This window comes from Diprion similis, chromosome 10, assembly GCF_021155765.1.
Source record: "Diprion similis isolate iyDipSimi1 chromosome 10, iyDipSimi1.1, whole genome shotgun sequence".
NCBI lineage: Eukaryota > Metazoa > Arthropoda > Insecta > Hymenoptera > Diprionidae > Diprion > Diprion similis.
In genome coordinates, this window is record NC_060114.1 from 3,507,060 (window position 1) to 4,614,066 (window position 1,107,007).

Sequence of the window (1,107,007 nt, forward strand, 5' to 3'; positions counted from 1 at the left end):
AAACAGAAAATAAGACGCAAGTCGAAAAGTCCAATCGAACAAATTTCTATTAATATAGGCAAAATGGCGACCAACTAAGCACAGGATTTTCAAATACGTATTAAAAATATAGAAATTTTACGCATTACGTGATGCATATTTCAATCATATTCGATGCCCTCCCTTGCGTTAATCATTCGTCAGTATTAATTGACTTGAGATGAATGATTGAGACGCCATTAGCAAATTTTTTAGAAGTAATTTTTCTAAATTTTTCAACCAACTTCAAAATCCAACGCATACAAAAGCATAAAAACAACGTCATCGATTAAGGGGGTATTCTGGTCTAGAAATTTGACAATATCGATTTTTTTTCTCCGTGTTTTCAAAGTTTAGACCTTTAACAACGAGCCTCCGAGAAGATTTTTGGAAATTCAAATTATTTTCAGAGTTACAGCTATTTTTGTGCCGTGCCAACTGAACCGGTCCAGCCGGAACGAATCTTTAAACGCGTTTTTCTCGGAACTACTTTTTTCGATACGGTTGACGTGATATCACAAGATAAACTAAACGGTCAAAAAACAGAGGCACAAAAAAACATTTTTTTCGAAACGTCGGCATTTTATGAAAAAAACTTTCCATGCTTGGGACTATTGAGACGTCTTTACTGATAAAGAATTTCTTTACCATCCTGTAACTTTTTGTATTTTTGATTTTTTTTTTTACATATATTTTTGAAACATTAATAAAGGTCTTGTGAAAAACATGGATGGTAAAAATTTGTTCCATTTCTTTTTTGTCTCACTTAGAAAAATGCTTGAAATTTAGGCCTCTGGACCAGAATAGCCCCTTAAATCCATTTCGAAAATCGGGAAGTCGTCATATATCTTTCATAATTATAAAACATGTGTTTCCGCAATAGAAAGCAGAAATTTCTTTTTCATTCTTGAATGCTTGAAGCAATATAAATGACGAACGATGCGTACAGATGAGTCAAAAAATGGTTTATCAAAAAAAAAAATTATAAACCCAACTTTTCAAAGGTGCGTCTGAAGTCCATCGAGTTGAATTTAATTGATACAACAATAATTTGCTCTCGTGCCGGAAAGATGAGGAAAACAAGGAATTTTTACCGGCTAAGCTGCATTGTTAATAACTTCATATGATCGATGAAAACTGAAGAAAATCTTTCTAAACATTGACTTTACGTGCCATTTGGTAAAAAATCGCAAACTTTACTTGGACATTTTTGTTTATAATTAAAAAAAAAAAAACAATAAAAACAAACAAAATCACTGTAATTCGTTCGTAACATAAATTGTTCAAATTGCGTGAAACCTACTTGGTAAAAACAAAACAAGGAAAAAAAAAAAAAAAAAAAAAAAACTCATTACAAAGTGTAAAATCATCGCAGGTACGATGAATAGAGTGAAATGAATAATAATAATGAATAATAAATGAATGCCTTAGCACAAATCAAATTAGCTACATATCTCAAATTTGAAAAATTCGATGTTTCGTCAAAAGCCGATAGCCAGGAAATGAAGAAGTCGAACCTTATTCATTGAATACGTTTATTGATATTTTTTGCGAGGATTTTGATATATTTAAAAAAATGTTTTGATGTATATAAAAAGAAGAAAAAAAAAATACATTAAAATAAAGAAGAAATTCAACAGTCTTAGGTAATTCAATATAATATAAGTTGAATGTCAGAATCTTTTATATTTTCACCATTATTTGTCATTATGCGTTCCCAAATTTTTATTGCAATTATTTCAATGTTAACGAGCGCACAGAAATTTAAAAGTTAAATGACGAGGTACGCATTCTTTTTTTTTATCTTGATTTATAATTAATAGGAGATTTGAGTTACTCATCGTGTCCTGTTAAAAGATGTAATTTGTGGCAAATGAGCTCCGAGTAACACACAATTTTCCAGAAATATAGACTTTCTTTAATCCAGCACGAATCTAGTTTATACATAATTATCTATCCATGTCGTTGAGTGTGTGATAATTGAAATTGCGGAAATTGGTTGGCAGAAAATCGATATTTTTTTATTAATTTAATTACGAGATTTGTTTTTATACATTTGACATTCAGTGTTTGAAAAATTATTATATTCGCGGGCGAATATAAGAAAAACATTGAGAAACAGGAAAATATAAAATACGTTTGAATTTTAAACAAACAGCTTAGATATCGATACCTTATTTCAAATCGTTTTATTATTGTTAAAAATCTAGAAAAATCGTTTCATTTAAATTTATAATCGTTCAGTTCATGTGGGAAACCATTTTCTTCACCCCTTTCAGGAGCGCAATTGAACTGAAAATTTTATCAAACTGTTCTTATCATATTCTTATGATTTTGGGCTCGGTGATTACAAATCTGAAGTCAAAATTGAAAAATTAACGATGGCGGTGGCAATATGGCGGACTTCAGCAGCAAAAAAATTGAAAATTTCTAAACAAGAAATTTTTAATTGTATTCTGCATGAAATTTTCAACAGCAAAGGGGGTATGAATGTGTGTGTGTGTGTGTCCACGTATGTATGTATATGAGGAATCCCCTGCGGTTTTGAACGGTCAAAAAAGTATAATTTTTTCAAAATTTTTGGATCCCATTTTCTTGAGTTTTTCAAAATTTCGAAATTTCCTAAGTACCGTTATATTTTGAAAGCTTACGATTAAATAGAAAAATGTAAAAAAAAAAAAGTCGCAGTTTTATGTAAACTTTGCGAAAAGTTTTGTTTTCTAATTTTTTGAGTTGAAAAATGACCATTATCATCAAAAATATACGAATATCATTTTCATCGGTCGATATATCAGTTTCGATTTGACTAAAAAAATTCCAGAAAATACTCTCGAGTGTATACAATAGACACGAATTTTTTTTAGATTGCTCGATTATTTGTTCCAAGGCTATGCTTTGTGTTATTGTTATGATTTTTTTTCAGAAAAATCAATTATTATGAAACAACAAGAACTAATCGAGCCATCTAAAAAAAATTACATGTCTTTTGTAAAGACGTTGGAGTATTTTCTGGAATTTTTTTAGATCAATCGAAACTGACATACCGACTGAAAAAAATTATTTTCGTATATATTTCATGAAAATGATCATTTTTTCACCTCGAAAAATTACAAAACAAAATTTTTTACAAATCTTATATAAAACTGCAACTTTTTTGTCCAAAACATTTTTATGTTTAATCATAAACTTTCAAAATGTAACGCTACTTGGAAAATTTTGAAAAACTCCAAAAAATGCGGTCCAAAAATTTTGAAAAAAATTTCACTACTCGTTTTCATATAATTGAATAATTTTACAGAATTTCAATTTCTTTGAGAGTGGACAACTTTTTGACCGTTTTTGTGATTGTTGCCGAACCTCAATAAAAAAAAAATAGTATTTTTCATGAATCAATTGTTTAAAACAATTCCGTGGACAATTATTTTGTTTAAAAAACATTTGAATTATCTTACGCAACTCTTGAAGAGTCCAAAGAACCAAAAGTTACACGAATTTAACCTAATTGTTGAAAAAAATTGATGGAAAAGCACAGAAGAACCTTGAAATGGTTAAAATTAAATCAAACTATGTTTTTTGATATTGATTATGGTTATAACATAATAATGATGACTGCTGAATAAAATAAAGAGTCATCTGTTTTAGTGAATTTGTAGAAAATAGTCTTTTCAATTAAACGGACCATTGTAGAGCGAAATAAAACGAGTCTAATAAAATAATTCGATAAATACTGAATGTACGTTTATCTTGTATAAAAATTAATTAAAAGTATAAATTTTCAGCCAAGAAACTTCCTTATGTAACTATAATAATTTCAAAATTGCACAAGGACTAATACCTGCAACTACCATTCCTGTGTCCTTTTTCCGTTACACTAAATGAGTATTAATTTCAGTTGAATGAATTATCACTCAATAATATTAAATACTGAAGTGAATAAACAAATCAATGTAATACATTCGATTATTAAAATATTTTATGACTGTTGGAAAAATGTTATTTAATTCGAAAGAAAATTGAAATCTCGATATGCGTGTAAAGTTAAGGGGTCTATCCAAATGATTAGCAAAAAAAAGGACTTTTTCAAGAATTTTTCTTAACAAGTTTTAATTGTAAATATTGATGCCGGCTTTGGTGGGTTTATTAAATTACACTAAACAAATTTGTTTCATTGATTTTAATTACTTTTTACACACTAACTCGTAGTTGAAAATCAGTCTAAAGAAATTAGGTCTGCGGTGTTTATGATTTCTCGGAGATGGTTGACCTGAAACCAAAAAATCGAACGATTTTAGATTCAGCATGTTGATTGCCTTGGAATTAATCATACGTTTTTGAAATTTTGATTTTATGTATATTCTTTAAAAAAAAAAAAAGGCAGAAACGCGGTCTTCTTTAACTTTTTCGAAAATTGGCCGCCATTTTATTAATTTTGAAAATATAAAAAATCGTTAGTTCACCTGAAACCAAAAAATCGAACGATTTTAGATTCAGCATGTTGATTGCCTTGGAATGAATCATACGTTTTTAAAATTTTGATTTTAACTATATTCTTTTTTTTTTTTTTTAAACGGCAAACACGCGGTATTTTTCAACTTTTTCGCAAATTGGCCGCCATTTTATTAATTTTGTTAACCTACTTTTTTTCAGACTGATTTTCAACTACGATTTTCGTCTATAAAAAGTGATTAAAATCGGTAAAAAAAAATTTTTCTCTACCTGATTTTGTATCAATATTTACAGTTAAAAATTGTTAAAAAAATTCTTGAAAAAACCCCTGCTTTGCTCGTCAGTTGGGTAGACCCCTTAAAAACTGAAATCCCAAATCCCAAAATTTGTGGTCCCCGTGAAAAAATCTCACCAACTTTTTCCAACGCAGACTCATGACTAGGCTCTCCGCGGAAACTCCGTCAATACAACTTCGTTGCGAATCGATACAAGTAATTGCCTTATTATTAAAGTTGGTTGAATACCGGATCAGGTTCTACCTGCAATACATGGTGCATTCCATGCCAATTCAGCCAGATTTTCACCTCGTGCCATTTTTAATTTGATGAAATTTTTTTTTGGTTTCGCAAGTAGAAATTATAAGAGCTTGAATATCTTTTTTTTCTTTATCCATCTCTAGAAAAACTCTAGTTATGATTAGTAAAAAAAATTCAGTTCTCATGCTTGCGCTAATCAATATGCAAATTATTAGTTGAACGTTTTTACGAAATTCCTTAATCTTTTGGATACTGCAATAAACATCGCAATAGTTTGGTACATACGGTGAAATTTACATTTTGTATTATTTTTCTAACATACTTTGAACGTGTTTGTCCATTGAGACGGAGAAGTTTAATCATTTTCAAACAGTTTTTGATAAGATTCAAAACATTTGTTTTACAAGAATTTCGTGCGATTGAACTGATTTTTGTCACGTGAGTTTGGCCTGAAATATAATCCAGGTGAATTCACTGATAAACAGTTGCGATGTTAAATTTTTCGGTTGTATATAATAAAATAAAAAAAGATTGCAAAAAGTCAATTTCATTTGTGAATAGGTATTCTACGGATTATATAAAATGAATTTTGAACAAAGTTAATATGTCGCCTAAAAAAAGATCAATTTATGAATTATAATCGATAATTATTCGGCATAATTAGTTTTATAATTTAACTATAGTACCCCTGGATTTCGGTTCCGAACAAAAATATCTGCAGTTATTAAAAATAGTTTTTAGCAAGGGAAAATCAGACGATTATAACGATTTATCGAAAATCTATATTTTCAACCAATGGAAATTTTCAATAGCCGTTTTCTTCAAATAATCAATTAACCAACCTTTTCAATTGATCATTTTTTCAATTAATCGAAAAGATCGATCAACAATTTCGACTATATTAGCGCCTAAACATTCTCAAAAGTCAATAAACACATAAAAAAACCAAAATCAAATTACTTCAAGCATTTACTTAATTCTTTTATTTAATTCTAAGAAAAAACTATGCATGATCAAAAAATAAATTTTCATTTTCAATGTACACAACCTATACTTGAATGTATGCTAAGATGCGTACAATTCGCCACTCATAATCAGTCTACGATTAAAAAATTATACCCCAACATCCATCGTTTAAAATAGATTTTTCAATTACAGGATTATGATTTATGGCAATGTGATGATCGCCCGAAATTTTACCAAAGCAAGTTCAGCAATTCGCGGATGATTGCGGGAAAAACTGCCGCTTAAAAATAGCAAACCAATTCACTTGAACCTTGAAGGGGAAAATCGATGATTATAAAAAATTAATCGCATGCAGCTATCGTCTTCACTAAATATGTTGAATCGATCTAAGCTGGACGTAAAAAGCACTTGTGCAAGATATTATTTAAGAAAAAAAAATTCTTGTTTTCTTTACTTCCCTCCATTTCCCAACGAAAAACCGTGTATACATATATATATATATATATATATATATATATATATATATATATATATTGATAACATGAAAATATTCCACATATATGACGTATAATTAAAGGGTAAAAATTGACACGAAGCATCGGTGGAATGTCGTAAGGGTGCCAAGGGCGAAGGGGGGGGGGGGGGGGGGGGGTTAAAAATCAATACGTGACCTTATCTCGGGGGAAGAAGGGGTAAAAGTCATTCTTACGTAATATCTTACAAGTCGGAATATGCATGATAGACATTTTCTATCGAGAAAAAATGTCCGTACAGAAATGTCTCAGAAAACAAAAATCGCATAGAAAATTGAAGGATGGTTTGAAAAACTAAAAAAAAATTTCTATTCGGACGTTCCACAAACTATGAGATCTATTTCTCCATTTTTAATATACAATTTCATTTATATATTATTATCGTGAAAATTTTCTATTTCGTAATAAGTTTTTAAAATCGTAAATGTGTTCATATTTATACACTTTGAAGCTTACGAATGAAAATTATTGGTAAAATCTTACCTAAGAAGAGGGAGGGGGGGTCCAAGAAATCTTATGTGTTTTCACATGGTGGCGGGGGGTTAAAAAGGTTGAAACCGTCCTTACGTAATTAATGAATGGCTTCAAATGTTACAATGACTTCTGCTAATCGAGACTCTGAGGAGGGGATTAAAGATGGCCGCCTGACAACAGCTGATTGATTTTCGGCTCTGAAATAGCCACCTGCTCTTTGTTTTTTGTCCGCGGACGTTCTCGAGAGAATATTTCTTCGGTTCGCCTCGATTTCGTTACACTAATTTAATGCGACTAGAGCGACTAGAAATACACTCGACGCGAGCGATAATACATTATTCAAATCCCCTGCTTTCAAGAGGATTTCATTTTTTTCTTTTTCAAACGATGTATTAGATTCTAGTCATGCCACACACGCACACTTCTTGTGTAACTATCTGGTTGACTTTTTTTTTGTTTTTAGAGAAACGTACTTTAGGTTAGTTTTACCACGGATATCCTGTTGATATAATTATTATCAATGGATTTACATGTTTTTGCTTTTCGCATCGTATAAAAAATCTTATTTCAATACTTGCTGTTTTGGTAAATTTAAAATTTTTTGCGTTACCTACCATCAGTCTCACACCATATTATATTCTATTCATGACTGTGAAGTTTTTGAAAATTTTAAAGGAGGAACCGTTAAACGTGTCTGAATATTCATAACTCTAAAATAGTTGCACAACAAAATGAATGAAAAAATGGCAACTGAGGAAATTCAAAACAGTGAAATCTAAGCCCATTCAATTTGGTATGGAATGCCCTATATGTACACAAAATAGTTTCATGACCGTTGTTATCATTTATCGATGTATAGTTTTGCAGACATGATTCTTCACTTCATTATTTTCTTTCATTGATTGTCTATAAAAAAAACTTGGAATTGGAAAATGACTGAGAAAATTTCAGTGCCTTTAACAAACCGGGATTTCATGTACTGTGCAGAAAAGTAATTATCACGGGTGACAAAGAGCGGTTGGAAGTATTTTTAAATAGTACCATTATACTCTGTAAAAAAGAAAATTTCTGATCAAAGTGGAATTTACTATGTAAATAAACAAATTAGTAGTTCGAAGGTTTAAAGAGTTGATCCTGACTTGAAAGAAAATACTTTCAATCGTCGATCACAGTGTGTGGTTTGTTTGGAAACTCGTTTGTGGGTTTCACTTGAAAATTTATTTGGACATTAACGAACAGCAGACTAACAATGAGTAAACGAAGCTTTATCTACGCCAAGATATAATCGGTAAATTAAAATACTTAAAAAAAAATGTTCGAATTTGGAAACTGAGTAATTACGTGAACGAAAAGCTTGAAAAGTGACACCATAGTTCTTGTTTCATATCTATAAAAAGTAGATTGGCTAATTTAAATTAACACTTGCAGGCACGATGAGCAAAAGCAAACTTTGAAAAAAAGAATTTTAAAAATAAAATTGAATAAATAAACCAGGAGTATAATAAATATGTTTTTTTTGTGTGCCTAGCTGTCGTTGATTAAATGAAACGTGTTATGGGCCCAGATCCAAGTATTCGAGTTTCCTTTTTTTTTCTAGCTTCTCGAAATTACGCAAAAATAAGAAACATGTGTGGACTGAAAAATGTGCTTGTTTATGCAATAGATTGTGGAATTATTTTTGAAAAATGAGCTTGGTCACATTCTAAAAATCTGAATAAATGAAAAGAAACATCTGATGCAAAACTGAACAAAATTGTTGAAATATTAATGTGGTTGAAATTGAGTAAAAAATATCTCTGTACAAAACCAACGGCACTGCAATATGTCAGCTTTATTCAGGTTACGCCAAAGAGTTCGAAGACTCTTTAGTAAGCTTCCTAAATCTTTGCCGGAAGAGATCGAAAACCTTCGCGTGGCTATAATCGAATCCTTTCCGATGTAATCCTAAAATAGTCACTCCGAAGGCAACGCTGGTCGAAAAGCAACGCGATGAGGAGTCGAAGGTTCCGGAAACAGTGACTTGCTCATCGATGAGAAACGATCGTGAAACCGAAGTGAGTAGCGGGGAGGAAGTCTGAAAAGTTCGCAAATAGCAAACCACCAATCGTTCTTCGAGGGAACTAAGTGTCCCAAATTTAAAGAAACGATCAAACTGATGAACTAAACGAGTATCGATGAAGTACTGACGGCAATGTTGGCAGCAATGTTGCGCGAATTAAAAGGCAACTATTAAAGTCTTCGTTGGTTCTTCACTACAACTAAACGTCATAGTGTATAATCCTGATCTAAAATCGATCCTACAGCAATGTTGTGTCGATTGAAAACCAGTGATGAAAATCTTCGATGGTTGTTCGATCGATAGATCTAAGATCCATGATTGAAAATCAGAGGCAAACAATATCAATTGAAATTATGTGAAGTTCCAGCGACACTACGAACCTAGAAATACTCGTAACTTTTGAATTTCTTGCAGTTAGGATAACCTCAAGTGGTTATAACTATAGTGTGTGTCAGGAGTTGTTATGGGGGTGGGGAAAAGTTTCTCCTTCTACTTGGCCGGCCGCTCTTTGGGGCCGGGTGGAAAAGGTTCGTAGCTTGGGGTGATCTCTCCCTCTCTCTGGAGTCTGGTCCAGTCTTCAGGAGTTGGTGCATCTGATGACCACCACTTGCTGATAATTTTGAGAGCAAACGGTTGCGAGGTTATGTTCGAAGGTGACATGGAAGTGGTGTTCTCAGATGGTCGAATGGTTCTCGTTAGTCCAAGTGGACTAGGATGTAGACTATTCGTGTGTATACACTGACGAAAGTCGATTTGAAGCACAATTTGGACAGAAATTTGAAGGATAACTTGTGGAATGAAATGTTCGTTTTGGTTCTTAACTTCAAGTGATTGAGTGGTTAAAATTCAGAACGCAAATGTGGTTGACGGACTGGTTTTAAATGGTTTGCTTAGTCGTGTCACGTGTGAAGTGTGTTACAAACCAAAAACGCAACTTGTTGCACAGTAAAAATTATTTTCAACCGACGAAGGTTTGTGAAGTGAAATATTTTGCTACCTTTAAGGACAGAAAAATGAGTTTGATTTCAGCAGTGATGTGGATGAATCCAATCGATGCTCGTGACGAATTCGAGAGGAAAGGAACGTATCAAAACTTTGCTTAAAACTTGGAGTACCGATTAAAAGAATTTGTCAAACCTCAGAATTAGAAGATAATCGGACTTTAAGTGAATCATACAAGCCTCATTGAAATAGTGCCACGAATTAGCTATTGATTTCGTATTTTTTGTCAGAAATTATTACTGAACAGTTTTTATACCGAAGTTTTACTATTTGTGCTGCGGTGAAACGATGATGGAGCTCAATATTTGTGGGTTGGGTAATATTTGTGCGGCCATTTTGCGTGTGACATAACCTCGCAACCCTCTAAAAGTGAAACGAGAAAACGACAAAACACGTGATAAATTATGTTGTAATCTCATCTTCATGAAATGACGAAAAATCATCGGTAAGACAAAAGGATCGGAGAATCTGGCGAAATGAAATGTTCATAGGCTAAGAAGTTTCAACAAATGGCAATTATATGCAACTAATATTTCGAAAAGATCAGCCGAAAAAATTCGTTTACATTTACAAGATTACTTTGATATTCTTAAAATAATGGCGAACGAGTCTTTAATTTTTTTCTTTCGAATCGCGAAAAGTGACTGTCGAGGTTATGTTGTTCGGCCGAAAAAATCCCGTAAGCATGTGCAGCTACTACCTATTCCAAAAACATCAACTTCTGTGACTTATAACACCGTTTCGCTGTAATACAAGTGAGAAAATTTGAAAATGAGGCTCCAGCAAGAGAAATTTCCAAAGAATTCCGCAAGAATGAAATTTCAGGTAAGTAATTTTTAAATTTTTGGTTACTTTAACGTTTAAAAATGAATCTACTTAAAGTTGGACCGGTGATTCCGTTACTTAATGAGCAGTTCTTCCCCGTGCCAATATAATTTCTGAAACTGTACGGTAAAAGCCATTACAAAAACGTTTTTTCACACACTAAGTAACTTTCATGACTTCATTTTTCACGTAAATGTTTTACCTGAAAATCTTTAACAGGGAAGGTTTGGCCCAAGAATATCTTGATTGATAATATTCGCTATTGTTTATTGAACTTGAGACTAGGTACGTCTGTTTTTTTTTTTTTAGTTTCTATTCAATTTGTGATAGTCATTCCTGCTGATTCCTTTGCTATCGCAAAATCAATTTTAAATCTGTAAGAGTGCGAACTAGACTAGTCAGCATTGCATGGATTTGAGTATATAATGCTCGAATTAGATCCACGTGTAATAATTCCTCATTTTTACGGTTAGAGTCCTCTGAGATTGCTTATGTTTACATTGTACCTAGACTTTGAAGACAGCGGATAGGGTATGAAAAAGTGTCTTTAAAGCTGCTGTAGCATCAGTTTAAATTCTTTATCACCAATTCTAGTTGTTTTAAATTGTTACGATGGCAAGTTTTTTTTTGTTTATCTCGAAATTGTATGTTCGAAAAATAATTCTATTCTAGTGTTTTAAAAGGCAAACGGTCGTTAAAAAATGGGACTATTTGAATGCTCCAGGAGAAGCTGTGGAATTGTTTCAAATTTTTTCTTTTTTCTTTTTTTTTTGAGGAAAATTGTGCTATAGGAGAGATTTCTGAGGGATAACAGATTTTGACGTTATTTAAAATAATGTTTGGAAATATATTTGCTAACGCAATAGATCCGGATAGACAGGATCGCACTTGTTGCGCGAAACTTAATTGATAATAAAAATTTCATGCCAATCAAGAAAGCTTGGAGTTTTATTGACGTGTCCTCTTGACTCGTTATCAAGATGTTATCAGGCTAGTGGAAAAGCTGTATCTCGGTTCAATCTGGTCAAATTAGGAATTTCATTAAAAATGAAGGAGTAATCAATGTAACAACAAATATCACTAGAAATTGTCGAATATAATCAATGAAATAAAATTCTTTGAAAACTCAGTTTGTCACGAAAATCAGAGACAAATTAGTCTAAATAAATAATTCAGCCAAGGATGAAAAGAAAACCTTCCAAAAAGTCGCTCGCAATGTTATTGATTGGCCAATTACAGTGAACAGGAATAGAAAAACATTTCTACTGTAGGACAGAAGTGATTCTAAGTAAATTAGAAGGACACAAGTTAGGATGTTAACAATTGTTAAAAAGGTGTTATAATTAGAACGTTGAAAATGCTCAAGCTCTGATGTTTTTAATTCGATTTCAGTGATTTCGAACCTGTTTTGCTCGTTGATCAGTTCTCCAAAAATTGCCTGAAACATGTATATAAGAAATCCCACATTATAGTATAGTTATGCCATTGTTGACGAATATCTGTTGCATCGTACATGCAAAAGTCTATTTTTATTCTCTCTAGATTAAATTATTGATGACATTTTTTTTTCCATACGATCTCTGAATATTTCTATGACGAAAAAAATTAGCTCGATAAGATTAGAGTTGGATAATAATATCAGACTTGAAGTCGATGTTTTTTATTCATAAGTGTTCAGTATCTGCGTTGGGAAAAAACATTGATGGAGATTTTTTTTACGACAATTTTCTCTTCTTTCAACTTGATTCTCTCCGAAAAGGAAGACTTTGATGAAATTTGCATCAAAAGTGACAAAAAAACAAAAAATTAGTCCAGGTAATGAACTACATACCTTAGAAAACTAATCGAAAAATTTATGCAACAATTTTCAGTCCACGTGAGTAAAATTGTCGATAAAAAACTGTAGCCTTCTATGATTAAACGTAGAGACATACGCAATTAAGGAACGTTTCGTAGAAATCTTAAAAAAATATTCGTAACTTTCAAATCGCTCGACTTGTCAAGCTCAAATTTGGATCGAATTCTAATTTCAGGGTTCTAGACAAACAGTCGAAATTTGTGATGTGCGAAACCTTTAATTTTGATCACCGGAGTATTCCGTTAAGGATGGAAGCAGCAGAGCTTTGAAAGTCACGTTGAATGTATCCCGTTAAAAATCTGTCGCCGTTGATTGACGATCAAATTGATAGACTATCAGTCGAATGAAAATATTTCCCCACTTTTAATGTGACGTCTACCAACTGTCTAAAAAATCCCTATATTGTTAGGGAATTATTTAAAGTCCCGCTCATTTTTTCCCCGCGCAGATTCAACGTCACAACAATTAATTCACACCGATCTAGGGTATTTTGGTGCCGTTGGTACGCATCTTACTTAAGTCCAGTCCAGCTCCAGAGAGAAACTTTTTTGGAGAAAGAAGCTGCACTCCTAGGCATACCATGTATACTCACACCACGACCATATTCACATTTCTTAAAATTCGTTCTCTACGGAACCGCTTTTGTTTCATCCAATAGGCAACGTGAACTCCACGCATGCCGCTTGGCCTTGCTAATGCACCTGCTGTCTTCCAGAGCGCAGTTAATAACGCATTCGAAGCAACGCGCCGCGAATCCACGACGCGTTGGTCCAACTCGATGACGTTCCAATCCCGTCTGCTTCTATTTCAGAGTACTTTGAGTCACTGAAACGTGTTCTAGAGGCATTAGTTAAGGCTAGCATTCCGTTTCCAATTATCAAGAAACAAAGGTTTGGAAAATAAAAGACAAAAAGTAAACAATTCAATATTCAGATCTTCACACGTCTTCTTCGAAGGCATATAATCCGCTTAGATGAGGGTCAAGTCGTAGCTAATTTGTATAAGTTTTTTCAACTACTCAAGAGAACACATTTTCTACAAATCCACTGAAACATCGTTTCTTTTTATATGAAATACTTAGAATCCCAACATTGCACTGAAATTGACGATGAGCAGCAAATGGCAATATTGGATTGAAAATAGCAAATATCCTTAACCGAGAATTTTTTCTATGGTCATTTCAGCTGCCATTTCAAGAATAAAACCTACGCCAATATTGATAAAACATACCTTGCTACAAAAATAATAATAATTGTAATTTGTCCTAACATCTAGACTTGGAAGCAAACAACAGCTGAATTAACGAAACATGGTTTTCTCATTTTATAATGAACGAATCAAGCACTGACTATTACCAAATTCAAGACATCTTGGTCCGTAATCAAAAATATCACAAAGTTTTTTGACGATTCATGACATACGATTTTAACTCATCATTGATAAAAAATGATCTTCGAAAGGTTGATCGTTGTGTTTGAGAAAACTCTGTTTCAGATGTATTGTGGTCGATGGTTTTCTCCGGCCACAATGTTATTCTTGAATTTTTCCAAATCGGTGATCCCATATCGATTATCCCTTTGAAATCGACGATTTATAAATAATGGGTTTCGGCTAGCATGGAAAATTCACCGAAATATGAATTTGTTGACGTTAGATTTTACATAGAATTTCGAACACAGAAAACATCTTTATTGTATGCTGTACCAACTTGTCAAAAATTGTGAATCATACGGAAACCATGATCTGAGATTTCCTTCACCGTGGACTGTTTTACCGACGGATCTATTCATGCATTACCTCCTCTGTCAGCCGGTGCGGGAACTGAAGATAATAATGGATTCCGATTACTGATATATCGATCCTTTCACAATCGACAATTATCATACATAGCAAATTTTCATATTCAAATGTTATTGAATAAAGAAAAAAAACAGTTTTTAGGTGTCTGCGTTTGGCATTTCACGCAAAATATATGATAATAGTGATAACAGGTTACATATATGTATAGCTTTGATCTGTAATTCAAAAAACATGTTATTTCTGATATCGGTGACTATTGCGTGCTAGTTCAAAAATTTCTTAACTATAGTTTCTGTAGATAAGAATCGACTCCTTCATACCCTTAAAATCATAATCTAATTCACGAATGAAGGGAAGTCATTGAAAAAATGTTCGGTAATTTCACTGTAAGCCCATAACTTACTCTTTGCGATGTTTTTTTTTTTTTTTTGACATTTCTTTGAAAAAAAAAAATCGCGTCTCAATCACCTGCATTTCCAGGGTTTTTTTAAACGTTCTCTTTCAAAGATCCATTGATTGTAACAAGAAATTTACAACATATTTGTTGCTTATTCAGCATTTATTGGTTATATTGAGATCGTTACTTTTACCAAGAAATATTTCCTTATACTTCAAGTATTCTGACCGGTAATTCTCATGATAACATTTACTGACAGATGTGAGCAGAAAATTAGTATCTGTAAAACGATTGCAAAATAAAATTGATGCCGTATTTCGCTCACAATCAGCTCAAACATATTAGTAAATAAATGAATAGTTGTAAAAACAATTACCAGATACTATAGTGCAAAGAACTTCATCGAAAAAAATTTGATGTTTTGGCTACTGTGCAGTCCTTAACTATTTTTAATCTTCTTCATAACCAAAAAATATAGGTTCTAGATACAAAATGGAGATGAGTTTGTTTTATCTTGCAACCAGAATATCGAGAATGTGTCGCTAGTCTTTTTATTATCAATCACTCTTACCATTGGCGTGACGATAAATTGACGTTAAAGTCGTGTTTAAATGACAAAACAAATTTAATGTCGCAATATCTGAAGAATCTAGTATTGACAACTGTAATTAGAGTATCTAGTTACTTGTAAAATGGATTTTCCAGTAATTGGAAAATGCTTGAGCCGTTCGTGTAACGACACTCATTTTACAAAAATGCTTTAGTAACTGTAACAAGCCAATTTTTCTCAGACAAACTAATGAACCTGCTTGGACAACAATAAAGAAAAGTAAAAGCTAAGTACAAGCAAAAAAGGAAACTGTTATTGTTAAAAAAAAAGAAGAAATTTGTCACGAAATAATTGTCAAATTAAATTTGAAAGTGAACATTTGTACGTTACAGAAACGACGTATTTTAATCTTTCGAATGAATGAATGAACAGATAAATGAATAACGAAAAATAATTACCATTTACAGTTTTATATACATGTAAGTTTATACACCTCCGATTTATTTATTTATCAAAAAGAAAGAAAATATATATACACAATTTACCTGAACGGAAAGAAATTACTCAAAATTGATAATAAAACAAAAATTTATTAAATTAACACATATAATATGTGTCAAGAAAATTTTCTTTACAGTTTGTGTAAGTTCTTCCTATCGTTTTTCAATTCATCAAAGATAATCGTTACAGTATATAACAATTGTATAAAATAGTAATTTGCACTAAAAAAAAATAACTGTTCATCTATGAATGATTTGAAAAAATCTGCAAGAGGATCAGGAGTTGAATTTTTAGGTGATAATTATTATTTCAGGTCCGTGAGTGAGAGGATTCATTTACCAAGTCAATCCCAGATACGATCGACTGCAATAACTAAGCGCATAAGATCGGGAGAATTTATCGTCTGCATGATGCGTAGGTGCAGCATTAACGAAGTAAAACACGCGGTCCTGCACTTGCCTGCATCTGTTAAACACCGAGCTGAGGATTCGAGATGCGCCAAAAATATAATTCGCTAGCTAGAAGACGCCGCAACGCTCGTTGTATGCTGGATAATTTTGCACTCTGCGGCAGGAGACGAAAATACGCTACCGACATGAGGCGCATACCTCGGCGTGTGATTTTTTTTTTTTTTTTTCTTCTTCTAAAACCATGCAAAGCTCCGTACAGTCGATGCGAAGATCCCGAGTTCCACTGCAATGGCGTGACGGGGGAGAAATTCATGACTCGGAACTCTCGAAAGCTCTCAAAAGTTGACGATAAGCAATTTTTTTTAATTATAAGTACAAACTAGTGATGTAACGAATGGAAATATTCAAATATTCGTCGATGCGAATATACATTTTCAAATCTCGCGCCAAAAGTTGACGATTGATTGAATGATAGGTACAAAGCCACACGCACGCACGAATAAGCGACGCTTGCATCTTATTCCGGAAATTGCCGAACTGATCCGAACTAAGTCGATCGTTTGTTTGATTACACTGTTCTGCATCGAAATCCTCCTTCAAATAAAAATGTGGTAGAAATGAAGGTATTGAAGTGCCGCATCTAGATCAACTTTCTATTTTATGCCATCGCGTATAATATTAAAACTTAGGATTTGATATTTTTAGGAAATTTTTTTTTTTAAGAAAATAAAAATGCTGGAAGCAATTCGAGTTCGAGGGCTTTACTATTTATAGTTTCAGGAACATTTTCAAAAATTTTCATTGAAATTAATGACAAAATGGCGGCATGACGCATACAAGTAGCGAACGATATGCGCCATGCCGCCATTTTGTTATTAATTTTGATGAAAAAGATTCTAAAATATTCTTCAAACTATAAATAATAAAGCCCTCAAACTGAAATTGCTCCAAATGTTTTCATTCTCTTAAGAAAAAAAAAACTCCTGAAAACAGGTATTTTTTAGACCGTCTCCAAGCTGCCCCCGCCTTTAAAAAATCATTACATGAAAAGTATACGTGGTACATACTTTTACTTTCTATATTTTGATTCAGGAGCATCAAATCTATGATAATTGTACATAATAATAAGAGGGAGAAGGCAAAAGTTTTTTTTTTTTTTTTTTTTTGCAGAACAGTGTTATTTAACGACAAATTGATAACAGAAAGAAATTAAATTTGAGATTAGATTGTGATTCAAACGTGAAAACAAACTTTTATAATAAAGGTTCGTTATCAAACTAATGTTTTTTTGTCTTATTTAACATTATTTTCACCATTTTAATAAGCAACATATGAAGTATTTGTGACAAACTGCACATTCGCAAAATGTTCGCACGATTTTGCAAATGCGTATGCGAATATTTGTTACATAAGTAGTACCGCAGGCTGAGAACAATCTCATTTCTTACAGTTGCCCGAATTTGAGGTTAGGTATCGAAAACTATCGCACCAAATAGTATGGTGGCCATTATTTCAGCTGTGGCAAATTATTTCGGAACTGATCTTGAAAATATATTCAAGGTGTGCAAAAAAAAAAAAACAAAACAAAAAAAAATGTGTGTCAAGTTTGAAGGCACTAGGATAATTTTAAACGGAAAATACATGCCAAAACTCAAATATTTCTTACACACGTAATATCGATGAAAAAAGTTTGAAACTTGGCACGCTGTTCGGGTATATTATGAGATACGAAATGCAATTTTTTCAACTTTTTTCACTTCTGATAGAAAAAAATTGAAAATAATTATCTTTATAACTTTTGTAAGTGAAAAAATCACAGCCTTAAGTGCACATGTCGTTGGTTGAAAATTTGACGATTCATTTTGTCTCGGTCTACGACTTGGTTATGCATAATATCTTTAGTCCGATAGTTCGAATTCAGAGAAGTCAAAATTTAGTTTGAAATGTTGAGAAGCGATGTTCTGAAAACGGTTTTTGCCGCTTCAAAATTCTTATGAGATGAAAATTCGATGGATTAAGGGCTCTGTTATTGAATTGGAATCGAATCTCTTTGTGTAATGACCTCAAAGATTTCAAGGTCATCGTCATTTTTCGAAATCTAATACACCATTTTTATTTTTACGCCATTGTACCGCAGATTGTGAATTTAAAAACAATAGTATTATCTTCCGAGAATAGTTTCGCTCGGAGTCTCTTTGTTCTGACTAGAATTTCAAATATACAGAAACGTCTTTTTCTGATCAGTAAGACTGAGGGAGATGAAATTTTTCAATAAACAAATAAACTCTGACATGGAATTCAATTGAAAGCCTGCACGAAATCTGCCAATTAAAACGACCGAAAAAAAATCTGACAGCTGACGTGTTACGCCATTGATTATGTAGTGATGATGTTTTTCATTTGGTATTATACGCTTGGTTATAGATAGAATTTTTGCATATTTTTAGCGTTGAACAAATTCTAATATAATTTGAAATCATACTGTGTGCAAGAAAATATATTTTTTTTAATCAACCAAGTTCCTTGGAGAAACCAATTGCTTTATACAAAAAAATTTGATTTTTTGCATCTCGTGAAATGAAACAAAACTCTAATTCCTCCCATTTTGAAACATTTCATTTCACTCTTCAGATTGAACAATTAGGTATTTAAAAAAAATTGGATAATTATAATAGATGAATTTCTTTCACTGATTGGAATTCTGTACTTAAGATTCCGATTGAAATTCTTTTTTTTTCACTTGTCGTCGGCTTTATTTGATAATGTTCAATAATATTGAATCTGGTCTGCAACCTCATTTTCTTAATACACTAAGTACGACGAATCTCGCAAGCGTCGTTTCATCTTCCTTTTTCCGTGCAATCAGACTAGCCTCTATTACTGAGAAAACACTCGAGTACATGAGTAAAAAAATGGGTGAGGATTTTACGAAAATTCAGGATTTACCAAATTCATTGATACGCAATCTGCAAGGGTTTTTTCGAAAATCCCTCCTCAAAAAACATCTTGAATTACAAACTTTCAAGCATAAATATCGACTTTTTATCTCAAATCACTTTCAAATAATTGAATATTCTCATTACATTAGTGTCCGTAAATATTCTATTTTTCAATATAATTACACTGTTATTGGTTTTGATAAGAAAAAACATCATATTTATCATGAACTACACAGTAAAAAATTTTTTTTTAAATTGTGACAGTAAATTCGATAGTTTTCCCAGCAAAAATAAGGCATCGTGGAGTAAAATATGACGAACCAACTATATTCTCAACCATCTTAATGCGATTGGAGAAGAAAAATATATATATAAACATACCAACTAATAATCTCTTGTTCACAACTTTAGTATTTATTATTCTTAAATGTTTGGAAAAATAGTCGTAACTTACTTGAAATATCTCGTAATTAATTGAACGAAAAAATAAAAAAAAAAAGGTATAAAAAAAAAAAAAATTTCAATCTAATGAACGGTTAGCGGGGTGAATACTTTCGAAATCTATAATTTTATCCCTGCATCCGGATGTTCCCCCTTATAGCACGAGCGTAGTTCTCCCTTTAACATAGCTGTCCCAGAATCCTTCGTAAGAAAGCAGACTTCTCGTTTTACACGCCTTCCTGACTTTCAAGATGCTAAAAAAAACACTCGGACATTTGGATCTGGGCCCATAACCTGTTCGATTTTATTCACAGGAGCCGCTTCGCGAAAGAAACAATTTATTGTGCTGCTAGGGACTTCGCACCTGTGCGAAATTTTAATCCGCCATGGTCTGATTCCGCCTCATATGAATATATATGGTGTGTCTAGGAGTGCAGCTTCTTTATCCAAAAAAGTTTCTCTCTCACGCTGGACTGGACTTAAGTAAGATGTGTACCAACGGCACCAAAATACCCTAGATTGGTGGTGATTAATTGTTGTGACGTTGAATCTACGTGGGAAAAAAATGAGCGGGGCTTTAAATAACTCACACGACAACTAAACATGAAGGCATTACCGAGCAGGCTAGTGTTCGTTAGAAAAATAATTCCCTAGAAATATAGGGATTTCTTTAGACAGTTGGTACACGTCTCACTTAAATGCTTTGACCTCGGAGAAAGGGGCTTGTCGCAAGAGTTCTAGGCACTTCATGTATAATTACACTACGGTCAGATCTTGAAAGTGCAGAATCACTTTTTCACGCGACGAATCGCGTCACTTTTATGAAAACAGATTGTCAAGATTCATTCGATTTGCTACCGACTTTTGGACATTGATGTTCATACCTTGAGTATAGGTATTGAAATCTACTTAGATGATTAATATTCACACTTGAAATTCACGTCCATAAATATAACTTTTCATTTTGAAATATGTAACACGTCAAGAACCAGCCACTGGCAGGACCTTGGCATTGAAAACTAAGTTTGCGAATTATGTTCACATACACTAGGGTGTTACGAAATATTTTCATTTTTTTTGGCAAATGCGCATGAAAACTTTGGCAAAGCATCTCCAATACAATATATCAGCCAAATACGAGCTCTTAATGTTGATATTTAGAGGCACCGATTTTATTTTTTAATTTTCCATTTAAATAGTAACACGTAAAAAAATAAATTCGGGAAATTCGTGAATTTTTTTTCTCCCGTAAGCGGTTTGGCTTATAAGCCATCTAAATGAAAATAATCTAAAATGAAATAAATCTAAAAGAAAAATTCAAAAATTTTCCTAATTTTTTTTACGCGAATATCAATATTGAGAGATCATATTTGGCTGAGATATTCCATTTGAGATGCTTCATCGAAATTTCGATGCGCGTCTGAACGAAATTCTCTTTTCTTTTTGAACATCCAAATTACACCCACGGAAAAGTTGATCCGGATTGAAGGAAATTTTTAAAAATTCACACAGATTCTTGCATCTTCGTATACAGTTCATCAAAAATTCATATTCAATTGAAAATGTTATACTTTCTATTCTTTTTTATGTAAAGCACGATCATTTTCCTTTAGACTTTTGCAAATCAAGGAAACAAGATTTTTTACATTTTCTGAAATTGCACAAGACCCTGATTACTTTGAATACATTTTGGCTTTGGATTGAACGAAGAGATTCAAAACAAAATATTTTTTATGCCAAATAATTTATTCCTCCGATTGTAGTAAAACCTCGACTTTTCACTTTCGGGGTGGCTTACATAATAACTTTCCCCTATTAACTGAAAATATATACAAACTAAAAATGCGACATCGAAAAGTACACGAAAATTATTAAAACAAAATAAAAGCGAAGGAATCAACGGAAACTTTTATCAATCCAGCTGTTTCAACTGTAAACGATATTATTTTAAAGAAAAAAAAAAAGAAATATCAAAGCATATTTTCTCTAGACGAAATTAAATCTGTTATATAACAAGTACCGGGGCTGGATGAATAGAATGAAATATATTATATAAAAATATTTAGGAATAAATAACTTTTAAAAATCTAGGCGTGTTCGAAACGCGCGTGCAGCTTATTTCTAGTAAATATAAATTTCGAACGTGTGAGATTTCGTGGTCGGAGGACATGAATTATTTCCTTCGATACGAGCAACAGGCGTTGCAAACGGCAAGCTTACAATTAACGTCAACCTTCGCGTCGTTCAACAACCTACTTGGATACATTCTTTTGCCAAAGCGCGTGTCTGTCGGAACCTTATTTTTTTTTTCTTTTTCTTTTTTTTTTTTTTTTTTTTACCGCCATGCCGTTGTGCGTCAAATTATGTCATGGTTTCAAAAATAAATTGAACTTGGAAGCTGTCAAAGCTGGAGTTTGAGTGACGGATGGTTAGCTACCGGTATAGATCGGTGTCGTAATCAGGAAGACGGCGGATCTCGTGGTTCGGCATCCGGCGACCGTTGAGAAAAACAGGCTCAGCAGTCTCTTTAAAATATCTTCTACCCTCCTCATTCATTCTGTGATTTTTTTTTTTTTCGTGAATGACCGTACAGTGATTATGAAACGATAATTACTTCTTTTTTTGTTGTTTGTTTTTTATCACACGTACATATATAATCTGTATTTTAATAAGTACGTTGTATGCGAAAGTATGAAAGATTGGATATCTTGTAGAAATTTTGGTCTTGAGTTGAAATTTTTTAACTCTGTATCATAAGTTTTCAGAAAATCGATTTATTTTTTATTTTATTTTCGTAATGTACGTATATTCAAGTAAATACACAGAAAATTTCTTTTCAATCCGGCAAATATTGATAACTCGATGTAAGTTGAAAGAAAAAAATTCTCTACTACATGTAGAGTGCTTTTCAAACCTTAAACGGGTTTTTCTCGAAACTGTGTTTTTAAAGTCGGTGAACAAGATTTCTCCGAAACGGCTCAAACGATCGGTCTCAAATTTTAACACAAGCTTTTTAAGTATATTTTTTAGTTACGAATCGAAGGTTTTTTCTTATCGATAAATATTTTCCATTTTATGAACAATTTAAGGCCTAAATTATTGTCAAAGAACGATTTTTTTTTTTTTTTTTTTTTCTTGAGAAGCCGCCATTTTGTCAAAAATTATTATCTTGCTTATTCCTTCCATCAATTACAAGATAATACATTATATTAACGAAACATTTTCGGTTTTTTCATTTTATATTATTCAGTCCGGAGATATCTTGCTCGCCGAAAGATGTCTTTTTTCATAGGTGCTCCGGAAGATCAGCTATAGCAGCTTTCAAAATAATTATTTTTACAAATAAAAAATGTTAAAATACAGTCAAAAGTTATCATATTATGTGTAAAAAATTTTACTTCAATAAATTAAAAGGTCTTCTCAAGAAAAATTATTGTAAATCGATTTTTTTGGTTTCCTGACTGTATATAACCGTTTAAATAAACAATTTTTTTTTTAACTTTTACCACTCCACCGTATTTTATGGTACTGAGATGATCATGTTTCCTTTTCTTAGAATATTAAATTCAAAAGTTCTAAGCCCTAAAAGTCAACTTCTTTCACAAATTCATCGTTGAACGTTTTTAATGGTTAGATTCATTAACTTTACGACAAAAATAGTAACGATCTCTTTTTAAGTAATTCAATTTTCTACATAATACCTGCGAGATAAGTTCTGTATCGCTAATAAATATGACTGAGTGACAACATTTAAAAAAAAAAAAAAGAAAAAAATCAGTGGCATCATTCCCACGTTATTTGAATATGAAAACTTCAAATTTCTAGATCTAGCTAGCTATTGAAACGATGATTTTTCGATTTGCTAAATTCGTACACCACGGTTTCTAGGTGGGAGCGAGGGAAAAGAAAAATTGCTTTGCACCTAAACATCCCGGTGTTCAAACACGTGACGCTGCTTACGTTTTCAGTCGAAAAAAAAATTGAATAAATAAAATAAAATGAACGAAAAAAAAGTTACGTTGATTAGGTAACATTCAGGTAGGATAATATATTGGCTAGGTGCCATCGTTGCGGCAAATAGAAGTTACACTTCAGAGCTCAAAATCCCTAGAACACGAACGTGGACGAAGTATTGATCAGGCACCTTCGGGTGACCTTTATTCTTGCGCGCAGAATCCACCCAGAAGCTAGTGAAACGCGACCTACAGCAACCCGGCCGTCCTACAGCTGATGCCCTGGCAAACCCATTTCTATGTCTAGAGTCATGCTCTGGAACGAGGAACAAAAGTTGTCACTTCCTGGCAGATGAAATTTGCAAGGCGAGAAATGAACGGGAATTTTTTGGTGGGGGTAAAAATTTTGGAGATCGGACAATGAAAGGTCTTGAAAAATAACAAAAGAAACTTTAGAATCTAATTCGCAGAGTTACAAAATGTAGGAAGTTTTAGTAAAAATATGAAAATCCGAAATCCAGAATCGTCAGAATGAATAAAAATTATTCAAGCTTTTATATTTTGGCTTCTTTTTCTTCAAGTTTGTGAATTTTCGATTCTGTAGAACATATTTTGGCGCCTTTGAAAATTTGATTTTGCGACCTTTTTGCTTGCACGTCGTTTCGCATTTACCTCTCGACGCCACACTTTTTAACTTGGTATTATGGAATTAAAATTTTATAAATACGTTAATCAATTTTCTAAACTTTGAAAGATTAACAAAAATTTCTAGCGAATATCAGGGAGATTTACGAGGTCACATAAGTAGATCTGAAGAATATCCGAGGAGATAAATGTTGTTATAATGAATTTAGAGTACTCACTAGTGTAAAAAATGTCCAAGATTTTCTAACAAAAAAAAAAATAGAAAATTTTATACGCGATCGTAGTTTTGAATGCAATTCTTATTTTTGTAATTTTTACTAGATAACGATGGTATTCCGGTTTCAGAGAAACAGTTCGTATTTTTATTTTCTATGACTTACTTACTGAATACACGTGGGATCAAAAACATATGACAGATTCTTAAAATCCATCGAAATCATGCTCGAGACATGAGGATAATCTTCTAATGCAGACTAGAGTGTTAAAAATATGGATTTTTTTTTTCAAAGAACATTGAAAAATAATCAAAGTATCCCTAAACAAAAGCCCTGTTAAAATATCAACCCTTAATATTATTATTTAAAGGTAGCGATTCTCAATTTTCTATCCCCATTAAAATAAAATAGAATTTTTTTTTTTTCTGGACTTTGGAACTTTATTACTCGTGAACAAATCTCTGTACAATAATAAGCAAGATAGATTTTGGTAGAAAATTGAACGCTCTATAAGAATGGTATGTCGATTATCATGATTTTTCGCAAAGAATCGTCTTCGTTTACAAAAATTAACAGTTTTATTTTCAGTAAAAATTAATATTTTTTTATTATCATAAGTATATATTTCTGGGGAAATTGATTTCTTATTTTATTTTGACCAATTGTAGACAGTTTTTAAATTTCTGGTAATGCTTCACAGTTTTTTGCGTCAAACCTACAGAAAAAAACTATCTCCCCCTCTATAGTGAAAATATTCATTAGTTTTTTCATTATTTACGTTGTATTCTGGTATACCTTTATACTTGTAAGTAATTTACAGATTTTTAAGACTTGAAGTTATAAGACACTCATGGAAAAAAGTGTATATTTGTTTATTTATAATTAGTTATAAGCAATTCAAACGCAAAACCTCGTTTTTTTTTAGAATAAATTCAGCTGTTCTCAAACGAAGTATCCAATTGCTTTGAAAATTTCCTTACGTATAATTCACATCTACCAGTATTATATACATTTTTTCCAGATTTTTTAGTAGGCTAGATTTTTCCAAAAATATTGTTCGAATTTTTCTTTGTTATTTATGATTCGTTATCAAATTTTCCTCCCTGTAACAAGTTTTGTGCCCATTTAATGAAAAACCGCGAACTTAACCTAAAATAGTTGCCATATTGGGTCCCCCATCTTGAACTTTGCTATTCTGACGTCGGGATCGTAATCAGCAATCCTAAAAGCCCTCCGAATAAAGTTTTGTGCCCATTCAATGAAAAACCGCGATCTTAACCTAAAATTGTCGCCATATTGGTTCCGCCATCTTGAACTTTGCAATTCTGACGTCAGGATCGTAATCAGCGATCCTAAAAACCCCATTAATACCAAATTTCGTGCGGATTCAACGAAAAACCGCGAACTTAACCTAAAATAGCCGGCCTATTGGGTCCGCACGCATAAATTTTTCGATTCTGACGCCAGAATCGTAATCAGTCATCTCAAATACCTTCAGATCATGTATGATTTTGAAAATTTGTTTAATAACAAAATGTGCTCCTCAAAGGGTTAACCCATATATTATCCACCATAAGCTTTTCGAGTTATCGCATCGCGTGACTGATATTCGATCTGGATTTTCCTGGGCTTAATATACAACATTCGTATCTGAAGAATGGAAAGGAAGGAAAAACTTGCGTGCCTGTCGGAACCACCCATCACTACCAACCAGTGCTCTTTAGATCCAATTTGTTGATATTGATTAGTGGAGCATCGGGACAAATATACGTGACATCTTGCATAAGCCTTAAACAATCCCTATTCCGTCCAAAACATTTCACGGAAAGTAATTATAGCCACAGTATCAGTCAGTTCCTCAAATAAAACTTCCTCCAGTTACCTCGTGGTCTTACGATGACTTACCTTTGACTCACTATTCGGCAATATCTATTCACAAATCATTCCCATTCCTTCGAAGTGGTTATTTAAATCGAAATGAATCTTAAATTTTCGAGTGAAAATTTTACTCTCTGCCTTAAGCATCGTCTATCATAAATAAATCGGCTTCCGTTTTGACTCTTTATTTGTTATCGATAAACTCGGAAATCAGCGAACCAATTCACACGAAACTAGTACCAATGTGTCCCTTGTGCCTACAGGAGTGACACAGGCTATTCAAGTCATGCAATATCAGTTTATTGAGGTGGAAAAATGCTGCCTGCATTACCAACTTAGTCTAAATCAGCCGGTCTTAATTAAATTCCAGATCAGAGCATCTGATTTGTGATTCTCAAAACTGCAAATATAGTGAAAATTTTGAAATTACGTTGTGACTGGTGTCAAAGCGAAGTGGCATTGAAATAGCTAATATGGGGCAGACCGTCTCATTTCGACGTGCCTCCGACCTTAATTGACCTCTCGGATGTGACCTGCGATTTTTTATATGATTGTTCTAACATTAAAGTGGACCAATTTTTTTTTACAGCTTTTTCTGTCATAATTTGAATTTTCTACAGTTTTTTAAAATCATTTTATTGATCGACACATTTTAAAAATCTGAAAAATCTGGCGTCAGGTATTCAAATTTTTAAACCACGAACCGAAGTGGGGAGATTTTTCCTTCTTACTGTTTTCAAGCTTTTTCGGAAAAAAAAGTTAAAAAAAATTAGAAGTGGGAGACATTTCACTATAAATAGTTGCTGAAACACTTTCTAATGTCACACCGAATTTTTTAGCATTTTTTGTACTATCTCAAATTAGATTTTGTTATTAATTGTTCGTGATTGAGAAAAACCTTTATTAGCAAAATAAAGAAAAAGGAAAAACAAACTTGCAAAAAATCTGAAAAAAATTTCAAAAATCCGTTGTGGCATATAAAAATGTTTCAACAATCATCCTCCAGATTCTAATTTTTTTTTTTAAGGTATCTTTCTCAGAAAACGCTTGGAAAACAGTAAGAAAGAAAAATCTCCCCACTTCGTCTCTAGGCTTAAAAATTTCGATATCAGACGTCTGATTTTTTAGAATTTTTTCTAGTTTTTAAAACGTGTCGATCAATAAAATCGTTGAAAAAAATTGTAAGAAATTCAAACCGTGTCGGAAAAACCTAAAAAAAGAATCAGTGCCTTGTTATCTGAGAACAATGGTATAAAAAATCTCGAACCAAATCCGAGAGGTTCAAAGTAGTCAAATGAGACTAATTACAATACAATCTACGCGATGTAAATTTCAGAGGTACCTACTTTGAACAGGCCCAACTTTGGCCCCATTTGGTTTAGGGAAAGTAAAAATATCATTCACAAAAACTGTTATATTTGATTTATGAGAAGTTGAATTAGTCCCGTAAAGATACACTTCCACTTTCTTAAGGATAGAGAAACAATAAATTCACTAAATGCATTATTTTGTTAAGCTTGAAATCCGGCAGTACAGACTTGAAGGGAAAAAAAAATGGCAAGATCTGCACACATCGTCAAAACGCATCGTTTCGTCGACCCCTGGGAAAATATCTGTAAAAAAAAAAAACTCTGAGAAAGTTATTAGCATAAACGAGTTATACGATGAGGTGGTGGAATTTGTCTGAGATTCACTGAAAGAAGCAATTTGGAGTTAATAAATTTTTGCATAAATCCAACAATTAGTACAGGAAGGGGGGGGGGGTCTTTTTCTACTTTGAACAAATTCACCGAAATTTTACGAAAACTGAAAAAAAAACTATTTTTTTCTGGGCACGACGGCCCCCCGCCAAAAAATGGTGAAACAAAATTTTGATAAAAACTTTTATTTTTTTATTTTGAAAGGTCCATTTTCCCCAGAATATGGTAAATTGGCCTGAAATAGCCTAAGTGGATGAATATTCTAAATTTGAAACAATGAAAGAAAAACAAAAAAAAATTTCTGACCCTATTTTTTTGGGTCGTCCATTACGCCCCAGATATCTGTCATTGGCTTCAAAATAAGCAAATACATCAAATTTACGATAATTACTCAGAAAACCAAAAAAAAAAAAAAAACTTTTTGGCCAAATTTCTGAGGGGGCCGTCGTGGCCCTCCCTTTCCTATATGCGTAATTTATTTCCGTATGTCGATTCAATTGTGCGTTTGATGAAATCTATTTGTCAAAAATCCTGGCTTCTTGTCTTTTTGAAACAATTTTTTTTCGCACATCGTACAACAGTTTCGATAAATTTATTCAAGGAAATCGTTGTGATATTTTTATACGATTCTCGACAGTCGCTTGTACAATTTCCTGTTTCACTTTAATTTTTTTTGTACGTCACTTTCTTGAGAAGATAAAGTGTTGCAATGAATAAAAGATTGCCATTGCACCATTGCAAATAGGATGTGGTTTCTGGCTTCATCTTTCCGTTTCACACTAATACCAGAATTTATGTACGCAATGTAAATCCCTCACGCTATATTATAACTAATTGAAGTATTCAATACATGGAATCGACACTTTAACCAAAACTCGAATTCATCTTCATTCATCAGTTCATGGGCTAACCCAAAAGTTGTGGCATTTTTTTTTTTTTTTTTTTTGTGCAAATGTGTTCTCTAGGGTCTAAATATTGTCGATTTTTGTTTTTTTTTTCTCACCTTTTTTGGCAAATCAGATGTCGAGCTATTCTAATTTTCGGGGCAAATTTTGAATATTGAATCCTCCTTTGAAGAAAATTCTTTTCCTGGCGAAGAGTTGATAAGTTATTGAACGGAAAATTAATCTGCGGCAGTGAGAAATATCAAAAAAGTGGGTTTGATCGGTAAAAAATTAAAGAAAAAACTTACTTTTTTATTAAAAGTGCTTCTAGCACTTCTAGCTTCTAATATTGTATCTACGACCTGATGTTTTACACTGCTCTCGATTATCTGTCAAGTACTAAAAGCACTTCTCACAAAAAGCGAGTATTTTTTCAATTTCTTATCAATCGATGTCATTTTTCTGATGCTTTTTACTGCCCTAGACTAACTTTCGATCCAAAAAGCATTCAACTTCTAAAAATCGGCGTGAAAATTAGAATAGCTGTTATCGAATATCTAAAAAAAATATAAAAATTTCTTAATATTTGGATCCCATGCTGCACAAAAAACCAGAAAGACCAGAAGTTTCGGGTCAGACGACTCGTGGTAATAACTGAATAAGAACTAGTTTTTATCAAATAATAACAAGATTCTCACCCTGCGGATTTTAGTTTGTAGATCAAGAGTTCGCCTTGGAACTTGTTCCTCAGGCATGATCTGGTTTTAACGGTCACGCTATGCATTTCCATTAGTGGGATTTTCGATCGCAATGATATGGGACCGTTTATCCTCGACGAGATGATTTTTCCGTGAATGACGTTACGCTGCAACCGCAAGTAAGAATGAAACTGAAATTCCTAAGTAGTGCAAACCACCGAAGTCTATTCTGTAATTGATTCTTGGATCAGCTTAGTTATCTCGTTGAAATAACCCAGATGAACGACGAATAAACGAATGGTAATATCCAGTCTCAGGCCGATTGTAAGAACTGATGATTCATTTTTTAAGCATTTCCTGGCTGCAGCAACTCGATGAAGAAGGTGGCCAAAAGAGTATTTGTTTTAGTTCGATACTTGAAAGATCCAAAGCTAGCCACGCGCAAATGTGCAAACTGATTGGATTTTCTTGAAAAAATTATCATTAAAAACCATCGTAAGTGCCTTGCGTTTGTTTTATTATGTAATAAAACAATATATATTATATTTTATAATATATTTTATAATATACATTATACGATGAAAAATAAAAATAAAAATAAACGACAGGTACGAAACAAAAACATTGTGTCCAAATTTCGGAAATTTGATTGTGACTATATTTTTTTGCAAAAAAACGGCAAAAAAAAATGGTCTTTTACAATTTATTCCAAAAATGGCCACCGTTTTGTTAAATTTGCACATATCAAAAATCGTATACTTCATTCCAAGGCCATTAACATGCTGAATCTAAATCCGTTCGATTATTTGATTTCAGGTTAACCATCTCCGAGAAATCATCAACACCGCAGACCTACTTTTTTTTAGACTGATTTTCAACTACGATTTTCGCATATAAAAAGTGATTAAAATCAATAAAAAAAATTTCACCATCTAAATCTAGAAAGTATTTATCAAGCCCAACAAAGCCTATATCAATATTTCCAATTAAAGCTTATTAAAACAAAATTCTTAAAAAAACCCTTTTTTTTTTTGCTCGTGAGTTGAGTAGTCCCCTCAAGATCTCTTACAAATTATTTCACGAGGGCTAATTCTACACAAAACGGATGCATAAATACACCTTTAAACCGTACACCGATATTCACAATTCGACATTACATTACCAACCAAAAATTTCAAGACTTCTTTATCAACGTAAAAAAGACAAAATCATACTGTGCAAGTAGTGCACCAATATTTCGGTCAATATTCGATCTATAAAATCAAAATGCATTCATTTAAATCCAAACTCAAACTCAAAAAAGAAGATAAAAAAAAACAAAAAAATCTCATCGCAACGGTTTAACCTGTTTTTCCCTCCCCTCGCAGGACATTTCTGGGGTCTGGCCTCGGCGCGGCCTCAGGGGCACCGCAGGATCCGTTTCACCCCCGAGTTTTTCGCCGCCCCTGAAACCCCCTCCACAACTCGGTGCCCGCAGCTGCGTCGTTTCGCCAGCCCTACGGTAAGCGATTCTGATAGGGCGGGACGCGGTGCGAATCGTCGCGTAACTGGTTCAGGATCCAGGTGGGGGTAGAACGCGGACTACCTCAGGCGACCACGACGCGACTCCACTCAGCTTCTGGCTAACGTATCTGACGTATCTTCAGCCAACCTCGAGGGTATTAGTGCCGTGCGGTATCTCGTAATACCTTGAATTGCTTGCCGCTAGGTAAGTCTGACTGCCTCGACTTAATCTTCATCCCAAAGATCCCAATCGTGCTTTTTACTATCGCAATCATCATCGTTATTCCCCTTTCATTAATTCCGGCTGGCTCGATGGGTATTAATTACCTTATTTTCGAGCACTTTTATTTCAACGCCGTCGATTGTACTTCGGGAAAATTTTTGGGCTGCAAAAAAGCTCGAGCCTTCGAAACTTTAACTGAATCCGAAATCGATGAGCGAGGCTTTCTTAATATTTTAACCCCTGTAATCAGAGGGATTGTGACGCGGAATGCTTTCGATCGACTAGTCCTGCAGTCTGTCTGACTATAACGTCAGTTACTACTTGTGCGACTAGACTAACAGCGAATTTTGTACTCAATATTCGCGCTTAAAACGCTGCAGCTCTTTCAAAAGTTATTCTTTAATTTACTTTTTACTTTTTATCATCTGTTTGGGAAGGTTTCAACGAAATTGAGCTTTTAGTCTTAAGCTTCATTTCACGTCGTTTACGAAGTAGGAAATTTCAGGATTGGCTGTGAATTTCAAATCTGTTTCAGCTTTGAAATTCACTCGATTTCAAATTTTCAGAATAATCATTAGAATCTCGCGAATTGATGTGTTTTTTCAATTTTCGGTAAAAAAAAACAAAAAATTGGAAAACAACTCGCTACAAAAACTCTAAATTTTCATCATGTGTGTAAAAATTCCCCCAATTTGTTTCGAAAAAAGCTCATAAATTCTCACTAATTGAGTATAAAGTTGTCTCCGCTGGCTTGACAGAATTGAACTCGTCTTCCATGAATTCCTTCTATCTCCTGATAGTGTGGAAACTTTTTAACGAGTAATTTGACATTAGAAAGCAAACATCCCTTATTTATATGGATGGATAGAATCCTGAAAGACGATTCTTCAATTGTCAAGCGCATTTTTGCTTGAAATACGATGAACGATCCTGCTACGAACTTCTTTTTGCGTTTCAAAAACGTCGAGTCGATGTAATAATCAATATAAAAATAATAATTTATCAAGCGATCTAAAACTGAAATTCAAATACTTAATTTTTCTTTCTCTTTAAACATTAACCAAACCGGATACACAGCGATGTATAAACAAACGTCATTCGTCAAGACTCTCTGAGCCGTTACAACAAAACGATTCACATATTGGCACACGTTACTTAATTCATAGAGCCGTCGGTAAAACGATATCGAGCATTAATTGCTTGCGATTAGATTGAGCCGATAGATAATAAAGCATCGGTCGCAGCAACGACACCGTCAGAACTGCATATCCGGTACAGTAACTCGCAAAGTTATTACAGAACCAAAAACAAAAAAAAATCACAAGTAACGAAACAACAACAAAAATAATAAATAAACGATTTAACAAAATCTCGACGGATTTTTTCAGAGCCTTCAGGGTTCAAACGAAAAATCGAAATTCATCGAAAATTCGATTACAACTTTTGCCAGCGACAAATGGCGAAGTAATTTTACTCTATTTAAGATATATGCTTATATATATAATATATGTATATGTATATGAAAAGTTACGTGTGAATCGGTGGGTGCAGCTTGGTTACGTAAGGTGGGGAGAAGCTCTGTCTCCATTAGTTATTTTCACACAGCTGCTGAGCGTAGATTTTTCCGAAGCTTTGAAGAAAAATAAAAGACTGTAATAATATATCGACAAGCATTAGTGATTCGAGTATTTTTTCTTTTTTCTTGTGACTTCTGCACACTCCGTCGTCCCAATTTATACACTGATTTATTTTCTCGAATTCAAAGATGTCGGATATAATATTTCGAGTATCATTTGTGATTTTTTTCATGTAATTCTTTACTATTTATTACTGACACGGGATGCCTTGTACTCGTTTAGTAATTCCGGTTTTTTCATCACATGGTTTCAATGTGTTCATGGTTAATATTGCTTAGAAGGAATGATGTATTTTCTCTGATATCGGTTAAATTTGAATTCTTCCAGATTAGAATCTATTAGATTAGAATATCATTTTCTTTTTTTTTTTTTTTTGCTGGGACAATCTCTAATCGTTAGTTGACTATCAAAATGAAAATCTTCAGGAATTCTTTGTAAACTGCAAAAAACTGAAAGTAAAAAAACTCGTTTTAACGTCTCTGTAATAATAACGTGTCGAGGAAGCTCGCGAGGTTCGTTTAGGCTTTCACGAATTACACGGTTTTGAATGGCTTCAGGGATTCCGGCTAGTCCAATTTTCATCTCTTCAATAATGACAGAAGTCGATACCGCGCCAAGTGGTTGAGGAGGGACTTCAACGAAGTTTTGATAAGAACGATTTTTTCATTTTTGAAATTACCAAAACACGTGGCAAACCAAAAGGCTTTCATGTGACATGAAAAATGCAGAACCCAGATCTCGATTTCTTATTTCTCATGCCATTTCTTTATTTTTCCGTAAAACCAAAATGCATTGATGTGTTTTTGTTCAGAATTGAATGTAGAACACGACTGTTATATCCTTTTTTGCATTGCGATGCATAGCCTCTGATAACTGCCAAAATATATGACATTTGATTCAGTCGGTAATTACTCACTCCCCTCAATAACTGCACTTTCATTGTGATCAAAAATGACCAAAAAAGGTGGCAAACCAAAAGGCTTTCATATGACATGAAAAATGCAAAACCTTGACCTCGATTTCTTATTTCTCATGCCATTTCTTTATTTTTGCGTAAAAGAAAAATGCACTGATGTGTTTTTATTCAGAATTGAATGTAGAACACGACAGTTATGTCCTTTTTTGCATTGCGATGCATAGCAATCTGCATAGCCTCTGATAACCGCCGAAATATAAGACACTCGACTCGGTCGGTAAGTACTGACTGTAGCATCCCCTTAATAACTGTACTTTCATTGAAAAATATTGATTTTTTTTTCTCAGCCCACCACTCCCATCACCTAAATCTTATAGGATGGATTATTCGACTGCGTCCTTTATGCTAGTTGAAAAAAATGAACAATCGTTTTTATCAACATTTCAACGAATCACGTCGTTATATTCGAATGCGTTACGTGTTCTTCTCAGCAAAAAGATGCGCCCTGAGGATAATTTTCTTGCGAATGATCGCCGCCGCAAATTCATACATGCATTGGGTTGTCGACCGGAGATTCGTTTCAGTTGGCGCGCGCATACATTATAATGCGTTTGATAACTCGGAGCGGAAATTAGTTGTTAGCTACGCCCGACCAACTCCCCGCACTCTTCAACGATCATCTACGAATTTCAATGTCCAATTATTGCGTCGGTGAAAAAATGGCGAGCAATAGTTGAAACTAATTTGCGATTAATGTGCACGTTCCGTTTATAAATTATGTACATGTATAGTAGGGTGGCGCAAAAAAAACGACTATTTTTTTTTTTTCGAGTCTCGTGTGACAAAATGTTAGGTTTTTGATGTTTTAAGAGCCGACTCCAAAGGACAGTTCAAAAAAAAAATTTTAAGAGGTCGGTCCACATTTTTTAAAATGTCAGAAATCGTCGAAGATCGATTTTTTTTTTTTTTTCTCGTTACGGTATAATTTTATAGACGAAAAAAAAATGAGTTTCCGAAAGTTTCAGTTCAAAATTTGAATTTTGAAAGGTCGCTCATAATTTTTTTTCAATTTTTTGGTGCATTTCTTTAGATCTTTTCGAGCGACCTTTTAATATTCATATTAAAATTTCATAAATTTTTTTTCTTCAATTTAGTAAAAAAGAATCGATAACAATACACCACGACATGAATTAAAAATCAAACAAAATACTGAAAATATAAATTTTTTGATTTAATTTTTTGACGGTTTTTGACATTTTTAAAAATTTGGAGCGACCTATTAAATTTTTTTTTTTTTTGAGCTGTCCTTTGGAGTGGGCTCTTAAAACATCAAAAACTAACATTTTGTCACACGAGACTCGAAAAAAAAAATAGTCGGTTTTTTTTTGCCACCCTAATGTATAGCAATGCGAAGTGACTCGACACTTCTTGCACACTATGGTGGTTCGTTTTGAAGTTGAATTTTTTTTTCGTCTCTTGCCTAAAAACTCAGCGTCAAATTCAGCAAAAAAATCTCATTGAAACGCGGAGCATAAAAAAAATATTTAGAGCTCGCTACCGAAGGTCAAAAGAGAAAAAAATGTTAATAATTGCTGTAAATTGCTTCAACGAAATTATTTTTTTCTGAAATTAGCGCCGAGTTTATAAAATGCGATGAATCATATATGATTGGATATTTATTTTGAGATTTTATCAACAGTGATTGTGGAAGATATAGAATTGACAGGAAAATGAAATGAATGAGGTTCTACCAAATATGGTTAAAAGCAATTGTAAAATCGAAAACATCAAATCACATCTACATCAACTGCTTTTAAATATATTGAAATATTCAACTGATATTCGGAATAAAATTTTATTCAGTATGTAGAGTTTTGGCTCATCGTTTTTTGTAGCGTTGCCAGTAAACTACTTATAACGAGAATTTTGATGATTTTACTGTAACTGACTGTGACTTTTTTTTTTTTTTTTCCTTTTTTGGTGTTATTGTTATTCGCACACTCAATTTACCGACGCAGTTTGAAATTCATCAAGTGTCGAGATGACAATTATTATCTTTGAACAGTAAATAAAATAATGCATTTATATGAAAAAAAAAAGTTAGTTTTATTTCACTAAAATATAAATTCTGTAAATGTAAGAACTTTTGATTCCTACGTGACTTTTCCAATTCGTATCGATCGTTTCCTTTCATTCAATGCATTAATTAGAAAAAACATCGTAAGTTTCAACTAAAGATTTTCAAAATAATAAAATTTTTCTAATATCAAGATACGTTTCTCAAAGTCATTTAGTATCTGCAATTTGGCGGAGGAAACAATTGAATAAACCAGTCCAAATAGTTCGGAATTAAAAATGTTTCGGGTATGGCTGCATTTTTGTTCATAGGGGTTTTAGGTATTTAAGGAACTCAAGTCTAAAGTCACTGTTCAGCTGTATAGCCGCAGCATTTCGAGAAAACAGCAAGATTTAATATTGTTTGGAATTTCCTAAAAAAAACTACTATCGATAGATGAAAAATGACTTGAGCATCGTATAGAGTGGAAAATTCTACATTGAATCATGTCCTCACATGTCGGAAACGGAGTCGGATTAACAAATTAAGCAAATAGTAATTATTTTTACCAAAATTCCCTAGATCCCGTCGATAAGTAGAATTTTTTTCTTCCCGACTCCATTTTCGACGAGTTAGGACATGATTCAATGTACAATTTTCCGCTCTACACGATGGTCAAGTCATTTTTCAGTTTCCATATAGATTTTTGAGGGAAATGCAAAAAGCGTCAAAGTTTTCCTGGTGAAAAAAAAAACAAACTATTACAACCAGCCTAACAAGTGACCGTTGCCCGTATTTTTTACGCGTATGGATATTGAAACAGGCAGATAATTGATTGTGTTTAATTATTTTACGTGACACGAGTATCTCGAAAGTCCAAAAATCACGATTTACCTCCATTAAAATTAAAAACTTAGGTTATATGGTGATAAAATGGCGCCGAGAACCAGACTCTGACGTCACGAGGACATTTTCCAACAGTGCGGCAGGTCGTTTGGTGGACCAGAATTCAAGGGTACATCATGTATAGCTCGTTTCTCGGTGCTCAGCGCAAGCGCCTGAGTTTCTCTGAAGCAGGATCGATTCAAGGAAGAAATCTGGATTCCCGGATACCCCAGGAATTAGTTCAGTTGGTCAAGGACGTCTAATTCTGAAAATCAGTTAAAACTTTCCGGAGCAAATATGATCGGAATAATAGTGATAAAAACCAAAAAAGAAAAAAAAAAAATAAAACAAATAACAAAACCGAATTTTTACCGACTGATCACATTTTTTCTATCGGTAAATTTCATTTCCACTTTTTTTTACACGCTTACACTAAATTCTTTAGCTTTTACGTCAAGATATACAGTTAATTCGTGTCATTGGTGCGGCGTTCTGTGAACAATTTTGACTTCCGAAACGAAATGTGAAATTTTTCGGAATTCACCGGTATTGAAAAAAAATGTACAACTATTTCGACGCCCGGTTTTGCCTGACGGTAAACGTTCACTGATCACGATGGTCTTTCGCTGATGGAGACACTGAGTGATATTACTGCGTCATTTTTTTCTACCGATGAATAATGTCGTTGCAATCGTGCTGCGGATGATTGTGTTTATTATTGCTTCAATCTCTGAGTATATATATATAATATATATATAATGAAAGTTAATCTGATCATCAACTCTTTTCTTCTTCTCAGATTTTATTTGTTTTAATATTAGAAATTCTATAGTTAAACGGTTATCGTTGAGTTGACTTTTTCAGTCATACATTTTTCAACTCAATATTTTGGCCTGAATCCTGTTACTCAGAGGTTTTTGGAGAAATATAAAGTAGCAAAGATCATTTGAACTGGTCAACAAGCTGTGATAATACTAGAAAAAGGGTTAAATATTGGAATGTTTTTTAATCGACAAAAAAACGTGATGCAATTAGTGATAAAGGGGGGCAGCAAAGTGGGCACCTTAACATTTTTGATATTTGAAAATGTTCTAAATAACACGGAACAAAATTAATCACCTCAACTTTTTATTAAATACAAATTATTCGGAAATCATTCGCTCGAGTAATTGCACACAACGCGAATCAAATAATTTTCTGAACTTGAATTTATGATTACTTTTTCTCGAAAAAGCTAGATAATAATTTAACACAATTGTTCATATGAAAACTAAACATTTTATACTGATTTTAGGCATTATTTTTTTAATGGGCCCACTTTGCCCCATCATTCCCTAATTATGGTTGTCGATGTTACATTTTCTAGCTTTGCGGTAACTTTGAACCTGTTTGTTCCGTTCACTTCTTTCAGTAGAATAAAATCTTACCAAAAAAAAAAAAGAAATAAAAAAAAAGAAAAGAAAATAGTAACAAATGCTCCGAAGGCAGACCGTGTGGTCATTTCTATTATGACATAGTCAAGTGCTAATCTGTTATCACGTAAGATTATTAGGCAGCTGGTGATAGGAGGCGAAACCGTGACTGGAGAGCTCACATTATCGCTGAAATTATAATCGGAGTAGATTAGAGGTTTGATTAACCTTGACTCGTCAGAGGCACAGCTGGTTTATCTTGAAGGAAGTCGAAAATTCTGTATTCAAATTTAGAAATTTATACACGGCTAGAAAAAAAATGTCCCAGCAGGTCCACTAAAGTTTTTAGCTTGATTTAACAATTTTTTTTTATGTATTACTGAGTCTAAAAGAATCCTGAAAATTAGAAATTAAATGTTCATGAGACAATTTAAATGTTAAAATCACAAAAATTTGGGTTATATTCTCTAAGAGTAAAAAGAATGTAAAAAATCGGACAAATATAAAATCGATTTACTGGGACATTATGTTTAGTCAAATTTTTCTAACAGTTTATACAATCAAATTTCAGAATTAAGTCACCAGGTCAAAATACTCGAGAACATTTCTGCACCTGTTGGCCGGATATAATTTTTACAATGTTGAAAAGAGGTTTCGATTTGCTATCACAATCGTCACTGCGCACTTCTGAGAATTTTCAAGACAGTGCGTAATCAACGCATTGTTTATCTTTACACATCATTAGTGATAATACCAATGTCAGTAAAACGTAATATTTTTCCTCAGGTATATTGAATTACAAGAAAATTATAACTATTCTAGTTTATGAAACATACGACTGTACTGTGTTAAAAATTATTATAAATTTACTGCACATTTATTGTACAAAAGAGTTATCAAATTACGAAATCAGCTAGGTTGCAAATTTACAAATTCAGTGGAGTGTGATTGAAATTAATGTGTATTTGCCTTAAATTTACATCGAAAATGTTTCATTTTGCTAAAATTTATAGGAAAAGCAGATGAAAGTAATTTGAATTAATTGTATTTGAATGCAGAAATTTTTTGCAGTGTAGATTTTCTCTTCACAATGTTTGGCATTTGGAATAATCATCTTCATGTTTTTCGGAATTGATTTATAAATAAACAATACATGCAACCATTTAGTGTAACGATAGTTGTCAATCCTACGATTTCCGTTCACGATTAGAAATTTTGTTCGATATGTGTTATTTATTATTATTTTTAGTATTTATTTATTAGACAGCGAAATTTTTTTATTACAAGTAATTTCTTGCATTTTTTTTTTTTTTTTTTTCTTGTTAATCCCTAACCTAATATCACAATTCTCTTGATAAATTATTTCACAGTAAACTGAATGCTTACGCGATGTATTTAACTTCTTTCTTTTTTTTTCTTTTTTCTTGAACATTTGACTAACGTGAGATTCAGCCCCTGAAAAATATTTCGGTTAAACAGATTTCGTGCAATCTTTCTTATAAAGTTATATAATTTTTAACACGTAAAAAGGTGAATAATTTAATTTTCAGCATCTCTACATCAAGAGTAGTTTCTGCCTGACTTAATATATGCACAGTTTTCAGCTGTTTCCATTTTTTTTTTTAATCATAATTCAAAATCTAGATTATAAGAGTTTATTGTACTTGAACGTTTGACCCCAACTAAAACTAATGAAAAAAATCACAAATGCCAGAAAATTTAGTATCTACACGTGTAACCACAATAAATATTATTTTGCTTGTATTACGTTTTCTTCGTAATCTCAAAAATATTTAAAATTGCTATCTGCAACCCTCATTGCGCAAGCAGCACTTTGTTCTATTATAAAATTCCGGACTCGGCTCGCATCTGGCAGCGTGTAATTGTAACAATTCACGTCTCTCGGCGAGTGCATGGTAGCCTATAAATAAATATACCTGATGGTGAATTTTCTGGGGATGTTTATCGTCTGGCAAAATCGCCCCCGCCTAAAAACTCACGGACCTGGCGAGCGAAATTAGCTTCGCCTCGCCTCGAGGTAGATCCTTTCAACACTTTGCAGCTGGACCTTTTCCAGATGTTGTATAACACAATTGTTCCATATTTCATTGCGCAACGACCAAGCGTGACTCGAGACGTCAACGAAACTTCTCATAGAGCTGTCGACCATTGTTATTATCAGATTTTTCAAAGACGAGGAGAATATTCAAGGCGAGACGAAATAAAAATTGGCCGTCTAAGCGTCGGAAATTTGATTAATGAACGCTTTTTTTAATTTAACATTATTTTGTGGATTACAAACCTCAGCAAGGATTTGTGCTGGTAATTTCACTATTAATGAAATTCTGGGGCCCGAATCTTCAAGTTTCTTCTGCCAAGGTACCGAAGTGCCAAAAACAATATTCGGGAGGTTTTTGCGGTGTGACGAACTTTCTTGCGAAAATACTTCTTCAAAGTTGGTTCAGGAAACTTGGATTCTATCGAGTTGTATCCAGACTTTTCTTGCACTCCGGAAAAACTCAAAATGTTATCACGTTGAACAAAATTTTTTGTATATTTGTATATATATTTTCCCGAGATTTTCGAATTCTATCAGACAGTTATAAAAAAAATATTGGCACCTAAAAATTTAACTAAAATAATTTCGATTAACGTAATGTGTGTTCGTGCTTTATTTGAAATAGAATCTGTGCAGGCGAAATCATTTTCAAAATTTTTTTAAACATGTTACAGCTGTGCGAGCTTATTTCAAATTCGCTGTGACGAAATTTCATTGTTATTTTAAATATAAGTAGGTTAATATTTTTATCGCCAAATGTAAGACATAGAAAAAAATATGAAACTCTATAGACGGAATTAATTTCCTCGCATTTCTGCACGAACATTCAGCTGATTGATTGATCTTATTTTGGAAAATCAAATTATTCAACCGCAGTGAGAAAATGGTGATTGATTTTGAACTCAAGGGCGGAGAGGCCTGCATGCCACTCTTCTCTGATAAGAATACGATCAATCGGCTACGCAAGACTACACAATGTGTTTTCGCCTTGTCTCTTGGCATCCACACGACTTGACCCGGTTACCTTGGCTGGGTCAATAAGCTTTGGGAGCTCCGTTCCGTTGGGCACGAATCGAGGACATAGAATTGTCCCGCAGAAGAATAAACGAAGATTTTTTAATGCATTCCTCAATTGTTACTCCGAATTAATCGTATTTCATTACACGATAATCGGAGATCCCTGAAAAATCTTCAAATATTTCCCTACAAAAAGTATAAGCAGGGAAATACGCTTGAAAAATAATAAATGAAGGATCGATTATCTGACAATTACCAATGGATCAGATGATCGATGAACGATGAATGAATTTTAAGAAAATTTCAGCTAGTTTTCTAATGAAAATATTCGCCAGATGAACAAAGAAGATGAAAGAACGAGAAATCCGCAAAAACCGACAAGAGTGGGCGGAGAATTGAAGAGAAGAGCGTAGCGGAACGGATTGCAGATTCGCATATATTCGGGGAATTTGCTGCAGTAATGGCTAATGCAACACCGCAGCTGAGTATTACGTATGCCACTCGTCTGCGGTAATTCTCATCACTGGTCCGTGGCCTGTCATCTCCGGTGCGTCGTCACTTCCTGCTTCGCACTTTATTCTCGCAATTCGTAGCCGCCTCCGAACCGGCTTAATTTAAATTCCCCCGCACAACTCGCGGCGGTCTACGCAGCGAGTCCTTTTCCGTACTTTAGATTAACCGTCCAACCGCTACGCCATATTAGATTTTTCGGACTACTTCCGTGTTTCGTGTATGACGTGTAACGAGGATATGAACGCTTCGTATCGGGAGTTTTCGGTGAGTCACTCAACGCCAGCAGATAGGCAACTGAAGCTACATAACCAAAATTTATCTATCTGAGACAATGAAAGCTACATTTTATGTTACGGGGTATTCAAAATGCAGCCACTAAAGTACTGAAGCTACATTGCTTTAGTTCCGTAGTCGAAATTTAACTTGAGATCGGAGCTACATTTTATATTCTTATATATATTCTAAATGGACCTATTAGGGAATCAAAGCTACATTTTGTACTCAGACACAAACGAAATATAGCTATCGAAGGCAACCGAAGCTACATTTTGCAATGTAGCAATTTAAAAGTACGCATTCCTATATATTCGAAATAGGCCTATTCGCGAATAAAAGCTACATTTTGTACTCAGACACAAACGAAATATAGCTATCGACGGCAACCGAAGCTACATTTTGCAATATTATAGATTTGACATAATGTACTCTTATGAATTCGAAATGGAGCTACTAAGGAATCAGAGCTACATTTTGTACTTACACTTAAACGAAATATAGCTATAGAAAGCAACCGAAGCTACATTTCGCAATGTTACAGATATAAAATAATGCAGCTGATACGTGATCGAAGCTACATTTTTGGTGTCACACATTCAAAATGTAGCTATCAAGCAATCGAAGCTGAAATGCCTTGCCCCATGCCATCTTTAAAATGTAGCTGTTGAGTAGCTGAAGCTACAGTTTGTAGTTCTTAACACCTACTTAAATTTTTTTTTTACACTAATAATGTTAATCTTGCTTTTCCTACACATGTAGAATATAGTTTCGGCTGCTTATCTGCCGGCTTTGATTTGTATACCGCAAAATCCCGTATGACGCCACGTGGTTTCGTTTTTTTTTTTCTTTTTTTCAAATGAGTTACCGAGGTCTCAGCGAGCCAAAATATACTTTTTAAGCAGCTGTCACCGTTGATCGGTATTTCATTGCATCACACCCGAGACTTTGTACCTCAACGCTCTGACAATAATAGATTAGCCTGTGCGTTGGTAATGAGTTGCGAGAAGCTCTTTCGATGCTTGACTCCATTTTCAGGATAGGTGCGTAAATATATCTTTCATGCTTTCGAATTCGAAAATTCGTTATACACTATCAAACATCGCCTTAACCCGATATTCTGAATTTCATACAATTTCTTCGCATCAGTCACCAAACCTTGTTCGTAATTTTACTTGGATATTCCTGCAAGAAAGTGGCAAAGTTATACTACAGAAATATTCCAGGGGTGAGAAAAACTGTGAAGAAATATTAACTGAACTATGTATCGCGCAGAACGCTGCCTCGCTAGTCGAAACTACGGTGCGCCTGAAAACTGCCAACCCGCATGCCGTCGGTGTATGCGATGTGTAAATAATAATAGCAAGTAGAGCAGGTAGCTCATAGGTGCGGCATGCTATGAATGGTGAGTCAGCGTACAAATAGTACCTGTGTAACAGCGTGGCTCATTTTCAGAATTGAACTGCAGAGCGAGCCGTCGCTAATAAAACCGATTAGATTACGCGTCTGCGATTGTACGCGACAAGAATTACACAATTCTTTGGCAAATGGCAGACGTGCAGGAAACAGCATTCACAGGGATAAACATTTTAAATAAACAATCCCAGCTTCTGTTGTAACTTCTTCAGCGAAATACAGAATGGCAAAGAATTATCTGAAGAGTAGGATTCACAGGTTTCAAAGTATCACGTGCACGTTTGTAATTTGGATTTCGATCCATCATTTGACGCGATATATATATATATATATATATATATATACAATATGTTTCAAGATATGAATATATATTTTGCTTTCCTCGAAATAAAAATCTATCTGACCAAAAGGTGCTTCATTTCATGTGGCGATTTCCCGTTTAAATAATATCTCAAGAAAGATACTCGTTCGAGTTGTTTTTTTTTTTTTTTTTTTTTTGGTTTTTTCAAGTTTTTCAAAATAATCGTTCAGTCCTGGGTTTAGTTTATTACAAATAATAATACATTTATCATGGAAGGCCTCGGAAAGCCAGATTCTGTCAGACATTTTTGAAAAAGTTGTAAAAAAGTTCTTATTCTAAATAGACTAATTTTCATACCTTGTTCCAGGTGAAAAAAAAAATCGTGATGATTTGACTTGATTTGATAACAGTTTACATAATACATGCGGTATTCCCTGCATGAAAACAAATCATAATGGGATTCTGACGTGTACCGATAAGAGTTTGAGACACATTTTGCAATCAATCGTTCTGCGCCATGTCATACAAGTCGTTTTATTACAGAACATGTCAGTTCGATTATACGGCATACGTGACGACCGTTATCTATGTATATATCTTCGCTCGATTTTTCGCACGATAATCGACAGCCTATCTGAGACTCTCGAGTGTTTGTAGACTGTTCTCGATCGCTTTTTATCAGTTATATACATATGTAACTAGTGTATATATGTATATTGTATAACATATTATCAATGAGTAATTTTGATAAAATTGAACAGTCAGTGGAATTCTGTTTGAATTCAACAAATATAATTGTTTATTCGACATCAAATAATTCTCTGCTGCCATTCAAAAGAAAGTAGACGAATCCATCTGAATTGTGTTACAAATATGGTCTAAAAAAATGTCAACCTCATCACTAAAATCAAATAACAAATAAACCAGCGTAAACGTGAGTATAAATAGAACTACAGTCGTTATTCTAACTACGGTTCATAGTTTCGAACTGGTAAGTTCCAACTGACCGTTCCATCGAATTTGAATACTTCAAAAGCGCGGGAAATTTGAATCCTGCAAAAAAGTTTCTCGTTCAATTTACAAAAATTTAAATTTACACTAACATTTGGAACGTTAAGCATTCTGTCAATAATAGGTGCGGTGAAATTTTACGTTACGTTAGCCTTTAGAACGCCTTTTTTTGACAGAGACAAATGTCAGATCACGATGCCTCTGGAGTGCAGGTGTCGTAACAGAACACTTGAATTTGTCGAAGGGGATTTATTGGCGGCGGTTTCAAATTTCAAGTGGGCCTCACGCCGTCTATCAGTGGATTAATCGGATCAGCAAACAAGTGTGGCATAGAAACATGCATGTGGACAATTGACGCGTTATCACTCGAGTGATAAAGGTATTGAGTTTCCCGATGAGTGTAAGCGCCTCGTTTCTTATCGGTAACTTCTAGACGCAATAAGAAACTTTCGCGCGAGGCGCGTCATTCCTGACATGCCTTGTACAAGCGTTGCGTTTCAAGTCACGCGACACTCTGGCCATGTCATGCGGTGTTTAATGCTTTGCAAATTTTGCCAGGTTAAAACGAGGAATAAATTCAAGGAGGCTGGCTGGCTAAAAGTCAAGATTTCAATCCTTTACATTTTGAAAGGCACATTTTTCTATTCAACAAATTTGCAAAATCACAGGTGATCCAAGGGCCTCTTGGAACGTTGATTACGATTCTGGAATCAGAATTGAAAGATTCAAGATGGCGGGCTCGTTATGGCAACTATTTTAGGTTAAGTTCGCGGTTTTTCATTGAATCGTCACAAAACTTGGTGCACGAGGGTTCTTGGGGTCGCTGGTTACGATCTTGATGTCAGAATTGCAAAGTCCAAGATAGCGGAACCAATATGGCGACTATTTTATGTTAATGATTTTGGCACACGATGACCGTCCAAAAAATCATCATATTCGTGAGATACGAGGATCTTTTCGATAATACAAAAATACAATACACAGGAATTATGAACGAAGCTTAGATATTCTTGATACATTCTCAAATGCGGTTCTTGATCTTTTATTTGAGTTGACACCTGTTTCGCCGTTCCTCTCATTTTGGAAATTTGGCAACCGTGCGAATTTATTTATTAATTCGAAATATTCGAATTATTTTTGCTAATTGCTGCAAAGTTGTCGAAAATATATACTAGATTCGTTGGACTTTTACTCTACAATGGCTCGTTTCATTTGGAAGATTATTTTTTGCAAATTAGCTAATGTATCGATGGATCGTTTCAAATTGCTCAAAATGGTTAGAAATCCGGTGGCTTTATTTGATTTCACTCTACAATTGTTCATTTTATTTGGAAAATTATTTTCTACAAATTTGCTCGAACTGTCTGTTTTTTATCACTTTGCATCGTTTAATATTTATTTGTACTGTTGAATTAGCTACAGACAAAAAAATTTGCTTTAGCGACCTGTTATAAAAAATAATCTGCTGAAAAATATGTTGCAATGTAGAGTAGAAATCGAACGAACCTACTAGAAGATTTTTTTAACGATTTTAAAAACGACATTGAACGAAGTATCGATATATAATTGTAAAATTTTTGTTACAATCCGAATTGTTCTAATGAAATTTTTGAAAATAAAATCACAGAGAGTAAAATAGCGTCACAAGATCACTGCAAAAATTTCAAAAAAAAAAAAAAAAATACTTTGGAAGCTTCAAAAATAAAATGGGGGGGGGGGGGGGGTTGTATTCATTTACGGGGAAGGAAAATGTCTGCTTCGATTACGATACAGTGAATTTTGAATTATATTTCAAAAACTCCCCACAATTCTTCGAACCTTTAATAACAATTTACTTTTTTAACGAAGTTATAATCACACCAAAACTAAAAAGTTGACCTGAAAAATTGATCAGAACCAACGCAGTATTTCGCAGCCAAGAGGTAACAATATCATGTGTCTTATCATTGCTATGGTTTTCTCCTTACTCTCGCAACGAAATGACAAAAGAATATTTTTGAATTGAAAATCAAGGTCAGACCAAACAGCTTCCACCAATTCATTGATAATTCTATGACCGTATAATTAATCTTAGTTCCATCCAGTGTCCTTAAGACCGCGTAATTATCCACCGACTGGCGCAATATCCGAATATCCTCAACGCACCGACTAGGCGTGGTTGTCGAGCCCGTAAAGAGACACAACACTCCCACAGATAGAAAAACAGGAACACATGCAGAGAACTGCAAGTAGCCAACGACCTGCGTAGAAGTGCGTCGTCGGCGTCGCGACGCCGCCGCACGGCGGAAGCGTGTTATTGCGAATATCGACCGATCCCTGGCTCCGCTCCAGGGTGTAACGTCGGCGTGCCCTCAGTTTCCCATGACCGAGGACCAGGGGGGTGGCGGAAGGGGGGTGGAAGGGATGGCTGGGTGTCGGCGAAAGCTCGCCCCTTCACGCAAAATCCCGTACCGAGCTTCCGAGCTTTCGCCGCCGCCGTCAGGCAGGAGGGAAGTCTTCTCCTCCGCTTAGTTAGTGATAGCGTAGATACTGTAGTGTTAACATCAAAATACATCCCGGTGCATATAAAATACACACACATATATATATATATATATACATACAGACATATACATATATATATATACACACACGTATTCATACCTTCATTTCGACTTCAAGAACTTTACACATTATGTATTATATATCTATATATATATATATATGTATATATATATATATGTATAGATGTATATCTATATACATACAAACATGTAACAAACGTGCAGTCTGCATGCGATCGGAAATATTTCGTTTGAAACGATTTTACCATCCCAGCAACGAGAAAAATGTTTATGAATTGTGCAGGTTACTGTACTGTAGATTTATTGTTCGGATAGTTTGTTTTAAATACGAGTTATATGTATAATACTCGACTTAAAAAGTGGGTGAATTTTGGAAGTTTATGTGTGTATAGAGAATCGATTATCGAATTACATTTACGTTGATTTTATATTTGAAAGTATGTTGATCGAGATTTGTGAGCATATTTTTTTGTTACGATATTGTTTGTTGAAGGCGTTTTTATTGATAATGTAAAAGGGAAATTTCTTTTTTAGATTTCATTGATCGCAATTTCTCGGAAACGAATAGAACGATTTACGTGAACTTCAGGGAGACGCGATTTTTGGGGAGTTTATTCTGTACGATGTAAGATGATTTTTTATTCCGCATCAAACGAGGGGTGTTTTTCGAGTTTAAATTTGATTGATGGTATTGTGGCAAAGTAGATATACTATCCAAGAAAATTGACTTCAAATTTTACGTGAATCGGTTGAACCGTTTTTGAGCTATAGTGAGCACCGCGAAACATCTCACCGGGTGCAATGTTTTATTTTATTGTCAATAACAATTAATAAGATGAAAAAAGTTGAATCAAACAAACTTGCAATCGAATTGAATATCTGAATGTCGAGATATAAATTCCCAAATCGTACACGAGACTTTAAACTGTACCCATTTTTTTTTACGGTAACCTAAAAATACAGTTTCGGGTACGAAATGAAAATTAGTTATTGTAGCTTTGTAAAAAAAGTTTAGAATATGTTGCTATTCTTTTTGATAACTATAACTCGTACTGTATTTACTTCAAACTCTTACGATAATCAGATCTGGATGCAGTTGGTTTTATTTTATTGAAGAAACAAAGAAATCCAATCTAACAGATATTCGATGCTGTAACGCTCAAAACATGTTCCATCGACGATTTGTGCAAATTTTTCTTATTACTGAAACGACGTGAGAAAAAGTATCTCAACGATACTCGTTTCAACGGAATATTCTACAGTACAATAAACTGTAACAAATTGAAATTTTTCTCAGTCCACCGAGCTATTTTCTAACGAAAAACAAAAACCCTCAACTCTCGCATCGACGCACGTTTTCAAATGTAACGACAAGACGATAATCCGTTGACTAAAGATTCGAGACAAAAAACAAGTGCCAGTGTACATGTAAAATTGTACGTATATACACCTTAATTAGTTGGGGGTTCGTCGAGGGTGCAAAAAGGCCTCTCAAATTAAGGGATTTTCTCGAGTGAGTCGCTCTTACAGATTTCTCGCACCACACCCAAAACAGGTGCTCGCTAAGGAGCGCAAAATTGCAGCAGCGGCAGCATCAACGAAGAGGAGAGGAGAGGACGAGAGGAGGAGGACCCGAAGGGCTCGATTCTCCCCTCCGAGGAGGCCGGCTTCTCGATCTGTGTAGCGAGTGTCGTGTTGTCACCAGAAACTTAATCGCGTGTTGTGTGCCGCGAGAGTGACACTTGAGATTTTTTAATCGACCATCGAATAATTTTTTCCACTTTTATACAGTACGATTCAATTCGATTTTACACCCTGCAACTCGGAGCTATCGAAGATTCGAATTTTGTTTCGTACTACTTTCGGCACAGCTGAAATCCGCTGCGATATTTTGTCCGATTTCTTCTACTCGTTCGTCGATCATTGGTGCTTAATTATAATTAACGATATTTTAGTGGAAATTCTGTGTCGGTAGTGTTGCTTGTTTACGTACATACCTATATGTAATACGTAATACGTATACGTATATGTATATGCACTCTCTACCTAGGCACGTCGAATATTCACCCCGCACCGAGTGACGATCGTAGATAAGGAGAAAAAATAATAATTTATAAATCTCAGTGAAAATTGTTCGTTGATCAGTTTCGTTGTTGATCATTGCAATTGTTACAATGGGTGGATGTACATCGAAGGATTCCGCTAGTGGAGACCCGTACGTATACGATAAAAAGTATATATTCTACAATTTTTATTTTTATTTTCACACGTCTGTATCGTTGAACAAATCTTTCAGTTCGATAAGCTTCGGAAACAATTTTTTATTCTCTTATTTTCCGTTCGATCGACGCATTTATTATGAAATTCGATCAATGAAGTAACGAAAATGGTATCGAATTCAAAGATTTATTACAAGTGTGCACTGTAATTATGATGTACGGCTCTTTTTTTCAAGATCCGATTTTGGAGCTGAACAGGGATTTGAAATCCGTCGAGAAATTTTGGACTGTAATTTTGAATACAGTGAATTTTGACAAATAAATAAAATTTGACAGTAAAATTGACTAAACAGTTTGTTTAAAAAGCTTTCCCGTACTTAGAATCAAAAATATATTACGTTTAAATCGAGGCGTCATTTTTATTTATTCCATCGATTGACTCCATTTCTTCATGTAAGTTATTTGTTCTCGCGATATGTAGTGAGTTTGATTGGATGATGACAATGCGTAAGTTTGTTGAACATGAAATAATTTTGTTTGGATTGATTCAACTCGTCACTGCATACAAGTGCCTGTTTCTGTCAATGATCTAGTTCGTTTGTTTCTAAGAAATGCCAACAATAATTAAAATTTTCCACTAACAAGCCACATCGTTGTAAGACGCAATTTCACAATGTACATAACAGAAAAACACTGGTTCAGTTCATAGACGTTGATAAAGAAGAAAAAAGTTTAAAAAAACTAGTTGGTTGAATTAATTGAATAATTCCATTCTATTAGCACTTTTTTACTTGAGTTTGAATATGTGCGATGTTTTTCGCCTGAGCAGTATTTTCTGCAATAACCAGGTGTCGCCACAAAAGCATTTCCAACCGCGGAAGTAGCAGTTGGAGATTTTCAAAGTTTTCTATTTTTGCGGATACAAGCTGTAGCTGCAAAAATTTTTGGTTGATAGATTGGAGTCATTTCACCAGATGAGATGATCTTTCCGGATGTTTGTGAACCATTGGATTTTATAGCGATACTACGAGATCGCGAGTAGCTTAGATCTTGATCAAACGACACCGCCTCGAAATGCCTTCGTGATTCGCCTTGTTGATAATGATTAAAAGTTATAAAAGTTACATCTTGCTATCGCTGGACATCTTTCAGCTCATATTCCTTCGGCTCGATAACGCTGAGAGGTTCTAATCCATCAAATTTCAAGGCACTGCTTACGTAATGAGTGATAAGAGGATGATAGTCATCTGATTTCAATCTGAACGTGGATAAAACTTGAATAGCTGGTATTAAAAAATTCCATTGCCAGTAAAGGATCTATGATTTGGTTCGTTGACGTTGTAAGTGTAGAATGACTTTTACTCCCAAATATGACGTAAAAATAGACGCTGTAAGAATTAAAACACGAAATGTATCGCGTTTACGCGAAAACGTACCGTGGGTAATTCAAACCTGCTTTTATGCAATTCAATGTACATGCATATTACCGAAATACGCCTGCACTTATGCAAATCAATGTACATACTAACAAAATAAGCCTGCATTTATGCAATTCAATGGACGTATTACCAAAACACGCCTGCATTTATGCACTTCATGGTACATTTCACCGAAATGCCTGTTCATTAATGCAATTCAGGATACATTCAAACGATATACGCCCGAGTTTATGAAATTCAGACTACATTTTATTGATATACACCTGCATTCGTGCAATTTAGGGTGCACTCAAACGATATACATCCGAATTTATGAAGTTTAGTGTACATTTTGATGCATTTGACGCACGCCTGCATTTATGCAATCGTAAAGTTCCTCGTAAGGTACATTACCAAAATACGCCTGCATTTATGCAATCCAGGGTACATTTCACCGAAATGCTTGCTCGTTCATACGATTCAGGAACATATTATCGAAATACGCCGGCATTTATGCAATTCAATATACGCATTACCAAAACACGCCTGCATTTATGCAATTCAGGGTACATTTCACCGAAATGCCTGTTCACTAATGCAATTCAGGATACATTCAAACGATATACACCCGAGTTTATGAAATTCAGGATACATTTTATTGCCTGCATTTATACAATCACAAAGTACTTTTGCGACTGACATGTAACTTAAACGAAAAGTTTTGGCCAGGCGGAAAACGAATGTGATAATAATTGTTTTAGTAGAAAGTTTTTCAACTTATGTTAATTTTATAATAATGCTCTAATTAGTTTCGAATTAGATATGAAGAAGTCTAGTTTAAAACCCAGTTTCATGTGTGTACCGATCAGACATCGACAAAATGAATAAGTGAACGTGCCGGTAAATAAACGATGGAATTGAATCAACAACTTCAGTTGGGATAAAACGTAAAAACTGTAAATCGTCGTCCATAAAATTGCGGAACGTTTTAAATTGCTTGTAATATCGCCGTAGTCGGGGCAACACGCCGTCAGGATGAACGCTGGACGTATTTTCTGCGGTGCTGTGACGAAACTGGCGCCGTTGAACATCCTCGCGAATATTTTCGTCAGAAACTCTGGATGCGACAAAGCGTGAGTAGCCCTCAGAGGCTGGAGGGCGAAATTAGGCAGCAGAAAAAAGTCACAGCGAGTGGCTTTCCAATGCTTTCCATGGCCACCCGAGTCGCGCTGGCAATTGTTACTGCATTTGTTTCTACACGCTCCTTTTTTTCGGTGTTCCTTTGTTTCTTGCCTGACGCCACACGCGATTAAACAGAAATAGCGTCATTCGTTAAAAGAAGCTCGTGCAGTTATTCAAAGAATTATTGTACTACGTAAACTAGTACATTCAATCAAAAGTTAGATTAGAATCCCGCATACATCATGACTGCCGTAGAAATTTGCAAAGGGATGGATTTTTTCACGGAGCGATCAGAACCAGTGTAATGTCTCGAAAGATTCGCACAATTCATTTTTATTATTGCAACAGTGCCGATAATTTTCGTATCTAATATATTATTGAACAATATTATTATCGCTGTAAATTTTTTCTGCGCATATAATATGTTCTCCTGATCGCGTCGTGTGTGCAAGAGTGTAATTATACTTTCACGAGCCTCGTGTTTTTTTTTTTTTTTGTTGTTTTTCTCCTCTTTTCCCAATCCAAATTTCCCTTTTCACCGCAAGCACCCTTTTTACCATCAATGAGACATTTTTATTCCTTTCAGTTGAGAGGAGAGGGTTTATTTATTCATTGAATTGCATTTTATTGTTTCGCAGTAAGAAAAACACGATGGTCGACCAGGCAGTGCTGGACAAACTTGAGACAGGCTACGCCAAATTGGCGGCGTCGGACAGCAAGTCTTTGCTGAAGAAATATCTGACCAAGGAAATCTTCGACCAGCTCAAGACTAAGAAGACTTCCTTCGGCTCCACTTTGCTCGACGTGATCCAGTCCGGATTGGAGAACCATGACTCCGGCGTTGGTATCTACGCCCCTGACGCCGAATCATACACCGTCTTCGCCGACCTCTTCGACCCCATCATCGAGGACTACCATACCGGGTTCAAGAAGACCGACAAACATCCACCAAAGAACTTCGGGGACGTTGACACCCTTGGAAACCTTGACCCGACTGTGAGTCATTCGCTAAGCGATTTTACTTCTACCCTGTAACGGAAAATTAAATTGAACTGCACACTTTAAATATTGATCCGTGGAATCTCACTGTTATCAGTGAATTGTCACTCGGATTCAATCACACGTGCATCACTGGAAAAAATGGTGACTGTTAACTCTTACCAGTGAAATTCCATTGATTTATATTTAACGCGGTTAAATACGTTTGAAATGATTGTACTTTAACAATTCTAATCGTCATAGTTTTGGGCGTTCGACACGTGATAAATTCTGTATATATAGCAATTTAGTTATTTCCGTTTAATTGTTTTCATAAAATTAGCCAACATTAAGATCGAATTTAGTCGCTTTTTTTTAATTCCATTCCAGGAGTCAATAAAAGCGTTCACGATATATTTGAAATTTGTATTGTTTAACGGTCTTGAGCTAGGGGTTGGGCATAAACTACGTAGCTCTTTAAGACTACGGCGCGTCGTGAAAAAAAAATTTTACACACTAAAAAATTTATAAACAAATATTTATTAAAAAATATTTCTTACTCTAAGAAATCCGCAGGGACAAATGACGAGACTGGTCACGCCTGCGAATTATTATTAACAGGAAAAAAATTGTTCTCAACTATTATTAGAGATGAAAAAGTCAAATCTTAATCGTCTACAAATTTCATAACATGAATTTTTTTTCGAGATATTTTTCGTAAAAGAATAAAACAGGACGATCATGATCCGAACGTTGGTTAGCCTAAACTTGAAAAAAATTAATGATTCCAACGAGATGCAATGATTCTTGTAGTATGGCTTCTACACATCTAAAATTCAGGCCGAAGAGACATATGTTTAAACTTTTCATAAAACCTGGTTTCATTTGCGAGTTACAGTCATGATTTGACAAATTTAAGGGGGAATTTTATCAGAACTTTGTGTCTAGAGATCACGTTGAAATGAAATTTTCAAAAAAATTGTCAGTCCTCTTTTCCATAGGTATAGTATAAAGTAAAAAAGAAAAAAAATGAAGTGATTTAAAGATTGAAATAAAAAATCTAACACAATTTCAAAAATGGTGCTTCATATACATTGAAGTTTGCTTGTTATTATAATATTTAACGTCAAATCTTATTTCAGGGTGAATTCATTGTCTCTACTCGCGTGAGGTGCGGACGTTCCCTCGAGGGTTACCCCTTCAACCCTTGCTTGACCGAAGCCCAGTACAAGGAAATGGAAGACAAGGTTTCCAGCACCCTGTCTGGTCTCGAAGGCGAGCTGAAGGGTACCTTCTACCCACTAACCGGAATGGCCAAGGACGTCCAGCAGAAGTTGATCGATGACCACTTCCTCTTCAAGGAAGGCGACCGTTTCCTCCAGGCCGCAAACGCTTGCCGATTCTGGCCGACTGGTCGTGGAATTTACCACAACGACGCCAAGACTTTCCTTGTTTGGTGCAACGAAGAGGACCATCTTCGCATTATTTCCATGCAGCAGGGAGGTGACCTTGGAGAGGTGAGTTTTACGTTGGGAGATGAAAATTTCCGACCGGATGTCAGCTTAAGATTTGTCATATACGGGGGGGGGGAGGGGAGGGTGTAAGAGGAATTGAAAAAATTGATGAGTCCGAATTCAATACATTTTTTTTGACTCCGTTACAAGATAGTGAAACATAGAGGATTCGTTAAGTTTAAAAAATACGTACATAAAAATTTATGACAAACAGATACTAAAGTTGCAAAAAATAGATCAGGTATCGATTTTGCATTTGAAATTGATTTAATCAGAGGTTAGAAATCTATCAGAGTCTATCGATAACAGTTTTCTTTACATTTTACTATTACTGTTCTTTGATGAAAATCAATATCCCCGTGATACCAACGTGATAAAAAAAGTGTTTTATTGTCAGTGAAAATATAGAGAATAGTCTTCTCAACAGAATATGCTGTCGTTGGATGAAATCTGACAAATTTATTATTTTTAAGTGGTATAAGACGAAGAGTCGATGTCTACCGTCTAATACTTAATTTCAGTTTTATTAATTTTTCTTTTACATTTTGTGGAAAAGCTCGTAAGTCAATAATACGTAAATTTGACAAATCTTCAATGTGTGACAATCTTGTACTAAATAAGCGAAAAAGTATTGATTCCCGACTCGTCAAACTCCCTCATGAGGCCTCAGATGTTTTTGCAATTTGACTTTCGATGTCGACATCGAATTTCGTATACGATTGTTCATATTTCACGCAATTATTTGCAATGAAAATTTTTTTCGACTTAATTTCCAAAGAACCGTGATTCCATTAATAATAATAATAATGCTACGTGGATCTCTTTTGACCACTTTACGAGGAAATCGCGAAAGTTTCCAATAAAAATAATAAAAGTTGGTGCAGAACTTGAGTTGAAAACCGTTGTTACTAAATTCCTTCAATTTCAATATACATTCAGAAATTGCAAAAAATCTTCACAAGCGATGAAAAATTTCCTCTCGTTTATCAAATCGTATATATTTAACATAAATAAAGCCACTTGATCTGAAAAATTACGGTCTAACTCTTTGAAATTCCTAAACACTTGACATAATTTCGATGATGATCGATATGAAAAACGATTACGGAACGACCTGAAAAGAGAGCATGAACATTCCTTCACGGTTTATAAATGATTTGCAAGTTTTGATAAATGACACAATAATTTCTGAAAGAAGGGAACAAAATGGAATACAGAATTTCGTCCAATTAAGATGAGGTTACCTGGGCGTTTAGTCACACCTAATACGTCTTTCGTTTTCTCCAGGTTTACCGTCGTCTCGTAAAAGCTGTGAATGACATCGAGAAGCGCATCCCCTTCTCCCACCACGAGCGTCTCGGCTTCCTGACCTTCTGCCCCACAAACCTCGGCACCACGGTTCGTGCTTCTGTACACATCAAGGTGCCAAAGTTGGCCGCCAACAAAGCTAAGCTGGAGGAAGTTGCCAGCAAGTTCAACCTGCAGGTAAGCTGAACCTGCAAGAATTCACCAGACAATTTTTACCAAGATCATTCACTGTCAGTTTGAACTTGCAAAGTTCTGTGACTTTTCCGCGTTTCTCTGATCGGAATCGGGCTTCTTCCTAACCTCTTAGATATCTGGGTCATGAATGGTAAGCAGAGAGTTCTGAGTACTAGTGGATGCGAAGTTTTGGTTTGAATTGCATACACATTAGCTTTGTTGGTAATATCATCATTAGGTATCATCTACCGTGACAGGCTTAGAGGTCTAAACACTCAAATGCGCATGCGCCAAATCACGTGATTCGTTAGTATAAATGGTGTGCCTAGGAGTGCAGCTTCTTTTTCCAAAAAAGTTTCTCTCTCGCGTTGGACTGGACTTAAGTAAGATGTGTACCAACGCGCCAAAATACCCTAGATCGGTGGTGCGAAATGAACGGGACTTTAAATAACTCACACCACAACTATACATGATCGCATTAACGAGCAGAGTAGCATTCCCCAGAAAATCAATTCCCTAACAATATAGGGATTTTTTAGACGGTTGGTACACGTCTCACTTAAAGGCTTTGAGACCTCGAAGAGAGGTGCGTGTCGTAGGAGTTCTAGGCACACCACGGATTCAACTATTTCACACCAATTTTTTTGTCTGCTTGTCAGATAGACCAACGTCAGAGTTGAGTTCTAATTGCTATTGGAAATCGAGGTTACGTTACCTCGAGAATTTTAGATAGCCAAAATGTAATGGGCATACATTTAAGTTAACCTAACCTCGAAACGTTTGCGCACGTTGCCAGTTTGTGCCGGAGAAATTAGACAGGTTCGGTCGTCTTGTCTGAGCAGATCAAAAACTTATTGACGGATGCGCACTCGGATTTCTGGTTTTCTGAGACTGGTATATAGAAATATATAATAATAACCGAGCGCACACAGCAAGCGAGAAAAAAATCATGCACAGTTGATTTCAATTAATAATAAAACCAGAAATTACACATTCAAATGTTCGAATATTCGAAGTTCAAAAAATCGCAAGTATTGTTTATTAAATTGTGTAAAAAATCCCCAGACATTTTTCAGTTTTCCAGACAAGTATCTCTCCGTAATAGCGAAGAATTATCACATCGCATTTCTTGATATCATGATGTAAACCCATATTTACTCAAAATTTTGAAGTATCAATATCTTTGCCATAGAATGTTCAGTAAGTTTGATCAGAAGTTGGGTCACCGCGGTAAAGAAATTTCCTCTTACCTACAAGTGATATATGTAATTTCTTATCTGCAATGAGATCTTCTTTGAAGTTATATTTGGATACTATTGAAGGATGTATCAAATATACAGTCCAGTCAAAGACCCGGAAGCATAGAATTCATTCAGCATTATAATATGCCGCCGTAGTTCATGAAAATCGTTCAAACGATGCGATTTTTTCATTGTAGAGAGTTAAAACTGAGATCTCTTCGAAATCTGAAGCAGAAATATTGAAGCAGAAAACGGTTCTTTGCAAAAAAATGTCTGTTTCATCTAAATTCAACTCAGTGATTTTCATTTGTAGTTTCAAACTTCCGTTACACCATATCCCTGTCTATAACGTTTTTTTAAATGGATTGTACGTTTGGTACAATCTTAATGAATTGCAAAATGTTATTCATGGCGACAAAGAATTTTCTTTTGCAATCAATCTTTTAATTTGTGTATCTACAATCGTTGAATAAGATTTTCTTCCGCTCTCTTCAGACTGAGACTTTGATATTTTACCGTTATTTTCTAGGTCCGCGGTACTCGTGGCGAACACACTGAAGCCGAGGGTGGAATCTACGACATTTCCAACAAGCGACGCATGGGCTTGACCGAGTACGACGCCGTGAAGGAGATGCACGACGGAATCGCCGAGCTTATCAAGATCGAGAAGGAGCTCTAATAACCCGATCCTTCCGTTAAGACAAGACAAGACAAGAAAGATATTTAAAGCAAAGAAAAGTAACAAATCATAAATAATAACTATTGTTTCACGCGGACATGTACAACAGCAATAACAACATGGAATAGAAAGAAACAGGAAGATCAATTTTCACAACAGCGAACAGCGAAAACCCCTGGATTTCTTCCATCAGTCCCACAGGTCGCTGCATTCTGTAAAAGAAAGTTCAGAGCTTTTTACCCCCGTACTAATTACCACCCTTCGTCTCGTTATATTATATATATACACATGTATGTATATATAATATACGTATGTATAGCAATTAACACACAGCTATATTAATATTATATTATTATTGTAATTATTATTTTAATCGTACGACTACTACGTTAAATTACCGTATCGTTATTAATAATTATTACTGTTATTATTATTAATTATATCATCTTTATCGTAGTTCCTTTTAATTAGTATATATATATATACATATATATATATATATACACAACGTATACCAAAAAATGAGAGATTAAATACTGAAACAAGTACGGAGATGCTTAGCAATTTTATGTATTATAACAATACAAACTACATCGCATGGTCAGTATTCATATTTATATGTTGTAACGAATTGAAAATCACAAAGAGCCTGGTATATACTATCGACCTATGTATGAGGTATTATATAACGATGTACCTACATTGTACACACCTGAAATGCAGTATTCCTCAGGGCACCAGATGCTGTTACATTATCGACTTGTTGTTGTTGTTTTTTTTTTCTTCGCTTTTATTATTGTTACGTGCTATAATAAAATATTCGTCACCGTGCAGACGACAAACCAGTGCAGACGAAAAACGTATATTGTGATTTTAATAAACCGTTGTTATTGTTGGGTGTAAATTACACTGGTGTAACGGTGTTTGATCGGTCTAGCAGACGCATGCGTATAGAAAATTGTTCGTCTATGTAGGTATAATACACCATTATTGTACTGCGATCACAGGCGCTTAGCAAGTGCCGGATTGAATCTAGTTGTGATTTGACTAAAGATTTGACCGACGTTTTTGTACACTCGCGAGGCTTCAGTGTAAGCCGTCACCGCATTATGTACCAGCCAAATAAATTGAACACACCAAATAAAAAGACATACATCTAATCAACCTTATATGATTATCGTTTTTTTTACCGAATCCACACTTTATGCTATAGAAAAGTTTTTCTTGGTTTGGATTGGTTGTTCCTTTGGTGTGATCAGGTAGATAAAAACTAAAATATGAAAAGGATTGTGCTTGGGATAAATGGAAAATTGGACAACAAAGTATTGTGTAAGCTCCTATGCTAATTCGAATTTTAAGCAGTAGGAATTGCATGTAAACTCGCCCTACAAATTTATAAACATGCTCTAGATTGAGGATAAAAATTGTCGACGTGACGGAACAAAGTAAAAAAATAGGTAAATAACTTTATCTAGACAGAGATTTTTCGAAATTGAGTTGCAAAAACTTATTTACCACAAAATGAATGGCTTGAGTATTAGATCTGATAAAAATCAGTCAATTCCCATCATCATGCGTATAGTTGGTTAATTGTCCTTGTAACTAAGTAATCTTTTGAGTGATGTAATTGAACAACCGGAAGTAACTGATTTATAGTATCAATCATGTTTCTATTTGTTGTTACGTATGTTATTAATTAACGGAGCCATAATTGAGGCTCTGGGCTGATATTACCAACGGTTTTTTGAATGTTTGAAAACTGGTGAAATTTGAATTCAGTCGTACATAATTTATTTTCTGAAGTTTACGGTTCACCCGTTACAAAGAACAGAAGCATGATAGTTTTCGATTGAAATAATATTCTACTACATGCATTCAAGTAATTAGAATAGATTTCGTCGATTGTTGGCCATGGCATTTTTATTTGAAAAGTTAACGCTTCGACCGGGCGTTGCCGACCATCTTCAATTTTTCATCAATCATTACAATTTTCAACTAACTGCAATGAATTTCAATGAAAATCTAAGCGTAAGTTTGCAATATGAGTCGTCGGACTTAAGAGTTGTCTTTTCAGTAATCTGCGCATGCGTATTGGAAGAGTCACCCTACCATTATAGAAATAGGTTTGTGTACGGAAAACATGCATAGAAAAACACGTAAAACATAGTCGCGGTATACATAAACACATATGTTTCTCACCTTTTGCGTCCTAATGTTAACCATACGTCTTACTTGCTAACTCTCTCACGTTTCTTATCGTAATCTTCTAGTACCTTTTCTGTCTCCCTATCCCCATCCAGCCTCACACCACTCGCTATCACCTTATGCAGCCAATTCTATTCCCCACTATTCTGAACGCTCACATATTTTCTGTATCCACACTTTGTCTCCAAATTGCACTTCTAATGTTCGATAAATATACTTCCATTCCATCTTCCATCAAATACACGTCATATCCATTTTTAACAAGTCAACTCCCATCCCGTTCTTCATATAACAAAGGATCAACTCCAATTCCAACATTCAAATAATCCATTTCGTTCAACTACACATTGAAATTCATGACGATACGAGTAAAGCATTACATTCGTATATACGAATGTGCAGATACATTCAATCATAAGCCATAATATGAATTTTCACTCCTTCCTTCGTTCTTTGAGTAGAGACGTCGAGAGCAGCGACGAGGTCGGATCCAAAGGCACCCGAAACTACGTCTCGGGTGGGTATACCCTGGTGAAAATGATTTCTACAATTTTCGTCGAATTTTTGGGAAAATCGGGACATTTTTTACAATTCGAAAAAAAAATTGTTTTTGTACGAAATTGTAAATATGCCTAGTTTCAGTAGTTACTCATAAAAACTTGTAAGTGTTCATGAAAATTTTAATTTTGTCAGTAAAAAGTCTAGTAGATACTACAACTTTTAACGATAATTAACAATTTTTTACGAAAAACCAAGCATATTTACAATTTTTCACGAAATAATACGAAATGTTCCAATTTCTGTAAAAATTCGTTGTAGTAGAAATTTCCACCAAGTTATACATAAAGACATATTAACAGCTGCTCTCGTAAAGTGATTGGTGGAACCCTTCTGATTGCAAAATCTAAAAGTTGCCAAGACGAATGAAACTTGCACGGCCTTCATCGGGATCAACAATCGAGTAACATAAGCTCCAAATGTAAACAAAAATCCAATTCAATGGCCATACAGGATTCCAATACGAGTCCTTCGAAAATTATATCAAGTCCACTCCGATTGCAAGTCCAAATGATCAAGTGCCACGTAGCCGAACGGATCGAAAAGATCTCGTTAATCCAACAGGGTGCAACTACTGCACGACTTACGAACACGAACCTTGCAGTTGTTATCAAGTTGGTGATAACCAAGCAACACGAGAAACGGACAAGCCATTGACACGCTTATCTCCCTGATCCCTGCGACATCCACCTTGCTTCAGTGATGATTCAACACTGGATACCTGGGACACCACTTCCTATGGGAATTCCAGGTGGCTATACCAGTAACTTCGAGAATATCCCTTACATCTCATTATCGCTTACCTGCTGAGTTTTCTCATGATCTAGTTTTTTATCTGTATGTCAGTTTTGTCATAATTAATCTTACCAAGTTAACCTACATTATTCAATACTGCAGAACCTCGAACACTTGAGTACAATGCTTGATATTCAAAACGCTATCATACGTATTAGTCCAAGTCACCATGCAATGGGTTTCCCCCTTCGACGGGCATAACGTCCCAGTAGATGACATCGTCTTTGCAAAACAACACGTAAACTCACTTGTAAAACCGAACGAGAAACCAATATTCGCGAAAATGATCTTGTTCAGAATGACGAGAGATGTGCAAACGGTAATACATGGCAAAGAGTTTATCGCGGTAGACGCAATTATTTAAACTTTCGAATGAGCGTTCCAGAATCCTAACGATACAACCGACATGTGTAATACACTTACGGGAGGCGGTATAAAACAAGATTTATACGAAAGTATTCTGGTTTTTAGCAGGATAGTAGATTGACTACTAACGAAATTGTTAACCTCGATTCACCTCAAGTGATCAAAATTACTTCATCGTTTCGGTCAGTTGCTCCGTGATGGGTTTTCAGAAAAAAATAATAAAAACACCTACATAGGGGCATTTGCGAGGCAAATATCGATATGCATGCTGATCCACACCTGCAGTGCTGCATAAAAACGATAAGGAGTTTAGAGAGCTGATATATGATCTATATATCATATTATGAATTGCGATTTTCATCTATTGCGACGTTCTACAAAGACACCAAAAGTGAGAGGCAAGGAGAACTCATTCCAATAAGCACCCCAAAAGTAAGAGGAACTAATTCTAAAAAACACCCCAAGAGGAACAGAATCCTTCTACGTCCGCGTCGTTGTCGCTGTGTTGCGCCAAAAGAAGAAAGTTGGTGATTAAAATCAAAACTTTCATTAAAAAACAGTGAACTTTGAAGTTTAACTTCAAGATCAACTTTCAAAAGCTAATCAGATCGTTTTGACCAAACCTAATAACTTTTGTGTGAAACATCTTGTGTGAGATGCAGATCCTCAAAATTATCTCAAGCGCATATACTTTTGAACTTTATTTGAACCGTTGAGGTCACGTGGACCCTAGACCATAATATATATTTAAACATAAAATTTCCCGCTGTTTTCCATTCTCGCACCAAAAATGGGGGTTCTCATTTTGTTGCTGTTGTACAAAGTTTATTTCAAAATGACTTGGAAAATAAAGTTCAAAGTCAAATCAAAGGTTACCACAAAATCCCTTGTTAAAAATAACCCAAAATTTAAATTTGTCAATTTTTTTTTCACCGAACCCCGCGGGATCTCTGGGGGTTGCCAAAAATTTTTTTCACCCTGCATCTCTCTCTCTCTCTGCATGCAGCTCCCTTCAGCAGTATATACTCTAATATACAGGGTGTTTATGTTAACTCTGGGCACACTTGTAAGGTGTGTAGAGGCTGCCTACGCAAGTATTTTGAGATGAGACACCCATGGTCTAAAACTCATCCTAACGGCTGTAGAAGGCTTTGAAGAATTTGGTAGCGCGCACACGTAGTTTAATGAATCAGATGTGATCAGTTTCGACAATGGTTTCATATAAAACAGTACAAAGTTCTAGTGTGAAATCAACAACAAGGTATGCATATAATGCTTGGCAGTTGACACTGATGATGGATAAAAGGCTAAACATATCAGAATTCCGTGATACACAAAATAAGTGCTCCTAATTGCTAGTTACCCGATGGGACCCATCTACTGTAAACGGAAATTCGTAAAGGCGGGTTCACATGGACGCGTCGGCGCAGAGCTCGGTTGAGCGGTAATCAATCAAAATACAATGAAATCTAGTGAACACTATATTTCAGAAATTTTGATTTGATACCGCTCGAACGCGCCATTACGCGTATGCAAACCCAGTTCTTTTGACCGACAGATATGTTTCCTGCATTACCTACAGAGTCATGTCAAAATGGTGGCAACACATGTAGTTTGCCTGAGTATCTCGAGATAGCAGTGCCGACAATACTGACAAACATCATCATTCGAAAAGGCATTCAAACGTCAATACCACGCGTTGTAAGTCGTGTTAACCTAAAATGTCGCGTCAAACGGCGCACGAAATAGGTTCCAAAGCCCGTACAACAGACATAGAAATTCAAGAGGATGTCACATTTTACCAAATGGGTGTCAATCAACGCGTCTTGGACGGGCTTACAAACGCCGGGTTTCAAAGACCGTCGCCGATTCAACTTAAAGCTATTCCGCTTGGTCGTTGTGGATTTGGTAATGATAAGAGATCAGTTATTGCTTGAAAAAATATACTCAGTATTAGAATAAGCTTCATATTTTTAGTACCATGAATTTCATCCATTTTGCACCCATTATTTGTGTGCTGTGTTTTAAACATTGTCATTCATGAATTTCAATTCAAACGACAACTTTCTGAATCTGAATCCCTGGTATTTCAGTTTTTATATTATTCTACTGCGAATATTAATAATCAATAACCAGGGAGTTGTTTCAATTAATCTTTAAGAGGTGAGATGACGATTCAATGTGAGTTGAAAATTTGCTACATTAATGTAACGATGCTTAGGGAAAATCGTTATTTTTCTGTTTTGTCATGATTCAAAATTCGGTCAATCATACTCAGGCAAAACCCACCTCACATTGTAAAAATTAACAAAAAATTAAAGAAATTATTAATTATGGCGGAACTAAAGCGGCAGATTCTCATTTTATAACCTCAGCCCATATAAATTATTCATAAAATTGTGAAACAGCAATTTATTATCAATGCTTAGCTACATCAACATTACAAAATTCAGTCATGGTAGACCGACTCGTATTGCTATTTTTCTGGCACGTGCGCATAAAATAAAGATTTCTTGACGAGTGTAAAGTGCCGCTCGAGCCAAATGCGAATACAAAACTTATACGAGTCAAAAAGATCTTATATGCGCACGTATCATATATCCTATTTTCTGTGTTACCTTCTGTCAAAAATGAGAATATTGTCTAGTTTTTATAAGCACTAGTGCGTAGAAATCGACTTTCAAGCACTAGTGTCCATACAATCTACAAAGTAATGGAATTGTTGACAGAGGTAGTTCAGAAATTATATTTAAGTGCATTCTTAAAGTAACGAATCAATTTGTTTCAGAATAGATTCTACAAAAATATTCATTGCGAACTGAGGAACTTTGTGATTATTCACTCTTGAAGCTTACATTCTGCTTACTGATGTTGAATAATTTACTTATTTTTTGAAAATTTTATTTTGAGACTTGCTTTCCACATTTCAATGTTTAGTGGAAAATTGTATGTATTCGGGAATACCTATGTGAACTGTAAAAATAAACTCATGTAAATAACAACTACAAATACCGACATATCAGAAATATAAATAATAAAGTGAAGCTGTAATAATAATGATGATTTTTAATTTTAATATTTCTTGGCGTTGACGACACCTGCTGTTCAACTTTGTTGAAAGTTTCAAAAGAGATTCATTTTTTTTCATTATTACAACCTTCAACTTTAAACTGGACGATCAGATAATATGATAATGCAGAAAGAGGCAATCTGTGCTTGAAAAAATTTGAAACACGAGGAATTCTGCTTTAATCTTTGTTTTTTCTTATGCTCTCCATAGATTTGATTGTACGAGCAAAATCCGGAACTGGTAAGACGGCTGTGTTCGGCATCATTGCCTTGGAAATGCTCGACATGTCTGTGAAAGGTTTGCAAGTCCTGATTCTCGCACCTACCAGAGAAATAGCTTTGCAAGTGACTGGAGTAATAACATCAATTGGCTCAGAGTTCGAGGGTGAATATTTTTTATTTATTACAGGAGAAAAAAAATGTGGTTCGTAAGACTAGTTACACTTAGACCGTCGAGTAAATATTAATAACTTTCCAGGTTTGAAGGTCGAAAGTTTTATCGGTGGAATATCGATTGAAGACGACCGTAAGAAGGCGAACAATTGTCATGTGGCGGTCGGCGCTCCAGGGAGAGTGAAACATTTGGTTGACAAGGGAATTCTGAATGTGAACAGCATCAGGTTATTCGTCCTAGACGAAGCGGACAAGCTGATGGAAGTTAGCTTTCAAAAAGATATAAAGTAACTAGAATTATTGTGTTACATTTACATATTATGTCAATGACAATCATGGGCAATTCTGAATTTCAAACTTGCCGTAGGATTTAGCGTATAATATCTCCTTACAAAAATGATGGAAAATGCTAGAGAACGGTTGTCCGACTGATGAAATGCGTTTCCAAGTCGAAGACAATTTTTTTTTTTTGAAGCAATGTTTTTACGATGACAAACCTTTTGAGTTATTTCGCTTTTCTAAAATTTGTGAAATTTTCAGTTACATATTTTCGAAATTACCGGTCAACAAACAAGTCATATCGTGTAGTGCCACTTATCCTGGAGATCTGGAGTCCTTTCTTGGAAGATACATGCGTTCTCCTATTCTCACATCTCCAAACAGTGACGGTCCTGTGTTGATCGGTCTGCGGCAATTCGTAGCAGTAGTTCAACAGCACCCGAACGCTATGAGACAGGTTTGTATGAAACTGAAATTTCATGGATCTGCGGACGGATGCAACTGTAGCAGTATTAATTTTTTCTGACTTTAGGTTCAAATAAAGGTGAACGAACTTGCCAGAATATTTGTCAAAATACCGTTCAAGCAAAGCATCGTTTTCTCGAACTATCAATCTAGGTAAAAATTTATTAAACTTACTTTTTATTGTATTTACTAACATATTAGTTAGTTGTAAATGAAATTTTCTAGTTTAAAATGGTTTAATTGACAGAAATGCAAAAACAGTTATTTAGCAATTCAATAAGATCTCTATATAGGTATCAAGTCTTCAAACAAATTCTTGACGTATTTCAGACTCGATAGTATTTATATCTCTATAATCTAATTAAAAACTTCAATATTCCTCGGATCAAAGAAGTTAGTGGGTTCAAAATCAATGCTTTTCCATTTATTTTATTACAAGATATTCAAATATTTAGATTTCATCGAGTTGCCATATTCGTAGAATATGAAAACATCCACTTTTCATTTCAACTGACTATAAAATTGATTGAAATCTAATAGACTAGTTCGATTTCTTATTTTGTTGAAAAAACTATATTACACAATCCCACTAAGAAACCTTTATTTATCATGTTGATTTCAGTAAATATTCAATTTTTCAAGATTGCACTACAGATATTAATGTAGATTAAAGTAAAAACAAGATTGAATTCCTATTCACGAAAAAGAATCTGTTGACTAAATATGTGAAGAATAATTTTCCCATTAAAATAAGCCATTGTTAATTGAAATGGTACGAATCTTCGAAATGTTTAATTATTTTGATGCGATTTGAAATGAACACTTGCCTTAACTTTCATATATCAAACCAATATTTTCAGAGCTCAGTCAGTCTGCAACAAAATCAACGCGATGGGTTTCTCAGCTATATACATAGTCGGAAATCAAGAGATGCGTAAACGTATCGAAGGGTTCAAAAAACTTAAGGACTTCAAGTGTAGGATAATGGTGACGACCGATCTCACAGCACGAGGCATAGATGCCGAGAACGTAAACCTTATTATCAATTTGGATGTTCCTCTAGACGGAGCAACTTACTTGCACAGAATTGGTAGGGCCGGAAGGTATGGATCCTACGGTATTGCGATAACGATCGTTGCCCAAAACGAACTCGACAACTTTAGGGAACTGATCGGCTCCGTCGGTGGAGCCGGATTCCAAGTCCTCAGACTACCCCAGAATTATCCAGAAGATATTTGGGCGGAAAATGACTCGACGTTCGAAAAAATATCGGCAAAAACTGATAAAGGTTGTAACGATGGCGAAACACCCGCTGAAAATGTTCTCTCTTCTCCAAACGGAGCTCCTTTTGTCCCGGTTGAAGAGGCGTCGATTCGCAATCTTAGATTTAATCAGCAAACGGAGGTCGAATTTGACTCAAATATGAGCCCGGCTTCTAAAAATATCAGCGCAGGAATTTCTGAAGGCACTAAAATTGCGAGGAAAACGAATTCTGAGACGGAAAACTGTCAGTTCAAGACGAAGAATCTTGTCGAGTCGTCGTGTAGTCAAATTGACTCAGCATCATGCAACTTTGAACCTAAGAGTGTAGAGCATAAGGTGAAATTGGAAACTTTATTTAGAGAGGATGAGGATGATGTATTTTCCACTAAACAGACCCCTTTGAAAGCGAAAAATAACACGAAAGATCAGTGTAAGCGAGTTTCAAATGACAGAGTACATAAATTCACGGTAAAAACGAATAACAAAAAGCGTTCGAGGTTGCTGGAGTTTAATGAAAATACGAAGTTCGAATTGAATCTGTCAAATTTGTCGGATAACGACGACGACTGCAGTGTGGCACAAGAAGCGATAGCAAAATACACGGCAACAGGACCACGCAGAGCATGTTCTAGAATCAGCATAGATGAACAGAAAAAGGAAAGTGAATTGAACGTTAATGCGACAAGTGTGAAGACGTTTGACGCAGAAAATATGATCAAGTCGCTGGAAACAAGTTTCGAAGAATTGTTGGCACAAGATCCAAGCGATGAAAAAGTTTCAAAGCTGAAGGATATTGTTAGTGACTTGAAGAAAATGAATTTCGACGACACCTCAAATTCTAGCAACGCAACGCTGACACGAAACGAGCTGATGCAATGGAAGGGACGGATCGATGTTGAGATTAGTTGCTTGAAGTCTTTGACAGAGGTTCCGGCGTATCGTGTGAACCACACTTGGCATCGATTGTTGTATGAGAATCGCAATTCGGCGAAGCTGACGTTCCTGGAGATGCAGAAAAAGGCACTTTTGTGCATGTATCCGGATATTCAAAGCGAACTAGACGATTGCCCGCCAGTGAGAATTGAGATATTCCGAGAAGTCGATGAGTTCAGGAGGAAACATCCCATCATTAGATGGAAACTTGATACTTATTTTCCCTACCCAACGAACATTGAGGCGCCGCTGCCGATGCTAGTCTTTTCCAAATTGGAGATAGAGAGGTATCGCGAAGCTGTGAAATACTTGCGGTCGAATTCTCAGTGCGAAAACATGGCGATGAGAAAAATCAGAATCGCAACAGCTTTCATGAGTGAAAAGGACAGATACAAGTTGGAATTGAAACGTCTTGTTCGTGGCAAAATGTCTTATTCGCAGCTGATATCTTTCGTCGAGCAGGAAAAAATTGGAAAACGAAACGGCGATGAGATTCTGGGGGAAAGAGCCAAGTGCAGAGTTTCGGAGCGTGAAAAATTTCTGAGATTCTCAAAGGGGCGGCTCAAGTCGTTTTATCGAGACTTTGACTCTATGAGTAAATCGCTAAACAATCTAACCGATTCGAGTTCTGAGAAATCACAATACGATTCAAACGATTCCGATTCCGATTCGACGGACTTGCAAGATGACCAATGTGCAATAATTCGTCAGGTTGAGGAATCGTCAACCGAAATTTATTCCAGGTTGAGAGAAAATTTGTGGCTCCTGGTAAGCCGCGAGTATTTAGAATGCCTTGAAGCATATCGTCAAATGGAATTCGAAATTGCAGAACTCGACGATGTTCATACAATGAGCGAAGACGAATTCTGCGCTTTGATCGAATCTTATTGGAAGTTAGAATCTTCGAGGATTTCGGGTATATCCTTTTCTAAAGCGACAGAACCCGAACAACTGCTCTCGAAATTGAAAACCCTCGACTCAGCATTTGATGAAGAGAAATTCTCGTCGCGATTTAGCGATGAAAAGCGCAGTTGCATGCAGGAACGTGTGAAATACCTGATACATGTCGATCCGATTGAACTTTGTGCCCGACGGTTTGAGAGAATTCTTGGTCTGATTGACGACCCATGTATTTCTGAGGTACGTGAAACTGCGTTAGCTAAAGTTGCCGAGAAACGAAATTCAGACTCGATTACCAGTTACGACGAATTTTTGTCTGTCTTCGAATCCCGGGAAAATTTTGACAGACTCCAGGGGACGAATTTGACGAACGTTGATTGTATGGCGTTTTTTAAATTTCTGAATGATGCGGAGGAAGAATCGACTGTGAGCGAGGCTGACAAAGAGACAGAATCTTTTGCAAAGCTGGAGAATAATGATTACCAAGAATCAGATAGAGACGCTACAGATTCGTCTTCCGATACATCGGAGTCATTGGAGTTGAATGACTGGCCAGAAGTGAAAGTGAACAACGATGGCTTAAATTTGAAGACAAAATCATCTCCGAAAATTTCAGTGCGCCAGAAGTCGAAATTCGTACCCATTCAAACGAACAATTTCGTGTACAACGATCAACCGCAAAGTTTCAAACCCCAACGTCAGATTGTCGATGATAATAATGCGCGAAATGATTGTGAACATGCAAAATATTCACCCACTTATATCGACGACAGTGTTTTGTCTGATCGGGAAGAATGTGAACCAACAAATGAAATGGAAGAGCTTGACAAGTGGTTTGAGGAACTCAGGCATCAAACGAATCGATTACATATGGAAGAATACCTCAAAGGAATGATGAAGTATTATGTTGACCATTGAATCGCTGTCTTTAACGAGTGATCGGTTAGCTAATATCGATATCTAGGGTCCTTAAATAATGTAACATATTGTTAACTTTCAGTTTCGGATCTACGCACGTCTATGTGTGATTGATTCCATTTTCCTTCTAAGTGTACATTTTTTTTCAGTAAGAAATAAATCTGAATATTTATTATATGTGCTCGTCATATTCAACGATTAATTTTTCCTTCAGGTTCTGATTATGGTGAGAATTATGTGAAGCACTAGTTCTGCATTCACAAGAAAACTATCGCAGGTCGATGTCTGCGATTTGATTTCTTCTGTAATATTTTATAATAGACTAAAACTAACCGACATAATTTTTTTTTTATATTTCCAAAGGGACTATCTTTTAGGTAGTTAAATTGTTTTCAGTAAGTTTTCCTTGTAAGAGAGATGCGACATCTAGTGGTGATTCAAAGATAGTACTTCATACTTTCTATTAGATATTTATAATCTTATGGACAATCGTTCCCAGAAATAGATGTTTTTCCGAAATTCTATGAAAAGCGATTTCTTAGTTTTCGAGTTGAATACTTTTCTAAAATTTGTAAGAACTCGTGGATTGCTACAATTATCTACGTAAAATTATAATTATGTAATTCAAGGGTAGATTTTCTTCCTGAATTCTTATATCTGTACGAATTGGCGGTATTTTATTTTCATTTTTACAACTAGTCGAGAAAACTATCGATTATAACCACTTCTCGCAGCAGTTCTCAATTTTTTACGAAAAATTATGGACTCTTAGTTGAATTCTTTGGGTAAGTTGCTTTTTTATTTTGTTGTACATAATTGTGGATTATCCCAGTCTTTCGTAATATTTCATCATCTTATCAGAAAAAAACTTCCGCAAAAACTATTTCCTACGAAAAATAGTGTTTTTCTATTTTTTTTTATGTTTTCATAAAATGTCGTAAAAAGTCAAAAGCTTCTGGTCCATTCTGAAGAATGTCAACAAACAGACGACAGAAATTGACGAATCTATAGCAGATCGAAATTGTATGCATCTGAATCCAGTCTGTGGGAAGTTTCACGGAAAAAAATTTGCTGCGACTTAGATGTGCAACAAGTAGAGCCTTTCCAAGTAATTAGTTCGTTTTTTGGCTTTTCAGCTACCAACGATAATTGCACAAACTACAAACGATGGAATTTCAGTTTCTGATGTACATACAATTAAATCATTATAGGTAGCTTAGCATGGGTACCTCCTCAGAACTTGTTGAATTTGCACTAATTACTTTTACTCAAAATCAACTAATAAGGCCAGATTATATAAAATAAAATCGAAAATCCGTGAAACATCAAAACAATTTCAAGAGCATACACCCTCCTAACATTTATGATAATGGTTTTGCCGAAAACCGAAAACGATGCGAAGACGAAGAGAGAGAGAGAGAGGGAGAGAGAGAAAAAGAGAAAAATACTAGTCTTCAAGTTTGAATAGAAGTACAGATTTAGAATCGCTAGCGTAAGAAACTAGCGGATACAGGAATGCATCGATTTTTTGTTTATTTTAAAAAGTATTAAACTCTTCAAGACGGTGTTAATGAAGGGACAAAATGTTTAGTAGACGCAACGTCATTTATGCTAATAAGAAAAGTAACCAAAGTGTAAGTCAACCTCACCGATATTCTTCATTCTGCGATGTGTTTGAGTACATTAAAAACCATTGAACACATATTTGACACATAGTCTTATTCAGCTGTTCAAATGACAAAGGTAACCTCTGATGTTTACGCGAAGAAATAGGGGAAGAATACCTGAGGGTTCAACACTAAGCTTATTATCATCTGTTGATAAAAATTATCAAATATTATAAAAATTGTGATTAACGTCCAATTTGTTTTATCGAAAAATTAGAAATCATCAAAAAGCCAAAAGAGCATTTTCTCCAGTTATTAGTGAACTACAGAAATTGTAGCCCCACCTGGGAAAGAGAGGATTAATTTTCAATATAATTTCTATTCGACAGGTTTATCACTTTCAAATTTAGAAACTTGGAAAATCTTGAATAGTCTGGAATGTTTATTCTACCTAAAAAAGTCATAGAAAATTCGGGAAATTTAGTTAAATTTCCGGAAAAAAGAAAAACTGAAACCTTAAGCTCAAACAGTTACATCGTGTCTAATGTTACAACATTGGAGAAAGTTTGGCCGTACCTACCTGTAGACCATGTGTATTAGTTTCAAATAAAAAATTTCATCCTCAGTGAAGTGAAGTATAATGACTAACAATAAAATGAATTAAATATTATTTGTAATAATTAATTCAGTATATTTTCATTCAGAATTTTCATTTTAGACGGCAGAAAGAGTGTCAAAAACACTGTAAGTACGATAGAGTAGATGATCGTCAGAAATTGAGAAAAATGGACTCAAAAATATCGTAACCGATATTTCTACATCCATTTTACGCGTGAAACAACCACGATTGGTCACCACCATTATCAAAAGCCAGATGTGTGAATAATGAAAAGATTGCTAAACTGATTTATCTCTTTATTTCATGGACTGATAAGAAATCGTTCCTAGAATAAAGTTTACTGTCGAAATTTGACCTAATTGAAAAAATTCCGAGGTGTATAACTTATACCACCATAGTGAAAATGGTCTTTATGCCTAACTACGAGTTTGATTTTACGATTAAGTAGAGAAATCTGGACGTTTTCGTAGTTTTGGCATAGAATTTTTTGTAGATTATCGTATTCTTTCGTGAAATATTCTACTTTTTCGTAGATTATCGTCTTTGTTTTATAGATAGGTGATTGTCGAATGGCTCGCGTTTATGCGATCGTTCTTATTGTATCAATTATTATAATGAATACAATTTGTTGAAGAATATCGTAGAATTCCTGATTTAGAGAAATAGCAAGTGTCAGTTTTTTCACAAGACTCACCAATTGAAACAATGTGAATTAAAAAATATACAACAGTTTCTTAAAATCCGTTTAGGTCGTACTGAAAAGATGAGAGGATCTTCGAATGTAGACCCAACTTCTGGTAGATACTTACAACTTGTTTGCAATAAGTTTTCCATGTAAGAAATTACAGATGCGACATCTAGCGGTAGTTCAAAAATAATATTTCTGTGTCGGAAATTGTCATAATTTTTTATAGAAAATTATATTCTTATAATTTTTCTTAAAAATTTATAATTTTTTATGTAAAACCCCATAATTTTGGACGATTTTCTAGAATTTTGTACGCTCTTTAACGATTTCTTACAATTTGAGAATATTTCCTGCAATTTTCAACGAACTGCTCTTTATTGTAGTTTGGCGTAGAAACTGTGTTCATTCGTATGTGGAATATTTTTAAGAGATGACTAAAAAAAGTCCTTCACGTTCACAAAATTATCTTGAGATGTCAAAAATAATGATCATCGAGTTTTTGGCTTCGAAACAGCTAAGAATTAATGTCTAGGTTATGTTGCCTCGGTCGAAAAATACTAACTAACCCAGAAACATTGAACTCTATCACTTATAAGACCGTTCACCGCAATCACTGATTTACTATATACATCTAGGTATACAAATGCGTATCAGTGACCGCAACAGAAGCGATAGTATTTCAAAATAAGGGCCCTGAATATTTTATACATACACAAAGAACTATAATTTGTGTGTAACCCTTGTACGAATAAATTACAAATTCAGTTGTATAAAAATTGCCGATATCAGTAACCCGGCGGCCCGAATGCGAGAAAATAATAACGCAATAAGCCGGTGCGCAGTAGGAGATGCGAAGGGGCCGCTCGGATCAGCTTTGACGCTGTTTTAAATTTCAACGGTCCTCCGGCGAATAAGATTTGAATGAAAATAAGAATAAAGCGCAAAACCGAAGGACTGCCTAACAGTGCGGGCAGTAACCAGTCCCTCGGGATCCGCGCATAATAGCGCCGGGGTTTCGTCTTTGTCCGTGCGAATAATCGCGATTTGAGGAACCCGCGTAGCAGGCTTACCTTCATCAGTCGATTACTGAGGGTTATACCACGTGTATGCGCGTCGCGAGTGAGTTTCGCTTATTTCCGCGGCAGTCGCGTGTGCATCGCATTTTACACGCAACGCAAAGTGTCCCCTCGTTCGTTTTGTCGCGTTATTTATCGGCGTCAATCCCTTCCGACTTAAAGTTGCGAAATAGCCAAGAGATCGCGGAAAAAATTCGCCATGTCGCGTAAATACTTCGCCGAAACTCCCGTTTACATCGTCGAAAATCACGACGAGGTGAGTTATTATCACTTCGGTCGGACGAACGACTATCGCGTCTGACACACCGACTGTTTACATTCGCTTTATATCACGCGCACATTCGCGACCGTTTTTCCACAGGCCTTTACCCACCCGCTACGCATCGCCTCAGGCGGCAACAATATCTCGAAACCGTGGTCCATTTTTATTCAGGGAAATATCTAGGCGTTGTCCTATTCCTACGTGGAATTGACCGGGATACCCTTCCACGAGGCTTGCTTCACGCGCACGGTTTTTGCTTCGATAATTTGTCGCGTTATCAATTAGCCTTACGTCACAACGTATTCACGGTCAACTTGAGTCAGTCGGCAATGTACCCACGGTGTGGTTCCTTCTTACCGACCGAGATCTCCGCGGTTGTGCGACTTGAATTGCGCATTAGTCGGTATCGAAGTACTTGCTTACCGTACGTGTATCGTCAATAATACCCAACGTTTCGCGGTTTTACAATCAGCGAGGATCGAAATTTCTAAACTCCTTCTGAAATCGAACACCAAAAAAACCGGATCCGTTAGTATTAAAAAAAATCTCGGATCATTTATGAAGGCACTGATGAAATTTGAATCTGATGTGACGAAGCTAATTTTTCGGTATTCAAAATTTTGTAGGTCTTTTATGAAAAGTTGTGCTTCATGAAGCAATGACGTATCATTTTTTCATTTGTATTTCGAAAAATAATAGCGAGATTTTTGGAATTGACGATTTCAATTTGACGGTGGTATAGGATCTTCGAACCGTCAGAAACGAAAAACACAATCTGTGGAATAAGTCGGAGCTAAAGTGCTAAAAAGATTTTCTTTCTCGTATTTGATGACTTTTGTAGAAATACCATACCTCAAGATGAGTATAGGGGTGTATGTATTGGCTCAAATCATGGACGAAGATTTGTTTATACTAGTTGAATACCAATAAATTACAGATTCCTTCGGAGTACATCATTATTTTCGCATCAATCTTCACAGCAAAGAGTGACATTCATATTTTCAGTCTAATACGTAGACTCGTCCTAAAACTAATGTCCGTCGATATCTTATCAGTGTTGAATAATTTTATCAGGAAATGAACCAAGGCTTGTGCTGCAAATTCTTTCGCGCACCAATCATGACCAGATACGAGAACGACAATTGATTTCGTATTTTTTTGCTTTTGAATTATTTGACTCACTGCAATCTGACGTACCGACGACGTGGGCTCCGTAGATAATTACTGTATCGGTTTGCATTAACGTGCGTGATTACCAATTGCCGGTACAACAGTATGCCGCATTTGTATCAACGGGGTTACGAAAGTGCGGGATTGATAACAAAGCCTCGCGTTTATCCGGAATTTCACGCGTATTTCCGAAAGCATTAAATTCTTCGCGTAGAAAACATGGTGATTTTTTTCGTTCTTGTTTTATTCCTCCAGATCTTGCCGTTCGTTTATCGTTGCTTAGGTTCTAAGCATCTTCCGTTCGAAGGAAACACCTTTATCCACCTTGATTCCCACCCCGACATGCTAATACCGAAAGATATGCAGGCGGACGTTGTTTGGGATAAGAACCAACTTTTCGAGTGAGTATCCAATTACCTATATCGTCTATGCATCAGTCGAGCATTTCCCTTACTCACCGAGCCGAAACACTCAGCCGATAAGTAAGGTATTTGACTTTTGTGGTCGCAGGTAATGGCAGTTTAACAATATTCTTCGATGTAGAAGTGAAAAAGAATAAAAATGAAAAATGAATCTATAATACCTATTCATTTTACGATTCCGGGAATTGGTCTGATCTGCACGATGTTTGTTTTCATTCCATTTTTATAATGTGTTTTTTTTCACATTTTTGCGACTAGTGTTATAGCCTTTGGCGAAATGTTTTTCCGTTGTGCATTTTCCTCGTGCACGGTATTGGCTTCGCCGATTTTACTAAGAGGCTGATTTATGCGGACTGCATACTTTATGTTATACCGACGAGCGAAGTACGCAGGAATAACATTCGTGCCAAATGCCAATTACGCAAAAACGTTCTCATCACGCAGGTATACCGATATTATAACGATTAGGATAATTGGCGCAGTTGTGAAAGTTCAGAAAATAGGTTGCTAAGAAATATATACAACTATGTGTATTTATACACGTAACTTAAATATGTATGTATAGTGGTGGCGTTGTTAATCTTCAATGATTTTTTTTTTCTTGTAATAATAGTACATTTGTTTCTTCTTAACTGTTCGCGTGCACACATCGTTTTTGCGCTCCATTGTATCGTAGGTGGTTTCTTTTTAACTTGTATTTTTTTCGCATCTCGTCTGAAAACTAGGCGCCAAATTCAGAAAAAAAATCTTGTTGAAGCACAGAGCATAAAAAATATTTAGAGATCGTTACCGAAGGTCAAGAAAGATAAAAATGATAACAATTGCTCTAAAAGAGCCAATTATCGTTTTGAGGGTAGTTCATTTGGAATAAATTATTTTTTTCGGTCTCCCACCTGATGCCTGATAGTCAGAATGAAATTCTCCTGAAAGACCAGGCCATGAATAGCTTATTTGAAGGTCACTACCGATGGTTAAATATCAATAAGGATAAATTAATTTTCACAATTTCTCATTTCTTGTACAGAAATTGAACTTTATTTTTGTCTCTCATCAGAGTAAGTGCTACAAAACACTTCAAAAAGATTTTCCCAAAGATGGGTATTTGGAAAAAATATTTGAATGTGGCTACCAACTATTAAAATATTTTTTATTTATTTATTTTTATGTGTAGTGACCTTTAAAAATTTTTACTATGAAGCTCTGTGCTTCAACTAGAATTTTGTTTTTGAAATTGGTGCCGAATTTTCAAGTGAGAGACTAAGAAAAAAAAAAGAAAATATAAGTTTAAAATGAACCATCCTAATGTACAGTCATTAGGTGTACCATCTGCTTGCAAGGTCTAGAAACTTTTGCTAACCATCGCTAGAAGAATCTTCTGACTGTGAGAAGTGGACGAGAAATAAGTTGAACTTTATGTATCATATTTCACTGCAGATTAGTCAGATCATTATTCCCGTACGTTGGAATCATGATTTATTCTTACTGCTGAGTAATTTCATTGCTTCTTCTTCGAAGGTAAAAATTTCATGTCGGTAGAACCGATTTTTAAGAGAAATGCAATCTCTATAATAAATTCATAAGTTTATAGATCTGCTTATAAAAATCCGAAATATATGGCATCATGAATGTGTCATAGATCCCGCAAGGAGCAGAGGTGACTGAAGTTGATTTCGCATTCAGGCATTCTCAAGTTGACGAAATCATATACGTATACATACATGCATACATCCATATATATATATATATATATATATATATAATAATTTTTACCTTATTTTATATGTATATATTCTAGCACGCGAACTTTTGGCAGCAAGGTATAAAAAATCTCGGGATGAATCACCATGTTGTGGAGTTTAGACTACGAAAAACAAAACAACTTTCAGATTGTAGAATTCCTCATGATTCATTCTGATCGTAAAGTGAATTTCTCTTCATTCAAATACAACCCACATTTAGCTTGAAGTCATTCATCTGAATTTTTGGATTGCCGATCAACACGCGTATGATTTATTGCCATATCGAATCGCAGAAATAAAAAGTTGTTGGTCTTACGCTCTGATGAGGCTGGCACACAAGGCTGGCCCATAAAACCTAGCAAATCTGAATATTTGTGCAATACGCGAACGCCTTTTATACATACGTAGTAAATAAAGTGGATAATAATAAGAAGAATAAATTGCGTCTGAACTCGATTGATTTTTTAAAATTAACTATTTAATTTCCTAGAATTATGATTTTGGTGTAACGAAATGACGTCTTGAAAATTAAAATGTGTTATCCAAAACAGTTTTTTATCCAGTAGAAAAGAAAGAAAAAAAAAGCCAAATAATGACACGCGAAAAATTATATTCTTTGATATTTCCGGTATGGTGAAATCTGGCTTGGAATTTAGGTTATACATTTATGTTGTGATTCAGTTAGTATGAAAAGTAAATCTGAAATTAATAGGATCATATATAGTTTCAAAATTGAATCTTTTATTGATTTTTAGATCGTTATGTTTATCTTTACGGCCGTATTTGATCGTCTTCCTTGGCTTTTTATTTCGGCTATCGACTTTCAGGCTTGTGCCGAAAACCAGTTATAGTTATACTGTAAGAGCATATATTTAACGTATCGATTAAAGACTTTTACTGTACCGTTAGTCATTTTAATGTTTTCTATATCACGCGATGACTCAGATTTAGAATGCAAATACACATTTTCTGCATAGTTGTAGCCAAGATATTTCGTCGATACATTCAATTTACCTTACTTGAATTGTTTTTCTGCTACACGAATGTCACAGTAAATCGTTAGATGGTGGCCACAGTCAGAAATATCGAAAAATTGCAATCATTTACAAAAATGTGATTTCTCTAGGAATTCAGTAATAGTATAAACGTGACACTTTTTTTTATCTTTTCGAGAAATCATTATACTAATGATTGAATTTGAATTTTTCTGGTAAAAAAAATCGTATATCGTTTTATACAACATTTTTTCTGATTTTTGAATAAATTTAAGATACTATCGTAGTTATTGAACAGAATTTTGAATGCAATTTTTCGTCGTATCTCATGACAGTTGTGGAATGGCTTGTACTTTTCAATTAATAGTTTTTCAGACATCAATCGTTGAAACAGATGTCATTTCTTGTCGAATATCACAGATTTCCTATAGTTTAGAAATTAAACTACTAACGGTCGTTATTTCTTATACTACTCAACTAGTGACACAAAACGATTTCAAAAACGTACGACAGATTCTCTAAATCCGTCAAAATCCTAGGATTTTATATTTTTCTTCGATATTCTATGAAAAAAAATTACATCGAATTCGAGTTGAGGATTTGCAAGATTTTTTACAGACTTGGGACTTTAATTGTTTCTATTCAATTGTAGATTTCCGTACCTACGAAAAAGTTCATTGAATTTCATTTTCGTCTTACGTGGCTTTTGTCATGCATTTGTATTTTGTCGCAGTAAGTTTTCTAACATCATAATTTCTCGTAAATATTCGTACTCTTTTGCAACTATTCCTTGAGTTTTATTAAAATTTTCTCGGGCAGTCGATTTTTCTTCTCTCTGAAAAGATAATTGAAGGTGATTGCAATTTTTCGTAATGTTTCATCGTCTTGTAGAGAAAAGTTATAAAAAACAGTGATTTTTTATTATTTTTATTTGTCCGTATTTTCGTAGTATATCGTGAAAATTATTTTCACCAGCTGATCGCGCATTAATTAGGTCCTAAAAATGAATGGAAACAAATTTGAGAAAATCGGAATTGTGAAAAAATTGACCCAAAGCATATCAGTCATAAAAAATATCCGTCTTTTTCACCCGTTGAAACTGTTCAAAGTATCTGATTACATATGTTCGGGATTTGAAAAAGTTGAAAAAAATTAACAAACTTCTGATTTCCGGCCCATTTTCCTTAAATACACTTCCAGTGTAAAACGCATGGAATCCAAATTCCGGGTCGGATTCCAAAATCGTCGATGCTCTTCAAGCGTTCTACCGCCTATTTCGATCAGCACTGATACCCGCGTAACTGGTCTAAACGAGTTTGTTTTCGCTTATGTCGCAGTGAAATCAGTATAGAGAATTGGATGCTTCCGGCGGCGTATGCGGGTCACCTGAAGCACCTGATCTGGGTGAAGCCGCCCTGGGCAACGCAGATGCAAGACGGCGTCTCCACTTTCTTAATCGGGAAGCACAAGGACAACGGATGCATAAGGTGAGTCCCGTCCCGCGGCTCATCGTCAGCTGGCTTGTATAATCGTTATAGGAATATAATATCAGCTATTCCATCACACCGTCAAACTTATAAATAAAATACAAAATTCATACACTTGTGCGATACGCGTTTACAGTATGGTGTAACCTGAATGCAAAGTAGTTAGGCTGAGGTTCGATGGACAAGTTAGACACATACGGGTATGAAACGTCCTCTCTAAATAACAAACCTTCTATGGCCGACGCGAACCGGCGTCAGTTCGTAATGTGAAGAAATGTAAAAGCCGTTCATTATCAAATGTTATTCGTCGTAATATGAACGCCTGTGGGATTTTGTTCGGGCCAAATGGGCGAGGAACTTTTTAAACGATACCATAAGTCTATTCCATATCGATCTGTGTTCGACCCTTGACCTTTCGGATTTGGCCCACGATTTTTTATATATTTGTTCTCACATTAAAAGGCAGGAATTTTTTTAAAAACATTTTTCCGACACGGTTTGAATTTTCAACGATTTTTTTAAATTATTTTATTGATCGACACAATTCAAAAGTCTGAAAGAATTCTGCAAAATCCGGGTGTCAGATATAAAAATTTTAAGCCCAGAGCCGAAGTGGGGAGATTTTTCATTCTTACTGTTTTCAACATTTTTCCGAAAAAAAAACGTTCAAAAACTGAAAGTCTAGAAAGTGAGAAATTCATGCATCATTGAATAAATATGAACATATTTTTAATTTTCACACAGTTTATTCATCTCTTGGCATAGGAATACACCATTCGTACTGTTCTGCATTTTCGTTATTGAAAAACAAATGATTGTACAAAAACTACCGAAAATGAAATGTCGTAAACTGTATTTCAGTTTGTTATGCGTTTGATTAGACTTTTTCTTTTTCAAGACTCACATTTCAACATTATCAGTTTCCCAGCGATGAAAAGCGAAACAAGCAAATGAATTGTGACTAGTCTTAACCCTTTTCTAACCTTCATTCTATCAGTTTTTCGGTGTTAAAACATCTTTCCAACATTTGTAATCAGGTTTTTTACAGTCCTTGGGTTTAATAGAAGTCCATCTTTGGTTGAAAATTTTATTTCACTCGAAATATGTATTCATTCATTTGTTATCAATAAACAATTCCCCAAAAAATGCTTTTTTTCTGGTAAAAATTCATTTTCACTTTCGAAACGGTACCAAATTCTACTAAAGTTTGGATATCGGAGTTTTTGGGGTTACTGATTACGAATCCGACATTAGATTTTCAAAATTCAAAATGGCGGATCCAATATGGCGGATATCAAATGCTTAAAAGTAATGAATTTTAAAAATTCGATATCGGCCATATTGGATCTGCCATTTTGAATTTTGAAAATCCAATTCCTGATTCGTAATTAGCGAGTCCAAAAATTTTCAGAAACCAATTTTTGTCAAAATCGGTCCACACAATTAATTCGTGGCTGAAAGATTTTGAAAATCGTTACTAGAAGTCGTATGAAAAAATCCTTCCATCGATTTGTAGTATAAACCTTCGGTAGTCGGTAGTATAAACCTTGAAACAAAGTTTCAACTTTCTGCGATGAAAGCTTATGCGCAAATAATTTTTCGCAGCGATGGGCAGAATCTTCTTCAAAAGTTCTTTGCGTATACCTACGTCTTCATTCCAGGAAGTTTAAACTTTATCTCGAATGCATATAATACCGTGATCTAAAAATTGGTGGAAGGTATTTTTATACAACTTTTTTTTTAAATCGTATAAGAATTACAAATCCGATTTTCGTCCAAAATTTCACTGAAGTTTCCCCTTATAATTGCAGGTATATAAAACATGTAGAAACGTTAGGTAAAAAAACTGAGGTTTCTCGTTGATTTCAAGCGTGCTTTTGATGCGTTATGTTAAAACTGCCAAACATACTTACCCCAAATTCGGTGACATTAATCTTGTATATATAGTTTACATAATACTTTATAGAGTAAAGATTCACACACTGATAACGTACCTGATGTATAGGTATAGATTAGGGTGATCGTTAAATGTAACACCACGATGGATGGTCATGAATCGGCTCCAAATATAGAAAAAAAATTTCTCTAATTGTTTCAGATTTTTATTTCAAGTCCCTGTTGTGCCAGCAGGCTCTTGGTTTTCTTTTCAATTGGAAAAATTGGGAATTTTCACGATTTCCGGGATCTCGACTATTCAGAGTGGTTTCGAATAAGAAATTTCCTCGGGATTAAGGAACAAATAATTTCAAATATCTCACCTGTGTACAAAGTTGTTAAAAATCGATGTTAATAATAAATAATTAAGGAAGTTTGATTTTTTCGATATGGAATACCGAGGCTTGTTTATTATTATAGTTTTTTGTTAACGTGACCGACTCGCTAAACGCTTACGTGGACGTGCCCTTAGTGACCCTATATGGTCGTATTTTATTTTTTATTTAAGGATGTATGTAAGGACACTTTCCAGTCAAAAATTGTGTTTGATCAGAATTTTTGAACTTCGCGATTCAATAAAAATCCGAAAAAATTATAGAATTTTTTTCTAGATTTGGAGCCGATTTACGATCATTCAACATTGAAATTATAAAAAATCCCATTTAACGACCACCCTAGTATAGATATAATCACCGATTTGCTCATTTTTGCGGCTGTGCCGTCTTATTTGTAGTGAAAATTAAAGCTTTGAAATAAATGTTTTCTTGCCGCAAATTCACCCACTGTGACAGTTGATTGTGAATATCGCTGTTTCGATGAATAGAAATTCTCAATTCAGCGTCAGTGATGCTGTATGGGAGTGAAAATTAGAAAAAGTTGGGTTTTTTTTACTGCCGACACCTCAAAGTTTAGTTTTTGCCCTTAAAAAAAAATCATGCGAAACAGTTCTTAATTTTCATTTCAAATCGTGCCACAATCATGTTACATTTCTCATTTAAATAACGTGGGATTTTTGTACTTTTTGGAATTAATTTTTTATCTTCGGAATAAACAGCAATACTGCAATGATTGATGGATATTATTGTAGGAAATAGAACGCTCCAGACAAACGGTCTCTTATAATTTTTCGATAAATCTACTCGTTTAAGAGTTATTCGAGGTTAAGTAGCGTTCATAGTGAACTTCATAGTTTTTCAAGTTTTGCCATAATTTTCTTTTAAATAATCATTAAATTTATAAGGTAATGTTTTAGAAACTATCTAAAAAAAGCCTGACAGTTTAAATATCCTAAATAATACCTTGCAATCAATATTAAAACAAGATGTATTATTTTTTTTAAATCATTTTACAACGATTGTGCTAAGCAAGCTAAGGCTGCTCAGCAAACACGTTAATGAATAAGAAATGGAAATAAATTGAAAATTTACTTTTCCGCTTTTTACCAAAAGTTGCTTAGTAAAAAAGTTAATAAATAAGAAACAGAAATAAATTTTAATTTTTCCGCTTTCTACCAAAGGTTAGATACCAAAAAGTTGTAAAACAATTAAATAAAAAAGAATAAATCTTGTTCTAATATTAAGTGCAAGGTATTGTTTACGATATTAAAACTGTCTAGCTTTGTTCAGATAGTTTCTAAAACATTACCTTTCAAATTCAACGATTATTTAAAAGAAAATTATGGCAAAACTTAAAAAACTATGAAATTCAGGTTGAACGTTACTTTAACCTCAAATAACTTTAAAAATAGTAGATTACGGAAAAATTATAAGAGACCTTTTTTCTATAGCGTTCAATTTCCTACAAGAATATGCATCGATCATATCTGTACTATTGTTTTTTCCAAAGATAAAAAATTAATACCTAAAAGTACAAAAATCCCATGTTATTTAAATGGGAAATGTAACATGATTGTGGCACGGTTTAAAATGAAAATAAAGAACTTTTTTTCGCATGACATTTTTTTTTAGGGCAAAAACTAAAACTTTAGGGTGCGACAGCAAAAAAAAAGCAACTTAGGAAATAACGGACACCCTAGTTCACACGATACATGCTGTACTACGAAGAAACAGAACTGCGGAGAAGACGGTCACCTGCCCTCGATTTACCGATGCTTGTATTCCAGAGTGCCGTGCAAGAATGTCGTGTCTCTGTACATTTATAACCCCTTTCTTCTCACCGAGAAGTTTTACCTGCAAGGTGTTATATATGTTAGGATATCGTAGGCCTTTGAACTGAATGTATGGATCTACGTACTTACGAATTTATTCAGGTAGATTACAATGAATAATATTATGTAGTCATTAGATCAAGCTTTGCCTCTACTAGTCTAGTCAAATAAGGTCTGAATTTGAAATTTTAAGCACAAGCCTGTTTTTTTGCAGATAGGGATTTTCAGCCCTCAGAAATTCAAATCTGAAGTCATTTTTGAGCTGCATGACCGGGGTTACGAGAAAACAGCCAAATTTGATGTTTTTTGCGTTTTCCTCAAAAACTGCTGTCGATGTACAAAAAAATGATTTGACCATCATGTAGAGCGGAAAATTCTACATCGAATTATGTCCTCATATGTAGGAAACTGAGTCAGATCAACAAATTAAGAAAACGGAAATTCTACTTATCGACGACATCTGAGGAGTTTGAGCGGAATAATTTTTTTTTCTGAATTCGTTAATCCGACGCCGTTTTCGACGAATGAGGACATAATTCGATGTAGAATTTTCTGCTCTACACGATAGTCAAGTCATTTTTCATCTATCGATAGTAGTTTTTGAGGAAAACGCAAAAAACGTCAAATTTGACTGTTTTTCCGTAACTCAGATCAAAAATGACTTCAGATTTGAGTTTCTGAGGGTCCAAAACTCGTATATGCAAAATTACAGACTTGTGCTCAAAATTTCGAATTCAGACCTTATTTGATAGGACTATTACCGTGTCGTACCGGAAGTATCGGTAAGTATGAGCATATAGTTTCTTTCTTCCTGTCTAGCTCTTACGTCTAATTACTTTAAGCAGTGCTGCCATCATAACACAAGAGTCGATTCTACACCATAATTTAAAAATGGCTTCTTTGTACATCCTTTTGAGGATGATTTTTTCTTCGTTTTTGTGTTTCTTATACCTTGAACACTTGTATCGACGGTAATTAAGTCTTTCCATTCCGCAGAGAAGTTTTTCAAGATCTGTGCTTTAGAGGAGTATTTCGATCTAATTAATTAAACCGTGTCCTTATATGTTTTGTCGATTTGACAGAAATTATTATGAAATTGAAGCTGATTTTCTAATCATTTACTGTAAAAAATACCATTTTGTTAGTTTTTACCGATCGATTCAAAGTTCACTTATCTCCACTATTTATATCCATGCTTACATATCACCGAGGCAAAACATCTGCAGATAACGCTATTCTAGATGCAATACCGAATACAAATATTCAGATAACAATGTCTTGTTTCAAACAGCAATAACGCCAAGAAATGTAGTCCTGTATGTGAATTACTTAGACTCATTGCACAAATACATTTCCTGGCGTTTATATTCTCGTATGAAACAAGAATCCATTTGGATATTTTTTTTCAGGTATTGCATGGATAATGGGACTATTTCAAGCTCATTTTTTACGCGAGTAATGCGTAAGGATGCAGGATAATAGTAAAAATAAGTGAAATTTTACTCGGTCGGTAAGGACCGACTATAGCGGATCCTCTTAAGGCGGTGCCCTAGTCGATTTCGACGTTGTCCTATATGTCTCCGATGATTGAAGTCCACGTATCTTAAACGCCATTTTAAACAAAAACACTCCAATACATTTTCATTTCATGCAGAAATGAAGAAATGGCACGGATTCTACGAAATCGCGATAGTAAGGTTGTAACGTTATAGTAATGCGTGTTTAGGAAAGATCGTTACTTCACACTTTCAGGATTTTCTGAAATTTAGTAAGCCACAATAAACAAAAGACGATAATATTTTGAAAAGCCAACTTATTGAAAATCATTCTAAAATTAAAAAATGATGAATTTTTCTCTGATGTTTCGTTACGGTAACGTTACTAACTACAGCTTTACGAAAAATGACTTTTATAGAGTGCGTTCCGACATCATCTTCCAATGCTGTCTACCAGTTCTGGCTCTATCCTAGGGAATTTTTAGCGCAGCCAGCTAATTTCAGAATGCACCCATAATCGCACCCGACTCGATCAGTGTAGTACATTTTCCCGCCACCAGATGGCAGCCTTTGATATTTCGTGCGTGGTGTGAGCACACATAGTGTGCCTAGGAGTGCAGCTTCTTTCCCCAAAACAGTGTCTATCCCACGCTGGGCTGGACTTAAGTAAGATGTGTACCAACGGCACCAAAATCCCCTAGATCGGTGACGATTGATTGTCGTGACGTTAAATCTGCGTGGGGAAAAAATTGAGCGGGACTTTAAACAACTCACACGACAACTAAACATGACGGCATAACCGTGCAGGGTAGCGTTCGCCAGGAAAATAATTCTCCGACAATATAGGGATTTCTTTAGACAGTTGGTACACGTCTCACTTAAAGGCTTTGACCTCGAAGAAAGGGGCGTGTCGTTGGAGTTCTAGGCACGCCATGTATACTCACACCACGATTTCGTGTCCAAACGGATGCCTGGGGATGCTCGGCCGCTCTTTCACCCGGCAAAAATGACGAAGCGGGATCTCTGGTTCTGCAGAATTCGCGGAATTCTCATATATATTCCGAATAAGGCGACGGAACGCGACAACCGCAGGCTCGCAGTAGACGCGCGGAGTTATCCGCACTGCACGAGCATGCAGGAGTGCAAATACTATCCGCAGCGTGTCGAGGCTTGCCTGCCTATCCACTTATGTTGCCTGGCCGCCGCAGCGCGGGACAGTTCGCAACTGAAGCTGGCAGGGCGCCGTAAAAACGCATCACTTCCAACGCCGCGGTATGCATTCTAAGCGAGTGACTGCCTGCCTGCCTGCCGGGCTGCCTGCCTGCATAATCTCTCGGCCAACAGTATGCGGCTAACAAACTGACTGACAGTGGCCAAGGAAACGTGTCTTTATGCACGCGGTGAAAGCTCGGCGATCGCGCTAAGGACTGGAAGCGTGTCGTGAACCGGGATCACTTGTCGCGCCTCGATCATTTTCTCGGTTGTATATGGATTAGGCCTGTATGTATTGTACATATGTCTGTAGACTAGGGTGTTTCGGGAGAAAAGTAATTTCAGAATTTCCACTGTGGCGCCCTCTGAGAAGTTTGTTCTGTCAAATTATAAGACTACGATACGTACATATATGCTATAAAGTTGCTGACGATTTTTTTTTTTTTTCACATGGTTTTGGATAAGAAATGATGTCTTATGTCAAAAAATGATTCCGATAAAATATTCGATATTTTTTAACGAAGAAGAATGAAATTTATGTGAATATATAAACCCTCTTACACTACATAATATTTTTTTTACGGCATGGGCATTGAAAAGTCCACTTTTTGTGGCAGTTTTCGTTCCGTAAAGTGACGCTTTATACGGTAGCGAACAAAGTTGCAGAATAAAGTCTTTATTCCGCAGTTCTGATGCGCAGTTCGAAGTGCGCATCCCAAACTGCCGAATAAAGTAGCTTCGTCGAACAGATCGCGACATAACCTCACTCTTCGTTTTGCTTTTCAATGCCCATACCGTAAAAAATATTGTATGTCACCACATACAATATGCCCGTAAACCGTTTTTTGGATCGGATAATTTCAGTACTCGCTTCCGGCTCGTTTCCGGCTCGCCTTCAGCTCGTCCTGAAATCTTTATCCTTGCCAAAAAAACAGGCGGTTTACGGGCATGCCACATAAATAGCTATTTTTACTTTCCTGTCTCACTTCTGTTACTTCCGATACTTCTAGATCTATGTCTCATGACAGTAGAAGTCTTAAAATATAAAATAGAGGAGCTTGATAGTATGAAAAACGACCTTTTAATTGTTTTCTTTTCACTTAAAAACGCATCTCCTCTTTCAATACTTGATATCAATATTGGCCGATTTTTTCATACATCTTGTTGACTATTTCGAACAACTTCACGCATGGATTTTGCGACATTCTTCTTCGTTCAAGAGTTTTAATTTTGAAAATAGCGAAGATTTTTCCGGAATTACTTTTCGACATGGGACATTATTTCTTATCCATGATAAAAGGATTACTCTTCTCTATTATGTGGGATCGAAGATATCATTTGCACCAGTGAATATTCATCAGAAGAAAATTTATTACTTGCCGTTCGAACAACTGTTCGCATTGAGCTGTTAATTTTTTATGCAATCAAGTTTCTTCAAAACGTCGGCGATAATTGTAACTATTGGAGTATCAAAAAAGTTGTCACTAAAAATTAAACTTCAAATTGGGCACATCAATATTTGCAGAATTACTTTTTTTAAATGAATCCCACACTCTAATGGTAAGAAGTATTCATTCGCAGGAACAGCGATATTTTTTTCGGAATATCGATTATTTGAACATGTTTCCTTTAATACTCACAAAATACTTTTTTTTATAAAATTAGTTCATTTGCATGTTTCAGAACCTTTTGCTTCCACAATAATAACACAAAACCGTAGCACAAGTTTTGAATAACTTACGAAATGTTTAATATGTGGGCATAAGAAGAAAATAAAGAGAATGAAAGTGTCCATCATATTTAAGAAGTTCAAAATTTCCATGTCTTTAAACAAATATTTTTGAAATTTTTACCATTTGTGTAGAACTCTGAAATTAGAATTTCTTCCAAGTTCGAGATTAAAAATCAATTTAAACTTATAAATATTTTCCTTAAATTTCTTCGAAATTTCTTTTCCAGATTAGGCTTTGATAGTAGAAAACTGAATTGGTTTTCGACACACTTACTAACATGGGTTAAAAATTTTTGCAAAGATTTTTCAATAGAACTTTTCCAAGTTATCAATCTTCAATATTTGGCAAAAGTTCATCGAAATCTACCCCTAAGATTTAGCAGGATCAAGGTTGTCGTTTGTACATCAGACTTTCCTGTAAACAAATAAATCGCCGGTTCAAAATCACGGCGAACGCGCTTATCTGCAGGCTTTTTATTATATGCCTACGTGACGTACGTGAAGCTCGTAAATCCGGAGATACGAGTTCAATCAAAGGTGATTCGACGAGCCGGCTAGCAATCTCGGTAAATCGGAGTGATTTGAACCTCGTAAATCAAAGGAACGTGCCATCAACGGCTCCTTATTTCACGAGCTCATGATGCAGGCGTAAGTTGAAGATTGATCGCGTTGGAATCGATGCTGCATCGCCGATGATGCCAACACTTAAACCTTGGGGATCTATAACTGTGATTGCTGTTCAATTGGATTCTTTTATTGAAAGTATTGTTTCACTTTTACTTGCACAATATTGTTCATTCGAATTTTGTCGCTGAAATAATCTAATGATGAAAATTTTTATAAGTTTTATCTTTATTTATAATATATATTCATTTTCAATTGTAGATTTCCAACAATTTCTTTTACCATTTTTTCTTTCTTTCTTTGTTTAAATATTGTTCATCATAATTGTCAACGAGGATATTACGGTTATTTAAATATGTACCCTGGCCGGGTGAGTTTTTTGCACAATAAGGTCGCCATTTTCTAAACTAAGAATGGAAAATAATAGTTATTTTAAGGGTATATCGATATTTTGTGCAGATGTGGGGAAGAACTGTAATAGTTCTGTAGAAATCACCTTTACTAAGGAAATTACAAATATATGGACACTTACAGTAACTCTCGGTGTGATTTTATTACATTTAAGGTGAAACGCAATTACTGAGTTATAATATTGCTGGTGTAATAACTTTTACACTTCATGTAAAATCTAGAATTTATTGTACCCGTATCAAATGTCTGACGTAAACAATGAAACATAAATATATGTTCTAAATTCACTTCAATACACTTCCAAAAATGTTCTTCAATGTACTATTTTTCATTTTTTATCGAAACCTGCGTCTCTATGTCGGTTTTTTTGCCACTCTGGTATGACACGATGAACCTTCATCAATTCAGAAGGATAAATATGTTTTGATATCTTATTGTAGTTGAGGCATACCAAACAAAAACAATGCAACCAATTGTTTCAAATTCGATTCAAAAGTTCGAAATAGGGAAAATCTTCCAGCAATTTTAGTCGTGACGATGATGATAAACAAGAATGAAACATTTTTAACGTTCCAATTAAAGAACCTTTTATCAAAATTGTTACATCTTAAGCTAGTGTGATTCGAATTTGTATTGCTTATAGTACGGATGACGTTTCATTCGTGTCTCCTATAATTGGCACAAACAGCGATGCTGGAAACTTTTGAAACGGATTTCCCTCCTTTTCTAACCTCCAATTCAACCGACGACACCCATCCCTCTTCAACTGCAGATTGTGATACGTAATTAATTGAGTTATCATTTGGGATGAAAGTGTAAATTCAAAAACTATAATAAATCCTGCAGAAGATCTTCGGCACCCAATGTTACACTCATACATTGGCTATGATATTGGATTCTGGAATCCTTTACTCCATCGCAAGTTGATACTTTCAGGTTATGATCCAGTGTTAAATGGATACGCTTTGTCACTCAGCGATGATTGGCGGTTACGGAATAGAACTTGTTACGATTTACCAGCGGTAGAAAGTGCTAAGGGTGATGCAATACATACGGTGCAATCCGACGAGGCGTTGAACACTTATAGAAATACCTAAGACAGCTTTGCAGGTATAAACCAAACCGCTTACAGTGCGTCCGGACCTAATTCAGCGGGTCGAGTAAGCAGCCAAGCTTCCACAACTACACAGCCTTGCAAGGTAATCTGGCCGATTCATCTACTGGCCGATATGTGCCTGACCATTCACGCGTGATCCATGCTAATCCGCATACCGCCAATTCAATTTCACCACTATGTCAACCGTCAATGAAGCGTACAGGGCGTTCCCCAATGAAACTCGCAGCACAGCAGCTGGCTGTTCATTATTCTGCTCAGCCAATCTTGGTACCGGTTGGTAGCACGGAGGGCGAAACCGCTGTGGACTGCTTCAAGTCGTTGTTCAGGTCTGCTGTAGGGCAAAAACTATTATGCCGGTTAGGACAATCCTTGTGAATTTTATCGAAGTCTCCAACAAGATACATAGGCTTAGTGGAGTTCCTTGTTTGTTCAACTATTTCAAATTTGTAAATCACGTTTGTCAAGTTATGGTCTTATTAGGGTTAGGTGTTGATGAAACATCTGTAACAGTAGAGGAACCTTAGGGATTGAATCCAGTAGGTCCTTGGAGATGCGCTTTATCACTTTTGGCAAGTACCTAAAGAGCCTAATCGGGATTTTCTGAATCCATTAATCTTCTCGCGTGCAATCAAAGTATACATTGAATAAATCCTGTGACCGAACCCATTGTAACAACTACGTTTGTCAAGTGGACCTACAGCGATGTTTAAAATTAACAGGTGTTCAAAATTCTTCTCAACAGCCGCAACTTGTGAATTTTACATCTCACTAGATTGCATGGTCAAATCAACAAAACTGGGTTAGTAGATGGTACAAACGTTAAATTAAATGTATCGCTTATTTCACTAAAGGTTCACAACGATGTTCATGCTTTTGCGACAACATAAGCTGGTAAAATGAAGAAATCTGTACCGCGAATGAAATTGACAAAAAATGTAGTAGAAATTTGTTTTATCTTAACGTTGAATGCCATCTGTATCATACGATTCAAGTGTTTCTAGTGATGCTTTTAGGTGCTTTTTACGGGTGTAAAGCTATTGCCATGTTGAAAGTTTCGATTTGGCTATTCATATAACCTCTCAATGTTGTCTGGGCGTAGTTGAGCACTTAATGAAAACTGTCTGGATGCTGTGAACCGAAAACAGGTTATTGGTACAGTGTAATTAGGGAGTGTATGCTTGTATCGTTATAGTCTCAAGACGCTTCGTTAAATCTTTATATTTTCTAGTGCTTTGATGTTTCTGTTCCTAAAGAATTCACAACTCTGTCACATTGCTAGCAAATAATAGCACAAATAAGTGATGGAATTTAGCGCCTGCTTTGAACCTCACGTAGGACTTCTTACGTAGAGTTTGAAGATAGTAAAGTAGTTTTTGTTTCAACGCAATATCAGACCCTACTGTTGTACAACCCGTTGTTGTATTCGTAAGAACGTTGATTAAATACTGTTGAAAGGCAATACTTAATTTTCAAATGTTATTGAAACTTATCAAAATTATGTTGACGTAACCTAATAGCCTGGGACTAATCATTGTGAACACTTGAATGTCGCTGTAATAATACATCTATAGAGAAGGAGTTAAAGGTCCAATGGAGGAGCTGTAAATTGAATAGCATCAAAATAGGTTTAATCGTCCACTGAGAGCGTCGAAGTAGGGTTCGGTACTTCAATTTTTAGGAGTTGGGGGTTCAATGCAGGGTTTGTTCTTAAATTTTTTGGAGTTAGAGAGTGAATGTAGGATTTTTAGGTCCAGTTTCCTTCAAAGTAGGCTTATATGAACTCTGGTAGGGTCAATCATATTATAGACACTTAATTAAAGACTCGGAATTCTTGTTTTTGTAAGGTCCGTTACAATCCATTATTTTGAAAATGCTTTAAGTATTTATCAAACAGTGAATTATTCTAGCGGCTCGATTGAACATAGAATAAAATAAATGTTTATCAGCAATCGTACGCAGTATTGCAACTGGAAAATGCTGATGGAGTAACGCCTTGATACGGTTAAGTAAGTGAAACTGCTTTGCACAATTACGAATGCATTTGTGAGAAGCTTACTGTGTTGAAACCATGGCTCGTGCTAGATAACGAACAACGTTCAGGTACTGAACTGAACTGAGTACAGCGTAATATACGTAATCGTATGAAATGTTACTTAATTGTATCGTAATCACATTGGTGCAATTTCCTGCAGTGGGTAGATGACATTATCGCAACGCTTACGGTACCTTCTAATTTTTCATTGCCTTCTATATATCTTTAGTGAGAAAAATGAAGCAAAATATTTGTCGACTATCTTTTTATTTTGAGGAATGCGAAATTGGGAACATTTAAAACAATACATAAAATTAAACTCTAAAGAGATTCAAGTGTATTTAGTTATGCTAATCGACGCAATAAATGAACATAGGTTAAACCAATGTGTACATATATTGCAGGCAGGATGTATATCAGCAATATCAAGAACAATAATCTCACGTGTGAGAGGCGTTCGACGCGTGCTCAAGACAAGTTGGACTTGCTCCAGTTGAAGATATATGTGCGGAATTCGTTCTAGCGTAGCTGGAGCATGAATTACAACAGATATTAGATATCAGATACGTTATCAAGTGTGGACTAATAATACCTGTTCGATTTTCATATACTGCGAAAAAATCTCGTCCCACTGATATTGCAAGGGCTGTGGGTGACGGAACGGAATGCCGTTCGATCGGAACGCGGGGTATTTGGGCCATTGAATAAAGATTTCAGGGCACCGATACTTACTGATTTCTTTTATTCACTTATCGGTGATCTCTTTCCTTTTCATACAGTTTCTCTCTAACAGCTAATGGGCTTGAAGTATAACTCAGAGTTTTCAGCCACTTAATACGTTGGCACATGGACACCTTCGCCTGCATGAGAAAACACGAGTAGGCGTCGTACTGCGGCTGGACCTGCGGACACTGGTGATCGATTACTAGAACTGTACGCAATTTAGATTTAGACCAGTGATTTACAGTGAACCTCAAGTAGGCGGTCGGTATGTACACGATGTGACTGTGGTCGGAGGTTTTAAGGTGCTTATAAAGACCCGTTGTACACCTCGAAAACGCGGGGATGCAAAACTCCTATACCGATCAAGCGATTAGAGTGAAACTTGGGCAGTTAATGCCTTATTTTGGCAAAAAGTGGAGCGTCTGTTTACTTTATTAAAATTTGGAAAAAAATTTTACAGTTTGGTTACCACCCACAGAAATTGGCCAAATTTTCACAGTTGCACTGAATGGATCGCATTACCCGGTATGATGCCACTCGGCGGTGATAAAACACACATTTTGAGCCCAGTCTCATGAGATTTGATGGTGAAATGACGAAATGGCAGCTGATCTGGTTTTCGATTACGAACAACACCAAAATCTCATTTTGGCGACATTTGTTACCGACATTACGCGCATGCCGGTAATGTATGCGTGTAATGTCGGTAAGAAATTACCGACAAATGTCACCAAAATGAGATTTCGGTGTTCTTCGTAATCGAAAACCAGATCAGTTGCCATTTCGTCACATCACTATCAAATCTCATGGGACTGGGCTCAAAATGTGTGTTTCCACACCGCCGAGTGGCATCATACGGGATATTTCGATCCATTCAGTGCAACTGCGAAAATTTGGTCAATTTCTGTGGGTGGTAACCAATCTGTAAAATTTTTTTCAAAATTTTTGAATAAGTAAAAAGACGCTCCACTGTTTGCCAAAATAAGGCATTAATTGCTCAAGTTTCACTCGGATCGCTTGAGCGGTATAGGAGTTTTGCAACCCTTCGTTTTCGAGGTGTACAACGGGTCTTTAGAAGCACCTTAACAAGGTTCTCTCCATGGTTCACTGGACTAGTCCTGCCGTCCCAGAAACCTTCTCCTTAAACGCTATGCCAAACGGGCTGTAGAAATGGATAACCAACTTCTGCAGTACAGGTCACTGCATTTCGAAAAGTCATTCTGTCGGTGATTGAACTGAAGAAGGATACTCTGGCTGGTCTCACTGATCCGAGTGAATGTTCAAATTGCACTTCTAGGATCAACCAGTACAGTCACTAGGGAGATTCGAATTCAATACATCAACTCCCTTATGGAGACCGAAGATGTTGTAACTCAAGATACAACATACAACGGAAGTTGGCATTACTGAGAGTTATCATTATCCAGTCCCTCTACATGAGCACCATAACTCCTTTCCGTTTGCAGTAATTGACCGTTGTTATCTCCGTATTCGATAGTCACCACTATATCTATGATAATAAAGTAATGTCATGTAGCAATGCAAGCGGCTCCTGTGCACCGATTCCAACAGTTTCATGACTCGTAAGGAGCTACTTGTTACCCTACATGACGTGAGCGGCTGTCAGAAAATTTTTTGCACTGCTGGGTGATCTTGTTGTTCAACAAGTAAATGCTGCATGATCATTTGCCAAGATCTTGATATGATATCTCGTGGGTACTTGCGATTGGTGGGTTTAGTTTCCGATTCTCTCCATCTGTTTAATGTGCTGCCAAAATTCTTATCGTTAGTTTTTCGTTCGCTTTCCCTACCGCTAGGAATAATCACAAATTTATTTAAAGTATTAATCGTACAGTGGTATCGACTGCTTTCAGGCTTCCAGTTTGATAGCACTGTTAAGAAAACTGTTACCGTCAATAAAACTGTTAATAAAACAAAAACAGTCTCATTCCGGATGCTTTTCTTCTACTGGTACAGGTAGTACAACACGTGAGAACACGTGTGTAGAATGTTTGTATACTCATGTGCATGTACACCGACCTGCATGCTTTCCGGTTGAAGAGATATTTCTTACGTTATCAAATGCTGGGCTCACTCAACCCGAACATTTCTTATTCTGAGCCTACCGATGATTTACATCGAGACTATTTCGAAGTCAAATTATGAATTAATTTATTAAAAAAAGCTATTGTGAGTAAGTAATAGTTTCATCAAAATGTATTTACTTTTAAATTTCAGTCCATTTTTCGATGCAAAACATTGGACCCGCAATTTCTGAACGCTCGGTTATACTTTGTCCTAGTTGAGATAAAATGAGTAAAAACTCCTTGAAAACTGGACAGTATCGCCATCTAAAACGTTGAAACATACAGTAGAGACAGAAAGTATCAAAAACTGGTGATGTTATTCGCTTTGTTTGAAAACAAATGGAATCAATCTTATTCTTGTTTGACTCTGAATTACTCCTTCCAGGATTCGGTGGTGATGAACCATCTGATACTAATTCTGGATTGAATTCGACAGAATCATCAGAAATTCACCTAATCCCTTATAATTTTCAGTTCAACAAAGGCTTTCGGAATCCATTATTAAGGTATCTTCAATGTATCTTGTCGAATCGTTAGGTATGTGCCATAATGGCCGCCGGTAATGAAGTATATATCAAGGTGTCGGATGGTTTCTAAGGAACGGAAAGATGCTTGAGGGGGGCGGGGGACTAGGCGGAGCACCTGGCCAATGGTGGGGACCGAGTTTTCGGACGACATTAATGCGAGTCAGTGTACAGAAGCAGCGGTAAAAGGACGACGAATAGCGTGACGGACGTATCAGCGGATGTGTGCCGGTAGGCGGTCGCTACAAGTCGTCTTGTAGTACGCATACCTATACGCATTGTGGGAGATCTCCCGGCGACTTGTGCAATTATGCGCATAGGAAATTGGTGCGCAGTAGGCGCGCATTTTATGCGTTGGTATAGATATACAGGGACCCGGGAGAAATGGCGGCGCCGCGGGACGCGGCTTCATGGGAAACCGCGAGCCGGCTATTTGTCAAGGGGTGACTGACGGCGGTCCTCCGGGGATTCAATTCTATCCTGGGAATCCCTCCTCGTCCATACATATCGATTCAATTGCCGCAAAGAGTTGCCCCTCCGCATTTCTGCGCAACTAAGATCAGCTGAGATCGCATGCGCCTCGTTCTTCATCCTGAACGCATTGATCGGCTATGTGCTCGAGTACTCGTGTGTACGTGTGTTGAGAATTCAAGATAGTCGATGTATCTTGCACTCGTGTGTAACTTGGATTATAACGCAAGAAGCGGCTCAAGTTTCATCAGCGATTAAATAATATATGAACTCGAGCAGATTTTCAAGCTGTGCGATGGGAATCCATGAAGAGAAAAAGGCGAAATGAAAAGTTGACAAAAATGAGTAATAACCTTTGAATTGACGGTATTCGCAGCGGTCGGCGGATCGTAGATCCATTGCTTTGACTCGCTAATGCAGCGTTCGTTGTAAATCACCGCACGGGGAGTTGAAATTTATTAACCCCATTGCGCATTAACGCGCCTGATGCTGTACTTTATACCTCATACATGGAGGAACATATTTATGGACTGTGGTAACGCAAGAAATCAACATAAATTCAATATATTCACGAGTTTAGGAATGTAACGATTTGCAGAAGGAACTCACTTCGGTTAGTTTACGCTGTCGCGCTGTGTAACTGTCAACAATTTTTTTTTCAAATCCTGGCACGGTGAATACTCAATCCATGAATAAACTGAACAAGTACTTATAACCATTCCCACAAAGATTTTTCTCTTCATAGCTTCAGCACTGCTTTGAGTGCAGACGTTTGTTATGAGCATTGAGAAATGTGTAGTGTACTCATAACAACAAATTCCAACTCTGTGATTCGCCACATCGTCAAATAACGCAGGAATAAAGAAGGTTTATTAAAAAAATGTAGGTACAACGTCAAGGTAACAGATCTTGAGCCTGCCTCTCGTTTCATGACGGTCTTTCAATACTTGCGGTCCAAATGGGTACTCGAATAACGCGAACAAACCAAAAAAGGATTGCAGTCTAAAAGACCTCACTTCCTCCCATAGAGTATATAATAGGTGAAAGTTTGTAGGTATTTAAACTTTCTACATATGGGATGCAAGACTTTTGCGACATCATTCTTTCTCTTCATTCACCAAACGTCTCGCAATGGATATCTGAGCGTCGGTCTGATGCCGGCACTAATGTAACAGCCGAGTGAGCGAATCTGCAGCAATTTCCATCCAACGTGTGGGAACGTGAGTGCAGGTATCGGTGCCCTGGCATGTGGGCACTTAAAGAGTATCCACACGTCGATGTGCGGATATTCATATCGCTCATGCACAGACGCATAAAACTGAAGGTAGATTGCAAGACTGGGTAGTAGCATCATATTGTATTGGTACTCGATCGCACTAAACAATGAGATCTTAGGGCACACATGTGAATGTGCTCGCGGATGGTTTCATAATTCCATAAATCACTCTGGCAACCTTTACGTACACGCGAGACGCCAGCTTGGATTCTGCTCCCACGTGACGAGGACGGGCTGACATTTGGTATCAGAATTTCTACCATTTTGCAATAATTATTACGACGTCAGGCTGTGATGTGAGGCTTTTGTAACCGTTTAACTATATAACCCTAACTATAGGTACGGCGTATGAGCACTTGGGTATATTCCCAGGAAATCTATATTGTAGCATGAAATTGATTCGTTTCTCACGTCATTCTCATTGTAAAGGTATTTTCGGTCGTAGGCGTGAGTACGTAGTTTATACGAATAACACGACATTTTAACTGTGAATTGCGGATATTGTCAATGTAGGATAAGTGCCAGACAATCATTTTTATTGCATCTACAAGATTTTTTAGGTGCGGGTCTTCGCCCCCTACACCCCCACCAGGGCTTACAGCCCTGGACTCGCTCCAACACTTTGGCTCACGCTGATCTACATCCATGCACTACTTGTATACGTTGTTTGGAGTTTGTTGTCTTTTCTTTTCAAGTCAATAGTGTGGCCAGAGTTGAGTCAGAAATAAATTCCTGTATGTATATACCACACGAATAAAAGTCGATTATTCCCTCGGGTGATGACTTTATTCTCTTGTTACATAATGCGCTATTTTATACTGAACAATTCTCTGGGTTTAAATGGATGTACACTGTGCTTTCTTCCAATCGAAATCCTAATCAGAATCGGGACAGCTATGTGGCTGCTTATGTTAGTCATGATAGAATACCAACTCGAAAAATCCTCCAAGTTTCAGGTTCCTAATCGTAAACCTTATTGTCCACGAGATTTGACCTATATATTTATCAATTTTATCGCATTTTTAACCGTAACCTTTGGCTTCAAATTTCTACCACTCCTGCCGTCGAAAAAAATATGAACTTATGTGTTTTTATGGTAAAATGTTAATCAAGCACCTTTTGTGACATTTGAGGCCGATCTCTAATTTTTTTTTCTTTCGTACAAAAGCAACCAGTTTTTAGTGGAATTTTCGGAAAAGCATGAAAATCTGGTCACGATTAAATCAGTATAAATATTTCATGGATCTTGAATATTCTGATTAATTTTTTTATCTCATTTTTATCCCAATCGAAACATAATGGAACACACTACAAAATGTGTACGTTTTCACTAAAAATATAATAACAATTGTTGTTCAAAAAATATTCGGAAAATTCAAGATCCCGGAAATGTTTTTACCGATTTGATAATGATGATGATAATGGTCTCATATCAAAAGAAAAAAATCTATTTTTTTATCCTCTGCATATACAGGGCTGAAAACGTGAATAAGAATTTTTTATTCTCAGCAATCTCTGAGGACTTACCGAGTACTGAATTTCATATTCGAAAAAATCAAACCTTCCTACACACAAAATACATTAGATCATATTTTACTGTGGATGACAAGAAGTACTGAATGTGCAAAAGCGAAGGTTTAATTCGAAATCGTGGCACTTTTACCGTGTTTCTAGTGAATGGTGATGAAGGTCTGAAAATCAAAGGTTTCTCATACCTCATTGTTCCAGTGTGGCCCAAAGCCTTTTAAAACAAAAAAACAGGTCTCCGTAAAAAACGTGTTTTTTTGGAGTTTATCCTTACAAAATCCGGATAAAGTTGGGTTTGATTCATAACATGTTTGTAATGAGTTAATCATTTCATTTTGTTGAGTTTCATCGAACATGAAATCAGTGAGAACACTCAATTGGTTATCTGATCAACTATTTATCCATATTTTAGTGTATAGTATACGTTCAACCACACTATAAACAATTTGTATTTTCTCTGCAATTGCGCTAGTACAGTTTTCGTCTAGTATATGTTCATGACATACTACGAACGAGTTCACGTTCATGTTTTTATGACACGTTCCGTATAGTTTACGCTCTCTCGCACGAACTCTGTAGTTTCTCGATACTCGCAATAAACACGTATAACACAAAAATATACTCTTTTCGCCTTTCGTAAAAGAACAATAGGTATTAAAAGAGAAGAAAAAGTTGTTTGTTTACCGTGTTTTTTTCAGCTGGGTAAAATCCAGTGAGCTTATTTGGGTCGGGGAAAATCGGGCTCATACTGCAGTGTAAACAATAACATATTCAAGTATTACACTCGGATCAAAGTTTTGAGCGTCATAAACTGGCGAAAAGTTGTCGGATCGGCCATTACACGTTCTACGAAACAGTAAAAGAGTGTAAAAAAAAGTATAACATGAAACTGTCGCATATCTGTTGTACTCTGCAATGCATGGCTACAGCTGTCCGTGTTCCTCGCCTCGTTCCATTCCATTCCGTTCCGTTCCGTGCCGTTCCGTTTCGGAGGGGCTTCCATAACTATTCTTGAGGCAGAATGACACGCGTAATCCTCTGCATTGACAGGGACTGCACGCACGTGAGGATATCGATGAGGCGGAATCGATCTTGCCGATTAGCGTATTAGGCATAGCCCGCCTGTTTGTTATCGCTTTTAATATCGTCAAGCGATGATCGACGATCCCAATCTTTCGATAAGAGATGCAAGCTTCATGCTGTGCGTTTTTGTTTCAAGTAATATGCATTGTTGAGCTGAAGAATGCGTTAATCGTTTGTTGAAACGATTGTCTGCACTTACAATCATTTTTTACTGAGCTCGGTACTAACTGGATGGCTGACTAGCGTCTTTGGGCCACGGTGTGAGTTTTACTATTTGTTGTTACTTCGTAAGTTCAATGACTCGTAGTTTGATCCCCATATTACCGCGAAGTTACAATTATTTTTGATAAAATTTACTATTCAATAACCAATTAATCCAATGTATGAGTACATCAAAAACTTCAGTCTATGAAACCCTCCTATCATACAAATTGTATCATTAATTGAAATTCGATGAGCTTGAGACGATGATTAAAGTTTTCTTCATTCTAATTTTTTGGTTCAGTTTAAGCTGATTCAGAATTTTTTTTCAAAAGGTAATCAGCTTAAGGTTGAATGAACCGAAACCATTGAACCAAAGTAGGTTAATCCATTTTCGAGTTATCGTCGGATATAGTTTTTTTCTTTTTTCCGAGCAACTCAAAAATAGCTTTTCCAATTTGGCTCGAAATTCAACCAAATTTAAGTTAGGAAGAACGCGTCGATTAAGCACAAAACAGAATGTAAAAAAAATCACGATGATCATTGTACTCAGAGTCTTAAAAAAAGTTGCACTTCTTGACATTGTTTTAAACAATATCAAGGCACATGTGGAACATAACCAAGCTTTCTTACGAGTTCAAATTCTAAGTAAATTGCAAAATTATCGACTTTCATTAACGAGTCACATCCTTAATCGATGATCATATCCATGATGCATGGCTGTGTGGGCTGCGTTTTGTTGATATACGCGAGTGCAGAAACGGTTTGTAGAATGTGAAATGCGTTGTAATGCACGGATTGTCGACAAGATCGAGACAAGACCGGGAATGACAAATCTATATCGGCCAAAGCGGACTCAGCTATTATCGATCTTGAAAGAAGGAGGAGAAAAGAGGAAAAAACGAAGAAAAAAAACGAACAATGAAGGTTAATGACGCAAAAAATACGACAGCAGGATGGCGGCCGCGCGGTTTGACGATCACGGACTAAGTACGTCTGTCCGCTTCAATCTCCGTCAGGGATCGGGTTCTCTTCAAGTACGGGAAAACACGTCCTCTTGGGGATAAGCCAGGCACGTATATTCAAGCGAGTTCAAGCACGTATAGGGTATTCCATGACAAATCGAAGCACTATTCCAGTTGCCCTTAATTATCCTTTTGAAATCTGTTTTTATCTGCAACTTTTCGTTTCTCTGGTTTCAGAGAGAAACGGAAGTTATTGTAATCACCCTGAAAATTAAAAGTTGAGTTTTCACTAGATTTCCAAATTGTGTGTTGTGTGCATGTGTGTGTGTGTGTTTGTGAGGTTTTTTGGGTCACTAATTACGAATCTAAGGTCAGATTTGCAAAATTTAAATATGGCGTTTTCAATAAAACTAGAAACATTTGAATTTCGATGAAAATTGGTACTTGTCGGTTTGTTGGATGGCTGATCACGAATCTGAAGTCAGATTGCGAATTCCAAAATGGCGGTTCAATATGGTGGAAATCGATAGGTGGAGGTTGTTTGGGTCACCGCTAACGAATCCAAGATCAAACTTCCAAAATTTGTAATGGTGGATCCATTATAGTAGTTAAAAATAAAAAAAAAAGTTATAATTTCATGTAACGTGGTATCCGAGGACTTGAAAATTGGTAATCACGAATTTAAATTTGTAGTTCGAAATTTGAATTTGACAGTAGTATGCTTTCTTTCTATGTGAACTTGGAACCTCCAGTGTCACAACGGGAAGTTCGAGAGCTGACTCATGGCCAGTCTAAAGCCGCTTGTTTCGTTTGTTCCTAATAAATCCATAAAGTTGGAGAACTGATATTCGAAGAATCAGTCCTGTGCAATTAGGTACGCAATCGTTTTTGTTCCATGAGGTTAAAATTGCCCGTAAAGTACGCTTGTTCTTTTAATTTAGTCAATTTCAAAGAAATATTCAATCCATGCATGCCAGAAGATGTCTTTTACCAATTAGGAGTATTCTTCTAAGGTGAATCGAAAGGTCTGAACCAGAAATCAGAAAAGGAGAAAAGATTGTTTTAAAAATTTCCAGTGATGTTGTTTGCGCCAATTATGCTCAGCGTGAAAAAATGGATTAAACGGAAATATTTACAGAATGGAGAAAAATAGACTTATGATAAGTGTGGTAAAACCGCAGATATGTGTAATAAATTACTATATCGTAACTCTATTGTAATCTAACACTCAGAAAATCTGTGGAAATCAGGCCAACGAGCAAACTGAGTAAAAAAAAAAACGTCAAAATTCGATGAAAAATACCGGTTTCATAATTTGAAACGTTTCACACCTTTTCCCAAATCGTTATGCCTTCGATGCGTTTTTCAGTTTCATTCGGATTCATTCATTTTTAATTGTGCTCACGGTTATCGACGGAATGAACATTGCTGGAGACGCTTTTTTCTATTCTTCTAACTTTCGATTCTAACGGTCTAATTGATACATCCTAAATTCATGGGGCCAACCGCCATGAAGTTATGGATCGAAATTGCGTAATAATCGTAGGTTGGCACTCCTGCATATGCAAACCCATCATATCTGGCCAACTGAATTGACGTGAGACGTGGGCTTTTACTGCCCACCACTTCGATTGAGGTGGAAAATCTGGGTATACAGGTGAACCTCTGCACGTGGGGTCATCGTCCACACTGCACAGTGCAGACCTCAGCACGATGCAGATGTGAAGATAAACGGGTAGACAAGTAGACGCGGCTCACGGGTGCTGAATATCAAGCTTTCACGATGTGCCAGCTACCTGCAACGCGGCTCTACCTTGGACGGGAAACGTTTTGAAGTCCGCCTCTTTCGACGCCTTGTATTCAGATGTGTTATGGCCGTATATCCCTTCCGTCGTTCTGCCATTTATTCTACCAGTTGCCGCGGGAGTCGTGGCAATTACCGTAATTAATTGCGCAAACTACTGCGCGGGTCAATTATATATATATATTCTGCACACTACGGGAAAATTCTTTTCTACTGTACGTTTAATGTCCGATTATATAGGCAGGTATAAGGTGCACGTTATGCATTTCCAGAAAACGATTGATGCATACAAGGTGTCCCGTTTCAAACGAGTCATTACGGTGTCTCGAAAGTCTTGAGGGTGGTACTGCACGATAAAGTTTGAGATGAAATTTGCATCTATCGTGGAAATCGATCGCACACTTGAGATATATTCGTGCGGTAATTTTTTTTTTTTTTTAACGGGAATCGAAATTTTTTCACGAGTGAAACTTGTAGCTTTTTTAACTCGACGAATTTAGATGTTTTTAATTTATTCACGAGTTTCGACGAGTTTGTATTTAGATACAGCGTTTTGAAATATCCTCATCTGGAACTTCAGTGTACAATTTCAATTTATGACCATGCTTCAAGAGGAATTGCAAATGCGGTGCAACCTCAAATATAGCTAATACGAAACTACGAAACGCTGTAACACTATGAAAATCTTTTAAATTACAAAATTCAAAAACCTTTCGAACATCTGGGTTCATCTTGTTAAGTGGCACAAGTTTTATCTACGAAAATTTCATAAAAATGACTTGGCCTACAATCACATCAATTTTTCCAATTGATGTCACCCTCGAAACTGAATAACTCTTGTATAAAACGTTTTTGTTTTTGACGCACTCTGGTGACTCGTTCAAAACAGAACACCCTGTATATACACACACGCTTTTATAGTAGTCGGTATCACGTGAATGCATTTACGCTTAATTAATCCAGTAGAGTACACATAACGTATGCTCATCAGCCTGCATTACGAATTGAATTAATCCAAGCTCGTGCGAATTTCTGTCGTCTAATACTCAAGCTTATATATACACCTCGATATCCATTCGAAAGAACTGTGGATACATGTATCCTTAACTATAATTTGAGGTCAAGACCTCAAGGTTTAGGACCGAATTTTTTTCTCGTTGTGTAAGCCTATCCTTGTTTGTTTCGTTCGTTTTCTCGTCGGCCATATTTTTTTTCTTCGTTCACTCGAGAAGACCTGTCAAGAATTGTTCAAGTTTTTCATTTGTCGATGGTTAAGGGAATGCTGCTTTCGAAACGATTACGGAGTAGCAAGGCAATATTTTGAGCTCACTAAATGGTGTATTCAATCTTGTGCAGTCAGATCCAGCCAATTCAACTCGTTCGACATTATGTGCAGACATCTTATTTTGGATCCTGTGAAGTCATTCGGAGTCACAAAGAGACTAGAATAACGGTCTGTCTGCTTTTTCTTTCGCTGGAAGTTCGGAAGCTCTTCTGGAACGTCTTCACTTTACTTTCGATGAGTTATTGGATATTCACGTTACTCCGCCGAGTGACTTTGGTGTTTAGAAACTTGTTTCTAAGTGAGTAATTGAACAACAGTTTGAAATTTGGAAATTGATACAATGGTCTGATTGATCATCGTGGTAAGAATCCTGAATCTTGATTTTCTCGTAAGTGCCTTCTAACAGGATTTGATTCACAAAAGTGAAACGTACCAAATTTTTTACTTGAGCGATTGATAGAATTGCTTTAATGATGTATCTATCCATCTACCCTGCAGAAAACTTTGATAATTTTGATTAAAAATGTTCTAACACATTCTAAGGGGAGACCAGGACAAAGTAAACATCTCGAGATACGTTTTGCAGCAGATCTCATTAAAATGAAATAATTTGATACGAAGTTTGTATATGGGTACATTTTTTCCACTAGAGAATAAAGAACTTGTGACTCTTTACGTTCCAAAACCTATTCCTTCATAGTAGCAACACATTTCAGAAGCTTGCTTTCCTCCGGAGTAATTCAATCTCAATACAAAGGATCAACGTCCCGATGCGCAACATTAATAGATAGAATAGCCGCTCGAGATAAAAATAAGACGGTGTACTTCCGGCAAGAGAAAATGAATAAACAAACCATCAAATGGTATCAAGATGAGGAGTGGAATGATGCGACTGTCCAGTTATACCTTTCTTGATTGATAAAGCTAGCTTGATAACTATGCCTTGGAATAAATACTTCCTCATTTTGGATAAAATCATGTTTCTAGAGAGCTTCTCGTCGTGGTCATAATACCCATCACAAATAAGTCAACAAGCCATTGAATAGTACAAAGATCAAGAGTATAGAGTAGAATGATGTGAGTGTGTCCAGTCATGTCTTTGTTCATTGATAGTGCTGGACGATAACTATGCTTTGGAATACAAAGTCCCACATTTAGAGTGAAACTATGATTCTACAGAACTCTTTAACGTGCTCACAACATTCACTATCAGAAAAAAAAAATTGTACTCTCCACAGTACGTAAATAAACAAACCATTGGATGGTACAACGACGAAGAGTAGGTAGAGTAGAATGAGGTGAACGTCATCGTGTCTTTTTCCTTGCCAGTGCTGGCATAATAACCGTGCCTCGGGCAGTGACCTGTCTCTCATTTTTGAGTAAAATAACTACTCTGAAGAACTTTTCGAGATCGTTACAATACTCACTAGCAGTCTGGCAATAACCATGAACCTTTACGAGTAGCAGGTTCCACTGACACCGCACGTAAGGTAAGGCGCAGTATGTATAGGTGGTGGCTTTTTTGAATTATCAGGAAACCGGCGTCAGCCTCTGCAGTGTCTCCACACGCAATACTGCTTGTAACCTTTTCTTGCGTACACCATCTCCGTAGGTAGGACGCGCAGGCTGTTCACCAGCCGGACTCTCAGCTCCATCGCCACATACTGCGCAGAACACTCGGCTTGGAATTGTTCGTGCAGCACGGGTCGTTCAATAAATAGCTAATTTGCGCAGGATGCTCAATGCTCGCGTATCCAGTTTAACGAACCCGGGGAGCAAAAATATAAATTATTGCCGTGTAATAAACAGCACTCGCACACACGCTGCGCGCTATGGGGGTATGAACCTCTATAAGGAGGCCCTGCGTCTGCTCTGCACCGTATTGAGAACGGACATTTTTAAATAGCGATCTTACTTGTACGGAATTTTATTATAATAACGTACTTTTAATGCGCCAGTTCACTCCTCTTTTGAACCTGCGTCGATCTTCGAGTCAGAGTCTGGTTTTTTTCGACGCACGTACGTACATGCGTATAATTTTTTCTCACGGTTTGACGTTGTGAATTTTGAGACTGGTTATGGGCAAAGTATTTCAGAATTACCATAAAAAGAATTGTCGACCACTACATCAACGCTGTACAGATTTTTTTTTAAACCTTCCAATTTCAGTATGGTTCAATATTAAGGGCGCAAGAAGAATAGAAAATAACTCAATCTTCACTCCAAGAGAAACCATCATAATAATTTTAGACTTCCTAAAATCCTTTCGGCTTCCACATTTCATTGTAAAATATAAAAAAGTGAGACAAGTACTTCAGAATGCGACAAAGAAATACAAAAAAAAAAATCAGCGACAGACGTCGGAATATGCAGAATTTACACGATCACTGTCGCTGATATCGTGGCGAAACATCCATCACTGAACGATTGGGGTACACTAATTGGAAACATCAGGGCGCCTGATGAATAGCTTGGAGATATCGCACCTACCCAAATTAGGAACACTCCTCATGATAGAATGTCGGCACCATGACATAAAATACCACACACGAAAACATGACGGTGCCGCAAGAACAGCGCATCGGAATTCAATTGGTATGCTGAAATACATACATTGACAGTAAAATATACACAGAATATTCGTACCTATAGAAAACATAGATTTGAATCAATGGAATTCAAAAGAATTATAAACTTTTTTTCACAAATATAATGAAAATTTTTCTTGAATTGTTGCTCGAATTTTCTTACATTCGTTTTCGTCACATTCTGCGGATGTTGTTTTATTCATGTTCACTATCAAAATTGGTTCAAAAAAGTTTATTGAAAATTTTTTAAACGGATTTGTCTCTCTATCTGGTTTTCAATTTCAGGTTAGTCGACAGAGTGTCAAGAGGAAAAGGCAAGAAACTACGGTTTAGAATTAATTAAGCCTTGAGAAGTTTTATTAAAAGACTATTTCTTAATTGGCACCGAAAGAAATCATAGCCCATAAATCTTGGTGGAAACAGTTGAGTCATTAATAATGTGAGACCCTTCATGCCTCATAGAACGTTTCTTAGTAGTGCCAAGTTCTACTAATTTGTCGAATTTCATTATAGAATAATAGCTCATTTTCATCAGAAGAGAATTTTGGATGAGATCGATACATTTTCAAAAGAAAAAAAAAAACACTAGTCCACTATAAATATTCAACCTGTATTATTTTGCATGTTTGGTTTTTCTCGGTCAATCGAAAAGATCGATAAAAATTTAATACAATGAAAAGTTTTGAACTTCCCGATTCTCTGATTTCAGCGAAAACAGAAAGTTATCGTAATCAGCCTGAAAATGAAAAGTTGAGTCATAACGAAATCTCGACGTTCAAAGACCTTGATGCGCGTATCCAATTTTTGTCCGACGATATCTCGAGTACGAGTGACCGGATTTACTGATTTTGGTCTGAATCGTCGCTGATTTTTCAAGCTTAGAACTAATCAAATTTTGGCTTTGGTCGGATCAGTACGTTTGGATTATTTGAACAACGAAATTCCAAAAAATAAAATTAAAATGACGATATCTTGAGAATGGATGATTCGAGTTGAATAAAAATGAGTACTTCCAAGGTTTTTTGAGTCGCTCATTGCACGAATCTTAGGTCAGATTTACAAAATTTGCAATTCAATATGTTGATAAAAAGAAAAACTAAAACCATTTGGATTTTGAAGACAATTGATACTTAAAAGTTTTCTTGTGTCGTTGATCTCGAATTTGACATTAGATTTCCAAAATTCGGATGAGATAATGAAATTATTATCATTATTTACATTATAATTATTTTAACTCGAAACAAGTTTGGAGACGAGAAGTTCATAGGCTGGCTCATGTTCAACCTAAATCCACTTGTTTTGACGGTTTTTAGTGGCCACCAAGTTCCTCCACTCGCTTAGTGACTTTTTCCAATTATCCTGGAAATTGCACGTTTGTATATTATAGCTCAAAAGTAGACGTGCATTAATTGCCAATACATGATTTACCAGGAGCAATTGGTAAATACGTGCAAGAGGCTATATAACTGCATAATATGGCCTGAAGCTGGTTTAATTGCATCTTATACTCTCGGCGATTAAAAAAGGGTTTGTCCATCCTGGCAGCAGGTTCACCTTACAACCGCGTCTCCTGCACAGCTGTGGTGTTTTTAATCATGAGAGACAAAGGTGTTCCGATGAAGGCAGGCATGAGGAGCCGTATACCTTCAGCCTCGATTCTTTATTTGCGGTGTAACTTCAGCAGCATTGCGAGAGAAACAGCGGCAGAAATACAGCCGATAAACTTCGGCCCAAATAAGGATAAGAGCTGCATCGATCAGGGCTCGACAGCAACCGCATGAAGCTCGTTTTAAGAAATCATTACTCACCCCTTAACTGCCCGCAAGAATGGCCGTGAAAAAGAATGACGAGAGAAAGATTGAGGTTAAAAAAAGCTGCGGGGAACGAACGAGTTCAACGTCAAATGAAAATAAAGGATTCGAGAGGTGGTCTCGGCGGGTTCGACCGATCTACAGAACTAGATGATCGATATCGTCTGGCTCATTCGCTACTTCTTAACTTATTATAATTGTGTTTAGAAATTTATAGCGCGGTTAATGTTATAGGGTTGCCTTATTTGAGAGTCGGACGAATTTTCACTTCGACACCCTCTAGACCTGTTTTAAATTATGAAAGAAAATCTGAGTGCAAAGTTTCAAGCCACCATTAATGGACACACACCGTGCTTATGGTGCTTATAAGACCCGTTGTACACCTCGAAAACGCGGGGATGCAAAACTCCTATACCGCTCAAGCGATCAGAGTGAAACTTGGACAGTTAATGCCTTCTTTTGGCAAAAATTGGAGCGTCTTATTACTTTTTCTAAATTTTGAAAAAAAAAATTTTACAGATTGGTTACCACTCACAGAAATTGGCCAAATTTTCACAGTTGCACTGAATGGATCGATCTATCCGGTATGATGTCACTCGGCGGTGATGAAACACACATTTTGAGCCCAATCCCATGAGATTTGATGGTGATATGACGAAATGGCAGCTGATCTGGTTTTCGATTACGAAGGACACCAAAATCTCATTTTGGCAACATTTGAACCTGAATTTGAATTGTTTATGAAACTTGAACCAGATTTTTTATTTTTTTTTTATCATTTGAAATAGGTCAGGGGGCGTCGAAATGAAATTTTTTTGACCCCCCAAATTAAGACTATCGTAGTATATATAGTATATATTAGGGTGGCGCAAAAAACCGACCATTTTTTTTTTTTTTGAGTCTCGTATGACAAAATGTTAGTTTCTGATGTTTTAAGAGCACACTCTAAAGCACAGCGCAAGAAAAAAAATTTTTAAGAGGTCGCTCCAAATTTTTTAAAATCTAAAAAATCATCAAAAAATCAAATTAAAATAATTATACTTTCAGTATTTTGTTTGATTTTTAATTCATGTCGTGGTGTACTGTTATCGATTCTTTCTTACTAAATTAAAGAATAAAAATGTATGAAGTTTCAATATGAATAATAAACGGTCGCTCAGAAAGATCTAATGAAATGCACCAAAAAATTGAAAAAAAATTATTAGCGACCTTTCAAAATTCAAATTTTGAACTGAAACTTTCGGAAACTTATTTTTTTTTTTTGTCTATAAAATTATACCGTAACGAGAAAAAAAAATCGATATTTTACGGTTTCTGACGTTTTAAGAAATTTGGAGTGACCTCTTAAATATTTTTTTTTGAATTGTCCTTTGGAGTGGGCTCTTAAAACGTCAAAAGCTAACATTTTGTCTCACGAGACTCAAAAAAAAAAAAATAGTCGGTTTTTTGCGCCACCCTAATATATATATTATATATATATATTTATATACGTCCAACTTGTTTTTACCAATTTGAGTATGACTTTTATCGATATTATAACCAACGCGTTTGCTATCCGCTGGCTACAATCACGCTGCAATAATAATGAAGCGGTCATTAGCAGTAATTGGTACCGCGGAATCATCAATAATAGTTGTTAAAATAATAACGATAATTGGCAATAGTTGATAAAGCCGTACGTGCACACGATATGCTTGTATGTATGTATATATGTAATGTAATATGTACGTACGTATTGATAATTATTTAAGTATCTATGTTCAGTATATGTGCGATTGTGTACATACGCCATACGTGCGATTAAACCATTTACAAATTAGACATCCGCGGGATGTTGTACAGTCAGATCGAAAATTTATGTAAAACAAAAACGTGATACAAGAAGGGTTTGAAAGTGAAGTTAAAGTTGATTAAATTAAATTCAAGCCAGTCGGATGAGCAAGAACGTTTGTGTGTCGTTCGCTCCCAAGTAGCTTGTCTTCTTGTTCCATTACACCTTCGAATAGGGAAAATCGGGGAAAACTATCGTGTGAGAGAAAAATTTTGAAATGAAGAACGTTACTGACGAAGAAACAGATATACGTGAAAACGAAAATTAATAACTGATTGTTGAATTGACTGAAACGTTTTAGGATAAATTATATCTAAACAAGCAGCTTTAGGCCGACCGTGAGCCAGCTCTCTAACTTCCCGTTTTTTCGTTGCAAGTTCCGAGTTCACCGAACAAAAAATTATTAATATCCAATTCGAATTTCGAATTACAAATCAGCTTCGTGTTTGACGATTAGAAAGTCCGTGGATGTCATATTGCATGAAAATGTAACGATTTTTTTTTCATTTTGAACCATTATACTGGATCTACCATCATAAATTTTGGAATTCTGACCTTGGATTCGTTATCGGTGACCCAAAACACCTCCGACTCTTAATTTCCATCAAAATCTGAATAATTTGAGATTTTTTTCTACTATATTGGATTCGCAATTTTCGATTTTACCATCTGACTTCGGATTCGTGATTAGTGACCCGAAAAATTTCACGGTACCAATTTTTATTCAAATTCGTTCATCCATTCTCAAGATATCAGTTTTATTTGACTTTTTGGAGTTTTTTTATTTAAATAATTGAAAAAGTACTTTGACCGATCAAAGCCAAAATTAATCAGTTTTAAGTTTGGAAAAGCCACGTCGATTGGGACCAAAAATCATCGAAATCCAGTCACTCGTTCTTGAGATATCGTTGAACAAAAAAAATTGATCACATTCGTACGAACATACATACACACACACACACAGACGTTCATCCGGAAGTGGTCGGAGGTGATTCTCTAGATCTTGAAACGTCGAGATCTAGTTAAAGCTAAACTTTTCATTTTTGGGGTGATCACAATAACTTTCTTTTTTTTCGAAAACGTCGAAATGGAGGAACGGGAAGTTAATAAGTAACAGTCAGTTAGAATAAATTAAGAACGGAAGGTCGTCCATCGAACTTTTGAGAAAGTCTGAAGATTATGAATTTTTTTTTGAATTCCGCACTGATTTTCTTCCCAAATCCCATTCGAATCGATTCGATCGTTTGCTCAGAATTCAGGACGTGTGTAACCAGAAGTAAAATAAAAAAAGATAAAATTTTTCTGCGAAAAATGATACAATTGTGTTATTTTTCTGAAATTTAGCGTTTAAAAATTTCAGCTTAGTGAGACTTTCCCCGACTTTCCGATTTCTTAATTCCACGTTTCACCGAAGTTCAGATCCATTGATAATACGATTCATTTGAACTGACGAAATGAACTTATTTTTCGTTTAATTATTTTGATCTTGTGATACGAAAGATTGCTTTTATAGAATTTGACTGCGAACCGTTTCGAACATTCTGGAGTTTTTTGATGCTCGAATTAGAAATTCAAGCTTCTGGTTCTTCTTTTTTTCGGCATATTCACTATAATACGAGAAATGCTAAAACTGAAAGTCAAATAATATTTCCTAAAATATTTGAACACGTGATGGTGAAGAAAAAAAAAGTCACGACGATGGTTTAAAACCGTGATTAATTGGCATAAAAAACTAACCAACGCAGTAATTTTTCTCTAATTACCAAATCATCTTCTGCATTGTGTTTCAGTTGAGGCGAAATGAATTAACAAACAAAATAACAAAATTCAACTGCTTATTTGTAAAAACATGTAAACATATAAAATGACAAAACTGAAATGTGTAAAAATCTAAGAGTGAATATTCAACAATTTAAAATTAAAGAGAGACAATTTTTTATGGTTTTCTCTCATTAGCTATAAAAATTAAGATATTTACCAATTTTTTACTTATACCCTATATAAACAATTTCCTACATTTAGCTCATATAAACTTGATCAATACAAGGTAGATACTCTTATAAAATGGTGAAATATGGTTCCTTCTCACAAGCCACACCGTGTATCTAGTTAGTTTATAATTAGCGGTGTGTCGCAGTAATCATTTATTGAACCGTAATTACGCAAGTCGGTAGATTCTCGGATGAAAATTTTCCGTATACTTTTTAAAATTGAATCATTCACTCGCTAATAATTTGCGTTGTTAGTATACTCGGACCTTGCAATTAGGCCGGTTAATTTCGCGCAAGTTCCTCGCTGCCGCTAGAAAGTTAATTAAGATTTTTTAAATATTCTCTTTAAAATTCTGCCTTGGAGCCGAAAAAATTGCCCTCTTTTATACACGCGAAGACACACGAACGCGAAAACGCGGTCCGTACATCGACATGCACCCCTAATTAAAATCTTATAATTGACCACCGCGAACATCCGACGTAATAACAGATAATAGACGGATCGTGGAACGAGCGGGAATAATTGCTTACGGCTTGAGTAGGCTGCTATACCTTATACGTATATATATATGCCTGCTGGGTATGGATTTTAAAAGTGAATTCACAAAACTGAAATTAATGTCTTAATAAATAACGCTAATTAATGAGAACTTGGTTTTAGGAAGGGTACAAAATAATATGTTCTTTGGTTTTGAACTTGCTTAAAGGGGGGGGGGGGGGGGGGGTCTATCGGTTAAAGTAGCTACCAGAACTATAGATCGTAGATGGCTGTCAAGTTTTTTTTTTTAATGCTATTTTGTGTTCTAAAAAACATGCCTAAGGCTCACGGCGAGAAAAAAATTATTTGATCCAGGCCGATTTTGTATACACGACCCAAAACAAAATATCAAAAATCTGAAACAATGGGTTGTTTGGAACAGTAAACAGTGTCTGTACATTAAATTTCAGCCAAAAATATTGGACATTTTAAGAGGAGAGATACTTTGAAAAATCCAAAGTTTCGATTTTGAAGGATTTTTTAATGCCACTATTTTTTTCCGTCAAGTATAGCCAATTTTATGTAAAAAAAAGGTTTTATACTGTTTATAGCTATCGTGGATAGCTTAGGCGGTATGAATTTTCAAAAATGAATTCTAGTAATGGCAAGTGATTGAAATGAATAAAGAAATTTTTTTTATGTAATTCGAGAGTGTATTTATTAAACCTAATGATTAAAAAAATTGGTTAGACCCCTTAATGATCAGGAATAGGTTGGATGAGCTAGATCGAAGGTTAGGAAGAGGATAAAAACTGTTTGAAAAAATTTCAAGCAACCCTTACGTGTGGTGGAAGCGAACCTGAGAAAATTTGAATAAGACAAGTCAAGATATAAATGATTTGAGAAAAGGTTTCATCGCGATAAAGTTTAAAATGATTAAATATTGGTGTTTTGATACGGATCTTAACGTTTTTCTACTAATTTTCCTCACAAGCCAGAATTTCACAAATCGTGTTAAAATATTTAAGTTTCTTTTAAGTTTTCACAAAGTGATGAAAATTTCACGTTGAAGATCAATTTTTCATCCAATATTCACGACTTCTTCGTTTAGGTAATTAATTAAGTAGTCAAATAATTAAAAAAGGGAGGATCGCAGCAAAGAGGACAACTATACAAAAACTCCGTCACCAAAGAACTCCGGTTTAAAAACTGATTTTTAAAACTTGTGCCCGTGAGAACTTTTCATCAGGAGAATATATACTAACAATAAGACATACTAAAATTTCAGTCAATCAACCAAGAGCCAATTCCCATAAGGATTCTCCGGGGTCCTTTGAAGTGAATTGGTAGAGTCAGTTTAGAGATATCGTGCAAAACATGTCACGCAGCAAAATGGTTGACTTTATTATTAATAAAAATGTTCCCTGTTAATTGATTTCAACAAAAAAAAAAAACACATAAACTGATATGAAATAAGATGAATAAGCCCTAATCGAATTGGATAATTTTTTGTTGTGTTACAAATCCCAAGGTTCACTCACTTTTTTAACCATTTCTAAATTCTTTTGAGAGAACAACGTGAAACTCAAAAACCGGTGATTCCGCAGCGATATAATCGTAACGTAGAAGATTACACAGTGAAATGTTGATAAATCAAGATGCCGTCTTAAGGGGGAGAGGGGGGGGGGGGTACAGCTTAGACGGTCTAAAATCCTGCTTTTTTTTTTTTTTAATTCAAACAATTAAGGAAGTTTGAGTTTGGAGCCTTTCTTATATATAGTTTCCACAAGATTTTTGTAATACCTACTTGATAAAGTTGTAATTTTGCTGAATACTGAAATTCTAGTATCGAAGTATCCAGTATTGGCATTGAAATAATAGAGAGTATTTGTGAGATAATACTATTCAAGCATTTTTATTTATAGCAATTTTTTTTATATCATATAACAGTATTTGAGTGACCAGAGTATCAGAGATCGGAGATCATGTAAATAACGATGAGATTATCCATTATTATCTGAAAAACTTGAAATTCATTGCCTGCAAAGTTTTTATCCGAATTTCGGCGCTGAAAAAATATTTAGTGATTTTAGTGTGATCGATACTGTTGACTATAGCAAATAGATAATCTTTACAGGATATCTCTGTATTTATTTTCTAGAAAAGCGAGCTTCGAAAAGAAACGTTTCGATTCACAATTTGCAATGTGAATTGATAAATATAATCCCAAAGTGATAAAAGTATTCGGTAGAAGAGATATTAAATCCTTATCGATTATCATTGTAAATAAATGTTCGGGATAAAGATCGGTTTGAAAAATCGGTCTAAAAAAAAATTGGCCCGAATCTCATACACTGATCCATTCTAAAAGAACCTTCAAATTATTTTTTTTTTTATTGCGAAGGCACTTTTCAGGCCCAGTTGAAAAGAGAAGAGAAGACCAAAAAAGTTTCGTTCAGTTGGAAATCATTTTTTAAGCTACGGTGTTTCCCCCAGAAATACTAATAAAAATAAACTCGAATTACGAACAAGAGCTTGGATATGAATTTTTCATTTCAACTCGCTTTACAAACGATTCAAAAATTTAGTCTACTCGTTCGATTTTACTCTACGTTGGTTTATTTTATCTGGCAACTTCTTTTTTACAAATTAAGTGGCACAGATTTTTTCCTTTCTCAAATATCGATTCAGCATTGCCAATTATTGGTCAAAGTCAATATCAGTGGAATCTTCAAAAATTGAATATTCAACGATACGAATGTGGGATAAAAACAAAACAAAAAAAAAAAAAAAATACAGAAATTGGTCTCTTGATCTTGTTCATAATTTTTGTCTCTTTATGTACATTTCTAAGGAATGCAATACAGCTTAAGTAACGTTATAATTTCGTTAGACACTCGACATGCGACTATCTTGTAATAAAATTATTTAAAAAAAATACAGATTAACACCGCCTATGACGTCTGTGAGACGTGAATAGAGAAAAAGAGAAGCATGCGATCCCCATTTTTTTATTGGATCTGGTCAAGGCATTCCGCTCTTGCACGTAACTTCTTTACAGTGTTTTATATTGTGTCCAATCTCCTCCTCCTCTTCGTCTATCCTTGCCCTTTTTTTCTTTCTCTTCTTTCTCTCCTCGTCTTCGATCCTGGACCCCGACCGATGCATGCGGGTAATATTTATTACATTGTGATTTATGGGAATGGTTGAATAATAGCCGCAAGTGCTGCGGGAATAGAGTTTTACACAACCATCCGAATGTGGCAATAGCTCCGAAGCTGCCCACGGCCTGTTTCAACCGGACACGCTTGTTTTGTTGTTCCATCTTGAACTTTCGTTGCCTACTTCAGGATATTGGGAACTTACGAGTTCGGCAGCTACGAACAATTTTCACAAGATTACAACAATCATCGGACAAATTTTTTTTCAGAATTTATGAAACACTTGTTTCATCCTGCAATTTCAACACTCTGATATACAGGGTGTCTCATTTTAAATAATACAGTTGAATATCTCGACAAGCAATGGTTATAGAGAAAAATGTTTCGTATAAAAGTTGTTGCCTACCGAAGGTGATACGAAGGTCAACTATGGTTTGATCCATGGAATGATATGTTTTTTATTTATTCATCCGATCGAGCGTTCAATTTTACATTAAAGAAAAAAAAAAATCGAGAACAATAATGTGCTAAGATGAATGGTTCCGAAGATATTCCATTATTTTCAGAAATCTTTTGAACGTTCATGTTTGAGCTCGTGTGTGTGTCGGCCGAAGGACAATCAACCATCATGAATTGATCAGATGCTCGAACGCATCATCTTCCTGGTTGATATACAATCGCAGCCTATTTAAAAAAATTTCAATCGTTTGGAAAAGGACAGTTTTGAAAGTGCAATCTTCAAAAAGCACACGCATTCTTTCAAAATCCCTTGGAGTCTCTCCCAATCTTCCAAAGTCTCTGGAAATCCTTGAAATCTTTTGCAATCCGTTAAAATTCAAAAGTGATCAACTCCTTGGATTTAAGGATTCGTTTGGAATTCAGGATACACGTAACCAGATGTAGTAGAAGTTTCGTGCCATGTATATGTCCAATATTTGACGTATCAATAGAATCTTGTCGAACTTTGTCGAGTCATTCCACTGCAATTTAGTATAGACGAAATAATGATTGAAAAGTTGAAAAATTAAACCATTCGGTAGCGGTGAAAGCGGTAGAAGCTTGAAAAGTTTCATAGATCATCTCCACCTTACAATTCATTTTGCACCCAGGTTTGACTTCACATCTGAACCAATAGTGAACCAATAGAAACTAACTCAACGTTTTTTATTAAACAGACCAGAAAATGTAAAAAACTAGCGTTCAAGTTGTTGAGAAATGACAAAAACAAGTCTTTCCGCTCGAGATCCGATCACGCCTCACACAAATCGGCACTGTTGATCAACACTGTAATCTATTAAGAAATCATCATCCACCTGCATCTATTGTAAACAGTATGAATCGCTAACGACAGACTGATCCGTCGTCTGCTGTAGGTTAATGCGCATGCGCTATCATTTGAGAGCAGTTGTTTGCCACCATACACATAGAGCATAGACTGTGCATTCGAGCCAAAATCACTTGCCTGTGAAAAGAGATGGACGCACATGCGGCCAATAACCGTTTCTTTCTAACCATAAACATCACTCACGTATTAAGCCACCTTGATGTGAACTTTCTCTTCGAAAATTGATAGAAAAGAGACGTTGAATGTTGAGTACGGAAAATACATTTTTTTTTTATTATATCTATATTATCAAACACCAGTTTCTTTCCTTTGTTATTTTTATATTGATTAATTATTAATGTTAACGCGTTTGAATACAAGAATTCAACCTCACGTTGTGACATCCCATCTACTTAACTTTATAAACTCTGGGGAAATATATTGCATTGATTCTTAAATAATCATTAATACAATAACTTGAGTAATTGTGGGTTCACTTGACATTACTTGGGACCCAATTGGGTGATCCATTACTGAGCGATCGACCAACGACCAATGAATGTTTATGTTCAAAGAGACGCGTTTCCTTCTTTCTTCCTGTCGGTGTTACCACAGACAGTAGAAGAAATGCGCATCCACGCTCTATGCTATACTTGCCAGGGCGACCAACCGTCGTAAATTCAGAAGACAGTTCGACGCGATGCATATAACCTCAAAAACTTTGACAGCTCTAGTGTTGAATGCAACTGCCAACGACAATCGTCAAAATTTTTGAGGTTAGGTTCACAACGGTTGGTCACCCTGGCAAACAACTGCTCTTTGATTGCAGCGCATGCGCGTTACCCTAAAGCAGACCACGGATCACTCTGTGCTTAGCGATACACACTGTATATGACAATCCAAAGTATATTCAAGTACATATTTCAACATTCCATATTATACACGCCGTGTCGCATCACGGGTTCAAAAGTCCCGGACTCTAACCGTAGAAAATAAAGTGTCAATCCATCGGCTGAAGCGTTGTTGGGTCCGTATAACGCTAAGAGACGATGTCCATTGTGCATTGATTTGTCGACAGTCTCGTCTAACGTTCTGTCTGCAGTTGCAGCGAACCGTTAGGGCTGATAATAATCCCGCACTGCCAGAGCGACGGTAAGAATTTAACCGATTGTTCATGCGGTGTGTGTAACGGCTGTGCAGGCATCGCGAGGTTAGGAACCTACACCTGCAGCCCGGCTTACACTCGTAATCAGCATCACAGCAGGCATCATTCCGTGTGTTTGCCGGACATGTATAGCTGGACGATGTGGGTTGATGGGTAATGGCCAGGTATTACTGCCGACTGCCTACGATTTTATTATTCATATGTCCATTTCCCCTCCCCAACCACCTTCCCCTACGACTTTCTCCTTGTTACCGACATAATAATAATACTGAAAACAACTAACAACGTCTCGTCTCGACAATATGGCTCAGTCAAAATAGGTTTGAATTCAGAATATTTAGATCATTGTAGAGGCACATTTTAGACAGTGTATATGTGGCTATCTGAGAGTGTAGCTCAGTATCATTACTTTAGCCTGTTAGACGGACTCGACCTTCCAATGAGACGATATGGAGAAGTCATATCTGTTTATTGCGAAAATCGTAGTTGAAGGAAAATGTAAATTCGAATGTTATTTGGTGACTTGAAAAATTATCGACGGAGCCAGAAATCGAACCTGGTATCTAGAGATGCTTTACTGAAGATTTACTCCACTAGACCTTCTATAGGGGTTTTCGATCCTCAGGAAATCAAATCTGAAGTAATTTTTGAGCTGCTTATCCGAGGTTTCCAGAAAACGGACGTTTTTGCATTTTCCTTAAAGACTGATGTCGATAGATGAAAAATGACTTGACTATCGTGTAGAGCAGAAAATTCTACATCGAATTGTGTTCTCATATGTCGGAAACGGAGTCGAATTAACAAATTAAGAAAATAGAAATTCTACTTATCGACGGTATCTAGGGAATTTTTGTGAAATAATTTTTTTTTGCACTTGTCAATACGCATATGATGTCAGATAGTCTATTCACGCATATGAAGGAAAAAAACAACTACGTGAAAGAAGTATTAAACGTGCCGATACAATTCATTCTCCTTGAATTCCCACCTCCGTTACTGAAGCACAAATTTTCGAGCCGAAGTTAATGTTGTTGCACACGGTTGGACGCGTTTCGATGTCAACTTCCTCGTGGTGAGCAAGAAAACATCTAATCCCATTTAAAAAAACATCGTGACTACCGAAATCTCGTAAGATATGAGCTTGGGATGACATTCACTTCCAAAACTTATTGTCCCATTTGAAATTCAACATGTCACTTTTCTCTTCAATCAATAACGACTAAGTTATTCGGAGTGGCGGAGTTAAATGAACCACCCTGTATACATACATATATCGTACGAGTGACGGAGACGATAAAAAAGAATAATAAAACACAGGTACTTGGTTCTTCTGTTTAAAGTTAAAAAACTAATGGCCATTTCATGGCTATAACTGTATTTTTCGATCATTATACCGCATTGTAACCACAATAGAAATTTCTCTCGGTTTTTGCACGGAATACCTTTTTCGCATCGGGTCTTGCTGAATGCACTTGGTTGATCGGGTGCCGGTAAAGTACGAGCTGCATGATCTGCAGGATTCGCCGTGAGTCTGCTGCTGAACCGGAGGTAAGTACAGGGGGTAGAATTTGCCGCCCGCTATTAGAGGCCATGAACTTTTTTACGGCCTTGTAAATGCGAGATGGTAACAGTTTCAAATTCACTGAGCCGAGCATCTCTAGCGCAGAATTAAAACCCATCCTACCTTTTACGTTGCTCATTCTCCCCGTTTCACTTGGCAATAAGCTCCGTGCGGTTCACTCTTCGCAAATTATCTCATCACAATATCCTTTCTTCTTATTTCAGCGAGGCGCAGTGATTTTTTAATCGAGTATTTCGCAACAAGGTTGTTTCGCGCAACGTTGCAATCAGCCAGTGAATAATTGATTTGTCTAACTTGTCGTTCGATTAGATAGACTTTTTTTTAACACTACGGAAATCATTTACTTTATGATGACACATTTTAAGCGGTCTACCCAACTGACGAGCAAACAAAACGGTTTTTGAAAAAAAAAAATTCTAACAAGTTTTAACTTATTTATTTGTAGAAATAGTCTACAAAATTTCAAAAGAATCGATGCATTAGATTTTAAGTTGCAGTGTTCACCAACTTCAAAAATGACAAGTTTTGCACATTCAAAAATCCAAAATCAAATGAAATTCTTTTATACCTAGACAGAGTCGTCGATCCCAGGTCCACAAAGTACAGAGCTGTTATCTAGAATGTCTAAAGCATCCTTCTGTACTCGTCTACGTAGAATTCTTCCTTCTTTGGTGTCATGTCTCATCATGTCTCACAAGTCCGTGAATTTTGTTCCAATCGACTTAAAATTTCGACACAATATTGACTTGAGATGTAATACATTCATGTAAAAAAATTTCTTAAAAATCGGAAACAAAATTTGAAGCCCCCCCCCTTCCCCCTCCAAAAGCTTGAATATTTCGTGACGCAGAAAATGTACGCAAATTTTTCTATTGATTTCTTTTTGATTTTTGTTTTACTTTGCATTTTTTATGAATAAGAATTTCTCGAGTTTAAGAATTTTCGAAATCGACACGAAACAAGAAATTCTTATTCATAAAAAAAATGCACAATAAGACAGAAATAAAAAAAAATGAAAAAAATTGATCGAGAAATTTGAGTAAACTTTCTGGAACACGAAATATTCAAGGTTTTGTTTAACAATAAATTTTCTACGTTCAAGTCTTATAACTTTTGAACTTAAACCTCTCGAGGATTGTGCCCTTCATCTGGTTTCTTACGTTTCGGTTTTGCTATTCCAAAGATGTGCGGAAAAACTTTTTCTTCGAGCCAATACAAGGTTAAAATGGTCAGCAGTAAAAATGCGGTAGAAAAAAATCTGACGCTAAAATATTTAAATTTTTATTAAATTAAATTAATTAGCTTCTACAGATAAATTATTTGATAACATTTTGAAAATATTATTCCAGATTGCACTGATTATTACAAAAAAGAAAAACACAGTTTCATAGATTCCAAAGCTGCTCAGATCAGGTTTTTTTCTTTCTTTGTCTCTCTCTCTCTCTCTCTCTCTCTCTCTCTCTTCTCAGGGAAGAAAAAACATGGATTTTAAATTTTTAACCATTAGCGTAACGGCAGATGATTACTCTGGCCGGTAATTAAGATCTCGGGTTACCGTGACGTATAACAACCCCAATTAACCTCTGACACCGTCGTAATGCTTCGCCGCATCGCGGGGAGTTATTTTAGCGCCATACTATACGAACCTTTTCCCTATCTCTGCCTTTCCCGTAATCCTAACCTCAAAATCAGCGGCGAAAGATGAAAGCGGACGAATTCACGATGTAAAAAAGTGTTGGAATCGAGGAATTCGGGAACACAGGTTTCAAATTGATAAATGACTCGGGTTCCAAAGATATTTCGCCGAAAATTGATCCCATGCTACGAAAAAAATTGAAAACAGTCAATTTTTATTAAACAGTTTGGTGATTGATAATCTGAAAGGGGTTAAAGTATCGTGTATTTTTTGTTAAAGAAATTCAATACCGATCTTTTCGTTAATTCAATAATGAAATCGTCGAAAATTTAAAACTTTTTGTGATCGATGATGTTTTCAAAAATTCAGGAAGAAAAATATTCTAATTGAAAAGCATATTTGAGATATTGATATTCCATTTTAAACAGCTTGAACACGTTTAAAGATATAGTATAAATTCGTTCGATTTCACTCCACGACGGCTAGTCTAAAAATTTTTTTTATAAATTTACCGAAACTATTTTTTGCTGTCAATAGTAAGTTTGCTGTTTTTTTTTCTTCTGTAATCAGAATCGCCATCGGCGCAGGCCTGTAGAATGCCATTTTTATCGATACCAACGTTATAAAAAAAAGTGTTCGAGTGGAATTGTAGAGAATATATAATGTCTTATTAACAAAAGAATTATATAAAATTTACAGTCATTTCGAAGTGATTCGAAACGAAATTTGATTTTTGGAAAAATCTTTCGATATTTGAATTTGGCAAACCCTTAATGTGCAACTATTTCGTAAAAAGGAAAAAGAAGAAAAAAATATGCGAACAAACATGAATTTTTATAGTTTTTCCAATCTCAACGATAAAATATAATTTTTTTCATAACTAATTACCACAGTAATCAGTGAACATGGATTTTCGATGAAATAAACGCATTTTGAAACGAGGCAAAAAATCGAAGATCAGAGAAAATCAAAGTCAGAATTCAGTACATATTATTATGCAGATAATATAATCTGTTCGCGAACACAGCGAAGTGAGAATGATTAATGTTGAACATTCGGCACAGTTTTTCCATTAAAAATGAGAAAGAACAATATTTTATTCCAAAACTTGTCGACGACCGAGTCCTTTGATTTTTTGTGTTTTTGCTTTTCGCGATATCGAGATGACGTCATTTCTGTCTAACACAACTTGACGAACAATTGAATCGCAGTCGCGTTTTTTAAATCTATTCAATGATTCGCCTACTTTTCATTCCCACCAATGATTTCAAATTAACAGTAATAAAAATCTGCCAGTCATGGGCGAGTAAAAAATTCTACATTCTATTAATCAACATCGCTATATCCATTATTACTAAGAACTTGGCCAGATCTTTATTCAGGTGTGTTAAGTATGCTGCCTCAAAATCTGTGTACAAAAATATACGAGTCTTAAATGTGCTGAAGGGTTGATAGAAGGCTGAAAAAGTTTTAAAAAATTTGGTCGTGATGACTAAAATTTGGTCCCGGCTAGCAAATTTAGAAAGAAATATTTATTATGTTTAATCAAAGGTTTAACGCCATAATCCCATAAATTCCGTTGCGATTGCGAAATCAGATCTACGCAATGAAATCATTTTGCAAAATTGATTTTTTTGAAAAAAGCAAAAAATTTTCTCTGAGTGAATACCACGAAAAAGTTCAAAAGTATGTGAATCGTTCACAATTTTTTTTCGTTAGAATGAATTAATCGGTTACTTTATAATTTGGTCTAAAATCAGGTCTAAAAGTGCCAGAGTTTAGGGAATTTGAACGTTCCAATCGGAAAACTTTTTTGTCAAATTATTGACATGTTAGTTCGTGTCATTCGAAATTGCTCAGATTCATTTTCGTTACATAGTATAAAAAACGGGGAGGGAGGGTGAAATTGCGGAAGGATCAAAAAATAGAAACGAATAAAATTTTCAATATCTCAAATACCTTTTTTATACAATTTTCAAAATGTATAAATTCGAAGTATATAGAAAAAACGAAATACAGAAAAGTGAAGTATAAAAGTCAAAATTCTGCACTGTTTTCAGTTCAGAGTATTTAATCTTCACGCCTGTGTCCTCCGTTATCTTTCACTCTGATTATCCTAAAAATTAGAGTTATTCATGCGCACAAAACCTCTTCTACGAATGATATCATTTAATAATTTAATGTTGACTTAAAATTTTGTGCGATCATCTCGATATTTAACAAGAAAGACAGAAAAGGCTTGACCAAGTCATTTCGAGAAACTAACCGAATCGAAAAGGTTGAAATGAAGCCATCGTATTTGGAACCAATAAGAGATACCAGATTGAAGTGATCAATGGAGTCCAACGAAATCTATTTCGCTGGTTCAAGAATTTGAATTCCAATCCCTCCGTGTAGAGTTCAGATGCATGTCTTCGGGTCTTACGGGATTCCATCGATCGCTGATCCTATCGCGAATACGTCATATGGGACACGTTGGATCGCGAGCTGCTGGAAAGAGAGGCTCCAAGAAAAGAAGTACAAACCTCAAAGCAATTAGGAAAGAAATACCAACTTCTTGTGCGGCAGAAGCTCTTGCTGCGATCGCAGGCCGCAAATTAGCTATTTGCCACGGTGCGCAGCACTCGCATTTGTACAGTATAACCGACCTCTAAACGTGTCTGCGAGCTGTCGATACTTCACTTCGGAATTTCCTGCCGATGCCATATCCCATGTATCGTATCACGTATTTATTCACGTTGACGAACAAACTCGGCTTCGAAATATGGGCGTAAATACTGAATACAGTCTAAGGAAATAAGGCCAAGCTTAGCAAAAATTAGGCAGGTACCTACTTTTTCTTCTGTCGTCGTATGAATTTTATACTGATTGAAAAAATTTGGTCAATTTGCAATGAAGATGAGTCATCGAAATTGGGTTACACAAAATATGTTTTTTTGAATTATTTTAGAATAAAGTGGACAGGATATCTGGTTACTATCCAGCCTGTTTTTCACGATCCGGCAGGTCTGTCGAATACCAAAAATGTCCGACAGGATTACCGACTAATACCGAATTGCGGCAGAACAGTTAGACTACTGGTAGAGGTTAAAAAAATGAAAGAAAATAAAAATCCTTGTTTTTACTTTTTGGCATGATTGGCTGGGTAGTTTAATACACAAAATTCACTATTTTAATATTTGTTACAAGGAATACTCCCGATCGACTGTCGTATCTTGGCTGGTGTTTTACGCTGACGCTTTCATTGCTGCTTATCCGCTCGTACCGACAATCTCGACTAGCGAACCTAACGTCAGGGGCTGGAACTAAGATCTAGATAGCCAGACTGCAATACACGGTCTTGTGTAGGTCAGGTCTGTGAACTCTGGGGGGGGGGGGGGGGGGGGGGGGGAGGGGGGACTTATTGAAGATAATTCGTCGGTAGTTCACTAAGAGGGTATCGTTTCTACAAGTTGCAGTCCTACAAGTTCGTCCGAAAGGTTCGTTTCTACAAGTTGCGTTCCTACAACCGAGCGGTTCGTTTCTACAATTTCGCTTCTACAAGTGAAAGTCCTACAACTGACAGGTTCGTTTCTAAAAGTTCGTTTCTCATACATTTGATTGTCGATTTGGTACATTTTTATTTAATTTAATTTATGTCATTTGACTGCAACTTGTTGAAACAAACCCTTCGGACGAACTTTTAGGACTGTAACTTGTAGAAACGAATTCTTCGGGAAAAACGAAGTTGTAGAAACGGTCCTCTCCCTCAGACAAAGGCAGCCAAAAGCCAAAAGCCAATAGCCAAACGCGTTTTAAGTCAGTTTAAGGTTATGTATCTCTGGAAACAGAACCGCAACGACACCTAGTGGCCCCCGATGGAACTAAAATTTTTAGTCACCAAGCGGCCCACATCGTCGTGTACTTCCAGTATACATAGGAGTTTCCAGACCTGAGAACGAGACCGTGGGCTTGACGTCTCCGATTTACTTTAACGGATTATTGCTTTGTTTTTCAGCTAAACAAGTTCACATTATTTTTAAAACGTGCAGTAAAGTTGTGAGCCTTGCTGAGTAGTCCAGTAAATGTTGGCAGATGTGTGCGTAATTCATGATAAAATTAATTTGTTGAATTTGTTTGGCGAACGACGGCGACCTCGAATTTTCGATGAATTTATTACGAATGAAAAAATATAATCCACGGAGCGGACTACCAGTAAATAATTCTTACAAGTCGAACGAATTTCTTTGTTAATTTATTATTTATAATTGAGTAATAATATTGCATTTTCAACAAAATCCGTGGAATAAAATTATTAGTTCGCTTATTGGTCACTTGGCGTTTCGCAAATTTATTATCCAGCACATTCCTAGAAATTTATCATTTTGACAAGTTCTCTAGACACATAATTGTAACCGTTAGTCGGAAATTTTAGCAAACTTCACCCTTCAGAAATGTCTGGACATTATTGAAATCTCGGAGAATTTTGAAATTTATTTGTACAGTTAAATTGTCTCATCCGACGAAACTTTATTGTACAGTGTTTTTGATGAAATAAAATCTTGTACAAACGATCTGAGAAATATTTGCTAAAAAATAAAAACACATAACCTAACCTTCAAATTAATTACACTGAGAGAAAAAAGTTGTAGAATTAAAAAAAAAAGAAATTTGTTTCGATCAACTAAATGCGGCATTTACGGGCGGCAAAATGAATATTTGGTTATTACAAGCCTGATCTTTTCAAATTTTGAATCCATTTGCGTATAGATCATTAAGTCATATTTTCGGCCGTTGCTGATGATCTATCTGAAAATGGATTCAAAATTTGGAAAGGTTGATCTTTTATTACACAAAAAACCACGTGGTCTACATTTTTTACTTTCATTTCATACTTTAAACAAGTAAAAAATTCATCAACGTGTTTATCACTAACGATAAGGCCTAGAGGTCTAAAATTCAGACGATTTTCGTGTCTCCGTGAACATGATGACGTACAGAAATTGCAGCCGAAACGAATTTTTTCGGATTTGGTGGTTTACTCATAATCGTCGGAATCAGCCATACACATTTTTACGTTCTCAATTTTTATTTCTCTCCGAGTCAAGTTTTCGTATTTATGGTTTTTCCACGATTTCAACCGTCTTTTTAACTCCGCTAATCTGACTTTCGGGACTTCGTCCCGTCGACTTTTTAGTCTTTCGCATTTTTTGTAGGTACATCACTCAAAAACGAGGCGTTCCGGTATGCATAAAAATTGGCGATATCCAACCGATCGCGTGACAGCGATGAGAAAATCCAGTCTGGCAAATGTTGTAAAGAAGTTGGTACTTTATAGTTCGGAGCAGAGATATTCGCCGACTAATTGAATTTACGACGTTAGTTCTGATCGGCGGAGTTCTCCATCTCGCTGATTCTCCGCCGCGCGGCAAACGGCATGGGCCTGGGCATGGGCATGGGCATGGGCTTGGGCTTGGACATGGGCATGGGCATCCCGGCCTCTCATTTGTACTCCGCTTCAAGTTTGCCGGCGCAGCGCAGCCCAGCGCAGCGCAGCGCAGCCCAGCGCAGCGCAGCGCAGCTGTTGGCGCTCCCAACAAACGGGCCCCGATATTCCGCGCGCAATAATCGTAAGTTCGAATCCCTGACGCGACGCACCCTGCAAGAGGAAACGAAAAAGTGGCGAAAGTCCGGTTCGCGCCGATCGCGCCTACTTGCAAGCTAACGTGACATGCCGCGAGATAACTTACGCCGTTTCCTGCCTACAGGTCAATGAATAAGATACTTGAATGAGATCCCAAATGAGTTTTCTGCATTGCTATCTCCTTTGAATTTTAGTTGCCGCGCGTCCGGCTCTGGGTTAAACTTCGCATGGCTTGAGGTTGAATTTATTCTTGAATTGAAGAATTTTCAATTTCATTTTTCGCGGTGAATAGATTCCGATATGGATTTTTTATTTAAATTGTATGTGGGGCGTTTCATGTCAACTTGACCAGTGAAAAACTCTCACCATTTTTTATTTTGGATTCAGAAAAAATTGGTTCATCATGGGACGGGAAAAAAAAGGTTTTTGAGAATTTATTGAAATTTTTTAAAAAGACCAAGTTTTAGATGGCTTTGAATGATCATATAATGTTGACGGTTGGAGAGAAAAATTTGAAAAAATTCAGAAGTGATTTTTGGAGACCGTAGAATCGTATAAAAAATCGTGAAGTGAATGAAAAATGGTGAGGGTTTTTCATTGGTCGAGTTGACATGGAATGCCCTATATGTATTTATTGTTCGCAATAGATTTAAAAACGCGTGTCGCGTTTTAAATAGATTCAAATATGCACTTTTCGCTTCGAATCGATTTGCAGATGCATTTTTCATTCAAAATAGACTTGAACATACACTTTTCGCTTCAAGTAGATTCTAAATCGAATCTTTCAAACCATAAATGGATTCGAACATCCATTTTTCACCCAATTTGGAAGATAATAATGTTTATTTCACAAAATATTGGTGAAAAAATAACTGTTTGCAAATTTCAGAATCATTTTGACGGTGCTGACTTTCCAAAATATATAAGTACAGTTTGGTTTATTACGGTTCAATGAATTTTGCATCAACCTGAAACTGCAAGATAACGATTTTCATAAAAATGCACACGGTTCAATACCGCCGCTAACTTCAAGCCCATTTTCTCATTTCAAACAGCCTCGTAAATGAATTTTCCATTTTTCATTTCTTCATTCAAAATGGAAAGTTTTAGCTGTATGCTTCTAGCTATTTGTGGAATGTCTCTTAAAAGTTATTTCACATTTTTTTCTAAAGCAATTTTTGCCGATTAGAATAAATTATGTTAGAAATGCCAGACATTCACTTTTCGCGCTCGAATAAAACAGTGATTTGACGACAAAATTTTCCATCATCAATGAACGGATTTTTCCAAAGTACTTGTAATTCAGTTTCGTGAATATATTGGAAGCTTGAATATTGATACGAGCCCCTCATTATCCCATTTGAGTAATTGAGACTTCGGAGTAAACAGTTTAACTTGGGAATAAAAATTTATACGCTCTCTTTGAAGGTTCAATTTTTTTAGATTTGGCATTATTGCACAAGTTTTTGAGGTTAACAAAGTACGATTCTGCGACTATCTTTAAATAAAGAAGAATGAAGTTTCACTGAAGGATATTCCGTGCACAGATGATCTCTGAATTTCGAATCCAATAACATAGAGACGAGTATCTAATAATTCAAAGGCCACTTTCGAATTTTCGAGATTTCTCAATTTTCAAATGTTCGCATTTGAATTCTCGAAAAGCCAAACAGCTTTTCAAGATTTGGATATTCAGTTTTGGCTCTTCTAAGTACTTTGATGGCGTAATCAGTCAATTTTTACGGTCACATGTTTCGTGTCATTTTGGAAATTTAAGCAACTTGAGACCTCGCCATTTTTCATTTCGTGCAGCCTACGAAATTCGGCAAAGTAGAAAAAAATTACAGAATAAACACCAGCGGCTGAATATTACGATGAAAGTGCGTTATAAATTCCACTGTTCGTCACCAGAGATGATTTGATTTGTTACTAGACGTATTTAAATATCTTTACATCTAACAAACCTTGTTAATCATCTAAGAGTTACAATGCAAGTTACAATACTCACCTTCGCTATGTGAAAGTGCACGTTTTTGGAAAATAGCATTCCAAATAAACGAGTGATCCAACGAATCTCCTAGATTTTTTATAATTTTCAAGGCAATCGAATCGGAGCTTCAAAATCTAAGCTGTTGTTTATAATTCCAGTATTTTCAATCTTCTATTTTTATTGTTCAACAGATTTTTGTAGCTTACGAATTTACTAATTTGATAGATTTCTGTACGATGCACGATTATCTCGTATTAGATTAATTAAGAAGTCTCAATTTTTTAACAGTCAACCCCGATAAGATGTAAAACACAGACTGGACATGATAGTAAAAAGTTCAAAACAACTCAACACATTTTAACAACATTCAGCGTTTGTCTCACGAGAATTGCTGTTGGTGTGCAATCGGGTACGAAAATTTCTATCACGTGGTTTTAATCTATGGAGGGTAGAGGTAAGGAAATGCGTGTCACATGGGTTTTCAACCGAAAAAGTGATCACCAAAAAGCGACGGATAGTCACCAGAATGGCACTTATAAGCAATAAGTTCAATCTGAACTTGGCGGTTAATGGAACATGTCCTCATGACGTCAGAGCCTGGTTCTCGGCGCCATTTTATCACCACATAACCTAAGTTCTCAATTTTAATGGAGGCAAATCGTAATTCTTGGCGTTTCAAACTATTCGTGTCACATAAATTGATTAAAGGTAAAAAAAAACGGCCAACGGTCGTCTGTCAACCTGCTTGCATTAGTTTGATTTTTTCCCACCAGATGATGCAATGCAAAGTGACACACCCAATACATTAAGTGAAAAGCATGTCAAAGGAAGTAGCAAAATACAGAAGTACTTATAACGACTAGATTAGCTGGTGCCGTAAATGAATGATCAACTGTTAACGTTGTCAAATGAAAATATGGTTTTTAACCAATTTTTTAATAAACAGTCGAACTTTTTATAAAAAGTTTTGTTTTTCAATTCATCAGTATGGTTTAAGTTTCCGCAGTAGAACGTTGCTCAAGTGGACGTAAAAGTAAAAAGAAAACAAAGAACGCACTAACTTGTGTCAGTTTTCCAACCAACGGTATGTTAATATAATCTATCCTACTCCAACAATTCTTTCCGCTTTCTTTCAAGTGTAAAACTTTTGCTACAGCAACGCCATCTTCAGGAGATGTGGTACTCCTACCTTTATCGACCGAGCAAACTAACCCTTTTTCATCCTATATTAAACAAACGAACGCACCGAATGGTTTCAAATTTCGAGGGTGCGTTGCTTTTATGTAGCAGAATTCAGAAAAGTCACTCATATTTCGAAAATTGTGAAAAAAAATGTGTGGTTACGGTCGGTAAAGGTAGGAATACAACATAACCTTAACTGTACTCTATTTAACGGACACTTTCTATACACGGAGACAGTTCTCTTTATCGGCTGAGTTGTGCAGACGGCTACTGCAACCTACGCTTCGCTTTATACTTTTTCATCCCACCTTCTTGTACACTGTGATTCTCACTGTCATCGCTTCACAAAGAGCTAGGTGTGTTTCTTGATCGCGGCAACGCGGTTGTGAATGGGTAAACCACATACAGGGTGGTTAGAAAAAAAATGTGTTAAAATAATTATCACCTAAGCATTGTATTCAAATTCTCGTGTGAATAATTCGCACGAGTAGGTTGAAATCGCAATTCATTGTGCAAAGTGGCTTCCTGTCAATAACAATTATTTAAGAGTATTCCAACAAATCAAAGCTCAGTATTTCATTGATTGATTATAGTTAGAAAATCAAAATTTATTTCTGAAAAAAAATGTTGATCAGTCTCTTTATAATATTTATACACATGTGATTTTTTTAATTTTTAATCTCATCGATACAAATTACAGAATATTGCTTTTGAGATGATCGGTTTTTTTATGCTGTTTGGATGTTCTTTGAAGCAATTTTCCGTTGGTTTTATAGCATTGTGAGAATTTTTAATAATAGAAAACAATCTCCAAATTGTGTCTGGTATAGATAAAGTTGACATTCGAGTCACTGGCAGTGTAAAAAATACGAATTTGAAAATAAAAATTTGCGTTTTTACAATACAAATTGTAAGAGAAACATTTCAAGGTGCTTCAGGTTTTTTTTCAACCGTCATAGATGCCACAATACTCTTAAGACTTCACCTGCGAACCTCATTCTCCAATTTTGTTGTGTGGCATTGGCAGGAAAAAAATGACAAGTCAATTATCAACTTATTGTTGGTTACAAGTTGGGCCTGCAAAAAAGTAAAAATTAATGCTAACGTGAAATCTAATACAATCTATACTCAACTACGAATTCGTGTAAAAGATATTCTGCACTGTTTTTTGAATCCATTCATACCTTTTTGATTCAAAAAATACAATTTTTACTCGATATTCGAATACCGGAAGGATAGTAAAAAATAACGATCGTTTCAAAAATAAGCAGAGGTAGTTACAAATTATTGTTATTAGAATAGTATCGGTTTTGCTTATATTTGAAATATTTCCAAGTATTACCACAAATTTCCAGGCAAGTCAGGATTATTTACGAAAATTTCTGCGAACACGTTTTAATATAATTTTCGTCTTATACCGAAAACTACATTTTTCTGCGAAATCGCGTGGGACGAGATAATATTCCGGCAGCAAAAAAATTGCCAAATCATTTTCGCGGACGTTGAAATGTTCCAGACGTCTTCCGGGAAGGTCAGAGCTGCAGTGACTTGCAATCCTTGCGAAATATTTGCAAATTGCACATTGAATATTCTCAAAAGGCTTCTGACACATTACGGGGCCTTAATATCACGTTGAATCTTATACATATTGATTGGGCCAGCGAAGAGTTTTTATGGAGGTGAGAATTTATTGCAGAATCATTTAGCAAAAAATATTTCGTCACGTCCACGAAGTATAATGCATAATAACGCATTTGTTTTTATAGCAAAAAGTGTTCTTCAAATTATATGTTCGTTGCTCTTTTTCAGCGATTTTTGTATCGATAGCAATCACATTTACAATGAGTCGAAACTAAATACTGTTCTAGTTTTTTTTGTTACGAGTCAATCGAATATTAGAAATCTATGAAAATTGCGTATCCGTGATACGATTATTGTCTTCAACATTCAAGAAAGGCTAATACCAAAACTATAAACAAGTGCTTGAATATGGATTGTCCATTTGAAAACGGTTGTAGATTTTCAAAAATCCTCCAGATTGCTTCAATTTCCCTCTAATTTCTATTTTTCAAAAATTTACTGAAAAAGAATTCTTTTTTACCGACATAGCAATTTCACTATTATACTGTTTCAAAAACATTTCTCATTATGATCGTAGAAACAAGTCTTTTCATCAAAATGAATGACTGTAAAGTGAAATAAAATTCGGAATCAATCCTCTTTTGAACAACGAGTCAAAGTGCTTTGAAAATAAAAGCCGATGCCTAGCGTGCTAAAAAAATTCCAGTATTTCGTTTCTGCATTTCAATGAAAATCTCTGAAAATCTCATCACGTAATGGAACGATCCAAAATGTATTCAACCCTGGACTCACCAGCGGCTGGTTAAAAATTCCTATTAAAAAAAAAAAAAAAATCCCCGAGTCCTTCCGTCCTGCACTGCATGGCCAACAATTCCCGTGCATTGTGTTATTGAAATACTGATTGAAGAACACCTGTGTGTGAGTAGAAACCACTTGATATCTCAACGACGCGGGTTCGAACGAGCACATTATAAATATCGTGCCAACCGGCCAACGAGAAGCACAAGCGTGTGTCTATATATACATATATACGTATATATAGACATGTATATAACAGATCTTGGGCACAAACACATAACACAAAAACGCACACAGGCGTGAGAATTTTTTGTGGCCAGTTTCGCCGGCCGGGCCTTCGTATAATGGTTCATTATCGAGTTAGGCCCCCGCTGGGAGCGCTGCCCGGTCCCTGAAACGGGTCTTCGGGCCCAAGGGAAGACCGCAAGTCCTCCTTTCATTAGTTCTGCGCCTTACGCCAGGCACAACCGGCCGTCGCATCGTATCGTCTCGCCTCACGTCTCGTCCGACGATCATCCAACAGGATTTCACGCCTGCAGGAGGGACTTGTGGTATTGATCAATCATCATTAGACTACGTCAGATCGCAGGGCAATATGTGGAGATTTTTTACGCTGGAAGAAGGTCTAAACGGTAGTCTTGTAGTCCTGCAATAAAAATCCTTTTCAACTATGCAGGAGTATGCTTAGCTCGTGTCTCAAATGGGTCACGAATACTGTGAGAAGTTTTTCATTTCCAGGATACAGGCGAAAGAAAATTAGGCTGACGATAAGTTGAAGGATTTATTTGGCTGATAAACAAAGTTTTTTTTATGTGAAATTATTGCTTTTGAAAAGCCTGGAGAGTATTGTTGTTGTTGTAGGTTGTTTTTTCAGGTGATTCTTTGATCTGGAATGTGACGTAATTACAGAGGAAAGTTTTTCATGTTCTGCACAAGATCACGTGATTAATGAACGTCACAAAAGATGAGAAACTTCAAGAATTGAAAAATGATTGTATTTGGAAAAATTTTTTCAATTACGTAAACAAAGAAGAATCTTCAAAAAATTATTGAAAGATTAAAAAAGTGATAATTGTGAGGACTAAGAGCTTAGATATCGATTTTTCATTTCACGATTTCATAGATTTTTAAAGAAATCGAATGATTTCATAATATTTCGCAATATTTCATGTTTCAGAAGATTTAAAATAAGATTTCACTTTATAGCAGATAATTTCATCGAGATTAACGGATTTTACGAAATCTTAGAGGATTTCGGAAGAAAATTTCTCTAATGATTTGATAAAACTTTGATTCAGAACTCTCAGAAAATAGATGGAAAATGAGTCTACACGTGAACAATAAAATATGTATCTGCATGATAAAATACTGTAATCGTCTTTTACTGATTCAATTGACCGTTATTTGGTCTATATATAGATAAAATTTTCTCAAAGCTAGTGAATCGTATCTGTGATTATAATTTCGTGATTCGAGATCATAAAATAGTAATTCAAACCAACGAAGTGAATCGCAAGTCGCAGTTTCAGTTGATTTCGTTAAATCTGCACACTCGAAAAAATATTTATTCCATGTAACGAAAGCAAATTACTTGAATTTCGTTTAAAATTGAAATAAATTTATGTGATTCTGATGATCCTGACTTAAACTAACCAAAATTTATCTTCGACTAAGTAAAATGAACACAGTATTGCCCATCTTCGTTCACTTTCTATTTAGAAAAATAAAACGAATTCAAAATGTTCAACAATACTTGAAGTATACACTTCCAGCCAAAAGCTGAGTACACCAATCGAAATTTCTTGCCGCAGTAAAATTTAGACATCGGACTCAAAAATGAAGATAATCAAATTATCGAAGCGGTTTTTTTTGGTTCAAACAAAATTCGAACCGTCTATTGCAAAATACAAGTATAATTACTTGACTATTGCAAAATAGAAATCAATATAAAACTTTGTTGTAATTGATTATTGGAATGTAAATAATTACAAATTGTAATTCATTGGTCTCAAATACCGAGTGCAAATAACAATTTAATATAATTTTAGTTTTATATTTCTCGTAATAAAATACGATCTCAACATCACTTTATTGGTGCACCAACATCAAATTATGGCAACACTCATAAAAAATTAGAGTATGAGTGGCTGAGGTAAAGAAAAAAGGTATTTTAAACAGCCTTAACTGTTTGGTTACAGCTAAAAAAAAAATTTTGGTTCTTCATCCATAACCATAAAATTTTTAGGCTTCGGTAAAAAATTTAAAAAAAAAAATAGCCAAATTTGTAGAGAAATTGTATGATCTTGGTAATTTTTTTAAAATTTATTTTCACTCCTTTTCCGGTGACCATCAGAAGACGCTCGTCACGTAGTACAAGAAATATACGTTTAAAACACTCCGATCATAAAAAACGTCCAAGAATCTTTTGACCCGGACGACAATTCACCGAGTCTATTATTCTAGCTAAACAACGAAATACGCGCGCGTACAACGCAATGCAGCCGTTGATAATCCGAACAATAATTATCCGCGTTGGTACCTGCATTGTGCCGTACCCACGAAACCGGCTACTTTGAAGTGCATCCCTCCCACGATAGAGAAAAACGACTAGAGGAGGAAAAAACAAACAATCATCGTTGGACGTGGGTATACTTACGCCGCCAACTTGCCGAGGAACTCTGAGAGCTCTATTGTATTGTATTCATCATAGAACGAGAATTGAGTGAAAAAAGTTTCCTTGGTCGGCCGGAAGAATTCAACACGTGGACTCGCTTTGGGAATTTCGGCGTTTTTTTTTTTTTTTTTTTTTTTTTTGGAGAGTTTAAGGGGATGCTATAGTCAGTTTTTACCGACCGTGCCGAATGTCACTTACTTTGATCATATTATCAAAGCTTATACGCGAATGATGCAAAAACAACGCAGAGAACGCAATGCTGAAGACAAAAAAAGTTTTGTTTTCACACAACGATAATGCCAAAAAATGTACTCCCGTTATTGAATTGTCATTTATTGCAGAAATACATTTTCTAGAGTCATTTTCGCTTGAAACTTGGACGTTTTTTTAAATTATTTTCTTTGGCGTTATATGTAGAATTGCTCTTTGATTGCAGCATTTTTGCATCGGTGCATCTTTGCAAAGTAAGGGACGTTTTACTCTGTCGGTAAGGACTGGTTACAGCACCTTTTCAACCCAATTATGAACAGTTACCTACTATTCGAGAATTTTCTACGAGCAAATAAAAGAATCTAATACACTTAGTGGATGCTAATAATGACTACAGTACAAAAAAACACGTTTTTTAGATACCAAATGTAATTTCAGCTAATCCGGCAGGTAAACAAGAAACAAAAAATGAATTCAGATATGTTTTTTGGGTCGCTGACTCCGAATTTGAACTCAAAGATCAGAAATTCAAAATGGTGGATCCAATATGGCGGCCTCAAAATATGAAGATTGATGCTATTCATTTTAATTTTGTTACTCGGGGGTTTTCGAATTCGCTGAAAGCGAATCCGACGTGAGAATCTCGAAACCTGAGGACTGCGGATCCAATATGGCGAACTGAAAATACAAAAACGGATCCTATTTGCTCATATTAGATTCGCTATTCTGAATTTTGAAAATTTCTTAGATCTGACCCTATTTTCGAAATCAGTGATCTCGAGAACTCTTATCTATATGCTCAGTTTCAAAGATTTTGAGTACACGGAAAAATTTATGCTTCTAAGGGTTAAAGACGCGTAACTCCTTTACCCTTTGCTCAGAAAAATAAAATACTAGAGACAATTTAATTTCAGTTCACGTATGTGATCCTACTTGCTATATATATATATATATATATATATATATATATATATATATATATATATATATATATATATATATGTATATAAATATTTTCTTGAAGTCAATGAAATGCTTCGATCTCACGAATGTGTAATTTTTCGCTCTTGTTAAATTTTAAATGGGTTCATGTGCAACTGAAAATTCTATAGGTGCTCCTGCATCATACGATCATCCGTCTTATCTTATCAGTGTAAAAAATGTTGGCACCGATTTAGTTTCGCAGATATTCAAGGGATGATATGTAAATAAATTTCCAAAAGGATTCATCAAATCTTCGATACTGTGAGAATTGTTTGATGTATTTTTTTGGCTTTCCGTGTTGGATTTCTTTTGCGATATCGATAAGTACAACTGCGGGATACTCTATTGTACTGTTTTTAGTATTTACCGGCTGTTTCATGTTCTTTAAGCGATTTAAAAATCGTAATACATATCAGGGTTCTTACAAGTCACAGCTAGACGAGGCTCTTTTTAATTTTTTAATCAGATCTATATTCTCACGTAATGATACAGAATAAAAATAGTTACGGAGTGTACTAAACTACAGTTAAAAATCTACTTTATTGCGTAATTAATACGAGAATAGAAATACACCATTTTCAAGTTTGACAGTTTTTGTTTTATTGCCGATTAAAATAATGCGATTGAATTAGATGGGAGTGACAAAATTCAAGTCAGATGAAAACTTTTGGCTATCAGTTTGCCAGAACTTTAAGTATCTGCGTTCTGAATTCGCAAGAAACAAAATGGCCCGAAAACATTTATTATTTTGCTCAAAGCGGGAAAATACGCAAAAGCTAAATAAAATTTATGTGTCAAACAGTTCTGATTGATCCGTAGTAAAGAGATGAAACCTAGATGATGAAGTTGTGAAAAAATCCGGATCAAAATTTTCTAAACACGTCGATTGTACACAAGTAGGTAATTTGGATGACCTTGATGGACCAGCCTAAGAACTTTTCGCTTAGATGCGTTTCGAGCTAATAAAACATTGAATTGAGAAATGAACGTTTTTTGGATTTTCTCATCAAAATCTTTCGAAAACTGCCAGATTAACCGAATCAAAATTCAATAACATTGTTCTTAACTTGTTTAAACCAAAGTCATTGCATCAAATCTATTGCTTCTTTATCGAGATATCACTGATTTTGTTATTGGATTAACTTGAAAACTGTTGGATCCATCAGATCCAAAATTCTCTCAGTTCTAAATTAAAAAAGCCCCATCGATTGGCGCCAAAATCATTGAATCCGTTTATTGGTCTCGAGATAACGTGGGCCAAAAAATTCATCACACACAGCTATACCCAACGTCCATACAGAAACGGTCGGGGATAATTCTTCAGACTTTAAAACATCACGATCTGGTGGATCTGGAAACTTGATTTTTCATTTTCAGAATGATTATAATAACTTCTCTCATTTTGTTTCGCCCGTGAAATAAGAGGCGCGGGAATTTGAAAATTGGATCGACAAACTGTTTCGATCGATGGAAAAAACGAGGGATCCCGCATCACCTACGCCTGGCGTCTTTATTTTTTAATAGATACTCGTTACCGGAAAGAGGATCGCAATGCTGCGACGGTAAGTTGGCCCTTCGAGCACACTTGCATCGTGTGGAGTACACAACACGGAACGGTCATTGCAGTTTGAAGATTATGTATCGTGCAAGATACAGGTTATTCGTAATGTAAATCGAAAATAGATTATTTCAAATGTTTTTCGCCGATGAATATAAAGTTTGTAGTAAAAACGGCGCATTCGTGTATTGTGCAATGTTGCGGAAATAATCGTGCACATTGCGTAACACTTAATTTCCGTAATTTAATTTCTGCACCTCGCACTGATGTTCGAATTATTCAATGCTTAAAAAAATAAGTATATTCTCCAGTACACGAATCCCGTGACATTATCGCTACAACTGAGGAGACACTTAAAAGTCCCGCGCATCTTTTCTTCACGCAGATTCAACGTCAGAACAATAAATCACCACCGATCTAGGGTATTTTGGCGCTGTTGGTACCGAACTTACTTAAGCCCAGTCCAGCGTGAGAGAGAAACCTTTTTACAGAAAGAAACTGCACTCCTAGGCACACCGTGTGTACTCACACCAGAGCTTGACCAGCAGCAGTAGCGGTGGCGCAACTGTAGGCGATCATCGCGCGCGCGCCTGCGCACGTGGTTATCAGTTGTCGGCCAGGTTCTCTATCGCGGGAAAGTTTTTCGCCTCGGCTGGTTGAACGGGGGACGCAAAAGAAGTGGAAAGGAAAGGTCGTTCCATTAGCAAGAGGTGAGCCGGAGACGCAACCCATTGTCGGTTGACGGAAAAATCCCGGTGAACACCGACTGCACCATCAAGCCACTACTCGAATCTTCGAGTCACGTACGGCTAGACAACTGCTGCTTGAATTTTTTCCCACCTTTTTCACGATCCGAGGGAATAAGGAACAGGGATTAACGGAAACGCTGCCTCCTCATGAGAAACGAACGTCTTTAACTTCCTCCGGTGTTTGGATTGTAAGCAGGAGCAGTTATTTTACTTAACCTGAAAATGGAAAGTTCACTTTTCACTAGATTCTTTCATTCTTATAGCTCCAGATAATTACTTTCACCCATTTTTAGGTTAATAAATTTCATGATTTTCGTTCCAATTCAAGACCTTCTTCACATGGAACTAAATAAATTTTGGATTTGATCAGTCCGGTAATTTTCGAGTTATTCAAACAACGAGACACAAATTTTTTTTCGAATAAATTAATGATATCTCAAGAACAGATTAACGGAGTTCGATGATTTCAATCTCAATCGGTCACGGTGGTTATAAATTCGGGTTTGTCTGAAAAACTCCAGACTTACAAAACAATCCGAGTGAAATTGGGTTTGATTTATTATATGTTTGCGATGCGTTGGTCGTTACATTTTTGTTTAGCGTCATTGAACATGCAATTAGCGAGATAACCCATTTGGTTATTTTATTAACTGTTAATCAATAATTTAGTGTGTAAATACAAACAATTTTTGCTTTCTGCAAGTGTGCTACTACATTTTTCGTCTAGTAGGTGTTCATGATGTACTACGAAAAAGTTCACGCTCATATTCATTACTTCAAAATATACTTACTATGAGGTATTATTTAAAAGTCAATCGTCCATTTTGTCGTTTTCGCAATGCATAATCTCATATATTATAAAAACATACGCTTTTAATCTTTCTCCAAAAAAACAATATCAAAAGAAAAGAAAAATTCTTTTTTTTTGGACTCCATTTTTCAGCTGATTTTTTCTGGTAAAACTTATCGGGATTAATTGGGTCCCTCAAAATTGGTCCCACCCTGCAATCGTTGACGTATTTCTTAACTTAGTAGTTCTTGGATTCTGGAGCAACGGTTCCGCCACATCCAACGCAAGTTTTCAGTTCTCATAAAAACGCCGCAATGTTCCAGAACGAAGTGAATATCTCAATAGATGTACTACGTATAAATGCAAATTTCTAAGGCCGAGTCTCGTTAGCATCGCGAGTTACGCGTTGATGTCAAAGCGTCTTTCGAAGCGGAATCATACTCGCATTGAAGCAGAAAAAAAAAAAAAAAAAAAAGAAGTGAAACCTTGGAAACTTGTCACTTTTTTCAGCCCCAGGGGTGAAAGGAGAGAGAAGAGATGCCTGTATGGAGGATGAAAAGCGATTCCATTAGAGCGGGCGGAGTAACGCCGCAAGAGCGGTAGCGCGAGACTCGCTGTTCTCTAATTGTCCCGATCCAATTATTTTCGAGTTGGGCTTTGCGAGTTGGGCTCTCAACTTGTGTACCAAAGCGCAACTCGTCCTACCAAACTTGGGAAAAATCCGTCGCGACATCCGAAAACTAATTCCGCAGAAATACGCCAAATTTGTTAGCATAGAAGAGGATGGTAACAAATGAAGGCTACCCAAAATAGACACTGAGTGGAAAAAAAAAAATTCTCTCTCTTCGCGATTATGCGAAAGTGTGATGTAAAAAAGCTTAGAGGTACTGATCATGTCCATAAAAATTATTACACAGTTCTTTGGAATCGTCGAACCGTCTGTGCCGATCATTGGACATATTGTACTATTACGATGATTGATTCATCGTCTGCGCTATTCATATTTTTTTACTAACTATTGAAGAAACAATTTGAAATAGTTGTGCAGATGTCAACAGCAATTGTTATTGACAGTCACACTGGATTGCTGCCACTGGTCACTTCTGCAACAACGTTAACAGTTTGCCAAGTTACAGTGACGATTGTTGAATAGTAATTTCACTGTACGAACATTGTTAAGGAAATTATTTGGAATGGTTGTACTAATGTCGAATCAATTATTGTCAATAATTTCTACTATTTTAATGTAAGTAACTGTTGGGAAAACCATACAGAGTTGTTGTATCGATGTCAACATAAGTTGTCGTCAATACCAACTGCTGTTGCTGGTCACTTTTGACAGTGAAAATAATCTGCCAAGTTATAGTGACGATAGAATTGTTGAATGACAACTTCATCGCATGAGTACAAACGATAAGTCGAGAAACGATTGCAACTGATTCAAAACACTTGTGCATCGATCCAAATCCAATATAACGAACCATCGGTGAAGGACAAATCACTATTGAACATCGGTTCAATCGTTATAACCACATTTGGAGGACTGTTCTTGGTTGAAGACGGTTCATTTGGTGATATGTTGAAATCGATGTTCCCACCACCAAAAGCTATCGATTAAACGAGGTCTAAGGTCAAGAATATTAAATCCTCCGAACCCTGTAGCCAATGACGAATCTTTGGTGAAGGACAATTCACTATTAAACATTGGTCCAATCCTTACGATGAAATTTGGAGGATTTTTCTTAGTTATGGGCGGTTCATTCGGTGATATGTTGCAATCGATGATCCCACCACTGAAAAAATTCGATTAAACAAGGTCTGAGGTCAGGAATATTAAATCCTCCCACCCCGTAGCTTCAAGGTTTGAATTTCTGAGGATGGCCAAAGTCACGGTGCCTCTCATTCTCTCTCTCTCTCTCCTCCTCCTTCTACACACACACACACACACACACGCATTCACACACTCACACACGCGCGTGCATATATGTACGTGAATACATACCGGTGAGAACAAGGAACCAGGAACCGGAAAAAGCGCCCGCCAGAGAAGGAACTTGCTTGACGGGTTTCTTCTTGGTTTTCGAGGGCGGTGTCGCACCTTGACGATGTCGTGGCTTTGCCTCGGCACTCGGACCGCCGCACCGGTAGTCGAACTCGGCGAATCTTAATCGTCCACGCTTAACACGGTCTTTGGTCACGCGTTTAACTCTCCGCTACACCCTGCACTGATAATCTTCAAGGGAGATGAAGGAGGAAGAAGAACAAAAAAATAAAAACGAAAAGAGTAAAAGGAGAAACAGAAACGGAGACGGAGTGAAGAGAGGGATCCGCATACACCATTTTGCGTCTACACGTTATTGAAATTCGATCAAACGTTTACTTGATCAGAACAAATCGTTTGGTTATTGCAAATTTTAGTTGGAATCAATCGAATGATCGGTTATTGAGTGAAAGTTGTACTGTGATTCTACAAATAATTCGGTTAATTGAATATCGTGATTCTCTGTAATCCTATGAATCTTTGAATTAATCGCTAATGTCAATCAAATATTTGTAAATTGATTTGGAGCTGTTGTTCATTTCGATAAAAAATCGATCTCTCAAGTATTTTTATACACTAATTGATGGCAAATTTACTGATCATCATTTAACGTTTCTTTAAAAACGCAAGAATGCAGTGAAAACATGTCATAGTTTGGTATTGGGTTCAACGTTGTTTATTTTCCATTACGGGTGAATGCGTAAGTGAATGATTAGAAACTAATCAATGAGTTACTCTTAGAACCAGTTACAAAGCGATTTTTGAAGTCTCTGTGTATTTTTTAGTGTCTTGTGCTATATTTCATTTCATGAAATCTTACGAAGTCTTGTTAAACATGTTCGAATCTCATCAAGAATCATAAAATATTCAACAATCCATTCAACTACAAATACCGTAAAATCACTAGAAATTCTGTATAATTTTCTCAAATATTTATCCGAAATTTCGTTCACTTTTTAAAACCTCATTGATCACACGAGGTCTTGTGAAATCAGATGAACTTCAATCAAGTCTTATTGAAAGTTTCATGAAATTTCGAAGTTACTTGTACGCAATTTCCAAAATGATAAAACTTTGGGTTCCAGTATGCCAAAGAATAGCGCCATTTATGCTACTCGCTGTCATTTTGGTTTTGCTTCTTTGACCTAAGACGATAATCTGGTACTCTCAATAATTAAACGTCGACGGATGTTGAATCCAACGCGATGTAGAGTGGAAGACCATAGAAATCGAGCAGTTTCATATCAAGAAAGAGAATATTCGACAGTGTATCTGAGATATCAGTCATCGGCTTCGTTTGCCTTAACGAAGCATTCAAGCTGCGCGAGACGTTGAAGGCAAGTAGTAGCAGAGAGTAAAGGTCGGACTTTGGTGACCGCAGGTTACTGAATGTGAGATACTGCACGTGTATTACACACTGCATCCCTGAGCATGAGTACTCGTAGTGGCTTGTAAGTACGGTGTACTTACCTGCGTGACACGTGATTAGCGCTCCTTATTCACCTCCACCTTATCCAGGAGCCGCGATGAAGTATACGGGCGAGCAGTTCGGATTATGACAGTATATTATATGGGCAATTCCTAAAGGCCCTGCCGGTAGTAGCCGTAGCAGGGTTGAGTGAAAAAAGGTAGTTTTTTCACCAAAAATTGACAAATGAATGACTTTTTTATTATATATTTTTTTATGCACAGAAAAATGGAGCTAGTACATTCCAACGTCCACGTCGTTAGCTCTGGGCAGTTCTGAGAGGGTTGACGATGTTTTGAGAATGTAAAAGTTTATGAAAAATTTAATGAACTATAAAAAAGTACAATTCTATATTACTATAGTAACGACAAACGGGAAATTTGTCCGCGGACATCCATGGAATCGGGATTCTAATGGTGAATTCGTAATCAGCAACCAAAAAAACCATCCGATATTATATTTCATCGAAATACGTTCAGCAGATTCGATTTTGCACCCAAATTGAACTAAAAATTATAATTTCGACAATTGGCAGACATGGAATCGAAATTCCAAAGATCGACTCGTGATCAGCGATCTAAAAGAAACGTCTGTACCAAATTTCATCAAAATCCGTGGGGTAGATTGAATGTGCCCATGAAAGGGTTAAATTCAAAATTTTACAATTTTGGCAACGACGATGATATTTTTTGACGAATCCTCTTAACCCTAAACAAAGGTTGTGTACACTTGTATATGGCTACCACATATTCATCTTTCAATGAAAGTCTTGTGCTCATCATTAGTGGAAGGAAAACTTCCATACTTGAATCTCAAGTATAGTTTAGACTATTTTCATAAACATGGTAACATTTTTAACAGAAGACCTAGACTTTGAATGAAGTTTGTGGACAAGTCTCATTTACATAATACTCTTCTACCAATGAAACTACTGTGCTTTAAAAAAAAAAACAAAAAAAAAACCGAAGTTTCTCCCTTTAGCGCCAGAATGTTTTTTCACTAGATTCCACGAACATATTCCTGATATCCAGAGTTCCAAATGAGAATAAAACCGAAACAAGGTTCCAATCCAACTTCGAGCCTCCACAAGTCGAATTCCAGTAGCGTCCCGTATTCCCAGGCACCAAAGTTCACCCCGAGAGAAATCATCCCGAGTAGGTATACTATACTTTTCCCCAGCTGAAGGAATCTATACCCAGGGAACAAGGAATGGCGGCGTGAGTCGCGGGTCATGCGCATGCCACCTGCGTAAGACCCGCGCCATGCATATACTCACTCAAGCACACCAAGAGCCATGCACATCAGTGCCTGTAACCCACCCACTCGATGCTCCTTGGAATGGATTATACCTACGTATTCTTCATGGTCGGTTGGGCGGGGCAACAGGAAACTGGCGGGCGGTCTGGATGCACAGTACACTCTATGTATGGGGTAGGTACATGTGGCACAAGGAAGTGATCCCTAGGGGTGCACGAAAGTGAATCTGATCCTGGTCGTCATGGCGACCGCCACTCGCCGTTGGCTCCCTGGGTATGAATACCTACATCTGCGTTTGCGAAATCGAGGGACGGGGCTCGTCGAGAATGACGGAATCAATGGCGGACGCCATGAAACTCGCGTACCCTACTTTTCACTTTTTTAATTGCGCGACCTGACGCGGTGGGGCAACTTGGCGCAGTACGCCAACTCCTTGCATTAATGAAGAAGGGAGAGGCGGAATTCATCCAGCGATCGATTCTCCGTCTCTGTAGTCATGTATCTTGGAATTCTTCACCGTTATCGGCATCAACGTTGCATCAATAGCACATTCCAGGAGCTCCAAGGATCATGAGTCGAATGTGCTTCTGCACCGTGTTGTCATCCAATATACTTGGCATGTGTTGGGACACTAAATGGAATAGGCAATGAACTTTTCTTGCTTGTAGTGGATAAGATTGCAAAACTTATTGAATACCTATTGGATATATGAGCCGAATGCGTTATATGCCTAGAGAATTTCACTAGGTATTGACCACAATTTGTATTTTTATCCACTTGAAACGTTTGACTTTTGCTTTATTTTGCCTATGCAATGGCGGACCAACTTCTCTGATTACTTCAATTGTTTTTTACATTCCAGTTTCTACTGGCTACTTTTATTCTCTTTTTCAAATACTCTCATTTTAAGAAGTTCCACAAGAAGTTCCACAAATAAATGGTTGCAATCATCACCATTCACTTTTTTCAAATTTCGCTATACTTCCTGTGGACACGAATTGCTCAGATTTATTTATTTATTTCTTCTCAAGCATGTTATTGAAAAGAAACTTTTTTATGGTTCGTTCCATTTGTAGATCTCTGAAATGAACTTTCGTATCGTAAGAGTTTGTTCCGAAGCTTGTGAGTTTCTAACAACAGCTAATAGCACTCGTTCAAGATGTTGTGTGGCTGTTCATTGTATGAACAAATCTGACCACGTTTGAAATTTGCAATCACAATTCCTGCCTGTAGAAAGAATCTGAGAGAAAACTACAATGATAATGGGATTACCATCTTGTCATTGGACATTGGCAAAAGAGAGAAGAAAAAGAGACTGAAGATCAAGGTGGCTAATTGCCAAAACAATGGAAGCCTTTTCCAAAAAAGAACAGAACTTTCTATGGACATAAAATTTGTTTTGCTATTTACAAATCATTATTCATCTCGATCTGCATTGATTAATAATAATTCACACGGTAGTGTACTTGGCATCGTAATACAATTATTCAAATACCGCGTTGTAACGTGCATGCTCAGTAAATTATTCTCATGAATATCGCAAAGAATTTGTGAAAGATATCGACTTTCAAATTACAGCCTGAATCAGCTTGTATAAAAGATGTCCTCGCTCGTTTCTCATTCCTCCTTCGTTTTTTTCTTCGTCCTTTAATAATCCGGCGAGGAAGTAGAAGAAGGCGTCTGACACTTGAGCGATGGATTCTAGCTGGGCGTTGAGCTGCGGGCGTCGCAAGATTCGGGACCCACGAACTTCCGGTTTCTCGCTGCTTTGCTGCGAAGCGCCCCGCCCAATTCTGTTACGGTTTTTGAACGCTGCGGACGACCGGAGAACCGTTACCAGGGAAACAAGTCCCGGGTTTACACCCCTCGTCACACCCTCGTCATGATGGCTGCTGGTCTTTCCGCGCGTCGATACGCCACCAAACCTAACCTAACCTACCGAACTTAGCTGCGCATGAGCCCCGTGGCGGCGCTGAGAGTGGTGTGAAGTATGAACAACAGTTGTCCTTGATTTTAAAATATACGATCCATTCCACTCATTATGCCTCGACTATTCGGCGCCAAAGTATTAATTTTTCCGAAATTTTGATATTTTTTGATTGTATACTGAAATGTAAATATATTCTAAATTTCAGAACTCTAGCTCTTACGGTTTAGGAGAAAAACGTTTCAACTTTTCTTCAATTTAAAAAAAAATCTAGGTGCTTGAAGATTTTTACAATAAGATTTAATTTTTTTTTTTTTGCCAAGGGCTTGTAATTGGATCATTTAAGCGTGAGCTACAGTTGATTTTATGAGAAGTGTCATATTTTTGTCTTAGTATTTATAGTTTGAGAAACGTAAATCAAGTTAGGATATTTTGCTTCATGTGTAAATGTCGGCGAAATGTTTCGCTCAGAGATGAAAAATTTTGTGCTTCTTAGCATCAATTATATTAGCTCCCGCGTCACGATTCAATTTCCAGCATCTTTCGAACCATATTATTATAAATATAAAAAATATTATGGAGGAAAAACCGTTTGTCTTATTTATTTTCCTTATTTCCTTGTTGATAAAGTTTTTTTTTTTTCTTTTTTTTCTATGTAGTAGCTAAGAACCTAACCTAGAACAGATTCGATGATCCAAAAAATACTTTTTTTTACAGCAAATCCAATTTGGATCATAATTATTTTTCGGTGATAATGATTGTGAAAATCAATCTGTCTATACATTGAAGAATTGATCAACGTGTTTCTTCTAAACCGTTCAAACCAGAGTTCTAAAGCTTGCAGAATTTTTGCATCTCAGCACGCACTGCAAGATATAGAAATTGCAGAAAAATGGAAACTTTGATCCCAGATCATTTAGATATAATTAGTCGATTTACCCATATGAAAAAATACGTTCGGACCAAGGATGTGACATCATAGTTTGCAATCCAGCTACGTATTTCCTCATTTAATTTGAGGTTAGAAACCTGTAAACCCCTACGACCGGAATTGTACAAAGAAACTATTCCCGTATATTCTATGACGTTTTTGTAGAATGAAACAGCATTAAGGGTCACCGTACATCATACTCTGCTTATCCATCTTTTTCGCCTTTCACCCATACTCCGTATTTTAGGTCTTTGGTGGCGCTAGCTCCGATATAGCTGTCATCCCTTTGTTTCGCTGCCCTAGCACCCGTGATTCAGGCCACGTTATATGCCGTATTCGCAAGAGGGTTCAAATCCCAACCACTCTGCAAAATCGGAGATTTTTTAACCCTCTTTTTTACCCTCTTCAATCCTTGCTTTTCATTATACGCATGTAGATATATATGTGTATATACATTGGTGTGTGAGTATGTGTGTGTGTGAGTGTGTGTTTGAAGCTGCGTCAAAGGGCTGTACAGAGATTTTGCGCGATGAACACATTTTCAGGTTAATCATTCTCTTTTGCAGATATTTCCGCAGATCATATTGTACTTCCACACTTTTGGAGATTTGTTTATTGATTTTTTTTTTCGATATGGAAAAACTTGATGCCCGTTATTTTTGCAACTTCTGTGATTCAAAAATAAAAATTTCATGCGAAATTTCCTGCTTCTATTCATGGTGGATGAAAGCAAATTATAGTGTATTCTGTTCTTGCTTATTCAAGTTTTATATAAAACAAAAATTCAGGTACGAAACGTACAATTTATTTTCGGATCGAATCTATCATTCGATTTTTTACGTTTCAGTACGAACTACCCAAATAATGCAATAACTAATCTGTAGTTTTTCATGACAACGTCTCACCACACCTGATATAACCTAACCTCAAAATCTAACCTAAGAACAATTACCAAAAATGCTTCTATGTAGGAGTTGCACAGCATAGACCCAATAAACTATCAGCCATGTCTTACTTGTAATTTGAAAATTCGTTCAATTACAGTATAAAATGATATTTGAAACGGGAAAAAATGAGGAAGAACGTTTGTTCGGTTAAGTTTTTGAACATAGTTTGCGGCAGAAATCGAGAACTCTTGGGAAAATTCAACTCGTCCAATTTGATTCTTTGTATTTCTTATATAGCAACTTCGATAAAGAACTAAAATGAAAAACACAGTTTGGAAGTGTGTACGGAATTTCAGGAGATCGTTTTGCTTTCAAACTGCGAATTATTGTATATTTCTTTCAAACTGAATGATCGCGAGGAAAATGCAGCATGAAATTTCCGCCGGTTGTCGAATGGATTCGAGCTCGAGGTTGACGTAACGACGAAAACTATTTCCTGTGAATTCTTGTATTATATTACATCTACGGAATGCAATTTATTGGTCAATATTGCCGAATTGTTGATTCAATTGTGTAGAAATTCACTTGTAGTGTGAAATCTAGGGCTGTTTTCAATTCTTATCGCAAGTTTTAGGTTGTATTTCATTCCTTGAAAAGTCTACAGTACGAATTTTATTTCTCTCGATGAGGATGAATTCGAATGAACATATCTCTACTGTCTAATAGAAATATTTCTGGAAATATTCGAACAGCTAAAGCTTAGATGAAAATTTTATCATCAAAACGTGTAAAATAAATCAATTTTGGTATTTTCTGTCCTATTCTAATATTTTTGGGTTCACTTTGCTGGCGTAACAGATTCTTACAAATTTACCGAAGGCGATTCAAGAAATCTTACATTTCAGTACAGTTATAAAGCGCAAACATAATTGTTGACGAACATTTGTTACACTGTATTTAGAGAAATTTGTAATCATCTACTCAGGAATTAAGAATTTGTGAAACGTTTTTTTAATAAACGTGAACCTAACAAGTTTACAAAAACATTACAGTTGGATCAAAAACACTAGAGTTTAATCATTTCTAACATTCTAATTATCTGGAAACCCATCTTAAATTATTGAAATCTTAGCTTGTTTTGTTTGAATTTGAACAGGTTCATTTTTATTACCTAGTAAAGATGTTGTTTCATTTGTGTTTACAATAATTAGCGAAAATCGTATTACTAGAGATTTTTTAAACGTTTTATCTTTCCTCAACTCACTTTTGATTCAGGCCATTTATCCCTAGAACAACAGAAAAAACCACTTTCACCACCAAATGCGCCTTTGAGTGTTGAATTTCGTGGCCCCAGATGGCGTCTGGCAATACGTCGCATCCCGATTAATATCCCTACACCGGACATCACGTGGCTGCTGCTGCAATATATTTCATAAACGCAGGATGGCAGCTGGAATGAAGAACTCTCGCCGCTGTAGCAACTCGATTTTTAAACATAACGAACTTTGAATATACACAATAAATTCCTAACTAGTGAACACTCCATCGTCTGCTAGAGTTTAGTGCGTATGCGCTATAATCGTATATCGGTTGCTTGTCAGGGTGACCAACCATCGAAAATTTGAGATTTAAACCATGGTGTGCCTAGGAGTGCAATTTCTTTCTCCAAAAAAGTTTCCCTCTTGCGCTGGACTGGGCTTAAGTATGATGTGTACCAACGGCGTCAAAATCCCCTAGATTGGTGGTGATTAATTGTTGTGACGTTGAATCTGCGTAGGGAAAAAATGAGCGGGACTTTAAATAACTCACCTCAACTATATATGGTGGCATTAGCGAGCAGGTTAGCGTTCGCCAGAAAAATAATTCCCTAAGAATATAGGGATTTCTTTAGACAGTTGGTACACATTTCACTTGAAGGCTTTGCCCTCGAAGAAAGGGGCGTGTCGTAGGAGTTTGCCGCGATATATCTAACCTCAAAAATTGTCAGCCTGAGAAACAATAATCTCCGATTATAGCGCAAGTGTACTAAAATCTAGTAAATGAAGCGATTATCCGTTGGGAATTAACTCTGTATAAAAGTGTAAAGACACAATGCAAGGAAGAAAGGACACGAGAACAATAAATTACGGATCTTCTCATAGCAAAAACAAAAAAAATATTACCAATATTTGAATACGAGTCTATTAGAAAATCTACTTCTTCGAAACAAAAATATATCGTTTCGAAATTCTACAATCCGAATGAGCTAAAAACCATTTTTTCGCGGTCGAGAAAAAAAAATTATTCAACAGATTTGTACTCAATTAAATAATATTTTGGTTTCAAATAAATCCAGGATAAATTTTTTACGAATGTGTATCAATTAAAAAGTTGTGGATTAAATCATCTCGCAAGTTTGCTGTAAATGATGCAAATTATTCTGCGAAGGTGATCTTCATATCCACGCTGCTACATTTTCAACGGCGCCTGCATTCCGCACGTGTTTTCTTTTTTTTTTTTTTCTTCTTTTCCTTCTTCCGATCTTTCTTCTTATTCTCCATTCTCGCTACAGGGACGCTTTAATTAATATCCGAGGATATATACCCGCGAGGCACCGATATAAGAAGGAGATATTGCGCCTAGCGCCTGCTCCAAGTACTCTTTCTCTCTTTCTCACTTCGTCCGTCTTCCTCCCTTCTCTACGATCTTCTTTCTTATTTTTTTCTTTATACAAAGTATGTATGTAAAGTATTTTTTCCCCGCTCTTATATCTCATTTTCTATTCTCTCTCAAGCATTATTATCCAAAATCTTGACGCATCATCAGCGACGAAGAGACGTGAACTTGTTTTCCTATCTTAGCTTCGCATTTTCCTTTTACTCTCACGCCTTATTTATTTCTTCTTCTCTGCAATTCTTGTTTTACAACAATGCTTTAATTGTTATTTACAATAAATGTTTGGGAAAACTGGTAACTTTTCTTAAAATCCGAAATATCGTTCTGGTCTCTACGAAAGAAAACTTTACGCAATAAACCTATTTTTTCTTTTATCAGTTACATGAAAGCAATCAAAATTTGTAATTTAGAATCTAGACTAAAAATTGGTGTTAACCGGTGTAATAAAATCAGCCTAAATTCACAAGAGAATTTCAGATTTGGAATTTCATCAAATTGAATATACAAGTTAATCAGTCCGTGAAAAATGTAAAATTTTTCCGTATATTCGCTCAAGAAAAATCACATCAATAATAAAATTGCTTGTATACTAAAACTCGGAAGACCCGACAAACTCAAAAACAATCAACAACAGAATAATTTTTAGAAATCTCTTAGAGATTACAAACATGAATTTCAGGCAATTTACAATTGCTGGAAAATTCTAGTGAAATGTGTATCGCAGGATAAGCAAAAAAAAAAATCCCATTTTTTTTCCTTAGCCACCGCAAAAATATTGTTTAAAATGATAAAAAAAAAAATCTGTAACAGTTTGAGCTCTCAATATTAATATTCAACTTCAATATCAACAACGGATCGGCGTATCGTAAATAACGATACATATTTTTGTGGGAAATTGAACGATCTGTAAAAAAAGTCTCTTGTGATTTTTCGGTAAATCAACTGGTTCAGAAGTTATTTAAGATTAAAAATTAGTCGTATCAAATTTCACGATTGTTTTTCATTTTCACGATGAGATATTGGTTGAAAAATAAAAAAAATATAATATTTCTTAGAGTTCACGTTATCTTCTTTACCGAAACATCGAATTTTCCCGAAATTTCCGACCACTTAACTAGAATAAGTTTTTAAGGTAAACTATTGTACAAAATGTAAATTTTCATCAACTTTTGAACCAGTTGATTTACGAAAATATTGGAAACGCCCTTTTTGTAGATCGTTCAATTTTCTACAAAAATGTCTCTTGCTCTTTACGATACGCCAATCCGTTGTTGAGTAATGAAAGTTGAAAACAAAAAAAAATTAAATCTCTTAACATTATTATTAAGAGCTCAAACTTTGACAGAAATTTTCTTCCGTCATTTCAAACAATATTTTCGCGGTGACAAACGAAAAAAAAAAAATTATTTTTTTGGCCCATCCCAGTGTATCGTTACGGCAAAGTTTAATTCATTATTGTTGGGATTTAAAAGAATCGAAAGGATGGAGCTGCAGTGGTGCTTTCCCGCGCTTCGGGGTTAGCAACAGCTATTATATACTCATTTCGTCACGTGACGCCTCTCCAAGGGTTCCGGTATTGATTATGCCGCCTGCACGGCAACGCCCAGTCGCCGCCATTTTTCTTGCAATTAGTGGATTCGCATTTAATTAGCGTACTTAGCCTCGCGGTGTGCCTACGTTGTACGACTTCGATTCAACGTGTTTTCTGAGATCTCGATGCATAATAATAATAATCATAATAATAATAATAATGATATATATTATACGAGGTATAATAATATCCACGTATGTGTGTGTCTGTATTGAGCGTCGAAACTTTACGAGGATCGTGGAGATAAAATTACTCGTTTCCTCGAAGAGGTTGGTTCGCCGAAAATCCATACTTTTTAATAATTTCACCTGGAGATACTCGTACGTACGTTTCAGTACTTACGAATGATTATCTTTGTATAAAACTACAAAGATTTCTGTAAAAATGCAAGAATGGAAAGTTGACTTGAGTGGTGAACGCAAAGGTTTAAGTATCGACGTTTCATTTTAAATCGTTTCGAAATTGTTGAAAATCTGTAACTGAGGTGGTAGATTTTTACTCCACGATGACTTGCTTTATTCTCAATACCGTTTTCGGCAAATTCGAATTTCGAACGCTTTTTGTATAGCTCGTTGATATCGTTAAGTATTTCGTTATTCGACATTTTATCGATATCGATTACGATCAAGAAATGGCAATATTGAACTCTCAGGATGACTTCGGAAAAATTGATTTTCATTTTTTGATCAAAATGAACCGTTGAATAGTTGAATCTAACGAATCTACTAGATTTTCAACGCATTTGAAACATTTTGAAACGAAGCATAGATATCCAAGCCTGTATTTATAATTCCAGTTTTAACTGTAAATATTGATACAGGCTTAGTTTGGCTTAATAAATACACTCTTGAATTACATAAAACAAATTTTTTTTATTGATCTTAATCACTTTTTATACACGAAAATGGTAGTTGAAAATCAGTCTAGAAAAAAGTAGTTCCGCGGTGTTGATGATTTCTCGGAGATGGTTAAACTGAAACCAAAAAATCGAACGGTTTTAGATTCAGCATGTTAATGGCCTTGGAATGAATCATACGATTTTTGATAATTGCAAAATTAACAAAATGGCCGGCATTTTTCGAAAAAGTTAAAAAAGAGCGCTTTTTTTTGCCGTTTTTTGCAAAAAAATATAGTTCAAATGAAAATTTCTAAGATTTCATTTTTTAGACTGCTTTTCAACTACGATTTTCGTGTGTAAAAAGTGTCTAAAATCAATAAAAAATTTTTTTTATGTAATTCGAGAGTGTGTTTATCAAGATCGCCTAATAAAGTCTATATCAATATTCACAGTTAAAACCTATTAAAAAATCGTTGAAAAAATTCTTTTTGCTCGTCAGTTTGGTAGACCCTTTAATGATGTTGCGAAGGATTTATTATTCATTCATAAAATAACTCGATATAATGAATGAAACAGAATTGTTTAAAAATAAATTATTTCTCTTATAGATCGATATTTTAATAAATAATTCCTATCGAATTATCAATACTTTTGACTATATAATCGCAAATATTGTCAATCAATATTATCTGAAAGATAATCGTGCGAATAAAGGATTCGAAGATACGATTCTCTTCTAATTCTTAATTCTTTCCTCCACACGATTTCTCCCCTGAAATTTTTAACCGATCATTTCAACGTCGCTAGACACAGCAAATCGAATTTCTCCTCATCGATCCTCAGATAATCACGTACATACACATATCATCGCTTCTTCTCAACTAACGGGTGAGAGTCAATAATAAATCGTCGCCTCTGCATGCACGGTACAATCATCGGCGGCCATATTTTCATTCATTCAATTTAAATGTAAATCGCGGATATCACTCTCAGAGCTTTTAATTTGCAAATGATCATATTTATACATACATAAATATATATGTATATATATATATATATATATAACACACAGTCCTGCAATATCTATAAATAAAATACGACATGCTGCGTCCCTCCTCCTCCTCCTCCTCCTCGTCCTCCTCTTCATCCTTATCCTCATCGTCCTGCAGCCTTCTGCCGCTGCACATGTCGAGTCGTCGTGAGTACTTATGCCTTACAGATCCACACGCACACACACACACACACACGTACACACACGAAGCTGCGTCCAATGACACGTGAGAATTATACGAAAACCGGTTAACACGATCAGAAACACGCAGACCGAACATCCGAATGTACATCGACCATTTTTCACGATCGTTATAATCTCTTAATCACGCGTTTCCGGGCACTTTTCTTCCTCTCGTTGGAATGCTTTTTTTGTGCGAAATTTTTGCATTTTTTCTAGTATCGTCTTTTTCTTTTCAGGTTGGTACGTTTGCATTATATAGGTAAAAAAGAAAAGAATATGTTTTTTTTTTTGACTTTGTATAAAAATAAATAAATTTTCGATCTATAAATCGGATAGTTATAAACAAAATCTTTATTTACTAATTATGAAGTTTACTTTTGTCTTTTTTATCGTTGATAAGTGAGTTTTGAAGTTTTTCGTTGATAGTAAAACGCAAACCTTACGTGATAAAAGTAGTTTGTTATTTTTTTTTTTATTTATCAGTTACGTGGGAGAAATCAAAATTTGTTTTTTATTCCTAAATTTCAATTCGATTTTCTACGACATTGATAATTATTAAAATCTTTTGCGAATACTTACCATGAATTGAGATCAACGTGAACTTTTGTTTCGTTATACTAGGATGAATAATTGTTACAGCCATTAATTACTTTACATCATTTTCGACAGCAGGGAATGAAAAGAATAAAAAAGGAAAGAAAACATCTTTAGAACATACTTGATTCCCCTTTTAATTACATTCAGAAATTTCTGATCAGGTTAATTTTGCTGATGCTTACTAGAAAATTTTAGTGAGATATGCATTAGGCAGTTCATTTTAAACTTATATTTTTTTCGTCTCTCGCTTGAAAACTTGGTGCCAAATTCAGAAAAAAAAATTCGCGTTAAAGCGCTCAGCATGAAAAATATTTAGAAGTCGCTACCAGCGGTGGGAGACAAAAAGAAATAAATAATTTATTTCAAACGAACTACCCTTAAAATGATAATTGACTCATTTCCAGTAATTATTAACATTTTTTTCTCTCTTGATCCTCGCTGGCGACCTCTAAATAAATATTTTTTTTATGCTCTGCGGTTCAACGAGATTTTTTCTTCTGATTTCTGCACCAAATTTTCAGGCCAGTGGCGAAGAAAAAAAAATTAATCGATACTGATTACTGCAACATAAAATCTGTTTGTTTAGTTTATCATATTTTTTTAGTTACGTGAGTTTTTGGTGAAAATTAGGTTATGGAAAAAAAAAAAAATGTAAACTGTTAAGGATCGCACAGTAACAATAACTAGCAATTTCTTATGTTACCCATATTTTTTATTTAAACGCTTTATTGTTATTTTTTTTTTTTTTTTGTTCTGTTTCAGGTAAGACTTTTGCCTGCAGAAGCATCTACTTGCCGGATGCAGAGGACTTTCCGATAAAGGGAAAAAGTTAGTCATTTTCTGGTTACAGTTACAGAATACATCTTCTATTCCGTACCCAAAACTATATTTTTCACTTCGGGTAAAGAAAAAAAAAGAAAGAAAGAAAGAAGAAAAAAAAATATTCAAGGATTGTAAAGTAACCACGACTAGAAATTTTTTTTCAGTCTGTCTTTATTGTATTTCCAGAATTCCACATCTCCTTTACAGACCAATTTACATACCCTTAATAAATATATACAATGCAATGAATTATCCATACACGCTGTCTATTTTCGTTATAGGAGTTGTGAGTACATTCCAGAAATATATTTTTAGAAACAGTTTGTCCATCCACATTCAATATTTTACATAACAAATTTCATCATAGCTAATGACTATCATTCTAAATTGAAATCGATTTCATACGATTTCTCCTTCAATTATGACTAACCGGCATGTCAACGGCTGCCATAGCCCAGATAATGCACGGTTATAGTTAGATGCTATCGAAATTCGTTATAAGTATTCCAAAATCATGTATTGTTATGAAAAAATCTTTGATAATATTTGAATCAATATTCAGACACGAGATTTCGTCCTTTGTACTAAATTTATTGAAATATTTGTGCAAAAAAGAAGAAGAAAAAAAAAGAAATCTTGTCATAGAATCTCCTTCTTAGAAGGCTTGTACCGGAAATGTATGGTCGTCGGAAACTCACACCAAATTTTCAAAGTATCAATTTTTCTTTCGGTCGGCCATGACCATGGAAGGCAAAATCGCACGTGTCTCAAACTCATCGGGTTAACCTTACTTTTGAATACTGACTACGTATCTGCAAAACAATCGAACTTTTTGGTCGGTGAAATCGTACCACGGCCATATTTTCGTCTGCTGAGCAGGGGTGCCAACTTACTAAAAAAATCTCAAGTCTTTTTTCCGTCAAATTGCGAATTGAAATTATGGTATTTAGATGACTCTAGCGGTAACCATTGATCAACCGCTTAACGATAAAAAGTTGTTCTATATTATCAAAAAAAGGAGGATAATACTTGGCGGTGCTAGTGTCAAAAGAGTGTGAAATAAGTATAAACCCTTCTGGCATCAGTGCCGTGACTTATAAATTCAGTTATTTATCCGAGAACGCTCATTCATGAAATATTTCATTGCCGCAAAGCCTGCAATTCTTCCAATTTCGATAAAAGTCTGGCATAAATCACGCAATATAACCTCACTTTTTGGCTTCGAAATGAAATATTTCTTCTCACCGTTTGGTACTCCAATGGTTTTTGATGAAATTTGGAATCACTATGAAACTCACAGTGTGCGCTTGAGTTGTTCGGTGATTATAGTTTCAAAAACACATTTATTATTATTCATTTATAACAACATTTATATTCGTAACTTCTTCTCTATATACGGTATTTATTCGGCGACTTGGTATAAAGTTTTGCACATGTAAACGCAAAATAGTCTCTTTTTATGTATTTGAATTTTAAGATGTTCCACTTTCAATGATTTCGTGATGACATCGCCTTGGCCTGTGATGAAAGTGAGGCGACTCACTTACATATCCTGCGTAAACTCGGTTCGGCAGTTGAAACTTGAGTTGGTAGGCCTGCAAGAAAATCAGACGACTCAACTCGCGCATGTGCAATTCAGTCATCTTGCGAAGTTTTGCTATTTCGTCTACCGTAACTCGTGAATGGCGGATCAGCGATTTGCAAAAGACACTCGTTTCCTGGAAAGTCACTGATTCCCGTACAATGCCCCTCGAGCCCTATGACCATAACTCTTGATTGGCTGTGGACGCATGGACACTCGAACTCGATTCAACGATTTCAATCAGCAGCCGATATTCATCATCCCTTCACGATGCGTACAGCTCGTGGTGTGCCTGAAACTCTTACGACACGCCCATTTCTTCGAGGTCAAAGGTTTTTAGTAATTTTGTACCAACTGTCTAAGAAAATCCCTATATTATTATCTGGAATTATTTATCTGGCGAACGCTACCCTGCTCGGTAACGCTATCGTTTGGAGTACACAACACAGAACGGTCATTGCAGTTTGAAGGTCATGTATCGTGCAACGTACAGGTTATTCGTGACGTGAATCGAAAATAGATTATTCCAAATGTTTTTCGCAGATGAATATAAAGTTTGTACTAAAAACGACGCATTCATGTATTGTGCAATGTTGTGGAAATAATCGTGCACATTGCGTAACACTTAATTTCCGTAATTTAATTTCTGCACCTCGCACTGATGTTCGAATTATTCAATGCTTAAAAAAATAAGTATATTCTCCAGTACACGAATCCCGTGACATTATCGCTACAACTGAGGAGGCACTTAAAAGACCCGCGCATCTTTTCCTCGCGCAGATTCAACGTCAGAACAATAAATCACCACCGATCTAGGGGATTTTGGCGATGTTGGTACCGAACTTACTTAAGTCCAGTCCAGCGCGAGAGAGAAACTTTCTTAGAGAAAGAAACTGCACTCCTAGGCACACCATGTATACAGCTTGCTGCAGACCAGCGCTATTTCTAGGCGTAGGTACAACCGATTCTCAAAACCTGTACGTACGCGTTTGCACCCACTTATAATACGACGGGAAATATGCGGGATGTAATTGTACATGCGGTATTCAGTGTGTGTGTGTATAATGTAGGTACGTTGACGATTGTATGGGCACCAGCTGCTCAAACTCGGGTCAGAGACCAGGCGTCCTGCGACTGGATAGGAAAACTTTTAACTAAGGACGGATCGGCCGGACCGTCTGATTCAAAAGTTAGTAAAGAAGAGCGAACGGACTTAAAAATCTCCGGCAATATCATTTGCGAGAAATTGTTGTAAACGAGCACGAAATAACATACCTTTTAAGTGCACCCAAGAAACGATTGTCATATTTACCAAATATGGCGATCAAGTATTGCGACAGAAACGTTTCGTTGATCTAAGTATACGTGAATTTCATCAATAAGCTAAATTTTTGCTCGGATTATGTTTTTTGTTTAATAGAAATAGACTTCTCTTGCTATGAATAACTAAATTCAACAAATTCTTTCTCTGTGTTTAATAGAAATGAATGAATCGGAAAATTCGAATGGCATAAGCTACGATATCAACAATTTGAGAAGAGGTTGAATTCATTTGGACATTGTGATAGAATAAACCGGAAACACTCAGTATTTTCAACAAATGGATTCGAAATTCCGGTTTCATAATGGATTTTCAAGAAATGAAAGATCCGTCAACATTCAAGGGATTTTTATTAATCGCGTAGGTAAATGTAGTACCGAAGCGAAAAATAGATTCATGGCTCTTATATTCTATGAATGCGGAATCTAAACTCTTCTGTTGCAGAATATTACCGAGAGTATCGTAGAATCACGATTCTATTAATTTATAATTTGCAGAAATGAGTGTTTTTGTATTTAATTTCTTGTTTTTTTTTTTTTTCAATCAATCCAACAATTTAATTTTCCAATACGATATGCTTTGACTTCCGCGCCTTTCTGGATGAAATTCAAAACTATTACCTACTAGAAAAGAATGTTTTATGAATTTGCCGAAAATATTGAAATTACAGTGCCAATTTGATAGTCTGTTTTATGCCAATAAACTAAAATGATTTACGATTGAAAACTATTAGAAAACAATTTGAAAATCAATATTTAATGATGAAAATTTTTGTACCGCACAAACAATGTATAGATCAGTAGTTTCGTCACGGAATTAACGTCGATATAATTCGGAAAACTATAGATCGTTGAAAAAGAAGATTAGCTTTCGTTTTCTTGCATCTGAAGTACTTTTTGTTACATATATCTACTACACAAGTCGATCTGAGGAGTATGAAAAGAATTGAAAACTAGAGTAACAGGTCAACTAGACAAACGTGCGGTAATTTTTCATCCGCCAGACAATCGACCGTCATTAATATCAATTAAAAGTGAAAAATTCATAGCCATGTATTACGAGTATCCTACTTCCGTCTGTAGCAGCGGAAAACTATTGTTTCTCCGGATCAATTGTGCCGGGTGAAGTTTCCCCCACGTTGTTTCGTCACGTGCGTCTATCCGTCGCTTTGATGCCGGTGAATGTACGAACGATTCAAAAAACCGTCACACGTGCACTCGTGGCTGCACTCCGAGCGAAATTTCATTGAATTAATTGAATTGTAGGAACAGAAGATTCAAAATCGCTTTCAATCAATTAAATAATTAGCAAAGTGATAGGTTAGCGGGAGACATTAGTGAAAAATTTTGACGGAAATGAGTATCGTTACAATAAATATTATCGGTGTTGCTGAAAATACGGTTCAAGTAAGTGTTTAGTATCACCGGATACTTGTGAATACTGATTTTTCTAATTATTGAGGTATTAAATCTGTCTGCTACATTTTTTCAGGCGAATAAGGATTTTAGATTAATTTATTGCTGCGCCAACATCAAATCATCGCAGTGGTTACAAGTGAATATAGTATGTGTTACAAGGGTGTAATTAGGGACTTAGAGGCCCAGGGTGAAAACGCGAATTGGGCCCACTGGGTGAATAATGAAACATATTTTTCTGAAACCTCTTCTTCCATGTTTCATAAATGGATTGGCTGGTTAGCCATAAGAGTTTTTTCCCACGACGTGTACTTGAAGGAAAAAATTTGAGCTTATGGCGGAGACCTTCTGTTTTGATAAAAATGTTTTTTGACTTTTTGCAAATTTTTGTGAAAATTGTCAATTACCAATTATTGGGACAATTAGATGGTAACTTGTAGGATTGCAATTTCTATGGTAACTTTTTCCCCTACGCTCCTCTAATGGCTGAGGAATTTTTTCAGATTTTTACAATGCGAATTGTAACGCAATGAGCTTTTCGAGAAACACCACTTTTTGAAGTTATTTTGAATAATAACTGGACATATGTGGAACGTGACTGATTGAAACCGAGTAAAAACCACTTGTCTTATGGAGCTTCATGACGAGTTCAAGTTTCAAACAAATCGAAAAAGCTTAGAGTTTCACTGACGTGTCCCCTTAATCGAGGTTTTTTCGGTATTTGAATACGTGCCCGTGGGTTTTATACTTTGCACATATGAGGGTAGGCTTCTGTCGAGGAAAGACACCTCCAGTAAAAATTTGGTGTCTGCCGCTGTCTTGGTTCCAAAAATGTGTTCACCAATGTTTTACAAAAAAGGAGGGAGTGGAAAAAAATCCAAAATTTCTTTTTAATCATGTAAAAGGTCTCCCCTATGACTTCAAATTTTTTCGTTCAAATACACATCGTGGGAAAACTCTTATGGCTAACCGGCCAAAGGCTTTATTTTTAACAAAACAGTAAGATATTCGATTTGTGCATTCTATTCACTCTAAATTGAAATTACTGTTTATCCAAAGAAGATATCTTCTATTTTTTACTATACAGTTGATATAACTATTAACACAGTTACAACGTTGAATAGAAATAAGCATTTGAAATAGAAAATATCAGAAGCCCACCGAAAAGCTGTTAGTTTGACTAAAATGATATGCTGGCATCAGTACGAAAAACAGAAAATACAGTACGAAAACAAAAGAGAGAAACATCATGATTACGAATCCGAATGAAATATTACGACTTCATTTCTTACCCCCAGTCACCCCAGCCTAGTTCCGCCCCTGATGTGTGTGACTACGATAAAAAGTAACTGTAACCCGTGAAAAATAGTCTGATTATGAGTATAAAGATCATTTGAATTTATATTGAAAGAAAATATTGACAGTAATTAAAATAATAAATGATGTTAGATATTCCACTGAGAGCGAAATGTATAGTCAGCATGTGTTCAAGTAAATTAGAATTCTTTGCGAGGGTGTTTTTAGCGTGTGGAAAATCGCACGGCGTTCTTATAACGCAATCTAAGTGCAGGTTGTAGTACAAATAGCTTATTACACACAGCGTTGATATTGGTGTGAATGTAATTGTTTATGCCGCATAAATTACTTGCGGCTGTTGAGGCAATAACTTATTCCTAGAAGTGTTCAGTTATGATCCGCAAAGTACAAGCTATAACTGTGCGTGCCGCAGGTTCATTTCCGTCGAGCCGATACCATTGCAGATCATTTTTAGTGCCTAGTATTCACTGTTGCAACAGTTTATAGTTCGCGGTTTATGGATGGAGCAATTTACTCTTGGAAATTGTGAATCGAAATCATTCGATTTTTTTACAATACGTTGGTTGGTTTAGTTTTTTTTTATGAATTGAAGATCAGAAGAATGCTCAAAAGTTTCATTGAAAATAGGTTGTAGAAAAATTTTTAGTCTTCCGATGGATCCTGAACGGATTAATGAAGCAGATTTTTCTTGAAGTCGATTCGAATTCTCCGATATAATGTACCTTGACAAGAAAAAAGATGAATCCTGAAATTTCATCGTGGCGATAGAAAAAATTTGAACCAGCTTTAACTTTCACAAAATAATTTTAATAAATTTTAGCAAATCATTACATTATTTGCAGTTGCTGTAATTTTTTGTCGTTAAGTGTAGCAATTTCTGTACTATATAAGAATTATTTGATCAAGCATGGAAAGTTAAGAAACTATACGAGAATACTTGAATCATTTTTACGTCACGTTTATCAACTCAGTCCGGAAATTTTATGTTTCACTATCAAGATGTCGTCAAATCCATTGAAAATATTTCTTTTGTTCGAATATTTTCTCAAATGTAAAGCGTTGTTGGGTGTCCGTCTTTGGGGGTCGTTTTCACCCCTCCAAACCGTTTTTCCGGAGATGAAAAAAAAACGTGTCTCTTAGTTTTCAATGTCCTCGAACACACACGAGTCTCATCGAAATCAGAAGGGGGACACCAAACTGATGTTCCTTGTAATGGAGAAAACGTTAAATTAATAAGTTGCTGTAGAATGTTTTTTCATGCTTGCCAGAACGCAATCTATATAGACGTGGGAAAGTTTTTCATGGAGGATATAATAACAGGGAGGAGGAAAAGGGAAGGCATTATACTTGTAAGTGGGGTATGAAATAATTCCGGGTTACCCAATTAATTTAAACGCATGGCTACCTGTAATGGGCTCGATGCTTACCGCGTAGGTGTTACATGGGTGTATTTAAAAATGTATTACAGCATCTCGTACAGCGTGCCAGTGTACGTAATAATACGCCAGTATATTAAATGTAATTACGCAACCCGCGAACCAGATCGGGCCACGTAATTAGGATAACTTAATTACCGCAGGCTAGACACACGTGTACTTTTGTATCTCTAATCCACTTACCGGTTTCACCTTACAGAAGCGTTCTGAATTTGAATCACGTCGTATCCGAAATTGATTAATGTCTATGGGCGAGGTTCTGTAATCTCCGAGTGGTCCAGCTTCCTAGATCGGTATATTAATTACTAGATTTAATCGGTAGCCTGCCGCACAGCTGCAGCGATGGAAAATATCTTTGAGCAATAGTCACGTTATGAACGAGGAGCCGATCATTCAAGGAAATTATGGATTTAAGTGTGGGGAATCGAATTGCAATTCAAAGGAATTTCAACTGCTGAAATGGTCTTTGAAATCGAGATAAGAAATCAATCGAGATTTGTAACTGAAATCCATTGGGAATCATGGAATATTGAACTGAAACCATAGAAACCGTTGCAAGTCTTGCAGTGAATGCGAATGATTCGAGTTGATTAATTTTTACTGACTTCTATCTTGAAACTTGCTTCCGTTGATTTTCAATGTGTTACCAACGTTCTGGATGATTCATACTGATTTTTTTCGCTGATTCTTTGTGATTCTCTATGATTCTATGCAAGCTGAAGATCACTGAAAATCGTCTTGAACGCTTACAAATCATTGGAAATCGTCGAGAATCATTTCCTACTGTAACGTCTCGTTTTTCTGTGGCTGTCACAGACGCGTTGGACGTACTTTATCCCCTTTCTAGGGGCGGTTAGGTCGATAAGTGTTGGTGTGGGCGCTTCCTGCCCAAGAGTGCTGCTCGCCCTTTGATGCGGAGGTGCAACGTTGTGCGCGGGAGTATGAGGATTTATGTGGATGAAGTGGCAAAGAATCTACCACTGCAATAGTGGGTAGACGCAGCCGGTGAGGTGTATGGATGTGTGATTGAGCAATGCAGAGTGCGCTGCAATAGCGCACGACCGCAGCCGGGTGTGTGTAGCAGCAATGAATCTATCACTGCAATAGTGAGAAGATGCAGCCGGGGGTGTGAGTGGATGTGTGATTCAGCAATGCAGAGTGCGCTGCAATAGCGCACGACCGCAGCCGTGTGTGCGTGTGTAGCAGCAATGAATCTATCACTGCAATAGTGAGAAGATGCAGCCGGGGGTGTGAGTGGATGTGTGATTCAGCAATGCAGAGTGCGCTGCAATAGCGCACGACCGCAGCCGGGTGTGTGTAGCAGCAATGAATCTATCACTGCAATAGTGAGAAGATGCAGCCGGTGGGATGGAGGTGTGGGTGATTGACAGAATCTCTCTTTGCGCGTGTGTTGGATAAAATAAGAATTTTCAATCTATTTCGCCTGCGGCGTATAACATTATACAAAAAAAAATAGGAAAATAAAGAATCAAACAATGTTGAGTGATAAAATAATAATAATGATAAATATTAATAGTGAAATAATACAGAAAGTTGTGTGGCCTAATATCGGCGCCAGCTACCGAATAAATTGATTAAATGCGTGTATTGTAATTAATGATGATCGTTATGAGTCGTTGACTAGCTGCAGAGCAGTAAATAAAGATAATATAAATTTATATAGGTTTGCTGTTTGAAATGGTCTGAGATTTCGAAATAGAAGAATATAATACTTTAAATAGCCGTTATGCGGTTAACACACAATGTATATAATTGGATTAGCTGAGCGACCTCAGTTGATCCTTTGTTTGCGAATTAGCTTCTCCAAAGGAGAGCTGGAAAAAGAGCTTCTCCTGTGTCGAGGCGCCGGCTTATATACTATTTTGGTTCCGTCCCCCTCTTTGTCGGCACGCGAGGCTCGGACCCCGTGTGTTCTATAGATATGGGTTTTTGCTTGCTGTGCCGAATTAGCGTGCCTCATATAGGTGCCTTTCTTAGTACATACAGATTATTCTATTTTCTTTGGTTTTGCTCGTTTCGACTATTATATGGCTAGCTTCAGTCTTTTATATGTTATGTCCGTGCTTTGCGACGGCTAAAGTTAATTCAAGGAATGATTGACTCGAGAGAAGTGGATTGCTTCCGTGGGTTTATAATACATGATGCATTGTGGGCGTCACACTACATTGAGGATTAATAAAAATCACTTGTCCAGTTAGACATCGCTAGAAATCACTCGAAATCCATCTTTTCGAAAGCCAAAATGTCGAATCAACAAGTTTTTATGAAACCATTTTGGAAGCAACTTTGAAAATCATTCTGCCACTCAAAGCTGTTAATTTTTCAACACTTGGACCGTTAAACTATGAGATAACACTTCATCGGAATTTCTTTATATTACACACATGACCTATAAGTGGGGCTGTCTACGTCAATTCAGCTAGCCTTCAGACCACAACATTTTTGATTTGCTTCGTGATTTTTTCTGTTGCTGTCCTTGCTCTGAAACATTTTTCTGAATTTTTCCAGATTTTTCGGAATAACCGTTACAGAGTTAAGATTTTTTCAACCAAAAAAAAACAACCATTCTTAAAAATCTGATAAAATTCTGAAAAATGTTTCAGTTCCGTACTCGAATGTGTAATTGAAAACTCACCGAGCTTCTGAACTTTCACCGAACATTCATGAAAACGGTAAAAATAGGTTTTAACATGAATTGGCGGCGAGTACTTGTCATCTGCAGGAATCCGCTCTTCGCTGCGCCGCCATAATAACTCATTTCAGTTCACCATTTTAAATATACGTGAAGTTGTATTTTCACCCACTCAGGCTCGACGTATTTGGCTCGAACACGACGTTCGATGAGAACCGTCTGATATGTCGATAACCCGGTCGGTAACGTCGTGCGCCTACATTTCGAGCACGTTGTACATTACACAGTGGCAGCGCGCGCGTTACCGACGCATCAAAGGGTTCTCATCTGAATTTGTGTTTGTGCCAAATACGCGTGCCCCTGAATCGGTCAAAGTGCAATACGTCAAGTGTATGTACATGTGCAGAAAGAGCTGCGGACAAGCTGGTTGCGCTTAATTAATAAATGCCTAGGAGAAGGAATAACCCCGTCCACCGTGCATAAGGAGGCATGACCACGGTGCGGAGTTGAGAGACGCCCACAACTCTTATTCTGACGAGACAAATTGGAGAACCTGCGTTTCCGCTTAGCGGGTACCTAGGTGCCGTAACTCCGATCTTTAATTAGACACGATGCTCACATATTGCAGCCTCAAGTAGTCTCCTGCTATGAATTTCATTTCGCGTTTCGCTTCGTTGATAAAGTGAAGAGTTTTTTCAAACTTTTTTTTTTTTTTAACTCTCAATTGCCCCCCCTCCCACCTAGTTCATAGCGTAATAGGTGCAGATTCTTTTTTAGCATTTTATTGAAAACAAATCTGTAACTGCACTGCGTTACATAAGTTGGATTAAAAAAAAACATTCTTTTTAAATAATATACATACATGGGGCTTTCCAAGTGAAATCGAGGAGTTATTCCCATCAGATTCTTGCATTAATTTTTTTTTCGCATTGATTCCACTTTAAAAAAAGCCGAATTTTTTTTTAAGAATCTTTTCGTTACTCATTCAGGTGCCGCCACGATCTTTTTTGTGCACAAAAGGGATAACAGAAGAAACACCATTTTTTTAATTCGGCAATTTTTTTCACAGATTCTGGGCCGTAAGTAAGTAAGATGTATCATGATTATAAATTGGGATGCAACTGATTCATATTTTTTTGTTAGCATTTTTTAATTTCTAAAATTAGAAAAAAAAATTAATTCCTAATTTTCATAAATATCTTCAACTACAACATCAAAGTTGATTATGGCTTGGAGTAAAAATGAACTTTTTCTCATTAATTTTGCCTATTGATCTTTTTTTACTACAAAAAAGATTTTTTTCATTTATTTTAGAAAATATCCAAAATAGCGAAATTGTTCAAGACATGTTTTCTTTTTTTCACTCCTGTCAGGACTATCAGGAGTTAATTTGTTTACTGTATTCTATAAAAAAATCGCAGAATTTAAAAAATGGTATTTTTTCTGTTCTCACTTTTTTACACAAAAACGATTGTCTTTCCACCTGGAGAACTAGCGACAAGATTCTTGAAAAAAATTGGCCTTTTTTTGAAGCGGAATCGGTTTGAAAAAAAAATCATGCAAGGTTCTGAAAATTCGAGGAAAATGACTCCTCGATTTCACTTGGAATGCCCCATATGCATAGTAGAGTGTCAAGATGAAAAAAAAAAAAAAACAATTTTAGTCAATGTGATTTTTTGAATTAATTTTCAATGCAAGAGCATGTGTCTGTAAAATAAATAAACAATTAAAGAACGAATAACGATGATAATAATGAGTTGGTAGATAAACATTCAAGTTTTGTTAAATCACGGCTGTTATGTGAAGAACGTTGCTTAGAATATCCTCGTATCAAGATTAAGAAACATAGTTATGTCACAAGCTGTTCTCTGTCGATGATATCAAGATGTTCTTTCGTTCATTTGGGCGTCTGATTTGTTTTCTTAAAATGTTCAAATGGTTTCTCACGAAATTCTATCGCTGGATTTCGTCAGAACTTATCTCATGGAATTCCATAGCTTCAGATTCGACATCCTGTTTAATACGTTTCTGAAGTGGAATCACCACTTCAGCCCATTCAGTTTACTTAAAATAAATAAAAAAAAAAAAAAAAACGTGAAATCCAACTATTGTGTCTGAATAGTTTCTGTCACTTTTTCCTAGTTCATTGACCTTTAAATTGGTCAAAATAAGTACTGTTTGCAAAAGATCCACAGGCCAAGTCCAGTTTGTTAATTGTACAGAATAAAAGAACCAGAATTCAATGCAACGTTTTTTTGTAGTTCATTCAATCATAGAAGCGCGAGCTTATCGTTCAGAACGTAATTATTTGATCTGTAATTAATGACTTCAACAACTATCGAAAGGCCGTTGTATTCAGTCTTTGTCAGTTACGGTTTTTGTAATAGAAGTTACAGTACTTTTGGCATTTGACAAGTCGAAAAAAACGTTCATGAATCTAAGTTCAACACAAGATAAGTTTTCATTTCATTATTCTCGTTGATATCTTGGCTTGTGATATTCGTATTTTCACGAATTCATTTGTATTACTTCTCAGTGACGTTGTTTCATTGGTCTTCACCACCATTGGTACGAATAACATTGATGAGAATTTTCCAAACGGTTCTCTCTCTTATTTTAACTTTTGATTCGGTTGTTTCATCCTCAATTCCAAGACGAAGCAATGCAGTGATAAGGTAGCAAAAAGGATTTAGAAATTGGACAAAGGAAAAATCCAACGATCGACGATTCAATCGCGAAGAATGTCAGGCGCGTTGTACGTAAAAACAATTTCTGAAAAACTTATTTGCTCCAGTAAATGTGCACTTGACTACTCAGGCTGTTAGTATTACAGTTTTCACGTATTGCTCCGTTACTTACTCACAGACGTCATTCCAGGTACCGTGTTACACAGTTTGAAAATTACAATTCTCTCAATTTCAAAGATGTCAAAAAATTCCAGCAGAGGTTTCTGGTCATTCAATCCTGCCTATTCATGTTTGAATGTGAATGGCACTGTTTTCGCAGTTCTTATTAGCCGTCACTGTGTTCAGTAGAGAAACTTGTTCTCTCACGTCACAGATGAGGCGTGGCTAATTGTAAAAAAATGTCACAAATTAAATTGTGCGTACTCGATGATTTACCATCCTGATCTCGTAATGACGTTGATTTAAAACACTTCAAAGCAAAAGGTCCGTTACGCAAGGACGCTACAAGGCACAATTTTCAGCATTCTCAAATTTCAAATTGAATTTAACCTGAATTCATACTCATCATTGCTTTTCCTGATCAGTGAGGAAAACAGTTTGATCTGCAGTGTTGTCATTCTCAAAACATTGAAGCACATTAAATTCCACAGGAATCTTCGTTCTGCAAAAGTTGTGACCATGTCACCAAATTGTAAAACTCTTAAAACTTTGCTCTTTGCAACTTTCATAAAACATTCGATCATCGATAAAGCAGAAATGCAATAACTTATTAAGTTATGAGAAGTTATGTTATTATATCATTGTTGCAATCTGGTAAACAAACGTCCCGTAATCTTAAGCAATCTTCCTTATCTCTTGTATCTCAAGTGATTCTTGTAACGAGTGTAATTCATTGCAACACTCTGTGAACTCTTCAAATTCTCCATGTTACTTTTAAAATCGTTGTCATTTTTGTTATCACTCGTAATCTTCGTTTCCTTGTCATCTGTTGTATTCACTTTGTGTAATTCATGTTACGTTTGTACGCTTTGAAATCTTTGTAATCGGTCCAATCTCTTGTGATTTTTCTAATCCAGCCTTGTCAGTTTTTGCAATATCTTTGTATCTTACATGTTATCTTTTTAATCCTTGAAATCTTCGTGACTCTAATCATTTTTACAATCACCTGCAATTTTTTTCATTTCTTTCAATATTTTGCAATCCCTTTGTTATACTTCATGGCATATTTGTTACCCTTAAGTTCTCTATAATCTTTGCTATTACTTGTATTCTTCGCAATCCCTCGCATCCTTTAATACCGTTTGTATTTCCTTTGTAGTTTTCATGTTATCTACGTAATCCTTAGAATCACTTGTAATCTGTTGAATCACTTGGAGTCTTTTGTAATCTTCATACTATCCTTGCATAGCATAAGATTCTTGCTTTCTTTGCAATCACATCCAAGTTTTGCGGTTTTTTGTAATCTGTTGTAATCCCTTCGCACTTTTCACGTTATCCTTGTTACTCTTGAAATCCTCGTGATCGCTTGCTACCTGGGCAATCCTTTTTCTAATCTCTTGTAGTTATTTTAGTATACTCTTATATCCGTGATCCTTGAAGTCCCTTCATTCATTGTAATCACGTGCAACCCTTGTAACTCTTTGTAATACATATTATATAATTCCTCAAATTGTCATGATCCTTATGACCTGAGTAGCCCTGCCATAATCGTTGCAATCTTTTGATAATCCTCACGATTTTTGTAACGAATTTGTAATCATTGTAAACGCAATCAGTCTGCACCATGTTTACGTAGTGATTAACCTCAAAAGCCTCAGAAATCTGCCATTACATAAATTTCTCAAAACACTTATCACTCGAGGAAGCTTGAATCAGCCTGACCGTTTTAGCGGGCAAAAAGATTCCTGCGTCCAGTTACAGCCTCTGGCTGATCATCGTTCCAGCGGCGGTGAGATGAAAGGAGACGAAATTCCCGCACGCGAGTGATTCTCGAGCCGGGGATGCCAGTATGTAAGTGCAACTGACGACAGTCAACATGTCGTACTATTAAAACGGCATTTCTGCAGGGATCCTGATCCTGCCGCTGGCGCTGGCCGCACACCGCTGCAGTTGACAGTTTGTACCATTTACTATGCTTGTAGAGAATCGACGATGGTAACGGTGATCATGCCGCATCCACAGCATCCGCTCTTTAAAGAGATTTTTTCACCCGTCGCGTCACCACGAGCCACATCACGGTTGTAACGATAAATCAATTCATTGAGTCGCGCGGATGGCGGAGTGAGAAAAAAGTGTAAGGATATCGAAGGAATTTTTCTTCGCTTTGAATGACAGTGAGATCGGAGTAAAAAACGATGCGAGTAACGTTCAAAGTTACAAAAATCTGCATTTTGGTATTTTGAGGTTAACATTTTGCAATGCGACACTACCGGGCAATCCGCGAACTAATAGTTAGTAATGGCGTCTCGGTGTATACAGCTTTCAATGTGTACACAGGTAACACCGCTGTAAAAACAAAAGACAAGAACTTTTTTGACCAAACCACTTTTTTTGGATGGAAACAAAAGGTAATAAGATAGCAACATTTAAGGAAGTTATTAGGCGTATTTTTAAGTTTAGTACGAAAAATTATTACCAACAAAGTAGGGGAGATATGATAGCTTTGGGACAAAATGCCAACGTTTCGACAGGGGATCGTCCCTCGATTCCAAAAAAAGTTTTCCAGAAGTATATATATAAATAAAAAAAACGTTTTCGGAAAACGAAAAAAAGTTCTCAGCTTTTTACAGCGGTGTTACCTTAATCTCATTTTGGTTTTTAATAATCTTCCGTAACGATGGCGTCGTTTTCGTAAAATCACAAGAATATCTCTAAAATATCGATATTCTATACTTTTTATCTCGTACAATATAGAATATTTTATTTTTCGATCGTGAACAACTGCACACGAAAAAATCTCTCTAAAAATCACAATCGCATCTTATAAAATCGTCGTTGTAATTATTATTTCCGAACGAAATAAGCCAGAAAAACTTTTTCGTTAAATAAGTTTCATAAAAATGAGATTTCAAAAAGTGAAATTTTTCAACACTGATTTTTGCTCCAAAAGAAAACTTTCACTCGATTCTATTCCAAAATTATCTTCCGTTGTGTGAATCAATAAACAGCGAAACGCGTTGTATAATCAATCAAAACGGAGATTGAGGATAGTCTGTAACTGATCGGAACAATTGCCAATATTATCCGCAGCTTTTGTTAAATTCGGTTCCGCATGTTAATACCAATTTGTGTAACATCGACGAGAGGCAGAGTTCTGCGAATCGCAAATAGCAGGTTTCTCAAAGAACCCGATTCGCAATATCGTGATATCTGTTCATGATGGGCTTTGACTCGATTCAAGATTCGCAAAAGGTGCCGCTGACGTGCATTGAGGAAATGAACACCTTTATCGCTACGTACAATTACCCAATCAGCACCTTGCAATTATCGATCTTATACCTTGGTACAAAATTATTATTCACATTAATAACAATTGAATTTTATTCATTGTTCTAACCGCCAGATGGTCTGTTTTTAACAGCTCCTTGTTATTCTGCACACCCAGGAAAAGTACAATTCAAGATATGATTGCATAATAGTTGGAAATTAATTTTGTTCATTATTTTTAGTTGGCAACACGTACGGCGAATTAAATTATTCATTAATTGTTTATTCTGGGATTAATTGATCATTGAGATCTTTCGAATGGTATTAATTTCAGATCTGTAATACGTCGAACCTCATAAATTTGAACGCTCAAAATTCCTATTTATTAAATTTTTCCATCGTAAGAATTTCTGATGATTCAAGAAAATTCGAAATGATTCCTATTTCCGATGATTGTGGAGCTTTGAAACGAGTCGTCTCAGGAACTTTCGAAAATTCTTACGGTCGTTTTGAATTATGGTTACACAGTTTCACGATTTTTTTTATCTATAGTACATTCGCAAGTTTCGATTAGTGTCAGTGGTTTCAAATGATTCTCTTTCTTTTGTCTAATAAGACTGATTATTACTACTTTCTCAATTATTTCAAAGATTCATCAAGTTTAAAAATTTTCTAAAATAGTGAAAGAAAAAAAGTCCTCCCAAAACGGTCAAGTATTTTGTATAATCAAGTATAAAATTTATTACGAAATACGCAATCATTAGGTGAAAATCGAGCGAATCTACCAAACTTTTAACGATTTTAAATCAATTTGAAATTAAAAATCAATATTCATTTTCTTGTTAACGGTTCAAGTATTCGTTTTTCTTGAATTATTTGTACCTTACTGATCTGTAAATTTGATAAATTCTCAATATTCGTCTACCCGGTAATCAAAAAAGGTATCGAATTTCAATTCACAAGCCATCTTACAATCACTTACTCTTTTTATTCGGTCTAAAAACGAAGTTTTTCAACTAAACAATCGTAGTATAAACAAAAAATAAATAATGCACGGTGTCCTATGCTTACTCAAACAAAAAAAAACTCAGTTTCTAGTATAAAAATAGAAGACATTAAATTATATCTGCCACAGACGAAACATCCTTCAGAATTACAATTCCTCGCTATATCTAGCGCGTGAATCAAAGTCGAGCAAAAATTTTCGATGGATTCCTTTCGTCCATGGTGCTGTGATGGAATAATTAATTGCACCTCTTTGCATCAAACCAGCAGCGCAGCAAAGTCTTAATTGCTTCGAAGTTTCCGTTTGCAGGTAAATGCCACCAAAAAGTCGTCCTTGCAAATATGCAATTTAATCGTTCATTGTTCTCTGGGAAATGCGTCATTCTCTTGCAAATTTCCTGGAGTTTCACTTTTTTTTTCTTCGTATGGCAATAAAACGCGACTTCCGCAGTTGCGCGATCCATCACAGATTGTCTCAAGTTGATCTCGACATGTTTTTTCCGGCTAAAAATATGCTTTTCATTTTTATTCCAGAATTTATCAGAGACCGGAAGAAAATTCACAGACTGGAACTCTGGAATCTTTTCAACTATCTAAAGCTGTTCATTTTTATTTTTGAATATATTTTTCATCACTTCTACTCGTCGATTTTATTCTTTGACTGCTTTTCGTCTGGAAAAAAGACGGCCAGTTATTTTGGTGTGAAAAAGTACACGTAATAACTGAAAATAAAATAAAAATAAAAATAATAGTAAATTGTAATTTCTATGCAAATTCAAAATCTTGTGTAGATTTGAATGAAATTACGTTAAATATCTCGTTGTTACTCCACTTTTCGTAAATCATCATGATGTGGATGCTTTTTGAGCTGAAAAGAATATAATTCAAGATTCAGAAAAGCAAAAATTAGTCTAAGTAAATAATTTGGCAGTTGATTTCGAAAAAATAGTGTAACTATTAAGGAGGTAATCTGGTCTAGAGGCTCGATTTTGAGGTTATTTTACAGACGCATTGAAAAAAAATTATAAACATTTTTAAAATACAGTTTCTCACCAGTTTTTTATTGACATTTGAAAAGTATAAAAATGTATTAAAAAAAAAAAAAAAAATCCATTCAAATTGGTACAGGCTGGCGAAGTGGGGACTCAAAAAAAAAATCGTGTACTTTGGTTGACGTGAATCCAACCCTCCTGGTGATCTGAAACATAAATTTTTGGTGAATTCTTTAAAAAGAATAATGTAGAATTAGACGGACGCAGGTGATTTAAAAAAAAATTCTCGCAAAAAGGCGTCCATATAAAAAAAGCAGTCAATTTTTTGCCTCATTTTTCCAACTTTGGGAATTGTAAAAAAAAAAAGAAGTTTTTAAAAATACCCACGTCAGACCAATTTTAATAGTATTAAGAAGATCTATACCAAATTTCAAATAAATCGGTCCATTAGAACTTGAGATATCATGTCAACTGTATCGAAAAAAGTGGTTTTGAGAAAAACGCGTTGAAAGTTTAGAGTCTCATTTTGGGCAGTCTGAGTCGTTTGATGGTATGTTGTACTTGAATTTTTTTAATCAACGATCCCTGCCTCAAACAATTAAAATACATTTTCTTTCGGAATTTCCAAAAATCCTCTCAGAGGCTTATTCTTGAAGGTCTAAGCTTTGAAAATATGAAGTAAAAAGATTCGATTTTTCAAATTTCTAGATTAATCAAGAGATAAATATTTCCCATCAACGTTGGCTCGTTTTTTAGTCCCCTTAAATTTTGAGCACCGACGCTCGTTTGTACCACGCAAAATGGCCGTCGCACATTCGTTGATGGTTGCAGGTGCGTGACGGTTCTTCGAAAGATCGACTCGAACGATATCAGCTACCTTGATTGATTGATACCGCTCACTCTTGCCGTGGGACGTTGGGCGAAGGTTTCCGCCTTCGTACTGCGGGAAGTCGTCAGCCGAGACGTACGTTTTTCAAATACACAAATAGCTGCATCGAGTCGAATGTACCGAGCTCGTGTAGTTCGGTGAGTCGTAAACTATACGAAGGAAATAAAGAAATGTCCGGAAATTACTGTGGAAAAGGACGGAAGATGGAAAAGGAGCAGCAGTTTTCGTCGATTCCGTTAATTTATTTTTTCTCTTTCATCAAATAATAACGACTCGTATCAGCAATTGGGTTTTTCATTTTATAGATTCTTTGGCAAGAATGAAAAATTAACGTTCGTAGTTTTCACTTCGAAAATAACCACCGTAAAAAACGCTTCTTTCAATTTTTCAAGTTTTTCAATATTTATCATTTCAAAAGATACATATTTTGAGAAGTTAAGGTAATTTTTTCATGTAAAAAGAGTGATAAACAACCGAGTTACAGCCGATCTCCCAGAGGTCAAAAAAAAAAGTTGTTTTGCGGTGCGTAAGGTAACTCATGACTGTATCATCTGAAACATACAAAATCCTTGGAATAAGTTAAAAACAATATTCTCTTGATCTTGACGGCGAGATTTTACCAAAATTTAATTTTTCAACAAAATGGCGGGTGTTCAAGGTACAAAATGTTTTTTTCCATTATAAAAATCGTTCATTTATCGGTTCTGTAATTAAAAATAAAACGGAAATTCAAAATGTTTCACCGTCAAGTACGAGAGAATATTGTTTTTAACTAATTCCAAGGATATTGTTTGTTTCAGATGATCTAGTCATGAGTTACGTTACGCACCGCAAAAACAACTTTTTTTTTCGCTTCTGGGAGATTGGTTGTAACTCGGTTGTTTATCGCTCTTTTTATATTAGGAAATTACTGTAACTTCTTGAAAATTGTATTTTATGAACTCACAAATATTGATCAAGGAATAATGAAATTTGTTTAAAAAAACGTCTCAAAAAATCGTTTTTTTTTTTTGGCCTCGCAAGTATACCTAACCCATTCAAAGACGAGGACCTCAATTTTTCAAAAAACATTCACAGTTTTCGTTAGAAATGAATATATGACTGCCACATAAATTTTACAAATTCATATTCATAATTCGTATGAGTTTTGACAAAATCCAGTGAATGGAATCGATTCGGTAACAATTTTTTATCAGTTCATGCCCAAGTTTAAAATTTACTTTATTAAGTTTCTAAAGTTTGAAATCTTGCAGAGTGACAAAAAGCTCCGCTGATTTTATCAAACGTATAAATATAGGTACAGTTTTCTTCTGCTTATGAAATGTTTATTGTATTTTCGATAAACTTGTTGCTATTGGGATTTAAGAAATCAAAATATTCCTTTCATTGAACTTAAACGTTTTGAAAAAGCAAGAAATTTAGTATCTGTGAAGGATATTTCGCAGTTTCTGATGTCCGCCAATTGTATGGCATTAGAAAAAATCCGCCATTTTTTCTCGTCATAGGGAGCAACAATAAATTACAATTAAAAAAGTTGGCAACAAAATGACGGTGTTTAGAACGGAAAAACAGATTTTGTAAAATAATTTCGAAACGTTATCATGCCAAAAGAAAAAATTCAAATAAAGAATAGTTTGTGTACAATTACTATCGTAGTTTGTGCGGTAGACATACCTAATAGACAAGTGTGTCATAAATTCAAAGTCAATCGGGATATTAGTTTTGAACTCATGCACGTCAGGAGGGTGAAAAACAAGTTTGAAGTTTGAGCATCGATCACATAATGTATAAAATTCGGTATCAATCCTCAAGCAGTAATTGCTGAGCGATATAAGCATCCTTCCTGTTCTACTAAACTTTCTACATAATTTCTTAGTTTTTTCCATTCTATTATATTCATTGTCCCGACTCAAGCCTGCGATGATATCTTCAATTCTTCAAATATCGCCAAAATTCTTTCACGATCTTATTATAGACTTTAATCTGTCCTAAAATGAAAAAAAAAGGAAATTAGAAGGGCCTCGAAGTCAAGCTCATTGCTTTTCTCTGAAGAATAAAATGTACTAGTAGTGAGATAATTATATTCGAATGCAGTTATCTTTATACATAAAAACCCCGTGTCACGATGTTCGTTTACGCTAATCTCCGAAACCGCTCAACCGATGTTAACAAAATTTTGTAAATGTGAAACGCTTGGTCCAACTTGAGAGATGGGATAGTTTTTATCCCGATAAGTGACCCTCAATATTTTTTATTGCAAATTTAAGGAGTTTTTATAGAACAAAGTGTCGTAATTCGTTTAGAAGTTCCGTAAGTCTGTAATAGATGACGCTGTGAGTTAATCTATTGGATTCCACAAGTTTTTAATAGATGGCGGTGTGAGTCAATCTATCTAGCACCACACTCGACATCCTTCGTTATCTATGTCGTGTCAGTATTCAATAGATGGCGCCGTGTTCCAATTTCCATCGTTTCCATGATGCTACAATTTATTCCACGTCACACGTGCTCGACAGATATATGCCATGAACAACGAGTGTGTTTAGCTCTTTGCGTATAATGATAATAAATCCTCTTTGGAAATCAAGCGCAATCAAGTACGACAAGCGATAATTTTTTGCGAAACGATAAGCGCTGCAGCTCGGGACAATGAGCCAGTAACGAAGGAATGCGATGGTCGTATTACAGCGAAGTTGTGAACTGGTAATAAGTCACGTGATACGTTATGGCAAAACTGCGACGTTGATAGCAAGCCTGAAGCGTAACGGACCGCAGGTCACAAAGTGTAATGGAAATAACGAGATTTTGATTGCACCTTATTCAGTGATAAAAATAATCAAATCACTGCAGTTTCCTGCTCAGCACGATGCGCCTACTGTCTGCAAGGCAAACCTCGTTGCAGATGCAACTGCATCCTTCGATCCCTTCGCCATATTAGATACTTTCGACGATACGGGCGGCAAGTCGATTATTGCTTCAAAAAAAAATTTCAGTTCTGCGCAAGGCAAATAAATGTATACATACACGCGGTTTTCCATGCACGGTTTCCGTATAAAAAGTACCCGTTTCTATGACCGTTGAGCGATTCTGCGAATGCACATGCGCGGAGGACAGAAAAGACCACTTTTGAGTCCTAGGAGTGAAAAGTGGCCTTTTCTGTACTGCGCACATGCGCCTGCGCGATCTAATCTGACTTTAAGCGACCCTAACCTAAATTTAGTGCTTCGTGAGAAAACACGGAACATACTTTTGTTGTATATATACATGAACTTATCGAAAACTTATCGAGAGCAAGTAGATTTCGATTAATTTGACGAAACTTTTTGTTACATACATATTTAATTGAATTTTGTCAATCGAGTATACATTTTTGGGAGTGAGAAATTTTATCGATTCGAGTAAACATTTTTGTACGGCAGATGTAATTGCAGGATTTTCATCCTTGTTCAATGAAAGACAAAGTGAACAATCTTTACGGCAAAATTTGTTATTAAATTGTTTTAAAAAATGTCCTGCAATCCCGTGACGAGGTTTTTTTCAATGCTTGAATTACTCGATTGGATATTTTAATTTTACGGAACTATAACTTGTGATTTAATTAGACCCAACAAGATTCTGATAAAATACTAACTGATGAACACTCTTGATACGTAATTAAGTTGAAGAACAGATTCGTACTGTGCAACATTTTTTATACATCTTGCAGATTTGTCAGTCCACATGTTCATAAACTACCAAAATACTGTTGAAAATTACAAACTAGAAGCCTATATATCGACTTTTCAGTACAAATCACTTTTAAGTGATCGAAAGTCTAACAGATTCGTTCGATTTTATTCCACAATAGTTCATTTCGTTTAGAAGACTAAACTCTACAATTTCACTAATACACTATTTTATTACTATATTGGTACGGATGAATATTCAACTTTTCAAAAATGCACTAATACTGATTTTGAGTAAAAAAAATTACAAAAAGTCTGTTTTGATGAACTCGTGCAAAATAATGATCGAAAAAAATAAACGGTCATGGGGTAAAAATTAAACGGAGCTTAATTCACGAACGAAATAATAAATCCATAACTTTACTCTTGTTTAATGTTTCAGTCCTAGTGACTCTTGAATTCTCCCTAATGTACTTAAAATTCAATGAATTCTCAGAGTTCGACCATCTCATAACCAATTGTTTACCAAAAAGTTATCGAACTTCGAACTACCAAACACCAAAATCAGTTGACATATCAATTGAGTTACAAAAATGTAGGTATTTGTTGAAATAGTTATTTACAATTTCATTCAACCCGCGTGTATCGTCTTCCAATTCCCTTAGATATTATACAATACTAACAAAGTAATTCCTTCAAAGAATTATGGTATACAACCCGAGTAAAAATGGCGTGACCAATGAAGTACTTTCGTGTCTAAATTTCACGCCGCCAACGAGGTGCTGATACGTTATCTAAAAATTCAGACTCCCTAATTTATCTGTGACGAAAACCGTCTAGAACGTTAATTCGAGTGCCTCTTGATGACTAGGTTTCTAGTTTCCTCAATTAACGAGCTTTCTGCATACGGAAGACGACCCCAACCAATCCTGAATCTGGATGAATAATGTAGTCAGATTTTCTCACGTCGCGGTCGTTTCGTAACAACGTGCGAAAGAAGATTTTCAAGCAGGTATAATACATGTAACGGAGTTCTTCCGCGGGTTATTTTCACATCAACGGGTCGCGTATAAGCTTTCATATTTACGAGGATATTGTGGCGGATCGTACATCGTGCGTTTATGTCTTACATCACGCATGCCAGGCGTGTAATACAAGGTAGGTGTAGGTATACACATCTCTCGACAAACTGTTGCGTTGTATCTTGACACTCGTGACACCGCGATTGAATCCTCGCTTACTTTACTGTTCCGAAAAAAAGACGGAGAGAAATGAAGTAAAAAACGAGCTGAGGAAATATTATTGCCGCTTCGGCCGACACGGGAATGTAAAAAGTACTAAGCGTGGGTAGCCGGTTGTTTGGATAGATTACGTGCTCAATGTAGGAATTAGTGAATTAGTATATTCAATATCACGAGGAGCACAAACGGAGAAGCTTAAATAAAAAATTACAAACTTCTTCTTACCTCACTCGTCTGCGGCCACATTTCATGCGACTGAAAATTTCTCTCTTTTCAGCAAAGACATCATGTTAGCTCGTGCATAACAATATCCATCCATCACTTGCATCATGCCCTAAACTTGACTCAGAATTCGTCTACTTTGGCTTAGTTTTTTTTTTTTTTTTGAGAAATTATGGAAGCACGATACAGTTTCGTCCGAAGGAAACAGAATCGTTAGCAACTTGTTAAATGCGTTATTCAATGCCAATAGTTTTGCTGTTCAAATGTAGGTGGAACACTGATTTTTGAATATTCGTATAATTTTCCTGTTGAATGATTCCTGTACAATGAACAATAAACTTGGATGGTTTTTTTTGTATTTGGATTTGAGGTTTATACTGTCTTCATTCAATTCAAACTTAGTCTCAGGATAAGACTAGCGTGCCGATGAGTTTTGCAGAATTTTTTTTACCATTGCGAAAACTTGGGTTAGAGGTTAGTTATTCCGGAACTATTTGGGAGAGTTTTGATGATTCTTTTTTACGAGTTTCATGACCCTTTTAGGAATTTGGATAAACGTAGATTATTGTTTCAGAAGCATCACGACGATTCCAGGAATTTAGGTTGGTGTTGATGATGTTTTCTGACGTCTGATGAACGCTTCAGCAATTTGGATTAACATAAATTATTGTTTCAGAAGTTTCATAACGATTCCAGGAATTTAGGTTAGTGTTGATGATTTTCACAGAAGTTTTATGCCTATTCCAGGACCTTGGGTTAGTGTTGATGATGTTTTCAGACATCTGATGACCATTTCAGGATTGGGACCAAGGTATACATAAATTGGGAGGATCTTCCAGGAATTTGCACAAGCATGAACGATTCTTACAGACGTTTCCGCGACCATTCCAGCACTCCAATCCAGTGTTGAAGATTTTCCCAGAAGTTTTGTCAGCCTTCCAGCATTTCCAAGCTTCGCATAAAGGAGTAACAAAGTGTCCAGGCGAAAGTATATAGAACTTTCTAAAGATGTAAGATGAAAAAACCGGATATCGTTTGTCGTTGGCTAAAAATCGGAGGAGGTGCGAGCATGTAGAAAATATTGAAAGGCGTATGGTAAGAGATTGAAGAAGCAATTGCGAACAAGGCGCATGGCGTGTAATAAATAACAATAAAAACCGGCGGACCTTGCTAATGCAAACTTTATGTTCACCGGTTCTTACCAGGGTGTGTATCATACACCTGAACACACGGTCGATCTGAGACGTGTGCGTGCGACGCAAGACGCACGATGTCGACGAGGCGTCGGGGGTCCTTGCCGTCGGACACGTTATACCTTCCTGCGTTTCCTTACCGACGCGGACGATTCGCGATCAAGTGGCAATTAGCCGGCAACCTCGGCGGCAACTCTTTCCTTAACATGCTTCTACGGTCGGCCAATCAATAGCGGAAGTTACGACCATAGCGGGTAACATAGCCATTCGATTCACATCCAATCGCAATTCCAAATCTGTAAGAAATCTCCGTGTTTCATCGTTTCGGACCGATTTTTATTTTTATCATCCTTATTAGTTTTTTACAGCTACGCCATGTTTGCGTCTTTTTCTGAAATACCTATCGGCTGAGTTATTCAGACTCATTTTACTGGCAGAATTTTTAATGTACCTACATTTCATGACTTTAGAAACGGAGACGTTGCAGTCGAAGCAAGTGAGATCAGGTGGAAATGGCGAGAGAAAGAGACAAGACGGATGACGATTTCCCAGTCTAGTTCGAAGTAGAATACGAAAATGACTCGCTGCAAGTGATAACACCACTGAGTCTTAGAACAGAAGAAACAGAAGTCTGTTGGAGAGATTCTCGTTGAAGTGCGATAACGATGCAAGACATCATTGGAGGTTTGAAAGTATTAGTAAATAATAAGTATCAATCCATTTTGCAGCAGTGCAGAGAAGATCCGAGGAAACGATATTGAACAACTACAAGAAACCTTATTCTTCCGTCAAATGAAGAAGCAGATCAGATCTGATTTGAAGAGTACATTAATTGACGGATTTTTTAATCTGATTCTGCTCATCAGTCGACCTCAAAGTCAGTTAAAACAGTGACTCCCTAGCCTTTGAGGATCTTTCAATAGCAGTCGTAACCTGAACATCCGAAAATCTGAGGTACTTACAAGTATGACAAAAGTTTAAGGCCAATTGGGTGTATGAAAATAAAAATTCAATGAACAGAGTGTAATCAGTTGTTTTTTGTCTGCGATCAAAACATGATCGCAAGTTGAGAATAGAAATTCTCTTCCTGATGCGCTGCTACTCGAGGCGTAGGTACAAAGGCCGCGGAGTGGTTGGGAAAGATTCGGATCAGTTTTGCCGGTGGTTTAATCAGATAGGCGAACACGGTTCTGGGCAAGAACCGGAGTCGGCGTGGGGCAGAGATCAGTTGAAAGTCGAATTGATGGTCGCCGGTGGTGAGCGTGTAAATGCGAAAACGGTGCGCAGACAGGTTGGCGTACTATTAGCTTCGGCAATGTCCTCGTCTGAGGCAAGGAAGCATGACGGATCACAGACAGTAGAGACTGCGGCCTGCTGCACTCTTTAGCCAAAGTTACTTACACCTGCGTAGTGAGAAAAACAAGGCAGAAAAAAAAATAATAATAATTAAAAGTTATAATCTGACTGGCACTTAATCACGACGATCACGTGTCCAGATTTCTTTCTTGTAGGATTACAATTCGCTAATATTCCAGACGGTCCCGACTCTATCATCAGTTACACTCCAGAGGTTGATCACCCTCTGAGTGTTCACCCTTGAGTTTTCTAGGAAATCTTATACGAAAGCTTTTGAAACCCTCGGAATCACGTGAAAATATCATGGACTCTGTTGATATGACGGGAAATCTGTTGCAATTTTGAGAAATTCTTGAATTTTCATGAAGTTTATAAAACACCTAAGAATCCTATGAGATTGTTTGACATCTCTGAAATATATTTCGAAAATTACGAGAAAGTATTTGAACCTGGTGAAATCCTTTGAAATCCTGTGAAAATATTAGAAACTTCTGGAAAGTTGAAAATCACAAGAAATTCTAGATGAAACTCCATAAGTACATGCTCTTGCATGAATTTCTGTGAAATCACTTGAAGATAAAATCTTTTCAAACCATGTGGAATTACTTGAAATATCTGAAAGCTTTGAAATCACAAAAAACCCTGAAATTCAATGTAATCGTTTGAAGTTTATAAGCTACAAGAAGTTTCTGAAATTCTACGAAATCCTTTGAAATTCCGTAAAAAGCATTTGAAACCTATGAAAGCTTCGAAATCACAAACAATCCTGTAAAATCTTCTGGAATCCTGTAAGAGATGTTGTAAATTCGTCCGACGGCTATTGAAATCCTTCGACATTCTTTGAAATTCTTTTTCTATCTTATCAATCCTATGAAATTTCGTGACATCCTTGAAATCATGTTAAACCTGTATTAATCGTACAATCCTGAAAGCCGGCGTGCACACCAACTGAAAAGTGGTTAACCCGTCGGTTACACGCAACGGAGCGATCAGCCGAACCCAGCGAGGTTCTCATGATATCGGTGTCCCCATGTGTCACCATGAGCAAATGCTGATCCCCTCCCTCTGCAGACCCATTCACTGCCCTCCACTCCTCCGCGCACAGCTGGTGCAATGTCCTGGTCTGCAAAGGATGTGATATTTACGCGCACTCAACGGTAATGGAAGCTTGGTACCTACCTATGAATTAAAACCTTGGGTAGCTACTCCAAGCGGTGTTGTTGGACTGCGGGAATCAGTGCAGCGTGAAGCACACGACTACCAAGTATCAGGTACTATTACTATTCCTAATTGCTTCCATCTGAAGATCAGCAGGACGATTAGTATTCGTTCTAGCATGTCTGGTCTTTTTGGTCCCTCCTTATGACCACCAGTGATCCTAAGCGATACCTGATAGTCGTACACATTTTTATAGTCCACCGAAGCCACTGCAGAGAGATAGTCCGGTAATCGACCCAAGATGAATGATTGATATGGCCGACCTGTTTATCGGTATCTACTACCGACTCTGAATACGGTTATTGAAGAACTACTCGAGTCCAATCAAAGCGTACGCTCATTAGCATTCATCTTCTACATCTGATGGCTGGTTACATTGCATTCTGCGTCGACACTTCAATTTTTAAATAACAAGTAGAAACGCTTGGTGTCGTACCGAATGTTTCTGATTTGATGTTTTGGATTACGCAAAATCATGGCTTTGATTTTATTAATGTCTATGGCTAGTTACATGTTCTGGATAAAATTATCGACATGATTTCTTTTGTGAACTAAGTTAAATGCTAGTTTGGAAGCTTAAATTAGTTCGAACTTTGCTGAGCAAATTTGTAACAATCAATGTGGATCAAATTGTTTCAAACCACAGATTCAGCACTAAAAATACGACACAGAACTCGATATTGCATAATAATTGAAATCGTTTTCGAGAATCTGAACAGTCAGAATTCGTGTTCACAGTTTCCAACATCCATTATCGGCGACACGTCTGGTACTAAAACCCGTTGATAAGGATTTGAGTAAGAATACGATGATCCTTTGCTACTTTAAGCTGCTTCTTCTCTAGATCATTAACCGAACTATTAAACACTATCATCACAATGTCCGAAAGTATTCAACTCTCGAGTCATTATACTAGTCCTTGTCGACTACCAAATGAATTGTCAAGTCAAGAGAGAAGAAGGCATCGCACAGATGTATGCAGTTTTGAGTTATTGAATAGATTACGATTTGAGATTCAGCTGGGAAAAAGTCCAGAGGAATGAAGTGTTGCTCGTTTTTCCGGCGAGATGGAATCTCAAAGAGTTGCGATCAGTATGGCCGCTGGGCGTCGCGTCGCGGGTAACGAAGAGTTAATGAATACATTGAATCGAGCATTGTATGAAAATCCATGTGGTCTCTTGAGTCGTGGTCGGCGGTACCTCGGGCAAACATCAAACCGGCCCGAAATTTCTGTCTTTCGATACCGCCGGAGGAAACAACGATCAGCACGTGGCCAGCATGCGGCGGTCTTTCGGTCTTTCTCTCCGTGCCGCCTCAACGACGTTGTGATTTGGACAAGAAGAAAAAAACGAAGAAAAAGAAGAAGAAGAAAAGGTAAACCACACTAATGAAATTACCGCCTTTGCTCCTCTCGTTATTCTCCAATCCACACGCCGAGTACACGCGTCGCTCATTTGAGGATGAATCGGTTGGGCCGTGTTGAAGGAAAGTTAGGAAGAGAGAAAAACCCGTTTGAAAAATATATTTAGCAATTTCATTTGCACCGGACGTCATGAACAGAAACGGCACAACTTTCCTACTACGCGATAAAAATAAATTTTCGCATATTTAAGTGACAATAGTAAAGTTGTTAACAATTTGTGAAAAAGGCTACACGATCGCAACGTTCGAAACTAAACATCAGAGTTTCATTTTTTTGCATGATGCACCTAATTTGCAACGTTTTTTTACAATTATCGATATCTAAGCTTGTGTTTTTCGAATTTCATCACTTTCATTTTTAAGACATAGTCGGAATTTTGTTACAATAACTTTCACCATCGCTGGTGCAAATCGCATTGCCGGACATTACATAAACATTTTTTTCCGAGGGTTTATTCAGTAGGAAGTGAAATGGTTGAGTCTAACTCAGTAACATATTGATTCAGAATGATTTCTATTGATTTCTACATCATTGTCTGATTTTCGTTGATTTCTGGATCACAGGAAATCACCCAGAATGCTGAGAAATCATTCGACATCAATGGAAATCACTTAATGACTGAAAATCAACTAAGCACACGATGAGATCACTAGAACGTGAATGACTCGAAACCATTTGGCGTTCAAACCGTTAGATTTACAACGATTTCCAACATTTGCCGCAGATTACTTCGCCGTTATCAAGTAATTTCAAATGATTTGCAATAATATTCCGTGACTTCAGTAACCTCAATTGATTCCTTCGTTTCCCAATTCAACTTCCAACGAGGTGAGATTAATGATGTTTTCGAGTAATTGGCTCCTCAATTTTCGTCTCCTGAACTAACCTAAAGAATCTGTAAAACGACATAAATATTATAAAAGATGCGTTAGCATCGGGGTTAGTTAGCCGGTTATTGAGGAGGATCGGGTGCCCGTTCCATAACCCATAAACCACGAGCCTCCTGGGTGAAATAAACTACGGTTAACGTCCAGGAAGCCGTTTATAATTCGCGCGCCATTTCGCCGTGGCTGTCCACGTATTGTCCGGCCATGCAACTTGGCTGATTATTTACGCTCGTTGTCGTGCAACGTTCCTATCCTGCAGCCCTCCGCGCTATTCACGGTTTTCACCGATCGTCTCGCCTAGCCAGCCTCCGCCATTGTTCTCTCTTGAGCCGTGCGCAGCGCCTACAGCCATACAGTAATCGCACTTCCGCCAACGATGCAAGCATGCGTTATGCCTTTCCAGTCGTATTGAAAAAAGAGCCATTAGTCGAGAATACTCTCGTAGAAATAAACGGCTCCTTTTTTGTCACCGCCAAAACGATTTCTATCGCTTCTAAACGCGCATAAGTATATAACTTTCGCAAGTTGTCGCATTCTCTACAGCCAGGAGGTATTTACTTTGAGAACAAGTGATAAACGCTATCGAATTAATGCGATCAAAGTGATTTTAAAACGATTCCGAAGTGCTCCAAACGATTTCTTAGTCGTTTTAAATAATATCAAGTGGTCTCAAAATTATTGCAAGTTGCTTAAAACTAAATTTAAGGACTTGCAAACGATTTCTGAGTAGTTAGAAAATGATTCCAACCTGTTTCAAACGATTTTTAAACAGTTTCAAGCGGTTACTAAATATTTTCAACCAATTTCAAACGGATCTTAAAACAATTGTTAATGGTTTCAAACTGACTTCAAAGAGTTTCCAATGATTTTTAAATGAATTCCACTGATTACTCACAGTTCCAAACTCGTTCTAAGAACCTTTGAACGATTTCTGAAAAGTTTTGAAATGATTTCAAGCTGTTTCAAACTAATTTCAAGGTCTTTCAAACGATTTCTACGTGGTTTCAAGCAATTCCAAGTAGTCACAATTCAGTTCAATCAGATGCAAACGATTCTTAAGTGGTTTCAAATAATCTAAGCAGTTCCAAAATAATTACTAATGCGGTTTTAAACTGATTTCAAGAAGTCTCAAGAGATCTCAGAGCTGTGTTAAGCAATTCCAAGTGGTTCAAAGCTGACTTCGAACAGTTTCTCGGCGATTTGAAATAACTTCAAGCAACTTCGTGCAATTTCTGAACGATTAAAGCCAAAAGTGGTTTCTGATTCCAGCAAGTAAATAGCCGCTTACTTTGTATTAGGTACACGAATGACTTTCTCGTTTTTTCCGCTAATTTGAAAAACCATTTCGAATTAAAATATCCATTGACCTTCTTACATAAGGGTGCTTGAATTTGTGCTTTCAAAGCAGAGTGTACTACAAGTAGTAGCACAACCTAGTGGGATGGGTAACACGATTCCTGAAACAAATGTGTTCATGATCACGTCCGATAACGAACACATTCGGCATCGCATTATTTCTGTTTTTCAGCCACAGAAAACGGTTTCTTGCAAGTCGCACGAGTCACTGCACTTTCACCAAAAGCATATCAAATCATTTCAGCAAAGTTCTCATCTTACATAGCTGTAACGCGATGTCAGTAAGCGTAAACTTACATTGCGCGTTTCATAGATGGGTTTCGATCAAATCACGCGGTAAAAGAAAGCGTGAATGATTCTCATTTCAAACACATAAGGCATCGGACATTTACTGCACCGTAACTTATGATCAGAAACGGCGTTCATGCGTGTCTTTGTTTATGAATCCGTAGACATCCGGCATTTGATCCCGCGTTTGACGAACGTCGTTTTTTCACACCATTCGAAAGGCGAGGTGGGTAATAAAGGTGATCATCGAAGTTAAGAAAATGCAGGTGCTAGTGCAGTTTTCAGCTGAGAATTGCACGACGAGTGAGAAAAAATTGCGTCACTTGTATAAGGCATATGAGAGCCTGCCGGTACAGCGTGATAAAAATAAACTAAACGATGGTAATTGCTCGCCTAATGGGAATTCGCGGGTAAAAGACCGCGGCTCGCTTTCTTGGAGGAAAGTCGGCTTGCTGCTTGCTGCTGGTGGTCATGCGCATGCGCCTTAGATCACGCGAAATCGTCCTGCCGCGTTCAGGATACGTGTGCCTACCGCCTATAAGTGCCTAGTCTTTAACCGCTAACTGCGCCGTTCCGCTGCGCGGCGGCCGTAATCAAACTCGTCAGGTTTTAACTGCGGCCCTCGCGTCGCGGCGTTTCGGTAACACCGTGTAGAAGCTGTAATGCCTTCAATTATGAGAGCTATTCTTTTCTAAAATAGTACTAGAGGCATGGCTCGGCCATTTTTCACCTGGTTTATGTATCCACCTGCTATAAATGTAATAATGATAATGATAATGATAATTATACCATTTCTTATAAATGTTCTGTTACCACATTTTGCAGGTTGTTAAATCAGCTGGATTATCACTGGTGAAGAACAAAATAAATATTACAAAATATTACGAGGCGATTAATTTGTGTTTAACTGATATATTTACTTCTTTTATTTACTGGCATGGATTTACTTTCTTTTGTTACAAAAATCGTTCGTACTCGTTTTCGTTTATTTACAATAATAAAATGAAACACACAAATAACAGTTCTCAAAAAGTTTCTGGACAGAGTCGATCTAAATGTGATCATTTTTAGGCTTGTCAAATTTTGTTAATAATATCTTTTTTGTTGTCAAATATACTAAACAAAATGTGATATGTATAGATATTGAAATTATTTATGGATAATTGAAAGTGAGTTTATTAGCAGTCGCTTTAATCTGTGATGAAATGTTACCCGTTCAAAATGTTGAAGAATATAGACAACACTGTTGGGTTCAACGTCAGAGAAAAAATATATTCTCGGATGAAATTAGCATTGAATTGTCAAATAAAAGTAAAAGTCGAAAAAGTAAAAATAAATATGAAATACAAAGAAATCCGGTCAATTTGACTAAAAATCAGCGTTTTTGTTTTTTTCCGATTACATCAGTCCCAATTATGCACTAAAAATGATGCAATCTATGAAATTCAAATCTCAGATCGATGGAAGATTCTGTAAATAGTGCAACGTGTTCAAAAAATATAACAGGATTGACAGCGAAAATTCTATAAAATCATTAAGCAACAAAGTTCCCATTCTTTCCAATTTTTATGCTAATCCTGCAGTTCAAATGTCCAACTCATTATGAAAATCGCTAAAGATTCACCCAGAAATCAATAATTTCTTTAGCTGTTTGTCATTCGTCAGTTACACATCGCATAATTGAACTCATTTGTCAGTATGAACTAGAAATGTTTAGAGAAAAATCGGTTTACGGATATCCATAGGATATTAGATTAATATTATATATTGAATTAGATTAATAGATAATATATATATTAAATTAATATGAAATATTTTAGACACTGATATAATTGTGGAAGTTTGTGAAACTGTTGCGATCCAGAATCTTTCAACAAGTTATTTTCATTCCATCACTTTTCCCTGCGGTGTCTGTGGCATTGCTAATTCGCGAATTAAAAATCCGGAAAACTTACAATTCCTAAGATGCCAGAATCCCGAATATTTTAGTATCTTACGAGCAAAAATAAATTCTGCATACAATTACGTGTATATGTATATACATATATATGCATGCATAGCGGAGCAGCTTAGCTTATCGGGTTTTTTGATCGGCTCGTTAAACGTGCCAATAGATAATAAGTAATAATAAACAATCCAGTAACGAGTGCATAATAAATTTGGTTTTGGTGTGTGTGTGCGGATTTTAGTATACCTTGTACGAGGCGTGTACAGCGTGTAATAATTATCGCCGAATCGGCGTGGCTTAAAGAACGGTCGTAAAACGTCTGTTCCGAGCTGGTCTCACCGTGATTCTGAGCTTCGCTGCAATGCATTATGCGGAAATGCGCTTTAAATAGAAAATAAAAAATCCTTAGATATATGCCATTACGGTACGAAAAATGTTAATTCAGTGTTTCAAACGATTTCTAAAATGCAACATACCGTATATATACTAGGGTGGTCCTCAAAAAGGATATTCTTAAAATTCGACCCCCCCCCCCTCGAATCGGCTCCAAAGGATTAAAAAATGATTACATAATTTTTTCCGATTTTTACCTCGTACCAACAGGATGGATTTCCTTATTTAAAATACACGTGTTTTGGACACGTTCTTACTATATATTTTATTGTAAGAGTAATAATGTTAAAAAAAATCTGTAACTGCAGGCTTTTAGTGGGCATTAGTGCTAATATCCGAGAAAAAATTCACATCGTAATACCAGGTAATGTTGACGAATTGCGCACCCTTGGAATGTGACTTTTTTTATTTAGAGGAAGTATAATTCGTGCAAATTAATGTAGATGGACGGTAAATATTCAAAATAATACTGATAATTCGGATATACTTCGCCGCTTGTAATTTTATTTTACATACGAATGGTTTTTCTCGACAAGCAGCTGCAGTTCTACATGCCATTTTCTGTCGTCGATGTGTCTCATCTTAAGCCACATTATCATTCTACCGTATGAGAATAATCGTACAACTGGTGCGGACGGTTTTACATAAGTATGATAGTTCAAGAACAATACTTCAATGACGAAAAGTAGGAGATATTAACAACGCTCGCGTATTTTTAAAACGACGGACTACAGTCAAGCATGATTTGTCTTCACACACAATTCAGTCAAAAAAGGTGGATAGATTCTACAGAAATTAGTTCTACAGGGCAAATATTTTACAGACTTGTTTCTAGAGAATTTTCTATTTTTCTACAAAATATTTTCCCTCGGAAAGAAATTCGAGATTTACATTGGAAATAATCCTGCATGGATGATTGTACAGAAAAATTGTTTGGAAAAATAGTACGTAGAACAATTTTTTTGGACAAAATTTTTCTATAAAAAAATGTTTTGTCGAATAATTCTACTGTAGAATAATTTTTACCTGGATTTTTCCTGATGTGAATCTCGAATTTCTTTCTGTAGAAATATATTTCTGCAGACACGAGTTAGTGGAACACATTCTGTAGAACATTTGCTCTGTAGAACTGATTTCCGTAGAATCGAATCGCATTCCGGTAATGATATTAATCAATTAAATCACTGCTTCACCGGAACAACAAGATTAACGTATTGCTAAGTACACTCTTCCCAAGTTAAAAATTACGGGAAGACAAAATAGAAAGTACAAAATGAATGTCCAAATCTATTCTAAGAGCTCATTTGACATGAAAAATTCCTGTTAAAATCTATTCAAAGTGGAAAATGTATGTTAAAATCTTTGTCAAATACATATTTGGAATAGAACACGCATGTGCGAATCTATTCGAAGTCGGAAACACACGTTGAAATATATTCTTGATAGAGATTGCGAATAAATCCATTCCGATTATCACTCAGCGCTGGACGTCAATTAGCCGGAGGTAAGAAAATACCCGGCACCACAGCCATCCATGCTGCTTGGGACTTGTTATAGCGTGGTTAAGCTTATCTAGCAATAAGCCCCCCTAGTCCCTTGTTGTCTAGGTGTATACGGCGGTGACTCGACCTCACGCGGTCTTTTCAACTTGTCAATTAACCCCTCGGTTCACCCGAGGCTACGAAGCTGATGTCTCTATGCCCATTATCTGCTTCACCGCTCGCGGCCATCTTCCCACTAAATATCAGGTGTGCACTTGGCTCTTGGGCTCGTCAAACAGTCGCGTCTTACCGGCTGAAAGCTAATGAAGACGTTTTCTTACATTTTATGCTCTTAAATGCTAATTGGTCATTGACAAGAGAGAGCAAGAGAGGTTAAGAACCATGACTGACAATGACTGATTCCGTTATTCGCCTGCAGCTCGACTAATACCTTAATCCAATTACTATTGTTTCAATTTTTATGACAAAGAACCGTCCGTGAAGAACAAAGTATGCTGGATTGAAGAAGTGTGTTTTAGCGAGAAACGAATAAAACACTTTCTTTCGTCTAACTATCCAAAATGAATTGCTCACGACAGAATAGCCCGTCGTCTGCTGTAGTTTAACGCGCGTACGCTACAATTCGACGGGAGTTGTTTGCCCGTGTGATCAACCGTCAAATTTTTTTAGGTTATGTTCATGTGGCTGGTCGCTCTGGCAAACAAATGCTCTCGAATTGGAGCGCATGCGCGTTAAGCTATAGCAGACGACGGACCGTTCTGTCGTTAGAAATTCACTCTGTATAGTTTGAACATTCCCTCATCGACGAAGCATAGAAAATTCAGCTATAACAGCGAAATAAGTTCTCGGCACCTGTAAAGAAATCTTCATTCAAGGTTTCTCCTCAACTTAGTGTGACTTGATCCCTTGTAGCTGTCTAAAATGATCGGTACTACCTCGTCTAAATTTCAAGTTGGAATAGTTCTTTATCAACATTAGAAAAATGGATATACCGGGTGTCCCAGACCACCCGTTCACTCCTTCTAAAATCTGGGACACCCGGTATATGAGAAACGAATGACAATGTTATCGTAAACTTAGAATTGTTTTAATTTCCATGGTGCTAACTCTGCAAGTCAAGAGCATAGTTATTAGCCTGTTGACTCATTTTTTAGTGCTTTTTTGAATCATCATGAGATTTATTGGAGTGCCTGGAAAAATGAGTACAGAGTTTTCGGGTAATTTACGAGATTTGTAATGACTTTGGTGAAAGTATCCCAACACTTGACGTCGGTAAATTTATCCGACAGCTTAATGTGTGGGTAATAAACTCCGAGGTTAAATGCCACTTGCAGGCTAATTCTGTCGCCATCTGATACACATAGTTTGCTAAAGAATTTATTTCAGAAATTTCAAAGTATCCGCAGCGAGATGACCCCTCGTATTTTTGCTTAGTCTATGACACGTTTCCCGACAGTCTGCAATCACTCTTGAAACTCAATTCAAAATCAAACGGTTCTTACAAATTTACATCTGACATTAGAAAAGATGGGCGAAAAAAAAATTCTTCAAACGGATCCAGATTGTTCAGCAGAAGCGTCAAGTTAACAAGCTCTGGTACAAAGATGGAAAGATTGTATTTTTTCCAAAATGAAGATATTTTCGAACATTCCAACGAATTGAATTTTACTGATTTTGCACTAAGAACGGATTTCCTGAAATTCACCAAATACATAACCAAACAAAAGTTATTATTATCGATTCACGAAAATCTTATCTGATTGAGGAAGAGTACAAAGTGAAGCCACATCTATTTGAACAGGCAAAAAACTAGCTTTCACCATGTTTTTCAAGTGCAACAGATCAGCTGTATTCGCCTAAACTTTCCTCCAATCTAAAAACGAAAAAATACTATCTAATTGTGCTTGCTCTCTCTGCTGACATACATATGCATGTAGAAGTGTTTTCCAATCCAAAGATCCAATCGCCGAGAGCCTCGGTGCAGGGCTTACAGCGCACTCTACATATTAATCCTGCACGATGCAGGCGGCCATATTTGGGCTGACGATCAGAGGTTAGGGTGTTCGTACAACGGTAGCAGGTGACTGTCGAGTGGCCGCTTCAATAACCATCTATCACCCAGCGAGAAATATTTAGGTCAACCGCAAACCCGGGCGCTCTTCTTCCCCTCGAGTCATAAATTGAATGCAATTCATTATTTATACCCTGGACATTATTCTGTGGATACTGTGTAACTGCCCTTCCAACGAGTAACGTATTACTGCACTGGTCGAGACACCGTGTGGGTGGTTCGTGCATGCTACCCGCATGACGAGAGAGATAGATTAGATAGATAGATAGATAGATAGATAGATAGATAGATAGATATGAGCTTTATCATTCACATTTAAACAAATGTTGCAGCGAGCTGCGAGAGTAGCACAGTGTGATTAAGAGTATAAGAATAGATCAATTGTGACAAAAGTAGCAAATGAGAGTTAGTAAGTGCACTTTCTCTCTCTCTCTCTCTCTCTCTCTCTCTCTCTCTCTCTCTCTCTCTCTCTTTACATACTAAGTGGCATTTGCAGGTTTACCGGCATTTAGAATGAAAATTAGAAACAGAGATTGACGAAGACAAACGTAACTAAAGGTGAGTGACCTGTCACCCAGTGGTTTGGCTAGCAAGATCGAAATTAAGTTTAATCAGGATTAGCAGCTGCGGTTTACAGCGTAGTGAAGTGATGTTTTGGTCGAGATTTACAGGCTGAGTAACATGGAGACGTTTTGATTGTCTCAGGTAGAGAATTTTAAGTGTATGGACCAGAGACTGCGAAGGAGTGACCATATGCATCCGTCCGATATTTAGCGACACACAGCTGAGAGTATTGGTGACTACTCACAATCAGTAAACGTCCAGCCTCGTAGCTGATCAACAGATCTTTGAGAAAGTGCTGCGGTCTTGCAAGAGAGAGAGATAGAGAGAGAGAAAGAGATTGACTGTATTCGGTATGTTTTTATTACAAAGATTAATCCAAACGATGTCAAAAATTGTCGTTTTGATGATTGTCGGTTAGATGATCCGAATTATTCTGATCAGTTTTAGTCTTTCGTAAATAAAAATCTTCCGTTCCCCAATCTAATCCAATATTTACAATTATGAATGATTTCACGCAGCTTTGAGAAAAGGATTTTATTCCCGACTCAACCATCATGTTAACTTTTTTGACCCGAAATATTCCCTCTCAATACACTTTCGGGAAATAGAGGTAAAAAATTGAAAGATTTGAAGAACCACAGAAATATTAATCAAAAGACGACAAGCAAATAATTTGTGAAATATTACGTCATTGATGCAGGAAAATAGATTGATTTATAAACATCGATAAATTCAAAAATCCACCGAAATAAAACACTACGTCGTATTCTTGAAATTATAGATCAATCTTCGATTGTAAGGCCCAAAGTCCACATGCACTTAGTCACTCAGAATTTTGACGCATTTTTCAACATGACTTTCAATCTATTCAATCACTCAACCCTTCGGCAATTTTTACTTTAACCAAGTCTCGAACAGAAGTTTTCAATATCTGATATACTTTACATTGTTATTTTTGGAATGGAAAATTGGTTTTCACTGACTGAGATTGAATCACTTCTGTGCAATTTGTGGCCACGACTAGTCTATCAGGTAATCAAAGCCGATACATTTACCCTAACTCAAATATTCCAGGTGATATCAAGGTAAATCCTTGAAGTGTATGATGTATTCAAACATCATTATCCGCGAAAATGATGATTCTATCGAGGGGCGACGCACTTAGAGATCATTGAGACAACGTTTCGCCTTGTACGAAGTTGTACTTTCTTTCTCTCTCCAATTTCCTAGAAAGTTAAAACATGAGATTGGCACTTTTGTGTGAAAATTATATCAATCACTAGATTCACAATCTCGAGGGAACCTCTTCGGTCGAAAGGGTATAAACCAAACATTCCTGCATCAGGCTGAGATTGACGAGATGTTGTCTCTCATAGACCACCATGATGATCACCTCGATCTTGATCAATTTGATTAACTGACATGCCGGTGAGAGTTGCATTGCGCAATTGTCGGATCCCAGGGCTTGATTGTTATTAGAGAAAAGATCCTATCGAAGGATCAGTTTCTGTTGGATTCCTAGTGTGCGTAGATTGAACTGATGAACGTACATTGCAGGTTCATTCGCTTCTAAGGTGGACGGATGATTCAATCGAGATCAGTCTGACAGTTTTAAGTTCCTCTACGCATAACCAGCGGCAAAGAAATGTGATGTCTTAAATTTATTAACCTGCCCGGATGATTACCATTCTCAAGGATGATTTAGTACCAACGAGAAGCACCCGAGTCCACAGTAGCCGCGAGTCTCTTCTCTTCTCTGGGTCAACATAAATTCTGATTCACAGATATTTCACCTCCAATTTTCTTCAACGCCCGGAGGTTTCTCGCACACTCGCAACACGAAGTTATGTAATGGAAGAGACCGATGAGAATCAAAAATTTCCGACACACTCTTGGGCTGAAATAAAGAGACCCATATTCCGGCGGTTCATCGAACAGGCATTTATTGGTGATGAGAAACTTACCTACGTGGTTGTGTGTTTAGAGAAAAATTTCAGTTACCAGAACGTTTTTCATAAAACATAGGACTATGAACAAGTTTTCGATACTTTTTTCTTCCCTGTAACAAATGTCCAATCGATGAATCGTCGAAACACGGGTCTGTTTATTTTGGCTCAAGAGCGTCTAAAAATGTCATGTTCAAATCAGTCTTTCCGATGCGTCACCTCTCCTTGTTAGATTAAACCATGACGAAAATTATCCTTCCTCTTCATCCTACTCTCGAGAAGGCTATCAAAGATCATCGGGACTCCGGTGAAACATGAAGCTGGCTACTCGTCTCCTCCCCCTTCTTCAATCTTCGACGCCTATACTTCCAGTTCCTGGCTTGTTTCTTCTATAATTCCTGTTTTCTACTCATCCTCAGGAATGCGGGTACAAGTAGAATCCCTTTAATAACAGCCGTGCCACGGCATGACTTGTTCTCATTGTCTGTTCTGATTTGATCACTAACGGCGGACTTTGATGGTTGAACAATATCAAATACTCAAAGCAAGCATGTAATGAACGGATCATGATAACATTTTATTCCAAGCGTCACAACTTGTTTCAAAATACATCAGTAATTTATATCATGTCTTTCTGGATTAGGATGAAAATAAAGGACATGGTAGAACCTGTATAAAATTGGTCACTTCAAGCTTCGAATAAACGAATATGAAGCACTTCCTTAACAGTCCAGACTTTGGCGGTCAACCACATTGAAGGGACTCTGAGTACAAGCTACTCGTTATAAGACGAACCACCTTCGTTTCTTATCATGTTTGTCCGTCAATAGACTCTGAAAATTTTGCAGTATAAAATGGTCACTTCAAGTTTTGCACAGACGAATATGAAGCTCTTCCTTGACAGTCCAGACTTTGGTAGCCAACCACCTTGAAAGGAATCTGTGTACAAGCTACTCGCTATAAGACGAACCACCTTCCTTTCTGATCATGTTTGTCCGTCAGTAGACTCTGAAAATCTTGCAGTATAAAATGGTCACTTCGCATAGACGAATATGAAGCACTTCCTTAACAGTCCAGACTTTGGCGGTCAACCACATTGAAAGGACTCTGAGTACAAGCTACTCGCTACAAGACTGACCGCGGGATCGGGAGCGGTTATTCCTAGCTTAATTACGCATCCCGACCTATCGCGTGCGGCGAACGTTAATGAATAAATAACGCCTCGCGGCCCGCGGTGCGGACGGACCACCCGGCTCACAATCAGCCAATGGCCATTAGGTGTCCGGATGCCATAAGAGAAAAAGCAGGCGCTGGTATTGTTCCTCGCGCATGGTAGCATCGGTGTCGAGCCTACGTACTCCGAGGCAGGTCTCGAAAATAACCACAAGAGATGTTAAATTATGCTCAACCCACTTCAGGCAGTCAGAATGGTGCTTTGTGCGTCCCGTGTCTGCCCGCTCGCCTGCCTACATACGTACAGAGGAATTTTATCTTGGGCACAGGTTTATGGAGGCTCTTGATGATAAAACACGCGACCCCCGCTCCGGGCTGACTACAGGCTGCGTTTCCCCTTCTCACAGCACCGCCTCATGGCTTTGTCCTCTCGTTATCGCTGTGATAATAAAGTTCCCGTTAATCGCAGCCACCTCGTACCACCTTCTTCGACTACGGTTCTGCTCGAACGTATGGATAAACGAACCTCGATCAAACACCTTCAACGAGGAAATTAGCATCGATGCGAACTACTGCAGGTGGATAATTGTTACCTCAAGCAATTGCCACGACAGCGTAGACCTTGCAGCTTACGACATTCTTACTTACATCGCAAACTTCGACGTTTCAATGGACTAAGAAGGTCTTCGGTTTGTATCCACTTAAAAACAGCTCTTCTTACTATTGCAACTACTTTTTTTTCTATGGCACGATTTTAAAGCTGAGTGTCTCTAATGTTTGTCATCGTGGAAGACGTAGTTTCGAGACGAAAAAATTTCTTGCACTTGAAAATACGTTTCATCATTTACACAACTGTTTTCTGCTTTCTTTAACGGCTGAATGCGTGTGCTCAGAAAATACTGTGGCCTGAATTTTCGAAAAATGGGTTTGACGGTATGAATAAGAGTTGGGTGCAAAATGAAGTATCCAGTAGAGAGATTGGACTTTATTCAGTTACCTAATGGCCATTTTCAACTTCTCAATGATTATTTCGTATATCTTGGATTCGAAAGAAATGACTCAACCGATTTAGATGGAATTTCAGTGACACATCAAGCATTGGGTAGAGATATCTCACGAAACTTTTCAAACTTCTAGTATTTTCGGTTAGGTGTATCCTGATTTTACAATAAACGGCCGAATCGTTTCCATCGAAATTCCAAAGAAAATCAATTTTTCAATGGAGTCACGACAGCATATTTTTTTTACACCTCTTAACTCTCGGTCGAAAAATGGTGACACCTGAACTTGCGAAAAGATTATAATTCTTGAAAGTTGAAGAACTAGAATTTTCGAAATATATATGACGATTCATTAAATTTCAGAGACTGTTTACACGGAACCCAAAAAGTGGACTGGATGAAAATCTGAATCGCCATTTTTTCATGCTTTTGACTCTCTTTATTTTCCATTACATTCTCCGGTTTCCTCATTGTAAAGCCACTTAAAATTTTTTTTGCGACTCTTGGCTTATGGTTTTCATAGCGTAATTCTTTCATGTACGAAGTGTGCTGCATTTCAGTCGTACTAAAAAAAAGATCAGCTGAAAATCATGACGCGATGAGTGCTATTATCATGCGATTCTTTTCAAAACCTCACGGTGCAGTCCTCACTCTAAAATTCTGCGGCGTGAATAAAGAACAATGACAAGTATTTTTATGATAATATCTCGGAGCAGTAATTAACACGTGATAATTAATGTCAATTGGTATTTCTTTTGAATTGCGCCTGTGATGGATAATTGTGCTCCTCTTATTTCTTCCTCTTTCACTTGCCCCATACTTTCATACAACTCAATGCGGGGCCGAATAACGTAACACGCCGATTACAGTCGGAGATACTCGCATACACGGGACATAATAAATTCCTCGAAGGCGTCCATGTTTTAATTCCGCAAGTGTCCCGAGGCAGGTATGAATAACTTGGCCAGAGTCGAAGGACACCCGGCATCAAAAAGGCGTAATATCCTCACGCTGGATACATGAAGGACGTTATTATAACTGTGCGGCACAATGCAGTCGGCCGAAATGGCTAATTAATGGCTTTCGTTCAGCCGAACTCGCCGCTCGCAAGCCAATTCTTTTGATAATTTTCAAACCATATTACCGATCCGCATGTTCGTTCTTTTGCCTTCGCGTATTTATCACAAGATTTCAGGTTATTCATAAATAATGTAAGTTAACGAAAAAAGAGAAGGGTTAGACTCGGTGATGAATGTCATAACCTATAAATAGGAAACAACGGAATGATAAGAGAAAATTTTTCATTTATAATTGAATCTGAAGCCGAATCATTTTCTAGCCATTTCCAAGTATCGAAAATACTAAGGAATATTGCACGGAAATTATACCACAAAAATTCTCAATAAAAATCAGAAAATTGCGAAAATTTTATTTTCGATTCTTACTATTTTTTCATTTTCTTTTTTCCAAATCTGCTTTGCATAAAAATACTCATGTCTTTGAATATGAAGAGTCAGTTACCGACTGATATTCAACAACAATCATTATTAAGAATCGAGTTTCCAATCAGCGATTGACGCATAAACTTTGTCCAGCTTCTGCAACTTTTACAAAATGGCGTATGCTGTGAATTTTGACTAATACTTATGAAATTCTGAACGCTTCTCGCATCGCATATGATGCCACTATTTACATATTTTCTTGAATTCTTCTGAATGACGAATGTTTTGCAAAGTAATAGTTGCTACGATGGAATTACCTAACAAAATAACTCTTTCTTACACCCATTTCATTTTCATATTCATGATTATCAGTTTTAATCTAACAGAATAATACAAGCATTTTACAGAAAAAATGGTTTCGATTTTTTTAACTGGATTTATCATCGAAAATGTATTTGTCAAATTTGAACACAATTAAAATAATCAGGCTTCTCTACCATATTTTACGTATACATATAGGGTGTAAGAATTAGATTGAGATGGATAACGAAATTGTTTATTCATTTATTTAAACACGTATTCATAACACATTCAAGAGTCCTGATGTAACATAATGGCGACATAAAGTGAAGATCGTGGCATCAAAAATGGCTTCTTTCTTGTCGGATAGTAGACTGAGAAACATGAACAAAATCTGAAGCATTCCCATTACCAGTTCCCTATCTCAAGTATTAAAAAACCTGACTAAAGCTTGTCGATTATACGAGAACAGTATTAATTTCGCACGACCAGAGTAATATCACTACATTTTATTTATTACATTTATAACCTTTTAATATTACTTCACGTAACTTTCATCATTTCATTCGCACTGTTAAGGGTGCATCAATCAAGCAACATCGAACTGGCGAGAAGCGCTTCTGTCCATTCGTCGTGAGAAAACGACCAAGTCCAAGAATGCCGGAATTACGCCCAGGGCGACGACGGTGAAGTTGCCGATTAATATTTTGACGTTTTGTCATCCGTCTTAACAGGGCGACGATGCTCGATGCCGAGCCGTAATTGGCTGGCCGTCTCTTTCTCCCACGTCGCGCATTATTCGTGGGTACCGGAGGTCATCGAAGGGCCGTGTTCAGCCGGCGGGAAGTGAGCACCTGTACCGATCCATCACCTACGATCGCGACCGATCCCCCGATACCGCCTCAGAAAGCCCGTCCACCGATCAGCCGAAGAGACACCCAGCGCTCCTGGTGGCGAAACCAGTCGAAATTCTATCCCGCATTCATGACGACTACCGTTGACGTTGAGCAACTGTTCATGAGATATGTATAAGGTACATTCAACCAGAGGGACGAGTGGATTCTTGAAATGTGTCCAAAGTCATTTGGAATCGCTGAAAATAGCTTGAAGGAGTTGGAGAATAAAGCACAAATCATTCGGAATTTGATTTGAAATCGCTCAATCTTGTTTAACATATATAATGATGAAAGTTGCTTGAAATTGAAATCATTTGAAATCGGTTGGAATTAGGTTAAGTGAAAAGCCCATCGATTGAATGGGACTTACAATCTGAATTAAAGGTTAGGATGACAGAGAAAGTCATTTAAAAAAATTTTCGGCGGGGTTATTTACGCCAACTTAACAAATACCTTTAATGTAACAAAAATGAATCACAAGCTGAGACGTCGATTATTTCGTGCAAGATTTTATGATTGGACCGTTCAACGTACTTAAACCGTGATTTTTTTACCCTAATGTCCTTCAATCTCAAAAACAATTATGAAAACTGGTCTACGGTTTTCTGCATAATATCTAAAACCTCCAACTAACAGAATAATAAATGACTTACAAATAGTTGATACACCGAAAGAATATGTTAAGATTTGACGAATTGACCAGCCGGATGCGCGTGCGCGAGTTTTATCGAATTTTCATGCAGGCTGGCCACCTCAAGTTTCAACTGTCACACGTAGTGTATTGAGGTTATGTACTCGATGCTAATTTTTTTGTAGGTTAAGCGAATCTCAAATATTTACTGTATAAGTGACTCGGAAAAACTTGACAAACTTTTTCTTGTCAACCGACTAACGATTAGTAATTGCTACACGTCATCCTAATAACATAATTTCAATTCACCCCTTTGTCTCACGTCTTTTCATTAAGTTTTGTTTAAGTTGGCTGTCCTGCATTGTGGACGAAAGTATTACCGCGGTACTATTCCGCCGGTTAAAGGTTCTGATTATTTTGCAAATGCGCAGTCTGTCACCAACTTTTCAAGCCGTATCATTTCCTCTTGGCATAATTACGACACTTGCATTGCATTGAAATGACACGGCTTAATTTATCTTGAGTATATTTTTGACATTGATTCGATATCCAGAGATCCAGTGAACACATTTTTTTGGAATTGAACTATTCAGATCTCTAATCATAACCTCTTGTTTCCAAAACACTCGAGCCTTAACGAGCATCGTTCATCCAGCACTAGAGTGCATTCATGCGTTTGTGTTGTAAGGATAGAACGAGTTGAAATTGGACGATCAATACTATTCCAGTGCCTGCAAATAATTGGATGTCGACAATGACAGCTTGCAAGTACAGTAAAAGTGATAGCCACGATAATCGTTATAACACCTTCAGTATACCTAGGGCAAATTCATGTAATTGATTGCAGTAGATAGTCGTTAGCGGTCTCGTGTTGGCATCGATTTTACAATTTACTCAATTTCCCATCAAACAATTCCGCACTGCATAGTTTTACTTCAATTAAACACACGTATTTGCAATACCGCTGCAGTAAAATTGTACAGTTGCAGAATAGTTTGAATTGATATTTCCCTTAACGAACAATCATGTTTTTTCCAAACAGTCTCACAATCATCGAATATCAGCGGTTGACTTTGACCCCTTCTAATTCCTGCCAAATCACTGAGAGAGAAATCGAATACAGTGAAGTTATATTTTGCTTCTTGAAAGTAATGAAACCGTTAGTAAAATGATCTGATAAAAAATCTTCTTTATGACCAAAATTCATCGACCAAAGCCTTTTTCTTCTGCTATACTGGTTCAAAAAGTCTGAAATTGCTGCCGTATCAAACAACGAACTATTTTCACCGATAAACAAAAGCACACTCATAGACCAAAGCATAGTAAGATACTGTGTGAGGTTAGGTGACTTGTGCATCACCCGTAATAACGACCTACAACGCCTTGATTGGCGTTGGCAGATGTCGTGTATTCATCAACGACATCGCAGCGAAATCCAGCAAGCTTTTACAGCCGTGCTGGATGGTGAAAACGGAATCACGTAGAGGTGAAACGTATTCGCGAAATGGTTTGTATAACACGTTGTACTCCAAGTTCATTTGCTCCACTATCTAGATGCGCGTCAATCATTTCGTTATACCCTACACGTGTAATTCTGCACCGTACCTTCCTCATCAAAGGCCACGGTGTAACATCAACTTCTGACATCGTCCGTTCCATTATTTTCAGCGTCTTAGCTACAGCATGAGTTGTAGCTCTTGTACACCACGTCCAGGGGTTGTAACGATTTTCTTGAACGGAATTCAACACCTAAGTTATCGTTGAATATGCGCAGAACTTTATTTAACTCATTCCGAAATTGGTCGGATACTCAACCAACTGAAAGTACATTCTATTCTCGAAAGTAGGAATTCTATTTAGTTTTTAATAACATTTACGGATTTAGAATAGTCATAATACGGAAATTGAACTAAAAAACAGATTTCTTTTTATTTATTTTCTACAAGGTTTGAAAGGAACAGGAGTCACTTTTCTCTACTCACATCTGAAAAACCGATTTCATTTTTAGTTTGACGCAATGTTTCGGCTATTTATTAAAGATCCAACAACCTTTCTCCGGACATATCAAGTTGCGTCAGGTGTTCCAGTCTTCTCTCATCAAGACAAAATCCCTGAAAACAGCATTCCCCGAATCGTAGGATCCCCTTACTTCAAGAACTTGCCTTTCAGCCGAGGTGGGATCGTTTCGATGGGCAGAAGACCAGCAACATCGGACGTCTCGTAAAATAAGTAGGTGATTTTTACTGCGCGATAGGTTGAACAGATAGGGCCAACGAAACGTCGTTTGAAAAACGTAATGCCCGCTGAATGCTCGGGGTCCGTATGGGTATAAAACCTATTTCAAGGGAGGAGGGAATGTGGGCCGCTTATTAAAAGAGAGTTGGTCCCGAAACTACCGGCGAGGGGCCCAATAAAACCTGGCTCGTATCAAGTCCCTTATAGTCCCGCTTCGCCTCGATGGGAATTTCTATTCGTTAGGTTATACACCTTGTGTAGGGAAACTGTGTACGTGTGCATTAATACACACAATACACACGTGGAGTAATAAACTGCCATCTTGTTACCCGACGTTTAAAGCTATTTGATCGTTATCGAATAAGTTGAACGGGCACCGAACGTTTGTTACTTCGGTATTATGCAAATACAACCAGCATAAGGACCTACGCCATGTAGGCACATACCTTTTAATACATATATCATACATGGACACGTCGCTGTGTGCAACTGTGTAACGCTCGCAACGAAACCCGCGATGTAGAATGGTTCTTATTCGTTAAGATTATGTTAATTCTAATAGTTATGCGCTATCGCTAGTCACCCACTCCATGTGCATTTGTATTTCACACGCACGCGCGTACGTACAACCACTTTTTAATCGTGACCTAAATATTCTTCGACCATTACAGAAAGAAAAATTATCTAACCGCTCGGTTGTCTAGAAGAACGGGCACGAGGAAGATAACAATGATGGGAAATAATTGGGATGTTGAAAAGAATAAAGAGATTTTACTGAAATTTGTTTCGAGTATAAGACAAAAGTAGCATTTAAAGAAAATGCAATTTGATTTAATTCAATTGCCTGATATGGCTATTCGTTTATTATTATTATTAGTCAAATTCGAAGGGGAATCAAGCACAGATTCCATGATTCAATAATACTCTCGAGCGTCCCTTGAAAAGAACTAAGAATCTATATGACATGTCTAGAATATTTTCGAAATGGTTTTAGACTTCATGTAAACGTTGTAAAGATTCCAAGATTTTTCACATAGTCGAGAAATCTGCGTGAAAATATTTTGACAGCATTACTTTATCAATTTTTCGGGTAAAATTATAATTATCACATTTTGAGGAGGTATTAAAATTATTTACTCGTAATATATAAAAACAATTTTCTGAAAATGCAAGGAAAATCAGACACTAGAAGAAGTGTGTTCGGAAAAGTATCACGATTGAAATTTTTCATACGTAATATGAATGTTGCTGTAGTAGAATATTAACAGCCGAAACGTAACTTACTATTTAGAAGTCGTTACTTCGCGCCCATATTGAAATTCAAAGATTTTTATTGCTTAAAATTTTCGGTTGTTTTACTACGGATCCTATATATAGTTTTGATACGAGTCCTTTGGACTTGACTCAATTGTTTTAGATATGGTAAGTTTTGTTCGTTTTGCTGAATAACATGGTATGATATTGTACGATTTATTGATTTTGGGAAAAAGTGTTTGACAAAAACCCAACTGTGTTTGAAATATGCCTTAAGAACTACTTAAAACGATTTAATAGCTACTTAGTTACAATTTTGTACATTGTTTTGAGTTTTTATATCTATTTTGGAATATGTTTGTCGGTTTTATTTATTGTTTTGTTGCCCGAAGGATAAACTTTCATAATTCGAAAATATTTTATCTTTTGGTTATTCATACAATTTAATGACTCTACCAATAACCTAACCTAACCTAACCTAACCTAACCTAACTGACGCTCATTTATTGCAACGACTCGCGCGCCACCTATTGTAAAATGGTTGTACTAATTCAGAAACCTTCTCGGGCTCTAGGAACGCATACGTGGTAAACAAACAAACATTTATTTTCTACAGGATTAACAAAAGAAAATTAATTCTCATAATTCAGAATCCTTCTTAGGCGTGCGCACAACGATTTTCCAAAGTTTCTTCGCAATCGGATGAATGGCATATGAATGCATAAGGGACGAACAGATATTCATTTTTATATATATAGATTATAGTTCTTTGTATGTGTTGTTCGGTCTATTTACACTGCTTATATCAGAAATTCAATCGCGAGAGACAAAAGCCATCTGACGAATGTACATACTACAAAGATGGCGCTGCCTCGCCGACAGTGCCATCTGGCTGACTTAGGCTGAGTCGGCTCAGATGGTAAAGTAGGCGAGGCAGCGCCACCTGGTTGTTTCGCTACGATGGTAAGGTAGGCGAGGCACACTCACCATCTCCCAGTGACGGTTAGAATTTCTAAGCGTGTATAGTATACATTCCATGTCAAAAGTCAACATATTTATCATATTATTTACTATTTTTTTCAATTAATGGAACCCATTTTGTATAACTTACATAGCCTATGTCACTCTCCGGTCTATAAAGTATGTCTATGCACAGAATCACGTCGACGCGTTGCTGCGTGAAAGAAGTATAAACCAACAAACACACTTTCGCATTTATATTATTAGCCATTTATTTTTTCAAGATCACTCTAATATTGATTTTAAATTTAAAAAAATATCAATATTAAATTTACGATCGTCTGAAAAAAAAAAAATTGCGTTAGTTTCAGTTAATTCTCAAGAATAATAATCTTCCCAACAAAATAAGACGTCGTAGGGTGAAAATCGAATGAATCTATTATATTTCTACCCATTGTCAAGCGGTTTTTAGTTAAAAATCTATATTTAAACTCTTGCTAAGAATCTTGGTATTATGGTTTTTTAAAATTGAGATACGATGTGTTGAGATAAACGTGTCTACATAATTATTTACTCAATCCGGCCCTCATATTTCAGCAAAAATTTTATAAAGATTATCCCAAATTCCAACGCTATAAGATTAATAGATTTTCAATATTTGACTATTATATAATCAAATTATCGAAAAGTTTTATAATTTCGGTAAACCAACTTCCAAAAATTATTATAAGCAGCGCATCGCGCAGTTTGTTTATATCGTTGAGCGTTACGTGAATCTGTGCGATTCTTTTCTCTTCGATCTGCAGATTTTTTTTTTTTTATTCAATAACAATATCAACGTTTCCTCTTGGCCAGACTAATTCTGTAAGAACGCTGCGGAATTACGTATCGACTCAATTCAATGCGTTGTTCTCGTTCTCATTCTCCTGCTCCAATTTGAAGACGCCTTGTTTGTCCAGTTGTCAGTCAAGTCGAGCTGACTGACAGTTTCATTGAAGCGTGCGACAATAATTTTCTCGTTACACAACTCACTGCGAATTCTGAGAGTTGTTTGTTCGTTCACTTTTAGTTCAACTGAAATTGCGTTTCGATGCCGTTAAAGCCTCAATTACTACGCTTCTTTACCAAAAAATCATTCAGCTTTTGTGCGTTCTGCGTTCTATTAAAGGTCCGAAGAATTGGAAGAAGAAAAAAAAGATTTGAAGATTTGCAAAACTTAGAAATCCGCGGCCGGATCAATTAATTATATTTTATAATAATCAACCACGAGACTATTTTTACGAGTTATAGAAATGTGAAACAGTTGAATAAAGAAAAATAATTTTCTATGGGACGTTGAGAAATCTCATAAAACGTTACAAAATTTTGTAAAAGGTGTTCGAGAGTCCAACAAACTTAAAATGACGTGAACGATTGGACTTATTTATTAACTAACGAAAAACAATTCATGAAATTAGCGAGTTATCAAGATCTTAATGATTCAATGAAGATGCTCAGGAAAGTCAAAGACTACGAAGCCAAGAAAGTCAAGTTTTTTTGAAATCAGTAATCGAAAATCTTGTTCAAGCGTTTAATAGCCGTATATTTTTATTTTAACGATCGATTTCGTTTGTTCTAAGGTTTTGGCAATGAGCTAGAATTACTAATTTAAAAAATGTGATTTTTTTGCCATAAAATCTTTAGATTATCGTATTAAAAAATGCGGTCAATCAATTAATTAATTGTATCTGTCCTTCTCATGGATCGTCTCTTTTTTAGATTTAACCATAAATCGTAGACGTCGATTAACTGTTCTTCAAAATCGAATAAACAATCATCGATTGTTCGTCATTTTTAATTAATCACTTTCTCGAATAATTATAAAAACAATTAATCGACTAATTGTAGATGCTGATTATTTTTTATTTACGCAAATCATTAATTAGTCGATTTTTTTTATATCAATCGATCAATCAGTCCTTCCAATCAATTGTTTTTTCGGTTAAATGACCAAACAAATAATCAAAAATAGGGGAGGGGGTGGGGCACGACGGCCCCTTCAAAAATTTGGTCAAAAAATTCTTTTTCGTTTTCTGCCAAATTATCCTAAATGATGTATTTACATATTTTTAATCCAATGTGAGATATCCGGGGCATAATGGACAACCCAAAAAAATTGGGTCAGAAATTTATTTTCACCTTTGTTAGTGGGGGGGGGGGGGGCGCCCCAGAATGAAAAAAATCTTTGAAGGGTTTTCGTAAGATTTCGATGAATTTGTTCAAAGTAGAACAAAAATAAATTAATTTCATGGTAAAAGGTCACAAAAAGAACTCGTATATACAAAATATCGAAATTGAAATGCTCGCAATACTCTGAAAAACTGAAATTCAGGTTTTGGACCACTGCATCTTGTCTGCGCTTTGGCGAGAATTTTTTTCTTGCTAGATACATGCGCGGACTGCAACATCGGTCACTGATCGCTGCCATTAATCATCAGTAGGTATGTAAATTACACGCATTTGTATATTACATATATGATACGTACTCGCGTAGCATTCACGAAGCAATTAAAACTCTTACTTGTTATCGGAACGTTATATCCTAAATTATAGGGTCTCGGGACACTGATTGATTGATTGGTCAGACGGAGAATCTTTTTTTTTCACTCTTTACAAATATTTCTTTTCTGCCTTGGAGACAGGTTGATATATATGCACTGTGAAGTTAGTTTTGAACGTATTTATTTTCGATTATACGCTCGAAGAATGAAAAATTTGTCGAATTTATCTAATATTACGAACGAAATATTTCCTCGATTTAAAAAAATGTCTTTTTTTCATTAAAGTTACGCTTTTTTGATATTTTTAGTCGCTTTAATTGGTGAATTCGATAAATCCTCTTCCATTTTGTTTCCGAAAAAACATAAAAACAATCAGGTTTTAAAATGATAATATTTTTGAAACATACTGACTACTTTTTTTCAACGTTTTTATTCTTGCGAATGACGCGACTTTTTTCTTTCTATTTGATTTTTTTGCGTCTGCTTTCAGAAAGGCTCATAATATGCTCGATCCAATTCACGAAACTCGATTCGAGTTAACAAATATGAGAAAACAGTAATTATCTGAGTGACTAAGACCGCTTATCGTTTTATATACGCGGCAATAAACCTGAAAACATACATCAATAATTTTATCTGTTTTAAAAACTGTTTTAAAAAATAAATTTTAACAATACATCAGCATGCAAAAATCCGATTAAAAATTTCTCAAAACTTTCTGAAGTTCTGGGTTCTAGAACTATTAGCTCAATTTGAGCAATGAATCTATTGTGGATCAAAATAAAAAGTTCAATCAAGATCTAGTCAGTTTGCACGTGTTGATTAATAAACATTAGATACCAAAAAAATTGAATAAATATTCGGCTAAAAGTCAAACTAGAATTAAATGACTTGTAATTCGTGACTGTATTTATTCTAAAATAAATAATGAACTCAACCAATCAATCAATCGTTTGAAAGTTTGGAAAATCTATGCCAATCTGACAGTGAAACACCGTCAAAAGCATTAAATTTCTGAAATATTTACTCTCATCGAAATGCAAGTATGCGTGATAAATCTTTTAAAAATGTTTCCAGCGACTTGAGTTCACTTTTTCGGCTTCTATCACCCTGAGCGTTATGTCTTGGTTCACGGCTCGAGTTCGGTGGAGTTCCGACGGTACAAAAAACAGGGTGTAAAAAGGTTTTATTCCTGTCGTCCAACAGACAAAACGAGCTTTTTTTACCATCACTTGAAAATAGTAGGTAATGAAAAAACGTGAATCCTAGTCTTCCGTGGGACCAAAACATGCGAGAGAACCAAACCACAGGGTTGGTTTTTTGCTCAATTCTTGTTTTTTATTCCCTAGGCGTTGTAAACGTAAGCATGGGTACAAAAAAATGGAAGTCCAACAGGAATACCATAATATAGTACCAAAGATCTGGGCAGACTTGCTTCTAATGGTCGTGTAAAGTGACTGGTCTACAGGGTGCCACTAAACTTAGGACTGTAAGATGGTTTTACTCTTCCAAATTTTCCAAAACCCAAATTTGCAATTTTCTAGAATCACGGCGTCCGTAGAAATAAAAATTAGAAACAAAAGAAATTTAATTATAACAAACAAGTTCGAGTTTCAAGTATAAAATTTTTTCTAAACGTATAAAAAATTCTTCAAATTTCTCAAGATTTTTCCACATGTTTTATAAATTCTTTTTTAAATAATTCCAATCAATTGTTTTCTTTCTTTTATTGGGAACATGGTTAGAGAAAATTATGACATAAACAAAAAAAAAAAAAAAATTAGACCATACTGTTTTGAAATACTTAAGCTGGCAATTTGTACACGTTATCGAAGGAAGAATTATTTTCTCGTGAAATTTCTTCAGTAGCTGCAATTAAGATCCTCAATTCCTGAATTGAGATCCTATCTTGAATGAATAATTTGTATATTTTAGGTAGAATGAGCAGCTTTTTCAGTTACAAATGACAGATTAAAAAGTTTGCATTCACAAAAACACCTTAATTCTAAGGAACAAGTCATTATTTTGTAATGCGTAACTTGAAAATCAATGAAATTTAAACCAAAACCTCACTGTTTAGTATATTTGAACATAATTTAAGGTATAACATCTATCGACATTCATTATCCAACGGATTTGTTAACATCGAACGTCAAATTCAACTCATGAATATTGAATTATTTCGAAACGACGGTGAACTCGATGAGCAGAGTTCAGCTTTTGGAATTCGAAAATTTGCCAGTGAAATGACGTAGAAAAAATTTCAATGTTTTAAATTGTCATGCGGACTTGGGTATGAAGCCTATTTTCTAGAAAATTTAACTCTTTTTACAAAAAATCGTGAAAAATCAGCATTCAACATGTTCAACGATTATACTATTGGCTTCAGAAGAATAAATACCAAGAACTACTTGTAGGACAGTCAATTCTACAAGAAAAATTTTCAAAAGCAAAGTCTTTAGTTCCGACGGCTCACAAGTTATAATTATTGAAAATCAATTTTAACCACAAATTCATTCTTAAATGTTTTTCATGACTAAGCTATTGACTCGACAAAAAATTTCGGAAGAAACTTTCGTATATAGTCTTATTCTCTACAAAATACTTTCGAAATCAAATCCGTATCACTGAATGCAGCTGAGTTCTGACAATTTGAAGAAAAAAAAACCATATTTTCCCTATGTTTGAAAATCGCTGTCTTTGAATACTATATTAAGGGAGTAAAGGATAGAAATTGTAAAAAAAACTCAAGGACTTTGGTGTTTTGAAGATCATCACTTGGACATCAATTTTCGACAACGGTTGGACGTATTTTTCAGCTAAACATGAAAAACTCGGTAGTAAAAATTATCATGTCTCATTATTTTGAATCACCTCTGACTTGAAAGTTTTTGCTTTTCTTTGACAATATTGGTAATTTCTCTATATATAATAAATACTTAATAAATACACTCTAGAATTACATATCAAAAAAAATTTATATTGATTATAATGACTTTTTATACACGAAAAACGTAGTTAAAAATCGGAGATTTCTCGGAGATGATTAACCTGAAACCAAAAAATCAAACGGCTTTAGATTCAGCATGTTACTGGCTCTGGAATGAATCGTACGGTTTTTGATATTTGCAAAATTAAAAAAATGGGGCCATTTTTTGAAAAAGTTGAAAAAGCCCGCTCTTTTTAGCCATTTTTTTGAAAAAAAACTTAGTTCAAATCTAAATTTCAAAAAACGTATGATTCATTCCGAGGCCATTAACATTCTGAATTTAAAACAGTTTAATTTTTGGTTTCAGGTTAACCATATTCGAGAAATCCTCAACACCGCAGACTTACTTTTTTTGGAATGGTTTTCCACTTCGATTTTCGTGTATAAAAAGTGATCAAATTCGGGAGTGTATTTATTAAGCCTAGTAAAACCTATATCAATATTTACAGTTAAAACTCATATCAATTTTTTTTTTTTGAAAAAACCCTTTTCATTTTGGTAGACCCTTTGAACCAAAAAGTAACTAAGCAGTGTAATTCTTGTTGCCAATGCCACATCTACAGCAACGTTAAATCTATTTGTTTAGTTTTGTAGGTATAATCAAAAAGAATAATAAAACACACTCCAAGATGTCAATTTAGTATAAAAAACTGTATCTTTCGTTTATAGTGAGAAATGAAAACACCGCTTTGTAAGATTTCACACTCAGAACACTTGATTTGATCGTTTTCACGATTAGCTTAAACGAAAAAATAACAATTAATCGTGGAAAGCGAAAATTCGTATTTACGATGAAATTCCAGCAATCACATTCTATTACGGCTTTGATTCTCTTTCCAATCTGTGTAATATTACATAAGTTGTCTCAATAGACTTTGGTAATTGGTAGCTTCCAACACGATTAAGGAGTTGGAAAAATTCTTAACCTTTAACAATAATCTCACAATTACTATCCGGAGAAACTTGGAATTACAATTTTACAATAGTCTATAATTTTCAGATATCAAGCGGCCGCTGATTCATCGAATCTTTGTAATTTACTGCGTAATAACTACCTGCATCCTGGCGAGTTATGAAATTATCACATATTCGAGCAAAATGAGCCGCGATTGAATCACGGATAAAATAAATAAGCCAAAAACAAAATGAGAATGAAGAAAGAAGAAAATTACTTACTGTTGGCTGAGAATCATCGGCTTGATCCCTAATGAGTGGAGCCTCAAGAGCGCATTAGTGAGATTACAAAATCTCAATTACTCATCGAGTTCGCTAATTTTTAGTGCAGGCTCACCTCACTTTCGAAGCAAACATACGCGAATCGCAAACCGCATATGAAGATGCACGCAAATCGCGTTACTAATTCCGAAAACTTTCGAGAAATCTCAAAGGGCGTGTCAAAAAAAAAAATGTTTTTTTTCTCCAATCAACTTAAAAATGTGTATAATGTATAAATCTATGGACATTTTTTTTTGTCCTTTTTTGCCACGGATGTATACATTACAGACATTTTTGAGTTGATTGGAGAAAAGAAAATTTTTTGATACACCTTTTTGGCATTAGTAACGCGATATCTGCTCGTGATTCGTCAATTAAACGTTTTAAAAGTACTCGTTTCTTCCGTTACAGAAAATGGTGAGTCGAAATTCAATACCTTTTCGTTTTTTCCGTCGCGAGGTGGTCGAGCATTGAGAACTTATCAAATTGTTACATCCAAAGTTATGCGGCTCTTCACGGAGTTGAATAAAAGCAAAAACTACAATTGTTAACGAGAATTCGGATGTCGAATTTTTACTTCAAATCGATACAAAATATGCAAAAAGTAAAAGATTCGTAATCGATTTTTACTTCATTACGGGTTACGTTAGGTAAGGTTAGGTTAGGTTTAGTCTTCTCAACAAAGGAAACAATCTTGGAATGAACCTGAACGCATATTTATGCAATTTTTAGCAATTTTGAAGTGATTTGAAGTAGCTGAATTTTTAGAATTTTTATCTAAAAAACTGTCGAATCGATTTCATCCGTTTTTTTTTTATTTCAATGTTTATACATTCAATAAAATTCGTTAATTTTTTCATAAAAATTTATCCACTCGTAGCGTTGTTACAGTTGTCGACGTAAAACATGTTCCATATTGACACGGTTTGCTGTGCCTCGGATTTTGGACGGTCGGTTGATCTGAAATGAAAAATTTCAACAGGATCTTAAAATAGAATATATTGAGCCATTCGCTACGTAGGGATTTTTTTTTTGTTTACTAACGAAACTGTGAAAGTTTCGACTTTAACGTTCGTTTTCAGGACTAAATTTAACACCTTTTTTGGACCATAAAAAAATTAACAATTGAATTAAAAAACGAATCATACGCAGAAAACGAGACAAAATGTATAAAAAGATTGTCTCCAAATTTGGTAAAAATTGGTCCTGTCGTTTTCGAGATATCCTAGACGCGGACTCGGAAACGTAGTTTCGAGATAATCGAGTTTAAAGTTCGGCGAATCGGCAGCAACTTCGAGAATTTTTCAGATTTCATTAAGCAATTTACACACAATATTCTTCATACTTCAAACTTTCAGAAACGTGAATAAGAAGAAAGTCGAATTTTAAAATATTTCACGCGAATTTTGTACCCCCTTAATTTATAATTTTTGTATTTTTGCTTTCGCCGTCGGAAAAATCTTGGTAATAATCTTATAAATATGTTGATTTTGTAAATCCCCAATGTAGTATTTATTCTTGACTCACCATCCTCTTTTACGTAAAAACTCATTTTCAAGTTACCACCAGAATTTTCAGTCTCAAGTGATAATCCAAGAAATTTAACGGAATGAAAAAACTTTCTTCAGTTACCGCATCGTGACTTCACAATCGTTTCCATTCGAAAAGCTCAATCAATAAGAAACTTATCATTTTCAACAGATCTTCCGAGGTAAATGTCAAAATAATTTTAATCTAGCCTGGCGATCGAAATTAAAGTCTGCTTAACTCTGCATTCAAAATGGCCAAAAATAATTGCCAGATATATATAACGTCAATTTTCATCCTTGACAGTGAAAAAGTATTTACGGTACAAGCCTCTCGATCTTTTGATCTCAGTTACATCGCTTGTACAATAATTATTATCCAATTGCCCGAACAGTTTAATAGAATTTGTTAACTTAGCTTTAATTCGTATTCCAAAAATTTCATCTAAACTCTCATCTCATTTATCACAATTTAAGGAAAATTTTCACGTGGACAGTTCATCTCTTACTTGCTAAGTCTAATTGTACACATCGGTAAATAACTTCAGGATGAACAAAGATAAATACAACTGTGAATAAATATATATTTGACTTCCGAATAAATAAATAAACGAATGTATGAATGAATGCATGAATGAATTATTTAAATAATGAATGAATTAATGAAGAACAAATGAAGAATGATGGAATGAATGAATGAATGATTTAAATAATGAACGAATTAATGAATAGATCAATTAATGGATAAATGAATTAATAGATGAATAAATGAAATAATGAATCAATGAATCAATCTATCAATGATTGAATGAATGAATGAATGAATGAATGAATGATTTAAATAATAAAAGAATTAATAAAGAACAAATGAAGAATGAATGAATGAATGAATGAATGAATGAATGAATGAATGAGTGAGTGAGTGAGTGAGTGAGTGAGTGAGTGAGTGAGTGAGTGAGTGAGTGAGTGAGTGAGTGAGTGAATGAATGAATGAATGAATGAATGAATGAATGAGTGAATGAATGAATGAATGAATGAATGAATGAATGAATGAATGAATGAATGAATAATTAATTAATGATGAAGGAAGAAAGAATAAAGAACGAATGAATGAATGAATGAATGAATGCAGAACGAATGAAAGAATAAAGAACGAATGAATGAATAAAGAACGAATGGATGAATGAAGAACGAATGAATGAATGAATGACTAAATGAATGAATGAACGAACGAACGAACGAACGAACAAATGAATGAACGAACGAATGAATGCAATCAGTCAAGAATTACAATGAAATGCCCTTTTCTTTTCAACTCAATGACTTTTCTGCTACATGCTTGAAGCCAAAAGTTGTGCACGATCATGTGCGAAATTTTGAAGTCCAGTGATGGGAAATTTTTTGGTGTAAAGAGTGTAAGGGAATCTATCTATCCATCTTTCAACCTACAAGCAACGATGAACCGATCATGCAGCTTATCGCGATGAAGGGGACTCGATATAATTTCCGTGTCTCAGCCGGAATACGCGGTTCGTTTTCGTCTCGACATACATAAACAGAGACGAGTCGAAACAAGCGAATGAACAAAAAGATGAGAAGGATTACTTTTCGTGGCGAGATATGCTTGCGATATTTCCATGAATTATTGTTGATGCGTACAAGACGTTTCAAATGTTGTCTATTAATTTCATTTTTCGAGGTAGATAAGTTAAGGGATCAGTCTACTTTACACGCTTGGAAAAAAAAACTCTATTTTCGAGATTTTTTTTTCAAGTTTCTATCAAATTTATCAACAAAAAAATTGTTAAGCTTGATAAGTACACTCTCGAAGTACGAAAAAACTTTTTTCATTTTATTTTCAACATTTCTTATACATAATAATTACAGGTAACCGTAACGGCTTCAAAAGTAGACAGGTGAGTTATGTCATCCATATGTCTGGAACGAATCATCTGAAATTGAAAAATTTAGTGGCGTTAGATTTGGTATAACAGTGGGTTCGCTCCGAACTACAATTATTAATTTTGGAACATAATTAACAAAATGGCGGACTTTGAATTTGAAAAAAACAACAATAACAGGTTATAAAAAAAAAGTAAAAATGAAAATTTTGAAATGATTGTAGTTTTTCTTTGTACTTCGAGAGTATATTTTGTTAAGCCTAACAATTTTTTTGTTTACAACTTTGATAGAAACTTCAGAAAAAATTCTTTAAACTAACGTTTTTTTCAAGCGTGCAAAGTAGACTAATCCCTTGAATGAAAATTTGAGAATCCTGAGAAGATGATGAATCATTATTCGATTCTCGAGAGTCACTGTATTCCTAATTTTTTGGTTTAAAGAAAATCAGACTTGACACTTTTCTTATATTGTGAAATTTGGAAAAATGTGACAACTCATGAATTTGAACAACGTATATATATAGTAATAATAATTCAGGAACTTTATTATAACATAGTAGAATTGAAAAATTTGCTTTAATTTTCATTTTTTAAAAAACTCTTAGACCGAAAACAATTTTTTTCAGTACTCGGAATTCGAGTTTTTCAGAATATAACGATAAGATTATGTTTCATTTTTCAATTCTCACTTGTTCGAAAATTTTGTTCTCTTCTGAACGGATTCTTCGTAGGCTTATGTCAATGCATATTACATACTACATTAGAGTGATTTGTTTGAGAGGAATATATTTTTATTTTTCACTCCTGACCGAAAATTTTATCGAACATGTCGAAATAAAAATTCCCTGACAGTTACAGCCCTCTAAATTAACGTTAAGTACTTTTCCTTAGCGTGAAAGGATTTACCATCTAAAATTCAGATGAATTAAGATTTTATTTTCAAAATTCTATATCTTTGCAACATTTTATGCTATCACATCGAACCAGATCGCAATCTACTCAGTAATCCACGATCTAAAAAAGTGCCCATTACAATGTAAATGTAACTTACACTAGTGATTTGGTAGAGGTCACTAAAGTTGATTTTTACCCAAAATTCTCGTTTTTTCGCTATTATTCATAAATAACTAAACTCACCGGAAAGATGTAGAAAACAAATTTGTAGGAAATTAAATTTTCTACTAGAAAAGTCCTTTCAGCCTAATAGCTAAGTTTGGTATTTATTGAAATATTGAGCCTCGACTTGTTGGTGGTAGGAATTTTTCAAGGATCATCGAATCAAACTTTCTAAAATAATGATTTTCCCTGTCAGATCAGCACATTTTTGTTGGAAGGATTCGATGGAAGGAACATTTGTTCAATGTGATAGTATAAAATACCGCGAAAATATAGAATTTTGAAAAAAAAGTCTCAATTTCCATGTATTTTAGATGGTAAATCCTTTTCACGCTAAGGGAAAATACTTATGTAAATACAGTGAACAAGGTCCCAACAAAAAAATAATTACTTTTCGAAAAGAAACAAAAGAGAAACAATTATTGAAAAAAAAAGTTGAAATTTTTTTTTATGTCTCAGAGCGAAACTTGAATTGTTTTTTATACGCCTTTTTGGCTTTAGGAAAATTTTCAAGAGGGCGCATGTCTTGAGATCGCTCTTTTGGCGATAGTGCATGAAAATTTTTTTCTAACAGATCTTCACGTTTTTTCAGCGATTCTAAATTGAATAGCAGAAAAAAAAAATTTTATACGCTATTTAGGCACAAAACTCTGTCTAACAACTGTCATACACTCTTTTGGCATTTGGCACGCGATATATCAATACGTAGCAAAAACACTGAAATTAAATTCCTTGCAAAATCCGCAGTTGTTTTTTTTTTAAGAATGAAAGGGAAAAAAAATGTGCCACAAATATTTCAAGTCAGCGTAGGTACCAAATGCACTTATCAGCCTTCGAAAAGATCGCTGCCATACCATCGGTTACTCGACGCTACCCTTAAAGCCGGCAAAACGCCGCGCAGCGGTTCTACCCTCGGCCGATTCCAACCCTTAGCGCTGTTAGAGTTCGCTGGAAGCTGCTGCCGCTGGTGACGAGTAATGGAATCGAGGATTTTCCCTCCCCTCGACCCCTTCCTCGATCTTTCGCCCGCGCATCGGCCATTGGAGACAGAAAGAGCGGATTCGCCATGCGGATCAGACGTGAAAGCATGGAAAAATGAAATTTCTAATAGATTGGATGAAAGAATGGACCGATTTTGAATGTTTGACGGAAGAGAGAATCGATTTTGGATGATATCGATTACACGGGTTAACGAAAAAAAATTTTCTCTTCCGAATTTATATTTATACGAATAAATTTATTTTATACATCGAATGAAAAATAATATCTTTATTTATTACTTATCATGTTTACTTTTGTCTTTTTTATGTCGATAATTAACACGAATTTTAAGCCTGGGTTTCGGATGTCAAATTTTGATTTCTTTCAACTAATTAATAAAAGACAAAATCGTTTTAGCAGATAGAGTTTAGGTACTTTTGTAGATACCGAAACGATATTACTGGTTTTAAAAAAAATTATCTATTTTCTTATACGTTTATTGTAAATAAAAATTAAATTAACTTCAGATTTGCATTTAGATTTTTTAATAAAAGTCATTTTAACGTGGAATTCAAGTTTAATTGTTATTTACAATAAATGTTTCAGAAAATAGGTTAATTTTTATTGAAATCCGAAATATCGTTTTGATTTCTACAAAAGCAAACCTTATCTAATAAAATTATTATTTTATTATTAGTTATGTGGAAGAAATGAAAAATTAACCGTCCAGAACTCAGATTCAAAATTCGTGATTACCGGTGTTATTTATTTATTCATTCATTACAAACATGAATCGTTAATAAATTTATCTAATATAATGTGAAATTTGCTTGATATTCAAAATACGTCACAAGCAGTCTATTACGCATTATCAAATATTGGACAAATTAATAATATATTGGCTATCAATCACTGAATACCGAATAAATTAAAAATATTTAACATTGACTATTGAATATTCAAATAATTACTAACTTTTCTATCCTTAATTATTCAATATTTAAATAATCGATAGTACTATTGTATTAATTCTTAAATATTCAAATAGTCGGTAACAATGTAAACAAATTGAACATATCTCTAATTATAGTAACGTTCTGTTATGAATGATCAAATATTGCACAAATTGATCATAAATTGGCTATCAATCACTAAATATCGAATAAATTAAAAATATTTAACATTGACTATTGAATATTCAAATAATTACTAACTTTTCTATCCTTAATTATTCAATATGTAAATAATCGATAGTACTATTGTATTAATTCTTAAATATTCAAATAGTCGGTAACAATGTAAACAAATTGAACATATCTCTAATTATAGTAACGTTCTGTTATGAATGATCAAATATTGCACAAATTGATCATAAATTGGCTATCAATCACTAAATATCGAATAAATTAAAAATATTTAACATTGACTATTGAATATTCAAATAATTACTAACTTTTCTATCCTTAATTATTCAATATGTAAATAATCGATAGTACTATTGTATTAATTCTTAAATATTCAAATAGTCGGTAACAATGTAAACAAATTGAACATATCTCTAATTATAGTAACGTTCTGTTATGAATGATCAAATATTGCACAAATTGATCATAAATTGGCTATCAATCACTAAATATCGAATAAATTAAAAATATTTAACATTGACTATTGAATATTCAAATAATTACTAACTTTTCTATCCTTAATTATTCAATATGTAAATAATCGATAGTACTATTGTATTAATTCTTAAATATTCAAATAGTCGGTAACAATGTAAACAAATTGAACATATCTCTAATTATAGTAACGTTCTGTTATGAATGATCAAATATTGCACAAATTGATCATAAATTGGCTATCAATCACTAAATATCGAATAAATTAAAAATATTTAACATTGACTATTGAATATTCAAATAATTACTAACGTGACTAAATAATTTACCTTCCAATTGATTTCGTTCAATACATTTCAAAAAACAATAACTAAATACTAAAAATTTAATATTTTGCCGATCTCTGGTAGATACTTCAACCGATCGCGGCATGCGTCGAGGTCCGTCGAGGTCGTCCGTAGACGTACGTTAGGAAAGAGAATTGTCCGGTCCAACCGACGCCGCGACGCGGCTGTGGCGGCATACGTTCGAGCACCAGGCGGGCACCGGCCGCCTTTGTTTAATTACAATACAGCCGCTCTCTCCCGGCGCGTAAGTAGAGAGACAGGGTAATTATTGGTTGCAGCGGAGAGAAAGGGTTGCTCGCTGGCTACGCGGCCGCCTTTTTTCTTCTAGTTCCACGGCTACACGAGCAACATTTGGTATGCGAAGAGCACCGACCTCCTCGCCGTCGCGTCGTCTAGGGATATTTATGCGCAGGATTGTTCAACCCTCCGCATCCTGCGCTGACTTCGTGCTGCTCGCGAGGTGCAGCTTGTCTATTAAATTCGGTTCAAGGGGAGATTTTATTATTGTTTTTTTTTTGCTGAATTTATCGCTATTTTTTCATTTTTCTGGCCAAGAAACTGTAGAACGGATCAATGCGAAATTTGACATGTGGATTTATTCTTCTTTTATTTATAAGCAAAAAATTTTCAATTATTTCCTCATAAAAATACGCCTCCCACCCCCGTCGACGAGTGGTGATCCCCGATTGACGGTGTGTATGATTTGAGTCTGTTCATTGATTCTAAAACAAAAAGCCGAGAATGTTTTATTTTTATACACATGTAGCTATCGTTTGATGAAGAGAAAAAAAGTAAATAAAATCGCGGATCCGGTGATGTTTTGAACTCAAAATATCAATTGATCGAACAAAATAGATCCTTCTTTTTCTTATAAACAAAAAAATATCCAACATATTGGTTTTCTTTTTCATCAAAAAGATAGAATGACGTCGACTGAGCATGCTTGCCAAATTTGAAGGCAATCTTTTGAATGGTTTTTTTAGGTATCGTGCACACCAGTTGCAAAAAGCTGTTTCGAGAAAAACGCGTCTAAACGGTATTTTTGGAAGGAAATGATTTTTTATTTTTTTTGGGGAATAGATGAAAGATAAATAAATCCACATGTCAAATTTTGCATTGATACGTTGTATAGTTTCTTCACCAGAAAATTAGAGGAAAGCGATAAATTTTGCGAAAAAAAAGGAAATTCCCCTCTTAAGGAGGGGTGGTCAGGCTAATTCGGTCAAAAAACAGCATATTTTTAGGATTTTTTTTCAAAAATCTGGTGAATATAAATGTAATTAATAGAGCATGTAATGAAGTGGAATTCTAAGAGTATTCTCTGAAATTTTTATTTAAAAATAGGAAGAAATGCGCTGGTGACAGCAACTCTGAGTAGACGCTTCAGGAAAAAGGTGCTTTGCAGTGAACACAAGAAACTCGTTACTGGATCATCCGAAATGAAAAAATCAAAAAAATCTTATCAGTTGATAAGTTTTTCAAGTTGACGCTTACGAGTTTTTGTTCAATGTGTTTTCAATTTGGGATTTTTAGTATCGCTTAGAAGTCGAAACACTGATTTTTTAGTGGACTACCAGGTCCATAGAAAAGAGAGCTTTCACTTTCGCCTTGGATGTCTATTCATTCACATTTTCACATTCACATTTCTCCTGCACATGCGCTATAAATTGTATGGGAGGGACGGTGACTAAAAACGCTACATCTTCGTCAATTTTTTTTTCTTATTGATTTGAAATTTTAGCACAATAGTCTTGAAATTTTGTACTTTGACAAATTTTGAAAAAAAAAAAACGACTAAAAGGAAGCTTACCTCCCTTAAGGGGTTAGGCTACTCTAGAATTTTGAAAAAACCGAATCGAACGAGGGGGCGAAAATTTGATTGCAAAATCATGCATTCGTCGACGTATATTCTAACATTTAGAGAATACTGTCGTTTGTTTTTTCAATTTTCCCGGTATAATATCGCGTACCAAATGCCAAAAGGGCGTATGATTTTTTTGTTTTGCCATTCGATTTGTAAACATATTCTAAGCTTACGAATGAAAAAATAAATTGATTACTGGTAGAAAAAAAAAACCAGTAGTTTTGAGACAAAAAGTTAAAAAAATATTTTTGCATGTTTCACAGCGAAACTTGAATTTTTTATTATACGCCCTTTTGGCGTTAGTAAATCAAAAATTTTTTTTACAGACCTTCACGTTTTGAGCGATTCTAAGTCGAATGGCAAGAAAAAAGAATTTCATACGCCCTTTTGGCATTTGGCATGCGATATATTAAAACGAGCATCAAAGGCAGATGTTTTCGGGTTGGGATTTATTTCCGATACGACATCAGCCTTCTGTGACGTATACAGCTCACAAGGCCACAACTGACCCGAATAGACAAGGTGTACAGTCCTTGATATGTCCACTCGCGCACCCTCGCACCAAGAAGAGACTCGGCGTATCCTTTACGGTATAAATTTCGTCCCATATCGTCGTTGAATGTGCCACTTTGTACGCGGCTGGGGGATAATTATCGTGTTTAACACGCCTGCCGCTCGGTAGCTGCATCTGGGCCCAAAACGAGGGGCCCTACGTTCACTGAGGGAAGTCGTAAATTTCACAGTTCGAACATCGAATTGTAAATCAAAGAAACGATGGAGTGACTATCGACGAGACTGATGAAAAAGTCAGTGAATTTTAACAATTTATATCTCGACAAGAAAATTTAAAAGAATTTTATTTAGAATTATTCTACTCAAAAGTGTTTTTTAATAATTTTTTTCCATGGGAATAAAATTTTGACACAGTATTCTTGGATACATCATCCATTTTGTTTAAACGCTATAATTTTGTGTTCTTTGAATAAAAAAGTTGCAAAATTTGAACAATAAAATTTGGATAGCGTAAAGGAGGAGAAGCATTTCAAGAATCAATTTATTGAATCGTTTTTGAAATACTTCGGGAGTGAAAAATGCGTCAATAAACAAAACCGTTAACGTTATTGTAAAAAATTATTCTTCCTATTGATTGATTCCGATCAATCGATCACTATTTTATTTTCCCGTTGCGTAGTTATTTGAAACTCACAGAGTTACAGATCCTTTAAGAATAAGTTGACGAAGATAATAACATCTCAAGTATAATATAATGTGAAACGAATATTATAATGCTGTAACAATTTTTCACGGTTTATAAGCACGGCCAATTTGTATGTTGGACAAAAAATTCTGCTGCAGACGCATTGTAGGCTTACACTGTATCTGTGATTCTGAGATTCTGTGTACACCGGTATATAAGGGGTGTATTTTATTTTCAGATGAGCGACCAAAAGTCTTGAAAGTCATTGGCTAGAAAGAAGCCTTGAAACTGCAGCGTGGGGGGGGGGGGGGGGGGCAGATTTTTTGTTCGTTTTGAATCCTTGGAATACGATATTGGATAATTTATCAATTTTTCTTGTAGCGATGATAATTAAATAAAGAAATCGTGTGGAATATTCGAACCACATCAACTATACATACCTACATGTGTTTTTCTGCGGTGAAAGTATCAGCGAAAATAAGATGTGTAATCAGGATGGTCAGACAATGAGGATAAAGTTATGGATTTTCGATGTAAAACTGGACAAATCGATTATAGTGCTTTGAATATTCAAATTTCTAGTTGTTTTTGTACCAAAAAATTTAATTCCAGGCAGAAAATGAAACTGAGCTATGTAGTTGTGACTAGAAAATCCCGTAGACACGTAACTATTCTCTGTTATAAAGCTTACTCGACTGTATTTTCTCTTAACTATTGCGCTAATTTAACGTTGTTGCAACAATGGACAATTATCAAGACTTCTCTCGACCAAAAAAATGTAGAAAAGCAAACATACCGAAAAAAATTTTAAATATAAAATATAATTTCCCACAGTGCACACAATTTTTCGAATATTTGACAATTTATTTCAAAACGAGTCACCCTGTAAATGAATGCACATATACATTGCACGTGGCTGTATAAACCAGGGTACTGATTATTGTTAATAAATCAATGTCAAGAACAAGTGGAGGCTCGGCGTCGTCGTTTGGTTTTTGCACTCTAGTATAGACACACACACACAGAGACACAGTTCATATGCATGTGTGCATGTATGTATGCACGCACAAGTCGTGGTGAGCTCTGAATCACGTTGGGTGTAAACAGCGTAAAGCGAAGGCCTCACTTCACTTCACTTCCTGTTAAAAGTTGGTGCAGCAGCAGTAAAGTGTTGAGCCTCCGTCATCGCGACATTCACGTGGCTGACAAGTGAGCTGACTATCCAGTAAATGTTTAAAGTCTGACGTAATTTATCGCTGTAATACGCGATTGTCTTTTTAACCCCCCCCCCCCCCCCACACCCTCGGTGGTTTTTTTTTTCCTTTTGTGTAATTTTTTTTACAATTTATTTGCTCTTCTATTTCCATCCGACACGTAACCGTGTATGCAACAGCTGTCGAGCTGCTCTGCACTCACGATGGGTTCAGGAATTTATGGACGGATTATACTTGAAGCGTCGTCTTGCACCCACACCTTTAGCTCTTTTAAACAAGCGGATCAAGAAGACCTTGGCTATCTCTTGCAATGCTTGCAGCATTGTGTCTATATAAGCCTATTGCAAAAATATTCTATATCGAGAATGCAGTGACGCGTCACGAGGCTGCGATATGTTGTAAATATTAAATCGCACCTTAGCAGAATGGAATGAACCTGTTTAAATTGGTTTAAACGCTCTCCAAGGGTTCGGAAACAAACTCGAAGAAGAGTATAGTTAGATTCAGGTGTAGTTACTATTAGTTAGACAGTAGGGGCAATGGAATTGTAATTATAACCTGTTTGACTCATGTTCTTTCTTATTTCTACTTTTTCGTACGTTGCCGAATGTTTCATTGTAGATATTTTCCCGAAAGGCTGTTTTCGGTTACGAAACGTCAACCTGAAACAAGAAAGTTAGACTCAAATGTAGTTAGACACTAAGGCCAATGGAATTGTAATTATAACTTATGTGCTCCATGTTTTTTGCAATTTTTATTTTTTACTTCTTGGTACGTTGCCGAATATTTGATTGTAGACATTTTCCTGAAAGGCTGTTCTTCGGTTACCGAAACGTCAGGCTAAAACAAAAAAATCAGACTGCATTTTTTTTTTTTTTTGTCCATAAACATATTTTGACTCGTTCTATATTGTAATACTCAATTAATATCATTTTTTTGAAATATAAAAATTCTATAACTTAAGCATCACTGCACTTGTCGGAAAATTTCATTAGTGATTGAAGAAAATTGATTCCACCGGGTTTGGGTGAATTTCATGCCGGGATTCTCGACGACCGTAAAGTGCTGCTTCGTAGCGGCGAAAGAGCGAATCACTAATCGTGGCCCGATAAACGCTTGCATCAAATGTATCCGAGGATCTCAAAAAGAAACAAGCGTTCGAAATTGTGGCGATGAAACAGTATAATAAAACCCATAACAACAATGGGTATAAAAAAACAAAAAACAAAAATACTTCGCTTGAAACAGTCAGTATATCTTCGTTTAGCAAAAACTTGACGCTAAACAAGTGACATCGAATTACATAATGCGGTTTAGTACACATTATCATGTTTGAAACATATTTTCCAATGAATTTATTATTTTCCATGTTTGTTCATTGTTCCTTATCTCTTGTATGTAATTTCCAAGTGGATAAACGAACAGGAAAAATTAACAGATACGTTCACGTCGTATAGTTAATATTGAAATTTCATGGTCACCGAAGTATTCAGAAAAAAACTGGATCTCAATATTTGAATGTAATTTTTGTGAATATCCGTCGAAACTTTGAAATCAAAATTCAAACATACCGATGGTTATATGCAAAGTATTCGCGTGACGAGGTCCTCATTTTTTTAAAAGACGATGCGAACAAAAAACAAAACTAAATATGAAAAAAGAACAACAATTCATCAAATCATCAGTCTTTGATTAAACATAAATAAAAAATTATACAACAGCTTAAAATTGTCACATTATTTTGGCTAATCAATCGATTTAACTTCTAAGTTTAATTTTTAATGTCAAACAAGTTTATCAACGAATCTGCAATTTCTCCGTTTAATTTCTTTTTGAAAATGAGAAAATTTCAATCTCACATATTATATGCATGTAAAGTTCAACGGCGGTGGTCGACTTCAAGTGCAATCTGAAAGAACGTGCGAAACTGAGGAGAAAACGACGAGAGATATTTATCTTGCTACCGGTGGTACGTGACGGTCAATATGTACCCAGCTTCTGGGCAAACAAGGCTTGTCCAGCAATTGCTCTTCCTCCCCTAAGCCACACGTATACACATACATAACCTCAACACACGCGTACAGTGGCTCTCAAAACTGTTGATCGAAATAGTATGATGCACGTGCGCTTGAGCATGTAATTTAAATGCGTATGATTCATTGTCAGTGATCGTTTAAAAGATTTTAACAAATAGGGGGAGAGGAGGTGCGAGTTTAATAATTATTGTAATTGCAAAAAAAAAAAAAATAAAAAAAATAAGCATGGCTAGTACAAATTGATACAATTCATATAAATTGTTTCATTTTTTAGATATTTGGATCAAATTTTTTTTGTTTCTTTAATAAAAAATGAGAAAAAAAAATTTCATCAAATTTTTTTCCGAATTTTTTCCGAGTGCACCGTGCCATTTCTGAGATTCCGCAAGTAGCTTTGAATTCCACATGGGAAACACAAATTTCGGATACGATTCGCTGAAAGCAGGATGAAAATCTAATTCTGATACGATAAAAAAAATAATAGAAACAAAAAATTTGGATTTGGATGCTTATATTCAAAATATGTGTTCCCTATCTAAAATCCAGAGTTACTTGTAAGATCTCGGAATTGGGAAAATCCACAAAATCCTGAAAACCCTTTTTTGTTTTGAACTTTTTCTTCTTTCTCTTGTAGTTTTCGAGATATTAGTCTGGGGCCATTAAAATGAACCACCCTGTATGTATAACAGGGAAAGTGCAGGTTTGGTATTGTTGACTGTCAATTTTGCAATCAATCAGCCGGATTTCGTTTTCGTTCGTACATTTTGAATTTGTAGTGAAGGATTTTTTTTTTACAGGGTAAAAAATCCGAGAGTATATGGCAGGTGCAAATTGAAAGTATGATTCGGCAAAGAACTTTTTTTTTTAATTTTTTTCAATTAGTTAAATTTAACAATGTGATTCCTTTAGCTAAATAATGGATGAATCTCTCACTAATTTAGTTTTATATAATGATGCAAAATAGTTATAAAGTTAGTATTGTTTACACCTGTTTTTCAACTATCGAACCATATGTCACGTGAGGCATAAAGCAATGAACGTGTCACTATAAATTATCCGATATAATTTCTACCCAAGTAGAAGCATTGATCTGAAAACGAATCTTGCAGAATTACCTTATTATTTATGAATAAATTCAATTGACAACGAATATAAAGAATATATATTTGTTTCAAATAATTTAATTTCAATTTTTCTTCTCCTCAGAATATCAAACTTCGTTCATAAAAATTAATAAACATTTATTCGTCATTCGAATGTCACGCGAATGAATCATTAAATAAAGAAACTCCGACCAAATGCAAAATTTTTTTTTCAACTTCATTTATCAAAAGAAATTTAATCGTTATAGTAGCTTACATCTCGCAAAAAATCTGTATAAACTCTTTTTTTTACAATCACTTCCAAATCACAGAAGTTTGAAATTCAACAAAAATCTATTCTGCGATGATTAAAAATGTGTGGAATAAATTACCTTTTATTCATATACATATATTAGGGTGGCGCAAAAAAACCAACTATTTTTTTTTTTTTTGAGTCTCGTGTGACAAAATGTTAGTTTTTGATGTTTTAAGAGCCCGCTCCAAAGGACAGTTAAAAAAAAAAAAATTTCAAGTGGTCGCTCCACATTTTTTAAAACGTCAGAAATCGTCAAAAATAGATTTTTTTTTGATTTTTTTTTTCTCTTCACCGTATAATTTTATAGACAAAAAGAAAATAAGTTTCCGAAAGTTTCAATTCATAATTTCAATTTTGAAATGTCGCTCATAATTTTTTTTCAATTTTTTGGTGCATTTCTTTAGATCTTTTCAAGCGACCTTTTAATATTCATATTAAAATTTCATAAATTTTTTTTCTTCAATTTAGTAAGAAAAAATCGATACCAATACACCACGACATGAATTAAAAATCATACAAAATACTGAAAATATAAATTTTTTAATTTAATTTTTTGATGATTTTTGACATTTTAAAAAATTTGGAGTGACCTCTTAAAATTTTTTTTTTGAGCTGTCCTTTGGAGTGGGCCCTTAAAACATCAAAAACTAACATTTTATCACACGAGACTCAATAAAAAAAAAATAATCGGTTTTTAGCGCCACTCTAATATATATAATACATATATACATGTATATACGTGACAGAGGTTATTGGTCAGAGAATTTAGCGCACGGGATCGGTTTCGCACGCAAATAGTCCTCCCCCCCCCACCCTCTCTCTCTCTCTCTCCCCGGAAGGCCGGCGACGCGGGGAAGCCCTGCGGTTTTAGTGGTCTTCCTTAATCAATTTGCGCCCGAGGGCTCGCGCCTTTAACAATGGAAACGAGGATCCGAATGGGTCAAGGTCGAGGTAAACGCTCGAGAAACAGCCGACCTGCTGCTTTTACTCTAAAAATTGTTTATGAATTTTATTGGAATTTTTTTTTCAAATTTTTACCTACGTTTTTGTTTTTTCCCGCGATTTGGACGATCTGCTGATAGATGACAACTCAATAGGGAACGATCAGGTAATACTTGTAGTTAGTCGTTACCTGAATTTTCATCTTTAAACTTACAATTTGTTGGCTGTTTTTGTCGTTATTCATTATTGCGCAGAATTAAAAATCCCATTTTATTCTGGATTCAAACTCAAGGAAATGTTTTGCCTCTAGTATCTATTACTTTATCAACAATCCCAATTATCGGTCAAATACTAGTATTTTTTTCCACCGATTCTCTCTCTGTATTATCGAATTGAAGGACATTTTTTTTTTCTACGGTGTTAAATAATTATATTCAATCTTACATCGCCACTCAAACGAACATCAGTTGTCTTAAAAAATTATTGTTCCGTGTGAAATGAAGAGACCAGAAATCTGAGCGAAAGATACAATTTCAACTCAAACAGTTTTTCAAGTCAATTAAAAATTAAATGTTCATTATGTTCGGATAAAGTGAAAAATAAAAAATGAAAAAAATTTCGAAAGAAACCAACGACTGTATATATATATATATATATATATATATATTTTTTTTTTTGATTACAAGTTCTCCAAATTGAATTTTCTTCAATTACGAATACGTTCAACTGTATCAAAGCCGTCAATAAATTTTTCTGAAAATCAAAGATATTTTATTTAATTTGAATAAAATTGACTCCGAATGAAGGCATAATTAGGTGAAGAAATGAGAAATTCTATTAGTATCGTCAGATGTCGAATGTCAAAAAATAATTGCCACGTATTTTTTCTATTTTTCCAATTCAACGTTCCCCAACAAATATACAGAAGTTTGAAATTGCCGCGTGACGTCACAACGTGCTTATACCTATACAGCCATACTATAACGTAAAAAATGTGTAAAATCATGACGTCACGCGGAATTCGACTTGTTATAACTTTGTTAAGAAACATTGAATTGAAAAAAGAAAAAATACGTGTCAATTATTTTTCGATATACCATCCGACGATACTAACGGAATTTTTCATTTCTACACCTAATTAATCCTCTTCGAATTGTACGGAGCTTGTAACGGTGCCTGGTAGTCGAGTGAATTCCGGGTCTCGTGACCGTGAATATTTGGCCCCTGTCCTTTACCTGCGGCGACCTGCGGCTCCATTGATATTCCGATTACAAGACCAGCAGCAGCCAAGCGAGCCTTGCTGTAACCCGAAGTGTTGTAAAGGTGTTGCAGCTTCTCCCAAACTCGACTACTTAATATATGTGGGAAGAAATCTCGTCGCTGCAGCGAGATCTCACTACGAAAAAAGAAAGGAAAGAAAGAGAGAGAGAGAGAGAAAAAAACTGTCCAATGCCGCAGGTGATTTGAGGCGAGCCGGCGAGCCTGCGATTGAATAAATTTTATGTTATCCCGTACGTAGATCAGGATTTTTTTTAATTTAATACCTGATAAGCTAGTCCGTCTCGCTTTAATGGTTGGGTATAATAACAAAAACGATAAATAACGTTCCCAAGAAGAATATAGAAAAGAAAAAAATTATCCATCGACCCTATAAACGGTTCATTGATTTATAAACAGACCTGTGACTATCCACTTTAGTCCGGAAGCGTTACACGTCAGCAGCAGATTCTGGTCTTGTTGAATATACCATTTTTGACGTGAGGCCTGAATCAATTTTCCATTCGGTGAGGATAATTTTACACTTTGGATAAGAAAATGATCACTTATCACTGTTGATTATTTTTTTTCTATAACAAGTTCGAAAAGGTGGCATCGATATCCAGGCGTAATTTTTTTCAATCGATACACGCATAATCCTTACGAAACACAAATGCTAGTTTGGTACTGAAAAAATGTGATCACTTTTTAACCTAATTCTTAAACTTTTCAAGCTTTAAAATAATCACCCTAGGCTCAAGTGGTGCATAATTGCGATTAAAAAGCAGTAAAAACGATTTTTTTGCGGTTCTTATTATTACCTTACAAAGCAATAATGATTTCAATATTATGTTATTAAATTCCTTATTTTGTTGATAAAATATTTCTCATTTTTTGCAACCGCCTTTGAGATCACAATGTCGAAAAATTAAAACAAAAAATTGCTATTTTTCATGCATATCATTTCAAGATTCGTTGAAGTCAGTGAAATTCTTCAATTTTTTTTTTTTCAAATACAACACTTTTGCCTCGGTAGCAGAAGCCATGCGAAGTAAAATGGTATTCAAACGCTCTATATATTAACAGGGATGAAATTTGGCATCTCCTCTAGTCGTTTTTGTCTCCGAAATTAAATTTTCCCCGTTGGTGATAAATCTCTCCTTTCCCAATCGACAAGTTATTGTTTCCGATTTGATTCAACCCCGCAAATTTCGCCTCGCGCAGCCTGGTTAGGCAGGAGCTGAGACTTGGCAACGGGTGCTCTCTAGATTTTCAGTCGAAACAAAAGGTCGGAGTTCGGGGGTTGGCGAGCACGTTGTATACGGTGAGGAAGGTCGACCCCATGGTTAACGTACGAAGCATGGCTGCGGTCCCGAAACCGTTCGACGATTTAGCTTAGCTGGGACGCAAATTCTGTCTGGCAAATAGCGTACCGTATGAATAAAAAATGGTGTGTAAATACGTGTATCGGTGCAAATGTGAGCGGCATGGCATCGAGGGAGAAGGCAAGGCGCTCGGGGTTGTGGGAAAAAAATTAACGTCAAAAACATGCGTCGCATTGTCCCCGATTTTAGCAACGATGCGTCGTACCGCGTGGAGAAAGGAGAGACTGAAGTAGAGGGGGGGAAGAGGAAAAAATTAATGGTAATTATGCGGGAACATACCTGAGGTGAAATATGCGCGCTAAATACGAAACACTATGCGTGAAAGGCTGGAGCGCGAGGAGCCTGGGACAATGGGGTCCTCATGGTGAGCCCATGGTGAAAAGCTTCGGGGGAAAAGAGCTGCGACGCTGTGGTGCTATTTGCATTTCCTCCTGTTGCCGTTCCGCAGTTCGTTAAACTCCCGAGGTACGTAGGTACGTCAATGGGAAAGGTGGGTTTGCACACTCGGTCGTCCGTCCATCCACCCATGAGAAGTGCCTGCAACCCATCTCCGCGTCTACTTTGCGACCATGCAGTTATTTATGTGACATCGGCAGGATTATATTGCTCGACACAAAGGATTCGTTTGCATGTCGTTTGTACTTGATGAGAGGTATTTTGATCACAAGTACCGCAGCTCGATACTTGCTCGAGTTATTGGTATACGGCGCGTACATTCGACGTGGTGAAAAATGCGAGTTCGTTGGTAAACACGCGCCCATATTGTACTCTCTACGACTCAATATACGAGGGTTTTCACGGAGTTATGGAGATAGTCGAGAGAAAGGTTACGGCGAAAGTGGAATGTCTGATTCAATCCGTTTACCTTCTAAAACAGCTCCAAGGTGCTTCGCATGGTTCTTAAGGTGCTTATAAAGACGCGTTGTACACCTCGAAAACGCGGGGATGCAAAACTTCTATACCGCTCAAGCGATCAGAGTGAAACTTGGGCAGTTAATGCCTTATTTTGGCAAAAAGTGGAGCGTTTTTTACTTTTTCAAAATTTGGAAAAAATGTACAGATTGGTTACCACCCACAGAAATTGGCCAAATTTTTGCAGTTGCGCCGAATGGATCAAACTATTCGGTATGATGCCACTCGGCGGTGATGAAACACACATTTTGAACCCAGTCCCATGAGATTTGATGGTGAAATGACGAAATGGGAGCTGATCTGGTTTTCGATTACGAAATACACCGAAATCTCATTTTGGCGACATTTGTTACCGACATTACGTGCATTCCGGTAATGTATGCGTGTAATGTCGGTAAAAAATTACCGTACCGGATAGTTTAATCCATTCAGTGCAACTGTGAAAATTTGGCCAATTTCTGTGGGTGGTAACCAATCTGTAACATTTTTTTCCAAATTTTGAAACAGTAAAAAGCCCCTCCACTTTTTGCCAAAATAAGGCATTAATTGCCCAAGTTTCATTCTGATCGCTTGAACGGTATATGAGTTTTGCATCCCTGCGTTTTCGAGGTGTACAACGCGTCTTTATAAGTACCTTAAATAGTAGAATGTATGGTATTTAGCAAATGGGGCAACGATGCGAGACATCAATTCTTAAACTGGCAAAGTTCAGGTTCATCTCTTCCATTGTGTCGAGACTGATGAAAGCGTGTTTAATTGCTGAAGAACACAAACTGTGGTCTCGGACCACAATAAGCAGTTGTCAATTAGTCGTCGATGGACTGTGGTTGAATGTTATTATTATTTTACTTAGAATAAGAGTGAGACTTCCGATTACAATGTTAAGATAGCATCGTTTATCAGCCGAAGTGTCTAAACGATGTAAGCATATTCATTGTCACCAGCACTACAACCGTATGCGAGTCATCGTCCCACTTTCCTCCTTAAGCTCGTTTAATCCTAGAATTTAGCAAATGACTTTCACAAATTCAATCCTGCGAATTCGAAACGTAAACAAATTTATCAGTCTCGAAAGGTCAAACCTGCAGAGAAAAAGTTATACACAATCGAATAAATTATTACTTGACTACCAACAAGGAGAGTATCAAGTTCCTAAATCATAAATTCTGCTGAAACTCCGAGGGTCGTTTCCTTGGCCTAAAATATGGAGTCTGTGGTATGTAGTTTACTGTAACGGACTTCTCCACGTTCTAGCTACAATTGATTATATTAGCAAATTTTTACCCGAAATATTAAATTTCATAGTTTTTTAATGTAGTTTCAAATATAGGATTTCATAGATTCAATTATTGCAAACGGATATTTTATTTCAAAGGAATAATTGTTAGTGTATGAATTATGAATGTTCGATAACCAGACTTGTTGTAAAGAAGAACAACCCCTGAAAATTTTAAGGGAATCCATGATATTGAAGGGGGTGGTTGGTATATACGAGCAGACAGATAAAAAAGTAGATGAATCTCAAGAATTTATACGTAGACAATTAATTATTAAATTCGATTACAGTTTGTTTTAAGCATAAGCATGCGGGTCAAGTCTGAGTTACGATTTTTTTTTGTTTGCTTTTTATTAAATTCAATTATTTCAAGAACAACTCAACCGATTTACTTGATATTCGGAGAGATTAGTCTTAGTTTATGAACTCCTAATAAGACAAAAATAGAAATGACGTTACATCCGCATACTTCCAAGTGAAGCAAACGATAATAATCGAATCGAATGATTGTTTGTCGAATACGAATTCCCAAAATTCACTCACTCCTTCAGCCATTTTATGCTCCTACACACCCCTTTAACCGGTTCTCCTTTGAAATCGTATGCTTTCCTCCAAATTTTTCTGCTGTCTCAAATTGCCGCTGACTCCTTGCAGCGAGCTCGATTGCTTTTCTTCGCAGAAGCGTTAACTTTTAAATCCCAAGTCGTCGAACCCCGCAGAGGCGGTTCGGGTACAATACTTGAGCACAATTGGGGAGTAAACATCGCTCTTTGGCCTACTAATAAAATATACGATTACGTTTCGGGGTCGAGTGGTGATCCATAGATCACCGATCAACTTCGATGAATGGGGGTCGGCAGACACAAAGCAGGCCCGGGACGCAGGTCCTACTGCCAGCGGGGGCTCGTTAAGAGCCACGGGTCGCTAGGTCACCCCTGCAGCCAGGATTCAACCCTTCCCGAGCACTTCCGTCAGGGTGGGGAGGACGGAGCCTAAAGGGTCCTACCTGTGCCCCTCGTGCGGCGAAGCTTACGTCAATTGGGACTTGGTTTTGGTTAGTTGGTTTTGTGAGTTTCGTGGACTGCTTACGCCTCTGGGACCCAATTCGAAGTCCATAGTGTAGGCCGCGATTCATCGCGCCAAAAGTCATCAAAAGTGTGTTGAAGTGGGATCACTAAGTCACGAGTGAGTCTTGACCGTTTGGCGCATTCCTGAACAGGAGTTAGCCATTTTGGAAGAAGAAGAAGATAAAGAGTCTCAACAGTCATCTGGCATGACTTGAAAGCTGGTGAGAACCGTTTGTGAGTACCGAAAAACGAGACATATTCTGGGATGTAGAGAAGGTGTCGAACGCTGGTGAAGTAGTTACGGTATGGTAGAGAGATTAAGACGTTGTCCCGGCTTATGAAGCGGTAATGAGACGTGACTTTCGCAGTTATACGCCTACGCACCTGATCCTGGTTACGAGATAATCATGCAACCGGTTCTCCGGTATTTGCAATCATCCCAATACTCGGTTACGTTTCATTGTTCGAGAAATGGTGCATCCATTTCGCGTTAGAATTAGGGTGAAGGTCCTGTCACGTTGACAAAACTACATGCCAGTGTAGTGCAGTGAAATACTACATGCAGTTAATCAACATGTGACATCCAAAGTTTCGTTGTCATAGGAGAAGAATAGCTTCATGGTTTATACGTAAACGATTGAATGTGAGTCATTTTGAACACTTTCTGTTTTTATCTGTATGTATAAAATGTCGGTGCATTATATGTGAAACGTAAGATTCTGGTAAGGTCCTTCGAGGTTACAATTAGTTAGGAAAACTATTTTCATTAGCAGATTACGATCTATCTTCGCTATACCTACATACGTTGCTTAATGTGATGGTAGTTGTGAACCAATTGTATATCAGTTCTGATTGTATTTCAAGCTACTTCAAGTATCGAGTTCCTCATGTAAAATGCACTACACATATCATAGTACTAATTTCGCTAAAGGATAACTTATTTCAAATACAGTTTTTGATGGATGAAAAACAATGCCAATGAATTTTCAACCGATTAATCGGAGGATTCCCCCACGTAAGCCTTACTCAGCTCCATTCCCATTTTCTGGTTCATCTCGCGAATGGACAATAACATGCGGGAGAAGAAAATGTGACGAGAGAATGAGAGGTGCACATCTCGCTAGTAATCTCTCAAAGTACTCTGCACACATACACTTTTCACCATCTATGAAAAAAGTGCACCAAACAAAGCGGGGGAGACGCTATGGCACGGATGTCATGCTGCGACAGATTGGCATTTAGAGTAATCACTCCGGAAATGGAACGGGACTCGAGCATGCGACGAAAGCTAAGTTGGCCTTCGTCTACACTCACAAGGAAAGTATCCAAGGTTTACCTCACCGATTTTCATCATTCTGTGATTTGCTGCAGAGTACATCGAAAAACGTTAGATACTTATTTTCGTCTGTGTGCCGGTCTGGCCGTTTAAGAAGTAAAAGCCACTTCTAAAGTTCACTCCAAAAAATCCATTCCTTACGATTTCTCGAAAATGATGTCATGTGACATTATACATTATCAATAGTCGATAACGTGTGCAGTGGTTCTCACCCTTAGGGACTGCATCACTTGTTCTTTGGGAGTAAGCCTTAGGGTGGTTGTTACTTATTCAAAGACCGAATTATTATCACGTGAAAGAATACGTGTCTGATGATTTTTATGTACCTACCACAATGTATCACAGAATGAAGAAACTCGGTAAGGTACACTTTAGATACTTTTTTTGATATCCTATGTTGGTCCTGATTAACAGATGATGATGATCCGATATGCTGGCCTAAACCCTACAACTGTTCCATGAGAGAGAGAGAGAGAGTGAAATAGATTTCTTCGAGTTCGTTTGTTTCTAAAAATTGAACTAGATCGGTTTAGCAATGGACTGAAACTCGTGGCTGGATCGGTAATTGCGGTATCACAATCACAGTTAATTAGCTAGTGCAACGGCTGAAGGCAGCGAAGGTGATGGTCCGTATTCCATAGCAATATCTTGTCTCTGTGAAAGAAATACTTCAGGCTAATATTTTTTCTTCCATGATGCCCAGAGCTAGAAAGGGTTGAGAGCTAGATTTCTTACATCTATCGTTAATTCATCCGTCCATGATATAGATCCAGAGCCTGTCTGCTCTTAAGCTTTTACCACGGAGTAGCAGCACTCTTCTTCCATTCTACAGACTCTGTGAAGTGATCATTGTGGAAATAGAAATGAGAAAACATACCCGCGTGATCAGGTTCTCTTCGAGTTTAACATTTTTCATCTTTTTTACGATCATATTCTTGGATCTTCTTTGAACTGGGCTGTATAACTCGTCTGATGGTTTTTGTTGGAATAGAAAATACGTGGAATATGGTCCGTTGGTACGAGGAATCGACTGTAGAAAGTGAACCTGATTCGTATGAACCTATTGCTGAAAATATTTTTCTACCTAGATCAACGGCTAGACGGAAATTTGTTTAAAGGTAGCCCCAGGAGAGGTCGAACTTTGAAAATGCTCGATTTCATTGAATCCTAATTTGGCAGTGTGATTAGCATTTTGATTTATCTGAGAAAAATGTACGTTCTAATTTTGATTTAACTCTATCAAACTGACTTGCCAGAATTTCAATCAGTAAAAATATACTTGTACATAGTTATATTGGTACATTCACTGTAAATCAGTCTTCAAATTATATGTTTTGACGCTGCGAGTATACCTAAAGTTTTTTACTTTGTAGAAAGCATTAAGTCAGAGGAAGAGTTGCCTCGATTATCAGAAAATGAATTTTTATCTCGGCATGTCCCGAGCCGCGATTCGTGATCCGATGCATTTAAACCTCCGAACCTTGAATTTGGTTACCTGCTGGCATTAGTGAAGTTCACCGGAGTGCCTGCGCCACGTGGGAAGACAGGTTATGTATGGCATAGGGTGTTGTTAACTATTCCCAACGGAAATAAGAGTTGAAGTAATAAAAAGGCAGAGATAGCGATCCGGCGCATTCGACGCTGGTCCACGTGACGCCCATCAAGCTAAGTGATACTGCTCTTCGACATGCGATCCATAGCTGCTCTGACCGGCAGTCCTTAGCGATCCGCGTTGCGTGGTCAGCTTCTAATAAATAACAAAACAATTTTATCCTGTGCCTTGCAGTTTCCGGTCTCATGCTCGTTCACTGGAGCCTGAAATTTAAACAAAAAAACTCTACTCAATTCAGATGATTTTACATCTTATCTTCAAACCACCCACGAGTATATCAATTGCATTTTTTGATTACTAATTTCACCTGAAAAAAATGCCGTAATGGGCTATTAGCAATAGTCTCGATTTTGAATAGATTCAACAGATTTATGAAATTTTTTTTGCAGGTAGTCAATTTGTTTTTTTCTGTCGAAAATGAATGATGAATTGTCCTTTGTGGTTACTACTTCAATAAACTACGGTGCAACATTTTTTTCGGAGGCGCCTTTAAGAAGGGAAAATATGTCACTGAATTCCAAAAATTCGGAAAGCTGTCCTAGACAAGAAATGAACAGTATTTGTAAATGTCTGTCGAAACTGACGAATGGCTGCACTTTACAGCTGTAAAGTATAATTCGAGACTGATCCAGCTTCTACGTTTGGAATCTCTCCGAACTTTGGCCAAGGTTTCCATATCACTTTAGACAAGCTCTGCAATCTTCTTTATAAATATGTAAAAATCTCTTGTCGCTTGATCCAACTTCAGATATGGGATAGTTTTCATCTCGATAAGTGACCGTCAATATTTTTTATTGCAAATTTAAGGAGTTCTCATAGAACATAAGTTCCATAAGTTATTAATAGATGGCGGTGTGAGTTAATCTATTCAGTTCCATAAGATTTCAATAGATGGCGGTGTGAGTCAACCTATTGACATCTGTATTAGGCATCTAGCACCACACTCAAACATCCCTTGTTATCTTGGTTGTGTAAGTATTCAATAGATGAGGCCGTGTTTCAATTTCAAACGTTTCCATGAAGCTATAATTCATTCCACGTCACACGTGTTCCACAGATAAAAGACATGAACAATGTGTGCGTTTAGTTTCTTGCGTATCATTAGTTTGAGCCAAGCCAGAGCAACGCGTGGCCGAGATTACTATCAGTCTATATAAAAGGGAATCGTGAGCATTTTGAAAATTTGAAAAAGCAAAAAATAGTTTGTTCCCTTGATCTACGAGATAAAACGAGTCAAGCATTGACCAAATCCGATCGGAGAAATGCTTTTTTGAAAATCAGTTCGACGAAGTGCCACTGTCCCAATTTTCCAAGTATTGGTTCCACTTTCGCTCACCTTGATCCAAACCTCTCTTAACCGAAGCCTTGCTCCTTCCTACCCTTTATGTCGAGGCACTTGCGATCAATACGGTATAATGATGCGCGGCGGCACTGCTGCTAACTCTGGAATAAACTGTGTGCCATCGTACTGAGGCTTAAGCCGATGGCAGGGAAGAGAGACGCGGAAGAGCGAAACGGAATTCCGGTTCATAATTCCTTTCGAAGTCTTTCCCTGTCACCCATGAGTCAATCACTCGTTCATCACCGGCGGAAAAAAAGAGTTAGGCGATGAAAAAAACCCTCATTTTTCGGCTCATTGGACACTGAAAGGAGGCGCTTTATCGCCCGTTTGAGCCCGAGGCCCGTCGCGTCGCTTTTCATCGGGCAGCTACTTGCTTCTATGGTTTATGGACTCCTCGCATTACGTTTGAGTGTTGGGGCGATATAGTTTGCGATGCTGATCAGGTAGCACAGTTTTATCTAGGTAATTTACCAGCTCCTTTCGCATATCTCGTTAGGGAAGTTTCCTCTTCGTTTATATCGTAATATTGTCACTGGATACCGTTTATGCGACAAAAATTATTACAGCGATTATTCACCTTATCCCTAGTGCTGTTCCTAAATCGATTTTTTTTTCATTTACCATATACAGTAGGATAAAGAAATGGATGGAGGCAAACCTGACTATTGATATTAAGAGCTCACATTGGCGCCAAAACTTTTCGTTTTAGGTATACTATCAATTTTTTTACACCATGAGAAAAAAAAAAACGTTTTTTTTTAAACACCCTAATACACAGGTGATTATTGTTATTATTTCTAGATTGCATGAGAGGGAACACGGTTTGACCCCCTTTTCGTTAATATTTTTTTCTATTGTTACAGTTTTTATTGAGTCTTGAAGAATTTTTAACGAAGAGTTTAAAATTGTTAGAATTTTTTTTAAAAAAGTAAAGTAATTTTAGTGAAAACATTACACAGATCATCCCCACATTCGTAGGCCATCTTTGAATACTTTGCAATCATTCTTTGCAATTCTCATGTCATGAATTGTCATTTAGGTAATTTTTTCACATTTTTGGCTGACTAGTTATCTCTAAATATAAATGACTGTAACTTTACCAGATCGTAAAAACTTCATTCGATATAAAACCGCAAGGATATATTGAATACAAGAAGAAAAATGAAAGGAGGAGGACTTTTTCTAGTTACCTACAATGTGAAAAATTTGGAAAAACGTTTAAAAGGATGACAGAAAGAGAGTTTTGTTTGACAAAGAACCCATATGTTAATTTCGTAAAAGAATAATCACAGCTGGGTGAGTTTTTGTTAAAAATAAACGAACGGGGAACATTCATTACCAACAACAGATAGACGGGGTAAAAGTTTTTCATTAGTCTACGAACTTTAAGAAGTCTTGAACGTTCGTGCTTTAAATAATTTGTTTTCTCTGAATCCAAAACTTGTCTCACATAGAAGTTTGACCATCGTAAACTCTGCAAATATGAGTTTGTTCAAAATTCCAGACTCTCACTGTGCTGCGTAATAACACATGTGATATTTTTGTATTGTATTCGAAATGACTGAGAAACAATTTCGATGAAAATATGTTTAGTTGTTAATTGGATATGATTTTCAAGAATAACTAAGCAGGCTTCTCAAAACTTCTTTTTTTTCACCTTCTTTTGTTTGTTTTCCACTTGTTTATTCCAAACCCATTGTAATCGAATTTGAAGTCGACACTTTGTATCATGATCAGAAAAATCGACTAGACGAAGCATTGTAATAAATATCATAAGAAATCCTTGTTTTTCAAAAAGCATAAGCGATTCATTAGTTACACGCTTAATAGTACAAAGTCTGCGACTTTACTGAATGCGAAAAAATCTGGACATCCACTATTCAGAGCTTTATAGTTCTAGAAACTAGAATTTTTATTAGCAATACCTTTTTCACGTAGAAAAGCATCAATTTCGAATGAATAGAATACTATTCTGGTTAAATTGATAGTGGCGGTGATTTATTCAAGTTACAAGTCCAAGTATTCTTATCGCAGAGAAATAGTATCGACTAAGTTTTCCAGAGTGAAAAAACAGTGTGAAATCTGAACCAAAAGAGACTGCTGGAGTTCTTCCGTCACTAAAACACTTGTGGCAATCAATATCAGACAACTAGATAAATGGAAAGGTTGTCAGGCCAAACAAACATTCCACGACACGATAAGTTTTTCTTCTGATTGTGAGTCTAGCACCGCTCGCGACGACACTTTATCACTATTCGAGAAACGTGAAATTCTCAGCAGTTTTTTCCAGATTTAAGTGAAAATGATCAAGACGGTCGCTCTCGACGAACACTGATTTCTTTGTACCATAAAACAAAAAAACGATGAAACGATTTTTAGTCATATATTTACGATAAAGTTCAACTAGAAGTAAAGAAACTGATCTACTTGTTTTTACCGATACTTGTAACTTAGGATGGAACATGAATTTGAAAACAAAATCCTGAAAATTTCTTTAACGCCTTAGGCCACTCTAGAGGCCGAAAAAAATAGGCTTTTTGGAGGATTTTTTTTCAGAAATACTACAAAATAAATCGAAATAACAGAAACGTAATTTCATTATTCATATCAGTGACTGCTTACAATAATTTTTTTGAAGCGATTTATTTCAAAATGTCGGCTGTGCAGCGTTTTTGCGACGACGTCTCCTTTTTTTCGGGATCCGCGGCCGGACTAACAGCTGCTGTAATTTTTTTAATCATAATGAGCCAATGAGTTTTTTTGATTATATATAATAACTGCTATAGAAGTACGTAGGATTTTTGCGATATATTGATTTTTGACCAATGGCGCACTTCTAAAGTGGAAAGTGAAGAACTTGCCTAAAAAATTGTCAGATAATTGTTAATAACAAATGAACTACGCAATATAAAAAAAAAATCCTACGCACTTCTATAGCAGTTATTATATATAATCAAAGAAATTGATTGACTCATTATGATTAAAAAAATTACAGAAGCTGTTAGTCTGGCCGTGGAACCCGAAAAAAAGAGACGTCGTCGCAAAAACGCTGCACAGCCGCCATTTTGAAATAAATCGCTTCAAAAAAATTATTGTAAGCATTCACTGATATGAATAATAAAATAACGTCTCTGTTATCTCGATTTATTTTGTGGTATTTCTGGAAAAAAATCCCCAAAAAACCAATTTTTTCGGCCTCTAGAGTAGCCTAAGGCCTTACGAATAACGTATAACGAAAAGAGAAACATTAGAAAAAGCTGGCTAATTTGGAACACAATGCCTCTTCGGTAAAGTCCGAAATACTAGTAAACAACATCATTTTGATACTCAAAAACGGTTTCTCATACTGAGAAAAGAGTACCTCAAACGGAACTCGTGATTTCCGGTCTTAGGATCTAATGTTGGGGTTGACGTTGCGTCCCCGGTAACATAATCGCGAAATCATGAGTACCGAAGAAGGAGGTGGAAAGCCGGGAGTTAATTTTGCGGCGGTTACTCGATCGGCCGGAGGACTTTAAGAGGGAGGGTGATTAGCAGAGGCCGCATGCGCCGGCTGGCTCGTCTCATGGAGCCAGCGGAGCTAAGACTAGAGGGAAAGAGAGGGACGCATCGGGGGAACGGTGGCGTGACAGAGTCGGATAGAGAGCAAACGAAGCCTCCGAAGCTGCGGCCAAGGGGGGTCGGAGAAAGACGCGGGGGCGGAGGGGGGCAAATTAATACGGGCGGGCAAGCGGACCCCGCTAACGAACGAACCGACGCCAAGTCTAGCTCCGACCGCCCGACCCTCAGCGCCGGGACGGTATCACCCTTCTGGCCATGGTGCCTCGACTTTTGACACAGGCAACGACGTCTCGTGAGCATTGTTCTACCCGCCGATTACACTCATGGTAGTTTCCCTCTTCGTTCATCTCTCGTTTACATTTCACACACCCACACGAGCCGGAACCGTCGTCGATCAGTCCACACTCTGTAAAAAATGATTGTGTTAAGTTATGACTGGTGTGGACTGCCATGGAACGATTTTTGTGCCAAATTTGGAAGATCAACGTTAGGTAGTGGTAGATTGACATCGAATGGTGTTAATCACGGCACGTCGAATAGTGATAGATTCATAGCCATGGAACGGTTTTTGTGCCAAATTTGGAAGATCGACGTTAGATAGTAGTAGATTGACATCCAATAGTGTTTATTGACATCAAATAGTGTGAAATTGACACCAGGTAGTGTTTGATTGACATCCGTTAGTGTTGAATTGACATGAGATGGTATCACATTAACATCAAATAGTGTTAGATTTTCATCAAATGGGGTCGAATTGACATCAGATGGTATTCGATCGACATCTTCTAGTGTTAGATTCACGTCAAATAGTGTTAAATTGACATCGGACGGGTTCGAATTTTTATTTTATAGTGCCAGATTTAGATCAGATAGTGTTATATTCACATCGAATAGTGTTGAACTGACATCATGCTATGTTGGATTAACATCGGGTGGTGTTAAATTGACATCGGGTAGTGTCAAATTGACATCAGTTAGTTTCAGATTCGCGTCGATGAGTGTTGAATTGTCATTGGATAGTGTCAGATTGACATCGAATAGTGTTAAATTGACATCGCATATTGCTTCATCGAGATCAGGTCAGATAATGGTGAGAATGTGTCGCGTAATTATGCAGTGATGTTCGATTGAGATCAGATAGTGTTGAAATAACATCAAATTATTCTCAACGGAACTTTGTAGCGCATTTTTCTTGCAGTGTTCAAATTGATATTTTGCATCATCAGTTCACGCTTCGTTTTTGGTCCCATTCGTGAACCAGTCCTGTAGGTTTCACGTGCACACGCACGCATGCGTCAATATCATGCGTTTACCCTTCGGGCTGCATCAGTTAACTCATTAACGCGAAGTTATATGGAAGGTAAGGAAGGTAAGGATGGTCTGTCTGCCGCCCACCTGCAGCCTCTTTCCGATGATCGATTAACGACCTCCTGCCTATAGACTCGTGATCGACGATCCCTAAATTGATCTAATCGCAACTCTCGTTCGACACAGTTTTTCTCGCTCCTTTGAGAGACTTGAACCTTTAAGTGATCTTTGGTATTTAAGCGTACAAAGCCATCGTTTCGTAAAAGCTTAGCGTCAAGGTATCGGTTTTGGTCACCGTAAAATACCAGTCTGAACGATCGTTTTGATCCAGTTCTGACCATATTGATTACACTGGTCAACGGTGGTTTTGTTTCCCTTGATATTTGAGTGGTCTTAGAAAGATTTTCTGCCAACGACCGTAGGAGTAAGCGTAATTTTTCGAAATTGGCTCTAGTTACTTGTTTTATCGACATTTTCATATATGACTAAAAAAAGCGATGTTTACGTGAAAAATTCCATGTTTTTTTTTTTTCTAATATCGAAAGCTTTCCAAAAAAATTCTTTTACACAATTTTTGGAAATTATGTCACTGTAAAGTTCAGTAGTAATTTGTCATGATGTGATTATCCTACAACCCTAATATCGTTACTTCATCATTCTCAAATTCTGGTGAAACTCTAAAATCTACCTTTCATCTTGATTTTCAAAACCTTCCGAAGCCCTCCACCCCTTACAATACTACAATAAACATAAAAAGTAGAGCCAATATAATATAAATGTGATTTTATTAGTAAATTCTAGGCTCGCAGACACCAAATTTCAAAAATCAGGGCAACGAAATTTTACAAAGTACAAAGTTTGAGAACATCTGGTTGAAACAAGCTGAAAGTCGAATTTCAGTCACGAATTAAACGATTGAAAATCAATCTAATCAGCTCAGAATTTCCCAAATTTGGGCAAAAGTGATAGGATAAACCAAAATCGGATGTACCCTTCTTCCGTTTTAAAGTTCAAGCGTTTTTTCGTCGTTGATTTGAGCCAACTGTTCATCAAACTCCGGATGATTGACATTCCAGAACCGCTTATTAACTTCTCCAGAATTTCGTCATGTCGATTCGACGATCCCACGCCTCTCGCATGTCGGCCATTTTCCATTGTCTTACCATCACCATCTCCGCGCCCCGTGGTGTGCGGCAAGATTCCGGAAGCTCGCAGTAGGTCCGTTTTTCCCCTTTCCTTACGGTTGATACCGTGCAACAACACAAGCGTGTTATCTCATTCTCAAACGTATCTACAACCACCGTGCATCGCACACGTAATTATTTCGGGTGAGGGTGTAAATGCCTATGCACACGGCTTCGCCCACCTCGAAATCCAGTCCATGTGTGCCCCACGGGGCAGGACGTAACGCAAAGTGGGGAGAAGGGGTGGGAATACCCCCGGTAACTAGGCAGTGATGGTGCTGGTGGTAGTGGTGGTGGTGGTGGTGAAGGGGAAGAGGAAGGGGAAGGGGGTGGCGGGGAGGGCGAAGCGAAAGATCAATATAGGGAGTGTCAGTAGGAGAATACTGAACAGGGTGTAAGATGAAACGAGGACGTTATATGTACGTGTATAGGAGGGGGGAGGGGGGGACCCCCATACAGAGGCCCTGTTTTCTAAACGGTCATGCTAAACAGGTCACCGTCACACTATCCCGATTCTGGAGCCTAGCCCTTACCCTTCTTCTTCCCCTTTCCCTTCTTCCCTTCGTCCTCGTGCCAGGTGCTAGATGCTCCTCGCAGACGGCAGTTAGCATTTTTTCTTGATCAACGAGAAAAAATGAACCGAGAAGGGGAGGGTCTCGAGGTGTTTTTTTAGGGCTTGAACAAACCTACCGCGTCAATCACGTCGTCTGAATTTAAGGAATGTGTAACTAGTTTCAACGAGCATGAGAATCGATCAAACACCATGATCCAGTCACTCGAGGATGACATTTTTTTTTTTTATAGATCCTTGTTTTTTATTGTGAGAACCGCTTTAGTCGAGTTATATTTGTTTCGAAATTTCGTGTTTGGACATTGATTGATATTTTATAACGACAAGACAATGATTGACATTTTTTTTATTTTGGATTTATAGAAAAGTCCGCGGTGTTTACAAGTTTGACAAAATTTGCTCATATTTGAGAATCTTAATTGTATTTATCTATATTACAGAGAAACAATATCGTTCGCATGAAATTGGAAAAATACTATAAATTCATTATTTCTGTTTAATAATTATATAAAAATGAGTCGTTTTACAAGAATTTTGAGAACGACTGAATTCGATGCACTGCATGATTGAATGAGCGTTGCTATCGTGCAGATGATAGTGAAATTCACATAATTCCATAATAAATGAGATAGAATTCATAATTTGTAGTGAATCGTCGATATAAAAATTTTGCCCCATCAGATTGAATGTTTTTCGAAACAAGTTTTAAATTTCGGAAAATCAATTCTTAAGCATAGAAAAAACGATGACACGTTAAGTAGATGATACAGACAAAATAACTGACACCTTGGTGGAGAAAAAATCAGATAATTCAGCAAGTTTGAATAAAATTAATGAAATTGACTTCGTGTTTACGTAAAAATTTAATTTGAATAGATTTGTACAATATAAATGATTAGACAATTAGAAATACAATATAAACAGTGATCATATCTGTAATCAATAATATGATGCTTGGTGTGATAAATGCACTAAAAAAAATTCTAATAATGATAAAATTCATCCACAATATGCGAATATATATACATAAACAATACATATATGTGTACATATATACATCACAAAGAAGATTGGGTTCTTTGTTGCTTTGGCTGTCAACCCTCGCGACTTAGCAGAGTAATCTACTTGCGGATTTTACTCTGCTCTTATGTATTCACCCAAGACACTGTAGCACACGATACACATTTATTTGAGAATACACATATTATCTAGATGTACAAAAGGTCCTGGAATTCGAGCCCCTTTAATTGGATAACTTGAGATTCAGGTTAGGTTAGGTTAACAAAATGAAATATACATAGTCCAGTATTGATCCGATTCAAAAACTGAATAGCCTTCGAAAATATAACAGAAAACGGTAACATTTTTCATAATTCCTAAATTTGTGTTTAGTTTACTTAATTTTATCATCTTTGGAAATCTAAATTTGTTAAATTCATCGTGTTATTCGATAAAAATTTCATTTGTTATCATACGTACTAGTAAAAAATAACGCGAGTCAAAAGTTTATGTTAATTTGACGGTAAAATAGTGACAACCCTTACGTGACGGGTAGTTTTTGTTTCGTTGCATATTTTATGTTCACCTCGGGGAATAGATCTCGCTATTGCTGCAGATAACGATACTTTTGAATCAAGTTCAACTCATTAGAATCTAGAATGATCAGGAGAAAAAATTCTTATAATACAATTACGATCCAAAGAAAAAAAATGAACTGCTGAATAAAAATAATTACGATACCTTTGTCGATGAGATTGAAATTCATAAAACATTAACATAACCATGGATTTTTAGGAAAACTTACTATTTCGCAATTGTAAACTTTACAGTGTCATTCGAATATTTTTCGAACATGCTCGTCGAATTCAATCGAATGCTGCTCGAAAATTTTATTCATTCAGTTCAAAAATTGTCGGATGGATTTTTTTAACAGTTCTTATTCAAACATTTTGGTACGGTCAAATGTTTGGCAATTGAAATGAAATTTTTTTCTCCAACTGACTGAAACGAGTGTCAGACCTTACGTCCCAAAATAGTGAGATTGTGTCTTCTCACCCCGGTATTTCGACCTCTTTCAGCCCGTCGACGTCTAACCTCTCCTCTCGCGTATGAATTTCAGCCGAAAGAATCTGCTCGAGGTTCGAGCTTTTTTCTCTGTGTAGGAAAAAGCAGCGCTAGCGGATCTGCAAAAGCTGAGCTCGTCTCACCGGTATCACACGGGTTATAATATCACGGAGAATGGATGTATAATATCGCTGGGGGTGGAAATGGGGGGATAATCCTGCAGGCGGTGCGGGATTACGGTGGATTCTTCGAGCTCCGCGACGTCGTGACGTCCTTCGTGCGCTGCAGTAAGGGTATCAGGCTCCGTAGAGAAGAGACGAGAAGAGACGAGAAGAGGAAAGGAGAGGAGAGGAGAAGAGAGAAAAGAAGCGCCTGGCGGGCTGCAGAGGCAGGACGAAGGACGAAGGACGAAGGAGGGAGGAAACGAAGGAAAGAAAAAGACGGAGCACTTCCTCCGCGGGTCGAACCCGCGTCCTCCGGCAACCCCCGCTGATATATTGTTCGCCTTATCCTCTCTTCTTGCATTATCCCCCTACCCTTCCGTGCCCTTCTTACCCCTCCTCCACGCACTCACGCACACTCGCAGGTGAGCGCGTTCAGCACATTGAACACGTATAGGCGCCCCTGCACGAGGGGAGGAACAACCCTCGCCTCGGCGAGAATCCACCTTCCGAGTTATTCCCCGCTTGTAATATCATACACTCGGCATAAAATAAATAACGCTCTTATACATATTTTTCCCTCGGAACGCAAAACTTTCCCGACAGTTTTTACCTCATTCCACACGCTTTATCTCTCATCCGCACTCCAGGGCTGCACAAACGCGTGTCTAATACTCCTGCTCTTTGCTTTTCGTTATCGTACTTGGGTGCTCTTATTTTCCTCGTTTTTACTGTTTGGAAATGTTCATGAAGGAAGCTTGATTCCATAACGGATAGTTGAGACATTTTATTATTCGATTTTGCAACCGAAATTTGGGACTTGGTAAATTGTGTGAACAGTTACCTTTGTGCTAATAACACGAAACTTGATGTGCTTAGGAGTGAAACGAATCTTCTAAAAATGTTCACGAATTTATCGTATTATTTTTATTCAAAATTCGTTTCAACATGAAGAAAGAGAAAACTGGAGGATACAGGAATGAAGCTTGTGATGCAATTCCCATTCCTAAGAGTTGTTGAGCAATTTCAGAAAAAAGAAAAGAGAAATAAAACTTGGACCATGTCACAATATTATGTTCGTTCAATCCAAGTATCTAGAGCTTATCAAAAGAAAATAATCTTCGCTGAATGATCTTCTAACACCTCAAGGTTTTGACCTCAAACAGCAATTTACAGTGATTAGAGAGCTTCGACAGTTTTTAACTTTCTGGAATAATAAAACACGGATGGTACCATGTGAATGCAAATACCATGGTCTCAAAATTTTGTGGCACTGTTCACAGTTTTGGCATGTGTTGTCCATATTCCTGTCGCAACTCTACTGCAATGTACGTCAAAAACACTGAATTATCGTATCCTGAGAAAATCAGGGTCTTCTGTTCCAAGGAAAGACTCCAAGAGCTGTTCCACCACTTATTCTCTCTTCCCGGGCGTTTCTCGTAGGAGGTGCAGAAAAGTAGCGAAGTCAATTGGTGCCCCGGTTCAGCACACGCATGTCCGTTTCTCCCTCTAAGAGCTAGCAGGGGTTGGCTAACTCGTGGGGCTCGATTGCTCCGCTGGGTGGTTCAACTAAGGATTCTGGAGCCGCGCGTCGAGGATATGGAGCCACACCCACGTCCATCAATCACGCGCTTCTTACATCGAATGAGCGAAAAACGTGCCATTTTCCAGATAGCACACTTGGCGAAATGCTGACCATCGTTTGATTGTTCAAAGCTGGCATAATATCAACACATGACAGATTTTACTTAGAATTGACGGAAGGCCGGCATGACGGTGACTATTCGCCTAAGATGTTGTGATGGTACAGTCAGTAAGCCAAAAGCCGAAGTTTTGTTGACCCTTTTTTCTTGAATGTCCTCAAAAACATCGAGATCAAGTCAAAGCAAAAAGATTTTGGGTCAACAAAGACCTGAAACAAGTCGTATTACGAATTGGTGATTCAAGCTGCTACGTTGAACTTGGAAATCAAATCAGGACGATATTCTGAATCCATAAAGAAACTCACAGTCTCGACAGACCCTTCAGATTTGCATTGCTTTCGAAAAATCCTGCGTGAAATTGTTGAAAACCAATATATCTGCAGAAACAATTTAATGTTTTATTGAAAGATGAACCATCATTTAACGTCTGGTGGTCAGTTTTCGAATAGAAAACTGGGTTTTCATCACCCCAACGGGGATCTGGAGAAGAGCTGACTAGTCCCCGTTCATTTTTCTTTTTTCTGCACTATCCTTTTCCGTGTCGTATTCTTCCATGGAAATCGAATCAGTGCCTTGAGCGACGGGGTGAGGAGGAGGAACAGCGAAGGCAGACGTCGCGTCCCGGCTCGACGTCTATTGCATTCCAGAGTTCGGCAAGAGCCAATCTCTGCCAGTCGTCAATCCCGCTCTTCCACTGTACATAAACGCGATCGGTTCCCTCGAGACGCGATTTCATTTTACTCAATGGATGTATATGCCTACCTACAGTCGAGAATTCGTCCTCTTTTATCATTTATCCGAGAGTGATTCCGGCCTCCATTCGAATCCTCGAAAACCTTGAACCCTGCGATGTTCCGCCCGCGTTATTAGGCACCAAATCACCCGCCAGACACCTTTTCACAACCCAAGCTCAACGGGCCTCTTTTTCATGCTTGTCAAAAACCAAGGGTGAGGGTTAAGAGAGGTCGAAAGAAATGCATTCCTTCATGCGTTTATGTCGTGTTACTGTGATTGATTTCTTATTGAATTTATTATCATGATCTGACATCATTAATCCAGATAATTTTGTAGTCTCTTGTGAAGTTTACATTTTCTGTCCATGTCTTGTGTCATTACTCCTACAATGGCTTCGACCAGCCATATCAGATTAGGTTATGTCAATCTCAAGAAATCTCCGATGTTTGATGTCCGAATTCCGCATGTCAGGTTGAATCACCAACCTGCAACGTGACTTGTTTCAGGACATCGTGAATCATGACCCAATGTTCTATTTCTGATGCCAATTCCTGCGAAATCCTGCACCATAAGATTCTGTATCAGGTGTCAAAAGCGGTGAATAATATTTTAGCGTTTGCATAGAATCGTGTATTTACGAATGTCAAGGTTATCAATTCACACTAGACAGCATGTAAGATGACTGTAAATTGACTTAATATCATCAGAAAACAGTCCAGCGAAACTGTGAAATTTCTATAATCACCAGACTTCGTCGATCTTCTTACATTCTCTGTAACGAATTTTGTATGAAATCTATATTTTGTCTTGACTTTATCTCCATCTTGACGTTTTTAAAGACATTTATTGACATTGGATTGACACAGCTTCCACTTCAAGCTGGTGAATATTCACCGCTTAGCTGACTTTCTGCTAATTCTAGTAGATATTCAAATTTTCAATTTGTGACATTATACCGGATTTAATTATTCAAACGATAGTTAACGTCCCAACAGTGTGCCATCCGGGCCACTTGTATGCCTTGGTTATATTCCAAGAGCATTGACCACTGAAGTATGATCCTCAGGAGGTCTTTGCATTCAAGATGTCATCGGCAGTTCAAGTTCAGTAAAATTCGATGACTGTCATGAGCTGTTTACCGTCCAATGCGGATGTCATCTGTGTGCGGTTAGATTACGGCGTGACAGAGAGGCATGCGCGACTAATATTTTCGTTGCGGGGACACTTTGATCTATTTCGAGATGAAGACTGCGGTCCGGTTTTACGCTCACGAGAATGCCTGATGGCGGTTCAATTTATGGATTCACTGCAGTAAAGGTGGATTTACTGGTTGTGAATCATCCGAAAAGGATAGTTGAATGAGTGGCGTGTGGCGCACGCGCTCTTAAAAAAAAAGAAAAGCACCGAGGACGTCAGTTCCAGGCGCCAAAGTGAAGGCGATAAATCTTCGGAAACGAGTCCGGCACTGTGTACTTAGTAAATTTGTTGCAATCAATGAACACGTTTCGACGGACCCTACAAGGCCAGCTATCCAACGCGTGCGTAACTACGTCAGACAGTCTTCTTCCGATTGTTTCAGACCACAACAAACGAGCTTTACATGTAAACAGCAATTCTGCTTGTCACTCTCTGTCGAGAGTAGCAACTTTTCTATCACAAGGTCTTCTACCACTTTCATATACTACCATTCCAAGGATCATAACGAGTTTCTGCACATTGACTAGACGTTATATGTCTATCATGGAGATGGAATCCACCATTGTCAACAGAATCACGTTGAATGTTCAAATGCTGACATTGATCGCAGTATTCGAACCGAAAAAGTAAGGATCAGCAGTCTTGCGGTTGAAGAATTGGGTCACTCAAGGATGAAACAATTCATTCATAGAACCAATATCAAAAGCCTGTTCATCCTAAGGTCGGCAGTGAATTTAACCTTTCGTTGACACCACTGGTCAAACTGATCCACTTGGTTTTTAAACGACTGGTGCATGAAAATCGATCCATCGATGTTACCAAAGATATTGTGAAACATACTTCAAATATCGTAGAACAAGTACTTATATGATGTGTTGTAAAATAATCTTCACGATGTGTTTCGAAAAATGGTAAAGTTCTGAATTTACAGGAAATACGCTTATTCGCCGAAACAATGATAAATTTTTCAAATTTGGATATTGTTGTACAAAATTTATCCGAAATACTGATGATATAGATGACTTACAGGTACTTCAAGGAAAAAAATTTGTACACAACAAAAAATAATGACAAGTTACGTTTTGGGCATTCACATGAAAGAATGGCCGAAGCTGTTTGAAGTAATAAAAGTTAGACGTCAACCAAAGCGATTATCACCAAGCATGTGTTGTCTGGGCGAAAGGAAATGGTTATAGCCTGAGCGCCAACAACTGTCATACACGTGTAACAACCCAACCACCTCAATAAATTCCCACATAGTTCGTTGAATGAAAATACCTTTCATACATTATGTACGTGGCGAATTTTATGATTACGGTTGGAATAAATTATACAAATTTATAAAGGGTCGTAGGTAAAGAGAATCGCCAGATTCTCATGGCTATAAAATTCGGAAGGTCGACTTAGGGTCAGGATTAGGGATTCGGGTCCGCTGTTCATTATTCAAAGGAATTCACGGCGCAACGGTGACCGGCTAGTTTCTTGCAGGAAATCCTCTGAGGGTTGCAGGTTATGTCGAGCGATGGATTTGAGGATCCGCGAGGGTTTAACAATGCGATTTTTGCGGGCATGAGTTGCCCCTCAGACAGGTATTACGTGCATACATATTTGATGCTGACAATGGGACATAAGTGGAGAGTCGAGACTCGAGTCTTGACACTTTGAGCAGCTTCTGGTTCCTTGATTTGAATAACGACGAGGTATTTTGCCCTGTACGTCTAATTTTGGGTGAAAATAATTTATACAGAAATAAAAATGAAAGAGACAGAGGAAAAAAATGTTCATCTGCTCTCTCTCACTCGTAAATATGTGTCCGTAACAAACAATGTTTAAACATTGTTTATGCTCGAAGGGGGCATTGAAAAATCCTGGGGGGGGGGGGGGACTACGTTTGTTTACTGATTTTCGTGATTTTTTTTTTCCTTTTTCTTTTCTTTTTTTGGCAAGAAAGGAATGCATGTAATTTATTAAAGCTGAGAACATTTTATACTGATATTCAAATGAATACCGTAAGTTTTTTTCCAATATTTCCTCGGAAAATACGGAAGTCCGTATTTTGTGTAATTTAATGAAATTTTCAGAATATTTTATACATATATATATTCAAATAAATAACGTAATTTTCTTGAATATATGCATAAAAAATTTTCAAAGTTTCAATAATTTATATACATTCCTTTGTTGCTGAAAAGAGAAAAAAAAACGTAGTCCACTACAAAGGGTGTCGGAATTTTTTTTTCCTTTTTCATTTTGTTTTTAATTTTCTTCCCTGAAAAACAAGATTTCATTTTTTCTCAGACCTAGATATCCTTGAATTTTATAACGATAAAAAAAGTCAAACGGTAGACGAATAAATCTGGGATTAAAAATATTTTGTACTCAGAGATTTTTTATTTTTCACGATGGAATATTCAACATGGCGTCCGAAAAAAAATATAGCCTAGAAAACAGTATATGAGAATTTTTAAGAAAGTCTGAAATAAAAGATTGAAAAATCAAAACAGTTACAAAAAAAAAGTTTTTCAATTAATTTTTTTCCAAACTCTCTTATTAATTCGTACATTAGTTAAAGGATTTCTCGATAGTTGATCAATGGGATGCAGTGAAGAAAGTTATAAATAAAATTACGTTATTACAAAAATGAACAAACCATCAGCATAGAATTATAAATTTACTAAACTACAAAAAGAATATGCATAAAAATTCGAATTGACAGTATTTGTAATTTTTTCATGCGAGGCTGCCTCAAGATTTTTTCTAGTCTAGTTTCTATGCTATATTTTTTTGGACGCCATGTTGATTAATACATGATGACAAATTGAAAGTAATTGAGAAAAAAGTATTTTTAATCCCAGATGCATTTTTTTAGAGATTGATTTTTTTTTAAATCGTTATGAAATTCGATAAGATCAAGGTCTGGAAAGAAATGAAATCTTATTTTGTAGGTGAAAAAACAAAAAATTAAAAAATCATGAAAAAGGTATATAAAATTTTTTTGAAGATCTTCTTTTTTCAAGGTTAACTTAAGATTTATCAACTTTAACCATGATCATTTTTTAACGGCCATCCTAGAAAAGAAATTTATGGAAAGTGGTTCACCATCGTACATTGACTGGCTGCTGTTGTTTTGGTTTCGAAATTCGATCTCCTTATTTTCGTCTTGTTGCATAATTTCGAAAAAACACAATGGTGATTCGATTCAAAAAAATTGAATTTACAAAAACTCTGTTATCCTTGTGGCATCATTTTCCAGATCGTAATAAGGAAATAATAAAAAAAGAATTACAACAGAAGAATTATATATTTTGATCGAATTAATCGGATACTTGTGTACGAGTGAGTATACAATTGATTGCGGTTGAATACATTCTCATTGACTTAAATACAATTATACCGTAAATTTAAGGAAGATATTCTTCAATCAAATAAATCATTCTTGATCCAATTACATTTTCACCTTGATTCACTAGATTTTACTTTGAAAAGTTAAATATGAACTCCAATGTTACGTGAAAACGGGGCTTAGATTCCAAATGATCCGATATAAGCAGAAATGGGACCCGCAGTCTGAATAAAAAGTAAGGAAAAGAGAGAAAATCGTTCAATAAATCTCTATCAAAATTATTTCCGCGGAAGATCACGAGTACCAATAAAAAAAAAAAAAAAATAAAAAAAAACAACAACCCCTGTCGCTTGATAGAAATAAATCTGAACAAATTAAAAAACAGAAACTAAGGTATCAAAAATTTAAGGAAAGGATTTATAATTGCAACGCTCAAAATGGTTAAACTCTGTATTTATTTATTTATTTATTATTACCATCAATAATTACATAAATATTATTACGTTAAGACTTAGAACTAGATTAAGTACTTGGAACTAAAAAGTAATTTCAGTTATATGAAGATATGTATTCGGTAAAAATATTAATATTTTTTAGGCTCATTTTGCTCTCTGACCAGATCTTCAGAGAGCTTCTTTAAAACATTCAAGAAACACTACGTATGGTGTGCCTAGTTACAATAGGTGAATGTAGTCGTTCACGAGCATTTGTTTTTTTAGGTGAATTTTGGAAATCTCACTCGCTAAAATAAGCCCAAAAATATTAAAATAAAACTAGAGATATAGAAAATAGAAAGAGCAATTTTGAACATTCTGCTTATAAAACGTCTTCTCGAATCACACTGAGAAAATAATTTACCAGATTTAAAAAAAACAATCAACAATGTAAAATTACTTATTGTTAGTTTCATAAAATCATACACCTTTAATTTAGCCTTATTCGATCTCATCGAATCTTTTCTTGTAATTATAATACATATACGAACTTAATAATTAAATTAGAATACATATTCTACATGAAAAAATGACAAATTCAGTGAAACCAATAAAATTAATTTAAACCGATCAACATTCGTTGAACCCAAGGTGGAATTTTCTTAATTCAATCAAACGTTTCTTCTTCTCTCCTTTACAGGTAAAAATTTCTTTCTTGACGGTAAAATAAGAACAAAAAAAAAAAAAAACTGAAGGCGAGCCGGTGCATCTAATGAAATAAATGCAAATTGGATAACCCTTTTTTCATTCGAATTTGATCCGATCAATTTTCATTACACAGTAGGTATGTTGTTTCATCGGTGTTGAGCAGTTGCGTTAGAAAGGCGCATCGGTTGTGTGAGCCGAGGATCGAGTGTCGTCATCTGCAGGGCAATTATAATACGTCTATTACTCTTTTTTGTCCTCCTCCCGTATCCCATATTCATCCATACATCTCTCGCTCAATTTTTTTAATCCACTTCCCCTCTTCGTCCGCAGCGCAGCGAAGCCTGCGGCGCGCATCGAATAACGAAACTCACCCATTCAACGCAACGCAACGCAACGCAACGCAACGCAACGCTGCAAGCGCGATAACGAAATGTTACACAAAAAAAAACAAAAAAACAAAAAAACAAACAAGTGTAAATTAAAAGGGAGCCGGCTCAACCCGAACACCTTTAACGTCCCGATGTAGGTATCGGCAGGACTCTGGGAACGGTGGTGACCGGTGTCCAGCAGCCGGCTGCTGCCGCTAGCTGATCGTGAGAGCAGGTGCGTCTCTCGTGACTTATAAGCGCAGCGCTCGATGCGACCGATATGTCTGTACACGTGTTACGCGCCTCCTTGACTTATTCTCTCTCTATATATATGTATATATTTATTTATATGTATACATAGTTTATAAGTGCGCGCATAAGCATCGCGATTCGTTTCTCTGCCTCGCGCGGCTGCATTCCGGATTCCGGACGGATGTTTTTCTTTTTGCGCAGCAAGGAATTAACCAAATCTCGTCGATCAATGCTGGAGAAATTTGAAAATTCAATGAGGAATGGGACAGGGTTGAGAGATGAGACTTCGAATTTTATCTACTTTTTTGGGGTGGGGGTGAAAGATAGTATCGAGTTTTTAAAATAGCGAAAAATTTATATGTATAGGGTATTCCACGTTAACTAGACCGATGTTAAACCCCGACCATCTCAAAGTCATTTCATGTTTTTTTTTTCTGAAATTTTACTCGGTGAAAAAGGTGACCTGAAATTTTTTCAAATTTTTTTATCATACCGTTTATTTTTTATAAATATTTTAAGTCGATTGCAAATGCCCATTTTTTGAATCTGAACGAATTCTCAAAAATCTAGTGAATCACACAAAACACCGTTCCGTTAAGGAAAACGTGGGTGGAATTTTTTTTCTATTTTTTTATCACTTAATTCGGAATTAAAAATTTTTTTAAACCTAAACGTATTATAGTTAAATACTATTTACGTATAAATAACTTCGACTTGGAGTGCATTTTTACTTTTTACTCATATCTGAATTGCGACAAGGAAAATTTTAAAACGTAATAAAAAAATTAAGAATTTTAGTCGACAAAACTATAAGGACTTCAATTTGCGGAAATGCATTTTTGATCGGACTTAATACGTTTGCATTTAAGGGCGCACAATTTTAACTCAGGTGAATGGAATTGGGTTATACTAGAAGTATTATTATTCATGCTGTTACTTTGAGTCGTTTTAACCATCCTACAATCATGCATACATTTTTTGAGGGTTTTAATGCCACAGGGAAGCAACGAACTTGCCTCTCGGACAAATATGCAATCTCTGCTTAAGCGGAGTTGCATTACAGTGGCAAATTTCTTGTTCAACAAATATTTCCTCACAGGATTTCCCTCGTTACTTTTTTCCTTGTAAAAAATGACGAGAATCTGGAAAAATAATACCGTTATATTAGATTGAATTTACTTCAATTGTTGCAGGGAAAAAATACATGTTTTTTTTTTAAGGAACCAAAGATGGCCACTGAACATGACAGATCTTAATTATTATTACTTTGACTTTACAAAAAATCGTTTGTTTTTTCAAGAATACTTTCAATAAGTTTTATCTGTAAATATTAATACAGACTTTGTTAGGCTCAATAAATACACTCTCGAAATAGACAGAGAATTTCTTTTTATTGATTTTAATTACTTTTTATACACAAAAATCGTATTTTAAACCAAGTGTTGAAAAAAGTTAGGTCTGCGGTGTTGATAATTTCTAAGAGATGGTTAACCTAAAACCAAAAAATTGTACTGTTTCAGATTCAGCATGTTAATGGCCTTGGAATGAGGCATACGATTTTTGATATTTGCAAAATTAACACAATGGCGGCTATTTTTCGAAAAAGTTGAAAAAGACCGCTCTTTTACCAGTTTTTTTTTTTAATATAGTTAAAATAAAAGTTTCAAAAATGCATGACTCATTCCACGGCCATCGATATGCTGAATCCAAAACCGTTTGATTTTTTGGTTTCAGGTTAACCGTCTCCAAAAAATTATCAACACAGCCGACCTAACTTTTTTTCACACTGATTTTCAACTACGATTTTCGTGTATAAAAAGTGATTAAAATCACTAAAAAATTTTTTTTTAATACGATTCGAGAGTGTATTTATCAAGCCTACCAAAGCCTACATTAATGTCCACAGTTAAAACATAATTCTTGTCAAAAACTCTTTTTTTTTTGCTCGTCAGTTGGGTAGACCCTTTGAAAAAAAGTAGTGATCACATCAGTACCACTCGTTCACATCGAATTGATGTCCTTCGGTATTTTAAATCGGTGTCCTTTTTTATAAATACACTTTCCGATATAATTACCTAGCAGAGTCCCCTTTTGAAATTCGAAGAAAAACTTAAAACTATACAGCAAGGACACCTAAGACGAGTAATCGCATCAATAATGTCAACGTTAATGCTGGTATAGAAGCCGTTTGCTTGTGCCAAGAATCTTGGCTCGCGGATTGCGAAATGCGCTGAAGAAAAGGCCGTGTTTCAAAGAGACTAATTGGTTTTTAGCTGCGATACGCGGAATTGTTATATAGCAACGCAAATTCCGCACCAGGTTTGACTGCTTAGCACGGGCTGAGCAATTACAAAACCGCTCATCTCAGTGGTGATCATTATTGCAGTGAACTTCCTGGACAGACTTCGTTCTTCGGTTATGCGCATTTCCTGATTTAATCGTTAGTCGAGAGGAATATTTTCCCTTTTTTCGCCCAAAAAACGTCTAAACGGTTGTTATTATTACACTCCCGAAGTCCTTAGAAAGTACTTGAAATTATTCGCAATTTTTTGAAATCTCTCGAAATTCTGTGGAGTCTCTTGAAATCTTATGAAAACCCTTAAAATCATCAAAGTTTTTCAAATATTTTGTAATCAGTTTTTTAAATATTTTGAAATCTCTTGAAACAATTTGAAATCTTCTGAAATCTCTTGTAATCGTTTGAAATTTTTTGAAATCCTTTAAAATCGTCGAAGTGTTTAAATATTTTGTGATCACTGGAATCATCGGAAATCTCTTTGAAATAATTTGAAAACTCCTGAAATCTTTTGTAATCGTTTAAAAGTTTTTGAAATATTTGAAATTCCTTAAAATCAGCGAAGTTTTTGAATATTTTGTGATCACTGGAATCGTTGGAAATCTCTTTGAAATAATTTGTAAACTTTTGAAATTTTTTGTAATCGTTTAACATTTTTTGAAATATTCGAAATCACTTAAAATCGCCGAAGTTTTTTTTAAATATTCTGTAATCACTGGCATCATCGGAAATCTATTAAAATGATTTAAAATCTTTTGAAATCTTTTGTAATCGTTTGAAATTTTTTGAAATATTTAAAATACTTTACGGTCTATTACAATATTTCGAAATCTCTTGAAATCCCTTAGAACCTCTGAAACCATTTGAAATCCTTGTAGTTTCGAAATCAGGTATACATTAATTTGACGAGTGACAAACAGTCTGATTTGAGGCATGTGTGGTTAGAATAAAAGAAAAAAGTAAGAGAAAAACGCTTTAAATGGGATGATAGAAATGAAAAAAAGACAGTATTTCCCTAGCTTGAAACATCATACTGATCATTATACAATTTTTAATTACCTACGTCAAATGAAATTTTGAAAAAACTTTTATATTCTAATATTATCCTCCTTGATTTCATTTAAGAATTGATGATATACAGTATATATAATTACGGTCAAGTTATTATAATAATATCAGCACAAGTATAATTAAACCCACTTTCCTTTCCGTTATCATTTTTTTCCTCGATGATCGTTAGCCTCATGTATATAGCAGCGATTACGACCTATTACCCGAATAATTATACACAAGACCGAGGTTATCTTTTGATCGAATGTTGTTACAACGAACGATTTTCGATCAACTATCACGTGAAGCTCCAACGTCGATGGAGATGTGAGATTAACGGGCTCATTTTTAACGTCTCATTTTTCCTTACCACTTCTCGACACATTCGACTGCTGTTATTTGCGCTTGTCTTGCTCACCACCGAATTACGCGCGCAGCCTTAAGAATTGCTACAGCAAACTTGTCCACATTGATGCCCAACGAGTCGAGTGCCAACCGGTAGCCACTTGTAAACTAATTGGTTACACACTATGCAATTTCCGTAGTCAAACGATCGTTCGTCATTCCGTTGAGGAATTTCCTTCGTCGGCTCCTTTTCTCTGTTTCTCTTATTACGGGTGTTTGCTTTTCTAGTTTCATTTCACTTAACAAGAGACACTTCCGGTCCTGCGTTAGGCCAGAACCACGAGTTCGAAAAATTTTTGGAACCGTGAGTCTTATTGATTTACTTCAGGCTAGTCGAAAAAACGATACTCTAAAATTGCTTTCTGCATACAGAAGATTCAATAGATGTAGAAAAAGTGACAGTTCGTACAAGTGTTCGATGTTAATTGTTCTTAGATATTGCATTTGCTATGATCGAGTTTTTCAGCTGCAGAAAATTGTTATTGACAAAATCCTGAATCGAACTCCCGTCGAGTTGCACTAATGGTAAATGTATCCAATTATAAATTTCAAGCGAGAGGTTAATCTTCTGAAATGTTTTGTAATCTTCGAAATCTCTCGATATCGATTGTAATCCTCTGAAGTCTTTTGAAATTTTATGAAATCCCTTGAAATCGTCGAAGTTTTTGAAATGTTTTGTAATAACGAAAATAATCGGAAATCTCTTGAAATCTTTTGTAAAATTTCGAAATTTTTCGAAATCTTTTGTAATCATTCAAAATTCTTTTAAATATTTAAAATCTTCTGAAATCCTTTGAGGTCTCTTTTAATGTTTTAAAATCTTCTGAAATCTTTTGAACCCGCTTAAAACCTCTGAAATAATTTGAAATCCTTGTAATCTTGAAATCAGGTGTACATCAATTCGGTGAGTGATTAACAGTTCGGTTTCAGGCCTGTGTGGTTAGAAAAAAAGGGAAAAAAGGAGAAAAACATTTCAAGTGGGATCATGGAAAACAGCATTCGAGAACCAATAAAGATGTCGCATCTGCTGTGGCTGTTGCCTCCCGCAAAACATCTGTCCAGTGACTTGAATCTCCAATAATAAAAGTTCGTCCTGATCCAACCTTAGACTATCGGACTAAAGACGTCGCCAACTTTTCTTTGCTTTCTATTCTTCACAGCATCGCTGAACATCCGTAATTGCAATATCAGTTGCAAACAAATTACCGTTAAACTTGGGAATTCCACTGTGACGAGATTTCCACCTTCTTTTTGAAATGTGAACTCGACTTCAAGTTTGTATCAATTAGACTAGTTTACTCCCACTAGGAAATTCATAAGAACTTACGTTCTTCAGCCAATGATTAGAATGTGAGTAAACTCGATTTACAGTCTTTCACTGAGTATGTTAGTAAATTCGATTTTCACACCATTTTTCATTCGAAAATTACGATGAAATCAGGTTTATTGTGAATATTTAAATTCACCTCAATGATTTTTAGAAGATGTCTTTTGGCTCCAAACTCGGGCTGTTAAAAATCCTAAAAAGCATCAAGTTACCGATTTCCGATGAAATTTACAAACCTTTTTTTATATACCTAAGTTGAACATAACCTGTAATTTTTTTCTAATTTTTCGGATACGCATGCCATTCTTGAAGAAATTGAAAGACGTTGTTTTTTCACAGAAGAGTGACTGACAGTTTTTTCATTATGGATTCCTTGCATTAAATTAGTTTTTCTTACAACGTATTTAAACACTCTTTCATTAAATAATAACGAGTTGATGAATAAATAGCGTGTTTTATTATAATATCTCAGCTTCAACATCTCTCAAATTTTAATAATGAAATACAAGAATGTGACGAAGTAACATAAAATTTTCCCAAAACTTACTCACGTTATACAAAATTTCGTTTGTTAAGAAAAAAAACTGTTCTCTTACAATGATTATACGTATAACAATTTTCGCCTCCAAAACGGTTCGTTTCGAATATTCGAAAAAACATGGAAAACCCGTTTCCCCGAGTAGAATTCGATTTCAAAAAATTTTGAAAAATCCCGAAAGCGTTGAGTGCAAAAATTGTTCCAACGTCTGAACCAACGTTGAGTTGAAACGGAGATGACATCGAGAGAAAACAATGTGAAAAAGGAGGAAACACAAAGTTTCTTAACGAGTGCGTTAATCGTTCATTTCGTTGAATAAAGTGTCGATTTTGTTAGCTCCTCGTTTCTTGCCGGTTCTTGCAGGTCGTCAAAGTAAACTGCCGCGATGCTCGGAGAGTGCAGGCGTATGTAATACCGCAATCCGAAGCCTGCCCATGGTGAAATTTATTCGAAATTACGCTCTTGAATTTCCTCGCCGAGTCCGAGACCACACGTGTGCGTATAAGGTAACCCCGTCCTCTCTCATCTCAATTCTCAGGTGCTCCAGGCCGCACCGCGTCTCTCCGGCTGCATAACACGCTGCGGCGACCGCCAACGAGCCGGCGAAACACGGTCATCCTACTCATCCAGTGCTCAGCCTGCATACATCCGGCGTATCTTTTACACCGAGGCCTCTTCCTCTCACCGTTCTCAAGATATCTGCAGAATCAGCGGAGAGACAGAGACAGAGAGAGAGAGAGAGGGAGAGAGAGAATGTGTCGGAGAGCAAAGTTGCATCGCGCAAAATTTCATACGGAATAGAATCTCACTGGGTGTAGGGGGTTGAAATTTAGAATGATCATGCGCGAGAATTAGGTTAGGATATGGAGCTTTTTCAGAAATTTGGAAATTTGTTTCGCACAATTTTTGAGACTACAAGATCGAAGTACAGGCGAATCTTGCTAACTCGAATCTCAGAGGGAGAATTCATTTTTTCGAGTAAGAGAGGTTTCGTCTTATCGAAGTTTTCGAGTTACACAGGGTGACCAACAAAATAATCGACTCATAGAGGCTCGTAAAAATTGGCCAAATATGTTTTTTGAACCAGTATTTACTGCTTTAAGCACCTTAATTTTTTTTACCGATACTTGACGAATCGATACTACGATACTAGATCGTGGGATGCAGGTTATGACATTATTCTTCACGCCATTGCACGAAGCTCTTCGAGTTTTGAGGTAGCCTTTGACTTTGAGAGGTAAGGCATCTTGAAACTCGAATTACAAAGGAGAAATAATGGACTTTGATACTTTCGAAAAACTGCGAGTTATTCTCTGTTTTTTTTCGAATTACAGAGGTTTTTGCGAGGGAACAGACTGAATCTCAGACATATGGAGGTTGTCGAGTTATAGAGGTTAGACTGTATTGGATTTGTCACTTTACATCGCATCATCTGGTGGAAAAAAATAAAACTAATGCAACCAGGCTGACAGATGACCGTGGTCGTGTTTTTTTACGTATGGATACTGGAACAGATAAATTATTGATTATGTTTCATTAATTTATGTGACTTGAGTAATTTGAAATCCCGAGAATTATGATTGGACTCCGTTTAAATTGAAGACTTAGGTTATGTGGTGATAAAATGGCGCGGACAATCAGGCTCTGACGTCATGAGGACACTTTCCAATGGACAATTCAAAATAGAGAAGCGTCGAAGTATGAAAATTTTTAATTATATAATAATTTAATTGTTTTTTTTTTTTTTATCCATAGTTTTATAATACGTGACAAAATCCGAATACAAATCGTCAAAATGTAAAATCGTCATTGAGTGAAGGGATTAAAATATTGAAATTTCGAAGGAGTTGAGCCAAGAATGTAAAAAAAAAAATAGTCAAAAACGCGATAATGTCTCTTGTATAATTTATTTGCAGCTGTTGAAAGTTCGATTAAAAAGAAATGAAAATCCAAATATGCAATCATCTGAAATAGAAGCGCCACGTTATTGAATTTTTTCATAAACGCGAAAATCTGTTTTATAGAATTTCAACATGTAGAAAGTTGAAATATATCGCGAATAAAAAGTGAAAATATATAACAACCGAAGTACAAAAAACCGTAGTATGGAATCGTCAGAATTTCATAAAGATACTTGACTACATATTTACTTGTTAATTATAGTCAAGCATAAATCGCTCCCTTAGATCATATCAGGTTTTTTTATACTTTTTTTTTCCTAGGGTCAGATTTCAAGTGTCTTGGATTTTCAACTCTTGAGAAACGAATCAATCCTTAGCGTCTGAAAACTTTTCAAAACTTCGCAAGATCTAATGCAATGTTGTCACAGAGAGATAAATTACAAGCTCATACGTATAACTCGTGTGACACGAGCATTAACTTGAATAAAGTTGGTGAAAATATTCTTTTCATCGAATGAAATTTACTAGAATTCAATATGTTCTGGTATCTTCAAATATTATTCAAAGTTAATATCATTTCACAAGTTTTATACTTGTTAAACGAATTTATAGGTTTGAAAGTAAACTTGATGCTTGTTGACCAACCACTTGCGTACTTTTTTTGTACTTATTTTCAACTTCATTCAGTCAAAGAATACGAAAAAATTAGGAACAAGTTCTCTGTAAGAAAGCAACAAATGTTTCTACGAAATAATTTATTCTATATAAAGATAATTTCTAATAATTTTTTTTTTAAATGATCATTCGTTAGATGATCGAGTCAAGTCGTATTATGAGTCTTTCTACATGCAAAGCAGAGTGACAAATGCTTTTATAATGTACTTCAATCGTAGAGAATCAATCTAGGCTGTTGGCCACGGAATTTAAAAAAAAGTGTGCAATCCATTTGAGTGCAGGTATTCAGCGAATGGCTGAATGCACACGTTATTTAATCTATAACAGGAAATAGAAAATGCATGTTCAAATGCACTTGCAATGAAAAATGCATGCTCCAATATCTTTGGAGTAAAATATGCATTTCAAAATCTATGCATTCTCTTTACTTGCAATAGAAAATAGGAAATGCACCTGGAAAACGACTTGTGGTTGAAATAATATGTTGGAATTTAAACATTTTCTCCATTCCGAAAACAAAATAGTAAATGCCTGTTGACGTCGCTTTGGAGGGGAAATAATATGTTAAAATCATCGCATTTTCTCCACCTCAACCGGAAAAATTATAAACGCATGTCAAAATTAAAAAGTGCACGTTCAAATCTGTTTGAAGTGAAAAGTAAATGTTCAAACGTGAACATTCTTTCCATTTTAAACAAAATATAAAACAAAAATCGTATAGAAATCTGTTTGATGTAAAAAAATACATGTTCAAATCTGAACATTCTCTTGATTTCAAGAACGAAAGATGAAAAAAATTCATGTAATTTATATAAAGTGAAAAGCACGTGTTCAAAACAACATTCCTTCTATTTTAAACAAAAAGTAAAAAAAAAATTCATCTACAAATCTGTTTGAAGTAGAAAATACATGTTCAAATCTGAACATTCTCTCGATTACAAGAACGAACGATGAAAAAAATTCATGTAATCTATATAAAGTGAAAAATACATGTTCAAAACTGAACATTCTTTCCATTTTAAACAAAAAAATGAAAAAAAATTCGTCTACCAATCTGTTTGATGTAAAAAATATGTGTTCCAATCCGAACATTCTCTCGATTTCAAAAACGAATGATGAAAAAAATTCATGTAATCTATATAGAATGAAAAGTACAAGTTCTAATCTGAACATTATCTCCAAACAAAAGGTCCAAAAAAAAAAAAAAAATCGACTTTTAAATTTATCTGCAGTGGCAAACGCACATTTCCAACATCAGCAGGCCTGTCTATTGAAACTCACCGTCGTCAGAGGAGTTGAGAATAAATAAGATTGCATATCCGAGTCGGGGGATCGAGAAAGGAGAACCGTGTGATTCCTGCGAGCGGTTGTAACGCATTAATTTTCGCTTAGGGATGAGCGGGGGGTGGGCGTGAGTCGCACGTTCGTACGTAAGCCCATCCGCACTTGAGGCAGGTAATTGCGGGAGCCCGAGGTTGGCTCCACCGCAATGAGCTTCTGCCCGAGGAGTAGGTATAACGCGTGGGTGAAGGGCGAAGGGTGGAGGGTGAAGGGTGAAGGGTGTGCGGCAGGCTGGTTGGCTCGCGGATGTAGGTGTGTACCTTCATGTAGAGCACATATCTGGATGGATGTTGATGTCAATGATTATACCCTGCTGTACGTACCCGCTCGAACGGGGCAGAGGGTATAATTAGTCGGTACATTAAAATTACTTATGCAAATATGGCCACAATCGCTCGTCTACGTCGCGTCGTCGTTCCTTCGGATATTAATCTAACCAGCGAATCGCGGACCACTCGTGTCGCTCCGCACTCCATTTTCAGATGCTAAGCAAATTGATCCACCTACCCAACTCGGCGTCCTCCCCCCCCCCCCCCGCCCCACTTGGGGTACTCCTTCCTTCCTTCTTCTTTGACTGTGTGCAGTTCTTCGAGGTATTCAACTTCTACGCTGCTTTTTCAAGCATGTCGAGTTCGGAAGGATACGAGTTTCTTGTGCAGGGTGAGAATTTTATCTTTTAATCGGTGTCTGCTGTAAAATTAAGCTGATAAAAGTACGTGAATTCAAGATTCTGAGGAAATGATTGATCGGGAATTCATAGCTCGATGACCGCAATCGTTTCAATCAATTGAGGTTCAGGTTATTTAAAGATGTGTAAGCCAAACTTCATTGAAATCAATAGTGTATAGGAGGCATTGTTGTTGTTAATAACGTTAACGATTTTACACGATATCTTAAAAACGGGTTAAGAGGGTATTCTGGTCTAGAGGCCTAAATTTTAGGCATTTTTCTAAGAGAGATAAAAATTAAATAAGAAATATTTTTACCATCTATTTTTTACAAGACTTTTATTGACGTTTCAAGAATACAAAAAAAAAAAAAAAAAATCCTAAATCAAAACCAAAAATACAAAAAATTACAAGGTGGTAAACTGGTCGACATGTTTTTGACTCTTCTAGTGTTCTGAAACAAAGAATCTAAAAAAATTATTTATCTGTACAGACGTCTCAATAGTCCAGAGCTCGGGAAAAGAGAAAACATATTTTTTAACAAAATAGCAACGATTTGAAGAAAAAAATTTTTTGTACCTCTGTTTTTTGACCTTTCCGAATTTTTTGAAGATAGTACAAAATTTATTTTTTTAAATCCGTGCTCCCAACCATAGAGGGATATACAAAGAACATTTTTACTAAATTTCAAGTAAATCGGTCCATCAGAATTTGAGATATCATGGCAAACGTACCGAAAAAAGTAGTTTCCAGACAGGCGTTTAAAGATTCGTTCCTGCCGGACTGGTTTAGTTGGCGCGTCACAGAAATAACTGTAACTCCGAAAATAATTCGAATTTCTGAAACTCCTCTTAGAGACTTGTTCTTAAAGGTATAAACTTTGAAAATATGGAAAAATCGATTTTTTCAAATTTAGACGGGGTCTTCTTGGATAATTCTTCCTCTTAGTCGTAACCCAATATTTTTTCTCTTCATTTTGTAAATTAAATGACGAGCGTTTGTAGTTTAGATTGAATTCATATTCCAAAATTTGCTCTATTCTTCTTTAATAAACGAAAAAATATAATGGTAAGATAACGCGGTGAAGTTGCAAAGAGAGTAATTATCTATAATAAACTTTCGTCTTAAAATTTAAAGTAAATCGGGTCAACCGTTCTCCAGATATCGTAAAAACTGCAAAACATGTCATAGAGTGAAATGGTTGACGTTATTACCAACAAGATTTCTTTTTCTAAATTGATTTTAATGAAAAAAATCATACCGATGAAGCTCGATTTAAACACTTTTCAATAAAATAAACCCCAATCGAATTAAATAACCGATTGTCGAGTTATAAATTTCCAAATTTCACCTACTTTTTCAGTATCTAACAGATAGATGTTGCCTTTGTTCTTAACACGATGAAACTGCGACCAATCTCGATGATCGGTTTTCGTTTTACAACGGAAAAAGCATCAGACCTTCTGACACATTGGGTTCAAAACCCCGTGATATGGATCGTTACAGTACGTTTACCTTGCAACGACAATGTAGCTGGTAGATATAATTAAACTCTAATATTAACAACGTGTCTCCTCGTTGATTGCCTGCTGCTACTGTTACGTGCACCATGTGGGTATAATTAAGGTCCGAGTGGTTGTCAGACGTCCGCGAGTTTGCCACGACACGTCTTCGAGCCGATGGAAGATGGCAAGCATGGAAAGGTGTCTGCACGATAGATCTTTTCTCACAGTGATCCGCTGAAAATGAAATGAATTTTGTTTCTCTGGCTAAGGACAAGAATAGCTATCTATGTGGCATGCCCGTAAACCGCATGTTTTTTTGGCAAGGATAAAGATTTCAGGACGAGCTGAAGGCGAGCCGGAAGCGAGCCGGAAGCGAGTACTGAAATTATCCGAGCCAAAAAACGGTTTACGGGCATGCCACATACAATATTTTTTACGGCATGGGCATTGAAAAGCAAAACGAAGAGTGAGGTTATGTCGCGATCTGTTCGACGAAGCTAATTTATTCGCCAGTTTGGGATGCGCACTTCGAACTGCGCATCAAAAATGCGGAATAAAGATTTTATTCCGCAACTTTGTTCGCTGCCGTATAAAGCGTCACTTTACGGAACGAAAACTGCCACAAAAAGTAGACTTTTCAATGCCCATGCCGTAAAAAACAAATTATTGTTCTAAAAGAAGGAATAAAACCTTTTCATCTTTAAGGAACACTTCAGTGAAACTTCAATTATCAATGAAGTCTAACGAAACGAGTATCTTCTGCTGTTTTCGAGTGATATTATACAATACTAGCTTCCTCGTCGCAGCTCTACCAGCATCCAAATTTTATGACCTAACCTTGAGCCGAACTCCTATTTAGCCCCTTAGGAGCTGAATCTATCCCTTTAGGAGTCAAATTTAGAAAAATGCCGAAAACCGCTTTTAGGAGTTTGAATGAGGGACCGTTAGAAAGAAAAACCAAATCGATATCTCATCGGAAGCAAGAGATAGTAAGAAATCTACGAAAACACGTTGCACCTCTTTTCATCCCCTTTGGAATCGAATTTCAAAAAATCGCTTCTCATCATATATGATTACATCATGAAATAAATATGCTTCCAAAAATTCAGGTTTTTATGTCCACAAGCTTGGGCTGGGCGTTGATGAGTCAGTCAGGACTTGTTCTTTTATATATAAGGATTAGTTTTAGATACTGATTAAAGAAAAAAATAGATTTGAGAAATAATTTTCAGATTACCTTCTCAAACGCTTACTAAAATTTTATGTTATACTACGAATAATTTTCCTTCGAATAACTGTCACGGTTTTACAGTTGTAAAAATCAGAATGCAAATTGGATGCAAAAAATTTCTATACCATGTCATGAGAAAAGTTCCAAAATTATTCTAAATTCAGATGATTAAAAAACAAGTGATGCAGGGTGTTTATTGAACGTGAAATTTTGAATCTAAAAATTCTGTCAACGTTGTATGAAACTTGACTGTTCGTTAAAATTTTATCCTAATAGAAAAAGTTTGGACTTTCACTGATGGGCAAAGAAAAAAAAAAGTAAGAAAAAAAAAATAAAGTGAAAAATTGAAACACCTTCGTAAAGCTGGAGACTCGCGCGTCTACCGGACTATAAATATGTATGAATTTATTGCCTGTTGTAGGTACACGCGTGCACATGTGTAACACGCGTGCTTGTATGTCTCTCATTATACCTACTTACCGAAGTAAGTGCGTGCACTGTATACAAATACAGGCCAGAGTATTTTTCAGTCAATAAATCATGGGCAGATGCCTCCACGTTTCACTTAGTAGGCAATCAGAAGATCGTTACCCTTGCAGGCTGGGTTTCTTCACCCCTCAGGACCCCAGCCTCGACCTCCCTCCACTATATACCGTAGCAGTAGAATAGCCGAAATTGGATATCAATTATGTCGGATGATTATAACGCGAGTTTCGCCGGGCTTAAGAAGAAGCAAACAAACAGTTACTATACACGCTGCGGACCATAATTGGGTGAAAATTATCGTCTTTCGAGTGCAGAGAGCCAGTTGCTCGGCGAGCGGAGAGCTGTAATTTTCTTTAATAGAGTAAATTTAATTAATCTCGAACCTCCCGCTCCCGGAGCTTCGTCGTTATCCCGGCAATAGCGATAATTTTCAAAGCCAAAATCGGCGCTTCTAATATGCTTGTTATACACTCTCCCGTAACACGAACTTTCTTTTTCCCTCTTTTCTTTTCTTCCCTTTTTTATCCCTTTTCTTCGCAGCTTTTCTGTCTCGTTTTTCTTTATTTTCATCTTTTAAACTTACGGTTTAAAACTACGGTTTAATCGGCTGTAAAAATTGTAACTTGAAACTGGATGTCTCACTTTTCATCATGCACTTACGAATCCGCCGACGAATCAAGCTGGTGACACACAAGAAGAGAAAAATACCAAGTAGATACTGACAAACGTCGCAGGTTATTCCTCTTGCGGAATATGCACAAGTTTCTTATTTCTTCATGATTGGCAGATCGGTGTTTTTTTTTCCTCACTTTTGTTTTGCGGGAAAAATTGCTAGCTGCCTCCATTGGCTGCCTGGTTTCCCGCGCAATTATGGCATCAATTTTTAGCCGTGACGCGGCAATGAGGCGCCAACGAAGCGCCAACGAGGCGCCAACGAAGCGGCTAATGATACGAATACAGAATGAAATATTTCCGCCTCTCCGTATGCCGTTCTCGACCATAATGGGTCAGTTTTATTCACAAATTCAAGCTCACCCGACACCAAGAAATATTCGATTTTTTAAACTTACTAGGGAATTGTAGTGAAATTAGTGAACGAAACCACCAAGGGATTGCAATGATGGTGCGGAACTTTTTAGTCCAGCAGAGTTTGGAATATGGTTGAAATACAACGAAGCTGAATCCAGCAGTCGGAGTTGACTGAAAATTTGTGAAATTTCATAGGAAGCTAAGACTGCTGAATAATCTTAGATGACAAATTTTTCACTCGTTCTATTTATACGAGGAAAAACTAATTCATAATTGATGAAAATGAATATTTAGTAATGAAAACTGAGTGTTATTTGTGTGAACTGAAAAGTATCTTCAAATTAGATCAAAATTTGATGCCAATAAATTTTTTGCAGATCTGTGAGTATCTAATAAATCAGTTTTTACAAACTTTATTTTCTCAGGTCTAAAGATTCTGGCGAATCATTTAAAAACGTCTGAAAATGATTGTCAGCACATCTACTATACAGATTAGAATCGCAAGCACTGGAATCAGGAGACTCTGTTACAAAATACATAAAAACATCTGGACATATTTTATGCGTACGCCAATTAATTGAGAAGAAATTTTCTTCTGTAAAGTACCTGAGAAATAAGATTAAACTTGATCTGTAGAAAAAAAATTGGTATTCGAACAGTATAAACAATAGACAACCATAATAATGAACCTGGAATAGCATTAGTTCAAAATTAATGAAAGAATTATAGAATTGATTGTGATTTTATTGTAATGCAGAAATGCCATTGACATCAGTTATTATAGGGAAGAGTTTTAATAAATATGTTTAGACTTTGCGTATCGATAGAGAACTTTCAGTAAATAAGCTTACTAAGGAGATTCGCTACGAGTTACGCGATCCTTATATTGTGACGTCCCACCGCTGTCACCAGATTTCTGTGACGCCGAGGAGGAAAAACCGAATCCTCGACTGTTCAAAAAGACTATTACAAACCTCGCAGCTACTTCCAGGTAAACGAGAAGGTTACGACGTTGAATAATGTATACATAATACTCGTACCTCCATGAAATCTAATACGAAATGCATAAGTCATTAACATTTATAAACAAATATGCCAAAGAGTGAGGTGAGGCCAAGTAACACCAGGACGGTCGGTTCTTTTTCTTCTTCACCTTCCTTCCCTCTTCATCCCTCCTCCCTCACATCCTCCATTTTTCTCTCTTTTCACCCGCCAGCAGCAGAACTGCGAGAGGTAACTCGGACGAATTTCCATTCGGAGACGCCTTTCGATCCCCCTCCTCTTCACTTCGCCTCGTCCTCTACCAGCTTTGCTCCCTCCAACCCGTCGCTAACTTCTATCCAATACATTTTTCCACCCTCTCACCCGCGTCTGGATGGTCCCTGCCTCATACCCCGCCAATTCGCGTTTGCCGATCCTTCTTCCTCGTGGTGTACGTGTATCCATAGGTACCTGGAAAAAGTGCCTCGCTCTTCTCGTCGTCGTCTCCGAGTCCCAAAGTCTCTCGCAAGAGCTTTCAAAGCCGTGCTTTATGCGCGGAATTCCAAGCGGGTCTCAAAGCAGCCTTCTATTCCTCCGGAGTGCCACGTCCCTCTACCTTTGCCACTGCTGCTACTGCTGCTGCTGCTGCTGCTGCTGCTGCTGCTGCTGCTGCTTCTGTTACTCTCGAAGTGAAACCGGGAACATATTACGCCCGAATACCTGCACAGCACTTCAACAACCGAGATATATACACAATTGGAACGAACCAACCAGCTCTGCAATAAAAGTTCCGCTTTACCAAAGTCAGATCCCAACGTCGTTCAGGCGAGGAACCTATCAATTTGGCTCGCATTCTAATTCCGTTTTCATTTCTTATCCAACCTTAGTTCATGCACCTTGAATCCATCCTTCTGTGTCTCGGCACTTCACCGTCCGAAAGAATGATCCACTTGTCCCATCGAATGGAGGCATTTAGTCAATCGATTCCTCAGGTGCTAGAGGATCGCAGTAATTGGATGTAATTATCAAGAATGACTGCTTGATCCAATATCCTCACAGCCACATTATCGTGACAATCGATCGCTTTCTATGATTATCAGTTCCGTCGGACTTTTGTCTCGGAATCTAAAGTGTCTAGTTCCTCTCAATTATCCACGATTCAACTATACGATAACGGTTGAATTTTAATCAACCTTTGACAAGTGGTTTTTCTTCCGCGACAAGTGCTAATTGATGCCTCTGGTCGATCCATTAACTGTCGGTCAGTTTTTTATGGTAAAAATTTCATTTCTTATGGTTTACACTATTAGGCATGTCAGAGTCCTAAAATTTTTATGCCTTTAAACCCTATTTGCTTACGAGAAACGAATTCATCAATTCTATCTCGTTTTCAAATTTAATTGTTTGATCTGTCTGTCGTTCGAAAAAGATATATCTTGCCAAATATAAAATTTATTTTGAGATAGATGCTCAGGCACTGTCAAAAAATACGCCTTTTCGACTTTTTTGGGTTCTGTACATGCGAAGACCTGAGAAATGAAGTGAAAGTCTTCCATTTTTGTGCGTGAGAAAATAATAGAGGATGAAAGTGGAAACATAATGGAATCGGTGTAACCGTTCCGATATCGTCGAATTTTCTGAACGTATTTTCCTTTTGATTAGAAAAAAAAAAGTTATCATTTGTTCGTGTGAATAAGTAGACAATTCGGAATATATTCTGAAACGGTGAGATTGCGATAAAAGTGAAAGCACTGGTTAGAACAAATCTGCACAAATGATCTAGAGATCTCGATTTTTTTGAATATATTCCATATCCCTGGAATATTCACACCAATCCAATCATCATCCCATGTTCATCTAACTCTCCAAATTTCAGAGTGTAGCTGAAGATGATTCTAGAATAATGTCTTGATTTCTGCGCACATACAGCACTGAAAACGTAAAAAAAACACGCTTTTTTTTAATTCGCGAGAACTTACCTCAAATAGCTATTTATGTGGCATGCCCCTAAACCGCCTGTTTTTTTGGCAAGGATAAAGATTTCAGGACGAGTTGAAGGCGAGCCGGAAGCGAGTACTGAAATTATCCGAGCCAAAAAACGGTTTACGGGCATGCCACATACAATATTTTTTACGGTATGGGCATTGAAAAGCAAAACGAAGAGTGAGGTTATGTCGCGATCTGTTCGACGAAGCTACTTTATTCGGCAGTTTGGGATGCGCACTTCGAACTGCGCATCAGAACTGCGGAATAAAGACTTTATTCAGCAACTTTGTTCGCTGCCGTATAAAGCGTCACTTTACGGAACGAAAACTGCCACAAAAAGTGGACTTTTCAATAACCATGCCGTAAAAATGGATTTAATGTTCGGAACGATCAGACTCTTTCCACACAAAAAGTACCTTCGCTCATATTTTTCCGAACGGCAGGAAGAGCTGAATATTCGAAAACCATGAGGGGTAATCATTAAAAAACGCAATAAAATCGACTAACGCATTTCTTATCTAAACCGTAACGCGAGGCCTAAGAATCCGAGGATTTTCCTATCTTAAAATACAATATTTATCGCATATCCAAATTGCATCCAAAAAGAAATTTGGAGCCCGAAAAGCTGGCCGAAAGTTGATGGACCGACCCATATAACGTAAGTATATATAATTGACTGAGATGCAGGACGTGAGCGACTTGATTGTGACCGAAAGAGCTGACCGTGTACCACCTACCCAGAAGGGTGGTGAACCGGAGGAACAGCTGCAGGTTGCCTCTCGTCCCGTTTTGGAAAGGCAACCGCCTCCCGGACGGCATTAATACTCATGCTCACCGTAATTTGTACACGGGCCATTGTCCACCGAAGGGAAAGGGGGAGAGAGAGAGAGAGAGAGAGAGAGAGGGGAAGAGAGAGCAATGTAGTCGCTGGTAATGAGATGTAAGCGAGGGACAAAAACACCACGTAATATATACTTGAGCGAGGTATACGGTGAATCCTGCCAGTTACCACCGACTATATCCTGGCTGTTGAACAGGTTGGCAGGACCATGGAGAGAAGACTGTTTGAAGACCGTCAAACGACCTCGACTAACGTCTGTAACGGATTAGTCATTACCTGCGAATGGCATATCGCGTATTGCATCGTGGAACGTCTGATTGCGTCAAATGTGGATCCTTGAGGATTGATGCCATTCGAGCTTTCCAATCCACATCCTGCTCAACGATGTTTTGAAGGATGTACTCCACGATGCAATTACATCCTCGTTAAGCGATGTACCGTAGTGTGTTTTCTCGTGTCGTTTATTCTTGGATGCATTGTCTTTTAGTATCGTTTATGTGAGAGTGGTGAGTAGGACATTGCTTGGTTTTAAAACTTCTCTTTTCTTGCTCTGTGCCGAGTATTAAAGCTTATTATTGCGTGGATTGTTCATCGCATACTTTGTGGGTCACGTCTTTAAGGATGTAGAGACGTGGAGATCGTATCGTACCAGGTCAATGAAAATTATACAAATTGTTCTTATTTTCATTTTGAATACTCGTGTGGGATTTTGAAACGACTGTTTGAATTATTGCGAAGTTATTTGACTCCCAATTTTTTGGGATCTAACATTAACTTTTATGAAAAAATGTCAGGATCAATGGAAAACAAAATTTGTGTATTTTTGATTAATCTACCACGATTTTGACCTACACGTCTGTGCATTTTTTAAATAAATACTTCGTCAATTTGAAATCAATCGAAAAAATTGTTTCTTAAATTGAGAGAACCTGAAATGATGTTCATTCTGTTAAAATATTCTCAAAAATACAAAAACGACTGATTAAATTTTTTCCTAAGGATTTTTAAATCATTATCATGTTAAGGTAAATCGCAACTGGCACAATAGCTCCATAATTCGACTAAAATCTTTAGTAACCATGAGTAAAGAAATTTCCCTCGTCAAAGAAAATGAGATTAAACTTGTTTGCTGCTGGAGCAAAGCACCAAAATTTTGAACAATTATACAGCCTCTACCACAACGCGTATTTCAATATGTTTTCCAAAATGTGCGTTTTCACTGTCACGGATCTGTCTCACTAGTATTTGTTATCCATTAAAACATAAAACCGGTGCAATCTCTCGCCACTGATCCTCTCACTTCGATAAACTGCAGTTACAGTGACTCTCTTTCAACGTACCGATAACACCGAATAGGTCAACCGGTACTTAAAATCGGCGTAATGAATTTTGCAAGACGAAAAAAGTCTGGTTAGCACGTGCTGCAAAACCTTGACGGTGGATGCATGCCTCTGTGGAGTGAAGAAAAATCTTATCGTGCAATTGAGAAGCCATTAGGTTGGAAAAATGATGCGTAATCAGGCAAAGCGAGATAACATCCGGGTGTTTCCATATCGGCGAGCCGTCCTGACCGGCCTTGCGATCCTGGACGAGCAATCGGAGATAATCGGGAGCAGTGTCTCCGTGCAATTAAATACTACGACCTGGTAATTCTGGCCTCTTTTTATCACGTATCTAATTCCATCCTGGAAGGGACATTGTCGGTGCTCATTGCGAGCCCGCGAATCGCTCCGTCGAGAGTCAAACCTCTGCCGTGAATGGCATATAACGTTTCCGTCGAAACGATTAACCAGTTCTCCCTCCTCAAGATCGTTGCAATTAACCGAAGCGCTAATGTCTTCTCGTTAAGAGCTGGTAGCGCAAGAACTTACGTACTGCTCTACCGAACTGCCTCTCAAATTATCGGAAATCACCGCTGGATCTCATTCCTCGAGATCTGGACCTCGGAGCGAAATCCGCGTTCCTTGGAGTATAAAAAGTGCTGAAAACACGTATGAGATAAATTTCAGGTATCTTCTTAAATGAATTGTCTAACATATCTTGGATCTGCGTCATTTCGTTTGCTCTACCTCCCAACTGAAAAACTTGTACATAGAAAAAAAGGATCCTCGAAGCAGGATATCTCGTGAATTTACTTTTAAACGGTCGCTCTTGGAGTTGAAAGTTTTCCCATTTAGATAACGATAGTCATCTAAATGTCACTTTTTTCCAAAATAGTTGCCAATCAGTTGCATTTAATGATACGGACTTAATCCTGAAAGAATTTCGTGGAGAATTCAATTTTATACAAAAGTGGCATTTGGATTTCTCTTGAAAAGTTCGGTGATTAAAAATCTTGTAATATGAATGAATTGAAATGAAATTACATTTGAGTTGAGGCTCGTAACTTTTGCACCGTTTGAGATACGGATTTTGTTCAATAGACACTTCTATATAGTGATTGAGTTTTCTCCAAAATGCAGTTGTCTGGTGACAACGTGAAGGAATAATGACAAGTCATTGAAATGAGAAAACTTTGAAAGACGACCTTTCGAAATTGGGTTTAAGAGAATCCTTTTACGAGGACTTTTTTGCTCAATTTTTTCCTTGGTGCGTTACACACACACACACGGTTATTCAGACGGGTTTGCAAAAACAATTTTACCTCCAAAGAAAAAACCGCAATCTTTATACATGTTTGCTGTTGTAAAATCAGCTACGGCAGTCTTCTGTACACATAGGCTCCTTTTTAAAGTCCCATGGGAGGACGAAATAGCGAGTGCGAGTGCCACCAGGCAGCGGAGGGAAGCAATATTGACGGATGAAGGGAGGGCTAAGAAATCCAAAGTAATAAAGGCGACCAAAACTCCGCGAATCCTTTTATTAATCCCCGTACCAGGATTGGATTTGGAGCCTTCAGCATCCAGCCGGCGCCGAGGCGCCTTCGCTTCTTTCCCGCTTTCCCTTATGCTCTTTTGAAAAGAGGGCGAATACGAGATTTCGTAACTTCCTTCCCTCTGCCGTCTGCTGATATCAACTAATTTTGAGAAATAAATTTTAAACCAGAGAGGAAAGAAAAACATGCACGAGAACCACTTCTATTAAGTTATTTAAACTTCAAGCGCGGATTAATCACTTTGTGAAATAAAAGGCGTTTTGATCTAGTGTTCTTGTTCAGAATCACTAATATTTGATTTTGGAACTTTTTATTTACAACAGTTTATATTCACCTGATTTTACTGTCTCTTTTTTGTTTTTTGCATCACATGCTCGGCCAATACGAAATGCGATTGGAAAATAACAAGTTATGAACTGGCTGTTCGAAATATTCATGCAAAAGCCCAGGCATCGATTGAGTTTAACCGAAAATATCACCTTAAAAAAATATCGAGTTCCAGATGTAATTGAAAATTCTAGAAGAAATAAATTTTGATGTGGACATTGATGAGTATTAATTAGAAAAAAAATATATGTATATATTCACCAGAAATAAATAAAAAATTTTATATTCGTGTAAGAAAAGTATGCTTTTACTTTTTCTGACCATACACTCATCATGAAATCAATAATTTTAAACAAGCATTAAAATAATGTTTTTTTAAACCATGAATTTGTAGAAAAAGATCCTGCCGTGAGTGAAAAAGTTTTCTTATTTTATCTTACAGACAGTACAATTTAAAAATGAATCACAGTCAGCGAGTATAATGAACTTCCAAGCATAAAATCAGGTTTGCATGGTTATTGGATGAATAGGGAGTGTTCAAGTAATTAGCAAATTTTTTCAAATTCTTCCGTTCCTTGTTTCAGGTACGTTGAGGCAGTGTTCATCGATGTTTCGTTGAGAACCAAAAACAAGAAAACGGACCTGAAAGTGACGGTGAGGATTCGATAAACCGTGTGAACATAAGGCTCTGTTTATGGCGTGCATCGGGTTACTGTAAGTGAAATTCGAATGCGAATCAGGTCATCCGAAACAGATAGGACAGGCTCCTTACGAGCCTAAAACTCATTTATATCTCTTGATGTGTTTCTCGATTAACGTAAACTTGTGACGGTAAAAATCAATTTGAAATTGCTTCAACTCTCAACGGTAAAGGCGAAGTGAAGACTGAGAGAGGGATACAGAAGTGAGGAAAGGAAGTCTGGCAAAGCGAGGCGACACGATGCGAAGCAAGCAAACCCCACCGGCTTTAGAACTTGGAGCGATATTGCAACTTTTTAAAATATGTCAAATTATTTTCCTTTCAGGAGACCTGTCGTATAAATACATTTTCCATCTCTCGCGAATGTATTTAAATATCAGTGCGAAGGACTCTTTGGTAGGTATACGTCAGTAGGAGCCGGTGGATTGTTAGCTTTCGGTGAAAGAGGACGAATCATTGGGAAAAGGAGGTTACATGCCTCCATACTCCCACCACCATAGTAAACAGCTCGGCGTCTGTGCTTCACTTTTACCTCTATTCGCGTAACAGATGGTTTTAAATAGGTGTAAGTAAGTGCAGGAGGAGTTGGCAACTATGAGCTGTTGCTTCCTGTTTCCTTTTTTTTTTGTCATTCTTTACTTTGCAGAATCAATGATGTTACGAATTGGCAGTTTTAAACACTTCGACGTATGTCAGCCCCTCAAATCACTCAAAGGTTCTATAAGAACACAGCGAATGCACTCAAAAACATTTCATTTCGCAGCAGGTCATTCCAATTCCAACCTTTCTGGCGTTGCCTTTTATCTCTGATGTAGAATAACCTCTCAAATATATCGCGGGTGGTTGGGGAAAGATCAGAGTTATGTCACGTCGTAAGTTATTGAGGGGCTTTCCTCCTCTCTCTCTCTCTCTCTCTCTCTCTCTATCAAGTGTACCACGTACTGTTCAACTTTTTAATATCATTCCGGGTCTCCCGTCTGCCATCTGACGAAGTGTAACGAAGAGAGTCGGATCATTTAGAGGGAGGGGGGACCAGAGAAAGGCGTCAATGGAAGAGGTCTCGTGTTAAACGTAGGCGCAAAACTTATCCTGTACTAGAACGGCTGTAAAGTCGGGAGACATATTGTCAACTTTACCGAGAAAAAAGGAGAAGAGAAATAGGGAATGAAAAAATCCGAACATCGCGTGTCGACCTGTTTCAACAAATGTCAGCTTAAACTGGACCAGAAGTTTATCTGCTCCTAAAGTGGCACTCAAACTTCAGATACAGGTACTTGATCTTCTCAATTGTCGTTTTTGATGCATTTTGAGAGTCAACATACTTCAAACTATCATACCTTCGATCACCTATTTTACTTGTGAAGCAGTTCAAGACTGCATTAAGCCAAGTAGCAATGGGACCAGATAACCAACTGTTCTAATTTGATATTCGGTCAAGTCGAAAATATTTACTGCAGTGGTCAAGTCAGTGATTCAATTTTATTGACAAAAAAGGATTTGAACCATGACAATAATTGAGGTTCGACAGAAGACAAACATGTGTGATATCCAGATGCTCAATATCTTAATCTAACTTGGAGCTTCCGAAAGAATGGTTCTGTTATCAGCGAGCACTTCATACATGTATCAAGCATGAAATTAAGAATCCTTCTGTTAACCCACCGCGTGTGTGTGGATAAACGCTCTAATGGTCCGTAACAATTGTATGTTCGGTATTAAAGTGTCACCAATTATTCACGATCAGATAATTCGCCAATACACGTTTAAATGTTCATCAGTTGCAGTTTATCCATGTATAGAAAAAGTGGTGATATTCGAAACTTGAATGAGAATGACTTCTAAAGCCGAATTGGCAATCCTGAGAGATTCATATCTGAGTAACGAAAAGAGGAACAAGGTCGAATAAAGGCAGTGCCGCGATCCCCGGGCAGAAGGCTTCCTGCAGGAACGTTTGCCGAGGTCCTGCAGCAAGGAGCCAGGACGGTATGAATATATTGCCAATTTGCGAGTGCAGGTGTACGTGCGTATAACCTACGCCGAGGTGGGAGGGTGTACCTATACGTGGATCCAAGTTGGCACAGTGTGCGTTCTTCCACCGTTCTTCTTTCCTCTCTCCTCTCTCCTCCTCTATGGCTGTTCTCTTTTCCATCGTCTTCTGGAGTCGGTTGACGCGAGATATTGGAAAATGGCGGCCGATGTGTGCGAAGTCGTGGTGCAGGTTGGGGGTGGGTAAAAATAAAATGAATTGGCCAACATATCCAATAAGGTGTTGGCGCCGTTGCCAGGGTGACGCCGCCGCTGCCTCTATTTTGCACGAGCCAAACCGTTCTTTCACCGACCTCCACCTCCACCTCCACCTCCACCTACGAAAAACCCTATTATACCCCGCCGCGGTGCCTTGAGGAAGAGAAAGAGAGAAAGCCACTGATCTTCTCTTTCCATCAGCTTCAGGTAACGCTACTCGACGCTCCCAACGACACGCGTAATAAAATTTGATGACGAAATGGAGAAAACCTCCATTGAAATAAGAGAATAGAATGTTTTAACCTCTCTTTAACTATCCAGGTCTGGTCTCAAGTGAATGTGACGCGTATCGGAATCTCGAGATAACTGAACAGACGTCAACAGTGCACGGATTTCCGGGTCATAGTTGTAAAATTCGATATTGAAACGAAGAAAAATCATATGGTCAACAGAAAGTCTTGACTTGTCTTTAACTTTCCAGTCCTGGTCTCAAGTAAATGCGACAGGTATCGGTATCTTGAAATAACTAATCAGACGTCAACATGAATGTCGGACCACTATAGTAAAATTCGATGCTGACACAAGGGAAAACAGTATCAAAAAGAGAAAAGATGTCCTAGTTTCTTCCCATCTTTCCATTTCTAATCTCAAGCAAATGCTAAGAGTGTGGGAATCTCGAGATAGCTAAACAAAGTTCAACTCCGCACAAATTTTCGGACCATCATACTTGAGACAGCTGAGCAAGATGATATCTTAACGCCACGTAGCCATAATTACCTACCCACCGTCACTCGGCACTTCCACGTTCGTTTTTTGAATTTCTTTACGCTGGGGTGAGAAATAAAAAAGTTTTGGTATATAAGTTGTCACGTAGAGGGACGTAGAGGCGACCACTTAGCAGATATTGAGCCTCCGCCGAGCCTCGCTGATGAAACTCGGTTCCTCCTCTTGTCCAACCTGTCCTCTCCTCTCCTCTCCTCTCCTCTCCTCTCCTCTTTCCTCCTATACCTAGCTATGAAAGGTATTGAGATTGATGGCCTCTCCTTCTTCCATCACGGCTCTGCGTCCTCGGTCTTCCTCGGCGTTCGCGTTTCTCTACCACCCGCAAATAACCTGATATCGTCCATTCTTCGTAGCTGGAAAATTCAAACACTCCAATTCACCCGATATCTATACCTCTACTCAACGTCAACGAGGGTAGAAAATGATTCCGGGTAGGGTGGGAGGGGATATTGACTGAGCTCGTTGCACTGCAGTCTCTCACTCTCTTCAGACTTACTTCTTGACTACGTGACAAACTGGAAAAAACTGAATCCAGAGAGTCTCAGATTAAGGTTATTGATGAAAGGAACTCTGGGATAAGACCATCAGCCAAAATGGAGTACCTCTCATACACGAATACTCGCGTTCCTTTCTATAGAATGTAGACAATATCAAATGGAAAGTGATAATCTGTTTTTAGTACACTGAGACACAAATCACTGTGGGAAAAACTAGCGTCGTAAGCTTATTGTTAGTTTTTATAGCTACGATTTTGAGTTTCCATTATACACACGTGTGGTACGTAATATTTATTATTCATTTCCATTCTTGAAATTATCAGAACCAATGTGAAAGGCTCTGTCAAGGTTCATTTTAAGGTAGGATTTGTATTCAAATTCCTCTGTGATTACCCAAATTAAACTCTCAGCTCACTGCTCAGAATAAAATTCATATTCTCCCGATATATAACCAAACATTCCAAGCATCATTTCATTTTATGACCCTTTTCTCCTGAATATTCAGCAGATTATTCACATATATATATGCTAAATCACCCAAGGGGATGAGTGCAGAGTTTCGATGCCATATTGAAACGGACAATGCTCACATACTGGAAATATCTGAGAAGGTTGATACTTCTCCAAAGTGCTGATCAACGTCATCTGCATTACATAGCCGTTCGCATACTTCATAAGAGATTGTGTGTAAAGTGAAGTGTAATCTAATCAAAAGTAGCTTAATTCTTTGAAGTAATTGCAGGGAAAGCAGGAATCGGCAATCCACCAGCGACAAATATAATCGTGAAAGAGGAATAAATAAGGTAGCCTTATAGGTAGTTAGCCAGGTATAGTTATTGTTAGATATGGTGGAGAGCAGTGGCGTCTGGCTTCCGCCGAGTAAAATTGCGCATTATATTTCTTTCTCAATTCCGTGAAATTGGCAAAGGCGGCGGCGTCCATCCCGCCCACCCGCACGCCTTCAGCTGCAGCAATATGTAAAGTAAAATAATGACGCGAGCGCGAAAGGAATGCGTAATGAGATCCGAGGGCCCCGTCCGTTATAGGTGGGTTGGTAGGTAGGTTGGTTGATCCACTCATGCGTTAGCTACCAGCTAGGTGTGCGTGAGCTGTGGGCACCCGCCCATTATCAGTATCAGTACGAGATGTTACGCAGTACACACCGTCATCTCGAGTAAAACCGCGGGAATGCCAAGAGAGCAAACCTCCTCGCTCACTCAACTTTGATCTCGGACCGCGTCGTCACCGCAGGAACTTCTTGTCTCCTAGATCGACGTAGTCTCTCCCTCTCCGTTCGAGCCAGAGCCTAATTATGGGATGAAATCGAAACGAAAATAAGCGATATTCCGAGCTTCATATTCCTCGGAGACTGTGGGACCTGAATTCGAAGACATGTTAACGCAAAACTACAGAAAATTTGTCAAAGACTGGACCCAGCGTAGAGTCCAAGTCCACAGGAATGGACTCCGTGAGAAAAACGAGGCTTAGACTTCGTTTGAATGTAATTCCGTGTAAGTCAAATATTGTTTGATGTCAATCTAATACTAGATGATGTTGAATTTCTGTACTGACTACAAAGATTGTTCTGAAGTAGTCTTTACCGGCCAATTTTCTTTACAGTGAATTTTCACACGTGGCTAGTGAATCCATGTAAAAAATCGAACAGTGAAGAAGCCAGACTTGTGTCACGAAGTACGTTAGGACATCTGGAAATATAATTGGTATCACAAGTTCATGTATTCCGACACGCCTCTTTGTTCATCAATTTTCATCTTTGTACAAGACAATAGAATGTTCGATTCTTGGGCCAAATATGGTGCAAATTCGAAAATATAATTGGAAGAACCATGATCATATAAATACAGAATAGTCTTTATTAAAGTTTACCGTCTAATTTTACTTTGATACTGGTTGATAAATTTGACAACTTGATTTGTGGACTCGGAATATTATCTTCGCCACTTTATAGTGGCTTCAAAACCAAAATCTAAGGAATTGGACACCTGAGTACCAAGCACTAAAACAAAGGGTGCAGCTGAAGACTTGAGCATTGAGAAAACCCGATCAAATGAATCCAAAAGTCCGGTGATCAATCCCATATATTGTGTTTAGATACTGCAAAGAGTGATAATGTGATCAATATTGGGCATTCTCGTAGCAGGTTGACAGGGTAAAAAGAAAAGGATCAGATCTCTACTTCGTACGGTTGTTAATGTAGAAGATCTGACCAGATGTAGCGACACGGATCAAACCTAAGGAATATCTTTCGTCGATACTATCGCACCTGTGTAAAAAGCAACGCCGTATGTACGGAGTCCTCGTATGGTGTTCCAAGTCTTTGATGAAACCACGCCTCGTCACGAGGTTGGAGTCCAAGATGCGGTGGAGGATAAAGAACGGGCGTTTCCGATTGGCCCCGTTTACTGCGGGCGCCCTCACATGCACCCTCCGAGTCCGACAGTCATCCCCAACGCCACCCACACGTGTTCTCAAATGGGAAGTAGTCTTTCCCCCATCCTGAACCCTCCACGCAGCGAGTTGGCTCGTTGGCAAAAGAAAGAGGAAAGAAGTTGGTACGCGAGGCGGCTCGGCTCGTAAATTTCGTTACACCAGCGTGAGTTTCCCACCTTGAGCATGTGTGTCCTGGCTTCGGTGCTGGGGGAAGTACGCGACTTGCGTGGCCCATTCTGCGCAAGTCCTACGCCCTCACCGCCACCCTACTTCAGCCATCGAGGCACTCGCGTATGACTGACTCCACCCTGGCAATCAATCAAATTACCCTCATGTGTGCCTCACACACATACAGAAACGCGTTCGTCAGCCTCGAGTTGAAAAATTTCCGTAAACTCTACTCCCCGACGAAGTTTCCTGTTACAACTAATCCGTAAACTCAGATACAACGTTCGTTTTTTTTTTTTTTTTTTTTTTTTCACATGTTTTCGAATTCATGGGTCATTTGGAACATCCGGTGATTGGATAGGATTTGGCGAAAGTCTTCTTCTGGAAAATGAATCGAATTTTATGTCGTCCTGCTCGTTTGCCCGAAACTTCGGTATTTATTAATTCTCATTGCTTGATAGAAACGCAAAGTTTTAGATATAACGAAATAAAAATATAAGAGAAACGGGGCTGGTAACTTTTTAAGAAAATTATTCAATATCAGCTGAAAACTTTTGCAACGTACCTTCTTCCCGCGACCCAGTGGAGGCGGGGGTAGAGAAACATTCTTGGAATACCTACCTAACGTCGGCGTCGCTAATTTCTTTAAAGTAGTTTGGCAATTTATTATTTTCCAATTTCGCGCGGATATACATGCTTTAAAAGTTGTCCTGCGGTATCCCGCCCGCCCATCCATCCCACACAAGCAACCTGAAGACTCAACCAATCCCAGAGCCAAAGACTTGTACAATCTCGGATAAAAAGAGCTCTTACTTCTCTACACATAGCCACTATTTTTACCAGTCGACAGTCCTTCTTGTCCTAAACCTGCACAAGGTCCCTGACCCTTACAAGTCACGAAAGATCTTTCGCTGCATCCCATCACATGCGAAAACGTCGAAAGGCTGGTTATTTGCTGTAAAAAAATAACCCTGATATTATAAACGACAAAAATTTGCAGGTCTGGATTAATACTGAGGAATGTTTGGGTCGAATTCGGGGTATCAACATCAGATTGGCTTCGATTAGCATTGAATAGTGTTAGATTCACATCAAATAGTGTTAGGCTTACATCAGATGGTATTGAATTGACCTCACATGGTGTTGGATCGACACCAAATTATAGTCTATAAACAGTGTTCCACACAGTATTTTCCTCAAAATTTATAGTACTTTCGAGGAAGATAAAAAGTTCGAGATAAAAAAGCGTTTTTACAATTCGTGACTTGAAGCAATGCTAAGAAATGGTTAGGCACTAATTACATCAGGAAAGGGATCGTATCAAAAATTGCTGACGAGGGTTGTTAAGAAGCTCGGAAAAACTATTGTCGAGATTTCTTTATCGGCATGAAAACGAAAATCGTTCATTGTACTGCTAATCTTAATCAAGAATAATTGTACTCTAACGTATATTCAAGCTTCTTTGTAATACTTGAATATTTTCTTGTTACTCATGAATATTCACGGGGTAGCGTCTCAGTCTTTTGTCTAATAAAATCCTGTACCGCTGCTCTCCTTCTTGGACAAGTCTTTTGAACATTTCATTATCTACGATGGCATTTTCCATGTCTGAAATTTGTTGTGCGTAACTTCGTCGGCTGCTTGCGTTGTCTCGAAGAACTAGTGAAGCGTTGAAATTTGAGGGAACAGTTCCTGAAACTGTCTGTACAGCAGTAGACCTAATTTCCTCCTAGTTTCTGAGTACGCATACTATTTGATAAACGGATCTGGAGATTGTCTGAAACTGTCGTCTTCCGTGGAAGTTGTAATATTATCGTGTTGCGCACGAATAACGCTCGCTCAGAAGAACGAGATAGATAGCATATGGTTCGAGATTCCGGAATCCAAATCAATCCATCGAAGCCGATCCAATAAGCTGCGGTGCCTGGTACGTGTAAATGTACATAACTCGAGTTCTCGACGGTCATAGAAGGACCGGCAGGATTACTTCCACCGAGAACGGAACACGTATACTCCCTTGGCATGCTCTTAAAAATGCCTTCGCTTTGGAATAAAAGTTGGTAGTGCCAGCGACGGTGGCCGAGAGGCTTTCATCCACGTCTCGGGCTGAAAATCGATACCCGAGGGAAAGGGTTGAGACCCCTGCGAGCACGGCTGTCCGTGTAGGTCTGGGTAGAGACGTACGACGATTTGCCTAGTGGTGTGTATGCGACGGAGGCCCGTCTGTTCCATAGACTTATAGAGATAGACTGCGCGCTGCGTAACAGGCATTGAAGCCTGGATAAAAAGAGAGGTATCGTCGACGTCTTTCTGTCTTTTTCTATAAAGGTGAATGGTGGGGGTCAAGATCGTTGAAGGGAGGGGTTGGATGTATTACCCCATAGTCGCTAAGCCCCCCTCCCCTACAGTGTGCAAGAGAGCACGAACCACGTCCAGACTAGCGGTGTACTTCACGGCGAGCTTCAAGCGGGCCGTAAGAGACCGCACAGTCTATCTCTATAAGTGTATGGTCTGTACACCCGCGGCCATATTTACGAAGGTACATTACTCCCGCAAAGGGGTTCTCCGGATAAAAGACACCTACTTCGCTGGATATTACATGGCAGCTTTGCGTTAGCTCTTTCGTTTTCGGTGCAGGTCCTGGCCTCACCCGGTGGTCCCACCCATCGCGCATTCTTCACGGTGGACTATTTTCCTCGGATTACTTGCATACCGAATATGTCCATAATTTTTTCTTACCTTCCGATGGTTTTTTTTTTTATACTCCTTGCCTTCGGTTTTATTTCTTCGTTCTTTTTTTGACTGGAAATGATATCCTCCTGCCGCGTCGAAGAACGAAGAAACTCTCGATTGGACAGTGTTTAGAAGCTATGGCTTGACTGCACCTTTCTAGCACCTACTCACGCTTAGGATAATCACTTGGGGGATAGAGCTTGTTATTTTTTAGTGTCTCCGCTCGACGAGAACTCCCAGATATTTCGAGAAGCGAGTGTTAGGTACTTTAGCTCTCAGGCATTTCTGTTTATGTGTTCGTCGGTTGAAAATAATGTGCAGGGATTGGGAATTGTGATGACGAAATAACCAAATAATTTCAATTGAAACTCCATTCAAGCACGAAATTAATCTATTATTTATAAACATCTACATTTGAGGAGAATTGCGATCATGTATGAGACAATTGAAATCTCTTCTTCAACTTCGTTGGTTAATTGTGTCCTCATCTATCTCATACTTTTTTCGAATGATTATCAATTTTTCAGATCCATTTGAAAGTAGCTATATGGAGTATTTTGAAATCTGATAAAATGTGCGCTTGGAAAACACACAATTAAACCTTATAGTCTCGTTGATAAATATTTGACTACTATTTTCAGTCTCCATAAATTGTTTTTTCAGATTATTCAAAGTAGTTCAGAGTCATCTGAAACCGAATTAAACTGTCTCCCAGTACTTCAAAGTCGTTGAAAACTTTAGAGGCTTTTAAGATTTTGTGAGTGAAATTTAAATTCACTATATTTAAACTTTGAAAAAATTTCAACGATCTCGGGAATCTTAAAATCGCAATCGGCTCCAGTTGACATATTATTTTCTTGAGATTCCATGGGAAAAGATTTCTTTCGAAATTCTTTTTCTAGATATAACATCCTGGAGAATTACATTGATTATTTGGCAAAAGTAGGCCTGTGTCCTAGGCCTTCAAGTCGAACTGAGATGGAAATTTCCTTCAGTGAAACGTCCATAGGTGTAACTTTCGACCGTCTTCGGATATCTGCATCTAGGCAGCACAATAGAATGCCGATTAGTATAAGCCGATTACGTTCCGTAGGCATCAAGAGTGGAGGTCAAAAAGTGGAGAGGCAATACAACAAAAGGACCACACTGTCGAATTTTCAAAGATGCAAAAACTGGGTTCAAGAAATTTTGAAATGTAAATAATCAAAATATATTTTCGACTAGTTACAATGTAGAATGGTGGAGTTAAGAGAGATTGAATATATCTAGAACCATCATGATTCTGACAACTCTATATTTTCGACTTGGTCCATTCTCACGTCCATTCGGTAGATTCTATCTCAAGGAAACACTGAAACTTGGCAGGCTGGACGATCGACTGCGAATGCGCAGAATAGTTGAAATCTATTGGGCGACGAGATTGTACGACGACTATGTTTTGGTCCGTGAAGCAGGAGAGCCAACTTACTGGAAACGAAATATGGGGTGTCAAACTCTCGCACGTCGAGTGGTGAATTGAGCTTGTGTTATTATGATAATTCGTAGCGTTTATGAGTCATAATTCAGTCGACAATAAATGTCTTCCAAGCCTTTATGCTCCGCGTTATCAACTATTTGAGACACACTTAACCTAAAATAAATCGTTTAACACGCACGTAACTGCCGTTATGTTGCTTCATCAACTATTTGAGACATGCTTGATCCAAAACAAATTGCTGAACACGCACATAACCTCCGTTAACTCCGCTTGACATATGAATGTTGAGTTGACCAGCCTGCATGAAACGAGAAGAAAGCTTGTTCATGTACAGTTCAACGCTATATCTGGCAAGTTTCAACGTCTCTTCTCAGTATGTTTCGCTTTGTTGTACTTCGGTCTATGTTTTATACACGTGTTTATTGGAGTGACGCAAAAAAACCGACTATTTTTTTATTTTTTGAGTCTCGTCTGACAAAATGTTAGTTTTTGATGTTTTAAGAGCTCACTCCAAAGGACAGCTCGAAAAAAAAAAATTTTAAGAGGTCGCCCCAAATTTTTCAAAATGTCAAAAATCGTCAAAAAATTAAATTAAAAAAATTGTATTTTCAGTATTTTGTTTGATTTTTAATTCATGTCGTGGTGTATTGTTATCGATTCTTTTTTACTAAATAAAAGAAAAAAAAATTATGAAATTTTAATATGAATATTAAAAGGTCGCTCAAAAAGATCTAAAGAAATGCACCAAAAAAATGAAAAAAAATCATGAGCGACCTTTCAAAATTCAAATTTTGAACTGAAACTTTCGGAAACTGATTTTTTTTTTTGTCCATAAAATTATACCGTGACGAGAAAAAAAATGAAAAAAAATCGATTTTTGACGATTTCTGACATTTAAAAAAATGGGGAGCAACTTTTAAAAATTTTTTTAATTGTACTATCCTTCGGAGTGGGATCTTAAAACATCAAAAACTAACATTTTGTCACACGAGACTCAAAAAAAAAGAAGTCTGATGACGTACCTTGACGGATTGGAAATGAACTCACAATCTTAGTCACGAATTCATCAACAATATCTATATTGTATAATTCTGCGACTAACATTTTTCACTTTGGCACATCTTCGAGTGAGGAATAGCCATTTGGAAGAAGAGGAAGAAGAAGAACATTTTCGACTCTGCGAGAATTCGGTATTTCGAGTTTTCTTGATTTTGCAGCGTCGAAGACAATAAAAACGAAAAAGGGAAGAGAAAAAGCACGTCGAGGTGCAAGCTTGGAAGTTACGATCCAGCGCGTGGAGGCTCGTTAATAAGCGTTTTGGAAGCGCGATGAGGAGCGGCGGGTGCCGCCAAACCGGCGGGAAACCACCGCGCAGAAATAAGTATAACGAGAAAAATATCGCGGCTACCTAATTTTGCGCGAACGCGGAACGATTCACGACTTAATGACGACCGATCGGGCTCCCGGTTTCCTACACAGGCTGGCACTACTCCGCCACTATATTTTCCGATATATAATTTAACCGTCGACGATATATCAGCCTGATTGCATTTTAACTTCGTACCTACTCACGTTACCAACGCCCCTCAGGCCGCGTCGCTTAACGCTCCTCGATTACTCGGATCTATAATAGCATATTACTAAACGCTTCTTCTTCTTCTTGTTCTTCTTCTTCTTCTGCTTTTCTTCTTCTTGTCCGGCGTCCAGAATGGTCCAAACTCCATATTACTCTTTTGAAATCGATAAATAAATTTTCATTTTCTCTGAGATCCTCTTCTATTCTCTTCCTGCTTTCGTTCTCAATTTTTGATTTTGGATACAAATTTCTGAACATTATTTCATAGGTCTTTCGCCTTGCACGGTTTGGCCAAGCTGTTGTGACATCAGGTATATGGGAAATTCCATGCCACCCCGATCAACGTCTTACTCTAATTTTTTCTGATTTCGTTTAAAATTTTTTATGCACTTGTCACTACGTGTTTTCATTTTTTTTCTATCAACTAAAACATTATTCAAACGTTTTGAAAATTTCCCGAAAATTATCTAAACTTTTATTTTTCACTTCAAACATTTCTGGACAGGTTTCATCGTCGTGGAGCGATTTGAAAAATAAGAGGTTTAAGAATTTTTTTGAAAATTTCAAACCGTTTAAACAATGCTTTAGTCGAACAAAAATTGAAATGTTAGGAATAGAGAATAAAGTTTTGTTTTTATTAATTTTTCAGAGTGTTGAAAATAATCGTTTTCAAAATCAGTTTAAATATTTATGAATAATTGACCGATTGAATCAAAAATTTGAAAAAATTCAGTGTACTGATTCAGAGTCGAGGCAATTGCATAAAAAAATTTCAACCAAACCAAAAACAAGACTGAATATAAGGGATTTATAAAGTTTCTTGACTACGGACATAGTGTTCAATCTGAAAGGTACTTTTTCGGAAACAACGTATGAATTATCGATCAAGTTTTTCTACCAGAGATTATTAAATTCAGAAAAATGTGTGCGGAAATCAGTTTTCAGAAGTTTTTATCTTCGGTTGGAGTAACTGAAGTTTGTATGTCGAGCCTGACGACAGTGAATATGCATGAAAAAATGTTTTCGCCAGAAGTATGGCTTACGGTTGAAGTGCCTAGAACACATAAATACAAGATTTTATTGGCCCGATGTTCAAGGTCGAATTTGCATCAACCCTAACCGGCTAACCGATCGGTGACAGGTCGGTAAAACCGTCCCTATAATACACTCGAAGATCAATGAATTGGAAACGTTATTGGCTCACGACATATGCTCGGCTGTGCAGCCATACGGCCTGGGAGTCAACAACCGATTTTATTACGCCACTCGAAACGAGCCTTTTCCGGATCACAAATCGCGTCGAGCTGTTCGCGAAAGGGACCGACATGCGTCCCATGATCGCATTCGGAACGAAGAATGGGTCCCTTTTAAATTTTCAGGCTCTGTAAAGAAGATGGGCATAAAAAGGTGAAAAGATGGCTGAATTTTGGGGATTTTTAACTTAAAAAATAATAGTTCAGTTCAACTGGCGGGTGTTTTATTCAAAAGTATGGGGTTGAGGCTTAGTTCACATATTTATTTATTGGAATCAATTCATAGGAAGTTATTGTTATTAATGGTACCTGATGTCAACCATTTCGCTCGGTTATGTTTCGCGGTGCCCACGATATCTACAAAACGTTTCAACCGATTTACAACCGATATAATTGCAAACGATATTCTTGGATAATTTATCCTCTTTGCCATAATACTACATTCTTTTTGAATCATCAAATTTCTTTTTTGTAATTAAACAGAAAAATCCGAGAAAAATCCGAGAAAAATCGTGAGTTTTGTACAAAAGATCGAATCGTAACTACAACTGGTTGCCGTTTTATTAAAAAAAAAAACACGACAAAAACGTATAGCTGTGACAAAGAGGGTCAACCATCTAAGAATACCTACTATCGAAATTTGAAGTAAATAAAAAGATATATCACCGATCGAAATGGTTGACATTATTGTTCCTAAGAATGCTTTCTACTAATTGATTCTGATTAAAAAAAAAAAAAAAAAAAATAGACGTCAGAGACGAAACTCAATCTACATACTTCACAATAAACGAAATTCCATTCATATTTCACTGTCGGCTGTCAAGATATAAATTCCCAAAATTTACCTACTTTCGCAGCTATATACTTATGTAATATATTCCCTTAAATCTGGCGAAAATGGTCCGCAACCGCGATACTAGCGACTGTAGACAATCAGAGAAGAAGGAGGAGGAGGAGGAGGCAGCGACTGGAGAGCCTCTAACGAGATTAATCTCTTTTATACAGGTAACCGCGTCGCGCGACATGAAAGTAACTCTGGCAGCGGATTAAGAGAGCCGACGTCACTTTACCCCCCGCGGTCTCGCTGCTCGGGCTCTTTGAGGGAAAATTTATAACATCCATCTGCAGCTGGAAGGAAAATATGAGACGTGGTGTTAACCCGGCGATATTACCTTCTCTCGCATCTTTTTCCACCGCAATAATCAGCTCGTACCAGAAATTTTGAATTCTTTGAGACTCGCGAGCAGGCTTTTTGAGCAAGTTTTCGCAAAAAAATAATTCCCACTCAACAAGCATTCTGTCTTCAATTCAAAATTTAATAAATTTTCTGTCGCATCGACATTTCAAATTTTTGAATTTCTGTAAGCTAGTAATTAAACATTAGTTCAGCGTCGTTCAGATATTCATGTACTGTTTCCTGTTTAACGTAACATGCTGATTTGACGATATGTATCTGCGGTTACTATCCGTTTTTTGAATTATAATAACCGACGGAAAATGTATTCAAGTTTTTAAATTATGCTCAAAACGATAAAAATTCTAATCTGATTCTCTGCGACAGTTATTCCATGATTCAAGAATATCTATTTTTTCGCAGCTACTCCACACCTCTTGGAAGTTGATCTTTGATTCGATATATTTTTTCCATTCTTGAGAAATTCTTAGCAAGAAATTTATGCGTGAAATGAAGAATTAATTAATTTCTATTGCTTCTTCGGAAAAAATTCTCCCTGTTCAGTGGACGTCGTTTCGAAACTGAAATATCCGCGAGAAAAGCTCTGCTAATTTCCGCGCTTAAAGCTTCCGCCCAGTGCGCCGAACCCCCGCCTATATATATAAAAACCCCGACTGGTTTCAATGAAATACTGCAATCGCGTTTGTAGCTGAGACCGGCGCTATGTCGTGCGCATTGAGGCGCGTGAAAGCGCTGAAGACATAAGCGAAATCGTCGCAAAGTCAGGAGGCTGTATTGTCGGTGCCTCGGTTACATACATACTTGTATACATACATATGCATAGGAAAGTAAAGTGTGTTCGAGATGTTGAGGAGGTGATATTACGACCCTGGAAGCGGTGCGACGTCCGGAGCGAGAGCCCTTCGCGGAAAAAGGGGAGAAAAGAAAAAATGAAGGAAAAAAATGAAAAATACCAAGTGAGATGAAAAACTTGGTATACTCGCGGAAAAGTGCGGCCGTCGCGGCGGCGGAAGAAGCCTTGCGAACGGGGGGCGGTGAAAAAAGTATGAAAAACACACACGAGCTTGCGGGGCTGATATTTGCCGGTGGGTGTGGAACCAGGGCGCCTGCGCTTCGGGGGCGTCAATACCGTTTGCGCACGTATAACATGCGGCCGCACGTGATTGCGTCGAACGTGGGGAACCTCCTTCCTCGACAGGAAGCTCAAGGGGATATGAGCTGAGAGTAAAAATTTATCTCCCCGTCCTGGATTATACCGAAAAGCGGATAAACTGTCGAAGAATACTGTCTGAAAATTTTTAGTGAATCGATTGATCAGTTTTTGAGATATCGTGAACACAGTAAAATGATTTACGTTACTGTCAATGACAAAGCTTCTTATCAGTTGATTTCAAGAAAGGTAATATGCAAGTGAAGCTCAATTCGCATACTTTTCCATCGCAACAAACCCTAATCGAATCGAATAATTCTTTGTCGAGTTACAAATTTCCAACGTTCACTTACTTTTCAGCCATTTACTCGCATTAGCCCCTTGATCAGGCCCTGATCAAGTCGAATTACTACTCGATCAGACTTGGGTATTGAGTAGTCAGATTCGAGGTTTTTCGAAATCGCGTAAAAAATTTTAACACTCATAAAAACGCGAGGACAAGGCTGCGAAGTGGGAGTAATGAATAATCATAAAAACCATAAAAACAATTCATCGCAAAATGATATTTCGTACAATTTAGGAGACCTAAGTAGATACACCTCATTGCAAGTCATGTGATACTTTTCTCGCGAGAACGCCGAGTGCGTCCGCGACACCTGCTGGCTGCTCACGATACTATTAATATGTCAGGATCCTTCAGAGTCAGATTAGATGCGCCATAATAAAGAATGCCCTACTTAATCCTATCCTATCTTGATCAGGCCCAAATCAGGTAGTAGGATATGCCTGACTTACACCTGATCAAACCAGATTTTAGTCACGTACTAGCAGAGCTCGCTTGACTAGTGCCTAGTGAGGCCTTTATTAGACACGCCTTGACAACATGTGCATAACTTATACCTGATTGGGCCCAATTTAGATACACTCTAGTAGAGTTTACCTGACTGGCACCCGATGAGACTCGGATTAAAAACGCCGTACAATTATCAAAATGTGCCCGACTTGCACATGATTAGGCCCAACAGAACGCCTTAACAGTTTACCCAATTTACACCTGTTGAGGGCCAGATCTGGCATGACATCATAAGATGTTCCTGATTGCAACTTGGAAAGGGCCTCATAGAGGTCCCAATCAATTTCCACTTGGGGGCCTCAACTCCTTGGATCTTGCTAAGAGACCTTCGCGCTGGCTGCTTCATGGTCATTCTCGGATTTTTTTTCTCCTGTAGGAGATGCAGCCTCCTACACGCGTGCGTTGCAGTGGTAAGAAATAACGCAGCGGTCCAATCTGGCGCCGGCTCCCCTCAAATATGAATACGGTAACGGGGGATACAGCGCTGCTAGCGACGCCCTGTTTTCGTATTCATATGAAAGTTTCCTCCTCAGCTCGTTAACTTTACATAAGGTTGCCGTTTGCGAACCGTTTCAGATCCGCGGTCCTCCTCCGGCAACCGTTGCGATTTCAATCCCAGGAGCCTCTTCTGCACCTACGGTGGGATTGTCTCCTTCTTGAAGAAATCGATCTCGCATTTTCAATCCAATAGGTATGCTTTTACTCAGGAAAAACCGTTGCCAGTCACCAACGTGAAGATCTTCTTTTCAGAGGATGTAAAATGACCGTCTTTATGAAAGTGGCGGAAAGAAAAGTAGAATTAAAATAAAACGTTTCTCCTCCTTTGTATCTTTCATCTTTGGTCTGACATAATGCCTTGCGACAAACTTTAAACACTTCAGTGACGTCGGTTCTCCAAAGTTTCACGCCGGGATCCCTCAATTACCGGGGCATTACACGGTAAAAAGTTTGACGAAAGTTGTGAAATGCGTCGCTCTCACCTGCTCTTACGGTAGGTATAACTCGAGTGGTGGAAGAAGCAAGAAGTGATTCGCTTCTACGGACGTCTTTAGTCAACGAGCTTTTGCCGGCTGAGGTTGGAAGGGTCTGAGGAGAGCTTCAAACCAACAGAAAGGAAGGATGGCGAGAGGGAGAGAGAGAGAGAGAAGTCGAATTTATTGAAAAAGTCATACTAAAAAAACCGGAGTGAATCTTCTGACACTACGAGCAATTCACTACCAATTTCGATACATGTGATTATCATGTTTTTCATCGAGTTCAGGTTTTGTTTCGTATTTATGGTGCAGGTTAATCAACACTGCAAGAAAAATTTATCTCAACTTCTAGGGATCATTCGCACACTATATGATACTGAATTTAAGACTATCTAATGCCAATCAAACAATATTTGATGTCTATATTACACCATTTGACGGTGGTCCAACACTATTTGATGTTGAATTCTTCAGCGATCGTTGTTACATTCTATACGTTAACATTCAGAACACAGCGTTCATGTCCAATTGTAGTGTAAGCAATACACCTGGGTGTATTGGTGGATCGGTCCAACCAGGCTTAACCAAATCAATTTGATAGCCAATTCGGCCAGGAGCCAGGAAATGCAACAGTGAAACTCAAACTGAGAATGAGGTCTACCACATTAGCAACCACTCTCCATCTTGAGATGCTTCGAACTGAGACTCCATACTGCTGTTCCTGCGTTAACACAGTATAACTGGATGCAATTCAAGATTCAGAAGGTCAACTGGGCACCAACTTAATTGTGAGCATAGTTTCATGAAAGAGCACCTTAGTTTGCATCTGCTGATCAAAAAGTTTCTGATCATGGTCGAACCTTCTATTCTACTGGACCACATGCCACACTGGTAAAAAACTGTTTTCATCTTCAACTTGTGTAATTATTTTAATTCCTCATGTCGTTAATCATATTCAAGACTCAACCAGAATATCATGAATATTGGCAGGTGTGTTTGTACAGAGAAAGCAGTTAGAAACGATACGAGGAAGAAGAATAAGAGAGATTCATTCTACAGCGAACATTGTACCCACTGGCTGTACCCAGCTCGCTGACAATCAAGTTGAACCTCAGGGCTCCTACCCAATTTAGGGTGCGACTGGTAGTACAAGGGGTCCTATTATCATTCTCCATCAGCGAGGACATTGGCATGACGTTGCGGGCGTAAGGAGTCGTGCTTTATCTGGGCAACCTACGGAGAAGAGAGGAGAAGACCTACGGAGGATTTCTCTCTCTCTCTCGTTGATGCTGGTTTGCAAAGAAAAGAGATAGTGAATAAAAAAAAAAAAACGTAGCAAGAGGACGAGAAGAGAAGAAATGGTCGAAAAATAAAGGAAAGGAACGCCGTGGAAGGGGTTGCCGGTGCGGATACGTCGGGTAAGGTGCGGGCAGAAGGGTGAAGCAAGGGTTGGGCCGGCTGGCTGGGTGCCTCTGGCTGGCTGGGTGCGGCATTGATCTGCCGAGCGGGCAGGCGGCTCGTGTGTCGGCTTCCCTTGCTACACCCTCGCCGCCCCGACGCCGCGCCAGTGCGTTCTTCTTCACCCCGTGCTTTACTCTTTTTTCGTACCGGCATCCCTCCCTCGTCCCTCCCCGATTCGTTCTTTCTGTGCTGGTGCTCGGAGCCGGCGGGAGAACGAGGAGGAGCCGGGGGTGGAAGAGGATGACGACGACTTCCACCCCGGCTGGGGCTTCGAGAGCGCTTTCCCAGATACCAGCTCGCGGAGAAGTGTGCGGCGTCAGCGTTCCTTGCCGGAGTCCCGAATACCCTCTCTTGTCCCGAAACAGCCCCTGCAGCCACCCACAAGACCCGCGCTGCTCTGCTCTAGCGAGCAAAAAGAAATACTCTGCACCACGGTTTTCTCTGGCCTGTTTATTCACCCCTTAAATCACCACGCGGCTCGGAAAGGAGTTTTGGCGGAGGTTGGTATAACATAACAACGCAGCGGAGGAGAGAGAAGGAAGAAAATAAGTAAAGAAGGAAAGGAAAATGAGTAAAAACTGCCGTCAGTATAGGCGCCGTTATCCTGGGGGTTCGTGATCCTTATGGGTGAAAGAGCCTCGCTGAGTCTCCCCAAGGTAGCGAGAGAGCGGGTCATAGTGTGGTGTATACGATGAATCGATAAGGCTAACAAGGCTTTAGCTCACTCAGTAATAAAGGTTCACGAAGCTCGTCGATAAACCGTCTTTGGCATCGCAAGTCGTCGTCGTCCCCTTTCCGAAAGCTGATCGTGACTTAGGGGCAGCAGCACCGACTTCACCTTCAAGTCATCGATCGAGAGATCGATCTGGTGAATTATCAAACGTGGAAGTCCCGTTGGTCTGGTTCTTTAGTGGCGATTGAAACTGTTCAATTGATCGAGGTACGACACCGAAAAAGGTAAACTCTAATCGGAGTGACGCGGCAATGGAATCGTTGAATCCCAGACCTCGGACAAGGTAACCGGAAAGCGCTAAGTCTCTGTTGATGGTGACCGACGGTAATGAATGAAACGCAACTCCCTGTGAACCTAACATTCTTACCTCACACCCAAGCTCTCAAACCCTAGCGCAGAAACCCCTCATTCCATTTTTCCCATCCCCGTCGGGGTGACTCGTTCCTTACAACGGAGAACGGAGCCAGCGGCGGCTGCGGCGTAATTTTACTCTCGGTAAAAAATACTCTCGCTCAACTTTTACTCGCTCATTATTCCTCGCTGCCATGACCTAACCTGACCTGACCCCAGCCTCGGCATCATTTAATAACCCACAGAGCGACCCCGCCGCGGGCCGATCTCCCCTCTGGATGCTAATTTGTAACTAGGGTACTTCCGGAACAGTGGTTCGTAATCTTTCTACGCTCTTTCTTAATTTCTCAACAATCACCATTCGCCTGGAAGTCCCTCATATTATACCTCAATCGAAAATCTTACGTTTTCTCTTGTTTTTTAATTATTTCCACACTTTGCTGCACCTCCACGCGTCATCTTATTTAGTTTACCACACATGATATGGAAAGCTTCTCCTGAGGGTGAAAATCCCGCGCATATCATCGCCTGTTGATAGTGAGTAAGGTCCGATTGGTTTTAATAAACAATTTCACGGTAATGGATTTCAGGGATAATTCTCACCCTTTGAATGTTTTTTGTTGCATCACATCATATCATAAGTCGTTTAGTTTCAGGCCATGTCGACGCTTAGAATATTATCCATATCAGAGTCACCTTCTGGTTGTGTTTCGGTCGAAGTGCAGTAAATTAGAACTCGATTAGCGGTGTCGAATTGGAGTTGAGTGAGTAATAAATCAACGGTAGAGCAGTTCAAGGGGTTGCATTGAAAACTGAAAACGATCCTTAAGACGAACAGCTTATCCAAGGTCCTTGGAAGGTTCAGGGACAAGACTTGGAGGGGTGGAGACGCTCCGCGTGGGGCGATGTTCCTTGCATTGGCAATTAACCCTCACCCGATGCTCCGAGCGAGGCAACCCCATCCGCATTTAATTACCTCACCAGTCCCAGGCTAGCTGAGTGGAGGCCAAGGTCAGGAGGCATTGAACCCTCGTCGTATTCCACCGTGGCACAGTGACCGAATTTACGCTCAAGGGTCGTCTTCGATAATTAGCTTCCTCCCCTCGTTTCTTCCGCTTTTTTCTTCATCCACCGCTTCTCATTCACTATAGATACGTGCTTATGAGGCCGACTTCAAAATCGTATTAACTCATCCAACACTGAAAAAGAACATTGAGAAATTGCAAAACACATTCCTCTGGATTCCTCCTTATTCATCATTTGTGTAGTTGTACTGTATTCTGAAACAAACTCGCGTTTCTCACACGGTATTTAGCGTACGTATCGATTTTAGGCACCGATATCACGATACTTCGATGGGCCTCAACGTGGACCAATCGAAAATTTGTCAAATATCGAATCCTTTCAGCTTAAACTGCAGCAAAAATTGTCATTTCGAGAATGTCAAGTCATCGCCTTTTGTCTCAATCAACAAACTTGATGATTGATTTTCATGAGATTTAGACCACTTCGAAACCCTGTCGGGTACGTTTTTGCTGACTTTTTCGGTTCCAAGTTCAGAAATCGCGAGGTCGATAAATAATTCGTTAAAAATACTAAAGCTGGGTCACTAAGTAAGCCGATTTTGAGCTTATGCTGGGTGGGTTGGCTGCACGGTAAGTCAATAGCCCCTTCGAGGAGCGGGTCGTTCGCGTAGGTAGGTCTAGGTAGGTGGGTAGGTAGAAAGGTAAGTAGGTACCGGAGAGCTCCCAATCAAAGGAATCGAATAAATCTCGTAAACTTTTACTTATCTCGTCGGAGCCCATATTTCTTCCTCTATTTTCATTCGTTTTATTACCCAGGCTCATTCGGATATCACAGAAAGATTACAAACCAGCCGAGTCCGTCGCGTGTTCAAATACATTATCAATAAATCATCCCCGAGTAGATATTCAAGTTGAAATTTCAACGTTACTGGTTGAAAGTTAGGTAGTTACAGTTGTTGCCAGATGGATCCGATTATTATCCGTCTCTTCTTGTGCACCGTCACAACATGCTTCGAAGTCACGTTCTTTCGCAAGTGCAACGAATGCAAGTTACTTGGTCACAGACGTCGATGATGAAGTCCGAATGGACTAAGAAGACCTGGAATTGTCTTTTCGTTTTTTTTTTCATCCCTCGCTTCTGATATCGGATGGCTGGTATATCAATTCGATTTCTCGGTTGAATCGAATGGATGTCATTTTCCAGCGAGGCATATCGCATGCTGGCAGGCGTGGCCCGAGCAGCGGATGGGGGCTGCGATAATATTTCCGTTGGCTGGCAGGGGTGGCGGTCTCTGCCTCTTGGTGAAAGTGTACCAGAGCCTCTGGGTGCACGACGAGCCCCGCTCCCTAATGCGATTCCGATATCGGCCCCGGACATCTCTCCAAGCCAAATACTGCGAGGGGGCGGTAGAGGGCTGGTGGAAAAAGGGAGAAGGGAAAGGGACCTCGCGTTATACGTATGAGGCGAGCCCACACCCGGTCACGCTGCCATCTTGGAATCGATGTTGATCAGGCGGAAGGAAAAGACTTCTGCGCAACGCGGGTGGCAGGTGGTGCCTTTCGGGGTGGATACACACGCACCGTCGCTCTTCATTCTATGTACCCTCATCTGATCGTGCGTGGAATCCCAAGACGCTCTGCGAGCACGTGAGTTGAGAATAGTAAAATGGCGCCGATGGTCCTCATCGGCTTCTTCGTCTGACTGGTCTTTCGTTCCGAGAAATTCGCAGCCATCCCAGGTAGCACACTGGTCGAAAGGACTACCTTATCTTTTCAACTTGTTAATGCTGGTATGATGTCGACAAATGAAGAACTCCACATACAATTGACAGAATAGTCAATAATTGACGGTTTCTTTTCGCCAGATTACTGTTAATAAACATAAAATCGAAGCTTTTCAACCTCATGTCCACGACTGTCCTTAAATCGTCGAATGCAAAGCAAAGTGAAAATGAAATCTATCAAATAGAACTCGTCATAGTGGATGTAGCAGTACGAATAAAGTCTGTTAATCATCGAAATAACAAAGTTTCACTCGAGTATTTTTTTCTTACAACAAGTCAACTTTTACATTTTTGGCCATAAATTGACAACCTAAGAGACATTTGTAACAGTTCGGTTGCCATATAGTCAACTATATACTGGCTTCAAACTCGCCCTTTTCATTTTTGTGTGCAATGACGTAAATATGAGTCGACTTTGTATTACTTGGACACTCGCACATCTGTACGTGAAGTATGAGTGGTCCTTTTCACACAAATTCATGTCACGCAGTTCAGCATTCACGGATTATACATGAAAAGCCGTTCCCTTTGCGAGTTTTGATCGCTGAAACGATGAGAGACAAAGTGTTGGACGCGAGGGGGTTCCGTCAAAGGATCGTACAGCGGGCTGAACGGGGAGGGACGAAAGCGATGTTTAATTTCAATGAAACGGAAGAAATGGGAAAAGGAGAACGTGAATTCCGGTACTCGACTCGAGGCACTCTCCACGCCTGGAAAAATCACTCTCACGGCTCATCCCCGATCGTCATATTTCCTTGAGCCTCCTTATCCATACAAAACGGGAAATTAGGAATAAGCCCTGAAATAATGGCATCTACGGTCAATAAATCCAAAGAAGGATTCCGCGGTGGGGTCCCTCGCTACTCTGCCCTCACCCACTCGCATACCTTCGTAAGCGCGGTGAGGGATCCCTGGGCGAGAGGGCTGTTACGAGGATACGAAGAAGGCGGCGCGAGCGGGGTGGAGGAAGAGGCAGGGTAGAAGATTGATCTGCCGCCTCCAGGTCCGCTGCGTGATGCTCGGAGACGGTCGGAGGTGCTCGGAGGGCCATTTTATTCCTTTTCTCCGAGTGTATACGGGCCCATCCACCAACTTTCGGCCAGCCTTTAAGGTTAAAAAATCCGATCTGGATGCGATTTTGACATGTGTGGTGCAGACTAAAAAAGGGAATCTTCAAATTTTTGACGCCCTGAAACCTTACCGTTTATGAGAATCGCTTTCATCAATTCTATCACGTTTTGAACTGAACCTTAGTTGTCTTCGAATTATTAGCACTTTCAGTAAGAAAAGTATGATCCAGCCAAATGTGGAAACCATTTTGAAGTTGATCCGAGGTAAATGTCAATATTTAAATACGGATTCATATACAAGACAAAGGTTCAATTCGAAAACGTGATGGAATTTGTCAACGTGTTCTTCATGTAAAGTAAGACCTGTAGGCCTCGAGATCTTACGGTTTTCATATCTTAGTGTACTTTCATAAAAAAAAAACTTGATCGTATCTAAACCATATCGTATCTTAAACCACTTTAATGTGTCAAGATTGTAGATGAGATCACGAGTACGTAGACGACTAAGCTCGATTTACGAGTAATTTCCACCTCGCGAGGTGACTTCATCGTTGGTACCACTATAAGCCCAGATGGGTAGAAACTCGACTAGTGGATTTGAAGAGCGCGAAAGTTCTGGAATCAATCGCCCCGATGGATGGGATGTTAGCTGTTTCTCCCACCCCTGAATGCAAAAAGTGATGACGCTGCTCCCGGGACTGCAAGAACGGAAGGAATGAAGAGAGGATCTCCAGATCCTAGCAGACTGGAGGGTACCTTCACGTATCATCGACGCTTAATGGCCGTCCACGTGAAAGTGCAGGGGGAACCTAGGGAAGCGTGTAAGGATAGGAAAGAAGGGACGATGAAGGATGAGGAAGACGAGGCGACGGGAAAGAGGAAGAGAAATAAAGATTGCTACCCTGCAGGGCATTAAAGACGCGAATGGAAAATGGAGGGCGTAATAACAATAATGATCATAATGTATGGAGCTTTGTAGGATATTGAAGGGAGGAGATCATAAATTAAGTTTCGGATCAATGGAGGCTTCCCGTTCGGGAATATTTAACATAAAATTGAATTTGTTATAACGAGGATCCGCCAGGAAGATGTGCTACGTACCAGGCGGAGGGCGGGGGCGGTACGCGCCATTACGCGACAAACCAGTCATGAAAATCCCCGATTGTGGCGGACGATTATTCAAACGAAACGGCTAACAAGATTTCCGTCAATCAGCACGGGTAATGACTGCCGCGATGAAGCAGTTTGCATCAACCAGCTGGCTCCACAGCCAAGCCGAAATTCGATGGGCTGATAAGCCGTTCGTGATTAAAAACTCGAGCGGTGAAAACGAAAATCAACTCCAACTCCTAATTCGAATCAACAAATCTTGCTCCGCAGTAAATCCCAGCACCCTCTATCAATCTCACCAGATACTCAATTGATCTCATGCAACCCGCTTTGATCTAATACCGCTGAAATTCATCAATAGAGTACAACGAGACTGAGCAATCTTACTCGTTTCATGCCTTCTGACATTCAATTAATTCCAATCACAGCGAGACTCTACCGCAGCATTTATCTCTACCTTGTTCCTCCACCCCATCAAACGTTTCCGATCGCGTGTTTTACTCGCGGGAATTAATCCCTCTTGCAAATACGCGTAGCCCTTGATCAGACTCGAACTAACGGGTATCAGTGGTCTGATGTGAAGAAAAGGTCAAGATACAGTAGCCTTGAAACTAAGGCAAGCTATATTTGGAATTATTTCTTTAACGATGACTGGATGTAGTAGGAAGACAATTCGCACGTTACGGTGTAAAAAAACAGAGCTTAAATCCAAAGTTACTTAAATCTAAAACTACCCGATGTCAATCCAAAAGTGTTTGATGTCAATTTAACACTACTTGATTTCAGTCCAACTTACCTAATGTTGAAGCAAAACTACCTGACGTCAATCTTAGAGTATTTGATATCAACTTTCCATTTGCTGATGCCAAGCATTTATTTTCTGATGACAACATAGCACTGCATGACATCAGTCTATTCTGTTTGATATCGATCTAACGATTTCGCATGTCAATCCGAAACCACCCGATGTCAATACAGCCGTATATGAGGTCAACTTAATACAACGTGAAGTTAATCTAACACCATCGCATGTTGAATTTCCGAATTGACCACAATAGTTATTTATGTGGCATGCCCGTAAACCGCCTGTTTTTTTGGCAAGGATAAAGATTTCAGGACGAGCTGAAGGCGAGCCGGAAGCAAGCCGGAAGCGAGTGCTGAAATTACCCGAGCCAAAGAACGGCTTACGGGCATGCCACATACAATATTTTTCACGGTATGGGCATTGAAAAGCAAAACGAAAAGTGCGGTTATGTCGCGATCTGTTCGACGAAGCTACTTTATTCGGCAGTTTGGGATGCGCACTTCGAACTGCACATCAAAACTGCGGAATAAAGACTTTATTTCACAACTTTGTTCGCTGCCGTATAAAGCGTCACTTTACAGAACGAAAACTGCCACAAAAAGTGGACTTTTCAGTGCCCATGCCGTAAAAAGATTATTCTGTAGTAGTGTACACCGGCTAATTTCGGTCAATTCTAATTACACCATTATGTTTACGGTGTGGTCTTTGGAATGGTGAAACTTGTAGTTGCCGGCTGCTTGACTACCGGAAAAGCACGATGAGCACCTTTTGGCAATTTGCAACTGGTGCGCTGTGAGGTTTTCATTTTCTTCTGGAAATCGTCTGGTCTTATTGCGTACCCACCGAGTAGCGAGCCGAGCTGAACTCAAAGAAAAAGCGAGACGCGGTAAGAGAGCGAGAAAAAAGAAACGATATTGAACTGCTCTAACGCTCCGGAGTTTTCTCCATTACTTTGAATTTCTCTTCGAAGCTTCCTTTCGTGCCCTTATATTCCGGCACGCTCTCTCGCGCAAATCCTTAAGTCTGAGACGAGGATGAGACGTGTCGTGTATATAGACTTTTACGGTTATATGGTGACGGATTAGTCGCCTTAGGGAGGGAAAATCTCTTTCCCTGAAGACGAAGATGAAGAGTCTACAGGGTATTTCTATGAGCTCGACAAATTTGCAAATTCTCAAATAATGCTGACTTCATACGCAGTCATATATATATATACACCCATTGAAATATGCGATACGTGAATTTTGTGAAAGTCGTGGTACTTTCTAGAAAATGGGCTTCATTGTTAACAAAATCCACTCAAGCAAATAGTTGATCGTTATAAACAGATGCCATTACATGGTGTTCGTTCATGATCTGTCCGTGTATTCTGTGCTGTGAACCCAAGTTTCAACACTAAGCTTTATAGTATTTTTCATTTATCCTGCCTTGCACGAGGTCGTCTCTAAAATCTTAGTTCTGCAAAGAGAACTTCAAAGACAGTAACGAGTAAAAACCAACTTCCCAGCTGCTCATCGGCACAACGCATTCTCAGTCTCAACTTTTCTCCCAAAGTGGGAACCAGATTCAACATCACCCAGTTTTTCAAAATCTCATTTTCCCTGAAAAGGACTTCGAGGATGTGACTCGCAGTAAGCCTTAGAGTGAAGAACCGTATTGAGTCCTCATACGGACTGTTTCGAGTATCCTTGAGTTGATCAACTTTTAATTTGCAAGTCCGTTATCAGCAGAATGCATTACCACACGCATATTAACCTCTCGAAATCGTGATCTCATGAGAGTTGAACTGTTTTCAAAAAACCTCGAACTTGCCGAAAGTCGTCGACCAAAATTTGCAGGGTGGCATGCGGGGAACAGCACGGATGTGTTGGGGTTGCGAAATCCGGGCATTAAAGCTCTCTCATTAGTGTATCTCCACTTTAAAGAAGCGCGGCTCGCTCTCACCCTTGACTGAGTCTTAAGTAAAAATCAATAATTCCTTTATCGTAGAAATTAACGTCAAGCATATTCTCCCTCCGTGTTCCGCCGCCGTTACGCTCTCCACACCGAACACTCAAGACTCGACACTCGATACTTGATGCTCCGCACCCTTCTCGCAGACCCGTTTCCTGCTTCTCCGCATGCCGCATGTATAATATCGCTCCGTCGTCGGAGCTCTGCGGTATAAAAAGAAAAACTAGGAGAAAAAAAAAAAAAAAAAAAAAAAAAACAAGATGGTGACTCGTTGAATCCGCCGTATTACGATGCATAAATATACGCGTGTACCTAGATGTCCGTTTTCACTTTGCACCATCCACTGTTCACTGCTGCATGTCTGCATGTGTACACGTGACGCCAAGTCGATAAGAATCGGTTTATGAATAAACATAGAAAAATTCCCAGACTGTTCAACTTCGTGTTATCTGATATCTAGACGTGGTTTGTACACGAGTGAAATGTACATTATGTATGTATGCATGTGTGTGTGCGTGTGTGTGTGTGAGTACATGAAATGCAACACATCAAGTGGGCGAAATTATTTCACTCAGCCTCGAGGTAGGCGCCTTTTGCTTTATACACGTGTAGGTGTGCAATGTATATTACTTCACGCTGCCACCGATAACGAGCATACTATGGTAATTTAACGCAGCTCTCTTGAGTCGGTGCCTTCTTTACTGCTGCTGAACAGCCGATCAACGCACAGTGTTTTTAATTTCACACGACTTTTGAGTGGATGCTGTTACGCTGATTCCGGTGAACGAACACCGTCAAACGCGGACTGTTTTCATGTTCGATTATTACCAGACCAGTACAATAGCAAAAAGAAGAGAAATAGAAAGAGAGGGTGCGAGAGGGGAGGGAGGGAGAGCGTGAAAGAAGGAGGAGACGGACACGAGCTGGACAAAATTGGATTCATTACTTGTCTTCAAGAAAAGTACAGAAAACTGGAAAAAAAGTTCAAGAATTTCAGTTTAAAAATCTTTGATTCATTCTATTGAGCTAATTAAAAAAAAAAAAAATTTCCCGACGATAATGATTTTCTGTTTTCAAGAGGCCACAGCAGAATTTGATAAATTATTGCAGGTTAAATTATTCGGGTGTTTTGTTTCGGATACGATCTTGTGCTTTGTGCAATATGTGTGCGTGATACGCTTCCATAGTCGTACCAAGGGAGTTAATTTATAGTTTCGGAAATCTGAAAAGTTGTTAAGTTGAGATAAAAAAAGTTAGAAAAATGTAACAGGCGTATAAGTTGTTTTATGATCTTGGAGATTTAAATGAAATTTATAACAAGGAAATATGCAGATCGAGTCACACAACGTTTTCGGGAATTTATGAATTCACCTTTTCAACGCCTTCAAAAGTTCATTTCACTGTTCTCACAATAATTGCAAAAATATTAATTTCTAATTCCAATCATAGATAAAAATTTGTTGCTCTGCGTAAACGAAGTTTTTATTAGATTATTATTGATACTCAGAAAATCAATATTCGTCATTATCAAATCGATAATTACGTACAGTTCCATCGTACAAATAAGGATTCATCAAATCACATACATTTGTTCTTTTTCGTTGAAATTTTCGAAATTTTCACTAGAAGGTAGATGAGAAGTCCTCAAGGTGTCACGTCAACACTTACAAGGCATTCATATTCTCGCATTTTTATGACACTTATCTACACTCTAAATATTAATGAGCATACTTGAAGACCTGCGGAAGTAGCTGAGCTCTGAGTGACTCGAAAGCACCTCAACTGAAATGAAATTCTTCTTTCAAAGTTTCCAGGAGAGATCACTGCGCAACAATGATGGCAAATTATTATATTGTCTCAATGTGAAAATATGAAAATTAGGTGTACCTATAGAATTTTTTTTATAGGAATTAACCATTTCAGTCAAGTACATGAATCAAAAGTTGGGAAAAGAACAAAAAATATTCAACAAATCTTCAACAATATTATTTGTTCTAACAATGTTGTGATGGAAATAATTCTGAGTGAATTCGAACAAAATAAGCGGACAAACCGGCCATTCGCCAGGACGTTTTATAGGTAGAACTTTTGAAGTAATAAAACTCTTATTTCTGATGAACAAAATAAGCCTGCTCACATCGAAATCCAACCTTAAACACCCGAGTTTTGAGCATTCTAATTATAAAATGTTTTCTTAAATTGTTCACATACTGGTTTAATGGTTAAAATTTGCAGAGATTCATTATAAGATGTTGTTTCATATGTTTTCACTAGAATTGACTCAAATAATACTGTTGAAAAAATTTTAAACGGTTACTTCTCCTTTCTTAACTATTGATCCTAGCGGTTCTGCCATTAAATCTCAGTCGTATAATAGCTGGGGAAGATCAATAAGCAATCCAGATAAATGCTATTCGAAAATCCGGAAATCTGTATGGCAGATGAAATAAATAGTCCGAGAGGACATTCGTCCTACGATTTTGAACTGTTTCAAAGTGATTTCAAACCGTTCGAAGTGGTTCCAAAATAATTATAACCTGTTTGAAACTGATTGCAAGAAAATTTAAACAATTTTAAAGTATTTCCAAGCAGTTTCAAACCGTTTAAAAATTATTACAAACAGTTTAACACCGATGTGAAAAAGTTTGAAAATATTTTCGATCGAGTACACGCGATTCCAAGTAATTTTCAATCAATTTGATGCAATTTCTGGGCAGTTTTAGAAAATCTCGAACGATTTCATGCTATTCCCGATCAGTTGAAATAAAAAGTGATTTGCGATTTCACAAATTTCATAGTCTAACGCAAATTCAATTGCATGCTGTCAAGTTTGGAACAAATCGTCGAGACATACTTCACTCCAACATTATAAAGTAACTATTTCCCATGCAGTGACTGGATCGTGAAAAAATTTGAAAAAGAGCCTCTCACGGAGGGGGGAGAGATAAAAATTGCCGGACGTCACCGTCAACGAATAGTGCCGATGGTCGTTGATAAGTTTTACAACCCTTGGACACCGCAGCTCGGTTTATCGGTGCTTATTGCCTGCGGCGAGCCGATCTGACAAGTATCAGGGCGCGATGAGAATACAGTAAACACGAATGCACCAGTCTGGACGTGTTTATACGCGACACGGCTGTCCAGGGTGGTTATTGTCCCCAGTCACACCATCCTATTCTGGGTTAATTGCGTAGTTCATTCGCCTTCTGCACAGCGACTGGGACATAGATTTGGCTTATCATGCCCGATTCACAAGCTTCTCTAAAGTATGGATGTTTTGGCTTGAGTATTCAGGCATTGGAATAGCCTCTAGTTCGTTTCACGAATATATCACGTGTACAGTCCAGTTAAAAAAAGAACCAGACGGAAAAATATTCCGGAATGTTCTGGAACCCATACTTGAATTGAGCTCTGGTGAGCTTGATCAGAAAACTATCTCATCCTTATGATAAGAAATCGTGGAACTTTCCAAGTTTGTGACGGAATTATTCAGGCATTGAGTATCGTTGATGGGTTACGAAACCAGACAACTTTTGTTGGAAGGATTGGTGGAAAGCAATTCGGTTATTCGAATGCCAGATGATTGAGAATTTATTGCATTTATACTTTGTATACAAGTTAGCTATGATTATTGTCCGGAAAATAAACGAAAACGAATACTAAAATGGTGAATTAGATAGCTCAGTTATCGATTTTTTAGGTGAAATTGCTTTGAACTGGATTGGTTCGATTTCACTCGACGGTGGCTTATTTTGTTCTGAAAATTATTTATCACAAATTCGTTAAAACAGCTTTTTTGCCGATGAAAAATTAAATATTGCCGTTCTTCAATCAAAACTACTATCAGTGTAATGTTGACAAATTGTATGTATTTGCCGTAACCGGTCTGGTGGAAAAAACTTTATCAGTACAATTAGAAAAAAAAAAAATTTCCTTAGCAAAATTAGCCATTGTGGCATGAAATTGAAAAATCTATTAGGTTTTAACCATTGCAAGGTCTTTCGAAGTAGAAAATCGGTATCCAAACTCTTAATAATTTTACAATTTTTTTAATTTCTGTTTTTGAAAAAATCTTCGTAGCTCATGAATATGATAAATTCTCGATTATTGATCATTCGGTTCGATTCAAATTGGGTATACGGCATAGATTTTTCACGAAAACAGCAGATAGTGTGAAAAGCTGTTGGTAATTAAACTCTTTCCGTACAAATCTGTTGGTTTTTTTTTTTTTTTTTGATTTTTTTTTTCTTTGTTTATTGATATTGCGAAGACATTTTTTCGTTTTTTTACTCGACTCGTTCAGCTTTTGCTACGTTATTCCTCCGTTTGCACGTCGTTTCAACCGGACTGTACACCTGATTCATACTTAATTGCCGCCGACCACCTACTGAGAAATCATTACCCCAGGCGACTCTACACGCTGGATTTAGAAACTCCATGACGTACTTGAGAAATTTTACGTCATGTATACGATTCCTTCGAGACTTGACGGAGTTCTATAAAGTCTCTGTACACACAGAGAAAAGATTTGTTGACTTTACCAAAGATGGATATCAAGTAGGTACATGACGAAGTAAACATGTTTTCTCGATTCGAGGACCAAGCGTCATTAATTGAGTGAAAAACGAGTGACGAAATCAAAAATTTGTGCCTTTCAAGTGAAGTCATATTTACTTAGAAGGAAAGAATGAAGGAAAGATCTTCAGGAGTAATTCGTAAATTCAACCTGAGTAGATATATGAAGTTCCATACAATTTGCTTCGAAGCAAAAGCTTCGAAGAATATCGTATCACCAGCCAACATCTTCCTTGACACCTTACACCGACTAACTCTGTTATTTAATAGCAGTTGACCTCACGGTCAGTTACCCGTTGACAATTTCTCTAGGTGCGTGTATAGCTTATCGCAATTTTCTTTTCACCTCTTACAGAGAACACACGTGTAAATACTAATTAAGCAATAAATAAGCAGCGATTTATCTGACTTCGCGTATCATAACACGCATCTTGGAAGCAATATAATACCTCGCGTAAACATATATCTTCAACGGTTGCATTCGAACGTGCAGCAGAAGAGCGTCAGACGTATATAAATGTCGTGCACGGTAGGGAACATTTGACGGGGTTAGATTATGTTAAGTTATGCTAGGTTAGGTGAGGGTTTTAGGTTAGGTTTGGGTAGGAGCAAAGATTATGTTAGGTTAGGTGAAGTTAAGTTTCTAGTTTAGGTTTAGGTAGAATTTAAGGTTATGTTCGGTTACGTTAGGTTACGTGAGGTTAAGTTTTTAGGTTAAGTTCAGGTAGTATTTAAGGTTATGTTAGGTTACGTTAGGTTAGGTAAGGGTTTTAGGTTAGGTTTAGATAGGAGCAAAGATTATGTTAGGTTACGTTAGGTTAGGTGAGGTTAAGTTTTTAGTTTAGGTTTAGGTAGAAACTAAGGTTATGTTAGGTTACGTTAGGTTACGTGAGGTCAAGTTTTAGGTTAGGTTTATGTTAGGACAGGTTGAGGTAGGAGCTTAGGTTATATTCGGTTACGTCAGGTTAGGTTAGTTAAGGTTTTTTCCGGATTTTTACATTCAATTGAATAAGCACATTGAACATAAGTTCATTTGTCATGGCATGAATTGGCATGGAATGCCTCATATATAATAGTAATAAAATATGCTCAATTTTTTGATCGCAGCTAGAAAAATAATTTTCATTTTCTACACAAAACCATATTTTTCGGTTACGGTTAAAATTCTAAATAGTTCTTGAGTATCAACTTTCAATTCGAACAGATTGTTCTTCTCTGTTTCAGGTAGGATAATTACCTGCAGACGTACGATTCGTAACTCCACTGGAAGAGCAGTTTGCGGCACTGGAAGAAAGTTTCGACTCAACACGGCGCGGCCTCTTAAGCGCCGAATAATTGATTGCCTCTAATGAGTTAAAGAGGATCGTCAGACAGGCATAAAACATTTATAGGTCACGACCCTGCCGCTGCCAGACCCTGCGGGGCGAATAAAGTGCCAAGCTTAAACAGTTGGACGCCTGCTCAGCGCCAATCCCACGAGACTGAAAACGTTTCATTAGTTGAATTATGATGAAGTGAAGATTTTCTTCTCCTTTCTTAGTTAAGAAACTTTTTTTCTTAAAGCTGTGCTAAATAGTTGACAAAACCTCAGTCCTCACTTTCTCAAATTTGAGAGGAAGCAGATACATGGAATAGTTGAAACTATTCACGAATGAAAATAAATTCGTAGGAAATTTTTTTTTTTGTAGTTGCAGCTAGATATTATTCCGCCATTTTTGCCTAATTACGTGTTTTGAACGATTCATTCGATAAAAATTTTCTCTTCACGTAAAGTACTTACTTCTTCATTCGCAATTGAGTGATTAGATGAAAATTATTCTCTTGATGATTGACTTCACGTGTTTAAATTTTTTTGAAAGTTCTTTGTTCTCATGTTTTTGACGAACGTTGGTAATTCAGTCTTTTATTTTTATCTGAAATGAAAATATCATATTATATTTGAACCTGTGCGTGTTTCTTTGTTGCTGAAAAATTTTGCTTTCAACCGTTTAGAAAATTCCCTACATGATGGTTCTAATGGGGTTTACGTCTATTTTGATTGCTACATTTTGATAATTTATTTATTTACATACTGTATTATTAAAGACTGTGTTTATTTAAACACTACTTCCAGCACTTGAGGATAATTTTTTCCAAAAACTTTTTTTTCACAAATTATTTCTGGTTTAAGTTCTTTGAAGAGAATATAAATAAACAGCAAGAATCGATGAAGGATTATTAAATACAAACAAATTAAATGATACGATCAACATCCCTAACCTCTGAAAAAATCAGTTAAAAAATAAACTCCTTCGAAATCCTTTCGATGAAAATCAATCACAGGGAAATTTAATGATTCGAAAACCACTAATTTGTAGCAAAGGTAAATCTGAATTAAATTGAACCAGTATCTGAATGAATCTAACGAAATTCTTAGGAATATCTGTCTGAATATGAACTAATTGGAAATTTTTTTAAACTGATTAGTAAAAAGAGAAAAAAAATGTAGGTCGAAACGAACTGAATAATAGTTTCTAACTGAAGCCAAGTGAATAATCTGTGACGTTTTATTATGAAAAAACAATTTTTTCGTTTCGAACAACTGTGCGAACAAATTTTTCTAGTATGAGAAGATTTCAGTTTCCTTGGAACAGAATTAGTTGCGGATAAATATTGAATTTTGCGGAGTGGTTGTACGTCGACTGAATCTGCCATAATTCTCTCCATCCTGCATCCATTTCTCATTGCAGCCACTTGTTGAAGGTCCAATGCCCCTGAATTACAACTACTAATTAATTCCTGATCGTTGATAGTTCAGAGGTATAAACAAAAGAGAAACATGACAACATTATTTTTGATAATCTTAATTGTTTCCGACATCCTCTTAATCCTGGAGATCTGTAAAAATGCATGGTTAATATCTATAATTTGAGTGTCATAAACAGTGATTTGCATAAGGCTTCAAGTCACTTTTTAAGTGAAATCAGACACTTGTAAGAATTTTTGAAGACTGTTAGTCAGATTGAACTCTTTCGAAAATGATTTTGTTCAGAAGATTAGCAATTTTCGTTACAATGGGAGAACTTTTTCTTTTCATCCCATTTTGAGAAAAATATTTTTAATAAACTATGAACAGATTGTTTGTTGTTGATTTCCTTACTCAGGAACAAGATTAAGGAAAAATGAATCGAGAATGGCATGTCTTTTGAGAAAAGGTGCTCCAAAACCCTTACAACAAATGACTGATTTCACTCAGACCCGTTTTGACTTTTCTGAATGATCAAAAATCAATTTGAATCAACTTTTTTGAAAAACGAACATAGTCCGTAATCGATTTAGTTCCTAATCAAAGTTCATTTCGCATAAAAAAGCAACAGTTTCGTAAAGATTCTGTCGCACCCATGGCTCATCCTTTCGATGCCTAATATTCCTCGATATTCATCTAACAATAATCATTTTCATAATGTTCATTACACGAATGAGCGGAATTGCAGAGAATTTTTTTTCCAATAAGCTATTTGCAAATTGGTGAGTTTTTTTTTTTACTAATTTGGAACGATTGATCTTAAATATTATCATGATTTTTCTTTCGAAACCCAAAATTCAAACGATGAGTAATGGATCATCGAAGGATCATCGAAGCATCGAAAGAATGCATTGCGTTAGCAGTACGTAAAAATCCTTACTAATTTTTTTTTTTCTTCTTGGCGTAATAAACTTTGATGAGAAAGCAAATCGATTTTGGACAGTGTTCTTCTTCAAAGTTCTTTTAAGACCGGCGGAAGAGCTGGAAGTGCAAGCTGCACTTTGCGGTGCGAGAATCCGTCCGCTGAGCTGCTTGTTCTCGCTAATGCGGGAATTTAAGGGTGCGAATGCCGGAGATAAAAGAGCACCGAGAGCTTGGAAAAAGGGGGGAGGAAAAGTAAGAACGAAAGAAGTGGAAAAAGGAACGGAACAACTTGGCTCCGCGTCGTATTTACGACGTCATTTTCTCGCTGACTATCAATAATTTCCCAGGGGAGCCGGTGACGTCGCAGCTTTAGTGACTCGCGCTGAATCCTGCAGTCTCTGGACGCTGGATCCTGGATGCGGGAAACCGCCGCGCGTCCTTGTTTCTCTGTAAATTAAATTTCTTTTGTCTTTGTACACGGAGAACGCGCTTGCTTTTCTCTCTGTGAGAAGTATCGCAATGTCGGAAGAAAATTCTCGCTTTCAAGATAAGAGCTGCCATTTCGCAGCACGGAGATCAGGAAGACGGAGAAAAGTCGGAAAGGTACGAATCCTTCCTGTAACAACGACTTCGTTTCTGTGATATTTGTACGTTTATTCGAATTTTAAAATCTGCCGAACCTGTAATTAAAGTACAGAGCACAAAGTATTATATTTATGTATAAAAATCGAAGAAAAATAGTTATTTTGGAGGGTTGTCAAAAGAATAGTAATTTGAAATGAAAAATTAAAAAAAAAAAGCGAAATATACACTAATTTTCAAAAACACGATTTAAAATTTCAAACTGCAAAATCTCAATCAATGCCACTTTGAAGATTTTTGTTGATCTTTTTTCTATAGAGGCCATCTGAACACAAGATTCAAAAAAAAAAAAAAAAGTTATGAACAAAAAACCATAAATGACCGATTTTTTTGAAAAATTAATATTTTTTTAACAACTAATCAAAAAAATCTTCTAATTCACTAGAAAGGCTCTTTTAAGAGGTACTAAAAAATATCAAAAAATTGAGGAAATAAATCAAAATTTTTCAAACCATCCGATTTGACGTGGAAGGCCTTATACATAAATTATTTTTTCTCTCGCAAATTGCTAATTTTTTCTTTACGTCCTCAGTTCTCATAGAAAAAAAAAAAAACTTAATTGGTAAATCCATTTACGAAATTACGTGAATAATCAAATTAAATCAATTTATCAATGCCTGCGATCGGACGTCGCAAAATCTAACCGCCCCATAATTTTGATAAAAAAATGTGTATCCATAGAATTAGACGAGAGCTTGAAGAATGTTTTGTGTAAAAAATAAAATATCGATTCAAAATCGACCAGCTCTTTTGTGGAGTTCTTTCTGACAAAAGACTTATGAGAAACAAAAATTCCAGGATATTTTTGAAACCGATTTCTTTTTTGTTGTTGTTTTATTACGTACTCACTCACGAAAGCGAAGCTCACGAAAAGTCAGGGAACTTTATCTATCGCTAAGAAATTGTGGTAAGTCTGAGTCAGCGGCAATTTCAATCCTGGAATGAATTGAAGATATTTTTTACAGCCTTCGGTACACGGCACCGTATTTTTCGGCGCAAGAGTTTTAACAACTCAAAATCAGAAACCAGGACCGTGGCGCCCACAGGATCTTGTTTCAGAACCAGCGATGGGATAAGGCTTGTTTAATTAAGCCATAAATTCAACGCGCGGTTCCTTTACTGCAGCCCTAAACCATGCGCCATGTCCTCCTTCGCGATATTTGCAGATCAAATGAATTTCAGGCACTTATTTTTACCTGTAACTTTCCTCGACTGACCTCACGAAATAAGGCGTCTTTTTTTCTGCTTCGGCTATAAACATAAAAACCTCGGATTATCCGTATAATTTGTGACCAGGTCCGAGTTTGGTGTTCCACGATTTCATTGAAATGACAAGAAAATCTGGCTTTTTACATCTTTACTCATTCAATACATTAGAATGAACGAAACAAAATTGACGAAATTTGTTTGTCCTCATCCTAAAATCAACGTAATGTCACTTTGGAATAAAGCTGTGTAATTAAGATTGTTCTTTAGTGACTCCCGAGTCAGTACAACATCCTTTTGCAAAAGCATATTATTTACATTGAAGCTATCAGTATAGTGTACGAAAATAAAATTCATGAATTTTGAGACAATTTTGGATGATAATTTATTATAATTTTTTTGATAAAGTTCTGTCCATGGTTTTTCATCTGACTATCGCGTTGTCATCAAGGAAAATTAATAGCTAGAGTATAGTTCCATTATTTTTGTAAATCTTAATCTACAAGAGGTTTCTTTGGATTAAAACTGAATATTCCAATCGTCGTGTTATTGTTATTAGTAATAAATCAATCCAGGTTACGTGAAAATAGGATTCACGATATTCAAATTTCGCGCCATATTATTGGAACCTGGACGTGACATTTGCAAACTAGATACCACCGTGTTTATTTTTATAAATCTGTTCGAAACGGCCGGCAAAGTCTCCTTTTCAACATAACGTTGGAAAGATCAATATTCGCGCAACCATTGCCTCGTTTTTTCTCAATATCTAAATAAAATAAAAACTTGAAACGTTCATAAGTACTATGTTTAAAATCCAATTTTCAAAAAGTTCCTTCTATCGTTTTTGGCCGGTAATCTGGTTAGACTCAATTCAATCATATTAACAATCAGCCCAAGTCTCATATGCAGCCAAAGGACTTGGATTGATTAAAGCACCGCCTTAATCGACTATTTCGAAATTTCACCCAATCGTTTTTTGAATCACCGCTGAATAGTTTTTAAATCGACCAATTATTCGTTTTTCAAGTTACCGTTTCATCGAACTCTCGACTGATCATTTTCCGCTCGGTCGATATTTCCAACGAATCATTCGTCCAACATTCGATTCTTCGGTATTTCAAACTAATCGTTGTCTGAATTAATCGATCGATTAGCCTTTTCAATTAAAATTTTTTTCTACCAATCGATTACCCAGTGTTATAAATTATTAGTTTTATCGACTAATCGATTAACCAGCTCTTTCAATTATTCGTTGTATTTATTAATCGATCAATCGGTTAATTCAAAAAATAATCAATCAAACTCTATGATTCATCGATCACATTTTACAGCCCTACTTTGAAGTGAATATTTCAAATCGAATTCAAGGAAGTTTTTCAGATTCCTGATTCAAAAGTATCAAGCTTGCGTAGTGCTTCACACAGATGATTCGTAAACTCATTCTTGTTGTTCGAACAAATCTCGTGATAATCCGTTGTCGACGACGACAACAACAACGACGACAACAACAACAACAACAACGACGACGACAACAACAACAACAACAACAACAACAACAACAACAACAACAACAACAACAACAACAACAACAACAACAACAACAACAACAACAACAACAACAACAACAACAACAACAACAACAACAACAACAACAACAACAACAACAACAACAACAACAACAACAACAACAACAACAACAACAACAACAACAACAACAACAACAACGGCAACGGCAACGGCAACGGCAACGGCAACAACAACAACAACAACAACAACAACAACAACAACAACAACAACAACAACAACAACAACAACAACAAAAATTCTTATCATCTAATGAACGTTGTGAAGAAATTCTATAATACTGAGTGGTGAAAAAAGCAATTCTCAGGGAGTTAAGGGCGTGATGGAGTTGACCCAAACCGAGATGAGATCGGGGAGGCAATTTATGAAGGTGAACTCGACGCGATCCCCGATCGCGCGGAAACTCTGAAGTAGGTAGAGAAGCATGTGTCCTCGGCATTATATGACGAAATAATAGCGAGCTTACTCGAGAGAATTACCCACGCTAAGCAGCCCCGGAATCCAAACCTTGTAGGTAGGTGGGTGGAGCTGAAGTACCAAATCCTCTCTGTGAAGGATCAGGCAAATTTGCTACCCGGTCTCGCGAGGCATGCCCCAAATAACCTCTCACCTGGCGACGAGGACGCGCAAGGATAAGCCTCGAATTTCATTCCACGGATGGATAGTAAAAATTCTCGTGGGTTGAATGCGTTGGTGAAATTAATTTTTGGAAATCCTGGTTTTCGGTCTTTTTAACAGTTTTTTCTTTTCTTTCCTTCGTCAGCTGGATGTTTGTAAGATGTACGAAAATGTAGAAGAAATACATCGAAAATAGCAGAGTCGAAACAAATCCACCGGAATTTAATATTTTTTTAATCATTTTATGGACATCGACGTTTTGAAATAAAAAAAAAAAAATCGTGTGCTAGATGCTAGGTGCCTTGAAAATTTTTGCTTTCCATATTTTTCTGATCTTACCCCCACGTCGTTTTTTTTTCCTGCAGAAACCTTATTGTTAATTTATAATCAATATTGTTTATTAACTAATTGTGTATCTTCACTACATACTTGAAGAATATTCCTGAATATAATTATTATCATGTTTCGTTTGCTCATAATTTTCGGAATTGAAAAAAATGAATGAATAAATAAAAAATGAAAAAAAATATCTCGGACATTTTTAAGAGCTGCGTCGAAATACTTTTGGAAATTCTCATTCAAGGTCTTAACTAGACGCACCGTGAATACTAGAAATTACAAAAAGCCGACTACCTTACGTTCTCCTTGATTGAATACGAATAAGTGACTTTGATAAATTATACTCAATATCCGATTTTGATCTCACAATAAAATAAGTAAATTTTCCGATATTTGTACACCATAGAGAAGAAAATTACGCAGAGGATGGAGAATATTTTCACAAACCCCCTAAAATAAATTGCAGTTTAATATTCGTAAATGAGTCTCTGAATTTTCTAACAGAAGAAAATGGAAAAAGCGTGAGACTGTTCAATAATGTAATTTCAGTTAGATAGTAAACGTGAACTTTATATAATCTTAATCCTGACGGGGTTAGATATCGGCTAAGAGAAAATCCTTTACCTTGGCCTTTAAAAATTCTGCGGCTTTAGGAGGGTGCGTGTCAGGCCTGGGAACATTCGCCTTAAGGATGAATCGGCCGGACTGTCTGAATCAAAAGTTTGTATTTAATTCCAATTTGTAGACAGTTTCTATCACATTTCGGTTGTCAATAAAATAAAATATCCCCGAGCTTTTGCAGAGAGACCGAATTCCAACTTCAAACGCTCGCTATTCTCTTGAACAGAAGAGAAAAACAAAATTTTGGATCATGGATTAGTTATATCAAATTTTAGTTAATTCGGTTCAACCGTTCTTCACATATAATGGAAAAAATCGTATTACAATACAGTCAATCAGCGTTATTTTCTGATCGATCTACGTACTTTGGAATAAAACAAAGACTTATCGAACTAAACTATCTGTTGTCGAGCTATTAATTCCTAAAATTTTTATTCACTTTCCAGCTGTCCACTCGTATATCATATTCATTTAAAAAAAAAATGTATTTTCATCCACTTTGTATACTAGTTGCGAATGTTTTTCAACCCCAGAAGCATTAGTGTCGGATTAAAAACACGAAGCTTGAGAATTTCGAAAGTGTCTACTTGTAAAACTTTTTCTCAAATTGTCGTTGCCGGAGCTTCCGTGATTAGAATTTTCCGAAATTCATTCTAAATGACGCAAATAATCTATAGATACACGTTTTCGTTTGACGGTTTCTACTTTCCTCCTAACTTTTGGTACAGAAGGTCGGACCGATTCGTTTTTAAGTCTGTTTGCACACACCCCGATAATTGGAATTCTTCCAGGCGTGAGACCTGAGAACGGTGAAAAATGTATAACAATATCGATCACCGCGAGCCTCGAGTGTATCTTGTGTCCGGGTATCAATTACACCCTGGCATCGCCCTCGGCACGAAATGTCATTAAGATCAATAACAACCCCTCATCTCTCAACCCCTGTAGAATTATTACGTGTCCGGGAGACGTCATGCATTGTGTCACATGCGGCTCTCGCGCTTCGATCTTAGCTTTACCCAACCCTGTAGCCTGGGGTGAAAATCTCGGGGGAAAACCGGGATACCTAATCGGCTAATTCTCAGATTTTCGGAGATTGATTGGACCTTTAAGGGTCAAGAAGCAACAGCGGAGGAAAAGAACGAAGGCTGGTAACCGGCAGCCATTATTTTGAAAAAATCTGAGAAATTTTCGAAAGACTGAGTTGTAGAGTTGCAGCTCTTCTAGAGATTTTTCTTTCTTTTTTTTTACTGTTTGATAATAGCCTCACGTAAGGCTGATTGATTTCCTTTGAATATGAGCTTCTTGAATAATATATTCGGCGTGATGTAAAAAGTTTTATTTGAATCAATTAAAATTCATTTTCACCCCCAAATTTTTATTTCGAAGGGGTATATTTTCTCACAAGTTTTTGTTTCAATGAATCTTTGTTCTAGATGAAAGTTTTAAACAAATTTCTACATTCCTTGGACAGTAGAGCAAAAAAAAAATTTCCATTTTGATTCAAATATCGAAAAACTTTTTATCATCACTTCTATTTTTGTTCGATCATTTTACAGTATCAATATTATTGTACGCAACGTTTAGTTTGATTTGTTAAATGCTTATATAAAAATAAATGTTACTTCTTTTCAATAATCTATCCATTGATATATACCAAGTGACAGCTTGGAGAATTATTGAAAAAATTCGACGAATGTCGATGAATTTTCATCTTATAAAACCCATTTTCTCCGATTTTCCTTACCTCATGAAATCTCATAAATTTGTCACACTAATCGACTGTCAACTGATTGAAAGCATAATTTATAAATTATCTAACGAGTTTCTGTTTTTTTTATTGATTCTTCCTACATTTGAAATAAAATATTAGTTTTGAGATAGAATCCGTTACATTGACCAAAATGAAAAGTTCTGGCACAATCTTGGAAATGATAAAAATCGCTGCATGAAGATATGAAAATAATGTTTCAGAATACAATGAATCAAAGTTAGAAACACATTGTTGCACGAGCATTCTTTTCCATCCTTCCCGAATGATGAAAAACTGTTTTAACCTTCAACGCTGTGAGGTGCGGAGTACTCGAATTTACTTGTCGAATGTCGAAGGTAGAAAATAATTCCACCTCGTTCAGCTGTTCGTTTTCTCACAGCATTTAAATCTTGGTGACCGCAAAGTAAAATCAGCCCCCAAGTTCACCCTCAAGAAGAAGGCTGCAACCCCCAAGGGTAAAAACACGCGCATATTATTGTCGTTGAATAGAGTGGATAAAAAAAAAATGTACTCAGTGACCCAGAAATCTTGAATAATCGATTTTTAGAGACAACTCTCAAGGTTGATTTTACCCTTCAAATCGCCGAATTGGCACGTAAAAAAATGACGTGTTCATTGTTTTTTTATGTATTACAACGTGTCGCAGAATGAATACAATCGGTGAGTCACACCTCGGCTAATTTCCTAGTGAGTGTCATAAAAGAGTACAGCGTGGGTAATAAAAATGGTTAGCGTGGTAGTCGGTGGTGAGTGTGTGTATATATGCGGGGGTGGTGAAAATTGAAGAGGTGAAAATAGAGGAAAAAAAATCACAAACAGAAAATAAAACACACCGAGCAAGCCTGGAGCTGAGAGAGAGTTGCAGGGCCGAGTGTAATAAGGAGTTATTATAATAAATTTGTCGGGGCTTAAGAAGCGGAAACAATTCAGAGAGCTGGGAGCGGCTATAAGGATGTGCTTATCGTTGCTTTTATTCAAATAGAAAAGCGCTCTCTACCAGCCGGCTCCTCACCATGCACACTCAAGAGAGAGAAAAGGAGAGAAAATAAGAAAGAGAACGAGAGCGTCTGCACAGCATTATTGTGTATACACCTCAAAAAGAAAAACTTGTTTCAACATGTTCCACTCGTCGCTTATGTATATACCGTCTCCAAGTTATCGTTAATCACAGACACAACCTTGGTGGTCAGTATAATTTCGTTCAGGCACGAATTACGGACTTTCACCCTTCGCAAAACTCTTTGGTGAAAATTTTAGTCAAGCGTAACGTCGAATTAATTCTGATGCAAAATCAAAATTTGTCAAGTTTTTCACAGCTGTACTGACGTTTAAAAATATCCTTCATTTCCGTTCATAATTTGAGCTACAAAATAGTTGCAGATTGATAATAGATGATGCAATCCATTTTCATCGTAGTTAATTCAACAATATTCGATCAGTTTAATACTTGAACGATGATTGATTATCTATACCCAGCGAAAAATTGAAAATATAATTTTACACCGAAACTTTCGAAACTGAACCGTGAAATATCGATGAAAAATTTAATGAAATAATTTGCACAAAAAATCTCGGCATAAAAGTTTTAAATCATTTGTTTGTATGGGTATATAAAAATGAATATGTGTTTCTGAATTAGTACAACCATTTTACAATAGGTGGCATGTGAGTCGTTTCAACAAATGAGCGTTCGGTTCTAGGTTAGGTCAGATATTATCAGTCTTCATTTGAATATTTTTAACTGTAAGCAAGATTTTTTTATCTTGATAGAATTTTTATTTTGTCACATTAAATTTGGATGCGAGCGAAGCCGCGACGGGCTGCTATTTCAACAATAAACGAATTAGTTTGCGTATACAAAACGTTTTAGAAGACTGCTGGAATATAATACCAAACCAAGAAGGGTATCAGCACCTACAACTGAAAGTTTAAATCCTACAAGTTTTCCACAAGTTTTCATTCTACAGTTTGAAAGTGGACAACTATGAATTGCTATCTGTTCGCGTTTCCTTCTCTTTCTCTTCTTCTTCTCCATTCTCTTTTCCTACTGTCCCGGAAAGACGTCCTTTTTCTTTTGCGGAATCTGGGCGTTTAAATCGATTGCCCTGGCAACCGCTGTCGCGATAATTGGGACAACGGGCTGCAGTCGACTTCCTCTCTTCTCTTTATTCAGAAAGACGAAATTGAAATACCGCTCCTTAGATCGGGTACGTTAGGCATTGTATGCCCATGCCTTCTCGAAGCTAGTTCTTATACAGTGGAAAACACTGACACAGACAGCCATTCGACTGTACAATCGGTGTTTCATTCGAAGGGAATTTGGCAAAATACAAAACCTTGGTACACTCCGGAACACTTGTCGTTACTTTTTTCTATTCATCGTGTTACAGAAGCGACGGAGAACAGTGGGAGCGAGAATCGGAACTTCACTTCTCGCCACTCAAGACTAAATATTTCGGAAACGCAATTCCGGGCCACCCGGTGGACGAATGTCTCAGCTGAAGAGTCCGTTGTTCAGTTTTGCTCGTTTCGCAAGACTCTTCGATCACGGCCGCGGGCTTTCATCTCGTAACAGGAAATGAAAGGACGAGTTTTCCGCGACTTTCCACCCCTTTACTTCAGCCAAGCGCAGTACCGCATCAGTTTTAATCATGCGTTAACCCCTTCTTTCGTGCTAAAACCCTTTGAGTTGAAACTCGAAACATTAGAAAAGTACGAAAAATCTTTCAGGCATTCTAAAGATCCCCTTCTCCTAAGCGATTAATTAATTACCACCAAGGTGGCGACGCGGAAGGAGAGGCCATTTTGAAACGACCAAGTGCCAGAGTATGAGGTTCAAGATCTGGGCAGATTACAGATGTACCTACGCATGTTTGATTTTCTTTCTCCATTCAGAAGGGACATCACACGAAGAGTAGTCTCCAGCTGAGCTCCGCGTGATGCCGTTATTATTTTCGGTACCCATTCTCCTCTCGCTTCGTCTCGCAGCTTGCCCGCCTCTCAACCGTCACCCTGCAACCGCATATTATCTTCCCCTGGACCGGGTGCAGCGTACCACGAATATCGCAAGAGGGTAATGCGTCCGAGCTGGCATCGCACGGTGTGAAGTAATGGATCAATTCGTCACTCGTCCGTCGCAATTAGACCCGCGCATTCCTCAACGCATTCCTTCATCTAGCTGTGAGATACCCTGCATGATACGCACATAGGGAACTAACTACTCGTTTCGTCAGTCTCTTGTGTTTTCCTGCAAGATTTTTCCGTGGATTTTTAGGTGGATCAATTATACGAGTGGATTGCTGGATAAGTTGGTGGATTTTGACACTTTTTTCTGATCACAATTAATTAGTGGGAAACATTGTTATTGGGAATAACGTCAACCATTTCGGTCGGCTGCCAGTTTTATGGTGTTAACGATATCTCGAGAATGGTTCAAACTAGTTATTTTAAAGTTGGAAACGGTATTCTTAGATAGCTTGTTCGATTTTCCGAGATCCGTCATATTTTTTTTTTTTTTTTTTTTTTATCAGGTAACTGCATTTAAAAACTCTTGGACTTTCGACGAAAAATCGAATTTTAACTTCAAACGGTCACCACTGTGTCAAAGAAAAAAAAAAGAATTGGATGATGGTAAATAGAGAAAACGATCCAAGAATACTATCTTCAAATTTATAATGAATCACTTGAGCCGTTGTTGATGTTTTTGGGGGACCCGACAAAACATGTCACTGAGTAAAATTGTCGATGATATTGTCAATAACAATGCTTTCAATTAAGTAATTCTTCGATTAATATTAACCCCATAAGAATTGAATAATTGGTCGCTGAGCTATAAATTACCAAAATTCATCCACTTTTCTAGTCGTCCACTTGTGTGAAATCCCCATAATGCACCGCGTTTTGTGGGTTCGGTAACAAAAGTACGCCTGTGAGACAGTGATTCTTACACTATAAGAAATGGTGGTATTAAAACTGATCAGCTGTCATTGTTAAATTGACACAAAATTATCGTTTTTAAAAGTTTGTACAGGACTTTTCAAACAGCTTTTCAAAGAGATGAGAAACCGAGTCGGTCGACGCCGCGTAAACAGGTTGACATACGATAATAAACCCATCAAATAAAATACCCCATAGGTTGTGCCACATACCAGACGCTCTGCAAACGTGTGCAATACCGTTATGAGAATCACGATTATTTAATAAATTAAATGATCATGAACATTTGTCAGTTGTCATTTGTCATTGAACCAATCCATCCAACCAATCACCGTATCAATATTGTCAAGGATAGAAACGATTGCAGGAGTGTTCGAGCTGTAGTCCTGATGTTGACGGGCAGTGATTTGCTACTTTTTGGGGTTCACACTCCAGACACATCAATATCTATATTACATATTTTAATGGACAGTTCATTTACAATACCTGTTCCGTTTATTTTGCACTCTTGAAGATCAGTTACTTCTATGATACCCTCGATCTCATCGAAAGTTTCTGAAGTTTATCAGGAACTGTGAAGTCCCGTGAAATCCAATGAAGTTTTTCTAACATTTCATGGAAGTCAGTAAAGACATTACAGTAGGTATGTGAACGTTACGGAATTTCCTAATGTTCGATAGAGCCCCATGACATCTGTGATGTATTGAAGTCCAATCCACATGATTTTTTGAAATGATACTAACCCCTCCAGCCAGAAGTGCGAAAATGCTTGTAAAAGATTCCATAAACCCGTATAACAACTTCATTATGTTGAAAACTAGTGACATCAAAGATGGTTTCAACACCCAAACTTGACCTTTGTTAGCATAAACCGACAAGTTACAATAAATCGAGATCTGGATAGCGTGAAAAAAGTTCTCTCTCATTTGATGATGCAAATGAAATATGAAGAGCAAGGGTTCCGGGTATAAACCAAGGCGAACTTCCGATTTATGAGGACGTGACCTCGCAGCGAGGTTCAACAAGGTGCAGCATTATGTCGCGGGTTGGTTGTTTTACCGTCTCCCGCAGGCTTAGACGGCTCACTTTATTTACACGAATCGATATCCTGTCTCTCTTATTTATCCTTGAGAGAAGCCGGCTCCCTGTGCATTGTTGTCGTCGAGTAACGACGCTCTTTGTATGCATATATGTAACCGCGGGCGCGCGACCGCTCGTCTTCTTGCGGGAATTTCCAACTACCATTGTGCAGAGATCAGTTACCAGATTCACGAGAGACCTTTGCAGCGGTCTTAGTCGCGTATATTCACCGCAAGGGTTCTCTTAAGGACACCCAACCCTTCAAGGATTCCGCATAGACTCCAGAGGATAATATGCCGCAAGTACTCTCCAGCTTTCAGCACAAAAAATTTCAAATCTCAGGCTTCTCACAGATTTTCATACTCGTTCCTTTACTCGTGTACAGTAAAGGTAACCAGCTAGACGTTTACTCTACGGTTCGCCTTTTGCATGGAAGAGCATCAATAAATTGTATTTTTTATTCAATCCGTCGACGAGTCTTTCCAATCACAATGTGTTTGTGATGTGTTGCATCATTTTAGGCGCAATTAGAGATGTTTCATCTACGGTACAAGATTCTAGTGTTCGAGAATTCATCACTCTTCTGCTAATGCGTCTGTTAGGCGGTGGGTGGATGGCCGTTGGTCAAGTACACCTAACTTCAGGACTTCAACACATAAGAAGACGTTATGTCTTCAACTGACCTCATATGACTACAGGTAAGTTCACATAACTCCTTTCGATAGTTTCAAGTCACTTCATGTGACTCGCAGTGACCTCGAGTGACTTCACGTAACTTTAAATAACTTCGTGACTTCAAGTGACTTTACAGAACTCTTCTAACGTTTGTACTTAAATTGAGGAATGGTCATATCGTTGATATAACAGGATCATTCATTTTTTACATGGTGTTTGGTTCTTGTTACAGGAATTCTCATTACCTTTTACCTTAACACTTGATTCGTATCATTCTCATTATAGATTGGCATACTGCAGAAATTTTAGTCATCCATCATCAATAACTTGTAGAATCGCTTTTCTGCAGATTGCCATTTCCTGGAATGTTTTTAGACTACTTTAGAAACTTTCAAAACCTCAATATCACTTGCTATTTGAAAATTGCAGTTTGAATGTAAGGTTTGATTGAACTTGCAAATTCTATAATGTAAACTCTCGACGTGTTGGAATCCATGTAGTGACAAGCAGCGAAAATTTGAGGTAAATGCAAGGTCGTGTAAAGCCTGAACCTTAATTGAAGGTTTGACTTACCCAAAGTACGGTACTTCGTACCACTTTTACGTTCACGATGACATTTTCACCCGTTTATTTTCATGTTCTAGTTCATAAATGTTCTAGTGATCAAACACTTCTAGACACGCGTGTCTTTATACCTCGCAATTAGAAATGCATTTATACAATATAAAAAAGCAAAGGATGGTTGATTTCTGAGCAGCGAAAAAGGAGTAAATATTTATTTTGCACTTGCAAACCGTATACGTAAATACTTGTACATACATGTAAAGTCCCCAGAGATGACGTTAACTTGACCGCATTTCTTCGATATAATACGGAGGGCAAGAGTTGTTAACCACCGCCGGCGGTAAACACAGTATTTGAGTGCGGAAGGCAGAGAGGAGAATAAACGAGGGAGGACAACACGCCATCAAAGTGTAAAATGTAAAATGTAAAATGTAAACGTAAGATATATCGGCTCCGTCGCGAGGCGCGCGGCAGCTGGCCCAGTTCTTCTCGGGTTCCCACGGTCCGAGGGTCTTTCGTATTATATCACTTGATTACAATGCAGATCGAAACACATCTTCCGCCGACATCCTCCTCCAATCGTTCTCCCCGCCTTCCGTCGTACACCTGCCTCCTACATCTTCGTCCCCAGATCACCCTCAGCAGATTATCTTCCGTTCGCTCCTCATCCTACTGATCATCTTCCTTCTAGTGTCGAGGGCTTGGCGCACACACTGATATCAAGCCATGCAGGGTTCCACGACTAGACCAATTTTGGTTGAATGTTTAGACCAAGACAACTATTATTGGCTCAGTTTCTGTCGCAACAACGAACCATCAGTGATTATTCTCCGAATGGTATGAACGTACCAGCGCTGGTGGAAGATACAGAACCTGCGTTTGTCACGTATGAACCAATACGGAACCAATACCGAACTCATAATAGTGTTTGCCAAAACATGAAACAGTGTAGTACGGAATACCGGACAAACTTAATATCGGCTTGCTCTTGACTGCACCAGTACTGACTCAAGATACCATTGCTAATGCTGGATGAGCAGTACTAAAACAGTAATTCGTCGATTGTATTGAATAGCTGGGCCGGTACTGTTTGCCCAATCCTAGATGCCAGATCAGCACCAACTTTGGCATCATTGTTACCCCTGGCAAACTCCACGTGATGAGTAACTTGTCTTTATGAGATTAATGCCCTACGCTGACACCCCCGCGTATTCATCCCTCACATCTACCTAAGCGCTTGGAAAAAGAGTCAAACTTTAGCATTTTTTTTTCTCATGGCCTATGGCAGTAAATGATATGATTTTTCTTCTTTTGTATATACATATATTTCGAAAGTGCGAAAAAAGATTAAAAATCTTTTATAAACAAAAACAAAACGACTGCTAAAGCAGACGGTCGTTAGTCGTCGAAACGAGTTTTTCAAGTCAATAGATTTCACGAGTCGTTGACGACCGCTGATATTTTGAATACTTCTTATTTTCAAATCGTGATCAATTGAAATTTAAGTACAAAAAGTTTGTGACAAATTTCGTCGTTTTTGAGACATTGGAAAGGAATGAAAGTTGATTTTGAAAAATTGAGGCCATCAACTACTTCTGGGTGAGTCTTCGCGTATTTTGTATACCTTTAAAAAAGATGTATCGAGCGGTTCTCGAGATATTGTGTTCATCGATTTTGAAAACAGTGTTTCGCAAGAAATGTGTTCAAAGTTTCGACTGTTATTCTGCTATAGTTGTGAAGATTAAGAGTAAAGTGAACATTTTCAACTTTAATTCCAGTCATTAATTCTATGGTCCTCTGTAGCAGTGGCAGCTTCATGTGGGGTCGATTTCCATTGTCTACGAGTGATTCTTTTTGCGATCTCGAGCCCCCGAGCGGTCGAATGCGTTTCATACAAAATGTCACAACAATGTCAATTCCGTAGCTGTCAATGTGCAATTTTAACGGAACATTCCTAGGATATTAAACTTTCAGAAAGTGCAAACAAATCGATTTTTTTAATCTCTCCATGTAGATGTGCCCCCTTAAACAAAAACGTTTCATATCCAAAGTTTCAGTCACTAAACAATCCTTAACTAATTTCATTTTACAGCATACCAGAAAAGCATAGTTCTAGGTAAAAAATTAGAATCAGCTTTATAACTCTGAATAAAATATTCAAACTGTCTTACTTTTTTACTTTCACGTAGACTGTATTTCCTCGTAACTATTGCAATAATTTGAATTTTGGTAGGACAATAAATCGACGTCAACACCCTATGAAACCCCAAAAATTCATCAAACGGAACCAACAGATTTCACATTGCAAATAGTTACTTGAAGTACATTTTCTTATAGTTCCAACAATAATTGAATCGTTGTCTTACCGATACCCATTTTATAATAATCTTCTAGAGCTAAACCAAATCAAATTTTGTTCGGTACAGATTTATAAGACCCTTTTTACCAGAAGGTTTCTAGGATAACGGATTCTGAAAATGATATGACAATTAATAACCTTCTAAGACTAGAATTCTTTAAAGTAACGTTCGAATGATATCTTGTAACCCATTTCCTGACGTCTAAGAGTCGTGAAAGACATCTTTCGACAACGACTTTCAGCTTTATGCTGTCTAGGCTGGTATTTATACATCGAAATTCATAAAATCAAAATGTTGAATTCAATACCGCGAACGGGAGGCTGAAAAAATCAGTCGATTTTTTTCCATAAATTGGCATCACAACGGATATCAGGTTACAGAATTCGAATAGGTTAGATTTTTTTGTATTAATTCTACATTTTTTTTTTGAATCTTGCTAATTTGTTTTCGTCAAATTACATGTAATTTCACATATATAATGTATGGGATGTACAGTCGGGTTAAAAATTATTCGAAACAGGTGCGTGACTTGGCAGATGCTTGAAAAGTGTTACTTGACCTATATTCGAGTTGAATCTGGTTCAAAAAACTCTCCGCGATCTATAAAAGAATTTGTAAAACATTGATTTTCAATTGCAAAGATCTTGTTATTAAAAACGTCGAAAAAGTAAGATTTTTCAACTTGCTAGTTAAAAAAAAGCCATTCATGCTAGATAGCGTGACAATTAAAATTTGCTATCCAATTTGTAATCTAATGATTTTCTCATAAAGTATCTCAGTCAATTGAGTTGAAAAAAAAAAAGAATTGTAAAGAATAACAAATATGTTAACATTCATTATTGAACTTAATTCTGAATTAAAATTGTCTGAGATTATACTACCTTTATAAATTGAAAATAGATGTGAATATTGTCGAATTTCAAATTTGACAGTTCTTGAAACTATCAAGATTTTTCAAGCCACTTAATTGTAAGTCTCATCTTCTAAAACGTACAGAACCTATAAAATTGTAATTATTTTTCGAAAAGTCTTTGGTTTTTTAAAGGTACTCAAGTGAAATTAATTCTTGGACTAGTTGAGTCAAATAATCACGTCTTACAAGAAGAACGGTTAAAATCACTCAGGTATTAAAATAATTTCAAAAATCCTAAATCAAACTAATATCCCAGAAAAAGTAAATTTCATTCAAAAAAACTAACGGCACGCAAAAAATCGATTGTTGACATCAAAATAAGTGCAGTTAAAGATGACCTGCAGCTGGGTTGTCGAAAAGATTTGGCAGCCTGGTTTTACGGTGAAATACCTGTGCGCGAGGCTTCGTGCGATGCGGCAGGAGTTGTTCCCGACTCCAAAGTAAGGTTTCAAGCAACAGTTGTTCACGCGAGGCTGCAGTTATCGTGCGTCATCTGGACCGGGTCTCCGAACTTTCCCACAGCAAATAAGAAGAAGCAGAAAAGGACGAAGAACAAAAATGACGAGAAGAGTGCAGCTTCTCATTCGTATATAATGTGACTTGATGAATATACGCGGCTTGTTTTCCGTGCGGATACTATAATTTTTTCAATCACTCGACCCGCCCTACTTTCACCGCAAATTCCCATATTTCAGAATCAGTAAGCGCATATACGAATAAAAAACTTTGCCGCCGTTTTTGATGATATGTTTTAATTCCTCTAAATTAAAAAAAATAGATTCGTTTTAGGCTGAAAAGATAGGCTCGTAGATTAAATTCATGCTTCTGAATTTTTGTACGAAAGAAAACTTTGATCGAAACGATATTTTGCTCCGGAGCGTTGCTTATGTATGAAAGTTCACTTTCCATTTATTTTATTAAACAAATAGAAGAAGAAGAAAAAAAATTGTGGAATTATGTTTGAGATGATTATAATTTAATTTCGTCTCCTGCAATAAAATGAATTTTCTATTCCTACTATTCAAGCGATTTTTTTTAATAATCTTGTAAGTTGCAAACATTGAATTGAGAACGGATGGATTATTAATGTTTGAGAATTTGATTCACATAAATATACAAATAATAATAATTGATTTCAATAAATATCGAATTAGGAAACTGTCTTGCCTATAAATTCCATTGAAAATATCATTTTTCAATCATTATTTCGCATCTAGATAAAAAAAAAAACATACATTGAAGGAAAATCGCTCAAATTTTACAAAATTGATAATATTTGCAGAAAAAAACAAATATCACACTCAGAAGAACAAGTGTTTTATTGTAATAAATATTTCGTCTAATTTCCTTTGTTCAATCTCGGTGAAAAATATATTCAAGATTTTCAAATTAAATTTTGTCAATTCGTCCTGCAAAACAATAACACTTTATTGCATTGTATTACCATATATAGTTGATCAGAAGTATTGCTGTGATAGAAAAAAAAATCAACAAATTCATGTTAAATAATAAATAAGAGTAAAGATGTTATTTTGAATTCATTGTGGCAAAATTTTGTTGAATTTGGAAAAATTTAATCAACTTTCACTGATATTTTGTGCCCACGAGTGACACAATGCAGGATGAAATCCGCTCTGAGAATCACGAGTGTCGTCATTGAAAGTCGCGCGGCAGGCTCGAGGCATCGCACGGAGGTTCAAAGAGCCCCAATTTGTCACTCACATCAAAGTGTAACGGCGCTAAGAGTTAGTAACGGTTGACGGCAGTCAGTGTTCAATGGGTAACAATAAGTGACGGGTCATCTTGGCTCGGCTCTCGAGATCCTTGGAGTCACGCCGCGTCCAACGGCAACAGCATCCTTCGTTTCACTTTCAAATCTCCACTGTCGTTCAATGTCACATTGTGAACGGCTCTCCGCGTGCTCGACGATTCGAAGAAATGTCCTCTTTCTCCAGCCTCCGATGCACGTGCGTATTAAATTCATCGAGCAAGTTTTTTTTTCAACTAACCGCTTCTCAGTGCTCGGAAAAGAGCGGAAATTGTCAGGATCGTCCAAGAGATGAGTACAACGTTTTTGGAATGGATTTTATCCATAATTGAATAATAGTGAATTGTAATAAGTTGAAAAGGAAAGGTCTTGTACTAAATTCTAAGGACACGCTTCGAATCGAATTTTATTAATGTTGACTTTACTGCCGTTTTTTAACCGGGGGTCAACAAATTTTCAAAAGAATCGCTTCGTATCAAATAGTTGATTTTTGATCCCAAGTTTTATCCTCGAATTCAGTTATTGAAATTCAAAACAACTCGCCGTTTTGGTATAGAATCATTCCAAGTATTGCTAAATATTGCAATGATCTATTCTATCATTATCAGAATCCTTTTCGACCAAGTTTGATCGATCGAAACTTTACGACGAAGACATTTTATGTCAAGAACGAATCGACAGGTTTTGACAATTTTGGTCTTGATCGATGCTGTTCTTCAGGAATCATAAGATTCTCAATAAAATAGGATAAACTGGTCCTGACTTTTTACCTAAATTTTTGTTCAATCAGTTTTGCTTTATTCCCCTCAAAACTGATCATATCCCGATAAAAAGTGGCCAAGTCATCTCCGATTGTTCTGAAAAAATGAAAACAGTTTCACAAAAAATTTCGAATTACAACAATAACGGTAAGTTTTGAACCAGTCGAGTCTTCCTGTTTCTTTACTTTCAGTTAAAGCGGTCAAAAAAAATTCATAGATTTGACATTAGAATATTTCAGATGCGAATGGAAATTGGAAAGATGGAAGGATTTTTTTAAACAAATACCTCATGAAAACGGCAAGTGTGAGTGGTCATCCACAATCATCTGTGACATTTACTAAATAATAAAACACCCTGAATCAAAAAAGTAAGTCAAAACGATAAACATTCAATTTCAGAAGTAATAGCTGTGACACAAAAACTTGATCCGATCGAATCAAAGTAAATATGGTTTTATAACGAAGGTAGATAAGTATTCCAAAATTAGTAAACACCTTCCTTTTTAAAAAATTTTCTTGACCAGTGTCATTTGATTTTTATAAATAAAAATTCTATCTTCTTTCTCCAAGTCTTCTCCGTTATTCGCCCTCCGATGGTAAATGCGTGACTGTACGGCAGTAATTTAGAGCCTGCGAAGTGTATCATTAGAGGTACGCCGGTCATTTGTTGACGCGGAAGTGTGTGCGGAGCAACGTGGACAAACTTTGGGGAAAGTTTGATAAATTTCATCCCCGGAAACTGGGTCAAACTCGACTCGCGCCCCGTCAATTTATATGTTTTAACAAACTGCAAGTTTTTAAGTAATTTCACCCCGTCCGAATAACTGGTTATGCAAAACCGCGAAAGCCGAGGATCTTGGGCCTCGCCCCTCCGCTGGTCCCCTGCTATTATATAGCGATTTCCCTCGGGGAGCTCGAAACCGCTCGTAATTTACCTGCACGATGCGCAACTGGAGCTGCCTGTCAGTTAAGATGCACCTCGTAGCCTTCAGGAATCCACCTTATTCTTATTTCGCGAGCGATTCACAGAATATCCTTAGCTTTTGGCCGATTACAATTTCTGCAACGATCGACCACTCCGATCGTCCTCACTCAGTCAAATTTCTACACGAAACGGAAATATTTTTGCTGGTACTTTTCACGAAAAAGCTTAAGAAATCAGAGGAACTGATTTTGTCAAATAATTAAGAAGCTTTCTTTGAGTCATGATTTTATAGAAATCGAACGACGTCTTTATATAAACTAACAAACAAGATGCCCAAGGTTTGTCTTTTTTTCGTACAGACTGGACACCTCAAGCTTCAGTTACCATCGAACGCGACTTAGAAAGGTTATATAAGTAATGTGAATTTTTTCAGGTTAAGAAGATCGCGAATAATTGACGTAATCATTCAGGAAGGATTTGGATCTTTATTTATCAACCAATTGATAAATGATTACTGTTACGACTCACTATAGCAACACAATTTCAATTTATCATTTTACTGTACAGGAGAATCTCACAGTTTGTTCAGTTTCTAGTAAGTTGGCAGGCCTGCCGACCAATAGAGTTCAATTGTTCCGCGCATGCGCAGTCCGTTACACAGCCTGCTAAGCTCGGTCGTTTTTATCTCGGTGCGTAATTGTCGATCATCCCCACGTCAAGTTCAGAACAGGAATTCGCGTTTCAGTGACTCTTGGTTCGCTCTTATTTCTGCTGAAGAGCCGAAGTTGGGCATCGCCTAAAATTATACGAGATAAAAGTAGGAGCGAGGCGAAATGTTGGGGAAAAAACCGGGCGCCCAGCAGCAACCGTTCGATATCCGGAGGCACCGCTCCGCCAAATAACATGAAAATAAGCATTTTTATATGCAAATTGCTTGACAGATACTTAACGAAGTACAGCTATGGGGACGCGTGATATCGCGCAAAGTTTCAAAGGTGCCATAAACAGCTGGTTCCTGAAAGCAGGAACTATATAGGCGCGATGATTACTCATTTTATCAAAAATATATTACATCCGTGCATATTTTTTTTCTCACCCTCCTCATTTTTCCGCACAGGATTGTCGTTTGAAAATTCTTCCGTAGCGATTACAGAGTTCCTCGCGACATCCGTTGCCCAGAATTTTATAAGAAGAAAATGACAGTTTGAATAAGCTCGCCCAACTCAAAATATTATAATTTCACTTATTTATTAAACATATGGTTAAAGGCTTGACCTGCTTTGTCACTGTAAGGTCAAGTCTCTTACTATAACTAATACCTCGTATTTCTCATTCTTCAATTTATTAGCACGTGTTGATATCTTTATTTAAAAATCTACATTCTTTTCACAAATATTAATCATATTTTATTTTAAAAGTACAAACAAAAATAAGAAACAGTTTAAATAAATTTATAGTTATTCGAGTGCCTAGCCAGATTCGAAATCGACGTTTACACCTAAAATGTGGCACAATGACCTGACGAAATTTGTCAATAAATTATCAACTAGCTTCTCATCAATAAACAAACTCAAAACTAAAAAAAAAACTATTATCGCTTAAAGAAAGAAACTAGACACAAAACAAATTGTAAATTTAAATTTGAATGTGAGCATTTATGTTTATAAAAAACGGCGTATTTTATCTTCTTGAATGAATGATCGATCAATAATTAATATTCACAGTTTTATTTTATTTTTTATCAATCTATAAATTCTGCTCTTAAACGGAAAGAAAAAATGAAAATATATACTACTGACGGCAAAAAAGAAACATTCATTCAGAATTAGAAATAAAAAAAATTAAAATTGACTGATTATACTTTTATTAACATGTTTAAATAGAATTGAATTTGAAACTTGACATCATTAATAATAAGTTTCTTTATTTTTCTTATTTGTAGAATATTTTTCTAACAAGTAATTAAAACCGTTACAATCGATCTCCACCATCCTCGTACCTCCTTCATTTTGCTCCACTGCTTTTTCCCCAATGCTGGAGAGCATTGATCTCTTCGATACGAAATGACTGAGGTGTTAAAAAATTCAGAAACAGTCACCCGATGTTTTATCCCGAATTCTTTACCTGCACGCGTCTCGCCACTGCGTTCTTTCTTCGGGGTTTTTCTACTTTTCTTCGTGACTGATTGAGTCACTGTTTCCTTCCAAGGAGAAGTTGCCACACGACGAGGCGTGAATAATTGACCAAATAGCCACCGGCTGTCGGTTGGCTTTTCAAAGGAAACTCGCCCGTTTGAATATGCATCACTTTCAGTGTACAACACAGTCGAGATACCTGCAATCATACCATTAGCTTCAAGTTTTCCAAGTTCTACAATCGTTACGACTTGTGGGGCTTAAACTAATGGTACCATAACGACGTGATGCATCGATTCATATTCGATCACCAACTCATCGACTAACAAAAGTACTTTTATGTCTGATCAAGTACATCGTAAAACTGCAGGAACAAAGTTCCAGATTATATTGGAGTCCATTGAACAGTAGACAAGTGACTTAATCAGTTATTACGTCAACTACAGTTCGTAACTCCAACCCTATTTGTTTTATGCCCATCCGTGTAACAGAAACTTGACACAGAAAGATCGAAGAAAAATTTTGTCGAACTCAAACACAGTGCATATCGACAGAAATTTACTTCAACAGTGAAGCATAACTGAACCAAATTCAGGTAGAATGTAGTAAGCTTGTGTCATACTTTTGGAATATTATGTAATATGAGGGAATTTTTGTCAGAATTTAATGGAATGCAAGTTGATGAATCTTGTCTCACTAAAATATAACTTTTCAACATTTTTCTGACGTTTTTTAAACGAACAACTTTTGGATAAAATTGGATTGTGACATAAAAAAAAAGTATATCGGCAATTTTTGTTCACGTTACTGATTTCCAGTTATGTTTTGGGTTCAAAAAACGACAAAATATTCGAACATAAAAGTAGTTATTCCAAAACTTTAATTTTTTCTCCATCTCCTCCACTATCGTGTAACCATTTCACAAAGTAAAATAGATACATTTTTCGGTGAAAGAACAAGTAAAATCATTTGTTTTCTGGTGTTTCCGATTGGAATTCAATGTTTCGAAATCACTCCTGGATCACTGTCGTCAGCATTTTCCAATTAGATTATACTTAACAAGCTTTATCGTAAGTTGAAATTTTCGAACTTCTGTTCTATTGCGTCTTTGTTGCGACGCATTTTCGAACTGACTGTACATTCGACTAAAACCACGCCGTTATGCGGCGTCCAGCGGTATAAAACGATGGATGCATTCTAGAATGTACATTTTTTCAGCATGCTCGGATCAAATTCGTAGCACGTGCCGGATTACCTTACCTCCAGAGATTCGGCGCTCGTAGGTCTCTGGTTACATGGCTCACCACCAAATGGAGGTGGACTCGGGTCGACACGTAGATCGCCCTACGTGCATGGCACGACTACCAAGAGTTCCGCCTTGAAATGACGAAAAATATTTGACTTCGAATTCAAAATTTAAAAAACACTCCGTTACCAACAAAGTGAGGATTTGTCGAATTTGCCAGATATGGCGAAGATAAGGTTAGATTTTTTCCTCCGTCGTTTTGAACCGCCATATTTGGTGGATTTGAGGAGTTGTTTTTTTTTTCTCTTGTTTCTAGGAAACAAAAAATTCAATTCTTGTTTTGAGTCTAACCTACACAACACTCGGGGGTTTCCCTTTCCACGCGTATGAGAATCCCCTGGCAGTGTGACCTCAGGGTAGTAATTCAGCATCATCAATCACCCGAGAAATCGATCGATGAAAGCTCCGCGGTCGGGAAACATCGAACCTATTATTGAGGAGAATGTGGGGGCTGATCCATCGACTTTCGGCCAGTTTTTACGGTCGAATTTCTATCTAGCTATGATTTGAATTATATATAGTTATAGCGTACGCTGAGGTTGGAAAATACTGCAATTTTCAGACCACTTAGCTTCACCGATTACGAAGAACACGTTAATCAATTTTATCATTTTTCCGAAATAAATCCTTGTCTGTGAATTCTTAGCACTATATGATTATATGAATTTTTTCCCAGACGGTAGCACGAATTCCGACTAAAACGTACCAGTTACACATTTTTTTTAACATTATTACTTTTACAGTAAAATATATACCGAGAAAAAAAGTCTTTCTCACGTTATTTCTATAAGAAACTTCGACCACAAGACGAACTATCTTAGACTTGAGATAAAAATTTGAAAAAATTAGGTGATTGTTTTTAAAATTATTTGAAGTTGATTTGGTGGATGGGGCAGAAAAAATTCATCAACACCCTAAATAAGGACCACCCTGGAGTAAAGTCACGAGTCGTCAAATCTCTAAATGTGATTATTGATAATATGTGCATATGATTAGCACCTTACGCGACCGGTAAGAAGAATTTTAGGCGTGTCGAGTCGGTGTCGAGGATTCGTAAAATATTACCAATTACGATTATTATTGGATACGACTTTTACATCCGATGTTGCAGCCTCAAGAACCTTCCACGAGGGTCATCGAAGGCTGCGTGAATTATTATCTCGGTTTTTGCCTTGGCTCGTATTAATTATCTGGTGGTTAGAGATTGAATTAAAAGATTACGAAGGTACTCGTACATTTCCAGAGGTATAAGGTGGAAAGGTAGGTGCGTACATGAGCTTGGAATTTTCTTGGCAACACTTCGTGGCTCGCATATCGAACGAGCTGAGTTGACTCCCTACATCTGCCCACTTCGTGGTTCTAATTAAATAATTGTGTAATTAAAAAACTATATATATGTTCATATGTGTCTCTTCCGTCACTTTAAGAGCTCATACATCAACCTTGCGTATATTATCCAGTCAAATTATCCATACATAAGTTAGCTTTCCGACTGATTTATGCTCGGTGTATGGATTCCAAAGGTATGCTTAACAATTTTTGTTGAATAAATTTTTGAATCTCGAGACATTGAATTTGAATTATCGTTCTGTGGTGACAATAATCTTCAAATATGAAAACCGCTTGAGTAAACGAGATTCTTGCGCCTAGGAATGATATCAAGATGTGATAGTCGCGTGCGAATATCAATAAATTGAATTTGGTTATTGATTTGATATTATATGTATTAGGGTGACGCAAAAAAACCGACCATTTTTTTTTTTTTTAGTCTCGTGTGACAAAATGTTAGTTTTTGATGTTTTAAGAGCTCACTCCAAAGGACAGTTCAAAAAAAAATTTTAAGAGGTCGCTCCACATTTTTTAAAACGGCAGAAATCGTCAAAAATCGCTTTTAATCAAAAAAAAAAAAAAAATAAGTTTCCGAAAGTTTCAGATCAAAATTTCGATTTTGAAAGGTCGCTCATAATTTTTTTTCAATTTTTTCGGGCATTCCTTTAGATCTTTTTGACGACCTTTTAATATTCATATTAAAATTTCATAAATTTTTTTTCTTTTATTTAGTAAGAAAGAATCGATAACAATACACCACGACATGAATTAAAAATCAAACAAAATACTGAAAATATAATTTTTTTAATTTAATTTTTTGACATTTAAAAAATTTTTTTTTCTAGCTGTCCTTTGGAGTGGGCTCTTAAAACATTAAAAACTAACATTTTGTCACACGAGACTCAAAAAAAAGAAAAAAGAGTCGGTTTTTGTGCGCCACCCTAATATGTATAGATATTGATGGGATTGATTTTTATCTTTCCATCCGGCTATAAATACCAGAGGCAAGGTGTTATTATACTCTCTCGGTACGAAGTTACGGGTGACATGTCAATGTCAAATGACCCGATGTCGCACAGTATTTAGTGGGAAGCCAATTAAAATTTAACGTAGATAGAAGCGAGGTGCGAGAGACGAACGCGACAGCCTTGCAGCTATAAAATATACCAGGATAAGGAGTAGATGCAGTGGGAGATGAACACGAGGAAGGAGAATGAGAAGAATAAGAAGAAAGGAAGAAGGAGGGGGAATGAAGCAGGAGCAAAAGAAGAACAGAATTAACACCAAACGGCCGTATCGCCTTGCAGGATCAAGACACGGAGATGGAACCAGAGAGATACGTCTACGAATATGTAAATGACAAAGTCTTTCCTCCTAAGGCAATGCTCGAGCAGCAGCCAATCCACCTTGCGTGGTGTCCGTTTCAAGTCAGATACAACCGGCAGCTCGGCGAGTCGGAGGGATGATTAAAAACGTTCAAATCGAATTCTCCGTAACCTAACACACGTGCATCATCGTGAGGTAACTCACCGACGTTTCAACAACTCGGTGCACCATTTTTTTTTACCGATCACCATTTCACTTCATCGACTCTTGAATTGATAGCATTATTTCTTATTCAGCTGAAACTGGACTTTTCGGTAGGTTGAAGAGTGTTTCATTCGTGCCTGATGATTCGTGTTTCGTGGAAATAGTTCAGTTTTGTGATCTTCAAGTTTTGCACGTCATCAAAATGAGTCGGTACTTAGCGCCAAAGAGTTCATGTTTAGTACTTTTTGAAAAAAAAAGCAATATAAAGTGAAGAGTCATTCATTCGAATCATTAAGTTAACAGTCGAAAATTAAATTGTATATCGAAGGAACTCAAATGACTTAAATGCTTTTATAAATGACGAGGAATCCATTGAAGTTCCATCCATTGATATGGTTGAAAATCATTGCAAATCACTCGAAGTCATGGAAATTAATTGCCAGGTTTCAAATTGCGGTAAACGATTAATGGTTTCACTTCGTCAATATGGATGATTGTTGGATGACAGTTCATTTCCAGTTTACCAACCGATTTTCCAACGACTAATCTGACTTCTTTTCATTCATTGTGATTTTCTGTTACTACTATTCGAACTAAAAATCTCTCAAAAATCGTCTAGAATACAAAAAAAAAACCTACAAAAATGACGTAATAATATTTAAATCGATAGAAAGCACTCAAAGTCAATGTTAATGAATCGAAATCATGAAATTTATTTCAAAGCGAACGGCCTCCCAGTCACAGGTGCCTTTTCCATTTTGACCAGGAGTCGATTCAACGTAATGAAGAAGAACAGATTGTTTGCCTGACAAATGTCAACCATAATGTGATCGAAGAGAATCCGAATGTTGGTTGTCGTACAAGCCCAGTAGGCAAAGAAGGGGGAACCGCACGAGACTGGCGTCGTTCATCTATTTTCGAGTGTTTGGGGTGTGTTCCCCAGTGTTCCCAAGGAGCACAGTGACGCAGCAGGAGGCGCCCATTTTTTTGTCGTCCCAGACATTAGACGCCTGCATCCAGAGGACCCCCAGCCTCGTGGAAAAACAAGCGAATAAAGGGGAGATATTTAACCCGAGGTATAGTGTTCCCCGCCATGTTCTTCCCTCCTTCTCTTCACCCTCGCTTCTTGCCTTGCAGTCTGTCCGCTTCTAGTATTCCGTTGTCATGAAGTCCGGTCGGTTTTGTCGGGAGAAAAGGGACTTGATTGTACCCAAGCAACACACAGTGGACTCATATTCTACCTAATTTAAAGTAAAATTTTTCCTCTGTTGACATTATGCCAGTTTAATTGGTCATACAATAGTCAGCATCTCAACTAGTTTCCTTTTGGTTTCATAGTTTGCAGAATCAATTGTTGTTACTGACTTCAGTTACTCTCAGCTGTAACGTTTAACGAACTTATTATTGATTGCTCTACTAGCTTATTCCGGACATCGTTGGTAAACGTGGCCTTCTAACTATGACATCGGATATGGAAATGAAAAGTACCGGATAACACTCGCTTTCGTTTTAGTCCACTCGACGATGATGAACCGACGGATCATCTGTTGTAGGTTTTGGTGCAGACACCACTTGTCATCGTATCGGAGTCGGAGTATCTGATTGATGCCGTCTCATCACTATGCGACGGGATCTACTGGTGCTTAACGGTAGCATAATCAAGTCATTCGGATATCCATGGCGTTCGAGACCTAATAAAGCGAACACTTTTTAAATATGCAGACATTTCTACACTCGAATCGTATCCTCAACATGATGCAGTCTTTTGAGGAGCGTATTTTCAGCTGAACTTGACTATTTTGGTAGAATTTGCAACAGAATATGTAGACATGCTTACATTAACCATCTGAAGAATCATATTCGACTGTTAGGATATAAAAAATGGATTTTATACTGCGTCATGGACTGCGTAGGACCTGTTTCTCGTCGATATGAAATTCGCAGCACATAAAATCCTAAGATAGAAAACGTTTGACTCTTTTCCTCTGAACTAATAGGAAATATCGTTACCTGGGAGAAAGAAACTCAAGAAGACTGAAGTATTTTCGCTAGACAGACAGAAACGAGCAAATATGCAAATTTTTTCAGACGTCTTTTCAAAAATGTACCTCATACGTGGAAAAACTTAGCATCAACAAAAATTTATGATTTAAATCATGTTCGTGTATACAGTAATAATGATAATAATGAATGTATGGCGCATTTAGGTGTACATGAGTAATCATTGTCGTTATTTTTCTCCTAATGAGGCGTGAACTTGCTTTCAGAACGCCAAAACACATAGAATAACGCAATTAAATTTTATACTCAAAATGACGAACTCTCTTCACTCTCGAAATTTAACACGACGAATACAAGTTTCAATATCAGTTCCATAATCCAGCTGTATTCGACAAACGATACCCGAAAAACTTAGGCGATTAGGCCATTATAAATTTCATCTTTCTCATCTATAGAAACACAGCTTTGATGCTCGAATTTTCACTCAATTCAGAGTGACACGCTTGTATGTGTGAGGTAATCGTTATTTACAATTTAACGTTGCAGTATACTGAGGCAATTTAACATCCGGTGCAATACTTATTTCAAGTCGAAGATTCCACTCACTACGTTAAAAATAAGAGCAAGTTCAACTTTCACCAGGAAATGAATGATGCAAATCTCTCTGTGCATCACTGAGACGATATCATGGTGAAAGAAATTATATACCCGGAGACGAAGACGTATGCACGCAAAAAAGTTGAAGAAAACTTCACAAATTGCTTGGCATGCTACGATAATTTTTCAGCAATGTAGGATTTCAATTTATTTTTCAACCGTGGGCTTTCTTTTCCAAGTACCAATCGGCAGAACCAAGATTACGCAACCACTTCCAATATTTAAACTATGAAAAATAAGTTGCTAGTAATCATGATTGCATGTGTGCGACGGAGCCATGATCTATGAACCATGATTCGTTGAAATTGGTCAATGTGGATTACCACAGAACAATTGCTGACATCAATTTGAAAACTTCAGATAGTTTTATATTAAAATCGTCATATGACATTGAAATCAGGTAATATCAGCTCGACATTAGATAGTCTGAAATTGATATCAGCTGGTGTTGGATTGACATCCGATGGTGCTATAGTGGCATCAGAAAGTCCGTCACATTCACATCCAGTAGTGTGACATTGATGCCCAATTATGGTTTATGGAAATCTACACTGAAGTTTTCCTTACTGAGTACGACTGATACCATTGGTGATGACCCCTTATTTCAGTCAACTAATGTCCTTTAAGTTGGAATTCAGTACTCTGAGGTATGAAACGTGATCGATAAGAACGCATGATCAACACTTAGCAATTTATCATTATATGACTAACACGTCTTCAAGTGCTAATTAATTTTTCCCAACGAAATTACGAGAATTAGTTTCCTCGCCCTTAGGAGGGACCGCAAAACCGTTCAGAACTAATCGTGTCCAAACGGGGGCCGCAGGTGTCGCAAAAGTAGCCAGAAAGGCAGGTAGAACATCATGGCAGGGTATGATATAACACAATATCTGAGGGCCACAATAGCCCGTGGCAGTCACGGCCATCATCGCTGAGGGGTTTGCCAAGACTGCACCCTCGGTCAACTGGTCAGCCGATTGGTGGGTGATTAATTATCCCAGGCATCCGGCGCCTTGGGGAAGCGCATCGACAGCCGAACCGAAACGGTATTGAACCTGTAACGCCCGTGAAATCGAACCTTTTTCCGGGTTTTCACTTTTACGGGGGTCCCTCTTGGCAGGGCTTAAATGCGTTGAAAACGAGTCCTTAGAGTCGGATGGTTTAAAACGTAAATTCAACCAAGCACCCCAGAAGTGGCTCCAACCTAGCAGTCGACATTTCTGAATCGCCAAAATTAAGTCAACAATTGTGTTGAGGTTATAAAAATTGTTGAACATTGCGTGTTTTTTTTTTTTTACACGGGGGAGAAGCTTCTTCGGCTGAACGAACTTCGGAAAAACTCAAAAAACTTCAAAGTTACCTTGTTTGTATTATAATTAATAAACGAAAATTTTTTTTTTTGTGGACCTTAGCTTCATTTTTGCCGAAGGTGTGGAATCTCCTCAACAGTGACAAGTCGACAAGGATTTTTTCTTCACTATTTATTTCACTGTACCGGTACACAACCGGAATGATTTCCAGGTGATTCTCAGAATGGTTGCGTATACACGGCCTGCTTCTGCAGCTAATATTGTGCCTCAGGCGCTGTAAGGGATCCGTGAAAAATAAGGGTGCAGGTATGGGTAGGAGAATAAATACGGCGAGAAAGGTGATGTCAATAATCAATACTGTGCCAATCCGAATCAATCGCTGTCAGGGGACAATTGAAGGACACGTTACCTGCCCCTCTCGAGTCTTTTTACAGCTTGTTCCGCGTCCTTTATTCCTCATTCTTCGTACATCCTTTATCGCTGCCGATCACAATGGCCATTGATCCGACATCGATGCCTTCCCCCTTCGATGTCGCTTGGAAAATAGCGCTTCAAACTCCCGATGTGGGCATGAGGCATTGCTGGTGCCGGTGCCACTGATGACCTGACGTCCCGACCCTTGCAACCGCAACTAAACCCACCAAAGCCACTGTAAACCCACTAAATGACGGGGTGCACTGAGAGGGATGTTTCGGATTTGTGGAATGGAAGATTATTTGCTCGTTCTATTGTGTTCATGTTTGTTGTATTGATATTTATCGACTCTTCAATGGGGCGGCTCTCGGGCACTTGAAACGCGTATCCGCATAATATCCACTTCTCGTGTTCGAGTATAACCGGGCCTTATATTCTATTTGCAAATCAAGGGATGGATCTTTCTGTAAACCGTAACAATTCTTGTGTTGTACAAGAGTTCTTTATCCGATGTGTAAGTATCTATTTATGGTCTGTTTATTACGAACGCTTTCAGAACATTGCATCCAACGGGGTTAAGTTGGCCGAAAATAGATATTTTTCATCAATTTTATTACGAAATAGTCCTACATTGAGTGTTCATCAAATTCTTATATTCATGATCTAATGTAAAGTTAATTTTGTAATAGAAACATGGAAAATACAGGAATTAGAAATGGGACCTTAGATATATCAATGCTTTGTTTAGAACAGTTTTGAAATGGTTAAAAATTTAGTGGATAATTCGTTCGATTCCACGCTCCGTTGCATTAAAATAAATTCAGTTATAATCTAATATAATATAAAATAAATAATAATATAAAAATATAAAATAAAATCAATCAACCCAAATCGAAAGTTAAAAGTACAGTTTCATTTGTCTTAGGATTGCAGATTAAACTATCTTTTTCGAATAAGCACGACATCCATGTTCTGATCCTAACTAAAGATCTTGAGCAGGATATAGGAATTTGGATTGAGTAATCCAAAACTAGAGAAAGAAAAATCTGGTTGTTTCGTGAAAATCACAGACTCCAGAGACTACTCAGCTGCAGGTGGAGGTGAAAATTCCTCGGTGAACGGCAGCTAATAACGTTGACGGGTCAGGGATTAGGGACCGGCACGTATACGAAGATATCTGCAAATGCGCGGTGAATGGCCGATTTGCGGACTCGTGCAGCGGTGGGATGTGACTCGTAATATCCGACCCTTGATTGTCAGACGGTCGGCTCTTGGCTCGAGTGTTCTCCCCCGTCCTCCGGCTCTGCATTCTTTCATTTCTCAAGTACCATCGCAGGGGCTTCGTGCCTAGCCACCGATATTCCTCCCATGTCGAACCGAGTGCCCGTATCTTCCATCTCACACAACAGGCGGCTCGTCTTTATTCTCCTCAGAGTTAATCTCCCCTATTACCAGTTCCCGTCTAGGCCTGGAGGAAACCAAGCCTTCGACAAATATCGCTCAATTTTCCCGTTACACAGACATCAGTTCCGATGCCTTCCATTTCATGCCTTGCATGTTTTCCATTCGTGTTTTCTGTACACTAAGTACGCGTTTATATGACGGGTAAGTTAGTCTGTGAACAGGCATGCACAGAGTACTGAAAAAACTAACTTTAAGTCCTAGAACTCAGTTGTGTACTGTTTTGCAGTACTGCGCGCATGCGCTGTCGCGAAGAAATCTGACGTTACGCGACCCTAACCTCAATTACGCGCTTCGTGAGAAATCGCGTAACATACTCTTGTTATACAAAGAATCGTGTGAAATAAGAAGGCAACGGGCTTTTCGCCTCGCGTATTTGTAATATTCGTATAACGACTCATATAAAAGACCGAGTTTGACTCCTTGTTACACGATATACTATTTCTGGCTACTTCTCGCAGTCAAGTTTACACGACGAAAAATGTTGATCCAATGCGAATGAAATTGTTTACGGAATAAAACAAAATTCGTTTTAGTGTCGCCTAAACTCTTTAGACTGTGTTATTTTTCATCCTACTCTCTGAATTTGTATCATTTACTGATTTTCGATTAGAAGTATATTCTGTATACCATTGGACAAAATAAATGTATATGAGGCATTCAACGCCAACTTCGTAAACGGTACATATTCTGATCATCATACGAGTTGTTTTAGTTGTATTCCGTATTGATATGTATGAACAAAGTTATTCTGATTGACGGATCTTGTTACGCTTCAAAACTGAATACGTTGTGTTCAGTAAAAACAATCCAACAAATTTATTTGGTGCCAGCAAAGATGAATTTCGTGATTTTTCGGCCCAAGTGATGATGAAACTATTTGGCTGGTACCACGTTTTTCGGAGTTGTGATAATAAAATAGTTCTCCGTTTGAAAAGTGCAAAAAAAATGAGAGCAGAAGGAAGAATCGACAAACACGAGCTTCGAGACTTGTCAACGATCGAAAACGCGGCACAAATCCAAGGTCTGATAAGTCATCCCGTTGATTTGTGACGTTGGTAACACACGCGGGCACGATGCAAGTTACAGGCGTGGCAGTTTGTTGGAATAAAAGAAAAGAAACAGAGCCGAGTGTAGAAGGGAGGAGAGACAGGCGAAAAAAGCAACTTCGGGTCAATATATTTGGAACGGCAAATTGAAAACACGTGTTGCGGCCCTCGAGGGTGGCTCCACAGGCCAGAATTTGTCCTCGACTTCCAAGCGCGACGTCGTTGCTCCAAGCTGCTTCGGCAGCAGACAAGCTCCAAGCTTTCTTAATCAACTCAGACTAAACATTTCCCCCAAGATAATAAGCTTCGCGGGAAATCGAGTCTAGGTGACACGTAACCGAGCAGAAATTTCGTCAGGCCAGCCTGATGTCCCAGCAGGCCCTAATTGGGTTGAAATCAGGCGTTCCTCATTAAAGCACGCCGTACGTGGCCCTGATCATGTCAGTCTCAGGCATTCCTGAACAAGGCGTACCTGTTGGGCCTTTAGTCAGGTTGTCATCAGGAATCCCTTACTCAGCCACGCCTGATGTGGCCCTGGTCAGGTTAATGTCAGGCAGGTCTGGGTGGGGCATGCCTGATCTGGCCCTGAGTAGACTAAGATCAAGTGAATTCTACTATGGTGCACCCGATCTGACCCTAACTAAACCTGACACATTGCAAGTTCCTCGAGCAGCCACCAGACGTCATGGAAATCCTTGGCGTTCTCATGATAAAAGTATCGGATGACTTGTGATAAAGTGTGGCCATCTACCTGCAAAATCGTACGCAACATCATTTCGCAGATTATTATTTTTGCAGATATCTACTTACAGATATCAGCTACTCATTTTTGTTGGCCTTCACTTTGCATCTACGTAAAACTGAATAATTTGTCACAATATTTCAAAAGTCAATAAATCTGAACAATCGTCCCCAGAGTCTGATCCAGTGGTGCTTCACCCTGGCCTGATAAACGCCTGATGAGGCCCTGATCCAGTTCTGATCAAAGCCTGATCAGCATCTGACTATCGTACCTGGATTCAGCCTGATCAGAGCATTATAAAAAAGGGACGTTACATTGCTGGTCAGGTTCTGATCAGGCGGTAAGGCAAGCCTGATCGATCGTGGCCTTACTCGAGCCTGATGAAAATTTCTACTCGGGATGTAGCGCCGTATCTCCATGATTGCGTATATATATGAAAAAAGTCTTTCAGAACCTGAAGTCAGTCAGCGAGCTCTACTCTGCACTTACTCGAAAATCCCTGCCTTCTTGCATCGGGGTGTTTTCTTTCAGAGCAACACTTTTTTTGCTTCCTGCTCCTAGAATCAAAGTTTTCTCGTTTGAATGACGAGGAAAGAAGCCGTTATTTCCGTCAAGTCTCTCATTACTTAGCGGCATTTAATGATACGGACATGACCATAAGAGTGTTTTATAGAAGTTTGAATTTTACAAATACAATTTACAGTACAAGTTACAAGGACCCCACAGAATCCTTATGGAAATTGGGACTCGGTAGAATTGACTGGGTTTTCAGTATGTTATAGTATCTTCCCGATCAAAATTTTTTGTGAACAAAATTCTCAAAAATCAGTCATTTCTGAGATACAAACTTCGGAAAAAGGCGGCCAGATTTTTTTATATCTGGATTTCATGATCGTTATGAATTACAAAGCTTCAAGGGGACTTGTAAATCAAACACATCACTCAAAAATTGCATGGTTGATTCTGAAGCTGGGTGTGTAAGCTAAGAAGCTGTGATTGATTCTACAATGCGTTGATTCCATCCATGAACTCGCTGGTGTACCGGAAGTAGGACTTTTGCAATAATCGACTTATCCTGTTTTTCCCGCGTGTACGGAATTTTTGAGTATATATTTGATTTCAATTTCCCCTTGACGCTTTGTAATTCGTAATAACCGCGTAAGCCATAGATATCAAAAAATCACTCGCCCCACTTCCGAAGCCTGCATGAAATTGGATTCAAAAGACACTCTTCGAAAGTTAATTTTCTTTTCGTCTGTTACATACAAGTTTTTTTAATAGAAGTGAAAAAAGAATGTCACGTCCAAAGAAAACATAGGACAAGCTAGAGTCATCCAAGGAAGTTTATCCCGCATTTTTCTCGTTCACTTCCAAATTTTTTTTTCTCTCTTTCTTGGTTTTTCTACGTGTATAACGGCGGATGGTTACATGCGTGTGTATAAATTGACGCATTCTCTGTCAGCTCTAGACGACCGAAGCAGCTGATGAAACCGAGAACGACGAGGTGACGTTTGTTTATTTTCAGGTTCAAACTAGTGTCTGGCTGTCGTTCTCCTCCTAATTGCACGGCGCATCTAATACATTTTTATCATCCCAGGCCGTAGCGTTGTTTCTGCTTCGTGGCCACGTCATCGCTGCCTGTTTACCGAGGTAATTGATAGATAGATGGTTCAAATTGGCCGTGCACTCGTCGACAAGGATCAGAGAGAAACGTCAAATCGTGCAGAGACGTGCTGTGACAGAGCTTCAGGTACACCCATCAAGAGTCAAGTACGAGTATAGCTTCGACTACAACGTGCGGCAGAACCTTGGAAGGAAGAAGCTGAAGAAATTATTACGTTTCACGCCGAAAGGAAAAGGAATAGTTGAAGCTTTAGTCAAAATTTACTCGATTCGTATTTTAGAGTAAAAATTTTTTTTTTTTATTAATGATAATAAAACTGTGGCATTCTATGGTTAACTGACACAAGTTGAAACCAATTTGTTCCAAATTTTCTGAAATACGCTGTATAGAAAGTATTTTTGAACAATTTGTGGGCGCTGAACAGTCAGATTGATTTGTTTTTTAATTCAAGATACATTATATTCATATTATATTCATTTCTAGCTTTTCAAACAGTCGTGAGGAATATGAATATACTAAAAAGCGAATGTTTCTCAGTAAGTGATAATTTCTAAACAGTTTTTGGATAATTAATGTTTGAGAATATCTGTCTAATTTATAGCTTGATCAAAGGTACAAAAACCAATTTAATTTTATTTACACATACTCAAGGCTTATTATTTCAAAAATGTCGAAAATGACAAAGAGTAGGAAATTAATATATGCAGACAATGCAGTAAAGATTTGGTGAATTGTGTTTATTCGGTATAATTATGTTTTTTGGTAAAGCTTATTTCGGTCGCATATTTTTTGCACACTGACTATTTATGTAGTTTGAAATGGTAAAAAGACAAACTTTTGGATCGAAAATATTTTATTTTTATATTAATTAAAAACGAGAGATAACATTTGTTTGTTTTATAGAGGGTAATTCAGTCTATTGCAAATATGGTGATTGGAATTCTTATTTAATGAGGAACCGTTGTTTCATATTTCAAATATAAAATATGAGGGCAGCCTCTAATTTTGTCATTTTTTAAAACGCAAAAATTATTGATTTTGATAAAATGCCATTTATTTTTGACATCTTTCGTCAAAGACTGGATCTCAAGATGAGAAGAATATTGTACCCAATTACTTTTGTCACTGTTTTATTTTACTCGAGAGATATATTATGTTCATTTGACAAGTTCAGGGATACAGTATTTCAAAAAAATTCATAACCTAAGATCGAATATATAGAAATGAATATGAAAAATTAATCACTTGCACTCGTTTCGATGGACAGAATATTTTCTAAAACCGAGGATATGATTTCAAAGTGGTTTGATTCCAAGAATGGAAGTCACCGAAACAGATCTTTTTTAACAATCAATTCAATACTGCAATGTGTTAACCATAATAAATATCCTTGCAATATCATAAGATTGAAAAACGCTTCAGCGGCTTTGTGGCAAACATAGTCGTTCAAATAAAATGACCCACATCGTAGAGTGAAATCAAATAAATCCACTGAATCTTAAACCACTTTGAAGAGATCATTCTTATTCCAGTAATTTTTGTTCTTTTTATTATTGAAGAGATGCAATTCGTAGCTTATGAATTTAACAATTTGATCATGAATCTAAAAGAAAGTATTCTTTTTGCGGAACTAATCTCCTAAAAGCAAACGTTTCAGAATTTTCCCTTACTTAGAACAAGTCCCTTGTATATGGAATTTGCCCTGCACAGTGCAGTGAACTTCATGCGAAGAGGGGGGAGGTAAGAAATTCTTACAAATTGAGGGTAATAATAACCCGAAGTGGGCTTGTTTTGCTATTCCTATCGTCATTTAGATGTCATTGAGCAAAACAAACTTTGTTTGGCCGGGGATTTGGAAGCCGGCCAGTTGGAATCGTGGCGCGAAACGAAGCTTGCCGTCCCATGGGATGATTAGTTGACGCCTTGTAGGATTAATTGACTGCCTACCGTCAGTTCCTCCGAACGACGCGGAATTACGGGTTAAAACAATAAAGCGGAACGCATATTTTTGTGCGCTAATTAATTTCCTGTATTTATATATGGCCATTCCCGAGTCAACTGTCCCTCGCATTAAGCGATTTCTTTGAAACTCGGTCACGTCAGACGGTTTACGTAAAGAAGAAAAGTCGGGCGAAGGATTCGTGAGAATTAAGGTTCGGATAAATATGTATTTAAAATTGCAAAATATGTACATATAATATAGGCTTAATAAATTGAAATATGGAGAAACGTGATAAATGGAAACTGCATTTTCTGACTCCAAATATCATATGATTTAAAAGAAAACCAAATAAGGATTTAGAATGATTTAAATAAAAAATATGTATCAACACGCGATCAAAGGATTTCCTATTGTAATAATGTTTTTGATTTTTTTTTTTCGTTTATTCAGTTCAACGTAAAAAAGTCTACAATTTGAAAATTAAAATAACGCATCATTTAAACATGCTTGTAGAAGTGGTACTACTTTTGGATAAAAAACCGTGAAAAAATGATTTCAAATGTATGATTCTCACTTTGTGAAATTTGAAAAACAACAAAAATCAACCGAGAACTTTATTATGAAATTGATAGACTAATTAGAATAGAATAATTTGTGTAACCTTTGAATTTTGGTACATCAAGTATTTTACTGCTATATTGATGCAATCTTCAACTTTGCATAAATTTTTTTCTTAATTTCATGAAAAGTTCAATCTAAAAAATGTTTAGTTTCCATTCATTAACGGGAAGAACCCAGTTCCTCAGTCTTTACTGAAGGTACCTGATAAAAAAATTGATGCTACTATATGTATCGTGTATCGACCTTCATCTTCATGTTTGTGTTTTTGTTTATTTTGGTTTGAATTGAAAAGATATTGTGTACAAATTTATTACCAAAAAATTGGAGAAAAAATAAAGCGGCACTTTTCTACCTTTTTCCACATACAATAATGACAAGATTAACAAGAATAGAAACATTCTGGACTTTTCGTTTCTTGTCGCAAAAATAATATTCTGAACTCGAGTTCGAGTACAGGAATAATTCATTGGACTTTTTGAAAATAGTAAAATTTGAAAGTTGTCACGTGAGTATTCAGAGTTCACGAACCACAAGCATCTCGACTTTGTGTGTAGATAGTCAATATCAATGAGCTGCGTTACAGAAACGATTATCTTCAATCAATTCAGGACAGTGGTCAGCGGTCTCTGGACTCGTATACTTACACGCATTTACGCACACACACTTACACACGTACACATCATGATGTAGTATGTATGAACTGACGATGAGTCTCGTTGACGCCCATGTAACCAAAAGTGATCGGTGAGACTAATTTGACCGGCGAGTTTCTTCTCAATTCGCTGCGTTCCAACGAGTACAAATCAATCAAACAATCCAGGAAGAGATTCTGAAAATAATCGAGAATGTTAAACGCTTAAACACAATTTATACCTCGGCGCTACGTTGATTACTTTTATGATATCTTACCGACCGAGCCGGTTCAACCTTCTTATCTTCTAGCGCCACCATTTTGTCATCCTTCTTTTCCCATCGAACGTGGCATGATCTAGTCATAATTATCGTATTATTCAAATTTGTAAAAGTTCTCTTCAACACATCTAACTGAGCTATGAGAAGCTGGGGGCTTACATTTGCTCTCCCTGATTTGATCATGGATGGTTGACTTATCCTCTTTCATTTTCTCCTTGTTCTTAATTCATCCGTTTCTTAAAATTAAAAATTCTCTTTGAAGGTTACCTACATCTAAAGCGTCCTTAACATCTTTTCCTTTTGCATTTAGTTGCTCCATTTCTGCAATTTCTTCATATGTGTTGGATGTTAATTAAAAACAATCGTTCCCAGGAGGATCCACCTTGGACCGAAACGTTAGCAAGTTGATCGTTCCGTCTCACTGACCAAGGAAATCCCCCAAATCATCATAATACAGGTCAAGAAACAATTCTTCATGATCCGCTACCGTTTATTCTCAAAAATGAGTCCAAGGCTTACCGAACACCGATGCACCAAAGGTGCCCGGAATTCATCGCTACTGCAGAGACGTTAAGAGCCGCGGAGATTGATGGATAGATAAAAAAGTATTCGTGGTACTGAAAAAAGGAAGAGCACGCGATGTACGGACGCTTTTTGAAGTCGCCCCCTTTCCTCGCCCCGGATCATGCCGGTCATTAACCCAGGCAACCGCTGTAGATTTACCCTTATTTACTTGACGTAAAAATTTCTGGTCAATTGGCCGTAATGTCGAGGACAATGGAACGGGCAATGCAACCATCACGATGCCACACGGTGCGGTATTAAATGGGGCTTGACGGGCCGCTGCACTCGCGTTATTCTTATTATCTTCTTATACGTTCAGCTCGGTTTGTTAAGAGGACACTGAAGTTTATCCGTCAAAGGAGCCACTCTCGAAACTGCGGGCGATTCAACCTCTGTCATTTTTTCTTTTTCTTTTTTTTTCTTCACCTCTTCTCTACGCTGTGAATGCCAATGCTTGGAATGATGATTCGTAAATTAAATAACTATGGGGATAATTATAATTTATGAGTCATGAGTTGTGGCTGTTTTGACGCGTTGTTAGTTATGAAACCATTTTTATGGACAGGATAAAGCAGACTTACGAATGCAGATGTTTTAAGAGGTACTCAGTAGTAATTTATTGGATTGGCAAAATTTACATTCACAATGATTGTTAATGATTAAATAGAATTTGAGAAACAGATCGGTACATCTGTTAAGAAAACTCTTTCTACTTATCTCCCTTAATGAAATAGTGCAGCTTCTTGTTCCTATAATTTTCAATCTGAAACATAAACAAAATTGATTAATTTCATTTCATTTCCAGTGCTGAAAAAAAGAAATTTCACTATTCATGTTTTGTCATAAGCGTATAATTGTAAAAATACTTTCAAAACTAGAAAAAACATATAATCAGAAACTCATTTGTCGATATTTGGAAGTGAAAGAGTAGAACGTGAAGAATGAAATTCTCGTTCAATTATATCAATTGAAATTAGTGTTTTGGTCTCTCGATCTAGAACATTTTACTCCGTAAACCCACAGGATTTTCACAGAGGTTATCATGAATTCATAAACAATCGTACAAAACGAACAAGTTTTCCTCGAAAATCTTTTAATAAAAGTCCTGCCACTCTCCCGTAAAATGAATTTTGAACTTTCTATGAACAACTTCTTGTAATTGAATGTAAAAAAAGAACCTTTGAAATTTTCGCCAAAATTGAGCACGTTTCGAAAATGTCTCTACGAACCATACAGCAATTAAAAAAATTATCACATCCTACATTTCAATCGTCCGTCAACCCTGCGGCAATCTCAAAAAAACTCAGGGATTAATGGATCGAGATCCCAGCACGTCCAGGTTGGTGTATTTATGTTTTTACAACTCCGTTTTGTGTTTTCAGAAAGGAACGAGCGTCAAGTTCACACTCAATGTTCTGGAGTCTTGTGATAAATAAGTCTGTGCCAATATCTGGCCCAACGTTGTTCTCCAGAATTTCGTCTCCTTATCTCTTTCACCCTGACTGCAAGCGAACTATTCGACTTCCAGATCAAACCTGTGGAGTAGACCAATAGATAGCATTTCTCTATTAGGAAAAAGCACATCTCCGTTTAACCAACTCTTCCCCATCTATTGACTTTAGAAATTTTCGACAGAATTTGAGACGTTTTGAAAATGACCTCACAAACCCTTGCAGCAATGCAAAATAGAGATTCGATGAAGAATTCAACGATTGGTGTAGAATTTGAATGAAGATCATTCATATAAATTCAGGTATATATATATATATTCTCTGGTAAGGAGCAAAGCACAACGGTAAGTATAAGGATAGATCGATCCGTTGCGGAGGAGGGTTTAATAATATTATTTTAGCACTCACCGTTCGTGCCTCGTCTCGCTCCTGTCTCTCCGCCATCCACTTTACTCCCGACGCCGGTGATGTTGCTCATGCCTCTCCTTTTTTTTCTGTTATTTGTTTCGTTTTTTTTTTTCTTTACACCCGACGAGATTAAGTGCAAACGCTATTTTTAAAGAGTCAGAGGCGAAAAGGTTGAAATCGGCCGAGTGTTTTCACGCGGCTAAGAACCAGCCTGCCGTTCACATTTGACATTTGCATTTTGCAAAAAGACACCGCAAAGCACGTTGAGCTAATCCACGGACATCGCAGTCTTCTTCCTAAGCATTTTACTCCTGTAATCTCGACGGCTGGGTTTTTCAACTCCACCCTTATCCTGCTAACATCAACTACCTGTAGTTAGGTAGAAGTTTATCGGAATGGTTTGAACTGAAAATAGAGAAAGTTACTTAAAATGCATACAGTCGAGCAGATTCATCAATTATAATATCTGTGAACCATCCGGTACCGAAAGCTTGATTTTTCTGCCATTCTTAAATCTACTCGTACACACTCAGATGTCAAATTAATGCAAGCTTTCGATCGTCAGCTCTTACATTAGTAGCTAGTAAATACTTACATAATCATCAATTTTTCAACTTTGAACATAACGATTTTCACATTCGAACTTTTAATCTTTTCCTCATCGCCTATAAAACACGGCTCAAGATTATTTGCGTGCAGAAAAGTCTGATTTTTTCGATCATGAAATCCGTTCTAGACAATATCTTCTGAAATCGTATGGAAACTCGTTTCTTTAAAATCAGAAACCAATTTTTTTTGAAACATATTTCCCTACTGGTGTTTCAAATATGACATTTTTATTTGAAGGCGTGCAGTTTTTTACATAGAACATTGATTTTTTTTATGTTACTTGAAGTATGGGGACGTGGCGGAGTTACAATTGATTTCAGCAGGCGTAACATATTTTGTGGTCTTGAAAAAAATATATTCATTTTATTTCCATTCTTGCTATATTTTGGCACAGATGTACCCAAAATAAGAATATTTCTTTGATTCGAAAAAAAACAAAAAACTAGAAATACAATGTATGGCTGCCAAAATTAATTTTAACTGCCTCCACATTGTCATTTCAAGGATAACTCAAAGAAATGAGTTTCTTATACAAAAAAAAAAAAACTGCAAACCTGAAGGTTCAGACTGAAACGAATTCAATCGCAGGAAAAATCAAACTTTTTCGTATCGAAAACATCTTCAATAATATTTTTCTTCTCTCGCGATGAAGATACGTTAAAAAATTCAAAGTAAAAATCGATCTGTTCAAAGTAAAAAAATCTATCGACACTGTTCCTCCCCAATAGTAGAAGCTAATATTCTGAAACTTGCAGAAGTTTTGCACCTTCGTACGTACTAAAGGACATAATTCAGCCCCGATTCTTTACAAATAACACAGCCAGATAATACACAATAATAAGTGTCTGTTTTTGGACATTTTTAATCCAAATCCGGTGCCAGAATTGCCCCCCCCCCTCCCTCCCTCGCAGGTTTCGAGTTCTCCTATTTTTTTATGCACGTGGAGCTATCCTTACACTGGATTTGGATTCAGCATGTCCAAAAACACATAAGTATGGTGGTCTAGTCTGTTGGACGAGACGATATTTTTTTTTTTTTTTTATGGCTGTATAATTTATGGACCCGTCTAATTACTCAGTACAGATCCATTTGGATGAATGGAACTGACGAAAATTAAGTTTCTTATCCTCAGGTCATACGATCATTCATGTGTAGGTACATTCAAATCTGCAGCGTTTCCTCCGCGAGTTACCACAGTGATGAAGACCGTACGGTTGTTGGAGTGTTGTTTGTTTGCCAGCGCTTTTACTGCTGCTGCTGCTGCTGCAGCCTTGGGCTCAATGATTAACCCCAAACGAAATGAAATACGAGCAGGAAACGGGGCAATTAGTCATTCTATTACACATGCGTTATGCTATCCTCCAGTAAGCGATAACTCGCCTCAAGCTGTGCGTTTATACTGCCAACATGGCTCGGTACATTCCCAGTATCGCATCACGCTTTGTTCCAGACGATAAACATCAGTCATTATGAAGTAAGTTTCGGAAATCACCTACCACAATACAGCTAGGCGTGAAAGTTGTGTGGGTACTAGGAAAATAGTAACAGCAATAGCGTTGAAGTGTTTCAAAATCTTCTTCAACGAACTCTTTCTACGATGCAACAAACGTTATGGATTAGTTGAGTGAACTTTGCTGGATCGGTGAAATGAAACTCTCACTATCATTTCACGTCATTCATGTCTTCAGACGTGACTCATTTTCGACAGTTGAGTCTGAGCGTCAGTAATTAACCCCGAAACTTACAGGATGCAATAATTTATGCATTCCTTACCTAAAATTATGTTTCCGAATATGTAAGAAAAATATTAATTGATTTTTGCTTTTAAAACGTTCGAAAATGGTCAGAAGATCAGTAAGAATCGTTCAATTTCACTCCAAGTTGGCTTATTTCGTCGATGAAACTATTTTCTATACATTTACCGGGGCGCATTTTTTTCTTTGTTTAATATCCAATTGGTATTGGCATTTGTTGATCGGATTGAATATCCGTGGAATCTTGAGAAATTGAACATTGAACTGCAATATCGTGTTGAAAAAAATAGATAGTTGGCAATTGGTGGTACGACAGAGAATAGTATTAAAATAAAATTGACTATCGCAAAATAAAATCGAGTAAATATACTCAATTGTTTAGAATCTAAGAACAATTTACAATGAAAAGTTGACAACTTGCCGATTTAAAGGAAATCATAGTAGCTTGCAAATGTATAAATTCGTTGGATACTCAATATTCAGCTATCCTATAGTAAATTGACCAAAAAACTATTCAATTGTCAACCTTTTTAGTGCTATTCTTGAGCACTGAAATTCGTGCCTAGTGGCTCTGCCTCACAATCAGTGTCTTTAGTTTCCACCTTTGAACTCTGCCGCGGATTGCATGCTATTATTTTCGCTCCCCAAAATCACGGGATGGTCAACTATTTTGTAAATAGTTCGGTTTTAGAAAATTTCTCATGCAATCCCGGGGAGTATTGCAGGTATCGATAACCTCGTGAATCAGCTGCGAGTCTCACGTGACCGCAGTACGTGACACGTGGCAACAGGGCGCGGCCAAGGTCAAGGCCCACGAGTCCCACCGCGGTCATTCGGGCCCAACTCCTCGCGGCAATCTCGAAGGGTCCACGACCGCTGCACGTATACTTCCGTAATTACATATTACGTGGCGGTTCTTTCCAGCGAGCGCGAAGATACGCGCCGATCGCAAACCTGCTTGTTGTTGTCGTTGTTGTTGTTGTTGTTGTTGTCGTTGCCGTTTTTCTTGTTTTTGCTGTCGTATCTGTTGTTATTGTTGTTGCCATTGTTGCGTTTTGAAAGAAAGAGAAAATTGCCAACTTTCATATATCTCACTTTATTGACATTTATATTGTTTCAAGTGGCTGATTGGGGTTTGAAGTACAAGTCGAAGTTGATTTTCTTAACCTCACTTGATTATTTAAAGTGCGTCGATTCGGTATGAATAGACAATGAAAGAAGTTCCGAAACGACACTTGACGTTTGTACTCTGGTAGGGACTTTCATCAGACATGTTGATGATAAACATTTAGTAGCGCAATGGAATTAACAAGATGCAACATCTTGTTGCAGTGTTCAGTGAATTCAACTTACGCATACTTTGCATCCTTGAATTAACCCCTTGACTGTCATGACAAACATATGGGCAGAAAAAAGTCGTGCTACTTTTGTTTCCTGACACATATGTGCGGATTTGAGAAAAACATGTGTTTACTGCATCAATGTCACTGGAATTTGGTAAATCATCGTTTTTGAGGTCGCTGAACCTATGAATTTTTTTTTTTCAACACAAAAGTAGCACGTATACCTTATTTTTGCCTGACTCTTAAAGGGTCATCACAAAAATCAGACATCACTTACGCCCCTGGTAGTGAACGGCTAGAATTGGATTAATATTTTAATTCCTGCTCCTTTTTTAGATGAGAACAAAAGAGTAACGGAAGTAATCAACCCTCCATCACACAGCATGGGTCATTTAAGACCCAGTAAAAATTTCCCGCTCAAATATTCTCGAAACCCAGAGAGGTTAGCACCAGGCTTATTACAGAATTATAGTATATTCAATTCTGGAAACAAATGGAGTAAGTGGTAGGAGTGCTGAAGAGTAATCATGAATTACTCAAAAATTTTGAGAAGCATTTAAGAAACGAAAAGGACAATCGGACATGAAGGATATGGAAAATAACCTGTGTGACGGAGGGTTAATATAATCACCTCGAAGATGAAAACTTGAGTTTTTAACAGATTTTGACGTTTCAAGGTCCAGCAAATCATCTCTGTCCGTTTTTGGATGATTGTTGGAAGCGTGTGTGTGTGTGCGATCGATTTTTTTGGATGATTTTGGTCTAAACCTTCGGTGCTTTTTGAAGTTAAAACTAATCAGATTTTGGACGTGGTCTGTCCAGTAACAAAAACAGGAAAAAAATATGATGATATCTTGCAAGTGGATCAACGGATTCGGATGATTTTTATTTCAACCGACGAAGATTTTTTCAGCTCAGAGCTGACTGAATTTTGGATCCTATTGTGTGGTTCTTGAGTTACTTGGAGATCAAGATAAAAAAAAAATGATTTGCGCCATTAAGATTAGCCAAATTCACCTCTTTTTTGAGGTTAGGTGTATCTAAGTCCAACGTAATTCGTACTTCATAACACTACGGTAACCTCTCGTGATCCGAGATCTCGAGGTGAGGTGATCAGCTTCGGGGTTCAACGCTCGAGTATAACGAAAGCGCGGAAAATTGGATGAAAGATGCCCCGCACGCCGGAGGGACACATGAAGCGTGGCATGGCGGGCCTGATAATTTATAACTCCACGTGTATGCGCACAGTGATTAGTTAGGCGCTCCTGCAGCAGGAGGCGCGCATCTTCGTACCGCGTTTGCGGACGCAGGTAGCTAGAAAGGAACTCGGAATATCCAATCCCAGAAAGCCCTAGAACTAATTGCTTTCGATATATCAGCTCGCCTCTCGCAACGGAACGCAACGCCGGCACCAAAAAAGGATTGCTTTTTGATCTATGGCGGAAGTTCGGAGATTAAAAAAACTGATTTACTGCCCCGCCCGCCAGCCTGCAGCAGACGTCGGATCAAATGCTTAGGTACGAATAAACACTGTGGCGGCCCTCGGAGAACTCGAAATGAAAAAGGCAGCCCTCCTCCTTCAGGATCAACCGCAGTTCCCAGGTTAACGTTCCGACTATTTCAGAACATGTGGTGAGGATTCTTAAAACTTTCTTCTTCTGGTTACTGTACAGTCTTTGACTTGTTTTCTATTTTTCATGGTGACCGGAAAATACAGGTTTTATTACGAAATGAGATTGCATTTTGCTGCAGTCGTAACCCGAAAATCTACGATGCGTTACTATTGTTTTTGATCATTTTCACTGTTGCTATATTTTCTTGTAATTGTTACGATAAATTGATCTTGACCCTTATTTGACTAAAAAAAATTAGCAAACTAAACAAACAGATTCGACATGCAGTAACCAGACAATGTAATGTTGACTACTATAATACAAAATCCAGAGTCAATAATTACTTGTAATCTATTCTTTTGTTATTCCAACATTATTTAAACCATTTGTTGTAACGATACACATTTCACTAAAATTTTGTAGTAACTAAGAGATATGAAATTTTTATTACTGTCCATTCGAGTTATTATTCTGTAATAATATACCCAACCTCATACTCTTTACTTTTACATCACCAAATTTTTCAGAGATGAAACATTTCTGAAAGTATCAACTATCTTCAAAATTTTTACTCTTTTCTCATATTTCACTTTCATTTTTCGGATATTTGGATACTACTGCGTGATTTCGAATTATTCACACGCCTCTATCCAAAATGTATCAAATTTATCTCGGAACGAATTTCACGGACCTTGTTTATAAAAAGATGACGAAGTAATTTGTAATTGAAAAAGTAACTATGGTAATTTTCGATCCCCATCAATTGGATCTAAAGTCGTAAAAATATCAGAATTTTTCTATCAATCTGTTTCCTAAATCATGGCAGAAGTTTTTTGAGACTGACAAACAGTCCTCCATTTATCTAAAACCCTGTTTTACGGATTTTACGGGCTTGACAAAATAGATTCATGGTAATTGGGAAAAGTAATTTTCCATCGCATCCAGTAATTTTTTTATATCACCATCGTATTGATGTAAAGATAAAATCTAATAGCTTTGGTTCAGCAACAGCTGGTTGGCAATTGCAAAACAAGTTCCTGGTGCCTGTAGAAGAGAAACGCAACGCCGTTCGCACGTATTATCCCATCGCAAATCAATTCCCTCGGTTTTACTCAATGATCACCTGCACCGCGAGTGAACGTATAAATCGTAATTTATAAGTTATAACCCATGGAATTCCCCGTTGATTAACTATTTTTCGTGACAGACGTGGACGGACGGCTTGGCCGAAGGCGAGGACATGATAGGCAGGCGATGCTGCGCCAACTGCACCCACGCGCTGCTCTGTGTGTTCGAGAAATTTTCTCACAGTCAGAACATCGCCTCAGACCCGGCATACCGACTGAATATCACCACTTTTCATCACTCGTCTAAATTGACCCAATTCATTAACAGGGAGACAAAAATGTCGGTGAACTTTGCTGCTCCCAACCGCTCAGGTCTTTTACTGGCAATAACAAAATGCTCACTGGAAAAAGAAACGGACAAAACTTTGCACACTGAACTCGCAGATAAAGTGTGAATTACCATGATACTGTACTTGGAGAAAGCTACTGTCAGTTCCGAATAGTCAACATTGAAATTGATGTTGGTGCAAATTGGCAATCGTACTTAACGATCAGGGAAAAATATATCGAAGCATCATGGCGTCTTAAAATTTTGAACGGATGAGATTTCTGATCGGTCGAATTCCTGGATTTTCGAAACTCGGAATAGATATAGTTCTAATCAATTAGATAAAATCTTGCTTAGACTTCGAACAAAATGTTCGCAGATCTTCGAAAACCAAAATTATTCAGGAATTTAACTTAATAGAATCCGAACACCCACGTGTTCCCTTTGTGCATGCACAAAGTTTTCCGTCTGTCAGACAGGCTAGCCAACTCTATCTGGTTTTGCTCCGATGCCAACTGTCAATTATTGAAAACAATTCAAGGTTATGTCGAGTTGAATGCAGACCCGCCACATTTCTATCATCCAAAATTCTCAACGCAGCACAGCCTCGAGATGTCTACGAAATTCTTTAGCTAGCGTCTGGTATCAACTGAGTTGGTCAACCTGTAACAAGCAGACAAAAAACTCGGCGTAAATTGATTAAAAATCTACCAATGGAGGAATCAAACAATGTGGCGCATGCGCATTCGAACGTTTTGTTTCCTAAAACTATTAGGCGATACTATAAACAGAACAAAAGAAAGAAGAATGAGAAGAATTGGCGACAGACCCTCATTGGAGCGTGACTAATAAAATCGTTGAATTTCAGGGATACCTGGGGATACAACCGCCGTTTTCTTCTCGAGATTTCCACCTGGAGGTTACCACCTGTCGTATCGGCCCTTTTCTCATCGCTCAACGCCCAATAACGCCTATAAATGTCCGAGGCGCGAGACGCGGTGGCCTGCACATGGCGTCGACAAAAAGCAGTCCCAGCTCTCCGTTTCACCCTTTACCTCCTCTCCGCATCGCAACCGCGTCTTGTTTTCAGAGCCTGGATGGTTAGCGCCGCACTCCCGCCGCGCCGTAAGATCAAAAAAAAGTTGGAAGAAATGAAAAGGAACTAATTCAAAATTCACCTCACGCCACATTTTTCTGGATTATATACCTCTGCTCAGGTTATACCCTTCGCGCGCAAAGCGTATAAAGTTATTCTTTGATCTGCAGTAGGATCATCAATTTATCGACGGGGTTCCGCCAGCGATAGTTGATTAATAATAATAACAATGATAGTAATGACTTATGCGCCTTTGTACTCTTTTCCGATCTTCTGTTGCTTCTCTTCCTGTTGTCATTTTTCTTCTTATTCTTTCTCCTGCTATGAACAAAAAAAAAACTTCCAACCTCTTTCTTCGTGCAATCGATGTATCCAGCGAACAAATTATTTTCTAAATTTCTACGTGAATCTTGTAAGCCACTTCAAATTAGAATATCCATCGATCCTTTTGTGTTTTATCAAATGTTGACATCTGCGCTTTCAAAACACTGTACGAACTAGTGGAGCGGGAAACATAATCCTCAAACAGGTGTATACGTGATCGCTTTTGATAAGGGAGCAGATTCGAAACTGCATTCTTTTCGTGTTCCAACTACTAAAAACACCAGCGAAACCGATGAAATGATTTATCATACATTTTGTGAAAGTGCGGTAACACGAATTGCAAAAATAATCATTGTTCTTTAGCTGAAACATCTTTATACTATATATCTGTTTTGGAGGTTATGTTATTCGTTCGACGAATGCAAACGGTACAAATTTCAGCACTGAAACATCATGGCGGGATCGGTATGAGATATTCTAATTTAGAATGGTTTTTAAAATAGTGCGAAAAAAGGCAGTAAACTCATTTGTACACCTAACACGTGCAGCTACTCTATACTGCAGTGTTCGTATTATAAATTATAGGAGCGGATCGTTTCGTCGTCGTTTTAATTTCCTTTTCGTAACAGATTGCCGCCGCTGTGATCCCGGCGATTCTATCTTGGACGATCATTTTCACATCCGTCCCAAGCCGATGTGGGTACAGGTGCAACCCAGGCGAGCGCTGATCGCACCGATTGCTCGCTTCAATATAAGTAACCCATATCGCATCGCATCGTATCGCTCTTATTATCCGGTTCGATCCGTACCACCCAACTCATGAGTCGTTATCTGATATTGTGGCGGAAATTTATAAATCACATATCGGGACTCTGCACGCGAATTTTTTAGCCTTAGAAATTTAAGAATGTAGATTAGATGCTTCATTGATAGAACAATATCCCTTCAGATTCAGCATCAAAAGCTGGTAAAAAAGATTGTAGTTGGTTTGTAATCCAGCAGAAGTGAAAATAGCCAGAAGCTTTGATAACCATTAGTCTTTGATAAAAAAAAAACAAAACAAAAAACTGTTCGATCAAGTGTTCAAAAAACGAAACAATCGAGCAGCTGTAAACCTGTATCTTCTGCGATGGTCTAGCGGTTAATCATATGAGTTTGTCATCGTTGGCATCCTTTATCGTTTAACTTTCATTGAAGATCACGTTTCCATAAAGACTTGACACCTCAAAGTAAGCTTTCTGTCGAAAAATTCATATTTCTCTTTGAAGAACCTTTATCTGGTAATTACAGTTTGCACAATTTGTGATTTGCGATGTACCTAAATGTGGGATGAAGTTGCGCACTATGTGGATATTGCACGGCTTTTGGTACTTTCGAAACACTAACGATATTGAATTGTTATTCTCGTGTACCTATCGATCGCCTTGACGATAGATTTTGAGTTTTGTATACGTAAGCTGTCTATGAGTTTCCTTTTTCCGGTATATTTCCGATTAAATCGGAGATCTCGACTGATCCATTCATGTTTGCGTTGCCGTGAATAAAAGTATGACGACATAGTTAGCATACCTGTTCCTGCCCGCCTGTCTGTAACCTGCTTATACACCGGGCTACGTGGATGGTGTATAGTTTATTGTGAGTATGAAAAGGCGTAAAGGACCGGCCTTATGCTTAACGATAATAAATCGATCTAGTCTTTAATGGCAGACTGGATGTCGTGGCTCGGAAAAAAAGTAAATGTAAAATACGAAAATAAAAAATTCGAGGAAAAGAATTTATCGAGACGCATGGTAGCCACGGGTACGCACGTGTCTACGCCCCGCGACACCTGGTTATTAAATATTATACGCATCAACGTTTGAAGTGTGAATAAATACCCTGTAGGCCTCGACTTGACTTCCCTCGTTACACACGTGGGCACTGGGAAGCGATAGTTGGAAATTGTACCCTCATTTGCGACGTTGGCAGCTAAACGCTTGTCCCGCTCTGTTTAGCAACCATTCGAAAACGGCCAACGCAACCCGTTTCTGGTCAAGAAACACGCATGTCCAAGTCATTTCCTATCCTCTAATCAATTCATCACGTGATCACTGCGTTGATAATTATTCCACTCTTCTAGGTTGAACTCAATTCATGTAATATCGACTCTGAAACACGAATGATCATGTGACTCGTCGCGAACTGAGTACTCGCCATAGTAACTCGCTGATTTTATTTCAGCCGGTTACAATTCTGAAGTACCTACTTAATTGATGCTCAGTAATCTTTCTTTTTTTACCAGTTGAGAAAAATAGCGTGATTCGAATAGGTACAACAAGATATATAGGGACAGATTATACGTCAGATTCGGCCACGTTGCAATCATTTTCTGAAAAAAAAACAGGCTTTTGAGAGACTTATTTCAGACTAATGATTTCGAGCAATTGGCGATTGGTGTTCAGGGATCAGTAGATGTAAATTTTTCAGTTGAATGGATTGATATTTATAATCAATTCTGAAGTCGTATTCTTTCTAATATTGATTTTTCGACAATGATCCATCAAAAAAGCCTGACACACTAGATTTGTCGTCCCGTGAAAATCGTGATGACAGTGAAATTAAGTAGTCCACTGCACTTTTGTAACAGGTTAATGAAGCCAATGCTGTAGGTCGGCTGAAGCAAGCTTGATGCCAACTTCTCGCACATCCGAGACAAAGGAGAGTATAAAACAATACTGAAGAATCGAGTCTGATGAAACATTCATTATTGCGAGTAATCTATGCGGCATTGCAGTCATCTTAGACTCTCGTCCATCAGCAGGACGTAGAATATTTTTTACATAAACACGTGTGTACTTATACCGATGTGGCAATCGCGTGAGTCGTTCGAGTACTTGCAATGGAGCAGGATGATGATCAGGAAATAATAACATCATTTGTAACCAGGATCGACACGGGCTGTAAAATGAGGTGGTGAGGTAGGCGGGGACCGGAGGTAGGAAGAAGCGGTTATTGCTGATTGAAATTCTCCGTAGGTTGGCCGACTGGCTGCCGACTCGCTCTTCCTCGCCTCGAGTACCTACCGAGACTAGAGATAGGCATGATATCAACTTTTGTAGCTCTACGCCAACGTGCGCCGATTCTCTCCCTACACAGGAACGTGCGTGCATGTGTGTGTGTGTGTGTGTGTGATGTGTCTGGTTTACGTGGGTGTTGCACCGTGCGTCGGTCCCAACCCTCGGATAAGTCCCTTTATCTGTTTCGTGTATCGTTGTACACCGTAAAGATTAGTACAGCCTGTTTGTTTACACGCTTTGTTATCGCCTCGGTCCACCTTCTCTCTCAGCCTACTCGGCAGTCAAGCAAACCGGTAGAGATCGCCATTCTGTGTGGCAAATTTTTGGTCAGTAGGATGTTCGAGGTTGAGGAGAGGCGGTAGTGAAACTCTCACTTTGATCAATTGAGTACCTTTTCTATCCATACCGGTTTGGATTTATTGGATTCTCAAGGGCCATTCAATCGAGGAAGTCACAAATTAAACGGTTGGAAAGCATACTGTAAATCAAATAAATTGGATTTGATGATAGGCATAAAAGAAAGGAAGAAAAAGATAATCAATTTTCGTTTGAACGATGAGAAATCAATTGGGATTACTAAAGTCATTGCGAATTTTGTGAAATCACGTGTTTTCACTACTGTCAATGAAACAATCATGGAGAAAGTATAAACAATCATTGAAACAAGTCTAGGCCTTGCGATAAATACATAAAATAGTTTCAATCGATCGTAAACATCTATTTCGAGTGTTTTTTACTAATGAGGTACTATCTTATCATGTGATCGCGTTGGTATTTACTTTAAAAATTGATTTCCATTGATTTTCAATGATTTCGATGATTTTATATAATCCCAAAATCAATAAGTCAAGCATAATAGTACAAAATCAAAGTACCAAGTGTTGTGCAATTAATGCTATACTAAACATTCTTCTTGACGAATTAACACTCGTCAAAACAGATTGCTTTCCTTGATTATATTTTAGAATCCAAAAGTCTGAAAATTCCAACCAGAAGTCCGTCAAGAATTTTCTTTCGACACTCTATTTCTGGATTCGTAAAAATTCACTGATTTCTATATTCACAATTACATCACACCCTTGATTGTACAAACTCAGGGCGTGTACTAATCAGTTTCAGCACGAAATAAATTTCCACGGACGTGAAGTGAGCAGGTGATTGGTGAGTGTCTGGATAAGCGCATAGAAGGTATGAAGAAACCAGTTTTCCTTGAGAAAACCTCCAAGATACCATGTTCCAAGAATTTCTAATGCTAGAAATAGGCGGGAGTGAATTGCAGCGACGAGAATGATGAATTGCAATTAGGCACCGATAAATCAGCCGCGTTGCGACAGTTACGGTGCACCTACCGCGGAGTTGATGCCTGTACTGGCATGACCAGGCGAAGATGTGTGGTCGACTGTATGACCATCGAGGCTGCCGGGTGCTGGAGTTCCTTTCTTTTCCTGGGCGCACCTATCCATTCCATAGGCACACGTTACTCCGTGTTCATGGGTTGGTGTAGAGCCTGTATCCATTATTGGCGATACATCCATCCTCTTAGCAATCGATTGCGATCTCTTAGGGTTCTCATTATTCTGCGTAGGTGTGATCAATTGTTTCAGAGGTAAAGTGGGAAAAGAAAGACTTGTGCAATTTCTTCACTTATGGTGTTGCCACAGCAGTGTGTTCGAGGTGCCGCCTCCGTGATATACGTTAGATAGTCTCATGATTAAATTTAGTTGAGTTTAACTTATACTTTACGTGTCACTAAAGTCGGCACCATTGGAATCGTGTTTTCTTGGAGTCTGACTATTCCTAAGTATGACGGTCCATTGTGTCTTCAAAAGGCGCCATGCAGTTAAACTAAACAAGTGTGAGAAACGGAGACTTGACTGAAGATATCAACATACATTTACTGGAGAATATATGGAATATCTTTTCACCTAATTTTGAATACGATAGGTCAACCTGATGCTAGACTATATAAGCTTGCAGATGATAACAGTTCATAGATTTTTCATTATTATAGTCAACCGAAAAGGAGATCAAATTAAATGTCTTTGAATATGTTGTTACGTGTTTCAAAATCTCGTGACGATGACTCAGGCGCAACGTTAGAGTAAGCATAATTTAGACGATCACTCCCTCCAGATTTTTCGAAGTTTCCATTCAAATTTGGGAAGAAGACCGTTTCTATAAGTTCGTTTCTACAAGTGGCAGTCAAATAATTCAAATTAAATTAAATTAAATCGTAATGTACGAGATCGACAATTAAATGTATCAGAAACAAACTTGTAGAACCGAACCGCTCGATTGTAGGATCGCCACTTGTAAAAACGAACTGTTAGAAACGATACCCTGTCCAAAATTGAACCCATTATTGTACCTTATTACACTGTAAATCACTATTGAACAACTTTTATGGTCAATTCGGTAATTTAACATCAGACAGTATAGGATTGAGATTTGGTAGTGTTATTTGAATTGATATGACGCGGACGTAGTGTACGATTGACACCAAATTATCGTCAAAATATAAATCTACACCCGGTTATTCTTGCAGTGTGTGTTATCAGAATACAACCATCATGACTTTTCGATCAAAAATCATTTTTACTTGTCCAAGTCAGCTTTACTTTCATCGCGTGCGTCTGTGTCGCAGGCTAGCCGTTGACTTCTGTTCACCATATCTTTCTCATTCTAGATGCCATAAGACGTTGGCATTCACTGACTCATGCGTCTCACCCCAAGTTAAGGGAGTTGACCATTCTTGACACTCGTAAAATCAGTGACGGTAAAGTAAATAAGTGAATTAGTCAACGACTGTGAAGATTATCACCTCGAGTCCCACTCTGGAAATTCACCGGAGAGTGACCAGCGCGAAGAAAATGCAAAGGGTTTCAGTGACCACCCTTGAGACCGCCTTCGTCCTGATCCATACCCTTAAAAAGTCATCGCCCGAGTGAAACAGCAACTTCTTTTTTTCCTCGCCTTATATTTCGTTCTTTTTGTGTCGTCCCTTCGTCCTATCTCTCTCTCTCTCTCTCTTTCTCTCTCTTTACCACAGCGCTAAAATGCTTCCATCTCGCTTGTGAGCTGCTCGCGCGTGCCCTTCCTGCAGCTTACCTGCAAGAAGTGAAAGGACAATCCATGCAACGGTGATATTTCTCTCTTCCTCTCTCTTTATTGCAACAAGCATAAATCACTATTCAATGGATATGTGGAAGCAGGTAAGTATGTATGCTGTTTCTCGATTGTTGTTGGACCGCTGCTGCTACCGGGATCCAATCACTTTTACCGTTCAGAACTTGTTCCGAAACCGCTGTGTGCGGTACTGGCAGAAACACCTTGTAAATGTGACATTTGATACTCTGTCGAAGTTCAATTTTCCTGCGAGACCACATAAGCACGCTTTCAATGTTGATTTTTCATGCCGCAATCACACTAGATTGCAACTTCTGCCACAAAAGACAATTTATGTTTTTTCCGCAATCAAATGAGAACGAGAGTTTGGGCTTACTCCACGTTATATGTATAATATATGAAAAGTCATGAATGTCTTGTAATGAGATAAAGTCAATTGATTTCCCTTAAAGTCTTTTCAGGTCATGACGTCTTGAATTCAGCTGTTGGAGTAGTTTTGAAATCAGATCCAATGCAGCCTTCTACTTGCAATGGCTGAAGATAATAGCTATTTATGTGGCGTGCCCGTAAACCGCCTGTTTTTTTGGCAAGGATAAAGATTTCAGGACGAGCTGAGGGCGAGCCGGAAGCGACTAATGAAATTATCCGAGCCAAAAAACGGTTTACAGGCATGCCACATACAATATTTTTTACGGTATGGGCATTGAAAAGCAAAACGAAGAGTGAGGTTATGTCGCGATCTGTTCGACGAAGCTACTTCATTCGGCAGTTTGGGATGCGCACTTCGAACTGCGCATCAAAACTGCGAAATAAAGACTTTATTCCGCAACTTTGTTCGCTGCCGTATAAAGCGTCACTTTACGGAACGAAAACTGGCACAAAAATGGACTTTTCAATGCCCATGCCGTAAAAAATATATACATGTCCGTTCGAATGTACAGCCAAGTGAAAAGACTTGACCATTTTTGGATACGATATAAAATGAATAGGTATAATCGAACTCACAATCAAGGAGCTGGTCACTAGGTTCAGAAAGGGGATAACAAAATGAAACATTAAAAACTACGTTTCTGTTAATTAATAGCTGATGACTGGAGAATTCGTTTCTGGCAGGGCTTACATGCTTACATGTCGCAGCTGACACGTACCACGGTTAAGATAGGAGATACTTGACCCATGGCTCATCCAATTTGCAGTCTGATATTTGCTTTGTAATATCATGTCTTTACGCCGCCATAAAAATAATGAGGTATAATAAGACCGATGCTTAAACGGATAGTAATTGAGGATCAGCCGGGTACAATCAAAGTGTAGTGTACCTACCTTCATTGGTTACTCACTTCGACATCAACGGACCATCGGACACCTTTCTCTCATAAAGTGCATTCTACCTCTATTACCAGTAATGTACGTTTTTCTTTTATTTTCCTAATCCTCCATGAAACTATTCAGCATTTGGTTTAAGTAGCAATTGGTCTGAACTAGCGTGCATGACAGTACTGCAAATCTGGTGACAAATCTCATGGTTTAGGGTTCGCATGAAAAGAAACTACTAGAGTCTTTCATCGTACAGTGACACCAAAAGATTTTAAGACTGAGACTTTGGGCTCACGATTAGTCAAAGTAGAATATGAACTGAAAATCGTCCGATTGCAATGCACAAGTCTTGCTAACTGAATATCTGGTGAGCTTGTCTCAGCTGAAAAGCAGACATTCCTTATATTTTTGCGAGCCATGTTTCGAAAACACAGAATCCACCAACGGTAGAAAAAAAAGTGGTTGCAGGAAATACGAACGGAAAAAACTGTAAATAGTGAAAAAGAATAACAAGGTTTTATTTTGTTTGATACTTTTATTCTCGCTAAACAATTTACAATATTTACAATATGCAAAAGGTAAAGAAGTAAAAAAAAAAACAGACATAAAGATATTATACATTATCGATAGATCAGCAAAACAGGTTTTCTCATAAACACAGAGTTTTATAATCCTCAGTATCGTGTAAATGCCAGGAAAAGATCATTTTGGACTAGAACATTTTAAAATAAGAAATATAAAGATGTTGAAGAATAACTTAATTCCTACGTACTGGATAAAAAGGATAAAAAACATAACAATTCCGGTCTAACATTCAATTTCATTCGAAATCCACATGTGTGTGAGCGAAAATCGGGTGTGTCTGTGTAATGATATTTCTTTCAATGCAAAAATCGAGGTCATTATTCGTCGTTAAGAGTCGAGTAAGGAAGCGTCAGCTGACTGTGATAACAACGTACCCACATTCATGCTGGAATATGCTATATCTAGGCACATACGTGTATATATATAACGTGCGTCATGTGCATCCTAATAAAAATAAATGGTACTACGTCATACCACGTAGTACGTGGGACGCGTTTAAGCATGAAATAAAAAACCCATTATGTAGTAACGACGAGTTGTGCACTCTGCATGTAGTCAACTGCAATTGAGAGCTAGAAAATTAACTCTGAAGAAAATGTCATTCAAGTGTCTTTCAGTTCATATAATATTTCAGTTGATGTAAAGCAAGCCATGTGAATTATTCCTCTTTTGCCCGCAGTAAAAAATCAAGTTATTTGGGTTCATGATATGCTTGAAAATATACGTGCCTCACAATCAGATGCGACACTCAGTTTTTGAATATGCTGCAGCTTCCAATAATCTTCAACCCTTATATAATGAGATCAAATTAAATTTCCAGAAGCAATTCATCTGGTTCCTAAGACGTTACATCTTGGCATATTTAAGAGAAAAGTAACGTGAAGCTGAAGTGCTTCACGACTAATGGGTTTCCAAATATAACTTCTCTTCAACCCTGACATTCTCATCGTAGATTATCAATATTTTCACTAACCTATAAAATTATTGATTCCCGAAAGGATCTGATGTTACGTCATGAATGAATGCAAACTATTCGGTACACTGGAAAATAATTAAGAGACTTAAACAACAGATAAACGCTAATGGAAATCACTATAGACCAATGCTAACGAATTGGAACCATTTTAAATTCATCACAGAATTTCCAGTGATCCACATTGACATTCAACTTCAGGTACCTTAATTTGATTTACAGTGATTTCAAAGGACATGCGAGTTGTTCAGCGTCCCTTGATTCACAATTAGACTTTCAGCTAGTACTACCACAACATTTTAGTTGATATTTATTACCTTTGTTGTGACTTTTTTAACAATCGCATCACCATTTTTCAATGAGTAATCAACTTTCATCAACCCATTGCTTTGACAAATTGATTCATCTAAAAAATGTGGACTATCGAATTTCGGATTTGAATATTCATTTTAAAGTGTCTAAATTATAAGACTAAACGTATGACATGAACCTCCTTAAACAGAGTCTCAGTCATTATGTCTGCACATTGTAGCGGTAATACGAAAAGTGGGCATAAATCGAAATGATCACGTCGCTCTTCATCTGCTCCGTTATGAAATATCTCGGTTCCAATATACATTTTCCACAGAGAAGAGTCACAATTATAGGTGCCTTCCTTCTTGTGTATCCGTGTATCTGACAAATTACTCGAGCGAGCGCTGCAGGCTGACACCATGCGAAGCTCCAAGAGCCTGGCTGACAAGACCCATCTCGGATGGGTCAACGACACATCATCTGCGCCGCAGTATCTGCAGCTCGGTGAAAACACTCCGCGGCTCTGGAGCCTCTCTAAGTTCAGTAACCATCCCATCACTCAGGGCGAGTCGCGCGTATCGAGGTAAAATCACCATCGTCGCCGGATTTGCTGTCAAGTTTTTCACTCACACTGACGAAATTCTCGTTCATCGCAGTTACCATAAAATTTTTGTGAAACGGATATCGTTGCAGCAACGGTTGGCAACCCCATCTCTTCTCTGCCTATAAATGTAAAACTTAACGTCTCTCTGTCTGTTTGTGCATAGGCTCGCACATAACTCTAAAATTATCTAATCCTCAATGTATAAATCAAATGAAAATTAATACTCGCCAAAATTTGGTTTATGGTTGATTTTAAAATTTCGTTAAATCCAAAACAAATTTTCATCAACAAATTCTTGTTCGATTACATTACAAATAGCATCTGCAAAGTATTGTGTTTATATTAGCTTACATAATAATGGACATCCAGGAGCTATTCATCTCAGAGAACAAAAAACTAAAAGAGTTTTTTATATCGGTAATATTTTTAGAATTTTGTGAAAACAAACAAAAGTGCGATGACTTTGAACACATTCATTTTCTCCAAATAGGGTGAAATTTTTTGTTTCTAGGAATCGCAATTATAAGTGATGCAGAAAAACAGTCCCAAATTGGAGGCATGCTTGCTACCTGGTATTTTATTTATTCATTTAATTTCTGGATTCTATCTTTACCGATTTGTCCCGTAACTGTTTCTTTTTTTATATTGAGAAAAAAAATTTTAAAAATTTCAACTCGCTCTTATTTTCTTTCTCTCTTTCTCGTGAAACGCCCGGGCACACGCCAAGCCGCGTTACAACGTTCCTACGCATCGCTGGAACCCCGTACTGGTTATACCGAGAGTTTTTCTCGAAAGGACCTGCTCGTAGCGCGCGCTATTCAACTTGTCTAAGGGTCTAGTCGATTTCGACATTGACGTTACATCTCTAAATATCCAAGCCTATGTATCTCGAACGCAAAAATGGGGCTATTAAGCCCGTTTTATGCACACTTCTGAACAAAAACACTCCACCAAATTCTCATTTGAAGCAGAAATAAAGAAATGGCACGGATTCTACAAAATCTCAATAGTAAATTCGTAGAAAGCCTGCCATTCCTTTACTTCTGCGTCAAATGAAAATATGTTAAAGCGTTTTTGTTCAGAATTGCATATACAGAAACGTGCTGTTAAGTCCTTTTTCACCTTTCCGTGCCACCTAATACGTGGATCTAGATATTTGAAGATATATACGTCATCTTCGGAATCGACCAGGACATCTCCGTAATTTTGATTGGCTAACATTCATGCTCACAGCGTGAAATCAACCATAACCTCTCGCCTATAAAAAATCACTAGGTCAGCGCGCCGCGATCTACTTAGGTATACCCATCGATCACTCTGCCTAGTATGTTAGGTCATTGTTAGGTAATATTTTTACGAAGTTCACTACTGTTATTATAAACTAGACGAGTTGCGATTGTCAAGCAGGTCCTTTCAAGCATAGTCTATGGAGTCAGGTGTGCTCGATAGAGCACCAATTTTCGTACAAGGTCGCGCACTTTACCGGTTAACGTCAAGACAAGTCATAGTGACCCTACAGCGCAGGCGTATACAATACAACATAACCTCAACTACAACGTTGATAAACGCATAAACGAATGTGGTGGGGCACGCATCGCGTTGATTCGTATCGTTATAAAAATTCAATAAAATGTTCAATTGTTCAGAAAATTGTTTGTGCAGAGGTAAAAGTATTCGCATTTTCATTATGCGTGAACTGAAGAATTCAGTCAACGTTTCACGTGTAAAGATGTAATCTACGTCAAAATCTTTCAACAGTTTTGAACTGACCGCCTGTGTGACGTCACCTGACGAAACTTTTCTATTGGTTCGTCCGAAAAGCTGCGCTGTAGCAGAACTAACTCCTTCGACTATGCTTTCAAGAAGAACTCTCGGTATAGACGGGAAATTAACGCATGTAGGCGCGGCGCTCGGTCCTCCCGAGAAGTTCAACGACACGCCTCGGCTCGTTCGTAGTAAACAACTTGACGTAGCTTGCGAGATTCCCGCACTCCTCACCCTTGGCTCTCCTAGTTCGCTGCTTCTCGGTCAGCGCCGCCTATGCCTCTGGGATTATATGCCATCCTTGGCCTCTCTCAAGTGCCTGCCGAACAAAAAACTGGGACTACGCCCTGCTTTGAGAAGAAGGGAACAATTTTTAACCTAGAATATTCTTATTTTAGATATTATCTTGTAATGTGGTACTTGTGGTTGGCGCAAATAACTCAACTATTTGCATTCTTGAACCGGAACGTGAAACGCAGTTATGGGTGAAAAAGAAAAATAAGCTTCATAGCTGCACATGGTAAATTCAGTGTGTGTTGATATTGTTTTTTAATATTGTCAATTGTCATCTGTACTATATTTCTATATAATATTATTTTGATTTTCCCTAATTTACTGCAAGAGTGTGGCGAACTACATAAATAAACATATTTAATGTTCCGATGACAAAAAAATTTAGTATTTACTACCATACTCTCACCGAACAGTCACTTGTACTACATTTTCTTGTTGTTGAAACAATATTCAAACCGTTATTGTATAACATTATCTATATTAATTTAAATCTATAAATTTTCTAGTGACTTAAAAAATCTAATTTCGCTTAGTGCAAAATATTTGTGGCGATGACAATTACTCCGTTTCAATTTGATCGCTATTACATTTTATACATAATATAGGCATTCAACAACGAAATTTGGCATTGGAAGATTTAAACAAAAAATGATCAAAACAAAGGATTAGATGTAGTTTCAGAGGGATACTTGAGCCATATTTGTGTCACAAAAACGGTTACACAATACCAAATTATATTGTACATATATACATATTAATTGGGTCTTTGTATGAGAAAAAGAAATCCAATTTCGATACGTCCATAAATCAGAAAAAGACACAATAATCAACTCGTGTTTTTTATTTCTTGCCCGGAAAGATAATGTTACACGCTTCGATTCAATTCGACTGTTTTTGTGATATTTATGTATACGATATACAGTTAGAGTTTTCAATTCATTGCATTTGTTTAATTTTTTGTCGTAACAAAATGAAAAAAAAATTGACTGAATTAATTTAGATTTTTCTGCTTTATATTGCAAGAAAGTAATTTTTCGTAACAACTGGCTTGATAGTTAGTTTATCAAAGCCTGTGGAGCATGCGAAAAGTTGTTAATTCCTGAACCGTGCGGGAATACTAAGTTACGATACAAGTGCGCAAAGTATGCGATTCTTTTACGAGTATAGTTTGTCGGCCGAGGGAAGCAAGAGTGATAAAAATATCAGTGCGAGGCTTACGTATGCGCACGCTTACCGTATACTATTTTTGTAACACCTGTAACGAGAAGTTCAACTCAAGAAAATTTAAAAAGTTGTGATCTAACCAAACCGTAGGCGCATTGCATGTTATTTCTTCGCATGCTTTTCTAACACTAGTTACTTTTCCGAACTCTTCACAGGCACCACAAGCGGGACCTTTTACAAAAAGTAGTGTATGACATAGTGCGAAAAAACGGACTCGTAACAAAACTTGTTAAGTCAACAGCATTCGGTTTCGTAGCCTTCGTCAAAAGTCCTCTTTCTTGTACTAGTATCGTAAAGTACTATTTTCAACCTCAAGACATTCTAGGATTACCGATTTCGATTTCAGATTACGGTATGCGCGTGGATGGACGAGGACGAGGGGGGGGGGGGGTCGATGGCGTCGTCGATGCACACAGGTATGAACGCTGGTCCAACGTGAATGCATGCATGCATGCATGCGGCGCGTCCATCGACCCAACAACGTTATACGCTGCACGGCATTATAGCTTTGGGCTGTTAATAGTTTCCTGCATAAATTACCGACGTACACATACCTCAGATACGGTGCGGCGGAATAGCCGTGCACGCGTGTTAATGTTTGTACAGATGCGTGTATGCGTGTATGCGTGTTTGCATGAATGTGCAGCAGCGCCCGTATGTTCTGCTCCACCGCAATGTCAGATTATCAAACTGTCCGGATACAAATTACTGTTTATTACCTTACCGTCGTTCACATCGGAATATCCAGATCCAACTACGCAGATGAGTTTTACCCGCAGATTATTGCACCCAAGTGCGTTACACTTCTCTCTCACTCTGCTTTCTACACTCACAGAAAAGTTTTATCAATTGAAATAAGTGTTCGTGTTGTTGGACAGTTGAATAAATTTTTATTCGATTTAAAATAATATCTCGTTTGTCCGTATTTATTTAACGTGAATCAATTGGCTCTTTATCTCAGTTTAAAACAACTTATTAACTATTCGTATTCAGCCAACAGGGTATTTGTTGTAGCTGAAGAATGTTTTTTTTTTTTAATCAAACGTATAGTATTGAAAACACTCTCTTTATCAGAAAGAGCTATTTTTGCATTCTCCTAAATCCGTCAAGGCGGTGTTTATTTGAGTATATTCTTGGTTCAGGTTGAACGAAGGAATTTGAAAATAATTTTTTTACGATGCATTACTTTTTTCTCTGACAATGAGTGTGCCGACATGAACCGTTATAACTAGTCCTAAGTCTGCTCCGACAATTTCCTCGACTCACAAGCATAGCTCGTAAATATTCACCAAAACGCATCTGTGGTATTTCAAGCACCATGTCACGTGACCGATATGAGAAAATTCATGAGATTAGATCCTATTTTCTTTATTAAAACATTGGTTCAACTTCGCATTTTTTTTATTGACAGCTCAGCTGTTAGGGAGTTCACTCTGGTAAGCTAGGACTAATGAATTCTGGTATGAATTGACGGTCGAAAAAATTATTCATGGAAATTATGGAATCAGGGAATTCTCAGGGAATTTGATATCCCCTGGAAAAAACTTGGAAATCTCAGGGAATTTCATGTCGTATCTGAAATATACTAATTTTCATCCTAGGTTCATAAAAATTTAGCAATTTGGTGAGAAAAAAAATTTTTGCCTTCAACTTTCAGGCAATGATCATAAACTAAGCCCTGATTTCTTAAGAATCATACGTGCTAGCGAATCCGTACAAATTCGCCTCACAATGAGCTGTGCTCTAGTCAAATATAAAATATTCTTGTTCGTATTACTATTGCATTTTTGATTTATTGCGTACACGAGAACAACCTGGATGAATAATGATTCTTGTCTGGAAAACCTGTAATCCTTCAGGAATTACGTTTTCACAAATAACTGAACACCCTGTATAATTGCAAAGTCCGCCTCGCAACAAAGTAAATAAATCAAAAAAATTTTTTTGACATTCAGTCGAACTCAATTAATCACAGCACACTTTTAGGCAATAGTACAATCATTCTACAAAAAAAGATCAAAATCGATTCTCTGTTTCAAGTAAAAAATAATCCCATCCGTGACCACCTGCAGGTTACTGTAAAATCTTTCCACCGCAGTCTATCTAGATTAAATCTGGATCTAAAACGACCTTGAGAATCGCGATACACAGAAAACTTTTGCATAAAACTGTGTCGCTCGCGCAGATCAAACCTGAGAGAGCATGCGGCTCGTCGAATCGTCAAAAAATCAACGCTCAGCGCGGATTCGAGTCACCGTCTCTCCGTGTAGCTGCAGCTTGGGATACAAAAACAGCTCGATGAAATACCAGCCATACAATAATCGGGTTACCGAACTCCATATAGCAGCAGCAGCAGCAGCAGCAGCAGCAGGAGCAGCAGCCGAAGGCAAGAAGAACTCTGCCGCAGCCACGGCCTCCTGCATCTGAGCCTTCCCCGTTTCTCCCCGCGCCTTCAGGCATTCCAATAAATTGACTCGTCCCCACACTTTCGACCGGACGTCTCCCCCCCCCCCCCATCCACCACTCGCTCGTCCCATACATGCTTGCGCAGAGAAACGCTTTGGAACCCCGTCTTCCACCGTCCGAAAGAGATTGGGACAAGTTTATTATATTAGGCAATTCGTAGTGCGTCGAGGCGCGCGGCCGGTAAAGAGGCTACCTATATACCTACCCACCTACCCGTGTGTTATATGTATGTGGTATGCGAGATTCAAACTTGTAACTTTTTCATAGACGATATATGTGTGTTATGCATGTGCATAGTGCATATATGTGAGGTGATGATGGAGCTCACGGGAATCTGCAGTCTACGTTGTACGAGGGGTTGAGAACTATGATAAAATGGCGTGAGTTGATCACGATTACAAAGATCGGAAATCGATTACAATTGTTAAAGGGTTAGCGAAAGATTTTAAGGATTGCAGAGGACTATTAAGGATTACAGATGAATGACGAAAATTGGAAGAATTGCAAAGGATTACAGGGATTACAAAGATAACTTGGGGAAAATACACAAGATCACAAAGAGTACAAAAGATGCGAGAATACATGATGTTACAATGACCTGTTCACACCGGATTACAACGGTTATTTAACTATTCGGCGTTGTATTATTACATGTATGTAGGGTAATTGTGAATCTTGGTCCTCGTTTATCTGTATTTAGACATGTGAATAGTTGTCTTTTTCAATAAGCAATATCGTTATGGAATCATTTTTATTATTATATTTGCCTTGATACTGTGCAGGAGAGGTGCATCGAATAAGGTGAAATCACTGCACACGATTTGAACAGCTGCTGCGGTAGCAATAGTGTCAACAATGATAATAACAATATCTCTTTGTTGGAATATCGGTATAAATGAACAGTCATTTTTTACTGACATCAATATTTATCAATACAGTGTAATATAGAATAATTGGAATAACTATTTCAACAGTAATAGCAACAACGACGATAACAGCAGCAGTTTAAAAAAAAAACATAATTCAAAACAGCCTCAATTGTAACAGCAATGATAATAAATTCATCTGTCTTCAGGAATAGTATCACGATTGAACAGTAACTTTGTAATACTAGCAATATTAAACAATGTCTAGTACAGAACATCCGTAATAGCATTTGTAATGATGATGATAACAGTCTTCTGTAGAAATTTCAGCATAACCGAAAACTTACTTGGTAATAACAGCAGTGTTATGCAATAATAAAGTATAGAATTACTATAATATCAACAGCATGATGGCAGTAAAAACAGTTTCTTGTAAATTTTAAAATAGCAACACGAATAAACGGTAGCTTTGTGATACTTGCAATATCTAACAATATTGTAATACAAATTAATTCTAATATCAGCATAGCAATAATAATAACAACGTTTGTTTGTAAAGATGACAAAATTGCTGAAGAGTAACTTGGCAATAATAGCATTATCTAGCAATATTGTATTACAAAATATCTGTAATAGCTGTCGCAACAGTTGCAGTAACAGTAATGATGATGCCATTCAAATTTCACTCAAACCTCAAGCATAAACTGATTTCGTGACTTTAGTCACTTCATATATGATTCGTTTGATTTCAGCTGATTTCAGAACTGAATAGTCTCTCGTTCATAGTAAAATTGAAAATAGCAATAGCACCTTACTAATTATGGTTTAATTCTTGGAATCCATCAAAGAAATAAGTATCTATCAGCAACATCCATGATGATACTGTTAACCGTCATATTTTCGAGTAAAGGTGATATGTAGTAGTTAAGCACAAGTGAAAAGACTCGAAATAGTAATCTGTATAAAGTGTTATCGAGAGTAGTGCCATTGAAACGAAAGAAAAAACTAGGATCATAGAAAGGGATGACAACAAGATAAACATCGTTGTCATTACAGTCCAGAATTCATAACTACCCAAGATTAAGTAGCCAACACACGAAGGACAAAAGAATAAGGCGTTTCCGTGAACGGTAAGCGTTGATTCAAGTTCCAAAAATTCTTCATCCCAAACGAGTTAAGGAGGTGGTATATTTCTGGGGATTTCGAGCGTGAAAGAATGAGGTCTAAACTTAGGCGGCTGCAGTGGCCGGTATTATGTTGCCGCAGACAAGGTTTTGGCGGGGCACCAATTCGCGAGAACCTGCAGTTCGCCCTCGCGGGGCTAGATTGGCACGATTCTCATAATTCTGTTGACGTTGCATGTACTCGAGGGTTATGCACAGCTGCGGTCCATGATTTATTCAGCACAATTATCAAACGCTACTGTAGATAGCAGTCATGTGCGCGAAAATGTCCATGCCAAAGTGACTGCGAAAATTACGATCCTCGTTCAAAGGTCTGGAGAAAAATTGTCACTAGGTCGTTTCCTCCGGAAGTGAATTTTTTTTGTTTATTGTTTGTAGCAAAAAACGAAACAACTTCACCAAAGCATATCTCTTGGATGTGGGAGTTCTGAAAGAGCGCTCTTGGAACCCAAGGTTTTCACATTTGGGTAATATAGCTGAGAGAAGATGTTATGGATTTTTATTAATTGTTACCACTCGGTGGAGCTTAACCATAGGAACATGGTTCCAAAAGCATTCTGAAGAGAATCAAGTTCTGCATTCAAGAGTCATTTGAATTTGCTCTGTGAAGTCGATGATTTAGTTAGTAATGACTTTTAGAGAGGAATTTTTTACATGGAAATGATTTTTTAGGCTTATAACTTTCCCTCGAATACTGAGACAAAAATCTTTCATCCACATCTTCAGAGCTGCAGCTATTATAAGATCTTCTAACCTGGTAATCGTCGCACAATATTTACCAGACCTTCTGCACGTGACTTCTGTAATTCATGAATCTGCTACACCGGATTAAGCCGCACCTGCATTAGACGCCGAGCACGAAAACCGGGGACATAAATGCGACGCTTCAAACGCATTGCGAGAAAATGATCTAATCAACTGTTAGACCGAGACCCCGACTGGAACGGTCTGATTATCAGTCGGCGGATCAAAAGAGGGGAAAAAAAGTATGAAAACAGGCCGAGGGAAAAAAACGAACACGAAGCGCATGCTCTTACAAACTTAAAGGCACAGCATCGCTATATTTTGACAGTTTCCGATCCATTTGTTTATTGGAAAGAAACAAAAATTCTCTCCAACTTTGAAAAATGTCCTGTCATTCATACAATAGTTTTTCATCATTTTTAAGATTAGTATGTAAATATTCGCAGAAGCTGTTGTAGATTCCTGAATTCCGGGGAAAGTGATTCATCGATTTGGTCCAAACTTTGGCGAAAAATCATGTGTTTGGTGGAGTTGATCCAAAAAAACGTTAGAGGCGAACCTTATAACTTTTCAGCAATAATTATCTCGTACATTTTGAAGTAGGAAGGAATCGCTACACCGATTTTAAAGAAATTTTAGTCATACGTCTCATGACATGTCTCGAAACTTTCGAATTTCTAACACTTCCGGTTACGTATATCGTTATTCGGATATCTCTTGATTTCCCGTTAGAAAACGGTGGAAGCCTGGCATTGAAAATCATTCAGCACTTTCTCCAAAATTTTCGAGAATTTGGTAGAAGATCTTTCGCTTTCGATTTATCGTAATTCACGATTACTGATTCAAATAAATCAATTTCACAATCGTTCAACTCGATTTTTGAACTCAGAGGACAACTTTTTTGAGGACTCTACGGCGAAGCGTATAACTCGGGTTAGACTCGATATTTTTCCACCAAAGTTTTTGTATTAACTCATCAAAAGTATCTGAATATATCCTCAAGATTAAAAAATATTTGTTCACTTGGTTCTTTTTTTTTTTTTTTTTTTGAGTCCTGAAAAATCATCTCCATTTAATATTAACACCCGAGAAACTGTACTAACTTCTTAAACCTGCAAAATTCTAGTGGTGGTAAAAAATTTTCTTGCCGCCCGTACATCAACACTCAGGTTTGTTGGTCCAGAGAATTTTTTATTTTCGTGCATCCTTTTCGTCCTTGACATCAATCGATGCGACCATCCACTCGTGCCTTTCGCAAAAAATTTGACGGTTTTTGTTCGTCGGTCTAGTTTTTAGCGTTTGGCATCCACTGAATTCCTAAATTCCGGTTCAAGAGTTGAGCGCTATGCAATTTCAGTAATGCTCGCGCAGCGAAAAAAGCGGCTCACTGCAACGAGGGCAGCATGGCAGCAGCAGTGAGCGCGAAATTGTGCGAACTTAATTAGAATTTATGAATAGCCTTGCAGTAGTCTAGAACATACCGAGCGGTGTTACCGCGTACGAGTAGTCGGTATAAACACAACGATATCATTTATTCAAAGCGCACTGCTGCAGACCGCGGGCCACAATTAATATAAATGATGGATTATTACACCGCGCAAAGCGTGTCCCTCGCGCATTGCAAGCTGCGCAGAGCTGCGCAGAGCTGCGCCGAGCTGCGCAAACTGCTCGCTCCGTTCGAATTCACGGGCGATTATTCAATCTGATAATGCGGGAACCAGGGGTCTCGTTTTGAAACTTTAGCACTTCTCACAGTGAAACTGTTATGCATAGAAGTAAAAGGATCGATATGCTTTGTTGCAAGTAAACTGATTTTCACTTTCCATTACCCTTGGTGATGTAAGAAAAGTGTTGGTTTAGGTGGAACTCGCTTGATCTGCCCCCACATTTAGGACGATTGAAACCTCGTGATCGGAATGAAATCTGTGGTAAAGTGATTCATTAGTCAATTCTATACAGGGTGATGAAAAATCAATCGTTCATGTCAGACAAACGGATTGCTGAAAATCTCATGTAATGAAAGTCACGAGTGGCAACATTTGTGAAACCATTTTGATGGTGACTCTAAGAATAGTAATCATCGAGTTCTTGTATCTGAACAAGATAGAAATCATGTTCGAAGTTATGTTTCATCAGCTAAAAATGCAGACTAAGATAATAGTCGATTCGGAAACATGAAGCTCTATAACTCATATCGCCGTTTCACTCCGACACAAGTGATAGCTGTTTTCAGCTTGTGTGTGAAATAAACGACGAACAACCCTTTGCAGAATTTCAAATAAACTTGGCTTTGGAGATCTCTTGCGCTGAAACAACAAGCGTTCAAATACCTTGGAATAAACGAGATAAACTGCATGTCCAAATTCTACATTTCATTCAATCGAACATCGCACAGTTTACAGCTGAGTTTAGTTTATTTTAGAACTTGTGTTTAGTTTAAGTTTAGTTTAGTTCACTCATAAATTTCAGTTTGATTTATGGTATTTAATCGATGTTTGGCTCAGCTGCAGCACGTGTGATAATGTGAAAAATCCGGTACATAAATGTAACATCAGTTTAGAGTAGAGCAGTCACGTTTATTCAGATTGATTATGGTTCACTTGACTTCGATTAGGCTTATTTCACTTTGGGTTGACCCGAGTTCAGTTTTGTTCAGCGTATAATAGTTTAGATTCATCATATTCAATGTCAGAGATTTAATTTCTTTCACTCAAACTTGAGTTTGTTTTACTCTAGTTGGAAATGAATTCAGGTCTCGAATTTTAAGAAAAATCATTTTATTCCACTAAATTAAATTGAAAATATTGATTTTTTATCACTCCATCAGCCTTAGCCTTACGAGATGATTTTTCAGGACTCAAAAAAAAAAAAAAGAACCCAGTGAACAAATATTTTTAAATCTTGAGGATATATTTAGATACTTTTGACAAGTTATTACAAAAATTTTAATAAAAAACTATCGCGTCTAACCCGAATTCTACGCTACGCCGTGGAGTGCTCAAAAAATGAAGTTGCAAATCGGCTGCAGTTGTAAAGGTCCTCAGAATGCCAGTATACAAAAAAAAAATTTTGAAGTTAAACTAGACGAGATTTTCCGTACCATGAACAAGGATCTTTTTGATATTTTAAGAAATGCAAATTTCCCGAGAAAAAAACGAGCGTTTTTTATGAAAAATTGGAATTTTTTTTTCAAACCGCTGACATTTTGTTAATTTTTAATATTTAAAAAAAATCCTGATTCGTGGTATGGAGAATCTCATCTAGTTTAGCGATAAATTTTTTTTTTCAGATACTGGCATTCTGAGAAACTGTACAACTGCAGCCGGTTTGCAACTTCATTTTTTGAGGACTCCACGGCGTAGCGTATACCTCGAGTTAGATTCTATATTTTTTCATGAAAATTTTTGTCTTAACTTATCAAAAGTATCTAAATATATCCTCAAGATTCAAAACCATTTCCGCAACTTGTTTTTTCTTTATCTGTTTTGAATTCTGAAAAATCATCTCCATTTCACACCCGAGAAACTTTACCAGCCCCTTAAACTCATATATAGTTTAGTGGCAACCAAATAAAAACTTCATCATACAATTGTCAATTGAGCAGATACATACAGGAATTGCAAGAAAAAGCAAACAGGGAACAATCTCGAAGCACAAATGAAAAAAAAAACACACTCACACACACACACACACACAATCGAGTGAATGGTAAAAAGGATCGGAGAAACGAGGTTAAAAGAGTGAAAGAATAAAAAAATGAATTGAAAAAACTATGCATTGTCCTATGCCTGCATATAGCATAGGTATAGTATATATATGCAGATACACACACACACACACACACACATTTATGCGATATACGATTGAAATCTGAATATCATCAACAACTGCGGCGCCCAATTAAAAACACTCCATTTTTTGTCCCATCCGTGGCCGTTCCCGAGGGTTCCTGCCCTTCCCGTCCACCCCTGTTCTTAACCCTCGGTCCAAAAGCGAAGGACCGATTCATTCCCAGTGATTCGTATGGAAGAAAAAAAGTAAAAGGAAAAAGAGAGGTAGAAAAAAAAACACATTATACATCAGGGCTCATTTCCCTGCGTATACACACATGTGCAAGCTCAGGGCATTTACACCGAACCTTGGCCCCTGGTTGAAATTTTTTTGTCAAACTCTTGAAAGTGATTTCTTTTTTCTATAACACAATTTTTTTTCACTTATACAGTTTTTCCTCCACCCCGTTCCTCTTCGGTCTTGTTTAAAACCGTCCGACCAGATCGCTGAAGTAACAAAAGGCGCATGTCTGACGCCAGTTTTAGTTTCGTGTTTCAATACCGTCTGCTGCAGTTAGTCCAGGACCACTAGTGTCACCTCCGGAGGTCCCTCGGCTGTCTGCAGACTCCGGCAGACACGGAGACCCTGATGGACTCGGATAACACTCATATTCACATGTATATCTACATACCTACTCGTATATGCGAGTGTCCTTGATGTGCCAACAGGCTCGTGTAAATATATATCGTCGTTATTTCCCGGTGGGTGAACCGCGTCGTCGATTTTTGTCATGTTGAAAATTTCAGAAGTCAAAAGAGGAATTAATTTTGCCACGGGGTATTTTTTCTGGTTTGCCGTATTTTGTATTTTTTGGTGGCGAAACTTGAAGTATTGAACTTTGACGAAACATCAAAGTTCCGAAGGGGCAAAAAACTCCGACAATTTGACGTTCCCAAAAGTGAGAAAATTTGAAAATCTGAAACGTCAATTTTTAGCTTACAAGTGAAATTTCACTACGTTGATCTTTCTTTGTTTGTATTTCCGATATTTTTACTTTGGAATCCTAGTCGTTTTGATTTTTGGTTTTTCTAATTTTTCACACCCATTTGTTGAGTAAATTACGCTGCGTGAGTGTTTATTTTAATTTTCGGAATTATACTTTATCGAAACTTTACTCTTTTCTACTTTGCTCTATCCTTACTTCAATTTTCGAATTTGCTTTTCAGAACTTTGAACCATCGGGTTTCTGACCATTTGGAACTTTGTTGTTTCATGAAAGTTTGATTCCTCTACTTCAAGTTTTGCCACCAAATAATTCAGAATTAGGCGTTTATCTCCGAACTTTCCAAATTCGGAATCTCAACCCCACACCGTTTGATTTTGGTACTCGAGATTCAGTGAAAAGCTTTGTAACAAACGCAAAGAAATCTTATGCATTGGAAAAAGTATTGGGTACTATTTTGTTACAATTTGTAATTAACTAAATTTTTATTACAAATTACAATTGCAATTTGGGATTCTTACCCATCAATCATTACCGAATGCAAGTGTTGAATTTATATTTCAATTTATCCAAATTTGTCCTCTTTTTGTAAAATAAAATACAAATGCAGTTTGTTTTTTGTTTTGTTCACATTACAAAACTCATTTGTCCTTCGTATTTCATTTTCTCCTGGTTCGTCTTGTCTCCGATTACAAACCGTATATGCATTCAAATTTTATTTTGCCCTAATTACAAAGCACATATGAAATTTTTTGACATTGTGAACTAATTTCGAAATGCAAGTGTAATTTTTTCTTAAATCCTAGCCTCATTACAAAACATACGTATATTTTGTCTTTTATTTTTCCACAAATACAAAACACATCTGTCATTTATATTTTATTTTGCCCTGAATAAAAAACACATTTAGAGTTTGTGTTTTAGCTGGTCCTATTTACAAAAACTGTACATAATTTTGGTTTTAATATTTCCTAATTACAAAATACCTGTATCATTTGTTTTTTTATTACATCTGAATTGCAAATTGCAATTCTAGTTTGTAATTGACTAATTTAGAATTTGCCCAGGTAAATCTGGTAGGCTAGTGAACTTAGAGAGTTAAAAATCTACGAGATCATTTAAGATCGAGAATCCATCTGTATAGAAACTACTCAAACCTTCTAAAATCACTCAAGAGTCGTACATTAAAAACTGGAGTGCCTGGCTGAATTCCTGAATGAATCAATTCGCGATACACTCAACTTGAGAAAACACTCTGCATATGTTTAACTTAGATACACGACATTGACTCAACCATTAGTAATCATCGTGCGCGGTTACACCGAAATGATAAATTTCCAAACATATATTCGTAAAGAATTAGAAGGTCGTCATATCTTTATTCAGATTAGAAGTGACTCATTGTGAATAGAATCCTTAGCTCGGTATAATTTAATTCGGAAATAAGAGAATACGATTATTTATTTGTTGTTCGGGCATTGAACCTAACATCTGGTTGCTGGAATCCATTAAAAGGTTACTGTACGTCAGGAATTTTTAGTGTAACTGCATTGCGTTTTTGCTAATTTCATTTCAATGAAAAAACAGGAAACTGTTATAACAGATGTCAATACACATCACAAACGATGTTTAGCAGTTAATTAAACGGATGTCATCGAAGAACCAGACAACAAGAATTCGATCGAGTATTCGACGAGGAATTTGGAACGTTTTATCTATCAGTGGTATTTCATTTGACTGCTGTAAATAAATTCGTCTACCAATGCGGCTGATGAAAATTTATTCTAACCTCCAGGCTTACGCGTTATAGTTTGGTGAATGTGGTTATTAAATTTGATTGACGGTGCCGGCGTTTCTATGTATGGAAAGTCGGTGAAAGAACGAATAGAAAATTAGCAAACACAATCGGGTATAATGGGGATAACGTCTTGGATAATGAAACCAAACTTCTTCTCAACATTTATGTAACAACTGACCGCGTTGTCGAGAATAAATTGTGCTGTCCATCTGAATCGAAAGTTAGTGAAGGAGAAAAACCCTTTTAAAAGATCTTCAAATATACAACAAATTTGTTTATTTTCAGAAATTAATTGAATTTGTGTTTTATTTGTTGATCATAGTCAATATTGTTACAAGTATGTTTTAAATTCACATATTAAAAAAAAGCGGTCTATATAGTGAATTAGTCGGAAATAGTATTCCGAATAAAATCAGCCATTGTAGAATGAAATCGAACGAATTTACCAAATTCTTAGCGATTCCGGAATAATTTAAAACGAAGCACCGATATCTAAGCTTTTTTAATAATCCTAGTACTTTCCCTTCTTGTATTTTCAAACAAAAATTCGTAATAATTTGACAACTACTAAAGTTCGACTATTTGGTGTTGAAATAGTCTATTGTGTAACAAGGAGGTAAACTCGGTTTTTTCGGGCTGAGCGTAAGTTTGCAATATGAATCTTAGGTCAGCCAAATACGAATATTGCAAATGCGCGAGGCGAAAAGACCGTCACCTTCTTACTGCAGATAATTCTTTCTAATTCAGAAATTGAGGTTAGGGTCGCATAACGTCAGATTTGTCCGCGATAGCGCATGCGCGCAGTACTAAAAAGACCTCTTTCAACTCATAGAACTTAGACTTGGTCTTTTCAGTACTCCGCGCATTCGCATTCTCAGACTCACTCTACCGTTATAGAAACGAGTACTTTCTGCACGGAAAACACGAATGGAAAACCGCGTAAAACATACTCGAGTGACATGTAACTGACATAGAGTGTCGCTTTTTAGCAAACCAACCAATCTTTTCGATCCAAATATAAGTAGACTTAGAAGCCTAAAAGCAGCGGGCGCATGGAGTCTGTTCAGAGCCGTAATTATGCTCGATATTAAACACTCGTGGTTTTGGTGTGCGAGCAACCCACACAGAGATCCAAGTCCACGCGGTGTCGGCTTCACCACGTGCGTTAAACACGGCCGCCGCTTGTTTTTTGCCCGAGAAACGTGGCCCCCGTGGAAGCCGGCCTCCTCACACACATATCAACTTCACCGCAGCTGCTCTCCACGTATCCGCACCTCGATTGAACAGGAATCCGGGCTGATCAACGAGTCGTCTAAACCGCGCCTGACTAGACAACGATCACTACTACTATCCCATTGCTCAGAGTACTCGACTATCTCCCCTTCCTGGAATTGTCCATTTTTGTCCCTGACACGACGCGTCATCGACGAATCATGGCATCATTTTTCCATTGCGACGTTGCACTGCTTGGTGTAAAGTTGCCGGCCAATAGACTCTGTGAAACGCTTTTCCAATGGGTGTTGGTAAGGAGTCAAAATTGTCTAAAGTTCAAACTGACGGTTAGAACGAATGATCGAAACCCCGTGTGGTCGAAATTCCAAAAATATGGCTCAAAAGTTATGATGTACGATCTCGTGTTCTCTATGCGCATGTTCATGAGATCTGGGCAACGTAGCACTCGATGTAAACAGTTGAGACCACAGATGACATACACGATCCACTTCATGTTCGCATACAGCATTACCTCGTTTTGTGCTGTCAGAAGTAATTCCCGTATCAGGGATATACTCGTTCCGAGCATTCCGGGTACGAGAAAAAAATGTTTACATAACGCGAGCAAGCTTACACGTTGTTCCATGCGTGTTTTCCGTACGCAAAGTACCCGTTTCTATAACGGTCGAGTGAGTCTGTGAATGCGCATGCGCGGAGTATTGAGAAGACCACTCGTTAGGCCTATGATTTAAAAGTGGTACTTTTATTACTGCGTGCATGCGCTGTTGCGAACAAATCTGACGTTATGCGACCATAACCTCAATTCTGTGCTTCGTGAAAAAACGTGCAACATACGTTTGTTGTAAAAGAATCGAGTGCAACAAGGAGGCAACAATTTTTTGTCTTGCTTATTTGCAATATTCGTCTTCGGCTCACCTACGACTCACGTTAATATTTTTATTGTGTAGCCTTTCTCATTACGTATTTATGCAACAAAGTAATATTCTGATCCTAATTTAAATTTGAAGCATTGATAAATAAATGGTACCTTGACGATGACAATTTTATCCATTTCAGAAATCGAAAAGTATCATGTAAACTCGAATCGATAATCATCTGATGACTCTACCATAGAAAATTAAATCAATAAGAAACCGAATGAAACTATGTGAACAAGCAAGAGAACACTTGAAACTGTGTCAAAGAAAGGTGTAAAAAAAATGTCGAAACATGTCATTTAATGTGAGTACCAATTGGACTCATGATTCATGAACATACATTCGAAGGTTGTAAAATGAATAACAAATGTTTTGAATTCCTTATACATATTACTATAATTTCCAGTTCTTGAATCTTACCTACAACGATATAATTTTAACCCCAATTTTTTCAGACCTTTTATAGTTTGTAAGTATTTCTATTGATTAGTATTTCTTCCCTTATACATAACTAGATATATCTTATATTCGCACATTTCCTCCTGTCATATTATCTCTGGCAAGAAAGTAATAGTTGAAAGGGAGATGAGCTACTGCAAGTCCCGACTCGTGGCATAATCCTGAAAAATTTATCCCCGATTTTTTCTAACCTCGTACGTAGACATGACTAATCCAGCGCGGAGAATAACGTACATATAATGGGCATGTAGTAGTTTATGTCAGTCATCCTGACCCGCCTTGCCAGCAATGCGTGAGGCACATTTCCATCGATATTACTCACGGAACTACGTGTCAAGTGCGACGCTGCAACTTATTATAATCATGCGAGCCACGCGCGCTCCTTATTGAAACAAACGATCGTCTCTACTCGCAGCGACGCCACTCACTCACGGCCTTCTGTTACCCGTCAGCATCAAGAACATCGAGCATAAAATGGTGCTCTGTTGCTGAAATAAGAATCGATGATCACCGTTGTGAGGCGGCGTGGATTTAGGGATGCGAATGAATTCGATTATTGTTAGAAGAAACTTTTTGCTTTCATTTTTAGCAAAATTAATTCGTAGAATCATTTTGCGGAAAGCATCTGTGGGGAGACATTTTTGTCTGTCAAAAGTAAACATTTTGGAGAACAATTCTATTTGGCTCAAAAACAGTCAAACTGTCCAAAATTTCAGTGATTTTAAACCTCCATACGTCACATCCCACTTCTGTTACCAATTTCACGTCACGTTTGATGCATCCTTTGATATAGCGGATCATTTTGATTGACTTTCAGACAGTTAGATTAATTAGACGAATTTGGAAGTAGCTGCACAATAATTTTCGTAGAATTTCATCGTTTCGTGATCTGTGATTGAGTACGAAATTCACATAATACGACGGAGTTTTGAGCGCTGGACCAAAACTGCAACTAAATCTGACAAAAGCGTGAGAAAAAATTTGTGTCAGAACGAATACTGTGAATTTTACTTGACTCGGCCTTCACATCGAAGTCGTCATCGTTACTCAATGGAACTCAGTTGCAGGGTGTACGTTTGAGAGTTCTCCGTGCGGTCCACACGCCGATCCGTTTACAATTGAAATGTTTTATGCAAATCAAATTGCTTCCAGTGGGCTGTTGGCAGTATCATTGCCTTGTATTCCGGTCAACGAGATATCCATCCAATTTTCCGCATGTATGTAGACCGTTTCGACTGTTTCAATCCGTTATGTCTCACCCCGCGTCGCTGCCATCCATTGATCCAATTCATGCCACCAATACAGACGATAGTGAGCGTGATCTCGCGGTGGAATTCACCGGATTGGAGTTTCTTTTTTTTCGTATTTCGTTCAGTTTCAATTCAAGCCGGTATTTCACCCACTGGAAAAACGTGTTTTTGGACACTTTAATATCAACGCTTCGGTTCGAAATTGTTTGCATATCCATGAAAGGGTAACTGTTTCTACGTAGCTGCCTCCGATTTCAACCACGCACACTTTTTTTTGTCCCATGTGATACTACGGTTTTCCTATTTTATGGTTTTTGGGGGTCCTCAGTTTTTGTTACAACCTTTCTCGAATTTCGGGAGTTTTCTGTTTCCGAACTTTGATCAACCTGCAATAATTGTTCATTTGTTAGAGACTTTCCTCTATTCTGGATGTAACAAGTTGTAAAACGAAATGTTTCACCGTTATTCTCATGCACTAGAATTATTAGAACTTGAAGAAGAAGATTACGAGTCTCAAGATATATTTTCATGAGGAACCAATCAACCTGCAATTATTTGGTTAGCGCGATCGCTGTAGAAACTAGTTTCTTTTATCCAATTTAACGTTTTGCCTGAACTTATGAAACCTCGAATAACGAAACTTTTTTTTAGAACTTGTCAATTTTTCCAAGTTCATTATAGGTTAAGGTTTCGCAATTATTTGAGCGGTTTTCAAAATGTTGGTAAGTAAAGAATAAAGACGTCTTACTTCATTTTATTCCTTGATTTTCATTGATTGAGTATTTAACAAATTAATTTATTCGTCACTTACGATGATTTCCTTAAAATTGAAATTGAAGAGAAAACAGTCAGATTTGACTGTTTTTGCATTTTCTTCAAAAACTGCTGTCGATAGATGTAAAATGACTTGACCATCGTGTAGAGCGGAAAATTCTACATCGAATTATACCCTCATATGCCGGAAGCGGAGTTGGATTACCAAATTAATAAAAAAGAAATTCTACTTATCGACGGAACCTGGGGAATTTTGAGAAATAATTTTTTTTTCTGAATTTGTTAACAAGAATTTTCCGCACTATACGATGGTCAGGTTATTTTTCATCTATCGACAGCAGTTTTTGAGGAAAGTGTAAAAAACGTAATATTTGACTGTTTTCTCGAGACCCCGTAGAAAACCCCTACAAACCAAAATACAGCCAGGAGCCGAGTATTTTTAATTTACCCCTATTTTGACCGACTAAAAATAAGTTACTGCGATCGAAGATTCTTCATAGAAAATCCAGCTCGATTAATCTGCCCGAAAATCGTTACGATTGAATCGAGAAACGCTCATGGCCTTCCGATGAGGAATTACCGGCGAGCCGGGCGAGTCTCGAAGCCTCCCGGGTCTCTGATCTCGTCAAGAGGTCCTCTAGGAAGCGGGCTCGCAGGTCGGTATGACGCAACAATAGCGGATCGAGAGTGGTGCTCGAGATGGCACTAATAATTACATGCTTAAAGGGCCCAGCGCTGTACAAGGCGAAGCGGCGATACGTTGCAGACGCCGTGTGGAAGGGCCTGAAGGGCAGGGAAGGGAGGGAGTCCGCGACGAAGGAGAAAGGATAAAAAACAAAAAGAAAGGCGGGAGGGAGGGAGGGGATCGGAGAGGGAAGGATTGAGGGAGAGAAACGAAGGGTGCGGAAGGCAGGGAAAGGGCAACATCCTCGAGGGAACAGCACAACCCGGCTGGGCAACCCGCGATACTGAGAACCCTTGACGAGACATGGATAGCGGCAACTATCGCCTTTGAGTCCAGCCATACCGCTCCTTTTTTCGCTACATTCTTTTCTTTTGTTTTCTTTTCTTTTCTTTTCTTTTCTTTCGTTCTGTTCTCTCTCTTTCAACACTGCCGTTTTCATTCATCCACTGTAGCCGTTGAGCCAAGGCTTGGAAAACCATGCGCACAACTCTCCTCGTGGCACATTTGTGAGATACCATGACGAGCAGAGTGTCATTGGTTCTGCTGATACTTTTTGGGGTGTTTCTTTATCAAAGATATGGAGTTTTTCATGATTAGGACTCCATTCATTGAGTCTCTGTTTGGTCGATTTACAATACGTTGGGTTGATTGTCTGTTCGTACTTTACTGTGGTTCTGAAGTAGTAATGTATCCGTTCGTATCCAAATACATGAAGACCTATCATCGCTACTTCGAGATAGTATATTGAAAATAGTATTTCAGGCGAAAATACAGGACGGGTTTCGTTTATTAAGGCATTCCATTCCTTGCACATCAGAAGCTCCAGATTTTGAGGCAAAGGAACGCCTCCACAAGTTTCAACAGAATCCTTGATCCGGAAGTCTGATATTCTCTTTGTAAAAAAAATGTTGTTTGACAAAATGACAAGAAAATTCTAGTGAGATTGGGATACTGTGATATTACCGGTTTTAAATATTTTTGGAATTGTAAGAGTATCTGGTAACTATAGTTTTCAGTACAGCTTACTGGGCCCAATATGACCTACCCAAGCCTTAGGACTTTTTTTTAACCGCTCTGGTTCGATAAAATCTATCGAAACAAAAAGGACATGGAAGAATAATCAATTTTTATAATCTATCGTTCGCATTTTGGCTAAATTGGAAAACTAGCGGAGTTGTGTTGCAGATTTTCAAAAAAATACGTTTCTGAATTAAGCTGGCATCGACAGCTTTTAGATTCATAAACCATAATCATTGAGAAATCACAATTAGACCGTATTGTGACCGCTTAAGGCCTCAAGGCTTCCAGAGCGCACAAAACTAAAAGCCGTCCCAAGAACCTTTCGAAAATTTTTTATAATCCGTTTCCTGTCTTCGAAAACATTTTCATGTCCGAAAGGTGTTTTTCGCGACTTTAACTCTTTGAAGCATATATTCTTTAAATGATCGTATGATCGTGAAAATTTTCACTTGGGAGTTTTTTGGGTCACTGATTCCGAATACACTATTAGATTTTCGAAATTCAAGATGGCGGCAAAAAATTTTAAAAATTGTGGAATTTTGCTGAAAATGACACATAAGGGGTTTTCCGGGTCGCTCATAACGAATTAGACTCAGATTTTCAAAATCCAAAATGGCGGATATTTTCAGCAAAATTCCACAATTACCTCAAATTTTCGCCGCCATCTTGAATCCGTCATTTTAAATTTTGACAATCTGCGTTCGGATCCGTAATCAGCGACTCCAAAAACCTACTTTCGCTAAAATTCAAATTATTTCCTCAAACAGATTTCTCAAAAACGAATACTTCCGAAAAACACGTAATTTTTTTAGTTTGTTTATTTATGAATCTTATATTACGAACAATTATCCTAATTAGACAGTATTTTTATGTTCGTTCATTACTAAAGTAACTAAAAAGTGCAAAAATCGGATCTAAATACGTAAAAAATTAGAAAAATTCAAGAAAATCGAGATGGGAATGTGGGTTCCCACCATGGACATCATTTTGACGACTTATAATCCTCTATTATCTCGGCTGTTCGTTCAATTAATCAAATTGTTGATATCAATTTCATTTTGGACTGACTTCAAATTATCGTCAGAGGCAAACATAGTACGAGCGACTCTCTTCAGACGAATCCTACAACCGTAAATTGCTAAGTCGAGTCATCGTTCTGTTTCACATACTTTTATCGATGATTTCAGAATTTTTTCGATCATGATACCTTGGAAGCTGGATTGCGTGCAATTAAGAAGAAACTCTGAGTGCCTCGGTTCATATTAGTCGGTGTAAATGAAGCAAATGAAATGTAAAAGAAAAAAAAAAGAAGCTTGGTAATTGCCCAATGAGAAATTTATAGTTCAACTATAAAGACAGGTATATCTATACGGGTTTTTATCATCAAAAGACGCCGGTGATCGTATCGCGTGCGGAGCATGGTTGTAACGTCGCATTTATTGAATATAAATTCTTCGATTCTGCAATCATATATGGGGCGTTACATGCCAACTTAAATTACCTTCGATCATTTTTTCCCTTTCGACTTCGTCGAATCTTAATTAGATAGATATACCTTTGTATAAACTGAATGCTCGATTCTTGCGTCCAATTCCATTTTATTGGATACCTACAGTATCGACAATCTACAAATTTGCAAATTTGTCTTCGTGCATCGTCGAATCGAATCATCGAGCAGCTGAAAATTTTATTTGTCAAGTTAGACTCGAAATTTACTATTCAAAAAAATTTCTCCAAAAATCTTCATACATGATTATGAAATGAAAAAAAACGACAAAGTTGTAGTTCAGCGAATAAAATTTTTGAGTTTCAATTATTGTTTGGTGAATGTAACAGTCTGTTTGAATTAAAATGAAGAAAATAGAAATAATTGAGTAACTAATTGACTGGATGTTCATTTTAGTTGGAAAAAAAAGTTAAAAAAAAAAAAAATAACTGCAAACTTGCTATTTTGTTTCATTTCATTTTCAATATTGTTTCACATCAATAAATGTCTTTGGTTCATAATTCCTGTATTTTGTATTCTCATATTTTCAAAAAAATCTCAGGAATTTAGAAATATAAAAATTTGATAAATCTATTCAACGTACGACTATCTCGTGATAAAGTTAAAAAAAGTACCGATTCCTGGCCGACCAATAATCTCAATTACAACCAATGAATCCGTTCAGACGACTCCGTTTTTCAAAAAATTCTGAAAAAACAGGGTTTTCAAAATTTTTATTGAATTCTATATAAAAACCAAGTTTTATATATTATTATTCAATTACTAAAAAGTAATAAGTATATGCATTAGTTTTGGGCTCACACATTATTCAATAGACATATAAAAATCATTCTAAAAATGCCATCTAATTAACATTGTGATTAATAATTAAGGTCATCGTATACAATGGACTAATGCAAATTGTAAAATATATATTTTCATTATTTTAAATTATAAAAAATCAATTATTCAATTATTAATAGATAAAAAGTTTAATTAATTTCAGATACTGCGTCTGCTTTAGTCCAGTTTCGAATTTTATATTTATAATGACTGCGTTCATTTAACATAAAAAATGTAATCGATTGATACTTTATCTTTACCAATGGATTGATAAAATATAACTATTTAATCAATCAATCAATTAAACAATATCTCTCTCTCTCTCTCTCTGATATTATTTATTATTTATTATTATTATTAATATTTTGTTGTTCTTTGTTCTTGCACTTGCTTGTATAATTTTTTTATTGCGCTTTCTAAAATAAAAATTACTTTTTTGTTATTGTTATTTAGGCTTGTAAAATCTGCATTTCTTGTATACTGTCTGTGGTTTTCAGAGAGGTTACTCCAGAACCTAATTAATTACTTTCCACTTTACTTTACTCTACTCTACTCTCTCTCTCTTTCTCTATCTTTCTCTTCGCGTTGCACCCGATATCTTCGTCCACATCCTCGCCTTTTTTGAAGAAGCTGCTCGAGAGGACAGGAATTCCCAGAAAGAAAGCCGATATTCAAAGAACTGAACGGAGTCGCTGCGGTATTCCTCCTGCGGGCGGTCAAAAAGGATAAAAAGGAAAAGAAAATAAAAAAGAAAAAAAAAAAAAAAGAAAGGAGAAGACGAAAGAGAAAGAAAAAGCACAAACGAGAAGAAAGGATTCCCGCGCAAGGCTGCAGGATTCAGAACCGTTTGCCTGACTGCCTCTGCCTGCCGGCCGGACGGGTTGCGTGTCGGATGGAAAAATTTCAATATTCCGGTCGTACAGTCATTTTAACAATTGATAATATAATACAATAACATCGTATTTTTGCCAAACAATTATTGTGAATGGGGAGAATTGTTTTTTTTTTTTTTTTTTTCTTGTTTTCATCCAAAATTTCTATACCTTATTCATTTTTGTATATATGTAGTACATAAAACGAAGCGCGGTTTTACGTGAATGGCCAATTTTTTTTCCCTTTTTTTTGGATTTGATCCCCGAATCACGTGACTCTCGTTGTGTTGAAATTATCACGACTCTGAAGCCAATTGTATTCTTAATATTTTTCACTCCTTGTTGATTTTTTGAATACTTACGGTGGGTGGAATAAATATTATCTAATAAATTTCAACGTAAGGTGCTATCTATTTTTTGAAAAAAAGTAGCAAATTTAGTTCTACCTCAAAAGTCATTTAAAATATCGTTCGACATCTAGCAATCAATACGTTTTTGGTGCAATTTGATCCAAATATCAACTGAATTTTGGCCGATAAGAGATGATTCATTTTTTTTTTTTTTTTGTCAAATTTATATTTCATTTGCATGTGAATTGATTTTGAAATCGATTTTCTTTTTAATCGTGTTTCTGAAAGTTTGAAGTATGAAGAGTATTGTGTGTAAATTGCACGATGAAATCCGAAGAATTGTCGAAGTTGTCGCCAATTCGCCAAACTTTAAACTCGATTATCTTGAAACTACGTTTCCGAGTCCGCGTCTAGGATATCTCGAAAACGACGCGATCAATTTTTACCAAATTCGGACACAATTTTTTTGTACATTTTATCTCGTTCGTTGCGTAAGGATTTTTTTTTCATTCAATTATTTATTTTTTTATGGTCCAGAAAAGGTGTTAACAAATAATGAATGGTTCGAAATCTTGATTTTTGAAAGTGTCGCTGATCAGAATGTCTCCTATGTAACCAGTGACTAAGGATTTCGAATCATTCATCTTTCCTCATTTCATTTTCACATGTTTGGCATGGAGTCCTTCGTCCTCTCGCGTGACTGCAATGAATCTGAAATTTAATGTCCGGTAATCATCGTTATGCATCAGAATTCTTGCTCGATTTAGATTGCGAGCTTCCCGAGCCGAGCCGCTACATCATGGAATATTTAATTTCCGAACAGGTGTTGAGGAGACTGTATAAAAATATTAAACGTAACTCTTTCGCCCCAAATTATACGAACAGCCGTGACCCGGCCAATAAATCTATGGATTATTATTAGATTATAAATTTTCTAGTCGATTAATATCAACCTCGCCGCACTCAAACTGTACTCTTTAATTACACCGGAATATAAATAATGCATAAACAATTACACAATGACGTGAACTTCTTTCCTAACGGGCTTACTCTCAGGCCCATCGCCACGTGATTTACGTGGCGGTCAATGCTTATGAGGCATTCCAGCTATAGTCGAGCGGCCATTACCTCGAATTTTTTTTTTTTTTTTTTTTTCAGTTACTTTGCGGCAAAAAAAAACGCACATACTTATAAAAAAAATTATTTTCCATCCTCTTCCGCTTTAACATCTTTCAAAGTATGATTTTTTTTCATTCTTCGCTTCGAAAATGATGAAGACGTATAATTTAATTGAAATCAAGGATTTAAAAATATAAAGGCGAATGGTCGTATTTTAGGCAGAAACAATCTTTTTCCATTAATAATTACATGAAGAAAAAAATCTAAACAAGAGATCGTAACAAACATTTTTCTAGAAACCATTAAAACGCGTAGATAAATCGAAATCTGCGGAAATCCAGAAATGTTGTTAAATCATTCTCGAAGATAAGAATAGAAGGTCGTAATGGCCATTTTTTTCTTGCAAACGCTGGAAAGATTAAATGGAACTACTGAAATGTACAATTTCGAAGTTTGTTGGTTTCAAACAATTGAAACTAACACCGTTATACAGTGAGGATGTCAATTTTCTGAACGTCGACTATCCAAATCGTCGATCATCGGAACGATAGGAATAACAATAATAATTTTTGTGGCTATGCCATTACGCAATTACCGTAAAAAATAATTTTTTATAATTTCATCAGGACCAAATCAGGCTTAATCAATAAATTTATACTCTTTTTGTTTGTTGAATTGCAACGATATTGATTATCATCATCAAATGACAAGATTCAATTGTCTACCGAAAATTTGAAAACGTGTTTTAGAAAATTTTCTGAGAGTAGTGTTCTGAATGAAATGAGTTATCGCAGAATAAAATCTATCGCATCCACGTGACTTGATATCTCGTATTCCCTTATTTATTTTATCCATTCATTCTGCCGATTTATTCCACCGATCCATTCTATCGATTTATTCTACCTATTTATTCCAAGAATTATTCTACCGATTTATTCTGCCGATTTATTCTGCCGATTTATTTCACCAATTTATTTTACCGATTTATCAGATGAAAAAAAAAAAAAAAATCCTGTGTTGAGAACAAGATTGCGATAATCGCGAAGAGGAACATACGAATGGTAAATTTGGAAAAAAAAAATGGTGAACAACACGTGTGATTGAAAAAGCTTATCGCACATCAAGTGCCGCGTTACCACAACCACGACACAAAACGTACAGCTGTCGTGAATTTATGTATGAAAAAAAGTCCTTTCGAGCGGTACACCTTTTCAATTAAAACGCGGTGAAATACTAACGACGATATTCCTACCGATTCCGGCAGGCTGGCGTGTAGCGCTCGAGAAATCGTCGGAGACAACGAAATGGTAATTCCGCTTATGGTCGAGCCGATGAAAACCGGCGTTGTGTCAAGGGCGAGGTGCTTTGCAGCGTGCGTCGGAGTGACACGGTGCCTAATTTGAATTTCTTGATCGGTCGCGTAGCTACTCGCCAGCTCCGGTCATTAGGCAGATGCGTATGGGTAATTGGTCAGCAGTGTCCCTGCGCATGGAGCTGATCACCGATCGGCGCGATGGACTCGCCACGAACATCTCGCATCGTCCGCACCTGCCGATCCGCCTCGATTATATCCCCCAATTTACGCGGCCCTTAGTTATTATAATATTCGAAATGTCGCGTGTCTTCGACGCTACCCGCCGCGAAGAAGACGATTCGAAACAGAGAAACAGAAACGAAGGAGAAGGGAATCGGATGGTAAGAACACGGTATATTGTCTTGCACGGACGCGAAATCGGTCTTTTCGGACCGAGCGTAAGTTTGCAATATGAGTCGTAGGTGAGGCAAAAACAAAAATTGCAACAAGAGTATGTTGAGCCTTTCCTCGCGAAGCACAAAATTGAGGTTAGGGGCGCGTAATATCAGATCTGCGCGACAGCGCATGCGCGCAGTACAGAAAAGACTACTTTCCACTCCTAAGACTTAAAGTGGTCTCTTTAGTACTCTGCACATTCTTAGACTCACTCTAACGCCATGGAAATGGATTCTTTGTGTACGGAAAACACGCGTGAAAAACGCGTAACAAATTCTCAGGTTATGTAAACGTTTAAATGTGATTAAACTTTAAGTCTCATATCCTTGACTTCTCGCAGTGGGTCCGTGATTTTTTATATAATTTTTTTGACTCTTGAAGGTACTCAGCTTTTTTTCTTTTGTCATGCATTTATTCAAACAAATTTCAATTACTGGTAATTTTTTTTTTTTAACTGGATTACATGTTCACTGACACAATATAACAATATTCTGAAATAATTCAGGAAAATCATAGTTTAAATATCGAAATCTTTAAGTTCATCTTAATTATTTAAAACTATTATCGTAACTTTTTGAAAAATTGGAAGAAAAAATTAGTCGACCCAACGAGAATACTTGAAGATTTTTATATGTGACGATACATTTTCTCAGATTCAAAATACCTTCAAAATTCACAAAGTTCCAGTTTTTCCACTTGGAATTAATTTTTGGAAACCATCTAATTTTTTTTTCATACTCCAAAATATTTTTTTGATGAATTTATTAGTCCCCTTGGATTCATTGACACAACATTCCTCGCATTTCGTGAACCGTTAACTTTCGACTTTTCAAAACTCTGCAAACGGGATTAGGAAAATATTGGAAAAATTCAGGGAATGTGCTCTATCACAGCACAGCAAGACCCTAATCGACCTACAAAATAAAAGTGTCATAGTCTCAAGGTGGCTTACTTCACGTGCGTTACAAGTACATTTCATTCCATCAAATTTATTCGCAATTCCAAATCGACTATCTAATTAATTTCAGTATACACGCAATACGAAACGGTTCCGTCCCAACAGTGAAAAAAAAAAAAAAATTCTCAACAAACTGCGTTTACGAATCGAGGTTGTTAAGAAAAAGACAAAGTTTCACAAAGTCTGCCACTGCAAACACCTTATAGATCAGAATTTGATTGCGGGGAAATGAGACAACCGGATACGCATCGCTCACATCGAAACGCATGATACTAGACGAGATTGTCATCTGCGAGAGGAGTTAATTAACGTCATCACCTTTCACCATCAGCTGGTGTAATCTTATCGGTGGGATACACCGGTGATTTACATATATTTAATTCCTGCTCAGGCTTGATGTCGCATTCTGACTTCGCTCACACGATTCCACTAATTGAATAGATTGAAATTCATTCACAAGTATACAACTTATTGTGAGCTGAGTGATTTCGAAAAACTAGATAAAGAAAAACGATCATCATTTTGGTTGTGTTCCTGAGGTTGAAGAAAAATTTAAGGGGTCTACCCAACTGACGACCAAAAAAAAAAAGATTTTTTCAAGAATTTTTTGAATAAGTTTTAACTGTAAATATTGATAAAGGCTTTCTTAGGCTTAATAAATACACTCTCGAATAACGTGAAAAAAAGTTTTTTGATTGATTTTAATCACTTTTTATACAGGCAAATCGTAGTTGGAAATCAGTCTGAAAAAAGGTAGGTCAGCGGTGTTGATGATTTCTCGGAGATGGTTAATCTGAAACCAAAAAATCAAACGGTTTTGGATTCAGCATGTTAATGGCCTTGGAATGAATCATACGATTTTTGAAATTTTCAAAACTAACAAAATGGCGACCATTTTTCGAAAAAGTTGAACTGACCGCTCTTTTTTTGCCGTTTTTACAAATAAGATATAGTTAAAATCAAAATTTCCTAAAACGCATGATTTGGAAAGTACACTTGTCTCAGTCGATTTGTGGCGAATAATCTGAATTACAAGCTCGTTTTGGAAACCATAGATTCTTATTTTCGGTTGTTCATCTGCTCAAATTCCCAATTCCTGTGATTTCCTGATATCGTTAAACTCGAAACGCAAGAATTGCACTTCGAAAAAGAGAAAAAACCATTCAATAAATCTTCAGCAATGTTATTCAGATTGTTATTTATTACTTATTGTTATATTATTTATTTAGGAAAGTGAACATGAACGAAACAGCATCCATACTGTGGTGATAGTAATGAATCTGAGTGAATTCGAAATACACCTGCTGAGATATCAGCAGTTTGATAAAAGGCTTTATAATTGCAACGATCAAAATAATCAAACTAGAGTGTTTATTCATCCGATTCTGATGTCGGACTTACTTCATTTGTCATAAAGACTACCAGAGATTGCGTAAAAGAAAATTCACATATTCGATGTCTCAAATTTTCCTAGTCAAGTTGGGAATTTCGTTACGGGTTAAATTTGCGCGTGATCATTGCACTAGAACCTGAGAATTAATAACTGTTTTAATTAATAATAAAAGATGAAAATTAAATGAGTATTTACTAACCAATCAAGTGACAAACGATTTCGAATGGCTTCAAAATGATTTCAAACTGTCTCAAACGGTTTCGCAATGACTACAAGTGGTTCCAAGATAGTTTCAAGGAGTTTTTAACCATTTTGAAGTGATTTTACTTGACCTAGAACGATTTCAAAATCACTACGGACGGTTTTAGACTTATTTCAAAGACTTTCCAACGATTTCCAAGCGGTTTGACAGAGATTGCAAGCTGTTTCAAACTAATTTTAATGAGCTCTAAACCATTTCGAAGTAATTGTCGGCAATTTTCAGCGGTTTCAGAATAACTACAAATGGTTTTCAACCAATTTCAAGGTCTTTCAAACTATTCCAAAGCTGTTTAGAAAGCCTCAGAGCGATTTCAAACTGATTCCAAAGATTTGTCAGTGATTTTACTTGACCTAGAACGGTTTCAAAATCACCACGGACGGTTTTAGACTAATTTCAAAGACTTTCCAACGATTTCCAAGTGGTTTGACAGAGATCGCAAGCTGTTTCAAACTGATTTTAATGAGCTCTAAACCATTTCGAAGCAATTGTCGGCAATTTTCAGCGGTTTCACGATAATTACAAACGTTTCAAACCAAGTTCAAGGACATTTAGACTGTTGCAAAGCTGTTTAGATCGACTCCGAGCGATTTCAAACTGATTCCAAACGATTTGTCAGTGATATCAAACCATCCCGAGCGATTTCATGTAACTTCTGAGCGATTGTAATCGAAAACGGCTTGCTACTTCGACGAGTAAATGGCCATTTGGTTCGGATCTTCGTGTTCCAGAACTACCTGCATCGAGTAAAGAATTTCCATCAACAGGTCGTGAATGTGGCACAAGTTGCATAATAAACATTGAACCGCATAGTTTCCCAAGACAGTGAAGTTCTCTCCGTTGCGCTGGCATATCAGACGGTAAATCGTTGCGCCAGAGTTGCAGGAAGACAGCTTGGCCCCGGCCTAAGTTCATCAGTATCTCATTGCCATATAAAGTTACAAATCTTCATCTCCCTACTCGTGGATACACCCATACCGACAAGTACGACGGCGCTTTGGTAACCGGGAAGCTCGCAGCGAGAAGCTCTCTCCACACAGGAAATGCATGCGACCAGGCATGGTAGCCGAAGAAACGATGGTCATGGATCCTCGTCGACGTCTCGAACCCGGGACAGAGCGGTAAAACATAGTTTAGTGCGTGCTGGCCTCTTTACCATAAATAATTCCACGCGTTCTGCTCTCCCCGGGTATAAATATCAATAATTACGACTAAGGCGTGTAAGGTAACCGCCCATACCTAATTCCGCCTTAGCCTTGAAGCGAAAGGTGTAACCTTGGGTCGGAGTCCTGTTCAAAAACCGCTGCAATGGTCTTCCACTTCCGGTTGCGTGTAGAAGAGGTCAGCACGTTTCGATGGAAGCTTTTTGCGCTCTTCTACCGGAAGAGTCTTCTGAGTGATCGAGTTTCCGGTGGTGGAACGGATTTTAGATTGGTTCCGATGGTCGGATGGTCGGGCCGTGGATTCGCTCGTCGTTTATACCCTTCGCTAGCCGGAGCACCATACTTATTTTACAGTGTGGGCAGCCCAGCCACGGCACCAGCTATGGTCTTATGCGCGCGGTGAACCACTCCCAGCGATCCTAAACACCCATAAATATCCGAGGCGAGGAGATGCCTCTCCGGCGACCACGAGAAAGCGGGAAAAAAAAGAAGGAGAAAAAGGATGGAAAGAAGACGCTGAGAGAGATGGGAAGAGGGAAGAGGTGGCCGCGGGGGAAGGGGAGGGAAAAATGAGACATTTGGTAATAACAAAAAGAAACGAAGAAATAAACCTGCAGGAAAGAGCGTCACCTTGCTGTATCCGCTATGTAAGACGACATGGCCTTGCATAATCCCAGAGGAGATACATCGAATAAATAAACCCCCATTCGAATGGAATAAAATGTTATAGGTAGGTTCGTAGGTGTACCGTAGATGCGCAGGTTGTATAATAAAAGGAAGAAAAATATTTCATCAGGATTAATCGAAAAATATTATAACGAGCTAATATTGAATCGTCAAAAAGAAAGAAAAAGAAGACGACAACCCGAATTGGTTTTCGAAATTCGTCATCAGAGTATGCACATGGCAATACAGCTCGCCAAATAAAGGAACAGGTGTGACATGTTTTTTTAAGGCAAAACGCAGTACCGATCAGGATTATCGTGAAACTGATTGTTTTTTTTACAAATTCACTGAAAATTTCAAGATATGGGAACAATTCCATTGAGCTCAAGATCACAAGTTACAACCACGAGTGAAAATACTTGAAAAAAAATGAATAAATAACGGTAGGTATTAAAAATAAATCATTCATTGATTCGGCTGCAGCCGCATAATGATGGTTACTAATCCATCCCCCCTCCCTCCCCCCCACCTCTCAGAAGCTAGTCGTTTATTGGGACATACCCGAGAGGGTATGGAGGGTTTGGAAGAACAATTATTATTATTATTATAAGTGGAAAATAAAATGGTTTAAGTTACATGAGGCATTTTCATTATTTGTATCATTTATTGCAAAGTCCAAATGATTTTTATGCCTCACATGTGACGTCCCACTTGTGTCACCAGTTTTGCGTTACGTTCGACGTCTTTTTTTCAGAAAGATAATATGAATCTGAAGGAACCTGGATGACGATTCTTACTTAACCTTATTAGTTTATGATTTACAAATGCTTTTGAAATTCGTATTATGTATCTGGCTGTCTAGGCAAATAAAAATGTAAGAAAACGGTAACACAACAATTTGGTTATGAGGAGCAATAATTTTTCTGAATACAGTCTCTTGGACTATGTAAAAACCAGTACAATAGCCATGCGATGTATAAGATTGCTGATAAAGTATGCAGAAAACGTTTTTGCTAGTATATTAATTCCTAGTAAATCCTAGAGAACGTGGTTCAACTACACTGCACAAAAAGGACGAACGACGGTCTGTCCAGCGGTTTCTAGGTACTTGAAGAAAGTGCAAAACGTGCTCTTGCTCAACGGTTAAAATAATTGTTATTTTAAGGTGTGTAATAACCGGGTGTAGCACCGTATAACTGGATACTTAACCGGTGTTAATGCGTTCTAACGATATGCGGTAACTGCAGCGTTATAATAAATAAACAATCTGTTGAATTCGTGACGATCATGATTTAAGAAATAAAAAGATTTCGTTGACGGACGTCGTTTTGGAAAAAGTGTTTAATATGTGATAACGACGTTTCGGTAGGTCTGCATTCTCTTTACCATATTCAGACTGTAACAATAATAATAGGATTGCTTTTTTACAATTTGTTTGTTGTAGAATAATGTACGACTAAGATTAATTTAATTGTAAACGTAAATACTAGGTTACATTACAATGATGCCTCATTTTGAGGTTAATTTTTTTTTTCAAACAAAATTAAGAGATATATCAAAAAAAAATATCATGAATTCAACTTACGTAAGACTGAAAAATTTCAATCTACAATTAACAGATATGGTTTTTTTTTTACAAAGATTATCACAGAACAATTTAGATTACTTGAATAAATTTGACATTCTATAGGTTAAGTTGTTTCTAACATCGTCATCGTGGAGGAAATAATATTTTCGGAAATGATACAGAAAATCTAAATTACGCACATGGAATATGACTAAAAGCTAAGCTAAGATAAAAGTTACTTAAATTTTTAATATCAGGTTTATAATATCACGTGTGCAGTTTGCATTGTACAATACACATATCGAGGAAAGAGTAATTCCGTATAACAATTCGTGTGGCGTAGGTGGTGAGAGCTCGGTAGCACTGTTTTGACTGAATATAATTCATTGTGGTCGTAAAGCTGATGTTATTAGACTTCGGGCAGAGGAAGAGAGAGAGAGAGAGATGAAGAGAAAATAAGAGAGAGATGGATTGATTGTATATTTTATTATCCGTGGCAATGTTGGACAAGCCTACGGTGCACTTACAAAGAGGGAGAGAGAGAGAGAGAGAGAGAGAGAAAGAGAGAGAGAGAGAGAGAGAGAGAGAGAGAGAGGAAAGGCCCCAGGCAGCAAGTGCACTGCCCCAGAGTTCGACTCGAAACACGCCCTTCGAAGAGAACTGAGCGATTCGGCCTCCGGCGGCTCCAGGGAATAATTTTTGAACCTGCTTGGCCGCATATTTTTCCGCTCTTCGGGACCGATCCATAGGTATAAGAATTATGGTCAGGCCTACATAAAGTATCTGCGTAGCTAGCTGTGACTGTCTATTTCTTTTTTCGTCTTTTATGCATATCCATTTTTTATAATCGTCTCTACTGTTTTTGAATTTCAAATATTCCGTTGTTTTACTTTTTTTTTTTTTTTGTCTTTTAATTTCGTGAAACCATTAAAAAACAAAAAAAAAAAAACAAAACAAATCGTCACTCACGCGTGCATGTCGGTTGTGTTATCCTCGTGCTGCAGCAGCGCCAGCTTTATTAAATGTACCGTTGATGCGTGAAATTCGGTTGATGTAATTATATGGGAATGAGCGGAGAGCCTCGCGCTCTCTTCGCTCATTATTCCACACGCCGATATTCTAGTGTGGTATAATAATTTAAGATTATGGGTCCGAATAAAATTATGCCCCCTCGAAGATCCTTTTTTTATTTTATACTCTTTGTCTTTTATTCATTTTTATCCGATTTTTTTTCTCTTCTTTTTATCCTTCTTTCTTTCTCGCGTTAACGGTTCTTCATTGGCAATGAATTTCAAACGCGAAACAATAACCTTCGATGATTTCATTCATGCGATTGTCTTGCATTATTTATAATACATCGTCGGTTGGTATTTTTTTTTCAGATTCGAAAGAGAGATCTTCTGGATTCTTGTACAAGAGAATATAATCGCTGTAACACTGTAGAGAAATCATCATTGCTTTTTGTTCTCGAGGATTAATTTAAAGAACTTCAGTATCATAAACAAATACGGTGTAATTATTCTATGAATAATTCAGTTTTTGACTAAAATTAAAAGAATTCACGTCACGACGTTGTTGAAAAAGTTAAATAGCAATATATTATAGGATTGGTTACGTATAGAATAGTCCGAGTTTTAGTGTGACTCTCATTCTGTGGGATAGAAACGATATTATTAAGTCTTTCGTGTTGCATATCTACTCTTTGAATTCTTATAACTAAGCAACCCCCAGCTGATCGTGAGAAAATCTTTTCTTTAAGAATTTATTGTAGTTCTTAGTTTTCGTTCGGTGAACTCAAAATTGCATGAAAACAGTCTCACACGATGACTCATATTACTCGAAATTTTTTTTTGAGACTGCCAAAATATCTCAACAATGTATTTTTTCCATTGAAAGTATGGAAATGCTAACTCCTATCCCAAAACCACCCAATTTTTAACGATTCTCAGGATATGAATAACTTTCGTTAATTCCGCTACGAAATAGCGATCCATCGTCAAAATTTGAACCCTTTCCACTTATTTCTTTTCTCAATATATGAAATAAAACTGTGAATTTGCTCGGTCGGTAAAGGTAGGACTGTTACATGACCTTAAGGTCAATGACAAGCTGATGAATAACTGCCACTAAATTATCGTCGACGTTGATTTCAGCTGCAGTTATTCGAACGAGTATCGACGCTCCGTTCACCCTGTGGAATTTAGAATAAGCGATCGAGGGGCGCTGATCGGTATGCGTATCGTACTCTCCGGTGAATATTGGCTGGACAATCGCCGGATGTGTCGTCGTCCGCCGTTGTAGTCATATTGCAGGAGGCGTGTGGCACTGCACCGCGTATATTTACAATTGAGCTGACGATTGACGTGATAACGTGACCAACGCACCAAACGTACGATCTCAAAGTATCGTTTCACTCTCGCAATCATCTCATAATTTTTTCCATCCATCCGGAACATGTCCTCAAATTTATCAATATCAGTTCTCTGTCTTCGCAATTCATTTCGCACCGATTCAAATTTTTCAACTCTTTCAGGTCTCAAAGTCGTTGAGAAATTTCAGTTATTATCGTAACTCAAAAAATATTTTTCTGGGTATGAAAATCTTATATTTGTTGGTCTTTTTTGACTAAAAAAACAAATATAATGTTACATTAGCCAAAAAATTCAAGATTGAAAACTACTAAATAGTTATACTTGCACCGAATTTTTTTGATTCCAACAAGATTCAAAATGTTTTTATAACGATGCCCATTCCACCAAATCTTCTATTAGCTGCGTAAGAAATGAAATTTTCATCATTTCACACCGAATCGATTTGCTGAGGCTTTAAAGTGACAAGTCACATTTGCACTGTCATGTGACCACAGTCAGACACTATACATATATCATTACCAACAGCCTTGTTATTGCCACTGTTATACCTTGCGTGCAGAAAAAAGTCAATCTTAAAATTCCATTGAAATATAGCCAGACGAATGTACCGTAATAATATTATAAGCAATCGCTAAATGTTGAACATACTGCTGAAAATTTATTGGCGACTGCACATTTGCGACTCGTTGCGAAATACTCACAATGCAGTGGGTGCCATAACTGCCAATATATACGAGCAAAAACTGGTATTTCTGCTTAATTTTGTCATTTATGATTACGTCTGTCACATGTATGGCAGTAGGAGTAACAAGGATGTCACATATTTATGATGCAACGAGGCGAGGCTAAGTTTGTGATGAATTTTAAGCGATGCACATGAATTATCGTGTTATGTAAAATTGGCAAGGATGTAAATTATCGGAATAGTCCGTGTAGTCAGAAGTAAAATTAGCCTGGAGACAATTAAAATTCGCGTCGAAATTAGCAGATGTATTTTTTTTTTACCGTAAACAACTAATAACAATTTAAAAGAAGAATGAAAAAAATTTTGAGTTACCACGATTTATACAAGCTGCGACAGGTTACATGAAGGAATCGATATCGTGATAAATTCTTATAGTCTCGAAATCTTTTATAACTACACAACGAAGGTGATATATTAATTTGTTGCCTCTTTTAAATTCAAGAATAAAATATCCTGGATATTATTTCAATAAAACTGATCTTAAGCACGAGTTTTAAGATTCGCAGAAAGGCCGAGTTTAGATTAAAGTTATAAAATTAAAATTCCATCCAGTCTAGTATGCACAATTCATTTGTAATAGGATGTGCAAATTTAACTGTTTTTTTTTTTTTTCTTATTTATTATTAGTAAACGAATCGGAATTTATATTCTCCATGTTGAGAGATCATTTGCATGATTACACATTTCAAATATAATCTCATTAACGGAAATTGATATTTTTAATATACCTAGTAATTTACAGTGTCTCTGTTCAGTTAGAAAACTTTTTCAATTATCACACTTTTATAGAGGTTCGTTAGTCAAGAATCGATATTTGAAAGTTAATTTTATTTCGACAGATTTGCACATTTAGCATTTATCAAGTTTTTTACATATTTGTATGGTACAGTTATTTTATTAAAACGAGAAAGAAATTATTTTGAACAGTAAAAAAATGTACTATATCATCCGTTTTTACTATGTGATGACTAATTTTGTTCAAAAGACTATTTTCTACAGTCTCATTTAGAAACTTATGTCTGTCACGTTAATACGTTTAAAAAACTATTAAGTGTTTCAAGATTGCACTGCAATATCGATTTCGATCAAACTTTAAAAGAAAAAAAATCTGTCCAACGAAATCGAACACATTCAAAATACATTCTCAACTTTTATCAAAAAAAATATTAAAGTACGAATGAGAAAGAAAATAATTCATACATTGATGAAAATCCAGAAAAAAATTAAATTAGTACGTGAAACTTAGCGGGCCTCTTTGAAAACACGATACTTACATGATTTTAAGTATTTCTCAAGTATTCGAATAAAGTATTTTTCTAAAAAGGCCTACCAAGTACCACTCACGAGGAGAGGTGATTCCACGGGTCAAAATAGCTAGATTGTATATCTTGTCTGAAAGTTGTTTTCATTTCTTCGATTTACTGACGATTTCGTCGATGTAGAAAATATCAATTTCAGCTTTCCGTGCATCGATCGTAATTCATATAGAGCTCAAGTAAAAGCTCTAGAAATCGATAAACTGATTAAACTTCTCGGATATCAAATTACATCCTGAGAGTAGGACAATATGTGTTTATATTTTCGCCGGAAAGATCAAAGGCTTCTGTTCACGGTAAAAGATAATGCGTCGGCTCCGCACGCGTTCATGTTTTTTTTAATAAACTGGTTTCTGGATTTACCGATCTTGATACCTTTCTGTACTTCGACTTTCTAGATTTGAAAAATTCTGTTATACAGATATTCATCTCTTTGAAAATTTGACATTCTAATTCTTCTATTTGCCTACCCTTGTACATTTGTGCCCCCCCCCCCCCCCCCCTTCAATTTTACTGAGCCCTGCAGTATCCGTACCATATAGCGATGGTATTAAACATCGTGTCCTATGAATTCTACGCACCTTTATTACCAATCAAATGTTTCGTTTTATTGATTTCCGTTATGCGCACGAAGCGGATGCACGTATGCCGCATGTTTTCCGCCCTTTCCTGTCTCTCTCTCGTCGCCCATCTACAGTAGAAAAGTGGCTGTTTGTCGCCCGTCACTATTTGTCAACGCGTCATACGGCTTCTGGTACAAGGAAACAACCGTTTGATCGCCCGTCCGGTAAAAAGTGATGGTCTATCGACATCAGCTAGAGACTCGTAGACTGATTTATGGACGTTGAAGCGTTCTTGATCAAGTTGGAGAGGTTTCAGAGTTCGAAATATCACAATTTTTATCTTAATCACGGGACCATGAATTTAAGATAAAGCTTTTGGAATAGATGTAGGGGTTCGAGATTCAGAGATTCAATGAAACGACTCATTTATGAATAGTTCCAATTTTTATGAGCGATATAAATTGAGCGTGGAAATTCATAACATTAAATTCATTAAATAGTCTCGCAGTAATAATAATTGCAATTTATTGAAGCACTTAGTAGTGTTTAGTAAACTAATCTCGATGACTTTAACAGCAAAATCGTTTCCTTTATCGAAAAGAAACGGCGAAGATCGTGTGTTCAGGCGAGAGACTGCGCATGCGCAAAATAACCGAACTCTACTCGTGGGTGAGATCGTAGAGTCGCAATGTTTTCGTCTGCAAGGCAGGGGGACCAACGGACTCGAAACGATAAGCCTTGTTGAATCGCCACATCAACTGTTTGAGGTCTGCTTAACCTGAAGACTTTTACATCTCCTACATAACCTCCTTAACTTGAGCTACTTGACAGTCGAAGCTTGATAGTCCGGTCAAAATAGGTCTGAATTCAAAATGTGCGGCTCGTGGCTGCATTTTGATTTATACGAGTTTTCGATCCTCAGGAACTTAAATCTGGAGTCATTTTTGAACTGTATAGCCGGGGTTAAGAGAAAACAGCTAGATTTGACGTTTTCTGCATTTTCTTCAGAAACTACTATCGATAGATGAAAAATGACTTGACCATCGTTTAGAGCGAAAAATTCTACATCGAATTATGTATACAGATATCGGAAATGGAGTCGGATTAACAAATTCAGAAAAAAGAAATTATTTCTCCAAAATTCCCCAGATTCCGTCGATAAGTAGAATTTCCGATGTCTTAATTTGTTAAGCTAATTCCGTTTCCGACATGTGAGGACATAACTCGATATAAAATTTTCCGCTCTACACGATGGTCAAGTCATTTTTTATCTATCGATAGCGGTTTCTGAAAAAAATGCAAAAAACGTTGAATCTAACTGTTTCCTCTTAACCCCGACTATGCAGTTCAAAAATGACTTCAGGTTTAACTTCCTGATTGTCGTAAGCCCCTATAAACCAAAATGCAGCCACGAGCCGAATATTTTGATTTCAGACCTATCTTGACGGGACTATTAAGTTGGCCAGCGTGCATGAGAATCCACCAAAGCTCGCGTATGCGCAGTCGAACGCTCAGTCTGGTAAGTTTCATAGTTTTCTATATGTATATACATATAACAACATATTGTTCCGTTACCCATCACGTTTCCCCGAGAATACTTCCGTGGCTAACACAAGCCAACGAAGGCTTTCTCGAAATCTGAAATGTATTCAAAAAGAAGAAAGAAAGCAAAAAAAAAAAAAATTAAGAAAAGAAAGAAAGAAAAGACGAAACTGAGACTGACACATTATTATTCGAACGTTTTTTCACTCTTTTTCTCTGTCCCTTGCCGTACGCATTTCTCTTGCTATTCTTCCTGGATTAGAGGTCTCTCCTCGAGTACCGAGTGACTGACATGTTTACCTTATACATTCCAGCAGCCAGCCGACAATGAGATATTCATGTAGAGTGTCACGGAGCATGTAGCCGCGAGTACGCGGACGGCCACTCGAATGTTGCCTCTTGTCACGGAGTTGCAGGATGGATGTACTTGAATTATAATACGCACGACATCGTGCCGCGGAGTCATCCGTTCCTTAGAGATGTTTGAGGGCTTGAGACCGCGTCCGGTGCCCCTACTGCGCTAATTTATGACCGCGCACATTCTCCTTGGCTTTTGGCCACCCCCAAAATTTTCAAGGACCAAGGTTGCTGGGGACGATATGATCCCTCACTATTTTCCGAACGAATATTGCGTAAATTTTCGGGACTGGGTAAAATTTTTTTAAGAATAAAAAATATATGTATGCGTTTGATATGAAAAAATGCAAAATGCTTTTATAGAATTATTTTACAGATAGTCAAATTGAAGTGCTTTTCTGGATTATATTCTCGATGAGAAATGTAAAACAGACGTTTCAAGTCAAAAGAAAGTGTTCCAGAAAAATGGCTAGAGAATTTTGAGAAAGGTGTCGAATCTATTTGAACTAGAGGCATTTGACATGTAGCAACAGAAAATAGAAAATTTGGGTTTAAATATTATATCCGAAATTGCAATTTCCAAATCGTATTGGCATGAGATATAAGATTGCAACTGATTTTGGAACACCAGGACACTTGAAAACCGCTTTACTATTCCAATACTGTAAGAGACTGTGGTTTGAACTTTTGTAAACTGTATAAATTCGGTACCAATCGAACCCCGTTTAATGTCAAATATCCGGATTAGTGGTAAAAATTATTTTACAGTAGTTCGTGACGGTCATTTTCGGATGATTTAACCTCTACCATTCTTAACTTTTCCTTCTGGGAAGTATTTGTCATCTAAAAAAGATAATGAAGAAAGCTTAAACTAATCACCCTAAGCTCTAAAAGTCAAGTTTTCACTAAATCTCGTCGCTTTATGGTCTAGAGAATCATCTCCGATGATTTTCGGATGAAATCAGTGTACGTCACGGGTATTATGGGTAGCGGAAATGGCCGATCTAGCCGCGGCGCATCGGCATCGACACTGCATTATACTCTCACTTTGCTAAGCGGTGAGCGACGAGACAGTTTATCTATAGCCGTACCGGTTCTCTGAATAACTCCCGGCGATCTTGGAACTGGATATATGCACTTATACCCACGGGTAGCAGAACAACGTACATACCTTGACTTATTCCATTGTCAAACAATCGGACATTGATCATCCCTATCAAAAATACAATCCTTTTATACCCCGTCGATATTTTATATTGTTCTCTTTCCCGGTTTCGCTCCTAGGAAAATCCCACTTCCTTGGGATAGACAGAAGAGGTATAAATAAACCTCCATCCAGTTGCGCAATTTTTCACCCAATACGCCATTTGTTTGCCGAGTGAAATCAATTCGTTTTCTCTTTTTCACGGACTAGAGACTCGAAGAAATTAAGTCTCTCATGATGCGTGTATCAGCTGTTGAAAATTGGACGTAAGAAAACAAACTTTGACTACCTTAAAATCGAAATTGAAATTAAAATCAAAATTTGAGTCAGGATTGTACAGAAAATTTGTACTCTTAGATTTTCTTTCACCTAGGTTCAAGTGTTTCAAAAAAAGTTATTATTATGCAACCAAAAACAAGAATAAAAGAACAAGACAGCGTGAGAAGTTGGTCTGCATTTTTCAGAAAAACAAAGCAAAAATCTAACTAACCAAAAGCTCAATGCAAATATTTTCTTAATTAAAGCTTCGACGTCAGTGTGTTCGATAATTTACCCATCAACATGTGTCATTGACCCGTTTATCCACGCTATCCTACTTTGTATATAATGAAAAACAGCACGGATCAATGAAACTGAGTCAAATAACCAAAAACCGGTGATACAATAGCTGAAGTGTCCATGCGATGCGCAAGATGGGATTTATTTTTTTTTTTCCATTTTCTTTTTTGAGTGAACAAATCTCCATATGATAATGGGGCGATATAAATCATTGGACAATAGAGGTAGGCAGGAATATCTTTCTGTTTCTATACATCCTCGACTCATTCTATAGTCGGCCGACATAAATCCAGTGTATAAATCAAAGAGTAGAAGTAGTAGCTGCAGGGATCGCGGGACGCCGTTCCATCGAGTGATCTGTGGGCCACCAGCCTCGCAGCCTCTCTCTCTCTCTCTCTCTCTCTCTCTTTCTCTGTCTTTATCCCTCCCTTTATCTCTCTTCGTCTCCTACGAGATCCATTGATCTACGCGAATAGATAGTGAATGCGTTAAATGCGTAAAAATATTCGTAACGTAAATCGGATGTGTATGGAGTAGAAATCTGCTTTATATACGAAGACTGATTGTTTCTGGACACAATTGAAAACAATTTACCTAAACGTTGGATATTTCTTGTATTACGGGGGGATTTTCTTTTTTTTTCGACAAACTGATCGCTTTTTTCTAATATTCTGGCAAAGAAACTGTACAACGGATCAATGCGAAATTTGACATGTGGATTCACTTATCTTTTATCTATTCACAGAAAAATTGAAAATCATTTCCTTAAAAAAATACGCTTCCCAACCTCTTCGACGCGCGATGATCCCCAATTGACGGTGCGTGCATGATTTCAGTCTTCCCATTGATCCTACGATAAGAACCCAAAAATATTTTAATTTACACACATTTAGCTATCGTTTGATGAGGCAAAAAAAAAAAAAAATAAAACTAAAAATCGCGGATCCGGTGATGTTTTGAACTCAAAATATCGATTGATCGAACAAAGAGATCCTTCTTTTTGTTATAAACAGAAAAGTATACAACGTATTGCTTTTATTTTTCATCAAACGATAGAAGGACGTCGACTGAGCATGCTTGCCAAATTTGAAGGCAATCTGTTTAATGGTTTTTTAAATATCGTGCACATCAGTTGCAAAAAGCTGTTTCGAGAAAAACGCGTCCAAATCTTTTGGGAGGAAATGATTTTTAATTTTTTTTTTCTTTTTAATGGATAAAAGATAAATAAATCCACACGTTAAATTTTGCATTGATCCGTTGTATAGTTTCTTCACCAGAAATTTAGAAAAAAGCGATCAGTTTAGCGAAAAAAAAGAAAATCCCCCCTTAAAACGTTTCTTCACTTACTATAGTGATTCCGCAAGGTACCTGAGACAAAAATGCGAGTGGAGAGACGTTTTTCGATTCAATTTTGGTCTCAATCGACGCGGCTCTTCCAAACTTAGAACTGATCAAATTTTGGCTTTGATCGGTTCAGTACTTTTTAGATTATTTAAATAACAAAATTTTAAGAGGTAAAATAAAAATGATCATATCTTGACAGTGAATGAATGGATTCGAATGAAACTTGGTCCCGTAAGATATTTTCGGTCACTGATCAGGAATCGAAAGTCAGATTTGCAAATTTAAATTTGGCGTATTCAATAGCTGGAAATAACTAAAAACCTTTGGATTCTTATGAAAATTAATAATCGATGGTTTCTTGGGTGTCTAATCACGAATCGGAGGTTAGATTTGTAAAATCCAAAATTGCGAGTCCAAAGAAAATCTAAAAGTATTCGGATTTTGTAAAAATTAGGCAGAGGTTTTTAGGTCATCGGTAACGAATGTAAGTCCGTATTCCAAAATTTGAGATAGTGGATCCATCACAGTGATTCGAAATAAAAAAAACTGTCATATTTTTGTATAATACGTTATCTGGAAGCTTTTGAATCGTTAATCACGAATCTGAATTTATAGTTCGAAATTCGAATTGGATATTAATATTTTATTTCTTCTATGAACTTTGAACCTGTAGTGTGAAAATTGGAATTTCGACGGCTTGGCTCACGGTTAGCCTAAAATCGTTTACTTTTGTCATTTTTACCATTCGGTTGCTTTGATTGCAATAACTCAAGGTCAATAATCACCTTTCGATGGAACATGTTAAATCTACCGTTGATGAGGTCCCTAATATAGAACATCAAGTTTCCACCATTAAGGTTTAATTTTAAAAACCTTATTAAAAAAGTGACATTTTTGGATCGAAAAAAATATTTTTCATCACGTAAGAAACTGTCGAGAATAAGCAGCAAAGTCATAATCGTTGCACAGCCCCTGACAATTCGATTTGTCAGAAATCGTACCATTTTTAGAAGAATCCATGTATTCCATTAATTTCTGAGTTATCTTATTTGACAAGTTATATTGAATATCGTAGTTTCGAAAAGAATGCTCAGTCTGTTGTTGAAAAAAAAAGTTTCGTGTGAAAGAATGTTGAAGAAGAATATTCAAAACTGAATGCAGATTTTGGTAAACCCATTTTCGAGATCGCTGAGTCCGAATTTGAAATCAGATTAGCTAAATTTAGAGTGGCAAATCCAATACTGCAAACTCATATTTGAAAATTGACTCGCTGGTTTCTTTAAAGGGTCCCCAGTTTCGTAAAAAAAAAAAAAGAAAATTTTGTCGAATAATTTTCTATCAATGAAAAAATTCAATTTTGAAAACCGTGTCAATTGCACCGAAAAAATTAATCCAGCGCAAAATTATTTCGAAGGTGAATGCATATAATTCACCGGCGAGGTCTCATATTCAACGTATTCCCGAGCAAAAAATATTAATTGTTGAATATAAACAATGTGATTGAACGCTGAGTTGTTTTTTGCGAACCCTTAATTGGCGTGGCTTGAAACAATGCTATTCGTTCATTGATATGATCGTTGGTTCTGTTGTATAATTACATACGTACTTCGCGTTGTTACCTGACACAGTCTCTATTACCGAGATTTCTGGACACGCCCGGTTCACATTACTAATTAATTAAATGGGTAAGAATCACGGCCGCGAGGGGCACTTCATTCCGGATAATAAGGATCGTATGTAAGCAGGAATCCATGGTGGTATGATTTACATTTTAGAACACCGAAAAACGAACGGAGAAAAAACAGGACGAAAAACAGTTGAAGTTTAGTTTGTTAATTATGTGACATTCTTAATTGAGTAATTACGTAATCGAGTGAGAATATCGCAATATCTTGCAAGTAATTTATTTCTTCTGTTCGAGATGCTTGAAGATTTTTTTTGGATTTCTGATTCAATCATTTTTACACGCATCGTTAATTTAACGATAAATTTTTCACACAAATTACTATTTTGCAATTTTTAAATTTTAAATAAAATAAATAATTTAAATGAACATGTATTCGAGTGTATTTGTCTCGAATTGTGTGAAGAATGAGGCTGTTAATCCTTATTTCTAAAGACTTCTAAAGACAAATCGGTCAACTCAATCTTAGGGTAAAAATTATTTTATATTTCTTAGTTTTCTTTATTGTTACCGAACCCCAATGGAGATTGAGGTCCTTTACTCACAGGATCTTCGTATTTTCATGGTATACTTACTTCTCCATAAAAAAGATTACTATATTCGAAAAATGCATTTTTTTGCTGTTTTCAAAATCCGTTATCGTGCCCGATTTATTTTCTAACCTCAAGACATTTTCATCGCGTTCTAAGAAAATTAAAAAAAAATGTTATTACGCTACAATATAAGTAAGTAAATATAGTAGAAGTATAATAAAAGATGTATATATTAAAAATAATATCGAGTACTGTAAAATCGATTCTCAATTCTTACGACGAGCTGCGTGCCATGGATGGGGGATGAAAAAACTGTTCTTCACGTTCCCCAGCAGGTTGTCCTGAAAACGAGAGATGAAACATGTGAGCGAGAGAGAGAGAGAGAGAGAAAGAGAGAGAGAAGGCAAGAGTGTTGCAGGGGAGGGTAAATTAGGGGTGTTTTTGGCGTGAGCGTTATAACGCCGTCACAGCGGGTAACCAAGATGTCCAACGAAAGGAGAAATTGGAAGGCATTAGTCAACCATCACCACACTATAAACTAGGGTTGTGTTGCGATAAGGGAGTGATCATGAGAGGATGGCTGAGGACCACCTGGCGCAGGCAGCCGTCGGGATAGAGCCATCAATAACATCGATCGGTTATCGATCCCGGGTCCCGAATGGAGCCCCAACCTGAACCTAAGCCTCGAACCTGTCCCGTCGCTCATTGTGCAGCGGCTGTGACGGCGAATGCGAAATGCCATTTGAAAAGGGCAAGAGAGACACGTTCGGTTGTCTACAATGCAGAGGAAAGTTGAAAAAGGAAAAAAATAAAAAAAAACGAAACAAGACAATGCATGGGCGAATGAGTAATGGCGATCATTCACGTAGAAGCCAGTCATTTATAATAATTTAAATGAACCGTTAACCACCCATTCGAATACCATTACCTACCACAAAAATCAACATGGAGATTTAGTGCATGATGTACGAGAGGCAACAGACGCGCATTGTGTTTGTCTGAAGATTTACATGTCAACTGGTGATATTAATTTTTTACCTCATGTGGTGGTTGAGCGTTTTTATTGTATGAGAATTTCAGCGCGCCGGTGGGTAAGAGAGAAACTCTGGGTAACTCGTTTCGCAGTTTTTTTCGAATTCTGAAGTCTTCTGTAAAACTTTGCGGCGATGCTCCTGATCCCAAAGTGATCCATGAATCGTGATCTGTTGTATTTCAGAATATTTTGAAATTAACTGGCAAATGTTATTGAATACATTAGACTCGACTTTCGACTCTTATGAGAAAATTATTTCCCGTGTAGGTTATGAAGATGGAGCTTAAAATTCAAGAATAACAATATAAAATATGTTTTTGAGAGTAATTCATTTTTTTTTTCAAGTTAATGAAAGTGGTAGCTAAGAACGGTGGAGTATGAAAGAAGTCTGGGGTGAAAAAAAGTCTTGCCTTAACAACTGATGGGAGAAAAAATCGAGAAGAGTAGAGACTCGATCGGTAAATATCTACCCTCTTTTCTAGTTGACTAGTAAACTCTCATGAAAGTCGTTTTGTTCATATCTTCATTGTTAGAGTGTCTCGATGTTTTCCTGACTCACACAGAAAATCGTTCGTAGAACCGGTTGAAAAAGCTGCTGAAGTACGTCCCTAACGATTCCTCCTTCCGAGTCAGCCGAGATCGACAACGATCGTTAATTTTCCTCTGTTCTCCGAATCATTACGAAATTTAAAAGACCAGCCTAAGTTCAACAATCGCTGCATGGGACAGGTATTATAATTCAACAGCCCATCCAGACACAAAACCTCGACTATTTTTGAAGTGATGGTAATCTTGGCGAGGTTTCCTCAAGCACTAAGTAATAAACAAGACTTCGGAGAAGACGTCTGAACCTGCATTGTATTTTTACTGGTATGAAAACAGTATCACCAATTTCTTTCTCGCACATAGATTGTGGAGTTGGCTGCAATTGTAACGTATTTCAAGAACCATTCCACTTTCAGGATCCTCAAGAAGAATGAGCAGCTAAAGATCATGCAAACATTTCTAGGTGAATTTTTCCTCGAGATCGTTTACTTGGAAATCAAAGGAACGATTCCGATTTATTGAAATTAGTTTATAATATTTTCTATTTATTTCCATCTCATCATGTCAATTTCGTTGATTGGAACAAAAATTTCAAAAAGATTATTAATCTGTAGGAAAGTCACTATCGCGCGATGGAAGCTTTTTTTTTTTTTTGAAATCTTCCTATTTTTTTTTTACGAAAAACTGTCAAAAAAAGGGCCAAATTGGATACTTTTTGTTCAAACCACCGCCATTTTGTCAAATTTGAAAAGAAAGCTTCCATAGCGCGATAGCGACTTTCCTACAGATTAATAATCTTTTTGAAGTTTTTGTTTCAGATGAAAATTGCGGCCGCAATCGTGGACATCGTACAGGACCTTTTTTTTCAACGTGTCATTTCACAAATTCATTTAATTATTGTATGCTAAATAAATGAACGTAAGAAAAATCATTTGGCATTCGGCATGAATGTATTTATTCATAAGAAGAAAACCAGACCGATTAGTTTCTTACAACATTAAAAAAAAAAAAAAATTGCGAAAATCAGTGATTTTTCGAAGGGTCACACTGAGACGATCCATTAAAACTGTCTCCCGCGGGGTAGTCCACGCTACCCTTAATGCTGTGAAACCATTTTTGAGGCCTATTCGAAAATTCAACATCAGATAGTGTTGGATTGACATCAAGTATAGTCTCTAGAGTTCCACACTGTCATTTCCCTTACACTCCAACTAGTAATTTGAAATGAGTTCATAACCTTTCCAGGCGATTTGGATCAGATTGTATCATCCTGGGAAATTATTGGAAATCAATGAAAATCACTTCCTGAACCAGAAATCAACGAGAGCAGATGATAAGATAGGAATCAATTAAAAAAAAAAAAAAAACTCTAAACAGATGTCAATGATAAATTGAAACCATTATTTATACTTCACAGAGATTTCAATGATTTTCTATTCTTCTAGCGCTATTACGTGATTTATTAATTCGTAACGATTACCAATGATTTCGTTCACCTTAATTGATTCCTCGTGAGTTATTCGAGTTGCTTCAATAGTCCACATGTCTTCTAACTGGTAAATTTGACTTTCTTGATCGAATGGCTCTTCATTCAACCAACGCAGCATCCAACTCTCGAGGTTCATAACGCATCCCACGTAATTAGATGAGGGCGTCGCATCACGTCAAAGTCGTGAATCGACAGGTGCCAAGGCGATGTGGCTGTTAACCGCGGTCTCAGTTCCGCCGGGGCGAAGCTGTAACGTTAGTTGCATTAATAACTAGCGATGTTAATTATTTTAAACGCGGTGCAGAGCTGCATGCCGTTACGATCCTTGTACCCCTCTTTCTACCCATCCCAACGGCAATTACACACGCACACGAAACTTTCCTGGAAGCAATCTTTCCAACTGTCCGTCGCTGGAGGCGAACCGTACTTAGAGAGCCGTTGTGCATGTAGTTGGTACCTCGAGTTCCAACCCGGCGAAGAGAATGATCATCTTCCTGCAGCACTTCGTAGCTCAGAAGTGAATGTGTGCAGTTTGCATATTCGCTGGAATCGCCATATCGAGCCCTGTACTTTGCGCGGATAAAGAAAGTCAATTAGTCAATCCTGGATCACGGACTCTCTTGGTGTTCGTCCTTCGGACTCTCTTGGTGTTCGTCCTTCGGACTCTCTCGTTTGAGGATCATTTTCACCGTAAACATGCTACTATCCGTAACACGCGGTGATGAAATTGCATGTTTCCGTCTCCGAGTACCGCAGTGACACCCTGCATGATCCACTACTCGCAAAATTATGGTATCGTTGCTCGGATGTATCTCCGAGAAACTCCCAGCCGCTTCCTTAATCACCGGTTGCAGACACCTTCTGCATTTTTACTGCGGATGAATTGTATCCAGCCACACGTCTGCACTGTGAATTTTTTTTTCAAAGCTTCTTCCCCGACAGCACAAAATTTAAAATTCTCGAACTGACATCTAAAAAATGGGTCATCAGACATGTCCTAGAGGTCATTTCGACGACATTTAGTTTAGTCTTGCCTGGGCACTTAGAATGGTGCCCAACCGCGATGCGTTACGACCCTCTTCTTGACCTTACGAGTCTCGAAAGACACATTCAAGACGTGAAGATATCCTTTTGATGTCAAAATATCGACTATACGACATCTTTGGTACATCTTTTTAGCGACTTTCAGTTTGGTACCGTCTGGATTCTTCTTTGGAGACTCTTCGGGCGATAGAAATAAAAGTTCGAGTTATGCTCGAGGCGCCTTGCACGATTTAAACGTGGAAACTATTTTTAAAATCGGTTCATGCTGGATGCCCGTCACGTAGAAATATCGCAGGTCCGTATATGCGAGACCCTAGCCGACCGGCACTTTTACGGAGGCCGGTGTTACTTCCCTCCGTGCTGAACCGATCCGCTCGATATGGAGACTTCCGGACCTCGATGTCTGATTGCCGCCGCATGTGCTCTGACTCAAAAGTATCGGCGAGAGTGTCGGCGCTGCGCAAAAAACAACCATCCTTACTTCGTTCAGCTCCTCTGCTGGCACTTATACATACATACGTTCAAAATATACGCTGAAAACCTTCACCTCGGTTAGCCAGATGCTTGAAGAGAGAAGGAAAATATTTTTACATCTCACTCGACTTTTATCAAATCGAAACCATCCTAAACCGCGATTACCATTAAACTGTGCATTCACTTTTTTCAGTCATTAAAATGAAAGGCTTGGAAACATAAAAAATACAAGACTTTGAAATCTGTTACACGAATGGAACTCTGAGAATTTTTCATTCCAGAAAAGTAATTCCTTAATCTTCAGAATGCTGCGATCTGAAATACTTTATTAGTTACCCTCTCAATTCTGCAAGATTTTCAGTTTGATGAAGAACGTAGTTTTTGCTACATTCTGAAACCGAGATTCTGATTCGTTGAACAATTAGGGACACAACACAAGCGCCATGAATATCTCGGCCACATCGAAATAGACTTATTCCAATCGTACTGTACGTGAAAACATATATGTTTTTTGTGCATACGGTTTTCGGTCAATCTATTAGCGAATGATCTTCGAATCACAGTCCAGCAGAGTCAGCCATTTTCCATTTCAATTCTAAGGTTGTGAAACACTCTCGAAGATACTGGAAAGCAAACATTTGGAGCTAATTTTGCCATACGCAACTTCAAAGTTCAAGGTTTTCTAATCGTTACAATATTACCGCAGAAATCACGATGTTCCAACCTTTAAACCTGAACCCATTTTTTTAAATGCATTTGAGAACCACTCTAAAACAAACCAAACTTATATCTTTCATCCAAACGAGAGTTCAATCGAACTATTCTAACCAAATTTGACCACTCTCATGATTACGGTACTCCTGATTCTACAACCGTTAAAGCAGCAGTTGTACTTGAGCAGACAGTCTTCAGTTGGTTAATTAGGAAATGAAAATTCTTGACAAGAGTCTGGCGAGGTCAGCCATATTTCATTAAAATATTGTGGTTAGGTGATAGTAGAAAACAGACTTTCAGCAACGTCCCATGCAGTTTGAGAACCACCCAGAAACTTGAATCCCTTCTCTCTCTTAAGGTAGTAGTCTGGTAACTTATGCCTATTTTCATGACTTCTTTGGAGGGTGGTTTTTTATAGGAAAATAAAAATGAATTATCTTGAATATTTAGAGTGTTTTTATTTACATATTGAAAATATAAAAAAAATTTATTTGAAAAAATTTAATAGTTTATTACTATTATTATTGTCACTCGAAGTTGGAACCTCAAAAAAAATGCACGTGGGTGGCCCGGGTGATTTTGGCTCTTGATGTTATCTGAAATCAAATATTCTTGATTATTCTTAATCTATAGACATGTCATTCTGGTCAGAACTACTGAAGTTAAATTTCAAGGGTAAATAACAAAATGGCGGACTTTGAAAAAAAAAGTCCTTTTATTTTAGCAAAAAAAAAAGGGTTGTAAAATAAAAAGTTAGGGGTGAAAAAAATTCTCGTTAGTACCGACGAGAACTATAAGTGTGTAGAACAGCCTGTTAAAATGATCACTTCTGACCAAATTGGTTCAGTCCAATGATCATCCTGTTTCTCTGATTCCGCAATCTTTAAAGTAAGCAGCTCGGCGATGCCGGCTAGAAATAGTGCTGTGAAATGGTGAGCGGAAATGGTTGTGAGTGGCCAAAGAGAGTGAGCGACGTAATAGACGGGTACACACATTCCCGGTGAAGAGCACAACACCGAAATGCACTCAAGGCATCGAGAGACTCGAGGGTCAGGAACGAACGGTCGTCGACCACACGGCACGGACACACCGGCAATTAGAAGAAGAGCCGGTGAGACCGAGGTGGGAGTATCTAACCCGTTTGCACCTTAGAAGCGCTTGCCAAGCGCAGGTGCGTGTCACGCGTAGTGTCCGTAGATACGAGAACGCGATATCTGGAAGCCAAAGCGATTCGCGGCTGACCAGCAGCTACCGGAGTTCCATTCCAAGTTTTAATCGCTGATCATTAGGGTGGTGTGAAAAAACCGACTACTTTTTTTTCTGAGTCTCGTGTGACAAAATGTTAGTTTTTGATGTTTCAAGAGCCCACTCTAAAGGACAGCTCAAAAAAAAAATTTTGAGAGGTCGCTCCACATTTTTTAAACGTCAGAAATCGTCAAAAATCGATTTTTTTTTTTAAATTTTTTTCTTGTTGCGGTATAATTTTATAGACAAAGAAAAAATAAGTTTCCGAAAGTTTCAGTTCAAAATTTGAATTTTGAAAGGTCGTTCATAATTTTTTTTCAATTTTTTGGTGCATTTCTTTAGATTTTTTCGAGCGACTTTTAATATTCATATTAAAATTTCATAAATTTCTTTTCTTTTATTAAGTAAGAAAAAATCGATAACAATACACCACGACATGAATTGATAATCAAACAAAATACTGAAAATATAATTTTTTTAATTTAATTTTTTGACGATTTTTGACATTTTTAAAAATTCGGAGCGACCTCTTAAAATTTTTTTTGAAGCTGTCCTTTGGAGTGGGCTCTTAAACCATCAAAAACTAACATTTTGGCACACGAGACTAGTAAAAAAAAAAAATAGTCGGTTTTTTTGCGCCACTCTACTGATCATAGATAGATGATGTCGCATTTAAATACGGCTTGGCAATCGGATCCATCAACATTTGCCGTGGTGGACGCAAGACGAAATTACAGGCTAGACTTTCAGAGCATACTGAGCTGAAGTAGCTTCGAAATTAATTCATGACCCCAGGACGCACCGGTGTCCAAAGGAGCTGTGTAATTTACATCATGATCATTTTCCTCACACTGCCAACATTCTACATGCGAGAAACGTAATCGTCGTTAGCGGGGCTTCCATGAGTTCAAAATTCAATTTCAGGGTTCGCTTATTATCTTGTCGTCGTTTGGCATGGAAACGCTTTGACAAATTCCTACTCAGGTTGGAATAGCTGTACCTGTAAGCACAGGTACTCATTAACTTTTTTACTGCGGTAGTGATTAACACCATCGAAGAAGACATAAACCGAGTGGAGTTACTGCTCTAAGTGTAGTCTGTGCACGCTTAACAAACACACTTTTACATCGTCCGATGAATTTCGAAAGATTAGCACATCGTTCGTCCTGTAAGTTAGATGTTATTTTATTGATTCTCAATATTGCCTACCTCATACTTCAAGCTGGTGAAAAGATAAAAAATAGTCCCACGTCATACACTATTATCGAAAAAGTTGGTGAGCACCTGTGTTCGCTTTCATGAGTAGTTATCCATTCAGCGTATCTCATACCGACTTTTCGAAAGTCAGGTTCATACTCAAGTAATCCTTATTAAATCATTAGAGTCCAAGCACATAGGCATTAAACAAACAGTAGCAATTGAGTGTCAACATTCCTAATCTTAGCTTTATTTAAACTTTGGGTATCTTTGGAATGTTTTTAAGTGTTTGTAGTACACTGAGGAAAAAGGTTTGTTGAACCAATTGAATGGTATACTTTTGTGAGCAGTGCATCTGTTTCAGTCAAATATTTGTCGTTTATACGAAACACAATTTGTTCAATCCAGCAATTTCAGCATACTTATACTTGGTTAATTTAACTATAAAACAACGAGAAAAATTATATTAGTCTAATTCAATTTTGCACTTCGTTTTATCACATACGAATAAAAAATCAGATCATCTTGGATAAATTGTCGGTGGATTTGGATGATTTTGATATCAATCCATGGGGTTTTCTTTCACTTGAAACTGATTGATTTTGAATGAAATTAGCTCACAATGAACCGTTCCTAAGTAATTTGCGATAATGTATTTTTTTCAGCAATAACTTGGAAACGTATGGTATTTCGGTTTACGTTAATGGTTGTCTGAATTGAGGTAGGTAGAAAAGTAGCTTCACAATATTGTCATAGAAATATGAATTCGGCACATTTTTGTATAGGTGAAACACATTCGAAATCACTTCAAGCTGCAATTGGTAATCCATTGAACTTACCATCCGCTTCTTGAAATGGAATATCTATTCATTCATTCAAAAAATGGATGTCCTCAGTATGACCAATGTCCATAATTCAATATTTCAAGTCAAATACTTGATCGAAACAAATACAGTAGTAATTTCAATATTCCACATTTCTTTAGTTCATCTACAAAGTTTTTAATAATAAAATGTCTTCTACGATTATCTTTATACTAAGATTGAATGAAATTGAATTCGAAAATGCGAAACGAGTATAAAACTGTTAATCCATTATCAAATGTCCGTGTGTCAAATTTTCGAGTTCCGCTTGATCGATGTTAAAAGGCTTTCTGTTGGATTTGATAGCGCAAGGTACGATTTCGGAACAAGTTTTTAGCGACGACGCTTCGGTACGGGATTCGAGTATATTACAGAGCCAAACTCCATTAGGTAAATTACAGGTTTGCTTATACATTTTCCAAATAACTTGACGTCCAGAGGCAGCCCTGCTATCAGTGTCAAATTAGAGGCAAGGAAGGGGGCGGGGGTCGTTGCTCGGGGCCAAAAATAGGCTCGTGGGTTTCTTTGATTGAGCCCACGACTTTGACTGACGCAGGTAGAAGGGATAGTATAGCCGCACCCTTTTCTAGCCGCGTGGACAGGTGCTAGAAACCGCTTGGGCGATTCTCTTCCGGAATCTAGTTGGGTTAGGCTGGGTTGTATCAACACTGCAGCCTGCAACCGTTCACTTTTTACCTCATTTATTTACTCATTTCATCCTTTTTCCTCCTTTTCTCTATTCCAATTCAATTCCCCCAGAACTTCCGTCGAGTCTTCCTGTATCGCAGGCTATAAAACAGTATGAAAGAACCCCGGTATATGTAACATTTCGTATCATATTGAATGTTATGGTTCGCCTCATTTCACTACCGCTGCTGTATGATTAAATAATTTCTATCCAGGTCGTCAGTCGGACCTATGAATAAAATGTAACTGAATGTCTTTTGTTAAAAGTTGGAATCTATCGATAATCCGGCATGATATGCTCGCACGCATCGTTTATCAAAGGATCGACCACACGACAGTTCTTATGTCGATCGGATTTCAGAATTTCAAATCATTTTACAGCGATTTTTTCTTCATCTTTAGCAGGTATTGTCATGAGATTATGAACATTTTTATGATACAATGTTACGTCTTGTGGTACAATAATTTTCATACATTAACGTAATGCCAATAACAGAGTTGAATCCGATGTCTCTCGCCATTTTTCACCCATTGACTTGAACCTTGTTCATCTTAAGTTCGAGTGTTTTATCGTTTATTTTGAATCTAACGAATCGATTGAACTAATCATGCTTTGTTGGATGTCTTCATGTGTAATCAAAGCAACATTCTGAAGTATGAGCTGAGAATTTTCAATTCACGGTTCAAGCTGCAGCGAGTCGTTCAAAGTTCTTCAATTACGCGGCAATATTCACCAGCCATTTACTACCAGGTGAACTCCTCGACCTCTTATCGTTAGTAACGACGTAACTTCTCGGAGGACGATCAGTTTGTGGGAGAGGAGAAAAAGACGGACCGGTTGTTAAACCTATTACGCTTCGGAACCTTGGAACAGCTAGCGTTGGACGTTAATCAATTAAACCTGCTTTGGAGTTGATAAAAAGCCCGGACAAAAAGGGTAAAGAAAAGGAGAAAAAGGTCTTGAGGCGCTTAACTGCATCGCGCGCTAAAATATCAAACTATGGAAGGAAAAAGCAGTATAACGAAATTGATTTTCGTTAAGGACTCGGTGTGCCAGTCGTACGCATATATATGCCTCTGAAAAAGGAAATGTAGTACCTGGTATTATGTTTATTTGAAGGCGCCATAGCCGACAAGCTATGAGAATAAATGTTTATTCACATCAAACATTCCGCTTACACGTCGAGAGAGAAGTTGACTCAATAGAAGTCAACCTGTTGAAGCCGTAGGTTCGACGTTTAACTACGAGACCATTTCTTAACCGATCCTCTGGCACGATCAGCGGCGGAGCGAATGTCAATATATGAGAAAAAAATTCAATGAATGGCCCCGAAGATACTGAAAAGTATATTTCCTCAGACCACGCCTTTCACGACACTCTTTACGGACTACTCGACACACAGATGCCCCATTCAAACGGCTTTTGGAAATAAATACTACCGTCAAACGGTGAAAACTAATGTGAAAAGATTTTTCTCCCATGAAGTCGTATTGAAGTTGACGTTTACTTTGGAGAAACTTATCCTCAATAATGGTTTTTCTGTGGATTCGGAACACCGAAGCAAATACCTTAAGGGGGTGTGACGGTGACGTATATATCTTGAAATATCGAAGTCCAGAAGGGCTTAATGGCTTCATTTTATACGCAACTCTGAACAAAAACACTTTAATACATTTTCAGTTGACGCAGAAATAAAGAAATGGCATGAATTCTACAAATTTACTATAACGATTTCGCAGAATCCATGTCGTTTCATTACTTAATCGTCAAATGAAACTGCTTCGCAGTATTTTTGTTCGGAATCGCGTGTAGAATGGGGCTGTTAAGCCCTTTTTTGTGCTTGAGATACGTGGACTTCGAAATTTGGAGATATGTACGTTAACTTTGAAATCGACGAAGGCACTCCCTTAAAATACAATTAATTCACCCAAGCTGTATGCACTAGACTCTTTGTCGGACGAAATGGTAAAACTTTTCTGAATGAAAGTGTACTTGAAAAAAAATCAGTGGAACAGGATGATTCTTGAAATTTTTGATGAAAATCCAAATTTCGTATTCTCAGTTGAAACTATAGCATGAGATTCCACTCAGTAAAAAGAATTATCCGAGTCTCATATATCTTACTATTCGATGGTAGAATAATATATCGGTAGTTCTTGCAAACTTGTATTCACCTGCTCGATAATTTTACAATTAGTTGAATTATCGTCGAGTAATTTACAAGGCAAATCGCTTGGATAAATCTCTTTTTGATTTTCTTTTCTAAATCATCAGAATATTGGCGATTTCACGCAGAAAGTATATCTTCTAAGAGAAGCAATAATCAGCCTATAGCTTACTATTTCTTCAAAATAAATATGCTCCCTTATCGGAATTTGATCTTCTTTTGGAAAAATGTATCCAGCTCCTTCAAAAAGCGTTCCTTAACAATCCGAAAACCATATTGTAAAAAATGGTCGTGTTAAAATTGACCTAAATATGCTGATGTGGACCAATGTAGAAAAGTTTTCGGTGGTCAGTTTGGAAATTCAATATCAGATAGTGTGAGAATGATACCAAACTGTTGAATTGAGATTTTAAAGTTCTGAATCGACATTAAATTACGTTTCATTCATCCTAGAAAGTGTCATATTGGCATCAATTGGTGACAAATCAACACCGAACTGGATTTTATCGACATCACCTAGTGCTAGAGTGACGTGAAATAGTGCTAGATCGACATCAGTTAGTGTTCAAATTTTGTTTGATTGACATCAAAAACGTGTGATCACCGACATAAGGTAGCGTCAGATTAACTTCAAATTGCGTCACACTAACATCACTAACATCAGCTGGTGTTAGATTGGCATCGAATGGAGTGATATTAATACAAAATTGTGTTAGACTGTCATCAAATGATGTTAGTTAAATTGACTCCAAATTATAGTCTACAGAAGTCCACACCGTGTTTCCCTTCCAGTGCATGTCGTATTTATTTTTTGCGACCCTAATGATACAGATTGCGCCCGATTTCTTGAGGGGTGGCTTCTGCCCAATTCCTCAGTGACAGATACTTTCATGCATGAAGAAATACTAGAATGACGGTGTACGCGTGTAACGTAATTCGGTTAACAGCTCTCGCGAAGCCGTAGATTAGGTTCAGCCGAGTTGGGTTGGGTCGGTCGCGAGGTCGGGTTGGGCTGGGCTGTATTATCCTAATGAACACTCGTGGATACCAGACTCTAGGGAGTCGTGGAGCGGCTGATGGAGATGAGGTCGTTACCCTCGCGTGACTGTTTCCGCAGAGCCAATACACTAATTTAATTAGTAAGGATGGACATTCATACGTGCGGTTATACGCGACCATAACATACGGCGAAGGAATACATGTGTGGGTTGTAAAAATTCGCCCATCGAATTTTTCATCTCAAAGTTATTTAATCTCCATTTCACGTCTCTTCTCGTGGCAATAATCATACGAATTAAGTCACTTTGTGAAATCATTTTCTAGCAATGGTCAAGTAATTTCACGGATTATGTGAATTCATTTTGATGATGATGAAATTCGAACACTCGTAATGTATTTTGCAATTTCAAAGCCAAAGCATAGGTTCCTAAATGTTTCAGTTTCTTTTTTCTCTGTAGTTTGTTCTGCTGTTACATACTTGAGGAGAAAAGTTGGAGACTACTGATCGAGATCAGAGTGATCTAATTTTGGTCAGAATCCGACTTACTGCAATTATGTCGATAGTTGCTGGAAATTGGAAATAAAATCGAATGCATTTTTCATCTCTTATTTTGAATTGAAAATTATATCTGATCCCACTTGAATACGTATGAAAAATCCATCCAGATAAGATGTTTATATTCGGTATAGTCCTGAAAGTGGAAAGGAATCGTTTGGTGATTATAACGAAAGAAAAGAGTAACGGGTGCAAATTCCATCCACGCCTCCGTTGGCCGAATTCTACTGTCCGCCCACTTCCGGCAGAGCTTGAGGACAGCGTCGTTTATCTTTCACTTTTCACACCTCATTCATCAATTTCTGTTCACGTATGTGTGACTCGTGTGACAACCCGCGTAAATTCCGCGTTGGAACAAGTGATAACAAAAGGTATGCAACTACATTTCTATTTTGTAATGAAAAAAGAAAGAATACGAATTACAATCTATTTTGTAATTAGAATGAAACAAAATACAGATTACATTTTTTTGCTTTCATTTAGGTGAAATAAAGTACAATTAGAGGTCATTTTTTGTAATTGGTACGAACTGAAATACAAATTACAATTGTACTCTGTAATTGAGGCAAAATAAAATGTAAATTACACTTACGTTCTGTAATTGAGATAAATTAAAACTCAAATTACACTTTTATTTACTAAAAGTACAGAAACGAATTGCGATTACATTCATACTTGGTAGTTTATTTTGTAAATTCGTATCCATAGGTTTGTATCCTTCAAATTTTGTATTATACTAATACACATCAGCACATTTCTGTGAATACCGGCATACAAAAAAGTTTCACGCTGTGATTCATTATGTTCAAAAATTGTAATTGAATCACATGAATGAATTAATTACATTACAAAATGTTATGGATCCAAATGAAAATACATATTACTTAGAAAATTTTGAGTAACCGAAGTCAAATATTAAGAACTACCGAATACAATTTGTATTTTCTTCCACTCTAAATATAGATTAAAATTGCAATTCGTATACCGATTTCTTTCAATTGTAAAATACAATTGTAACCTATGTTTCACTTCGCCGCATGGCGGTAATAAAGTAAAAATCTGATTCCCAATTCCTTGTACCCCTATTATAACGTGTGCACAAAAGTGACGGCAAATCGTAACTGGGCGATGCCCGATATCGGTTAAAACTTCTGTCCGAATCGAGGCTGCAGCTGCAGAACGGACACAAGACGACGCATGCGTGCAGAGAGAAGAGACGTTCGATCGTTGCGCGGAAGATCGTCGCTCCGGAGGCAGCAGTTCCGAGCCGAAAACCGTTTCCCACGGCGTGACCCCAGACATTTGGTCCAATAATAACACTAATTCCGTCCACCAAGGAGCCTATTGTTCGGCCAAGTCTCCACAGCGGATGCGGCTCTGTTCTTTACTCTTTCACACACTGCAAGACACGCTCACCATCTCATGGCGTTCGCGTGTGGCGCAACGTGCCTGCACGTAGATACACGCGTCCTGCATCTGCAGCCTGCGTTGCGTCCAAAGTCAAGAATCGGTGTGAAGGCGTTGCATGAAGTCTATAGTAACGGAGGTACGCACACGGCGAAAAACCGCCCACACACAAGGCGTAGATACGGCAGCCACACGTGGGCGCGTTTCATGGGGGCTGTGTTGGATCGCATTTACCAGTTCCATAATTTTTATCGTTTTCACCAGTTTCCAGCATGCGGTACAAGCTGGTGTTGTTTGGCTTCTGACCTCTTGTCGTGGCCTGGCGCCTGGCTCAACTCTGCTCAACTGAACAGAATAACACAGGGAAAAAAGATGCTGCTGATGTTGAAACGTCAGCGTTGTGAAATTCTTGCTCTACGAGCGACCGTGACGACAACGCGATACTGCCTGATCAGCCTAGCTTGATTCCAATGGCATTGACAAGTTTTCTGCACATACACTGAATTTTTAGTATTTACTGAAAATGTCGTACAGATGATAATTTCAGATTTATCATTTACTCCGAAAATCTAGTCGAAACGAAAACAATTTTGTCGATTACGGTTTTAGGCCAGTCGATTAGAAAACCATAACCTCAAATGTTACGTCGATATTATCACAACTTTTGCAGAACACTTTGTGGCTCACTATGAAAAATGTAATACGAAAAGCAGTGACTGCTGGTTGGAATTACATCAGCTTTTGCTTTCTCGCAGATGAAACAGACCGGTGAATTGACGAATATGTCAAGTCAAAATCTGGGAGCTTTCTCGCAGATGAAACAAGCCGATGAATTGACGATGTCAAGTCCAAATTTCGGAGCTTTCTCGCAGATGAAACAGACCGGTGAATTGACGATGTCAGGTCAAAATCTCAGAGCGGTGTGACATAGTGTTGCGCGGTAATCGCTGATGTATCGGAATGTCTCGGAATGTATCGGAATGTATCAGAATCTTTAATATAGATATTGTGAATATATTGCTGGTGAAACATCGATATGAAAAATATAGTCCGAAAAGCAGTGACTGCTGGTTTGAATTACATCAGCCTTTGCCATTAGCTTTCTCGCAGATGAAGCAGGCCGATGAATTGACGATGCCAAGTCAAAATCTTAGAGCTTTCTCGCAGATGAAACAGACCGGTGAATTGACGATGTCAGGACAAAATCTAATATCGATATTCAAAATATCGATAAATATGTTACGTGGAAAAAGAATTGTAAATCTGCTTTAGTTTATGTTATGTATTCAGACTTATATGTATAACAGTTGATCATACAAAAATCAAATTGCACACATGACTAGTGAAAAAATGAAAAATTGAAAGACAAGTTGCCAATATTCCAAAGGTAAAGTCATTAGAAACAATAACTTTTGGAAATGTTACAATTCAAAAATGAACGGATATTGCATTTTGATATGCTTTCCGGTAATGCAAAAATATTGATACTACTGAATTTCGAGTACGTAAATATCGATGAAAAATATCGATATTTTGACCTCTAGTTATCGATATCAGTAAATATCGATAAATATCGTGCAACACTAGTGTAAGACATCTCTATTCAATGTGAGGATTAACGAACCTTCAGAGTTACATCATTTCACCGGATTTAAAGGGTCTACCCAATTTAGATGCGCTAAAAGAAGGCTACTTTCATGAATTGTTTAATAGGTTGTATTATAAATATTGATATATAAGTTGCTACGCTTAATAAATACACCCCCGAAATACATTAGAAAAAAGTTTTTATTCCTTTTGTTCAGTGCTTATGCATGAAAATGGTGGTTGAAGAAAGGTCTGAATAAAGATGGGTCTGTGCTGAACAAAGATGGGTAAAATCTCTGGGATGGATGGTCTGAAACGAAAAATCGAACGGCTTTAGATTCATTGTTTTAATAGCTATCATATGATTTCTGATCTTTGCAAAATTGCAAAATTGGAACAATTTCTACTAATCAACTGATTGATAATTTCGTAATGAAAAGTATAGAAATATCAAGTAGGCACCTGAAACTCATTACCTGAACTTTTTGGAGATTTTAGAAAAGCCCTACGTGGGGGAAATCGAGCCCAGGACCAAATCGTCCATGTTGGGCTACAAATAAGGAGAATAAATAATCGAAATCATTGATAACTTGGATTGGTACTTAGTGTTACGGAAATTTGACCCTTAGCTTATGCAGTCTTTGTTTATTTCAACCCAATTTGCCTTCTAGGTTTCCGTGACCTGTATTTCCGCCATATTAATGTATGTCGTTTCCGGTTGTTTCGTCGTTTGCACTGCGCCCTAAAATACCTGCCGAAGTGAGCTACCAGGTAACCCCGGATTTGGTAATTGTGGCGGCACCACCCCGCGGAATTCCGGGACGCGTAGAACGCCGTCTCTTAAATAACGTACGTCTACGGACGCCTAGCGTCGGACAGGATGTAAGGACGACGCGTTGGAATTTCCTTTCACACAAGGGCCAAGAGAACTCGAGAGGGGAATAGAGATAATCAGAAAAACACACAGAGCTAAATAATTGAAAGTCTTCGCCGTTAACTAGCGAGACACGCGGGACTTCCGGTTCGTCTTTTCTACGTCCACTTCGTCGTTCATGTTCTTTCTCAATCCACGCGGTAGTCATATTCTTTTTCTTTTTTGTTCCACTGCGAACAATATCTGAAACAGATTCAACATTCTTATCATTCTTGACTGTAATCTACGAATTTCCGATATGAAAGCCATTCCGCTTTAACCGCTGGTATGTGGGCTGGTATATATACACATATTTATTTTTATCATACATACTTTGTCCTGTTGAAAAAATGCAATCTCATTATATACATATATACGGTCGTTTTTGCTAACTTTTCAAAAAGCGGGCAATAAAGTTTCAATAAGCGAGCAAAAATATTTTATTATTGCCCGCTTTTTCAATAAGCGGGAAAAAATCAAATATTATTGCCCGTTTTTTTCAAGCCGGCCAAAAAAAAGGTCACTTTAGGGTCGCTTAATAGGTCTAAAAAACGCAGCAACCGTGCATGCGTCACAAAAAAATGAATTTTCACGTAAAATTATTTTTCAAGACTTATAAGTTGTAAACCGTCAAGGCTACAAAATTTTCGTCTCAAGAAATTTTAATAGGAAATTGAATCTCAAAGTTCCAAATTCATCTCTCGAATTTTCAATGTAAGGTGAACTGTATGGCCACTGAATACGTTTTTTACGTATTATACGTGGCTAACTTTTAATTCATTCCACATACGAATTGGGCTCATGAGTTATTTTTGTATGGAATTCAACTCCTGTTCCACAATTTAAGGGGGTGCCCTGGTTGATTTCGACGATGACGTATACACCTCTCTATAAGATTTATAGCCACGTCGACGTCGAAATCGGCCCGAACACCTCCTTAAAACAAATCGAATACTTCCCCACGTTATTTGCATGAGAAAACTCCAAATTTTGAGAAACTTCTTTGGGATTGATTGTAAAAGGAACTTTGTTTTTCTGCTATAGGTATAAGTTCTTGGGGTACAAAATTCCACAAAACTGTATGAAATTCTTGACGAATTTCACTCGTTTCTGATCTTACAGTATCACTGTAATTCACTTCTTGGCTACTTCCTCCCCCTCCTTTCACCTCCGTTTCCCACAAATCTTACTCCCGGGGCATTCGGGACGTGGGTCGTGTCGGTACATCGAATCGGACTAGGTGGTGCAGAGATTTTCGTAGACGTGAGATAGTCGAAAAAGGTGCGCTGGTGTCGTCGCGCGCCTCGGTAACCGGCAACCGGATGTGCTTAGACTAACAAATACAGGAGAGCCGGAGAGTCGAGTATTGTAAATCTTCTAGACACCTTCCTTTCACCGAGAGTGGGGCTGAATATTTCGTCACTGTCCCCTAGCTCGGCCTGGAACGCATTCTTTATCCGATTTCTTATACACGTTGTACTGGATCTCCAGGCCCTTCTAGGTTACCAAAATAAGCAATATCATCCTACTGCTTTAAACTCGGACAAAAAATATTGCTGCATTACTGATTTACGTGATAGTTGTACATTAATTGAACTAGTATTTTGCGGAACATTTAATACCCATTCATAACATGCACTGATCGACCATACGTGATAATGTGACATGTGTTTTTAGTCTTTTTTCTATTTTATTTTCATTCAACATCAAATACTTGAAATTCAACATTTTCCCAGTTACGTTTTCAAATTACGGATGATCAGAAATTTTTGAATTCGAAAACAGACTGGTATGTCTTCTCAATAAAGTAGTACCAAAGAAAAGTCAGTTGGTCCGGTCCATTTCCGTGGTTTTATACCAGGAACGATAAAATAAATTACGTTTTTTGTGGATTAAGTATAGTAACTATGCATGTATAGGTTTGTTTTTCGGCCCAGATTTAATAACATTAATCCCGTAATTATTTATAAATTCTGACGAACTACAGTAGTCAATCAGCTATGATGCAAATGTAATACATCTTTGAATCAACAAACGATTTTTATTTTCTGACCAAAAAATTTGCGCAGTTTAGTTACTTCGACCAAATTGTTCTTCTTCGTACATTGTTCAGACCGTACCAATCCTTACCTTACCCATGTTCGCGCGTACTTTCTACCCCATTTGATACCCGAAATCTCTACCGCTCGTACCGCTACCAACAAGCTGCGGTAATTTAGGCCCGATCGCGGGGGTACGCGATTGGGTGGATCGTCGTTAACCGTAAAGATGGCGCTGATCGTTGGAAGAATAAATAACTGACCGGGAATCGACGCTCGGTTAGTCAGTCTGATTCGAGTCTCCGGCCATTCCAGTCGCGCTCGGAACTCTCTTGTTCTCTTCCTCTCCTCTCCAATTTAAACAGTAGGTTCTCGCCAGCCGATCGAACCTCCGTAGATTCACGCCTTCGACCTCTGAATCTCATGGCAGCTCTCCACTTGCGAGACACAACCGTTGATCGTACACTAACACCTCATACACTCTTGACACAACTTTACTACTGTAATAATAAGGGGTTTTTATGCCTCAGCGGCCTTTCCCTTGTAAGCCAATAAATTGCAACAATTTCTCTTGGCTCAATTGAGTATTTAGACAAATTTATTTCGGTCCATATTTCATCCTCGAATACTTATTTCTTTTTATATAGAATCGCGGAAGCCTTCTATTTGGAAAGTTTTCCGACGCTACATACATTCTATTATGTAAGCCTTACGGTGGTCTTCAAGTTTTTATTTAAAGTCTTCCAAGTATCCGGATTGAAAAACGTAACATAAGAACTTGTCAATTTCTCATCGTTTCATATCAACGTTTTATGCCGAAAACTCTAAAAATTGTTATGTATCTCTTTTAGGAAATTTAAGAAAACACGGGATCCAAACTAACCGCAAAGTTAGTCCGAAGTCCCATGTTATTAGAATGGTATAATCGAATGAAATTTTGGAGGACTTACGATTGAGATATGATGAATTCAAAGAACATTTATCTCAAGATAGTTTAGTTCATCAAAGTATAAAAATCCAACAATAATCATATCAAGAACGAAACTAACAAACATTAACCTGTTAATGTTAGGTATGAAAAAATTAATTCCCTACTTTTTTCATCGATTCTGAAAACCATTGCTAAATACACTACGTGTTGATGTTTTTGTGATTTTAAAATGCCGACATCTACCATTTTAAAACACTGTATAAAGCAGTAAGGCAGGCCACGTAATCGTCAGTAGAGATGTATACATGATAGCCTGATAAGGAGCATGTTTGGCACTGCATACTTCTCATATTTACGTTGAAAAAGAACGCCGCTGAACCCTGTGAAATAATTTGCCGCGCTCTTGATGAACGTGCAGTGATTCGTGTAACTTAAAAAAATGCGTTCCTTACCAGTTGGATCACGGAAAGAATGCAGTTCCAAATATGCCCCTTATCATTGGCCAAGATCTGAACATCTGGTTGTGGGTTATGTTATCCGCTCTTATACTAGTCGACGCAGTGTTTGGCGACCTCGTATAGGTATCAGCACTTGAAAATCACCAAACTATCAGTAAATATTATAATTTACAATGTTTTACAATATCGGCAAAGAAAAGAAGCAAGAATAGTACATTGTGTAACAAGTGCGGAAAATAGGCGAATCAAATGTGACTGTTCTAATCACACCAGTCAAATATAGCCCGAGTGTGAAACCTGATATTTTTTACAACACCAGCGCGAATATTTGATTTGAGAATCACTGAAGGTGTCACTGAAAGCGCGTAAAGTTTAGGTTTGTAGTAACGCACGTTTGATGAAACAGTGCATAAAATGCGTTTTTCGACATAAAGGCCCTAGTGTATGAAATGTGGCATTTTAGTTGTGAGCCTACGTCAACCTTTTTTCACCACACTGTTTCAAAATGCGAAACTCTATGCACGTCCCACGGGCTTCAAAAATCGAACTTGGTTCGTAAGTTCTTCCCCCGATTACCATATTACAGGATTTTAAAAGTTTTCAAAATATTGGATAAAATTTCAAGGATTTCGAGATACTTGGAGAGAGTGCAAGGGATTTCAAAAGATTACGAAGGATTTCAAAAGATTTCATAAGATTACAAGAAATCTCGAAAGATTTCAAAGATTTCAAAATACTCCAGGGATTTTAGGAATCGCAAAGAATTTCGAAAGATTTCCACGATTTTTAAAATTTCAAAAGCTTGCAAGTGATTTCAATGGACTTTACAAAATTTCAGAGATTCTGAAGATTGCAATGGATTTCAAGAATTGCAGAAGACTTTAAAAGATTTCACGGAGTTTCAAGTGTGGTAAAGGATTACAAAATATGTTCGGAATCTTAAGGATTTCGATGAATTGCAAAAGATTTAAAAAGGTTTCAGCGATTTCAATGATTGCAAAATATTTCAAGAACCTCACGGATTGTAAAGAATGTCAAAGGATTTCCGGGATCTTAAAGATTTCAAAATATTACGAAAGGTTTCAAAAGACTTGACAGATTTTAATGATTGCAGTAGATTTCAAAATATTTCTGGGATTTCAAAGATTACAAAAGACGTCACAAAATTTCATAAGATTATAAGAGATTTCAAAATATTTGAAGATTTCAAAATATTTCCAGACATTTCAAGAAACTCAAGGTTTGTAAAGGGTGAAGATTTCAAAATATTACCAAAGGTTTCAAAAGATTTCACAAGTTTCAATGATTGCAAAAGATTTAAAAATATTTCTGAAATTTAAAAGTCGTAAGAGACTATCAAATTTCATAAAATTTCCCGGGATTCCAGAGACTGCAAAGCATTTCAAGAAATATGAAAATATTCCAAACATTTCACAAAATTCCCAAAAATTTTACAGACGGTCCACACCAGCTGATTTCAAGAGTGATCAGCCTCTCGCACCCAACAAAAAATTGAAGAATGCATCGCACATCGGGACGCTTCTCGTCACGCGGTTCGCGGAGTCATTGACACACATGTGACGTACGGGGACGGCGTCGAGTGAAAAAAGGGCTGACGGATAGCCGTTAAAAAGCGGTTCTCGTGTCATGACTGGAGAAGAGTTGCATCGCTGTTGGGTAGAGCATCGGCGAGTGACGCACACGAGGAGCCGCAGCGTATCTTCCGTATATCTGTAACTGTCCGCTATGCGGATGTGCGGCCGACTCGGCGCGTTTCATTAGGCATCACTGGTATCAGCCCGGTGTCATTAACGAGACGCCAGGCATAATGCGGACGCGTGTCGCGTCGTTTCGGCCGGAATTATACCCGAGGTTAGGTCGCGTGACACCGCGCGGCGCACGCGATTACACTTATTTAAAAAGGTGTGCTCTTAGCTTATTATTGGGCGTCGAAATAATCCCTCGGGCTCAGGGCCAAATTACCCAGTATAATTTAGTCATTCTTCCGTTGTAGACGTGTTATTGGAAAGAGTCCTCGTGACGTCAGAGCCTTGTTGTCGGCGCCATTTTATTGTGACATAACCTAAGTTTTTTATTTTAATAGAGGTAAATCGTCATTCTTGGGCTTTCAAATCACTCATGTCACATAAATTATTTAAACATGATCAATAATATATCTGTTCCACTATCCATACGCGAAAAAACACTGTCAACGGTCAGCTGTTTAGCCTGATTGCATTAGTTTTTTTTCTACCAGATGACGCATCGCAAAGTGACAATCCCAATAGGACCTTTTTACTTTTGACTCTAGTTAACCTTATCGTACACGCCAGATCGAAACTTTCACGGTTAGAGGAGTTTCGTTGGAGAATTGAAGATTCTACACTCGGAAATTTTTTTCCTGGATTCGTTCGGAACGGAAATATTTTACTTGAATATCAACCTATTGAATAATTTACTTGGTACGAATGCGAAAATGATTATTTGATTCGATCAAGATTAATTTCAACCGTACAATTTTTTGTTTCGATCGAGCAGATTTGGTATCACAAATTTGTATCTACTTTGGAATCCATAACGTTATTTAGTAGTTAAAAATAAATACTATAACACTAATTTTGAGGTAACTCTTCGTATCATCTCCTTTTGATAGCAACTCTCTTTGTCTTCATGCAAAGCACAAAGCGTCTTCTATGGAAAATAGTCGACTCGACTATTTAGGGTAGTCAAATCAACTACATTTATAGTGAAATCAACTAGTTTGTCATGCTGAAATTCTTCAACATATTTGAATAGTGGGATTTCCGAGGTCATTTTTCTCAGTGCACAATTACGAACAAAGGTGTTGATGTCAATTTCTTATTCCAAATCGGTTTAAAATAGTAAAATATGTGTCAAATAGATGCGTGTGATTCGACTCCACTTTGAAAAAATTATTTATTATTGGTATCCCGTTTAAACTGGAAGTACCGAGGTGTAATGGCTTCAACTCTCACTTCAACTTTTGAATGTTGTTTGAACAAGTAATTTGAATAAATTTACTCAATGATTGATTTATTCGATAAACGTAGCTTTTATTTTTAGGAAACATTGAAAAATCAATACACTTGATAGCATGATTGTCATCCTGCGAAACATCCTGTAAAATTTGATTGATCAACACTCAGGCGCATACGTTTTAAATTTTACATCTGCAATAACCTGACTGTTTGAGTTTCACTCACGAACCTGTAACACAGAATCTCACAGGATTTCAAATGATTCGGAACGATTTCACACGATTTCATGAAATATCAGAATTTAAATTTCTGTTTTTGATTTTTGGGAGTTCAGGTGATTTAAAAGATTTTCGTCGTTTCAAATGACTTCATAACAAGATTTCAAGAGACTTCGAAACATTTCATAGAATCTCAAGGATTTGGTGTTATTTTTAATATTTCAGACAACTTATAGATTTCAGATAACTTTACAAGTAGGTTTCAGAAAATTTTGTAAGATATCACGGATGTGTGGGACTTTGAATATTTTTTATCATTTCATATAATTTCAAAAAGGGATTTCAGGAATTCATCTGATTTCAATGAAACTTGAAATAATTCAAAAGGATTTCAGTAGATATCACAAGATTTCAGAAGATTACATAGATTTCTAACGATTTTATAAGACTTCGCAAGTGGTATGCACCAGATTCCAGGAATGGACTAACTTTTTGAAAAAAAATTTGAATCCAGTTTAAATTCGTCCCAAGCGGTCTAATTAAGGGGTTAAAAATATTTTTTAAAGAAGAAAGAAAGAAGAAAAAAACTATTTCGGAAGTAGAAGGCAGAGTCGAGGCGGGTGCCAGCTGCGATATTATGCGGGAAGTTCGTTGCTGCAGATCCTCGTTTCGACGAGCGGACTCGAGTATATAGATAGGCACTTTGCTCGTTATAACTGATTTATGTTTAATATAATTGCGTTCTGGCATTCTCGGAACTTGTCCGCCATCAGTCGAAACCAAAAAGTTATGTGATGGATGATGCGAGGCCGATCCGAGCCGGCCTCCGCTGCAGACCGAGATGCAGTGAGATCTGACGATGAGGCGGGCGACGACCGGCAAGCGCATCAACGATCGACGCCTGCATGCCGGCATAATGTGCTGCAGCAGCAGCTGAAGATCACTCGACGTGCAGAATGTACAGAGAAAATTTCGGTTCAGGTGGTGTCACGAGTATATACATATTAGGGCGATTTTTTTTGAACGACTATTTTTCTTTTCAGTCCCCATCGAAAATTTTGTTCTATATGTCGAACAAAAAATGCCCTTAAAGTTATAGCCCTTAATATTAATATTAAGTACTCGCCCAGGGCGTGAAAAGATTTCCCATATAAAATACACGTGAATCGAAGCGTTTTTTTTTCAAATCTCTACAACTCAGCGGAATTTTATGATATCACATTGGTCTTGGTCGCAATTTACGCAGAATTGAACGATCTTTGAAAGTGTCTAAAATGTCGTGAGTCCAACTTACACTGGTGACATGGTACAGGTCACTATAGTTGATTTTTATCCAAAATTCTCCATTTTTTGCTGTTATCTCCGAAATGATCAACTTTACCAAAAAAATGTGGAGGATAACTTTATTGAAAATTTAGTTTCCTACAAGAAAGGTCCTATAGACTAAAATGCTCAGATTGATATTTCTTGAGATATCGAACTTTAACTTCTTGTCGTATAAAATTTTTATGGTTTATCGAATCAAACGTTTTAAATTATTGATATTGTATTGGAATTTGATTTTTTTCGATTCGATTCGATCCATTCGATCTATTCCATGGGAATATCAGTAATTCGAAACGTTTGATTCAATAAACCATAATATTTATTGGTTATATCAGATTAAAACGTTTAATTCAATAGAACATAAAAATTTTATACGTTAAGTAAGTATATATTATATATATATATATATAATATATATGTATTAGGGTGGCGCAAAAAAACCGACTATTTTTTTTTTTTTTTGAGTTTCGTGTGACAAAATGTTAGATTTTGATGTTTTAAGAGCCCACTCCAAAGGACAGTTCACAAAAAAAATTTGAAGAGGTCGCTCTACATTTTTTGAAACGTCAGAAATCGTCAAAAACTGATTTTTTTTTCTCGTTACGGTATAATTTTAAAGAGAAAAAAAAATTAAGTTTCCGAAAGTTTCAGTTCAAAATTTGAATTTTGAAAGGTCGCTCATAAATTTTTTTCAATTTTTTGGTACATTTCTTTAGATTTTTTCGAGCGACCTTTTAATATACATATTAAAATTTCATAAATTTTTTATCTTATATTTAGTAAGAAAGAATCGATAACAATACACCACGACATGAATTAAAAATTAAACAAAATACTAAAAATATAATTTTTTTAATTTAATTTTTTGACGATGTTTGACATTTTTTAAAATTTGGAGTAACCTCTTAAAATTTTTTTTTTGAGCTGTCCTTTGGAGTGGACTCTTAAGACATCAAAAACTAATATTTTGTCACACGATACTCAAAAATAAAAAAAAAGTCGGTTTTTTTGCGCCACCCTAATATGCATGTAAATATAAATACACGAGTTATCACGAATGGCTGAAAAGAGCGTGAATTTTGGGGTGAATTTAAATCGCGTTACTATTGCGAAAAGGGCGTATCTCAAAATATACGCCCTTTGGCTTTGCAGAACCAAAAGGGCGTATCAAAAAATGTTTGTTCTCCAATCAACTTAAGGGTGAAACTTCGGTGAAACTTCGGTGATATCGCGTCTTTTGTTTTTCAAGTGACTAAAAAAGATGCGATAAAAAATTCTTCCCATCAAAATTTAGATTATGATAGTACGTATCCTGACAAAAAATTTCAATCACCTGCGATAAAAGTGTAAGCGCAAGAAAATTTTGGAAGCGGTACGCTGGAAATTTTCTGCCAAAAGTAAACCCTTAATTCTACCGATTATCCGATGGAAAAATGGAGATTAGAGAGTGCCGAGAACCGAAAATGCACATCCGGAGCCTACTTATGGGACAGTCCATCCCACTTCGACTTGCGTGCGACCCTTGACCTCTCGGATTGGGCCCAACATTTTTTATATGGTTGTTCTCACGTTAGAAGGCACTAATTTTTTTTTTTACTCAGATTTTTTTGACACCGTTTAAATTTTTTACAATGTTTTGAAATAATTTCAGTGATCAACACAATATAGAAATCTGAAAGAATTTTGAAAAATCGGGTGCCAGATATGAAATTCTTAAGCCTAAAGTCGAAATGGGGAGATTTTTCTTTCTTACTGTTTGAAGCTTTTTCCGAAAAAGAACGTTAAACAATTATAAGCGGGAGTCTTAAATTAGGTTTTTTTTTCAATAATCGATCGTGATTGAAAAAACCTTTATTAGCAAAATAAAGAAAAAAAGAATTATTCTTGCAAATAATCTGAAAAAAAATTTCTAAAATCCGGGGTGGCATATCAAAATGTTTCAGCAACCAACCATAGTACGATGACTCCCGCTTTTGATTTGTTGAATGTTTTTTTTCGGTAGAAGCTTCAAAATTAATGCCTTTTAATGTGAGCACAATCGTATAAAAAATCGAGGGCCAAATCCGAGAGGTCAAGTGGCGGACGCAGGTCAAAGTGGGATGGACTGCCACCTACATTACCTGTAGCCGACGTCACTGGTCAGACCTGGTGCTAATAGATGTTTTTAGTTTTTCAATGGAAAAATTTGGCCCAGGCCAAAACGTCGACGACATTAATAAAAGTCGTGGTTGACCAACAATCGACGAATTTTTCCTCAATTGTCGGTCCTGGTCACGAATATCAACTTTATATGGAAAAATATTAACTTTATAATTTAACCTAATACCGGCGGCGATGCTTTTATATTGATAATTGTATTAAAATCATGCTACATCCAGATATGCTGATGTAAGCTCGAGATATGTATTTTCAGTTATCGGCACTCTCTAATCTCTATTTTTCCATCGAAGATCTAATAACATCGATTTGCACGAGAACCCATTGGGTAACGTCATCTACAGGTAAAATAATTGAGGTTGGAGAAGGATACGAGTCCATAGATAGACTTGAAATTAGCATTTCTGGATATATGCTCAAATTTTATTTGTTATAAACAATAATTTTTTTTCTACTTTTTCTTGTACAAACAAATGCTGTCTATAGAATAAATATTTCAAGGTCCGGCGATCTCTAGCGCACAAACTATTCATGATGGAGGGTCGTGGCCATGGAGACTTTTTTTCAAAATGCCAAGATCTACGATACATCACAAATCCAGACGATTTCACTGAAACCCGATTTCCATAAAATTATTCCTGGTTTCTTTTATTTCCTGAAGTCACTGGAGAACTTCAGGAGCTATTTACTTACCGATTATGTGACAAGTGATTCCAAGATTTTGATCACTTCACGCAGTTCTCAATAATTGCTCTCGATTTCAATCGATTTCAATTTTCCAGATACAATTGACTCGTTTCAAGTGAATTCATTCATGATTTCAAACGCGTTCAAGTAATTTGTGGTTGGGTTTCCACCGATTTAAAACCAGACGATTTCACTGAAACCCGATTTCCATAACATTATTGCGGGGTTATTTTATTTCCTGAACTCACCAAAGAACTCCAGAAGCTATTCACTTACCGATTATGTGACAAGTGAATCCAAGATGTTGATCACTTCACGCAGTTCTCAATAATTGCTCTCGATTTCAAGCGATTTCAATTTTCCATACACAGCTGACTCGTTTCAAGCGAACTCAGTCATGATTTCAAACGCGTTCAAGTGATTTGTGGTTGGGTTTCCACGCATTCAAAACCAGACGATTTCACTGAAACCCGATTTCCATAACATTATTGCGGGGTTCTTTTGCTGATATCAAGAAAAGTGTAAACTACTCATAGTATCGCAATTTTTAAGGTGTCGTTTGCACAGTTTGCCTGATCGAATCTCGGTTACACGTGTTGCTGGATGCCTACAATACTTGTTGTAGAGAAATACCTGCAACGAAAGCACTGCACGGCGCGCGCTGCACTCGGTTCGGTAAATATGTAAAACGCGGGCACATACGGGGTGTATGTAATATGTATATACCTAACCACCATGCCGCACCATGGACACACATACGTATATGGATAATTTGACATTTACAAATAGGTCGCTGCTGCTCGTTTTTCACCTCGCACCGTTCAACCCGCTCCGTGACTTAACGTGTAAATTACTCTCTTGAGGAGAGAAAACTCCGCCAACTGACAATATAAGGCCGCGGTTAAGACCTTGCGCTATCGAGATACGCCAGAATCGATTCGTCTTCGACAATTCACTCGAGTAAGAGAAACGGACGTTTCAATTGTTCCTGTTATTTGCGTTGTTTTCTTTTTAATCAACTATTAAATCAAAACCATCAAACTTGACGGAAACATTGATCTAATAATAAGCTTGTTACGAAACTCGTTCATGCATTTTTAAATTTATTTCTAGTTTTTATTGCACATCAATCCTAGAATCAAGGCTCTCGAGGAATCCACAAATAAATAATTCCAGCCTCTTTGTACAGTCAATCACTTAATTTTTATAGTTACTCTCATTCTTTATAACTTGAAGCAAAAAAAAAAATGAACCAACATTTTTTATCTGCGGTTGATCTAATTTTTTATGATGGCTGCTTTTACTTCAACTGCGTGTAACTCTCAGTGGCGGGCAACGTCTTGAATGAACCCTTAGTTTGAAATAAATAATTCATAGTTTAAACGACTAGTCGAGTGTAGCGATAAAACAGCGTTGTTAGAAAATCCTATGAGGTACCACACCAGTTTTTTTTTCCCATTTTTTCGAAAATTCACGCGATCAAATACCCAGTTCTGTAACATCACATTTATTTATTTATTTATTTATTCGCATAAACACAGGCTAGGCCCACTTGCAGGTAGAATAGGAATATCCACCAAAGCGGTATGGTGGTTATAGAAGTTGGAAATTAAACTTAAATCCATGGGTAAAAGCCAAGACAAATGGCCCATGAATGATTGTGTAAATTACTGTAATAGTTTCACATAATGCCTGCTAAAAATAATTGTTAAGCTCTCTTTAGAAAACAAAACTATGAAAACTTGATTCAGTACACTGTGAGAAAATTTGAGGAAGAGACAGAGTTCAAAATTTATTATCCAGTTATTTTGATCCATTGTGTTCGTCAACAAACGTTCAAAATCATCAAACAAATTGGGGTTCTTCATCCGATTCTTATGGTTTTTTGACAGCTATGACACCACCAGAATACCCAAAATTTTCAAAAATTTTTGCATCGATTTAATGATACTCGTTATACTTGTGATGATTTTTTCGACCATTTCAACGGCGATTTTTTTTCGCCGGTTCATTCGTCGAATTGTTTTTCTGGACTACGAAGTATTGACTCCTTGACTTTGGAAACATGTTTTTTCGTGCTGAAATCGAATTTTGGTTTTGAACTGGACGATTTTAGAAACTCTATTTAAAACATTACGAACGTTCTCATCATATGACTATTTTCCAAATTATTGATACCTCATCATCTCGTGTTGCTCGAAGTTAATCAGACTCGATGCTTTTACATAATAATAAAGTACAAATTATAGTATCAAACAGTTTTTTTTATTTTACTCACTTCAGTTAGTCGAAAAAATATTTCTTTCACCATGTTTGAAAAGTTAAAAAAATCCTTTCTCCGTCTCCAATGAAAAAAATCTTATTTCAATCTACGGTTTATACGGTCATTGGCAAAAATAAAACTACTGTAAAACATCTATCGAACGGTGCATCGTCTTTTTCCACCCGATTCACGAGTAGTCGGTACATCCGATCATTCTTAAAACGACTCTCTACGATTTCCGTGAAATTCTCCTCCCGCAACGGCCGCAAGTCGCGCTCCAATACCGGATAGCCATAAATACCGTATTGAATCGACAATATCCTGCAAAGAGGGAAAAAGAGAAAGAGAGAAAGAGAGGGAGGGAGAGAGCTCGAAACAAAACGTTTTATACCCACCTCCCGGTATACCTATCAAATTTTTTCTATCTCGGAAGGCATTCGCGCCGCGCACAGCAGCAAACGCACCTGCGGCAGATCGAGGCCGCGATCCCGCGCCCTGCAGGACGCGTCGCGTCGGGGACGCAATAAATACATACGCCATATGCGCGCAAGAAAGGTTCCCCTTAAGGGGACGTAACGCGGATGCTGCGGCTGCATTATAAGCGTTGTAAACAAGTCCTGGCCGTTTGGTTTCAGGTTGTACCGAGGAGGGTTATTCGGTATAATCGAGGACTCGGAGCCGTCCGGCGTCCGTCCGGAGCGCGATGCGAGAGCCGAGAAGAAACTCCGATCCTCTCGATCGCAACGTGATTCGAGTTTGAATCATTTCGTTAAACGCCGCGGCTGCTACATTGCAGCAAGATCCTCTTCTCTCCTCGAAGAAAAAAGAGAAACGCTAAAAACTCGTCACACAACACCGGTTTCTTTCCGAACTATGACCTAACCTCCAAATTGTTTACCCTATGACAACGCTTTTCCTCTCGAGCTACTGTATTTTTATCCTGTTTTTTGTTATTCGATTATTTGCACTGAAAAATGTTCATTTCTTTAACGCGAGCATCTTTTACGCGGTTTTTGATCTGTATTTCTGTACACAAAGTACCCGTTTCTATGACGGTAGCTATAGATTGAGTCTGCTAATGCGCATGCGCGAAATAAAATTTCTACCGCTGCGCGCGCAAATCTGACGTTTGAAGAAACAAAAAAATAATTTTTATGCATTTCTTACGCATTTCTTACTTCTGAATATTAATTTCTAGAAATAAGTAGCAGAATTCAGTAGCGATGATCATCGGATTGCAAAATGGATGGGAAATTTTGTCTTCTGTACTATTGGAATATCAGTGAAATTATTACAAATTTTTATGAGAAAAATTGTAACACAATTAGAAGCTTTTTGAAGGATAACAATTTCCGAGGTTATTTTGACGATGAATATCTTGGATCTTTGTGAATATTATTAATCTAAACAGGTAGGAACACATTTATTTTATGGAAGTTTATAAAAATTTGAAAGACTTAAATGTAGTTTAAGGGATTACATATAGTTAGGAGGCTCAAAAAAATCGATTTTTCAAGAATTTTTTTTGAGCAGACCTATTAATTTATTAAAGTAAAAATTTGTACACATATTATGGTTACCTTGAACTGTATTTTAACATTCTTTATTTTCAAAAATAATTATTTTGAAAGCTGCTATAGCTGATCTTCGGGAGCACCTGTAAAAAAGGCGTCTTGCTGCGAGCACGATATTGCTGGACTGAATAATATAAAATGAAAAAACCAAAAATATTTCGCTAACATAATATATAATCTTGTAATTGTTCGAAGGAATAAGCAAAATAATAATTTTTGACAAAATGGCGGCTTCTAAAAAAAAATCGATATTTGACAAAAACTTAGGCCTTAAATTGTTTATAAAATAAAAAATATTTATCGGTGAGTAAAGACCTTCGATTAATTACTAAAAACTATACTTAGAAAGCTTGTTTCAAAATTTGAGACTGATCGGTTTAGCCGTTTCCGAGAAATCTTGTTCACCGACGTTAAGAACACAGTTTTGAGAAAAACGCGTTTCCAGTTTCAGAAACACTTTACATGTAGTAGAAATTTTTTTTTCCCAACTTACATCGAGTTGTCAATATTTTATCAATCTACTTAAATATATGTACATTACGAAAATAAAATAAAAACGAAATCGATTTTTTGAAAATTCTAACTCTACATAACCCCTTAAAGAGCTCACAATTATAATTTCACTAACCCTGAGATTTCTTGAATCGCTTATCAGATGAACTCAAAATCTTGAATACACGCTTTTCCTCAAATGTCGATCGAATAAAATGACAAAAAAAAAAAAACTTATCCGACCTAAACAATATTTTTCGTTATTCCAACAATTCATCAAGAATCTCCCGTTTCCGCCATTATCCTTTCGATTATCACAACTAAATGGCGAACAATCCTATCTTTCACAGAGATAATTGTTTGAGAAACTATCTTTCATCTTATCCCAATGAATTTTTATGCGAATAAACTTATCGACGTCAGTATGACGATAATCAATCTTCGTCTCGTCCAATTCTTATCACTGTTATCGATCCAAAAAGAAGCCTGAAAAATTCCGGGACTCCTTCCGTTTCCCTTGGCAATAGATACATCGTTCTATTTTTCACACTGCATCAGTAGTATTCGCGAGTATTTATTAATGACTCTATATCGGCATCGAAGCCTTCGCTGTGTAACGTAGATCGAGATAGCAGCGTGTATTTATGGAGTTTGCGGATAGATCGTATCGACGGGTAGTAGCCAGCAGCAGCACCATATCAGATATAATCAGTGTTAATGGGCATTTGCGCCACCGATAAATATGCACGGGTTCTATAATAATGCCTGAAAACTCGCGGACTAGTGCATGGGGGAAATCAGCACCTTGTATTATTCAGGTTTATATGAAACAAATGTAACAAATTATTTTTTATAAGGTGTAAATTAAAAATGGTGAATATCTCTTTCATATTTTTATTTGAAAATTTTTACAGTCAATGACGGAAAACCATAATACATCATTCAGTCAGTCATTTATGCAACATTCACTCATACTGTATATAAATCATTAGTCAAAGGGATTATGTTATAAAATTGTGAATATAAATCATCTCTCTTCAAGTATAATTGTAACAATAAAATGTCTGAATTTTATTAATTAATATTGTATGTATAAATCGTCGGTTGTTAGTTAATTTCTCTATGAAAATTGTCTCTCTTCAATTTTAAATTGTTAAATACTCTCTCCTTTTAGATTTAACACATTTCCATAAAGTTTTGTCATTTTATATGTTTGAATGTTTTTATCAATGACCAATTAACTTTTGTTAATAGTGACGTAGATAATTTAATAATAATTTAAATGAACGCAGTTAATTCGTTTACACTAGGATTCGATAAAGAAAAAAAAAAGAACGCTGATGTTTAGGTGTTGAAAAATGTTGCGTTTCGAATCCAAATTTTTAATCATTCGATGTACAGGACTTGTGGCGAGTTTATTATAAAAACAGATTGCTAAATGGATAGATTTATTCGATAAATCGATATCCTCATTCGAAACTATTTTTGTTGTTAGTATATATGTATATTAGACTGTATCAAAAAAATTGACTTTTTTTTTTTAAATGGTATACTGAAAATATTGTTCAAGGTGACGACAAAAAAATACCATAAAAATTTCAGATTTTAATATTATAGAGAATAACATGGCAAAAATGGTTCTTGCTTCTTGCGATTTTTATAAATAGATAACGACGCGTCGTACAGAAAATTCATAAACATGTTTTAGTAGGAAATTGAACGTTCTACAAAAAAGGTCTCTTGTCATTTTACGATAAATCTACTCCTTCAAAAGTTATTTGAGGTCCTTTGTTGATATTTAACCTCAAATAACTTTTGAAAAAATAGATTTATCGTAAAATGACAAGAGACCTTTTTTGTAGAACGTTCAATTTCCTACTAAAACATGTTTATGAATTTTCTGTACGACGCGTCGTTATCTATTTATAAAAATCGCAAGGAGCAAGAACCATTTTTGCCATGTTATTCTTATGAAAAGTAGAAAATCGCGATGAGGCACCTCTAAATATCAATATTAAAATCTGAAATTTTTATGGTATTTCTTTTTCGTCATCTTGAACAATATTTTCAGTATACCATTAAGAAAAAAATAGTCCATTTTTTTGATACAGTCTAATGTATATACTTGTTGTATTGTTCATTAAAGTATCGTGACAGTGTATCTTATTTGACATTTAATTTTTTAATTCGTCAAAGTTTACACCATCTACGTATAACAAGCAGAATCCAGATCATAAATAAATAAATATCATGACTGTACTAGTGTACACTGGAATGCTTTTTCAAAAAAATTGCCCAAAGTAATGAGAGATTATCAAAAATAGATATCAGTTTCTCACTTTCAGTTGTATTTTTTCGTTTTACGTTAGAATGATGTTGAAACGTTATTATTATAGGACCTCCAGACCTGATCGATTACAAAAGCACGCTTGATTTGTATGTTCGTCATAATTTTCCTCCAGAATCTTATTACTCGTCAAAAAATGATTTAAGTCGATAAAAAAATGTGATCCACAGTGTTTTCGTCTTGAAAGATCCGGTTCTTTAGAATATGAGGTTCACTTTCGGATGATGTTCGGAAACAATGGAAAAACACATTTGTTTCACCAAAAAAATGGCCTCTTTCGAGTTTTCCTTGATAAGAAAATTGTTTTGATAATTTCTTAGAAAATTTTGTACCACCTGAAAAAACAAAAATTAAATCGCTGTGTATTAGGAAAGACTTGAACGATTCAGATTTTCCTGACAGTTTCTCAAGCTTGATCGCGACATTAATTTCCAAAGAAATTTAAAAAAAAGCGTAAAATTTTTACAATTTTTATTACTAATACAAATAGAAGAAAGAAAAAAAAAGAACAGCACTGTACTTTGAAAATGCTATAACAAATCATTGACACTGGTGTTCGTCAAAGAAATTATGCAAAATATTATTATTATTAATAATTTCCCGGCACATTATTTTATCCGTAATTGCTGTCAAATTTATCACTTCTTCCGATCGACGGTGTAACGATTCCGCAGCTTTGGAATATCAGAATTAGTCCGTGCATACCGCATTGCACTATGCATTTTAATAAACGTGTTAAGTAGCCGTTAATTCTTACCGGGACGGTAATATTATGAGCCACCTGTCAAGTACTTCCTGGATAATTACCGTAATCATACGCCTGCGTTTTATTGAGCAAATATATGAATAACATATCGCTACACCCACCGGCAATTAACAGCTCTACGGCAAGTAGTTTGAAATTATTGACTGAACTTTAAATGCACCACAAACGAACAGACTGAAAGCGTCCGAAGTGTTTCGGACATTTTTACTGCCGTGATATCTTATAAACGTTGTCTACACGCTCGACTAGGGCAGCTAAGGTATTTTCACAGCGAGGCGTGGGATTTTGTAAGCTGTGAGAAAACTGGAAGTCGATTTATTTTCAACAGCGCCGATACATTTAAAAAAATTAAAAAATTCTCAATTCGAAATTATCCAGAAGTAGGCAATTAGTGCCTACTTTTATCTTATGCGGTGAAACCGGAATATTTTTCACCGGAAGTACACGCGAGAGAAAGCGGCGTTATCGAGGCTAATCTCCGTTTCGGAGGTGCGTGGGTGTTTCACGTATCTACAAACCCACCTACATTACCTGCCCACTCAGCCTGGGACAGGTAAACCTCACTTCCACATACTTGTTGCTTCCATTTGCTTGTCGTGCAATAACAAGACTTATTTTCATCTGTACACAAAGTAAGCTGGTCTTCGAATCCGATCCTTCGTTTCCGGTGAAATTCATCCTCTGAATATTTACCGAACTATTCCAAGTGCCGGAAAAATATTATTCTTAATATTATTATTATTGATATTGTTTTGCCGTCGCTTTTTGGGTTTTTCGTTGTTTAAGTAACCAGTGAAATAACACACTTAAGCCAGCTCCTTTGCAGGATATTATATTTTTTACCTTTCAGGTTTGTAGGAACCAAAATTTGGGTCTTGATCCAAACAAAAAAAAAAGAAAAAAAAATACGTCTCTCTAATCTGAAACAGTTGTCTCATGGTTATCCATCGTGCATGAATTACTCAGATCGCTAAATTTTTTATTAAACCTTTTTTCGAGGCTCGACGAATTGTTTCAAAAAAATTCAATGACGATGATATTAAAGTCTCAAAAAATATCCACAGTTTTGAAAAATTCATCAAAACCACATTACAACGAATATATACTACAAGTAAAAATTAAAGTGAATGAAAACTTGTATCCAGATTTGAATTCAATGCCCCGAAAAGGTGAACTTATGATAAGATCGCGATGTTACCGAAAGAATTCACATCGTGGTATCTGTGAATGAAAAGAGAACAGCAGAGTTGGGGGAATACGTATACGAGGACTAAAAACGATCGACGAATGCACGCAATTGAAGGCAGTGAAAGGAGCGTTGATATTGGTCCGTTAGACGCCTGCGTAGAAATGTCCATGCATTAGCGATCGAGTCCAAAGACGTCCTCAGACTTCCTAAATCCACTTGTCCGAGTGGGGAATTATGCGGAACGTGGGAAACGGAGAGTCACGTGTTGACGGAAGAAGGCGGTCGGAAATGAGATGCAGGAATTTAGCGAGGGTTAGGATAATAGGGAAGAAATCAGATAAGAAATCGCACTTGATGAGGAACAAGAATCGATTGAGTGTTTACTTTACTCTCTCTCATGCCATTCCATGGAAGCCAGTAAGCATATACGTCATCAACTTGACTTTCAACCTGTTTGAGCGCTCAACTCCTCACTGAAAATCGATTTTGATTAGGTTTTGGATACATACATTTTTTAAATTTGTTTAAAAAAGATACAGTGATTAAGTTGATTTAACTATCTTCGTACCATTTTTGGCTATAACTCTATATTACAATTAATGAATACGACCACAATTGGATCAAACGATGGTCAAAACTGGTACATCTACCCTGGTTTCAGTTTTTTAATTATCGGTTCTTTTTAATTTAAGATTACCAAAGTTAAAGTTGGAGCAATTTATTTTCCTTCAGCTTCAAATTGTTTATACTAAATGAACCTTCGCCGTGTCAACGAGATAGATGAATATGGTTGAACATTGAGAATAATAATATTATATTGTGCGTATTTGAATTACAAAACTATGGTTTAAACGATTGTTTAAGTGGATCATTGTTGGTGAGATTCTACCAAAGGTAAAAATTGAAATTGAGCAACAAGATAGTGGATACCCAACGTAAATAAAATTGAGAATTAAAGTCGTTCTGCGCTAAGCATATTTCGTATGCCACAAGTGTCCATCCATCAGTTATTATACCACCATTAGAAATTTCATACACTTCATTCAAAAAGTGTATCCAAAATTACAGCTACAATTTATAACAAACGTCTTATGGATGAAGACAATAGTGATCCAGATTTACAGCAAAGTAGATACACTAAGAAAACTAGACCCCAATTATTTGGATGAAAGCTGAATAGCCTGAAATTTAAGAGAGAAAAAACCCCATAAACGCGCCATTAAATGCGTAAACGAAACAGTTAATTGCCTGCTTATCATACAAACTTTTATGACCGACTTTTTATATCATCGAGATGCACGAGCAATAAACGAGGAAAACAGCCTACTCGAAGTATACAGATGGACAATTAGTGTGGTCGTTGAGGCTCGATTCTGATTGGATACTAGATAAATTGTGTAAATTTTTTGACGAGGATAGAAAAATGATCGCAGAGCTGCAGGCCGCATGAAAATACGATAAAACAGTTCAGTTTAGCTCGACACTCTTGGGCGTACAGGACAGCATTACAAAGCTGGCCGAGCGAGGCTCTCGGAGTCGAGCTTCCCACGGCTGTTGACATGTTTTGTGTTCATTAGTCTGGCCTCCGAGACCCGGACGATTGCATAGCTGCTCCCTGTTTCCCGGATCTACGATCTGCACCGTAACCTTTTCTCGCCATCAGCCTTGCCTGACGCGCGGTATTTCTACACACACGAGCATACATGCTCCACTTTTACTCGCACATATTCCGTCGAGAAATTTTCACATTCCTCGTGAAAAGCTGAGGCAGGTTAGTTTTAGCACGATTTTTGGGCGTTTCGTGGTTCTCGAATGGGAACGAATGATCGCGAGCGATCGAAGCGCCAGCTGTCGGTGGCGTCCCTCAACCTTGCAGCCCCCTTCGATTGTTTCGCAATTGAAAACCTTCGTATTTTCGCTTAAAAAGATCGTTTCAATTTTTCAATATCATTGAAATGCCTTTAAATAAATTCGGTGCAAAATTTGGAAGAACTTGTATCTCTTCATCACTGTTTTATTTACCAGTATTTCGTCGCATATGTGTTGATCCGACTGCGAGCAAACCAGTCATGAGGTCTGCACAAGATAAACGTGTTTGTTTCCTTCACTCCTTTGTCCACTTGACTGCTGCTGCAACTACGACTGCAAATTATGATAGTTGTTTCTTTCCCCATTTCTCAATCCCTTTCTCTCGTCCCCTCTCTAAATCCCTCCAAACAAAGACGGAGAAATGAACAAGCAATGCGGCGTAGGTTACACACGAACGATGAAAGGATATAATCAGAGTGACGCAAGGTTTTGTCGTTGAGGAGAAAATGTGCGGCACAAATGTTGAATGAAATTGCAATTTGGATGTCAATACGTCGTTGAGGTGGATGTATAACTGTTACCTGATCTTAGAGGTAGCTTAGAGTTTTCAGAAAATTTCTCCTCACCACTAAGATTCTTACTATGCAGCAGTTTCATCATTTCATTCCTCATTATCGTTATCATTCTTTCAATTTCATTCGGAAACTTTCGTACCGAAACGAAAAGACTTTAACGCAAAGTGTAAATACCAAAAACAAAAACGCGCACGATGCCAAAACGACTCTGTCACTGAAGGTACCATTGTAAGAGACCTTAAAAACGAATTGAAGATGATCCAAGGAATAGCTACTATTGATTAGTGTCATGCAAGTAATTCTAGTGGACACTCGCACGCATTTGCTTCTCTAGATTTGTGTCCACACATTATTTGCTCGAATAAAACAGGCGCCATGTTGAGAGAACTTGATAATCGTTTGAGCTTATTTTGGCCATTGGACACCTTGACAAGGAAGGAAAATCATTCTTGTTTTATCGTCTTTGCGTACAAGCTGCCCACCTGAATATGGTTGATGCAAGGTTTCTTAGGTTGAGCAAATTACAAACAGCTGATGTGGTTATTCGGGAAGATTCGACAAACTTTCCTTATGAAGTGACTGATGCCTAATCATTGCTGGACATAATCGTAACAGCCTAATTATAATTCACCACTTGAAGTCAGAAAATTTGACATCTCTTTCCGCGTTCGAGTAAGTTGGCTACCCTGATTAGCAGACAAAAATATTGCCTTGGTGGAATCGTGCTGGCCAATGGAGTTCAATTGTTCTGCGCGTGCGCAGTCGGTAACTTGCTCCACCACGTCTTACCATTTGATTTCCATACAACCTTGATCGATAAGTAACGATTCAAAAACATCCAAAAATTTGTACAACTCTTTTATACGATATTCTGAAGCATGTAGTGAGAACTTGATTCGTAATAAACAAGTTCCTAGCGCCATCTAGAGCGAGGTAAGTAATCTGAATGAAAATACCGAAGTGCTGCTGAGGTATCTCTGCAACTAGCTGCGACAGTCAATTAAAATTCTCAAAAAGGTCCTCGCGCGGTAAATTGCAAAGAGACGCCGACGGAGCAGAAGACGCGAGTCGAGACGAGAAGAGACGCCGTCACGGCGACGCCGACGAGACAAGCGGGGTTCCAGGTCTCGATGTTGCGAGAAACTCTCTTTCCTCGTCGTCGTCGTCGCGTCGTCGTTGGGTTCATATTCGAGAGTGCGAGCGGTTTGCGACACCGCGCCAGCAGCGCTGGGATTAATGGAAGACAAATATTGTGCTTAGCTATTTGCGCGAAACGCGATACTCTCTTGGATATGTTCGTCTTGGCAGTGATAACTTGAAAACGGAATGCCGCTACCGCCGACGGTAGCGATCAATCGGTGCTACCGACCTGTGCAGCCGCAAGTAAAACCTCTGACGTTTCACAACATCGCTTTTCCCTTGTTTAACTCCTCTAAATTCAAACACCTTCACGTGGTACCGTAACGCGTTCCGTACTCAAACGTGCCGACTAAAACCTGACGATTAACTGCAGACTCTGAGTTGGTGAGAAACCTGCCTCGCTAATCTCGTTCCAGATAGAGTAAATTTAAAATTCGTAAAAAAGACTTTGTAGCACGTCTTAAGATTCGCTTCTGACCTCTAAGGGTAGCTCCATGTCCGAAAATGTCTTTCTCGACTCTTAACCATCCGAAACGGGTCATGAAATGCCTTTTAATAGTTTTTTTGACGACTCCCAAGTTTTCTGCTGTCTGGGATATTACAGAAATCTACAAGTTTCCTATTATAAAATTCAAAATCGTCAAAAAGACGTTTGAAATATATCTCGTTGCCCATTTTCTTCTTTTCATTTTTTTACCTTGAAAGGATATTTTTGTATTAATTGTTTGACTTCAAACCCGAAAAATATCATTCGTGGTGCTCAGTTATAAAGAAAAAATGGTTCATCAGACGTCACTTAGATACCATTTTGATAACTTTCAGTTTTTTGCTGACTTGGTCGATTTTCGTTATTGGTATTCTGCATTCCAAAGTGCAATAGAACCTTCTTCTAATCATTAAATTTGAGCTTCTTAGGGAGTCCAGGAAAAGCTGCAGTGAACAACGAACGTCCGTGATCATCTGCATTGATCAACGTCATTTCATTATTGAAAAACTCGCGTAGAATGACAATTACACCTTTCAATCAAGGACTCTGCTTTTCAATCCTTAATCCTTCAGTCAGTCAAGCACTGTTCAACTAATCACATTCACAAACAATAAACATAATTATGATGCCTCTAACTTTGGGTTCACAGTAACTATTTTCGTAAACAAATGAAGATGCATTCGACAAAGAAGTGCAGTATCTTTTGAATTAAAAAAGAAAATTGGGAACTAATAAAAATAATTTCGCAAGTCAGTTTGTAAGAAAATTATTCTCCATGAAAATAAACTACAATTCATTGACACATGGCTTCGACCCCAATACATTTTCAGGACCATAGTTACGGACTTTGATAAAAATTTAATCACAATTGCAAGATCCAGAGCCGACTGCAAAGATCCTTCCAAAATTTCTATCGCACTATGAAACCATTCATTCGAAATGGTCTTGGAACGCCATTGAAATATCCGATGCATCAGAATTCGGTTCTTAGGCGTGAAAAGTGCTCGATAGCTCGTATTTTGAGTCCATTGCACGTGTGTCCGGCTGCAAGCTTCTTCTGAAAGTTATCCATAGTAGAAAGAAACTCACCAAGAAACGAGAATTTAATTTGTAAAGGACCCAGGCATGGGTCGTAAATTTCTTACAGAGAGCATTGTAGGCGCAAGATTTATTATTCAACCATTGGTACTTAATTTTCAAATCACGTGACTCATCACTGTATCAGTTACACATGGCTTAGGATTCCATTGAGCCACCGCCAGGTGGCAGTTCGACTGTAAAAATGTATTTATACAAGTAATGTGGTAATCGGGATTTATTGAGGCACGGCCCACTAACACTAATACGAGTTTCAAACTTCATGGTCAGAAAAAAATTCATACCAAATTCCTTCTCTTCCGGGAAATGGAGACTTGAATGTCCGCGACGTGTTTTCTGGGGGCAAGTATATCTCAGTTGTGTGGTATAATTACACACCATACGTCATTCCACGATTATTACTGTCTAATGTTTGCATTTCGCAAAGCATGCATTCATAAACTTCAGTATATCTGATATTATCAAGTATCCCACGTTAACGGAGTCAGCCAGTAATTTGCATTCACGCTATTAAAGTCCGATTGATTAGTTATACTTCAGCAGAAGATCTAAATTGAGTATCAAGACTTAAGGTGCTTATAAAGACGCATTGTACACCTCGAAAACGCGGGGATGCAAAACTCCTATACCGCTCAAGCGATCCGAGTGAAACTTGGGCAATCAATGCCTTATTTTGGCAAAAAGTGGAGCATCTTTTTACTTTTTCAAAATTTGGAAAAAAATTTTACAGATTGGTTACCATTCACAGAAATTAGCCAAATTTCTACAGTTGCACGGATGGATCGAACTATCCGTTATGATGCCACTCGGCAGTGATGAAACACACATTTTGAGCCCAGTTCCATGAGATTTGATGGTGAAATGACGAAATGGCAGCTGATCTGGATTTTGATTATGAAGAACACCAAAATCTCATTTTGGCGACACTTGTTACCGATCTTTCACGCCTGCCGGTAATTTTTTACCGACATTACACGCATACATACCGGCATGCGCGTAATGTCGGTAACAACTGTCGCCAAAATGAGATTTCGGTGTACTTCGTAATCGAAAACCAGATCAGCTGCCATTTCGTCATTTCACCATCAAATCTCATGGAACTGGGCTCAAAATGTGTGTTTCATAACCGCCGAGTGCCATCATACCGGAAAGTTCTATCCATTCAGTGCAACTGTGAAAATTTGGCCAATTTTTGTTGTTGGTAACCGATCTGTAAATTTTTTTTCCAAATTTTGAAAAAGTAAGAAGACGCTCCACTTTTTGCCAAAATAAGGCATTGATTGCCCAAGTTTCACTCGGATCGCTTGTGCGGTATAGGAGTTTTGCATCCCCGCGTTTTCGAGGTGCACAACGGGTCTTTATAAGCACCTTAACGGTAAGGAATAAGCTTTAACAATACATCGAAACTGGGTAAGGGATACGCTTTTTGAAGTGAAAATAACTGTACACAAGTGTACCATAGATGGGTCTCAGACTGATGATAACTCGACTTTCCGAGGACCTTAACTCGCAATATCGCCAAGAAAATAATATATGTTTCATAATTCCTGCATGAACATCCTCACCATGACATATAGTTCCTGTAACTTTTGGGTATTTTACTGTTAGTTCACGTATCAAACTTTCCTTGCAGGGATTTCAACATGTGTGCGTGTAACCAATTAACCAACTGACTGCAGAAACTCTAAGTGATATTCCTAGCACACTAAAATCATATGCGGTATTCCTAAGACGTCTTATTAAAGTGTTTCGAGCACCATAATAAGACACTAGAGAAAATGGAATCGAATATCGTAAATACTCTTGAAACACTTCAAGGTATGCACATAAGTAGTCGTTACGGTCGCGCTGTTCAATCTCACACCGTTACCTATCACTTACTTGCATAACTAAGTTTGCCTTCGACTCCGCTCGTTAGTGCTCCAAGACCCCATGAAGAGAATTGATTATGCGTGCATGCGCTGCGCTACTTTTCAACGTACCTGCTCTTCGCTCTCTGGTTGACTTCCAGCGTCTTTATCCACCATCAGACTAGTTCATCTACATTGCATATTCGATCCATGGGATCCAATTGCGGTTTTTTAATCCTCTCTAGATCAGAAATGATAAACTGGAAGTAGACAGTGAAGAAAAATGGGAATCAAAACTCGCACTCAGAAACAAATTTAGTCGGGCAACGAAATTCTAAGATTAATATACAACCGACCAAACATTACTGTTGCACAAGCAAAATGTTTAGTTGATTTTATAGTGCGCGGAAAACAAAATGCTTTAGTGATGTCTAAGAAAAGGTTTGGCCCTAGAATCCCATAGATTCTGTTGCGATTGCGAAATCAGATCTACACAGTGAACTCATGTTGACAAGATTGAAGAATGATTGTGTAATTGTTGTCACTGAAAAAATTAGCGTTTAATTGTAATTTACGCTAAATGACTTGAGTGCCATATCAAAAAATGACAAAGTAATATGCCATTGTGAATTGAGAGGCTGATTCAATGGTATTAGACCAGGAATAATTTGGTTCTGTTGATTATACTAGAAACATATTATTTGATAATGATAATCGATTAGTAAATCTCATGATTTTGTAAATTTTACTAATCTTTATCCACCGAATAGATTTAGTGGGCTGTATGAAAGGGTTTAGTTGAATCTACCAGAGAGTAATCAATATTTTGGTAATACCATGAAAAAAGTATTATTTCATTAAATTGACTAAATTATAACCGAGGTTTTGTATTTATAAGTATGTTTTGTTCAAGTCAATTTTTTGCGATTTTGAAATAATTATTGCTTCAATCCTAACATTTACAGTGAAACATTGTGTTCTGTGGCTTAGAGTATACAGTTATCAAAATTTTAATAGAAACGTAAAGTTGAGAGTAAGTAAACGACGAGCAGATAATAAGCGAAAGAAAGATGAAAACCTTAAACTAATTTGCAATCAATTGCAAATAATCTACACTCTTGTCTGATATTTAGATGTTGATTGCTTCTCACATATCGGATTCGACAGAAACCTGATTACTACTTCGAATTGGGACGTTTTGTCACATCCTTTCCAATAAGTAACCTGTCCTTGAATACAATCAAAAAATTGATACAGTTTCGTTTACTTTCATCGCTCATGCACAAGCATGCTGAAAAAAATGATGTTCGTTTGTTCAGTGCAAAATCGTCAAAATTACAACTATTGTAACCATTCTTCTATAAAGTGTAACTAAATCATACCTTGTCGACAATTCAATAAGACTCGTATAAAAAATAAAACGAGAAGTTTGAAGTATAAAAAGAACAATATTTGTTGAGTATTTTCATGCATGTACCTAAAAAAGAGTTTGGCGACATTGCCAAATATGGTGATCAAATGTAGCGACCGAAGTGTTTCGTTAATTCGAATAAATGAAGTTTTACATGACGAAGCAAAAATTGTTACTCTCATTACGAATCGAATTAAGATTCTTCAACAGAAGAACAAGAGGTCCATTCCTTTGCATTATTTGTGCACTATTAGCAAAACAAAGATGATAATTACACGAAAAAGTTCACTGAAGACCATAAAATTTGTTCACACGGGACGTGAGCTTGTTTTCAGCAGCCCGCGTTGTTTCCTTTAGTACAGGTTCAGATTTGAAAGCGAACAGGGTACACGATCGTAACAGTTTGGTTAGAAATTGAGAAAAAGAAATGGAGGGAATTTTTCGCAGCTATAACCGCAGTCAGGCAAATAACATGAATTATCCAAGAGGTAGACAAAAAAAGGTGGCTGCAGTCGAACAAGAATCGCAATGCAGAGCAGTAAAAGAATACGTGCAGCAGAGAATTGAGCCCTGGACACGCGGTTCGGTTATTACAGCTTTTTTGGCGAAGGGGGAGAGGGACTTGCCAAAATGGCGGATGAAAGGGATGGAAGATGAATATTACAGAGGAAAGAATCGTCACCGAAACTTTATTCGTATTATCATTGGCTACAATTGCAGTTTACTGATCTGATAGTTACCTCGACATGTAGATGTTACATTATCATCATACCTGAAAAATCATTTTAGTTCTGACTACACTTTTGTGGGAATTCTAGATTAAAAAATTTCACACAGAGGAACAGAATATTTTTGAGGTGATTTCAATATTGCAGTATTGTGATGCAGTTAATTTTACCACGTTAATTTAACAATGTTGTGTAGCTAATTTGACGTTCCAATCATCTTTATGATTATTACAAGCATCACGCCATATTACTTTGATATTTTTGAAATGTGCTGTATTCTGTACAATGATTATACTGCTGTGTCAGAAAATAATAACAAAAGAGGATTACAGTACAGAAAAACAATGAATAAAACAACAACCATCCAAAATCGATACTGAGTAGAAACAAATCTTCGCAAGAATGTTGTATTTTGTAAATATTTTCTATAAATTTTATTTGTTTAAAGAAAAAGTGACACAATGCGTTAAGGCATAGGGTATTACCCAATGATTTTGGGTTCAAACTCCGAACGATCTTTTTTTCAAGCCCCTTGGTGAACCTCTGCTAAAAGACAACAAAATAATTGAAATAATTGTGTAATAGTAAAAAATCGTCAAAAAATTAAATTAAAAAAATTGTATTTTCAGTATTTTGTTTGATTTTTAATCCATGTCGTGGTGTATTGTTATCGATTCTTCCTTACTAAATTAACGAAAAAAAATCATGAAATTTTAATATAAACATTAAAAGGTCGCTCAAAAAGATTTATAGAAATGCACCAAAAAATTGAAAAAAAATTATGAGCGACCTCTCAAAATTCAAATTTTGAATTGAAACTTTCGGAAACTTATTTTTTTTTTTGTCTATAAAATTATACCGTAACGAGAAAATTTAAAAAAAAAAAAATCGATTTTTGACGGTTTCTGACGTTTTAAAAAATTTGGAGCGGCCTCTTAAAAAAATTTTTTTGAACTGTCCTTTGGAGTGGGCTCTTAAAACATCAAAAACTACCATTGTGTCACACGAGATTCAAAACAAAAATATTCGTTTTTTTTGCGCCACCCTAATGTCCATACATCTAGGGTGTATGCGGTGGCGTGGCGAAGCTTCTCGGACCGCGCATGCGCATTATCAGAACATTCATCGATTCTGCGCGTGCGCAACTAGTCCGCGATCCTGTGAGAGGTGAGTGAAAATCAGTGGCTGTGTGATATATGTATTCTGATTATTGAATTGGTGATCCTTCGTCCAGCGCGCTAGAAGTCGATATGATCAGAACTAGCGGGCAACGTATTGGTATCGGCATTCGGTTTTCTGCAGATTGCAAGGTTAAGTTATGATGAAGGGGCAGCGGGGAGTCGCGAAAGAGGGGGCTTATAAGTATACACACGCGTTTTACTACTCTTGAGGCAAAGAATTCTCATAAAGCGAATAACGATCGAGAAATACGAGCCACGCCCCGTCTTTTTAGAGATGTATTTAATTGACGTCCATAGGGTGATGAGTTATCACGAAAAAACCAGGAGAAAACGGGGGCCTCTTAGGGGGTGAGAATCCAGTGAGACAGGAATACCCGCGGAACGTAGGAAGCGGCACACATACATATATAGGCGATTCTACCGAAATGATGATTTTTGCCAGTAATAAGTGGTTTTGTTCTAATAATTAATGTTACTTGATGGATCTCTTTTACAGAAAATAGTAGCCAGGCATATTTTTGAATGATCGTAGAGATTTAATTTTTGTTTCGAAGTATTACGTTTGCCATCATTTTTCTGTATTTGAACCGTAAAATTCATTATGAATTGATATTCAATATGAGTATATTCATTCATATGAAGCCCTACGATAATTTAAATTTTCAAACATTTAACTCATAAAAAACTTCATAAAACTGATTAATTTTATAAATACCTTACGCAAAAATACTTCACAATAAAAAAGGAAATGTTGAGATAGGGTTTGTCCGTCACTTTTCTGAAAGCATGACGATAATTCAATATTAAAATAAAAGGTGAAATTGGCTGACGATGATGCCTATCGAATTCACCGAGCTGACTGATCACTAACGCACAATGTTTATTTTGTTTATTTATTTATTTTGTTTTGCTCTGGTACAATAAATTTGAACCGGATTTACTCACAAGCGAAGTCCCTAAAGGTCATGAAACTTTGAAATCGACTTGTTTTTATTAAAGCTAATAAACGAGAAGTTTTTCTGAAAACTCTGGCATTTCTTTCTCAGAATATGTGGAACTTCCTCAATGCCGACAACCCTGACCAGCCGGTTGCCTCTGACTTCTATCACGCCGTCTCACTTACAGCCTCATATTGACGCCTGTCGAGGAAGCCGAACAAGAAATCCTGGAGCCAACTGCGTGATGAAATGTCGGTCTGGGTAAGAGAGAAGAGAGGAAAGACTAATGATGCAAAGGAAAATGGTTCACACACACACACACACACAGGAAAACATGTGCGAAATGCTGCAAGACAAAAAAGAACGACGGAAACAAATTACCCAAACATTTTTTAAATAATCACCGATTTAACTGCGGAGCTGTATTCAAAACACGCCGTCACTACGTGTTCCACCATTATACTCCAGTCCGTTTTGTCTTTTCTTCTTCTTCCTTTCTCTCTCTCTCTCTCTCTCAACCCTCTGATTTTCTCAACGTGTTTTCCAATTTCAGACACCCGGTGTTTGTCTGCACAATTCACAATAACGCATCAAATAATCCACTTTTTCTCTTATTTTCAGAAACTTTTACGGTTTTGGATGATTCAGACAAAATGTAGTCGGTGTAGACAGACTGTTGTATTTATAGTAATTTACGAGTGGGTGTATGAAGAAATACCGAAAATTCTTCAAGCGCAAAATAGGCGCAGGGTAAACCGTCAATCATCGGACAAAACTATGCAAAATTTAAAATGATTATAAAAAACAAAAAAAAACACATGAACATAAGCAAAATTTGGAAATGAACGTGATAACGGAACGTTGGAATCCGAAACACTTAGAGGGTCAATCAGATTGTCAATTCTTGTTTTTTTACAGCATGGGCATTGAAAAGTCCACTTTTTGTGGCAGTTTTCGTTTCGTAAAGTGACGCTTTATACGGCAGCGAACAAAGTTGCGGAATAAAGTCTTTATTCCGCAGTTTTGATGCGCAGTTCGAAGTGCGCATCCCAAACTGCCGAATAAAGTAGCTTCGTCGAACAGATCGCGACATAACCTCACTCTTCGTTTTGCTTTTCAATGCCCATACCGTGAAAAATATTGTATGTGGCATGCCCGTAATCCGTTTTTGGCTCGGATAATTTCAGTTCTCGCTTCCGGCTCGTCTTCAGCTCGTCCTGAAATCTTTATCCTTGCCAAAAAAACAGGCGGTTTACGGGCATGCCACATAAATAGCTATTCTAAACCATGAAGCATGGATTAAGTTCCGATTAGTTTTCATTAATTGATGTGAATATAAATTCAGGAGTTGCATAATCTTTACAAAAGTTGGAAATCTCAAAAAATTAGACAGATATTTTCACCTGGCACGATGAATGTGAGTTTAGATGGCCAGCTAGCGATCGTATAAACCCATTTTTCTTACATCGTTGACAGTCTTTGAAGAAGTTGTTGATCTCATCGACAAATACTGTCTCTTATTCATTGTCTGCAGTGCATAGAGATTGCAATGTGACACGAATGGGTATTGTGCAAATCGATATCAGCATCTAAGGTGTGTACAAATACCTTTGGATATCTATTTGTTGCGCACGATTCGCGAGTGCACGTGTTATTAGATAAATGGGCACCTGATTCGCGGGCGAAAGGCATCATACCGACACAGGTGGCTAATCAATATGGGGTACACGATGATTGCATAGCACCAGAGACATTATATTGTCAAGATAATGTCAAAACCAATTTCATAATTTGATAATAATTGCGGTGGTGAGTGTAACGCGGTATTAGTAGCAATAAATCCTGTTCATTGTGACCAGGACAGCAATGACAGTTCATTCTTGTTCGAATTATTCACTTTCACGGATGATTGGGAGTTGACAGTATTTCTTAGAATTAGTTTTCCACTTTGAAATCCAGTGAAGTCTTAAGTATCAATCCCATGGATCAATCCCACAATTTTCTGAAGCTATTCGTCGCGACACTAATCCGAAAGGTTGGTTTACAAAAATCAATTTCAAGCATCCATATTCTAGTCTTTTGTGTGGACTGTAGTAGCTTCCATGAACAATTTGAACAAACTACTCTTCCAATTTCAATCTCTGGCATACTATTATTTTGTGTAACGGATTATTTCAAACGAGTGCTTAAAACTCGAATAAGTTCTTCAGTCAACTTGTTGCAAAAAACTTCGAGCTCGATGTGCTCCGATCACCGTTTCGTGACTAATTACAAAAAAAGTCTTCTACACCTTCTCTATCGAATTATCAACTCTCTTCTTTCACTTATGCCAACTGTCTTGACGTTTAGTTAAATTCTCTCAGTCATTTGATGAAGTTGATAACCAAGTCAGAGTTCGGTGCTAGTTTGTGACTTTTTTCATTATTAGACGCAGTCATTTCCGTTACCTGTTTACACGGAGCTACGTGGGTACATTTCAATAAGTAGCTTGGATCTTTCTAAGATGCAGAGTTCGTTTGAATACTGTTAAGAAATTGCGTTTCCTACGTTATTGAGTTGAATCAAAGATAGGAAGAAAATGAAGAAAGGACTGAGATGAAAAAGAGGCGAAAAAGTTTATATGAAATACCAGTTTTCCCGGTCAGATCAGCGATGCGAGATGTACAAGCCAGATTCGAGGAGTTAACATCGGATCGTTGCGTATATTCGAATGTTTATCGGACTGCTAAGAATATCGAGCCGCTTGGCATACGTGCAGCTGACTACCGCGGCTAATTAGCAATATGTATGCTCAATATGACACCGAACTACCGAATGGTTTGTGGAAACGAAAGAAGAGCAGGATGCCGCGCCAATATCGGTGTGTTTTTATTTTTTTTGTATTGGACAGTATATTCTCGCAAAGGCGAACGTTCACGAGAGATCCCGAGGGTGTAAATAACTGATAAGGCAGAGATACATATATTTCCGGGACACGGTGTAAGGACGAAAATAAAACCGTTATCTGCGATACTTTTTACCTCATTTTCATTGACGTTCATTCCGACACAGTGCAGCAGGTCTTTATTATCTTAAATATCTATTTAGCGTCACACTTGATACGAGAAGTATCGTTATAGCATCGGACCTGGAAGGGGATTTTTTTCTCGCTGTAAATTACCTTCAATTTTCTGATTTTAAGAAATTACACTAAACAAAGGCTTCGAAATTCAGATGTCAGAAATTATTTATAAGTATATTTTTTTTTCTACAGAATTATGTGAGAAAAAGATTCAGCAATAAAAAAAATCGAGATATCAAAATCGGTTTTTTTTTTCCATCCAACGAAGGGCTAAGAAATTCCTGTTAGTAATCGAAACCAAAATTTGGCGTGTGTGAATTATTCTTAGGTTTTTTAGTTTGCTTGTTTCGTTAAGAATTTTGGAATATTGTTGGTTTTGAATTGTTTGAAGGTAAAGTCATTTGTGTTCGAATGAAAATTTTTCCGAAGCACTCGTATATACTATTCGGAAAGGAGTCTCTCGAATGATGCTTAACGACAACTCAAGTGAACGTCGTTTTTACTCAAAAATTGAATCATCTTTCAATTGAACATGCCTAGACCAACATTCAAAATTAAAGTTCGAATATTTGATGTTTTTCTAATAAGGTAGAAATGCAATTCATAAGTTACTTGATGTTTTTGTGTTGCAGGCTGACCAGCTCCGAGGCATATTTTGTCAGTGAAGCGCTTTACGCACTTCCTGAAGAACTCGAGAACGTGAAAGAAGTCACTTTGCACGTGATTACTATTGGCTCTTACATGGAAGATCCGTCAAAGGTAGGCTTAATTCGATATCTTACTTCTTTTACCACCTTCCACTGTTCGAAAATTGTGAGGATTACCAACTTCGAAATATTTCCAAATAAACATCTGTGAAGTGACGATACATACTAACGGGTTCCTTAGTCTAAACGCAACGACAGTTCTCAAGCACACAAAAACGCCAGTTTAGTGAACCGTTATCTTTCTCATGTTTCATATTTTGTTCAGAAGTGTAACATATTGTTCTTCTTTCTTCTGATTTGTCGATTTCGGCTCAAGGTTCCTACCACGCTCCAATTTTCTTATAATTTTACATCTCCAGCAGAAGTGTTGGTCATAAAGTTTTCCCAATTCCGAAAAGACGCTCAATTTAAAAATGTTAAGCCCTCGAAGTATTAGGCAAATATCCGTTCAGCGTTCCGTAGATGCATTTCATTCCGTCTTGGCCTTCGAAGAAATAGAATTCCAGAGGAAGATATGACAATGCATCAATAAAAAATTTCAGCATCCGCACAGTGATTTAAAAAATTTACTAGCTTCGTTTACACTTCCAATTCCAACGCCAGTGCGTGAGATGGCGATCTGAAAATAAAAGTGACCAGCGTCAGATACGATTAACCGTATTCTCAGAAGACAAAAGTAATTCAAATCACTATAAGCGCAAAATTTCATTGTGTGTTAAGACGCGATAATTGCACTTGGAAATGACATGAAATTGAATACATGCAGTGCAACGATAACCAGAAATACAATTTTAACAATGAACTTAGTCCTGTATGGTTAGGTCACGTTTTTCAAGCAAGCCATTAAAAGATTTCTCTCAACTACAAATACTGCCAACATCAATACTTCGTTTAATTTTTCTGTTCTTTTCTCTCACCGTTGGAGGAAAATGAAAAAAATGATGTAGTGAAAAGTAAATAGAATTAGAACATTTTTTTTATATAACATCTGTGCTTCTTGTAGCAAAAAATTTCTCGAATTTGCCACAGATGGCGCCATTGTACATGTTTGGTCTGAAATCAAGACTCAGAGGCACCCGGTGTGCAATATCTGTGTGCGATACGCGAAGCTTGCGAGTCTCTGCGGGAAGTGTGAAGCATGGTTTGAAAGACAAGAGTTGAGCGGACGGAATATGGGCGGATGATATGAGATACCCGGGTGTATGTGAATAAATAAAAACATCGCTAATTGCCAGCGCAGATGTTTGCTCACATACCCGGTAACCTTTCTTTATCGCTGAGCTGCGTCGGGCCGATTAAAGCCGCTATATATGAGCGAAGCAACGCAACATAAACCGCGAAGCGAAGAGAATTGCAGAGCATCGGAGAACGAGGCATCGGCAGGCGACCTGAGAGCTACTGCTAATTAAATGCAACTGCTAATTAGATGACTGATAGCATATAAGTTGGGCATAGTGGTGATGCTAATGCTTGAGAAAGAGATTTAACACGCCACATCACGTGTTCACCGTATTATACACACCGCACTTCTTGCGCATATAATTATTTTATCCCATTTATCAAGCTAGTAGGAATTCATAAATCATGGATGGACATGATACAATTTTAATGATGTCCGTCAGCTTCGCTCTTACAGTTATGTTCTTTGCCACGGAAGAAAACAAAATTTTAAATCGATAAATATAAATTGCATATAGTAATATACTCAGAGGATTTCGTTAATCTTAACAAATTGATTACTGAACTACGCATGCGTGAGATTCGTCGAGTTTCCGTGCAGGTTAGCCAACCTTAATTTTAGCTCTCAAACAGGAATTATGGAACTTATCCAGGCAATACGGATTTTTTTAGGTTAGGCAGACTGGAAACAGTCTACACAGTCATTTGGAAAGGCTCGACAAGTTTCACTTTTCACTCGGTACGTAATTTCGACTCGCCACTCGACGCGTGAGAATTGATTAAATTGCCTGCCCTGCGTTGCAGAGACGAAAATATTACGGCGGTTGGATCTCGCTGACCAATAGAGTCCAATTGTTTGACGCATGCGCAGTCGGTTAATTAGCCTGCTAAGTTCACCCCGTATCCTCGTGAAAAATGAACGCTTATGCATTATCCAATCCGATATACCCGCTTGCTAATTCACTGGTACTCAGACGCAACGTGAGATACGTGCGTTGTAACTGAGCACAAACATGACCAAGCTTGTTTAGCGCCGAGAGAAGTTGACGCAGAAAATTAGCCCGACGACACGTTATAATCTACGAAGCTTATCACTGTGGAGGCCATTCGCAACAGTGTATACGAGCCTTGGGATAATTGCACTTCTAAAAAAGAGGGATAAAATAGGACTGACATGAACGTGGAGTGCCAGAAAAACGAGAAATGAGGAAAAGGAGAGAGGAAACCTGTGCCGCCGATGAACACGATCTAAAAACAAGAAGAAAAAGACGGGATGTGAAAACCTTTCACGGCTGGTGCATAACGAAAAGTTATAAATTCATCGCAATAAATTGACAGTCAACTGGTGCAGCAGTAATGCACGTTATCTTGACTCCGCGGAGTGGTAAGTATACGTATATAATACATTTTTGTGAGGAACCTGCCTCACCTCATCTCGCCTAACCTGGAACGCGTTATCTGAACGCGGTCTCTGATTTATGGTTCGTACTTGTTCCCGCCTCCCAGCCACGGTCGCCTCCACTTACATACAACCGTTCGCGTATATTCCCGTTTTACCCGATTTGAAGGAAATTTATAAACTCATGCACCATTCGAGATGAAGTCCTGCAGGATGAGAGACTGCGATAAATGGCATTGTGAAAGCGTTACATCACCTCTTCCATCCTCTTCAATGTCGTAAATTATTCGTCAGTTAAGACGTTGCGGCCTTCTTGGTAATGACCATTTTCAATTCTATTCTACAGACTTTGACGTATGGCTAAGAAATTTACAAGCTGTTAAACTTCCCGAGAATCTATGATAAACAAGACAATTTCAGGAATGTTACACAAGTTTTTGTAGTCCGTGGATTACTGCAGTACAATTCGAATTCGGTGAAGTACTGTGGTATTAAATCGTGTAGATTGTTTGGAGATATCAAAGCAAGTCAAATGTCAGTGTTCATCTGAAGTTAAACCCAGAGTTTGAAGTTATTTACCGCAAATCGGTCTGAAAATCATTATTGCATGGGACCACTTCAGTACACATCAAATATTATACCATGTCATATAAAATATCATGAAATTAGTGTCAAGTTTTACTAAGTTCCATCCAATCTATGGAAATCAAACTACCCATTGTTTTTTCTAAACGACTAATTGAATGTGGTGAAAGTCTTACGAACACTTCAAAAATTCTGAAGTTTTATATTCAGAATCTGACTACAGGTACGAAGCAAAGTAGTAAGTGTTCAACCAGAATTGGGAATTGTGATATTGGTTTCGTTTTGGAATCCAGTAACTGGTTAAAGCGTTGATATGTCAGTAGTAGGGAGTTAGTGATGAGCCAGACTTCTACTTCAATTCTCGGTAAAGGACTCTACGAAGACCTTATGAAAATTGGCTTTCGTACGAATTGGTTGGGTTTTGAGTTTGATAAAGTCAATATCCTCCTGATTAGAAGTTCTCAGAGACCCAAGTGCCAAAAATCAGTAGTGAATTAATTTTTTTTTATATCTATGGATTACGCGATTTTTACGAATTGCAAAGTTTCAGGCGAGACTTGGAATCAAATATATCACTCAAAAACTGCACAGTGGATTCGCAGAGACTCCGAACACGCGTGAAAAACGTGACAAGTCGATTATTGCATGAGTCAGAGGAACTCGTTCTTCGCGCGAAATCTGACCTGCACTTCCTTCCAGTGAACCAGCGAGTTCATGGATAGGAATCACTGCATTAATGATATCAATCACAACTTGCTGCCTATCTTTGAGAATCAATCGTGTAGCTTTTTGAGTGATTCGTTTGATTTGAAGTCTCCTTGAAGTTTTATAATTAATAAAAAATTACGAAATCCATAGATAGAAAAAGGTCTGGACACATTCCTTCCAAAGTCTGTATCTCGGAAACTAATTGCTGATAGTTAATTGTTGAAACTAATTGGAAATAAAATAAAAAAACTGATTTTTGGGACTCGTGTTCATGAAAACTTTTGATCAGGAGGATATGTACTTAAACATATTAAAAATCCAGCCAATTTGACCGAAAGCCAATTTCCTTAAGGATTCTGCGGGGTCCTTTGTATCAATTATCAAGAACAGCTTCAAATGCTTCAAGTGCACTAGTTCATCCATTACTAATCCAACATGTCAGCTCAGTAATGGTACCTGACCTTCTGCCAAATCGAGTAGTAGTCACACGTTGTGGCCTCAATACTGGTTCACGACTCGCTAACCGAGATTGGAAATTTTCTATCCTTGGACTGATGATGTAGTTCAAGTTAATCTCTGCGAAGCGACAAGTTTGATATACATTGGGAAGTGAATCGCATTAACCTGATACGCAAATCTTCTTCTGCTGATTCTTGGATCATCGAGAGTAAAACGAGTAAGGAGTCATTAGGATATAACGAACTTTGAGCAAAGAATGTTACAAATGATTTGCGTTTCCATCCGCAACAAGTTCTTCGCACGAGAACGCTTGCGTGATTCTATAAATGTGAAATTTACAATTTTCATTCTGCTTTGTAATTTCGTACAATGCGGTACAGTTCAGGACATAAAATAATTTCATATCTGACTGAATTCCATAAAAAACTTATGAGGTCATTTGAAGATCCTTCTAATTTTACAATATTGTTTAAAATCAATCAGGCTCATGCCTACACATCTACTCAAGTGATCATCCAGTATCCATCGTCATGGTTGCACTGGACATGTGTCTTACTACGCAGGTACAAAATCGGAAGTATTTCCAAATCTATTCACACGTTACATTACCTAGAATGTTAGTGATCGAATAATCTCGAAAAGAGTAATTATAAGATCCAAAAAAAATCCAATGGAGGGTTAAAATCGCTTTTGAGGCATAACTGGATGACTGGAACAGTGAACATGAAGAGGCTTTTGCTTGTGCGTGACGAAACCTGCAACCATATTTACACAGCCGGCTGGTGTGAATTGACCGATATTAAAGAGTAGCATATTCCTTTCAGTCCCGTGTGAATCATCTAAACCACTTCCTTCCACCTCGGTCCGAGTACAAAACTTTCCGAACGGATGTTGCGACACTCGGAAAATAACTGACTGAGTAGCCGCGGCCAGGCTTTGATCTGACCGCGATGGAGACACAGAAACTCATGGAATTCAGACTCGAAGTAGATAAATATGCAAACACAGGGTACAGATTTTTGTTCAATTTTTTCTCCGATATCACGCCTTCGTGGAAAAGTAGAGATTCTGAATTGTTAGAGTTTAGAATAACCGTTAAATGGAATGCCATTTGTTCGAGTTGTCAGATTCGCGAATAGTGAGCAGTTCCGGAATGTTTTCGACTCTGGGGTATCGAAATTCCGATTGGTCTAAACTCCCAACGGTCAAAATTCGCAATGGTTGAAACTTCGAACGGGGAAATTCTGTACGTTACCCACTTTCATGTTTGCCGTGAAGCCGATCGAAGCTTTGACCGTTTGGTGTCGTACCCATTTGAACTTTTCGCCATTGAAGGTATCCACAATCCGGAATTTCGACCATTGGCATTTTGGACCATTCGAATTAACGTTTTTTTTTTGGAAGATTTACCGCTTCCTATGAAAAATCTATTCAGATCTTGGACACTTCTGAGTTTGAGATTTCGGAATGACCGAATAGTTGTGATCATTCAACCATCCATTCAAACTAATAACATTCGACGTCATCGGTTAGTCTGAACTTTGAAAATCTGTAAATTCGATCCGCATCCGCAGGATCGTGATCCAACCATTCGAGTTGGATGAAACATCATCATCGGATGGGTTGATTGAGTTGGCCGCGTGCAGCACCTGTTTCCGACGTTGCAGCATACGTGTAGAGGGCATAAGAGGAGAGTACAAAAAGTGCTTATTATTATAATAGATACGTAGACTCTTCACTTCCTGTTGGCTTCCTGCTTTGCACGGTGACCACGGTTGCAGAGCTACTGCTGATGTGGCATGAGTGCATCGCACAGCCTCAGGAATCGAAATAGCGTGCAAAGTGAAGGTGATTACGCAGGCGAGTGAAGTACATGACCCTGGTTTAGGCGCTCCATGAAGGTACAACGTAATAACATATTATCGCCGAGGAATTCGGATGTTGGCACGCCTGCTATTAGCATGTACTCATTGCGCACTGGCTAGGGCTGCTGCATAAAGCGCTTGCAGGTGAGATATTTCCAATCCTTCGAAACACTATGCTCTCAGTCCGGTCATCGGAGGACGTTACACGTAAGCTAGTCCATCGCTGGTACATGTAAGGTAAGGTACCTACACAATTTTCGTCGCGTGTTCAATCGCAGTCTAGTTTGCATAACAACGATGTTCCGACCTGCGCGTTCATTAGCGTTATCAGAGAGCTGAACTAACATCAGTATCTGGCACCACTGACTATACTCATCGTCTCTCTCCCTATTTGCTAAGGAGATTAGTACGTGTCATGAAATACTTTGTGGACAGTGGATATCGTGCATATGGAATAAAAGGATATATTGCTGAAGTTACAAGATCGGTATTGTCAAATTTTTTATCTACGAGCAACTACAAAAACTATTACGAATTCAATCACTTCCAAATTGCAGTATATCTAGCAACTTCAGTTGCACGATTCACTTTAAAATCTAGCGTGAAGATCAATAATTATTATTGATATCGCTATCGTGCCAGTCCAAAATCGAATCACAACTGGAATGTTATAAGTTCTACCACTCAGTCTTCCTGTCACATCCACAACTGAAGTTAGTACAACTTTTTCAACAAATCGTAATGATGGATGGTTAAAATAACATCCGCCTTCATCATTAGACTTTTTCACAGATGAAGTAACACGGTGAATATCTTGTGTCTTCACGTGTTCATGATTTTAGAGTTGAAGTACCGTAGGTGTTATTCTTTTCAATTCTTTTTCAGAATTCATAGAATTTTTAACAATTTATTCGTAAACTGAGGAACACCATTTAATATTGCGATTTTTGTTTGACTTGCGAAAAATTTCCACATCTTGTACAAAAATTATTATCGAAGTATTGTAATAAACATGAGAAATTTTAATTGAATATAATGTCGTTCCATTTACTCAACTCGAAAAACCATCAATAAAATTCATTTCTCACATTAAAAATTTTCCAAAATTCTTACTTCGCCTACCTTGTTTGTTTGTCACGTTTACCACGAATGAATCTCAGCAAAGTGAGAATGTTTTTGTATTTTTAAGCAGGTCGAGAAGCAAGTTTATACACGTGAGTCATATTGGCATTTCGGTCTAGACAGCCCGCTTTTGTACACAGATGCCTACGCAATGGGAAAACATCGAGACGCTGGAACAACAATTCGACTATTGAGTCAAGCGCTATAATTCGGCGTCGTAATAACAACGCGAGCCGTACATTGTCAGGGCTTTTGCAGAAACGTGCTTGCGAATTGCTTACCGCAGCTAATTATTTTCTGGGGGGGGGGGGGGGGGGGGGCAGTAATTATTGTTCTCAGATAAAAGCAGTTAAGTTTATCAAGGCAGAATATTTTTTTATTCAACAAATAAAAATTACAGAAATTATCAGGTACCATAGTTACGTTATCCTTTCGTGTTGTGATGTATCGATTTTTGAGATGTTGAGAAAGAGAAAAACTTTGAAGACTCGGAATGTGAGCGTGATCCTTCAGAATATGCAATATAACAGAAAAGTTGTTGACGTTAGGGAGACGTCGAATGTTTTAAGTTGAACGAAAAATTTAGTATTGTATTTTATAGCCCTTTGTTATCCTTTTGCTTTATCCTTAGGAAAGTGTTGGAGTTCTGAGATTTGATAAAAAGGTACAGAAAATATACCATTCAGCGAAAGAACACCGTGTCATAACCTCAAACCGAGTGAGAATCAGTAGCGAGTATATTTACAGTTAATTTTCCGAAATTTATCCAGTGATACTACACAAACAAAAATTGCAAATTCTTTATCACTTCCTAAAGATGAAACGATTTCGTTGCTCAGGAGAGATAAAATATGTCATATACGATCAGCTCACTTGGTTAGTAATCGACTTTACCGACTAAGTAATACTTCGTTTATTTTCACTAGCATCAGACCGGATAAGCAACATTTTATTCGATCGGTACGAAATGATTCTAGCATCCTCTTAATACCGATTTATGTGTCATTGCAGGTAAACGTGAATAATGCAATATGCAAGGTGCAGGCGTATAAAAGCGCGAGCTGCGAAATACTCCGTGGTTAAAAAATCTGCGACACGGCTCACCGTTTTCCCAGTCAGATTTTACGTTTCAAGTTTTCTGTGCCGGCGATAATCGGATGTATAAATATACGCATATCGCTGAATCATACATCGATAAGTGCGTCCGGTCGATCGGCTTGGTGTTTCAAAGGCGAAACCGGTCCGCGTTTAATTCGAATCTCCAGTAGCCGCGCAGGGCTGAAGCAATGTCGACGATTTAATTGTCGATGCGATTGTGAGATCACAAATCGTGAATCGCCGCTGCAGTGTGTAAGAAAAATGGAAGAGTAGTAATAAACGAAGTATTTCGCGATGCTTAGCTTGTAAAATCAGTAATTGCCTCTGGTGGAAAAACATTTATTACGATTTTGCAATAGAATTGTAAAGGATTGTAAAAAATTCTCGTAAATTCTAATTATCTGTCATTTAATATACTAATTATCTTTACCCATTTGGAATACTTTCAATTTCTTTACGGAAAGATTATAAATGAGATTTTTAAGTTTTTGCTTTGAACCTTAGAAATTGATTTTTGAATTATAGAACAGAGTAGGTACCACAAAAATATATTAAATTTTTCAGCGTTTCTCAAATTTTTTATAATCTTCTTCGTACTACCAAGTTTTTGAAATATTTTTATCTCAACACCAGTGACTGTTTTCGAAATTTTGGGAAAAAATTTCGATCTCAATTCTTCTACAAAATTGACATTCAAGTCCTGATTTCTTGATTTATACTCTGAAAAGATCTATGAATTCTCAGTAGAATCCTCATCGAATCCCTAAAAAGTTACTTACTGGAAGTAATTAGAACAAAATCAGAGCTAATCAAAGTTTGTGACAAATTTGTAAATATTGTTGCAGAAGTAGCTTCAAAAATATTGAAAGATATGTTTCCACTGTAACTTTTTCTTATTCAAAATACGTTGTCGCGGCCAATTCAACTTATCTCAACTATCTAACGTAAGCTTACTGTAAGATATTTAATTATTTTTTTAGAAAAACGACGTATTCGTTGGTTTCAAGTCCAAACGCAGAACTATCTCACAAAAATCATTTGCTGTTGCACGTCGAATTTAAATAATCTCCTCCTTTTTTACGCAATTCCATAAACAAAATAAGAAACTTTTATTGTCTTTTGCTTGTGTTTATGCTGATTTCAATGAGCCCTTCAACGGAAATTTCAAATTAAAGTATTCGAATTTAAAGTTCCTTGAAGCAACTTATCTCTAAACTGCTTAAGAGGAGACTTGAGTGAAATGTTGAAAAGCTTTACTAAAAACTTTCAAACAAAGTTTCAACCTCCTGCGATGAAAGTTAGCACATTAATTCATTCAAAACTCAAAATTCTTCTCATTCAATGTACAATTTTATAATAAAAATCAATTTCAATCGATCGTCAAGCTCAGTTAAAAACAACATTTCAAAAGTAGGCTTGTAAGATTATTTGTTTTTTATTTCTCAACTGTCTTACAATTGTGATCCTGTATAAACAACGATGAAAAATAACAGCTGAACTTACACTTACAGATATCGAATTTGTTGAATATATCAAATACGACGATGCAATATGTCTATGAAAATATTTCCTTCGATTAAAATTTAATTCACAACAAAGAGATCAGAACAATAATTCGGGTTACCGAGTGAAACCACTTTTATTTACAACAACAAAACTTTCACCATTTTTTTTTTCACATATGGCGTCTATACAGTCATATAAAAATCGACTTCAATGGCGCCAGATAATCGGATTCGCCACTTCGCGCGAAGAAATTCTGCAAGTTTGCGAAAATTCTCACAGCACGGATTGCAAACGAGTTTGAAATTCGATAAGCTATGTAAAAATTCGTTGCACAATTGCTCACGCCGTTAAATTAACGACATTCTCGAGACGCCTGGTCGTTTATTATCCGCCGATTAGAGTCTTTGGCCGACGGGAATGCAGCAGTATGTTGTTCTGCACTTTTGGACAAGCAGAATTGACGCCTGTATTCCGTAGAAAATTCATCATCATCACCGTTTTCATTGTGAAATGCTTGCACGTTATGCACGTGTTGTAACTTGGGATGGAAATCAGTGAGAATATTTACTGTGAAAGATGATGCAAACTGACCGCAGAGATGAAACGGACTTGTAGAAATTTCTTTGTGTCAGAAATTACGAGATCTTTACTCGGGTTCATCAGTTATTTTCATTCTTTGATCATCTCTCATCTTCTAAAATTCTTTTTTTTTCAATTTGCGAAAATGTTGATTGAAAATTCAATATAATAGAAGCGTATATATGACAGTTCTGGGACAAGATGGCGGCGTACGTTTTTCAAAAATGAATAAAAGTTTTCCAAATATAAAATTTCCATTTGATTAACACGTAAGAAAAGTATTCCGACAATGAAAAAAAAAGTTGTCCGACGTAATTGAACCTGAATTTTTTTTTTTTTTTTTTCTACCAATCAATGAAATTCCTTTAAAGAAAAACTTAATCTACACGAAGAAACTGATTTTTTTTTATTTTTTTTTTTTATTTGTATTATTTGAAATCAAGCAATAATTCAGTTGCTTTGAACGCATTTTTGCTTCAGATTGAACAAAGAAATTTGAAAACAATATTTTGTTACAATGATTCAATTTATGTTCTAGATGGGTGATGCAGTAGAAGCTGGTTGACCGAAAATTTATACTTTTCAGTAATTTTTTAAGAGTTACAATCGATTCAATTAAGGCCTTACAAACGTCTAGCAGCGCCAAAAATGTGGTATAGGAAATTTTTTTTTTAATAAGGATAATAATAGAAATTTCTGAAAATAAATAGTACACATTGTTAATTGGTATTTAAACTTTATAAAAAATTTCATTTTACTTTATTTTTACAAAAATGACTATATAAAAAATCACGTGATCCACAAGACTAAGAAAAAAAAGTTGCTCGACGGTCGGAATCGTATCACCAGTAAATGTTCATCGATCTGAAAATTTTTTTAAAAATTCTTGTAGAATAAAATTGTAGTTTTAGTACGTCGAGCTTGAAACTTGATTATTAAAACTTGATGAATTTTTTTTGTAAACTTACGTTTGATCTCCCAGTCTGGCCACGTACTGTATGCCTTCCTTGTCGGTAGTTAATTGATTTTTTTTATTTTTTACCAGTCGACGAGCTGTTCTGGCCTTTTTTGTTGCTTTAGTAGCATTGATTCGTGCGTATTTTAGTCGGTTCACATTTTCTATCATAACTTTGGGTCGGTGGGAAATTTTTGCAATCAAATTTCACGAAAATAAGCCTAAAACTATAGAGAACAACAATCTGTTACAAAAAAAAAATCGATTTTTTTGAGAATTCTGGACGTATGTAACGACTTAATATATTCGTAAGCTACGAAAATTTCTTCAAATATGCCGGAATTTAAAGCAACGAAATCTTGAACAAAAGTTTATTGTTAGATTATGCAAATGCGTCGTTTCAAATCGTTTCAAGATCTTCGAAAATTCGGTAAATTTGTTCGATTTCAATTTACGATTGCTCATTTCATTTGGAATATTATTGTATATTTCCTATACAAATTCACCGCAGATTTACAAAAAACTAGAAATTCTAAAGTAATGCGGCGATGCAAAGAATTTTGTTTTTTTCCCGTAGAATATAGATCATAAAAAAATTGAGGCAGCTGAGTAAAAATGCATCACAGCCCGGACCAAAGTGATCCGGATAGATGAATCTAACGGATGCACCATTGCTCTCTACAGTGACGATCAATCGAGGTTCGTCTTCTTCTCCAGTTGAAATTTGAAATTTGAAATACACACTTTTGATATTCCGAAATTGATCTACGTCTCGATATTTCGATCCTTATTAGCGGCAGGAGAGTGTAAAAGAAGTCATAGAAAATCGAAGCTGCTGGCATTGAGATGTTACCCGTTCATCTGCAGGAAGTTTGATCATGGATTTAATTAAACGTGCAGCAGGCAGTCTTAATTAAACCCGGAGACTTTCGTCGTGGCACGTGATCGCTTCACGGCTCAATTATACTCTCTGTGTAGCATATACTTACACGGCGACTCAGAAAAAACTCCATCCGGCTGTGATTGGGCCGTAAAAATGTACGCGAAGAGGCTGGCTAGTCGAGAATCAACGTTTTTTTATTTATCTCTTAATTTTTTTTTTTTTAATTTTTTTTTTTTTTTTTTTTGTCAATTATTTTGTTACGAGATACGCGAATGTTGAGGATTTATCAAATCATATTTCAATCGAACGCTCCGAGTATTTGCCTGAAATTGCGAGAGAAAGATTTTTTATTCGAACCACTTTGAGTGGTTGAAAATTTAATTGGTTGATTCGATTTTATTCTACGATGACTCGTTTAAAAACAAATTCTATTCTCTGTTGTTCTGTGCTAAAAAACGTTTCTTTTGTCACGTTGGTATGAATAAATATTAAATTTATCAGGATTACACTGGGATCAATTTTCATTGATAAAAAAGCAATGTTGAATTCACTAAACTTGAAATTTTTTTTTTTCACAAGTAGTCAAGTTTATGACAAATAGTTTTTCCAATGTAATAAAATGTAATGTAATCACTTGATTTTCAACCGTTAATGCAAATTGAAATGAAAAATCTATTAGTTTTTAATCTATGATATGATAATTTTGTAAATTGCTTTTTTTGAATATCTAAGAAATTCGTTGCGACTTACGAATATATAAATTTTATAAATTCTCAGCAATTGAAGACGTTGATTGGCCAAAAACGATCCTCTTTAAGATAGATTATTAAGAAGAAAGCCAATATATTGCGCCGCTATGGTTGATTACGATTGCCAAATGGCAACATTGAAGTGTCCACAGAGGGAAACGAAAATTTGTTTCAGTGATTTCGTGAAAAAACATTTTCTGGACAAAATATGTCATTGCATAGTGAAATAAAACGAATCTGCTGGATTTCTGCCAGCTTTAAAGCAATTTGGGCACTGTGAGCAAAAATACGGGTCATTTTCAAAAAACCTAGGTCCCAAAAAAAGGGGTTTTTCCCCGTAAAACCCGGGTGAAATTGGGTTTGATTCGTTACGTACATGTTTGCGATGCGTTAGTTATTGCATTTTTGTTTAGTCTTTTGAAAATGGAACTGTCGACATAACCCATTCATTTATTTTATTTATTAATCAATGTTTCAGTGTATAAATCAAATCACACTATAAACAATTTTTGGTTTCTACAATTTTTGAGTTCAGGCTCGTGTTTATTACTTCAAAATATAGTTACTATAAGGCATTATTTTGAGGTCTTTTATTCATTTTGACGTTTTTTTCAATACTTAATAAACATTAAACACATATAATCTGAAAACATTAAGGCGTCTGGATATATTTTTTAAAAATTCATAAACTCGTGAGTATAGAAGCAAATATTTTTATATTTTAGCAGAAGGTAAAAAACGGTGTCAAGAATGCCTCAAATAAATTTGAGTCCAAATATTATAAAATGGCGGTGCTGTAAAAATTTCCACGAAAGCCCTCAGCACGACATGTTTTTGCATGAGTATCACCGTCATGTTGTATCTAAAAAAAATTTTAGCTTATTCGTAGATAGCGTTGCGACAATATAGCGCAGCGACATTTTTTTCGACCATTAGAGAAATTATAGCGAGTCGGAGAAAAAAAAAATGTGTATCCAAAATATTTCTTTTTTTTTCTCTCTCTCTGGCTTAGCATCATTTTCCTAATGGTCGAAAAAAAATATTGCTAAGCTAAATTGTAGCGACACCGTCCACGAATAAGCTGAGATTTTTTTTCGCCGTTTTTTAATATTTGAAACTAATATTTATTTGAGGCATTCTCGAAGCCGTTTCTCACCTAGTGTTGAAAAATAAAATTACTTCATTTTATACTTTCAAGTTTATAAATTTTTTAAAGGTATATCCCTTTTCCGAAAGGTATATCCCTTTTTGAAATAATATTTTTGACTTGAATTTTGGACAAAATAGTCGATTTTTTTATACAGTCTAGGCTACTCAGTCTTACTGCAAGTCACTTCATATTTCAGAAAGACGTTTTTCCCGATTACCCTACGGTCTAGTCAACTTTCTATAAAAATTTCAATATTTTCTTTTCTCATACTTTTACCGAGATCTCTAAGCTCGCGAACATCATAATTTGACAAAAACCCAAATCACGAATATCTCGTGATAAAACTGATGAAAGGAATCGATTCCCGGTCAGCCAATCACCTCAATTTTCCGGGTGGAAAGGAAAAACCACGTGCGATGGTAGAATGGAAGGTAAATTTTTCGCCGGTGTATCGTAAAGAATCACGTGACGCGTTTCTACTGGCGTTTGTGCATCGGCCCAGAGCTTATCTGCAGCAGATAACGGAGGTCTCGCGAAGGGTCAGCGACGCTCATGACGATGCAGCGATGATGGCGGCGGCGGCTGCAGGCTGCCCGGAATATCCACCATATACCAGCTTTTATCTGACGATGGAGTGAGTGTCTAGGGTGTGATGCCCCCGATAACCCCGAGGAACGGTGACACGGACTCTCTCCGTTGTACGAACGCGGTACGTCATCCACCGACGCGTCCTCCTCAATATCGGCATCAACCAGTCCAGGAACATCTTTTATACAACGCGAGCATGTTTTACGGGTTTTTTTTTATGCACGTTTTCCGTACAAGAAATTCCCGTTTCTGTGCTGGTAGAGTGAGTCGGAGAATTTGCAAATGAGTGTTTACAAACAATCGTCTTTTTTTTTTATCTTTTTCAAAGAATATTGAAAAACCATTAGAGTATCCCTGAACAAAGGATTTGTTGGAATGTGAACTCTTGATATTATTGTTTAAAAGTTGCGATTCTCAATTTTCTATTTCCATTTGAATAACATGGAATATTTTTTTTGTTTGTTTGAACTTTGGAATTTTATTACTCGTGAACGAATCATTGTACAATAATAAACGAAATAGATTTTTGTAGGAAATTGAACGCTCTATAAAAAAAGTCTGAATAAAGATTTGTCTAAGGCGAGCCGTTTCGAAGTTATCAGGCCTCAACCATCCAACTGTTCAAAATAATATTACATCATTATTTCATTATCGTTTTTATATTATATTATTATTATATTATTACATCATTGTTTTAAGACGAACCGTTTCGAAATTATCAAACCTCAAACATTGAACTGTTCAGAATAACATTACATCATTATTTCATTACTATTTTTATATTGTATTATTATTATATTATTACATCATTATTTTCGACAGTTCAATGGTTGAGGCTTGATAACTTTGAAACGGCTTGCCTTAAACAAATCTTTACTCAGACCTTTTTTATAGAGCGTTCAATTTGCTATGAAAATCTATCCTGTTTATTATTGTACAATGATTCGTTTACGAGTAATAAAATTGCAAAGTTGAAAAAAAATAATTTTCCATGTTATTTAAATGGAAATAGAAAATTGAGAATCGTCACCTTTAAATAATAATATTAAGGACTCATATTTTAACCAGGCCTTAATTGACGGTTTTTAAATGTTCTTTGGAAAAAAAATAGTTGATTCTATCTTAAACACCCTAATGTGCATGCGCGGAGTACAGTAGAGACCAATTTAACTTCTACGAGTGGAAAGCGGTCTTTTCTGCACTGCGCGCAGAGAAAATTCTGATTGTTGTCACCGTACGGTCCTAGACGAATTTCATCTATGTACCGTAAGCTAATAGTTTTCGATATTATTAAAATATATTTTTCAAATTCCTTCTTTTATTCCAGAGCGAAAACGTGTTTCCAAAGCAATCAAAGACTTGTTTTATTTCACAAAATTCGAAAAGACACAATTTTTGTGCTTGAAACAAAAACAAATTTTCAGTAATTTATTCAATTGTAATACAACGTGCCATAGATTCAACACCATAGATTTTCCTTTGATGTAAGAACTTTTTTTCAAATGGATATGTAGTTGATGAGTCGTATTGCCGAACTAAAAAACCGAGTGATTCATGTTGCACAAAAGATGGTGAACAAGAAATTATTTCAAATTGAATACGGAGTTGTTCACTTGTATAGCAATGCGAAGATTCATTTTATTTTAGGAAAGGCCGAAGGACGATAAGCAATGTAGTAAATCAGCCCCAGAAAGATATCTGGATCATCTATTGAGGTTATGTTGGTACTCATGACACACGTTGATCCCACAATTTCCAGACCTCTATCCACTTTGGCTTTTGACTAATTCGAAAAAAACTTGGAATCAGAAAATATTTTTTTCTCAAAAACGGTTCAACCGATTTGAATGAAGTATATAAAATGTATACTCGGGAAAAAATAACTGCTCATAATCCTTACAATAATCATTAGACATACGCGATTTTTTACGAAATTATAATTTTTCTTCTTTTCTGCATTAGGATGACGTTCTAGAAGAATTTTCAAAGTGAGTATTTTTTATGTCTCTTTCGATGTAGAATAATCTCTCAAATCCTTAAATTGATGGAAAAGGTATATTGAATTGAAAAAAAAACAAACAATTTTTAATAGAAAAATCGATATATTTCAATGCTTATACGTTCGAAATAACAGCAACGAAGCTTATTTAACAAATTTAAGTTTTAAATATTAATAATAATAATGTACAAACAATTTTTTTTCATCTAAATATAAAAATATTCAGAAAATAAACATAAACTAAAAAGATATTTAGATGTCAATAATTTTACTTAAAATGTTCATTTGCATTTTGAAACATCCATATAAATATTGTTCATCAATATGTTGATTCAACCGGACAATCGATAGAGTTCTGAAACTTGCAGGATGAACGTATCTGATAAGTACCAACATAACCTCAAAAGATGATCCAGATATCCTTCTGGGACTGATTATAATACAAAGAATCTATCCTTCACAATTCCGTCAAACGTGAAAAATAGTATAATTTATTGCTGTTTTCTCTCGTTTAGAATAATTTCCCAATTCCACCGTCACTTGTAAAAGTTTCGCAGTCGTCGAATTTTATTACCACCAATTTTCCAATCATTCGGCCATTTATGACTACGTTTAACGTTCATTTCCATATTTTAGTCTCGATTTATTGCTATTTCAACACGTATGCAGATAATTTATCCAATCATTTACAATTTGTCAGTATTTTTACGGCTCTATTTAATCTGCATATACATGAAATTGTTCGTTGCAATTTCTCAGTCACGTAAAGCTTTCTAACTGTTTTTGTGCTTGTTTCGTTAAACGGCTGGCGATAAACTGAAAAATTTTCAATCCTCACCAGTCTCACTTCCAATAATTTCGTTATTTTGCATGAATTCTTAACTTTTCTACTGTCATATCTTTTCCTCGAATACTATTTGTCGTAGCTGATAAAGGCGCGTCAATGTTGTGTGTCATTTTAGTCTCGCTGAAAATGCCTGGAAACCTAGATGAAAAATTATCCTAGCTATGGTCCAGTTATTCATTTACGCGTGAGTAACGAATTACTTCGATTAACTACTATCTTCTCGGTTTAGACTCTTCTCATTACTGAGACTTTCGTGAATCACCTTTTTTCTCTAGTTTTTCCATGATTTCCGTTTTCAATATCTTTATATATGTGTAAGTACTTTCTGGATTCTTAAAGGTTCAAGTTATAAGATATTTGTAGACAAAAGTATACATTTGTTTATTTCTAATTAGTTATAAGCAATTCAAAAGCAAAAAACTCATTTTTTTTTTAGAATAAATTCGGCTGTTCTTGAACAAAGTGTCCAATTGCTTTGAAAATTTGTTTACATATACTTTATATCTAGCACTATTATACGTATTTTTTTCCAGATTTTTCGGTAGGCTAGACTTCACAAAAACCATTTCTGGGAACTTTTTGAAACGTAAGTTTCAAAAAAAAAATCCTTTTTTTATTCATAATTTGCTATCGAATTTTCCACTCAGTCCCAAGTTTTGTGCCGATTCAATGAAAAACCGCGAACTTAACCTGAAATTGTAGCCATATTGGGTCCGCCGTCTGGAACGTTGCAATTCTGATGTCAGGATCATAATCAGTGACCCGAAAAGCCCCATTATACCAAGTTTTGTGCCAATTTAATAAAAAACCGCGAACTTAACCTAAAATAGTCGCCATATTGGGTCCGCCATCTTGAACTTTGCAATTCTGACGTCAGGATCATATAAAGTGACCCTAACCCTCCCCCCTCCCCCCCTGTACCACTTTCGAGCCCATTCAGTAAAAAACCGCGAACTTAACCTAAAATAGCCGCCATATTGGGCTTACCATCTTAAATTTTTCAATTCTGACGCCAGAATTGTAATCAGCGATCCCAAAAACCTATTTAGATCATCTGAGATTTTGAAAATTTCAATAGAAAAATGTGCCCCTCAAAAGGTCAACTAGAGCAGAAATGGTAAAATGATTTCTGACCAAGATGTATGTAAAAAAACTTTGAATCATTATAGACAGGCATAAGGTATCAATCACCTGCAGACTACCAACCCACACGGCTCTTGTTCCTGCCACCGTATCCCATAAAACGGCATTTTTCTCGATACTCCGTTCTGGTTTTATATCTTTTACTTCACTTTTCATAAGTACACCGTAGTTCCGATATTTCCTGTATAGCAATGCATCAGTTTATAGGTGGACTAAGGCCTTCTGCATATGGCTTGTGAAAAAATCGACTACTGAGAAGGCGATGCATGTTCAGATTTTGTTTTTACGATATTTAGGTGCATTGTAGTTTTTTCCAATTAAATAGAACCGTAAAGGAAATTTTTTATTTTGTATTTCAGTCGTTTTCACGCCAACTCGATATGCAATTGAACCCAATTATTTTTTATTTCCTCGATTTTTTTTTCTACTTTCAGTACCTACTCAAATTAGCATTCATGATTTTTTTCAGATTTTTATTTCAAGCCAATCTCCAATGATGCATTTTTCAAATATTACCAATTTCAAAATTTCAATTGCCTCTAACCCAAGATAAGAGGAAATATCGAGAAAAGCGAGTATCCGATTTTCTTCATCTCAAGTCGAAATTTTATTAAAAACATAGTAGTTTCCATGATTATATGTTATAATTTACAATGGAAAGTAAGTTTTTTCTTCTTAAAACAGGAAACCTTGGATTTTCTCGAAGAAAAATTACGTTATTATAGAGCTGAACCCCGAATTTTCGAGATCAAGATCATCACGTAACTCTTTCTGCTTTAATCGGATTAAAAAGTAGAAAACGGGTTTGAAGAACACAATCTTATGCAATGTTTTACACTGTGAAGAATTTTTCACTTGTTTCCAAAAGCACCAAAGTAACTATCCACAAAAACATTTCATTCAGCAACAAAAACTATTCAAATACTAACCATCGGCAAGCCCATTATAAATTTCATTTACTCTTGAAAGTGAGATTCGTAATCAGCTGATGCAATTACCACACAGGTAAAAGACTTCGATAGAAAATTGTAAATAAGGCTAAAGAAGTGGGACACAAAATTTTAAGGTAGTCACAATTGGTGGGCCAGTAATTAGTTTATCATAAATATTTGTGTGTCAGGATAAGGCGCTTGAAGCAATTGAAAATTTGTTGTTCCATTTCAATGACGAACAAAACATTTCTCATAGGTACGACAATTCTTCTGAGTTCCACCTGTTCGAAATCTATGAAACTAAACTGCGAGTTATCGAGCAAAATATAAGGAATCCATTGGGAAGACTGTTAAATAGTCGGATAGTAGGTCGGTGCGTTATCGAGTTTCCAAGAACGAATTCACTCCATCCTTCGGAACAAGGTGGCACAGAACTCAGTCGCAAACAGCGTAATTGTCGTGGATCAAAGTGATGAAAACAGTAGAAAGAAAAGAGAAAAAAGTGCAACGTGCATACCGAGAGTAGGTATAATAATCTATGCACTGCACACTTGCTACGCGAGTAATCAGCACTTTTGCAAGTACGAGGAAACCATTATGCAACCTCCAGAGCTCTACTCACTGGTAAGCCAGCCAGTCCATGACAATGGTGCAGCAGCATTTTACTCTCAAGCCTGTAATGTGCGAAATGGTAACAGTGGCTGTATGGCAGGACTACTTTCCCACGCTATTCGTGCCCTACGCACAACGCACCTGCGTGCAGTCTTCTTAGTCGCTAATTTCGCCTTAAAAGTCCCCTCGACTAATCATCTCCTTCCTTTCTGCAGGGTTTCATAAATTCCGATGATATCGTGCATCTTGGTACCGTACCGATGATGAATGGAATTCGGCAAACCTCAGACATCGCGTGAACTGTGAGATAGAATGCCGTTCATGGAATTAAAGATGATGATGATGATGGTGATGATGATGTGTGGAACAATCTCGCAGTGTGTCATGGTCGGACAGTGTCGATATAGTGAAAAGAGTTAATTGTAATGTGATCAAGTTAGACTAATTTTAAAGTTAGAAGCAAGTCCTTTTCATTGATGATTAGTTAAGGTTATTCGCGGAATTGTTTGACTAAATTGTTTTAGTATTTTAACTTTACACGAGGCTGCTCCTTTATTTATATTATTTATGATTCCAAACAAATTTGAATTACCCAAACTAAGATATCAACAATTTCAGAAAAGGGTTTATAATTGAAACGTAACGTAACTTCCGGTCCGGAAGTTTGTTTCTACAGAATTCAGGTCTGGAAGTTTGATTCCAAAGAATTTGGTTTGAGAAGTTGGTTTCCACAGAATTCGGTCGTGGAAGTTCGATTCTCATACAAATTTCATTGTCAATTTCGTAGATTTTGATTTAATTTGATTTAATTTAAATCATTTGACCGCCACTAGTAGAAACGAACTTGTGGAATTCTGTAGAACCGAACTTTCAGATCTGAATCTGTAGAAACGAACTTCCAGGACCGAATTCTGTAGAACCTAACTTCCAGATCTGAATTCTGTATAAACGAACTTCCAGGCCCGAATTCTGTAGAACCGAATTTCCAGATTGAAAGTCTGTAGAACCGACTTTTCAGATTGAAATTCTGTAGAACCGAACTTCCAGATTTAAATTCTGTAGAACCGAACTTCCAGATCTGAATTCTGTATAAACGAACTTCCAGGACCGAATTCTGTAGAACCGAACTTTCAGATCTGAATCTGTAGAAACGAACTTCCAGGACCGAATTCTGTAGAACCTAACTTCCAGATCTGAATTCTGTATAAACGAACTTCCAGGCCCGAATTCTGTAGAACCGAATTTCCAGATTGAAAGTCTGTAGAACCGAACTTCCAGATCTGAATTCTGTATAAACGAACTTCCAGGACCGAATTCTGTAGAACCGAACTTTCAGATCTGAATCTGTAGAAACGAACTTCCAGGACCGAATTCTGTAGAACCTAACTTCCAGATCTGAATTCTGTATAAACGAACTTCCAGGCCCGAATTCTGTAGAACCGAATTTCCAGATTGAAAGTCTGTAGAACCGAACTTCCAGATCTGAATTCTGTATAAACGAACTTCCAGGACCGAATTCTGTAGAACCGAACTTTCAGATCTGAATCTGTAGAAACGAACTTCCAGGACCGAATTCTGTAGAACCTAACTTCCAGATCTGAATTCTGTATAAACGAACTTCCAGGCCCGAATTCTGTAGAACCGAATTTCCAGATTGAAAGTCTGTAGAACCGAACTTCCAGATCTGAATTCTGTATAAACGAACTTCCAGGACCGAATTCTGTAGAACCTAACTTCCAGATCTGAATTCTGTATAAACGAACTTCCAGGCCCGAATTCTGTAGAACCGAATTTCCAGATTGAAAGTCTGTAGAACCGACTTTTCAGATTGAAATTCTGTAGAACCGAACTTCCAGATTTAAATTCTGTAGAACCGAACTTCCAGATCTGAATTCTGTATAAACGAACTTCCAGGACCGAATTCTGTAGAACCGAACTTTCAGATCTGAATCTGTAGAAACGAACTTCCAGGACCGAATTCTGTAGAACCTAACTTCCAGATCTGAATTCTGTATAAACGAACTTCCAGGCCCGAATTCTGTAGAACCGAATTTCCAGATTGAAAGTCTGTAGAACCGAACTTCCAGATCTGAATTCTGTATAAACGAACTTCCAGGACCGAATTCTGTAGAACCGAACTTTCAGATCTGAATCTGTAGAAACGAACTTCCAGGACCGAATTCTGTAGAACCTAACTTCCAGATCTGAATTCTGTATAAACGAACTTCCAGGCCCGAATTCTGTAGAACCAAATTTCCAGATTGAAAGTCTGTAGAACCGACTTTTCAGATTGAAATTCTGTAGAACCGAACTTCCAGATCTGAATTCTGTATAAACGAACTTCCAGGACCGAATTCTGTAGAACCGAACTTTCAGATCTGAATCTGTAGAAACGAACTTCCAGGACCGAATTCTGTAGAACCTAACTTCCAGATCTGAATTCTGTATAAACGAACTTCCAGGCCCGAATTCTGTAGAACCGAATTTCCAGATTGAAAGTCTGTAGAACCGAACTTCCAGATCTGAATTCTGTATAAACGAACTTCCAGGACCGAATTCTGTAGAACCAAACTTTCAGATCTGAATCTGTAGAAACGAACTTCCAGGACCGAATTCTGTAGAACCTAACTTCCAGATCTGAATTCTGTATAAACGAACTTCCAGGCCCGAATTCTGTAGAACCGAATTTCCAGATTGAAAGTCTGTAGAACCGACTTTTCAGATTGAAATTCTGTAGAACCGAACTTCCAGATTTAAATTCTGTAGAACCGAACTTCCAGATCTGAATTCTGTATAAACGAACTTCCAGGACCGAATTCTGTAGAACCGAACTTTCAGATCTGAATCTGTAGAAACGAACTTCCAGGACCGAATTCTGTAGAACCTAACTTCCAGATCTGAATTCTGTATAAACGAACTTCCAGGACCGAATTCTGTAGAACCGAACTTTCAGATCTGAATCTGTAGAAACGAACTTTCAGGACCGAATTCTGTAGAACCTAACTTCCAGATCTGAATTCTGTATAAACGAACTTCCAGGACCGAATTCTGTAGAACCGATCCCGCCCCCACAGTGCCTGTATTTAGATTTTCCGGCTGCCTGAACGTCATCGCCCACAATTCGGCACTGAAATTGTTTCTAATCTTGCAGAAATAATTAAGGAAGAAATTAAGTAGAGACTTTTCAGCGAGAAGCGATCACGGAAAACTCCCAGTTACGTGCCCAAGCTCCTGAGGGTTCACCGGGAGCGATGATTAGCACACAATTGACGAGAGTCACGGAGGGCCAGCGGATAAGGAGATAATGAAACGGTTTCCGTGAGCGCTGCGGCGCTGATAGAGGAATAATGACCGCGTATGCTCGAGCCTTACGACCGCGATGGTCTGACCTTTCCTGCATGGCTGCGGGGTCTTGATCGTCATCCCCGCGGTATCATGAAGTCATTACTAACGTGCACATACACACAAAACACGTCTGTCGACATAATACCGCTTGTGACGCAAGACCGTTTCTCGATACGAAATTTATTCTACTTATTACAAATTATGCCTATATGCACAGTCGATAAACAATAAAGCACGCAATAAAGAACGCAATTACACCGCAATTTTTTTTACCACAGACATAATTGTTACACGTTTCAAGGATACCCGAAAAAGGGTGAAACGAATTACTGTTTACCAGAAACTGTTACCGGAGTTGGTCAGAAAGTAGGGACCATACATCGTAAATTATGCACAATATCGAATGTTCTGAAAGGCTGATATGCAAATCATAGAATTTTAAAAACTAGAAAATCGAAAAATTGAGAATCGTCACAATTTTTAAATTATTCCAACAACTCTGCATTTTGACTTCCTGTACAATATATGTAATATAAATATTATGGTGTTAAAAAAAAAAAAATTAATCGTCCAACGAGCCACACCTGAAATAGTTAGTTTAGGTAGAAACAAAAATTCTGGTGAAATATGGGTATTGTCGCTTGAGTGGAAGATCGGATGCATTTAGTTTTTCTTTTTTATCGAATTTATGATGGAAAATTGTTAGTAAACATTTTTTCTTTGTGCTCACAGCGGCCAGTGGCTCAGTTTGTGTCTTCAATAAGATGCTCCCGGAATTTTAACTCTTGAGTTGATATTTAATAGGGGCGTGTAACGAATTTTCTGATTATTATTCAGATTTCAATATTTTATACAATGTTTACACATTTCCCATAAAAATATAATTAAAGATTAATTCAGTTATTAATTGAACTAAGAGTTAATTGTTCGATTTTTTGTTCAATGTTTTTTATGTGTTTTAATTGAATAATAATCAAAAAATTCGTTAGACGTCCCTATTAAATATCAACTAGAGTTAAAATTCCGGGAGCATCTTATTTAAGGCACAAACTGATCCACTGGCCGCTGTGAGCACAAAAAAATGTTTACTAACAATTATCGATCATGAATTCTGTAAAAAAAGAAAGAAAATGAAAAATCAAATGCGCCCGATCTTCCATTTGACCGACATCGCCCATCTTTTGCCAGAATTTTTCTTTCTACCTAAACTAACTATTTCAGGTGTGGCCTATTGGAGCATCGTGTTTTTTTTTTTCAACACTCTAATACATATATATACCTCGTTTCTTCTATTTTTTTACTTTCAGAGTTTTAAAATTCCATGAATCGAACCATAGCGTTTCCAAAAATTCAATATTAAAATTTTTATTTTTCGACCACACAGTTAAAAATTGGCAAATAGGGGTAATAGAGTAGATTGGCGATGATGGAAAATAAAAGCAGGCACCATACAAATTTTTCAGAGATTCAAAGAGTTTACATTACAGATAATGCGGTTAATCCAGGTTAAGCAGACGTCAAATACTTGCTACGAGTCATCGTAACAACATAAATATTCAATACGCCACTTGACGTGAGAGAGTTTGATTTCACCTGCCCCGTTCCAAATGAGTTGGCTCTCCTGGATCCTGGATCTTACCGACCAATGAGGCTCAACTTCTTCGCGCATGCGCAGTCGATCACTCAGCTTACCGAGTTCTGCCGGTTTTTCCCGGGATTTACTTGCATTTGAGAGCGATGAAAAAAACTGAAATATGACAAAATAAAATGATGAACCATATATAAAGGTGACGCAGACTTGCACGTGGCTTTCGCAAGCCATCGTCGAAGATAATTGCAGTAATCCAAGATCCTGAGGCTGATATCGCTGTAGCTTCACGTGTCCTGCAGAGCCGTTGCATCGCTTGAAGACTGAATAACGTCGAAACTCGATTGACGTGGATCTTAGGCCACTTTACCACTTCAGTAATCGTTACCGCTGACCTTTCTCAGTCACGATTATAAGACGATTGCAGCTGCCCTGCGTCAGCAGAGGAAGTGCAGTGAGTTGTGGGTGAACGTGAAGCCTGACGCGTGCCGCCTCGATGACAGATAATCATCACAACGCAACGAGAGAATGCATCGCGAAGAATAAGTAAGCAAAACAACGATGATCGTAGGTTGGAGGTAGCAAGATTACAGTGATCATCTCTACGAAAATAAGTCTATGGAATGACACCGGTCGACACGGTTCTTGGGTCTGACTTACGAATGTCAAATTTTGGTTTCTTCTACGTTACTAATAATAAAGGGGAAAATCATTTTCTTTTAATTGAAGTTTGCTTTGGTAGAAACTAGAGCAATTTTTCTAATTTTAAGAAAAATAACTGAATTTTTTATAATTTCATTTTATATTACGATCAGGAGAACTTTTCCTGAACATCGGAGTCTTTTTAATTCGAAAATAATGATTAGTGATAACATACAAATGTAGAATAATAATAAGTCAAGTTCAAAAATGAATATTTTTACTGATTTTCTTATTTTTGTATGGATTTTCTCGTACGAGAATCGAGATCAATTGGGTTTAATTCTCATGATTTTTCTGCATAATAATAACAGTTATTGAGTATTCGAGTTACAAAAATACAAATATGTTCCAAACTTTTTTAGATATAATTTTAAATCAACATTAGCAATATAAGGTATCCATTGTTCATCTTGATTCCGTACTAATAAATGATGGAGATACGAAAAACCGATAGTAATTAGGGGTTCGTTCGTTTTTTCAATCTGTATCAGTACGCACGTGTCTTTTTTTCGCCTTTTTGTTCGGAGAAAAAGAGATGTTAGATACAGTGAGCTGGATTTATACACGCGTGATTCTAACTTTGGCCACATAATTCTTTGGAAGAAAATAAAAACCACAAATCGCGACATCATTCTATGCAATGAGGGAACAATAATATGTGAGGTGTACTACTGGATTCAAGTAGAAGAATTGTTAACGTACCTACAAATGATGATATCAAGCTTTAAAGGTTGAACTAATTGAAGTACTTTATGCCTGATAAATATGAAAAGAAACTGCATGTTCCCGCGAAATCATGTAAACAATTAAGGACAATTGTTAATCAGCGGAAATTCAGTGATATTGTTTCGTATGTTCTTATTTCTTTCGAATGTCAAAATGGGATGTTTCTACCAATTTCATTAACATTGAGTTCTTAATTGAGAATTTGATATTGCTACTGAGTATTGAGAAAAATAAAATTCAAATCGTGAAGAATTGGACTTTCGTTTCGAAATAGTGTGAAATCAATAACTATATATAGGTATTTATATATTTTTCTTTTCACTATGGTCATCGTTAAGTATTTAATTTGTCAAGATCTTGAACGAAAAAAGTAGCAATATAAGATTAACGTTATTGGATAAAAATCTGTACGTATTTCTGTGCGTATAAATGATTTTTTTGCCCAAATGATTAGTCACCGCGGAGTGAAATCTCACGTATCAACAACATTTTTTACGACTTTCGCGTGATTTAAAAGTAGAATTCGATATTCAAGCTCTTGTTCGTAACTTTGATATTTTTACCATCGCATTTTAATAAAAATCGTTATTTAAACAAAGAAGATTTCTTCATTTTGTTAGATGTTTACAAGAATCGAGTTTTCTGAATAAATAATCATTTAGTGATGTCGAAATTCTGAAATTACAAAAATTTACCAACAATCGAAATTCGGGGAACGGAAAGTTTCAAAAAAATCTGACTCGCGACAATCATCATTAAAAAGACACATTTGACCAAACTTCGAGTCAGTCGAAAACCAGTACAACAATAGTCTCGACACTTCCGTAGGGCCAAATTCGTACCGATTTCTACCGTCGAACGAAACCAGCAATAACCGAAAAACACATAATTTTTAAGAAAATGACCGATCAAATCGGCGATGCATCGTGGTGACGTATTCGAAATCCCAAGAGCCTCTCGCGACCTGCAGCTAACGACCGGGCGGGCCATGAAAATTGCTTTATCATTCATGAGATGCAAAACGCGCGCGGAATCCGGAAAAATACTCGGCAATTAGCCGTAAATCAAAATCACGCGGCGCCGTGGTTATAACCCGTTATACATATACCTACCGTAACACCGTAATATCACAGACGGTAAGCAATGACGTGATAAGATTTACGCTGGACGCGTTATTCACGCCGATTCCGAACCCGCGTTACATATTATAACAGTCACGTGGCGTATGCCCAAAAGAACTACACGATATATTTTTTTTCATTTCCTTCAGCGAACTTGTAATAATTAAAAATGATCATTTATTCACATAGTTGTGCAATCAGAAATTTGTTTTAATCAAAACTATGCCAATATTATAGAATATATTTATAATCAAAGTTACAGCTCTTTCAAATTATTGTGTTTAAGAAAGTGATACTTAGTAGCGTTGTGCGATTAATCGATTGGGTAATCGGAAGTTTTGATTAATCGACGATTTCAATAAATCGATTAATTGCACAGCACTAATATTTGCTAAAATAGTTAAACTTCAGAAATGAAGTAACATTGATATTGAACAAAAATTAGTAAAGACAAACAATGAGAACACGTTCAACGAAAACAATTAACAATACAGAATCAAAAAGCTGAAACTATCCGGTAGAGTATGCACAAAATAAATTGGCCGCGAAAATATCATCGTCTCCAAACTAGGAGAGCGAAGTTCAGTTCATGAGGTAACAAACCTAACCTAACCTAACCTGAGATGTACAATATTGCTACGATGACTCGTGGCAGTGATCAGTCATAAATCATTCGACTGTAAAAGTTTGCCAAGCCTCCTCGAATCACTATATCACTATATTAAATATTCGAGATCTGCATGATCGAATAAAAACAATTCCCATCAGCTGCATAACCTTCATGAGCCAAGTGTGACGGCCGAAGTTTAAGTTGGCGAGACTGCGTGAAAATCGGATAGAGCTCGCGCATGCGCAGTCAGACTTTCAGTCTGCAAAGTCTCACCACTTCCTTTCAGTGTATCGACGTATTATTATACAAATGTTCGATCGCTGACGAATTATTGCACAATATGTAGGTACACCTTGGAAGGTTGAAGTTGATTTATGAATGCATTGAACAAATGATACACAATGGCAATGGTGTACAATGTGTGTGTGTGTGTGTGTGTGTGTGTGTTTGGTCGCGTCTGAAAAGAGAAAAACAGGTTCAAGCGAATGAGAGGAGGGGAGGAGGAGGGGGGAGAGAAAAAATCCGCTCTCTTTTATGCGAGCTGTGACAAAGTAGATATGAATAATCCCGTTCACGCACCTACGCGAATCGCGAGCTGCATACACTATTAGCCGCGTAGCTGTAGTCGCGCGGTTTGCTGCTGCAGTCTGACGCGTACCTGATGGCCTGCTGTAGGCCTTATGTCTTATACCTTATACCTTATGCCTTATGCCTTATGCCTACTTACAAACCGTGGATCTGACTCGAGCTCGCCTCTTCGCAAATGCGCGCTACGTACGTACGCATGCGTATTTACGGATTACCATACAATGGATGCGTTTATTAAAGATCTCATACCGTCGGCCTAAGCCCGACGGTATTCATATACATGTATATATATATATACCCAACAACGAGAGTGGAGATCCACACCGCCATCTGGCGGCTCATTCGGAAACTATCTTCATCTCGTTTGCTTTGCCCCATTTTGCTTTTGTTCTCCTAGCTGCTTTGATTTTCTTATTTTCAAACTGCATTTCACTTCAATAATTTCCAGTTTCGTTGAGGTTGGTCATTTTTAAATTATAAGTTTATCAAACGACGTTTTGGTCGGGCACCGGCAAACGATCTTCAGGCTAGAAAAATGGCATAATTCTTGTGTGTTTTTTTTTTTTTTAATTTTTAACTCGACATTATAGAGAATTAAAAAATTGAACTTTGACTCAGAGTATACGATATGCATCGCAAATTTTAAATTGAATTAAATGTGCATTATAAATATCCGAGCCTTACGCAATATTGGTCTGAAATTAATACATAATATGTTAAACCAAAACTATTTACATCGAGATGACATTTGATATTTATATATTAAGTACTAAAAACTGACGACCTTCAAGCCTAGATTTTATTGCCTAGTCGATAAAGGTAATCGATAATTTTCCCGCCATGTATATTATCGATTACCCCCATCGATTTAAAGGATATTACTATTGTTATTATTATGATTCTACTGCAGTCCATGAAACTATTAATTATACGAATATGCATGCAATAAGGGTGAATTATACAAGGTGTAACAGTTTAGATTGCGTGATTACTATTGAAAGTAAATAAGAATGGAGTGTAGCATTTGAATAACCCCGCCTAACTCAAAATATTATAATTGACCAACAGTAAGTTCGTAAATCTATAGGTAAAGGCTTGACTTGTGCTGTCATATTACAACAACAACATTGAATTATTACCTCGTAGTCCTTGTTCCAATTTATTCTTTCAACTGCCAATTTATTCAATTTTACAATATGCATTTCTTCTTTACTCAATGCAGTCTAGTCAGATTTTTTTCTAAAACTGTAAAAAAGATAACAAATTTAGAAATTTCACAGCAATGGAAAGTGAAAAACCATCTACGAAAACGGAATCTGTGTAACGAAAAGTGCGGAACCGACTTCGACAACGATAGAGAAAAATAAAGGTTAAATAACACAAAAAAAAAAAAAAACTACTTAACTGTTGATTTTTAAAAAAGAGGACTAGTTATAGAACAATTATTATAACAATCATTTGACAATGAGCATTATATCTATAAAAGACGTATTTTAATCTTACGAATGAATGAATGGACGAATGAATGATTTAAAATAATTAATATTCAAAATTTTATTTATACAATTATGTACCCCTGATCTATTTATTTGTTAAACAAAAAATAAGGTATATAATGTGTTCATACAAAATGCACTCGAAATTTTTATAATAAAAAGACATTGATTAATTTTCCATTCAGAAAACAGGTTTGAACAAACTTATTTATAATTTACACTTTGTGTCTTTAATATTAAGTTTTTCATCTTTCTTTTGTAAGTCTATTTTCTTTCGTTAATGGAGAATTTGTTCAAATCAACAAGAACCGTTAGAAAGTGCAGTCTGGATTTGTAGTTACAACAAGACTTGTCAAATTACAGTGTGTTAAATTATAAACTCGTTGTGTTAAGCACAAAGTATAAGATCGATCACTTTTTCAACTACTCAATGGTGACCAAAACAGTTTTTGAAAAAATTCAGGTTAATTCACAGTGTGTCGAACGAAAATTTCAGTAAAACAGTGTTACAAAATCTGATCAGGAAAAAATAATTTCTTTAGAATTCATTATATAGGCTGTAAATTTACAAATATTTTGAGATTTTTTATAATTCAACATTTATCAGCTTGGAAATTTCAGATTAGGATTTGAATTAATTTCTCCAAAAATAAATTACCATTCAAAGTTCAAGAATTTTTCAATACTTATGTGCACGCGCTGTGCCATTCACATTCATTTTTCTCGTTAAAATTCCGATTTCGTTTCACTTATAAGGTTGTAAATTCTTCACGATAAATATCACACAGTCAGAGGGATTTTCATCGGAACCTATTATTTCTTATTGCTGATTAAGATGCTTATTTAATTATACACTATTCATTCGATATTTAAAAACATCCGTTAGTATCTGACGAATGTTGAGCAAAAAAATTATAATAATGAATAAACCAATTAACACATTTCAAGTATCAGCTCATTTATTCACCTACCAATCCTTTTTCACAACCTATTATTTGCAAAATGTGTTGTACATAACTGTAATCAGACTTACGATTAACAATTTATTGTGCAGAATTCTGTTACAAATCCACAAATATTTCAGCAGTTATTACGACGCTGTTCATTTTACTAAAACATTTTCTAGTATCTGTTACTCTCTGTGAATTCTTATCGCGAGTGAAAAATAATTGAGAGAAAAAATCGACTCTACAACGATCACTGCAGCATAATTAGATTCTCAACGCGATTGCAAGAAGATCTCGCCGATGCTGGTCGTATGTAGGTATATAAATATACCTGTGTGGGTAACTACCAGCCATTATAGTTACGGCAGTACATCGCTATTATACTAATTCCGAGCCGACTCACCTTGTCTACAAATGACGACTCCGGTTAGTGCAGCTCATTGACTATTAATGAGCAATTGATCAATTATCGTCACACGTTCTTATAGCCGTGAGGCAGACGTTGGATTGCGTCAGTCTTTTCTTACGAGCATTGTCGTTATTTTCTATTCCCGTATCGCTGCTTCGATGAATTGCATTGTTGTCATAGTTATCGTTGATATGTCCTTTCATTACTCCTACACTCTATGAAGCATAAGAATCTCTTCAAATATCGGATTAATAGTAATTTGGGTTGAGTTCAGAGCGTTTTTTTTTTCGGTGTACTTGAACTCTGACAAAATCATTTTTCTAATCAGTCATTTATAGAAAAGTTATTCAAGTTATTCGTGCTTTGGTTAAAAAAAATCGCGGAACAGCTTCTAGATATTTTTACCTGGCAAATTAACGCCATGATAAAAGCTTAATACAAACACCAGCCACGTGGAAATAATATTTTTTCACCAAACAGTGGAATTTTACGTCGTCAGCAAAAGTGAAACAAGTTTATAAGTATTGCAAAGAGATGACAGATTCCGATGTTTCAAGTTCTAATAAAAAAAAACGTTCAGCATGAGAACAGAGAGAAAAATAATTGTTTCGCTTTTTCAAAAGGAGTCGAGCAAAAAATATTGTGTGCAAAAACAACTGAAACAACTTTCACCACCGTTATTCAAAAATCAAAATAGTAATGTGTAGTTTTTGGCCTCAGATTGAATAGAAAGCTAATTCTTTCCGGAAATGAAAATGATATCGACATAATTTTTTCAAAGATTGTCTATCAATAAATTATCCACATACTTCAGGCATACAGTGCTAATTATTTTTTTCCTTGAAATCCGAATTAAATAAATGTTATAGAAACGTAGATCCGTATCGAATAATATATATAACCTGCCGCAGGCGTGTTTGTTAATTCTACTTGCTGATCGCGATTATTCAACATAGCTATTATAGCCGGTGTTAAAGCGCGACAACTGTTTACTAATCAATCTAGTATGATAATTAGATTTGGCGCAATTAGGCTATCAGTTGATTTGACGCGGTGACAATTATTTGAAGACGTTATGTGACGGTATAATCGAGCCAATCGACGAGTAATTTCCTGACGAAATGAGGACAAACGCGTCAAACGAATCGAGAAAGAGAGAGAGAAAGAGAATGCACAGTGTCTATAACATTAAGTCTTCTTGGCTACTTAGATTTAATTATTGTGTTGTTTAGACTCGTTGAATATTCTTTCCCCAAAACTTTCCTTAATTTTTTTTTACGTAATGCGTTAGTTAGTATTCTCTCAAAATCACTGATCATGAAATCCATGCGAATCTTGAATTGTATGAAAAGTTCGTTGCGCATTTTTATGAATTCATCGAATGTAATCTTCCGATTGACTTTCCTTTTGGTGAATTATACGGTGCTACGTAGAAACGTGATTGGCAAAGTTATAAATTTTCGAAAGAATATGATTCTCAGTATGATCGTCTATTAGCGAAATCGATTTTGTAAGAAACTAAACAAAAATTCTTCGCGAAAAAAGCAAAACAAAACTTTGATCCCACAACAAGAATAAACGTGGATCTCGTTTGGCATGTGAGGGCGAAATCGGAGGAAGAGATTGGATTTAAAAAGTTCAAATAACAAAGTAAGGTGGGTTAGCGGTCCCTGTTCAACTTCCGGCCAAGAATTTCTTCCTACTTATCTTTCTTGTTTCTTTTTTTGCTTCCTTCCAAACTAAATGCATATTATTCATCTTCGCTCGAGAGTTGAAAGAAATTTCATTTCTTTTAAATTTCATCAAAATATATCAGAACTGTAATAGTGATTTGATCAACTGAGCGATGACTGGAAGAGAATTTCCTTCAAAATCTAGGATCTTATGAATCGCGTTTTTATCAATTAAAACACTAAAATCAGAATAAAATTAATGCTCTTTGATCATTTCACTATGACATAGTCTGAAATTCAGTATCTATCAAATTATTATTGTGTTCTTAGATTGTAACGATCTCTTTCAAAATATATGCAAAAATAGAAAGTACCGAAATTATAAATAGTTATCGATGCTTAGTTATCGATGCCTCTTTTCAAATCACTTTCAAATTGTTGAAAATCGATTATATTCGTTGGAATATTCACCGCACGATGGCTCATCTCATTCAAAATCCTATTATCCAAAGTTTCTCCGAAATACTTTTTCCACCGTGTCAATATATCCGAATTTTTCAAGAGATCTTCGAGGCCTGGGAACGTCGTAACCTGATAAATACCGAAGGTGCTACGATCTCATGATATGATTAATGAAAATTATCGCTTTTTTGCCAACCAACCGGCCTCAGGAACAGATTCGCGTCACGTCGAGTCCCGCAATTCGCTATTTATAATACGTATAATAAAACAGGCTGTATAAGCTGTTCGAGGCGAGGGAGCGTGCAGCTTGCGCCATAGGCAAAATAAAAAGTCGGCCCGCGTATATATTATGCACATTCCTGAACGTACAGTATAATAATCGTAACGGGCGCCACCGTTCCACCATTCCACCATTCCGGACGGAAAGGAACGGAACGAAACGAAACGAAACGGAACGGAACGGAACTGCGTTGCGACGACGTGTTGTTCCTACGTTGCGCTGGGGCCTAATAGGCTCTACTGACACACATACGCCCGTGTATACATATTTACGAGTCTCCCTGCCGCATTTATTTCCTATTAATAGGCCTTTCGACCTACGTATGCGAGCTCGAAAAGGCCTAAGAACGACTGTCAGGCCGGCGCATTTAATGGGATGAAAACAACCACGGATCTCTCTGCGGCTCACTCGAATAGAGCACTTCCGTGTGGATAACCTGCAGAACTTGTGCTTCGCTTCTACAGCCGGGGATGATGAGATTGACATCTACCGAAATTGGATGAGAATGAGTTGTAAAAATTAGCTTTCCTCAACATTGAACGAACGATGCAACTTGCGTTTCAGGCAACCAAGGGAATGCATGCCACAAATTAAATCCAAGAACTGTAGCTGATGGGATGGATTGACGTTGAATTAGCTTCGTGGGTTGAATTATGTGAGATAGAGGAAGCGAAGAAAACAGTTGAGAAAAACAGACAGCAACGTCATTGACGCCGATAATTTTGAACCCGAAGAAATCCAGATCCCCTTCACTGTGCGATGAAAATGATTATAAGCGGAAAACGCAGAAGAAAAGCGTAGGACGGACAGCACAAAAATGAGGAGGAAAATACCTACGGCAAAGGCATTAAGACGAAGATATTTCATTTTTTGGCTGTAACTGGTGACCCGTTGCTCGCAGCGTCTTCAGACTGCGCTTGATCAATTTTTCGCGCGAATAGCATTGGAATAGTGCGTCAACGAATGAATTGCAGCACTTTCCGAAGTCGTCGAAGTTTTTGCCTGAAATCCAAAGGGGTTAGCCTTACTTTTTTGGTCAGTTTCGAAGCCGAGAATTTTCCGTCTCGGAATCGATTTGTATGACCCTTGAAAACACAGGAAAAAAAGCGTAGGACCAACAGCAGAGAAATAACGACTCTAAGACCAGCAGCGAAAAAATGTAGGAAATCGATCTTTCGTTTTTTGGCTGTAACTTTTGATCCGTTGCTCGCGGCGTATTGGGACTGCGCTCAATCGATTTCTCTCGCAAAATTACGTCGGAATAGTGCCTAAAAGAGTTTATTGCAGCACTTTTCAGAATCGTCGAAATTTTCGCAAAAAATCGCAAGGGGTTAGCCTTACTTTTTTGCTCATTTTTGGAACTGAGAATTTGTCGTCTCGGAATCGATTTGTATGACCCTTTCTAGATTCATTGGACGCCCAGGGACTCAGAAAACACAAGGAAAATAGCGCAGGACCAACAGCCGAGGAATGACGACGCGAAGACAAGCTGCAAAAAAATTGAGAAAATCGGTCTTTCGTTTTTTGGTTGTAACTTTTGATCCGTTGCGCGCAGCGTATTGGGACCGCGAACAATCGATTTCTCTCGCAAAATTACGTCGAAATAGTGCCTGAAAGAGTTTATTGCAGCACTTTTCAGAATCGTCGAAATTTTCGCAAAAAATCCAAAGGGGTTAGCCTTACTTTTTTGATCATTTTCGGAGCTGAGAATTTTTCGTCTCGTAATCGATTTGTATGACCCTTACTGGATTAATTGGACGCCCAGGAACTCAGAAAACACAAAGAAAATAGCGTAGGATCAACAGCAGAGAAATTACGACGCAAAGACCAGCAGCAAAAAAATTGAGAAAATCGGTGTTTCGTTTTTTGGTTGTAACTTTTGATCCGTTGCTCGCAGCGTATTGGGACCGCGAACAATCGATTTCTCTCGCAAAATTACGTCGAAATAGTGCCTGAAAGAATTTATTGCAGCACTTTTCAGAATCGTCGAAATTTTCGCAAAAAATCCAAAAGGGTTAGCCTTACTTTTTTGGTCATTTTTGTAACTGAGAATTTGTCGTCTCGGAATCGATTTGTATGACCCTTTCTAGATTCATTGGACGCCCAGGAACTCAGAAAACACAAAGAAAATAGCGTAGGATCAACAGCAGAGAAATTACGACGCGAAGACAAGCAGCAAAAAAAATGAGAAAATCGGTCTTTCGTTTTTTGGTTGTAACTTCTTATCCGTTGCTCGCAGCGTATTGGGACCGCGAACAATCGATTTCTCTCGCAAAATTACGTAGAAATAGTGCCTGAAAGAGTTTATTGCAGCACTTTTCAGAATCGTCGAAATTTTCGCAAAAAATCCAAAGGGGTTAGCCTTACTTTTTTGATCATTTTCGGAGCTGAGAATTTTTCGTCTCGTAATCGATTTGTATGACCCTTACTGAATTAATTGGACGCCCAGGAACTCAGAAAACACAAAGAAAATAGCGTAGGATCAACAGCAGAGAAATTACGACGCAAAGACCAGCAGCTGAAAAATTGAGAAAATCGATCTTTCGTTTTTTGGTTGTAACTTTTTATCCGTTGCTCGCAGCGTATTGGGACCGCGAACAATCGATTTCTCTCGCAAAGTTACGTTGGAATAGTGCCTGAAAGAGTTTATTGCAGCATTTTTCAGAGTCGTCGAAATTTTCGCAAAAAATCCAAAGGGGTTAGCCTTACTTTTTTGCTCATTTTTGGAGCCGAGAATTTTTTGTCTCGAAATCGATTTGTATGACCCTTACTGAATTGATTGGACGCCCAGGAACTCAGAAAACACGAAGAAAATAGCGTAGGATCAACAGCAGAGAAATTACGACGCAAAGACCAGCTGCTGAAAAATTGAGAAAATCGGTCTTTCGTTTTTTGGTTGTAACTTTTGATCCGTTGCTCGCAGCGTATTGGGACCGCGAACAATCGATTTCTCTCGCAAAATTACGTCGGAATAGTGCCTGAAAGAATTTATTGCAGCACTTTTCAGAATCGTCGAAATTTTCGCAAAAAATCCAAAGGGGTTAGCCTTACTTTTTTGGTCATTTCCGGAGCTGAGAATTTTTCGTCTCGTAATCGATTTGTATGACCCTTTCTAGATTCATTGGACGCCCAGGAACTCAGAAAACACAAGGAAAATAGCGCAGGACCAACAGCAGAGAAATGACGACGCGAAGACAAGCAGCAAAAAAAATGAGAAAATCGGTCTTTCGTTTTTTGGCTGTAACTTTTGATCCGTTGCTCGCAGCGTATTGGGACCGCGAACAATCGATTTCTCTCGCAAAATTACGCCGGAATAGTGCCTGAAAGAGTTTATTGCAGCACTTTTCAGAATCGTCGAAATTTTTGCAAAAAATCCAAAAGGGTTGGCCTTACTTTTTTGGTCATTTCCGGAGCCGAGAATTTTTTGTCTCGAAATCGATTTGTATGACCCTTAGTGAATTAATTAGACGCCCAGGAACTCAGAAAACACAAAGAAAATAGCGCAGGACCAGCAGCAGAGAAATGACGACGCAAAGACCAGCAGCTGAAAAATTGAGAAAATCGGTCTTTCGTTTTTTGGTTGTAACTTTTTATCCGTTGCTCGCAGCGTATTGGGACCGCGAACAATCGATTTCTCTCGCAAAGTTACGTTGGAATAGTGCCTGAAAGAGTTTATTGCAGCATTTTTCAGAGTCGTCGAAATTTTCGCAAAAAATCCAAAGGGGTTAGCCTTACTTTTTTGCTCATTTTTGGAGCCGAGAATTTTTTGTCTCGAAATCGATTTGTATGACCCTTACTGAATTAATTGGACGCCCAGGAACTCAGAAAACACAAAGAAAATAGCGTAGGATCAACAGCAGAGAAATTACGACGCAAAGACCAGCAGCTGAAAAATTGAGAAAATCGATCTTTCGTTTTTTGGTTGTAACTTTTTATCCGTTGCTCGCAGCGTATTGGGACCGCGAACAATCGATTTCTCTCGCAAAGTTACGTTGGAATAGTGCCTGAAAGAGTTTATTGCAGCATTTTTCAGAGTCGTCGAAATTTTCGCAAAAAATCCAAAGGGGTTAGCCTTACTTTTTTGCTCATTTTTGGAGCCGAGAATTTTTTGTCTCGAAATCGATTTGTATGACCCTTACTGAATTGAGTGGACGCCCAGGAACTTAGAAAACACAAAGAAAATAGCGTAGGATCAACAGCAGAGAAATTACGACGCAAAGACCAGCAGCTGAAAAATTGAGAAAATCGGTCTTTCGTTTTTTGGTTGTAACTTTTGATCCGTTGCTCGCAGCGTATTGGGACCGCGAACAATCGATTTCCCTCGCAAAATTACGTCGGAATAGTGCCTGAAAGAATTTAATGCAGCACTTTTCAGAATCGTCGAAATTTTCGCAAAAAATCCAAAGGGGTTAGCCTTACTTTTTTGGTCATTTCCGGAGCTGAGAATTTTTCGTCTCGTAATCGATTTGTATGACCCTTCCTAGATTCATTGGACGCCCAGGAACTCAGAAAACACAAAGAAAATAGCGTAGGATCAACAGCAGAGAAATTACGACGCAAAGACCAGCTGCTGAAAAATTGAGAAAATCGGTCTTTCGTTTTTTGGTTGTAACTTTTGATCCGTTGCTCGCAGCGTATTGTGACCGCGAACAATCGATTTCTCTCGCAAAATTACGTCGGAATAGTGCCTGAAAGAATTTATTGCAGCACTTTTCAGAATCGTCGAAATTTTCGCAAAAAATCCACACGGGTTAGCCTTACTTTTTTGCTCATTTTTGGAGCCGAGAATTTTTTGTCTCGAAATCGATTTGTATGACCCTTACTGAATTGATTGGACGCCCAGGAACTCAGAAAACACAAAGAAAATAGCGTAGGATCAACAGCAGAGAAATTACGACGCAAAGACCAGCAGCTGAAAAATTGAGAAAATCGGTCTTTCGTTTTTTGGTTGTAACTTTTGATCCGTTGCTCGCAGCGTATTGGGACCGCGAACAATCGATTTCCCTCGCAAAATTACGTCGGAATAGTGCCTGAAAGAATTTAATGCAGCACTTTTCAGAATCGTCGAAATTTTCGCAAAAAATCCAAAGGGGTTAGCCTTACTTTTTTGGTCATTTTCGGAGCTGAGAATTTTTCGTCTCGTAATCGATTTGTATGACCCTTCCTAGATTCATTGGACGCCTAGGAACTCAGAAAACACAAGGAAAATAGCGCAGGACCAACAGCAGAGAAATGACGACGCGAAGACAAGCAGCAAAAAAAATGAGAAAATCGGTCTTTCGTTTTTTGGTTGTAACTTTTGATCCGTTGCTCGCAGCGTATTGGGACCGCGAACAATCGATTTCTCTCGCAAAATTGCGTCGGAATAGTGCCCGAAAGAGTTTATCGCAGCACTTTTCAGAATCGTCGAAATTTTCGCAAAAAATCCACACGGGTTAGCCTTACTTTTTTGCTCATTTTTGGAGCCGAGAATTTTTTGTCTCGAAATCGATTTGTATGACCCTTACTGAATTGAGTGGACGCCCAGGAACTTAGAAAACACAAAGAAAATAGCGTAGGATCAACAGCAGAGAAATTACGACGCAAAGACCAGCAGCTGAAAAATTGAGAAAATCGGTCTTTCGTTTTTTGGTTGTAACTTTTGATCCGTTGCTCGCAGCGTATTGGGACCGCGAACAATCGATTTCCCTCGCAAAATTACGTCGGAATAGTGCCTGAAAGAATTTAATGCAGCACTTTTCAGAATCGTCGAAATTTTCGCAAAAAATCCAAAGGGGTTAGCCTTACTTTTTTGGTCATTTCCGGAGCTGAGAATTTTTCGTCTCGTAATCGATTTGTATGACCCTTCCTAGATTCATTGGACGCCCAGGAACTCAGAAAACACAAAGAAAATAGCGTAGGATCAACAGCAGAGAAATTACGACGCAAAGACCAGCTGCTGAAAAATTGAGAAAATCGGTCTTTCGTTTTTTGGTTGTAACTTTTGATCCGTTGCTCGCAGCGTATTGGGACCGCGAACAATCGATTTCTCTCGCAAAATTGCGTCGGAATAGTGCCCGAAAGAGTTTATCGCAGCACTTTTCAGAATCGTCGAAATTTTCGCAAAAAATCCACACGGGTTAGCCTTACTTTTTTGCTCATTTTTGGAGCCGAGAATTTTTTGTCTCGAAATCGATTTGTATGACCCTTACTGAATTGAGTGGACGCCCAGGAACTTAGAAAACACAAAGAAAATAGCGTAGGATCAACAGCAGAGAAATTACGACGCAAAGACCAGCAGCTGAAAAATTGAGAAAATCGGTCTTTCGTTTTTTGGTTGTAACTTTTGATCCGTTGCTCGCAGCGTATTGGGACCGCGAACAATCGATTTCTCTCGCAAAATTGCGTCGGAATAGTGCCTGAAAGAATTTAATGCAGCACTTTTCAGAATCGTCGAAATTTTCGCAAAAAATCCAAAGGGGTTAGCCTTACTTTTTTGGTCATTTCCGGAGCTGAGAATTTTTCGTCTCGTAATCGATTTGTATGACCCTTCCTAGATTCATTGGACGCCCAGGAACTCAGAAAACACAAAGAAAATAGCGTAGGATCAACAGCAGAGAAATTACGACGCGAAGACCAGCTGCTGAAAAATTGAGAAAATCGGTCTTTCGTTTTTTGGTTGTAACTTTTGATCCGTTGCTCGCAGCGTATTGGGACCGCGAACAATCGATTTCTCTCGCAAAATTACGTCGGAATAGTGCCTGAAAGAATTTATTGCAGCACTTTTCAGAATCGTCGAAATTTTCGCAAAAAATCCAAAGGGGTTAGCCTTACTTTTTTGCTCATTTTTGGAGCCGAGAATTTTTTGTCTCGAAATCGATTTGTATGACCCTTACTGAATTTATTGGACGCCCAGGAACTCAGAAAACACAAAGAAAATAGCGTAGGATCAACAGCAGAGAAATTACGACGCAAAGACCAGCAGCTGAAAAATTGAGAAAATCGGTCTTTCGTTTTTTGGTTGTAACTTTTGATCCGTTGCTCGCAGCGTATTGGGACCGCGAACAATCGATTTCTCTCGCAAAATTGCGTCGGAATAGTGCCTAAAAGAGTTTATTGCAGCACTTTTCAGAATCGTCGAAATTTTCGCAAAAAATCCAAAGGGGTTAGCCTTACTTTTTTGCTCATTTTTGGAGCCGAGAATTTTTTGTCTCGAAATCGATTTGTATGACCCTCACTGAATTAATTGGACGCCCAGGAACTCAGAAAACACAAAGAAAATAGCGTAGGATCAACAGCAGAGAAATTACGACGCAAAGACCAGCAGCTGAAAAATTGAGAAAATCGGTCTTTTGTTTTTTGGTTGTAACTTTTGATCCGTTGCTCGCAGCGTATTGGGACCGCGAACAATCGATTTCTCTCGCAAAATTGCGTCGGAATAGTGCCCGAAAGAGTTTATCGCAGCACTTTTCAGAATCGTCGAAATTTTCGCAAAAAATCCACACGGGTTAGCCTTACTTTTTTGCTCATTTTTGGAGCCGAGAATTTTTTGTCTCGAAATCGATTTGTATGACCCTTACTGAATTGAGTGGACGCCCAGGAACTTAGAAAACACAAAGAAAATAGCGTAGGATCAACAGCAGAGAAATTACGACGCAAAGACCAGCAGCTGAAAAATTGAGAAAATCGGTCTTTCGTTTTTTGGTTGTAACTTTTGATCCGTTGCTCGCAGCGTATTGGGACCGCGAACAATCGATTTCTCTCGCAAAATTGCGTCGGAATAGTGCCTGAAAGAATTTAATGCAGCACTTTTCAGAATCGTCGAAATTTTCGCAAAAAATCCAAAGGGGTTAGCCTTACTTTTTTGGTCATTTCCGGAGCTGAGAATTTTTCGTCTCGTAATCGATTTGTATGACCCTTCCTAGATTCATTGGACGCCCAGGAACTCAGAAAACACAAAGAAAATAGCGTAGGATCAACAGCAGAGAAATTACGACGCGAAGACCAGCTGCTGAAAAATTGAGAAAATCGGTCTTTCGTTTTTTGGTTGTAACTTTTGATCCGTTGCTCGCAGCGTATTGGGACCGCGAACAATCGATTTCTCTCGCAAAATTACGTCGGAATAGTGCCTGAAAGAATTTATTGCAGCACTTTTCAGAATCGTCGAAATTTTCGCAAAAAATCCAAAGGGGTTAGCCTTACTTTTTTGCTCATTTTTGGAGCCGAGAATTTTTTGTCTCGAAATCGATTTGTATGACCCTTACTGAATTTATTGGACGCCCAGGAACTCAGAAAACACAAAGAAAATAGCGTAGGATCAACAGCAGAGAAATTACGACGCAAAGACCAGCAGCTGAAAAATTGAGAAAATCGGTCTTTCGTTTTTTGGTTGTAACTTTTGATCCGTTGCTCGCAGCGTATTGGGACCGCGAACAATCGATTTCTCTCGCAAAATTGCGTCGGAATAGTGCCTAAAAGAGTTTATTGCAGCACTTTTCAGAATCGTCGAAATTTTCGCAAAAAATCCAAAGGGGTTAGCCTTACTTTTTTGCTCATTTTTGGAGCCGAGAATTTTTTGTCTCGAAATCGATTTGTATGACCCTCACTGAATTAATTGGACGCCCAGGAACTCAGAAAACACAAAGAAAATAGCGTAGGATCAACAGCAGAGAAATTACGACGCAAAGACCAGCAGCTGAAAAATTGAGAAAATCGGTCTTTTGTTTTTTGGTTGTAACTTTTGATCCGTTGCTCGCAGCGTATTGGGACCGCGAACAATCGATTTCCCTCGCAAAATTACGTCGGAATAGTGCCTGAAAGAATTTAATGCAGCACTTTTCAGAATCGTTGAAATTTTCGCAAAAAATACAAAGGGGTTAGCCCTACTTTTTTGGTCATTTCCGGAGCTGAGAATTTTTCGTCTCGTAATCGATTTGTATGACCCTTCCTAGATTCATTGGACGCCCAGGAACTCAGAAAACACAAGGAAAATAGCGCAGGACCAACAGCAGAGAAATGACGACGCGAAGACAGGCAGCAAAAAAAATGAGAAAATCGGTCTTTCGTTTTTTGGTTGTAACTTTTGATCCGTTGCTCGCAGCGTATTGGGACCGCGAACAATCGATTTCTCTCGCAAAATTGCGTCGGAATAGTGCCTGAAAGAGTTTATCGCAGCACTTTTCAGAATCGTCGAAATTTTCGCAAAAAATCCAAAGGGGTTAGCCTTACTTTTTTGCTCATTTTTGGACTCGAGAATTTTTTGTCTCGAAACCGATTTGTATGACCCTCACTGAATTAATTGGACGCCCAGGAACTCAGAAAACACAAAGAAAATAGCGTAGGATCAACAGCAGAGAAATTACGACGCAAAGACCAGCAGCTGAAGAATTGAGAAAATCGGTCTTTCGTTTTTTGGTTGTAACTTTTGATCCGTTGCTCGCAGCGTATTGGGACCGCGAACAATCGATTTCCCTCGCAAAATTACGTCGGAATAGTGCCTGAAAGAATTTAATGCAGCACTTTTCAGAATCGTCGAAATTTTCGCAAAAAATCCAAAGGGGTTAGCCTTACTTTTTTGGTCATTTCTGGAGCTGAGAATCTTCGTCTCGTAATCGATTTGTATGACCCTTCCTAGATTCATTGGACGCCCAGGAACTCAGAAAACACAAAGAAAATAGCGTAGGATCAACAGCAGAGAAATTACGACGCAAAGACCAGCTGCTGAAAAATTGAGAAAATCGGTCTTTCGTTTTTTGGTTGTAACTTTTGATCCGTTGCTCGCAGCGTATTGGGACCGCGAACAATCGATTTCTCTCGCAAAATTACGTCGGAATAGTGCCTGAAAGAATTTATTGCAGCACTTTTCAGAATCGTCGAAATTTTCGCAAAAAATCCAAAGGGGTTAGCCTTACTTTTTTGCTCATTTTTGGAGCCGAGAATTTTTTGTCTCGAAATCGATTTGTATGACCCTTACTGAATTGATTGGATGCCCAGGAACTCAGAAAACACAAAGAAAATAGCGTAGGATCAACAGCAGAGAAATTACGACGCAAAGACCAGCAGCTGAAAAATTGAGAAAATCGGTCTTTTGTTTTTTGGTTGTAACTTTTGATCCGTTGCTCGCAGCGTATTGGGACCGCGAACAATCGATTTCTCTCGCAAAATTACGTCGGAATAGTGCCTGAAAGAATTTATTGCAGCACTTTTCAGAATCGTCGAAATTTTCGCAAAAAATCCAAAGGGGTTAGCCTTACTTTTTTGCTCATTTTTGGAGCCGAGAATTTTTTGTCTCGAAATCGATTTGTATGACCCTTACTGAATTGATTGGATGCCCAGGAACTCAGAAAACACAAAGAAAATAGCGTAGGATCAACAGCAGAGAAATTACGACGCAAAGACCAGCAGCTGAAAAATTGAGAAAATCGGTCTTTTGTTTTTTGGTTGTAACTTTTGATCCGTTGCTCGCAGCGTATTGGGACCGCGAACAATCGATTTCCCTCGCAAAATTACGTCGGAATAGTGCCTGAAAGAATTTAATGCAGCACTTTTCAGAATCGTTGAAATTTTCGCAAAAAATACAAAGGGGTTAGCCTTACTTTTTTGGTCATTTCCGGAGCTGAGAATTTTCCGTCTCGTAATCGATTTGTATGACCCTTCCTAGATTCATTGGACGCCCAGGAACTCAGAAAACACAAGGAAAATAGCGCAGGACCAACAGCAGAGAAATGACGACGCGAAGACAAGCAGCAAAAAAAATGAGAAAATCGGTCTTTCGTTTTTAGGTTGTAACTTTTGATCCGTTGCTCGCAGCGTATTGGGACCGCGAACAATCGATTTCTCTCGCAAAATTGCGTCGGAATAGTGCCTGAAAGAGTGTATTGCAGCACTTTTCAGAATCGTCGAAATTTTCGCAAAAAATCCAAAGGGGTTAGCCTTACTTTTTTGCTCATTTTTGGACTCGAGAATTTTTTGTCTCGAAATCGATTTGTATGACCCTTACTGAATTGATTGGACGCCCAGGAACTCAGAAAACACAAAGAAAATAGCTTCGGACCAACAGCAGAGAAATGACGACGTAAAGACCAGCAGCAAAAAAATTGAGAAAATACGTCTTTCGTTTTCGGGCTGTACTTTTTGATCCGTTGCTCGCAGCGTATTGAGACCGCGAACAATCGATTTCTCTCGCAAAATTACGTCGGAATAGTGCCCTAAAGAATCAATTGCAGCACTTTTCAGAGTCGTCGAAATTTTCGCAAAAAATCCAAAGGGGTTAGCCTCATTTCTTTGGTCATTTTTGGAGCTGAGAGTTTTTCGTCTCGTAATCGATTTGTATGAACCTTTCTGGATTAATTGGATGCCCAGGATCTCAGAAAATACAAGGAAAATAGCGTAGGACCAACAGCAGAGAAATTACGACGCAAAGACTAGCAGCAGAAAAATTGAGAAAATACGTCTTTCGTTTTTTCGCTTTACTTTTTGACCCGTTGCTTGCAGCGTATTGGGACTGCGCCTATTCGATTCCTTTCGCAAAATTACGTCGGAATAGTGCCCGAAAGAGTTTATTGCAGCACTTTTTAGAATCGTCGAAATTTTTGCAAAAAATCCAAAGGGGCTAGCCTCACTTTCATGGTCATTTTTGGAGTCGAGAATTTTTCGTCGCGGAACCGATTTAAATGACCCTTTCTAGATTAATTGGACGCCCGGGTATTCAGAAAATTCAACAAAATAAGCGTAGGAGCAACCGCAGAGAAATCACGACGCAAAGACCAGCAGCTGAAAAATTGAAAAAATACGTCTTTCGTTTTTTGGCTATCACTTTTGATCCGTTGCTTGCAGCGCATTCGGACTGCGCTTAATCGATTTCTCACGCAAAATTACGTCTGAATAGTGCCTGAAAGAATTCATTGCAACTTTTCTCAGAATCGTCGAAATTTTTGCCAAAACATCCAAAGGGGTTAGCCTTACTTTCATGGTCATTTTCGAAGCCGAGAATCTTTTCTCACGGAATCGAATTGTATGACCGTTTCTAGATTAATCGGACGCCCGGGAACTCAGAAAACACAGGAAAAATAGCGTAGGGCCAACAGCAGAGAAATTGCGTCTCACTGCGCAGTAGCAAAAAAATGTAGAAAATACGTCGACTGTTTTTGGCTGTAACTTTTGATCCGTTGCTTGCAGCGTATTAGGACTGCACTTATTCGATTTCTTTCTCAAAATCACGTCGGAATAGTTCCCCAATGAACTGATCGCACTGTTTTCCAAAATCGTCGAAATTCTTGCCAAAAATTCATAGGGGTTAGCCTCACTTTTCCTTGAGCGAAGACCTTTTGGTCACAAAATCGATTTTCATGACGTATGAATATTTATTTTTCACCTTTTCCAACTTCTAGGGAAAGGGTGAACACATTGATGTAAGTGGATAATAGAAGTTTCCGATGATGCCCTTGTTATTGTTTCTAGAGTAACCCTCACTTTAAATTCAATTAATAACTGAAGTAAATTTCTGCGATAAGGCAAGTCTATGGCAGCGATGTTTTCTCATCGAGTTAATCTTGAAAAGATGAAAGTATCGCTAAATCCATATACCTACTAATATCCTACTGCAGCACATTTAGGAACCTGGGTGAACTTTCTCAAAGTATCATGGCTAGTTCTTTAATTCCTTGTCCTTTTTCTCAAAACAACAATTACGTTCTTTAATTCAGTCCAGAAATAAACTCCAATGAGAATTATTTCATCACAAAAATGATCTATATGAATACGATGCGATGATTCAAAAATGAAAACCGTTGAGTGGTTCATTGCTAATTAGAGAATAAATGAAGTATTTTGATAAAACGTTCTTTATTTTTTCCGTCAGACACAACTTGTGAATTCAAAACTTAAATTATAATAATAAAATAATTTATAAAATGGATAAATGAAGGGAGTAGGTTCAAGAATATTTTGAATTTGGGTTGTAATGCGGAAAAAATAAATGACGAATATGAAGACACAAAATAGAATGAACGTTTCGTATATTCACCTCAGCAATTATTTAATTTAATTGGAAATCAGGATGTCAAAAATCCCAATTTATATAACAGACAAAATTTATCACCGATATTTATTCATACATTCGATAGTTTTACAAGTTAATAATTCGGTAGTTTAGTCAGTGAGGTGCGGTACAATTAAAAAAGAATTCTACAATTAAACATTCATTCATCACACATTCGTACACACATTAAAATACGCCGGGAGATTACAAATATTTACTATACCACATAATCGATATTCAAGATCGGTATTCGGGAAAAACGTGGTGAGGAACAGATTATATTTTATGTCGTTATTTGACGTTGCAGAGGTTGAAATAAATTAGAATGAACTCATCTTTCTGTTTAGAATTAAGCAGCAGCTCAGTAGATTGATTAGCCTGATGTTATTGGCACGATGATGATTCAGATAGATGTAGATTTCGTTATCGATGATTCCAGGTCTTGTCAGCCACGTTGCGAGATGTCGTCCACGTGGTGATTCTGCGATGCGTCCGTTTATATTTCACAATATAATCAACTGCGTGATTTTGTTGTGTTTCTCAACAACACGTTTTTTACTTGGGAATATTTAGTTACGGTAAAATAATACTTTAAGTTCGGTAGTTTTAAATAAAAGGGGTTAAATACGATTATGTGACTGCAACGAAGGATGAGATGCTCGGTAGGTATGGCATCTTCTCCTTGAATGATTTATCCTCGTTCTTCTCTTCCGCCCCACACCTGATTCTAGGTGGCTGTGACGTAGCTAGTCAATTGTATGCATTGCGTCACATCAATCAAATATGATTTAGAGCGTGCACTATTTGAATTAGGTTGTATCGTCACAAACTGCATTAATGCTCGCTATTCAGACAATAATTCAAGCAGTATCAATAGTACAAATTGTCAATTTTCACAATGCTAGACAAGAAACGCCAATGTTTTTGTACTGTTAAATCTTAAATAAATCATCGTCCGAAGTAAGCAATTTGCACAGCTTTCGAACAACTGCTTTCTATTCGTTCAGCTCGAAACCAGGTTGTTGCTCCACGAAGATTCCAATTGCCAATAATACTCTCTTCAATTGTTCGTATGGGTCTCGCATATGCTTTGCAGACAAATGGTACACAGTTCCATAAACTTCACTTCACTTCTACTGCATTTCTTATCTCTGCGGTTATCTCAAATGAGGGTATCTCCAACAATACCTATTCCGTCTACAGCCGTCTGCTGCTTAAGAGACACAAAAAGCATTCCATTAGGAAATCCAACATGCTGAAACACTTGGAGCAAAGCTGTAACGCAGAGTGAACATGTGATCGAATCATTCTAAGTGTGGTGTAACAAGAATCCGTACAGAAAAGCAAGCCAACTTCCGGTCGTAAGTCAGGTACAAACACAGCACGTTATTGGCATCTGCTGTTACGCCAAATAGCAAAAACCTGTGCGGAGATATTACAAGTAGATATACGGACGCCAGGTACGCCGTTTCACAGATCATAAACGCACACATATCTTGACACCGACGGTGGAAAAATTAGAAGAGAACAACAATTTCAACTGCATGTTATGAAAGGCCATATGGTTGACGCGACGTTTTCGAGTATAAAGATAAATATTGAACCTTCGATACCAATTAAACGACATTCTCATCTCATCATGAACCGATGACATTGAATAACGTTTATCTCACGTGACCTTGTGAAGTGAATCACGTGGAATTAAATTCTGCTCAACACGTGAAAGGGAAATGAAAATGATGCCAATTTGCTTGAGATTTATTTGACAACAGCCTCTCGATTGTCTGTATTTTCCCAAGTTCATCAAGCTATGTTATTGGTATGATGTATACCGTTTCAAAAGCGTTTGCTCCACCAACCTGTAACAATGAATTTCTTGCTACTGTCGAGATTGTTTTGTGGATAAGGTTGTTCCTCTGTTTATGGTGGATATCTTGCCAGTTTTATCCCGATCGGAATTTGTCTCGGTTGTGTGATCGAACATACTTTGTGTTTTGTCGGGTAGCTGTATCGATTACCTTTTGTTTCTTCTTCTTGGGTTTGCGCTACCTTTTTCTTTCACGCTGCAGTTCAGAAAATCATATGTCATAAATTGTGAAGTCATGCTTACGACTAAATGACTAGTCCCAAGAATTCGTCAACAAAGTAACAAGCTTTTACACCTCGCAGTTCGAGAAACGATCGATTGATCGACTCGTAAAATTGCAGATCTCTCGTAATTGATCATGACAGGTCTGATTGATTTTGAATTGGCCACTTTTGCTTATTCCATATTATGAACTCGTACTTGTACATTGTTTTGCTTCCACTATTTCTTCACCAGACTGTACCCGCTGACAGTTCTTTAAGGATTGGAATTAATCGGAATGATGCGTTTTCTCGCTAGAGCGGAATATGAATGAATCGGCATTCTCTTGCAACAGTAGCTAAGAACTGGCCGTCTATTTTAGCGAAGGAGTTCGCAGCACGGTGGATTCATCCTGTACGCTTGTAAAACAATCCTTTCGCGTAGCTGGCTAGCTGTAAGCATGCCTATATACGACAAGTGTCTTCCCAGTAGTCGATAACATGTTGCATGTGAATGAGTCCGCGATGACCATTCTTGGCCGATGTGCAGTAACTCCGGCGGCACTACTCCGCCAACCGAGAAAATATACCTCCTTGAGCTTTTTTATCTGCGGCCATGAAACCACGGGTCGGAATGTCTCAGGCACGCTTCTTGCGCTCCTTCTTCTTCTTCCTCCTCCTCCACCTCCTTACCGTCGCCACTGCACTTCTCGGGAACTTACTGTTGCTGCACTAGGCCTCAGAACTTGTCTGGCAATACCGACAATGGCCCCATTGTTTTCTCTGAGGAAATTCTATCCTCTGCTCGGCCTCCTGCAACCAGCCTCTGCACAACTCTGACAGTCACCTCAAAGGAAGACGTGAGTGAGCGTAGAATCGAGAGAATCAAAGGACGAAGAACTCTGACAGCCAAATCTCAGTTCCAAAGAATCGAGCAAGTATTTTCCTCTGGCTTTCAACGATGTTTCGCGATTGTATCATTTCCAACGTTCTAGGATTGGAAAAGGTCCGAAACCTTAGTCTGTAACTTGAAGTAAAAACTTGGCAACACTTTCCTTATTATGACCATACGCAGGATACTCGTCAGCATACCAGGATATGCCTATCATCCGATGACGTATCTTGATGAATGTTCGATAATTGCAGTATGACTTGAATGCAGGAAATGAGTCAATTCAAATTAGTCACATAAGTGTGAAGGCATCCAGACTTACATCGAACAATAATTGTATGAACTAGCACTTCGTGGCGGTTGTAAGCACCGCTAAGTTTTTTGAAGTGTAGGCGGAAGTTTGGAAGGATGAGGTGACAGTCGAATACCGGTCAAAGAGCCGTTCAAAGAACGTTCTGCCATACAGGAAGTTTGCAAATTGGAACTGCAAACAACTCCTAACTGCGGCTGAACGTGTGATATTATATGGTCGCCGTCCCGCGGTGAATTGGTAAACTTTTGACTAGTTTGCCGACGTTATTACCGAACCGTGACGCTCTGCGCCTTAAGGAGACAATCAATTAGCAAAAAATTTTGTACGCACACCACGCGCGACAAAGTTACATCGCCTAAACATTTGTACCATATACATGGGACTTTTGTCCCACCGACGCAGCCCAGGCATTATAGCTGTGTGTGTATTCCACACATGTCCGAGCGTAGACACTCGCATCGCTTGACAGGTTTTATTACTTATCATGTAAGTTCATAAACACCTGCCGCCCAGGGCTTTTGTCGTTTGCCACAAACACGTGGTTCCTAATTAAAAGAATTTCTTTTTATATACAAGCGCTACGTTCGTTTATCTTCCTTTTTTTTCATACTGTTAGATTTCATTTATAATATCTCTTTTCATTTCGAAACTACGTGGCGTGTCTTCGCTTGCCCCGTGTGTAGAATAATATGGCCTGTTCTTAAGTCGAGTCTAAGTGAGTTCAAATCCCATCGAGAAAACTGACAACAGATTCAACCGTCGCCCGGTCACGAAGCTCGAAGCTTTCTGTATTAAAATTTCAAATTAGCATCCGTCTAGCGCGTGGGGCCAAGGAGATAATCCTTCTTTCACCTTTCCATTATTCCAACCTCGAATCCGGTTTAAATCTAGAACCAAGAGACGGTCGCCGAGTTGAAAAGGTTTTGATATTTCGCATAACGAGGAAAAGCTCAGTATAAGGCTTGCAGTGTGAGAAAAATGCGTTATGGACTTCGGCGAACTATAATTTAATGTCAATCTTGCACCATACAATCCTGAATTTCCGAATTTACCACAAAACATACCATATAAATTCCACATCTTTGAATTGTAGAAAATTTCAATACCATTTTCTACAGTATTCCAATCAGATTCTTTCTTATTTCCATCCATCTTGAAAACCATTCTGAGCTGGAATATATATCAGTGGATGACACAATCTCCGAGATAGATGTGTGAATCATGGCCTCCGATAAGGAATATATTCGGAACTGGATTCTTTTCGCGATCCAGTTGACAAAGAACGCCTTCATTCAAGTTGTAGGAGTAACTGTAATTCCACCAAAAGCGCAACAAATCATTTTAGTAGCTCCAGCGTTTATTTTTTTCACCCAGAACACAAAAAAAATTCAATGCTGAATACGGTCCTTATCAGAAGTAATCATGTACACACGTTTTTTGAGGTTATGTTAATCATTCCAGTACAGTCGATTCTCTCAATATTGCCGAGGATATTTCTAAGAATTAGCATACCCCTACCAACGAGCTCGATGTGCATTAATGGCACTTTGAACTGAGACTCTCGCAATACGACCTCCAAAAGTCCATGAAAGCTACGCTATTTTCTTCCAGCATTTCACTTTTGTTTTCGGCCCCATTGCAAGAGTATCTGGCAAAATAGCGGCTATGCTTCATTCAACTGGAGTAGTGGAGGAAGCAGTTGAGCTCTATTGAAGAGAAGCCGCCCTGTTGCGAGAGGCCCTACTGAGAGAATCGACTGTAATTCATACATTATACTTTCCGAAAGCGTCGATATCAGTACAAAAAAATCTTAAAAGGATCGATAAATATTTTAATTCAAAATGGTTATCAGAATCGGCAATAGAAAGGCAAGACATGAATTTGTACACCTGATGCATGGGAAGGAAAACAAGTAAAGTCATATACGTCGATGTCTGTAGTAAGTAATTACAGATGACGGGAGTTTTAATGTGTTTTAAATTGTGGTTGATCCTTGCAGCTGTGCACGTTCCCTCATGCACGTCGTACCTCCGCCTTTCCCTGCAGCGTGTGCCGCGACACAGAGTTGGCGGATGTTATACGTGCGGTGTTGTTTCGTAACTGCAGCTCTCATAGCTAGCCAAATCGTGATTTCCCAAAGGTGCAAAGACCTGAAACGTAAGCGTAAATGCGCCCGCGAATGCAGTTAACGCAGCGCTGCACCGGCGTTACGCTGTACTTGCATTATATATACATGTATATATGTATATATATATATGTGTACCGAATGCGGTTTACAACAACCTCCAACGCTCCGAGGTAACTACCAGTTAACTGATCTAGTTTAACGAGCCGCTCCATCCATCATGCCTGTAGAACAACTTCACTTCCTATTTGGAAATCTCATCGCCTCGTACCCGATTGCCAAATCAAACTCACACCAGATGCAGTTGTAGTCTATCCTAAAGCATACTGTCGGAAATCAGACGATTGAATCCGAAATTGTTTCGATTTTACATAAAATCTTGCTTCTGAGGCAAATAGTTAGACTGTTCCATCGAAAATGTAGAACTATTTAGTGCTATGAGCCAGTATCTAATTAAAACAAAGACTTGATGAACCAAAATCTCTTTCAATCGCTCTTTCAAAGACCTTAATTAGCGATTACGGTTTCTTCTTCTTCATGGTCATACGACTTGGTGCCGATTATCAAATCAAACTTACACCAGGTACAGTTATAGTCTAGCCTGTACTAGACTGTTGGAACTCGAATCATCGGTTCTGGTTTTATGCTGAGGTGAAGTAATGACACTATTGTATCGGAAAAATCAGTGTCTCATTCCAACAGAAACTGGATCAATCCTTTCCTTCTGATTCGCCGTTTCGAAGACCGCAATTAGCTCCTGCAATTCCTTCTCCTCCATGGCCGTACGATTACCAAGTGAGATGGAAGGCTCGTGGTAATTGAATACGAGGGCCCGGAGGTGCGATTGGGACCGCGTGGTGGTCCGCTGCCATAATCTATTCGATCGTCTATCCTAGATCTGGAAACCCATAACCATAAACTGGAGGAAGAGGGCCTTCAGGGCACGTCAGGTTGAATAACGCTCGAGAGAGACTCTGTGAGATAGTTCCAGCTCGACCTGACCCGCCGTATCAAATCCGACTCCCATCCTCCGTCATCCGCTGTGTAGGATCGCGCCATGCACCGACACGGCGGGTGGCTGACCGCGACACACGTTATGGGGCACACGTGTTTGTCTGTGGAGATGATAGGATGCTGGAATCCTCCGTTCCTTTTCAGTCCAGAAAAAGAGAAACGGGTTGTGGGAAGAGGAAACAGCACCGCAAACAACCCTCTGCTCGTAAACATCCCTGGGATCAAGCGGCCTTCTCACAATCAGCTAGTACCTGAGTCGGCGTCTTGCGGTCGAGTTCAACTCCGCTGATCTTGCCATGTTTTACTAAACTGATGAGAATCCATGAGAGTTGGATGAGAATTATGAGAAGACAGTGCCTGAAGTGCTACGTTCAAAGTGAATTTTCGAGCTACGGTTACGTTCAACCAGTAATTCAGGCAACGATGTGTTCTGACGAGCTTGTGAAATAGATTCTTACCTCTTCATTGATCTCATCGGATTCTTGTACTTACTTCACAAGGTTCCGATCAAAATTTAGATATTCAAGTGCCCTGTCTTGTCAACGGTCATTCCGAGTACTTGAGATTCTTTTAGTTCACCATGTAGTAAAATTGCATATGGTGTAACCTCGTCACTGGTGAACAGAGTCATGCTATTCACTATCTACTTGACTCGAGTCAAGTAGAAAGTTAATGTGCAAGTGTGGGTATCGGTATAGGTGAAAAGTCAGAGTCGGTATTACCAGATGAAATTTGGTCTGTCATGGTCTGCAGTAGCAGTGTTAATTAACAATGAGTGACTTACCCGAATCAAAGTCTAGAGGAAGGCACGGAGTGTATTCACCATGACCACACCTTTCGATGCCCTGAACAAAGCTTACTCTGATTGGGTGAACTGAAGCCACGATTTTCTGAAGTGCGTCAGGCGGAGCGGAACGCGGACTCAACGCTCGTCAATCTCTGTGAATTTTTGGTCCAAGTTGATGAGATGCGAATCGGCCGGAGGCCCGTATCGTCGACGCATGTCTCGTTTTATTACGATTCCATTACGGCGAGTAGGCAGCACGCTGCTTGGTGCAGAATATGGAGCCCCGGGGCCTCAGAGAGCGCTTATTCATCGGAGATCGGTACCGCGTAGAACAAGGAAGGCAGTTATCGCGCGAGTGAATCGTTATTCAACGAGAATCAACACCCGGGCACCGAAGGAGTCCGACTCGGAGCAGTGTATGCGCCTCTCGCACAACCATCTCTCATGAGCACCACAAGCGCATATCCTGTCTCTGGTGCACCGAGCAGTTTTCCCCCGATCCACTCCACAGGGAACCATCTATTCGTGGTCCATACGAGATCCACAGCTCCATGAAACATCCATATCCTTGCTAGATCTCTGAAAGAAATCCACAATATCCATGGTTTGATACAAGACAGTGATGGATATCCATTGGCTGTCCATAAATATCCAACCACTTAAGTGACAGTAGTTCAAATAGCCACCAGATGGCGCATAGCTGTTTACTTCTATTACCATAAAGCGAACGTCAAATCAGGTGAACCACTGGAAATTCAGTCCTTACCTACGTTTACTCTGAATTTGCTCCAATATCTGAGTATTCGGTCATACTTCAGTGCCTAGTGTATATTGCCAGGCCTTGGACAGAAAAGTTTGTCGTTTGAAAACTGTGCATATGTGCATCATTTCTGATGTTGTTTCTGGAACCTGCACAGGAATAGATCATTCAAATTTAAGATCTACTCAAGATGTAAATTTCGTCGACAAAAAATTCATAACATCTCCGATGAAGATCTGAGTAGATAGCAGGTAGAGTTCTGTTAGATGCAGAGTAAGCGGACGTTTGGGTTTCTACATGAGGTCCAGTGTACGCAATTTCGAATCAAATGGATGTCTAATAGCAATATTGCACTTCCATCACGGGTACCTGTGGCGCGGACGTTGCAGATCAATGTTCCTTGTGGAGATTTCCGCTTCGGCTAATGCTACCTGAGGAGAAACCTCGCCTCTACTCTTCACTCTATGGCCCCATAGCCATTGCGGCCACCACCGCCATTCGTACATGCAAGGAAACGCCTCAGCGCCTCAAGTGCGGAGAAACAAAAGGCACCGCTTCACGCCCTGATGTGCCAATCTGCACACTCGAAGTCTTCATGACCTGGGAGGAGCCGCACTGCTTCGCAATCACGGTCCGGTAGCTCTATGCACTCTCGTTATCCCTCGTGGAGATCTTTACAGATGCCCATTTACTCGCCAAGGCGCGGCTGCGACTTCTCATCCGTCCAGCACTGGAAGTACCGCTGATCACTCGACTGTTTCGCCATTATATGCAATAGTCAGCGTAAAGCCAAATCACCGACTTCATCAATCTGTGTCAACTCAACCAGAAGCTTTTTCGTGGATCATCAATTTTTCACGTTACCTACAGTTATCATGCAGCAGGTAGTGGTTAACCCAAGAAAAGTAATCTGGCAAATTGAGGAGCTGTCGAGGCCTCGTCATTTGAAATGAAACATGAGATGAATACATCTCAGGTGTTTTTTTTTATCCTCAATTTCTCAGGTTGATTTACTTCATCGTGCAGGGCATGTGCAGGTCCTCCCAAAAAAACTAACCTAGAAAATTGTCGAATTTTTGAGCCACCGTCATTTGGAATGAAACGAGAGATGCATACTCCTCCACTTCCTCCGATCGTCACATTTTCATGTCACTTAGAATCAGATGAAGCAAATTATCTTGAAAAAAGGTCATCCGACCAATTATCAAGCTCTCGAGACCTCGTCATTCCTAATAAAACATGAGGTCCACACACCTCTGTTTAAAAAACTGTGTATTAGACCTCATCACGATTTGCTCCTAATGATCCTTTCACAGGTACAATAGATTATAGCTTATTGCAGTGTGGAATGAAGACCGATCACCTTGTGGCTTAGAACTTGTGTCTTTGAAGGAAAAAGTAAAAGGAAGAAATGTCAAGGGGACGGGCCGAGTCACTGGCCTGAGCGGGCAATTAATATTCAACTGCTTAATTACACCTTAGGCAGAGACAATGTCTATACTCTTGAACCTTCCATTCCAAGCATGCTTCGCCGCGTAAAGTATACATGTGTATACTGTATGTATAATGGTACCCGCCTATTTGCAATTATCCTTATAACCGTACTGACATTATGCCTCGTAACTATGAAGCACCGGCGTTTCCAGGCGACTAGCTACCTCACCTTCTTACCACCACAACATTTTAATCCCCTGCAATAAACTCGAGACTGGACATCGGCATTCACGCACACCTCAGCGTGCGTTGTCTGGACGCTTCCTGGTGTACGCCACAGACTGCGGCAGCTGCTCGTCCAGTCTCATCGTCACCCCATATAATTAGCTTACATTTTACACAACTTGTCCCCTCTATCTTATGTGCAAGTATTAATCAACTGTAATTTTTGTGAAATTGAGAGTACGAAGAAACATCACTGTATGAAAAGTATCGTAAAAACTGTCCCCAACCTTCATTCAAGCTCTAGACAAGCTATTAAAAATATCATAGCGATCATAAAAATTGTAAAAATCACTGTATTTTGGCTAGTCCAAATAATACATCAAGGTTCAGGCCACAACCATGCAGAGACCATACTTTTTCACTCACAAATGCAGATGATTATATGATGATACGTCAAGGGGCCGTTTATCCAAAGAAATCATGAACTTAAGGATATCGAATGACTTAAATATCCTTCTATGAAATTATGGGACATCTGTCGAGCTACTTGAAATCAGGATACCATTGTGATTCTATTCAAGTCCTCCGGTAAATGCCTATAAACAGTTTGAATGCATGATTGCTGATTTCTAATCGGATTCCTAATTATGGTAATGAATTGAATGTCTTCCGAAAGATGTTCATTAGATGTTCACACATGGAAATGCATGCTATACGCGGATAGACGATCCCCAATAGTGTAAGGAGGGCACCTGGTTTGGGAAGATCTATAATTGTCTGATCGATACACCTGTATATATATATATATATATATATATATATATGACTTTTCAGTTGATCGGAGCAGCTTGATCCTTGTTAGAGGTTTGTAGGAATGTACATAAATGACAGCAGGTGCCCTCCGCCTTCTCGGAAACTCTTGATCCTCTATATATCATTGTTTTATCAAACTTAACAGACAGCAAATTTCACTCTCGTTCAGTGACGACTATTTTCGCATCCGGTTAATGACAGTCATTCAATAGATCCAAACAGTCGCCACCGCCAGATCGTGAAGAGTATGAAATCATCTGGAATCACCTAGAAACTCTGAAACAATTTGAAATTCAAGTACTGCGTAATTTGAACTCTCTGAAAAATTAGTAAATTACGAAAAATTTCACTTTAATCTTATGCGAAATCATGAAAATAAAAATTTTTGCAATCTTTCTAAATCCTTGGGAAAACCTTTGCCATCCCATGACATCTTTGAACGGGATATGAACTGTAGTCGTTGAAACAGTTCTTAGTCCATCAAATGATTCTGAATCAAAAAATTTCCACGTCAAAATACGTTATATACAAAAATTCAGGTAACCTTCACCTGCAATTAGATAGCTTTGAAACATTGATCTGAGCCTTCTCCTTAACTCCGGGATACGTACGTCATAAAATGAATACCATTTGCATAGAATATATGCGTTTCAGGTGTGTTAATACACTTGAGTTTTGCTCAAGTATAAGAGCAAAGGTCTATTACACGTGAAGTGTAGACAAGTATTATAGGACTTTATGGTCCTCCTGCGTTCATTTTTCACTTCTCTCTTTTATATGCATAATGTACTGACGTCAGCTGTTAACGCTCGTAATCGGACACCTCAGACAATGTCCGAGACATTCTGAGCGCTGATAAATTTTTGGACCAACGATATAATTGCACAGGCTACATTACAAGCATTACCGGTATTACCTGCCCGAGCAACAAACCGGAACTGGCAAATCTGAGAAAATACTCGCAGCCCAGAGTTACCGAAGTCTATTATTCCTCAACCACGAAGAAAGAGGATGTAGTAAATACGGAGGAAAAATATGGGAAAAGTGAGAAGTAGTAAGTGGTTCGGCCAGAAAAAGGCCTTTTAACTTTAACAAAAGACTTTTCGAACCTTCCAGTTATCGCGGTTCTTCGATATTTTTTCGACCTGCATTCATTGTCAGTGTATAATTTCAGTTAAAAACTGAAAACATGCTTAGATTCGTGTAAAATGTTGCCGATTCCATAGATAGCAGCTTTTGCATGAAAAACTTTATTTGTTTGACATGTTTCATTGGTTGAACAGAAAGTCTCACGACTTGACCAACTTATTTATTTATTCATTTTTTCTCGACTCTCCTGATTCCAAGATAAATGGTTGTCGCTGATGCGCTGATAGGTTAGACGAATGTCGCTTAGATTGAATAAACGTTGACTAATTCTGAGTGTGCCTATACGTCCCATGCACCCTTAAGATGGTCCTAAAATCAACCGTTATCGACCGAGTGAGATTTTGCTTATTTTGACTATTATCAAAGGATACAAATTACCGATGTGAAAATACCTCAGTTAGCACTAATATAGATAGGTATATAGTAGCGAACAAAACGTGTAAAAACTTGTTTGTTTTTGCGAGAATAACGCCATAAAATTTCGTGATATTGTTGTTGCGTGAATCGAAACTTGTTGGAATGTTTATATTCGAAATTGTACTCGAGGCGGGTGGGGGGGGGGTAGAGTGTATAAGCGTGGTTGATGGTAAAAATAAGTAAAATTTCACTCGGTCGGTAAAGACTGACTGCATCATCCTCTTGAGGCACTTTGTTTACAAACGTTCGTGCCTGAAGAGGATTCGGTAAACGTACTTACTAACGCAACGCCACTTCCGTCACCGCTCGAGGTTCGTACAAAGCCAGTCGGCTGATAATAATCGCCGTTGAGGAAATTCTACGGTCACGTTTTTTCCGTGACTAGAGTAGAGGAGAGACGCGAATGCTGCGAATGCAATAGAATTCTTTCCAGGCAAGGAGAAGCTGCGGATGCCGTTCCCGGATATTTTTATCAAAGGGCAGAAGCATCGCCGCTCTCGCCAAGGTGGCTGCACTTAGGCCCCCCATTGTTAGCGGGACCGATACAAGTTAACCGCTCTCTAAAAGGTATCATTACACGCAATTAACTGCCGCTGATACGCTGGGGAATCGGTACACAGAAACTACCAGCGCCCTGGAATTTCTCTACATGATGGCCTGCACCCTTTACCGATCCCTGCGTGCACCTAATTCTTTGTGGAATTTTGCGTCGTTAATACGACTCACAAGGATCATCAGTTTGGTGTTACACTCTGATTTCGTCGAGACTTATGTATGCGTGAACACTGAAAACTGAGAGACACGCATTTTTTTTGATTTGCGGAAGAACGGTTTAAAGGGGTGAAAACGACCCCCAAAGCTGGGCACCGAGCGGGGTGATTTGTATTTGAATGAAACCAACGCTGAAATGTTTCTATTCATCAATAAAATATTAGGTTGTCCTATTCTGTTCAGTGTCGATGTATATGACATCAGTTAGTATTACTGGATTCTGTGTTTTTGTTAATAGCAAACACCGGTTCAACACTAACTTTTAACACTGCTTATTAACACCACGAACGGATTCATCTTCTTGGGACTATACCTACGCGGTGTCAAAATCGTCTCACATCTAACACACTGTGTTTTTTTTCCAACCCTGAAACATCCAAGTAGTTGCTATGAACTCCCCCCTCCCCATGAAAAAAATTCCCCTCGCCGTTGGTTCGCGTATATATTTATATATTAGGGTAGCGCAAAAAACCGACTATTTTTATTTTTTGAGTCTCGCGTGACAAAATGTTAGTTTTTGATGTTTTAAGAGCCGACTCCAAAGGACAGCTCAAAAAAAAAAAAATTTTAAGACGTCGCTCCAAATTTTAAAAAATGTCAAAAATCGTAAAAAAATTAAGTTGAACAAATTATATTTTCAGTATTTTGTTTAATTTTTAATTCATGTCGTGGTGTATTGTTATCGATTCTTTCTTACTAAATTGAAGAAACAAAATTTATGAAATTTCAATACGAATATTAAAAGGTTAAAAGGAATCGAAAAGATCTAAAGAAATGCACCAAAAAATTGAAAAAAAATCATGAGCGACCTTTCAAAATTCAAATTTTGAACTAAAACTTTCGGAAACTTATTTTTTTTTGTCTATAAAATTATACCGTAGCGTGAAAAAAAAACAAAAAAAAATATCAATTTTTGACGATTTCTGACGTTTTAAAAAATGCGGAGCGACCTTTTAAAAATTTTTTTTTGAACTGTTCTTTGAAGTGGGCTCTTAAAACATCAAAAACTAAAATTTTGTCACACGAGACTCAAAAAATAAAAATAGTCGGTTTTTTTGCACCACCCTAATATATATGTGTGAATAAAATGTACACCTACAACGGCAGGCTGTGGGATCAGCGCTGGTTCGTTAATAATTAAGAGACCGAGTGTCGAAAGCCGAGTGTGCGCATGGAGGAGAATAATTGTCGCGAACTAACCGGGGGTTCAGACAGCCGGGCAGCTGCAATTAAGACGATCATTGCCGTATGCAAATCGATGCATTGTTTTTGCCCGTCCGTTGTTGTGGAACGTGGCGTGATGTCTGGTACGGTTCGTTGTGTTTTTTTTTCTTTCCTTTTTTGACGTGCTTTTTGTTTTTCTCCTCTTTGCTTCTTTTCTCCTGTAATAGCAATACAACGGACGTACACCTCCAATGTGTGAACAAGGTGAGAAACATTACGGCTAACCAGCTGACAACAGCTATTCTACATACGCATCGTATTCGCAAAACTGTCACACTGCGTTCATAACCTATAAATGTTATATTATCCAGCTTGTGAAATTGGAAAGAAGAGGTCAAAAATCACTGGACGAAGAGAAAAGTTCAGACTTTTTGCAGTAGGTGAGAATGAATGATTCCGTTTCTCCTTCGTAATAGCTCAGTTTTGGTTTGTTCGATTTTCGAATTGGGGAGACTGAGGCGAATGGTGGTTCAGCTTATTTCATTACCAATTTTCTTCCAAATCGATGGAATCGTTTGTTCGAAATTCAGGTTACATGTAACCGAAGTTGGTTAAGGTTTCGTAATTTTATAAAACGGTTCTATCGAATGCTTTATACACCCAATGTCACTGGAATTTATTGTACCACTGCAAGATTAGGGATACTATTGTACTATAACAATATGTACTAACAAATTCATATTGCCAATAAAATGATCATACAATATAAGTGTACATTTGGCTGTTAATTGGTCTCTTCGTAGGTAAGGTTTGGACGTTTTCGATGTTTTAGGTTTTCAAATTTTCGTACTTTCTCAACTTTGACCTGCTGAATTTATGCCCTTTCGTAACTTTACATTTTCGGAGCTTTGAGCGTCGAGTTTTTGACCATTCGAAAGTGTGACGTTTCGTCAAAGTTCAATTTCCTTACCTTAAGTTTCGCCACCAAAGAATCCGGAATTCGGCACTTCCGTAACTTTTCAAATTCGGAATTTCAACCCCGCCCCCTGTAGGTCGGTCACGAATGGTTTAGACTGCACGAATACAATGTTTCTCAAGCTGCTCGATAACAATGCAGTCTCGTCAATCAAAAAATATTTCAAACGATCGAATAATCAATATAAAATAATTTGGAAGCAAACTAAAACTCAGGAGAGAGGCGACGCGACTCGAATGACGCAGGTATAAAGGATATCGAACCTGGAACCGGAAAAGGATTCTCCTAGAAAATTTTCTACTAATTCTATTCTTATCATCTCGATGACAAGGTGGAATTGACAAGCGGATACATAATGCAACGTGAGGTTGCCACCGGGCACGAGAGGCGCGACTCGAGAGACATACCGAGGAGACCGGATGCGAGCTATGCGTTTCATACGCTCGCACACCGGATGCGCCCACACCGAACCTGCATACTGATCCATCGACATCTCGTAACTTCAGTCCGTCGCGATCCGATGGATCTGACTCAATTTTCGAACCAAGGGTTGAAAAATAAGTCAGTTAATCAGCGCCAAAAATGGACTTAGGCGGAAATGTGGAAAGGCAAGAAAATCAAAGGGTCACGATATCGAGTTTTAACCTTAAAACTGTAACTTTTTTTTTCTTTATTTTTTTTTTCTTTACCTATTCTTGTAACGGGGTGTGAAAAAACGTTCCAGTCTTATAACTTCCATCTCTCGGGTAGATCGTATCGTTAAGGATCATATAGGGTCTCATTTTTTCATTTTTTAATAAAGAACCACGTGGCCCATAAAATTTTTTATTTTGATAGTTAATTCCAAGTATAGAATGCCAAAATGTAGCAGAAGCTGACGTTCCAAATTTCTACAAAACAGAAACGAAAATCAAAAATTCGAAAATTGAATATTGCTATATTTTTATTCTCAAAACGTTCTACGATTTTACCTTGATTTGAAAAAATTGCGATCACTTCCAAATGAATTTCTGTTCACCAAACACTGTGTTTCGAGACTTTTGGATACCTGAAAGTCTTTAGCATGGATAGTTATATCATTTCTATGGCTGCAGGAATTTAGGGTTAAAGATAGGGTGGTTCCACTTGAAAAAATGAAATCCTACATCATTCCCTCTCAAAAATAGTGCTAAGCAGTACTGCAAAATGTGCCTGTTGAAAAAAAGCTGAGTTTTGATATTCATCCGACTAATTTTACAAGTTATTGCCAATGAAATATAGTCACGTGACGTATGAGTCACCTTTTAAACTTGAGTTAAAAATCCTATGCCTCAGAAGGATCTTTATAATTCGGAAAAACTGATGCTCGGACTGTTTTCTGATTAAAAAAAAATGAAAAAATATGCATGGTAGTCATGTTCCACAATCTAAGTTTAGTTCATACAAATTGGGTAATTCTTTATTTAAACAAGTTTTGAAGTGATAGATCTTGTTGTCTAAACTGATTGAAATCTAAATTTTAACAACCATATTGACTACATCGTTTCAAAAGCTATAAAACAAATTATCTTTATTAAACATTTCTCTAAAGGTTTTGTATTGATGTACAAACTTTTGAAACACTTTATTGTTCATTTATTCATCCAATTTTAGCTTACTGTTCTATTATTTGAAAACCTCAGACATATAAAAAAAATTTACCAACTTAAAAAATGAAATCACTTATTTTTGCATTTTGTAGTTTTCAAGATTGGCAATTCAATGCATTTTACTGATCATGATTACTCCAATATTTCTTCAATTCTTTGAATGCCCTCGTTTTGTTCAGCAATGTATAGAACTGATCTAATTTTTGCTTATTAAATTGTTAACAACGTCATTGACTATCCCGAATGACTATCTAGGCATTGTTTTTCGTTCCAAGCAGAACTTTACGACACAACAATTACTATTTCTTCATAATCTTGAACAGCAAATCATACTCCGTAATTGGCCGTCTATCATCATTATGTCACGAGAATAAGAATTTGTTTGATCCTTCCAACACTAGTTTTTATACTATAAGAAACCTGTCTAAGGCTTTATTTAAGTATGAATAGTTAATTCTTTGTAAATTTTACAACACCATTGTGCCACCTAATGCTTTATATGTGGAGGTGTACTGGCAATCCCGGCCACGAGTTAGTGTAGCTCAGCTCAAAATAATTATACGCAATAAACTAAGCACACACGTTGTTTGTATCGTATATCTGTGGAACACGTGTGACGTGGAATAAATTGTAGCATCGTGAAAACGTTTGAAATTGAAACACGGCCTCATCTATCGAATACTTACGCAATCTAGATAACAAAAGATGTTTGAGTGTGGTGCTAGATGCTTAACACAGATGTCAATAGATTGACTCACACCGCCATCTATTAACAACTTATGGAACTCAATAGATTAACTCACACCGCCATCTATTGATAAGTTATGGAACTTATAAACGAATTACGGTTATGAAAACCCTATGAAAACTCCTTAAATTTGTAATAAAAAATGTTGAGGGTCACTTATCGGGATAAAAACTATCCTATCTCCCAAGTTGGACCAAGCAATAAACATTTACAAAATTCGTTAAAATTGGTTGAACGGTTTCGGAGGTTAGCGTAAGCGAACATCGTGGCACAGGGTTTTCTATATACATATAAAGAAGATTGTATTATCCCTCTGAAGCATAGTGACATGCTGGTATGTCACTTATTTCCACTCTGTTTTTCTACAAAAAAATTTTTTTAGCGCATAACGATGAATGTGAATGTATACTTAGGATGATAGGAGACCAATTGTTACCACAATATGACTATTAACCCTTAGCGACACAGTGGCATTCCTGAATGCCACCCGTTTTAAAGCACGTTTTTACGATTAGTAGTTTTATTCGGTTTAACCGGTTTTTTTTTGGAATTTTATGATCTTGATATATTAGAGGATCAAAGTTTATGTTCAAATTTGTGTATATAAATCAACAAACTCTGAAAAATAGCACTTTTTTTTAGAAAAAATGTATTATTGAAGATAGTTTCAAGAGTATTCTTACGATTTTTGGTAGGCGGGGGTTTTTAGGGTCGCTGATTACGAATCCGTTGTCAGATTTGCAAAATTCAAAATGGCGGACACAATATGGCGGCTGTGCACTTCAAATGACAGATTTTATGACCGCAAAACGGTTGCAATTGATTTGAAAGTATGGAAAAGATCTTGGGTTTTATGATTTGCGAAGGTCAAACGACTTTTTGCGTTTTGGTCCACCATATTGGATCCGCCATTTTGAATTCCTAACTTTTGAGTGCGGATTCGTAATCAGCGACCCTGAAAACCCCCGGGTACCAACTTTCGCTTTCGTCAAACGAGTTTTTGCACGTTTGGTCCGCCATATTGGAACCGCCATCTTGAATTTTCAAATTTTGAGTGCAGATTCGTAATCATCGACCCCAAAAACCCCCGAGCACGAAACTTCAAGTCCATAGTAAGTAAGGAAAAATGTGTGCCGCTAAGGGTTAAGGGTTTATGTTTCACTTAGTGGATGTTGATAATAACTACAGTACAAAAAAACACGTTTTTTAGATAATAAATGATAATAAACCAAAAATTAATTCAGAGATGTTTTTTGGGTCGCTGATTACGAATTCAGGCTCAAAATCTAGAAATTCAAAATGGCGGAACCAATATGGCAACCAGAAACTTTAAAAAATTGATCCTATTCGTTTGAATTTGGTTACCCGGGGGTTTTTTAGGTCGCTGAAAACGAATCTGACGACAGAATTTGAAAATCAGGACTACGGATCCAATATGGCGAACTGCAAATATGAAAATGGATCCTATTCGCTCATATTAGATCCGCCATTTTGAATTTTGATAAATTCTCAGATCTGACCCGATTTTCAAAATCAGTGACCTCCAGAACTCTTATATACTCAGTATCAAGGATCTTGAGTGCAAGGAAAAATTTATGCCTCTAAGGGTTATCTCTTCTTCTGCGTTCGAGAGTATATCCCCTTAATCTCTAGTAAATAAATAAATAAATCTATCATCCCAGTCTGAAACAGTCCAGTTTGAATATATAACATGAAAAATACGAATGGAGCAAAAATGTTTCTGGGGAAATGTAGTATGGAGGTGAGTGTGGAGCGCGGCATTGCATCGACAGCAACAGATGGACATCCGAGCCACAGCGGCGTCGCATTGTTCTAAAAGAATTTGATTGGAACGAAATCGAGCGAAGCCTGGACCCCTGCAAGCCTCGAACATAATAGAACGATGGAGTGACACGTGTGCCGCAGCGGCTCTCGCGGTGTTAATTAAAACAATGCTTGACTGGTGTAAACCGCGACACCAATGCCAGAGCAAACCTAGGAGCTCGCATATGGTCTCACCGCACTTCATTCACTTCGGCACAATAAAACGCCAGTCGTGCCAACTTGCGATTATTTTCTCGACGCTGGCTCTTCTCTCTGAGTGTTCAGATTTTGTGTAAGCTTCGGGATTCGTGAAGCGTGCAAAAAAATTTCCGGACGAACCAAGATCTTTGAAAAATCTTCACGATAAGCCTCATCATGAACTCGTAGATCGAAACGAATCATGCATTCGGAAAAAGGTCTTTCAATTTGTTGAAAACTAATGGATTCTGTTGAATTATGTTCTAAACTTCATAGGCAAGAAATTTTCGCGTGAACACAGGAGGGTTATTGAATTTATTTGAAATTTCTGTCGAACGGATGAATCCTTGTTTCACAAAAGTGAATTTTGAGATAAGTTCATGACTGAATTTAACCGTTTCCATTTTTCATGGCGACGAAAAATCCTTACAAATAAATTAGAACTGGCTTGAAGAGCGGATATTCATTAGAATCATCGTAGAGTTCGGCGATACTTTTCGACGGCTAATGTCACCTTTTACGAGTCAGATTTAACGAATGAAGGAATTAAAAATTCTTCAAGTACAATAAAAATTTGTTCAAGTCAACAATCCGATATGAAGAAGGAAATGAATTTTGCGGTAGTTGAAAAACTGTTGATATTACAGAAGATTTCATCTTTTTTCTCACGCTAGGGATTCGCTTGATTGCTGCGTCAGCAATCATCTTTTTCTTCTCAATCTGTTCCGGATTTCAATATGCAATAATGTACAAATTACGACAAAAATTTAGGATAACTATTTCCATCGTAAAGTTAACTTCCGAGTGAAAAACCGATGTGTATAATTATGCGTGTAATGAATTACCAAAAATATATTATTCAGTTTTACAAATTTTGAATAGCAGAGTTCTACATGGAATCAACTAAAAATCACAATACCGTATGTTTACCTAAATAATAAAAATATCATCGGTTTTGAACATTGTTAGATCGACTTTTGCCATTTCAAAGAATATTCGTATCGGAAATCATTTTCCAGTTTGGTAATTTCAAAAAAAAAAAAAAACATCAAAAATGCTTCACCTCTTGGTGAATTACGGGAAAAAATGATTGATTAATTCACGTCAATCATTTCTCACAATATCAAATACTCTCTCAAATTGAGGCAATGCAAATTGTTGAAAAAAAAAGTCATTTCTTTCGAAAAAAAATTACGGTCAACTGATTTCCCGATAGCGAGTGAAATTCTTCACACAATTAATTTCAACGATAACGAGTTTCGGTCTCCCCATGACTGTGCCAACCGTTAAATCGCGATCAGAGCATGCAGGAATGATGGCATCTGCATTATACGGGTCGCGCATAAGTCGGTTTCGAATTAGTCGCGTGACTCGACCGGAAACAGTCGTTTGCTCGTCACCGTCAAGGGGTTACATCCATACGAGATACTCGGCCTCCTCTACGAGGCAGAGAAAAAAAAAATAAGCAAAAAAGGCAACTGAAACGAAACAACGACGAAAAAAAAAGAAAGAAAAAACTTGTAAATTGAAAGAAGCGAGATGAAAAAAATCCCCCGCGATTCGTATCGGACGCACGAACTGCGCCGCAGGGACGGAACGTGCGGATGGGGTTCGCTTTTTTTCCTCCTTATACAAACGTGCGAGATGATGACGCCTGACTCCACAGCTGTCCCATTGCCAGAGTGATGTCATCGTGGAAATTAGGCCAATGTTCAAATATCTTGCATAATGTACCCTATGTGACGCGTCGGAAGTCATTTTCTCGTGATTATAGGCTTAATATTGCGTTCAGTGAATTTATCGTCGCGAAATATTTACTGAGGGGGGGGGGGGGGGGGCACATATTTTGGCCATTTTTTTGCCCCGTTTAAATGTTACTTCGTTATAGATTTGCCTCGCAACTTTTTATCCCATAAATTCTATCTCTCTAAGTAATTGGAAATGAACAACGTCAAACCGAAGAGAAAGTTTTGCATGAAATTTCGCAGAAAGATATTAATTTCTAGAAATTACATTCTCTGTGAGACAAAGAGTAAAAGAGTAATTTCTCTGGACGGAAACTTGTATAATCTTTCGGTAAAAATCATGACCGTTTTAACGATCATTATTGTGCGAAAAATGATCGCTCAAAAGTGAGCCATTTAATCAACTATCTGTCGAAAACGATGAAATTTGGCAAAAAATTCTATTCGAAAACTGAAGTATTGTTTCTGATACTTCTAAATACTTTGGACGGTTAGATTTTCGAAGCCTGCGTAAAACGCGCCATTTTTGAACAGTAAGTTCTATCCGAAAACTAAAGTATTGTGTCTGATTCTTCTAAGGAAAGTTAGATTTTCGAAGCCTGCGAAGCGTGCGTAAAATGCGTCATTTCTGAACAGTAAGTTCTATCCGAAAACTAAAGTATTGCTTCTAATTTTTCTAAGGAAAGTTAGATTTCCGCAACCTGCGAAGCGTGTGTAAAATGCGCCATTTCTGAACAGTGAAGTGAAATAAGTCTGGCGCATGCGCTTAGCGGAAAGTCTCAATTTTCCACACTAGGGCTTTCATGGCACATGCGTGCATTCCTATGACATAATTTTACGCACCACCAGTGACGTCATTCGGTTGATTGTGAGTTCGACCTGCAGTTTGGGTGCTTAGGTTAGGTTCCATGAAACCGGCTTTCCAAATCAAACTCTCTTTCATAGGGGTTAGAAAAACTAGTGTCTGTCACATGTGCGGATGGAAGATATCTGACTCGTGCGTTTACGCAACTCGCCTTGGCTCACACTGCAAACTTCATACTCGTCGGAAATCGACCAATTTCCACACTCAGAACACAATATACTATGAAACATGCGCACAAGTACTAAAATAATAGAAAAAAGTTCTCGACGAGCTGAGACTTAGTTATGGATTTCTGACATAATATGTACCCAGCATAACTGGTCGAATTAAAAATATACAAGTGTTGAAAAACAATAAAAAACAACAACCCTTGATCAGAAATATTTTCTGTTACGTTGGAACAAATTCCTGAATGAAGAATGCAAAAAAGAGACAATCCAAACGAAAAAAAACAGACCAAACAAAAAAGGAAAGTAACTGTGCGGGCTGAAGTGACGAAGCCAATGTACAAATCAACGCGTTGCATACAAACTGGTAGTCCGTCTGTATGTAAATCTGTTTGTCGCATGGATTATTTATATATATATTAAAAAATGACTATATATTTTGTAACTTACCATGCAAATATCGTTCAAGATGACGAAAAAAAAATTATGTAAAAGTTTGAACTCTTAATATTGATATTAGGAGATGCCTATTTGCGATTTTTTTTATTGTGGAATTTTATTACTCAACTACGGAGTGGCGTGTCGTAAAAAACATTACATATTATTATAAGAAATTGAACGATCTACAAAAAAGGTCTGTTGCAATTTTTTCGTAAATCTACTGGTTCAAAAATGATTTAATGTTGAAAATTAGTTATGTCAAATTTCACGATTTTTTTCATTTCCACTATTAAATAATGATTGATAAATGAAAAAAAATATAACATTTCTCACAGTTTACGTTATCTTCTTTACTGAAACATCGAAATCATCCCAAAATTTCCGACTACTTAATAAAAAATAAGCCTTTAACATAAACTATTGTACAAAATTCACATTTTCATCAACTTTTGAACCAGTAGATTTACGAAAAAATCGCAACAGACCTTTTTTGTAGATCGTTCAATTTCCTACAAGAATATTATTTCCTATTATTTAAACGGGAAACGGAAAATCGCAAATAGGCACCTCTTAGTATTAATATCAAGAACTCAAACTTTTACACAATTTTTTTTCGTCATCTTGAACGATATTTTCACGGTGACAAACGAAAAAAATAGTCATTTTTTTGGCCCACCTTAATATATATGTGATATATGGTATAATGGTATATATCGATAATATAATATTATTATTATTAATAATAATATTAATAATAATAATTATTAATAATATTGTTATTATCATTATTATTATTATTGTAGTACTACCATTTTCCTTCCACCCCCCGCCTTTTCTATTTCTATTTCTTTGTTTTCAGTCCCTCAGTTTCCCGTCCGCCGCCCCTCTCTCAGTATTTCATTGTAAATGCGCATGCAAATTGTTGATCCCTGGTTTAAGCCAGAGGAAACGTAGTGTGAGTGTATGTGTGTGTGCGTGTGTGTGTATATATGTATATGCATATGTGCATAGGTATAGGTATATCAGTTGTTACCTACATACGTACCAGGGATTAATTTAAGCGCAGTCATTGTTTTTTGCCAGTTATACCGATGGCAAATGAAAGAGAGAACGGGGCGAAAAAAAAAAAATAAAAGAGAAAAGAGAAAAAAAAACCAAGAGGCAAAAACCCACGTGGAAATCCTCGTCACGCTTCTTTGGTACGTTTGCTCTCGCACACATATTCGTATATATTATAAGCGCTGCTGTACGGAACTCGCACATTTGCGCGTGCAAAAAATTAGTCGACCAACGGCTTTTCCGACAGGGCGCTTTGGCTTAGTATAAATTTCACCCCCCTCGTGAAAGGGGGAAAAAAAGAATTAATAAGAAGAAAAAGAACGACAGCGATATAATATCAATATTACCAGCAATGGAGAAAACACGCCCGAAAAGTGCATCTGGTTTTTGTTTTTTTATTTTTCAATCCATTTTTTGTTCGAACATAAATACAGATTTGATCGTTTCGATCAGGCTGTTAATTTGATTGAATTAAAAGTAAATTCTTGCTTTTAGCTAATAATTTTTTTAACATAAGTTATGATTAAGAAAAAACGAAACTCATTGTAAAAAAAAAAAAGATACAAAATGTACGTCAGAACGGAATGAATTCTCACGTACATTTGAAAACATATGCTTTGATGTTTTGAAAACACGTTTAACCTTGAATAATTGAAAGAATATCAAATTTTAATATTGTTTGCCTCAGTCGCTCTAAATATTCCTCGATTTCAGTATTCAACAATATTTAACAATACATGAACCAAGCCGATTTGTGCAAAAAATATTCTAATGTCACCTCGTAAGTTTTCACTCTCACTAGGTGTATTATTTTACGAAAAATGAAAGTTTCCCTACAAAGGAATTGACCGATATTTTCAATTCATTAATATTTTCCCAACTCTTCGGCAATTATTTTAGGTTAAAATAGAGGAGGATCTGGCAAAACGGCTGGGGGGGGGGGGGGGGGGGGGCCAAATGGGGTACCCTTAAAATATTATGAAAAAAGTTTTGTTTTTCTAAATATTTTTTAAACAGTCCAATATGACTTTTTTAAACATTATTGAGCATTATTTTGAATTTTCAAAAATTTTCAAATCTTTTTTTTTCCTGACATTTAAAAATCCTTTTTCTTCCTTTGGTTACAATTCGAAAAAAAAAAAAAAATGTAGCATATTTAAGTCCTCGAAAACTAAGTATTTCCTTAAGTGCCCCGTTTTGCCCCCCCCCCCCCCCTCCCTCTTATGTTCTTGAAATGTTACCGAACTAAACTTCTTCGGGATTTCATAATACTGCTGATCTCAGGCGTTTAAATAAACCAGATTTAAAAAACAGATGCAATTAAGAAATGATGAGTTAAAAACCACATTACCAACCGAAACGATAAATTTGCAGTGAAGATCAATGAAAATCAACTTACGATAAATTATTTTCAGAAAGACGATTTTCCGGCGATCAGTGCGTCTCTCCGTCGTTATCTTCCGGAAAGCGATACACCGCTGATTCTTGACGTCGATCTGGATTTCTTCAGCACGAAAAATCCCTTCCGAGATCTCCACGAACGTGCTGGTCTCTATGATCGTCTGGCGCCGCTTTACGCCTTTGATCGTCCCCATTCGTCTGATCCTCAGGTGAGTTAATGCCAATATATTACGTGTACTACTCATGTACAGGTGCTTAGTGACGAGGAAGACAATGTAGATTGAAAAAGAACGAGAAACTACTTCTACACCAGACGACAATCTGTGTTCAATACAAAATTTCATGATATAATTATTTTCCTGATTGTTTGAATTTATTATACGCTGAAGTTTTCCTATTCGTAAAAAAAAAACATTTCAGTGTTGATTTCATTGAAATACGTGAAACGTGTCAAGAAATCACCCCGTTGAGTGCCCATCTTTGAGAATCGTTTCCACCCCTTGAAACCGTTTTTGGGCACATAAAAAAAATGCGTGTCTCTTAGTTTTCAATGTTCTACAACATACATGAGTCTCAACGAAATCAGAGGGGGGCACCAAACTGATGTTCCTTGTATGTACGCCACTTTCTGATGTTCTGACGAGCTTCATTGACAAAATCAGAATTTCAAAAGTACACAAGAAACAGGAAATCGAATTCCGATGAAAGTTAAATTCGCATATTGTGTGGGGAGGAGAGAATTTGCTGTGCAATTGCCATGGCTGATAGTTATCGACATTTTCATTTGGTTCAAAATTTTATGAGAGAAGGTACCACTTATCCGATTTTCGGATTCCCAATTTTTACAACGACTACTGGCTGGAAATACAAATTTGAAATCCAGTATTTCACTCTTTTATTGTCGTAGTTACAATATCACAAGTAAAACGGTTGACTTTAGTTCAAAATTTTTTCGATCAAAAGAATACAAAAAAATATCGGTCACAGTATATACATATAATCTGAGACCGTAAATTCACAACGAGTAGTAGACATCAATTTTTTTCCTATCAAATATGCAGAATGCTTCAAATATATTGTTGTAGCAACGACTATAACAGATATGAAAATCCATCGTGAGTGACGTCACGATGTTACGAAAATTTTGTAGCCTATAAATCAAGTATGTCTACAAATTGTGATAACGTTTTTAAATTATGAGGTATTTTTTATTTCGGAACAAGCATGTGTCAAAATTTTTCCGTCACAATCCTAACGTCCCACTTCGTGACATTTCTCTGCGAGTTCACATAAATCAGCCCCTTTTAAACTCGCACAATGGAGAAGTTAGCGCAAGTTTTGTATTATACTTACCATTCATGGTGGCACTGGTCAGGGAAAACCGGGAATTGGTGAAAAAATTAGGAAATATCATGATGATATTGAATAATTGAACAAAACTTCCGTTCATGAAAAAACAAAATTCGAAGAATTATTATTTTCTCACTTCTCTGACCACTAAACAAATCATAAACATGTTGTTGAACGCCTATTGATTCGAAAATTTATTTATTAGATACTCGAATTGTAAATACTGGTTCGAATTCTACGCAGTGGAGAGACAGGGAATGTTTTCAACCATTTATAGTAGCCGCCGTGTGCATATAATGCAAGGAATAATTAAATGATGAACAATGCTCGACTCGATCGCAACGCGTCGCTTATATATACACTCACATATACATATATATAGTTGGACATTATAATGCGGCGTGCATATCGGCCGCGCATAATGTAGGGGATCCGCTTTGCAGAAGGGCGCATGTGTGCGCGGGTCACGCGGCGGGAGATTCGAGGGTAATAATAGCCGCGCATTGTCTACGAAAGCAGCCTCGAAACATCCGGAAGTAAAAGTACGACACGGGAAACGAGGGACGGGTGCTTAGATGCAAACCGGGATACAGAGCGGGTATTTAGCCGGTCTTTTCAACCCCGTGATCGTCATCTGGCTCGCGCCTAACTCCAAGTTTGCATAGGTATCTCTATACCTGATGGCGAATAAATCATCCCGTGTATGCAAACAGTCCGGTAGAAATCGTCACTCCCTCAGGCTGCGCGGCGTTTGAAACCCTAAACTTTTTTGATGTATGGAAAATTTCAATTATCAGCAAAGTTTCGTCAAGCAAATGTTTTTCTACCTGTTCAGAGGAATTGGGTTCAGTATGTTTCTAGAGATATTGATTCGAATCGTGTATAAAACTAGTGTTTCTCAGAAACGCCTTGCGTGAAGTTTTTTTTTTTTTTAATTTTGACAAGAAACTATGACACCAGTTTGCAAAAGGAAATTAGAATTATAGCGAAAAATGGCGAGAAGATGTTAAAACGTATCGTATAAAATATTTTGAATTTACATACTTTTGATTCGACAAAACTTTATTATTTTATGATTAATCATCAGATTTAAAATTGTATGCTAATTTTTATATTCTACGCTGTTACAAAATCTATGGAGTTTTTTGAATACAATAACCAATTTTAAAAACACGATTCGAATCAATATCCAGAATCTAATTGAACATGTACGTAGACAAAAAATAGTCGATTCCAACAAAATCAGCCATATTTATTTATTTTAAAGCGATTGTAAATAAAAAATCGATACGCAAGTTTTTGTTTACAATTTTGGTGTTTGTTTTTTTTTTCTTCTTCTACAAATGTTTAAAAAAATCATCGTATCTTATTAATGTAGAGATTCAATCAATTCTCAACATTCGATTATCGCCTAATAAAATGAAAAGAAATTGAAGTATTGAATCATCAACCCCGTAAAACTCACGAGTAAAATATTCAAGAAAACAAATGGTAAAGATTTTTTGGTCACATTTACAAAACTACTGTTCATTTTGTATTCAAAACCTGTTTCTACCGCCCCATCGCAATAAATGAAATCAGGTACTGTGTATAGTAACGAAACTAGAAATTATTTCTATTGGCAGCGTAATTATTCGAATCTTACCGCACTTCCGCTTTATTTTCCTGTTCGTTATCACGTTCTTCACCATTCTTCTTCATAATTATCTCAATCATAAAACATATTATCGTCAAATCTTTTAGGCCTCTTCACTGTGTTCGTTGAGCATAAGATTTCTTATCTTCCAATCATCAATTCATCTTCATCACGCTCATAAACGGATAAGTTTCCTTTTTTCCTTCTTCATCATTTCTACGAGTGTATTCACTTAGCGAGTTAATTTTTCACTTCGTATATTCATCTTTTCTCACCTCTGTAATTTTCTCAATTCCTCCATTCCCTTTAGCTTCCTCGACGACAAATAATCTATAATTTATTGAACATGTTCATTATGGGTAAAAAATTTCTATTCCTGGTTTTTCGATCCTCCCTTCTTTCGTTTGCCGTTACTTTCGGCTGACTTATTCATGCACCGACTATTCAGTCCATATCAGATTCACTCTTCAAAGCCATAGAATTTCACCATGAATAAAACCCACTCGCTGAGCATTCCTGGGGGGGAGGGGGGGGGGGGGGGGGGCTTGGAGATAAAAAGAGCGATTTTTTGAGAATTTTTTTTAGAGAATACGGTTGATAAAAATTTATCTATGTAACTGGTGCATGATAAAGTAACATCTGAAACATGTTGTGTTCAATTTTCATTGAATAATATTCAGAGTTAAGCCAATGGTAGCAAATCCTCCCAGGCGCCTCGGAAAAAGATTGTTTTCAGATGCACTGCATAACTCAACACTGGATTATCTGAAATCAAAAAACCAAAGTTCTTTCATTAGTTAATGAGTTTCTCTAGGTTGTAACAGTGAGTTATTTTTTTTTTGTTTTGGTTTTAATAACTGGTAACACTGGGAAGTGAAAAAATCGATTTCCGAATAAGAATCGGCCATTTGTTATTATAAAAGAGATTACAATAATTGAAAAAAAAAAGTCGAAATTGCTGCATTGCAAATTGTCTATAAAAATTGTGTATCAAATTTCAGAACGATCGGTGCAGTGAGATTTTGAGTCACGGAGTGCGCCAGCTTTGAGAATGTTGTTTCGAGAAAAAGGCGTTTAAAGTTTTTTATATTTAAAATTCACAAATCAAATGTTAATAAGCTATTCATTTTTGTCTATACTCACACAGAATCATTAATGCCAGGCCCATAAAGTGAAGAAATTTTTTGAATCGATTTTTTTTACATCTAAGACACTATCCCCCCGAAGGGAAGCACACCCACTGAACTATTCAAGAAATCGATTTTGTTTAAACAACAAATCAATGTCAAAATTTAAAAATGATTCGATTATTTCGTCACCGTTGAAATAAAAAATTTTTAAATGCCTATTTTTCACACGTCTATAGGGTTTGCTCCCCTTAAAAAACGATTTCTTTTTCTGTTCAAAAAAGAAACGCCGAACCATCTTACAGAAGCATCGCGCGATCGCGTAAATCTACGAGGGCAATAATAAGCTGTACGAAGATTGCAAGCTTCTCAGTAAGACTCTGAAAGGGGCAAGTGAGCTGTGTGCCCGGGTCACGTGTGCAAATGCTTCCGGTTCATAGCTCGGCCATTTTTCTCTCGGAACGGCTACCCGACCCGTAGACTCGGGGTCTACGGGGGCTTCTCACGCTCATCTGCATAGACGGGTGATTTCTGCGCCGGGACTCGGGGAAGCACTCGAAGCCGCGGAGGCGACCCCCCGCCGCTTTTCCTGAATCAACCACCGTCGATTTCAACGGAGGAATTAATACCGGCGAGGCATGCAAATCGGCGTCAAATGCCACGCATTGCGACTCACGGTGCCCGTAAGGATGCATCCTGGGACGTACAGTCGGGTGAAAAGTATGTCGTAAGAATTGGGTCGTTGGCTGACGTTGATGTGTTTTGAGTTCGTAAAATGGTATCGAGTAGGGGTGAGAAGATAGAATTGGACCAGAATGGCGATTTTTCATAGACGCGTAAGTCTTATTCGTAAAATTTAAAAACGTGGAAAGTCCAAGTGTAGAAAATAGTAAATATAGAAAGTCGAAATACAGAATGACAAAAAGTACAGAATAAGTTCGTAACATATTATTGGATAGGGGTGAAAAGCTAGAATTGAACCAGAATGTCGGTTTTTCATAGACGAGTAAGTCTTATTCGTAAAATTTAAAAATGTGGAAAGTACAAGTGTAGAAAATAGTAAATATAGAGAGTCGAAATACAGAATGAAGAAAAGGTAGACAGGTCAGAACCTAGAACAGCAAACTGAGAATCTGTATACGATTCTATATTATCGAGAGGAATTCTGACGATTGTACACTTCGGCATTCTATGTTTTTACCTTTCCATTCTTTTGCTTGTCCAAACTTCTACTTTAAATATTTTTAAATTCTATAAATTAAGTTTTCGGTTCTTCAAAAATTCGATATTGCGGCCCCTTAATTTTTGTAACTTTTTATACTTTCAACCTCACCGAATATTATCAAATAAAAGTTTCAATTTCTTTTTCACTTCGTACTTTGTTATTTGAATAACTTGTGCGACGAAATTATTCTTTTTATAGATTACTGGGATATATTGTTTTAATTTAAGTAAAGCAGTAACAAAAAAAAAAAACAAATATAATAAAATTCTGTTTCAAGATTTTACCAGAATAGATAAATCTTTTATTGAATATTTGATCAATTCGTATTTCAATATCAAAGATTGATTGTTGCTAAGATCACGATATTTATTTTGACATAAGTTTATTTAAATTTTTATTCATCCATCTCATTCATACTGTTTAAATTGTAGCAATAGTTAAAATATGCCTCATCATTAATAATTAATTTCTTTACCTCATATTGTATCTTCATCTAATTTGGTTCAAACTTTCTAGTCATGTAAACAGTAAACAATAAATAAAATCAACAGTTTGTAACTTATCTTGAAATTTGACCACACAAGTTAGATAGATATAACTTTCAATAATTCCATTACAATACGTATCTCATCAGACCATTCTTCCAATAATACATTCGTTCTCGTAGATAAGTTATATTTAACGATTTATTGCCATTTGACTGTTCACTGTGATTCTTAAAATATAATACCGTTAATTGACTAGAATAATTTCTTGTATAACGAATAAATTAGTAAAAAAAAAATTGTAAAAATAAAATGTCGAGACTTTGTCGCCAGTCACTGGCTAATACCTTTCACACATGGCTGATCTCTCTTAGCTCCTAGATCCAATATCTAATTTGGCGTAGTCAAATTTGAATCTGACACTTACGAACTGTCGGAACTGATCAAATCCAAAATTCAATCATCTCACAACTGAGAAAGAACCGCGTTAATTGATTTAGAAAAATATGAAAATCCGTTAAACCATTCTCGAGATATCGTCATTTTGATTTCAAAATTTTTCAAATCCGGAATGTCAACGCTGCCCTGAACAAGTCAGAAACTACAAAACTGATAAAATCTAAACTTTAATCGCTTCTGAGCCAGTAAAACAATTTCTTTCAAAAGATCATTTAATTTTCAAAATTTGTAACCCATTTAATAAAAACTCGTCAAAACTCGTTAAAAAAAAATATATCACAATATTTAAACCTCAAGGAACACTTTTAGACTTAAAGAAAAAAAAAAAACTGCAAGCAAACGAAATTTTTCTCATGGCGTTCAACTCGGTGTATATAAAAAGGGCGAAACGCACCCTTGAATGCGAACCGCATGTGCGGTATGTAAATTTGGAAAAGGCCGGCTACCCAACGACCCCCATTATGTACGGCTGCAAAAATCGAGTAGGTACATAGAATCGGTGGAGCGCCCGTCAACTTTCCTGTCCGGCTACCTGTCCTGGTCCTGAGAACTCGTTTTCGCATTTGAATCATTTAAGATATTTAAATGACGCTTCGTGCCTAGCCGCCGCATCGGCATCGGCTTCAATGCATCGGTGCATACGCTTAAATGTCACAAATGCACTCTCCGCGAAGAAGGAAGCTGTTGCAGGCTGCCGCAGAAATCTTCCCAACGAGGCATCGACTCGCCTCTGAATAAGTAATTGTGAGAAAATACGTTGCCTTCTGAGCGCGTTGAGATATTAAAAATTATATCATTTTTCTTACGGTTGACAGAAAATTTCGGGTAAAATTAATTGTTGAGATCGTGGTTAGTGGATGCGATATAGCGGTTCACGATTTAATTACAATTTCCGCCACCAGAGGGCCTGAAAAAAAGTTTTCAGAAAATCGGAGAGAAAAAAATCGGTTTTCAGAAATGAAAAAAGAAAGTTTTTCGGAAAACTTTTTTTCCCCACGTTTTAATCAAACGGGAATTTCGTTTTTTGTGAAAACTTTTCTTCATTTCTGGAAAACCGTGTTTACAGCTACAGAACTGATTTTCATTTTTTACCCACTCGAATTTGGCCTGCAATTTTTTATACGATTGTTTTCACTTTGAAAAGCACTAATTTGTTTGTTTTTTTCAAATATTTTCGACACGGTTCGAATTTTTCAGAAATTTTCAAAAAATCATTTTATTGTTCGACACAATTTAAAAATCTGTAAGAATTCTAAAAAATCATGTGTCAGATATGAAAATTTTTAAGCTCAGAGCCGGAGTGAGGAGATCTTTCCTTCTCACTGTGTTTAAGCTTTTTGAAATAAAAAAAACCGTATACTTTTTCCATTTTTATGAAAAATTCAAACAGTTGAGGGCCGCATGGAAATTGTAATCAGAAATTTATCAGCAGCCTAGATATCTGTCCCCTAAAAGTTAGCAAAAAGGTTTTAACCACACGATGCGAAGTCGTGAACTATATAATTAGTAATTTTATCAATAAGGTAAAAGACCTAAGCGACAGGAAACCGCGCCATTAAACTTAATTAGCATCGAGGCAAAGTGGGAAATAACAGGGAAAACCACCAGCGTTATCGTGGTTTTTTTAATTGCGCATAAATTAACGCTCCTTATACATATATAATGTGTGTAATATATATATATATATATATATATATATGTATGTATATGTGTATACACATAATAACAAAGTAGTACAGGAGCTTTGTTTCACTGCGCGGAGATACATAATTAATTTTCCATTCCTTTTTTGTATTCCGCGTCGTTTTACATTTCTATAGGAGTTTGGTTGGTGGGCTAAAAACTAAGAATAAAACTTTTACTAAGCATTTTTTTTCTCTACCAGACTCTTGTACATTGAGTATGTATGAAATTATTGTATTAGTGAGCTACGACGAACTCTTTGAAAGTAAAAAAAATATGAAATCCTGAATCGATGCTTTCTTTATTTCAAATCGTTTAAAAATTATTAGACAACATCCTGGAGGTAAGTCCTATTTAATTCCACGATGGCTGATTCTAATTGCCATTTGCTGATCGAAATCAATATCGCGATTGAATTTTGTCGAGTGAATTGAATTTCGGTGAAATTTGTAGGAAATAGTACAGAAATTGAATGAATCACATGCATTTTCAACAATTTTGAAACGATATCTAAGCTTTTCTTGATTACAATTCCCAAATTTTGAATTTCTGTTTTATTTGTTTTAATTTTTTTTCTTTTGTAAAAAATCCTCACAGCTTACGAATGAACATGAATTCGATGAATACTAAATTAGCGTGCTACGTCGTAACAAAATTGCCGAAGATGAGCATCGATTTTTAAGTACCGATTTCTTGAAACAAAAAACGATTGACGATGAAGAACGAACGAAGGAAGAAATGATCGTGCCTAGATAGAAAGTGCGGAAAGAGTTGGCTTGGGAAACAAACGACGGGGGGAATAAAATACACACAATAAAATGTGGGGACGTGACATGAAAGAGGCGGGCTTGCTGCGGGAGCGAACGGCACGAGAGAGAGGAAACTGCCTTGCAGACGAGCAACGCCGCCGCAGAACCACCCCCATAAACAAATCCAATTTATTCTAAATTCTGGCACGTCAATGGCCGCCATGCCGTTTCCATTTTTTCTCTACGCTTCGCCTCGGCTCGTTTCTTTCCGTTTTTTCACCCAGTGTCTATTCAAGTTAGGATCTAAAATTCCCTGAGAATTCCAAGTGATCTAATGTTTTTCCAATTTTTTATTATTTGAATATAATTTTTGTGAAAATTTTCCTGTACATACATAACAATTTTTTAGCATTTCTTATTATTTTTCGAAATGTAATTGAATAATTTTCAAAACAAACGTTAAAGTCGAAACTTTCACAGTTTCGGTAATAAAAAAAAAAAAGAGAATCCTTACGCAGTGAACGGCTTTATATATTATATTTCAAGATCCTGTTGGAATTTTTCATTTTAGACTAACCGACTGTCCAAAATCCTAAGCATCTTCAGCTGTATCCGTATGGAACACACTACGAGTAGATAAATTTTGATGAAAAAATTACTGAATACACCTGAATGTATAAACTTTGAAAAACAAAAAAATGGATGGAATCGAATAAACAGTTTTTTATATAAAAATTCTCGAAGATCGTCTACTTTTCTAGCCATGTACTCACGATCAGATCTACCCCCTAATGCGGGAGTTTCACTCTAAATAAAACTACAAATAAAAGTTCAAGACAAAACCTGAGGGGATGGAATTTTTTTGAGGATTTTACCCGTTTTTAGTAATTAAAAATCTATAAGAAACAGAAACAGAAAGCAAACACAAGGTCCTCTTTAAGAAAATCGTGCATTCCTGCAGAACGCGAGCCGTTAAAAGTGTAATTGAACCCCGGAGCCGGTGGTTGCTCCCCTTGTATTTATCGATCTAATTGTCGAAGGTCTTAATTGCGGGGGATGGCGTCGGCCTTGAGACGCCCGCGCAGTTTCACCCCGGTGTGTATATAATACCTTACGTAAACGGCGCGACTTCCGTGAGGGAAGGTAATTACGTAACTGACCTGCCCCACCGGCAACGAGCTTCTTCTTCTTCTTCTTCTTCACTCGCCACCCACGTTATTTTTTTTCCTCAATGAAATCGACTCGGGCAACAAAATTATCATCCCCATTAAGGGGGTGGAAGATCGCGAACAAGGATGCGGATTCAATTTACTCGAGGACTCTGAACATGGTTTAGAATAGCTATTTATGTGGCATACCCGTAAACCATCTGTTTTTTTTTTTTGGCAAGGATAAAGATTTCAGGACGAGCTGAAGGCGAGCTGGAAGCGAGTACTGAAATTATCCGAGCCAAAAAACGGTTTACGGGCATGCCACATACAATATTTTTCACGGTATGGGCATTGAAAAGCAAAACGAAGAGTGAGGTTATGTCGCGATCTGTTCGACGAAGCTACTTTATTCGGCAGTTTGGGATGCGCACTTCGAACTGCGCATCAAAACTGCGAAATAAAGACTTTATTCCGCAACTTTGTTCGCTGCCGTATAAAGCGTCACTTTACGGAACGAAAACTGCCACAGAAAGTGGACTTTTCAATGCCCATACCGTAAAAACACTTTTTCTAGACTGACATTTCTGTTTTCTTATGTTACTTTTTTTCTTTTCAAAGCACGGATACTCAAATTATGGAATTTGAAATTTTCTCTGCCCATTTTCACTGTCGGAAATAATTTTTCGGATGTAAAAACCTTCGCGTGGTGAAAGAAAAACGTAATTTGAATCAGTTTGACGGTTCATATTGCCTAAGATATAGTGGATGCCGAAAAAAATTTACAAATTTCAACTCAATTAAGGCATCGAAAGATTTTAACCAATTTAAAAACGATTATCAATCATTATTTTGTGTGAACAGCGTTTAACCAGATCAGTTACTGCTAGTACAAAAGTGCAGATTATGAACGACTGGCGCTTTCCGCGCGCGAAAATAATATCCGGTTTTAATTCACTATCAGTGAATCAAGTTTTCATATTTTATTCCACGTCTGTTTAGGATTTCACAATTTATTCTATTTTTAGTGCCAACAGCAATCAAATTTCTTATCTGGCACGTGATGATTACAGTCGCAGATTTTCTTTCGCGACAGAATGATTTGTTTAAGGTTAGGTCTACAAGTTCACGATTACTTCTCGATCTTAAACATTCGGTAGATCATATTTGCAAGTAGATCAAAACAAAAAAGAGATATTTATTTAGTATTAACCTTTCAGAGCTGATTTTAACTCTATAATTTTCAATCTCCGTTATGATATTCAAAAACCATTGATTCGTGAAACGTAAAAAGATTCTACAACTCATAGACTGGATTATCGCAACGAGCGCTTGTTCGATTAATTACTGGATACGAGTATAATGATTAATTGAAACAAGGAACTAAGCGCTATAAAACTCACCTACGATTTGAAAATATGCTCACATGAGGTTCATTACCACTTTCGCTTTGAAAAATTTGCCTTTTCGATAATCAAAATAATAAAAATTCCGAAACGATGTCCCAGAAACTCGCGCCCATTAACAGTTTTTTTTTTATTTTTGCTTATTTGAGAAAAAAATAAATGTACATATTAAAGTGTTTCAAAGGGAAAATTTTTTCCTGAACTTTACAATTTTATTACTCATAAACGAAACACTGTACAATAATCAGCAAGATAGATTTTTGTAGGAAATTGAACGCTTTATAAAAAAGGTCCAAATGAAGATTTGCGTAAGGCGAGCCGTTTCGAAGTTATCAAGCCTCAACCGTTGAACTGTTAGAAATAACGATGTTTGAAACGGCTCGACTTACGCAAATCTTTATTTGGACCTTTTTTACGAAGCGTTCAATTTCCTATAAAAATCCATCTTGCTTATTATTATACAGTGATTCGTTTACGAGTAATGGAATTCCAAAGTTCAGGAAATTTTTTTTTCCGCGTTCTTCAAATGGAAATAGAAAATTGAGAATCGCCACCTTCAAATAATAATATTAAGGGCTCAAATTTTAATAGAGCCTTTGATCAGAGATACTCTGCCGGCCTTACAGTGTTCTTCGCAAAAAAAAAGTCCATTTTTTTGAAACACTAATATACATGCAAGAAAGAGTAGGACGGAAGGAAAACAGACTTCAGTTTTTCCGTCAGTCACGACAGGAACAGGGACGAAGGGACGAGCGCCTCCATCTAACCGTCCAGATATGAACCAACGATTCATTGCAGTTTCCCGATAAGCCGCAGTCCGTCGCTGTGACGAAACAAACGACTCGCGACGTCGACGCGACGCGACGCGACGCCGGCGCACCGCGTCCAATATGGCCGAGGGTCGTTACCCTGCTGCGCGCAGACTCCTGCAGACACGCAAGGAAAACCTCGAAGGATGGCGAGAGCCTGCGCCCTGACACTCTCAGATGCGGCCGCGTAACAAGCGGAGGATCCGATCGTCCGCTACGAAAGGATGGAATTTGAGTCTTCGCATTTGGAAGAAAAATCATTCCTACATGTGTCTGACGGAGAGGAATACATTGGATCATAAATCATCTCATTTACTGGTGATTTATAAAAATAAGCAAATCGATAGCCCCGATTGAAAAATCTGAAAATATTCTACAAAATTCTGCTTCGTTATCGAGATTTTTGAGCACTTAGCCAAAGTGGACTGACGTTTGCTTCTTATAATATTCAACGTTGTTCTCGAAAAAAATCGAAAAAAACTAGAAGCGAACGTCTGTTCACCCTGGGTCAAGGGTTAAAAATTTTGGTACATGAAACAGTATTTTTCAGATTTTTTAATTGGGGCTATCAATTTGCTAATTTTCAAAAATCATAAGTAAATGAGATGATGTTCGAAAAATCAGAAAAAATTCCAAAGTATTTAAGGGCCACCCTAATACATATACGATAATACGAGTGGCATCATATTGTCGTAATTTCAAACCTGCTGTATTTTCAGCAATTTTTGTTCGATCAAATAAGGGAAAAAAAGATTATCTCATTATTTTTTGTTTTCTCTGCTTAATATTCACGTTATACTTCTTCATGCTGACCAAATTACGTTGCGCGCTAGATTTTCACGGAAAAAAGTACGCAACCCTACTTTCAGAATGTTTTTTCTTCTCTTCATGTTTCAAATGAGTTGTAAAAATGCAGTAAAATGACGTCCATTGAATTAATATTATTCCATTACCAGTCTGTTTTCAATAGAAAAAATTTTAAAAACTGCAAAATAATACGATAAAAATATTTTGAAATCAAGAAAAAACGATGCGTGTCATATTTTTTGTGTACAACCTCATAGACCCACCATATTGGATCTGCGGTACTAAATTGTCAAATTTTGAGTTCAAATTCTTCATCAGTGACCCAAAAACCCAGTGTACCAAATTCTATTGAAAATCTAAAAAAATTAGGAAATTATTTTTGGATTATTCGGAACCGATTTGTTGGGTGAGCCAGTCGAAATTCAAAAATGACCTTTTTAAGGAACACCCTAGTGGTAGGTATACATATACGTCTGTCACATTGAGAGTCGCAAAAAAGATAAGCGCCACGACTTCCGGGTGAAGGAGCGGAGAAGGGACTTTCAAAAGTTGAAAGAGGGTGAAACTAGGCGGGGGTTGTTATAGACTTGTACATACGCAACCCCTCCGCCTGCAGACACACACGGATCTACTGCAGCATGGTAGGAATAAGCGGGAAATGTAAATGACGGGAAAGCTATTCAATGGCGCTCGGTTGGTTTTACGGCGTCTCTTTACTCTTCGCTGCAACGCTACTCGCCATGCCATACAGGAAACCAGCGGAAATTCATAAACATATCCATGCACCCCGCACCGATCGATCGATCTAAAAAACGCGCGGATCAAACACCCCGGATAATCGTGCGTCCCTTACATTACCGATCGTGATACTCGAGTCTTCTTGAACTATAATATGGACGTGATTATGTACAGATCGTTCCTCACCAACTCGAGTCACGCTTAACCCTTTTAGTTACGATGAGACGCTTAGCGTCCCACGTTAAAATTTTTTGTGTCCTAGCCTTATCACAGTGAATTTACAACTTTGAATGACTAATGATAAATAAATTCTGACTTCATATTTGTGATCCATAACCCCAAAACCTCGAAATAACAGGTTTTGGCCAGAATCATCGAATTTTGATAGTTTTTTGTTCGATTTTACATCCACCGTATTAAAACCGTCATCTTCGATTTGGAAACTATCCAATTTTGACTTTTGATTCGTTATCAGCAACCCTAAAAACTCCCGAGTAACAAGTTTTGGCTAGAATCATCGAATTTTGATAGTTTTCTTCGATTTTACATTTGCCGTATGAAAACCGCCATCTTCGATTTGGAAACTATCGAATTCTGACTTCTGATTCGTGATCAGCCACCCTGGAAACCCTGGAGTGGCTAGTTTTCGCCATAATCATCGAATTTCCATAGTTTTTTTTTCGATTTTACATCCAAGGTGTTAGAGCCGCCATCTTGGATTTGGAAACTATTCAAGTCTGACTTCGGATTCGTGATCAGCCACCCTTAAAACCCCCGAGTAACAAGTTTTGGCCAGAATTATCGAATTTTGATAGTTTTTTTCGATTTTACGTCCACCATATTAGAACCGCCATCTTGGATTTGGAAACTACCCAATTCTGACTTCAGATTCGTGATCACTGACCTTGGAAACCCCCGAGTAACAAGATTCGGCCAGAATCACCGATTTTTTATAGTTTTTTTCGATTTTACGTCCACCGTATTAGAACCGCCATCTTGGATTTGGAAACTACCCAATCCTGACTTCAGATTCGTGATCAGTGACCCTGAAAGCCCCCAAGTAACAAGTTTTGGCCAGAATCATCGATTTTTGATAGTTTTTTTCGATTTTACGTCCACCGAATTAGCCCCGCCATCTTTGATTTAGGATAAAGTTTGCAAGCAGAAGATTCTTTCTGAAAATAAATAACGAACATCAGCCTCACTCGTCTTTATTATAAGTTTTATCCACGGAATGCACGCCTCGGATAATTCATACTGCACAGCTGCGTTCACTAATTTTGCATAAATTAAATGAGGGACGAATCGCAAGGTTCAGGCTGCAATATGTGCATTGCGCAGAAACCGCGGGCATTGAGTAGAGTTTTTTCTCGATCGCATGACTTTTAGCCAGTTTCAACCGCACGACGTGTATTATGTTATGTGTGGCTGGCTGTGAGGGTATCAATTTACTACGACATTTAGCAAGTTCACCGACCTCCGAAATACCACCTGCAACGAGGCACATTCATGCCCGGCATCTTGATACCCACACGCTTAAGCTGCATTACTCGGGGTATATCAGCGACACATACAGGGTGTAAAAAAATTAACTTTTCTCGAATAAATAACAACCCTCTTGAAAATCTGTCGAAATCGGGTTGAAGATAAGTTCTTTCAAAGCTGAATCTCGAATCTACACTTGAAAAGATTTTATTTATTGTAAAACAAATATTTTTCAACTTTCCTTCGTGTTAAAAAATTAACTTTCCTTGAATGAATACCAACACTCTGGAAAATCTGCCCGAATCTGGTTGAAGATAAGTTCTCTTGAAGCTGAATCTCGAATCTACACTCGGGATGATTTTATTTATTGTAAAAAAATTATTTTTCACGGCATGAGCATTGAAAAGTCCACTTTTTGTGGTAGTTTTCGTTTCGTAAAGTGACGCTTTACACGGCAGCGAACAAAGTTGAGGAATAAAGCCTTTATTCCGCAGTTTTGATGCGCAGTTCGAAGTGCGCATCCCAAACTGCCGAATAAAGTAGCTTCATCGAACAGATCGCGACATAACCTCACTCTTCGTTTTGCTTTTCAATGCCCATGCCGTAAAAAATATTGTATGTGGCACGCCCGTAAACCGTTTTTTGGCTCGGATAATTTCAGTACTCGTTTCCGGCTCGCTTCCGACTCGCCTTCAGCTCGTCCTGAAATCTTTATCCTTGCCAAAAAACAGACGGAATTGAATAAGAATTTTTTCGACAGCGAAAATCGTATTGAATTCAGATAAAATTTCCTCTACGTATTCAATTCGCATACTTTTTACACCATTCTTCAGATTTCGGTTAGTTGAGTACTTCCAGCATTCGAAACATTAGCGTAAACATTTTCACGCCACTCGTTCAGAATCTTCAAGAAAAGAGCTCTGCTAACTTTAAACCTATTCAGCATTCCCGAAGACGTTTCACAGTATCATTTCTTAGACTTATGTAATAATCCCTACTTATATTATAAATGCAAGAGTGTGTTTGTTGGTTTTTTGCTTTGAGATAGTTTATAGGCCAAAAATTAACATATTGGGCTAATTTTTATCCCGAAAAATGGACGGTTCCTGTGGGATAGTAATTCTAATCAACTCTGCAACCGATCTGTCAAAATTTGTTTTGTAAAAAACTCATATAGTATTTTCGAGTCATGAAAAAAATGTAGAGAAACCAATAATTTAATATTTTTCATACAAACATTGATTTGCAGTTTTACATTGATGGTATTTTATTTCCCCTGGTTCAAATCAGCTGATCTCATTCTATTTTTTATTAAATTTCTTTTAAGTGTTCAGTAATTAATATACAAACTATCTATGATTCCAAAAGCGTGTGATAGATAAACGATATTGTGGACGCGCGGTATGTTGAACGGGTTAACATTTTGTTGCAAAAGACAGCAAAAGGGATGCCTGAGGTTGCTTGAATTCCCTGCGTGTCGTGCGCAGTGGCTCAACCGCAAGAAAAAGGAATCGCCTTTGCATGGAATCGAAATTAGACAGTTTTGCAAATAAAACACAGCTTTTCACTTTGAGGCAACTCCTGTGACCTGCGGTAGCGATTCTTCTCCAACAACATATGTGTCGAACGTTTTTGTTCTTTGTGCCTCAAGTTATACAGGGTGTTTATGTTAACTTTGGATATACTTTTATAAGGGTGTGTAGGTACTGCCTAGGCCTAGGATAGGTTCATCAACAAAACGATAAACTTTTGAAAAAGCGATAAACAATGACGAAAATGACAAAACATTTTTTTGTAGTCACGATAAGTTTTGAAAAGAACGATAAACGCTGAGAAAAATAAAGAAACAATTTTTTGTAGTTTGGAATATGTAGAATTTCGTGTCAGTACAAAGTTCTTGTGTAAGGTCGACAAAACGATAAACTTTTAAGACAACGATAAACAATGAGAAAAATAACAAAACTATTTTTTGTAGTTACGATGAGTTTTGAAAACAACGATAAAAGCTGAGAAAAATAAGGTAACAATTTTTTGTAGTAAATAAATATGCCAAAACTAATAGACTCAACCGATAGATTTTCAGTAAAAGTTTGTAAGTACAGGTACATATTAATCCAGTTTAATTTCCAACATAAAGTTCAGCGTTTCAGATATCATTTTCTCGGTTTTTGATAATACTTTCTCTTTTTTCTCTCTAATGTTTTTCCGAGCCAATTATCGATTGATTTAACTTTCCAAATCAACGCTTCCGAGTCCTAATTCACTCGTTCAAAGGCAGAACGTCCTTCCATCGCCAAATGCACGCCCCAATGTTCTCCGTCCTTATCGACGATCTTCCGCGTCGCTGCTTCTTCAAAAACTAACCATTTTGTTCATCTGATACTCGTTGTTGTCTTTTTTTTTCACATTCTTATTTATTTTATTGTTTTTTTCATTCCGTCACGTTCATGGATCCTGCTCAATTTAGTCCTCATTTATTCCACATTATCGCAATACATAAGTATAATGTTATATATTATACGTACATATAGTGAAAGGTGGAGCACGACAGCCCCCCTCAAAAATTTTCCCGAAATTTTGTTTTTCTTTTTTGTTTTTTGCCAAATTATCGTAAATTTAATGTATTTATTATCTGGGGCGTAAAGAATGGGTCGAAATTTGAAGAAAATTTTTTTTTTTATCCACTTAGGTTATTTCACGCCAATTTATCATATTCTGGGGAAAAAGGACCTTTAAAAAAAAAATTGTCATTAAAATTTTGTTTACCATTTTTTAGAAGGGGGCCGCCGTCGTGACCCAGAAATTTTTTTTTTCCAGTTTTGGTGAAATTTCGGTGAATTTGTTCAAAGTAGAAGAAGAAATAAATTAATTTGATGGCAAAGAGCCACAAAAAGTAATAAACATTTTTCGCGTTATTCAGGACGTACCGAATTAAGTATCCTTTGCCCACTCTTTTTTTTTTTTTTTTGCTTTATAATTCGTCGAATTTGAATACCAGGCAGCAATGACTGCAAAAATTACAGTCAATTCCATAATTTTCCACACAAGTATCGAACGAATCTGTAACATATGGATGAACAAGCCATTATTTTAAAAGCGTATATAACAGTGAGCGAAAGGCAATTAGACTGCACTCGAATTAATTGATCAGAAATTAGCAGCACGTATCAAAGGTTGTTGTTCGTTGATAAGAATATTTATATCTTCATGTCTATGATCATATTACGTGGGTTACATTTTTTCTTATCAATTCATTAAGGTTTTATTTTCCGATACTTTTTTTTTTTTAACATCGCAAGAATCACGATGCGATAAAACTCATCTGCACTGTTTCATGTGAATAATATAATAAGCTGAGAAAAGAGTAGTGGAGAAAAAAAATTGGGAAAATCTTTGGCATTGACGATGAATTGAAGTTCTGAATTTGAAAAGTTCCGAAAGCGCGTAATTCCGAATTATTTTGTGTGGCGAAACGCAAAGTAAAGAAATCGAAAATTTATGAAACAATAAAGTTTTGAATGGTCGGAAACCCGACGACTCAAAGTTTCAAAAATTCAAGTTACCGTAGAGCAAAGTTCAGAAAAAAATAAAGTTACGATGGAGTAAAGCTCCGAAAGTTAAAATATACTCATGCAGCGTAGTTTGTTTAACGGGTGGGTGTAAAAAATAAAAAAAAAAACAAAAATCAGAATTACCACGACTCCGAACGTTAAAATATCGAAAGTTCAAAACAAAGAAGGATCAAAAATGATGAAATTTCACTAAGCCAAAAATTCGCAGAACTGAAAATTTTCGATCATTTAGAATTGCGATGTTTCAGATTTTGAAATTTGAATTGAAATTTCATTTTCGCATCTTCGAAACTTTGATGTTTCGTCAAAGTTTGATTTCTTTACTTCAAGTTTCACTACCAAAAAATTCGAAATTTGTCGCTGTCGAAACTTTTCAGATTCGGAATTTCAACCCCGCTTTACAAAACAAAAAATATCAATGAATTTCTTATCAAGTATCGTGCGATCAAGTGATCATCTTATCATTATTGAATCATTGATCAATTTCAGCTCACTATTAAACATATACCTATATATATTAGGATGATTCGTTTGAGACGACTATTTTTTTTTTTTTTTTTCTTCACTCACCTAAAACTTCATCGAACATATCGAAATAAAAATTCCCTGAAAGTTTCAGCCCTGAAAATTAATATTAAGTACTTTTCCTCAGCGTGAAAAGATTTATCATCTAAAATACACGAAAATTAGAATTTTTTTTTTCAAAATTCTATATCTTTACGGCATTTTATGTTATCAGATCGAACCAGATCGCAATTTCCTCAGGCTTAAAAGATCTACAAAAGTTCACGAATGACTAAACTTACCAAAAAAATGTGCAGGACAAATTTGTAGGTAATTTAATTTCCCACAAAAAAGGTCCTTTCAATCCAATCGCCAAGTTTGATATTTCTCGAGATATTGATCCTCAAATTGTTTGAATTTTTCAAGGATCATCGAATCAAGCCATTTCAAAATTGATTTTCCCTGTCACATCAGCACATTTCTGTTCCAGGGATTCGATGGAAGGAACACTGTTTCGACGTGTTCAAACTGTTACAAATCGATATCTGACCAAATTTTCTGGAGCTTGGAGAAAAATTATAGGCCAGTGTGCGAAATTTGAACTCTAAAAAAATGTCTGGTGTTAGAAATTCGATGCTGGAATTGCCGTACGATTCTTGTGTCTAAAAAAATCTATTATCAACGAGCAAATGGGCGTAGCTAACTGACTAGCTGACCGACTGGCTATCGCCTTAATTAATTATTACACTTGGCTTCAATTTGCACCGCGGTGGATACGGGAGATAAGTAAAATGTGAAACGATAGCGAGGTTCCGGTGAGAGTAAACAGATCGTCTAATGAAGTCTGATGTGAAATTCAAGGTAGATATCTGCGCAATTTTCAACGGGAATTTTATTTATTCCTTCAGTGTTTTAGGTCAGGGCAAAGCTTTTTTCTCTTCTTACAAATGTACCTAAAGATTGAAAAAACCGTGTTTTTATTTTTATTTTTTTTTTTTTTTATTACAAATTTTACATTCGATTGACTTTTTCTCAACTTTTTTCCCTTGTATTCGAGTAAAATTTCGATTTCCAAATCCACGGAACTGTATTGATAAATAAACATTTCTATGACTGTATGTAGAAATTTCTTTGCTGGTGCAAATTGATTAATATTGCTCATAATTCGTCAGCAAATTTTTATTCAATGGTCAGCTTAATTTTTGAAAAGATCGTTCCTCGTCTTAAACTTTTCACATGTTTGGATCAAAAATATTTTCTTTATTTATACAAGACGTTTTTAGAGAAAAATTAATTCAAACTAAAAAAAAAATAACATGACTTCGCCTCATCTTCCTGATTTTTTTCATCCGATCATTATTTTGTACGATTCAAAGAATCCGTATTATAATCTAATAAATTCACTTAAATCAGCGCAACGGTTGTTTAATTCGATTTTTCGCCCGACTATTCAAATAATTAAAGCGGTTTTAATCCCTAAAATATTTATTCAATTTCATGTATTAAAAATTCGAATTTGGTTAAATTTTAGACTATTGTGTAATTGGTTTGGGGATTCTAAACACCTCAAATTATTCGTTATTGCTTGGCCAATATTTACTTGTCACTAAAAGAAAAATCTCGAGCCAAGCAACTATTGCGATAAATAGAATATAAATATAAAAACGAATATATTCACACTGTACCAAAGAAATTTTTTTTATCCGGTAAAATTTGCAAAACCCTTGGTTCAAAATCGTGTTTACACCGAGTGTTTAATGGTTTCAAATTTGGATTTGATCGAAATATTCCGCACAAAAGCGAGTCGTTCGGATCAGCATCGGGGCGTTAAATTCTACGTTTATGTGGATCCAAACCGGTCACTGTACCTTCTCAAGTCTCCAGAGTCTGAGGATTTTACGAGCAAACATTCCAAGGCTCAATGGAAAGAGACCCTTTCCTAAGAGCAGGAATGCTGCCTTATCTAAGAGCGATATCCGGTCACAGATATTGTTCTTATCGGGTCCAGCGAGCAAAGTATGCTTGCGTTATGGTCGTCCCGACGTTAAAACGGATTTAAAAGCACACCCACACGGAGTCTTCGTTCACCCTGGCCGCTTTGACTCCCTAGAATGAGAGACGTTTTGCAGGCAGCGATTTCCGCTTCCAAATGTTTCGGGAAAAATTCCATATTTTTTATAAATTTTTTTTATACGAGATGTGATTCGAAATTGAGTATTCGTCAAAAATTATTGTATTCATAAGCTGCGAAGATCCTCCTTAAGGGAGCACATCCGAGTAGATGGCTAGAAAAGTAGACGAGCTTAGAAAATTTTTACTTAAAAAACTTTGTTTTTTTTTTATATATCAAAGTTTATACATTAAGGTATATTCGGTAATTTTTTATTTATTTCTTCTATTAACGAAACGGTCAACGTTTCGACTTTAACGTTTGCTGTCGGAATTAAATTTAACATCTTTTTGGACCATAAAAAAATGAAAAATTGAATATAAAAAAAAACTGTATGCAGCAAACGAGACAAATTAGACAAAAAAATTGTGTCCAAATTTGGTACAATTATTTTGGTACAATTTGGTTCGATTTTTCAAATATTCTAGTCGGATGTGCCCCCTTAAAAACATAAAAATTCGAAACACGGATGTATTAAATGAAAGCTTGGATATTCAAGCTTTTTTAAGCCAATCCAGAATTCTTACGGAAACAGTAGATTCGTTTCATTTTCACTCTTCGGTCGTTAATTTTTTTCAAAAGTTTATTCATATACAAAAAAGTGTTTTCGTGAATTCGTGTATATACTTATATATATATTAATTTTACAACATTGCATTAATTGAAAAGTATTGATAATATATTCATTTTCGCGACAAAAATCTGCATTACATTGCAAATAAAAGAAAATAATGTCTTCTTCAACGCAATACGTAGTCATAAGTCTACTTATGAATACAACTACATAAAAATTTATCCATTATCAATATTCCAGAAATTATCGACGATCACTAGCAATTGTCATAAATTATTATTTCGAATGTAGGTAAAAACGTAATTTGGTACAGAAACTTGAAATAATTCTGGTACATTTTTTTTTTTTTTAGGTAAAAGTATAAATTTGCGAATCGTAAATTATGGACAGTCAAATTTCAACGTTTTTTATTATATTGTAACCAAGGTACCTTCTCACCCTGTATATTTAAACAAAGGAATCTTAGCCCTTCAAGATAAAAGCGTATTTTCTTGAATATAAGAATTTTGCATTATAATATAGATCCTTATCGCCTGTTATCGTTCATTTGTCGGAAATTTCGAAAATAAACTTGCGTTAAACTTGTAAAAAAAAAAAGAAAGAAAGAAAAAGAAAAAACCTGAATCACACTCCTGTTCCGGGCTAACATTATCTTTTCATATCAAGAATGATCTTTGAATTTTTTCAAAAAAATATCGCTTATGAAACAGGAAAATAACTAAAGTCGAAAGAAATCACGCAAAACATCTTTTTCGTGGTTTGTCAAGGAAGGCCGACCACACAAAAGAGAATGAGAAAAAAATCTAAACACTTGTATGGCTGACGTCATAACTCATCTGTTGTTTTTAACCCAATGTACAAGCTTTAATTTTTCTGCAATGAAGAAACTAAAATACGACCCAACAATTCGTTCGTGAACCATCAAGATGAATGAAAAAAACAAGAAAAACGAAAAAAAAAAAGGAAAAAAATATTGAAACTCAAAAGAAAAAAGTATTCGGCCCAACAAAAATCTTCGATCAAACTTACCGATCAGAACTTTGGGTACCTACGTTCCTTTTGTCAGGCAGCATTTCGCGCCTTTGGATGAGAAATTAGGGCCCAGAAATGATAAGAGAGGTTACAACTCTGGGGCAATTCGTTATCTCTATACAACCGCTAAACCAGACGCTGCAGCGACTGTTGGTGGGCGTGCTTGGGGTGGCGATAGGACTATCAGGGACCACCTGGAAAAGCGACCGAACTCTTTTCTAATCGGTAGAGAATGCGACGGGAGACGAAAGAGAGTTTGAAAAGATGACAGCAAAAAAAAAAAAAGCTGAGCCTGCCAGTGATTTTTCTCACATTGTTGAAATTTGAAGCGTTCTTGAAAAATAGACGTTTTAACCTGAAGTTTTGAACAATTTTTGACCTTTTTTTTTCTGCTTGTTGATGATGATGATGATGATCAATAAACGAGATGCTTTATTGTAATGATGCACGATGAGACGGACCGTATCGCTAAAGGACGGTACAAAAACTGATGGTTTACAGAGTCGAGAGGATACATGTAGATAATAGGTACACATATATACATAAATTTTGCGACGCCAGATAATACATGAGATAGAAGTGATCTGTTGCGAGACGCGTCACGGGCAAGCGGTTAGATTTGAGGCAGAAACGGGCAAGTAAACATTGCACACGTGTGTGAGTCCATGTGTGAGGACGATTTTAAATAGCGAGTGAAATGAGACGGAAATAAACGCGATACAATATTTTCAAACGATTCGATACTTTGCCAAAACAATCCTGTACGGGGTATTCGTCGCCAAATCGACAACTCGCAAATCCTTACCGTATAATAATATGTCTAGTGATCTGTGATTTTTTTTGTGTGATAATGTTCCCTTTGAAATCTAACCTCCTGACTCGATTCAGATTCTTTTGTTTTTTTTTTGCGATCAAAGTCTAAGTCGCGAATTTTTTTGTACTCCAATGTGTCACGAAATCGTAAACGTCAATTTTTAAAAAAAGCAAACATGGCGGTTTTTTTTCCAGCCAAATAGATTTTACTACCTAACGACGTGTTACGTGAGAAATAAAAAAAACAGAAGAATAAAAAAAAAAACACTGTTTCACAACTTTTTTTACAATGACTCGAAAGAAGCTCATGCGTTCCACAAGATATGAGTATAATACATTGTTTCATCACGATTTAAGGGGTCGACCCTCGTACAATTACACAGTTGCAAACTAGCAATATTCTTCTGAATAATTTATTGTTAAATTAATCGTATCAAGATCATTAACCACTTATTTTCGTAGCCATTTCAATTTGAATGCATTTTTTTTTTTTTTTTTTTTATGGTGCCGTAATAAAATTTACGTCATCGATTTGACTACTTTTGCGAAACGTGATCGGTTTCTTCAAATTTTTGTGCCTGTAAAACGTGGAAGTTCGGAACATTTATGGACTTCTCATTGTCATGCACGTACCTATAAGTGTGAAACGTGCGTCGTTTTGAACAGTTTCCTATAGTTCGGAGAATTTTCACGGATCTACTCGAATGCCAGGAGATATTTACTCCGAGCACACATCTGCACTTCGGGGGATTTGCTTTACGAGATTAGATAACAGCGAATAGCCTTAACTACGTGCTCTAACTAGACTCTCTTACATATTTAGTGAATTCTAACTTGTGAGAGAAATTTTGTCACGCAATAACAGGCGAGGTACCAAAACGCTGACGTGCAATTATCGGTGCAAGACTTTACAGTTTAACACGATTTTGCATTTTTTATCAAATTGTTAAATTCGTAGGGAATTTGAGTTTCAAATATTCGGGTTAAAAACTCAAGCTACGATCGGATCGATATATCGAAAATTCAGAATGCAAGTTTTTGGAATCTTACTAGGTGTTCATTTCTTCAAAACTCTGACGAGAGATTCAGATTGATTGATGATTTACTCGAACGGTTCATGAATTTTCTTGTTTCTTTTCTCCTTCTTCACAGTTTGTAAGACGAATGATCATCAAATTTGTTTATTATTTTTTATTATTTGTCCAAAGTATGAATTGGGTCATTAGTGTAAAAAAATTTTTGCGACACAAATGTGTTTTCCAAAATTACTATGAGAATGAAGTTAGTAACGTTACTGTAATTATTCGTGTTTAGGACAACATCGTTACTTCGCACCTTTGGGAATCTACTAATCTTTTGCAAAGCCGACTCCTTAAAAGATTTTTCCGTGATATTTCTTTATGATAACGTTACTAACTTCAGTCTCATGAAATACGTTAAATTCTTTTCAAAGTAGCTAAACTGGATACCGTTATTACAATCATATTGAAGTTGGTAACGTTGTCGTAACGATTCATGCTGAGGAAAAACTGTCGTATCGCCATTTTTAAATTATCTGAAATGCGGTTGACCGGACTAAATAAAAACAGACTCAAACTCTGAAATCTTAGTTTCTTCAAAATCATTGTAAAATTAAGAAAATATTGATTCTTGTCCACAACGTTTCATTACAATAACTTTACCAACTTCAAAATTATTGCAAAAAACGTCGTGTTTCGGACGTTGAACGCAAAACATTTACTTGCATTAAAAAGCTTTTATCTCCAATCATATAATTCCTCCTTTTATTGGTTTATTAACTAAGCTCACGAACCCACATTTTATTCGAAACCCGAGTCCGTTTCAATATGTATTTATTATCATATCAACTCCAGGCTTGTAGCGAGTCTTAAGCCTGGAATAATTAAGAATCGCTCATACGAAGTCGAAGACTGAGTTCGCACGTCGGATTAAGTATCTACCGCACCGGAAAACGGCTGCAGGCAGGACGCAGCGGTTGTTTCGCTCGGTGGTTTCCGGCTGGCTCACCACGCGCGCTGGAATTGCTCACGGCTCCCATAAGAGAAGCTGGCTGCGGCTTGTTGTCACTAACCTCGCAAGCCGGGCGGAAATTAACGATAATGCGAAAGCAGACTATGGCAATCGCTTCCAGACTTCCACAACTGTCTTATTTTAGAATGCTGGAAAAAAAACATCGGATCCAAGATAATATTTATTCCAATACTCCAAATATTTCATTGTTCCAATAAAAATAATCCCATTATAGACAAACTATTCTTGTACGATATGAAAACATAAAACTAAAATTCTGTGAATTTTTTCTCCAAAAATATATCTTTGAATTCAAAGCCCTTAAGTGAGACGTGTACCAACTGTCTAAAAAAATCCCTATATTGCTAGGGAATTATTTTTCTGGCGAACGCTACCCTGCTCGGTAATGCCATCATGTATAGTTATGGTGTGAGTTATTTAAAGTCCCGCTCATTTTTTTCCCACGCAGATTCAACGTCACAACAATTAATCACCACCGATCTAGGGTATTTTGGCGCCCTTGGTACGCGTCTTACTTAAGTCAAGCCCAGCGCGAGAGAGAAACTTTTTTTGGAGAAAGAAGCTGCACTCCTAGGCACACCATGTATACTCACACGACGACTGGACCGCTTACCAACGTTCTAACGTAGCCAAGCGAAGAACTCGAATATGAAAATAAAATATCAAGCTCTTTCTGTCTCGTTATAATTTAAGGCATTTATATATATGCTGCAGTCGCTGCGGCCTGCGTTTGAGAAAAGCAACGGAAGAGCTTCTTCTTCGTTTTCATCTTCTGTTTGATCTTTGTTTTCGTCAACGAGTTTTAGATAAAAGCAGCCCGACGCATGAGATAATTTTTTTGGGCCACTTTAAAATACAGACTATTCATAACTTTAAGGTTAGTTTCATGTACTTCACATAATTTTTCCTCGTTCCAACTACTCTCGGATTGGTATAAAAATTGTTTTTCCGAATATAATCTGTGAATTATTGTTGACGATTGATGTTTCTTAGTTACTGTTCAGCAGTTCTGTGCAAGTATCGTTACAATTGTATCGAATTGCCCGGTATTTTATATTATTTGCCCAAAAAATTCTTATCGGTATAAAAATCTCGATGCAAAAGAGATTTCTAGTTATGGTTACTATACGGTCCTTAAAACTACTTTCATTTTTTTACCATACACGAAAAATACAATTCTGAGTAAAATTCTGCGAAAAAAATGACAATTTTCGCGGTGCGACAGTTGAAATGTGATGCCTGCAGGAAAACGAGCCAATAGAATCGGCGAAAGAGCTCGATGACGTATTAAACGTTTGCATACACGAACATGGCGGCGAAAGAGAGGCTTTAGACTAATTTATTCACCCTGATCCGCATGTGATTCCTGTCACTTCGAGCTAGGCGGTACAATTTAACGTAGGCCCAACAACTCGGTTCGCCATGGGAGGAAGAAGGATTGAAAATAGTGAATTGAAGCGAGCCATGAACGCGAGTGAGCGAGATCGAGAGAAAACCCGACGGGGATTAACGGCCAGGCAAACCTTGCTAAGTTTCCAGGGATATCGCACACGTCCAAACGTTTATGTGGATGCGAATTTTAAAATGGAGTCGCACTCTGCTACAAGGGTTCTATAAGTGAATTCCGTGAAACTAATACAGTTAAAATAGCGGTTTGAATATTGTTGCATGAAATCACAAGAGAATCGACTATAGGTAACTGCTTAGTGCAATTATAGTTGTTAAAACTACATTTTCTGGTTATATATATCACAACGTTCAGTCTGTCCATTTGTTTGCAGTTAATTATAGCGTTTAAATCAAATGATCGGTATAGTTACGTATAAAAATTAATGACTTTTTGACGGTGAAAAGTGAAAATAATTATATAAGAATTACACATTAACCACGAGTAGAAGATTGTTGCTCTGTGTGCAGCCGACGCGATTCTGTTCTTTTTTGGTTCACAGACTAGAATTCATCGACCTGATATCACATGTAAACAATGTTTATACGGATCACGTGATTCACCTGCCTTAGCATTATAATCCTTAGAGTTTCAAACGTCAATATTTTGAACTGTATTTCTCAGGTTTTTCTTTTCGTAGCCGAATTTTGAATTTCATGCTTTTAGAGGTATATGTTTATATACAATGGCTGTGAAAAAAAATGAAGGAGATGGTTGAATAACGGAGCAGTAAGCTACACAATACACAAAGAATTTCTTGTAACTTTCCAAATCAGTGGGCGTCATACTCATTTTTCGGTATATTTGTGGTTTCCAAAATTGACCTAACCTCGTGTCTCTTTCGTCTTATGTATACCGGGTTCAATACAGTAAAGTTCTTCCATCAACATTGCAGGTTATATTCATCTTGCTCATTACACCAGACCAAAAACAAATTCAATAATATATTCTGTAACAAGGTGACAAACTCGGGGTTCTCGGACCGAGCGCAATTTGCAATATGAGTCCTAGGTGAGCCGAAAACGAAGATTGCAAATATCCGAAGCGAAAAGACCGATTCTTTAAGTCACAAGAGTATGTTATGCGTTTTTCCGCAAAGCACGAAATCGAGGTTAGATTCGCGTAACGTCAGATTTGTTTGCGAAAGCGCATGCGCGCAGTAGAACAGTATAATAGAAGTGGTTTTTTCGTACTCCGCGCATGCGCTGTCGCAGACCCACTCTACCGTCATAGAAACGGGTTCTTTGTGTATGGAAAATGTGCATAAAAAAACGCGTAAGTTATGGTCGTGTTATATAAAAGGTATAATTAGCACCAAGACAAAATTTCTTCTTTTTTAATCTTTGTATCGTGCATACAAACAATTCTCTAACAAGTTTGTAGAACAAGAAACGTTTTTTATAGCGAATCGAATGAATTGAGCATAAAAAGGGGCCCGCTTTTCGAACCTTCGCTCCCCATTTTACGCATAGATCCTCTAGCCGAAGCAATATGTAAATTGGCAGCGCATCGGATGCACCGTCGTGTTACATGTACATCGGTCGTCTAGCATGCAGGATGCATAAGCGGCAGTTGCAGGCTCTCAGTTTAATCTTCGAGTGACAAATGGCCGTGGCACTGATTTGGTGACTCAAATCTAATCCCGGCGAACCACATGCAAACACACGGAATCGGGGCAAATATCTACGTCGTCGACTATCTACGCATGTATTCGACATAATTATAGGCACGCCTGCAACTCGCGATCATCCCCTAACGTCATTATTCTCTTCGTCGTCATTTTGGAACAACATCGGGGTTTGTCATTGCATTGATTATATGGCTACCCGAGGGCAATGATGAATATCAAGTAGTCGCATCGACCGTTTGAAAGTGATATTTTCTGGTCAGTAGCGTCGCAATTTTTGGAGTTAAGAGTTTTTCTTCTTCTTTTCAGTAAAGTATACATTTTTTGAGAATCTGGACAAACTCTCAGGATAAAGTAATTATATTCAATTGCACATGATCAAGTTGCATAAATAGAGTGCACATCTAACGACTTTTTATTTATTTTAAAAGTAGAAAATTATACACAATTTTTTTCCAAATTGCTTTGACCCGCCTTATTTTACTTTTTCAAATATTTTATTTTCAAGTATATGCGGAGCATGATTGAAATTTCGGATCAGTTAATTTAAAAAAAAAAAGAAACTTCAATTTGAGGCTCGTTTTGTCGATTTTTTATTTCTTTAAATGGAAATTTCAAAACAGCGGCAGACGTCTTTAACGTAGACTAATAAAGGGAAGAATTTCATTTGTTACATTTACTCAAAAATTCTAATAAAATTTATATTTCATTACAATAACGATTGAAACATTCCTTGAATTACACGCGACGAAAATGTCATCTGATTGAAAGTAACTATTTAGAGTGATCACAGTTGTTAATACGAAATATCATAAATATTTAATTTAACATTAAAGGGGCTATTTGTTTAGTAGACTATATTCTGCAGATCAATAAGACCTGAAAATCAAATCATCGCATCATCATCCAGAAAATATTACATGAAGCCCAAGTGACTCATATTATCGAAAAAGAATATTTGTAACCCATACTACATTTTTTAATTACAGCCAGGCAACTAATAATTGCAATTTTTCATCCAAAATTAGGCATTATATATTTCCGTTCACATGGTAAAAATGTTAATTCCATAAGGCTCAAAACTGTATATTAAACCACAACTACAAAAAATTTCATCCGGTACTGCAATATTAAAAGAAATGCTTCCAGTCCCCATCGTAAAGATAGAAAAATAGAAAAAAACTTTAAAAAAAAGTAAGTAGTTATACCAAAGAAGTATATATATAAAAAGGACGATCACCCACACACGCACACACATGCGTCCACGTCAATCGTACGGAAATTCCGGCTGACACTACGCGGGCTATCAACATGTGGTGGGGGCGTAAGTTGAGACGTCGATCCACGGGGCCAACACGAGTGGGGGGGGGGGCAGATAGAAAGACGGAGGGGGGCCGCGATGTGCATCGACGACGACGTGAAGAGAAACGGAGAAAAAAAGAAGGGGAAAAGCGCGCTCGAGGGGTTTGGGGCTAGGGGCAAAAGGGCACGAAAGTACGGCGGGGCGACCCCCGGGGGGGAGGGGGAAGGCGTTGGGGGGGATAGACACGAGGCACGCACACGCATACGCATACGTTGCGGCCACGGGGCGGAGTACTACACGCATCGCGAGATATCGCCTCGCTAGGATGCCTGCGTGGGCAGCAGGGAGCGTGCGCACGTATCCACGTTACGCTGCGCGTTGGTTGGCGGGGGAAAGGGGGTGGGGGGGTGTATGTGCGTGCCCTACCCTGCCAACGGCTCCGCGGTGCTGGCCGTGCAGCGCGTCATCTTAGGCTAACGCCATACTACACTAGCGGCTAGGCCGAGCTGTCCGACCAAGCGGCTTAGACTCTGGGTAACGCGACGGGCAGTGGGCTCGTATAAATTCCTTTTTTCAGCGTTTTCAACTAAGATCCTAGGTTTTTGTTGAATCGTATGATTAGTTGGAAAAATGCGGGGAACAGAATTGAGGAAAATGTTAACCGAATGAAACTACCATTGTTTTTGGTGTGGTTCTATTTGACTTATCTTACTTTTTGCGGAACGTATTTTTCTATTTTTTTTTAATTTTTGTTAATTTGAATAATTATTTTTTAATTTATATCATGATTGAGATATCAGTGAAGTTGAAAATATGTTAGCAACTTACGTGGAAAATACTTCTCTGACCTGCACATTTGGTTTTCGAGATTTTTATGCTCGTGTATGAATTCTAAAATTTCACGTATAATGTGTTTATATGTATATTGAACTTTTTTCTTCCAATTACTGTAATCATTTTACTAAACTTGAATTCCTCATTTTTACCTCGAGTAACGGGTAGTGATGAAAGCGTTAAAAATTTGTTTTTAAATTTTTTCCACTAATATATCGACGATTAAAACATGTTTATCACAGTTAACCGCTATATACGTGATGTAAACAGTAAGTAAGTTAACCAGCGATAATATTGCTGTATGAGAATTCTTGGGAACGATCAATATATTTTCTCAAGTATTATGGGTACTTTGAAATACCAGAATTTTAAATGCCTACTTATAAATTTGACAGGCTCGGTCGGTTGTGAAAACTCCACTTTTTTGTCACTAAATTTTTGCTAATTACATATCTGTAGATACAGAACTCGGAAATCCTGTAAATTGATCAATTAGATAAAACATAGCTTGAAACCATCCTATTTTGTGGGTATTAAGTTGACCGAAGCAAATTAATTTTCAACTTTTTCATGGCTAACGTACGATCAATGTTAAAATACAACTACTCATCTTCAAGTATTATACAGCCATGCCGCGAGTAAAACCATGATATTGATGGAATCTTAAAATTATTAAAGTTGGTAGCATTGACGCAACTTGAAGTGTCTTTAAAGTATGCTTGAGTTAGTAAAATATGATTAGGCTTTTTTTGCATTCCTACGGGTTAGTGAATTTTAGATAATCCCATAGTTCCGATTTGACGATTTTTCCCAAAAATACATTACTCGTATATTTCAACTTCACGAACTTCAAGCCAATACATTTTTCTACACATCGTGCATTAATTTTCCGAAATAATTGTGACGCCGAATGCGTCGAGGAGCGGATAAACACATGGCGAAACAGCGTGTGGTACGGAGAAAATCGGGAACCACCCCGAAGGGTGTTTAATCGCAGTGGGCGGTGCGATTCGGACGCTGAAGGATCGCACCTCACCTCCGCCGCAGTGTCGCCAACTTCGTTGTACTCGAAGATTTTAACTCGGGAGATTTGGTGATTTTAAATGGATCGGATTAGATGTCAGCGGTTAATTGTGCAACATTACTGAAAATATCAATTATTTCCAATTGATAAATTAAAAAAATCTAATAATCGATGTTTTTTTATCAATTTGCACCGACAAAAAATTTTCAGGTTGTGCTTCCTGTACAGTTTTTAACAATTTTATTTTCTTACTGGAACTTCTCAGTTTCATATAGATAATGAAAAGTAGTTTTGTAGCTGTAACCAGAAAACCTAGTAATTATTGTTCTTTTTGAACTGATAGCATATTTTCGTTCAAAAAAGAAAATATATTCAACCTCACGGTCAGATTAGATGTTACCAGAAAATCTTTGAATAACTAAACTGACGATAGAAAATAATCACTTGTGGCAAATTTCCTTGTAATTCTAAAAATATTCAAATCCATATTTATTTTGACGATACCAATTTTACTAGAATTTTCTATCGTCTCTAATTACTTTTTAGCGGTATTCAAGGAACTCGCTAGCGTTATAATGACAACCAGAGTTGGCAACACTGTTTCCGCTAAACATGGCTGAAGCACGTCGCCGAAAAACAGATATCGGATGCAACGTTGTGTGGCGCCAGGCGCGCGATGCTATTAGTGTTTAAATAGGATTATAAAAGAAATAGGCGCCAGCATATACGAATTGGGGGAGAAAAAAAAAAAAAAAAAGGAACGAAAAATTACGTTCTAATATAACGTCTTCCGGAACAAATACGCTTCTCTCTCGCGTCGAGCCTACGCGGTGTTTTCGTAACAGAAATATTTCTACACTCATGCAGTTTGCGCTCGCCTCGAACTCCAAGGCAGGCAGGCAGGCAGCGTTACGTCGCGTAGGTATCGCTTCGTTGAGGAATCAGCTTCGCGGCCGTTTAAAAGCGGGAGCAAAGTTCAGTCCTGCACCAGCGATATCAAATTACGAAAGCAGCTCGCGTTGTTACACACACACACGCAAACATTCCGAACAGTCGAAGGAGCATACTGTAGCCGCGACTAAGGAAGACTAAACTTGACGAGATTCAACAACGATACGTGTTTAGAAAAAATCGTTACTTTGCTTGGTGTACCTACGACCTTTCGAAAGTCGGTAAATCGTGATTGACCAAAACATTATTATGATGTATTCGAAAACCATAACACTACTTCAACTCGTCCGACAATGGCTGGCTAGAGATTTTTTCCCATGTTTCGGTATTTTGACCCCGCCAACTTCGAGATCTCTATTTCGTGTTTTTTTTTTTTAGGATTTTTCGAACCCCATCAAACTGTGCAAGGTAGCAGAACGTACTGAAATCTTGGAAATCTTCAATAATTCCTGAGTCATTATCAAACGAAAAAAATAGGGAATATTGTTTCTCAATGTTGCGTTAAGTTAACCTCACCAATTTCCAACTTGTTTTTCAAAACTTTAGGATTTTTAAATTTCATCAACGGTGCAATAAATCGAAACATCTAACAAATAATTTGGAAATCTTTAATATTCCCTCAAAGTTATTTCAAACTTACAAAGCAGTGACTTTTGTTTCTCGATGTTTGGTTACGTTAACGTTGCTAACTTCAACCCACTCGAGAACTTGGCTCGTTCAAAAACTCGCCGTGTAATCCATGCAATATTATTTAATCTAATATTAAGCAAGAAACAACAGAATATCACAATAATATGTTTTAACTTACGTAGATGATCGTTGTTCGCATCTCGAGAGTCGAAATCATCTTTCAATCACGTACAAGTTCGTCCTTCAGAATTTCGACTTGCGTCAACATAATATATCTACTCTCCAATCTATATCTCTCGACGAGTTTTGAATTGTCACGTGGTATGATGACCGTTGGTTGTTTTTTTCTCTTTCTCTTTCTCTCTCTCTCTCTCTCTCTCTCGATGTTATTATTACTACACCTTTGCTGACTTTCCGTGAGTTGTTGATGCCGCGTCTCGTTCCTTTGTTTCCATCCGTTTTTCTTGTGCTGTTTATTATTTTTTGTTTCACTACGAAGAGCTTTCGGCAAGTCCAAGAGCACGGTATGAAGTTCCTACTTTCTGAATACTACGTAGGAACTCTATACCTCGCTGCTGGATCTCTACCATATTCACAAGTGACCATTTTAAGTTGTTTTATTTTCTTTTCTTTGTATCTTCAAAGTTTTTTTTTTTATTTTATATCCCATCACGTCCCATCGCCTGCTTAGCATTATTCTCTTCTTTTTTCCGCTGCACGATCTTCCTAATTTTTTCTCATCTACCTTTACCGATTTTTCCAACAAAAGATGATTAACTGGCGGAAAATAGGAAAAAAAAGAAAAAACAGCCGAGCTCCGAATTGTGCAAGACATGACATTCGAGTGTTATAATTATTCGTGTACATTGTACGAACAGTTAGTTACACTCGATGTATTAAGTATGCATATATATATACACACACATGTGTACATATATAAGTATATATATATATATATGTGTTACGTAATATGTTCGATAAAATTTTACGTCGTCGATAAGTCACGGAATTGCGGCACACTTCAGCTAAAACAAGAAAAACCAAGAAACCGCGTAATTGTGAAAAACATGGAAATATCGTCGAAACCGCTGATAGAAGATGAAAAATTTGCTTTGCCTGAAAAGAAAAACTGATCCTTAACAGAAACACAAAAAAGTTTTATAAAGGTAATGAACAAAAAAAAAGAGAGAGAGAAAAAAAAAAAAAAGAAGTTAATTCCAACCGCACTCGAAGACACTTTGAATCCCTTCACATCAATTGATAAGTATTTATTATATTACATGTATACACGTCGTATGAGAAAAATTTGATTGTATGAAAATTTTTCGTCGAGACAAAACACTTGAATGAAGAAAATTCACTAGTGTGTACAGCGTAACCCGATCCTGAAATTCTTGATCACGATACGATGCTACGGTGATTGGCGAAGAAATATTGTATGGATGCGGTAGCTACGTTGGGCTGAACCCGATAAAAGAACCGTCGCGACTCACGTCTTAGATCCCGACACCGCGACCGTCTCCGACGCACTGAGTGCTGAGAACTGGAGACACACGCGAGCAAGTCACACGCGCCTGAGATTCCCCCACCCCGCCCCACCCTTCGCCGTCGCCGCCACCCCTCCCCCCCGCCCCGTTCCCCTACTCATCGCGGGTAGTGAACGACAGCGACGCCTCTGGCGGCTGCGAGTGATACTTGACAGACGCGCGGGAGAGGCATTGCTGGCTGATCGTGAGTGGGAGGGATGGTGGAAGAGAGAGGGAAGAGAGGAGATGTGGTAATAAACAAATGAAAGGAGAAAAAAAAAATCTTTTTTTTCTCTCGTCGGGTGAAATGAAAAAATGTTGTTGTTGCGTGTATTGCTATGTTGAGAATCAGAGAGAGAGGATACTCTTTGACCTGATATAGCCAAATATGTTATAAAACTTGAGACATGATGATAATTCAGTATATAGTAATAGTCTGTTATGGTTTTGCGGAATAGGGTTTTTGAAAATTTTCAAATTTCAGATATTTGGCCAAAACAATGCATTATATACGTTGAACTAATGTTCGAATTTTATATTCTAAAGTTATACATTCTATGTAAATGAAAGTATGACTTATTTTTCTTTTCATCTGAAAAATGTGAGAAAATCTGATAAGAATTTCACTGACTAACTGTTTATTCACTCGTGGAGCCCCTTCAGTCTACATTCCAAGCCTATGTAATAAATAACGATAGTGGTTATCGAGACGTCGAGTGAACTGTTAACAGCAAGTATAAGAGAGTGCCGATCGGTGACGGTGCGTGTGAACAGAAATCGGTGTCCCGTATTTCATATACAAGTATGCTGTTAGGTGTGTCCGAGACATAGATTTAGTAGTTGTTAATAGCGCGTCCGATATCCATTCGTATGAATCGTTCTTCAATATCAACAAGTTGGTATAACGGACGTTCATGCTGTCAAGTAGTGTTTTCAATTGAGTATATATATATATATATGTATATACATGTATATACTTGGGTTAATGCAGCAGACACGGCTGCCGATCATTGCTGGGACAAGAAAGTATTTTTACATCGGTATCTATTCACGTCACGAGCACATTATATCGACAGTCGTCGTTTCCGGTGTTGTTTTGAATGCAAACGCAACTAATGTCACAGTTCTCGATGTTCGATTTCACTCTCAAGTGCATAGCGTACAAGATGAATGATCATTTCGTTTAAAACCTGCAGCGCATCTATACCTCTAAACCTCAGCTGTCACTCTGAGGGTACAGTGAAATGGACGGTACAGAGAAGCCCCGGATGAATTGATGAATAGATCCGAAAGTCTACCACCTTGGATTCATTATAACCATCGTATAGAAATATCTTTCATATTTTCTTCTAAGTACTATAGTAATATCGACGGATACGTATATAGTGTGATATCTCTTCTATCTGACTATACGACCGTCAAGTCATATATGTCTGTATAAATTTCTCAGAGACTTTACTGAGGCTCAATTACTGTACAGGCATTATTTCAGCAGAGTAATGTTCGATAGAAAAGCGAATGTGTCTTTTCATTTAAGACTGCAGAGCTGAAGCTTAACTTGTCTTTTTGACAAAGTTTATTATATATATATCTCATTAGCGGAGTAACGAATCATTAGACATTCAGAAGTCGTCGAAGACATTTTTTTACTTAAACACTAATCATTCGCGCGTTAAACTATTTGACAGATATGTATTCGTGATTCTCTGTGAGAATTATATCTCGAGTAATCACTATAAAGACAATTTTGTTAAATAAGTAATTAAGTCACCAAAGTTAATGGTTCCCTATCGGATCTAATTTACAATTAACTAGCACAAAATCATCTTCAACCGATTTTAGGTTATGAGATGGTGAAAATAATATACTTTACGAATCAAGGATGCCTAACAGTCGCCTTTTGAGTCTCGACTGCAATCGTCTACATAACCCTGAACTAGACGGCAAACGTCTCAAAATAACAAGTACAGAGTGTAGTATATTTTCACCGTTAGATTGGTGCACATGCGATACACATGTGTGTTGAAGCCGGCTAATAGGTGTCTAGGAGTTTCTTCTCGTTCTGGTTCTTCTTCCTCTCGTCATGGTGAACTCCCACCCAGGAGCGGGTGGAGGGCTCGAAAAGCTGCAGGACTCCATGACTGGGTGGCAGCCATCTGGCGCAACGGAGCGAGTAAGATCAGAACGTCTTTCGGCGGAGTTTTCTGGTCCAGCTGAAGCGATGATCCTCTCGGGCGAAGTTAACCCAAACCAGCCCGACCAACCCACCCTAACCCAACCCGACCCGAGTGGAACCCGTCCTGGAACTAGACTCGGCTCAACCCAGTCCCAGACCCAGTCCCATCCCCAGAGCATGCAACGCGTTCAATCTCGGACCGTATCGTTAATACTGCTCCACGTGTGTCTCAAACTCTTAGAACTTAGAAGATGGTTCGGGTCGACAGCGGGTCCGTTTATAGTCTTACGCATACACATATGTGTGCGTGGGACTGGGTGCGGGTATACCTAGGCAGTTTGTGTCTCCCACCCTCCGTCATTCTTTTTCTCAGGCTCGGTTCTTTTATCTCCGTTCTCTTACCGGCATGCAGTAACGGCGGAATCTTTTATACTCCGTGGTACTAATACCCGTTCTTCTATCCAGACGCCAGACTGTCCGATTTTTTCCGACCGCGCTCTCCCTTTCGGGGCGACTGATTGTTATCGCGGTCTTGTAGTCAACTGCCCCGAACCAGCCCGCATCCCGTAGATCAACACCGCGGGTCATCTCCTTTTCGAAGAGAGGAAGAGAGAGACAGAGAGACAGAGAGAGGCTACATCTTCCTCCCTGCCGAAGGAGCAACGGACTCTGCCTGCATGGATGGCTTTATTTAGACCTGGACATCCTGACCTCTTTCCCCTCCCTTCCATATGCTCGACTTTGCTACCGTGGTTTGTTTAATGCCCGCATTTGGCCTGGCCTACGGCATCGGAGAATGGATGATATACCGCCGTCAAATACTTCCAAGGAAACGTTTAAGAAGAGAAACAATTGGCATACAACGATATGGTCATCGCGCAGTTCCTAGAATCTGTGATGTCAACACGATAATGGCTTTATAACGAACGGTGGAAAATATTATTAACGAACCATTCGCATGGATATAGAAAACATCATTTCAGATCACTAATATGGAAAATATGGACTATAATGAGATGGATGTATTAGACGTGACACTGTTGTTAGTCAACTTTTTTTTTTTACAAAGAACGAAAAACATCAGACGAGACGTCCTAAGATTTGAAAAATTTCTCATCATCTGTAGAATTTGTAACGATTTCTTCAACGTCACTTGCAAGATACTAAACGAAAAAAATATACCTAATCAAAATAGATATCTTCTAACGAAATATCTCGCCCACTGTAAGTACGAGGTTCTGCTATACCTAGACTTGACATCACCGCTGAGCGCAGCAATTAAGTTAATGATCTTCTAGGTGGCGTACGCGTATGCTACATGCATGCGAGGCCGACGTGGCACGATTAGAAACGAAGGTTTTAGGTGATATTAAACATATACTGTGTAATAATATAACCATAGTGCAAGTCAGGCCGCTGCAGGCCGTGCTCGTCGCGTTGTTCCTGCGATATTGCCTTTGGAGCCGTCAAGAGTTTTTACCGTGTCTCGTCCTTTTTGTTCTTTTCTTATCCTTTCGGTTTGTTTTTTTTTTTTCTTTTCTCTTTCCAGAAGAAAAGGTTCCTCGGCAGCTGGAGGGACCGCGGCCGTTTTGTCGTGAACAAATGATCTTTCCGCGAACCTTTGGCTTTTCAACGAACGTATGCATTATATATGCATTGAAGAGACTCGTGTTTTTTTTTTTTTAAACGGAACGCGGAAGTGCATTTCACCTTAAAGTTTTTTTTCTCGCGGTACGCGTTGCGTCATCATTAGCTGGTGAACCGTGCCGTGTGCGCTTCGGAGGACCTCTAAGAGGCATCAAGGTTGATGATGACTAAATGGCCGATTGATGATGTAACGCGTGCAGCTGCATTCGGTGTCATCTAATTGCCGCATTAACATCGGCGACGACAATCACCGGAGCGGGGGCGACGCGCTGGTAATTCCAAAAGGCAATTAATAGCTCTGTGTGCTCTGTAGAAGGAAGAGGGGACAACTATTTTCATTTTCCCGGATGGACAGAGAGACTGGCATCGGCACCATGTAATTGTCCTGTCTTATCGAAGATGCCGCGATGGGACGGCTCGTCGTTTCACCTATGCAATTATGTGTCCTTTATCGCGTTCCATAACTAAAAATTCATGAGTAAACGGTGTCCGCGGGTGATTGCGGGTACATGGATTATTACATGGTTTGCTGAAAGGCGATCGTTTGAATAATTAAACAGCTGTCTTGACGTAAATGAATTATAGTCACCGCCTACGGCACTCCCCGTCGTACATTCTGCTCTACGCGCCTATACGCATTCATTCGTACATGGTATACTAGCTATACCGGCATACGTTACGTCACGACATCGGCGTATAATGATTGAGCGACGGTCTGCATGAATCTTTGATCGGTGTTCGCCGATGATAATTTCGTAACGCAGTAAGCTGGGACCGACTCGAGCTACTCGACTCAACTTCGTCTTCTTGGTGTGCGGGATACAAGGTGCGCCGTTCTGCGGCTACAATCATTTTCACTGGGGTCGAAAAGGGCGAATTTAACACTCTATGCTTGTGACAATATAACCTCAAAGCGTTATCTTTCCACCTTAGATTGCGGCGCATCACGGAAACCGTTATTGTCGACTCATAGTTCCGGATGCGGTCTGAGGATACGAATCAATTTCCAATCCTCGATAATCGGTCATTAATGTTCTACACTAAACAGTGAATGCTACGCAGCCACGACTAGCAAAATATCACGATTCGGATGGCTAAAGTGGAACCTTCGTAGTATATGTAGATGGAAAACTTGATTTCCAGTGCTGAGATTCAGCTAACCTATTAGACAGTGGATAACAATCAGAGAGCAAGTATTTCGTAAAATCTTGATTATGTTTAAAATTTCAACAGCACTTTTTCATCACATGACGAACTCATCACCTCAGGCTTTTACAACCCTTGGGTCTAAGACCTGGACCGGAATATCTTGGGTGTATCGATAGTAGTTTAAGACAACTTTGTTCAACATTCTACATCACATTTACAAATATGTGGATTTTAACAAATTAGAAAGCCGTTGAAGATTTTCTCCAAAATGTATGCAGGGTGTTGTACGGAGCCGGTTTTGGGCTCCGTCTCGTTTGTTTAGGGAAGAAACAGGTTCCTGGTCAAAGCGTGAACTTGTGGCACTTCCGTGTGAAACTGAAGATTGAAACGGTAAATAAGCTGCATGAAAAGCAGATGATTAGTTTACGAGGTATTGCTAATGAGTTGGTTTCTTATATTAGAATAATTAACTTCTTTCCTTTATTCCGAAGTCTCTACAATGCATCACGTTTGCTATGATTGTAAAAAATCATCATTCCATGAATAAGTAAAGGTAAAGTGAATAACGTCTTCAAAACGGTTCATCCAGGATGTGTTACGCAGAATTTCTCACCCTCTGAAAACTGATGTACATCATGTTGTATACTTCTACAGGCTATAATTCGATGACGATATAACACTATCTAATATCCGTCTAGCACTAACTGATGTTGAATTTCGGAATTCATCCGCACAAAAACTTGTTCTACAGTAATCCAAGCCAATTCTTACCGTGTAAACTACAATTTACAGGGCTGTTTGAAAACTATCATGTCAAAGTCATCAAATTCTGGTCAAATTCGATTGGATGCGTCCATCCCACAAGCATTAATGGACAATAATAGTTTATCTTGGTAGAGTGTAGATTCTAATGAAAATGGGCGTTGCTTTTTGGGGTTTCGTATTGCCATGAGAATGCAATTACCCCATTTTTCCCTCCTTCTGTCCTGCGGTCGAGAGGTTAAACGAAAGCTTTGTTAGCGATGGGTTGATGCACCGGTTTCGCAAGGGCAGTTTGGATGTGATCCTGAAGGGGCGTGTGCTTTCGATAAGGGAGGAGATTAAGAAAGAAAAGAAGACGACACATGGCGTGACGCGGCAGTCAGCAATGCGCGAAAAGGTCTCACGTGCTGCGGCAAATGCAATCGCGATTCTCCGCTCTCCTCTCCGTGAAAGAGACGCGGACATAAAAAGAAACCCCCGAACTATACCTCCACCCGACCTTTCAACGCGGGCTCACGAAGCCTCGCGGGGGGCTCCCGGATAATTCGCATCTCCCACCCCGTGGCTCAGACCAGGAGCCAGAGGCCATGGGGAGCAGCAAACCCTTGGAATCAAATCAATTAATCCACCCCCCGAACAGAGTCTAGTGATTGGATTGGCCTGCGTCAAGTTGGGCTTGGTTCCTATGTATGTACGAACATCCTGCACTCACTCTGTCTGTTGAGTTGCTGGTATAGACACAGTTGTACACACTGCTGTTTATGCGTCTGTGAGCTCATCACGTTTCTTTTTTTCAGTGCAGTAGGTATCTGGTAATTGATCTGATTTGTCCGTCTGCTTTTGCAAAATCTGTGCAAGTGTTCTCTTAGGGTCCTTTTGTAACGAAAACGAATCGTGTCTTGGAGTTTTTATCATTTCAAGTAGTATCTGTTTATCGAGGTAATGTGCCTCGAATACGAGTGAAAAACTCTCGAAGGCGAAGGTAAAAGATCCGAAGCAAACCAAATCATGCGATCGTGATTGAATTTAGTAGGGCAATTATTAACACATTTGATGAATAGACTTTCACATCAATTTCAGTGAACCAATTCTGGCATTTGCCAAGAAATGTATCACTGTACGGAAAATTTCGGTGCAGGCTATTTGAAACTATAATCAAGTCCAATCTAAGACTATTTGATGCTGATTTGACACTATCCGATGTCAATTCAACACCACTTGATGTCGATTTAACACTACGTAATATCACTCCAATACTACTTGATGTCAATGTGACACTTTCTGATATGAATTTAACACTACCTGATGTTTAGAGGGCGTGTCGTGAGAATCTGAGGCAAACGTTACCCGAAAATGCGTTTCGGAAACTACAGCAAATGGGCGAATTTTTTATCCATAAGTTTTTGGCACCGCTCCCGCGATCGCGAGAAGATAAATCCTGGCTGATTTGGTTTTCTGTACTGCATCGTGAGCAATCAATCATCCAGCTCGACGTGCCCGCGTCTTGTGGGATGAAAATAATGAAAAAAGAAGAAGAAGAAATCTCAAAAACTCTTGGAGCAATCAAAGTTTCCGAGGAGAGGAGACCTCCGGTGAGGGTGCCTTTCGCCCCGGTTTACGAGCATACGGAGCCGCCCTCGGGAGCCGGCAAGCCACGTGACCCTTCAGGGGCATGCTGGCGAACTCGAATGGGAACCAGGATGAAATAGGACTGCGCATTATCGAAGGACAGGATGATATACAGGTGAAATAATCAAAAATAATCAAACTCAAGCGATCAGAGTTCCAGCTTCTCAAGTGCTGTATGGACACTACCCGTTGTGAAGTGTTTGATGCAATGTGAAACGTGGAATATCTAATAGCGGCTACTGCCTACCTACATAAGATCCGAAGATGATGTTACGAGGCCGTTATGAGGGTCCTGCAGCCCCTCATTCGGATGCAGGGACCGAATTCCGGGACTCAAGTACCTGCAGGACGTTCTTGGAGTGCGAAAGAGAGGAGTTACAGAGCGGTTCTTTGGTGTTCATCCCTCGTTTCCTAGCTTCGGTACTCTTGGAGCACAAGTATTCGGAGAAATAAACGGATCACACACACGTGATGACTATTCAATGACTTTTGTCGATTAAACTCGTTACGTCGATTCTAAAATTTTTATTTTTCTGTCTCTCCGAGCACTGATATTCGGCAGACGCGAAACAGAATGCCTGAGTGACTTTTCAAACGCCTATAAATGAACTTTCTCATCTTTGATTGGGGAACGGGTTTGATTTTCGCAAGCCAAAAATAATGAGTGATTCTATCTCGAAACAAAAAGAACAAATATTCAAGTTGCGAAGATTGCAACCACTTGGCCAGCAGACTAACTGAAGAGAAAAACTATCTTTGTTTGATGGTCTCAGGTACCAAAAATTTCTGTTAAAGTAAAATCCACTCTTTACAGTTTCTAAACGTTTTAAAAATGCTGCAATTTTTGATAGTGGATTCTGGAAATATGACTATTTGGAAAAAGCATATTTTCCTTCGAGGTGTCAGTATGTATTAGACATGGTTGTAAATATGTATACAGTTGTTCTTTTTCAAACAAAATGTTACAATATATGATTGGCAAATAATAAAAAGGTAAATAAACACTTCAGTTGAACAGGTGTGTTACAAGTTGACAACTGGATACGCGTCTTATCGGTCATTCACACTGTTTACCGCCAACGAGCGAGACGTTTTTCCACCTTTTCTTTTACCATGATCCGAGCCAAGGAACAGTAAATTCGACTCAACACTCCAAACGGCAATAGATGTAACATAAGACTTGACGACCAGATTTGCTTTCGGGAATTCGCCACGTATCAATGCGAGAAAACATGCGATTCAGGGTGACTGATAAGAATCTGAGACTTTGGAGTTGATTCGATATTTTGAATGGGTTTTTTTTATTAACACGTATATATATTCAACACTATCATCAGTTCGAAAATTCATGAAATTAGAAAAACTCACAAATCTGATATAGTTTGTCGATCATTTCTGATTTTTGTATTTTGTTAATTAGATAAAAGTAACCCTGATTCGGCGATTAACCTGCCGCCGCAGCAGTTGTAGATATGATAAAGCGGATGAAATTCGGTGTTTCGAAGGCTTCTGGTGAGCGAGCGGCAGGTACGAATGGCTTTATTGTTCGATCGTGTTTCATTTATTGTGGCCGGAAATGGAATTAGTCGGCGACCTGTTTTTATGGCTCAGCGGCGCGATCCGGATGCCGAGACTAGGGCGCGGACCCATAAGCACGGGATTCGTACACACACACAAAATCCCACTATAAGCCTCGAATATTATTCACGCGTATAGGTCGTACGTCGTTTTATTTATTTGTTTACACCATTGTCGTAGAGTTTGATTTCGCCTGCCACGTCACAATTGTTTTTCGAAATATAAACATAAAAAACCTCGCACAACGGAGGAAAAATATACTTTGTTGAGATAAGTGTAGCAGGGTGTGATATGTAATGTTGGAAAGAAGTACCAAACAAGTTAAAAAGAAAAAATTTTGCACAACAATCGGTATCCAATTGTTACTTCAAAGAAATACATTTTTTAGGGTCTTAAGAGATCAGAAGGACCGGAAACTTAGTAACTGTGATCTGTAAGATTCTTTCAATTTCTAAGTTTTTTTATTTCGTTAAACGTGAAAATATCAAATTTTACGATCCTTTTTATCAGCCAATGTTTTGAAACCGATTTCCAAAAAGTTATAAAACGATTCGGGTTTCGAATTGATTGCGGTTCTTGAATTAAGCTCGTCAAACTAACTCAGCGAGAAATATTGTGGTCACAGTGGAACTGGAAGTAGTATAAAAATAGTTTTTATCCCGCGTTGATATATCGTGAGTTTTATTCGAGATCGTAAAATGACATAAAAATATTTCCAATGCACCTGTGACTCGTACAAGGATTTTCCACATTCCTCGTCATGATAAGTCGTCTAATTCGTCGCCATTGGGATAATCGGGGAAAATTTCTAAGGGTCGTAAAACCGTTTTACAATCGCAAATTACCCTGTATCTGGCTCGCAATCATAAATCTATAACCCAAGATGAGTAATAGAAGCGTAAATAAATGCGTCGAAAAAGCAGTATACGAACCTGGGTGGGGTTCAAAAAATAAAACGATAATTCAACAGATGGAGCACAATAACGAATTTCCAATTTCGACGTAAGCTAGTTTGTATAATCTCAAAATGTAGCAAGTCACAAAATAAAATAAAAAATTGAACAATGGTAAGGTAAAAAAAATTGGCTTAGAGCCAAAATTTCGAGTGTTCAGAATGAATATAGAATTACACAAAAAAAAAATGCTGAAATTCAGGTGAAAATTTATCAAATCGTTAGAATAAACGTTCAGATGTAGAAATTTGATATAATTATTTATTTCAAGCTTTCTATACTGTATTTTGGAATTACGTAAATTAGATTTTCGTATTTTCGAATATTTCATCATTAATCTCAAAAATTGATCAAATTTCCGAAGGATTCTGACCGTTTTCGAATTCCGATTTCGTACGCAAATATGAACCAAGGGTGAGAAAGAACGGAACTCTGGTTGCCTGGCGCCACCCCATCCTGGTCGGTGAACGCCATTTTTGTTAGCCACCACCCCCAGCTGAAGTCACCCTAAAGCTTTTCTAACTCCGGGGGTTGGTTCTATAGGCTCATCGCCATTTCCCGCATCTATACATAGCCATGTGTAAAAATGTAATTTTCAGCGAAAATTTAGTAATTCAATAGCGTAAAAAAAGAATTACTGAAGTCTGTTGGTTTTTATTCTCATTCCGAATTATCTACAAGATGTTTTTGTTCTTTTTGTGGGATTCATTTCGCGGAGCATGTGTTCAACGCAATCCTTGTATCACAGAAACGAGGTTTTTTGACTCTTTTGAGATACTCAAAACTGTCCTGTCAAAGAGACATGATAGTAACAATATAATTCTCTGGATACAATAAAATTTATAACTGAAAAGAGATGCGTCAAAAATCTCTTCTGACAGCTAATTTTTACTTCACTACAAAATATGGTCAAAAGTTTGCGCAGTAAATATAAATTATCCAAGTATTTAATCGTAGTACGTGTATTTCTCTCTCTTTCTCTCTCGTTTTACCGTCTTGTCTACATTGGATTAAGTAATTGCATGATTGCAGAATTAAAACAATAAAAATAAAGCGAATTTGAGATCGTAACGAAACACCGAAGAACTTGAGTTTCTAAAACATAAATGTAATATGGCGTTTATTCATTATTATGTTTTTATTGAATTACGACGAAAAATTCTGAAGTTGCGAGATAGCAGATGTTCCAATACAAATGCCTGATCGTCACATTAATGTTTACACGAACTTAAGCCTCATAAGAAGAAGTAAACAAAAACAAAAAAAAAAAAAAAAACGGTTACTCCCTACTAAATTTCTCAGTGCGTAAAAAGAATTTTTTTTCTGTAACAAAATTCCCAAAATTTCTCTGCATTTACGAGTGATCGTTTTCAAACAAGTAAAAGTATTTTCGGAAAAACAAAACATTCATTTCCACGCCACTAGCAAAAAAAGTTGTTGTCTTTTTTTTTATTTTATTTTGTTCGAGTAATCCGTTTCTTCGCAGCGGTGGACACCTTGAATTTGCGTGACGGGAAGGGCGATTCACGCCTGGATCAGAAGGGCGAGGAGGGGTTAAGGGAATGCCGAAACGGGCCCTGCAGATGATAATGCGACGGGCCGATCAGATGGCCCCAGGCCTCCAGCACGGCGGCCTTTGCCTCCAGGTGTTCCGGTATTTGCATACGAAAGGGTTCGTCCCGACTGGGCGAGTAGCGTCGACGGTATTACGTGAGAGAGACGCATGGGTTAATTCTGCATAGGCTTTCGAGATCTCAGCGTGTGACGTCGTTAGACGCCTATTAATATTTCGTCAGACTTTGCGGGTCGTCTGCAGCCGGTGCTGAAAGCATCCTCGTTAGGGATTTTCGTTCTTACGGAAGAATCGATTCGCCGTTCGATCTTGAATACATTTTTTGAGAATCGGTTTGGAGAAAAATCGACGGTCAGATGTGATCGATCGGTTATGAAATGATCGGGATAATCGGGAGAGTTGAAGTCGTTGTTACAACACGAAAAAAATTAGGTGAGATAGAAAATCGGCTATCGACATAGTATAAGTCGATCCGAAAATCGGTAGGACAAAAGTCGTTGTTATTGGCCAGCATGAATATAAAGGAAAGGCAGGACAATCCGATATCGACTCCAAAGTAACGATCTAACATGAATTGATCCGGAAAATCGGTTAAAATTGAAATCGTTTTTTTTGGTGAAGAAGTAAGATGAAAAAAAGCAAGTAAATTCATACGAAAAATTGGTATAGGTGAAATCATCGCCGTTGGCGTGCAAGGAAGATCTAGGAAACAGGTTTTATCCGAAATCGTCTCCTGAGTATCAATCGATCGAAAGAATCGTGAAAATTAAAATCATTAGGTATTTTATTGGTAAATAAAAAATTCTGATAGCAAAAGTGAATGAAACTGCATTAGATGAATAAAAAATTATAACCATAAAAATTGATATCAAATAGAATACTTCTACAATGCAGACTCATCATAATAATCCTAATATGCATAAAACGCAGAAATTTCAATTGCAGTCCAAACTTGTTGAGAATTTGTGTTACACTGAATAGAATCCAAAACAATAAAATCGTGACTTGCTTAGAATTTGTTAGATTCGACTCGTCGAATCAAGAAATATTTCAAACAATTGATTCCAAAGATCGATTTCTTGTACTTTTTGGATAGATTGGTAATTCTCGTTTCGTTTCGTTTTCCGGTTATTTTTGCGTACTCAATGCGCTCAATTAAAAAAAAAAAACACACTCAAGTTCTATTCGAAAGTAGACTCAAAAAAAAAAAAAAAAAATGTCGGTAACTTTGGGCTCATAAAATTTTTTTACAAAGAAAAGTGAGAAGACTGATTTTCTGTGGGTCCGCTGCAGGAGCGTCGATCCTCGAACAAGAGAAAACAGATGTTCTCTTCAAATGTTTCTGGCTTTGAAATGGAGAAATAACGTTCTTCGGGAACACACGGGAATAGTGACAGGTGTTGCCAGAATCGCCACCTCCTGGAGTTTTTAATACATCATGTTTTGTTATTTCATCCGTTTCCTTTCACTCGTTGCTATGAAACGATGGGTAAGAATTTATTTTCCGAAGTTTCGAGTCTGCGTTTAATTCGAAACACGCCGATTTCGGAAGAAGTTTGTTTCGTGAGTCGATATAAAATATGAATATGCCTGTATTCTAATATTTTGAATTTCAACGCCGATATCAGGATTTATTCTACAAAAATTCAAATCCACAAAATCTCGATTATTCACGTTTGACCGGAGATTATAAAATGGATTAGAAAAAAAACCACTGAAAGAATCTCATGTAATTTTCGAAGACTTGAAGTTTAAATAAAAACAATTTCCAAAAAAACCAGGAAAAATTAACATTTTGGAAGCATTTCCGTCGAGAGAATTGCACAAATCTGAAGAGCAGCTGTAAGACTCAATTTGTCAGGACGGGGGTTGAAAATTTAGGTTGTGCGGTTTGCAGGTGAGTTTGTATCGGGTGTTGAATTCGTGGTAAACGTGCCTAAAGCATCGTACTCAGCTTTTGGGGTCTGCGAATTTCCGTCTAACTAATTTTGTACAAGTTGGACATATCCAGTCGGCGTTTCCTCGGTTATACATACACAAGAAGCCTCGCCGATGGATGCGGGGAGTTTCGGCCGGCCGTTTACACCCGTTTTCCATCCGCCATCCGGAATTACCATATATTTCCATACCGCCCTTCCTCCGGGGTTAAAGATCCGACTCGGAGGGTTAAAGGGTTGCGCACACAGTAGCGTCGGTGCCGAAAAGCAACGGAAAAACCGTATTTTGGTTCCACCAAGAGAGATTTCTAAAGTCGTAATTAGTGCCCAGTTTTTAACTACTTGCATATTAACTTTGATTTTTCAATTGAGGCTCATTTTATCAAAAAATGTGTTGATCCACCTTCCTTTGGATACATTTTGTTATCAGAATCAATGAATAGGAAACAATGTCATTGACAATGTAACGTCAATCTCAATTTACAGGATTCTTGGATAGTTTATCCTCTTCGCCACGATCTTGCGTATTTTCTGAATATCGTCACACTTTTTCTGCCCATTGGCTATACAGGAATCGTCAACTTTGAACAATAAATCGAACATCAACTAAGACCGTTGAAATTTTGTTCAAAATAACAACAAAAAATCGTTACCCAGGAGCGAATGGTTTGACTTGTCTGAGATGAATTTGTATGGTGGAGACAAGACGTCGTGGATATATTTCGTCACCAAATGTTCGTTTTTTACCATTATTATATAAAGTTATTTCTACCCAGTGTACGGTTTCTGTAAATCCAACGACTAATAAATATCCTCACGAGCAGCCATTTATTCTCTTCTTTCTCTCTACTTCTACCTTCTTCATTTATATCACATGCGTATAAATGCCAGAGGGTCGCAACAAATGCATACCAAGGCGTATCAGTACCGAGTTTAGATACCATAACGAGACATACGACCGCGATAATGAGCACAGCGATGAGGGTATTCACTCTTTTCTTATACACTTTCATCTCGGCGTTGATTGCTGACACTTCTGTCCAACCGCAGCCCGGCTTGCATACAAATACCGACCATTCGTGAACGAAAAACATGTGATATGCTTAGGTTGGTATGAGTGTTGAAAAGCGCAGGAAGCGTCGAAAGATCTCACGCATATATATCTCTTCAGCGTTTGGAGAAGAATTGAAATGATAACGATAATGAGAAAAAAAAAACGAACTTGAGTAAGAAAATACCAGAAAGGATATAAAAATCTACTTATAGCCAGATGGAATCGATTAATCGTTGTCTCTTAAGTGAGAAAGCGAACGATTACGATAAACAAATTTTTTCTAATCATTCTATTTCGGTTTCTAACGATCGAAAGAGTTTTAACTTTTACCGATATACTCGTGACGCTATCCAATTCTGTATAAATTATACCAATCGAATATTCATACGATTACATTAATTTATACTGATTTGTCTGTATTTATTCACCGAATGTGCAAATTTCTCATGTTTTCGGTTATTTCGCAGTACCAAGAATGTTTTGCAGCGAATTTCGACCGTCCAACCTCGCGCACGATTGATGAGGTTAGGTTAGGGTAAGGTTAGGAAACCGGAAAAATTGCTTCACCGCATTCGCTCGACGACGTTGCAATGTAAAATTATCGCGCCATCGCGCCATCTTCAAATGTGACATGATCGATTTCATACATTCAAGTAGAAGTCCGTTAAATCTACCGCAAATGAATATAATATGGTCCGAAATTACGTTCCTTTCACTCGTCAACACGAATTGTTCTTCCATCTACTCTCTGTTTTCTCAAATCGACTGCCATTTTGATAAAACAAAAACAAGCACTCGCATTGCCATATTCGTTTCGATGAAACGAATGTCAGTTGCCTCAATAAAATCCTTTTACTGTCTCTTTGGAATTTTTGAACGAGATCAAGTACTCGAAGGGGAGAATTTTTTGCCCCTGAGATTAGCTCGGGATGCGGTAAGGCTGGAGGAGCGATTAGAAGGTTTTCATGTAAGTATAATGTGTGGGACATACTTGGAGACTCGTGACTAACTTCTAATTAATGACAATTGCTCAATGAGCTTGACGAACTCAATTAATAACCGCGCGGCCATTTTGTTTCGGCCTTACCAAACGGTTAAAGCTGGAAAAAAACAGAAAAAAGGAGAATGAAAAAAACTACGACAGTTGAACAAACCACCCGCCGAGTCCAGCGACCCATTATACCCACGCTTGGTCGTTCACTTATCTCGAAAATTTATAATGTAGTAACGGCCGTTCCTTGATTAATCCTAACGAAAACAATTCTGCATTCCACGCTAGTCTTCAAGCTTTTTCTTCTTATATTCTCTGTAAATTAAACACATGCATTTACAACGGAAAAATTCGTTGCTTTACACAATGCCTTTCAGTTCTCAAAGTAGATTCTACAAAAACGAGACAAAATTAACTAAATTTTGAAGTCTATGCCTGGAAGATTCGGTCTATTGTACCGTGGATTGAATATTTTCAACTGTTTCAACCCGATCAATTAATACGGTATTCCTCAAAATTAGATACAATCTTCACTACTTGAATAATAAATGTTGTTCGATATATTCAACTCTTCAACAAGATTCAATTTTAAAGGAAAATCCATACTTCGTAACTCAAGATTTTTATAATATTCGGTACATCATGAAAGTGCAAAATATACTAATTGTATACCTTCAAAGGTCGTTCGAAAGTCGTAAAATGATATGCTCTACACGAATGTTTCGTTATCTCAGCGTCACTAACCTTCAAAATTCACATTTCCACAGATATCACTGATAGAAAAATGCGTCGTGGACTTTCATGGACTATAATTTAGTGTTGTAAGTGAACACACGGGAAAATCTAGTCAAAGCACGATTGACAAACTTTTCAAAGGTGCAAAACATTGCCATCGATCCTTCCACTTCTGCTTTCCATCAGCTAAGAAACTCTGTCTCCCACAATGCACTGCTTCGTACCAATGTGGATATTACACATTACATAAACTCTACCTAAGCTGTCTAGGTGTCTTCATCACACCGCCATGTGTTCCGAATGAATTTCCACGCACACACGCGTTGGTCTAGAGACTTTAGAGGTTAGTGGAGTTAGCATATGTGGACAGTGATTCTCGCCAGCACATGTTCCAAGCAGCCGTGAAGCAGTAGCCCTTATTTTACTTCGCTCGCCTCGCTGCCTATCCAAGAGGCAATGCTCTTCTTCGAAAAATGATCCTAACACTCCCATGGAGTAGCAATTTACCAAACACCAGCTTCTTTTTTTAAATGGATTTCGGTTTTCTCATCACTAATTCTCGCATGTAAATTGTACCTACATACCAAGACTCCGTTTCACATTGACAAGTTTTCTTCAGCGGAACAGCCTGAGAACTTCGAATGCGGATCTGAAACAAGAAACAATACAAGACACGGTTAATCGGTCGTCTGCTGCAGGATCTTCAAGTCAGTAAATTTCACGAATTTCAAAGCTTTCGAATAAGATGACGAATCAATGAAACATGCAGTCCCGCTGCACTTTTGCGTCGAAGTAAAAGTAAGTCGCAGTTGTTGTTACCGAAGTGGGTATATCGTTTTATTTTCAATCGAGGTGAACCACTTATCATGCAGGAGGACTGTGCTTGTGTCAGACTCTGTCCTAATATCAGCTGCAGCACAGCTTGTTTGTCAACGGTGTTACAACTCAGACATCTGGCGTCGTACTGAGCACACCAACATAAGTCGGATGATGTCATCCCGTAGTAAACACGAGACATCTCCTCGTCGCTCGTGGCTCTCGATCTTGTTCCAGTACTGTAATAGACTGCCTACCATAGAAAAGGTGAAAGAGAGACTCTGCTGCACTGGAAACTCGGTATCATCGTGAGAAATGACAGTGGAAAATAGAACCAGTAACGTTAATTCGAGCTGAAACGAACGCTTGAGTTCCCGCTTTACACTTGTACATATGGACGACAAACATCTGTAAGTTATCTGTAGTCCTATTTTCAGTTCCTCGTATTTCAATTATCGAGTCTCTCGGCCCTAATTCCATTGGCGATCATGCAATGTACCCAACCACATTCCAGTTATTTATTTACTTTTTGTCAGCCACAAGGGAAGAGGATAAATTATGAACAATAAACCGCGCGCACTTTAAGTTCCTTCGAATTTTTTTCTTTTCTTCACATCCAACTTCAGTCAGGCGAGATATAATTGTAGAGCGTCTCACTTTTTGCGGATTAAATGCCCCTGAGAATTAGAATATGAGAGTTGCGATACTTTAATTGCAGAGCAAGACGGGGTGTTTTTCACGTTTTTTGTAGTTTTATTATCTTCGTTCGTTAATTTTATTTATTTATTTCTTTTTTTTTCACCTCATGCATATTTTATTTTCATTCGACCTGCATCTTATGGTACAGAAGAAAAAATTCCTCTTTTATAATTTGAAAAATGGATGAATTGCATTTGCATAAGAGTCGGAAGAATACTTCTGATAGGATATTTTTGATGTTTCGTTCCGATTCTCAAGTATTCGAGGTTTTATTATCATACAATACGTATTAAGACTGATATTTCAAAATTGGTACGATCTAAGCGAAATTTTTTTACTTCACTATGTCAATTCATTTCAACATCAAACATCTCTTGTGACGTATTGTTGACGAAAAATACTTTTTAGGAAGTACAGAAAAATATTATTTAAAAAAAAATCATCAAAAATTCCTAGCATCTATTTGAAATATGACAAGAAAATTTTCAACTGTTGAAATATATATATATTATGAACTGGAAAAATGAGAAATTTTTTTTTAACAAATTCATTGAAGTTTCACGGACAACGTGGCGTTAAAGTGGCTGAAATTCTCCTGCCAGGATAGATCTGGAAGCTCATTAATCTTGAGAGTCACGCACATAGGCCTGAAATTTACTCGAGGCCCGAAAAATTATACGCAATATTTTTATTTCCTTGGTTTGAGAGCACATACTCATGTGCCTGCGTTACACGAGCCTGATGATGTGCTTATAATGGGAGTTCTGTTACCTGAAGTCCGGCGCGTTAAACTCTGGTGCTTCCCTCTGTTAGCCCCCCTCGCCCCTTTTACCCTTTCTTCTTTTCTCGAGGCATAAAAAACGAGAAGAGAAAAGCAGAGGAGAAAAAGAAGGAGAAGAGCGAAGAAAGGTTTCAAAGTAAGTGGGCAGACTGTACGCCGAGATAATGAGTATTATCCGCGCAGCAAGGTTTAAAAATTTTATAATTAACGGATCTCAGGATTTTTTACTCAGCTCTTCTTCTCCCGATTTTTTTTTTTTTTTTGTTCTTCTCCCTCTTCTCCTTCTTCATCCTGATCCTCGTCTTCCAACGGATCGCGCCCTAAATTCTCGCACACGATTACACTTCCATCTGTGTTTCTACCTGGAACCGATTCCCAGGAGTCAACTGAAGTAACTTTTCGAATTAAGAAAAGCTTGGTGAGTCAAGAATTAATACTTTTTCGTAAAAATTTAATTTGTACGAGATTGTCACATATCTAGAATTCACCAAATTTATGCGTTCACGATTATGATTATGATTATTTATACGATAAATTACGATGAGATTTCGGAAAATGTAAAAGAAAGAATACTATAGTTATATATGCAAAATTTAAAAAAACTTTAGATATCGATGTTTCATTTCAAGTTATTTTAAAATGCTTAAGAATCCGATATAATTTTCCAAATTCACTCTACGAACAGTTATTTTACTCAAAAGACTATATTCTGTCCAATCCTACTGTAACATGTTTTTTTTTTTTTTTTTTATTAACATTTTGGTGTATTCAAATATTTAACTCTTCAAAATTTTACTGATATTAATCAACATATAGTCGTATCTAATTAATTATTTTTCGAAAAAGAAGTCTGTGTTAGTGAATTTGCGTAGAATAGTTTGTCCAAAAAAAAAAGTAAATCGTATTTTGTATTTTTTTTCCTTGCCCAAGTAATGAAATCGCTTTACAATTCCCAAAAAATTATAGTGTTAACAATTGTGCTTGTGTGGTATTTGAATAAATTTCGGAAATTTTCCCTATTTTTTTCACCAATATACCGAACTGCTCTCAATCGGCACACAAGCAGCATATGGCAAACGCTCTCATCTTTCAAAATTTAAAAGGCAAGTGTACGATACGTACACTCTGATGTCTAATTTTAAGTGCTTATTTCTAATTCAAGTCTTTTTTCATGGATTTCTAGCTCACAAAAATCTTAGAATTAAGGTGTCTTTACACCACCGATGATCGAAGCAAGATCTCTTCTTAATACGCGACAGAAGAAGAACCGGGATGACAAGCATCCCTTTCTTGCTGGGAACTTTTCATATATTTGTTTATTTATTCCCCGGCTATGAGGGGTTGGCGACGGTTTTGAAACGGGACCCTCGGCTGTTCAAGCATTACATTTTCATAAAATCCTCATATATTATCGCGTTTGGTACACGTAACGCAGGGACAGCGGTGGACGGATGGGTATGACGGTATTTCTGCACCCTACTGAAACCTTCCGCGTAACCTTCGCATAATATTTATACCCCGTTTATGCGAAAGGGGTTGGCCGGCGCCTTTCACATATGCTTTTTTCGCGACCCTACAGCGCGGAAGATGAGTGAGAAACTCTAACTCAGAATAGGTTCCAGTATTTTGACGGCAGGGATCAAACGCAGAAAGGTCAGAAAAACCCGCCTGTACATCATGAATCCTCACGCACACAAGCAATCACAGAGTTTGCTCTGTTATATTGTCACATGTATAGATCTCAGAATCACTCTTACAAATTTTGAGATCCAAGTTTGAACTGCGATAATTGATTTGTAATAATTGATACTACACGAAAATTATTTTAGTACACGTGATTCTCTAGATCGTGGTTTCGGTTAACTTCATTCAATTGCATTGGATTTGAGCCCAAATTCTTCAACATTCCTGTGATTACTCATTCTGAAGATATGAAACACGGAGAAAAATGAACATCTCGAAAGGTTGAATGAAACTCCAAGAGGAAGGAAAATGCTTCTGAACTTTAATGTAACTAATATTGCTAACTACTAGAAGTGTTCTATGCACAGAAAATGAGTTGAAGAGATGCTTAGTCCACTTTTTCTTAATTTTTAATTTTTCCGTTGACTTCAAATGGATTCACCAACAACCGAATCCAATCTTTCGATGATACGTAACCAAGTTTGACGGAAGTTGAAATCTCTCTAGTCCTGTGTAATTTATTTGCTTGATCTATTCCTATTTCATTAAGTTATGATTATATTACTGACTTTGTTCAATTTAATTCGATTCTGTCACTTCAAGTCTGTTCAATGTAGACTTTTGCGAGTCAGTTTCAGTTTAGTTGACGTTTAATTTAAGAAAACTGAAAATCAATTTGACTTCACTGCGATAAATACAATTCCTACAAGCAATTCAATTCAACTTGCAGTTTTTTTTCGCTCAAATATAGTTCAGTCCATCAATTCCCCCACGATTTACATCAGTCAAGTATTCCCTATTCCACGCTGCAGTTCAGTCCATCAGAATTCAAGTTGCCCGTCCGTTAGTCAATTTAGTCACAATCATTCCGTCCAGCAGTCAGTAGCTCAAGTCAGTGAGATTGAATTGAATCGAATTGAAAAAAAAAAAAATTAAAGGGGGAAGGAAAAAATATATGTAGAAAGAAAGGAGAGCTAGGATTCCTGGATGCTGGGAGTGGACCAACGCTCGGCGATAAATAACCACACACGCTTGGGTGGCTTCGTACCGACTTTTGCCCACACAGACGAGGCGGGTCCGTTCGTTTCAGGTACGAGGAAGAGGCGCAGGTAGATGGACCTTACGGCGCCCATGGGGACCGTTTCTGGGCATGTGATCAAAGATTCACATGCGCTTAGCATAGAATTTCCATAGCATTAGACGCCGGCTGTCCAGGAGACAACCCTTGCGCTCCTAGCTCGAGACTGATATATTACGCGGACCCGACCTGACTCCCTGCGCCCCATGCCTGCCTACCCGGGGTTACAGGTATAATACGTATCATTATCCATACAGGGTGTCCCGATATTACGGCTACACTGCCTCACGATATCTTCGAGAGAAATTTCCATCGTCGTCTTGCTGTACGGTCCTTGGTTGTTTGGCTTCTTTATACCATGGCTGAGAAATATGTGGTCCTGAACTCATAGTCGAAGTTAATTTTTTAGGTTAGGTGATTTTCGTACTACGCATGTTTCGCATGGTGTAACGAAGTTTGTGTCCAGATACAGTGCCTGCATCTCATCCACACTACATACCTTTAGGAACTCGCTTCGTTCAAAACTTTTCTAGCTTGTTGAAAGTTCACCACGTTTATCAACGGCGTGGTTTAACAATCAGCTACAGGAATATGAAATTGAGTTTAGGAATCATACAAAAATATCCAATTGGCGTGAAAAAAACCTCGATTTCTTCAATTGAATGGTACTTTATACTCTCTTGTTGCCGGTTTCTTCTATTGTCATCTCACACGACATATACTCTTGAAGAGAAAGAGTTCAACGTACCGGAAGAGAAATCAAACCTCCTGTATGAGGTTCTCAGATCTTCGATACGACGTGTTTTCTACTGTATTCTTTACTGGACTAATGAAAAGTAAAACAGACAATTCGATTTTCCAAACTTTACAACACCTTTGACGATGTATCGAATGGTTCCTAAATATTATCTGTCTATAAACAATATTCGTTTGAAGAATTTTTGTCATTACACCAGCGAATACAGAGGAGATCAGAACTGTGGTCTCAAGACGTTCTTTGAATAAGCAAACTTCTCGCTTTTCTCTGTTGCACCAAAGTTCCAAACACGACACACAGACCAAAGTGTGTTGAACGTTACAAGAACGCGCGGGCTTTTTGAAGGGGATCGGGTTAATGGATTGGCCTGTTCTTTGTGCCAGTGTATAATACAGCATAATGGGACGTGCAGGACCATTTCTGAGGATGGTTGTTCGTCTTGCATCAGCGGTGTGTATCCTGCAGGTACCTGCCTGGATGCGTTCCGGGTCTTCGGAGGTTGCACGGGTATCCAAAATGATGCGTCACCTATCTGCATAGCCGGATATAACCCTTCCATTAATATAGATTCGAGGCGAAGCAATGCAGGTTGTATGCATAGATCAGGGATCTCCTTGCGATCGTGAGAATATTTCGAATTCGGGTTACCATAGCAAGTGTTAATTTACCACCGATGCATTATAGAATAACATCTTTACATGGAAATTACGAGGCAGTCAAATACGACGTAATTCAGGCAGTTTCGAGCAGTGATAGTGAATTCTTGAAGCCTATATTCCCTACTCTCATTTCATTTCCCACTACTGAGGCGAAATTATTTTTTTTTTTCACCTCGGGTGATTTTGCACGCTCGGCTTTATGAGGGTAAATATTTAGGGCTTAACGTGGTTAGATTGGGAAAAGGGAAAAGTGAGATTCCCCTGTAAGTTACGACACTACGGTAATCACGCGACGTTGGGGAAAAGCAACTTCCGCCGGCGCTGGGACACATGCATATATAGGTACATTGAAACGTAGCACACGTAGCAGCGTGTGCGTCGGTTTATTTACACTGTGTACTGCGACAGAAGTTGAATCGTGCAAAATGTCATGCTTTCGTGAGCGGATGAAGTAAAAGTATTGCTTAAAAGCAAGGCGAAATAAAACCAAAAGAGAATATGTATAGAATTAAAGAGGCGAAAGGTTGAAAACGGTTGATACAATTATAATTGCCTGCAAGACTTGTAATATCAGTTTGATGGTACGGATATCGGGAATCAAATTTTTTCCTCCGTTTAAATTTACAATTAGAGGTATTGAAAATGAGAAATTTTCATTAAAAGCATGGACGTTGGATGCGATAACTTATCTTTGCGTGCAATCACGAGTTTGGCTCTGGTTCATAACTGAGCGAATAAAAGAAATTGGACTGAGTGCGCATGTTTCAGTTGTAGGTACCATTATCAATCGATCGATCATTTCTCTCTGTATCTTGTGTACGTGTGGCGTTTCACATTCGTGGGCATTGTCCACAGCGTATGTATACGTATTGATCATAACTTGTACTGTTAAAGGGCGATGTAAAATTTACCGGCAAAAAACCGTGCGTATACAAGTTTGTTTCAGAGATAAAGGGGGGGTAGAGTTTCAGTATACGTGCGCGATTATTCCCTCTTGAAACATGCATGCACTTAGTGAACTTTGGTCAGCACGGGTCGATCTGCACGATTTACCGCAATAAAGTTGCAAATATTCTCAAACAGCTCGTGGCTGCCGCAATGCTGCCGTACAAGATCGATCCAATATTGAAACGTAGCACATCTTTGTACACGTCCTTGCGCCGGGTTGTTTTTTTCCTCTCCCTTTTTCTTTTTGTCCCGTACCCAAGTCCGGGTAAACTGAAGCTAAGCCGTTTTTGTTTGGAGAACCTTAAAGAGAAACTGCGCAAGACGCTTTGCAGTGCCACGTTGGGTTCTTTCTCGAGATTATGTCCTTACGCGATTTGACATTGCGTTGGTTTAAGGATCAATGGGCAATGCCGTTTAAATGAAAAGTGGTGTAAAGAAAAAACGCGTTTGAGAAAAGGTTTTATATAGATTGAACACTTTAAATGGCGAAACTGTTCCTTTTGATCCGATTCTAACGTCCTTGGAGTCATTTTGTTTATCGATATACTTATGAAATCTTACATAACTGTGTATTTTTACATCAGTGTTCATAAAATAAGATTAACAACATCAGAATCGGATCAAAAACGCTAAAGCAGCGTTTCTAACGTTATGACTATGAAACCTTTTCTTAAATTGTTTATATTTTTCAACTTGAGTTCGTGAAATTTGGTTAGATTTTTTGAAATCACACAGTATGTATGATGATGTTTCATTGATCTTCTTTAATATTAGCGTAAAAACACTGCTGGACATTTTGGAAGTGTTTTCTTTCCACTATTCCCGATTTTAGTTGTTTTTCAGCACAAGGTAGAATCCATACAGTAAAAAACTGCAAGCCGTCATGAAGACGTTTAAAAGCTGTCTCGCGACCCGTTTACTGACCTCGAAAAAATATCTATTATTTCCAAAAGACGTCGTTTGAAATTCTTGAATGTCAAAAATGGGTCATAAAACATCATTTAAGGACATAGTTTTGATGATTGAGTTGTGTGCTGCATGGATAGGAAGTCCAAAGATTAGCGAGGTACTAGGTTCGCGACCTTCGCAGACGAGGAACAAGCTTTCTTTCCTGGTCCACGACCTGTGATAATCCCAGAGAAATAAGAACCGAGTCTATTAAGCCAATGAAGAAAACCACGCGGCGATGCGATGCGGGCGCGCTCTTGGCGACTCCACAAGCTGTCTGCAGGGCATGTAGGTAGTATAAAATGAAACTCCGGGGCCTTCGGTAACTAAAGATATCAATCTGCAGGCGCATTGTACCCGAGGAGATAATTTGACGAGCGGCTGAAAGGTCCACGGCTCAAATTCCGTGACGATATAATAGCAATGCCAACCGCTTCGTAATGGCACTCTCTGCCTGCCAGGCTGCCTGCCTGCCTGCTTACTTGCTTGCTTGCTACGGACTCTCCGTCCAGCGGGGTGGCAAAAAATCGCCTGCCTGCACAATCGCAGCGTCCAGTGAAGAGCCGTTCGATGTTATCGCAACACCTGTGCCTTTGGTCCCACATAGCTGGTCCAGTATAAAGTAGATGCACTTCAGCATCTTAACATCTATCGTATGTGGTCATTGATTGGCCCATTTTTGATCGTATCAATAAAGTTCAAATCAAGATTGACCACAAATAGCAAAAAACCGTTTATAGATCAGCCTTGTTTATTGTGAGCATTGACTTTTAACGAAACTAAATTGCAAATCCAAAACTTTCCATCCAATATTGTCCCGTTGATTTCTTTCTATGGAAATTTTATGCGTATAATCAACGTATCGTTTGTTTCTTCTGTCGCTTGCATCGCTAGTGATTGGCACAACAAGACTGTTTCGATTAAAAAGGAATAGCGCGCCACTGAGAAGCCATTAATGAACATTACTGTACAAGATCACCAAATCTCATTCATACTCTTCAGAACCTTATGACTAGAGTTTCCGACAAAACTTGGTCTACCGTAATTTCAGCTAGATCCATGTGTAATCGATGCCTTGCTTCTGTAGGCTGTACGGGTGTGATTTTGTTTCGCCCAACATGTAGAGATCAGGCGTATGGGTTTGGGGGCGAGATTTTAGTCTCTACTCTAAGAACGCCACGGGCGGCAGGATCTCGGAGGAATATGAGGGCGAGGAACCGGTTCTAACTCGGAAAGCAACGGGACACTGACTCTTCAGGGAAGAGGCTCTCTGATCGTTCTGCCCGGGACTCGAGGAAACGCCGCGCCCCGACGGCAAACGAGACGCAAACCGACGCGACGCGCGGCCGACGCAGTGCACAGAGTGTGTCTGAATCCGAACGTAGATCTGGAGGCTGGCACATGCCTCCATGTGTAGGAAATAGTCATTTCGAAGAAAAAGAAGAACTGGGGACGGGCGGTCTCTTCAAGGGGCAGTCAGAAATTGGAAATCACTAACGATTCCCAAGTGATTTTAAAATGTTTTCTAATTTCAAAGGATAAGTCTTATACTCCGACCGATATTTCAGTGCTTCATAAACTTCCTAGCTCGTTAGATTTTTGACTGATTTTCAAATGCTTTCCAATGGTGAAGAATAACTTCAATTCAACTGACTTCCAATTGATTACTTAAGTGTACAGTACCACGGTCTTTAAACTAATTAACGATATAAGGATAGTTGACGGAATTCCGACATCCGAAAATATCTTGCATATTGTACGCAAATGAGAACAAAATTCAGAAACATCAATTTTTTTTGTTGGATCACATACACTTAGAGATCAAACGGATGATGTCTTAATTTAGTAACATTGATTTAGACTGATTTTTCAATTGTTGACCACCTCGTTACGTGATTAAGATTGGAAAATCTTTGAAAATCAATAAAAATCACTTGGTAAACATGAAATGGAAAGCACATGATAAGATAAGCGCCCATAGAAATCACTTGGCATCGATATTAACGATTAATTGAACCCTTTCCGAATTCTCCCAAGGCTTACAGCGATTTCCATGATTTCCAATGGCGATTTCTTCAACGCTTCAAAGTAATTTTAAGTGATTCGTACTGAGTTCAGTTACCTCAATTGTCTTCTCGTAATTTCAAAACTGACAGTCAAGTTCCTTTGATTTACAATTTGATTTCCTGCAACCGTTGAATTCATGCCTACTTCGAGTGAACTGGGTCCCCCAATTTTTTCTTACCACATAGAAACTTCTTGCGTTTAGCGTCAAATTCAAATTTCCTCACCACGGGGGGTTCTGTCAATGGTATTTGAGAACCGCAGCCTTTGTTCCTCGACTGTTGTTCATCAGGGAACCGCGTGACGCGGAAGGGATTCGATTCTATTACTACGTCAGTCAGGAATGGTTGCAGAGACCGCGGTCTCGTCTGGGCGACTTCTAAAGGGTCTTAAAAATCGGGCCCCAGTCCCAGACTCCGATCCCCGCTCAGAATGGAACACAATGCGGCACCAGCAGCACTGACGACAACCGGTGCTCGAGGCAAAGATCCTTCTTCTTCTATTTACCCCCTATACCCTGGGCGAGGACCTAGCCTCCAGGTAATATAATAGACTCTTCACCTTTCCCGGATACCTTGCTTTCTCAACAAAACACTTTGCGCCCGTAGACGGACGCTTAAACAACCTGTCAACGGCACGTGCCTCGGCTCTACGGATACTTTTTGCAGGCTGCATTTACCGATTTCCAAAAGCATTCACTGACCCGAACCTCCTTTCAGGTTTCCAGAAAAACGGTATCTTCTTACCGGGACAAACTATCCTGCTTCTTGTGTCCCGTACTTGCCGCGATTCTCGTGAACGGGAAGAAAAAAAGGCGGTGAAAAATATCTGGGCAATCTTGTCCCGGGTGAAAAGGACGATGAGGGAAACCGGAAGTTGCACGTCGTTTGGTTCTGGGTTGTCGTTTTGACAAAATTAAGTGTGTAATCCTACAGACAGTTGATGCGCAAGTGGCATGAAAGTGTCTGCGGTCACCTTGCACCATTAAAAAAAGCTTACCTGAATATCAGCTGCAGCGCCGCGTGACTTCAATAATTCGAAGTGAAATTTGAATCGTTGTAAATGTATGGGTATGCATAAAGTCTCCTCACGTACAGGCATAATTTCGCACCTCAAAACATACGTGACTCAGGTTTGATTGTTCCACTTTACATATGTATGTATACGGTACGCGTAACAGAAATTACACTGTCGTTACAACCGCACTATCTTTTCCACGCTTCGAACGAGCATCAGGATCCGTATAATTCACCCAATATTATTTTACCCCATATTTAACACTGTAGATCTTGTAAATTTCTTCACCAGAAAGTCACGCTTCACAGTTGTTATTTTTCGGTGGTTTATGCCGGTCTTTTATCGGTGTGTATGTGCATTTTTCTTTGTGTGTAGTTACCACGCCGCTCTTGGTGAAAAATTTCTTCGATAAATTACAGCAGACGTACTTCGTGTGTGCGTAAAGACGTTGGCGGTTGGATTTATCCTTGAATCATGGCATGTTTCATGTTTTTATTTCATTCCCCGCTCTCTCCTTCTGTTTTTAATGGTCGTTTATCGAAAATCGAATTTAATAGTTAATAATTTAAGTTGTTCGATATATCAAGATTTACGAGACTCCTTAGTATTCCATTACTTTAATACCCGGCAGCGGTACGTTACAAATTCGAAGTTTCTTCCGCTGCCGGGATGAATTAAGTTACGCAAAATGGTTTTCTCTCGCCGCGGATATTCAAAATGTGGATCCAGTCACGGGAAAACGGTATCCATTTAAGCTTGATGCACAGAAGTTGACAGTTGCATGCGATGATGCATTTTCAGTAATAACTCTGGCTTCACTTCAGTTACAGGGATGAAATTTTTTTTATTCAACTCTTAAGACATTTCTCGAATTGTAAATATGTAAAAATTCTGAATTTCGGAAGGTTTGAATTTTCATGTTCTATATCCGAACGAATGAATTCGTTAATGATTCTCGGGTCCTAAAACTTTCTTCACGGTATCGAAGAGCTTGTCAAATATTTGAAGGAATTTTTTGATTGAAATCGATGAACATGACGTTGAAAAACCAAACAGCCATATATGGCAGGCCGGGCACTAAGGGTTGGTAATGTGAACGTTTTGCTTGATCGTGATCACGGGATGGAACGGCGGGTGGGTCTGTTCAGTAGGTCGGAAGAGTGACAGGAGTAGTCGGACTTCCGATCGTGTCAGGGTTGCAGGGACTCGACGAGACCTGAGGACGCTCGGAGCGCTCGAGGAGCGGCGAACGCGACGGTGGCTGGCACCTAACCGACAGAACCGATATCCGCGAAAGTCCGCCGCTCCAATCCATCCTCTCCCGACGACCCGCCCGAACGCTCTGCGCGGATTGCGACTCCGGCGCATTGGCTCTTACGCACACACGCGCAGCCCGCTCCTCCCGTTACGTGTTCGCGGTGAAAGGCGCGGCGCGTCGCGCGGACGCGAAGTCGAAGTTCGACGATCCGCCGCAGTGGCGAAGCGGCGCCACCGACAAAGCGACCTCGTGGGGAAACGGCCTCGCGGGTGGGGATGAAGTATCATCCCCACTTACTCTACCCTTCCTTCCTTCACTGCGACGCCGCTCTAAAAAGGAAGGCCTCTTTCACCACGTGGTGGGGAAAGAGTGCGAGATACTTCTCTCTCTCTGTGTGTGCGTGTGTGCCATTTATGTGCGTGCCGAGAACGGGGCGGGAGGCATGCCCGGCGCGAAACAGTTGCGTGAGCGAATGCACCGCCGAGTTTCTTCTCATTCTTATTCGGATGGATGTTTTTTCAATTCTATCTCAACGTCCGTCTCTACTCCTCACGGCGATACACTCGTTTATTTACTTGTTCTCTCTTCAGCATCTTCTTTCAGCCACGAAAAAACGAAGGAAAACGATACACACGGAAAACTGTATCTTATTTTTTTTTTCAGGAAATATGTACACAATATTTATAGAAACGCGAGAAACTGTAACTGAAAATGATATGATAAGATTACCTCCCTAAAGTTGTTGTACAGTTAGGTCTGAGGTTCGCTGTGATTTCATGTAGTTATAGGTCGTATGGTTATTGTGACGATACATATTTCGTAAAACTAGTTATTCTGTCTGAGTAAAATTCAATGAACCGTAAAATACCATATTCAAAGGTATTCTGAAATTAAGGAATAGCAACTTTTCTAAGTTTTGTTAAGCTACGTTGCACTCTTTAATTTCACATTATTCTACATTCACGAACGCATTATATATCACAATTTAAAAAAAAGTGTTTCACTCGTATGCAAAATTGAGCGTTATAATTGCATTTTCGGTAGGCTTACAAAAAATATTTTTATTGCCGAAACAAGCTTATTGCTATATTTTTTTTTTTACACTACATTTTTTAGGCATTGTTCTGTACAACCACAGATGATCTAATTGAAATGTAATATTTCACTGAAATGTTCAGACTGCCGGCGAATGTTTCCATTCACCAATTCACAGAGTATAAACAGTTGTAGGTCAATGCTTTTATAATTGTTCGTTCGTTGGAACGTTATCAAAATTTATCGTGAGGAACTAGTCTAAACAGTGATACGCGATGATGCGCTTGCATCAGAGTTATATTTACATTATTTTTTTTTCTTTCTAGATAAGTGCTTCTTACATTAAATATATATCAGACTGAACTCTAGTGATTTTTGATCCACGATGGATTCGCTCAGCTCAGCGTTCCCAAAAACCGGGAAATCGTATATCGTAGAAAAAAAGCTGTGCTACAAAAGGAAACATTCTTTACAGCTACGCGTATTGCAGTTTACTCGTGAGACTATAATTTATTTTGCAACAGTAAACTGCACTACCTCGGGGCGAATATATCATAGTGCACAAAATGTTAACTCACCCGTAGGATTGCTGGATAACGCAAGGAGGAAGTGTACCTGGGTACAATTTGCGGTGCATTTCGTTATCATCCTGTTATATACCGCGATACATATTACAAGCACTGACAAGTATTATTAAACATATTTCAAAGAAACGGATGGCGAGAATATTCGGTTAGGATTTATACAATGCACTTTGAAATTTTCACCAAAAATTTTCACCCCCTTTTTCTCTCCGGCAGAAAATTTATCGATTAATTTACAAGGTTGAAATGAGCTACAATGAGTTCCGCAAGTCACTTGTCATTCAGTTCTCTCTTTACAGAGAGCGTTCGAAAATACCGTTGTGTCGTATCCTGTACGGCACTCCAGCGTCGGTTATTCTTGCCAACAGCAACGGTCGAGGCAGCGTTATCTTATCTCGACTGGCTATCCGCAGCGCTATCACGAGCCGGCCGCTTATCACTCGGAGTATGTGTGCGTTATTTATAGTTGATAATAACGCGCGTACTATCAGCGCTAGGCGCTGGCGAGGTATGCACAAGCAATGTCAACTCCGTCCGTCTCCGTGTTTTTCTCCTCACATGCGGTGTACGCACATCACGCCTTAGATTTCTCCGCGGACTTACGTCCGATTTATAATGATTTCGATTTCCCCGCGGACTTACGTCCGATTTATAGTCATTTTGATTACTCCGCGGACTTGCGTCCGATTTATAGTCATTACGATTACTCCGCGGACTGATACCCGATTTTTTATTCTCTCTTCGCGTTTACTCTGCTTTTCAGAAGGGCGAAATTTTTAGTTAGATAATTTGTGCTTCTTCTCTGCCTTGATTTTCTGTTCGACGCGGCTGATTTTTCATCCCTCGTATTGGAGATGAAAGTTCACGCTGCAGTCCACTGCAGTCTCCAGAACCTTGTGTTAATGGACGAAGAAGCTTCTCGCTGCATCAGGTGGGTGGTCACGTGCTCGGTTTCGGTTGACAGATATATTTGTTAAAATTTATTGTCGAATCAAGTTTACGGCAATTTACCTCTTCATTTTCTGCTATTTATTTTCTTTTTATTTCATTTATTCATTTTTTCGTCTCCCCTGATATTTTGAACGTGTTTTGTTTGATTTTATTTTCTAAAATATTATCCAGATTTTTGTGACTTTTTTATTATTCTCGATTATTTAACGCGTTAATTTTCCTACGAATTCTTTCATTCCTTGCTCGTTGAATTTATTATTCACTGGTTCTCGGATCGTGACAGCTGTCCCGTGTAAAATGATAAAACAATTAGTGCGCTGAGCACCACACTCTACGAAAAAATACTTTTCATTCAATTCCGTATTCATTGTTATATTTTTCGAGCGTTGTTTTAGGATACGTCTGTTGGTTCTATTTCATTTTTTTTTTCTATTCCGGAATTTCAAGGCTTTCTTGTCGCCGTCGGTTTTCAGTTGTTATCCGAAACGAGTAACAACGTGAGGGACAGATGCGGAAAATATGGGTACGATACGTTGAAAAGAGTGACGGCGGAGAAATTTAAATAACGTGAACTTTCGCAGCGACGGCGTCAGCAGAGCAGAGAGGGTGAAACGACGACCGGTGGAAGTACAAGCGTTCGACTGGCGTTGTTGAACTGGCGTGCGGAGCGATCGCGAGAGACGGCGACCTATTTCCCCTTCACTTGTTTGACCCACCCTTCGAATTCCTGTCATCCCTTCCCGCTGACAGAAAAACCCGGAGGTTTAGCTTCCCCTCCACGTCCGAGTTGCACGTAGGTACATTTCGCGCGGATACTCAGGAGCGCATGATCGCTCCTCCCCGTAGCGGCAGCGCGCCTGATCCTTTCTTTTTTCCTTCCCTCTATTTTTCCGACCCCGCCTCGCCCCTTCGCTCAGCCAGGATTGCTAGAGTGTGAAAAGCACTGGGGGTAAAAATTCCTACCCCGCTTCTTCCTAAACCCCGCCTTCGGTTTTTTCACCCACCTGAAGGTGCGTCCATGTGTGCGTGGCGGGAGCTTCACGTCTGTGTTCGTACTTACCGCTCTCTCTTTCAAATATGGCGGCACTAGGAACTTTCTCAAAGTTTCCGCTGGCGGCGCTACTTCGTGCCACCTCTCGGAAAATTTTCGAACCACGATGAAACTCGCAAAAATCTTTACCAAGATGATGATAACACGCAACGATGTCGTGTATTTTCCCGGCATTTTTTCCTTCGTACTTTAGAATGTATACGTCAGATAACGATGCGAGTTGGGCGTTCTGTGTTGCGATATTTGAGGCACTGCGCGAAAAGGCATCTGCATGGTCGGCATTACCGACGCAGAAGTAGAACTCGTCTGTAGCGAAAGAGGACAGGATAGAGAAAGCGAGAGAGAAGGTGAAAGAATCGAATTTTGCCAAGGTTCACGGCCGTCTAGTAGCGACATCTGGCGATTGACTTCTAAACGATATTCAAATTTCGTCCATATAATCAGTGATGTGTAGTCACACTTTAATAAATTATACAATTTTTTTCCCACTTTTGCTCGCACTTCAAGATTTCAGTAAACCGAAAATTAAAGCATTCAATTGCTACTTGCAGCTCCCTTGTTTCACGACTTTACGGTTCGGTTTCGACATAGAATTACGCAGTCAGAATCGTTCACCGTTTCTTTTCTGATTATGTTTGTATTACACTGAAGAGAAAATTTCTCTGCCAGAATAGGATTCAATGCAATACAAACACAAATTGAGAAGTCAAAAAATTTCGTTCGTCGTATTGTAGGGCACAAAAATCTGTGCCAGTATGGTATACCCATTATTTTCAGCCGGATTTAATTTCTAATCGTAACTTTTAAAGTGACCAATAAAATTAGGAAGCTTGTTGCATAAGAACATACACATTTTTCCACTGTATAAATTAACTGAAAATAAAATAAAAAATACGTCCATGGTGATAAACAAAATACAAAAGTTTAATATTATGGCTTTTGTCTCCTTGCGATAAAATATTTGAGAAGAACTTTATGAGAATGATGACATTTTTGTCTGCAATTGCATCCTTTGATATATCAACAAATTTCATATCTAGAACAAAATATTACACGTTGAAATTCAGTCATAAATTACATGACGCAGATCATAATGTCTGACTTGCCATTATATTTTTTTCGTTGTTCCGTAAAGCGAGACCTCACAACATACGTCACAAAATTATCAGGTGATTATAAGAAAAAAAGGGATGGGGGTTGAAACAAAACTCTTCAGGTATGAAGGAATAAAAAAACTAACATTTTCTAAATCATCGATATTGTCCCCAGATGATTCCTGAGGAATTTTTCGAATTTTTTACAAAATCAAAAGCGGTTGAATTGAAAATTGATATTGACTTGCACATATTAAATAACGAGGGACGACTGTGTACTAGGAATTTCAAGAACATTGAACCTTAATTAGATAAAAAATGTTTGGCAAATTTGAAAGAGAAATTAACTCCATAAATGATAAGCATTCCGAACAAACGCCGGTAGCCAAAGTTGCGAAATTACTAAGAGAGGCAGAATTGAAAGGGGGTAGGCGAGTATGAAGATTATGTAAAATAAGCTGGAAAGCGAGTTAATCCGGAGTGAGCTGTTCCCGCATCCAGGAGTTCAATTAGTGTGTCGCCGGGTGTCTGTAGCAAGTCACGATGACATCAGATTGGGATAATCGATCGTTGGGATGCAGAAACGGATACAGGGAAATCAGCATTGCGCATACAAGGACAGTAGCTACAGCGATATCGCGTCTGCGACAAAGAACGATTAAGGAAGAACGGTCGAAAGCATGAATCCTCCGAACTAATCTTCTCTGGCGGGTGCAGGTTGTGATTGGACACCGGCTGTGAGGCCCGGACGAATGTGTCTGTGCACGCTTGTATACCTGCGGAATTTCACCACCCCTGCAACCCGATCTGCGGATCCCCCGCGGCGGGCTTAAGTGACGTGAGCACGATGACGCGTGCTTTACAACGACGAGAGGATTACGGCGAGTAATTGATTTCATTTAAATAGATAAACACACCAATCACCTTAATGGAGGAAAAAGACTCTCGCTATATTGACAATTATGCACAGCCTTCGAGAGGCCTCGACATATCGAAGATTGACGAGAGGATACACCAGGAAAAAAAGTCTGCTCGAGTACGAAGCTGTTAGAAAATTTTCTCGCACGAGACAAAAATTTATCAACTAAAATCGAGTTTTCTTCCTTACGCTAAGGACGTCATTTCTTGGGCTAAATCATGGGCATGAGATAAAATCGGTTTTTTTTTACAAGGAAGTCGAGAAAAAATTTTTTCCGAGTTTATCAGGTATCTGATCATGGTTTCTGCTTAAGCTTTTAAGGTCGTTTCCTCGTCCTAAAATGTTAAGTCTATATTATTTAGTTCGATGTATTTAAATAAGCGGCTCTTCATTCCGATGACAATTGATAGTATCAACAGTATGTTGTATGAAATACCGTGAAAGATTAAACCCCCGGTGTATTTTAGCCTTGAGTATTAACTTTCGTTGTCCCCTGAGGATGTTGTGATGATAAGATCTCATAGATTTAATTAGTGTAAAATCACATATTATTTCACAGCAGAAACAAAGTAGCTATCCATTTTGTACGAGCTGATTTACTGTAAATTGGATGAAAAAAGGCCCCATCAGACGAGAGTATACATCAGGAGTTCCATATTTTGGGCCAGAGAAACATCCCAAGAAGTTTCGGTGGAATCTATGAGTCGAAGGCCTGATGCTTTTCCTATGAGCACAGCTAGATTTACGTAAATGTTTGAATTCTCCCTGTTAGAGATAGAATGTTTTATACAAAGATTCACAGAAAAATTCCGTCCCATTTCGATCTTGGCAGTCGAATTGACGAGATTAGCTTATTCCAAGATCGATTTCACCAACTATGTCCATTTTGTATAAGTTACCTACATTTTTGTTGCAAAATATTTCATGAAAATTCAATGCCTTCCGAATTCTGTACAGTAGTTATCATTGTTCAGAGCTGAATGTAATATTTTTCAGATCAAAAAGACAAATTACAACAATTTTACAGACATACCTAGCCAGTAAAAAAAATTAAGCATTTAAGTAAAGTTAGTAAGATATTGAATGTTTTCTCTTAATAAAAAAAGCATACTATCACACATAATTCAATCAGGTTAGGTTCGGTTATTTGTGGGTGCCCTCGTCCGATAAAGAATTTTTGTAACTCTGATACATTCCACGATAATTCGAATGAATTTATTGAGCGTCCGAAAATAGATTGCTAATCACAATCCAGTGGAAAGTACAGCTGCAATTTAACATCAGCAGCTCAAGCGGAGGTCATTCAGTCCTCAATTTCTTTCCACAAGATTGCATTGTTTTTAAGAAAATTTTGCACTTTGGCAGAATCAAATATTAAAACTGCAGCATTCAGATAATCAAATAATATTGCGTACTTGTGAAACAGATAATTGAGGTCAAGTACAATAAGATCATGGAAATTTTTCGGTAGAAGCTTAGGTTCGTTGTTGCTGCCTAGTTCCTGTTACTATCTACTGTTAAATCCAAACATTGCCACCAAATTTGTTACAAGATATGCCAGAAGCTTTTAAAAAAGTATAAATATTTCAAGCCAATTGCCCGAAAAATCCAATACCGTTAACATTCGGAATATTGAGATACAGGACTGAGAAACACTCTAGCGTAGATGTACTGGTTTGGTCACCTTAGTACCAGTTGTGTTCATATTCATTACGTGTAATCGGAGGCTATGCCCGTAAGCGGTACAGAAGTGCTTTGATCTACGTAAACACTTATGTTCAAACAATGAAGTGTACCAAGTATTGAGACCACTGTTCAAAACTTGCACAATGTCGGATTTCAGTCATGGATTGCGTACACATTGAAGAAACCGAAAGTCAAATCGAGAAATACTGAATTTTGTAAAGGTGCTGACTAACTAAACTAAAGGTACCGCGCAGACCAGAAGTGGTAAGTCTACCCGACACTCTTCGTAACAGTCTATTTGCAGTTGGTAAGTTAAAGGATAACATCCCTGTTGTGGCACCGAGGTAATTGAACGAAGTGAACAAGAGTGCTTCCCGCAAAGTCAAGTATCACTGTTGCCTCCGGAGGATTAGCCACCTCGAGATTCGGTTCCCTTACCGAAACTTTGAAAAACCCGGCACCTGCTCGGTCGACGGAAATAAGGGAGCGGTAGATCAGTGATCCCAACCCGCCCCTAGCAGTTATCCCTCAGACGTAATTCTAGCCTCCAGGATCGCGACTATCCGAATACCTGGAGTCTGGACGCAGGTAGACCGGCTAGATCGGAAGGGCTAGGGTTGGGCGGGAGCTGTCCAGGTAGGAACAGGTATCTTCCAGACGGTCACACATACGTCCGTGAGCAAACGTGTGCTACACTGATGTGTAGAGAAAAACGCACCGCGGTACAAGCACAGAAAACAGAGAGTTGTCTCAGACTCCAACCGTATTGTCGTATTTTCATTTGCTACTATCACAGGTACAAACTTTGTGACAGGTACAACTACCTATAGCTATGACATCACTACGTCGTCGCTGAGGAGTTGACGTATTATTGAATACAATTTCGTGAGAAATTAATGCAACCGTAGCATAATTCGCTTGTTCCAAGAACGGAACCAGTTTCATCTAGTGACCATTGCCATTCCTGCTTTGTTTTGTGGTAAATTATGATGTGTGTTGAGGAAATTGGAAGTAACATCAGTTGTTGAAGGTACAGGCAAATCGAATGGTACAACTTATAAAGTTTCAGTTACATATTTATAACGGACTGACGCAATACATAGTGACATCAAAAAGAAACTTTTGCTGTGTTCGTTACATTTTTCAGGCCATGGTACAATTCAAGTCGTATCCGCACTTATTGATACGTTAGTGACATTGACTGTAATAGTTTCTATAGCTGCTCGTACAGCAAAATTTTACAACACTGCAATGTCGTAACTGCAGCAGCACCTTTTTTCTCCGCGGCAAAAGAAAGTGTACGATAGGTACACATGATCCTCGAGGAACTAACGACTCTGGTTCCGTTCAACAGGCACGACCAGTCAGACAGTGCGGCAGGAAGTCTCTCAGCCGAAAACGTGTTGCAGTAAACAGGTGCCACCTCCCTTCAAATTGAAAGTGTAAACACAGAAAAACGGCCCCGAAAAATCCGTCGGACGGTTCACGCCTTGACCGATCGACGATTAGGAACTTTTAGGCGGCTTCACGGCTGGACCGAGCTATGTCTGACAGGTGGTCGTGTTCAAACTGCATGTGTGCGGGTCTCCGGCATTGTACAAGTTTTTCTCACGCAGGTATAGAGATCTGGATCCCTATTCAACCTTCTCCGGAACAGTGTTTAACTAGGAACTTCTCACCGTTGCACATGTACACTGTGTTTGTTTTCTTCTCTCTCTCTCTCTCTCTCTCTCTCTCTCTCTCTCTCTCTCTCGTCTTCTTTCGTGTCATTGAAATGAATATTGTTTTGTGGATCACTCACCTCCGTCCTGACGGGAGCAGCTCCTGATGAAGGCGGAATCCATGCGCCGCAATGCAGAAGGCGACGGCTCCTTGGCACAGCTGCCACAACACTGACCTGGCTCGGCGCTCGGCCAGCTCACGCAATGGCTCACGGTCCCAGACGCGGTGCCGGTTGATCTCCCGCCTAAAATCCAACGGCACTATGCAGCCCTGATTTGATAATGAAGGCCGGACGAGGACCGAGGAGGGCTTAGGATTTAGTTCGAAATCCATGGAGGACTGGGACTTTTGAAATAGCTGTAAGGATGAGGAACTTGCCCGTCTGATGATAAGTCACGGATATTATGGTAATAGAAGGAGGCGTCTATGTGAGCTCTGGCAAAATAAAAGAATAAACGGAGAATGATGAGAAAAAGAAAAATTTTTGTAGAAATTTATTCGACGATACTCGACACTTTACGATCCGGTCCGGGTGAGCGGGACAACAACGTCGAGTCAACTCATGTGTTTTTCTCTCATCGCTAACGTTTCGTTACGAAATATTATTAATTATATGACCGCCGCTTCGGAATACTGGGAAGAGAATTTAAGTTAATTTACATTGAGTGTACAGTAAAGCACACTGATAAACAGGGCCATTAAACCTGTACACGTTATACATCGTGCTTTCATGCGCATATAAATACCTATTTATAATCGATGGAATTACTCTACTGGCCTTTAAAATTTAACCAATGAAAAGAGCCTGCGGGCGGGCGGTCGAGATCGCCAGGTGCTTCTATGGAGTCTAATACTCGAGTCATTTTGTGCCGGCAGCTAGCTTGCATAAATTAAGCCGTCCTTTAAAACCACACTGAAATTCTCACCGGAATGCTCATCTTCGATCTAATTAAATCCGGAGAAAATCACCCTTTTTCTACAGCTGAGCGGAGCCGGCATTATATACTTGGCATTATAGAAGTACTTGATAATGGCTCGAGATCTCTAATATTTAATAACAGTTCACGATTTACGGTTGGTATAATTTAAAGTCACGGTTATATTTTCTTCACTGTTAGCATTTTCTCGTTCGTACGTAATATTCAAATATCGCGGTTTAAGGTTGACTATTTACAATTAACGATTCACCATAAAGTCAAGTTACGTGATAATCCAGTAAAATTAATAATAGTAGCTTTGAACAGAAAACAGGTCAGAGACTGTTCATCGATGAGATTATGGTTTAATTTTTATAATTTACGATTTGATTTTCACTGTTTAAGGTCTGTGATTTAACATTCAAATTTTATCAAATTCCTGAAAAATCCGCTGGTAAACTTTTCTCCTTTCCACTTTTCACTGTTTAGAATTGATGTCCATGTTCCTTATAAATATTTCTGCCTAATTCGTCGTTAAATGTCTGATCTATAAAATACCTTATTTTAGAATTTTCCCAATCAGTGTCCCGAACAACGAATCTATTTGAAACTGTTCGATTCTTCGGCGATAGATCTCAAATCGTAGATCTCAGAACCTAGATCGTGTGGATAGTGTTTTGAAGTAAATAAATATCTACCTGAAAACAGATGACGCGGCACCAACCTCGTAATTTTCCAAATGCAGTCCGATCTTGATCGACTAAACGACCTCGTATAGAATCGGTAGCTCGCATCGTCAGATGGAAGTTTTGATCAGTTTTCAGAGCCGGATTCAGGTGTCGTTGCGCCTGCAGGTGAGTTCGTTATATCGCCGTTGGGAATTTCTCCATCCCCTTTGTTATTATTATCGCTCTCTGGTTCAAGTCAGATGCAAAAAGGTAACAAGCAATTGCCTTAAACTTACAAAGAGATTTCCTGCATTCCGAAAAACCAATAATGCCAAAAAAATAAAATAAAAAACACTCCACACTGACACTCCATTGAACGGAAATGAATTCGCGTTTGTAGCGTGATAAAATATTCAAAAGTTGTTTTCGACATTTTAAATCTTTTCGAAACACGGTGGTCATTTCTTTCAACTGCTTTGTATCATCCAAATACTTTTCACTCAACAGGTCCCATACATTCAATTTTTTACTTCAGTTTCGAGGAATGCTACTATGAAATCAAAATTCCGTATCCTATACGTCAAGTATTACAACGTGTGAAGTAAGGCGGTCCTTATTTAGGTGTTAACAAATTTTTTCCCTCTCGCCCCCCAAATCGACTCCAAATAATTCAAAAACAATTCCCTAACTCTTTCAGATTTTTATCTCAACTACTTATGCTATCACACGAGGCTTTTGTTTCGCCATAAGAATAACATAGAATATTATGATCACTTTACTAACCTTGTCACTTTGTTTTTCACTTACATGAGGGCTACCCTATAAGTGTACAGTCATATTTACTCGAATATCTATGTTACATCGAGTGTTAAGTATTCAGAAAACATGTCGCAGGTGAAGAAATTGACCAAAGGATTCTCAGTAAAACACAACTTTTGTCGGAAGATATGAAAAACAATTTTTCAGTATTTCTTTTACCCTCAACAAATAACTATTCGGTAAAGCGCTGGAACTCGGGTCTGTTTATATATTTACTCAAGAGTATGTCAAATTTTGTTTTTTATTGGCACCGGTCTCGCCTATTCAACAACCTTTCGTCTTTACAGAGCGCGTTTTGAACGCTGTCGAAAAGTTCTCCCCACAGCGAACGATTCAAACGAGACAAAAGCGATAATCTTTGCTCTCAATTTCGTATCACGTGAATATGGTACACCAGTTACATTTACCGGTTTAGAATTATAGTCCAGTCAAAACAGGTCTGAATTCAAAATATTCGGCTCGTGGATCCATTTTGATTTCTAAAGGGTTTTCGACCCCTAGGAACTCAGATCTGAAATCACTTTTGAGCTGCATAACCGGAGTTTCGAGAAAACAACCAAATTTGACGTTTTTTTTACATTCTCCTTAAAACTTGGTGTCGATAGATGAAAAATGACTTGAGCATCGTGTAGAGCAGAAAATTCTACATCGAATTATGTCCTCACTTGTCGGAAACGGAGTTGGATTAAGAAATTAAAAAAATTGAAATTCTACTTATCGACAGTTCTGGGGAATTTTTATGAAATAATATCTTTTTTCTTGATGTGTTAATCCGACTCCATTTCCGGACTGTGAGGACATATTCGATGTAGAATTTTCCGCTCTACACGATGGCCAAGTCATTTTTCATCCATCGACAGTAATTTCTGAGGAAAATGCGAAAAACATCAAATTCGAATGTTTTTTTCAAAACCAAAATGATACAGCCACAAATCGAATATTTTTAATTCAGACATATTTTGATTGGACTATAAATGGCGCTCGATTTTTCTTTCAACAGGTTGTCGCCGCGATGGCTAATCATCAACCGATCGGCACAAATCTCTCCTATTATCTCAGTTATTACCTAGTTTCCCGCCGTTTTGTCTCTCTTGACTCCCCCTAGGGGCCAATTACGTAACCAAAATTAACGCGCTGCCGCTCGAACCGCGCTTTGAAGTCTCGGATCTGTCCAATTAGACGGTCTAACCTCACTCGACAATGATAATTAGCCATTGTCTCTGACCAGCAGTAATCGGGAATCTGTCGTCGGGACTAGTCAACGTCGTTGAGTCAGGAAAAACGAGTCGGTTACGGGAATAATTGACGGTTGAGAAATTGATGGGTTGGGAATCTACGCGACTAATGAAGTCGAGAGTAATCATCGGCGATTAATCTCGATCGTTATAGAGCTAACGGCACTGCAGATCAACTCGATTAATTATTTCGTAGAAAATATGTTTATCCTACGCACGTTCTAATTTTTTTCTCACTCAGAAATCTTGTCTTTGACACTCGCCTGATCGACGTTAACATCCCAGATCATTCCACGTGGACAAAATCAATCTCACTTTGTACGAATCGAGAGGTTTTAATTAATAATCGCTGATAAGATTAGCACATACAATTTGTATACTTGATTTCATCAACTTTTTGTGCTTGCAATAAAAATTGATTTCGCTTACAGGTTTATAACTTACAGGAAAAATCTTGTCTTCTGATACAAACTTTCCTTTCGTAAAATCAAATATTGTATCCTTGCGCTTTTTTTCTTCACCTCTTAAAAATTGAGGTTTGTAACGCTCGTGATACTTTCTTTATATGCCAGTATATAATATATTGTAACGATCTTGATGTTACAGAATAAAATAAACAGGTTCGTGAGTTCATTAAGCGAATTAACAGGCAGCAAAATTGAAAGTTTGGGAAAAATGCTATAATTAGAATTCGTGTTTACAGTTCAAAGTTTGAAATAAGACTGTCTTTTCCTTAACAACCCTATTCAATTCGTAACACATCAAAGCTCTCATGCGTCTTTCATCTATACGAGTACTAGATTAGAAGGGGGGGGGGGGGGGGGGGGGGGGGGGAGCGCAAAACAGGGGTTTCACCCTTTCTCACAATTGTGATAGATGAATGGTAAGAAAAATTAGAGAGATGAATTCGGGGAGCAATTTTTCGAGATGTCAAAGTCGACTTCAAAATATCTTCTCGTTTTTCAAATGTCCACTCAGTTCCAGAATAGTTTATAAAAAATCGTCAAAAAATGCAATATTATATTTGAGATCAGCAGTCGAGCTAATAAAAAACATTCGAACTCAGTTGAACTCTACAGAAGTATCAAAACGTATCTTGAATTCGACACGATGTCACTCGTTGAGGCTCAATTGAGAGAAGAAGAAAAAATAAAAATACAAATAAAAAAAATATATAAAAAAAAAACATCATCGTGTGAGATTTCTGATTATGAAATGCACTCAATTTTCTCCGAAGACCCTGACATGCGATGCGGTGCAGGGAATTAAAAACGCGTGCATTCGCCGTGCCGGGATTACGTTATTCGTTTCGATTCGATCTTGCCGCAGGGCGTATATATAAAGATAAAAGGACTGCAGTACAGCGGCTGCGGATATTGCGGATAAGCGGATGAAAGTCTGCTGCGAGTCAGAAGTATATGCTCAGCTGAAGAAAGCGTAGGTATAACGTGCCTATTTTGCATTGCCTCTAGGATTTATACGCGGTGGCGATAAGAGATATTCGTGAATCACTTGAATAATGATTCATTCGCCGCGCATCACACGCAGCAGGTTAATTCATTACATTTTGCCTGAGTGTGTACGTGTGTGCATGTGGATATCGTGTTTGTATAATAAAAAATCCACCCACGTGTTACCATAAATTCCTCGGGACAATCGCACGCCGCGATCTAAATTCAACACCCGCTGATTCAAATGTGTTATAGGATCAGGTATGTATACGTAATTCACGATTCATTTGATTGATAAGAATCATAATACGTATCAAAATTCCAGCAGCTTGACAAACGGCTGCACGAAGACTGTCAAGAAACGTGATCGGGCTGCTGGTTGGAGATTTAAAAGTGTCTGAAAATCGCAATGAGCTAAGGAGTTAGAATATTTGTCAATGTAGCGATTAGTTTCGACCGTTTTCTTCAACCACTTAGATTTATTCGGGTGGAATTAAGATGCTGTTCAGAGTTTTCCGTGAAACTCACCCCTCGAACGCCGGCTGATAGGCAATCTACGCTACACTTAGTGTCTCCACGTATTGAAAATGAAGTTTCGGTTGTCTATCTGTAGAAGTTGTAAGGACTTCGATATTTTGAGGGTCGGTGGGGAAAATTCAAAATGGCAGGTCCAATATGGTGGACAAAAATTTCAAATTCCATTGAATCCGGTCAAAGGACTCTACGCAATTGTTTTCCGAGTCACTCATTTCGAAACTGAAATCAGATTTTGAAAATTTAGGATGGTGGATACAATATTGGGGACAAAAATTCTAATTTGATCAAACAGGGTGAAATAATTCTATGCAGAGGCTTTCGAGGTCACTGATTGGATTCACCATACTGAATTTTGTAAATCTGATTTCAGACTCGTAATTAGCGATCCCAAAAACTCATGGATAGAGTTTTTCTTCATATTGAATAGAATTAGAAATTTTCGCCCTCCGTATTGGATTAGTCATCTTGAACTTTTTAAATCCGATTTCAGATTCGTAATCAGTGACCCCAAAAAGTGATGATTCATGTAATATATGTATTATTAAAATGAATTATTCCATCCATTTTCAGGTTTTTTTTTCATTGAATTTGTTTCTAACATTAATAACTTATATTACATCATAATAATGACTTTCGAGTATTGAACCGGTGTTAGTATACTATCAGAAATAGCAAGAAATATGTTGCAAACTTATCTAAATATACAAAAAATAGATAACAAAATAGGTGGTAAGAATCCTTAAACCACCATGACTCAAAGGGTTAAAATCTGATCGAAGAATAAAAAGAGGCTTATCATTCATCCGAATGGCACGACGACTATACGAACGGGATGTTTGCCAAGAGTTCGTCATTAGTATAATGCCTGCCATGCAATGTACATACATACGTGTTGTGTGTCCATAGCCACCATAACACAAATGCCCCGTGCTTAACATAACGTGAAAGCAGCGTTGACAGTGTTAATTGGCTCCCGCCCGTTTTCCGAAAGGGTCAGTAATTAAAAATACGCTCGTAAAGTTTAGAGAAGTCGTTAATTGCTCGTGAGCAAACCGAGCACAAGGCTCTTGTGTATCCTGAACAAGTCGATTCGACGTTCGTGCCTTTGCGTAAACAATCATTATTTATTCGCACGAGAGATGTATCTGCATAATACAGGAAAGGCATGTGCATCGTCGTGTGTCTGTATATAGGTATCGGTGATCAATAATGATCACTGCATCATCTCGCGTTGAGGAAGCAAGCTTCTTGCGCAATGAATTCACAAACAGGCTCTATTGTGCAGTAAAATGTCTGCGCAATGATGTAGGTATATACGAACCTACGATGCGGACATATCAGCGATTCCTAATCTGACTGACGCTTTGCCGAGTTATTAGACGTTGTTTATTATTATTCATTAGATGCAGTCGACTAGTCGACTATAGCGATGCAGCTTTCAATACGAGACGGTATATACGGGGTATTCCACGCCAACTCGACCACTGTTAAGCCCCAAACATCTCAAAAGCATTTCATATTTTTTTCTATAATTCTACTCGGTGAAAAATGTGACCTGAATTTTTTTCAAATTTTTTTATCGAACCGTTTATTCTTTATAAATATTTCAAGTCGATTGCGAATGCCCATTTTTTTAAATCTGAAAAAATCCTCAAAAATCCAGTGAATCACATAAAACACCCCCCCCCCCCTCCCCCCTCCCTGGAGAAAAACGTGGGCTGATTTTTTTTTCTTCTATTTTTTACCACCTGATTCGGAATTTTTTTCATTTTTAAACCCAAAATTATCTTTACTAACCAAAAAGTGGCGCATCGTCGAATTATATAATAAATTGACCCTTTTTTGATGCTTACGATTCGACTCTGGGCTAATTTTGGGCTTAAATATTTTTAATTCTTAATTAGGTGATACAAAGCAAAAACAGAAAGAAAAATGCTGCCTACGTTTTCCTTGAAGGAGGGGGGGGGGGGGGGGGGGGAGTGTTTTGTGTCATTGACTAGATTTTTGTGAATTTTTTCAGATTTTTAAGAATGGGCATTCGCAATCGACTCCAAATATTTATAAAAAATGAATGGTTCGAAAAAAAAAAAAAAATTTGAAAAAAAATTCAGATCGCTTTTTTTCACAGAGTAGAATTTTGAAAAAAAATATGAAATGATTTTGAGATGGTAGAGGTTTAACACTGGTCAAGTTGGCGTGGAATAGCCCATATATCTATATATACAATATCTGTTGTTGTGAAATGAATATTTTTTCACTTCCCACTGCATAGTTACGCGTATAATATTCTTGATGATAGTTGACACCGGTTATACAAATAGCGAACAAAACATACGAGGTTTTATGAATTCTCGCGTAGGCATGCTGCGAAAAAATATATATATATATATATAACTGCATTACCGACGTTCATTTATAATGCTGATGCAATTATTCTCTTCTTCCTTTTTGCGTTTGCTGTAGTTTATACAGCAATTTATACGGGCTGGACGTTCTCGTTGAACTGTGAAAGGATATTACGAAAATGTTGTTACATGTAACTTTTGTAATCATTTTTTTCTTTTCAATCTCCTGTTTAAAGTAATAGTGACGATAATAATATTCACGTCGATGCTTTTATTATATTTATAATAACTATATCTTGAAACTACCACGATAAATATTTTAAAAGTATTTGTCATTTCCTGTTTTTTTTTTGGAATAAAAAAAAATCGAGCTTTCGTAAATCTTTTCCCCATTTTCCTATCGAAATATCTCAAAATTCTGAGGAAATGAAAAAAATAGACATAAACATCGTATCCAGTGCACCAAAATACGTCGCAAATGCACTCACTGTTTAGCATTTTCTGAGACATTTTTTTTTCAACCAGATTGATATATAGTATCTATAACATTACTTATTTTTTTCGGGCTATTTTTCACAATTCAGATATATTAACATCGATGTTCATGGCATACGTCCTTGAAATAAAAAAAATAAACCCATGTACGTCGCTAATTATGAATACAAGAATACAGATTCAACTCTAAAATATATTTTCATGCATTCAGCCAAAATATTGAAATAAAATCCAAGTTGATTACAATAATTACCTTTTCTGAGCGAGGAGGAATGGATGTGTTTGAACGACTCCAAGGCGTTGGTTGTGACTGGATTAGCTAACGGCTGCTTCAAGCTTTATACAGGATAATTTTTTACCACTCTGAAATTGTAAAAATGTTCGATACCTTTATGAGTTGTTATTTTAGATTTTCCTTATTTTTATGACGCTAGTAAAATAAATCGATCAAGTATCCATTGCAGGTAAATTGTAGTGGTCAGCGAACCGTGAACTAGTCGAAGATAAAATTTTGCGCAAAATTATGTGCAGATCGATTTCACAATCTACATGCACGTGATATAAAAAACAACCTTGTTTACTCGATTCAACTGGCAACATTTGATTCAAGTAGAGTTGAAGTAGTCGAAATTTAAATCTAAAGAATTTATTTCAACGGTAACTTGATCTTTGAATATTATTTTTTACCAACGGATTTACTTTAACCAAATCGAGTGTTTAAATAATCAGCTAAATGTAATGAAACATTTTTTCGAGTCGCAATAAATATCTGGTTATTCCAATCAATACTCGATTGACTAAGAAAGACACTCGAATTTGGTTTTACAAATTCACATTCTTTGATTAAATAGTCTTTGTTGTAAATTGATCGGTGTTATACAAACCAAACACTTGATCAAACAAATTTAGTCGGTTAAAGTAGATTTGATTTGAATGAGAAATTGATAATTGCGAAACAACAAGAAAAAAATTTCTGATCATCTATGATAGTGAAAGTTGGTCAGGTGAATCAGGAAATGAAATTAACTATCAACCATCTAATGTGGATGAACAAATAATACATGACAAGACTTTTGGAACGTCTTGGTGGTTGACATTTTGCCCATGTGGGTACAATTTGCTTTTCTGATAAGGAATGCCATAGATATATAGATTTATAGCCGCGCGATATCTTATCCGACTAGTTCATGTTACTGCAATTATGTTGCTACGCTGAATATGCAAAAGGCTATTTCATGCAACTCATAAATTATTCTGGAACAGGAATTTCATCTGACCTATAAACTACTCTGGCGTGCTCAATGACGCGGAGGTGGGCGCCAGTTAGATCCATATCTGATCTATACCCGCGACGTTTTACATTCATTGGCCCTGATGAAGACTAGTCGAGCTTACAGCAACAGGTATTCGAGCTTTCAGGATAACACCAATTTTTCCCTTGTAAGATCGGTTACGCGACTCTGGACTTAAGGGATACACTAAATTTTCAGACTACTAAGAGTAAGATGACAAAGGTCAAATATCACAGATCTTGAGGTACAATTCAGCACCATCGATCATTCGTGATTCTGTCATACTTTCGTTGGTAAATAGGTGAACTTTATTGGATAAGAATTGACGTTCGATTGAAAACTAAAAACTATTCAAAGACTTCTCCGATATCACAGGTTTCGCTGGTCTAGTACCTTATAGTCATATTATGAAGTAAATCACGTTCAGTTGCATTCACTAAAATAGGCACAAATCAAAAAAATACGATTCTCTGATTATGTTGCATGAAAATTATGCATTCGTCCAGGTTTCAGATTCTTTCCTCAGGAAAAAAACCTCAATTTGGATATATATTCGCACTCTCATCTCATAGATAATACTAAATTCCCATAAGAAAAAAGTTGAGGGTACCTTTGAATTTAAACCCAAGTTGAGGTTTTTATTTCTCAATCGTCTGCCTCTTTGAGATGTGAAATCGGTAATAATCGAATAGAGAGTAACTAGTGGAATCGAAACTCCTGACATTATATCACTATAAAATTACATTGTGTCATCCAATACGTGATTTTTCGGCAAACGTTTAACCAAATCATTGATCCCTGGAATTCAGGACACATTACTTACGCACTTACACACACATGTTCGAAAATGCTATGACACAAGCGTTTTTCGCGATGCCAAGTATAACAGGCATTCCGTTAATTCATGATCGTACCCAAAAATGGAATGAATATAAGGAAACCCCTCATCACCTGACAGTTGACAAGCGATATCATCGAGATCGCGCAATAAATCGGATACGTGGCACGGCTTTGCCGGTTCAAGACCTTGCAGCATGATAATCGCATAACGTGAACAGAGCTTCGATCCAATTGGAGTGGTCTGTTCTTCATTAATAACACAGGACCGTGATTGATGGCAATGCAGTAGCCGCTAGGCCAGAATACAATATCTCATTGCTCCGAGGACTAGCGCTCGAACATGATGATCATCAATAGTCACCTGCCAGATTAACGGGGTTGTTGCTCTCTCGCTAATTGTAACCCACTGATTCCGTAGAGTCGATCCTATCCTATCGCCCGACCCTATCAACATACTCCAATTGATTTACAAGCCCTATTAGTTACTCGAACAACATTGATCAATCCTCGCATATACACATATATATGTCGGTTTGTTCTTCTCGTAAATCGGTTCGAGTCTGTGCCTCCAGCTTGATTTTCCGGCCTCGATAAGCCGGAATAGAGTCTCTCAGAAAGAGAGTCTGGATAATCGACGCTTTGGTTATTGATTGGTTATTTTGGTCGATATATGGTACGTAGGGGTATTCAATTATCATGGTGCATGAAAATTATCAGAGTATGTAATAAACGTTTTCTATACAAAATATAATATCACAAGGTGTATTTTTTTGAGAGGTTTTAGAGATAACGAAATTACTCCGAACAGTGTATTCGATGAGGAATGCCAACGTAACCTAAAACAGTATTTTGAGAACTGACAGCAAGACATGGGCGAAACTGATCTGATCAATGATGATTATTTTATTATTATTTTTCGAATACAGTAATTTCTCTACTTTTTTAACTTGTATATAGTGCGAATCATTCACACGAAACCTGCAGTGGTCCAAAATTACTTTCCATTAGACTTCAGGCACTTTGGAGATCACTTGTGCAACCTGCCACAATTAATATCACGTGATATACAAAAGTTTATCGCTTTTCGACTGGGTGAGTGAAACTATCTCTGTTTAAGTCGTTATATCAGACTGATAATCGTGGCAATAATTTTTCACTGAAAGCAGAGGAGCTGACTTATTCAAATCGAGTCGTGAAACTCTTCCATGTCAAGTGACGAATTAAAATGATGTTGTTACCATAACTTTCAAAAGTCATCAGATAGTCAGCAATGAAAATTTGCCGAACTTTTCCTAACCACATGTATATATTGGACCTCTGCTTAAGCCAAAATATTTGCATCAACTACATAACCTCCACAAGTCGCGCCTGACAGCTGAATCTTGAAGCGGTTACGTGATGTGAGTATACATGGTGTACCTAGGAGTGCAGTTTCTTTTTTCAAAAAAGTTTCTCTCTCGCGCCAGGCTGGACTTAAGTAAGACGTGTACCAACGGCGTCAAAATACCCTAGATTGGTGATGATTAATTTTTGTGACGTCAAATCTACGCGGGAAAAATGAGCTGCTCTTTAAACAACTCACACCACTGCTATACATGATGACATTACCGAGCAGTGTAGCGTTCACCAGAAAAATAATTCCCTAACAATATAGGGATTTCTTTAGACAGTTGGTACACATCTAACTTAAAGGACTTAACCTCGAAGAAAGAGACGTGTCTTAGGATTTCTAGGCACACCATGTATACTCACATCACGGGTGGTTAGCCTGCACGAAAACGTAACTAAACTCGCTCATGCGCAGTCGGACTCTCAATTTGCCAAGTTTCATGGTTCTCTTTCTCTTTGCACTTCGTAACGCTATGCATACTGATAACCGCCTTATAAAGTATGTTTTCAACTTCCGGTAAAAGGTATCGGAGTTAAATAGCATCGATCCACCGATCAACTCTATCTTCCAACTCTTCCTCACTGAAAAAGTTACTAGGAATACTGCTCTTAAAGATTCTGAGCATCGTGCGATCAGGGTAAACGTTATACAGCCGAGTGCACAACGGCATTTCCATGTGAAATCGGGTAAAGATGACAGTCGGATAGCCGTAGGCGGTGCGGGCTGCGTTTGATTACATTAGTTGTGCCGAGGAGGACACGTGTTCCCACGGATGTACCGACCGAAGGTACAGCCTAGTCGAGTTGGCGCACGTAGAGGAGGACTCGGATGGATAGGATTGGATAGGTGGTATTGTGTATTCCCACCGCGCACCTTCGCTTCAAAGGCCTGCATGTCTTCTTGAATACGACCGTTGTATGTAAGCGAGATAAACGCGACCCCCGTAAACGATCGTCGCGACCCGCGAACGCGGAAAATAGAGAGATTTCGAAAGGGAGAAAGTGGGCATCTCGCGTTAAATCCAATACCACTCGTGATGCATCCTTATGAACCGCAAATTGACCGTATATTGCGCAGGTGGTGTCCCACTCGGTACTCACACTATTCATCTGATAATCATCGCATGCACCTGCACCTGGTCGCCAGTTATCTGCATCACAAGCTTTCCAAGCTTCGACTTTTCCTCACGTGGTCATCGATTTTTGTACTCAACAATCGTCTAGCGAGTCGAAGACTTCTTTTATATTTCTGTAACACTGTACGGACACCTTATTGGTCCGGGTAGGGTTAGGATGTGAGGTAATTTGGTAGTGATCTAAAACTACCTGATGTCAATTCGACACTATGTGATGTCAGTTTAACACTATCTGATATCTTATTTCCTGAATTGATTACCCAAGTTGATCTGTATTAGTCCACACAGACGTGAATTTTGTAGTGTTTTTTGGAAACTTCGCAAATACTCTTCAATGGATACGAGAAGTAGATAAAAGCATTGTGTTAGAGAAATTTAAAGCAGACTGTCTGTACGTCTATACTTATTAATCGTGTTGATTTTTTTTATCTTTATTAATACGCGTGTGTCGATAATGGAACCACTAAATAACAACGCTGATGTCTCAGGACCGGTGTAAGGCATCTTTTTTAATTTGCAGAGATCATCAACGTTTCAAGTATATGACGAGCAATCCTGCGATAAAAATTTATTATCCCGCGGCAGAAGGTATTTACGATTTTGCAGTAAAAATCTATTAATTGAAAAAGAATGCTGTTCGATATCTGTTTCCCCGCAACGAGATGAGGTCATTAAAATATGTCCATTAATTGGTCTTCAAACTTAGAATTAATATGTAGGCATCCGTACGTGACTCGAAGACTTTTTTTTCCCAATATACAACGAGTTATGCTTCTGAGTCTGTAAAAATATCTTGCCTCATAATTGGCTCACCCAAAACATTCATTCAAAATTTTTCTTGCCTCTGTTGTAAATGTTCCTAACAGATTTTTGGGAGTAAATATTCAAAGAAGCCGTAAAAAATCGTAATTGAATTCAGTTTCTGTACCTCATCATGAATCATGATGAAGATTCTGTGCTTCGACATAAAAACAGATCATTTGAAAACTCATAACTCATCGCACTGTCGTAAATTATAAAAACGTCTTAAGAATTGTTACTGTAACCAGAAGTACGACGCAGGTGCAAAAGACCCCTGTAAATTAAACCGTTTAATCGTCATTCCGCCGAAATGGTTTTTCGATGATTTATTTCTTGTCAAGCCAATTTCTTAGAAATCGCCCAAGAGTAGTGATGAATTAGGTTATGTCTGTAAAAAAACACTGGTTCGTACTTTACTACAATTATTAATAATAATTTCGCTCCAACCACATCTACCGTATTAACTGTAGTCTCATCATGTCACGTGGTTATAGATGCAGAACGTTAAAAGCGATCGTTATCGTCGTTTTGATACTTTTACGAGGAACTTGTTCAGCGTTTTACCCAAGACGAAGATCGTTTCTGTTTCTAACAGCTTTCGCATGTTGCCGTGTGTAGAAGTTTATCGTCTAAACGTTGATGTATTCTACGCTCAATGACCACTTTCAGTAATACCACGACGACGACGGTGGCGATGGTGTCCGGTGATGTTATTGGAACCAGTTAATCATCGGAGTCGCTGGTGCTGGGAAATATTCCAGAGTAGCGGCGATTACTCATTTATTGACGCATCTTTTTCTCTTCTCATCTAGCTTACTTTCCTCTATTTTCATCCGCTCGGCTGTACACATTTGCATCCCGTACGTACCGTTGATTAAAGACTCCATAACACAAATGCGTATTTCATCCTGACTTGATCACCGGTAAGCGTGGTCGTGGCTATTAGTCGGGGCAGCGGAGACAGACTTTATATCGTAGGTAATAAACCGAACAACCTACCAGAATACATATCTACAGAAAATTTTAATTGAGAGATGATCATCGCCGCTCATTATTGCTGTTATTTTTCTGAAGTGCCATTTACTCTTCTTTTACAAGTCGAGATATTGGAATCGGTTGGAATTATGTCTGTGTCAGGATCACGAGTCACCTGGAACTTGGAAGTCTTGTCGATATTTATACTACCTCTAAGCAAAGTGCTGTTCTGCCGTAAGCAGAATAGAACTTCTAAAAGAGAACTGTAGTGGAAAAATGTCGGTAATCATCTGAACCACGTGACGTAACCTTAAAATCTGCAACTGATGTGTCATACCGCCAAGATATTGACCTGGACGATCGATTTATGTCTACTTCATACGCGAGAAAGCTAAATGGCGAATGCTGATGTGATGTATAGAATTAGATTCTAACAATAGTAACCATTCCTGTTACCAGATACTATATTTTATAGCAAACTATGATGTGTCCTGAAGAAGTACGAACATAAATTGTTGATGGGACAGGCAAATTGAGTGGTGGAACTTACGACATTTCAGTTATGATTTCACAAAGGACTGACGTCATCGCTGGGTCAGAAGAACTGTTACTGGTTTCACTGCATCTTGCAGTAGATGATTATACAATTAAAAATCGCAGATATACGATTGGCAGCTACCTAATACATGAGTATCAATTTCTTTCAGACTTTTCAATCATGCCATGAGTGTAGTAGTTTTACCAACTACTCGTGAAGCAAAGTGTTTACAATACTGATGTTCGAAGTTCAGGAATGAAATTCTTCTTCCATCTTGATATAGCCATAATATCACTGCGCGATGAAGATATTCGCGTACTTTACTGACCATGTAACCTGAGAAATGGAACAAAATTACACTACATATGCCAGCGCTGCCTTACGGACGAGTTTAGAGTCACTTACGGATGTTGAACGTGAATCACATGCCTATTCACCATAAACTCAAACCGGACCCATCGAGCAGCTGCGCTATGTTCAAGCTGCGCGTATGACTTACACGTTTTACAACTCTCCCGTCAATTTCAAGGTGTGAAAGCAGGCACAGGACTCGGTTATTCGTTTCCTTCTAGATTTTCTCTTGCCTCATGACTCGCGGTGTTATCACTTTGTCGCGTATTCGTTTCACCGTAAATTAGGGAATCACGGATAGCGCGAGCACGGTTTTAAAAAGTGCGAGTCATCGGATGCCGCGGAATAACGAACCTCCGTCTATTCCATATATTCGATAACGATAGTACGAAAAAAATCAAGATCCTCGAGCAGTTTATGAATATTGCAGTTTCAGCACGGTCAAAAGATAATGAGGTGTTATTTTTCATTCCGAACTGTTCCTCGTTTCTTTTCTACTCTTGTTCAGACCTACGTGCTTCTGATTTCAACATTGTGACTTGCTTGGATTAGAATGAGAAAAACCTTCAGCTGAGATTTACTAACCTTGGAATATTTTCTAATCTGCTTGTTGGGCAGAGACTTGAATTTTCAATAACTGGAATCCGTTGACTCGTTCTTGTAAGTAGGTATATACCTTTCTTTTCTGGCAACAAACTTCTGCATATCTCGTGTAATCGTCGAATTCTTAAATTGTATCGATTTCGTTCGATAAACTATTAGATCACGATGGCTGGAAAAAAGATGATCAAACGCAAGAAAATAAATAGCAGTAGACGAACGGCAGCAGTGTGAACCCATTGAAATAGCACAAGAATATATAGTCCTCTACCCTCGTTATAAAATTGGCAGGTCCTTGACGCTCGACCCTCCGCCACTTGATTCCTGCAACAGCAGGAGGATGGCCATTGGCGAAGACGCTTTACAGCGGAAATGCATGAAGCTACGGTCAATGATGGTCCGACTGGGGATGAATACACCGGACTTGAACTCCTTTATGGCTTCCAAGCTACATGAAAATTAAAAGTACATCACAACCTTGTGATAAAGTTGTGCGAGATCAAATGTCTGCCTCGAAATTATGTTGTTATTACAAATTCAAGATCTCGTGATTTGGAGTTTTTTTTCTCCGTAAGCTCTATTGTACAAGTTTCGTTGAAGATTTTCGAATAAAACTTTTTCATTAATTTGATTACAAGATAGTCGAATATCGAAATTTAATCAAATTTATATATTCTCAAACTACTATGATTTTCGTACATGCATAATCAAGGAAAGAAATACTAAAATCGTAAATGAGAGTTTCGACATCAATTTTTCAGTTTAGATTGCTTTAACATGTTTAAAAGTCTAATAGATTCGTTCAATTTCGAATTTCTATTTAAAAAAATTGTATTAAAAAATTCGCTGCCGTAGTTATTTTAGCTTGTTGTAAGTTTGATACTTCTGTTGTTTTTTTTTTTTTTTTTGTTTTCACTAAAATCAATATCATTATAATTTTGTAAGATCGAACATATTTGACAATTACTAAGGTGATGAAAAAGTCTAGGCTCTAATTTGTGATCTAAAAGCGATCGAACGTTTGCTTCGTTGAACACTTTTATCAGATTTCTATTGAATGAGTAATCTATTTTTGAATCTCAACGTGGATCTTTCTTCTCGAAAGTTTATAACTACGTCTCGGAATGAAATTATGATACCAACGTGGCGTGATGTAAAATGAATCTATCTGCCGGATGTGTAGATCGCATAGCTGCAACGCGTAGGTATCATTTGCGATCTCGAAGCATCGGGATAAGTTTTTCAAATAGGCGATTATGAGGTAGGGAGACTCGCGAAGGCCACACGCGGCAGTAGAAAACTTGCAAGGCACGTCACGCACACGCGTAGGTAAATTATTACAGAAGTGGGCACGTTCGTGTGTCTCGACATTCCGTCTTGCATGCCACGGCAATCTGGCTGGCAATCAGTAACTCGGAATAGATAATACCGGGCTGATAGATCGCGGTGAGGTTATAAATTATAAACGATAATTAATAAGTATCTCCTATGTGTCTTCTGGACGTCGCAGAATCCGCCGAGTGTAATATATAATCGAGAAGCGCAGCGCGTTTTCTATTCCTTACAGATTGCGCAAAAGATGCTGCCGCAAGCATGCAGAAAGAGGAAAACCTCCGTCACTCTGTCCCTGTGGCAGCTGCAATATACCTCTACCTCTACAATCTTAATCGACGTGGGATTTATTAACACTGTGGCCCTGATGTTGCCGCACCAGTTACTTGCAAGTTTCTCCGTAATTAGAGTTCGCTGCAACTAAGTGTCAAACTGGTTACAAATACACGCGACGTGTAATATGCTTACAGGCTTCCGAGCTCGGAACTGCACCTGCAAATTGCCACGCAGGCTTAATTGAGGATTAATTTGCGTTTTCCTTTTTTCTCTTCTTCGTGTTTTTTTTTACTTTTTATTATTCGTTATTACTGCATACAAATTTAAATTATACCAAAATGCTCTGATCAGGTTATAATCTTGATGAACTTTCTGTAAAATCCATAACACGAGATTGTTGACAAACTGTTAACAATCATGGTGATAAACTAGGCATGCATCAGTATCCTTTCATTACCGACTGATTGAGCAGCCGACGCAATACCAATCGCAACTGTCAGAAAATGTCCCTAGGAGTCTACCGTTAGTTGTGGGCTCCTAGGGATATTTTTTTTATTTCTGTACGTTGCGATTCAAGTTTGTGCGGGACTATCGGAATTCTGGAACAGAGGTACGATGGAATAGGAACGGAAAAATTATGTCTGTAATATGGTGAATCTTAAGAACGAAATATTAAATGTGATTTTGTTCATCAAAGTGCCTGAAAACGAAATGCGGGTGCGAAATTTTTCAGAAATATTAATTTGCACATTGAAAGCCTCGAAATGAATATTGCACGTTTTTACGTGCTTTAACCCTCGAAAACACACAGGGACTGTCAGACATTGTCCTCAAGTTTTGATATTACCACTATTTCACTCGAATTTCCTCAAATTCTTTCCCAAAATGGGAATAATTAAAAGAGACAATTTCTTCACGATATTTCCTTTTTTTATAAATTAATAATTTAATATTTCTGAAGAGGTATTTGAACTACGGGGATTGATTTTATGAAACTGTGTGTACTCTGGAGGTTAAGTACATTCTCTCTAATCACTGTAGCCATAACCTCAAAATTCATCATCGGCATAAATATTTTTCACGTTGACATCGTGTTCTTGTTCGTTTATATTAAAATCAAAATTAAAATTAAAAAATAGATATTTTTTAGTTTAACTCGTTATGAGACCGGGTCGCAAATTCGTCCAAGTCAAATTTTGGACCACTGGCAGCAAATTCGCCAAGCAACCACGAATTCAGGCAACCTTTCCCATGATGCAACGGAAGAGAGACAATGGATCAAATCAGATAACCAAGATGGCGTACGAAAGCGATGTGTTTATAGAAATCTGTAGCTTATTAAAACTTGTTTATATCTGAATAGTAATTCAGTCGTTACTTTCCTATCTAACAATAAAATCCTGCACAAGCACTTCTTTTTCTCAATTGAGTAGCGCATGCAAGGGAACTTGAATGTTTACGGTAATTATGTAACAGGTATTCAACTATAGTTATTGATAATATATATAGAAAGCTTGTTGTCTGTTTCAAAGAATTTTCAAACACCTTCTCATCGTCTGTTTTTTTTTTTTTAATTGCGTACTAATCGCTTTACTATTATTATTGTGATGGAAATTACCGAGAGCAGTTTGAACCAAAATGGGAATAAATTCAAACTTCGAATTCGATTATTCATTCGGACTTGGACGGATTTACGTTTTATTACGAAGTAAATTAGTCATCATAAATCATAACTCGACTTTGTCAAAAGTGCCATTTTACAATGTATAAAATATACACCATATTGAATTACGTTGAGATATCGATGACCTGCGTCCGGCCTCGTCTTATTATCTACCCTAATTTGAAAAATATTTAAACACACTTGATCCTCGATGATGATTTTGTTTAAACATCTCCCGTTTGAGAAGTAGGCCGACGTGTTCAGCCGATAAGTGCAGATAATCAAGACCATTCAGCGTAAATCTTGACCCGTCGGCCTCGCCGCTACCGTGCAGATATCACAATCCTACACGTCAACCATCGACCATGGGAAAAATGAGACTATTATACGCTCTATGAGAGATAGCGATCGTTAATACAGCCTGGGCGGATGGACAAACGGATGGACGGATGGGTGTGACCGTAAACGGCAGAATGCAGATGCAGAATGCGATTCGAGCGAGGCACGGCTGTGGGACGAGGAGCGGGGACCAACTGGTACTGTTTATTTATTTTTCCCGGAGCTCGAGTGGTTGTGGGTAATAAGAAACTGCGCGAGGCGAGTCGGCCGGGAAATGATAATCCAAACAAAAGAGATAGATCCCTGGTTAGCGATTCCTTTATTTGTCCAGCCGGTCGTAACGTTTCTCCTTTAACACTCGCGTAGGTACGCAATACCTAGCCTTGGGGTCGCAACACCGTCCTCGCGTATATCTGCGCGTAGAAGCATGCGCAAAAGAATTCCCGATGCGCAAAGCCGCGGCTGACTATCCTGCGCGCACGATTGCGCCCGCGACGCTGCGCGTAATAAACTTGATAGCGGGCTTACGGAGTCGCGAAACATCGGCTAAAATCGGCGAAAATCGGCAAAAATTTTTACCTTGTTCACTAGCGACCTCTTTTATCGCTGAGAAAAAATTCGGGTCTTGAAGTTACTACAAAGTTCTCGAAAACGTCGTTACAAAACAGTTTAAACATTGTTTGTATAACATGAAAATGTGGTGCAAATAGTTAACTATTTAACCGCGTAACTACAGTTCTTAATGCTAAATTTCTTCTTTATCTCAACGTTAAATCTCTTGGTTCAGTTAATATTACATTTTTTAGCCATTTACTTTATTGTTACACCGGTATGACATAGTTTTGATATTTGCATCGAAGTACAGCACGAGTTACCATAATCAAAAAGAATCGCAATAGATAATAGATGTTTTGGTTGCAGTTAGAAATCATTTTTTTATTTTGTATCTATAACTGTATTTTTTTTTTAACGGTAAAAATGACAATAGTCATAGGACTAAATAGTAACATCGTTATAAACATTTTTCGAAAACTCGGCCACTCTTTTACTCGAATTCCAAAGAATTTTTTTAAACTTGTCAAGTTTGCAACATCGGCTTAGAATATTTTGTGTCAATTGTTTCAGGTTTTCAAATTTTGCTATTGCCTAGGATGATGGATGAATCGTACTATTAAGAATACTAAACATGTCGAAAATTCGCTTTTTATTTACAAATTTGATTCTTCGTTCAAGAGTATATATAGAAGAAAAAAATTCTCTTCCACGAGAATGACTACAGAAATTGTGTTTAGCTGCAAGATTCACAGATTTTTAGGGCATATGTACCGATCTCGTGGAATAAAATTTAGAACAGAGATTATTATGAGTTCGCAATGAAAGATTACAAAATCGGGTTTGAAGACATAAGAAAATAATTTCTTTTAGTAAAAGGCACACTGAATTCAAAATTTTTCATCTGGGCCGTTATATATTCTCATGAAATATTGGGATTTTATTTTCAACTTTACCACAATTCGAAAAATTCTTATCAGTCTAATTATTGTAACTTTGCGAAATTATTGATTCCTTCATTTCTGAACAGGAATATTGAAGGTTCTTCCCACAATTCCTGCTGATGTTGAGTTATTAGTACTTAGCTCCAGGTGTGTCTTAAGTGTGTTAAGTGTTAGCATCAGCACGTGATTTATCAAATGTAAAATTATTTCGCATTTTCGCACCGCCGTTCGGGCGCTAAATTATCATCATTCAATCTTAAAATCAAACGCTTACATCAATGCAAAAGTTTATTCATTTTTTATTTAAAGGTTAGAAATTGCATATTTACTTAGATATTTAATTTCAACTCGGTGTCCGTGTAAAATAAAAAAAAAATGCAGAAGTGTGCGTATACGAAAAATTTATACGAATTTGATTATACACCTCGACGATAAATCATTTCAAAAAACAAAATATATGGACGTCTGTTATAATGATGAAGTCATTATTGCGAGATTTTAAGTACAAAACTGTTGAATACTGATTTGTGAATCGTTAGTATAAGTAAAGTCGAAATTTGCGTGTTTAGTACAGGAATTCTTAAGCTTAATTAATAACGCTACTTTAACAAATTAAATCCAAATGCTCTTGAATATATTTCTTTATTAATAACCTCGCGTAGATAGGTCGCTCGATAAAATCTAGTATTGGTCGCTCGCGATGGACAATTTCGACCAAATCGAACGATAAATCAAATTTGGTCCGCTCTTAGGCTCTTTGCTTCACTTTATCCGATCATAAAGACAAATTGTTCAATAAATTATTCTTTCATCGTTGTCACGGATCTTATTTCCCGATAGATTAATACATAATAATTTAATCTGTAACTTTTCCTCTCACATCTCTATCTAATCCATCCAATAATCTCAATAAAATTAGTTATTAATGTTGTCGCCTTCGCCTGACAAACACTTTCATCGAATTTATCGAGCTCTGCGTAATTGTTCTGCTGTATCAATTATTAGTGAAATTTTCATACCTGGCGCAAAAATCGGAAAATTGATGGAATGTTGGTAGCGATTCGAATTTCAAGTTACGAGTAAGTGACGCTATCTTTCAATTCACGCTGCAAGTTTTCAAGATTATTATGAACTTTCGAACGTCTCACGATTCTCATATTTCAGAGTTTTCTCTAAAGTTATGTCAAGGATACGTTTTCGCCTGAAAGAATCCTTTTTCTATACAATCATATCCAAAAAATGTCTAAACTCACGTGCTTGTTATGCTTATTTATTTACTTACTTTTATTATTGATGCGTCTTTTGTCATTATTGACCACGTGCTTCGGCATGAGTAATTAATATTTGCAAATTTCGTTCTCTCTTTCTCTCATCCACTTATAATGTGATTATGCTAATGGTGCGACCCCTTCGTATCCTGATGCAGCCCTGCAAGATTACTACCAATAATAGTAATTGAAGTAGTAGCTCATCCATCTTTCTTAGTAGCGTATAAAGGGGAGACTCCGGTGAAATTTCGATAATATCGAGTTTTTCGTTTTTTAAATGACTAAGAAAGACGTGATCAAAAATTCCGTCCAACAAAATTTACATTATGATGGTATGTGTCCCGAAAATAAATTTCAATCTTCTGCGACGAAATTATTTTCCAGGTCACTTGCGTAAAATTTTTGATCACATATTTTTTAGTTACTTGAAAAAAAATAAATAAAATAAAAAAAAAACTGGATATTACCGAAATTTTACCGGAATCTCCTCTTAATTAAGGGTGCTACGCGAGATTCGACAATATCGAATTAAATCAAATCTTTGGAGATTATTAACTTAGAGATGAAGAAAAGTTTGAAGAAATTTTGAAGATGAAGCTAAGATTTCAATAAATACTTGATCGAAATCTCAATCTGCCACTAAGACTGAATTCTGGTCGGAAAAAAGTTAAGAAAAAAACAATATTTACTCTTCTGCAGAATTTTTTTATCAGAATTCTCAATCAGTTTTTTTCGACAACATCCAAGTTTTTGATCAAGTTTTATAGATCGAAACTTTAGGCACATGATTAGACGACTTTTAATGATCCGTGCATCAAACATCGAATCGACTGTTAGGTCATACCGGAAATTAGTCATGTCAAGCCCGTCGTTGAATTATTGTAACTAATATTTTCCTCAGTTTTCAACTAAAAAACAGTCCAATTTGTCGACGAGACAGAAAATCAATTACTGTAAGCTAATATGCACACTTTTTTCTGCATACGCGTATCAGGTATCGGATCTTGGAAAGGGGAAAAGTCAGGTTCACACTATGGCGTCCCATCGTCTTTTTAGTTACCATATAAAAAGTGAAAACTGTGAGGATAAAACTTTTAACTTTTTTGCAATTGACTTTTCCTGGAGGAATTAGGTCAAAGAGATTTTCCCTCGACACTAAATAAAAGCAATAAAATAAAAACGACTCTCAAATCAAAAATCTGATCAGTTTTTTCCTATTGGAATGGAATTACAGTGAATTCTGAAGTTTTTTGGGAAAACCGGAAGTAAGAAAAATTAGCGGACCATTACAGGTTCAACGTTTGCAGCGACGAATAAAATTGATGTCGCGATCAGTGTAGTTGGAAAAGCACGGATAAGTATCTCTACCTCGTATTGTACGTAGACACAAGCGGTAAAGAAAGCCGTGCAGCGCCCCGAGACACCCACAATCCCCGATGGATTTCAAGTGCTAAATTGAGTTCGTTCGAGTTTTATTCCCTGCTTCACAGGGTTGTTATTGCCGCGAACTACGCGGGCGGCGTTCTATTGCCAATTTGTATACGCTTTTCAAGACGAATCGGAATCCACGGAAACTGCACACCCTTACACGTTATACCACCATACCTACAGATATATTGAGGACTTGAGAATGGGTGTAAGATGAGAGCGTATGTGTCGAAATCGTGAAACGAACGATGAAACTGAGGCTCAAGACTTTTGAGGGGGGTGCTGAGTCAAGGATCAATACTTTTTTCATCATATTTCACACATTCGTAATCTGCGAAAATTTTTCATGGCAGGAAAGAAAGAGAATTATACTGAAATTATGAACCACAGTCTGAATCAAAATGGTAAAAAAAATTTGGTCGATTTTTTTGATTTCATTCAGAATTAGGTTAAATTACTTTTGTTGAGAAAATGGTTCACAGCGTTGTTTGGAAATTTTGGGAAAATATTAGTCGTTATTTTGGTGAGAAAATTATTCTTCAAAATCCGATTTATTGAAAGAAATTGTTTTTATCAATTTTTTAAGATTGCACCGATATTTATTTGATGAAAAAACCGCGATGTTCAATTTACTGCTGAAAATAAAATCTGCAGGTTTTCCAAGAAAATATAAGCCATCGTCGAGTAAAATCGAACGATTCTATTACATTTTTACGCGTTTTGAACCGTTCTGAAATGAAAAGTCGACATTCCAGCTCTTTTCAACAATTGCAATATACATAGATAACATTTATTTAATTCTTAGAAAAATCATCTTGGCTAACGAATTGATAAGATTGATAAATTGTCGATATATATTTAACCGTGATTCGATCTTATGTTTAATGCAATTTAATCTGAGGGTAAGACATGTTAAATGGCGGTAAAAATATGCGAAATTGGCATTCTTTCACTCAACGCAAAACGTGACACGCCTCGACTTTTAAGTACCTCGCAAACGATTAAGGAGTAAACTACCGTATTACAGATAAGCGTTCAGTATTCCGCGAAATATCTTACATTAAGTCAGGTTGCAAATAAGGGGCGTGCACTTTACTTTTTGTAAGTACTTTTACTTTATTTTTCAGTCTGACCGGAAATTTCTTGAGCGGTCTTTTATCGCAGCAAAATTACTTTCCGCAGCAAACTTGTAAAAACAATTTCACTCGAAATGTATCGAATTTTTTTCAAATTCAATAAACTTTTACGTACTTGATTTACAGTTTCGTAAATTGTTATTTAATTCAACATAATATCTTGTTCATTTCTTTTTATATAACATTAATGGATCATAATCTTGTTTCAGAAGTATGACTTATTAACCGTTGAATTGAAAAAGAAATTTTTTCAATCAGAGTATTTCAGAGAAAAACTCCTTTTTTGAATTCAAAAAGCTGATCTTTTTTGCATTTTCTGTAATCAAACCGCACAATTTGATGTAACTGTACGAATTTTCACTTCAGATTTAACAAAGAGATTTGTAAAGTATGTTTGGTTATATATTTCACCTGTACGTAGGATTTTGGTGGACGAGTTCTGTATAATAACTGGACCAAAAAACTTATATTCGGTTACCTTGATCGTGAGATTTTTTTAAACCAATTGTAATATATTTGTTTATTTGCGAGATAGTTATTATTTTGAATAAGAGTAAAAGACACAATATTTAGGAAATGCTATATAATTTACTTGAGCAATGAGCTCTCAGGAGCGGAGTAAGAAAATAAAAGTGCGATAGTGAATCAGATTTCTAATTTATATTAACAAATATAGTAACAACAGGTTAATGCGTATAATTGAGAAGCCAATCTTCGTACAGTGTCATATTATCACTGTGTGCATTCCATCGATTTCAAATTGCCATCGGCTATTTTTGACGAGTTATATAAAAATTCAATGCTTCGTCTGCAAAAAATGAAAGTTTTCAAGGTTATTCAATCACACAATTTTGGTTTCAGCTTTTTCGAAAATAAGTATCATAGTCTCTCTGTTGCTTGGTCACTATTTACTTTCTGTATGAACATTAAAACCCGATCATCAACTGCATTGTTTTAATGTTCTCAGATTCGGTGTTATTCAAATGTCGTTCAATAGCGTTCACCTCCATTGGCCTGAATAACATTGCTGAAGATTTTCAAAACGATCGCTTCTCTTTCACTAAATTTTTTGTCCCAATGAAAAATCTTCCAGGACGTTGTCATCGAATAAACAATAATTTTTCCTCAGCTCCTGAAGGAGGCTGTTGCAGCGAGAGACGAGCAGCTCAACGAACTCAAGGCGCTCTTCGATCATCTCCAGGAACACCGGAGTCTACGAGGATACGAGAGACCCGGGAACACTCGTCGGTGAGTAAAACGAAACTACCTACACCGTAGTGAACGTATATAAAGGGCAGTGAATTTGGGCGATCTGTAGTGTCGTGATCCCCGATAAATCGTGATCAAATCCTAGTTGTGTAAGTGGATACATGAGCCCGATGTCGTCGAGATTTGCTCCGACTGCGAATATTCTTGGAGATTTCCTCCAGGAGTACTAGAAGTAGTAGCAGCAGTAGCAGCAGCAGCACCAGCAGAAACCCGCAAGAAGAAGCCAAGAAGGAGAATCAATCGAAGCGATTGAAAATTGATTAGGAAGACGCGACCGCGTTTCCGTCTGTGTCTGATGTAGACTTCTTTCCCTGAACATCTGTGTGTGTATCTGTGTTTCTCTGGCTACCTTTTTTCACCGAGGATAGACTGCCTCGTTCGAGGATTTCAGCAGAGGGAAGGAAGCCTGACTCGGCTGGTAACTTAATTTCTGGTATTGCCTATAGCTTTTGTGCCAGCGACTCCCTCCTTGAACTCTATTTACCGATCGGTACAAATATCACGTCAAACATGTCGGTTCATCGATAGCTGGAGTTTCGCATGTTGCATTTTTCACACGTTGATCATTCTCTGTAATTATAATGCTACTACTTGTCGAAATTCCAAACCCCAAAATGCGTACTGTGGAAAGGAAGTGTTGATCCTTTGCTGACGTTTATTGATCCGGATAAATGCTTGAACATTACTGCTAAATAGAACAAGAATATCCTCTTGAGGTGTCTCGATTCTAACTTGGAATGATTGATCAAATTCATCGTAGAACCTCAGTGGTTCAATACGAAATGCAAGTCAATATGCATACCAGTGTCATCTTGAAGATATGTTTTTAAATAACAACCAATTATATATGTAATCGTTATCAGTATAGCATACCAATATAAAATATCAACAATCCTCATATCTCGCAAGTAAAGTGCATACATCCATACGGTAAAATTCTAATGAATAATTAGGATTGTTGGTATGATTGAGCATATTTCAAAGTGATCATACAAGTACTTCCGTTGCCTGATGCTTGAATGTTTTTTTTTTTGGGTACGAATAAGTTTTTAACGATACACTATGAAAGAGGATGATCTTAAAATTAACCGAAATAAGCCGATACATTTTAGTAGTTACTTCAGAAATTCAGTATTACATAGTGCTAGGTTGGCACAAGACACTAGTGGATTGATATGAAACAGTGTCAGATTGATATCAGATAATTTCAGATTGCCCTCAAATGATATTATATTGACATCAGAAAAAGTCACATTGACAACAAATAGTGTTAGATTGACATTAAGTAATGTTGAATTGGCATTCAATAGGTCAGGATTGATATCACAAAATGTTAGGATAGTGTGTTGGGTAGTGTTGGAATGACATCAGACAGTATTAGATTGACATTAAATAGTGTTAGATTGACATCAGATGGTGTTAAATAGACATCAAAAAGTGTCAGATTCACATGGTGTTAATTTCATATTAACTTCAGATGATGTTATATTGACATCAAACGAGTCACATTAACATCAAATAGTGTTAGATTGACATTGAGTGATGTTAAATTGACATTGAATACTTGAAGATTGATATCAGATAGGTTTAGGTTGATTTGAGATACTGTTGGATTCATATCATTTGGTGTTAGATTGGCATCAGATATTGTTGAATTAACATCATAAAGTGTCATATTAACATCAAGTAGTGTCAGGTTCACATCGGATAATTTCATATTGACTTCAAGTGATGTCATATTGACATCTAGAAGAGCCGCATTAAAATGAAAAACTGTTATATTGACATCAAGTAATGTTCAATTGACATTGAATATGTAAAGATTGACATCAGATAGTGTCAAGTTGACTTGAGATACTGTTGGATTGATATCATTTGGTGTTAGATTGGCATTAGATATTGTTGAATTAACATCATAAAGTGTCATATTAACATCAAGTAGTGTCAGGTTCACATCGGATAATTTCATATTGACTTCAAGTGATGTCATATTGACATCTAGAAGATTCACATTAGCATCAAAAACTGTTAGATTGACATCAAGTAATGTTTCATCGCCATTGAATGTGTAAAGATTGACATCAGATAGTGTCAAGTTGACTTGAGATACTGTTGGATTGATATCGTGTAATAATCACAGTCTTCAGAAATACTCACAATATTTTTCGCATACTGTATAACCCTTGTATCCAATGAAAATTATGGATCTTCTTCATAGTTCAAACGACGTATAAATTCCAGAACATGCAGCTGGCACTCCATAAATGTACACATCGCTCACTGGGCGACTAATTTTCCGTCTAATACCGAAAAATAATGATAATAGTCACGATGGTTATCATCCAGCCAGTATTCACGCGGCGCGTAATATCCGTATGCCGTAAATTTGTAACTACCCATGGGTATATTATTTACAGCCGCAGCGTAAAGTGCAATAATTATGCGTATGGTGCAGGTTACGGTTAGTTCAGGCTCTAACACCCTTTAGTTTAAGGATATAATAATTACCTATTGGATCCTTCGTCCTTCTCCATCACTTCGCGAACAAACTCTGCGGATATGTGCGTGTAGATATACACTCGTAGACAATCCTTCTAGCATATTAGTAGGTGCTTACGCTCCGCAGATTAGTGATCAACAGGGGTAACCGGCCAGGCAATTTGTGCGGCATATGGTCACTGGGCGAGCTATCAGCTATATTTAACGTCTACACGTTGCACTGCCTGCGTCTGGGAATTAGTGTGCATGGTGCGTCTAATCTTATTGCCACGGAAATGAAATCGTGGCGAATTTCGGAGCTCTACTAAATTCGAAAACTAGGAACATGCCAAATCGGCTAACTTGTTAAGTGCCACACCAGTTCTCGGGGTTCAGCTGTTGATCCGTTTCCATGAAAACACTGTGATTTATAATTCCTTTTCGTCTTGGTGACGAAGTGAAACATCAACATTGACTTTTTGGAAATCGTTTTTCGTTTTAATGAAATTTTTTAAGTTTTTCTCCAAGATGTGCGGATGCGTTTTGCATGATTCTGAATGTGGATTGATGTTGCGGAATTAAAAGTGGCTGATGGAGTCAATGGAGCTGATGGAAAATCGTTAATGATTTTAACTCGACCACGATTCGTTAAGTTTTATTGATTCAGTTCGCCGTACGATTACATCTGCGGATTCTGGATATCATATATTTAATACCAGATTCAAAATCATCAATGAACAAAACCCTAAAGTGACCCGAAAATAACCTGAAACATACAATGTAAGAAAAATTTTCGTGCCAGAAACAATCGCGTCTGCTTTTTGAAAATTAGTTTTCTCTAGAATCAGAATCTTCTCAATGTTCTCTGTAGACTGTTTTTGTGTAAGATTTTTAATTCCGCATAACTGGCGTATGTAAAATAAAATTTCTGTAGAAAAGCTCGTTTTGAATACTCTCCGCAGGACTTTACTATGCAGAAATACTTCCTGCAGAACCGGAGGCTTCACGATATCTTCTGTAGAATTGGTTTATGTAGTATTTTCAATTTCGTGTTAGCAGAAGCCTGACAACGTTTCCGGTAAAATTAATTTGAGTAGAATTTTCAATTCCGCAGACCTGACGTACACAGAATAAAATTTCATGAGAAAAAAGCTCCTTCGAAATATTTTCTGCAGAACTGTTACTCCGTAGAACAGATTCTTGCAAAACCGCGCAAAGGGAAAAATTATTTGAGTCGTTATATTCGTTTGATTGAACTAAATATTATCGTCAAATACGGGGAACACAATACTTAGTTGATTCAACAATATACTTCGGACGACAACTTATTGTTACCATAGAATTGAATCAAGCCTGTGAATGATTACGCTGACTATCAATTTATTTAAGATAACATGGCGCGATTTCCTTGCAATAATGTGAGTTTTGTATAAAAAAAACTGTATTATTGAAATTACCAAAAATTTGATTTAACGCACCTTAATGTTTTTGTTTCGAAAATGTGAAATTGTTGTATCAAAACAAATTAGACTTGTTTCACTTCATGTTTTATTAAGTCAATAATTCAATGGTTGAAACAGATAGTGAAATTTTATGTTATAAAAATCTTTTGCTTCGATTGAACATTAGAGTTATTCAAGCGCACAAAATGTATTCTTCGAATGATATCGTTTATAATTCCGTAGATTCAAAATTTTGTGGGATTTACACGATATTTAATGAGTATAACCCGACAATTTATTCTTGTCTACGCAGAAGTATAATTTGAACATGTTTATTTATTTCCAGTCAATGTTAACTTCGTTAACTCGAAACTTGGAATTGTACTTTCGTCCTTTATAATATTTCCGATGACAAATTTTATGTTATGTTATCCGTACCTGACTTCCTTCATGACTAACCGGTTTTATAAACATCTCTGAAGTTACGTCCAAAGCGAGAAAGTTCACCGCCTTGTGGCCGTTTATAGTACTAGGTATGGCGACGTTTACGATGAATATATTCTCTACTTGTTTCAAAGCACCTCGTGTTTCCTTTACCTCGTGAACAAATTGGTGCAACTGACTTAGCCAGTTACGTCCAACAATCTCCGGTTGGATCAACAAAATATGGCATTCTGTCGACGTAAATTTTTTTGTTGGCAAAATTCATGTGCTTATTTTATTTGAAGACCCTAATTGCTTATGCTAACAAACATGCGACTTGGAGAAACAACGCGTAAACTTAAAATGAGATCTTTAGTCCACTCAATTTTGGAAACACATCAAAAAGTTCACTTGAATCAATACTTCACTCGATCACGGCAAGAAAAGCTTTTGTTAAATCAAGGAATTCGCTTGACTAAATCATTTCGACAAACTGGCTAAATCGAAATTGTTGAATCGAATTAATCGTATTCGGAACAAATAAGGGATACTAGTGCAAAGTGAATCGATTCCAACAAAATCTATTTTGTTGGTTCAAAAATTCCTTACCCTCCGTGCGGAAGCCACAAGTTAGTCCCTCCTGATAAAATTGAACACGGGTCACATACAGTGTCTAGTCGGTGAAAACAATTTCTGAGTTTGCCAACGGTTCGAAGGTACATGGCGAACATTTATCCCCCGGAAAACCGGAGTTACAAAGTTTGATGTCACTGGTACAGCGTGAACAGATAAGTGGATAACGATATTGAGTACATACTCGAATACCCGGCAGACAGCAAGATTGTGGCAACTCACCATCCGCGGTAATAACGCGGCGCACAAACCGGTAGCGAAAAAATTTTCTTTAATTATCGGTAATTATGCGCGCACTTAGACAGGTAATTGGGATTTATACTCATCGCGATAATCCGCAAGAGGTGCAGAGCCTCTCGGAGTCGATGCAATGCGCGGGTGCCCGGTTGTTTAATTGTTATTTACGCCACCGGATCACGCCATCGCGCTGTGGGCGGCTAACCGAGTCGAGCTTGCGGCTTGCGGCTTCGGGATGGATTTATTCAGCTAATTTGCGACAATTACCACTGACGCGCCGACACGCACCCCCCGAATTATAGCCGCGTATATACAGGGTGTCCCAGGATCTAGTGACCAAATTGATAGGGAATTTAAAGGCGGTCGAGCTGGGTAAATTAACCCAGAGAACACGTGGTCCCGGAAGTCGCATCCGCATGATACGACCAGTTGAAAAATGTCTTGTAACGACTAGTTGTGTTAGTAAAATTTTTGTTGGAAATACTTTCGTTTGAAATTGTGAAGCTTTATACCGTTCTCCATTTTCTACTATCTACTAAATCTACTTACGTCTAACTACTTGTCTAACTTATCCAAGGATGACCTTTGCTTGGTCGGTAAGAAAGGCTGCAAACTCTAACAGTTACGAGACGATTTTTTAACCAGTCGTATACCGCGAACGCGGCACGCAACAAAAACAAGGAATTAAAAAGAACATGAAATATATAAAACCTTAAGTGCTCGGATCGAAACTTAAATTTGCTTACGTCTAACTACTTGTCTAACTTATCCGAAGATGACCTTTGCTTGGTCGGTAAGAAGGACTGCAAACTCTAACAGTTAGAAGACGATTTTTTAACCAATCGTATCCCGCGAACGTGACTTCGGAGATTACAATTCTTCGGGTTAATTTACCCAGCTTGACCACTTCTACAACCCCTATCATTTGGTCAGTTGATGCTGAGACACCCTGTATGTGTATATCTGGCTGTGTGCGCACCCTCACTCTCACTCTCACTTTCACTCTCTCACTCGCAATCGAACGAGCAGAGAGCTTTTCTCTCTCTTTTCTCCCTCCGACGATCGCGAATCTCCGGACTTGTTATGCGGGAAACTCCGAGTGATTTATTTGTTTGGGTTGCACGCCTACATAGCCAGCTTATACGTTTATTATACACGCAGTGCATAAGTTATCAGCCGTTGCGCTAATCGCGAAGGAGAGAGAAGACGAGGGAAGTTTATAGAGCGAATGAAAGGGGGTATCCGCTTGAGAAAGTAAGCAAATTTCGACAATTTATATCTCGGTAACCAATCACTCGATTCGACTAAGGTTTGTTTTGTTCAAAATTATGTGAATTCGAATTCATTTGCATATTTTTTTTTTTTTTTTTATACTGAAATCAATTCATATGAAGCATTGTTATCGGTAGTAGAGCCGATCGTTTCACTCGATAACATATTTTGCAAACGTATCTCAAAACGGCTCAACCGATTTACTTTAAATTTGGGATTCATTATTGTTGGATAGTTTATATTCTTTGTTGAGTCCTGAATTTTTCTTCTAATGAAATGGCAATTGTTCGAAAGTAAAATTTGAATCGCAACATGTTTCACTCAATTAACAAATACCTGAATAACTCAGATCGATGGGAAAATGAAAACCGATACTTCGTAAGATTTTCTGAATGAATATTATCCTATTCACACCTTAAACAGTCATGAAGTTTATTGATTTTTTAGAGATATACTGATTCTGTTACCAAGCGTCTACAAATATTGGAACTGTAAGAACGGTGCGTCGAACAACTTTGTAGTATGTGTACAATATTCCTGAAAAATATATGAAAAATTATTTGGTCAAGGCAGGTGAATTTACGTGTCGAAAAATTTAAAGAAAACTTTCATTCGAACTGATGATTCGCACAGCTGCAGATTGCATAAGGAAACCTTACGTATAATAACATTGATAAATATAAAAAGGATAAAATAAATTGACGGGATGCTGCTGAGTTTGATGTTGATTTCTTAAAAAGCAATGACGTACTGCAATGTTGGTATTTCAATTTGTAGTCAATTCTTCGTTACAGAAATTCAAATGATTCGCCCCAGTTGCATAAATTCATTTCAAAATGACTAGATTTTACGTTGAATATGTTTGGCGAAATTTGGAGAAACTAACTCACAACCAGCATTGCGAAAAAGAGAAAAGAAAAGTCCTAGAGCGATTTCAGTAGACGTTTCGAGCATGAATGATTACCACATTTTCCTTCTTTCGGATCTGACTGCAGTAGGTATAAATCTAGGAATAACGCCCTCGTATTTTTCTCACGCTGTCGCATATCCTTCGGTTATCGGAAAACCGTCAACTGTAAAATTTCGAATTAAGATAGATAAAATGCGTTGCATCTGCTCTTCTCGTCATACATGGCGCTTCGCGTTCCCGAGTGTGTGGGATCTTCCGAGCGAGGGAGGCGATCCTGGCCAGGAACCAGTTTTCCCTGTTTCCCCGTCCTGATGGAATGAAAAAATCCAGCCTGCATCCCGCACCTTGATCCGGCTAGCTTTGACCAACTGGACACTGGCCCAACTATCATTTCCCACGACCCACTCGCGTCTCTACAATAGAGACGATCCGTGGCTATCTGCACAGCCCCAACTAGGCTGGAGGATACTTTTTTATGATTTTATAACGCGATAAACGTGTGTTGGAAATTCGGAAAATTATCATATTCGTGAACTATGAATATCTCTTTGGAAATACAAGAAAGGAAAAATCATAAAGAAAAGCTTGATTATCGATTCTCTATTTCTAAATCTAATAGATTCGTTCGTTTTCACTCTACGATGGCTTATTTCGTTTAAAAAAACCATAGCAAAGTTGGCAACGAATTTGAGCAAATCCGAATAGCAGAAGCTAAAATTTTAACAATCTGAGAAAAGGTTTTATGATTGGAACGTTGAAAATGATTAAACTCTAGTGTATTTGATCCGATTCTTAGTTTTTGGCCTCATTTCACAATTCGTTTACAAAACACTCAAAAAATCTGAAACTGTAAATTTTAGGTTAGGTTAGGTTAGGTTAGACTTACTTATAACGTGAAACTGTAGATGTTCACGTAACATTATCATTTACATGAATATATTTTTATAAACTCCGAGGATAGCTATTTTCAAAAACTTTTTCAGGTAATCTTTAGAAATTTCTATGATGAACAAAATAAGCCCACAAGCGTTACAATCGAATCTCAAAAGCACCAGATTTCAATCCGTTTAACATTCTAACTATAAATCCTTTTCTCAAATCGTTGATACATTCCTTTATGTTTTTTGAATATTCTTAGATTCATTGTCACTACTCATTCGGAATGTTGTTTGATTCGTCTTCACCATCATGGGCGCCATGACATTACTGGACCTTTTGTTGACCGGTTTTTTCCTCTTTCCAACTATTGATTCAGACTGTGAGACCCATTCATCCTCCACCGCTGGTGCGGGGTGAACAAGCGAGTAAAGTTTATCCGGATTGAGGATATAAGGCGAAAGGGGTGGAGGATGATCGTTTGTTGTTTTTTAGTATCATTTAGTAAAGAGCTTTAGCCTGTGCGGACCGGCGGTATTTTCTGTGTGTCTCTTCTCGAGTCCCCGTATCGCGTTCTAGGATATAACTTCCTATTACCAATCGGAATCCGGCTGGCAAAGAAAAGGTGCATTAGGAGATTGTGTTCGACAGTTGTTTACGACTAGCTTGCTCTAACTCGAGCGCTGGCTCGAATTTTCTCCCTTCTCGTCTTCCTGCCCGGCTCTCTTTGCTAGCCCGAAAGCCGGATGCCGATGCCTCTTTATCGCGCAGACTGGAAACTCTCCTCGACACGATCCTTATACTCACCTCCTTCCACTCCGATTCGTTTCGGCATTTACGCCAGTGTATCACGCCTCCATTCCTCTGAACCACGACAAACTAGCAACCCTTTCAGTAATCTCGCTAGACTCTTGCACATCCTTTATTTCCACGATCTTTTTGCCGATATCTTACCGTCATGATCAGGAATTATCGCCAACTTTGTAAGCGAAGATTTTTCATCTCCGAGACAACATGACTACTCAGTTTTTCTTCCCCTGCTAAAGAAGTTCGATCGTAACTACTGCTGTTCACTATTTACAGTACATTCGTGTTATATTTTAACGCATCGTTATTCTTCTTTTGAATGTTCAATATAGTCACATTTTTTGGACCGTGAACTTTTGGGGGTTGCAAAAGTTTCATTGTACATGTCTAACTTACGCGTAAAATCTATTTTAATGTTCGTCCAAATTATTGAGTAAACAGAAAAGATCTGAAAAATTTGAAATAGGGATAATTGACTGAGATGAAAAAGTTGTCCATTAAATTCTACTGAAATCAGTTTCTTGAAAAAGAAAGCATTTTTCCTGAATTGTACGAAAATGATTTTATGAGAATAGAGCATTGCAATTTTGCACCAATATTTATGGAGTTTAGAAAAATTTCGGCATTAAATTTCGTGAAATATGTGATTCTTTATATTTAAATTATCAGAATCAATTAATTTCATAACATTGGATTTCTTCCAACGTAGACAAATAGTTGGAGGCAGAAATGAATAGTTATGATTTCTATCAGATCATTGTTTTCACCAGAATCCCTTGCTAATAATTTGTATATAAACATTTAATTGGAACACTAGGAATTCCTTAAATGGATTTTGCATCATCCGATCTGTTGTACTTTTAGCATAAACAAAATCTTGCTTTCACTTATAAATAATACTTCTCATTCTTCAATGCTATTCAAAATTTTTCAGCAAAATCATACAGTTCACTAGTACGAAAAGTAGATTTATGGCTAATTATAGTTTGCCCTATAGAAACTAACCTCAATATCTTTGAAAATTCATGTAATCTGATGCACCGGATAAATTTTACGTTGAACAGAAAAATGTTTTATGAATAACATGCCCAGTAAAGTTTTTAATTATTTTTCATCTCTCGTGTACTTCGTGTTCAAATTGGATCTTGTCTTTCAGTAATTCGAAAATCCGTTTCTCTCAATGGATCCCGCAGCGATAAATATCAGAAGTATTTTTTTCTGGACCATTCAGCCGCTTCTATGATAGTGAAAAGATATTCTGATCAATGATACTTCTCAACCTGACCCGAATAATTTTCCATTCATAAAAGGCTGGGGAAACTGGAAACGAGTAATAAAAATTGATTTGACGAGTTGCATCGTCCGTGAAATAGGTTTGCTTTTATTATTCAATCGGTTCGAAAGAAAAAAAATCAATCCGAGCAGACCGGAAGATTTCTCTAACCAAAGAGTTAACATTTTTTAGTTAATAAAGTTAACTCTATTACTAGAAAACTTCATCAAAATACTCGGAAAATCACGAAATTTATAAGTTTTGTCGAAATGATGTAACTTTCAAAATATTTTATATGAGGCATTCCACGCGGTTTTTAACGGTCAAAAAGTTGTCCACTCTCAAAAAAGTTGAATTTTTGTCAAGTTATTTAATTATATGAAAAAGATCGCATTTTTTGAGTTTTTCAAAATTTCAAAATTTTCCAAGTACCGTTATATGTTGAAAACATACGATTAAACAGAGAAATGCTCTGGACAAAAAAGTTGAAGTTTTTCATAAACTTTGTCAAAAATGTTGTTTTGTAATTTTTCGAGTTGGGGAAATAACCATTTTCATCAAAAATATGCGAAAATAATTTTTTTCTGTCGGTACATCAGTTTCGATTCATCTGAAAAAATTCCAGAAAATACTCTGAAGCGTGTACAATAGACACGTATTTTTTTTAGAGTGGATAACGTTTTGAACGTTCGAAGCCGGCTGGAATGCCTCATATGATATTATCACGTGGACGAGCTTCCATGATTACGGCACAATGAGTTTTCAATAGGATTTACAAGCAAACTAAACCCTCCAAATTAATGGCATGTTGTCCTCGACATGTTTTCATTAAAATTAACCAACGAGAATTTTTTTTACTTTAACTACATCGATGGTGTAAAATCTCTGTAATGTATTCTAGGCACGAGATTACGTGACCAATCACCAAGTATTTACCATATTTCATATCATTTTCTCGTGAAACATCAGTTCGATTTAAAGTTTTTGTCGATATGATGGTTTGGATGGTAGGAAGTACGCTCAGAGCGCTATTCCTTACAAAAGCACCGTCATTTTACAAATAATTCTAAAGTAAATCAAAGTTTTAATAAAAAAAAAATAACACGCAAACAAGTCACTCGACTTCGTGCTCAAAACACCTGGAGAGACACGCATGCAGGTTGAATTTTCGGCGCCTGAAGGCTGACAGCCCGGGTTACACTTGTGCGAGGCGGTGCAATACTGATATGGAGGACAGGCTGAGAGTTGTTCAGTGTTTCCGGAGCAAAACGGGTTGTCTAAGTACTAAGTCTAACTACTTAGTGCAACTCAATTTGAACTTCGGTTCCTTGGGGGCATAAAGACAGGGCGCTAGGCCATCGCGATCAGCGAGGCGTGTGATAGCCGTGCGTTCGGCAGGCGCGCAGAGATCTCTCTGCATGCTTAAACACATTAGACCAGCTATTAACCTATGCGTGCGTGTAGTACTCGGTCGGTATTTACGCTAGGTACCCCCGACTTCCTTAATACGCCTGTCGCGTGATATGCGGTTAAGCATTTGCCCTGCTCTATCCGTGCTTCCGGCACCGATTTACTCTCGCAAAATGTATAATTCTGCAGGCTTGCAGTGATGTTATAACATGAGCGACGCGAAATATTATACGCTTAAGGAGGGTGTCCCATTTTATTCCATTAAGATGAGAGTTTTTTTTGTAGGTTTCAAAAAGTGAAACTATGCAATCATGGTTAGCAGATAGAAATTTTCATAAAAAATAATTGACAATTTTGTTTTGAACACCTAAAATATCAGTGAACATACGGTGAAAATTTGGAAATAATTGATTGCACGGTTTTTTTTTTCATTGCAAAAATACTCTCCTTTCGACAAAGTGGCAGGAGGACAAAGTTAGGGGACAAAGTGGGAAACCGCTCTTAAAGATGCGGTATTTTAAGTACAGATTGATCACAAAAGCGTTGAATGTAAGGTTCAAAAGTCACATTCCTTAAAAAATCTCACGTAGTTTCTAATAAATGAAAAAGTCTACGCGACACGAGAAAAAATTGAAAATTTCACTTTTATTATTTCGATATCGTTGAATATTTGACTTTACCACATTGCACCGGCATTAAATCTGTTTTAATTATTTTTTAAATTGTCTTACGTTACTGAGGAACTGCGAGTTTCACGTACTTTTCAATTCCAAACAGGATTTGCTCAGATCGAGTGAAAAGTAAGACTCTGTGACTCTAGTTGAGGTCAGAACAATATTTAAAACTATCCTCTAAGTGTGAAATTATTTAAATTAACTTGAGCTGAGCAATGATCAGGAATAAAATATATAATCACTTTTATTAACAAATTATTTACCAATAAAGCGGTTCAAATCAGAGTAACGCACAAACAACATAATACGTGGCTCGATGATTATAATGGAACTAGAGTGCAGAGCATGTAACGGTGAGAGCCAAATACTTTTCGGTGCAATGCTCTCCTCTGAATCAACTGTATCGAACAATGAAACGATCAGGATTCTAGCTTTCAGCACTGGTGTAAATTTCATTAAGTCGAACGAATAAGCGTAACGAGTTGAACCTGCTCAAAGTCTCCTTTTACAGCCAGGCGTAATCTCAATCTCACTTTTAATTTTAACCTCAGCAGGAAGTCCTTCTTCCTAGAACGTAGAAGCAACGCCTCGGAGCTGTAATATAACTCACGAGTGAACAGAAGCGTTCGTCTGAATCTTTCATTACAGATACACCCACATCTGAACTTGAACAATAAAGTAAAACATCGGAAGAGTTTCCGGGAATTATCGTGTACAGGTCGTTGACTTTCTTACACGGTATTAGAGCTCGCGGGTATTCTGTGGTACTGTGGAAAAGCACTGAGGAGTGAAATTCGAACCGCGGAGAATCGAAACATAACGCGGAGTTTGCATGCGCGATCTTCCCACACGCGTAATTTATAACATGCCGTTCATCACGGGCACGGAATACCAGAGGTAGAAATAGGTATAATTGTGAGCAGGGTGCTTCCCGGAAGTATGACGGGTGTGTCTCAAATTCGTGGCGAACATTCTTGGTGCTGCTGGAAATCGATGTCTATCTTACTGGAAACCACCAATTGCACTCCTCCAAGTAAAATTTATGAATAAAACCGAAATTGGCTTGTATGGAGTCGAAAAACTTGACACATGGTAAGAAAATATTCGGTGTAGACTTTTATAATGTAACGCTATTGTAATGTCAGTGTCACAGTGTCTGATGTCATATTAACATGTCACAATGCATCTTATCTTATCTGCTCACCGTTTTCAATCAGCATCGTCCAGTGAAACAGAAGTGAAAAATAAAATCATGTTGGAATCATTGATTCGCATAGTGTTTGAAGAGAAGTGCATTCTTGTCAATTATATCGCAAAGAACCTTTCGATCGTTTAATAATACTTCCTTTTACTATCGAGCCTCTAGTTCTCAATACGATTATCGTATCAGTGCCACGGAACAAGACCGGAACAAATTGTCGAAGAGCATGTCGTGTGTAAATTAGAGAAACTGAAAAGTCGTGCCTAAAGTCGAGTTTCAGGATTGTCCGATTTGTTATATTTCATCTGAAGTTATAAGAGAAAACTGAACGAAAATGGCCTGAGTGAATTTTTATTCAGCTGTGCATTTCCATTTCCAAATGCTGGTCCTATGACCAATTTTCAAATACAAAGCTACTTATCACGTGTGTGAGAATTGACAATTTAATCACGGATAAAAGTTGTACGCTACGTTCCAATGGGAAAGGAGTCCACCAACTCCTGGCAAAACATCGACATGATATGTTCGTGCATTTCATAGCACCAACAATTGCTATTAATATTCGTTTTCGTTCCTGTAGATACTTGTCAGCTGCGATACTTGCGATTCGCAATCACCTAACGTACCAAATTCTTGTGCGATCGCATCTTGGATACTCCAATGTGCGCCAAGGTGTGGAAAGTGGTTCGGAAATACAGACTTTTCAAGGTACCGGATCTCTTTGTAAGAGTGAAGAAAATAACGTACCCACGTATAATGTCCCATTACCCCGTTGCACCGAAGGCAGAATAAGCGAGGAGATATAACGATTGTTGCACAACCAACTGCAGGTGTGCGAGCTCGTACCTACTTGCGCCTACAATAAGTACGCTTCCTCAGGCAGTGTGAAGCCCCTTCCTCCTATTTACATATCCCACCCGGGCCCGAGGAAAACAAAAAAGGATCGGCTCGTCATCGTTCTCGGTACCCATTCGATCGGCCCTGCAGCTGTCCTTAGTGCGGGCAGCCTAACCTTCAAACCAATTTCCCCCTCGTTCTGAGCGTGGCTTCGATGTCGCATCGACCCTTGTGATATTAATAAATGTATTACCTGGCTAATAACACTGACGGCAGGCGGTTGCGTGGGCTAAAGGTGTAGCTCAATTTCATCACCTTCGATATTGAGGATTGTCTGGAACGTTTTTGTGACTCTGGGGTCTTTTTTCGCCCTGAATATCGACCGTGAACACCACCTATCAGCATTCCAAAATCGATTCAAGTACTGGCTATCGTTAGACGAGTACAGATGTTCTTGATATTGAAGTTTTTTATGAGTAAGGTAAATATGTCCTTGAAAGGCACTTATTTCGAGTAATTGGGTAGTTCAATAGTTGATTGTCGAATGGTAACCATTCTTGGAATCTGGTCAGGATAGGATTTTGGTACTCTGAATTCTGCAAGTGCAGTCAGTGCGATGCATCAACTAAGCTTTTGAGGAAGTCGAGTGGTGGTGTTACTGTCAAGCTTGAAACAGGTTTAGGAACACTCTGATGAGCGACCGAGACCTAGTAACGCTTTAAAATGCAAGCGGTGTATCAAACTCTTTATAAAAGATTCACGAGGAATTCTGAAATCATACTAATAATTGAGAACCAAATTCTACTAAATCTGGTTAATAAAAACAATACACGACATCGAAACGTCAAACGAAACACTTGGTGAGAATATTCAAATTATTTGCAGTATTGTAGTTGTAAATCCGTGAGTTGAATTTACCATGCTAATTAACATTTGGTGTACCCTAAAACTGATACAAGGTCCATTCCGATCTAATTGGTTTTTTGATCGCTGTAAGGGATTCGCTGTCCGGATGGTTGAATTTCGATGGACGCTCGGTTATTTACCCTGAAAAGCACGCCATTTAAGAGAGTGGAAACTGATGTCGTATTGCCGGTATTTCATGAGGGGGTTGGAGTATGGGTAGGTATCTGTTCGAAGATCTGTGAATTGATCAAGAAAGCTATGAAGCGTCGCTTACACGCGGGTATGTAAATGTACGCTCGTAAAGCGAAACAGCAGAACTGTAAAACGCGCTGCGAAATTTACCGGCTATGCTTTTTATACGGCCATGCGTGTATACACGAAATGGTACACAGCTTGTACACCCGTTCACACTATCGACGCACACGTGTCTCCACCGAAGTTCCTCGTCTATTCAATGGAGCTCGAGCGCCGAGAGTCTCGAATGGCGCACGATTGCTTGTCTCGTGACCATCTGGCACAGGATGAAAGATTTATTTCTTGAGAAAGCCGGCAGTGTGGAAGGGGATGGGATGGTAATTGCGACAACTATCATAACCCTTTGACTCACAGAGTCGTTCTCCGTTACTCTGAACATGGGCCTTCATGAGTGAGGGTCTGTCCACGTTGCGACGTGTCACGAAATACGTGGTCAATGACCCTCGATGGTCGATTGTCTCCTACCGTTTATTAATGTAGGCAGAAAAGTTGAGTGGATGAATTTTGAAAGTAAATTTCCGAACACTATCCACTAATCATCAACTAATTGCTAAGAGGAATCATGACGAAGGTTGTACAAAGTCCAATCACATCGATCTGTAATTTGACAGTTGGATCACGTTCGTGATCTAACGTTGATCTTCAACTTGTCACTAATCATTTTCCGCTATCGTCCCTGTCATTGAACATGAGTTACTGTTCGTCGATTTATTGTAACGTTTATTTGGACGATAAAATGTGCGCTAAGTTGAGTCAGTTTAATGATTTTCAGCCTTCTGGCAAGTGTGTTACTTAAAAAGATGCCATCAGAGTTTTAGTTCCTCAATTTTAACGTAAATGGGTGATTGATTAGCCTTGGAATGTATTTGTCTTTATTAAATTAATGCTGTTTTATCTTCAAGTTATATTTCAATCTCCAAAGTCTGCAAGTTGATGTCATCAGTTTAGATTTTTCATTCCATCTTTCAAGTGTTTCGAGTATATTGAAACTTTACGAAAACTTCTCTTCTAATCTGAATAACTATTATTCGAATCTGAAGTGTCCAAGACAAGATTAACATATTTGAACATCGTATTCGTTTACCAACACCTCGTTGCAACGACTCAATGTAAAGCTATTATCCAATTTCGAAATAATAACATTCATTGAGACACAAACCAGAAAATTATGCGATGACAAGTTTGAAGTGTGACACGCTACAGTTATCGTGATACACAACTGTACATATTACAGTTCTTCACTCACCATTCTATCACAATATAACAGTCATGAATTATCGTTCCTTGAACGGCGTGTTTCCATCTTGACTGCACGAAAACCCTTTCATACGAGACTGTCTCTTTTTCAATCAACAAATTGATACGATATCACAGAGTTCTTTCTGTTAATGATGACGTTAGTTGGACTCGTAAGAACGATAAAGCTTGCTCTCGATGTGAAAGCAATGCCGGAAATCATGCTCCACTATTTCACTGTCCAACCAAAATCTGGGCAGTGCGTATCTTGGCCGGTTTTTTCCGTCCGGTTAATCGAAAACGATAAAGCCTAACATTGAACGCGCATTAGCACGTCCCCTCCACTTATTGTGTACACCGTACATGCTGTGTCCACGTGTATAATTAACCAGCTGGACCACTCTCTTCACCACGCTGGACTAAATGCACACCCGCTCAGGGTGACGGTTCACCTTTTACACAGTTGGATGGCCGCCTGCGGTGCTGGATCAATATGCACACAGCGCTAATTGCCCTTGGGTTGATATTCGCAGACTGCACAATGCGGTAATGCGATGGTCCAAGCATGGAAAAATGAGATTGGCACAGAAGCTCCAAGTCCATTACCATCGCCACAATCGCGGGTTAAACTATTGTGACAGGTACGATGACATATTGTAACTGTAACATCACTTTTGTTGTTGACCATTGGTTGCATCATACTTTTTAGGAGGGAAATTGATGCAACCGTAACAAGATAGACTGGTTTTTGTGTGATTGTAACACCGAAATAATGCGGTGCAATCGATTCTGTCACGCTATTTCAGCATTGCGAGGTATACCGTAAATTTGACATCATGAAAGGATTCGCTAAAAAACTGTAGCGTATCTTAACGCCATCTGAGATACGCTATACGTTTTTGCCTACACTGTCACGAATTAATGGTGCTGAATTTATACTTTTTTTGTACAGAGATCATCATACTATAAATGCAAAGTTTTCATGCTGAAATTGAAAGATTGTTACCGGGATTAATCTGGACATTTCATGCATGAAAAGTATGGATCTCCCGATGGAATAACCGTCGGAAATTTTTGTTCGTACAAGTAGCGATCATCGCTGTTCCTGTTACGTGAAATGTGTGGTCTTGAAGAATTTCCAGTAATATCAATATCGCACGTTTAATGGTATCAGGACGTATGCGTCATTATACGACCTTCTACCACGCATAAAGGTAAAAAGATGTATTTTTTTTCTTTATGTATTCACGTGAGAAACGTGATGATATAGTCAAAAACGTTGAAATGTAATAACGCAATAACTAACCGTGAACGTTCGATATCATTTTTTTTTTTTAATAAAAGATTTTAAACACTATTTCCGCAATTGACGAACCTTCGCGTTTCAAAGATCCTCAAAGCAGTGGCGAAAAAAATTGGCGAATAAGACCTGATACCGTTTCGTTCGATATCATTTTTAATCAGAGAAAATATGAAATGTTAAAAATTCTTCCCAAAATCGATAAATCTTTATGTTTCGAGTGTTTTTGCATTGTTTGCGAAAATGTGATAAGAAAAAATATGTTTTGATACCGAATGGGCGTATCCGCCAAACATAAGGCATTCTTTCTTTATCCACTTTTTCGGCTAATTCTAACGTAGATATGCGTTTTGAGTACTTTTATAGCGAATGACGCGAAGAAAAAAATTATAAATTAAATATTATTATCATCAGTTGTAATTTTATAATTCGACGGTATTTTGTCAATTTCAACACTAAAATTTTAAAGTGCTCGCAGCAAATACATAAGTGTCATTGTTTCTACGATAGTATTTTTGTCACTGGCACAGCGGAAAATTTGAGAATACCGATGTCGTAACTAAAGCAACATTTTTTTCCTCTTCGCGAGGCTGTTGATTTTTCTACCCCTTCGCCCACACTCTTCCTTTTTTCCGTCAATCTCGCCTCCGGGCAGAGCGCAGCTACCCTTCGGGCTCTTTTAGTCGGTCATCCATCAGCGGGTCCGAGTCGGCGCCGAGTGAAACGCGCATACATTAGAGCTCCGGGAGAACATCTGCCGCTGCACAGGGATATAGAGAACCGACATCCTCTTCACAAAGTCCTCGGTGCACCTTGAGACGATAAGTCTTTCAACGGTTACGCAACAGCCGAAGCTACGAAACGGATGAGTGTCAATGACCCTGCTCAGTAGAACCAAGCGAGGCGCCACTCACGACGTTCGATTCGTGTTACAACGAATTAGAACTCGGGTTAGAGCCGAGGGTGGCGCTACTCTAACTTTGGGTAGTCAATTCCTGCTAGTCACACACTGCACAGGGTGGCTGGTGTAGGGTTACAGTCGCAACAACTTGGACAGGCACACGCGAGTAACCCGCAGCTGAAACACGATCGACCATCAACCGCCGTTTCGAGCCGAGAAAGAAGGAAAAAACCTGATGCCAGTAGCTATGAACTGCAGCACATCGCCGAGTCGACGTTGTAGCCACCCGCCAAAGGCGAAGAACGATTACCGGTCTCTTGGTACTGGGTGTAAGGACCGTAGGTACTTGCTGCGCGACGCATGGACTCATTCGACTTTGTATCGTTGATCCTTATTAGGGATAAGATGCAAATCATTCTGGCCAGTCGGCACACTTCGAGCCTCGGGCCGCAGCTGCTTGGCTTTAAGCCGTTCGGTTCAAACTCTGAAGTGTCTTTAATGATATTCCGTTATGGGTAGGTACGTCTTCTGTCAGAGTGTGATGATTTAACGAAAATTGGATTCGATCATTCGATTCTACAAGCCTGTTTACCCGCGGTAGCAGATGATGAAGTCAGATTTCTGTTTTACTTTACGTGTCGATACTTTCAACTATTGCGACTGTGAAAAGTTAACCTAAAACGTTCGAAAACAATTGACAGACACATAGACAATTGGAAGAAAACGCTGCCCATTTCACCTCAAGCTTGACTCGTTCACAACGTGGTGTTATTTCACAACTCTTATGGTGATGGTGGCATTTTTGATGGATCATTATCTTAACCTCGAATGTTTATCGTCTAGTGTAGAATAGTTTTAGCTTTCGATGTACCAAGTCGATACTGGTTTTGGGCGTTAGTAACGCGAAGTAGCATCCATTGCATGGTAAAATGGCCGTGAAATTCTATCAGCTAGATATTTCACCGACCGTGGGGGTTATATGCGAATAATTCAGATCTCGAAGAGCTGGTAAGGTTTTGTACAGATATTTTCAACTGGCTATTCTTATTGCATTACGTATGTATCATATTCAGAGAAAACACGAAATATGGCTTATAAGGCCATTGCGAACTCTGTGCCCTTGTAGTCTGCCCGACATCATACATCAACAAAACAAAAATTTTTTTTTTGTGGAAATATTGAAAGACTGATTAGCTTTTCAGTAGTGCAACAATCATCCGGTAATAGTGATATTACAGTGATAAGTCCATTCGTTGAAATTATTATTAGCTACATTATAAAACGTGTAAAAAATTTTAATGCTTTAGTGTCGATATCACGAACTTTGTGATAATTAGAACCCTTGAAATGTATAATGAACAGATGAATAATCGGATGAATGAACGCGTGACCGCATCGTCGGACTTTATCACCAGAATTTCAACTCTTACCTCATATCTAAAAAAAAACCGTAAGATCTGTAAAAAAGTTTTCTCATCAATTTGTGTTCATATTAAAGTATGAAAAGTGCAACGTGAGTTTTTATGACAGTTTTGAAGAAACGACATTTTTTGAGTTAGAGTTTGATTTTGTTCGTGCGACATGATCGATGAGTATATATTGTTGCCTATTGAAAATAGAAAATTGGAATAAGAAACTTGCATTTTTCAACATCTACACACTTTACACTAATGATTCACTTTTTTGAATAGGAAAAATTATGTCTACGCCCATAGCGTATCCGTTCGAATTATGGTCCTCCGCTCTCGCACTTCGCTGACTGCAATCCTGCAGAAAATCCCACCCAGCATCCCTGATAAGTGGCGCCACCTCACCCAGAACGGAGAATCTCGGAACTAAAATAACTCCCCCCACAGCCGAAGTTAGGCGCGCAATTTATGCGAGCAAAGAAACGTTGCAAGCAGCTCGTTGCGCAGGCTGTCCTTATTATTTTGGAAAAGATTTACTCCGACTCTTTGATATTGGAAAAGGATGTGAATTGTGCTCTTCAAAGTTTTATGAGAAACTGGCAAGATAGATTAAATGAGATGAAAAAATCAATGAATTCAATATGAAATCTTACTGACGATACATTCAATAATTCGTAAAAACATGAAACGGTATTAACGGATTAAGGTAATCAATTCACTATAACGAGTATCATGAAGAAGAGATACACTTTAAAAAAATTTCAACTATAAAGTAAAACGGTTCGGAATAAATAAATAGAAAACAAAGAGTCGTTTACCGGATTCAAAAAGAAAATTTTGGGAATCCTGATTTTTTTTTGTAAATTTGAGTGAATGAACGTTAATAGAAAACTGGAAAAAGCTGCCATTTTTCGCTCTTTATTTTTTTCCTTTTTTTTTTCATTTGTTTGGCACAGCGGGAGCGGTAAATTGACATGATTCGTAGCGCGTGAATTTGACGTAAGGCGTGTAACCGAATAAAAGGCGGAGATGATTGACAGAGGAACCACCCGTACGGTTCGACTTTAAAAATTGTTTTGTGGCGTCGTGACGAGGAAGACGAGGCGAATCGACGCGTCAGTCAAAGAACGGTCTGCATAATGCAGAGGTTTAAGTATGTATAAAGTATATTGCTCGAAAAGAATGAATAATGTACCCTGCGGCGGCGTTATCGCCGGTGAAGATATTCCTGCAAAGACAGCCACCCCCACCCCCACCCCCCTCCTCACACACACACACACACATTCAATAATACATTTTTTTTTTTTTTTCTTTTAAGTTCTGACACCTCCCGAAGTTTGAGATCAGTGGCCCAATTGTCGAGATCGTTTGTTTCCTTCGTTTATATGGGACTAGAATTCTTTCGCCGGCGATTTGAATTCAGTCCCGGTACTACCCCCGTCGGTTGTATCGGTTTATTTTATTCAGGAAGCGTCATCGAGCCTGACTAATGACCCCCCCAAACATCGAGATAAGGGCCGACCCGTCGACGCTTGTCAAACACCTGAAATATGCAGAGTAAAACAGCGAGAGGACATTACGGGAAAGATAAAACTTCCATTGGGAAGTAAAGAGAAAGGGAAGAATAATACGGAGCATATTTATTTCGCTTATGTTTGAATTTTAAACGTGAAAATAGACGTGAAAAAATTTTGTTATTCGTTACTAAAAGATTCTAATCAAATTGACATCAGCGATTGTGACAATACTGGTTTGAATGATTTTGAAATTACAAGAAAATTTAGTATATTGTTTTCTAATTATTGCAACGCTTTGAATCACTTGAAAGTCATTAGAAATTCAATATTCATATTCGTTTGATTTCATTTTCTTTTCGTTATTACATTGGTAACGATGAATATTCAATTTTTCGATATCTCACTGACGCTTATTTTGATAGAAAAAAAGGGATGTTGAATTTAATATTAACAAACTAGAAAATTTGTTTCAATCAATTTTTGAAAAGTGGTTTTTCTTAAAAAAATCACGTATCCTGGAATGAAATCAAACAAAATTTGTTAGATTTTCAACCATTTCAAAATGATTTGAAATGAAAAGATCCATATTCAATTTTTTGTTTACAATTTTTCTATACAATTCGTTCATCTTGAATTTGCGAAAAAACCATCGTAGCAATTATGTATAAATAAATAAATAAATTGGATGATTGTTTAATACCTACTCGACTATCTCGTAATGGTATTTATTTTCATTTTCCACGTAGAGCTGTATTTTCGTTTGATAGTTGAAAAAAAACAAAAAAAAAAAAAAACAGATCAACAAAAGCTAATAAAATAAAATAATTATGGGGTGTATTGAAAAAAAAAAATAATAATAAAAGCAAAAAAAAACAAATGAATGTAAATAAAATAAAATAGTTGAGGGGTATTCATTTTCATTTTCCACTCAGGGCTGTATTTTCGTTTTATGGAAAAAAAAAAAAAAATAATAATGAATGGATCTACAAAAAAAAAAAAAAATTGCCAAGGGGTGTATTCCGATGAAAAGCATGTTTGTTGTTATGCATCACCGCAAGCGAGATAGCGAGAGTGCAGGGTAATAGCAGTTTTAAACGGAGGGTTTCGAGGCGCAACGTCTGTACGCCGGCGCTTCGCGTCGCTTAATTAATTTCAAGGGTGCCGTTTGCCGGAGACGTGAACTATTATCAAGAGCAGGGTCACCCGCCTGAACTGTGTCACGGTGTTAAAGTCGGATATAACTTCTAATTAGGTTTCCCGACCCGCTCAACTCGGGACTCTGCTGCCTCTCGCCGCTGCACTGTAGACCTGAAGGAAAAGTTTACCCGACAAATATCATCTCGAACTTTGCTCCCGGTATAGCGTCGAGCCTTGATTTTCACCTCGACTGTTTTTCTGCGGCTCATTTTACTCTGCAGTATTGAAATAATACCTCTGGAATATCAAAAAATTTATAGGAAAAAAAAAGAAGAAAGAAAAATATTTCTTTTTTTTAACATCTGTAATGACGAACAACATATCAGTTTGTGAATAGAAAACACTTTTTTGTTACGTTGATAAATATTTTGTGCAATTTTTTTTTTTGTTTAAGAATGGTGAAACTTTTCATGTATCTGCAACTACGAATTTTCGTGACCAATACAATCTTTCGTTTCTATTTCCTCTCGCCTTTAGGCAATACCAAACAATGTTATAACAAAAGCTGATGATATTCATAGATCAGAATTGTCTCTACAACTATTGGCAGAAGCAAGTTATCAAAATCAAATATTATGTAAAGAAAGGTAAGTATTTGTTTTCAAAACAACGTCGCGACAATTCATGGTACAATTTTGTCAATAGACGGAGAAGCAAGTACCATGAAAATCATCGAGGAAAACAAATTAGACATATCTATGGACAGGGTGTTTCCTAGTTGGAAGAAAGTTAGTGATAAGTCCCTTGAATAGTTTTCAGAATTCTATAATTCAGCCTGAATCCAGAATCACATATTTACGGGTTGACTAGTCCGAAATGCTGAAACTTGTATCTAGACATTCGTATGAGCAGCGTTTGTGAGTAAAAACCGAGTTGATATTTCGTTTGAGAATGAGGTTATAGTTCGTGAAGTGATTGTAACTCTATGTTTTTAGAAAAACTAGTCATTCGCAAGAAAACGATTGAGCATGAGAATCACGAGAATCAATGAACCGTAAGACATCATTAATATGATAACATTTTGAAAATCTAACCCTTTGAAAAATATTCTTAAGTTTACAAAATGAGCATCTTTTTCCCAAGTACCGTTACATGAAGATTGCGAACTTCAATGTTGTGTTTGCACTAAGCAATGATAAATCAATCGGTACATTTTTCTTCAGATTATGTAGCGATAAAATGTGCAATCGGAGGAAATAAGCGTGTTGATATACCAAAAGTCAACGATGAACTTGGCAAATTAATCATCCGATTGCGCATGCGCGAGGTTTGTCTTCCTTTCACGCAGGCTGGCCACCCGAATATCAGCTGCCAAACTCGGTTCGCGTAGGTTATGCAGATGATTGAAGTTTTTTCCGCTGGAGCAGATTTCGAATAGTTTATATAGTGTTTACGGATGACTGGCAAACCTTTATTATCACGTGACTAATGACTGACGGCTGCTACAAGTCATCGTAACAACCTAATTTCAATTCGCTAATCGACACGTGAGAATTTGACATCTCATGCCTCGTTCCAAGTGAATTAGCTCCCGTGGTTGGCAGACGAAAATATCCACGCGATACGATCTCGTCGGCCAATAGAGTTCGATTGTTTTGCGCATGCTTAATTAGTCATTAACCCTGCTAATTGTACGTTCCGCTGTTTTTCCTCGGAATAAAAAAGAATATAGAAGTTGCAATAACAAGAGCAAAAAAAAAAAAAACAAATAAACAAACCAAAAACATTTTGGTATTGGACAAAAACAACAAATAAACGAAAAGTCAATGGGAGTGAAATGATAAAAGAGAGACACGGAACGTCGGGGAAAAATATGTATTCAAAAGGAAAACAGGTATGTATATATATATATGTATATTATGTATATATACAGCAACGGCGTCTTCGACTCGAGATGCGAAGATGTACCCTCTCACAAGAGAAGAGGGCTCAGAGTCCCGCTTCCCCATTTTCCCTCCCCTTTTCCCAACCAACGTCGCGTTTTCTCCGCGCCTCGTTTCTCGATGATACGAAGTATAAGGCGATGGCGGAGATGGAAGTGAAGGTGGCTGGAGGAGCAGCTCCGGGTGATTCTTGGGGTGACTCGGTATGGCATGGGGATGATATGATGTGATGTGCGTTTTTATTAATACACCCCTGGCTCCAAGTGTGGCGGTGGAGAAAGAGGAACCCGGGAAGCGTCTCGACGCCAGCCATCTCAAAGTCTTAAAAAGATTGCGGAATGAATGAGAGAAGCTTGAGGAGGTGGAGGAGGAGGAGGAGGAGGGAGAGAAAAAAGGGGGTGGATAGTGTGACGGGATCTCGGAGGCGAGGGCGACGGCCCGACCTACCTTAACCACTTAGCGAAGCTGATCGTACGCGAACCTCTCTTCTCAAATGAGGACGAGCAATAAAGAATGAGGAATATACCGACGGGTAAACGGTTTTTCGCATGGCGGGAAAAAAACTCCGACTATACCATTCTTCATCGATCTGCATCTGCATCGAGAAATCGCGATGCCGATGAATCAATCCATTATAATGTAAGGATAAAGTTTACCGTCTACCAAGCATCCTTTTTTCTTTCTTCTTCTTCCAAGTTTTTGCTCAGCTTTTTTCAGAGAAGAATAAAAAAAAAAACTAGAGAAATTTGTCAATATAACCCCAAAAATCGAAAGTTCAGTTTTTGCGGGATCTACGCGTCTTTAGATCCAGAAAATATGCTCCGACCATTTTTATATGGACGGCGGGATCAATTTTTGTATGATGATATCTCGAGAATTGACCAACGAAATTTCACTATTTTGGTCCCGATTTACGTGGCTTCTCCTAACCTAAAAATTGATCGGCTTCGGCTCGATTAGCCTTGCGCAGTTTTCGTTTTATTGAAATGACGCACATGGAAAAACAAATTTAAAAAATCATATGTAAGAGATTGGAGAACGATTTTGATGATTTTTCTTATTCGATGCGTTTTCCGCCAACCTAAAACTGGTCATATTTTACTGAAAAAAATCGTCCCGATGATTTTGGTCTGATCGTGAGTCAGCGTGAGTCCTCAAACCTCAGAACTGATTAAATGGATTCGATTGATCCATCAAATTCCGAGTTATTCGAATAAAAAAAATCATAATCAAAACATTTCGTTTGGTTTCACCACCAAAGCAGAAAGTCGAAATTATTCAGATAAAACACTTGTTTTTACTCCAAATATCGACTCGAACGAATTTCGACTGTATGGTGTATTTTTCTACGATGAGTATCGACAATTTTTTTCAATTTCCAGCCAAGTGTACATTTTTTATTCTTCTACTGTTCATAATTTGAACTTTTATGCAGTATATTCACCGCTGTAAAATCACTTCGCATTCCTTGAAATAAATTAAAAACTCTGTACTTCGTTTCTGTCACTTTCGATACCCTGAAAATACGATATGTAGCGAAAAACAAAATTGAAACCGTCGTAAACTGACCCATATAAAAAATAAAAGTGTAAAATTTATCATTTAATAACGGCTTACAGCTACACGAAACCGATAAATTACTGTGCAGACCAACAAAGAATCAGTTTAAACCATCGGTTTTTCGTCCAAAAATCGTTTTGATCCGCCAGTAAAAATTGCTTTGCAAATTAACGTTCGCGGAATATTACATCGCCGAATATTATTTAATTATAAAATGCAATTTGCAAGGCGGTGTAGTCAGTTTTAGATGTTTCACGGCTTCTTGCCTGCACGTCGTGTCAAAAACCAGCAACGAAATATATTTATTCAGCAAGTTCACTCTCTGGTTATGCAGCGTACTTTGCATGAATAATCTGCAAACTTTTAGCTAAACTCGCGCTCAAGTAAGGTTATATATATACACATGTATATGTATATACGTCATACTTCCTCGGGCAGAGTGTTGAGAGCTGTTGTATTCGGTACAAGCTGCCGGTGGCGAGAGGAAACAGAGATGAAGATGAAGAAGAGGACGAGGAGGAGGAGGAGGAGAAGGAGGAGGATGAGGAGGAGGAAGAACAGGAGAAGAAGTTCGAGCTCTTCTGCAGGGATTTACTACCCTTTCAACCGCGCGCATCCATCGGTCTCATATCTATTATCATATTTCACACGAGAGACTCGAAAACAGCCTGATTTATGAACGGACTTCCGGCTAAATAAACAGGAGGTTCGTCGCTCGCTCGCTTTTCTTGCTATCAGTAAAACTCACCGGCTTTCCTGGTTGAAAGACTGACAACGGCTTTCGGCAGAGACGAAGCTCCTCCTGAAAAACAGAATCATTGTTTTTATTTTCTCGACTAAGTAGCATTTCTGATCAGACAAACGCAGTTTCGTTATCATAAATATATTGAATGAACGAAAAATCTACTCCGAGTACAGAAGTTTTCATAAATTCGTGAACATTCGCTTTCTATTTTAATTTTTTAGAAATTTTAGGTGCCAAAGAACACGAGGAATTATATTTTTTAATCCTGCAGTACAAACACTGAAAAGCCTATTCTAATACACTTCTCGAGCTAAATTATTTATCACAAAGGATTGAAAAATAAAATTCAAGAAAAACAAAGTGCACCAGAGTTGTGAAATAGAGCTTGGACATCAATTTTCCATTATAACACGCCTTAGATTTCTCAAACATCCACTGACTTCGTTCGATTTCAAACTACGACAGTTTATTCGGTAGAGAAAATTATTTTTCACAAATTCGCTGAATCAGATTTTTGCTGTGAAGTAATATTTGAAAATGGAATATTCACTGATACCAAGGTGATAAGAAAAAGTGTTCTAGTCAGATTGTAGAAAACAGTCGTTTCAATTAAATAAACTGTCGTGGAATGAAAGCGAAAGAATCTGTTTATTTTTAAACCATTTCGAAGCGATTTGAAATATAAAGTCTATTAGGCTCTAGATTATAGTTGTTTAACATTTATTTTTGTTGGCGTTACCAGGAAAATTTTTAAAGTTAACGAATACGGGAATTTGATAAGCCAAGGTACGCAAAAAGCATTAATTCTTGGCTCATCAACCTCCTAAACTAATCAGGTTTTGTAATAAACATACCCTACAGTATCTCACAATAAAGGAGTTCATATTTCCATGCATGGTGAAATCATCTCGACACCCCAAAAACGTAGCTCAAATATCATACGATGAAAAAAGATTTCGAAGATTACAAATTGTATGTTGCTGTTTGTGTTCGCGAGGTAGTGTTTATAATTTATAAGCTTCACACGATCGGCAATATTTCAGTTTTCTTTGCTGAAGAAAAATATCGATAAAACGGCAAAAGAGCGAAGAGAAATGAGGCTGGGGTTACGTTATATCTTAAGCCAACAGAGCGACACTTTGCGTACGTTAGCTCTTTTCCTCCTCGCGATGCTACCGCGTGATATCAGACTTTCGAGTTTAATCAACTTGATCATACAAAACCGCAGAGACTCCTCTGTGTAACTTGTTGCGAACGGACGAAGATTCGAGGCGAGTTATATAATATATATATATATTTCTTTCTATAACAGCGCTCATCGCATAATATTACCGTGATGAAATGAAATCTGTACTGAAGATTTCAAGCCTTGATCATAGACTAGTTTTCTACTTTCCAGTCTATGCTGTAAAATATAGTCGTGTTGAGATCAAACAAAATTTACCGTTATGGATTGATAGAAAACAATTTGGAAGATAACATGGAACAGTGATAGATTCACACTGTTCAGTGTTAAATTGACGTTAAATATTGTTTGATCGACACCATTTAGCGTTAAATTCACATCCGATAGTATTAAATTTACAGACGATGTTGAAGTGATATCGGATAGTGGTCAATTGACACCAAATTGTAGTTCATAGAAGTCCACAGCTCATTTTACTTGTGGTATGAACAGCTACACACAACGATTCAACTCGCCTTTTGGATTTGCTGGAACCTCCTTCTTTGTTGTTCGAAAATCCACACGCACATTTCACTGGCTTTTGAATATAGAAAGAATGTGATAAAAATTGAATATTCCGTTCCGATAAATTCACTACACCGACAGTCGTTCAAAGGCATGATGACACGCGATGAAATGCTTTTGAAAATGGAGAACTATAATAGTGTAAGGCTCTATGGAGCAAGCGGATGGAAAGGACCTTCTCGTAGCTGAGCATTCCGCGTCCGACTGACAAGTGAGAGACACAAATGCACACGTGGCAGGCCGGCCCAGAATCCCCTTGCCAATACCCACCCACGCTCACTACTTCACCCCTCGTAGAGAAGAATCGCGCCCAATCAGGATCCCCGTCCTCGTGAAGAAGCACCCTGCGTATTCGAACCGCGCGGACCGCCGCGTGTCCATGGAATTCGGTTTCGTCGCCATGACAACCCCGTCACGTAGGCCGGGAATGTCGCGTCTATGCTTTCTGCGATTTGAATCGCAATCGTGGTTCGATGTGCCGAATCGAGATACTCTTCAGCCGCATTCTGCTAGGGCAATTAGTGACTAGGCCAAGGCCATGACCCCGTAAACCAAATTAGAGAACTAAGTGTGCGGAATGAAGGCTGGAAATCTAGCATTCCTTACTGTATCAAGACAATCGGTGTAGGCTTTAGTAGACTATAGTTTGGTGCCAAGCTAGCGCTATCTGATGCCAATCTTTGACTACTTGATGTCATTCTTGACACTATCATATGCCAATCTAACAAGATGTCAAGTCCATACTGTCTGGTGTTAATCCAACATTATTTCATTTCACGGTATCGTTATTTGATGATAATTTTTCGAACCGACCACAAAAATTGTTCCACAGTTAGAGCAGTGGTGGGCAAAATGGACCCCCTGTACAATTAAATGGGATTTGAAAGAATGTCGATAACGCTTGAAATGTATTTTTCGGCCCAAGACAAAAAAATTGCGTTGTCGAAATTGGTCTAACGTTATGGATCCCTTAAGGGGCCAATTTTGCCAGCTTCTCTATTAGTCCACGCTGGTCAATTGGATCATCACACTTTTTACAGTGGATTTTCAAGTGTCGTTACTCGTGTCGTGATTCCTTTTTGCCATACTATACGCGAGAGTGAAAGGTGAACGACAAGGTATCGGACTTTGTACGACCTGCATGAGTGTATTATATAGCTTCGGATAAGTTTATAAAGTTCACAAAGTTTACAAGCTAAGATCTCCGAAAGTCTTCCGGTGTGGAAGTGTGGCTTAAGAAAGAAGGAGAAGAGAATATAAGCGGCAGAAAAGTATGGGAGGGAAAAACTCCACTTCCTTGGTCTGGTTTCATTATAATAGAAATATTACAACTCGCCTGTCAAGTCAAGTGCGCGTCGCTTTCAAGTACATTGCAAAGAATTCAAGGATTTGGCAAACATCTTTTTATGCATTCATTCCACTTTTTTTTCTCTCTTTACCAACGTTTATTTCTGCATCCACATTTCACTCATCCTTAATATTTCTTATCTGAAACTCTTAGCTACCCTCGAGATATTCCCATCATCGAATGGACAACATGGAATACTGCAGGCTGCTCGTACAGAATCGAAATACGTACAATCAGACTTGAAGTAACCAACCGTTCATACCAACTACTCACTGTAAAACGTCATCAGCGAAAGATGAATAGGTGCTTTTGAATCTAGTTTTGATACCATAAATCGCGGTTCTTGCCAGTCCTCGTTGTTACTTTTCTGAGTCGGCTGATCAAGTCAAGCTATAGGCAAAAACACTCAAACCCACTAGAGAATTCCTTCTGTAAGCCCATCCTGTGATTGGCTTCTAGTTCCAATGGTCCGTCTGCAGTTTGAATGACATAAATATGACCATTATGAATCTAAAATTTTAACTGCACTACTAAACTCAAGCCAATTAATGTTCAACGGAAAAAAAATCATGAGGAATATGAGGTTCGGGTTGAATATCTCTCAGTCCTAGGGTTTGGTCGTGTGGGCCTCTTGTGCTGGTTTCTCGGCGCATGGTATCGCTTTTATCCGACGTCGCCAATAAAAATAAAACTCGCATCACGTATGATCGATTCCCTGGTTGGCTAGGGCGGGGGGGGGGGGGGGGGGGGCAACGCCATTTCATCCTCGGGATAGGACGTGTAGCCGGGGGCAACATTCTTTACTCTATCAATTCTCCACGGGGTGGGTGACGGGGTGGACTGCGGGATAGGCTCTCACCCTCTGCCTGCCTCTCGCTCGAACTGCGTATCTCCGTTTCTCTCTGTCGCGCATCTTCGCCACCACCACCGCTGCTGCTGCTGCTGATTTCCTTCAAGCCACCCGCTCTTCCCTTTCTGTCTACGTGTTTTCCCCTTTCACATGTGTACCCAGCTTCGAGTGTATAGTACGCGTAGCACTGGGAGTACAAAGAGTTTTCGAATGATGAAAAATCCTTCTTTGATACGTCGTGCTGCGGCGCTACTCACTACCTTCATATACATATACTGATGATCAAGTTCAAGAATCTGCTTAAAATGCAACGACTAACGCATTCGGGACTTTTTCATGCAGCTTTTTTTTATACAGTACTTCAAGATATTTAGGTCATTTTACAGCTTCATGATATGACATATGTCGAAACAAATCTAGGTTTACTAGGAATTAGACATTTATTAGAATGTGAGTGAAGTGCTCCAACCCCATCGAATTTGGCAGTATGAAAATGTGAGTAGTGTTGTACTATGAATACCATACACTCCATGGTTGATTCAGGGAAATCACATTCAATCACGCTTAATTGAAAAGAGTACACTGCAATGTAAAATGAAACGGCCAGTATGGACTGATTTCTTTGAAGTCCAACTGGAAGGTATGAAGATATATCTTGCGCTTGTAGCCTTCGGCTTACTACGTCGTACACCTGATCTGAATTAAGAGACTTTCCTAACTAGTTATTTGGCTGAATTCATTCACTCAGTAGCAAGCTTAAGCCCTGGCATTATTCGTTTACATCGTCGAAAGCGAAGCCTGTCGAAGTACCGAATACCCGACGGAGTCTCTCCGTCCTACCGTGGAATGATACAGGCGACAAGCCGTCTGGTTCTCTCAGGTTTTTCTTAGGCTCGGATACAATTTTAGCTGGTTGCGTTCGCTACATGGTATATACGTATGTACACACATATATATGCGAGAGGGGATGCTGGATATGGGATGCTGGAGGGTGTGCGCTGGTAACAATGTCGGATAAGGAATAAAGTTCGAGGGGGCTGCGACGAGGCACGGCGCAGGATGGGTGGGTGGGTGGAAGATGTACGGAAAATAGGAAGAATTCAGATCACAGGATGTGGCAAGGGGTGACGGGGGCTGGGGGTGGCAGCAGCGGGTGAGCGCGTCCCCAGAGCAAGAACGGAATCAATACGGAGACAGCCGAGTGTGTGCCGTCACCCCCAGCTGCCACCCCAGACTTCAGCCTCTCGGCAACCCATCCTCACAGTATATACCAACCACGCGTCGTGCTACATCCGCGGGCAGAAGTCCCGAGGTCTTCGGGACCGTCGAGAAGAGGAGGCGCGTGTACATGATGCAGCTTCCTACGCTCTGTCAACAGAGCCCAACCCTCCTTCCGGGCAACATTATTGTTCGGCCTATGGAGCACCGCTCCTTTCGATACCCACGCAAAATGTCCGCCAGCCCAAAAGTATCCGTATTCTAATTTTTGCTCGATCCATAGCTAGAACCGTTACTCCAACATGCTAGACATTCAGGCTACAATGGGGCTACTCTGTGCGGTAGTGTCATTTCTCGATCTAATAACATGTAGTCAAATAGGTAGGGTTCTTTCAGCTTCAGCGTTTCGTGGAGAAGAATTAATCTCTAAGAAGTACCTTTTTCTAGTTGTCACTTTGTTGTAGAATCACTTACGATCAGTTTTGAATGTCGAAAATGCGCAGTCACTGTTTCTGCAGACTTGTGTTCAGTGTCTACAATATTTATGGCAACCTAGTAACTTAGAACGATCACAAATAGTTTAAACATAATCGCAATTGTGATTTACGTCAGTAACTAATCTGTATTATCTCATTAAATAATTCTTACAGCTAACTCCAGTTCAAGTAACCGTAGACACTCTTTGATGGTAAAGACGTTTAGCAAAGTAAACGTGAGAAAACTTCCTAGAGTACGCAATATCGTATATGAGCAGCTTAGTGAATTTTTTTGAAAACATCTGTTGAATATTACTGTAGGTATAGATACTGATGAATCCGAGGGTACGGGTATTACGAACCGTTGACATCAATCCTTGGAACAAAGTATGAATATTACGGCAAATCTGAAAGAAAGAATTGTGCCTCTAGTGTTCTCGTCATGAAGGTTATAAATTTGTTTCTATTTGCTGTACTGCTACGAATTGACTATCAAGTTCTACAAGACGAGATTAACTGTTTCCACTTAATCGAAATGCTTACCGTAACCTGATCTCATACATAAATTCAGTAACGAATATGTGTCATCAAACTCCAACCGTATCTGACTCCAGCTGATAAATGAGTCGACGGTGATTTCCTGTCACAGGTTGTTTGTCAAATGGTTGATATGGCCACGGTATTAGATTGTTCCGTTTTGCCTCAACTTTCGAATCCGTCCGAGCATTCACAGGAAATTCGTAAAATGTGTTTCACTTCAATTCCACATAAATGTGTGACTCTTAGTTTTGTAGTGGCGTAACTCCACGCACAATTTAATCTCTTTTTTGAGGACATAAAATCCGGAAGGTGATGAACGAAGGTGAAAACGAAGCGAAACAAATCCTCGCCCATCGTTTGCAAGCCACTCGTGCGCTCGTAGACATTAGCGTGTCGACTCGGCGTGGTCGGGTCTCGTTTAATGCCGAACAGGAAAAGAAGAAAAGGAGAGAAGGCAAAAGTGAGATGAAGCAAGGCATGAATGAACCCGCCGCGGGGGTGGCAGCGAGAGAAGATAGAAGGAGCGCGAGAGAGAGAGGAAGGGAAAGGGAATCGGCTTATAATTAATGTCTTGGGGTAGGTCGCAAAGACGCGGTCCTGCCTCGCGTTTTCTGACTTTCTTCCGGAATTAAATTACGTCAGCTGCTCTGCGAACGACCTTTTCCACCTCCTACCACCGACCCTATCTCTCTTGCTCTGCTTTCGCCAACTCTCGTTAACTGATCCTCTTTTTTGACACGACCGTTTAATCTCATTTCAAGGTCCCTACTAACCCGACTCAAACGGAGTTACGGTCTTTACCCTGTTATAACTGCGTCTTCGAATATCGTTACAGGATACAGAGGTTAACACTATACATTATTCTGTAACAATTACCTATGGCTTCTTCTCCACGATCGCAATTTGTTATAAAGCTGTCACAACTCGTGATACAATGGTACACATGTGGATAAAATTTTTTACAATTGAGCAGCTACATTCTAAGTAAAATGAGGTGTCGCTGTAACACTATTTGATGTCAATCTAAAGCTATTTGATGTTGAGACAAGACATCGGTGTAATATTCATCACCTCATTTAACGCAACTGACTTTTTAATCTGGTTTAGCTGGTAGAGATTGTCGCATTCAAAATCAAGTCTTCAATATTCTGCGTTATGAGACGTTCAAAAAAGCCTGAATCTTGAGGAAAAATCGCAGATTTTTTTTATGTATTTTTCAGGTGAAACGTCGCAAGAATTGAGTGTTTACTTTTAGTGACTTGACGTGATTGGAAGAGTCTTCGTTAGAGTGCGCGTGAAAACTTAACAACATCTAACGATAACCTAAAAAAACGAGAACTGTTCATTTCCATATGTGGGCGATACTTTTGGTGATTAAATTGTGCAACAAATTAAATACTTGATTTTTTTTTTTACTAGGTTTGCAATATTTAATTTTCATTCCTCACTTTAAAGTCAATTGAGGTTTATGAATAAAATTGTCACATCACGTCAGGTTTCATAATGAGAAGCATTTATTGATTTCTTTTTAAATTACATGAATAAGCGACACGCAACTTAATTTTTCAGGTAAAAATTTCAAAACAGGTAAAAATTAAAATATGGAAAAACTGCTTTATTAGCGATACGTGATGTTCCTTGATGTAAGTAAAAAACAAGACCGCTTCACAATAATGTTGGTTGACGCAGCAACCTTATTTATTTCGTAACACATAAAAGCTCTGGTCTTTCATCTATAACGACTATGACATCAGAAAAAAGGGGCAAAACGTTTGATTTCACCCTTTGTAACATTTACCTTGTACTCGTGATTTTGAGACGTGATATCTAAATACAAATTTGCTTTCTTTTGTTTACGAAGTATGTCTAATACGAATAACTATTCGAGATAGTGGTAAATTTTTTAGTGTTGCACAGTGTTATTTTCCATCAGGTACCTCGAACATGAAAACATGGAATAGCGTACAGATTGGTAGAGCTGTTTGAAATGAAATTTATACGTACGCGTATCCCGAGGTATCGGAGAGCTAAGATCGATTTGTCGTGTTTCGAGGATACCGCAGTACCCAGCCCCGGCTTAGGTGTATGAGACATTCGCATCGTAGGGACTTTGCGACGTATCTTCAATATTGGATGTAGGTTGGTACGTGGGTATAACACTGCACACCCATACGACGGTGCACAAAAGCGAGTGGGAGGACATGGAAGGGGGGATTTGAGGGACTTGAGAAACTGAGACCAGAGACTAGAAGGAGCAGTGGCATGTCGAGGGACGTCAGTGTCGAGACTCCAAGAATATACGAACGGAGGAATAGAGGACCGCCATTCCCCAGGCTGAGGGGAGGATAGAAGGATGGAGATGAAGGGGGGGGAGGGGGTGGCAAGCTCAAGTGGAATGAGTGAGCGAGCGAACGGGAGTCGACAGAATCGTGAAATAGGATCGAGGCTAAGGGTGCGGTCGCGGCGAGTCCTGCACACAAAAAAATACACCAACCGTGTACTCGCAGAATTTTTTTTATAATGGGGAAGCTCATTATTCAACATTCGGTAGTGGAAAGATGATTTGTTAGTAGTTCTAAACTGTAACCACTTGAAAATCATGCATGCTTGTCACAAACTATTGTTTTATATTTGTTTAGGATGAAAAACCACTCCGATCGCATATTTCAAGGTATAATATGTCCTGGAGACAAAAATTCAACTTGATCTATCCTTTCCCGTTTCCTATTCACTTGAACCTTGTGGAGCACCTTTTTCTGAAGGTGATTCCAAATCCCAGGCATTTTAGTCGCACCTGCCAGTGACGGGGACTCGAAACGTCTATTAGGTCTGGCATTCTATCTCTGGCAGGTACTTCCATGCTCGTATACGTACACGTAGACAATGCCCAGATGTGTGGATGTCGATCTGCCAATGCACTCCTTCTTCGATTCACTGCCAGAATCGAGAGTCTTGATTGGTTCCTCGTCAGCGAAACGCTGTGACATCTGATATGAGCTTATGTCACCATTGAGGCACGGAGCTAAGTCCACGTTCTCAAAAGCCAAGTGTTTGTTTTAATGAAGGCGACACGGAAAGTGAATTGGAGAGGCTGCGGACGCATAGAGGAAGAGCGAATGAACGAAACCGAATATAGGCTCAGCCATTTCTTTGCTAAGGTGGGTGAAACGTTACATTTAAACTCGGCCATGGGTCCTTCAGTCACGTATCTTCGGAGTAATCAACGTGTTGCAACTGTACGATTCGAAGGAGAGATCGAGGCGAAGAGGAGAAAGATAAAGAAAGGCGCGGGTGTGTGTACGAACGCAGTTATGCGGGGTGAATATTTCAGAAGGTAAATTCAGTTACCCTCGAGGACTCGCGAGACACGTAGTCTTCCCAAGTATTTCAGAATATTTCAGACTTAGTTAGAACGTTTGCTCTCCTATTTAACATCTACTCTTGTCCTACGACGCTGCTGCTGCTGCTACTGGTTCTACTTTTGCTCCTTCGGGATTCTGGCAACGAGAATGCCTTTCTTATACCCCCTTCGTGGAAAATTACCTCACAGCACTCAATTTTTTTTTTTATTTATCTTCTTCATCTCATTTTACTGCAGGATTAAGAGAGGTGGAGTTCTTGTAACGATACCAATGATCTACGTATCCAAACACAGGCCATCTCGCTGCATCCTAGTTGGTGTGAATGGACATCCTTGTTTATAGACATAAGCCCGTCTATTCTCAAACCCGTCAAAACCGAAAAAAAAGATTCGTTTTCCACCTAACCCTTCCACGTTGGTCTTCTTCTATCTTGATTTTTTCTCTGTTTATCTTCGACGTCACCGTCTTCAACTTCCTCCCCCATTTCCCCCGTCCTTCTCATCTCACCCGGGGAGCTTGAGACAAAGAATTTGTATCGAAAGTCGGAATGCAAATGCGAATAACATCTACACGGCATCTCCATTCGAGCCAAGGGTAAACGGGGCGAGCAATGAAGAAAAAAAGTAGAGGGTGGACGATCCCTAAATTTCAACCGACATTCTTGCGTCCCGAAGAACCCAGACAAACCCGAACTGACTCACTCTCACTTCGTTTCACTCTGCCCAACACATACACATGCAGCTATGTGCCTACCGCACGAGATTGCAAAAAATATCTTGTAATCATGTAAGTCTCAAAAATTGCCTCTATACCTTGAAGATAACTCTAAAAAACTGGTAGCAACAGAAAAATCAATGACTCAATTCCCTGTTGAAATTGACGAATGGTCAAGTCCAACTGGGTCTCATTTCAAAATTGTATTCGATGTTCTACCAGAAATCTACCACTGTGCAAATTTTTGTTTTGTATCTTAAAAATAGTACAAGATAATGGCGCGAAATAACTAATGACTTTGAAAATCTTTCTCAAGTTCTTTCTCACTATAAGAAAATGCTGTGACGACTTTTGCAAACTACGATTTGGTGACAATCTAACACGACTTGATGTCATCTAACCACAGACGGAGTCAATCTAAAGAAACTACCTAGTTCAGGTTTTGAGAGCATACAGGTACGTATTATTGCTCTTAAAAAGTTACGAAGTATGTAGTTTTTCACTGGTATCCATGTTTTATCAAGCACCAAACATGAGCGTCAGTCAGACAGTCCAGAAAGCGATGTTCACTCATCGTCAGAAAGCCTTCGCTGCACTAGCATACTCTGAGTAAATGACCGGATGATGTATCGAAGCAGAAGACGAAGAAGAAGTGAAAGGGGTTAAGAAACCGAAAGTGTGCCTGCCATCATGGTCATTGGAAATCAGTTAAACTTGATGATTCGACATTTGTCCTTGTCGCTCCAAAACGGACGGCCTTCTGCTGGTTCGACGTTTCTGCTGCGCAAGGGTAGCTTGCCAAGCGAGCGGCGTGGTTAGTCATTGTGAAAAAGCTTCACCTCCTCCTGCTCATCCTTGACTCAAAGTAAAATTCAACCCCTTTGTACGCGTCACGGACCACCACGCAAAATCTCTCCTGGAATTCCAATAGAGATGCAACGGCTGTTATTAAATTACTATGGATACGGAAAAATTTACCACGCCACGTTGAGAGGCTACAAAACCAAGGGCGTGATCACCCCACCAGAAAATTAACGATATGAAATACGGTCGCGGTTTCTCCTTCCTCCTCGCGTCATAAAAATACTGAACCCACTCGAGCGAAAATTAAACCCAGGCAGAGGGAGGCGGTAAAATTCGAGCTCAGCTTCCTCCGTCCTCTGTTAATTGGAAACGAGCTTCCAGGTAAATTTCAACCCTTACCTAACATCGGTAATCCACGGATTAGCTCGATATTGAACACTCGTCTTCGGATTAGGCTTTGGACAAATTCTGTGTGTACCGAGTGTATTTTTCAGCAAGTGTATAGATTGGATGGTTCAACAGATCCGTTACAAGGTGGCTTGTATACTGATTGTGAGCACTGATGATGGTTAAGAGTAACCATTCGACCATATCGATTAATGATTGTGTCTTGGATGTTGAACTAGCAAGCTAATGAGCTGATTTCAACGAATCAAACCAAACCAAATTTGAAAATCGACAACTTTGGCTAATGCGAGTCAATTCAACTATGTTCACTCGAATCGTGTATTATGATTTCGAAAAATCGAAACGTGATCAATAATTTATGGACAAATTAAAACTACACCATTTAAAATTGTTGTTTCAATTGAACTTATGGATGTGCGAAATTCTCTGTAAGATGTTTTGCTGATCCTGGACAAATTTTATCGTGAATTCTCGCTGCTTCTTAAACTACAGGCTAACGTTTCTTTGGAACAAATCAAACTTAACTTGTACGTAGACTTTTTTGTGGTAAGACCATATGTTTGTACCATATTACATCTAGCTTTAGTGAAATGCGTTATCGTCGAATTAGACTCTCAGTTGAAGCGCAGTAATACTTCTGTGACTCTTATTACCTCGCATTATTGTCCAAGTCCCGGCTTCGCGATACGAAAGCCGGGAAATTGTGCTCAATATCGTACCAGCTACTCCTTGAAAGTTCGGATAAGCTTACACCCTTCGGTGCGCCTCACCCCTTTACCATTGTAATAATGCGGCGGCTGGATGTACAGAATAAATTCGAACCTGAGCGAGGCGCACATACGCAACTCCCAAGTCACAGGAAGATTGCTCCATCGCGGATTGATTCCATCGCGAGCATCCAGCGTCGCAGAATCTCTTGGCTTTGCGTCCTCGCTCACAGATTGTATTGTAATGCCGTCTTAGGGCCCGCCCGCCGCCGTTCAGAAAGCTGGCTTTGATTTATACTCGCGCTCGATAAGAAAAGGATATGGTAGTGCAGGTATTGAGTTATGTTCGCTGGTGAAAATACGCCGAGAACCACCCTCTCGCCTCAGAGCTTCCATAACATGTATTAGGTGTGAAAATTAATTTTTTGCCGATTATTTATTTATTTAATTATTTATTCATTTTTTCTTTTACTGTTTTTCTGATCCTTTTCTGATTTTCAAGTGCTGATATCTACACGCTTTCGAAACACTATATGGACGGATGTAAGAGTGAGTAACATAACCTCCAAAACTGATATGTACACGGTAGTCTATGACTAGGAGTACATCCAACACCGCATTCTGTTCGTCTTCCGGATAACAAAGGACACCAGTTATCCAAGTGCACTGCAATAGTCTGACAAAAAAAATGACTCGAGGTATACTTAACCAATTTTTTGAACTCCGTGACATGTTTCTGTAAAACAAAAAATATTATACGCAAAAACTGTATCTAAAATCTGGCGTAAAAAATTGATTTTTGAGGATTTCTCGTCAGTAAGGTAAAGTTTTTGGTGGAATCAATTGAATATTATTCATTTTTATTGATTACACTCTAAGGGGTTGCATCCTTGATTATTTTTATTTATTTTTTTTTGGTAACATCAAGGCTGGTGCTTGGTCCTTAAACCATAAAATTGGCACATGAAAAAAATGCGTGCCTGATGTTTTGGCAATATACTACATAATATCACAGAACGAAGAAAATCGGTGAAGTACACCCCAAGTACTTTCCTTGTAAGTGTTATTTTACTTTTTCAGTCGGCGATTTCGGATATAACCGTTCTTATATCGCTGTTCTCGCGGCAGCAGTATAAGTAAAATAAGTGGAAGAAAAGGAAGAGGTAAGGAGAAGAACGAAAAAACTGCTGACTCCGCAGGCCTCTCCTTAAATCCAGAGCGACGCGGCGGCGGTCTAAGCACCAACGGCGGGTAACGGTTCCGTTCCACTGAAATTTATAGTCGGCTTTTAGCGGGTGGAATTGATTCGCCGAGTAAACTGATATGTAATAGGATATTTCCCTCTCCTTCTTCGGGACAACCCCTCGCTCGCTCGCTCGCTCACCCCTTATCCCATCCTCTCTCTCTCTCTCTCTCTCTCTCTCTCTCTCTCTCTCTCTCTCTCTCTCTCTCTCTCTCTCTCTCTCTCTCTTGCTCTCTCCTCCTCAGTCTCCTCAAGCCTTCAGACCCTACGAAGACGCCACGCGTGCTCGTGCTGTGCTACTCCTTATTTAACCGGGGGATTTGCTCAGACTCGATGTCAAGAGAAGAGAAGAGGAGAAGATAGGAAAAAAGAGAGGAGAAGAGGAGAGAAGACGGTGGCAGTAAGTGAGCAGCACCCACTGCTCCGAGCGGTGATTGGCTCGCCGGTTGAAACGGCCCCCAAACGAAAATTCCCTTTTGCCTAGAAACCCGAGATCGACTGGGCTGTAAGGTTTACCGAACGAATCTTTCCGTCTATCAGACTGACTGACTGGATTCGGAACTCGTCGAAGGCGTCAAAATGGCAAGTATGGATCAGGCGTTTCCTGGACGAAGAACATATATGATCTCTCATCAACATACACATCATCATCATCAAATGGCTCAGTCGATGGAGGATTTTACGGTACAAATGACATGTGACGTGATTGTGAATGTCATGGAGGTGAGAGTCTAAGTTCCAATTATTTCCGAATACCTTGGAATAAATTCTATCGGGTAAAATTGAGCTGCTGGGAACCTCAAGTTCTCCATGAGGAAGGAAGAAGGCTGGACGCAGACGTTGAAAAATCGTTGCAGAAATCTGAAGTTTATTTATCGAAAGACACAGGAGGAGGATTGATGCTCCATGAAAGTAGATCTTCGTACATAGGAGGATTCTAGGTACATACTTTTCTGATGATAAAGACAGGAGTGTCAATTTGTGTCTAGGTATCGTTTTATTTTTCCAATGACGCTGTGCAGCGCATGCCAAAAGCCTGAGGCGGGCATAGACGGCTCTCGGCGCCAATTAATCATGCCTCTTCGATGTCCTCACACGTACTATCAATCACCACTGTATCGTTTTTTCAGAAAAGAGAGCAGCGACCCTTCCATCCTTATCCTCGCGTTCCATCCTTCCGCCATTCTTCACTCAGAATGTTCCATCCATAACCGGTGTTCGCTGCGCGTGGATGCGCTTTTTCAACGGCAATGAGATTATAGACGTCTCGTGTTTGTTGTACCGTCGCCAGTTGCACGAGTGCAGAAGAGCCAAGATTGAGCAGGATAATGCATTGTGTGAATGAAATGATGTACGAGAGATTGAACTCTAGAGTGAAATAGTTTATTTGGAGCAAGGAAAGCCTATTGGTAAGGACGATACTCAATTGCCCTGGGTTCGCAGTTTCAAAATTTGATGGAAAATTCGGTTTCGTGAGAAAACGTTATCGCAAGAATGCTGACAAGAAAGAGAAAGTCGAGAAGATGTGTGACATGAAGATATGAAGAATTTGAACTATGATTTCGTAATCAAAGCATTAAAATTGATCGAACTCTGGTGTTTTCGATCCAATTCTAACATTTTTGGGCTCATTTTGTTCGCTGATCTGATGTGCGAAATATTTGATAACTTAATTTGCGTTATTCAAATTTGTCCAGAGTCTCTTCCACAACATATTCGGTACTTTGTTTCATTCGCGTTCACCATCATTGTTGTAAATAGCATGACTGTAGATTTTAGTAAACCGCAGTTTCTTGTCGTTTCCTAACTTTTCATTCGTTCGGAACAAAGTCTCGATTTGAAAAAAAGTGTGCGCCGTTTAACGACCTCCTGTATCTTCGTATCGCCTGTGGCAAATACGTGCCCAAGTTGTTCCAAACAAGAGTCGAAAGAACTGAAATTGTCGATTCGACGTGTGTTGGTGGCAAAATGTACAGGTTGGAATCGCACTATCACGGCCACGGTCTTACACACAGGTCTCGACATCACGAAGAATTTCAATAGAAGGCAGTAACTCCACTATTGAAGAAAAATCCAGGTGGCGCTGCGACAGAGGAATACACAAACATAACCTACATCGTACGCGTGCGCACTGATGTACTGCATCTTGGTTTTTCTTACATTTTCGATAATGTAAAGTTGTTTATGAATTGCGTCGGGTAATTTACTGGGTTGCTTGATTTTTTGCAGGCGTGACCATCGTTATCTTTGTCACTCCGCATTATCCCTCGATCGCAGCGACGCTAGCGGCTTGGCACGTTAAGAGGCCCACGTCGAAATCCACAGTTGCAGGTCCTGTGTGTAAGACCGTGATCGCGGCACAGCTAGGAAGGAGGAGGAAACGGTGTAGGTATCAGGGGCGTAAGAGAGGCGGAGGCAGAAATATCGCGGATGATAGATTGCCGCGTCTCGCCTACGGTGATCTGGCGAGAAGACCGGCTTCCCCGGATCTGGTCTTGCAGCCTCTGGAACCTCGTCCTCGTCCTCAGCCTCCGCGATGGCTGGAGGAGGTTGGAGGCAGCCGCGCAGCGATGGAATGATAGAATGTATCATCGCATGATTTATTATCTGCGCTTGTCATACCCTGGGCTCTGAGGCCCCCGTACCTTCCCCTGAACTCCTCGCGAGGAACGCAACTGTCTTATCTCCGAGACGCGACCCGCAGGATCAGGGTGCTTCTTGCATCCCAGAATCCTGGGGCGTAGAATGTGTGGCAAGTAGACGCCTCTTTTGAGCCTCGTATTTCGTAGCTACTTATACAGGCGGTTCGTCAGTCGGGAATCAATACTTTTTCCATAATATTATCACGAGATGGTCGCACGTTCAGTGTTTAACATTTTTTAATACATTTGTGAGATGTAACGGTAAGTGTTTTAAAAATCCGAGAAGAAGAGAAAAATGATTATCCAAAATAACGAAAACCAGAGCTCGGATGACAATTTTTTTTATCGCAAATCACTTTGAAACGGTAAAAATATCTGGTCCATAATTCATCCGATTTTAATCTGTCACAAATCATTTTATTCAAAAGACTATACTTGAAAAAAAAACTCGCCGTGATAGATTTCTTTGCATCAGGTTGTTTCCGTTCAATCTTTTATTTTTCGAGATCGCACTGACATTGATTGAGACCAAAAATAGTGACATTGAAGTGAGAGAAATGAATAATCTATTTCAAAGTTTTCGTATACGATTTTCGTCAGTGTCGTTTTTTGTGCTTTTTCGAAAGGATTGAACTAGTTTATAAACGCAATAATTTGGTAAGGTCTGTTTTTTTGAATGTGTTCTTTGTCGACTCTGGTTAAACAGATTTTGAAATAATTTTACAAGCTTTCAGGAATTGTGACGATATTCTTAAGATCGGAAATTCGTTTAACAGTTTCATTATTTTGCTGCAAAAATTGAAAAACTGAATTTTCCAAGACTTCCTTTTTTCACGTATTTTGACCCAAAGACACGATGAACAATTGAACAATTATGAAAAATTCAATGAATTTTTTGTCGAATTTCGGGGAAATATTGAAATTTCGAACAAAAATTCTCAAATTATCTTGAACATTACAAGGATCTAGCGATTGATTAGCATATTGGAGTCATGCATACCTGATTTGGTTTTGATTGAAAAACTTGGATATGAATGAAGTACATAAGCCTTAAAACAAATGAAATATAATTTGTCATGGTAAATTCAATTGTTTCGTTCCTTATTTTGATTTTCTTAGGCGACGTAAGTACTTGAAAAATAATCATTCTGGATCTGAAAAACTTAAAAAAGATAGAGAAATTTATAATTAAAAACTAGAAGCACCCTGCATTAACTGAGTTTCCTACAAGAAAAAAAACATCGTTTCCTACAAAATTTTGCATTTGTATGATTTTTTCAGAATAACATAAACAACATCTCCAAATCAGCTAATATTTGGCTTTCGCTGAAAAACCAACTACTAACTCAAATACATTATTTGGTTGTACATACTTTTGTGGTCTTAAGTTTGGTAGGTCTAAGTGAAAGTTAGTGCACAAACAATTCGATCAGACCAATTCAATACTCGTCAGATAATACATCCGTAAAATAAGAATCTAGTTAATTGAATCAAATTTTGGTTGATTGAACCAGACTGTTTTTTCTTCTGAGTCTTCGCTCACATCCTATGAAATAAACTCTATTCTTAAAAAGAAAATTTCGTCATTGTGAAAAATAAGGTGATCAATTCATTCGGCAAATAAGTCGCAACAGATCGAACAACAATTTTCTATAATATGATGCCATTTTGTTTCGCATCAACCGATTGGTTCAGAAATTTCACCGCAGCGTATGAAAGTATAAGTGAATTTGAGCAAATTTTCTCACAGCAAAAAAGCAAAGATGGCTGTGTTTCCGTTTACCCATATTTTTTCCCACTATTTCACGGTCTCTGCAGTATCCCGGCTTCGCATGAAACTCGCTATCGTTGGTCTCGCGTCAGGCGGAGCTTATTCGCAAACTATTTTACACTCGATTCTCGGTGAACGATAACATTGACGGCAATGGATGTACTTAAGCTCAATGGGCGTGTAATCTGTTGGTGTTTATGTGTCGCGCAGCGCGCTTATGCCAAAGGCGAGAGAGATACGCGAGGCTATTTCCCGATCCTATATATATTCGAGCAGCGTCTCTGGGTATCAGGAATATTGATACATAATCTTCATGCATGGGAAAATCTCGTAGGCTTGGCTTCTCGCTGATGGCACGTTATTTAAACCCCTACGTCATCCCCAGGTTAGGTTAGGTTAGGTTAAGTCAGGTTAGGTTGGGTTGGTTTATTATACGGCATACGCTCATCCAAATAACCAAAAAAAAAAAAAAAATCGAAAAATTTACCGAATATGGCGATCAAATATGGCGAAAAAAATTTCAAGTTCATTCGAATGAATTTGGGTTTACTAAATAACCTAAATTGTAGTTTCTCAATATCACTTTTCGAACGAATAAAAAATAATATTTTTTCGATCCAATGAAACATGTGTTTTCCCATATTTTGTAAAGTCAATGAGTCCTGATCACATGTTCCATCGATTTCTTCATTCTCGTTTTACTACTGTAATCAAAATGGAGCAAAATAGTTATTTCTGTCCGATTCATCTAACCAATCAATCGAATACAAGGTTTCAGGTTAGGTTAGGTTAAGTAACTGTGTCCGATTTATCTAATCAATCAATCGTATACAAGGTTTTAGGTTATGTCAGGTTAAGTAACTGTGTCCGATTCATCTGACCAATCAATCGAATGCAACGTTTCAAGTTAGGTTAGGTTAGGCAGAAGTAAATTTTACTCCATTTTAACTGAAACTTGAAAGCGTTTTAACAAAATCTCAACGTTTACGAATAATCTTGGACTTTTGAAATTTAGAGACAGTTTTTACGCGACAGTAATTTTCCTAATGCTTTCTTTTATTGGGATCATAATGTTCTTGGAAGTTTTTAACGGTTTCGCTAGCGCAAGAATCCAGTTTCCTGTATCTTTTTATTTTATTGAGTTGATTTTTAACATCCTTAACTCAAAAGCTTTGATATCGAAACGTCGTTCCAAATTGCTGCAAAAATTGTTGAAACTTAACAGATTCGTTTGATTCTACTGTACAGTGGTTTATTTCGATAAAAAAAAACCATTTTTTACAAATGTAATTTGTTTATTTTATATTGTTGTTTTAGTTGTTTATAATTACAACTGTTTTTGTATCATTGAGTATTTGATTTCGAAATATATCATTGATATTGATCTTCGTCGATGAGTGAGGATATTGTGTTAACTATTGAAAAAAAAGAAACTGCTCTAATGACTTTCTAGAAATACGTGTTCTGAATAAAATCGAACCAGTCATAGAAAGAAATCGATCGATTCTGCTAGATTTCTAACGATTACTACCCTTTCATTTACAATTTGAATTATATTTTATATTTTCATTTTTTAAAGAAATCTCCGTAGCCTACGAATATAATATTTTGGATTCATACTCAGTGCACCATTATGTATAACGATTTAAATTAATAAAAGCGTACCGACTTTCCGCGAATCAAGTTCATTTACCATTGCGACAAATCTGCCTTTGTGCTATTAGTTTAGGGATATCGGAGTTCGTAAGTTGCGTCACGGTATGTAAGATATCTAAATCGTTGAAAGAAAAAAGTTGAAATTTATTTCGGGAGAGTGTCGTTTTGGAAACCAACTCAGCACACCGGTTTCGCCAGTTTCACCCTCCTCCGCGAATCCTACAGTCATCTCGCGACGCCTGCAGAGCCATGGAGTCGGCCAGAGATGTAGATAGCGCAAGGACAAATGGGCAAATATATGCCCTCGATGCGGTCGTTGCGGTAGAAAATGGAGTGTAAGGAATATACGAACTCGCGGGAGAGTCCGCGACCTTATGCGTATAATGCGGAATTATCAAAGCTTATATACATACATATTAGAGTGTTTAAAAAAAATAGTCATATACCTACAAATAAAGTATATACATATGAAGCGTTCTTACATATCTTCCGCTGTAATGAAAAGTCAATTTTTGATAAGGGTTAAAAAAAAAAAATTTGTCCGATTTACTTGATACTTCGAAATTTGTTAATCTAAAAAAAAAATGAAGGCCTCAAAAGTAAAAAAATTAATAATATTTCTGACGGAGATAGTTCTGAAGATTTACAAAAAATGGGGCCCATTTTTCTGACCAGCATTTTCATGAAAAAAAATGTTAGACAAACTTAAATCTCGACTTCCGATCCTGATCGATACTTCGTGGAATAACCCATATTATACACATTAAAATCTGAAGGATCTTTCAGGATCAGAATTCTTGGAGAAACAACACATCGAGAGCGCAAGTTCGCACCTAACGCCTCTTCAGTGGAAGATCCCCTTGTATATATATGCGGAATTAGCGAGATTTACATCGTGACATAAATAAGTAACGGTCCGTCGTAAAAAAACCCGTCACAGCATCGGGACTCTCGTTCTACCGAGAATCTTCTTCTTTTTTTTCTTATTCTTCTTCTTCTTTTTGTCCTTACACCCTTCACCGTATCACCCCGCCATTCCGTAATGCCCCCATAAAAATTCATTGACATAAGCGTACCGAATCGCAGAAATGGCCAAAGTTTCAATGTAACTCCCTGTATAGATGGTACTGCAGCAGCCTTCAAGGGAAATCATTTCATTCCTTTTTTCGCGTCCCTTCCAAACTTTTTCCTACAATACCGTTATTTTTATTTTATTTTTTTCATTTTTACTATTCATCCCGCGTCGTTTCATCTTTCCCACTTGTTCCTGTACCCCAACGTATGATTACAGACTCTATTTGCAAATCTTTCGCAAAACATGTTTGGAAACTCTTCAATATTTTCTAAAACTTAGCACTGAATGGAGAAAAGATCGCGTGAATTTCTTTTGATTTACAGAATGAAAGGTCTTAGGGATCCACTTGTTAAAAAAAATTTTATATCGAGAACCGTCGGTCGTATTCCAAGTAGATTCCACTTTTCGACTGTTTAATTTTCAATATTCGTGGTAATTTGATTGAGAATATTGGTCACGAATCCTCTATATAATGCATGAAATTATTTCCCTCGTTATTTTTTTCCATATGCTAAGAATACAAAATTAGTTTTATTATAGATTTTTCATATCAGTTATGCGGAGTTTTGAAAAATAACGAAGGAACCTAAAAATAATATTCTTCTGTGCCGTGAGAGTGAAGATCGTTTTTCCAACATCGAAAGAATTTTTCGATTGGAAAGCGGTTCGGTGGCTCACATGAACCCATACATAAACCCGAGTACGACGGAAAAATAACAAGGAATGATGGAAGCACGGAGACGTGGATAAAAAGGGAGAGAATAAAATATGTGAGAGTAGAGAAGAGGAGAAAAATTTCTCCTCGCACGAGAGCCGCCAGCCATCGGGTTGCGTGTAACAGCGCATCGAGTATCTTCCTGCCCGCCCCCCGAGGGTTGACGCCGCATACACGAGGGCGGGGAAGATACTCGTACGCTCCCGGAATTCCATATGTGAAAAACGATGGCGACGCCCTCGACGAGCTCGCGATTACTAAGCTCGAGCTTTTGCACAATTTCGCGACGCCGCGATGCTGGAGATACTTGCGTCTATACCGAAAGAAAACGGTGAAACTTGACAGACTGAGCGTCCGACTGCGCATGCGCGACCTTCGTCGTCTGCTCATGCAGGCTGGCCAACTTAAGATTCAGCCGTCAACCGCGGCTTAGGGAGGTTACGAACAAGGTGATGCGAATGTTTTCAGGATGATGATAAACAGATCTTAGATCAATGCAACCCTTCGGGAAGATTTAGCAAACTTTTATGCAACTGCGAGTCATCGTACCAACATTATTTCAATGCGCCGTTTTACGCTGAAAGGTTGACATCTCAAGAACTGTTTAAAGTGAGTTGGCTCCATTGTCTTGCGGATGAAAACATCGCGGCAATTAGATCTCGCAGACCAATAGAGTTCAATTGTTTTACGCATGCGCAGTCGGTCACTTGACGTGAAAAGTTTTACCGTTCGAAAAACTGAAGATTATGCAATCAAAAGCGGATTTTTTTCTAATCACGGGATTTTATTAGCTTTAACTCAAATTTCGTTGGTTATTCAAGGTGTAGAATTGAATATTGGCACTAAGGTAAGTCTACCAGTTATTGACCCTGTCGCAATTATTGACCTTTGTTTGGTTGTATGTCTGTTATCTTTAGTTTTATAATTGCCAAAAAATAAATTTGTAGTGTCTAACTCTCTAGCACAATTGGTTTTAGTCATTAAGAAATTCGCAATTTGTACAGTAAAGTTATAATTTTGGAAAACAAAAAGGTCAATAATTGGATCTAAACGTGTCTATAACTGGTACACTTACCTTAAGTGTGACACTGTTTCCTCAACTCAGTAGTTTGCGTTTCTCGTGGCAAAAGCGAAAAGAAAAAGGTACGAGGAGACAAAACGACGCATGCACGCAAATCAAAACCACGAATACCTCATAATTACAAAACTTTTGCTTACTGATTATCAATTTCGTGTTTAAAAAAAGTATTAAAACATGAATTCGAGCGAAAGGGAATAAGGAAGTTTGAATTTTTTCAAATCAGATCAGCATAAGATGTGCTGTAATCGCGAGGCGAGCCTCTGCGAAGGGTGATGGCCCCGTAACTGCCGTAAATTAACATACCATGTCGCCGACGCTCCTTCCCATCCCCTCCGACTCGATTTACTCGGTTTCTCCGGGAGTCTCGGAGTGAATACACAGGCGCCTCGCGCACCCATTAACACGGATTCATCCGCTGAATAAGAAGGAACCGCCAGCAGGATCCTAACCTACATCAACACTCACACACACTCGGAGAAAAAAAAGATTCGCACACACACATTCGCAGATGTAATATCTACATACTTATCACGCGTGAAACCGTTCTTTAATTCAACAATCTGTTTTCGATATTTCTTTAATAAACAAAAAGTGAAAAATTTCACACCGTAATTATTATTGCACTGATCAATCGGCATTTTCACACTTAGTGAAGAATTTTTTTAAACGCTTTCAACTTACTTTTGATATGTTAAGAGGTCAGTTATCGGGGTATTCCTAACCACTAAATACGCCATTAATATCGTGACAATACCAGTTTTGATCTTATTTAAAACTACAACAAAAAAGTGCAGAAGTAACTATTGAGTACAATTATAATAGCCGGTGCTACAGTTTCTGGTTATTGCAACATTAGTTTTGTTTGTTCAATTTATTTAATTTTTGCAGTTGAATTAGGTCTAATCATCGATTCATTGTGGTTTCAATATTAAATTATAATGAAATGCAAAAAATGTTTATTACAGGCAAAATTCATTCGACAACGAGCTGAAGTACGAAATCGGAATAAGTATAATATTCAATGCCAATCTCATTTTTCTTGCAAAAACAACTGACAGCAAATATTTGCACCATAAAATTAAAAAAATCAATGAACGAAGTGCCAAAAATAAAGTATTTTGAGCTGAATACTAAAAAACATTAACCTTAAATTCATGAAACATGAATAAATCTTTATTAAGCGTAACATTTCTTGCTAAAACATTCTAAAACTAACATTCTAAAATGGAAATAGCTACTGTTTGTTATTTTTTTAGATCAAAATGTTTGATCAAAACCATGGAATTATGACAAGAAAATTCTTTTGGTCGAGTGAAAATAACGATTCAGATACATAATTTCTATAAACATGAAAAAAAAAAAATCTAAAAATCTTTGTATTTAATATGGGATATGAATAAAGTGGTTTAAGTAGCTAAATTTTCCGCTGCATATATGTATCTAAAATGGAGAGCTTAATCTGTGAAGTTTTTCACTCTGACAAATTATTTGTATGTTTATAGTTAAAAAATTCTGTTCTATATGCTTGAGACAAAACGTTTTCCTGAAATTGAATTACAGCAAAAATTTATTAGCTGTCACTAGACACGTGGTACAAGTTCGCGGTTTACAACTGTAAAATTTTATTCCACCCCCAGTAATTAATTCTTCTTCGATTCCATCACCGACAGCACGACCATCGTCTCCAGAAGAAGAAGTACATCCGAATATTTTGTAGGAAGAAGATCCTTCCGCGCATCTTTCGGGCGGCTGTGCCTGCGCCTCTCTTTCTCTCTCACTCTCGCTCTCTCTCCGGGGATTCGCCCCGTTTGTAGGCTACATCCACACGGTATATATGCATATGTATTATACATACGTGGGACATGTATGTGCCCCGTTTCAGAGGCCGCGCCGCATCACGTACGCAAGAAAAAAGAGAAAGAAGGAAAGAAGACAATAAAAAGAAATGAAAAAGAGCGTCCTCACGCCAGTTTCGAAACAGGGACTGGGACATCCGGGAGATGAAATCCATAACACACGCTCTCCATTCGCAGCTACATACATACATATGTATATACATTTACTCGTTACAAATATATATTCACCCAGGAACAGTGAGGTCTCACGCATCACGCAAGAAGCCAATCGTACACACCGGGTTGCCTTTTTGCCCCTTGACAAGAACACGATTCCATCCTCAGACCATGTTTTTCTTTCTCTCTCTATTTTTTTTGTTGATTTTTAGAACGCTCGGGGACTTTGTTTCTTGTTATTTCTACAGAGATTCATGTACAATGGATTTTTGCACATCGGGACATTTTTTTTCTTCTGTACAGGGTTAGTACACAATAAACAGAAGGTACAAAAAACCTAGGTCTGCCGACATGTGGTTTTTGATCGCTTCAACGTCAGGAAACCAGCTACCATCCTGTTTGTACCCAACTTAACCTAACCTAAGCTAGTTTTGCTGAGGTATTGTTTTTGATCGCTTCAACGTAAGGAAACTAGCTACTATCCTGTTTGTACCCAACTCGACCTAAACTAACCTAGTTCTGCTTGAGGTATGGTTTTTGACCACTTTAATTTAAGGAAACCAGCTACCATCAACCAACGTTACCTAACCTAAGCTAGTTTAGCTGAGGTATTGTTTTTTATCGCTTCAACGTAAGGAAACTAGCTACTATCCTGTTTGTACCCAACTCGACCTAAACTAACCTAGTTCTGCTTGAGGTATGGTTTTTGACCACTTTAATTTAAGGAAACCAGCTACCATCAACCAACGTTACCTAACCTAAGCTAGTTTAGCTGAGGTATTGTTTTTTATCGCTTCAACGTAAGGAAACTAGCTACTATCCTGTTTGTACCCAACTCGACCTAAACTAACCTAGTTCTGCTTGAGGTATGGTTTTTGACCACTTTAATTTAAGGAAACCAGCTACCATCAACCAACGTTACCTAACCTAAGCTAGTTTAGCTGAGGTATTGTTTTTTATCGCTTCAACGTAAGGAAACTAGCTACTATCCTGTTTGTACCCAACTCGACCTAAACTAACCTAGTTCTGCTTGAGGTATGGTTTTTTGACCATTTCAATTTAAAGAAACCAGCTACCATCAACCAACGTTACCTAACCTAAGCTGGTTTTGCTGAGGTATTGTTTTTTATCGTTTCAACGTAAGGAACCAACTCGTACCATCCTGTTTGTACGCAACTCAACCTAAACTAACCTAGTTCTGCTTGAGGTATGGTTTTTTGACCATTTCAATTTAAAGAAACCAGCTACCATCAACCAACGTTACCTAACCTAAGCTGGTTTTGCTGAGGTATTGTTTTTGATCGCTTCAACGTAAGAAGATCAGCTATCATCACTTTTGAAGATAATTTTTTGATACCTATAACACGTATAAATCTATGCAAGACCGTACTTATGGATATATTTTTAAATCTCACGATGGAACTGGAACGTGAATATTTTTTCCCACGGTATCCGTATGGAAAAAATTTACATGCAGATAGACACTTGATAGATTCTTAGATTTGGGATAAAAATCTTGTACCTCGAGAAGAATTTTTCTTCGAAATAAATGTCGATATTTAAACCTCAACTGTCCCAGTGAAATATAATTATTAAAATAACCAAACTTTCTTGGCTTTGATTTACGATTTTGGATTATTTTTGTTTTGAGTATTGAAAAAGGATTCTTTTAATAAATTTTGAATGCTCGAGTTTTAATTTTGGAATCCTAATCTCATTGTTTCTTTATTTTCTCAATTTTCCACTATAATCCACAAATTCTTCATCAAATATCCTATTACATGAAACTCGTTGAGGTTTTTATTATACAAATATGAATATTGATGTAAAATGTAAGTAGCAGATCAAGACGAAGCTATAAAGACACGACTTTGTTGTTCTCATATTCAAATCTTGACACACCCTATATGCATTAAATTCGTATAGCTGGGGAAGGATAACGCAGCGCAGATCCTGCTTTTTCTTGAGCCGCGAAAGCTTTTCCAGGATGAGGGATCAAGAATTCTGAATCCCGGATGTTGGATTGTAGGCGTAGGCGTAGGCGTATTATCTACAGTCCTACACATCTTACGTCTCTTTGTTTTTTGAAGTAATGAAGATTGTACAAGAGAATAACTGAAATTGAATAGTTTGAATAGCTCAATTGGTACCTAAAAATTGTGTTCTGAGATTATCACCTATTCATATCTAACGACAGTCAAGAATAATATTAGATGTACAGTATTGTACAGTAAAACCGAAAAAGTGCAAAAACAATTATTGAATGGCGCAAAAAGCTTTAATAAGTGTTACAGAAACTAATAATATCACATCTATGAATAAAAAAATACTTAAATTCTGTATTTCGACTTTTGATATTTTGACTTTTCTATATTTAAACTTTCTTATTGAAATTTTGAAAATCTGTGAAACAGATTTAACACGTCTTTAAAAATTTGATATTGACCCCTTTTTCTTCTAATTTTTATACGCTTTTACTCGCATTTGTATTCCAATTTTCAGTTTTCGATATCCTACTTTTCTACATTTCGACTTTTGTAAACTTCGACTTAATAGGGGAGGGGGGCAAAACGGGGTGCTTAAGGAAATACTTAGTTTTCGACGACTCAAATACACTGAATCTTTTTTTTAAATCTCAACCAAAGAAAATAAGAATGATTTTCAGATATCAGGGAAAAAAAAAATGTTAAAATTTTTTGGAAAATTCAAAATAATGCTGAATAACGTGTAAAGTAGTCATTTGCAACTATTTAAAAGACTACAAATTTTTATACAATTTTAAGGGTACCCCATTTCGCCCCTCTGCTCCATTTTGCCCGCCTCTCCCATACATTAAAAAGAATGATGTAAAACAGATTTTCGTGGTTTTAAAAACTCGACATTGTGACTCTTTTGCTATTTAATCTTCTTATACCTTCGCCCCATGCACTAATATTACATGTTAGCATTATCTGTAAAGGATTAAAAAACAGGATGCATAATTACACTAACATACGTCGTAAGACGTGCAGACACGACTAAATTGTGGATGTGAGGTGGTTTCGGGTATGTAGCGTGTGCAAAAATCTCAATTTTATTGAAATCGCCGTATATAAAGGGCCGATAATACGAAGGTAATAACTCCAGCTCTGATATGGGATGGAAAATAAGCGAAAAACGCTGAAGAAGAAAAAACAAGGAGAATGGAAAGGCGAAGAAGAAAAAAAGGAGGGACAGAGATGTAGGAAAGAGATTTACTCCGAATAATATTATATGCTATGGGCTACGCGAGGGCGCAGCGCAGGGGCGATACTACGATGGGCGATGGGCGGAGTGAAGGGGAGAGATATGTCGCAGTAATCTTTTACCGTCTCTCTTCTCACGCATCACATGCCACCAGAGAGAGAGACTCCCATGCATGCGGCACAAAAGTTGAAACGCGATTTTTTATCGGAAATTATTTTCAAATTCATGTATTGTAATCCGTTATATTGTATAATACAGGAATATAACGAATGTGTACCGTCTGTTCCGATATTTGTCAAAAAAAAACAAAAAACATGTGTTGAACGAAAAGTTGAGAAAAGATATTCAAGCTAAATAACTTGAAGATAAAATATATAATCATAAAAAAGTTTCTCTGATAAAGAAGCAAATTTTGAAACATCAAACTTCAGGTGACTACACGCAAAAGATCTTTTTTCTTTTGAAGATAATAAGTATCGTCATGAAATATAACGAAAGGAATGATTTTCATAGAATCGAATGAAGGTAAGTTTTACTCAAGGACAAAAATTATTCTCATGATAATTTCTTTCTGCAATCGAATGACGTTCCTGTGAATTGAAAAAATCATTCTACAACAGCAAAAATTTCCTGATCGTTTTTAAATTCGTCGCTTATTAGAAATCTCAATACTTGAGCCGCAAGTTTCCAAGTTAAGGCGTCATTCAAGTATTACGTAACGCCCTCAGAAGGGGCGGAGGAAGGGGTTGCTCAAACCGTGACTATGTGTTACAGGATGAAGGGGGAGTATCTTCACATGTTACGTCACAGCTTTTTTGCATTTTTAACTCGAAAACTCAAAACTGTAATAACCGGTTCCAATTTAATTTTCGATTTTTCTATAAATTTTCACAGATCTAAAAGAGTTCACAGAATTTTGTTTTCATTTTTTTCCTTGAAAAGTGTCGATCATCGTAATTTTTCTCAGCATGAAGCTTTACTTAAATTTTTTGGGATATTTAATTCCGTCCGTTTTTTGTAAATGAATTTCGATTATTGCAATTTTTCGCAATATTTCATCGTTCTCTGTAAAAAAATCTACAAAAAAAAAGATAGATAAAACCATTTCTGTTGCGGAAAATAATGATTTTCTACGACCGTGTGTTTTTACATAGAAGTCTTGTGGAATATCGTAGAATTTATTTTCACCAGGGCTTCCAAATCACCCGATTTCAACCTTTCTCCGAGACGAATCGCAGACCTCATTAGGATCCCAAGAAAATTCCGAGGTTTTCAAGGCTTATCTGTGAAACCTTCTCAGATCGGGAAATCCTGAGTAAAAAAAAAACCTCATCCTAACCTCAAACCTGCGCACAAGTCCCGAGTCCAACGTTTTAGGTTCTACAAGAACCAAAATGTGGGACAGTTTGATACTCGGAAGCTTCAGTTGCAATACACCTGATTCAGATTTAACTAACCTTCGAAGTTTTTTTGTCTTCAGATCCGCAAATTCGAGGTTCTATTGATTGCGAGTGAGATGTATCAATTTCGAGGCTCACTTTCAACCCAGAAGTTTTTTGAACTTCGAGATTCTATTAAGTGAAACTGAATTGTGAGAATCTGGAGGATGTACATGAGATCTCAATTGGATGTCGCAAAGCTAAACTACAAAAAAAAAAATATGGTTAAAAACTTGCAGCGATTTCTAAAACTTCGAGTTGGCTCTGCGGTACCAAAAGAGCCGTCGTTGTGTCACCCATGCATCTTCGGTGAATCGATCTTAAAACAGAAACTAACAGCTATAATCTATACTGCAGCTATACGTCTTGGCAGGTATTTCTTTTTGTTCTTTGAAGCTTCTTACGTCAGAGTCGAAGACGGTTATAACGAGGAGTATTCTCGGCAGCTAAAGCGTGAGTATTGCACTATGGATAGACGGTTTCCCGGTGCGCGGAATAAGAGGGAGATAGTCGATGGGCGGAGAGAGACGTAGAGATTGTTATTTCCAAAATTGATACATGGGGCGGGCCGAGTCACGACAGTATCGGAGCCGCCGCCTCCGAGGACGGGGAGCTAGAGGAACGGCATGTGTGTTGTCGGGTGCTTTTGGGGGTGGAAGGGTGGCGAGGGTGGGTGAAGGCGAAGGCGAAGGCTGAAGGCTGAATCCCGCTGACTGATGGTAAAACTTGAAAGGCAACCCGAATTGGGTCGGCAGCGCGATGCGGATCGAGCATGAAGAGGAGGCGGGGGTGGGAGAAGGGGGGCCGGGACCGAGAGAGAGGAAAATAAAAGACGAGATAGGCTCCTCTGTGTCTACAGAGACCAATATAATATACGAGGAAAAAGATAAAACGGAAAATACACACACGTACCTGTGTGTGCTGCACATATCAGCCTTCGCAACCACCGTACTGGAGAAGACTCCTAAGGAAAGCACCCGAGTTGCACCCCACCGAATTTTTTCATTCCGCGATATGTTGGAGAGGACTGAAAAACATGAGACACGCATTTTTTTTCACCTGCCAATTCAGTCGTTCAAGGGGTAAAAACCACTCCTAAAGTTTACCCTGAGAGTTGATTTTTTAAGATCACTCGATGACGATGTAAGATTTTTTGATAAACCCAGGTGTTGGTGATAGACGCCGGGAATTGTGTTTAATAGTAACAGGGAATTAATAAATAGTTTATTGACACGGGAAAAACAGCAAATACAGAGACGATTCGATTGATTAACAAGGGTGCAGATGGCAAAAAGAATGAAGTTATGTAGTAGATACGTATGATTTGGGAGCAAAAAAGTGCAGGTTCACTCCCGAGGCGAGGCTAAAATAATATGATATATATAAAATAAATGCCACATGTAAGGAAATTCCAGGCGCGGTTGAACCCTTGGCTCTCATGCTAACGAAGCGAGGTCTGGACACTTGAAAGCTGACTGTAAAAAGACGTTGTGCAGAAAAGAAAGGGAAATATTAATTCGTAGAATTTTCCTTGCCGACTTGCTGGTGGCGAATGGGCGCCACAGCGATTCACTATTGTATCTTTTCCTTTTTAGGGGTAAACCTTAGGGGTGGCTTTTCCTGAGTAAACGGCCGAATTGGCACGTAAAATAATACACAGGTCTAATGTTTTTTTAATGTACTACTATGCGTTACAGTATGAAGCAAATCGGTGAGGTACATCTCATGTACTTTCCTTGTCAGCTATATTATGGTGCTGTGGCCTTACCGCGAGAACAGGAGATACATTCTGTTGGAATCATTCTCGTGTCAATGAATTCAAATGATTTGCTATGTTTTGAACGATTCTAAGCATCAGAGTGGATTTCAGATGATTTCGAAGACCCTTCAAGTCGTTTGATTTCATTTATTTTCCAGTTTCATTGACAGTTACCCTCAGTGGAATTTCAAACGGTTGAATTCATGATTTTCACGGGCATATATAGTCCCTCGTTCCATGATCATCGGACTCTTTCGTTGTCTTCCTGACAAAGAACTGGACAAAATATGGATCCTGTGATGTGTAGTTTGATCTACTGGGCTTTTATTTACTTTAACTTACTTACTTACACAACTGTTTTTCACCATTTTTCAACATAGGTATGTGTCACTCAGAGAAACCAAAAAGTCAATTTGTCAACCGGTCAATAATCATTTTGTGTATCCTAAATAACAGAAGAATAGTCCAACCCATTTGGTCAAAATTTTGCTGATACATCAAGTATTCGATAGAGACTTGTCACGATTCTCTTGAAACTTTTTTTCTGATGCCATATATCCTGAACTCCAAAGAAACGGTTGAATCAATTCTAACGGGGAAGAAAAATTAAGTATTCGATGGATACACGGCTCCATTTTTGAGTACGCCTTTCGACTTTTGGTTACAAAACGATGGTAGTCCGTATTTGAAACAAAAGCCTGTTAATACGTACCCAGAATCCCCCTGAATTTCCCTCCAATTTCCAACATAATGACAATTGACAGTTAATTATTTATACATGATTTATCCCGCAACATTCGACTTGATATTTCGAATTTTTTTTTATTTTTTTGTGAATGTTTTCGATCCTCTGTTTGTATCTTTCATTACTTTGACATTGTTTCCTTGTAAACCAGTTTGCCCCTCGGTTTCACCTGTTTAACCATTTAACGAACTAATTTGATTGCAAGCTATTGATGACTAGGAATGCGATTATCCCGTGACGCATATTGCAAGAAAAAAAAACCGAGCTTTATTATTTCATCCGGTGGTGAACGTTTTGCAAAAAAGTTTAGCTTTTTCGATTTGTTCGACTAGTTGTCTCGACAATATTAGTTTTCATTCGCCTAAACACGTCTGTCTTTGATTTGGTATAAGTCTGTATGACAAAGGCCACAGAAAACGCTTCTCTCTCTCTCTCCCTCGCTTTCTTCGACTATTTCATTTATTCTAATTTCACTAATCTACTCATAGGGTTATTTTGCTACTTTATTATTACTCGCTTGTTGTTACCTGTCATGAGTGTACTTTTCTAATTTCCAGCAATAACCGCTTTTCTTATATTTATTATTTATTTATTTTATATATCTATATATTTTTAGCATTAACCATAACCTCTATTTAGTTCTACTATAAACAAAGGTTATATCTACTATGTTTCCTATTTTGTCTCAAAGTGTTCTACGGCATAAATAAATGATCTGTCTATCCATCTCTCTCTCTCTCTCTGCCGAAGAATCTTGAGGGTGATAAAGTGTCAGAAATGGTTTTCCGGTCGCCTAGATTCCGTTCTCGGAATGGAGGCCGGGTGCGGAACGCGGGATGAGAAGGTGGGGCAAGATTAACGACATTCGGACCCCGGCGGTTTCCCACGAGGACGACCCAGCCCTGCGACCCTGCAACCCTTCCCTTCCCTTCCCTTCCACCCCTTCCTCCTGGAACCGCGGAAGTTTGAACAACTCGCTGCTTGGCGAACCGGAGGCATTATCCATGCAAAGCCGGGACACCGGGTTGTTAACCAGGCTGAAACCACGCCGGGTAACAGTCGGCGTTTAATTGGCATGAATAATGAATTCCAGAGCGGCTTGCTCCGCGTTCCGACCGGCAATGGAGGGCGCAAAGCTGGCGGAGGCGGTTCCGGGGGATGGGGCGAGACCAGCAACAGGTGGCACTTAATTATTGAGCATCACGAGCGCCACGCGGAGCCCCGAGCCTCTCGGAGAGTGTAAATTACTTGATCGACAAATCCCCGCCGGGAGAGACGCGCGCTGATTCGCGTTTCTACACCGACACGGAAAAATTGGGTCGTATTCCATATTTTTCTTCACATTATCCTGAAGGTACATGAATAGTTCACGAAAGGATAGTTAGGCTGCATTCTTTCTTCTTATAATTGTACGAAGATTGTGACTTGTATGACGGATTGAAGATCACTTTTAAGTCCTAGGAGTTGAAAGTGGTCGTTTCTGTACTCTGCGCATGCGCTCTTGCAAACTGATCTGACGTTACGCAATCCAAACCTCAAATTCATGCATCGTAAAGGAGGGCGTAACATACTCTTGTTATATAATGAATCGTGGGCAACAGAGACCTACGACTCATAAGGCAAACTTGAGCTCGGTCCGAAAAGACCGGGTTTGTCAGCTTGATTGTTACACAATATACTATAACTTGTGTTATTGTTTTGTAACTGCGACATGTATTGTAACTTATACGATGGATTGAAAGCGACAAACTTATTACGTCACGCATGTGTTCAGATATATCAGTTCAGCAAAAATGCTGAATTCAATTGCCTATAACATTCTGAATTGTTACTTTGACGGTACAACAAATTTTCGTAAACATTCGTAATTGCGCGTTATAAGTATATTATTAATGTAAGATTTAGTGAATGTCTTTAGCAAATTTGTCGGGATGTTTCAACAAACAAAATGATCCCAAAAACATTAGAATCGAACCAAAAACACGTTCTAATTACCAAATCTTTGTCAAATTTTTTCTTCTCAATTTAGAATTTTGTTGTACTACGCGAAAGTGATGTCTCAGGTTTCTTTTTTTCTTCAAAATTCTAAATAGAAAGTATTAAAAAATGTTCCAATGATCAATGCACTGATTTTTCTGTTTTAAATAAATTTCACGCGACAAAGGCATCATTGCAAGCTTTGAATTCGTTGCCGTTTTTTTTTTTTCAAAGAGTCTAGGTTCAAACCGAAGCCAATTCTAACCAGCAGCATGTAATATTTTACTTTTAAACACGAATTTCCACTCCCGAGATGCAAGCGATCGAAATTCTTCGATTCCAATAACAACCAAATCTCTATCACTGAGAATAACTCAAAAACAGAGGCGAAAAGAATTTAAAAAAAAAGTCAGAGTTGGCTTCTGCAATTCATTCAAGGAAATATTGAAAAAAAAAGAAAAAGACGAAACGAAATCAACGATGTTAAATCGTTTTTCCGATTAATCGTTTACATTGATCCTTTGGATTAGTCACATTATTTCAATCAACATATCAATCAACCTTTTCAATTAATCGTATTTCCGATCAATCATGTCTTTCCTGTAATTTATTTTTTGCTTTTAAAAATCCAGCATGAGTCGATTGATCGAACCGGATGTAGCGGCGAGGGGCAAAAGATTTCGCAAAATGTTCTTTCTCGCGTGCGTGAGTCGCGGCTGGTTAGACACGCATCGTGTCCTTAGAAGATATGCGTATGCGTGACGCCTTTACGAATACGAAGATAGAAAACTTTTTTCCTAGGGGAGAAAAGGCACGGAGAGAGCCGAACGTTCGCGTAGGTATTGATTTTCTATCCAACGTATGAAAGATGCCTGTTTAGGACAGTTTTCATTTGCATCCTGTACACGAATACGCACATCACGTGTAACTAAGTGTACACTTGAACCCCGGCAGCCACTCTTCCTTTTTTCAAAACTTCCGCGAGCGACTTCGTCGGCTTCGATTTGTCATCGGACCGAGCTTTTTTCGTTCTCATTTGATCCTCGACTAGCTAATGCCAAATCTTAGAGGATTAAGCTTCTGCTTTTATTTAAGTCGACTCAACAGTTTCAATTTTTCTATCGATAAAGTATCATTGGTTTACAAATTTTTGTGACAATTATCCATTTTTTTCCACATGTTCCCTTTTTCTGTGCAACGAATTATATTCGGTAATTGGAACCGAGTTTCACATATTCCGGGACATTTGTAATGATTTAAAAGAATCTTCGGTAAAATTTTTGTTAGATATACTATATATACCTGCGAAAAAATCAACAGTCAATTTAGTTGATAAACTGAATGATTTAACTGCAATCAAAAAATCCTTGCAACAATTTTAATCCATAGTATCAAATTTAGTCTCTCCTCGACATTTGTTACTAAAAGATTTGAATTATTAACGAAAGTCAAAAAATTCAAGCGCCCATCCGCAAATATGATGTAATATTTTTCACTGAAATGAAGGTATCATTCGGTCATCAAAATACTTTCAAAAATTACACTCAATTGAATATATAAAAAACTGAAATGTGCAAACATTTAGTTTTAGTTCTTGACTCAATTATGAGCAGCTGTAAAATGTAAAAAAAAATGTGTTTCCCAAATGAATTGTTAGAAACATTTTTAAAATAGAAGCGATGACCGTTTGTGAAAAATTTCTGGTACATGTAGCAAAAATGTCAGATCACAAATGTTACAACATTCAAGGTTCCAAAATACCGTGACTAATTTTCAGGAGAGGTTCACAAATTTATTGGATCTTACATGAAATTAAGATTCAAAAGTATCAGGTGGGATCATCGATTTCGTATTTTCGACTTTCGACATGTCAACAGTTTTGAGCTCAGAGAATAATCTTCGACTAATCAGAGAGCTCCGAACCTACTGGAAGTACGAAAATACCAAGCAAAGATAGAAAACCGAATCCTGAATCAATCTCTGCCATTTGCATGTAACTGGCTGCGAACAAAAACGGTCCACACATGTGCAAACGGGCTGAAATTTTTCTCTCCCCTAAGTGAACGCTTGCGAGCTTAAGAAAAAACGGATCGGTAGAATTGACAGTGACGAAATACCATTCGGAAATAACTATTAAGAAACTTTTGCTATATACAATACGAGTGAATAGTCGAGTGCGTGAAATTCAAGCGCGCATCTACCCCGAGGAAAAACGTAAAGTTAACTTGCTCGAACTTCCTGCAATCCTACACTCCCTCCCGCTCCCCCATTTTTTTCTTTTTCTGCTAGCCGCGGGGTCTTAGAAAAAGCAGTTTCTTCTCACCAGCAGTTATTTTCACCAACATGTCAATCGACGAGCTCGTATTTTCGCAAATATTCTTTCTCTTGTAACTGTTGCTGTAACACTTAAATGTTACGGAATAATTTGATAATCCTGTATGCTGAGTTTGAAAAGCGCTCTAGAATTTATAAAAATATGGGACTGATGATGATTAAATTAAATGTATTTGGTATCAACAAAAAAAAAAAAAAAAAGGAAAATAGCTGTTTTAGTTCAGTTTAAAATTTTTCAAATATAGCTTATATAACACGAGTACGTTTCACGCGTTTTTTCCGTACGCCAAGTGCCCGTTTCTATGAGGATCGAATGAGTCTGTGAATGCGCATGCGCGGAGTACTAAAAAGACTACTTTCGAGCCCTAGGAGTAAAAAGTGCTCCTTTCAGTACTGCGCGCATGCGCTCTCGCGAACAAATCTGACATTACGCAACCCTAACTTTAATTTCGTGCTTCGTGAAAAAATGCGTAACATATTCCTGTTATATAAAGAATCGGGTGCAACAAGGAGACGACGATCTTCGGTTGACAGACGACTCATATTGCAAACTTAAGTTCGGCCTGAAAAGACCGACTTTGCCTCCTTGTTACACAATATACTATTTCCCGACAAAATAAATCATCGTTGAGTCAAAATCGAAGAAATCTGCTAGATTTTTAATCTTCTTGAAGCGATGTAAGATAAAAAAATTGATATCGGAAGCTCTTTTTTGTAATTTAAGTAAGTTTTTGTAATTTCCTTCAAAAGTTGTTGAAGTTATCTTGGCTCACAAGCCACTTAAACGGTGCTCAACTTGCCTTCTTACGGTTCACTGCATTTTAAATCCGAGAACCAGTTCTCTAAATCGGTTCATCTCTCTGATATACCAAGAGATTTCCGTAAAACTGGCCAAATTAAAAAAATTCCCCTTTTTCAGTTACCCACCTGCTGACGTTGAGCAGTTAACAATGACAGAAAACTCCTTGATCGTATTTAACATTGCTAGATATTAAAAATGCAGCTTTAGTCGCTTGTTTACTGGCATTGAGCGGTTACTTTTCCAAAAAAAAAACTTCTAGGCATTAATAAGAATTGCTATATAACAAAACCGTAGCTTTGGTTGCCTATCTACTGGCGCAACGTTGAGCGGTTAGTTTCACAAAAAACTCTTGTTATTATTAAGAATTGCTACATAATAATATCGTAGCTTCGGTTGCCTATCTGCTGGCGTTGAGCGGTTACTTTCACAAAAAACTCGTCGCTAAATTGTAAGCTCATGCGCAGCGGCGCAGGGGAGCTGAAGAATCGCGTAAGATGACACTCAGCGCATTGTATCAAGTAGAGGAGCTAGCTCGTTGCGGTTATCCAATATCGCTCGGCTGCATATATACAAGGAGCAGGGGGCTCGTAGTTCACCAAACAATTTCGCGGGTCGGCGCTGCAGTCTTTAAACTAGAACCTTGCACCCTCGCCTCTTCTCCCAGCGGTCCATCTCCTCCTTGCTCGTTTCTTTTTCCACCCCTTTTTTACCCCTTCGCCCTCATCGCCGAAGCACTTGCATATGGAGCCTCGCGTGTACACGGGAAATTCCACCTCATTCCAGACTGAATGTTTCATTTTTTTTTCACCCTGTATGTTTCAGTTCAATTGAAATTCACTTTTACGTCAAAAGTACGCGTAGAAAGCGAAAACACGCTTTTTCACATTCGTCGGAAATATTTTTTTTTTTTTTTTTTTTTTTCAAATTACAGATTATTTACTTTAATTATTGACAATTAGAATTCTGTAATTTTTCATGAACATAAATTTTGCCATCAAATTCGTCACCCTCCATTTTAAAATGGACGTTCCTTCATTTTGAATAAACTTGAACAAACTTGAACAAAAAAAAAAAAAAAAAAAAAAACATCAACTGATAACTAAGTAGGTATAATCTCACTTTTTACCTTTACTCAACGTTGCGAAAATTTCTATCGACTTAAAAATGCGAGGTCGATTCTTGTTCCATTTGACAAAGAATCCCCCATATACGTAGGTAGCTGCACAGGCATATAGTGTCTTTATCTCGCAGGTACCTTCGCCGGTATCGTAGCTCGAATAAAATTGCGATATTATATTGTATTATTTTTGCAGGCTGAGAGAACTGCAGCCGGCAAATAAGGTACATTTCCTCGGCGAAATTGAACCACCCTTGAACTGTCATCTCTGCGCTTTCGCGTTCCACATACGTAGGGTTCCTTAGTATTCAAATACCAGTTCGAATCGCGCGTCTCGATGTGAGCTTCGGTTTGCGAAGGCAGCGCCATTTTCACTAGTGTTTTGATCTATGAACTACACTCCAGTCTTTTGTTCTTTGAACGTAATTCCTCGATTTTTATAGGTTAGAAACGCAATTTTCAAGTTAGAATACCGGTATTTTGGTATCTTTCTTTTTATTAATTTTTTCGCAAAAGATTTTAAGATAAGAAAACCAAATTTACGGCTTGGAATACCAAAATTGCGACCACTTTTTTCTTTTTCAAACTTCTTCCCACCGTTTTCAGGCGAGAAAATCAATTTGTATGACAGAATATTGAAATTGGAATATTTACCTTTCGATCAAATGTCTTTTATTTTTTTATTTGTTTTAGGCAACTGATTCAAGCTTACAACTTAGAATCCAAACCTAACTGAAATTGAAGAATCAATTCACGCATTTCCTTTAGAAAAAAAAAATGGCGTTTCATGGTAGAAAGATTCAAGGTTAGAAAGCTAGTTTTAGGTCAGAACTAAGTGAATACACACTTCAATTTTGTTTTGCTTTGTTGTGAAGAGCCCTATATTACGTAGAAAACATTCAATGAAAAAAAAAAATTAATCAAATATCGGTATTTTAACTAAAAAGTTGGCTTTCCAATATAACGGCTTCCTAACTAGCACTTCGCAAAATGAAATATCAATGGAAACGTAAAATAATGTATGTATCAATTGTATCGTGGTTGAATAATATGTGAAGAACAATCATAAGATACTAAGAAATGTTCAGCTACGAAAAACAGTTTTCCGATTTAGGAAACAAAATTTCTAAAAATAACATTCACATTTGATTAACGCGTAAAAATAATTTTCCGAAAATGAAAATAAGTTTTCCGTAAATAAAATAATGGTTTCCAAAAATAAAATTCCAATTTGATTAACACGTAGGAAAATATTTTACAAAAATGAAAAAAAAAATTCCAAAAATAAAGTTGCCATTTGATTATGATTATGAGTAATCCGAAAACTTTTTGTCACGCCATCTGGTGGCGGAAATTGGAACTGAATCCAGAACTCTCTTACATACTCTACTAATGCAATAAATGAGAAAAAAAAAAAAAAAAAAACAACGAAACCAAGATGGATGCAGCGATGATCATGCGAGGATATAAATACGCGTGCACAATACGCATACAGACGGTATTTACGAGGGTCGTTTGTGCTTGTATTGTATTCCTATATGCCCGTCTTATACGTAGATATGAGTTTTTGGTTAGCATTATCTGACGTAAAATATTCAAATTATGATGTACGCGATTTTTATTCAGCCATATTTGAATGTTATGAAATGGCCGTCGTAAAACGGGAGCCTGCGGCCTGCTCACCTACGTCACACACACGATTCGTGTGCTCTTCTATTGAGACTTGACTTAATAATCCTGCGCTTCGGTGGCGCTCTCGTAGCTTCGGAACGAATAAAAAGTATATCCTTTGCTGAAAATCGTCAACACCGTATTCCGCGGTATGAATTTTATATATGTATATTAGGGTGGTCGTTAAAAAAAAAGTTCATGCTCCAACTTGAAAAATCTTGAGATCACCTTGAAAAAAAAAAGATCCTGAAAATTTCAATGCTTTATCTCTTTTTTAATTTTTAAATTAATTTTTTTTTTTATCCAAGTTTTTTTATTCGCGTCATAATTTTTTCAAGTAGTTTGATTAAATTTTTGCATTTCAAATTAATTTCTCCAATTCACAATCAGATAAATATCTTTGATTCAACTTAATTCATTTTAATTCATGAATTTCAAGTTCTTTCTTTATGAATCACGATAATTCACTTTTAATCAAGTGAGTTTGAAAAAACTTCAATTTATTTTTTTGTATTTAGTGTTAATTCAAATTAAGTTCTTACTATTTCAATTAACATTTTTTTTTTTTTTATGAACAAATAATTCTCTTTCTGAACAACTGATTCTCATGAATTTAGTTAATCCTTAAAAATCCAGTGAACTTTTAATAATTTAGTTGTTTTGCATTAATTCAGTTAATTCACATTAATTCAGGTGAACTAGAATTAATTCATAAACCTATCAACACATAAATTCAGCTAATTATTTTTCCCTCGGGTTCAATCTGGTTCAATAATCATCGAACGTTCGTTTGACTCAGTGAAGTCGTTGAGTAAACTACACTGCGTTAGTATATTTTAATTTTGGCAATGTTGCTCTATCGTAACTTGAATTTTTGGAATCTTGCCTTTCGGAACTTTGGTGTGTTCGTAAAATTTTGATTAACGAAAATGATTCGTAATTAAGGGCTTTCGGGACTTTTCAGTTTCGGAATTTCAACCCCGTCCCGATTATATTCACTGTTTTCTTTTGTTTGTTGTTTTTTTTTTCTAGTAGTATACTTATAACTATGAATCAATAAATTTTCACTGATTTTTTATATACTAAGAACTGAAAATAATTTCGAATCACGCAGTAACCACAACTAGGAATTCCCATATTCTTCCCTCCTTTCATCGCGTTGATATATTTTCATCATTTTCTTCCGGAGTAGGAATAATTCCAGAGGCGTGAGGAGTAGATATAAGCTGCGAGAGAAAATCGGTACACAGCGATAGCGCATTAGCATTTGCTATTTCGACGCGCATAGCTCTTCACATTTTCGGTGCCTCAGGGTGATGCGCGGTGTCACCGTTCACCGGCATTCAGAAAAAAAGGAAGAGAAAAAAGAGGAAGAGGAAGAGGAAGAGAGGAAGAGTAAAAGGAAAAGGTACACGAGGAGGAAGAGGATGTGGACGAGGATGAGGATACCGGTGGAAGGTATGATATGCAAAAATATGAGATAAAAGAGAGAGAGAGAGAGAGAGAGAGAGAGAGAGAGAGAGAGAGAGAGAAGAAGAGAGAGGAGAATTCCTCGCCGGCTCTTCTATTTCCCTCTTCCTGCCGACCCGCTATCGGAACAAGGCCCCACGGGGCATCAGGACGCGAGACCCGGGGAACCAGCAGGTGCGATCCCGGGATGCGGAGAATCTTCATATTCATACGTAAGGTAGAGGCATGTAATATGCCTCTGCATGTGTGTGGAGGAGCGACGTACCTACCTATGCTCGGGACTGGAAATCGAAGAAAATAATCGCAAGGGTTGATATACGGTTCCATTATCTTCGCGAGCATGAATTTTTTCATGGGGATGAAAATGTAAGAGGATCAGAAAGTACATATCGAATTTTAAAAAAAACTCCTGGATCCATTTAGCGGAATTAAGGATGTATGCGAGGTCAAATCCGTAATACATCTATTTATTTTTTGAGGTTAATTTTCACGTCGAAATGTCAGTGCCGAATCATTGTTGTTCGCAATTTATAATTTTTAATGAAAAGATTATACCGTTTTGTATAATGATTTCGGATTTTTAATGAAATTAATACACAATTTGATACTTGTGGCCGAGTACGAGTTCAGCCAATCAAACAATTTTATTTCTATCCCGAGAAAATGTGGCAACAAGGCTACCAGCTGATCATTGCGAGACCGGCTGTATCAAAGTCGTCGAAGAATTTTGTTATTTGTGATTGTGTTTAGTTAAATAAATAAAAAACTGTGTAAGCCGCGATTAAAAAACCTAACCTAACCTAACCTAACCTGACCTAACCTAAATTAATGGTGGAATAACAAGTTTACGTTGCCACATTTACGTGTCCAATATGGCGGACGTGCTAATTGTAAGTTGAACAGCTGTTTACAGCGCGCTACTGAAACGTCAAAATTTAATCACGAATATCTCCGTAACGACATCGGAAACGATGGTGTTTTTTTTTTCGAAAAAATATTGAATAATGTATGAAGTTTCTGACAATTCCTTTTTTGGCCGTGCATTGACTACGATACATATACACTATTTCATCATTTTAATTTGATTTTGTCAACTTTCGGCACAAATAACATAAAGTCTATAAATGAGGCTTTAATTTTTAAATATTTCTTTCAAATCATTGGCTAAGTGGCTTGTTTTTTCGATCGATGCTGCGTGATCAACTCCATTATATATTTCGAATTTATTGAAAGTTAGACGAGTTGATATATTTTACATACATCCTTAAAAAAAAAAAAAAAACAGAAAATCAATGAAACGTTATACCCTCCAGTTTTCTTATACCCCAAATCAAATTCGCGTCGATTTTTACGATTTTGAGGAAAATTTGCACGAATTGAAGTGAAATTTGCATTGAAAAAATTTTTACCTCACAAGGACGCCTCGGCGCCGTCGGTGTTAAAGTCGGGCCAAGTCGTTACTCAGCCGGGTAATTGTCGGTTGCACCTTTATCGGCTATTAACACTCAGCCCCGTTTCCGGCCGCAGCTTGCGGCTGCAGAAGAAGGCGCAACGTTCCCGGAATTTCGGTTTTCTCCCCTTTATTCGGCAGCGAGGATCGGTTGCCAGGATAATTTGCATCCGTTGGCGAAACCCGCGTAATTCCATAATTCCGGTCAAATGTACTGAAAAATCGCACCGCGCCTCCAGCCTCTCGCCTCTCGCCTCGCTTCTCGCTCTTCCGGTCCTCGCCTTCAACCCTTACCCGCCGCTTTCCACCCCTCCCGACGAACATTTCTCGCCTTGGTCTGGCGCCGTTTGCAATCCCGGGTAAAATTGTTCGGCACGCAGCGCGCGTGCAGTTGACAGCTACATTTATACGCTTTGCAAATTTTCTGCATATCCAGTCCTACGCGCACCTTTTTGAACGCTCCTCCCTACCCAGTTTCGCTATTCGCTTAAGGGGTCTACCCAACTGACGAGCAAAAAAAAGGGTCTTTTCAAGAATTTTTTTTATTAGTTTTAACTGTAAATATTGATACAGACTTGATAAATGCACTCTCGAATTACATAAAAAAAAAATTTTTTATTTGGTTGGTTGAATTCAATTTTTATACACGAAAATCGTAGTTGAAAATCAGTATGCAAAAAAGATAAGTCTGTGGTCTTAATGATTTCTGGGAAATGGATAACCTGAAACCAGCTTTTACATTCAGCGTGTTAATGGCCTTCGAATGAATCATACGTTTTTTGAAATTTCGATTTCACGTATATTTTTTTCTTTTTTTTTTTTTTTTGCGAATAACGGCAAAAATGTGGTCTTTTCCAACTTTTTCGAAGTTAATTTTGCATTCATTCCAAGGCCATTAACATGCTGAATGTAAACCAATTCAATTTTTTGGTTTCAGGTTAACCATAAAACTTGTTGAAAAAAATTCTTGAAAAAAACCCTTTTTTTTTGTTCGTCAGTTGGGTAGACCCCTTAAGGGAACCATTATGGGGAGTTGGAAAGCAAAATCTCGTGACCAAGTTGTTTGTGAATTGGTGAATATTTTTTTTCTTTTTTTCAAAATTTGGACAATTATGAAAACATAAAAGTACTCGCACAGTTTCATGCTTTAAAAACCTAACGATCAACCGATGAGGAATGATTCATTGAAGGATATACGAGGCATCCAAAGGATCAATTGCGCCATTGGTCTGGAAAAATCCAAGCCACACCCAATTTTTTTCTTGTTTTTTTTTTTCGAAACTTTTTTTCGTGTAAATGAACTTCGATTGAGCGTCGAGTCAATTTTGGACTACGATGATTTTGCTTTTAATCTAATTTAACTGGTCCTCCTAAGAAAGCTGCATATCTTCGGTGAAGGTGAAGCCGAAATTGTAAAAAAGAAAATATTGATCAGTTTCAATAGAATAACAAATTGATGTTAAAATTTGAAGAATTTTCAGGAGCTCATTTGCGAGTGATTCAGATTCAAAAATCATTTTTATGCAGTCGAAGAATCTCCTCTCCTTGTGTAAGGAAACAAAAGTTATCTAAAAACTTCAGAAGCTCAATACAAGTGTTCAGATTTTTTTGATCAATTTTTACCATAATGTTGATGATACTCGTTATACTTGCTGTGATTTTTTGGAAAATATTATTACTATTCAATAGAAATTGATTTTCTTCGTCAACCCGATAGTTGAACTGATTTTCTTGCCAAAAAGATGTTAAGATTAAATTTTTCTCTTCAATTGAATTAATGACTGTTGACTAGATTATAAAAACAAACGTTCTCGTGGCCACAAATCGATAATTTTTTTTGATTTTATATGAAAACTACTGAAATCATAAACAAGAGCTCAGATATTGGTGCTTCATTTCAAATGATTTTAAAATTGGTTAAATCTAGTAATTTCCATCGATTTCACTTTGCATTGACGTATTTCATTCAAAAAACTATTTTATACAATCTCTTTGAAACGATTTTTTCTTTAACATGTTAGCATCGTTCAATGTTTATTAGACTACTGAAAAAAATTATCCATCGTAGAATAAAATCGAACGAATCTACTAGATTTTTTAATTATATTTGGGTCGATTTAATACACAGTATTTATGTCCAATATTTTGTTTGTAATTCAAGTATTTTGTGATTTTGTATTTTTTAACAGAACTTCGTAACTTATCGGATACAATAATTTAATAAATACTCAACCTACGTCTATTTCACAAAAAAATCAAAAAAACACTACTATTTACAAAGATATTCGTAAACACATCCTTTTTTGAAAGATTCGTGGGATGTAAAATCAGGTCAGAAAAGAGGTCACACAAAAATTATTCAAAAAGTATTACTGAACTTGATCTAGTTCCAATCAAAAAATTCCTCGCGATACAAAAAAACAAAAACAAAATTGAATTACTGTATTTCAACTGTAAATACGCAATTGTATATCAACCATCCGTAAAATTACAATGTTTTAACACTTTTTTACGAAGACAAACCCACATTGCTGGCACAATTTTGATTAAAAACAGCTAATTTTGTTGACAAATAAATTTTTCACAAATTTTCTAACTTGAATTTTTATAACAATAACGTATTTCTTGCTGAATTACGTAAACTTGTTAGCTCTAAATTATAATAATTTACACACACATCGGATTCTTTTCACAAAACAACGAGCTCAGGATGAAAATCTGTCTCGGACGATTTGTCGAGAAATTCATTTATGTATGTAAAATTAGCTATTTTTCGTTAAATTCGAATAAACTAATCGCAAACGAAATTTTCCACATAATTTTCGAAAAAGAAAAAAACCTTCGAGTACTTAAGAAAAATGAAGAAACACACCTTATCCTTGTAAAGAAAAAGAATTTACGAATTTGAAGATTTGTTATAAAAATAAAAAATGTTTACACTCATTCCATAGAAGGGAGAATTAAAAGTGAAAATGCGAGACTCTTTTTTCACTGGTAAAATCACCATCATCGATACTAAGAACAATCAACTGCCTTGTTTGTCCTCAAACGAAGAATTATATAAGTATATTCCAAATAAAGATTGCAACAATATTTGACAGCGGAAGAAAGAAATTGGGTGAAAGTGAATTTGGCGAAATAAAAAGTAACTTTGTGAAGTAAAAGAGAAAAAAAGACACGCTCTTGATACGAACTGCAGCTTCCCCGAGAAATATCGAAACTCACTGTCCTCGAGCCTTCCGCATTGCAGAGGTGTGTCTTGGGCCAGATCTACCGACGCACTAACCCCATCATCCCGAAAATCGACCCCTCCAACAAAACGGATCACCCGGGGTCTCTGGAAGGCTGGCTACCTGGGCCTTACCTCCCTTCCCCTCGACCCGGGAAATCGTCTACGAAATGAAAGAGGGCTGAAATAGTATATTGTGTAACAAGGAGGCAAAGTCGGTTTTTTCGGGCCGAGCGTAAGTCTGCAATACGAGTAGTAGGACAGCCGAATACGAAAATCGTTGCATCCTTGATGCACACGATTTTTTATATCGTCCAGAGTATATCAGCGTCTTTTCTCGGAGAAAAAATTGGAACGAAATTGAGGTTAGGGTTACGTATTTTGCATTACAAAAAATTGATGAAACTTATCGTGTCTCAGTCAATGCTTCGTTTGATTTGAATTTAACAAAATACTATTTGTAAAATATCGTTTGTGCAACACAGAATCGGTAAGTTTCTCTTGTAAGTTATTTTATTCACAATATCTCTCTAATCCATCCTATCTTAATAAGAATATGGATGTGAAACCAACTTCAGTGCACTGATAATGATATCCAATGATTTACGATCATTGATTTCCGAATGAAAAGAAATGCAAGGACGAAAAAACAATTTGTTCGAATCAGAAAAATATTTTATTAAACCAACCAACATGTCAACGAGGTAAAATATTTAATGAATCGAAAAAAAGGTCAATCATCGAATCCCTTATTGCACACGTTTCTTTATATAACACGAGTACGTCACGCGTTTTTCATGAAGCACGAAATTGAGGTTAGGGTCACGTAAGGTCAGATTTGTTCGCGACAGCGCACGCACGAAGTGCTGAAGAGATCACTTTTAACTCCTAAGTATGGAGGGTAGAAAGAAGAATGCGCTACACGTGATGCCAAAACTCAAGAAAATAGTAACTCTTCTTTTCGCCGCTACGTGGCGCCCACAACGCCTTTTCTCGATTTGTATTATACGTCTATTTATGAAAGAACAAAATGTTACCCCCACTTCGAATTACAAATTCGAGAATAATCTGCGCCAGCGCCGTTATCGGCAAGAATTAGAACTAATATCTGCCGAAATTTCGGTCACAGTTATTTTCATGTGAGAAACGCCGAGTTGAGTTTTCTCTCTACCCTCCGTACTCCTAGGACTCAAAAGTGGTCTTTTCGGTACTCTGCGCATGCGCATTCGCAGACTCTCTACTTTCTGCACTGTAAACACGTATGGAAGAACGTGCAAAATATTTTTACGCTATGTAAATAAAGTTATCTAGATCGTACGGTTATACGAGTTTGAGCAATATATTTTTTGCTTAGTTTTTACCTTTTTCTTTTTTTTCGGAACAACGTGCAAAAACTTTTCACGAAACTTGAGACTCTCAGCTCAACTCTCGAGAGGTGCCTCAAACTATGTGAACTTTTTTCCTCACTCAAGTATAACGTGCCGTATAAAAAATTGTGCCCAATATTTACTCCAGTTTCTTTATGAAATTTTACAAAATGTATGAAAATAATAATTCGGTTACTAACAACTGACGGGACAACACACTATTTATTTTTGTTGCTTTTTTTGAACGAAAAAATTGTCCCGTACATCCATTTTCAACGAATCACAGTTCATTGTGTTCTCAATTGAATCATGCACAAATAACTTTAATTTCGAAATATATTCGTCACATAAAAAATCCGTCCAAGACGATTAATTCTGGTGAATAATAATTTATTTACGAACCACACGATGATCCATTAGTCATTAAAACCGGACAATTTTAACAAAATTGGTTTGTATATCAAGAAAAGGTGCTCGATTATTCATTCAATCTCGTATTATCAACGGGTGAACAAAATTTCTGTCAAGAAATTGACGGTTTTCTATTTTTCTCTGTGTTTTTCCTTTTTCACTTCTTTTTTCTTTCTTTTTTTTGCGTCGGGCATAATTGTCAAAACAGTGAAACTTGGGATGACTAAATTCCAATGATTGATTTTGAATCCTCAACCATTTCGCAGTTTCTCCGTTTCCATTGAATCGTCTGTTTTTCGAAAATGATGCAAAAACTGTCCAACCCTTACTCTCACCATTCCATCGTCATCTCGTATTCAGGGAGGAAGGAAATTATTATTAGTTACCCAGAATTCATCGGGCCGATCGCCATCGCTGATCGATCCTCTTCTCGATGTCATGTCGTCGCAGCGGAAGTCTACCATGTATCTACCCACAATCCACCTACATACACACAGACATATCCATATCACGATATATAGATATACCGTTGTGTGTACACCAGTACGTACTCAGGCCATTCCCAAACGTATTTTATATGCTTATACGCATGTACGTACATAGTGTACACGATGTGTATTGGTATGTATGTATGTGAGCCTTATACGCGGCTTGTTCATCGAGCTCTTAACTTTTGAACCCCGCCGAGCTGAGTGAATAATATATTTGCAAATACTCGCGTCCCTGTGTGTTACTGGCTATATACGCATTTGTGTATATATATATATGTATGCATATGTTTAAAAATATTGTATACATCCATATATATATATATATATATATATATATATATATATATACATGGGACGTTCCACGCCAAATTGGAGAGTTAAAAATTTTTTCCATTTCTTTTTTCATCAATTTTCTGATATTTTTTATTACCCTTCAAAAGAACCTTTCTGGTAAATTTGGAGATTTTTTTGATTACTCGTTAAAAGAAATTTTCAAATTTTCAGAAAAATCGTTCTTTTTTTTTTTTGGTTTATTGTTCATAACTTTTCTAATAATGGTACAAATTTAGGTGTTTTTTTTTCAATTCTTTGTTTACTAAACTAAAATATTCAAAGTTTTTTTGATCAAGATTTTTGAGTCTGAAGTTTTAAATCGTGTTTTTGAAATTGAATGGATCTTTAGATTTTTTAGAAAATTCTTTATTTCAAACTACTATTCTTTTAACAACTTTTAAGACCCATCCGGTCGTGTGCCTTCAAAAATTTATCAAACCGTCCGATTTGGTGTGGAATGCCCCATATATATATGTGTGTATACCTGCACAGCTTTCTTTCGTACGTATTACGAAAAGCTGGCAAGTCGCGGGTTTAACAGCGATTCCTGAAGAGGGCCGAGCGAATAAGCAGCCGCATAGACAGGGTCTCGTGACGAGAGAGAGAGAAAGAGAGAGAGAGAGGGAGAGGGAGAGAGAGAGATGAAAAAAGCAAACGACAACTGCTGACGTACGTAGGAAAAAATATGCAAATTTCGTCACTCTCTCTCTCTCTCTCTCTCTCTCTCTCTATCTCTTTGCAGATACTCGTTGTCTGCAAATACGTATACATACCGAGGGTTTGTATACCTAGAGCCAAGTGTTTTGCATCACAATGTCATTCCGCTCAACCTATGCAAATTACTCTATGCCGACCCCTTTTTTTTCTACACCTATTTTTCGCTTTCGCTTTTTCCTTTTATTATTTTTCCGCTTCTGGTTTAAAAACTCTCGGTTGAAAAACTCGTCCCTGATTTTTTTCATCCCTTTTGCATGACGATGATCGAATTTTTGAATAATATAATTTAACGATTAATTAACGATAAATCGATTTACTGATATTTGTATTATTAGCTTTTCCGATGAATCGATCCAGTTGCCACTTTTGATTGATAAATTTTTTCTTTTTTATTTTTTACTCCGTTTGATCGGCGTTTTTAATTAAAAGATTTTCAATCAATCGGTTCTTCCAAATAATATATCAATCATATTGATAATTGGAAAAATAATTACTACCTTTTTTTACAATAAAAAATATACTTTAAACGAAGATGTTACCGAGGATTCAGGTTCACATAGAGCGTATTTATATAAAGAAACTATGTACCAAATTTCAAAATGATCGGTTGAAATCTTTTTAAGCTAAAGTGTACTCAAATACGAAAAAAGTTCTTGCGAGGAAAAAGCGTTCGAAAAAAAGGTGGCAGAAATGGTGAATTGAAGACAGTAAAATGAATCAATTTAAACAATTTACTGGTTAATCAGCGATTCCAGCACCATATGGCAATCCTTCTTCAGCTTCATATGCTTCGTTTTCAGCTTGCAACAGATTTTTTCGAGCTATTCGATCTTTCTTACTATTCAAGGAACTGCGTCGATACTATCGGTTTACGTTTAATCGCTAATAACTTTCCACGGAATTAGAATTTTTACTTGCAATATTAAGAAAAAAAAAGAAAATTGAATTTTTTGAAGCGTCTACACCTGTTTCCCCCCCTTAATGAAGTGATGAGTAAATAATCTAGATCGCCATTTTCGGAAATTGAATATTTTTGAAACAAATTCTAAATCTATCGCTCGTCTAAAACATAGCTGAAAAAAAATGTTCTATATCTAGTACAAGAAAATGAGAAAAAAAAAGAATTAATCGTTATTTTCAAATAGAAAAGGCGGGAAAAAACGCTAACCTTAAACTCATAACTTGGAATTCAGACAGTCGAGTTTTCGTGTTGGAAATGCGTGAGTGACGCTTGTATATCTGTATACAATATATGTAAATTAGTGATATTGTGACCAGGAAAGGCGATGTTACCCCGTGTAGCCGTAGTTTCGGTCGGTTATTGAAAAGCCCTTGAACCATGCAGGAAGAGAGTCCAGGTAGACGAGGACTGAACGGATGCAAATCCGCTGAATAAAAATGGCGCGCACGCGCTTAACCTTTGTCAGTTTTTGAACTGTGCAGAGGACCGATTTGCATAAGTGTTTTTCACGAGCAGCTGCAGCAGCAGCAGCGATTCCTTAACCCCGCAGCATAGATCGAGGCTTCAATCGTGTGACGCGCTTTGAAATTTGCGCGGGACATTATTATAACAATTTAAATTTGAGGTTAGAACGCGGTGCGAGTATACATGATGTGCCTAGGAATGCAGCTTCTTTTTCTAAAAAAAGTTCCTCTCTCGCGCTGGACTGGACTTAAGTAAATTCGGTACCAACGGCGCCAAAATTCCCTAGATCGGTGGTGATTAATTGTCGTGACGTTGAATCTGCGTGGGGAAAAGATGAGCGGGTCTTTCAAGTGCCTCCTCAGTTGAAGTGATAATGTTACGGGATTCGTGTACTGGAGAATATACTTATTTTTTGAAACATTGAATGATTCGAACATCAGTGCGAGGTACAAAAATTAAATTACGGAAATTGAGTGTTACGCAATATGCACGATTATTTCCGCAACATTGCGCAATGCACGAACGCGCCGTTTTTACTACAAACTTTATATTCATCTGCGAAAAACATTTGGAATAATCTATTTTCGATTCACATCAGGAATAACCTGTACGTTGCACAATACATAACCGTCAAACTGTAATGACCGTTTTGTGTTGTGTACTCTACAAGATGGCGTTACGGAGCAGGGTAGCGTTCGCCGAATAAATAATTCCCTAACAAACTAGAGATTTTTTTTAGACAGTTGGTACAAAGTTGCTTAAAAGCTTTGATCTCGAAGTATAATCACACCACGGGTTAGAATATTGGAAAATTACCGATTTGTTTCATTCAAAGGACAAAAGTAAACAAATTGGAGAGAAGACTGTGAGAATAGAAACAAAAAGTTGATTCCATAACAAATTCATAATGAATAAACTAAACTGAATTTTGATTATCACGAAAAAGATTATTTTCCACAAATGAAATTAGTAGCGAAAACAATTAATAAGGGTTGATGTATGTCTCTTTCACTGCAGTTTGTGTTCTCACAGGAGGAATTGATGGAATAATTAATGAATTCTGCGAAATAGCGTGATTTTTTCAAATCATCCTGTACAATAGTATTCAAAACAGAAGAGTCATTGTAACGTGATTTCGTGATGTGATTTTGTCGTCAAAAATTGAGATTATTTGTTTGGTTTCTTCCATACTTCGGGAATATTAAGATTTAACTTCAGTGAACTCATAGGGATCTGTATGCCAAAAATCGATAGTTTTCATTAATTCTATCACGAAATAATCGTAGATCAGATCATTATACTTGTAATGAAAATATCACTTTTTCAATATACCAAAGTAGAAAAACTGTGATTATAAACAAACGATCAGACATCGACTCTGATTTAAATCGATTAGAAACGATGAAAAATTTATAAAAACACTAAAAAAAAAAAAAAAATAGTTCTTCAAATCATGTTGGCATCGTTAAACATTCCAATGAACAACATTCCACCAATATTGATTATCGATCGATAAATGACAATCTTCAATTGGCTACCGATATACATACAGAGAATTGAAATCCGTTTCGGTTAAACATTGTATAAAAAAAGTCTTTTGGGAGAAAAAACAACGATCGTAGGGTGAAGTTGAAAAAATCAGTCAAATTTCCAACAATATTGACCTGATTTGAAATCAAGCATCGATATCTAATTCTAAGCTTCGGTTCAGAATTGAAATATTTTCCAACCACGTGAGTAAAGAATTCTTATACATATCAGCGTAAACTTGACAGGATATTGTAAGTATACAATATAATATTTTCCGGACTACATGAAATTCAAATCCGTCGCACTAACGACGAGCTTTTGTAAAGAAGAAGAAGAAGAAGAAAAATAAAAAAAAATAACAACAATAGTAACAATGAAAAGAAAAACTTCTCGGGTCGAGTTTGAGGGGATGGCTGAGCATATCCGAGGAATGGCGTCCTCGTCGAGAATTTGCGGGTCACATGCGTTTGTATCAGGCTGCAGCGGATCCGCGCACCCGCCTTCGGATCTGAACCATCGTGAGCGACGTCAGAGCTCGGGAATAAGATATGGAAATTTTCAATTCGGGGTAAAAATGGAGGCAAAAAGAGAGGGAGGAGAAAAAAAACGAGGAAAGGAAAGAAAAGAAAGAGGGAGAAAAAAATATCCAAGAATCCACCCCCGGTGCAGGGCTGGAGGGTCGAGGATATGTATTATGCGCGAGGCGGGATGTGTGTGACGTGTGTGGCGGCCATTACCGTCGGGGCGACGGCGGGAGGGGTTGCCTGGCAACGCCGCCGTCTCCGCCACCCCCGATTCCACATATGACGCACACACGCGACGCGGGGACACCCCGTCATCCACCCTCGACTACTACCCGGCACCCATTCCTCCTCGTCCATTCCAATTCGTCCCTCGATAGACTCGATTTTGTTCGCGAATCGAAAAGAAACGAGCCACTCTCATGTCGGGGGCGAATGAACTGAAATAAATTTCACTTCTTATTTCACATGGTTGTTAGTGGGAAAAAAATTTCGTGTATTTTGACAATGAGATTAGAACTGGCATCGTTGCATCGACGAACGTTTTAATATACTTTTAGAAATTTGAGAATATTTTTAGCAATATTATGTATAATCGTATTTGGCTGAGTGGGGGGGAAAGTTTTCTGTTCTCAACCCCCTGAAATGGCAATTTTTGACAGACGAATAGATTCTCATAAAAAGGAAACTCTCTAGCTCTAGTTGGCAGATCACTTTTTTAATTTTCATTTCCCGTTTATTTAAGATGGGAAAATTTCACTTTTCGTTAAAAGTCAAAATACTCGTAAGGTATTCAATATTCTTTGAATTTATGCAAAAGTTCTTAAAGCTGATTCTTTACGCTTTCCAAACCTCTATAATAATACTAGATCATATTTTAGACGGATTTTTTTCTCATCAATCGCTAACATTTGCGAGGGTAATAGCGAGAAGCAAAAAAAAAATTTTTTAACCACTTTAGTATTCAGTGTGAGATCATAGTTGTAAATATACTAAATTTTATGTATACTAATCTTTTATTTATTTGTGTTTCTCGGGGTTTTTCGTGGGGCAGAACTTTTTTATCATCATTGAGAGATTAATTGCAACATTGAATCTGTTTGTTCACGGTTAGATATATTTCTCCCAATTGAAAAAGGTCTCAACAAGAATTTGTTGTTTATTTTTCATTACATATAATTAATGGTAGAAAATTTCTTTACAGTTAAATTGATATTGTTATATTAACAACGGTTTAAAAATACTTTACGAATTTCCAGAACAGCATTATTTCGGCCAATTACCCCTAAGTTAATGTTTTTTTTTGCAGTTCAGTACATACTTTCAGCTCAACAAGCCTTTGAGATAATTTTTTCTGAGTTCATAGAAATATTTTTTCGCGATAAATTTAGAAATGTACTAAATAATATTACTTGGAAATTTAAATGAACTAAAGCTATGACAATGAGATTAGCGCATTATTTATTATTATTATTTTTTTTTCTAATTGTTCAATTTAGCATTTTCTCAATTTTTAGAATTCTGATTAGGGAAAGAAAATTTTTTTATTCCGTTCTACGAATGTGAAAAAATATTGAAACGGTTCGTGAACTACTTTCACAGAATTATTCAAGCAGTGACACGGTTATACACAGAACGCCCGTGTGAGCTCGAGTTACCGCACGATTCTCCATGCAAAGCCATCTGCTTTAATTTCAACTTGCACTTCGCAAGCTGAATAAGGATGAAAATAAGAATTTCGTCAAGCTTGAAAATATTACCACCTCGTATTAGACACCTATTTCTTATTTTCAAATTTTAGTCTACTCAGTTAATTTTCGAAGATTTCGATTTGTCAATTCGTCAAAAAAATGAGGCAGGCTGATATTGAAACAGATATGACGAAAATATCCTTAAACGCTGTTATCGAATTTCAATTAAGCGAAAATTTGAACAATCATTCAATTTTTTTTATATTTTTTGCAGAATTATAAGTCATGTGCTGTGCTCAGATTCAGACAGATCATGTCAAACATCGAAAACATTGAACAAACAATGTTCTTCTTTCATCGACCTCCTTTACTAAGACGACGCTTGAATTCGTGCGAGGGGAAAACACAATTTTGTCCTACAAGTTCAGGGCGCAGTTCAGCCATAAAATTGAAACACGTAGTGAGGAAAGTAAAAAAACACTTCATGCGCTAAATTCTACTTTTAGAATTGTTCAAAAGTAAAGATAGATAGAGAGAGAGGGAGAGAGAGAGAGAGGGAGAAAGAATATGTAACTTATAAGGCTGGGACAGGATAGCTTATGTATACCGACCCTTGTGGAGAAGGTGCAGAGAAATGATGAAACATTCTTTGTGCGTGAGTTGCAGTAGAAAAATACTTGATGAGGTCAGACTCTGTGTGAATAAAGTGTCAGACTTTTCATACAGCAGTGGTGAAATTATTATTTCCTACCCTCAAGTCAGAGCCATTTTCTTTCCCGAGGGGTGCAGTGATACTCGCACTTACTTTAATGAAAAGGAAAAAGGATATAGTGAGGGGAAAATAAGAAAAAATGTCGAAATGTGTCTAAACAACTTGCGGAAAAAGTTAAATTCAAAAACAAAAATATCAATCACGATAAACGAGCCTGTTGGATAGAAAAAAAATCGGTCTTTGGACTGATACTAGAAGGTTTGGTTCAACATTACTTCGTACAGTCTAAACATAAATTTGAAATAATTACAAAGAAAGGGTTCAAAAACTTCGACTGATTATAATTTATAATCAAAACACGTATTTTCTTTGGGTAAAGACTTGAGGATTGTCGAGAATTGATGCAGAATCAAAAGGAATCCAAACGAAAAATACGATTCACGTGATACGTGAAGTAAGTCAAAAAACGAAGCATCTGAAATTTCTTTACTCGAGTTTAAGGTTTCCTATTGTTTTATAAATGATTCTTCTAATAAAATCTAAATCGATTGACGCCTACTTCATTTTTTATACCCTGAGGTTAGTATCATTTTTTTTTTTTCAATTCTAATTTTTCGACTAGTAGGAGTGATCAACATGGGTTAAAACTGTTTTTCAAACACTCGAACTACAACCTCACTCTAGACAATGAACCTCATGTACCTTAATACGAGTTGTGATTAAGGAAGTTCCACACCTACACTGAAGATGGTGCCAAAGTAGTTTGAATAATAACAAGTTGATGTCAGAGTTCCATGAATTTGCGATATTCCGTTTAGGAGTAAATCCGATTCAAACCTCACCGTGACGCAGCCGAGGAAGTTCCTCCTTCATCCAAATACACGCGGTATTCCGAAAGTTTGGTAACTTCGACACACGTTTTCCAAATTTATTTAAAATTCTGCAATAATTTTAAGACATTTCTTCAACTTGCTGTAACTTTTTCGAAAATCTTGTCACAATTTTTTGGTAATCCATTTTTCTTCCTTCTACGATTAGTCGAATGAATTTTCCATGATTGAAGAGATCTCTTGCAGTGCTTGCATTGAACTTTTATTTTTATCCGACTGAATCCAAGAGTAACGTCCTCAGAATATTCATTTAAAAAAATTACAGAACTGCCTGCAGAGGATAGGAGCGATAATTCGAAGAGTCCGGAAGTGATTTGTCGGCACAGTCGCGGGCTCGACGATGTGTGCACAGGCATGTGACCCAAATTGGAATATCGAATCGGTGCAAACAGGACACGCATCCATCGATACGAACGTGCAGGATTCACATCCTAATACGAATCAAACGGGTCGCATTGACTGTCTTAAATTGGGTGTAACGGTGGTTGTTGACTCTGGGTTATAGCCAGCCGAGTAGCATTCTCGAGGAGCCAGAAAGGCCAAACCCGTTGTGCGATCGTGTGTATTGATGGGTCGATAGGCACCGAAGTATTGTGCAATCAACCGCCTATTTGGTGTCATTGTGCCTGCAGTAGCCGCTTCTCCTTCTCTTATACATATATCCATGAGCTACCTGCGACCTCCTCATCCGCTTCCGTTGCCCTTTTCCCCTCCGCCATTCCTTGGGTACACTATCCAGGATTTTCCATCCCGCACAATGCACACTGCCTGCAGTATATATTACCGCACACACTCCTCTGTCTGTCCGTTTGACTGACTGCTGTCTCTCTCTCTCTGTCTGTCCGTGGATCCACCTTTTAGGGGTGAAAGGGTTGCGTCAGTTGAAGGGCCGCGCAGGTATTCCCAAGCTGGGGTTCTGCCAGGGTGACCCAAGCCCGTCAAGACTACCTGCGCCATCCGATATTGTCGGCGTTCGCTCTCCCATGACATCCGAGATCATCAAGAATCGATTATCCACGTGCGGGATGATTATTCATGACGAAGCTGTACGTAGATGGGACAAAACTAAAAGTGCCAAAAAGACGTTTGGACGATGTCTTGTGAACCTCAAAAAGATTTTTATTGTGGCTTTTCGTGAAACATCATTTGGACACGATTGTTCTGACGGCTTTCAGTTTTGTGTACTCTGATACTTGAACCTGCTTGTGACGGAACTTGTCGATGACTAGTTGATGTGACGAAGACTGTTGTTCAATGTGCTGAGCAAACTTGATGAGTATTTAGAAGATTAAGAAAGTCACACTTACAGAATAGTGATAGACAATATCGAAAGTAAAATGGTTTGAACAAAAAACAATTCATTTACTTCGTTGACAGGATGCTAATGCTGCTACTGTCATGTACCAGGAAGAATAACCGTGTCAACAAACGTTTCTAAAATCCACGAACTATGACGAAAGTCCAGAAACACATCAGTATGATCGACTTCTACGCCAAAGTGTGACTGTAATAATTACTGTAGTTGCTCGTACAGCAAATATTTCACAATATCGATGTCCCGACTTTAGTTATGTCGATGTTTCTTCCGGATGCACATTGAGAATCCGAAAAACGATGCCATTCATATTTATCCTCGAGTCGAAGTTTACCTTCCGAACCCTATTACCTACGACAAGAATCCAGCGAGTAGGGTCTTCTGTGTATTTTCACACCGTATAACAGTCACCCCAAAAAACGGTCCCGCGACAGGTTTTACACAGTTTCACACCGCCTTTCCAAATACCCAAAACCATATTTTCACAAAAGCCCACTTTGCGTCGTTGAAAAAAAGAAAGAAAGAAAAAAAAATACACCACCGCCTTTACAGAAGGAGAGAAAAGGTAAGCCCCAAGGAGAGGGTCACGGTTTGGGTCCATGGTGGGCCGGATCGGGACGTTGTCCTCTAATGCGGCATTATATTGGCGGCGGTTATTAATGATGTTCGAAGGTAGCTTGCTTTCGATGCCCGTGTGTTCTCCTCGCATTGTTCATCGGATATAATATGCCCGTCTGCACCTAGTCGAGCCCTTCTACTTCCCATTGTGCGGTCTGTGTACGGGGCCCCATAAACGTTTGCTCCGGTTCATCTGCATGGAATATAGTATAATACGATATTATTATTGCATAATATCCCCGACGTCTAGTCTCTATGAGGATGGTATTCTCCTTTAATGACGGTTTTGTAATTGTATAACCCGAGCTGGCATTGACGATCACCCCTGATCACCAAGCCTCGGAATACCCGCTGAGACAACGAAAAATGAATCCTCATCCATTTCCCGCGGCTTTTCATGGTGTTCCATCAAGCTTATTTACACCGGACAGTCTATGACTTGAAGTTGGCAAAACTGCCTGCACTGGATCCTGGATCCTGATGACCCTGGGAAGGAGCAGCTTCGAGGACCTGCAGCGGAGTTCCTGCTTTCAAAAGATGGCATTACGACATCACTGTACACACAGTAAGATATCCCATCTTATGCACTGAACCAATTTCGACGAAGACACTTTGAGGGACGTTTAGAAAGAATGAACAGTTGCGGCAAGCGTTTAATTCAGTTGTTGCCATGTACATTGTGGCATGCGAGGTTAGGTTGTGGCCATAAATGGTACAAAACCGATAGAGTCTACGCATTTACTAATTTTCAAAAAATCAAGTCCACATATCAAGTATTGAGTACTCTGTCCAGCTGATGCATCCTTAATGCAAACAACCACCTGCCATGTGCAAAGGATCCCGATTTCGTACAATCCATACTCCAATTGACGAAACAATATACACGCAGAGAAAAGATTTGGTGAATTTAACAAGTATGGCTATTAAATATGGCGCAGAGAATGATTTTATTGAAATCATATTATCTTAAATAAATTAAACGTTTCATTTGTCATATTTGGAGAATTCATCAATTATCATATTGTGAGTATATTTTTCGCGTTGACTGATTCGGATGAAAAATGAATAAAAATTTTCCGTCTCCTGGCAAACTTTATACTAATGTTGAAAATCGATCATACTGTTGAGTTATTACATTTTCAAATTTGGCACGGTTTTGTTCGATGGAATTGACAGTTGAGCTTGCATTCCGGTCAGCTGCATTGCCTCGATAATATCTGATGAAGTCATTAATCCAACCTCATTGGATCAGAAATCTCAAAAAGTGAAATCCTTATCACCAAAATAGAACGTGCCTGTGTTTTTAATTGTGAAATGAGTTTCACAGTTAGGAACAACCGAAAACGAAGGATTACTACGGTAACTTTAACCTCAAACTTTACGTCGTTGCGCGTATCATAATTTCTGACGACGTTCTGCAAAATCACAATAGATTTTCTCTCCTATCTGTTAAATTTCGTCAAATTTTCACTCTTTGAAAGTCTTTGAATCACTCGTTCAATGTATGTAAAAATTTGCAGCCTCACGCGTAGAAAAAGAAAACAAAGACAAAAACCGTTGCGTAAATTTCTTCACTTACAACGTTTAAACAATGTTTAAATATTATGTCAATCGAGACTTTCGCAAGTAAAGTCCTTTTCGAAACTTGTTGATTTCAGCCAATCTTAAGAATATTGAATTCGTAACAATTTCCCACTGAACTCATCACACATCCAACTTTGCGCAGAATTTTTACGCCGATATAGAAATACGTTCCGCAGTATATAAGCCGCATTAGCACAGGTAACAAGGTTATATATATACATACAACCGTGTACACGCGTGACGGTGCGGGTGGGGCGGTTATACGTACCTACAACATCTATTAAATTATCATCGGTAATTGAATTCGAGATCCCATTCATACGCCCGCGAAGCTGTAGGTCTCATATCCGTTTATCGTGCTCAACTCCTCGTACTCCAATATTATACGTACCTATAGCTATAGAGCTGCCAGTCGCCCGCCCTCTTAGGATCCATGCATACACCGATTTTCATACGCAGGAACGGCGCGAGCACAAAGCGACGCGTCCCGCGCATGCGCGGGGCCTTCGCTTGTGGAAGACGCGCGTATCTGGGTAAAAAGAAGTGAAACCAGGCGGGCTATTCAAATTGATGTAGCGCGTATCGCATTTAAATCGTTATTATTACTGAGAGCGTCATTGTAATATTACATGATTCCGTTCTGCTTGCCTTTTTTCACAATGTTGTTTACCAATACATATAATATGATTTGTGTATATGTAATTGTCATGCTTTTCGATACCTTTTATATCACGAATCTTGTCGAGCGTTCGTGAAACTAGTCGTACGGCAACCGAAAAAAATCTGTATTCATAGGTTACAATGTAAAGTGGTTATCGTTGAAATTGAGGATCCATAGATTTTACAAAAGTTTATTCCATGTAAGAATAGATACGGTAAAATTATCAAAGTTTCAGAACTTTGAAACGGACTTTTTAAAATTTGCAACTTTCTAACGATAGTTTCGTGCATCCTAACGCTTTTATTATAAATATTATAATTTATTGGCGAATTGTGTTAACACTTTTTGACAATTATCAACCTGCTAGTTGAATTCATTAGTTAATAGGTCAATGAGAAAAATGAAGTATTTCTGTCCAATTGACTCAATTACTGGCCCGAACATATTTCCTAACGATTACTAAACATCCTTCATTAGCGTGTAAAATTATTGAGATTCTTTTTTCACTCCGCAACAACAACGCATGTCTATTTAATACTCATAGTACAATTCTTATCGATTTTGAATCTTTGAAGTGATGTAAAAGTAAAGTTTTTTTTTTCAATTTACAGGATACTAATCCATATGCATGATTGAGTGCGTGCATTTTTTTGTATAATTAAAAAACCTGTCCTGTCTGCCATTTCACTGTGTATTTGCAACCAAAATCCTACACATCCTTGTTTAAGATTTTTTTTAACTACTATAATACGCTAGAAAATTTAATTCAGACGACTTGTTTCAACTTTTTACTATATTTGCATTTCACCCGACTATCGATGATAACCTAAAACGATTATGAAAAAGTTGAGTTTTCTATACCTTAAGTCAGATTTTCCCAATGTCTTCAACGATAACTAATTCCACCACGTGTCTCACTATCAAAAAATTGCTATCGCAGTTCAATCCGATTTCCAATTGCTTGAAAACCCGATTCTGAAATCGGCGGCGAGTGATTTTTTGGCGGACATGTGTACGATTCAACGCATGTATACGTATAATATAAGAATATCGCGAGGACATATGTTTGATCACATAGGTTACATAATGCGTATACGTATTCATAAATAAATTATACACGGTAGAGAACCTCCATAGAAGAGAGGCTTAGCTCTTGCATAGTTCCCGTTATAAAATAGGCTCCACCACTTAACATGGCCGAGGATATTAAATCTCGAGCTGTCTGTTGCAGAGAGCTAACCTTTTCCGGCACCCGGTGGCTCGTCTGATTTATTACCAAATAACCCTTTTTTCGACCCAAACCCACGGCTGCAGGGGGTAATCGTATGCATTTCACGCTCTCCCCTCCATCACCGTTTCTCTCTCTATTTTCTATTTTTCCCCACTTTCGTCCGGCACGCACATAAATTAAAAATTTTGCATTTCACCTCCTTCCTCTCTTCGGCTCCCCTATTTTTTACACTTTTTCAATGCCGCTGCACAAAGGTCGAAGGTTCTGCCCTGCGTCAGCAGCTTCGAGGGATCGCGTACCTGCTTGGCATCGGGACACGGGAACACGTTCAAATTCGAACTAAAATTCGGCTCCAGTCAATGTCTATGGTGTGCAAATATTTAACGCGTGTTAAGGACCCTCGCCAAACATCCCCTCCGGGGACACGCCGATATCTGCCATTACAATGCCTCAAGTATGTTTACTCGGGCTGCAACTTGACCCCCAATAATACGCCTAATTTTTTTGGATTTTACACCACTTTTTTGAGCAAAGGGTTTGGAGTACTAATCTGTGCTTTTGGCGGCATTCTTTTTTTTTTAACTCACTATTGTTACGAAAACGGACAGCTTGATTCATCTAACATCCTTAGAATCATTTAGGGATTTGAAAATGATAATTAATTGCATATTCATAGTCTTGATCTGATTCGAAAATTGTAAGAAAAATTATTTTCTACCGATTTTAGTGCATGCAGCATATATAGTTCATGTAATAGACCAGATTATCGATTTAAGTAATTTGTTACATGCTAAATAGGAAAATTTTATAACAAATTGACTAATTAAATTGATTGACTAGTTCAATTTTAATATTTTTTCAAAATTAATATTTTTTCATTCATATTTTAGCGACATACATACGCATTGAGTATTCATCAACTTAGCAATATAATCCCAAGTTATCGATAATTTTCGGAAAAATATACTAGAAATTATAAACAACAGCTTGAATTGATTGTTATTTGAAATTACTAAATTATTCCTCGTTTTATGAATAAGACTATTATGCAAAATCGCATCCCACGTAAAACATTTTTCATTTATCAGGCTGTTATAGTTGAACATTTGATTTTAATCAGCACTTAGTAATATGAAATTAACTAATAAAAAAAATCTCTCTTAATCAAGTTCTAAGAAACATTTCTACCGGTAATAATTCCAAAATTAATCGATTCAAATTCAAATGCAATTTGGTTCATCAATTGAAAAATGAAAATTTTTGATGTCCAATAATTTTATTTCTGCAAATAACGGCAATAGCGAAAATTTCAGAACTAGTGCTGTATTCTTGCGTTTCCTCTTTTATTTTTGATTCCCCATCGTTGAGTATATTATGGTAAAAAAAACGCCGCAACTTTTACTTCTTAAAATTGTATACATTTCCCATTCAATTCAACAATCATTCAATTGACTCGTCTCGAGCTAATCAGACGACAATGATTCTCCTCCATGACCCCTGAATTTCAGACTTTTTAGTAATCTATGAAAAATAGAGATAATAAACCAAAATATGACACAATTATAATCATGTGAGTGAAAAAAGAACCCGAATTAAAAAAAAACCACCAAAAAGTGAACTGCTAATTTTAGGAACCTCGACGCCGTTTCAAATGCCTCGTTAATTGTTGAGCACATCACGATAAGAAGATGAAAATTCAAGTAGTCTCTTCTCTCAAGTTAACTTCGTGGAAATTGTTAACCTCTCCAGTCGCTTATTTTTAACCTGCTTTTGCGGTTCTCCCCAAACTCGAGAGCTGATCTCTCCTCTTTCTTTCGTCTCTCTTGTTTCCCTCCTTCCGCCATATTATCTCTTTGTCCTCGCTTGAAGTGAGGAGGAAAGCGTGAATGGACAGCCATAATCACGCTGAATAAACGCGGTTGAATACCTGCCTTCCTGAAACTAAGCGGACGAAATTGTACAGCCAGGTTTGCCATTCATTATTCCCGAATATCTTTCGTTTTCACTGTTTTACACTCGTGCGGAAAAGCGAAATTCTCGTCAAGCAACACTTAGTTTTGATCTCAAACCCTTGGGTGTCAGTGACACACGTATGTGGGGGGAAAAAAACTCGTGTCATGACACATATGTGGGCATTTGATAAAAAAAAAAACGCTGAATCCGATTCTGGAATCAGATTTCCGAAATTCAAGATAGCGGATCCAATATGCCGGACGCTAATTCGAAAAAATAGTTTTATTTCGACGAGAGTGAGTATCTCGGTGTTTTTGAGCTCGCTAAAAGAGAATCTGAAATCGGATTTGCAAAATTTGAAATGACGGATCCAATATGGCGGATGGTAAATTCAACTTTGATCAAATCCGGTCAGAAAATTTTACTCAGGGGGTTTCGAGATCGTTGATTACGAATCTGAAATCAGAATCCAAAAATTCAAGATGACGAATCCATTTAGCGGACAAAAAGCTCGAATCTGATTGAATTCAGCTGAAAAAGTTTTGGTCCGCAATATTGGATCTGCCATTCTGAATTTTCGAAATCTCAGTTCAGATTCGTAATCAGCGACCCTGAAAACCCCCTGGGTAGTACTTTGTGTGCAGATTCAATCATATTTGAACTTTTCATTCGCCATATCGGATACGCATTTCGAATTTTGGAAAATTAGATTTCAGATTCAGATTCAGCTCGAAATTCGAAATAGTCACTTTCGTCGAATTCAAACCATTTTTCGAATTCGCGTCTGCCATATTAGATCCGCTATTTTGAATTTTGAAAATCTGAGTTCAGATTTGGATTCAGCGACCCCAGAAATCGGTATACTGAAATCGTAGGATAAATCTATGAAAATTGTTTTCAACACAAAAGTGGCACGAAAATCTCATTTTCGCCTGATACTCAAGGGGTTAAGATTATTTTCTATAAAAATTTACAGAGATACTTTTTTTTATCGTGCTGGTATCGTTAAATATCGAAATCGAACAAACTTACGAAAACTTGTAAAGCGTTTTGTACCGTGAGAATCGAAATTCAAGCTTTTCTTTATTACTCCAGTTTTTTCGACTTATGTACTTTCAAAAAAACTGTCATACAATCTTACAAAAAGAATAATTCGAATCATGTAAAAATTTATAAGAAGTGTAAAGTCTTGGCCAACAAATCTCCTTGATTCATCTGTTAAAAATAAACTTCCGAACATTTTGATCGTGAGTTAAAATATTTATTAAATGTTCATTAATCAGATTTTGCTTATTACTAGTTTTACCTACGGCTAATTTTTCAAACTTTAAATAGCATCCAAGCAAAGCATTTGACACATTTTCAAAAATAATTTCGCAAAGAATTTACATCGAATCATCATTTCTCTCAATACTCAATAAATCTCTTCATACCGCTGCGATGGTTATAAAAAATATTTTTCATAATCCACGGATCGAAGCGAATGAATCCGCTGTTGTGGAAAATGTTCTGGCAATATTTGTGAAAAATACATTAACTTGAAGAAATAAAATAAAATAAAAATGAAATCATGCTTGCCAGATTCACCTTCACTCAGAAACATTATTAATGTCGATTCGGTAATGGTATATCTATTTTGAAATATTTTTTTGCTTCAGCAAATACTGGAAAACGTTTTCCGCCTCATAAAACGAACCATGACGGAAGCAGAACTCTAAGAGCTTTACTCAAGTGCTTTCGTAGTTCGGTTTCCACACTGACCCGAGCCGAGTTTAATCGACATTCTGAACCCAGAGCAGAATGAATTATACTCGAGTTTAGACGATGAGGAAATTAAACCTGCGTTAAAGTGAAAGCTTTGTGCCGAATGTAAACAGTGAGTAGGCATGCACACCCCAGACTTAAGATCTACGTCGTGGCTTAATTTCGTCAGAGCTTTTGTACTCCGCGAGTGAGCTTGCGGATTTTATTTCCTCTCTGCTTTCGCGTCAAGTCGTTGGCTTGAAGCCTCTCAATTATACGTCCCTGCAACTCGTTATAATTTTACGCGATGTTCACCAACGAAAAGCCGCGATCGAGAAAAAACAAGATCTGAGTAATAAGTGTCTGATTTTTACTAAAAAAGTCATTGTAACATGCACGGCATATTTCCAAAAATTTTAATTTCAACCATAGACAACAAAATGTTAGAGAAATCAGATTGTTCTGTGGTTTGTTCATCGAAAAATTCAAAATGGTTGTCTAATTTTTATAAACAATTGTGAATGAATTTGAAATTAGATTTTTTCACTTATTGAAGAGGTCAAAATAAGACTCTGTTGTCAGGAATTTATTTACGAAGAAAATGAGCTATGTTTCATCAGAATCGAATGAACCGTACCTAAACTAAATTCATTTTTGTGAATCGAAGAAAATTTTGTTCTTAAATTTGACTGAATATTTGTTATAATTTTTGTAGTTAGATAGAGAATATTTCGTAAGGCAAAACAATATTGTTCATTACTTGAATTGTGGAAGCTTTGACAAGATCAGGTGAAAATTAAATTACGTATTATACCTTTGTATCTACCAAATTTTTTTTATTCAGAAAAAAATTCAATCAATTTACTTTAAAATCGTTCGAATTAAACAATTTTCGCAATATAGTTGAAGAAATATTCGTTACATTGGAAAAGACATTTTGCTCAATTGGCTTCGAGTAAAATCTATATTTTTACGCGATAGAGAGCTCAAAAAAATTGATAAAACTTATTGTGTCTCAGTCAATACTTCGTTTGATTTGAATTTATCAAAATACTATTTGTGAAATATCGTTTGTGCAACACAGAATCGGTAAGTTTCTCTTGCAAGTTATTTTATTCACAATATCTCTCTAATCCATCCAATCTTAATAAGAATATGGATGTGAAACCAACTTCAGTGCACTGATAATGATATCCAATAATACAATCATTGATTTCCGAATGAAAAGAAATGCAAAGACGAAAAAACAATTTGTTCGAATCAGAAAAATATTTTATTAAACCAACCAACATGTCAACGAGGTAAAATATTTAATGAATCAAAAAAAGGTAAATCATCGAATCCCTTGTTGCACACGTTTCTTTATATAACACGAGTACGTCACGCGTTTTTCACGAAGCACGAAATTGAGGTTAGGGTCACGTGACGTCAAATTTGTTCGCGACAGCGCATGCGCGCAGTACAGAAAAGAGCACTTTACCTCACTCCGCGCATGCGCATTCGAAGAATCACTCTACCGTCATAGATGTTAGCGTTGTATAAAAATTTCTTCATCCATTCAAGTCGAGTCAAGTGTTCAAACATTTGTGTGTATAGATTGAAAATGAAAATAAATAAAAATACACTGTCGAGTAAACTGTATTGCTGAGTCAACGGAGATTTCTTTGTAAGTGTGAGTGAAGCATATAATTTAACCGAGTTCGGTGCAACGAGAGTGGCTGCCGCACACATGGCAATCGCATGGCAGTGAGTTTTACCCCTTGCTCGAAAGTAAAGAGCGGATGATCGGTCCGTCGATCTCCGTCTGGCGTTCGCCTTCCTGGCATGCAGGTACGCCGCAGGTAGAGGACGAGGACCAAGCGAAGACTACGAAGCTAGATTTTATCCCCGAAATTATACGTCTGTCTCGGCTGTCTACCCTGCTCTCGCGATATCAAACGCTAATCGTATGTTCCTCGACGAAACTCTCTCTCTTTTTGTCTCTCTTTAGTGGAAGGAAGACGGACAAGCGGAAAAAAGGAAAGGATGGAGGAAAAGAAAGAGAGGGAGATAAGAGATTGGAATTCCAGAAACAAAGGTTGTGGGATGCGGGAAAACGGAAGAGGAAAAATTATCAAGCGCGAGCTCACAATTCTGCAATCAAGGAAGTCGTTCAGTGAGACAAAAATTTTCCACGATTTTTGAAAAGTAACAAAGCATTTTTGAATCGTATGGTTTTGCTTGAAATTTTGATTTCAGTCAATCTTTTATTACAATTCTATGAAATAACAAATTATTCAGTTGAGTTGAAGACATTTTTTTTTTTTGATCCACGGAATTTGATTGATTTCGGGCTTCCCAAATACATCAAATTTTCATTCAGTCAAATGGAAAAAAAGATTGATTTGGAGCAATCGACATTTATTAAAGCTTAGTGAATATTCCTTGAGCTTAGCGTAAAATGTGAGATAAATTGACTAAATATATTGTCACCAATTCGTGACAAATTAATTTCATTGGATCATCTGGAATTTTCTTGATCCTTCTATAAATAGTTCTTTATTTTCTAATTTCGAATATTCTACAAATTTCCTTCGTTCAAATACTACTTCTAAGTTAGAGAATTTATCCTCTTAGCATTCAAATAATCTTATAATACGTTAGAAAATCATTGCAGCTTAATGGAAATCTTAATGTAGAACTAAATGTAAAAATCACTGAAAATTAAAGTTGAATTTGAATCATAGAAAAATTCAACATTTTTGAAAGGATGTCCGAACAAGTTTCCAATATTTTTATTTCCGCTAACAAATGCTGATTCGGTAAAACGCCGAAGCACGAATCCCTCCATTTTGGTCCAAGAGTGTGTAAAATATTTTCCATTGAATACGACGTTTCGTATTTCGTGATGTTTCTTCATTTGCAAACTAAGTGCCGGACTGCGCGTGCGAAAAAAATCGAACTCTGTTGATCGAGGAGATCGTACTGCGGGAATATATTCGTCCGTATGTCAGGAGAGCCAACTGACTAAAAACAACGAGTTATGACGTGTAAAACTCTCTCGCGTCAAGTGGGATATTGAAATTACGTTGTTCCGAAGACTCGTAGCAAAAGTAGGTACTCAGTCATCGGTCAGTTGACAGTAAGAGTTTGCCAAGCCTTCCAGAGTGGCTAAATAGACTGTTTGCTGTCTTTTTAACCTAAAAAACTTTTCATCGTCCAATACATAACCTCTGTAAGTCGCGTTCGACGGCTAGTGACGCGTAATTCTTCGACGATTTTTAAAGAATCGATCTTTGTTGCGTTGGATTAATCGATTATTATTCGACTTTTTTAAGTTTCGATTATCACCGAATCAATTTTTTTTACATACGAAGCGATTAATTATGACTTAATAAGTCGTTAAGATCAACTTCCTATAAAAATGTAACGTTTTATCTAGTTTGTATTTTGTATTGGGATGAAATACTCTAATAAATAACGACTGTCTCTCATATAATTCATAAAACAAAGTCATTTGTTATTCCTCTTATTACGTGGAAAATGTGATAGAAAACTTCAAAATACCGCTTATTTGCTGCCAACAATAGTACACTGAATAATAGTACTAACGCTGTCAATAACAAGTACTACACTATTACTAAACCGCGGCCAAAACAAATTCTTGTTACAATACGTAATGTTCATTATTTTTAATTAGCTCATTTGTTTAAGAAATATTACGCTGATTATTCAGAATCGATGCTATTTCCATCCGATATATCGATCCTCAGAATCAGAGGAACAAATATAATAAATGGATTTACAGAAACGATTCTTTTGTTTTCTCACATCACGAAAGGTTGAGTAAGCTAGCCTGCGAAAAGAGCCGCAAAATCTCGCGCATGCGCAGTCGAACGCTCAGACTCATAAGTGTCGCCGTTTCCTGTCGGTAAAACAGCGACAGGCGAATGAAAGTGGCACGTCACGTAGGCCGTATGCGCGACGATATGCAAAGGCTGCCCGAAGAGGGGTTAAGATAAAATATGGCTCCCCCCAGGGCCCGGCTCCTCGGGTATCCGGGTGGCGTCGAACCCTTTCAACGGTCACCGGGACGGGCGGGATGCGCCCCCCGACCGATGTCGCTCATTGTGCATCTAATAATGAATTATATTCTCCTTTTCCGCCGAAGCATGTATTGTAATAGTTTTTACCGCCGGTGAAGATAAAAAGAGTAAAAAAGACGAAGAGGAAAGGCGATGTGACGGGCCGAAAGGGGTGTGCTCGCTCCTTGCGCGCCCTTTCCTGTCCGTAGAACCGAACCACGAACCAGGAACGGCCGAATTGAACCACCTTTGCATATTGCACGCCTGCAGCAACGCCTGGCGCAGGTATATTTTTGGAAAGCAGCTAAACGACAGACCTTCGACGCCCTTCGACGCGCTCGTCGGCCAACTTGTAGCACCTAGCATACGTGCCCTTTGTGTATGCCCACCTTCTACACGTATAACGCAGTGGATCCGCATTAGGCGTGCTTAATGACCCGTCAATCGGAGCGTTACGCGCTGTTTTATTACAGGAAATGGAGATAAAACGGTCGTGGACAAAAGAAAAAAGGTATTTGAAAAAAACTGGCTGAAAAGTAAAGGATTGAGTAGCAACTTATCCCCCCCAATTTTCTTCTCGAATTTAAATTCAAATTTTTATTTAAAAAATATGTGGCAACGTGCATTGAAATTATACTCGGTATTGTCATTGACAGAGAAATTCTGTGCGATTTGGTGAATTTATTTGTGACTTTACTAACCGAATTATTTTACTTTATTTGAGGGTAAGATGATGCGAAATATTTTCCTAATTCTGATCGGTTGTAGCTTGATACATTATACAGTTTTTACTCCGTTATAAATTATATTATACATTCGATTCAAAATATCTTCCAACTTTAATTTTCAATACCTTAGAACACGTATAAAGTAACCATCTTCAGTTATCATTTATTGATGAGTGGTTCTTCCTTCAACTGTTATCGCGAAAAGTCAAAATCTACTAATTAAAAAACGATTGAAGAGCTCATAAAATGTTTTGTCCGTTAAAAGTAGTTCTGGAATGATGTAAAAAACGATTCCGATTCATTAAAGCCCAGATTACAAATCACGTTTGGAGAAAACAGATATTGATCGTTTTTTGTGAGAATATCTTTAGTACGATAATTGTTTTTCGTGCAAGTTTTCCAAACACTTTTTTCAGAAGTTTTTCAAATCTTGAAATGGGGGTTTGCAGCATTTAGAGCAGAAAATTGAATCCAGGTACGATGATTAACTATAGTTAAAATTTCTGAGCTTTCGATTGAAATCGCTGCATGAGAATCAACTCTGTTAAATTAAATTCTGGCTTTTTTGTAACTGACCATATTCTGATCTCACGATTTCTTCACGAAATTCGTTTCAAATACTTGAGAACTACCAGAGTATAAATTGAATAGAGTGTAACCGAAGAAAATTTTTCGCAAAAAGACACCAGATTAATTACTTTGATTTTTATAAGCCAAAAACATCAAAGAAATTTCCCCTCTGAAGGCTGAAATGAAAAAAATTGGCGACACAAAAAATGTTTCCCCGCCAACTACCAATTTTTGCCGCAAATTAAACTAAAATTACAGTTCATTTTTACCGATGGAATCAGGTTACATTCATTGTAAAAACTGTTCTTGTAAAACCAAGTGGAAAAAAATATTCTGATATCAGTTTTAGAGGTTTTTTCCCATATACATTTGATTTTGATTTATTTTTTATAGAAGAACGAATAATTAATCGCATGTAACTCCGCAAGGATTTTCTTAATTCATAATCCATATGCCTGATGATACACAGCAGGGTTAAAATATGCGTGTGTATAAAATATCGTGTATGTATAAAGCGTAACGTTTCTCGGTGAGCTCAATATCGAATTCTTGGCGTATTGATCTCCGCGCTAAACGCTGCCACAATTTATTTCTGTATATGTGAACACCTATGCCAACTCACATACGGCATGCCTGCTTATGTGCTTCTGCACGATTCGCTCGGGTCTTTTTGTATCCTCGCTAGTGGCAGCCAAAAAGCAAAAGCTTTCAGGCACTGAGTAAAGGTGTATTCGTATAGGTATATAGATATGCGTGATAGGCGATATACACCGCGATTATTTCACGCTTCTTTCTATCGCGCAAATATCATATTTCATATTCAAAAAGCTCTTCGCTCCTAACAAATCCTTGCACGTTTTTCTGTAACGGACTCGACGGATATTATACATTTAATGCAATTTATTCATCAATTATAAATGCGGAGATTGAAATCAGAAATTGAGGTTAGGGTCGCGTAAGGTCAGATTTGTTCGCGACAGCGCATGTGAGCAGTATTAAGAAGTCCACTGTTAACCGTGGTGTGAGTATACATGATGTGCCTAGGAGTGCAGCTTCTTTTCTCCAAAAAAGCTTCTCTCTCGCGCTGGACTGGACTTAAGTAAGATGTGCACCAACGGCGCCAAAATACCCTAGATCGGTGGTGATTAATTGTTGTGACGTTGGATCTGCGTGGGATAAAAATGAGCGGGACTTTAAATAACTCACACCACAACTATACGTGATGGCATTACCGAGCAGGGTAGCATTCGCCAGAAAATAATTCCCTAGCAATATGGGGATTTTTTTAAACAGCTGGTACACATCTCACTTACGGGCTTTGACGTCGACGAAAGAGGCGTATCGTAAAAGTTCTAGACACATCGTGTATACTCACACCGCGCTTTTAACTTCTAGGACTCGAAAGTAGTGTTTTCCGTACTCTGCGCATGCGCATTTGCCGACTCACTCGACCGTTGTAGAAACGGGTACTTTGTGTACGGAAAATATGCGTGGAAAACCGCGTAAAACATATTCGTTTTGTATAAAACAATTTTCGTATTCATGCATGGTACGATGTAAAAAAAAAATGCAAAAACGGATGGAACAATTATTCCGCATCCACTTGCACGCAAAAGTGCGCTTCAAGGTCAACTGTAATCGATAACAAAAAGATGTACAGATAAGAGACGTGATTATTTATTTATTTTTTCTTAATTAATCCAATTTGTGCTATTTTCAATTACTGATTCAAAATCTGAGGTGTGGAATAGAGGTTATTTGTTATTTGTTATTATTGTTCGTCAGTCATATGTAAAGAAACATACGAAAAGTATAATGACTTTGTCTACAAAAGTAAACTATGCTTTCTCAATAAAATAAAACGAACATTTGATTGAAAATAATTACAATAAAATTACGTGAATCTGGATCGATGAAGTTGATGAGTAAAAGTTTTAACTGTAAATGTCGATATAGGCTTTGTTGGGCTTAATGAATACAGTCTCGAATTACATAGGAAAATTTTTTTTATTGATTTTAATCACTTTTTGTACACAAAAATCGTAGTTGAAAATCAGTCTGTCAAAAAGGTAGGTCTGCGGTGTTGATGATTTCTCGGGAATGGTTAACCTGAAACCAAAAAACCGAACGATCTCAGATTGAGAATGTTAACGGCCTCGAATGGGCCATCCATTTTTTTGAAACTTTTATTATAACCATAGTTTTTGAAAGAAACGGCAAAAAAACTGGTGTTTTTCAACTTTTTCGAAAAAATGGCCTCCATTTTGTTAATTTAGCAAATATCAAAAATCATATGATTTATTCCAAGGCCATTAACATGCTGAATCTAAAACCATTCGATTTTTTGAAATCATTAACACCGCAGACCCACTTTTTTCAGACTAAATTTCAACCACGATTTTCGTGTATAAAAAGTAATTAAAATCAATAAGAATTTTTTTTTAATGTGATTCGAGAGTGTGTTTATTAATCCTAACAAAGCCTACATCCATATTTACAGTTAAAACTTATTTAAAAAAAATCTTGACAACACCCTTTTTTTTGCTCGTCAGTTGGGTAGACCCCTTAATTTATGCCGAGTAAAGACGTGTCGTTGATGGCGTTCCCACCGCCCTGTTTCAGCTCTTGTCAGTCCACATTCACGCATACGACCGAGTTTTTTGTCCTTGTTTAGTCCCGTAAGGGTCGAGGCGCGTCGTTGGGCCGGACACATATTGCTTGTATAATGTCATCGCGTTCTGTGTACGAAAAAAGGGTTGCACGAGATGTCAGAGCGCAAAAACGGGTAAAAAAAAAACTTGTCGAAACGCCCGAAACCTGAACTCGAACATGGGTGAAATAACCATCATGGGGTCGTGATAGATTTTGTTTTGTTTGCATTTTATATTTTACTAGGTTGGAAAAGAATAAATAGATCGTTCGATTCATTTTCACCTTTCAACAAAACAAATTTGAAGAAAATTATCGATAAGTTGAAAAAAAGTTTACATGCTAGAGTAACGATCTGTGTGTTTTGAAAATAGTCAAATAATGAGTCTTTCTCGCTAAATTTGAAGGCCTTATTAATTTCAACTCTTGGATGTGTTGCAGAAAAAAAAAATTTCTAGCCATTTTTTTCAACATAAAACTTTGTCCCAAAGTTTGTTTTTTTGGAATTTTTTTATTCAGTTATTGTTTTTGTCGATGTTGTTGTTGTCAACTTGTGATATTTTTCTCTCTCGTTAAAGATGATTTTCTGTGACAAAAAAAATTGCCAGGACAAAATTTAGGGAAAAAATTATTCGAACTTCCGTTGCAAACAATGACAGAATATTTTTGAATTCAAACTGAAAATGGAACATTCCCAAATTGTACGATTTATCATTTTGATAGTCTGTTTAAAAACAGAAACGAAAATTTTTACCCCCCAATTCAAGATGTGAGGAATTTTTATTTGTTGGTCAACAGTTTCGAAACTAGGATCTCCTTAAAAAAAAACTGACTATTGCATACGGAATTCACGAATTGGACAGTGAAATTTATTTTTAAAGGTTCGAAGTTCAGTTATTCGCACTTGATTCAAATGATATCATAAAGAAATCGTAAAAAACTTGAGTGAACTTTTCCCGATAAAAAAACAACATTTTTTCAAGTCTGATATTATATTTTTCTTCTTTCTTTGTGCAACTGCCATGCATTCGAATTGAGTGCAGTAAAATAAACTTAAGCAAAACGCTTGATATATCTTTCTCTAAATTCAGATTCGTGGTTAACGATTGAAAAACCCTCATGTACTATATTACATGAAGTTATAATAATTTATTTTATTTTAAGCCACTAAAATGCCCTTTTAAGCCACACCATTACAAATTTTATAAATCCGACCTTGGATTCGTTATCGATTACCCAAAAAACCTTCGCCTAGTAATTTCTACCAGCGTCAAAATATTTTCAGATTTTCATCCATCATATTGTATTAACAAATCTGACCTCAGATTCGCGATCAGCCATTCAATAAACCTTCGCGTACAAATTTTCATAAAAATCCAAAATTTTTTTAGATTTTTTTTCATTCCATGGAATACCCCAAATTCAAATCTTGCAAATCTGACTTTACTTTCGTCATCAGCCGTCCGAAAACCTCACGGTACCAATTTTCATACGAATTCATTCATTCACTCTCAAGATATCATCGTTTTGTTTTTTTGGAAACTTGTTATTCAAGTAATTCAAAAAGTTCTGACCAGATCAACGCCAGAATCTAACAAGTTCTAAGTTTGGAAAGAGCTCGTGGATTGATACCAAAATAATCGAAATCCGGGAGATATCGTCGAACAAAAAAATTGATCACACACACGCACACACACACAAACATCCTTATTTCTCCAAAAACAAAGAAACAACAGATTTTTTGCTGTTTAAAAAAACATCATACAAACCCGTATCATTTTCTTCAATTTGGAAATTTCCGAAACGTCAGACTTGCCTCACACTTTTATTACAAAAAAATTTTTCATTCGACTGTACATCTCGGGCCCGTCTTTCTCCGGCATGGCATATATATATTCTAATTACATATGCAGGACCTTTAAGCTTATACATATTCCTATACACGTTACGTATAAAACGTACACCCAAGGATACATCGCATAATAAAAACGGGGTTGATGATGAGGAAGGGAGGGAGAGAGAAGAAGGGCCGCAGGGGGGGGAGGGGGGAGGGGAAAGGGTTAATGGCTGATGAGCGCAACCGGTGTCTGTCCGTCTGCATATATATTATATATATATATATATATATTACACATACATATAGAAAGTTCGCCTTTTCACTTCCTCCCTAATTCACCCCGTTCACCCCACCACCGAACCACTCATCACTCGGATAACGATGAAGGAAATTCGCGCAAGGGATGCTCTGCAGTTTCACGTCACGTCTTGGTCAACGCACCTCGCGCTCCTCTCTCTTCGTCGGAGGAATCGATTTTACGACATTTTCAACCCTGTTTTCAACCCCCGATGTACCGATGATGGGATCGATCGAAACTTTCGAGGAAAACGTGATTATCCCTGATTGTGAGACCCACGTGACTTGTGTTCGATGTTCATTTTATCGTACGACTATACGTTAGATCAATTTATCCAGGGATCGATCGATTTCGTTGACGATTAGTAAAAATCGATATCGAATATCCTGATGGTGATATAAGTTATGAAAATAAATATCCGCCATCAAAAAAATGGCGACAGTGACTACGCGACGTGAGTGAAAGGAAACGGTATAAAAAGTACTGACGGCGAGTGATTTTGAGGAATTTTTTTCCCCTACCGATCATCGAAAATCGATACGAGTTACAAAAATCGATCAAAAATTCTTTATTTACAGGGAATTTCGATCGATCAAGTCTGATTGAAAGATCTAATGATGGAGTTTTAAAGGGTTAAATGGATTACCTCAGTAAGCTATCTAAAATTTTTATTCCTTTTTCGATAGTCACCGTGAAAATATCATTCAAGATGACAGAAGAAAAAAAAAATTCTGTAAAATTTTGAGCTCTTAATATTAATATTAAGAAGTGCCTGTTTGCGATTTTCCATTTCTTGTTTAAAAAACACAGGAATTTTTTTTTTTTTTCAGTTTTATCACTTTTTGTAGAAAATTGAACGGTCTACAAAAAAGATCTCTTACAATTTTTTCAGTTATGTCAATTTTCACAATTTTTTTCATTTTCACTATGAAACAATGGTTGAAAAATGAAAAAAATATAATATTTCTGAAAGTTCATGTTACCTTTTTTTACCGAAACATCGAAATTATCCCAAAATTTCCGATAACTTAATCAAGAAATAAATTTTTAACGTAAACTATTGTACAAAATTTCTATTTTTATTAACTTTTGAACTAGTAGTATTACGAAAAAATTTCAAGAGACCGTTTTTATACATCGTTTAATTTCTTACAAAAATATATATTGCTATTTACGATACGCAAATCCGTTGTTGACTAATAAAATTCTAAAATAAGAAATAAAAGAAACAAAATTTCCTTTGTTATTTAAACAGGAAATGAAAGATCACGAACAGGCACTTCTTAATATTAATATTAAGAGCTCAAACTTTTACAGAATTTTTTTTTTCTTTTGCCATCTTGAAGGATATTTTAACGGTGATTGACGAAAAAAAAATAGTCATTTTTTTGGCCCACCCTAATACATATATATTCGCTTACGTTATTTGAAATTGAATAATATTATTAATACGAAAATACTCTCTCATCGCAACGTAGTAGAAATAAGAACTATAAAATGGTAAAGAAAAGTATAAATATCAGGTCTAATGCACAAGATGACCTGAAGATCGGTAAAAATCTCCATGAATAGCAATTTTCATCACGTGCTTCATTTCGAGCAAAGATTTATGGCTCGCGTTCGGGTTTTGCTAAGGTAATATTGGATGATGAAAAAACGAGGAAAATTTCTTATAATACATTCTATTCTACGGTAAAAACACATACGTAAAGCTGAACAATTTCCAATGTAGAAAGAGAGAGAGAGAGAGAGAGAGAGAAAAATAAGGGTGGAGAAATATTTCGCGGACCGAAGTCAGCAAAGGGGTGAAAAGTTGTTGCGTCTACGATCCATGGAAATGCTGTAGAGCAAAGTTTTCCTGTCGTGCGGATAACTCTTTCAAAACAATACAGGTAACACGGGTCCTTCGAAAATATTTATCTACAGTCAATTCCGTGACAAATATTTGATTTTTCATCATTTTTCTTACGTTTCGTACTTTTTTTTGAAAATAAAAAATAACACGGCACTCATTTTTGAGGATTATAAATTTCTACGTTACGGTTCATGTTCGTGATAAACTGAAATAAATATCGGCTCCATTTTTCTATTCGTTGACAAGTAGGGGAGGGGCAGACAAAACGGGGCAGGTGGGGGGGAGAGGGCAAAATTGAAATTTTACAAAAAAAAATTTGTTTATTTAAAAACGTTTCTTAAATAGTAAAAAATTAATTCTATAAACATTATTAAACATTATTTTGAATTTTAAAAAATTTTCAAATATATTTTTTCCCCTTGACATCTTAAAATCATTTTTATTTTCCTTGGTTACGATTAAAAAAAAAAAGAAATGATTTTGCATATTGGAGTTCTCAAAAACTAAGTATGTTCTTAAATACCCTCCCCCCCCCCCCCCCCCCTCCTTTCCCTATATAATATACTTAAAATATTAATAAGGGTATCCAGTTAATTGTAAAAACGTAATTCCCTCAGAATTCCAGGTTTTCCAGACAGGAATCATTATTTATCCAGCTTTTTCTCATGTGCACAATAAATCAGGGCTTGGTTCATGACCATCGGCTGAAAATTGAAAGAAATTTTTTTTTTTGCCACCAAATGGCTAAATTTTTATGAACCTGGGATAAAAATTAGTGTATAATTCAGATACGATATGAAATTACCTGAGAATTCCCTGATGCCATAATTAAATACCGTTATTTCATTTTCGATTTCCGGTTCCGTCTGTACCGATAAGTAATAGACGGATTTATTCAATTTACATTAACATAAAAACAGAGAAAACTTTGCTCCGACGGTAATGAAATTTTTTTTAAAACTTCGTTATTCATTGTTTGTTTGTTTGTCGTTACAAGGCTCAGTTCTCAGTTATTACAGTTACTTAATCGCTTGGTCCTTAGAAAAATAGACTGAGTCGGACGGTTTATTGTTATTTATTTTTTTCTGTTTTACACCCTCGTTAATTTTCGCGTTATCTTGTTTCTTATCGTTATATTGCTTTAGACTCGACTGACTTGTTTTGAAAATATAATAACCATCTAACCGGTTTCAGGGTGGAATTTCACGGATATTTCAATAATACCTCTCTCGCGGATATAAAACTTGAAATAACTGATATCTCAGGTACGGAACGTTATAGAAACGCATTTCAGAGATCGACGTTATATTTCTCAGTCGTTGAGAATTATACATATATTTATACAACCTATATCACAGCGTAACGGGGGATGTGAATCTTGTTTTTGATTGTAAATCCCCTTTTCGTCAAATAATTTATAGGGGAAAAAAATTATTGGCATTAACTGCTCTTTCTTTTTTGTTTTTTTTTTTTCCTTCACCTTTTACAATTTCTTGTCGTCGATATCGATTCGAGGAAAAATTTTCATAAAAAATTTCTCAGACGAATCTTTTTTTCTGTTTACATATTTTTAAAGATTTTCTTTTTATACCTATATTTTCACGGTTGTTATGATCGCAACTCTATAATCACGATCAGTTTGAAAAATTGACGCTGAAAATTTATTCACCTAACATTGTTTACGATTTTATTCGAATATCTGTAATCATAATTATTCGACGCTATTTAATTATTCTTTGTTCTGAAATAATTCAAGACGATATATTTACTTAATATTAGGCAGATCCGAAGACAAGCAATTATCAAGCACAGAAATTGTTTGCATCGAGAAAATTGAGAAACCCGAAAGTCTTGCTGTGATGAAAAAAAAAAAAAAAAATTCAAAAACAATTCAATGCCCGCAATAATTTATCCATTATTGTATTTTCGTCGGAAAACAATGATCCAACATCAGTAAGATCTATAATAATTATACACAGACGTTGTGAAAAAAAAAAAAAAAAAAAAACGGATGATACATAATAATATACTATCACTTACTTGAAGATACTTGAAGATTTTCCTTCTTTCATTTCCACCAGTCGATCCTCAACTTTCATCGCGTACGATCGTTCTTCCGAAATTAACCGCGAATTTTTTTCACGCGTAGAAAAAATTTAATCTCCTCGATTCTCAGTGACAAAAGAAAAGAAAAAAAAAAAAAAAAAAAAAAAAAACCAACCTCAAAATCAAACCTTTTCCCCCGTGAAGCTTAACCCGATTAGAGAATACCTCGGTACGTAACAAATATATAGAAACACAAGGCGACTTGCAGCAGTTTGAGGTGTGGAAAAACAGGCCGTTCGGAACGGGATGCGACCGTGGTTTCGAAATGAACGATAAAAAGATATATATACATATATATATATATATATATATATATTTTGCTTGTAAACGTGCGGACAAAAGTAGGAAGTGGGAGGGGGGGGGGGGGAGTAGAGTTCGAGTGGTGGGAGACTGATTAACAGCGCGAGATGCCGAAGTAAAGGAGGAGGAGGAGGGGTGAGGGGGGGGGGGGGACGTCGTGCGAAGGTGGGGGCGGCGAGGATTGGTGCTGCGGGGCGTAGAGGGGCGCAGAGGTGGAGGGTGGGGTGGGGGGAGGATGACGTAATTAATTGGGAATAAAGGCGAGGGCGCAGCGCGAAAGGGGACAATCAGCTGTCGACTCTCCTCCGAGAGAGACAGTTTAGTCGGGCGCGCGACCTTCCTCAACACTCGTCTTCTCCTCGAGAATCTCTGATATCGTATAATAATAATAATAATAATAATAATAACTATAACAGCAATAATAATAACAAGAACTCGGATTTTTTTTTCTATTTATTTCTTCTTCTCTATCTTTTCGTACGTGTGTGTGTGTGTGCGTGTGCGTGTGTGTGTAGTTTAATGATAATAAGCTTCGAATTTCTGTTATACTTTGTATTAATTTTGTTTGCGATAAAAGTTTTTTAATTAAAATTTTTTTTTTTTTATCTAGTTTGCGGAATATATTCACTTGTGAAATGTTTATTTATTTATTGAACGATATTACAATTCACACCTCTTTGATTGTATGTATTATGTTATTATTCTTCGGGTGATATATGTATTAATTATAATTATCGATAAATTTCAATTATTCTTTGGACGATTTTATGCATATATATGTATATACGCAAGTAGATAATTAAATAAAAAAATTTAATATATATATATATATGTCTTTCGGGATTGATATTTCGATTGAAATGAAAGCAGTATGAACGTAATTTCTCCGCATGCGTAAGGTGGCAGATACAGACTTTTAATCGTGTGTGTGTGTGTTTTTTGTTCTTGCATGTGGCTGTTTAAACGAACATTCGTGATATGCCTAATATTGTTTATCAGGTATTTAGATTGATTTTTGTGATTACGCGGTACCCAATTTTGAAATTGAGACGAAAAAACGAAGAAGAATATTGAGAATTTTATGTCCGCGCGTAAAATAATCAAAAACTTATGTACGGTTGATGAAATTAATTCGATATCTGCATCGCGTATGTACCGAAATTTTTTTAAGAGTATTTCGATTCGCTATTGTTTTTAGTTTTCTTGATTCCTAAGAGGCTTTAATCAAGCATGTTTCACGTTATGGACTGAAATTTGCTCTCGAGAAAAAAAACAGAATGAGAGAGAGAGAGAAAGAGAATTGCGAATGAAAGGAAAAAGGACTCGCGATAATCGACGAGGAAAATTCAATAATTCACCTTCTCTACATTATACGGTGGTATTTTAATATTTGAAAATAATTATTCATCTTGTTCTTATATTTAACCGTAAACCGTTTTAAATCCACGTGTCAAATTCAAGTCAAGTTTTCCTCAAACGAACTTGTTATAAGACATAATATTGTTCCGAAATACAAGTTATGCAAACAAATCCTGCAGGCCGCAAATATTTTTACCGATAACTAATATACTTACAGAGTGATTGAATTTAAATATTTCAAAAATTGAATTTACATCGTACGCGTTATACACAGAGCGTGATAAAAGTATAAATCAACGATGAGAAACATGCATAACATAGATCAATATGAACATAATATACCTATTAAACAGCGCTGTTGAGATCCTGCAGAATTCCAATCGGAACAATTTATTCAATCTTACAATTTTTCGATATAGAAACAGCAACGTGGCGACGAGACGAGACGAGACGAGATGTTTTTTCCTTTCATTTTTGATTCCGTTTTGCGTATATTTTTTTCTTTCTTTTCTTCTTTCTACCGAGCAAGAGAAGCGGAGAAGCCGAACTAGTCGGAAAATTAAAATGGAACGTGAATCGGGGATGAAGTGAAACGAGCCAAGGAAGCGAACAAGCCTTTCGAGCAGCCGCTCCTTCGCCGTGGAGCGTCGGATTACAACTGCGCCTTCTATTCCGCAAACCGGCAACGAACCGCCTCTATCAACCAGTCGAACGTCGCGACGCCGGCGTCGCAAGCTCACGCCGCTTTTCACCTATATCTTATGTGTTCTTTTTTCTTCCTTGCACTACTTTTCTCACTTTGTTTCCCACCTTTTCGAAGATCGCGTGTCCAACGATGATCCCCCCCCCCCCCCCCCCCGGCAAAAATGAATTCGTAATAACAAAAACAATAATTTTCATAGGGAATTTCGATGAAACTTCGATGATACCGATTTTTTCATTCTTCAAATGACAACTAAAAAATATGTCTTCCAAAATTTTTTCCAATAAGATTCAGGTCAGGTTACGTTAGGTGAGGTTGGGTTAGGTTAGGTTAGGTTAGTTTAGGTTAGAATAATAATAATAATGACAATTTTCGTAGGAGATTTCGGTGTAACTTTGATGAGACCGGTTTTCTCGTTTTTCACAGACAGTTAGATTAGGTTAAGTTAGGTTAGGTTAGGTAATAATAATAATAATTTTTATATGGAATTTCGGTGTAACTTCAATGATACCGGCTTGTTCGCTTTTCAAAGAACAGCTAAAAAATATATTATCAAAAATTTTTTCCATCAAGATTTAGGCTTACGTAGTAGGTATAGGTGTCCTGAAAACAGTAATATACATATATTGTGTAACAGGGAGGCAAACTCCTTGCAAAACATGCTCGAGTTACATAAAAAAAAACTGACGATTAACTACAGCGATGAAAGTCTATGCACAGAAAATTTTCTTATCGGTATGCAGAAATTTTTTTCCACGAATTTCTTACGTATACACTGTCAGCGTAAAAGGTTGAAATTTTTTTTTTTTTTTTGTGTGTTTTTTTTACCCCCGAACACACATCAGCCTGAGTTGAATTTTGTTGAAAGGATCTTTCGATCACTTCTTTTTTAGAAACGTTTTGTTTCAGAAACGAAAAACTTGATATTCATACAAAGTTCTGGAGATTAGAACAGAAGAAAAAAAAGTTTATACCAAATTTCCAGCAGTCAGTTATTCATTGCGCTAATGATAACAGAAATGATGTTGAGTAAATTCAAACGACAGAAGCTTAGATAACAAACTATTGAAAACGTTTTCTATTATTATAGAACTGCCGAAATGTTTATACTCTGTTTTTTTTTTTTTTTCTTGTATCCGATTCCAACATTTTTGGATTCGTTCTGTTCACCGCAGATATTTTCAGAGGCTGAATGGTTGAAACTAAAGTCTTACTGCGCGTTACAACTCTAATACAACCCTGAAATCAACTGTTTAGCAAACATTTGTAGGACCTAATCTGCGAGGAAAACAGACCCAAATCATCCGAATCGGATGAAAATCGGCACACTTTGATTATTGTTAACGTTATAATTATGAAACCTTTTCTGAAATTGTTCATGTCATAACCTAATTGTGTCATTCGAATTTGCATTGAATCGTTTCTACCGCGAAGTGAAAGTATTGTTTCATTCGTATTTCATTCGGAGATGTTTAATCAAACCGTTTTTTTTTTCTCTTTTTCTACGATTCAATGTGTTACTGCATCCGAATTAATTGAATATTTAGGTTATGTTACGATTTTATCCAGAAAATTGCTCGAACATAACCTCACCAAAAGACAGAGCATCAGTAATAATCAACGAATGAGTAAAAATTGCGTTTCTTTGACGGGATGAATCATCCAGAAATGAGATAAACAATCTCAAATGAATCAAAATATGGCCTTGAATGATCTTTTTTCGATCATTTTTTACACACTTTTATACAGAAAATAACTAAAACATAACCTTACTAGAAAATAGAGCATCAATAAGAATCAACGAATAAGTGAAAATTGCGTTTCTCCGACAGGATGAATCATTCAAAAAGTATATAAACAATAACGAATGAATTAAAATATGGCCTTGAATGGTTTTTTCTGATCATTTTCACACGCTTTCACCCAGAAAATAACTAAGACATAACCTCAACAAAAAACAAAGCATCAATAAGAATCAACGAATAAGTAAAAATTGCGTTTCTTCGACAGGATAAATCATTCAAAAAGTAGATAAACACTAACAAATGAATTAAAATATGATCTCGAATGATCTTTTTTCGATCATTTATTCAAATCCATTTCCGAACAGTTACGTACCTACGTAAAACGAAACATAAGACAATCGTATGGGGGTAAATTGCTCAATCCTTAAAAAACTCACACATTCATAATTTGTTAATCTAATTTAACGGTATATATCATACATATAAGTGTCTGTTTTTTTTTGTACACTCTCCGGGTTTTTTTCTATCATGCAGTCTGATATTTCCTTACGCATTTCCGAACTTTGGTCAATACTTACGCCTCCGGAGGGACGATCATCCCCCTAAAGTATAAGCTGGCCGAAACCCCACCCCCTTTTCACTTTGCCGGCGTCCTGACGCCCTCGACGCAAGCGTCAACATGGCCGCCAACAGCCTGCAGCCTTCCTGCACGTCGAGTAAAAACTCCGTTTACTCCACTCGACTTCCGTATCATCGTATATCATACTAGGTATCAGTGTGTGTATTTTGTTGATCCATTTTATTGTTTCCGGTTTTTGTACACTAATTTAGTTTCCAATTAAAATGCAGGGTTAAAATAAAAGGGATTTTTCTCAAAATTTATTCCAACATCGAAAATGAAGAGGTGCAGATTGGACCATTTTTTGAGAAGGTAATCTTTTTCTGTCGAAGCCAATTTCACCACCGTATTTTCCGTTTAATGTTACGTATTCGAAAAAAATATTTTCACCACGTGTGCTTAATATTATTTTATCAAGTTCGAATATGGAAAACATTTGATTTATGGACTGTTTAGTTCGTCAATAATTTATACAAAGCTAAGATGTATATAGCCTGATTTCAAAATGCGTTTCCATTGTGAATGAAAAAATTGTTTAATATCTTCTGTCATTTCACGAAAGAAAATTCAAAATCGAAGACGATGATTGTTTATTATAACTTTGCGAGTATATTACGCAACGATATAATCCATGAATAATAAATAATTGAAGGTAAATGCAAATATTTAGTCAATTTAACTTATAGCTAATCTGCACCCTAATATTCCGTGCATATTTTTCGTTAATAGTTTATTTACCGATTTCAAATTTTCGAAGATTTTCATTTTGTTGCGTACTCAAATGCACGTGGATTTTTATTTTCAATTTTTCCATCACGTTCGTCTAGGTGTTGCAATTAAGTTTCTTGTGTTCATTTACATTGCCTGAAGGTGATAAGTGATAGTTGTCGAGTACCCTCTACTTTTAAAACAAAAATGAAGGGAAAAAATCGTTTTTCAGTGAATTGGAACTCGTCAATATCATAATTCGTGGTGCATTATAATAATTCGACAATATTTTTCTGAGCAGCACTCAAAAATTTCATTGTTCAATACAGAAGTTAAGGCAATAAAATAAAGAACTACTCTGTGCATCATTGTTACACAGTTAACAAACAAAAGCAAACACAAAACAGAAATGCTGTGAAAAAAAAACGAAAGTCATAAAAGTAATTTTTAACGAACACGTCGAGATAAAAATTCTCTGAACGTTACAGCCCTGAAAATTAATATTAGCTTCTTTTCCTTAGAGTGAAAAGATTTATCACCTAAAATACACGTAAATAGAGATTTTTTTTTTGTTTTTTCAAAATTCTATAACTTTGCGGCACTTTGTGCTATCACATCGAATCAGATCGCAATCTCCTCAGAATTAAACGATCTAAAAAAAAGTGCCGATTGCGACGTAAGCATAACTTACGCCGATAAGTTGGTAGAGTTCACTAAAGTTAATTTTTACCCAAAATTCTCGTTTTATCGCTGTTATTTCGTAAATGACTAACGTTCCCAATAAGAAAAAAAAAAAAAAAAAAAAAAACTCGCGCCTAACAATTTATCAGAAAATTAAATTTTCTTTCCAGAAAAGTTCTTTCAGCCTAATCACCAGGTTTAAATTTTTTTTATCAAATACTGAGCCTCATCTCATTTGTGGTAAAAAATTTTCAAGGATTATCAAATCAAACTTTCTAAAATATCGATTTTCCCCGTCACACATCACCACCACATTTCCGTTGCAAGGATTCGATGTACGGAACACTGTTTCGATGTGCATTTTGAAAAAAAAAAAAAAAACACAAACAAAAAAAAACTTATACATAAATATGTACATACATATAGCTATATCACCAATTTATATAATATCTATAACGTATATACCTGAAAACCTTCACCTACGGACTTACCTGACGATGAGATATATATATATATATATATATATATATATATATAACACACATACGTCACGAAGCCGGCTGTTGTTCGTTCCTAGTATGCAAATCGAGAGTTGCAGAGGGGGGCGATCGTCCAAGGGTGTATTACACACACACACACACACACACACACACACACACACACATCACATTCTAACACACATATATATAGTTAGACGTGTACCGCTTGAATACTCTTCACTTTATTCACACACACACACACACACACGCACACATATATTTATATGACATAGTACAAGCCATACGTGCTGTCGCGTGTGTCATGTGTGTTCCACGTGCGAGCTGAGGGTTGAAAAGGAGGAGGGGGCTTCGAAATGGGGGGTTAGCAGGAGGAATGGGGAGAAGCTCGTTATTTTCTGATAGGGATACGAGGACATGCCAAGGGGGCAGGGGTGGAGAGGAGCTGACGGCGGGGCGGGGGGGGGGGGCGAAAAGTGGGGATGGCGGCCATCATACTCCCTTCTGCCCCCGGCCCTTGAGCGGGCGGTTAAAGGGGGTTGTGTTTACTCCCCCCTCCTTCCCCCTTTTCACCCTATAGAGGCAATTGTTTACGACTCGAAATGAGTTTTTTTTTTTTTATTGTAGTTTTTGTAGCATTTCGTTTTTTGGTTTTTGTACCTTTTTTTTATTTTTACTTTTTCTATGATCCTTTTTGCGTTACAGTGTACCTACACCGATTATATGCGGATTAGGGGCGGGTGATTTTCGAATTTTGTCCCTCTCGTGTAGGCTCATTAATACAATATGATTAATGCAGAATGAAGATTTTGTTTTTTAATTTCTTAAATTTTTTTCTCGCAAGGTCTTAGAATTATTACCGATTTGAATGAGGTTGGAAGTTTTTGGTACTTCGGGGTTGATTTTTGTTTTCATACCTTATTCCTTTCCTCCTATCGAAGTGTTGCCTCTGGAAATGTTGATAAGTGAAAAATTTTCTTAAATCAACCGTGAAATGTCGACGCTATTTTATATTATGAATGAAAAAATTCGAAGGACTGGATAATTTTGTTTATTTATTTATTTTTCTTTTTTTTTCTTTTGGCCTACATAATTTCTAAAAATTTTATCTCGTAAGAGATGATTTTCAAGAATCTTCTACTTATTAAATGTTTCATTTGTGTATTATTGAGAAATTTGTGATGTTTTTGACGGTTTTTTTTAATTTTTAACAAGTGCTCAAAGCATATTGTTAATAATCCATTTACCAACAGGTAAAAAATCGTTCATCGTATGTTCAGAACCTTTAAAACATTCAAAATGGTTTCATATGTTTCACACTTGAGTACGAAATGTTTCAAATCGACTTTATAACGTTTCAATCCTTCATTTTCATCGTTGTCAAAATTTCAGATGCTTTTCAGCGATTGCAAGATTGGACGACGACTTCTTGAGGATGACTTTGTAACTACGCAGCAAAAATTCGGATGTTCCAGGCTAATTATGAGTTGGAAACTAGCTCACTAGTTTTATATGCAACCTAGAACTCAACGAGTCTTTCGTTTCCTCGAAAAAAAATTATTTTCATGAAGAAAATATTTTTTTCAGCCAGCGATTCTGTCTTCTTTTCACTCGTTTTTTTCTGTTGTGCTTGTAATTTGTTTTGTAAAAAATTTTTTTTTTACTATATATACAATAGAATTAGAATTAGAATAGAAGGACGAAGAAGGCCAAAAGGATGTAGATTTTACAAGCTGCATTGGATGAAAATACCTTTTTCACAACCGAGGAGTTATTCAGAGAAAATCAACTTCGTTGTATCCAATGTGATATATATATATAATCCAATACTTCGCTGAAATATAATCGATAAATCGATGTCGTGGAAAAATTTTTTCCTCAACTTTCTAGCCCAATCTGTACTGTGAAGAAGTTTAAAACTTCCGAGTTTTTGAATGGTTATAGGAAAAAGAAAAGTAAGTATTGCGTCTTGGTGAACATAGAAATGAGTTAAAAGTCGTTGCTTTCATGTAGATTTAGAAATGATGTGCCTATTTTATTTCACTGTATCTGTATAGAAAAAAAAGTTAAACAAGTAGAAGCCGGCGTCCTTGTACTATGAATGGTTGCTAAAAAATTTTCATATGCCACCCCTGATTTTTGAAATTTTTTTCAGACTTTGCAAGAGTTTTTTTTTTCCTTCTTTTTTCTTTATTTTACTAACAAAGGTTTTTTCGATCACAATGAATTATATTAAGAAAAATCCTAATTTGAGATGATAAAAAAAAAAAAATCTCAAATAATTCCACAAAATATTCCTTCAAAGTTAAGGAAAAAATGTGAAAAACGTCAAAAATCAAATGAGCATGATCTTTCACATAACATAAAACGGTTATCTTTCAACAGAATCTTTCTTTTATCTTAGTGATTTTCCTTACGATTAATAGTATTTCATAAAAATTTTAATATTTTACCAAAGTGGTGAACTTGATGAACTTCACGAAGAATAATATATTTCATGTTTTTGAGTTATTATTTCCTGATGAAATATAAAAAAATCGTGGAAGTCATCGTGTACCATTTGAGGTTGAACTTTAACCTTAAATAACTTTTAAACGAGTCGATTTGTCGAAAAATCACATCAGACCTTTTTTTGTAGATCGTTCAATTTCCTACAAGAATATACATTAATTTCTACAACTCGCTCATTCGTTAGAACGCAATAAAATTCCAAATAAAAAAAACAAAAACATTTCCGCTTTTTTTTTAAATGGGAAATAAAAAATCGCGACCAGACACCTATTAATATTAATATTAAGAGCTCAAAATTTCACAGAATTTTTTTTTCATCATCTGGAACGATACTTTTACACTAACTAAGAATAAAAGAATATTTTTTTCTTTGGCCCATCCTAATATACATATATAATATACATTTCGTTTTGCTGGACCTTGTTCGAGACAAAAAAAAAAATAAAAAAATCTATATCGACCTAATCCGAAACAGTATAAATATGCATATATGCGAGCAGAGTGCAGGGCGCGATAAATCAAGTCAAATCGACATTGTGCCCCGAACAACCGTCAGGTAGGCAAGGCTTGCGTGAAGGGGGTAAAAAAGGGGGCGCATTTATATATGCATATAAGGTACCTGGGAAAAGGAGTCCCGTAAATTCGAGCCGCGGGAAAACGGGACGTTAACCGTGGGTAGCGATCGAGGAGAGCCGCGAGGATATTCAAATTTCGAATTTCGAATCCCGAGCAGCCGAACCCTCGTTAGCACCGATTTCAATGCGGTAATTTATCATCGGACCCCGCTGAGGTGCGAGCGAAACCTCGTCACAATGCTGCCTACCTGCATATATAATTTCTATCAATGCCTCGTGATTTCTGGGGCACTGCAGATTCCAAGGAAGCCGAGTTACAACGCGATCCAAGAATCGCTACCCTAATCCTAACGATCTCACAATGCCCGAACGGCAGATGATGCACGGTATTCACTCCGCGTTACTACTTCGGACTAATTTATACATGATTTATTGGCCTTGATTTACTTACAGAACCTTTTGACAAAGTTCCTTTCTCCAAAAACTGATACTTTCGATTAATTCGTCACGAGATTGGCGTTCATGGAGTATTTATCGAGTTATTATGCTGTAAAGTTGTTATTGAAAATATTAAGGGGTTATGTACACTTGTAAAACCAAAACAACGTTTTTTCTCGTTTTTTTTTTTTTTTTTTTTTTTTTGAGACTTGTTTTTGAAGACAATTTTCATTATTCATTGATCTATATTTAACAGTTCAAGAGATACACATTTTAAGAAGTAACAGTAATTTTTTCATCCAAAAAGAGTGATAAACAACCGAGTTACAGCCCATCTCCCAGAGACCAAAAAAAAAAAAAAGTTGTTTTGCGGTGCGTAACGCAACTCATGACTGGATCATCTGAAACAAACAAAATCGTTGGAAGGTTAGTCAAGAACAATATTCTCTTGTACTTGACGGTGAAACATTTTGAATTTTCGTTATATTTCTTTCTATAGAATCGAAAAATGAACGATTTTTTTGCGGATCAGAACACTTTTTACTTTGAACATCCGCCATTTTTTAAAAACATTACATTTTTATAAAACCTTGCCGTCAAGTACAAGAGAATATTGTTTTCAACTAATTGTTTTCAAATAATTTTCTTTTGTTTTCAGCGATCAATTCGATATCGCGATCAGTGAATCATGATAAATTTTGAAAAGAGAAACGGCCAAATAGAAACAAATGGCGAGTCAATTTTTTTTTACTTGAAATCCGTCCTTTAATCTGAGTCATTTTCAATCCAGTTAACTTCTACTTTGCTTGTAAATATTTTTATCACATTATTTAACACAAATCCGATAATTATATTCTAGTTTTCTTGTGATTTGCAATTTCATCTCAGTCGAGCCGAATTAATTTCTGTACCTCGTTCCGAATTATTAAGACCCAATCATTGAAATTCAGTAGAGCAACAAATTAGCAACAAATTTCACCCAACTGATAATACCCAGAAAAAATTAAACATTCCATTCAATGAATCGGTTTTTCGATTGATCATCGATTAGTTATAAGAACAATCAATCGGAGTCGACGGAATCAACTATCCTTAAATAGCCCCGTGAACAAAAATCGCTGCAGTTTTTGAAATAGGGTTGAAATTCGAGACGTTGTTGGTTCGACGATACATCTTCAAAACATTAAAATCATTATTTTAAACTCAGGGATTTTTTATGATAAAGAAAAACAAATCATCCCGTACTTTGGAAAGCCCATAACTCGTACAAACTCTTTCCGTACACTTACAAAATCGTGATGTTACCAACTCAAACTTCATATGTCGAACAATATTTACTGTATAATATACTGCAATTTTTTATCAAATTGATACCTCAAAAACTTCTCTCGTACTCATCTATGGATGGCTGCACATTAATTTTATGCGATATTTAAATGAAGTAATGAATCAAAGCTTATAAATTGTGGTAAAGCTGCCTAAGCGTGTTGTAATTTTTGCTATTAGTTTTGTAACTCTCAATGTAGGATTTGTAAATCTTGCAACAATAGCTGTATATTTATCTACAAAAAAGTGCTGTCTATATAGTCACCACAGGAGATGTAAAATCTACGTTATTTTTCTTACCGCCTGACATGGAAGGTTCACGTGATGCACCGTGCTGATTTTCTTCGTTTTGAGATATGTTGTAGTAAACCAATAAATATTCGACACGTCTTTTTTATTACGTGCCAATTCAGTCATCTAAGGGATAAACACCACCCCTAAGGCTTACCTTAATAAATCAATTTCTTAAGATTCCTTGATAATGAGGAAAACGTTTCTGATAAATACCAATTGCGTACATTTTTTGCTATCGCCAGGATATGATATCCGCAGTAATTCACCCTCACTAGTGGCACCCCTTGTGTTTTGTGGGTATTTCATCCCTTAGACGGTTGAATTGGTGATTATAAAACTACGTGAGTGTGAATATGACAAAAATTTTTTTAATTTCAAGATTTAAGTTGTAATTTTTACTTTTCGTTTACTCAGTAATCCATAAAAAAAAATGGTTAAATCGACCCAAAACTTTTAGTATATCTGTTGAGAAATTTTTTTTTCTAACCGTGTATTTTGACTAGACTATTTCCTTGGAGGTTGCGCAACGCATGCCGAATTACGGTGTAGAGAAAAGGACGTTGTCATCTACCTGCGGAAGGGCCGCCTGCAGCCTGTGCAGCAGCGCAACCCTTTCTTCCAATCCCTCCTGCATATTTACACCGAAATTTATTTCCTTCTTCACTTCCTTCTCGCCTCCCTTCCGGCGCGCATTGTAAATTCCCTACAACCGGGCCCTTCGCCTTCTCTCAGGACTAACCAGCTTCCCCAGGAGACTGTGCAGCCAGCGCCTTTTACCTGGCCTTAGGTCGCCGCTGCATTGACATCCTGCTCTTATTCAAATCAGACGAGGAGAAAAGGGGCGAGAGAACGCAGCTTCCTGCCAAAGAAATTCAATGCTTTTCCTAATTATATGCACACACGGCACACGCACAGGACGTGCTGCGTCGTCCCTCAGGACCGTTGAGCAAGAGGCGAGCGCAACGTAACGCGCAACGTAACTTTGCGATGCGTCATCTGGTGGATAAAAATAAAACTAATGCAATCAGACTGACAACTGACCGTTTCCCGTGTTTTTTCACGTATGAACATTGGAACAGGTATATTATTAATTATGCTCAATTAATTTATGTGACGTGATTTATTTGAAAGCCCAAGAATTCTGATTTTCCTCCGTGAAAATTAAAAATTTTTAGGTTATGTGGTGATTAAATGGAGCTGACAATCAGACGTCATGAGGACATTTTCCAAAAATTCTTGATGACGAAGAATCACTGTCTCAACCCTTTCCGGGGAAACCTCGTCGACTCTTTCGATTTTTCCGATTTATCTTTAACCCTTTGCGGTATGGTGGTACCTGAGAGGTTATATCACTTAAATTTCATTACTTTTTGGCCATTTATTCTGTAATTAACGGATTCCTGTCGAGTCTTTTGCATTTTTTTGGTAGCTGAGATGTTACGGAATATAGAAAAAATATAAGCACAAATATTTATTTTTATTGTTTTACGAACGAACAATTACAAACAGAAAGTCGTTTTTTCGGGGACATTTATTTTTGACGAGACTTTTCAGAATTTTTTCTTGAAAATCAGTACCATGTGGTTTTTGGGAGCGCTGATAACAAATCCGGCATCGGATTTTCAAAATTCTTCATTCAAGATGGTGGATTCAATCTGGTGGCCCACTTTTTCTGCATTTTCAGTGATTAGCTTGTGAAACTTCGTTAACAGGGGTTTTCGTGGGCGCTGATAACGAATCAGACGTTAATTTTTTGGGATTTTGTATCCAAGATGGCGGTAAACGATTCTTGTAGGCCACCATATTGAATCCGCCATCTTGGACGGGGAATTTTGAAAATTTAATGTCAGATTCGTTATAAGCTTCCTCAAAAACCCATGTACACGAAGTTTCACGGAAATATCTCAAATATAAAAATGTATGCTTCGAAGGGTTAAGGTTCAAAGATCTGACTCAACTCTTTCAGTTGCACATTTTTCAACTGAATGTTTTCGCCCGAATTTTATTTATCTCGGGTTTTCGGGTTCGCTGATCGCGAATCCGAATTTGATCATTTATAAATCCAAGATGGCGGATCCAATATGGTGGATGTAAAATCGAAAAAACTATCAAGTTAAGATTCCATATTTTAATAGTCACACGTGGTAGCAAAGACCATTTGAAGTTGTTAATAAACTGCAATAATCCTGGGACTTGGAAACTTTTAAGGTGGGACGCTGAGTATCTGACTGTGACTGAAAGGGTTAACTAACGAGGCTTGAATAATCGATCATGAAATTATACGTTTTCTCTTGTCAATTATTCGGTATGGAAGCAAAATATTTTAGTCAAGAATATCAAGTAGACTGACAGGCTGATAAAAAAAAACGTCAACTACCCAAACATTGTCACAAAATTCTTGACGAAATCACGGTAAGTATGACGAGTATTTTCAAATCACTGCCAAAACTTCTAAAAACTTTTTATACGATTCTACGGTCTCAAAAACACATTTCTGAATTTCTTTTTCACTTCTGACTTTTGAAAAAGACCAATTTTTAGATGGGTTTGAATAGTTGTATAATATTAACGGTTGGAGGGAAAAATCTGAAAACATTCAGAAGTGCTTTTTTGATACCGTAGAATCGTATAAAAAATCTCGAAGCGAATCGAAAATGGTGAGGGTTTTTCATTCGTCGAGTTGACATGGAATCCACCATATATACGTTATACTCACAAGGCGTCGTAAATACTTCACGCAACATATCTGCCTGTGTGAAATCTGAAAAGGAAACCATCGTTCGAATTTACGAAAACAAAGAAGATAAAAATTGGAAGGAGGAGCGGAAAAACTGTAAGAATACATGTACTTGCTGCATCACGTACGCCTGTAATTCAATACGTGTATGTATATATGTATGTATGTATGTATGTATGTGTACACAGGGACGACTATAGGCAAACATACGCCCGTGCTTTTCTACCCTTCTAGCCAGGCGTACGCCATCTAATGCTATATATCGATGCACGTATGAGTTATCGCCAGGCTCCAAATTGGTTGCCAACGAGTGATGTAGAGCTTGCGAGCGTGGATTTATGCCTGGAGTAAAATGCGTCGGCTGAAAATCGGAGAAGAGAGGAAAGTAAAAATCTAAACGATGTAAAAACGAAGAAGAGTCTCGAAATTGGGACGACTGGGCTAGTCGAGAGACTCGAATTTGATAACGAAGTCGAGGAGATTGATTGATCAGAAATCGGTACCGTTGAGTTTTGTAAAAATTATAAACAAAGGTGTGGGTATCGATACCGTATTTCAAATTGCTTCAAAATTGTTCAAAATCTAGTAGATACGTTCGATTTCTACTCTACGATAGTTCATTTTATTCGGAAAACTATCTTATGCAGTCACCAGAATAGATTTTCCTTTTTTGGTAGGGAATTCCTTATCGCCTTCATCGATTATAATTAATACCGATGCAATATTGTAAAACTGACAATTCAACGTACATTAAATTTTTAGAACATAGTATTGTGAAGAAAATGATCCTTTCTAGAGTGAAATCGACAAACCCACTAGTTTCTTAGTAATTCTGAAACGATACAAAAGGAAACAATTCTAGTATTTTTCATTTCTATATTTTTAAATAAATCCTCGTGGCTTATGGATATAATTGTTTAATAAATACTCACCTCAAAACTATTTTGTAATAAAATGATAACAAGTATCGATTTTTGGCCAGTCAACTTCGTTGAATAAAGTCAAAGCATTCCACACATTTCGGTATTGATGTCGTTGGCTAAATAAATTTTCTTTTCAATTCACGTTTTGAATTTTTGTCTACTTCGGTCGTCTCTCGTTTTGATGCGAATAAAGACGCCTCTCAATAAATTTTCGATGTAATGAAATAAGGAACCGAAAACGTCTTGCCTTTTCTATTTCTACATTGGATATTGACGAAAAATAAATCATTTTCATAGTCGCGTTACGTTCTTACACTTTTCTACGTAAGAATTATTCATTCGGTGAGTTGTTTTATTTGCAATCCGGATACGGTGAATAAATTTTGCAATGGCGTTTTAAATTTGGAAACGAAATCGTCCCACATGTTTCAGAAATTCATTAAATCCCCACAAATACAGATAAACAAAATGAGATTGAAAATTTCAGACAGTGTTACAAACTCTATCACAAGCATGACAATCTACTTCTCTGTGCACTTGACTGTCTAGTTCAATTACCTCGCCTATATCTCGCCTATAATAAACTCGAAGTGTAATAAATCAATCGTCCATGATCGAAGTGACAAATTCATTTTTCCTGTACGTATATTCCATGTTAGATAAACTGCCGGGTCGATTAGCTGGTTTAATTATCTCCTTCAATTAAAAATTAACAATTTTTTAACAATTTTTTCATGTTTCAACTTTTGAGGGCTACACTAGTTTACAATACTCTTCACTTATGAGAGCTGGATACGATTCATAATCATGTTAATGTTACGTTGAATTACAGTTTTCTTGTTGTTAAATCAATATTAAAATATATTTGTTACATTTTATAATCGAATTATTATTTTTAACCCTATTTTCAATGTCGTATCATAAATTTTAGTAAGTACAATGATAAAATTGTCAAAAAATCGATTTTATATCGTTAAAAAAAACCACCAAACTCACGATTTTCGTCGCTTCATAAGATATGTCTATACAGAGCCAGGATACAGTATCAACAAAAAAAAGTTCAGGTAATTCCATTTTTCATTTAATTTTCGCTAGACGCACCGTGAAAGTGTATAATAAGCACCATCGTTTCGTTTGCTCCGTTATAATTACAGTCGATCACACAAATCCAAACTGCAAATTATACTCACGTTTCCGGAACACGTGATGCATTTTCACCCTATTCACGCATAATCTCCACTTTGTCAACGCCGCTCAATCAACGCATACATTATACGGACCCACATCAGGATGACATTTACCTACAGCTGATCGCTCGCTCCTAGACGAGGCTGCTGCATCACGCCGTACAATCGATCCAATTTCTGTCACGACATTCGGTCTCTTTGTCTTTTTCGGTTTCCGGTAGAATTTATAATATACCCTCCGCGTAACGGTCACACGAAATAAGGATCGTAGGGATTTCTGGAGCAAAGCGTGATCCCAGATTGTAATTGAAAGATCTCAGGTTTTCGAGTTTTGTCACAAAATTTGGTAAATTTTAGCTTAAAAATTTCATTCTTTCGTGCGACTAAGAGATTTCGAACCTTTGGAAATGTAGATTAGATCTGTAGTCTGTAGAGTCATTGTGCGGTCACTAAAAAGATTCAATATTTTTTTGGTCTCAAGAGGTGCGAAATCTAGAATTCGTCTGGCATAACCTCAAAATGAGTTAGAATCAGACGCTTGAATGTTTATATAAGTATTTCTGTAAAAAAAAAACCAAACTCTTCTAACTTTCTAGGTTGAATGTAGAATTCATCTGTCATAACCTCAAAACGAGTAAGAATCAGTCGCTTGAACGTTGTGTTTCTGTAAAAAATCCAAATTCTTCTATCTATGTAGGTTGAATGGTGTATATCGTAGAAATCAGAAGTCTGGAAGAGATGAAAAAGATCGTTCAAAAATCTCCATGAGATTCGAAAAATCCAAGCTGAGATATGAACAATTTGAGAGGAGTTTTCATAATTTAAACACTCGAAATGATCATACTCTGCTGATTCTGATACTATATTAACGGTTTTAGGCTTATTTTCTTTACCACAGAGATCTCCAGAGATTGGCTGAAAATTTTTGAACAAAAAATCAACTCTAAACACTGTACAATTATAGAAGATTTATCTAATATTTTTAGGAAACTTTAGTTTTAACTAGTTTTAACACTTGGTTTCTATTACACAGTAAGGATTTTGTTTGATTGATGTTTATCATCGTGACCAATAATTCTGAAGATTATTTAACGGTTTTTTTTATACTCCCAACTTTTGATTCAGATAGTACCTGCACCCATCTATCCTCACTACAATCCCAATAGCAAAATCTACCATTTCCCGAAGTCTCGAAACCGCCTGAAGTGAGTCCTCAGTGAGAAAGAAATCACTCAAAAACCACAACCGATCCCAAGATGTGGCAGTTTAAATTTCGTTCGACCTTTACCCCATATCTCTGTTCATGATTGCCGTCAGAGAGTCGACGCGGGGTGCAGAATTTGCCAAATTTCAGGCATGGCCGCTTCCCGGCGGCGCAGGGTCAGGCCACTCGTGTGAGTAATGCCTCTCGGCGAAGGGGATGAACGGCATCCACCCCGGTTGCCACAGTCCGGGGAACGATCGAAAGCCGGCTCTGACCAATTGGAAAGCGGCACAGCGTGGAATCCCTCGCGTGGATGGTGCAGTCGACCGCCGGCTGACCGTTGCCCCCTGGCGTAGCCTACTAACCCGATTTGATTCGACTCGTTCCTCAGGAATCGACGTGGTTCACTTCATTATCGCAGGAGAATGTTTTTTTTTTTTTTAATTGAATTTATCGGAGAATAAATGGTGAAACTTATCAGGAACAGTCACGGTCTAAGAGACACCAAATTGAATGAAAAAATTTTGACATTCTCTTGGGTAAAAATAAATAAACACGTATTTCGGCGTTTTTCCGAATGAGTTTTTGTTTTCAACTGAAAAAAAAATGCAATCTTGTTTTGGATATCTTGCGATGCGGAGAATGATCGAAATCTCTTGGTCGATGGGATCCTGCCGCCGTGACATTTTCGTCTGCAAGTCAGAGGAGCCACCTCATTCGAGACTACGGTAAATAAAATGAGATGCGACACTTTCCGGTGGCAGTACTCAGTTGTCTTCCCGAATCCCTATTTCGACTGTTTGAGCTCTGCGTAGCTTGTAAAAATTCGCATCGCCAATATAACCTCATTCGGTATCGTTTTATGGCTGAAGCTCGAGTTGGCCAGCCTGCGAGAAAAGATGATGGAACTGCGCATGCGCAATCGGACGATCAAATTGGTGAGTTTCACCGTCTCTTTTCGATACCATAATGCGTGCTTGGATATCCGAAAAATCAAACACGAGCAGTGAAGGGCGAACAGCGTATGTACAGCAGGCTTTAGACAATACACGATCAATAGAAGTTTGTTCGATATATCTTGTGCATGGGTAACTATAATACCATATGCTAATGGCGTGGGCACATACGACCACGATGACTATACGACGTCGCACATGGCGCGGGTATGGGATCGGGTAAAAAGATGAAACTAGGAGGGGAGGGGGTAGGATGAGGGACCATCGCATCACTTTACGCTCGCGGTATTATATTCGGCATTGAAAGAAGAATAGAACAGAGAGATATTATATTTATCCGTGTGTTCTATACCTGCGGATCCCCGCAGTTCCTGTCTCCTCAAATCACACGCTGAGTTGTCTTCTCCGCACTGGATTATACTCAAATGTATAACCAAATCCCCTGAGCTATTAGGTAGGTAGATATCCGCGGTATAATCTCAACCGCGATTTATTACTCAATTCGTTATTGTCTGTTACATAATTAAACGCTTTTACGAGACTGCTCATTTTTGTAGAATCTGAAAATATATTTGTTTTCAACTCTGTTCTAAAACAAAAAAAAAAAATTGTCAAACAGCGCGAAAAGGAAGGACTTCTCTTAAATCCATTTTCACAAAATTCTCTTGCAAATAACATAAGGAAGATGTCATTTTTTGTTAGTTTTAATTTCATTATAAGTTAATAAAATTTTGAATAAGTGATAACTCGATACAAAGTTTAAAACTTGAGTGTTTCTTTCTGCAAGAGACGTTTGGAAGAATGATAATACGAAACCACGACTCGACGGCGATAAATCATAGGAGGGTGGAAATCCGTTGTTTAATTCGGTATGTAAACGAATTTGAAAATCGGGTTAATTGAAGTTTGAAATACGGAAATTTCCTGCGGCAGAGGGAATGCTTTGTATACCGTAGCGACTCTACACTCATCGTGAGGAAGGTAAAATATGCGTGACATACGTCACTATCAACTGCAGGTGGCGCCTTTTCTTCCCGCCCTGCCTGCTTGCTTTCTGACGAGAAGGGTATATACTTGCCATTTTCCTCGGAAATTGCCAAGTATTGAATCACTTCTGCGACTAACGTTCACGACACGAGTAATACGTCCTACGGAAGATAAAATAAACAAATACATCAAAAGCGTCACGATTGTAAACCGTAAGTAGAATTTTCGTCCGGACTTCTGTGGGTAAACTATAACTTGGTGCGAATTTAATACTCTCTGATGCTAAATATTTGAATTGACCACAAAAATTATTATATCGTTTTTCACGTCGGCTAATTCAAACTCTTCGAAATTATATGCAGATAGTCTTTTTGGAATTTCATCAATCACACAATCATTGTCAGTTATGTGTTGATTGAACAAATGAATTTGAATAACACAGTTAATATCAAGAATTTCAGACAAAATTATATATTTAGAATGCTCAAAATCATTAAACTCTGGTATTTTTAATCCTTTTCTAATATTTCTTCATTCCATTAGAATTGTGGAAATCTTAATTTGTTCTATTAGATCTATCTTCATTTCTATCACATAGTAAGGATGTTGCTTTATTACTGTTTGTCATCACTGGCGCAAATGCAATTGCTGAGATTTTTTTTGAACAGTTTTTCTCTCTTCTCAAATTCAATAGGGCCAATTCAATCCACCGTCACAAAAAAATCTTAACTCGTGCACTTTAAAATGAAAATATTCACTCTAAATGCCTTTATTTGAGTAAAACAAGACTTTTTGTAGGATTTGGACATGTTTAAAAAATGAAGTTCTTTTTTCAAAACCTGCGTTTTTCTCTCAATGTGAGAATAATTCTTCAAAATACAAATCGGCAATCGATGTATCAGAAAATTTCACTCCCATTTCATATGCTTGACAATTATATGATTTGCAGTATATCTCAAGAAAATTGTAAAAAACAAAAATCAAGATTGTAAACTATAGCGTACAAAAAAGCGAAAGGGTTGAGAAAAAGAGAGGTTAGAGAAAAGGAAGAATCGTGTACGCGCACAGCTTCATCTAGCGGTGGAAACGAAAACTACACTGTTCCAGTTTTTAAATAGTCGATAAAGTAGACCAACGCCAACTCGTGCACCTTCTTTCTGTCGCCCGCGGGGATCGATGAGGAAGAATCCCTTTTTTCCAGGGGCGCGGTCTCAGATGGGGTAGTTTTTTTCGACAGTGGCGCTCCTCACGGCAACAGCTGGTACTCACAGCACAAAATATCGCCAACCTGGTCGACCAACTCACAAGAGCCAAAGCCGCATATCACGTAAAAGCAATTCTGAACCGACTCTGAATATTTTTCTGCTTCTTTTCTCCGTACAATTTCCCGCAATGAGCACAGATACATTTTAATCCAAACTAAAACTCGTTCGACAGTAATTTTTCTGTATAATAACTTGAAAATAAAATATCATCGTCTTCTCCCGTCTCGAGTGTTACAGAAAAAATGTTCTTTACCGTCGGATACTTTAAACACATCGTGTAGTCTTCTTGTACATATTTATGTGTAATTGTAGAATTATAGCTCGCTTAACCTGCGATATTCTAATTTATTATTTCGGTGATAGAAAAACGTTGAAGATTCGGGTAAGTATTCAAGTATTGAGAAATGAAATCAACATATCTTTGCAATTGATACTCTTACCTAGTTAAGTTATAAATATGTTGAGGAATGCAGCTTCAATTCCACTCGAATAACCTTGTCGAAGATTTTTTATCTTCTTTAAATCACACCTTACTGTAGGCAACTCTCGATACGTCGGTACGTGATGCTGCAACCGTTTTTTCCCTTGGAGAAAGGCAGCCCCATTGATCTGCATCTCGTCTACGGTTGCATTTTACCTGCACCAATAACAGAAACAGAGTGTTCCAAATGACACTGGGTGCGTAGATATCTTTGACTTCGCTTTTACCTTTGGGACATTCGATCAGCAGAGTTTTAAGTTCATAAATATTTGAAACTGAAATTGTTGATCGATTCAAATCGAATGACTTGAATGTTCTTTGAAATCAAGAGGGGTTGATCAAGTAACCGAAACCATTGGGAATTATTGAGGATTAATTGAAGCCACGAAATAGCAATGAAGAATTCACTCGATCTCAATGTCAGTCAATTAGGTGAGAGAATTCATTTTTTCTCTAGGTCCCATTCGGATTTGTTCTTTATAAACACTAAAAATTGGATGTTTAATATTTCATGCATCTGAAGTAAAGCTGTTTTGTATGAATTATACAAAACGATCAAATCTGGTCAATTTATCCTGTTTCACGATTACTAGAATATTTTTTGTGATAAGAATATTATTTCATCTGATATATTTGAAATTTAATATGAGCAGCATAAATATGTCATGAGAATCACGGGACTTTACATATGTGAACAGAACTGGCTTTACTTCTGCGAATTGATAATTGACCCAAGTTGAAAAACAAACTTTCAACCCTGATACCACCAATTTATAGTAAAATAAATTGTGCTGGTAGAGAAATAATTGATAACAGTTCTATTGATATTGTTGGAGCTGAAATGCAAAATAAAAAGACGTTAACAATGAATAGGAAGACGGAATGGTCTTTTTTAATCGCAGATTAGTCTGCAGTGTTAAAGAATGATATTTCACGACTTTTCATAAATTACAGAATAACTTTGCAACATACTTCTTAAATAATGTCTCAGGTATGTATTAGAACAACCATGACTTGTACAACTTTTAATATCTTAAGCTAGAACTTACTCTAACACTCTCTAGATATGCGACACTTTGAGTAAAAAAAATAGTACAACAACGCGTGTTTGAGAAAAAAGCACAAATGCTTTTTACAAAATACGCGCTCAACGTACTTTCAAGATAAGTTTAAATTTCTGCATTATTCGTCAGAAGTAAACACACGTCGTACTTAACAGTTAGCATATGTAGATCGTAGGTGGGTGCTGGATCTCGCAGCTGTTCCAAGTCGTGAGATAATTTTTCGAATACGTTTTGAATGTCGCCGACATGCGGCAGGTGAAAAGGCCAGCGTCTTTTATCGCCTCGAAGTAATGAAAATCTGGCCGGACGTTTAGATGGTCATCTGTTTCGTTTTTTCTTTTTTTCAGAGGGTGAGAAGACAGGTTCTTAATCGTCGGGGCGGCCGAAATCCTAACTAACTGTTGTGTTCCTCCCGAAGCAGTTCTTCGTCCTTTTCCTCCTTCTCTTCTTCCCTCCCTCGGGAGGTTCGTTAATCTGCGGCCACCGTGCTCAGAGCAGATGCTCAGTCAGAGTCGCGTTCTGTGTTCCTGTATTTCACTATCATTTAAAAAGCCAGATTTAGGGTCGCCCGTTATACGTGCCCTCGAGTATTACACGCATACGTATATTGTATGCCTGAAAAGTTCGCCCCGTTATTCAGATCTAAGAGATACAAGTTACACCGCGGTAGTTCATCTGTTACCTGTACATAAGACGTATTTTTATCCCCGAAAGCGAATTAACTTTAATCCCGCATGATGGCGGTGTAAGGTCTGCTTTTTCACTCACCGTGGCGCTGATTACCTTCCTGCGCAGCAAGGATGCAGCCTTAGGACAATGTTTCGGAGCTGAATTTTAATACCTGTACTTAAATCCTCCCGAAGAACAGGAACATGTGAAATGAAAAGTCTTTTTATTCGACATCATGATTGTTGGTTATGCAGCTAAAGTGAAAAGACTGTGATGAACCGTTATTTTTGACAATTATATCTTGATCAGGTGGAAAAAAATCCACTATGGAGGCCTGAGAGTTGACCCTTCGAGTATCAGGGTCCGAGGAATTTCGAAAAATCTTTTTTTTTTTTCATAGAAAAGTGATCAAAAATGCAGATCCAAAAATCCGTTGGACTAAATAAAAGTCTAATGTTGGTAGGTCAATGGCTTTATGACGGTCCTCTAACGGTTGAGAAGCAGTTATCGATGTATTCCGCAAAGTTTCCAAACAGAAATAAAAGCACAAAGAAAAAATAATTCCGCAACATCAAGAACTCGATCGTGATTAATTATTTTTGTAAATTTTAAGCCACCTTGGAATTAGTATTGCCGATTAGAATCTGGCGAAAATTGACGACGTCAAAACAGCCTGCCGGAGATATGGATCCAGTGAGAGAAGAATTATTTAGTAACGAAGTTCGATTCTATCAGGTGAGCCACTTTCTCTGCACTGTCTTCATCGGAAGCACAGGTGATGCGGTAGGTACAGGTGCACGAGTCGAAGATGTAAACTCGATAATAACTATGCCCGCCTCGATACATGAGAGTGAATAAATTTACTGAACTGGAGGCGACGCGAGGGAAACGAAACTGACAGATTTAGGAGGTTCCACACTTTTGGCGAATGCGACGGTGAACATCTCTCAACTTCCGGTTGCAAAATGGTGGTCACCCGTATTCACATTTTCCTCATTTTCATGAATCTTCTAGATAATTCTTAGAATTCGATAAAGGACCGTTCGTTTTCAAATTACTGTAATCCACTCTCACTGCTTTAGATACAATTCATTCCAGAACGTTTTACGTGCTTGTTTCAAATGTTTTTTATTTTCCCATTTTTATTACACATACAGTATCCGTTTATGCTTCTTCCAATTTGCCCCGATTTTCCCTATTTGGTCATCTAACGAACTGAACCGAGCTATCAAGCAGTGGGAATGCGATCATCCAGTCGTGGCACTTCTGACAAAGCTAAGATTTTTTTGTCCTTTCAGCTAGTCATAAAAAGAAAATGATCACTTGGAATTGAAGAGGCAGTTGCAGATATAGCGGGTTAGTGATGACACCGCGGCTTTTCATTACGAGTATCAAACCTTTCATTAAGGGAACACCTTTTGTCTTCAAGGGTTAAAAGGAAGCCTCGCAGGCTGTTCGTTGCCACTGAAAAAGCACTGAAAGGATTGCCTAGCTGGGAGCTATTCATTTCGGAGAGTCTTAACGACACTGGCCACACCCTTCCTTAATAATGTAGCTAGTTTTGTTGTCACTGTCGTGTATTTTTTCAAAACGAAGATACGCAGACCCGCAGCTCTCATAATGGCGCGTTACGCTTCGAGCCGGCTTCAAGGAACTCCCAGCAATCTGGACTCGCCCCTAAATCTTTAACGAGAGACTCGATTCGCTTCCCCGAAATCAGAGCCGATCAAAACAACGCTCATGAAAACCGATACTTTTGTTATTAGTGACCTCTTGGTACAATTGCCCAATTAACCATCCGAGCTGAAGCCATCGTTCGATCAATTAAGACTGACATTATTCATGTCAACGGATGAAGAACTTCACTTGCGGTATTGGACAGAAAGTTGGTCGGATGATGGGTCATGATGTAGTCATGACTATCGATCAGCCTGAAATCGAAGATGTGTCAAGCAAATGTCTTCAAAAAACGGAGAGACCAAGACAAAGTCAGAACAATAACTAAACATCACGTAAAACTTGCCAATCTCATGCAATCACATTCACTCACAAAGAACGTGTAGTTTAATTCAATCATCATTGAATCATTACACAATTTTTGTTTTTGGACGTTTCCTTAAATGGGATGTCGAACTGAATTTAGCAAAGTACTGGATCCTTAGGCCTGATTAGTCGTTTTGATTAAGCAAAAAATAACGTCACAAATTTGTTTGTTGATCTTATGCTGTCTTGAAAAGTTCTTAAACTGATGAAGTCCTTGAGCAAATCGCAAGCGAGCGGATAGAATATGTTCAATGTTTAAAAATTCTTTGAAACCAATAGATTTCTTCTGTCAAATCATTGAAACCTTCAAGTCTGTTGATCCAAACTTCACAAGATGATGAATTCATTTGACTTGGCTATCTAAGCTTTACTCCATTCGTTGGTACGCTCTTCATTTTTACAGTTAATGTGCTACATATTCCAAGAGCCCGTGATGGTTTGAGAAAGCAGAAAGTTTCAAACTATCTATCAGAAAAAATCGAGCAAATATATCCACATGATCATGGAATTGCGAATCCTTCCGTGAATATAGAACAACGCTTGACATTAGCTCGTGTAAAGTGTGATCTGAACTAAAAAGGACTCCGCAGATGTCCTGGACAGGTTCATATATACACTTTGAAAAATGTCCAACGTCTCGTTGAACGATTGCCAGGAAATTCCACTAGCTTAATGGAGCGGTAGCGACAATGATGGGTCAGACTCTATCCAACTCCGAAGACGAATGTGTCGTGAGTTTCCAGTTGGAGCACGGCGGGTGGTTTTGGGACTCGAATGACATTCCTTGGCATTTTTCTAACCTGCGATATTTCATCCACGACGAGGGCATTATTCAAGAACAACCTGCCATTGCTGTACAACAACTGTCATGATTCTTGCACTTTGGAAACGGTGCTTTGGAGGACAGATACGGTTGTAATGAGCTTTGAGTTCTTTTTAACAATATTGCGATAGTTGCTGACAGTAAATTGTACACAAGATCAAAGACAAAGTATGAAAGTCTTTCTTTTCAACTTCTTTCCACAGTAAAACGATCTACATAACCTAAAAAATGGTATTTAGACATATTGTGAAAGGTTTGTGTATCAAAAAATTTTGTTTTGTTTAGAGAGAAATGTTACGGTTAAACAAAAAGTTTTGCTGTTGAAAATCCTCACTTTTACCTTCCAATTATGAATAAGGTTTTTATTTCTAAATTCTTGTGGCTTCTGGATCTCATTCTGCATCACAATCATTTTCATTGGTCGAAAAAACTTCGAGCATCCAAATGACGTGAATTTCTCAAAGATTGTGACGAAAAGAAAAGAAGAGAAGTAGTAAAATTGTGGAAGCACATAATGCAGCGCAATATCTTAGGCCGTTAAAAATCCGTACAACGATTCGTTCGCTCGTTCCTTTGGTATATTTACATAAAATTTAGCAAGTCGTTGGAATTTTTAAATCAAATTCCTTATCGAACCAGGGAAAGCGAAGGTGAGTCTATCCCTGGAAGGTAACGAGCTCGTAACGGGAACCACCTCCAACCTTCTTCCGGCCCTCTTCGGCTCCCTGCAGCAACCCTCCGACCAATCCTCGCCTCACTCTTCGATAGCGGGAAATGAGAAAATGATAAGAAAATATATTTTACATATAAAAGCGGCGGGGTTGGACCGCCAAAAATCTCTAGTATATAACACATTATATACCTTCAAAGTATACGTGCAGGGAGTGGGAAAATATTCCGCTCAACGCTGTCGTTGACTGCGCCAAAAATCTTTTTTTTTTAACTCGCCTTAACAATCGAAGGGGGAAAATATTGAGATTTTAAAATTTGAAATCGTTGGAAAAAGTTCAGGTGCTGGTAGATTCCTGCGTCTCACGTATTCTTCTGGTACTGCGGTTTCAATTTTTGTGTTTCAAAGTCGATTCGTAATTAGTTAATTAGTGAAAATATTTTTATCGCTTTACGAAGATGAGTTGCCTAAAATTTTTTGCACCGTTTTGGAGAAGTATAAATTCTAAATTCTGTACAATTTTTTGAATGGGGAGATTCATGAATTTCGTGTATTTTGTGTATCCCTATCGCAAATACCTCTTCAGATATCAAAACTTGGTAAGCTTGGGATTAACATATTTGAAAATACTGCAGACGAATTACTCTTGAACAATATAAACAAGTGTAATTTTTCAAGCCAGTCTTCTTTCGGACAATTTAATAATTAGAGTTGTTTGACTTATCGATCAATCGAGAAAACAATTCGTCGAAAGCTCCGATGAGCAAAGTTATAATCAATCTATTACAAATTACGGTTTATGAATACAATTTTCCAGTAATACGACGTTAAAATACAAATATATACATAATTGCAGGTACATAAAATACAGATTACGTTTGTCATCGTAAGTACACAAGACACGAATTGCTGTACCTTCGTATTTTGTAATTGAAGGTATTGAAAAGTAATAAGAAAAAAATTAAGTACAAATTACACAGTATTTAGTAATTTAAACGTGAGTAAAATACGTGGAGGTAAAAAGAAGACAAATTACATTTGTGTATTGTAATTGAAAGAAAAAAACTAAACAAAATTTGCGTTGGAAAAAAAATATCAATTCAGGTGCAATTTTGTAATTGTCAAAAAACAAGATACAATCATACACGTACAATTTCTACGATAATTATAGTTAATTACAAATAGTAATCAGGAATTGCTCGAGTTTGATTGAAAGGAGCGATTAGTCGGCCGAACGAATAACAGGAATTCTTGATTGATCGATCAATTTAAAAAGCAATCAACCCTTATAGTCCGTACGATTAATCGATTAATCGCGTAGCCAAACCGAGAATCCAGTTCGTGATAAATTTCATTCCAACAACAAACGAATCGAACAACGAAACGGCTTTCGTATCAGTTGCTGGATAATCGTCGATAATCCGATTGTGCGTCTCGTCGATATCTAGGATCCTTTTCAGCTCCGTTCATCTTTCTGAACGAGATGCTGCCTCAAGTCTGGCACTGCTCAAAGGCTCCCAGAATGCGTATCTCCGTTGGGTAAAAATGGTCGAAATAGAAAGCCGGGGAATCCGGCATTATCTTCTCCTCTGGATAACGACACCTCGACGCCGACTCACATCGCCTCATCAATTATAAATCCCCGCTCCTCTCTTATTGTTAGTTTGGTTTTTCCCTTTTCTATGCGAGATTCTGCTTCTTCGTCTTTTTCATCTTCATCTTCATCTTCTTCTTCATCTTCTTCTTCATCTCTCGCATGTTTTCTCAGTCCGGGTTGCCTTTCTTTCTCTCTTTCTTTCTCTCTCTCTCTCTCGCATCCGTTCGTCTTTTTCATCACTATTATTATCGCTTCTTGCTTCTCTCTTTCATCGCGTCTCGACCTCGTTCATCCTCTCGACGATCCTCCCCATTAGTGTCGCCGATGTTGATAGGCAACCGAGACTCGATCCCAGACGCGGACTCCAGTCGTCGTGGCCTCCTCGTTCCCACAGTATCGAATCGGGGATTCAAGATTTAAGATATTGAAGATGCCTCGTTATCCTTATCGTCGTCGCAAACTCGTTTTATACCCGCCGGGAGAGCACCGCGAGTGCTTTTTTCTAAAGGGATGATTATTTATTATACTCTTCTGGCAATACAACCTTCAGCTTGTTCGAAATTAATTGACGAATATAATCATCTTGCTTTCCTAATTGAAAAGCATCTTGTTTGGGAAATTTTTGGAATATTTAGCGCGACAAAAAATTACTCAATTCCAAAATCAATCATTTTATTGAACACCGTGTGCAAATGGAAATCATTGTCAATCAATTTCAAAAAACCTTGACTGACTTATTCCGAATTTGAATAGTTTATTCTAGTCTTATAGTGTACAGTGAATTTATTGGAATGTAAAAAAAAAAACTGAACAAAACTGTATTTATATACTTTCTAAATAAAATAAACCTCAATCGTATCGAATGATTGCTTGACGAGATATGAATTCCCGAAATTGACCAACTCTTTAAGCCATTCCATAAATTCATTTAATTTTCTTCTCCCCCGTGCGTCGTATTTTGTGCTCCTCTGTAGAGTGACTAAATAAATAATCATTAATAGTCAACATCTAGATTAGGAGAGTACAAGTTCTGAAAACGAATTTTTCTCAAGCATTTTAGCGTTTCTGTAATTTGATTACAGAATCTAAATATTAAGAAAAATCAGAAATTACCAAATTCAATGGCGTCCAATGAACCGATAAATGTTAAACCCGGCGGTTATTCGAGCCGAAGCTGGTGAAATCAGGCCGTTAAATCTGCGTCGTAATAACGAATAAAAATGTTTTCTTTTTCTTCTTCTTCTAAAAAAAAAAAAAAAAAAAACGATAACAAAAGGAGAAAATAACTGTCACGTGCAAGGACAAGACTGTTAAATATGTATGAGGAAGAGTCCAGCACTTGAGAAATCGTCGCGAAGTATCCGTTTCTCCCTTTCTCGAGGTTCATTAAGTGTTTCTGCAGAATTTTGTGTATATATTTATGAACCACCCCGTGCACCTCAATTTTCACCCCCTTCTCAACAAATCACCCTATCATTTCTCTTCTCGAGTCTTCATTTTTGCATATGCATCGCCATTTTCGACTACACGGTGGATCAACAAGCGGCTTTAGGCTGGCTGTGATCCAGCCCTCGATCTTCTCGTCCTCATCCTGCAGGTTCAAAGTTCATAGAGAAAAAAAAGAATGATTTTCAAATTCTAAACTACAAATTCAGATTCGTGATTAACGATTTTAAAGCCCTTGGATATCACGCTACGTGAATGTAAGACGATTTTTTATTATTTTGAACCCCTGTAATGGATTCACTACTACAAATTTTGGAAATCTGACCTTGGATTTGTTATCGATGACCCAAAAAACCGGTAGATTCCGTCTACCAATTTATACAAAAATCGGCACATTTTTATATTTTTTTTTCCTCATACTGGATCGCCATTTTGGATTCTACAATCTGACTATTTATTAGCTGATATATTGTAGCCGATGAAAGATGTGATGAATTTTCAAAATCGCAAATTTTTCATTCCTTTTTATCCACGAAAATACGTTTAACAATATTATTCAAACGAAATATAAAATATTATTTTCTCGTTGGCTGATTTTTAGCTGAAGAATTATAACGTATTGAAATTAGTAACGTTTGTTGAGATTCTTCAAAAGATCTAAACATCACTTTACAATTACAATTCATAATTAATTATATTTCAATTACAAAACACATCTTACTTCGCAACGAGGACTAAAAAAATTCAATTCATTGTGTTTCAAACCAACGTAATTTCTATCAAATCACTCGCATATTTGTATTCCATCGTCGTCTCATTTATAGACTATTTTTCTCAAAACAAAATCAACAATCTTCAGTTCTGGTACAGAATGAAAATATTACGAAGGACTTACAGTAACGAAAATTGGACGTTTTTCTCGGGCATACGCGTATAAAAACCTCGTACATAACCATGTTGTTGTTCACCAAGTGCCAGGACAGCGGTTCAGAAGGACGATGATTGGTAGTCAGTCGTGCTTGACCGGTGTGGCCGCTCCAGCGGAGTTGCACCGCCTTAGGGCAGCATGTGGATTACGGGGGCAGGTGATCGAGAATGAAGAATGCTCGAGCAGGAGCACCGTGGCTCGATTTTCATTTCTTTTTTAATAATTTATACGGAGGGAAAGGAATTCTTGAACCAACAAAACAGATTTCATTGGAGTCGATTCACTTCAATCTGGTATCCCTCGTTTGTTCCAAATACGATTACTTCGATTCAACAATTTCGATTTAGTTAGCTTGTCAAAATGATTTAGTCAAGCGAATTCCTTGATTCAACAAAAGCTTTTCTTGCCGTGATCGAGTGAAGTATTGATTCGAGTGAACTTTTTTATGTGTTTCCGAAATTGAGTGAACTAAATATCATCTAATTTTAAGTTTACGCGTTGTTGCTCCAAGTCGCATGTTTGTTGGCAGAAGCAATTAGGGTCTTCAAATAAAATAAGCACATGAATTTCGCAAACAAAAAATTTTACATCGACAGAATGCCATACTTTGTTGATCCAACCGGAGATTGTTGGACACAACTGGTTAAATCAGTTGCACTAATTTGTTTACGAAGTAAAGGAAACACGAGGTGCTTTGAAACAAGTAGAGAATATATTCATCGTAAACTTCACTATACTAGTACTACAAACGGCCACTAGGCGGCGAACCTTCTCGCTTCGGAAGTAGCTTCAGAGATGGTTATAAACCGGTCAAACGGGAGGTGTTACAGGTGCGGATAACACAAAATAAATTTGTCAACAGACGTGTTATAATCGAAGAAAGTATCAATCGAAGTTTCGAGTCAACAAAGCTGACATTGACTGCAAATAAACACAAGGTATTGACACGTGTTCAGATTATACTTCTACGTATACAATAACAAATCGTCGGGTTTTAACCGTAAATATCATGTAGATCCCACAAAATATATAGTCTACGCAAATATATAAATGAAATCGTTCGAAAAATACATTTTGAGAGCCTAAATTACTAATGTTCAATCGAAGCAAAAGATTTTTGTAATATGAAATTTCATTATCTGTTGCAACCATTGAATTATCGACTTAATAAAACACGAAGTAAAACAAGTTTAATTCGTTTTGATACAACAATTTCATAGTTTCAAAAGAAAAACATTGAGGTGCGTTAAATAAAATTTTTGGTCATTTCAATCGTACAGTTTTTTGATACAAAATTCACATTATTGCAAGGAACCCGCGCCGTGTTGCCTTGAATAAATTTATAGTCAGCATAATCATTCAAAGGCTTGATTCGGTTCTATATTAAATTGTAACAAGTGTTTTGTCATACAAAAGTATTTTGTGGTAAGTATTGTGTTCGCAGCATTTGACTAAAACATTTAGTTGAATCAAACGAACATCACTTGGCTCAAATAATCTCTTTTCACCAGTACTTTTCTACCTCGAAAAGGAAATTCAACAAATTTTTCCCAAGCTAAAAAATCCAATGATATTTTATAATAATTGAGATGTGATCGATCTTCTCCGATGATTAGTGCTACTAATTTATGTTCATTTAATGTTATGTTTTTCAAGGAAATATAGAAAAATGTCCAAATAGGTATTTTCAGTTTGTGCGTCGAAATTTCTCCAGATTGTTTATCCTTAGATCTTGAGATTAATTTTTCTTCACTTATTTTTCCTTTACTGCACATTACTGAAAAGAATGAAGTATTGGTCGAAAAATCGATAAAAAAATTACCGATTTGCCTGCTCACTTTGTTCAAGAACTTATCTAATTGTTTGCATACTTTTCAAAAATGTTGCAATCGCTGTCAAAATATCATTATTCGAGAAACTGGGGACTCAGGGGGGTTAGAAAAATCTGAAATAAATCTGGAAATCCACTTTTATTCAAAAATTAAATGTTATTTCCAGCAAATGTTTGAGAAAATAAATAATTTTTCTTAAATTCCGAAATATCGTCATCGTTTCTATAAAAGCAACTTTTATCTGATAAAACAATTTTTCCTTTTATTAGTTACGTGAAAGAAATCAAAATTTGACATCTAGAACCCAGACTCAAAATTCGTAAATAGTTACGCTTACAAAAATTCCTTTCACGTTGACAATATTTAGACCGATAAAAATTTCACTCAGATGCGATGGCTTCGTTGGGGTGATCGATTATCGATTAGCAATTTCTCCCGAAAGTGTAAGACATGACGCCAGGAATTATACGCGGCACGCGCGGTCGAAGATAAATTAGCACAGGAAACAGGTACGGAAAGTAGGCGGCTGTCACTCCCACGGCGCAAATGGTCGTAAGACATTAAGTTAATTGCTCCTTCTACCCCTGAATACCGCCGACGGTCTTCGACGAGTTCGTTGGCCGGTACGAGCTTCGCTACCGAAGGGGTTTTGCGCCCGGATATTTACGTGGGAATATTTTACGAGCCTCCACGAGTTATTTAGTTTCGCTGTACCCTGCGAGACTTCCGGTTATCGGATGTAATTACACGTGTTGTTTAAGCGCGCCTTCTTACGAGCTGAGAAGCTCCAGGTGGTGCGAAAAATGAAAATTATCAATGCATAATTGTAATTTCGAATAATTCGCTGCTTCTTATTCGACACGTTATTGTATACATTGTTCCAACGTATGTTTGGGAAGTTCAATTTTTCAAGCCTGTCGAGCGTGCGTAAAATACTCTTTTCTAAACAGTGCGGTAAAACGACTCTGGCGCATGCGCATGGCTGAGAATCACTATTTTACACACTAGAGCCTTCTTTGTGCATGCGCACTTTACAATAACTCAATTTTACACACGGACTTTACGCACCGCCCCGACGTCATTGGGCTGATTTGAATCACAAGTTATTCAGTTTTGCTGTATCCTGCGAGATTCTCCCTTATCGGGTGTAATTATACGTGTTGTTCAAGCGCACCTTTTTACGAGCTGAGAAGCTCCAGGTGGTGCGTAAAATGAAATTATCAATGCATAATTGTAATTTCGAACAATTCGCTGCTTCTTATTCGACACGTCATTGCATACATTGTTTCAATGCATTCTTGGTAAGTTCAATTTTCGAAGCCTGCGGAGCGTGCATAAAATACCCCTTTTCTAAACAGTGCGGTAAAACGACTCTGGCGTATGCGCTTAACTGAAAATCACTATTTTACACATTACGGTCTTTTTGCGCATACGCACTTTACGATAACTCAATTTTACGCACCACCAGTCACGTCATTGAGCCGATTTCAATCCGAAGCTTGCGCATTTTGGTTCGATTTCATAAAACTGGTTTTGAGCTTCTCGACTTCTTGATTACTGTGATACTTCTTTTGAATCATTGTATTATGTTCGTTTGCTTCTCAAATCGAACTTTATTTATCAGGTGTTCGAAAAAAAAGAATGTGTCAAACACGTGGATTGTCGATGCTTAACTTGTATGATTACAGCGCTCGTCTTCGCTCATGTTCTAAACTTCAGACTCGTCGGAAACCGCCTACTTTCCGCATTTGTAACACAATAAACAATTGTCTGAAACAACAACCCAATCTTTTCGAACAACGTGTTTAAGATTTTTTTGAAATAAATTTATCGATGTTCTATAATATTTTTCATAACTAAATTCAATACTTATTACAATGCAAAGCATATTAGGCGTGCGTGGAGGAATAAAAATAAAGTATTCAAAAAAGAGAGAGCATTTTTGACAGTCTTTCATTTCATTTCGAGTACTTATCGAGATTGGTTAGCAAGAAATTCATACTCTTTATAACATTTATTGCGAGATAATCGTACATTGAGAATTAATTAAATAATTCCATTCGCAGGCTATGAAGCTCTGTTTGAAAATACAGAAATAGAAAGTACTGGAATTATAAACAAAAGCTTAAACTGCGATGCTTTTTTTCGAGTCACTTTAAAATCGGTAAAAATCTTTTAGATGTGTTTGATGTCACCATACGATGCCGTATTTAACCAAGTTAACTTCAACTTCTCTACTTCACCGTGGAAACACAAGTTCGAACTTGAATACTTGTATTTTCACAAATTACAATACTTTAGATTTTCTCGAAACATCTTCATTTATCGTAAAAACGTACGTATCGTATCGTAAACACTTTTACGTAATTCTTCACTTTTCAGGTGTACAGATTCTGTAGGATAGTCTGATTATGAATCAAACTCCACCCAAGTATCTGTATGAAACTATGTTTACCGAGGGTTTGACATTTCGCCCAATTTCATTTTCCACGTGAAATTATTCATTGGACTCGCTGGACTGGTCGATAAAATGAGAAATGCTTATAAAGAATGGGACACAAAGTTAGGTCAACAAAGCGTCGATTCAAAAAAATTATAAAAAAGCTCAAAAATGTGAATTTGGTCGCAAAAGGGCGTATAATTTCTTTTTCATTTACCATTAGCTCTAAAATTATCAGAAGGTATAATTCAATCGAAATCAAACGTTCGAAAATATAAAGGCAAATGTTTGTACGTTAGGCAGATACGACCTTTTTTCATTAATAAGTATTTTCCAAAATAGAAAGTCGTAACAGCCATTTTTTTATGCAATTGCTCTAGAGACCAATGACATGCATACATAAATTAAAATCTGTAAAAATCCAGAAATGTTATCAAGAAATTCCCGAAGATAAGAACAGAAGTTCGTAAACGCTAATTTTCTTTTCATTTTGCAAACTATCTAAAAACTACTGAAACGCATAAATGTGTTGAATTCTGCGAAAATTCAGAAATGTTATAAAAAAATTCTGGAAAATAAAAAGAGAACGAAATTATTGGAATGGTACCAATAATAATAATAATTTTTGGCGGTTACGTCATTATGTAATTACCATCATGGTAGATGATTTAAAAAAAAAAAAGCTCTCAAGGTGGCACTTACAACCTTATGCCATTAGACACGCGATATAAATGAGATGCCTGAGAATTAAAAAAAAAAATTTTTTCTTGTAATTGGAACGAAGGTTCAGAAAACCTTTTTAGTATCACATTTTGTTTTGAACACTTTTCATGGCCCGATTTGCATGGATCTTTAATTAGGTTCTATTCTTGTTACAAAACAGAAGTGTTTAAAAAATTTGGAATTGCGAATTTGATTAGTCAGTCTAAGGCAACAAAAAAAAAGAAGAAAGAATCATGGGTGAATCCGGAATCTGTCACAGATATCAATTACAAATTTGAAACCTGATTAAAATAGAGATCTTAAAAAAAGCAGCCCGTGAAACGATAAGGATTTCAATGAAAAAATAATAATATAAGAAATCTATGCAGTGCTTGAACAGAAAAATATTTTTATTGTAATTGCAATTACTGCATGTACAGATCTTGACTACTATAATATTTTTCCATAATCGAAAAATATAATTTCGCAGGACAAAGAATGAAAACTGTTTTGTATAGCAGTGATTAAAAAATCCTTTTAGTCACAAGTAAAAATACAAACTCATTTTCATTTTGTAACCGGAAGTATAGTTTTTGGTTATGTCAATATTTTTTTGCTGTTGATGTATACAAATTTCTCTCGGTATAAAACGCTGGTCTTGAGGCCAAAAAAATTTACTTCGAGAAAGTGCATCCTTGCTTCCCATCTTTTTAGTATTCACCTTCCTTTCACCAATTTCTCGACGCGGCCGATTTTCCGCTTGGATAACACGTATCGAAACTATGCGGCTACGATCTCCACGATTCCGAGTGAATAACCCCGGGTTTTCCTGGACAACTTTATCGGGTGACGACGAAGCTGACGCTTCCTTGCGCACCGCTGCTTTCGTCTTGCCTAAGGATGTCAGCCTCGCAGGTTCCTTCTAGGCAGCTGCTGTAAAATCTCTGGCTTTGAAAATGTCGTTTTTTAACCTATTCTACCTTTTTAAAAAACTCTTGGGCTAACTTCCTTTGCCATACGGTCACCTTTCATCCGTTTTACAATCGTCCTTTCACCCACCTTTCAACCGCAGCTCACGACTTTCCTGATTTTATCGTAACTGCAGTTAGCCTGCTAACTAGCAATAAGTGTAGGCACATTCTGCAGGGACTCCCACGTTATGGAATTACAAGTCTTCTTGTGTCGTAATATATGAATTTTTATGAACAATTTTTTTCACGTTTAATGCATAAGAGTTCAAAAATTAGGAAGAAAGGTAAAAGGGTTAATAAAAATTTCCAGTGATAATAGTTAGGGGTAAGTTTAAAACGATTTCGAACGGTTTCAAGCGATTTGGAAGTAATTTTATGATTTCAAGCTGTTTCGAACCGATTCCATGGAGTTTGAAACGTTTTCGAAGTGATTTCGTGCGGTTCTAATGAGCCATGTAGAAATTATACCGAACAGCTTCCGACTAATTTCAAGGGATTCAAAACGATTGCAAAGTGGTTTTAAACGGTTTAAAGTGGTTTCAAAATTATTCCAAGCTTTTTTTAAAAAAAATTCACCAAGCTTCAAAAGATTTCAAGTGAATTTGAGCCATTTCAAAATGATTACAAATGGTTTCAAGTGATTTTAAAATGATTCTAAACTGTTTCAAACTAATTTTATAGAGTTTCAAACGATTTCGAAGTCATTTCAAATCATGTCGAGCGATTCAAAATGATTTTAAGCTGTTTCGAACCAATTTCATGGAGTTTTGAACATTTTCGAAGTGATTTCGTGCGGTTCTAATAAATCATGTAAAAATTATACCGAATGCCTGACAACTAATTTCAAGGGATTCAAAACGATTGCAAAGTGGTTTTGAACGGTTTTAAGTGGTCTGAAAATTATTCCAAGCTTTAAAAAAAAAAAAATCACAAAGCTTCAAAAGATTTCAAGTAAATTGAACCCATTTCAAAATGATTACAAACGGTTTCAAACTGATTTCAAGCTATTTCCAAGTGATTTAAACTCAATTCAAGCAATTTCATGCATTTCCTGAACGATTGTGAGGAAAAATGTTACGCGATTTTGACGATTCAATAGCCCTTTGTTACTACGTAAGCAAAATAAAATGCAGCTGCTGTATATATTTTAAGCGTTTTTTTTTCCTCAAATTCTCATCAATTTTTTTTTTGTCAAGGAAAACATTTGAACTTGGTCTCATACTTCGACTACTAAACATACGATTTTTCAACTCTTTCGACAGACCATCCATACAACTTGAATTGAGTTTTTTGAACTTTGGATAGCATATTGTTGAACGTCTTAGACTAAATATTTCATCATTATTCATTTATTTTTTATTTATTTCCACCTATAATTTCATTTCTTCTGATCGAATGACGTTTGCATGATATTTTTATCGCGAGATACAAATTTGTCGTAGCAAAACTAGTGAGGTATAAAAATAAATTGGTGCTGCTCGGCTAGTTTATACGCAATTTACCTCGTGCAGTACAAAATCGCGTGCACCATAGCTGGCTATGCTTTCGTTAAACGTAGGCATACAAATTGCAGCCTTGCATCGGGGTTTGTTTAAACACGGCAGCCCTCAAACGACGAGTTCACCCACACAGCTGGTATTAGCTTTCTTCACCATCAACCGTCTCAATAATTTGCTTTGTTGCCATTTGAACCCCGCGGTAGCCGCTCGTTTTTGCAGTTCTGCGGTACAACTGATCAGGAAATAAAGATACGAATAAGAGAATGGCGAATATTTTTTTACTCTCGCCATAAAACAAACTAAGCAATCATAGCGAGTCCTGCTGACTTGATAATTGCAAGTAAGTAAAGTTAAGTGCATGGGAACTACAGCGGCTGCAAGCTCTAAACTCAAATACGAGTTATTGGTTGGTAAACGGAGACTTTATAGCTCATTTAGTTTTTTTCGTTTACTTTCATCCCTGAAACACCATAAAAAAAATATACACATACACATACTGATACAAAATGAATAGAATACAAGCAATTAACAATCGGGAGAAGACTGGAAAGTTGAGTAAAATTAACGAGGTACTGTACTAATGAATTTAGATTACTAGAAGTTCAGGTTCTTAAGAAAAAAAATCACAATAGAGTTTGGAATTAAACAGGATCGTGAAACTGTAGGAGAAATTCCGGTGTACGTACACCTGACTTCGGAAGACATTGTGAATCACTTTCACGATACCAAAAAACTATGTGCCAATTGAAAGCACTTCAACTGACTCGAGGTGCATAAGTCTACGGTGACGTCAAGTAACTTCAAGTGAGTCTAATGATTTCAAATGATATAAACTAATTTCGAGTACTTTAAATGACTCGACATAGCTGCAAGTGATAGTTCGAGTCATAAGTTCTTGACATTCTAAATGAGTCCAGCAAAATTCGAGTTCAGTACTCCAGTGACTTTAGGGTTAATGAACTCCTTAATCAAAACCTTGAATTTCATTTTCACTGTATGAACACAAAAACTAGCATAGTCGAATGAAATGACTAGCATTTTCACATGGTATGCAGGCTTGTGAAGGAGAATAGCTAGTTGAGACCAAAAGACTGGGGCTAATGCCAAGAATCTTCTTTTTTTTTTAACAATAAGTAAATTGTCATTAAAACTTTAATTACAAAAGAGAGACCGTTTGTTTCTTTGTCATCGATAATATCAAAAACTAGTTCCATAGAGGGTATAAATTAAAGTTATCCTTCCAAGACACCAAGAAAAAAGAGATGAGACTAATTGCCATCGACACTTGCTGTAGAAAGAGAAGATTTCTTTTTTCGTCGTTGATAATCTCAATATTGCTAAACCGTTTTTAATAAATTTTAACAGAAGCTCGTACACCATTTTTTAAGCATCACAGAGGGTACTTGTAAACTGAAGTTATCAAAACTTGAACATCAACATGACCGCAAGCACTTGAAACACAAACGGTCCTGAAAATAATTCCGAACACAATGGACCCAGACGATTCCAAATTGTATGCTCAAAATATTTCGAGCAAGGCAAAAAACTTAGATGCTAATAAAAATGTTTAGAAGTTAGATACTTTCTTACTTACTTCAAATTCTAAAACACATGAAAAATGGTACGTACTTAAAATTTGCCGCGATCAATGACAATATTTATGTACATACAAAGCACAGGCAGCTGCTGCTGCGCATGTCGCCAAAGACAGCCACCTTATCTATTATGCATGTTCGTGAAAAGTGTAGCTATATTGTACACATCCTGCAATATACCTAGAGTGTAGGTATATTCCTGGTGGCGGTAAATTTGCTCCGCCCACGTGCGCCCCCGACATTGTCCTTCGCCCTTCAACTATCAAATATTGATGCTACATGAGCCGGGCATCCATGTGCCAAGCCGTTGATGGAAGGGCGGGGGGTTGTTCGATGGAAGCCATGTTGTAATCGGCAGATTAGAATGGCAGATACTGACCTACCGAGTGAAGTGACAACTTCTTTCCTGTAAGCATGCACTTATAGCTACACAGATACTAACAAGGAACATCAGTTTGGTGTCCCCCTTTGTTTTCGTTGAGACTCATGTATGTTGGACAACATTGAAAACTAAAAGACACGCATTTTTTTTATGTCTGCGGAAAAACTGTTTAGAAAAGTGAAAACGACCCCCTAAGATGGGCCCCATTGAAGTGATTTCTTGATGTGATCGATGGATTTGAATAGAACTAACGCTGGAGTTTCCCTATTTATTAAATAAAAACATTTCAGTGTTGGTTTAATTCAAATTCATGAAGCGTGTCTAGAAATCACCTCATTGGGGCCCCTCTTTGGGAGTTGTTTTCAGCCCTTTGAACCATTTTTCCGCAGATAAAAAAACGTGTCTCTTAATTTTCAGTGTTTTACAACATATCTACATGAGTCTCAACGAAATCAGAGGGGGACAGCAAACTGATGTTCCTTGTAAGGAGATTTTGTAGTTCTACATATTAAACAGTCCTTGACCAGTTACAATGGTTATAGTAAGCGAAAAATGTTGATCGTTCTGGGTCTGAAAAGAAAACTAGTTTCTAAGCTTTAGCTGCGCGGTTATTCTTTTGATTTTCTATCTCTCGTGGGATATTTTATTCCCGATTTATTCATAATGTTAACTTTTTTTACCTGAAAAGCCGACGCAAAGTGGCATATTATTTATTCCTTTTTAACTTTTCTTTTTTATAAGTAGCACTTTTCTCCAATCACAATTGGCGCTTCTGCTGCAGCATGTTAATGAGCACAGTGAATAACCAACATTTTCATTACGTTTGAGAAGAGAGAGAGAGAGAGAAATTTAGAGAGAATGGAGAAAGACAATCTTCGATAAATTTTTCGATGTTCATCATTGGCGACTACTGTGAGACTCGTTTAATTTTTCTGTTCATCTCTCTTTCTTTTCCATTTTAAAGCACATCATTCTGCATTGTAGTTGCTTATCATGTGAATTGTTGTTGTTGCTGATATAGAATAAATGCGATACAATTATTTTCATTATATTTCCAAAACTTTTTAATGCAATTTAGTTCTTAAAAAGTAAATTTTTAGATACATTTCAGCAATTCTTCCATCAGAATCGCTGGTTGAAGAAATCGTTTTCAGCAATTTACTACAGTAAAAATGCGTTTCATATTTCGCGAGGGGATCGAAGAAACGGGGGAAATCGAGAGCTGATTAATGGACACGGGAGATACATGGAACCTAATTTTTTCTAATCAAATTCTCAGCAGACGCATCAGAGGAACGCACGTGGCTTGAAGCGTGTCTCAGTCGTTTCAGCGGCTTAATCGTTGCGTGAGAAATCGATTATCATTTATCGCGGCGATGAGCAAAAGCTTTCCTCCAGAAACTCCCGAGACTCTCTGCTTTGATCCACAGCTTGTCACTTATAGTTGACAAAACTACGTTCGTAATTAAAATTCATGTGTTTCATTTTGCTATGGAGTTACTAGAACTTCATTTTATGAAACTGGTATGTTAAAATATTTATGGAATTACGCGAAACTTTGGCACAAGTAAATATTTTAGCTTAACAATAATCTGTATATTCTGTTTACCACGTATTTTTTTTGTGAAATAAGAGCTTAACATCTGTGAACTTTCTTCTTGAACTGTCATTGAATAATTTTAACTGTCGGTAAAAAATATAAAACGAGTGATTCCAACGAAAAACTCTTTTCATTTTCCATTCATTCAAGGAAGTCGTAAAATTCAAAGGCTTGAAATCAAATTTTAAATCGTACTGAATATTATTCTGAACTTAAGAGGGATGAATTAAGATAACCAAAATTATTACAAAAAACTTGAAATCAATGTTGATCAATTACAATCATTGATCGATTTATTTCCGAGTAAATGGCTCCTCGATGAAATCGTTTCTTGGTGTACCTTTGAATCCGTCGTTCCACCATAGTGACGTGGAATTAAGTACAGGATTTGTATCGCTGTGTAAACGCATCGTTAATTACCGTAATCTCATACCCACCGTATACCGTAGATATTAACGAGAGAATATATCTTTCGAGTAATATCTGCAATATAGCCAATCTGCTGCCTCGGTAATCACAGCGCTTAGTATAATACCGTTGTAACATCGTTACGCGCGTTTCATTACTACAAACGGCAAAGCTCCGACGCAAAGGAGAAAGAATATGAAAAGATAAAACCAGGAAAGAGACTAAAAAAAGGAAAAGTACAAACCGGGGCTCGAAAATATTTCGAATGATCATCGATATACTAATCTTTCATTTGACTCGTTAATTTTTCCATGATTGTTACTTTTTTTTTTTGTCAAATTTAAAAAAGACAGAAGTATAATTTTTTTCTGGCCATTACATTTCATCTTCGTTGACGAATTATGAAAAAATGTTTACAGTTTACTTGGATGTGATCAATTATTTTTTGCGTATTATACTATGAATAGATAACATGAGATGAATTCTTTTAAAAATATGTTTTAATTTTATACCGTTACGATTGTTAATAATAATGAGTTAGGTGCAGTGGATAGTAAGTTATGTATTATTCTTTTTACAGTATTTAATGATCTGGATATTTGAAAAGTTTCATAAGCCACAACGTATATCTATTATACAATATGTAAGAACTTCATGTTATTATTACCTGCAAAAAGGAACAAACAATTTTTAATATACGGAGAAAAAGTAAAATTCCAGCTCCAGCGATGAATAAGAATTTCGCTATAAGTTATGCGATTAAATTTTTTCACGAGTCGTGTCAGGTATTCTTAAAAAAAATGAGTTTACTAAAGTGAGTAATAAAATAACTACAACTTGAATATGTCAACTCGCTGTTCATTCATTCTTCATTCACCAGCCAAAGATCCAAGCTTCCGGACGTAAAACAGAAGCGTAATTTCAGATCAAAATTATTAACAACGAATCCAATAAAACATTACATAAATTTGGAGCAATTAATAGGGACGGAAAAATTAGCTGAAAAGTAGTTTTCAAAATATATAAAAAAAAAAAAAAAAATGACAACGAATCTTGCGTTAAATCGCTGGAACTTAAACGATTAGTGATGCAGCCATTTGAAAGCTAAGTACAACAATGATGTAGCTCCATTGTTTCTCGGTAGTTTTGATCACCGCATTTTGCGAACTGAGGGTAACAATTGTCTGCTTGATCTTATGCACGATTGCCTCCTTTAATTCACCTCGTTTCAGTGGCTAAGTAATCGGTCTCAACAGCCGGATGATCCGATAATTAGAGCTCGCTTTTTTTTTGATCCCATAGAACCTCTTTCTGCAACAAGAAAAGGAATATTCAACCAAGATCCTGCGAGATTGAAACTTAGACAGCAAGCTTGGACACGAATAAGTAAGACCAGGTGGTAGAGGTTAGGGTTTCTTCACAAAAAAATACTGACCATCGCATGTCATCTTCTTAATTGGAGGGGAGATCTAAATTATGATTATCAACATTATTCGATAGAAGGATATTTCCTGATGAAAATCATACTCGGAATTATTTTCGAACCTTAAACCTGCGCGATACACTCCTTTGAGTCTGTGACGTAGAAGCTACTTGATCACTAAAGGTACCAGCTAGTCTACTAAAGGTGGCATCCTGTTCCCCGTACCCTCTTCATAAGATGACCCTACTAGAATGAAATGCGTATAAACTCCTAATTCTAACCATTACTTAGTCAGGAGCAGTGATGGTATGAGTGATGAGAATCGTGGTAGCATTGGTAGTGATGGTAAAAACTGTTTTAATGGTGTAAGCAATGATAATGACAGTAATGGTAATGGAAGTGATGCTATCAATTCGGACTTAGCAGCGATAGTGAGCAGCAGTTGCAGTCTTAGTGTTGTTGATAGTAGATACAATGGTTCTAGCATCAGTTGCATGAGCAGCAGTAGTGCGGATAGTCTTTTTGACAGTAGATACAATGGATCTAGCATTAGTTGCATGAACAGCAGTATCAGTGTTAGTGTTGTTGATAGTAGATACAATGGTTCTAGCATCAGTTGCATGAGCAGCAGTAGTGCGGATAGTCTTTTTGACAGTAGATACAATGGATCTAGCGTTAGTTGCATGAACAGCAGTATCAGTGTTAGTGTTGTTGATAGTAGATACAATGGTTCTAGCATCAGTTGTATGAGCAGCAGTAGTGCGGATAGTGTTGTTGATAGTAGACAGAATGGTTCTAGCATCAGTTACATGCGCAGCATTAGCAGTGTTAGTGTGGTTGATAGTAAATAGAATGGTTCTAGCATCAGTTGCACGAGGAGCAGTGTTAATGTAAGTGACTTGGTGATGCCTAAAAGTTAATTGTAACATTGAACTCCACCACAGAGTTTCCAGTCAGGATTCAGGGTGCATTAATTATCTGTGGTAATTACTCTTCCAGTGAAATTCTACTTTACAGCACAGTAAGAAGTCAACAGTAAAGAAACACTCAAGTTCTCTTGATTAATTGATCAGTCATGAACTATTGGACCAGAGTTTCTACAAAGGAAAATCGAAACTTGATACAGAGTTCAAGTTCCAGATACGTAACCAACGAATTGCCAAGCGTGCCAAAGTCAACAAAAAATTAAAAATAATACATTTCTACTCGTACAGACAACTCTTATTTCAAGGTTTCTGCATCGAATATAAAATTTATACCTATTATATGTATGTACCTGTAAATAACAGCCGAACACCGGCGAAACCATCATACGGTGGACCTTATAGCAGGTCTGAGCATTCCCCGAAACGACGAGGCGAGGTGGAGAGAGAAAGAGAGAAAGAGAGAAAGAGAGAGGGAAAGAGGGAACTGCCTCCTAGTCGCGGTGGTGAGGTAAATAAAGGGCATGGAAATAAATAGGGAGGAAAGAAAGCAGCTCGTTAGGGGACTACCGTTGAGTTTCCAAGTAGGTACCTATATACACCCGACCACTGTGAACCACCTACCCAACCACCGCCATCGCCGTCACCATCACCACGAAACCTGGGACCCTACAATCTGCACCATATTCCGCGGCCTCCCCTGTTACTCCCTTTTCAGCAATATTTCCAACGTTGTGTCTTTTTCCTTTTTCCTCCCTCCATAATTTTTTTACATCTAAAATACGAATCGAATGTGTATGTAAGTTGAATTTCACTCGTAAGGCTGTGAGATGATTTCAAACGTCCAAAACTATACAGCAGCTTGAATTGTGATTCACTTTTTTCCAGAAATTATTCGTCTTCTATTATTGCCTGAGAATTATCCATAGTTAAAAATAAATTGTGACAATGTTGAGACTGTCGAACGGATTTTTTCTTTCACAAAAATTGACACGTTTGTGCAGCTAGTTTTGCCTTTTTTTAACTACGAATTCTCCGAACATTATAATAAAAAATTCTTGAACAATCCAAACTGTTCAACCATGTATGTTTTTATAAATTTGAAAGTACTTATAAAGGTAATACATAATACAAGGTGCGACTTCTGCTGCGAATAGCAGCTAATACCTAATTCGCCTAATTTACGGTCGATCTGATTTGGATCGTCGCATCACGCCACGCTTGCACGCCATAAGAGTTAAGAGGGTACGCATAAAAAGTCCTTAATCATACGTTACGTGCGGACGTATTTTTCACCTAATGACGATAATTCTCTTCGTCAACCTCACTTGTGAAAATATGTCTATAAAATCATCTGCTAAATAACATTTTCTATAATTTTCCTTTTTTTTTTCCCTTCCCTTTTGTTTTTTGAATGTGATTATGACTTAGTGAGAACAAAATTTTCCCGGCTAAGCTGTTTCTCCGACAATGAATGATATCCAACAATGGGATTTTTATGTTCCACAATAACTCGTAGACGATGAAGTTGAATCCATTGTTTCAGAAACTTTCACTTCGCAACTAGCCAGATGTAAAGTAAAATTAGCCAAGCCATTTGGAAGTTATTTTTCGAGGGTGAGAATTTTTTGAGCCAGAAATTTTATTCTTAAAAACGGAGACAAAAAAACAAGAAAGAAAAGTAACCGATATTATCAACATATTCATGCAAACGTATCATTCCATGAAATACACATTCCTTAAAACTTTGAATATTTTGTAATAATCCTTCCCGCCGCTGCGTGGAGTGAGAAAAATGAGATAAGAGCAAATGTAAAAATATGGCTGCCGCATTCCCTCCGGTTTCGGATCGCGGGGGAGGGTATAGTTTGCAGCAAGGGTCGCGGAACGCACGAATAAAAACGCCTCGTTCGTCGCTCGTCGTTGGCGGCGCTTCTGGGTGCTGCGACCTGAGCTAAAAGCTCAGGGGTGCCGAGGGAGGGCGAGTCAGGGTGAGGGTTACACGAGCGACTCGTGATCTGATCAATAAGCCGGCATTGGGGGATTGTTCCGCGACAGATTTCGCGCACCCTCGTTTCCTTTACGTGCACAGATATATTTTCGACTGCTTTGAATCGGGAGGATATTTTGTTTTTGCTAAGAAAAAAGGTCGGGACGTCGGTTTTTTAACCACTAAAAACCCTCCCGAAGAAGTACAGCTGGCTTCTTAACTCGATTCTAAGAGGTGCTTTATACCACGTGACTCTTTTTTCTGTTCCCATTTTCAATTAACGTGTAAAAAAGTACACAGCTTATTCCAATTTCTATGGAGAATTTTTCATTGTAATGCAAAGAATAATAAACTTGTCTTTGGAGGGTTTTAGAAATATGCTGAAAGACCTGTTTCTGTTAATCCATAGTTTTTGGTTTGTTTCGACGTGAAACAAAAAACGTCGTCATTTTTTTTAGATAATTTGAGACTATCTCAAAAAATTTTATCCGTATGTCATTGTACTTACTCAAAATTACTTTGCCAAACTTCACGTAGAAACTGTAATAATTATGGTTTTTCACATTTTATTTAAAGGGATTAAAATACAAATCGATCATTTTTTAGAGTCTAACTATGTAAAAACCGGTATTAAACAACGTCTGATTACAATTTTTGATAAATTACATTTTTATTTCGAAATTCGCATGTGTGATTTGAATTATTTCTGTAAATGACGAAATACAGTTGAAAGTCGTGTTTCATGCGACTCGAATCATATGACGAATGATGAATGTAATTTAAAGGCTGTTGTCGTCTGAATTACAAAATACAAAATTATTCATTTACCATCAGATAAATTACAATATTCAAAGCTTGTAATTGACTACGGTATTAATTACAAAATGCAAAATTTATAATCCATTTTCGTCTCAATTAAATAATACAGCGTTTGTAATCGATTATCGTATTAATAAAAAATTACAACATAATTTGTAATTAAAAAAAATTAAAATGTTATTGCAAAATACAAATCAGATTTTTGAATATAGAAATACCTACATTTTACTCCTTTTCAATTACAGAATATAATTGTAATTTGTATTTAACGTAACTCCAACTAAAAATTACAAATACAATTTGCATTCTCACCTCATCTCAACTACAAATCATAATTGCAATCCGCAATTTCTATTCGAGGAATCCCATTTCTACCCGTCACTGTTACGGCTCGAGGCGTGGATAAAAAAATATTAGTTATTCTCTCTGCAACTTTTTCTCCTCTGTCTAAAATTTTTCGTCACTTCTGCACGGTGCCGAAGGTTGCGTGATTCGACGTGGCGATATTTCCCATCCCCCAGTCCCCGAGGCTGCTGCCTTTGGTACCGCACCCCTCGAAGTTGGGCTTTGCCGAAGGACGTTTCCATTTTCTGGGTTTGGCATTCACGCCAGATTTTAGCATTTTAAGAGAGGCTGGAAAGCGCCGCCGCGTACATATATACATACATACATACATACATACATACATACATAGATTTATATATAGGTATAAAATACGGGAGGAAGTGAGGTGCGGGTAACGATAGCGGGGGTTGAGCCGTTTTCCAAATTCCGTTCGTCTCGTTTTGTTTGGACGCGAGCAGTAGCGAGCAGCGAGCAGCGAGCTTGCGGCAACCAAACTCTGACGCTTTCCCGGGCAACGGCTGCTTTCCCATCAATAGAAGAGGGATGAGGGTGAGGAGACGAGGGGTGAACGAAGGAGGGAAAGAGCGATAGGAGGCGGCTTAACGTATAGGTATACCCGACTGATGCGTATTCATACGAATTGGATTTGAAAGTCGGTCCCGCGTAAGGCGTCGCAACGAAGAACCTGAAAATCTCGTTGCGAGAGAACATTTTTACCAATCAATAATTACGCTGACTCGTTGCTGGTCTTTTAATATCAATATTTTTTTTTCTTTCTTTCGACTATCTTCAAATACCTGTTCCGTAAAAATTGTGTGAAAAATCGAATGATATTTGCGGTTCGATATTATATAGGTTTATTAAGGTTTTGGAAGGAGATGCTGACCAATTTATGTTACATTTTGTAGAAAATAATTGATAAATATTTACAAATTTTATAGCCCAATTTTGATTGCGGAGGTTGCTATATTTGTATTGCCTTTTACGCGTGAAACGTTTGAAAATCAAGCTCAAATTAACTTGGAAGTTTTAGGTGGGAGAAAGAATGATAGAAGTTTTTGAAAGTAAATAAATGAAGGGAGAAACAAAGACGAAATGCGAATGTGATATACGTAAGAAAAACGTAAAAGAGGTGATATCCAAATTGATGCATTAAATTATAATTTTATTTTCTGGACCTCGGATTACAAATTACAAATTAAATTTACATTTGATTTCGCTGCATTTACAAAAAAAAAGGAAAAACAATGTGATGTGTATTCCATTCTTTTCTATATCAAAAAACAATTTTTTGTGTAATTTGTATTAAATTTTTTTTTTCTGATTACGAAATATGAATGAAATAAACAGAATGTAAGTGTAGTGAGCGTGAGAAAAAGTAGGAAAGATATATAAAATACAAGTTTCAAATTTAATTCAGTTTATTTTTTATTGCCTTTGAATTGCAAAATACAATTAATTTTTATTTTATTTCGTTCAAATTATAAAATACAAATACAATTAGTATATCATGTAAATCTAATTACAAAACGTGAACATGGTATGTTTCTTACAAAATTCTCATTTCCAATTAGAAAATAAATACCTAATTTGTATTTTTTTGCAACTCCAATTACAAAATACAAACATGATTTTTAACTTGTGGATATAAAATTACAAAACACAAGTAAAATTTATATTTCACGTAACTTGAATTACAAAATGCAAACATGATTTGTACTTCCCGGAATTCTCATTTCTTATTACAAAATACAAACATAATTTGTATCTCACGCAAGTCCAATTACAAACCGTGAACAAGGCTTGTATCTTACGAAACTCTCATTTCTAATCAGAAAATAAAAACCTGTATTCTCTGCAACTGCAATTACAAAATACAAACATGATTTGTATCTTGTGGAACTAAAATTACAAAACAAAAGCAAAATTTGTATTTCACGTAACTCGAATTACAAAATAGAAACATGATTTGTATTTCAAGGAATTCACATTTCTAATTACAAAATACAAACATGATTTGTATTTCACGGAATTCTCATTTCTAATTACAAAATACAAACATGATTTGTATTTCACGGAATTCTCATATCCAATTACAAAATACAAAAATAATTTGTATCTAATGTTATTCTAATTACAAAATACAAAATAATTCGTATTCTATGTAACTCAAATGACAAACTCTGCTTTTATTCACCACATCTACCATCAAATCGGGTCGAGGCAAAACTTTGCTCCCTTCCGTACATGCTCTGCGTACATAAAGAGTACACGTGTACGGTCTATGTATTTTCGTAAATGGCGTAATGTAACGAGGGTATAATGATCCTTGCATCTCGCACTTCGTGTATAATTCCCGTCTTTTCAAAGGCCCGACCCCGCCAGCGAAATTTAATTGTTGGACATTGTTGTGCCTGCCTAATTTGCCGGGCCACTTCATGCCTCGGTAAGTTTGAAGCAATTAACGTATAACAATTACTACGGCTAAATGGTCCCCCGCCGGGTCTCCGATCGAGCTATTAGCCGCGGGGTAAAGACTTTCAGGCTCTTGAGTGGAATTCTCTCACGTCTTTTTACTTTTTCTGCATTTTCATTTCTACTTTCTTCTTACCTCCAACGTAAATTGTTTAATTAGCTACGATCCCTTAGCGAAATGCTTCTTAGATTTGACATCGCAAATAACATCCTGTCGGTGAAAATACTTTCTCTTCAAGGTCGAAACTAGGAATCGTTTTTACGCCATTTTAACAAATTTTGAGAATTTTTTATATCTTCATTGCGGAAGAACGACCTTTCAAATTCAGATAGAATTTTCAAGGGAAATCTAATTTTTCGGTCGATATACTTTTTGATTTACGGAATTAGATGAGTCGTCGAATTATCGAAAGTAAAATACTGAGAAAACCGGCGATAGATAATTCTAGAATTATAGAAAAAATCCAATTGTTCTAAAATTTTCATTAAAATCTCTGTAGTATGATAAGAAAAAGTGTTTATAAAAACAGAAAGTAACGAAACAATTTTCTCTAGAAAGAAAAACAATAACCGATAACAAAAAAAAAAAGAAATAGGCTGATTAAAAAATTGATTCATTAATTTGACAGATATTTAGTCGGAACTAGGTCTGTTTGATTAACCGATTAGTTATTTTTCAATTCAATTTCTTGATTCAATTAATCAGCATTTTCGATGAATCCTAACCTTCGATCGCAGCTGTTTTTTCACTCAATCCCACAATCCCATCCCGAACGGATCTCCAACCATCGTAAAAACGGTACAAATGAAACCCCTAAAATAATTCCAGACTGTAAATTTGTATAAAAATATGGCCCCAAACCAAAATAATATTATCGTTATCCTTGTCGTCCCAAGATCTGCAAATACCAATAACCAGTTTTGGCAATTCACGTCCCTCACTATAAAGTCCTGGTCGCGAATTTAGCGTATGAAGAGAAATACGACACCCCTCGAGACGCGGAAATAAAACTTTTGCACACCCTTACCGAAGAGGCAGGCAAAGAGGAATGAAGGAAGAAAGGAGAGACGAGGAAAGGAGAGGCGAAGGATGACGAGGGAATAAAAGAAGCCGCGGTACGCCGGGGCAGGAGACTTATATACCAACCTCGCAATTATTACGTGAGGCACAAAGCAGAGCGCTCATATCTCGAGGGTAATGCCACGGATATAATAATGCCTCGTTGCTGCAGACACAACGTGAGCGATATTTTCCCCGGGTAAATTATACCTTGTCTTCTTCCTCCTCGCCTCCTTCCTCGCATTATTCCTCTTCCTCTTATATTCTTGGAGCGAGAGGCTGCTCGGAGTCACAACGCCATGCAGCTCTAAAAAACCACGGTACTTCGTTATCGATTACGCCATGCCTTACACACTCTGTGAGACTCTCTAAAAAGATTTATGCTAAATTTATCCCCGTATTAAACTACTGCTTGTCAAAGGAATGCGCGTCGATAGTGATTTCACCCTTTTTCCCTTGCTCTGAGAAGCTTGAAGGACTGAAGTTAAAAAATTCATCATCCCCTTCTACGTGTTGTATATGTATTCAAACTTTTTATAAACATTCACGCGTAGGCAGAATTTTTCCACGCAATTTTTCGAGACGGTTTCGAGAAAAGTTTTTTTTTTTTTTTCCTTTAAATGGATTTTTTTTTTTTTTTTTTTTTTTCTCGCAAATCCAAAATTTATTCCATATATTATATAACAACGAGTTTGGTATATAAATAATGAAGCTAAAATTTCATAAATTTAACTAAAACATGAAGAAAAATGATCTCAATAGAAATGTGTTCTTTCCCTTTCCAATTCGGAATGTATCAAAGTATGTAAAGTGTCCAAACGGAAAAATAAAAAAACGGAAACTTAAGAGCACTAATTCAATCAAGTTGCGATAATTTTTTGTCTGAAAGATGACCCGATTGCAAAAAACGAAAGAAAAAAGTCGAAAACCATGAATGTCGATCGAAATACTTCAGTTTTCAATGATAATAATAATAATAATCAAGAACGGGTTACATTAGGTATCGAGAACTTTCAGTTCCGATTTCAAATTCGTATAGTTTGTCCAATTTTGATAAATAATAGCTGAATCAGTTCATTCTGAATTGGACGAATCACCTGATAGAAATTTTTGGTAGGATGCGAACATGGTTTGAAGTGAAGCATTAGTTGCTGTATACGACCTGAATTGTTTCACAGGTCGATTGGAAAGCTCAATAAAAAATAAAGTTCAGGCGATTCGTAAATAGTTCAAATACAACAAAAAAATATGACACCTGATGTAATTCAAATTGGACTGAATGCACAGTTTTTCCAATTTCTGCGATTCTAGTAAAGTATGGCCAATTAAGGATAACTGATTTCTTTTCGTGCAAATCTGTAAGTCTTTAGTTTTTAATGTCTTAATTAAGTTACTTTATTCAACTCAGTAATGATTGACGAGTCTACACTTCTTGATAAATTCTGTGTTTAGAATTTTTTTTTCTTTCTGAATTTACTATACATTCACTGTACAAAAAAATTGTCAATTTACGAAATCACGTTGCAAATTTACAAACTCGACGCAGTGACGCAAATTACTATGCATTTGTCTCAAATCAACATAAAAAAAATTCTTCATTTTAATACAGTTTAGAGGAAAAACGCAAAAAAGTAATTTGAATTTACTAAATGATATACTAAATTTATTGTATCTGTAAAGTCGATAAACAGTGAAATGTATGGTGAAGTCACTGTTCCGTATCCGAATAAAACCTCCAATACAGTGTAGGAATTTCCATACACAGAATCTTTCAACAGTGAATGCGGCTACAAAAGTGTCAAGAAAGCTTAGTGCAAGCTAGTAGAGTTTAGTTTTTTCACGCTGAATCGATCTACCTAAAAAAATTAAATAATAGAGATAGTTTAAAATTAAATATGGTAACGCATTCATTCGCCGCCAGATGTCACGGCGCCATATTAGGACGGCGTGCAGCAAGAGGAGTGAGGTTAGAAACGCGGGTCGCTTTTCGCGGGCAGACTCGGCGCCAAGGCTTCGTCGAAAGCAGTTATCTGAGGTCCGGGACTAATTACTTGATTGCGTAATTGCCATCCCCCGCAGCCCGCTCGATCCCCGAGCTCACAGCCTTGCCCCACTTCACCGGAATTCTGAAACGACGTCCCTCCTTCTCCATGACCCGAACAATTCCTTCCTTCCCTTCCTTCCCTCCCTCCCTCCCTCCCTCCCTGCCGCCCTCTCTTCGTTGTCCTCTTCCTCTCCATCCCTCGGGCTCTTTAACGCTAACGTCAAGCCGTTCTTCGGGGGATATCAAATCCCTTAGTATACAGGGCTGTACCCACCCCATTAATCACATCACGACCGAGGCTCGAGACCTACGGCAATAATTAGTAACGCAGACTCGATAGTCGAGATTTGGGGTGAATTAGACACGCGATATGCCCGTCAGTATTTGTGAATTCACCCCTTTTAACTCTTTCATGTGTTCCACAACGGAACGTACCGATTTTTTATTTTCCCAGCTTTCGTATTTCCTTTTACTTTCTAATTTGTAAGATCAGGACGAGTTTATACTTGGAACGAAAATTCAAATTTTTTGTAGACATTCGACCGAAGGAAGATCTGACATGATTTAGATAAATCGTGGAATGGATTTATAATGTCACAAGAGCATAGAGAATCCATCAATGTCATCTTGAATAATTCTAACATTGGTTCGTTTCGTTTTATCACTAGAAGCAGCCATCGACTTCGATTTCTGCGTCTAACCGGAAGACTCAATTAGGTATTTTACAACTGACCAGAATGCAATATTCGAAAATCCTCAAGTGATGAAAAACCGATTTTACGAAATATTATTAGCTTTGCAATTACTATGAAATAATTCTTTGACTATAAGTTACATCGATAATTCTAAAGAAAACAATATTCGATCAAAGTGAAATTAAAAAACACATTTATTCCAGTTTCTTCGTGAAAATATTTATATCAAAATGAAACCAGTCTAACCATCAGACCGTACTAAACGATTATTTATCAAAAATTCAGCGAGAATTGCTTTAACCGGAAACAGTTCAGTGAATCAATATTGCCATTTCATTTTTTTTTTAGTTTTGTAAAATGTCGAAAAAGTTAAGAAATCTTACTGAATATCTAAGAAAAAATAAATGTCAAAATCTTTCAAACTGTCCCAAGTATTAAAGTATCAGAAAAAAACGTCAGGTACTTTAAAACGCAAAATTAAAAGTACAAAAAGAGTTTACAAAAAAAAAAAAAACACTAATTGTAAAGTATAAAAAAAATTGGTTATACTTTTCTTCTTTCTCTTGATTACTCCACTTTTAATTCTACACCCTAAAAGACGTGTGAAAATTCGGGGAATTTGAAAATCCAAAATCAGTAAAAATATAATATCGCGGAAGCGATTCTTCGTAGGTTGATTTTTTCATCGAAGAGCGTACGAAGCTTATATACCTACATATAGGTAAAACGGAAGAAGCCAGGGAGCGGGCGAGAGAGAGAGAGAAAGAAAGAGAAAGAGAGAAGGGGAACCACCACGCGGATGTTTATTCGTAACCGATGTTGAGCGGGCTGGTTTTTCGGAGGGGTGAGGGGCAGGGGGTGGGGGTGGGGTGTGGGGCGGGGGGCGGGGAACTCTCCCTATCTGACGTCGCTCATGGAGCTCGTTAGCGTTGCCCTTGGCAACACCCTCCACTCACTCTCACAAACCACCACCACCACCACCACCGCCGTGACAACCACCACACCCCCGATATATCTGCAACCCTCGCCTCGTCTTTAAGAGAGCGCGAAAAAAAATAGGGCTGTGCGCTTGCGCCCTTCCCCTGCACAACCCCTTACCACCTACGCCATTGCCCTACGAGCGGCTCGCGCCGCTTGATGCTTCGAAAAAGGTGAAATAAGAATTGAAAAAAGGACAAAAAACGAATTGAAAACAGAGAAGAAATAGACGTGCAGGACATTTTTGCGTTTGTACAGGGAAACTTTGAAGACACTCAGAGTCATGCGGAAGCTTTTGGTCGTCAACGATTCACATGCGATTAAAAATTATCGTCTTTCAACTTTTTGTTGTTGGGGGGGTTGGATGCATTTGTCACTCGTAGGGCTTTTATAATGTCTTTTTCGAAAGAGAGTATCAAAGGCGCGGTTCACCGATTCTCTTCACACTGAAATGTGTTCTAGCCGGAAAATCAAACACAAAAACAATGAAAAACTACCCTTAAATATTACCCTCAAAAATCGCGATATTTAGATTCTTTTTGACTATGTCCAATTTTTTGCTAACACAAATTGTACATTATTTTTACAGTGTTTTTACCCCGACCGGTTACATCCCTCTCTTTTTTGCGGGTAAGCTTGAGGGGTGGTTTTTATTCCCCAAACTGCCGAATTAACACGTGAAGAAAATACGCGTTCAATGTTTTTTGACGTAATGTAACATATCGCAGAATGACAGAAATCAGCGAGAGAGATTTCGTGGACTTTTTTTTGTCAGTTTTCCAAATCCTCGAATCGTAATTTTCTTCTTTCCCTCTTTTCGCCTATCCGTCAGTAAGGGTTAAGCTTGGTCCTACAAACTTTTATGCGGCAATTATATGTAGTCCAAAAATCAGAATGTTTATAAAATGAAAGCGAAAAACAGAGTTAATTTTTGATATACATGTATAGACTGTGCCTACTTCAATATATCCAAAGTAAAAACTTCACACGTTCAATATCTACCCCTCGAAGCATATGCGATATAAAACTTACGATTACTCTTTATACAAACAAATACGTACGTTCTGAGAAAGTTAAAAAGCACGTGAGTGTTTTACCTCGTTCTATTCCTGCAGTTGTTATTTTCATCGTAACGGTTAAATGTATATGTACATGGGGCATTCCAAGTGAAATCGAGTAATCATTTTCCTCAGGTCACGAAATCAACGTTTTTTTCCGCATTGATTCCACTTCAAAAAAGCCTAATTTTTTTCAACAATTTTATCGCTACGCTTTCAGGTGGCACGACTGTCGTTTTTGTGCAAAAGAAAGGAGTAACTTTCATGATTAGAAAGTGGGATGCGGCTGCTTCACATTTGTTTTTATCATTTTTTTTCCAGTTTCTAAAATAAAAAATAAATTTCTAATAGTTCTCAGAGGAGTGAAAAAAAATAAATAAATAACAAGAAAACATATCTTAGGAAATGTTGATATTTTGCACATTTACTAATAATAAACGAGAAAAATCTTTTTCTTTTTTTAACAAAAAACATCAATATGCGAAATTAAAGAGAAAAAAATTATTTTTGACTTCAAACCAGCATCAACTTTGATGTTGTAGTTGAAGATATATATGAGAATTAGGATTTCATTTTTTTTTTTTTGGAAAATTATAAAAAAAAAATAAAAAAAATATGAAGCAGCCGCATCATAAAAGAGTAGCGATAAAATTGTTGAAAAAATTGGGCTTTTTTTGAAGCGAAAAAAAAAAGTTACGCAAGCATATGATGACCTGAGGGAAATGACTCTTCGATTTCACTTGGAATGCCCCATATGTATTCTACCTCGAGGCAATGTTATTTTTCAAGGTCTCTCGAGTGAACAGTGTGCAAGTGTTTCCGCTACAGTGAGTAATAAGAGATTCTTAATTATTTTCATTTCATCTTGGGTGGCTCGCGTCTAACTTTTCTGCACGTCGTTGCCCCACCGCGAGTATAAAAGACCGATGATATTAATAATAACGTCTGATTCCTCGTTCCCTTGGGATTTCATTAAAGGCAAGGGAACTCGCCGCAGCTATATCCGCTTATGGGGCGTAATTAAAGTTGGAAAAATGTATTTAATGAATATTCATTCGTGTTTCTACATCTTCCATATTAAACGCGTTATATAGTCCTGCTGCTAGCGTCGGACTGCAAGCTCAGCTGGCTTTTATGCCTTCCGCAGGGATCGGAAACGTCGGATTATAACAGAAACAAGGTACATCGAAGGAGGATTAATTACTTGCACGCTTATCCACGTCCTTGATAATGCAATGGAATGTGTTTCGGTGAAGAATTTTTTAATTTTTCAACGCTTTTGTTTTTCTAATTTCAACGAATCTTCATGTCTTCGAATCTCTCGGATCCGAGAAAATAGGTTTTTAGAAAAATTTCGGTCTGTTAGACAAACTCTCGCGATAAAACCGGAAACTGCTTTCAACGAAACAGGTTTTCGAATCAAATGACGCATGGGCATGAGAAATTAATTTAAACTTTCGGTTTTTCCGAAAAATATATATTTTTTCCTCCTCATTTACGTTTTACAAATAAACCATTACGTTTTAATTTTTTATTTATAAATTTCTTGTTTTTCCAAAAATTTTTCATCATTTTTCTTTAAAACCTTTTTCATTCAGCTGCCAACTCCTATCAGTTTCAGATTTTTCACTCAACCGTTTTCGAGATCGTTGCAAAAGTTTATCGGACAGACCAACAGACTTCTTTCTTCTCATACTGATGAAAAGTATCGCGAAAAAACAGTTTTTCCCACAGTTTCCTTTCTCTCCGCATCTTTGGAAGGTTTTTTTTTTTTTTTTTCTTTCTAGAATCAGTACTTATTTAATTTTCACTCCATTTTTGATATCGAAAATCAGCCACTATTTCAAACGGATACTCTGAAAGGATCACTTGAGCCAATATCATTAGATGTATTATGCATTATGAATGAAAAACATCTGTGTAATTATTATACAGTAAATAAGATTTAATCGATTTGATTGAATCGTCGACTGCAAATGTCTCATGGCTTCAATAATATCAGAGAAATTACATTGCTCTGTCAAAAAAATTAATATTCCTTTTACAAGTTTTATAAAAAATTTAATTGTACATAATTTTATTCATGAATGAATTCTGAACAAATTTCTCTTGCTTAAATACTGGATAAAAGTGGTTTGTTTCTTACTCAATCATGAGATTATCGTTTGGCAATTATGAGGCTTTTTTGTAACCAGTTTTCTCTTTCGTCCATCTGACGAACTTGAAAAAAAGCTGTCTTCTAAAATGAAATTTTTTTAATTACAATCAGATAAACTATATATATTTTGCGGGAAGACAAAAAAAAAGTATAATGTGATTCTTCTATCATTCTTCGTTTCTACAATTGTATTCACATTTTAAAACCAGGGTGTCGAGACAAAAACAAACTTCTTAGTCACGTGGGATTTTTCCCTCATAAATAGCGGTTTTCATTGTCCATAGTTGGACAATTTGTAGGAATTAACCCTCGATTTATATGTTGTATTTTTCCCGCATCTTTTTCTCCCGTCCTTTTCATCCGGGGGCAATATTTTCACCCGAACGTATTGGGTCGATGCTGATTTGGCAATTTATGTGCGGGGGAAAAATAATTCCTCCTTCCAATTCGGAGGAATCGGGCGGCGGTATGCACGGGAGAGGCTGAAACTAGGATAAAAACGAAGGAGGGATGGGAAAGCTAAGGACAATGGAAAGGAAAAAGAAGAAAATTGTAGCTAACGGGGGGGGGGGGGGGGAAGGGAGCTGAGAAATGAGAAAGCTACTCGTGTTACAGCCGGCGTACAAAGATCGCCGAGTGAACGTGACGGTGCTGCATACGACCTCATTGATTGGTAAGAGGGAATTTAAAAATTCATCTAATCAGATCCCAGTGCGCCATAATTCACGGCCAAGGCCCAGAGAGGCGCCTGTAGAGGATTAAACGGAAACAAGATGGGGGGGGGAAAGTGACGGAGGGCTGGGAAGGAAAATTACTCCGTTAAATACAAAATGACTCGGTAACGAGATCGGGCGACGGGAAATTGTAAGAAAAACCGTAATAGCAAAGCTTATTAGCGGTCCTTATTTCGACACCTTGACCAAAAGCTTATGGGGTGAAAATATAATTTACTGGTACGACGAACTTTTTTGAGTCAACGAGAAATCAACAAACTCAAGAGTAGAACGATTGACCGTAAACTTTTATGCTTCAAACTTAGTGTTTTTAATGCGATACTAAATTACAGAATCACTTTTAATGCCATCGTTTATTAACAATAATTGCGGCTAGACTAAAGAACGCTTTTTAATTTTTCCCTAAATCTTTGCATAAATCTATGACATACCGAGTTATTTGGTCAAGTTGTTACATCGCGACGGCAATCTAACACAAGTTACAATCAGCCTGAAATTATGCAATTCAGATTACATTTTACCGATCGTCGTTTGTCTCACCCATGGTCGCTCGGCCAATCGTAAACAGTAAACCAAACGGCGCCCGGTCGGTAAAGAACTTAGTTTGGTTTGCCAAACTGCAGCAATATTTTAAAGAAATATATGTATAACTACGAATCGCATGAATGCAGGTGGATATAAAATATATTACAAATAATATGAAACAACGACGTGAGGTGATAATAATTCCTCTACTCTAATATACAATATTTCATTCAATTTTTTTTTTCTTTTTTTTTTTTATCCCCGCTCCACCAACAAGCCTCAGCCCGTATTTCATCTCTCCATAAGACGTTAATACATACATTCTCACTCGTGTGGATTCGCTACAGGTGCGGAATGAGGAAAAATATAGGAACAAAAAGTAGTATGCGAAGAAGAAGAAGAAGAAGAAGAAGAGTGAGACTTAGAGGGGGGTAAAGGGATGTTAGAGGTATACCGGGCTAGGTAGGAAGTTGGGGAGCGATGAAAAAGCTTCTTGCGTCACTGTCAGCTCTCTTATAACCCCCCACCCCGCTTCACCCGATCCTCTCCTACATTTTTTTCCCCGCGTATCCTACCGCCGAATATTGTACATATGTATACGTACATATACAGGTATATATGTATATGTACATATATATGAATGCGTATGCATATATGTGTGTGCCGGCGTACATACCTAACCTATACGCATCGTCGACACCGACGACGTCGCCCATCGTTCCATCTTAATATTATTATTTCATTCGCGGGAGCGCGCGTGCAGGCAGCGAGAGTTTTTAGGGTCGCTGTACCTAATCGTGCGAGTGGGTCCTATCTCCTTTTATTCCCCCCCTCTTTCTACCCCCCCCCCCCCCTCTCATGCCCCTTCCTGTACCCGCGCCGTAGGCTCTGCTCCCCTTTTTGCACATCCATCCGCCCCCTTCCACCCCCTCAAGAGTCCTCGGCCCCGGCCTGCCACCCTCTTTTTTCCTCCTTCTTATTCGCGAGCGAGCCTAAAGCTTTACCGCTCCGCGCCACTTACGGATCAATAGAGTATGGAAGATGAATGTGCCCGTCGGCCGTCCCGTCTCTATACGTCTGCCTGCACCTTAACTCGCCTTTGGTTTTTCAAACGACACTGGATTTTGCTCTGGCAAACCGAATTCGTGGGGAATTTAATCGCTGGAACGTTCATTGTTGACTGGTTTTTACTCGGGTTAGGGTCTAGAGTCGTTTCGACATCTTCAGGCAGAACTTAAATTCATTTTGGACACTGGGTCGAACGTATATGGTTTTCAAATCCAAACAACTACACTAATGATACCAATGCTTGTCTTATAATTCAAGAACCTCAAGTTTTAATCGATCGAGCTTCATCGTGAGGAATTTTAATGACGAAAAACTTTATCAGTACAGCAATACTTCGCCATAATTTCTACCATTTTGTGGTGTCAAGTAACAGTAATATTGGAACTGATCTCTATTCGGGGCAACTTGACTTCTCAGTCAAGCCTGATCGATGGGACAGTCAAGTATGTGATTAATCTGCATGCATTAAATGCAGCACTCCAGTAACTCTATCTGACTCTAATCAAAGCATGGAGCGAGAATTCAGGTACTTATAGTCTTTCAGAGCCGATGCTCTATTACCGGTATCGAGCGAAAATCGTGATGTTAGAGATTAAATGGGAAAGGATAAAGTCCTGAAATACCGAAGTTGCAGGTGATGGAAGGGACGCATCAATAGTCTACAGAACATTCATAGAATTCTATATTTCTCAATTTCACTATCAATCTCTTCAATCAGTCATTTCATGACTAAAATCAGACATTGAGCAACTTTTGGACGAAAGATTCTACACCGAGCACACTTCAAAAATACAAAATTAATGTTTACGGAATCAAAGTACCTCCGTATCACTTGTGGACATAACCTCCAACTAAAGATGATGAATATGAGCACAACTGGTACCGAATAGCTTTGAGAAGGAGTCGAGAGAGAATCTTGGGTCGTGGATTAGTCAAGAGGAGAAACGACACCAGCATATTATATTTTCGTATGGTTAAACCTCGCATTTCGGAACGCCAGTTGTGAAAACTTGAGGGATTTATGAAGGGGTCTTTACCTCGTTCCTCAGAGATATATAGAAGCACTGATTAGTATCTCTCACGTGCCTACGGAGAGTAACTCAGAGCAATTACTAATGCCGCAAGCCAGCCCCGACTAATTATAAGACCATCGTCGCGCAGGTCCGCCGGTATCCCATAACAGCTGACTACCTATCACGACTCCCATCTCGCTTAATCGACTGTCCGCTATCAGACCGCACACGTATATTTATCTCAGGCACCGATCTTTTAATTGCAAATCGCGTTCGTCCCCAAGCTTATGCATGTAGAATCCCACATCAATTCACGTAGTTGCATCTCAGAACAGATTCGAATAATTTCAGAGTACTTGATGTGATCCTTAAAAACTTTGCCTTCATACAAAATTTCGATAACTAAGTGCGTGTATTCACAGTATGATACAATGGTTTAGCAGATTGGTTATTCGGTGCTGTTAGGAACCCATTAACTATCCATTGAGCATGTATTCATATGGCAGCCATATTGCATCCTTATAAAGTGGTAACACTGTTCCTGGAATTTTAAATTCCAGCGGGATTTGAAATACTTTCAGCATTTATCCTGATCGTCAAGTTAGGTCAACAGAATGGGTGACTTTATCAATCTTGCGATACACCCAACGCCAACATTAGTGCACTTTTCACTCACGTCGTATCTCATTTACTTCACTCCTTGTCTTGATCAGATTCAGTCTTTGGTTGTACCATCCCACCACTGGCACCATGCTACACGCTCTACAAGTTGCCCAAGAGATGTTGCAATAAAAATTTCGCAATTCGAGTGTTGACTTCTCCATACCCGTCTAACAATTTGTCGTCAGTGAAAAATGACCTGAGCTTCAATAGCGACAAGTAACGATCGAAACTGTGTCACGGTGATAAAGGACAAACTGACACTATACAAGCCATGCTTCTGTTTTGTTTTCACAAGTGTGGGTAAGACAGTCGAGAACGGGTTAATGCTCACCGGCCGGGGTCTCACTTGGGACTGGCATCCATTCTCCGCCGGTACCGTCCGCTTTGGTTGGTATAGGTACTCTCGTATTATGTACGGTAGTCCATAATGCGGACGCAGTTGGGGCACGCTCAAAAAAATATCTCTACACACACTTACGTTCTAATTCATGCACGGTCATACTTCCCGGGTATGCAGATTCGGTCACGAACCAGTCCAGGGCCTACATCCCGATTGCTTCTCCAGAGTGCAGGTATCCGCCACGATCTTACGATCCTGCCCTGTTTCTTTTCGTTTGTCTTCTATCGTGTGATCAAAACTTCTCCCGTTTAGCAAATTCTCCTTAAGTTGACGTAAAATTGTTACAGGACTAACTGATCTGTCCACTGGATGTCGTTATACGGTCTTTTATTCCCAAGATACTCTGTTTGGAAAGGAAAAACCAACATACGTTTACGTTTCTTTTCTTTCAGAGAAGTTTTGAAATGGAATCACCGGCTTAAACTAGTCCATTTAAAAGCAGTACTCGTGAAACTTTGTTAGATATCCAGCAACTGTTTTGGGTACCGTGCCATTACAATTCGTAATTAGTGGTTAAGTTTTAATTTGTATTTTGAAATTCACGTCAATAACAAAATACTATCTCTAATTGCAAAATGGAATTTAATTTGCATTTCGTTTCCTTCTAGTTACAAAATACAATGTAATTTGTATTTTGGATTTGTACAATTTCAAAATACTAATACAATCTGTAGGTATTTCGTTTCAATCCAGTTATACAATGAAATGTTTTCATTAAGTTTCGTTACAAACTAAAAGGTAATTTGTATTCCATTTTCAATTCGATTACAAACTGTGCTTATGATTTGTAATTTACTAAATACGCTTTTGCCCATCGCTGCCTCGTAATTATTGCCTAAATACAACCGAACATGTGATTAAAATGGGACGTAAGTTTGTCTTATGTGAATCTATGTGAGCGGGTTCGTTGAACATTGAAAAAACACAGAGAAAAGAATAAAAAATAATGCGTAGATGAGGGTTCCTTTTGGAGTTGCTTGTCCCCTTTCCGCCATCGCCGCCGCCACCCGGCCCAGCTTTTTATCACAGCTTTGTTCTAGTCCCGTAGCGAGCAGCCCTTTATGCATACATCGGATCACAATGTGTCGTTTTTTTACGTCCCGGGCCTGATGCGAAGCCTGAGGCCCACCTTGAGATCCGTTCTCAGGGTGGCCCGGGAACCAAGGGTGAAGGATAAATGAGAATCGTGCGTTAATGCTAATCAGCGAATTATGTAGGCTGTTTTATACTCAGGCGTGCATGTCTTTGTGCGTCGCGAGGATTGGTCGACCTAAGAAAAGAAGTGTTTTAAATACTGAAAATTTTTGTCACAAGAAAGGCCCCACCAATAATCACTTTTGTGTAACTTCGTGTTTAATCTTCGCTTGAACAACTTTTTGTTATGCCTCCTCAATACTCGGAACTTTGTCCGTTAAATTCGTAAAATTGTAAGAAAGATATTTCATATTATCTCAAATTCTATAATTTATTTTGATCTTTCGCCTGCACATTCAGTAGAATATTAAGATTATGCAAATTCCAACCACGCAATTAATCGCGTCGATGGAAACTTACTTAAAAAAAATCAGCGATTCCTCAAATTTTTTGACCACGTACCGATCAGATTTCAAAAACTGAAAATCGTCGCAGTCAAATCAATCAGAACTTTAAATTTGGAGATGCCTGTGTAAAAGTGAAAAATCACGGAGTTTTGAGGGCGTAGGAATCAACTCCAATGACGATCAACCCCGGATAAAATATAGAATAAAATCATTTTCATGGACAGTGAAGATGCATAATGAATTTGAATTCCCAATTCTATAAAAACTTGCAGCGAGCCGTTTAAAAATCGTCCAAATATATCGTCCGTTCCCACCAAGTTCTCTCAGGAGACGTTGACCTCGGTCTACAGCAGGACTAATACGGTTCACTATGTGATTAGAGGAAACCTGCGGACGCTAGAATTCCGAGGGTTTCTTCGACCCTCCCACCTCGATCCCTCGTCCATCCGGTTCAACCTTTCCTGACCCTTTGTTTCTCCTGAATTTTTTTCCTTCATCCTTGTTCTTTCTTTCTCGAAATTTTTTTCTGCTCTTCATTTGTTTATCGCTTTTTCTTCCTTACAATATTTTTTGTCGCATTAACCGTAAACGGACGTGTTTAATTGTGAACAACCGTGCGCAGCGTACAGCAATTAAAACTGTAGGAAACCTCAAAGTACTCTATTAGAACTGGAGTAAAGGATTAAACTAAAAAATACTTCAAAGAAACGGTGGAACCTAGTAGATCAAGTGTGCAATTACGCATGCGCGAGGTTTGTCGGATTCTCATTCAAGCTAACATCAACTCTCAGTTGTCAAATCATTGAGGTTATGTAGCTAAGGCGAGTTTTTTAAGCTGACAAGCGGATTTCAAATATTCCATTGATTCATTCAGGAAGGCTTAGAAAACTTTTATTCATTCTGTACTGACTGATAACTGATTACTTTTCCGAATGGTCGTAACAATATAATTTCAATTCGCTACTCGACGCGGAAGAGTTTTACATCTCATTCCGCGTTCCGGGAAGGTTAGCTTCCCTGCTTTGCAGACAAAAGTACTTATCGCTGCATCTCAATCTGGCTGACCAATAGAATTCAACTGTTTTCCGCATGCGCAGTCGGTCACTCATTCTCAGTCTATCAAGTTTCGCCGTTTCCTCTCAGTATATAAACTGTGATGATGGGAGTACTAAATGCTTGTTGAATGCTCGTATTGCAATCACACATTCATAGCGTAACCAGCTTTCAAATACTGTATGCAATATCATCTTTTTTCGTGCAGAGCAATCAGGGACGAAGAGACGATAACTCGAGAATTTCAAGATCCTGCTTCGCGTATTTATTATCTGCATATAAATTTGTATGCCGGCCTAGTCGACTGTAAAATTTTCCCGATTGGAGCTCGTACATTGTAACTCAGGGTCTAGACGAGTTCGCTAATTTTCGATCGCGGCTCATCGATCCAGAAAAATCCTGGCTCGCGTTATCTGTATGCACCATCACATATATATGCCTATAGAAGTCGGACCGACTATATACGAGGGCGAAGATCGTTCAGGTAATGAACATGTACATTATATATGTATGTATGTATGTATGTAGGTATATATTTATGTACAGAATTATGTATCTCTCTGAAAGATCCAGATCAGAGTTAGATTTTCTCAAGGATCGAGTCTATTCATCTCGTTCGCGAAAGGTAGAAGAAGCCGAAAAGGAATTGGAGGTGAAAGGGAGAAGTGAATAAATAAATTAGAGACGAAATCAGTACTTTCTAGCTTCGTTTTCTCAGATTAAAAACAGTGAAGTGAACCGACGCAGATTAACAACCCAGCCATTTAAGGCGGAATCAGCAGGACCGTCGGAATCGAAAGTTGAAAAAAAAAATAGAAAAAACGATTGAAAAAATCTTCAGCAAGGTTATTTCCAGCAATGGTGGAAACCCAGATTAAAACGACCTCCTAAGTCTGTGAAATTATCGAATCCAAGCTAATTCAAACGACACAAGCTAAGATATCAACGGCTTGAGAAATTCAAAATGAATATAAACCCTTACGTTTCTTATGCAGTTCTCAGGTACATTTTGGGCTCATTTTGATCGCTGACTAGATACCCGAAAATCAGTCAAATACAAAAATTATCTAAGAAATTTTATACTATGGTGAGCGAAACAAGCCCAAAAACATTAGGACCAGATGAAAAAACCAGAGTTTAATCATTTCGAACATTAGAACAATAAAAATATTTTTCATAACGTTGATATGCTAGCTTGTTTGAATCAAATTTGCTCAGATTCATATCCTTCGCATTGGAAGAAAGTTTTTTCATTCGTATTCGCCATCATTGACGCAAATCAAACATTACTATTGTTGAACAGTTCTTTTCCTCTTTCCTGTCATCTTTCGGTATCCTTTTGGTTCACTATACATGCAGCTCAGTCGAATTAGAATTTGTCCCAGAAAAAATTGTGAGTAACGTTTTTCCTTCGGAAATTGTTGGAGTAGGGTCACTGGCAGTCAACATTTCGGTTTTCGGAATTGGAACCCAATTGGTTCAGCCGCCATCTTTAATTTACTGAATAACGTTTATTTTCAATTTCATACAAAAAATGGTGCCCACCAAAGTTGTTTGGAATTTAATTTCCTACAATTTTGGTTCTCATCAATTTTTCCTTAGGGTCGATATTTTTCGATTAATTCCCGAAAAGAGGAGATGAAATTGTATTATTGCATCATCACGTTTATTTTACATTTTACATGAAAAATGGTTACGACCGAAGTGGTTTGAAATGAATAAGATTGATTTGGAAAAAAAAATCACCTCCTCTTTTCAGGTCTTAATCGAAAAATATCGATCCTAGGGAAAAATTGTAGGAAATTTTATTCCAAACAACTTTGGCAGTTACCATTTTTCGTGTGAAATTAAAAATCAACAAGTTATTCAGTAAATTCAAGATGGTGGCTGAAGCAATGAGGTGCAAATCCCGAAAACCGAAATGTAGACCGCTGGTAACCACCCCCCCCCCCCCTCCCCCCTAACGATTTCCGAAGGAGAATCGTTGCTTACAATTTATTCTCCGTAAGCCCTTTTTTTGGTCTAATTTGACTGGGCTAATGCAGTTATTATTACGCTGATACCAGCCAGCGTAATTACCAATCTTTTCGCTCAAATTAGATTCTCTCACACCAGTTAAGTAAGCTAACAGCACCTAATTATCTCGTGATAAGATTTCTCTCGCTCTACATCCATCTTTCTCTCTATTATAATCCACTCGTACCTCCTTGTACTCACTTTGGAAGCCTGGAGGGCTGTAGTCGGAGTCCTTTAACAGACTTTTCGTCCTACTTCGCATGAGGCACTCTCCGCGGGTAGCCGTCCTTTAATATGCAAAGTGCCGTTTCTGGACTGCATTTATTCTCTTTGGAGAAACTGCAGAGTCATATAGTGTGTGCAAGGCCAGAACGCGGAATTAAACTTGCGCAAGGATAATTTGGGGGAAAAAAATTGAATAAAAAAAAAAAACGCAGCAAGGACTGCGCGTGTAAAAATTTATTTTTAAGAGAAACAGAAATTTTTTGCCAAGTGTAATGTATACTCGAAAACTGGCTTACGAATCTACACCTTTCGATTTAATTTTCCGAAATTCCTATGAAGGAGACGAAAGGATATAGAAGTGTGTGAACACAAACCAGTTTTCTAAGGTCTCTTTTCTTCCAGTTGCAGTTCCCTGTCCTTTCTTGTCCTAACCCAATTAAGATACCGTGCCTATGCAAATCGAGCTGCACCGCAGGACGCACGTTAGCCCAAAGCTACTGAGAAAAAGTCCTGCGCAGAGTTTTGAGGCGGGATTTCAAGGCGTTCCAACCCTGATGCACATGCAACTAATGTGCATAAGAAAACACCTCGTCAACTTCGGGTATAATTATTCGCTTAGACGCGTGGAGAATGAATTCCTAACAAATTATGCAGCATATGTAGAGTGCGTGTAGGATATATATATGCGCATAAAATCTGCGAGACTTAATCATGACGTACGAATCTGCAGTTGATGCGCATAAATGATTTCATTTTTTATTTTTCAAATTATATTGTTTATCCATTCGTTGCGTGAGATATTTTGAGGGATGAAATAATGGGGTTGCTATGGAGTTAATTTCTTTATTCTCCCAAAATGTTACAGATTGAACGAAAGAGATTTGTTTCTCTGTTTTTTTTTTTCGTAACCGCATTAAAAAAAAACTCAGTAGGCGTACTTAAGTGAGAAGAAAAAATGCTAGGAATTGTACGATGACTAAAAAATCTTTGTAAAGAAATTGGAATTCTTTTTATTTAACCGTTGAAAAAATATTTGCTTTACGTCATGCGATCGAGTCAACCCTGAAGTCAGAAATAATTTGTCAGTATGTATTTAAATGCAATTTATAATTGAAGGACGCATAAAATTTCAATTACGATTATTGTTTGTAACCGAAGGTACGTTAAACACAAATAAAATTTGTACTTTGTAATCGGAGATACAGAAAATACAAATCGCATCTGTATTTTCTAACGAGTAACGAATAAAACTTAAATCCAAAATATCAAAATGCCTTGTATTTTGTGATTAGAAAGAAACAAACTACGGACGTAATGACTATACAGAGTTGAAAATTAAAATACAATCAATCACAGATTGAAATTAGGGGATGCCCGATACTACCTTGAAGTCCTGCAAATATCGCTTTCACGCGACCTCGAATTGATTTACCGTAAAAACTGGCCACACGTGTCAGTTTTTTCCTCGACGACGTGACAAGATTGCGAGCTGAGAAAATCTTGAGACGTACATCTGTCAGTCGTCGAAGGGGAGGAAGCAACGTGAATTTGCATCTCTCATAAGAGGGATGTATAAGGGAGGTTTACGGCTCCTGTACAGGATTGCACCCCTGCAGGAACGAGCTACAAGCGTTTATGTCCGACCTCGCTCGTTATTATAATATTCTAAAGCTTTATAATTAGAAATGGGCGGCACCGTAGAAACGCATCAAGCTGCTGCACATGAACGTTAAAAATTCACAGGCGTTGAGCAGGGCTAAATTATTCTGTTATTTATTCTTCTGTCTAGATGCAAAACTCAGGAAATGAACAAAAAAGAAAACACAAACTTGTAAAATTTGCGAGTAAAAAAATACTATGTGATACAAAATATACCGATAAGAAAGTAGTATTAAACCTTATTCAGATGTTTGAATCACGTCTGGAAAATTCTTAACAAGGACACTTGCGAAAATGTTGTGAAAAAAAAATTTTTTCTTTTTTTTTTCGTTCATCTAACAGAGATTATACCAAAATCAGGCTTTTGCGTGTTAAGAAAAGAAAAAACAAATTAAAATTCAATTTTTTTTTTTTTCTGTGCACAAATTTATGTAACCAATTGATTTCTTAAAAAAAAAAAACAAAAAAAAAACAAGAATTTCATCAGTCCTGTGAAAATAGAAGATTTTTAAATAACCACTTTTAACCATCCAATTTTAAATTCTCTTACAAAGTGAAATATAAGTTTGTTCTTTTCAAAGTAGAACAATAAATCAGTCTTAGCTTCTTTCTGCATAAATTTTATTTGTTTTGAAAAATTATGTGTAACGTTAAAATCAGCGATTGTAATTGAAGTCTTGATTTTTCCGCCGATGGATGTTCCAGCATCTGTGTTATTATCGTTAGTTAAATACACACTATTAACAGTTTGGGGTTGTACTGTTTGATCTACGACGAGGGTGAATCCTCGGCGAGACTCTCAGATCAAGACGCGCCTTCACCTTTTACACCTTGCCGGCTACGCCGCCATATCGAGTTCTGCAAAGCCACGCTGCTTTCATCCCTCGCCCTCTCTTCGTCCTTTGGTCGTCGCCTTGTCAGTTCACTTACATTCGCTTTCTGCCAGTTAACTTGCGTATTTAACGAGGACGGCGTGCCGCGCAGTCTGCAATTACTAGCTCCTGCGGGGCGGGACGGAGAATTCCTCCCCCCCCCCCCCTGTCGCTGTTTTTTTTTCTTTCTCTATCCATTCCTCCACCGCCCAGACGATCCGATTGCCTAGACCATATTCTTCCAATCCGTCGTCAATCTTCATCGCTTATCTAACGCCGCCGATCCATCCGTCGCGTTTTATCTGATCCTTTTGAAAATCGTGCGCGTGGTTAGCTTCGCATCGATTCTCTCTCCCTGCAGCCGGTCAGGAATTTCTAACTGCGAAAAAAAGAGGGAGGGAAAATAAAAGTAGAGAAAGTATAACAACGGTCAAAAACAGAAGGAATGAGAAAAAGAAAAAGGAATTGTGATCAAAGACTGGATGGAAAGCAATTTCTTTCCTCAATTTTAATAACTTCTTTCACATGTATAATATCAACGATCTTCTTTTAATTTCGTACACAATTACAGCGCATCGCGTTCGGTTGATTACGTATTTAATAACATTCTTGTCTTACTGTAACAGTACACTCAAGTAGGTATTCATAACGAGAGGGAACGACGAAAGTTGGCAGTGACCGAAGCTGCGCATGCGCAGGATGCTTGTTCTCTATTAGTCGACGAAACGTTGCCTCGGCGATGTGTTTGTCTGCAAGACAGGGAGGCCAACTTCAACAAGCCTTCCTGAATCGCTACGTCGACTATTCTAAGGCCAACCTGCTTTGTGATGTGAGTATACATGGTGTGCCTAGAACTCCAACGATACGGTTTTGTCAACTATCTAGATAGCTGAACCCCACCTGAAAAAATTTCGACAATTTGTTATCTTCAGGATAGAAAAAATAGATTCGTGTTGGTACAGTTATGTATCATCAAATGTTTGACTACATCAGAATCGAATAAAAAACACTAAGAGTTCAATAATTTTGAACATTCCAATGAATAAACCTGTTTTCGAAATGTTCATGTCTCAGCTTGTATTGTTCGAATTTGCTCAAATTCGATTCTACTACAAATTGTAAGGATGTATTCCATGAATATTCAGCAAATTCGACTCAAATGACATTGCTCAAGATTATTTTAACGATTTAATGTCTTTTTCGACTTTTGATCAGGACACTGCGTCCCATTCATCCTCAAAGTAAACAATCAACCTTGCTTTTGAGAACCCTTTAGTCAAATGTTGCATAACAACTGTCAATAATATTATACGATCAACCTTATATGTAGTAATTCCATGGATCAATTATCGGCCAATGAAAATCAACGAATAAACAAATTAACTTTAATTAGCTGTGACCACGGTCTTACACACAGGACCTGCAACTGTGGGTTTCGACGTGAGCCTCTTAACGTGCCAAGCCGCCAGCGTCGCTGCGATCGAGGGATACGAACGATAGTCACGCCTGTAAAAAATCAAGCCACCCAGTAAATAATCCGACACAACTCACAAATAACATTACATTGTCGAAAATATAAACAAAACCAACATGCAGTACATCAGTCACACGCACGATGTAGGTTATGTTTATGCATCCCTCGATCGCAGCGCCACCTGGACTTTTCTTCAATACTGGAGTCACTGCCTCCCATTGAAATTTTCCCTGAGTTGCAAGACCGTGGCCGTGACGAAACGAAATTCTTAAAACCGAGTCCAAGGTTCATTGACCTCAACTCATAGATGACACCCGGTTTTTTGTTACTATACACGAGCCGAGTTTGCCGCCGCAGATGATCCGCAGGTATAAAGGAAACTGATCGTGGAAAACGAGCCGAATTTTCACAGTCTGTAAACAGGTTCACCGTTCACTCGAAGCCATCAATCAATCACGCGTAGCCAGCGTGTAAACCCAACAGTGCTACCTGCCGCTTGTAGCTTGTGCAGTCTATGCAGTCGAATGCACCGGCTTAACGTGCGTCAATTCAAGGACCGATGGGTCGATGCAGGGGATAAACGTCGGTGTATTGATTGACTTTTCTACCCCTGCCGTTCAATTCGATACCTTATACCTGGCCTTCGCTTTTACCTGCTCCCTCCATCCCTCGAACCCAAAATATGTTGTAGGATCGCGTATCGGCAGGTCCCACTTTCGCCATTCATCGATATAATGGCCAATAATGATCGGTTGGGGAGGCGCGTTTAGAACTTTCCAGGATTAACCTGCCACGAGTGATTTTATTGATGCGCACCTGAGTTGTTGCACCTTAGAAATCGTTTTCGATGGTACTAAGCTTTGTTGAAGTCGATCCAGTGATCGGTGTATTGAGTTCGACCATGATTTGCGATTCATCTACTAATCTACTATTTAAAAACAAAAACGATCGCTTTCCGAGTCTGAATTTATAGCCTACTTTCCACTCTACCTCTATTTATTCAACGTTTTTACGAATACAAAACCCCTTACAACTAATTGAATAAATATAAGATAGGATTAAACGCGTGTATAAACCAATTCCTATTTATTGGGATTTCAATTTGATTTCATACATTTTGATCGTATTTTTTTTATTGGACAATAATGGACGTTTATCAGCAGGGTAGGATTTTGAGCGTTAAAGGAGAATTTGGAACAAGCAGGTTCAACCCTACCTCTCGAGGGTTAAAGGCAGGTCTAAACAGACCCTGCTTTGAGCCTATACTTGGTAAATTGGGAAATTTTTTTACATTTTTAGCGTCATTGTAAGGGTCTGATATTGCATGGGAATTCAATGGCGCATTTCCGAGTGCTGGTGTAATCGCAGCATGAACCAAGACACACCTGTGAAAGAAAATTTGATGCCAGACGCACTAAAAGTGCCACTGACAGCGTGTAAAATAGGATTCAAATCCAGTTCGTGAAATTGAGTTAATCGAAAATGCGCATGTGCCAAAGAAACCACTAGAGTGTAAAATCGAGCATTTCAGTTGCGCGCATGCGTCGACGTCATTTTACCGCACTCTTCGGAAATGGGGTACCTTACGCACGCTGAACAGACTTCGAGAATAGAATTTTTCTAGCAGTCGTTGGTGAAAACGATTTATACTTGTTTTGCTATCTTCTGACGGTTCGTAAAAAATCTGGTGCGCTGACGTACAATGACGGGTAAAAATTGGGTCGATGGGACTCGTTTGGGCATTCATGTCGGGCTAGTTGTTGCAGTCGCGGGCGCAGTTATATCTGAGGTAACCGGTCGGTAACGATAGTAGCGCGCGCGCCTGCGCAAACCGAGATGAGAACGGAATTTAGCGAATCGAGCACTTGTCTCTCGATCGGACCGCTGCGGAGCGATCACTTCTGCGACGACTCCCGTGGAGTAAACACTTCTAACCTAAACGCCGTGTCGGATAAACAAACGATTATCGAGGGCAGTATGTGAATGATTGAAGAATGATGAAAAATCTAATGAATTTATCCGATTCCATTTCGCGATGACTCGTTTTATTTTGTAAATTACTTCCCTCAATTCCGATGAAACACTTTTTTAGTTATATTGCACCGATTATGATTGTAATCAAAAAACGGCGATATTAAAATGGCTACTTACTAAAAAATATGAAATCCGTTTCGATGGATTTGTAGAAGGTAATCTTCTCAATTCAACGTAAAATTTTACTTAAATGTGGAAATGAAATACTTGAAATTGAAATACTGTCACGTGAGTAAGTTTTTATTCATCACTTTTACAAGACAAAGGTTTCAAACTACGCAAAAATATTCATATATTGATTGAATCTGTGAATTTTTGTTCAGTCAGCTGAGAAGAATCGTTTTAATCAGTCTTACAATTAACGAAGCAAAGTTACCTTTTACGGTTTCAAAGGATATGTACTACAACGAAAAATGATTTTGCAGTAAAAGCGATGCACCTTATCGAGGAAATTTTATTACAATCAAAGGATTTCGGATTCATATTCTTGATCGGAATTGAGAAAATATAATTTCCTTTCACCGTTCAGCAATCTGAATATCGTAAATCATCTGAACGTGCGAAAAACTGCTTTTTTCACCGTTTTACAAACGAAAAGAGCAAGTCCATTCATTCCTTTGTTCATTCTATTCTATTATTTGTAACTCGTTCAATGTAATAAAATAAAAATTTATTTTTCTTCATACGTTGGTCGAAAGTACGTACTTTCAGCATCGATTATAAAGCATTCGACGAGGGCATCATATCACGCAGTGCGGGAAATTCAACTTTCTGCCCTCGTGGTGTAATATACTATTACCACCTTGTTACACAGGAGTAACCAAAAAACTTGTGTCATGCTCCTAAATTCAAATCAAGATAATGAATCATTGTGCGAATAACTAAAATAAACACAAGTTCTCAAAAATCGCTGAAAATTCCAAGGATTTTATTTCTAACCTCTACTGATCACGTGGTGTAAAACAGTTGCCTGCTGCACCCTCACCATCGGATTCACGACGAACCCTAAAAAACTTACCATCACACAAGAAGCCTTTTCTGAATTATGAGGTCGAATGGAAATCCTTCGGACTAGCCAAACTCCACGTACCTACCATCAAATTATATGGAGAGGCATGTACATTATACGCCTGTATGCGGTGAAGCAGCACATCGTGAGTTCCTTCTATCTTTTCATGCGGCACGGTGATCAGGACCGGTTAAAACCCGGATAGGGACACCACCGGCACCCTAATCCCAAGGCTCACGTGACACGGATACGTTACATTATGTATACCCGCGAATAATTACACGTAGAGCTTATACGAGTGTCGATGTTAATTCTTCCACCTTATATGTACGGGTTTATCTCACAACCTTTCATTTGACCCACTTTTTAAACGTTCCCATCATTAAACCAAGTTAGTCAGGTACTGATAAATTTTGTCAAATCTTTTCACACACTCTGCTACCGACTTACAAATTTTCAATTTTCAAAAATTGAGGCTCTTGGTCAGTCAATGGATTGTTTGAAACTGTCATATCTTATGTTATTTGCAAGGAAAGACAGTAAAACCCAAAACAGACGTTGAACCATTTTTTTTTTTCAATTCTAAAACGAGATATTCAATGTTTTATAACGACGAGCTGCAAATTATGCTATATAACAGAAATAGACTTATATGTAAATTAAAATGACCATAAATCGGTGTTGCAGTTCCTGCATTGCTTATGGTTTCATTGGTACTGGGTAAAAAATAGAAATGTACTCACGGTTCTCAAATTTTTAAAGTATTCGATTAGTCTGATCGATAACTCTAACAATGAACAGTAACGTTCATCAATGGGTTTCCAGTGGCTCACTATTTATTTAGGATCAAAACTGAAACAAGCTTTTATTCTATGGAAATTTTATGTGTCTATGATCAACGCATCGTTTTTTTCTTCTATCACTTGCGTCGCTAGTCATTGGCGCATAAAATTTACTCAGAAAGGAAACTCGTTCCAGTTTTAATTAAAAAAAAAAAAAAAAAAAAAATTGCTAGCGACTGGGAACCCATTAATGAACATTACTGTACATGAAATGAAAACAGTAACAATGAATACAAAAAGAAGACAGTACATGTAAACATCGATTACAGTTTATTGTGGAAAAGAGAACACCGAATTACACAGATTAATTTTTTCACTGGAAGTGTGTGACTCGTATATTTCTGCTTTATTTTGAGATGCAAAATATCTCATCTCTTACTTTTTTCCCAGACCATTACATAAAACGTTTCGACAAGTTTGTTTCGGAACTTCTTTGACATCCTCTTGCGTTAAGCGAAATACGTATTCCGAAACGAATAAGGTGTCGAAAGCTTGTTCACCTTAGTTTCGTCCATCGTCATTCCTTCTTTCCTCTCTCCTTTTGCGGCGATGAGAGAACTCCGTAAAGCGAAACCTTGAAGAGTCTTCGCAGAGTTGACTAATGATCGGTCGTGGCCTAACGAGTGCAGCAAGAGTCACGATGAGGACAAAACTGCCAAGGCACTCGTGCCTCCGTTTCCCATCGCAGGTTGATGGGTACTTGAAAGTGAAAAATGATTGCGCATAGAAATCAGTTGAACCGTAAAACGAAGACTTCATATAAGCCTCGGCCTGCAGGCGGAGTGTCGAAGTCAATGGGAAATACGCGGTGAAACGAGAGGGGAAAAAGTGTGGGTATCTCTATTAAAAAAAAAAAACAAAAAAAAGAAAAGCAGAAAAAATGGGCTCCGAGAAATGATGTACAACGAAAACAGAGCACCAACCACTCACCCAGAGTGTAAAGATCTCCGATGGGATAGCGGCTCGGGAAAAACCAGATTCTTCTTACGGTATGGAAATTCATGGGCGCATATTGCAGCGTCTCGATGTAAATGAACAACTGCAAAGCTGGGAGAAAAACCGGCATAATGCCTGCAGGGTAATGGATACCCGCGATCTTTCGCTGCAGGCATCCGGTCCAGGTACGTTATGTCAACCCTCGTTGTTTTTTCACCTCATTTTAATAATTGATCATATGATTAGGTTACGTTATGTATGCGCCTGGCCTTGTCCTGAGTTCCCTTCCTCGCAGGGTTTCGCTTTCTGTGTCTGTTTTTTTTTTACTACTAAATTTTTTCTTTCTCAATTTTTTTTTTTTTTTTTTACTCAACGGGGTGCCAGCAGGAGACTAGTGGAAAATGTTTATCGTGTTGTGCGGAGGTGAAAATGTAGGGAAATTTATCAAGTGTTAGAGTAACGGCATCCAATTTTCTACGACAGGAAAATCGTTTTTGTAGAATCTCAAAATGTGGAAATCTGAAGAGCAGAAAAAAGGAAAAAGGAGAAAGGGTTGAAGCATAGATGTGCAGAGGAAAACAGAATATTGAATCGTCCGAACGAATTTTGACGATTTTATGATTTCATTTTCTTGTGTACACCTAACAACGAAATTTTTACTTTTCCATCTTCCAACTATCTGCATTTGAAAATTGTAAACAGCCGATTTTCGAGTTGTTCAAAATTTTTTATTGTGACTCTTCTATTTTGTATTCTGTCTACATTTTTACCTACGCCGATTGATTTCAATGTTTCACTACGAAGAAAATAATTGACGGAATAATGATTTCAAAACCAGGATTTGACAACTTCAAATATTCTCATGATAAAAAAAAAAACAAAGTACGAGTATATCTTAACCGTCTGTTCTATTCAAGTGGAATGATCTGCGAGAAAAAACGGTTATTAAAACAGCGACCACGCGCTTGTATGCTGAGAAAAAAATTGGCTCGACTGAGAAAAATAACGAATAATTCAAAATTTGAACTTGTTTTTATGCAATCCTCCTACATTTTTAACTAATTGAAATCTTTTCTTTAAATTCTACAAAATTATGGAATTATTCTGTTCAGTCAAGAAACCTATGAATTAATAGTGGCTGCCAATAAAATATTTTATAAATATAAAATATGTTTCCAAAAAATCTCTGAATGCGGCAAAAGAATTCGTAACTCAAGCCTAAATTTCAGTTTATCTAAAATACACGTTTATGTCCTAATATAGAATGTCAAAAAGTATAGGCCCACACATTAGAGATTCTAAAAAAAATTTATTTTTTAATATATTTCAAATATTTTTTGTATGTCGAAGAGGATTTTATTTTGTTCATAAATACATTTTTCTTCTTCTGTATATTATATACTTGCATCAAAAATTTGTATAACTTTCAAATTCTACTTTTACAAATATTCGTTTTCGGCCTTTATTATTTCACCGCGACGAAACATTCAACTGGATGATAAAAAATTTTTACTCATGCTCTTACGTTGGCGACCCTCTTAATTTTTTTTGTCTGTTTTTTTGTTTAGTCCATTTTTTCTACTTCCTCTGTTTCATTCACTCATCGTTGGATTATTCCCGTACCATCCAAAGCCATTTTCTCTCTCTCTCTCTCTCTCTCTCTCTCTCTCTCCTCTTCGGCGCGCCATTTGCATATACGCCTCTCGCCCCTTCCCGTCTCTGAATCGCCCCTTATCGCCCCCCTGTGATCGACAAACAATATGTGAACCCCTACGTAATGAACCCCCTTCTGTTTTTTCGTCCTGGCCCCGCCATTGTTCATTTTTCGCTTTCAGTCCGTAGCTATATATATTCGTGTGCCATGCTTGAACTTACACATACATATGTTTATGTATATATATGATGTATAATATATATATGTATAAATGTATGAGCATATATTCGAACTTCAACGATTCCAGACTGCGTGGCCCAAAGTTTTTTTCTCTTCCTATACGCACTCTGCTCTCTTTTTTTGCCACCATTTTTTCTAGTCGCAAACAGATTTCGATATTATTCGTACAGTGAATGAAAAAAATTTATGCTTCTAAATGCATGTGTGTGTGTGTGCGAAAAGGCAGGAAACCGGTTGCACGATTTACGTATCATACGAATCAAATCCTTACGTGCGTATATAAGCGTGCACGGGACTTTTTTTTTTCTTTCTCTTTTTCTCGGTCCTCACGTGGCCGTCGACGAATCAACGATACATTTCCGTCTGACGATGAGAGATGATCTGGTTATTGAAAAGAGAAATCAAAATTTAATGTAGAAATTTAAATCTAGCTGCAATTTGGATGTTTCATGGTGTCATTAAAATACAAGAATCCTCCAAATTTGAAACCATTAAGCTTTATGGCTTAGAAGGAAACATTGTTGATCAATGTTATCACATTTTCAAATTCATTTCTATTATTCGTCTTCGTGTTTTTAACGCTCTTGTGATCAGAAAAAATATGACCCGATGGGTTATTTATTTTGAATTTAGGTTCAACGTTTGAAGTTTAATTCTTAGGAATTGCCAGAAAGATATGTTTTTCTCGAAATTTTTAATCCTTTACACGCAAAGAGGATAAAAATTAATTTTTTTTATTATTTTTACTTTAGAGTGAAGAATTGACCAGTTTTGCTTATATCCTGAAATTTTTACACCAGGATAAAGGTGGGATCGTAATTAAATCTGTATCAATATTCCGAAGATACAAAATATATTTAATTCAAAAAATTTCAGAATTTATAACAAAGCAACGACTTCGTGATAAATGAAAAAAAACGTTTTTTTTTAATCCCTATGTGTACGTATAGGATTAAAAATGTGAAAAAACGTGTTTTTCATTATCTTGCGAGAATGAATCTTGAAATAAATTTCATTTCCGATAAGATAAGTATTTTGAAATTTTACAGCGTGTTTTTCGAAAACGGTAAAACCTAGAGGTCTAAAAATCGGAGAATTGCAGCTAAATAAAAAAATTTTCCGCTACAAAAGCTAACCGAAAATTGGTGAATCAGTCGACATGCATAGTGCATGTAGCTGTAGCGACGCATCGCGATGAGATGTCAAGATGGAACACCGGTTTCGAAATGAAAAGTGACCAGGGCACCGCAGGTGCAACAGATGCAGTGTCCGCTGTAGAAAATAATTAATATTTCAAACAGAAAGGAAAGTGGTGTGGAAGGGGGAGGAAAAGGAGGGAGGAAAAAACGACCAATACTCCATATGTGTACACATATAATGCAAGAGAACGAAAAGTTGAGGATGAATACTATACCGATACGTTTACAACAGTTAACACGGTGGATATAAGATGGTTATCAACTCGTGGCACCTGGCAGTCTTTAATCCATTTTAGGTTAGACGGCCGTCAGAGGGCGTCACGTGGGTTCCGTGCACTGAAAATGAAATATAATAATACTGGAACACTCACTGCATGCGTGGTGTGCCTAGGAGTGCAGCTTCTTTCTCCAAAAAAAAGTTTCTCTCCCGCGCTGGACTGGACTTAAGTAAGATGCGTACCAACGGCGCCAAATTACCCTAGATCTGTGGTGATTAATTGTTGTGACGTTGAATCTGCGTGGGGACAAAATGAACGGACTTGCACCACAACTATACGTGATGAAATTATACCGAGCAGGGTAGCGTTGGCGAGAAAAATAATTCCCTAGCAATATAGGGATTTTTTTAGATAGTTGGTACACGTCTCACTTAAAGGCTTTGACATCGACGATGTATATACTCACTGAACCGGAGAAGCGAACTACTTATTCTCGAGCCACTTGGAGATGAAGATTGTTGCGTTGTTGTTATTTGGAAAAAATAATACGTCGAATGACAAAGCCAAACGAACCAATTTATCGAAAGACAATTTAGTGGATTGAGATTAATTGTTTTGGTTTGTTTTCGTGAATATTTTGAAATAAGGTAAGATAAGATTTGAGACAAGAAAATTCTAGCGAAATGAGGATCTTTATACCGATGGTTTATGTATTGTTCGAATTCGCAGGAAAATTTGTCACGTGTAACTACTTAACGTGATTATAGTTACCAAAACTACGTTCTTTGGCTACTTTACAACATTAAATCTGTTTGTTTAACTAAACAGTCGAATTTACCACCGTGGATGAGGAAAAATTCGTTCGACTCAGTTATTATTCATCCTTAAATCAAGGACATTAACAATGTAAAAGTTGACCTACGAAGGAATCAGTTTAATCGAAAAGTTCGAAAAAAACTTTAAATTATGCCAAGATAATTACTCCATCATGGCTGCGGTTACCAGAATATAGAACAAAATCGTGCCGTTTAGACTGAGCCGAAACAATAATGGATGTCTAAGGTATATTATATCAGCAATGACCTAGCGATGAACCTGAAATCCATGGCGTTTCTGCTTATTTTATACGTAATGAAGGTTCCGGGAAGGTTTCACGAACATTTGACTTCCGCGCTAATAATTTCAGTTCCGAGAAACGCTGTTTCAAATTAGGAAAAGTAATTTTAGCTGCACGTTGCTGAAATACGGATATCATCATGCAAGAATTCTTCGAAAAGTAGCTTCCTTAAACCCTCCGTTCACCATCTAGGACGAATTCGTTCACTCGTACTTCCACCTACCTCGGTATCTCAGGGGGTGGCTACAGATCAGCCCCTAAAAAAACTTTATCTCACCACAGAGCCTCGTGCCAAAGCGCGTTCGATTTCGTGCAGACGTTCGTGTATTATGCAGCGAGTGTTTCAAATTAATGAAAGGACGAACTCGTACTAGGTGGGTAACGACGTTAAGTTTTTGCGCAGATAAAATTTTTGCAAAATTCGTTTTTTTTCTTACTCAAATAAAATCATTTTCTGTGATATAACTTTGAAAAAAATAGCTATATTCGATAATGTGGAGGATAAACTTGACCAAAGTCGTTACCTTTCGCGAAATCATCCACCAGTAACGTACTAATGAAGTGAGCTTAGGAGAGGAATGTCGATGTGAAGAAAAGAATGATTATTTATATAAATTCTATGATTTTTTTTTATATAAATATTTTCCTCTAAATATCCCAACTTTACAATTTTCCTTTTTATTAATTAGAATTAAGATTTTTTATGGATTAAAAGTTCATTTTTTTAATAATGCTTGAATTCTATCGGCATTTTCACCGAAAAATTTTACCTTCACATGCTCGCTCATTGGTTCTTGCTCACAATTCTCATAGGCAATATTATTACAAACAAAGAAGAATTTTTACTCATTCCACCTCGTAAGAAAAAGAGTCACATTGGTTTGACGTTTGAATTCGAATGAGAGTACAATTTGATTAAATTATGTCAAACGCCACAACCTTTCAATTGAATGACGAAATCGCCAGTCAGTTGTGGAAAATTTCATCTACAAATCTGAAGCTTGATGGTAAAAGCTATACCAATAAAAAATGAACAAATGGATTACAACACAAACTGCGTTTCTGGAAAGTGACGTTTCATAGAAAACATGGTATTGTTGATTTAGTATTGAAATAATTTCATCACGAAGTTTCCAACACGATACTATGATGATAAGTAAGACGTCCATTAAAAATATGACCTATTCTTATACTTGACACTCCATAATTTAGCACCATCATCGGTGCACTTTGAAAAATGGTGGCGTTAAAATTGACGAAAACTCATCGATTTTAGGCTACTAGAGAAAGATTTTTTTTTCCGACGATTCGAAATTTGATCATCAGATGGTATTTTTAGATTGGTATCAAATCATGATCTCTAGTCCGCATTTTTCTTACAGTGCCTGCAATTCATTTTTTCCGACTGCGATGACAATTCCCAGTTTCAAGTCAGCAAACTACAACGTCATTAGCCAAGTATCGTGCACGTAATCTGTGAATGAGGACCGATTCGTGGCGGTGAGGAGTAAACGTCCTGGTTCCAGAAGACAAGCATTATGCCTTGGTTGAGTTGTTTTTAAAACCCGTAATTTGGGCGTCCCAAGTTCACTCGACTAGTGTGCCATTGGACGGGCCTACTGCACGGCTTGGCGCATTACCGCAGCATATTAGTGACCAGCATAGCAGTTATATACCTTCTCTTCGTTATTACTAACATTAGCTTCACGACTATATGGCTATTCGGTGTCAAATGACGACAGGGTGATTCATAATTCCGTGCTTTTCGTGTCGCATTAATTTTTCCCCTGTATTTTTTGAATTTCTTTTTTTTTTTTTTTTTTTTTTTTTTTTTGTTTAGTCTTTCTACCTTCACCTTCCACGAGAGTGGAGTCCACACTGTGTGACTACAGTAACACCATGTCCAATGACACTTTGATGATTGCGAACACGCTTAACTTATTTCTGTATGATTCGGTATTTGAACTCAAGCTGCAGAGAATTGTTCCGTTGAGATTTGACCAAGTCAAATATTAATATCAGTAAACCAGAAGAACCTAAAGTTTTTGTGAATAATTTGATTCAGAAGGTATTTAGACGGTAATTGAACATTTTTTAGACTCCCTTCGAAATCAGTCGAACGATCATTTCTTTGTGTGAATTTCTAATGCATAGCACTCAATGATTTCCATTGATGTCAAGTGATTTCCTAACATTCTATGCAGATTTTCAGTAATTTTCAGATCACATAGAATCACTCAAAAACACGTAGGACGCGGTTGGAAATTATTGGCAATGAATAGAAATTACCGAAAGCATGCGATAAGATAAAAATCACCACAAAACACCTGACATCGATATCAATAATGGATTGAAACCATTAAGCGTTCACCGTAAGACAACTTGTTGTTATCTGCACGCGATTTCAAGTGATGTTTCATGCTTTCCAATGACATCAGCTATCTCACAATCAACTAATTGCTTGTTCATTCGAAGAACAATCAAGTCATTCGAGTTCTTTTAATCGACAATTTGATTTTTAACTGTGAAATTTAAGACTTTTTGTAGCAAATTTCCTGGAGTGAACAATCATCCTTCGATCAAATTATGAACTTAGAAAACATAATTCGGAATAAGTTCTGCCTACATCGCGTTCGAGAACATTCTTTCAACAAATAAAAATTGTAAGAGATTTGCACTAAACTGCAAACCCGTGATTTTTATACAAATAACAGCTCAAAACAGTAGGAAGAGTGTTATTGCTGCATAAGCAGGGTAACTTTTCTCTCTTCGGTAGCCCAAGTGGCCGAGTTCCGACCTGATTTTCCCACGCTTCCGATTGAGCTTTTATTCTTTTATTTTTTTTCCTCGAACGTTGAACTTTTTCGCGGCCTGTCAGATCGTCTTATAAAAGACGTGAATCTGAATACTAAATCCTAAGATTGTGTGATAAATATTCTTGAAAAATGAAGAATAAGTTCTAAATTAAATAGTTATCTCATCTGTTTCGTGTTTTTCAACTAAAATTTATTACGTTTACACAAATTTTTATTCCAGATTATTATGTACTACGTTGAGAAAAACACAGTTTAAAACCTGAAACTCATGTAATTGATAAATAAATAATATAATATCATGATCACATGGGAAAGAAATAGTTTCAATTTCTGAACGATCATCTTTTATAGGATTATGAATGGTTTCTGGTTCTCATTGATTTATTTTTCAGACGACAAATTTAATATTCTTTCCCAAAGATAATAACAATAAATAATTTTCAAAATTATACTTCGTCGATCATCAGTTTTCGATTAATAAAAATCGTTAATACCGAATGTATCACAGGCATAATTTCACACATCTCGATTATTTATTATCACGATTATGATGACTAAGACCAATTGAATACCGCAACAAAATTACTGACAAAAAACAAAGCGCCTGACATTTCTCGTTAGTGACGCAAGATTTGGAATGTTTGTCGCAGATACGAAGCAGTGGAACGTATCTTTCGGGAAGTCACCGCAGTTTACAAGGAATCGGAAGTGGATTGGACGCTTGTCCACGACGCAGGATGCACAAGGGACGACACAGACCTGCCGCATCACGTGACTACCCAGCAAGACTTGAGCCGTTTGATAACCGGAACATTCAGGGCTTTTCTCGCCGCTCTACCAGCGCCACCGACAATAGTGACAGTCGCAAGGTTGGTAGTTCGATCTAACAATAAGCCGTGTTCGAAAATTGACTGACAGTACTTTCAGTACTAGATTTCCATTCTAAAAAGCGTTTCAGCACGACTGACGCGACTGAAACGTATCGCCATTTCGCTGGACATTGGTTCTAGGGAATTAGTGACTTAAGGTTGTCCAGACTGGCAGCAGCGAGGCAGTGTAGAGCCAATAATGTATATGGCGGCGTCCTTGGTCTTTTGTTTACAAGCTTTACAAGTATCGAATCACTGTCATATTCGTTTACAAGTTCGTTTAAAATAACATTTATTACAGCTATATTTATTTTGTTATTCCAACTTTCGCTTTACACAAATGATGCACGAATGTATGTATACAGAATACTGAAATGCGTTCGGAATTACAAGTAGAGGCAGCACTGTCAGTAAAACTGGACACCCATTTTCCAGTACATCTAGCATCAGTACTGGCAGTACTATCATTCAGTTTCGGAACATGGACCAAGTCGCAAATGGCGAATCATCGGAGGTAAAAAAAGTTATATTAAGTTTTTATTAGGTATTTAATTGGATTACAAGGTTCAACGAATTATCTTGAACAAGGTAGAAGTTCCTAAAAGTTTAAAGTCCGCCATTTGAAAATTTAACCAGATTTGAAAAGGGTTTTGGTCGAATGATAATCAAATCGGTTGAACGTTTCGTCCGGAAATCTGTAACTACAAAACCTTTGTACTTCTGCACATAGGATTGAAAATTATTTTGGAAAAACTCCTGAACAGGCAATGCAGAAGTCGAAAATTTCGAGAGAGTTTGAAGATCCGTAATTTCAAAACCGGATGTGAGAAAAGTCTGAACAATTTACTGGGATATCGTCCAGATGTAGACACTTTTCTGTCCAAATTTCTATCACACTGGTCAAATAATTTGTTTCCTATCGTGCCCTATTGGAAATGTAAGGCAAAAAAACACGAATCATCAGATATACTGAACCAAAAACTACATGATTTTCTATCTAGTATATTTAAGGTTCGTGCTTTTATAATTCATCGCGTGATTTCTCATATATTTTATCGAATTCAAAATAAAAATCATTTCATAAATCACACTATGAATTCTTTCAAAATAATTTATGAATTAACATGTGAACATTTTCAGTAGGGTATTAGCAAAAATCTGACACGCACATGCTACAAGAATATATCAGTTTTTGAAGAGACTTGAACACGATTTAGTATGTGGTAACGAAACATCATGCAAATTGAACTAAATTTTGTCAAAGATATACAAGTTTTTGAGTGTAAAACAACGTCTTTGATTCAAGTAACCATTAATGTACTGTAAATGAGCCTAGACTACTAGATTCATTATGTCATATGCAAGAAAAATTTAGTTGTTTCGAATGTAGAAGGCTTTTATTATATGTATAAGGCAATTGAATATTTGGTTAAAATACTAAAAATTTAATGACACCTAATTGAACAGATCAATCAAATTCAAAGAAAAACTTTCATTTCAAACAGAATGTAAAAAGAAAAAATCTTCACCAAAACATGAATCCTTAGGTCGAAGAAACGTCTATCATTTGAGGGTTAGGTTCTAGCGCTTCGTTTTTCCGAGTGTAAAGACGAGACGGCGACGTGCGACGAGAAGAGAAAAAAATTGTCCCTCGCTTCCGGAGCGAGGTTGAGTCGTCGGATGTTAAAGGAGTCAAAACGAGTCGCGGAGGCACGCAATTCAGTTATCTCTGTCCGCAGCGAGTGTAAACCGGGAGGCCGAGAAGAATTCCGAGCCACAGCCCGCGCCTTTCAGTGTTGCCAAATTGAATTTCTCCGCTTCGTGGACGCGATCATAGATGGCGCGAGGATAGTCGAGAGGAGGCTACGCCGGGCGACGCCAGGAAACGGGGTGGGGCGAGGGCTAAGGGTGGGTTTGATTATGGTCAGGGTAGGACGCGGGCTCCACCTCGAACCGACTTAAGCCCACCCCATCGGAGCCTCAGAAAATACTCGGGGGGATGAGAACGGATCGAGAAACCGGGAGAATTCCGAGAGGAGGGGGAAGGAGGAGTTGAAAGAGAGGAGAAAGGACCCACAGGGGTGAACAAATTTCTTTTACCTGATCACGAACTTGGCCTGTTTCTCGACAGATGGCAGCTTCGTCCAGTGAGGAAATTTTTTACCGAATTTTCATCGGAATCCGGGTTGAAAATATATTTATTGATATTGTTATGTTTTATTAATTATCGAATTACAGTCAACCAATCGTGCTGTTTCTTTGTTATAATTGCCGTTGATATTTTCTTATTTACAATATTAATTTTTTATACTTGTAACCCTTATTGCCTTTATCGGATTATTATAAATAGATCGCAGTTGTTTGTTGATCAATTTTTAGGGGCTTGAGAATAATTGGATACGATTTTAATACTTGTTTTCAAATTCAATAATTTGAATATTTTGAGAAAGTTTTTAATAATTTGAAATCATTGGAATAGTTTCACGCTTTCTTCAAGTAGTGTTAATGTTTCTGTTGGTGAGAATTTTTTGTTTGAAATAGTTCAAATGTTCGATTTTATTCAATGTCTGAATTGAATTTTTTGGTTCTTGGAATGTTTCAGACAGTTGCAATGGAATAATCCAAATGTTTCGAATAAGTTGTTCATTTTCCAGTTCAACCATATTTGTCCCTTTAACTACTTATGAAATATTAGTTTACCCCATATACATCGTTAAATGATTTCTAGGCGCCTTAAATAAGTCGAAACTCGATATCAATTTGAATATCTCGAACATCTGGGAATTTTCTTGGCCGATTTCATGGCAACAAAAATTTTAGGAATCTAGTCAATTACAAGTAACAGTTGGAAGACAGTAGCTCTCGCCATCTGTCGTCAAGAATATGGAGTTATCACGATTACTTCCGGGTCTGACATGAAAAATCGATATATCCAGAACCCGCCACCATCCCCGCTTCGCCATCGCCGTGCTTCCGGTAAAAACAAGTCGTCTGAAGTCACCTCTGGATGAACCAACGAAAATCAAACGAAAAGAAGTTTTCTCAGACATTTTCCATTTGAAATTGTATAAACTTTGTACCACTTAGCAGGATTGAACAGCTTCAAAGATACACCTTTTGTGGTCAATATTATATAATTTGCGACTACCTTTACAAAATTATCTATTTATGAACTTGACTTTAGATGTGTTCAATTATTCAACACTCCGAGTAAAATCCTAATGTAAGAAAGTTTTGGACAGTTTTTAATACTCGCTGCACTTTCTTGTTTTCAAATGAGCACCTCTGTAGGCATCAGTCGTGACTATAACCTCAAATTGAACGCAATGAATATGGCTAAAACTGGTACATCTATCCTACTTGATGATGCATAAATTTTGAACCGTTACAGGTCAAGCCTGGACGATTATTGCCCTCCTGAGGACGTGGAGCTTATTCAAACCGGAGTTCTGGACGAGTTACGTCACCGCCTAGGAAATGTTGACATCAAACCTGCCTATCAGGAACTGCAGGAAACTCCTTGAATACCTCGAACAGCCTTGCTTACTTAGGCCTTATACCTGTAATCCTTTGAATCGCATTTTATCGAATTTTATGTTCTTCTACGCATTTCTCTCTCAGGTATGGAATAAAGGCATGAAAAATAACTGGCTGATGACTCAAAAGTTGTTTGCTGGATTCGCTTTTGTAATTTCCCGCTTCTCTACATATTCGAAGAAGAAGATATGAGGCTGGATACTATAATCAGCTCGGAAATAAAAAGTTGAGATCAAAAAAAGTTTCAAAAAAATTGAAACAAAAAACTAAAGTAACGACATCTCGAAACGGACCAACGGATTTTTATGACTTTGGTCCCAATCGACGCGGCTCTGTTTGACCCAAAACTGATGAAATTTTGGGTATGATGAGTCCAATAGTTTTCAAGCTATCTGAATCACAGAATTTGAAAAAAATCTATGGTTTCATCAAATCTTCTGAACCCGAAACGCATTAAGGTCAGTGGGACTAACCACTCGGTTTATTTGATTTCGGTTATTACGATCCTGCTCAAATTTTTTACAGCCATCAAACACTTTCTTATTGTCCATGATGTCGAACAGAGTAGCTTCTGCCGTCCCACAGGTAAGGCCCTTGTGCACTCGGCTACTTCTCCGGGGTCCAGAGCTCGTGTTTCTCTCCTGATTTACATACGATCTGTACCACTGTGCCACGGCCCAAGGCCCGCAGGCACTTCTACAATGCGTTTGCACAATGACAGAAAAAGGTGGTGGTCGTTTTTTTCTCTTCCTTTCCTTTTCTCTTCTTTTTTTTTTTGTTTGGCCCCTTCCTGACCGCCGCTTTCCTTCTTCGTTGTGGCGTTATATACCTTATATATATTTATATATATACTTTATATATATACGTCACAAATACAGTTGATATTTGCATAAGACGCTGAGGATCTCAGTTCGTTCCCACCGTCTCCGGCTCCTCTAACCCTTTCATCATTTTATCCTCATACGCACGTACAAACAGTTGGCACAAAAAATCTCTTCCTTCATGGCGATGCAATGCATTTATTTGTATATAGAATAATTTTTTTGTTTTGAAAATCTTATTTAACCCTTCTTTTTTTCCTTTTCATACTTTTTTTACACATCGTTCTGGTTATGATACTTCCTTCTTATTTGCTATTAATCAACTGGAACGTATTTATTCATACAAGTTGACATGTGAGTACATGATATATTTGACTTGAGGAATTCACAGCAAAGCGTACAAACATACATTTTCAAAATCACCATTCTATTTTTATTAAAAAATTTTTATCGTAAGTATTTTCAATATCATCCATTCATATGATTTGTCAAACCCCCCAAAAAATGTTGTTACATAAAACAATGAACAACATGAACATAAAACAAACTTCTTTCCTTAATTCCGTTTTCGAATATGCTCACATAGTTTCGGATTCGTTTAAGAATAATATATAAATATGCTATTCCGGGATGAAGCACCCTGTATTTTTCTTCGCCATGTGCATATCGCACACGTACCTGTAGGCATATCTGCATACCGTGTGTGTCAGCTCTAGTGTCTGTTGTTCGGTTACTGGTTTTTATGCAGATCAGTTCCGGACGGGATTATAGGCATCAACGCCACGCACCCGTGATGATCAGGATGCTGTGAGAACTGCGCTTTTGCCCGTCTGCATCCTGGCGCATCTTTCGTCTCGTTCTATTCACCTCTGCATAGCCTTATAGGTATGTGGCGTTCGTGACAATTAGCTATATTTTACCCAAAAAGTCCGCAAATAATGAAGAAAATAAATGTAATTGTGAATGAAACCAATTTCAACGAGTTTCTCGCGATCTTAAACCGGTTGACAATGATTTTGAGAAATTGCGAATAATTTTTAAACAATTTCAAATACTATCAAGCTATTTTCAAATTATTACAAACCGTTTCGAACTGATTTCAAAACTTTTCAAATGATGCTTAACTGATTTCAAGCGATTCCAAACGGTTTGAACTAGTTTTAACCAATTTCTAAATGATTTTATACGAATTAAAGTGATTTAAACGGTTTCAGATTGATACCAAACGATTTCAAACTTCTATCAAGGATTTTCGTTGATTTTAAAGTGGTTTTTAGCGATTCCAAACGATTTCTAATTGTTTTCGAAACGTCGATCATTATCTTCAAACTAATTTTAAGTACTTTCAAGCGATTTCGTTGCGGTTTCAAAAGATTCAACGTAGTTCTAAACTGATTCAAACCGATGTATAAGTGATTCTTAACAAATTCAAATGATTTCAGGCAATTTCAAAATGAATGCTATTGGGTTGAAACTAACTTTCAGGAGTTTGGAACTTATGTCAAGCGGTTTCCGAGTAATTTCTGATTGATTGTAAGCGAAAATGGTTCTCCCATGTGAAGGAGTTAATGCAGCCCTTAAAAATCACTCAAATCGGGATCCTAAAAGCTTTTCCTGCGAGCATTTGGAATCTGGAAAAGCACACTGACTAATTTGTGCAATCCCATGGCGTAGTTTTCGTTTCCCGCAGTGTTATTACTGCAGTTCATATGGCTGCTGCAGCAGCGTTGCACCCGTGACAAACGGGATCTCGGGATCACAGTATAATATGCTAATGCATTGGGTTAATGCGATGCACAAAGCCAATTATACCGCGAAGCCCAAAGGTCTCGAGCGTCGGAGCTACCGGTTCCTGTGCGATTTGTACACGCGGAATATTCGCTTCAACCGATAGACAAAACGCTCGGTAAAAGAGATCCAGAGATGGCATGTTGTATAATAAAATGTAGGGGGGAGAAAGGGCGAGGGATGTCCTCCATCGACACCCTGAACATTGTTCAAGCGCGCTATTTGTGTTTTTGTTAAAACCCTTTGTTCGTTCCGAAACACCGGAGGTGGGGCTGGAAATGAGGAGAGAGAGAGAGAGAGAGAAAGAAAATTATACAGGTCACAGATTCGGGGCCATCAGTGTTGCTTCTCTGTCCGGTCACTCGACAGTCGGTCCAAGTAATCCCTAAACACCGGGCCACAGCTCTACGTATCTGGGTAATTACGTCACTCGCAGTCAGACACAAGGTTTTTCTCCGTGAGAAACAGAGTCCGAGAATTTATTCGGAACTCATTCATACTGAAAAGTATTTCTTCTTCTTCTCTTTAATTGTTCAGTGAGGTTGAAACTTTAGCCAAATTAATACGGGTATATATATATATATATATATATAACAGAAATCAGACAGTTAGTTGGGTGAAAACTGAGAACATCGCTTTATTTCAACAGTCGTATAGCAAAAAAAATTTTAACCGATGTAGGTCCAGGGAAAGTGACAGATTATGTAAAAGTGTGTAGTTGAATCGTACATAAATAAATAATCGCTTGATTTCAATCTATTAATTATTATTGACTTCTAGTTATTTCTATCGTGTCATCTGAGTTTTGTATATTTACAGTGTGATGAGTAATTTTAATTATCTTCCAATGATTTTTCAACGTTCTAAACCATTTTCAGTGACTTCTGGCTTAGACAGAGTTATGGGAAAACCACAACAAATCATCCGGGGTCAACTAGAACGTTGGAAATCAGTGGAAATCACCTGGCAAACTGAAAATAATAAAACCACACGACAAGTTGGAAATCAACAGAAGACATTCGATATTGGTATTAATGATCAGAGTTATCATTTAAAAAAAACATTCGAGTCATTTGAATTTCTCCAATTTACAATTTGACATTCGACTCTTAACTTTATGGATTCCTCAAGTGAATGATCCTTCGCGGAATGATGTTACCGTCACATTAGAAATTGGTTTCCTGAACCCCAATAAAAACTGTCAATATCTACGACGTAGAAGTTAAAAGTGTCACGTAATATCGTCAAATGTTTGGTACCTAATCATCATTTCGTTTCGCAGGACGTCACGTCGTCTGTTATTCGGTAATTATAACCAACGACCTCCGAATTTCAGCAGTGAAACTACACGATCTCGAATCAACTTTACGACGTCATCAATGCGCTGCACTAATGCACACGCAGAGGTCGTATGATGATGATGCAGTCTGGATGTGCGTGAGAGTGGACGAGGAATATATAATCCCCGTCTGTATAGGTGCGTGCATCCAGTTCAGCCGTTGCATCCGCAGCCGGTCAGTTGCTCGATACCAGCTGAATATATTCTACCTCGCGTGCAGAGGTTGCAGGCCATCCTTCAATTCCGTCCACAGCTCGAGCTGCTCGTCATCGATTTCGCTCCAACGTCGTCGAGTCAACTTACAATCAGTTACGCAAAGTTGGGACCATCTGAAGACCGACGGCTCGAAACTCTACAGATTTTTTGATTTTCAAACAAGATGTCCGTCGATCATCTTGGTGCCTTCGTCAAGTGTAGTCTGCTTTTATCCATATCCATATCCTTCCTCTGAGTTACTTACTATGGTGTTACACTTGCGAGTGATAAAAGTTATCTTTATCAATGATTTTCTACAGTATTAGAAGGTACAAGTGATAATTCGGGATAATAGCTGTGCGGTTTTAGAAGATTGTGAGGTCAGTGATATGCTATTGTGATGGAGGGTGAATCACTTGGTATCCTTGTCTAATTAGTGCTGTTCAGTCTTGCGGTCGAGATGAATTGAGAAGAACCGATACTCAACGCCCGATGAAAAACAACTTTCGAAGTGATGTGTCAGTCTTACTTTAGTGGAATTTATCTTTTACGTTGAGTTTGGTTAGAAACGATATCGATAAAAGTTCATTTCCATTCAAAATTCCAGTCCAAGAATCCAAGATCCGAGAATCATTGAATTTTTATATTCATAGTTATAATTTGTATACTTTGTTCTCTTATTGCAACTTTTTCTCGTGATATTTAGGGACAGAATTTGACAGTCTACAATCGTCAGATTCCGAATTAGAAGTAGCATCTCTTGTTCTTTGCTCTGCTGTCTGGATAAGTGTGAAATTACATCAAATTTTGACTCATGAAATTCCGTGTTGCGAGGTATTTGAAGAGTCGATATCAGTCGATCCAAAGAGAGCCAGAAAGTTACTTGATTCGCGAAACTTGACTGATATCTAAAGTTTCACCGACAATTTAGATCTGACCCACGATTACCAATTAACCTTATGAAAGTTGAACTTTGACCTGATGTTTAGGAGCGACGAACCTCACGTAGCCGAAAACATTTCGTCGCGTTACGTGATACGTTACTCTTGAACAAAATGGTTGCGAGTAGGACACGTAAACGCAGCGATGGGGATGGTTTATCTCGAATACACAATCCAACCTTCTCCCCACGTCCCAATTTCCCCTCGTGACTGCCGAATCTCGCGTTCCTGCCCGAGAGGGGGATTCAGTGGGTTCGATGTGGAGGGAGGCGGTCGGCTCTAAGGGTGGGAGTAACATCCCTCGATGTATTCCTACCAAAGTTGCGCACCAGCAAATTTCACCGGCAACAAAAGAAAGGAACGAGAATTATCGCTGATAACAAACCGGCTGCAATGATTGGAATTAAATATCCTCTCTAATGAAATTTTTATCGGTTACTTACAGTTGTACACGGAATATGGATTTTAACATTTCGTATTTATAAACTGAAAAATACGATGTATCAAGTGTAGATATAGTTTTACGAAATTAAGCTGGCAACCCTTATTAACACGCTAGGTTGTACTAGTTAATTAAAAAACTTGAATACGTATGCCGTAAGACTTTGATGTTTCGAAAATACGATGATTCGTATTTTTTATGGCACCAAGTTTCGTTTTCGTCGGAGAAACTAATTTTAAGTTTGAATATATTTTATACTTCCGAGTCACGATGATCTTATAACTATTCATTTTTCGGGTTTCTTTCTCCAATTGGACATAGAATTATCGAGTTCTTTCGGTTTTTTTATAAAATGAGAACCATCCAAGACATACTGAAACGATTATTCGAAAAGTATGAAAAAGTTTTTATTTCAACATTCTTCGTGGTCAAGAATTATTTTTTTTCATATCTTGACTTCTATATCGTACAAAATCCGATCAAATCCAAACAAAGAAATAATTAACTTAGTAATACGAAATATTTTTAACGTTAAAAACCCTTATATGCATTTTATTTCAAAACCTAAGGATCCTTGAAATTACATTTAATTGAACTTTAATTAATTCGGACAAAATAAAAAAGCACTTGAAGTACAGTAATATTCATCAATGCCTTAACCTTTCGTCTAACTTGTTTTCGGTCCGAAACAAAATGTGAGTTCGACTCTACACAAATTATGTAACGATGACTGGCGATATAGTCGACGCAAAATATTGGCAGTCATTGTCACATAATTCGTATAGAATCGAACTCGCATTTTGTTTCGGACCAAAAACAAGTTAGCCGTAAGATAAAGGTATTAATGAATATTACGGCACCATCTTTCTCAATCGCTGTATTTTAAGATAACGTTTTACATTTCTAATGCATCGATCTATTCGGTTATACAGGTTCCGCGAACAATAAATTATATCAGAATTATACCTGCGGAATTCGTATAGAAACGGACAATGCAACGTGCAGTTGGATCCATGGTGGATTGTGAGAAGTACATTGTGGGGATAACAGTGAAAGTCTGTAGGATAGTGCAGATTCAGAATATGATTATTATTATTGGGGTAATTATTGGAACGATGATTATTAGTGCAAGAGATCCCTGCGGCAACGGATCCAGACTGTATAATGTGGTTGTTGGTGAGACTTGAAGGAATCGCGTGGTTGGACCGAAACTTTTCCTAGAATGCCCCAGACGACTCTCCGGCGTAACGTTCCCTAATGAATCCTCAATCTGAAGTTAAAACTTTCAAATTGTCGACAGTCAATTCAACAAATACATGCGACATTCGCGATGCCGTACGTCTACTACGGCGGTATAATAAGCAGCAATAAGAAACTTTGACTGCAACGTCGTTGAGTAAATGAGGAGAGAAAAGAATAAGGGAAAAAGAAATTGCTGAAAAAACAGAGGTAAATAGTCAAGACGCAGGAATAGAAAAAAACGAGAATGCCTGATGGACAAGAACCAAAGTAGGTATATATATATAAGTCATAAAGAAAATAAACCAGATGAGAAAACTTAACCGGGAGTATGAAGCCGTTTTTCCATGTAATTATTAGATAATTGAAAGATGTTGAAATCACAAGAAACTTGTATGAACACATTAGCATAATTGAAGAGCAGGTTGAATCAATTTGTTCACGTATAACCAATACTGAAACGTGAAGCAACTTTTCAGTGATAATACTTAAATTTGTGTGGCTAATAAATTCAAATGTTAATAATTAAATATCATTTTTCTGGAATACTTTTTTCTTCAGCTTTAATTGAAGAGTAAAACATTGAGAGGTATTTTTTTTACGCACAGCGATACAACTTAGCGGAACTTAAAGTACAGTAAAAGTATTGGAATTATTACTTTTTTCAATAAATTAAAAAATTACTACAAAAAAAACGAGAATCAATTTTTGAATAAGAACAGTAAAGGACTATTACAAATCAAATGAAAACCATTTTTGAACCATTTCAAAGTGATTTCAAGTAATTCCAAGCAACTTAAAAGTCATTCCGATCTGTTTCAAACTAACTTCAAATAATTTAAAACTATTCGACAGATATTTTAAGCAATTTCAAGTCTTTGAACATCATTATGAATGGTTGCGGTCTGGTTTGAAGGAGTTTTCAACAATTTTAAAGTGATATTAAGCGGTTTAAAAATAATTCCAACCTCTTTCAAACTAATTTCAAGAAGTTTCAAATGATTTTAAAGTGGTTTCAAGAGATTTTAAAATAATTTAAAGCCGTTTGAAACTGATATCAACGAGTTTCAAAAGATTTGAAGGAGTATCCCAGCAGTGTGAAATTAATTCCAAAGAGTTCTAAACGATTTCAAAACGGTTTTACACCAATCCCAAGCGTTTTCGAACTGATAATCAGCAATTTCCAAATTATTTCCGACGACCTGAAGCGATTTCACGCCTTTTTTTAGCATCAATTGTAATCAACACTGATTTGTCATCTCAACGAGCCATCAGTCCGTCGGAAAAAAGAAACGAGCAAAGGAGAGAAAAACTATCAGAAACTACACCGGCCTACTGCACATGGGTTTTATCGTATTATTGTACATGGCATTTATGTATATATACATTCGTTGTTTACGCCGGCATGAAGCTGGCGAATCAATATGAGGGCGGGTAGCGGGGCGTTTTTTTTTCCAAGGGAGATGTTTCGTTTCGAGACAATAAGTTTTCCACTCCGGTCTCCGAGGAAAATCCACCCTCGCGCGGTTTTTCCCTCCTTTTCTCCCCCCCACGGCCGCCGCCTCTCCCGTATCCCCAAGTCGAATCGTCTCATCCCACGCCAGCTCTACCAAATCCTCCGCTACACTCGAGCTCATGCATGCGAGTTTATACCGGGTGGTGCAACACACACGCACACACAGACGCAACCGTACCCTTGCTTCACCGGATTTAAGAAAGCTCGTGCAGCAAGGGCGCGGAAGGCAGTGACGCGTGTGCCCGCCGGAAAGCGTCTTCTCTCATTCGTATGCTCACAGCCATTACAAATCAATATTCCGAACGGAACGGAACGGAATGGAACGGAACGGAACGGGACGGGACGGAACGGAACGCGAATCCTCCGCAAGAACGAACGCCTCGGTGATTCGAATTCATGAATCAATTTATAGAATTGCAAATATCGCCCCGCTTCAGCTCTCGCACGACTTATAGGTATATACAGGTTATGCTGTGTATATAGATATGTAAGTCACATGCACGCGAGAAATGGAAAAAGGAAATTGCGAAAGAAACAAATCTTGTGTCGCTTATAATGTTCGGAATTGTTGTTCTGACCACTTCTTTGTTATTTGAGAGAACTAAATTTCAACACTAATCACAAATTTTTATTTCAGAACATGGTAACAAAAAATACGCTTTATTGTTACTATATTTGGTAGATTCAACAAATCATTTCCTTCTGTGGCACATATATCTGACAACTCAAATTTAATATCCATTTACGAAAATATTATCTATCTCTGTATGGATATTAAAGCGTTTTATTTTGGTGCAACATTCTTTTCTCTCCCACTTGTAAAACTTGTGAATAGCTAGAAGAAAATTCTCGAGGACGGATGTATCTTACATCCCAATTTTAAAAAGCTACTTTCAACAATTGAAATTTTTATATTCAAACAACATACGATAAAAACCGCATTATTTTATAAAATCGTGACTGTGTAATTAAATTTTTTACAAAACCGTTCATTTGATTAGATGCGATCCTCAAATGGTTCAAATGCAATAATCCTCTTTAAAAATTGCATAAATGCATCGGAATTTCATGTGTCGATTTCGCAAGTTTCCCCGATTTTTCGATAGACATAACCTAAAATATGAAAATTTTCCACAATTCGTTTCATGGCATTGAGGATATCAAAATTTCCGTTACAAAACACACAGTGCAAAATTGAAAAGGTATCGGTAATCGGATGAATTGTAATTGCAGCTATTACGTTACAAGAGCTATATCAGACCTACAGGCAGGTAACTAAGTGTACCTCTGTATGGGTTTCCATTTGATATTTTATATGAGAAAATGTAAACAATTGGATGAAAATAAATGAACAAATATTCAAAATTGTAACAATGACACTCTGTGAAGTCGTGAGGAGGAAGCATATATACGCTCTTTTCGATTCCTTTGATAGATTCATCTCGCGCAATTTCGTTCATCACTTTCTTGGTGAACCTTGACTTTGTGCGCAACGATTCAACAGAGATTTTATAAACCGATTTGCTTACCAATTACTCGCTGGCGCGAGGTAATTTGATGAAAGACTCGGGCTGTAAATAAGTGCTTCGCAGGTAGCTCCGGGTAGTTGTATATATTGCATATTACCTGCTGTATATACCGAAGACGAGCTTCCGTTTCGCTAAAGGTATCGATATTTACCTTAACGTTACCGCAAACTGGTGATGGTTAAAGTCTGCTGCATCACGGAACCCGTAAAGTGAACGTTAAAAATAATCAGAAACTAATTTAAGGAGATGTCGGACCTTCGAGTTTTATTTACAAGGTTAGAAAAATTGTATTTCACTCTTTTTTTCTACTCCTGAGCGTCAACATTGCTTCGAACGATGGGAAATTTCCAGGTTTGTGGTCTATTGACTCCCGTTAACTTTTACCTTATCACATATAATTCTCACTGACTTCCAGTGAACCAAGCATGCGAACTCTTTCACTGTAACAAAGAACGACCCAATGGATGGAACTGTACATCAGAAGCTCATTTTTTGGGCCAAAGAAACCTTCGGAAATTAAGTTAAAATCTGTGATCGGGAAGTCTGATACTCTCCTTGTAATTTAAATAGCAGCATGTGCCCATAATCTTGAAGCGAGTGAATTTTAGCTGCAAGTTATACTTATCGTCTAGTGTTTTCGTCAATTGTTTTAACTTCACTTGATGTCTAGATTGCAGCACCATCGCCACATCCATAACTATCCAAAGTGTGAAACGATTTCATACTACTCGGGAGAGAGAAGATTTCGAAATAGAATTCCGATTACTCGATCGGTAATGCGAAATCTTCTTAATATGTTTTAACATCATAAAAATTGAATGATGTCGGTAATTCTTCACTCCGGCAACGAGGGCTGTAGAATATGCAGAGTGGATGGATATTTTTCAAATCGAGCACACGTACGACGCGGATCAACCGGGACGCGTCACAACCGATCCCGATTGACTGATCGATCGACTTTTAACGTTTATTTACATCTTCAACTTATTGTCCCTTTTGTGCCTGTCTCTGCATTTAGACATGTGTACCCATATTCGATTCAACACTGTCAACCAGCGGCTGGTTCTCAGGTAATAACATCCATTTGGTACACGATGATTTATGACTCTACTGCTTCAGGACCGCCCCGAAAAGGGGACAATGGTGCTTTGGCTAGTCGATACATTCAGTTGATGTACACAAACTCAAAAGAAGCGGTGCACTTGCCTCGGGAAACGGTTATATTCATTCGTTAATAATTCAAGTCTTCGGTTTTGAATGATGTATTTCAAAACCACAGCTGCAGTGTACAATTACAATCGAAAATGGCTAATGCTCGCGATACTATGGCGACAGTTGCATTCAACATTGCACTAAATTGGAACATAATAAATTCGGATTTCTTCAGAATGTGTACTTATAACTTGAGTACGAGTCGATTGAATTTCACTTGACGACGAACATGATTGATTCCAGAAATTGCAACTTGATCATCTATCAATGCACATTGTTCTTGTTATGTACGTGTTTAGTTTTCTTGGAGTCGATGAACAACTGTCAGACCAAACTTACAAGACTATTCAGAGTTATGTCATACCCAGTTATTGGAACCAGTTTCACGTACGTTTCATGTACGTAATACAGAATCACTTAATATCATGCAAAGCGGTTCGGAGTCTCGTAAACCACAATCAAATCATACAACTTGATAGTTGAAAGCTAAATCATCATGGGGTGTAGAAAATTATTTGGGATTGCTGTTGTGATAATCACTTGATACGTACATGTGAAGTTATTTAGAGTCTTTGATGAGTGATAATTAATCAATAAGGACAAAAATTTATAGTGCATACAGAGTCAGAAATTGAAGTACATAATATGAATCGACGATTGAAGAAGTAAGTGAATTTTTGGAAATTTGTATCTGGACGACAAGTTTTTCAATTCGATTAGAGTTTGTTTTGTTTAAAAGTATGTGAATCGAGCTGAATTTAGATATTTTTTTGGACAGAATCAATTTTAGGAAGCATTGTTATTGACAGATACGTGAATCATTTCATTCGGTGAGACGATTTTGAATATCCACAATATCTCAAAAACGAGTGAACCGATTCTTTTTTAACTTTGAAGATATCTTGAACAGTTAAGCCTCTTTGCGACGGTATGATATTTGTTTGTTTTACAGCAATGAGTAAGAATGCTTGCCACTTGTTAATTAATTTACATGAAACTCCATCTACACACTTATGAGTAAGTAGGCCAAAAACCATCCTAAATGATTAATTTGTTGTCGAAATAAAAATTCTCAAAATCTGCCCACTCTTTTAAAAATTTGTTCATCAACTAGACAACAGAAAATGTAATCAAAATTTTTTTTGCTCGAGTGAGTAAATTTTGATACTTCATTCATTTCGCTTGCTTATTCTTCGTCTCTCTCTCTCTCTCTCTCTCTTTCTCTCTGTGTCTCTCTTTTTCTCCTTCTTTTTTGCGCGCGATTATCCCCGCATTCCCAGGATGAGCGAGGCGAAAGTGTATCGCGGTGTTTACGTCCCTTTATTTATTTCTTAGTAAATTACTTGGGGCTGGTCGCGGGACCTTAGAGGCGGTCACATCGGCTGGCCACCTGTTGAGAGACTGTCTTCCCTAATTAATTCCATTTTACACCCGGAGTCGCGAGGGTCGATGGCTGCTCTCGCGCATGGCCCAGAATTGCTCCGTGAATACTTGACTCTGCCTCATCCTCCCTTCACGGTAATTCCTCCCCTTTTCAGCCCCTATCAATAATTCTCTCTCTCTCTTCTTCTCTCTTTATCCTCATCTGCGACCATGAAATTCATTGTTTAATTACAGTCATTAAGCACGTCTAGCGGTACCCTGAATTAATAAACATCTCACGGAACGGTACGATTCCACGATTTGCACAAAGAGCTATTCTTCTTTTTTTCATGTCAATGCCACACAGGTATTTTCTTTCGCACACGCGTGTGGCTGGAAATGCCGATAGGATCGATCACCCAATTTCGACGATTGCCTATTTCGAGGGTCTCTTTCTGAGTGCCAATCGGTCTCGAATCGTGGGGCTCTCGAAGTTGGTTTCAAACGCCAAATGTCAGGTACAACACCCCTTGAGCAGGTGTGGCTGCCAATGTGGCCCCAAAATTCTGCCACATTTCCCTGCACGTCTGTACGTAACGAGACTCTGTAGAGCTGACTAATTTACCTCTTTTTTTAACCTTGAACACCGTAACATTTCAGCCAATGGGTCACTCATTCAAGGATGTCATAAATTAATTTTTAAACGAAAAGTTTGAAATCAATTTATGAATCGATGGAACTTGAATAACTTGAATGTTACGTGAAGTCAAGGATAATGCTTGGAATTCCAGTAATTTCCTGTATAATCTGAAAATCATTGGAAATCATCTAAGACCCTGATAGATTGTTGGAAATCAACGAAATCAATGTTGATAAATTCAAATCATTTCTTTGACTTCTCCGAGTGAATGGCCCCTCATTTTTCTACTAATTATTCTTACGTACTTCCCTCAATTGCAATTTTTTCTCCTTTACTTCGCATCTTGGCATGTTATCAACCGATGTGCAGCGAAAATTCTGAGCAGATAATTAGAATTACGATCAGTCAGAGTCATTATAGACTGCAGGGCTTGTTGTATATTGAAAATACACGAGTTGACAAGACCGTCGTCTCCTTGTTGCACACGATTCTTTATATAACAAGAGTACGTTACTCGTTTTTTCACGAAACACGAAATTGAGGTTAGAATCGCGTCACGCCAGATTTGTTCGCGACAGCGCATGCGCGCAGTATAGAAACGACCACTTTTAACTCCTAGGACTTAAAACACTCCGAGAAAAAAGTGAAAACACGTAAAATATGCGCGCGTTATTAGAACAATTTATACCTTAGCGACTGCAGACGTGCATCCGAGAGTATAAATTTATGCACACATTATACATTCGTCGGCACGAAAAGGGAATCGGTGACGAAGACTTATATTGGCGTTCCCACATTAACTATGTGCGGATATTTCTATACCTGCAGTTGGACCGGCGGGTTTTGGGCATGAGAATAAATTTATTCCTTGCACCTAGGTGCTGCAGTGCATATTTTAACGATGGTCTTTTATTGTTGCAGAGTGTGACGAATGGAAATTTTCATACTGTTGGTACTATTATTGTACAACCACCTTGCTTGCATGTTCAACACATAATCGAACTTCGAGTATAACGTGATTTTTGCAGTTAAGGGTCTTAAAGAGGTTTCTTACCTTCGCTGAAATTGTTGCAAAAATTTTTCGTAAAAGTCATGTAGTTATGTTTCAATACAAACGAGTTAATGTTAAAGTTTAATGAATTTTACAGAAATGCTGCGCGAGTAAAGCAAATTCAAAACTCATTGCATGCCGTCAGCGAAGAAACTCCTCCCCTCCATGATAAGAATGCACGACGTATTTTCAAAGTTTTACAATTTCGTCGCATGTTCCCGAAAATTTATCCAAATTTTCACCATGATTTTCATAATACTCGTTATACTTTCTGTGATTTGTCGAAAATTTCATCACCGTTTTTTAACAATCATTAATAATTACATTTCGCACCTTTGTTCACATTTGATTTCCAAAAATAATGCAGATCTATATAAACGTACAGAATTACAAATTTGACTAGTGCAAGAATATTTTACGCTATAGTAATCATGTTATGAACGTTTATCTCATTACAACAAGTAATTAGCCAATGATTAATTTCAAAATTTTAACATATTATACACATCAACCATTTGTTTATATATATATGTATATATAAATGTGTATGTGTGTGTGTAGCATGTATTCGTATAATACGTCTCTCGGCCATGACTGATGAGGTGAACGATAATGGAGGCCATCGATCATCTCGGTGTTAACGGCGACGTATCACCAGCAGGCTTGTCATCACCTTGCAAGTCCTCGCACCATAAATACTTCTTCGTCTACTTGACGTACAAAATTTTTGAAGCTTTATTTGATTTCCATTCTTACGTTGTTTCATTTTTTTCGCACTTTCAAGGAAAAAACTCCAACTTGGGTGCAAGTTCGTGCAAAAATTAATTGATTTTAGTTCATTATAGGGTTGATTTCAAGTGATTCCGAAAAACATGATTCAAATCTTTCGAGTTTCTTTGATACGCAATACAATTTTTAATTAATGATCTTGCAACTTTCTAATTGATCGGATATTGAATCTCTCGGGGAAAAAAATTGCATACATGTGTCCTGTATGAGAGAGAGAAAAAAATATTCGTTTGAAAACCCGAGGCTAGAAACAGCATTTGCACCGGTTTATATTTCCAGTTTAATAATAGTTGACCAATTCCAATTACTCACTACCAATTTTCAAAGTTCCGAACGTCTCTGTACATAAAATCGTAAGGATGAAACAAAAAAAAAGAAATCGACAATTCCAATCAAAATAATAATAATCGCTCGAGGGATCCCAGCAGACGATACACACAAACTTAGAAACCCTCGCTGCGAATTTGTACCCATATGCAACCAAAGGGTTGACTGAAATAAAGTAAACCAGAAAAAAAAGTTTCGTCTACCTTCTCATCGAAAATTTTGATATAAATAACGTTTATGTTTCATTGTTATTATTAATCTTTTATCTTTTGATGAAAAAATTAACCTCAAAAATTTACAAGTTACAGGCATTACGACGTTATTGTATTCGGTATAAGTCTAAAGCTATAGGAACACAAACGTTCTGCAATGTGTGAAAAATTTTAAAAATTCTCAAATCAGTTTACAACGAAACTTTAAGGTTGCAATCCTTCAAAATATGTGATAAAACATGAGAGAAGATTGAAAAACGACGAGCCCACCATCGCAAGCTCTCTCTCAGAGCGGCCGAAACTTCGCGGTTGGCGGGATGTCGAGCTTTCCTGCAGAAGCCTGGAGTAAGTATAACCAACATACATGCATACATACACGTATATAAAGTCCCTGCTCACCGGCGCGATCAATAATGTGTATTCTTACGCCGCCTTTCCGCACACACATTACGTAATCCCGGAGGAGGGCGAACGAGCCCAACGAAGAACGACGATGTGTGAGAGTCACAGACGCTTTCTTCTCTCTCTTTCTCTCTCTCCCTCTCTCTCTCTCTCTCGCTCTCTCCTCTCTCCTTCCGCCCTTTTCGCGAAGCTCGCGACTCACCGACGCCCACAGAAACTTCAATCTGCACCGTGGAGTGAGTATACATGATGTGCCTAGGAGTACAGCTTCTTTCTCCAAAAAAAGTTTGTCTCTCGCGCTGGACTGGACTTAAGTAAGATGTGTACCAACGGCGCCAAAATACCCTAGATCGGTGGTGATTAATTGTTGTTACGTTAGATCTGCGTGGGGAAAAAATGAGCGGGACTTTAAATCACTCACACCACAACTATTCGTGATGGCATTACCGAGCAGGGTAGCGTTCGTAAGAAGAATAATTCCCTAGAAATATAGGGATTTTTTTAGACGGTTGGTACACATCTCACTTAAAGGTTTTAACCTCGAAGAAAGGGGCGTGTCGTGGGAGTTCTAGGCACACTATGTAGACTCACACCGTGATCTCTGCACCCCCAGAACCGGTTCAATCGGCGAATGGCGATGCACACACGCGTCAAAATTCAGCTCTCGAACTTTTTTCCGCAACTTTGACGCAATATATGCTTGATTTTGAAGTGGACTTGACAGATATCGTCGAATATCCAGGTCCACGGATCTCCAAGGGAAAAGAGACCTGACAGCCGCATTCTACTTTCGATTTTGTTGGACAAAGACGTGCCGGAACATTTTGCTCTTACGGTAAAGTAGAGAAATTGTGTGCAATCCGTGAAATAGTGATGACTGACTATCGTGATGTTTACATTTCATACCGCGTTTTACTTTCGTGTCAGACCAAAATGTTTCGATAAAATGTGAAACAGGGCATGTGAGTCGCGTTCTACATTACATTTTGAAATGAAATGTACTGAAAGTTTTTTTTTTTTTACGCAAAGGTGAAAAAATGAAATAAAATCTATAAAACTGTGGTAACTGACTGTCGCGATTTCCAGATTTCTTGCCATTTCTCTTGTCATGCGTAAGATTAAAACTTTACCGCACGCTTTTGTTCGGAATTGAATGTAGAATGTCGTGGCTGTTGTTCCGTTTTTCTCCTTTGAGATTCGTAAACTTGGATACTTGGAGATATATAACAATAAATCCAAGTCGAAATCGAGTATCGCGTCCCCTTAAGGATTACATACAGTCAGACCTTTTAATTTATCAAAATAAAAATTTGTACACATATTGTGGTAACTTTGAACTGTATTTTAACAGCTTTTATTTGTAAAAATAATCATTTTGAAAGCTGCTATTCTCCGGGAGTACCTCTAAGAGAAACGTCTTGTTGTAATCACGATATCTCTGTACTGGATCATGTAAAATGAAAAAACGAAAAATATTACCAGAATGATAATTTTTGAAAAAATGGCGGCTACTAAAATAAATAAATAAATAAAAAATCGATTTTTGACAAAAATTTTGGCTTTATATTGTTCATAAAATGGCAGATATTTATTGGTGAGAAAAAACCTTCGATTGATTACTAAAAAATACACTGAAAAGGATTGTGTGCCTAAACTGATTTGAGACTGATCGGTTCATCCGTTTCCGAAAAATCTTGCTCACCAACTTCAAAAACACAGTTTTTAGAAAAACGCGTCTAAAGTTTCAAAAGCAATTTACACAGGTATAATAGAAACAAAAAAAAAATTTCAACTTACATCGAGTCGTCAATATTTGCCGGATTGACAAGAAATTTTTTGTCTGTGTAGTTAAATATACGTACATTACTTAATTAAAATTAAAAAAAAATCGATTGGTGTATATAACCCTTCATCCACGATCAATCTTTTACATCCCGCTGCATGCTCTCGCACGTGGATACGTGGATATGTACTTGCGTCCTACCTGCCTGACTGCCTCCCCTCTGCAGTCCGTATGTATGTACAATGTATACATATATGTCAATGTGTGCGTGTGCGTGTGTGCGTGTATATGGAGAGAGGAATCGAAGAGTCGACGAAAGGGGGGAGAAACGAAATTCAAGTCGAGCTACGGTGGAGACGCCAGATATCGAATCAATCGGAGAACTTCCTCGCAGGTTTGGAAATCTTCAGGCATTGAAAAAAAAAATTCAAATCAAAGAGGAACGTATTTCAAGGGACGCATAGTATTCGACATATTTTATAGTTACGATAGCCGTTTTTTTTTTAAATGTTTTTATAGCCAAAAATTTACCATGAAAATGTCACATTGTTTGCTGTCTCTGTATTCTACGGCGAATTTTCAACTTTCTTTGTTTGGTTAAAGCTTTATTATTGCAATTAACACATATACAAAACTTTTGGTTCGTTATTATTATTATTATTGTTATTAATATTATTTTATATATGCTTCTGTGCAACTGTTGATGAATAGTGAATATAATTCCAACCCTCTTATGATTCGGCCTTGTTCAAAAAATTGTGATAATTTTCATTTTTTGTTCTGATCTAGCAATCATTTTAAGATAGATCCTTATAATTACATGAAAGAGTAATTTTTATTCTTCTACTTTCGTTACCACGTTGATGGTTATAAATTTATAAAAATTAATGTTTGGACAGTGTAAGAATTCTGAAATATTGACAAATATTTAAAACACAAGTCAAAACGTTGTTGAGTTAAAAAATTAAAATAACATATCAAGCGGTTCATAAATTGAATCCGAAATTCAAAGGATTCGATTCGAGGTTCTACTGCACAGATCATTTACCAATTTTAGAAACAACGATATTTCTGCTAATTGATAAATAGCTGGATAGCTGCAAAATATAGAATTTTTATGAACTCGTTGAAAAAAAGTAAGAGAAAAAAAAATTCAGGCAAGAACTAAAAATCAATCTTACTCTTGCAAAATCCTCTATAAAGCAAGGATTAGCGGTATTAAAATAAACCGATCCTTGAATACGGTTGAAGATAGTAAACTCGGCGTTCAATTGACCCCCTTAGTACAATCCCAGTCTTTGTAATTGGATGAATATTCACGCATTTCAACATCAGTCATTGAATATCCGAGTGAGAACTAAATTGACTGTCACGAGGAGCGAAATTCGGTCGGCTAATGAGATAAATTATACAAATGAGTTTGCGCATGCGCAATTGGCTGTGAGATTTCACCCGAGACTCAACACAGCATCTGCTTAAAATAATTTTGTTCCATGTCAAAGCACCACAATAGTATCACAAAGGAGTGAAAACAGTCGTGTACTGATAATCACATTGATGTTCAGAATCAAAAAACATGATTGCAAATCTATCATATGTTGAAAATTAATATAAAAAAAATTTTCGACCGGACTTTGGTTAAGTAGGGAATAAATTCAAGCATCAAGATATGATGAAAATTTTTTTATCTCCCAGCGAAGAGGCTTTCAATTTTACTTATCTGAGAAACTACCAAAATTCTAGTCATTGTATAAAATGGTTTTAGAAATTTTAGAGTTTTTGATTAACTGGAAATAGAATCAATGAAAAAGGCCAATTAAAGAATCCCTTCAATTGGAATTTTGGTTAATTGATTGATTGAGAAAATAATTGATCGAAGTCTACGATTAATCGATTACATAATTTCCCTCTTACCACAGCTTGAAGTAATCTCTAAAAATTATTTTGTAATAGCCATAACAAGCTTCTACAATGATATCAAAATTTTGAAAAACAATTACAAAGGACAAATTTTCTCAATACATTGTAATAAAAATGTGCAAAATTATCTGAAATTCAGCTTTTTTTCTGTGTGATTATTTGCGATATTTGTTGGATGATTATACAAATCCAAATACTCCGCTATATTCGAGAAAACGACAAACTGCCATTATTGTCCCATTCATCAGGTTCCAAAACACAAAAGAACGCGTTCCATCCACTCTTCGCTTCGCTGATTCCTCGGTTGATCCACTTCGTTTGATCAGAAGCAAGAATGTCGTTTTTCTTTCCGGACAAAAAATATCCATACATAAATAGGTCGACCTTCTCACCGATTGGAAAGAAATGAAAGGTAATGCAAAATCGCGTTTTTGGAGCGTCAGCGAGTTGGTTGCAGAAATATTTATTATTATTTGCAAACTTTGAGATCCCATTAAGTTCACAATAGAAGATAACTTCCTCTTCACCCTCTGCAAAAACGTCAAACCTGCATAAAAATAATTCTTAAATTAATAATAATAATAATAATAATAACAATAAAGAATTAATAATAATTTTCAGCTGTTTTACACTTTATTATACCTACTGAAATCCGAGATCGTTGATTCAGCGGTTTTTAATACGACCACCTAATTTCAAGGCATGAAAGTAAAACAACGTAGAGGTCGTCGGTCCGTTAAAAAAAGGTTAATAAACTTATTACGGTAATCGTGGGACGTCATTAGCCCCGACCTACCCGACGGCTTCATTTGAATAACAATAATAACAATGATAATAATTGCTCGGCGGGACAGCCGCGGAGCTCCGGTAGACTTAACCTTGCGCGGCATAACAGAAAAGCACCGAAGTTCAACTTTCGCTCTCACTCTCCGTCTTTCTTCCCTCCATTTTCCCAGCAGAATCGTGCAGACTGAGGAAAATTTAATTTCTCACGGTTACCTACTAAGAAATGTTGGCAACACGGTTCAAATGAATTGCTAGAAAAGTAGGTAAATTTTGGGAATTTATATACCTCGGCAACCGATTATTCAATTTTATTGGAGCTTGTTTTACTAAAAAGTATGTAAATCAAACTTTGTTTCCATCTTTTTTTCTCCACTCGATTAACAGGAAGCATTATTGTTGACAAAAAGGTCAACCATTTGTAGATGTTAACCAGCAATTTACTAGAACTCACAGTGCCAACCTATATTTAAAAGGGTAATAATTTTTGTACGGGTGGCAACACTCTAAGAAAATAAGAGACGGTAATGGCGGATTCCTGTGTGCATCGCTATGTAATGTTGCAATAACAGTGATAAAAGTAATTCAATTTGTTAACGAAAACCCTTACCACACATTTTGTTCGGTCATATGCTTAACTACTTTACTTCAATTTTTGATAGTATTTTTGACTTTATCTTACCTGCTACAATTTCACGGTGTTCCATATTCGTTATGGTTTAAAGTTGAGATTCGATTATTCGTAAAAAATTTATCACTTTCTTATTTAATTAACAAATTAAAATAGGTATGAATTAAACAAGAAATGGGCTTCTGTCAAAGAAGGTAAACTGTTCGAGAATACTGTCCACAAATTTTGAGTAAATGATTGAAGTTTGTGGTATGTTTCAGAAGAGTTCATATTACAAGGAATGATATTTATTAATGAATAATAGGCTTTTACATTTTTTCACACTACGCGTCTCATTACGAACTGACGCCGATTGGCGTTCGCCATAGAAAATTGGTTATCTAGAGAGGTCTCATACACATTTGTGTCTAACTTGTCCATCGGACGTTTGCGTAAGTATTTTGCATTTAGGTTACAACAAGTTATTACGAATAATCAATTCATCTTGATAATTGATTGTAGTGAAACAAAATGGCCAAACAAGGCGTGAACTAACTATTTTCGAACAAAACATACCCCAACTAAATTGAAAAAGTACCTTTTGAGGTACTCCCGAGTAACAAGTTTCGCCTAGAATCATGTAATTGTTATGGTTTTTCCGATTTTAAATCGGCCATATTGAATTCGCCATCTTGGATTTAGAAATGATCGAGTTCCGACTTCAGATTCTCCAAAACCCCCGGGTAACAAAATTCAGACCAAAATATGTGTGACTGAAAGTTACAACCTTCAGTGAAAAAATTCTCATGTGAAATGCTTTGACTGAAAGAATATTTTACCCCTTAAGGATGATCGCTTCACAGTAGCCGCAGCTAAAAATTCTTCTCCGGCGGCAGGTGGGGGCGGTTAGGTCGCCGCGTAGTATGAGTATACATGGTGTGCCTAGAACTCTTACGATACGTCCCTTTCTTCGAAGTCAAAGCCTTTAAGTGAGATGTGTACCAACTGTCTAAAAAAATCCCTATATTGCTAGGGAATTATTTTTCTGGCGAACGCTACCCTGCTCGGTAATACCATCACGTATAGTTATGGTGTGATTTATTTAAAGTCCCGCTCATTTTTTCCCCACGCAGATTCAACGTAACAACAATTAATCACTACCGATCTAGGGTATTTTGGTGCCGTTGGTACACATCTTACTTAAGTCCAGTCCAGTGCGAGAGAGAAACTTTTTTGGAAAAAGAAGCTGCACTCCTAGGCACACCATGTATACTGACACCACGGGTCGCCGGGAAATGATAGCTTGGGTAACACGGGGGCGGCGGAAGGGGGTTAGAAAAAACACATGGTGAGGAGTCGGGCGAAAGGCGTCGCGACGCGGATCGATGTGCGTCGGGCTCCGACTGCGCATTCGTTCAGAGCAACATGGCCAGGCAACGTGTTTCAGTTTTTAACTTTTTACTAAGGCGAGTCGACCTTCGCTTTTCAATGTATAATAACCACATCGGACCAGCCGGCCATTACTGAACGAACCCAAGATCATCCCTTTCTTCTTCCATTTTCTACTTTACACGGAAGTCAGAAAAAGTGGTCAATAGAAAATTCATTCTCTCAATAAGAATAATTTTTCCTTTTTTTTTCGATTAGAAAAATCCAAGGAGTGTTTCACTCGAAGAATCAAGCTGTCTATATTGTTCGAAATGATTTCGTTATTTCCTAAGTCACCCTGGACTCAGTAATATTTATGTAAAATTCTGCATTAGTAATCGTTGGTAGTCATGAGATATCAGTTGGGAATAAAAAAACGTTTTTTTTTTTTTTGTCACTTTAAGAAATTATATGAAATCTTTGAAATGATGAGGAATCATTTGGTAAAAGTAAAATTATTTTTCAAGTAATCTCTCGTAATCACTTCATAAAACCGCTTCGAAAAATTCAAATACAATTTTAAAATTCAGTGTCTTCGATCGATTAAAACGAATTTTATTTTAACTAACCATCGTTTTTCTGATATCGGAAGCTTATCGGCTAGCATTTTTTTTAATTCTTTTTCTAAACGCAAGACTTGATAGTCTATGCGCGATACTGGATTATCTAGTCTTATTAACAGTCGAAATTCTTGAATACACACAAAAAATATTCTGGAAAAGTCGATTTACACCCTTGGCTCAGTCGGTAATAATAGCGGTTTTCTGGTTTTGTTCTGTTTTGTTCTTTAATTTTTTCCGGTATAGTAATGTTCACCATATAATTCAAAACTCGGGATCAAATTATATACATACTTGTTACGAGAATCGTCATAGAGTCGTCACTCATTATATACTTGGAACTTCTTCGTTTTTATTACATTTCATTTCAGAGCAGCAGATGATTAATGTGTATTTCCTTTCAGGATGTTTCGTCTCTAGAATTAACGTGACTATAATTTATAGGGAATTTGAACGACGCAAAATGTTGAGAATCTTCTTATTTTATAGACAATTCCACACCCGCTATTTATTACAATTTATTGCAGGCGATTTCCAATGATTACCATTTTCTATTATTCTTCTGCAGCGTTCGCCATTTTCCTTTGTGACCCTCATGCCATGAAATATGAGCTCGTACAAGACGAGAAACAAAGGGGAGGGACAATCGGTATATTTTACGAGTATCGTCTAACCTCCGTCGGTAAATCGATGCATGTTTACGAATAAATACACACATTTACACAGAAGATAATTAACGCTGTAGGTTTCAGGCCCCGTAAATGTCGCGTAATTTAAGCGTCTGTATTGAAAACATTATGCACTGGACACGATTAAAATTTTTTTGTTTTTGTTATTGTTACGAAACTGTGACAAAAACTTATCTTCAATTTGAACCGAGGCTTTGCGGAAAGCTTCCAAACTCTAATCACGTCGATAAAAATGGTGTAAAATATATTTTGTATGTTTCACGAGTCACATTTTTTTTTTTACCGATATAAAAAAAATACCAATACAAATATGCTAGTAACACTGACGAGTATAAACAATAAAAATATAATTTACAAATAGACGATAAAGTGAAAGAATTTTTAGTTAAAAAAGTTCAGTACATTTCAAATAATATTGAAATAAGAAAATAGGTCAGAAGATTCGCGTTTCACAGAGGCTTGTATTTTTCCTTATTCTTAATATAACCGCAAGCGGAAAAAAAGAGAGAAGAAAGGAAAGCGCTTGTGTATATTAATACTTTATACAGGTCTGTATGTGTATATACATATATACACCGATATACATAACGCCGGATGGCGTCGGTAGAAATGTTCCTGGAATTATGGGGTGTCGCCGGCAGCATTCACACATTTATAATTCGTAACCCCTCGCGCTCATCCTGCGCAACGAAACAATTACTTTGCCTCCTTGAAAAAACTAAAATGTAGACTGTAGGGTGAGGGTGAAAAACCAGAGCTGAGACATTCGCCACCGATAAGACACTCAAACTTTCCGGAATCTTGAACCTACTCGTTGCAGCGCTTTGTTCTGCCAAAGAAAAATTTCGCCGTGCAGTTTCACCGTGTTCCAAAATTTTACCGGCCTGATTTGAAAGCCACTTTTCAATTGAACTAACTTTTCGCCATTTTCATTTCCATTCTTTTGTTCGTTTTTTATGTATGTTTTTTTCTTCGTTAGTAATACGTATGAGGTAAATAATCAATGATGTTTTTCAACAGTTTATATTTTAGTTTGTTGGAAAAATTTACACTGACTCAGTAAACAGTAAATTAATATGATGGACACTTTAAACTTGTTGGAAATGAATGAAAATAATCCACAACTAAACCTCATTTTTTGAATTAGAAAGCGATGAATATCTTCTGGATTACTTAGAATCAAAAACGCTGCTATAAGCTTTATTTTTATCCAAAAAGTTTTTCACTGTCGATTAGAAACATTTTTGGAATAGATTGAAAAATGTATTTTGGTAAACGATTTGTACGAATTTTATAGTACTGAAAAAATTTTGGAGAATGAAAAAAAATTGCGGAATTGATGACCTTTTCGAAAAATTCGAATTGTTCAACGAATAACTTGGACCTAAAATTTTCGATTTTAATTTGTTAAAACGGCAGTGTTAACGAGGATTTTCAAACTTAGTATTTTCCTTTTTATAAATTTAATATAGTCCTTTCTTATGACACTGCACTCTTTGAACAATTTGTTGAAGATAATTTAGTTCCCGGTTGGACAATCAAACCTGATAAATAAATAGATACGAAGCTTATCCTGAGCACCATCCTCTTGTGTAATTATGTATAACCGAGGTATTTAACCACAGTTAAGGGGACAGCATTGGCTTGGTTTCCCCATCCTGAGAGTGAGTTTTCGTAAGTTTGAGTATGTTTTTAACACTGTTTTTGAATTGGAGAAAGTCACATGCCACGAAGCATGCTTCAAACTGAATCTGGAATTCGTATACAATTCGGGAGAATTTTTAGATACGACGAAAAGTGATGTTCAGAACTTGTTTCGTTAGGTAAAAAATTCCGGCCTGATTTAAAACAGCCTAATTCAAATATCAATCTATTTACACCAAGAAAACGTGAAAAATTGGGAATTCAATGCTCGACTACGATTGTAAAGGGATAAAGTTTTGTGATTTAGGGAGTCCATTATTTTCAGGGGTGGGGGAGGAAGTCGCAACGGCTGAACCGCAACACTCGTCGCGAATCGTTGTAATAAGTTGAAAAAGTCAAGAATATTAATTTAATAAACCTGACGAGGAGTTATCGTGTCAATTTATAAGGATTATCGGCGAGGCTGAGGGGCACCTCTCGCCTCTCTTCTCCTCCTCCCGCTTTCCTCGATCGCCATTTCATCCCCTTCCACGTCTCCCCGAGGGATGAAAACGGGGGTTAATGTCTCGGCATCAGTCAGCGTCAAGAGACACCCCGGAACCATGCCTCCATTTTTACTTTTTTTCTCTCGAGGATTATATTTGTATTAGTGAAGATTACAGCTCTCTGTTATACCGACAATCATTACTTAGCTTTCGCCTCAAATATACGTTTATATAACGTGAGCATGTTTCACGCGTTTTTCCATGTGGTGTGAGTATGCATAGTGTAGCTAGGAGTGCAGCTTCTTTCTCGAAAAAAGTTTCTCTCTCACGTTGGACTGGACTTAAGTAAGACGCGTACCAACGGCGCCAAAATACCCTAGATCGGCGCTGATTAATTGTTGTTACGTTGAATCTGCGTGGAAAAAAATGAGTGGGACTTTAAATAACTCAGACCACAACTATAGGTGATGGCATTACTGAACAGGGTAGCGTTCGCCAGAAAAATAATTCCCCAACAGTATAGGGAATTTTTTAGATAGTTGGTATACATCTCACTTAAGTCTGCGAGTCTGCGAATGCAAAAAACTACATTTGTAGTTCCTCGCTACTATTTCTCGGAGAAGGATTCTTGATAATGAAAAATGATTTTCAAATTTCGACACTCTGATAAATCGAAGATAAATTTGATCGGATGAAATTCAATTCAGCAGTTTTCAGGTCTTGAAATCCGATATTAATATCGATGTATGCAAAATGTTTTATTTTTTATTTTATATTTTATATTTTATATTTTATACAGGATTCGTCGCAGAAGAAAATAAGACTGTTTAATTTACAAAAAGTGCACGACGACGTAACTCGTTGGTTTCAATTCAATGAATTTGATCATTATTTCATCCCCGGCAGTCGCTTAGCCTCACAAATCTTTCTCTCTCTTTCTCTCTCTTTCTCTCTCATTTTCTCGCCGCGTCTTCGTCCTGTAAAAACAGTTATTATTTTCATAGGGATTGTTCGAGCAGAGGCAGATGTCTATTGAAAGGTCGCGAAAGGCGGCGTTGACTGATTTGCATAGACGGGAACGAATCGGGCCTGCAACAGGCAGTCAGGCAGGCAGGTAGGAAGGCTGGCACAAAACGACGTGTTATGCGTACGCGAGCTAGAGAGCGGATTCTAATGGAATCGAATGAAATGAAGTGGCCTCGCATTAATATAAGTACAAAGAAGGCGAAGAAACGGGAAGGGAGAACCTGGCCTACGCTCCGCCCGAAAATATATCTACACATACATATATACAAACGTATAAATTAAATTATACTGCATTGTATTAAACATATAATGTATACGAAAAGGTTCGTAAGGGGGTGAATTCATCTCACAGTTAGATATATTGGAAAATGTCCTCATGACGTCAGAGCCTGGTTGTCGCCGCTATTTTATCACTACATAACCCAAGTTTTTAATTTTAATATTGGCAAAGCGTAATTCTTGGGGTTTCACATTACTCATGTCACATAAATTAATTTAACGGAATTGATAATTTATCTGTTCTATTATCCATACGCGAAAAAACAGGCTCAACGATCGGCTGTCAACCTGGTTGCATTAGTTTGACTTTTTTGCACCAGATGACGCATTGCGAAGTGACAACCCCAATATCCGACCGGTTTTAAATGCAATGTTGTTGCAAACGTAATTTTATAATAAAGTCATCGAGATCTACGATTCGAATGATCATCAAAAATTTTAATTCGCTTGACTAATCGGAAAATTTTGTACTTTCCACTGATTCACCTTGCTTGACCTCGTGATATGTTTTCTTGTAACTACATATACAAAATTACAAATTATTTGTTCCATATTATCTTAATATACCCTCCTGACTAAGAAGCAGAAATCAAGTGAAATCGATTTTCAATTATAAGATGTTCTCTTCAATCAATGTGAATACTTCTCATATCGATTCATCAAATGGAGAAAAGTACTTCGACTATATGCATACTTAGAAATGAAATTTAACCAATTAACCAAAATTCCATATAACGAACTAAATTTTTTCTATACTTCATGGTCAATCAAAAAATTTACTTAGTCTCAACAAATTGTTAAATTATTCAAAGACATTATAATTCCAAAAATTATAATTTCGTTGATCAAACATTTCGATTTGATAGAACCCATCAAATACTTGATGGTATCGTATGAATAATTGAAGTTTATCATGTTTGAAATTCACGAAATGTTTCGGTTGAGTCAATCATTCGATTCTGAACATCAATCAAACGTTTACGATAAGCTGATTGAGAGGGGTTATATTTGTTTCGGCAAATAAAAAAGCCGTACGACTCACGCAAGGTTTGATGAAAAAGATGAAATGGTTTTTTTTTTTTTTTTTTTGAACAAATATTATAATTACCCAGGACTCAAAAAACTGAAAATGTTGACAGGCAAATGTTTTTATGGCAGTTGTGTAACATTTTTTTTTTTTTTGTTTTTAACGTCTTCTGTATAGTCTTTTCTGTTTTTGACTACTTCATTATAGGATGTAGAATGTCTAAAGTTACATCTTCTATTTAAATCGACTTACTATTTTACCCGTACACCGACTGATAAAAAACAGAGTAAGGAAAAAGTAAAAGTGCCATAATAATTCCCCGCACGCGTCATTGCAGAGGGAATTACGTTGTTCTGGACGATCAATTAATTACTTTATTAGTATCCTGAAAGTAGAATTAAGTGTCTCAATAAACCCGCATTGTTATATACGGCTAAGTCTATTTTATTGCGTGTGTAAATCGCTTAAGAGTCGGCCGTTAACGCGTTCGGCAGTACGTGCCTTTTATTCAAATATCCCAATTACGTACACCGACGCGGATGCATCGTCACATTCCTGCACGTATAAAACGCGGCTAGCCGCATTCTAGTCGGAACGGAGAACCGCTGACCAAGTCGTAAGACAGAGATCTGCAATACCGTCGGTAAGGCAGGAGGCTCTTGCTTTTGTTACCGGGCTGCGAGGCGCAGAGCAGCATTACCGTCACAACGGAAAGCCGATATTCGAAAAGCTACCGCCTTGGAACACTCATAGTCTCTCCATCTAGCGGAGAAACGATGAAACAGTTGAGACGTAAACATCCGTTAGCAGTTCACCGACACCATGTACCGTCGGAGTTTCGTTGAATGTGCCTAAAATTCGAGGCGGTAATTCAAATTTATTTATGTCTACCATTTGCTTTCGAAATTTGATTCTTATTCGTTTATAGATTGTAACGACTTTCAAGCTTATGTGCTAGCTCATAAATTAACTTAATTTGTCGTTATAACGTGACGTGTTGTACGTCAATTATTTGGCTAAAATTATTTTATTGCGTTAAAATTACAATTTGATGATTGCTTAAAAGTTCTAATTCGAGGTGATACATTTTGACAATTTAACTTGAAAGCAGTGCAAGAAACCTTATGTCACAGTGATTTATACAGGGGTTTTCACTGTTTAAAATGTATCGGCGAAACTATCACACTGAATGAAATTTCAGTTTGTTATGGTTCCCTCAAAATGAGTATCGTTAAAATGATTATGAATTTTTTTCTATTGAAAATATATGCAATTATATATTGTAATTATTTATTGTTATTATAGTAGTCATGTTCTGGTCACTTTCAATTACGTAAGGCCCTGACGTAACTGTGATGTTACGCCAACATGAAATTATCACAATATTTGAAAACACATATAACACGAGTGACCATAGTAATAAGGACAGCGACACATACTAGCTTCTCTTGTTCAAGCTGCTAAACTCATTTTCATCTTGGACGCTGAACATTCTTCTTTGATTGTGATAGAAAATGAAAATAGTTATAAAAAAAACTGTACAGTAACCGCGACTAAAAATTCTTTTGAATTCACAAAATATATTTAAATAAAGCTTATGGTGATATACGTGATGAATAGTAGAAAAGAATAGATACAAGGCAATGACATTTTGCAATAATCTTGAAAATTAAAATCGGCATCGAACCGAAAAATTTGCGAAATAAACGTTGATAGCTGGTTTCATATATATGATATTTTCGCTGATTCTCAAATGATTCTTAAAGAATGAAAATTGCAGAAAATGGACGATAAAGTAAAAACTGTAAGAATATTTATTGACATAACAATTGAATATTTATGTGTCGATATCTTTTAACTTTATGATAAAATTTCTTAACTTTACTTCTTTGATAAAAACAAATATTGTATGACGAGAGCGTCAGATGTCAAATCTTAACTTTAGCTTATTGAGCATAAGAGTAAAAATGGGCATCAAAATGTTCCAGAAACAGGCTATTCGCTGGTCCGTCGGCCGGCTGAGAATTCACACGATGTTTAACCGAGAAGCGGTTGCGTCGCTTTGCTTTATCAATTTCAAGTATTCAGATTGCGTGTCAAACAAGCCACAATTGTTATTTCCTATAAATTGTCACTTGCACAATCAGAAAAAAACAATTTTTTACTGTCAAAAAATACTTTTCCAAATTGTTTCGTTCAATTTTTCCGCAGAATCTACTCTACGTAAAAATCACTTTTCACTTTTAAGTAACTCAGTTTATTCTCCCAAACAAATTTCCATTGTTGGGATGTACGTCAGAGCGAAAGTGTCGTATTTCTGGAATAAAAAATGCGATTCACTCATAAATAAATAAATAAATAAAAAAAGATAAACCAGATAGTATTATAATTGCATACTAATTAGTCCAATTGTATCCAACGATGCAAAAATTTAACTATTGAATTGATATAAATTTTTCTCTATTACTATTCCGCTAAAAATATTCTTTCCACTCTCACCGGTAGGTACATCTAAAAATGCGTCACACGCGTTAGAATTACATATACATATAGACTATAAACGTGCGTACATATATGAGATATAGATCTGCTCAACGGGAAGGAAATTAGTATGATAATAAGTGAAGGCTCCAGCTGGGTGTCCGGAAAAACAGCGTGCGTGAATTTGATTATTCATTTTCTTTTGTTCTCTTCGGCACCTCGACTTTTTCGTTTTCCATTTTTTTTTTTTTTTTTTTTTTTTTTTTTTTCTCTCCAACACTTTCACGAGACCCTCCGTCTCTCGCCTCTGTTCACGCAGTAAATAAATTCTGCAGCAAAAGAGAGACAGGAAGGGTGGAGGGGGGGGATGAGCTCTGCTCAAGGTTCCTTTGAAGTCTTGAACTGAAGTTGTACCGTGGGTACAAATCAACCCCTTAACCCCGAAGGCCACCCTTTTTGCACCCTTGTCGACGTCTGTCATGAAAAAAGTATCCTCGCAGAGTCACGTACACCTGAAATACTGCACCGATACAGTTGTAATGCAACGTGAGTTTTCCCAGAGTTGAGGAAGTTGGTTGACCAAAAATGTGTACTTTCTGTTGATTGGAAATAGTGAAAGAAAAAAAAAAAAATTGTAAAGAAACGAAAACAGCGGGATTATAAACGGAAGCTTAGAGATCGATTCTGGAATTTGAATAGATTTTAAATGCTCAGAAATCTAGTTCTTTCATTCGATTTCACTCTACGATGGCTCGTTTCATTCCTTCCTATTTTGTCACAATAACACGAATTATACTCGTGACTATAAGTTGCATTTTTTTTATGAAAGAAACGTGAAGAAATGTCTGATTATATTAACATCTCAATACATTAACATTCGATGATGTAGAAAAAAATTTTACACGCTGGTTATCCTAAAAACTGAACTCTTAAAATTCCGAAATCCATTAATAAATATAATAATAGATGAATATAGCAAGATTACATAAAAATTATTCAAGTAGATTAATTTCGAGAAACTTTACAAACAGGATTCCACCGAACAGCATTAAATTTTTATGTTATGTATTCTAAACGTTTTTATTCATTATACAATTATTAATTAATATTTTCGAAAAAGTATCCGTGACTAGTTTTCCGTTTCTATTCATCAAGTTCCTAGATTGAGTGAAGAAAAATAATTATGAAAAGTGATGATGAACGCAATTACTGAAGAATTCAACACCTGCAGACATTTCGAAAACGATAATCAACTTAACAGTCCAAACACGAATCGTGCCATTTGATTCTATCCATCCTAAATATCTACCTAACTGCACGGCATGTGACCCCAAATACCTTCTGGGTGGGCATGAATAGTTGGCTTACAGGTGTCACAATTCGTCGACAAGTGTCAATCGAAACCGAAGGTTCGTCAGGTATCCTAGGGTATTGATATATTCGAGGGCGAAAACGGCAGGAAGGATCTTTTTTCTACCTGAGCAAACTGTGAGGGCTGTGAGATTAATAAATTGTTTGTAGATGACGATGAATTGTTTTTCCAATTAATCAATTGCTTTAAAAAAACAGTTAATTTGATCAGAATCGATTAATTGATTCATCGGAGAAAGTGATTCATTGCCATAGACGGTCCGAAGAGTAAAAAATAAAATATCAATATCGAAAACGTTATTACATATTATGAGAATCAGGAAAATTTCTACTATAAAACCTTTAGGCTACATACCGGGGTCAAAATGACCCCATGGTATGTTCACCGTAAATCCCATGTGGAAAAGATACAAAATAATCTAATTTGATCGAAGATGAATGACGAAATATCGTGAAAATCGTTAATTCATTTTTCTTTCAAAAATTTAACCTCGTACATTCGATAAATAAATTTTCTTCACCGCGTAGTATCTTCATACTCTTCGTATTGAATATCTGTGCCTTTAGAGTTACTCAGTCGATTTCCAGCTCAAAATATTGAAACTTCAGTAAGTTACGATTTTTTTAAATATAAAATGATCCTTTTTTCGGTATTTTGTTGTTTCATGATTTTTTTTTTCATACTCAAAATTTCATTCGGTTAAAAATAACTATATTTCCTGGAAATGTTACGATTAAAGAGTATCCCAGAATTTTTTCAAGTTTTTCAATCGATACCTCCGTTTCTAGGCAATGATTTTTGATTTAGGGTCTCCAATGGCTTCGAATTAAATTCACGGATTGGCCTTAGAAAATTACAAAGAGAGTTACAAAATGGGGCCAATTGAAATTTTCTCATTTTTGCATCTTTGGATGCGCATGCGCGGAGTACTGAAAAGACCACTTTCCAGTTCTAGGAGTTAAAAGAGCTCTCTTCAGTACTGCGCGCATGCGCTGTCGCGATCATATCTGACATTACGCGACCCTAACCTCAATTTCAAACCATTTTGAATCAATTCTGAAATGAAACATCGATACTAAAGGTTAGGTTGGTTTACGATATCGTTATTTTTTACACATACTTGTAGATTACGCAGCTTATAAATATAATAACTCGATGAAAAGTCAACGCGGTTCTATCTCGTATGAATACTAAAATAAACAAAAATCTGAATCCCCAGGAGAAAGAACAGTTTCGTCAAGATTCTAAACATCGAGTTGTTAATCCGGCGGCAGAAAGCCCCATCCGGAAGTCCGGCAATTTAAATTCCGCTAATTAAAAGTATTTTCAAAATCTCGGCAGCGCGTTCTTAAGTCTCAAGTATAAATCCTCCCGTTTGGTTGGTACAAAAGAAGGAGTCAAAGAGATCGAAGAAGCGAGAAAGAAGCGATGCTCGCGCAATAAGTCAAACCTTGTTTGCGAGTTGCTGCCTAGTTAGAGCTTCGGAAGGGGGCGAAGGGCGGAGGGTGAAAGAGAAAAAGGAGAAGCCAAGGGGATGAGAGGCGAGTCCCTTCCTCATCGACCGTATAATTAAACTTGGCGCTGATTAAAAAAGTTGCCGTGGCCGTAAGATCATTACAGGAGCCTCACCACCCCAACCCCCCATCGCCCCTCTTCACCCCCTTCTTCCGCAATCCTTCGCCCCCTCTGTCGCAAATTTACTTCACCCTATCCCTATAAACCCAACGGCATGCGGCAGACGCAGATACTGGAAGTGATCAAGCTCCGCTGCTCCGAAGAGCCATGCTCACCTTCCAATTTGTACGTAGGACCAAGTTCCTCAGGTTTGTGAAACAAATTTCTAGCTGGATGCACAGAAAGGATTAGCTTTTTTGATATTGGTTCGAATGGATGATCGCGATCCCAAATCTCAATGGCTTGGATTACTTTCGAAATTTTGCTCGAGTAAAAATCGAGCCACTGAAACAGGAGTGACGGGTTATTGTGAGTGGAAAATTTTGAGAAAGGGTTGAAAGAATTTAAGAGGTGTTTACATTCTTCTCAGTAAAATCTCAGAAATGTTAGATTGGATCTTTGAGATTCAGGGCTCTCATAATTTTCTGCGGTTGAATCGCACTTTCCTATGAAATATTAAAAACTAAAAAATTATAGAGATTTGGAAGACTCTGAGAGTAACTAAGAGAGTAATATTTTATGCTAAGAAATTTACAGGGTGGTTTAGTAGATGATCGAGTTGACGAAATCAAGACAAGCTTGTCGTGCTGGAAAAATGTCTAAATGATAAATGATTTCGAGGGAGAAATGGGTACGTCTAAAAAATAATTATTACAATCGAGTAAAAGGTTTTGGGATTAATTAAATCTGAAGGAGAAACAGCGAGGCATAATAAATTCAAAAATTCCCGGATTGGTGAATTATTTTTGGAGTTCCGCTACCACTACTTTCCGTCGCAACTCGAAAGATATATATTTTTTTTATCGTATCGCATCTCCATCGAAGTGTTGACTTTCTTTCCAAATTTTATTGAAAGAGATTTGACCATTTGTTTTAAATTCAGGCTATACGTCTTGTGTAAAGTAATTACACAAGTTGAAAAATTTTTGTAAAAGTATTTTTCGAGTACTTGTTTCATGACAAAAATTTTATCTAAATCGTTCCAGTCATTTCTTTGTAAAAAATTAAGAAAGACGAAACACTTTTTGAAAAATTGTTAGATTTTCCATGCGGTAGAAGCTTGGAAAATTTGGTGGGTCATCTCCAGCGAATACTTGATTTTTTGCCCAACTTTCATCCAATTCGCGACAGAAAATACTGCAAGCAATCCGCTTGTTCATAAAAATTAAGTGAAATAAGAAGGAGAGACAGGAAGATTCTTCCCAGTGACAATGAATCAAAGAGAACAAACGGCTCCGCTGTAATCCCTTCAAGTTCCTCTTGCGCCACTCATCAAACTGATTATCAAAGGACACTGCGGTTACTTAATTCAACGGGCAACCTGGGCTGCTGTAATCTTCACAATTACACTTTTGTCAATCCACTCTGTGACAGAAAATTTCGAAGGATTTGGTCCTCAGAGAATGGAGCTGAGTTATTTTAGTCGATGGGACGCTAATAAAAACGAATTGAGAATTGCGTAATATAATTTCCCCGTTCCACCATAACTTTTTTGCGTTTTTAACATCTGCGCTTCAGTTAATTATACACTTAGCAATAAATCAGACATCAGCGGTTTTTGCAGGCTATTCAATCTTTGCATTTCCATCCCCTGGATTACGAGTTTAAAAAATATCGTCGAGCAATGTTAACGTCTCATTTCGCTGATTTATATAGCAAAAGAAATTGACCAAAAGTCAAAAGTTGTATTCAAAATCGCATAGAACTTTGCCTTTTAGAGTTTGCAAAATCAATTAATGGGGCCTCCGGATGTCTGATATAAAAATAGAAGAATTTTGTTTTGCCGGAAAAAAAAATTGCACATTTTTAAATGGCCGCTATTTGTAGACTATACATAAAGAATTAATTGCTTGTCACCAAAATCTTTGTCGTTCGATAGCTGTTTCTAAGTAAGCAACATCATGAATTACAGATTCACTGGATTTGGCTAGAAAAAAAAACAAACAAACAGCAATTCAACATTAAAAACCAAGAAACTATACAAATTCTAAACATTGTATAAAAACGTCGAGTCTTGTTTTCGAATTTCTAACCACATTCAATAATTCAAAAAGTAATATTTGCGAGATTGAATTATTGAATTTTGATCGAAAATTGGTAAAAATATATTCCCCTCAGTCACAGGCGGAAGTGAATCATATTAGAAACACAGACGTACCGATAAATAATTAAAGAATAAAAATAACGCGTAAAATTTTTGCGGTAAATTATATGGACACGTAGTTGATAACTATTGCAGATGAAAAATTGACAACATAACGCGACAAAAGTGACCCCACATAGCTGTAAAAGTTATTCGACATGATAATTCTGTGAGGGAAAAAGGCAGGGAACAAAGAAGACGAACCGGCAGGGGTGAAGAAAAAAATAAGAGAGCGTGAGGATGGAAAATTGTCGAGAGGGTGGAGGAAGCATCGGGGAGTTCCTCGTCGGCAGGACTCAGTTTTTCCTCTCTCAACGTCTATCCAGCTTCTTGCTCCTCCTTGGCTGGTGGATTTCCTGAAAATTCAATATACCAACCCCGGCAGGGCGAGGAACTCGCCCCTTCGCCACCCCCTCATGGCGACCAAACCGTTACCATGGCGATTCTTTTGCTTGACAGCCGACGACCCTGTACCAACGAGGATCGACGAACCAATCGGGCGGGCCGAAAAAATATTCAATCAAGTGTCAAGGGCCGGAGGCGGCCCCAATTATTCCACCCTTACCCGGAGCTGAAACCACCCACCGACAGGGGGAATAATAAAATGTCCGGGCTTACATATTCAAAATCAATGGCTTCGCTCTTTACCAACAAAGGGTGCCTGCACGCTTCGGAGGGTTTTGCGCGTTTTTCCATCTCACGTTTTCTGAGCTAGTTACTCTGGTTTCAACCACCTTATGACCATCCCTTTTCAATTTACTTTCACTGATGAAAATCGGTTTAGTTTATACAGGTCAGTCTCAAACACGGTTTGCTGACTGGTCGTTTGCTCAACGAAGTCATGTATTGAATGAATCCAATGTTCCTTGAAGCAAAAAAGATTAATCGAGGTAACAGAAATGATCGCGAATCACTTGGAATCATACGACATTTGAAATCATGGAAATCGCTGTAAATTTTGCGGTTAGTGTCAAATAGCATCGATTTATCATCAAAATTAACGTCGAGTAGTATCGATTGATAATTTGACCTTATCACGTGATTTGTTGTGATTCTATCGAATCCGAATATCACTGGAAGTCGCTTGGAAGGCTAGAAAATCATTGGAAATAAATAAAGGTCAACGAAAATCACACGATAAGGTTGAAATTATGAACTCACCAATGTCAATATTGACAAATTGAAACTATCAATTCTAGTTCAAAGTCAATGGCTCATCCCTTTTTACATGTTCAAAACGAAGATCAGAATAAAAATTCTGCACTATAGAAAGTTTCTAGGAATTCAGGTGAACATCAAAAAATGGATTTCCCCCTACAGCATTTGATTCATCGGTTGAAGTATCTAGACTCATTATTCAAAATTGGACCTTTGAGAAGAGCACCAGACTTCTGGATCAGGAGTTTGGACTCATTCTCACAGCCTCAAATATGAAACCGGTCGTGAATTTTAACCTCAACTTGCGAGTCGAAGTGAAAATAGCTGTAGAAGTTTTAGTTTAGTCTTTGAGCTTTTGGTATTTGGTAATTGAGAAAACTTTTGAAGCAAGTGAGCGTAATCGTCGAGATTTTGAGAGGTTATGATACACAGGTTATCAATTTTTTCACAGCAAATCTTGGATCTCAATGGAAAATCGACATATCAAACGGTTGAAGGTTTCACGGATTATTATATTCTAACTCTCAAAATCTTCGTGATTTAAACGTTTAATTAAAATTACAGTCACATCGGCATTCAGAGTGAACATAAATTAAAGCGACGAACACAATTGCTTATCGAAATCGGTTGATGTGGTTAATAAGTTTCCTGAACACTAGACTGTAATTTCTTGATCTCTCGAACGACTGTAAAACTAATGATAATTTAAGACTAATGATAACGAAGCTGAACCAAAGCAATCGAAAGGTTATGTAAAGTGAAGCCTAATTGTGCATGAACTAAACCGATTCATGTATCACCATTCTGAAAACGTGAAACGTTGGTGATTAAAATCTTCCTTTTTTATACGCAATCTTCACAAAATTCTGCATTGAAAATGCATAACATTAATCACATGTTGATGGTTTTTTCACTATCGGTAACCGGTCTAATTGTTCACTGAAATAACGTCGCGATTCACTGATTAATGACAGTAATAAAAATATTGGTTTTCGTTCGTTGAAAAATCAAAATAAATTTTTCGAAAATCGGGCACTGAATCCAGCTGCTTGTCGTGCGTTCGGCAAAGACTCGGAGCAATTTTTTGCGAGCATCTGATCAAGAGCTTTCGGTGCAAGCTGCAATACTGGCACTCGGTTTCGCGACTTCGTTATTAGTATTTCGGCCACCCGGAGGCTAAACAACGGAGAAAATTAGGGGTCAACCGTCCTTCGGACCACGTGAAGAGCGACTGTCGAGTGGTTCAATTCATACGTGTGGTTTCCAGCCCATGACGTGGGGAACGGACGACGGTTTCTGCAGTGGCCATTGCGATATGGCCAGGGCCGGTTTTGACAAACCTGCTTTGGACTCGAATGCAAAATAATGTATGCACACAGCCAAAGGACTGAACAATACTTCGCAGTTTCGGTGGAACAGCGAAGCTGCTGCTGCAGGGTGGAAACCATTTTGCACGCGGTGAAGGGAATTGCATTTTATAGTAGAATTTGAAGCAATTTTAGCAAAATCAACAACTATTGTGGTGGAATTTAATTAACGAGTCGTTGATTTTGAGTTGTATCATGTTACTTGGTTTTTAAAACACTCTGCACAGGAAAAACAGTTATTATTTTTATGAAGGCAGTATTTCATAACAAAATCTGACGCAATTATGATAGAATGAGCAACAATTGTGGTGAAATTTAGTTAATAAGTCGTACATTTTGAGTCGTATCATGTTGCATGGTATTAAAATCACTCTACGCGGAAAAAATCCACGTGTAACAATTGTGTCAGCAGCATTTTGAGGTTAAATCATCAAGAGTTACGGTGAAATCTGTTACAATTGTGGTGAAATCTAATCACTTACAATTAGTCATACATTTCGAGTCGTACCAGTACATGATAGCTAAATCACTTTGTATAAAAACAACTAATGGTAACTGTATTGCAGTAGAATCAGCAGAAATTACGGTAGAATATGCAGCAACAATTGTGGTGAAATAAAAACACCGAATTAAATATTTAACCAATTTTCGTTTTCTGTTTTATCCGATTGCTGTAGATCGTGCTGAAAAATAGTGCTGCCTCGATAGTTATCACAATTGACGTGAAATCGAAAATTCGTTCCTATCAAGTGTAGATGTAAAAAGAAGAGTAGATTCTCCTGCTACCAAAGTTTCGCACGATTTTAAACACTAGAATAAGGTTTTGAGGAATATCGTCGAATACTAATCAACCACACGATACTAAATTATAAGTCTATTGTGCTTATCATGCAAAATCTATAATATACTATCAGATTATGTCATGTTCTATAATTGAACTTTTTCAACAGGGTCATATTCGTACAGCATGCAATACTATAAAAACATAAAACCTTAATAAGACCTAAATAACACCATAAAATCTTGCCTTGAGACATGTGTAATAAACTGAAGCCAAACTATCGTTTCATCTTGAATTATTTGTTGATAAAAGAAATTAATAAATGGGAAAACGAACTGTGCAAACGTAATACTATAGCGACGACATGAATAACGAGTGATAACAGTGCGTCTGCTGTTAGGAAATATCTGTTCAAACTTTTCAAAAATCCGTTGCATGCTCTTACGGAAAAAACCCATAAAACCTTCAACTTTTTTTGTTATAAATAATTCAGCATTATCTGTGAGTCAAAGATACAAATTCACCCCCAATTCGAGGGTTTTTTCCGCAATGCTGGGAACAATTATCGATCAACTCCCCATTTCAATTGCGAATCGGTGCGATATATTTGATGAAACTAGTTTTACGTATATCGCTAATGTTTAACAAAGTCACGCATGAATTTTGCCGTTATCATAACATATTTGGAAATTCGACGATGTTAAAAAAAATATCACCGCCTAACTGCCCGCCATGACACCATGACTATGGCGGCATCTGATTCTAAAGTGAGATTGCTGGAAGTCTTGTCAATTTCGTGTAATTTAAATAGCGGGTGTATTTCAGGAATTTATATCTCGACAGCAAATTGCTATTTTTCGCTGCTATTGAGGTTCGTTTTATTCAAAATTACACGTTTGAAAAAAAATGTTAAAATAAAGAAAAATTGTGTCGTATTCACTAGCAAAAATGTAACAAATAACACAACTATAAAGTGGACCTTTTTTTCATTGCAATCGGTAGGTAAGAAGCAATGTGATTGACAAAGACGTCAACTATTTCGCTAGATGAGATGTTTCGCGATTTCCATGATATCTCAAAAACGGCTCGACCGTTTTACTTCAAATTTCTAGACAATATGCTTGGACAGTTTATCATCTGGTTATCAAATAAGACAAAAAAAAACAAGTAAATGAAGCTCGATCAACGTACTTGTGAACAAAACAAATCTCAATCGACTAGAATGATCACTCGTCAGGATAAAAATTTCCAAATTTCCCGCACATTTTCAGCAATCTATCTCACATAATATACCCTTCTATTCCATTCTTACTCGCCAGAATAATTATGCGCATAAGTGAGCATATAATCAACTTATTCCTGGGCTGGATCACCGTCCGAGAGTTCGGTTAAATTCTCGCTGCACGGCTGTAGGAATATAATAGAATTTATCGGGTGCACGAATCGGACTCTTAGGGCAAGATAGCTTCACTGGAACGGCATAACCTGGGCACCCGCGTAGGCATGTGTATGAAAAAATATGAAATGAAAGCAAACCATCGAGTGACAAGGTGAGACAAAAGGTGAGCATTTTTTGCTCGGCGACGGCTTCGGGCCAGCTGCCGAGGGATGGAAACCATTACTTAATGACCCCGTGCATCCGGGGTGCGGTCCAGCGGGCATTGTTTCGTTTGTCCTGCAGGTCCAGGAGCCGGCGATTGAATGGCCGAGGAAGGAGGGACGTGAGGCGTTCTTGATCCGGTCGAAGGGCTGAAAGGCTTCCGACGGGTGGACAACCCTTCCCGCGTTGAAGGTCGGACTGCAGGACACCTGGATGGGTCACGCGTTGAGGAGGAGCAAAAAATTATTATTCACTCGAACACAACGGTCATGAGGACTTAATCCGCTTGGTCCTGGCGAAATGACCTTCTGCATGATGAAGAGAACCGCAGCTTTTCGGTCAGCCGTTCAACGATGAGCCGAAAGTGGATACATATCTCTTGGGATCGTCATTTGGGCTTGGGTTGACCGTATATTTTCACGTGTGGATGGTAGACGAGTATATTATTGATTATTTTTCGTTTATTTATGTGACTTGAGTAATTTGAAAGCAAAAAATGACGATTTTCCTCCGTTGAAGCGAAAAAGTTAGGTTATATGGTGATGAAATGGCGCGACAACCAGGCTCTGACGTCACGAGGACATTTTGCAGTACACGCATTGGAACAAACAACTGTTTTTGTCAATCGGTAAAAAAAACTGAGGATATAATGATTTCTCTTCATGTTTTGTCTTGTTAGTTGTTTTTTCGAGCATGAATGGATCCCAACATCTGAATTTAAAGGCGGGAAAAACCTGCTTGACAAACCTCTAGCAATTTTGTCTGCGTCGATGAGAGTAAATACGAATGAAACAGCATTTCTATTGTATAATAGGAATAATTCAACGCTGAAATATCAACAATTCGAGAAGAGGTTCGAAATTTTCACGCTCAAAATTATTACACTAGATGTTTTTTATCCGATTGTATTGTTTTCAGGTTCATTTCATTCACGTCGAGATCATCGAAGATCACTTGGAAAATTCTTACAAGTTATCTCCAGAGTAGATAAAAATAAAGGTTCGTACTTATGGAACACCAAATGTTTATTACGATTGCAATTGTATCTCAAAACTATACTATAACGTGAGATTTTTCGGATGCATTCCATAAAATTTTTGGGGTCTGGTCAGCGGGGAAAATAAGCCTGAAACATTAGAAGCAGATCAAAAATACCATAGCTTAATAGTTTTTAATATTATAGTTACAACACCTAATCCCGAATTGATGATATTAGTATTTGGATTGCTTAATTATTCTAATTTCCTCAAATTCATTCGTATTCATAGAATGTTGTTTCATTCGTGTTCACCATCTATTGGCCCAAACAATATTGATGGAGATTTTTTTAGATCAAAAATATATAGTATTTAATATCCATAATAATAATTATGGAAAAATGACAAGGCCTCATGGATTTTGGTACATGAACACTGATTAAATATCGAAAAATATGTTCTCTAGTGTCCTGGAATAATTGGAATACTCAAAAACATGTCAAATTGGGCAGGCTTCGATCTCTCAGTTGTGAATTTTGGAATAATACGTATTTTTAAATTTCAAAGAAAGGAACATGATTTTCAGTGAAAATCTTTCAGGAAAACCGCTGAACAGCTAATAAAATTTCAAGGACGTCATCTAAAATACGATTATATTCATAAAAGGAATTCTAAATTCAATTCCATTTCTACGTGTCGTTATAAAGATCGTTATTACGAACGTAATTCGGTAATAGTACGTACGAACAATTCCAATTATTTCGTTAAAAAAAATATCAATTTTATAGAAACCTGTTCAAAGGTTTTCACCCTTCCCGTATTTGAAAAAGAGCTTTCCGTTTTCGATCCATTCTGTGAAGAACTCTAAACTACTGAAGTCACAAAAGAAAACTGAATACCTTCTCCAGGCAAAAGTACATCAAAATCGTTATCAAGTGAACAAAAATGTCGCTCGAGTCTCATCATTTTATACTAAAAAGTGATCGTTTGTTGGATTCTACCTAACGGATCAGGAAAATCGTTTGCCAGAATGAAATAAATTGTGTTTCATTCAACGCAAATCATCTTCACGATATTTGGTTGGCGTATAATTAGAATTTAAAATAAATATTAGTGACAAGAATAAATAAATTCTCTCTGTGAATAGAATTGTCCATATTTTATTCTCAATCAGCATTTATACATATAACTTTACAGTATTTGTTGCAATTAATTTACTCTGTTATCGGTTTCTCGACACTTCAGGCAGCACTCAATGACATTGCTTTATCTCAACTTAATCTGACTCCCTGCTATGTACATACGCATGAAAATGGTCTTGGAAAGGAAGGGTGGATGGATTAGTGGCGCCTTGATCAGCAGTCGGAATTCGAAATCAAACTCTCCTGACTTCGGTATTCCCGTCAGCCTGGTTTCCCAGTCGATTAATCGACGGATTAACCGCTGGATATCCGAACGGCGTTTAATCAAAGTCTTAAGGATACATTATCGGCTCGTTTATCCCCATTATCCGTCGCCTCGACTCTGCGAATCGAGACTGAAGAGGATCCTATAAATTGTATCCTTCGCTACTCGATGCGATCACATCCAACTTTGGTTGACGTTAAATTTAATCCACAAGCAATATCTTTGAAATAATATTATTTAGAAACGTGATAATTGATTGACGGATTGCAGTTAACTGATTTGCAAATTAAAAATATTCCCCACCTGTAATACAGACAATGTTCGAAACGATAATTATGAGAAGAATGTAAAGAGCACAATGAAATAACCTTTTATTAGAAGCTGTAGCATAATAACGTTTTATTCGAAGCTTTATCTAGAGCAGCAGAATTTATCGTAAAAGTCAAATTCGTTATTCTCAATTCCTTGATTCCTAATCTCTTTATTAACGTATACAAGAATTACGATGCTTTTGTCGATTTTCGTAACAGATTTTCTCTGTGGTTGGATTAAACTAACAATAAGTCTCATGATAAATTCAATAGTCAAGTGATGAAAACTATTGAATGGCAGTTAAAACGATTAAACAGTGAAATGTCAAAAGACATGATTCAAAGATTTCCGAAAATGCAATGAACATTTCTGACTGGACAAAGTTCTGATATTGATTCAAATGTAATAAGAGAATAGCAAATTTCACAAAATACGAACCAGAATTTTCGAAATTGTGAAAAAGGAACGATGCGTAGTTTAAAAACTAGAGTAAAATTCTCGTCAACTGTGCTATAAAATTTAATTTATAATGAGCTGCCAGTGCAGATTTATAATTTATAGAACTTGTCAAATTGAACAGTGTTTTTGACTAAAAATATTAAATTTACAACTGACAATACTTATAATTGTCTTTAACGATTTCGCCCTACAGTTAACAGCGTTTCATAAAATATTCTCCAATTAATAAGGTCTCAAACATGAGTTTTAGTTTTTTGCAACATTTGTTGCAACTGTTCATCAAAAATTTCTCCCGGCGTGGAAAAGACGTTTAGATAATCCGGTCTTGAGCTGCGCGAAAACCGGTCCCAGGTTCTCATGCAGTTCCATCGAGGGAGGGAATAATATCGGGCCCGGTTGTCTCAGTCTGAATGACGATTATTCTAATGAGAGAAAGGATACAAAACAATAGCCTGGCAACGGCTTCACAGCTGGTCTCGTCTAGTCGACCAGGTTCATGGCGCTACAGGTTTCTTGCCTTTCACATACGGGACAACTGCGGCAGTAGCAGCGTGGCAACGGTGCTCGAAACGAAGGGTTGCAGAAAACGGGTCCGAAGCCTCGGGAAGGGTGCACGGCTTGCCTATTGTTTTACCTCGCACGACTAGTTTTTGTTTCACTTGGCTTATTATAATACGCGCGCATTGCCGCATTCGCTACATTCAATTGTTTCCCGCCGATGCGGCACGTCCACGTTACGTCTGCACTGTATGCAGGGTGTTCAATTTTTTACGCTCGTTTTCAAAATTCCCGCGCTTTTTCCACGAAATTATTTCCTGGCTTCGGACGGACGTCGTGGTGTGAGTATATATGGTGTGCCTAGGAGTGCAGCTTCTTTCTCCAAAAAAGTTTCTCTCTCGCGCTGGACTGGACTTAAGTAAGATGTGTACCAACGGCGCCAAAATACCCTAGATCGGTGGTGATTAATTGTTGTTACGTTGAATCTGGGTGGAAAAAAAATGAGCGGGACTTTAAATAACTCAGACCACAACTATAGGTGATGGCATTACTGAACAGGGTAGCGTTCGCCAGAAAAACAGTTCCCTAGCAATATAGGGATTTTTGTAGACAGTTGGTACACGTCTCATTCAAAAGCTTTAACCTCTAAGACGGGAGCGTGTCGTAGGAGTTCTAGGCATACTCACACCACAGGTGAACGCTGAAACATACCTATACAGGTTAATTCTTGTTTATGTTGTGCAGAAAAAAAACCTGAACTTATAAAGAAAGTGTAAATTGAATATTTCTCTGAGAAATGATTGTAGAGGCGTGGCTGAATAATATGGCGCCGAGGACTGGACTATCAGCAGATGCAAGTCTTATGTCAATTACTTTTGCCAAGGTAAAAGTACAGACAATCTAGGAAAAGCTATATTCTCCCATGTAATCGATAGACTGCAAAAAATACAGTGAAAAATATGATACAAACTTAATTTGGCACAATTAGAGTAATACATTTTTTCTGTCACCAGATGTCCCAGCACCATATTTTCATATACAATGTGATGCGACGAAACAAGTTCTTCGATTGACTCTTAATTTGAAAATTGAGAGTCTTGAGGCCACTGATTACGAATATGAGAAAACAAAATGGCGGATCTAATGTGACGGACGAAATAGCGACAACTCACTTCATTCAGATGAAATTTTGTAGTCTGGGGGTCTTTGAAGTTGCTGGTTACGAATCTGGAGTAGAAATTCAGAAATCTAGAATGGCTGACTTTTCGGAGCCGTTATTTTGAAATATTTAATATCGAAATCCGGTAGTTGAACCGAGATCTGAAATGTGAAAATAGCCAGCTCTGCATTGTTTCATGCTGCAGATTGCGGTACGACACCCTGTACATCTGTGCGACGTTGGAATATGACGAGGAGGAGAGAAAAGGGTTCAGCTTCCGGGCGAGCTGAGAGCGACTTCGGTCAAACGTACGTGCAGGAGCAGGCAGCAGCAGCGTCGCAAAAAACAATGAAAGGGTTAAGTTGATACAATTGAAAATGGGAGCGCAAACGAGAATACCTGATTTACTATACTAATATACCTATGCTCTCGCGCCTTGTTCTTCAACCCTTTGCTTTTTTTCCCGGTGCTATCCGTGCACCCTTTGTCGGTAGCCTCGTATAACATGCATATGTACCATTGCACCATGCAGTCATTTTTCGTCGTTCGCAAGAAAATTAACCACAGCGAATCACCTCTGACTAAAAAGTAAAAAAAACTTGTTCAATTCACAATTCTTTGGTGCAAGGTAAGTAAATTTTTGAATTTTGAAGCTGAAGAAGTAAGCTTTTTAACGAACTATTAGGTCTAAAACCTTTTTTAAAGCGTTCGAAAATTAGTCCAATTTTTTTTATTCGAAGTGGTTAATATTGCAACAAATTTGCTATGTTGGCAATTGAAGGCTGATTCAATTGCAATGTATTTTCGGCTTCCCCAAAAAAATATCTCAGTGAAAACCATTTAGAATTTCTTTAGTAGACTTACCTACCATTTATATACTCGTGCAGGCATAATATTTCAATCGTATTATTCGATTTATTACGGTAAAATAATGATGAAATTAGACAAAAAGAATACACACTATTAAGCTTAGGGAAGCTTTCGTGAATTTCTCCCAGGATCAACATGGTCTATACATAAAGTTGTTCGACTACTTGAACAGGATGAAAAGAAAACCGATGAGGCAATCGTCGTTGCCGGAAATGGAAATGAAAAGATGAAAAGAAAGATGAAGAGAGAAGAGTAGAATTGGAAACAATTCGAAGGGGAAAATATTCGAGGTACAAAGGTGCAACAATCATTTCCACGTTCTGCAGATAGTCGACTTAGAACGAGGGTAAGAAATCTGTCGAATCAACGATTAAATAGGTGGCCCATGGAAACAACGAGAAAGGTGGAATAATGGAGTGAAGAGAACAATATCAGACAAAGGAGGCAAAAGAAGATTACAAGAAAAGGGAGGCTGCTCCTGCTGGCTTCCAGAGAACAATTAACGTAGAATCAACTCCCGAAGCCTGTACAACTCCGATAGGCTTTTTGTCGACAATTTTATTCAACTCCGACATTAAATCACGTCGAGAACGAACCGTTCGACATTCGTGTAGTCGGGCATTTATTCGGGGTGGAAATTTTAACAGTTACTTGATAGTAACATCACTACATAATATCAAACAGGAATGTTTATATGAACACTTCACTGACTGCAACAGAATAAACAAACTACGATTAGTCGTGTTGAAGTCTGAGTTAAAATGACAGTCTTCACACTTTGCGTGTTGAGTTAGGTACAATATGATACAGTGAGATATATTTCTGCCGTTATAAGTCTCGCTAAATACCTAATTATAAGATAAATTCACACTTTTTTCGGCAGTCTTTCTAAATGTATTCGTCAGCAAAATTGAAGTCATCGCATGGCCCAGACATTAGGGAAAACTTTGAAATGAGAGACACGTTTTTACAATGAATGAACTTTTTCATCTATTGATTTTAAGTTTTGTTAAATTTCAATTTTGGGAAATTGAATTGGAATTAATTGAAATGAACCGCATGCAATTAAATCGATTTTAATCAAATTGGGAAACACATTTCCACAATTCGTTAATGAACTTTTTTAACAAATCTGTGAGACTCAAATTAACAAGACCCTCTTCTCCTCCCTTGTTACATGTTGATACCCTGAATTTATAAGACCCTGGATCCCCTAGTTGTGGACATGATTTATGGACGACCTCGTATATGGACGTTTAAAATGTTAAACAGTCACTCACCGACCTCAGAAATTAAGGATGCATAAGATGTGCAGCAAGATCAAAGATGTTTCAACACAAAAAAGTGGCAAAACGAAAATTTAAACAGCACAGGTAAATCTGATCAAATTCAATCTTATAAAAAAAAAATGACTGTGTAACTGAAAAAACTTAGGAACACTGAACTTCGATTGTAAACGGTCTGTTATATTAATTGTGTCACAGAAATCACATTACTCTACATTCTTTTTTTAAATAATCCGAACAGTTCGTCGTATTCCGTTGCAAAATGGCGCGTGTCATTCGTAACTGAATTCCCTTCATAATCGTCTGAGACAGATTTCTCCTTGAGCCGTGCATTTAGTGTCAAAAATCTGAATAAATTCCTTACTTTCATTCAAAAATGCATTGCTGTTTACGATTTGTGGAAAATCCAATCACGAAAAAAACGAGGTATTCATCAAAACCAAACAAGCAGCAGGAATTTTCTACAAATAATATGATTTCTCTGATATTGTAATTAATATAAAAATGAGATCTTTACAAAAAATGCAGTGCCTCAAAGTTCGCGAAAAAAATAAACTTATTGGAAAATTTACTTGTTCGAAACAAAAATTGATTCAATTGAAATATTCACGTGTCAAACGCAAGGCATTATCGTATTTCACAGCACTGCTTCAACATGAAATAAGTTACAATTTAACACAGGATAAATCAGCCCGCATTTATGCAATTCAGCATACATTAAGCGAAATCCGCCTGAATACCGGCAACTGATAGTACATTTAACCAATCTTCATTTGTCTCAGAAGTCTGCCAATCGGGAACAACGAAACAAATACCGATCGGTAAATTTTACTTTCAGTTGCCGAAATGCTCGCGGATATCAGTAATATTCGTTAATATTTTTTGACAATATTCATTGTCAAAAAATTCGTATAGAATTGAATCAGCCAGAAAGTGAAAGAATTAATGAATATTGCTGTACCAAGAATTGCATAAATGCAGGCGTACTTGCCGTATGCAAAATTACCCAGAGAACACTTCGGCATACTGTATATATATATATATATATATATATATATATATATATACATATATATATATATATACACCTCATTCGTAGACACAGCTAATGCAATGTTAAATAAGGAGCGAATGGGGCGGGCTTTTGGCTCCGTGTGGGAGTCGGGGGAGAAGGGGATATAAAAATGGGGGAAAGGGGAGGCTACATCGGTTCTTTGATCAATAATGAAACCACTCTTCGTCTCCACCCCTACAGTATAGCAGCAGCAGCCCCCAAAGCCTAGCCGGACCCTTGCTGCACCTCATCATATCTTGTCTTGCAGAGTTTTTAACCCTTATTTTAGGAGAGCATTCCGCTGATGAAGACCCGAGTCAAAGCGGAGTCTCAAGTTATAACAAGCCTTGCCCAGCCACCTGCCTCGCGCGATGCCGCGGGCTAAACCGTCTCGAAAAATAATTTATTGCCACCCCTAGCTCCGCGTCGCAAGAGGGTGCACAAAGCGCTACGGTACCTACACTTATTCAACCTTGATGTCGTTTTCTGTGACAATGTAACGCGTATTATAGGTGCAGCCAAATGCCTTTGAACGTTGTTTATTGCCGGGCAGACCATCGTAAAGATCTATTAAAGTTATATATAGTTAGATCACATTCGATACAGACGAAATTTGGATCTAATTTGTTAAAATTTGTCCACAAACAACTCTCTTAGTCAAAATCAAGTTATATTCATATAATCTGATTAGTTCTTCTTCGCACTTGTTTTCACCACTTTCAGCCCAATAATGAAGCATTCTTATTTAAAAAAAAAAAAAAAAATTGTTTGATTGCGCAGATTTTTTCTCTCCCACGTCGAAAACAACTTTGAGGTGATGAAAAACAATTGTTGTAAGAGAAATAGAAGATACAATTCCAAATACTTGATATAACTATAACATATAGCCCATGTCCTCCAGTACTTTATAGGACTAATACTATAGACCCGCTAAATCATAAAGTAAATCGAAGAATACAGTACAATACGACAAAAATCGAATCCGAATGAAGTCTAAAATTCTACGTGAATACTGCACATTCATGAATCAGTTATATTATGTGTGATTCAACCATATCTTACCCATTATTACAGTCATATTATTTCAATCAAGAATAACAGAATTCAGTTATAATCGTATTTTTATTTATCACAAAATCACATAAATTGTAGTCAAAATTCAGGTTATAGCGATACAACTTTTATTCAAAAATGGTAATCATTTACGGGAAAACACGTAATTTATCCACAAACTAGAAATATTTAATTTCTGATTCGGTCTAATTCTGGCAGCGAAAGTATCGTAATATAATCAAAGCTGATTTTAAGCCGAAAAATCAGACATGTTATACGTGATTCAGCCTTGTACTTTATACATATACACATTTTGCTAATACTTGTTTTGTGCAATTCACAAGAACTCCAACAACAAGTTGAGACACAAAAATCTGTATAAATATGTCCGAAGATCTCGTAAGCTAACGGATTCGTTAATTTACAAAAATCATAGCCTTAATTTAGACTTTTTACATCGGTGAAGTTAGATGCCTCGCTAAAACGATAATTTTTTCGCAAAACTCACGGATGCTTTCAGAATTTCACACTCGTCATATTATCAACCGACCAACGGTTACAATGAAAACTAATCCCAAAGCCGAAAATGAAAGAATATATTTTTGGTTATAAATTACATTGAGCGTGGTAAAAACAGTCAAGAGTGAAGAAATGAAATTGAAAGAATTGAATATGAATACTGGATCGATATTTGCTACCATAACCTCATCGTTCAAGCGCGTTGTTAGCTGTTCCTGAACTTGCGAAGCTTCGCAAACGCTGACGCTGGGCCATCGCTATAATAATTCTTTAGCATCGCTACTTTTCCGAACTTTTCGATCCTACCCTCAGGAGATCCGACGGCATCTCAGCCACGGAGGTAGACTCAGAGCTACAGGAAACGCAAAGAACCAGAATCCGGAATAATGGTTAACAAGCTGACTTAAAAGGGTCGGTCGCCATTTTGAGTCAATACTTGAAAGTCTTTGCTCATTAAGAGAATATTTCACGTATTTTTTCCCTCTTCTTTCTGCACAGCTCTTATTATTGCCTCGCCCCTGTCTTTTTTTTTCTCCTACCCTCCGTCTCTTTTTATTTCTTCTCGGATGATACGAGAGTTGCGCTGGTTGCACCGCAGCGTCGCGGGCACTCGGGTGCAAAGGGATTGTCGGATGCCGAGGGAGGGGTTGAGGGTGGAGGAATGGGGGATTTACGGGGGTGCAGGATGCACAAGATGGTAGTTATTTACCCAGCAGTCGGCACTTCACCCACCATTGCAAATCCTGCCAAGGGGTGGGACGGGAAATTTTCTCCTAAGCCCCAACCCCAACTCCAGGCCCGGCCCACACCCTCGTCGAACCCCATCAAGCCGACCCTCGACCTAACGCCCCCCACTCCCCCGGTAATCACCGTCCCATTTCGTGGCGTTTTTCCTAATTCCTTCCAATTCCATTCTTAGCATTTCAATTTATGCGCGAACCAATTCGTTACACTGACGAATTATTATCAGGTCCCCAGCATCACGAACAAATTTTAACGCACGTATCTCCGTGATCGACTATTAAAACAGTTTTGTAGATATTATTATACGAATTGTACGAGCAGTACATTATACTATTTTAGAATGTCTTATTTCAAGTTAAACTTAAGCTGAACTGTATATATAAGCTACTTTCCAGCTACTTTACAGTATTACTATATCCCTTATCTACGAGTGTAAATGGTGATGTAGGTTTTTATAATTGGCATAACAATTATATGGTGTAATATTTGAAAACCTCATGATCTATGGAATGAATCATTAGCGATGTGTTGAAAATCGAAGATGTTTTTGAGTACCATAAGTACCAAATGAGGCTACAAATAATGTGAGGGATGAAGAAGCTGTGAATTTGGAAACTTGTATCGTGTAATAAACTACACAGTACCATTCGATACTTAATATATACGCGTGCAGCCGTATATATCTATAGAAAAAATAATCTTAGTAAATACAATGCCACTTACAATTTGCCTGTTCTTCGTGGAGACGAGAGGAAATGTATTTTGAAAAAGAGAAAAACAGATTTCCGAAATGAAGTGGATTATTATTCATATAAACACCCGGTAATCGAACCCATAAAAAAGGTATGTAGTTTGGAGTATTTTGTAAAAAATTTAATACTGCGACGGTAGTTAAGTAACTGTGATTTTGAATACGGTACATGAACTGTAGATGAAATGAATTCGACAAAATCAGTTTATCTTGTTTTTTATCAGTGATCATGAACTTAAATATCATTCATAACACTTGCTCCCTTCTTTTATTTCAACAACTTTTGTCATCGTTGTTAATTTGTTATTTAAAAAATCCGTTAATCCATTGTTGTACCATTCCTGAAAAAAATCTACCGTCATCTTCGGATTTCCCTATTATCAATAACATGTTATTATAGGTTAATCCAATTAGAATATCGGATAATAAACTGAATACCTATGATGCAAAAATTAAAGGGTTACGATTGTGTTAATACTCATGACTCTTGCGCCTTGTATTCTCATCAAATTTGCAAAAACTTCTCTGATGTAGCTGTCTGTCTATATTTAGGATGCAAGGCTGCTTCGTGAGATTAAATAAGAATATTGAACAATCAAAACAATTAACTACACACACGAATTAGGTAATGTAAAGACTTGTAAAAAATAACCCCAGAGTAGACAAAAAAAAATTGGCAAATTCCTGAAACCATTCCTCGCACTTCACGTTGTTTCGGCTTATTACAAAAATACAAATTGTCGATATGAAAAGATTTTTATTCCCCAAAAAATTAGGAAATCGCTCAACACGATTTAGCTTAAGATTTGACCAGTTCTACATTGAATGAACCGAACTCAAAGGATAAGGTTTTCAAATTATTATTCAACAACGAAATTCACATGTTTGCAAATAATTCAAGAACATTTTGTATAATTTCGGTCAAACTTTGATCAACTCTAAATCAGGGAGAACGGCATCGATCGAGGCCAAAATGATCTAAATGCGTCCATCCGTTCTCATCTTTTAGACGAGAAATTTATTGCACACACACGCAGGTAGGTGTCCATTTGAAATTGGTCGAAAGTAATTCTCTAGACCTTAAAACGTCGACATCTATTGAAATATTAACCCCTCACACTGGAGATAATTGTAATGAAAAATGGTATTTTACATTAAATAATCGGCTTTCTGGAGTTGTATACTTGGATGAAAATCAGCCAAATCCTTCCATGAGTCTTATTGTCAACCCCAGAAAGCTGCTTCGCTGTGGCTGGGTGTATCAACGAGGCTCATAATCGAGGTACTGAAAATTAATTCTCTTGGATTTCTTACAATTATTTTAAAATAAACAATTTGTTAATAATCCATCATTTCCATCCGAAGAGTTTGCTCATTCATTTATTCATTATTCGTTATTTAATCACAACTGCGCCTGACACAAATTACTAAAGTAGCATAATTTTGATGAAATATAATTATTGTCATTTATTGTAATTAGTAATTATTTCCTTGTTCCAACAATTCAACAGAAACATCTCACGAATGACTTAATTGATTCATGATAAATTCATTGCAAGTCAAACCTGACATTGATTAGTAAATTTCATGGATTGGTTGACTTGCATCCTTGAGAAGTTTGTTTGAACGGAACGAAACGTCATGGATTAAGCGATATCTAATTAAAATGCATGAAATCTAGTAAACACTTGATTTCGTAAAAATATAGTGTGCACTAGATTTCAAGCATTTCGATTAGTTAAAATTTCATAAGAATTTATAAATTGAATTCATACTGCAGAAATAGTGTGAATTCTTTAGACTTAAAGGATTTAATACTTTAATAATGATCTATTCATCGTTATTTTTCTAAATTGTCATTTGATTGCTTGCTTTGCCCTGCCGAATCATCTTGTGAGTTAGTTTACCTTCGGTAGTTTCGTTACTATGTTCTTCATATACTCTCCAGGTAACGTTCCATATGGTTCTAGAATAAAGATTTACATTGCCTGCAAACGTTGGGCGCGTTGCCTACAATACGGCGTTTTAGAAAGGATTCTATAATTTATGCTGGGTAAATTGTACTCACGTTTGGAGGTTCTGCAGTCCCAGGCCTTTATAGTTTATGGTAGCAATGCTATTGAGTTTATATTATATTGATTATACATCTTTGCTTATTACAGTTTTATCTACCTCCGGAGCTATAGGATGTGGCGTAGGTTGCCTATAATGTGGCTCTAAACTCCGTGTTTGCAACTAGGTGTTATATAATATTTGAATATAATAATGCTAGTGACTTGTAATAATAAAATAATAAGATCATAGTTTCCTGTAATATGAGGATCTCGTAACACGGTTTTTAGACTTTTGATTAATGATATTTGTTGTTATACCTTGTCTAGGGATATTCGGATGGTTAGGCAGTTTCCTTGAATGATTACTTACAGAATTCTCACATTTGGAGTTTGGTTAGTTGGTACCGATGTTCGGGAATGGTTAAAAGCAAGCACATATACCGACGTTCCGATTGGATGTTACACACGCTTGGTGATTTTTGTTCATCGACCAATCAGAGCATGCTGCACATGGAAATTCAGCCTTATAACAGCGTTCATTCTATCTAATCCTCTTTGCATAAGCCATGGCATAAACCTTTTTCCATTCGATGCTTCGGGTTTTTCGTTTCGTGTCTGCAAGTACTGGTGAACGAAGTTTACTCGTTAATTGACAAATGTAATATAATATTATAAAGTCAGTGGGGAACTCATTGTTTATTTCGTTCTGCGGGAATTTATTTAGTAGAGACACTTCCATCGGTTCCCGTCTCAGCCCGCAAATATCGTGTCTCGAAAGATGCATTTTTAGGTTAGGTTTATCGCGTCGGATCATCCGATTGTGTTAGCCCTTACATACATACTTCCACATCAGTCCACATCATAAAAAAACAAACGAGATGGCGGACAAGGCAATGATGAAGGTACGCCCACCTAATTCTTTTTTTTTTTTCAAATTTGGCAATGAATTATATCGGCACAACATGCACATTCAACCCTTACGATTTTAACATTACAGCAAATCGCTGAACAAAAGCTGAAAGCGTTCTCCATAGGCACGATGGGAAAGCGGCCTCTCAGCAAAAAAGAACTCGAAGAACAACGAAAAAAGGAACAAGAACAGGCAGCCGCTCAGGTAGATGAAGTTTCAAAAATGCAGAAAGAAATTTGCTGCTGTTCTTCGCATCGAAGAGTGACTCTGCTAGAGTTGTCCTTAAACATACGAGGCATTGCAACGTCTTATCATTTTAACGCTCATGATTATATACATTAGCAGCTCTGAAGCATCGCCACTTTAGATTGTCGTTTTATAGTAGCAAAAGAATATGATCATTGCTGGAAACCTCTGTGATGATTAAAGAATGAAGTGAACGTGCTGTCTGAAACAAAAGCCAAGAGTATAGAGAAAACTGTATTAATAATCTTTAGCCATCTTATTTGCATCAATGATGATGAATTTGAATGACATGACATCTTTATTAAGTAATAGAAATGGATCCGAGTAAATTCAAATAACATATAAGATATGAAAAGTTTCGTTCGAAACAGAATTCAAAATGCTTAAATTCTGGTGTTTGTAATCCGATTTTAATGTTCTTAGATTTATTTGTTACATAAAAATTTGCCAGGGATTATTGTATTGTACTTATAAAAATCTATTGTTATCTTTTTTTGAGATAACTATTTGTAAAACTTTTTTGAAATCTTTATGGTAAACAAAACAAGCTGAGAAATATTAGAATAGGATTGAAACACCAAAGTTTAATAGTTTCAAATTTTGTAGTTACACAACATTTCCTCAAATTGTTGATATCTTTTCTAGTGCTTTCCAAATTTACTCAAAATCATTTCTATTATATAATATGGATATTGTTTCGTTTGTGTTCACTGAAATTAGTGCAAACAACATTACTGGAGATTGTTGAAATGGTTTTTTCTCTTTTTGTAACTTTTGATTTATCCTAATACTCACCAAATTCATTTTAACGTTTTTCCAGAGCAGAGTCACTATCTTAGAATTTACCTACTTTCAAAAGTATTTCTAGCTCAAGAAAAGTCAACAATTTTTCTTATCTTAGGCTTTCGAGGAGTTTGTGGCAACGTTTCAAGAAACCCCCAACAAAACAAGCAACAAAATCTGGGTGAAGGCCGGAACTTACGACGCCGGAAAAAGACGTAAGCTTGAGCTATTCAAATTTCAAATTTAATTATACGTCATAAATTTTTAATTATTTTCGCTGTCTTGTATATGTTTGGAGCAAAATTGTACTGAATAATTAGAATTACCTTTCTGAAACACTGTTATGTTTGAACTATTTGCACAAAATTTTTTCACAGGCAGTCTAAATCTATAAAGATTGACACACTTATTAAGCAAAAGAATTTTTGAATTACAACAATGATTGCCGTTTGCTAATTATTTTATTCTAGTTTTGAAACGAACCTGGAATTTTATGTGTTGATGTTATCGAATTCCTTTCCTTCACAATTTCTCAGACTTTGGACAGAATCTTTAGACATACCTCGACATTCGTCAAAACCAAATTATGCCAAATCGATGTGTAAAATTATGTTTGAAATTTCGTTTATTCAGAGGAGGACACAAGAGAGAAGGGTAAACTTTACAAACCACAGTCAAAAATCTCTGAGCTTGTGGACAACAGATCGTCGGCTGAGCAAGCACAGGAATATGCGCGACTGCTTGGTAGCAATGAAAGGAAACTTGACAGATTGGGTAAAAAGAAGAAGGAGGGTGAAAAGAAGAAAAGCAACCTGGAACTCTTTAAGGAAGAACTCAAAATGATACAGGAAGAGCGGGAGGAGAGACACAAGTACAAGGGAGTAGTGAAAACAGTCATTTCAGCCCAAACTGAAGACCCGATGCTCGCCGCTCTCAAATGCGTCGAAGGTGGTAGATATTTAACCATCGCTTAAAATTTTTTTATTTTCTATTTCCAACCGATCCCTCAAGTCGCAGATAAACCAAAGTTCAATTCCTTCATTGATTCATTTTCTTTTTCGATATTTATTTTTTTTTTTTTGTATATCATAGCCCAAATTCACATTCCAGTCACAGTTATCGAACATTGTATGATTTTAACTTCAAATTATTCGCTCGCAGTAGTCTCATCGAGTCGAATTGCAATTTTGCTAGGTACGTGCTTCTATCCAGACCCGCGAAAGGCTAATCTGCGTAACTTCATTGACGATCCTAGTCTCCTAGCCCTGATCTACTCGGGTAATTCCTAATCCCATCCTACAATTTATTTGTCCAGACTTTTGGAGTAATTTACTTCGCACTTTGTACAGAAATCACCCATGGAGTTCGTTGTTCATTTTTTTGACAATTGAAGAAACGTTGCTCTTGATAAAAACACTCAAAGGAATCGCTTTCTCAAAATTTGATTATTTTTCATTTAATTCGATCATTTTCAATAAGTTTCATATTTTAGCTACAAACTTTTACTTACAGAAAAACATTCGTAATGATAGCTTAGAGATTGAAATATCTTGACATTGACTCTGAAGCTATACTTTCATATCAAATCTTGTTACAAAAATCGTTTAGGCTAAAGAGACTAAATTTCAAAAAATTTCAAATTCTGTTTAAAGCGCTCAATATTAGATTGCCAGTGATTCTTCATTTTTTTTACTGTTCCGTCACACTCCTGACAGTTGCTATCAATTTTTACTGCGCTAATACTAATTGATATCTGTCTAATACCAATGTATCTCGAAATGCCAGCATCGAAAATTAACGAAATTGTTTGACTAGCAAAATATAATAAATTTCTTTTAGATATCTTCAAAAAAGTTTTCGATTCAATCCACATTTGAAACATATGAAAAGAAATAATTAGCCATAGTATCATTGAATTTATGAAGAATAATGTAAATAGTAAATGTAAGTTACGATATATTATAAAACATGGTCATTTCAGAAACAAACGTTTCTAAAATGCACCATTCGATGTTCTCTTATTTCGAGCAACGTTTTTGCAATGTTATTCCTGTGATGGGAATTCTAGAACAGAATTACTCTCTACCAAAAAGTAATTAAAAGGATTTTCAAACACATCAATTTGGTTTTACAGATGGTTCCTTTGACAACGGAGATCCAAACACGACAAACTTGTACCTTGGTAATTTGAATCCAAAGGTACGTGTCCAACCGCTTTGAGCTTCTCACAGTACTCTGTGTATCGATTAATTCTTATCTCCGTCCCTCAAAACTGACATTAACGTTCTTACAGATCACAGAACAGCAGCTAATGGAAATATTTGGTAAATATGGGCCACTAGCCAGCATAAAAATCATGTGGCCTCGCAGCGACGAAGAAAAAGCCAGACAAAGGAACTGCGGTTTCGTTGCATTCATGAGTCGCAAGGACGGCGAACGAGCCTTAAAAAATTTGAACGGTAAGTTTCTTACTTCTCTCTAGCAACAAATTTTTTCTAACAGTGCACCGAAAATCTTCTGCGAAATATTTCTTTCCTTGAAACTCTCATCTCAGAAGATAGACATTTTTTTTTATCGCACATACGACTGTAATCTAAATCTTGTAATTCTTATTAGTTTTAAAAATGAAAAGGAAAGAATTGTTTTTTTCAAAATTTTACGCCAGCATTCTTTCCTCGGGCAAAATTTAATGGTGAAATTCTTTTTTTTTTTTACCACGTTTCGAACCCCAATGAACAACAACTGTTTCTAAATTCCAGGACGAGACATAATGCAATATGAAATGAAACTGGGTTGGGGTAAAAGCGTGCCCATCCCTCCGTACCCGATATACATTCCGCCAGCCCTGATGGAGATAACGCAGCCTCCGCCTCCATCCGGCCTTCCGTTCAATGCGCAGCCGCATCGTCGTGACAGACACAAGGTACACACAAATCAAACAGTTCAAAGCGTGCATAATAAAATGCCCAGTTATATCGATAATTGCTTTGTTTTATTCACTTTTGTGTTCAACTTACCACCCTCGCTGTATTTCCAATTTCTCGATACTCGTAGTAGAAGGTGCTGAATAATTGAGAGAGACACGATTTCGGTTCTAGATCTAGAAAATTTCATGTCGATCAAGTCCGCTAGAAACTCGGATCGTTGACTCTTTGAAACCATGAATTTCAAATCACTTCTTCGCCTTTTTCTAAGATGAATTGTTTACAAGGATCAACTTGAAACCTTCGATATTGGTGTAGAGGTTTTTTACCTTCTATTTGCCAACTGTGTGTCGCGAAAACTAAGTAGTACGAGATGCAAATGTCATTTTTTTCTTGTGTACTATGAATTCTGCCGGATCCATAAATTTGTGGTTGATGTTTGCTGTGTCAATGTCAAAAACCTTGACTTACGGTATTTGGCCAGTAATTTCGGAAATGTTTAATTCACATGACTGTGATTATATAATTTTTTTAGTAATTCTAAACAATCCTGTGAAGTTTGAAGATGATTTACCATTTAGCTACTGATTTTTTTTAATTTCTAAATTGAGCTATTTTATATCGTGTAGAGACTGCGATAAAAATTGATAGTTTCGAGTTGGTTGTTTTAGAATAAAATGTTTAGGACTGAAAAAAAATATTGGATACGGTAAAATAAATATTTAGGGGTAACACATCAAATTTTCGTGTATTTTGTCCATCATTTAATAGTGGAATACACAATCTAAAAAAACATTCAATTATAATTTTGATTAGGTTGTACATTTGGCAACGTCACAAGTATGCACTTTACGCGCGGTATGCAAATTGATTGTATTGCTAAACAACGAAGGTTCAAACATATTACAACACAAGAAAATCACGCGACGTTGCCAAATTTATTTTTTGATTATTTGAAGCATACAGTTTTCATGATTATCTGTCGAATGGCGTTACTATCGCTATCCAACTACCTTAGTACTGAAGCTAGCACAACCGATGAAATTTTTCTGTTGCTAATTCGTTACCTTAGTTTCAATTTCGTTGTACTACCCATATTTGAAGAAATCATTATCTCGCTGACTAAAAACTAACTTGACACAACCAAGTTACTTTTCGTTTTTTCTTCTCAAATCTTTTAAGATTGTCGAAATATTAAGTTCATTAGATTCTTCTTCAATCTTGTTACTTACTTTCTTGCACAAGAATACTACTCTGAATGTCACTAATGATCTGGGAAGGAATGCAATTTTCATGTTGATACAGAGAGAGCAAGAATAAACACTGAAATAGCTAAGGTTTTGCAAGCATAACGAAGTAAAATTTCCAATCTAGAAGACCGTTATTTAAACTTATCGAATTCTCGCTGTTGCAGAAAATTTTCTTGCTGTCTCTATATTCACACTTAAATTTGTTGGCCTAGCCAATTTTAGTATCGATATAAGCATTTCAAGAAATTTGCTGCAGCAGCTAGATTTTTGCTAGTTCTACAACTAAAATTCTTCTCGTGACCCTGTTAACACTGAAATATGCTGATCTAAAGCGAACGCAAACACACATGCAAACGCAATCATGAAGGCACAAGCGAATGTGGAAAACAAAATTAATAAAGTATTGTTGTACCAAGTTTAGTCTGAAGTCAGCAAAATATTTATTTTTTACAAAATTGGGTGGCGCGACAAAATTGAAAGTATAACAACAAATTAGCATGAAAAGAGCATCAAATTTGGCCATCATAGATGAAATAAAAAATTTTAATTTTAGTGGTTGAACTAGCTCAAGTATCACATCAACACAACCACTATTTTCAAAGAAATATGTACATACAGTAACAAGTTCGGCGATAGCGCAACTAATTAGCAAGAATAGAGCACTAAATTGTTATATTTGTCTTTTGTGATTGTGCTCATTTTTTTCTGTCGGCTTGATAGACGTATGTAAAATGTGGTTTTTTATGTTGATATGGTAAACATTGACCACGAAATTTTCAAAAAATCCAGATCTTACACTATTAGAGAAAGAAATGTATATTTTTGCATCCTATACAATAATCAGTTTCCGCCACATACTTGTTAGGAGCTAAATTAGTGTCACAAAAAAGCAAAAATTCATGTAACAACAGGTACAGGTAAACTTTAGGCAGGTGAATTGAATTTGATGCTATCATTGAAAGCTACCATACCCGTATCTTTTTGCAATACATGTTCACAAGCGATTTTCGCCGGATAAATTGTCGGTTATTAAAATTTCGTTGAAGATGAAATTAAACTTCAGCAGCTCTTGCTATCATTTTCTTTGGCTTGAAATAACTTTTGATAACCAGCGAGGTACGAAAATTAGTTTAGAGCCAAAATAAAATTTCAAGTGTGTCTGACAGCAGCCATTTTGATTCTGCATCCAAATTCGAATCCACCTGAAGAATACTGTGAAAACATTGTTTTCCTCGATAATGTGCCAGCCTAAAATCGTCGGACGTTATTTCACGCCAAATATTTGATATATAACTTTTAATTTTCAAATTTTATTACAAAAATAAACGGGTGTGGTTGACTCTTGGTTATGAACTTATGGAGTGAAGAACTTAAATTTATAAGGGGTGATCTTACTCTGAGCCATTTATATAATGCTCAACCTTGAGAAAATATCGCTCTCATTAAAAATACTCAAAACATTTTGGGATTATAACTTCTCTTCCAAGCATTGACAGAAATAATCGTATACAATATACGAATATCGTTACAATGCAATAAGTGTGAGCCTGAACTATAAATGGTTTTAAACAGTGTATGGCATATGGCTGACATCCAAAAATTTTTACCAAAATGCTCAAATGTCGCCGAACAATTTACATGGTGTTTAACCGACCCAACGAAATTGAGGTGGTACTGAGAATTAGTCGTCTGAAAAACTGGATGAAAACTTTGGGAATTTTCATCTCGATAACTGATTATTCAATCTTTCTCGTTGACATGTTTTCCAGTGTCTACGATATGTCAAGAACGGGTCAATCGATTTACTCTTTGTTTGGAGACAGTATTCTTGGATAGTTCATCCTCTTTGCCATGACTCGAAAGTTTTTTTTCTTGTATTCTGTACAAAATGGCGGGCATTTTAAATTGAAATTGAGGAAGTTTTAATTTATATGAAAAAATTGTATGATAATTTGATAAAAGTGGGATCACACTAAAGAAGATAAATTATTCAAAGACGCTGTCTCCAAATTTAAAGTAAATCGGTCTAGTCGTTTTCGAGAAATCTTTGACACCACAAAACGGGTCATGGAATTTTACCGCAAACATTTAGTAGCAACCCTGAGAGACTGGAAAAAAACATTTGCAGAGTACGATCCCCCCTTAAAACGGCGTATTACTCATGGCCCGTGCAGAGAACAACAATGGACAATTCGAGTTCTGAGTTGAAATTTTTATTTCCATTGGAGTACGGTGACTGATAGTTGGTGAAACGGAGCTAAGAATGATAGGAAAAGTGACGATTTTTGTAAAATTTTGTTTAATGAAAATTGCCCGGACTTGCTAAGAACCAGTATAATCATGTTTTTGAAACATAATCTCAGATACCACGTATTCGCAACATCCAGAGCGCAGACCCTGAGGAGAAGGAAAACATTGAAAAGGTAACGCCACTATATTCAGCTAGAAAAAGCCACAACCTTAAGTCAAGCCTCTAGTGCCTCCTTAATTAGAAGAGTCATAAAACTAAGGAGTGTAAATGGGTCGAAGGTTCGAAGTCTGATCAACTTCTGGCAAGAGACTTTCACTTTTCATTGATGAATAAAATAACAAACAAAAAAAAAAAAAAAAAAAAAGAAAACAAAAAAGCAAATGCTGAGACTGATTCGCATTATAAATGTGTGCTTAATAAGTATGTGACACAATCAAGTGCAAAACTGACTACCACAATAATATGTCGACCCCTCTAATAAAAGTTTAAAAATTGTGTTGTGTTGACTTGTTGGCGTTCGTCCTTGGGGGCGCATTTTGGCATTTTGGGTGGCACGCTCCACTGTCAACCATCTGTCACTCTTGCACTGTGATCCTGGGCTTGACAGATTTTGCAGAATGCGGTTGTCAAAGTGGTTATCCCGACCGAAAGGTATTTCTCAATTTTAGTTGCCTTTCAAGAATTTGTAAGTATAAACATGTGGAAAAAAACTGGTAGCTATAAACTCAGTGTATGCAAATTTGATGCTCTCTTCATTTTTCAGCTCTACTTCTTCTTTTTTTTTCTCTTCGTTCGTTCACATTATTTCTCAAACAATTGGAATTATTAATGAAAATTATTCATTGTAGGAACTTAGTCATGTTGATACATAGAATGGTCGAGTTTGTCATTCGTGAAGGGCCGATGTTCGAAGCCATGATCATGAATAGGGAATTGAATAACCCGATGTTCAGGTAAGTTCTACAAAATAATCATTCAATTAAACAATCAAATTTTGCCATTAACACCAGGCATCGAAACTAACTTACGCCAATCGATCCACATTCTCGAATCAGACCAAAGCCTGAATACGATTTTTTTTGTGGAAATTATACACGTACTACAATATATTTCCTCTAAGTATGATCGACGAACATGCATTGAAATTTTTATCAATTGAGATTCGGCAAAATTAAATAAAATCTGAGCAACTTTGACTATTCCAAGTTGAAAAAATCGTTTTTTTTTTGTTGGAAGAGCAATGCCACTGACGTTAGACACCCTCAGATTAATTTTTAAAAACAATCACATCTTATTTCAGGTTTCTGTTCGAGAATTATTCTCCCGCACATACTTATTACCGATGGAAATTGTATTCAATATTGCAAGGTGACGCGCAGAAGGAATGGCATGTAGACGACTTCAGGATGTTCAAAGGTGGTAGCGTTTGGAGACCACCGCCAATAAATCCATGGACTCAGGGTATGCCGGATGAATTGATCGAAATGGAGGAGAGACAAGAGCCACGTAGAGGAAGTCTGTCAAATAGGTACGCAGTGGATTCTTTTTCGTGTTTCACAATCGGTCATATTGTTGTATAAATTTTTTGACACGTCGATTGGCGATTCTCTTTACGATTTCTTTCATGCTTGCAGCCAGAGAGACCGCCTAGAGGATTTGTTGCGCAACATATTGCCAGAGAGAATAAAGGTGGCGGAGACGATGGTCTTCTGCATCGAGCACGCCGAAGCAGCGGATGAAATATGTGATTGCATAATGGAGTCCCTGTCGATACTTCAAACGCCAGTGAACAAAAAAATTGCCAGACTGTATTTGATATCGGATATACTTCACAACTGTGGTGTCAAAGTGACAAATGCTACGATATATAGGAAAGCGTGAGTATTCAGTATCTTTCGCCGGAAATTATGTACCTGAGAATCATCTAGAGTACTTTTCAAAAACTTGTTTGGTATTTTCGACAAGATTCGAAGCCAGGCTGCTCGATATTTTCAACGAGATTCATCTGGCCTACAAGCAGTTAGACAGCAGACTCAAAGCCGAAGGATTCAAAGTTCGTGTAATGAGGATGTTTCGAGCGTGGGAAGAGTGGGCGGTTTACCCGCGAGACTTTTTGGTCAAGTTGCAAAATGCCTTTTTGGGTTTAGTTATGGTGAGTTGATTTTATTTTAACTCGGAAAGTGATTTTATTTTAGCAAGAAATGTCACTGAGTACGATGATCGACTTCATTGTCAATAACGATGCTTCCTATTAATCGTTTCTCATAAACATAATATGAAGATTAAACAAACGTTGATCGATTTAAATAATCCAATGCCGAAGTAGAAATTCCCAAAATTTACCCAATTTTTCAGTCGTTTATTCGTACAACTTAATTCTGAAAGTTTAATGAGGTGAAGTGAAGCTAATACCAAAATCAATAAAGGAACGAAGTCTGTATTAATTCCTGAAGAAAAAGAACTCCACTATTGATATGAGCATAAATCATGGTATAAAGTAACGTTTTTCATTCGTTTTCGATAGACTGACGAACCCGAGCAAGAAAATGATGAGGATATTGACGGAGCGCCATTGTCAGACTTGGAAGGTGATCCTGGCGAAGATTTAGATGGAGTTCCACTCGACGGAGCTGCACTTCTCAAAGGCGCCTTGAAGCACGGTCTCACGCCTCAGCCAGTTACAAACTACGATGATATTGACGGAGTGCCAAGTAAGTTTGAATAAATACTGTGCGCATTGTGTGCTTTTTTTTGTGGTTTCACAACAGAGAGGCATCATTCTATGAAAATGAAAATACTACATGCATATACATGACGTTCCGAAACTTCTTAACCCAGTAATTATTTTAATACAGTGGACGAGGACATTGATGGAATACCAATGGAGGACGAAGATGCTATCTCAGCGAAAGCCAGAGATGATGAAAACAAAGCATCCATGCCTGCAGGCTTTGTACCATCTAGATGGGAAACCGTGGATCCAGATCAGGTTTGTCAATTTCAATGTTCGATAGTGTGGATGCTCATTTCAAAAAGGCATATTGCTATCATTGCTAATATATCCTTATTAATAAAGTGCTTCGAATTTCCGGCAATTATAGGTAGAAGCGCAAGCAATGACGACAAGCAAATGGGAAGAATTAGAACAAAACGATGATTCTAATTCTCAGGACGCTAGTATGGACTCAAGGTAATTCACTTTGATTAAAGGACAAATTTCTTTTTCGAATAAAATTACTTGCAAAACAAATTTGATGATAGAAAATATATGGCATATCTTATTCAAGTGTAGAAAAATACAGAATTAATGAAAATAAATAACTATGTTCAAAGTGGCCGTGATTATAACGAGGAAAGACGGAACAGGCTAAGAGAAATTGAAGTGAAGACTATGCAGTACCAGGATGAACTGGAAAGTGGCAGAAGATCTCTGAAACCTGGAATGACGATACAAGCGCAGGTCGAACACTACAGGAAAAAACTTATTCGAAAAGTGAGTAATTTTTATCTGTATTAAATTTCATCGCCATATTTTAGATGTTTCTTTTTTTTTTCTTGTGTTGCTGCATCTGAAAAAGATCACTAAATTAATCACGTAGATTGAGTATCACTGGTTTTGAGTTAGTTTTACAAAGTAATAAGCCAGCACTCTTGAATTTCAATTTGCAGAGCGAACGAGAAATGAAAGATATGAAAACGGAGGACAGGGATGAAGAGCGTAGAAAAGAAAAGAGACGAAGTTCCACACCGGAGTCACCTAGCCATCAGAGAGACAGAAGACGCGGCTCTCCCAGTCCCTCATCGAAATCTAGCAGCCGTTACAGGTAAACAAATTTTTATTTCGTAGGCCAACAATCCCAAAAATCTAAAATATAACGAAATTCCGTTACAATCAATCGCAGTGCTTGATGTTTTATCAGCGAAGTTTTCCGTGTCGCGAATAAGTTTTGTTTCTCTTCTATCATCAATTATCATCATAACTAATGCGCAAAAACTAGCTATGTGCCAATTATGGTCGAATGGAATTGAATCGAGTAATTGCAATTTTTCAACTAATTCTGTTCGAGTTTCTCGTATCGTTTGGTCGAAACCGGAATCTTCGATTCATATTTTACATACCTATGACAAAATATGCGGTTTCTTTCAGCCGGTTTTTACATTTCCGGTTTTTCCAAGTTCTGAAATATGGGAATCGTATGAATTCACTAACCTTTTAACTTGAAATTGATTCGTCAGATTTATAAAATTACTCTCAATTCTCCATCAAAAAGAATACTGACGGTGACACCTTTTATTCAACAAAGTATTTTCATAATAGGAGAAAGAAAACTGAGTATTTGAGATTTGAACTATTTTGAATAACTGAATTAAATTAGAGTATTCCAATTACACTGTTGTGCAACGAAATCCTCGTTCAAACAAAAATATGATAGAAATTAAGGTATTGAAGTGCCGAATCTAGATCAGCTTTCCATTTTATGCCATCACGTATATGTAGGTATACGTGGTACATACTTTTTCGTACCATATTTTAATTCAGGAGCATCAAATCTATGATAATTATACATAATGATGAGAAGGAGAAGAAAAAAGGTTTTTTTTTTACGAAAAAAGGTTTTTTTTACAAAAAAACAGTTTTATTCACAAAAATTCGTAAACTGTTGTAGCAATTTGGCATTCTTATGAAATTACTACATTTTTCGTATCTAAATAAATGATAATTCTCTATTTAATGCTTGAAAATCATTGAAATTTTAGATCAAGGAGCAGGTCGCCTCGCGGAAAGCGTAGATCTCGCTCGCCGCACAAGAAGAGGCTGCAAGCACCTGCACCAGCGACACCGTCGCCTCCGCGAATCCGACGTTCGCCCTCCCCGTCATTTTCCTCGTCAAGACTGTCCCGTCGATCGCCAGGCAGCGAGCGTGGCGATAGAAAAAAGAGAGTAAGATCACCGAGCATGTCGCCGCCGCCGCCCCCCAGAACATCTTCCAAACACAGAGGAAGCAGTCCGCCATCTCCGGTGCCGAGGAAGCACAGGCATAAGCATAAATACTGACAATAAACGAGCGGGCATGTGTCGATTGTTGAATGTGAGCCTGTCAAATGATTTGTTTATAAGATGTATATCAAAACCATCGATACGTTTTTACCTACATAATTCATTTCACAATCTTCCAGATTAAGTACATGATGAAAATATAATTTTGTGATATGCTATACCTCGTAGGGTGTAATGTCGTTAAATCATCGTATCAATTGAATAGATATGTGTTACAATTCGCATGTGTACTGATTACATTTCTACGATTCTGTATGCTAATTTTTGTCTTTTTATCTAATAATGTTACGAGATAAAAATGAAAATACACACGCGTTTCATGCTATCCAATCATAATTATGATCAAAACTTGTTCATCCCACTATTTGCTTATAACACTATGATTTGCAAAACTGCACGTATGACGTGGGGCAGAATTTCAGTCCGTGAGACGATATAGAAGAAATAATTTATTTCTGTCCCACGTTAGCCAGATCTTCGTTTCATCTGGTTAGAGTTTGAACTTCTCAAAGAACTGATATCTTAATTGAGAATTTAGAAACTCATTATAGATTGAATTTAAGCAAATAAATAATATTTCAACACTTCATCAACCGATAATTTGAATCCCTGTTTTCATTTCACAATTGGCTTGTCCTGTAATATCTTGACAGCAGATTGGAAGATGAAGAACCGAACAGGCAGGCCGAACAGAATCTCTATTTCGAACTCTTCCCCATTTTTCTCAGGCAAACGCAACTAGAGTTTATGGAGTTCCCTTTAAACCGCTTGAGGAGCCTGCTTCTTTGTTTAAACTGCCTATTTTTTGTGGTAAAATTCCGTAGGCCGATTATAATAGGCAGTTTCTCGCCATCGCCGGATACAATAAAAGGAATCTGTCACGAGAGCTGTAAGCAATGAACGTCTTATCTTCTTTGGATGAAGACGAAATTTCTGCCTATAATGAACTTAGTTCTACGCTCAGATCCAGATACGGAAACGTCAATTTAACAAATCTGTATTTGACTCAACTACGGACCTGAAAACAGGGACAAGGCCAAGATCGTGCTTTCCTCGGACGGGATACCAAACGATTTTTCGATGAAGCTGCTTGGATTCTTTGATGAACTATATGGACGTTATTTTGTTACAAGAATGGATTGTGCGCAGTCGAACAACGCGGCCAGCACCGTATCGGGCTTACAGCCAAAAAACCAAACTTCCCAATCTTATCGGTTCGCTGTTGCTCATCTTTCCTTCGTAATTTCTCTGCTGCTGGTGCAACGGTATTTTTGGTCTGTTTTTCGGGTTCCCAGGGGTCTAATTACTTGCGAGACGGTCACATGCGTCGATTTTAAGATATAAATGTTTCGCTTGAAACAAAAATGTGAAGCTAACCCCTTTGGATTTTTGGTGGAAAATTCGTCGATTTTGTAAAATGCTGCGATTGATTCTTTAGGGCACTATTGCGACGTGATTTTGCGGAAGGAATTGATTAAGCGGAGTCCCAATACGCTGCGAGCAACGGATCAAAAGTTACAGCCAAAATACGGAAGACATATTTTCTTAATTTTTCTGTTGCTGGTCTTTGCGTCGTAATTTTACTGCTGTTGGTCCCACGCTTTTTTTCTTGTGTTTTCTGACTTCCTGGGCGTCCAATTAACCTAGAAAGGGTCATACAAATCGATTCCGAGACGAAAAATTCTCGGCTCCAAAAATGACCAAAAAAGTAAGGCTAACCCCTTTGGATTTTTTGCGAAAATTTCGACGATTCTGAAAAGTGCTGCAATATATTCTTTCAGGCACTATTCCGACGTAATTTTGCGAGAGCAATCGCTTGATCGTAGGCTCAATACGCTGCGAGCAACGGATCAAAAGTTACAGCCAAAAAACGAAAGACGTATTTCCTCAATCTTTCTGCTGCTGGTCTTTGCGTCGTAATTTCTCTGCTGTTGGTCCTACGCTTTTTTCCTATTGTTTACTGAGTTCCTGGGCGTCCAATTAACCTAGGAAGGGTCATACAAATCGATTCCGATACGAAAAATTCTCGGCTCAAAAAATGACCAAAAAAGTAAGGCTAACCCCTTTGGATTTTTTGCGAAAATTTCGACGATTCTGAAAAGTGCTGCAATATATTCTTTCTGGCACTATTCCGACGTAATTTTGCGAGAGAAATCGATTGATCGCAGGCTCAATGCGCTGCGAGCAACGGATCAAAAGTTACAGCCAAAAATCGGAAGACATATTTTCTCAATTTTTCTGTTGCTGGTCTTTGCGTCGTAATTTCACTGCTGATGGTCCTCCGCTTTTTTTCTTGCGTTTTCTGAGTTTCTGGGCGTCCAATTACCTGGAAAGGGTCATAAAAATCGATTCCGAGACGAAAAATTCTCGGCTCCAAAAATGACCAAAAAAGTAAGGCTAACCCCTTTGGATTTTTTGCGAAAATTTTGACGATTCTGAAAAGTGCTGCAATATATTCTTTCAGGCACTATTCCGACGTAATTTTGCGAGAGAAAGCGATTGATCGCAGGCTCAATACGCTGCGAGCAACGGATCAAAAGTTACAGCCAAAATTCGAAAGACATATTTTCTCAATTTTTCTGTTGAGGGTCTTTGCCTCGTGATTTCACTGCTGATGGTCCCACGCTTTTTTTCTTGTGTTTTCTGAGTTCCTTGGCGTCCAATTAACCTGGAAAGGGTCATACTGATCAATTCCGAGACGGAAAATTCTCGGCTCCAAAAATGACCAAAAAAGTAAGGCTAACCCCTTTGGATTTTTTGCGAAAATTTCGACGATTCTGAAAAGTGCTGCAATATATTCTTTCAGGCACTATTCCGACGTAATTTTGCGAGAGAAAACGATTGATCGCAGGCTCAATACGCTGCGAGCAACGGATCAGAAGTTACAGCCAAAAAACAAAAGACGTATTTCCTCAATCTTTCTGCTGCTGGTCTTTGCGTCGTAATTTCTCTGCTGTTGGTCCTACGCTTTTTTTCTTGTGTTTTCTGAGTTCCTGGGCGTCCAATTAACCTAAAAAGGGTCACAGAAATCGATTCCGAAACGAAAAATTCTCGGCTCCAAAAATTACCAACAAAGTAAGGCTAACCCCTTTGGATTTTTTGCGAAAATTTCGACGATTCTGAAAAGTGCTGCAATATATTCTTTCAGGCACTATTCCGACGTAATTTTGCGAGAGAAAACGATTGATCGCAGGCTCAATACGCTGCGAGCAACGGATCAAAAGTTACAGCCAAAAAACGGAAGATATATTTTCTCAATTTTTCTGTTGCTGGTCTTTGCGTCGTAATTTCACTGCTGTTGGTCCCACGCTTTTTTTCTTGTGTTTTCTGAGTTCCTGGGCGTCCAATTAACCTAAAAAGGGTCATACAAATCGATTCCGAAACAAAAAATTCTCGGCTCCAAAAATGACCAAAAAAGTAAGGCTAACCCCTTTGGATTTTTTTGCGAGAATTTCGACGATTCTGAAAAGTGCTGCAATATATTCTTTTAGGCACTATTCCGACGTAATTTTGCGAGAGAAAACGATTGATCGCAGGCTCAATACGCTGCGAGCAACGGATCAGAAGTTACAGCCAAAAAACAAAAGACGTATTTCCTCAATCTTTCTGCTGCTGGTCTTTGCGTCGTAATTTCACTGCTGTTGGTCCCACGCTTTTTTTCTTGTGTTTTCTGAGTTCCTGGGCGTCCAATTAACCTAAAAAGGGTCACACAAATCGATTCCGAAACGAAAAATTCTCGGCTCCAAAAATTACCAAAAAAGTAAGGCTAACCCCTTTGGATTTTTTGCGAAAATTTCGACGATTCTGAAAAGTGCTGCAATATATTCGTTCAGGCACTATTCCGACGTAATTTTGCGAGAGAAAACGATTAATCGCAGGCTCAATACGCTACGAGCAACGAAATAAAAGTGACAGCCAAAAATCGAAAGATATATTTTCTCAATTTTTTTTGTTGCTGGTCTTTGCGTCGTAATTTCACTGCTGTTGGTCCCACGCTTTTTTTCTTGTGTTTTCTGAGTTCCTGGGCGTCCAATTAACCTAAAAAGGGTCATACGAATCGATTCCGAAACAAGAAATTCTCGGCTCCAAAAATGACCAAAAAAGTAAGGCTAACCCCTTTGGATTTTTTTGCGAGAATTTGGACGATTCTGAAAAGTGCTGCAATATATTCTTTCAGGCACTATTCCGACGTAATTTTGCGAGAGAAAACGATTGATCGCAGGCTCAATACGCTGCGAGCAACGGATCAGAAGTTACAGCCAAAAAACGAAAGACGTATTTCCTCAATCTTTCTGCTGCTGGTCTTTGCGTCGTAATTTCTCTGCTGTTGGTCCTACGCTTTTTTTCTTGTGTTTTCTGAGTTCCTGGGCGTCCAATTAACCTAAAAAGGGTCACACAAATCGATTCCGAAACGAAAAATTCTCGGCTCCAAAAATTACCAAAAAAGTAAGGCTAACCCCTTTGGATTTTTTGCGAAAATTTCGACGATTCTGAAAAGTGCTGCAATATATTCGTTCAGGCACTATTCCGACGTAATTTTGCGAGAGAATACGATTGATCGCAGGCTCAATACGCTGCGAGCAACGGATCAAAAGTTACAGCCAAAGAACGAGAGACATATTTTCTCAATTTTTCTGTTGCTGGTCTTTGCGTCGTAATTTCACTGCTGTTGGTCCCACGCTTTTTTTCTTGTGTTTTCTGAGTTCCTGGGCGTCGAATTAACCTAAAAAGGGTCACAGAAATCGATTCCGAAACGAAAAATTCTCGGCTCCAAAAATGACCAAAAAAGTGAGGCTAACCCCTTTGGATTTTTTGCGAAAATTTCGACGATTCTGAAAAGTGCTGCAATATATTCTTTCAGGCACTATTCCGACGTAATTTTGCGAGAGAATACGATTGATCGCAGGCTCAATACGCTGCGAGCAACGGATCAAAAGTTACAGCCAAAGAACGAGAGACATATTTTCTCAATTTTTCTGTTGCTGGTCTTTGCGTCGTAATTTCACTGCTGTTGGTCCCACGCTTTTTTTCTTGTGTTTTCTGAGTTCCTGGGCGTCCAATTAACCTAAAAAGGGTCACAGAAATCGATTCCGAAACGAAAAATTCTCGGCTCCAAAAATGACCAAAAAAGTAAGGCTAACCCCTTTGGATTTTTTGCGAAAATTTCGACGATTCTGAAAAGTGCTGCAATATATTCTTTCAGGCACTATTCCGACGTAATTTTGCGAGAGAAAACGATTGATCGCAGGCTCAATACGCTGCGAGCAACGGATCAAAAGTTACAGCCAAAAAACGAAAGACATATTTTCTCAATTTTTCTGTTGCTGGTCTTTGCGTCGTAATTTCACTGCTGTTGGTCCCACGCTTTTTTTCTTGTGTTTTCTGAGTTCCTGGGCGTCCAATTAACCTAAAAAGGGTCATACAAATCGATTCCGAAACAAAAAATTCTCGGCTGCAAAAATGACCAAAAAAGTAAGGCTAACCCCTTTGGATTTTTTGCGAAAATTTCGACGATTCTGAAAAGTGCTGCAATATATTCTTTCAGGCACTATTCCGACGTAATTTTGCGAGAGAAAACGATTGATCGCAGGCTCAATACGCTGCGAGCAACGGATCAAAAGTTACAGCCAAAAAACGAAAGACATATTTTCTCAATTTTTCTGTTGCTGGTCTTTGCGTCGTAATTTCACTGCTGTTGGTCCCACGCTTTTTTTCTTGTGTTTTCTGAGTTCCTGGGCGTCCAATTAACCTAAAAAGGGTCATACAAATCGATTCCGAGACAAAAAATTCTCGGCTCCAAAAATGACCAAAAAAGTAAGGCTAACCCCTTTGGATTTTTTTGCGAGAATTTCGACGATTCTGAAAAGTGCTGCAATATATTCTTTTAGGCACTATTCCGACGTAATTTTGCGAGAGAAAACGATTGATCGCAGGCTCAATACGCTGCGAGCAACGGATCAGAAGTTACAGCCATAAAACAAAAGACGTATTTCCTCAATCTTTCTGCTGCTGGTCTTTGCGTCGTAATTGCACTGCTGTTGGTCCCACGCTTTTTTTCTTGTGTTTTCTGAGTTCCTGGGCGTCCAATTAACCTAAAAAGGGTCACACAAATCGATTCCGAAACGAAAAATTCTCGGCTCCAAAAATTACCAAAAAAGTAAGGCTAACCCCTTTGGATTTTTTGCGAAAATTTCGACGATTCTGAAAAGTGCTGCAATATATTCGTTCAGGCACTATTCCGACGTAATTTTGCGAGAGAAAACGATTAATCGCAGGCTCAATACGCTGCGAGCAACGGATCAAAAGTTACAGCCAAAGAACGAGAGACATATTTTCTCAATTTTTCTGTTGCTGGTCTTAGCGTCGTAATTTCACTGCTGTTGGTCCCACGCTTTTTTTCTTGTGTTTTCTGAGTTCCTGGGCGTCCAATAAACCTAAAAAGGGTCACAGAAATCGATTCCGAAACGAGAAATTCTCGGCTCCAAAAATGACCAAAAAAGTAAGGCTAACCCCTTTGGATTTTTTGCGAAAATTTCGACGATTCTGAAAAGTGCTGCAATATATTCGTTCAGGCACTATTCCGACGTAATTTTGCGAGAGAATACGATTGATCGCAGGCTCAATACGCTGCGAGCAACGGATCAAAAGTTACAGCCAAAGAACGAGAGACATATTTTCTCAATTTTTCTGTTGCTGGTCTTTGCGTCGTAATTTCACTGCTGTTGGTCCCACGCTTTTTTTCTTGTGTTTTCTGAGTTCCTGGGCGTCCAATTAACCTAAAAAGGGTCACAGAAATCGATTCCGAAACGAAAAATTCTCGGCTCCAAAAATGACCAAAAAAGTAAGGCTAACCCCTTTGGATTTTTTGCGAAAATTTCGACGATTCTGAAAAGTGCTGCAATATATTCTTTCAGGCACTATTCCGACGTAATTTTGCGAGAGAAAACGATTGATCGCAGGCTCAATACGCTGCGAGCAACAGATCAAAAGTTACAGCCAAAAAACGGAAGACATATTTTCTCAATTTTTCTGTTGCTGGTCTTTGCGTCGTAATTTCACTGCTGTTGGTCCCACGCTTTTTTTCTTGTGTTTTCTGAGTTCCTGGGCGTCCAATTAACCTAAAAAGGGTCATACAAATCGATTCCGAAACGAAAAATTCTCGGCTGCAAAAATGACCAAAAAAGTAAGGCTAACCCCTTTGGATTTTTTTGCGAGAATTTCGACGATTCTGAAAAGTGCTGCAATATATTCTTTTAGGCACTATTCCGACGTAATTTTGCGAGAGAAAACGATTGATCGCAGGCTCAATACGCTGCGAGCAACGGATCAGAAGTTACAGCCAAAAAACAAAAGACGTATTTCCTCAATCTTTCTGCTGCTGGTCTTTGCGTCGTAATTTCACTGCTGTTGGTCCCACGCTTTTTTTCTTGTGTTTTCTGAGTTCCTGGGCGTCCAATTAACCTAAAAAGGGTCACACAAATCGATTCCGAAACGAAAAATTCTCGGCTCCAAAAATTACCAAAAAAGTAAGGCTAACCCCTTTGGATTTTTTGCGAAAATTTCGACGATTCTGAAAAGTGCTGCAATATATTCGTTCAGGCACTATTCCGACGTAATTTTGCGAGAGAAAACGATTAATCGCAGGCTCAATACGCTGCGAGCAACGGATCAAAAGTTACAGCCAAAGAACGAGAGACATATTTTCTCAATTTTTCTGTTGCTGGTCTTAGCGTCGTAATTTCACTGCTGTTGGTCCCACGCTTTTTTTCTTGTGTTTTCTGAGTTCCTGGGCGTCCAATAAACCTAAAAAGGGTCACAGAAATCGATTCCGAAACGAGAAATTCTCGGCTCCAAAAATGACCAAAAAAGTAAGGCTAACCCCTTTGGATTTTTTGCGAAAATTTCGACGATTCTGAAAAGTGCTGCAATATATTCGTTCAGGCACTATTCCGACGTAATTTTGCGAGAGAATACGATTGATCGCAGGCTCAATACGCTGCGAGCAACGGATCAAAAGTTACAGCCAAAGAACGAGAGACATATTTTCTCAATTTTTCTGTTGCTGGTCTTTGCGTCGTAATTTCACTGCTGTTGGTCCCACGCTTTTTTTCTTGTGTTTTCTGAGTTCCTGGGCGTCCAATTAACCTAAAAAGGGTCACAGAAATCGATTCCGAAACGAAAAATTCTCGGCTCCAAAAATGACCAAAAAAGTAAGGCTAACCCCTTTGGATTTTTTGCGAAAATTTCGACGATTCTGAAAAGTGCTGCAATATATTCTTTCAGGCACTATTCCGACGTAATTTTGCGAGAGAAAACGATTGATCGCAGGCTCAATACGCTGCGAGCAACAGATCAAAAGTTACAGCCAAAAAACGGAAGACATATTTTCTCAATTTTTCTGTTGCTGGTCTTTGCGTCGTAATTTCACTGCTGTTGGTCCCACGCTTTTTTTCTTGTGTTTTCTGAGTTCCTGGGCGTCCAATTAACCTAAAAAGGGTCATACAAATCGATTCCGAAACGAAAAATTCTCGGCTGCAAAAATGACCAAAAAAGTAAGGCTAACCCCTTTGGATTTTTTTGCGAGAATTTCGACGATTCTGAAAAGTGCTGCAATATATTCTTTTAGGCACTATTCCGACGTAATTTTGCGAGAGAAAACGATTGATCGCAGGCTCAATACGCTGCGAGCAACGGATCAGAAGTTACAGCCAAAAAACAAAAGACGTATTTCCTCAATCTTTCTGCTGCTGGTCTTTGCGTCGTAATTTCACTGCTGTTGGTCCCACGCTTTTTTTCTTGTGTTTTCTGAGTTCCTGGGCGTCCAATTAACCTAAAAAGGGTCATACAAATCGATTCCGAAACGAAAAATTCTCGGCTGCAAAAATGACCAAAAAAGTAAGGCTAACCCCTTTGGATTTTTTGCGAAAATTTCGACGATTCTGAAAAGTGCTGCAATATATTCTTTCAGGCACTATTCCGACGTAATTTTGCGAGAGAAAACGATTGATCGCAGGCTCAATACGCTGCGAGCAACGGATCAAAAGTTACAGCCAAAAAAGGGAAGACATATTTTCTCAATTTTTCTGTTGCTGGTCTTTGCGTCGTAATTTCACTGCTGTTGGTCCCACGCTTTTTTTCTTGTGTTTTCTGAGTTCCTGGGCGTCCAATTAACCTAAAAAGGGTCATACAAATCGATTCCGAAACGAAAAATTCTCGGCTGCAAAAATGACCAAAAAAGTAAGGCTAACCCCTTTGGATTTTTTTGCGAGAATTTCGACGATTCTGAAAAGTGCTGCAATATATTCTTTTAGGCACTATTCCGACGTAATTTTGCGAGAGAAAACGATTGATCGCAGGCTCAATACGCTGCGAGCAACGGATCAGAAGTTACAGCCAAAAAACAAAAGACGTATTTCCTCAATCTTTCTGCTGCTGGTCTTTGCGTCGTAATTTCACTGCTGTTGGTCCCACGCTTTTTTTCTTGTGTTTTCTGAGTTCCTGGGCGTCCAATTAACCTAAAAAGGGTCACACAAATCGATTCCGAAACGAAAAATTCTCGGCTCCAAAAATTACCAAAAAAGTAAGGCTAACCCCTTTGGATTTTTTGCGAAAATTTCGACGATTCTGAAAAGTGCTGCAATATATTCGTTCAGGCACTATTCCGACGTAATTTTGCGAGAGAAAACGATTAATCGCAGGCTCAATACGCTGCGAGCAACGAAATAAAAGTGACAGCCAAAAATCGAAAGATATATTTTCTCAATTTTTTTTGTTGCTGGTCTTTGCGTCGTAATTTCACTGCTGTTGGTCCCACGCTTTTTTTCTTGTGTTTTCTGAGTTCCTGGGCGTCCAATCAACCTGGAAAGGGTCATACACATCGATTCCGAGACGAAAAATTCTCAGCTCCAACAATGACCGAAAAAGTGAGGCTAACCCCTTTGGATTTTTTGCGGAAATTCCGACGATTCTGAAAAGTGCTGCAATATATTCTTTCAGGCTCTATTCCGACGTAATTTTGCGAGAGAAATCGATTGATCGCAGGCTCAATACGCTGCGAGCAACGGATCAAAAGTTACAGCCAAAAAACGAAAGACATATTTTCTCAATTTTTCTGTTGCTGGTCTTTGCGTCGTAATTTCACTGCTGTTGGTCCCACGCTTTTTTTCTTGTGTTTTCTGAGTTCCTGGGCGTCCAATTAACCTAAAAAGGGTCATACAAATCGATTCCGAAACGAAAAATTCTCGGCTGCAAAAATGACCAAAAAAGTAAGGCTAACCCCTTTGGATTTTTTTGCGAGAATTTCGACGATTCTGAAAAGTGCTGCAATATATTCTTTTAGGCACTATTCCGACGTAATTTTGCGAGAGAAAACGATTGATCGCAGGCTCAATACGCTGCGAGCAACGGATCAAAAGTTACAGCCAAAGAACGAGAGACATATTTTCTCAATTTTTCTGTTGCTGGTCTTTGCGTCGTAATTTCACTGCTGTTGGTCCCACGCTTTTTTTCTTGTGTTTTCTGAGTTCCTGGGCGTCCAATTAACCTAAAAAGGGTCACAGAAATAGATTCCGAAACGAAAAATTCTCGGCTCCAAAAATGACCAAAAAAGTATGGCTAACCCCTTTGGATTTTTTGCGAAAATTTCGACGATTCTGAAGAGTGCTGCAATATATTCGTTCAGGCACTATTCCGACGTAATTTTGCGAGAGAATACGATTGATCGCAGGCTCAATACGCTGCGAGCAACGGATCAAAAGTTACAGCCAAAGAACGAGAGACATATTTTCTCAATTTTTCTGTTGCTGGTCTTTGCGTCGTAATTTCACTGCTGTTGGTCCCACGCTTTTTTTCTTGTGTTTTCTGAGTTCCTGGGCGTCCAATAAACCTAAAAAGGGTCACAGAAATCGATTCCGAAACGAAAAATTCTCGGCTCCAAAAATGACCAAAAAAGTAAGGCTAACCCCTTTGGATTTTTTGCGAAAATTTCGACGATTCTGAAAAGTGCTGCAATATATTCGTTCAGGCACTATTCCGACGTAATTTTGCGAGAGAATACGATTGATCGCAGGCTCAATACGCTGCGAGCAACGGATCAAAAGTTACAGCCAAAGAACGAGAGACATATTTTCTCAATTTTTCTGTTGCTGGTCTTTGCGTCGTAATTTCACTGCTGTTGGTCCCACGCTTTTTTTCTTGTGTTTTCTGAGTTCCTGGGCGTCCAATTAACCTAAAAAGGGTCATACGAATCGATTCCGGAACAAAAAATTCTCGGCTCCAAAAATGACCAAAAAAGTAAGGCTAACCCCTTTGGATTTTTTTGCGAAAATTTCGACGATTCTGAAAAGTGCTGCAATATATTCTTTTAGGCACTATTCCGACGTAATTTTGCGAGAGAAAACGATTGATCGCAGGCTCAATACGCTGCGAGCAACGGATCAGAAGTTACAGCCAAAAAACAAAAGACGTATTTCCTCAATCTTTCTGCTGCTGGTCTTTGCGTCGTAATTTCACTGCTGTTGGTCCCACGCTTTTTTTCTTGTGTTTTCTGAGTTCCTGGGCGTCCAATTAACCTAAAAAGGGTCACACAAACCGATTCCGAAACGAAAAATTCTCGGCTCCAAAAATTACCAAAAAAGTAAGGCTAACCCCTTTGGATTTTTTGCGAAAATTTCGACGATTCTGAAAAGTGCTGCAATATATTCGTTCAGGCACTATTCCGACGTAATTTTGCGAGAGAAAACGATTAATCGCAGGCTCAATACGCTGCGAGCAACGAAATAAAAGTGACAGCCAAAAATCGAAAGATATATTTTCTCAATTTTTTTTGTTGCTGGTCTTTGCGTCGTAATTTCACTGCTGTTGGTCCCACGCTTTTTTTCTTGTGTTTTCTGAGTTCCTGGGCGTCCAATCAACCTGGAAAGGGTCATACACATCGATTCCGAGACGAAAAATTCTCAGCTCCAACAATGACCGAAAAAGTGAGGCTAACCCCTTTGGATTTTTTGCGGAAATTCCGACGATTCTGAAAAGTGCTGCAATATATTCTTTCAGGCTCTATTCCGACGTAATTTTGCGAGAGAAATCGATTGATCGCAGGCTCAATACGCTGCGAGCAACGGATCAAAAGTTACAGCCAAAAAACGAAAGACATATTTTCTCAATTTTTCTGTTGCTGGTCTTTGCGTCGTAATTTCACTGCTGTTGGTCCCACGCTTTTTTTCTTGTGTTTTCTGAGTTCCTGGGCGTCCAATTAACCTAAAAAGGGTCATACAAATCGATTCCGAAACGAAAAATTCTCGGCTGCAAAAATGACCAAAAAAGTAAGGCTAACCCCTTTGGATTTTTTTGCGAGAATTTCGACGATTCTGAAAAGTGCTGCAATATATTCTTTTAGGCACTATTCCGACGTAATTTTGCGAGAGAAAACGATTGATCGCAGGCTCAATACGCTGCGAGCAACGGATCAAAAGTTACAGCCAAAGAACGAGAGACATATTTTCTCAATTTTTCTGTTGCTGGTCTTTGCGTCGTAATTTCACTGCTGTTGGTCCCACGCTTTTTTTCTTGTGTTTTCTGAGTTCCTGGGCGTCCAATTAACCTAAAAAGGGTCACAGAAATTGATTCCGAAACGAAAAATTCTCGGCTCCAAAAATGACCAAAAAAGTATGGCTAACCCCTTTGGATTTTTTGCGAAAATTTCGACGATTCTGAAGAGTGCTGCAATATATTCGTTCAGGCACTATTCCGACGTAATTTTGCGAGAGAATACGATTGATCGCAGGCTCAATACGCTGCGAGCAACGGATCAAAAGTTACAGCCAAAGAACGAGAGACATATTTTCTCAATTTTTCTGTTGCTGGTCTTTGCGTCGTAATTTCACTGCTGTTGGTCCCACGCTTTTTTTCTTGTGTTTTCTGAGTTCCTGGGCGTCCAATAAACCTAAAAAGGGTCACAGAAATCGATTCCGAAACGAAAAATTCTCGGCTCCAAAAATGACCAAAAAAGTAAGGCTAACCCCTTTGGATTTTTTGCGAAAATTTCGACGATTCTGAAAAGTGCTGCAATATATTCGTTCAGGCACTATTCCGACGTAATTTTGCGAGAGAATACGATTGATCGCAGGCTCAATACGCTGCGAGCAACGGATCAAAAGTTACAGCCAAAGAACGAGAGACATATTTTCTCAATTTTTCTGTTGCTGGTCTTTGCGTCGTAATTTCACTGCTGTTGGTCCCACGCTTTTTTTCTTGTGTTTTCTGAGTTCCTGGGCGTCCAATTAACCTAAAAAGGGTCACAGAAATCGATTCCGAAACAAAAAATTCTCGGCTCCAAAAATGACCAAAAAAGTAAGGCTAACCCCTTTGGATTTTTTGCGAAAATTTCGACGATTCTGAAAAGTGCTGCAATATATTCGTTCAGGCACTATTCCGACGTAATTTTGCGAGAGAATACGATTGATCGCAGGCTCAATACGCTGCGAGCAACGGATCAAAAGTTACAGCCAAAGAACGAGAGACATATTTTCTCAATTTTTCTGTTGCTGGTCTTTGCGTCGTAATTTCACTGCTGTTGGTCCCACGCTTTTTTTCTTGTGTTTTCTGAGTTCCTGGGCGTCCAATTAACCTAAAAAGGGTCACAGAAATCGATTCCGAAACAAAAAATTCTCGGCTCCAAAAATGACCAAAAAAGTAAGGCTAACCCCTTTGGATTTTTTGCGAAAATTTCGACGATTCTGAAAAGTGCTGCAATATATTCTTTCAGGCACTATTCCGACGTAATTTTGCGAGAGAAAACGATTGATCGCAGGCTCAATACGCTGCGAGCAACGGATCAAAAGTTACAGCCAAAAAACGGAAGACATATTTTCTCAATTTTTCTGTTGCTGGTCTTTGCGTCGTAATTTCACTGCTGTTGGTCCCACGCTTTTTTTCTTGTGTTTTCTGAGTTCCTGGGCGTCCAATTAACCTAAAAAGGGTCATACAAATCGATTCCGGAACAAAAAATTCTCGGCTCCAAAAATGACCAAAAAAGTAAGGCTAACCCCTTTGGATTTTTTTGCGAAAATTTCGACGATTCTGAAAAGTGCTGCAATATATTCTTTTAGGCACTATTCCGACGTAATTTTGCGAGAGAAAACGATTGATCGCAGGCTCAATACGCTGCGAGCAACGGATCAGAAGTTACAGCCAAAAAACAAAAGACGTATTTCCTCAATCTTTCTGCTGCTGGTCTTTGCGTCGTAATTTCACTGCTGTTGGTCCCACGCTTTTTTTCTTGTGTTTTCTGAGTTCCTGGGCGTCCAATTAACCTAAAAAGGGTCACACAAATCGATTCCGAAACGAAAAATTCTCGGCTCCAAAAATTACCAAAAAAGTAAGGCTAACCCCTTTGGATTTTTTGCGAAAATTTCGACGATTCTGAAAAGTGCTGCAATATATTCGTTCAGGCACTATTCCGACGTAATTTTGCGAGAGAAAACGATTAATCGCAGGCTCAATACGCTGCGAGCAACGAAATAAAAGTGACAGCCAAAAATCGAAAGATATATTTTCTCAATTTTTTTTGTTGCTGGTCTTTGCGTCGTAATTTCACTGCTGTTGGTCCCACGCTTTTTTTCTTGTGTTTTCTGAGTTCCTGGGCGTCCAATCAACCTGGAAAGGGTCATACACATCGATTCCGAGACGAAAAATTCTCAGCTCCAACAATGACCGAAAAAGTGAGGCTAACCCCTTTGGATTTTTTGCGGAAATTCCGACGATTCTGAAAAGTGCTGCAATATATTCTTTCAGGCTCTATTCCGACGTAATTTTGCGAGAGAAATCGATTGATCGCAGGCTCAATACGCTGCGAGCAACGGATCAAAAGTTACAGCCAAAAAACGAAAGACATATTTTCTCAATTTTTCTGTTGCTGGTCTTTGCGTCGTAATTTCACTGCTGTTGGTCCCACGCTTTTTTTCTTGTGTTTTCTGAGTTCCTGGGCGTCCAATTAACCTAAAAAGGGTCATACAAATCGATTCCGAAACGAAAAATTCTCGGCTGCAAAAATGACCAAAAAAGTAAGGCTAACCCCTTTGGATTTTTTTGCGAGAATTTCGACGATTCTGAAAAGTGCTGCAATATATTCTTTTAGGCACTATTCCGACGTAATTTTGCGAGAGAAAACGATTGATCGCAGGCTCAATACGCTGCGAGCAACGGATCAAAAGTTACAGCCAAAGAACGAGAGACATATTTTCTCAATTTTTCTGTTGCTGGTCTTTGCGTCGTAATTTCACTGCTGTTGGTCCCACGCTTTTTTTCTTGTGTTTTCTGAGTTCCTGGGCGTCCAATTAACCTAAAAAGGGTCACAGAAATAGATTCCGAAACGAAAAATTCTCGGCTCCAAAAATGACCAAAAAAGTATGGCTAACCCCTTTGGATTTTTTGCGAAAATTTCGACGATTCTGAAGAGTGCTGCAATATATTCGTTCAGGCACTATTCCGACGTAATTTTGCGAGAGAATACGATTGATCGCAGGCTCAATACGCTGCGAGCAACGGATCAAAAGTTACAGCCAAAGAACGAGAGACATATTTTCTCAATTTTTCTGTTGCTGGTCTTTGCGTCGTAATTTCACTGCTGTTGGTCCCACGCTTTTTTTCTTGTGTTTTCTGAGTTCCTGGGCGTCCAATAAACCTAAAAAGGGTCACAGAAATCGATTCCGAAACGAAAAATTCTCGGCTCCAAAAATGACCAAAAAAGTAAGGCTAACCCCTTTGGATTTTTTGCGAAAATTTCGACGATTCTGAAAAGTGCTGCAATATATTCGTTCAGGCACTATTCCGACGTAATTTTGCGAGAGAATACGATTGATCGCAGGCTCAATACGCTGCGAGCAACGGATCAAAAGTTACAGCCAAAGAACGAGAGACATATTTTCTCAATTTTTCTGTTGCTGGTCTTTGCGTCGTAATTTCACTGCTGTTGGTCCCACGCTTTTTTTCTTGTGTTTTCTGAGTTCCTGGGCGTCCAATTAACCTAAAAAGGGTCATACGAATCGATTCCGGAACAAAAAATTCTCGGCTCCAAAAATGACCAAAAAAGTAAGGCTAACCCCTTTGGATTTTTTTGCGAAAATTTCGACGATTCTGAAAAGTGCTGCAATATATTCTTTTAGGCACTATTCCGACGTAATTTTGCGAGAGAAAACGATTGATCGCAGGCTCAATACGCTGCGAGCAACGGATCAGAAGTTACAGCCAAAAAACAAAAGACGTATTTCCTCAATCTTTCTGCTGCTGGTCTTTGCGTCGTAATTTCACTGCTGTTGGTCCCACGCTTTTTTTCTTGTGTTTTCTGAGTTCCTGGGCGTCCAATTAACCTAAAAAGGGTCACACAAACCGATTCCGAAACGAAAAATTCTCGGCTCCAAAAATTACCAAAAAAGTAAGGCTAACCCCTTTGGATTTTTTGCGAAAATTTCGACGATTCTGAAAAGTGCTGCAATATATTCGTTCAGGCACTATTCCGACGTAATTTTGCGAGAGAAAACGATTAATCGCAGGCTCAATACGCTGCGAGCAACGAAATAAAAGTGACAGCCAAAAATCGAAAGATATATTTTCTCAATTTTTTTTGTTGCTGGTCTTTGCGTCGTAATTTCACTGCTGTTGGTCCCACGCTTTTTTTCTTGTGTTTTCTGAGTTCCTGGGCGTCCAATCAACCTGGAAAGGGTCATACACATCGATTCCGAGACGAAAAATTCTCAGCTCCAACAATGACCGAAAAAGTGAGGCTAACCCCTTTGGATTTTTTGCGGAAATTCCGACGATTCTGAAAAGTGCTGCAATATATTCTTTCAGGCTCTATTCCGACGTAATTTTGCGAGAGAAATCGATTGATCGCAGGCTCAATACGCTGCGAGCAACGGATCAAAAGTTACAGCCAAAAAACGAAAGACATATTTTCTCAATTTTTCTGTTGCTGGTCTTTGCGTCGTAATTTCACTGCTGTTGGTCCCACGCTTTTTTTCTTGTGTTTTCTGAGTTCCTGGGCGTCCAATTAACCTAAAAAGGGTCATACAAATCGATTCCGAAACGAAAAATTCTCGGCTGCAAAAATGACCAAAAAAGTAAGGCTAACCCCTTTGGATTTTTTTGCGAGAATTTCGACGATTCTGAAAAGTGCTGCAATATATTCTTTTAGGCACTATTCCGACGTAATTTTGCGAGAGAAAACGATTGATCGCAGGCTCAATACGCTGCGAGCAACGGATCAAAAGTTACAGCCAAAGAACGAGAGACATATTTTCTCAATTTTTCTGTTGCTGGTCTTTGCGTCGTAATTTCACTGCTGTTGGTCCCACGCTTTTTTTCTTGTGTTTTCTGAGTTCCTGGGCGTCCAATTAACCTAAAAAGGGTCACAGAAATTGATTCCGAAACGAAAAATTCTCGGCTCCAAAAATGACCAAAAAAGTATGGCTAACCCCTTTGGATTTTTTGCGAAAATTTCGACGATTCTGAAGAGTGCTGCAATATATTCGTTCAGGCACTATTCCGACGTAATTTTGCGAGAGAATACGATTGATCGCAGGCTCAATACGCTGCGAGCAACGGATCAAAAGTTACAGCCAAAGAACGAGAGACATATTTTCTCAATTTTTCTGTTGCTGGTCTTTGCGTCGTAATTTCACTGCTGTTGGTCCCACGCTTTTTTTCTTGTGTTTTCTGAGTTCCTGGGCGTCCAATAAACCTAAAAAGGGTCACAGAAATCGATTCCGAAACGAAAAATTCTCGGCTCCAAAAATGACCAAAAAAGTAAGGCTAACCCCTTTGGATTTTTTGCGAAAATTTCGACGATTCTGAAAAGTGCTGCAATATATTCGTTCAGGCACTATTCCGACGTAATTTTGCGAGAGAATACGATTGATCGCAGGCTCAATACGCTGCGAGCAACGGATCAAAAGTTACAGCCAAAGAACGAGAGACATATTTTCTCAATTTTTCTGTTGCTGGTCTTTGCGTCGTAATTTCACTGCTGTTGGTCCCACGCTTTTTTTCTTGTGTTTTCTGAGTTCCTGGGCGTCCAATTAACCTAAAAAGGGTCACAGAAATCGATTCCGAAACAAAAAATTCTCGGCTCCAAAAATGACCAAAAAAGTAAGGCTAACCCCTTTGGATTTTTTGCGAAAATTTCGACGATTCTGAAAAGTGCTGCAATATATTCGTTCAGGCACTATTCCGACGTAATTTTGCGAGAGAATACGATTGATCGCAGGCTCAATACGCTGCGAGCAACGGATCAAAAGTTACAGCCAAAGAACGAGAGACATATTTTCTCAATTTTTCTGTTGCTGGTCTTTGCGTCGTAATTTCACTGCTGTTGGTCCCACGCTTTTTTTCTTGTGTTTTCTGAGTTCCTGGGCGTCCAATTAACCTAAAAAGGGTCACAGAAATCGATTCCGAAACAAAAAATTCTCGGCTCCAAAAATGACCAAAAAAGTAAGGCTAACCCCTTTGGATTTTTTGCGAAAATTTCGACGATTCTGAAAAGTGCTGCAATATATTCTTTCAGGCACTATTCCGACGTAATTTTGCGAGAGAAAACGATTGATCGCAGGCTCAATACGCTGCGAGCAACGGATCAAAAGTTACAGCCAAAAAACGGAAGACATATTTTCTCAATTTTTCTGTTGCTGGTCTTTGCGTCGTAATTTCACTGCTGTTGGTCCCACGCTTTTTTTCTTGTGTTTTCTGAGTTCCTGGGCGTCCAATTAACCTAAAAAGGGTCATACAAATCGATTCCGGAACAAAAAATTCTCGGCTCCAAAAATGACCAAAAAAGTAAGGCTAACCCCTTTGGATTTTTTTGCGAAAATTTCGACGATTCTGAAAAGTGCTGCAATATATTCTTTTAGGCACTATTCCGACGTAATTTTGCGAGAGAAAACGATTGATCGCAGGCTCAATACGCTGCGAGCAACGGATCAGAAGTTACAGCCAAAAAACAAAAGACGTATTTCCTCAATCTTTCTGCTGCTGGTCTTTGCGTCGTAATTTCACTGCTGTTGGTCCCACGCTTTTTTTCTTGTGTTTTCTGAGTTCCTGGGCGTCCAATTAACCTAAAAAGGGTCACACAAATCGATTCCGAAACGAAAAATTCTCGGCTCCAAAAATTACCAAAAAAGTAAGGCTAACCCCTTTGGATTTTTTGCGAAAATTTCGACGATTCTGAAAAGTGCTGCAATATATTCGTTCAGGCACTATTCCGACGTAATTTTGCGAGAGAAAACGATTAATCGCAGGCTCAATACGCTGCGAGCAACGAAATAAAAGTGACAGCCAAAAATCGAAAGATATATTTTCTCAATTTTTTTTGTTGCTGGTCTTTGCGTCGTAATTTCACTGCTGTTGGTCCCACGCTTTTTTTCCTGTGTTTTCTGAGTTCCTGGGCGTCCAATCAACCTGGAAAGGGTCATACACATCGATTCCGAGACGAAAAATTCTCAGCTCCAACAATGACCGAAAAAGTGAGGCTAACCCCTTTGGATTTTTTGCGGAAATTCCGACGATTCTGAAAAGTGCTGCAATATATTCTTTCAGGCACTATTCCGACGTAATTTTGCGAGAGAAATCGATTGATCGCAGGCTCAATACGCTGCGAGCAACGGATCAAAAGTTACAGCCAAAAAACGAAAGACATATTTTCTCAATTTTTCTGTTGCTGGTCTTTGCGTCGTAATTTCTCTGCTGTTGGTCCTACGCTTTTTTTCTTGTGTTTTCTGAGTTCCTGGGCGTCCAATTAACCTAAAAAGGGTCACACAAATCGATTCCGAAACGAAAAATTCTCGGCTCTAAAAATTACCAAAAAAGTAAGGCTAACCCCTTTGGATTTTTTGCGAAAATTTCGACGATTCTGAAAAGTGCTGCAATATATTCGTTCAGGCACTATTCCGACGTAATTTTGCGAGAGAATACGATTGATCGCAGGCTCAATACGCTGCGAGCAACGGATCAAAAGTTACAGCCAAAGAACGAGAGACATATTTTCTCAATTTTTCTGTTGCTGGTCTTTGCGTCGTAATTTCACTGCTGTTGGTCCCACGCTTTTTTTCTTGTGTTTTCTGAGTTCCTGGGCGTCCAATCAACCTGGAAAGGGTCATACACATCGATTCCGAGACGAAAAATTCTCAGCTCCAAAAATGACCGAAAAAGTGAGGCTAACCCCTTTGGATTTTTTGCGGAAATTCCGACGATTCTGAAAAGTGCTGCAATATATTCTTTCAGGCACTATTCCGACGTAATTTTGCGAGAGAAATCGATTGATCGCAGGCTCAATACGCTGCGAGCAACGGATCAAAAAATACAGCCAAAAAACGAAAGACATATTTTCTCAATTTTTCTGTTGCTGGTCTTTGCGTCGTAATTTCACTGCTGTTGGTCCCACGCTTTTTTTCTTGTGTTTTCTGAGTTCCTGGGCGTCCAATTAACCTAAAAAGGGTCACAGAAATTGATTCCGAAACGAAAAATTCTCGGCTCCAAAAATGACCAAAAAAGTAAGGCTAACCCCTTTGGATTTTTTTGCGAGAATTTCGACGATTCTGAAAAGTGCTGCAATATATTCTTTTAGGCACTATTCCGACGTAATTTTGCGAGAGAAAACGATTGATCGCAGGCTCAATACGCTGCGAGCAACGGATCAGAAGTTACAGCCAAAAAACGAAAGACATATTTTCTCAATTTTTCTGTTGCTGGTCTTTGCGTCGTAATTTCACTGCTGTTGGTCCCACGCTTTTTTTCTTGTGTTTTCTGAGTTCCTGGGCGTCCAATTAACCTAAAAAGGGTCACAGAAATTGATTCCGAAACGAAAAATTCTCGGCTCCAAAAATTACCAAAAAAGTAAGGCTAACCCCTTTGGATTTTTTGCGAAAATTTCGACGATTCTGAAAAGTGCTGCAATATATTCGTTCAGGCACTATTCCGACGTAATTTTGCGAGAGAAAACGATTAATCGCAGGCTCAATACGCTGCGAGCAACGAAATAAAAGTGACAGCCAAAAATCGAAAAATATATTTTCTCAATTTTTTTTGTTGCTGGTCTTTGCGTCGTAATTTCACTGCTGTTGGTCCCACGCTTTTTTTCTTGTGTTTTCTGAGTTCCTGGGCGTCCAATCAACCTGGAAAGGGTCATACACATCGATTCCGAGACGAAAAATTCTCAGCTCCAAAAATGACCGAAAAAGTGAGGCTAACCCCTTTGGATTTTTTGCGGAAATTCCGACGATTCTGAAAAGTGCTGCAATATATTCTTTCAGGCACTATTCCGACGTAATTTTGCGAGAGAAATCGATTGATCGCAGGCTCAATACGCTGCGAGCAACGGATCAAAAGTTACAGCCAAAAAACGAAAGACATATTTTCTCAATTTTTCTGTTGCTGGTCTTTGCGTCGTAATTTCACTGCTGTTGGTCCCACGCTTTTTTTCTTGTGTTTTCTGAGTTCCTGGGCGTCCAATCAACCTAAAAAGGGTCATACAAATCGATTCCGAAACAAGAAATTCTCGGCTCCAAAAATGACCAAAAAAGTAAGGCTAACCCCTTTGGATTTTTTTGCGAGAATTTGGACGATTCTGAAAAGTGCTGCAATATATTCTTTCAGGCACTATTCCGACGTAATTTTGCGAGAGAAAACGATTGATCGCAGGCTCAATACGCTGCGAGCAACGGATCAGAAGTTACAGCCAAAAAACGAAAGACGTATTTCCTCAATCTTTCTGCTGCTGGTCTTTGCGTCGTAATTTCTCTGCTGTTGGTCCTACGCTTTTTTTCTTGTGTTTTCTGAGTTCCTGGGCGTCCAATTAACCTAAAAAGGGTCACACAAATCGATTCCGAAACGAAAAATTCTCGGCTCCAAAAATTACCAACAAAGTAAGGCTAACCCCTTTGGATTTTTTGCGAAAATTTCGACGATTCTGAAAAGTGCTGCAATATATTCTTTGAGGCACTATTCCGACGTAATTTTGCGAGAGAAAACGATTGATCGCAGGCTCAATACGCTGCGAGCAACGGATCAGAAGTTACAGCCAAAAAACAAAAGACGTATTTCCTCAATCTTTCTGCTGCTGGTCTTTGCGTCGTAATTTCACTGCTGTTGGTCCCACGCTTTTTTTCTTGTGTTTTCTGAGTTCCTGGGCGTCCAATTAACCTAAAAAGGGTCACACAAATCGATTCCGAAACGAAAAATTCTCGGCTCCAAAAATTATCAAAAAAGTAAGGCTAACCCCTTTGGATTTTTTGCGAAAATTTCGACGATTCTGAAAAGTGCTGCAATATATTCGTTCAGGCACTATTCCGACGTAATTTTGCGAGAGAAAACGATTAATCGCAGGCTCAATACGCTGCGAGCAACGAAATAAAAGTGACAGCCAAAAATCGAAAGATATATTTCCTCAATTTTTTTTGTTGCTGGTCTTTGCGTCGTAATTTCACTGCTGTTGGTCCCACGCTTTTTTTCTTGTGTTTTCTGAGTTCCTTGGCGTCCAATTAACCTAAAAAGGGTCATACGAATCGATTCCGAAACAAGAAATTCTCGGCTCCAAAAATGACCAAAAAAGTAAGGCCAACCCCTTTGGATTTTTTTGCGAGAATTTGGACGATTCTGAAAAGTGCTGCAATATATTCTTTCAGGCACTATTCCGACGTAATTTTGCGAGAGAAAACGATTGATCGCAGGCTCAATACGCTGCGAGCAACGGATCAGAAGTTACAGCCAAAAAACGAAAGACGTATTTCCTCAATCTTTCTGCTGCTGGTCTTTGCGTCGTAATTTCTCTGCTGTTGGTCCTACGCTTTTTTTCTTGTGTTTTCTGAGTTCCTGGGCGTCCAATTAACCTAAAAAGGGTCACACAAATCGATTCCGAAACGAAAAATTCTCGGCTCTAAAAATTACCAAAAAAGTAAGGCTAACCCCTTTGGATTTTTTGCGAAAATTTCGACGATTCTGAAAAGTGCTGCAATATATTCGTTCAGGCACTATTTCGACGTAATTTTGCGAGAGAATACGATTGATCGCAGGCTCAATACGCTGCGAGCAACGGATCAAAAGTTACAGCCAAAGAACGAGAGACATATTTTCTCAATTTTTCTGTTGCTGGTCTTTGCGTCGTAATTTCACTGCTGTTGGTCCCACGCTTTTTTTCTTGTGTTTTCTGAGTTCCTGGGCGTCCAATTAACCTAAAAAGGGTCACAGAAATCGATTCCGAAACGAAAAATTTTAGGCTCCAAAAATGACCAAAAAAGTAAGGCTAACCCCTTTGGATTTTTTGCGAAAATTTCGACGATTCTGAAAAGTGCTGCAATATATTCTTTCACGCACTATTCCGACGTAATTTTGCGAGAGAATACGATTGATCGCAGGCTCAATACGCTGCGAGCAACGGATCAAAAGTTACAGCCAAAGAACGAGAGACATATTTTCTCAATTTTTCTGTTGCTGGTCTTTGCGTCGTAATTTCACTGCTGTTGGTCCCACGCTTTTTTTCTTGTGTTTTCTGAGTTCCTGGGCGTCCAATTAACCTAAAAAGGGTCATACGAATCGATTCCGAAACAAGAAATTCTCGGCTCCAAAAATGACCAAAAAAGTAAGGCTAACCCCTTTGGATTTTTTCGCGAGAATTTGGACGATTCTGAAAAGTGCTGCAATATATTCTTTCAGGCACTATTCCGACGTAATTTTGCGAGAGAAAACGATTGATCGCAGGCTCAATACGCTGCGAGCAACGGATCAGAAGTTACAGCCAAAAAACGAAAGACGTATTTCCTCAATCTTTCTGCTGCTGGTCTTTGCGTCGTAATTTCTCTGCTGTTGGTCCTACGCTTTTTTTCTTGTGTTTTCTGAGTTCCTGGGCGTCCAATTAACCTAAAAAGGGTCACACAAATCGATTCCGAAACGAAAAATTCTCGGCTCCAAAAATTACCAAAAAAGTAAGGCTAACCCCTTTGGATTTTTTGCGAAAATTTCGACGATTCTGAAAAGTGCTGCAATATATTCGTTCAGGCACTATTTCGACGTAATTTTGCGAGAGAATACGATTGATCGCAGGCTCAATACGCTGCGAGCAACGGATCAAAAGTTACAGCCAAAGAACGAGAGACATATTTTCTCAATTTTTCTGTTGCTGGTCTTTGCGTCGTAATTTCACTGCTGTTGGTCCCACGCTTTTTTTCTTGTGTTTTCTGAGTTCCTGGGCGTCCAATTAACCTAAAAAGGGTCACAGAAATCGATTCCGAAACGAAAAATTCTCGGCTCCAAAAATGACCAAAAAAGTAAGGCTAACCCCTTTGGATTTTTTGCGAAAATTTCGACGATTCTGAAAAGTGCTGCAATATATTCTTTCAGGCACTATTCCGACGTAATTTTGCGAGAGAATACGATTGATCGCAGGCTCAATACGCTGCGAGCAACGGATCAAAAGTTACAGCCAAAGAACGAGAGACATATTTTCTCAATTTTTCTGTTGCTGGTCTTTGCGTCGTAATTTCACTGCTGTTGGTCCCACGCTTTTTTTCTTGTGTTTTCTGAGTTCCTGGGCGTCCAATTAACCTAAAAAGGGTCATACGAATCGATTCCGAAACAAGAAATTCTCGGCTCCAAAAATGACCAAAAAAGTAAGGCTAACCCCTTTGGATTTTTTCGCGAGAATTTGGACGATTCTGAAAAGTGCTGCAATATATTCTTTCAGGCACTATTCCGACGTAATTTTGCGAGAGAAAACGATTGATCGCAGGCTCAATACGCTGCGAGCAACGGATCAGAAGTTACAGCCAAAAAACGAAAGACGTATTTCCTCAATCTTTCTGCTGCTGGTCTTTGCGTCGTAATTTCTCTGCTGTTGGTCCTACGCTTTTTTTCTTGTGTTTTCTGAGTTCCTGGGCGTCCAATTAACCTAAAAAGGGTCACACAAATCGATTCCGAAACGAAAAATTCTCGGCTCCAAAAATTACCAAAAAAGTAAGTCAACCCCTTTGGATTTTTTGCGAAAATTTCGACGATTCTGAAAAGTGCTGCAATATATTCGTTCAGGCACTATTTCGACGTAATTTTGCGAGAGAATACGATTGATCGCAGGCTCAATACGCTGCGAGCAACGGATCAAAAGTTACAGCCAAAGAACGAGAGACATATTTTCTCAATTTTTCTGTTGCTGGTCTTTGCGTCGTAATTTCACTGCTGTTGGTCCCACGCTTTTTTTCTTGTGTTTTCTGAGTTCCTGGGCGTCCAATTAACCTAAAAAGGGTCACAGAAATCGATTCCGAAACGAAAAATTCTCGGCTCCAAAAATGACCAAAAAAGTAAGGCTAACCCCTTTGGATTTTTTGCGAAAATTTCGACGATTCTGAAAAGTGCTGCAATATATTCTTTCAGGCACTATTCCGACGTAATTTTGCGAGAGAATACGATTGATCGCAGGCTCAATACGCTGCGAGCAACGGATCAAAAGTTACAGCCAAAGAACGAGAGACATATTTTCTCAATTTTTCTGTTGCTGGTCTTTGCGTCGTAATTTCACTGCTGTTGGTCCCACGCTTTTTTTCTTGTGTTTTCTGAGTTCCTGGGCGTCCAATTAACCTAAAAAGGGTCACAGAAATCGATTCCGAAACGAAAAATTCTCGGCTCCAAAAATGACCAAAAAAGTAAGGCTAACCCCTTTGGATTTTTTGCGAAAATTTCGACGATTCTGAAAAGTGCTGCAATATATTCTTTCAGGCACTATTCCGACGTAATTTTGCAAGAGAAAACGATTGATCGCAGGCTCAATACGCTGCGAGCAACGGATCAAAAGTTACAGCCAAAAAACGAAAGACATATTTTCTCAATTTTTCTGTTGCTGGTCTTTGCGTCGTAATTTCACTGCTGTTGGTCCCACGCTTTTTTTCTTGTGTTTTCTGAGTTCCTGGGCGTCCAATTAACCTAAAAAGGGTCATACAAATCGATTCCGAAACAAAAAATTCTCGGCTGCAAAAATGACCAAAAAAGTAAGGCTAACCCCTTTGGATTTTTTTCGAAAATTTCGACGATTCTGAAAAGTGCTGCAATATATTCTTTCAGGCACTATTCCGACGTAATTTTGCGAGAGAAAACGATTGATCGCAGGCTCAATACGCTGCGAGCAACGGATCAAAAGTTACAGCCAAAAAACGAAAGACATATTTTCTCAATTTTTCTGTTGCTGGTCTTTGCGTCGTAATTTCACTGCTGTTGGTCCCACGCTTTTTTTCTTGTGTTTTCTGAGTTCCTGGGCGTCCAATTAACCTAAAAAGGGTCATACAAATCGATTCCGAGACAAAAAATTCTCGGCTCTAAAAATGACCAAAAAAGTAAGGCTAACCCCTTTGGATTTTTTTGCGAGAATTTCGACGATTCTGAAAAGTGCTGCAATATATTCTTTTAGGCACTATTCCGACGTAATTTTGCGAGAGAAAACGATTGATCGCAGGCTCAATACGCTGCGAGCAACGGATCAGAAGTTACAGCCATAAAACAAAAGACGTATTTCCTCAATCTTTCTGCTGCTGGTCTTTGCGTCGTAATTTCACTGCTGTTGGTCCCACGCTTTTTTTCTTGTGTTTTCTGAGTTCCTGGGCGTCCAATTAACCTAAAAAGGGTCATACGAATCGATTCCGAAACAAGAAATTCTCGGCTCCAAAAATGACCAAAAAAGTAAGGCTAACCCCTTTGGATTTTTTCGCGAGAATTTGGACGATTCTGAAAAGTGCTGCAATATATTCTTTCAGGCACTATTCCGACGTAATTTTGCGAGAGAAAACGATTGATCGCAGGCTCAATACGCTGCGAGCAACGGATCAGAAGTTACAGCCAAAAAACGAAAGACGTATTTCCTCAATCTTTCTGCTGCTGGTCTTTGCGTCGTAATTTCTCTGCTGTTGGTCCTACGCTTTTTTTCTTGTGTTTTCTGAGTTCCTGGGCGTCCAATTAACCTAAAAAGGGTCACACAAATCGATTCCGAAACGAAAAATTCTCGGCTCCAAAAATTACCAAAAAAGTAAGTCAACCCCTTTGGATTTTTTGCGAAAATTTCGACGATTCTGAAAAGTGCTGCAATATATTCGTTCAGGCACTATTTCGACGTAATTTTGCGAGAGAATACGATTGATCGCAGGCTCAATACGCTGCGAGCAACGGATCAAAAGTTACAGCCAAAGAACGAGAGACATATTTTCTCAATTTTTCTGTTGCTGGTCTTTGCGTCGTAATTTCACTGCTGTTGGTCCCACGCTTTTTTTCTTGTGTTTTCTGAGTTCCTGGGCGTCCAATTAACCTAAAAAGGGTCACAGAAATCGATTCCGAAACGAAAAATTCTCGGCTCCAAAAATGACCAAAAAAGTAAGGCTAACCCCTTTGGATTTTTTGCGAAAATTTCGACGATTCTGAAAAGTGCTGCAATATATTCTTTCAGGCACTATTCCGACGTAATTTTGCGAGAGAATACGATTGATCGCAGGCTCAATACGCTGCGAGCAACGGATCAAAAGTTACAGCCAAAGAACGAGAGACATATTTTCTCAATTTTTCTGTTGCTGGTCTTTGCGTCGTAATTTCACTGCTGTTGGTCCCACGCTTTTTTTCTTGTGTTTTCTGAGTTCCTGGGCGTCCAATTAACCTAAAAAGGGTCACAGAAATCGATTCCGAAACGAAAAATTCTCGGCTCCAAAAATGACCAAAAAAGTAAGGCTAACCCCTTTGGATTTTTTGCGAAAATTTCGACGATTCTGAAAAGTGCTGCAATATATTCTTTCAGGCACTATTCCGACGTAATTTTGCAAGAGAAAACGATTGATCGCAGGCTCAATACGCTGCGAGCAACGGATCAAAAGTTACAGCCAAAAAACGAAAGACATATTTTCTCAATTTTTCTGTTGCTGGTCTTTGCGTCGTAATTTCACTGCTGTTGGTCCCACGCTTTTTTTCTTGTGTTTTCTGAGTTCCTGGGCGTCCAATTAACCTAAAAAGGGTCATACAAATCGATTCCGAAACAAAAAATTCTCGGCTGCAAAAATGACCAAAAAAGTAAGGCTAACCCCTTTGGATTTTTTTCGAAAATTTCGACGATTCTGAAAAGTGCTGCAATATATTCTTTCAGGCACTATTCCGACGTAATTTTGCGAGAGAAAACGATTGATCGCAGGCTCAATACGCTGCGAGCAACGGATCAAAAGTTACAGCCAAAAAACGAAAGACATATTTTCTCAATTTTTCTGTTGCTGGTCTTTGCGTCGTAATTTCACTGCTGTTGGTCCCACGCTTTTTTTCTTGTGTTTTCTGAGTTCCTGGGCGTCCAATTAACCTAAAAAGGGTCATACAAATCGATTCCGAGACAAAAAATTCTCGGCTCTAAAAATGACCAAAAAAGTAAGGCTAACCCCTTTGGATTTTTTTGCGAGAATTTCGACGATTCTGAAAAGTGCTGCAATATATTCTTTTAGGCACTATTCCGACGTAATTTTGCGAGAGAAAACGATTGATCGCAGGCTCAATACGCTGCGAGCAACGGATCAGAAGTTACAGCCATAAAACAAAAGACGTATTTCCTCAATCTTTCTGCTGCTGGTCTTTGCGTCGTAATTTCACTGCTGTTGGTCCCACGCTTTTTTTCTTGTGTTTTCTGAGTTCCTGGGCGTCCAATTAACCTAAAAAGGGTCACACAAATCGATTCCGAAACGAAAAATTCTCAGCTCCAAAAATTACCAAAAAAGTAAGGCTAACCCCTTTGGATTTTTTGCGAAAATTTCGACGATTCTGAAAAGTGCTGCAATATATTCGTTCAGGCACTATTCCGACGTAATTTTGCGAGAGAATACGATTGATCGCAGGCTCAATACGCTGCGAGCAACGGATCAAAAGTTACAGCCAAAGAACGAGAGACATATTTTCTCAATTTTTCTGTTGCTGGTCTTTGCGTCGTAATTTCACTGCTGTTGGTCCCACGCTTTTTTTCTTGTGTTTTCTGAGTTCCTGGGCGTCCAATTAACCTAAAAAGGGTCACAGAAATCGATTCCGAAACGAAAAATTCTCGGCTCCAAAAATGACCAAAAAAGTAAGGCTAACCCCTTTGGATTTTTTGCGAAAATTTCGACGATTCTGAAAAGTGCTGCAATATATTCTTTCAGGCACTATTCCGACGTAATTTTGCGAGAGAAAACGATTGATCGCAGGCTCAATACGCTGCGAGCAACGGATCAAAAGTTACAGCCAAAAAACGGAAGACATATTTTCTCAATTTTTCTGTTGCTGGTCTTTGCGTCGTAATTTCACTGCTGTTGGTCCCACGCTTTTTTTCTTGTGTTTTCTGAGTTCCTGGGCGTCCAATTAACCTAAAAAGGGTCATACAAATCGATTCCGGAACAAAAAATTCTCGGCTCCAAAAATGACCAAAAAAGTAAGGCTAACCCCTTTGGATTTTTTTGCGAGAATTTCGACGATTCTGAAAAGTGCTGCAATATATTCTTTGAGGCACTATTTCGACGTAATTTTGCGAGAGAAAACGATTGATCGCAGGCTCAATACGCTGCGAGCAACGGATCAGAAGTTACAGCCAAAAAACAAAAGACGTATTTCCTCAATCTTTCTGCTGCTGGTCTTTGCGTCGTAATTTCACTGCTGTTGGTCCCACGCTTTTTTTCTTGTGTTTTCTGAGTTCCTGGGCGTCCAATTAACCTAAAAAGGGTCACACAAATCGATTCCGAAACGAAAAATTCTCGGCTCCAAAAATTACCAAAAAAGTAAGGCTAACCCCTTTGGATTTTTTGCGAAAATTTCGACGATTCTGAAAAGTGCTGCAATATATTCGTTCAGGCACTATTCCGACGTAATTTTGCGAGAGAAAACGATTAATCGCAGGCTCAATACGCTGCGAGCAACGAAATAAAAGTGACAGCCAAAAATCGAAAGATATATTTTCTCAATTTTTTTTGTTGCTGGTCTTTGCGTCGTAATTTCACTGCTGTTGGTCCCACGCTTTTTTTCTTGTGTTTTCTGAGTTCCTGGGCGTCCAATCAACCTGGAAAGGGTCACACAAATCGATTCCGAAACGAAAAATTCTCGGCTCCAAGAATTACCAAAAAAGTAAGGCTAACCCCTTTGGATTTTTTGCGAAAATTTCGACGATTCTGAAAAGTGCTGCAATATATTCGTTCAGGCACTATTCCGACGTAATTTTGCGAGAGAAATCAATTGATCGCAGGCTCAATACGCTGCGAGCAACGGATCAAAAGTTACAGCCAAAAATCGGAAGAGATATTGTCTCAATTTTGTTGTTGCAGATCTTTGCGTCGTGATTTCACTGCTAATGGTCCCACGCTTTTTTTCTTGTGTTTTCTGAGTTTCTGGGCGTCCAATTACCTGGATAGGGTCATAAAAATCGATTCCGAGACGAAAAATTCTCGGCTCCAGAAATGACCAAAAAAGTAAGGCTAACCCCTTTGGATTTTTTGCGAAAATTTTGACGATTCTGAAAAGTGCTGCAATATATTCTCTCAGGCACTACTCCGACGTAATTTTGCGAGAGAAAGCGATTGATCGCAGGCTCAATACGCTGCGAGCAACGGATCAAAAGTTACAGCCAAAAATCGAAAGACGTATTTTTTCAATTTTTTTGTTGGTGGTCTTTGCGTCGTAATTTCACTGCTGATGGTCCTCCGCTTTTTTTCGTGCGTTTTCTGAGATTCTGGGCGTCCAATTACCTGGATAGGGTCATAAAAATCGATTCCGAGACGAAAAATTCTCGGCTCCAAAAATGACTAAAAAAGTAAGGCTAACCCCTTTGGATTTTTTGCGAAAATTTTGACGATTCCGAAAAGTGCTGCAATATATTCTTTCAGGCACTATTCTGACGTAATTTTGCGAGAGAAATCGATTGATCGCAGGCTCAATACGCTGCGAGCAACGGATCAAAAGTTACAGCCAAAAAACGAAAGACGTATTTTCTCAATTTTTCTGTTGCTGGTCTTTGCGTCGTAATTTCACTGCTGTTGGTTCCACGCTTTTTTTCTTGTGTTTTCTAAGTTCCTGGGCGTCCAATTAACCTAAAAAGGGTCACACAAATCGATACCGAGACGAAAAATTTTCGGCTCCAAAAATGACCAGAAAAGTAAGGCTAACCCCTTTGGATTTTTTGCGAAAATTTCGACGATTCTGAAAAGTGCTGCAATATATTCTTTCAGGCACTATTCCGACGTAATTTTGCGAGAGAAAACGATTGATCGCAGGCTCAATACGCTGCGAGCAACGGATCAAAAGTTACAGCCAAACAACGAAAGACATATTTTCTCAATTTTTCTGTTGCTGGTCTTTGCGTCGTAATCTCACTGCTGTTGGTCCCACGCTTTTAATCTTGTGTTTTCTGAGTTCCTTGGCGTCCAATTAACCTAAAAAGGGTCATACAAATCGATTCCGAAACGAGAAATTCTCGGCTCTAAAAATGACCAAAAAAGTAAGGCTAACCCCTTTGGATTTTTTCGCGAAAATTTCGACGATTCTGAAAAGTGCTGCAATATATTCTTTTAGGCACTATTCCGACGTAAATTTGGGAGAGAAAACGATTGATCGCAGGCTCAATACGCTGCGAGCAACGGATCAAAAGTCACAGCCAAAAAACGAAAGACATATTCTCTCAATTTTTCTGTTGCAGGTCTTTGCGTCGTAATTTCACTGCTGATGGTCCCACGCTTTTTTTCTTGTGTTTCCTGAGTTCCCGGGCGTCCAATTAACCTGGAAAGGGTCATACTGATCAATTCCGAGACGAAAAATTCTCGGCTCCACAAATGACCAAAAAAGTAAGGCTAACCCCTTTGGATTTTTTGCGAAAATTTCGACGATTCTGAAAAGTGCTGCAATATATTCTTTCAGGCACTATTCCGACGTAATTTTGCGAGAGAAATCGATTGATCGCAGGCTCAATACGCTGCGAGCAACGGATCAAAAGTTACAGCCAAAAAACGAAAGACGTATTTCCTTAATCTTTCTGCTGCTGGTCTTTGCGTCGTAATTTCTCTGCTGTTGGTCCTACGCTTTTTTCCTTGTGTTTTCTGAGTTTCTGGGCGTCCAATTAACCTAAAAAGGGTCACACAAATCGATACCGAGACGAAAAATTCTCGGCTCCAAAAATGACCAAAAAAGTAAGGCTAACCCCTTTGGATTTTTTGCGAAAATTTCGACGATTCTGAAAAGTGCTGCAATATATTCTTTCAGGCACTATTCCGACGTAATTTTGGGAGAGAAAACGATTGATCGCAGGCTCAATACGCTGCGAGCAACGGATTAAAAGTTACAGCCAAAAAACGAAAGACATATTTTCTCAATTTTTCTGTTGCAGGTCTTTGCGTCGTAATTTCACTGCTGATGGTCCCACGCTTTTTTTCTTGCGTTTTCTGAGTTCCTGGGCGTCCAATTAACTTGGAAAGGGTCATACTGATCACTTCCGAGACGAAAAATTCTCGGCTCCAAAAATTACCAAAAAAGTAAGGCTAACCCCTTTGGATTTTTTGCGAAAATTTCGACGATTCTGAAAAGTGCTGCAATATATTCTCTCAGGCACTATTCCGACGTAATTTTGCGAGAGAAAACTATTGATCGCAGGCTCAATACGCTGCGAGCAACGGATCAAAAGTTACAGCCAAAAATCGAAAGACGTATTTTCTCAATTTTTCTGTTGCTGGTCTTTGCGTCGTAATTTCACTGCTGTTGGTCCTACGCTTTTTTTCTTGTGTTTTCTAAGTTCCTGGGCGTCCAATTAACCTAAAAAGGGTCACACAAATCGATACCGAGACGAAAAATTCTCGGCTCCAAAAATGACCAAAAAAGTAAGGCTAACCCCTTCGGATTTTTCGCGAAAATTTCGACGATTCTGAAAAGTGCTGCAATATATTCTTTCAGGTACTATTCCGACGTAATTTTGCGAGAGAAATCGATTGATCGCAGGCTCAATACGCTGCGAGCAACGGATCAAAAGTTACAGCCAAAAAACGAAAGACGTATTTTCTCAATTTTTCTGTCGCTGGTCTTCGCGTCGTAATTTCACTGCTGTTGGTCCCACGCCTTTTTTCTTGTGTTTTCTGAGATCCTGGGCGTCCAATTATCCTAGAAAGGGTCATACAAATCGATTCCGAGACGAAAAATTCTCGGCTCCAAAAATGACCAAAAAAGTAAGGCTAACCCCTCCGGATTTTTGGCAAAAATTTCGATGACTTTTAAAAGTGCTGCAATCGATCTGATGAGGCGGTATTCCGACGTAATTTCGCGAGAGGAATCGATTGAGCGCAGTCCCAATACACTGCGAGCGATAGCTGAAAAGTTACGGCCGAAAAACTCGTGATTATTGTCGTCATTTCTCTGCTGCTAGTCCTACGCTCTTTTTGATGTGTTTTCTGAGTTCCTGGTGGTCGAATTACCCTAGAGATGGTCATACAAATCGATTTCAAGACGAGAAATTTCCGGCTCTAGAAATGATCAAAAAGTAAGGTTTACCCCTTTGGATTTGTGACGATAATTTTGGTGACTTTTCAAAGTGCTGCAATCGATTCGATGAGGCACTATTCCGACGTAATTTTGCGAGAGGAATCGATTGAGCATAGTCCCAATACACTGCGAGCGATAGCTGAAAAGTTACGGCCGAAAAACTCGTGATTATCGTCGTCATTTCTCTGCTGCTAGTCCTACGCTCTTTTTGATGTGTTGTCTGAGTTCCTGGTGGTCGAATTACCCTAGAGATGGTCATGCAAATTGATTCCAAGACGAGAAATTTTCGGCTCCGAAAATGACCAAAAAAGTCAGGCTAACCCCTTTGGATTTTTGGCAAAAATTTTGATGACTTTGAAAAGTGCTGCAATCGATTCGATAAGGCACTATTTCGTCGTAATTTTGCGAGAGGGATCGATTAAGCGCAGTCCCAATACACTGCGAGCGATAGCTGAAAAGTTACGGCCGAAAAACTCGTGATTATCGTCGTCATTTCTCTGCTGCTAGTCCTACGCTCTTTTTGATGTGTTTTCTGAGTTCCTGGTGGTCGAATTACCCTAGAGATGGTCATACAAATCGATTCCGAGACGAGAAATTTTCGGCACTAGAAATGACCAAAAAGTCAGGCTAACCCCTTTGGATTTTTGACGATAATTTTGGTGACTTTCAAATGTGCTGCAATCGATTCGATGGGGCACTATTCCGACGTAATTTTGCGAGAGGAATCGATTAAGCGCAAGCCCAATACGCTGCGAGCGATAGCTGAAAAGTGACGGCCGAAAAACTCGTGATTATCGTCGTCATTTCTCTGCTGCTAGTCCTACGCTCTTTTTGATGTGTTTTCTGAGTTCCTGGTGGTCGAATTACCCTAGAGATGGTCATACAAATCGATTTCAAGACGAGAAATTTTCGGCTTCGGGAATGACCAAAAAAGTAAGGCTAACCCCTTTGGATTTTTGGCGAAAATTTCGACGACTTTTAAAAGTGCTGCAATCGATTCGATGAGGCGGTATTCCAACGTAATTTCGCGAGAGTAATCGATTGAGCGCAGTCCCAATACACTGCGAGCGATAGCTGAAAAGTTACGGCCGAAAAACTCGTGATTATCGTCGTGATTTCTCTGCTGCTAGTCCCACGCTCTTTTTGATGTGTTTTCTGAGTTCCTGGTGGTCGAATTACCTTAGAGATGGTCATACAAATCGATTCCAAGACGAGAAATTTTCGGCTCTGAAAATGACCAAAAAAGTAAGGCTAACCCCTTTGGATTTCTCGCGAAAATTCTGACGATTCCGAAAAGTGCTGCAATAAATCTTTTGAGGCGCTAGTCCGACGTAATTTTGCGAGAGGAATTGATTAAGCGCAGTCTCGAAACGCTTTGAGCAACGGATCAAAAGTCACAGCCGAAAAATGAAAGATTTCTCTAGTGATTCCTCTACTCTTGGCCTTCCCTGGTGAAGGTTTCGGATAGAAAGTCAATCCGGCTCAATCTGAATTTGTCCTAGCGAATGCTAAATTTGTCTTCACCCCAATAGGAGATCATCCGTATTAATACGAAGCAGCTCTTTAATCCACTTCAATCTGTTTATCAACTTCACTCCTTTTCAAGCCGTACGTTCTATCCGAACGAAGGTGACACAAATCCGAAGCATACTTCATTGCTTATATTAATATTGCTTATAATTCTCAATACTTCTCGTAATGATTATTGTAAACAACATCAATTTATAATCTATAACAGCTAGTTTCAACTAACTTTCGGAGGGCACTATCTAACTATTGCAAGGCTGACGATGACGCAAGCGCAGTAGTTCGAGACACCACTTCGAATAGCTGGAACTCTGAAGTTTCTAATCAATTCGCCCGCCACATGGTATTACCTTATCATGAAAGAAACTGGTTGCGAAGATTTACTTAAAGAGTCATAGCCCGCATACAGAAGGAATTCATTCAGCTTTTCAACAATGATTTATTCGAGATTGGTAAGGGATCCCTTTGCACCAGTGACCAGAAAAGACCAAACTTCTGCCAATCCCGGCGACAAAAAAGTAGGGCGTGATCTCGAAACCAACAAGTCAATACCAAAAGCGCCACTACTTGCAACGCTGATATTCGGTAAGATGTTCGGGACTTATGAGTAACCATGGTTACATGGTCAGCTTTTGTTTCAACGAATTTTTCTTAGTGTTCTTTAAATCTACTTGACTTTTCACGCGTGTTAAATTCTGGCTAGATCCAAAACCATGCATTTTCCCAGGAGACGAATAAATATACAGAAATTACTTACCATGTTACACGGACAGAGCTTTTTTCGATCAGCTAGAGATTGATAATTATTCAAAATCGTGCAGTTTATATACACAGGTTATCACAATAATCAGCTTGACACGTTATGAGTTGTTTGGTTTATGTAGTACAATTTTTCTGTAAACTTTCCGCCGATGAGGAGATGGAAATTGATACCCTAAAAATAACACGCGTATAACTTACGATTTTTACAACAACGCGTTCAACTGTAGTCTGCATGTTATAACTGTTATAACGACACTGAAGCGACACAATGGATTATATAGTCCGCAGACATTGTACGTGATACCAACTTTTTACAACTTTCATTTATAATGTCATGTATATTATATTGACAAGCTGTTTGTCAATATTTGAACGTTACATCCATAGCTCAACTTTTTTTTAGAGGTGTTCTTTTCTTCACGAACGTTGTAGATATTCACATGCCGAACGTATCAAGTCGATTATTTACATCAAACTTTCAGCATTTTAGAAAAAATCAATTAACTAATATATGCTCCGAAAATAATTGAAATGCCAGCGCGGTTGCTTTGCAAGAAATTTTCGTTAAAATGTGACAAACGAATGAAAATTAAGTCATGGAGTCAAGACTAAGGCTAACCTCTTTTCTTAGCTCATGTCGTTTTTCCATTGTGAATTAGATGAGTACATTTGATGCAATACCAATAGTTGGATTTTACAAAAGTTTTGCTGCCAATTTGTGCAATAACTAATACAATTGTGCCAATAGAATAGGAACACATTTCAAAAGTCAGGCTATTTGACTTGTTGAGGACTTGTTTTATTATATTCAAAACGAGTGCATTTTTCTGTACTAATCCTATCAACACAGTTTACAATGGTAAGCAGGAATATTCTGAATTTGCAATTACGCAATGGTAAAATGGAAATATCATTTTTTATTGAATGGCCCGCTAATAAAACGAAAAAATTATCCAAATTTTACAAATTCATTAATTCTCTAACAAATTTATAACGTTGACGTTTTTATGTAAAATACTCTGTAAGTGAACACTCGCGTTAATATAATATTATGTTAACCATATCACTCTAGCTTCAATTTTGGTTTAGGCACAACTATAAAGCTCATCTCACTTAATAAATTGATTTATATTACTATAGATCGACGCATTTATGCCAAAGTTTTTATCAAAAACAAAAGTCAATCGAAGCCTACTTTATATTTTAAAACACCACTCAGAAGATTGATATGCCAGTTCAATAGTGGACGTACGAGCAATCAATATAGCAATATCGATACAAAGCCGAGAAGAAAAAAAATTCTGAAATTGCGTCAAAATAACATGTATTCAATAAATGTAATGCATCAGGGTTATAAATTTTTGTTACATAAAACATGATGATCGTCGTGCTCAACGTTTTTTAAGTTGGTGCGTGAAGAATAACGAAGTCACATAACGTGGGCGATAGCATTTGGAAACTATATATGGATCATTAGCAATGACAGGAGTCTTCAAATGAATTCTTCTGACAGTACTGGATATCAACCGTCGTAATTTTGACAAGTCAGAATTGAAAATCATGCAAGAACCTCATCTCACGGTCCTGTCTTCAAAATCTATACATGATCTAAAATAAGGGGTTAATGAAAATATCAAACAACGATACTATCTTAGAGCTTGTACACAGATTTAAATAGAAACTGAATCTGATATGCAAAAAACATTCACTAGATTATAAATATATATATATATATAGTTAATAAAAAAATAGTAATTGTAGAGATATATAACTCGAGTAGATACTATAGCTAAAAAATGCTCAGATAAAAGTGTGGTAATACAGAAAAGCAAACGCTACCTTCATTATAGGTTATATGATAGATAAACGTGAAAGTGTTTCGTTTAAATGACAGAAAAAAGAAGAGAAAAAAATTATATAATCATGATGTATAAATAATGATACGGCGGTTTTTAACACCGCAATGCGATAATGCAACAGTTGCTAGAGAAATATACATTATACCAAATACCTGATAATTGCAATATGATACAGAAAATCGCTGAATGGAAGACACTAAATCCAAAAACATGAAAGGAAATGACTGATAAAGTGAAATATGCGTATCTCTAAAATCTGCTGTGTTGAAAAATTATTCGAATTCTGAACACTGCGGAGCAACCTAATAGTAATAGTAATAATAATAATAATAATAATAACAACAGCAACAATAAAAATAGTTATAATATTAATGATTATTGTCGATTCGCTGCCCTCGTCACATTATGATTTAGACTCGGAGGGTTTCGCTGCTTCTTCAGCCGCAGGGCTTTTGCCGCTCGTCGTTGTCGTTTTCGTCGTTGTCGTTATCGTAGTCTTGGTTTTCCGTCTCGGCGGAACCGGAACGTCGCTGACAGGTGGTGTATCCGGTATCGAAGCATCCACCTCGAGGGATTCCGACGGTTTCACGACCTTCTTCACCACTTTCACCGTCTTCTTTGGCTTCTCAGTTGCAGCGCTAGAAGTTTCTGCGCCATCATCAGTTTCCTCCTTCGGCTTCTTCACGATCTTCTTTACCACCTTCTTGACTACCTTCTTTCCCACAGTTTCACTGCCCGCCCCTCCTTCGGCGCTCTCGACATCCACAGGCACCTTCTTGACAACTTTTTTCACTACCTTCTTGACCGTCTTCAGAGGCTGATCCTCCAGGCCTTCCACAGCACCAATTGGCGGACTGTTTGGGGGCGTTGCTTCGGTCACAATCGGTGTTGTCGGGATCCTCGAATCCTTTGTTCTGATCGGTCGAACAGGGACCGTTGTGCTTGGCGAATCGGGTGGCGTGAGTGAGGCAGATTTCGAAGACTCTTCTCCGGAGGTTTCAGCCTCCTTCGGAGCAGCCACGGGTTCGATTTGTGCCGGTGCAGGAATTTTCGGTTCTGGTATCGCAGCAGGAATTTCCGGTTCTGGTATCTGAGCAGGAATTTCCGGTTGTGGTATCTGAGCAGGAATTTCCAGCGGAGTTATCGCAGAGCCGATGCCGTTGCGAATCGAATTTCCCGCTGCCTTTAACTCTTCGTCGGTTTTTGCTTCCGCCACAGTTTCCGACACAGCAGTCGCCGTTTCAAGTACTGGTGCAACGAAAGATGAAATCGCCTCTTCGCTTACCGGACTCTGATCTTCCGACACCGATTCCTTTGGCTCGGATTGCAGCACAGACTCCGCGACTTGAATCGGAACCGAGCTGCTGTCTAGAATAAGTTCAGACAGCTCGCTCGTGGCGCCCTCTGGACTTAGTTCGGTTTCAGGTACTAAACTTTTACCCGAAACGGCTACTGCTTTGGATTCGGTTGTTTCTACTTTCAAGACCGCTGAAGGCTCTTTTACAACGCTTTTCGGGACTTCTGGGAAAGGACTGACAACTTCCTTGAGCTTCGTTTCACTGATGGGATCAGTTTCTTCGCTTGCATCCGGTGAAACTGGATAAGGTTTAGGGGCTTCGCTGATAACTGTTTCCGAATTTGATGGTAATACCGGTTCAATGTTCGAAAATGGTTCAATTTCCGATACAGCTGAAGAAGGTTGAATTACTTCACCAGCAGTCTTTTTTTCTGCAGGTGATTGGCCCTCGGAAGGAACTGAAGAAGGTTGAATCAAGATTTTACTGGCAGCTGTTTCAGGCTTCGATAATTTCGGTTCAACCGTTGCAGTTGACTCGACTTCTGGTAAAGCTGGAGAAGTTTGAAGTACTTTGGTAACCGTTTTTTCTTCCAGTGATTCCGTTTCTGCACTTTCGGGTAACAAGACTTTCGTCGAAACTGGAGATGACTGAAACGCTTGAGTAGCGACGGGTGGTTCTTCGGCAGCGGATTCTGTTGGGATTTTTTTTTCTGGTGGGGATTTTTCCTCGACAGATTTTGCCTCGAGGTCGGGTTCAACGGGTTTTGGTTCTTCTGGGAGTTTTGGCTCGTCTCGTACGGTCGAAAGTTCAACGATCGGCTCGCTTTTCAAAAATTCGATTACGTCGTTCTTATGAACCGTCGCTACTGATTCTTCGGACAGAATAGAAGGGGAAGAGACGTCCGTTGTTATGCAAGCTGTATGTTTGTACAAACAGAAAGACAATGAGTGCAATAAAAGTGCGCCGGTGGAGTGCTGGTATTTTGTATGCAGAAATAGATGCGTGTAAATGTGTGCACGTGGAGGAACAGAAATAGTTATACTGTTATGTCTACTATTGTTAATTCACTACGAATAGCGCTGCGATCAGAAACGACGAAACTTGCCTGACTGAGAGACTGACTGCGCATGCGCAAAATGATCGAAATCTATTGGTCAGCAATATCGTACCGCAGCGATATTTTCATCTGCAAATCCAGGGGAGCCAACTTACTCGGTACGAGAATTGAGCTGTTAAATCTGCCGAGTCATGTCAGGAATTGAAATTATGTCATTACAATTACTCATCAGTAAGCAATAAAACTTTGTAAAGCCTTCCCAAATCAATATATCGACTATTTTCAGATCTACTTAACCCCAAAACAATCAAAGTCTAGTTGACCTCTTTAAGCCACGTTTTCCAGTTGAATCTTGAGATGGCCCAGCCTGTATGAAAAAATGAGAAACTCACGCATTCGCAGTCAGACGCTCCATCTACTAAATTTCGCCATTTTGTCTCAGTACAGCACCCAAGCAATTACGGTGAATTTAACTGATCGAGCAGCTAGGTCTGTCAGACACCATCTGCAAGTCTTACTATTCTAGAATACAAACCTACATTTTAAGCTAAAGATATGAAAAATTAAAAGCACGAGTGACACGGACTAGATTTTCGGATAACAGTAAGAAAACTAATTTTCGTTTTATACCCAGAACCATATTTCTTGGATATCGTGATAAATGAAAATAGTTAAGAGTGTATTATAGTAGTGCTGTGCTCATAATTTGAATTGTGCCATTATATTTCTGCAGACAAAATGTTCGTTAGTACTGAGTGCTATCTACGATCTAGGTGTCAGAACAATTTAAACTACACATTATACGAAATTGTATATGTAAAAATTTTCTATGTGAATATGTAATATCATCAGTTTTGGGTAATACGATAACTCTGTGTATGCATTAAAATTGACTGCCGCGAACTCGGTCGGTAAATATCGAACAAATGAACGAGTTTTTATTGAAAATGCTAAATGGGTAATAGAATAGCTTCTCAATAATAGATTCATGCACAGTGAAGGTTTGATAACATCATACTCTGCAACGAGAACACTTTCTTTGAAATCCCGAGGTTTCTCTATCTCTCCTACACTTTCTATTTTTTTTTTTTTTATAAAAAGCTTTTACACGAAACGTATAGGAATGTCAATTTTAACAGGTGTTATGATAAATCAGTCTGTTCATGTTGCGAGTGCAGCAAAACCTTATTATAAAGCACATTCAGCCAGAGATTCTATAATAAAGTTTAAAAAGTGCGAAGACTTTGTTCAGTTTTGGACTAGATATGGTGGCCAAATATATGATTTTTAGTCTTAAATATGAGTTACTTCCATGAAAGAATGGAAAAGTAAAAATAAAATATTCTTCAAGAACAAAAACACCGTAAAATTGGAAAATAGTGATTTTTTCCAAATGTTTGGTTACGCTAATAGTTTTCGAGATTATACGCTCACAGAATGTTTTATCATGTTTTACTAGAAAAACTGGCCGTATACAGGATGAGGAACCACCTAAATCATTCGCTAGGGGTGAGCAAAAGAAAAATGATCATGGTACCTCAAGGTCAAATCCAAGGTCACCATTTAATTCCTTGTTGAAAATTACGTAAGAATTGACCGTGGTCGTTTTTTTTTTTTGGCCACCCCTAGCGAATTATTTAGGTGTTTTCATACTTTTTCCACATTCAGTATATAACACACCTGATTGTAAGAAGTCTTTGGAAAGAACTTGTTGTTAAACAATTTTGTACAGCTCTCAATTCGTTTTTTGGAATACAAGTGCACCTCATTTAATCCGTGTAGTCCAAATGCGCATGTATTACTGTTTCACTTCTTTAGAAACTTCTTAAACCATCATAAATTGCAAAGAAATTCCCTCCGTTATTCTGACGTTGTCAAACCGCGTCTGTGTATGCATTAGAATCAGTATCTCTGGGAATACATTTTTCGATACAAATGCGATACAAATATGAAATTTGTGGCCCGAATCAGTAATCAGTATTAAAAGCAGTATGATAGCAGAATTTCTCAAAACTACATAGCTGAATTGCAGCTGTATTGTATAGTTTGAAAATTGTTAATCAAGCGATCTGTGCATGAATAATTGATGGTTGTTAAGGAAAAACATTTCTACGACTAATTGTAAGAAATATATCCACATACCGCATGTAGTCTCATGCTATAATTATTGAACTGTTATTCGCTATGTGGCATTAAATAAAACTCATATGGTTGACCACAAAAATTTTCTGTAATTATTATTGCCATAAACTTAACAAAGGCGAGTATTTCATGATTAAATATTTCTCGTTTTAGACACTTAGCCCGGTTATTGAGCACTCTGCCATCTCTTCTCTGTTTTATCTACTTGTCTTAATTAACCAATTCGTTGCCAGATTGAAAAAACGTCCGATCTAGAGCCAGGACTCTTAACTCCCAGTCTCAAACTACTGCCAATTATTAATTTTTGCCAATGCACATAGCGAATAATCAGCAATTAGTACAATATTAATAAACCATCTTCCAAGTTCTGAGAGCCTGATCAATAACAATAGACGTTCTCTTAAAAGGACCACCGATTCAAGGGTTCAAAATGTGAACCCCTGGCCCATCGCAGTGATTTTTATAAGTATAATATGAATTGGTTAATAAATGCAGAGTGAGCCAAAACGTTATTGTGGAATTTAAGGTCTTCTGCATCTGAGGATAGTTTCAGTGTACATGTGATTTTTTAATTCTTTTCAATTAATTTTATTTTATCGAAGACTTTATCCTAGTTAGAAGCAGAAGTATCCGAACCCCGTGAAAACTTGTTTGGCCATAGAACGGAAGTGTAAACAGGTTTAATGATAATAACAGTGCTGGTAGCAGTCAATCAAGAAGTCGCAGCCAATTAATATAAAATTTTGCATTGACGGCGGCCATTGAATTACACCGGTTAGGAAATTTGGTTTTTTTGGTACCTGGAGTACAAATCGTATTTGCTTGATGTTTACGTCTTTAAAAACGGAAACGGTATCCACGCTTTGCTCTAATTTTATTGTTCTGTTATTAGTCAATTTCGGGTACATAGTCAAAAGTAATCGTGTAAGAAACACCATACATATTATACATATATATAATCATAAGTATGTACGAGCCATAAAGAACAGTAACTATTTTTTCAAAAAGTCACGAAAGTTGATAATTATGCTGTTACATACAAGCTATAAAACAATTTATAACTATAATCTTGAATCTTGATAACCGTATAAATGCATATTAAAAAGTTGACTTTTAATACCGACCAATTTCATTGGTATAGAACAAATTGCGAAAAAAGAAGATACAAATGTTTAATAAACAAAAAACGTTATTTACTCTTTTGCTCACTGATCGAAAATATTGCAATTAACTAAAAATTGAATATCATTTTATTTCCATACTAACAATAGGAGTTCACAAATCCAAAGATTCATTTTTTATTTCCAAGAATAACCTTGCAAATGTTGATTCTTAAATGAAGTTCACAGAACTGTGGAAACAAATATTTTATTTTTCAACAACTGTGCTAATTAATATAAATTAACTTTAACGTTAACTACGAGAACGGACTGATTTGAACACTGATGAATTTCACTTTGCTTGCTTTACATAAAAACATTAGAATCCTTGAACTTGAGGAGAAAACTTGACGCTGGTTTTAACAATAAACCCAAAAAAGTAACTAAATCATGATTTCATGGGAAAATTTACGACAGTCGATTTTTGAAGGGGGCAATTGGGTAAAATTTTGGACTAAAATCGGATTTTTAACTCTTATACGATTTAAAAAAGTTGTATAAAAAAATCCATCCACAACTTTTTAGGTTACTTCCTAAAAGTTTGTACTTCCTGGGATGAAAGTATATACGCAAGAGACTTTTCGAACAAGATTCTACCCATCGCTGTGAAAAATTCCTTGCGCATAAGATTTCATTGCAGAAGATTAAAACTTTTTTTCAAGGTTTATACTACCATAATGTACAAACCGGTGGAAAGATTTTTTGATACGATTTCTAGTAACGATTTTCAAAATTTCACCAAAGTCTCCCCTTAAACAGCATCAGAATTGAAAGTGGCTGGAACAAAGGGAAGGACTGACTCGCTACCAGCCCTGCGATGGTCGAAAATATGTGGTGAATTAGAACACGAGTATCGGGTGTGAGTCGTGAGTGTCTGGTCTTCTTTAAATATTTACCCCATCAAAGCAAAACGACAATACAAGACGCAGCAGTGCATGGCGGCGCGGCCTGTTAGTTGCTCTCCTCTGCTCCTGTGTCAAACACTCAAGTTATTACAAAATTAATATGAGAAATACCAAACAATGGCGGATATCACATCACTTATTGTTAGTATAATATTCGTACTTATACCGTGTGTCGATAAGGAAAGTACGGACCTTATGCGCGTGCGTTAAGTCGTTCGAATTTTATTGGCCGACGGTAACCGCCTGATTAAGCAGCTGACGCAATACCAATAGCGACTATCAGAAAATTCCCTAGGAACCGATCGTTAGCCGTGGGCTCCAAGGGACATTTTCGAACAGTCGTGATTGGTATTGCATCAGCTGCTGAATCAGGCGGTAACTGTAGGCCAATAAAATTCGAACGACTTGACGCACGCGCATAAGGTGCGCACTTTCCTCATGGACACACGGTATATACGGAGACGTTCCAAACCATTTCAACTTGGCCGTAAACTTTTTCTTTTCTTTACGAACGTAATTCGTTCGAAAGGTTTCATCGATTTGATTGAAACTCGGGAGAGAAATCAAGTATTGGGTGGAGATAATTCATGAAATTTTCCGAGCTTCGACCGATTCTGGTTACCGAATGATAAAGTTTTAGTAAAGAATGTACCGTATAAACTTGATTAAAATTATAGTTGAAATGGTCTGGAACTTGATGTCTTAACATTCTACCAGAAGAACCAACCAAAATCCCAAAAATGGACCAATTGCAGCTGCTTGCGTGTTTTCACCTTTGCGTCATGAAAATATAGACATGAATTGTCAGGAAAGTACACTGTCATTTAACGCACAACTAGGCCACAAACAAGCGGTTGCAATTTCTGATATATGTGTGGAAAAACACGCCGTGCATTCTTTACGTCAGCATGAAAGACCAATCAGAATTAAAAGAACTCTTTTCCACGAAACGTTATGCGATAAGCTTGTGAAACAAAGAAAAAACTAGAAAATAAATAGTCAAGATGATAAACGCGTTGTATATAAAGGAAAAGACCTTGTTACTAATTACATAGCTTAATGATACTTGAGCAGAATCCTCGAATTTTCGATATCATTTTATACCTACAGGTATGGTTTTCTGGTATGCTGGTATATGAATAATCATTCATCCCTATAAACTGTAAATACGGTTTAAAGAAATCAGAAGCAAACTCTACTGATTTGTCGAAAAATGACAAGATCGCTACAAAATTTCAGAAACGAGATATTTTGAAGTAGTCTGTACAAAGGAAATTGTGAGAGAGGCAAATCGGGAATCCCTTTGATCCCCCCACAGTGAACATAAATAAGTGATTGAATCATCGTTCATTATCAATTCCGCTTTCATGATTCTGTCACACTAATTCAACTTACCGGCTGTTGAACTTGATGTAGCTGCCGGTGTCAAGGATGGGAGAACAGGAGACTTGATTTCAACATTTTCTGTCTCCTATAACAGTAGAAAAATGAATCAGGTAAAACTTAGTGACTTGTCTGAAATTGCTGTATTTTTCAAAATTTCATCTTTCATAGCCACTGTGTATTTGGACAGCATCAACCAAATTCAAAAACTTTTGCTTAGGCATATCTTTCGACAAACTTTGATTACATTTTAACTTGCAAAATCAAAAAATGTTGTATATATGTAATGATAAATGTTTCCTGATGTGTAATAGAAATGATTCTGAAAAAATAAGAGATGATTATTTGTGAAATAGTATTCGGACGATCTCTGGAATTATCTAAGCTGATCAAAATAAGTCCAAAAGCATCAGTATCGGATCAAAACACCAGAGTTCAAACAGTTTAACCGTACTAATCATGATACCTTTCTGAAATTGTCGATATCTTAGCTTGTGTCATTCCTATGACATAGTAAGGACGTTGTTTTATCCATGCTCACCAACATTGGGGTAAATAGCATTTCTAGAGATTATTGAAATGGAGTTTTCTCTTTTCCTAACTTTTAGGGTCATGAAAATGCTGAGATACTCTATAAGCTACATAAAACAGGGTTCTCTTGGGAAGTGTAAAGTGCGAAACTCACACGAGTCAAGAAGTCCCTATACGCGCACGTGTTTCAAATCCAATTTTCTGTGCTACCTCTTGTCATAAACGAAAATATTGCCTAGTTTTTGTAAGCACTACTATTTACGGTGCTTATAAAGAAGCGTCGTACACCTCGAAAACGCGGGGAAGCAGAACTCCTATACCGCTCAAGCGATCAAAGTGAAACTTGGGCAATTAATGCCTTATTTTGGTAAAAAGTGGAGCGTCTTTTTACTTTTTCAAAATTTGGAAAAAAACCGGTATGATGCCACTCGGCGGTGATGAAACACACATTTTGAGCCCAGTCCCAGGAAATTTTATGGTGAAATGCCGAAATGGCAGCTGATATGGTTTTCGATTACGAAGAACACCGAAATCTCATTTTGGCGCCTTTTTCTACCGACTTTTCATGCCTGCCGGTAATTTTTTACCGACATTACACGCATACATTACCGACATGCGCGTAATGTCGGTAACAAATGTCGCCAAAATGAGATTTCGGTGTTCTTCGTAATCGAAAACTAGATCAGCTGCCATTTCGTCATTTCACTATCAAATCTCATGGGACTGGGCTCAAAATGTGTATTTTATCACCGCCGAGTGGCATCATACCGGATAGTTCGATCCATTCAGTGCAACTGTGAAAATTTGGCCAATTTCTGTAGGTGGTAACCAATCTGTAAAATTGTTTTCAAAATTTTGAAAAAGTAAAAAGACGCTCCACTTTTTGCCAAAATAAGGCATTAACTGCCCAAGTTTCACTCTGATCGCTTGAGCGGTATAGGAGTTTTGCATCCCCGCGTTTTCGAGGTGTACAACGGGTCTTTATAAGCAACTTAAAAACTACAAAGTAGTCGAGTTGTCGACAAGAGTGGCGGTGAAATAAAATTGCGATTTAGACAGTAAGTTCATGGTTTGCCATAGAGCAGTTATTAATATCCCCCGTCATACCTTAGGGGGAGATGGCAGGCGTTCCAGAGGTTGACTTATGGTATTGAGAATCTTCTTCCAGATGTTGTCGAAGCTGTCACGCCCCATATAATCGATTTGACCTTGTTCCCAGCCTTGCCTTCTCATGTGCTCCTCAAGTGCCACTTGTTCAGCGCTCCTTGGTTCTCCCAAAGTCATCTTTGCCAACGCTCCGGCAATTCCAGCCTACAGAAGATCAAAAATGCAGACGTATTTTTAAATTCAACAATCTTGTAGGAAAAATGGGAAATATGAATCCCCAAATGGTGGCTGAAGGGTATAAATACCAAAATATTGATGTTATAATGCAGATTTTCGGTTCAGATGGAGCATGCTCGTTAAAATTAGGTAGAATCATGGATGATTGTGAGTTCTCAATATTAAACCAAAGCCATCGGTCTTTGGTCAGCCATTTTGGTCACTAATATTCTCACAATTTGCTCCAAATCTGTTAATGAGATGGCATCATTTTCTATAAGGTGGAAAATTTAGACTCGAGAAATAATTTTGATTTTCAATTTCATTTGCGTATACATAGAGAGGAACACGATAATAGATTATGAATGTAAAGTGTTGAAAGAAATATATGAATTATAAGTGTAATGTAAATTCGGTAGCATGTTGCACATACAACAAAATTATTCACGAACACCATGCTACAGCCAATTTTTTTCATGCAATCTATGATTTAAACTTAAAATATGATAGTTTAGCGTACAAAATACACGTAGAACGATTATTAGGTTGTACTACATGAAACTCTGACGTCTGCAGCTTTGTTCACAGAATTTTCATTGGCTACTAGTTCAGGACCAATTAACCTGATCAAAAATCTGCCAGTTTTTTTTTTTTTTTCAACGAAGATATGAATCAACTTCTCATGCTGCAAATACGCCCAATGCATAATATCAACAGATCGTTTCACCATACTAGTATATATAGTAAATGATACATTGTACTTACGAAACGTTAGATTGTTTCGTTTGGAAGCAAAATTCTTTTTTGTTTTACCGAAATATCTTGTACACAGTAGAAGTGATATCTCTAGATTCTAAAATTAAAAGGTATCTCTAAGAATCACAAATTTTTTCATTCTGACAACATGGTGGAGATGTAATTTTTTTAAATTCTCACCACTCATTGTCCGCCACATTCAATGATACAAACTTGATCTTGCGAGCAATTTGTAGAAAATACCTCAAAGATAAATTTTTACACAAAATTAATTGGGATGATATTAACTATAAATTATTTGCTCAATACACACTTTTGACGACAATGTAATTATCAAAAAAATTAGGCTCAGTGGTCTTCGAATCCTGGAAGTATCCTTTCGAAATTGAATTTCAGAGGTATCCTTTCTTCAAGATTCTTTTTCTCTAAGTATGTACAAGTTTAGTCGGGTGAGGATAAAAAATGAAACGTTATTACCAAACGAAACCCCCTAACATATAGACATACGTAATAGAAAAACATTTTATATGACAATAATTACTTACGTCATCGACCGCTAGATGCCTCTGATTGTTTACGGATTGTTCATAGTGCTGGGCTACATTGTGCGGAGGATCTGTACAAGGCTCATGACTAGAGGAAAATTCGGATTGGGAATGTGGAGTGGCATCAATACGTCCAGGTTCCCGTACGGAGTAAAAATTTTCGAGCCTGTTATTTGTTTGCTCATCCCTAACCGAATCATTCGACTCTTCAGGGTCTTGCGTGAAATAATGACCTCCGTGCAAACGATCGTCGATATTTTCACGGCTTGTTTGCTCTCTGAAATGTTCAGAATGTTCAGTCTGATTCTCCCGCCATATTTCAATATTAACGGCTTCAAAATTTTCCGGTACTCTAGAATCCCCGGTATTTTGAAGAAAAGTTTCCCCGTTTAAGTTAGGTTTGTGATACTCCTCTGTGAATTGTTTTTGAAAATGCTGATAAACATTCTCACTCTGCTGAGGATTATTATAATTCTGATTCCGGTTCTCGTTCACGCTCTCGTGAAAGTCGCGATGTCCCGACGATAAACTGGACGCGTCAAGGCTTACCGACGGAGTCGTTTGTTGGTGATTATCTGCCGATAGTCTGACGTGACTCTGAAGTTGCTGCGAACTCTGATTGTCATTGAACTCGTGTGGACCGGTATTGTAATACTGCAGAGTGTGATCTCTTTGCTGATGATAGACCGGATTTTCCGGTGGAGTGTAATTCGGTATATACTGTTCCCAGGGGTCGTTGAATTCGGAAAAATCTGCCGGCTTCGCGAGCTCATCTTCATACTCGTAATTCGATTTTCGTGATTCTGATCTGTACCAGTGACTTTGACTCGATTCGTTGCGGATCGGATACCAAGGAACGGACGTGCTGGGTAAAGGAGGAGTGAATCTGTGCCAAATTGATGCCAATGTGCTCCTGGCCTACGCAAGCGTCATGTCATGCCAAAACAGAAAAAAAATACACACTCGGCTGGTTAGTCGTCCACTATAAAATGCAGTGTCCATTTTCGAGCAGTACTGTACCAGAATCTGTGTCGATCTATTACATTTAAGTTCAATTAGGGCTGTGCGATTAATCGATCTATCGTATACTTCGATTAATCGATTGATCAAAAATACCGGATAATTGACTAAGCGGCTGTAGGAATTAATCGTTTATTCTATTAATCGATCAATCGATCAATTGATCCTTCCGACGCATGGATTGATTCGAGATTTTTTCGATTAATCGAATTATCGATCCTTTCAATTTACCATTTTTTCAATCAATCGATTAAATGACCTTTTCAATTCATAGTTTTGCAATTAATGGGCGAATCCGCCCTCTCAATTCAAGATTTTTTTGATTAAACGAATTATCGGCCATCTCAATTAATCGCTCGATGAACTGTTTTCCGATTAATCGAAGTCTACAATCAATCGATCAATCGCACAGACCTAGTTTTGATCTTGTTAAAAACCTGAGGAATTTTTCCGTCAGAAAAGAAACCGAGAGTCTAGTAGCTTTTAAACAGAGGCTAATTGGAACTTGGAGGTTATTATTAGGGTCCAGCTTCTATAAATAGGCTGTAATATTCAAATATATATCATAATATGAAATACTAACACAAGGGTGCGTTCCGATATTAGCTCCCAGTGCTGCCAACAGTCTTTTACCTCTTTTGCGCTGCCGAGTTGGTGAGTTTCTCCGCCTCTATCCTAGGGAGTTTTTAGCGCTACCAGCTAATTTCGGAACGCACACTATGTAACTAATTGAGCTTATGGTGTTGCTCGGTCTGCCATGAAACTGTTTCAACCTTGGACCGCACAAAAGCTACCGGACTCTCAAATTTGATGAGAATATAACTTCTCCCTTAGCATTTAACATTACGAAATTTATATTATTGGTTCTATGAGATTATAAGAAGTTCTGGTACATTACTTTGCACATAAATCATGCACAAGTATGTTTGTAACATAATGTCGAAAAGATAGAATAGGTATACAAAACTTTATAGAAAGTGTGAAAAATCTCTTACGATTAATTGTAATTTCCGTTGTACGTTCTTGTCTAGTATAGAGCTTTATTAATATTTTTACTAAAATTGTGTCAACTTAGAAAAGTTCCATTTGTAATAGAAAATTTTTACTAAGATGACTATTTTAATAAATTGATGAAATTGAAAATGATGTATAGAAAAAAAAAATTCAAGCAGGATACAAAAGTAAGGATAAGAAAAAATCCATGCAACGCTGGGCGTGTCAATAATATCGGAGAAATTCAGATAATTAAAAAACCAGTTATGCCATAATTGGCATGAACTATTTCGAATACGATATTTGACACACTTGTGCATTAACAATAAAAAATAAAACACGCACACGTAAAAATAGACACTGGCAACAAACTAAAAAACGATTATCAGTATTAATTATCTAAACATTCATACTAAAAGCTGTATTCAAAAAACAATACGATTTAGGAGTAAATCATTGATTTTGTCACGCCATTGGAAAAATTTCCACGTGCCAAATTTCAAGTGAGTATCGACTCGCACATTCATCAATTGACATAATTGAACAAATCAAGAAGCCGAAACCTAATTGACCAAAACTGGCAAAGAAAAAAACTCGAATGAAAGTAAACATGGAAAGGGAATCAAGTATTCTCGAAATTATCTATTTAAATTTTACTACAATTCGTTTTTGTATTCACGTTGAATGATAATTTTCAACGGATGAATGAAAAAAAATAATTCTAGATTTGAAGTAACGAACAATAGCATGTGATATTTAAAGGCCCGTCGTTCATATTATTTGTAATTAGTCATTTGAAAGAAAGCGGATTTTTGCTATATAATTAATTCTTGGAAACTACATAAGTGGAAATTTACCTCATTTTACCTAACTGCAAATATTTGTCATCTTTGTTCTTTTTTCGTAATCTTTCTCGAAATATACGATATCAGAATAAATTATATCGATGGTCGGAAATTGTAATATTCCTTGATTAAGTGACATGGGATAATTTTTGATTGGTTCTGACAGTTTTTATGCCAAAGCAATTGTCGAAAAGCGAACCCCTAATTTTTGTTAGATTTTTTTTAACTCTATTGACCTGATATCATTACCAATATGATATAAAAGTATTCACTGCCTTGTGCTTCTCTGAACCTGATACTGAGGCTTTGTCTTTCAAGCACTTTCGAATAAAAAATTTTGAAGTATATCTGAAACATCGCTGATCAAGATGTCAATGAATGTTCTATACGTGAATAACATTGACACAAATTGAGTTATTTTTGGTTAATAGAACAAAAACGAGAAATATAGATGTACATTATAATAATTATAATGATCATTACATGACGAAAACCAAATAAAAGTAGTTCTTAATACAGCTTTTAATATCGTTAAACAAAATACGATTGTATTATCCATGTACAGATTGAGTTTTTTCAGAGGATAAATAATCCGAGGTAAATCAGTCAAGCCGTTTTCGAAATATTGTCGGAAGGAGAAAACATGTCCCCGAGCGAAATGTTCGACGTTATTTTCAATGACAATGCTTGTTGTCAACTGATTCCAACAAAAACAATATTTAAACGAAGCTTGATCTACATTATTTTGAATAAAGCAGCCCCCAATTGAATCGAACTATTGTCTACTCGTACGTAAAAGAATAGACAATAGTTGTTGGTTGGAGAATATTACTTTTCCAACACATGCTTGGAAAGTTAGATTTTTGAAATCAGTGGAACGTGCACAAAGTGCCCCATTTCTAAACAGTGCGGTAAAACGACGCTGGCGCATGTGCTTGGCTAGAATCCTCAATTTTACACACTACGGCTGTTTGACGTACGCACACATTCCGATATACTTCATTTTAAGCACGGACTTTATGCACTGCCAGTGACGTCACTGGGCGAAGTTTAACCGTTTCAGCCTGAAATTTGTGTGCTTAGGTTAGGTTTCATGAAGTCAGGCCCGAGCCTGGATACCTTGATTACCCGTGATCTACTTCTTTTAAGTTATTGTATTACATTCAGTAGCTTCTCGAATCAAACTTTCCTTCGCGAGTGTTGGAGAAAATAGCGTTTCACAGATGCGGATGGGCGATATCTGACTCGAGGGTTTACAGCACTCGCTTTGCAGCTCATGCTGCAAACTTTACATTCACCGGAAATCACCCACTTTCTACACTAGTAACAGAATGTGCTACATTGATTGATTGAAGCTCGAACCCCGAAAAGAACTCACGCTGTACGTATAATTCTACAAATAGTGTGATTAGATAAAACAAAAGAAAAATATACCTTGAACCCCATGCAACGACTGACATTAAGGTGCTTATAAAGATGCGTTGTACACCTCGAAAATGCGGGGATGCAAAACTGCTATACCGCTCAAGCGATCAGAGTGAAACTTGGGCAGTTAATGCCTTATTTTGGCAAAAAGTAGAACGTCTTTTTAATTTTTTAAAATTTGGCAAAAAATTTCACAGATTGGTTGCCATCCGCAGAAATCGTCCAAATTTTCACAGTTGCACTAAAAGGATCGAACTATCCGGTATGATGCCACTCGGCGGTGATGAAACACACATTTTGAACCCAGCCCCATGAGATTTGATGGTGAAATGACGAAATGGCAGCTGATCTGATTTTCGATTACGAAGAATACAAAAATCTCATTTTGGCGATATTTATTACCGACCTTTCACGCATGCCGGTAATTTTTTACCGGCATTACACGCATACATTACCGGCGTGCGCGTAATGTCGGTAACAATGTCACCAAAATGAGATTTCGGTATTCTTCGTAATCGAAAACCAGATCAGCTGCCATTTCGTCATTTTACCATAAAATTTCATGGGCTTGGGCTTAAAATGTGTGTTTCATCACCGCCAAGTGGCATCATACCGGATAGTTCGATCCATTCAGTGCAACTGTGAAAATTTGGCCAATTTCTGCGGGTGGTAACCAATCTGTAAAATTTTTTTCCAAATTTTGAAAAAGTAAACAGACGTTCTACTTTTTGCCAAAATAAGGCATTAACTGCCCAAGTTTCACTCTGATCGCTTGAGCGGTATAGCAGTTTTGCATCCCCGCATTTTCGAGGTGTACAACGCGTCTTCATAAGCACCTTAAGAGGATATAAGTTACAGACCCAATATTAACATTCACCACTAGATTTTCAACAAAATTGGAAACTTCACGGACGTGACAAGGGTTCAAAGTACATTGTACAATCCGAGGCCTAAATCTGTGTATGAACAAGGTAAAATTACAATGTATTGTCAGATTCGAAAACAATATAATATGACACGATGAATATTAGAAAAAAAATCAATCGAAGTGAAAGTGACTTCGCGGATGTCCATTAAATCACTATATTTACAGTGAAAAATTCATAAAGGCCTTTGCATTTCAATATCATGTTCAATAAAATAATCGAAAAGGTCGTAGTCAGTTGACGGAATGCTCTGTTCAAAATCACGGACCCAGAATTTTGTCGAATATCTCCTAAGGGGTGCATCCACAGGGTGTCCAGTTATTTGTGAAAACTTAATTCCCTGAAGATTCCAGGTTTTCCAGACAAGAATCATTATTTACCCAGTTTGTTTTACGTACAATTTTTAAAAAGTCAGGGCTTGGTTCATCACCATTGCCTAAAATTGGAGAGAAATTTTTTTTCTCAACAAATAGCTAAATGTTTATGAACCTAGGATGAAAATTAGTATATTCCAGATACGACACGAAATTCCCTGAGGTTTCCAGGTTTTTTCTAGGGGATATCAAATTCCCTGAAAATTCCCTGATTCCATAATTTCCACGAATACTGGACACCCTGATCCAAATCTTTTTTCACCGCGGCCTTGAATGATTGTCGAGGAATAGATTCCGATGAAAGCATAAAATCACTCAAAATTGACAAAATTTTACGCCATGTGAATCGTAGAATGAAATCTGAGCCTGGGTACCTTTTATGCAAAAAAGAGCATAAGAGCCATAAAATTTTGTCGACTTTGAGTGATTCTATGGAAAAAATGATTTGGATTAACCGTTTTGGAGATATTCGAAAAAATTCTAGGGGAAAGATTCTAGATTTTTCGGAATTTCGATAAAACTTTTCTCGCACTGCTATTATACACTTGAATCGAACATCAGGCCACGCTTCCGTTTCTAATTTTTATCTTTGAGTATGAAATAATACAATCAATCAGAAGAAAATTACTCCAAATTTGTGGCTCCAAATTGAATTACAAATCAGATGTTTTTTCACGAAGTTTTTTTAAACCATTCCAATAAATTTTCAAACATACCAATACATATATGTTTTAATAAATTCAAACTCAATTTTACGATTAATATCTAGAAGTGTAAAATTCGAAACAATGCTTACATTATATGGAAATTGAACCTGCGAATATCGCGTTACTATTAATCATATTTAATGTTTTTCGCACACGTGAATAAAAAATAATTACCAAAACTACACTAATTTCTGAATTAACCGATTAAACAGTAATCATTGTGAGCTGAACTTTGTATCTAGTATTCCGGAAAATTAAGCAGGTGAAGAATCAACATTTCTTAAGTCTCTTGTGTGAAAACGAGATGCAAATTCTAGTGGAACTCGATATCGAGTTGAACATTGAATCTGGAATAGAGACAGAAATACTCGGCCACTAGATTGATTTATTTGTAAATCCGAGTGCCTGAGAAATCCCGACATAACGTATCTAATAATACGAATCCGTGGGTGTAATGGATAATTCGATGTAACAGCAGCTGCGTGCATGTGTGAATAAAATCAAACTTTTTTGTCAACATTGTGAAAGAAACAAAAAATCGAAACAAAGATGTCAAAATAACGGTTTCGAAACTATACTTGTATAACAAAAAAAAAAAAAAAATCAAACCAATATATAAATATAATAATATTGTGATAAGGATAATTAGAAGCGAAGAGAAGAAATAGTTGTAGCATACACAATCATAAATGGTCACCTGTCATTCAAGATTGATTAGTTATCACCTTACCTGATCGACAAACGGCTCGTTATTCCTGTACTCAATGTTTGGCTTGTAAAATCAATAGAAAAATTTTTATTTGTACTATTTATCTTAGTTTCGCAAACTCGATGTACCCCGCGAGTAAAAAAAAAACGCCTTATAGACAAGATTATTAGTTATGCTTTTAAAGGTTTGCAACAGTTTTTATACATCAACTTTTCACGTTTTAATTGAATTTTTACGACAAAAAGAAAAACGTGAAAAATCTAAAATTATGCGTGTCATAATAATTGCGCAAAGTCTCGAAAAGTTCAAAAGTTTTCTCGAAATATAAGAGATGTAGATTTTTTTTCTCAACTGCTGAATTATTTTCTCAAGAATATCTTTTCGAATCGTGTGATTATGACAATTTTCAAAATCTGATCTAGCAAATTAATGACATTTTATAACCGAAAATTCACGATTCATTTACAGTAAAACTTTTTCAGTAATATGAAATTTCAAAAATGTTATATGTATGATACATTGAAATGTAGTCGAATCAATAAGCGCATTTTAGAACGATAGAAATATTTGACTTTGTTGAGAATAAACGCGGCTCTGTATTCACATAATGTAATAAAAAAAAAAGGGAATAGAAACATGAATAACACATAACCTAAAAAATAAATACACATGTATCAAGAGAGTAAACTCACCATCACTGGTGATAGCTTAGGGTAAACGTTTTCGCAGAAAATGTTCCACCAGAGTTGCAAGAGTGGCTGCAAATGATTGCATCCTGACGGTGGATGGACGGTTGAAGTTTCAGTGTCGAAATACTGCAGCCAAGGTTTTGTTGCGCCGATGAAATGTATAATACGAACATTTTCCCCAAATCTGAAAGATAAGTAAGAATTTATAGTCATTCCCAATCACGAAAGTCGAGCAGTTTTTTTTTTTTTTTTTCGCCACCCGGTATATAGAAAAGTAAGCTTTGTTCTTTCAGGAAGTTAAAAACCAGCTCAGGGAGGAAATTTTGAAAGTGGTGCGGTGCAATTTTTTATCTGATATCTGGAAATAATCAACTTTACGTGAAACTTTTTGAGATTTCGTTACACTTTGAACACGAACAAATGGTAAGAAACTAAATCCATGGATACATATTCAAAACACTAAAACGATTAATTCGAGTTAATTTTTGAATCGTAATTTCGTAAGTAATGATTTTATTCGTAAAATTCGAATTTGCGGATATTCAAACGAACGTTTTAAAAATTTGAGTCTTTTTAGTGTAAAGGAATCGCGCAAAGCCAAGAGAAATCTATAAAAGTTAGCAGATTCAGTTTCCGATCGCACAGGCAATTTTTTTTACATTGGACAGATCTCAAATAGTTGATTGACCAACGACTGATAACTGCTACCAGTCATCATAACAACATTCAAGGGGAGACTCGCTGGGAAAAAAGTAACACTTTTCTTGATTAATTAAATTTTATACAGTGATTACGAGAAATTCTTTGACAAATAGTTCTACTCTGATTAGATGATTTCTCACGAGTTTCAAGATATCATAAGATTACAAAAAGATTTCTGTAATTCTCAATAATTTTTACGACTAATTTCAGTCTGGTTTCGGAAATTACGAAATCATTTCAAATGTATTTAAACCACGTTTCCTTGAGTGAAACATCCCGTGGAACGTCAAATTATTTCAATTCAGTGCTTGGAATTGAAGCGAAAATTTGACGTCTCTGAACTGAAGCATCCTGGGTAATTACAAATTACCAATATTATGCTGAAAACATTAGTCTCGATTCTTTTGTTATCACACCGCCATTTTCGACGCTAACTTTTTCCCGTAGTTATAGATTTTTTTCCTCAAAACTAAAATTACAAGTGAAAAGTGCCTAAATTATTTTTGTACAACTTATTCAATCATAGTTTGTAGCATTGGTTAAAAAATTATACATTCATTGGTGCATCTTCTTACCCTGTACATCAAAACATGGAAATTTTAGCCATTCAAGATGAATGCAATTCATAAATAGACGAATTACTGGGTTGCCTGGCCAACCACTGTTATTCTAAAAACAGTCAGTCTCAAGACTTTGAAACGAGAATACGTCTTTCTAAAATACATGATTTGCTCTACATTTTCTACGTTTTACTGCATTTGCTTTATTTACCGGAGAACCCGTTATTTCTGAGTAACTCAAAAGTTACAATACATATTCAAATGAGCAGGAAAGATCGATGTTTGTAGGTCGGGATTAATTTTCAGTACAATGTCACATTTCGTGACGCAAATCACGACTAAACCGAATAACTAGACGCGCCGTGAGTTGGCTCCCCTGTCTGGTAGGCGAGAATGTCGTCGACCAATCAGAACTCAATTGTTCTGCGCATGCGAAGTCAGTAACTCAGCCTGCTGAGTTGCGCAGTTTTTTTCAATGAATACGTTTACACGGTGCTGTTATTCTGGTTTTACTGTGGCCGACGTAGTAAAACCAGAATAACAGCCGCCGTGTAATAGCTATTTATGTGGCATGCCCGTAAACTGCCTGTTTTTTGGCAAGGACAAAGATTTCAGGACGCGCTGAAGGCGAGCCGGAAGCGAGCCGGAAGCGAGCCGGAAGCGAGTACTGAAATTATCCGAGCCAAAAAATGGTTTACGGGCATGCCACATACAATATTTTTTACAGTATGGGCATTGAAAAGCAAAACGAAGAGTGAGGTTATGTCGCGATCTGTTCGACGAAGCTACTTTATTCGGCAGTTTGGGATGCGCACTTCGAACTGCGCATCAAAACTGCGGAATAAAGACTTTATTCCGCAACTTTGTTCGCTGCCGTATAAAGCGTCACTTTACGGAATGAAAACTGCCACAAAAAGTGGACTTTGCAATGCCCATGCCGTAAAAACGTACTTAATGTATGTAGGTATGACGTGACAGAATAGAAACTAGGAACGAAGTTACTGCACTTAGAATAAATCCAAGCGTCTTACTGTTTGTAGGCGGGCAGATACGAGTAAGTTGCGGTTGAGCACATGTTGTAGATGAACGGTAGATGTTTGGAGATGTCCTTGTGGGCCCAATCACTGAAGTACGAATTGAGGAGTCCTTGGTCACCGCCGTCGAACGAACCTTTTTCCGCCGCGAATGAAGTGATCGAAGCAAAGGTCTGCTGCGACGGCTTGAATACGAAAACTCCCGAGTTGAAGCAGTCCGGCCATCCGACGTCGGGTGCCGCTGTCAATTCTTCCCGTTCAAACAGCTCATCGCAATTCCTGACAACCTGTTGAATGTGCGAGACGGTCATTTGTTATTGATACAACGAGAAAAGAAAAAAGGAAGAAAAATAAATCTATGCATTGTATAATCGATGAAGTATTATTTGTGAAATTCATAGGGATTAATTATCTTTAGGTATCTTTAAGGAGGTTGATTATCCAAAAATAGATACTTTTTATTGATTTTATTACGAGTCAGTCGTATATTGAATATTGATCAAATTTCAAATTGATCAAGATCTTTTTAACCTTTAGACAGCCGGGATTCGATGAGCTTTAATCCCCTTAGAAAGTCCCTAAATAGTGTGCCTATATCTCAAATATAACCTTACAAAGTTCCGATCACACGTAGATCCTATATTTAGGCTTTCCGGCGGTTCGCGGTAGGGAAAAATTCAAAAGTTGTAGTTTTGCATAAGACCTGGATGTGGGGTTTTTGGGGTCACCGATAACGAATCTGGAATCAGATTTTCGAATTTCAAGATGGCGGATCCAATATAGCGGACAAAAATCCAGAAAATCACTCTACGCAACCATATTGGATCCACCATGATGAATTTGGAAATTTCGAATTCAGATTCGTGATCAGTGACCTCGAAAACCCTCGAATACCGAGTTTCATCCAAATCTAGTGACTTTTCGGAGTTTGCTCCGCCATCTTGAATTTCGAAATTTTGAGTCCAGATTTGCAATCAGTGACCTCAAAAACCCCAGAGTACAGAGTTTTGATATATTGCTCCACAGCGCCTATATTTAGATTTCCCGGTGGTCTAAAGGTTAAAAATACAGAACTAGAATGATTTTTGTCAGGTCGACCAACCGTCATAAGTTCAGATAACAAGTCGCCGCGATGTATGTAAATTAAAAATTTTAACAGTTGAGGACAGTTGAGGTTACATACATCACGGCGACGTGTCACCTGAACTTACGACGGTTGGTCAACCTGACAAAACAACTGCTGTTGCCCTAGAATTTTAGCGCATGCGCGTTAAATCATTCGACCGTTAGCTAATTGTAAATTATTATTAATTATTGTAAATACCGATGATTTATTTCATATCCTTAGTTGGTAAAAATCCAGTCAATAGGTACGATTTCATGATATAAATATATTATTTATGATCAACAAATGGCAATGACGCATTGACTATAGAAAAGAAAGAAATTCCATTTCAGTGACTTCGTGAAAAATTGTATTTTGAATAAAATGACCTATCGTAAAGTAAAATCGAAGTAATCTTCAAGATTTTCAACAATTCTCGACGCAATTCGAAATGAAGTATCGATATCTGAATTTTTCCTCACAATTTTAGTACTTTTTTTATTTTTGTACTTTCAAAGATATCTTTGTAGCTTATGAATATAATATTTCGGTAAATACTCAATGTATCTTGATGATTAGAATAAACAAAAAGTATTGACTTACTATCAAACAACTAATTCTTAATACTTGTTGGTTAACTTACGAGAGCATCGGCATCCACGAAAACACATTTTTCGTACTGAGTTAACCGCCAGCAGTGTAATTTGGTAAATGTGATTCCGAGTTCGGGTCGCGCAAGGAGCGCGAGATTGGCTTCATCCTTTGAATCCAGGACGTTTACTTCCTGAACAAGAGAAAATACCGACGCCAATTTTTCCCTGTAAAATTTAAAAAAAAAAAACAAAGTTCATAATGTTAGATAGGTTGATCTGAATATAGGGAATAAATTAAAACAGGTAAAGTAAATTAAATTATACAACGATTTTCGAAGCAACGAACGCCAAATTTAGGGAATTTATAGAGAGATAATGGATATAAAAAAAATTCAAATATTTACAACTAGAAAATTTTAGCATAAAGAAACAAATAATGATAAAATGACGTCATTATTCATAAAACGAAAACAAGAAAAGTACCCATATAACTTGAAGAATGAAATTTTTTAAATACAAACTGAACATAATTAGGCAGAGATTAAAAATTGAAAATGACGTAGACTGCGATTTATCGCTTTATCGTAGGTAAAATGTCATAGGATCCACTCTGGTTCTATTGTCACAAGATATCAGATTTCAACGTCAATGCAAGACGGGCAGAACGCCAGAGAATTGTAGCGAGACGCGGTTGACATTGCTACAAGAGAAATTGACAAGTGGCTAATGAGCTTGTTTGTAAACAATTAAGCCAACGTTGTTTACAATTAAATATATATGATCGGTGCCAATGATCATTGACCGCATTCACTATGACGTACAGATCAAGCTTCACCTCGCCGAATATTAATGAATTAATACCTTCGCGATATATTAATTGTGAGTATAACATATTCGCTGTAATTTTCAAAACCAACTTATTGTTAGCACGATAAAATACAGTCACCAAATTAATTTCACCCATATGAACGTGACTTTAATATTATTTAAGTTTGTTACAGATTGGAAAAAACTGATAATTATTCTCCAAATATCTAAACATGCAAGCAACCATTTTTAGGAATCCAATATTTTCTTTTAAAAAAATTAGAGAAATAAATGACTTCATGATTAGGCAAATTTTGAAAAAGTTCGAACTAGGAAAAGGTTTTTAAAGATTTTTTACTTAAAAACTTTTACGTTTGTATGGAAAAGTAAATGAAAATCGAACTAGAGGTGCCTATACTGTCACCTGAAAAAGTGTCAAACCAAATTGAAAATCGTGATTCCAAATCCAGTGCCATTGGCATGGAATTCCCCATATATACTTTGAACTTTGTTATACCGCTACGGATCGAAGTGATCGATAGGAATCATCAAAGCTGGTACATATCGCTTGAGAAAATTGAGTGTTTGAATTGATCTGTCTAGTATTACAACGGAAGCTAACTTTAGCATCATAAATACCGAAACACTCGATTAGGAAAATTAATTTACAACGTTCCACCTACTTGTATCCTCATGGGATAAGTTTTGCATATTAGTGACAGATAAACTTCCATCTCAGTCGACTATACAACTTAATTATTATTCAGAATTCACGTGATTGTATGACTAAAATTATTTTTCGAATTAATTGTTCAAATATTTATCGATGTTAAAAAATTTGAAATTGACAACCACGAGGGGCCAGCTTTCACTTGAATAATTATTGACATTCAATTCCAATAATTATAAACACCAGAGTTCTGTTGTCAGAATAAATTATTATTATAATTATAATAATAATAAAAATTGAGAAGACGTTCATGTGATTTTTTTTTACAGCTTACAAAGATAATTGGAATCCTTTTCAATTACAAGTTTCACACAAGTTACCGCCTGATTGAGCAGCCGACGCAATACTAATCGCAAGTGTCAGAAAATGTCTCTAGGAGCCCACGACTAACGGTAGGCCCCTAGTAACATTTTCAGACAGTCGCAATTGGTGTTGCATCGACTGCTCAATCAGGCGGTAACTTTCGGCCAGTAAAATTCGAACGAATCGACGCATGCGCATAAGGTGCGCACTTCCCTTGTGGACATACGGTATACAGAAATGTAAGTGTAAAACTTACCTCATAACCTCAGTAACACCCGGAGTTATAAGAATTGCCAAGTCATGTTTGGTACCGGCCCGACGCAGGGAATGCGCCAAAACCAAGGCTCCAAGTGAGTAAGAATCGTTTGTGGCCAACGTCACCCATGCGAAACCTGGAAAAACGTGTAGAAAAATAAACTTTTTCATATAATATTATCAAATAATGAAAAGATGTGCAAGCAATTGTTGAATTTATTTCACACATTGAAAATCAATAGCCATATACATACAAAATGATTTTATGGCCTAGCTAAATATGTCGATCATATATGGCGGGTAAAATTTTTTGATTCAACAAAATGGTGGTCATCGATCGATAGTTTAGGTTATCAAACGGAACTGTGTAATTTATTTGAATTGGGCCAATTTTACTTTCGCCATATTTGATCGCCATATTTTTATTGAATTTAGCAAGGTCTTTTTTACAACATGGATGTCTAATGTTGCTAGGGAAATAGTAAAGAGATGAATAAATCTGCAGGGTTGAAAGTCTGAAAGAGAACATCACAGTCTTTGGAGTTGTTTTGAAAAAGCATCAACATGAGACCGACGTAATACGTGTCAAAAATGCTGGTCTACAAAGGACGTCTAACATTAAGTACATAGATTTTCATCTAAAGTGCAGAACACGTTTGTATTATATATAAATTATACTTAATATTAGCGACATCTTAACGACGTATTTCAAACGCTGTTATAATTCTATGACGCGTTATATTGTGTAAAAGGGGGAAAAGATTGTAAGTGTCAAAAATGAATGCCAAGTTAAAAATGAATTTTATCACAGCGGCCAAATGAGTGAAAATTATACGGGGCATTCTATGCCAAATGGATCAGTTTTAATTCTCGTCATTCTTGATTCTGTGGTAACTTTTGTAGGTTGTAGTGACATCCCTAAAAGTATCAATTTATTTATCCATTTAGTGAAAAAAAATTTAATCGATTTTGAGTTACAAATAATCAAACCTACTCAAAGTTCTACGCTTTTGAGAATTCTCGGAAAATTTCCAAAAATTAAATGAGATCTTTTCTATTAGTTATTTCGGTATTTTGGAAATTTTTGTTCAAAGAAAAACATTCTTCAACGTTTTGAAAACAAACAAGTGCTTGAAGAAATAGAAAAATAACTAATTAAATGTATCATAAGTTTAAATAAAATTTTTGAGATATTCAGGTTTATGATTTCGCCACAATTCATTCTGCTTTCATTTATATAATCAATATAATGTATGATTTAACGAAGCTAATCTCTTTACATCCAATTAGAAAATTCTCTGCGATACCAATAAAAAAAATTGAAAAACGCCGAATTCTACACGCAAACAACCCATTACATAATTTACGATGCCAGAAAAATCACATTGTTTTTATAACCACTTGTTAAGTGAAAAATTCATTTAGTTAAACGGAATCTAATAAACAATAAACTTATTTTATTTGTAAATTTCTTCCTGAATCATAAATTTTGTACACATAAGTTTAACAATCGTAAAATAAAGTTTTTTTTTATATATACCGATATGCTCCGGAAAAAAATCTGTACCAGATAGTTTGTAGGAAATTCATTCATAAATGAAACGAACTTTTTTTTTTAATACAATCAGACGAACTGTACGGATTTGTGGGTAAAAAAATGTGAATAATGTGATTTCCTCGAGGTTGTCAATAGTAATATTAAACTAACCACAAACATTGATTAAAAAATTGTAATTGCGATTTTCATGCCTCATATATTAATAAACATACTATACACGTGGGCATGTGGATATACTGTAATGATACATATACCGTGTGTTCATGAGGAAAGTGCACACCTTATTTGCGTGCGTGAATGGCAGGGAGTTTGAAAAAAAAATGTCCCTAGGAGCCCACCGTTAGCTTTGGGCTCCTAGGGACATTTTCTGACAGTCGGGATTGCTATTGCGTCGTTAGTTGTGAGCTCCTAGGGACAATTTCTGACAGTCGCGATTGCTATTGCGCCGTTAGCTTTAGGCTCCTAGGGACATTTTCTGACAGTCGCGATTGGTATTGCGTCGGCTGCTGAATCAGGTGGTGACTGTCAGGCAATAAAATTCGAACGAGTCGACGCACGCGCATAAGATGCGCACTTTTTTCATGAACACACGGTGTATTCAACATATAAATGATGTAACGGTTGATTAAAAATATTTTACGGTGTACCAATAAATGACACGTGTTCAGAGAGAGGAAGGCATTTCCTGTCGATCAAGATGACAGGTAATTTATAGATTCCGCAATTAAATTGCCTGTAACGATTGGAGGTAGGCCAAAAATTTACCGGATGTGTGGCGTTCGAATTCGTTTATACAATATATATATGAGTGTGTGTACTGTTATATACATATTTACATGCGTAAATTATCAACCGAAATCCAGAATTATTCGACATCGAATAAAGTATGATCGACTGTATTTGTAAGATATTGCACTGCAACTTAAATAATACTTAACCTTTACAAGATTAAAACTGTTCAAGCTATGTCAACGGTATTCAGAGTTCAAGGCTAGTCGAGTGAATGATAAGAGAAGTTCGACCCAGTCCGTACGCCTGAATTATAATCAACTCTTAATAAAAACAAAAGATAATGACAAAAGTAACAATGATATCTCAATGCTGATAGTAATCACGATAATTATAGGATTATACCACTGGCATTGGGCTAATATTGTATGACGTTCATAACTGAGCGAATATACGTGTATATGTTAGGGTATATAAAAAAAAAAAAAAAAATTGGGACTTTCCAACGTGGCAACCCCTAAAAAGCTTCTTTAGGTTAAAGAAAAGATTCTGAGAAAAGATAAGCATCTGACGTTAAATGGAAGATCGTCCTTATTTGATTTGTATTTTTTGTTTGACAGTTTTTTGAAATTATCAAGGATAACAGCGAATGAATTTTTTATTTTTTTATTTTCTTTTGTTACGTACATCAATTAAAATATCAATTTACGTCGTGAAGGAGACCCACACTTTTAATATTAGGTCTCCAGTTGATGTTTGAGAAATGTAGGTATCTCGCGACTTTTTTGTTATTAAATCAATTCACTCAGAAAATTGTTATTATTTAATATAAATTTCTAATCTAGGAAGATAAAATTTCCGTTCAATATATTTTTATATTACCAATCATGATCTTTGGGCTCAGTATAAATTTTAGGCAAAAAATAACAATTGAAGCGCTACGACGTATTTCAAAGTGAACTTCCTCGTTTTACTTCTCGCTTTTTATTTCTCATTACTGTTTTTTTCATAATTCGATAATCAATTTGAGAGACTTAATATTACAAATGTGGGTCTTCTTTACGACGCTAAGAAATAAAAATGTTTTTTAATTACTCTTATTCTTTTATTCATAAATTCAAAGAAATTTAATAAAAACTTGAATATCAAATGAAAAGCGTCTTCCACATAACGCTCATGTTTTCCCAAAATTTTTCTTATAGCCTAAAAAAATCCTATTACTGGTTGTCACGTTGGAAAATCGTAAGTTTTTTCTTGAAACACCCTAATACATATGCATACAGAGTGACTATCTATCGACAGAATAGTCCGTCGTCCTCTAGAGTGTAATGCGCATGCGCTACAATCCAAGAGCAGTTGTTTGCCAGGGCGACCAACCGTCATGAACGTAACCTGACAAATTTTCAGGTTACATACATCGCGGAAAATTGTCACCTGAATGTATGACAGTTGGTCGCCCTGACAAGCAACTATACTCTTGAATCTTAACGCATGCGCATTATAGCAGACGACAGACGATTCGGTCGATAGATAATCACTCTGTACATGTATATATGAGTGATTATATTTCCGAATGCCAAACCGCTGTAGAGCATTTATACTGCGAAGGTAAGAAAATCGGGATGAATTACGCATATATGTAGGTATATATATAAGAAACGAAGTCGTCGGTGAATAGAAAGAAGTGATACATGAGAACGCAATTGGCTTTAGTCCAAATCTAAATATACCTATTCACACATTCGACCACCCTACATACCTACCTAGAATGCCTGCCTTTTCCCCGGCATTGTGAAACTCGTTGTGGACGCGTTATATACATGTATACATAAACTAAATGAAGTTATATACCCATCCATATTTTACACAAAGTCTCGACGCGTGGCGCATGTTAATTGAACCCACAGATTCATACGTTATAAATTGGAAGAAACATTTTTTTCACTCATATGTACCTGAAAAAGCTTGTTGTACACAAATGGGGAAAAAATTTTGCGAAAAGGTATCTGTTACAGGGCACCTCTAGTGTCAAATTGAAAAAAAAAATCGAATTCTCTTTTTTTTACATTTTTCGAAAGTTCATACTTTTAAAAATGACATACTAAAATGTTAAATATGTAACTCGAAAATAAATTGTCCGATCGGTCTGTTTTTTTCCCTCTTTTTTTTTTTTGTACTCAATTCTGTACACAATGATCCTTTAGTTTTTTTGATCGCATAAAAATTGTAATTTTGACAAGCCAAAAATTATCGGATTTTCGAGCGAAATTTTAACTTTTTTTTCTATTCTGGGTGATTGTAAGGGTCATAAATATATTCTAGTTTAACGCCTTTTTTTTTTGTTCCAGGCACTGCAGCAGTCGCTTAGGAGATATATCCAATAACTTTAAAAATGTTCAAAATTATTCTTTCAAAAAATTTCTGTATGTACTTGAAATGTGTGAAAATATAACCTTAAAATTTCAAAGTAATCGCTTTGTTAGGTTTCTTTTGAAAAATTCCTAATAATCACCTATATTTAAGATGGTAGCCCTGTAAGTGTAAGTAAGTGGTACCCCTTAAATCGAATTTCAATCAATTTCTCTCACAATACGACGTTTTTTATTTAAACAGCGTGAGTAACATTCGTTGTTTTCTTAAATTGTTATGACTTATGGCTGCATTTGAAAATGTTGACGTCATTCTGAAAATATTTTGTATGGAATTGTAATCGTGATTTTCAATCTATTGTTTTCGCTTTACAATTTTTGTTTAACTAAATAGAGGAAAAATATAGCCTAATTGATTCAGCTTTCCCTGTTTATCATATGTCCAATATTATCAATTAGTCCAATCTTGTTTATCCATAAAGTACGTGGAGTATTGCTTTCACGAAAAGTTCGTTTTTTAAATCTTTCCATGTCTTTTTTCAAACAATTGATCATATTTTTTGAATGATAATCTGAGAGTGAACACAAAAACAAAATACTTGGTCAAGGAAATTTTACGCTGAACATACTGATAACAGAGAGACGGAATAAGTAGAATAATTCTGACTGTCGGCGAATATTTTATCATTGCGTAAAATTGAAAAATTATCAGGAGTCATGATAATAAAAATATCTAAACTATCGAGAAAAATTATAAAAATTTCCAGGACGAGAGTAAGATTCCAAAATATGTCTTCGAAGATTTCATTTTCAAACTCGATCTCTAAGACTTCCAAGTCTGAATAAACAAACAATTTATACAGAGATAAAAAAAAACGGCAGCAATATATTATTATCCGTTGTATTATACACATCAAAGTGATAAATTATCATACTATGTATATAACTGTTCGCATTGTAGTGGACTGTACAATTAATTACACAATAAATATCGCAAGCAATAAAATTAACCAATGAATCAACGCGTGAATGAATGTGTAATTACGTTATGCGAAAAAAAATATTGAAAGAGTGATTAGTATTGGCAAAAGTTGTCAGTCCATTGTCTCTCTTTCTCCATAATTGCTCTTTCACTTTGCACACTTGCAGTCGTTTAATATATATAAGCAGATGTTCGATGTTATACTTAAGATAAATGCATAAATTAAATATGTGTCGTAGTATCGTTAAATATACTTACAAAGTATATTGAATATATCTCTACGTAATTATACGTTGAAAATATCAGAAGTAATATTTATCTACGCTTATTATTATACACACGTATACTAAATTGTGTATTTTTGAAAAAGAGCTTTTCTACTCGTGTATCTCTGTATAAACCGAATTCAATCGAGTGTCTTTGATTAGAATTATGCATTTAGGTGTTTTTGCACAGAGTTTAACCTGACGACGTTTCGTTCAAATCGATTATGATTATGAGTCGATTTATAAAAATCGACCGTAAATAGCGTGTCAAAATACTTTCAATCAAAGCAAAAAATTTGAAATCCACTTCTTCTACAGCTTACAAATTTTTTTTTGCCTGACAAACGTCACAAGATACGAATTTGCGTTGTTATTATCTACCGCTATTCTCTAATTCAAAATTTAATCGACCGGAAATGTTAATCCATCAAAATTGATAAAAAAAAGTTCGAGTAATGAACCATTAAATCACTGCACTTTTTAGCTGTAAATTAAATAATTCCGTACTCTCAAATAATTCATACTCGGCTTTCTTTCTCTCTAATGAATAATTCATCATCGAATCGCAGTGCTGATAGTATAAAAATTTGATTTCGATCAGGCTTAATCGCTTCCAGTTACCGACGGAGTATTCGCAGAAAACAAACAAAAACTTTCCACGCAGATTCTTAACCTTTTCGAATTGCACATTATTTTACTGAGTCATGAGGAATCTGAAATCAAATCTTAAAAATTTAAGATGGCGGATTCGATATGGAAGATCTAATATGGCGGACAAAAATTTCAAATTTCATCGAATTCGGTCAAAAAACTTTATGCAGGGGATTTCGGAGTCACTGACTGGATTCGTTATACTGTATTTTCAAAATCTGATTTCAGATTCGTAATTAGCAGCCCCAAGAACTTATAATTTATGTAAAAAAAATGTATATATCTAGATGGTTAAATTTGAAAATGAATTTATTTCTAACAAAAATAATTTCCATTACATCGCAATAATTACTCTCGAGTACTGAAAACCTATTGAAATACTATCAGAAATAGCAAAAACCGTAAAGAAAAATGTGGAAAAGTTGTTTAAATATAGAATAAATGTATACAAAAAGACTCAAATCTTTAAAGCCATAACTTGGCAACTTTTGACTAATTTTTGTAAATCATTATTAATGAGTGTCAGATTTTGAACTTGATCGATCAAAAATTGAGATAACAAATAGTGCCAAGAGACTAAACATGAAAGCTCAGTAGACGTCCAAGGACTTGATATAATCAACTCGTCGTCCATTCTCTGAAAGTGCATCGTGTAGCCAAGAGGCAGAACCTGCAGGCTGTGCTTGACGAGAGAAGAGAGACGGTAAAAAACGTCTGTCGTAGATATGCAAGGTACTACATGATACCCGTGGTGAAACCTGATACAGAGAGACGTAGACACTAGACGACGGTGCTCAACGACCGGGTATGTATATTATATATATAGACTAAGTTTATATTTACACACGGCGACTTTGGGCCCATAATAGATGCGCCGTATATGCATTTAGAAGAAAATACGCGCGACGGTGCATCGCGTTTATTCGCTTTATATGCACTTAATTCAGGGTGTCCAGTTATTTGTGAAAACGTAGTTCCTTGTGAATTCTAGGTTTTTACAGACAAAAATCATTATTTATTTAGTTTCTTCTCGTGTAGACAATAAATGAAAAATGCAATAGTTATACGAACAAGGATATTCTATATTTGACTAAAGCATAACTCATTGTGAAGCGAATTTACAAGAATTCGCTAGCACTTACGATTTTTAAGAAGTCAAAAAAGAAAGTTGAAAGAATTTTTTTTTTTTTTTTTTTTCCCCACCAAATGGTCAAGTTTTTATGGATCTAGATTGAAAATTAGTATATTCCAGATACGGCATGAAATTCTATGAGATTTCCATAATTTTCATGAATACTGAACATGTATGCGCTTGTCTGAGGTCAAACTGCACTGATTGTAAATCGGCCATTTTGTGATTTCCCGCATGCAGAATGAAAGGGATGTTTTGTTTAGAGGCAGCCATTACTTATCAGCCCCATCTAAAAAACTTGTACATACATAAAAAAATAATAATAATCCTAAACAACATTCGCGTTTAACGTTATGAACTTGATTTTGGAAGCGTTTTGTAGAATATTCAATTCTCTGTAAAAGTGTATTTTGAAATTTTGTTTTCAAATTAACAGTTTAGCCACTAAGGCTACATTTGTAGATAAACTTTTACGGAAAATCCATTGTCATGGCGTATAATTGGTAAACCGTTTAACAATAAGCCATAGACTTTGCTTTACAGATGTTTTTAGAGAGAGCCAAATTAATCAGAAATTTTTACTTTACATTTTTCTTGTAAAGTGAATAGTTTTATCACTAAAGACGATTGAAAAAGCATTTCTACACAATATTGATGTTCAAAATTGAAGCTAGAGACTTTGATAGAGAATTGAATTGCCCACAAATTTGTTAACATTTGTGCAATTAAATTCAACCGATATCTATCGAATCATGAAAAAATGGAACCCGTTACAGAAAAAATACGTTAAATAAATTTATAATAAAAAAAACCCTAGCATTTTTTCAAATTGAAGTCGAGATTTAATTTTTCCATTTGCACTAATGAAAGTAATTAATTATTTCCGTATGCATTGTTCCAAATTTTAAAAAGTATTCATAGATGAGGTATTTGAGACTTTTTTTTTATAATACACATTCGTTATTTGACAGTTAAATTCTTCGACTATAAACAATTGTTTATGTCTGCAAGGTTGGCTCAGTTGTATAAAGTTTCACGTTGCATAAACAGATGACGAAATTCTGCCTTATTCTTTCGCCAGGTTTCATTCACACTCATGGAGTCAACTTAACAAACGGTTTTCCCTTGAACCTAATCAATATATTTTTAACTCGTACTGAAGGAATGAGAATCTAATAAAATTGATTTCTTTTTTACCATTAACGATAGAATTTCAACGAAAGAATTTGACTCTCACCATCTTTTTCATAGATTGAAATATCTACGAGAATTTTTTATATACTTTCAATTCAGTTGTTTCTGTTCAGCTTACTTTTCTCTTTGTAAAAATCTGTCTAATTCTGAGAAACCTGAAGACGCCGGTAACTGGACCAAGAATTTTCTGCTTCCATTTCGGGTTTAGGAGCTCTGATTTGAAGACAGCTCTTGAAAATCCATACGGCATATAACGTGAGAAGCTAGATCGTAGAGGTTAAAATAAAATTCGAATAGGTTATACACCTACTCTGATTTGTTCAGTTGCCAAAGGATGAAGCTATTTCAGAGCGAAATGTATATACGTCATTTTTCAAGAAACCTATGGTTTGTTCCACGTTGTTCTGACCTACTCCTAGGCATGATAAAATTTTATTTCGACTTTTTCGACTCTTCAATTTCTTTCTTTATTTCTATACATCGAAAAAATTCCTTAGTAAAAGCAATTGAAATAAGTTTACTCAAGTTTACTGTTTCATAACAAAACAAAATTTTTCAAGTTCATCTCTGCAACAGCATGGCTGTAACCGAAAATTGATGGATTGATATAGAAAATAAAAAAAAAACTCGACACTAAAATAGAATTATTAATTACTTAGAGAAAATGAAACAAATCCAAAAATAGAAATGAGGTTACAGAGAAAAAAAAACGTTGAAATTAATAGCATATAATGAACGCATAAGATGCATTTTGTTTTCTAAAAAATAATTTTGTTTTTTGACCAAACTTAGAAACTTTGGTTTCAAACCAACTATCATTATTAATTTATTCCACTAAAGAAATATACGTCAGCGGTGTTTTTCACTTAAAAATACGAGATAACCCAACAACAAAATATCCGGCATTTGGCAAGAGGCCGTTTCACTGCGAACGCCAGGAATAAACCCTGGAGTCAAATCTACTATTTCTCGACGTTCATCGCCTGCTGGTTTAAGATCGGAAGAAATAAGAGCTTCTCTCTTCCTAGGAACAGAATTGATACATTATGCAAGCTGAAGCACCGCACTAATTGGAGACGATAATTAACGCGAAACAAAAAACAGAGCAAATAATAGAAACTGTCCTGTTTTTTTTTTCAATTGATTCATTTACTTTTTTTTCTCCTCTACTTGTCGTAAGATGTTTGTTACATATTTCAATTCACAATAAAAATGGAGATACGTTTTCAAAATTCTATATCGAACATCATGTATATATAGTATTAGAATTTTTTTTTCTTTTGTTGGTACTTTCCCATAATGGCTGTTCAATTTCCATCACCTACTAGAACAGAGGATGGATTCTGTCGTTAGTTTCGATAATTACGCAAAATCCTAATTCAACGACCTCATGAAACCCTCAAAACGTTTTAGAAACGTGTACAAAATACACAGATTTTCAATGTTTGAACAGATTACTCTCGCACTCTTTGTAGTTTCGAAATTTTCCTGTAACTTTGATTATATGTTGATTATTATTCAATGAACAATATTGAAGTTACTTTCTGTTCGATTTCATTCTTATATTCTCATTTTTTCTTTCCAATTGCATCCAAATTTGCCTGAAGAAAATCTTTCTTTTGTCTTTTTATATCATAAAAAATTTGAGAACATTCATTATTTTCTCAAGTTTAACACGACTTCGAAGAAGTTGAGTCTTCTGTACGGCTCGTTGAATTTCAGACGATTCTATAATTGCTAAATAATGATTTTCTCAGTGGAAATGTATTGTTATACTATCACCTCCTACTCACGACATTTCCCATCTTTAATTACGTTTTACGTTTTATGCATACAAATAAAAATGCTGGCATATGTTAAATACGTGATACTCGTACTAATGTAATTTCCCCCGAGCAGATCATCGGTCAATAAAGATACTATTAACCTACAAACATGATCGTGAAACATGTTTTACCGGTACCAATCAGTCGGTTATTTATTTCATACAATTTCACCGTACGCCTGATGTAACATAAATCATGTAGATGACAATCTCGTGTCAATTGTTAAAAATAACTCAAGACGCTGCTTAATGTATCGAAATTCCTCCACAAGTTAGACAAAATACGTATATTATTACGCACAATGCAGAATTCCATTGATAAATTAGCCATAAGTAGGACTGTATAGTTTAAGCGACATGATTGAGCCAAAATCGCTAAACGACACCACGCGATCGGCTAATCAGGAATAATTATCATAACGTGTGGTCCGAGCATATATAGTTAGGCATATATTAGTCGACAATCCGCAAGGCGAGTACATAGTTTGAAGAAGAAAAAAAAGACTGTGTTTATAAAATAAAAGAGAGTGACTATCCGATAATCGTCGGTTAATCAAGCATGGGATCGGCGGGGTTTATGAGCGTCGTCGACACTAATAAACGCCTCGACTTGAAGGTCATTCGGTCGCAGTGGGAATCGGTCTAACCCCAATCATGTCCATGACCATGACCGAAACTAGCCGGGTCCTCTCGCTCGGAAAGTTGGTTAGGGAAGAGTTGAATGAAATCGATAATGTCAGAGGGACTTGGTTGGCTGGTGACAATTATTACGATATGAAGCTTACCGCCCATTGTTGCTGTTCTTGATATTCAAACGATTTTAAATTCTTCTTCCCAGTATCTATCTCAGAACACACCCACGACCCAGAGGGACCCCGTGAAACTGACAGAAGTGTTCTCTCTGTCAGCGCCACGACACGAGTGACGAACCGCGACGCGATGTGACGTTCTACGTTATCGACCGAGTCCCGTCTACGCTTTACCGACCGACCGACTCGCCTAGACCGACGCCATCCAGCTTCGAGTGCAAGATTTAAATGAACTCACGCCAGATTGTGATTGGCGGATTTTCCAATTATCTCTTTCGTTTAAACTTTGCGTGAATATACGTTTTAAAGAGAATTTCTTCGTATCACCAAGTGAAGTTTATTATTTTAAGCGAATCTTGGGATGTGTACAGACGTGGAGGTTCAAATCGTGCTGGGTTCATGAAAATTATACAAATTGTTCTTACTTTGATTTTCAACGTCAGGTAAAGTTTTAAGGCGATTGTCTGAATCGTATTGAAATTACTTTACTTTTCATATTTCGTGATTTTACTATAAGCCTGACAGTTTCCTCCAAAGATCAATGTAAAATCACGAAAAAATTTAAAGTGAAATAACTCCTGTACGGTTGAGACAACCACTTCCAAATTTAACACAGGTGTTCGAAACAAAAGTGAGAACAATTTGTATAATTTTCATTGATCTAGCCCGATTTCAACTAACACACCTGTACATCCTTAGGTTCAAATATACGTGAATTTTTTGTACATAATACAGTCACTTTTTTTTTAATATGAAAATTCTACTCAATAGTCTGACGAAAATAATGTCAGAACTCGCAGTGAATAACGATCTAAAACTTGACTCTAGAAGCAACAAGATATTGTATGTGTTACTATTTTTCATTGCACTTACGATCTGTTTATTTATGTTTCAGGCAATCCTTTTTGCAGTTTACAAATTTCTGGACGAGGGTTTTGGCGATGGACAAAACCATATTGAAATAATAAAACTATAAAAAGAAAGTTAAAAAAATATTACCGATGAAGATGAATTTTAACTTAATTCAAACAATATCGCCTTGATACTAAAAGAAATAAAATGATTCAATGAATATCAGCTTAAGAACCATATTTTTAAAATTTCAATAAATATACGTCAAATTGTTCCACAAATTTTTTAAGGTGTAAAGCTTTTTGAAATGATTTTGATAAACAAGACCTCAATTGTTCTACAAAAAAAACTTGAAAGTTGAAAGTTGAAAGTTTGTAAACTTGGAAACATCTGATAACAATAAATCTTGATGGCAATAATCTAGTCTGAGTTGAATGACAGGTCCATCGTGTATATTATTTCTTACCGATTGTAGGTATACACCAGATTATTTTTTTCAATGCCGATCTCAAAAAAAAAAAATGAATGCTTAAAATTTGCAATACACTTTATTATGGTTTCAAAAATGTTGCAATCACATGAGAGCTAAGAGGTAAATATCCATGAATTTACACTTGAAATTTTTTTTATAAATGTTCATATCGGGCTGTGATTTTGAGAAAAAATGTAATTGAAACCATTAGTAGGTAATCTCACGGTTTTGCGGTATTTACTAACGTAAAAAATCTGTTATAATTAATCCACAATTTTTTCAGTACTTTACTTTGCAATAGAATATCTGAAAAATTAAAACTAAGAACGAGGCACTTGTAACTGAGTCTTTTTTATTGGTGTAGACTTACGCAAATCCACCTAGAACGTTAGAAAATCGTTCAAGATCAATGAAAATCACTAATTGATAAACTGGCAATCAACAAAATCACACGATAAGATAGAAACCAATAGAAAACGCTTGAGATTGACGCTGATGATCGATCTGAACAATTTGTCCTTTAGAAAAAGACTTGCTACGATTTCCACGATAACCATCGCTTGCTGAGCGATTTCTTCAGCTTCAGCGAAATATTTCGATTGCTTCACCCTGATTTTGAAATTACTCTAAGTCATATCAGTAAATCTTGAGTTCAAGTTCCTATGATTTGCAATTTGTCTTCCCAACGTCGAATTTATGACTTCCTTGAGCGAATGGCACCTCGGCTAGAGCTGCACTTGTTTACCGTGGATAAGTATCCATGATCAGTGGTTTACTCGGTCGGTGAGTCGTGCCAGCTTGAATTTCCTTCCTTGTGCAGCCATCTTTATCCAATCATGCGTACCAGCGAGGGCATGTGAACCTGCCGCGACACCTGCCGCATGGAAGTCGTGGAACAATTGGCAACTGGTCTGCCAGTTGTATAGAATTTTTTACATTCAAATATAAACATATTTGTAACATTGTACCGGGGCCATGCAGTGCGAGGAACCGATGTTACGCGGCGGCAGTAATATCATGAAGTGGCTCATTAACATCAACATTATCCAATAACGCTAAAATGTAGTCACACGCGCCTATCCACCGCATATACATATGTGTTATACTTACATATATGTTCATAAAAATCTGGGGATGCGTATTATGTATATACATGTGTATACCGAATTGTCATACAGACAAAACACAAACATAAATCGCGTGAAATTTGAATAAAATTTAATGAAATACCATCGTTAATAATATTGTATATATAAAATGGCCAGTTCACCAGCAGCCAGTATTGAGAATCAAATTGACAGTTTCTTGGAACAGTTTAAAAGAAGTGCTACTCGTGCAATGGAGGACAGATCAGTTCGGAGCAACAACAATGCCAGCAGTATCGAGAACTTCGATCTGGAAATTCTTGAGGCTGGTAAGAATTGCGTTAGAAAATACTTCATACTCGTGTTAGGGTTTGAACAGTAAATCATCACGATTATCTGGAACAAGGATAACGCATTCGCTGTAAGTGATGCGTATACTTTAAATTCGTTAACAGAAGTATAACAATTGATGTCGTAGGAACTATTAAAAATTGATGTGAGCTGCATTAACGCGCATGCTCGTTGCCCTGTGCGCCGAGTTATTCCGCAAGGGTGTCACCCTCTTCTATTCAGCATGTCGTTGTAGACACGTTGCAAATTGTACAGATAATGTCTATTTACATTCAACGTGTAAACTGGTTCTCGATTATACCTTCCTTGACAAGGCATTGATTGTATTCATAAAGTAGACGTCACGGGATCTCGAATTCAACCGAAGAGATCCGCTTAATCCAAATATTTCTTCATCAATTTTCAATGCACACGCCAATGGCTTGAACCGAATAGGCGAACTATAAGTAGTTTAGCATGCAGTGTATTGTTACAATACAAGAGCGCAGATTGCGCAACGATGAATGGACATGACATTTAATTGTCACCTTGGGCCATTGTTACTCTATGTACACAGCGTAACATGTTCTACTATTCTATTCCCTGCTTACTCAGTCCAATATTTTGCGCAGAATCATTTTCGTTAACGAACAGTAAATAAATTATTTCCGCATCGGTGGTTGGAGGAGTTCGTTACGCTTGGAAAAACTGTTATCAAGTTCTGAACGAACGGTCAGTCGTTCCTCTTGAATGGCATTCGCAGGATGATCGCATCGGCAACATTGCAGTTACAGTTATTGTCAGGTTATGTCATTGGCGAATATAAGAAGTTGTGCGGAAGCGACTGTCCATAATGTAATGTAGACCACGATAGTGGTTTGACTGAAATAAAACTGTTTAAGCTTCCACTACTCGACGCCAAACCGCGGTAATCGATTATTCCCACTTCGGTTGTAGCGGCAAAATTTGGGTCGATTCGAGTGCCGAAAGTGTTAATTGATGCAATTCCTTGCAAGCACATCGGGGCGGGTGCCATTCGCTCAAAGCAGTCATAAATTCAACAGTTGACAACAGAATTGCAGATCACAGGAACCCGAGTGAACTTTTTTTGGAATTACGAGGAATCAACTGAGAATAGCTCAAATCATTTATTGTCAGAATAATTGAGAATCGCTTGATATTACGTGATGGCGCTGTATAGTAATCGCGTCTTGCGGTAAATGGAAAACGATTTCAATTGATGTTAAGACCGATGTTGAGTGTTTTCGATTGATGTTCATCTGTCCATGTGATTTCCTTGATTTGCAGTTAACCAAGCGATGTTTGGTGATGTTCTACAAACTCGATGACCAGTGCTTTATAGTGATTAACTGTGATTCGATCTGATCCAGAAATTACAGAAAATCGCCCAGCAGAATAGGAGATCATTGGGAATCAATGGAAATCAGTTAGCGCACTAAGAATCGACAAAAATCACTTGACAAGCTGGAAACTTGAAATCATTCATTTGGTTATCAGTTCACCAAGTAATTTCCATTGATTTTCAATCATTTTCCAACGTTCAGAGTGATTTTTTGCGATTAATCGAGCATCTATCTGATCGAGAAGTCAGTAAAAACTACCTGACACACTAGGAAATCATTGGAAATTAACGAAAATCAATTTCAACGAATTCAAATCATTTGTATTTCGATTTCCAAGTGAATGGGCCCTCACTTAAACCTTGAAGACGACTCGTGGGCGCTTCAAAAACGAGTGGCGCGATTTTCGACAAACCACAAGGCTACGCCCGCGCGCAATTTGACGGTCACGTGTTCCCCCCCCCCTCCCCCCTCGGAGCGTCATGCAATGTGTTGTAATTGGTCTGCGGCTTTCCCCCACTCCGAATGACATACCACCACTCCCGCTGCTTTTGACCCTTGTGGTGGGGTCAATGGCCGTTGTCAAACAGCCGGTGACCAGCAGCGGGAACTACACTCCGGGTATCACGTTTTGGCACGGCATATATGCGTACGTACAGGGTACGCCGAAATTTATTGATTAAGGGTAGGTTCAGAGGGAGACGGTGACGCGGAGCTCCGAGCACCATCCGCCAATGAGAATCCTCGAAATTGCGAGCGGGCCAAATTCCAATTGGTCGATGCCTGTCCGTGGTTCGCATCCATCTGAACCTACCCTAAGGTTAGGCACGATTCGAAAGCTCGACGTTGCTGCTGACGGGTATCTCTCTGCGACCTAACCGTTTAAATCATGAATAAAATTTGCAGTGTGTTAAATCCTTGTTAGTTTATTTAAATACATTGATCTTTGGTTAAAGATTGATTAAAATTACAGCTAAACAGTTTTTTTTTTTTTTTAATTAATATTTACCGGTGAAGTGGCTTCGAGCCGTATTCAATACGCGGGGGGAGAAGCCAAAGGGAGGATCTACGAATTGTGTTTCGGCGAAATAAAACAGAGCAAATGAAAAAGTATATAAAAATCTTGGAAGATCCTTAAATCCTGTAGAGATTTGGGTTTGGTGGCTTGCATCCTTTCGTAAGTGTTTTCGTGTTGTCGATCCAATTATTTATTTCGATAGGTTTGCTTCTCACAGTGAGGTTAAAAAAAAGACAGAATGATGAGAAGGTCTCAACTTATCTTCGCTGAAGAAATTATTAGAAACGGAAATTACTTTCTGAACTCCACATTGGAGAATCTTAACACTTAAGCCCCGCACATGGGTCATTCGTGTCCCCCCCAAAATTTTTCATGTGAAATAACTAAAGAACCGACATAGTTGTAAAGATGGTGAGTAGATGCGATAAAAAAAGATTCCATAAAAAGTATCGCTCGTTACACAAAGTAGAATAGTTACAGAGTAATTCAAAATTTTTACAGGTTTTTCGAAACACGTTAAGCCAATGAAAAACATTACGGACGCGAGTGACCCATGTGCACGGTTGACGTGTCCTAAAAAATAGTTCCGGATTAAAAGTGTTAAAAATACTTACGAAGAAAGGGATGCAGGTTCTTTTCTTGCGAAATTATATGTCAAAAAGGGGATAATTTGGAAAATATTCACAGTATGGCTTTTGATAGAAAATTTAAAGGATACCATTCAGGTATAAAGTATATCAAATCATCAGGTTATAATGCAATGAAAATTGTGTTTAACAATTACAAAGGCGCTAACTGATTGGTTGAATCTGGTATAGAGGCCAGCAACAGTGGGGAGCATTTATTTCCGAAGAATGTTTGTATAAGATTGGGATGGTCAAAGGTATAGATACAAATATATCAACAGAGGAATTAGAAGAATTTATTCCGAAAAAGTGGTTATCTAAGATTTAGTTGGAAACATTTTTGTTTATTACGCATCAATTAAACATTGCAACAAATGCATCAGATTCGTTCATATTACATCATAATGTAGGTAGGGGCAGAAGAGAAATGTGCGGGAGGAAATTACTACGGAGAATGTTTAGCGGAAGATAAGGCTCGAGATAGCAAATGTATTCATGATTCGAACAATTATTTTGTCATTGATAAAGAAAGTTTGAGAGGAAAGAAATACTCGGAACAAGTCTTTGATTCGATAACAGCTCTGTATTTACTTTACGACCTTTGAACTCTCGCATTAACCAAATATCTCAGGGTAGAAGTCGTTTTGCTTTTCAAGAAGAGAGCAATGTTGATAGTAAGTATTATGGTAATAGATCTAGACAATTCAGAATGCCGAGGATCAAAGTGAGATTTCTTATTATAAAGCAAATGGTTCAAAGGAAGGGATTCGATGTTTTGATTGTTTCGTTAATTATAGTAATGGATAAAGTTATTCCGGTTTTGGATTCGAAATTCTGAAAAAAGCTATGGTAGAACTCAAAAACTCGAAGACTCGAAGAAGTATATTTAGCAAATGGTGTGATTTTCACAATTTCCTAATGCAATATGACATTACCTGCTCTGTAGAAACTTGGTCAAAATAAAATTGAAAAATAAATTACGGAAATTTATTGATGGGAAGAAGAGTTATCATCTTCATTGAGAAATAGTTTCCATTCAAAACAGTAGCAAATCTAGATATCTCCGGTAGCATAGAATGGCCCTTAAATTATAACGCGATAATTCACCTGACCAAACACCCTACCCTTATATAAAAGGTTTATATATATCAGTGAAGAATAAAATAAACTTTCAAAAACGAAAAATCCAGAGAGTTTTGAAAAATTATGTGTACCGTTTAGGCCCAGAACAAAACTGTCAGAAATGTGAAGGCCAGTCAAAGCTTTCAAGAATAGAAATAATTCTTCTAAGTCAATATATAATTAATCAGGTATATTGCCGTTTTTGGCCGCATTTCATTCTTGAAGATGTTGAGAATATGTGTGCCAAATTCCAAGCCGAAGTTTGCAAAATTGATTTACAATTTGATTGGTAGATTTAACACCGCAAGTACTCCAAATCCCTGTAAACTCTACTCGAAACTTTAAACGCGTTTTGGATTAACGCGTTTTTCTCGAAACAACTTTTTCGAAACTGGAGTAAACGATGTTTGAAAAATCAGAGGACCAACCGACTTCAAATTTCACCAGTATGCAGAGTATACATCTTCTTATCGTTGAATGACCGGAAAAAGCGATATACGTTTTATTCTTATTTTGTTTTTTTATATACAAAAATTAGATTTAGTAAATTTTTTAGGCAAAATCAATTATTTGAGTTTGACAAGTGACCATTCCATCGTAAAAAAATTTTCTTACTGATTCATCGAACAATAACTACATTAGCTTGGTCCTTATTTAGAGAGTTGACAAATTTTTGCCGCGCCATCCCGCAAATCAACTTCAAATAATTCGCAAACAATTGCCTAATTTTTTCAGATTTGTACCTCAACTCTAGGATAGTCCGCTTTGTGATCGAACTTTCTTATGGAAATAACATGGGAAAAACTTGTTCCCTCGATACACATATTTTGTTGCAAGAGTAATAATATTCACAATCAACTATATGGAAAACATGCAGAAAGGAACTAAACCCTAAAGAGTTTTTCGAACATTCAACAGAAACATTACAAAAATTTTGTAATAGCTTTTACGGATAGATCTAGATTAGATAATGCAAAAAGAACAGGCGCAGCGTTATTTGTTTCTAAATTTAACATCTCACGTAGATTGAGAGCAATGATAATGCTTCAATTTTTGCAGTAGAAGCTATATCCAAACTCTAAACAGTTCTATTTTGTATTGAATTCAAAAATCATCGGAAGGAACTGTTAATTTGTTAAAATTCCCTTCAGTGTAATCACTGCATTATCAGAATACAGCATTGATCCAAATTACGCATCTGGTGGTTATTTTTTATGTCAAACACAAGGTATTTGAGTGTGCCGGATTAGGTCTTATTGTAAAATTTGTTTAGACTCCAGCACGTATTAGAATTTATTTAAGTTAATTAAATTAGCAATGGAAGCATGTGTTATTATTCTAAGGAGAAACTTTAAGGTAATCTTTATATAAACAAAAAATCATAATTCAAAGGAATAAATTTATTCTGAAAATAGGAGAGTTGGTCGCTAAAGACTATGTGAATTTAGCTTTTTCCTTTCGTTTAGATTCGTGGTTTTCGAAGGAATCAATTATAAGTAGAATAAGAATAGGTTTAGTAAATAGAATGGCATCTAATCACATTTCGACCAAATCCTATCTTCATAAAATGAAACTAATTGTGGATAATATGTGCAATCGTGGTAATAATGTTCAGATTATTGAACACCTTACACGGAAATGTCCATTATTAGAAGAAGAAAGACAAAACTTGATCTCCTTTTCTACCAAAGGTAATATTGTGAATGGGTGAAGAAAGCGTACAAAACATTTTCGTAGCCTTAATTATTTGTGAATTTGCTCTGGAAAACAAAATTAGTATTCCAAAATTTTAGCATCAAGGTAATCAACCTCCCATATTTTATTATTACAGTGTGATTCGAGGTGAAGGTTTACCTAACCTATGTTTTGTGAAGTTTTCGTGTACTTCCTATTACCGCATCATTCTGCAAACTTCAAGATTAAATACACCATCGACTGAAATACTGTCTCAAATAAATAAACAAATTTATGAATAAATATATCTCGATTAAATTAATAAATAAAACGATTAAAGAATATTACTGATTCATAAATTTACTCATATATGTATACGAACTAATAAACTCGATTAATCAAACCGAGTCGTATAAATCACAAGAGTACATTGGCACTTACCTGTTGGGAATGCATACAAGAAAGGAACGAGAAGAAAAAGATTTAACTACGTCTAACAGATTTTCTTATGCAACTACAAAACAGTGCCACAATATAAGCATTAAAAAAACAAACGACATACCTGAAGTAGGAAAGATGTTAGCACAGTGCTCATGTGGATTCTAATAAATTCTAATAAATTCTAACAAACGAACATATGTAGACGCATCGTACGCATGTATGCAGTGCGATAAGTGCGGAGCTGAGAATTATAGGGTCGCAATGATTCTACATGGGAAATCGTCTCACAGCTGCAACTGCCCCTGCCATCAGCATTGTAGTACCAGGTGTACAGGTTAGAAATTACTTATGTATGTATAATAGACTGTATCAAGAAAATTGACTATTTTTTTTTAATGTTATACTGAAAATATTGCTCAAGATGACGAAAAAAAATACCATAAAAATTTCAGATTTTAATATTGATATTTAGAGGTGCCTCATCGCGATTTTCTACTTTCCATAAGAATAACATGGCAAAAATGGTTCTTGCTCCTTGCCATTTTTATAACTAGATAACGACGCGTCGTACAGAAAATTCATAAACATATTTTTGTAGGAAATTGAACGTTCTACAAAAAAGGTCTCTTGTCATTTTACGATAAATCTACTCCTTCAAAAGTTATTTGAGGTCCTTTGTTGATGTTTGACGCCAAATAACTTTTGAAGGAGTAGATTTATCGTAAAATGACAAGAGACCTTTTTTGTAGAACGTTCAATTTCCTACAAAAACATCTTTATGAATTTTCTGTACGACGCGTCGTTATCTAGTTATAAAAATCGCAAGGAGCAAGAACCATTTTTGCCATGTTATTCTTATGGAAAGTAGAAAATCGCGATGAGGCACCTCTAAATATCAATATTAAAATCTGAAATTTTTATGGTATTTTTTTTTCGTCATCTTGAACAATATTTTCAGTATAATATTAAAAAAAAAAATTGTCCATTTTTTTGATACAGTCCAATGTATAAGTATATTGGAAAATGTCCTCATGAGGTCAGAGTCTGGTTGTCAACGCCATTTTATCACCTGCACATAACCTAAGTTTTCCATTCTAATGGAGGCAAATGGAAATGCTTGGGTTATTAAATTACTCATATTACATGAATTAATGAAACATGATTAATAATAATATGTCTGCTTTACTATCCAAACGCCAAAAAACACGATCAATGGTCAGCTGTCAGCCTGATTGCATGAGTTTGATTTTTTTCCACCAGATGACGCCTTGGCTTTATATCAATCCGTCATTTTTATTGGTTATTGAGATTTTTCGACCGGCGTTGTGCCGGCTACTGAAATCTTCTTTTCGAAAGCATCTCCGTGATCAACGTTGATGACACGTGACATCGTTGATTCAGTGCGGCTATACGCTTCTGGAGTAGTCTACACTAAGGCGCTACGGAATTGAAAATTTCATACCGATTTTGTATTCGGTATATTCGGTTTTTACCGAAATACCGCTTACTTCAGTAATTACCGAAATATTGCTCTGCCGGTAAGTATCGAAACACTGTAGTACCGATAGAATAGCGAAATACCCAGTAAAATACCAAATTACCGATAGAATGCAGAAATATCGATCAAGTATTGAAGTAAAGAGGAAATACCGAATAACTGAAAATCGAAGAGCGTAGAAATTAGAAATGCATTTCGATATTAAGGTCGCGGTAATTGAGAGAGAGAGAGAGATGATATGGATATCTGGATGTCGGTATTGAAAGCCGATCGTGATGGCGAAATATTTTGAAAGAAGGTTATCGAAATATTCCGGTATACCCTAGTCTACACTGTAGTCTTACGATATTGGTATAACTTTCATTCTTTGTACGTCCATTTTTCGTTATTAGAATACAGTGGAATAATCCAATAGCCTAACAATGTTTGCCAATATTTGAAAACACACGCCAATAAACGAAAGTCTACCACAATTCAGGTTTACTATTCTCCAGGTTTAATTAAGATAGTTGGGGAGTAATTTCGAAAATGTGTAATTCACATGAGTTTTAATTATACAATTTTTTTAGTAATTCTAAATATTACTGTAAAGTTTGAAAATGATTTACCGCTTAGCTACTGAGTTTATTAATTTCAAGGTTGAGCTATTTTACATTGTACATATAGATATGGAATGGATTAAAAACTGATAGTATCAAGTTGGTGGTTTTAGAATAAAATGTTTAGGACTGGAAAAAAATATTAAGTAAGGTAAAATAAGTATTTAGGAGTAAAATATTAAATTTTCGTATATTTTGTCCGTCATTTAATAATTAAAAGCGTGATCTCAAAAAAAAAAATCCGTTCTTAATTTTGGTTAGGTCGTACATTTGGCAACGTCACAAGTATACACATTATGTGCGGTATGCAAATTATTAGTATGGCTAAAACACTTTATTTTTTTTCTTGCGATTATCCCCTTACAATCGTAACTGATCTGACATTTTGATTCGCAAAAATACAGGTTATAGCGAGGTAAACATCGAAGGTTCAAACAGACTACAACACAAGAAAATCACGCAACGTTGCCAAAAACGCCGTAATGTCACATTTAAGTGGCCGAATTCGGTGCACACTGAATGCAATTTCTTTATCACATTAGTTTTTCTATTGGTTCTATTCATGGGAAACGCAGCTATAGTTTAAAACTGCACTAATTACGTTCGAATACGTTTAACATGCCCCAAGTGGCGTCTCTTCTCTTCTTCTTTTATTTTCAGGTACTGGTTTTGCCAATCACAATTGTGGTAGGACAAGAAAATGCGCTCAGATAATTGTCTGCTAGCTAGCCCAAAAGCTACAAACGAACTGTGTACCACAGTTTTTTATTTTTGGCCTTCGTTACTTTCGTACTTTCAGTAAAGTTAAAGCTCTCTGGTTAATAAGGGATTAATTCTGTGATTGATTGAAAGATGGTCAACATGCGAAAATAACGAAAAATAATTGAAGAGGTTCGTCGAGTGTTGGTGAAAAATATATTTGCAAAATAAAAAACGACGTTTCGATCGGCCCCGCCGACCATCTTCAGGACAATTTTGAAAAAAGTGACTTCCTTCAATGACGGCGTGATAACAACATCTAAGCCCAAAATTGTCAAAATTTTCCTGAAGATGATCGGCGGGTCCCGACCGAAACGCTGTTTTTTATTTTGAAAATATATTTTTAACCAATACTCGACGAACCTCTACAATTATTAATCATCTTCCTGGTCACGATTCTCACTAAATGAAAATAACAAAAGTTGAAAATACGAATCGATAATTTAAATTAAACGAGCTTCAAACACAGGCGATAAAAGTTTATTTGTCCTATTTCCGGACTTACTATAAATGGTTTTGTACCCTAGCTATCGCAGAATTCAAAACGAACGAATTTCCGTAGACTGCGTGTAAGCTCGAGTGTTAAACAAGCCAAGGAAAATTTGGCGTCGCTTGCAACAATTGCAAAGTTCTTCTATTGTCCCTTCATATTTTTTTACTATGTATGGAATATTAAGAAATCTGCAATGATTTTTGTTTGATAACTTTTAGATACTGCATATATTGTTACCGACGGAGTAACCAAATCGTATTCCAAACATTCTGGCTCGGTCGGGATTTTTACCTGAACACTGAATTGATTTCAAACTTTGGGAAAAGATAGAATTTCTAATTGTTCTTGTGTGTCCATTGAGAAAAGTTCGATAAATTTTATGAAAACATTCGAAATATACTTAAAATTCAAAGTTCTTACTCGCTTTCTAACCGTCCAACTAACTCCCATATTTAAAAATTATTCTCTTCGTTAATTTTCCGAACTTTTTGTAGTGACTACATAATACAATATTGAAATGACTATAAATTAAATATCATGTAATTTGTTTACTTTATGGTTGAACGATATTAGAGACTGCTGTCTTATAGCGATTCGACTTACAGAATAAGTGCTCTGTGATTGTAACTTCATTATAGTTTCCCTGACTTTCCGTTGGCTGAAAACTAAGCCATCTGCACACAGTGTGTAACTCTATAGATCCACAGCCAGCAGATAATACAAAAGTTGTTTACATCTTACACATCTGTCCCACTTTTTTTTTACTAAAATCCGATAAGGGACCATTCATTAATTACGTAAAGACGATTTCAGCCATTCTTACCCCCCCCCCCCCCCCCCCCCCCGCCCCTATGTAACAACCCATAAGATTTCTTGGACTCCCCCTCCCACTTCTTACGTAAGATTTTACCTATAATTTTCATTTATAAGCTTCAAAATGTGTAAATATGAACACATTTACGATTTTAGAAACTTATAATGAAATAAAAAATTTTACAATAACAATATATAACTGAAATTGTATATTAAAAATGATAAAATAGATCTCATAGTTTGTGGAACATCTAAATAGAAATTTTTTGTGGTTTTTGAAACTACCCTTTAATTTTCTGTGCGATTTTTTTTTGCCTGAGACATTGCTGTACGGACATTTTGTCCCAATGGTAAATATCTATTAAGCACATTCCGACTTGTGAAATATTACATAAGAATGACCCCCCCCCCCGAGATAAGGTCATGTATAGATTTTTTAAACCCCCCCTCCCCCTTGGAACCAACGCATTCAAATGCATACAAGCTAGAATCTATTCTAAAACGAATTGACTCGACTCATTCATTATTATTTGAATAATTAAGTAATAAATTATCGTAAATTTCAACACTGCGGTGTTTCAGATATAAGTTATATTCTTCGGCCAATGCGTGTAAAAGTGTGAGTAAACTATAGAATATTAAAATATGTTAATTATATTATTCCCTTTGTTAATTTCCTGGTTCCATTATTGCTGTATCGAGTAATTGCTTACAATATTGAAGTAAAAAAAAATGTTAAACTTCAAAAAGAAAAATTTGAATTTTCGCGGATAGTCGCCATCTTAAAACGTGTGATGTACGTTTAACAAAAAAAATTTCATGTATGACGGAATATATTATTTACGTATAAGATATGTTTTGCACGTCACGTTTGATGAACTTGAATAAACTAGGTTATGAATATTCATAACCCTTGAATAAGAGTAAGCAAAAGCTGAAAAATAACGGAAATGCATATCTCAGTGTCGCCCTTTCTGCGCCCGATTTTCATACAGCCCTGATCCATTCCCCCCACTTCGTTTGAGCCGGCCAAGCTCAGCGAGCATCGCGTTCGCCATTTCCGAACGAGTTGTGGATCGAGAATTTAAGGAAAATAATCGCGTTTTTGGGCTTGTTCAAGTGCGTTCGAGGCTGATAAGTGAGGAACGATTCCTTGTTATTGATCACGTCCATTTTGCTGACTAAAAATCCGCTTCCGAAGGTAAAATAGAGGTAAGTCAAAGACCGATCAATCTGTGACCATAGAGACGAGAATTGTGCGTTTCGCGATGCGTGCCAGCGATTCTCGACCATTAACTCGAATACGTGTCTACACGTTAAGTGCGTTTTATTTACCGGTGTTAAGAAGTCAGTGAAACCATTCGATTGTTTGACTTTCAATATTGACCAATCACGTGGCTATACGCGATCTTCAACTGTCGAAAACGTTCTACACATAAGACGCGCTTGTTTTGAAAATTGCTAACGTTTATTTCAATTTCTCAAGAATAACTGCCATAAATTTTTTTATTCTATAGCTACTATTTGGATTATTATTTTATATCTGTTTCATGATTTTCTCCTCGTTAAAGAGTATGGTAAAAAAAAAGATATTCGAAGAAAAAAATTATCTTATTTTGTACTCAAATTGTAAAGTAATAATATCCTAGATACAGATGGCAGGTATTTTTCCTACCGATCGTGAGGCGGAAGCTAGCGAGGTCCTCTACACGTTGTTGTCCGTCGAACGCATCAAAGACGCTGGTACAAGTATCGAGGAAACTTCAAAGACGGAAGATAATGCAGTGAGTATCGTTATCGAGGAGTTCCTCTGGAAAAAGTCAAAAATGGAAGTTCGTCGCCGCTGCGAATGTTTTTTTTCTTTGAAATTATCTAGACAATTATTTTGAACTACTATTATTTTGTCAATTTAATTAATATGTACGCACTTAATGCTCAATTGCTCAATTTAAATTATAACATACAAATTTGATATTGAGACAAAAATTTATTGTAATGTCTTTGTTTCAGTCTTCTAGTACAGTCCAAAAGAAACAACATCGAATTGTTAAGAAATCTTCCAACGCTTTGAAAAAAAGTAATAGCAAATCTCAAAAGCATCTTGGTAAAACGTCCGAGGAGCCACCTTTCGCATCTGAGAACGAAGATGCAGACGAGATAACGAATTCAAATGCCGACGAATCACTTGTTGTCAACGGTTCAGAACAAGAGCGTGAGGTATTTGCAATACGACTCGTCACGCTCATTCTAAACTTTGAAAAACCTTCGAGTTTTTTTATTGAAACCAAGAACGAACTAAACTTTTTAAATAGTTTAATATTGAACTCATGAACAATCGCGTTCAATAATATTCTAGATATTATTACTCTAACCCTAAGCGAATCGAAGAATTGGCCGTTGAGATATCAATTTCTAAAATTCACATATCTTTTATCCGTCTGATCGTTTATACCGCCTTAAAATGAATAAGTAATTTAATGCGGAAATTTTCCTTGCTCATTGTTATATTCTACATAATATTTATATGCCGTGAAAACTTACAGTTGACATGCGAGGAAACAGAACAGCATAGAAAAACAATCCCAAAGAAGAAGTGCGGGACTAAGAGAAAACAAAAGCGAGTTAAATCAGAAGGGGAGGCAAGCTTCGAGCCGACGCGCCTCGAGGACAACGCGGTTCAAGTATTGGAACGGTTTAAACGCGGCTGCGAGTGCCAAGACGATCAGTGCTTCAGGGGATTGAATCCAGAGTCGGTTTACCGTCACAGATTGAACATCGCGGAACTGACCAAAGCTGAGCACGACATGTACTTGATGGGAGTGACGATGGCCTGCCTGACGAACCCGTCACTGACGGCGAGACACACGGAAAGACGAAGACTCAGGGCGCAGTACGTTTATCAGGGTCGTCGAGTATGTCTAGACGCCTTTTTGTACCTGGAAAACTGCACCCATTACCAGATAAAGAGGATCAGGAAGCACCTTGTCACACACGGAGTAACGCCACGAGTTCACGGGAACCACGGAAAAGTCCCCCACAACACCTTTTCGCTCGATATATACAAAATAGCGACGGAGTTCCTGAAGAGCTTCATAAGCAAACAGGAGGCGAAACAGAAGACTAGTACGAAGCAAGGATCGCTTCATCTTGCCTCCGACATGACGCGCAAGACGGTCCACGACTTGTATAGCAAGTACTGCAGAAAGTTGTCGCCCAGTATAAAAATTATGGGATATTCAACGTTCAGGAGATTCATGAAGGTTCAGTTTCCGCAAGTGAAATTTGCCAAGGTTGAATTCGTAGTCAAGGGACAAGTCGGTCAGAATCAAAATTCCGCCAAAGGTGGCGCGGAGGAAAGAGACAATAAGGATAAGTCTGCAGGAAAAAAAGATTTAGTTCCGTTGGTCATTGCTAATTCGACAGTTGAACAAAATGGCGCGTATCTTTTAACTCCTGTCAATAAACTGCAAGAAGGAGTCAGCTATCAGCTCACTTCGGACGGATTTTTGGTCAAGAGTTCAACCGCGCAATTTACTGTAGTCAATAATCGTTGCCCCGAGTGATGGTCTTGGAAAATTGATTTGTGGAATTCAGGGTGTTTACTTTACAGAAAATCATTGGAAACACAGAATTCTCATCAAATTGTTGGATCAATAAGTGAACTTTTTTTCTATTCAACACTTGACATAACTAATTTGATACAGCAAAAAATTGCGTTTGCCCCGTAGTTTTTTTTTTATCCCTAGTACAAACGGCGTGTCGTCGAGCTACATACATATTTTCTAATATTTAAAACCAATTTTCAATGGTCATTTAAGGTTCTTAATTCTAGAACGTCGAGAATACTTTTTTTCTGAATCTTAATATGAAAAATTGTCATTACTTTGAATAATTCTAAAAAAAAAAAAGACGTTCAGAACAGTGTAACTTTTTTGAAAATTTTTAAATATAAAGTTTTGTCTTCTTCGATGCACCTGGAAAAACTTCTAAAAATATGGAATTTACGGAAAGGAATTATGTTTTCACGTTTTAGTATACACTCGCAAACAGCTTGTTCCTAGACTTTGATAACATTTTTTCAAATTATAATTAATCTTGGATTTTCTACAATACAATTGATGAACGCAGATTATTGTGAGTTTGTTGCGTGTCCCATTATGCAGTAAATTTTCGCAGCGATAGAATTGCAACATACAACCTTGTATCGAAAGATTTCATTCATTATATTGGTAGAACAATATTGTAACATGCAAAAAAACATTCGGATGTATAACATATTTTTAATTTTTACCAAAAGTCAGTTGTTGAAGGAAAATGAATATTCAATCACGGAATCCTGAGGTAAAGTAAAGAAAAAAACAAATCCTGCACTTCACAAATATCTAAAGTGCGAGAATTTGAAGATTTGAGAACTTTCCAAAAAATTAAAAAAAAAAAAAATATCTGCCTGACACATTCGTCTAACAAACGAAAGAAAAAAAAAAAAAATTCTAGCTCAAAGCAATCCTGTGATATCAAAAGATATTTAAAAAAAAATTTTTTATCAACGATATAGTGTTCCCTCCGAATAGGGTTTCTGCAATCTCGCAATCAAATTGCTACAAAATCTCAAAATTATTATCCACACTTGAAACATATTTGGCATTGAAATCTACGATTTTTACTACATTCTAATCTTTTTCTCAGACGATGCGGTAAATCTTTTTAAGATGTCACAGTTTTGTTCTAGCGACGATATATTTTTACACACTTTCAACTAGACTAAATTATACCCTCTGGAACGATAATTTTATTGTATTATGCAATGCTCAAAGCCAAACAATTGCAAACGCTGTATCTTACTATGTTGAGGACTGATTAACCGTTTAATCAAAACAGCGATAATTCAAAAGGGTCGATTGATCGATTAATTGAATTATAATCTATTAATCACGCAGCCTACTATTTATTCAAAATAGTCATTTATGATGAGAAATATAAAACATACCGAACTAACTCGCGTAATGTTAAGACTGCAAAATGTGAAGCATATATATTTCATTTCTTTGGCTGAACTAAAAATTCATTATTTGAATATATGGAAAAGTGTCTAACTTCCACGGTAAAAAGTGCTAGCTAAAAATGCTCTGTGCTTCTCTCGATCTTCATCATGCTCATGCATGAAATCCAAAATTCGCTGCATTTAAGGGAAAAAAATGTGTGAATTTTTTCCTGGGAAAACAGAATTCGATATCACATTTTCAGAATTGTAAGTAGTAAATTCAATACGGCGGATCAAAATCAATATTGACAATATGAACTCTACCGATACATTCTTCCAGTCGTACGCTGTTCGCTCGTGTCCAGGAAATTGTATTATCTTTTTGTAAATTAAAAGTTCCTCCGTCTAACTAAAATTTACCGAATTCTTACCTGTCGTTACGAGTCTTGTTTTCACTTTTTGAATTACGCGTATACAAATACGGAAAAGTTTCAAAGAAGCTTATTTCTCGAGTCAATTTTGAGACCCAAATAATCTCGCACATAATTCCAGTTTCTTCTATTTTTTAACTGTGATCAAATTTTAAGCGCTATTATATTACACATGTATGTACAACTACTATTTATCTATTATCACAATGCAGACTGGTGCTGAATAAAACACGAATTATCAGTTCCAGTCTGAATATATTATTTATTATAAGTTATTTAAATTAAAAGTAAACTTTTAGTCGTCAATGAGTGACTGATCTGGATTTTTGTTGTCTAGTCTAAATGACCCTTCGACATTTGGAGCCATCCGATGTAGAGGATCGGGAATCGAATGTTGAAAAAAAATGTATTAATCCTTTCAATAGCATGTGCATATTGTATAACGTTATATAACAATTGTTTAAAATGAAAACTTCATCGTGATACAAATTTTTCAACCTGTCTCTTAGAATGGTTTCGTTATTTTTACATTGGATCCGAATCCAATGCGTTTAACAACTTGTAACTCCAACTGTGAAATATAGTAAAGTATAAAACAAAATCTTGGGTCTTTGTAACTACGAATTTGTTACAAGTTAATAACAAGACACTGTTTATTTACATACAGAAAACAAATATCTTCAAATCACCAAATATTAAAACGTGAAAATAAATGTTCATTGGATTCAAAAGAAACGTCTCAAACGATTCAAGAAAAAAAATTGATCAGTAGATAAATTTTCGCTATCAAATGAAACCTCGTTTTGTATCTATATAAAAATTTGAATCGTCAAAACATTTCTGTCGCAATATTTGATCGCCATATTTGCCAAATTCAACCGCTTTATTTTTGTTACATCAACGCCATTCGAAACCGTTCGAAACGATAATATATTATATTCGCACAGAGTAAGGATTTGTTAAGTTTGCCAAACATTGCGAAAGAAATGTTGTTTGATTCAACAAAAAAGTTTTTTGTCTGTGTAAAAAATCAATTCCGTATAGATATTTAAGAAGGGACTTCGGTGAAATTTCGGTGATATAGAGTTTTTTTGTTTTTCAAATGACTAAAAAAAAATGTGATCAAAAATTCTTTCCAACAAAATTTGTATTATGGTAGTACGTGTCCTGAAAAAAAAATTTCAATCTCCTGCGATGAAAGTCTATGAGCAATGAACTTTTGGGAACAATCCGCTAGAAATTTTCTGCCAAAAGTTTCTTACGCATAGACTTTTATCGCAGGATATTGAAATTTTTTTTCACGTTAAAAAAAACTGCTTAGTTTCAGAAGCAGGATGAGCACAAAAAAGCGTTGAAATCGAATCGAAAACAGCAGAATGCAATCATTTTGAACGTTCCATTACCAATTCTTTTCGAAAATTGTTGGCATTGTAGCTTGTCTTATTAGAATTTGCTCGGATTCATTTACATCTCATAGTATAGAAAAGTGTTTTTACTTAATTGCGATCGAGTATCATTGGCTCGAATAACGTTACTGGAGACATTCTTAAACGGTTTTTTATCCTGCCCCAACTTTTGACTCAGACGGATAAATTCCTTCAGGCGTTAACTACTTCGAAATTTATTTTAAATAATCTTATGTATTCCGGATCAATTAATTACGGAACTCGTCACCGAACACATAATAATTATAACGTGATTACGCAAACGAGATTTCTCACATCGTGCCCTACCTTCGTTGATTTAGAATGAACAGTTCAAAAAAAAAATTTTCATTATGTACTCTCGTCAGTTGTTTTTTTTTTTTTTTTTTTTATTTTTTTATTTTTTTTATTCAAGGGCATCTTGCGGAAATTATTTTGTTAAAAAATTGTTGTATTTACACGGTATTTTGTTTTTTTCATTAAAAAACTACAGTATATACATTCAACTATGCAGGATAATTTTTCCGTTCAAAAATAATAAAAATGGTCCTCTTTTTACTTTGAACAGCTTTCTCCAGAAATGTCTGGTACGAAAAAAAAAACAAACAAATAAAGGTGGGCTTCAAGATAAGATACTAAACTAGATCTTGGATCGAGTACATTTTTTATTTTTTAATTAAAACTGTAAAAATAGTGATCGTAGAATCAGAAAAAGCTGAAGGTTATTACTTTTTCGCACTTTCGTTTGAGTGGAAAGAAATGTGAAAGAAATTTATCAAAAATTAGCCAAGTGCTAGTTTTATGATTCATCTGTTTGCTCTAAATTCAGACTTGAGCCTTTTGTTTGTGTGTTTGTTTTTTCTGATCAGACATTTCGCCAGAAAGCCGTCCGACGTCAAAAGAAGACAATTTTTTGTTTCGACTAGCCGCCATTACCGCCATCTTGAATGTTTTCAAACATCTAAGTAAAAAATGGTGATAAAAATTGGAACTCTACGATTTATCGATTATTTGGAAAAACAACTAATTTCAGAAACCGGTTGTTCGATTAAACGATAAACGATTAACTGTAAAGGTTGATTTATCACTTCATCGACTAACCGATTAATCGAAGGTTGAAATTTTTTAGCAGAATTAATCGGTTGTAATGCATAAATAATACCGATTTGCCAGGAAAAAAAAACACTATCGACGATTTTTGCGCTCTCGAACTGACAACGATCAATTCGTAAGACACAGACTCACCTCGGGCATTACTCGAGTGGTTCGAAACACCTGCTTCAAGAGATCCTTACGGTATTTTAATTGAGCCGTTTTTCTTTACCTCGCGAGAACATTTTGTCGAGTATTTGGTAATATTTCAAGAATCACGTTTGAGTCTACAGATGCATGAATATATTCTTCTATTCACATGTTCATGCAGGTAATACCAGCTATATTAGAATATAGAACATTCTTTTTGAAAGATGCAATTGTGACTTCAAGTAACAACACGCGGTGTGTTTTTGAATTGACAAATATTAAGTGTCTTCTGGCAGAAATATCCTTGATCCAACGTATAATTTCGGATACTGTCACTTTCGACCTGATTTTTTTTTTGTGAAAAAAATTCTTAAACACCTTTTTTGGTATTATCCTTTGCGAAAAAGGTCGAAATTATTTCAGGTCCTGTACAGGGTGGCCACACACCTGGCAAATCTGAAAAACCTAGAAATGTCAGAGAATTTAAAAGGAATCGTAAAAAACCTGGCATTGTCAGGGGATTTTTAATTCGGTCATGGAAAAAACTGAAAATGTCACTTTTCTATCATGGGAATTAGAAATGATTTTTTCAGCTAATAAGTTTACTTTTTTTCATCGAGAGAATAAATTGGCTCAAACTGTCTTTTTTTACGTTATATTTTTCCTCCATTCGAATTCAATTTTAACCGAATATAGAGTTAGTAAGTCAAGCTGAACGATTTAGGTTCTAGTAACTTACTAGAACAAGGAAAATGTAAGGGAAAACTAGGTTTCAGGTCCTGGAAAAACATGAAAATGTCATGGAATGTTTTTCCAAAAAATTTCTGGCCACCCTGCTACAGAAATTGGGATGAAATCGCCACTTCACTCTTGCATCCATTTTTTCGAGTCCAAAATAGTAATTAAAAACAATTGTTTCGGCCAATTAGAGTTGAACCTGTTTCTATTACACAATGAGTAAATAACGATTGCAACAAAATGGAAGGCATGATTATGCAAATTTGAATGGCACAATTTTCAACACTTTCTTTTGACTCATTAGCACGGTATGCAGTACTTGAGTATTTTCGTTGGGCCATTTTCCCGATCACATAATCCGTTACGGAATCATTCGATGCCTGTAAACCGTACGTATGTATCCACTGCAGCGTTTGCAATCAGTTATTCATAATCGGAGAATCGGGGTAAAAAAATTAAACAAAAAAACGTCTGAAATTCTTCGTTATAGGTTAGACCAAATTTGAAAAAATCGAACTGCAGTTGTTACTTAAAGATGTACGAGGATTAACGTAGCTCCAGAGTTCGAACAAAACTAAGGTAATAGAAGTAAAATTTCCTCCAACGCGTAATTAAATCATATTATGTGTATGAAATATACGAATCAGAATAAATTTTTTTATCACCTGAATTGAATTCAAACCGTGCTGTAACTCGAATTCAAAAAAAAAAAAAAAAATTGAAAGAAACCCGCCGAAAAAACTAAGAGAAGCTTCTTGCAAATCAGTAAAAAAACAAAAACAAAAAAAACATTCTTATATAGATCTAATAATTACCGATTCATTTGTTTTTGTTAAAATGTAAAGTTCGTTCAAACGTGAAGAAACGAAGTTAACATATTCATTAACGAATTGAAAAATTGATTCAATTCAAGTATAAACAGTCACCTAATATTCCTAGTTTTCAACTCTATCAGAAACCTGCTTCTAGTCTACGGGTCGTTACCATTGACCCCAAAAAACGTAACGACGTTCGAATTTCGATTGAAAAACCGTACATCGTACGTTACAGTTGTAGTCGAATTTTTTTTTTCAACATTTTTGCCGATTTATTCCGTACTAGCTGGTTTCCAATGAATATAAAATGTAAAACTGTAAAACCCCGCACACATTGACACAGTTTTGATTCACGTAAATAGATTAAAAAACGGTCTCGTGAATATGTAGACGTGGGTTTTTTTTTAAATTTATTTATTTTTTTTGTTCTTTTTTCGATTTCTTCGTTGTTTTTTATTTAGTCTGATGAACTTCTCTGTAGAATCGAGACGCGAAATACCGGGATGTGTAATAATTCTTGATTAACGGCGTCTTAATTACATATACATATGCAGCGTATATGGTCTTTTTTCATGATTCTTTTTCTCCTCATCTCTGCGCCCGCGGATTAACATTTCGATCCGATGAAACTCATAGGCGTGCGTGCATATTTATATACACATACGTATTTGGCTTGATTATGATACGTAACTGGAAAGAGAAAGGTCGGGGTCAAGTTATAAAAAGTCATGGGATTTCTTGTATTTTTAAAATTCTTATAACCAAGGCATGCGATCCCCGCGCCTGACTGGCCAACAGAGGTTCTCAAACCTTTCTTCCCTGTTCCTTGGTTGTATTATGAATATACTGTTACATTAGACAGCACAAAACTTCGTCGAGTTGTCAAAAAGACTTCTTTTCCGCAATTTTATGACGTCTATGACCCACCGATGATATCTCTTAGGATGTAAAAATCCCTAGTGAAAATGTCTGATGGAATCCATTTGGTTTCTTGCAATTTCCGATCGGGTCCTATAGGAATCCGGCAAATCTATAGGAATTTTGAACGGATTTTAATGGATTCTATGGATTCACTGCAGAAATTTTATGATAGGGATATCTTTTAGGCACTAGAAAATGCCGCTTAAGACAAACCTTAGACGTCTTTTGACGCCTTTAAGTTTTCTGCTGTCTGGGTTATAACCTAGGATGCAAAAATATTCATTAAGAATGTTATTGTGACTATTTTTGTTTCAATGTTGTCGAAATATTAGCATTGCAGGGTATAAAACTATCTTCGGATTCACATCGGATAGTACGAAATAATCCATTTAAAAGATCAGAATTTACGAAAGTTGAAAATTTTGCACTGCAAATATTAATTTTTTTTTGAAAATTCTTTTGAAGTAATGGATTCACAGATTAGATTTACTTTTATTTAAAAATTTACACTAAAAACCTAAAGAAGGTTCTGGAAAAATTCGAAGGCAAAACGCGGTGACAAACGAATTTCACTATCTTTTTAAAATGAAGTTACTATAATTTTTACTTTCAAAATTATAGATTTACGCTATTATTTGTTTTTTAATGTTCTATCAAGGGAATAATCAGATTTACAATAATTATGTTACTCAAATTCTCATGATCGTTCTCAATCTTACAAGCGATATGAGAATTTTATTAAAATTTCTAAAAACCTTTGACAAAGAAGCGGCTGTTCTAAAATTACTTTCGACAAATCGAATCATCTTTGAATTTCATTGTACTAAAATTGAAAATTGTGTAATAGAAATACAGCGCAGATATGTTAAACTGGCTAATGAATAAAAGAACAATTTAAATTCGAATAATTAAACAAAATTTGAACGAATACATTCAATATCTTTACTTGAAAATCAATGTTTATACTGTTACTCGAATTCAAACAACCGTAGCAATTTTTGACAGTAGTTGAATTCTTACTCAACGTTTTGCATCGGGTCAAAATTATGTGCAAAACTCTTTTATGCAGGAATAATGAGAGAAATTGATAGAATTAATTTGTTATATTACTTCCATTTGTAGTTTTTTATTAATTGAAAAGCATCATGCCTGAAGAGAGAAAAAAAAATAGACACCAATGAAGAGAAAGACGATGTCTGAGAGACGGGATGAGAGCCTTTTGATATACAGTTAGAGCCGTCAGCTGAGGGTTCGATGGTAAGACAGAGAACTGCGGTGAACAGTCTGTATCAGCAATAAGGTCATATTAGTGCAGTGTCAGGTGACTCGTTCTGGTATTTATCGAATCAAAAGTCTAGTGACGGTCTGGTGACGAAAAGAAGATGAAAGAAGTAATGTGTTAAATTATATGTGTCAAATTGTCGTTAAGTTAATACATTAAACGAGCCAAATGAGACTCGGAGTAAAGTTTCTGCTGTTCGCCATGCTTCGTACAATGTTGATTGAAAATCTGTACGTTTATTGTGCCGCCAACTTTGACGAACGAAGAGGGATAATTTAGCTTCTTATCGTTTATGATCAATTTTACTCGGTCGTTCAAATCTGATTTTTGTTGCAGACGATGTCGAGAGTATGACCGGCGAGATTGAGAACGGAGACTTAGCCGTGCAAGACGTCGCAGATCTTCTTCAACCGCAGTACGCTATCATTACAGGTAGAAACAGAAAACACGACAGCGAACATCCTTGAATTTTGCTTTTGTTTTTGATTTATTTGCACGGCGTATCTGCCACGTCTTCGTTCTCATTGTCCAGATGTACGTTTCTGTCATTTTTTTTATTTAAACGAAATTAAGGAAATTTATTAGTTCGGAATCGATATGCTTTATTAAATTCAATAAGAGATAGTCGAGCATCGAGTACTTATCAAGGTATTATTTTCTTCAGCTGCAAAAATCTATTTCTTAGATATCGGTGCTTAATTTTAAAATCCCTCAAAATTGTTCAGGATGCAGTAGATTTGATGGATTTCACTTCAGAATCGCTAATTTTATCGAGCTGACTATTTGCAGCAATTTTTTTGTCGAATCCACCGGCTTCGTTGAATATTTAACGTTACAACCTTGCTCCAATATTGATCGTGTTCGATGAAGTGCAATATTTTGAATCGACATGTTCAAAAACGATAATATATTTAAGTAACTTCAGTTTTTTCAATAACATTTAGTCATCGTAGAGTGAAATCAGTGATTTTCCATGTAAAGAGTGATTTATATCTATTAATTCTCACGCAAGGCTTGCATTAATGTTGTAAACCGATATTCAAACGTAGGTGGAAAAACAAGAGAAGGATGTCCGATAATCACATTCCCAGATAACGGAAATTTTCCAAATTTGAGTGACTTGGATTATCAGCGGCTCATGCTATATCTGACCTCAGTTCCAACGTAAGTAAATCATGGTCCTAATAATTTTCTTCACTTTTTCCTGCCATGTCAAACTTATTCTACATGAAATTTTCAAAAAGCACAGTTTTAAAATACGTTATCAGGATCTCTTGGAGTAAAACTCTTGCATTCGGAGTAATTATTTATTATTAATTGACACGAATAAACGGACAAATGAATAGCTTGAAAGAAAAGCTTCAAAGAATTTTCCCGATATCAATATTCAAGTAATAATAAGAATTTAAAGTAAAAATCAATTCTGGCAAAATATCTGTAAAAAAGGAAAATGGTGCGAGTATTTTGTAGAAATTGATGAAAAACTTTCACCTTGTTGCAGATTACAAGAGGCCGATCTAGGATTTCATCTGATAATTGATCGCAGGAATGATAAATGGAACTCTGTAAAAAACGTGCTGCTCAAGATATCCGTAAGTTTATAATCAAGACTCGAAGACATTCCTAACGAGGTTGGCGATCCAAAATTTAACACTTTTTATCAATTCTATTACGAGACAGTTGCGTAACGAGTGGTTGATTGATTGTTGTATTCGCAAGCTGCGAAGTTCTCTTCAAAAATACGCAAACAGTAAATACTCGAATTACAAATGGAAGTTTTGATATCGATACATCGTTTGAAATTTCCTCAAAATTGTTGAAAGTCTGGTAGATTTGCTCGATTTCACTTTATAAGAGCTCGTTTTATTCAAAAGCCTACTTTCTGCAACATTATTTCGAGAACAGATTATCTTTTTTTTTTTCAACACCCAATTTAATATTACCATTTCTCCATCGTAATCAATTTCGCTACAGTATTTCAAAAGTAAGAATTCAACGATACAAACATGATAAAAAAGTATTTCAGGAAGATTTTATAAACAAATAATCTTCGGAATAAAACGAGCCATAGCAGAGTAAAATCGAGGGATTCGACTGGCATTTCCATCGTTTTGCTGTTATTTCGATTTCTAAAAAAATAATTAGACAAGCGCTCAAACAAATCGATTGAAAGTACGATGGTTTCCGCAACTATATGTTATGTGCTTTTTACACACATTCAAACATATTTTCAGGCATTCTTTCCTGGCTTGGTACACGTAGCGTACGTTCTTCGTCCAGCCGGTTTTCTTCAAAAAGCCATATCTGAAGTCTCGAACAAATTGTTTCGCGAAGAGTTCAAATTCAGGGTCATAGTTTTGGCAAATGTTCTCGAGTTGACCGATTTCGTTGAAAAAGATCAGCTCACCGAGCAACTCGGAGGTGATTTACCCTATTGTCATCACACCTGGATACAAAACAGAATTGTGAGTAAATTCTAAGAAGTGAGAATTTGAAAATAAGGTAGAGCCTTGTAACATTTGTAAAAGTGAAAAAATGATGTCCCGTCTACAAACGAAAAACGTTGAAATTGATAGATAAAAATTGAGATAATTTTGTCGCTTACGTATTTACTCTGTAAAAGTTTGTAAATTAACGATACGACGTGACTACTTTTATAGAGTCTGGAGAAATTCTCCTCCATAACGCAGGAGGTATCTCTCGCTCTGGATTCCTTCACTCGACGTTTAGCCGAAGTTGAGTTTCCAAATAACACTATCGCGACCACAACATTGCTGAATCAACAGCAGACAGAATACAACGAACTCAAAGAAGAAATACTTAGCGCAGCCAAACACGGTGAAACGCTATTAGACAGCGTTCGACAATTGACTGGTAAAAGCACTGCTGACCGTTTAGGAAACGTTGCCGCTGTGGAGAGGTACGTTTATACTTCGTTCGAAGAATGAATCAGAAGTTAGAAAAAGAGGGAAACAGTTTAAAAAATCTCCGGCAATGTTGATACCGCCAATCATTGTGAACACGAATAAAACAACGTCTCGACTATCTGATATAAATGAATTTGACCAAATTCGAACGTCACGAGCTAAAACATTCTCAATTTAAGAGAGGGTTTTACAATCATAACATCCGTAATGATTGTTGTTTTTGATCCGATTGTCTTTCGGATTATTTTTTTCACTGTAAAGATTTTCAGAGATCGTTTCTAAGAAATTTTACAATTAGTATGGAAAGGCAAATGTTCGATACTTAAATTTCCGTCTTGCAAGTATGCTATATCGTTATATTTCTTGAACGTTTTTTCGATCATTTGTGAGGATCTGGAATAGATCGATCATTGAACAAAACGAGCTCAGAGAACCAGAGTTAAATCATTTTGACCAACGATTGAGAATCTTTTAAGGGGCTTACAATTCAAATGTTCGAAATGCTTAAGCTCCGATGTTTTTAAACCACTTCTAATGTTTTCAGTTTCACGTCTTCTCTGACCAGATCTTAGATAAATCTATTTCCATCCACTCCGAAGATAACTGATTCTGAAACTATTTTTTAAACGATCTTTGAAGATTTTGTAGCGAACTCAACGAGCCCAAAGACATTAAAATCATCAAGAACTGCAGACTTTAATCGTCTAGAACATTTCCTTCGCAAAACCTTTTTTTAAATCATTGACAGTTTAGCTTGAATCGTTGGAATTTGTTCTTTTTTGTTCTTCATTGTCGTTATCTAACGTTGTATTCAAACCCTTTTCGTCTTTAATGAGGTGAAGTAATTTCTATTTCGCAATATCCAACGGCTCCGTTAATTGCTTTACGTTTTTGGCAGGTTGCTGGTACAGTTAGAGGAAACGGAGAGAACGTTTGATCTGTTTTGGTCCCATCACAGCTCCCGGCTGAGGCATTGCCTGGCCTTGCGTCAATTCGAACAGGATTTCAGGGAGCTGCAAGCGAACTTGGACCAGCACATGAAAACAGTCGGAGACATGACGGAGGTTGGCGAGACCCAGTCGAGAGTAAACCAATTGCTGCGCGATACGTCCACTTTTCAGAGGATATGCAGAGTAAGTATTGCTTTTCGATCGCTCGACTCTTGGTTTACAATTGTTGATTCATATTCAGACTTGGCCACACTTTTGCAGCTACAACGATTTCAGTTTTCATAAATTTTCCACGCTACATACGACACGTGATCAATCAAATGCGTCAAAGATGCTTTTTCAATTATACGCTGAAATTATGAAATAGTGATTTATGTTGGCACATAAAAAATTGGCTGGTTTTTTGTCATATCTCTAGCTATTGAGGTTTGCATAAACTACGATCGCCCGATCAAGTGATATTTGAAATAGACTTTTTTCCCAAGCGAGATGAAGAATTGCTGAAGAATTTTTCTGACTATAAACAAGCAATTGCGTCTCAGTTGAATGTAATCAATTATTTGGATTTAGCTTCGCCGATTTGACAAATATTTACACTTTATTTTTGAAATATTGAAAAACTTGATAGTTTTTTATTCATTTTCAGAGTTTCATTGTACATAAATAATTTCAATATTGCAAAATTTGAACTATTGCACTCAGTCAAGCGTAATTCATGGCTTTGATCGCGAGACTTCGTTTCAGGCAATATATTATTCTTGAGATAATTCGAAGAAGCCTTTAAAATTTTTCAAGTTTTGAAAATTTGATAAATCGACAATTTGAAAATAAAACCAAAATCTAACGATAACTATCGCTGACCTTGATACAAAACAATTATACATCTCGTTTTAGTCCATTTTATTCACACTTGGAGAAATTGATTTGGTTTCGTTTCAATCAGCTAGAGTACATCAAACTCTTACAAATATTTAATTCTCCACAACTTGTCTTTGGTATGAATCATACAATCATGTGAAACGTTATAACCACTATTTGTTCATAAAATGACTCTGACTTTCAATTTGAACACCTTTCCTTATCAGGCTCGCTGCGTAATTTCTTATTATTAATTCCTTATTATGTAATTAATTGGTTTAGAGTTTTGAATGTTAAACACGATATTAGTATAAGTGAGTTTGGTATGTTACGATAACGATTCTTCAAACAATGAATATCCTTAAATTTGTGTTATACTTAATACTCGTGATTTTGGTTTATTCCATGTATCGTAGGCAAGAAAGCAAAGGATTGCAGGAAAATTGAACTCGATATATTATTTTCGTAGTCAGTGTCATTTTCATTATTACAAATATCTTACACGAAGACCGGCGAGCCTGTTGATAAAAATAGAGAAATACAAAAATGGTTCTAACGCTTGATAGGAGATAATTTAATGCGTTATAGAAATCAAACTTGATAAATGCACCATAATGCACGATCCAAATCAGCATTTTCGGTTTTGTTAAAACTGTGCAAAAGTTACAGTCCAAACATTCGAGCTAAATATTGTAATCAAGGAATTATCTAGTTGGCAAAATTTCACAAATCCAGCTTGCGGCTGAAGTTTTAATCTCGCGTAGCTGATTTGGATACCTTGCACAGCATAATCTGCACAAGATGCACAGATGTTAAGTTGCACCGCTTTCCTGATTTTGTCGATAGTCCTATTTGTTGCATACCATGTGGATTTGGGTCTTGGTAAGCAATCCACTTGACAAAATTTATACATAATATATAATCTTTCTATAGACTGTTTAAAAGATGTAACAATTAAATTAAATATGTAAATTAAATCTACTTGTGTACAGGGAAATTATCGCCGAAGGAAAAACATTTGCTCTCTAGCAGGCAACCCAATCTTTATGAAATACACATTTTTTTCTATTACTATTAGAAAGTAGCGTTCGTTTTGTCCGATGGTTAGAAACGAGTTCGTCGACAGTCGACACTATGGATTTATCTGTCGCAAGATGAATTTGAACTGACTTAAGTCAACGATAATGAAATTTGAAGAGCTAGAAACAATCGATAACGTTAGAGTTTATTAACAATAATATAATTTACAAATCCATTTGAGTTAGTTTAAGTTGAGAATGTTGCACGATCAAAAATAAATACCTTTTTCCTAATTTCATCATGAGATAATCGCATCTTAAGTGTTCGTCAAATTATTACATTTGTAAACGACGGTTATTCTGCTAGAAATTCGAGAAAAAAGAGACTGAAATTACGAAAAACAACAAACTGTTGTAAATGAAACTACAAAAACTTCAGAGATCTAATCGAATTTCACTCTACGATGGCTTATTTTGTTTAAAAAATTGGTTCGTTGATTTCCTTTTTTCTAACAATAGTCAATATATTCAATATCGCTACGTGTCGATCAAAATTTAGTACCCAATAATATCAACGCGATGAAAAAATATGGTCATGGCGTAATTGTAAAAATTATTCTCCCGGATAAAACGACTCGTCGCAAAGACTAACCGATTCAACGGATCAGATTTTTAACAGTTTTACAGCAATTCGCCACAATTTTTTTTTTTCTTTCCTGAATTGAATTCAAGTTTAATATTCTCTTACTTATCAACTTTGCAATAAGTACGCACGTTTGTTTATCTCATTCTTCTCAGTTCAATTCACCTTTCACCAGATAGATTCATAGATTAAAACAAAATAATTTTTTCAAATGACAGTGTTTGTCGTATGAAATATGAAAAATGACCCAAAAGTGTTTTGACGGGTTTTGAACTTTGCGCTTTATGAAACATAAGTCTTCAATTTTATAACTTGAGTCTTTTAGGCGTCTCTTGTGGTTTTTGACGTAGTATCGAAATCAAATATTTTGAAACCATATCGAGACTTTCGTAGATCCATTAAATAGACATTATTCTACGTATCAACGATCTACGATATCCAAATTAGAGTGAATATCAGGTCAGGTTGTCTGTCCGTGGGTGATTTTCTTCCGTCAACATAATTTCCTACTTTGTGTAAAATCATGGTGGAAAAATTTCCATCTAAAACTATAGAAAAGTGCTATGCAAAATTAGCTATTCGTCGAAGCTACTATTAAACGACATAAAATTCTGCATATTTATCTAAAAAAATGTAGAAATACTCAAACTGGCTACGTTAATCATATCCTTAGTTAACAAAACTACACAAATCTCATCTCTAACAGAGAGCTTAATGGACCTATTTTGCATAGTTTTTATATATTTCCTTAACGTTAATATGCAGAGTTTTACAGGGAGTAGCAGTTCGCTAAAAACTAATTTCGTCCGGCACACTTCAACGGTTTTGCATGGAAATTTTTTGACCAGGGATATAACATATAATATGTATTTCTCATTTTTATATCCAAAACAATACTTTTACTTTTTCTTGTTAACAATCCGAGCTTAACTTCATCATCTACGCACTTAGATTTATCGCACAAATTATTTTCAACTCCGTTCAAACTTCAGTTATTATTAAATCAGGGGGATTCTGCTTCGAATTACTTTTGATAAACAGTAAAAAATCAAATCTTTAAACAAACTTCAAACATTTTTCAACCAAAAATTTCTCAGAAACATGCGTATCTAATTCTCGATTTGCATCAATTACGTTACTTTTGCTTACTTCGGAGGTATTCAATTGATGAAAGACGAAGGAAATACTAATCTCACTTCCATATCGCAGCAGAATCCTTCCCTAATTAATATTATAAATTGCGACGGTGCACACGATAAAGTTTTATGTTGCATCTATCCACATAACGACAAAATTCTGTTGACCGTGTAACGAGTCGCGATAAATTAAACAGGTCTCACAGTAATTCTTCTATTTCCTTAAAAGCACCCTAGATCGTCAAAATCAAATGTTTCGATCCTAAAGTGAAGCTATTTTCAACAGACTGTTGCTTTCCTTTGTTTTATTTCTCTTTCAACTACTCGAGTATCGACGGGCGGTGACATTCTTATTTATTGTGAATCGTGAAATCGATACAATTTATATGAAAGTGTTTCAGCGTTAAACAGAGCTCTTCAAATTTTTCTATTTCGTTTTAATTTATTTTTTCACACTTATCTCGAGCGCTGTGAGGCCTGTCGAATAGCATGTTAATAGCGTGAATGCAATTGATATTTGTTTTGCACAGTATTGCTACTGCATGAACCGATAGAGAGAAAAAGATAAAAGGTATTATCTCGACGAGCCGTGTTTCTTCTTCAAGAAGTGTTCGACTCGTGTCCGATAAAAGAGCAAAATTTCCAGAGTATCTGCAAATTTGAGAACTTTGAAGAAGAAATACGGTCAAAGTCAGCATAATCTTTCTACCGATACCTCTTGAAAAGAAAAGATACATGCGAGTCTCTGTTTTGTAGGGAGACATAGATCGTGCCGAAGAAGTAATATCGGCCGGTCAACAACTTTTGTCCGGTCGACATCAGTGTCCTGCCGAAGTCGTCGAGCCAAAGTGTGCGGAGCTTCAGAGGATTTGTACGATTCTTAGTCAAAGACTGGAAAGGAGGTTGCACACTTTGACAAAATGCAGAGAACTTATGGAAAGGATAGACAAGGTACGTAGCGATCTAAATTTTGGAAGTTTGTATCTCGACAACCGATTATTCAAATCGATCTCATCTTCCTTTCAAATGGTCGACTGGTAATGGATCATATATATAAATTTTTGAATAACTCTGATATTTTTCGGTGGATTTGGTCAAAAATTGAAATTGGTTGACCGTCGTTGCGGGATCACTGAATCGAAATTTGAAAGCGAATAAAAAGTTTTGAGGGATTCGAGATGACGGCTTCGAGTAACGGTAATTACGATCAGGCCTCAGAAACGGAGAAAATGAAGCTCGGATAATGGCAGATAGGATCCAGGAATACCGTCTCGAAATTTGTGGTGAATCGGTTCGGTCTTTACTAAGACGTCGTGAGAACTGCAAAACACTTGACCGAACAAAAATTGTTCACGTTATTGTCAATAACGTTGCTTCCTATCGATCGATCCTAACGGATAAAATTTGTCAAATGGATCTCGATCTACGCACTTAAAAGCAATAAACCAACACTAATCGAATTGAATATTTGGTTGTCGAAATATAAATTTCCGAAATTCTCAAAACTAAGACCAAAAATGAAAAATCAATTTGTGGAATAAGTTTATACCAAACTTGAGTTGATTTCTTTGGACAGGCAAATACATGGTGCACTCGTGGCATAGAATTATTGGCGTCTCAAACCAACGCAACAACCGCGCCCGAAGAGGCTCTACAAAGTCTACAACAGCTTATCGAATCGGCAGCAGAATTTCAACATCCTCGATGCATATTTCAGGATTCTATAACCCCGGAAACCAAAGCACTTGTAACACAGGTTGGTATTTTTTAGTTTCCTGTTCTTTTCTTTTTGTCTTCGTCGTCTCAAATGACCGAATTCATCTCTGAAGAAAGGACTGCGCACTAAAATTGATCCTGAGCTGTCGACTTATTTTCCTGGCTATGAAATTTTTCGAAAGAAAGATTTTTTTCCAAAAAAAGAAACAATAATTCATTAAAAATTTGTTTCGACGATCGAAAGTTACTGATATTTTTACATGTTCCGAAGCCGGTTGCTAACAATCAAATCAAGCATTGGATTTTTGATGTCTTTATTTTTGAAAAAATTAACATCTTGCAAATAGTCTAGATATGATCGAATTCATTTCCAGTTTCAGGTGATTATTTCTATCGAGGAACATAGCCGGAAAATGAATCCACAACTCTACGTCCGGTATTAAGTAGTGTCGGTATTAGAACGCAGCCCTCCTTTAGACTTACGTCGTCAACCATAGTTTATACCCATTTATTATTGTGAACGATATGTTTTTCTAAAGAAGGTTGATTGTTGATGAACAAAGTGAACAACGTTCGTCGTTCCATGCAGAGTATTTGTAAAATAACAAAATTTCAAATCCACCAGAGACGTGAGAACTGTTTTGAATTTGAATAGAATTTGAATTTGAATCTTTAGAAATTACTGAGAATACTTTGTTGCGTAAAAAACTGACGTTACTGTTTTTTGTCTCACAAAAACGATAATTTTGTACAGATCCGCTGTTATTATTCTACTACAATCCGTCGTTCATAATGCGATAGACAAATTGAATATATTTTTCGATTCGTTTATACACAAAAAATGATTCGGAACGTTTCTACTTCCTGAAAACTTTAATCGCTGTCAAGGAATTTGCGAGAAAGGTTCGTGACGGACTAAAACAACATTTCTAGAATTCTTTTATACGTCGAATTCGTATGATTATTATACAAAAAAGTTAGCACATACATTTTATTCTGAAAAAATCAAACTCATTGAATTTATTTGGCTACTGTTTTGGAGATACTTTGCCAAAAACTAATGTGCGATAACTTTTTCATCGAACACAGGCATCGTTTTCGGCATTCTTTTTGTATTATTACATTTTACATGAAAGATCAAATATGAATGTGTAAAAAAAATTCGAAAAAGTCGGACGCACAAGGTGACTAAGTTACAAAGTTTTTCCTTTGAATTAGATACCGTCTTACAGGATATTGTAGAACCTGAAAACCGTTGGACATTTTATACGAGAGAAAATAAACTCAAGTTAATTTTATACTTCGGCGATAGTAAAGATTTTTCAACATAAATAAAAATAAATGAGAACCGTTATTTACCATAATATTTATAGGTATTGCAAAGAATAGACGACGTTCAGTTGATGTGCGATAAAAGGATTGTCGCCCTGAAACAGCAACTCGTGAAACCAACCAGACCTGTTCAAACTGTGACGCCAGAGCCAGCTAGACCGATTCAACCTCCGCCTCAAATGGTGAAGCCGAGCAGGGTTCTGAAAAAGGCGAACACCATGCCAAAAGTATGAAAAATAGATTAGTGCAACCGATTTCACAGAGGAACGATCATATTGTATGCAATAATTTTATCTTTGCAGATGGAAATGAGCCCGATCGAGGGAGAAGTCGTGTCGCCTGACGGAGAACCCCGTGATTTCGAAGCTCTGCGATTGAAACGAGGCCACGTTTTGGCAGAGCTAATCGAAACTGAACGAATTTACGTAGCGGAACTTGGCTCGATAATTAAAGGATACAAGATAGAAATGACCAATGAGTTAATGGAACATCTGGTGCCCGCTGCTTTGGTTGGGAAAGCTGATGTACTTTTCGGAAATTTGGAAGACATTTACCTTTTCCACGGAGAAACTTTCCTCAAGGATCTCGAGAATTGTATCTCGAACACAGAACTCGTCGCGCTTTGTTTCGTGCAGAGGGTCAGTCGCTTTTCTGTGCGATGTAAACATTCTCATTCAGAATTATCTTTAAGGATAAGTCGGTTGGGAAATTTGAATTTAAAGTTCCAGAAATAAAAAAATCAGAGACTTTGTTTGCCTGAACGACAGAGAATAGAATTAATCAAGTTTTTTTACTGATTTTACTGAATATAAATGAATCCAGGCAGATTCGATTAGCACGATATAAAATATCAGCACTTTGAGAAAAGGTTTTATAATAAAAACGTTCAAAATTATTTAATTCTGCTCTTTTTATTTGCTTTTTATATTTTTCTACTCATTTTATTCAAACACTGGGTCACCGAAAATTGTGTGAAAAATATTCAAAAAATTTTACATCGCAGTACCGGTGAACCTTGCGTGTTCTTACTCAAATCTGTTTTTGTTCACTTTGAAAATAACAATGAAATTTGTTTTTGCCAATCTCTAGAGGTGTTTACAGTGAAGAAAATAAAGCTAAAAAGCTTAGAATGGATCTAAAATCTCAGAGTATAATCATTTTTAACGTTATAATTGTGAAACGTTTTCTCAAATTATTGATATCTTAGCTCGTGTCATTCAACTTTGTTTAAATTCGTTTTTCCTCCGTATCAAGGGTGTCGATTCGTTCGTGTTCGCCATCATTCGCGCAGACAAATTGACTTTGAAACAGTATTTTCTCCATTTCTAACTTTGAATTCAGATCGTCCGCTCGTTTCATCCTGAACTAAACGTAATTTTCAAATAGTGAGATAATTTGAAGCGCAGATTTTTCAATTATCAGATAAATATGACTCTAAGCCAGAACTTTCTTTTGCCAATTCATACTTATTTCCCTTCAGCGTGAGATATTCTTCAGACTCTACAGCTACTACTGCCAAAATATTCCCCGATCGGAGAGGCTTCGAGAACAAATTCAAAGCGAGCCACAATTTTTGGCCGCTTGTCAACAGAGACTCGGTCACAAGTTACCCTTGGCTGCGTACCTGCTCAAGCCTGTTCAGCGCATTACGAAGTATCAGCTGCTTTTGAAGGATTTGCTGAAATACACGGAGGATCAATCCTGCTCCACCCAACTTCAAGAAGCTCTGGATTGTATGCTCGTTGTTCTAAAATGCGTCAACGATAGCATGCACCAAATAGCAATCACTGGGTTCGGAGTACGTATCAAAAAAACGACTCGCTTTTTGTCATTTCCCACACAATCATCTTTCAGACGATTTTATCTTCAGCAATTACATCAGTTATGTTTACCGTACAAAACTGTTTTTTAACTGCAAGTCGGACGGTTCAAGAGCGAGTCCAAAAGTAATACCATAGCTGAAAGATTTGACCAGTATTGTTTTTTTGTTCTTATTATTATATTCTTTAAAAGCGATACGGCGATGAGGAAAAGATTGAATTTGATAGTTTGTATATATCGAAGTATAGTAGTAACTCTTGAAACATATATCTACGTTATAAATGAACATAACAAAAAGCAAAAAACATTCAAACTGTATATAACATTTTTTTTAACTACTTTTCCGAAGCTAAGGTGAAGCGAGATATGGCGTCAAAACGACAAGGACTTGAAAATATGTGCCTTTGAGTACATGTGCCGGGTTGATTTTTTCAGGGCGATTTGGGCGTGCAAGGTGAACTTTTGATGCAAGGTTCGTTCAGCGTTTGGAGTAGCAGCAAGAGAGAACGACTCCTCCGGTTAAAACCTTCCCAGAGGCACATTTTTCTGTACGAAAAAGCTTTCATATTTTGCAAACACAGTAAACCTCAGGCCCACAATAAGGCAACGTATCACTTCAAAAGATATCTCAAGGTAGTTATTGAGAATTCTTATTTTTTAACCGTGGTTTCTTGTCTAATGCTTGACTGGGTCGTAACGTCGATTAAAAAGTTAAGAGAAGAGAAAAAAAACTGTCTATGATAGCGAAGATGAATAAAACAGCATCTTTAATACTTCATAGAAATGGATTTGAGCAAGTTTGAATAACACGAGCTAAAATATGTATGTAATGTTAGAAACTCTTTTGCGATTCGAATGTTCAAAATTATCAAACTCTAGTGTTTTTAATCCGATTCTAAGGTTTTCGGGCTCATCGTGTTCATTGTAGAGATTTTTAAAGGTTGTATGAAAAAAAACTTGACAAACATGATTTCCAGAGTGAGTAAAAATAGCTGCTCGTAAGTATGGTACAACAGATGTTCGTCAACGATTACATTTTCACGTTAAAATATGTTACATTGCTTCAGGGTTCTTCTGTCGCCCGACAAAATGACTCCAAAATCATTAGGATCGGATGGAAAACACCAAATTTGTTGAAGCTTTTTAAACACTCTACTTAGATAAACGGTTTTTTTTTTCAATTGTGTCCATCTTGGCCGATGTTGATCGACTTTGCTTATGATAGGAATCGATTCTACTTTATAGGAGGATTTTGGTTTGTTTGTATTTACTATCATTGGCGCATATAGGAATACTGAAGATTTTTTAAACGGTTTTTCTCTTTTCGTTAATTTTGATTGGCACGACCCGTAAGTCCTCAAGTATTTCACTGCATCGATATCTATACGATTGATTGATTTATTATCATCTTTCGAATCGTAGATGTCACAGATCGGTTTGACAGAATCGGTGAAAGGCGATGCGAGAAGGTTTGAAATCTGGCTACAAGGCCGTGCCGAAGTGCACACAATCCAAGCGCCAAGTATCGATGTCAAACAAACTTGGGTGAGACAGATAAAAGGAGTCCTGATGTCACAACTTGCAGAATTGAAGGGGAAGCAGAATACAGCGCTTGGCAAATCCAATCACAAGTGAGTATTCAATTTTCTAATAAGAATAGCTCTCGATGAGCAACAAACTGAATCATTTACTATTAAAAAAGGAAATGAATCGTGTTGAACGTAACAAAATGTCTGAAGATGATTTATTTTTGAGTCGTCAAAAAACAGGTTTCGTTGATTTTCTTTTTGTCTGCAAAATATGCTTTCAAATTTAAAGGCACATCGTCGAACGGTTTATAGTGTTGAAGAAATTTCCGGCAAGCAATTAATCGATTATTTCGTGCTTTCTTGAAACCATGCATATGGAATCAGAATTTCCTAAATTTCAGTATGTAGTCTTAATAGCGGAAAATTATTGATACTTTTATCACATAAATTGATATTGTATCGCATCGTTCATGAGAGTAAACAACAAAAACCGATTGTGAGGAAAAATAATCGAGTCGGTCGATTAATTGAGTTTAAAAAGTCATCGATTATACTTGATTAATCGAGGGAAAATAATCAATTTAATGGAAAATCGATTATTTTTTATCATTCTTGATTCAACGATTCCTGTTTCAGAGATTTGGAAAATCCATTTAATATCATGCGCAGATGATGCTCTTGTTTTTGTTTTCTGAAAATAAAGTCTATTTTAAGGTATTACGCAAGTGCGATAGTTTCAATCAATGTTATTCCGTCGTTTAGACCTTTGCGTCAAACCATTTCATGGGAAGCTCAAAGCAGCGTATCCGGATCATTGCGCACATTGTCGGTCGACGGCAACAGCGTGATTACACATCCGATGGATTTGCCCCAAAACACAGATGACGACGTCGGTTGGAGTTCAGAAAACAGTAACACGGATGACGAAGACACTTTTAGTGAAAATCCTGGACTTACTCCGGTAAGTCAATTGCTCTCTGATATAACAATTTGCTATTGAAATACTTCGGATTCTCAACAGCTGATTTGAAGGATAATTATAAATTACTACAAACTTCAGTCTGCGATTAAAATTTTTGCGATCAAAAGTTTTTTCGAATCAGTTTAACCGAAGTGAGCCACACTCAAAAAGATTATAGTTACTCAGATACTTCCGTCGGGGAAACATTTTACTTTCTTTTCCTCCAGATAATATTTGTTTATTCGCATCTACGAGTTGTTAAGAGTTGAAAAGCTGTTTATATTGCTGAAGTTTACACTTTACAGAGTTGAATTTTAGACGCTTATCGTCTTAGAAATGTATCTGTGAATTAGCGACGAATAAATAACAGAAAAGGAATGAGATGTAAGTTTCAGAGATTCGAACGCGATGCATTTCAACAAGGTTCATATCATTTGTGCATAAAATTTACTCTTACAATTCGGTCGGTTAAACAAAACTTCAATCTAAGCACGACAGAAAATGATTTTAACCAAAGAGGTAAATCATTTTTAAATCGAGAAAATTAGTTAGAATATCGTAAAATCTTATGCCAAAGTTATGAATCTTTCGAATAGCAGGTATATGTTTATGAAGGAGGAGCTTCTTGGACTACGGCACTGCGAGTTTTGAATTCGATTTACTTGCAAAAGAACTAATTCCCAAAATTCATGAAACATCAAGACGAATTGCTCGTTCCAACTAAATCTAATAAATGAAAATTTTTTTTTATAATCTCGATAAAAACAAACCTATGACCTCGTGTTACGCGACAACGTTGAAAAGCTATCGGCGGATAATTGAATATTGAGTGATTGCTCTGAAATAAAATAGGTGATTTTCAACATTATTTGACGTTTTCTTATTGGTTTATTATTTTCTGTTTCAAAATTTTTCTAGGGAGGTAGATACATAGCTCTAGCCGATTACTGCGCGGTTGGTGAATCAGAGGTAACGATGCACGAAGGGGATAGTTTGGAACTGCTTAAGGTCGGTTGCGCAGGATGGTGGTTTGTCAAGCTAATCAGCACCGGCTTAGAAGGCTGGGCACCGGCAGCCTACTTAGAGCCAATTAGCAGGAAAACATCACGCAGCTGCCAGTCGGTAAATAGTCAAGAAACTATGTGAAATAGGCGACTAACACGCTAGATTGGACCTAGTGTGTTAGAAATTTTCACTCCCACGTATCGAGCGTGCTTTTTGGAATGCCGGCAGCGCCAAGTTTCCAAAAAACGGGAATTTTAAAATCACGCGATAAGATTTGAAAAATCTTACGCTGAGTTACGCAACATTGAAGGTTCGACGAACAAGAACAGCGTCAAAAACTATGCATCGACACTTGAAACAAAAAAGTGGTCAAGTTTTGAGAATCTATATCTCGACAAGCGACGGTTCAATTCGATTTCAGTTTTTCATACTCAAAAGTATGTAGACCGAGCTTCGAGAGCTTTCGCTAATGTGAGCAAAAGAGTTAACTATTTAAAATGACTGTTCGAACATTTTAAGTAAATCATTTAAGCCGCTCTTGAGATACGTTGGGCAACAGAAAATATGTCAGCGAGTGGAACGGTTAACGTTATTGTTAATAACAATGATTCTTATTAATAGATTGTAGCAAAAACGATATTTCTAAACTAAGCTCGATCTTCATACTTTTGAATAATAAAAAATCAGTCGCATCGAACGAATGCTCACCGAGAAATAAATTCTCAGAATTCATCTTTTTTTCCGCCAACTATTGGTATAATACATCCCCCTAATAAAGTACATATATAGAAGATGAAATAACGATCGACTTGTGATTCTGAATACTACAGCTTACTGAATTCGTGAGTCACAGATGACCGGTTCTTTGGACTCGATCGCGTATTCCTCACCTGCTGAAAAGAACCTTACGGCTTAGCCTTAAATGTTCATAATTCATTACCTGAAGCTTGAGAAGTTGATATTTAATAACGTATTGCATCGATATATTTTATTGACGAAAGAAAATAAAACACGTATCGATTTATTGTTTCCAAAAATCAGTCTCCCAGCTGTTCAAAATTACTTTTACAATCTTTGATAGAATACGAATAGAATTTGGAAGAATTTCGATAGAGTAGTTTACAAAAATATTATTCGTTCTAACGGGGATAAAAAATTTGCAAAATGAGTTACACGGTAGAATTGTGAAATTTTACAAATTTTTCTTCGCAGTGTTTACCAAGTCAAGAAATTTCTACGTGCTCCGAGTACCTAGTCTTAAGACTTACGTCTAATTGAATATTTAAATGAGTCGACGGACCAGTTTGGACTCGTCTTGAGCTAGTTATTGGCCATATTGCCAATTTAGAATTTAAGATATGTACCTATGATTTGAAAAAAATTGTTGAAGTCTTGTCGTTTGACCAATCATTACTCCAGCGAAGAAAATTTTTTTACAGATTGTTGATGATAAGTGAATCGTGAGCGATAAAAAAAAAAAAAAAAAACAAACTAAATAGTTATCGATACATAATTAGTATTATACACCTATTATAATATGAACGTGACGTTTGCTAATTCACGATAATGAATAAACAGCTGACACCAAGTATTACGCAATACCGTTATAACTTATAAATATATATAGTAAATACTATATTCATAGAAAAAAGTAATTGGGAATTTGCCCGAGTATGTTTGATTAACTTATTCTATGAAATACGCCGTATAAACTGAAATGCTGTATAATTATATACTATTTACTATTACAAGAAGTCCTTACCTGTTTTGTCCCCCCCCAAATCAAGCCTGGAGAACGTATTTTTATGTACTTGACCCATCACATTTGATTTGCAAACATCACCTGATTGGGATCACTTCGATGTTCCTTGATTCTTCGTTTATCGAAAATTAATCTGCCTGAAAAACTGAATGTTCACATGTAATCAATAACCGTTCAATTGTAAATTATGCGAATGGCAAGAAGTGCGATAATTTTTACCTGAACTCGTAATAAGCAAAATCAAACTACCGCATTAGCCCGAATATACGTCGACCCTCAATTTTTGAACTTTGATTCGGGACTTTTTTTTTATTTGATCCGTGAATAAGTCTAATTTCCGAAGTAAATCATCTTTTTAAGTGCATCACATAAATTGTTTGACTTGAGTCAAAGAAAATTAGACATTCTTTGAGGTATATTTATAGTCAGCAAAGACGGCAGAGAGTTCATCGATGCCTTCCTTAGCTGTTTTTATTTACCTGATTTGTTTGCGAATCCGTAGACTCCACTCTATTTGCACTCCGAACATTCATTTTAACAACAATTCTCAATTATTAAACGCACGAAATGTCCGAAACAATTTGTGCATACCAACTTCAGACTGATGCTTTGAAACAATTGAAGCTCGAAACTTCGAATTCAAATATTACGATTGTCGGTCGATAACGGTGTTTCCAATCGATAATGCAAATCTCCTGATAACTCCCGAATATAAGTCGACCCTCAATTTTTTGGAACTTTGATTCGGGACTTTTTTTTTTTATTTGATCCGAATATAAGTCTAATTTCCGAAGCAAATTATCTTTTTAATTATATTACATAAATTGAACATTGTTTGAGGTATATTTATACCTGCAAATAATAAGATAATGCAAATCTTTTAAAAAGTCCCGAATATAAGTCGAGTACACTTTTTGAGGGTAAAGTCGTTTGCCAAAAACCTCAACTTATATTCGAGCCAATGCGGTATTTGCTTTTTAATCACAAGCTGTTTTATGTGATATTTTTTAAATTTTAAAGGTAGTTCCCCGGGCATTTGGTTCCCATCGCAAATCTTATAAATCAAATACAATCTTGCAAATGATTCTCAAATATTAATAATCCTCAAAGTATATTCCAGATTATTTTCAAATTTTTCGAACGTGTAGTTCAATGGTTGAAATTTTTTTTAAAATGAACTTTCAAGCAAACATCTTTCCCAACTTACCATATTTCCACTAAATCCACGCCATTTTTTACCCTAACTTTACTGGTTACAGAGATATTAATTTCATAATAATACCTTACTTCAATTTTTAAACGAAAATATCTTAATGAGTTTTCCAATATCGGGTCTGTGCTTCGGTATAAAAATTAAACCTTTCGCAAACTATCGGCATTCTAAATCAAAAGAAATATTCACCAGGAAAAACATTTGTAAAATAAAATGACTTACAAAGGCTTCTGAGAAAATTAATGATGCACAACAGTTTTGTCTTTTATATTTTTCCTCGTTTCGCTCAAAAACCTGAAAATTGAAACCAGTTCTAAATTTTATCAACATATTATCATTGGCTGATTAATCAGCAACTAAGGCTTAGGAGAATTTTTCCGCTCAAATTTGAACTGATCTCAGTCGATTGAACAATATTTCTGTTGTTTTCATCGATTCCCCCAAAATTTATCTGCTGAAACTACTCATATTAATAATACCTTTGAATTCTTTTCATCATGAATATTTTCAATACAATACCTGGTACGAGGTTATTTAATAACGAATCGTGATTTTGTTGAATTTGACTATAAAATCGTCCCTGGACTATAAACACAAGCAATTTTCTGTCCACTTCTTGAAGTTGCAAACACTTTTCACTGAAACTTTTTTCTAGACGATAATATTAATAATAATAATAATAATAATAATAATAATAATAATAATAACAATAACAATAATAACCAAGTGATAGGAAAGCATTAACAATACTTTTAAGCAAAACGTATATAGGTAAAAATATACATATATATATATATAGACAATAATCTTGTCCACGTATAAATATATACACACACCTAGTATTATTATTATTATAATACAAAGCATAAATTTTTCAAAATTTATTTCAATAATCACTATATACTATACTATATTTATTTATAATTTTCAATATTAAATGCAAACAGTTAGCTAATTTATTTTTTAATTTTTCTAGACAATTTGCGCAAATGGAAGACATTTTTTTCTACATTCTGCGAATACATGATAATCAATTAAAATAAGCAGAATTAGCTTTCTTTGCTTTCGCACGCTCAAGGATATGTATAGTTGCAGAGCTTGTTAATTAAATAACGGTTCCTTTGGTTGTTCCTTGAAAATAAATTAGCTGTCTAACATACATGTAGATAGTTCAATATTAGATTATATTTTCGCAAACGAAAGCTAACGAAGAAAAATTCAGAAATCAATTCTTCTATTTGCAGTAAATTCTCAGCAATGATTTTCAGATATAATTAATCAGGGATGGATAATGAAAATCTTCGAATATCAGACAAAACATAAAATATTCAATACTTTTTTTCGACAAGTGATTCTGTCTAAAGCAATTTCATAACTGGTGAAAATTGTTTACATCGATTTTATACAAATCAAAGAAAATTAATTTCAATTCAAGATCAATTACTAATTTTCCAGACTTGATCTAGTTTTGAAAAATTGTACGTTACTGTAATACTTCTGAATTCTTTCAGAGGTTAATCAATCCTTACGAAATCAGTATATTATTTATATTCCGAGACTTGGAGCTCAATATCTGTGTAATAACGATATAAAAAATAGTATAGCAGTAATAATAATAATAATAATAATAATAATAATAATAATAATAATAATAATTGTGTTGAGTTAGTCAGTAATTGATTAAGGATGAGGCACTGTTTGTTGAAAAAAAAAAGTATTAAATAAAAAGTAATGTATAAATGTGAGGCAAAGAATTAAGGTGGCTATAGAGATAATTTATTGTAGATAACATATACATCTTAGTACAAAAATGAATTGTTTTTTGATAGATTTATATTATATTATATAATATTATATTATTTATTTTGAAAACAATACGGCAATTAATATCATTTATCTTTATATAATACGTGTATTAATCGTACATTTACCACACTTGAATACAAACATACTTAATTTTAATTAGTCTGCGACGAAACGAGAAGAAAACAAAAAATCTACACACCACAGTTTGTTCTTAGGATACATTTATCATTGATACTGTGCGATGGTGTAATTCGTTGAAAAGATGTAAATTGAAAAGCAAAACTTTACAATTATAACAAATGTGAACCTCAAATTTGGTGAATGTACGATTAACCGATCAACTCAAATGAAACACATTGTATGTAATTTGTTATTACGCAGCTGAATTACTGCTTTGTAAATAAAAAAAATCACAAAACTTAAGAATACACATTTTATCATCCGATAATACCTGTTTCGGAACATCCACTTTTCTTTTATTATTGCATAGACGTTGAGCAAATATTTAAAAAATCATAAACTTAACTGGTAACAAAGTAATCAAACCAATGCAATCATTTCAAATAATATACGCATATACTTATTGCATACATGTACCTTATATGATATAAAAATAATTCCCGTGCAGATTACCCGAAGAAACGAAAAAAAAAAAAAAAAAAACAAAAAAAAAAAAGAAGAGAAAAGTAATGTAACAAAAAATTAATTACCATTGAAGAAACGAAAACAAACAAAACAAAAATTAAATACATGTATAATGTCTTCTTGATAATCTTTGACGTGTTTATATCAAGATTAGGAACTTCAGTACCGATATCACTCGTAATAACTGATATGTTTACATGGTATTGTTACAGTATAAAAATATCGATAACTTTAAGTATCGTTACATCGCTTAGATCTATTGAATATTAATAATACGGTATCGATCACAGAATGAAACTTAATAATCAGTTCTTATTTTCAAAAGGTTTTAAGTCAATGTAGTAAATGAGAAGAATTCTTTTTTTCTTTTCATTTTTTTCGTTTTGACACAGAACCGATCGTCAAACGAACAATTCGTTTGATCTGATTAAAATCGGTTCGGTATTTCCATTGTGATCGATACTTTGTACTTAGTTTTCACCCGCTGTTTCTTTGGCTCAAAACTTAAACAATACTCAGTCTTTTCTTTTCAGATTACATATCGGAGTGACTGAGAATGAGTTTCTTAGTCGGTAACGAATCAATCTCATCCATCTGATCGGCGTGCGACCTTTTTATCGGCAAAATCTTTTTAAAACTATTGCGCAACAACTCCGCATTAGCGTCGCTACACTTTTTCATGACTCCGTCCTGTACCCCTTTATTATTTTCTATCGAAACGACAGGCTCGGTTTCTACAGGTATAAAATTCTTTTTAAAAGAAGACAAAAAGCGCAGCTCATTCAATACTGTAGAAGGTTTTTGCTGATTTATCCAAGGTCTTTTGGCGTGAGGTATTTTTCTGCAAAGTTCTTGGTCGCACAACATTTTCACATCCGTGTTTTCTCTGTTCGAATTATTTTCCATCATATTTTCTACGCGGCCAGAACAATTTTTCCTGCTTTTTTCAACGCATTCGCAATTCTCTAAAGTCTCCTGTGAAACAGACTTTTCATCGTGCGAAGAATTTCCACTTTCGTAAGCATGAAGATTAGGAATCTTTGTCACCAGACTTTCAGGGTACGTTAGTTGTTCGCATTCCTTGGATATCTTAGAGTCTAATGTATCTTCTCTCTCCTTGCAATTACTGACAACCTGAAAAGAATCGAAGCTGGAATTTCTCGAATCTTCTCTAGCCAAATCGTGACTTTTATTCAAAGAAGCACTCGAATCGCAGTTCAAAGAGGGCGAAACGATCGATCTCAGGCTTAAATTCATCACAGCTGATTGATCGATAGTTTGGGAATTTGGAGAGACCTGCTCCGCTACAAAACAATTTTTCCTCTCGTGCCTTGAAATTTCTCTGTCCGGATTCATCATCTCAATGTGTTCGCATTCTTTATCCCGTGTCTCTTTCTTCTTTGCAATACTAAAGTCGACAGGCTGTTCCATCACATTGTCAATATCGTTGCTCCCAAAGTCTGTTTCGTCATTTGCCGCATCGAATTTGCTCATGTATACGTCCATCAGTTTGAAACATTCCCCGACGACCAAGGAGCATTCGTTTTCGATTCCTTTCTTGCTTTCCCAGTAGATTTTAGTCAAGAAGTTCCATTGCTCGACGCATTCCTTCTGCGTTACCTCAAATCCTTCCACCTTCATCATCTCGGCTAATCTTCTCCAAATCGGCAGCGATCGATCGTGGATCGATTGTCGTGCAGAATCCATTATAAACGCTTTGAGTTTGATCAGCCTTTGAACGCTGTCGGGGGTCCACAAAAATGACGAATCTCTGTTTCTCGTTTCAGAATTCAAACCTCCTGACGTGTTGAAGCACTCATCCATCAGCTGGAAATGCTGCCACTTGACAATTTCTCCCGACTCCTTTCGGCGAAGTAATTTCTTGTACGTGTGACACAGGCTGGCGAATTTCCTACTACACTCCGCCGGCGTAACTTGATAACCAGCAGCGTTCATCTCATCAGCTATCGGCTTGCCATATTTTCTCATAACTCTGATTTCCTTAGAGAATCGCAGTCTGACCAGCATTCTTGTCATCTCTTCGTTCCACACGAATTTGATCTTCGTTCTAAGGTTGCAAAAGTTCTCCATTTTGTTCGGCTTTACCGCCTCTCCACCCTCTGAGCGGACTATGTGGCCAATCTTCTGACGATCCCTGTTATAAACGGTCTTCAAATGACTCCAGCGTGACGCACAAGCTTCGTAACAAACATTGTGACCAAGCCTCTGCATCGCAGAAGCGATATCCTTCCACAAAACTAGATCGTCGATGGATGGACATTGGAATTGTATTTCTCTGTCAAGTTTCAACCGCAACAGCGAAAGCGTAGCCTCTTTTGACCATGGCATTATTCTCTCTTCTCCGTCGACGAGACTCGTGCATTCCTTGCACGTGTTTGACCTGTCTGCGACAAAACTATTGAAAACGTTTTGCATCCTGGAATCTGGGGCTGTAAAGGCTCTCCAACTCTCCTCGAATTGCTTTACGTGCTCACCGAATGAGCTCAAAAACTTGGTCTGTTGAATTTCTACTGGGATTTCTTGTCCTTTCGAGTTCTCCTTGATGACAGTCGAATACAGCTGGAATTCGTGTTCCGGAATTTTATCCCCAACACTAATTACAGACAAGTCTTGATCTCCTTCTCTTTCCTGTTTTGACGATGCCATGTCTTCTGTGCGGCTAATTTCGCTCTTGTCTACAATCTTTTGATCATCCTCTGAAGCTACCGTCTCTTGAAAACCACCATCGGTTTCAATTTTAGTCGGACTGTCCTGCAGTCCAGAAGAAGTTGAATTATCGACGAGTTTCTCTTTGAACTCATTCGGCGTCGATTGCCGATTTTCCACACTGACATTCATCGTTAGGTATTGTATTATCGTTTTGGTGTTCTGAGCGTTCATTTGGAACCCGCTGTGCATGTCTGCGAAATAGTTCCAATCGACTTGGTCTTTTTTAACGTATCCGCTGCTTACAGACTTTAGACAAATTTCGTAGCATTCGCAGAGTTCCATCCATTTGACCGAGCACTCGCTGTAAGTCGGTGAAAAATTGTACTTCTGCATTTGGGACGCGACGTATTGCCACAAGATAACATATCTCTTGAACATGGCGAAAGCATCTTCCATAGGAATTCTTATGCCGATTAAAGTTTTGATCGAATCATCGCTCCAGTAAAATTCCGCTGCTTTGTCGGGCCTTCCTTTCGATCTATCGAGTCCTGATTTTTTCAACACTCTATCCATTTGCCAAAAGTATTCGCCCACTGTGTCGAGCTTTTGATTATCAGAAATCTTTTTTAATGCGCTTTTTGCTTCTTTGCTGTACTGTCTCATCAGCTGGTCCCATTTTCGTTTACAATCTGTCCCTGACATTTGGTAACCATGCAGAAACATCTTCCGGCTTATAAACGTGTTTATGCCTCGGTACATTTTAAGTATACTCTGTTTTTTCTCCTTGTCACTTTCGATGTATAATCTCAAGTCGACCAAACACTGAGTAGAATCGACGTCCCAGCAATTGTACAAAATCGTTTGATTATCATCTAAATTTTCCTCTCCGGTAGGAATTCGGGCCTTTTTACGATTGTTCTTTTCTTGTAAAGACGATGCGCTTGTACCTTCGATATCCGAGGCTGTGTTTTTAGCCTTCGCTTCGTTACCTTTGGTGACGATGTGTTTCGAATCGCCCTCATACCTCCACAATGGATCTTGCGAACTCAACTTCCGTTTTCTCACATTACTATGAGCTTTGGATTGTCTCTCATCAGGTTTTGCCTTTTTCCTCTCTGTCTCTGAATCTTTGATATTTTTGTCCAGAATCGTCTCAGCCACATTGATCGACTCGGTCAATATTTGGTGATTAGGTTCATCGTCGCTACTCGTAATTGAAAAATCTTCTCCACATTCAAGGCTCGTCTTTTCAGTATTAACTTTCCCCGCTGCCTCGCTATGAGAATTCTTGTTTACTGGAGTAACAATATTACCAAAAGTCGGACTAGAATTTGATCTCGAGCTCAGGTACTCCGTCACATCTTCCATTATTTTCGAATCCACGTATTTGGATCGGAGTTTATAGAAATCCTCAAACGCGGCGAAGTACGCCGATTTCGACAGTTCGTTTTCATCATCGATTTGAGTAAGGTTTACATACTCGGAGTAAAGAGCGTCCCATTTGGCCGAGCATTGTTTGCCCGTAACTGGGAAGCCCCTGTCGAAAAGCCGGCACGAAATATCTTCCCATAGAACAGCGGCTATGCCTAAAATATCGCCGCAATCATTGAACAATTCTTCCAACTCCATTCGGAACTTAAGTAAAACGTTGACACAATCTTTAGGAAAAGCGAAGTCGTCCGTTTTAACTTCGCAATCTCTGCTATCCAGGTCCAAACTCGTTTGGAAAATATTCTGATTCCTGGCAGGAACGATAACGACACTCTCGGGATCTCTTGAATCTGAGGTTTCGCTGTCGTCGAGTTTGAATAATTTGACACAGTTCTCTGGATCAAAGTCTGCCATCTTGATCTGGATTAGGGAAGGAATAATAAAAAATTATTTTATTGGGGAAATTGATAGTTTATTCACTCATATTTATACATTGCAAATCGTGTTTTATCTTGATCTCAGGGTCAAGACCACTGATTAATTTAAAGGTTTGTTTAATTCCGTGATTTTGGAAAGCTCATGTAAGAATTATAACTGACAACAATAATTTCCTCCAACTATAGTTGATGGATGAAGTGAAAAATATATCATTTGTTTTATACACGGAGTGAAAAATCAAGCTTTGAAACGATGAACCTTCATGCTTTCGGACCTTGTAATTTTTACATGCTTTTAAAGCATGAATTTCACGAGTTTAACCGCTGAATCCATCGTTTAAAAGCAAGACTCTATTCACGGGTTAGAAGGAGGAGATCCATGCTTTAGCCGCATGGACTTTGTGGACTCGGAATGATTCAAGCCTCCAAACCATGAACTCCACCGCTTGAAACTGTGAATCTCGAGCGTTCTTCCTCTCTGCTCTAGCGGCTTATTAACACTCGAGACCAAGAGATTCACAGTTTAGAACCGTGAAAGTCTTCCTTTCGGACCGTGAGCTACTGCAAGCTTCTACCCGGTGGTATTCCTGGTCCTAAACGACGAGGTTCTTGCTGCAAAAGCATAAGTATCATGCGTTTCGAGCAGAACACCTTCCAAGCTTTAGAAGGTTGAATTCATCCTTTAAAAGGATGCTCTTTCCAAGCCTTCAAAGCTTGAGATGTTTCTATCGTTTCAAAGCTTGATTTTTCTCTCCCTGATAGACTAATGAAAATTGGGTTTAAAACATGAGATGAGGCTGATGTTAATAATATTAACATTACAAAACATCAGGGTAAAAATCATTATTGCGCAATTTTTAAATGACTTCCAAAGAGTCAACTTTTAGACATACTTAAAGGTGCAAAGTAACGACTTTTCCTAAACATGCATCGTTATAAGAATGGGTTCTACCGACTCAATCAAAATTGAAGGAAAAACCGGTTAAAAAGTGCCTGAGCATATAATTTACGCAAATGATATTAGATACAATTGAAAAAGCATCTTTTCCATGGAATAGAAAATGAATTTGATCGAATTTCAATATCACAAGCAAAGATATCAACGATTTGAGAAACGATTGTAGAATTAGACGGTTCAAAACGACTGAACTCTGGTACTTTCGACCACATTTTAATGTTCTTAGGCTTATTTTGATCGCTGACTAGATCTTCACGAATTGTTTGAAAAACTTATAAGAAATTTTACGTTATAGTACAGTCATAAGACGCACATGTGATTGTTGACAAACGCTAATTCTACTGTATTCACGGAAAACTATTTACCTAGATCTACATCAGGGACAAACGTTAGTGAAATACATTTCTGGAGATATCTATGGTGAATAAAATAAACCTATAAACATTAGAATCGGATGAGAAAAACTAGAATTCATTAATTTTGAAGGTACAGATTGTAAAATTTTTTCTCAAATTGTTGATAGCTTAGCGTGTGTAAGAATTATTTTCATCTACAGACGATTCTAAATACAAATAACTTATCCATTACTCGTACGTACGTAAATCTATTACATCTTTTCCCGAAAATAGAATCAAAACAAGTGAAATTAGTCTTAAAACTGGTAAAACCAAGTCTAAATACGCCAACCGTCAAAGGCCGTTGCTGAACGGGAATATTTTGCACATAAAGTATCGGCGTCGTTAGTTAAGAATTTTTACAAAATTTACCTTAACTTCGTGGCGATTAACCGCAAGGTGTACATAAATTTGTACAGTCTTCTAAATAAAGGCACTGCGTAATTTTTTCGAAGTCTTCGACATTTGTGACAAGTAATCAAGCAAAAACAATACATAATACCATCTTGCCGGTTCGTTCTAGCAAGACACATTATTCTCTGATGCGAGATAAGATGCCCAACGCATGTATGTAAACACATGCGATAAACTCATCTTTCTGTGATTTAAATTCAAGTGCGAACAACTTCAGGTTTTCCGTTGACAATTGGAAGCGCGGGTTCGTTGAATAACAACTATTTTACTTACCTTTGTAATGTGATAATTTACCAATTTGGACCTTTTCAAAAATTATTCTACTTACAAGTAATTCTCAGCATAAACATTATCATTTTTAACAAACAATAAAAGGACATCTAAAAATTTGCCGATATCTCGTTTTTAAGTGTTTCGAACTCTGCCTGTGTCATTCGTCGTTGGCTATATTCTTCAATTCTTCGTTATATCTGTATTGTATATATGGGGCATTCCAGGTGAAATCGAGGATGTTTCTCTGTATCTATAGAGCTTCGTATTCGCACTATACACAACAATTTGTCAGATCGCATAGCTTTGACAAGTGCATAAACTGTTTCCTAATTGATCGAAGCGACATTGTCACTTTTTGAATCCTTAGGCCTGTTCTTTTTTTTTTTTTTACCCATAAGTTGCTTATGAGTCGAATGAGTTGGCCTCTATTTATGCTTATAGCCGAAATATCCTTGATTACATTGAGGTTAGGTTATGTCGGAATATCCGTGATTACATTGAGGTTAAGTTATGTCGGAGCTCATTGATTTGGCTTGGTCAAAAGAACGTGCTTACGTATGGAATGCGGAAGGTAAGTTTTTGCGCTGGACGAAAAATGTTGACAAGATTTGTGCCTATAAATTTATTAATTATCACTTAACCTATACGCCGAAGATCGATTATTGCTTTAGCACTCACCGACGTATTTAACCATCAGGATTCACTGGTGCGTAATTCGTTTGGTTTCACAGGTCATGTTAATTTAAACAATTTTTCTCTTTTGAATTAAATATATGAAATGGTGTGATTTAAATTGTTCTGAGACGATTACTGTGATGTATATAAACAAATCGAATAAATTTTAGTCATGTTTTGTTGGAATTACTCTGATCAAACTGCTGATCAAAGCCTAAAATTCCATGAATCCGTAGTTCATAATATAACAATTTATTTTTATAATCAAGTTGTTATTTTGCAACTTTGGATTTGATTGAAGTTTTATTTTCAAAGTTTTCGAAAGTAGTGAATTTCGTCTCAATGATTCGTTGTGGTAATCGCACTGCTATTCACACATAACACAATCCTTTGATCATTTAGAATCATTACTCGACTAATCAGCATTTTTAACTCAGTAGAAATGTGAAAGAGAGAAGATAATTAAATACTTTTCGATCCTTTTTTATTCGTTTCTCTATTCGTAATAAAAGATATAGAATTTTTTATTCTGCATTTTTTTAAACTCTAGAAAACCAAGCTTTTCCACCGAATCTTAATCTCCCTTTTATCGATTTGGCGATGTAATATAATGAATAATTATTGAATCTAGATTGGTTAAAGTTGAGGACCGAGTATAGAATAATAGGGGAGCTGATCGGCTGTCTTCCAAAATTGCCTCGGCAAGAAGTTTTGCTCGGCTTGCCGCTGCTTTTAATGCCAGAAGAAGTTTCCTTGATGATAGAGAAAAATATCGCTCGTTTGGTTGACTACCCGTCGATTCGCAAGCAGCCCAGCGAAGCTTTCAAAAAAATATTTCAAGAACATAGAGAAAAATTGTACAAAGAGCAGGAAGTTTGCTTGAGGGATGAAAGAAGGAAGCAGGTAGTCAATCGACGTACATTTGACCATTGAGAGTCACTAAGGACTCCTAATTGTCTCTTTTATAATATAAATTATTGAATATAAATCTATTCAGGTGACATTGATGATGGATAAAATAATCGAGGGAAAAAAGAGAAAAATTCTTGGTGTTAGTAGTAGTAAAAAAAAATTACGCAAACAGGAAATCGATGCTGAAACTCATGCCGCTATGATGAAAATTAACATCGATCGTGACGTTTTGTTGAACGAGGAAATGGCTAAACTGCCAAAACTGGAGCAGAGCGATGCCTTGGTTCAAACTCACACTGGTAATAATAATGAATATTAGTGTAATATCAAACTGTCTCGCTATGTTTTTAACGTAGCTGGAATGCAAGTTTTAACATGATTTACGTCTTTTGTGATAACGATAGATGTTCAATTTTTTTATGTTTCATTCTTTGCCAACAGCTTATCCTTGGACAACTGATGCAGAAGTGAAAAATTCGGAGTGGAAGTATCCTTTTACACCCGAAGAAGTTGTTCGATACAAAGTATACAAAGACCTATGGGAAAAAGGTTTTTACATAACCAGTGGCGAAAAGTTTGGTGGTGACTTTCTGGCATATCCAGGTGAATTGTGTGAGATATGGAAGAATCTATACCTCGTTATCTCCGTGATGAGCCCCATAGGGACCCACAATTATATAGGCAAATCAGGATACATATTTCCGAGTTTTGCCGCAGAGGCATCAGCGGCGTGCTAACAAAAAAGCATCGTAGCTGCTCAGGGTAGCTTGTACCTTGATTTGTCTGTGATTAGGGATCCCTATGGGGTACATCATGGAAAGAACCCGGTATTTATATACATAAATATTTGAGACATCGAAGACTAGACGAAATTTTTTTACGAGTAAATACTAGAAATTTGAAAGCAACGTCAGTTTTGTGAACTTGATAAAAAAAAATCGTCACATTGCTATACAAGTTTTTGAAAAATGAATGCTTTCGTGGATGACAAAAACGAAAAAAAAAAACATCTTATGAGATGATTTGGAAAACTGAGGAGAATCTCTAGAGCAATAACGAGAAATCGAATAAGCAAATCCAAGTCCAAAATTTCTGGAAATGTAAAGACAGTCTTACATTAGTGATTCATTTTTCTATCTAGTTCAAGTATTTGCTGTTTTGTAACCAAAGGTGGTAATACTATTTGGAACGTTTCGTAGCACATTTACAACAAATAGTTATTGTTAATTTTCCCACTAGATCATAATTGATTCATCAAAGTAATTTTTCTGGGATTCCAAAGTTTGCGACAAGCGATTTTTTCACCTAAATCTATTTGGTAGTTTCAAAAACGTTTTTGTTGTCTGCTTATACTCATAATTATAGTGAAATACGATGCATACGTGCATGACGGGCATTTTTATTTTCAGGTGACCCTATAATGTTTCATTCACAAATGATAATAACATGCAGGGATCGAACAGAGGAAATACCGATTTCGGAGTTGATAGCTCATTCGCGAGTTGGATGTCACGTACGAAAGACTCAAGTGTTTGCTACCCTGTCGGAAAATGGTGATAATGTTAAATATCAATCATTCCAATGGTCAGAGTCGTGCATAGTCTAAAAAGCAATACTGTCTCAGATGTTGTGTACATACATCTAAATTTGGATCAGAGCTCAAATAACATGAAATCAACCATTCGAGAAAAATTGTAAACATTTTTTACAGCATTTTATTTATAAGCCTTATTTGTAACAATTTGTGAATCAATTCGGCACGTAGAGTTAATTTTACCTCATCGCTGTGTACAGTTTATAAAAATTTCTCTAAGTTACTGAACGAGTATTGAGTACTTACGAGAAAATCCAGACAGAAATTAAGGTGAGATATCGTGAGAACCATAAAACACGTTACCGAGCGAAATGGTTGACGTTAACGTCAAAAATAGTACCTTAATGTATTAAACTATTATACTGAGAAGAGTAGTCAAATGAAGCTTGATCTACATTCTTTCGAATCATCACGAACGTCACATTCGCAAAATGATCGCTTTTTAATGCGTCCGCATTCGTGCAATTCAGGGTACATCTTGCCGTAATTCTCCTGTATTTTGGCAACTGACAATGAAAATGCATTTTACCGATCGAGATTTGGCTCGATGACTGTTCGTGATTGATTGGCCAACTCCGCATTACGCTCGTCAATCGGCAACCATGCAACAAATGTCGATCGGCAGAACCTACACTTGATTGCCTGAATGCAGGCGGATTTTAATCAGATACAGTAATATTCATTATGATATTGAAGGAAATAATATTCAATTATGTGACAATGACTTGCGATGCATCTGACGTAAGAGATTGGGAGGCATTGTTTCCTAACGAGCTACCTTGTTTCCGGTCTGTAGAGTGATATCAGTGATATTCATCAATGCCAACCCTTTGCGGATACGTTGTTTTCAATCTTAAGGTGCTTATAAAGACCCGTTGTACACCTCGAAAACGCGGGGATGCAAAACTCCTATACCGCTCGAGCGATCACAGTGAAATTTGGGCAATTAATGCCTTATTTTGGCAAAAACTGGAGCGTCTTTTTACTTTTTCAAAATTTTGAAAAAAATTTCACAGATTGGTTACCACCTACAGAAATTGGCCAAATTTTCACAGTTGCACTGAATGGATCGAACTATCCGGTCTGATGCCAGTCGGCGGTGATAAAATACACATTTTGAGCCCAGTCCCATGAGATTTGATAAACAACATGCGAGTGCCATCTTATACGAATTATGTGACAATGACTGTCATTCTCCGACGTCAGCTGCATCGCCAACCATTTGAATCGTCATAATGCTAAACCGCGAACCATACTCTGAGCAAGAACTCTTCTTCTTCGTTACAAACTAGTTTCATTCTCCCGTCGATTTTGGCATAGATACTTGGAATGACGCAGTAAACTCCGGGTTCCAATTTGAATACGTTGTAGACTTCGCGCAATCCCGGTCCTGATCCGGATCCATCTACCGGTTTGTTTCTTCTAAAGAAATCTATACCCAGTGGCGCGGATGATTGATCAGCGTCTTTCACCTGGTCAGAAATAGGAAAAAACGATTCATTTTCTCAGGTTCCTTCACTGTCCGAATTTTCGAAATCCGTTATGTGAAGTGGAAGTGGTAGCGTACCTGATATACTTCAAACCCAATTTCGAGATATGGGGCACGTTTCATTCTCCGGTTTTTTTGCATCACTGCAATGAACATTTTGCGTTTACCATCCAGATCGTTCAAATGTTCCAACGTTACGAAAAACTGTCTGTTTCGGGACAGTATTTCTGGAAAAAAAGTAAAATTGATAGACAATTAGCTGCAGACTGTAGTCACGAATAATTTCCATCCCTTGGAATGTGAGCATATCCGGTATATTGTTTTCTCTTAGAATTCAGGCGAAATTGTACCGATCGATATTTTTTGGTGTTTTTTTTTTTTTTTTTTGGTGAAACGATTCATTGGCGATTATGTAACAAATATTGATCCGTAGAATCTACTATCAGTTACCGAAATGCGGACGGATTTTGACAATGGTCTCTACTCTGAATTGCATAAATTCAGGGGGAAAAAAGCGGGTGAAAATATTGGAAAATTATAACTGGACAGCCACTTATTCGATTAGATGGGGGTTTGTTTTGTTCATAGCATGTAAATTGAGCCGCGTTGACATATTTTTTTATTGCATATATTCTGTACTACCCACGATATTTCGAACAGTCGTCATTTATTCGAAAAAAAATCCTGGATCGCGGCAACAAGGCTAAAGCATCTCAGAATAGCGTCTTCACATTTGAGGTAAATCATTCGAGCAGTTGTTTTTAGATAGCATGGGCTTCGCAAAATCTGTCATCGAACGAAACGGTTGACGTTATTGTCTATAAGATTGCGTCATGTTGATTGATTTTAACGAAAGAATATGCATACAAAGCTTGATCAACGTACTTTTAATTAAACCAGGCCTCAATTGAATCGAATTATTGGTTTCCGAGATGTAAGTTCCCGTAATTTGTTCATTTTTTCAGCCGTCCATAACTCGCATTATAACACTCGAAGGAAGAAGGTGGAATTCAATAAGTACATTGAGATTACTCACCCGCACGATCATTGACTCCAGCAGTTAGCTCTCGACGTACCCATTTCCCTTCGAATGACACAAGGTTACATTTATCTTCAAACATGCTCTGGAAGTCAGGATAGCAAATATGTGCGAGAGAAAAATGATTCAACATCCTCTTGAAAGGTATATAAAATTCGCCGTCATTCGCCGGCTCGAAATTTAGTGCCTTTCTCATGTCTTCGTCAATCCATACTTCATCCCTGTTGAGAAAGTTATTTACAATTAATCCAATTGACTGGACGATTCACTCGATTCTTGCGACGAGACATCCCCAAGAAATATCGCTTACGAGTCTCGAAACGGTCCTCGCCACTCAGCTTCGTTACCCCACGGATTTCTCAATCGCAGTAACTCGAATCCCTTGTAATTGCTTACTTCGACGACACTGTACACATGTTTTCCCACTATGCCGCTGTCTATGTTACCAATGCCCCTAGCAAAAATGGGTTCCTGACGCTGGAAGAATTGAGGGACATTAGTCGACAGGCGTTTAAAGTCGTGAATCCAGCCTTGAGCAAATTATTCGTCATCATAACGGGTTGGAAGCAGTTGACAATTTGTCTGATATAGTGACGGAAGTTTCCACATATGAGCTTGAAAATCTTCCGAGTCGACGTGAACGTCGGTATATTTGATTGCTTACCGACTTCGACTGACATGCTATTAAAGCACGCCGTTTTTGAGCGTGATGAAAAGTGGGAAACTTGGGCGAACGCTGAGGGTCATTCAATGGGTGGGTCACTGATATTCCGCCGGTAAAATCTTCCAACGCTTCGGAAGCTTGACCATATTCTATGGCCTCCCAGGAACCATACAGTTTCGCGTAAGCTTTCGCGACCAGGGATGTCCAGAATTCGTTGCTGTCCGACGAACGCGCACATACCAAGCCCTCTGAATCCGTTGGTAGACGATCGTCAATCACGACGTCCACCCATTTCCCGTACCGCCAAAATCTAATCACGCATAAAACACTCGGAATGATTCATTGATTCGTTAAATCGCCCAAGAAAAAAAAAAAATAGAACTCTCACTGGATTCGAATTTTCCCAAAAATAGTGACAAAACTTAGATCTAGTTAGGTCAGTCAATTTTTTTCGTGGGTAGGTTCCCTCTCCTATGAAATGACGAGTAGAGCGAGTTCTTTTACGAGTACCTGAAATGAAATATCCCAGCATAGTCTTCCTGGAAGCTTTGATCCTTCGGTACAACTTTGTATAACAATTTCGGACGCATTGCTAGACTTGACAAAGCGGCGATGACCCAGCAATCACTGAAATCACGTTGCTTGGCATCGAATCGTGATACTCCGTCGACAAAAAATTGAGGATTGCTCACTATTTCCTGTAAACAAATAAATGCCCAGTGATAATATTTCTGTGCTTACTTCGGGGCTTGAATTACGATGATAGGCCAATTAGCGCCAATTCCGTCTCGGAGGAAAGATTTTCGTTCGGCAACCACATGACAGTTCGTAATTTATTTATTCTACGGCTGAGCGATTGAACTAATCGATTACTCGGAATTCCTGATTATTCTATGGATCGGGAAAATGCATAATCGCAATTTTAATTCAATCGGTGAATCGAAAAAAACCATCGAAATCTGCAAGTTTATACTCTATCCACCATGCGTCACAAATATAGGGTATTGGACGATGAATTGGAGACTAAATGTAAATGAAAATTGCTTCTTGTACCTTTGGACGTTTCCACACGACGTTCCCGGAAAATTTGCCAGTTGGAATGCCGCTAGGAAACAAGGAAGAATCCGCCGCCGGGAATTTTGGATCTTCAAACAAGACTTGCTCGGACAAACATTCTTGCTTCAGGTTGAGAAAAACTTGCGTGGCGTCATTTGGTTCGGGATGTAATGGACTTTCTCCCAGCTGATGAAAAAGTTGAATTATTATTCGGTTATAAGATTTGTTTTCCTCATCTTCACACGATTCATGAAAAAAAATCGTTCGTACAACAAATTGAAAAAGTAACGGTAAAACGTTTCATGTTTTTTTTTCGAATTTTCTCGAATTTTTTATAACATATATAATAATTTTGGATACTTCGAAATTTATCTATGATATTTTCTACCTTTGCATTTTGGCTACATTTCAAATACAAAACGAAACTTCTTTGTTGTACGAATGATTGGAAAACTGTTTGAAGTATAAGTGAGTGAGTGATTTTTTTCTGAAGCAGTCAAAGTTTCCGGTACAAGCAGCGAGAAATAAATCGTTGAAACATCGATGCCAATAATAGTATCATTATTTGAAGAGTTTGATGAAAACTTCAGGGCAAGACCAATTCCAGAGGTTTCGAACAAAATACGGATTGATGAATACGTTTGGACAATATTTGGCACATTTCAGCGTTGCGTAAGTTGCCTCTAAAAATATATGCATTATGCATTATCGTTATCTTCTTTTTTCCAATTTTTAACAGCTAACTACTAGTATTCTAGAATTTTTCTATGGAATTTTGTAGTAGTTCTTGCCTAGTTTCAGAGAAAAAATTTCTACCGAAGTTGATTTTTGGTATCGATCATTAATCGATGATCCGTTCGTTATGATAGATTGAATTCGGATCAGCCTTCGACGATTCGATCTCATTCACATTCATAAAGTAATGACGCAACTCTATTTATCCAGCAATTGTACCTTGGAAACGTTGCCTCTGCGACTTTCGTTGATTCTCGGCGACGATGTAGACGCGCCTTCGTTCCTGTGAAGAAATAACTTGTAGCGATAGTCGTTCATTTCACCAAAATAGAGGATGCACATAATTTTGTCATTTTTCATACTGTCAGTTTTCTGAAAATTCGCTTCGCCATCAGTCGAGTCACTTTCGGAGCAAGGCTTTTACTGAAATGTGTGAATTATTCAATCAACTTACTCTTGCGAATCGTTTTCAGGGACCTCGATGATCTTGGTATTCGACATCTTGATACGATCGTATGAATCGTCGACGCAGATTTTCTATCCTTATTTGCAGTGGATTGAAGAATATGCAGATTGTACTTTCCAGTTCAAATCAATCCTCACACCTAGGATTATTGCAAGTTAATAACAACAACAATAATAATAATCAGGGATGTGACGTAAAGCAAATTTTCCGTATAACACGATACTGGGTATCCGGCAGCAAAAAGTCGTACGCAGCCGTTCTTATTGGCTGCAGCGACGCACGCGATGCGTTGCTATACTGTGTAAAGTCATGAAGACTCTTCATTGCAGCAGGAAAAACTTATAGAGAAAACAGAAAAACCTTTTGTTGCCACAAAACGTAGAATTGATACCGTTTATTATGAAAAATATTACAATAGCAAACTTTGTACACTCAACGTTCATCCTCATCGTTCCGTTGTTAAGACTAGGGAATTTTATATCCCGTCGTTCAACTGTTGCATTTCTTTTATTGCTTCGACCTGAGCCAATATTGTAATTTCGCCCTATAGAGCAGATTAGTGCTGTACCGATAGCGGATAGTAATCGGATGTCCGGCACATAATGAATAATAAGCTCATCAAATATTTCATTTGTCAAGTTGAAGTTCATACTTTTTCGTCAATTCATGAGCGAGTTGGCTGGGCATTGAGATTTTATAAAATTTATCAATATTTCCAAGTTAATATAATTTTTCTTGAAATTCCAAAACGGCAAATTAGAAAATTGTAAACAAGAACTTAGACAAATCAATATTTCATTCAAAATGTGGTTATGGGGGTTTGGGTTCTAGGACTTATTTCGTTGGGATATCATTGGGTTTAATGTTTATGCGATTTGGTTAGTTGGATTCAGCTTCGGAAGCTTGAGTCTTGAGGTTAGATGGTTTAATTGTTTAGAATATATTTTTTTTCTTTGTTTTCAGAGCTATGAAAATTCCTGAGGTGACGGGATTAAATCGACCTCAGATTTGGATTCGGCGACCCAAAAAACGCACAATAAACATGGTTTGACCTCTGGGTCCAAAACTCGATTGTTTTTTGTGTGTTTATGTTATCCAAGTTCACTCAAAAATGAGAGCGGTAAAAAAATTAAAAATGATAGTAATTAAAATTCACGTTAAAACAACTTTTGGTTTACTTTCAATCAATTTATAGTCGACAAACATCAGGAATTGGTAAAAATAATTTCAGGAATGCAAATGTCCATTAATTTCGTGTTAAAAAACTCTCAGGGATGTTTAATTCATCGATTTGTAATCAAGAGACACCGATTCGTGATTCAAAAAACATCAGAATTTGCCGAAAACAATTCTATTTACCTCACACTCTAGGGCACTGCGAATTTTAACAAAAGCTGTTTGCGGACTAAACCATCGGCACTTGGGAAATTTATAGAGTCTACTAGTGTACAATTATTTACTATATAGTTTGAGTCTACCCTCCACCCTTCTAGGAAGAGGAGACGGATTGGACGAGGCACGAGTGACCCTCGTTACCATTTGAGGGTTGGAAATCTGTAAAAATCTTATAAATCCTGTGTACTTAGTTTCCGGAATGGCGAAATAGTTTAGAATAATGCGAATGTGATAAAGTTCCAGAATGCTATTATCGCCTGATCAAATAAGCTGGAAAGTATCGACTCACCACTCATCAACCTCTTTGATGTATGTTGTTCAACTTTTTGTTCCTCGACTCCAGTTCTCGACTGCAGGATGCACTCGGCGAAGGAATTCAGCGAGACTGCCGAAAGGCGAACCTTGGCACAGGATTATAAGTAATGCCAGACCGGAAAATGGGCTGGAGATTACACGGAGAATCGGTGTAAACAGAAACCGCAATCTCTAGGACGAAAATAACTTCCACACGAAACTAGAGTAAAGTGCAGTTCGGTGAAAGTTGTCGGAAATATTCGAAAATCATAGGAAATGGTCGAAAGTTTAGAACGTTGTGGTAACTCGTCGAAAATCGTAGTAATTTGCATTGAAAATTATAAAAATCTACTATCCATTTTCAGTAAAAGATAATTACGATTTCGGACGCAGACAAACAAATTGTTTCTTATCGTAGCATTCTTAGAATTTCATTTCAAAGTCCCATTAATTTGTTGAAAATAACTTAACTAAAATGCGTCAATTAGCGATTACCAACGATGAAAAAAGTTATAATTTCGTGGTAATTCATCAAATTCTGAATAAGTACACCAACTTCTCAGCAGAGACAGACCAAAGAATCCTAATCTTGGTCACTGCTCAACGGGAAACATATTTTTTGCAGAGACAGACGTTTCAATTCGATGAATTCATTCGATTCTGACCATTCACCATGTATTCGTAACGCCGTCGACAACAGCAAGCAAATCATGAATTTGTCGATAGACAATATCACGTACGATGATATAGAAATATCTCGTCGACGCTCCAAATTCTGTACTTTCACCTCCATCCGATTCATTTCACTTACGCGACCGGCTGACCGTTCGTCAACGTTCAAGCAATTATTGTGGGCGACTGCCTGACTAGGCAAACGAATCTCACTTTTGCCCCTGAGCCGAACCCTTGCCGCAATTCCAAATATTTGCCATGTCGAAAGTTACTCAGTTTTTGTTATCTGATGTTTGCTCGGAGCGTAGGTATTACTTGTCCAGCACGATAAATACTCTTCGGATACAACGACGACAAAAGTATTTTTGCAGTCGGTATTTTACAAAAAGTCACGTGTCTGCTCGCTTTTTCACGTTTCTGCTATTTCCTTTCGTATCTGCTACATTCGCTGGGTTTGCGAGGCCAAGATCACGTCAAGGCCAGCTTAGGATTTTCGGAAATCGGAAAAATAGCTTTTTTGTTGATCTACGAGTTTGTCAAGTTTTAACAAAATGTCACCCGTGAATTAATGTATGAATCCTCATCCAAGTCTCAAGGAATCCTGTGTATAATACCGATGTTGAAGAAGTAAGAGTTTGGGATCAGAGCCAACCATTCGTTACCCAGTTTGCGGATGTCCACTTCCTTGTTAAAAATTTACTTCTTTGTTAGAAAATTTAATAGATTCGTTCGATTTCATTCCCGCAATGGTTTGTTTTATTCAGAAGTTGACTATTTCTCTAAATTCTCGTTGAGGCACTTTGTCGTCGCAGTATTATCGGTGAATATTCGATTTTTAACAATCGCATGGATATTGACTTTAGTTTTGAAAAACCAGCCAATTTAATTGTATCATTGGCAGCAGCAAAAAAAAAATGAAAGTCATTTCAAGTGAGAAATCGATTTATCTAAGCTCTTGTTGACAATGTTACTATTTTATTTTCTGGAATTAGATGAAAAACCATCGTATAGCTTGGGAATATTAATAAATTTTATAAACTCTCAATGTTCGGCCATCTCGCTCATATATTGATGAGAGGGTATTAAAATTCAACTGGACAACTGAAATTCCTCGACAACTTAATTTTTACTTCGTGTCAAATTCCGAAGTTTCTCGTAAAGATTGTTATTCGGGATGTGCTGGATATCCGGTTACTATCCGGTATCGGTGATGCACTAATCTGCTGTAAGAGAAAATTAAAATATCGGTACAAGTTGGAGCAATCAAAAAATGGAACGATTGAATGAAGGGATATGAAATTCCCTACTTTTAATGATATGATTAGGATGAACGTTTATTATGCAAAGTTTCCTATTTTAATATTTTTTATAATAAACGGTATCAATTCTGCGTTTTGTGGCTACAAAAGGTTTTTCTGTTTTCTCTATAAGTTCTTCCTGCTGCACTTAACAGTCTTCCCGAATTTACAGAGTTTAGCAACGCATCGCGTGCGTCGCTGCAGCCAATAAGAACGGCTGCGTACGACTTTTTGCTGCCGGATACCCAGTATCGTGTTATACGGAAAATTTGCTTTACGTCACATCCCTGATTATTATTATTGTTGTTGTTATTAACTTGCAATAATCCTAGGTGTGAGGATTGATTTGAACTGGAAAGTACAATCTGCATATTCTTCAATCCACTGCAAAGAAGGATAGAAAATCTGCGTCGACGATTCATACGATCGTATCAAGATGTCGAATACCAAGATCATCGAGGTCCCTGAAAACGATTCGCAAGAGTAAGTTGATTGAATAATTCACACATTTCAGTAAAAGCCTTGCTCCGAAAGTGACTCGACTGATGGCGAAGCGAATTTTCAGAAAATTGACAGTATGAAAAATGACAAACTCATATGCATCCTTTATTTTGGTGGAATGAACGACTATCGCTACAAGTTATTTCTTCACAGGAACGAAGGCGCGTCTACATCGTCGCCGAGAATCAACGAAAGTCGCAGAGACAACGTTTCCGAGGTATAATTGCTGGATTAATAGAGCAGCGTTATTACTTTATGAATGTGAATGAGAAGGAATCGTCGAAGGCTGATCCGAATTCAATTTATAATAACGAACGGATCATCGATTAATGATCGATACCAAAAACCAACTTCGGTAGAAATTTTTTCGCTGAAACTAGGCAAGAACCACTACAACATTCCATTGAAAAATTCTAGAATACTAGTAGTTAGCTGTTAAAAATTGGAATAAAGAAGAGAACGATAATGCATAATGCATATATTTTTGAGACAACTCGCGCAATGCTAAAATGTGCCAAATATCGTCCAAACGTATTCATCAATCCGTATTTTGTTCGAAACCTCTGGAATTGGTCTTGCCCTGAAGTTTTCATCAAACTCTTCAAATAATGATACTTTTATTGGCATCTATGTTTCAACGATTTATTTCTCGCTGCTTTTATCGCGAACTTTGACTGCTTCAGAAAAAAATCACTCACTCACTTATACTTCAAACAGTTTTTCAATCATTCGTAAAACAAAGAAGTTTCCTTTTGTATTTGAAATGTAGCCAAAATGCAAAGTTAGAAAATATCATATATAAATAAAGTTAGAGGTTCAGCATTATGAATTATGACGATTCAAATGACTGGCGATACAGCTGACGTCGGAGAATGGCAGTCATTGTCACATAATTCGTGTAAGATCGCACTCGCATTTTGTTTAGGATCGAAAACAAGGTATCTGCAAAGGTATGGCAATAACGAATATTATTGTACAGACTGAAAACAAGGTTGCTTGTTCGAAAACAATGCCTCCCAATTTCTTACGTCGGCTGCATCGCGAGTCATTGTCACATGATTGAATATCAATTCAATATCATAATGAATATTACTGTATCTGATTAAAATCCGCCTGCATTCAGGCAATCAAGTGTACGTTCTGCCGATTGACATTTGTTGCATGGTTGTCGATTGACGAGCGTAATGCGGAGTTGGCCAATCAATCACGAACAGTCATCGAGCCAAATCTCGATCGGTAAAATGCATTTTCATTGTCAGTTGCCAAAATACAGGAGAATTACGGCAAGATGTACCCTGAATTGCACGAATGCGGACGCATTAAAAAGCGATCATTTTGCGAATGTGACGTTCGTGATGATTCGAAAAAATGTAGATCAAGTTTCATTTGACTACTCTTCTCATTATAATAGTTTAATACATTAAGGTACTGTTTTTGACGTTAACGTCAACCATTTCGCAATAAAATAAACCGCTTTGCAATGAAATCGAACGTCTCTATTAGATTTTTAAGGAATGGCCGATATTTATAGGCTCTAATTTACAATTCCCATGTTTTTGTTCCAAATATGTATGGAAACCATCGTACCTTAGGAAAATATTATGGAATTCCCGGAGCACTAAGAAATGTTTCGAAATTCTTCCAAATTCTTTAAAATCCGTCAAACTCGTATGAAATCCTGTGAAATACTTATTTTTCGGAATGAAATCGAATGATTAGACTTTTATTAATTCAAAGTGATTTGAAATGAAAAGTGAACGTTTGACGATAAACTCTGGTTTCAAATTTTCGTATTTCTTTTTCTAAATTTTTAGCAAAATCGCCATAGCTTAGAATAATGTGAATGTAATAAAGTTCCAACAGGCGATTATCGCCCAATAAAATAAGCCCGGAAAGTTTCGACTCACCACTCACCAACCTCTTTGATGTATGTTGTTCAACTTTTTGTTCCTCTCCTCCAATTCTCGACTGCAGGATGGACTCGGCGAAGAAATTCAGCGAGACTGCCGAAAGGCGAAGTTTGGCACAGGATTATAAGTAATGCTGGACCGGGAAACGGGCTGGAGATTACACGCAAAATTTATTTAAAACGGGTCGAAGTAAACTTTCCCATAAGTGTAAATTGATTTCTGTTGTGTCGTCCCGTGTTAAAAATAAATCAAATTGCCGGCATAAAGTTGTTCGATTCAGTTCTCCGTTACCGCAATAACTGAGCTTAAAAAAAAATCTTGACACCTTCCAATATAGATATGGTAAAAAAAAAATTCAATAGCAATTTATTTATGTATTCATTTATTGATTCCCATTGCGTACACAGTACACTACAAAGAAGGTATCTGTACGTAGGGTTGGGATACTGTAGAAGTAATTTGTGTGCTAAAGAAACAGAGTTCGGTTCAAATTTATTATCCTGATACATCCCTAATCATTGATACATAATTTGATAACACAAACAAAAACAGAAACATAGAATTTCGCAGTGATATAACCAGATGGATTTGTTATACAATGTAAGACTAGAATTTTTCTAACAACTATAACCACTTCAAAATTTGATATAAGAAAAATGATTGCGTGAATGCGAGCCATTTTACAATTATTTATAAAAAACGACGTAATCTAAAAAAAAAAAAAATCTCTTCTCCGGCGACTACAAATATCGCATATAATAACATTTGAATGTCGCGATAAGCCGCAATCGTGAAGTAAAAATATACAAATTATAATATTTTAATTATGATTTTAATTACGATATTTTAATCGAAATACCACAAAGTGTAAGGCAGGTGTTTGTTATTTCTTATCGAAAATGTGATACGGTTTCCAAAAACGAGCGAAGGCTGGTATAGAAAGCGCAAATAAGTCTTATCGATTTCCGTCTCTCGAGATTTGGTGTTTAATTGTTTTTCTGACTTTCGGAGTAATCAGTCCGGTTTCCGGTTGCATATTCTTTATAAGCCTTTGGTCCACTCCAAGTCTCTACAGTTCCGTAGCTCACAATCAATTCAATTCAACTCACTTCCAAAGTCTGGAAAAATGAGCACCAAGGACCTTACTGTGGAAATTTCGAAGGTATATAATCGCACGTTCAATTGCTTTCATTTTCCTTTAAATAAAACATTTCTTTATACAATTGTACAGATAGGAAATTGGGATGGTTATCAGCCTCAATTTTGTTCACCAGATAATTTATTTTATAACAATATTGACTGTTTCTTGCGTATTTCAAGTTATCCAGTATTTGATTCAAATCAAATATCAGGTATGAAATTTTTACTTCAATTTCCCCCAAATTTCAGGAAAATATTCACAGTCAAAGTTATTAATCAAGTTTCTGGAAGAAAACTTGAACACCTTTCATGTATACCCAAAGTAATTAGATGAAATTAATTTGTAATTTGATTGGCTGCTGGTTTACTAAGCAAAATCAATTCTCCAAACGCACAAATCATTCGAATCATTCACCGTGATTTTTATAAGAAAGAAAATAACAAACTTACACGTAATCGCATGAGCACCTTCCGTTACTGTGAACATTTTATCGACTAACAAATTAACTATGTTCTTAGACCAATAAGGAAGGTGATGGGGAATTCCAAGACTTCCATCGAATCAAAAGAGAATTGTGTTCGAAGGGAAAACTGTTCGAAGATCCACTATTTCCGGCAGTATATACTTCTTTATTTCCCAAAGAGATTCCCAAAAACCGTACTGCATACAAGTACGTTAAATGGGTACGACCAAAGGTAAAGAATCATCTTGATCGATCGATAAAACAGACTCGGGCTGTCCGTGGTACGGATAATGTGAGATGATTAGAATTAATTTTGAAATGAAAACGATTTATACAATTAACGGTGATTTCAATGTTTCAACTCTCTATAAGGAAATTGTTAGTGAACCGAAATTTTTCGTGGATGGAGTCTCTCGATTCGATATCGAGCAACATGGGTTCGGCAATTGTTGGCTAATCGCGGCAATATCTCGACTGGCTATGGATCCAGAGCTGTTGTTCCAAGTCGTGCCTCAGGATCAGGACTTCGACGAAAACTACGCTGGAATATTCCATTTCAGGTACGTGCACATCGATTTCAGTTGCAACGGAAAATTCCGAGGGTCGTTGTGATTTGAGGTACCAACCATAAGACCTTGATTCCATGAGTTTCTTCAAATTCCTTCACCGTTTGTTTGAACCTCCCGCGCAGATTTTGGCGGTATGGAAAATGGATCGAAGTCGTGATTGATGACCGTCTCCCAAGACTTGGGACTGCTCGATCGAGTGAAGTAACTGAGTTCTGGAGCGCTTTGCTCGTCAAAGCTTACGCCAAGTTTTACGGCTCCTGGGAGGCCACCGAAGACGGTGAATCGAACGAAGCTTGGCAGGATTTTACCGGTGGTCTGACTTCGGTTTACGACTTGGACGTTGCACGGCCAATACCTTTCGAACTTTTACTGGATGCTCAGGAAAAGAAGCTGCTTATGGGATGCGGTACGCCTAAGGTACGGATCCCCAGACAAAAACCACTTTAACCCTTAACGGCATATTGGCATCCCAGAATGCCACCTGTTTTAAAACACGTTTTTACGATTTTAGAGTAGTTTTATTCGATTTAACCGGTTTTTTTGTTGTAATTTTACGATCTTCATATGTTAGAGGATCAAAGTTTACGTTCAAATTGTTTTTATGTTTCGTTAATTTGTTTATATAAATTAACAAATTCTGAAAAATAGCACTTTTTTTTAGAAAAAAATCTATTATTGAAGATAGTTTTAAGATTATCCTTACGATTTTTGGTAGGCAGGGGTTTTTAGGGTCGCTGATTACGAATCCGTTATCAGATTTGCAAAATTCAAAATGGCGGACACAATATGGCGGCTGTACACTTCAAATGATGGATTTTATGACCGCAAAACGATTGCAATTAATTTGAAAGTATGGAAAAGATCTTGGGTTTTATTATTTGCAAAGGTCAAACGACTTTTTGCGTTTCGGTCCGCCATCTTGAATTTCTAACTTTTGAGTGCGGATTCGTAATCTGCGACCGAGTACCAACTTTCGCTCTCGTCTAACGAGTTTTTGCACGTTTGGTCCGCCATATTAAATCCGCCGTCTTGAATTTTCAAATTTTGTGTGCATATTCGTAATCAGCGACCCCAAAAATCCTCGAGTACAAAAGTTCAAGTCGATGGTAAGTAAGGAAAAATGTGTGCCGCTAAGAGGTAATTAGACCTAGAGCAAGAAATCACCTGGAAATTAAAAAGCGTCAGCATTTTAGAGTTTCTTTCATATTTTCGTAAAAAAGTTTTTAATCCAGTACATCTCTACGGCAATGATTTAATAAAGAACGTTAGAAAAGATAAATCCACTCACGTTTCGTCCGGTTTCGATTATTTCTCCTCCCAATTTTGTGAATGTTCAATTATTCTCACAGATTCTGAAGAAACGTGAAGGCTTGTACAGTAATCATGCCTACTGTATTACGCAAGTCTCTAAGTACAAGGGGAAAGATATGGTGAGGCTGAGGAATCCATGGGGTCATGAGGAATGGACAGGCCGTTTTTGCGATGAGTAAGTATTTGTGTATCTACTTCTATTTATTCCACATTTTTACCATTCAGGAAATAACAGCAGCGATCCCGAACTTCTTAATTTGTGTTTATGAGAAAGCCCGATTAATTTTTCAAACAAAATGCAATAAGTTAGTAGTTAATTGAACCAATTTTTTGACAGCGATCCTGTGTGGAAAGCTGATGTTGAGATGGCAAAGGCGTTGAACGTCAAGGCTGACGAAGACGGCGAATTTTGGATGCCCTTCGAATTGGTTTCGGATTATTTCGCTGCACTTGAAATTTGTGACACGCTCAATGTAGGCACAAAACAATTGGAAATCATTACTTTTGAAGGAGAATGGAAGTACGAGACTTCTGCGAAGGGTCACTTGAGTACGTATCTTTTGAAATTGATCATCTTCATTGCAGAAACTATCATATTTCTCGTATTGTGTAAGGATCCGATGTTTGAAGAAAATCTCAATTCGTTTCTGTATATTTTTCCACATCTCACTCTGGTTTTTGGGTCTTTAGTCCCAGTTCTGTGGAATAAGTTTTGCACTATTTCTAGGAACGTTGTCACAAAATCCCCAATATCGTATAACGTTGGAAAAATCGAATCAACCGGAGGAAAACTGCACGATAATCGTGGCATTACTGCAGAAAAATCGAAGGACGAAACGACTAAAGAATCTAAGAATCGGATTCGAAATTTATCAGGTACGTCTGGGTTTTCAATAATTCCAAAGAACATATTTTCGTCGAAAATGACTATCAAGAAATCATCACCTTTTAACTTTTCCAAATAGTTGGACGATTCTGAGAAATCACCAAACCCCCTGGACATGAATTTTTTCCAAAAAAATGAGTCCATATCTGGATGCGGTCCGATTGGAACGAACCGCGAAGTTCAGCGCAAATTCGAACTGGTTCCCGGAGTTTACTGTATAATTCCTTGTGTCTACCGGGAGAGTAGCTCGAATAAGGGAGTCGAATTCCTGGCCTTTTCCGACGAAGAAGAACAATTCTTGCTCAGAGTTTTCTTGGGGAATTCAAATACCTTGATATAAATGTCGTAATTGTGGAATTTGCGATCGCCATTGACAGACACAGGAAATCATATCCTGTTTGCTAAAGACTTATAGCTTACAGTATCATCTCAATATTTGTAACAAGTGAACCGTGAACATTTCACAAACTCATTCTAATAGTTCACTTATTATATAATAAACTTGAATTCTGTAATCATGAATTTGTATAAAGCCGTTAGTAACATCAAGCGAATTCTGATCTTATCAATGAATGATGTGTATGGCGGTGAATAAATGCGTTATTGACACCATGAACTGTATAATTTTGTTCCTCTCCGAATTATTTCATCCTAGTGAAGAGCTGGTGGTTCGTCAAATCACGAGCATATGTTTCCACATGGCGTGATTACGTAAAGAATTGTGACAACTGTCATCGAAACTCATCAACTCTAAATGTCTGCACTACATCCAAAGTCACTCATGGCTTCCAGCAGCCGATGTTTACATGGAGTTACTTCGTTCAAGTCTGCAGTTATTTTTGACGTACAATGACGACGAAAATCATCATGCATTACATCGTCATCATCGTCATATCATCATATATACATAGTATTAAAGTTGGAGACCAAATTCCAGATGTCCGGATGTTCGGATGTCCAGAAATTAAATTCTGACATAACCAAACTTTTTCTTGTTCTGACGTCACAGCTTGAGAATCTTCGACAACGAAAATTGGTCAGCAGAATTCTCCAGTTCGAAAACGGACGCTCAGATGAGAAGACGTACGGAAATCGCGTCCGTGAATTTCGACCACCAGGTTTTCTATCTTTTGGATTCTGCGCTTCAGGTCTTTTACCTGGGCTATTTGGACTTTTAAGACTAGCGCTCCGTAGTTCCTGCGCTTCAGGTCCTTCACCTGGGGAATTTCGACTTCCGGGTTACTTACTCGGTGAATTGCGACTCCTAGATCTTCTACCTGGTGATATTGGAATACCAGGACTAGCGCTCCGTGGATTCTGTGTTCCAGGTCTTTTACCTGGGAAATTTGGACTTTTAGGACTAGCGCTTCGTAGTTCCTGCGCTCGAGTTCCTTTAGCGCTCAGGTTTTCTGAGGCTTTTGTTTTAAGTACAAACTTGTCCTGACGGCTTTGGAGGGTTTTTGAAGGACATGGTATCACGCGCTTGGTCGTAGTGCAATGAATCAGATGTGACCTGAACTTTTGACCCAACGTTTTATTCAGCCGTCGACAACACTGCAAGGTTCTCGTATGAAATCAACAATATATTCAAGAATTTTTAGAAGCTGAAACTTGATGCCGAAAAACTTGCAAAAATTCTTCGACACGTGCCCAGATGTCTGCCAGACTGGTATTTTCTTTCACAATTTTCGGAGTGAACATGGTGGATTGAACGCAAAAAAACTGAAATACACGTTTTTTATGATAACTTTGAGCAGATTCAAGTTAGAAGGCTGAAATCCAATATGAATCAATCATTGATCAATAGAAAACAGAAAGTCACGCAGAATTCAATCCGAACGGGGACATTTTTGGCATGCTTATCCGGCTCAGGCCCGAGAATGCGGGTAAAGCCGTAACGGGCAGCTAGTTTCATCATAAATATCTTTGAAAAGTTTTATGCCGTTAGGAAAGCACAAGTTTAAAATACAGAAGTATATACCTAACGCCCAATATCAACAGGTTGATCGCTACCGCTATAATTGGTCCGTTTAATCGGCACGAAACCATGATATTGTATAACAAGCTAGTGTTGTTGACTGTTTTTTTTTTTTTTTTCTTATAAATAATCGACCATTACGGTAATGCCGATAGGAAAACACAAGTTTAATTAAAACACAGAAGTATACATATAATATACAGCGTAATCTAAACGGGTTAATCGCTGCGGCTATAACTACTCAGTTTACCAAAAAAAAAACTATAATATTATATAAGAAGCTAGTGTTATTCACTGCTTTTCATATTCTGGATGAAACTTTGATTCAAATAACCACGAGGGTGGGTTAAAATTCATATGCTTCATTTCGAGATTTTTGGTATTTAGACGTGTTGGATTCCTGAGAAAAATCGTTTTTTCACAATAGTTTTTCAACTTCCAATATGAACAATTACAGTTTTCAATGATTTACCTCAAATGTGAAGACGACAATCTGAAATGCTTTATCCTCATTGCCGCGATCCTAAATTTTGTTCGATTATAGGAAGACTGTCTGACATTTAAATTCAATTTACCGTACGAAATTCACACCTCGTCTATTTAATTAACAAAAAATTTCATAATAATAAGGAAAGTGGAGCCGAAACGATGAGGATAAACTATCCGAGAATACTGTCTTCAAATTTAAAGCAAATTGTTCCCGCCGTTTTTGAGATATCGTGGGTTTTAATGAAAAAAGTACGTGAATGCAGCTCAATTTACATGCTGTGAACAAAACGAACCCCACTTCAATCGAATAAGTGGCTGTTGAGATATAAAAATGCAAAATTCACCCGCTTCTTTTTCCGCCGAATTTATGCAATTCAGAATAGATCACAGCCGAAATTCGTCCGCATTTCGATAACTGAGAGTAGATTCTGTGGATCAACATCAGTTACGTAATCGCCAACGAATCGTGAAACACCGAAAAATGTCGATCGGTACAATGTAGCTTGAATTGCATAAATGCAGGCGGATTCATACTCTGTTAAATCGTCGCTGTAACATCGTGCACCGCAATTTCGCGAACTGTACACCTTATTTAGATTGGAACCCTGAGTTTACTGTATCATTCCCTGTATCTATACCATAATCGACATCTCATCACTAATTAAGTTTTCAATGACTAACGCATTCCTTTTTTATTGTGTATTTTTTTACAATTTATAATGGGCCATCGCTGCATTATTCATTACAAATTCTCAGTGAATATTGAAATTTTTTTCCATTTAGCATTATTTTGGTGATTACTGATGGTACATCATTATGCATTATTTCAATAATTGATAATGGAACACGGCTGCATTATTCGTTACATATTCAATGTATAGTGTATTTTCTCCAATCAAAAATACAACTTCACTTATGAATTTATCATTAAAAACAGTGTAAAATTAAAGGCATTTGCGGTGATAAGATACTCAGTAAATTATAAAAAAAAAAAAAAAAACATTAAAAAAATACGACTGTTTAAAATGAAAGCAGCAACCTCTTCGTTCCCATTTTCCTTCAGTTGTCATTATTACCAATCTAGTCACCCTAATGAAATAAACTGCTAAAAGCCTCATGATGTCGTCAATTGATCCTTGGTCCCAAACCATAAGCCCCACTTCCTCTTCTCACCGACGAATAATTCCCGGCATCGGTTCAAACTCTGTCGATCAAGCTGCGCCAACTTTTGCGCGCAGCCGCCTCCTATATAAACTTGCTCCGACCGTTATGGCGGCCATTCTCGCTCGAATCGCCATCCTGCTCACCTCGGCTAGTCTCTTTCCTCTTCTTCACGTCGTGCTTTCCGGTCGCTCACAATCCTCTCAAGGTGGATGTTCATGAGCGGCAAAAATTGACAGCAACATTTCCCACTATCAAAGCATTCTAATTGATTGACTAACCTAACCAAACCTTAGTAAATGCTGCTACTCTGCTACGTTTTGCTGCTCATCAAATTTCGGCCTTATTCGACACCGGATTGCAAAGCATTACCACCTGAATCGAGCTGGACGATAAAGTAACCAAAGATTAGTAGAACTTTTGAGTTTCCCCCCACGTTTGTTGGTAACAGAATTTTATCGCAAGGCACTCTCGAGACAGAAAACCAACTAATTTACAGTGTTAGTTATTAATATATTAATGCTACCACTCTTACTAGTCGATTTCTTTGGCAATATTTATTTTTCTTGATCTGGTATGATCACTGATCTCTATAGGTCAGCGTTCTCGAGTTCATGAGTAGCTCTGCCTCTGTCCTGGGGAGTTTTGAGCGCTAACAGCCAATTCCGAAATGCACGATCAAAATCGAAAATGATTACACAGAACTGACCCGATCGAGAAATTCAATCATGATGATTGTTACATCGTTCTTTCTAAACACTTCGAACATTCTTACGTATAAAATGAAAATGTTATACTTGAAGATTCGATTAATTTTTTGATATAATCTGCGGTAAAAAATTGCTTGATAGTAAATTTGAGACACATTGAAGATCGTTTCAAAATCTGCTTTAACATAAGATCATATAAAATACGTAAGCTTATTGCTCTTCGAATGAGAACAGCATCAAGAAACAATGATGATACATTATTGCTCAAATTTTGTTGTAAAAACTACTATAATTTTATTTCTCATCGAGCAAATTTCAAATTTCCCGCCATAACTCGGGCAATCGCCGTAGTCGATTCTTTAAGGACCTCACTTGTAAGCCACTTCAAACCGAAGATAACGTGATAACGCCACTCTACATATGACTTTCCTGCACCGTGATTATCGATTATTCGACTATCGATTGAGTGAAATTTGTCTACGTTCAGACCGGCCTGATGACGTTCGATTCCAAGATGGCGGAGACGAATACGCCATGTTTTTTGTAATGTTCGCGCATTAGAGAATTTGTTTGAGGATCGTAATTCGTTTAAGCAAAATGGCTGATGATGATCCGTGGTCATTAAAAGAAGACGGTTACTTAAACGTAGACACCGAGTGCAAGAGTATAATATATCATCCAAATTTAAATGTGGTTTTAATTACGACCGCCGATGCCCAAGTTTACGTCTTCGATGTCAACTCCGGGGTAATTCTGCAGAAGACTTCCTTGTCTGGTAAGATTCTACCCATTAAAATCACTCAAATTCAAAACTAGAATCAACGTTCAACCACCAAATTCGGATAAAATGGATTCATGGAAAACTTGAAACGTCGTGTACACACTTTCCATGGTCAAGGTCGCTTCCTCCAACATGTCAGACTACCTATGAATGCACGACACATTCTTTCCATCGTTTTTTTTCCGCAAGCAACTATCATCATGCGTTAAATGACACACCACCGAACAGCCTCAAATCTCCAGATGCAGTTCTTATATTATTACTCGTCATCTTCGATTTCTTGCTCCAAGTTCCCTCACCCAGGCTTCCAAGATGTTTTCACTCTACTATCGTTTCTCTGCTTGTATTTCATTTTTCTTTGTAACAAAAATATTTCACAATTATTTGGATTTGCTGCAATACTTTCATATATATATATATATATACATATTTTTTTATTTCTTTCCACAAGTCTACTCTATGACTCACTGATTTACTCCGTAGTCGGACTGTTTCGTTCCCTTGATCTAAAGGTAGCGAATCCCAATCTCGCGTACGTTTATTGTCTGGTAAATAATCGACAAAGTGTTAACGTTTAGTTTTGTTAACCTTCAGGCATCTTAAGATTTTAAAATATGTGTCGCTCACCGTATTTCAGACTACTTAGCGATCTCTTGCACTGCATATCTCTGAAAAGTCTAAAACAATTTTCATCTTCGTATTACAGATAAAATTTTGTTGTATGGTTTAGGCAGACTCTTTACCTCGCAACTTCATGATTCTCTGAAATTTAATAAATCATATAACGAAGCAAAAGATATTCATATTTAGCAAATTCAACTAGATATGTAAGTTAACTTCAACTTCATCCTGAAGTTCTGAATATGCATTTGAACAAAACATTATGCAACTCGTATCAAACAAGTTTTTTTGAAAAAATTGAGAAATTTAATCACGATTCTATCAATTTATACTATTCTTTGATAAAACTGTACGCAGTGAAAACATTCTGCAATTAAACATTTGCAATGTAAGATATTTTCATCTCTGTGTAAATGTAAGATTTCTTCCTTATTTCAGTTCTTACTCGCATTTGTATGCGCTCGAAATTGGTTAGATTAATGCAACGAAACTTTGAAGAAAAATAATTATTTACCAATTTTAGGCAAGCCAAAAATGCATTCAACCATGATTTAAAGTTTAAATATGGCAAAGCGTCGCAAGTTGCCATTGCAACTTCTGTAAATTAATTCTAAAATTGCATAAAATCAATTGTTTTCTACAACGATTTGTTACAAAAATTATTTTACTTTCAGAGTCTGTAACTGCATTTTAGGTCTTCTTTTATACGTTTACATTTTTGTGGTCCTTAAATTTTATCAACTGCGTGCAATTTGACTTACGTTTTAAAGGACTTCAAATTGAAAATATATATCAAGTTTTGTATTTCCGGCTCCTCGATATTTTCACACTCAATATTTATACTAAGCAATCTACTGTTCTAAATTTTTTTAGATATGTTCCTAGCAAAAAAAAAGAATCCACATTAAAAAAAAAAAAAAAAAAAAAAGTGCACTTGGAAAAAATCACGGAAAGTCGCTTTGATATAATTGGTTTTGGAAAAATTATTTTCGTCAATCTTTTGTGTACACGGAACAATAAAATGTCAAAAAAATTAATTTTAGAACAATTTCTCGCGATTGTATCCAAATGAAAAAACTTTTTCCAAAAAATTGAGTCTTTCTTGTACATCAGAAATATCTGTAATTTATAAAATTAGATTGAAATTTGTAACGAGGTAAAGAATTGTTGTAAAAAATTCTGTTTGCCATTTCCTGGTTTTAAAACGACTTAGAAACAGCGAGATTTGCGAAACGTCAGTTAAACTTTTTATTTTTTATCGTTTAAGTGCATTTCAGATAATTCTAATGGTGAAATATGTAAATTGTTTTGTAAAATGACGTCACAAACATTAATCTCATTTTATAAATCGACAACTCTAGGATTCTGTATCACTGAAATGTGTCGTAACAGAAGTTTGCTCAATTTTTAAACTGCGCAAGTATTTTCTCTTTTCTTTCCGAAGATGGAGAATTTGGCCCTTTTTCGACTCACGTCAATTATGAACTTTGAGTTATCATTTTTCTACTTATAACTCGATTTAACAAATAAACAAAATGTTATTGTTTCAATATTTTTTCATATGCAACAAAAATCTTGAGCTGCAAGCAGCTTAATTGATCTTTAAAAAAGTACAAACAAGTAACGATATCGTTTTTATTCCTGTCGTGCAGGTAGAACCGATGGCAAAATAACCGGAGTCTACTTAGCCGAAGGCGTTGACAAAGTTTTGTACACCGATGGTCGAGTAATCGGCGTAAGGAGCGATTACAACGGAGTTCTTTTACTCGACACAATACTACAGACCCCGGTATCTTGCAGCGAGGACAAAATAAAACTAGAGCTTTTACTCACCGAAGCGATTTTATTGCATCTGTGTCTACGATGTGTGGAGTTGCCTGTCGTCGATCACGTTCAAGAAGTACTCCAAGAATTGTCTACAAAGATCCAAGCCGCCCAAGAGGTTCAAAAGAAGAGCATCAAAGCTCAAAAAGTAAAGCGTTTCTTGTATCTTACAGATATTATGTCTCGATTATGAACAAATATGCCTGAAAATCTATATTCTTTATTCGTTTCATTACGAGATATTCCTATATTGAGCATTTATCAAGTTATTATATTTGTAAACTGTGAAGATCTTGTTAAAAATAGAAATATAAAAAATACTGAAAGTGCAAAATGATAGCTCAAATATCAATGCATCGTTTTGAAACACTTCAAAATTGTGATAAATTAAAACCACTCTAAACTCCTGCTTACAATTCCACTAGTTTCTATTTTTAAATTCTCTAAGACTCTAACAATTTGACAAACTCTAAGTTTTTTGTATATCAAGAATCCTAACGAAATCAATCTATTGAATCGAATGATCGAAATATTTGGTCTCGAGAGTTGTTACATGGACATTGAAATAAGGAATTCGTTGCTGCTGTTAAAAGCTAATTTCTATCGCATATAAAGATTGATTGAACATTTTTTAATTTATATTTTCAACAGTGGAATACGGTGTGCCTAGAATTACCTCACGTTGCACTAAAGTTGGTGTGCTCAGGACTGGTAGCGGAATTGAAGCGTCAAAACAGGCATATTCCAGCACTGCCGATCGCCTCCGCTATCAACGAACAGTTGAACGGCCTATTACCAGGCCTGATACCTGAAGTCGGTCCCGCGGACAGAATACTTATGTTTAGCGAGGCTGCTCGACGAAACACATTTGCAAAATGGCCTCACATGAATTATAAGTGAGTCGGATTGAAATTTCAATTTATGTAATGCTCAATATTTATGCTATTTTAAATGACAATAAGCGTGTCATTTACAATTTTGTCAAAGTTCACAACCAATTTCCTAGTTTCTCAAGCACCTTACAATGCTTGGAGGATTAAAATGTTCATCAATCACGCACGTGATTTTCTTGCATTTTATTGAGTGGTATATACAAGTTGATGTCTGAAAAAGTGGGTCAAATTTGAAAATTCATATCTTGATAAATAATCGATCGATTTGAGTCGAGTTTATTTTGTTAAAAACTATATAAATCGAGTTTCGTTTACATATTTCTTCTATTAAAATCAATTCAAACATCGATTGTTTAGCTTGACGAGATGCGTCGATATCTTGTACAAGACTAAACCGATTTACTTCAAATTTAGAGACTATATTCTTGGATAGTTTAACTGATCTGCCGTAATCCGAAATTTATATTTTACTATTTTTTAAATAAAATAGCGGCCATCGGAAGTTTGAATTCGATTTTTGATCCAAAATTGTTGATGTTTTTAATTAGTTACAAGAAACAGTTTAAAAAAACTACGGAAGTTAAGAAAATACCAGAATCATGGCAACGTGGCTGAACTACTGAAGAATTCTGTCTCCAAATTTCAAGTACATAAATTAGTCGAATCATTTTCGAGGTATTGCGAAGCACTGCTACACATAAAATTTGAAAAAAAAAAAAATATGCAATTGAAGCTCGATTTGCATACTTTTAAAATAGAACAATCCCTTGTCTATGTATAAGTTTTAAAAATTGGCCCCCTATTTCAGCCATCTACTCATATGCATATTACCACTTGGAAGAAAGAAAAAAAAATAAATATGAAGCGACGTTCTTTTCAGATGGGCATTGCCGGACCAAATGGCGCAAGCTGGATTTTACCATCAACCCAACTCGACGGGAGACGACAGAGCGATGTGTTTCACTTGCAACGTTTGCCTAGTTTTTTGGGAACCGACGGACGAACCTTGGTCAGAGCACGAACGCCATGCGCCTAACTGCCCGTTTGTCAAAGGAGAATACACACAGAATGTACCTTTTTCGGTTGTTCTTGCCACCGGTCCTGCGCAAGAATCCGACGATAGTGTGGAAATAATAAGCACAACAAACGTCAAAGGACTCACTGCTACTGCCTCGCACAATGGCCTTGTCAACGTCTGGAACGTCAGCAATCAGTTACGAGTAAGTCCTTATACCGTCGAAGCTTTGATTCAACTCCACGTTTAACGAAAACAAGAAACTCGCATGAAAAATTGTCAAGTTTCGGTTTTTTTCACGTGTGCTTCGGTCGAAAAAAATTCAAAACACTCCGATATGATTTATGAAAAGTTACAAATTTTTTTTATATAAATTGCTATAAAACGAATGCAATAATGCAATAGGAAACGCAAGTCTCACGAAAAAAGGGAGCATTGATGACTAAATATTTTGATAATTGAACGGTTCTTTCATTAATTGAATTGGTTTGTGAAAACAATGTGGAGAATGTTTTTTACAGCTCGTTTGTTTTCAATTTACAGAAGGAAATGTCAGTGCTCGTAAGGATGAGTAACGAAGAAGCGAGCGGCAAGGAAGGGAGGCAAATTCAAGCGGCGAACAATCTGGCGTCACCGTATCTACCGACTCTTGGTTCGGAGCCGGACGCTCAGTCCGACTACAAGCCGTCGTCGGGATCGCAAAAACTGGAATTGACCGCTTTGACGATTGCAGGAGGTCCAAAGCCAGAACCTGAAGAATTGAGCAACATGAGCACGACAGTTTCTGCAACTGTCGTGGAACCGACGAGCGGAGGATTCCGACCTTGTCTGATCTGCGGCGTGTCGGTGACATCGGACAATTCACCTCAGATGCGAACGTTAGAAAATGTCTGGGCTGCTCTTACGGACTCAGCGCCAGCCTCATCCTTAGTTAGAGCAATGAACAGCGTGAACAGTGCAGCCAGCGATAGTCTGGACATCATGAAAGTGGCCGACCGGAGTTCGTCGACGACTTCACATCGCCTAGTCGTCTACGATTTTCACCACAAGATGGACGCTTCGCAACCGACGAAGTCGGACAAGTCGAAAGACTCTAAAAGCAAGAAAGTATCCTCTGGTACAGGGACCAGTGCCAGCTCGAACAGCGGACGCCAAGAGAGTCTCTACCAGGAACTTTTCCTCAGTGAATTCTCGTGCAAGGTTCCCGTCATAGAGGACGTCATCGAGGACGTCGTCATAGAGGACGTCGATGAAATGGTGATCGGCGCCCACTTTGACGCTCTGATAGCCTCCTCGTCCAACGGTCAGCTTCAGTGCTCGACTCCTATCAACATAGCCGTTCCTCCGACATCCCCGTTTCCATTCGACGCCAACTTCAATCCCATAAACGGTTCGGAACAGTTTGCATCGGCGTCCGACATCACCGCGCTTAACAAAAAGACGCTGGAATTGACGAGTGGGTTGAAAACCGAACCAGTTGTTGTTCAGACAGTTGTCATAGATGCTCCGGAGGTTCAGAGAGTCGCTTATGCCGTTTCATCCAGGGACGGAAGGCATTTGTACGTCGCTTTGTGCCCCGGACCTGATATTCCGCTTACTGATCCACCGCCCGTTCAAAACACCAATCGAATGGATGTAGACGAAGAGAGTGAATTCTTGCTTCCCAAGAGTTACATGTACTGGGATCAGAACGAGGTCAAATCGTCAAAGCCTGGTGTCAATGGGGTGGCGAGAAACAACTCAAGTGAATGTGGAGCCGTTTTACTCGTCTATGCGTTTGATCTAGGGGGTAAAGTTTTGAAGCTTATTTCTGAACCGATTGCCAGGCGAGAACTTCCAGCTTCACAAATTCCTATCGAACACGTGCTGTTGCCGCTTCAAGAAAAGAATCGAAACTCTTCCGTTTCGTCCAGTTCCACTACTGTCACTTCTTCCCAATTTGTAGACGGACCGAGAGGCCAGATTGCAATGGTCTGCAAAGACGGTGTCGTCAGAATACTAGATCTTGCCACACTGAAGACTCTCTCTGAAGCAAAACTTGAGGGTAGCAAGTTTATTTCCGCTACGTATTGCAACAGTGAGTTAAATCGATTTTAAGAGATATCGTGCTGAAATTTCTAAATTTCCAGCGTTTTTTTTGGCCAATTTCTGTGCCACGTTTTAAAGTTTGGAAAGTGAAATTTGTGTCATCACTTTGCTAAATTATTCCGATTATGTTTGAATATTTTTTCAAAAAGATATATTAAATCTTATCCATTTGTCCAACAATATTGTTTATTAACAATTATTCAGCATGCATTCAAAGTTATTCGGTTACTTCTCGGCAAAACTACAATTCTTCAAACTTGTACTATTGGGAAAAATTTTCAAATAAGCCTAATTCTTGTTCTTAGGTTTGGAAAGGTTGTGCGCATGTACAAACGAAGGTGCGCTCCACTTTTTTGCTATCGTAGAAGAAGAAGATTCTATCGAAGAGAAAGAGGATATCGACGATGTAAATATGGTCACAGAGATGGGATCGAGAAACAATGTTCACACCGCTCCTAGCACATCTACGAGCTCAGTTATCTATCAGTACGTACCTTGATTTAGTATATTTTACAGTTAGCCAACGACGTGTACCAGGTTTGAAAGTCTACGTATTCTGGTGTTTATCGTATTCGTTGCTTTATTTTTTCTTTCTTTCAATGCAGATAAACCGCTCCGAGACTCGTGCAGAACTTATTAACCACTTTAATGCCAAAACGTCATAGATGTGGATGCGGACGAAATATTTTTGAGGTCAAGGAATCCGATTATGACTATAAAAAGTTATTTTTGCCACGTGTTCGTACAGTTTTTATCCATCAAAGTTGACGAATGTTTGACCTTTCTCAAATTGCGTTTTAGAATAAACTATCATTTTTTTTCTTCGGAATGCATTTTTCTTTCGAAAAACACTCATTAATTCTATATCTCGGTCCAAATACGCAATTTCAAGAATTACCGAGTCAATCTGATTTATCGTACAGTATGACTATAGCTAATATTGGAAAAATTAATTTAAAAAACTGTTATTCAATGTTTTGCGAAAGGAAAATTCATTCCGTAGAAAGAAAATAATAGTTTGTTCTATGACATCATTTGAGAAAATGATCAAAAATTCGTCTTAAAGCACAAAAAAGGGTCAAAACTGTATGAATGCGCGGAAAAAATAACCATTTATGGTCGCAATTGGATTCCTTGACCTCAAAAATACCTGAAACACATATTTTTGAAAGTAAATATTCACCTGAGATACTAAAAACAATGAATTACTCTATGACGCCGTGACTGATTGAATCCAAGCTTTCACGTTACTCCTTTTTAGTGTATTTCGATGTAGCGTTTCATTCCAATGTCTATAAAAGCTTGCAGACTGGTCGGCTGATTCCAAAATTTAGGAATCGGATCCGCAAGAACCGCTTTTCACGTGAAAAAATGAATGAAAATTGGTATCAGTGTACCAACTACGAAAGAGTTTGTAACGCGTTTCACTGCACGCTAAAAATGGGGACTAAATCAAACAGCAATTGAAATATTTTTGCCTTTCCATTCAATTTGGAATTGGTATAGAACTGGTGAATATTCTTTTACCAATATACAGATAGAATTACGATAGCAAAACAATGCACAAATTCCTCAAATTTTTATTTGGAAATGTAATTAGATATGCGCTCGATGTGATTTGGAAGATTTCTACCGCTTATAAATTCTTATTAATGAAATTCTTTACAAGCTTTGCTCACCTCGTTACAGAGATCCTATATTGGCGCACAGAACGAATCTCTCGTACTCTGATCTGAGGATGTTGTACGAGCTGACGAGATTTAATCGACATTCACCAGCCTATGGAGCTACCGTACCGCCTTGTTGGAGCGAGATGATGCAGGCGCAGAGACAACGTCGCCATCCTCAGCACCTTCACCAGTCGGAAGACCAACACCACACGCGTACTTGGCGTCTTCAAAATGACGCGTAAGTAAAATTCTTGCAAATAATAATATATAAAAACTGTAAGTAAGAAGATAGATCGAAAGTCTTGCCGTTGTATTGATGTGTTGCAAAAAATTTACATAGTTTTTTACATCTATCGTAAAGGAAGAAACTTTCGACAAGAACTTGGCGTCGCAAATCTCCATCTATTTGTTTAATGGTAATTTTAATATTGTATTCTGCAGGCCAAGTTGAAAAATGTAAAAGTTTCGATAAAAACGGGTTCAACATTTTTTACTTGTGCTATCGCAATACTTGAGTTGAAAAACATCTTACTGGATACAGATCAGTATTAGATGAAAAAAAAACATCAAAATGGCTTTCACTCGAAAGTATTTATAGATAAGTCTTAAAAGGAGCTGTTATGTTGGTTTTATTAATTTATTCCACTAATTGTGCACAATGAAAAGAATGAAAATAATTGGTTGCCCGATTAATCGTTGCAGAACAACGTGGGATGAACACGTGTTTGAATTGACGTTGCCTCGGAGTGCGACGGGTACCATTGGCCACGTCGATGTGAGGTTTAGTCTTCATTCTCCGTGTCCGGAGCTTCCGGCGATCCAAGTTACCCTGCTGAAGCAAAAAATAACCGGCATCGGTTATTACAAGTCCCCGTTAACTCCTGTAGACGAAAGGATACACTTCGATATTGGAAGTGAACAAAAAAGTGAAAATCCTGTAACCACCGAAGAATACTTGCGACAGCATAATACTGAGATTTTATGTGGTCCGATCAACCTACAAAGATGCACAGATCTCTCCGATCATTCCGGCTGCGTCACTTTAACTAGCCCAAGACTTTTCCGATCAAAAGCGAGAACCATTCTCGTTCACATCAAAGCGCTGATCGATCCTGTCAAAGATAGAGTGAGTTCAGTGCTATTTTTCACCTTTGATTTTAGTTTTTACGATTGTGTAATCGGGACTGTTTTGATGTTTCGATACTATTATTCAGGCAACGATGAAATCTCGAATTAATGTAATGGAGACGAAACCACAGACCTCGAAAAAACTGAAAATAGGCGAAGCTGGTCCTTTATTGCCTGGTGCCATAGTGGAAAGGCTTGCAGCGAGCGCCAACAAAAAACTGGAATGCTATATAGGTAATCGTAATAAATAAGAGCAAGCATTTGATCGCTGAATTTATTATTGACCATCGATTTGTCGATTCGAACGTTTCTTTACAGGCTGTGATTGGATTCACGAAATATCGATAACCTTGAGATCGGTGCATTCCACCGACGTACCAAATGAGAGAATACAGCGCTGCTCGATGTTCGATTCGAAAATGTTTATCGAAAATATACTTAACGTCGCATGCCTGCAAGGATCAGAGAAGTACGTCAAACCGTCAATGAGTTTGGAAAGATTCAAAATATTCACTTTTTGTAACACAATTGTTACACGTTCGACAAAACTAATCGTAAGTCAGTCGACGCGAAACACTCAAACGAATGATTTGACTCATCTTTATTTTTTACAGATCACCCGTTGTGCAGTCTCTCGCGTTAGACGTGCTGATTTGGGTAGTTGCAATACAATTGACGAGGTTGCGAGTTAATCAGAAAGTGAAGAACGCACAGTTGGAAACTATACGATCTGTACAGTCGCGTCTTTCAGATCTTTTGCGCACCGGTCTTTTACACGCCGGACGAAGTATAGCCCATAAATGTGTCAAGTTGATCATTTTGTGCAGCGAGTAAGTAGCCAAGAATTTAGTACGCTCGAGCTACGATTAGAGTATCCAAGTCAGCACCCACATTCGACTCGGTAATTCAATTATCGTTAAAAATACGATTTTCAGGGGCCTTCATAATTTGGATGAACCTTTGCCGCATGCTTTTGACGAAGCGGTCTTGTCGGTTTTAGTGACACTGCTTCCGTCAGTAGCGGGAGTTCAATGGGCGGGTTCTTTACGATGGCTAGCGATACTTATCATCAGGTTATTACCACTCGATAGGAATCACAGCGTTGCTCAGCAATGCATAACGCTGGTACAGCAAATAGCAACGGAAATGTCCAACAGAGTGAATCCTTATCATTTACTGCTGGCGACGAGGTACGTTGATTCACTTTTACAGGCTTGAAGTCTACAAGTTCTCGTTCAAGTTGATATTAAACTTAACAATAAAAGTCGTCCGTTTGATGTAATTGTTTAATAATTTGCAAATCCAAACGTTTCGACCTCAATTATGACCAAACTCTGTTTATCGCACGATTTCTAGATTTGGATTGTACAATACGCCTTTTGAAATGGAATTGTTCGACGTTGAACCTCCTATGCCGGCTAAATTCAGTTCGATGCCTATAACTTATGCAAGCATAGTGACCGGAGAACAAACCGGAGCCTCCGTCACAGCCAGTAATTCACTGCACTCGCAGGACACGATTGATCTAAGGGATCTTTTGGCGCTTCCTGCGCATCCGACAAGCGAGTTGAAAGTGCCTAGCAAGCTTCGTGCTCTTTGCGCGAACAATAATATGAAAGGCCTTCTTGAGGTATAATTTTTTTCACTATCTTATTCTTTTGTAAACAGTGTTTAGCTATGCCAAAAACAGATGAAAACTTCCTTTTGCTATTTCGGCGCAAATTTCATTTTTTATTTTTTTGAACAAAAAACAAATATTTCTTTCGATTTGAAAACGCTTTTCACAGCTCATACAATCGTTCTCTAGCATTTTCCAACTCGTGTTTATGTGCAGAAAATGTTAGAATGGCGTTTGACAAGAAGATCAACTATTTAATGAAGATACGAAACAATTTTAAGAAAATTCATAATCCTCGGAACTAGTTTTCCACGAGTTTGCTTAAAATTTTGCACTTCTCCTTTTGTTATAAACTTATTATAATTCTTTATCACCCATTCAGGATTCATTCGTTTCAAAATGTTTATTTCGCAACGCAACTTTGTAGATGCCGAGTAAAGTTTTTCGTTGATTTTGGCAATGCCTAACGTAGATTTTAGATTTTAGAATTAATCTTTCCACTTCTGCAAATAGGTTGAACCTCTGCACTTCACTTGTCACGCGGCATCGGATGGTACTAAAATGGAAAAAATTGATCCTGGAATAAACACAGTTAACATTGGTACAGCGCTGTATGAAAGTACCAATGCAAACACCAATAAGAGCAGCGCTAGCAATAACAACAACAACAACAACAACAGCAATAATCATAACAGCAATCCTCTACCAGACATAAAAATTATTAGCCACTCATACGTAAGTTCATCATTTTTTTCATTATTCAGTGAATGTACTTTTAAAAATCTTTCATACTTCGTACACTTCGAGCATTGTATGCAGGGTGTCTATTGCTTCTTAAATCTCCTCAAATCCTGGAATTATCCTGAAACGCAAAAATTGCTCCTTAAGTCCTGAAAAAGTTGATACGGTAAATTTTTGATCGGAAACTGCGACATTTTATTTGTAAAGAGCTGCCTTGTATGATTTGAAGTCTTACAGGCGACAGATCATTGTATATAAACTGCCATATAAATATTTTCATTCAATACTTAACTTGTCTTATCTTTAGAGATTCAAAAACGTGTATAAAATCAAGGATGTGAAATTTTTCTCCTAATTGCCCCAGAAATTCCTGGAATTAATCTTGGAATCGAAATTCTTGATTGCAATAGACACCTTGTCTATGCTGATTTTTGCTTTTTTTTTTTTGCATTTTTTTTCTCAAAGATTGCGTATTTGTTGATACTGACGATATTTTATGTTGCTGTATTAAATTATGTGATCGTTTTTGCATAAATTACTATTCCGCTTGCGAAGCATGTGTTTTTTTGTTTTTTTGTTTTTTTTTTCTGCGCAAATAATCAACAAATAAAAACAGAACGCAAGTTCTTTGCTAAACAACGAGCTTACAGTTCGGTAAACTGTATCCTTGTCCTCATTTTCTTACTATTCTTGAAGTATTCTTACTGTTGTAGATCGGTTGTAAAGTTTATTTAAACCAAAATTAGTCGGACATTTCGATTCATGAAAAGTCTGAGAGCAAAGTTTTGTTATAATATATATGTATATATATTTGTGTATAAAAATGTATATAAATCAATGAATAGATACAATAGTTGGAATCGATACGTTATCGTACAAATATAAAAATAATCAGATATACTTACAAAAATACTAGTACGATAGAAAAGAAAAAAAAGAATTACTACGCGGCAAACGGTTACCGAGTTTAAAATTCTCCGCACGATCCTTATAATTGATTTTGCGTTTCTTTGAAAAGAAACTTGCATCGTGTCCTAAAACGTTTAACTAATTCTGGCTTGAGTTAAATTTATTACTAATATACGGTTCTGAGAACGTTTCTTGAATGTTTCCAATTATTACGGTACATATAATTAGACGAGTATTATTGTACAAGCGAGTAATGCGAGTGAATGTATCCCAAAGTGAATTCTCGTATAAGAGGGGGATTTTTTTTTTTTATGATAAATTTTCTAAAACTCTTTTCTTCTTGTTATCAATAATCGAAATTAAAGAACAGATTTTAGACAGTTAATTTTCTTTGTAAACGGCTGCTCTAAAAATTTACAGTGGCTTACCAATCAACTTCCGGTACCCAAACTTGTTTTCAGGTTCACAAACTTGTGGCGATACCTTGTGCTAAAAATATCTTTCTTATCGTTTGATCAGAAACAGTTATATTCGTCATATTAGACTATGGGAAAAAAAAAAATGAAAATCTCACTTTGAACTCTGCTTGGGGGTATTTTCACCACTCTTTACTCCGCTGTTCATCAGCTTCGCATCTAATAATATTTGCACAGAACAAAGCTTTCATATGCTTATATTCGCTGTTCAAATACTCACACGAAAGCGCAATGTCGTTTCCATATTAACCCTTAGACTGCCGGGATTTGATGAGCTTTAATCCCCTTAGAAAGTCCCCAAATGGTGTGCATTAGGGTGAATCAAAATAAAAAAAAAAATATTTTTTTTTTTTGTTTTGTTCAATCAAAAAAATTTTTTATTTTTATTTTGAATCACCCTAATATATATGCATCTTTTTTTTTCTTGGTTATTCGCTAAAATAAGGTTCCGTCGTTTGGTTGTTTTTTTGCTAAACGAAAAATCGTCCAATTTTATCTAAAGTCTGATGTCTCATATCGTGCGCCTCTTCCGTAGTACGAAAAAAAATTATACTCGTTATAGGATTTTCCGGATTTTTCCAAAACAAACGTTCAGTACACTTTGACAGTTGTTTAAATTTAACACAAATATCAACAATTTTGTCATCAGATATTTTGGAAAGTCACCTTCGGTCCACTTATTCACAAGAAAAAGTACAAAACGTCGAGATATCTGCTTTCTGATTGCTGAAAGTCTGAAAAAACTCATTCAATACCATTTTTCCAGATATTCTCATTACCTACGTGATTATATCTATTTAAAAACTTGCTCAGGATTATTTTCAAAAATTTTTTCAAGAAACTATTATAAAAATTGTGAAATATCGGAGAATTTTTTTCTACGGTAAAAAATTATTCTGAAACCTTGATCCGGCGACAAAAACAAACTAGTCTTTAATTTGAAAGAGTCTACGGCAACAATTCGTGCTTGTTATTACGGAGGTAACGTTTCATGCTGTAATAAAATTCGCGCATTCACATTCGAAGTGTGCTTTGGTGAGAATCGAAATAGCGAATATCCTTTGTGTCGAACGGTATATGAAACCGTAAACAATGTTGAACAAAGCGGCCAGCTTTCGTACAGCGAATATCTATTTGTTGCAAAATTGGTTCGGAATCGTCCATAAGTTACGCAAAGGCAGAGTCTTTATTCTTTATATTTCTTGGCTTGTAATAAAACTTTTGTAGAATTTAAATAAACGTGTAGAACAGGGCTAAACGAGTAACTCCCACAAACTATCCAATTACATCAGCGTTACATAACGTTAGCAACTTTTGTTGAATGAAAATTTTGAACTGTCTATAACTGAAGTATTAAATCTCGTATGTCAAATGAAACCTGTAAAACAAGTTTCGGACTCCGAGAACGAGGCTATTGGATTTTCACAGATCCGAGAAACTATACCTTTTATCCAATTTTTAGATAAAACAGCCCAAAACTTTCACGTTTCACACTAGTTTTCCAAATTTGCCTCACCGTGAAATGAAAAGGCACAACTTATCGCTCGTGAAATGATAAACCTGTGGAAAAATTACGTGATTAGATCGTTTAAACGATTTTGTACAGACCTTTTTACAGATGAAAGATTGACAGAATTAGTTGAATACTCTAAACAGTTTGTAATTAAAACTCAAGATTTCTTTTAGATTTTTATCGATTGAAAGGAAAACCTGCGCCATAGTTTAGAGAGTATCTCTCTCTTCCTTTCTCTCATTTAAAAGGTAACGACGGTTGCCTAGGCTATGAAACATTTCGTCGTCGTTAATGTATTGTAGATAATTTCGTTACGATATTTTGATTTTTGCAGATTTTAAGACGCCTTGATTCGTAATCGAACTCCATATAGAGCTACACATTTTAGGGGATCTGTATCGGGCGATTTTCGAACAGTGTTTTAATTTCTGATACGAATTTATTTATTTTATTATTTATCTCTAATTTCAACAGGCAATGCCTATAAAATCGTACGACAGAAAGTAAAATTAGAGATTTAAAAAATAGACGAAGCGCTTGCAGTGGCTGTAACGAAAAAATTATAGAACATTATACCGCTGCGCTAGGCAGAGAGGTAAGCGATTCCGACGAGGACGAAGTTTGCATTAAGTGTAACAGGCATGAAAGGTGTTATATAAAGAAACTATGCGAATGGACAGCTGAAAAAGTGGGTGAATATCGGTAAATCGGGTAGATGGAAAAATGTTTACATATATTTTTACTCTTACCGATATATATTACACAATCCTGCCTTTGGATCTGGGATCCGAAGTTGTGTTTTTCAATGTCCGATGTAGAGTTTGAAAAATTCTAGATTTAGCCAAATTGGCAGAGAATCTTTTAACGAAACTCTTGTTTCCTCGATACTTTTGTCCCAATATACTTATCGTCACAAATTATTCCAAAGAGCTCGAATCGAATGAGGTGAAATCAATGCTAACGTCACAACTTTACAACTCTGCGTCTCGTTTAACAGCAAATTGAATTTCATTCCTCAGATCGCCCAAGTCTTGTTAAATTTTCATCCTTAGCTCTCTCTCTGTACGAATTTCTTACCCGACCACTTTTCCACCTGCGTATATCTTGCATATATTTACTTTGATATCTCGCAGTTTGTAATTTGCTTCCCGTCGAGATAGCCAAGCATTTACGTATTAACTAGCCCTGAAAAGCCCGAGCCTAATTTATGGACAGCCCTTTTAACTAATCGTTCGACTATTTGCCTAGAGATAATCAACTCGAATATAAAGCCCACGTTGCGGATTTCCAACAAAAACTGAAGCTAGTTTCTAACAGTCCTTTGGTTCTTCGTGTTACTCTTCTTGAGTTATGTTACCTACGCTTCGCAAAGTTTGACGATGATGTGTCTTGCGTTGTGTTTATTCAACAAGCTTACCCATGTTTCATCCGTATTGTGTACTGAAAATGAACGTGTACCGTTTAATTTTGAACCGAATCGAATCGAATCCAGCGTAAACTTTAGTATTTGCTGGAACGGCGAAGCCTATAACTTTGAAAATGTAGTTAATTGTAATCGTCTCGCAAAGTTTTTGTCGAATGAAAACGTTTTGAAACACAAAGAACAAAGAGTAGCCCTGAACCTGTCGAACAATGTACGATATAAAAGCTTAGAGCCATAGAGAGGAATGTTGTTATTTTCGTACGAAAAGTATGATTGTTTTGAAAGGAAAATCTAGATTTAGACATAGTTTAGAGTTTGCGGAGGTGAATTGATAAATGGTAAGTCGTAGGTTTTTGAGAAAGAAAACGCAAAAGAAAAATGCTATCATTTGATGAGAAGTTTTTGTTGATTTGGTTTAATTAAATATGCATACGTAGTAGGAAGTTGTTGAAAATTACAAAAACGCAATGTCATTCGCTTGGAAATTATCGAACTATTTGTACATTATAGAATTTGGGTGCTGTAGATCCAGATCTTCAAGCTAAGTTGACAACAAAATTAAGTAATCTACTTAGTCAATATAAAGCAGAAATGTCAAAAAAGCCAGCGACGCTATTGTCGCTTACACCTGATGACCAATCAGACAGTGACGAGGCTAACAATGTGCCTGGTGAATTTAAAATCTGGCACAACGCTCAAAACGATGCCTCTAACCCTCATATGATAGCTTCTTCCAAAACGAAAGAAAACTCATCGGTACCAAAAGCTAGTACAGCTACAAACAAAATTGAGGACAACCATGACAAGAAGGTAGATTTTTGTAGACGAGGATTTTCATTCTATATATTTCTCTCCTTAATACATATTCTTTATAATCATGTATCATTTTATTTTTCAAATTTAAATAGAAAACACTGTGCTCTCGACGTTGTATCATCATTTACGAGTATTTTTCTCTGTAGTTTATTAGAGACAAAAAATTTAGAAGATGAATGTTAAAAAGGGTCCAAGTTGAAAAGATCCCAGGCATGTTGCGTAACTTGAGAAACGGGAATTTGTTTCTATGTTTTTTTTTGTTTTTTTTTTTTAAGTTTTTTGTCCAATCAATTCTTTCTTCAATTTTCAAACAGTACGTATTGTAACAGTAACTTGCTAAAAGATTTATAAAATTTATACATTCGAAATTACATCTCGACAAATAATTATGCAATTTGATTGGGGTTCGTTCGACGGGTTGCACACTTTAGAAATCCGGTGTACACCAAATTACAAGATTACAGGACTTTTGAAGATTTCAGAAGATTGCAGAAGATTTTTTAGAAATTTTGTTAGATATTTCAAAAGATTTTAAAAGCTTACGGAAGAATTCAAAGGATTTTAATGATTTTAAAAGATTCCCAAAGTTTTTAAAGAATCTCAAAAAGATTTCCGAAATTTCAACAATTGCACTGGACAAATTGTAAAGGATTTGAAAATATTTCATAAGATTTCACAGAGAGTGTACACCAGATTTCAAGAATGATTGAACCTCTCTGGTTTAATTCAAAAGTACGTGGATCCAGTTTCATGTTTATTTTTTTTTTATGTTTTTTTTTTTTTTCTAAATCATTGGATTCAATTAGAAGGAAACACTGTTCATTAGTCGATTGTAATAAAAAAATATCGAAATGAAACTCGATGTACACCTTTTAAATTAAAAAAAAGTGCCGATCGAACTGAATAATCAGTTGTCGAGATCTAAATTCCCAAAATTCATCCACTTTTTCAGTCCTCTATTCATTAAAGATTCAATAAACCGGAATATGGGTTTCTAAAAAGTAAAGCGCAATATATAAAGTCTTGTTGATCTACCTTCGGGTCTAAAATTCAAATAAACTGTACTCAGTACGGCCTCGGATGTCTTTTGGGTTCCTACGCAATTTTATTTGTACAGATGTAAAAGTCTTTTACCAAAGAGCTTATTTCAATTGCGCAAATCAATGATTCCTAAATTGTTATCTAAAATGGTCGCATCTCTAACTTCGTACAATTGACTCGAGTTAATATTTCAAAGTCAAGTTGCGCCCTTTTTCCATCGATGTCATGAAAAATACGATATTTCAAAGATGATACGAGTAATTTTGGAAAAACTGATTTTAAGTCGTTTATTATCAATGCTGAGTTTCCAAAAATTTTACGCATCGTGTTATCGACACATGAATAAATGTATGAGATCACATACTTTTTAATTTTTCCTAAATACCTATTACTTATCGATATAATGTATTTCATTCTTGCTTTTACGCAGGAAAAAAAAGCTGAAAAAAAAAAATCTACACTTTAAAGTCACTTTATCATAGGGTTTGTGCATATATTATGTAACAATGATTTGGGCGATGAAGGGTGACGCAACTAGTTTCCATGACGGTTGACGATTAACAGTAGCATTAAGGAATTGACGATTAAGAATACGGAAGAAAAACTGAAACCGTTTCCATAATTGAGATAATAATTTTCTTCTGGAAAAGAATTGCTCGTTGATTTGTCGAACTTTTCAAACTCATCGTCACGTTCCTGCGATATTTTTCCCTAAGAATTTCAACTTCGTCGATAAAATTTTCAATTACTACAATATAATACTTGAAATAAAGACTTTTTCCACACTTGCCAGGGATTTGCCGGCAATCAATTCTGTCTCGCATTATTTTTCAAATCAAAAAAGTGCAATCACAGTGACGCGCAATAATATATGGACAACCCTGATATGTCTCGTCTTTGTTACTTTCTCATCGACTAGTTCACATGCAAACGTTACACGAGTACAGTAATATAACTAAATTGCCAATAATCGGTTCACCGATTGTAACGGCGTCCTCTTGTTTTTTTTTTGTTTTTTTTTTTGTTGTCATAAATACTCCTTCAGATACGTATATATCTGTTTTACAATCACATTTGAACATAATACGTGTGGTGTTCAAATTCTTATTACTTTTCATTCATCCTTTGTGCACTCATTTGTTCAGTTAGCACTATAAAAATACCATTTTCCCAAGATATTTATAAATGTGTTCCCATCGTTGAAAATTTACACCTTTAAGTTGGTATGGAATAGTAATCGGCTGAAAAAGTTGGTGAATTTTGGAGATTTATTACTCAATAACCGATTGTTTATTGTTCAATTCGATCTGGGTCTGTTTTATTCAAAAGTATGTACAATCAGGTACATCCATCACCGATCAAAATAGTTAACGTTATTGTCGATAACTATGCTTGCTAATTATCAATGCTGATGAAAAAGTAGCTGGATCTAAATACTTTCGAACAAAACAAAGACCGATGGAATTCAATAAACGATTGTACACATTTAAATTTCTAAAACTCGCCCAATTTTTCAGCCGTTTATTCATCACATCGAAGTTAGTAACGTTATCGTAACGATTCATGATGCGGAAAACCCGTAAAATCGTTATTTTGAAATCGTCTGAAATTCAGCAAACCGCAATAAAACAAAAAACAATGAAATTTCGAAATTTCATGTCATGCAAAATCATTGTAAAATTAAGAAAATATTGATTCTTCTACTATGATTCGTTACGATAACGTTACTGACTTCAACCTCGTGTTTATTCGCATTCTATACCTTCCTACCTTCTAATTAGATGTGATAAATTTTTTGCAACTCCGCGATGATACAAAATACCTGTAGATTTTTAACGAGTCTACACATCGCTCATCCCTAGATCATTTATGTGTGGATTTTTTTTTTTTTTTTTGTTTTTCACCTATTTTAATCAATTAGTGGTGATCTTGATGGCTTGAGATTGATGTGCGTCTGTGTAAGAGAGTTCAGCTTGTTCTTCACAACTGATAGCATGTAGTTCATCGTTCCATTTGAAAATATATTATTATTATAATACAATTTTAGCGAGAGGACGTCGTATTTCCATGGGGGAGGCTGCTCTGCTGGCCTCCGCAACACGTATTGGTAGTCGAACGAATGCATTCCGGAGCCAGGCGTTTCGTTGTTTTGGACTTCGGTTCACCCGTGCTGCTGACCGATCTAATGATTCCTTCGTGCAGCGATTTGGTCTCATTGTCTATTGACATTTGGACAAAGAGCGAGGAAAGCGATGGAACTCGTCTATTTGTTGCTGGAGATATCGGCACCAAGCCGTTGGTCGTTAGCGATCTACAACCGCCTCCGGTTTGCCGTTACCTTAAGGTATTATTCCTACAGTTTCATCAAAGAAATTATGATTAATGTCACGAATTTTACATAGACTGTTTAACGGTGTATAAATAATTCACAGTAACGAGTAATTCTGGTTTGGAAAACCTGAAAAACTCAGCGATGGTAGCAAATTTTTCTTTGGTACGGAAAATCAGCAACTTGAGTTGTCGAATAATACAAATTTTTCAAATCATTTGGTCAGAACCGCAAAACTTCAATTCGTGTTTCACATATTCCTAATAAAATATCTTGCGAATGTATGATTTGGTCAGAATCTCAATTAAAAGATTTTTCAAATATATTTTTCCTACCAGTTGTCTCTTTTTTTACAATTTATTTTATTTCTGAAATTTAGCAACCGTTTCAATTCGTACTTAATAATATTAAGAAACTGGATTTAATTCTCTGTCTCAACGAAATTTGATAGTTGCATTATTCATTTGAGTAACAATAAATACCTTTAAGCCGGTAAAAGAAAACAAAAAGAAGAATTTGATTCGTTTGAACTCTTGTATTTGCCGAATTAACGCCAGCTATTTGAATCTATACGATTATTATTCGCACACTCCTAAAAAAAACCGAAGGTATTCGCGACAGTTCATCGTTGCTTTTAAAAAAATGGACCAAAACTAATCGCATCGATGTTTCTTCATCAGATTACGACAATTGGTCGTTACGGTATGTCTACGACAAGGTGCAAAATACCGTTAGGCATGTTTTACGGACACATGCTCGTTCTGCCCGGCGAAGATTACTCCGAATTGAACTCTTCCCAAGTCGCACACAGCAGTAGTACGGATGCGAATATGTACGCATCCATAGAAGCTCAGTGTAGCATTTTGTCCGCTCTTGCCGAAGATGTGCAGTGCAGGTATTTTCATCTGTTTATTATTCTACTACCTTGAGTTGAACTGCGAAAATTATTTATTATGTGACTTACAGAGAAGAGGTGAAAATAAAAGTAAGAAATTAGTCGGAGTTTCACTTTTAAACTAATCTAAAAATCTTAATCATTATTATCACCCACTTATTCTAACAGAAAGCCATTCGTTTCTCTAGGTTCAGCTTGGCAACGGAACGATTGAAAAGTCTTTTAGACCCTCTGTTGTGTACAGAAACGCCAAACGTTGTTCACATGCAAAATTATTTACATCAAAGTAAACCTTGGAACGAAAATATCGAACAATCGTCCGCAAAGATTTTGTCCACGTATCAAGTAAGCACCGAAAATTGGCAGGTTTTATTAAAGCTTGGCGTAACGATGCAAACTGAAATGATATTTTCCTTTTCAGGAGTGTATAACGTTTCAACATCAGCTTAATATCGTTCGAGGTGTTTGGCGACGACTCGAATCCTCGAGAGGATCCCAAGATACCCCTGTACTTTCTTTGGGCAGCGCACCCACCGATAAACTGAAAGTTCTCGGAGAAACTTTACTCGACATTCTTCTCTACACCGTTTATGAAATCGGTCCTGTGCCTAGCGTAAGTATAAATTGCAATATCTATTATTACAAACATAATCTATGCGATAATGTGTGTTTCAGTTACAATTCTCTCGATGTGACTCGAAGTCGTATTATAATAGCACAACGGCATAAGATTCCTTAATTCTTTACAGATTCCTATGACACTTTGTGACGTATTTACACCAATAATCTGCGACAAGTTCTTCCATTCTATTTGCGTCGTAACTGCCGCGCCTAGGCTACAACTTTATGCCGTGGCATTGTTGGCTCGTGTCGCGGGCCATCAACCGTGGTGGGGAGACTTCCTGGCGAACACATTGATCAATTTGTACTCTGCGTCTTGCACTCACATATTTCCACAAGACAGGTCAGTGTGATACGACGCAGTTATTTTTAAAAAATCCTTTAAAATCACTGACATACTTTTATTATGGATCTGAGGGGTCGCCTGATTTTTTTTTTACTTGAGAAGGGTCCTGAATTTGAGAACCATGAAAAACACTGCTCTAGACCTTGAAACGTTGAGATCTTGTGGAAATTTCAATCCGTTACGTGACGCGATGCTCAAAACATCTTGAAAGTGGTCACTCCGTTAACCCCGATTAAAATTCCGATTTTCATAATCAAATTACGAATTTCCAGGGTGTTCATACTGTTGACATTCCTTGGACGCAAGTCACTGATAGCAGGAGCCAACAAATCATCGGTGATAGACGCAATGGTTCGGACGTTGGGAAGGCTGTTAGCTCCTTTGTCTTTTGCTCAAGGATCGAACGCGAGTCGTTTGGATACAACCCTGATCGGTTGGGTTTTACTTTTTCTTTCAGTTTGTTTGGACACAACTGCGACCCAACCAGTTGCGCAAGAAGAAAATAACGAGAAATACAAAGATCAAGGTATTGCGATGACAAGTTTTTGAAGATCGTACAGCATATTTAGTTACCGAGACAATTTAAAATAGGACGAATAAACACAAAGCAGGATTGAGACGATTTCAAAATTTTGCATGTTTTATAGCTGTGTCTACAAGATGGGAATTCATTCAGGGAGAATCGGCAATGCAACGGAAATTTGTTAACGCTAGTCGTTCTTCGGCCTCACGAAGTTATCGCAGAAAACTACAAAAACGTTTAATGCATCATAAACAACAGCTCCAAAATCTCGAACAGGCCAAAAAAGCTTTAAACGCTTCAACGCAAGTACAAGTTAGTAACAATTCAATTTATTGAAACAGAAGTATTCCAATTTTCATTTATTTACGTTTGTGTACCTCGAAGGTCCACACTTGCTTTTTACATAGTTATTACTCCGACTTAACAACTGATAATGTGTAGAAGAACTATTCAAATTAAATTTTAAATTTAAAATTTTTTTGGTGAGAATGACTGTTAAATATGACAAAGGTTCATTATTTTCAGGCTTTGTCTGCCCTTTCGTCGCAGGCTGCGTCTTTGTCTAGCAAACTTGAAGCGGCGTTTAAACAGCAGGAACACTTTTTTAAAAAAACATTGAAACAGCATTCTGCAAAACATTGCAAGGATCTTCTAAGCATTAGACGAAACGAATCCCAACATTTGTCTCGTAGTCCACGGTTGCAGCCACAGTCTTGCTCTAGGTACGTTTGTTTATACCTAAAAACAAAGAATCAGTCGCTTTATTGATTTATAAGATTAAATTTTTTACTCAGATACAAGAACAACGTATCGTGTAAATCTACGAAAAATTCTTCGCCATTCCTGTTTCTGTCCAGATTACAAAAAGGATCACAAAATTGCTTTTCAGATTGGTAGACCAAAAGTTTTCTAACAGACTTTTTAATCAAACTATATCATTCTAGGTAGTTCACAAGTTTAATTTTAGAATAAGCATTTTTAGATATTTTTTTAATATCTACGATTTGAAATTACATTTATCCGAAAAATCAGAAGTGTTTCAACATTAACGCTTTATATTTTCGATAATCGCAGTAAATCTGAGGGATTGGTAGAAGCAGAAACTGAACCTGCAGGGAATTTGTCACACACGCATTGTTTGCCAGTCGCCCGAAGTCTTGTGGCTCTTATATTGAATAATGCTGCCAATGTTGATATGTTCCTCTTGGCCTGCAAAGTGAGTACTCGATTCAATTATGACTAGGAACAGATTAAATTTCACAAAGTTTGAATAAATACGAGCAGGTTCACCATCCAATTCACAATTTACGATCTTTTCAACTATGTAATCCATTTCGGGCTGGATCCTCAGAACCGTGAAAAAAACACGTTTATTTCGATGTTCCCCAATCATTGTTTCATGTTTGATGTTTTTTAGTGTAAGCTCGCAGATGTTTCTTCTTCCTCTTTTTTTTCCTCTCCTTTCAGATAAAAGAATCGATTTTTCTTCTTAGAAGTGAGGTATAATCAATTTTTTAAACAGTAACATGTATTTTTGTCTCGTCGAAACACGTTTACTTTATTAATATTCGTGGCTCTACGTATCATATGATACTGATACATGGTCGTTAACTTATGCTCGTATGTATTTTCGAACAATTGAATTAATTATGAAACGGTGGAACTTATCATTGATCCGACTCAAACACATGTAATTTAACAATTTGAACGGCTGTTGAAACATTCAAATGAATTTAGGTCGTTGCTAGATTAATCGTCTCTACACGCCCAGCGATCAGTTTGGGCGAACTTATGACCGAGGAACAATTGTTCAAATTAATCAGGCTTGGAACTGGCGCTTCAGATGCAGCGTGGGCGTCACATGCGGTTTCGTGCCTTTTGCAAGATTTGTTGGAAGGTATTTGTTCTAGAAAATAATCATACTCCGTTTAATCAAGTCTATGGCTGAGCGAAATTCGATGACTCTGAAAAAACATCAGCTTTACAGTTATTGGTCTTTAGTACAAACAAATTAGAAATGTGATATATTTATACAACAACACTCAAGTTTTATTAATGCAAAATATGCAAAAAATGCATTATTGTTAACAAATAAGCCTGTGATAATACGTAAGTTTGTCATAAAATTGAACTTTTTATTTAGTATTCGCTTGATAAGGAAAAAAAAAAAAAAAAAAAAATCGTTGATCAATATTCAGATCAATACATAACGGTCAGAAATTCAAACATCGATCCTTACTTCACTACTTTTCTACATTTGTTTCGTCCCATTTTATAAGGCGGGAGACTATTTCCTAAAACGGCGTCAGGGCACGAAGGAAGCCCGTCGGAAGAAAGTTTCGACTCTTCGTTGGCGGCCGAAGAAAACACCGCCACAGACGAAGACGCGGCAGGTGCAGCCCAAGCAAGTTGTTCCGCAACTACATTCGCTAATGAAATTACCGAGGCTGATTTCGATGGGGACGAGGACACGCAAGACAGTGTTGCCATTACTTCCGCCAGTGCCTCGACGTCTAAATCAAATGGCTTTACGCTTCCCTCCTTACTCGAATCAGACGACAGCGAACTTGAAGATTTTCTAGACGACATTTTGGAGCGCGGAAGAAATTTACTTAAAAAAGGAAACGCAGTATCTAAATTTCCTACTTCTGCTGGCTCAGGGTAAATGCAAAAGATCAACTATTCCTCGGCGAGTTTCAGGGTGGCAACTTGAAAGTGGAAAACTTGAGAAACCAGGAGATGTCAGAAAATTTAGTTTGGCACAGAGACGTGGTGGATTTTTGCAAATCTTCTTCTGCTTCTTCTTCTTCTTCCTTTGTGGCTATTCCCCTTGAGAGGACGTGCCAAAATGTTGCAAATAATTGAATTTTTTTTTTAATTTTGTGAAACTTTTGTTCAATTTTGGTCATTTCGGTGAACAATGTGAACTCTCAATATTTTTTCGACTATTACTACCAATTTAAACTAGCCGTTCATTAGGGTGGTTCAGAATGTAAAGTATTTTTTCGCTCTTACCTCTTCGTAGGGGAAAAGCCTAATTTTGATTATGGAATCGCGAAAAAATCTGGGAAATTTCAAATCCAAATTGAGTGGCTACCCTGAGTCTTGATTATTTTGAAATATAATTTGATTTCAACAAAACTAATCAGAATAACAATTTAATTTTAGCAGCATTTCTCTGGCCGTTGATACGAGGCTCGAATATGGCGTTGAAACAGGGGTAGAAATTGCTCTCAGGAGATTGTCGACGTTGGGTGCATGCAACTTACCGCTGAGTGTAAATGCCACGATCCAAGTACGTCTCATTCAACTCATTCAAACTTTGAATATGTCATATGTCTCGAGAAAACAAAACGTTATTTGAACTCTGGAGAAATTTCGTTTTTAATTCACATTGTTACTCCGTTTGCATTTGGCTCGACTAACTCGTCTTTAATACAACTATGCGACAGGTTCCATTAGAATCCAGCCGCTACACGCAGCCGGAAGCAATGAGAAATTCTGGCTGGACGGACAGAGCTCAAGACAATTGGAACACAAATGACACAGTTCCTTCTAGTCTGCGCATGCTGACTCGCTGTTTTGAAAAAATATTCACAGATTTGTATCTACAAGTAAGTAAAGTTTTAACGTAGAAGAAGAAGTATTATCGTTGAAAGTTCGCGAATCGTACAGTCTTGCAGAAACTGTAAAACGAATCTTCTTCGTTGAATAATGTCCCTTGATTCAGTGGAAATATCCTGAAATTCTACTTCTCTTTTGGAAATTTGTATAATTACATTTCGTTTAATAATTCGTTGCTCCGTTTGAAGTTATTCTTTCTTGCCCCTTTTCTGATCATACATTGATTTCACAAAAATTTAAGACGCTCAATTTTTTACAACTAAACTTAGCTTGTTCCGAAGTTATTACCGTCGATTGAGTTTGCAATGTTTCTGTCATATTGTTTAATTTCTTCTTTTTTTTGAAAAAAATTTTGCCAGCTCCAAGAAAATAAGCTCGTAAAACGCTTTTGATTAAACGAAGAGAGACTTGTATTGTGTTATCTTCTGTGCATTGTCAAGCATTGTTATAATCTTACGTAATTTGTTTTCAAACAGAATACGGGCACAAGTTTGCAACTTGTACTACAATTATGGTTGACCTTGAATTTGGACGGTGTTTCCGAACCGTCGAGCAATTCAAGCCTGTTCGATCCTTCGTTACTGCCAGCGATACCTCTAAGCTCTGCAGCGATTTCGGGTCTGATATCTGCGCTGTCTTGGTAATTATCAAACAATACTTGTCCACAATTAATATTTCAGAAATTTTCCTGGGACAAAAGATTTTCCTCAACGAAACTCCAATTGCTGATCATTATTTCGGTTTTCTTCTCTTCAGAAAAGCAAGTTAAAGCTTCGATACGGATTTCCGAAAATCAAGCTTCAAATTCTAACGTTTTCATGAACTGCCAAACACGATACTTTGAGTTAAACATTTTTTATTTAGGTCTATTCTTCTTTATTCAGGTACCTCAAGATTTCAGCCAATAACATATTTTCAGAATGATAATTCAAAATACAAGTCAGCTTGTATCGCGTTCCGTTATAAATGGAATTTCTCGTCCGTTGAATGTAATGCATGTAAATCTCTTTGACAGAGATATTTTATCCACATTTTGATCAACCGTTTATTATTTAATCCTTTTCACAGGCATCCAGGAGTATCCCTTCGTGTTTGGTGCGTCGCTCTGCAATGTCTGACTCTGGCGAGTAATCAACCTCTAAAAACAACTACGGAAACTATAGACGTAACTAACAACAGCCAACCGCTCGACGGTCTTGTCGGCGGCATGGCTAGCTGCATTATAAAAGAACCAAACATCGGCCCCATGCTGCTGCGCCTTTTCTCAGGCAACGGGCTGAACGTTGACACTACGGATAAGCAGTATGTAATGGTAAATATTAGTTTTTTAAATGACGATCATTTCGTTGGTTACACGATGGTCACTTTGTCGGTGGAAGCTCTGCGAAATGATAGAAAATTTTTGCTAATACCTACTGTTTTGCTTGTGAATTTCGCATAACTATCATGTTTGATGCGACTTCATAAATGTTTCGTCTATTAATAAAAGTTACACACATTGTTTGGAAGTTTTATCGCTCGTTACCCTTGCTCGAATGTTTTCTTATTTATTATGTCATTCAATGTGCTTGCTTCATTATCAATATTTTGCATAACGGTAAAGTATCTTTTATTAAGGCATTGGTTTACATGTCATCAAAATATTTCAACAATGGAGCCTCTTCAAATTCATCATTTATTCATTGTGTTATTATAACTGAAATTTATGATATTCAGATTTTTCCTTCATTAAGGGTGTTGACTAAATTCACCTCGATTAATTTCAGTTACGCTTTCAAACCTTCGTTATATCATATTTCTGTCTTTACAGCTCACAATCTTCAGTTTTTTTTTTATTTTTTTTTTTTACTGCTACTAAACCATTCCAACGACTTTAAAAACCACAGAAATTTTTTTGCTCAATGTGATTATATCTAATTCTAAGTGCAAGGTGTTCGGAAGTCAGATTAATTTCAGTTCAAAAAAACAGAGAAATGTTAAACAACATTTTACAGCCGAATCAAGTGGCCACGTTGTAACGAATAAGAAAATCTCTAGCTAAATCATGCTTATTAATATTTTACTTTTGTCTCTAATATCATCAGGCGGGACCAACCGTCTGCCAAGCATTGCAAGATTTCTTGGTGAGGCTCGAAATGAGATGTGACGTTATATCACCCAGCAGTTCATTAGGCAACGCTTTGAAGGAACTTTTGCTTTGGGTTGTTTATCAACTCGTACAACCCGGAGGGGCTCTAGTTGCACGTCGAGGTCCGCTGGACGCTCAATGCAAGCTCATCACCTCTCTCATCAATCTTAACTTCGCCAATACGGACCTGGGAACTGCAATGAGCATTTCGGAATGCGTTGGCGTCTTGGTCTCCTCTTACGTGAGGGGTTCTGGTGGTTGGTAAAATTTCTTAACGAAATTAGTTTAATTGAGTCATGCTTACAGGGTTGTTACACAATTTGGCAAATTCGGAAATCTGGTCTCTGGAAAATCTCAGAAAACTTCGTTATAAAAGTCATAGAATATTGTGTATAATTTAGCAAATTTCTTTATTTTCCTCATAAAAGTTTACATAGCTTTACTGTTCGTATCGTTGTATTAAAGTTCGGATTTCTTAGCATTTGCTACAATATTTTTGAATTCATTTTTTCAATTAAAACTACGATGATACCGAATTCGAATTCGCACACCAACATAATAAATTTTAAATCAATAAGAATATTGAACCGTGATTTGAGTCACGAGTCTCCCAGATTGTGTTTTTGTATGAGTTAAGTAAATCGAGTCGCTCTGATTAGTGTTTCATCTATGCCACCGTACATTTCTTCTCGCGTTAACTACGGATTTTATTATAATGGGCTTCGTAAAGATCCTGAAAAATAGTCATTTCATGTATTATGTCTGAATGCTTTGGAAAAGGTTGGAAAATGTTGTGATTAAACAAACGTAACGACCCTAATTTTTATCACTTTTCTCAACGAAGCATCGTGAGTTTTATATTTCCCCATTACTTGAAAATAGTTGGAGCACAATGTGGCGGTGCTGTTGATAACGGCAGTCAGTCTGGAGGGTTCGGAGGGTTGTTCGCGTGCGTTCTTGGTGGAGATTCGAGGCAAGGTCGGCCGGCATCTTGGGACACTTTAGTCGTTGCTCTTATCAAATTAGTCTGCAAACTTATCCAAACGCCTCTTCCCAACGTAAGTAAAAAATGTCAACATCATTTTTCTGCACAAACTTGAATTTATGTATTTACTTATTTATTCATTTCTTCTATAAAGAGAAAACTTTAAGTAAACTAAAGCGTCTCCAATTAACATACTTGTCGCGTATTATAATCAAATACGAAGCTTTTTTTGCTTTTATATTATATTTATAGAGTGTGGTGTCTTGACTCATTCTTGCAACTGATTTCATCCGCTTATTTTCGTGAAGTCTTCAGTTCTTTCCGACACCAATACTCTACCACTCTTCTAACATACTTTCTTCGTCACTCTGGTAACGAAATTGAATTTATGTCAATCAATTTTTTTTTTGTAAATCAGGCGAGATCAACCAGACAAGAAAGTGCGTCGGATATGGAGATTGGTGAAGCGACGCCAAGATGTAGTTCAAACAGCAGCGTCGATCAAGAAAACTTGAACACCTCTCAGACGGATGAGAGCAAAGTCGCTGAACAGCAAACTTCTTATAGAATTCATCAGTCCAACACCGCCAAACGCATTCCATGTGTCGCTGATACCGGTAAATATTGCTTCGGCTTGATTTTATTGTTGCCATCGCTTAACCGTCTTCAACATGATTCCTAAAATTTTACAACGTAAGATTTAAACATTCGTTTGCAAAATGCTGTGTTTATCATCGATTTTTCCTACATCGATTTATAATTAACCTCGAGGACATGATTTTCTTCACAGTATTACAGCACGAACCGACAATGATGAGGCTTTTGGGTGCTCTTGGCCACAGCACAGGATCTTCTTTGGCTATGCTGCTCGGGGAAGGTGCCGGAGCAGCTACGGAATTAGGCGACCCTTCGTCGATTCCCGATGCTACTTTCCAACTATTGTCTACACTTACCAGAAAATCCAGTAGTCCTACACTGGTTCTCAATCCGCTTTATCAGTATCTTGCGTCATGTGAGTATTCGCGAGATTTCACGTGCACTGAAATTTTTCTATCTTTCGATTCGAGGTATTAAATTCAAGGTATTGCGTGCACAGAAATTAGCAAAAGAATAACAGACATTCAAGTTTTTGTGCAATTTGATACGATTTGAAACGAAGAAACAGGAATCGCATTTAGTATTTATCCAGTATCACGTATGCTGCTTTTTTTAGATCATTACGTGGATCATTTAAAATTATATTGTAAGTATCTGATTGAAAAAGTTGGTAAATTGGGAATTTATACCTCGACGAGTGATTCCAAATTTCGAGTAAATCAGTTTAAGAAATCCCAAAACTTCTTTCACCTTTTCCTAATTATTGGAATGTTACGATTCGTTTTAACAGCGTGCGGACAAAGCGAAGGAGAGCGACAATTGGGCGTAATGCAATTATCAGAGCCCTTGCTGTGGTACATATTAAGGGTGCTCGACAACGAGGCATCTTTGGCGGTATTCACAAGCATGGGAGGTGTAAAAGTGCTGTGCGATAATTTAGTAAAAGCGAGCAGCAGTAGCAGCGGCAGTAATTCGGCGTCTCCTGGTGTGATCGCACTTGTCATGCAGCATCTTTCGAACTCGCCACATTTCGCCCATGTCGCCGCAAGCAACAAAAAGTCACCCAACTCTCTGGAGTCATACGAGGATGGATTACTGAATTTTGCACCGCTCGGAACGATTTCTTGGTCAAATCCTACCGCCCAACCTGCCGATGTTCTAATTCAGAGCGCCGCTCCGCACAGAAGAGCCAGAACAGCTGCATGGTCTTATCATTTTTATCCTGACGAAGCCTGGGTCGATCTGACCATCACATTACCTTGTGCAATTCTGCTCAGAGAAGTCGAGCTGCAACCTCACCTCACAGCATTGGCCAGTAAGTGTTCGACCCTTCGAGTCACACGTTATTGTGCTGAATCAACTTTTTTAGCAGGATAATGTTTGGAGGTTTTTGGGGTCACTGATTACGAATCTGAAATCAGATTTTAATAATTGAAGATGGCAGATCCAATACGAGGGACGAAAATTTCGAACTTGATCGAACCTGGTCGAAAAACTCTACGCAGGAGTTTATCTGTCATCATTTACTTGCGTATTTCACATAAAACTATAGAATCGAATTGCGATTAATACAGTTGAAAATTTTCTTTTTTTTTTTTCGAATTTAAGATTTGTTTATTTTCTATATGAGCAGGGATAGATGATCGTCAGGATGTCTAGTGTCAGGGGGATTTCTAGAAGACTGGGAAATGCCAGGAAATTTAAAGCAATTCTAATAAATCAGTGAATTCAGACGGAGTTCGTAGAAATCTTTAGATTTTTTTCTGTTAATACCGTTTTAAGGCAGACATTCTTGTCAATATGCCATGCATCTGTGAAAAGAGAGTAATTTCGAAAAAAATATGTAGCAAATTAAACTTGATGTTTTGTTGATTCGACGAAGAACGTGAAATTTTGCCAATAACCAAGTACTAAAACTACTTCATACTGTTCAATACAAATCCCTGATTTAAATCGATGGCTAGGTATGATTTTTTTTCATCCAAAAACTTAAAAAAATTAAATGAAACTTGATAAAATTATTTCAACTCACAATAAATATACTATGCATATAATTCAATGAACTTGGATGAGAAAAGTACGATTGTTTTGTCGAGCAGAGTTAAAATGTGCTAAGAACTGGAAAATGTCAGGGAATTCTATAGCCAATTGACCCTGGACACCCTGAATCTATCCCTCTATGTTTTCTTTATTCTACTTGTCCAAATAGCGACTGAAACTTTTAATCAAATATCTTACAGCTTGCCCGTCTGCGGTTGCTTTGGAAATATCGAGGGAAGGAAATACAACTTTAACTCCTGTGTGTCCACCGATGCCTACTGCTGGACTGACATTCATAAGACTAACTTTGTCGCAACCAGAAGTGGCAACGGCGGTTTTGGTGAGACTCTACAAACCGCGAGATTCTACCAACATTGGATTGAGTCAGATACGATTATTGGGAACAACTGCTTTTGGTGAAGTAAAAACTACCACCGAGGCAATAGACGAGGAACAATTAACAAAAACTAGGTAAGTTGGCTAAACAACGTTGTTCCATTAGGAAATTTCGCGATATAGGATGGTCAAAGCGATTTATGAATTTCAAGACTACTGATAGTGATTCTACCTAACTGTTCGTAATCTTTAATGCTCGCTGTGCTCTCTCGATTCTCAATATTCATTTATAAAGTAGATGATAATAGAATTAACAACATTGTATAAATATATGCTACAGATTTAAACTTTATATTTATTAGTACTTACAATCTTCTCTTTTTAATTAATGAACCATCCAATTCCTGCGTTTTTGAAAAATTTTATACGTCAAAGTGAAAGAAATCAAGTAAAAAGCGTTATTTTGATCAGGGAAAGCGAGAGAAATTGGTGAATTTTCGTGACGACTGATAATTTCATGTTCACTCAAAAACGAAATAATCCTCGTGCAGCTTAGGTTGGCTCCGACTAGTACATCAGTGCCTCTCAGTGAGCATGTCGAACAGCAGTTTAGCAGAGGATGTACTGAACTCGGCAGCGTCGGTCGAAGGGCTAATGGAGGCCTGCTGTAATCTGCTACTGCTTCCAGCTCCGTCTCTTTTCACTCCAAATTTAGAAAGAGTCCTTCTACAATTGGGTCTTCACTCCCGAGATCTCGGCTTGCGCCTAATAAACTTGCTACTGAATAACAGATCGACCGTCCTCCTTCAAGGTAATATTATCTCTTTGGTACATAACGATAAATCAACTGTATCACTCTTTTATTCTAGCAAAATTGGTACCATTATAGCAACGATTCATTATCGTTTGCATTACATTTCGTCAGTTAATTCAGGCCTTAAGATCAATTTATCATTTTACTAACATCAAATAATCGCAACAGTTTCAAGAAAATATACTAAACAAACGTGAATAGTAATTCAGACCAGATTTTTTAGCTACAGCTGCAAAATTAATTTTCATTTTGTTCTAATAACAATATTTTCTGGGTATACAGCAAAAAAAAAGTAAATACATAAAGACTGCATATCAACCAAAACTGTCAAATTTTTCTGTAAAGTGCACAAATTTAGATCTGCTAACTAAACTTTAACGTCGTGATCTAAATCATAAATTTACCAAATGGCTTTGATATTTGTATCCATGAAAGCTTTTTATTTTTTCCGGGTTTGTAGTAGCTGGAAGCCAACAAACATCGACGGTTCAATTAGTGGTGGAATTATTGCAACAGCTCTGCTGTGTCCAGGATGAGGGAACCGAAGCGCGAATTTTGGCAGTGCTTTCCTGGCTTTACAATTCGGCAACCAATGCGGTCACCAGATTTAACACCAGTGCTAATCCAGCGTCACCGTCAGCCATATATGTTCATTGTATTTCTGGTATCATATGGAAAGCTCACAAACGAAACGATCTCAATTATGATCTGCAAAGTTTGTTGACCAACGAGTTATTCAAGTAAGAATTTTTTATTCATTCGTTGTCAAATATCGGTTATAACACCTGCTTGTTACCAACTAAGTGTGCAGCGATCATTCATTTTTCAGATAACTAAAAGCTGATATGATTTAATTAAGACCCAACGTTACCTCTTTCGTTTTGTAATGCATTTTTCGCGGGTGAAATTATACTTCAACATCTCGTGCCGTCATTTTGTTTCCTATGATATAAAATTTCATATTTAACTAGCTTTGAATATCGGTTTATACTGGAAATAATCTTTCAAGTGTGTCGAGCAGCGGCCTTTTTTATTTTCTGACCAAGTTCAAATCTGCCTGACGAATATTGTAAAAAAAATTTTTTACAGTAAGAAAGGATTTTTTTCTTTTTGTCATCGTAGTTTGATAAATAACTTTTAATTTCCATCAATTTAACTCTTGATGTATTTTTCAGTGCTCTATACGAATGGAGCTTGACGCTCGGAACATACTCAGCATTGAAACAAGCGATCGACGCTGCGATTTGCGCTCTCTGCTACGTGAGGCCGACGCTGTTCCCACTCTTACTTCAGAGAGTGAGGATATTGGTTCCCAATCTGGCCACCGATCATTCCGCTTCTATATCCGACGATCGCAAGGAAAGCGAGGGGCAGACTGACGACAGGAAGAGTGAAAACGACGCCGAGGAGTGGTACTGCAGATTGGTATTACCCGATTGCAAAAGGCTGCACCTCACCGAAGGCCAGTTACTCACTGTTGCTGCGGCTGCTCGATCGCCACAGGTTACTCAGCAGCTCATAGACTCAGGTCTTCCAGCTCTTCTGACTGCCTCCATCGCAGGTAAGCAAAACCATTTGAGCTTACAATGAGTGAATGTTTTTTATTTTTTTTTGTTAACTAGAAGTTTTTTGAGAAAGATGTAGAACGATAATAATTAATGATCAATATGTTATTTTATAAGTGGGGTCATTTTTATCTTATTGCTACACTACAATGCTTGAGATGTGAAATGTATCTGATATTCACCGAATTATGTTACATTTTAGAAACAACCAGTATTACAGATCATTTGTTCGGATATCATTAGAAGTATTTATTATTATTATTATTACTATATATCATACATTCAATTATCTTAACGTCATTTGTTCGAAATTATTACAGAATTCTGTATCATGGAAAAACTGAAACAAGGAGTAGCTCCCGATGTAAGATATTGCACAGGCGTTATGGGTAATCAAAGCTTGACGGACAACGACAAAGCTGGCGAATCATCCCATCAAACGAATAACAATTTAGGTAAGATAATCGCCGATACGATGATATTATATCAAAAGTAAAACACATTTTTCGCCTTTTAGGAAATTAGTCGATTGATCGGTATCTAAGTTCAAAGTCCTGTAATATAAATAGGAATGCTTGTCAGTTGAACTCATTTTTCAACATGTTGAATATTAATTGCTGTTCTGTATTGATATTATCGATATTTAACACTTTATTATAGCATATTTCTGAAATGATTTTGTGCATTTTTAAGTAAACCACAAGAAATATTCATTCGTTTCACGTGATTTCAGATGGATTGTGTATGACAGAACCCGAGAGTATATCAATGGTTTTGGAGTTTTTGTCACTCCTTTGTTCGGAGGGTAGAATGCGCGATTGGTTAGGACGAGAGGGTAAAAATTTTTGGTTACCGCTTTTGTCGCTACTCAGTAATCGTCCGATTCAAAATCCTTCCATCTGTTTGTCCAGGTTTGTACCATCAGATATGAAGTCTCGCCAAATAATACGATCGATGACGAGTAACGATTATCAATCATTTCTATGTTTCTCTTTGGCTATTAAAATTAAGTCTATTCTTTTTTTTCTACCCAAAACTAACATTTACATGTAACAGTCAATTGTTCAACTGCTACTTCGACCATCGATTTCTTGTAGTTGCAGTATTACGCAGGCTATTATTTAGCATCCTATTTTCAGGTGTTCGGAAACCAATGTCTCCTATTCTGGCTTGGAAAGTGCTATGATAAAGTTCCTGTCTCGATGCTGTTGGTGTCACCCGGTGAATCAGAAGCTACTCGCCGAGGTGTTAACGGATGTTATTTTACAGCAAAGAACACCGCCAAGTAAGTTTTCATCACACCAAATCCCCACCAATTCCTTCAAATATCTACTTCAATACACCAGTTCATCAGAATCGTCACATATCTGTCGAATGTCGAATGAACAAACGATTCGTATGGAAAATTTCAAACCATCGAAGTCTTTCAACAACTCACTCCGTTCCATAAGCCTTTAATGCGGTCAATTTTACAGGCATGAGATATTTGCACGGAATATCAGGATTCACACGCCGATTGATTCTTCAATTATTATTGGAGGGCGAAAAAGTTTCAGTCGCTATTAGTTCCGAAGTACCGATGAAGGTCGCTGTGACAGACGCTAAGCACAACATGCCGTCTATGCCTCCGCACCCGGCGCATCCACTCGGTCATTACCATCAGCTACTTTATCTTCCTACTCGAGCAACGGTAGCTGATATTCTACAGCAAGTATCGGGTAAGAACCGATTTGTGTTTAGTTCAAATAATACAAAATATTGTGAATATCGACGTTCGATTAAATCTTTTTTCTTTTACTTTAGTCGTCTTTAATGTTTAAACATTTGAAAAAGTCGGTGAAGTTTGAGAATTCCTATTTCGATACTCAATTATTCAATTTTACTGGGATTTGTTTTATTCAAAAAGTTGTAGATCCAGCTTTATTTACGTATTTTTCAGCTTTGTTGGAATCGATCGATTAACAGCATTGATAACGAGGATAATGTCCAAACCATTTTACTCGATGTCATGTTTTGCGGCTAAACTGATTTACTTCGAATTTCGAGAGGATATTCTTGGATAGTTTATGCTCTTTGCCATGAACGGGATTTTATTTTTCGTTATTTTGTAACTAAATGGCAATTGTTTGTAGTTAAAATTCAATTTTTCGCACAAAATTTATTACTGTTTTCATTCAGTGAGCAAAGAAAGTATAATAATTTTCGAAAAATGACATTCCGGCAGAGAGATTAAAATATTCAAAAATACTGTATCCAAATTGTGAATTCCAACAATTGTGAAAACCATAAAATATGTCAGCGATCGAAACCTTCGACGTTATTCAATTGGAAATAACAAAACTTCCCGTTGATTTATTCTAACGAATCAAGATATATTCACTAAGCTGGATCTACGTACCTAATTGTGAATGAAACAAACCTGAATCGAATCGGATAATTGACTGTCGAGATATGAATCTAGAAATTTACTTACTTTTACAGCCATCTATTCTAATACATGCATTATTAATATGTGATTACATTTGTCTATATTGATTGAATCAGGAACTTGGCTTCCTTCGATGCTTCCGTCAACTTGCAAAGGAAATGAAACCAGCGCATCCGGCACGAGTCGTACCCGCGAATTGTGGGAGTCTGGACTAGCCTTAGTAGCAGATTCGCTCAGCGTTGCTGCTGGAAATACAGCCAAAGATAAACGAGCCAAAGAAGTATCGAACAGGACTCAGATGCGCGGTCCTATCCTGAGGATTCGATCAAAGCCTGGTATAACTTTTTGCTGTTCCTATATCTTTGTAATCGTTTACTTGCAATTTTCCATGCTCTTCGTCGATGTGAACTTTTATATCTCATTTTTTATCATATTCACACGATGAATTGAATATCAGAATTCTACAAATTTTCCATCTATTTCTGACTCACATTCCTACATGCATTTTGATTATCTACAGACGGAAGTCCGATGGCGGGAAAAAGTTCTTCTAACAGCCTTCATGGCGGTTCGCCGAACACTGCGAATCAACAGTTTTTAACTCACGTATCCCATCCAGATGTGCCGTTGCCGCCGCAACTTACTGTTGCTCAATTGTTGGCAATAGCAGAAGATAGCGGAACGTCTCTGTCAGAACCTTGTCTTTACCTATCGTTATGTCAATGCACTAAAGAATCCAAAGGTACGTGACAAAACCATTTTCAATGGCTTCTCATATTTCATGAAGCAGTGTTAAATGTTTCATTACCTCAATGCATAGATGCAAAGTTATAAACGATAATGTAACAATGTATTTTTAGCAACATTCGTTATTTTTCGATTCAAGGATTGTCTGAAATTCATTACATGCCTTGACAAAACAAATGTTACTGATATATTGCGCAATTATTTCCGTCAAAATTATTCCAAAGTTGCAAAATAATATTATTTCCATCACCGCTTTCAGAGGATATGACAAAACAGAGCGACAACGATCTACTCGAACATCGAAGTGCCGAAAGTTCACTCGGTGTTTTCAGCTCGACAGGCGGTTTGGCAGTCCTGGCGACGCATCTACCTCTTGTCTATCCGGACTCTGGTAGATCAGCGCCATACACAGAGAAATCGCCATCGCCGGACCAGCCGGACGCAGACTGGGTAAAAGTGGAGGCGAGCGATGACATTTACGAGGACTTGGAAGGCGTAAGCTCTGGCTCGCCAAGAGCGCCTCCCCCCACGCCTCACATCCCGCCTCATTCACTGGCTGCCTTTGGCCTTTTCCTCCGGCTTCCAGGCTACGCCGAAGTTCTCCTCAGAGATCGAAAACGAGCTCAATGTTTGCTCCGACTGGCTCTCGGCGTACTTGATGACGGCGACGGCGGCGACGTTCTCGCCTCTCCGTTGGCGGCTTCGCTGCCGACGCTTCCGTTCCAGGTGCTTAAACAACTTCTCGAAACTACGCCTCCGACAACAGACGACGGTCTCCTACTAAGGCGAACTATGATCGACGTCGGCGCCGTTCACCTTCTGCTTAACTGTCTGGCGATCTTCACGCATCAGACCGGAAGCGGCGAGGGTGTGGAGCAGAAAACTGGCCAGAGCAATGGTCGCAGCGACGACAAATCGCACTTGTATTGGGCGAAGGGGACCGGATTTGGAACGGGATCGACGCAGCAGTCTTGGAACGTCGAACAGGCTCTGTTGAGGCAGCGATCGGAGGAGGAACACGTCACAGTTTTGCTTCAGGTCATCGCGAGCTACGTCGGACCTGGAGGTCCTCCTCAGAGGGAGTTGCCAGTTACGTTCGGCGAACTTTTGGCGCGCTCTTGTCTTCTACCCGCGCTCTCCTCCTACCTGAGAAACGACTCGGTGCTCGACATGGCCAGGCACATTCCGCTCTACAGGGCGATACTGCAGCTGCTCAGGGCGATGGCGCTCTCCGCCCAGTTGGCTCCGCTGCTGTTGCCCAGGACGAGAAGGAGCAACGAACCTTCGATCGTTTCGCTTTTGTCCAGTATGAAAGTCTGCGTCAATACTTATATGCACAAGATCAATCGGACCAAGAGTGGCAAGTCTAAGACAGCTTCCAAATACACGGATGATACCGAACAGGATGAGGGATTGGCCACGCTCATACCGGACATACAAGAAAGCGCTGCTATCGTGCAAAGCGCAACCTCCAGGCTTTCAGGCATAGCTGAGGAACTCGCCGGGCCTAGTCCGATCGCCTCTGAACTGCCGCTGAGGTCTGTTGAACAACGGTATCTCGAAGTCATGAAGAATCTGCAATTCGGTAAGCTTCGGTTCATTGCTGTGAATTATTAGTCAGTTTTGGAATTATGGATTTTATTCAATTTTCTTCCGGCAGTTTTCACTACTTAGTTTTGATGAAGTTAGAATTTATTCATATAAATAGTCTGCAATGTTTATAGGACTCGTAATTCGGGTTGGTGTTCCAAATAATTGGAATATTTCAGATAATTTTAGCAATTCGGATAGTTTGAGTTATTCAAATTATTTGTGCAATCTCGAATTCTCCTCCTTTTTTTTCTATTCCTCCTATTTTGAAAGTACTTATTGTTGGTCCAATGAAACGTGTGATGTAAAAATTCTTTTTCAATAGGAAAATGAATGTAATATCTCATGAGAAAATTTCAACTTCAAAGATGAATGAATTCTCTAACGGTTGCCAAATTTTAGGCATAGGTAAATGAGATTGTAAAATAAGAGTCAATTCAGGGGGAAGAAAAGGATCGTCAATAACAATACTTTCTATTATTTGATTTATATGAAAAAATGTGTAAATAAAGCTTGATCTATATACTTTAGAATAAAACAAAGCCCAATCAAATTAAACGATCGCTCGTCAAGAAACTTATTCCGAAAAGTGACCCACTTTTGTGTTTATTCTACCTCAACACAGCCAATTCAATTGTTATTTATACAATGATTATAACAATACTTTCAGATACCTACGAAATGATATCAGAAAACTCGGATGCCGGTGGCTACAAATTTGTCGTTTCTTATCACTTTGAGTCGAACATGAGAGCAGCCGGTGAACGAAGTCATCCAACTAGGGTAAAAAGGCTAGCGCAGGAAGCTGTTACTCTTTCTACTGCTCTACCGCTCTCATACAGCAGCAGCGTGTTCGTCAGATGCGATGCGGACAGGCTCGACGTTATGAAGGTACTTTGCGACACCCGCATGAATAATCAATAATTCGCAATAATCGACTATTCTACAAAATTATGTCTCAGGTACATAATAATAAATGAAAAACAATTCTTCAGCACAAAAAATTCAAACTACAATCATGTGAAATCTTGTTATATTGGTATATTAAACTCAAAAATTACTCCTGACTGTTATTTGACGAGCACAAGTCAATTCATAGTCAACTTTAACAATTTAGCCTGTATATCGACAGTCTTAAAAAACATTCGAATACTTGGATTAGAATGTGATAAACTATTGGTCATAAGTCCGTCTTTTTCACACGGCTTAAAGTAGTTGTTTTTATTCTGTCAGCAATAAGTGAAATATGATTTACACTGTGTGCTAATTGGGGTGGATTAGGACATGGTATCGAGTAAATAAATGTATCAATGAATTATCTAATGAATTTTTTGAATTAACAGCTAGCTTATTTGTAGGTATTGATAACAGGACCAGCGGAAACTCCATACGCAAACGGATGTTTCGAATTCGATGTCTACTTTCCCCCAGACTATCCGAACAGTCCGATGATGATAAACTTGGAGACAACTGGTCGGCATACGGTTAGATTTAACCCTAACTTGTATAATGACGGCAAAGTATGCCTAAGTGTTTTGAACACGTGGCAAGGTCGACCAGAAGAGAAATGGAATGCCCATACCAGTAGTTTTCTTCAGGTAAATAAACTATCGTTTTCTCGTTGCGTGAATTGTTCTTGACTATACGAGTATTCATTTTACACCAAGGATAGACAAAATTGTGTCAATATTCTTAGAAGCTAAGTTATATTCCTAAATAGCTTATATATCGAAGCTTCGTTTCAATTTATTTCATAATTATCAAAAATCTAGTAGATTCATTCAATTTCACTTTGCAATGGCTCAATTTGTTCAGATTTTCTTTTTTTCAGCATTTAATTCAATATTGGAATTTATGCAATACTCAACAATGTCAACTTGATATAAAAAATAATGTGTTTCAGTGAATTTGAGGAAATAAGGTTTTGACTAAAATGAACCCCATCGCCAAGTGAAATCAATCATGTTCAAGAATTTTGAAGAGATTCGAAAACAAGCTTCAACATCTGAGCTTTTTATTACAATTCTAGTATTTGGAGTTTTCTCATTTTCGAAGAGATCTTCGTAGTTAACGAATATATTAATTTGACGAATACTCAATTTACGACTATCTGGTAGCGAGATTAATAAAAATGATCGCTCTTTAACCATTGAATCTTCGTAACGATATAACTTAAGTGATGGTTGAAATCCAACACGCTGAGCATAAATCACACTAAACCAACCAAGAATCGCAATTTTAACGTACGTCTTTTCTATTTTCACAGGTTTTAGTCTCCATACAATCGTTAATTCTGGTAGCAGAGCCATACTTCAATGAGCCAGGCTACGAGCGATCACGAGGAACATCCAGTGGAGCTCAATCTAGTCAAGAATATAACGCCAATATTTGTCAAGCTACTGCCAAGTGGGCAATGCTTGACCAAATACGGAACCCCTGCCCCTGTTTTAAGGAGGTTTGTTTTCTTTAGCAAGCTCTTCGTTTCGCATCATCATTTTTTATCGGTAAAACGCCATTCAACTTTTACCTCTACATGCTTTAATTCATTCTTCCTTAGGTCATTCATACACATTTTTGGATAAAACGACACGAAATTGTCGCGCAACTCGAAGGGTGGATAAGAGACATGGAGCAACACGGGGCTGATCGCCGATCTGGTCGCACCATATCTCTCAATGCGTTGGCACTAAAGGTACTAATTTATCCGTCAAAACGTCACGAGCATTGATAATTAAATTGAATCCTTTTCTAGCAAATCCACTGTGATGTATCCAAACGTTGATAGAAAATTGAGACACTGAAAATCTTTTCTCTATTCCGTTTTTTTAGGGTGTATCAAGCAGACTCCAATCGCATACGATAATAGGTTCTTTTTTCTTTTCTACGCTACCTTCAGAACTGATTCGTGCGTTTTGTTTGTTACTGCAGAAAATTCTCATACTTGCACTTTCAGTTCTCCAATTAGAAAGCTTCCTAAATTTTTCCAGTAATATTGTTTAGCTCGAGAAGAAACTGAACTTTACGTAACTCAAGAACACAAAAATAAAAACAGAAATTTAACGAGTACTTTTAAAAACAATTATTCTTGAATCGTACTTCGGATATAAAAAAATTTTGCACATTGATTCTACAGAGACATTATAGACTGCTCAGAGATGAGCTGAACAAGTTGCCAACGCCGGAAGGTTTGGAGGATCTTGTGGAACCGCTTCCATCGCCTGGTTCGCCTTTGGAACTTGTCGGCACACCCGGCAGTCCAAGCACACCGCCGACACCAACAGCTACGCAGACATCGGTTACAAGCAACACGGTAACACCGGTCAGCAATATCGAACAGGCAAACATTCTGATGCACCACGACATTGACACGGACGTTGAGATGGAAAAAATGGTTTCAAAAGTGTGTGAATAGAAAGGGCTGAACGATGATTTAACCGGATATTATAAATTGTTGGACCTTTTGAAAAGTCTATCGTGTTACGTGTTACGAACAATAATAATGGATTGATCATATTCGATGATGTCAGGGGGGTGAGATCGAAACTGGGCGGGGTTAAGGCAAAAAATTCCCGAAAACCGGGCTAAGAAAACGACGTACAGGTATAATTGAATCGATTAATGAACGTTGCGTGTCTGTATGTATGTAAGTATCTAATTGCTCTCACAAATTAGACTACACGTCGTCTTCTACTCTTTTCATTATACCGCGTGTACTGTTCAAGTACAACAAATGTTACTTGATATTTATTATACATATTATGTTCCTCATTTATGTAGCTGTGTTTTACCTCCCATCCCATTCCTAGTACGTGAAATGCGACCTGACCTAAGATCTAAGATATTTTCTTCGAGACAATGAAAACTGGTACGTCGTTGTGTAGCAAGTCAATCATTAGTTTTCTTTAGTTTTTCTTTTTTCTTTACTTTTTTTTTCATCTTTTCAAGAGGAAAATGTGAACAAATACATAAACCGCTATCATGGAGCGATAAATCGAAAAATATGAAAAAAAAATTTTTATTTTCGAATCTATACTACTTTGAAATAAAGACGTAGCAATTATGTGTAATTGTAACTAATCAGACAACCGTAATTTCATATGAAATGATCCTTAAAATGAATAAATAGAAAGAATGAAAAAAAGAAACAAAAAAACACAAGAACAACGCAAAATTCAAGGAATAAAGTTATTTCTGTTTTCAATTTTGTTTTAATATATTCAACACCCACAAGTTAGGTTTTTACGTGCCTTTTATCAATTCAAACATGGACTTCGCGCCGTTCGTGAAAAAATATTTAACATGAATATTGATTGCCATTCTACATGAAAGCGTTCTAGATTGACGATAGAATGTTTTAAAAATAAATTGTACAATTTACAGTTAAAAATTCATGTGAAATATTTCATCGCTAACCTCGCGGTGTGTAGGTATATACATATATGTATAGATATTGTATACATTATGGTAGCTCTTAATTATCGGTCCTGGAAACAAATTTGATCTTGCCGATAATACGATCGGCACCAAATAAATATTTTTAAAGAACTGCAGAAGTGCAAGCCCACACATTGATTAGAAATTATGTTTATAAGCATATTTTACTTCTCATCTCCAATAACATTTATTTTTAAGGTACTCCAAGTCATTCTACCACAGTCCAGTAAACATGTTTTACCCTAGAACGCGTTTCTTGTTGGTAAAATTGTTCATTTTTTCATAAGGAAACGATTGGTGAAGAGTAAATTGAATTCAATTGAAGTTTAATTGTTATGTTAGCATTAGTATTAACGCGATAACGTTAATTCTTTGAGCGCAGTTTGAAAGTCGGCTGGAATCGTTTACGACCCCGTACAGGTGTTCCAGGGTTAAAAAATCCTGAACTTTACACGAGTCTTACAGTTTTTTCGACTGGAAATCAACGGTACTAGGTGTAACTTAGATTCATACGAATATGACATTTTTCAATATGCGTTCTAGTCTTGTGAAATAAAAAAAAATTCAATTCGTAATATACTTGAAATCAGTGTTATTGCAATGATGAACAACAGATGTTTGAGTTGCGCTTGTGCAAAGATTTGTTTTTTCTTCTTTTTTTATATTTATTTGGAGCTGATTCAATGGCTGGAATTTTTTCCAAGCTCCTATAAAGGGTCACCCTAATACATACATATACAGTGTATATAATATATGTAATGTATGTATGTATACAGAAAAGCACCTGCATAAAGATCAGTAGATTGAATGCGCAAATATGTGTAGCGCACTTGTGACTTATAGTTCTACGCCAGTACTGACCGATCTCAAAATAGCTTTGAACGTGCTTGCATAACGAAAAATTCTAATCTGATTATCATTTTCTCTTATTATCTTCCATTGTATTTTTAGAATTGATATTTAGTCCAACATGGGGTCATACTTAGGAAAAAATTTATACATATATATATATATATATATTTCAATCCATTGACAATACTATCGTTTCATGTAATAATTGAATGTAAATTAAAATTAAATGAGATTGGCAGGAATAATGTTGGCAAGCAAATGTATCAAGTTACCAATAGTGTGTAAAAACTTTTCTGTGATAGTTTTAAATTCGAATATCTTACACAAATTTTATGGAGATTCTGTGTTTTTGTGGATTCTAGGGAAATGCGCTTCTTAGTTTTTCAAGAAAATAACAGATATCTCTGAAACACTTAGATTTTCTTTGGTTGTTGTCTACATCAGTTTCTAAATTATGGCTCAGATTTAAATTTTTCTAAATATTTCTTTGGCATTTTATGGATATCTCTGATTTTTTCCGAATTAACGTCAAACTTCGGCAGAATGTGAGGATTAGATGTAGTAATGTCATGTAAAATAGTGATCGAGATTGTGTTTTAACTAATGATCTGACGAGTAGGTAAGATTACTTGGTACTGCTTGCAAAATTTATATCTGAAAGTCTCGAAAGACAATTCTTTTTTGCGTTTATCTTTTTAATGTGTAAATTTTCTGTTTTCTTTCCAACTGTAAACAATATTTTTTTCAGTCATCTTTGTGGTAACCATAAACATAGATGTTGTAATTGGGCTACGTTGCGCAGGAAATCCTTCACACAATTTTTGTTACTAGACTTTTTACATGAGATTTCTGAACGTCCAAAACTCGACTGGTGGAGTAAGTTGATTTCTAAAAAGTCTGATGATGAAAATGATACGACAGATCAACTTCATTGTTACAAAAACGAGATATCAAATTATGCTCGATCAAAATACATTTCACTTTGGATTACTAAGAACGAATTTTTGTCTAACGATTTTCTTATAATGAGAAGAGGAATCATATTATTAAAGGAATGAAGATACTTTGACTTCACCTCAGACGAAATGAGAAATTTGTAAATTTAGAACTGTCCTATATTTATTCCGAATTTAAGGCTAGTGTATCCGATGTGCTAATTTGCAGTTCAATATGGGTATACATAACACCATTCCCGTAACGAATAATCGACTCAGGACTCCAAGCTGTGTATTCTTGCAGAAGTGGAGAGACCAATTGATTTGTAATTCAATTACGACTTGCATTTTATTATGAGTATCTTTTACAAAATCAGCAGTAGAGAGACGATGGCATTAAGACGTTGATATCTCAGCTAATGATTCTTCGTTACGACATGCTTAAGTGATAAGCAACATTGAATTATAATAGTTCTGATATCTAACTGTTTTAAGTTAAATTATTACTATTTTTCAAAATCTTTTATTTGTAACATAAGCTCCGTTATTCTAACGATTTATACTGAATACACAATTTAATTCGAAGAGTACGGAGCATTTAATAAATGAAAAATAACGCGTAGCTTTGCCAACTGATAGAATTGGTTACATAAGAATATGGACGAATACAAGTATGTAATAGAAATGAGTAAATGAACAATCTATATTGCCATACATTTATACGTATTTGAACTTCATTATTTTCGTAATGTAACGATTATTCAAGAAATATCACGAATGTAAAGTGAATATATTAATGTACTTATCGAAAATAATCCCATAGGAAATGTTCGCTCATACGTATACATATTTTGTATATGCATAGTGATTTCAGACGAATGAAATTGTTTTTTTGGTTGTTTATAGAGAAAGAAGACATGGGGGTTTAATGATATTAACATAAAAGAATATAACAATAAGTGATAAGAGATATTATTTTCAAATAATCTTTGGTTTTGTAATTTTTGTATCATATGTTGTATCATTATTGAATGCCTGTAAAAATAACGTACCTACGCAAGTACGCGAATAACGATTAGAAATACAAACTTGAATTCAGATAGAACAAAATCGTAATTCTCTTTATTATTCACACTTGTCCAAAATAGCAACGTATAGTGCCTAGCGAGTGAGTCAGTTTAGCTAGTGGGATCTTTGTTCAGGCTTCATATGTTATTACGGCAGTCGATACGATGATGAATCAATTATTTGTCAAAATTTTTGTCTCATTTGCATGACTGAGAGACAGGAATATGTGACAATTGACGAATAGGAATAGTCCGGGGGCTACTGAAATTTTTTTGTGACACATTTGATAAAGAATAATTTCATTATTTTCGTGTCATAATCACGCCTTCTTGACATAAAATCAACTCCTGCCGGCGCACTAGCGGGACAACGCTTATCAGCAGCTTATCAATGTTGTTAAAAAAAAAAAAAACGAGTAAGTGACAAACATGATAAAAGCTGAAACTTCACCTATTTTTTTTCACAGTTTAATGACATATCAGTTAGGAAAAAAATCACCTATATATATATATATTATGACGGGAATTTCCGCATTTTCAAAAATATTTCAAATATATATATATATCTTCTCGCTCACTCACTCCCTAGGAACGCCGTAGGGAGAGAGTGAGCGAGAAGAGAGCCATCTGGCATCGCTAGACAAGTATGGCAGGATTCGTATTGTAATTTATTCGGTTCGCTTCTTGCTCTGCTCTAGTACGGACGGCTAAATCAGTTTCTGCGATGGCTACACTGAATCCAATGTGCGTTTTTTGTAAAAAAAAAAAAAAAAAAAAAAAAAAAATGATAAAATACTTTCTTTCACACAAGAACGTTTTAATAAATGTGCTGAAATTTTGAAAATTCGTAAAGCAAATAAATTGCAATGGAGCAACGTACAATTACCACAAACTTTAAGTGACATTGGTGGTTACCATTCAAAGTGTTTGAGCAATTTCAGTGCATTGAAAGCGAAATATAAACAATCTGGTACCTCTGGAGGTGAACAGCAACCGTTATCAGAGCCTTCGACATCTGCGATTACAAATAAGTAAGCATGAATAATTACTCAATTTATTATTCTCTCAGTTATTTGAGTATAAGTTTTAAGGCCTTAGGCCACTCTAGGACAGGGTTGCAAATTTTTTAATGAAAAAGTAATGCATTAACCATTACTTTTTCAATTCACAATGGAAATAATTTTCATTACAACATTAAATTTAATGTTTTAATGGAAATTATTTCCATTAATTATTAAATTTAATAATTTAATGGTAATAATTTCCATTAAAACATTAGATTCAATGATATGGTGGAAATAATTTTTATTAAAACATTAAATTTAATGATATAGTGGAAACAATTTCCATTGAAACATTAAATTTAATGTTTTAATGAAAACACTAATGCAATTAAAAAAGTAATGCATTATTTGCAACCCTGCTCTAGGATTTTCAAAAAATCGATTTTTTTTTGTTTTTTTGTTAATATGTCCCCTTAAAGCCTCAAGAATAATAAAAAAAAAATGTTTCATAGTCCGGAAAATTCTCAAACGTCATTTTTTAAAAGTTTTTTCAAGGTACCCGCTGAGAATTATTTATTTTCGGGGTTCCAAAAAGTATGTAAGGGTCGGATAATAGTTCGTAGATGATATAATAATAAAGTAATATGGTGGACTCGCCACCATCTTCATCAAGATCTCACAATGATCAAGGAAATGTTCTACTATAGAATGTTACTCAAAACTTTAAACGCGTTTTTCTCGAAAGTGCATTTCGCAAATCGGCCGGACACATAATTCAAACAATTCTTGACCGATTGACTTGAAATTTGAACTGTACATTCAAAATTACATTCTGAGTAGAAGTGCGTAGGATTTTTTCATTATACAGCATAGTTATATTGTTATAAACAATTTTCTGGTGATTTTTCAGGGCATTTTAGTTTTTTTTTTTTCAAAAATGTGCCATTTTTGCAAAAATCAATATATCGAAAAAATCCTACGCACTTCTATAGCAATTCTCATAAATAATCGAAAAAATATTGGTTTTTTTATCGTAACTTAAAAATTGCAGAAGCAACTTGTCCGGCCGTTTACCCGCCTGGAAAAACGGCATCTTGCTAGAAATGTTCCACATAGCTGCCATTTTGATATTTATCGCTTTGAAAAAAATAGCTTTTGTAGTTTATGAGTTCTATAATGAAGACTATTTTTTAGAATTTCGATTTATTTCATAGTTCCGCTGAAAAAAATTTCCAAAATATGCCCTTTTTTTGGCCTGTAGAGTGGCCTAAGGCCTTAAGGCGTTGATTTACGATCTTGTGATTTCAATAGATAATATGAAACATTATCTTCCATATTTATTAGTTTTATTGAGTAACAATTTATTGTATTTCAGTGAAAACATTGAAACAAAAGTAGTCTCCAAGCCTACGGTAGAAGAATCCGGGGAATCAATGTGTGATGACTCAATTGCCGCATCAGAAGAACTTGACGACGATCCGGCTGAGGATGTGGCAATGGATCATAAAAAAACATGTATTTTCTGCAACTCCGAACGCAAAAAGTCAAAAGTTCGTAGGCAAAATTTGCATACGTGTAGCACGGAAAGTGCTATTGAAAATATAAAGTCCCAGGCTACGAAGTGCAATGACCAGAGTTTATTGCAGGAAATTGACAAAAGATTATCGCAAGGGCACCCGATTTTATATCACGTAATTTGCAGTGTTGTATTGAACAATCGATTCAGATCGCAAATAACAGCACAAAAAGAGATATCTGATTGGCACAAGAGACGAGAAACAGGTAGTGCGGCATTTGAAGACGTTTGTTCATTTGTCGAAGAAAATATCATTCGAAACAACAACATGTATTTTCTTGACTTTATTCGGAACATGTATGTTGAAAATCTCACTCAGGATATCGACGCTGTTGAAAAATCATCACAGACATTCTCTACACGGTATATGGAAGAGAGATTGTTGAAAAAATATTCGAAACAAATAGCTGTTATAGAGATGAAGAAGCGGAGAATAGTGAAACCTTATGCAGGCGTTGCACTTCAACATACCGATTTTTATATTCTCAAAGACAAAGACGTCGTACAAAAAGCAGCACTCATTTTGCGTAGGTCAATACGAACAATAAAAAAAGAAGCGTTACCAGAAAAAATTAATGTTTCCGATTCGATTAACGGGGAGTGTACAGTTCCTAACATATTGACGGATTTTTACACCACTTTATTGAGCGGCGGTGCAACTGGTCGAAAATACAGTCCACGTTGCCGAAGACTTGCCGATTCGTTTTCAGAGGATGTAATCCAAGCCGTTTCGAACGGAACAATTATGCTTTCGAAAGATATTGTACCAGGGCTGGCACTGAAAAGCTTGACCAATAGCAAAAAAATTGTTAGAATCATCAATCGATACGGCCATTATTGTAGCTATTCAACGCTACAAGGATTAGAAACGGAAGCAACTTCTTCATGTGCTAATCAATCGGATATTTGCCCAGAGGACATAATAAGATCACCGAATTTATGCACCGCCTTAGCGTTTGATAACT

The 1,107,007-nt window shown here is 37.1% G+C and overlaps 12 protein-coding genes and 1 long non-coding RNA gene across 20 annotated transcripts; 10 read left to right on the forward strand and 3 right to left on the reverse strand.

Moving 5' to 3' along the window:
• The first annotated feature begins 52,971 nt into the window (after positions 1 to 52,971).
• Positions 52,972 to 58,249, forward strand: LOC124411294 (arginine kinase). The gene is made up of 4 exons (XM_046890354.1): positions 52,972 to 53,329; positions 54,454 to 54,828; positions 56,113 to 56,310; positions 58,078 to 58,249. Exons 1-4 carry the CDS (start codon positions 52,985 to 52,987, stop codon positions 58,225 to 58,227), a joined length of 1,068 nt encoding a protein of 355 aa, XP_046746310.1. The 5' UTR covers positions 52,972 to 52,984; the 3' UTR covers positions 58,228 to 58,249.
• Positions 58,250 to 63,833: 5,584 nt separating this feature from the next.
• On the forward strand, positions 63,834 to 70,481 carry LOC124411300. Its single transcript, XM_046890362.1, has 6 exons — positions 63,834 to 64,059; positions 65,432 to 65,605; positions 65,699 to 65,900; positions 66,154 to 66,349; positions 66,425 to 66,510; positions 67,218 to 70,481. Exons 1-6 carry the CDS (start codon positions 63,873 to 63,875, stop codon positions 70,369 to 70,371), a joined length of 3,999 nt encoding a protein of 1,332 aa, XP_046746318.1. The 5' UTR covers positions 63,834 to 63,872; the 3' UTR covers positions 70,372 to 70,481.
• Positions 70,482 to 74,273: 3,792 nt separating this feature from the next.
• LOC124411293 (UPF0489 protein C5orf22 homolog) lies at positions 74,274 to 838,632 on the forward strand. 2 transcript variants are annotated; one of them, XM_046890352.1, is made up of 8 exons: positions 74,274 to 74,617; positions 76,049 to 76,194; positions 80,287 to 80,436; positions 472,333 to 472,459; positions 544,728 to 544,922; positions 644,270 to 644,388; positions 834,774 to 834,992; positions 838,384 to 838,632. In XM_046890352.1, exons 1-8 carry the CDS (start codon positions 74,561 to 74,563, stop codon positions 838,514 to 838,516), a joined length of 1,146 nt encoding a protein of 381 aa, XP_046746308.1. In that variant the 5' UTR covers positions 74,274 to 74,560; the 3' UTR covers positions 838,517 to 838,632. The 2 variants fall into 2 exon arrangements, with proteins under 2 accessions (XP_046746308.1, XP_046746309.1); XM_046890353.1 differs by lacking the exon at positions 544,728 to 544,922 and having other exon boundaries at positions 74,275 to 74,617.
• Positions 86,149 to 98,508, forward strand: LOC124411301. The gene is made up of 3 exons (XR_006929663.1): positions 86,149 to 86,235; positions 87,947 to 87,952; positions 98,495 to 98,508. It is a non-coding gene; the product is annotated as an uncharacterized LOC124411301 (long non-coding RNA).
• A 54,246-nt stretch (positions 838,633 to 892,878) lies between the features above and the next one.
• Positions 892,879 to 906,050, forward strand: LOC124411284 (U2 snRNP-associated SURP motif-containing protein). Of its 2 annotated transcripts, none has more exons than XM_046890341.1 (19): positions 892,879 to 893,189; positions 893,285 to 893,401; positions 894,345 to 894,441; positions 894,860 to 895,177; positions 896,361 to 896,425; positions 896,520 to 896,685; positions 896,986 to 897,149; positions 900,764 to 900,823; positions 901,259 to 901,302; positions 901,500 to 901,604; positions 901,952 to 902,179; positions 902,286 to 902,528; positions 902,617 to 902,803; positions 903,176 to 903,362; positions 903,507 to 903,640; positions 903,753 to 903,841; positions 903,985 to 904,144; positions 904,321 to 904,475; positions 905,410 to 906,050. In XM_046890341.1, the coding sequence occupies exons 1-19, from the start codon at positions 893,166 to 893,168 to the stop codon at positions 905,705 to 905,707; spliced, it is 2,841 nt and encodes a 946-aa protein (XP_046746297.1). In that variant the 5' UTR covers positions 892,879 to 893,165; the 3' UTR covers positions 905,708 to 906,050. The 2 variants fall into 2 exon arrangements, with proteins under 2 accessions (XP_046746297.1, XP_046746298.1); XM_046890342.1 differs by having other exon boundaries at positions 894,860 to 895,174.
• Positions 906,051 to 942,819: 36,769 nt separating this feature from the next.
• Positions 942,820 to 979,914, reverse strand: LOC124411280 (neurofilament heavy polypeptide-like). Of its 3 annotated transcripts, XR_006929662.1 has the most exons (10): positions 979,740 to 979,914; positions 968,250 to 968,385; positions 966,204 to 966,378; positions 964,453 to 964,742; positions 962,163 to 962,343; positions 954,472 to 955,389; positions 952,955 to 953,158; positions 951,329 to 951,404; positions 949,925 to 949,999; positions 945,446 to 945,585 (listed from the first exon to the last, which is right to left on the reverse strand). XR_006929662.1 is itself a non-coding variant. In XM_046890334.1 (9 exons), exons 1-9 carry the CDS (start codon positions 979,744 to 979,746, stop codon positions 943,775 to 943,777), a joined length of 3,798 nt encoding a protein of 1,265 aa, XP_046746290.1. In that variant the 5' UTR covers positions 979,747 to 979,905; the 3' UTR covers positions 942,820 to 943,774. The 3 variants fall into 3 exon arrangements, 2 of the variants coding, with proteins under 2 accessions (XP_046746290.1, XP_046746292.1); XM_046890334.1 differs by lacking the exon at positions 949,925 to 949,999 and having other exon boundaries at positions 942,820 to 945,585; positions 979,740 to 979,905; XM_046890336.1 differs by lacking the exons at positions 949,925 to 949,999; positions 954,472 to 955,389 and having other exon boundaries at positions 942,820 to 945,585; positions 979,740 to 979,898.
• A 2,067-nt stretch (positions 979,915 to 981,981) lies between these two features.
• Positions 981,982 to 1,021,023, forward strand: LOC124411282 (guanine nucleotide exchange factor DBS-like). Of its 3 annotated transcripts, none has more exons than XM_046890337.1 (16): positions 981,982 to 982,501; positions 1,005,077 to 1,005,172; positions 1,005,790 to 1,005,904; positions 1,006,242 to 1,006,332; positions 1,006,975 to 1,007,205; positions 1,007,401 to 1,007,660; positions 1,008,566 to 1,008,800; positions 1,013,030 to 1,013,224; positions 1,013,850 to 1,014,029; positions 1,015,363 to 1,015,548; positions 1,015,624 to 1,015,959; positions 1,016,802 to 1,017,119; positions 1,017,578 to 1,017,775; positions 1,018,565 to 1,018,773; positions 1,019,434 to 1,019,632; positions 1,020,551 to 1,021,023. In XM_046890337.1, exons 1-16 carry the CDS (start codon positions 982,345 to 982,347, stop codon positions 1,020,776 to 1,020,778), a joined length of 3,234 nt encoding a protein of 1,077 aa, XP_046746293.1. In that variant the 5' UTR covers positions 981,982 to 982,344; the 3' UTR covers positions 1,020,779 to 1,021,023. The 3 variants fall into 3 exon arrangements, with proteins under 3 accessions (XP_046746293.1, XP_046746295.1, XP_046746294.1); XM_046890339.1 differs by lacking the exon at positions 981,982 to 982,501 and adding an exon at positions 984,902 to 985,040; XM_046890338.1 differs by lacking the exon at positions 981,982 to 982,501 and adding an exon at positions 988,981 to 989,078.
• On the forward strand, positions 993,833 to 997,525 carry LOC124411290. Of its 2 annotated transcripts, none has more exons than XM_046890349.1 (4): positions 993,833 to 994,118; positions 994,556 to 994,690; positions 994,917 to 995,123; positions 995,450 to 997,525. In XM_046890349.1, exons 2-4 carry the CDS (start codon positions 994,562 to 994,564, stop codon positions 996,467 to 996,469), a joined length of 1,356 nt encoding a protein of 451 aa, XP_046746305.1. In that variant the 5' UTR covers positions 993,833 to 994,118; positions 994,556 to 994,561; the 3' UTR covers positions 996,470 to 997,525. The 2 variants fall into 2 exon arrangements, with proteins under 2 accessions (XP_046746305.1, XP_046746306.1); XM_046890350.1 differs by having other exon boundaries at positions 994,562 to 994,690.
• Positions 1,021,024 to 1,026,116: 5,093 nt separating the features above from the next.
• Positions 1,026,117 to 1,032,665, reverse strand: LOC124411279. Its single transcript, XM_046890333.1, has 2 exons — positions 1,032,327 to 1,032,665; positions 1,026,117 to 1,030,584 (listed from the first exon to the last, which is right to left on the reverse strand). Exon 2 carries the CDS (start codon positions 1,030,576 to 1,030,578, stop codon positions 1,026,598 to 1,026,600), a length of 3,981 nt encoding a protein of 1,326 aa, XP_046746289.1. The 5' UTR covers positions 1,030,579 to 1,030,584; positions 1,032,327 to 1,032,665; the 3' UTR covers positions 1,026,117 to 1,026,597.
• A 361-nt stretch (positions 1,032,666 to 1,033,026) lies between these two features.
• Positions 1,033,027 to 1,035,916, forward strand: LOC124411296 (tRNA-splicing endonuclease subunit Sen34). The gene is made up of 6 exons (XM_046890357.1): positions 1,033,027 to 1,033,073; positions 1,033,115 to 1,033,212; positions 1,033,948 to 1,034,219; positions 1,034,314 to 1,034,527; positions 1,034,670 to 1,034,831; positions 1,035,638 to 1,035,916. Exons 2-6 carry the CDS (start codon positions 1,033,152 to 1,033,154, stop codon positions 1,035,832 to 1,035,834), a joined length of 906 nt encoding a protein of 301 aa, XP_046746313.1. The 5' UTR covers positions 1,033,027 to 1,033,073; positions 1,033,115 to 1,033,151; the 3' UTR covers positions 1,035,835 to 1,035,916.
• A 1,144-nt stretch (positions 1,035,917 to 1,037,060) lies between these two features.
• On the reverse strand, positions 1,037,061 to 1,041,306 carry LOC124411387 (calpain-A-like). Its single transcript, XM_046890479.1, has 9 exons — positions 1,041,260 to 1,041,306; positions 1,041,025 to 1,041,088; positions 1,040,068 to 1,040,256; positions 1,039,525 to 1,039,712; positions 1,039,015 to 1,039,324; positions 1,038,661 to 1,038,827; positions 1,038,348 to 1,038,571; positions 1,037,390 to 1,037,538; positions 1,037,061 to 1,037,294 (listed from the first exon to the last, which is right to left on the reverse strand). Exons 1-9 carry the CDS (start codon positions 1,041,304 to 1,041,306, stop codon positions 1,037,061 to 1,037,063), a joined length of 1,572 nt encoding a protein of 523 aa, XP_046746435.1.
• Positions 1,041,307 to 1,045,366: 4,060 nt separating this feature from the next.
• On the forward strand, positions 1,045,367 to 1,052,083 carry LOC124411388 (calpain-A-like). Its single transcript, XM_046890480.1, has 9 exons — positions 1,045,367 to 1,045,413; positions 1,045,585 to 1,045,648; positions 1,049,001 to 1,049,177; positions 1,049,318 to 1,049,505; positions 1,049,637 to 1,049,931; positions 1,050,864 to 1,051,000; positions 1,051,163 to 1,051,374; positions 1,051,553 to 1,051,701; positions 1,051,791 to 1,052,083. The coding sequence occupies exons 1-9, from the start codon at positions 1,045,367 to 1,045,369 to the stop codon at positions 1,052,049 to 1,052,051; spliced, it is 1,530 nt and encodes a 509-aa protein (XP_046746436.1). The 3' UTR covers positions 1,052,052 to 1,052,083.
• A 4,464-nt stretch (positions 1,052,084 to 1,056,547) lies between these two features.
• On the forward strand, positions 1,056,548 to 1,100,660 carry LOC124411299 (baculoviral IAP repeat-containing protein 6-like). Its single transcript, XM_046890361.1, has 51 exons — positions 1,056,548 to 1,056,824; positions 1,059,104 to 1,059,423; positions 1,059,927 to 1,060,171; positions 1,061,034 to 1,061,388; positions 1,061,727 to 1,063,260; positions 1,063,577 to 1,063,757; positions 1,064,961 to 1,065,179; positions 1,065,644 to 1,066,067; positions 1,066,156 to 1,066,303; positions 1,066,388 to 1,066,538; positions 1,066,684 to 1,066,899; positions 1,067,005 to 1,067,259; positions 1,067,426 to 1,067,699; positions 1,068,201 to 1,068,422; positions 1,073,260 to 1,073,559; positions 1,076,654 to 1,076,950; positions 1,077,616 to 1,077,830; positions 1,078,019 to 1,078,175; positions 1,078,252 to 1,078,443; positions 1,078,580 to 1,078,794; positions 1,079,070 to 1,079,323; positions 1,079,445 to 1,079,632; positions 1,079,846 to 1,080,042; positions 1,080,395 to 1,080,536; positions 1,081,058 to 1,081,217; positions 1,081,600 to 1,081,981; positions 1,082,489 to 1,082,615; positions 1,082,773 to 1,082,934; positions 1,083,421 to 1,083,584; positions 1,084,013 to 1,084,256; positions 1,085,029 to 1,085,329; positions 1,085,955 to 1,086,130; positions 1,086,476 to 1,086,674; positions 1,086,848 to 1,087,069; positions 1,087,445 to 1,087,969; positions 1,088,895 to 1,089,165; positions 1,089,582 to 1,089,841; positions 1,090,305 to 1,090,584; positions 1,091,020 to 1,091,405; positions 1,091,730 to 1,091,864; positions 1,092,143 to 1,092,320; positions 1,092,549 to 1,092,694; positions 1,092,885 to 1,093,127; positions 1,093,954 to 1,094,172; positions 1,094,358 to 1,094,579; positions 1,094,844 to 1,096,169; positions 1,096,845 to 1,097,065; positions 1,097,533 to 1,097,772; positions 1,098,441 to 1,098,629; positions 1,098,732 to 1,098,866; positions 1,099,308 to 1,100,660. Exons 1-51 carry the CDS (start codon positions 1,056,647 to 1,056,649, stop codon positions 1,099,584 to 1,099,586), a joined length of 14,271 nt encoding a protein of 4,756 aa, XP_046746317.1. The 5' UTR covers positions 1,056,548 to 1,056,646; the 3' UTR covers positions 1,099,587 to 1,100,660.
• The last annotated feature ends 6,347 nt before the right edge of the window (positions 1,100,661 to 1,107,007 follow it).

Bases quoted from the DNA above. Each gene is read 5' to 3' on its own strand.
- LOC124411290 (XM_046890349.1), top strand. From the start codon at position 994,562: ATGGCAGGTATTTTTCCTACCGATCGTGAGGCGGAAGCTAGCGAGGTC. The intron at 994,691-994,916 runs GTGAGTATCGTT...TCTTTGTTTCAG, and splicing joins CAAAGACGGAAGATAATGCA to TCTTCTAGTACAGTCCAAAA. The intron at 995,124-995,449 runs GTATTTGCAATA...GAAAACTTACAG, and splicing joins GTTCAGAACAAGAGCGTGAG to TTGACATGCGAGGAAACAGA.
- LOC124411284 (XM_046890341.1), top strand. From the start codon at position 893,166: ATGGCGGACAAGGCAATGATGAAG. The intron at 897,150-900,763 runs GTACACACAAAT...ACATAATCTCAG, and splicing joins ATCGTCGTGACAGACACAAG to ATACCACGTATTCGCAACAT. The intron at 902,529-902,616 runs GTGAGTATTCAG...ATTTTCGACAAG, and splicing joins GCTACGATATATAGGAAAGC to ATTCGAAGCCAGGCTGCTCG.
- LOC124411387 (XM_046890479.1), bottom strand. From the start codon at position 1,041,306: ATGTCGAATACCAAGATCATCGAGGTCCCTGAAAACGATTCGCAAGA. The intron at 1,040,257-1,041,024 runs GTACAATTGCTG...CTTTTTCATCAG, and splicing joins GCAGAGGCAACGTTTCCAAG to CTGGGAGAAAGTCCATTACA. The intron at 1,038,828-1,039,014 runs GTAAGCAATCAA...CAATTCTTCCAG, and splicing joins TAGCATGTCAGTCGAAGTCG to CGTCAGGAACCCATTTTTGC.
- LOC124411296 (XM_046890357.1), top strand. From the start codon at position 1,033,152: ATGTCGGAGCTCATTGATTTGGCTTGGTCAAAAGAACGTGCTTACGTA. The intron at 1,033,213-1,033,947 runs GTAAGTTTTTGC...TATTGAATCTAG, and splicing joins TTACGTATGGAATGCGGAAG to ATTGGTTAAAGTTGAGGACC. The intron at 1,034,220-1,034,313 runs GTAGTCAATCGA...AAATCTATTCAG, and splicing joins GGGATGAAAGAAGGAAGCAG to GTGACATTGATGATGGATAA.
- LOC124411294 (XM_046890354.1), top strand. From the start codon at position 52,985: ATGGTCGACCAGGCAGTGCTGGACAAACTTGAGACAGGCTACGCCAAA. The intron at 53,330-54,453 runs GTGAGTCATTCG...ATCTTATTTCAG, and splicing joins TTGGAAACCTTGACCCGACT to GGTGAATTCATTGTCTCTAC. The intron at 56,311-58,077 runs GTAAGCTGAACC...GTTATTTTCTAG, and splicing joins CCAGCAAGTTCAACCTGCAG to GTCCGCGGTACTCGTGGCGA.
- LOC124411293 (XM_046890352.1), top strand. From the start codon at position 74,561: ATGTCGCGTAAATACTTCGCCGAAACTCCCGTTTACATCGTCGAAAAT. The intron at 80,437-472,332 runs GTGAGTCCCGTC...TTTGTGTTGCAG, and splicing joins AAGGACAACGGATGCATAAG to GCTGACCAGCTCCGAGGCAT. The intron at 472,460-544,727 runs GTAGGCTTAATT...AATTATTTTCAG, and splicing joins ACATGGAAGATCCGTCAAAG to AAAGACGATTTTCCGGCGAT.
- LOC124411279 (XM_046890333.1), bottom strand. From the start codon at position 1,030,578: ATGGCAGACTTTGATCCAGAGAACTGTGTCAAATTATTCAAACTCGAC.
- LOC124411388 (XM_046890480.1), top strand. From the start codon at position 1,045,367: ATGTCGAATACCAAGATCATCGAGGTCCCTGAAAACGATTCGCAAGA. The intron at 1,045,414-1,045,584 runs GTAAGTTGATTG...ATTTCTTCACAG, and splicing joins CCTGAAAACGATTCGCAAGA to GAACGAAGGCGCGTCTACAT. The intron at 1,049,506-1,049,636 runs GTACGTGCACAT...CCTCCCGCGCAG, and splicing joins GCTGGAATATTCCATTTCAG to ATTTTGGCGGTATGGAAAAT.
- LOC124411299 (XM_046890361.1), top strand. From the start codon at position 1,056,647: ATGGCTGATGATGATCCGTGGTCATTAAAAGAAGACGGTTACTTAAAC. The intron at 1,096,170-1,096,844 runs GTAAGCTTCGGT...CAATACTTTCAG, and splicing joins CATGAAGAATCTGCAATTCG to ATACCTACGAAATGATATCA. The intron at 1,097,773-1,098,440 runs GTAAATAAACTA...CTATTTTCACAG, and splicing joins ATACCAGTAGTTTTCTTCAG to GTTTTAGTCTCCATACAATC.
- LOC124411280 (XM_046890334.1), bottom strand. The intron at 966,379-968,249 runs GTAAGTTTTACA...TAAATTTTACAG, and splicing joins GGTGTTACTGAGGTTATGAG to GGAAAAATTGGCGTCGGTAT. The intron at 945,586-951,328 runs GTAAGTTGAATT...ACAAACATACAG, and splicing joins TACATCAAGTTCAACAGCCG to CTTGCATAACAACGGACGTC.
- LOC124411282 (XM_046890337.1), top strand. From the start codon at position 982,345: ATGGCCAGTTCACCAGCAGCCAGTATTGAGAATCAAATTGACAGTTTC. The intron at 1,006,333-1,006,974 runs GTAAGTTTATAA...ACATATTTTCAG, and splicing joins ACGTGCTGCTCAAGATATCC to GCATTCTTTCCTGGCTTGGT. The intron at 1,014,030-1,015,362 runs GTTGGTATTTTT...TAATATTTATAG, and splicing joins CCAAAGCACTTGTAACACAG to GTATTGCAAAGAATAGACGA.
- LOC124411300 (XM_046890362.1), top strand. From the start codon at position 63,873: ATGTCGCGTCAAACGGCGCACGAAATAGGTTCCAAAGCCCGTACAACA. The intron at 65,606-65,698 runs GTGAATATTTTT...ATAACTTTCCAG, and splicing joins AATTGGCTCAGAGTTCGAGG to GTTTGAAGGTCGAAAGTTTT. The intron at 65,901-66,153 runs GTAACTAGAATT...TGAAATTTTCAG, and splicing joins AGCTTTCAAAAAGATATAAA to TTACATATTTTCGAAATTAC.